This window comes from Pristis pectinata, chromosome 11, assembly GCF_009764475.1.
Source record: "Pristis pectinata isolate sPriPec2 chromosome 11, sPriPec2.1.pri, whole genome shotgun sequence".
NCBI lineage: Eukaryota > Metazoa > Chordata > Chondrichthyes > Rhinopristiformes > Pristidae > Pristis > Pristis pectinata.
Window position 1 is genome coordinate 79,284,875 of NC_067415.1, and position 921,606 is coordinate 80,206,480.

Sequence of the window (921,606 nt, forward strand, 5' to 3'; positions counted from 1 at the left end):
CTGGCAGCCTCTTTCCTCCTGTTCATCCTACGCCTGCTATTTTTCTGGTTCTGTCTCATAGCCCTTGTACTCTGGGTTTCCCTGTTACTCATTGTCTAGCACCGGTGTTATCCATGGTTTGCAAGTTTTTGAAGCATGTAGCCATGCAACACACAGTGCTGAATTCATCACATGTGCTTGGCATGTATTACAGAGAAAACAATGTGCACATTGCAGGCATGGTGCCTGGGTGACTCTCCAATACACCAGTAAACAGCAAAATAAGAGATTGGCTGAAACATGGGCAACAAAATCTCATCCTGCGGAGGAAAATTGGTGTTTTCTATTAGTATCCAGGTACTTTGATGATCTATACTCAGCTGCTATGGTTAGAAATCAAAGATGTTTGAGGAGTCGGGGAAGGATAGAGTAACCATTGTCCTCCAGGATTATCTGTTGAAAACATCTGACAGTATAGACTTCCTAAGGGTGAAAGAACCACAGATGCTTCCAAGACACATAGCATTCACCATATGGAAGCTCTTCATGTGATCCACAACCACAATGGAAACTGTCTGAGTTCATTAGAAGGTCTTTGGTTTGTCAGGGCATCTCTTGGGGGCACGTCGGTTCTGTCAGTAGCTACCTGCACACTGGCGTATCCCCGTACTCAAGATGCTGTCTGTTTCTCATTAAAATCAATGAATATGAATTCATTCTCTCTAATGCAATGGTGATTCACAAATAGTGAGATTGGATGAGATCTACTACAGTTGTTTGGAAAGATCTGATGGCAAGAGTTGAGGGTCAACATAACTTCAACCTGAAGACTAAAGAGCCTGCAGATGCTGGAAGCTGGAATAAAAAACAGAACACTGGAAGAACTCAACGGCTCAAGCAGCATCCATGGAAGAGAAAGGTGGGACCTGCTAAGTTCTTCCAGCATTCTGTTTTTTGCTCCAAAGCTCCATCCTGCATAAAGAGAGCTGTGTAGATATGAGTGCATACCTGAAGGTCAGCATCTCAACTCTTCAGTGATGACATTCATTGAAAACCTGAGCCTACAAATACACTGTTCATCGGAGAGATCCAGAGAGAATATGTTGTCTGCAGAGAGGCTTTGTGCAGATTAGTATATCTTTGCCTCCTGAGACCCTGTGCCACTCTGAGGGGCCATGCATAGCTGTAACAATGTCTCCTGCGATGCAATGTTACACTGAGGCATCCATTGCATGAGTATTTCAGCACAACTGAATACTGAAAATTCCTACTCACATTGAGTCATAGAGAGATTTGGCATGAAAATAAGCTCTTTGGCCCATGGAGTCTGCTTCAACCATCAAGATAAGATAAGATAAGATATCTTTATTAATCGCATGTACATCGAAACACACAGTGAAATGCGTCTTTTTGCATAGAGTGTTCTGGGGGCAGCCCGCAAGTGTTGCCACACTTCCAGCGCCGACATAGCATGCCCACAACTTCCTAACCCGTACATCTTTGGAATGTGGGAGAAAACCGGAGCACCTGGAGGAAACCCACGCAGACACGGAGAGAACGTATGAACTCCTTACAGACAGTGGCCGGAATTGAACCCGGGTCACTGGTGCTGTAATAGCGTTACACTAACTCTGACATTACTCCCATTTTTTAAAATATTCTCATCAACACCCCCCAGATTCTACCACTTACCTCCATATGAGGGGCAGTTTACAATAGCCAATTATCTTACCAATCCACACGTCCTTGGGATGTGGATAGAACCCAGAGCACTTGGAGGAAACCCACACAGACAGCAGCCAAGATCAGGATTGAACCCAGGTCTCTGGCACTGTGAGGCAGTGGCTCTACTAGCTGCACCAGTGTGCTGCCTGTTACTTGTAGTGCACACTGTTGACTTCGAAAGGTGTTTGAGCAGCCTGCAGTCACTTCTGAAGGTGCCTACTCATGTCAGCCAAAGTGTTCCTTTATGTAGCAAAAAAAGCAACACACCAGCACACTAGACTCCTAGTTGTATTGAAACTGCTTCATGATAGCTATAGTGCAAAGCTTTCTGCTCCGATATATGTTAGTATGGGCTGAAATGGGAATTTCCTGATTTAGGACATCATTTGGTGTAAGTCTGATATCAGGCTAAACATCAAGGTCACTGACATAAATGATACATGGAATTGCCTGATCCAGTTTCCAATCAGACATGATTTGACTGTAAATAATGTCCAGTGTTGTCTACTCCAGGCAAGGTCAAAGTTAGACTGCACGCCATCCAAACAATGGGTGGTACTTAATCCAATTTCTAGGCTTATATGTTTAATTGATTTTGATCCCCTAAGATATAACCATTGGTAGCAGTCCAGAAGAACTTCACAAGACTAATTCCTGGATGAGAGAGTTGTCCTGTCATGAACAGCTAAAACATTTAGAATACAGATCTAACCTAACATGTCTAGACTTTTATGATAGCACACCTTTGGAGTATAGAAGGCTGAGAGCTGATCTGATTGAGAAGATTAGAACTTGCAACTGATAATAACTAGTTCAGATATTTTTACAGGGCAAATCCTTGGTTCAGACATCCTGTAGTTGTTCAACATGTAAATGTTTCTTCTTCTTTCATTTTCTTCTCTTTCTTTCATATTTTTACATTAGATTTTTTATTTTACAACATTTTTGGCCCATTGAGTACGCTGGCACTTGGAACATTCCTGTCAGTGCCATTGCCCCACTTATTTCCAAGTAATCTAATTTTCTCACATGCCCACCAATTCTCCCTCTGTTTCACCTGCTGCCCACCGACACTATGGGTAATTTATAATGGTCCAATTAACTTACCAGCACACCTTTGGAACATCAGAGGAAACCAGAGGAAACCCAGGGAAGAACGTACAAACTCCATACTGAGAGCACACAAAGTCAGGATCGAACCTGGGTCTCTAGTGTTAGGGATTATTCTGGAGTTATGAAATTATGGATAGTAGATATTAATTAAAATGAGAACCAGTCTTCAGGAAATAAAACCTGTTCACAGTTTAACTTCAATTGATACTTAAAGTTATTGAAGCCAATCATTATGTGTGGGACAGTTTGATTCTGTCCCATTGAAACTACGCAGCGGAAGACAATAGATGAATGTTCATGTTAATAGGTGGTCATTGAAACTTTCCGGATGAGATCAAGGAAGGCATTAAGTGGCCATCCCTATATTAATGCATAATTAAAGGCATATCCCTGCTACTTAATGCACAGTTCAGGACAGGTCTGTTTTGTCACTTAATATTCTGGCTAGTTGTATATTCAGGGAGCCAACCCTTAACACTGTAACAAAAGAGGTATATTTTGGGTGTCTGGAGTTTCTGCTCAGAAGCTTTTGAACCAGGATTTGAATATTCAAACGGGTTCTGCTGGATGGGATGTGCTCCCATTGAAAATATGTAATTCTGTAAAGTTACCTGTCTATATTCAAATTGTTAGTTAAATGGGTGATTATAGCCATTGAAGCTGTAGTTAATCATTTATTGTTATCTTTGTGTTTAAAAAGTATAAAATATAGTGCGAGGACAGGAGAACTAGATTGTCTCCAGAAGATCTGCTGTGTTGAATAAAGACTTTTATATCACCAGCTTCAGGGTCTCTCCGGTGACTCAGTCAGAACAGCTGGAACAATGCAACAACAGCACTGAATATTGCACCTTTCTTGTGAATAGCTCAGGAGAGAGTACCACATGTTATATTGATTGTGTTTGTTCCAACAGTCATGCATAGGCTGCTAGTACACTCTCATGCCTGGGATCTTGATTAGTCCGGTTTAGGACTATAAGAAACAGAAACAAACTCAAGCCACACGATGATCCCACCACTCAATAAGATCACGGCTGATCTAATTATTCGTCTCAGTTTCACCCTCCTGCCTAATCCCCGTAACCCTTGATTCCCCAATAGTCCGAATATCTATTTCAGCCTTGAATAGAACTAATAGCTCAATGCCTGCAGGACGTTTTGGTGGTGGAAGATAGAGAGATAAAGGAGATTCTATCCTATAATCTGATCTTGGGGAAAAATTAGCAATTTACCTCAAGAAGATTACAACAACAGCTTGTGCAAATAAGTGGGTTTGAGCATATTCAGGGTGTTTTTTTAGGCTAAGATTAAAGCACATGTTTGAAGCAAAGAAGATTTTTCCTCTTTCTCTCTGGCACTGTGGTACATAACTTGGAAGTACTTGATGCCAGCTCTACATACCAAAAGTGTTAAAGTTTTCCATTCTGAATATTTGATGTCTCACTGACATCCAAAATACATCAGGTTTCTTTTATAAACAATTAAGAATTCACAGGAAAAACACCTTTGCCTAGGAGAAGAAAATGCCAGTGCTGATTCCCAAGAAAATAACCTAACTGGTAAATAAGGACTATTTCCAAAATGAAATCTGGCTTAAAATAACATGCTGATGAGGGATGCAACCACAAACCACTGTGATTCTAAGTTGAATTCCTGGTCACTGGTGTGATTTCAATAGGACTGTCACAATTAACTTCAGTGAATTTTGCTCAGGATGGGGGTTAAGCAGCCAGGGATCGTTTCACATCCACTGATTGCATTTGGAAAATACACTTCTGTGAACTTTATGCACAGATAGATTGGCCCAACTTGCAATGATCACTGTTGTGGTATGTTAACATTTTGCAGTTTCACACATAAAGAAAAGCCAGTTCACTGAACTGCCAGAGTGTGGCTGAAACCTTTGAAATTTCACTCCAGTTTGGACTCAGTTTGTTCTGTTGCTAAATCAGTCAGTGTTTGCACCCATTTTCCACCAATAAAATGGGCACAAGTCATTCTCCATTCTACTCCGAGTCTGGATACGGGCCAGGAAGGAAAACCAGAGTGAAAGGTTCCTTGACACGTAGTACAGAAGGAAAGCTGTAGAACAAAGCCACTACACTCAGTACTTAGTTGGGAAATTTCTGACTGATATCTTGCTGACACAGACTGTGTCTGCACCACGCTTCCACTTAGCTTCTACCAGTGCCCTAGAACAGCACAGGAGAATTCACAGGTGGCAAGGTAGCTGTCTCCCAAAATTATATCTCCATTGTTTCGTTGTTACTGATTAAGTAGTATAGTGACAGCCGAACTGTAAATGGACGATCATACCACTGCCCATTAGGACACGCAGAGACATAAATAGGGGATCTACATTACTGGATTGTTACTGAAATTAAAGATCAACCTAAGTTTTCCCAGTCATAGAGTCATAGAGTTGTACAGTACAGAAGTATGTCCGTCAATCTCATCCACACCAACTGCGCTGCCTCTCTATGCAAATCCCATTTGCTCAGATTAGACCTGAATTCCTCTTTTCCTTTCCTGTCCAAGTACCTGTCCAAATGCCTTTTAAATTCAGTAATTGTTCTGTCTCTACCCCTTCGCCTGGCAGATTGTTCCATATAACCACCACCCACTGTGTGAAAAACCTGTCTCTCAGACCTCCTTTAAATTTTCCCCCTCTGATCTTACTTGTTAGTTCAGAAAAATGATGTTCTAAAATCTATATTGAGTTTAAGCTCTCACAGTTGAAGCAATGGCTTTTTGGAAATCTTTTGCTCACCTCACTGATGTCAATATAATTGCCGAGAAATCCAATCACATTGTGCTCAGTAATACAGAACTGGACAATTGAAAATTGATTTCACCTAGAAGTATTCATATTTGCTACCACTTCATTGTTGAATCACATCACATCAGAGGTTCAACCGAGCCTTTCTTATTATGAGTCACCCTTATGACCCCAAAATCTGTATTAGGGCCACATTGGATGATGTAGTTACTTTTGCATCACTCCTTGGTGGAATGCTCCAGGGGAATTTGGAATGCATTGTCCTGGGGACACGTGTCGTAGACCTGCCCCGGGACCACATGTTCTTTGACCAGTGGTGCCAACGTAGGAAGCCGACAAGTAAGGAAAAAACTTACCTAAGTCCACAGATCACACCACTAGCACAACCCTTACACTGAACCAGAATTTCCTGGCCACTCCCAGTACCTAGCCTCCCATCTGCGTCTGCCCCCTCCCCCCGACCTTCAGACCCTGTCAATGACGTTATTCTGGCCTCCATGATCCTCACCCATACACTACTTGCTGCGCTCTAATGCATACCCCATCTCCTAACTTGTCTCTTATCAATCTCCTGAGCCCAGCCTCGGGAGGGAAGGACCAATTGACTTTGATCTCAGGTGTTGGTCACAGCTGAATTATATGATGGACAATGAACAAAACCCTATGGGGTATATTAGGGAAATTCATTACATGATGCTACACTAAAGTTTGAGCAAAGTAATACCAGACAGTTGTAATATTGGTTCCCTGTTTATTTTGTCTTTACTTGTCTGCTTTCAGCAATAAAATGGTGCATAATAATTTGTGAATCAAATATACCTATAACACAAAAAAATTAACAGGAGTTTCACTGACATTATTATTCGCAATGAATAAGTAGAATCAAAATTGTTCTGATAGGTGAACTTGCACAGATACAGCAAGAGCTTATTCCAAATCACAGAATAGAAACGGTGTTAGAAGAATCAAAAATGTCTCATCCAAAAGATAACCTAACATGTCGCCTTCTCTCAAAGTTCCACCATTTCCAGATTTTCTTCAGAACTCACATTTTAGCCTGGTGACACCTCCATTTTTCTCTTTCTAACTCCCTATCCAATATAAGCTTCTACTTGTACGCAAGAACATGCTCTTTTAAATAAAGGCTTGGAACAATTGGTCATTATTTGCTATTTCATGCTTACAGGGCAAAGAAAATCCAAATGTTAAAGAAGATTGTATCTTTATGCATTGCAATTGCCTTTGATCTGCTCCTGTTAATTGTATTGTCAGTTGTCAGTTTAATTTACAAACATGCAATGCTGTCAAAAAATAGCATGTCAGTGTGTGTGTCCTCCAGAGATGCCTTTGTCTTGAATTCATTGATGTAATAGGATACCCCTGAAATTGAGGAAAACTAGCAGGTTCTCAGGTCAGCAGGTGTGAGATGGAATATTGGAGAAATTCAGTTGCATCCATTTTTGGCCATTCACGAAACAGGAATTAATCTTTTATTATAATTGCTTCAACTTCTCCCAGTTTATTTGTCTTACTCAATGCAATGCAATATGAACATGTTTAACATTCTTCGCTTGCTTTTTGGATCTGTTCCTGCCCCCAAGGCTTTGTTGTCAGACCGCCATATTTCCCTTACTTTTATGACACACAGAGCAGTCACTGTGCCTCAGAAAATACACAATTCGTTGAAAATCTCCCATGGTTGTACAAGGAATAATATCCATCTATCTATCCATCTATCTATCCATCTATCTATCTCTTCTATCTACTGTATCTATCTACTGTATCTATCTATCTATCTATCTATCTATCTATCTATCTATCTATCTATCTATCTATCTATCTATCTATCTATCTATCTATCTATCTATTTATCTATCTATCTATCTAGACCTCTGTATTTTCTTCTTTCTTTTCATTCTTTCCTTCCTTTATTTTTTCCTTCCATTCTTTCTTCCCATTTTTGCTTTTAATCCCCTTTCTAACTTTCTCCCCTTTATTCTCTTTCTCTCTCCCTCTACCTGTCTGTTTTCTCTCTTTCACACACACACACACACACACACACACACACACACACACACACACACACACACACACACACACACACACACACACACACACACACACACACACACACACACACAATCATCCTTCAGTGCCTTTCCAACCTGGACATCCACTAGGCTGAGATTGCTACTTGTGGCTGTGTTCATCCCAAAGCAGCTACATGGAGAGATTCATGCTCTGGCTTATAATTCTAGGAGGAAAAACTTTGGAGCATCTGCCTTCTGTTAAAATTAAATCTACTAAAAGTTAATCTTAAAAGCTGTCTAGAGGATCTCACGGATTTATAAGGGTAAAGTATTAACAGAGGTGATGAAGCCCCACATCCCAATGTCCCAGCACTCCTTGTTCAGATTTGGATCTGATTCTAGTCCACTTATATTACCAATGCTGAAAGAAGTAACTTCACAATTCACAAAGGATGATTGTATAATTCAAATAATACCTATATGTCAATTAAATAGGGATATACTATGAAATTCTTTTTATGCCAGGTTCAGGAAGAAATTGTCAACAATTGACAGCTGCAGTCTAAAACATAGGTGAAGGGAAAGAAAGGTGTTGTGGTGACCCATTAACAGTTTGTGGGCAAGTGTAGACTATTGAACATGTTTTGATTACTTAACGGCTTCTCTTCTCTTTAATTTATTCAGCTTTGTGGCCTGGGATTAATTCCTAGTGATCTAAGCCTGTAGAACTGCCTCAGTTAATGTCATCCTGAAAATAGTATTTTTAATAACATTATTTTTCTACTTTTTTGAAAATCTTGAGAACTTATTAGTGTGAGAGCTAGGAATTATATTTTAAAATATAAAATACAAATATGTTGTGTAGATCTGTTATTAATAGCAAGAGGTTTCTTAGCACACTAAGACCAAATAACAAAATTATAAATGATAGCGTGCCTTAATTTGCATTGGTATAATGCACTTCTGGTTCACATTTATCCAGAGTGAATTCCAACAGAATCCTGAATGGAGTAGAGTTGGTTGGAAACATACTCACAAATCTCTGGGGATTAACCTCTGTTCCTCCAGATTTATCTAAATGTTCAGCAGATCTGTAAAACTTCCTATACATGCTATTAATTTAAGAAGAGTCCTCTCGAAAAAAAATGTTGCTTAGGAGAAAACCCTTCTGTCTGCACTCTCTAGATATTAACAATTTTCTGTCTGGTTAGTTAGTCCTTTGTCTTGGGAGCTATGTTAGAAGCCAAATTTGTTAATAGCAATACCATTTGTGAATTCCCCTGTTCTTTACTTGCATGGGTAACTTGGAGCAACAACTAAAAATCAAGTTTAAGGTCAGTTATCTGGTCTGTTGTTCTTGAGAAGGAGCTTATCTCTACAACGTCACCATTAAAGTGTCCTCGGTAATTAAGGCTCGCTTACTGATCGATTCTATGAATGCAGTGCAACACAGGAAAGAAGCTCGCTTTGAGGGAAGTTCTTGATGTTGACAAGAATTATTTTAAACCCTGTACATGTGGTGTTCAAGATCATGGATGAATTTCCTAGAACAATGAAAAACGTTTCAACTGGGAATTTGCTTTCTATATTTTGCACCAGCCCAACACTTTAGCAGTGTTGCCACCCAGAATTACCAGCTCTGTTAGATTGTATTGCTGAAGCTCTTGTCACTGTGGCTCAAACTACCTTAAACCATCTGAACACTTCCACTATTGGTCTATTTACTCAGGGTCATTCCTTCTCCACAACAATCGGAAGGGAGACTTTTGATATCTGATTAATCTTGTCTTTTAGTCAAGTTGTCCCTATGCTCCATATCCAGTGGTTTCAGAATTAGTCATTGTGTTCATTAAAAAATCCACATTTTTTAACCTCCCGGATTATTTTTCTTCAAGGTCACTTGCAAGTTTCTTGAAGGTTGATTGTTAGTTCATTGAGACTCCAGGTTTACCCTGGAATATTGGCAACTCTCAACTTACATCATCAGAGCACTTATTGTTCTCTGTGAAAGTAATATGCAGTTCTTTCTTTATCCATCTGCCAAAAAAAGCATTACGTAAGTCACCTTTTGGAAGCCTGCAGAAATAATCATAGCAAAATTTGAGCTTTAAAAGATAAAAAAAAGAATTCCTTACAGTCGTGGGTCAAAAAATTGGATGTCTGGTCTTATGTGGCTGATTTACAAAGTGCTAGATTTTCCAGTGGATGTTGTGGATGCAAGTGTTAATACTATGCCACAAACATACACTTTCTACACCTGGAGACTATTTCTGCAGTGTTGTGTACAGTATTGGTGTCCATATTTAAGGGAGGGTGTAAATGTATTAGGAGCAGTTAAGACGAAAATCTGGAATTGTCTTATGAGGAATATTTTGACATGTTAAGCTTGTAGATTGATACCTGAATGTTAAGTGTGAATTCCCAGGAATGAGAGAGCTAATGAAATTGGTGCTAAAATGTGTCATGATAGCACTGATTGGAGGCCTGTGACTACCGGCATGCCGCAGGGATTGGTGCTGGGTCCGTTGTTGTTTATCATCTATATTAATGATTTAGATGATAATGTGGTAAACTGGATCAGCAAATTTGCAGATGACCCCAAGATTGGGAGCGTAGTGGAGAGCGAGGAAGGCAATCAAAGCTTGCAAAATGATCTGGACCGGCTGGGAAAATGGACTGAAAAATGGCAGATGGAATTTAATGCAGACAAGTGTGAGGTGATGCACTTTGGGAGGACAAACCAGGGTAAGACTTACACAGTGAATGGTAGGGCTCTGAGGTGTGTGGTAGAACAAAGGGACCTGGGCATACAGATCCATAATTCCTTAAAAGTGACATTGCAGGTAGATAGGATCGTAAAGTGAGCTTTTGGTACATTGGCCTTCATAAATCAGGGCATTGAGTACAGGAGTTTGGATGTTAAGTTGAAGTTTATAAGACGTTGGTGAGGCCAAATTTAGAGTATTGTGTGCAGTTCTGGTCACCTACCAACAAGAAAGATATCAATATGCTTGAAAGAGTGCAGAGAAAATTTACAAGGATGTTGCCGAGACTTGAGGACTGGAGTTACAGGGAAAGGCTGAATAGGTTAGGACTTTATTCCCTGGAGCGCAGGAGAATGAGGGGAGATCTTCTAGAGGTATACAAAATTATGAGGGGTATAGATAGGGTGAATGCATGCAGGCTTTTTCCCCTCAGGTTGGGTGAGACTAGAACTAGAGGTCGTAGGTTTAGGGTGAAAGGTGAAATATTTAAGGGGAATCTGAGAGGGAACTTCTTCACTCAGAGGGTGGTGCGAGTGTGGAACGAGCTGCCAGCAGAAGTGGTGGATGTGGGTTCAATTGTAACATTTAAGAGAAGTTTGGATAGGTGCATGGATGAGAGAGATATGGAGAGATATGGTCCAGGTGCAGGTAAATAGTAGTAGGCAGAAAATGAGGCTGGCATGGACTGGATGGGCTGAAGGGTCTGTTTCTGTGCTGTAGTGCTCTATGACTCTATATACAGAGAGATGCATTACTGACAGTGTTGCTGTGCTGGGAAACTGTTGCCAACATCCACTGTTTTACCACAGAGAAATCTCCGGGCTGGTCAGAGTTGAGTGTCCAAAGAGAGCAGTTTTCATCCCGTCCAACAGGAGGCGATGAGAGAGACAATAGGATATGGGTGGTCTGTCTCCAGTAATGACCCACACTCACCGTGACAGACTGGGTGCAGTCCGTCAGGACCCACATCTCCCACGCAGCTCAATATCAGTCCCACAGGCTGCCTTGGCTCACTGAGCCAAGGGCAACCTATAGCTGAAGGAGCACCAGTGGAGGGCCTGGCATCATGCCAGATTTCTGGTGCAGCAGCACATGGTTCACAGCCTGAGCAGTTGTTTTTCTTAACGTGCAGGGAGGAGGTAACTCTGAGTGTTCAGATGGAGGACCAAGAGCACTATAATGTACGCATGCTGGATGCAGTACCAGTGTATTGGCTGGAGTTTAGGTGAGAGGCGACTTGCAGCTGGAATTGGTATTGGTTTATTATCGTCACTTGTACCGAGGTACAGTGAAAAACTTGTCTTGCATACTGTTCGTACAGATCAATTCATTCCACAATGCATTGAGGTAGTACAAGGGGAAACAATAACACAATGCAGAATAAAGTGTTACAGTTACAGAGAAAGCGCAGTGCAGGCAGACGATAAGGTGCAACTTCATAACAAGGTAGATTGTGAGGTCAAAAGTCCATCTTATCATACTAGGGAACCGTTCAATACTCTTATAACAGTGAGATAGAAGCTGTCCTTGAGCCTGGAGGTACGTGCTTTCAGTCTTTTGTATCTTCTGCCTGATGGGAGGGGGGAGAAGAGAGAATGTTTGGAGTGGGTGGGGTCTTTGATTATGCTGGCAGTTTTACCAAGGCAGTGAAGTGTAGACAGAGTCCATGGAGGGGAGGCTGGTGTCCGTGATGTGCTGAGCTGTGTCCACAACCCTCTGCGGTTTCTTGCAGTCCTGGGCAGAGCAGTTGCCATACTAAGCCATGATGCATCGAGATAGGATGCTTTCTGTGGTGCATCGATAAAAGTTGGTGAGTGTCAAAGGGGACATGCCGAATTTCTTTAGCTTTCTGAGGAAGTAGAAGTGTTGGTGAGCTTTCTTGGCCATGGTGTCTATGTGGTTGGACTAGGACAGACTATTGGTGATGTTCACTCCTAGGAATTTGAAGCTCTCAACCCTCTTGACCTCAGCACCATTGATGTAGACAGGTGCATGTACACTGCCCCCCTTCCTAAAGTCAATGACCAGTTCTTTTGTTTTGCTGACATTGAGGGAAAAGTTGTTGTCATGACACCATGTCACTAATCTCACTATTTCCTTCCTGTACTCCGAATCATCGTTATTTGAGATACGGCCTACTACAGTGGTATCATCTGCAAACTTGTCGATGGAGTTAGAGCAGAGTCTGGCCACGCAGTCATGAGTGCATAGGGAGTAGAGTAGAGGGCTGAGGACACAGTCTTGTGGGGCACCAGTGTTGAGAATAATCATCCCAGAGGTGCTGCTGCCTATCCTCTTAGATTGTGGTCTGTTGGTCAGGAAGTCAAGGATCCAGGTCTCGGAGTTTGGTGATGAGTTTGCTTGGAATTATAGTATTGAAGGTGGAGCTGTAGTCAATAATCAATAGTCTAACGTAGGTGTCTTTAGTCCAGATGCTCCAGAGATGAGTGTAGGGTCAGGGGGATGGTGTCCACCAAAGACCTGTTTTGGCAGTAGGCAAATTACAATGGGTCGAGGTTTTCCGAGAGGCTGGAGTTAATGTGTGCTATGATCAACCTCTTGACCTGATTAAGATCCTGACGGAGACACAAGAGACTGCAGATACTGGAATCTGGAGCACACACAAAGCGCTGGAGGAACTCAGCAGGACAGGCAGCATCCGTGGAGGGAAATGGACAGTCAACGTTTCGGGTCGAGACCAGTCCAGTTGAAGGGCTTTGTGTGTAAGATCCTGACGGGCTTTGTGTGGGTGGATGTGGAGAGGTTATCTTCCCTTGTGGGAGAATCTAGAACTAGTGGTCAATGTTTAAAAATAAGAGGTTGTCTTTTAATACACAGCTGAAGTGAAATGCTTTCTCTCAGAGGCACGTGCCGGGGATAGATAGATACTTGATAAGCAAAGGGTGAAAGGTACTGCTGGTAGACAGGAATGTGGAGTTAAGGTAACAATCAGAAGAACCATAATCATATTAGATGGTAGAGCAGATGACTGAGTAAGTGGTTTACTCCTGCTGTTAATACGTTCGTGTGTCTGAACATCCTATAATTTGTAAATTCTATTAATTGTCAAACCCCATGTTCTCAGCCAATGTTCTGCATGAGGCTCATTCAATATAACCTGGAACTTGAAATGTTCAGGATGACTTGTAGAGCAGGCCTTTTGATTGGATGGTTTCGTTTTTCTGTAGCCTTTGCCTCAATATATCCTAAGCACCAGTTCTGATGTACATTTTGTCTAATTTCAGAATTTTATTCCTGAGTAATGTTTTGTTCTTTTACCCTTTGTTGCTATTGGCTTTGATTTTACACGATAAAAACAGATGGGGTTGAGAGCCCTGTGCGAGGTGAGGCATGAAAATTCACAAGGCATAATTGAGATGAGGAATTGTAATATGTAGCAGGTCTGCAAAAAGAATCAGCAGAAGTTATATATCACCTCTAGCACAACAAGGTAACCAATACTGCTTTGTACAAACATTTTGGAACAAAATTTAATACTGCATAAGGAACTATAAGGGTAGGTGAACAAAGTTGTGAATTTTAAGGAGCAATTTTTAGAGGAAGAAAGAGAGATGAAGATGTAGAGGTGTTCACTGGGAGAATTACAGAGGGCAGCTGAAGACTTAATGGCTAATGGTGAAATAATCAAACCTGGGATGAACATCAAGAAACTGTAACTGGAGATCTCAGAAGGTTGTAGGACTGGTGGAGGTTATGGAGCTGGGAAGGCGTGAGCCAGTGGAGGAATCTGAAAACAAGGATGAGGTGCAGCTAAGCTGGGAGGCAACACAAGTCAGTAAGAATAGGGAGAACGCCCATTACTGTACTCAGAATGTAACAAGCTGAAGTTATTGGAACATTTCCGAGGAAGGACATCTTCGTTGTCTTTTCTTCATATAGTATATCATTGTGGAAACTTTTTCACGCTGATACCTCATCCTTCCAATCAACTTAGCAGACTTTGGCCACATTAGATAATCTGTGCACACATGTAACAAATAAGTGGCAGCAGCTATAGTAGTAATGGACAAATTCTTTGTCACATTTCCTGCAGAGACAAGTCACTGGCGAGGTTCTTTTAATTATAAAGAGTCACATATGGAAGCAATGTCGACATTAGAGAATTTGGATGTAAACTGCATGGTCTTAACGAGCAAAAAACGTTTACAGTTAATAAACTTCAGATGAAATCAGACTACATAAACATACTTCTGCACATTAGAGGCCATTATTCAGGAGCAATCCATGATGTAACTATTGTGCAATGAAAGTAAATTGGAAGAGAAGGTGTGAAGAACATGCTGAATCAAAGGAAACAGTCAGAAGTTATGAGAGGAGTTAGGCAGAATCTGGAACGAGGTGGAACACTATCAGACAAAATTCAGTATGGACATAATTATTATGCGTTAAAACCTGCCAATATAGATATGACTTCAATGGTAAAGACATAATTAACAATGATGATAAACATGGGGGTTTGGTAAAATTTATCACGTTCATTGCAAACAACAATAAAAGTAAACAAGCAGATTTTATTTATTACAGATTCAGCATTTGTATGAATTCTAATCCAAGCAATAGTATTCGAGGTGACTGAGTGCATTTCATGGAGATCTCCATTGAGTTTGACCAGCAGATTCTTAACCACAATGTGTGTCATGGTGATGGAGACCCTGGACATTGGCTTTGTCCAGGCCAGAAGTGGTTAAAAACAAGATCTGCAGATGATGTGGCAGGCCAAAGTCTATGAAAAGGAACTGGCAGAAACTGGTAGTCTAGTCTCAGACTGGTGGCTGATTCAGGACATTTCAGATGTTCAGGGAAGTCAGAGAAATTGTGATAGTGCAGAAAAATGACACTGAGGTAAAAGGTCAACAGTGATCTTACCAAACACCTGCAAGCACATGGGGCTAAATAGACTACCCCTGCTTCCATTTCTTATGTTCTTTTGCTATGTCAGTCTTCCTGGCATAGCACCTCCTCTGTTATGCCCTGGCATGGCAGCCTCAATCACAAGGAGCGTTGTGAGGCAAGGTGAACAATAACTGGGTGGAATGGAGGTAGGTTTGGGTTGGTGTGCATTAAGAATGGAATGCATATTTATTTCAACAGATTGGTAGAGTATTGGTTGGAATGTTTGCTGCACAGACTCCACCTCCACTGGTGTGCTCAAAGTCAGTTCAAAGTTAGTAAGGAAACATACAGCACAATTACATCATGGTTGTTCTGGATATTTTTATTCTGATGTGTACAATTATATTTCAGCTAAAGTTTATTAACTGCAAGGGCAGTACAGCAACATGATATGATTCCGAAATCAAGGTATTAACATATTGTGGTATAAAAAAACTGGTCAAACCAGGGGTCATTAACTTTGGAAGGACAACAGAGAGGGTACCACATAGATATTTACATATCATTGTAAATGCAGACATCAACGGAAACTTCCATTTCAAAAACATGGTTAATTTTTTGAGGGGTTCCACAGGAGAACTGGCTAACTAAATTTGACACCAAATCATGCTTAGAGAAATTAGTAGAAGAAAATAAAAACTTGGTAAGAGGGCAGGTTTAAAGAGTGTTTTAAAGAAGGAGAAAGTTGTAGAGAGATATGGAAGTTGAACGAAGAAATTTCAGAGCTTAGAGTCCAAGCAAGTGAAGAGATGGAAGGAGCAAAGAAAATCAGGGTGCACAAGAGTCCAGAACAGGATGAACGCAGAAACTTTGGATGCAAAGGCAACTGTGACGGAGAGGGTCAGGGTCACAGAGGGATCTGAAACTAAGTAAAAGTGTCGTAAAACAAAGGCAACACCAAGACCAGGACCAAATACAGGTCAGAAAGCTCAAAAGTGGTGTGGAAAAATGGTGTGAATTAGGATATGAGTGGCAGTTAAACCAGGTCCTGAGTGTTACTAAGGTGCATTACCAGCTCAAGAGCATGTGGGTCAAAATCGGTGAAAGTTAATTGAGATTTTTTTTGGGATAGTTTCTTAAATCCAATCAATTTCTGAGAATGATCTTTGCAGGACTGAAGAAAGAAACCTTTGATTTAATAAGAGCAGTTAGCCAACCAGATGAGGGATTTGCATCTTTCCTGTTTTGCTTAGATGACCCCAATAACCTTTGGCATTTTGTGTGTTACCACTGTAATCTAAACCGAATTTTTTTTTAAAAGAGGGCTTCGTCCAAATGAAGTGAGGTCATTAAATATTGGTATTGGTTTATTATTGTCACTTGTACCGAGGTACAGTGAAAAACTTGTCTTGCATACCGTTCGTACAGATCAATTCATTACACAGTGCAGATACATTGAGTTAGTACACAGTGCATTGAGGTAGTACAGGGTAAAAACGATAACAGAATACAGAGTGAAGTGTCACAGCTACAGGGAAGTGAATTGCAGGTAGGCAATAAAGTGCAAGGTCAAACAATACTCTTTCTTACCGAGACTATTTGCAAACTTTATGTGTTGTTCTACGTATTTTTTAACTAACATATTTGCTTTGGACCAATTCAATAGAAAACTCTATGCTTGAACAAACGGTCTGTCTTCAAAATAACGAGGCAACGAGGGGAAGTTACTAACTTTATCCCATAGAGGTCGCTTTTATCTCATTGTTTCGTCTTGGTTTCGCATTGAGGAAGCCAGCGACCGGATCACAAAACTATCCAGAAACTTTCATAAGCTTATACCGTTTAATCTATGTGCTCGTTTAAAAGACCAGTCAGCACAACCTTTGCTGTGTAAAGTAATATTTAAGAAAAAGTCATAAGAAAACACTAGGGGTGTCTTTCGTTATTTGGAACATCTTATCAGGATATTTAAGCGATGAAAATGTCATAAGGAATTAAGTTTAGCCCAAGAGTATTTTCATTGACAAGAATGTTTAGAATGCAATCAGAATAACTGAGCAGCTCTCTTCCACACATATTCTCCACGATAAAATTCATCTGCTCGACCTTCAAGAAATGAATCAATTCACTGCCACAATATCCCTGAACTTTTCTAACATTGTGCGCGCTACCAAAGGATACCAACTCCTAGTCGCGGGAGTTCGCAAGGCAGAAAGAGTAATGTCGAAAGGCTAAGAGGTAATTTGAAATTCTGCAGAGCTCGGTTTAGTATGATTAATTCCCTTGAAAGGTCGCCTTTTAGCCAGACAATAAAATGAAATCAAAATCGATATCCGCCCTCATGTTTGTTTACTGTTTTAATGTATTTGATGTTGACTGCAAATGTTCTTTTCATTTTTTTAAAGCAGACTTCGGTAGTTCAATGAGGCGACGGAATAGAACCTTTGCCTATGTATGTCTGTGTGTCCATATGTAATTATTCAGTCATTACAGGTTTCCAATGATCATGCACAGTTGTGCCTATAATTACGCCCTGTGCCTCAATGCGCAAGGAACGAGTCAGCGTTAAATTCGTCCTTCCTCTGATGTACAGATGTATAATTCAGATATTCACGCCATGGTATTTAGAGAGTTGTCTGTGGGAGGATGTGCAAATGGGTCATTTTATTCTAAAATAAAATTACTTTGAATTGCGTCTTCCAAACCATAACGGCTGGATATAATGTTATATTTCTTCCCGATTACAATGGTTAATAATCTTTAAATGACATTATAGGCTTCACATGCAGTCGTTATGAGCTGCTCCGGGTGATCGAACTAAATTGACACATCTCTATGCTTGAAAGTGTAGTTTTAAGTCAACCATAAACCTCAAGAGCGCGTCGACATTACCATAATAAAAAAAGATACACCGTGAAAAGTTTTGCAATAGTATTTGTTTACACGTCGGGTCTAAGTAAGTCAGCGTCCAAGAAACTAGATAATTGGCTCTGAAACTGACTGGAAATGTCTAGAAATCGATCAACTGTCAGTGATGAGATGAAGAAAATTGTCATATGAGCAACTTGTTTACAACTGGCATGGATCACATTTGCATGGGAAACCAAAGACGTCGCACGTTGTAATTAAGGAGGAAAATTACGTTAAGAAAGTTCATGTACACTTTGCATTTCGTTGGAAAGATCTCTCTCAGCCTTCTTTTGACGTTCGATAGGAGGGACTGTTGTTGACCCTAATTTCAAATCTCCGCAGCCTCCGCTGAGCATGCACGCTGGGCAGTTTGACACGAAGACATCGGATCCTTCACGGGTGTGTCGGCTCCAGATGGCCTATGCACGAAACGTGTTTGTTTTTGTTTGCTTGCTAATCCACCACGAAGCTGGTCGGAAATTAACACCTTCCTTCGTTCCAGTTATCTAGAACACGGAACAGTACAGCACAGGAACAGGCCCTTCGGCCCAATGTGTCTGCCCTGAACACGATGCCAAATTAAATTAAATCTCTTCTGCCTGCACATGATCCATATCCCTCCATCCCCTGCATATTCACGTGTCCATCTAAAAGCCTCTTAAAAGCCACTATCGTATCTGCTTCCACCACCACCCCTGGCAGCCTGTTCCAGGCACCCACCACTCTCTGCGTAAAGAAAAACCTGCCCCGCATATCTCCTTTAAACTTTCCCCCTCTCACAAACGCATGTCCTCTGGTATATAGTATCTCCAAAAGAAAACATGCTCTTGCAATAGTTTTAAAGTAGTGTTAGCTGTACGGCATGGATATAGGTGACTGCAGTTTGCACCATCATGCGAATTATTGATTCATTTAGTTATGCCAATAAACACCTTTTTAAAAACCTGTATTCGTGTGTGACTGGTTAATGTGTGTTTCATACCCAGATATAACATCCTGATTGTAATTGTTACAAAGATGGGTGAACAAACAAAAGATACACTGCAAATGATTCGTGGATGTATTGTTGAACTAAAGAAACCAATTAAAATATATATTTACATTGACTATTTTATTTTCGAGAGTTTATTAATGAAATAACGATCGAAATTATTTATTGACAGGAAATTCTTGCACATTTTAAAAGTGATAAGATTTGAATGGAGGTTTGGCGAGTGAATATGTCCTTGCCGGCTGAGAAACAAAGATACAATAAAACCTCCATGAGGAGGAGCTTGTTACTTATAGAACGGCTTGAGAACACAAGTTGTCGGACGGTTCGCTATTAATACGGACCCAGCGCCTGCCCAGCGTATCTCACTGCGCTAATGGTGTGCAGTGGTCACTGCAGGTGTGATAGGATATCCTCTCCTGACCTATTGTGTTCTGTGTTCCCATCGAATCGCTATTAAAACGTTAAATTCAAGTTCACGTTTGTATAACTAACCCAGTAACTGTTACTTAAAAAAACAACTTCGTGTGAGTGTGAGAGAGTCAGTGACACTTGCACACAGTAGCCACCTTAAGATGAAACAAGATGAATATTTAATGTGCAGTTGGATAATTAAAAAAAACCTCTTTCTGCTTAAAAAGTGTTTCGAAGTCTTATATGTTCACTTTCCCAATGCTCCCATAGCTAAGATACATTCCACGTTCTAATCTCTAACAATCTTTCGCCAGAGCAACAGAAATTGAGAAGGCAATGCAGTGGTTGTAATGTTTATAATGTTTGTTGGATTTTGCCTGCTGTGAGCGGTTAATGTGAGCTATTTTCGTTTTTTGTTCCAGCATATTGTGAAATATTGCCTGTTTGTCAAATCAACGTCGGTCTTAATCTACATATCTGCGGTCAAGACGTTTTCTCTCTCGCTCTCTCTCCCTTCCACATGAATTCAAATGCGAGTTCTTGAAGTGGTTTGGCTTCAATTAAAAGCAAATACAATTACCATTGGGTCGTGCTTGGAATATCAGTTCGACACTTGCATCTATTAATCATGAGCCTCTTCTGGTCACCATTTAAATGAACTTCATATTTGACTGTCAGCTGCTTTGGGAATTAATCCATGTTTATTCACAGCTTCTGATCTCGCATGTACAAGCTCTGCAAGAGGACAAACACCATTTCTTTCAGGAGGAAAATATAAATAACGGGACACACTCTCTGCACACAGAATCTTTCCTTCTGCTTTTGGGAAAGACTAAAGTAACGTTTGTGTGTGCGACGACCTGTTGAAAAAAAACACAAAATATGTGGGGAACTTTGTGCCTTTAACTCTCAGATCCACGCCAGCCGCTCTGTCTGATGTTTGGAGATTTCTATTTCTTTATTAATATAAATGAGTCCCGCACTAATTAACCACTGGTCCGTCCCCCACTCCCTCCGATTGAAAGAGTATTGAATGTCAGCAGTTTGTCCAAATGTTACCTCACCAACCCCCTCTCCCCCACTCCCATTCACCCCCCTCCCAAACCAAAATGTTTGTGTCGAGCTGGCGTTCTTGACGGTACCCCACAGAGACTATAAACTGTGGCTAGAGCTTGGTAGGTAACAAAAGGACAATTTGAAGCCCTTGTCTCGGACGCGCTGAATTTTAAATGATCTTATTGATTTATCTCGCATCACAATCTGTCGCTTCTGCACTTAAAGAGCAACGATCCTCTATTGTGAAACATAATTTGTGGTCTCCCTTTCTAAATTAAAACGGGGGAGGGGTAAATATATTTCATTTTAACTGCAAATTGAATTCTATTTGATTGTTTTGCAGTGGCTCCAATTATTCCGAACGCAGTTTGGAAACGGTGACTTCTGAGTCTCAGCTGCACGTTCAGAAATAAAATGATGAGGCTGTGCAAAAAATACTGACCTCACCCACCCACCCACCCCCCCGCCCCCCGCCACACACATCAAAAATGTTGCCTTTAAAATTTTCTTAATATTTGCTTCAGAAACTTCCTTCTTGTCGCATGTCAATGGTTTGCCCACTCCCTGCCGTTCGCCCAACTTTTTTAACCACGACCGCTGGTTGAAAGACAATCTTTTTGTGTGTTATACAGGTTCTTATACAGCCTTATAGATAATTATACAGGCTGTAATTTCGAACAGAATTAATCCTATTGCGTTGACAACGCCTGAACCCCAACGTATGTACAAAATCAACGCATTTGGGTATTGATCTTATGTAGTTGTTTGCTTGGGTGTGTGTGTGTGTGTGTTAATTGTTACAGAGTCCCTTGGCTAAGGGATAATGCTCAGCCGACGGCCGCTGAAAAGGCTGACTTGTTCGTTCTGTTCCCGCTGTGTTTTAATAACTTTGGTGTTTCTTCATCTTTTCATATAAAATGACAGGCTTCGCTGGGAGGGGGTAGAGGGAGCGGGGGTTCTGCGGGTCTCTGTCTCCTGGGTGTGAACGCAGGTTCTTCAAATGTAGGATTCACTTGAATAATTACCGCTCTGTTTTCTCTATTTTTTAAAAATCTCAAATTATTCGGAGAGAACCGATAGACGGAGTCCAGCGGTTGATGCATCCCCCGGTTTAGAAGCGACTGTGGCTTGGATCCCTGGTATCCACAAGTAAACAGATACTCATGCGCGCACACACGTACATACAGACCCCACTCACGGTACACATAGTGCAGGGTGTAAGTCACCTATCGTAACCGCAAAGTTGGTTCCTTCAGATGTTTGGCGATGAGATCGGGGAACGCACTGAGCTTAGTGCAGTGATCCGATTTGATTTATTCGGGAGTAGGTGGGTGCAAAGGGCGTGAGGGGAGGGGAGGGGATCTATTTGGTTTTTTTTGGAGGGGTGTGTGGAGATTCTACGGACTCGGCGCCATCATCTGAAAGTAGTTGCCCCCTGATTAGTATTGGGCTGGGACAATGTTTGCAATCGGCCGGAGAGTTGCTGCCTCCATATATATTTCTATCGCATTGCAATTATTATATTAGAGAAGCGATTTAATGCAAACTAGTCCCGTTCTTCTTGAAACGTTCTATCCTAACTATTCTTGTGTACGAATCAGCGCCTCTCTCTCTCTCTCTGGTGTGAGTGTAAAGGGTGCCTTTTGATTTATTCCTTGCTGGAAACTTAATTGCTCCGCCCCCGGGATACCGTGTGACAAGTCGTTTCTCCTTTTGATGTGTATGTGTATGTGTGTGTGTATGTGTGTGTGTTATGTGTGTATGTGTGTGTTTGTCCAGCGGACCTGCTCTGCGCGAATCTTAAACATAACAACTTCAACAAAGCCAGTGCTCGACTCCAGAGTAGAGAGGCAACTTTGATCTGATACAGAGCCAACCCTGAACATTTTTGTTCAATGATTCTTGATTCTTATAACAAGGAGAATTGAGCGGGTTGGGTGTTTGAACAAATTCTATATGTACCAGCGACCATGGCCGCGCCGATGGCTCTGATCCCGGCTGCCCCGGTGAATCAGACTCTGATCGCGACCCCTTCGTCCTCGTCTTCGTCCTTCTCGTCTTCTTCCTCCTCTTCCTCGCCGGCCATCTCGTCCGTGCCTGCGTCCTCGGCGGCTGGCGGCGGAGGGAGTAGCGGGGCGACACAGACTCTCTACCGGGCGGACGGGGGTTCCAAGCCGGTCTACTCCACGCCGTCCCCGGTGGAGAACACGCCGCAGAACAACGAGTGTAAAATGGTCGAACTGCGCGGGGCTAAAGTGGCCTCGTTCACCGTGAACGGACACGAGCTCATCTGCTTGCCTCAGGCTTTCGACCTGTTTCTCAAACACCTGGTCGGAGGGCTTCACACTGTCTATACCAAATTAAAGAGGCTGGATATAACTCCGGTGGTCTGCAACGTGGAACAAGTACGCATTCTCCGAGGGCTGGGAGCCATTCAACCCGGGGTGAACCGCTGCAAACTGATCTCCAGGAAAGACTTCGAGATCCTCTACAACGACTGTACCAATGCCAGGTAAGCGTCCCGGCGAGCGACAAGAGCGGGTAACGTTGGGACGGGACAGAGCGAGCAGCCGCGGGCAACCCAAGGATTCCCCTCCAACCCCCCCCCCCCCCCCCGACACAGTGAAAGCGAAAGTTTCATTCTTATTTTCAATCAAGTTCCTAAAAAGCGGGAGCAAAGTTTCACACTCACGGGGGTGGGGGGTGGGGGGGGGGGGGGGGGGGAAGAGGGATGGGGGTGGAGAGGGGTGGTGAAGGGTGCGGGGATTTGCTTAATTTCTGCCCAGTGGTTGGAGTGACGGGTGGCTGGGAATCTCCAGAGGGATTCTGAGCTCTTCCCCCGCCACTTCACCGCAGTTTTCAGGGACTCTCCTGCTTTGGGACACTTCACCCACATTCGGGTCCAATCTTCCTCTGCGGACGCACAGGGGGTTCCAGCCAAGCTAAACGCCATCCGTACCACCTGTGCGATGTGCCCCAATCTCTCGAACTGATCCCGGACAATCAGTAACCAGAACTAAAGAAGGTTCTTCTCAACTCAAAAAGCATGAGCCTCCCGTTGATTTTCTCCAAATGTAAGAAGATACACAGAAAAAAAAGAGCGCGCAGCCAACACTCAATGGGTCAGGCAGCATCTGTGGGGAAAGAGCTAGGAACTAAATGGTTCAGGTCGATAGCCTTTCATTACCAGTTATAGCAGATTCCGTCGTTCCAATGGGTCCTGCCAATTTTATCAAGGGCCTAAGTGAGATGAATTGAAATGATTCTCTTTCTTTCTCTCTCAGAAGTTAGAAATGATGCAGAAAAAAGTTTGCTCACAAGTAGTGCTCCAATTCAAGTAAATTAATTCGCTGTTGTATACAAGCGTCAACATGTTCATCCTGTTTACTCAGAAACTTTGGGAGTGTTCTGCTCTTTCGAGTAGAGAAAGATATCAAAAGAGAACTTTAAGCTTTCACACCCTGCCTGATTTCTCCCATCTCCCTCACACGCCTTATCGTAGGACAATTAAAAAAATATGCTTACAGAGCAGTATGAGGTCTGTCTCCTCCCCTTACGAACATATGTTCAAGTGAATATGCATCTCACGGAAATTCGGAACCAGATAAGTGGTACACTTTGAAATATTTCAAAACAGTTTTCAGTTTTGCTATAACTTTACTGCAAAGTGATGTTTAATCTTATTTAGAAAACGTTTGCTAAATCCTTGTGTAATAATTAGCCACATCAGTTTAAAGAGAGATAAGATTTAAGCGACACAAACCCTTGGCCTTTTTCTTACTACTTAATCTCAGGTTTCATGAATAAATGTTTCAAATAATAGAAACCCATTGAGTGCATTCTCACCAATATGATGTGTTCCAAAATAACAGGCTGTACCAGATGGCTGCCAACAATTGTGCTTTTACACCACTCATTAATAGCTTTACTTTGATCTTTTTATGCTTTCGAATATATGGCACATCACTGAGTTCTGACGTGTACGTTGTACTGTGTTCTTTAATGATCCATATCAATTTAAAAGAGTCTGGCTGTATCACACGTTGCAGGCACAACATTCACAACACCCACATTGATGTCTTCCTTTGCCCTCATCAGGTTTCTGTTGATTTAAAGTAATAGGACCGGCTCTATGTTTCTTGTTTTTAGTCCAAATGTAGAAACTAAATTTATAATTTGCAGGAATACAGAGTTAAACTGATACTTTTCAATATCATGAAATATCCCTTTCCCTGTTATGTTTCACTGAAGAATCCATTAGTGAATTAAAAGTGTTGGTATTCATTCCTGGACAAAGCAGTCCAACGTTCAGTAAAACGATCTTATCTCATGAAAGAGTTGCTTTAAAATATGTTACCTAGATGACACCTCTGTTGAAAGTTGTCATAGCTTCTGATAAAAGCATGATTAAATGAGTGATCCTTAACCTCTCTAACTGGGGATTTCACATGTTCTCTGGCTACTGCGGCATGGTTCTACTGGCTTAAAACTGAGAATTAAAAAGATATTTTTTATTGGGGAAAAATGATGTTCTGTTCAGTTTTAAAAATAATGAGACCATGGATAGCTTATACCAATCAGACAAGGTTACAACATCTTGCTTAGCCATCTCTGTCATTTAATGCTTATTGTTTCACAGGGAGCTACAGATCAATTTACCCTTCAGATGCTCAAAATAGCTTAGGCAATGGAATTACTAAAATGACTCCATGTTATGCAATTCACCAGTAGCTCAATGATGTTGAAAATCTTAACCCCATCTCCTATTGACATGGCACATAATCCTGGTTGTGATTTCTTCTGGTCCAAAATAAGTATAAAATACTTGCAAAATATCTGCCAGATTAGCAAGTGACCACAGAAATCTTTACACATCAAATGAGTGCTTCTTGAATGACTTTATGGTGAGAGAAAGTTTAGCTCATGCAGTAATATGAGTTGTCATATAAATTGGCTGTACGATTCAAGGAAATAATATATTGGAAGTCTGAAAATATTAGTAATCTTGATTATTTTTATTGCTGTAAATGTTTCATGCACAGATTTAATTATCAACTACTATAATTTTATATCTTAACCATTAAGTCTTTGAGTAGACTAGCAATATGATTTATGAGGATACACATGAGGACTGAAATACAATTAATATTTTGTGCTTAATATGAAGAACTTGTTTAATGTAACTCATTTTTGACTGTCAGGATACAAAAATCTGTCTTTATATATTTTTTTAACATCAGCATTATCACACTAAAGGTGGAATAGTTCGTAGAAGAGTATAAATCCTGTTCCATAACAGTACACAAAAAAGTTTGTCTAGTATTCTGCACACATTATTTCAATAGATCAATGTCTAATCGTAACATTTCTGTATTTTTGGATAATGTAGGTGAGCTTGAACAAAATGCATTATATCATATTTCACCGGTGTCATAAAGAGTAGGGCCCAGAGATAATATTCTGTTCAATGCTCACACTGTATCAATTTTCTCTTATTAGCAGAGTGATTTGCTAGATCATTGTACATCTTGGTTTTAGGTCTCAATTTCAAGGCTGCATTTTTCTATTAAAATTTTTGTTGAAATCTTTCTGTGTGCGGTTCTCAAATTATGCCATTTTAAAAATAGTAGACCCTAAAGAAGGCCAGGAATACCTTTGTTGAATTTTAGTCCTGGTACTTTCAAAATATTCTTCAGTTGGATTTTCTGTATAATTTCAAATTGGTTAAGGTAATGATTGGGAGTCTGTAATGCTTTATGTTATTGGGGAGATTGAGAGCACATTTTCTTTGGAATTATCCAGATATACTAACACACGAAAACTTCTACCACGTGATTCACTCAAATAAAATCTCTGTTAAAATGTCCAGTTTTCAAGCTTAGATGTGATATTTCCTTTATTAACTAATAACTGATCTAGCAGTAGGTTTCAGAAATTTCAAATCCTTAACCAACTGACACAAAAGTGTTTGTCTTTCTTCCCAAAAGTGGCCTTCAAGAGATCACCTAGTTTGAAGAAAATCTCCAGAGAAAGCTAAATCTGCTCGGTGACAACAACAGCATGCCGTGTAGAGTACAAAGTCTGAGAAAGCACAGGCAGGCAAAATTCCCCAATAAGTAAAGGTTGTCATGATATGTGTAGTTTGAGGTCCAACAGAAATCCATTACATAAAGTGGCATGAGTGTATTTCATTAGAGTTAGTTAATACTTGCAATTATATCAACCATTGACTTTGTATAATCCAAAGTGTTCACATTGGTCTTATTTCAAGCGGTTACAAATAACTTTCTACTAAATGTTACATGTACAAGCATCTTGAGACTTATAACTCTTTCCTGCCTAGCAACTGCTCAGACTACAGTTTAATGCCAAGGTGAACTCACAGGAACCCAAAACAGAGGTTTATTATAATACTTAACATATTTTCTTGCGCTCTTGTGTCCTATACATAATCTTCAGGGGTCAAGGTTCCTCTTATGAGTTAAGGGTTAGGAAGGAAGTAAATGTGACTGAGTTTGATATCAATGAATCGGTACACAATATTTTATATTGTCACTTGAATGTGACAGAAATTAAGTTTTCCTTTGTATAATGTATAAAGGAAGGAGCTATGTTTATATTTAAAGAAACCACAACTGACACTAGGAGGCAAGTATATCTTTGGTTAGAATTGTTGCTTGATCCCACATGCTGGGGTCTTATGTGATATATAGAATTACAGTTTGATGTAGGGAGAAAAGTATTTCTTTCCTAAAAAAGATAAAATATTGGTTAACCTTCTAGATAAATTAAACTTCGGCAAATAACTTGAGCCAGGAGACCACTGTTAATAAAGATCGTGATAATCTACTGATGCAAATCTTATGCGGCCAACAAATATTTGAGCAGATGGACTGCTTTCATAGTAAACATTTCTTTTATTATGTTAACTAAAAATGTCCTTAACTTTTTCCGTGTTTTTTGAAATAGTCAGCCTTATTTCCTCTTTCTATATTCACAATAAGCTTGATTCAAAAAGAAATATTTAAGACTTTTAGAACAACCAGTGATGCTCATTTTGACCAAATAATCCTCATCTTTCATGTAACAGGTTTTGAGAGCCATTGTAAGGAGTATAGTTATTAACAGGAAGAACACAGTGAGAAAACTTGATAGTGGAAGATTACTTGGACCTCATTGAATAAACAAAGATAAATGTATAACAAGACTTTTTTTCCTGAACTTGAGTGAGGGTGAAAATTCCTTAAAATTTTCCATCATGACATAATTTCAGATTACGGAGCAAACACTTATTTTATACCACTTGATAAAGTCTAATTGTAGTCATCATAAAGTGAAGTCCCGACGAGAGGACATCAAATTATATTATTGAACAATAACCAAAATTCATGCATTTATACTGTATGCTGCACTTATAAAGTCTGGTCATTTTGGAGTTAATTGCATGTAGATATGAATCAGTGTTGAGCAACAGGGGAATGATAATTCTGGAAAAGATAATTGCAATAAACTGCATGTTTATGAATGGGGTGAAACGCAGGGGCAAAGAGGTAGTGATACTAGCTTTCATTTAACATGATGATACAAGGAAGTTTAACGATAGGACAGTACTGAGCTAATACTGTAACACACAAACCTACAATTGCTTTTGAAAGCACCTGGTAGTGGTTGTGTTAGATTGAAATCAATCACTTTCACAATTGTTCTGGACTATTTCAGGAACCATTACATCACAGCTGAAAGTGCAGGCACACACACAATCAGAATTAAAGGCATCTTCAGTCAGATTGTACTGTTGCTTTGTAATATCATTAAGCAGACACTTATCTTTCAGAGGGTTACTAACTCAGCGATGGTTTGCTCATTGGTATCACCCAAGAGGTTACGTATGTGTTTGTGGCCAAGACATGTCATTAGAAAGGTCATGGTTTGTAAGTACTGTCACAAATCAAATCACCTTGAAAGTACTGGCTAAAAGGGAGAATCTTTAGGTGTCCTATACAAATAGCAGTCCAAACTACCAAAATGTAAACACTACTCTTCAGGGTAATGTATTCTGAAGATCTTCAATCGTTTCACAACATTTCCTGGTCACCCCACCTGTTTGGAGACAGGGACTTAAAAACTTTAAGCATTTTTAAAGGCCTGCAAAAGTGAATCATATGAACTTGAAACAAGATGAATCAAGAAAAACAAATGCCAAGTCTGGCCCTTGATTTAAGGCCCTGACGTCTAGTTTTAAATAAAACATTTTTTTTATCCTAGCTGAAGGTAAAGTTGTAGAGAGGGTGTATTTTTCTAACTTTACTGGCTTCACCATTATTTTCAGTGAAGACCTCTCTGTTGCAGCGGTCTGTTGGAAAATAGTCATTACGACAGGCGCTCGGGGGAAGAGCAAGAACCATGGCATGTTTAGAGAAGGAGTGAAGAACAATAAAAGTATTGTGGTTATTTGGTATTGTTGCATTGCAGCGAGTACTATGCAGCTTGAGCTTTTAAGGGGCCGCCTATTCCAACTCTCAGAGCAGATAGCACAGAGCAATGAGCATCTTAACACCACCAGTGCATTGGGGCTGTTTCAGTGCGAGAGACAGAAAAGTCGAGACAACTTTTTTTGCCTATTTACAGAGGGAGAGAGGAAGGATATGCGCGGTTCATCTGAGAGATCATAGTGGAATTGGGTGCTAACAATACTCGTCACTCAGCAACCGCATCCAGGTGGGATCTAGGTTGACAATCACTTCCTGACAGGAACAAACGAAGGTTAGTGGGGTTGAAAAATTGCACGCAAATGCGATGGAATTTATTAAACTGCTTCAATGCCAGTGAAGGCAAAATGGCGCAGACTGGTCCCAATTTTCAGAATGTCTTCGTAGATTTGGAGCTCAGGACTCTTGCTGGACTAATCTGGAAAAAAAATCAACGGTGGCATGATGCCGTTGAGGGTGCTTCATTCTGTTACCACGGATGACACATTAAACTTACAGCAAAGCACCACAATGTTTGTGCACAGCTTTCAAATATACAAAAAAAGTTGGTCTGTACTTACATTTACGGTTTGCATTTTTACAGTAGAACTAGGACCACAATAACATGTGTTTGAAACCCCCGTGCTCTTGTAAGGGGACTGCATACTTTTTTTTATTTAAACTGTTGTTTTGTGCCGCCTTGAAGGGCTGAATATTTACCTCAGAGTGTTTACTATTTCACAAGAAAAAAAGTGCTATTAATTAACGCTGTGCTTCAATTGAACGTAAGCCTTTGGTCCGTATTATTCTTTAAAAAAAAGCAGCTCCCCACTCTAACTCCCCATCAACTCCTCCCCCCCCCCCCCCCCCCCCCGTACACAGACACATAGCCCATCACTTCTGCCCCACACCCCTCCTCCACTGCTTCACCGCGACCTCTATCCTTCCCCTATCAATTTAGGCTGTAATTTGCGACTATGAATAATCCGAATGTCTCAACAGTATCTTCAAATCGTGCACTGACCTTCTCAAAATGTCCAATGCACTGTTGTTAACGATTCAGTTGATGCCTTGTGAAATAATTTCTCACAGAGAGGGGAAACCATGACTGCTAATTGCATTGTAATATCACTGTCATGTATTTTTGAATGCATTACTGTTGGGTAGTGAATTAGTGAATAAATCAATTATGGTGACCAAAGGCACATTCTGCTGGTGTGTGAAGGCTGATCAGATCAGAGGGACGTTTTCACAAATGTGTACAACTGACCTGTATTTGATTGCCAATTGCATCCACCCCCTAAAAAAGACAATTCTAAATGAACACATCTCCGCTCCCTTTCATTCCGATATCACTTAGCTGACATCCTCTCGCCGAGAAGACTTGAAGGAGACAAGAACCGGGTCTTGGTTAGGCGTGTGCTTAATATGGTCACGTACAGAAATTGATTTTCTTCAGAAATTAATTAATTTTTCATATCGCCCTAAGCTGCAGTTAAAAAGAGTGCACACTTGCCTGTTTTTTTTTGCAGAAATATTGCCTAATCATATTAATACGATTGCCCTAAGGGTGGAAAGATAATTGTACAAACGCATTTGGAAATATGTATCACTGAGTATTTATGATTAAATTATGCAAATCGCCCATCTCCCATCCTTTCTAGCCGCGGATCGTCTAATTAGGATTGATATGCTGAATAGATGTTGCTGAATCTAGATACAAGCATAACCAAAAAGCATAAAATTGGAAATGACAGGGCTGGAATTTAAGAAAGTATCTCTCCACTCATTTCCAAAACTTTGAGCAGGGTAACCTGGTTATAAGAATGAATATCCTAATGAAATATCAAAGCTGCAACTATTAGCATTGCGCAGTTAGTCCACACACACAATTTAGTTCTCTGGCCCTGCTGCTGATGAATTGCTGTGGGTAATACATGTGAGCTTTTGTCTTGCTGGAGAAGGGAGTTGGGGGGGGGGGGGGGGGCGGGATACGGTCAACATTTTCAGCGGGGATCTCAGAAGCAGCTCTTTTCTCATGTAAAGCCTAGGGAGGCAGAAACCCGGCCTACCGATTGGTCTGGAAATGTAGCAACTCCTGTGTCGGACTGCCCCAGTATTAACCCTTTTTTTTCTGGAGAGGCGAGAGGGCGTTATAAGCAGAGATCGCGGGCTCATCATTAGCGATCAGTCGGGCTGCTGAGCTGTGGAAGAGTTCCCCTGGAATCTGCAAACTGGAATGGACCGCCAGATAAAAGGCGAGGTGGGTGGGTGGGTTGCCAAGGTAACCAGCAGAAACTTACTTTGCTGCAAGGAGTGAAAAGTCTCACAACTCCTGGCTGGTCAAAAAGGCTGCGGATCTTTCTTCTGCTTTTCGGAATTGCGAATAAGGAGATTTCTGTTCCGCATGCTGCTATCCCCTCCACTCTACCAACATAAGATCCTCTCTGGTTGGCACACACACAACAAACAAGACCAAAACTCCAGTAACATCACACACAAGGTGAATGCGTGGAGCTGTAAAGATCCCTAGTGATATGAGTTTTGAGGATATGGCCAGGTCTAACCTCTCCCGTAGACACCGGCATAACTCACAGTTGCAAATAAAAGCCTAGAAAAAATAATATTGGCAGGGGAGTTTAATCCCTTGCTGGTTTGGGATTGCAGATTGTCGCTTCTTAGTAGCGCGAATGCAGCAGCGACAAGTGGAACGTTCTGAGAAGCACTTGGCCGTGGTGAATCTGACCAACCAGCCAAGTTTTATGAATAAATCAAACCACCATTGCTGGAAACACTCAGCTGGTCGGGCAGCATCCGTGGAAGGAGAAACTATATCAATGTTTCAGGTTGATCTTCGACCCGGTTAACTCGGTTTCTCTGTTCAGGTTGATCTTCGACCCGGTTAACTCGGTTTCTCTGTTCACAAGTGCTGCCTGACTTCCAAGTTGAGTTCACTGTCATGTGCACAAGTGCGGTGAGGCACATGTACAATGAAAAACTTGCTGGCAGCAGCATCACAGGCAAGTGGATTCAGACAATACCCAGACAAAAAAATGTAGATAGTTATACAGGACAGTGAAGAGAAAAAAAGTGTGCAAAACAAGACAATACAAAAGAAGCACAATCTGAGACAAGTCCACGGTACACACCCGTGTGTTTCCAGTTTCTTTTTATTTCAGATTTCCTGCATCTGCAGGTTTTTTTTTGAGAATGTTGATATTCAAGCTTTACTAACAACAGGCAGTCACTTGCAAAGGCATCGTGATTTAAAAGGGACCTGAGGGGCAACTTCTTCACACAGGAGAGTGGTGCAATATTTGGAACGAGCTGCCAGAGGAAGTGGTTGATTCAGGTACAGTAATAATATTTAAAAGGCATCTGGACAGGTATGTGGATAGGAAAGGTTTAGGAGATGTGGGCCAAATGCAGGCAAATGGGTCGAGCTTAGATGGAATATCTTGGTCGGCATGGATGAGTTGGGCCGAAGGGCCTGTTTCCGTACTGCAGAGAACGGAGGAGTTTGCATTTTGAGTGCCTGTGCATTTGCCACCACCGTGGAGTGACTGCAGACATAACAAAACCGAGTACAGGCAGGGTATAAGTGAGCTCTGACAGCAGAGGCGCGGGTGTTTTACACTTGGTTGTTGTGGGTGTGGTGAGCGGGGGGCAGGCGGAGGTAGAAGTAGATCTACAAGGCTCAATGGTATATGGTAACCAAGATATCTGATAACAGGAACGTCATGACAGCAAAGCGGAACTCCCTAACACAATTGCTGCTTTAACGACGTTATCATAGAATATCCAACCGTAATTAAAGTGCTTAAATCTGGTAAAGAAACAGTCGCTTGAGTAAATGAACGAATGGGTAAAAAAGTACTTTTCTGTGCACGTTAGAATTGCTACCACAATATTTCCCACTAGCAATTACTTGTTAATGAGCAGTACCATTGGCCTAACAATTATGAAAATGACACGAATCGAGAGTAAGCGCGGAGATACGGACATCTCTTCCACTCCACGCACTTCCAAAGCATTGCTGCATTTATTATAGGCGGTCAGGAAATTAGCAGGCTTCTGGAGGCTGGGAGAAAGTTATCTGAATCTCTTAAAGTGCAATGATGACCTTACAGAAGGAAGAAAAGGCAAGCTAATATTTTAAAAACATTAATAATCGTAATGGGTAAAAGAACATCGTTGTTTAATGACATGACAGACGACCCGGATTGTTTTATTTTAATACTCAGCGATTTCAAAGGCAAAGACTGACATCAAATCGTTTAATATATCAGAACGAATGCGAATCGAAGAAAAATGCTTAAGCAGTCTTTTGGAAAGTGCAGTGGGAATAGCGAAAAAAAACATGATAAATAAAAGGTCTCCAGACATTATTCCCCAGTGCCCCAAGAGCCGCTTAGATGGACTTTCGTAGAGCTTAATGCTATCCCATCGGAGATTTCAATTTCTGCCTGTTAAATAGAATGTGAAATCTATCGCTGGGAAATCCACGGCAGAAGTTTAAAGAGGTTCACATGATCCTTCAAGACTATCATTTAGCAGAGTGATTTATCTGGTGTCGTCCGTGCATTGCAGATTGTGGATTGGTTATTCCGAATCTAGAGTGAATTAAGCCAAACTGACATCGCATGCCAATAAGCATTGTTTCATTATTAAAGCGGGATTCATTGCTGGCTTGCAATGATTTATTGCAAGATTTGCAATTATGACCGGATGACCTACTTCTGTGGAGGAGAAGACAAATAATTTTCATGGCTCAAAATTATTTTTTTTGGGGAGGCTCAATCTTTCCATTACCTTGTTTTGTTTTAATATAAAGCCCCATTTTTTCCGGAATTTTTTTTTCCAGAGACGGACGTAGATGGATGAGGGGAGAGAATGTAATTTGGCCGGACCACCATCAGTTTGCTCAGGGCTTCTGTTGAAAGTGTGCACAGAAAGGTTGTTCCGCGAAGTGCGCTTATAAAATTGTGATTTAATGAGTAGAACATACTGACTTGGTACACGAGGCACCTCGTACAAGCCCGTTGAAAATGTGAATCGGTGCAGATTTACAGATTGGAGGGGGTTTGCCATCAAACGCGGCTGGAAAGAATGGCAGCAACACGAGGGGATTTTAATATGCCACTTTTATTATGTAGATCGTTCATCCTCTGCATATAAAGTGTCACTTTGGAACTACCCGAAACTCTTCAGTGCCAAAGGGCAGAAACGGGAATAATCCAATGAGGTCGGTGTTATGGGTGTGAGCCATCAACAGGGAAGAGTTGCATTTATATGGCGCCTTTCAGAACAACCCAAGGTGCTTTACAATCCATGAAATACGGGTCGTGCCTGGGTTACGAACGGGTTGAGTTTTTACTGACGTCCACAAGTAGATTTTGTCGGAAAATAAATACATCACTGGACATGGTCACCTAACCTCCGCGCTGTTGTAAGGAACGACATCAAAAACACATAATACTGATAAGAAACAACAATATCTAAAAGTAGAGAGAGAGAGGAAACTGCTGTTTGTAGGAATGAGGTACCTATGTCAGACTTTTGGATTTAATAATATTATGGGAGCTCTTTTGTAATGTAGGGGTGTTCATAAGTCTGGTGTTCGTAACGTGGGGACGGCCTGTACTTTGGAAGTGTAGTTGCAGTTGTGATGAAGAAAGCCTGCTGCCGGTTTCTGCAAGGCAATCTCCCCCAACCCGCAATGTGATAGAAACCAACCAATCAGCTTTTAGGAATGCTTATTGAGGGATAAATGCCTACACCGCTCTGATTCAGAACTGGGCTTTAGCCTGTCCACCAATCACATTACCTCAGAGGCTGTGGTCTACTAATGCAATACCAGCTGTTCGTCCAGTCCAAGTAGAGTATTCAGGTACCCTACCAGGTACTATCCCAAGAACATTGAATTATTATAGAGCTTGTGGTCTGGGAGTCTGAATATTCTCAGGTATGCACCCTTCTATTTTTTTAATACATCTTCTTGGTCTGTTTATGGTTGTATTGGGAACCTGACACTCCTACAGCAATCTCCTTCCTGCATGGTCTGGAGCAGAGTGAGCCAGTGAGGCAATGTGAAGAAGCCGCAAGGGAAGGCTGGTGTTAGGTGAGGTGGGACAAGTGGTGCAGCTGTGGGACTCGAGGCTTCCCTTGACTGGCAATGTTTACTGGGGGGCTATTGCTAGGGAATGAGCTGTGGCCACTCCAATGTGTTGACTCTCCAGCTTCTATGGTGGTTGCTGGCCATTGAGAGTGGTCTCTGGGCTGGAGAGAGCTGTGGGACCAAAGCAAAGGGGGAGGAGAGGCAGCAGCTACCATCAGGAGGTGATAAGAGAGACAGTAGGATTCGGATGGTCCATCTACACATGGAGCTGGTGTTGCCAGTAATGGCTACACTCGCTGTACACCCCCGGAGCCCTGCATCTCAGTGCTGAATGGTTGCACCCTACTTAATACCAGCCCTCAGAAGAAGCTGGTGCGCACTGCCTCGGTCCACACTGAGTTGCAGGAGTGCCAGTGGAGGGCTGAGCCCTCAATCAGGTTCCTGGCCCAACAGTGAGAAGCAACAGGAAGGGCAGTGGCACAGGCCAGCTTCCTGGCGCAGTAACACTATCAGTTCAGCATCTGTATGTATAGGTATTGGCCCCTTTTAGCAATGGTCACCCCATTATGGGAAGGAGGTGGATGCTTTGGAAGGAGTGCAGAGGAGGTTCGCCAGGATGCCGCCTGGAGTAGAGGGTGAGAGCTATCAGGAGAGGTTGGACAAACTTGAGTTGTTTTCTCTGGACCGTCAGAAGCTGAGGGGAGACCTGATAGAAGCTTATAAAATATCTATGAGAGGCATAGATGGGGGAGACATTCGGAACCTTTCCCCCTGCAGGGTAGACATGTCAAGTACTGGAGAGCTATGCATTTAAGGTGAGAGGGAGTGAAGTATTTTATTTACACAGAGTGGGCTGCCAGGGGTACTGGTGGAAACAGATATGATAGTGGTGCTGAAGAGGTTGTTGGACACATGACTACACAGGGAATGGAGGGATAAGAATCATGCACAGACAGAAGAGGTTTAGTTTAGTTCAGAATCATGTTCAGCACAGACATGGTGGGCTGAAGGGCCTGTTCCTGTGCTATACTGTTCTATGATTCCATTAGCACTTTTATTTCTGGGAATAATTCTCAACACTGATTGAGACACTCATGTACACAGCTATTCTGATGGTAACTGGCAGGACCTGCCCCAAAATTGTGGTGGCAGCTGTTTAAGCTCTGCCACAGATTTGCCAATCTCCAAAACTGTCATTCCTATTGAAAGTCTGTGATACTCTCAAATGTTCAAAAATATTCAAAAACTAATGACAGTTTAAAAACCCCATTTGAAAGATTTTTTTCCATTGTTAAAAGAATTTTAAAAAAATTAAAACACTGAAACAGCACATCAAAATTAACTCAAACCAATAGAAAGTGACTTCATTTTCCCCTCAAATATTTCTTTACATCAAAGTCAACAAACCCATCTATTGTACAAGATTAACCTGGCACAGATTCAGGAAACAGATCTTCCGGTCAAAGTTTGGAAGATGGAGCATAGTTGTCCCCAGATTGTTGATTAGCTGAGTGATTTCAGGACTTCTGCACAGTTGCTTGGGTAAAAGCAGTTGGTTCTGAGCAGAACCATTGGCTCTTAATCAGAAGATCCAAGCCAACACCTCTGATGGTGCAGCAGTCCCTCAAGCAATACATTTCCAGGATAAATTTTTTTGTTCTCAATTCTCTGGAGTGGGACTTGAACTCAGAACCTTTTGGCACAGAAGCAGAAGTGCTACTAACTGAGCCCCAGCTGACAGTAATCTTGGCGGCTGCTCAAAATTGGATTTGGATCAGCTGAAAGGTTCTCAAGTTTGTTCAATCAAATAGCTAAATATAACACTCGAGCAGACCACCCACCCTCTCTAAGCTACAGTATATGGAAGGAACGCAAAACATTTTTTGGACAGAATTTGTTTCTTCTATATTAAGGGTAGTTATTTCCAAAATCTTCTTGGTATTTAAACAATTAACCAATCATCCCACACCATATAATTTTGGTCTTGAGATTGAAAGAGGTAGTCTTACTTTCCTAAAGATCTGAAAAAGTTGCCCAGATCAAACAAGGTCTTATTAGAACTGAAAGAGAACTTTGAATTCAGGTTTAAAGAAAGTTGTTTTTTTTTTCTTTTGATTACATGTAGGCAATAGCTAGTTTGTAGTATTAAGCACTCGATGCAGTTCTTAGAGTCAAAATATATTCAACTTGCATATTTTCCCATTAATTTCTTTCAGTTCGAAAGGTCTTAAAATGAAATTTTGTCTGTGAATTTTGAGTCACTACCACTATATTGATACAATTGCTTTGTGTCTGTTACAACATAAATGCAGTGAAGCATTTTTTTTGTATTAGAGGTCCTGTCTAAATTTAAAGTGTTCATCACAGAGAGAAGGCATGACTAGTCAAAAATTAATTTCTGTTCCTCTGCTTACTTTTTAAGAGCTACCCTGCAAAGATGGTTGTTGATCTTTTGCAAGCACTAACTTTTAATACATATGTGAATAACTTAAAGGTATGTCAATTATTGCATGAGATTTAATCCTCAAAACAAGATTATCAATGATTAACGCTACTTTAAAAAGAAATAACTTCAAAATTTGTCTTTGAAATGGCATTATTTTACTAAATGGTATCAGAAATTCCAAACAGCTATGTATTAAAAACGAGATTTGCTTCTCAGGACAATGTAACTGGCATTTTTTGCTATCTGACAAGGGAAGAATTGAAAATTAATTTCCTTTGCATGTGCATCATTAAGAGAAAGAAAATCTGCTTGTTTGCTGTCTCAAATATGGGGCCTCAAAGCAGTCACTCTTCATTGTTCTGATGAAATTGGATGTCTAATTGTACAGGCAGAGCAAAAACAAGAACAGTTCTGTCTCTCCCCCACCCCCCCCCCCCTCACCCCATCCCCCACCCATACTTAAAAAACAAAGTCATTTTAATTAACAGAAGAGTACAAAGGTTGGCCAGAGATGTCTCTTTGAGCAGTGCTAGATACTTTGGGAAAATGTTCTGCATTGTTTAACTATTGTACAATTGAAAGTTATGGAACATGGCATAGAAATGAAATCAAATTGTACAGTTGGCGTGTAGTAACTTTTGTGGAATTGAAACAATGAACATTTGGGAAAAAATGACAACTGAGACCAATGTATGCCTTTGTATGCTTTGTGTGTCTTGTCAAACATGCACTTGTTACTCATTTGTACTTTTATGTAGCCTCACCCATATAACTGTTTTCCATGGGGTATCTTTCCAAGATATCATCTAATCTTTCTTAATATTTTATTGTAATAACTGATTCTTAAGGTTGAATATTGGGAGGATAATAATAACTTAAGAAATGATTACAAGCAGTTAATTAAATGCATTAGTGCCCTTGTTTTTTTGCAGCAGACCCTTTTAATGATCTTAGTCAATATGCTCCATGAGTAACTAGGACCCTGGAATGTGCCCTCCCCATCAGTTAGTCTTGTGTTCCCATGACACCTCAACTTGGGCGGGGGTGCATTTTATCACATTCCCATACAGCACCAGGAGGTACAAAGCTCTGTGTGGAGATGCCCTTCACATCAAACCCCACCAAACTTGCTTGTGCTAACATTTTGTTCCTTTTTGGGTATGGAGAAATCAGTTCTGCAACATAGCCTTCTCAATGGAGGGCAAATGGTAAATTGGTTTATTGTTGTCACATGTACCAAGGTACAGTGAAAAGTTCGGTTTGCATGCCATCCATACAGATCATCTATCGCATCAGTACATTGAGGTAGTACAAGGGAAAAGCAATAACAGAATGCAGAATAAAGTGTTACAGTTACAAAGAAAGTGCAGTGCAGGCAGACAATAAGGTGCAAGGCCATGGCGAGGCAGATTGTGAGGTCAAGAGTCCATCTTATCATACAGGGGGACCATTCAGTAGTCTTATAACAGCGGGATAGAAGCTGTCCTTGAGTTTGGTGGTACATGCTTTCAGGTTTTTGTATTTTCTGCCCGATAGGAGGGGGGAGAAGGGAGAATTTCCAGGATGGGTGGGGTCCTTTATTATGTTGGGTGCTTTACCGAGGCAGTGAGGTGTAGACAGAGTCCATGGAGGGGAAGCTGGTTTCTGCGATGTGCTGAGCTGTGTCCACAGCTCTCAGCAGTTTCTTGTGGTCCCGGGGAGAGCAATTGCCATATCAAGCCATGATGCATCTGGGTAGGATGCATCTATGAAAATTGGTGATGGTCGATGGGGACGTGCCAAATTTCTTTTGTCTGCTGAGGAACCAGCAGTGCTGGTGCACTTCCTTAGCCATGGCATCCATGTGGTTGGACCAGGACAGGCTATTGGTGATGTTCGCTCCGAGGAACTTGAAGCTCTTAACCCTCTTGACCTCAGCACCGTTAATGTAAATGGGAGCATGTGCACCACCCCACTTCCTGAAGTCGATGACCAGCTCTTTTGTTTTGCTGACGTTGAGGTCAAGGTTGCTGTCATGACACCATGCCACTGGGGTCCCTATCTCCTTCCTGTACTCCGACTCATCGTTATTTCAGATTTGGCCCATTAGATGATATAAGAGATAAGACAAGATGTCTTTATTAGTCACATGTACATCGAAACACACAGTGAAATGCATGTTTTGCATAGAGTGTTCTGGGGGCAGCCCGCAAGTGTCACCACGCTTCTGGCGCCAACATAGCATGCCCACAACTTCCTAACCCATACATCTTTGGAATGTGGGAGGAAACCAGAGCACCCAGAGGAAACCCACGCAGACACGGTGTCATCTGGAAAATTGTAGATGGAGTTAGAATGCTTCCAAGTGTTGTCATAAAGTTATGGTTGGTGGAGCTGCTGAAGATGTTGTCAGTTGCTCTGAAGGGTTGCCATCCCTCAGTCTTTTGCAATGTTTGGCTTCAGGGAAGAGTTTGAGTTACAATGTGTTTTCTTGTGAATTTGGAAAGCATGCTTTAAAATCTGAATTGAAAGCACACTATTTCCTTTGAGTCTCTATGATTGTTGGACTAAAATAGTTGATTATAAATCAGTACATTTTCCAAATCCACTTGTTCAAAGCAGGCATTGCATTCCATTGGGATAAAGAAACTAACCTTGATTTTATTTGTCTATAGGCGATCCAAGTACATCAAAGATCAAACCAGGATTCCTATTATCATTATTTCAGCATAAAAAATGGTAAAATGATACAGTGAACTGGCAAGCGGTTCAAAAGATAAACCTGGGCCTTTGTAACATTCCTGGCTGAGCAGGAAAAGTTTTACCTTCAAGTTCCATCTCAGAGTTTGATCTGGTAATCTTTCTGACACAGTAGGGCAGTACCAAGGGAATGATGCATTATTCGAGGTGATGTACAATGGACAGAAAGTTAAACAGAGGTCACATCTTCCTGTTTTGATGGTTCAGCTGGTCTTTTAAGATCTAAGCCATTAGCTAAAAGCTGCAAGTCTTTTAACCAGTATACCTACTGCAAGCAACCTCACCAAAAATATCTAATTAGTCATTCATCTTGTAATAGTTTGAGCAAGAATTGTGCTTCAGAATGGCTGCTGTGTTCATCGACATAATAGCAGTTTTTGCACATCAGAAGTAATTAACTGCATGAGGGGCTTTGAAATGGTTTGATCTGATAAGTCCCTAAGTATGATCAAGAACTATTTTTGCCTGGTTTGATTAAACAGACCAGTTTCATGTTCACATGAATTTCCCACCTGATGTTGTTTTACTCACGTACATCCTTGATGTTAGCCCAAGTTTCCGATGGATTAGCATGGATGAAACTGGAATGGTTATTCAACATAGTACTGCAGATGATGGTATTTTCAAACGAGGAAGCCACAAGAAGTTTATTTTGATGAAAGGCGTCATGGTACATGACAATTTGAATTGTCTGGTTTTCTGTTCTAGCTCTACTAAACAAACTGACAGATTTTATATTGCATGCGCAGCAATGCAAAATTCCCCAAGTCACAACTGATCCAAATGTTTCAGTTCTTGGATACGTGGTTAAATTATTATTTCAGAAACAAACCTCCTCACTGACTCCATAATTATTTGAAACTTTCAGTATATAAACATGGACAATTTGATACGTTTTTCTAACCTGTTCCATTTACCGTTACTAATGATAGCATATTTTTAATTGACTTGTTACCATATTGACATTTCCACCTTAACTGAAGAAGATAACATTTAAAACCAGTTAATAATCATGAATGAGAGAAAATTATCCCATTTATTTTCTTAACTTTTGCTGCATAAGCACTTGACTGGCAAATGATTCTCCAGAGAAAATAAAGACAAAGTAATTTAGTAAATGAATAATAAATACTGCAATGGGAGAAACTACTTTCTCTGAAAGATTCCTTTTTGTTAAATGTATGTTGCAGTAAATATGATGGATGTACTGAAGGCCAGTTTATTGTCCTGTTGTAGCTAAGAAGAATTCAACTGTTTATCAAACCTCATTAATTGTTCGGAAGTAAATATAGCCCTTATTTTGGGTGCTCAAACTACGTACTTAACTGGCACAAGGAAAGACAATGTGTCGGGTGAAACTTCTTTTTCCTCTGTCCACAGCCTTAGCTGTGTAGAAAAGCTGACAAGCTTAATTAGATTGGCTTGGACTTTATGGGTATAATGATGGCAAAACTGTCAGCGTTTGGTGTCAATATACCATAAAAATGAGAGCAAGCATGGGACTTATGGGCACGAATATTTAACTTGGAGATACTAAACTTGGTCCTCCACAAGCTGCACTTTGCAGCCATTCCCACCATAATTGAGGAAGATCAGTGCAAATAAACAGGTATTTATGAACTACTCACACTGCAGAATATCCTGAAAGAGATGGGCTTTGTTGCATTAGGTTCAGGAAACTGTGTGGGGAATTGGGGGCGAGGGAGTGTGGCTAGGAGGGACGTGCCATGTTAAGCTAGCATGGGAAGAGGATGGGAACCAGAGCAGTAGGTCAGCAAGTGGAGGGATTGAGGGGAAGGTAGAGGTTAGGTCAAGAAAGTCTGAAACGAAGAACAGGCAGGGTCAGGTTAATGAACACAATGGGGCTGATGGGCTGAAGTGTATTTATTTCAATGCAAGGAGTATTACGGATAAGGCACATGCACTTAAAGACTGGATTAGTGCATGGAACTATGATGTTGTGACCATTACGGAGACTTGGTTGAGAGAAGGGCAGGACTGGCAGCTCAACGTTCCAGGGTTTAGATGTTTTCTGATGCAATAGAGAGGGGTCTAAAAGAAGTGGGGAAGTTGCAGTACTGATCAGGGAGAATGTCACAGCTGTAATGAGGATATACTGCAGAGCTCATCCAGTGAGGCAATATGGTGGAGCTCAAGAATAAGAAAGATGCAATTACAATGGAGGAATTGATATTTAGGAATATTGAATAGATGTGACAGTAACAGGGCTGTTGTAGTTGGTAATTCCCCAATATTGACTGGGACTTCCTCAATGCCAGAGGCTTAGATGGGGTAGAACTTGTTAGGTGCATCTATATGCTGTTTCAAGAAACTGTCCTAGATGGTCCAACCAGGGAAGGGGCTATCCTAAACCTTGTATGTGGAAATGAGCCTGGTCAAGTGATTGGAGTTTCAGCGGGAGAGCATTTTAGGAACAGTGATCATAACTCTGTAAGTGTTCAGTTATTTATGAGTAAGAATGGACTTTTGGGGAAAATGTGAAATTTGGGAAAGGCTAATTACAACAGGAAGGAGCTGGGGAGAGTAAATTGGAAGAGGCTGTTTTTGGGTAAGTCTACATCTGACATCTGGGAGTCATTTAAAAGCCAGCTGGTCAGAATTCAGGGCCAACGTGTTCCTATGAGGAAGAAATACAATTGATGTCAAGGTTCTGGAATCTTGGATGATGAGAGATGTTGCAAACTTAGTCAAAAAGGAAAAGGTAGCATCTGCAAGGTTTAAGAAGCTGAAATCTGGCCGGCTCTTTGAGGAATGAAAAGGAAGCAGGAAAGAAGTTAGAAGGATTCAAGAGGTCTTCAAGGGGCCATGCAACGTCCTTGGTGAGTAGAATTAAGGAAAGTCCCGAGGCATTTTAAACATGTAAAAATGAGAGGGTAGGACCACTCAAGGAGAAAGGAGGGGATTTATCTCTGGAGTCGGAGGAAGTGGGCATGATACCAGATGAGTACTTTGCCTCAGTTTTCATCGAGGACATGGGGGGGGAGAGATGCTGTTCTAGGGAAGGTTGATATCAAGGAGGAGGAGGTTTTGGGTCTTTTGAAGAACATTAAGTGGATAGGTCTTTGGGGCCTGATAGGATCTATCCCAGGTTATTGAGAGTGGCAAGAGACAAGATTGCTTGGGCCTTGACAGAGATCTTTGTATCCTCTTTAGCCACAGGCGAGGTCCACAGAGGACTTTGTTTAAGAAGAGCAATAGGGACAAACCAGGAGATTATAGGTTGGTGAGCCTTGCATCAGTGGTTGGGAAATTATTGGAGAAGATTCTTAGGGACAAGATTTACTCGCATCTGGAAAAGCATGGACTTATTAGGGACAGTCAGTGTGGCTTATTGTTGGGGGGGGGGGGGGAGTCATCTCTTACAAACTCAGTTGAGTTTTTTGAAGAGGTGATGAAGATGATTGATAAGTTTGTGGCAGTGGATGATGGCTACATGGACTTCAGTAAAGCATTCAACAAGGTCCCTCATGGTAGGCTGATCCAGAAGATTAAGGCACATGGGATTCATGGAGACTTGGTAGATTGGATTAAAAGGTGGCTTGGCTACAGAGGGAAGTGGTGGAAGGGTGTTTTTCTGGTTGGAGGTCTCTGACCAGTTGTGTTCTGCAAGGGTTAGTGCTGGGATCTCTGTATTCTATGATGATTTGAATGAAAATGTAAGTGGGCTGATGATCAAGTTTACAGACGACAGGAAAATTGGTGACATTGTGGATAGTGAGGAAGGTCATCAATGGGTACAGCAGGATATAGACCAGTTGGAAATACAAGCAGAGAATTGGCAGATGAAGTTTAATCTGGACAATTGTGAAGTGTTGCACTTTGGGAGGTCAAATGTATGAGGAAAGTAAACTATAAATGGCAAGACCCTGAGGAGAATTGATGTATGGAGAGATCTTGAGGTGCAAGTCCATAGCTCTCTGAAAGTGGTAACGCAAGTAGATAGGATAGTAAGAAAAGTGTATGGAATAATTGCCCTTACGAGTTGGGGCATTGAGTATAAAAGTTGGGAATTCATGTTACAGCTATATGAAACTTTGATTAGGCCACATTTGGAGTATTGCGCGTACTTCTGGTCACAAGAAGGATGTGGAGGTTTTGGAGAGGGCACAGAAGAGATTCACCAGGATGTTGCCTGGATTAGAGAGTATAAGTTATAAGGCGAGGTTGGATAACCTTGAATGGTTTTCTCTGGAGCACTGGAGGCTGAGGGGCGATCTGATAGAAAGATGTACAAATAAGAGAGGCATACATATTCAGAGTCTTTCCCAGGGTGGAAATGTCAAATACTAGAGGGCATAGATTTAAGGTGAGGGGGGGAAAGTTGAAATTAAATTTGTCAAGCAATTTTTTTGCACAGAGTGTGATAGTTGCCTGGAACGTGCTGCCAGGCCAGGTGGTGAAAACAGATACAATAGCAACATTTAAGAGGCATTTAGACAAACTCATGAATAGGCAGGGAATGGGGGCATGTAGACCGTGTGCAGCGAGATAGGATTGATTTAAATTGGTGTCATGGTCAGCATGGATGTTGTGAGCAAAGGGCCTGTTCCTATGCTTTGCTGTTCTATAATCTGTGTTCTCTGGCCCTTCCCAATAATTATTAAGCATACTAAAGACACACATGAATGCACATACATGTAACATGATCAAAATTAACTTATCCTTACAAAAGCCATCATATTTAAAGTCCTGTCCATGTCCTTGAAGATGTCAATGAGATGTTAGGCCTTAATTATTATTTGGAAAGCTCACTGGCCCTATTAATAAGATTCATTGTGCTGTAATTCCCCCAGCTAAAAAATCAAGAATATAAATTTTAAAATGATTTTTTTTATATAATGTTTCAGTTTCAGTCTAAATCTTACATGAACATCCAACTCGTTCTATGTTGAAATAATTTGCTGAAAAAAAAGTGTATGATTTCCTTTCTGGTTGCTGTTGGTGAGAATTCTTCAAATTAATTGGCTACGCAGCCACTTTCATGAAATCACTTGTATTTGGAAGCCAGTGAACCCCCTTGAACTGAGTGTCATAGTTGATGTTGGCGGAAGAAGTTCATGCCATAGATTATTAGATCTTTGTGGGCAGTTTATTTCCCTAATCAGTGGTGAGCAGAGTTGGTTTATGACTGACCTCTTATCTTTTAGTTAACTTGGTTTACTTCTGGTATGGGCTCAAACTAATAACACAGGCAACTCAAGAACCAAGATTCAGATTTATATTCTTGAAATGTAGTTTGTGCAGAGAGCAATTTTTCAACTTTGGACTCTGACAAATTTTGATTTATTTTTTAAGGATAAACTGAAAACAAGGAACTGAGTCACACTTTTACTTAGCTATTGATTGAGAGAGCATTTGTTTTCTGTCATCAAGTTTTGGTTCAAATCTGGACAGTACACTGGACTATGCCATTTGTTTTCTATGCTAATTAATTCACTTTGGATATCACAGAGGCCTCAGACAAAGTTCCTAAGTAAAATGATGGCAAACATTTCCAATCTATTTCCTGATAGATGTGATTCCACAACAACACACTTCTGCAGCATTGATTGAATTGGACAATTCTTGTCAGTGAAAAAAATAATGATGGTTAGTGCGAGGAATGAAAATCTAACACCACTGCAGTGTGGATAGTTTCACAAGGCTGGGGCTTGGGCATTATTTGATGTGTTATGTCTGTGCGATTAGTATTTGATGTTGGCTGAAGAAGTGAAAATTAGAAATGATTCAATTCCTGATGCAGTCATCTCTCACTTTAAGAATCATAACACTTCCCTGGAGTATTACATTATCTTGAGTGGGGGGAAGGGAAATCAAAAGAGTCTTTTTAGTATTGGATAATTTGGCCATTAACAGAGTGCTGATGCTAGTTTAAAATTAACCACAGAGGAGGTGAATTTCTATACCAGAGTATTAACACAATGGATGGTTTGTCCTGCCAAACTTAATTTACCTCTGAATGGAGGTCAGACCTCCTTGAGGTGAACTCTGCACTCTGAGGTGTTTGGTCTGGTGCTCATTGTAATTTTTTAAAGGTGAAAAAGCAACTCATTTTAGCAGAGTTTACTTTTTTATCATTTGAAAGGAATGAAATAATCAGGATTGCACATTTTTCAGAATATCCATTTATCAGCTCTATTCATTACTTTACTGTTTGCTATTGGAAATCTCATGCAATTGTTTACCTATATTTGTGTGAAATTAAAATTCAGTTGAAATAACACAAGAGCAATGCGTAAAGATAATGTGGTGTGTCAGAAATGCTTGTGTGATGACAGACAACCCACAGTGTTGCCACAGCAGGAAAACATCAGTTAAAGTAACAGATATGGTTCTTCTATAAAGTGTGGTCAGTAGTATGGTCAGGGTTTCACAAGATTATTAATCACCCCAGGGTCACTGTTTTCCCACCAGTAGGACTGGACTGTTGTTTTATTGTTGTAATTTAATAAGTGAAGCAAGCAGAGGACAGAATGAGCCTATTGCCCTGACCTTTGATTGGTTTTCTTTGAAAGTAAAGTGTACAGTTACCTTTCCTCTGATGTGTTGGTTTATATGCAAAGGGAACCCTTTGATCCCCTGTTGCCCTCTCTGACACAAGCAGAGAGCGAGACTCTATAACATTTCCATTTGCAGCATGAAGTGAGTTGCTTGGGAAGATGATAAACCTCATTGTACAACCCGGCTTGAGAAAATACATTCTCAGCCAAAACCAAAACAGTCCCACTGGCACAACAAGGGTAAATAAAAAATAGCATCAAGCAAGTATGAGCAGGAATTTATGCACTGATGTAATGGCAATGGGAGATTTTATAATGGATATGTTCTTGAAAATTGTTATCTTGCTATTAAAATATGTATGATTTTGTTTTAAGAGCTCTATTACCTAATGTTTGGACTGTGACTATAATTATAAAAGAGTCTGTAGTAAAAGTTGTGATTGGTTGGAGGGCTGCTAAAACAAAAGCAAATATAGTCTTCCTTGATCTTTAAATGCACTGAGCAAGCAAAGTGTTTTTTTTTCCAAATGTAAGCTCAGTAGCTGCTTTAGCACATGACTTTACTGCATGGAAAAATTATGACAGGATCCTGCAGCAGTGCTTACTATTCCCAGGATAGCACAAGTTTAAAAATAATTTTGGTCAACGGCACAGTTCTTCACTGAAAATGCATACATCCAAATAAAAAGTCCCGTAAACCCTGGATCATTGAGAGTGACAGAAGAGACAGGTTCCATTGACTTCACCCTGTGAAGCTGTATTTGGGGAAAGTTAGGCTTGTGTAAAATGCTGTTTGACTTAATGTTTCTCCCTGCTTAGTGTATTAAAATTTCAAGTCTTATCTGTTCAACTTTGATGGTTAGTGGGTTATGTTGGGAGTCAAACTGACCCCTGGAGATAAACTCTGTCAGATGTTAGAGTGATTTATTAAATTCTGATTTGTGAAAAGCGCTTTTAATGTTGAGAGAATGAAAATACATTGCAGGTGGCTGACAGCTCCAGGCAAAATTTGTGCTAAATTGCATACTCCAAAGGAAAGTGAGACAAAAAGGAAAGAAGAAATCTCTGTTGGATTTCAGTACTTTGTTGTGGATGGAAGTGAAAAATGCTTGATGTAAAAGTTGCAGCCTTTTTTGATGAGCTTGTTATAAGAATAACAGTATTTACTTGGCGGCTTTTAAATAAGCAATGTCTTGTATTAACAGACCGATGTTGTTAAGTTTTTTTTTTGAAGTTTTGACATATTTTCATGGGTGCTCGCTGTGAATTGCTCTGGGCTTTTTAAGAGCTACAGTTGAACTCAACTGGGTCTCACTGTCCAAGTTCTGCAAAACTCAGCGGGGCCACTAGATGGAGCATCAAAAGGCAGAGGACATTGCAGAGTGGGCAAAGACACATGGTGGTAGGCCACAGGTCTAATCGCTCTACCATGCTCCCTAATGAACATTGAGAGCTGGAGGATATCAATTAGTTCTTCAGATACAGTGGGGGATGTGAAAGGTGCAATCTGCAAAGATTTACAAATACATTGATCCTTCCTTTGTGAATACAGGTTTTTGACACGAAACATTGGAGCACCTCATAATGTCTAAGTTACAGTGTTGCATGGCTTGTGATGTTAAAAAGACGAGGTCATTTTAAGTGGTATTGAACTTGTAAATAAAATCTAAAAGTATATTAAAACTATTACAGTTGTGGGAAACCTATTTTAGTGAAACAAACAGCATTGTTAACTTAATTATTACCACTGCTTGCTGTCAAAGACCCCCCTGACCTGTGCTGTTTAAGTACAGGGCAGTATGAGTGGTGCAGTGGCATCCCTAATAGGGTTGCTGTCTCCAGCACTAGAGGCCCAGGGTTCAGTCCTGACCTTGGGTGCTGTCTGTGTGGAGTTTGCGTGCTCGCTGCGTGGGTTTCCTCAGAGTGCTCCAGTTTCCTCCCACATCCCAAAGGCGTATGGGTTGGTAGGTTAATTGGCCACTGTAAATTGCCCAGTAGTCTGTAGGTGAGTGGTAGAATCCGGGGGAGTGGAGGAGAATGTGGGGAGGATTAAAAAAAAATTGAGATTAATGTGGAATTAGTGTAAATGGGTGGTTGCTGATTAGCATGGACTCAGTAAGGCTGAAGGGCCTGTGTGCCCTGTCTCTCTGATCTCTGATAAATTAATGTAAACGCCAAAGGAAACAAAAGGGCGAGTTAGGAGAACAAGGGGCTGCTTTCCATGAAAATGCTTTCACCTTTCCTGTGCCAAATGTCAGGCACACTCTTACCCAGAATTCCCCACTGATGGACAATCAACACAGAGACCTCAAGCCTGACCTTTGAGTGTGCAAAATGACCTTAATGTACAATTTGAATAAAAAAATAACCGGAGAAATGGGTCCGATTTCTAGGCATTAAAACCTGCATTTGTATATCGAATCTTCACTTATAATTACAAAGAAGGAGGACATTTGGCCCAATGCCTGCTCCCAGGGGAACAATTCCATTAGTCTTACCCCTCTCCTTATTTCTCTATACTCCTGCAATTTATGTCACACAAGCTCATCAACTACCCTTTGGTTGTTTTTGCCATTAAATCACCAAGGGGTAACTTACAGTCTCCATGTAACCTACCTGTATGTGTTGGGATGTGGAAAGAAATGAGAGGACCTGAAAGACACCCACAGAGAGGAAGTGCAAACTTGGCACAGACTGTATCTGAGCTCAGGATTGAGCCTAGATCCCTGGAGCTAAGAGGCAGCGACACTCAACTACCGCACTACCGTCCTGCCCATATGCAATCTAGATGTAAAAGGAATGTAAAATCCTCTCTTCAACAATATGTTAACCCAATTCCTATAGCCTCCATTTCATTCTGTTTTGTTATAGGATTGGAAATGTAGAGAAATTATTTAAGAAAGTGTGACAGAGATGATCCTACAACTCTATAGCTGCCTCAGGAGCAGGCACATATTCAGGGATGACTTTGTCACAATTCCACATACCTTTTGCAATGGTATGTGGAACCCGGCCCTACACTCAGCTCTGGAGCAACTGGACAGTAAAGACACATATGTTAGACTATTGTATATTGACTACAGCTCTGCCTTCAATACAATAATTCCAAGCAAGCTTGACACCAAACTCCGAGACCTAGAACTCAACACCTTCCTCTGTAACTGGATCCTTGACTTTCTAACAAACAGACCGCAATCAGTGAGGATAGGCAGCAATACCTCCAGCACGATTATTCTCAACACTGGTGCCCCACAAGGCTGCGTCCTCAGCCCTCTACTCTACTCCCTATACACTCACGACTGTTTGGCCAGATTCTGCTCTAACTCCATCTACAAGTTTGCAGATGATACCACCGTTGTAGGCCGTATCTCAAACAGCAATGAGTCAGAGTACAGGAAGGAGATAGAGAGCTTAGTGGAATGATGTCATGACAACAACCTTTCCCTCAATGTCAAAAAAACAAAAGAGCTGGTCATTGACTTCAGGAAAGGGGGCGGTGTACATGCACCTGTCTACATCAATGGTGCTGAGGTCGAGAGGGTTGAGAGCTTCAAGTTCCTGGGAGTGAACATCACCAACAGCCTGTCCTGGTCAAATCACGTAGATGCCACAACCAAGAACGCTCACCAGCGCCTCTACTTTCTCAGGAGGCTAAAGAAATTTGGTTTGTCCCCTTTGACTCTCACCAACTTTTACCGATGCACCATAGAAAGCATCCTATCTGGATGTATCACGGCTTGGTACGGCAACTGCTCTGCCCAGGACCGCAAGAAGCTGCAGAGAGTTTTGGACACAGCCTAGTGCATCACGGACACCAGCCTCCCCTCCTTGGACTCTCATTGTCTTGGTGTAGCAGCCAGCTTAATCAGAGACCCCACCCACCCAGGACATTCTCTCTTCTCTCCTCTTCCATCAGGTAGAAGATACAGGTGCCTGAGGGCACACACCACCAGACTTAAAGACAGCTTCTACCCCACTGTGATAAGGCTATTGAACGGTTCCCCTATACAGTGAGATGGACAATGACCTCACGTCACTTGTTGTGACCTTGCACCTTATTGCACTGCACTTTCTCTGTTGCTGTGACACTTTACTCTGTACTGTTACTGTTTTTACCTGTACTACATCAACGCACTTTGTGCTAACTCAATGTAACTGCACTGTGTAATGAATTGACCTGTACGATCGGTTTGTAAGACAAGCTTTTCACTGTACCTTGGTACAAGTGATAATAATAAACCAATACCAATACCAATGTTGCTGCCTTTAATGGCATAATCAGATGAGATGGCTGTGGGATTAAAAAGTGTTGATGCGGGTGAGGTGGTTACCAAAGTGGGTCTTGTGTAGCGGACTAGTTGTTCACAAATCTGTTGCTGGACTCATCCATATTGAGAATTGCCTCTATGTGACTATTCAAGAGGAAAAAAAATAATCCTTAAATGTGAACCAGTTTGTCATTGGTGGTTCCTTGGAAGTGACTAATTTTTAAAGCAAAGTAATAATTCTCATATCGCTGAGGGATTGCAACCTACTGTTTGGCTTAGTCATCAGTAGCATCATGGTGTCTCAGTGCAGTGAGTAAAACCCAAAGTGACAGTGTCTGAGCAAATGAAATGAATTTAGTGCGCCTATCCTTTTAAACTGATTTAAATTGATTTGAATTAGATTTATCCACATTGAGTTGGACCCAGGGCAGGTAGGGATTTAGATCAATCTGCTCTAAGCTTAAACTCGAAGCCATCTGTTACGAGAAACTTAAATTGATCTTAAAAATGCTGATGCACAGACATGGCACTGCAGAATATGATTACTGTATGAGGCAACAGACCACCTCTCTCGCACACACAGACCTGAGCACTGGCTTCTTTGTTTTTTTTTCCCCCAGCAAGGCAATTGGAGCAATTGTGAATTCATATGGAAATTATTGGTGTGCCATTGCTGAAATCATCAGTTAGCAAAGAAAACACGTCTAACTGGTGCTGCTGTGGCATTAACATTAAATGTCATACCATTTTGAACAGGCACAAAATAAATCTCTCATAGTATGTGTGTGCGCAAGTTTATATCATCTGCTTTAATGAATATTAAAGCAGTTTAAATGCAAACAAACTGCACTCGCATTGAGATCAAACTGATACAAAATGATTGAGCAACAGAATGAACCAACATGCAATTGACAATTTTGGTTGATGGTGTACTTATTTGTCTTTATTTGAGGATAAATATTTCTTTTGACTCAGACAGGATAATCCAGAACTGATCTGCATGAAAAAACTTGATGTTCCCAGGAATGACTGCTGTTCTGCTTCTCCGTCTTCTCTCTTCACTGGGATACTTGGAAACTTAATGACTTCTTGAGTTTTGTTTCACAGCACCATGTGGTGTTTTGCGCAGACTCACTGCTTGTATTCCAAAGGGATGAGCTTGCAGGCCGATTTGTAGTTAAGGCAAAGAATACTTAGCGGGACATGTTTTACCTGCTGTGGTTGAATGGAGACCTGGGTTGTCGATCCAGTTCTCCAAGAATCAGGATCAAAGTCCCGGACACACATTCAAGCAACCCAGAACAAACATTGCTGGGACACCATTTTTTTTAAAAAAGGTTTCCTTTTCATTTTCATTTTAGCATATTGTTTGTCTGTAAAGGTGAAAAACACGATGATGCTGAAGGAACTCAGCAGGCCAGGCAGCATCCATGGAGAAAAGCAGGCGGTCACTGCTTCATGTCAGGACCCTAGAATGTTGACTGCCTGCATTTCTCCACGGATGCTGCCTGGCCTGCTGAGTTTCTCCAGCATCATCGTGTCTTTCGTCTAGATTCCAGCATCTGCAGTCCTTTCTTTCTCTCTCATCTGTAAGGGTATTGGAGAAAAGTTGGAAATGCAAATATATGAACAGAAAGTTCAGGAACAAGAGTAGGCCACTTGACCCTCTCAAGCCTGCTCTGCCATTCAATGAGATCATGGATGATTTGATTTTAAACTTGGCTTCACATTCATGTTGACCCATGATAACTGTTCACCCCTTGCTTATCGTGTCTAAGTGCCTTAAAAATATTAAAGGACTCTACTTGCACCTGTCTTTGAGGAAGAGGTCCAAAGATTCATGACCCTCAGAGAAAAAATAAATGCCTTGTCTCTGCCTTAAATGGGGGACATATTACTAATGAATCCTCATTTTAGATTCTCATATTATCTCCACATCCAGCCTGTGAAAACCCCTCAGGGTCAGATATGTTTTAAGTAAAAGCTACTCGGCAAGTCGAGTAGTGTCTGTGGAGAGATATCTTTGGCAGATAGTGTTCGATCAATGGGGACGGAGCAGTCTGTTGTTCTTGTATGTTGGTATTGGAAGTGGGTGGAGTGTAATGGGGTGAATGGGGTGGATGAGGTTTGGCTTGGTGGTGAATTTTGCACTTATGGTGTAATGCAAGCTGAGATTTTGAATGTGCTGTGCTGGGTTTTCTGCTGAACTTTATTCATTGGGCTTCCCCCTCACAGACTAAGAGGCCTTGTAGGTGGAACATCTAATCCACAAGACCAAAAAAAAAATGGGTGGGAGAGAGATGCTGGAATGGAGATGGTCTTGTGTTGCAGTTGTACAAGATGTTGGTGAGACTGTACTTGGAGTACTGTGTACAGTTTTGATCAAGCTGTTTTTGGAAAGACATCATTAAACGGGAAAGATTGCAGAGAAGATTTACAAGGATGCTGCCAGGACTGGAGGGCTTGAGTAATAGGGAGAGATTGAGCAGGCTAGGACTTTATTCATTGGAAAGTAGGAGAATGAGGAGTGACCTTAGGTATATAAAATCATGAGGGATGTAGATAGAGTGAACGCACATTGCCTCCTTCCCAGGGAAGGAGAACTTAAAAACTAGATGACATAGACTTAAGGAGAATGATTTAAAAGGGATCTGAGGGGTAATTTCTTCACGCAGAGGGTGGTACTTGTATGCAATAAGCTGCCAGAGGAAGTGGTTGAGGCAGGTAGAATAACAACATTCAAAATGCATTTGGATAAGTACATGCATGGGAGAGGTTTAGAGGGATATGGGGTAAATGGGACTAGCTTGGTGGGCACCGTGATTGGCAGAGGTGAATTGACCTGAAAGGCCTATTTCCGTGTTGTGTTACTCTATGACTCTAGAACCCTAAGATGGATTTCCATTCCCAGTGGGAGGAGTGGACAGCTATCCGGTGGTCATCAAGGGAGTTGAATGTTTGTCAGGTGGTGTACGATGATACAGGAGGGGTGAATCAGCATGTCCAATTTATTACACAATGGCTAAGCCTGGAGAACGTTATTCTGCTTTCTCTAGCACATAAACAGTGCTGAAAAGTCAGTTACCTCATGGATTCAGCCCATCTCTTCAATCTGGGCTACTTGTGTGCCCATGATATAAAATGGACACAGTTAGAATGAAGATGCATCCTCATTATAATATTTAAATGGTTGAAATTGAAGCTGATTGGTTGCAGCCTTTAGGTGGCTGTGATTCCTGACTCTTTGTAATTTAACCTTTGACATGTCCTCATCGGAACCATGTTTTGGGTTTAAGTTTCACCTTGATGTGGTTTGCAGTGAGTTGTGTTTGCCGAGGGAGAGGTAAAGGAGAGTCATCTGGTGAAGCTGCTCAGTTGGACACCTTGGTTGGGAGAAGCTCTGGACAATATTGCAAGAGACGTGAATCCAGCTGATATCAGAAGAGCCATAATCTTACCGGGGTAGGTAGAAAGACGGAGTGGATTGGGAATGGTATCTCAACAGTTAGTACCTAGGAAGTTGAGACCATGGGTCAAAATGATTGAAAATTGTTCTTATTATATTCATTAATGGGATGTGGACATTGTCAGCTGAGAAGCTGTCTTTTTGAACTGCTGCCTTTCTCCTGGTGAAGGTGCTCCTACTGTGCTGTTGGGTAGGGGAGTTCCAGCTTCAGACCATCAGAGGAGCACTGGGTGTGAGATTTAAACGGCATCATCACAGCTTTCTTCATTCATATGTTCATGCTCGAGGGATTCCATCAAGTGAGTTCTGGAAGAAAGGGTGCAGATTCAGAGTTACTGATTTAAGGAGGAAGTCAAACCTTGAATACTGCACTCGTGACATCAGTGAGAGCCACAGTCCTTTTAGAAACAAAATGAAAACCCATCAGCACCCAAGGACAACTCTGTAAATTATTTTGATCATCAGCAACAAACCATTATATTCTGCTGAAAGTACAGATGAAACCATGAACCTCGATCACTGGCTACATTTCAGGTGGCCAATATAACTCACGAAGTAACGCATCAAAAACTTGCAGGTAAGTGGCTGTGACAAGCTGTAACCGATGAGACTATTTTATATACTGCATGGGATTGTATTCTGTAGCTACCGAAAATCAGGTCCATGCAGCATCCTCAGATATGCATACTCTGGGCAGGTCTTAAAACTATCAGTCTTTAAGGTTGAAATTGGACTGTTATGAAAACATTCTTATAACATTTGGAAGAGGGTTTAGTGTGTGTTTAAGAATGTAAGAGTTGAAAGCTTGAGAAGATGATTTGGTCTCCCATGTCTCCTCTGCTGTTCAGTAGGATCACAGCTGATCTTTTACCCTACTAGGATTTTCCTGCACTAACCCCATATATCTTGATTCCCCTAATATCCAATCTATTGATATTTGTCTGGAATATACTCAGCAGCTGACCCTCCACAGCCCTCTTTGGTAGAAGATTCCAGAAATTCACCACCCTTTTGGTATACACATTTTTTGTTTTTTCATCTCTATCCTGAATAGCTGACCTGCTATTGTCAGACTTGTTTTAGACCGACCCACGCCCCCACACCCCCCCAGCCAGGAAAAAGTATCATTGCTTCATTCACCCTGTCAAATTTAGTTTCAATAAGACAACTCTCATTCTTCAAAGCTCATGAGTATAGGACCAGTCTGCTTAACATTTCCTCATAAGACAATCACCATATTCAGGGTATCAGTGTGGATCATTGTAGTCCTTCTATTGCAAGTTTATGCCAATAATTTATTAAAGAAGTCATAAAATTCCTGACCATCATTTCATTTTCATTACTGTATTAATCTGAAGCTTTGCAGATGTTTTGATGAAGATATTCAGGAAATACCTAAAAAAAACAAAAGGTTTAAATGAATTTCAGGATAAAATGATAAAAGTCCTGTTAAATTACTCTTACAAAATTAACAGGATGTTTGGCAAATTAAAAACAAAACTGTATGCCAGCAATGGTTTGGCATTTGGATAATTACTCTTTTCAGAACCTGAAGAATTGGAATGAGAGCATTATTAAGCAAAGTTAAAGCAGTATCTTCTTTTAAAAATAAAAGAAAATCACAAGTCCTCAGAGAGAAAACAGAGTGCTTGTTTCAGATTTAAGGCTCATTCATCAGAACTCTGATGAAGGGTTATTGGTCTTAAACTTTAACTCTTTCTCTCTTCACAGATGCTGCCCGGCCCGCTGAGCATTTCTCAATATTTCCTCTGTTTATTTTGGATTTTCAGAATCTGCAGTACTTTGCTTTACATAATTAAATAAATGATAGATAAAGACTATAGTGTTCTCATTTTCCAATCTTCTAAATGCATTCCTGATGACCAGTATTGATGGATTACAGTTGGAAAGTTCACCGAAGCATCTCCTGTTTCTTTTTGATTAAATTGTCGTGCAGATGCTTTTGCTGAGTTGGATGCTTTGTTGAATCTTCTCGGTATTGCTAGGTCTCAATTAGATGATCTCTAAGGCTATAATATACCCACTGTTTATTGCTGAGCCATTCCTGACTTTGGCAATCCAGAACGAAAGGATGTCTCCAAGGGTACAGATTATTTGTTTGGCCATAGATTTATCCAGGAGGTCTCCAATACACATTTTAATTCATTTTAAAAAAAATGGAAAAATAGGGTTTCAGTCTCTTGTGATCTAAAAGCTAATTTAGGTAAAATTACACAGCTCTTGTAGGTTAACATGATTCCTCACTAAGACAATAATGACAGTGAACAGTTGACAACAAGAGCTCAGGCAAATTGGGGTCAGCATTGTTTGGTCTGAGTCTGCTTGGCATCTTCAGGTCCAATAGGATTTATATGGATTGTTATGGCTTCTTGTAGTCTTTTAGAAATGGTGCGACTGTAAGCATAAAATGGACAGATTTGCTAGCTGCTGATCTGGCTTTGTCCAGCCTCATCTCAAAAGATGCCCATCCTGTGTCTTGTTTGACAGGTGCTTTGCTGCTTGGCTGGCCTGCTGAATCTTTATGGAGATTTTGAGATGTCACATTGTGAAGGCAAGCTAAATAAAAGGAGATTAGGCTAATTAAACTGACGTCAGTCAAAAGCCTGTGACAGGAAACTACCTTGGCTTTTGGTCTGTTGGATAGCTTGCAGAATTGTGTTCTGATACCACAGACATTTCTTCCAGGGGCTTCTTATTATTTTTGTATGCTATATGCGGCCAAAAGAATTCACTTTGGGCACAGTGCTTCCAAAAGTGCTTCCAAAATTGTGCCAATTTTCTCAACTGAATTTTTGTGCAAGTTTCTGCTGAAACTTATTTGCAAACTGCCAAAAGTGAAATCTTTCCTCAAGCAGCAGAAGTTTGCTTTTTGCATTAAGAACTTTTATATACTTGGGTGAGGTGTTCTGGTGCACTTTGATTACCTTAATGGAAATTGATTTATTTTTAATAAGTTAGACAGTATATCTTGTCCATCACCTGTGAGTAACCCAATGTTGAGGAACTGGAAATTGATTTTAAAGACTATAAAGGGGACCTTTTACTGGTTACACTGATGTACATGATACATTTTCTCAATAAATTATAGAAAACTAAAGGAATTGTTGCCTTGCATCTAGTAGCAAGCAAGCTTAATTTTAAGAACTATTTCATAGATCTGTAAACAAGTGCAATTGACTGAAACTTGTCATGATGATTACTTCCTTCTGTGGGGGATGGTGGGTTTCATTTCTTTGGCCAGGGTGGGTGTGAAAGGGATGCATTTTATTTTAAAAGCAAGTACAAAAGATCATGGGGACTCGGTTTTGCAATGTCTATAATTTTCTGCTTTTAAAAAAGAAAATCACTTGATCTTTTGCACCAGTTTTGACAAATTTGGGCAACTTGCACTGGGAAATGCATTCCTTTCTGTTTATTCTCATGGAAAGTCCAAGCCTATCTTTCATTATTTTTAAAGATAATATATTGATTTATTTTTGTGGTTGTTCTGAACTTCCTCTAAGAAAATGAGACAACCTCTGGGAAGGTGGGGGAGATGCAATTTTCACACAAATACATGACTTGGGAGCAGGATTGGGCCATCAAGTCCCACGAGCCTGCTTCACCATTGGATAAGATCATGGCTGACACAAGAGACAGCAGATGCTGGAATCTGGAGCTAAAACAAAGTGCTTGGAGAAACTCAGCAGGTCAAGCAGTATCTATTGGGGGGGGGGGGAGGAGAGAGAGACAGGAATTGTCGATGTTTTGGGTCGAGACCCTGCATCAGGCCTGAGGGTGGGGAGAGAAGATAGCCAGTGTAAAAAAAAAAGGAGGGCAAGAGTTGAGACAGGGGCCATTGGGTGATTGGTGGACCGAGGAGAGATGAGGGTTGGTGGATAGTTGGAGCCAGGTGGGATGGACCTGGGAGACAGGCAGGTGGAAGTAGACAAGCCATTTAGAGCCAGGGGAGGGTGAAGTGGCTGATCTGATTGTAACCTTGCCTCCAGCTTCCCACATAGTTGCTTATCAAACCTCTAACCACCTCTGCTTCAAGAATATTCAAAGATTCAGCTTCCAGATCCTTCGGGGGGTGGCGGGAAGGGGAAGGTTCCAAAACCACACAACTGAAAGAAAAGAAAACATAATCTCAGACTCAGAATCAGGTTTGTTATCGTCGACCTATATGTCATGAAATTTGTTGTTTCTATCTCCGTCCTAAATGGGCAGTTACTTATTTTTTTTAAACAGTGACCCCTAATTCTAGATTGACCCATATGAGGAAGCATTAACCCTGTCAAAAGCCATCAGGGTCTTGTATGCTTTCATCACTTTTCTAAACTCCAGTGGATACAAGTCTGGCCTATCCAACCTTTCCCCAGAAGACAAACTGCCCATTCCAGGTATTAGCCCAGTAAGAGTTCTCTCAGCTCTCTCCAACATGTTAAGGTCCTTCCTGAAACAAGGAGACCAATGTTATACACAGTGCTCCAGATGTGGTCTATATAAGTATATAAATGGTCTATATTCCGACTTTAGTATTGCTTCCCATAGCAATAAACAATAACATTCTGTTGGGGTTTCCTAACCTGCACACTAGCCTTTTGTGAATAGGATACCCAGATCCCTTTGTATCTACAGTCTCTCACCAATTAGATAACATTTTTTTATCTCTACTGCAAAAATGGACAATTTCACATTTTCTCCCATTATATTCCATTTGTCCAATCTTTGCCCACTCACTTCACCTCTGGATGTCCCCTTGTGATCTCCTTATTTTTGCCCCACAACTTACTTCCTACGTAGATAACTGTCATCAGCAAATTTAGTAACAATGTCTTTGGTGTGTTCATCCCAATCATTTATATAAGTTGTACAAAACAGGCTCCAGCACAGATCCCTCCGTCACACCAATTTCTGAGAACGTGCCTTTGCTTGCAGTCCACTAATAAGCAGAGTTATTATCCCAATTTTTTGCTAAGAGCAACTCAGCCTCTTAAAGGGTATTGGATTCCTAATATAATTCCTCAAAGAAGAGTTTCACTCCCAATCTTCATTGATATTCAAATTTACTTTCTCCTAAGGGACTTAATTGTCATTGACTCTTGTCTCCATTGATTTTCATACTCATCATCTTCATCAGTGAGAGGATCGTATGGCAAGGACTATCCCAATTTTGGTCAATAGCAAAGAAACTTCAGGTCTGCAGATCAAATTAATTACGTTCCTTACTGAATTTATACAAAGCCACACAGCTCATTGTTTTTTTTAAACCCTTCTCAACTATTCATAGGGGTTGTACAGCATAGAAACAGAGCCTTCAGCCCACAACATCAATGCTGACTGTGATGCCTACCTATTTGCCTGCAAATCCTATTTGCCTGCATGAATTCCATATCCCTCTATTGCCTTGCTCAGGTACCTGTCCAGATTCCTCTTCAATGTTGCTATTGTTCCTTTCTCCACCACTTTCTCTGGAAGCTCATCTCAGATACCAAGTGTGTGATAAAAATCTGTCCTTCAGATCCCTTTTTAAACTCTCTCTCGTTCTCTCTCTCTCTCTCTCTCGTTCTCTCTCTCTCTCGTTCTCTCTCTCTCTCGTTCTCTCTCTCTCTCGTTCTCTCTCTCTCTCGTCCTCTCTCTCTCTCGTTCTCTCTCGTTCTCGTCCTCTCTCTCTCTCTCTCTCTCTCGTCCTCTCTCTCTCTCTCTCTCTCGTCCTCTCTCTCTCTCTCTCTCGTCCTCTCTCTCTCTCTCTCTCGTCCTCTCTCTCTCTCGTCCTCTCTCTCTCTCGTCCTCTCTCTCTCTCGTCCTCTCTCTCTCTCGTCCTCTCTCTCTCTCTCGTCCTCTCTCTCTCTCTCTCTCCCTCTCTCGTCCTCTCGCTCGTCCCCCCTCTCCCTCTCGCTCGTCCCCCCTCTCCCTCTCGCTCGTCCCCCCTCTCCCTCTCGCTCGTCCCCCCTCTCCCTCTCGCTCGTCCCCCCTCTCCCTCTCGCTCGTCCCCCCTCTCCCTCTCGCTCGTCCCCCCTCTCCCTCTCGCTCGTCCCCCCTCTCCCTCTCGCTCGTCCCCCTCTCCCTCTCGCTCGTCCCCCTCTCCCTCTCGCTCGTCCCCCCCCTCCCTCTCGCTCGTCCCCCCCTCCCTCTCGCTCGTCCCCCCCTCCCTCTCGCTCGTCCCCCCCTCCCTCTCGCTCGTCCCCCCCCTCCCTCTCGCTCGTCCCCCCCCTCCCTCTCGCTCGTCCCCCCCTCCCTCTCGCTCGTCCCCCCCCTCCCTCTCGCTCGTCCCCCCCTCCCTCTCGCTCGTCCCCCCCTCCCTCTCGCTCGTCCCCCCCTCCCTCTCGCTCGTCCCCCCCTCCCTCTCGCTCGTCCCCCCCTCCCTCTCTCTCGTCCCCCCCTCCCTCTCTCTCGTCCCCCCCCTCTCTCTCTCTCGTCCCCCCCCTCTCTCTCTCTCGTCCCCCCCCTCTCTCTCTCTCGTCCCCCCCCTCTCTCTCTCTCGTCCCCCCCTCTCTGTCTCTCGTCCCCCCCCTCTCTGTCTCTCGTCCCCCCCCTCTCTGTCTCTCGTCCCCCCCTCGTCCCCCCCCCTCTCGTCCCCCCCCTCTCTCTCTCGTCCCCCCCTCTCTCTCTCTCGTCCCCCCCCTCTCTCTCGTCCCCCCCTCTCTCGTCCCCCCCTCTCTTCCCCCCCCTCTCTTCCCCCCCCTCTCTTCCCCCCCCTCTCTTCCCCCCCCCTCTCTTCCCCCCCCTCTCTTCCCCCCCCTCTCTTCCCCCCCCTCTCTTCCCCCCCCCTCTCTTCCCCCCCCCTCTCTTCCCCCCCCCTCTCTTCCCCCCCCTCTCTTCCCCCCCCTCTCTTCCCCCCCCCCTCTCTTCCCCCCCCCTCTCTTCCCCCCCCTCTCTTCCCCCCCCCTCTCTTCCCCCCCCTCTCTTCCCCCCCCTCTCTTCCCCCCCCCTCTCTTCCCCCCCCCTCTCTTCCCCCCCCCTCTCTTCCCCCCCCCTCTCTTCCCCCCCCCTCTCTTCCCCCCCCCTCTCTTCCCCCCCCCTCTCTTCCCCCCCCCTCTCTTCCCCCCCCTCTCTTCCCCCCCCTCTCTTCCCCCCCCTCTCTTCCCCCCCCTCTCTTCCCCCCCCCTCTCTTCCCCCCCCTCTCTTCCCCCCCCTCTCTTCCCCCCCCTCTCTTCCCCCCCCTCTCTTCCCCCCCCCTCTCTTCCCCCCCCTCTCTTCCCCCCCCTCTCTTCCCCCCCCTCTCTTCCCCCCCCTCTCTTCCCCCCCCTCTCTTCCCCCCCTCTCTTCCCCCCCTCTCTTCCCCCCCCTCTCTTCCCCCCCCTCTCTTCCCCCCCTCTCTTCCCCCCCCTCTCTTCCCCCCCCTCTCTTCCCCCCCCTCTCTTCCCCCCCCTCTCTTCCCCCCCCTCTCTTCCCCCCCCTCTCTTCCCCCCCCCTCTCTTCCCCCCCCCTCTCTTCCCCCCCCTCTCTTCCCCCCCCCTCTCTTCCCCCCCCCTCTACTTCCCACCCCCTCTCTTCCCCCCCCTCTCTTCCCCCCCTCTCTTCCCCCCCCCTCTCTTCCCCCCCCTCTCTTCCCCCCCCTCTCTTCCCCCCCCTCTCTTCCCCCCCCTCTCTTCCCCCCCCTCTCTTCCCCCTCTCTTCCCCCCCCTCTCTTCCCCCCCTCTCTTCCCCCCCTCTCTTCCCCCCCTCTCTTCCCCCCCTCTCTTCCCCCCCTCTCTTCCCCCCCCTCTCTTCCCCCCCCTCTCTTCCCCCCCTCTCTTCCCCCCCTCTCTTCCCCCCCTCTCTTCCCCCCCTCTCTTCCCCCCCTCTCTTCCCCCCCCTCTCTTCCCCCCCCTCTCTTCCCCCCCTCTCTTCCCCCCCCTCTCTTCCCCCCCTCTCTTCCCCCCCCTCTTCCCCCCCCCTCTTCCCCCCCCTCTGCCCCCCCCCGTCTTCCCACCCCCTCTGCCCCCCCCCCTCTTCCCCCCCCCCTCTTCCCCCCCCCTCTTCCCCCCCCCTCTTCCCCCCCCTCTTCCCCCCCCCTCCTTCCCCCCCCCTCTTCCCCCCCCCTCTCCCCCCCCCTCTTTCCCCCCCCCTCTTCCCCCCCCCCTCTTCCCCCCCCCCTCTTCCCCCCCCCCTCTTCCCCCCCCCTCTCTTCCCCCCCTCTCTTCCCCCCCCTCTCTTCCCCCCCCCTCTCTTCCCCCCCCTCTCTTCCCCCCCCTCTCTTCCCCCCCTCTCTTCCCCCCCCTCTCTTCCCCCCCCCTCTCTTCCCCCCCTCTCTTCCCCCCCCCTCTCTTCCCCCAGCCCCGCTCTTCCCTTCCACCCCCCCCCTCTCTTCCCCCCCCCTCTCTTCCCTCCCCCCCCTCTCTCCCCCCCCCTCCTCCCCCCCCCCTTCCTCCCCCCCCCTCTCTTTCCCCCCCCCTCTCTTCCCCCCCCCTCTCTTCCCCCCCCCCTCTCTTCCCCCCCCCTCTCTTCCCCCCCCCTCTCTTCCCCCCCCTCTCTTCCCCCCCCCTCTCTTCCCCCCCCTCTCTTCCCCCCCCTCTCTTCCCCCCCCCCTCTCTTCCCCCCCCCCTCTCTTCCCCCCCCCTCTCTTCCCCCCCCCTCTCTTCCCCCCCCCTCTCTTCCCCCCCCCCTCTCTTCCCCCCCCCTCTCTTCCCCCCCCTCTCTTCCCCCCCCCCTCTCTTCCCCCCCCCTCTCTTCCCCCCCCCCTCTCTTCCCCCCCCCCTCTCTTCCCCCCCCCCTCTCTTCCCCCCCCTCTCTTCCCCCACCCCTCTTCCCCCCCCCCTCTCTTCCCCCCCCCTCTCTTCCCCCCCCCCCCTCTTTCCCCCCCCCCCTCTCTTCCCCCCCCCCTCTCTTCCCCCCCCCCCTCTCTTCCCCCCCCCTCTCTTCCCCCCCCCTCTCTTCCCCCCCCCCCTCTCTTCCCCCCCCCCCCTCTCTTCCCCCCCCCCCTCTCTTCCCCCCCCCCCTCTCTTCCCCCCCCCCCTCTCTTCCCCCCCCCCCTCTCTTCCCCCCCCCCCTCTCTTCCCCCCCCCCCTCGTCCCCCCCCCCCTCTTCCCCCCCCCCTCTTCCCCCCCCCCCTCGTCCCCCCCCCCTCTCGTCCCCCCCCCCTCTCGTCCCCCCCCCCTCTCTTCCCCCCCCCCCCTCTCGTCCCCCCCTTTCTCTCTCTCACCTTAAACCTATGTTAGATATAGGCACCCGTACCATGAGAAACGGACTCTGGCTATCTACATTCAGTAATGTCATTGCTGATCATGCACTCCAACTCAACCCTCCAACACTGCCTTGACTTCCATCGTAGCTTAAAATCTATCAATTTGAACATGCAATGACTGGGCAAACGCAGTCCGCTTGGGTAAATCATTCCGTACAACCACTGAGAGAAGAAATTGCTCCCCATTTCAGTCCTAAGTGGCTCACTTGCTATTTTTGAGATGTAAACTGCGAGCTCTCGGCTCCCCAGCCATGGGAAGCATCCTCTCAGAATCTACCCTGCAAAGCTCCTGAAGAACTTTATCGAGTTCACTGAGGTCATCTGATTCCTTTGAACTGTGGAGTAAATTAATTCAGGTGGAATTTTTTACCCTGATAGAAAATGCACATTCTAATCACTATGGAGCAGCTGAACTGAACAACAGAGATGCATTTAAATGGAAGCTAAGTAATACCACTTGGGACAGAGGTTATGCTGGCAAAGCAAAATCTTGCAGATGCTAAAACTTTGAAATAAAACCATAAGAATTCCTCTGCTGATCAGATAACATCTGTGGAAAGAGGAACAGTGTTTTGTAAGTTCTGTAGGAAAGTCATTGACCTGAAACTTTAATTGTGTTTCTCCTCCACAGTTAGATGAATTTGTGTAGGAGCAGGCGTGTGTGTAGTATAAGCTTCTTTGGGGGTTTTTGATGAGCTGTTTCTGTGCTGCAAACACTAGGCAAGTCTGTGCAATAAGCGCAAAGGTAGAAATTGTGCAAAACTACAAACTTGATTAATATTAAAAAAAACTGATTACAGTTGTAACCACAGGTTTAAACATAAAAGACTATAGGAAACATACTCAGTGCAAGCTAGCTTGTATATCTGAGCTTCTATGCGAAATTGCCATTGCTCAATCAAGCCAGGAAGTTATTAAATTACTTGTTTTTTGTTTTCAAAGTTCACTACCAAGGTTAGCTAATTACCAAAGGACATTTTGAATATGTTTAATTTTTAAACTACTTAGACTCTCAAGCAGAGAGTTATTTGTTTACAAGCAGACGAAATGCACAGTGAAATGATTCTGGGAGTTGGTTCTGTGTTTTGCTTCAATCAGACCCAGGGAGTTGATTTGTAACTTTGATGTTAAAGCGGAGGATAGCTCGGGAGGTGTCTCTTTTTAATATGTAAACATGTTTTATACCTCATTCAACTCTGCATCATGTGATGGAACTTTAAACATTTAGAGTGATTAAATTATGCAAACATGGGACAGGAGAAATGGAAACGAGCTGTTTGTAGTGGTTGATGAGCTGAGTAAAAGGAGAAAGTATAAAATCAGAACAAAAGAATTTTCTTTACAAAGATAGTTAAGGGGGGAGATTGCTGTTTTCTAAAGTGTTGGGAATTCACTTAGGGATTTGTTTCTGCTTAAGTGCCCCCATTCAAGATTAGACTGGATTGGTAAATGAAGGAACAGGGAAATGGGTGTAGATCTATTCTGATTAGGACCATGTGTATATGATTGCTAGCAGAAGAGAGGACTTGACCTGAAACATCAACTGTCCATTTTTCTCCACAGATGCCGCCTGACTGGCTGAGTTCCTTCAGCATTTTGATTGCCAGCATAGTTTTGTTGGAATGAATGATCTGCTTAATGTTTTTTCTTAAAGTCAAAATCAAGATTATTCTCATATGCACAAGTACATTTGTGCACAGGTGCAATGAAAACTTACTTGCAGCAGCATCACAGGCGCATAGCATTAGAGACACAATATTCGCAAGAAAAACATAAATTAAACAAAATTATACAAGAAAGGACACAATTAAAACAGAAAAAAAGTCCATTGTAGTGCAATGCGGTCATAGTGTTGCTATACTGAGGTAGTGATTAGGGTTGTGCAGGTTGGTTCAAGAACTGAATAGTTGAAGGGAAGTAGCTGTTGAATCATGAAGGTGCATAGATATGTTATGTTTCCTTACAATAATAAAAGAGGCCATTCAGCCCACTGATCTATGCCAGCTCCCTGAACAATCCCATCAATGTCATTTCCTGTAACTATTCTCTCTCACATGCTCATTGTCTGCCTCCCACCACCTCCTGATTATCCTAAAACTCACATAAACCAGGGGTAATTTACAGAAGCCAATTAACTTGCCAACCATCACATATTTGGGATTTCGGAGGAAGTTGGAGGCAAAGCCAGTGGCTCTACTTCATTAGGAGCTTGAGGAGATTTGGTATCTCACCAAAGACTCTTCTATAGATTTGCAGTGGAGAACACTCTGGTTGCATCACCACCTGGTATGGAGGCTCCATTGCACAGGATCGCAAGAGGCTTCAGAAGGTTGTAGACTCAGCCAACTCTATCACAACCCTCCCCACCATCGAGGACATCTTCAAGAGGTGGTGCCTCAAAAAGGCAGCATCCATCACGAAGATCCCTCACCATCTGGGACATGCCCTCTTCACGCTACTACCATCTGGGAGGAGGTACAGGAGCCTGAAGACCCACTCTCAACGAACAGCGTCTTCCCCTCTGCCATCAGATTTCTGAAAGGTCCACGAACACTACCTCATTATTCCTATTTTGTGCACGATACTCATTTTGTAGTTATTTTTATGTCTTTGCACTGTACTGCTGCTGCAAAACAACAAATTTTATGTTGAAAAAGTCAGTGATAATAAACCTGATTACTCATTCTGGAAAACGTACCAACTTCAACAGTATCAGGGATCAGGATCGAACCCTCATTGCTGGAACTGAGAGGCCACAGCATTGCCTATTATCTCATCCTTCAATGTGCACTGTCCTTCATTGATGCACTGCTCTAGTGATGCCATGAAAGGGACAGTGGATCACGGAGAGTGACAGTATTCATAATATCAATTTACCAGGACTTCAACATGTTTCAGCAGGTGTACAAACTATCTGCTTCTGAGCTACCTTCAGCAGAAATGTCTAAAATATTGACAACAAAGCATCATGTGTTGCCAATATTTAAGATTATGGCCTAATCTGAATGACGAATAATCAAATATGGTCCTATAATAATTGGTTAGTATTAGATAAAGAGCATTTCATGGATAAATTAAGATATTGTTCTCTCTCTTTCTCTTGATAAGTGAAATGTGAATACAGAAACCTTGTTCCTTTTCTCCATTTGCTTGGACATCATGAGAGAGATTTATGATAAGCAGCATGCACTTTTTATGCAAGAACATGGCAGCTGAGTAATTTAATCACCTAACCAGAGATATTTATGTTTTAATAAATAACCAAAAAGTGATATTTGCATTCAAAAAATGCAGAAATATTCTTAATAAATATGAAAAGCATTTTGGTATGCATTTAAAAGTTTATGGCACTCTTAAAGGATCACTCTGCACAGTGCAACGTTTGGGTAAGCATGTCCAAGTGGTTGCAAATTGACAATGGTGTACAGGTGACAGGTTATTTACCATAATTTACTGCTGAGATGGCAATAATCCACATTGTTTCTGATTCCTTGCCAGTATATGAGAAAAACTCCCTTTGATATTGCATTGACAAAGGAATCGGGTAGTTTAGATCTCAGACAATTATAACGTAGCAAGAACAATCTTATCAGGTTTGTCCCTCTCTTATCAGAATCAGATTTATTACCACTGACGTGAATTATGTGAAAGTTGTTGTTTAGTGGCAGCAGTACAGTGCAAAGACACAAAATTACTGTAAATTACAAAAACAAAATAGTGCAAAAAAAAAGGAATAATGAGGTGGAGTTCATGGACTGTTCAGAAATCTGACACAGAGGGGAAGAAGCTGTTTCTTAATCATTGCGTGTGGGTCTTCAGGCTGCTGTACCTCCTTCCCCATGGTAGTAACAAGAGGAGGGCATGTCCCGGGTGGTGAGGGTCCTTAGTGATGGATGCCGCCTTCTTGAGGCACCACCTCTTGAAGGTGTCCTCGATGGTGGGAAGTGCTGCACCCGTGATGGAGCTGGCTGAGTCTACAACCCTCTGCAGCCTCTTGCAATCCTGAGCATTGGAGCCTCCATACCAGGCTGTAAAGCAACTAGTAAGGATGCTCTCCACCGTACATCTATAGAAATTTGTAAGAACCTATCAGTTATATCTAGATAAATGGTTATAAAATAAAATAAATTCTAATGACACATGTTAAAAACAATCTGTGATTTTAGAAGATGTGACCTTATGCAGTTTGCGCTTTTTATATTAAGACATTAGCCTCATTACTGATGAAGGGACTTTCCACATCTCATCACTATGTCTTTCACTCCTGAAATATCAAGGCCATAGAACCAGTGCTCTTTATTATATGTACATATTAAATGTTATAATGCCTACCTGTCCTTGAATGGGAAACAATTATTTCAAAAACTATGCATGTCTAAATAATCGTATGCCACATTTAATAAATTGTTTGTGGAGAAAGCTTCCATTTGTTTTACTAGTACTCCACTCTGTTTTGTATGTGTCAGTTTGAGAAAGTATATTGAGGTAGTGGTGATGAAACAGTCAGCGTCTGCTGTCATTACACAACAAAACTGGCACCAACCGCTGGAGTGCACATGTGTTCGGTTATATGTGGAGATCCAGAAGTTGCTGTCTGTGTTTGCTTGCTCCTCCCTAGGGTGCACTCAAATGGACTGATTCATCTTTCGTCCTTTTACACTAAATGTGCATGTAATGCCAGTGGCACACTCTATGCCGCTTGCAAAATTCAGTTCCATGGAGTACAAATTGTTACTGTTACTATATTGGATGTTGTCCTGGACTTGCTGCCACCAACATTTTGTCTGCAAAATCTTCCAAATTCACTGGAAGGATAAGTGAATCCATGTCAGTGTTCTGTCCCAAGTCAACATGCCTCACGTTGAGTTGCTTGTTACACTTAATTGGCCATGATGAGCAGCCTCATATGTCTGACACAAAACTGCTGAAGCTAAACCAACAGATGAAGAGATTCAGCGATATCCTTAGGGCTTCCTTGGAGAAATGAATTTCTGGCCCACGACTGCTCAAAGTGGAGAAGGACCGTTCATGGTGGTATTGAGAACCCATGCACTGGGGGCATACAGAGGCCCTGCATAAACAGCAGGAGTGCACCATCTTCAGAACAATCAATAATTCTCACGCAACAAGCAATCTGCTGGAGGAACTTAGTGGGTTGTGCAGCATCGCTGGGGGTTGGGGGGGAAGGAATTGATGTTTCAGGTTGAGACCCTTCATCAGAACCTCCAACAGTCCTGATGCAGGGTTTTGACCCAATATGTTGACAGTTCCTTTCCCTCCATGGATGCTGCTTGACCTGCTGAGTTCCTCCAGCAGATTGTTTGTTGCTACGGATTCCAGCGACTGCAGTCTCTTGTGTCTCAATCATTCTAATATTAGCCTCATCAGCCACCCCAGACCCCACAGAATTGAAGTGGAAGCAGGACATGCTTGGTCCTGAAGGGCTACCTAAGAAGAAGGGGAAGAACATTTGTTGCTTGTGGTGCAAGTTAGTTTTTGATGGTGCATTTAGATATTGCAATCGAGCAACCCCTCCGTCCTTTCATTTGTGTGGATTGCCATTCCTACAGTTAAAAAAATTCAATATATAATGAATATTAAAATTACTTTTGCTTAAAGTTTAAGACACTTCAACTTCATCCTTGATCTCCTGTATATTTCTGAGTATTTCACTGCTTGGAAAATTAAAATTGGATCCTTTTTTCACTTCTTCATCTGTCATCAGTGAGAATTCTTCACTATTTGGCTGTCCTGTTTCCTTGCTGGTATCACAATTCCTGGATCCCAGCTATCTCCTCGAACTAATGTCTGATAATCACCACCATAAGATAAGGGGAGTCTTGCCCTTGATGTGATTAGATCTTTGGTGGAAGCATTCTCTGAAGATGGTGGCAAACATCATTGTTTTGTTTGTGACTGTAAAACCCCCGCCAATAGATGTCATTAACATGGACATTGTAAATAATACGAGGGGTTGAAGAAGGTCACGTGAAAGTGTGTGTGGCTTTGTTTGAGACCTCATATAGGAATTGCATTTAATTCCAAATACTCTAGCTGCTACAACTTATAGTATTCCTTCACAGATTTCCCAAGACAAAAAAATAAGTTTAAATTATCTATAGATGATTGTCCAGCAGAAGATTTTGTTTTTCAATAATTTTGCTTCTAATCTCTCCAAAGGTCTGGAAAAACTTCAATGTAGGCTGCAAACTTTCATAGAAAAACATTGAACTGAATATATCAAGGGTTTTAATCAAGTATTTATTTTATTTACATTCTCTCCCATCTTGATTGTTGACACCAAGCTGAGGTTATTGGTTTTGGGCTTCTGATATTCATAAGATTACATTATAATGTATTATGCTCCTGGAAAGCTGATGCGCTTGGACATTTAGCAATAGTATTCTGTTTCTCTTTCTCCCTCTTGCTGTGGAAACAAATTTGGATTGACCTATATTATGGGGGGGAGGTGTAACTTGACCCTCTGTGACCCCCAGGCAATGCAAAAAGCAAGTTTTATTAAAGAAGCGACAGGGGGTCAGTGCAACCAGCCTTGTGTATTCATGCGTCATTCTCTTTTTGGATATGCCTTCTGCTTGAGTTTATTTGCTTCATTGACAGGGTTGTTCACCTGGTTCCTTCTGAGTTAACTCCCTTCATCAACACTCGGCTGTCCTTCTGATTCCAAAATATAAATGGAAATAAAACATGTTTTGGAACTCTACAGACAGCATAGACCTTTCATGAGCAAAATGGGAGTTTGCATTCCTTCTGAGGATATAAAAGAAATAATGTTATTTTGAATGACAAATCAGAGAATGAATTCTATTAGATTCAGTCATTATAAATCCCTAATTCCACTCCTTTCTGCAATAAACTAGATCTTCGCAGAAGCCTAAAATGATCCCTTTTTAAAGAATAGTGTTAAATCAGATGTAATGTTAGCATTCACTGTAGTTTAAGGCAAAATATATCATAACACCAGGGGTAGATTCTTCCAATAGCTACAGAAATGATTTGGCTTGCTTGCTTGCTTTTGAGTCAGATGGTTGTGGGTTCAGATCTTGGCAGTTGACTGAGGCTGCAACTGGGTTCTCAGGCGGGTAGTGAAGAACTCATTGTCAGACCTGAAGAATTATATTTAAGAGGAGGGGCTGTTTTCCTTGGAACAAAGGAAACCAGTATGAAGTGTGTAACATTATGAGGAGCCTAGAAGTATAAACAAAAAGGACTTCCTCAGGAGGGAAGTCGGTAACTACAGGGTTGTTGATTTAAGTTAATTGGTAGAAGGATTAGAGGAGAGTTGAGAAAAAGATGATGTCACTCAATGAGTGATAGGGATCTGGAATACACTGCCTGAAAGTGGGATGGAGCCAGAAACCCTCCCCAAATGTAACGAGCACCTGGATGAGCCAAAAGTTTACAGGATGACATACCAAGAACTGGGAAGTGAGATTAATCCAAATTCAATTTTTTTGCTGGCAACTTCCTTTTGTGCCATGAGTTACTACAATACAACGAGAAGGGAGTCTGGCTGAAGTTTATATTTCGTTAAAAATATAATTATCCGGCTTGGTGTTTGTTCAAGCTAGCTAGGTACAAATTGGCCATTTTATTTCCTAGATTACAGCAACAACTGCACTTCAGAAAGTGCTTCATTAACTATAAAGTCCTTTAGGACATGTAAGATACCACAGTGCATCCATTTAGAATTTAACAAACGTATTTCCTTCTCTGACCGTTGTGGCCTGAGATGCCTGTTTTAAAAACTCAGTAACCTTAGTGTTGGATACATAGTGAAACAAAAAAATACATCAAATCTCCTAAATATTCACTTTCATTTTTAACTGTCATAAAGTTCAAGGCATTTTAATTACATTCAGTCAAGATGACAGTTGTACTACTGAAATTAGCTCTCATCTTTATTTATGGTTCCATAAACATTATCATGTAGCAATCAAACTAATTTGCTTTTCAAAGATATTCAATCCAAGCCTGAACACTGGTGAGGGGGAGGGAGAAGAAAACAATGTATTATGGGGAGATTTAATCTTTAATAATGCAGCAGAGCTCTTTGTAGAATCTCAACAAGCTACAAGATCAAAAAAGTGCCCTTTGCATTTAAAGCTTGCTCTCTGTTGCAGTGTGGTGTTGTTCTGAATGCAGCAGTCTGCATTATGAAGTGTACACTACAGAGTAACTCAACCCTGAACTGTCGTGAAACATTTCGCTGTGAAGCTTTGGATTACATCAATAGCATCTACATGCATTCCCATAAATTAATAATTGGCCTCAGATTCGTAGCACTTTAATCAGTTGCTTTGGGATGCACTCTTTACACATGACAGTGCTTATTTGCAGCAAAACCAAACATCTGGTTTGTCAAAATAGTTTAAAAGGAAATTGTTTAAAAATAGAAGAAGAAATAAATGCTTCCTTATTTACAACAGAAAGAATAAACTCTTCTGAGTTTTGTGCAAGGAGGCAGAATATATTTACTTAAAAAGCAGACAGTGCAAGGGGATTAAAAAGCTCTCTAATCAGATAGAAATGGTTCGGCCACTTGATTAGGGCTGATTTCCACCATCTGGTGATACTTAAGGAGGATCTACCCTTGCTCATTGAACACTGTAGCTGCTTAATTTGTGCAGTTCCTAGACATTTAAATCTCTCTGCAAGCAAATTAACAAGAGGGGGGATTGGGTAATAATGGAGTGCTTCAGGTTTTGTTCGCACTGACAGATGGATGGATGGAGGGAGCTCAGATTGAATTCAGCCTAATTGCATTGTGCTGTTTTATAATTCTTATCTACCGTGTGTGCCTTGTTTACAGGTTTCTGACTTCAAAAGCCTTGAAAGTTTCAATGCAAGCTGAAACAAAACACTCTGCAATTCTTTACGGCTTGGTATTCATCACCCTGTTTTCCCTGAAGGGGAGAATGTTTGAAAGGGCAGAGAATTATTGTGTATGGAGCGTTGCACATGGAACAAGAATGCTATCCTCTCCAAAGTGTAACTTGATTTATATCGAATTAGCAGCTGGAAAAGTGGCGGATGTGCTTAATGCTTGCCTGGTAGTAAAGTTTTCTGTTTCAGAAGAGGTTACCTTACAAAGTGGTTGTATCCATTTCCCCCATTGGCAAAGGGCATGTTTAGCAATGAGAGAAATAATTTGACAGTCACGTAGTGCCTAGGAATGGACGAATGTGTTTTTCTCCCAACTTCTACGCAACTATTGCTCCTGCCATTGTTGCTCAGCTTTCAGCAAGTACTCCATGTTTACATCACAAGTAATTTATTCTGAAGTGTTTCCCAGTTCAGCCAATATGTTTTGGCCACATAATAGCATTTTTAAAAAAATGCCTGAATTTATATTATCCCTTTCCAGGTGTCTGAAAACATTTTTACAGCAAATGAAATACTTCTGGACTATCATTACTGTCGTACAAATCATTACAACTTGCACAAAGCAAGCATCCACAAACAGAAATCTGATCATGTCCAGATAATCTATTTTAGTAATGGTGATTGAGGGATAACTCCCCTACTGTTCTTTGAAGTAGACCCATGCATTTTTTTTACTGCAGCGTACAATGGAAATGAGACCTTGGTTTAATTTCTCATTGAAAAGATAGCATCCATGACAGTGCAGCACTCTGTCATTACATCAGACTACGTTTCCCTAAAGTCCGTGGACCTGAACTTAAAGCTCAACCCTCAGGTTACTAAGCCACAGCTGATGGTAGGTAGTCACAAATCCACTCTGACAACTTCTTCATTTGGTGTACAAAGAGCAAAACCATTAGATTTTGAACGGTTCCCTTATACAATGAGATGGACTCTTGACCTCCCAATCTACCTCGATATGACCTTGCACCTTATTGTCTACCTGCAATGCACTTCCCTATAGCTGTGACACTTCACTCTGTATTCTCTTATTGTTTTTACCCTGTACTACCTCAATGCACTGTGTAATGAATTGATCTGTATGAACGGTATGCGAGACAAGTTTTTCACTGTACCTCGGTACAAGTGACAATAATAAACAATACCAATACCTTATGTTTTCTACTGATCTCACTGGTTCACATTTTATTGAAAAAGAAATTATTTTTGAGTTAATAATTGATTATAGATTAATCCACAATCTTTACAAAGGAACCCAATGCCAACGCAACCAACCCAACACTTTTTCCCAGGGTTGAAATGTCTAATACTAGAGGGCATACATTTAAGGTGAGAGGGGATGAGTTCAAAGGAGGTGTGTGGGGCAACTTTTGTACACTGAGAGTGGTGGGTGCCTGGAATGTGCTGCCAGGAGTGGTGGTGGAGGCAGATACAATAGGGGCGTTTAAGAGGCTCTTAGATAGGCACATGAATGTGCAGAGAATGGAGGGATATGGATATTGTGTAGGCAGAAGGGATTAATTTAGTTGGGTATGTAATTACTAGTTTAATTAGTTCGGCACAACATCGTAGGCTGAAGGGCCTGTTCCTGTACTGTTCTGTGTTCTATGTTCTAATGTTTGGAACATAGGGGTTAGTATTAAAACAGGGAAGTTTTAGATTCTGGAAAAATTTATACTTTTATAACCAGCCTGTTCAACAGAAATCAGCAGGAAAGTTAGGAAAAAATGCAGAGAAAATGAATTACTCTGCTACTTATCCGCGTTGTAAGGCAGAAATGTTACCTTATTTATACAAATTCAAATACTTGTTCAGGAGCAAATGTTCAATGATTGAGAGAGCAGATCACAAACCAGGAGGCTTGCTGAGATTTGATATACCTCCCAGTGTACATCCTGGGCCTGCAGATTGAAATCTGTTGCTAAACTTAGTGAAAAAGGGATTAAATGTAATTTGAGGTATTTTTGCTGGATTTTTTTTCTAAGGGAAGACAGAAAGTAATGGTGAGTAAGGACAGGAGGACAGATGTTACTAAGGAAATACACACACTGGCTTGTTTTTTTTTCAAATCTCTATTCCAGATGCCCTGTGTGTGGTACAAGGTTAGTTTAAATTTGGATAGCAACATATCAGAAGGCAGTGCCATCTTAATAGGGCTGTTTTGCTTCATGTCTGATACATTTGACAGGCCAGCCTATATACAGTGCCTTTACAAAACAGAATGAACAGCAAGTCTTTCGCTGTTCTTGCGCATCTGTTTCCTTGAAGGCTTTTTTTGAGGAGTAAAGAGATAATTAATGGTGTATAAACAATCAGCAGAAACACAGCCTGAAGTACAAGCCAAGCAGTAGTGGTGGATCCTTGCTTTAAGCTACAAAAGCCTGGAGGAATAGGTTTTCATCAGGGATTCTGTTCCTTATGTTACAAAATACAAACTTTTTTTGCTCCGTTCATTAAAGACTGGACCAAAGTTTCTGACCTAACAGATTTTTGCAGTCATATGTCTGGGGCACCATTATACCACAATGGGAATAAAACAGAAGTGTATTATAATGCGGTTTGTAATTGGCTGGGATTTTTTTCCCCTCTCTAGAAATGAGTTTGTTGTTTCTAAGGCAAATTTAAAAATAAAATGCCTCCGTGTTTAAGATGCAGAGGGTTTAGTTGGAAGGAGTAAATTTCACGGGGAGTGGGAAGTAGAGTGACATTTTTCTGTTGCAGCAATTTTAGATGGACAAATTGCGGACGGGAAAATTTCCTGACTCTGTAAAATGAGCAATGATGACATCTGTGGATACTGGTCTGTTCATATCTATGTGAAGCCTTTGGGGAAATAAATATCTCTGAACATTCGGTGAAATGAAGCTCACTTAATAAATCAAACTGACACAATAACACTTCTGGCACATGACTCTCTCTCTGCCAACATCTCCCCTCCCCCCTTCCACACCCTCCCAGCAGTCTCTATTCTTGCACCACCAAATGTTGTGTCCCTATAGACACCTAAATCAAATCAGCACAGAACCATGGCGGGGATTTATTGAGAGTCATTTCTGTTCTGTGAGGAAGTCAGTTGCTAAACAGGCTGAGACAATAATAATGTTTGACCCTTTAAGTGCTGAGCAGGTATGTGCAACTTGTGGCTCCAGGTAACAGGCTGAGTCAGGCTCTCTCCAGGGCTGTTGCTGGAGGAGGACGTGGTGAAGGAGGGAAAACTTGCTGTGCTAGGGGGGAGAAGGGAGAGTGGGAGACTTGTTGGACAGCCTGCTTTTACATGCATTAAGGCAATGATGCAACAAAGTCATTTTGCAATCTTCTCCCCCGCTTAATTCATGTCTTTTTAAATCGCTCACAGGCTTTTCAGTTCAGGAACCAGGACAGGAAAGCAATTGTGATGTATTTTAACTGCTGAATTTGGGTGATAATTGGACATTTTCACTATATTCGAGACCAAATAGAAAACTGTGGTATTAGTTTATGATGTAATGTTCATCCTGTCCATGGATGTCCATTTGATGAGGTACTCAGGCACAAGGTTTTAATGGCTAATCTCCAGAGCATAAAATATCCTGAAAGCTGTGGTCCACCAGAAATATATTCTTCACTTGTCTTGAAAATCAACAAAAATTGCAGATGCTGAAAATCTGTATTAAAAGTAGAAAACACTGGAAACACTCCTCAGTAGGTCAATCGGCATCTGTGGAGAGAGAAACAGAGTTAACATTTCAGGTTGTAAGCCTTCTGTTGGAACTTTGTCTTTCCACAGGTGCTGCCTGGCCTGCTAAGATTTTCCAACATTTTCTGGTTTTATGTCTTGATTTATTATCTTAAAATTTTTATTGGGGTAGAAGTCTCAATATTCACTGGACATCTCCCTCTCTCCAGGCAACAAGCTGCTGGAGAAACTCAGCAGTTCAGGCATCATCTGTGGGAGGAAAGGAATTGTCAACGTTTCGGGTCGAAACCCTGCATCAGACTCGACTGAAACATCAAAAGTTCCTTTCCCGCCCACAGATGCTGCCTGATCCATTGAGTTCCTCCAGCAGACTGTTTGTTGCTCCAGATTCCAGCATCTGCAGTCTCTTGTGTCCCCCTCTCACCAATCTCTTCCTATTTTGCTTTTATAAATATCAGCAAGGATGAAACCAAGGTTTGACACCAGGTTGCAGTTCTTCCTCTCTGTCACCTCTGGGATCTCAATTTGTGGTTAAAAGACTGTCTTGGCCCAGGGAACCTTCCATCAGCATGAACACTGCAAGGAAGGCAAAGTTCTACCAGGATGGGATATAAGACCAAACTTTGCACCCGTGTTTGGCATAGAATCTTTTAAATACAGCTGAATATCCATTAGAAATCCAGGTCCATTATAATTGTGCTTGTTCAGTTAATGTGTTTACAGTTAGCTGTAAATTCCTGGTAAGTAAGCAACTGTTGCTAAGATTTCACATTTAGTCAGATTTACAGCCTATTTATCACACAAGGTTAGCACATTTCTACATATTTGGTAGAGTCATGAATTTATTATGTTCCAGGAAAGAAATTTGTCTGACATGTATTGGTGTTGATAAAGGGGAGGGATGTTAATAACGACAAATGGAACCTTTTTGCATTCTTTGGTACTTGGTATCAGTAAAGAATAGATCGAGTGTTACAAGGGTAAGATCCAGATTATTACTACCTCAATTGCTCCATGTTATTCAATGACCTACTGCCCATGTTTTTATAATATGTCTTTGGAAAGACTTTTAGCAAAAGATGTATTTTTATATTCCCGTCCTGATGATCAGGAACTTTTAATGACATTAATTTATGAGTTCTGGCAATGTTCTCTCAATCACATGCATTTAAGCAGACCTGCACAAGCAGGTTTTCAAATATCAGTTGACATAAGCAAAAGGCCTGTTGTTATAAAGAATTCTATTAACCCCTTGCTAAAATTGGAACACATTCAGCTAATGAGAATAAACTGCATATGTGATAGTTTAAAAAAAAGTCTGTGTGGCAAAAGAATAATTTAATTTGCAACAAAAATGTTGACTTTTTCTGCCCTGCTGAACTTTGTCTGTGGTTAATATGCGCGGAATCAATATTGAAAGCCAGGGCAAAGTTATCTAAATACTTTGTGGCATTGCTGGTAATCTGTAAGTACATTAAAATAGATTTCCTTAAAGGTCTGAATTGTCTCATTGGGGAGTTAGCTGGGAACCTTTCTTCCCAGAAAATATTCTTTATAATACCATCACAGTAACAGGAACTGATGCATGGTGGAAAATACTCTATCAGCTGCAGTATTGGGTGCTTCAGTGTGGGTTTCACTTATTTAACTTACATCATTATTAAAATTTAATATTTTCTCAATCAACAGGAGTGATCAGTAACGTTTACGTTGTGTGGTTGACTGTCGCGTCGTATTCCTTTATTCTTCTCCAATTTATTTATTTTACATTAACCTGGATTTTATGGTCAACGGTGAAGTGACAGCACTAATCCAGTGACCTCAAAGAAAGCTGCTTATAAAGATGTGGCAATCTCTATGGCGAGGACCTCCAGTTTCTCCAGAGTCTGTTACAGGCAGGCATCCAGCAACATTGGTGCTGTCAAAACTGTTGAGTAGCCAATCAAACTGAAGAATTCTCACAAATGGCAAACCAAGAAATAAAATGGACACATTTCAGCTAAGTTTTTAAACATTTTACTGAGCAGGAAATAAACTGGACCATGCATATGAGATTAAGTAAGCACATGAAAAGTCATAAACATAGACTAGTACAGCACACGAACAGGCCCTTCAGCCCACAATGTTGTGGCGAACTAATTAAACTAGTAATTAAATGTCTAACTAAACTAATCCCTTCTGCCTACAATACCTTCAATGTCCATATCCCTCCATTCCCTGCACATTCACTTTGCCTATCCAAGAGCCTTTTAAATGCCTGTATTGTATTTGCCTCCCCTACCACTCCTGGTATAAGCAAACTTTAAAAAAATAGAATAATTCTTAAAAAGTGTGCATGTGTGAAGAAGTTATCTGAGGGAATTATAATCCACATATATAAAATCAATGTTTTTAAGGACAGTTGTAATTAAGCAGTATGCATTACTTGGTATACCATTACAATCTCAATTGCAGCTTAACCAAGAAAATATCACAGTTTTGTAATTGTTTTTATTGGTAGGAGTTCATAAATAACTGAAGTTTATGTACATTCAATGATTTTATTTGACTGCGCTGGAGTAAACCACAACAGCACTCCCTGTGGAAAAGTAAAGAATCATCTTCTGGATTTCTGCATTTAACTGCATGATGTAACCAGAAGTCACTGTCAGATCTGCGCCCATTGTAACAGGGAGCATTGATAACATCAGTGTTGGCACATTGACATCACTCGGAAGTGACATAATCCTGTATTTATGTGCAATTTCTACAATTATGTTATGATTTTCTTTCCCCTCTATTTGAGTACCATGGTCCCAGGAGATTAATATTTAATCTTTGGAAATGGGACAATCCTGGATGACTAACAAATCTTCTTTAATTGTAAGGTAATGGAATACTTGCAGCTTAGTGAAAGAACACCCTATTCACCAAAGATGCTGTGGGATCCTTAAAGTTTAATCAAGTTACTAGAACCTCAGTTGAACATTCTATCTGACTTTTTAATTTCAAAAATATACTTTATTCACAATATTAAATACAATCAGCACACATATTTCTTTACATTCATTGTGCCAACAATTCAATACATTCTCTTACAATGCGTTAATACCACTTAGTTCCTCCTTAAACAATGCACCCACGAAGTGAATGAGGGACTGTTATACAGGCCTAGACCCTGGAGTGTCCGCTGGGACTGTGCTCACTCCCCAGGGAGCCTTTGCTTCACCGCATCCCTCGGTACATACTCCTACACCTTAGAATGTGCTAGTTGGCAGCATTTGCTCACGGACATCTCCTTGCACTGGAAGACCAACAAATTTTGGGCAGACCAAAGTGAGCGGATGCTCTCCCAGATGCAGTGATTGTTTGTCTCAGTGTGGGTCCTGGGAACATTCTATCTGATGGACAACACCTCCTGACAAAACAGCACTGAAGGAGAATTTAGTTTATGTGGTTAGAACTCGAGGGACTTCAAACTGCGCTCCTTAAGCTCAAAGAGAACATGATACCAGATGAGAACAAATTACCTTTCAACATTTTACTTGGACCTGAATAGAGCAGGGAACGAGAATGGTGTGAAGTACCATCCTTATAAATCCTTCCTGAATTAAATAATGTTTTATTATGGGTCGCTCTTGAACTGTTGTAACTTGTCCTTCTAAATGTCAATTGACTTCACGATTTAATAAACCAACTATTGGCTATTTTCTGTCTTCTTCTTGCCTTCCCTGGAGGTATTATACTGCACCAGTAAACATCAATTGTTGCCAGTCCTCTACTTCACAAACTCAGGAAGTCATAAAAGTGAAACCTCTCCCCAAATTCTAATGTGTTACAATTTAAACTGCTGTTTATTAAAAGGCTAAAGGTTGAACATCTGCTCATAAAAATTGTATTGATGATTGTTCACTATGCAGCTTTTATTCCTGCAGTTTACAATGGTAGGCTTACCTTAGACACTGGCATGTGCTCTTTCACTGAATACCCCTCAGACAATCTGTACCAACCAGCTCACATCACCCAGGTGGTGATAGCGCAATGTTGTGCTATATCTGCCCTATGAGATATTTTCTTCTTACCACCTTGGTGATTAGTGAGCTGCTCAACCTCACCGTTCCCCTATTAACATTCAAGTTGCTCTGGGTGGCTTCTGATTCATGATGCAGGGTCTTCCTACGTTAACAAGCTCCACCCTCAGAAATGCTTTGACACCTTGGTAAACAACCACTCAATCCACTGTCCATTGAAACTATCTTACGTGCTTGGAGTGTTTGCAGGTTGTGAAACTCCTAACAAAGTTACTAAAATGAATCATATTGTTTTTGAAGAGGCATTAAATAATTTTATATTTATAAATTAAAAGTATTAAAACACAAATACTGGGAAATAAAAACAATTACGTACATACATACAATTATCTTAATTAATACAAGAAATGTAAATTAGCCAACACTTGCCTAATTCTCCAAAAGCCATTGTCCTATATAGAGTTGCTGAACACTTGCCACGTCAGGTCTGGTTTAGGTTCTGTCCACAAATTTCCCAGTGAAACTTCAGGAAGGTAGTGCTCTGCTCTTGAGCTCCATTCACAAAACTTGGGACTTCCGAACTCTCAGGAGTGACCCTCAGAGGTGATTTCGATTGTGACTTTGACTCTCCTTGCGCAAGTGTAATGCACCGGCATAGCAGAGAGTGCGGGAATGTTCGCCCTGCCAGGAGGGCTAAAGTCAACTGGCTACAGAGCAGAAGCACCCTCATTGAATGAAGGGAGTGTGAAATATGTCTCTGTGGCTCCCCTCCCCAATTCCCCCTCCTTCCCTTGTTCAATGACTGAGCAGGTTCGCCTCGCGATCTTCATTGATGTAAAATAGCCAACACTAAATATATCTAAGTATGAAGCAGCAACTAAGAATCATTGTTACTGCACAGAAGGGGGCCATTCAACCCATAATGCTTGTTCCTGCACTCCTTAGCCACTCTTTCCCCTTAGCCCTGCTACTTTCTCCTCTTCAAGCACTGCAGTTCCCTTTTTGAAAATTACTGTGAAACTTGCTCCCACTGCCCTTTCAGACAGTGCAGCCCAAATTGTGACAACCCGCCACACAATTTTCCCCTCATGTTACATCTTGCCAATGATCTTAAATCTGTGGCAAAAGAAGAGATGGTATAACAAACAGCTCCCTCAGAACGATACTGTAATTTCACTTTATAATGCACCAGGGTGTCAGGGGTTAACAAATATGCATCATGGGTCCATTTGCCACTTCTGTGAGCTTTTGCAGTGAAAAATGATAATTGGAAAGGCACTTTGGTATTCTACCCTCTATAGTGGATCTAGGATAGTTGTCACTAGGACAAACAACTCACACAGCCTCTTAACAAGGCAGAGAAACTGCAGACCCATCCCCTGGTGGATCTACTCTCCCTCCTCCCCCGCTCTGCCTATCACTATCTCTTACCCGCATTTACCTATCACCACCCTGTGCCCCCCCCCCCCGCCTCCCCTCTTTTGTCCACCTATCACTGCTCTGCTTTTCCCTCCTATATACTGGGCTTCCCCTTTTCCTATCTTCAGTCCTGACCCGAAACGTTGACCGCCTGCTTTTCTCCACGGATGCTGCCTGGCCTGCTGAGTTCCTCCAGCATCATCATGTTTTTCTCTTAACAAGGCAGCTTGAAGAATGATTTGTGATGTTTGAAAGGAATCTAAAGCAGGAAGTTGAAGTTTGAACAATTAATTCAATGACAAAACTTGTACTGGAAACAAAGGAATGAAAGAAAGTTAAGAATTAGAAAATAGATTGATACAAGAAGTGAAATTATTGTTTTATTTTTTTAATTAGGGTCATAGAGAACCGGGGAGTCATACAGCATAGAAGCAGGCCATTCAGCCCATCGAGGCTGTGTCAGCCATTGAACACCCATCTATGCTAATCCTACTCCATTCCACCCACATTCCCTTCAACTTCCCCCAGATTCTGCCTCTCACCTGTACATTAGGAGCAATTTACAGTGGCCTATTAACCTACTAACCTACAACAAAGAATCTACTAACCAATTCTCCAATAACAATTGAAATTTGGAGAAATAAGACTCATGAATATTAATTTTCTGTCCAAAAGATGTTGTTTGGCAGTAATTAAAAATGACCACTCCATTAAAAGGGCAAACACCTTGGAATGGACAAGGCCTTATTTCTTTTTAAATTTCTGAGAAGTTCAATGGCTATCTGTCAGGTAAATGTAACAACTTAATGCTGTTCTGCATGTTTCATTGGCGATATAGTAGTTTAACTAAACTTCTGGAGAAGCAGATCCACTTGGACAGTGAGTACCTGGTTTCTGTGTTCTGCTTTTCCCAAGCTGATGCCAGAAACTGCTGCTAAGTTTATCCTTCAATAACACTGAGCCCAGATAACCTCACTGTTTTTTTTCCCTGTTATGTTGCAAAGTCTGGCTTGATAAAAATAAACTCAGCAAAGGACAGCAAACAAAGTTACAGAGGGGAAATGAAGAACCGACTGATGGACCAAACTACCAGTGTTAGGTTTAGTAATTAGCTTTTAACAAGACACATGCCAACCTTGTTGCAGTTAATGAAACGCAAGTGAGGCACTGGATGTGAGGCATGATCAGCTCCATTTGTTTTCCTGAGGTCAGGAGAAATTCCCATCTCAAACTCTTATGCACCCTGCCCTTATCTCTGTTTGCTCAGTTGTTTGCATTATTGCATACTGAAAGAATTTCAATAGCGTGTACCATGAAGTCATTTGTTATCCTTTATTGGGAACTATGCTTTCTGAGTTGTGAAGAAGACCATGGGAATTATCCATGGTTTAGCTCATATAGTCCGCAAATATATCTCTTAAGTATGGTATAATTATGCTGTTCATCTTTGCTGCCTGTGTACAAAGAAATGCCAAGGCTTCTACTATGATAAATTCATTTGATGACTTGCTTTTGGGGTCGTAAGCAATTTCCTCTTGTGCTTCCAAGTAGCACAGACCTTGAGCAATGCTATCTTTTTGTTTCCGCGTGTCTCATTAAGTTCAATAGAAACCCAATGAGAAGCTAGAGAATTTGATTACATTGTTTACGTCTGCACAATTGTCTAATTCTGTAGCAGCTTGCCGTGAGGAAGTACAATTCACATGTTTCCCAGGCTTCTTGTATAAGCAATTGCCTAAGTTCCCAAATCCATGTGGGAATCGGGAATGAGAATGAGTTGTGAATGCACTGCTGCTTTACCTTCCACTGCTGAAGTGATCAGCTCTTTCTTTCAAATACTTTGCCAAAGACTAGAAAGTCAATAGTGAGAAAATAGCATCTCTCAGGAATGCAGGACTTTCCCCGGCACCTGTGACTGGGGCATAAAGTTGATGCCATTTCCCTTAGGTTAATGTTTGCATGGTAGTGCAGGGGCAGGAACGGTAGTGTAGCGGTTAGCGTAATGCTTTACAGCGCCAGCGACCCAGGTTCAATTCTGACCGCAGTCTGTAAGGAGTTTGTACGTTCATGGTTTGTACATGGGTTTCCTCCGGGTGCTCCGGTTTCCTCCCACATCCCAAAGACGTACGGGTTAGGAAGTTGTGGGCATGCTATGTTGGCGCCGGAAGCGTGGTGACACTTGCGGGCTGCCCCCAGGACACTATGCAAAAGATGCATTTCACTTTGTGTTTCGACGTACGTGTGACTAATAAAGAAACCTTATCTTATCTTTACTTTTTAACTCTAAGGGTGATTGAGAACATTTTGAAATAAGCAATTGTACAGATTGCATGTGTTGTTATAAACACTCAAATTGGTATTGGTTTATTATTGTCACTTGTATCGAGGTACAGTGAAAAACTTGTCTTGCATACCGTTCATACAGATCAATTCATTACACAGTGCATTGAGGTAGTACAGGGTAAAAATAACAGAATACAGGGTAAAGTGTCACAGCTACAGGGAATTGCATTGTAGGTAGACAATCAGACAATTCTGATGGAAGGTGGTCGTTGAAGCCCGTCCCATGTCATGTAGGTTGGGCAACATGATTAAAGCCTTCTTACACCATCCGTCTACCCAACCCTCACTCCCCTCTGCACTACCTGAGACTTGAGCTCAGACATCAAGTGTTGGAGGTGCTGTCTTTCAGAGAAGCCAGTAAACCTCACAAGCTGTCTCGTGTGGAACACAAAAGGTCACAATTTTTGAGGGATACCAGCACAATTATTCCTGATATCCCAGCCAAAATATTTAACCCTTTTCCAAGAGTTCTAGAGTCAACTACCTGGTCAATGTCACATTATATTCACAAGAGATTATTGAGTACATGAAAATCAAAAAACTGCAGATGCTGGAAATCTGAAATACAAAAGATAGAACGTGGAAAACAGAACATAGTACAGCACATGAACAGGCCCTTCAGCCCTTGCTGTGGTGCTGAGCTAATTAAGTTAATGACATCTGATCCCTTATGCCTGCACATGATCCATATCCCTCCATTCTCTGCATATTCGTCTACCTATCTAAGAGCATCTTAGACGCCTCTATCATATCTGCCTCCACCACCATTCCTGGCAGTGTGTTCCAGGCACCCACCACTCTCTCTCTCTGTGTGAAAAAAAATCTTGCCCTGCACATCTCCTTTTGAACTTTCCCCCCTCACCTTAAATGCATGCCCTCTGGTATTAAACATTTCAAAATGCTGGAAATACTCAGCATCTGTCAAAAGAGAAATTGTTAATGTTCCATGTCTGAGACACTTGCTGTTTAGTTTAGATACCTGTGTACAAATTGGTGGTTGCATTTTCTACAAAACAGCAGTTTATTGTAATGTGCCTCAAGGCCTCCTGAAAGGTGCTATAGAAATTCAAGTTTCCTTTGCAGCCAACAATGTGTTCCTGAAAGGAGTTCATTGGCTGTATCAAAGGGAAATGGGTTAGCTAATTTATGCACGTTAAGGCCCGAACAATCAATCAAATGTTGGTTGAGATGTAAATAATGATAAGGAATCTTGGAGCTCTACCCTGTTCTTCCTTGGAAAGCACCAGGGGTCTTTTCCTTGGCTTCATGACTCAAATCAAAATTGGCTCTTGCACCACTGTAGTTGTCCTTCCATGCTCCTCAGGGGTGGTGGCATAGATTTTATTACTCAGGTCTCTGGAGTGGTGCTTGAACCCTTGACCTTCTAACTTGGAGGCGTAAGTGCTATCAAAGCAACAAGGCTGACACGTAATAATTCGTACCTCATTCATAGTGGAGTGAAGAATGCACTCTGATTGTCTGAACACTGTGGCCTTTACTTAGTACACCTTGATTCAGTTCATTATAATGTCAGATGACAATATCGTACACTGTTTACGGCAATGACTATGCACACATTAACACAGGCTGATTTAAGTTGTTGTCCAATGACATTGTTTGAGAGTTCTTTGTAAGTGCATCCATGTCAGACTGAGCTGCTAGAGTGAAATGTTTTTAATATTTTGCCAGTGACTCTTTGTGCTGTTGTACTCAAATAATTTTTCTTCAAAGTCTTGCCACAGCATCTAACTTTGTTTACTGAAATGCTGTAGTCGTAAATATTCTGAATCAATACTTTAAATGTTTTTTCAAATATTGCTCTAGTGAAATTGCTTAACTAAGCATGAAGTCACTCTGTATAGATAAATTTTAAATATTGCTTTTAAAATCATAAATTTTAAATATTGCTTTTGACAGGAAGTTGTTCCCATTTAAAACAAATTATGCAATTGCTCCATTTGTAATGGTCATTCTAGTTCACTGTTAGAATACTTATAAAGAACAAGATGCAATGTAAAACAGGGAAGGGCACAGCACTTTATGCATTACATGAAATTCCTCCCAACCCTCTCATCTTCCCTTATCACCATCGCCCTCCATCTCATCTCCCTTATATCTTTATTGAACTTCTCCTTAAGTACATTTATTTGCTTCAGCTGATCTCTGGGGAAAAGAGATTTTTCCTGTATATCCTGTTGGATTTATCTGCAACATCATTAAATTTATTGCCTTCAGCATTGTTCAAGTCCAGAGATGGAAAGACTCTCTGATCAAATCCTTCCATTACTTTAGAGATCTCTCTCAGGTCAGCCATTAGTTTTCTCTTTTCCAGAGGTAAAAAAGTCCCTGCTTGTGCAACCTTTCCTTACACGTTTAATCCATCAATTCTGGTTTTGTCCTTGTAAACCTTATTTGCATATTCACCCAGTTTCATCATATGAAGACTTGAACCATGCACACCTTGTCTAGCCAAAGTTCCATGCAAATGCAGTGTTATGTCTCAGCTTTTAAGAAATAGGAGCTATTTAGAGTAGGCTATTTAGCTCCCCAAACCTGCTCAACCATTAAATACAATCATGAATAATTCAATCTTGGCCTCAATCCCACTTTTACCCTGTTCCCCAGAATCCTAAAAACCAAAAGTTTTAGTTTCAAATATGGTTAATGGTACAGTCACTGCAGCTCTCTGAAGTAAAGAATTCCAAAGATCCACAACTCTCACAGAGAAGAAATTTCTTCCCATCTTTTTAAATGGGTAGTGCTTTCAGTTCTGTCTCTCTCGAACTGAACTCAAGTGTATTGTTCTCTGTTCTAATGGCTTTGTTAATCTGTGTTGCTATTTCTACTGAATTCTGAATCTCTATCCACTAATCCTTTTGTTCCTCAACCCTATTTAGATTCTTTGAATTTCCAAGAAGCAAGTAACCTCTTTAATTCTTCCTACCCAACTCAGAAAACCTCACACTATCTATCTTACAATTCAGATGGCAATGATCATCAATATTCATCAATATTCATTAATGTTTCCTGTACTTTGTCAGAGTACTTTTGATGTGAACTAAATGCCGCAATTTTGAGGTCATCACGAATTTTGGAATTGTATTTCTCACTCCTGAATCCAAATCATTCTTGTAAACAGCAATAACTTGCTTTTAAGGAAGGGGGGCCAACATTGGTCCCAATTTCACTATTTATGGGACATCCCACTGTTTCCACTATCCTAGTGGAGATTTACATTCACATTCTAGTGGGTGGATCCATTAGAAGGTTTCAAATTCTGGAGGGAAGGGTGCAGAACATAACACCACAAATGCATGGAACTTTGGCTAGACAAGGTATGTATAGTTCAAGTCTTACAAGGACACAAAGGTTTACAAGGACAAAAACCAGAACTGAGAGATTAAACGTGTCAGGAAAGGCTGAACAATGAGAGGGTGTGAACGGAACATTCAGACAAGTAATGAAAAGAAGCTGCGAAGTTGTTAACATGATTAATCTCACAGTGAAACATTAGCTTGTCATAGGTACAAATTCTTTTTGTGTATGCTTTACACTTGTTATTGTAATATTCCTTTTGAAGTCGATAGAATTGAACTTCAGAAGCAGAATTGAACACACACATTACTACATAAGAAGTTTAGCACATGCAATAGAAGACAAATTTCTGCACGCATAATGAATGATGGATATTGTCTCCCAATAACGTAATTAGCCTTAGTCATAAGCAGACCCAGCATCCTTTATTGTCAAAAGTTCACAAGATGGACACTGGGAGGTACATATAATAATGATGGTTCTTTTATCGTATGACCTGCTATATATACTCCACCGACATAGCTCTAATCCTTTAAAAGATAGACTGAATACAACTTTATTTGCAAGCTCCCTCACATAAATAGTTATGCTGCTTTGTTTACAGTCAGTAAATAAACAACTGATAATTCTAGAAAAATATTACTGCATTTAATGTCTTATAAACAAGAAAACTGATTTTAAAAGCATGTTACATTGCAGCAGAGAAATGAAAAGGTACATTTTGTTTTGCAACTGTATCAGACTAAGTTCTGTTCTGGGCCAGATTTGCTCCCTTCTTAAGGTGCATACATTTGGATCTTGCAAACTTTGCAGCAGATCTAACCATGGATCCTATAAGTATCCCCACGTTGTTCCATTTTGGCCATTTACAATAGGAAGATTGATACATCAGAAGATTTAGGAAGATTAAGAAGATTGATACTTCACTCCTACCCTCCCCAGAGTTGGGATGCATCCTGTCCGAGTTCGGTTGTGGGGCTCATGAGACCAGTGCCTTATAAAGCTCTCAAAGTGTTGATATTTGGTGGTGTGCCCTTTTTGCTGTGTGAAACTAACCAGATGATTGTTTTGCCTCGATGCTAGTCTGCACCTATGGCATGGAAGCTATGTTGCATGACCAATATTAACTTAAAAGGGCAATTAAAGAATTGGACCTTTCTGCATAGGACTCTCACTGGCCTGCCAACATCACCTCATCCCCACTGGCATTAATCTGGGCAGGAAGTGGAGGGTCAATCTCACTGACCATTGGCATCTAAGATTCCAGCAGTGAGTAATGGTGAGGCCACACTGGTGGTTAGACTTTAGCCTGCATCGTCTGAAGCTGGAGGCAGGCCCTTGCCTTCTGACATCGTTGTCCAGTAATTGAGCTTTTACGTCTCTGATGTTCAATGACATTTAAAAATGATGTAAGTATAAAAAGTTATTTAGAAAAGTTAACTGAAACATATTAAGACACATACAGATCAATAAAAACATTGAAATAAATTATAGAATCGTACAGCACAGAAATAGGCCCTTTCAGCCCACCTCATCCATGCTGACCGTAATGCCTGTCTACACGAATCCCATTTGCCTGCATTGGACCCATATCCCTCCCCTCCTTTCCTAACCAAGTACCTGTCCAATTGTGATTGCATCTGCCTCCATCACCTCCTCTGGCAGCTTGTTTCAGATAACCACCACCCTCTGTGTGGAGAAACTTACCCCTCAGATCTCCTTTCAATTTCTCCCCTCTCACCTTAAATCTGTGCCCTCTAGTTCTAGACTCTCCTGCCCTGGGGAAAAAGGTTCTGACTTTTCCATCCTATCTCTGCTCCTCATAATTTTGTAAACCCCTAAAAGGTCATTCCTCAGCCTGCTACATTCCAGTGAGAATAAACCCAGCCTACCCAAACTCTCCTTCTAACTACATCTCTCCATTCCAGACAACATCCTGGTGAATCTCTTCTGCACCCTCTCTATTGCTACCACATCCTTCCTGTAGTGTGGTGACAAGAACTGTACACAATACTCCAAGTGCGGTCGAAGCAATATTTTGTACAGCTGCAACATGATGTTCCAACTCTTATACTCAATGCCTTGGCCTCTGAAGGCAAGCATGCCAAATGCCTTCTTCACTACCCTATCTACCTGTGTTGCCACTTTCAGTGAGCTTTGGACTTGCATCCCAAGATCTTTCTTTACACCAACGTCCTTAAGGTCCCTGCCATTTACTCTCTATGTCTTACCAGAATTCGACTTCCCAAAATATATTACCTCATGCTTGTCTGGATTAAATTCCATCTGTCATCACTCCACTCAATTTTCTATCTGATCTATGTCCCACTGTATCCTTAGATGACCACCTTTGCTATCTACAACTCCACCAATGAAGCAAAGTGGTTTAAAAACAATGTCACTATCTCCCCCATTTTTCAGGCTGAGAATCTCCATTGAAATGGATGGGGTCTTTGACCATACATCAAGTCTGACTGGCAGGTTGGAGGAGGTGGATTCAGCAACTGAGTTTAGTGTCTGTCACTTAACACGTTCTGGACTTGTAGTTCTTCTGTGTAAGCCAGGAAATTAGCTGCATTGGAATGATTGAATGCTGGTGATTCCCTTTGGCAAAGCCAGCTCTAGCCAGCACGATCTATTCCATTAAAAAATTATGCTTTCTGAGGCAAAATCCTAGAACAGGATTCAAATCAAGATGTAAGTCAGCCCAGGCACCAAAAGGGATGCGTTGGATGGTCGTGTTCTGTGTCTCAAAAGCAAACAGGACTGTTCCCCATGGGGGAAGGAGGAGAAAATGTCATGAGAAATTTCCTGCCTGGTGTCATTGTCCTCTTTAAACATGTCTTCCTTAATTTGCTGAACTCTAGTGACTTTTACGTAGGTTGCTGAGTTCACCTACTCCTCTTTCTGGTGACTGTTCACGTGTTCTTTAAATCAGCACTCACTGCAAGCAGTCCATCACCTCAATAAAACCACTGGAGGATCGATGTTTACTGTAAGCAGTGGCTTGTTTACTTCGCTGCTAACTCCTCCGTGCTACAATGTGTCGATGGCTTAATTTCTAGGCGACTTGCAATGCTCTTACCGTTTCATGTGTTTGCTTGCTTTTTGTGTACGAGTTTGTTTTCCTTTCTACTGAGGTGTTTCCCAACATTCCATACATTGCACGGCATAATTACGTTGAGATGTCAGTTAGAAGGTTGTGAATTGTTGACATATCGAGGAAGGTGAAAATCCTGTTTGTTTTTCTCTCTTTTGAAACTGTGCAAGTCACATTTCTGTGATCAATGACTCAGGCAGTAAATTGGAGAATAGTGAATCATGTGGTGTCAACAGTTGAGACGTAATGGGCAGGAAGGTGTGGAAGGTAATGCAAAGTGTCTGAAAAGGGAAATTGTATTCACTTTCTAACAGTAGAGTTCCCCTTTTTTATTATGGAATAAACATGATCACTAGCTGGGATATGGAAGTACGGCCAAAGATCACGTTCTCCTGCCAATCCTGTTTCTCCATTTCAGGTAATGCCAGTATGTTACAATTCTCATCCTTTTATTCTCATCCCTCCGTGACCTTGGCCCTCCCTAGCTCTCTGACCCCTACCCACCCCATAATCCATTGGGATTTCTGTCTTCCTCCAATCTTAATTATCCGCATATCTCCTTCCTTACCATTGGCTGCTGTGTCTTCAAGCTGACAAGGTCCCATATACGATGGTTACCTTATACGATGAGATGGACTCTTGACCTCACAATCTACCTCAATATGACCTTGCACCTTATTGTCTACCTGCAATGCACTTCCCTGTAGCTGTGACACTTTACTCTGTATTCTGTTATTGTTTTTACCCTGTACTACCTCAACGCACTATGTAATGAATTGATCTGTACGAACGGTATGCAAGACAAGTTTTTCCACTGTACCTCGATATGTGTGACAATAATAAACCAATACCAATACTCTGTAATTCCTTCCCTGAACCTCTGATTGTCCGCCCCTTTTCCCCACTTAGACACCACTGAAGACCTAAATCTTTGACTAAGCTTTTGGACACACCTTAATATTTCCTTTATTACCCAGTGTCAAACTTTGCTTGATAATGCTACTGTGAAACATTTAGGATATTTAGAACATAGAATATTACAGCACAGTACAGGCCCTTCAGCCCACGAGCTGTGCAACATTTTATCCTGCTCTAAGATCTATTTAATCCTTCCCTCCCACATAGCCCTCCATTTCTCTATCATTCATGTGTCTATCTAAGAGTCTCTTAAATGTCCCTAATGTATCTGCCTCCACCACCTCTGCCGGCAGTGCATTCCATGCACCCACCACTCTCTGTGTAAAATAACTTACCTCTGACGTCCCCCCTATACTGTCCTCCAATCAGCTTAAAATTATGCCCCCTCGTGTTAGCCATTTTTGCCCTGGGAAAAAATCTCTGACTGTCCACTTGATCTATGCCTCTTATCATCTTGTACACCTCTATCAAGTCACCTCTCATCCTCCTTCTCTCCAAAGAGATAAGCCCAAGTTCGCTCATCCTATCCTCATAAGACATGCTCTCCAATCCAGGCAGCATCATGGTAAATCTCCTCTGCACCCTCAGTGAAGGTGATATTTATTGTGAGTTACTGTCTCCGCATTACTGTGTCTCTGGGAGGTGTCTCTAGCAAGTCAGTCCATCAATGGGCCAATTCTCCACACAGGCTCTGTCAATGCTGTTTCAGCAGTGGCCATTTTGAAAAGGCCATGCCATAGCATGGACTCCAGCACTGATGGGTGTCCTGGGCATCTGTCAATCAGCACATCCCATGCTCGCAGTAAGGTGTGTGCAGGGCCAGGACTCACTTACCTGGAAGAAGGTGTAGGGGAAGTGGTTCCCTTTGGAAAGATTGGCCAAGACCAGGTTGTCTCCACCCATTCTCTACATCAGTAATTTTCATTGAGTGTGTTGCTTTTTTTTAGTTGTCACTTTGCCTACAGAACAAGAAATCTTACTAAACCAAAATGATACCATTGATGTTTACAGAGGCTCTATTGCAACAAGGTAAAGTACGTGAGAAAGGGAATCATTCAGTTCAGAATTCTTGTTCTTGACCTCGACCAGACATAACCCACCCTTCTACGGAATCTTCCCAACACACGCTTCCTGCTGCTTCAGATCAACATCTGAAAAGCTCTGCAGAGTTTCATCTAATCCCTTGCAACTTTCTTCCTGTTTATCAAAACAGTGCCCTTGGAGCATTTAACGAACTTGGCACCTCTGGCAGGTCAGTAGAACTTAACCCAAAAATCTCTGGCTCAGGGGTGGATTTACTGACAACTGACCCATTGTTACCCTTCATAAATTTGGAGCTGTTATCCTGTCAGTGAAACATACCCAAGCCCTACAACTCTCTGAGGGCTCTTCACCTCTTCAACTCTCACTTGATTTCCAGACTCCACCAATGTGCTCTCAACTATGGGAGCCCGACGCTCTGGAAATGCTCTCAAAAGCTTCTCCTATTCACTGCCTCCCTTTCCTCCTCTAAGTTATGCCAATCTTTCTCGTGAAGCTCCTTGGGAAATTGCACAATGTTAAAAGAAAGTTTAATAACTGCAAATTGATGTTGTTAAAAATACCAGACCTCTCACTGCCTGCTCATCGGATGTTAAAATCCCTAAGCAATGTTGTGGTGGTGAAATGGTTAAAATAACTATTTTCTGTGCTTATTTATTTCCCCACCTGAAAGAACAAGATGGTATTGTAATAAAAGCAGTAACAAGTAGTAACAATGTTTTCATTGTCCTCCTGAGGAAGTGTCAAAAAGAAAATCCTAAAACCAGTTGTCCTTGATAGAGAAACTGTCAACAATTAAAACTCAGAGGGAGGTTGTGTTTGTTTATAAAAGGCAATAAAACCTTTCACCAGCTCCTGCTATATGAAATCTGAAGAGCAAACCTGAGCTGATTTATTATTTCCATAGTCTGCAAGAACGGACATCAGTTGTAGCTCCCTCTCTGTCGCCACAGCAGACATCAATCATCTCAGCACAACCTCTCAATTGCATTCTACCAAGTGGTACCTATTATTGTACATGCTTTGGTACTTGTGCAGTTTTGGGGGATACATTTTTCCCCTCTGTTTTTTCTCTACTGATAACCCTTTACCCCAGCAATCATCATGAAATCCTTGCTGAAGGAAAATACCTTGGGGAGCAGTGACAATTCTGAGAAAATCCTTGCATATGTTCAGCCACATACGCAGATACATGCACATAGAAACACATATGGAGACAGATGCACACACAGAGATACAACACACACACACACACACACACAAAGTACACACATACACATACAGACATGCACATGCACACACAGAAAGATGCACACACATAGACAGATGCATGCATGCGTGCGCACACACACACAGACACACACACACACAAGCGTGAGTACATGTACGTTATCGATTCTTTAATATTTAAACTTGGGAGTGAGACTATTTTATAGATTTTTTTTCTTCTTCCGACAACCAGAGATAATAAGCTGACAATATTCTCTGATGTTTACATGCCGTTATGTCATTCCATTCCTCACCTATGGATGTGCATTTACATAGCACCATTCCTCCAGTAAAATGTGTCAGAGCACTCCAGGGGAGATTGAGCAGTGTAAGGACATGCTTTTTCTGGGGAGTAAGTCTCTCAGAGGAGTAGAGACAGATTGAGAGTGTTGGAAAGGGTGCTCTAGAACGTTTGGGTCTCTGAAGATGAAAGCAGAGTTGTTCAATGGAGAAAAGACAATCAGCATGCAGATTGGAAGAGTGCAAGAATCCAGGTGTTATAGGGCTAGGGTGGTTCACCGAGATTGGACGGGGCAGCAGATTGTTAAGCTCTTGTCTTTACTTGTGGAAAATTGGCATAAGGAACATGGCATTTTCATCATTAAGGCATTGTGAATGTGTAATATTTGGTCTGTTGAAATTGCAATCTACTCTGATGAAACATTTTAATAACTTTCATTCTTTTAATTTTCAAGATGTTTTAAGGCCAACATAATAAATGAATAGAGTCCCTCTAAAGTAAAGTACTAAGATGGAGAAGAAAAATTCAGACATTTAAGTCCTGCTGTGGCTGAAATGCTGACACCAACAATTAGGGCTCATAGATTCAATTATACTAATGTTACCGGCCAAATCCCTGTAATTAAATTCAAGGGTCCATTGCTTCCTTCACAAATACAGAAATGTAAGTAGTTTTGAATCTTTTTTTTCAGTGGTTAGGTTAGTTAGTAATATGCAGAGGATTAGATCTGATATTATTTGAAGGGCAACCAATTAGTTTTTCAAAAATTAACAAGCTTTTGCTGACTTGCAGCTGATCCTTTTTGTGTTTTGCTCTGGCCCCATTGATCGTGCACAGATTGGTTGGCTGCATGTTCTAGTGTCTTCACAGATTTTTTTTGTGGGGTCTTCTTTTGGATTTAATGGTCAAGGTCACACTTGCCTTTTGCCAGCAGATCCGCAGAGATCCGGTGACGCCCTCCTCATGAGTGCACTCATCTTTGACATCCTGCCTGTGCCTTGTAAGGTGGAAGTCAGAGATGAGATGGAAGTCAGATGCTGATTTGTGTGACCTGGGGTTTTGAGCTGGAGGCAGCTCTAGAAGAGGAACGCAAATGTCCTGAGCTTTGCATCCTGGCCTGGGACACCCTACATATGTAGTACGACCTAATTCTCATATAACATAGAAGGAGGCCATTTGGCTCATTGAGTTTATGCCCACCCTCAGAGCAATCCTCCAATTATTTCTCTGTAATTTATGTTCTCACACATGCCCATGAACATCCCCCGATTCTCCTATCAGTGTAAATTTACAGTACCCAACTAACCTAACAACAAGCACTCCTTTTTGGGAAAATGGGAATTTGATCACATTGGGCCACTTGAATGCACTTTTTGAATGCGATTGCCGACCTTGATTTAAAACTGTAAATACAGGAAGGTGTTTACTCAATCGTAATGCTTTTAATCAATTTCTGGCACTTAGGAGTGTTTTTAAATAAATATGTTTTATTAATTTTTAAAAATGATTTTAAACCTGTTTGAATTATTTCTGAATATCGCTGTATCAGAGAAATGAAGTGAATTATTCAAAGGCTATTAACAGCACCAAGCTATCCAAAGGCCATCAAGGCATCGCAGGATAGGGCTTCAAGTTCCGCCGTCTGAGGACCAGTCACTGCTTGTGGCTTCCTGTATGATTGGTTCCACAGAGCTGCCGAACAGAGCTGTGAATGGAGACAGATACACACACACACACACACACACACACACACATGCACACACATACAGATGCACACCCACTCACACGAACATGCACGTATGTACATTATTGATTTATTAATATTTTAACTTGGGAGTAAGAAGACCACTTTATAGATATTTTTTCTGCTTCCCACAACCAAAGATAATAAGCTAAAAATATCCACTGGCATTTATTTCCTGTGATGTCGTTCCATTCCTCACTTATGGATGTGCATTTACATAGCACCATTATTCCAGTAAAATGTTTCAGAGCAATCCACAGGAGATAAATCAAATGAAGTTTGAAACTGAGCTACATAAGGCATGCCTTTTCAGGGCAGTGGGTCTCTTAGAGGAGCAGAGACAAGCAAATGCTGGCAGTTAGCCCATCAAATCCTGCTTTTCTTTTCCCTCAGAGCATGGTTTTCTCTCCACTTTCCTTAAAACTCTGTTAAAGTTGAATTGTAGACTAAATTTAAACACTTGCAAGGTCCGAATGGGAAATCACACTTGATGGGGCAGCAAATCAATCTACCAGGAACAAAGATCAGAATGGTTGATTCTCAGAATCCCGGTTAATCTAATATTTAAATATTCACAGTTATAAATGATTCAGGCAGTAACCAAGTGGTGTTTGCCTCATGATTGCTTTTTCTCTCTAACCCCTCAACAGGGGAGATCTGTACTTGTGGTGGTAACGTAGTCTAAGAAGCAACATTTACCATGTCGCTTCTTAGACAGAGATGCTATCTGAAACTAATAGTTGCTCCTTGTCCCTAATCCATGAATGTTGGGGAAGAATTGTTGGGAAGATCCATCCTTCTGTGACTATTTGTGTGTTTACCGATGACCTTTCCGAGCTGGAAAGTTACCCCATGCATTCCCCTTGGAATGGGGAATGTTCCAGTTCCAAGAAGGTTAACTGCTGGGCTTCATAGTGACCTCAGCAATGATTCTGGGATCTCCTCATCTGTGTGGCTCAAAGACACATATGCTCCACTCATGCACTAAGCTAACAGGAAAACCACAATGGTTACTTTTAAATCAAATATTTAAGGAATTTTCTTAACCTTGTCTCATGATTGAGGATTTCCCCTTGAATTTGTATCTCTGACAAGTGAATGATTTCCACTTGTTTCTTGATGTTTGATGAAATGGAGACAACAAGGATGAATAATAAGATTTTGCAACCTCACTGGGTAAACGGTTCTATTTTGTTTAACATTAAGTGGGGCACAAAGAGTGCCTGGTCTGTCGGGAAAGGGAGAATCCGAATGATTCTCAAAACACAAGAAGAGTTTTAGAAGCTGAGTGATGTCTTCAATGGATTTAAACATAAAGGATTTGAAAAGAATCCTTGAAAAGACCCCGAGTCTGTGTAAGTGGATTGTTTTGGGGCTTGGAATATGTAGAAATTTATGGAGGATAGAAGTTTGCTCTGCAGAGTATTGGACATGGAGGTGGGACATGGTTGAAAGATTTATTGACAGATGGTGCTGATGATAAGATATAAGATTAAAATATTTATTTATTAGTCTCACGTACATTGAAACACACAGTGAAATGCATCTTTTTGCGTTACTAAGAGTGTGCTGGGGGCAGCCTGCAAATGTCGCCACGCTTCCGGCACCAACATAGCATGTCCGCAGCTCCTAACCCACACGTCTTTGGTATATAGGAGGAAACCGGAGAAAACCAAGGAAACCCACGCAGACGCGGGGAGAACGTACAAACTTCTGACAGACAGCAGCTGTGGAGTGGGGGCAGTTGTTGATAATACAGGAGTAAATGTGATTGAAAGATTTGCTTATGCTTTAAATTGAAAGATTTTGATTTGTTGCGTTTAATTACTTAGAAGTGTTTAAACTTATTTAGTTGTAAATTTTAATTTTTTAACAAATAATTTTGAAATATTTTAACTACATCTTTGGTCTTTTTTAATAGTTTTCAAATTTTTCTGAATATCAGGAACATTCAGAAGCGTTCAATGCTTCTCAAGTTTGACAGTCGGCTGAGCTTAACTGGCTGTCAGAGATTAATCAGCTCATTCATTGATGGGGCTTGTCTCGATCTCACAAGGTCCCACCTCTGTGTATTGTCTCACTGTTTTGGTTCAGGATGGTATCAAGCAGAAAGTTTACGCAAGTAGATCCAGCAAAGGCAGTTTTTCATTTACCACTCGGTCAGCAGTAAACATGGGCTGTCCATGACTGACACCAAAGCCTAACTCAAAACAATCTTATAGCTTAGTTACATACTGGGTATCAGCCAATAAAGTGCCTCCCTTGCTGACCTTAAAGCTATCGTGTCTTTTAATTGGATAAAATTGGTTTCATTGAAAGGTATCAAGTCCAGACTTTGTGTCATTCACATTTATTGGCACAGCGAATTGGCAGCAAACTTCCCATAGTTCTGCTCTTTGCTTATTATGCACTCAGCATTTTTCAGGTTTAATGGTCTGTCACCTCATATTTTCCAGTTCTCTCAATCTTTTCAAACAGATCAACAACTTTTCCAGAAGAGGTTTTGTACTAATCCAAATGAAACAGGCAGAGTGAATGTTTACACTTGCAATGACGGGATTGATTTCAACTGCATTTGAGAAAACCACAGTATTACCATTTTTCAGTTTTCAGTTTTATGGTTTGTGTTTTTGGTTAACACTGGGGACAACTTCTAAATCACCTATTCACACAGGGCATGGGTACATATTAAACAGTTTTGTTTCTGGCTGAAGTAATTTGAAAATATTCGCAGAGACTGTTCACTTAAGAGCAAAAAAAACTTTTCATCGTTTCCTTATTTATTGAGAGAGGTTGTCACCTAAAATGCAGAATCTTTCTTAGGGAAAGCATGCAGCCTGTCATAGTGACTGGTGAGAATATTTACACTGTAAAAGATAATGTTCTCTTTCGGATCTGGTTTCTTTGTAACGGGTTTAATTCTCGCTGGAATTTGATTTTTTTAAATGAAACTAAATTAGTAGCAGTAAAACTAAAATACTGGGGATGCTGTGGATCTGAAATACAAAGCAGATAATGCTGGAAACTCTCAGCAATTCAGGCAATGTCCACAGAGGGTGAAATACAGCTGAAAGGTTGCGTTGATGATTGAAGTGCATGGTTTTCAAGCAAAGTCAAGGGATGGGGATGGGATCAACAATGGGGAAGATCAGTGTTTGTGCAAAAGGCAGGAAGGATGATATAATGAAAATGCAAGACAAAATTAGGTGATAAGCAAAGGAGCAGAAGGTAAATACAGAAGAGGTGTAAATGATTGCAGCAGAGTTGTAGATGAGAAGTTAGATTAAAAAGCTTGACAAATAGAGAAACTAATTATGCTGGCAGCTGCTCCCATTAAAGCCATTTTGACTCATCCTTTCACAGACATTCCTTTGTTCTACTCTTCCTTCCATCTCATTCTCTCTTACTGAAAACTAACTTGATTCTCTCTCTTTCACAATTCTGATGAAGGGTCTCAGACCCGACATATTGACTGTTTCTCTATCCACAGATGCTACCTGACCTGCTGAGTTTTTCCAGCGTTTTTCTATTTTTATTTCAGATTTTCAGCATCAGCAGTTGTTTTGATTTTTATTGACCAAGATAGGGCTGTGCAGGTCCCATAATATGTTGACAATCTAACCAGCAGTGTATGAGCAACAGATCCATTGTAGTCTATTGCACTGAAATGGACTTTGTTTTTTTTTGTTCTAATTGTGTTCCTTAGAACACAACAGCACAGTACAGGCCCTTCGGCCCACAATGTTGTGCCAACATCTTATCCTGCTCTAAGATCTATCTAACCCTTCCCTCCCACATAGCCCCCTATTTTTCTATCACTCATGTCTATCTAAGAGTCTCTTAAATGTCCCTAATATATCTGCCCCCACAACCTCTGCCGGCAGTACGTTCCACACACCCACCACTCTCTGTGTAAAAAAAACTTACCCCTGACATCCCCCGTCTACCTTCTTCCAATCACCCTAAAATTATGTCCCCTCGTGTTAGCCATTGTCGCCCTGGGGAAAATGTCTCTGACTGTCCTTCCTGTCAAAATTGTGTATAAATGTACTTAATTTATGTTTTTCTTGTGAATGCTGCTTATCTGATGCTGTGTGCCTACGATGCTGCTGCAGGTCAGTTTTTCATTGCACCTGTGCATACATGTACTTGTGGACATGATAGTAAACTCGACTTTGACTGCGTTAAGCTTCCCTAGCATTCTCGGTTACAAAGAAAACAACCAGTCTATCCAGTCTTTACTCACAGCTCCAGCTTTCTGGTCCTGTCATCTTTTTAAGGTTGACAAGCTGGTGCAGCAGTTAATGCTGCTGTCTCACAGCTCCAGGGACCCAGGTTTGATGCTCACCTTGGGTGCTCTGTGTGTGTGTGTGTGTGTGTGTGTGTGTGTGTGTGTGTGTGTGTGTGTGTGTGTGTGTGTGTGTGTAAATGTGTGTGTGTGTGCGCGGTGTGTGTAAATGTGTGCGGTGTGTGTGTGTGTAAATGTACATGTGTGTCTTGTATGTGTGCGTGTTGTGTGTGTGTAAATGAATGTGTGTTGTGTGTGCATTGTGTGTGTAAATGTGTGTGTGCGTGTTGTGTGTGTGTAAATGTATGTGTGTGTACGTGCGTGTGTGGAGTTTGCATTTTCTCTCCACGATCGTTTGGGCTTTCTCTGGATTCTCTGGTTTCCTCCCACGTTCCAAAGAAGTGCTGGTACAGGCTGTCACCAGGTTATGAATACCCAACTCATGGACACCCCTACATACCATCACGGTCCCATAATATTATTAAATTAAGTCCAACGTGCGTACATGCGTATGTTCCTCTGAATGGCAGAACTAGTTTCTGCTCTCTCTCCACTTGTAGTAATTGTTCTTTCTTAATCAATCTTATGTGCTTTTGATGCTACACTGTGGAGGTGTGTCCAGTTCTAGTCGCCTCATTATAGGAAGGATGTGGAAGCGTTGGAAATGGTGCAGAGGAGATTTACCAGGATGCTGCCTGGTTTAGAGAGTATGCATTATGAGGAGAGACTAAGGGAGCTAGGGCTTTACTCTTTGGAGAGAAGGAGGATGAGAGGAGACATGATAGAGGTGTACAAAATATTAAGAGGAATAGATAGAGTGGACAGCCAGTGCCTCTTTCCCAGGGCACCAACGCTCAATACAAGAGGGTATGGCTTTAAAGTAATGGGTGGGAAGTTCAAGGGAGATATCAGAGGAAAGTTTTTTTTACCCAGAGAGTGGTTGGGGCATGGAATGCGCTGCCTGGGGCAGTGGTTGAGGCAGGTACATTGGTCAAATTCAAGAGATTGCTAGATAAGCATATGGAGGAATTTAAAATTGAGGGATATGTGGGAGGAAAGGGTTAGGTAGTATTAGGTGAGGTTTAAAAGTCGGCACAACATTGTGGGCCGAAGGGCCTGTATTGTGCTGTACTTTACTACATTCATATCGAGTGATTTTTGTGCTTTTTCCAACTTATGCACAAAATCGATTGAAGGACGTCTGTAAAAAAAAGGACCCTGTTTGTTATTCCCTGAAGGTTAATCAGCTTCTCTGAACTGCCTCTTAGTGTTGGATAATGGCAAAAAGAAATAAAGTGAGAGTTTCTGGATTTGTGTGAGAGAGGGTATAGGGAAGTCAAGAGAGAGGGACTCAATGAGCTCAATGGCCTGCTTCTGTGTCACCATAAGGATAAAATAAGACCATAAATATTTGCACCTTCTCCAGTGCAATCACATCTTTCAAACTGGAGCTGGTAACCGCTGCTGCCCTTCCTGTCAAATTCTCCAGTGAGACACTTGTCCCTTCGATGAACACAGCCTCACGGCATTTGTTCAAAGGCCTCCACTGTGGAAATCTTCCACCGTTTTGCATATAAGAAAACAATCTGTCCTCAAGGAGAAATCGGTGAATGTCCTCCCCCAACTGCTTCTCATCTGCTGAACAGTCAATTTGTATTGGAGCCACGTGCCAGAAACAAAACTATTTCTGTGCACTCTGCTGTCACAATTGATTTTGCAAACAAATGCTGGCTAATAATAGTTTTGATAAATGATATCATTTCTCCAACAGCATTAGGCCTCTCAGTTCACCTTTGACCTAACCTGTTAGCACGTCAGAAATAATAAGAAATATGAACAATCAACTTTCAAACTACATTTTCCCCTGAAATGTGTCGCAAAGAACAATGCATCAGATAAATGGTTCTGATCTCTGAGTAAATCCCCATTGCAAGCACCACTTGGCATGTCAGTGGTGTGAATTATTCTCGATCAATTTGACAACAAAATTAAACAATTAACTAAGACAATAAATGTTACTAAATTAAAAGCCAGGCGCCACAAACACCTAGCAAATTTACTAGACAGACAGCTTGATCAGGCTAAGCAAAAAAAACTTGTAGCAGCATCACAGGAAGATAGTATTAGAGACACAATATTCACAATAAAAAGACATAAACATAAATTGTACAAAATTATACAAGGAAGAACACAATTAGAACTAAAAAAAAGTCCATTGTTGTGCAAAGTGGTCACAGTATTGCTATACTTAGGTAGTGATTAGCATTGTGCAGTATGGTTCAAGAACTGAATAGTTGAAGGGAAGTAGCTGTTCTTGAACCTGAAGGTGTGGAACTTCCCAATGCAAGAAGATGGCATGGCCTGGATGGTGGGGATCTTTGTTGATAGATGTTGCCTTCTTGAGGCAGCATCTCATGTAGATACTACCAGTGGTGGGGAGGGATATGCCCGTGATGTATTGAGCTGAGTCCACTACTGTCTGCAGCTGCTTGCATTCCTACACATTTGAATTGCTGTACCAGACCGTGATGCAACCAGTCAGGATACTTTCAACAGTACATCTGTAGAAGTTGGTTAGAGTGTTCGGTGACATGCCGAACCTCCTTAACCTTCTAAGAAAGTAAAATCTCTGGCACGTCTCCCTCGTGATTGCATCTATGTGCTGGGCACGGGACAGGTCATCCAATATGGCAGCGCCGAGGAATTTAAAGCTGCTGACTCTCTCCACCGCCAATCCCCCAATGGAGACTGGCGCATGTTCCCCTTCCTGAAGTCAACAATCAGCTCTTTAGTTTCACTGACATTGAGCAAAAGGTTGTTGTTGCAGCACCACTCAACCAGGTGTCCTGTCTCGCTCCTGTATGCTGAAGTATGCAAAACTATGTGAGTCCTGATGAAAGTAAATAGGAAGGGCCTAGGTGAAGGGTCAAAAACCAAGGGACATAAAATTAATTTAATTGGTAAAAGGATTAATTAGAAATAAGGAGAAAAAACAATTATAACCCAGAAAGTGGGAGGAATCTGGAACTCACTGCCTGAAGAGCAGTGGAGGCAGAAACCCTGATTAGTTTTAAACAGCATTTGGATATGTACTTGAGGAACTATGAGCTGCAGGGCCTCGGGTCAAGGGTTGGATTGTGGGATTATCCTCCTTTGACCAGCATTCTCTCTTGGGTTAGACAAGCCCCTTCAATGTCATAAATATTTGATGACTCTGGATGCTCCAGACTGCCCCCTGATAAGGTGGAGAAATGAGCAAAGAAGGGGAAAAGTTCAGGGATAGAATTCCAGAGCTTAGGAGTTTGGCAACTGAAGTCACGGCTGTCAGTGGTGCAGATGATAATGGGGATGAGCAGTTGAGCAGAGTTAGTGGACCCCGGAGAGTTTGGAGGGTGGAGATAGTTGGGTGTGGTACTCACTTTCAGAAGTAGAGTTCAACATCATGCAAGATGTTGAACTCCACTTCTTTATCACGTTTAGCACATGCAATAGAGGACTAATTTGTTCCCTGAAGTGTTGTCAGACTGAATCAGCGAATACAAGGTTGATGGTCAGTTCAAGTTAGCTCACAGGCACCACTAGCATAACACATTGCAAACTATGACAAGAGAATTTTTTTTTTGCAGTTTCAGCAGCCAGAGCAGCAGAGGGGAGGAGCCAGCAGCTTTTTACTTATAGTTGTTTCTGATTGGCTAAGTGCGTGGCAACTCAGCCAATAAAAGACAGGTAGGGGAAAGCAGAGTGGCCACTGTGTGAGTGGGCCTGTGTAAGAGTGGGGAGCTGAGGCTTTGTCTCAAGAGGCTTGGGCTGAAGAGGTGGAGGCTAAAGTGAGGTTCTGTTAAGTTCTCTTTCTTTCTTTATTATTGCACGGGTAGAGCAGTGGGAATGACACCCAGGGCAGTGGTGTGCTCATCTTGCATGATGTGGGAAGTCAGGGAGACCTCCAGTGTCCCTGACGACTACATCTGTGAGAAGTGCATCCGGCTGCAGCTCCTTACAGACTGTGTTAGGGAACTGGAGCTGGATGACCGTTGGATCATTTGGGAGATTGAGGGGTTGATAGACAGGAGTTACAGGGAAGCAGTCACACCCAAGTTGCAGGAGACAGGTAGCTGGGTGACCGTCAGGAGAGAGAAAGGGAATAGGCAGTCAGTGCAGGGTAATCCTGTGGCCATTCCCCTTTTTGTCTTAGTTACTGTTGGGGGGGATGACCTACCAGGGGAAAGCCACAGTGGTCAGGTGTTGGGCACTGAGTCTGGCCCTTTGGCTCAGAAGGGAAGGGGAGAGAAGAGGCAAGTGGTAGTGATAGGGGATTCATTGGTCAGGGGAGCAGACAGGAGGTTCTGTGGATGAGAATGAGACTCTTGGATGTTATGTTGCCTCCCAGGTGCCAGGGTCAGAGATGTCTCAGATCAAGTATTCTTAAGGGGAGGGTGAGCAGCCAGAGGTCGTGGTCCACATTGGTATCAATGACATGGGCAGGAGAAGTGACGAGGTCCTGCAAAGTGAATTCAGGGAGTTAGATGCAAAGTTAAAAGACAGGACCCTCAGGGTGGAGATCTCAGGATTGCTACCCATGCCATGTGCTAGTGAGGCAAGGAAAAGGAAGATGGTGCAGTTTAACATGTGGCTAAGCAGATGGTGCAGGAGGGAGGGCTTCACATGTTTAGATCATTGGGCTCTCTTCCAGGGCAGGTGGGATCTGTACAAACGGGACAGTTTGCACCTGAACTGGAGGGGGACCAATATCCTTGCGGGAAGGTTTGCTAGTGCTATTCAGGGGGGGTTAAACTAGAGTTGTAGGGGGGTGGGAACCAGGGTTTCAGGACCAGCAAGTGGAGAGGCTGTGGAGAAAGTAGGTGTTAAGACAACAAACAAGGATAGAAGCCGGAAGTAGGACTAATGTTCAATGCAAGGAGTATTGTAGGTAAGGCAAATGAACTTAGAGTGTGGATCTGTACCTGGAATTATGATGTTGTAGCCATCAGTGAGACTTGGTTGCAGGAGGGGCAGGACCGGCAGCTCAATGTTCTGGGGTTCTGTTTTAGACATGATAGAGAGGGAGGTATTAAAAGGGAAGGGGTGGCATTACTCATCAGGGAAAATATCATGGCAGTGCTCAGAGAGAACATACTGGAGGGCTCGACTACTGATGCAATTTGGCTGGAACTGAGGAATAAAAAAGGGACGACCACGTTAATGGGACGATATTATAGCCCTGCCAATAGTCAGCAGGATTTAGAGGAGCAAATTTGTAGAGAGATAGCAGACAGTTGCAGGAAATATAAAGTTGTGATTGTAGGTGATTTTAACTTCCCACATATTGACTGGGACTCCCATACTATAAGTGGACTGGATGGGATCGAGTTTGTCAAATGTGTTCAGGAAAGTTTCCTTAATCAATATGTAGAAGTCCCAACTGGAGAGAATACGGTACTGGATCTCCTCTTAGGGAATGAGACAGGGCAGGTGACAGAAGTGAGTGTAGGGGGACACTTTGGATCCATAATTCCATTAGTTTTAAGATAATTCTGGAAAAGGATAGGACTGGTCCTAGGGTTAAGATTCTAAGGAGGAAGGCCAATTTTGATGGCATCGGAAGGGATTGGGATAGGTTGTTTTCCAGCAAAGAGATGCTTGGTAAGTGGGGGGCCTTTAAAAGTGAAATATTGAGAGTACAGAATCTGTATGTTTCTCTTAGGATAAAAGGCAAGGCTAACAGGTTTAGGGAACCTTGGTTATCGAGGGATATTGAGGCCCTGGTAAAGAAAAAGGAGGTGCATATCAGGTATAAGCAGTTAGGAGCAAATGAGGTGCTTGAGGAGTATAAGAGATACAAGAGAACAATTAAGACAGAAATCAGGAGGGTTAAAAGAGGACATGAGGTTGCTCTGGCAGACAAGGTGAAAGAGAATCCCAAGTGTTTCTATAGCTAGATTAAGAGCAAAAGGATAGCAAGGGACGAAATTGGTCCTCTTAAAGATCAGGGTGATCATCTATGTGTGCAGCCAAAAGAGATGGGGGAGATTTTAAATGAATTTTTTGCATTTGTGTTTACTCGGGAGACAGACACAGAGTCTATAGAATTGAGGAAAAAGAGTAGTGAGGTCGTGGACTGTAACCAGATTATGGAAAAGGTGTTTGCTGTCTTGAGGCAAACTAAGGCAGATAAATCCCCAGGGCCTGACGAGGTGTCCCCTTGGACCTTGTGGGAGGCTAGTGCAGAAATTGCACGGGCCCTGGCAGAGATTTAAAATGTCCTTCACCACAGGTGAGGTGCCGGAGGACTGGAGGATAGCTCATGTTGTTCCGTTGTTTAAGAAAGGCTCTAAGAACAAGCCGGGAAATTATAGGCCAGTGAGCCTGACATCAGTCATGGGTAAATGATTGGCAGGTATTCTGAGGGACAGAATATACAAGTATTTGGATAGACAGGGCCTGATTAGGGATAGTCAACATGGCTTTGTGTGTGGCAGGTCATGTCTAACCAATCTAATAGAGTTTTTTGAGGAGGTTATTGGGAAAGTTCATGAAGGGAAGGTGGTGGACGTTGTCTACATGGACTTCAGCAAGGCCTTTGACAAAGTCCTGCATGGGAGGCTGCTCCAGGAGGTTAAGTCACTTGGCATTCAGGATGAAGTAGTCAATTGGATTCAACACTGGATTCGCGGGAGAAACCAGAGAGTGGTAGTAGTGGTGACTAGTGGTGTGCTGCAGAGATCGGTGCTGGGTTCATTGTCGTTTATCATCAGTATTAATGATTTAGATGATAATGTGGTAAACTGGATCAGCAAATTTGCGAATGACCCCAAGATTGGGGCATAGTCGACAGTGAAGAAGGCTATCAAATCTTGCAAAATGATCTGGACCAGCTGGGAAAATGGGCTGATAAATGTCAGATGGAATTTAATGCAGACAAGTGTGAGGTGATGCACTTTGGGAGGACAAACCAGGGTAAGACTTGCACAGTGAATGGTAGGGCACTGAGGTGTGCAGTAGAACAAGGGGACCTGGGAATACAGATCCATAATTCCTTGGAAGTGGCATCACAGGTAGATAGGGTCATAAAGAGAGCTTTTGGTACTTTGGCCTTCATAAATCAGGGCACTGAGTACAGGAGTTTGGATGTTATGTTGAAGTTGTATAAGACGTTGGTGAGGCCAAATTTAGAGTATTGTGTGCAGTTCTGGTCACCTACCTACAGGAAAGATATCAATAAGCTTGAAAGAGTGCAGAGAAAATTTACACAGATATTGCTGGGACTTGAGGACTTGAGTTATAGGGAAAGGTTGAATAGGTTTGGACTTTATTCCCTGGAGCACAGGAGAATGAGGGGAGATCTTATCGAGGTATAGAAAATTATGAGGGGTATGGATAGGGTAAATGCATGCAGGCTTTTTCCCCTCAGGTTGGGTGAGACTAGAACTAGAGGTCATAGGTTCAGGGTGAAAGGTGAAATATTTAAGGGGAATCTAAGGGGGAACTACTTCACTCAGAGTTTGGGGCGAGTGTGGAACGAGCTGCCAGCGGAAGTGGTGGATGCGGGTTCAATTGTAACATTTAAGAGAAGTTTGGATAGGTACATGGATGAGAGAGATATGGAGGGCTATGATCCAGGTGCAGGTAGATGGGACTGGACAGAAAGCTAGGCCGGCATGGACTAGGTGGGCCGAAAGGCCTGTTTCTGTGCTGTCGTGCTCTATGACTCTAAATTCCATGTCAAAACAGCATTGAAAAACCTACAAGTGAGGAAAACAATTCCTAAGGCCATTACTGTTACATAGAAATTTGAAAGCATCCATCAAAGTGTAAATGGTATCAAGACATGGCATTTTGTCTCCTTCCTAACTGTGGGAGAAAAAAGAATCTCCTTTAAGGTAAAATCATAGAACCATCGGGTGATCATGCTTTAGAAGGAGGTCAGTTCAGTCATCCCAGTTTGCTGTGGACCAATCCATTGCACTTATTCTGATATGTTTTCCCCATGCTAAAATGGACTTTGTTTTCTGTTTGTTCTAATTGTGTTCTTTCTTGTAAAAATTGTGTAGAATTTACGTTTAATTGACATTTTTCTTGTGAATGATGTTTATCTGATGCTGTGTGCATGTGATGCAAGTAAGTTTTTCATTGCATCTGTGCATACATCTACTTGTGCATATGACAAGAAACTCAACTTTTGACTTTGACATACCCTTGAAAATTATTTTCTCTTTTGAAAGCCCTGTTTAGTTCTGTTTCTACCACACTTCCAGGCATGAAGTTCCAGATATTCTCCATTTCCCAGTTTAAGAGAAAAAAAGCATTTAAGAGAAAAAAAGCATTTTTTTCTCTTGTATTATCTTTTGCTCTTTACTTAAAATTTGTGCCTTTATCCATTCATTAACAGTGAATTCCCTTCTTTTGAGACTGGGGCTTTGATTCTACACACCCCAGCCCAGAAAAACGTAATTTCTGTAAAGCCTAATAAGAGTTTTATATTTTTCAATGAGATCACCTCTTTATGCCTGGCTGGCTTATTCTCTCCTCATAGGACAATATCCCTCTGCCAGGAATCAATCTGGTGAACCTTCGTTCCACTCCCTCTATTGCAAGTTTATCCTCCTCCTCTACACTGATAGGCCAGACCTGCACACATTATTCAAGATGTCGTCTCACCAGGGCCCCATACAATTGTAATATAGTGGCTTTACCTCTGTAATCAAATCCTTTTGCAATAAAGACTAATACAGCATTTGCATTCCCACTTGCTTGCTGTACCGACACGGTAACCTTTAGCAATTCTTGCATTGTGCATGAAGAAAGCCAGCCTCCTCTCCATGAACTCTGTCTACACTTCCAGCTGCCTTGGTAAAACAGCCAACATAACCAAAGACCCCTCCCACCCCGGACATTCTATCTTCTCCCCCCCCCCCCCCCCCCCAACGGGGCAGAAAATACAAAAGCCTGAAAACACGCACCGCCAGGCTCAAGGACAGCTTCTATCCCGCTGTTATAAGACTATTGAATGGAACTCTTGTACAATAAAGATGAACCCTTGACCTCACAATCTACCACATCATGGCTCTTGCACCTTATTGTCTACCTGCGCTGCACCTTCTCTGTAACTAAATGTTACACTATATTCTGCATTCTGTTATTGCTTTTCCCTTTGTACTGCCTCAATGTACTTACGTCTTGAAATGTGGTTGTTATGTTTATGGGTTTGTGTAGATCAAGGAAGCATTCAGCATGGTGGAGTTTTAGGAATGTGATTGAGCCAGGGTTTGGTGTTGGAATCTGTGTGGAATGGGGGAAGAGTGAGGGAGGTCAGAACCAAAGGGAAATATTTTTTTGAAAAATAATCTTTATTCATAATAAAAAATGTATATAAGTACAAAAGAAAAAAAAGTGCATGGCTCTTTAGATTTGTAGTGTTGTTCAGTCCATACATTCACAGTGTCATCAGCTCTATCATTAGCACATTTTGTGTACATAGCACTATTACCACTCACATGGCCCCCAGGATGACATAAACTTCAGTTGTTTGAGGGGCTTCCAACCGCCCTCGGCCCCTCAATGTCCAGTGGCTGAAGGACCCTTGACTGCAGTCCGTCCCCACAAAGCCTTTGCGTTGGCTGCACCAAGCCTCAACACATACTCCTGCATCCTGGAAGGTGCCAGTTGACAGCATTCACGTGTGGACATTTCATTGTACTGGAAGACCAGCAAGTTTCGGGCAGACCAAAGAGTGTCATTCACCAAGTTGATGATCTTCCAGCAGCACTTGTTATCTGTCTGTGTGCATGTCCCTGGGAACAGCCCGTAGATCAGAGAGTCCTCTGTTACGCATTAGAAAGGCCAACTTACCTGCAGTGGGTCCAGGAAGCTAAGGAAGGCTCAGGAGGCTAAAGAAATTAGCCTTTGACACTCACCAACTTTTATTGATGCACCATAGAAAGCATCTTATCTAGATGCATCATGGCTTGGTATGGCAACTGCTCTGCCCAGGACTGCAAGGAACCACAGAGAGTTGTGGACACAGCACTGCGCATCACGGAAACCAGCCTCCCCTCCTTGGACTCTGTCTTTACCTCTCGCTGCCTTGGTGAAGCAGCCAGCATAATCAAAGACCCCACCCACCCGGGTCATTCTCGCTTCTCTCCTCTTCCATCAGGTAGAAGATACAGGAGCCTGAGGGCATGTACCACCAGGTTTAAGGAAAGCTTCTATCCCACTGTGATAAGATTATTGAATGGTCCCCTTTTACGATGAGATGGACTCTGACCTCACAATCTACCTTGTTGTGACCTTATTGTCTACCTGCACTGCACTTTCTCTGCAGCTGTGACACTTTACTCTGTACTGTTATTGTTTTTACCTGTACTACCTCAATGCAGTCTGTACTAACTCAATGTAACTGCACTATGTAATGAATTGACCTGTACAATTGGTATGCAAGACAAGTTTTTCACTGTACCTCGGTACAAGTGACAATAATAAACCAATACCAAGACCAGGCATCGAACTCAACAGCCGATGACCAGGTAGGGGTGACTCCCTTTTGAATGTCAAAGAAGCTTACCTAGTGAAGGGTTGCTTCTGCATGAGTGGTCCAAATTAATTGTGTGCAAATGACATGATAACTGTGTATCTTGACATCTCTGCGGATGTCTGGCCACCTCTGTGTTTTATGCATGTGAGACCCAAAACGAATTTTGTGACCTATTTAACTTATGCTTTGCATATCTATTACATCAAGCAGGTTTTTGATTAAATTCCTTTGATAAATGCAGGAAAAACCTTGTAAAATAATTTTGAGGCTTTGCACTTTGGTTCCGAAAATAATTTTCAAGAGCTTGTGCTTCCCCCCTTTCTGGATGCCCCAACTTACAAGTTTAGATTTTTTAAATGCAAGGTACTTTTCACACAGGCTGGAGCTGTGCTACTTAAACTGGGGTTTTTAATGCCTGTGATTAGGTTTGTAGTGAGATCTACAGACTGCCTGATCTTGCGGCTCAAAGTAGCCTCTGAGAACATACAACTGACAATCAATGCTGACAATCATTGCTCAACTTTCCTTATCTCGCTGCAAGCATGACTTGTCTTTCATTTTCCACTGTGTTTGCATTATTCACTTGAATGCACTGTGAGAAAATCTGAATGCATGTCATAAATTTGAATATTTTGACAAACAAGGTTTAAGCAGTTCTGGAAGTGACAATGCAGTGTTCTCCCTTCTCCCCCTCCCCCTCCCCCTTTCTTCTTTAGATCCCTGTGGGAGCTTTAATTGCATCTGCTCTTTCACAGTGAATGGCTAAGGGTGTCCTACCTCCCAGCTGATGCATTCGGTTTTCAGACCTATTACTCTGTGAAGGAGATTTTTTTCTCTCTCTCTCCCTTCCAGTGTTCAGAGATAAGGCCACAATAAAAGGCCAGGAATGAAGCATTGTCTGGGATTGCTCTTCACAATCACATTCGGAGCAGGAGGCAGGGAAATGCATGATTAACTGCAACTAGATGAGTGACATGGCTTTAGCCAGGACACTGGGAGAGGACAGACACTAGGTTAATGCAGTGATCAGCACACTGTAGGGAAAGGAAACCTGGGATGTAGTAACTTCTTTTAAACTGTGCGGATAAAACCACGTCAAACACACTTAGTCCTACCCCTAACCCTTAATTAAGCTTTAATATATATAAAGAAAGATCCATTTTTGTTGGCAATTTTATTCTTTGCAAAAGCTCTTTCTTCCTGTTGGGTGAATGCACAAAGATTTTGTGATAGCAACGACTGCTAAGCTACAGGCATTTGCTGGAATTGCTCTGTGAAATTGACAGCAACTTTGGGACCTCTGCACTTGTCATTTACCACAGGAATCCCAAACCTTCCTGTCTGTGGCCTGGCCCTCCTCCCCAGGCTATTCTGTTTGTAGTCATCTCCAACTAAAAAATCAAGAGAAATCACTTCAATTGATGTGAAATTGTCTGAAAATGTTACATTGCCTCATAGGCTTTAAGTGAGATTTAATCATACATCAAACCATAATTTCTGCTTAGCAAACTTTCTGTCCCCAATAGGCTAATCTTATCTAAGCAGATTTTGATTCCTTCATGTAATAATTCAACATGTAATGGATTTTATAATAACTGTATTTTTTTAAAGTTTATGCTTGATATCTCAGTTTCTACCTAAATTTTGTGTTTGTTTTCCACAGTTTATTTGGCACTCCTTTTAAATGATTAATTAAGAATTGTACTTTTTTCCATCACTGGATTCCTCTTTGTGAGAATTCTAATTTGTCTTTATCAATGAACTTTGATGACTTCACGGTTATTGAGGCCCAGGGCTCCCATTGAACTGACCCCTGAGAACAACCAACATTGGAAATGGCATAATTCACATCCCAGAGATTGAAAACTAACCATTGTTTAGGTGCCAACTTCAAATTCTGAGCCATTAGGTCTGGGTTGACATGAAAATATTTCTGCATTTCTTGTGATAGCACAGTTGGAATTTATTTTCAGATTTAATGGTAATATCACAGAAAGATACTGATTCCAAGTCACGTCGAGTTTATCGTCATGTACACAAGTATGTGTATGCACAGGTGCAATAAAAAACTTACTTGCGGTAGCATTCCAGTCAAACCAACTGGAATTCTCTGTGGGTTTGTGGATCATTAAATTACAATATATACGTTTATTGTTGTATTAAAAATGTTATCTTGGGTTAAACTCCTGCAGGCATCACACATAATTTCTGTCATACTCCAATACACTTCAGTGATAGCGTTGCTATTGTTGTGAAGAACCTGATACTGTATAAAATCATGGAGTCATAAGGTTATATAGCATGGATCAGGCCCTTTGGCCCACTGAGTCCATGCTGGCCATCGTGCATCCATCTACACTAATCCCATTCTTATTCTCCCCACACTCCCATCAAATCCTCCCAGCTTCTACCACTCAACTGTACACTAGGGACAATCTACAGTGGCCAGTTGTCCTACCAACCAACACATCTTTGGGATGTGGGAGAAAACCAGAGCACTAGGACTTTTTTTCTCATGGACATTCCCCCATTTCTCATCTCTCTTTCTTTTCCCTTTTCCTTTTCCCTTTCTTTTCTTTGGAGCAGACTCAATGGGCCGAATGGCCTACTTCTGCTCCCTTGTCTTGTGCTCTTGTGATCTAGTCACAGGGAGAATGTGGACACTCCACAGACATACACAACATCCCAGGTCAGGATTGAACCTGGGGCTCTGGCGTTCTGGGGCAGCAGCTCAACTCAAATCCAGCTGTTGCTCCAGTTCTCATGGGTGGGAATTATAGTGTATGGTGCTACTTCAAAGAAGAGCAGCAAATTCCTGGCCAAAATATATCTCTCGCCCAACATCATTAAAAGACCCATTATCACATTGCTGTTAATGGGTTGGTTGTCATGTTGCCACAGTACAACCTATTACCACAGCTTGAAAATACTTCATTGCCTTCAGAGCTTTTTGGCCTGTCTAAGGTATGAAAGTCATAAAACTGCAAATACTTTTCACACCAGTACAATTTCTTTCAAGTCCTTCTACACCCTCAGCACTTAGCAGTTTTGTTTGATGAGTAATTTGTCCCCATTACAGCTCACTTCAGGTTTTTGAAAACAGAGCATCCAAGCTCTACATTTTGGATAGCTCTTAGGAGAAAGTGCCCACAACTTCAGCAATGAAGTGGTTAAAAAGGTAAAGATGAAAGTTCTTATTATTCTTCTAGAATCTAATTTTAGCTGTGCTAGCCCCAAGATTGACAGGTACTTTTTGTACCTGTCTTGTAACCTATGACAAGGGACACACAGGAGGGATAGGGAAGAGATGTTTAGGTTTATTAAGCAATTGCCTCCAGATGCCGTGGTTGGCCAGCAACGTGCTGAAGCAAACTTCTACACACATCCTTGGCCCTATGAGAATGCAGTGCCTGTATTGCACTGCACGTAAGTGGTGCTATGTTTCCCATGCACATAGTCTCGCCACACCTCCTGCTCCATTCCCTAACTGCTGCCCAACAGACAATGTTTCTGCTCCAAAGAAAGGATCAAAGTGAGCAGATACTGCAATCATTCAGAGTGAGTGAAAGTGCACTGGAAACTTAAAATTAACAGTTGTGTAAAATTCAACCGGTAGTACAATGGTTCAGCAGTTCATGCTGCTAGTACACAGCTCCGGTGACCTGATCTCAATCTTGAGCAGAGCTTGCGCATTCTTCCTGTGACCACGTGGCTTTACCTCGGATGCTCTGCTTTCCTCCTACATCTCCAAAGACACGCTAGTTGGGAAAGTGCTGTGGCCGCTGTAAATGATCTCAAGTGCAAGTGGGCAGCTGAGAATCAGGGTGTGTTGATGGGTCTGTGGGAGAGAATACGCTACAGTGAAATAAGTGGAGGAATGGGATTGGTGGGAATGCTCTGAACATCAGCATAGACTTGATAGGCCAAAACAACTTCCTTCGAAGAATATGAGGATCTAAGTAAAATTAAAACCTGAGAATTACAATGCTGACTTATGGGTATGTCAGGGGATTTCATTTGTGCATTTACAATGATCTCATTCACACAAACATGGGTTTCGTGTAACTCCTCACACTATTCCTTCAGGAATGCCAGGCACTGATGGGAAATATTTTTGGACATTGAACGGTACAGGACAGTTTGGCCCACGACGTCTGTGCCGACCATGATGCCAAATTAAACCAATCCCGTCTGCTTGCATGTGGTTTCATATCCCTTTCCGTTCCTGGATGCTCATGTGCTTGTCTTGATGCCTCTTTAATGCCACTATCTTGTCTGCTTCCACCAGCGCCCCTGGCAGTGTGTTCCAGGCACCTACCACTCACTGTGTAAAAAAAAATTTCCTTATAAATCTCCTTTAAACTTGCCCCTCTCGTTTTAAAGCTATGTCATCTAATATTTGACATTCCTACTCTGGGAAAAAGCTTGACTACCTATTCCACTTACTCACCTCATAATTTTAAAGTGTTCTAACGGGTCTTCCCTCAGTCTCCAATGCTCCAGAGAAAACAATCCAGGTTTGTCCAGTCTCTTGTAAGAGCATTCTCAATAATGTTTCTTTATTCCTAAAAATGTCAATTGGGCAAGTCAACAATTGCGGAAGTTCTCACATATTTTATTAATGTTTCATTTTGTATGCTCCCTCATTGGGCATAAACAGTGAGTGAGCTGGAGCCATTCGGACTCAGTCTAATTGAGGTAGCTGGTGTTAGTTAGGATGGAAATATGCAGGAAGTCTGGAAGAGACTCATGAGGTCAATTCTTGGGATGAATGGGTTGTCCTGTCACATGTGGCTATATAAATTAGACCTATATTCCTTGGAGTTTGAAAGAATGAGACATATGACTCTAGGGGAGACATGACAGAATATATGTTGACAAATTTCCACTATTGGGGAATCTTGAACAAGGGGCCAATGTTATAAAATTGGGGAGTGGGGGGAATTCTTTAAAAACTGCTGATGTGTAGAAACTTCCGCTGGCAGAGGTGGTGAATCAAGCTAAAACTTCGTGTACAAAGTAGCCAAGAGCAGTGGGAAAATGGAAGATTGGGAAAGCTTTAAAGACAACAAAGAACCACTAAGCAAGCAATAAGGAAAGGGAAGATAGATTATGAAAGTAAACTAGCACAAAATATAAAAGCAGATAGTAAAAGTTTATATAATTATATAAAGCGGAAAAGGGTGGCTAAGTGAATGTAGGTCCCTCGGAAGATGAGAAGGGGGAATTAACATTGGATAATGTGGAAATGGCTGAGGCCTTGAATGACTATTTTGTGTCGGTCTTCATGGTGGAGGACACATCTAATATGCCAAAGAGAGATGTTATGGTTGCGATGGGAGGTGAGGATCTTGATACAATCCTTGTCGCTGAAGAGGTAGTGATGAGCAAACTAGGGGCCTAAAGGTAGACAGTTCCCCTCTGATCTTGATGGGATGCATCCCAGGGTACTGAAAGAAATGGTGGAAGTTTATAGTAGAGGCGTTTGTGATAATTTACCAAAATAATCTGGGCAAGTCCCAGCTGATTGGGAGACAGTGAATGGTCATGCCACTGTTTTAAAAAGTGATGTAGGCAAAAGGCAGGTAACTATAGGCCAGTTAGCTTAACGTATGTAGTCGGGAAATGCTTGAAGCTATCATTAAGGAAGAAATAACGAGAACATCTGGATAGAAGTGGTTCCATCAGGCAGACACAGCATGGATTCAGGATGGGCAGGTCCTATTTGACAAACCTACTGGAGTTCTTTGAGGATATAATGGAGTGCAGCGGATAGAGGGGAACCGGTGGATGTTGTATACTTGGATTTCCAGAAGGTGTTTGATAAGGTGCCACATAAAAGGTTTATCCATAAGATAAAGATGATGGTGTTGGGGGTAATGTATTAGCATGGATAGAGGATTGGTTAACCAATAGAAGGCAGAGAGTTGGGGATAAATGGGTGCTTTCCTGGTTGGCAATCAGTAGTGAGCGGGGTGCCGCAGGGGTCAGTGCTGGGCCCAGAACTGTTCACAATAACATCAAACGACTTGGAAGAGGGGACTGAGTGTAGTGGATCTAGTTTGATGATGACATAATATGAGTGAAAGCAAAATTTTGTTAGAGGATGCGGAGATGTCTGCGGAGAGATATAGATAGGTTAAGTGGGCAAGGGTCTGGCAGATGGAGTACAATGTTGGTAAATGCGAGGTCATCCACTTTGGAAGAAAAAATAGAAGATCAGATTATAATTTAAATAGTGAAAGATTACAGCATGCTGTTGTGCAGAGGGGACTTGGAGTGCTGGGGCATGAATCGCAAAATCGCAATTGGTTTGCAAGTGCAACAGGTTATCAAGAAGGCAAACGGAATGTTGGCTTTCATTACTAGAGGGATTGAATTTAAGAGCAGGGAGGTTATGCTACAACTGTACAGGGTACTGGTGAGGCCGGACCTGGAGTACTGTGTGCAGTTCTGGTCTCCTTACTTGAGGAAAGATATACTGGCTTTGGAGGTGGTGCCGATGAGATTCACCAGGTTGATATCAGAGATGAGGGGGTTAGCCTATGAGGAGAGATTGAGTTGCCTGGGACTATACTCGCTGGAATTCAGAAGAATGAGAAGGGATCTCATAGAAACATATAAAATTATGAAAGGGACAGATAAGATAGAGGCAGGAAGGTTGTTTCCATTGGTAGGTGAGACTAGAACTAGGGGACGTGGCCTCGAGATTCGGGGGAAAAGTTTTACTACGGAGATGAGGAGAAACTGCTTTTCCCAGAGAGTAGTGAACTGTGGGAATCTCTGCCCAGGAAAAGCAGTGGAGGCTACCTCATTAGATATATTTAAGACACAGTTAGATAAATTTTTGCATGGTAGGGGAATTAAGGGTTATGGGGGAAAAGGCAGGTAGATAGATCTGAGTCCATGGCCAGATCAGCCATGATCTTATTGAATGGTGGGGCAGGTCTGAGAGGCGAGAGGCCTACTCCTTATCCTATTTTCCTTTGTTCTTACGAAATGTTTATTTAAGTAATCCTGGAAACAGAGTAAAATTGATCAACCTTTCTGCTCTTAATTACTGCTCTGTAACTCTTGTATAAGTGCACACTGAATGACAACAGGATTAGGTTGGCTGCAATTGTCAACCAGTCTATTTACAGTCAGCAATGAGGTTGGCACATGAAAGTTGCTGATCTTATTTCCATTGAATGTGAGATAAAGACTTAAATGTTCAAGTTCAGCAAGTTGGAAAATTGGGCTAGAAAAGTTCAGGTGGGTGGGAAAATTCCAGGCTGGATATCAGACTGAGAAGCATTGAATGAATACTGACTGTCCATTTTAGTGTATCTCTTTTTCTGGTATTTTATTTGAATTTTGTTGTCACTGATTCTACACAGTAATGAATGTTCACATGCTGGATCATTTAGCAGCTCACATTACAATATTAGTTGTAATTCCAGGTTTGTCCCTAAAATCATCCAATTCCTAACTGTTGTTTCATGTATATTCAAATATGATGGCAGAATAAAGTATTAATGGTAAGACTCTTGGTAGTGTGGAGGATCAGAGGGATCTTGGGGTCCGAGTCCATAGGAACACTCAAAGCGGCTGCACAGGTTGACTCTGTGGTTAAGAAGGCATAAGGTGTATTGCCTTCATCAATCGTGGAATTGAATTTAGGAGCCAAGAGGTAATGTTGCAGCTATATATGACCCTGGTCAGACCCCACTTGGAGTACTGTGCTCAGTTCTGGTCACCTCACTACAGGAAGGATGTGGAAGCCATAGAAAGGGTGCAGAAGAGATTTACAAGGATGTTGCCTGGATTGGGGACCATGCCTATGAAAACAGGTTGAGTGAACTCAGCCTTTTCTCCTTGGAGCGACGGAGGATAAGGGGGGACCTGATAGAGGTGTATAAGATGATAAGAGGCATTGATCGTATGGATAGTCAGAGGCTTTTTCCCAGCGCTGAAATGGTTGCCACAAGAGGACACAGGTTTAAGGTGGTGGGGGAGTAGGTACAGAGGAGATGTCAGGGGTAAGTGTTTTTACTCAGAGAGTGGTGAGTGAATGGAATGGGCTGCCGGGGCAACGGTGGTGGAGGCAGATACAATAGGGTCCTTTAAGAGACTTTTGGATAGGTACATGAGCTTAGAAAAATAGAGGGCTCTGGGTAAGCCTAGTAATTCTAAGGTAGGGATATGTTCGGCACAACTTTGTGGGCCGAAGGGCCTGTATTGTGCTGTATGTTTTCTATGTTTCTCTGGATATAACTGCCAAACCCTCCTATAACAACAATAACATGTACTTATGTGGTGCCTTTGGCTGCCTGTGCTAAACCACATGCAAGAGTATCAGATGCTTGTTGTACACATTTCTGCACATTCATTTCTGACTTGATAAAGGGAACTAAATGCACAGGTGGCAAATATGACAAAACAGGTTGCCAATATATTAACACACGCTTATTGCAGGCTATTGCAGACAAATTTCTCCCAGCGCCTTATAACAGGAGTGGCTAATTTTGAAATGAAACTGCTGGTGTTTAGTCATTTAAATGGCAGTAAGTCAGGGAGTTTGCACATGCAGAGCCAAATATGACTGGTAGATATAGTCCCATGAATTTCTTTTCCTTATTGATTTGGACAGATATAATTCTTTTCTGTAGATCTTCGCCTTTAATCTCTTTACTGGCCTTGTTAAACTGCTTAGATGGTATCACTTTTTAATTGAAATTAAGGCAGAAATTAATTTTGTCTGGTCTTAATTATTTCAATTACAGTTCCACTCCATCAGAGGGAGAGTTGTAATGGAGTAATAGCGCAATTAAACACAACCTTTGTATTATGAACTCTGCCATTTTTTTTTTGAACAACTTCCTGCTTCCAGGAGTTGCAGTCTTCATTTCGTCCCTTGCTGATGGTCTAACAAATGCATCATGATTTTAGTGCACATGGCTGTTCGATCCTGTTTCCCTTTTTGATTAAGAACAAAAATAGGAACACTAGTCAGCTTATTTGGGCCCTCAACTCGACCCAGTATCTGATAAGATCATGGCTGGTCTGATCTTACCTGAACTCCAGCTCCCAATGTATTCCCCATTACTCTTGATGTTAATCCATAAATCGATATGTGTGCACCTTGAATATATTCATCGATGGCCTCCACAGCTCCCTGGAACAGAGAATTCCCACAAATTCCCAACACTCTGAGAGAAGAGATTCTTCCCCATCTCCATCTTTAAATTGGTGACAACTTATTTTGAAACTATGCCCCCCTGTTCCTGGTTTTTCTTCCCAGAGGAAACAATCCTCTCACCACTGAAAATGTTGGTGCATTAATAAAGGAAGTAGGGAGGTTATGCTCCCACTTTATAAAACCTTGGTCAGGCCTCAGCTGGAGTACTGCGTGCAGTTCTGGTCCACCAAGGTACAGGAAGGATGGTGATCGTGCTGGAGAGGGTGCTTGTGGCTTCTGTTGCTGATCCTCTGTTTTGAAGGTTATTCTTTAAAGGCAACAGGTCACGGATGTGGGAGTTCGCACATGCAGAGCTAAACATGACTGGTAGATGTAGTCCCTTGCTGATGTTCTGACGTTGTAAACAAATGCATCACGATTTTAGTGAACATGGCGGTTCTGTTTGTTTCCCTTTTTGATTCAGAAGAACAAAAATAGGAACAGGTACTCAGCCATTTTGTCCTGGCAAGCTCGACCCAGTATCTGATAAGATCATGGTGGATCTGATCTTGCCCGATTCCAGATCCTAGTGTATTCCCCATTTACTCTTGATGTTAATCCATAAATCGATATGTGGTGCACCTTGAATATATTCATCGATTGGCCTCCACAGCTCCCTGGGACAGAGAATTCCCACAATGGGCAAAGGGAAGCCGCTGATGATATCACTTGGATTCTAATGCTATTTTGATGCAGGTTACAGTCAATGTTAGTATTTCTAGATAAAGCATGGCCCTGGAATATTTGGCCTGGAAGAGGAGTGAGAAATCTGTTATTTCTATTTCCAGTGGGCTAGAAGGAGTAAGAGCGGTCTTCAGACCTCACAGGAACGCCTTGGACCTTTCCCTCGGCTTCCCTGCTTCACCCACTCATCTCTGCTACTCCTTAAACCATCCATCCGTTCACCATGAGACAATCCTGCTGATGGCTTCCTGCCTTATTCTCCCACTCCTGTCTACTAAGCCAAGTTTTTCACTGTACCTCGGTACGAGTGACAATAATAAACCAATACCAATACCAATACTTGCCTCATTGGAGTCCGATCTTTGCCCTGTTAATGAGACTGGGGGGGGGAGGGAGGTAGTGGAGGAAGATAGATCAGTGGTCAAAATGTGCAGTAAGTCAGGGCTATTGTTTCATCTTCTGAAAGAGACACACTTCCTTTTATCTGATTGTTTGGCCATCAATAATGAATAATGAGAATTCTCCCTGATTGCTGTGGGTTGTTTACAAATGAAATAATTTTTTTTTACTGGCTTTGCACTTTCATTAAAATAATGTTCAATGCCAAAAAAATGACCCAGATAGTAATATAGAATATGAAAATCAGTCCCTGCCATGGACTCTGGTTAAGATTGAAACCATTTCCTCAACTAATTGATATGTTCCCTTGCTTATAGATACCTAAATGTCCTCACTGATCATGACACTTCCCATTTTGCTAATGACAAGAACATAGATTAGTTATTATTTTTTATATCCTCTTTATTTGACAGATGTGCTTTTCAGAAGCTCCAATATATCAGTGAATTTCAATAATTATTGAATGCGTTTCTTCATCTCTTTCTGTTAACTTACTGAATATTATTTTCTAGTTGAGGCTTAGTTCAGTTGTCTGAAGGGAGTTTTAATCCCTCTAAACTCTCTCTGATCTTGTGATTGATGCCAACACTGACAAAAATATTAATTGTTCCATTCCTTTGCATTGACACATCTCAGAAGTATCAGCTGTGGGTCAGTTACTATAGACTTGGCTCAGAAGGTTGTGGGTTCAAATCCTACTCAGAGATTTAGCTAACATTCCAGTGCAGTGCCAAGGGATTCCTGCACTTTTGCAAATGCTGTCTTTAATAGAGCATGAAACAGGCCCACTGAATCCACACTGACCATCGAGCTTCTGTTTGCAGTAATCCCATTTTATTCCCTTCACTTTTCCATCAGCTCTCCCCAGGTTCTACCATTCACTTACACATTCAAGACAATTAACCTCTCAACCCTTTAGTCTTTGGGATGTGGGAGAAGATAAGATAAGATATTTATTTATTAGTCACATGTACATCGAAACACACAGTAAAATCCATCTTTTTGCGTTACTGAGAATGGTGCTGGGGGCAGCCCGCAAGTGTTGCCACTCTTCCGGCGCCAACATAGCATGCCCACAGCTCCTAACCCGTACGTCTTTGGAAAGTGGGAGGAAATCAGAGCACCCAGAGGAAACCACACACAGACGCAGGGAGAACGTACAAAACACCTTACAGACAGCGGCCGGAATTGAATAGCCACACTAACGTGGCACCCCATACACTACCGTGCACTACTACACCAGAACACCTGCAGGAATAACACGCAGTCACAAGAAAATGTATAAGCTCTCCACTGACAGTTCCGGAAGTCAGGAATAAAGCAGGGTCACTGGAACGGTGAGCCTATACTAGCTGTGTCACTGTGCTGCCCGATGTTAAACTGTGGTACCATCTTTTTTCCCAAGTGAATGTTAAACATCCTGTGGAACTATTTCAAGAAGAGCAGTGGAGCTATCTGCTTGTCTTTAGCCTTCTGTCAAGAACAGATTATCTTCTGTGATCTTACTGTGCTTAAATTGGCTGCCATGTTTCCTACATTACAACCAGAACTATACTTCCAAGTGAATTGTTCAAGTTCAAGCTCACGTTTTTTTGCTATAGGCACACATACACACAGGGTATAAGTGCCATGAAAATGAGCTTCTTGCAGCCAGCAGCACAGTACACTGCAATAGGACCTTTGGAGCATCCTGAGAGGGATATCATAGACTCATACAGCACAGAAACAGGCCCTTCGGCCCACCATGTCTATACTGACCATCTGTACCTATCTGTACTAATCTCACCTACCAGCATCTTTGGCTGTAGCCTATGGTGATCCAAGTGTTCATCAAATGCTTTTAAATGTTGTGATACTAAAATGTGCCTTTCACTGTAGCAATTTAGATCGTACAAACATTGCCTGACGCCTCAAAATACAAAAGTGAGAATTGGATTCTAAAGTTGGATGAAAATCTTCAAAAGTGCTGGAGAAAATTAATGAACACTGAGAATGTGTTCAGACCCTGGAAATAAGCATAGCAAAGACATAGCTGACGGATTCCTAGACCATTCATAGGTTTGTGATGGACAATTCTGTATTTGTTTTTATGCCAAATTGTAAAATAAAATCGGATTCAGTTGCTCAATCCCCCGGCACAGGCAGCAACTGCTTTTATGTTGAGTACAGCTCTTTTAAGCCATTTGCTTCCTTCTACCCATGTTCGGCTTGTTCCAGGGAAGTGCCATGTGTAACACTGATTTGAAGTGAGAGCAATCAGTTCACAAAAGCTAGAATGAGTTCCAGAGGGTCTCTCATTGGGAAGGTGCCAAGGCACCTGAAAGAGAGATCACTGGTACCTGGAAGAAGGCATGGGTGATTGAAAGTTTCAATATTAGTCTTACTTCTGGTGGATAAAGATATAATGTATAAACATTGCAAATTACATGTGTAGCATTTATATTATTACACTGGTACTCAAAATCACACGCACATATATCCCTTTAATCCCATCAGTTCTACCGTGCACGCGTTACTCCTGTGTTTCAGGGATTTAGGGTTTTGGATGTTGGTTGGATAACACTCTTCCCATTGTACTTACTGAGCATTTTTATTTCTGACGAGTTTCCAGCCTTCTAAATATTCCCAGATTTCATTAATTATCCAGTTGGATGGCTGCAAAATATTACTTTTATGCTGTGAGTGAGGCATACAGTGGAACTGAAGAGTGGCAAATCTTGAGTGAGTTACAAAGGTTATTCTTTGGAGAGTGATGAACAATACCATACCATTGATAATTCAGTTTCTAGACCTTGTTATCTTTATTTTTAATTCTTTTCCTGCTTCAGTACCAGGGGTAAAGTATCCAAAAGGAGTCCCTGTAGGAAGTTCATAAGTTTTTTTCATAAATATATATATAATTTTGTTGTTTTGAGGATCTATACTTTCCATCAGGCTTGTACAAAGAGGCTGGTTGTGTTGAAGGCTGGATTATTATATCATTTACATGGAGCTCTTTAAGCAGTATAATAAAGCTCAAATTTTAATTTCTGAGCCATCATTTACTACAAAATTCAGCTTAGAACTCACTCTGGGACAGAAATAATAATGACAGCATTTTTTATCTGTTCCGTAGTAGTTTGTCTTCTGTAGATGGTTAGAAACTGGGTATTTGTATACACATTGGATTTTTGATTTTGATTCTGCAATTCAAAATAAAAGTTTATGCCTAGAAATTCAGTCAGGTGGTGCTGTCTTTTTCAGCACAAGGTGTATGAAAATTGATGCTTTCTGGAGTACAACGTGATTACACGGCTCTCAAAGGGTGAAGTGTGCCACTTTGGAAATTCAATCAGATTTGCATGTTTGCTCAGATGAAGCATCTCCTTTGTTGAATGTCTTCCAACCCCATTTCCAGCACTTGGTCTGTAGCCTTCTGTGTTCAGGTGATTCAATATCTTTGTCTCAATACTTCTTAAATGTTTGACTGTCTTTGCCTCCACCGTCCTTTCAGGCAGTGCACTGCAGATTTCAATAAGCCTTTGGTGAATAAATTCTTTCTCAGAGCACCCCATCTGAAACCTCTGACCTCTGGTTTGAAGCTTCTTTGCCATGGAGAAAATTTCTTACTATTTACCCTATCTATTAAATTAAATTTTATTTACAGCGTGGTAACAGGACCTTCCAGCCCAACAAGTCCGCACCACCCATTTTAAACCCCGAATTAACCTACCCGTATGTCTTTGGAATGTGGGAGGAAACCGGAGCACCCGGCGGAAACCCACGCAGTCACAAGTACAAACTCCTTACAGACAGCGATGGGAATCGAACCCCAATTGCTGGCGCTGTAATAGCGTTGCGCTAACCGCTACGCTACCGTGCCGCCCCACAAAATTTTGTATACCCCAATCAAGTCCCCCATTAACCTTCCCTGCTTGGAAAATAAATCCAGCCTATCCAGTGTCTCCTCACAACTGAAACAATATTCCTGGTAAATCCACCTCTGCAGTGCAATCATGAACTTCCTTTGGTGAACAGAACTGTAGACAATACTTCAGCCACGGCCTAACCAATATTTTATAAGCTGGATCATAACCTCCCTGCTCTAATATTCTATGGCCCGGCTAAAGAAGGCAAGTGTCCCATAGCCTTCCTCACCATTTTATCTACCTGTGTTGCCACTTCAACGATCCTTGCACTTGTATACCAAGATCCCTTTATTCCCCTGTGTAATGAATGTTAGGACCCTAGAGAATATTGAGGAATAGAGGATTCTAAATGCTGGCTTTACTAATAATGCCCTTATCCTTGAATATTAAGACTTGGTAGAATAGGGTCCTCCTAGAGTAAGTCTGATTCAATAACACTGATACCTTGGACCTTAGGTGATACTGATGTTCTCCTCAGCAAGACCACAACTAAAGTGGTTGTTGGGCAACCATGCAGCAACCTATTATCTTGTTTCTGCAAATGTCAAGGGAGTTCTAAGCATTGACAATTTCACATGGAGGGCAGGCATCCAAAGTGACAATGCAACACTCTGTCATAGCAAAAGATTACCATGAGGACTGAGAAAATACATCAAAGATGTTCTCAAAGTTTGCTTGTAAAACTGTAAAATGTTCAGCGACTTGTGGGAATCCTTGGTCCATGACCAACCAAAATGGAGAAGGAGCATGTGAGATGGTACTGAGAACTCATTGGGATTGTAATGATGCCCACTGAAAATAGAAGGAGGAGCTCCATACCTTGTTTTGTACCCACTCCTACGTCAGAGTCTGTTCTTTCCACATTGACCTCATCAGCTAGCTCAGAATTATGGACCTGGAGTGGAAGCGAGTCATCCTTAGTCCTGTGGGACCACATAAGAGGAAGGAGAATTCTATCAGTACTGTGCTGCTTAGACCCTGGAGTGAGACTAGAAGCTAAGATGGAAGAACTTAAATGTAAGTGGGTGATTCTGAGGCAGAGCTGGCAGAGCCACTGCATCACAGCACCAGAGAGTTGGGTTCAATCTATGCTTTAGGTGCTGACTGGGTGGAGCTTGCACGTTTTCCCCGTGACTGCATGGCTTTCCTCTGGGTGCTCTGGTTTCCTCTCACATCCGAACGACGTGCGGGTTGATGGGTTAATTGGCTGCTGGAAATTTCCCCTGGTGTGTACATTAGTCGTGGAATCTGGGGGGAGTTGATGAGAAGATGGGGAGAATAAAAAATGGCATCAGTGCAGGTTTAGCACAAATGGGTGAAAATCAAAATAACTGAAGGTGCTGAAAATCTTAAATAAAAACAGAAAATGCTAGGAAGGGCAGATCTATGGGAAGTGAAACAGAGTTAACATTTCAAGTCGAAGACCTGCTGAGTATTTCCAGCATTTTCTGCTTTTACTTTAGTGTAAGTGGGTGGTTGATGGTTGACATGGACTCAGTGGGCTGGCAGGCCTATTTCTGTGCTGTATGTCTCTCTAACTCTGTTTATTGCCAAGTGATCAATTACTGGAATAAAGGAGGAATGAAGTGAATGAAAGTCAGATGGATTTGCATTTATATAGTGCTTCTGACAGCCTTGTGCTATTTCTGACAATCTCAACTATTCCAGACAACCTTGCTGCCAATGAAACACCTCAGGAAGTAGAAGTATGCTTGCGTTCTCTCTCTCTCTCGCTCTCTCGCTCTCTCTCTCGCTCTCTCGCTCTCTCGCTCTCGCTCTCACTCTCGCTCTCACACTCTCTCATATCTATAATTTGTGGAGAGATCAAATGTAAAGGATAGAAAGAAATTTAGAAATATCTTTTAACTTAGGATTTTAACACAAATTCCAGTAACTTAACAACCCTTGGCAGTGAAGTATTGTAAGTTACTGGAGAAGCAGACAGAGGCTTGAGTGGTTGATCCAGAAGCATGAACTTGAAGTTGAGGCACTTAAATTCAAGTGATTAAATAATTCTGGAATTCAAGAAACTAAATAAATCTGGAACTTAAAAAAAAGTTTGTCATATTAACTGTAACCATGAAACGACTGGAATGTTGTTTAAAATATAAACTTTAACAGATTTGCTAATGTCTTTCAAGGAAGGAAATCTGCCATCATAGCCCACCTTAGTCTATCTGTAGTTCCAGACACACCAATGTAGTTGACTCTTAACTGGCTCTTCTGCTCTGGGGCAATTAAAAATGTACAATAAATGTTGACATTCCCAATAACATCCATGAATCAGGAGCAAGTAAATAAAAATAAATACTTCAGGGCTGGGGAAGTGTTTATGAGTTGCAGTGTGAATTCCAGCATTCCAGTTGAGATAACCAGAGCTAGAGCTTTCAATTATATTTTGAACATCTTCAGACTGAGCAAGAATCAAAGTGTATGAAAGCTCAACGCCCCAGAATAAATGGTACTGACTTTATTTGTGTGGAACAAAATACAGTAATTGTGTGGACAGGCCTTCTGGATATTATGCTCAGCTGGAGTCCGTTCCTTAGTGGAACTTGGGTTTTGGCAATTCGGTCTGTAATTTTAAGTGGACAAGTGATGCAGTAAAGAAGTGGATGTTTCTGTCCCTGAGTCACCAAGCATACAGGAGAGTGGTGGAAGTAGAGCCGCTGACAGCATTTAAGAGTGTCTAGACAAGCACTCCAAGGCATAGAAAGCTATGGGCCAAGTGCTGGAAGCTGGATTAATACAGGTGGGTGCCCACTGGTCGGCATGGACATAGTGGGCCGAATGGCCTGTTTCCATGTTGTATATGACTCCATACACTGGTTATAACAATTTGTGATGTCCCATCCCAACTACTATATATTTTGATATTTATCTTGTGTAATACGATTTACTTTGACTGTGACAACTTTGAATTAACTGTGCCGAAAACTGGAATCTGAGCAATAACAGATTGTTAGTAGCAATACAATTATTTCCTGATTTACAAACATTTGATTTACAACTTTTCACCATGCAAGTTAACCCTGGGTTATGAACACCTGACTTATAGACACCCCTACATACGAACGAGCTCCCATAATATTATTAAATTTAGAAGTCTGATGGACTTTGTTCCTATGAATGGCAGAACTAGTTTCTCCCCTCTCTCTCCCCACTTTTAGTGACAGTTCTTTCTTTTCAGCCTTATGTGCTTTTGATGCCATTCATTTCAATACCGTGGAGGTATGGATCAGGTGACTATTGTGCATTTTCCAACTTATGGACAAAATCGACTTATGGACATATGTGAAAGCAGAACCCGTTCGTAACTCAGGAACTGCCTGTAAGGTTATTGGAGTACATAGCTTTGATTTGTGAAGCTATTTTCTCCTACTTCCCTGCAAGTGAAAACATGGCACCAGATTTCCCCCGATGCATTTTGCCCAGCCTTTTCGATTTACAAAATTTTGTGTAATTAATTTCTTCTCAGAAACGCATCCCTTTCGTAAATCAAGGAACAGCTGCATGTCACTAAACAGGCACCAAGCAATTTTAAAATTATAGAAAGAAATTATTTTCCTTGTTTTTATTTGTCTAGGAATAGAAACCGCCAACACTGTCTGAAATTCTTGGACTTAGCAATTTGTCTGGTAAACAAAATTTGGAAACTATAACTTTTATAGCAACTGAACCCTGTGATGTCTGTGCTAAAAAATTGATTGCATGCAATGTCTATGTATGTGCATGTTGGTTCTATTTTAAAGGGAGCTGTTCAAAAGAGTGATGTAATTGTATCTTACTTCAGACATTGATCCTGTTTGAGTGCAGCAAATTCAAACAAGATAATCAATCTGGTCAATCCTTGTCAATAGTTCATGAAATATAACCTTTGAGCAGATGATGGGCAGGCTAGGACTTTATTCCTTGGAGTTTAGGAGACTGAGGGGTGATGTTATAAAGGTGTGTAAAATCATAAGGGGCACAGATAAAGTGGATGCAAACAGTCTTTTTCCCAGGGAAAAGGACTCAAAAACTAGAGGGCGTAAGTTTAAGGTGAGAGGGGAAAGATTTAAAAGGGACCCAAGGAGCAACTCCTTCACACACAAGGTGGTGCATGTATGGAATGAGCTGCCAGAGAAAGTATTTGAGGCAGGTACAATAACGATATTCAAGAGATATTTGAATAAGTATATGAATAAGAAAGGTTTAAATGGATATAGGCCAAACGTGGGCAAATGGGACGAGCTTAGATGGACATCTTGGTCAGCATGGATGAGTTGGGCCGAAAGGCCTGTTTCTGTTGTTATTACTCTATGACTCTATAGTACCAAAAAATATTGAATAATGGGAAGACCTATCAGTTCAAATACATACTTAAGTTCAAATTCAGGTAAATAAAGATAGTCAAGGCATAAAATAAAAAGGTGGGTTTTATAAACTGAGTCATATAATTAAAAATTTTACCTCAGATGGAGCTTATCCTGACCCATCACATCCCTGTCACCTAAAAATGGACTTTAGTTTACTTGACGTCCCAGGGTCATGGTCCGTAACCTTGTAAGTTATCTGTTTCAGGAAGTTTTTAAGTGTATTGAGTGTTACAGCCATCATTACTCCTACAGGCAGGGAGTGCCAGACCATCATTTTTGAGGAAAAGCTTTCTCCTTATATCCTCTCTGATCTTCAAGTGTACTAAATTTATGCGTTAATTGACATTCCTGCAATCTTTGCTCTGTCTCCCTGCCAAGGGGAATCGGCCCTTCCTGTTCACATTGTCAAGGCCTCTCAAGTTATTAACACATTGATTCCATTTCCCCCCAGCTTCCTCTGTTAAAAAGAAAATAGCCTCAGTCTATCCAATCACTCTTCTTAGCCACTGTTCTCCAATCCCACAACATCCCCGTAATTTTCCCCACACCAAATCAAATGCTATTACATCCTTTTGTAATGTGGTGACCACAACTGCATGCGATACCCTGATTAGTGTTTTATACAGTTCTAGCGTGACCTTCCTGCTTTTACATTTGGCAAGTGTGCTCTATGCTTCCTCATCTACCTGAACTACCTTCATTTGTCTGTGGAGATGTGCCATGATCCCCCTGCTTATTTGCATTTCTCAGTTGCCTCTCAGCTACTGTGTGTTCTTTCGTCTTGCTTTCTCTTTTTCCCATTTCCCTACCCCACCCCCCCAATCTTTTCATGCTTAGAGAGTATAAATGTAAATAAGTAATAATACGTTTGTACAAAATATTAGTTAGGTCATGGCTGCTGTGCATCACTTACAGCACTGAGAGGTTACAACCTTGAGGTATACAACTGTGATCCCAGGGAAAAGAAACTATTACCTTCATCAGGAGATAATTGGCATATCAGAACTAGGTTCACTGGAGCAGACACAGCTTAGTGACTGAAGGAAAGTTTGTATGCTTATGAGTGATTGGAGAAAGACCATTTCCTCCTTATAGAGAAATCACTGATTTTGTTTCGTCACTTAGACCAATAAGCAGACATGCTTCTTTGTGGAGGTTGTTCTTGGATTACAGAATATCCACAGGAAAATCACAGGGCCTTCTTGAGACATTTCTTAATGGAAAATTGGACAAATATTTGGCAATGGAAGGCCTTAAGTGGGAGAGAAATGCCTTGGCATAAGGTTGGGATCTTTCTTACAAATGGTCGACAGAAGCTATACAGTTCTCAACTGTGGAAGGTGGGAGTTTGTGGTGATAATCTCTGATGCTGGAGGAACTCAGCAGGCAAGGCAGCATCCATGGAGAAAAACAGGTGGTCAACGCTTCCCTTCTTCAGTGTCCTGGCCTGAAACGTTGACCACCTGCTCTTCTCCACGGATGCTGCCTGACCTCTGAGTTCCTCCAGCATCATAGTATTTTTCATCTGGATTCCAGCATCTGCAGTCCTTTGTTTCTCTTTTCCATGGTGATAATCTTTTGTGTTTTAGTTTATTAATTGCCACAATATGGGCTTGATTACTCAATAACTCAGTACGACGCTTTGAAAAGTGTGAACATTGTACTGAGAAGGCATCTGGATAGAAGAAGCCTTAAAACAATTGCTTTAACGGCACTTCAAGTGCATTAAGTCTGTACGTTAATTGGCATTCTTGAGCACAGGAAGAGAGCACAGAGATGTGCTTTGTCATGGAAAGATTCCCAGGAAACTCCCAGAGGAAAAGATCCAGACATGTGCACAAAACCTCCTTGAAGACTTTCAAATGCCCCGACTGACTCCTGGGAATCCCTGGTTCCTGACCACTGAAAGAGGAGATGGAACATTTGGGCACACACATAAGCAGAGGAAGCTTCACAAACCTCCCTCACCCACTCCCTGCCCCCTCTCAGTCACCATCTGCCTCATCCGTGGAAGAGTCTGTAGTCCCCACATTGACCTCATTAGTCACCTCAAACCCACAATACCAGAGTGGGAAGCAAATACTGTGTAGAACAGTACAGCACAGGAACACAGGAACAGGCCCTTCAACTCACTATATCTGTGTCGAGTGTGATACTAAATTAAACTAATCCCTTCTGCCTGCACATGATCCATATCCCTCCATTACCTGCATATTCATGTGCCCATCTAAAAGCCACTTGAAAACCACTACTGTATCTGCTCCCACTACCACCCTTGGCAGCACATTCCAGGCACCCACCACTCTTTCCGTAAAAAAAACCTGCCCCTTTAAACTTTCCTCCTCTCACCTTAAAGCTATGCCCTCCAGTATTCAACATTTCTACCCTGGGAGAAAGATTCTGGCTGTCTACCCTATCTATGCCTCTCATAATTTCATAAACTCCTATCAAGTCTCCCCTCAGCCTCCGACACGCCAGAGAAAACAATCCAAGTTTGTCCAACCTTTCCTTTTCACTAATATGCTCTAATCCAGGCAGCATCCCAGTAAACCTCTTCTGCACCCTCTCCAAAGCCTTCACATCCCTCCTGACCAGAACTGCATGTATAGCTCCAAGTGTGGCCTAAGCAAAGTTTTATACAACGGCATCATGCCTTCCTGACTCTTATATTCTATGCCCCTAGCCATGAAGTCAAGCATGCCATATGACTTAGTTACCACTCTGTTTGTGTTGCCACTTTCAAGGAGGTATGGACTTGGATCCCAAGATTCCTCTGTAAATCACTGCTGTTTAGGGTCTTGCCATTAACTCATTCCAGATCCCAAGGGACTCCCTGAGAAGAAGTGCGCAGAACCTTCTTGGTGGCAAATCTTCAACAAATACATATTTCGAGGTTCTGGGGATTCCTTTATGAAACCGTTGTGACTGTAAGTCACTCAGATCCTGGAGCCGTTGATGTAACAGGCCCTTTACTGGGTGCAAGCATAGGTGTGATAGAGATCAGGTAGAACAATATCCCTGAAAATCAAATTCCTCGAGCTTTAGAAAAATCAAACAATTTCACATGTTGGCAATCTGAAATAAAAACAGAAGTGCTGGAAAAACTCAGTGGGTAGGGCAGCACCTGTGGAGAGAGAAATGGCTAATGTTTCAGGGCCATTCTTCCTAGACCTGAATTGTGAATTGTTTCTCTTTCCACAGATGCTGCCTGACATGTTGAGCTTTTCCAGCATTTTCTGTTTTTATTACATTGAGTTTTATACTTATTAGATTACAACAACAATACACAACAGATGAGCGATGGACCCCCAAATGTAGCATAACCATTTTTGGTGAGTCTATGTACCTATCTGGGACTTCCCAAGGTCCAATGTATAAGATTGAGGCAGGAGGCATTTGTGTTTCAATGGAGCCAAAGTGTGTTTGAAATTCTCCCACCTATAAAAGCATCTGGACATCTGCCCTGGCATGCCCCCTGAGGATCTTATATAAGATCATGCCTCATTCTTCCTACATTGGTTCCTATTTAACTACATGCCCTCTGACTATGACTCCCTACCCCCTAACTAAACCTTAGGGCAGACAGGATTTTTATTTTAGCTGTTTGGGAACTATTCCAAAGAGTTCTCAAACACTTATCTGAAATTACACACTAAACTTGAGACCTTTCTTTAAAAACATTGATTTAAAGAGGTAATTTAACCTTAAAATGGATACTTTCCCTTTAAATCAGGACACAAGCAGTTTTTTTGCAATTGTTCAAAAGACAGTAAGTAATGATTAAAATAGCAATGTGGAATGCTGTGAGATTAAAGTGATGCTAATGATAACTGAAAGAAGAAAAGGGCAAGCAATATTTTAATTCCTGAGAGAATGGTTAATGACTTCTATTGCCTGAGATTAAACTAAACCTGTCTCATCAGCTCTTTCTGCTCTGCGAAAAAGCTTTCTACATTTCGATGTATTGAAGTCTGTTCTAAGGCATTGCATTTAAACATGGAACTACTTAAAAGCTGTACAAAGTTACGCAGTGGCTAGATGCTTCAGTGAATGGCTTATTTTGTGCCAGAGGTCTGTTCTTGGTATCATAAAGTATTTATCTTACCAGCTAACAATGATAATTAGGAAAGTGATTGATTGAGGGGAAAAACCTTTATGTTGTTCAAAACATCTCTTCCTTTATGAAGAATAGATGTCATGGAGATGAAGTTTCTCTTAGGTTCTTGCACATTCTGAACTATTTCTGTTGGGGGTGTCTGTACTATTTGAAGCAGTCATTTCATTAGTAATGCACCATTTCTCACTTTAGAAAAGACACCACGGATCATCGTGCTTAGTATAGTGCAATGAGTGAGTATATATTTAACGTGTTTCCAGTTATTTTGAAAGAGTTCCATTTATCTCACTGGAAAACCACTTAGTTTACTCCAGATGCATTTCATTTTAATAATTAAAAATGAAAAAGCAATCTCTTCATTTACAAAATGGAAGAACAGTTCCTTCTGCTGCCAACCACACTTTCAGCAGTGACTCCCAATCCCGAAACAGCTAACATCTAGATGAACAAATGCAGCAAGAGCATATATCAAGGTTTCTTCTCTATTGAATGAAGCAATATTTTAATCCCTGAGAGAATGGTTAATGAGTGCTGAGGCTGTATAAGGTGTTGGTCAGACTGCATTTGGAATATTGTAAGCAATTTTGGGCTCCACATCGAAGCAAAGATGTGCTGGCCCTGGTGAAGGTCCAGAGAAGGTTCACAAGAATAATCCCAGGACTGAAAAGCTTAATGTGTGAGGAGCGTTTGATGTCTCCGGGTCTGTACTTGATGGAGTTCAGAAGGATGAGGGAGAATCTCATTGAAATCTACTGAATACTGAAAGACCTGGACATAGTGTGGACATGGAGAGGATGTTTCTGTTAATAGGATAGTCTAGGAACTGAGGGCACAGCCTCAGAATAAAGGGACATCCCTTTAGAACTGGGGTGAGGAGGAGTTCCTTCAGCCAGAGGGTGGTGAATCTGTGGAATTCTTTGCCACAGAGGACTGTGGAGGCGAAGTCATTGGGTGTATTTCAGGCAGAGATTGATTGGTAAGGGGGTTAAGGGTTACAGAGAGAAGGCAGGAGAATGGGGTTGAAAAAAAAATCAGCCATGATTGAACGGCGGAGCAGGCTTGATGGGCTGAATGGCCTAATTCTGCTCCTGTTTCTTATGGTCTATTGGTACACTAGAATGGCATGGAAATGTATTGCCATTCTTTCTTTATTGCTCGGCCTAAATCCTAGCCTACCTGCCAACATGATCGCACCTTCACCAAAAAGACCATGGTTAAAGAAAGCAATTTATCACCACTTTCTTAAAGGCAGTTACAACAGACAATAAATGTTGGCCTTTCCAACGGTGGCCATGTCCTGTTATTTAGCTGTGTTGGGCTCCTATGTTATTGTCCAATAATAGAAGCAGACAAGGATACATATTGCAGATGTTCAAAATATATATTTATAGTAATGTGTGTTAATAATGAGTACCAAACACTTTTGATAATGAGTACTACACACATGTATCCCAACAGGCCATTGCTATAATTGGAAAAGAAAGGTCACATGGCACAGTTGAGCACAGGCAGTGTAAGCTTGAACCATACCTAGTCCTGGTTGTCCCAGCAAATCAAAGCAATCACTTATATCAATTTAACACTGAAAATTTAACAGATGTTATCACACTTTCAGCCTAACACTAACTAACTTGCATATGCACCAAATTACATACAATTTTAGAAAGGGAAGGTCTGGGATATTTTATTCTGCATGTAAATCTGAAAGAAAAAAAGTGTTATTAGTCTAAAATGAGCACTGAGTTGAGAATTTACTCTCTGCCCTTGTGCCATGTTGTCCAATCCTAGTGGACTGAACCAAATATTCTTGCTGGGTTTGCAGTGCCTCTCATTATCCACAAGATGATTAGGTATTAAAGTCACACATTTTTGATCATGGTTCAAATGATACTTATTTTATTTTTCATGTACTTTTCCTCAAAGCTCTCTGCAATTATTTTTTAAAGCTTCAGGCATAATCAGGATGGGCTTTCTGTGGGTGCACACCATCAGAAATTCTTTTTAAAAATGAACACCTGCAAAAGAGAGTCCATGCCTTTGATCAACAGCTTAATTGTTTTGGGGAAGCCTATGTTGTGGTAATTTTTGGGATGGGCAGTGGGAAGCAGTGAGAAAATATTTCCTCAGATGGTTTCAAAAATACTTGAAGTCAAAAGTGATCGACTAAGAAATTTTAACAAGGCATTTAAGGAATTTTACAATGCATTTATTATATCTTAATTTAGAAAAATTCCTTAAAGCACTAATTGTGCTTGTTTCTGAAGTTGACTGATGGTGCGTGATATAATGATCTGGATTTTGTAGTGTTAATAATGGTACAAGTCATGGAACTGACAGCAACTTGAAGATTTCAGCACATGTAGTTGAATGTGGAAATCCTGATGCTTCTGACAATGGTTCAGCCCTTTCAGAGTCCACAGAATTTGCAGCCTTCTAAGACTGAATGAAGGGAAATTATTTGAACTGACAGCAATTTTAGCTACTTATGAGCTAGTCCTACTGTGAAATACCTTAAAATTATTAGACCTTGTTGAATGAGGTTGAGGTGAATTTTGAGGTGCGCCAAGCTACATTCATTGCTTAGCACACCATCTTACCCTAAGAAACTAATTATGAATGACAAATAATGATATTGCTGTTATTTAAATTTTTAAATTTTTAAACATTTTATTTACAGCGTGGTAACAGGCCCTTCCGGCCCAACGAGTCTGCGCCACCCATTTTAAACCCAAATTAACCTACCCGTACGTCTTTGCAATGTGGGAGGAAACCGGAGCACCCGGAGGAAACCCACGCAGACACGGGAGAATGTACAAACTCCTTACAGACAGCGACGGGAATCGAAGCCCGATCGCTGGCGCTGTAATAGCGTCGCGCTAACTGCTATGCTACCGTGCCTCCACGGTTAGCGTAGACTGTAAGTATGAAACAGCATGTTTGTAGCTTAATAACATTTTATGTATTTTTGCATGACTAACATAAAAGAACCCCATTTGGCCCATTAAGCTCATGCCAGCTCTCAGAGACATCCCATTCCTGTACAATCCATCCACAGTCCTATCCTGCACAATCCATTCTCTGTCCTACTGCCCTGATTCTCCTGACATCCACCAACACAAGAAGTAATTTACAGTAACCAATGTTACTATAACCAATTAACCTACCAACCAACACATCCATGGAACGTGGGAGGAAACTGGAGCAGTTGGGGGAAACCCACACAGTCACAGGAAGTAGGTGCAAACTCCACACAGACAGTACTGGAGGTCAGGATTGAGCCTGGGTCGCTGGAGCTATGAGGCAGCAGCTCAACCTGAGTGTGGATTTATATCTATGGAGGTTATAGGTATTAAAACAGTGAGGCAAATTTGCAGTGTAAATAACAAACACACTAGGAATAACTTTCTTCCTGCTGGTTCAGTGAGAAACTGATTTGCTTCTGAGTCAAGAATCTGTGGATCCAAGTCTTACTCCAACAACTTGAACATTAAAATCTCATCTGGTATTCCAGTGTTACACCAAAGATCTTGCTGTCAAACTGTGGCTCAGCCAGCTTTGACAGGTGGATACAAAAGATCTCACTACACTGCTTTGAATGAGGTGGAGGAGTTAACTGACTGACATTTAATCTTAGATGAACGGAGGATCTGTCTTTGGGAGCTGGTTGTGCAAAGATTAGCTGTTGCATTTTCTGTGTCACAACACTTCAAAAGCACGTCATTGGCTGTAAAGCACTTAAGAACATTCTGAAAAGGATGTGAAAGATGCTATAGAAATGCAAGTCTTTTTTGTTGTTTCTTGGCTCCTTTTATAGGAAGATGTCTCAGAGCACTTTACACTAAAGGACAGGAAAGCAATTGCATTGACATCCCTACTGGAGTAGTTAGCTGAGGTTTTGATGTACTTAAATTGCCATTTCATCACTACCCAGTATAGGAGACTACAGCATTCACAACAGAAGTAATTTGCCATGCAACTTTGTGAGACAATCACTGACAAGGGGACAGATTCTAAAAAATAGAGATTATTGACATGCATACAACTGGGAAACTATTGTTTTAAAAATAAAACAAAAACATTATAAGAATTGTGAATTAGAATTGATTCGTTACAATTCTAATTGTGAATTAAATTATAATAATTTGCTGATTTCAAACTAACATGGCTGTATGCAGGAAAACTCTGATATTCTGTCTGGAAATCCTGATGGTTTGGTATCTGGTTCACCTACTTCTATTTCCTGCAGCCTCTTCAATCTCACTGGACCCTGTTTCCCATGCTTCCTTTAAAGTCCCTGGAGTCCCATTTCCTGTGTTCCTTTTAAACTTACTGGGACCCTAGTTTCCCCGAGTTCCCTTTAACCTCACCAGGGTCCTGTTTCCCATGCCCCCTTTAAACTCACTAGATTTTGTTTCCTGGGCTCCCTTTAAACTGATTCAATGGAAAATATATCATTCCACTTTGTGACAGCTGGCAAAAAGTGAACTGTTGTATTACTAGGAGTAATATTCAGTCGTCCCACAATCCAAAAACAAGAGATTATTGACAAGTACACAGCTCACAAGTAAAATGCTCATTGTCTTTTTCCCAGGGTTGGGGAATCAAGAACTACAGGGCATAGGTTTAAGGTGAGAGGAGGGAGATTTAATAGGAACCTGAGGGGCAACTTTTTCACACAGAAGGTGGTACATACATGAATGAGCTGCCAGAGGAAGTGGTTGAGGCAGGTACAATAGCAACATTTGGACAGGTACTTCTTTAGAGAGATATGGGACTAGCTTAGATGGGCATCTTGGTCGGTAAGGCTTGAAGGACCTGTTTCCATGCTGTATGACTCTATAACATGACAAGTAGTTAGTGTGTGCACATAGGGATACACACTTACCACATGTAGTAAACCAAGTGCAGTAAACCCTGACTGGACAAGTACAGATACATAGTTACTACGTATATCCAGACATGTAGCTTATACATGCAAGTTACCCACATATGTACTCTCTATGTTGTTTTTGGTTCTGAGAACACTAGGAACCAGAAAAGGTGCTATTGGCAGAAGTGAATGAAGTTTGCAACGAATGCTGTGAAATTGGGAATACCTTTGGGATAACAAAAGTTTAAGAGCTCTGTATTAAATTGCGTAATTATATCTGTGATAGCTATGACCCCCTGAAATTAAAATGGAGAGCATATAATAGTAACATTTTTTTAATATATTTAGAATTCATTAACATGGGAGGTGTAAAATTTGGGGAATAGCAGCAGCCTAGATATTTGTTTGGAAATCTCAATGTTTATATGTGCTATGCAGTATGATCTCTTTGAAAAGAGCTGGAATCAGGAAGAATCAGGACTGGAAAGAAAGAGGGCAGAAGCCAGAATAAGAAGGTTAGGGGAAGGGCTGATAGGTGCCACTTCAGCATTTTGTGTGTGTTGCTCCAGATTCCAGCATCTGCAGAATCTCCTGTGTCTCCAGGATACGTTGAGATGAACTCCTGACTTCACAATCTACCTTGTTATGACCTTGCACCTCATTGTCTACCTTCAATGCACTTCCCTGTAGCTGTGACACTTTACTCTGTATTCTGTTATTGTTTTTACCCTGTACTACCTCAATGCACTGTGTAATGAATTGACCTGTACGATCGGTATGCAAGACAAGTTTTTCACTGTACCTCGGTACAAGTGACAATAGTAAAGCAATACCAATACCATTACCAATACCTTATTGGTCCTTTGCTGGCTCCAACCAACTCCTTGTCTCGTTTCTGTTTGCAATAACATTCTCACGTTAGAAAGCAGAGAAAAAGATACAACTAGCAAATGGACTCTATTATCTGCTAGATTTATCTGTCTTCTGTTGCCTTTGTAATATCATAAATAGTAAACAGGGTAAAAATTCTTTCATAGCCACACATAGTAAACACGAACAACTGTGTGTTCTCTTCTACTTCCAAACTTCTGATGCTTTTGGAACTCAATTTTGAGAGCAGGGTTCAATATATTCAGGGCAAATGTCTAAGGATTAACTTCTCCGTTTTAAGAAATTTGTAATTTTAATTTGAGTTTGCACCTTGCTGCAATTCATTTAAACCATGAACAGCCACAGAAAGTCATGCTTGCAAAATGCTGCTTGAGCGTATGTCTCAAAGGAATGTATCTGTTGTGGAAATGACACAGATAGGATAAACCATGCTTGTTCATTCATTGGACTGGTAATGCCATGTTATTACTAGAATGCTGTGAGACTCCTGGGACATTCTGTTACTTTTGTCATGGTTACACATGTGCTGATATTACAACTGTGTATGGGAAGATGTGTCATTTAGATTTGAGCTACTGGAATGAGATTAACTGCCAGTTTGACTCTGTGACTCTGTTGAATGGTGTACTTAGCACCTTGTGTTATGCTGAGGCCTGTCTTACAATTTAAAAAGCGCCTGATAAAATGTATTTCTCGAATGGATCATTTTCTATACTGAACTTTATGGTGACTTAAACTCAGCCTTCATAAAATGCTCTCCCATACAATGCAGCATGCTTTTAAACATTAAAAATTGGTTATTCGGAAAGAAGTTTATCTGTGGTCAGCAAATGAGAAAGGGAGCAGGAGCTGAGAAAGGAGTGGCCATTAGCTAGAGTGGTGTATTAGGAACAATATCAATTAGCATCAATCATTTGCAGTAAATACTAATTGGGGAGCAGAACTGGGTTTTAAAGGAATGATGGAGTTGAAATTTGTCCTCTGTTGTATGCAGTGTAGTAACACATGCATATTAAAAATTCAGCTCCATTTCTGATGAAACTGATGTTGATGGTGGTGGGTGGGAGCGGCAGTGGAAGGAAATCCACAGAGTAGCAAGTCGGAGATGGAGTTAAGTAAAAGGTGGCGGACTCAAGGTAGGGAGGGAAGGAGACTGGGGCTTTATCAGTTGTGGAGATCCACTCCTTGAGCCCATTAATTGGCAGACATTACAATGAAGCTTGCTTAATCTTAAAGCCATCTATTTGAATAATTCATTGAGGCTGTAGCCATTGCTGACAAAGCCAACACTTGTTAGTTCCTCCTTGAGTGTAGCGTCCATTTCCAAGGATGGTTCAGAGTCAACCAAAGTGGTTGCAAATAAGCCAAGCAACAAGAGGCAGGAGTGAGTCAAATGCTTTGTTTTTACGTCAGTCTGTTGTTTGTGTTGTTGCCACTTCCAACATTAGCTTCTTAATTCCATACTTACTGAATTCAATTTAAACTCTCTGGCCACTGTGGGGTGATTTGTGTCAGTGTCTCTGGATTGTTGGATTCCCAGCCCAGTGACATAACCACCATCTTACCACTTATTGCCGATCGCTGGCAGTTCTAAGCTTTTTTTCTGACTTCTAAAACTGGTATTTTCTTACTTGGCACAAATAATCTCCCAGCAATGCTCTAATTATGTATTTTGATAACTTGCATGTTCAACATGGAACCTCGAGCTCTTCATTATTACTATCTCACCAGAGTGTACAGCAGGCTTAAGCCCATCTTTATTTTGTGGTCACACAAGCTTACGCAGTTAAGATGTATTTACAAGGGCTACGGAGCCTGAAGTGCTTTGAGGTACTGGCAGCAACGTGATTGGTTAAGGTCGTCATAGAAACCGATTAGCTTTCATTTCTGTGGCAGTGTCAAGTGTATTGTACTCCAGCCATAAATTGTACTTGAGAAAAGGTTCTGACAAAACAGTACAGTGAGGCCATGGAGCTTTCTGAAGCTGAACAGCAGAGGCCTTTGCAAACTGCAAAACCTGTGATAACGAGCACCAATGTAAAAACTGCCTCAGTGGCTTCAGTTTAAAGACAACAATTGATGGATGAATAAAACTTGAAAGGCTAGCAGAGAATACGCCAGCTTTTCTATAAATCTGTTTGTCGTCATGCAGAATAGCAAATATATAATAACTTACATTGCGTCATCATGACCCACAGCATCATGTTTGTCTTCCTGGTAGAAGAGCTTATCCTGTCTTCAAGGGGGCAACGCCAGGCTTAATGGTCAGATAAGCCCTTGAGGAAAAAAGAAATGCTTCCACACATTTTATAGCCAGTAAATGTCTCTGGGTTGTTATAACATAGGAATCGCGGCAAATGTCTTGGATACAGCTAGCTCCCACAAACAGCAACATGATAAAGGCCAGATAATCAGTTTCATGAATGTGAAATGAAGGTTAACTATTAACCCCTGCTCTTCAAAGTGGCGCCATGTGTTGGGTGTCCAACCAAGAGGGGAGATGAGGCCTCACTTTAACGTTCCATCCGAAGGTCAACATTGCTAATTGAATTTAGGGGGGGGGATCAGTCTTGATACTTAGTGCTCAAGCATCCGGACTGGACCTTGAACCTTCTGACTTGGATTAGAGTGCTACCACTGAGCCACAGTTGTGAGAAGTTGGCCTAATTTGGTTCATCATAGATGACAGAATCAAGAGTAGGTCTGCAGAAACAGTGAGAAGTCTTCTGGAAGAATGCTAAGCGGAGTGAATAGAGAGGAGCTGTGCTCACAACACATAGGAAGATCTGAAATCCTATGGTCTGCTTGAATGTTGCAGACAGTCCTCTGATCATCCCCTGTTTAAATGCCATCATTTTAGGGCATCATTCCAAATGGTCTTTCTCCTCTGAAGACACACTATGATAGGACCACAATGTGATGCAGAACAATCAGAGAATCACAGAAAGTTGTGTCACAGGAAGGAGATATTGATAAGATAAGATAAGATATCTTTATTAGTCACATGTACATCGAAACACACAGTGAAATCCATCTTTTGCGTCGTGTTCCGGGGGCAGCCCGCAAGTGTCGCCACGCTTCCGGCGCCAACATAGCATGCCCACAACTTCCTAACCCATATGTCTTTGGAATCCGGGAGGAAACCAGAGCACTCGGATGAAACCCACGGTCCATGTTGGCCAAAACACAAGCTAGTTTGGTTAATTTCACCTCCTCATTCCCCATCCATGACCTTGGGGTTGCAGTTCTTTAAATGTTCAATTGGTCAACTGGGTGCTTCAAGCCAACTGTCTTTTATAAACATGCTAATCAAGACTCTTTGCTAATCAAGCTAATCAGCAATTAGCATGTTTAGCAAAGACTCTTTGCTAAACATGCTAATCAAGACTCTTTGTCCCCTATGTTGGACTCTGCCTGAGAGAAGTTGGAGCAGTGGCAGGGAAGGGAGAAGGAGCTTTTAACCTCACACAGTAAGCAAAGTGTTAAATGGGTTAGAAAAACATTATTTCAACATGCCTGTTCCATTAGAATTCACTTGGGTAGCTGAGAAAATGGTTCATAGATCCAAGAGAAGTGTACAAGCAAAAACATTCCTACCCTTCATGTGTGCTAAATTCCCCAATCTCATTTCTCACATGTCTCAGCTATAAATAACCGTGTTTTTTTTTTGTTTTGAGAGGGAATGCTGGGAAAAACACATGCCAGGAGATTTGCCCGTAAATGATTCTTTGCATTGTGAACTAGCGGAACGTTAAATATTATTTGCACTCTTTTGGAAAACACCACACCTTCAGATGCAACGAGAAAGACGGCATTTCGCAAACTCAGCTTTGTCAGTGCTGCAGAGGTCAGTGAGGCAGAATTAATCTTTAGTTTTCTGCCAATATGTGACAGGGGAGGGAAGGCTACACAAGACAATAGGAAGACACATAAAATAAAACGGGCAGCAAAATGATTACAGTTCATTGCTCCTTTATCTGCAGCGGTACAAAATACTATATTTAGTGAAGAGGCTTTTTAAGTTGCTTTAGAACTTTTGACACTGTAACTGATTTGCAGAACATTTAGATGGGCAAGGTATTTTGTTTAAGAAAAGTAATTTTACATCTTTTTGCATCTGTCTATACTTCTTGCTGACAACATAATCAAAGACCCTTCCCACCCCTGACATTTTTTATTCTCCGCCCCCCCCCCCCCACCCCCATCGGGCAGAGGACATAAAACCCTGAAAACACGCACCACCAGGCTCAAGGACAGCTTCTATCCCACTGTTATAAGACTATTGAATGGACCTCTTGTACAATAAGATGGACTCTTGACCTCGCAATCTACCACGTCACGGCCTTGCACCTTTTATTGTCTGCCCGCACTGCACTTTCTCTGTAACTGGAGCACTTTATTCTGCACTCTGTTATTGCTTTTCCCTTGTACTACCTCGACGTACTGATGTGATGAATTGATCTGTATGGATGGCATGCAAAACAAAGTTTTTCACTGTACTTTGGTACATATGACAATAATGAAACAATTACCAGTTACAGTTGTACTTCAGAAGGTATGCATGCGTGAGTTTCTGTGTGCAACTGAAATCAGGGTTCTGGGAGAATAGCTTTCTTATTAGTTGGGACTGTTCTGCAATAGATTGGAAATGAATGTATTTGCTAAGCAATTAGATTGCGTGTTGTTTTCTTTTAAAAGAAACATGATGCAACCAAGAGTGGCTCTTTTCAAGAATTAAGCCCAATAATAACCATTTTCATATTTTGTGCCACTCAGAAAATTTGACTAAGCACTTCCTGCAGTCCTGATGGGATTTCCATATGAAGGATAGAGGAATGACATTATTTTCTAAGTAGCATTGTGGGGAATTTGGACCATTTTGCCCTGGAGTCCTTGGTAATCCCAGGACAATCTGGTCCTCACACCATAGCACCAAATTGGAAAGCCTACAGGGAAATGTGATTCTTATCTTTAACTTGTCCTGCACCCCTCATACACATTAAATGCACCCCCAACATGGCCTGACCTCAAGGAGACTCTCTAACTTCCTCTCTGCCTCCCCATCTGCATCTCGTCACCCCTGTGATTTCCCAACCCTGCCACCTCCATTCAGCTTCCACCTGGCTTCTGATCCCAATCCCTAACCTGACACCCTCCAAACACAAGTGTCAGCAAAGTGGTCATCCCGGCCAAGGCATGAAAGTCTACAGACCAAGTGCTGATCAATGGGATTAACGTGGATAGGTACTTGATGGTCAGCATGGCCATGGTGGGCTGAAGGGCATGTTTCTGAGCTGTATGACTCTGTGACTCCATCCATGAAAAGAGTTCAAAGAAAATGTAAAAAAAACTTTTTTTTTGTCCTTGTGATTTTAATTCTGGGCTTCTCCAAATCATATGCCGGGGATTTATCTTTCGCACCTAGATGCTTGGAATGCACTGCCAGGGTTGGTGGTGGAGGCAGATATGACAGAGGTGTTTAAGAGGCTCTTAGATAGGCACATGAATGTGCAGAGAATGGAGGGATATGGACGTTGTGTAGGCAGAACTAATTTAGTTAGACTAGTTCGATTAGTTCTGCACAACATTGTGGGATGAAGGGCCTGTTCCTGTGCTGTACTGTTCTGTGTTCTATGTTCTAGATACTTCATGCCAATTCTGGACAACGTAGAGGGAGTTTGTTTAAGTTTAGAAAAGAAGAGCAATTAGCAGAAACTGTCTTGTGAATGATGGTCTTTTTCCATCAGTGACATCAATGGAAAATGTGGATAAATTACTCGGAACTGAATGCCATGTCTGCGGTGGTTTACTGACTTTAGCTGCACGGCCTAACATTGTGAGAGCTTTTCCCACTGCGGGAGTGTTAAAAGGACTGATTTTGGCAGCAACTAAACTGCTGACTCGTGTTATGAAAATAAAATAGTCAAAGAAATTTATGGACTGCAAAATGAGAAATTGGGGGAGGAGGACAACAGAAATAGGACTCTTGATTCGAATCTTCATTATCTTCCTAAGTGGTACGATAGTGAGGGAGTTGGCAGAATATGTAATGCTAACATTAAATCCATCAGGCCTTACAATATAATTCTGTATAGAGTTTAGGCTGAAATGTGAGTGGCAATCAAGATCTTTGTTTGAATGGGTGAATGCTTCTTCAATAGCACAGCGAGAGTTTAAGTAAAAATCTAACGTAGCACTTTTGACTAAAATTATTGATGGATGGCAAGACTCTGTTGTAGCTGAGTGCTAAATCACTGATGCGGAACTGAAGAAGAGAAGCTGACTTGGGTGTCTGCTCCCCTCCCAATTCCATGACATAATGAGCTCTTACCTTGAGTAATTGTACCATAATGCAGCAAAGGGGAAAACCATTGCTCAGATCATGCAATGTTGTTTAGTTGCAATATTACATGACTGACAATCATTTTAAATCCTCAAGATTAAAGCACAATTATGACCAGTCCTTCCTCCTTTATGCAGGCCTTTTTGGGTGCATCCCTGCACTCATAATGTCATTTCCCCATCAAACACTCTTTTTGGAGCACTGTGGAAGAATTTAGACCAAGTTGTCCTCAAGAGGGATAACCCTATCTTCACTCTACAGTACTGGGGGAGACCCTTTTAAGATTAATCCCGTACTTACTTGAATTTAGACCAAGTTGTCCTCAGTGGAATATCCATATCCTCAATCTGCTGTGATGAATAAGGACCCCTTTAAGATTAATCCCCCACTTATTTAATCCTTTGGTACCCCATCCCCAATGTAACACAGACTCTTTCGGAGACACAAGAGACGGCGGATGCTTTAACTCTAACTCTAACTCTTAACTGAGTTCCTCCAGCAATTCAAAAAAATGAGCTGCTGGAGGAACTCAGCAGGTCAGGCGGCATCTGTGGAGGGAAATGGACAGTGGACATTTTGGGTTAAGACCCTTCATCTGGAGGGCTATGTGAGGGGGAAGGGTTAGATAGATATTAGAGCAAGATGAAATGTCGACACAACATCGTGGGCTGAAGGGCCTGTACTGTGTTGTAATGTTCTATGTTCTATGGATTGTAACTCTCTTTCTCTCTCCACGGATGCTGCCTGATTTGCCGAGTGTTTCCAGCATTATTCATTTTTGTCTCAGGTTTTCAGCAGCTGCAGAATTTTTGACTTTCTAACACAGACCCTCTCCTCACCCGTCATTTAACACCTAACCATACCTATACATCATGGCATAAGTGTGCTTAAGGGAGCAGGATCCCAGTTAAGGCCAGTAGTTCCAACCTCTCTGTGGTGTTGCTATGAGATCAGGCCAGTAAACAAATAAAAAAAAGAACATGGAAGGTGTTTTTGTTTACTCCTATACTTCTTATCTGAGAGCTTTTTTTACATTTAAAATTGAGTTACTTGCTTATGTCAGTCCTGATGCAGGGTCTGGACCTAAAACATCGACCATCTCTTTGCCTCCACAGATGTTGCTTGACCCTCTGAGTTCCTCCAGCAGTTTGTTTTTTAGTCCAGATCCAAGCATCTGCAGTCTCTTATGCATCCGCTTGTTTACATTGTCCAATAAGACCACTGGCTGTCCAAATCTTTAATTTCAATTTATGTTATGCAAAAGGGCCTTTTGTATTTACAGTTGTTCACTGTGCACTGTGTTCTGACACCTTCAAGGAGTTAATTCTCTACATTGATGTGTCTGATTGGATTCTGCAATTCTGCTATAGAACTCTAGGCTCCTCTCCATTCAAATATTCCAGCGAGAGAGAAGCGAAGGGAACATTAGATTTTGAATGCAAAATGCTGTCAGGAGCTCAGGAATAGAAAGCATTTCACAATAATCTTCCAACTTTAGCTTTTTCTTCATACAAAATGTACTGAGCATGTTCAATGAAACAAAAACTTCAGAACTTCTTGTTTCTTTGAAAGATATGTCCTTGCTTTTCTATCACCAGTATCTCCTTCTAGAGGCTCTTGCTTCCAGTGTCTGTGAAATGTATAATTCAGCCTAACCGTGCATAAAGCTGTTAATTTTGCTCGATTAGGAATCTGTTATGGCATCTCATGGGTTTAGCATATCCATAGCTTCTCATTCTTTCTCTTTTCTCTGCCTCCTCGCTTTCTTAAAAAAAAGCGACCTAATCCTTACTCATCCTGTCCTTGGTTGAGGATGGAAAAGTTGTGGTTGATAATGCCCAAGGAACGTTGACTGCCTTCTATCATCCCTCCACTCTTATTTAAATTGGTAATGTATTTTTAGAGGAAGGACATATTTTGTCTTCATAAACAAAATTGCTGCCTACTTTCCTTTGGCCACAATGACAAAAATAGACAAATAATCATTTCTGTTGCTATTTCATTGGCCCTGTCTCTTCTCTGGCCTCCTCATCCATTCTTCCTTTTCAACCCACTGCCTCTTTAGATTGCCTGAATGTTTATTTGGAATTTTAATGAAATATTTACTTTTATGAAGCAATAAGGATCAGCAGTGGTAATGACTGGTCTGTCTCAGAGCTCTGGTCAAATTAGGACTGATTCTTGGCTTTGTGTCCGTGTGTGTGTTTGTGTCTGTGTGCTAAGTTTATGTTTTTGTGTATGTTTTGTATGTGCTTGTGTATCAGTTGCACATGTACTTTCAAGCATACGTGCTTGAATTTGTATGTGCATATATGGTCGTGTTGAATATTTATTTGTGTGTGTTCTGGGGTATTTGTTTGTGTGTGTCTGTGTGCATATGTAATTGTACATGTGTGTCTCTGTGCATTTATAATTGTATGTCTGTGTGCATATGTGATTGCGCATGTATGCCTTGTGCATTTGTAATTGTGCATGTGTGTCTGTGTGCATATGTTATTGTGTGTCGGTGTGCATATGTAATTGTGTGTGTGCATATGTAATCATGTGTGTGTGCATATGTATTTGTGTGTCTGTGTGTGAATGTGTAATTGTGTGTCTGTGTGTATATGTAATCATGTGTGTGTGCATATGTAATCGTGTGAGTGTGTTTGTGTGTGCATATATAATCGTGTGTGTGTGCAAATGTAATTGTCTGTGTGTGCATACATAATTGTATGCGTGTGTGTGTGTGTGTGTGTGTGTGTGTGTGTGTGAAATTGTCAATGTATTTGTTCTCCTGTCTGCCTGCTGGTTACTCCCCACTTGTTACTTTCTCTGGAGATAAGCAGGCCCAGCGCTGAACAAACAGTCGAAATGAGAACCACTGAGAACCATTCACTTCTTGTTTTCCCATGGCAGATTGATAGACGCCCAGTCACAAACCAACATCCCCACCACTGCCCCTCCCCCAAACTTCAGTAAAATGATTTTGTCACCACAAGCAAATCCAATTGAGAATTTCCCCGGGACAGTAAGGGAACACCAGTTGTCAAAATCAGCAAATGTAATGAAAGGAGGCGAGTGGAATAAATTGGTGTCAGGTACAGCAGTCTGTGTATGATAGGCTGCCGCATTGTGTCTGGTAGACATTCAGCGATTTCAAATATAATGGGAGAAATTAATGCAAATGAGGGGATGGAATTGAAATGTATTTTAATGCAGATTCTTTGGGACCTGCTGACTGCTTTGATAACAAGTTGCTTCAGGAAAAGGACACCATTGTGCGGTATCATTTTTTCCCCATTTCTTGTCACTTGTGCCTTCTAAGGATCCATTGTTCTGTTAAGTAAACTCTTTTAAGCTATTGACATTGCTCATTTATTTGAATTTCAGATGTTTTTTTCCCCCCTCTGTCTCTCTGCTGACACTGTTGCTACAGGAGATCTGGGAAAATATTAGTAACAAGAGAAGAGGGGCTCTGTCTGCAACACAAGATGAAATCATTAAGTGCAATGTTGCCGCTGTCCATGTCTCATTATAGCCTGCCATCCAGGGCAATAAACTATACTTTTTTTCCTCAAGTAGGTTCCTGACTAAATGAATTACTGCATGCCTGGGACGGTTCAATGCGACAAGATGCTTTATGTTTACAGAGTAAAATTAGAACCATTACAAACGTTGCTCTGTTTATTAATAGTTCATTATTTTTTCCCCATCTCATTCATCCCCTATCTCTGGAGTGTCCCTGCCATCTTTCACTGCAAATTACATAAGATTTCCACATCAGCCATGGGTTTGCTGTAAACTTAGATGAACACAGCACCCAGTCATTTCTAACCACAACGTAATCACTATTGTTAATTGTAATGTTAATACTATTGTTAAACCATCATGTGTCCTTGCAACAACTTCCCTTTATGTGGCATTGTATTAACATAGTGAAATATATCAGCAGACTTTACAGGAGCATTGTCAAATAACAGAGTGACACCAAGCCACATGAGAGACGTAAGGGCAGATGGTTAAAAGCTTAGTTTAGGAAGTAGGTTTATGGAGCATCTTAAAAGATGAAGGGGTGCTGGAGAGAAAGAAAGTTTAGCATTTGAAAAATTTCCTGCCAATACTGAAGAGATTAAATTCAAGGAAGATCTAGAGACCAGTGTTAAAGGAGCATAGATATGTGAGGGATATAAGGCTGGGGAAAAGTTACAGAGATAGGATTGGGTGTGATCACCGAGGGATTTGAAAACAACTTCAACCATGACATCAAGGTATTGCTTAAAAAGGCAATGCAAGGGTGAAGGGTGGTCGGGACTCGCTGCTTTTAAGACGTGGTCAACAGAATTTTGAACAATCCCACCTTCACGTACAAGAGAATGAGGAAGGCGAGAAAAAGGTGCTTTATATTGGTCAGGTCCAGAGGTAACATGACATGCATGTGTTACTTACCATAACATGCGAGATGAGTCTGTTTAAATAATTTTTCTAGTGGAAAATGAGTTCATCCTGAATCCTGCAATAAAACTCATTTTTTTGGCAATTTTATTTAAATAGAGGATGTGTACAGCATAATAAACAAGCAAGTCCATCTGTCTGTTGGATAAATACTGTATCTAGTGAGAATCTGGCAGCACATTTTCCACTCAAAACATAATAAAAAAATGCCTTCAAAATAGTGGGATTGCTGACTAAGAGTTCTGATGAGTTTTCAGGTCACAAAGCTGTAAGTATTGCTGGAAAACTTTCTCGACTGAAGCACTACCCAAATAATGTAACACACATATATATTGTTTCATTTTTAAGATAAGCCCTGCTTGAGCTACTGGGGTAGATTATCAGCTGATGCTAAGTCATGTGGGGTTCTCCCCTTATCTCTTTTTCCAATGAATCCATTGGAAATTGAGGTTGTGCAGTTTCTATGGTAACCACTCAACTTAGAAACCCACATGCCATGTAAGTTCTTGAGGAGTCCACAGAGGTTCTAAAACTACTTGGAGACGCAAGTTCGCCTCCGTAGATGCTGCCTGACCTGCTGAGTTCCTCCAGCATCTCGTGTTCGTTGTCCTAAAACTGCTTTGTGGGGAATCTCCACGATGTCCTCAGTTCTCATTTCAAGTATTTCCCTCCTCTCTGTCCCAAATGTGCATCTCTTTATCTTGAGTTGCTGCCCCCTGGTTGTAGATCCCCCCACCAGGAGAAACATCTTCTCAGCATCAATTCTGTCACAACTTGTATGTTTCAATATAGTTACCGTTTGTTCTTTCCAACTTGCTCAGACTTCCTGAGGAAGCCAATCCCTTCATCCCAGTTTATTGACCATGTTCCTTTGAGGTTGAATACAAACTATAGTTGAAAATATTTTGGCAGAGATAGTTATAATGTGGCATCTCTTCTTGGTTTTTGCTTGTGTTGTTATAAATACACAATGTACATATTGAATGAATCAGAATCCATTCCTTTGAAATTGTTCTCGAAATATAAAATCGGTGCCTTTGGTTTGTTCTCCTGCTGTGTGTTACATTTCAACAGGGCATCCACTTCACTTTCTTTTTCAGATGGCTTGGTTGAAAGATTTAAAGAAACGCTTGGGTGGACTTTTTAAAGTCTCTGAGCCTCTAGTTCAAAGATAATCTACCATTATTTTAAGTACAGATTCCCAATTGTTGCAAGTTGTTATTCAGGAATTAGAACCTGAAGGTTTGAACGCTAGGACTATCGATAACATTCTGACCTTTCATATCTCCTCCGTAAACTCTTCATGCTTGCAGATTAAACTCCACTTCTGAAATTCGATTCCGTTTGTTAGAAGGAAACTGTTTTTCAGAAGTGAATTTCAGATTCAGGAAGGGACTATCATCGTTTGACAGTGGCAGAAAAGGCTGTGGGCTCCACTGGAATGGCAGTTAAAGGGTGACTCACCTAAGGAGCGAAACTTCAGTGTCTGGGATCAAACCTCCCTGGAGGCTGCTCTTACTGTGTACATTTAGAGGATGAATGTCTCCCCATCATTGTGTATCAGAGTTGTTTTATTGTGTTCACATACCCTGCACAACCTGGCTTCTCTTTAACTCTGCAGCTAACTATTCCTTTATAACTGGAGACCCAAGAGAGACTGCAGATGCTGGAAATCTGGAGCAACACACAAAGTGCTGCAGGAATTCAGCAGGTTAGACAGCATCAATGGAGGGAAATGGACAGTCCTGATGAAAAGTCTCAGCCCAAAACATCGACTGATGCTGCCTGACCTGCTGAGTTCCTCCAGCATTTTTTGTGTTATTCCTTTATAACTGTCTGAGATCCTTGTGGTTCTCCAGTGGACATCCTGGATTTTGTTGGCTTCTCCACTGACATCTAAACCTTCAGCTACTGAGGCGATTGGAGTTTCCTCCCTAAGCCTTCCCACCTTGCTATCTTTTAAAATGCTCCTTTAAATCTAAATCTGTGATCCTTTGATCTTGGTCTGTGCAAGTGTGTGCAGCTACTGAATTGGGATGTTTTACTACCTCAAAAGGACTAAATAAATGCAAGATATTGTTACAAGGAACACAACAACGGGATCACCAGAACTTGCAAGGGCCAAATACAATGCAATGTCTTGAACGAGTCTGCTGACAATAGAAATAAAACTGGTACAAATAGACTGCTGATCCACTGGATTCAGGGACAATACCGGCAGAAGAATGCTGTAACAGATTTGCTTCTGAAAGTTACAGAATGTTGATTAATGTGTGAGATAATGGACTTGGGAAATGAGTAAACACTCCTGTGCTCCCTGCTCTGTGCTTGAATGACTCAGTGACAAGGGCAGAGCAAGGTGAGAATTTAACAGGACTGCGGAAAAGCAGAATGATGAAAAGCATGACTGAACCTGGCAACGACGTTATCTAAGTGGGAGGCTTTAACTTAATGAAAGAAAAAGTGGAAGTTTTTAGAACACATATAATTAAAATAGCTCAGGGGAATGTGGTGTAATTTCTCTTGTAAGCCTATGCAGATTTAATTTGCAGCTTTAAAGAATCTTCCAGGCTACCAGGAAAGATGCCAGTTTAAAAGACTGTAGGGAACAATCTCAAGTTTCAATTACTTTAACAGATTTTAGCAGCTCAAATATATTTTGGGTGTTTAATAGATAAGAGCTCATGACATCGTTCGAATGTTTTAATTTACTTCTTTTTGCCTGTCCGACTGATTACAGAAAGTCTTCTTCTCAGGCAGTCCCTTGGGATTGAGGAAGGGTTCCAACCATGCCAGTTCTGTGGGCTTGGAGGTGAAGCCAGTGTGGGGAGTGCAGACTCTCCCACTGATGGGGTAGGAGGTGGGTAGATGGTGAGAAGGTGTGTTCCTTCCACTGCTTACACAGGGCTTCTGCGTGCTTTTAATGCAGGGTCTCGAGGTTCTCAACATCATCCCAATAGGTTCTTCTCCACTTTGGTCACTCTCATGCCAGAGGTTCCTGGGAATCAATGGGTTTGTTGTGTTTCTGCAAGGAGGCTTTGAGTACGTCCTTGGACCTTCTCCTCTATCCGCCTGGTAATCCCTTCCTGTGTCCATTTCAGAAGGTGGAGCTGTGTCTGTGTGGCCTGGAATGGTGTATTTGTTCCTCCAGTCCCTGAAGAAATTAAGCTGGAATGTCTGGAAGGGTGATGAGAGAACGGTGAAATGTATATAGGGTGATGGAATAAAGCCAATTAAACTCTGCTTCTGATTTTATTCAATGTAAAACTTAGGTAGTCCTTAGAAAGGTGGCAACACTTTCCACAAGGAGCACCCTTCATGTTGCAATGTGATTTAACAGAGGTGAACATTAGGTTCAGTCGTGCTGACACTAGATGGGAGATCCTTTGTGCTTAGGGTGGACACACACGGACACACTATCTATGTAGTGTCCAGTATTAGAATCTGATTGTGCTCTCTGTCCTGGGAGTTTGTTGGGCAATCTGCCTCTGGAACCTGGAGCAACAAACAATCTGGCAGAGGAACTCAGCGGGTTGAGCAGCATCTGTGGGGTCAAAGAAATTAAATTGGTCTTTAAGGAGGGTTTTTGACGGTGTGATGACAACCTGCTGTCTCTTGTGCCTGCCTCTGGAATCATGTGGCAGCCATATCTGGAATAGGGTGGGAATCCCCATTCATTTGAATTGGGAATATTGACCTGGGATTAGTAGGAAAAAGGAAAGTTTAGCTTATTTATTCCCTTACTTGTTTTAATTTTTTGAAAATCACTTCTTAGTATTTTAATGTCTTTAATTTTACAGTTTTGGTTTACTCATTTTCTTCCATAATGTGAAACAATTTTAATAGCTTTTAAATATTTGTCGTAGTGTAGTGGTTAGCGCAATGCTATTACAGCGTCGGCAACCCAGGTTCAGTTACCGCTGCTGTCTGTAAGGAGTTTGTACGTTCTCCCTGTGTCTGTGTGGGTTTCCTCCGGGTGCTCTGGTTTCCTCCCACATTCCAAAGATGTACGGGTTAGGAAGTTGTGGGCACGCTGTGTTGGCACCGGAAGTGCAGCGACACTTGCGGGCTGCCCCCGGAACACTCCACGCAAGAAAGTGCATTTCACTGTGTGTTTCGATGTATGTGTGGCTAATAAAGATATCTTGTCTTATCTTACATTCCTGCAGTTAGCCACCTTTCCCTCACCCACCCAACTTATGTTTTTCCTCAAAGGCTGTCAGTGTCTCCCAGAGACAGGGCATCACGGGCAGGCAGTCTGAAGCTGACTTGCCACCGAGGCACAGCTTCACCTCACCAGACACCTGTTGTGGGGGGCAGGGGGATGATCAACTCACTCCCCCTCATCGTCCAGACCAGGTAAGTTCTGTGGGGCAGGGGTGTGGTTGGCAGGTCGGATGACTTTGAGCGGCAAGTCCAACCACAAACTTGCAGGATGAGGTAAACAAAGACACGGTTTAGGGGATGGTTGTTGTGGAGGGTTTTTTAAGGTGTGAAAGCCAGCAGGCAAATCTGAGAAAACTGCTCATAGGTGCAAGGATTTGTTGCCGTCACATCTGCAGTGAAACTGGGGTCAAGAGGAATCTAGAGAGACCAAAGTTTGAAACACATCAGAGGTTGGGCAGAAGACCTTGAGAGAATTGCAAAGGGACTTGAATGAGACAGGATCAGTGTGTTCAGGGTCATGGAGTCACAGAGTAATACAGCATGGAAACAGGCCCTTCTGCCCAACTTGTCTCTGCCGAACAAGATGCCCATCTAAGCTAGTTCCATTTGCCTAAATTTGGCCCATATCCCTCTTACTTATTCTGTACTTATGCAAATGTCTTTTGAATGTTGTTACTGTACCTGCCTCAACCACTTTCTCTGTCAGCTCATTCCATATATGTACCACACTCTGTGCGAAGATGTTGCCCTTCAGGTCCCTTTTAAGTTTTTCCCCTCTCACCTTAAACCTAAGCCCTCTAATTTTCCCTTCCCTAGGAATAAGGCCACGTGTGTTCATCCTATCTGTGCCCCTCACGATTTTAGTGGCAGTGAGAAAGGTGGAGGATGAGGGTGTTTGTCAGGGTTTGATTAGGAGCTCAGGAGCGGCTCTTAGGTACGGATTTTGAGGCTAACATTGGGACTGTCGGACGGTGAACCATTGACATCTTGTTGAAGATAAGAGGGAGGATTTCAGTAACAGAATTCAGACTGCAAGCTTCGGAATTAGCGATCTTGGTAATGGATTAAAAGTATCTGGGACTCAACTAGGCTGAGCAGCTGGGAACAGAAATAAGATCACCGCTTAATGCATTATGATTCTGGCAAGGGACAAATAGGGTTACTTTAGTTCTGTATATTATAAATAGAGAGAACTCTAACATGTTCAGACATTTGAACAGTGGAACTGCCAACGGGGATAGAAAGATGGACAGAGACTCATGGTATTAAGTGTCCTCTGTGTTCTCTGGAAACTGTTTTCATGTTTGCACACTGACTTTCTGAGTATGATTTCACTCACAATGTAATTGACCATGTGTGTACAGTTGTGCACATATATGTAATCTAAGGCCCTTGAGTAAATCAGACACACTTTTTGGAGCTATCCATGTTTTCTGTGTATTATTCTGCACACTCCACAGCTTACAGTCCTAAGAATTCACAGGGGTACATACATTTCATTGAGGAATAGAAGGGTGTCAAAGAAGGGGTCTTGGGCACAAGGAAATGAACGAGTAAACGTGATGGGGGAGAAATTATTTTTGAAGGTGAAATGAGATTGGCAGGAAGTGAAGCAGTTGGAAATGCTGCCATCATATTTCATGTAGGTACACCAGCTGACGGTCTGAGTGATGAGATCCCAGCTGGAGCAGGATTCTCACCTAAATTAGAATGTTGTGTGTTTGGGACAAAAATAGGATAGCCAAGGCTCCATCACTTGCCAAAATTGAGGTGATTTGTTCTTTTATTAAAACAATGTGGAACTAATGCAGTAGCTTTGGACCACGAAAGGTGAAGGGAGGATTTGACAGGAGTGTTCAAAATAACAAGTGTTTATTGGTTGAAGAGATAAAGATAAATTGTTTCCAGGAGAAGTGGGCAGCCTGACAACCGAGATTTATGCTGATGTCAATAGGTCCAGAAGTGACACAGGAATACTTTTTTACTTTGCAAGTTGGCATTCACTCCCGGAACTTGAAAGAGGTTTAATATTAGTGTTGTAAGGGGAATAGGATACAAATACAGGTCCTCCCTAGCTTACGAACACCCGACTTGAGTAAAGTCCGTATATGTGAGCGAGACCAGTGGGACGGAATTGCCGGCTGCTGCAGGGCTGCAGGCATTGTCTGCCATGTGGGAACTCAGTTCACAGACCGAGTACAGGTCCTCCCCAGGTTATGAACAGTTGACAGGAATGGAAAGCTGTTGTAACCTGGGGAGAATCCGTACTCAGGAGGAAAAAGCAGCAGAGGACTGTATAGAGAGAAGGACCAAATGGCCTCCTCCTGTGCTTGAAAATGTAATGGCACAGTTTTTGCATTGTGGAGGTTCCCTGTAATTTTAATATAGCCTGTGTGGTCTGTTTATTTTTACATTCTTTGGAGATTTTCTTCTTATTTATAGTTTTATTTTGGAAGGAGAAGTTTCTGGTAGAATTATTTTTTTACAAAAGAAGATTAAACAGTAGGAAAATCTTCTGGGACTTTCATTTGCCAATATTTTGTCTCCCTCAGGACGTATTTTTAAAATTCCCATTGTGTGAGTCTCAGAGTTCCAGATTCAATGAGCATGTAATAAGATCCATTGCATACAGCTTTGGAAAGAAGACTTTTTTTCAGTTTGTCTGAATTTTTGTTTTATTATTGCTTGATTTCCATTAATTAGCAAAAATGTTGGCAGTGACTTCCCTGGTACAGACCATTATCTGAAATCCTCCAGTTTCCTTATAGGTGGATTTCTGATTGTCTGCAAATTGTATCTCCTTTAATCTCACGCACACAAATTCATGCCAAGTGAAACTTTTCCAGACGTTCAGGCAAATTAGCACGCTCTATCTGGTGTTTGAGTATTTTGTACTCATCAGTCCCTAGTCAAACACTGGCAAGTTTGTCGAGAAGGGAAAAAGCAACTCTTTTAGTAGCGTTAAACGAGCCATGACAATTCACAACTTAATGACTCCTTTACCACTTACAGCTGCGTCTGCTGCTGTGTTGAAGCACAAATTTGTTTCCTTGGGAGACCAGAGAGAATGGAATTCTAAGTGCTCTGGGCTATTTACAAGATATATATGTACACGTGCCATGGTTCGACATGTTCAAAGATTGGTTTCCTAGTTTGGTTAGTGCTTCCCAGCACAGGTAGGACATTATTCTGACATTGGCTCCTATCCTTCCAGGAGGGATGTTCTGGAGGCTGTATTAGTGTTTTTTTCCAGTGCCTTGAGATGCTCACTGCAGGTAGTCTGAGTCTCAGCAGCAGATAGGAAGCCAGGGACCATTGGTGCTCAGTGGATTATACACTGTGTGCCAGGTTTGCGGTCTTGATCTTCAGACATCCTTTTTCATCAGACAGCCAAAGGTGGTGCTGGCACACTAAAGATGATGGTGGAACTTCAGTGTTGATATCTGTGTTTGCTGAGACATAATCCCCAAGATGTGGGCAGTGGTCCATCTTTTTTCACAGTCTCGCCAAGGAGATATTATTGTCGGGGGGAGCAGATTGCTTTGCGGATGTTGAGTGTAAAGCCCATTCTCTCATATGCTTTGGTGAATGAGTTGACGATAGCTTGGAGCTTGGTCTCCAAACATCAAAGTCAAAGTCGATTTTATTGTCATTTGCACAAGTACATGTACTCACAGGTGCAATGAAAAACTTACTTGCAGCAGCATCACAGGCACATGGCATTAGAGACACAACATGAAGAAGAAAAACATAGATTAAACATAAACTATACAAGAAAGAACAAAAAGAAAGTCCATTGTAGTGCAAAATGGCCAAAGTGGTCATAGTGTTGCTATACTGAGGTAGTGATTAGGGTTGTGTGGGTTGGTTCAAGAACTGAATGATTGAAGGGAAGTAACTGTTCTTGAACCTGGTGATGCGGGACTTCAGGCTTCTGTAGCTCCTGCCCAGTGGTAGCTGTGAGAAGATAGCATGGCCTGGATGGTGGGGATTTTTGATGCTGGATGTTGCCTTCTTGAAGCAGTGCCACTTGTGGATACTTCCGATGGTGCCTGTGATGTATTGGGCAGAGTCCACTACTTTCTGCAGCTTGTTGCGTTCCTGCGCATTCGAACTGCTGTACCAGACCGTGATACAACCAATCAGCAAATGCAAGTGCAAGTCAACAGTATGCAAATACAAGAGTCATCTGCGCATCTCAGCTCAATGACAAGGGTTCAGGTGACCTTGATTCTGGGTATAGGTTCCATAAATTGAACAGTCTCCCATAAATCCTGTAGATTAACTCCATTCCAGCAGCAATCTAATGAAAGTGAGGTGCAACATTGCAGCAATTGGATAAGTGTTGGGCCAATGTCACAGTTTTAGTGACTCCAGCCTTCACCGAGAGTGGGTCTGATGTGGACCTGTTGGTTAGGACCATAGCTGGCCTCTCGCCTTGAACCAGATTTGAGATGGAGGTGAATTTGAGGAAGCTGCTTCACAATCCCTCCTGGATGACAGAAGCAAAGTCTTTAATGAAGTCGAGGAATGCCTTGCAGAATGGATGGTGCTGCTACCTTCACTTCTCCTAGAGTTGCGTTCTGCCAGCATCCTCTCAGGAATTCACCCTCTGTCTACCCCATTCTGCAGGCCACCTCATTCATATGCCCAGCACCAGATTCTCGAAACAGCTATTGTATTCTGCACTAAAACTAGAAAATGCTGGAAGCACTCAGCAGGTCATGTCCAGCATTTTCTGTTTTTATTTCAGATTACCAGCATCTGCAGAATTTTTTTATTTTCCATTCTGTTCTGAGCTCTGGCATGGGAAAAAATTACAAGGCAGACAGAGAAAAGGATTCAAAGATGTTCTCAAAGCCTCCTTGGGAAAATAAATGCAACAACCCCATGGACTCTTGTGTGTCCCTTGTCTGTGGCTATCCGAAGTGGAGAAGGTACGTTCCAGGTGGCACTGAGAACCTAGAGGCCATGCATCGGACACACAAAATGCCCTGCGTAAAAGGAGGGCACTGTCTCCAAAACTACACACTCACCTGTTCTGTCAGACACCACTGCTTCATCTGTGGAAGAGTCTATGCTTCCCATATTTGCTTCAGTTGTAACCACAGAATCCACAGTACCAGAGAGGAAGCAAGTCGTCCTCGATTCTGAGGGACTGCCTTTGAAGAGGTAAGACATGATGCAAAGTACCTCATTTTCATCCATTTAAATATGTAGTTTAAAGGACCATTAACTTCATTTCGCCGCTGATTGAAATGTGAATTCATTGAAGGGCTGAGGTAAAGCCAAGCTATCTTGTTTTAGAAAAATAATCTGGAGTTTGTCTTTATGCCGAATCCATCAATATAGGTTAATATGTATTGTTGCATCTCAACATAGAAGTGATAAATGGAGGCTCAGGAATGGGACCAAGGGATAGTGTATCCAGATTGGAGTAGGTGATAGTGAGTTATATTTTGTGCAGTACTATTTTCCCTGAGTGTACACTTCACATCAAACCAGGTAAGGTCTCAGCAAGGTAATTTACCTGGATGGGCAGAGGATCAATGCCTGATGTTTGACTGGAGAAAGGACATTTCTTGTTTTTTTTTCCTTACCCAATATAACAGGCATTGGTATTGGTTTATTATTGTCACGTGTACCGGGATACAGTGGGAAAACTTTGTTTGCTTGCTACCCAGGCAGATCATTCCATACATAAATACATCGAGGCAGTAAAAGAAAACAGAATGCAGAATATAATGTTGTGGCTACAGAGAAAATGCAGTGCAGGTAGACAAATAATGTGCAAGGGCCACGACAGGTAGACTGGGAGATCAAGAATTTCAAGATCAATATAACAGGTCAATTGGATGCAGATTCTTGCTTCCTGCTGAATATCTTGGGACCAGGGTGACCACTTTTCAGGTGCAAAATAGCTTTCCATGCATCCTAATTTCTAGACTATAAATTAATAACTAGCTTCCAGTCTGTTACCTTACATGAATTAGTGCACATTCTGAGCGATCAGTCTATACAGGATGCAATCACTGACTTAATCACACACTTGGCATTTCTGCAAGTAATTTTTTTTATGTTGCGGAATTTTTAAGATAAATACAGAGGAAAGGTCTGTGGTCAGCATCGAAGGAAGTGTAAACTTCCATTTAAACAACTCCCATTCCTCCTCTCAAACATCTCAAAGGTTTTCACATCAAGTTAGTTGAAGTTATTGTAAAAGTTACACTGTTAGAATAACCATTCTTTAACTGGGCACATCAAGGTGCCATGGTTAACCTTTTTTTAAAGGTAGAAGAATATCTTCAGAGAAGGAACTATGGCCAGGATCCTGTGAAAGCTTTTTCCTCATTGAATACAGTTGGGGTTGTGGAGCCTAACGGCTCTACTTCGTTAGGAGTTTGAGGAGATTTGGTATGTCACCAAAGACTCTTGCAAATTTCTATTGATGTACATTGGAGAACATTCTGACTGGTTGCATCACCACCTGGTATGGAGCCTCCAATTCACAGGATCGCAAGAGGCTGCAGAGGGTTGTAGACTCAGCCAGCTCCACCACGGGCACAACCCTCCCCGCCACCGAGGACATCTTCAAGAGGCAGTGCCTCAAGAAGGCAGCATCCATCACTAAGGACCCTCACCATCCGAGAGATGCCCTCTTCATGTTACTAGCATCAGGGAGGAGGTACAGGAGCCTGAAGACCCACACTCAATGATTTAGGAACAGTTTCTTTCCCTCCGCCATCAGATTTCTGAACTGTCCATGAACCAATGAGCACTACCTCATTATTTCTTTTTTTGCACTATTTATTTATTTTGTAATTTATAGTAATTTTTATAACTTTGCACTGTACTGCTGCCATAAAACAACAAATTTCATGTCACATAAGTCAGTAACAATAAACCCGACTCTGATCCTGATTCAGGGGTGGTGGTGGGGAAAGGGAGAAGAAACGTCATGCATTTAAGCATTAGACATCTCACCCATTTGAAGTCAATGGGAAAGAAATCTGTCTGGGCCAATTAACAGGGGGCCAGGTTGCAGACAGTGATTGGCTGCTTGTGCCACCATTCATTAATACGCCTTTGGGATATTTTCCATTCACCTGTAGAGTCAGTTTGGTGTCTCATCTGAGGTCATCGTGTTTCTTTCCTAATTGTTTGCAACTGATGGGTGAAATAAATAAGTTGGTTCTTATGGTTGATTGATTAGTTAATGAGCAGGAAGATCTAGATTTACCAAGCCAATAACAAGCCATTTGGAACACTGACACACAGTCATTATTGAAAGAAGACTTGCACTAACATGGTGCCTTTCAATGCTTGAAAGTAATTGAAGGGTGCACATCACTACAAAGTAGCACATGCAATAGCTATTTGTGCCCAGCGAGATCCCACCAAGAGTTGTTCCATAGTATTCTGTTTCAAGGATATTGATTGAAAGGTAAATATTGTCCAAGGCACCAGGGGTAACACGTATGCACTTCTTGAAGTAGTGTCAGGGAAGCTTTTCACATCAGGCTGAGATTGTGTGATGTGATCTTGGTTTAACACCTTCTCTCAAAGACAAGGCCTTCAACAAGGTAGCACTCTCTCAGTCCAGCACTGTGGTATGAGCCTCCATACTTTTTAATGAAGATTTGGAGTGAGACCTTTTGGCAGGAAAGTGATAATATTGCCAACTGAACGACTGCCACAATAGTATGAATTTTTTTGTGGTTCAGTGTAATATTTATCAATACAAATGCAAATTGTAAACATGCCCCACTATAGTGGAGACAATAATGCTGCTCACATACATCTGTATCACAATTGATTTTGTTGTTAAACCTGTTGTTAGATATACAAAGCTTTTCAAAATGCTTTTCACCAATTTCCAGTATAACAATAGGAAGAAATTATGAAGGTTAACTTTTCATGGGTGTTGATTAAGAGAGGCTAATCAAGGGTGTGTTACCCTGTGGGAGGCCTTGTCATTATATAAGGTGTTAAATCAGGATCTCCTGGCACTATTTGAAAAAAAAGGAGGATGTTATCACTTGTCCCACAATCAACATCACTGAGATAGAGTACGAGTCCCACGGCATATGGGAGCTTGCTGTGCACAAATTGGCTACTGCACTGCCTACTTATTAACAATGAAAACATGTCAACAAGCATTCCCAGCCCTCTGAAAAGACACTTCATCGCTGAAGATGTGGGGAAGTTAGGAAACACTGAATATCATGGAATTCATTGAAAATTTATGGTACGGAAGCAAATCATTCAGCCCATCATGGCTAAACCAGCCAAAAAAGAACTACTTTTAAATCCACCTCCTGGCACTAGGCCCATAGCCCCACAGATCACAGCTCTTCAAATGGTATTGGTATTGGTTTATTATTGTCACTTGTACCGAGGTACAGTGAAAAACTTGTCTTGTATACTGATCGTACTGGTCAATTCATTACACAGTGCAGTTACATTGAGTTAGTACAGAGTGCATTGATGTAGTACGGGTAAAAACAATAACAGTACAGAGTAAAGTGTCACAGCTACAGAGAAAGTGCAGTGCAATAAGGTGCAAGGTCACAACAAGGTAGATCGTGAGGTCATAGTCCATCTCATTGTATAAAGGAACTGTTCAATAATCTTATCACAGTGGGGTAGAAGCTGTCCTTGAGCCTGGTGGTATGTGCCCTCAGGCTCCTGTATCTTCCACCCGATGGAAGAGGAGAGAAGAGAGAATGTCCCAGGTGGGTGGGGTCTTTGATTATGCTGGCTGCTTCACCAAGGCATTGAGAGGTAATGACAGAGTCCAAGGAGAGGAGGCTGGTGTCTGTGATGCACTGGGCTATGTCCACAACTCTCTGCAGTTTCTTGCATTCCTAAGCAGAGCAGTTGCCGTACCAAGCCGTGATACATCCAGACAGGATGCTTTCTGTGGTGCATTGATAAAAGTTGGTGAGAGTCAAAGGGGACAAACCAAATTTCTTTAGCCTCCTGAGGAAGTAGAGGCACTGGTGAGTTTTCTTGGCCATCTAAATACACATCTAAATATTGTTCATTGTATTTTGGAGCTGTGTCTTTACTTCATCCTTTCTGCAACACATGGTCCAAGCTAACAGAGTGGTACTGACGGAGTGCTACACTCTCAGCAGCGCAATCTTTCAGATGAAAACTTAAACCCTCCGAGGAGAGTGTTTAACTCGCACTGCATTATTCAAAGAAACACTTGGGAGTTCTCCCTGTTACTCTGACCAATACTTATCCTTCAACGACGAATAGTTAAACGGTTTAACTGGTCAAGTTGCCCATTGCTCTTTGTGGGATCTTGCTAAGTGCAAACTGGATGTTGTGTTTCAGCCACACTTCAAAAGTAATGAATTGGCTGTAAAAGATCAGGAAAGGCCCCAACTAAATGCACATTCTTTCTTTTTTGATATGATGTTAATTCCGCTGACATTTATTAATTTCCCATTCTACCTTTCCTATGTATTATTGTGAATGTATGCATCAACCTATTAATTTAACAATGGGGAACAATACAATTCTGACAAAATAATTTAAGGATAGATTCAGAAATGTGAAACTTTGCATGTTGCGTTTTAACAAGGGACAGATTTGTTGGCCTAATTTGAAAAATATGCTGTTCGCTTGGGGACTTATGGTAAACAGGATATCCAAAAGAAGCCTTCATTCATTTCTACATTTCATTAGCTCAGTAAGAAGAGTACAGAAATAAAAAGAAATAAAAATATACAAAAGCTTTTTGGGTATAAAAGTACATTAATGATGTGATTTTTCAAATAGTCCAAATCTTAAATGTTAACTCCGTTCCAAAGAAAACAAAAGAAGTTACTTTATCCAAAGAACAGCAAGGTTGATGAGAATGCAATATTATTGTGACCACAATTACTTTGTAATGGTGCCTTTTAGTCATTAGCATTTACTTAAATAGAAGCAAGAAAGGAGTCCTGTGGGGGATTGTCCTCAAGCACTACAGTTTCTCTGGAACCACATCTAAAGACAATGTTGTTTCTGGTGAGGACCTTGACACACAACACTGTTCCCCTGCTGTTCCAAGATCACTGGTGCTTTGCTCCCAGTCTTCCACTTCGAAGTCTGCTGCCTTACTCTGCTACCGAATTTTCTTTTGCTGGATTTGTGTACTGCATTAAAGTTACATGCATTTCAGCAATGACATTCAGGGCATTTGAAAACATTTTACAGCCAATGAAGTCAATGAATCCCGCAAAGTGGAATAAGCAACTTGAAAAGTACTCACTCTTGACATCAAGAAAACACAGTCATCAATTTGTGCATAGCTAGCCCCCACAACAACAATTGATATCGACTCAACAATCAGATTTGGCAGGGTGGATTCAGGAATAAATAGAGACCAGCGCACTGAGGTTAGTGCTTCAGCTGTTCCTCAAGATTATGACATAATATCTATCGGGTCCACCTGAGAAGCCAGATTGGACCTTTGGGTAATATCTCACCCAGAAGACGCTCTCTCCAGTCATGCAGCACTCCCCTAGCACTGCAGAGCTTAGATTTTTGTGCTGGAGTCTCTGGAATTGCGACTTAAGCCCATAACATCTTGATCCAGAGGTGACCATGCCAATTACAATTTCACAACTGAGTTCGATTGCCTCAAATTAAGCACCAAATAGTCACTTTCCCATTTCATTTTTCCCAAGGTGTTCTACTCATACTTCTGCAAAGATCACACCGGCTGAGAAGGTTCTCACCTTGTGCTTTCACTTGTTGGAAAAAAACCTTGAGTAAGACTGCCAGGATCCCATAAACGATGACACACCATGCCCAAGGTGCCTTGCACTGGCAAATGCCCATCCAGACTTTGTGCCAAGTCTTTCCTCCATGATCTCCACCATGGCAGAGGTGTGTAGATCAAGGAAGAAGAAGAAAATTGTGAGGGTGGAGGGAGAAGGATCAACAGATAGAAAATCACTTGTGGGGGAAGATGATTTGATGTAGCAGGAAGGACAGATGGTAGGCAAAAAGAGGGATAGTCTTTATTTCCAGTTTGCTCATGTATCTCTCTTCTACCAGCTTCCCTATTTCATCCTATTTGCCATTGCGAATCTCGGCCCTGTGGCTTACGTGTCTCACTGAGATATCCTCTCTCCTTTGCTCTCCCCGTGTTTACACTGAATCCTGCCACACTCCTATTGGGAAAGGGGGAAAGTGGCAGCAGGGAAGCATGGTTGACAATGGTCACCAAGCTTGAAGACGCTTTAATCCTTGGCACTGTGCTTCTGATGGAAAGGGAGAAAAATGGTACTTCTCCAGACAGCTACTTTTTTCCTGCAATGAACACTTGGAAAAATATGCAAGGGATAAATTGGGGTTGGATTTTACTTCATGACTAATAACCCAGCAAGGTTACGCACCAATAAAACTGTGTGACATTAAAATTTTAACTGTCCCAGTAGAGGTGTGATTGCAGCTCAAGGACATTCATTAACAAGAACTCACCACAATGAAACCCTACCCTTACGGTAGATTGTAAAATCTCATCATTGTTTCCATAGCACGCTTTCAAGTGAATTTCTTACAACCAATGACAGAGAGTAGCATTTATAAGCAACAAAAAGTAATTTTAAATATGTGCTTATGATTTAGCTTTACTTGACAAACTGGGGTGATCTTCCTTTGGTATATAATAGAGAAGGCTGTAAATTGGACTGTGGCATGCTGAAGGATCAGTGTGTTGTACCACGGATGCAATGGGTCTCCAGATCATGGTCCTTTGCTTTACCTTCCTTAGTTCAAAAATGGTCTTGCAAAGGTGTCTCAAAAATAGCAAGGCAGGATATTAAGATGAATCTTTGGATGCCACTGTGTGGATCCAAACAGCCAATTATTGACCAGTAACTTCCAGAATCAGCTTGATGGAATGTTTGGACGGCATTCACATCCCTGCATTGTCTTTGGCCACAGGCTGGCTCACATCCACCCCACTGAATCTCTCTGGAACTCCTTGGACCTCCAACACACCTCGGTTCCAGAGGAAACTGTTTCGACCCTCTTCAGTGCCTGGATAATTCCATCCTTGTGCCCATTTTTTGCACTTTCTCCCATTGTCCTCAAACAACTGAGGGCCAAAAACAATTGCAGAATTAAGTGTGGTCTGACCAAGGGTGTGGATTAAATCTTTGGATGGTAGAACTTTCAAAGCAACAAAAATCTTGCTTCAACTTTTCACGTCAAATGGTTTGCCTGCTCCCTCTGTTCATTTTAAATGTTGGTGGATAGGACTCTTGTTTCTGAGTTAGGTTACAAGATAAAGTCCCACTCAGTAACTTAAGCACAAGCTGACACTACATGTTGTATTGCTGCACTGTGGGAGGTGAAGAAAGGCGTCATAGAAATGTGACTTCATTTATTAATTCTCTCTATCAAATTCACAACCTAGCAGATGAATCTAATTTATGCTTTTTCATCAACTAAGGTGTTGGACAGATCTATTTATGTGACTTAAACAAAGGGCAGGAGAGCACTCGCAATTAGCTGGCGGGTTTGTAGAGACACACCTGACCTCTTGCCTCTCTCTGAGACTCACACTGCAGAGCCTGTGTGCATTCTGTAAGTTGCTGAGCTGAGGGACAAGATGCACTTTGTACCTGGCACCTCAGCCTTACACCAGCCATAACTGGTTCATTTTGTATGGCCCCATTCATTAGAATGAAATTACCGATCTTTATTAACAAAGTAAGTCAAGGTACAGTATTTATTCTTTTGTCTCTTTTACTTTATTGCATTACTTTTATTTAATTAACATAAGCAATGTGTTTTAAATACATTTATTAATATTACATTCTTAAAATCATCTTTAATCTTTAAAATTATCACAGTTAAACATGCCTTGGATCGAAGGAAGTTGTAAAGTTCATCAGGGTGCTGTTGGGGCCAGTGCCACAGGGTGCATCGTTTAGAGGTCTAGTTGTCAGGTGCGGTCTCAGAACTGAGGCCTTGGCTTTACTGCGAGTGGCGTGGTATGAAAGGTTAGTGCAAGTTGGGGACAAACATGAGCAGTGGCTTGGATCAAGCACGGTCCTGCCCATTAGAATCTTGGGCTGACATTTTTGTGAAGCTTTAGATAAGTTACACATCATTAATAAAGCCCTGCCTAAATCTGGGATGGACTTCAAAAAATTGAGGCTGATTAGCAGACAAGATAGATAAAATTGAAGAAAAGTTATATTTCCTTTTATTAGGGCAGTACGGTAGTGTAGCAGTTAACATCACACTATTGCAGTGCCAGCGATCAGGGTTCGATTCCTGCCGCTGTCTGTAAGGAGTTTGTACGTTCTCCCGTGTCTGCGTGGGTTTCCTCTGGGTGCTCCGGTTTCCTCCCACATTCCAAAGACGTATGGGTAGGTTAACGTGGGTGTAATTGGGCGGCGTGGACTCTGGCCGGAAGGGCCTGTTATTGTGCTGTAAATAAAGTTTAAAAAAAAGTTTTTATAAAATTAATTGAATCAATTTGCAAAATTCAATAGATTCGTTTCTGAAGGAAAGAACAGCTTCAATCGCAAAAAATTGTCTTTATATATTTAAAACACATATTATGCTATTACATCATGTCTTTGGAGTGCTTCATTTTAATAACCAATTTTCTTCGATAACACATCATGTGTTGCACTGGAGTTCATTGCTCCAGTGATTGGTTAGGTTTGCACTGTCTGCTGCTGAATAAGATAAGATATAAGGTAAGATATCTTTATGAGTCACATGCACATTGAAACACACAGTGAAATACATCATTTTGCGTAGTGTTCTGGGGGCATCCCGCAAGTGTCACCATGCTTCTGGCGCCAACATAGCATGCCCACAACTTCCTAACCTGTACATCTTTGGAATGTGGGACGAAACCGGAGCACCTGGAGGAAACCCACACAGACACGGGGAGAACGTACAAGCTCCTTACAGACAGTGGCCGGATTTGAACCCAGGTCATTGGCACTGTAAAGCATTACGCTAACTGCTACCCTACTGTGCCTGCCCAGGTGAATCAGGTGAATTTGGTTTCTGAGATCGGCCAAACAGACAGCAAGGTCTGGAAGAAATCACGAAGGAGGCCAGACACCATGGATTGATCAAATACGTGGACAGAAACCCTGGGAAAGGCTGAGAAGGGCGGGAAGGGAAACTCTGGAGCTGCCAAGAGGGAGGTAGGGTCTTCAGGGGCAGCCAAGACTGAGAAGAAAGATCCTGGGTGTGGTCATGATGGAGGTCAAAATCCCTGGGAACACTCAGGATGAATGACAGAGACCCTGGAAAGTGGGAGCTAGTCAGAAAATCTGGCACATTGTGGATAAGTTCAGATGTTAAGGAGTACATCATTTCTGCAATATTGCATTTAGGTAGGGGCTTCAGCATCATTGCACAATTCTCAATTATAAAATCCAAGGTTATTTCTTTCTGCACGATGTTCTATTCTATTTTTGTCACATACTTGGTCAGCAGTGACAGAACAGAATATTTTGCCCTTAAGCATCTCACAAGCATTTTTATAAAATTAAATTTCCATAACATGGCAACTAAAACAAATGAATGTATTATTTCTACATTCTTTAGCATGGGCAGTGTAGTGACACAACCAATGTCACAATACATGACCTTTCCTGCTGCCGTCTCACAATTCCAGGGACCTGGGTTCATGCTTGACCTCGGGTGTTGTCTGTTTGACATCTGCACATTTTTTCCATGACTGTGTGGGTTTCTGCCAGGAGCTGCAGTTTTCTCCCACATCCCAAGGACAAGCTGATAGGTTAACTGGCTACTGTACAATACCCCTTGTGTCGGTAAGCGGGAAAAAGAAATAAAAGTAATTGATAGACATGAGAGAAGATGATTTGCAGGGTACAAAGGAAAGGGGAATGGAACTGATGGGATAGTTTTGCTTGGAGTCAATGGGCTGAATGGCCTTCTTCTGTGCTGTATTAAATGAACTTTATATTTCCATTGCTTTGTAGAGCTAATCTATTGATCGACACCAATAAGTTTTATATACTTGGCGTGACAATATATTCATTTACAGCCAAGATAACATATCACTTCAGATGGAAGTTTTTGTTTCTTTTAAGGATATGGTATTTTCAGAACACAATAGGAAGTTAAAATACGAATCTTTCAATTGTTGACCCTTTTATTTCAGGAGATTATGAGACCATCCGTTATCATAACAGTTAAAGCAGGTAATGTCAGTCAAGTGAATGAAAATCAAAAAAATGCCTGCAGATGCCGGAAATCTGAAAAAAGAACAGAAAATGCTGGAAACAATCAGCGGGTCGGGCAGCATCTGCGAAAGGAAAACAGAGTGAACGTTTCAGGTCATAGAGGTATACAGCATGGAGACAAGACCTTCAACCCAACTCATCCACGCCAACCAAGTTGCCTAACTGAACTAGTCCCATTTGCCTGTGCTTGGCCCATATCCCTCTAAACCTTTCCTATCCATGTATTTGTCCAAACGTCTTTTAAATATTGTTGTTGTACCTGCCCCAACCACTTCCTCTGGCAGCTCGTTCCATGTACGTCCCACCCTCTGTGCGAAAAATTGCCTCTCAGGTTCCCATTAAATCTTTGCCCTCTCATTTTAAATCTAAGCCCTCTAGTTTTAGACTGTGACCATCCACCTTAGCTATGCCCCTCATCCTCTTACAAACCTCTATGAGGTCACCCCTCACCTCTGTGTCAGAACTGGGGAAGGAGAGAGAAAGAGGTGACTTTATCACTCTTTCCTAGTTCTGAAGAAGGGCCTTTGACTTGAAGTGTTCTCTCTGTTTCTCTCTCCATAGATGCTGCCTGACCTGCTGAGTGTGTATGACAATCAGGTGATGGTGTCTTGTCTGTCAGTGATGTGGGAGAAAGGTTGATGCACCAACAACCACCCTGTCCACGGTAGCTTTTGGTCCACTCACCAGATGGAGAGGGGTACATGATATCCCCTCTGCCGTGACTGCCCCTGGCCTTGACCAGACTGAGTGGGTATAGGCTTTGTTCCCCAGCTATAAGTGGGAATGCTAAATTTCCTGACCTGGCTGCAGAACCGGGGTTTTGGTCTTCCCCGCGCCACGGGCAGTTCTGAAGTTCACTGCAAAACGCAGCCTTCAGCAGGGATGTTGAAGCTTGCAATCCATGCATCACAGCTAGCTCAACCTCTGAGTGTCTTATGATCTGAATAGACTGTACGCCAGTTCTCTCAAGAATCCCATTGTTACCGACCCATTGGTCCCAAGTGACTTCAAGGAGCTTGCAGAGACTGGAAGGTGGAATCTGTTGACTTTCTACTTCAGGTAGGAGATCATGACTGTAAAGAGGACAAAAGCACATTGGATGGATAACTTTGTACTTCAGATCAACACCTTCATTAATACATCAGAGGGAGAAATTTCATACACTTGAGTTGGGCAGAAGGACACTGGATTTACATGATGTAATTTCAAGATCTATGTTGCATTTGTAACACAAGGGTAATATAATGTACAACATATCAACATTAAATGCAGCTATGCCTAGAAAAAATTGCCTTATAAAGTGTAGACCAAATAGCTTCTGTTTAAAAGAATTAACCTTCAAATAGAGGCATTGAATGGATATTTTAATAGTCAATTGCAACAATCTGTTATGACTGTTTGGATTTCAGTGAACCGCTTGGTTTGAACAGCACAGGAAATTCTTGTTAAAATTAAAAGATATAGCAGCAATAATCAATGCAAAATTTCTGAAGGGCAAAATCTGTTTGTACAGTAACCCTTGAATAAAGCCTGCCTCATTAGCAAGACAGTGCTGTGTCAACCTCATTAGAGTTGATCCAGTATCCATGTGCAATGAAATGGATTGTTCGAGAGAACTGGTGAGAAACACCCAGCATAATAATCACAGTTTTCTTCCCAGTCCTTCATACCAAAGGGTAATCATTGTATTTCTGATATGGTGGCCGATTCTGTGTTTGAATGCTGGTTATTCAGGTGTTATCTTTGCTCTTGCATTGATAATCACACGCAGATACATGTTACTAAATTATCAGAGTGTCAGTAATGTTGGATTAAGCCTTCCTGTCTGCTGAAGAAGCGAGAGGAGTTGAATTATAAGTTCAGTTCAACATGACTGAAACTTCACTCACCAGCAACACAACATCCAGGCAGTCCTTTCTTCCTGACATTACAGAGAAATGTTGATCAAACCATTGTCTGTCATGGTATCTATTATACCATCATTTCTTAGTTGCTGAATATGACATAGAGGCCACTTTATGTCTGAATATTTTGAATATGTTATCATATGTATGGATTTCTTTGAGAAGAAGTAGGAGTCGTATTCCATTTTAAGGTGTTGAGTGGGTTCAGCATGCCTGACAAAAACTATTTTGAAATATTTGGAGTCTCCGACATTACAGTGCTAATGTGTATGTAATTTCCCCCAAACCAATATTTGGTTTGATAGGCTTCATTGAAACCAAGGTTCAGGAGGAGGGAACAATGATCACCTGATGCTCAAGAGGCCATTCAATTCCAAAAGTAATCATTTACCTCAATGTCAAAATACAAAAGTAGTTCATTACAACTTGTGATGTATGTGCGTGATAGGTATTAAGAACCATTTATATTCAAGTGTCAAAAAGCTTCAAAGGGGAGTTGATGGACATGCGAGAGAGAATATGTAGCAGGAGTACAAGAAAATAAGGAGAGGGTAATTGAACTGAGTGGATCGCTGTGCTGGAAGCCGGCATGGACCGATGGCTGAACGGCCTCCTTCTGTGTCATAGTAAGTAAGTTTCTTGAGAAAGATGTTCTGCTGTTGACTTGGTATTCTTCCCCATTAATCGTCGTCCATTTGTTCTGCCCCTTGGTGTTCTGTATAGTGAGTGAGTGGCTTGTCCTCAGGATCCTGTCCGTCTTGCTCTTTAACTAGGCTGATCGAAAGTAGGTTAACCAAGCAAGGAGCTGTTTTCTTTTTCCCCATTACTTTCAATAATGGTGGTGGAAAACCTCACCTGAATCATATTCCTTAAGCAAAGTCACTTTGGTGTCCTAAGGGAGCACAGGTGTAATGTCATCACAGATGCATTGAAAGATAATAAAAGAGGAAGGTTTCATGTACAAGACAGCAGACTAACTATTTACATGCCTCTGAGCTCTGAGTGCAGAGTGCCTGTGAAAGTTTTACGCTGTTTAAAAGCAAGCACACCAGATAAGTCTGCTGTCCAATAGGATCCTACATAACCACATAAAAGGATACTGAGAAATCACTGTTATCCATATTTAAAGATGCATTACAAAAGTATATGTAGTCTGCAGGACATGCCTATAGTGCAATTTTAGTACCTTTATAAGTTGACTAAGACATATTGAGCATCCTTTCACCTCCAAGACAGAAGATGAGACGCTAAAGCCCCAATGAATGTGAAGAATCTAGGTGATACTACATGCATTTCAGAGAGATTATTGCTTTACAGGATATTCTGTCTTTAGCATGGGATGTTTAGCCTGGACTCACCTATTCTCTGGGTATGTGTTAAAGCTCTCCTGGAGCTATTTCAAAGAAAGAACATGTGCTCTGTGACCTGGCCAGTACTTATGCCTTCACTCCATGTCAGCCGAAGCTTGATGCAGTGTTAGTTCTGGTCTTGAGATAGCCTGTCCACCCAAGAACAGAGTCGAACTCTGGAACTGTAGGGCAGCAGCACTAACTGCTGCACTATCATGATGCTCATAGAACCACCAGCCCCTTTACTCACTGAATGTTCTACATGTAACAGGACCAAAGTAGACTGAAGTGACACATCTTCCACAATTTAAGCCTTAGTACTGCACAATTTGCCCTAAACCTTGAAAAGCACCAAAAATGCAGATGAAATCTGAAATAAAAACAGAAAATGATGGGAACACTCAGAAGGTTGGTATCTGTCAGGAGAGAGAAAGCGTTACCATTTCAAGTCAGTGCCTTTTCATCAGAACTCGAAAAAGTTATAAAAGCAAAGAAAGTGCTGGAACCCTCATCGGGTCAGGTAGGATGTGAGGAAAGAGCAACAGAGTTAACGTTTCAAGTTGAGGACTCTGTTAACTCTGATCTTCTTTCCACTGTTGCTTCTCGACCTGTTGAGTGTTTCCAGCATTTTCTGTTTTTACTTCAAGTATCTAGCACCTGCGTTTTCTTTTTGATTTCCAGCATAAAACAAATATGTTTTAAATTGCAGAGAAAGAGGGTGAGGGGGGAGAGAGAACAGAGGGAATGTCTGTGATAGGATGGGGACTAAGATTGACTGGATAATCAGCTGGTGTGGAAGTAGACCAAGAGAGGGGGTGATGGTTTGTTAATCGCAACTGATCTGTCTGCGTGAAAGTAGAGGGAGAGAAGAAGAAGACGATGCAAAGCACACAGCTGTTTCTAAAAATCTGAAATGAAAGAAAATGCAGGAAATAAGCGGCAAGGTCAAACAGCATCTGGAGGTGACAGTTTTATCCTAAACCTGTTGCTTCATTGTTCTCTTTCTTCCATAGAGATGGACATTAGTAAATGCTCAGGTCAAGATTGGATCTTCTGTTGGTTTTATGTTGAGGCTCAGAGCAGCACTATCTAAGTAACCACTCATTCAGTTATCTTCATAATACAATACAGTCAGATCGTACTTACATATTGGAGCCAGAATCAAGATGCTTTCAATCAAAGATATTTGCTATAGTTGCTCTGCATTCACATCTTCAATGTTAGGGTTGTCATGTACTTGGTGATGTCCTCTCTTTTACAGAGAGGTTATCCAGATGGATGCCTTCACTCGATCACAGCAGTGCCCTATGAGTATCCACAGAAAGCCCATCTCAAGACCAGAGCCGACCCCGCACCAGGCCACCCTTGATGTGAATTTCACAATTGAGGCTGACCTCAAACATCCCTGAAATGGCCAGTGCTCACCCTGAGTAGATAGAGTCAGTTGGCAATGTTTGGTGAGGACCTCTTCACCCTGACGATGGGCAAACATCGGATGATAATAGATAAGATTGCAGAAAGTGAAATCCATCAGATGGAGAGCAAATGAATCAAGAATAGAACTGAACCATCTTGGTAGTGAGAAAACTGGGGGTTTCTGAATATAATAATGATTATCACTGCTTCATAAATTTCTCCTTTACTCTTTTTTTACACAGACAAATGGTAAAAGAAGTTCACATTATCTAATAGTTTTCTGTCTTGGGTTGGAGTGGATTATACTACATGAATGAGGAAAAAATGTTTCTTTTCTCTTGGAAGAACGTCCAATAGCTGAGAGCCGTTCTATTCTGATGAGGAAATGTGACTAATTTTATCTCTGAATGCATTTGGGTGCTGTTAGGCAGCTGGTTTTCCAAGTGTAAATGCAAAGTGAGGGTATTATGGTAAACAGCACTTAAGCACAGCTGGCAGAATTGATCAGGGCCACATTAGAATGTATTTCAGTAGATGACTGGAGTAGCAGAAACAATAACTAAATATGCAAACAGTTTCCAACAGCAAATACTCAAGGGATGTGGCACCATTATTTCTGACTTTGAAGATGGTAAAGTGTGCAAATTTGTAACCTTCTTCTATATAGAAAGGTTCTGGGTATTGTACAGGCATCTGCCTGTGATTATACTGTCATAGTTAGCAATTTCAAACTGTTAACTCCCTTGACTGTATTTACATTTCATTAATTATTAAAGAGGAAAGAATATAAACACTGGTATATTTGTGTTTATAAGGACGTGTCGCTACGTCGCAAAGCCTCAAACCAATCAATATTAATCAGAAAGGATTTCCTGTTGAACTCAAATGTAAAGGCACATTAATTGTGTCTACTTTGAAAATCTGTTTTATTTCTATTTCCTGTGTGGAGGTCCGCACTTGAACACAAAGAGATTTTCCATTTAGTTGAACAAGAAAAGGGAAGCTGCAAAAGATCTGAGTTTAAAGCACAGTGATTTCTTAATTGTCTCAATTGATTCTGAATTAGTGCAGAACATGTTTGAGCTATGGAGAGCATGTTAAATATGGAATAGTGTGGTAGGACAAGGCCAAACCTACTGAGTGTTTTGGAAATTTGGCTCTGTGCTCCCAACAGTTTTTCTACCATTAATTTTAATGAACAAAAATTTGGTGGGGGCTCAGCTTTCTGCTGCATGTGCATTCTTCCTCTTATGTAAATACAATTCATGTCTTGAATTATTAAATGATTCATTGTACATTTTATATCATCAACCCAGTAATCTGTGAATACTAATGGCTAGGAATTCTTAGGTTTGTAACTGCAATACTTGGAGATGTATTTTAATGCAGCATTTCATTTATTATCATTGATTATTGATTTCTTTGGAACACAGTGGACCTCTTAACACAAGGTCAACCATTCAGAATGTCCATCTGTAGCTTGAGCACTTAATATGCCACTTAATATCCCATCCTGGCTTGACTGGATCTGAATTTTGGAAGGAATATTTAGCGTGGAGAGATGCAACTCTTCCCAATGTGGCCGCATCAAGTCTAAATGCTTTTGAGGTCTAATTGAAAAGTGTTTGGCTTCAAGTGTTACTGGCATTTAATGGACACAAGTGTTAGACATAGGCTTGAATATTGCAGCTGTTCTGACCTCCAGCAAAACAGCTGGTGATGTAACACCTAGTATACATATGCATTCAGGCACTGATTAGCTTCTCCGAGCTAAATCTTCAAGCAAGGTAGTTTGCTAGGTTATGTTTCAGCTGATGTTGAATTTTAGATAAAAAGAAAGCTCTCCATCTACTTATTCATCTTGTATTTGTGGTTGCTTTATGAATTCATACACTTACAACGCCACAAGGCGCATTGGTGGGTAAGGTACCTGAAATTTGAAAGATATTGGCAAGCATCACCATTTGGTATTCAATTGTTAAGGAATCTACTTTTACAATTTGCAATAAAAACATGTATTAACAATCTGAGCATGGTTGCCAATAGATCTCTTTGTTGGCTATTTATTTCTTGGTTATTAATTTTGCACAGGGTGCAATTACCATAATGCACTTTATGCAATGCTTGACATTGGGAGTGTTAAGTCAAAGTTTTTTCAAATGTTATGTTTCCACCCCACCCCCCCATGTTCAATTAATCACGTTTCTGCCTGCTACTTTTTTTATTTATTCATTTTTCTGGGCATGGGTCTTGTAAGACTGGCATTTACTGCATATCTCTAATTTTCCTTAAGAAGGTGATGGTAAGACTGCCTTAAACTGCTGCAGTCTGCCTGGTGAAGGCTGTTTGGTAGGGGGTTCTGGGGTTCAGGTACAGTGAGGACATGATAATATATTTTTGAGTCAGGATGGGGTATGAATTGGAGAGGTACCTACCCATAATGGTGTCTCCATTCCCCTTCTACCATTACCAGAATCAGGTTTATTATCACTGACATATGTTGTGAAGTTTGTTGTTTTGTGGCAGCAGTACAGTGCAAGACATAAAAATTACTGTGTTACAAAAATAAATAGTGCAAAAGAGGAATACCAAGGTAGTGTTCATGGGTTCATGGACCGTTCAGAAATCTGATGGTGGAGGGGAAGAAGCTGTTTCTGAACCGTTGAGTATGTGTCTTCAGGCTCCTGTACCTCCTCCCTGATGGTAGTAACGTGAAGAGGGCATGTCCCGCATGGTGACGGTCCTTAATGATGGATATTGCCTTCTTGAGGCACCGCCTCTTGCAGATGCCCTCGATGATGGGGAGGGGTTGTGCCCGTGATGGAGCTGGCTGAGTCTAAGCCCTCTGCAGCCTCTTTCGATCCTGCACATTGGAGCCTCCATACCAGGCGGTGATGCAACCAGTCAGAATGCCCTCCACTGTACATCTGTAGAAATTTGCAAGTGTCTTTGACATACCAAATCTCATCAAACTCCTAATGATGTAAAGCCACTGGCGTGCCTTCTTCGTGATTGCATCAGTGTGTTGGGCCCAAGTTAGATCTTCTGAGATGTTGACACCCACGAAGTTGAAGCTGCTCACCCCAGAGGACATTTACAGTGGCCAGTTTTTTGGGATGTGGGAGGAAACTGGTTCACCCCGAGGAAACCATTGCAGTTGTAGGGAGAAAGTTCAAACTCCACACAGGCACTGCCAGAGATCAGGATTGAACTGAGGTTGCTAGAGCAGGAAGGTAGCAGCTCTGCTAGTTGTGCCACTGTGTTGTCCCTAAATCCTGTGAGACTTTGAAGTGAACTGGCAGATGCCAGTTAAACGAGTTCAGTCTACCTGGTGGGTGCATGAAACATAAAAGCAATTGGTGCTCCTTTTTGCAACAGCTGTATGTACTGGTAGGTTGGGCATAATTGCCAAGGCTTCCCTATTTTTTGGCTATTAAGTTTATTACTAATATTTTTAATGGGTGAAATTAGTCTGTGATTACTCTGAAACAAGTACTCTTTTTCACTTCCTATGCAATCAGTTTTCACCGAGTATTCTCAAGGATATATTCACCCAGAGGTGGTGAATTAGTGGAATTCACCACCACTGAACATATTAAAGAAAGAGAAGACAGATTTTTAGACATAAAAGGCATCAAGGGGCACGAAGAGAGAGTGGGGATATGGTATTGGGATGAAGGATCAGCCGTGAATGTGAATGCTGGAGTAGATTCGAAGGGCTGAATGACCTTATTCCTGCTCCTATGTTTCTACGTCCATTGAGGCAACATCTCAGCCAGACCAAGTGAACTGCTACCTATAAACAGTCATTGGAAGGTTTCATTCTGTTGCTGGCAAAGTCAAAGATGATGATAACAGGAATAAATCTTACACCGAGCCGTATCTCTGCTGCTGGATTGTGAGAGAGGTCACCATTCAGTGGTGATGAAGGTATCAGAAAGTTTCTCATCCTCACTCTGTTGAGCTCCTCAGAGTTTGGAACAAACCCTGTGATAATTTTCAATTGGCAGGTTAAGTAGATTCCCTCTCAGCTTTATAAAACTCTGGATAGGCTACTAGTGGAGCATTGCATTCAATTCTGTTCACCCCATTATAGGAAGGATGTGGAGGCTTTGGAGAGGGTGCGGAAGAGGTTTACCAGGGTGCTGCCTGGATTAGAGGGCATGTGCTATAAGGAGAGATTGGACAAACCAAGGATGTTTTCTCTGGAGTAGCAGAGACTGAGGGGAGACTTGTTTATAAGAAGTTTATAAGATTATGAGAGGCACAGAGGAGACAGCTGATATCTTTTTCCCAGGGTCAAAATGTCCAATACTAGAGGGCATGCATTTAAGGCGAGAGGGGGAAAGTTCAAAGGAGACGTGTGGGGCAGATATTTTACTCAGAGTGGTGGTTGCCTGGAATGCGCTGCCAGGAGTGGTGGTGGAGGCAGATACGATAGAGGCGTTTCAGAGGATCTTAGATAGGCACATGAATGTGCAGAGAATATGGAGGGATATGGACCATATGCAGACAGAACAGATTAGTTTAATTAGTTGGGCACAACGTCATGGGCTGAAGGTCCTGTTCCTGTGCTGCACTGTTTGATGTTCTCTGTTCTATCTCAGGCTTCCTGTAACATTTATTTCCTTCCACTTGCAGCTCAGCATCAACTTGCATTACTTTTGGATTTCAAATACCGAGTTGTGATGCTGTTGATCTGAATGGCTGGCTTGTTCTGTCAGATGGCCAATCTTGGGTTAAATTATCATTTGGTTGAAGTGTCAGCGGAGAAACCTTTGATAATAGGAACTTTGTATTGGTTTAAAATAAAGGCCAAGGAATACAAGAGAGGTGATAAAATGTATGGAAAATGATTGTATTTTCTTGTTGTCTGTTTTCCCAATGAGTGTACAAATTATATTGAAAAGCATGCAGTTACACAGTTGCCATTTTGTTCTAACTTTCTTGGCACTTGAGACAGTGACATTTGACTGTTGTTAGTCAGCTGCATTGAACACAGCTCCATATTTCCTGAGCTGGTGAAGTTTCCAAGCATGGACTGGTACTGTGCATTTCTCTGAATATATAGCTATTAGTTTCCAAACAAATAAACTACCTTAAAAATGCAGCCACATTTCAAACTCTACCTTTCATTAAGTCTTTCAGACGCAGCCTGACGTCTTGTTTCCCCACTCCCAGGATTGTGTCGTTCACCAGAGCAGGTGGTACAGATTGCTAGAAATGAAATAATGCAGGAAAATTCTTTTGCCATTGCAACACAGCTTGGGCCAATTCTTGTAGACAGCTCATGCTGGGAAACTTTGGAACAAAAAATCTGTCTACAATCAGGGGAAATAAACAGCTGAAAATTAGTTTTAGTAATATTTCATAAACCAAACATTCTGATTTATTGGAGACACTGAGGTTGTTAATGTCAAGGGAGGCACTAGGAGAGGGATTGTGTTGATTTTGCTTGTGGTTAGAAAGTTTTCTTTAATAATGCGTATAAATGATTACATTGTTCTAGTTATAATTACACAGTTGATGGATTATTTTTCCAGGGTATGCTGCAGTACTTATAACTGCATGTTCTTCTCCTGAGACTTGTTTCTCATGTGATATGGAGCCATGAAAATTAGAGCAACCGTGCTCAAACGCGTCCAATAAGCTAACAATGGCTTCTCGCTTCCTCCAAAGTATTGAGACACTGATAACACAGAGATGTGTGTGTGTGTGTGTGTGTGTGTGTGTGTGTGTGTGTGTGTGTGTGTGTGTGTGTGTGAGAGAGACTGTGTGTAGCAATACTCTAAATGCCTCCAAGAAGATTTCTTTTGGTTACAACCTCTATCAAAATCGGATATCTGTCCAAACACATGTATTAATTTGTAAGAATTATAATAAAAGGCATTTGGCACAGTCGGTTTGGCTAACAGCATTGGTGCACACAGGAAAGTAGCCCCCTCATCCCAAATGATGAGAAACTATGCAGGACTCCAGATATACTTGGTGGGAATGATAATAATTCTGGCAAGTCTATCCATTGGTACATGACCTTGAGAAAATGGTGGTGCTGCTCTGGTGCTGTGGGGAATATTGAACCACTGCAGTCTTTGTGGTGAAGGTACTCCCCTACTATGGTGTTGGTTGGGACTTCTGGGGTTTTGACCCAGTGACCTAGCAATGATGGGGCAGCGACATAAGACAAGATAGTCACATGTACATCGAAACACACAGTGAAATGCATCTTTTGCGTAGAGTGTTCTGGGGGCAGCCCACAAGTGTCACCACACTTCTGGTACCAACATAGCATGCCCACAACTTCCTAACCCGTATGTCTTTGGAATGTGGGAGGAAACCAGAGTACCCGGAGGAAATCCACACAGGTACGGCAGAATGTACAAACTCCTTACAGACAGTGGCCGGAATTGAACCCAGGTCGCAGGCGCTGTAATAGCGTTACGCTAACTGCTACACCACCTTGCCACCCTTATATTTTTGAGTCAGGACGTTGTGCAATTTAGAGTGCAGCCTACAGGTGCTCCCATGTGCCTGATGCCCTTGTCCTTCCAAGGTTCTAGATGTCCCAGGTTTGGGAGGTGCTGCTGAAGAAGCTTTAATAAATTGCAGCAGTGTATCCTGTAGACAGTACACTGTGTAGCCAGAGTGCACTGGGGATTGAGGGAAGGAAGGTTTAGAGTGGAGGAAGTGGTGACAATCAAGCAGCCTGCTTTGTCTTGGGTGTTGTTTCGTTTCTTAAGAGTCACTAGAGTTCCACTCATCCAGGCAAGTGAAGTGTGTTCTATCACACTGACTTGTGTCTTGTAGATGGTGGAAAGGTTTTGTGGAGTCAAGGATAGAGTTTGGCACTTTATAGCCAGCCTCTGACCCGCTGTTCTAACCATAGATCTTACGTTGCTGGACCAATGTTTCTGGATAATGTTAACTATCAAGATACTAGGGGAGGGGTTTGCATTTGTGATGTGGTTGAATGTAAATGAAAAGTGGTTGGAAAGGTCATTAGAGATGGCCTTGTGTGGCAGGAGTGTTACTTGCACATGCTTACAGAATCCTTGATGTAGCATTTTAACTGGGGCAGTTTGACCACAGTCCGTGGTATTTGTGGAGAGACCCCAAGCTTGATGATCAGCTGAAGGTAACTATGAGTGCAAACAAAACCACTTGTGGCTAAGAACTGATGAATGTTTTTTTCTGCTAAATGCCCACAACGAGGCAAGCTAACTGAATGAGTCTGATATCATGTGATTATTGGGCTCAGTCTCATTGGCTTTTGGCATACATCAGGGTCCTATCCATCAATGAAAGCCGTCAGGCCTTGAGGGCAGATGCAATCCTTGGTGATGTTCTAAAACTACAGAGAAGAGCTTCAGTCACAAATTCACAGCCTCGTTTTCCACGTCTGGAAGAGGAGGACTTGTCAAGAAATATGAAAAACCTGTAACCATGATTATCTTTAGGAAAGGAGACAAATCTGATTGTGGTTCTCAGAGAGGAGTCTCTCCCTGTTGCCTATCACCCTGCAAGTCACTACCATGGTCCTCCTCAATCATCTCCTCTCAGTGTCTGGAAAGCTGCTCCCCAATACATAATGTGGGGTTCATCCATCTATAGGCACAATGGACACAATCATTATCACATGACAACTCCAAGATGTCCAGGAGCAGCACTGACCATATTGCATGATTATTTTTGACCTCACAAAGACCTTTGGTTTGGTCAACTGAAAGGAGCTGTGGAGTCTTCTTCTCACATTTGGCTCCTTGAAGAAATTTGTACATGTCCTACTGCCGCATAAGGACGTGTAAACAATGATCTTAACTGGTGGGTCCACAATTTACCCAGTCTCGGTGCAGACCAGTGTCAGGCAAGGCTAAGTTATCCAGCCAATACTTACCGCAATCTTTCATACTGCAATTCTGCACCCCATCTCTGACCAGCTAGGAAAATAGGCTGAAAAATGACAGATGGAATTTAATGCAGACAATTCCTAGCAACAAACCAGGGTAAGACTTACACAGTGAATAGTAGGGTTCTGAGGTGTGCGGTAGAACAAAGGGACCTGAGAATACAGATCTGTAATTCCTTGAAAGTGGCATCGCAGGTAGATAGGATTGTAAAAATCATGAATCAGGGCATTGAGTACAGCAGTTGGGATGCTATGTTGAAGTTGTACAAGATGTTGGTGAGGCCGCATTTAGAGTATTGTGTGCAGTTCTGGTGGAAAGATATCAATAAGCTTGAAAGAGTGCAGAGAAAATTTACAAGGATGTTGCTGGGACTTGAGGACCTGAGTTACAGCAAAAGGTTGAATAGGTTAGGACTTTATTCCCTGCAGTGCAGGAGAATGAGGGGAGATCTTACTAGAGGTATACAAAATTATGAGGGATATAGATAGGGTAAATGCATGCAGGCTTTTTCCCCTCAGGTTGGGTGAGACTAGAACTAGAGGTCATAGGTTCAGGGTGAAAGGTGAAATATTTAAGGGGAATCTAAGGGGGAACTACTTCACTCAGAGTTTGGGGCGAGTGTGGAATGAGCTGCCAGCGGAAGTGGTGGATGCGGATTCAATTGTAAGTTTGGATAGGTGCATGGATGGGAGGGGTTTGGAGGGATATGGTCCAGGTGCAGGTAGATGGAACCAGGCAGAAGATCAGGCTGGCATGGACTAGATGGGCTGAAGGGCCTGTTTCTGTGCTGTAGAACTCTATGACTCTAAGCTTCCCTCTGGAGTAGTTATTCTACAGGATAATTGGGAAAGTGCTTCACTTACATGGACATCACTCCAGAAGCAAGTTTATTTAAACTCCAGTTAGTGAAATTGTAATTGGTTTATTATTGTCACATGTACCAAGGTATAGTGAAAAACTTGTCTTGCATACCGTTGTACAGATCGATGCGTTATACCGTGCGTTGAGGTAGTATAAGGTAAAACAATAACAGAGTGCAGAATAATATGTAACAACTACAGAGAAAGTGCAGTGCAGGTAGACAACAAGGTACAAGGTCATAATGAGGTAGATTGTAAGGTCAAGGGTCCATCTAGTACTAGGGAACTGTTCAATAGTCTTATATCAGCAGGATAGAAGCTGACCTTGAACCTGGTGATACGTGCTTTCAAGCTTTTGTATCTTCTGCCCGATGGGAGAGGGGAGAAGCGAGAATGTCCGGGATGGGTGGTGTCTTTGATTATGCTGGCTGCTTTATCGAGGCAGCGAGAGGTGCAGTAGACAGATGACACTTGTTTGGGGGTCAAGCTCCAAGTCTTTGTCGACTCATTCACAGAAGCGTAAGAGGGAATGGACTTTTCCTGCTTAGCAACTGTAAAATAAAGGCTCTCCACCAAACATTGTGGACCACTTTTCATCTCCTGGGAGCCAGCTGTTAACAAGTTCAGACATTGATGATGAAATTTAACATCGCCTTCAGTGCACCAGCACAGTGGCAATCTGAGGTAAGGAGTGTTTGATGGTCAAGACCTTAAATCCAGCAAAAAAAGTTCATGGTCTGCTGGGTTCCCTGCCCTCCAATGTGCTTCTGAGGTGTGGATGACCTGCATCAGATATCTCACGGCACTGGAAAGATACCGTCAACATTATGTCTGCAAGGTCCTCCAAATCCATATTGTGGATTAACATAGGATTAGTGTAAATAAATGGTTGACCGTCAGTATGGACTCAATGGGCTCAAGGCTCTGTTTTCATGCTGTTTTTCTCTATGGAGACACAAAAGACTGCAGATACTGGAACCTGGAGCAACAAACAATTTGCTGGAGGAACTCAGTGGGTCGAGCAGCATCTGTGCGAGGAAAGGAACTTGTCAATGTTTCAGGTCGAAATCTTGCATCAGTCCTGATGCAGGGTTTTGACCCAAAACATTGACAATTTCTTTCCTCCCCCAGATGCTACTTGACCCACTGAGTTCCTCCAGCAGATTGTCTGTATCTCTCTATGACTGTATAACTCCAATGGTAGAGTAAGCAAATCAAATTCAGTGTCCTATCCCAGACCAATATCCCGAACATTAAAGGTCTCGTTACTGTCAGTGAGCAGGCCACATGGTTCACATGCTTGACATCAGATTCTACTTGGACTGTCATCTGGGCAAGACATTGCCAAGTAAACAGAGGAACTGACTCAAGGCTGTTCTCAAAGCCTCCTTGAGAGAGTCTAACACCCTCATCGACTTCTGAAGAGTCTGTATTCAGGATGGAATCGAAAGCCTTGGGTCCACATTTTGGGATTCCGCAGAAGCAGAGTTTAAATGGCAGGAGTCCCAAAGCTTACACTGACCCGTCTTGTCAGGCACCTCCTGACAGGTTCTACACACACCAGTTGCCAGGTCATCACCAATCCTGAGATGTGTCTAAAAAGGAGAACTGTAGCAACCTTCATCCTAAGGTAAGAAGAGGCTGATCTATTGAACCTGAATTCTGTAATAATGAAAAAAAAGATGCCAACTTTTGACTGGATTATATGTATTTGAAGTGACCACACTGTGTCAATGTTCCTGCATCTTCTGGCGCAGGCAGTTAGCTTTATCCCCAAGTCCATCATTGCTGGATGTATGAGCTGTGGTCAGGACCAATGGGACATCTGTGACCTCAGTGGGTGTTTGATCCAACACTGACCTTTTCCATTCAATGAGATATAATGACTTAAGGAAGAAAGAGAGGAATAAGAGAGAAAGAGGATAAATTAAACTCACCCTCCAAAAAACAAATGAAGCAAAATAAATGAAGAGAAGGGGGAAATTAAAATTTAAAAATGGAAGAAATGGAGAAATAAAAATATAACTAAAAAGTTAAATCTAATAGTTTTTGGGTCACAGATTTTTGATGGCAAGGGTCTGTTGCCAAGGTCACCCTAGCCCAAACTTACCTATTCTGCAGTAAGAGGCTTTATCCTGCTGGCCAAAGCATTTTGGAGTTAAGGTGCAAGGCCCTCAGTGGTGGGCTGGAACAATGAAGTAGAGAAGCCCCCGGTCCTCCCCGATCAAATACATTTGACAGCCTTAAGAGCTGGCTAAACTCCCTGGCATTTTTTTTCCCCAGGAAGGTTTATTGGAAGTTTTAACTGTCTTTGTAAAACTCACGGGATGTATGATTTGCACAAACACAAGGGAACACCATCACCTGCAGGTGCCCCACCAAGTCATAAAACATTCTGACCTGAAAAATGCATCATTGTTCCATCATTGTCACTGGGTCTAAATCCTGGAACTCATTACCCAACCGCACTGAGTAAGAACCTCCACCAGAAGATCAGCAGCATTTTAAGAATGTGGTTCGCTGCAACCTTCTTAAGGGTAATAAGTGCTGGCTTTGCCAGATCCTGAAAGACAAATAAAAAAATACTCAGAGGATAAGGACTATCTGAGAATCTAAGCTGGGTATTTTTAACGTGGCATTCAAGATACTTATCACAAACTGCTCCAGAAATTTGAATTGAGACTGGTAAGATAATATACAAAAATGCAGTGATACATTTTGATATGGGGAGCATACAGAATGAAGCTTCGAGTACTTTGCTTGTCAAAGGTTTGTAATGAAGGGATAAAGATTACAGCAAGCTAACAGCAGACAGTTGGAGGAAAGTTTGCAAGAATGTGTGACAGGCTTGCACTCTCCCTCATTTCAAATGTTGGCAGAGGAACAGGCAGCTCCAAGGGAAATGCGATGCTTTCATACTTGAGTAATTGATGAATTGTATGCAATATGCAAATGAGAATACATAAATCTTATGAATGACAGCTTAATTTATGTGAGCCTTAATGAATGCAGGATTAGATTTTAATTAAATATCCTCAAAGGCACCCTGACTTGTTTTCTGGCCTTCTTTTTGAAGACTTGTTCCACATTTAATGGATTCTGTGAAAAGTAGTGGATCAGTCAAAACAGGTTTTTCAGAATTGCTTTTTGCTTTAATGAGATTCGGTGTTGCCTGTTGTTTGAGTAGACAAGCATTTAATATCTATCAAAAATCAGATCTACATAAAGAAATGCATTTGGTTATTTCTCTGCCAAATTTCTTATGAACCTTATTACATCAAAGAAACAGCAAGTGAATATTGTTTTAGAACTACAAATATTTCTTTCATACCAGTAGCAGTCAAATATGCAGAGCAATTGGATTCGTTGCCAAAGCCCTGACATACCAAATGGGATATTTTTGCCAAGATTTCTTACTGGGTATTTCTGGGAAAGGACAAGAGTAAAGCATTTATTTCTGAGTGTATGGATTTGCATGGACAATGATTCACTCTTGCGTTGCCCACTCTCAGAATGATCAGTCTGTTTAATGTTGTTTTATCCTTATATGACAAAGAGCCCAGTGGAATAGTCATCTGCTCAATTGTGTGAAAACACCTGAGCCCTATTAGGACAAACCTTCATTCTGTAAAGAAGGTATGGAAGCCTATATCTGCAAAAGGGTATACATATCTGTGATAAGATGTAAATAACAATGATGGTTGCATGGGGGAGAGGAAATATGCAGGTTATTAGTGCATCAGGGAAGGCTGATGCCACTCTTGACCTCTTTGTGTAGCTCTGGAAAATCTAACCGAACATCGGGCGCTAGGTGACATTACAAATTATCAATATACTTAATTGGATCCAGAAGCAGACAGCTTGAGGGATTCCGCCCCCCCCCACAAAAAAATATTAAAATTGTCCCTGTACCTTTTGCAAGTGTTGCAAATTAGCAGGAGGTTATGACAGATCCGCAGCCAACATTTCTAGGCCCAGGTAGCAGCAGCTGCCTCTTACCTGTTCTCTTTAAACAGATTTTTTTTCCCCATTTGATGTCTCCAGTTGTCTTTAAAAGAACAAGATGCTCACTGCTAAAAAAAGAAAGCAAGTCTCTATGAACAGTGGTAAAGAACATTTCTTTACAGCTGGGTCTGATAATCTGGCCATGATTCCGTGGAGTTGCTTGCACCCTGACAGTTGCAAGAGATGGATGATTGATAATACATTCTTTTCTCTTCAGTATAAATCAACAGTTTTATAATGCTGTCACAGCATGTACTGATGAAAACACATTACGTTACATAACATCTTGCTCAGACAGATAGTATCCTGGTATGGCAAGAGTTCAGTTCTTTCAAATCTGCATAATATAACCTGTTAAAGCACTTCAGTCTTTTTCAAAAAAAAAATCAAAGTCTTTATTTCAAACTGAGGTTTATTAGTAGATGTTACACTTCAAATGGCCACAAGAGACAGAAGATTATGCAGCAACCTGTCTTATCGGTATGTATTTATTGCAAACGTATTGACATCATATAGATTTGAATCTGCATGTAATAGCAGTGTCTGTTTTGTGTTTTAATATTTATCTGTGTCTAAAATGGAATATTGCCTTTTTTCTCTTGTAGGCTAATCATAACATGACTTGTACCCACCAGTGTAAGCCAGTTCCTATTTATTGGTATCCGTTTATTAGAATCTAGCCTGAGAGGCTTTGAAGTCTTTGAGAAGGATTGTGCCACCCATTTCCGATCTGGAGGACCTTCCCAATTTCATGACTTTGAATGACTGTACTGGGAAGTTACAAATGAATTGCCAAATCTGAACAGCTCTTACTTTTCCTAATGGTGCAGGGTATTGTGAATGTACATGTCACTTCTCTGTACAAAAATGATCACTGTAGTATATCAGAACAGAATCATTATTCAATATAGTGCAGCTGTGAAGATTCACTGAGTGGTAGGCAGGGTCAGAAAGCCCTTCTTTGCTTCTAGTTCTTCAGGTAGGTGCGAACTGGTTCAATGACTTAAATAGAACTCTATATCTGGTAGGCAGTACCATAGCAGCTGGTTTCCATTGGTATCCAACGACAGTTCAGTTTCTTCCACCCCCTCTGCCATTGCCATGGTGTTTTCTCACAGAACCCCAAAGGAAAATTGGTGGGAAAATGATTCTCATGTTTTTGGTACTCTCTGGAGACCAGTGGTATTAATAGTGGTGTCCCAACACATCCCATTAAATGGGGGCTAAAGGAAAATTAAACAAAATTGTCCCTATCTTTGACATTAGTCAACATTTTTTAATGCTTTTGAATGTTCCGACATTCACAACTATTTACAGAGTATCAAAAATGAAATAAACAGTTTAGAAAATGAGAAAATAAAGGCACCCTAAAACCTAGCATCGCAGGTACATAGGATGACGAAGAAAGCTTTTGGCATGCTGGCCTTTATCATTCAGGGCACTGAGTATAGAAGCTGGGATGTTATGTTGCAGTTATACCAGACGTTGGTGAGGCTGCGTTTGGAATATTGTGCTCTGTTTTGGTCACCCTGCTATAGGAAAGATGCCATTAAGCTGGAAAGAGTGCAGAGGAGATTTACGAGGATGTTGCTGGGACTTGAGAGACTGAGTTAGGGAGAGAGGTTGAGCAGGTTGGAACTTTTTTCACTGGAATGTGAAGAGTGATCTTATAGAGGTGTATAAAATCATGAGGGGCATAGGTAGGGTGAATGCGCACAGGCTTTTTCCCGGGGTTGGGGAATCAAGAACCAGAGGGCATAGGGTTAAGGTAAGGGGGGAGAGATTTAATAGAAACCTGAGGGGCAACTGTTTCATCCAGAGGGTGGCCAGTATATGGAATGAGCTGCCAGAGGTGCATTAACAACATTTAGAAGGTACTTGGATAGGTAAATGAATAGGAAGGGTTTAAAGGGATGTTGGCCAAACGCGGGCAAATGGGACTGGCTTAGATGGGAATCTTGGTTGGCACGGAACAGTTGGGCTGAAGGGCCTGTTTCTGTGCTGTATGACTCTATTACTCTATAAACTCTTAAACTCAACTTAAACTTTTCTGTAAACGAAAAATAACTACGGTCACATTCTCATCTTTTTTCAGTACACCTACTGAATTCTCCAGTGAAATGAATTGAGGCCACTGAGGTTATATTGCAGTTATATAGGACATTGATAAGCTCGCATTTGGAGTATTGTGTACAGTTTTGGTCACCCTGTTACCGGAAAGATGTTATTAAACTAGAAGGAGTGCAGAAAAGATTTACCAGGATGTTGCCTGGACTTGGGAATCTGAATTACAATGAGAGATTGCTAGACTAGGACTTTATTCCCTGGAACGTAGGAGATTGAGGTGTGACCTGAAGATCATGAGGGCCATAGACAGGGTGAAAGCACACAGTCTTTTTCCCAGGGAGGGGGTGTGAAAAGCAAGAGGGCATAGGTTTAAGATCAGAGGCGAGAGATTTAAAAGGGACATCAGGGGCAGCTTCTTCACGCAAAGGGTGGTGCATATTTGGAATGAGCCGCCAGAAATAGTGGCTGAGGCAGGCACATTAACAACATTTAAAAGCCATCTAGATAAGTACATGGATAGAAGAGGTTTGGAGGACCATGGGCCAAACGCAGGCAGACGGGTCTAGCTCGCTGGGTGGTTGGCACGGAACAGTTGGGCCGAAGGGCCTGTTTCCGTGCTGTATGACTCTATGAATGGGTCCAGCTTGATGTGGGATTAGATAGGAGATATCCCAGTTAAATTCAGGGAATCTCATTCAGTTCCTTCTCCACTCGTGGACTCCATGCAACATTCAACAGTAGGTGGAGTACAACCGGGAAACTGGTCAGCAGCTTAGCGATTTCCAAATTGAAGCAGGAGCCCCTGGCTTGCTGATAGCTATGAGCATAAAAACCATGGGGAAATGCAGAACAAACCTAGAGTACGAGACACAAGAGGCTGTAGACGTTGCAGTCTGGAGCAGAAAACAAATTGCTGGAGGAACTCAGCAGGTTGAGCAGCATCTGTGGTGGGGGGTGGGAGGGGGGAGGAATTGTCCACATTTCAAGTGGAGACTCTACATCAAGACTGAGAGTGGAGATGGAAGATAACCAGTACAGGCTGTCCCCAGGTAATGAATGGGTTGCATTTTTACAGATGTCCATAAGTCAATTTTGTTTATAAGCCAGAAAATACACAAAAATCCCTTGATACAGTAAGCACACCTCTACTGTATTGTAATGAAAGGCATTAAAAGCACATAAGACTGACAAGAAAGAACAATTACTAAAAGTGGAGAGAGAGTGGAAATTAGTTCTGCCATTTGTAGGAATGACTGTATGTACTTTGGACTTTTGAATTTAATAATATTATGGGAGCTCGTTCATATGGAGGGGTATTCATATGTCAGGCATTCTTAACCCAGGGATGGCCTGCATAAAGAGGAGAGGGGGAGACAAAGGCCAGTAGATGAGGCACAATTTCTCTTCAGTAAGCCCTACACTCCATCCCCAGCACCTGGCACTGTTGGAATTTACTGATGGGCAGAGATGCCCATTTCCAGCAATGTATGTCTGTAAGATATCTCCTGTGTTTATTGGTAAGAGATAGAGTTCCTTCTACCCAGGTCTCAACATGCTAAAAGTCTAAACAAAGATCAAATGATATAGCGAAAAAAACAATGACTTTGTTTTCATCAGTGGGGAAAAATATGAGTGAACACAAGGATTCTTTGTAAATGTGGAATGCTTAGCTTGTATTAAGTTTACTATCTTCAATGGGGCTCCTCCTGTTTGATACTATTTTGCAGGCTCTGAGCATAGGATGGAATATGCAGATTTAACTCTTTTTGGTCCTAGAGTTTAGAATAGTGCTTTGAGCTAAATGAATGTTGAGGTACAATTTTTCTGAGTTTACAATGGGGATTCAAATACCTTGGAGCTTTATGTAATTTCTTAGGTCAATGCTTTTATTGTTTGGAATAGTTATAATAAATAGAATAGGTTCATAATAGATTTAGAATAGATGCATAAATTAATTTCAGAATAAAATCTTGATGCTGCTCTGTTATTGTGAGGTGGGTATCACTCTATGGGTAACACACCCGCCTCTGAAACAGAAGCCGTCTCCAGAGATGTCAACAAAGAAACCTTGGGTGATGCTTCTGTGCCTGAGGAGGTGCTGCCCAGTCAGACATGCAGGCTTTTGTTTGAGACATTCGGCTGAGGCTCTACCTGTTCCCTTGCTACTATTTTGTAGAAGAGCAGGGAAGTTATCCTTGTTGACCTGGGCAATATCCACGCTTTCTCAACATTACAGGAGAAAAGATTTCATGGTCGCAGGTAGTGAGCTGAAAATCCTTTGTAAAAGTGTGTATTTTTAGTAATTAACCCGTTCTCAACTAACTGGACCAAGTTGCTACTTCTAAATATATCAAGGATTACTACTTAATTAGAAAAAGAAAAGTCAAAATTGTTTACTGTAATGCTGTTTGATTGTGTTGATTCATGGAGATTTTATGTTTGTTAGTATGCAAATAGATTTTTGCTGTAATTTGAAGATGAATTTAACTAGAGCAATTTTGGGTAGAGTTATTTGAGTGGAAATTCATCTTTCCAAATTGATTAGGGTTCACGGACTTTAATTCCCTTGTCCTCAATGGCTGGTCCTCACAATCAACTGATCCCTTGAACAGGCATGTGATCTCTGTATCTCCTGACATATTTTGTGCACATTGCTCTGGACCAGCTGGGAGTTAAGATAATGTGATGATTATATTTTGAGTCTTTCTGTGAAAAGATAACTTTTTGTAGGAAATCTCCATTGGACAGTATCTTGGAACTGTGTAACTGAAGTAAACTTGCCCTTCATGACCCAGGACTCTCAGTATCCAAGAAACAGATTTCTGCACGCACAGCATATTATAGTTATTACTCCATGTGCACATGTGTGTACTTTCTCCCCGAGTTGTGACAATAACTTAGAGACCTTGATTCCATTTCTGGTCAGAAACTCGGCAAACTAATCAATAAAGTATGAAGTGTTACCTACTCCAAAAGAAATGAAAAATAAACTGGAGATAATGGTTCTGTTAAAAGGTTACGCTGCATGACAAAAAGCTATTCTGTTAATTTATTTGCTTACTGGTGGAGTGAGATAACATAGAGAACAATTAGGGAATATTTGGCAAAGCATTTGCAAAGGTAATGATTGCTCCTATTGGATTAAAAGTTTCATTTTGCAGCTGTGTTTAAAAAGCCCCAAGGAGAATATTCAAAGCGCAAACGTTATTAAACGTGATTGGAGCATCGTTTACTCACTTGGTCAGCAATTTTTAAAATTTGAAGCAGCTTTTAGTACGAGTATACAGCAGCACTAAGAGAATGTTGCAGTGTCGGTAGTGGCAGTTTACACATACAACATTAAACTGAGGACCTCCCTTTCTGTTCAGAATCAGAATCAGATTTATTGTCACTGACTTATATGACATGAATTTTGTTGTTTTGCAGCAGCAGTACAGTACAAAGACATAAAATTACTATAAATTACAAAACAAATAAATGGTACAAAGAAAAGAATAATGAGGTGGCGTTCATGGATTCATGGACCATTCAAAAATTTGATGAAGGAGGGGTAGAAGTTGTTTCTGAATCATTGGGTGTGGGTCTTCAGGCTCCTGGACCTCCTCCCTGATGGTAGCAACGAGAAGCGGGCATGTCCCAGATGGTGAGGGTCCTTAGTGATGAATGCCGCCTTCCTTTGGCACTGCCTCCTGAAGATGTCCTTGATGGTGGGGAGGGTTGTGCCCGTGATGAAGTTGGCTGAGTCTACAATTCTCTTGCGATCCTGTGCATTGGGGGCTTCACACCAGGCTTTGATAGAAATTTGTAAGTTCAAGTTGATTTCGAAGAACCTGTGGCACTATTTAAAAAAAAGGATGCATTTTCTTGGTGTGCTGACCAATATTTAACTTCTAACCAGTATTCCAAAATATTTTGACAAGGGGTCACATTGTTCCTCTGTCCACAGGTGCTGCCTGACCTGCCGAATTTTTCCACCATTTTCTGCTTTTATCTTTATTTTAGATTTCTAGCATCTGCAGTTTTTTTTTATTTCCAGAACAAGTTATCTACTCATTATCACTTTGCTGTTTGTGATGCCTGGCTGTGTGCAAGTAGCTTGCTGTGTTTCCCACACTGCAAATGGTAACTCCCCTTCAAACAAACTGAGGCTATAAAGTGTGCTGCAGTATTTATTTAGGGGCAATGAAATGTGCTCTTTCTCTAAATTAAATGATTAGCTATTAATTATAATCATGCTTTCTGAGCTACCAAGTTCTGAGTAGAATGGCGGTATTTGGAGTTGGGTTAAGTTAGTAAAAAGAGGTGAGGAATAGGATCTGTGTTTTTTCTCTTGATTGAGTATTGAGTGGGATTAGAAGAGTCTCAAGAGCAGGCTTCATCTATCATCGCTATGACTTAATTAATGCACGATCCACAGACATTCAAAAATTTTACAAAAAAGTAGAGAGATGTGCCAACTTATAAACTGATTGAATATAAAAGCAATTTCTTCAGCAAGTTTCTTCATATGATTCTTGCTTCTCCTTGTGTTAATAAATAGAATAGACTAAACCTAGCATTAAATAATCACCCATGGGAACAAAGCCAAAAGTGAGATTGGGTTCTTTTATTCACTTTTTGGGATGTAGGTGTTGCTGGCAAACATCCTGAATTGTCCTTGAGATAGTGGTAGGAGGCACCTTCTAGAGGTCCTCCCTGTGTAGTTGCTCCCTTTGGTAGACATACCAGGATATAGAACCGAGGTTGATAGGTTCTTGGTTGGTAAGAGCGTCAAAGGTTACGGGGAGAAGGCAGGAGAATGGGGTTGAGAGGGAAAAATAAATTAGCCATAATCAAATGGCAGAGCAGACTCGATGGGCCAAATGGCCTAATTCCACTCCCATGTCTTATGGACCCCGCGTTAGTGAATGTACTTCCAAGTCAGGATGGTGTGCAACTTAAAGGGAACCTGCAGATGCACTATCCTCGTCTTTCTTGCTGGTAGATGTGGTGGGTTTGGAAGGAGCTATTGGAGTGGTATGAGTAAGTAAAAACGGTGTATAATGCAGATAGTACACACTGCAGCCATAGCGCACCTCAATGGAAGAAATGGATGTTTAAGGTGTCCTGGATCTTGTTAAGCTTCTTGAGTATTTTGAATCTCCACAGCAAGTCGACAGCATTCTATCTCGCCCCTGACTTGTGCCTGGAAGAAAGACCTTTAGAAAAGCTTTGGGTTGTTAGGAGCTGAGTCAGTGGCTTCAGAATATCTGTTGGAGCCAGAATACTTCTGTGGTTGGTCCAGATTAGTTTTGGGGGTTGCGGTGACAGCATCACAGAATGTTCAAGCTGGGGGTCTTGACAAATGTAATGTCATTGAGTATCAAGAGGTGGGGGATAAAATGAGTTTTGTTGGAGTGGCCTTGTTAACCATGTTTGGTTGTGATAATCGTTATCAATGTCAACCACACCTACATTTATATCCTCAGTTTCTTGGTCCCTTTGATATCTGCTCACCTTGATCTCAAAACTATTGGTATCAAACTGTTTCCGTATTCTAGAGCTACAATAACATCAGTCTTGTGGCTTAGTGCACATGGTGTTATTTCAATGTTGACTCCTGTTTGCGTGGTGTGGATTCCACTTACTAAGGATCTTTCACTCCTTGTGGAGAGCACCTCAGATTAATTTTCAAGAAAAATGGCACACATTATAATTTAGCATTGTGAAATAATCTTGCAATATGTACAGGGCACTTACCATTCATTCCACCTGTTTACACATGCTAAACCCGAAGTAATTCCAGCTTCAGGCTTAGTTTAAATAGTGCACTTAAGACCAGCAGTGCATACTGACTAAATTAACTCTGTCTGTGCAAATAGGACCTCAAAGAATTCCACTATATTTTCTTAATGAATCAAAGCAGCGTGCTGATAGAAATCACTTCGTAGGGATTTGATGCTGCTTTTGCAATTACATGATGTCTCCTAGTATGGAGATTGAGATGCCAATTTTTAAAGCTTTTTTATTTAGAACAAATGGAATGGAATGTTGGAATGAAAGCGAGAATGGAAAAGTGAAAGGTAGTACAGAAGCCTAAGGTGACAGGTACAAGAAGCAAAGTGGAAGAGTTTGCAAGAGACGGGTGTTTGAATCCATTTTATCTCAGAAATGTTGAAGTAAATATAATTCAGTTACAGAAGATGAAGGTATTATGTGAATACTCTGGACAGTGCTTTATGCATCGTTGATTTGGGAATTCTTGATAAGACAGTGTGGAGGGAACTTTTACCCTACATCAAACCCAGTGTATACTTTGCCTGTGATTACTTGATGTGTTGTGTAGAGGGAGTTTTATCCTGTGTTAATGCAGTAACCTAGTAAAGATTAATTTGACATTGTGAAGGAAAATCTGAATTGGATCTGATAGGCACAGCCCTGGTCAGAGTAGTACAGGATATTCAATGCAACATGCATTTGACAGTATAACCCTGTTATATAGAGGGCCTAAAACACATTTTTATTCATATAATTGCTGGTAGGGTCAGTAGAGGAGATGGTGGTGAGTTTCCTTCTTGCAATCATTGTTATACTATTAGATAGGGACTTAACCAGTAATGATGAAGGAATATTGATATATTTCCAAATTAGAATGGTAGGGCCCTGCAAAGTGTTGTAGGACCTCGGGGTACAGGTACATAGTTCCCTGAAAGTGGAGGCACAGGTATATAGGGTGGTGAAGAAGGCATTTGACCTGCTTGCTTTCATCGGTCAATACCCTATTGGATACAAGAGTTGGGACATCATGTTACAGCTGTACAAGATGTTGGTGAGACTGCATTTGGAGTACTGTGTGCAGTTCTGGTCACCTAGGTATAGCAAGGATGTCATTAAGCTGGAAAGGGTGCAGAAAAGATTCACGAGGGCGAAACTGGGACTGGAGGGCTCGTGTTATAAGGGAGGCTGATAGGCTGGGACTTTTTTTTGTTGGAGTGTAGGAGGCTGGGGTTTATAAAATCATGAGGAAATCATAGATAAGGTTTTTCCCAGAGTAGGGGTGTCTACAGCTAGAGAGCGTCGGTTTAAGGTGAGAGGAGAAAGATTTAAAAGGAATCTGAGTAGAAACCTTTTCACACAGAGGGTGGTCAGTATATGGAATGAGCTGCCAGAGGAAGTGGTAGAGGCAGGTACAATAACAACATTTAAAAGGCATTTAGACAGGTACATGGGTAGTAAAGGGTTTGAGGCATGAAGGTCAAATGCAGGGAAATGGGACTAGCTCTTGTCGACAACTTGGTCAGTATGGACGAGTTGGGCTAATGGTCCTCCGTTACCTGCACGGTCCTCCCATTAACTTCATGGTCCTCTCAATATCTGCATGGTCCTCCCATGCACTTCCTGGATGATGAGGTTTACAGGTTTGGAAGATGTGGCCTTGGTGAATAGATGCAATACATTCTGTAGATGGTTCACACTGCAGACAAGGTGCCACTGTGGTGGTGGAAATGGATGTTTAGGGTTATGGATGGGGTGCCAATCAAGTAGGCTGCTTTGTCCCGGATGGTGTCAGCCTTCAGCCTTCTGGAGAGTTTCTGGGGCTGTGCTTATCCAGGCAGGCGAAGAATATTTCATCACATTCCTGACTTGTGCCTTCTAGATGGTAGAAAGGCTTAATGGAGTCAAGACACCACTCACCCATTTGATGGACAATGAAGGAGAGCTCCAAATCACACATAAGCTCTGCCTCTTTGGGTCTGGCAATGGTTGGTGAAAGGTTTCTTCCATTTGATGGTGCAAAATCTCATTTCATGGACTCAGAATTTAACTGAGAGCACCATTGAAAGGTCCATGAGTGAGATTCAGATACTCCCCCTAGTGGAAGGGTGCCCGACAGAAAGCAGGCTGACAGTGCCCACCATAATGCTCCCTGCCGAGATGTGGAGAGATTATTAATTTACCATGACTGGCATTGTGGATCAGCTGCCTTTTAGAGAAGCCACCTGCTTCTATTTCCATGGAAGTGAAGGCTGATTCATTTCTAGAATGGATCGCCACTTTGAAGCATCAGATTGCACCATGGTGTGAAGTGAAAATGTACGCGGTTTGCTTTGAATGCTCTGAAAGTCAGATGTGTTTTCTGTGGTGCAATGGCATATCTTAATGTGCCAACTTAATCCAAGGCAACTTCCTCTATCCAGCTGATACATACTGAAAACAGCTCGGTAGATCGATTCATTTTGATTGGACTTTTCAACCATTTAGATCTAGGGATGGAAATGTGACTAAATGAGCCAAAGCTCACACACTGGGTGCCTGTGTGGTCATAATTCCATGGAATAAAGCTCTTTAAGGATTGACATGATATAATTGCACAATCAACTCTTGCAAACAGGATAAATATTTGCAGAAACATAATTAGCCACTGAAATGAGACAGATCTAAAGAACTGTCAGCAACCAATGTGCCAGAGTGCTACAAATATGTGGGTTGATAGGTTAACTGGCCATTGTTAGTTGCCCCCAGTGTGTAGGTGAGTGGTAGAATCTGGGGGAGTTGATGGGAATGTGGGGAGAAGAAAATGGAAATCCTGTAAATGGATATTTGATAATTGATGTGGACTTGTTGGGTTGAAGGACCGGTTTCCATGCTGTATGACTCTCTGATCTCTATGACTCTAAATGGGAGGCTCTTACAAAGATAAGCTCCAGCATTATCTCATCCTGTAGCTTAGGTTCTGCCATTCTGTACCTCGGGTAACTGGGATGTGCATCTGGAGGAATGATTTTCACTTTCAATAGTAGCAGTGGATCCACAAGTCAAGTTGAGTTTACTGTCATGTGCACAAGTACAGTGAGGTACAGGTACAATGAAAAACTTGCTTGCAGCAGCATCATAGGCATGAAGGTTCAGATAACACAGAGAATGTAAATTATACATACATTATACATAAAATTATATTGTACAGTGAAAATAAAGTGTGCAAAACCAAGACAGTGCAAAGAAATCAGACACAATCGAAGACAAGTCCATGGCAGTGAAAAAGGTGGTCCGTAGTATTCTGTTGCTGAGGTAGGGTGAGGGTTGTGCTGGTCGGTTCAAGAACTTGATGGTTGTAGGAAAGTAGCTGTTCCTGAACCTGGTGGTGTGGGACTTCAGGCTTCTGTACCTCCTGCCCGATGGTGATAGTGAGAAGAGGGCATGACCTGGATGGTAGGGATCCTTGAAGATAGCTGCCACCTCCTCGAGGTAGCGCCTCCTGTAGATGCTGTCGATGGTGGGGAGGGCTGTGCCCGTGATGGACTGGGCTGTGTCCATAACTTTCTGCAGCCTCTTGCATTCCTGTGCAGTGGAATTGCCATACCAGGCTGTGATGCAACCAGTCAGGATACTTTCAACAGTTCATCTGCAGAAGTTAATTAGAGTTTTTGGTGAAATACCAAATCTCCTTAAGCTTCTAAGAAAGTAGAGGTGACTTCTTCCTGATTACATCAATGTGCAGGGCCCAGGACAAGTCATTCGAGATGTTAACACTCAGGGATTTGAAGCCACTTACTCCCTCTACCTCTGACCCACCAATGAGAACTGATATATGGTTTCACCACCGACTTCAAGACAGGCTATCATATACAAGGTTTGATTTTTCCTTTCTGTTGAAACCAATATAAGTTGAAAATAACCTTAAAATACCCATTATATTGAATAAGTCCTACCGGTGTCATTTTCTCAGTGGTTTAGTTGGGAGCTTCTTAAATGTGGGCTTCCTTATGTCAAATAACAGACTAATTAAAATAAAAGATCAGTTGTTGCTATTCGAACATGGTATTAGAGCATAACCAGCTAGAAGCGATCACTATATTTAATGCCATATAATAATGAAATATTACAGATGGTGGAAATCCAAAAGAAGGCACCCTGAGTATTTTCCTGTCGTCAACTACTGTACATATTTTGTATGATTGCTAAACTACAAACAGAAGCGTGGTTTATTTTATTCTTAATTACTCTGTCAATTCAAAAACCTTCAGCAGAATAGTAGCCAATAACAGACTCTTTAGAGAGACATGGCAAAGATTTTTTGAGTCACTGTACCCAATATTGTTTAAATAATTTTATCTGGTTGGAAAGTACTAATTGTGACCTTTTTCTGGTTCCTTTCGATGGCATAGTTATGATTTAACACATGGATTTACAGTGAGTATTTTTTTTAGCAGTTCAAAGCTTCTGCACACCTCACTTTTTCATTGATCATTCTACCTAATGGTGCTGCTCTCTTAAAAGAATATATAAAAAACACAAGGAGAGAAAGAAAATAGTGATTAATTGATGTAGTTCATCTTTCTCTAATGACAATGACTTTGTTGTGTTGAAATTAGGAATGTAATTGAGTGTAGTTTCTCTTTAATCTGATTGCTTTACCAGCAGTTTGTGTGATGGTATCAGGTTCAAACCTGTATTGCTAGGTCAACATGGACCCAGTCCATTAAAGGAGCAAGGTTCAGCAAAAGTTCGGGCTCTATTGTTTCACCATGGTTACAAAACAAGAAAGGAGAAATCCTGCATTTATAGCCTCCTCCTGCAACGGGCCCTGGAGGTACAGTAGCTTGTTATTGTTAAAAAAATTATAGCCAGAAATATAAACCTCACAATTATCTCCTATATAAACAAGATGACTGTCTTTCACTTGCTGTGTAAGCAGTGCACAGATGTTCCTGGTTGAATCTATTATAAATAAGTTAAAAGCTTATATTGCTTCCATTTTATCTCTGCTTCCTTTAATAAAGTTTAAACAATCTGCACCCTAGTCAATTGCATATTAGCACATTGCAGTTTAACAGTGTTGCTGTTTGTGCTTAGGGTGTAAGAAGTTAAAATGAATTGTTTGCACAGCCTAAAAATTCTTGTCCCTTTCAGTTGTGCCAGTATTTGGTTGGTGATGTTGAGGCGATTTCTTACCCAGGGGCATTCACTAGGAGACACCAGTAAGGACCTTGCTCTCTCCCTACACCCCCGGAACACAAAGCAGATTAAGGACATGTGAGTTGGTGTAGAATGCATACTTGTTTAACATGCTCTGACAAAAGCAATCACATTTAAATTCTTACACACAGCCTTATCACTAATATACACCCGTCTCAGATTTCTCATGACATAAAAGCAGGCCATTTGGTCTGTCGAGTCCAGGTGGGCTCTCAAAGAAGTCCCATCTAATCCCACTCCCAGCAACCTCCTCAATCTCTCGCTTTTTACCACCCAGCTACACTAAGGGTAATTTATGATAGCTAATTAATCTATCAATCAGCACATCTTTGAGATGTGGGAGGACACCAAAGTACCTGGGGAAAACCCACAGCGAGAATGTATGAAGTCTGTGCAGAAGTCAGGATCGAACCTCGGTCCCTGGAGCTGCAGCAGTACTATATGCCTGCTCTACCTATTTCAATGACAATGTTCTGTTGTATGTTAATATGCAAATATAGTCTATTGTTTCTTATACATCAAGTGATAATACCATTAGGTAATATTGTTCCTTTCACTGAAGAGAGTTGTCATGATGTTACATTCAAAATTTTTAAACTTCATTTGAAGGAAGCAATCCCCTTCAAAAAAAGCAGAATTTTTCACAGTACAGAAAGAGAAAGGTAAACGATAAAGGTAGCACAGTGGCACGGCTAGTAAAGCCACTGCCTCACAGCACCAAAGACGCAGGTTCAATCCTGACCTCCGGTGCTGTCTGTGTAGAGTTTGCACATTCTCCTTGCGACCGTGTGGGGTTTCCTCCCGCATCCCAGAGACGTGCAGGTTGATGGTTTAACTGGCCATTGTAAATTGCTCCTAGTGTGTAGGTGGGTGGTAGGATCTGCTGGGGATATGGGGAGAATAACATGGGGTTAGTTTAAATGGATGCCTGGTGGGCTGAAGGGCCTATTTCTGTGCTGTATGACTGTTGTTTGAGAAAGACGGAGGTCCAGAGGTAAGTGGCATGCTCTTTTGGAAAACGTAAATGCTTGCCTTCTCTTGTTACTTGTGGGTAGAATTTCACTCCTCTCTATATGATTCTGAAAGTAATAAAGCCCACGATGTAATTCCATGAGGCAGCTCCAGTGTTGATTTCATGTTCAGGCTGTTGGAAAGGAGGAGGCAATAATTTGTGAAAGTCCATCTCAAAGTTTGTCAGATATCATCTGCTGTTTTAATACTATTATCATAAGCCATTGCTTGTATTGTGTTCTGGTGACCAAGCACTATTTGTTAACTGAGGTGAATCTCAGAATAACTACTGATCAAATGATACATGCAATCTAATGCAATTGGTCTGCAATGATATCATTGCTCTCTAGCAATCAATCACTGGGGAGATGGTTTTCCGTGTAACACTTTCTCATGAATATACTTGTCACTTATCAGTGTCCGATTCTGCACTATAAAATATCCAAGAACGTCATGACTATAAAAGGCTCAAGGTGTTGGGTTTTTTTAGCATGAGAACATTCTGTGTCAAACTGTGGGGATAAAAGAGTAAAATGAAAGGGGAAAGTGATTTGACAGAAACATGGATTGATATGTTGCTTGGGTTGTGCTGTTTGCCACATGTTGTAGCAGTATCTCTTTTTGATACTGCAGGATAAAGTCTCCTCTACTGTGCATTCCTAGTGCTGCATTGCACAGGGATAGCCTGCCTTAGAGCTGTAAGAGGCTGCAGTATTACACAAATAAATTTTGTTATTAAAGACCCCAGTCAGACTTGAGAATAGTATTTATTTTCCTGAAGGAAACCAATCATAAAAAGTAGTTACTAATTCAAGATTTGGATATTATTTAAAAAAAAATAACATTTTGCGTTGTTCGGCATCTTTAATGTGACAATATGTTACAAACACTGTTTGGCATTGAAGCTCTTAAGGAGCTGTTCCAGCAGATAGAGGTATGTAGGTTCTAAAAGATGAAGTGGGAGGAAGTGGAAGGGGTTAGCAATAGAATTCCAGAGCTTTTCTACTCAATTACAGGATCCTACTCAAAGTTCAGGTTTGTGACATGGAGGAAGCCTTGACCAACACTTAGGGAGCTTGGTCGAAGTTCAGTTCCAATAACAGACTATGGATCAGGAACAAAGTCTCCCACAAACTATAATGGTGGACCCATCTTTTCAGGATGGGTTATTCACACCAAAACACACTGTGGTTAAAATGGGGGCAGGTGTCTGTCCAATAATTTGGGGTTGGGTTTCATAGACTGGCAGATTTTACACTCTTCACCCTCTCCTGCCCATCATGGGGAGGTGGAGAATGGGATGGGGGATAAAATTGATTTTCCTTGAGTCAAGTGCTCTAGCATTATGCCAGGAGCTTGTTAACTGAATTATTAATTAGCCATCAAAAAATAGTGAAGTAATAAAAGCAATCCGTATCTCTACCAATATCCTGATACGTCCGAGGGTCCTTGCTATTGTTTCTGACAGCAGGAACGTTCCATTGCTGCCCTTTGCTTCAGTTGAATATCCCTTGTTTCAGCTTCATTCCTTCTGCAGGCCATTGAAAAAGTCAATCACTTCTACAGGTGTTAAACAAAAGGAAATGGGTGTGCTTTTATGAAAGTAATGACGGAAATTCGGTACTCAAATGGTTATATGTGCCTCAAAGAGGTCAGGTACTGACTAATGAAGGGAACAAGGCATATTGTTCATCCACTGCTGTCTGAAATGTAATGGGGATTTCAACAATAGCCATTGTGCAAATGTTCACTGCAAACAGTTCCTTTAAATCTTTAATTATAATCTCTGAGATCACCACCTTTGCAGCAAGACAATGCATGAATTATAAATTAAGGTATATTTATATGTGCTGACATTTTAAAGACCACTGATTAAGCTGGTGAAAATAAACTTTGAAATGTGCTATAGTTTCCAAGTTGCACTACCACCAGTAGGGGCTAATTAACCTTGGATTTCAAACAAAAGCCATCAATGTCCTTCAATCTGCTAAAGACAGGGAATCATCAGACACTTAATGGATAAATGGACTGAATTTTCACGGGATATAAAGGTAAATCTTATGAAATATGTCTACAGCTGATTGTTACTTGACAGTGCTATTAGGTGGCATTTACTCACCAATAATCTGCTGACCACTGCCCAGTTTAGGATTTGCTAGGACCACTTGGCCCCAGACCTCATCATAGCCTTGGTCCTAAAATGGAACCAGGAGCTGAATTCCAGAAGTGAGGTGAGAGTGATTGCCCTTGATGTCAAGGCAGCATTTGACTGAACTTAGGATCAAAGACACCTGCAGTGTCCATCAAAGAGTAAACCTCCAATGTTGGAGTCATTCCTTGCACAAAGGAAGAAGGTTATGGTTGTTGAATCAGACATCCCAGCCCCAGGACATAGTGCAAGAGTTCTTCAGGGCAGTGTCTTAGGTCTAAAATCAGTTGCTTCACCAATGATCTTCCTTTCATCATAAGTCAGAAGGACGATGTCACTAATGTTTGCACAACATTAAATCCCAATTGAGGAACTCCATGCCAGCATGCAGAATTCAGGAGTAGGCTGATAAGTTGTAAGTAATATTTGCAGCACAAAAAAAGCCAACCATTGACCATCTCCAAAAGGAGTTGAACCATCTACCCTTCATATCCAATGGCATTGGCATTACGGAAACCCCTGCTATCAAGATCCTGGGAGTCGCCATTGATCAGAAGTTCAACTGGATCAACAACATAAATAGAGTAGCAGATCAGATGCAGGGTATCCTTCGGTGAACTGTTCATCACGCTACACCCCAAAGCCTTTGTACAAAACACAACACACAGGAAATGTTGGAGGAACTCAGTAGTTCAGGCAGCATCTATGGAGGGAAATGAACAGTTAAAGTTTCGGGCCGAGACCCTTCACCAGGACTTCACCTGAACTACTGAGTTCCTCCAGCATCTTGTGTGTGTTGCCCTAGATTTACATCATCTGCAACCTCTCTTGTGTCTACAAGACACAAGTCAGGAATGTGAAGGGATACACCTTATAGATAATCAATAACTGCTGGCCAAAAAAAAATCACTTAAAATAAAACAACAGCTGTACAGGACTTTGGTGAGACCACACTTGGAGTATTTTGTACAGTTTTGGTTGCCCTGTTATAGGAAAGAGATCATTAACTGGAAAGGGTGCAGAGATAATTTATGAGGATGCTGCCAGGACTCGAGGGCCTGAGTTATAGGGAAAGGTTGGGCAGGCTGGGACTTTATTCTTGGAATGTAGGGGATTGAGGGGTGACCTTATAGAGGTGTATGAAATCATGAGGGGTATAGATAGGGTGAATGAATGTAGTATTTTTCCCAAGGAAAGTGAACTTAAAGCTAGATGGCGTAGGTTTAGGGTGAGAGGGGAAAGATTTAAAAGTGACCTGAGGGGCAACTTCTTCATGCTGAGTGTATGGAATGAGCTGCCAGAGGAAGTGGTTGAGACAAGTACAATAACAACATTTAAAAGACATTTGGATAAGTACTTGGATAAGAGGGGTTTAGAGGGATACGGGCCAAAAGCGGGCAAAAGGGATTAGCTTGGTGGCCACCATGGTCGGCATGGACAAGTTGGGCCGAAGGGCCTGTTTCCATGCTGTATGACTCTATGACTCTATGATTAACAGATGTTGGGAATCTGTAAATGGAGGTCAGTACACCCAATTTATAGCCTGAATGATACCTTGTCTGCTTAGGAACCCTTAATTTATGGCAAGACTGTAATTCATGAATATCTATTCTTTTCCAACCTGAAGTCTTATTGCTTGGCGGCACTATTCTGTAATTTGACTTAACATGTTTTTGGTGCATTAAGAATACGGTAGAAATGGAAGTTGTTGAAATATTCTCATAATGAATATTTTGACACGAATATAACTCAAGAAGAAGTTAGCAGTCAAATGATGAAGAAACAATGATTATTTAGTGGGCCCACAATGAAGTGCTTTGCCAGAATTTTTAGTGAATGAATCAGTTCCATGTTCTTGTACTCTGTACTAATTCAATGAAGAGCAGTAGAGTTTCCCCCAGAATCCTGTGGCTGGTATTTATTCCTCAAATAACAACATTAAAAATTGGTGATCTGGTAATGATTTACTTGCTTTTTTGAATGCAGAATTAAGTGGCTATGTTCCCTGAATTACAACATTGAATAAAATTTGTTAAGTATTTAATTGGATGTGATGTGGTTTGGGACACTGGAATGCAATGAGAATAACAAATTCTCTTTTGCTCAGAGCAAAGAAAATATTGTGGTCTAATCTTTACTTTGAGATGTTGGGCCAGATTGAGTTGGATTTGGCTTACAGTTTGTGAGCCCCGCCTACCTGTACTTACCTGCTCCAGATGTAGAGGGTTAATCAAGCCAACTTTGGGGAAGAGGTTGGGCTAGGAACAGAGTCCTTGCCTCCTGTCAAAGCTGTCAAAGATTTGTAAAACTTATGATCGACGAGACTTAGCCTGCGTTCCCTTGAGTTTAGAAGAATGAGTGGTGGTCACATTGAAACTTGGAAAATTCTTACAAGACTTGACAGGATGGATGCATCAAGGAACTTTTCCCTGGGATGAGGAGCTAAGAATAAGGTACCACCATCTTAGAATATGGAATAGATCATTCACGACTGAGATGAGAACTTTCTTCATTCAGAGCATGGTAAATCTCTGGTATTTTCTGCCCAAGCAGTGGAGGCTCAGTCATTGTGTTTGTTCAAGGAAATATAGATAGCTGGATGTTAAGAGAAATAGCACTGAGGCAAACGATTAGCCATGATCTTAATGACTATGGGAACAGGCTTGAAAGGCCAGATGGCCTACTCCTGCTCTGAGTTCTTATGTTAGAAAGGCTTTATACAATATAAAACAAAAATCGATTTTTAAAAATTGATTAAAACCCCTTTAAAATACTAGGGAGTAACTAAAGGCTTTGAAACAATGTAACTGAAACAAAAACTGTAGTTACCTTTTCTATCTTAGCATGGTAGGATAGGGGCAGTGTAGGGGTTAGCATAACGCTATTACAGCACTAGCGACCCGGGTTCAATTCCGGCCACTGTTTGTAAGGAGTTTGTATGTTCTCCCCATGTCTGCGTGGGTTTCCTCCGGGTGCTCCGGTTTCCTCCCACATTCCAAAGAAGTATGGGTTAGGAAGTTGTGGGCATGCTATGTTGGCGCCGGAAGCGTGGCGACACTTGCGGGCTGCCCCCAGAACACTCCATGCAAAAGGTGCATTTCACTGTGCATTTCGATGTACATGTGACTAATAAAGACATCTTATCTCGGCTGCGAATTCCCAGGTAGACAAATGGCTTTAACATTCCTCAGCCAGGTATGGCTGGCATCAGGTCTCAGAGGCAGATTCCCCAGCATAAGTCCAGGGAATCCCAGCAGGTCTGAGTTCTGGTGCTGGACTCCAAGTGGGAATGACCGCATTTTCCGGGTGTGGCAAGCTTCAGCAAGTCCAGAAGTGACTTACGTGGGAGCAGCTGAACGAAGGATGAGGAGTACATGCACTCGGTGTTTTACAAAGTGAAGCCTGAGTATGATAGATGTCGCCTCAAGTTTGCCACATGGAGCAATCATAAAATATCTTCCCCTGTAATATTAATAAACCAAAATCAAATTGGGGACCATAACTGGAAAATAAATAGCAGGAGGCAGTAAAAAGGGAGAAAACAACAAAAATAAACAGGAAAACTATGCATCAGGAAGTGTATCAATCTTGACGGTACTTGGTGGCTGGAGGCTTAGTACAGGCCGTGACTGATTGGTTAAGGGTTTTAAGACCAAAGTGAATAAAACTAAGAAAGGACTTACTATGTTATGAGCTCATAACATACTCTCACTCTCACATGTTTACTTTGCTTCCGGCTGGCAATTTGGCAAAAAGTAGAATGCTTTGCTTCAAAATTTATGAAAATGTTAAAATTAGCAGTGATGCACCCATATTTCTTGACAGGCTAATAGTATCCGCAAAGGATTGACAAGTTCCTTAACGCACACCACTATAAGGACATTGTTTCATTCCATCATGTCAAATAACACTGTTTATAAATGCATCATAAATCTTGGCCCATATACGATCTCAGCCATATGGATCCCTCCCATTCTTTTCTGTGAATGACCTCAGTTGCATGTGTGAAATGCTGTCAGGCACACAACACATACCATGAACCACACTCAGAAAGATACTCTGCCTTTACTATTGAGAGAGGCTCTGATTGACGTTATGATTTATAATACACTTTGAATGTTTATCTTCTTCTGAGAGCCATAGCACTTATACTTAGGATGAAAATGATATCACTGGCACATTCAGAAACATGTAAAGTGATATTGCAGAACTCCTGGTCATGGCACATTTGAGTCAATAAAATATTCATGGTGTAAACCTACCTTCATGACCTTTATTAGAATTACTGTAAAACTGGATACTTACAGACATGCAAGTTTTTCCTTAAGTTATGGATTCGATTGTTTTTAAATGGAAGGGGGTTGAGCTCCAAATCATAGCCATTTTCTTTGAAACAAACATTCAACATTAGTAAATGGCAACTACGATTTTCAATAGCCAGAAATAAATTAATAACATACTTGACTGAGTGCTTTCCTTCCCCTATTTTATAATGTAACATTAAAAAGTAGGTCAGATAATGTAATGGTTTTGTTTTCGGCTGTCTGTTAGGGAGGGGATTGCTGCCTGTCTTGTACGAATCAGAGAGGGAACTATCTTAACTCTATACCCACCAACCTCCCCGCATGGATTTAAGTCATAAATTCTGGACAAATGGATTCAACTTTTCAGTGATGAAAATGGAATGAAAAATGAAAAAATGAAGTAATGAAAAAAAAACTCAGCAGGTCAGTCTGTATGTCTGGAAGGAGAAACAGTTAACGTATTGGGTCTGAAACCCTTCATCAGAACTGGGAAAGATAAGATTAGTCACATGTACATCAAAACACACAGCAAAATGCATCTTTTACGTAGAGTGCTCTGGGGGCAGCCCGCAAGTGTCGCCACACTTCTGGCGCCAACATAGCGTGCCCACAACTTCCTAACCTGTACATCTCTGGGATGTGGGATGAAACTGGAGCACTCGGAGGGAACCCACGCAGACACAGGGAGAATGTACAAAATCCTTACAGACAGCAGCTGGAATTGAACCCAGGTCGCTGGCACTGTAATAGCGTTACGCTAACCGCTAGAAGATACAAGATACTTTTCAGTAGGAGAGAGTGAGGGAGGAATGTGTAGAACAAAGGAAATGTCTGTGATAGGACAAGTTGAAATGCCTTAATGGCAGCTGTTACCAGTACATTAAGCTTCTTAGTCTGTGCAATGTGTTGTAATGTGGTGGGACTTGGCTAGCAGACTTATATGAGTAAATAAGAGAAAAACTGAGCCAACATAATATAGAAACGGAACATGGAAAATGCTGGAAAAATCAAACAATTTTTCAGTGATATTGCCCTCATTCAAATATGTATAAATTGTGAAGAGTTTGACAATTCTTCAATACACTGAGAGCAAGCCTGACTGCTTAAACCTTAATTAGTTAAGGCAGCATTTAAATTTAGCACAAAATCCAGGTGGACACCCCAGTCCTGTTAACTCTGTGTTTCTCCCCACTGTTGCTATCTGACCTGCTGAGTACTTCCAGCATTTTCTGTTTTTATTTCAGATTTCCAGCATCTGCAGTTTTTTGCTCATGCTTTAAGCCATTAATTAGCCTTTGCTCATAGTTCTGAGTGCTAATAAATCTCAAGTCCTACACTGACTTAATTCTCTATTGTGGCTAAATTTAAAAAAAATCCCCCTCGGTCCTCACTGGCTTCTAGACTAATTTGTAACACCTCACAGGTGACATGATTTTTTTTTGTCTTGACACCTACTATTGCGTTAATTAGATCAAATGCTCCCATGCAAAATCATTTCATTTGAGGAATAGTCATGGATATTGGCAGATGAGTTTTCTTAACATTTCAGCGTTAGAGAACATTTTTTTAATATTTCAAAAATAAACTTTATTTATAATAAAAAATATATAAGAGAATAGACTGTGCAGAACATTTTACATTCATGGTCAATACATTCAGTAGAGTTAATTTCTTTTTAAAAAAACCATAGCACCATTGCCACTCGTGGTCCCCTGGGGTGATACACCATTTCATTGTTTGAGGGGCTTCAGCCTCTCCATGTCCAGTAGAAGAAGGAGCCTAGACTGTGGTCTTTCCCCACAAAGCCTTAGCATTGGCTGCACCAAGCTTCAGTGCGTCCCTCAGCATGTACTCCCCTCCCCCTTGGTCCTGGGACAACCTGTTTTTTCAAAAATAAACTTTATTCATAAGTCAAAGTCAAAATTCAAAGTCGAGTTTATTGTCAAATGCACAAGTACATGTATGCACAGGTGCAATGAAAAACTTACTTGCAGCAGCATCACAGGCACATAGCATCAGATAAGCAGCATTCACAAGAAAAACAAACAATTTTTACAAGAAAGAACACAATCAGAACAGAGCCCATTTTAATGCAAAGTAATTATAGTGTTGCTAAACTCTAATGGTTAGGATTGTGCCGGTTGGTTCAAGAACAGAATGGTTGAAGGGAAGTCTCTGTTCTTGAACCTGGTGGTGTGGGACTTCAGGATTCTGTACCTCCTGCCCGATGGTAGCTGCGAGAAGATGGCATGGCCCGGATGGTGGGGTTCTTTGGTGATGGATTGGCAGTAACCTCCTGTAGATACTACCAATGGTGGGGAAGGAGGTGCTCATGATGAGAGCAGAGTCCACTACTCTCTGCAGCTTTTTCTGTTCCTGCACGTTCAAATTGCCGTACCAGACCATGATGCAACCAGTCGGTATACTTACAACAGTACATCTTGTTTGCATTTATATATTAATAAAAAATACACAAAAGAAAAAACAGTGCAAAACGTTTTACATTCATACTCAATACATTAAGTAGTGTGTATTTTTTTTAAAACCATGGCACCATTGCCACTCATGTGGGCCCCTGGATTCTGGACACACAACTACCGCGTGAGTCCTCTATGTCCATAATGCAAACGGGAATTTGTCTGCATTTATGCAGCTTATATATCACTGGTCAAAGCGTGGGTTGTTGGTTTTAACTTGGCTACCATTTTCATGCCCAATCCAATTTTCTTTTTCCTTTTGAACTCAGTGCTTCCTGTCAGTGAGAACAGATTGGAGTTGTCAAAAGTTCATACAGGTAATGCAGTCTCAGGGGATAATATATATATTGGAGTACACATTCAACCCCCATGGGGAAATGGAAGTGCTTTGACCTCGTGTTCTAAAATTCAATTCTTTTGACTTCAATGGAGTTGAATTTTAGCACAATCAACAGTGGACAAGGATGCAAGGGTTCTTGTCTCAGTTCATCCCAAGCAGCTGCGTAACAGAGGACTCTGTGATTTACGGGCTGTTCCCAGGGACGCACACTGAGACAGACATCAAGTGCTGCTGGAAGGTCATCAACTCAGTGAAAGATGCTTTCTGGTCTGCCTGAAACTTGTTGGTCTTCCAGCACAGCGGGATATCCATAAGGGAAGGCTGCTGACTGGCACATTCTAGGCTGCAGGAGTATGTGCTGAGGGACACACTGAAGCTCGGTGCAGCCAGTGCTTCAATGGGGCAAGACCACAATCTAGGCTCCTTCTGCTACCACGCAAGGAGGGACTGAGTCAGGTGGGGAAGCTCCTCAAACAATGAAAGAATGTATCATCCCAGGAGGCCACATGAGCGGCAATGATGCTCTGCTTTAAAAAAAATAGTTAACACTACTTAATATGTTGACCATGAATGTAAAATGTTTTGTGCTGTGCTTATTCCTTTGTATACATTTTATTATTGTGAATACAGTTTACTTTTGAAATTTAAAAAGATAGCAGACAAATGTAGCCACCAAGACAAAAAAAAATGCTGGCAATGTTCTGTTTTCCCTCTGGAAATTCACATCAATACAGTATGGTCTGGAGAACAGAGGAGGAGGTGGCAACTGTTTGAAATGCTGGTCTGAACCTGCCACGTATTGCAGGCCCAACCCCCTCCCTCATTTTTTTTACCTCTCCTCCTAGCTAATTGCCAGATTAAAAAGTGTAAAGAAGAGGGAGCAAATCTCCTAGGGCTGACATTGTCTTTTAATTTTCTGCGGAATCCTAAAATAGCTTTCATTTAAACTACTACATATATTTGGCTTTTAAAAATCCCATAAATCAATATCAAGCTAACTGCAGTAATTATTACAAGTTAGAGCATAATTTTCAAGCTGAAAGCTCCATGTCGAATTTTAGCATATGCAAACTAGGCAATTCTAACATGTATAGATATTAATATTGAGGATCAGGTAACGAGGTACGAGTTATGAATAATGTATTAGCAGTGGCTGTTCTTTATGAAAGAAATGAATTCAGCATGTAATCTAATTAGTAAAGGCAGTCTATTAAATCCAGTGAAAAAGCAGCCGTCCTTGAAATAAGTTTATTTACAGTCTCTCAGTACTTCCAACAACTTCAGCAACGTTGCCATTGATGCGAATGTTCACTGAATTTCGCTGTGCATTTCAATGCCAGCTGGGGCTCACTTTGTAATACATTCAACTCTGCGTCCGAAGCTTGTGGGTTCAAATCCCACCCTGGAGAGCGGAGTGCATAATCCCAGCTGGTACCCAATGCAGTACCGAAGGATTGCTGCACTGTTGAATGTGCTGTTTCTCTCATATGTTAACCTAATGGCTGTCTGGGCTCTTAGGTTGACGTGAAAGATCCCTTACCAATATTTCAAAGGAGTACAGGAGAATTGCCCCTCGCTGGCCAATTATCTGGTCACTATCCAGATCATTGTGGAAGCTTACTTTGTAGAAATTGTTTGTATCCATAATATATTGTAACACTGGCTACATTGGTGTGGTACAATGGTGCAGACAGAAGAGTCACTACCTCACAGCTCCAGTGACCCAATTTCAATCCTGACCTCTGGTGCTGCCAGTGTGGAGTTTGCACGTTCTCCCTGTGGCCAAATGGTTTCTTTAAGGCATTTCCGTTTCATCCAACATCCCAAAGACATGCAGATAGGTAGGTCAATTGGCCATTGTAAATTCAGATTCGGATTCAGGTTAGCTTAAAAGAAAATAAGATACAGTGGCATGCAAAAGTTTGGGCAGCCCTGGTCAAAATTTCTGTTCCTGTAAATAGCTAAGCGAGTAAAAGATGACCTGATTTCCAAAAGGCGTAAAGTTAAAGATGACACGTTTCTTTAATATTTTAAGCAAGCTTATTTTTTTATTTCCATCTTTTACAGTTTCAAAATAACAAAAAAGGAAAAGAGCCCAAAGTAAAAGTTTGGGCACCCTGCATGGTCAGTATTTAGTAACACCCCCTTTGGCAAGTATCACGCTTGTAAACGCTTACTGTAGCCAGCTAAGAGTCTTTCAATTCTTGTTTGGGGGATTTTCGCCCATTCTTCCTTGCACAAGGCTTCTAGTTCTGTGAGATTCTTGGGCCGTCTTACATGCACTGCTCTTTTGAGGTCTATCCACAGATTTTCGATGATGTTTAGGTCGGGGGACTATGAGGGCCATGGCAAAACCTTCAGCTTGTGCCTCTTGATGTAGTCCATTGTGAATTTTGAGGTGTGTTTAGGATTGTTATCCTGTTGTAGAAGCCATCCTCTTTTCACCTTCAGCTTTTTTACAGACGGTGTGATGTTTGCTTCCAGAATTTGCTGGTATTTAATTGAATTCATTCTTCCCTCTACCAGTGAAATGTTCCCCGTGCCACTGGCTGCAACACAAGCCCAAAGCATAATCGATCCACCCCGTACTTAACGTTTGGAGAGGTGTTCTTTTCATGAAATTCTGCACCCTTTTTTCTCCAAACTTTCCTGCGTCCTCACCACAAAATTCAGCACCAGAAGCTTGCGAAGGAACATCTAAACAAGCCTGAAGCATTTTGGGAATAAGTCCTGTGGACTGATGGTGTTAAAATAGAACTTTTTGGCCACAATGAGCAAAGGTATGTTTGGAGCAAAAAAGGGTGCAGAATTTCATGAAAAGAACACCTCTCCAACTGTTAAGCACGGGGGTGGATGGATCATGCTTTGGGCTTGTGTTGCAGCCAGTGGCACGGGGAACATTTCACTGGTAGAGGGAAGAATGAATTCAATTAAATACCAGCAAATTCTGGAAGCAAACATCACACCGTCTGTAGAAAAGCTGAAGATGAAAAGAGGATGGCTTCTACAACAGGATAATCATCCTAAACACACCTGTAAATCCACAATGGACTACCTCAGGATACACAAGCTGAAGGTTTTGCCATGGCCCTCACAGTCTCCCGACCTAAGCATCATCGAAAATCTGTGGATAGACCTCAAAAGAGCAGTGCATGCAAGACGGCCCAAGAATCTCACAGAACTAGAAGCCTTTTTGCAAGGAAGAATGGGCAAAAATCCCCCAAACAAGAATTGAAAGACCCTTAGCTGGCTACAGAAAACATTTACAAGCTGTGATACTTGCCAAAGGGGGTGTTACTAAATACTGACCATGCAGGGTGCCCAAACTTTTGCTTCAGGCCCTTTTCCTTTTTTGTTATTTTGAAACTGTAAAAGATAGAAATAAAAAAGTAATCTTGCTTAAAATATTAAAGAAATCTGTCATCTTTAACTTTATGCCTTTTGGAAATCAGGTTATATTTTACTCGCTTAGCTATTTACAGGAACAGAAATTTTGACCAGGGCTGCCCAAACTTTTGCATGCCACTGTATCTTTATTAGTCACATGTACATCGAAACACACACTGAAATGCATCTTTGCGTGGAATGTTCTGGGGGCAGCCCGCAAGTGTTGCCACGCTTCTGGCGCCAACATAGCATGCCCACAACTTCCTAACCCATACATCTTTGGAATGCAGGAGGAAACCGGAGCACCCAGAGGAAACCCACGCAGTCACAGGGAGAACATACAAACTCCTTACAAACAGCGGCCGGAATTGTACCTGGGTCACTGGCGCTGTAATAGCGTTACGCTAACCACTACACTACCGTTCCTGCCTGTTCGCGTGAAGCTCACAGAGTAAATAGTATACATGGTAATAATAAATACAACAATAAATACAGCGATGAGCGCAGAGCAACAGAATGGTGCAAAGATTGTAGTGCAGCCTGCAGCAGTGCAACAAAAAATGATGAAGTGACAGTAACGGAATTAATAACGGAGGTAACATTAAGAGTCTGAGAACGTGGCAAGGGATGTGAAAGTGATGATTGGTTCAGAAGTCTGATAGCAGTGGGGAAGAAGCTGTTCTGGAATCTGGATGTCCGGGCTTTCAAGCTCCTGTATCTTCTCACAGAAGGTAAATGAGAGAAGAGGGAATGGCCTCCAGTGTGTAAGTGAATAATAGATTCTGGGGGGAGTCAAAGAGAATGTGCAGAGAATTAAATGAGATCAGTGTAGATAAGTGCTTAATGGTCAGTATGGACTCAATGGGCCAAAGGGCCTGTTTCCGTGCTGTATGACTTCATGACTCCAGTTTGGCAGTACTTCCTTGGTTGTAAGGTGCTTTGGGACAGACTGAAATGGATACAATGGGCACTACAGAATTGTAAATCTTGGCCTTTCATTCATTTTCAACCGGTGCCCTCTTTTCTTTTCCAGTTCCAGACCAGGAAGACCTCCAAAACGGTCCCAGAGTGTTACATCCCCCGAGAATTCCCACATCATGCCACACACCGTCCCAGGCCTCATGTCTCCGGGAATGATTCCACCCACAGGTAATGGAATTCATCTTCACCTTGACTGCATGGTTGCCTTGAATTAAATGCGAGTATCTCACCAGTCTGACCACCTGAATGATCACTAGAGCTTAATGGATCACTTCTGCTTCATCTTGTACCGAGAAATTCAAAAAGTAAATCCTTCCCCCTTTGCCCTTCCCATGCGCGAGGAGTTACCACCTCAGGAAGTTAAAGGAGGTGTTTCCTTATCCTCACCTTGTCAGTGCACAACCAGAGTGAAGTTGAAGCTCCTAGAACAGGCCTAGACCTTGCTCTGAGGCAAGTGAAAAATCTGCAGCCTCAGCAGTGCTAGACTTTCTTAAGCTGCTCCCATACTATGGTGGGGAAGGGAGAGAGAAAGTACCTATCTACTTCATATCGTCTTTTTCCCAGGGACAGGGTGGGGGGGGGGGGGGGGGGGACTAAAAACTAGAGGGCATCGGTTTAAGGTGAGAGGTGAAAGATTTAAAAGGGACCTGAGGGGCAACTTCTTCACACAGAAGGTGGTGCGTATATGGAACGAGCTGCCAGAGGAAGTGGTTGAGGCAGGTACAATAACAACATTCAAAAGACAGTTGGATAAATATATAGATAGGGGGGGTTTCGAGGAATATGGGCTAAATGCAGGCAAATGGGACTACTTCTCTGGGCACCATGGTCGGCATGGACGGAAGGTCAGTTTCCATGCTGTATTACTCTATGACTCTGTACAGGAGGACCTCTAACTGCCAACGTTCGAGATTGGTTAGAGGTTTGAGTAACGATAGTTATGGATCTGGCATAATAGGAAATGATGAGGATGATCCATTTTTTCAATGAGGCTTTGAATCTTTTCCTTATCCATCTGGCATTCTCCTGTCCTAACGGAACTCTCTCTGGAGTTTGGTATGGAGCATGCAACTGATGTGCCCCGCCAATGGAACTGTTTAGGTGTAATTACAGTTCAATGCCTGGGATATTGGCCTGGGAGAATATGCTGAAGCAAGTTTGCTTATCCTGCCAATGGAGGATATTTCAGGAGCAAAATTTGTATTGGATCTCCAGTGCTTTGAAGTGCCTGTTGTAGGTAGTCCCTGTCTCTGAATCACACAGGAGGGCTGAAATCACTGCTGCAGTGTAGACCGTGAGCTTCAAACACTCTTTTTCTCAGACTACGGTGACTGTGGTGGATTTTTTCACAGACAGCACATAAAAGATGGAACGGTTCAGCACAGGAACAGGCCCTTCAGCCCACGATGTCTGTGCCGACCATGATGTCAATCCAAGCTAATCCAATCTGCTTGCATACAGTCTATATCCTTCTATCCCCTGCCTGTCTATGTGCCTGTCTGATTGCCTCATAGATGTTGCTATTGTATCTGCTTCCACCACTTCCCCTGGCAGTGTGTTCCAGGCACCCACCCCTCTCTGTGTAAGATCTCCTTTAAACTTTCCCCCTCTCACTTTAAAGCTATGCCCTCTAGTATTGATATTTCGAGGGTTATGGCAGTTATACCGGAGCAAGAAAGCATTCAATCTGAAACAAAAGCAGAGCTGTCTGCCTTTATTGAGTTTACATTTTCCAGGATCTTGCCTTGGACTATTATTGTCCATGGGTTGTATTGTGAGGTGGGGTAGATTGGCTGGACTTTTGTTAAAGTTGAGTGTAACTTCATACACTTCAGTCAGCAGTGACTTGGGAGGATGGCCTCCAAATTGCACCCACACAAACATTATCTGCATACTGCAGTTCAGTGACTGAGGTGGGAGTGACCTTGGGCGTTGGGTGAAGGCACTGTTTGTCCTGTGGATTAACTCCACTCCAACAGGAGAATCACTTAGGGTGAGGTGAAGCATTGCAGCGAGAAAGGTTGGGTGCAGGGTGGGGGTGATGACACAGTCTTCTCCTTAGTGCCTCTCAATTGACAGAGTGATGGTCTTTAAGTGAAATAACTTCACTCAGAGTCAATATACTGAGTCTTGACGAACACTGTAGGGATAACGAGAATTCATAAAAAACTTGTGAATTATTGTTATTTCTGCATTAACTCTTCCTTGTAATTTTCTGCTGGGAAAACACACAAAATATTTTACTTGAGAAAGGAATAAAGATACATTCCTTCCAGCTAAGAACTTTCATCATTGTGCAGAAGATTAAATAATTGGTTTAATTACCAAATTCAGAACTGAGGCAAAAGAAAGTCAGTAAATATCCAAGCTCAATCTTACTTTCAGCTGCCTCTTCAGTGCAAAATAACCTAAAAATATTTTTTCCTCACACTATGGCACTGGAAGACAATAGAAAGTATTAGTAAAGATGTATGCTTGCTCAAGAGTACTCAGCTGGGATTCCCTGATCGCTGGGCTTTCTGAAGGTCAGTGAGAATCTGAGCGACAGATGTAACAAGGCTGAGAGAGGAGAGGAAATGTTTATTCTCTGTATGTGGTACCGAGTGCCCTTTTAAAAGCTCCAGTATACCAAGGGGATAAATTCCTTCAGGTAGTTATTGCCATCAAATTATGCACTTGAATCCAGCAAGCCAGTAATTCTGCTTAACCTTGTGTAGCTTTGATATTACCTGTTGTCAGGAAATGCCATTGATGTCTCTTACTGAATTGCTGGGATATTCTTACATTTTGTGTTCAATGGACAAATCATGAGAACAGCCCTTCACAAAACCTTTGCCTATTGAAATATCCAAAGCCAGTGACAAACAGTGCACTAACACTACCCATGGAGAAGGCAATGGGAAATTGTATATAAAGACTTTGGCCTCAAGTTCTTTGACTCACTAAAGGAACTGACATGGAAGAAATAAAGGAAAAATGGAAATTCCACAACCATTTGTAAACGCCAATGATTGTTATGGATTTTAGTTATTGTTTCACATGATTGGGTTGAAATGCATTCATCAAAGTTTAAACCAATGATCGTAACTGTGCTTCCACAAAATTAATACAAAAACTACTGACAGTATTTATCCATCAAGTCAGCATCTGAAGCCAAATGATAACAAACAAGCTGCTGGAGGAACTCAATGGGTCAGGCGATATCTGCGGAGGGAAATGGACAGTTGACGTTTTGGGTCGAGACCCTTCATCTGGACCAGTCTACTTCCTCCAGCATCTTGTTTGTTGTTCCAGATTCCAGTATCTGCAGTCTCTTGTGTCTCCATGATAACAATGTTATTTTGGCAGGTATCTTTATCAGAAACCCTGAAATGGTGTTTTAAAGTTTTAGACAGCTGCAGAATGATTTTCCTCTGACTTAATGCCCCAACCAATGAAGGCAAGTATGTTGTATGCCTTCTTTTCCACCCTATCCATTGTGACTTTCAGGGAGTTATGGACTTGCACCTCAAAATCCCTCTGAATATCAATTCTCCTAAGGGTTCTGTCTTTTACTGTGTGTTTTCCTCTTGCATTTGACCTCACAAAAATGCAACATCTTGACTTTGAGTCTTTGGAGAAACCTATTGCAGGGTGCGTAAGCAACTATTCCCCTTGGAGTACCCATGGATGAGAGGGAAAAAAGAGCGGAGGCCACACAAAGCAGCATACGGCCCCTGAAGAGAAGGAGAGGGAGAAGGGTTCTCAGTAAAAGGGCACATCCACGCATTGTCCACAAGGAGCAACTTTCTAACCTGAACCTCTGCCAGGAAGAGAATATGATGGACCTGCAACTTGCCCTTCCCTTTGTATATACCTGAGTTCCATGAGCCTCTCTCATCCTCTCTCATTGGCTGTGCCATGACTGGTGGAAGCTTGTTGACTTGGTGCAGGAGACTGTAGATGGTCTTGGATGGTGACCTTAATTAGTTCTAGATCCACTGTAGACTGATCATATCTGTGCTGGATTGATTCAGCATGGTCAACCAACTGTGTGACAGATGTGGGGATCATAAATACTGTCATCCTGGGAAGGGACAGCAGGTTAGATCTCCATGGAGCTGCCAGCTGTGCCCAAGATGGGACTTCAGCAATCCCAGCCTCGGTGCTGGGGCAACCTACAAGCCCGATGACCAGGTGTCTGCCCCTCTGATGGGAGGGGTCTGAGTTTCGACTGTGCCAACTGGGTGGCATCTGCTGGAGCTAAATTGTCAGTGAGACATTGGCGGTCAGAAATGGGTTTGCAAGTGTGGACAATGTTTCCAGTTCCACACTGGAAAGGAAGGCCCCCAAGCTCTGCATAAGGTTGGGGCTAGACAACTCACCTTCTCTGAAATTTAATGCAGGAAAACTTGCCGATATACCCAGCATTTCATTATGCACTCCTGTCAGCCTTCGTCAATAGGGTGCTCCCTTTAAGTTCTCACCTAATTCCAATGGAGAGAGCTTGTACAGATATTTCTCAATCTATGAAGGTTCAATTTACAAATTTTTGCATTCACGCCATTGAGTCTTTGAGGTACGTGTCTTTGCTTTACCAGTCTATTTTTCACTCCAGCATCACCCTACTTTAGGGCAGGCATGGTAGTGTAGCGGTTAGCATAACGCTATTACAGCACCAGTGACCCAGGTTCAATTCCGGCCGCTGTCTGCAAAGAGTTTGTATGTTCTCTCTGTGACTGCGTGGATTTTGTCTGGGTGCTCCGATTTCCTCCCACATTCCAAAGATGTACGGGTTAGGAAGTTGTGGGCATGCTATGTTGGCACTGGAAGTGTGGCAACACTTGCGGGCTGCCCCCCAGAACATTCTATGCAAAAGATGCATTTCACTGCGTGTTTCGATGTACATGTGACTAATAAAGAAATCTCGTCTTATCTTAACTACTTTCATTGGAGTACATGGAAGCAAAATACCCACAGTGAATCTCAGCCAGCTTTTATGATCATTGAAATTTTTGCTAAATAGAAATGTGTTTTGTTTTGTATAAATGACATTATCCTCTGAGTCCTGAATGCAAGATCTGGACTAATGTTCCAGTGGTGAGTGAGTGCTACATTGTTGTAGGATCTGCCTTTCAAATGAAATGTTAAATCGCTCTCCCAATTGGAAGTTCCCGTGGCTACTATTTTGAAGAAAAGTAGTTGAAATAACCTCAGTGATCTTTCCAATATTTATTCTTCATCCAAAATAACTAAAACAAATTAATTGGTTAATGTCACAATGGGTGGCACAGTAGTACAGTGGTTAGCACCACTGTCTCACAGCTCCAGAGGTGTGGGTTCGATCCTGACCTCAGGTACTGACTGTTTGCACATTCTCCCTGGGATTATGTGGGATTCCCCTGAGTGCTCTGGGTTCTTGATAAAGATGTGCAGATTGGTAGGGTAATTGGCTACTGTAAAGTGCCCCTGGGAAAGGTGGGGAGGAGGGGAAATGTTGATGGGGATGTAATAGGAAAAATAGGATTGGGGTAAATGGGCATTGGATGTTAGTTTCGGACACAGTGAGCCGAAAGACCTGTTCCCACGCTGTATGACTCTTTGACTTTACAATCCTGGTTATGGGAGCTTGCTGTGCTCAAAATTACTGCTGCATTTTCTGCATTACAGCCGTGACTACACTTCACAAGTACCTCTTTGGCTACAAAGCACTTTGGGATAACATAACAGGCAAGAGACAAGTGGCAAGTCTTTCTATACATCACATGTAGGTTACTACAAAAGCTCACAGGGCCCCATAGACGCAGCAGGAATGTGTGGTAAAACATCAAGCACCACTGACTCTCATTAGAAACAAACTCCCATCTCAGCTGCCACCCAAGCCTTTAAAAACCGTTTGCCACTACAAGGTGCTAGCACATTGATGGCAGCAGCCGTTATTAATATAATAAAACATAAAATCTGACACTGACCCCACGTAAGTAGATTTTAAGACAAATGATCAAAGGCTGATTCAGAGAGATGGAATTTACAGAATGTCTTAAAGGAGGAAGAAGGCAAAGAGGTTTAGGGAAGCGATTTTGGAGCTCAGGGACTCGATAGCTGAAGTCACAATTGTCAACGGTAGAACAGTTAAATTTGTAGATGTTCAAGAGGGCAGGATTGATGAAGATTATAAAGATATGAAGGGATTTGCAAACAGTGATGAGAATTTTAAAACCTACCATACATGTTGAGTAGTGTAAAATGATTCCTGTCTATTTCTTTTTACGAATATTGCCTATCCCAATTGCCCTTGAGAAGTTAGTGAGCCACCATCTTGAACCACTTTGGACTATACATAGCTCGAATTAAATAACTACAGCAAGCACTGGAAATACTAATCAGGTCAGGCAACATCTATGGAGAGAGAAATAGAGTTAATGCTTCAAGTCGATGACCCTTCATCTCAACTTCTGATGATGGGCCATTGACCTGAAATGCTAACTTAAGTTTCCTTCTCCACAGCTGCTGTCTGACCTGCTGAGTATTTTTAGCACTTACACTTTTTTTTACTTCTGATTTATAGCATCTGCAGATTTTTCTTTTGATTTACTACAGCTGGTGAAATCCACTCAGGGCCAGTGTTAGAATAGCAAGTGTGGGGTGCAGAATATTCTTCCTGCTGTTGTGAGAGACACCTTGATGTAAAGTTTAAGGTGTACTTGGAGCATAACGAAGGCAAAGCTTAACTTTGTACTTGCTCAGTGCTGTATCTGGTATCAGTGCCCACATGATAGCGCTCAGTGCTAAAATTGTTCCTTTCAACATCGACATTAACTGCTCCTGCTTCTTCCCTTCAAAATCTGGATGGAGTGTTGAAGGGTTTTCTACTGTTGGAAATTAATTGGAGTGACAATGTTTGAACATTATGTTTTCATGTGTTGTAATATTGAAAGCATTGGACAGTTTGCTGACATTCTGCTCTCCTTTCACAAGTTGAAGCAAGAGTAAAATGGCTCAAGATTAGTGGCCATGTTACACCGTTTCTGAACAAAACGCAGTAACAAATCTCTAGAAACAGGACCACAGGTCACATTGAACTTTAGCGGAGCTTGCAGTGACTCCATAGTAGCTGCCTTTGTCTTGTGCCAAAACACTCCTTGATATTGCTACAGACATAACGTCCTTTATACCGATTATTACTGGAATAGCCGATCAGTTATTAAATTATCCTTGTCAAATTTTATATTTTAGTTTTTAGAAAACTGCATATAAACACTAATCATAACCTGTGCCAAACTGATGTGTAGGTTTGCATTTTATTCAGCGGAATGTAGAAATTGTCTATATTAATTAATATAACAAGTTAGCCTGCTTTTTCTCTCATATTATTTTTAAAGTAAATCCATTGTTCTAGATTTGCCATTCAAGAGGTGCATCAAAGATTAGTGGCCCCAATTTACTTGATGCACATTGGTGTCCCTCTACACCACATCACATGCCCAATCAAGCATATCCACTCAAGGAGTCTCAATACTTTCCACCTGCATTTTACAGTGTGACATGAGTCTTCCTGAATTGTTAGTTTCCAAGATTTTTGCATTTACTATCAGACATGAAATACACATCACAAATGTTCAGGCAGCAGATGCTTTTGTATTTGCTTCTGTACACAACTACAATTAAAACCCAATAAGATCATATGGATATGGTGATTATTGACCTAAGCAAATTTCAGTCTTACTTAACTTATTGTTCCCTGTTGGGTGGGGATAAAATTGAACTTCAATAATGCATGATTGGAAATAATTTGTTCTGTTAATGCATGAGATCCTATCATGTTTTGAGCACTGCTTTTGTGGGGAATATTTATTTAATTTGGCAGTTGAAAAGAACAAGTCTTGCGACCGGTGTTTTGAGTCTTTCGAGCCTGGGCTTGTTAGATCTAGTTAAGCCATAAAGAAAATTTCTTGTTATTCTATTAGCTTAGTACATCCCTTTACCTGAGTTACTGAAATTACTCTCAAATATCCAGTTTAGTGCAGTGTTCTTAGGTTTGCTATTACAGAGACTTTGGCCCTTTTACGCAAGGGGAATAGGGTGGGATCAGGGGAGCGAGCTTGTTGACATCAGTGACGATGGGGGTGGGGATGGGGGGGGGGAATGACATTACATGTTAAAATATCTGGGAACTATGATGAAATTAACATCAAAGACCTTATTTTAGAATTAGTCATGGCACAGAAAAGGTAATTTTATTTCTTCTCATTGTTGCAAGTGCACAGGGTGTGGTGAGACCACACCTAGGATACTGTGCATAATTTTGATCTCTTTATTTAAGGAGGGATAAATTTGCTTGGGAGGCAGAGCAGCAAAAGTTTACTAGGTTGTTTCTTGGAATGGAGGGGCTGTTTTATGAAGACAGTTTAAGCACAGTGGCACTAGTCGAATTGCTGCCTCACAGCTCCAGTAACCCAGGTTCAATCATGACCTCAAGGATCGTCAAGGAAGGCGCTCTGGTGTCTTTACTTTCTTAGGAGGTTAAGGAGGTTTGGCTTGTCACCGAACACTCTGACCAACTTCGACAGATGTACTGTTAAAAGTACGTTTACTGTTGCATCGTGGCCTGGTAGGGCAATTTGAACGCACAGGAATGCAAGAAGCTGCAGAGAGTAGTGGACTCAGCCCAATACATCACGGGCACCTCCCTCCCCACCATCGGTGGTATCTGCAGGAGGTGTTGCCTCAAGAAGGCAACATCCATCATCAAAGGTCCCCACCATCCAGGACATGCCATCTTCTCGCAGCCACCATCGGGCAGGAGGTACAGAAGCCTGAAGTCCCACACCACCAGGTTCAAGAACAGCTACTTCCCTTCAACCATTCGGTTCTTGAACCAACTGGCAAAACCCTAATCACTACATTTCAGCAATATGACAACTTTGATCACTTTGCACTAAAATGGCCTTTGTTTTTTCTTGTTTTTAATTGTGTTCTTTCTTGTAAAAATTGTGTATAATTTATGTTTAATTTATGTTTTTTATACAAATGCTTCTTATATGATGTCATGTGCCTGTGATGCTGCTGCAAGTAAGTTTTTCATTGCACCTGTGCACACATGGACTTGTGTCGATGACAATAAACTCCACTTTGACTTTGACAATGTGGATGCATGATCGCTCTGTGACTATGTAGGTCTCCCCCAGCTTTTCCAGTTTCCTCCCATGTCCCGAAGATGTGGAGGTAAATTGGCGACTGTAAATTGTCCCTCAGTGGTAGACTGGGGAAGTTGATTGGAATGTGGGGAGAATAAAAGGGGACTAGTGCAGGATTAGTGTAAATGGGCGCCAAATGGTTGCCGTGGATACAGTTGTCTGAAAGACCTGTTTCCATGCCCTATTATCCTTGGAGATTGTGCCTATCATCATGAGAGTTCAGAAGAAAGAGAGGTGAATTGTATTGGGACACGTAAGATTCAAAAGCAGTTTGACAAAGTTGATTCTGAGGCATTTAGAACTTGGAAGCATGGCTTCAGAAAAAGTGTCCGTTTAAAGTGGAGATGAGGAGGAATTTCTTCTCTTGGATCTTTGGAATTTTCAGCTCCAGAAAGCTGTGGAGGCTGAGTCACTGACTATTTTTGAGATCAGGATGGACAGACTTGTTCTGGCCATTAAGGACTTAGGAGTTATGGATAGGATGGTGAAATCAGCTGTTATTTCATTGAATGGTGGAGCAAGCTTAAAGGACCATACAACCTACTCCTGCTCCTGTTTCTTTATGTTCTTACAGTCACCCTCACCTGAGGAAGAAGGTTCAAGTTCAAGTCCCAGTGGAGAGACTTGAGCAGAAAATTTATGTAAAATCTCCACTTCATAACTGAGAAAGAACCATACTGTCCAAGGTACCATTTTTCAAATGAGACATTAAACCAATACCTTGCTCTCATAAGATTTCCCAATGCATGATTTTAAACAAGAACAGATTAGTTATCACTGGTGCCTTGGCAAATATTTATCCCACAATCAACATTTCTAAATCAGATTATTTAACTATTTTCACAATTCTGCTTGTGGTAGATGGTTACATGAAAGTTGGCTACCACATTTCCTGTACCACAGCAGTACCCACACTTTGGAAATCAGCTCTACACCTCTTTGGGACTGCTGAAGGGGATGTAAAAGGCACCGCAGAACTTCATGCATTTCTTTTTCCTGTCACCAAGACAGACTTAAGGTCACACCTGTAAGATGACACCTTTGGCAGTGCAGCACTCCCACAAGACTGTCATGCTGTTTACTGAGAGTCAGAAGGAGGATGGAAGGTTAAGACTACAATGCATTTATCAATAAAACATTAGCTACAAATGTGCAATATAATGTCAAAGTCAAGTTTATGGTCATATGCACAAGTACATGTATGCACAGGTACAATGAAAAACTTACTTGTAGCAGCATCACAGGCACATAGCATCAGATAAGCAGCATTCACAAGAAAAACATAAACTAAACATAAGTTATACATGATTTTTACAAGAAAGGACCAATTAGTTCATTTTAGTGCAAAGTGGTCATAAGGTTGCTAAACTGTAGTGATTAAGGTTGTGCCAGTTAGTTCAAGAAACAAATGGTGGAAGGGAAGTAGCAGTCCTTGAACCTGGTGGTGTGGGACTTCAGGCTTCTGTATCCCCTGCCTGATGATATCTGCAAGAAGATGGCATGGCCTGGATGGTGGGGATCTTTGGTGAGGGATGTTGCCATCTTGAGGCAGTGCCTCCTGTAGATACTACCAATGGTGGGGAGGGATGTGCCCTTGGTGCATTGGGCAGAGCCCACTACTCTCTGCAGCTTCTTATGTTCTTGCGCATTTGAATTGTAGTACCAAACCATGATGCAACCAGTCAATATAAGGTGACACATACTGAGTGTTACGTTAAATTTCTCAAAATGATGACAAACTCTTTAATGGGTCAGGAGGCTTCCGTAACTGACTTCTGGCCTTGGTAGATTGCAAACATGCCAAGTCTGTTCTAAATGAGGGAACAGGAATTTGTTTGGATTTTACACAGTGAACGTTGTGACCGGTACTTTGTGTCTTTGAAGCATGTGTTCTTTGAATTTATTTGTGTAATAAAGAAAATTTTGCTTTTATTACATTTGTCAAATGTACCCCAGCCATTTGAGTTATTGATTCTATCAATAACTGACCAAATAAAAATGCAAAAAAAAAAGATCTTTATCTCAGATCACCATCATTGTTTGTGGACCACTCCAAACTTACAGGAACAAAGCTTATTGGAGATGTTTGTGCCTGTCACCAACAGAGAAACCCCATGTTTGGCATTGTTTGCACATGAATGTGGATGTGACCAGGATGTGAATCAGCCTGATAGAACAAGGTGCCTCGAACCAATCAACGTTCAGGTTGACTAAACCAAAACCAAATAATTGCTTTTCAGTATTGCCCCTAACTTACAAATTCATTCCAATTCCAGATTAATCAGACTGACAATAAAAGACTGACAATAGAGGAGTGAAGTTTGGAACTCTTGGTTGCGTTGACCCTCAACTTTTGAATAATTGGGATAAATAATACATTTAAAATGTTGTATAAAACAAAAGTGAACCCATCCCAGGGTTGGAAGGTCAGAGGCAAAACGGTGATGTGGGTGCAAGGGTCAGGAGTTTGGAAACTAGGTTTAGTTATTTTGATTCTAGTTGTTGGCAAATTGAACCAAAAAGTTTATAAAAGTTTATAGTTGGTGGATATAGGAAAGTGAAGCTGAGAGACTAACGAGACAGAGAATGAGACTGAAACAAACAGAATGATTTCTCTGTTGCCTTTCAAGACTTGAAGACATCCCAGGCACTTTATAGCTAAATAGCTTACCAAGCATCTTTGAAATGTAGACACAGTTATAACGTTGGAACCAGCTTGTCCATAGAAATATGGGACCATAGAATATGGGACTAATTTGTCCATAGAAAGCACTCAGCAGCATGTAGATAGAACCAGAATGTGTGTGTGTGTGTGTGTGTGAGAGAGAGAGAGAGAGAATGAGTAAGAGAGAGCACATGTCTGTGTGTGTGAGAGAGAGAGAGAGAATGTGAGAGAGAAAGAATGAGGGACAGAGGGAGAGAGAGAGAGAGAGAGAGAGAGAGAGAGAGAAAACAAGCATGACCCTTTGAAAGAGCCTGTTAATGAAAATGGCTCTCAGGACAACTTGCATTACATTGGGGTAACCCAACATTGCTGACATTTAATGTGCATCTGTGAAGAGCTGACTATTTGTACCACAGGATTTGATAAAGGTTGTTCTTATGTCTGAAATTATTCCAGTGTGAACCATCTTTAACAAACCTATGCCTTCATTATTCTATTTAAAATATCTATTGTGAGAAATGAGATTCAACATATTAAAACTAACGTAGAATAACCTTCACATGTTCTATCTGCCTGAAAATCTCTGTGGCTTCACCAGCAGGATTCCATATGTTTCAGTAGTTGTTGAGCAGTATACAACTCCATGAAGCATCCAAAATGTTTAACACCATACTGCAGAAACTGGAATCTTACATAAAATAGACATTACTGGAAATATTCTTTCAGGCAGCAACTGTGGAGAGAGAATTTGAGTTAAAATTTCAAGCTGTAACTATTCGTCCGAATTGGAAGCAAAAATTCTGACTAATTGTTGAAGTCCACGTTTAAAAACACAGCAGTTGAATCTGTCTCTGTATGGATGCAGTTCTGAACATTGGGCCACGTAGATCTGATCATCCCAAGGTTTGTGAAGTATTAACATGCGTGTTTGAGTTAATTGTAGTGTAGTGGCAACACAATTGATGGGTAATTAGGGTGAGGTTTCTGTTCCTGTTGTGTGTGTTTGTGTGTGCATGTGTGTCCAGTCACTTTTACCTGGCTGTCCAATACTCAACCAACACATCACACCAACTCAGCAGTGTAAAAATGGTCATACATGTAAGGTACCAGAGGGTGAGCTGTGAAACTGCATGTTCAGGATTGAAGAAGGGAAAACTGCAAAGAAAAAGCACACATACAGTATTTCAAAGCCAGTTTTCATACCAATATGCCTTTAATTCTATCACAGCATAAAGGTGTTGTGACAAAGTCAGCATTTATTGATCACAGTTAATTTCACTTCAACTGAATGACTTTGTGGTCTATGTCAGAGGGACTAAAAGGGTTAGCCACATTACTGAGGGTCTGGAGTCACATATAAACTCAGACTGGGTAATGATGGCAGATTTTCACCCATCAATGAGAATAGCAAACTGGATGAGTTTATGACAAGCTAGTGTTTCTGAGTCACCACCTCTGATGTCAACCTTGTACTCCAAATCTTCTTAATTGTCTGAATTGAATTAAGGTAAATCATTTGTCTAAGCTTCACGATGACTTTTCCAGTGCTGCTGTATCTTGGTATTATGGACACAGAGCAATTGAGCCCTTTGCGTTTACAGTACATATATGTTTGATCAGAGTCCACTGGTCCACTGAAAGTGTGGGGACAGAAATTGGTGATCAACTCAGTGACAATGCACGTTGGTATACATAGATCCTGGGAAGGAGGGGTGTGGATTCTTGCATCCAATTTCCAGTGCAAAGAACATCCAATTATAAGATCGTTCGTGCAAAGTAAACACTGAGCAAACTCAAGACACTCTCCACCAGGAGAAGAAGTAAATATAGGAGGAAGGTTAAATTGTAGTCATCTTGAGCAGTTGCTCAGTGTGCCTGGACAGTACATGCATGAGAGGCACCTACATCCCCAATAGATGAACGCTGGTATCAAAGTGAAGAGGATAATGAAGGAGAGGGATCCAGTCACTCATATGCTGGTAGCCCACAGCTCCACTCTCACACCACTCCAAGGAAAGCCCTGTTAACACTATTTTGTAGTTTTTGCTTACAGTATTGCAATGACTTATTGAACTTCTAACCTACAACAGAGCACAATGTTTACAGGAATTAGAATGAAAGCAGAAAATGCTGGAAACACTCATCAGGTCAGACAGCATCTTACAAACCTGAAACGTTAACTTGTTTTTTCATCCCACAGATGCTGCCTGACCTGCTGAGTATTTCCAGCATTTTCTATTTTTGTTTCAGGTTTTCAATATCTGCTGTTTTTATGTTTTTGTTGTTTTTGGGGATTGACTGTTTCTTTGACTGATAAATAAATTGCAATTGCTAGTTTCAGCTGGTAGTTAGTGTTCTCTGTTTTACATAAGATGTAAGAGCAATATTTATATTATTATGTCTGCAGAGCTGCAGGTGCAGTGTGGAGTCAGTCAACCATAAGACCACAAGATAAGGGAGCAGAATTAGGCCATTTGGCTCATCAAGTCTGCTCTGCCATTCAATCATGGCTGATTTTTTTTCCCCTCAATCCCATTCTCCTGCCTTCTCTCTGTAATTCTTAACTCCCTTACCAGTCAAGAACCTATCAATATCTGCCTTAAATACATCCAGTGACTTGGCCTCCACAGCCCTCTGAGGCAACGAATTCCACAGATTCACCACCCTCTGGCTGAAGAAATTTCTCCTCATCTCAGCAGGAAGTGTGGCGACACTTGAGGGCTGCCCCCAGAACACTCTACGCAAAAAATGCTTTTCACTGTGTATTTCGATGTACATGTGACTAATAAAGATATCATATCTTATCTTTATTCTGAGGCTGTGGCCTCAGATCCTAGACTCTCCTACTAATGAAAACATCCTCTCTATGCCCACTCTATCCAGGCCTTTCAGTATTCAATGGGTTTCAATGAGATCCCCCTTCATCCTTCTGAACTCCATCAAATACAGGCCCAGAGACATCAGATGATCCTTATACATTAAGCTTTTTACTCCTGGGATTATTCTTGTGAACCTCCTCTGAACCCTCTTCAGGGCCAACACATCTTTCATTAGATATGGACCCAAAATTGCTCACAACATTCTAAATATGGTCTGACCAATGCCACTGAGACACTCCTGACAAAATTTCCTTCTCTATAGGTTAAACAGTGGTAACAATCCTCAGCCTTGTATAGGATTTAAATTTATTCCATCAGATCATCAGGACTAGGTTTATGAAAATCTCAAACAACTACAAATGAAAGCTTACCATCTTATTATTCTCAATTATCGCGTGGCCCTCCCTTTTAATTTGTTGTGGCTCAGGAAAATAATATTAAGTAATTTTGTTAACATACCCCATTTAGATGGAAGAGGATTCCCCAGATTGGTGAGTAAATATTCTGTACCTTTTGGGACCCATTTATCAACTACCCAGATCAGACAATTTGTAATCTTTGTCCTCTGAGGATTCCAAAGCGGTTGTTTATAGAATCTACAATTATTGTACAGAAGTATTCCTCATGCTATTTAAGTAAGAACATTTCTTGCTGAGAGTTTTCAGGCCTGCGTTTGATAATGATACCTGGAGTTAATATTGGAAATTTTTAGCATATGTTATGTAATATACCTTTAAACCTGGAACAGATTGCTTTCTCTGTATTGGTGTCTGTGCTGTCCTATTGGATAGCAGAGTCATGTGGTGTGACTGATTCTCAAACAATTTATAGTTGACCCCCGCATTATTAGGAGTGGTTGGGTTGCGTTCCCAGAAAAAAGTCCATGTTGCGATTTTCTGCAATGCGAAGATACATCATCTGTGCATGCATCAAGAAATGCGAGTTGAAAAAAATTTCTGTTTATATTTTTCACATAAATTTCATAAGAGCGTATTGTTGTTCTGTATCCCAGATTTCTTGGTAGTGATTTGTGAACTCCTTAAGGGTGAATTTCCATTACCCAAAATGTTGTAACACAGGGGTCGCCTGGAACAGTTTTGCAGATGGTCTGATGCATTCAGCTTGCACCAACAGCTCATGTCTTAACATTCAAATCATTAGTGCGCTGCCTTTTAAACAAACCTCTACCTTTTTTTGGAAAGGATACCTTTTAGTGTGTTTTGAAGTCATTACAAGTGGGTAAGATGGTATTCAACAGACACCTTAACAGATATCATTGCTAAACATGGTCGACCCTATTGAAATGGAGATATTACTTGCTACCAGCAGACTAAATAAATGCATTTAATTATAACAGATTGTGCCAGGAGCTACTGTCGTGATGCATTAGAAAGGTTCCGCAAGTAAAAGGCAGACCAGCCATTTGAGCTCTGCAGGACACAATCATCTTCTGTAATTTGTTAATTATTTTTAAAAAAGGGCAGTAAAGTTCATCTTACTGTCCTCGAAAATATTTATCCTTCAACCAACATTGATAAAACAGATCACCGTTGTATTTAAGACCCTGCCCTACACTGATTGGCTGCCACATTCCCTACATTAAAGCTATGTCTATCCTTTCAAAACCTATTTGCTGTTCTGTGATTTTGTTGTCTTCAACTTACAGTGCAAATTCTTTTTCTAAAATAAAATTCATCACATTATACTTTAATTTTGTATTGGGGTTCCCTGGTTAAAATAACACGGATGTTAATGTTACATTTCCTCTGGCTTTACAGGAGCAACTTTTTGAATACAGTTCTGATGGAAGTTGATCAAATTGAAATTTTGCCTCTGCTTCTCCCTCCACAGATGTTGCCTGACCTGCTGAGTAGTTCCAGCATTCTCGGTTTTTATTTTAGATATCTGGTATTTGCAGCTTTACACTTTTCAGTTATTAAAAATACATTTTGTTAACACATTGGCTTGTTGCATTAGGGCAATGAAGATTCCTGAGTGGGGAAATTCCTTACCCAGAAACACATCCACAACAGGCATTATGTTTTGCATGTATGCTTAGATAAATCTTAGTCAAAGTCGAGTTTATTGTCATGTGCACAAGTACATGTATGTACAGGTGTAAGGAAAAACTTACTTGCAGCAGCATCACATAAATCCTAAACATCTACCTTAACCTACAGAATAACCATGGGGCCATTACCTTTGCAGATCATTTTCAGGTTGTCCCATTGCCCACAATTTTACCTATGACAAATGGGCACAATGAACACTAAGTTTAATTCACAAGACAGGGATGACATAGTGGTGTAGCTCATGCAGTTCCTGTCTCACAGCTCCAGTGATCCGGGTTCAATCCTGACTTCTGCCGCTCTCTGTGTGGAGTTTTCTGATTCTCTTTGTGGCTGCGTGGGTGTGCAGATTCTCTCTGTGACCTTGTAACTTGTCCCTAGTGTGTAGGTGAGTAGTAGAATCTGGGGAGTAGGCGAGAGAGTGGGAATTGATGGGAATGTTGGGAGAATAAAATGGGATTAGCGTAAATGAGTGCTGCATAGTTGTCTGAACTCAACAGCTGAAAGATCTCTTTCTGTGCTGTATGACTCTAAGTCAGAGCCAAATCTTTTGCCAGATCAGTTCAAAACTGATCCCAAGACTGGTAATTGGTAATCAGTTTATTATTGTTACATGTACTGAGATGCAGTGAAAAGCTTTTGTTTGCGTGCCGTCCAGACAGATCATTCCATTCAGACATACAGTACATCAAGGTGGTACAAAAGGAAAACAAAACTGAATGTGGAATATAGCATTACAGTTGCAGAAAAAGTGCAGTGCAGGTAGACAATAAGGTGCAAGGGCCATGACGAGATGGATTGAGAGATGAAGAATTCACCTTTAGTCTACAAGAGTCAATAGTCTTATAACAGCAGGATAGAAGATTAGAATCAGGTTTCTTATCACTGACTTGTATGTCATGAAATTTGTTGTTTTGCGGCAGCAGTACAGTGCACAGATGAAATTACTATAAATTACAAAATAAATAAATAATGCAAAAAATGGAATAACAAGGTAGTGTTCATGGGTTCGTGGATTCAGAAATCGGATGGCAGAGGGGACGAAGCCGTTCCCAAATCATTGAGTGTGGGTCTTCAGGCTCCTGTACCTCCTCCCTGATGGTAGTAACGAGAAGAGGGCATGTCCCGGATGGTGAGGGTCCTTAGTGATGGATGCTGACTTCTTGAGGCATTACCTTCTTGAAGATGTCCTCGATGGTGGGGTGGGTTGTGCCTGTGATGGAGCTGGCTGAGTCTACAACCCTCTGCAGCCTCTTTCAATCCTGCGCATTGGAGTCTCTATACCAGGCGGTGATACAACCAATCAGAACGTGACAGAAGTCAGAACCCAACTTCCCCTTCCTGAAGTCCACAATCAATTCCTTGGTCTTGCTGACATTGAGTGCGAGGTTGTTGTTGTGACATCACTTAACCAGCTGATCTGTCTCACTCCTGTACACCTCATCGCCATCTGAGATTCTACCAACAACAGTGGAATCATTGTTGAATTTATAGATGGCATTGCAGCTGTGCTTAGCCACATGGTCACTAGTGCAGAGAGAGTAGATCAGTGGGCTAAGCATGCATCCTTGAGGTGCAACTGTGTTGATTATCAGTGAGGAGGAGATATTATTACTGATCCGCACTAACTGTAGTCTCCCGATGAAGAAGTCGAAGGTCCAGTTGCAGAGGAAGGTACAGAGGCTCAGGTTTTGAAGCTTGTTGATTAGTACTGAGGGGGTGATGGTATTGAACACCGATCTGTAATCAATGAACAGCAGCCTGACATATGTTTTGCTGTTGTCTAAGTGCTCTAAAGCCGAGTGGAGAGCCAGTGAGATTACTGTCCTTAAGCCTAGTTGTCTCAAGCTTTTGTATCTTCTGCCCAATGGGAGGGAGAAAAAGAAAGAATGACTGGGGTGGGAGGAGTCCTTGATTATGTTGGCTGCTTTCCCAAGGCAGTGGGAAGCATAGACAGAGTCAAAGGAGGGAAGGCTAGTTTTTGTAATGGACTGGGCTGTATTCACAACTCTTTTTGCAATTTCTTGTGGTTTTGGGCAGTGCAGTTGCCATACAAAGCTGTGATGCACCCAGATACTATGCCTTCTATAGTGCATCTGTAAAAATTGGTGAGGGTCATTAGGGACATGCCAGCGGGTCCAAAGGGGTGGGGATGATGGATGTTGAGGATGAGTGGTAGACAGAGAAGTGGGAGATCCCCCTTGGAACTGTCTCGATGGTACCTTGAAACTTAGATTTGCTGGAATTGGGATGAAAACAATCTGAGGAAGTTCACATCTTCAGTTTAATCTTCTGAATGAAAATATTTCCTTCACTATAATGGTGACTATGCTTCGAAAGGACTTCAAAAACCTGTGAAGTGCTTTGGGACCATCTGAGATTACAAAAATGGCATATAAAAAACAATCTTTCTTATCTTCACTTACAAAGGTATATCAGAATCTGGTTGAGCCAAATCCTATATAAAGCACTTTGGGATCTATCACCTCTCTGAATAATGATTTTTTTTTTCTTAGCCTTCTTGTTCTCTCAATGACAATGTTATGTTGATGTCTCCGTATCACAGGCTCCCAAAACAAAGGAAATTCACTTATAACAAGTCACTTCAGGACTTCAGAATTATCCAAGCAATTTGTTCTTTGACTTCTCTGCTCCATTGAAAGTATCTCTTGTATCTGGAATATCTCTTCATAACTTTTGTTTCTATCCTTGGAATCATGCTCAGAGTGACTGCAGGTTAGTTATGTGATATCTTGCTTGACTGTCTTTTAATAGCTGGAGAATAGAATTTGCAGAACTCTTTCTCGAGAGATTACATCAGTTGAACAGAATGCCTGATGCATCAAATTATACAAGGGCTTTGGAAAAATCGAGTTGGATGAGCTAAGTAGTTTAGCTTTCATTTTTTTCATCCTTTGTCTTTGTGAACCAACACCATCTCCAGTAAGAAGGGTGCCTGATGCTACAGAGTCATAAGAAATTAAAATGAAATATGTTTTTTTGGAAGCTTACCTGAAAGTGTGTCACATTATGGCAAAGATACATTTATTCAATGCATTTAATGACATTGGATTAACAACAGATGTCCTAAACATGATTAATAAACTTACCATTCATTGCAGTTGCTCCCAGCCATTTTATGATCCCTGAAACTCCACCAAGAAATGTAAGTAAATACATCCAGAAAGTATTTGACAAGAATGTAACTGAGAACAGACAATAAGTAAAAGAATCCTTCAAAGAAAGCACTGTGCAGTTGCCTCTGCTTGTCATCTATTGATCATTTATTATTTCAATATTGACAACAAATATATGTACTCCTTCCTATTTGTCAGATGTGGAACAAGGGTTGTCTTCTGAGCAACCTTTGTTTCAAATCTTCACTATGCTGGTTAACCCCTGTAAGGGTTAAAAATAACTGATGAGATTGTGTTGAGTGTTTAGTAAATACGTGTTGTACATCAAATTTTCAGGGTACAACCGTGCTGAAGCAACAAACTTTATACAGATTGGGTAAGGTCAGGCAGAAGTAAAGATGGAAATTGATTATGACCGAACTGGGGAATGTCTGGACAATTATCTGTTGCTTTTCGCTACCTAGCTCGTGATCTTATGCTTAAAAGGCCCACATCACTCCACAGGGAAACTTTACACCAAGCCCAGTCCCTCTAACTGCCTGAGAACCTCCACACAAAGCTACTATGATGGATGCTACATTGGGATTAGGCATTGGGAAGGACTCAGAAGCTCAGTGTTTTTATTAAAGAGGATGACTCAATATATTACATTACCAGTGTTCCATAGGCAACATAAAGGTCTTTGTACAGTTTTGCATATTTCCCGGTGGCAAGAACTGACTAATTTATATTGGAATTTTGAATTTCACATTTGTTTGAATGACCTGTGATAAATGGTGTTCATTCATTACATCATGAGATGTTTACATGTATTTACTTAATTAAAGTTATTGGGTGTTTATGTTTGGTGGAGATTTGGGGAGAATGTTATTCTTAATCAAAATATAGTCTCTATGAACTTTGCATGGCTGGTTAGCAAAGAGTCAATTGTGTTGAAATTACAGCACAGGAACAGGTCATTAGTCCAACCGGTGCATGGTTGTAGTTCACACGAGCCTTTTACACCCTATTTATCTCTTCTTGTCAGCATTGCCTTCTATTCATTTCTCCCTCATGTACCTTTGTGCAGGTTCCTGCTGCATCTAACTTTCCAAACTGGAGGTTTTGGAGGCCAGCCATTGCTGTGCACTTATTTCAACACAGAAGGAGACCATTCAACCCATCACATCCTTGCCATCTCCCAGCAGACCAATCTCATCCGTCCCATTCCCACTCTCCTTATTTCGCCACAGCTCTGCAACTTATTATCTCTCCCTCTCTCTCTCTCCCCACCTCTCTCTCTCTCTCTCTCCCCCCACCTCTCTCTCTCTCTCTCCCTCTCTCGCACATGTCCATGAACCTCTCTTTGGTTCTTTTGCCACTTTGCTAAACTAAGAGTAATCTTTGGGATGTAGAAGGAAATCAGACCATCCCCTGGAAACTCTTAGTGTCATGGGAAGAGAATGCATGCTCCACACACAAGGTGGGGATTGAAGATAGGTCCCTGGAGCTAACCACTATGCCACTGTGGCACCCTGCAGTTGCGGACCTGAAAAAATATGGCGAGTGTAAAGTTCTACTGTAGGGTGATGTAGCCCTTTTAAGCATGAGGTCAAGAGTTAAGCAGTGAAAAGCAACAATTGTCCAAATAATACCCAGTTTGGTCACAGTCAATTTCCATCTTCACTTCTCAGTAACCTTGCCCAATTTGCATAATAACCTTTGTTGTTTCTGCACTGTCATACCCTGGAAGCTTGATGTCCAAACAGAAGCAGACCTTGCAAACTACATGGTCAAAGCATTTTGTTGATCAGGGAGATTGAAGGAGAAAAGTAATTGCGATTTAGAACAGCCTAAAAGCTGTCAGCGATGGTCTCAGCGAATAATACTTGGAATTCCACAGATGATTAATTCATATTTAAGCAGGTCAATTGTTGGTTTTCAAATTAATGACCTTTACCACCTCCAAGGAGATTTAAGAGAATTTCTGAGGTCTCTGGCTCCCAGTCACCAGATTGTCTGCTACAGGTTCTCTTTAAAACAAAAATGCTGAAATATATTTTCTGCTCATGTTGTTGGAACTAAAGATACTGGTCTGTGCATCATCCGTCAGCATTAAGCATTTCCTGATTGAAGCAGCCCATTGCAATACTCCTTCTTAACTCAATTCACATTCACAGAAAGGAGTGTGCCATTGCAGTAGTGAGGGTAAACATTTTCTTAGCAACAATGTCAAACAGGTGAAATTTTGTAGAATTTTTTTCCACAGTGTATGCCATTTATGTACTGAATGAGATGGTGGAAGATCTTATGGTGTATAAGCTGAGCAGATGGCAGTCAAACTAGATAATTGTTCCATTAGTCTGGGCTGAAGTTGTGTAAAACTATGTCCCATGAGGGAATAACCAGTCATCATTTTGGAACAGGTCAATTTGTTTAAATGTACACTTCACTTTCACACAGATAGATTTGTGAACCTCGCCATCTCACAGATGGATCCGTACACTTCACTGTCCCAGAGATGGACTTGTGAATCTTACTGTCCCCACAGAAGGATTTATACACCCCACAGTCCCATATATGGATTTGTACATCTCACTGTCCCACAGATGGAATTGTGAACCTTGCTGTCTCTCAGACGGTTTTGTACACGTTATTGTACCACAACCAAAGGCCTTTCATTGACACTCTTCACTAATATAGAGCATAAATATAGAGCAAAAAACAGTTAAGGTTGAGCTAGATGTGGTGTGTCAAAGTGAGAGTATCTGAGAGTTGTGGAGTGAGGGAGATGACAGTGTAGGGGTCACTTGCTGGGGCAGGGGAGGATTTGAGATGTGGTTGATGGATGGGCGTAGTAGGTGTGGTGGGATGGGGTCAGGGGATCTGGGCCTATGTGGGAGTTGGTGAAGCCAGGTTGGTTTGGGTATTTGGGACCTGGGGGGGTTAGTGTGGTATTGACAGGTGGGCGATGACCAAGTGATCATTGGGGATGTGGGGGTATGGGGTTACTAGTATTGGGTAACTAGAGACTAGAATGAGAGCAGGTAAGTAAATAAATCTAAAAGGGTCCTACCCATATTGAGTTCCCGGTCCTTTACTGGGTCCTGCCCAGGGAGACCCTTTTAAAATACAGCATTTAGGCGGCAAGCATCTCTGTTAAAACCTTATGAGACTAAGAGTGCCCAGTGACAGAGTTAGCTCAGAACAACAAGACCTAACTTCTCCTGGTACAGTCTGACACAAAAAGGGACTAATCTATGCACTTGTGTTTTGTAAATGGCCATTTTCTAATTTCAGTGTGGCACATTTCAACTGGGAAACCACACAGAAACACTGAATATCCATAGCACTTGAAAATTCACTGCTACTGGACTGAACTTCCTAGACAGCTATGCTTTCAAGCAACCATTTTTGGCTTGCTCGTCGGTAAGGTCCCACAACAATGCTCAGCAACTCTCTTTATGGATAAAGTTGCAAGGAGAAGTTTCCAGAGGTCAGAGCAAATGTCAGCTTACTTTTATGAAAAATGAGTACTTTATAGTTTATTAATATCATATTTTATCTTTTTTATGTTATCTACAGATTACATGATTACATCCAGCTTTTGGATTGTTGTGTATTGTCTATGTGTGGAGCCGAATCATGTCTTTGTATTTACTGATGAACTGCACAAAGCACTCTGCTTCAATGGTTATATTCCGTCTGTTTGACTGCGACCCTCCTTAACATTGAGCAGGTGACTCATTAAGCATAAATCAGGTATAAAAAGCTCTGCATGGGCCAATGCAGTGAATCAAACAACTCATCAAATGGCAAACGGATTTTGTGCTTTGGGCAATGTGAGCTGCCAATGCTAATACATCAAAATTTCACTCAGTGTAAGATTGATTTTATTTTATTTTGTTTATTTTAATTCCCTGCAGCAAGTTGCATTTCTGAAGCAAAAATCTGTCAGCATTACTAGAGTCCCTGGAAATGATTTTCATTTATGACCAATCAAAGTCAATCTAGCTGGATTCTGCTTCACAACAGAAGGTATTTGTAAAAAGCCGCCATTTTGAGGATGGTTGCCAGAATTGGAGAGCATATTTAGTAGATTTTGTTATCTGCTCACGGTACAAACTTCAGAGGAAAGGGACTAATCTATGCACGTGTTTTGTAAATGGCCCTAAATAATGAGAAATGACTGGTGATCCACCTTCCTAAAATATTGCAGTCCCTCCAGTGAACATAGTCCCACCGCTTTTGGGTAGGGAGTCTCAAGGGTTTTGCCCCAGTGACACTGAAGAAACATTGATCTATTTTCAGGTTAGGATGGTACATGAGGGGGAGACTGGAAGTGTCCTTGTCCTCCTAAGTGATAGATGTCATGGGTTTTGAAGATGTTGTCATGGGAGACTTGGCAACCTGCTGCAGAGATGTTGTAGATGATACAACCTCCAAACTAATCAAAGTCAAAGTCAAGTTTATTGTCAGATGCACAAGTACATGTGTGCACAGGTGCAATGAAAAACTTGCAGCAGCATCACAGGCACATAGCATCAGATAAACAGCACTCATAAGAAAAATATAAATTAAGCATAAATTACACACAATTTTTACAAGAAAAAACACAATTAGGACAAAAAAATAAAGTCCATCATAGTGCAAAGTGATCAAAGTGGTCATAGTGTCACTAAACTGAGGTGAAGGGAGTGAAAGCTTAGGATGGCGAGAGCTTTGTGTTTAGTTTCTTGACTGTTGTTGGAACTGTGCTCATTCAGGCAAGTGGAGAACACTAACACACTGCTGACATGCCGTGTAAATGGTGGAGAAGCTTTCAAGGCTTGGGTGGTGAGTTACTTCCCTCAGGACACCCAACTTCTGGCCTACTCATGGAGGCAAAGTATTTATGTTGTCTGTCCAGTTAAGTTTCCGATGATTGGTAACTGTCGGAATATTGGTGACTGACAACTCTGTGATGGTAATGCCACTTAATATCAAGGGGAAGTGGTGAGACTTTTGTTAGAACTAACCTTCCTTCCCAACCATTCTCCCTCCAGCAACCACCTCCACCCAGCCCAATAACCTTGCCAGATCCCTGCCAACATATTGATCGCCCACCTACCTTCTACAATCCCTCATGGCTACCAATCTGATGCCTTGACCCCCTCCATCTCATCGACCACCCAGTATAACCCTTGTTCCAACCCCTTTACCAATTGATAGTATCCCACCATTACCCTACCAGACTCCTACCTGAACCCCCAACTCCTGGTCCTCCCCAACTGAAGTCCTCACCTTATACCGAGCTTCTGTTTCCCCACAAGCTGCCCTCACCCCTCCAACTCAGACCTGATTTCCTTTATGTGCTCTGCAAAAGTACATTTTCCAGCTCCATTGAATTTTCGATCAACCGAGCAAATCTCTTTCTACCAGGCTTTAATTGTTGTTGGAGATCCTTTGAAAGATAACAAATTCTTCTCTTTCCATGCACACCTAATTTCACAATCCTTTAAACTGATTGGTTAATGAGATATGCAGTTTGCTTTCTCTGTTCACTCAGATGCCTTGATTCACTTGTTGTGATAGTATTGGAATACCAACTTATATCCCTGTTTTGAATGTAAACTATTACAAACATGGGGACTCTTTTCACCAAATTGTTGTTGTGGATCCTTTAAAATATAACAGTTCCTTCTTCGATCTTGCAAAATCTATCAGGTAGATTGACTGTACAATCAATGTATAGCTGCTTTTCCCACTCATAGGAATCGGATTCTCTGTTTCCTCTGGCGTAACAGCTCACACTCTCTACAACTTGCTAGGTAAAATAAAATTACAAAAAAAATTACAAACACAAACTGGAGGAACAGCACCTAACACAAACTGGAGGAATACCACCTCATTTTCCGTCTTGGGACCTTACAGCTTAATGGCATGAACATCGAATTCTCCCACTTTAAGTAAACCAAAACCACCCCCCCCCCCCCACCATGCCTCTTCTTTTCGTCCATTTCCTTGTCTATTTCTCTTTTCTCTCCTCGCCTAATTCCTTTTTTCCTTCCCCTCCCCACATGGGGCACCTGCCTCCATATCTTTGACCCATCCCCTGGTGAATCTGCTCTCTCCTCCTTCCCCGCATCTGCCCATCACTATCTCTTACCTGCATCTACCTATCACCACCTTGTGCCCACCCCGCCTCCCCTCTTTTGTCCACCTATCACTGTTCTGTTTCTCCCCGCTATATACTGGGCTTCCTCTTTTCCTATTTTCAGTCCTAAAGAAGGGCCCTGACCCAAAACGTTGACCGCCTGCTTTTTTCCACAGGTGCTGCCTGACCTGCTGAGTTCCTCTAGCATCTTGTTGTTTTTTCGTCTAGATTCCAGCATCTGCAGTCCTTTGTCTCTCAAAAATAAAAATTGAAACACTGAACACCTAGTTAAAGGCAGTGTTCTAGATATTGTGCTTCAGCAATGTCTTCCCCATTGCTCTTTTAGAGAACAAAATAGAATATAAACTGTTCTTCCACCTGACCTCCTCCCATCTCACACTCCCTCCACAGTTAGACACCTCTTTTGCCTGGGAGGAAATGATGAACAGTGGACAAGAGTGTGTGCTACCAATCTTTTGTACTCTAACGTCAGTAGTCAACCACATAGACTGGAACAAGAGTTAAGGAGTCACTCTCCTTACCTTGCTAACCTTCGCTATGGGATTTACATTCCTACGATTTTGCATTCTGCTGGATCATTGGGGGTACTTAAAGAGGCAGTAGATACATTTTTGAAGGATCAGGGAAACAGGCTTATGGACGGTTGCCACAGAAGAGGAGATAAAGTCCGGGATAGATCAGCCATGATCGGATTGATTGGCGAGGTAGGGTTGAGAGGCTGAATGGTCAACTCATGCTCCTATTTATCTATGTTCTTATGCCTGATTTTAACCATGCCACTATCCACAGTTAGCTTTCCTTTCTTAATTCTTTTTTTTCCTTTCGGTCCAGCATTTGTAGTGGGGTTCATACTGCATTAGTCTTGGTGTTTTGCAGCATATTATTAGTGCTTAATTTAATTTCACAATTCAGTGGAGTAGGATTGACTTTGACTTCTGTATTGGTAGACTAATACCATAACCGGAAAGCTACCATAGTCACAATAACAATTAGTCCTCTCTGGAATAATTGAGATTATTGATAGACCATTGATTATCTTCTGGGTGACTACTGCTGTTTCAAAGCATTTGCCTGTACCATAGATCAGCAAAATTGAATGGGGAAAATATTTACAATTAAAGAAGGCAATCATTTGATTTGAGCTTTGCATTCAATCGAGAGCCACATCATCTCTACAGATGAAAGAAATAAGCAAAAGTCAATGTAGCAAAGCAGGCTACTATTTTTGAATTGTTGTTGATTACACTGTGCCTGACTAACGCATGATGCCACTACAAATTACTATTTTTAGGGAGTATCCTTTGGAAAAAATAAGCAAACGGTGAACCTCTCTGGGAGTTATTTATAACAATAAATAGATGAAAGTACTAGGAACAATGGTAGAATGAGAACAGTGATATCATTTGGTGTTTGATCACCAGCTGAGGATGATTCAAATCAATCATAAGAACTTGCTATTGTTATACCCCTGTGATTAAAATCCACAGACAGAAATTATGATTGAATCTCCCAGCACCTGTTCTCTGGTACTGCATTTCTGTGTAACTTATGCATTCCATGTCAGACCATAATTGCAGCAAGGGTGTAAATTCTGCAACATTATTTCTGTTCCAACAGCTTGCACAACCTAACAATCCTGATAAAATGTACGTTATAAGCCTGCTGGAACATTATTGTCCTGACTGTAAACGTGAGCAATAAGACACCTTTGGGACCAGCAAAATACTGACTTAACACAATCACTCTGATTTTTGGCACTTCTCACTACCTTTAGATCTATTTAGCTGTGGGAGAAAAAATTTGCCTATTGCCATTATTGTTTATATCATAGGCCTTAACATTTGAATAAAACCTCGAGGGTGGAGTTTGTTGACATTTCTTATTTGTGACCATCTGTTTCCAGAACAGCCATTCAGTTCTTGAGCCAACCTGCACAACCCCTAATCACTACCTCAGTAAAGCAACAGTGTGACTACTTTGATCACTTTGCACTACAATGGATTTTGTCTTTTTTGTTCTAATTGTCTTCTTTCTTGAAAAAATTGTTTATAATGTATGTTTTTCTTGTGAATGTTGCATCTCTAATGCTATGTGCCTGCGATGCTGTTGCAAGTAAGTTTTTCATTGCACCTGTGCATACATGTGCATATTGCCAATAAACACAATTTTGCCTTTGACTTTGATATTGAAATGATGGGAAATAGTGAGAATGGTCAAAGTTGCTTGGAGATTTGATAACTCTGATTGCACATTTTGAGAGATATCATCATATGATCTTCTCCCTCCAATTGTCCTAACCCACACTCTCTCTGTTGGTTGTCTAACCTGTCCATCATCTTCCCTGCAGTCAGAAATCAGAACATTCTTCTTAGCGGATGATCCTTGCCTGTCAGTTAAACATGATTTTGGATACATGTCATTTTCTAGTGTCTAATCCTGTTAAAGATAAGGATCAAAAATACACAAACTAAGGACCACAGTTGGTATTGCCCCCATGATTTTTGTATTATGTACCACACAGTGCTGTCTTGAAAGCTCCAAGCCAATACTGGAAGGCTCCTAACTCTGTGAAAAGCTTTATTGCAGTGCCCAAGACTGCAATAATACTTCATTTGTATACTTGTATTCAGGAATACTTTCCAGTGTTTTGTTACTAGCGTCAACACCATGAAACAGAATGAACTTTACAGAAGGACATGAACAGACAGAACCAGCTGAGAAACTTGAACAAAAATCGTTCACATGCTTAAGACAAGAGAGTGCAAATGCACGTAGGTTTCGCATTACAAATCATTTCAGTAAGCAGGAGCAAATGAATGTTGAAGGCAGGTGATTACTTAATCCCGGTTCCAGTTAAATATATGCAGGTGTGGTTGGAATGTACACTAAGCAAGATCTGTGTCTGTTGAGCTACTTTTTTGACAATGTTAACTCCTTAGTCAGTTTTGAACCTCCCTAAGTAGAATAGGCTGCTGTCTGATCATCCTTGCTGAAATGTCCTCCTGCTCCAACTCTTTCTTGTCTCCTTCATTTAGTGATGGAAGGTATGGGAAGTTTAATTTTTAATCAGCGCTGGATGGCTTGCTCTAGGTTGCTGAGTCTTAGAGAAAGGAGGCAGAACTGAGATTATTTCTATGGCCATTGACAACAGAAAAAAAGCTTGCATTGTTACGGTGCCTTGCATATCCTTAGTTAATCAAAGTCAAAATCGTATTTATTGTCATATGCACAAGTACATTTACATTTGTTTATTATTGTCACATGTACCAAGGTGCAGTGAAAAACTTTGGTTTGCATGCCGTCTATACAGATCATTTCATTACATCTCGAGGTAGTACAAGAGAAAAACAATAACAGAATGCAGAATGTAGTGTTACAGAGAAAGTGCAGTGCAGTCAGACAATAAGGTGCAAAGCCATAACGAGGTAGATTGTGAGGTCAAGAGTCCATTTTAACGTACAAGAATTCTATTCAACAGCCTTATAACAGCAGGATAGAAGCTGTCCTTGAGCTTTCAGGCTTTTGTATCTTCTGACTGATAGGAGGGAGGAGAAGAGAACGTCTGGGGTGGGAGGTTGTTTGATATATGCACAGGTGCAATGAAAAACTTGCAGTAGCATCAAAGGAATAACAAATTAGCTCTGAAGTAAAACAGTAGCTTTTACATAGTAAAACATGCAATGTGAATTTGAAAAACACCAATTTGCTCCAGCAATAAAATTAATTGCTTAAAATGCCAGCTCTCTTAACATTAGGATCTTCAATTGACCTGCTCATCAAATCATTGCCATTCATGGGAGGTATGTTAAGATCATTAGTTCTCTTTTTATTAAGGTTACCCTTTCAAAACTCTAAAATCTCTTCAAAACACCAAAACCAAGAAATTAGATTTGAAACAAAAACATTTGAGCCCTTTTTTCTGTGTAACTAGCATATTTTTGGGCATATTTTGAAGTACTTAGCCATCAGGAAATTGGATCAGAGCTTTCCCATCATGATTCACCCAACATGAGTGCTATGTCTCAATTGTATTTTGTGCATGCGTTAACATCATCAATGTACAAAATGTCTATTAGTTACTTGCTGACAGAAATTGCCTCAAAAGATTGTGACTTACGACCTTTGTAATTAACTCACATCTCAACAAGGAGTACATCAAGGTGAAAGTTGTGAATCACGCTTGGTTTAAAGTGTCCCCTTAGGGTTATCATTGCTACATGCTAAAAATCATCCCCTGTGATTTTTATTTGCATTAAACTTTATTGCCAGCAGCCTTCACTACAGATTGAGAATTCTTGGAATTGATAACTGAAGTTGACGTATTCCTTGATCTATGGCCCCAACAATACTGCTGATTCTGGGGGCTTGAGACCACCCATAGCCCTGGTGTGAACTTGCCCCTCTGCATGCCCATGGGGAGGGGAGGAGGCCCATGTACTGTATCCCCCGTTGTTTGTAATTTCCCCTTTCTCCTCAGCCACTTTGACCTCATCTCCATGGTGGCCTGGGTTGCCACAGAAAGATCACTTTGACAGCACTGAAATATTTCCCATGTGTCAGTGTGCAAATGACCACACCAAGTGAAATACTTGTGAAATACTCAGAACTGATGTTTGTCACTTCTTTAAAGGAGCAAAACTACAGTCACAATATCTTAAAGGAAGTACAGTATATCCCAATTTTGCAATTCTATTTTTGACTCCAGTTTGGCATTAGTGGCACACATGGTGGTAAATTAGTAACTGGTTTATTAAGATATCTTTATTGGTCACATGTACATCGAAACACACAGCGAAATACATCTTTTTGCGTAGAGTGTTTTGGGGGCAGCCCACAAGTGTCACCACTCATCCGGCACCAACATAGCATGCCCACAGCTCCTAACCTGTACGTCTTTGGAATGTGGGAGGAAACTGGAGCACCCGGAGGAAACCCACGCAGACATGGGGAGAAGTCGCTGGCATTGTAATAGCATGATGCTAACTGCTGCACTTTATTGTCACATGCACTGAGATACAGTGAAAAGCTATTCTTTGCATGCCATCCAGACAGATCATTCCATACATATGTACTTTGAGGTTGTACAAAAGGAAAACAAAACAATGCAGAATATAGTGTACAGTTACAGAGAAAGTGCAGTGCAGGCAGACAAATAAGGTGCAAGGGGCCATGATGAGGTAGATTGAGAGATCAAGAGTTCATCAATGTTCATCAGTGGTACATGTTCTTTAGCTTTTGTATCTTCTTCCTGATGGGGGTGGAGTGGGGGGAGGACAGAGAATAACTGGGGTGGAAGGGGTCCTTGATTATTTTGGCTGCTTTCTGAGGCAGCGGGATGTGTAGACAGAGTCAATGGAGGGGAGGCTGGTTTTCCTGATAGACTGGGCTGTGTCCACAACACCAAATATGGGAGAAATTCAACTTTTGGGCAATACAGTATATCCTTAATCCTATCGATTTCATGTTCAATCTTGATGCCCGCAGTCTTAAAATATTCATTGGTAACCACGCCACTAGAATTTTTAAGATCCGTCAATTTCCTAACAATAGTGGTCAGAATTTGAGCCTCTAATTTAGGAAAATAAATCCCCCCGGTTTAGTTTTAGCTTTCAGAACACCATCAACAGTATGTAAAATGTCCTCAATAGCAATCTCAATATTAATAGTAATAAAACAAATCTGTGACAATACAGGATTTTATCGAATAATATATTGAACATAAGGAAGTATTAGGACAGTGGACTCAAAACTTGGTCAAAGGAGCTTCTTATCGGAAGAAGCAGTGGTGGGGAGGTTTAGGGAGGGAAATCCAGAGCGTAAGGATTTTGCAGCTGAAGTCACAAACATTAATGGTAGTTTGGGGATATGAAATTTGGCCAGTTTTGGAAACATTCAGGGACCTTGAGGGTTTTGCAGGGCTGGAAGAAATTACAGAGCTGGAAGGGTGAGACTCCAGGAGGGTTTGGTAACAAGAATGGGAATTCTGAACTCATTGTTCACCTGGGAACCGTCATTGGTCAGTGAACAGAATCGATGGAAGACGGGGATAGAATGAATGAGTAGAGAGGCAACACGGTGGTACGGCAGGTAGTGCTGCTGCCTCACAGCTGCAGCAACTTGGGTTCAATCCTGACCTTGGCTGCTGTCTCTGTGGAGTTTATCCTTTAACCGCATGGGATGCACCGGGCATTCCAATTTCTTCCCACATCCCAAAGATGTGTTGGTAGGTGAATTGGCCACTGTAAATTGCTCAGAGTGCAGGTTTTTTGGTGGGGGATTCAGGAGGTAGGAGAGGGAGGGAGAAAGTTAATGGGCATATGAGAGAGGATAAGTTAGAGGGAAATAAGTGGGGGAATGGGATTGTTCTGAGAGCTGGCATGCACTAGATGGACCAAATGACCCCCTTCAATGTTGTAAGAAAATAATAACAGTATATGGACAAAACAGATGGCACATTGCCCTTTCTCCACACCACAAATAACATACAATTAATTTGGTATTTTAGAAGCAGCCAGGTTGTCACTCTTAGGTTTACTTGGCTAAAACTTTGATGCTGCACTTCGGTTCCTTAAAAATAATGAGCTGACTTTTATTCATTGAAGACAATCTACATTTAAAATCCCAGGAGTTCCAATAGACCTGATGCCATCAAAACAAGTGGAACACTGTTCCCACCAATTAGTCTGGGAGGCAGACTCCCACTGATTTTAATAAGACCAGACGAGACGGGGGAGAAGATTAGTGTTTAAAACAAATAAAGCTCCACACAAATTATTCTGATATTTGCAGAACTGCACTTTAGAGTTAATGAGTTATGATATGTACCATAATGGGTACCAAAAATTGATTAGAGGATGGTGATCTAATGAAGGGGTTTAGCTGAAGTACTAAGCTACCATTAATTAACTCAGCTGTGTTACTGTTAATTTTACAATAAGGCTTTATCCAATTTTGTATTCTGTTATAATGTTGACCATTTTGCACTTGCATTGAGTTTTATCCTGTAAGGCAAAACGAAACAATAAGAAAACTGGGAATACTCTGAAATGCAAACTGAAAATTATAGAAACATAAAACAAGGACTGAAAATGAGATCAGAGAGAACAACAAGCTGGCCTTTTCATCTGTGGACTGGCTTGGCTGAGGTGTGACCTGATAGAGGACTTTGAAATTGAGAGCGGGTTTCATGGGTTGGATGTAGAGAAGTGGGTGGAAATTGGCCTCAGGAGCTCTTCATTATACTCTGCATGTGACATTCATTGTTGCATAGTAGCACAGGCAATGTGTAATTGTCAGAATCTCACTACTGGACATTTCCACTGGCTTGGAAAACAAAAAAACAAAAGTCAAAAATATGTAATAGTCACTAGTTGTTCTGGTAAAAAAAGGAGATTGTCACTTTCCCCCAGAACACTGAGAAGTTACTACCACAAGGACTAGTCGATGCAATGGCATAAATACATTCCGAGATTTCACAGCATGAACCCAAACTTCATCTCCTCTGTTTATTTGGCCAAATCAACTCCATTTTGTCTATTTTTATCATTGTTGATTTGAACTCAAAGACTGGGAAAAAAAAACAAAATAAAAACAGAAAATGCTGGAAACATTCAGTAGCAGTCCTGGTCCAACCACTTAGATGCCACGGTCAAAAAAGCTCTACTTCCTCAGGAGGCTAAAGAAGTTTGGCATGTCCCCTTTGACACTCACTAACTTTTATCGGTGCACCATAGAAAGCATCCTATCTGGATGCATCACGGCTTGGTATGGCAACTGCTCCGCCTGGGACTGCAAGAAACCGCAGAGAGTTGCGGACACAGCCCAGCAAATCACGGAAACCAGCCTCCCCTCCATGGTCTCTGTCTATACCTCTCGCTGTCTTGGTGAAGCAGCCAGCATAATCAAAGACCCCAGCTACCCGGGACATTCTCTCTTCTCCCCTCTCCCATCAGGCAGAAGATACAGGAGCCTGAGGGCACGTACCACCAGGCTCAAGGACAGCTTCTATCCCGCTGTGATAAGACTATTGAATGGTTCCCTTATATGATAAGATGGACTCTTGACCTCACAATCTACCTTGTTATGACCTCGCCACCTGCACTGCACTTCCTCTGTAGCTGTGACATTTTACTCTGTATGCTGTTATTGTTTTTACCCTGTACTGCCTCAATGCACTGTGTAATGAATTGATCTGTACTACTGGTATGCAAGACAAGTTTTTCGCTGTACCTCAGTACAAGTGACAATAATAAAGCAATACCAATACCAATAGATCAAGCAGCATCAGTGAAGGAGTAAATGTTTTAGGTTGGAGACCCTCCCTCAGAACTTGGAAGGAGAGATAGGAAAGGTTACAGAGAAGGTGGCAGGAGGAATCTGACTGAAAAAAATACTAATTGGAAATACATTGATAGATCCAAGTTTTGGTTAAAAAATGCCCACATTCATTTGTTTTATTGAATGATGGTGTCCTGGTGTTGTGACTGACTGAACTGAGTCACACAGAGGCTGTAGCTGGGAGATATAAAAGGTCTTTATTCAGCACAGTAGACTTCTGGAGAGAGTCCAGTTCTCCTCTCCTCACACAATGTTTTATACTTTTTAAATACAAAAACAACAATAAACAGTAGACAGTAACTTTCCAGAATTACATATTTAAAATGGTGCACATCCCATCTAGTAGAACCCCTTTGAATATTCATGCAGTAGCTGACCCAAGGGCTTCTGAGCAAAACCTCCAGACACTGAAAATGTACTTCTTTTGTTACAGTGTTGAGGGATGTACAGATAGCCAGAATATTAAGTGACAAAACAGATCTGTCCTGAACTGTGCATTAAGTGGCAGGATATATCTTTAACAATGCATTAATACAGGAGATGGCTAGGCAACACCTTCACTGATCTCATCATCAAGGTTTCAATGACCACCAATTAATATGAAGATTCATCTATTGCCTTCCCTTGTGCAGTTTCAATGGCACGGAATCAGAATGTCACCCAATGATTGGTTGACACCCAATCAGAATGTCGGCCAGTAATGCCCAATGTTTGGTTTTGATGGCCTTAAAGTATCAGTTGAAGCTGAATATGAACAGGTTTATTTCCTGAATACTGGTTCTCATTTTAATTAATATCTGATATCCATAGTTTCATCTCTCTAGAATAATCCCTAACACTGGTAACAATATGAGTTTGATCTGACCCAGCTGAGAAAGATCTGCAGATTTAGCCACAGTAAAGCCAAAAATTGTTGTGTTGTCTATTTAAACCTGACACCACTGACATAACATGATTGGGTAGTCATTGGGTAACCATCTGCATCCCACCTGCTCTTGATCAGCCACTTCCTGTCCTATCTGTGGAAGAATCCATTGTTCCCACATTGGCTTCATTAGCCATCCCAGAAACCACAAAGCAGGAGTGAAAGGGATTGCCTAAGAAGAAGAAATTTAATTTAGAACATATTTCTGAGATTTAAGATACATTTAATTTCTATTTCTGATGATCTTCAATGTTGAAGTATGACAAGTTGTTTGGACAGGTACGACATTTTATCCTTTTGATTCCCCTATGGATGTTGGTGTTGTTGACAAACCCAGCATTTATTGCCCATCTGTAATCTTTGGAGACACAAGAGACTGCAGATGCTGGAATCTGGAGCAGGAAACAAACTGCTTGAGGAACTCAATGGGTCAGGCAGCATCAGTGGAGGGAAAGGATCGAGACTGTGTACCAGTCAGTATAAAGAGGAGACGAGGCATGATATCCCTCTTCTCTCTTATATGGGATATTTTTCCTCCGTCCTCTCAGTCAGACCTGAAACATTGACAATTCCTTTCCCCCACAGATGCTGCTCGACCCACTGAGTTCCTCCAGCAGTTTGCTTTTTGCTTTTAGTTAATCTTTGCAAGGTGGCCGTGTGCTGCTTTCTTCAACCACTGCAGTCCTTCAAGTGAAGGTCCTCCCATAGTGCTGCTGAGAGGGAGTTCCAGGATTGAGGCGATGCGACAATGATGAAACGGCGACATATTTCCAAGTGAGGATGGTGCGTGACTTGGAGATTAACCTGCGGGTGGAGGTTTACCCGTGCACCAGCCTTTTCCTTTCTGAGGGGTGGTGAAGCTTATGGGCTTCAAGATGTGGCATAGAAGAAATCTTGACAAGTTGTTTAATTTAATGGGCAGGCACGGTAGTGTAGAGGTTAGTGTAACGCTTTACAGCACCAGCGATCTGGGTTCAATTCCGGCCACTGTCTGTAAGGAGTTTGTACGTTCTCCCTGTGTCTGCGTGGGTTTCCTCCGGGTGCTCTGGTTTCCTCCCACATTCCAAAAAAGTATAGGTTAGGAAGTTGTGGGCATGCTATGTTGGCGCCAGAAGCGTGGTGACACTTGCGGGCTGCCCCCCCCCCCCCCAGAACACTCTATGCAAAAGGTGCATTTCACTGTGTGTTTCGATGTACATGTGACTAATAAAGAAATCTTATCTATCCTTTTTGTGCATAGTAAAAGAAATGGCTTGAATTGTACTAAGAAAATGCATCAAATTTTAATCAGGAATAGAAGATGGTTGGAGACTGCGTCCTGTGTTATTTCAGTAAGATCGGTCAAATGACCAATGTTAATCCAAAGCTTCCCTTCTTATTCCCCCACCCCCGAACACAAAGCAAGCTCAGGCACCAGATGTGCTCCAGGGATACATGGTGCAGGGAGCGTGTTCTGTGCAGCTGGAAAGGCAGCATTTACAGCTGTCTTGCAGCCCCATTTGTCTGATCATGCCCCTGAATGAATCTGACAACAGTTTGCTGAAATCTGAGAGTTATTGAGCATAGTCAACATCAAATAGTAACAGCAGAGGTGCAATTCATTTGCACTGTCTGTTCTATGAACATATGGGAAATCAAAGTGCCATAAGCAACCTATGTAAAAGGATACACTTTCCTCCAATAGTTTTGATGCAGCTTGATTTATGCAACAGGTGTAGCGTCAAATAACCATTGAGAATTGTTTCTGTTATCTCTGCAATATCTACATCTTGTTCTTGCTTTCCCCTGACAGATTATTGCTTGTGGTAAAGACTTTTATAGTCATTACTTAGCTGTGGGGATCACTGCACGTCCCACGTGGAAGACACTCTTGACTAAGGCTGTGCATGCAGCCACTAACATCAAGAGTATAAGCCTGCAATGAAATCAAATCACCAGCTAAAACCCACAACCACTATCACCTAGGTGGACAAGGGCAGTGGGTGCATGGGAACACCACCACCAGCAGCAGGGTCCCCTCCAAGTCGAACAACATTTTAACTTGGAAGAAAGTTCACTGTTCCTTCATTGTCCATGTACCTGGAACTCCCTATGAAAATAGTCAAAGTCGAGGTTATTGTCATATGCACAAGTACATGTGTGCACAGGTGCAATGAAAAGCCTACTTGCAGCAGCATTACATGCACAGAGCTTCATATAAGCGGTATTCACAGGAAAAACATAAATTACACAGAAACTTTGCAAGAAAGAACTCAAGTAGAACAAAATAAAACAAAGTCCATTTTAGAGCAAAGTGATTAAAGTGGTCACAATGTTGCTAAACTGTAGTGATTAGGGTTTTGCTGGTTGGCTCAAGAACTGAATGGTTGAAGGGAAGTAGCTGTTCTTGAACCTGATGGTGTGGGACTTCAGGCATCTGTACCTCCTGCCAGGTGGTAGCTGCGAGAAGATGGCGTGGCCTGGATGGTCGGGATCTTCGATGATCAACGTTGACTTCTTGAGGTAGCGCCTCATGTAGGTACTACCGATGGTGAGGAGGGATGAGCCTGTGATGTATTGGGGAGTAATACATTTGGGGAGTAAAACAGTTTAAGAAAGCCTTGCCTGTAACCCTGCACATCCAGCAAATAAATGCATTAATTGAATTCAACAATATTTAAAATAAAAAGACTGCCTTAAAATATAGATTTCCCAATCACCAACTGTGAATTATTGGAAATTTGCTCACAATTTGGTAAATTTTCAGAAACTATTTCAGAACATTTTTTTTTCTCATTATGACTGCCAACAGAGGCGAAAATTGATCCAGAAGGCTTGGTTTTGCCCTTTCAATCTCCATGCTGTGTAATAAAATAACCAGTGCTCTGGAGGCTACCAGCAATAATATAAACAGATGATGCATATGAAACATGTTTACTTCACTGTAATGGCTTATGGTGTTACCTGAATTACCTTCTTAAGGGCAATTGGGGTGGGCAATAAAGATGACCTTCTCAGCGATGTCCAAATTCCTTGAATGAATGTGTAATTTTTTTGTAAACAGTCTCAATTTTTAAGTGGAATTTCAAAGAAAATGAAGAAAAATTTGAAGCCCATGCAATGTTGGCATTCATTTCTAGAGGAATAGAATATAAGAACAGGGATGTGATATTGAGGCTCTATAAGGCATTGGTAAGACCTCACTTGGAGTACTGTGTGCAGTTTTGGGCTCCTTATTTAAGAAAGGATGTGCTGACATTGGAGATGGTTCAGAGAAGATTCACTAGAATGATTCCAGGGATGAGAGGGTTAACATATGAGGAACGTTTGACGGCTCTTGGGCCATACTCCTTGGAGTTCAGAAGAATGAGGGGGGGACCTCATAGAAACATTCTGAATGTTAAAAGACCTGGACAGAGTAGATGTGGCAAAGTTGTTTCCCATGGTAGGGGAGTCTAGTACAAGAGGGCACGACTTCAGGATTGAAGGGCGCCCATTCAGAACAAAGATGCGGAGACATTTCTTAAGCCAGAGAGTGGTGAATCTGTGGAATTTGTTGCCATGGGCGGCTGTGGAGGCAAAGTCATTGGGTGTATTTAAGGCAGAGATTGATAGGTATCTGAGTAGCCAGGGCATCAAAGGTTATGGTGAGAAGGCGGGGGAGTGGGGCTAAATGGGAGAATGGATCAGCTCATGATGGAATGGCGGAGCAGACTCGATGGGCTGAATGGCTGACTTCTGCTCCTTTGTCTTATGGTCTTATGGAATGAGCACTTTTAGATGGACCAAAACAATGAGATTCGCCAGTAAGTGTAAGGATCCATTTCATTTGGAACACATAGGATATTTAGGGTAATGCAACAATTTCTGCTTAACTAAGCATGTCCCTAGAGCATCATTTGTAGAAATGGACCGGGAAACTTAGGTTGGGTGCAGGGGGAGGTGGGGTGGTGAAATATGGATTGGCAAATGGTACAAAATAGAGATTAACATTTTTGCATCTTATGCAATTCCCTTGTCAAATGCTGCTGAATGGTCCTGATATTCATAAACATTTAGAAACAATTTAAAATCAATTAAAATTTAAAAAGATTATTTAAAAAAAACTTCCAAATGAAGATTAAATACGCAAAATAACCAGCAGTCGCCATTCTCACTTACAACCATTCCTCTCTATTGAAATGTGTGTCCTTGGTGTTCCTGCATAACATACAACAAAGCACAAGTTTATTCAGTAGTTTCTCCAGTGGAGCTTTTGGGGAATTGCAGCAAGTTCATGTTCAGCTTCTGCATTCTATTCGGAATTTGATATTGGGATGCAGATGTAAAAATCCCACCTGGAATGGCCAGCAAACACTTGTGTGAGAGTCCCTAACTTGGTGGCACACACAGAAGTGGTAGCAATCCCTCCCTTGATTGTTCAGGTATCAAGAGGTGGAACTCACAAAGTTTTTTTTGAACCTCTGAGCCACCTACAAAGCCATTACTTAAAACTTACAACAAAAAACAGACAATTGGCCCACTCCATCCATGCCAGGGATTATGTTTCATGCAAAACCATATCCCACCCTTTGCCATCCCACCCAATGGGAAAGCTTCCATTCCTTTCACCCTGTGTATTTATTTGGTTTCCCATCAAAAGGATTTGTGCTTCGTCTCAACCACTCCCTGTGGTAGCAAGTTCCACATTCCGTGCTCTTTGGATAATGAAGATTCTCCTGCACTTTATATTGGATTCATTAGTGCTCACCTTATGTTACTGCACTAATTTAGATTTTTGATTTCTTTCTTATTTCCTACTTGGATCTCCTGGCATTAAGTCTTGCCCCCTTCTGAGAAGGCATTTAGAGAGGTCCCTTCCCAAGTCCCTCCATTCATATCATTCGACTAAAATCTTCACCTGCAGAGCCTGAGGAGACGGGGCTTCTGCAGATTCACTTTGCATGCTGCTGCAGTTCCTGTTGTAAATTATAGAGTCTAGCAGCACATAATATACATTAGTGCTATTTAACACATTATTGCACCATGTCTTTTGCCAAATCAAAATGCCAACTAATCTGCCGTGTTCCTATTGTGCAATGAGCAGATCAGAGAAAATGCAAACTAAGTGATTTGCAATTCATTCAGAGATTTCAGCAGCTGTTTTTGTTGCAAACCACAGTCATTTGTGGTTATTTTATTAATAATAGCAGGCTAGTTGACAACATGTGATGTTGTTTTAAATTGCTAATAAGGAATTGCCACTGTTATAGACCTTTGTACAGCGAGCAGGTGGGTAAAAAAAAGTACTTTTATAATAATAAAGGACTCCCCCTTCCTAATGCCCAAGCTTAGAGGGGTATGCATCATTGATACACTTGCATCTACTTTTGTTGTGTTTTGTTCTGAGGCATGTTGAGTTTCAACTCTTGGAGAGGTGAACACTTCATGAGCAGGTTCAAATCCCTTGTCCCACATACAGTTGGGAGCCTGGTTTGCCTTTTAGCTGTGCTTGGCCAGACTTCACAGGGATTGGGAAAATCAGCAGTGAGTAAAGCTGAGGTCTGATGGTGACACATTAGTTATAGTACCAGACTGGTCATCCAGCGGCCTGGAATAACAATCCCAGTCAATTCAAATCCCACCAGGGTTGCTGTGCAATTTAAATTCAGTTAGATAAATAATCTGGAAAAAAATTACCTTTCTAATGGTGGCTTGTTGTAAAAAAAAACCATCTGGTCCACTAATGCCCTTCAAAGTAGGAAACTTGCTCTCCTTACCTGGTCTGGCCTTTACATAACTCTGTGCTGACTGCAGTATGGTTTTGGACAGGTAAATGGGTAGGAAAGGTTTAGAAGGATATGGGCCAAACACAGGCAAATGGGACTGGCAACTTAAACTTAAGGGCCTGTTTCCGTGCTGTATAACCCTATGACTTTATGGCTCTTGAACTCCCTCAGGCAATGGCCCAGCAAATCAATTCATTGTATCATAACTGCCGTGTTAAATGTTGTGGTGCAAGAAGGTGGTTTGCTCACCACTACCTTCAACTGTTGCATAATGTAGCAGTTATGATACAACTGAATGAGTTTCTTTGACTCTGTAACTGCATGGCTCACTATTTCTGATGGAAGCTGAGTCAATCACACTATTTGGGTCTGGGGGTCACACGTAGTCAAAAGTTGGTAAAGGCAGTTAGGGATGGACCTTGCCAGCAACAACCATATCCTGAAAAACAAATAACAGAAAGTAAAAGTTATTAGCGTCTTTTGTAGAACCTTTCAAATCTGACAGAGAGTCATGGACTTCCATGTCTGAAGGCACATTTGTGGAAGGCTTGGACCTGAGAACGTGTGTGTGTGTGCGTGTGTGTGTGTGTTGTTGCACACGCGCTTGTGTATGAGAGTGTGTGCATGTATGTGTGTGTGTTTGAGAGGGTATTGGTGAGAAAGTGTGTGTGTGTGTGTGTGTGTGTGTGTGTGTGTATGAGGGAGAGAGAGAAAGTGTGTGTGAGAGTGTGCATGTCTCTGTGAGTGTGTGTTTGTGCGAGACCGTATACATGCCTGTGTGTGTGAGAGGGTGTGTGTGTGTGTAAAGTTGATGGGGGAGAAGCTGAAGACGTGTAGGATGGGGGTATTGTTGAGGCTATGGCCAGCAAGATTTGGCCCATTGTGTACCTGCCAACAGTTTACATCACACAGATTTGTTGCCAGGTCATCAGGGATAGATGGTTTGCTGCCTTGTAACAATGTACACCTGCTTTATCCATATGAATGCTAGCCAATTGGCAGTGGACAATCAGGGTCAGTTTTGTTCAGCCTGACTGACTTCCCCATTGACAGGGCCAAACCATGTGCATTATGCCCAAGAGTCAGTTTGTATGAAGGAAGCCATAGCCGGGCTTATGTTCACTTGTGAATGGGCCAGATTCTTGAAGCATTATAGTTGAGTCCGAAATTTACAAAAATAATAAAGCCTCTTAAATGGAAATAGGCGCAGGAGACCAAGACCTTAAAGAATAAAGGTATGTCATTTCTGACACTGCCTTCTTTACAATAGTGCAAACAATTATGACAGTTCAGCCTAGCATCTGCACACCCTCAAGTATTTCTCTGAAGAAATGAATGCTATTTATAATGGTGAGTAATAGTTTTCTGTTCTGCAATATACAGTGTGCATTTGCACCTGTTTTCTCTCTAATCAAATGTCATCTCCATATTTACAGTGGTTTCCCAACAGTTTGAGAAGTCCACATTGTTTCTGTATGAAATAAAGAAAGCAGAATACAATCGGTCTTTTGTTTCTTCCTTGGCTGGGGTTTGAGATGAAACACAATGTCAGTCTTAAGGATTGAATGTGGGTGTAATTCAAGATTTTTTTTGTTGTCCTTCCACAGTTGAAAGAAGCCCTCAATGAAACTATATTAACTGGCTCAGATCCTCAGGCAGTGAGAGCTCGTTTATAATCAGTCTCTTGCCTGTTTTGCTTCTCTATTTTAGCATAAAAATGATCTTGTAAGATAATACTTACTGACACAAAACCTTTGACCTCTTTCTGAGATGGTGTTCCATTAATATGTTGGGTAAGACAGTCGTGGGAAGCTGTTTTTAACATGACCTGAATTTGGACATTAAGTGAGCAACCCAGGTGACTGACTTGGTTCTGAAACAACCCCGCATTATTTCTCTGGAGCAATTGAGGAATAGTGACATAATGATTAAAATAAACTGCTATTAAACTTGTTTTTCTGGCAGGGTGTATTTAATTTATCAAATGGAAAATATTCATTTTGTTTATTTTTTTTAATAAGAGCACCACACCTTTGATCTACTCGAAACATTTTTGGAAAGGAGGATGTGTCCTGAAATGAGTTCTCTGTCCACTACACAGACTGAAATTTAATGCTCAAAATTGATATTTCTTGGTGCCAAACTGTGCTGTGATCCCATGTTTGCATGTGTATACATGTGTGTGAGTGTGTATGTGTGAGTGTACATTTGCACGCGTGTAATTATGCAAGTGTGCATGAACATGTATGAGTGTGTATATATGAGTATGTTTTATACATATGTGTGAGTATGTGTATGTATGAGTGATGGGGAGAAATGGCAATGCTTGGGGGTGTTGAGAGGTAGTGGGATGTGTCGGGAGTGTTAGGGAAACATTTTTAAGAATCTGAGGTGAACATCAGCTGTAAAACCAAACTATTGCAGTCTGCATGATGATCTGACTGCTGATTTCCCAAGAGATTCCAAGGGGGAGGGAGAAGTAGTCCTTTGTATTTTAACAAATTGTTACTGTCAACTCAAGTTAACTTTTAATCTCCTGAAATGGGTTCCCTTTGGCAATGTGGTAGTTAGTTCTGCTGCCCCTTACACTCAGACAAAATTAATGTCTGTTCTTTGCGTGACGCACTTTAGTTAAAATTTCCAGCTTGAACTCTTTTTTGCCATTTGAAGGGTTACTGTCCGTATATATGGCCTAGTTTCCTCTTGAGTTTGTTGTTGTGCAGAATAATTGCCCGGAATATCAATTAGGCAATTCCTGAGCCACAAAGTCAATAGCATACTGAAGATGTAGCACCCCAGTCTGGTTGCTGACCACAACTCCACCGCCCAACCCTCCTGTCGTAACAGCAGTCCATTCATCTCCTTCTCCGCAAATACAGACACATATACAAACACACAGGCACACACGCCGGCACACAGAGCACACGCATATGGGGGAATGCCGATAGGAATGCTCTCTGACATGCGTGCACAGACACGGGCACATTCTGAAACTTGCAGACACGCACATGACGCACACACACGTGCACACAGAGCTCGCACGTGTTTTTACGCAAGTGGGGGAGGCATACAGAAATGCACTCTCACACACACATTGTGAAACTTGCAGGCACGCACAGATGCACTGACACAGAGTCACGCACAGGGAGGCACATTCTCAGACACGTACAACACACATAGATATACATGCAAACTCAAGAATACAAGACATAATAAAAAAGATGCTTTGATTGATGGTCAGGATTCATTCAGGTTTAGCAGAATCAGTTTGCTTTCCAACCAAATGTGGGATGGACAGATGAGACAATCAGTAGCTGAAGTGTGAAAGTGTGATGGTGGTTGGCAGAGAGCCGTGTGATTTTAATCCTCAGCATTTGGTTTATCAGAGTCAGCAACCCATTAACATATAGATACCCTGTTATTTATATCTATTTGGTGACGTGTTGATGCTGCATAAAAACATTCTCCAACATTACCACCACACACCAAGAGAGTCAGGCTGTGACTGCTGGAGGGATCACAATACCTCAAAAATATTTGGCAAAATGCAAATGGTGTTTCAACCTGAGGCATATTTGGGCTTTTTTCTCTTGACTGGGGAAACGGTGAAATAAAAATCTCTCGTCAAAACTAATATTAAACCATACAGGAGGAAGGAGCAAAGGCAAGAGGTTAGTAAAGTCATTGTGAGGTAGAATGGAGAGAAGTCCAGGATCGAATATGAGAGTTGCACAACAGATTGTTTAAACCACACTTGGAGTATTGTGTACAGTTCTGGTCACCACGTTACAGGAAGGATGTGGTAGCAATAGAGAGAGTGCCGAAGAGACTCACTAGGCTGTTGCCTGGAATGGAGGACTGTATTTACAAGAAGGGATTGGATAGGCTGGGTTTATTCTTATTCGAGGTCGAGGGGTGATCTTATACAGGTTTATAACATTACGGGGGGCAGAGATTGGATGAATAGTCAGAATCTTTCTTCTAGGGCAGGGGAGTCTAGAAATAGAGGACACAGGTTTGAGGGGAGAGGGGAGAAATTAAAAGGAGATCTGAGGTTTAGGTTTTTCACACAGAGGGTGGCGAATGTCTGGAACGAGCTGTCAAAGAAAGTGGTGGAGGCAGACACAATTACAATGTTTAAAAGGCATTTGGACAGGTACTTAGATAGGAAAGGCAGAGAGGGATATGGGCCTAATGCGGGCAAGTGGGGTTAGCATAGGGAGGCATCATGGTCAGAGTGGACAAGGTGGGCTGAAAGGGCCCACTTCTGTGCTAAACATTTCTACGATTCTATGATATAGGGACAATAGAGAAATGAGGGAATCAAAATATCAAATTAAATGCTTCCTTGATATTTTCATCCACTCGTTAAACAACAGCCAATCCAGCATATGTAGACAAAGAGCCCTGCCTCATTGAGATGAAACATTTCTGACCCTCACCAGACATCTGCTTGGATTGATTAGTTGCCAGATAGGAAGGTTTGGTTGGAAATCCATTGGGAGCATTCCTGGCCCTTCTTGCCCATGGGGGGGTCCAAAGAGAACAAAACTTTTAATAATTCCTCCTGCTTCTCTGCCAGAAAACTGTTCTCTCTCTGGTTTTATGGCCATATTACTACCATGGCACTAATATTATTAGTGATATATAGGGCCACAATGTCTACATTTTAAGGAGGCTGCCCATCTGCTGTTATCAAGGAACTGGTCGAGGGCCTGAATCTCAACTTTGCAGATAATTCTTTTTACATCAACTTGGAAGAGTCCAGCAACAACTGGAGAAAAGAAATAGTTGATTTTGGGTACAGTAGTGTAGTGGTTAGCATAACACTATTACAGCGCTAGCGACCTGGGTCCAATTCTGGCCACTGTCTGTAAGGAGTTTGTACGTTCTCCCCATGTGTCTGTGTGGGTTTCCTCCTGCATTCCAAAGATGTACAGGTTAGGAAGTTGTGGGCATGCTATGTTGGTGCCAGAAGCGTGGCGACACTTGCGGGCTGCCCCCAGAACACTCTATGCAGAAGATGCATTTTGCCTTGTTTTTCGATGTCCATGTGACTAATAAAGATATCTTATCTTATCTTATAGTGGACATGTTAAGCAGTGTTGCCCAGTTTTTCTAATATTCTTAATTTGGGTGTGATCCAATTAGTGCACAGCTTGGGTTTGAGGTGTGAACATACCAATTGCATCAATCACTAAGGTTAATACAAATTGGTTGGTCAGACGTCGTGAGACGTTTAGCAGATTAGGAAGAAACTAATATTTTCTTTTGATGGAAAACTATTAAAGAATGCTTGAACTGTTATTGTTATCCATCATTGCAGAACTTGCTTATAATTTAAACAACCACCACTTTCTTCTCCTTAGTTCTCTCAAACTGTTTATTGGACTTTCCACAGGTGTCAGAGCTTTCTCCCTTTCGGATAATGTTTCTTGCCGTGTCATCATATTCACAATGTTTACTCTAGATGGCAGTGTCTTGAAGAAACTTGTCCTTGGTTGCATGTACTTTCACACAACATTGGAGTGGCAGAGCATTATACTCCCAACATTTGGTTCCATTGACTTCATTGAGACGAGAGTCAAACACACAGCAATGACCATGTTGCCCATTTAACGTTAGTGACTGAGGATGAATTTCCATGAAGAAGTCTTTTTCTTCCCTCAAGGAATGGTTAGAGTAAACTGGTGATGGCTCTTTACAGGGTGAGCACTGATGAAGCTGCTGTTTGGTGTTGACATCACAGTCATTGACTGATGATTAGAGGGTGTTGTCAGGATGCATTCTAATCCATAAAGATAATTGTCACAATCCTCCTTACATCCTTGGAATTACAGATGATCATATCAGATACAATATATTTCGAGTTTTGGTTCTGGTAACTTGAATCACCAATGCAAAGAAGGCTACAGACCTAATGTGGGTAAATTAGATTAGTGTAGATAGGTACAGTAGGCGACATGTACATGATGGGCCAAAGGGCCTGTTTCTGTGCTGTATGACACTATGACCCTAATATTGTGTGTTCTCCTTTCCCTCGCTGGAACCATCTTGCATTTATATTACTCCTTAATACAGTAAAACACTCCAGAAAGTGATCAAGAGACAAAATTTGGTACCTAGCCACATAAGGGTGTAAAAGTTTGATGGAAGCAATAGATTTAGTCTTAAATTAGGACAGAGGGCCAGAGAGTTGTGGAGACTTACTGGTGGAGATCAAATTGTTGGTCATATTTATTTGTGGGAAGAGAAACAGAGGTGCCATTTCATCAGAAGTGGGAAGGAGACAAAGGAAACTCATTAAGCTGCAGTGAAGGTGCAGGAGGGAGGGATGTGTCTGATAGAGTAAAACCAGGGTGACCATGGGGATAAACTGTATACAAGGTTATCTGGTCAGTGAGTCAGAGAGCAGTTAGAGAGTGAGAAGATGGACAAAAGAACATAGATGAAGGAATGTGAGAGTTGCAAAATGCAGAGCAGGCAGACATGCCCAGCAGGCTTGAGAGACTGAATGTGCTCCTGTTCCTGTGTTCCATTTGCATGCATTCTTTCAGTCCATGATACAGCTGATTTGTTTACTGTACTACCAGCTCTGCTAAGTTCTTGCCTATGAACAGATCCTGCACATCCGGAGAGGACACCGAGATATTATAATTTTGCTGAGCTGTCAGTGAATTCTTTGATTGTATTGCATCCAACTCTTAATGTTGCAGAAATGCAGCATGCTAATGTAATTCCCTGATCGAAGTACAGGAATTGACATTCATGAGAAGAAACAAAATCAATGCCATACGTCGTGTCGGTTTCAGAAAACGCTGCTAGTGGCAGGCTCAATTTGTCTATGACCTCTGTGAGCTGCTGGATTCCACATTTATCTGTTAGAATGCAAACAAGGTTTTACATGATGAGGCCCTTTCTTTCAGCTGGAAAATCAGCTTCTCACCATCTGTCTATCAGACGTTTAGAAACCAGGGCTGCATACTAATGCCACGTGTTGGTCAGTCCCCATCACCCCTTCAAATCCACTCCCCCACCCCACACCAAAGCTGCTGGATTCATATTGCTCAGACCAGGCCCTGAATTATGTCACTGCAATGTGTGCAAAGGTTGACAGATGAGATATTTATAAAACTGCCCACATCGCTGAATGCCAGATGTTAATCAGTTTCTGAGAAGATATTTCTAAACTTCAGGGAGATGACGGCTGATAACAAGAGTCTCCACCCTCTGTTTTCTAACCTTGGCAGAGCTTGTTCATATTCTTTCATGGTATGTACTTGCCATTGGAACTGCCAGCCTTGTTTACCACTGGACTGAGGAACCAGTTAAGGGGCAATCACATTGCTGGGTTGGGAGTCATATATAGGCTAGACTGGGAAAGATTTCCTGCCTCAAGGACATGAAGGAACCAGATGGACTTTTATAACAACCCGGTAGTTTTATGGGTGTTGTTATGAAGCTGGTTTTGTATTCCAGGTTTATTTAATCATTTGAAGCTTTTTTTAATTCCCCATCTGCTGCTGGGGTGGGATTTGAACTCATATCTTTGGATCAAATGTCTAGACCTCTGGATGCTAGTCAGTAACTTAATCATTGTGCTACTGTGCCCTAAATTAATTTCTCTTTGTTATAGCACAGAGCCTGACTTGCATTTAAAGGCAGAGTAGCCTGGAATTAACTTTTAAGATATCTTTATTAGTCACATGTACATTGAAACACACAGTGAAATACACCTTTTGCGCAGAGTGTTCTGGGGGCAGCCCGCAAGTGTCACCACGCTTCCGGCGCCAACATAGCATGCCCACAACTTCCTAACCCGTACGTCTTTGGAATGTGGGAGGAAATCGGAGCACCCGGAGGAAACTCACGCAGACACAGGGAGAACATACAAACTCCTTATAGACAGCGGCTGGAATTGATCCCGGGTCACCGGTTCTGTAATAGTGTTACGCTAACCGCTATACTACCGTGCCTGACCATATGTTTATATTGTTCCCCTCCATCCTCTGCTTCCCCATACTCCTCCCACCCCCTCCCCGAACTCCCCACAACTTAATTCTGTCCCAACTGTATCTATTCAGGAAATTGTAGTTCACTGCAAATCCCATATCATGATTGCTCAGTTTATAGCACGGTCCTGTGATTATTGCTAAGGTCCATTGAAGTTGGCAATAAGGTGTTGCACAATAAAGTATGGTTAAACTGATTAGCATTAGTGTTGCATGAAGTGTTTCTTGAAAGATATTTTCACGTGGAATCCACACTTGAATGGTCCTACCATATTGGGCCACAGAAGTGGGGCAAACTTCCATTATCATAGGACCACTAAGGTACCAAAAGTATGTCCCAAGATCATTCACAGGAACGTACTCAATCAAAATAAGTTGATTCTGAGCCATATAGGGTAATATAAAGCCATTTGTTGGATTTTCTGAAGTGTCTTAAACAAGAAAAGGTTAGAGAAGTGTAGAGTAGGAATTCCAGAGCTCAGGATCTTGGCATTTGAAGACATGGCTCTCAGTTGCCAATGAGTAGATCAGATTTAGAGATGTGCAGATATTCCGAAGGGTTAGAGACACGAGAGATTGCAGATGCTGGAATGTGGAGCAAAACAAAAATGGTTGGAGGAACCCAGCGGGTCAGGCAGCATCTGTGGGGTGAAATGGGCACCAATCCCGATGAAGGTTCTTGACTGGAAACGTTAACTGTCCATTTCCCTCCACTTATTCTGTAAGGTTATAGAGCTGAAGAACATGGCTGAGATCGGGAGGAGTGAGACCAAGGAGGGATTTGAAAAGTTGGCTGGGAGGCTTAAGCGGATGCTAGTGAAGTCTAGCAGTGGTTGGACTCGACTTGTTGTGAGCAGTGTAGCAGAATTTTGGATGAAGTCAGGTTCAGGAGAGTAGGACAGGGGAGGCTGGTCAGGAGTGCCACAGTCTCAGGATGATTGGGACTGTAACCTTGGATGTTTCCCCAACCCTAACTTGTGCTCCCTCCTCGCTGGGGAAAACCAATTGTGGAATGGACTCCCTCATTCACCATTGCTTTACACATCCTGTGGAAGGCTGATTACAGCTGAAAATGCTCCATATGTTTAGAGAAAAGGCAGATTCTTAAAACTGAATTGTTTTGCCTGGAACTGAGTTCAAGTGGACACATGTTAACCAGTTTCTTAGAAGATGTTTCTAAACTTCTGGGAGATGACAGCTGATAAGAGGAGCCTTCTCCCTCTGTGTTTTTAAACTTGGCGGCATTTTTTTAATATTCTTTCATGGGATCTGTTTCCCATTGGAAATGCCAGCTTTGTTTACCACTAAAGGTGGTAAGAGGCAATCACACTGGTGGGTCTGGAGTCACATATAGGCCAGACTGGGTAAGATTTCCTTTCATTAAAAGTGCTTAAAATGCACCGTCATCGACTAATGGTGGAGTGTTTGCCCATCTCACGATGCGTCTCGTCCTGTCTCCTCTCTGTCAGGTCTTACAGCGGCAGCAGCAGCCGCAGCAGCAGCTGCAACCAATGCAGCCATCGCAGAGGCCATGAAGGCAAAGAAGATCAAACTCGAAGCCATGAACAGCTTCCATGGTAACAATAACCAGCATGGAGCCGAGTCTGAAAATGGTGACATAAACTCCAGTATCGGTAAGTTCCCCAAGAAAATTAAACTCTGATTTAGAATTCCCACTGTTGTTAACCTCAGAAAAGAAATGATTCATCTCATTGACATGTTAGTTAACATAAGCTTTGCTAAACAATACTAGACATGTCACTTATATATTGGACAAAAGGGCCCAATTATTGTCACTTATAAGTTATAAGTTTTGTTACTTCCTGAAATAACAACACCAAGTGAGTATATTGACTACTTGGCCTATTTACATAGCTCATTCCATATACGAAAGCTGTGAGACTGCAAATTTCCTGCATTTATATCTGACTAGATGTAAAGTGATGCTAAAAGTGCAACAGGACCCAAAGTCACTATTTTTGGCAACATTTAGTGATTATTTTGAGAAATTTGAGCTAAAGTATAGCAGAAACGATCAGATCTCAGCAGGATAAAGGGACAGGGCACAAATGTGGAGATCCGTAAGTTGCTGTCAGCAATTCCCTGTTCCTCCACAGGGAGCGCTGTTCCTCACCCTGCCTCGGAGTGAATTGATGAAAAAACCCTGAAACTGTCAGCTTGTTGCATGAGCTTTTAATAAGTTTTGAACCGTGTCCAATGCCATAATTATTATTTACAATTCTCTGCAGCTCTGAGTAAATTAAATATGTGTGGGCTGTTATCTCCTTAATGAGTGTTTTCAAAGTTCTATACCTTCTCAAATAATAGTAAAGAAAAGTATAAGTTTTATTCTACCTTACTCATAAAATACGTTCATATCTTCATTTTGCACTGTGTAACATATTTAAAAACTGAATTTAAATATCCTGGTTTTTACGTCCTGTATGAACTCTCCAATTGTTCACTGCATTACTGCAGTGGATGCAGAGATCCACTAAGTCTGATGCCCAACAGATTTTACACTGGCAAAGGGGATTTTCATGCCATTGAGGCCTCTAGATCTTGCTGTGCAGTATTTTTTTGAAGTCAGCAGCCAGTCTAGCCAGTTCCATGTTCACTGCAAAATCTGGGATATAATCGCAGAATCACACTGAGTTGTTCATACCATTGAGTGTTTTTCTTTTACAACAGCAGCATATGGTCTGCTTAGAAGAGGAAGATTTGAATTCACTGTTTTTAAATGTGTTATGCTTAATGTGCCCAAATATTATGGTTTCATGACTTTAACTTGATAACATTATTCCTTCTATTTGTTTCTGCCTGTCATGTGTTGGCTTTACACCATGTCTGCTCGGGAAATTCAGGTGTAAGTTTCTGTCATCTAGACTGGCGAAGTCATCATTGTTGTTTTCGCTTCAGCGCAAAACTAAAGGCTAATAATCATGCATGTTTAACTTTTAAAGGGATACTGCTATGATATGTGGTGTGAATTCAATATTAAATGTAATACTCCTAATATTGTTCAATTAAGTTTTAATTTTTAGCATCATTGATGCAAAGGGTACTGCTTGAAAAGCAATTCCATCTTTCTCTCCTCCCTTCTCCCATCCAGCTTTAGTCTTACAGTATGACTTTGAAAGTTTGAGGCCCAGGATTGCAAAATGTGTTTTGTTGTTGGCCCACAAAGTGAATGTAAATAGTTCTGGTTGCTTCATTGACTACTGCCAACAATTAGCATTGATAGTACATTACAAGAATATTTACTAACTCTGGGAATAACTCCATCATCTGCAAAGTGCCCAGGCAACATTGGTTTTAATCCTGGACAGTTACAGGAGCAAGGAGACAGTTTTAGTTACAGTTTTCTTTACAAATCATTTTCTCCCATTCTTTAATGAAGGACTTGACATGTTGCTGATTTGTCCAGGTGACTAGCTCCCGCTAGAGCCTCCTCCCTATCAAGGTATTGTTGGGATATTTGTCCACTTAAGCCTAAACGCGTTAACCCACATTTGCTTCTTTCTGTCAGCATTAGAAGTAGAAATCCTGATGGATTTCCTGCCTGCCTGGATAATCCTGACATCCTTTATTATATTGAACTCAGGACGTATGAGTGGTTAGAACTGGGGCATTGGTGATTGAAGGAATTGAGCCTTTGGGCCTGTTGATTTGAAAAGGATGAGGAAAAATGGGCAGTTTTTTTATGGTTGACTGACATACTGTATCATGCAGAGAGGTGGTATAGAGTCCTCTGCACAGGTTGGATACAATCTAATGCAATTCAGTGTCTGAAAGAGGCCAAATTTCAACAGCTCTGCCTTAAAACTCACTTCCTTCTTTTGTAGTTTCTCAATTGGCAAGATGGCAGAAACTCAATTAAATAAATGTCACCAGATTATCTCACTTATTTTGGCAAGAAGCTGAGACACTGTTGCTCATGTAATCTTAGAAATATGATTGTGCTGTTCTGGAAGTCATTTTGTCTTGTGTAAGAGGCAGTGTTAATCAGAATCAATGGCAGAGAGTGTTTAGTGCTGCAATGGAATATGCAGATACATTCCTTATTGACCGAAGTTGTGGTCAGTGGCAAAGTGATGGTGCTTGTCGTTGACCTTGGAAAAAAGCCCTTCACTAAAAATGTTGTGATCTCTAAGGCAAGTATCTCCTTGTTTGTGCCTTGCACAACAGTTACAAGGAATCCCTAATGCCTGGCAGATGTTATCATTGAACTGAATGAGCAGCCAATCATAATATACATTCACAGATTGCGTAACTGGGAGTAAACAAATCTTAACTTTCAAAATTCTATTCAAAGGTTTAAATAAACATTAGAACATAACTCATTTGATTAAGCTAGTGGCTGAAATATCCTAAATAAGCTCACTAAAAATATGTTTTGAGTATTCATCTGAGGGAATTACAATGAATTTACATACATTTAATGTTTGTGGTGAGATAGTTGGTTGTGACTTAATAGACAACTAAAAGCTAAGTCATCAGCATAAGATTTTCAAGGTAATATACAGAGGCACCAATTTGTTAGTAGTTTAAATTCAGGCCAATTCAAGAAACTTTCTTGGACTCCCATCTTGTCTGTGAACGAGCAATAAATGAGTCATAGGAACTTGGGATTTCCAAGTAAAACCACATACACATGGAAATCTCAAAACTGTAGTTGTTTTCATGGAGTAATGATAATGAACATTGTTGGTTTTGCCATGAGTACAACTGTAACTTTGGCCCGTGTAACCACAATGTCAATTTAAAGAGACATTTACTGCTTTTGAGGTCCCTGCTAAGCAATGCATCCATATAGGAAATGGTGTGGCACCAGCCTTCTATAATCTGTCTGGAAAATTTAGAGGGTGGATGATGAAAAAGTTGCTGTAGTGTTTTACGGGCACTGAAACGCAAACTGCACTCTTCACGTCTAGAGCAATGATGGTGGTGACTTCTAAAAATCTGATTTCAATTCTCTTGAACTTGTAACATTTCCCATTGACTTATTTTGGGTTCTGATGAACATTGCTCATTCTACTCAATGCACATGCCCTGAATTTGAATCCCTGATGTTAAAAATGAGCATAAGTCACAGTGACGATGAGTCTTAACCATGCATCTCAGAAAAGGTGGAAGTATACAGTACAGCTTAGCTAGAATAAGTAACATGGGATATTGGTCAGCAAGACTGGAAATACAGAACTGATGAGGCACTTCTGAAATGAACTGAAGTAATATCAAAAGCTTGGCTGAAGTATTATCAGAAGTTTTGTCAGCTCAGTTCCATTATTCATCAGATCCTTCAGCATTCAAACTCCTCCCAATCGTATGGTCTACTCTGTTCAAACTTGAAGAGCTTTTGTTCTGTCCTGGATTTCTGCTATTTCACTATTCTGTAGCATTTGGGTTCAATGTAAATGACCTGGTATTTGTTTACATTGAAATCCATTTGGTTGAGATTTTTCCCATTCATGATATTAACAATAACTCCCTGTGATTGAATCCATCTGTCCAGACTCCCGTCAGTGCCCTATGTCTTTACGTCACCTACAAACATGGATAAGTGACTTCCTATCCTACCCTAGTTTTCCATTCCAGCTGAAGTTGAACATCCACTCCAATGTCCATTGATCTATAATGTCCCATTGCTTCTTAATTTTCAAATTGGAGTCAACCAGTTGACTCTCTGAACTCTTCTATAGAGGACCTCTGTGTATTCTTCAGAGGGATTTGAGTGTACTGGTGGCTGGTTTTCTGAAGTCATCAGTATAGTTTGTAATATGGAGATCTTGGGCTGCACAGCACGGTATGGATATCACCAGTCTTAGGGAATATATCTGAATCCTTTGTGGGGCACAGGTTCAACTCGCGCTGCAGTACCTTCGGGGTTTTGGTCTCTGTACAATGCGAAAGATGTCCAAATGGTAGCAAGGGCGCAGAAAAAGATTGGTCAAGTTGACGGGTAGGATGAGGTGTAGGAAGTTTCAAGAGCTGAAAACATTTACACCGGAGAGAAGAAATCTTATAGCAGTGGCTAAGATCTTTAAAAATTGGAGGGAATACACGATTACCACAGTGCCAAATTCCATGACAAAATTACATTAGAACATAGAACATTGCAGCACAGTACAGGCCCTTTGGCCCACAGTGTTGTGCCGATATTTTATCCCGCTCTAAGAAACCCTTCCTTCCCACATAGCCCTCCATTTCTCTATCATTCCTATGTCTATCTAAGAGTCCTTTAAATGTCTCTAATGTAACTGCCCCCACAACCTTTGCTGGCAGTGCGTTCCATGCACCCACCACTCTCTGTGTAAAAAAAACTTACCCCTGACATCCTCCTTATATCTTCCTCCAATCATCTTAAAATTATGTCCCCTTGTGTTAGCCATTGTCACCCTGGGAAAAAGTCTCCGACTATCCACTCGATCTGTGCCTCTTATCATCTTGTACATCTCTATCGTCACCTCTCATCCTCCTTCTCTCCAAAGAGAAGAGCCCCAGCTCACTCAACCTATCCTCATAAGACATGCTCTCCAATCCAGGCAACATCCTGGTGAATCTCCTCTGCACCCTCTCTGAAGCTTCCACATCCTTTCTATAATGAGATGACCAGAACTGGACACAATACTCCAAGTGTGGTCTAAACAGAGTTCTATAGAGCTGCAACATCACCTCACGGCCCTTGAACATTGTTTCAAAGTTGGAAATGAGATGGGTGAAATAAAGTTTTGATTTAACCATTTAAAGTTTGTCTTGTGAGTGGTGAAAGTGTGGCTGACAAGAGGTTGTAAAAGATTAGTCACAATCTTACTGAATGGCACAAGGGGATGAACGGATGTGCCTTGTGTGTCTATAACCTTCTTCGTACTTGGTAATAGGGAGTTAGTCCTACAAGGAAGCTTACAGGTTTCCTCAAACCAAACGCTGGAGATGGGCAGAGCACTTGAAGTATTGGTACTAAGTTTCCCATTAAATATCAACTCATTCAGACATTGAGCTCTAGTTTCCATCACTGGGATGGTTTGCAGTACAATTCATGTTCTCATTATGTATTGGCAACTTCAACAAATGTATTACCTGATGAAAATGTTAGTAAAAGGGTATAAGCAATGATGTGGAATATATTCCCTGCATACTGAAATCAGTCTGATTTCCTGGGTTTCAGAAGTTCCTACATTCGTATAACAGATTCAGAATCTGTGAATCATTACCAGGAGACTGTCAAGCATGCTCCTCACTAAATTACTGGAAGGAAAGTAGATGCATCTAATCCACATGGGACTCTTTGCTGATGTATCAGGGATTAACTGCTTCTTTAATTACCTGTTGATTATTTTCAAAAAAGGGCAACATTTATTTTGTGACTTTCTCAGTCATGAGGTGTTCTGCAAGTATTTACAGCCACAAAGTACTTACGGAAGTTACAACTGTAATAGTGCAGGAAACACAACAACCAATTTGTGTGCGGTGTATATCCCACAAACAGCAATGAGGTAAGTGGCCAGATAATCTGTGTTCATGATGTTTATTAAGGGATAAATATTGATCAAGGCAGAGGAAAGAAAAACTCACACTCTTCTTCAAAAAAACTCACATAATAAGAGGACAGTATTCTTCATGGTTTTGGTCTCTGTACAATGAAAAAGATGTCCAAATGGTGGCAACAGTAGTTTAATATTTCTTCTGCAGAAGGTAAGCGTGGCACTGCACTGTAACCTCAGCCTAGATCTTATACTCCAGGATCTAGCGTGAGATTATAACCCATACTTAACACAGAAGTAAGAGTGGCCTTTCTGTGTCAAAGTGCATGAAAACCACATTCAATCATTGTGGAAGTTAACAGTGAAGCTTTCCTGTAGAAGGGCCCAGAAGTTGTTGACAGCCGAACAGAAAAATGAATATGATGGCTCTTAACCAATGACAGGTCTCACTATGGATATGCTATTGAAGCTATAACTACCTTTGCACAGGCAATGAGGAATTAATGAGCAGAAAGCTGAAGGGATCCCACAAACAAAATGTTGGAGATGGGCAGAACATCTTAGCTATTGGTCCTATATATCCCATTAAATAAGACTCCAGAGTTCAGACACAGAGCCCCAATCTCTACCCACTGGGATAGCTTGCAGCAGAAGCTACACCTTACAATAAATGATCAGGAATTGGGAATCAAATTCTGCGTCAAAATCAAAATCAATGTCTGTGGGACATACACGTTGAAATAGAACTAATTTGATAGCTCCATCAGGTAGCCGGAATTGAAACGATGTGGTAAATGGGCTCCAATGCACTGTAAAGTTCAATGATAACGTGTTGCAAATTCTGTAAAAACAAAGTCAGTTATTTTGCAGTTCTTTTCCATATTTGCCACCATTTGGACACCTTTTTCATTCTTCCTTGTTTAGATGGACCTCTTGTAGCTCAAAATTTGGTGCATGCCATTTAAGATTTGTCTACAATATAGATAAGATATCTTTATTAGCCACACATACGTCAAAACACACAGTGAAATGCACCTTTTGCGTGGAATGTTCTGAGGGCTGCCCGCATGTGTCGCCATGCTTCCAGTGCCAACATAGCATGCCCACAACTTCCTAACCGATAGGTCTTTGGAATGTGGGAGGAAACCAGAGCACCCAGAGGAAACCCATGCAGACACGGGGAGAACGTACAAACTCTTATAGCCAGTGGCCAGAATTGAACCCAGGTCGCTGGTGCTGTGATAGTATTACGCTAACCACTACATTACCATGCCTGCCATGCAAAGGGAAGCATAAGTTCTGTTGTGTCCTCATTGTGGCAGTGTCCAGGTTGCGAGCATAAAGTTAACTGATTAATCACCTTCTCGATAGGTTTTGCAAAATAAGATCAGCCTTTTCTCAAAAGGAGGACATGGCCGTCAATGCCATCTGCAATCTCTGCTAACCTCTGCTAGCGGGAAGCAGGAGAAGTCTGGACATTGCCACCACGCAGAAACCCTGTCACTGGGACAGTCTAATCAGCTAGATTACCAATTCTTTCCATAATTGCTTTAAGGCTGCTTCATGATTCACCAGCTGGAAATGTAATTTGAGACACCGCATGATATCAACAAATATGTTCGCATGAATCTTTTCCCTTTGCCACTTCAACTAAGTTTTTTTAACTGACTTTAAATAAATTAGGTTAAAATTTAATTACAGAAAGGAACTAGTGTATTTTGCAAAAGCTCATAGATGAGTTTGTCATAAATGTCATACAACCTTTGTGTATGGATGTGGAGGTGGGGGTAAGGTAAAGTCAGGTGACATTAACTTGACCTCCCATGAAGATGGAAAGCTTTGCATCCATCAGGGCTAATCTTAGTAAGGAGGCCAGGAACAAAACCAACTGATCAGAGCATATATTCATGTATACAAACAGATGAGTTAGGAGGTTGAATAAGTCGAGTCTGTCTGTTGTACAATAGGATCCTGGCTGACCTGGTTATGAACTCAACTTTGAATCATCAGCAAATTTAGAAATCATATCTTCGGCTCCTGCATCCAAGTTATCGTACAAAGTTGAGGGTCTAGCACTGAACCTTGTGGCACCCTATTTGTTACATCTTGCCTGCCAGAAAAAGTCCTATTTAATGCCTTCTCTCTGTCTCCTGTTAGCTAACTAATCTTCTTTCCGTTACAAATATGTTACCTCCTACATCATGAACTCCCACTTCTGCAAAAACCTTTGACGTGGCTCCTTATCAAATGCCTCTGGAAATCTAAGTATCGGTGTTCATTGGTTTACTTCTAACCAGAGCACATGTCATTTTTTTCAGAAAACTCCAATAAGTTGGTCAGATTTGACTTCCATTCACAAAAGCATATTAATGTGTTCATTCCATTGTATCTGCTCTGATGACAGCACTTTCCACACTACTGCCTACCTTTTCCCCACAGCAACCTCGGAATGGTAGTGTATGCTATAGAGTGGGCCAGTCCTTCACTTGGCTTTGTTCTAAGGTCTCAGGCTACAAGTACTATTTGAACAATGGCATGCTTTACTGTAAGACCCACAACCACGGCTAGATGCAGACTGGTCAATGGTACATGGTGGAAGACAGCTTATGTGTGGTGGTGGTTGTGACATCTCAGGGTACTCTCATGGCCAATCATGTAGCCAGATATGTTATCAACATATTGAGTTGTACTAGCACCCTACATATCATGAGCATGCCACACTGAGTACCATAAATATTGTGACTATACCATGCAATGATTACCATAAATAGTGTGAATATACTGTAAGCAGTAGACTACTCAGCCTCTTCAACCTGTTCCACCATTCCATTAGATAATGGTTTATGTGCATCTGAACTTCATTCATCCTCTTTGATCCTGTAAGTCCTAAGATTCTTGCCTAAGAAAGCTACCAATCAGAATTTTGAAATTTTCAATTAATTTTTAGTCGCAACAGCCTACATGAAGAGAGTGTTCCAGATCTCCTCTGTCCTCTGTGTGAGGAGGATAGTCTCTGAATGGCTTGCCTCTGATCTTAAGATTATGCCTCATTTTCCAAACTCTCTCAGCAGAGGAAATAGGTTCTCCCTATCTATCTTATCAATTCCTTTAAAAAATCTTGAACACCTCACTTACATCACCCTTTTACCTGCCCAACTTGATTGAAGACTAAGCTTCTTTTATGTAACCTGTGATCATAGTTAATGGCACTTGTCTCACTATTCTACAGTGTAACCTCGTGAAGGTCAATACAACATTCAAGAGTTGCAGTGTCCAGAAATGGATGCCATACTCTTGTTTTTTTTTAGGTCCCCACAGTTTATTGATTAGTAAAGCAACTTGAATATTAACGAGGATTAAAACCCTTCCCTAAAAGTGTGAAAGACATTCTTTGTTTGGATATTGTATTAATTTCTGATGTTCATTCATGACTTTGCATCACTGTGTTCTAATGAGTGCAATGAATCTATTCTACTGCATAATACAAGGGATAATGCTACCACAGAGCTTCAAGATAACCTGGACCCTGTAACAAAATGAACTTAAGAGGTTCTAACTTCCTGGAATGCTGTTGGATGGATGTCTCTCTGAGACTTCAGGTTCTGAAATTTTGTCTCCCTTCACAATTGAACAGAATGTTTGAAGGAAGAATAAAGGGGATCAGAGAGACAGCACTTTACAGCATCAGGCGGGGAAAACGGGCAGAGTTAGAGCAAAACGCAAGCTGCTGGAGCAACTCAGTGGGTGGGGCAGCATCTGCAGAAGGAAAGGAATTGTCGACATTTCGGGTCGAGACCCTGCATCAGGACTGAGGGTGGAGAAGGAAGATGGCCAGTAGAAAAAGAGAGAGAGGGGGAGTGGTGAGACAGGGGCTGGTAGGTGATGGGTGAAGTGAAAGACGACGGGCAGGAGGGGCCAGGTGAGGGAAGGGGTGGGTGAAGTTGGGAGACAGAAGCAGGTGGGTGATAGTTGGAGGCAGACAAGAGAAAACAAGGCAGATGGAGCCGGGTGGGGTGAGGGAAGGGTGAAGGTGGAGACAGCTGCTGGAGGGCGATAGACCTCACCCCTCTCCGTCCCCCACCCGGCTCCTTCTGTGCATCATCCTTCACCCCTCCTCAGTCTACCCATCACCTACTGGCCCCTGTCTCACCCCTCCCCTTCTGCTCTTTACACTGGCTCTCTTCCCTCTTCCTGATGAGGGGTCTCAGCCCGAAACGTTGACTATCCCTTTTCTCCCCATGGATGCTGCTCGACTTGTTGTTTGTTTTTGTTTTTTTGTTCCAGACTCCAGCACCTGCAGTCCCTTGTGTCAAGCACGGTTAGAGTGTTTGAAAAATGTCATTGCTTAACCTCTTCCCCACTCCCCCCCAACCCTTACAACACTCCCACCTCTTCATCCTTCTCCTGTGGTTCCAAGACAACTCAAGGAGCACGGCCACAATGGATCCCTGGTAGGATCCCTCACTCTGCTTGGGTGTACTCCTGGAGGCTTTGTAATGACATTCTCCCACTTCCAATATCTGCCACCGTGATTGTAAACCAAAAATCTGCAGATGCTGGAAATCTGAAATAAAAAAGAAACGATAGAATGCTGGAAGTACTTAGCAGATCAGGCAGCAACTGAGAAAGAAGCAGAGTCAATGGTTCATGTTGATGACCTTTGGTTCTAATGAAAAGTCATTGACCTGAAATATGAACTTTATTTCTCCTCTTCATAGATGCTGCCTGACGTTCTATTTCCAGCATTCTGCCTGTGTTGAATTGTTATGCTAACTTATCCACTTGAAGAAGATTTCCCCCTTAAGAATGCTGTGTAAAGTTGTGAGCGTGTGTAATAGATTGTGAGGCAAAAATGGACAAGCACAATGAGCTCCATTGTACAGATCAGCACAGTGTGGATTTAATTATTAACATGGAGGCTATAATTGTCAGAGTTTACGGACAATCCATCTCGGCATCAGGCTCCCGTTGTTGGTCATTGAACACACCTCTATGTGGTGTCCAAGCCAATTGGAAAGTGAATAGGCTCTCCCTCACCCAACTGTCTGTCAGTCAAACAAGCATTTTAATCCCCTATTTTTGACACTTTCAGAACTAATAGATGGGAATGAAAGTGCTCTGGAGACAGTGACTGAGAGATTATTCTTTAATTCCTAGCTATTCCAAGACAAATCTGGAGAGCAGGCAGTCATTTTCATTAGGTAATAACTACACCCCATGCTCAGTATTCAGTGAGATTTACAGCACCCAGTGTTTGCAAAGGTCACTTTATTTAATTCTTGTGTTTATATAAAAAGATCTTCCTTCTAATTCAAAAGTGTTAGTGGCTTTTAATCTTACATTTACCGTAACCAATAAATATTCACAAATAGAGGGCTATTGTTGGACAGATATTCAGATAGAGTTTTACCGGGTTTCCTGTTACCAAGAAAATAATTTTCCAATACCTGTGGTTTCAATAAGTATTTCTCTGACCATGGGTTACCTTTTAACTCTCCTTATAATTTAACGCAGTGGATTTATTTGGCTGTGAAATTTAATCTTATTGTGTCCAAAGTCAGACATTGCGTTTGGTAGTAGATTTTTATTGTGAGCTTATTGGAAGGATGACTGTGACGAGCTGATGTTACATTAATCAGTCAGCTGATAAAGGCTGAATCACACACTGGCATATCCTTTGCCTTTAGCCAAACCAAACCATTCTTCTTAATTCACTGTTGTTTGATTGAATGCTTACTCTTTATTTGATAAGGAACGGTCTGAATGAGGCAAGATTATGCAAAAGAAGCATTTCTGATATGAGGTCTAGTTTGCAGTTTGAAGACCAAATTGCTATAATGGAAGACAGTACACAGAAAATTAATGGCACGATGCTAGGTCATATGACCCAGCTGGTTTATACTTCACCCGCACTACTTCAGAATAGAATGAAGTGTTTAACTCAGTCGAATAAATGGATATATTAAATTTTCCAATTTTAAAATAATCTTACTCTGATATAGTAAAATAGAGTGGCATGGTGGAACAGCTTGTAGAACCTCTACCTCAGTGCTCCAGTGATCAGGGTTCAATCCTGACCTCCGGTGCTGTCTGTGTGGACTTTGCATTGTTCTCCCTGTAACCACGTGGGTTTCTTTCGGGTTCTCTGGTTTCCTCCCAGATCCCAAAGACGTGCAGATCGCTTGGTCAACTGTGCGGAGCATGTAGGTGGATGGTAGAATCTGAGGTAAATTGATGGGAATGTGTGATTAGTGTAATTGAGTGTTTGATGGTCATTGTGAACTTGCTGGGCAGAAGGCTCTATTTCTGTGCTACATGACTCTATGACCATCTGTGCATGGTCTTCCCTCTGGTTACATTGACTTGAGTCCACCAACTTCCTTGATGTACTTATTCATACCACTCACAGTTCCTCAATTTAAGTTGGACAGTGAAAGGCTTCTTGGGGTGAATAAAAGACTTAAGATGCAGAGCAGACACCTACCGTGTATGCTTTGGTTTGGAACTGCGAAGCAATAGCTGCCCATAAAGTCTTGACAAGATGACATGAAAGCATAAGTAATAGGAGAAGGAGAGGCCACACTCCCCTTTGGCCTGCTCTACTATTCAATAAGATCGTGGCTGATGTAACATAAAATAAGATATCTTTATTAATCACGTATATTGAAACACACAGTGAAATGCATCTTTTGCGTAGAGTGCTCAGGGGGCAGCACGCAAGTGTCACCACGCTTCTGGCGCCAACATAGCATGCCCGCAACTTCCTAACCCGTACGTCTTTTGGAACGTAGGAGGAAACTGGAGCACCCGGAGGAAACCCACGCAGTCATGGGGAGAACGCACAAACACCTTACAGACAGCGGCCGGAATTGAATCCAGATCTCTGGTGCTGTAACAGCGTTACACTAACCGCTACACTACAGTGCCTGCCCATGTCTCAACTAAGTTTCCTAACACTTCAGACTCCCCAAAGGTCCTGAAAAGTATATGTCTTAATCTTGAATATATTCAGTGATTCATCCCCCACAGTTCTCGAGGGTAGATAGTTCCAAAGATTCATGATCCTCTTCCTCATGACCACCTTGAGGGACAAGCCCTTATTCTAAAACTGTATCACCTCGTTCCGGAATGCCCAACAAAGGAAAGTATCCTTTCACCAATTATGTTATATACCTTCCTTAGAATCTTTCATTCTGCAGTAGGATCACCTAAGCCCCCTCAAACACAGGATGAACCTGCTCAATAGTTTTCCATCAAACAACTTTTTATCCCAGGAATCACTTTAATTAACCACTTCTTTCTGCAGAGCCTCCAAAAGGTATATCCATTCTTAACTCGGGATAAAATACCCTAGCACTGTAGGGAGAGGTTGGGCAGGCTAGGACTTTATTCCTTGGAGTGCAGGAGAGTGAGGGGTGACCTTATAGAGGTATATAAAATCATGAGGGGCATAGATAGGGTGAATGTACACAGTCTTTTTCCTAGCGAAGGGGAACCAAAAACTAGAGGGCATAGGATTAAGGTGAGAGGGGGAAAAATTTAAGAAGGACCTGAGAGGCAACTTTTTTGCACAGAGGGTGGTGCGTATATGGAACGAGCTGCCAGAGGAAGTGGTTAGGGCAGATGCAAATTAACACTTAAAAGCCATTTGGACAAGTGCATGGACAGGGAAGGTTTAGATGGAATCGGGCCAAATGCAGGCAAATAGGACTAGTTTAGGTGGGCACCTTGGTTAGTACCGACGATTTGGGCCAAAGGGCTTCTTTCCATGCTGTGTTACTCTATGATTCTATGACCTCTCAGTAAAAACCCTGCAGTCCAAATAAGTAAAAAAATAATGAGAGAAAGCATCTGAAATGTGTCTCTTATCTCAGAGTCCTAGTGTTGTACAGCATAGAATCACTGTATCTATTGACAGTTGCACCTATCCATACTAATCCCATTTACCCACATTAGATCCATAGCTTTCCATGCCTTGGCAATTCAAGTGCTTGTCTCAATGCTTCTTAAGTATTACGAGAATATTTGCCTCAATTCCAGCCACTCTCTGTGTGGAAAAAGTTTCCCCTCAGATCTCCTCTCAACCAGAAACCTCCCACCTTAAACCTGCTCCCTTTAGTCATCTTCCCAAACTTCAGACAGGATGTGCCTGTATCAAAATCTAACTGTTCACATGACCTACTCTCACGCAACAACATACGCTCTGAATTTGTTTCTTTGTTGTTGATCTTCCAACTCCACATGTTCTTTCTCTGCATTAATCTTTTCTCGTTGTTCTGGCTGTCTTGGTTTGAATACTTTTTAGAAAGCATTTCCAGTTGATATATGCTTGCAGCAGTTAAAAAAAATAAGGGCTGAAACCCCTTGGGTGCTGGTATAAAAAGGAGAGGGAAGTGAGAGCAAGCCATGAAGACAAAATAAATTTTTGTTCAGATTAGAGAAGGTGAGGGTGGGAAGGGCTGTTGGATTGATAAAGATTAATTTCCACTGGAGATAACAAATTAAGATTCCACCACACACTGACTGCACTGATACAAACTGGGTCAAAAGTGAAAAATAAAACATTATCAACCCAGCTCTCACTTACAAAGGAATTAATCTAGCAAAGGTTGCTTTCATTGGCAGTGACATATATACAGCCTTACAGTGTATCAGGAAGAGATTTCTGCTCTGGGAAACTGTGTTGAAGGTGGCTTCTGTTCCACATTGTTCAGAAGCCCCAGCACTTCACAATGCAAACCTTCAAACCTACCTCCATGGTCAAGCATGGGTTGGTCAGCTGTCTGATTGTGTTTGGATCTTGCATGGTATCACATTTGTTTGATAGTCCTCCTGTGACTGCCCAGGAGACATTTTACTACATAAGAGGCTGCAATATAAGTGTAGGCAATGGACACTGGTGTATTAAACTGATTAAGCAAATGAAGGTACATATTCAAAGTCGAGTTTATTGTCATATGCGCAAGTACGTGAATGCACAGGTGCAATCAAAATGATGCTCATAGCATCAGATACACAACATTCACAAAAAACATAAATTATACAAGGAAGAACACAATTAGGACAAAAAAAGTCCATTGTAGTGCAAAGTGATCATAGTGTTGCAATGCTGAGGTAGTGATTAGGGTTGTGCAGGTTGGTTCAAGAACAGAATGGTTGAAGGGAAGTAGCTGTTCTTGAACCTGGTGGTGTGAGACTTCAAATTTCTGTACCTCCTGCCCGATGGTAACTGCGAGAAGATGGAATGGCCCAGATGATGGGGATCTTTGATGATGGGTGTTGGTACAATGGAGGGGGTATTGTGTTCAATTGAGTACAATCGTATTCCTACAATGGAGGGGATATTCATGGGTAGAGCCTGATTTTTTTCCCATGGGCTTGGAATTGTTCTTTCAGGTTTTACTCATGTTGGTTAATTTTGGTGATTGAATTGAAGTCAAGATGCATTAACATACAGTCTCTATAAACACAAATAAGTCAAAATAATAATAGGTCTTGAGCTGATGAGATATATCTGTACATTGATTCTGCAAGCTCCACGGTGAAGCTTTTCCGTAATTTGAAATCTACTTACCCTGATTATACAGCAGCACACGTGCGAGACCCCTGACATTTGTTAGACATGGTGATAAAGGCTGGCCTTATCTCTGCTTCGTTAGAGGAGGGAGTGGATTTCATCATTCATGATGTGCATTATTCAAATGTGTGCCAGAGCTGAAGCAAAACTCCTCTGCAATCTGCCAGGAAATGGGTTTGGCACCCAAAGTGATCGCGACAGTCACAACATCTCGTTGGTTACATTTAACAAGCCTGTTAGCTGCTTGGTTGAGTACTGGAGGCTGTTCAGAAAATTGCAACCAAGCAACAAAGACCCTGGAGCAAAATTCCACAGACTGATCAACTTTAACAAAGTCTTCATTTTCTTTTCTGTAGTCGTGTGCGCCTTTGGTTTCTTGTCACTTTCCTGCTAGGGCTTTATTCGTCCTACCTTTTTCATCTCACATCACTGACCAGTGCACCCATTTAAAAAAAATGGGATCAGTCAGTGATGTGTATGTCTGTTTTGAAGACCATATGGGGTATTCTTAAAGCAAAATGCAATTTCTTCATGGTTGTTATTTATTACCGGTAACTTTCATTGGTGGAAAAGAAATGAAAACATTCCTTTCCATGAGATTTTCTTTTAACCCTTTGATAGATCTTGAGCGTAGTGGCAATTGCAAATAGTCGTGGGCATGCTATGTGTAGTTGTGGGCATGCTATGTTGCTGCTGGAAGCGTGGCGACACTTGCGGGCTGCTCCCTGAACACTCTACGCAAAAGATGCATTTCACTGTGTGTTTCGATGTACATGTGACTAATAAAGATATCTTATGTTATCTTATCTTGATTGAAGGTTGTCAGCACGTTGTCACTATTTATAATACTTGTGAGTGTAAGGCATTGAACAGTCATGTGGACTCTGGGAGATACAACAACTGATACGTGCTCTGGAATAGGTCCTAGTAGACTTAGTTATCTCCTTCCCTTGACCCTCTCCTGTGGGTGCCAGCTCATCCCTGGGGGTCGTTCATTGGGTGTTAACACCCTTCGGAAGCTCCTGTAAAGGGCATTCTTCATCTGCGAATCAATATTGTACTTCAGTCATGGTTCAGCTGGCAGCAATCATGCCTTCCAATTCAGAAGGTTGTTGGTTCAAGTCCCACTCCAAGACATGAGCATAAGATGTAGTTTTGCACTCTACCTCAGAACCGAGGTGATAGGTGCTCCTCTCTCAAGAGGCTCCATCCTTCAAATAAGCTGCAGAGCTGTCCATGCACTCCCAATGCCCAATGCCCCTGCCATTCCCCATCGTATTGTTCTAAGGCCAAGGGAATGATCATTGTTCCACTCAACAGTATCCCATCATCATTTAAACAAATGCTGGCTATCATACTAACTACAACTACTTGTATTAGTTGACAAGCTTCCTGCACTGGTTGCAGACTAGGGTCAGAGATGGTGAGAAGTACCAAGTAAACTTTACACTTTCATTCAAGTGCACAGCACTTTAAATGTATGTGTTTATCCATTGAATTTCTAAGTCATAATTTGTTGACTCTGAACCAACCATCTTTCCCTGGGTTATTCAGAAGAGTTCTTTGGCTCTCCTTGGCAGCTTCCGAAGTAAGTAAGTAAGATATCTTTATTAGTCACATGTACATCGAAACACGCAGTGAAGTGCACCTTTCGTGTAGAGTGTTCTGAGAGCAGCCCACAAGTGTCGCCACGCTTCCGGCGCCAACACAGCGTGCCCACAACTTCCTAAGCCGTAGGTCTTTGGAATGTGGGAGGAAACCGGAGCACCCGGAGGAAACCTGTTATCTTCCTTTGACCAGTGGTAAGGACAGGATGGTGGGTTGTGATTCAGAAGCGATCATTTGCTCACCTGGTTGAAGTTGTGAATTGGTAGCAGAGGAAAATGTGCACCTTTCCTGTTCTAGGGCAGGATGATTCCCAGATTGTTCTGATTGTCTAGGTATGTGGAAGGAGTCAGCACGGAAACAGGCCCTTCGGCCCACAGAGACTGTGCTGACCATCAAGCACTCACTTACACTAATCCTACCCCGACCCATTTTGTTCTCCCCACATTCCCGTCAACTCCCCCCAGATGCGAGCACTGTAGATGCAATTTAAAGTGACCAATAATGCACCAACACACACATTGTTGGGAAGCAGGAGGAAACCCACTCAGTCACAGGGAGAACGTGCAAATTCCACACAGACAGCACCTGAGACCAGGAACCGTGAGGCGGCAGCTCTTCTCGCTGTACCTCTGTAGGATGGAGGTTAATGAGGAGCTGTGTTACGTAGAACAGTGCAGCACAGGAACAGGCCCTTCGGCTCACAACGTTGAACCAAACTAATTATGCTAATGATGCCTAATTACACTAATCCTTCTGCCTGCACGTGGTCCATATCCCTCCACTCTCTGCATATTCATGTGCCTGTCTAAGGAGCCTCTTAACTGCCCCTATCATATCTGCCTCCACCACCACCCCTGGCTTTGCATTCCAAGCACCCTCCACACTCTGTCAAAAAAAACTTCCCCCATCACATTAAATGCATGCCCTCTAGTATTAGACATTTTGACCTTGGGAAGAGGATACTGGCTGTCTATCAATGCCTCTCATAATCTTATAAACATCTATCAGGTCTCCCATTAGCCTCCGCTGCTCTCAAGAACTTTAGTTTGTCCAACCGCTCTTTATAGCACCTGCCCTCTAATCCAGGCAGCATCCTAGTAAATCTCTTCTGCACCCTCTCCAAAGCCTCCACATCCTTCCTATTATCAGGTGATTAGGGTTGTGGTAAGAGGAGAGATTTCTCTATGAGTTCTAATTGCAGATTTGGGTCCATTGGACATGGCAGGTTCATCATCATGAAGGATGCAGAAATTGTAGAAATTGGTGTAAAGCATTGCCAATTTTTCTTTAAGCCTGTCGCTTTGTACCGGCTGCTTGCAATTTGTCAATCAAGCAACAAAGTTGTCCTGCTGAATCAGAGCAAGTTTGGGATGAATAAAATTAACTGAGACTGTTGAGAGTATGTTGTGATAACAGATAGTGGGAGCTATGACTATGGAGAGGTCACAGGAATGGTAGAAAAGTGGTGGGAGAGCAACTGGTGAGTTGCTCAAAGCCAACAAAGCGTTGAAAGTTGGAAAGCTGACAAGCAGAGGAAAATAAAATACAAACGATTACGGTGGAGACGTCCTTTCTTCATTAGGGAGGGAACATTAATAGCTTCCCCAAGTGTAAGCCCACTCTGGACTGGTGTTAGTCCAGCTTGTTCCCCAATAAACCACTACTTGTCACTGTGCATTCTGTTCAAGCCATCTCACGTTATTTATTTTCCTTGCACCTTGCATGAGCTTTGCTTAAAGTTATTGCGACCGAAATCGCATAAGCCCTTTGGGCATGCTGGAAATTAAACACACCCTTAAATGCAAACCAGAAATATGTCCAGCAGAGTTTTCTTGGTGAAAAATTTGTTAAGGAAGTTGAGATGGAGAAGCTGTTACTGCAGATAAGCGAGTTGACAGAGTCAGACTAATTGGCCTGGCTAAGATCCGTTGATTAACAGAGTGCTGACATGCCAATGAAACTAATAGAAAACTGTTTTATCTCTTCCCTTTTACACAGTAACCTTGAGCCACAGCCCCAAGCAGCATTATAATTCTAGTAAATGAGCCACAGAAGGCACGGAAAGTGAGGCATTAGCACTTTGAGTAAAATATATGGCCGTGATACCCATCCTCCTCCATTCACAATCAATTGGACTCCTTTGCTTTAATATTTACTTGCTGGGATGAGATGGCTGTCCGCATGATGAAGAATGGTCTGCCGGTGGCACTTGAAGGTGACCTGTCAGCCGGGATGGACAAATCTCCCGCTTTTGTGAAACATCCAAAATAAATCATTAAAGCAGGCAGTCGCACAGTCCACGGTTTAAATCACCTCAGATTTATTATTGGAATTAATGCTTCATTTGGTCAGAAAAATGGGAGAGCGGGGAAAATCACAAGCACTTGAGGGGCTTCAATACTGGAGCCGTCCTACTATTGATTACCAGGAATGTCTTTGTGATCTCTTGTTTATATCAGGCACAGCCTTGTGACGGATTTGCTGATCTGAGCTAATGACTTCCAGATAAGGTGGAAGAAATGCGGTGTGTCACAGCCGATTGGACCTGATAGCAATACAAAGGACGTTTGAAAGTATGCCTCAGAACTTTGAAAGGCTCAGAACCTTTGCAGTGTGCTAATACTGTAAGGCAGAGTTTTTATTTACACAGGAATGTACTGACATTAACATCAAAAGACACAGGGTTCTCAAAAAGCAAAATACACAAACAATTCTGCTGGTGCCTAAATGAACGTTAGGGTATTTTCTGATGAAGAAGTAGGGAACCGCCAGCTATCTGCGCACATGCTTGGCCAAACGTGGGGTGAGCTGGAAGGTCAGGTGTCCAAGTGCAATGGGTGTCACACCCATTCCATCATTGGATTCACCACTGCAGCCAATGGTGAAGTAAAGACTTACTGAGGGGAGAGATTGCATGCACTTTGCATCTGCCCTCTCAACTTTAACCTAGGGATTGCTGGTGTAAGAACAACATCCCCTTCACCAACCCTGCTGAAAAATTGTCTTTGAAGTTTCATAAGCATTTTAATTATTTGTTAGCATTTTGCAGCGTTTTTCATCAGGCGCTTTTGATTTTTAACATTTTCTAAATATCTGTTTTTAAATATTTAATTCCATTCATTTATCAAATATACATAAACAGTTCAAAAGGCTTTGATGTGAAATGCTGTTAATGTATTTAGGGGTAGGGCCTTGGGATACACCACTTGGGGCCTAGTTGTTGCTCAGAGCCTGCTTCGTCTCCTGCCTTTCTCCCTCTGGATCTGGAGAAGGTACATGTGGGTGGGTGGGTACAGCAAACAACAAGTCCACGCACTAGCTATGTAAAGGATCCAGCTTCCTTGTCTCTGTATTTCTACTTACCACAGCTAACAAGGAAATGGGACTTTGAAATAAAAGCTCAAGTGTGGGAATACTCAACAGGTCAGGTAGCATCTGTGGAGACAGAGACAAGTAACATTTCAGCTTGATGACCTATCATCAGAAAAGGAATGGCCACAATCAGCTTCATATAGCCAATAATGTCCCTATAACTTTCTCTCAGTTTTGTTGAATTGCCTTAAACAGTGCTTGAAATGATTAGTGGTGCTATTGATGGTTATGACCTAAATTGGTTGTAGTTGCTCAGTTAATCTTAGATGTTAATCATTATTGGTCAATGTGGCTTCAACTACCTAGGTCCTGAAGTTCCTTCCTCAACCTCTCCAACACTACCTTTCCTCCTCAAGACACCATTTAAAACCTTGACTAAGATTTTTTTTGAACACCCATCTGAACATTTTCTCACAACGCTTTATGTTAACTTTCTTTAATACATCTTCTGTGAATTGTCTTGGAATATTTGATATCTTAGAAATGGCACAAAGATGCAAGTTATTAAGGGCAGCACAGTGGTGAGGCAGCTAGTGCCGCTACCTCATAGCTCAAGGGACCCAAGTTTGATCCTGACCTTGAGCGCAGTTTGTGTGGAATTTGCACATTCTCCTTCTGACTGTGTGATTTTCTCTTGGGTTACCTCCCACATTCCAAAAATGCGCAGTTCAGTTAACTGTCTCCTGTAAATTGCCCCTTAGGGTAGGTAAGTGGCAAAAGAACTGAAGGAGGATAAATTGCAGAGCTACAAGGAAATAAAAGAGAGAGAGAATGGGGTAGATGGGATTAATCTCCTAGAAGCTGGCATGGATCCAATGGGCTGAATAGCCTCTTGTTGTGTCATAAGTAAGTTGCTGGTCCTGGGTTTAGGCAAGCAAAATCCATTTCTTAGTTAACGACGGGGTTGGTTTCTCTGGGATCTCAAAGGAATGCTGTCCTCTCAATGAATGACCAGGGTATGGGGGTAGAGTTGCAACAATAAGTTGCTTATTCTCTAATCCAACATTTGCCTTTAGCGTTGTGCCATGCTCGGAATGCAGGGTTGGAAACAGAACACTAATATCTTCCAAAACGGATAAGGTAGCATTAACCTTCAGAAATGCCCGTTACATTTGTGACCCAAATAAATCACAGTAAAATTGTGCCTTTTCAAGTGGTTCCGTCGACCCTCTGTGCATGCAGTGGTGACTTGCACTGATCTTGGCAACATCAAGGTCAAAATCGCATCACTGATGTGATGGTGCCCATTGTCAACCCCCCAAATGGAATTGTTCTTTATTCTAATTGCAATTCTAACTCATTTTGGTGTTGGTATTGGTATTGGTTTATTATTGTCACTTGTACCAAGGTACAGTGAAAAACTTGTCTTGCAAACTGATCGTACTGGTCAATTCATTACACAGTGCAGTTACATTGAGTTAGTACAGAGTGCATTGATGAAGTACAGGTAAAAACAATAACAGTACAGAGTAAAGTGTCACAGCTACAGAGAAAGTGCAGTGCAATAAGGTGCAAGGTCACAACAAGGTAGATTATGAGGTCAGAGTCTATCTCATTGTATAAGGGAACCATTCAATAGTCTTATCACAGTGGGGTAGAAGCTGTCCTTAAGTCTGGTGATACATGCCCTCAGGCTCCTGTATCTTCTACCCAATGGAAGAGGAGAGAAGAAAGAATGTCCCGGGTGGGTGGGGTCTTTGATTATGCTGGCTGCTTCACCAAGACAACGAGAGGTAAAGACAGAGTCCAAGGAGGGGAGGCTGGTGTCCGTGATGCACTGGGCTGTGTCCACAACTCTCTGTAGTTTTTTGCGATCCTGGGCAGAGCAGTTGCAATACCAAGCTTTGATACATCCAGATAGGATGCTTTCTATGGTGCATCTGTAAAAGTTGGTGAGAGTCAAAGGGGACATGCCAAATTTCTTTAGCCTCCTGAGGAAGTAGAGGCGCTGGTGAGCTTTCTTGGCTGTGGCATCTACGTGATTTGACCAGGACAGGCTTAAAAAAAAGTTGATCTATTTGAACCCCCTAATGTTCTTTTATTTTTTCACTTTGATTCTGGAGCTCAGTGATCTGAGTTGGAAGGTGTTGGTTCAACTCATGCTCCTGACAGTGCTAGTTCATCATTGGCTTGGCACTTGACAAGAAACTTGTATCCAATGAGCGGGAGTGCCCCACTGCCTCCCTTGCTTTACATGGTTTTTGGGAACCACTCAATTGGATGGTAAGATATTACACTGTTCCTCCTTAAACAGCCTGTAAACGCCTCCACTACATCACACTGGTCCTTTAGGGAAGAGTGTGTGGATACAATATCGGTTTCCATGAATTCAAATTGGTTTATTGTTGTCACATGTACCAGGATATACTTGGTTTTGCATGCTATCCATACAGATCATTTCAAAACATAAGTACATTGAGGTAGTACAAGTGAAAAGCAATAACAGAATGCAGAATTTTGTGTGACAGTTACAGAGAAAGTGCAGTGCAGGCAGACAATAAGGTGCAAAGGCCACGATGAGGTAGATTGTGAGGTCAAGAGTTCATCATTAACGTACAAGAAGTCCATTCAAGGGTCTTAGAGCAATGGGATAGAAGCTGTCCTTGAGCCTGGTGGTGGTACATGTTTTCAAGCTTTTGTATCTTCTGCTCAATGGAAGGAGGAAGAAGAGAGAATGTTCAGGGTGAGAGGGTTTTCTGATTATGTTGGCTGCTTTCTCATGGCAGCGGGAAGTGTAGACAGAGTCCATGGAGGGGAGGCTGGGTTTCGTGATGGACTAAACCGTGTCCACAACTCTCTGTAATTTCTTGCAGTCTTGGGCAGTTGCCATACCAAGCCATGATGCAACTGGATCGGATGCTTTCAATGGTGCATCTATAAAACTTGGTGAGGGTCAACAGAGATATGCTGAATTTCCTTAGCCTTCTGAGGAAGGAGAGACGCTGGTGTGCTTTCTTGGCCATAGTGTCCTTGATGAAAAGACAGTTAAATTGTTCAATATTGTCAAATCTCCAATGCTATTTCCTAACCACCTATGAATTGGAGACAGTAATACTCATCTTTTATGCGTGAGCCTCACGTGTTTTAAGAAGGCTGCAAACATTTCCTGTGGAAGTTCTGCCCATCTAAAAATTAGACTCTGTATTCCTGGTTATGATTCACCTTAGTACTGTAGATGATTACCTGGCATCATCTGTGCATGGAATGACGTTGTCAATGTACACAATCTCCACCTTTCTGATGGAACTTGGAGTAATAATGTGCAAACTATGGCCTTTGTAGACAAATCCCAGTAAAACAAGGAGTAAACCCCATTGCTGGTTGGCTAAGAGATAGGAGTTAATTTGTGACCAAGGGTCTTCAACTGGAAACATTGACTCTATTTTACTTCCCACAGTTGCGGCCTGACCTGTTGAATATTTCCAGCACTTTCTGTTTTCATGTTATACATGAGATAGTTTGAGAATTTATTTACATTTACCTTAGAGTAAGAATTGGTTGGAACAGGAAAGTTTCCAATGATAAGTATTGAGAAGCTGGAAGTGAGTTGGATATCACCACCCCTGGCAGGAGTGTGTAATTGCAATGTGACAAATTTGCAGAGTTTTATTACAAATGGCAGAGTAATGAAATAATGATGCAAATTCCAAAATTTGGTACTTAGCACAGATTTTTGAAAATTAGGGTTCCCAAGGGTGAATTTTGAGTGCTACAAGAAAGTTACTACATATTCAGACAATGGAGGTCAGAGACATTGGACAATTTCCCAATTAATTTTAATGATGGCAATTCATATGAAGCATGCTAACCCCGATGTGTACTTCAGCTATGCAAAACTCTGCCCAGAACCAGCATTTCATAAATTTGAACCCAGCCACCCCAAGCAAAGGCCTTACAATCAAATGATTAGAGTATATTTAATAAAGTTCCTTAAAAAGTTTGCAACATCATACAAACTTCACATTAACAACTGTGTACATTTAATGTTTGCTATTATAAGTGGGTAGGGAGCTTATTAGGTTACCTTTGAAATTATTGGCAGCTTCCACAGAACAACGTACAGGTAGATCTGCTAAGACGTGATAGATACCTTCCTAAGAAACTTTGCATTACAGAAAGTTGTATTACAGCAGAACAGATTATAGCTGTCTTCAAAACAGATTTAAACAGGTTTTCCTGATCGCAATAGCGTTACAATGCAAATAGTGTACACTAATCAACCAATGTGTCATAACCAATCTGTGTTGTGGAAACGTGTGTTACAGCAGAACTACCTGTGATTAATAATGCAGGTCGTCCCCAGGTTACAAACACCTGATTTATGGGCACTTGTACATTCAAACAGGCTCCGATAATATTATTAAATCCAAAAGTTCCAAAGTGCGTACAAATGGCAGGACTAGTTTCCTCTCTCCACTTTCAGTAATTGTTCTTTCTCATCAGTCTTGTGTGCTTTTGATGCCAGTCATTACAATACTGTTGAGGTACGGGTACCATATCGAGTAATTTTTGAGTATTTTCTTTCTTATGGACAGATCAACTTATGGACGTCTGTAAAAACGGAATACATTCATAATCACAAGTATTACTCTGAGTAGAAGGAGATACTTGGATGAACTTCTAAAAGGCATTGAAGCAAAACTTTATTTTGACCTTTGCTGTAAACAGAAAAAAGTGCTTTTAAAATTAATTTAACTACAAGTTCTTGTGTTTGCTTTTCAGAGGAATTATTCAGAACCTGGTCTAAGTTATTTTTTGTGCAAAATATTGTCCCTCTGTCCTTTGAATGGATAGAATTTAAGGTGATGTGGATTACTCCTGTTCTTAATTGAAGGAGATAAAAGATCTTTCACTTCTATAGTACCATTTATAAAAAAAGGAACATGGATGGCTGTGATATGTGTACAACTCTGTAAAGGTTAGGTTAAGCTTTGCACTGAGAAATGGAAATTGAGTGGTGAGCTTGACTCTATGCACAAGTCACTGAACACTCAGTATCCTATTTACATTGGAGTTCACATTGGGGTTGAAAAAGGTGGGAATGTGATGGAGACTAATAAGGTTCGTCTCAGTCATTTAACATAGAACATAGAACATTACAGCACAGTACAGGCCCTTCAGCCCATGATGTTGTGCCGACCTTTTAACCTACTCTAAGATCAATCTAACCCTTCCCTCCCACAGAGCCATCCATTTTTCTATCATCCATGTGCCTAAGAGTCTCTTAAATGTCCCTAATGTATCTGCCTCTACCAGCACCCCTGGCAGTGTGTTCCACACACCCACCACTCTCTGTGTAAAAAAAAGTACCTCTGCTATCCCTCTGGTACTTTCCTCCAATCACCTAAAAATTATGTCCCCTCATGTTTGCCATTTCCGCCTTGGGAAAAAGTCTCTGACTGTCCACTCGATTTATGCCTCTTATCATCTTGTACACCTCTATCAAGTCACCTCTCATCCTCCTTCTCTCCAAAGAGAAAAGCCCTCGCTCGCTCAACTTATCTTCATAAGACATGCTCTCCAATCCAGGCAGCATCCTGGTAAATCTCCTCTGCACCCTCTCTAAAGCTTCCACATCCTTCCTATAGTGAGGCAACCAGAACTGAAACAATATTCTAAGGAATATCATGGTCTAACCAGGGTTTTATAGAGCTGCAATATTATCTCACGGCTCTTGAACTCAATCCCCCGACTAATGAAGGCCAGCACACCATACGTCTTCTTAACAACCCTATTGACCTGTGCGGCAACTTTGAGGGATCTATGGACTTGGACCCCAAGATCCCTCTGTTCCATGTGCTTTCTATCCTGTTTTTTGTATGTCTAGTACCTTGACCTCTTAAACCTGTTCTGCTCTTTAATTTTTGTATCAACTTTAATTTCCTGCCTGTGCCCCATAACCCTTGACCTCCCAAAATTCCAGAAGTCTTTAAACTTCACAAACTTTATTTATACAGCAAGGTAACAGGCCCTTCCGGCCCAACACGTCCGCGTTACCCATTTTAAACCCATGTTAACCTACCCGTACGTCTTTAAAATGTGGGAGGAAAGTGGAGGAATTGGTAATTGGTTTACTATAGTCAAATGTAGTAAGGTACAGTGAAAAACTTTTGTTTTGCATGCCATCCATACAGATCATTTCAAAACATAAGTACATCGGGGTAGCACAAAGAGGAGAGCAAAAACAGATTGCAGAACATAGTGTTACAGTTACAGAGAAAGTGCAGTGCAGGGAGACAATAAGGTGCAAGGGCCACGGCGAGGTAGATTGTGAGTTCAAGAGTTCATCTTTATCACACAAGAGATCTGTTCTTACAACAGGAGGATATAAACTGTTCTTGAGCCTGGTGATACATGCTTTCAAGCTTTTGTATCTTCTGCCGATGGGAGAGGGGAGAAGAGAGAATAACCAGGGTGGGAGGGGCCTTTGATTATGTTGGCTGCTTTCCCAAGACAACGGGAAGTGTTGTCAGACTCCAGGGGGGAGAATGCTGAAAATTTCTATACCAACGAGCTGACCCTCTGAGGGAATAAATTTTCTTCACCTCCATGTAAAATGGGTGACCCTTTACTCTGAAACTATGCCCCCTAGTTCTAGAATACTGCATGTGGAGACAAGTCTTCAGTATTTGCACTGCGTCGAGCCCCCTTAAAATTTGAGATTATCTCTCATTCTTCTAATCTCCAATGAGCATAAATCCAACCTGCTCAACTGTATATCATAACATAATGCCTTTATGCCAGGAATCAGTCTAATGAAACTTCTCTGAAATCCCTGCAATGCAAGTATACACCTCTTTAAATAAAGTGACGGAAACTGCACAGAGTCCTCTAGGTGCTTTCTCACCAACACCCTGTATAGTTGTAGCAAGACTTCCCACTTTTGTATCCCATCCCCTCTGCAATAATTACTTACTGTACTTGTACAGAAAATCTTGGTGTTCTGAATATGGCTTCACCCAAATCTTGCTGAACAGAAGCATTCTGTAGTTTTTCTCCACTTAAACAATGTTCTGCTTTTGTATTTCACAATGTCCCCAAGCATCTTGCAAATGAATGAAGTAGTTTTGAAGACACAAGAGACTGCAGATGCTGGAAATCTGGAGCAACACACAAAAAGCTGGAGGAACTCAGCAGGTCAGGCAGCATCTACGGAGGGAAACGGACAATCGACGTTTTGGGTTGAGACCCTTCATCAGGACTGGAAAGATAGAGGGGAGATAGTATAAAAATGTGTAGGGAGGGGTGGAGCAAGAGCTGGCAGGTGATAGGTGGATCCAGGTGTTGGTCTTATTATGCAGGAACCCTTACTCTAATATCTTTAAACAAATAAAGTACAAAGCACTGGTTAGAAAGTACAGCAGATTCTGATCACAGCAACTTCAGCAGAGAACGATTGTCAAAATAGGACTTGCAAATGGAATTTCTTTTTGCAAAACTCCAGGCTTCCTGGAAAAAGCCAGGGAACTTGTGGGCCACAGAGCAAAGCTTGGCACTTTCTCATCCAATTCCCTGCTTTGTTGATGTTAATGAACCTGAAATCCTCACCATAATTAGTTATGGGAATTGTTTATATTTCCAAACAGATGATGCGCTTATAATGAAGCGAGTGACAGGGAATTTGAGCCCCTCCGTGGTGCTCATTCTCTTTCAGTTCCGAAGGCTGAAGGGAAGCTTTTAAACAAAATAGGTACAAATTGGCTTTCTGTTAAGGGGTGGCAGTGTAAGGATTTGCATTTATATAGCACCTTTTACAGAGGATGTCCCAAAACACTGCCCTTACAAGTGTTGCTCACTCTGCACAGGGTTACCTGGGAAACGAATGGCTGCTGCAGAGAATGCTGGGCAAATTTAGGGTGCTTGACGCCTATTTCTGCCTGGCCTGTTGTGTAGGAAGGGCCCAAGTGAAGGCTCCGCGTTGCGAGCACAGCTGTAACAGCTGAAGAGCTAATTGCTCCTTATCTCTCCGTCCCATTCATCTTCATTTCTTCCCAATTACTGGGAATTATTGGTGTTCTCCGATGGATGTGAAAGTTAATCCTTTTGGCTTTTGTGGTTCAACTCACAATTTGAAGCAGCTAATTTCCCAGCAAGGATATGGGGTTAGCTGACAGCTGCAACACCAATTTACAAAGTGGTACAATTCAATATTATGGTTTGATCTGACCTGCCATATGCTTTACATTTTATTCTTTAAAATTAGAGTCAATTCTTTTTTCTAGTTGAACAAAGCCTCAACATTAAAATTATCCTTTAATTTTAAATTCTCCATAGTTTCGCTCCTCCGTAACTACCCCTCAGCACCACAGTCCTCTGCGACCTCTGTTCTCCTCTCATCCTCACTCCTTACACATTGCCAGACTTAATCGTTCCACGATTGGCTGCCGTTGTCTTCAGTTGCCAAGGGCCTAAACTCTGGCACCTCCTCATCAATCCTCTGTACCCTCTTTCTGCTCCTCTAAGACAATCCTTCCTTCTTGGTCCTCTGTGTAACACCTGCTTATTGGTTAGTTGACTGTTTCTTTTTGTCTGGTAACACAGTTATGAGGTTCCTTGGGACGTGTTGCCTCATCCAAGGCACCACACGTCCTGCCCAGTGTACAAATGCCTGACTTATGGGCAGCTTGTACATATGAACAAGCGTTTGGGAGACCGGTGGAATGGATTTGCCGGCTGCTGTGGGGTTGCAGGCATCTTCTCCAGGGTGGGAGCTCGGTTCGTGGCAATGTTGTTGCATCTAGTAGAGAAATGTGAAGGGTTGAGTTGAGCACCCTGGTTTAACCACACGTTGCTCTTGGTTGGCCAATTTTTTTTTATTTAAATATATCGATGGGTGGTCACATTTTTGACTTGCCAACTGTTCAGGTTACAAACAGTCCTCAGGAATCGAATCCTGGCAGGCAGGCAGGCAGGGTAGTGTAGCAGTTAGGGTAATGCTATTACAGCGCCAGCGACCCGGGTTCAATTCCGGCCGCTGTCTGTAAGGAATTTGTACGTTCTCCCCATGTCTGCATGGGTTTCCTCCGGGTGCTCCAGTTTCCTCCCACATTCCAAAGACGTACGGGTTAGGAAGTTGTGGGCATGTTATGTTGGCGCCGGAAGCACAATGACACTTGTGGGCTACCCCCAGAACACTCTACACTAAAGATGTATTTCACTGTGTGTTTCGATGTACATGTGACTAATAAAGATATCTTATCTTCTCATAACCTGGGAAGGTCCTGTATCTGAATGCATGATGCCTGGCTGAATGGAATCTGCTTCCCCATAACTGATCTTTCAATGGAAAGCAGAAGTGGCCAAGACTTTGAACTTCCCACAAATGGCACTGACATCACTCTGCATCTTTTGCTTTCTCTGACCTTACAGAGGCTTATAAAATCACGAGGGGCATAGATAGGGTGAATGCACACTGTCTTTTTATTCCCAGGGAAAGAGAATCAAAAACTCGAGGGCTTAGGTTTAAGGTGAGAGGGGAAAGATTTAAAAGGGACCTGAGGGGCAGCTTCTTCATACAGAGGGTGGCACATATATGGAACGAGCTGCCAGAGGAAGTGATTCAGACATGTATGGTAACAACCTTTGGGCAGGTATATGGATGGGAAAGGTTTAGAGGGATGTAGGTCAAACGCAGGCAAATGGAACTAGCTTGGATGGGCATCTTGGGCGTCAGGGACGAGTTGGGCCGAAGGGTCTGTTTCTGTGCTGTATTACCCGATGACTCTGTGACTCTTCTCCAGCTAGGATGAGCATTAGCATTACATTTTCACCTCCTTGCTGTGTACATTTACCTCTTCTCTGCAATTTACTCCATCTGGAGCAAAAAAAACAAGCAGCTGGAGGAACTCAGCAGGTCAGGCAACATCTGTGGAGGGAAAGGGACTGTCAATGCTTTGGGTCGAGACTCTTAAACTTGCCGTGTGGACCTCTACTCTACTTGGTGCTCTGCCGGAGTCTAGTGAACTCCATCTGCTGGCTGGTTTGAAAACTGGTAGAACTTGACCACCTGAGGCAGGTGTCTGAAAACACAGGCCCAGGACTTGTCCACAACGGTCACATTCCTCAGTGAGTGAGCAGGAAGCCTGGCTAATCTACTTCAGTGATATATTTTATTCATAGAATTTTTACAGATACATTACAGATTGTCACATTTGGCGTTGTGGACCACAGATCAATTAGGTTAAATACAATACAGGGCACTCCAGGGTACCTTACTCCACTTACAGTGCAGATTGCATCAACATTTAAATTACAATGAACAGTTTCTGATATATACAGCTGGAGGGTTGGTTTCAGTCTGTCGCTGTACAATGGCCAGTTATTTATGGAGTCTATTTCCTTTCTGATTGCCAGTGCAAAGATTTCTTTAGCTGAGAAAAAGCAATTCATTGCCCATGTATGCAAAGTAACCAATTAACAAAGTACTGGCTCGAACTCTAATAATCGAGAATGAATGTACTGATTTTTAGGAAGTTTAAATTCTACTTTACCCAGTTGGAATCCAAAGATGATGTAATCCCAAGGACAAAAAAAGACATTCACTAACATAAATAATTGTCAAAGAACAGAATCTGTGAGGACGTTTCAGATATATTGCCGACACGTAGAAGATCTAATGGATTATCTCCCTAATCACCAGTGAACAGAACATTATAGATAGTACCAGCTCCCAAAATTTGGAAGGAACAGGGAAACCCTCGAAAATGGGCTCTCCTTCTCAACTGTAGTAACACCATGAGTTGGGTTTCTAACCATGAAAGCGTACACAGAAGTTAATATTTGATGTAAGCAGAACAGACTAACAATTACATACAGCAAACAATGAGTTGATCTTCCTCCTTCAGTTGAGGTTCCATACATCCCTGAGGTGTCCAACGTGCTTCCTGCAATATTACCAAAAGCAGCACCATTTTATTTGTGGAGAAAACAGCCTGCATGAAACCATTGAAATGTACCCAAAATTAGCAAGTTTGGACGTTCTCCAATTCAGATCACTTTGAATTTCAGCTGGCAGCTATTCTCCCTTTCATTATGGCAAAAATAAAACTGCAGTGACAATGTGTTCATTTAGATCCATAAGTGGTGCATGGAGAGCAGCCTTGTGATCTACAGCGCTTGTGGACCACACGCCGGCAAGCTGGTGACTATTGCCGATGCAATGGACCAGAAGAGGCCAATGATGTAGGGCCCTGGCAGCTATGGAAGGAAACAGGCTATGCCAGTTAAATATATGCAGCTCACTGATTTCCAATTAGGAATACCACACAGTGTCTACCACAAAGCTGCTTGGAAAAAATAAACAATGAAAAATGGGAGGCATCATAGTCCATGAAGCAAACTGAAACCACAAGACAGAGAAAGTCACCAATCTTTTCTTCTACCAGGAGCAGAAGACCGAGGAAATGAAACAAAATAATCCACCAGAGATTGTCTAAGCTGAAGAAGGAAACTAGTGAGAAAGCATGGTTTCAGCAATTTACGTAATGTCCCTCAAACAAAAAAAAGGAATTTTTTTTTACACCTAAATGTAGAAAGCTTCCTCGAGTTTACCTTGGACATTACTTCTCCTCACTCACCAAATGGGCCCATTTCCTTGGGTCTGGCATTGCTCTCCTGCTTTCTGCTAAACTTAGGTAGGGTTTCTGCTGTTGAACTTACCTGGGACTGTTGTCAGGGAGCTAACCCTGACACCTTCTAGGTGCTGGACGTCAACTAACACATGGCTAACACTGCTCTCAAGTGCACTGGCACCAACTGGAGCCTATGACTTGAGAGCTCCAGGCTTCCTGTGAAGTCCATAGAACCTAATCATTTTCATAAATCACTGCAGTTCCCACTTGCTGCTTGGTGGATAAGGGTGCCCATTCTGGTTGAAACCATTCCTTGAGATTCCATCACATGACTTCTTGTATCCAATCAGTTTGCCATCATTCTTTTACCCCTGACCAAAGGTATCTACACATCCAATCTTCACGCTGCCTTCCAACTGGATGATTTCTGACTTGTTAATCAAATAGTCTTCCCATCGCCAATAATCTTGTCACAAATAAATAATGTATTCAAAGAAAATGAGAGAAAGCATTCAAGTATTGTTTTTAATGGTGCTATGAATTTTCTCATGACTTATTTGAGATAGGGTGTCGGAGAAGAATCTTCAACACCAGGCCAAGTTTGGGTATTGCAGGCCCTCTTTTGATTAGGCTTGAATAAGTTGTTAATAAATTTGCTTCCCCTTTCCAATTCTCTTTTACCAATCAAACTTTCAATCCTAGTTTACAAAGCAAGGCTGGAAACTTTACCCACTAAGTGGACACAAGAGTAGATTTTAAGTGCATGATACCCAATCATTTGAACAGGGGAAGTTACATTAATGGGTTCCTGCATGATTCACCGCTGAAAAAAATTGAAAGCCAGTTCTGTATAACTTTACCACAGCAGTTCAAAAAGGAGCTTCAGCACCACTACGTTCAGCTCTCAAGAATGGGCAATTAATACTTGCCATATCAGCAACATCCAGATCCCCAAAAAATGAATAAATGGATCATATCCCTATTTTCTCTTGCCACTTTAGTGCACTGGCTAAATCCCAAAGGTTTATACATTGCTAGCTCCATAGCAGTTGATCACACCATGAAGTCAAGAAGGACAGGGACTAGTTTAGCTTGCTATAATACCAGACATGACTGCTTTTTCTACCATTTGCTTCTGCCTAAATTGAAATAACTACTACCCAATTCCACTAATCCAAAGCTTAATATGCTATTTGCTAGCCCATGAAGATTTGTAAATAAACACTACAGAATTAATAATTGCATTTCACATTAGTTCTGCATCTTGGTGTCAAACAATTACCTCTGATGCCGAATAAAAACAGCTAAGAATACAGCCTACTGCTGGTGTGAATTAATTACAGTGATTATTGTATTTATGCTGTTGGGCTGGGATCTAAACAAGGAGCATCCAGGACTGAACTGGTTTTGTTGTATTGGAAATTGAATTTCAGTGAGGAAAATTACATATTTCTATCCTACTTTAGTCTGTTTAAAAACAGTTATTCTGGAGCAGAACAAAGTAGCAGTAGCCTCATTTTAACCATTGGTGGGTTTTCTGAGGTTGAGACAGAACCACTTTGTTTCTTCACATAAGAGTCCTGGTTACTTTAACCCTGTGCCAATTCTTCCTCTCTCTACTTCCATCTGGAAGTGATGTCCACCAGTGTGAGGCAAGTAAATTGATTAACTGACTCCCTCAGCAATCCCACTTGGCTCTTGTGGTTTGGGATGGAGAGGGGTAAACATGAGTCTACTCAACTTTCTGTTGATGCCACAAGGAAGGTGGCCTTTCTCATCCTCCTCTATCACACTAGGTTGCCTTGGTAGGAAACTGATTGCAGCCTGTGTTAAACATTGTAGTCACATCCCAATTACATCATTGGACTTGGTTCTGGACATATGCAAAAAAATACTTGGCCAACCATAGGAGGCTGTTCTTGATGTCAGGACAGTTGAGCAGTTTAAAATGCTAAAATATCAGGAACTTGTGCACAGATAAATAACCTAAATAGTGCCCCTGTTTACTAATCCAGTTTTAATTGGTTGTGCAAGGTTACTGTTGCTTCTCAAGTTGATTTCAATAAGCACTGCAAATTTATTTTGAACTGTAAACTCCCATAGGAGTAAAATACCATAGATGGTGTAAATGGTTTTGTTAAATACATGAAAGCCAACAATTTGATGCCGAAACAACAAAGGTATAAACCAAGGCAGCAGTGAAAAGGAACTTACTTTATCAGATAGTGTTCATTGAGTTGACTTACTGAAACTCATACTGATTGGCAAGTTCACAGGAAAGTATAACTGCACTTCTGACAGTCAGGAAAGACAGTAAGCAAAGCAAGATTTAAAGTTTGTTTTAAAAGTAAAACTTTAGTATCACATTGCAATTCAATATTCCAGCTACTTGAGAAGCTGAAAAGGCTTTTTATCATAAATGTTTCATTGTATTTTCTCAACAATTCATACAATATTGAAGGAAGCCATGCAGCCCTCTGTGTCTGTGCTAGCTCTGAGAGCAATCCCATCAATCCCATTCATCCACTTATTTTCCTGTAATCTGGTCTCCCTTATATGCCCATCTACCCTACACTGTGGGCAAATTTACAACAGCCAATTAACCTACCAGCGCGCATTTGAATTGTGGAAGGAAACCAACACAACAGAGTGAAACCATTCGATCACAGGGAGAGTGTGCAAAGTCCAGACCAGAGGTCAGGATTGAACCTGTGGTGATGCAGCTATGAGAGAACAGCAGTAACTGCTCTGCCGTACTACCACAAATGGGCTTGCTTCCAAAGATATAAATGACAGATTACTGAGGCCCAAAGTAGCAATAGCTATCGTCAAACAAGATTATTAAAATTTCTTTCGCAGTTTGTTCTTGAAATTCCTGTGCAGAGGAAGTTGTTCTGGATGAAAAGCATGGAACCAGTGGGCAGATTCTCAAGATAAGGTGTTGACTACTTCAAGTTCAAGTTTATTGTCATAGATAAGGTATCTTTATTAGTCACATGTACATTGAAACACACAGTGAAATACATCTTTTGCGTAGTGTTCTGGGGGCAGCCCGCAGGTGTCGCCACGCTTCCAGTGCCCACATAGCATGCCCACAACTTCCTAACCCATCCGTCTTTGGAATGTGGGAGGAAACCGGAGCACCTGGAGGAAACCCACACAGACACAGGGAGAACATACAAACTCCTTACAGGCAGCGGCCGGAAGTGAGCCCTGGTTGCTGGCGCTGTAAACCACTACACTACCGTGCCTGCCATAGGCGTACACACACAGGGTATGACTGGTATGAAAATTAGCTTCTTGCAGCAGCGGCACAGTACATCACAAGCATGACAAACCTAAACTTAAATTAACATAAGTTATACATAATTTCATCAGACTGAGATGAGGGGAAATATCTTTACTCAGTGGATTGTCAATCTTTGCAATTCTCTACCTTAAAGTGCTGTGGGTGCTCAGTTCCTGAAAAAAATTCAAGGCTGATAGATGTTTGGATACAAGATACATAAGGGATAAGAGGACCTGGTGGAAAAGTGGACGAGATATGGTAGAGCAGACCCAAAGGGTCTATTCCTGCTTTTGTGTTCTTCAGTTTATCTGAAACTCAAAGCAAATGGAGCTGTAACTCACTCATATGATGAAATCCCAATTTGAGAGATGCACCCAGCTTGGAAAAGAACTAAACGTTACAATATTCCTATCAACCATGATGAATATCACCTGCCTTCCTGTCTTGTGTTTATTTTAGCCAAAGTTCAATGAGATTCCTTAATTACAGCACAAGTAGAGACATCCCCATTGACAATCTTACACCTGCGCCAAGATTTTCTGATTCAGTTTCTCACACAACACTCCCACCTCCTCCCACTATCATGCAGGATCATCATCTATCCCTCCCCCTTTGAAAGTGAAGGGGAAAGTTTAAAGGGGATGTGCGGGGCAAGTTTTTTTTTTACACAGACAGCGTTAGGTGCCTAGAATGTGTTGCCAGAGGTGGTAGTGGAAGCAGATAGGAGAATTGTGTTTAAGAGGCGTTTAGATGGACACATGATTATGCAGGGAGTGGAGGGATCTGGATCATGTGCAGGTAGAAGGGATTAGTTTAATATGGCATTATGCTCGGCACGGACATTGTGTCCTGTGTTGCACTGTTCTATGTTTTCTGTTCTATGTTCTCTCCACACCTGTACCTAGCTGGTTGAAGCGTGTAAACCAATCCTCATTGGTCTTAGTTTTGTTTGATGAAGGGCCTTTAATGTGAAATATGAACTCTGTTTCTCTTTCCCCATCTGCTGTCTGAGCTGCTGAGTGTTTCTGTTTTCATTACTAAAGAGGCCATTTGGCCAATTGGAACCATGTTGGCTCTCAATCCCATCCATCCCCTTCTCCCCTCCGCATTTCCTTGTGGTCCTGGAACTTATTCCCTCTGTCACATGCCAGCAGCACATGATAATTTACAGCAGCCAATTAATCTGCCAGCATGTCTTTAGGATGTTGGCGGCAACCAGAGCATCTGGTAGAAACACATCCAGTCACAGGGAAAACACACAAACTCCACTCAGTCAGCACCAAAGGTCAGGATAAAACTTGCGTCTCTGGTACTGTGATGCGGCAGTGCTAACTGCTACTCCACCACGCTGCCCTTAAACCAATTGGTTATTGCCAACATTCCCTACCCAAACCACTGGTGTTCTACCATTTAAATAGCAGTAGGTCTGGGACTTCCATGCATCAGCTGTCAAGCAAGATGTGCTGGCAGGTTAATTGGCTGCTGTTAATTATCTTATCATGTAGGTAAGTGACAAAGGAATCGAAGGGATGCTGCTGGCATGTGACAGAGGGAATAAGTCCCAGGACTGCAAGGAAATGTGGAGGGGAGAAGGGGATGGATGGGATTGAGAGCCAACATGGTTCCAATTGGCCAAATGGCCTCTTTGGTAATGAAAACAGAAACACTCAGCAACACCGCAGTGTAGAGAGCATCAGGTGACTAGAATTAGCTCTTGTTTAGATCTCCTTCAAGCCTTGGGACATTTCTTCTCCAGTGGGTGTCACAGGCATGGTTTCTGTTTCCCTCACTAAGGCTGATTTCCCATCCACGTGTGTCAGTATGAGCATCATTGCCTCTCCTGGAAGTAGTGAATTGGTAAGTGTTCCTTATAGAATTACACAAAATGTAAGCAGTAATTCTGTTTATCTGTCATGAACAATGGCACTGTAGATTCACAAATCCCATAAAAAATTCAGTAAGGTCCTAAAAGATTCTAACTGCGTGTTTAATTTAATCACCTTATTTTCCAAATGCTGTAGCTTTTCCATTTATTAGATGTTCCATGATAATGGGTTTGCAAACCCATAGAATGTTTTAGTGACATTGTGAGATATTAGACTAGGAACTTAAGGGCAAAAATGGTTATGGTGAGATTTAAATAGGTGTTCAATGCTCTAACAGTGTGTTTCAGGAGATATTGTTCTCAATGGCAGAAGAGACAATAACCTGAACACACAAATCTAAGGCATTAACCAGTGCATCTAGAATGAAACAAGAAAAGCCACACCTTGTTGTGATCTGAAATGCACTGTTCAAAAGAGCCGTGGAAGTTCAACAGAAAATTTCAAAGGGGAATTGGACGCACTCTGCAAAGGGAGAGATGTGCTAAGCTGCAGGAAAAGAGCATATTAACGGAAGTAAATGGGTAAGTCCTTCAAAGAAACAACACAGCTACCATGTGGAAAATGCCTCCTTCTGCGTTGAATCATTCTGTGATTCATGTGCTGGATCGTGCTTGACACGGCCCATGTCTCACCTAATTAGCATCCTGCAGGTTTGGCGGCCGTGGACATCCCATGAACCAGAGGAGTCGGCGAGAGATGGTCAGGGCTCAGGGGGAAGATCAGGTGGTTCTGCTCACTGACTGTCCTGCTGGTCTTTTGACAGCTTACACTGTGAGGAGACCTTTTCCACTGTCTCTAATTGTCTCTGTTGATCAGAGGCATTTAGAAACAGATGACTAGGCTTAAATAAAATCTTTATAAAATCTTTTGTAAACAATATATATGTTTATTTAAAAGTATAAATTAATTAAGATATTAATATTAATTAAAGGAAAAGCATCCAAATCACTTACCTTTTCAGTAAAGGCCAACAACCCCATTCAAATGAATGGGGTCCATTAAATGTGCCAGCTGTTGGCTGGTGTTAAAGCTGAGGGGACAGATGTGAAGTGCATTCAGACCCTCAGCTCTGTACAATTAGGAACATCCCCTGGACTCAGTGACATGTCCAGTGACATAGCAGGATGTCCTGTTGTGCCCACATCTGATCTCCACATCGCCGTGCTGGTGCTGAGGTCAGTATCCGCTTACACAGACATTGAAGCTAGCCATTGAAGGGCAGGCCCGGTAGTGTAGCGGTTAGCGTAATGCTGTTACAGCGCCAGCGACCCGGGTTCAATTCCGGCCGCTGTCCATAAGAAGTTTGAACGTTCTCCCTGAATTGCTCCACAATTCAATCCTGGCTGACTTATTTTTCAACCCCATTGTCCCAGCTTCTTCCCGGAACCATTAACCCTGCCCCCCCCCCTTTACTATCAGTCTCTGCCTTAAATACACCTGATGACTTGGATTCCACAACCCTCTGTGGCAACGAATTCCACAGATTTACCACACTCTGGCTGAAGAAATTCCTCCTCATCTCAGTTCTAAAGGGACGTCCCTTTGTTCTGAGGCTGTGCCCTCAGATCCTTGACTCTCCTACTAATGGAGACGTCCTCTCCACGTCCACTCTATCCAGGCCTTTCAGTATTTGGTAGCTTTCAATGAGATCCCCCCCTCATCCTTCTGGACTCCATCAAGTACAGGCCCAGAACAATCGGACACTCCTCATACATTAAGCCTTTTATTTCTGGGATCATTCTTGTGACTATGTCTATGTCGCTCATTAACTATCTATCTATACTAATCCCTTTTACCAGCACTTGGTCTACATCCTGTCGGTTAGCGTAACGCTGTTACAGTGCCAGAGACCCGGGTTCAATTCCGGCCGCTGTCTGTAAGGAGTTTGTACGTTCTCCCCATGCCTGTGCAGATTTCCTCTGGGTGCTCTGGTTTCCTCCCACCTTCCAAAGACGTACGGGTTAGAAAGTTGTGGGCACGCTATGTTGGCACCGGAAGCGTGGCGACACTTGCAGGCTGCCCCCAGATCACTCTATGCAAAAGGTGCATTTCACTGTGCGTTTTGATGTACATGTGACTAATAAAGATATCTTGAAAAAAATCTTATTGGACTGTGTTGAATTCCATTCATATGGGATGTGGAATGCCTTTCTATTGAATAAATAGGGAATTAAGGACTCACTGAACTGCCTATGAGGTGAGGTGCAATCAGTGATCATGTCGCAAACCCCTGCCTGGAAGTTGGACTAAAGCAATCCACTCAATCAGCCCAGATGCTATCTAACTACAGTCCATGGGTTTAATTAACCTGCTTTTGCTTTCCCTCGTCAAATGGAAGAGGAGGTGAGTATCACGCTGTGTTCGTCTACTAGTAGGCCCAAGTCCCACCAGAGCTTCTGCCTCTTTGACAAAGGATAGATCTCTCAGTTAATGGCACTACTGTCCATTAGCTTCACTTGCGCCTCCCAGTGTGATTGGCAAAGGCCGTTTATTCTTTTTAGAAAGGATCCCCACTGCTGAAGGATAATGAGATTATTACAGTTTTATTTCCAGGCAAGTAACATCCTCTTTAAATGCCCTTTCTTTTGAGCCAAAAGAGGGCAGATACAAAGAGGAAGACATTTCTCTTTTTTTTAATCAATTCTACTTCAGAAATTATATGGTATTATTTAATGCCTTTGCAGCTAGCCTGAAAGCACATTACAAAGAATGGATTAGAAGTGAAGTGCACCCTGCTTGCAGATATGGATCTGCTCAGTCACAGGCAGTAACAGCTGCCATCCCAGCCACACTGCTGTGATTTAATTAGTCTGTTTATGTCCTTTCTAATAATAATTCTGTCTCTGTGAAAGGGCAAATGTGGATAGCGTTTTTTTTCTCCCGGTGCTGTAAATTGAGGAGTTTGGCCTACATCTGATCCACAGAAAAAAGGCCATAATGTGGAATAGAATCGCTATCCCAGCCACTTCCAACTGCTGATGGATTGTGGAAAGGAAAATGATGCTTATTTCCTTAGGGGTCATGTAGAGGCCGGGAGCACGAACCAGACTGGGCTGTGAGAATGTTCATTGCCTATCTGTATCTTTTGGCAAATGCTTTTTTAAAATTTTAAGCTTCTTATAATTGCACAATAAAGTGAAACCAATTGATCAAAGTTTTCAGCATAGATTGGGCCAAAACATCACAGTCTCTATCTGCTTCCATTTCTTGCCTCTTGGACACCCCTAATTTTACACCTCCGCCAGTGGTAGTTATGTTTTCAATTGCTGAGATCCTAAGCCCTGGAACTCCCTTCTTAAACCTCTCTTCCATTCTCTTTAAAACCTACCTTTGTGACCCAAATCTTGGAATGTCTTTTCTATTACTTTTTCTAAGGCTCAGTGTTAAATTTTGTCAAGCAGCTCCTTGGGATGAATCAATGTGTCAAGTGTTGCTATATAAATGCAGGCTGTTGTTGGGGAAGACGCTGCAAGAATATCGCGCTTGGCATTTGCAGTGCGTGAATTGGTCGAGAAATTCAGGCAAAGAAGAAACAAGTCACGAACTGTGAATCTCCAGAAGTCATTGGCTGAATTTACATTGCTTCGCACAACTGGTATCTCACTCTCAATCTTCTCAATATTTTTTGAAACTTTGCTGACTTGCACACAAAACTCAAACTGAGCACCCTGAAGAAAGTCAAGTGTTGGTACTGCAGATGACAGAGGCACTGCCTCACAGCACCAGAGATCCTGGTTCAATCCTGACCTCCAGTACTGTCTGTGTGTGGAGTTTGCATGTTCTCCCTAGTGACTGTTGGGTTTCCTCTGGATGCTCCAGTTTCCTCCCACATCCCAAAGATGTGGAGATTGGTAGGTTATTTGGTCACTATAAATTGCCCCTGGTGGGTAGATGAGTGGTAGAATCTGGGGGGAGTTGATGAGAATGTGAGGAGAGTTAAATGGGATTAGTGTAGGATTAATATAAGTGGGTGGTTGATGGTCAGTGCGGACCTGGTGGGCTGAAGGATATATTTCTGCGTTGTACCTCTCTGTGACTGAGACATGATAACTTTCGTACCCCCCGCAACTATATTAAAGTATTAATCAACCTCTCTTAGCCCGAAGAACAATTTAAACAAGTTCCTGCTTGTAGAAAGCTCTTCTTACAGATTAAAAAATATTACATCCAGGATCTCGCGGTGGCCAGCCATTTTAGTTCCACTTCCCGTTCCCACAATAACATGTCCGTCCACGGCCTCCTCTTCTGCCACATTGAGGTCAGATGCAGGTTGGAGGAGCAGCACCTCATATTCCCTCTTGGGAGTCTCCAACCTGATGGCATCAACACCGATTTCTCAAACTTCTGGTAACCCCTTCTCCTCCTTTGTTTTCCCTCATACCTGTGGCCACTTTCCCTACCCCTCCCTCACAACCTGCTCACCTCCTTCCCTTTATTCCATGGTCTACTATCCTCTCCTGGCAGATTCCTTCTTCTTCAGCCCTTTGGCTCTTCCACCTGTCCCCCTCCCAGCTTCTCACATCACTCCCTTTCATCCCCCCTCCCCCACCCACCTACCTTCCCCCCTCTCACCTAGATTCACCTATCACCTGCCAGCTCGTGCTCCTCCTCCTCCCTCTATCCTTTTATTCTGGCTATCTCCCCTCTTCCTTTCCAGTCCCGATGAAGGGTCTCGACCCGAAACGTCAACTGTTCGTTTCCCTCCATAGATGCTGCCTGACCTGCTGAGTTCCTCCAGCATTTTGTGTGTGTTGCTCCAGATTTCCAGCATCTGCAGTCTCTCTTGTGTTTCCTACAGGTTTAATCTTTTCTTCCCTTCTATTAATCTGACTTTTCCCCCTTTATTTCTGATTGAACTCTGGTTCACCTTATTTCCATCGCCCCCTCACTCTTTCCCAGCAATACCACTTCCCTCGCAAGGCTTGACTGCAATGGGCCTCACTTTAATGTTTCTGATTGGTTAAGGAGAAGAACCTGCTGGTCCCATCGTACCCTATGGTCCCAGATGCCCCGTTATCCACTTTCAGTTTCAGCAAGTTATGTGGCAAAAATAAATTAGTTGAATATTGTAGGGAAGTGTTTACTGTTGAGAGGATGCCCCAGTTGAGTAGATATATTTGCAATATTTGTCTTAAAATCTCACCTAATAAATTACATTTTCTGTAATTGTTGTACTTTCTTCCTTCCGTGCTAATCTTTCTCCATCACAATATTCATCACACTCACTTGTTTTACTTGCTGGTCACACTTAAAACCATTGCAATTTATTTCATTTAAAATCTACTTCTGAGTCCCCTTAGCTCTTTAATACTTAAAAATTGGCAATATTATAACTCTGAGCTACCTAAGGGAGGGTTAGGAAACTCATTGTAGTCCCGTGGAGAAGCCTCCAATGTTCAATCCCAGTTCCCACTGCCCCAGACATCTCTGAGCAGCAATGTGTGGAGAACTGGCACAGAAGAGGAGATGAAGCTCACAGAAGACAGGCTTGAGGGGCTGAATGGCCCACTCCTGCTCATATTTTCTTGTGTTCCTATGTTTTTGCTAATGCTTTCTCTTCCCCACCACCCCCGCTCCCTTTCTCTGTAACTACCTCTTTCTCAACCATCCCACCAATCCTGGCCTCTTGTTAATCACTCCATTATTGGTGGCCTTGCCTTCAGCTAGTTATGTTCAAATTCCCTTCTAAGTTTCTTCTCTCTTCCACCTTATTATTTTCTTTTGAGATGCTTCTTAATATCTACTTCTTTGAACATGCCCTTGACGACTTAGTGTAAAATCCTTTATGTCAATTTCCGCTTTAGAATACTCCACTAGAGCTTCTTGGAATCTTTTCCCCACATTTGAAAGTTGCACTTGTGATGTTGAACCTCAGACGGAAAAGCATGAGATATGGGTTGGCTATAAAACCTCTCATGAATACAGGAATTGGAATGGTCCACCTGAGTTGGGGCAGAGGAAGATACATCAGCTTCGACAAACCCAAAGAAATGCACCCAAAATCTCTGTCTGTTTGAGGTTCTGTCAGCTCTGGTGAACAACTCCAGTGGTCTCTGATTTTCTCCTTTACAAATCTGGAGTAATCACTAACAGATTTATTTAATTAGTCCCACTTCCTCACTATTTCTCTGTACAAATGCACTTTTTCTTCCCCTTTCAAGTACCTAGTCAATTCTTTTTTTGAATATTACAATTGTATCTATTCCTACCACCCTTTCAGCCGGGCTTTGTAAAAAAAATTGCACTGTGAAAAAATAATTTTTTTCTTGTCTTGCCTCTTATCCTGTGTCAGTTACCCTAAATCTATCTTCTCTGGCTATCAGCCCTCCTGTCAATGGAAGCAGATCCTTCCTATTGATCAAAACATAACTGAGTGTTTCTATTAAATCCTACCCTAATTTTAACCATAACCTCTTATAAAGTGACGAACCTGAGGCTTAAGGAGCAGCACCATGGTTAGGTTAACAGACTAGAGTTGAAAGGCATGGGTTACTGAGGTGTGACATGAGTTTGAATCCCACTCTCGGAGCTGGGAATCTTAGTTCAAATAAGTAAATCAGGAAATGAAAATAAAAGCTAGAGTTGGCAATAGTGACCATGAAACTGTTTTGATTGTCATGGTTTACTGATGTTTTTTAGGTAAGGAAATTTGCTGTCATTGCCTTATCTCACCTCTTTGTGACTACGGACCCACTATTGTGGTTGACACTTAATAGCCCTCTGAAATGGCCTAGTAAACCATTCAGCTCAGGGGGTCAATTAGGGATGTACTATTAATGCTGGCCTTTTATTGATGTCCACATACTGTCAATGCATGAAAAAAAACACAAAGAAACAATTTATATTGCTTAGGTATACAAAGAAATGAACATAAGGAAGATTTGGGTTGGGCAGGACTGAATCCAAATAAAGAGATCTTTGACTGTTTAATTACATAATCCAGTTTTAGATAAAACCTGATTTTGAGTGCATTTGGATTAAAATGTGCAGTGTGATTTCTGCCATCGGTGTTTGCATAAGATATAAAGCACTGCACAAAACAGAGAGCTCAAGGACATTTCTGCTTCGGATCCCCATGACACTTTCAGCTGTACTGTGAATGTTATCAGGAAGCACTTCATGTCCATGATACATATGGGAAAGCTGTAAACAGCTGTCAGAAAGCAGGCTTGTCTGTGTCCATTTAAAGCCAGAAATATCTCCTAGCCTGTCCTATTTATCATATTTCTCCTTAAATGCTACAACCAGATTGAAAACTAATGGGCATTGCGAAAAATGGGTCACTTTGCACCTGAACAGTAGGCTTTTGCAAAGCATGCACCAGATTAACAGAAGATGAAGATGCATAAGCACATATACAGCTACAAAGCAAAGTCATTCGGATTGTAATGTGGACATTTGTTTTCTTTTAAAGCAAATCACATTGAAAAAAATGGTAACCTTTTATTTTGCTGTGGAGGAAATATGAGGGAACATTTTATTCAAGATTGGATTGTCACTTTTAAACACAGCACTGCACTTTAGTTTGATCTATGGAAGACAAGCTTATCACATTTTCGAAAAGAGTGGTACTTTGAACTTTACAACATAATATTTTTTATTAAACATACTCGGCATGAATACTTCACTGAAACACTCCCTTAACATAATCACTCTTCTTTGTCCAATAAAAACATTGCAGATATTTAACATCCATTCATTTTCCTCAGGCTTTAATTCTTTATGATTCTGCAGGTGCCAAATACTTTAATTTTTGAGTTGTAATATTGTCTCATTGCAGTAATATAACACACGTGGTAAATTATTGCTATCCTAAGTTTTAATTCGATTACATACATTTAGTAAATGGCACTGGTTTGTTCTAATTAACTAGATTGATCAGAAACATGTATAGTCCAATGTTATAATTTGCCTGACATTTATTAATACAAATGCTTGGTAAGGTATTTTGGCCAAGCCAAGATAAAATATATGCATCTTTCAGGATTAATAGGAATTGGGCTAAAGGGCAGGGAAACTGTTCTTCACTGTGTGGAGTAAGTTAATCAGATGTTTTGCGTATTGTGCTTTTCTTTGGAATTTTTTCGGTTTCTCCCAATAGTGATTGTACATGAATGTTGCATTCAAAGAGTAAAACCAAACTGTGATCTGCTAAACCCAGATTTATGTGGAACATATCTAAAATCAGCTGACTTTCGTGATGTTGCTTCATTTCAAAATAATGAAAAGTGGCAAGGCATTATATAATCCATGATGCTTGCCTAACTCCATTTAGACAAGAAACAGTGATTTTATTGTCTTCTTTTTAATTTCTCCTTGGAATGGTTTGCTTGTTCTTTTGTGAGACTTGAGAATTTGCAGGCTACCTTTTCCTGGTTGTCCAGTGTCATGCACTGACTTTTTGTCAGTTCAGAGCCAAAGTTTTGATACCTTGAAGTTTGGACAAGGATATCTGGGACTCTCATCTGTCTATTGATTACTATTGGTCTAAGTGGAACAATCAGAGGGAAAACCAGCCTCCCCTCCATTGACTCTTGTCCACATTTCCCACTGCTCTGGGAAAGCAACCAACACAGTCAAGGACCCCTCCCACCCCGGTCATTCTTTCTTCTCCCTCCTTCCATTGGGCAGAAGATACAAAAGCTTGAGAGTACATACCACCAGGCTCAGGGACAGCTTCTATCCCACTGTTATCAGACTCTTGATTGGACCTCTTATATGATAAAGATGAACTCTTGATCTCTCAATCTACCTCGTCATGGTCCTTCTAATTTATTTGTCTACCTGCACTGCACTTTCTCTGTAACTGTAACATTCTGTTGTGCATTCTGTTTTTTTTTTCCTTTTGTACTACCTTGATGTACTTGCATATGGAAGGATCTGTCTGCATGGCATGCAAACAAAAGCTTTTCATTATCTCAGTACATGTGACAATTATAAACCAGTTACCAGCTCCAGCTAATGTCGGGCTGTTGCCAGGAATATCTCTGATACCTGCCAGTCTCAAGACAAGGATAACTCATACTGCTGTCAGTTTAACAACAGGTCTACAAGAAGAGCTGACAGTGTAGTGAAAGGAATGCTCATAAATACTGTTAGCCAAGTGGTTGGGATATCTCAAGCATCCATCAGTATAATTGTGGGACTACATCTCCTAACACTAGAGTGACAAGCATTGGAGGTAGTCCTGCCTATGCAGAGTGCCTGGAAGACTGGGACAGTTAAGTTGCTCACAGTTCACCCATGTGGATGGAACTCATTAGAGAGTCATATGAAGCAGGCCCTTCAACCCATCGAGTCCGTGCCAACATTCAAGCACCCATGTACACCAATCCTACACCAAGCCCATTTTATTCTCCTCACATTCTTGTCAACTCCTCCCCTAGATTCTATCATTCATTTACACACTCGGGGAACATAGGATGGCTGTTCAATCTACCAATTCACATATCTTTGGAATGTGAGAGGAAAGCCATGCGGGCACACACAGGCAGTACCCAAAATCAGGATCGAACAAGGATTATTTTTACCGCTATAGTCTTCTGCTATATTTTGTGTTTTTCTGTTGGCCTCGCAGGAGAAGACCCACGTAACTCCTTGTGCTTACCCTGCCATTCAAACATATTGTGGCTGCTCTTAGCCTCATTTCCACTTTCCAGCCAGTTTTCTATAACCCTTGCCTCCCTTACAGATCAAACATTTGTCTACTTCAGCCTTGAATGGATTGCCTGATTCGTTCTCCACAGCTCTCAAGCACAAAAAATTCCAAAGTTTCATGACCCAGAAAGGAAATTCCTCCTCATCTCTGTCTGAAATAGGGAGCACTTTATTATGCTCTCTGTTTTTAGGTCCGCCATGAGGGAAATTATCCTCCAAATTGGTAAATTAGTTTATTGGTCAATTAGTTTATTATTGTCACATGTACCAAGGTACAGTGAGAAGCTTTGTTTTGCATGCCATCCATACAGATCTTTTCACCGCATCAGTACATCGTGGTAGTACAAGGGAAAACAATAACAGAATGCAGAATAAAGCATTACAGAGAAAGTGCAGTACAGGCAGACAATAAGATGCAAGGCCATGACGAGGTATATTGTGAGATCAAGAGTTTATTTTATCATACAAGAGGTCCATTAAATAGTCTTATAACAGCGGGATAGAAGCTGTCCTTGTGCCTGGTGGTATATGCTTTCAGGCTTTTGTATCTTCTGCCCGATGGGAGGGGGGAGTTGAGGGGACGTTCGGAGTGGAAGGGGTCTTTGATTATGTTGGTTGCTTTACAGAGGCAGCAAGAAGTGTAGACAGAGTCTATGATTCCTTATGTTAAAGCATCAGGAAAATGATGGCTTCTTATGAACCAGTGGAGGTTTTATTCTCATTTTCAGCTTTTTCATTTAAACTATTGACAACAACATTTCATCTTCTAGGTCAGCTCCTTTAGACAAGTTTTAGAATATTAGATATTATAAGAAGTTTTTTTAAAAGATGACTGCCACCTGTGAGGGAATAAATCAAGCTTCAAGGTTTAGATATAACTCACATCTTGATGGTTAATAATAAAACTGAGCATTCAGTGACTGACTTATATTTCATGAAAGCAGGTTGTTACCCTGTGTTTGATTGAGATACAACAGATGTTTTCAGATTGCTGTTCTTATGTAAATGAAACAGGTTGAGTTACAGGAGACTTTTATGACATTTCTAGTATTTAAAATTTCCCTTTCCAGTGCAAACTCTTCAAAACACTCAGAATGAGATTATGCAAAATGCCAGTTTTCAAGAAACATTGGAGAGAAGACAATGCGGAATAACATTACTTTCAGTCTCTCAACTTTATTTGTAACATTGTAGGAGCATCATCATTTTGCAAAGGTTTTTACTTCAGCTGTAGTCACTCAGGTTCTGTTCCTTCACAAAGACCTTTTCTTAAAATAATTTTTAAAAATGGAATGGATATTTACAGCTCAGCCATCTCAAGACAATGCTGTAATTAAACTGATGTAAAGATTAAAATTTACGTAGTACTTTTCACATTCCTTGACAGCCAGTGAAATATTTTTTTCAGGAACATACTCACTGTTGAACATGCAAGCCTCAAGCTCACATAAATAACAGTGATGATAACCAGATAATGTTTCTTGTAATGTTGGCTGAAAGATAAATATTGGTTTGAACACCGGGGAAACTCCCCTGCTCTTCTTCAAAACAATCTCATTGGATTTCTTTCCATTCACTTGAGAATGTAGAGAGAGTCTTAGTTTTGAAAGAACCTCAGACAGCATTGCTTTTTCTCAGTCATGCCTTCCTAAATTTTTATGCTCACACCTCTAGAATGGGCCTTGAACCCACAGCTTTCTGGCTCAGTAGTAAAATTTGAGCGACAGATAGAAATCGTTGTACAGTAAGGCAGCCTTTGACCATGTGTGGAACCAAGGTATCTGGGTAAACTGAAGTTGGTAAATATGGGGAAATCTCTCCATGGGATTGGTATTAGTTTATTATTGTAACTTGTACCGAGGTACGGTGAAAAACTTGTCTTGCATACCGATCATACAGGTCAATTCATTACACAGTGCAGTTACATTGAGTTAGCACAGAGTGCATTGAGGTAGTACAGGTAAAAACAATAACAGTACAGAGTAAAGTGTCACAGCTACAGAGAAAGTGCAGTGCAGGTAGACAATAAGGTGCAAGGTCACAACAAGGTAGATTGTGAGGTCAGAGTCCATCTCATTGTATAAGGGAACCGTTAAATAGACTTATCACAGTGGGATAGAAGATGTCCTTAAGCCTGGTGGTATGTGCCCTCAGGCTCCTGTATCTTCTACCTGATGGCAGAGGAGAGAAGCGAGAATGACCCGGGTGGGTGGGGTCTTTGATTTTGCTGGCTGCTTCACCAAGGCAGCGAGAGGTAAAGACAGAGTTGATAGAGGGGAGGTTGGTTTCTGTGACGCGCTGGGCTGTGTCCACAATCATACGAAGCAATTAGGAAGACATTTGTGATTGTCAGAATCCATTGTAGTGAAAAGTCCACAATAAATGCCCAGTTTTGTACTGCCTGAAACAGTCTATATGTACCCCACATAGTATGAGTGTAGTACCATATAACAGAATGGGGCGTGTCTTTATTGTGAAAATTGTCACATTGTCTCTGCAAGAACTGTGAAGTGGTCACTTCCACCAATGATATTGTAGAAAGGACCTTCTGCAGCTGATGGTTTGGTGAGAGCGAGGTCAAGTATGTTTACCACTCAGACTGGTTCACCCAGCACCTACTGCATTCATGGTCTGTCAATCTTCAGGTACTGGTCAGCAGCCTGGTGGTGCAGCAGGTGGTGCTGCTGTCTCACGGCTTAAGGGACCCAGGTTCACTCTAAACCTCAGGTGCTGTTTGCCTGGAGTTTTGATGTTCTTCTTATGACCATGTGCGTCTTCCCTGGGTGCTCTAGTGCTTCCGCGTTGAAAGCACATTGGTGGATTAATTGGCTACTGTAAATTACTCTGAAGTGTAGGTGGGCAAATGTGAGGGAATAATTGCAGAGGTTCCAAGGTCTCTCACCAGAGTACGTTAATATGAAGGAGCACTAATGCTTCATATGCAGGAGGATGGTAGGTGGTTTACAGAGGAAATGTCTTTGCCTGCATTTGAATTGATTGGTCAGGACAAGTTTCTTAGTCCAAATGTTTTGGCTAATTCACCAATGACCTTCTCGCCATTGTAAGGTCAGAAATGCAATTGATCACTGATAATTGCAGTTAGCAGATCTGTTCATAATGCTTCAGACAATGGAGCAGCCTGTACTTGCATGCACCAATACCAGACCTGGAATGATAATTGGCAAGGAAGATTTGAGGCATACTACTGCCAGTAATGACTATCAAGGTTCCCATGGAACGAAATGCCATACAAGAAGTCAGCCATCCTCCATCTCTGGATAATGGACGAATTATAAATGCCAGCCTCAGCAGCAATGTCCAGATAACTGAATGAGCTTGAGTAACACATTTCTGCACCACTATTTGTTAATTAGACGCACATGGATCTACTCATCTGCTACACTGCATCTCACACTCAATTGAAGATTAGCATAGCTGTACCATCCTTTATCACCCTTTGACATCTCAAGGTATTTTAGCACAATTTAAGTATCTCCATAATGTAGGAGTCATGGCAGCCAGCTCACATGTAGCAAGTTTTCATAAACAACAGTGAGATCAAAACCAGATAATCTGTGTTTACCATCCGGGACATGCCCTCTTCTTGTTACTACCATTGGGGAGGAGGTACAGGAGCCTGAAGACCCACACTCAATGATTTAGGAACAGCTTCTTCCCCTCCGCCATCAGATTTCTGAACAGTCCATGAACCCATGAACACCACCTCGTTATTCCTTTACTTTGCACTATTTATTATTTTTGTAATTTATAGCAATTTTATGTCTTTGCACTGTACTCAAAACAAATTTCACGTCATATAAGTCAGCGATAATAGATTGATTCTGATTCTGATTTTTTTCAAGTTATGCTGGTTGAGGGTTAAACACTGACCTTCATTGCTTCTCATTTGAATATTGTCATTGAATCTTTTTTTGGTGTGAGCTCATTTGCAAGACTGCAGCACTGAAGGGTAAACTGAAGGGACTATGTGCTCAAGTATTTGGAGTGGACCTTGAATCCACAACTTGAATCAGAGGCAGGAGAGCAGTTGTTATCACCATCAATGCTTTCTCATAATGGTTACCACAACAATAACCCAACGGTCAGAGTATGTTCAACTATGTAGATTAACTGATAGTGAGCGTTGTTGACAGAAGGCAAAAGAGCTTTATCAAGCAATATTCATCTTAAAGATCCTCAGTCATTACGGGCAGTCAAGCAAGCTGTCTGATGGAAGGTGCACTCGTACAGCTGCAGACCAACAATGAGGCAGCACCTGCAGGAAAATATGAGTGAGAATTGAACCATTCTAATTGCTGGACTGAATGACGGTAGCCGTAGAGCTCACCAAACCCGAACCAACCACCAAGCACCCAGTTGACCTAATCCCAAACTATTCCAATTTTATTCTCCTCACATTCCCATCAACTACCTCCAGATTTTACTGATGTATAAGATCATGAGGGGCACTGATAGGGTCAATGTGCAGAGTCTCCTTCCCAGGGTTGAGGAATCAAGAACTAGAGGGCATAGGTTTAAGGTGAGAGGGGAGAGATTTAATAGGAACCTGATGGGCAAATTTTTCACCCAGAGGATGACCAGTAAATGGAATGAGCTCCCAGAGGATGTGGTTGAAGCAGGCACATTAACGACATGTAAAAGGCTCTTGGACAGGTACATGGATAGGAAAGGTTTTGGGGGATATGGACCAAACGCAGGCAAATGGAACTAGCTTAAGTGGGAATCTTAGTCGGCAAGGATCAAGAGCCCTTTCGCCAATTGGGACAAAGGGCCTATTTCCATGTTGTATGACTCTTTGACCCACCTATACCAGGGGAAATATACAGTGGCCAATTAATCGACCTATTCCATATGCTTTTGGGATGAGGGAGAAAACCAGAGCACCCAGAGGAAACCCATTTAGGAAGAACGAGTAAACTCTCCACAGACAGCACTGGAGATCCAGATTGAACCCAGGTCACTAGAGCTGTGAGGCAGTGGCTCTACCGACTGATCCACTGTGCGGTCCTTTTATTATACATCTAACAGATTCTGTTCCATTCCAGTCCCTTACTTTTATTTCTCTCTGGTCCTGCAATTTACTCTCTCTCTCATGCCCATTATTTTTACCACTTATCCAGGAGCATCTCTGTGAGGTGGCAAGAAACTGGCAAAAACCCAAGTGTTTATGAACATGCAAACTCCACACAGACAGCACCCAAGATCGTTCCCTGGAGCTGGAGGCAGCAGTATAACTGTTGCACCACTCTATAGCTGCTACACTATATTCTGCGTTCTATTTCCTTTTTACTACCTCAATGTACTTATGTACGGCATGATCTGCCTGGATGGCACGCAAACAAAAGTTTTTCTCTGTACACGTGACAATAATAAACCAATTCTCAATTTCTCCACCCCAAAGCTGGGATGGGTTATTTGAACTGAGAGAATGTTAAACCTATTTTACTTATAAATCATCAACTGACACATTAGCTTCCAAAATCATTGGGTTATTCATCACAATTATTAGCTCTTAGACGTTAGAAACACAGAAAGCACTGACCATCATGAGGGTTTTTGCTGGCTAAGAGTCTGTAAACACGAATTACAGCATCTCATGAATGCTACATATTATTTTAATCCAAAAGGAGCTGGTTTGTAATTTCCTCACAGGATTGAGGAATAAGGTGATTTATTCTTCAAAATATTGAGTGATTGAGTGATTTTCTATCACTGTTGTGGTTTATATTGTCTGATAAGTTCACTGCCTTATACTCGCTCCTGGACAACATCTTTGCATCTCTCTGTAATATACACTTTGGCACCCATTTCAGTTGGTCCTTGAAATAGTCAATACTTCATTTTCCATGAATCTTGTGTTCCCTTTTATGATCTGTACCTGAAGGACTGTTCCATTTACTAATTACCCACATGTGATGTCAGATACACTTGTCACTTAATTACTGAAATCACTCTGACTCATCACAGTCATTTCTACAACTAAATCACAAACAGACCATATTTTGTTGCAACGATGCAGTGCCCTAATCTCTTAATCTGTGCACAAGGGAAATGCTGTAAATAAAAGGGATCAGTTTTTGATTGTGGAAAATATTGAAGAACAATATGAAAGATTTAACCGTGCTGTGCAAAAGAAATACATGGCAAGCCAGTGACAAACAACACATCATAAAAGAATATTGAGCTGAAAAAGCAGACACAGAAAAATGCTTTAAATGCATAACAGTCCCGTCAGCATCTGTGGAGATCGGCGAATGTTTTGTAGAAATGACCCTCATTAGAATTGTCAAAGGTGCATATTTCCAAAGTTACATGGACTCCTACTCAGAGAGAGATCAGAAGGAGCAGAACAAGATTATTGTTTGGTGAAAGTTGACTTAAATTGCATGACTTCAAAATAGCTCCTTTTCAATTTTGAAGCAATCTATCTAGACACAGAATTTTACTATTCAGAAATCACATAGCTTTTGTTTACATGTTAGCTTGGACGAAATAATTCATTAAGTCTTTATACAGGTTGGGAAGAATAATGAGCCCAGGTGGTATCTGAGACTTTCAATCATTAGTGATCTGCAGTCAATTATTTTAGTCCAGGAGTCCGACAGCACAGAAATAGACCCTTCGGCCTATCAAGTCCATGCGGACTTTCAAGCATCCATTTACACTGATCCCACTCTAATCTGTTTTACTCTCCCCATATTCCCCCCAGGTTTCTGCCACTTACTCACACACTAGGGACAACTTGCAGTGGCCAGTTAGTCTACAAAGCCACATGGAGCACTCAGAGGTAACCCATGCAGTCACAGGGAGAATGTGCAAACTCCACACAGGATTGAACATGGGTCACTGGAGCTGTGAGGCACCAACTCTACTGACTGCACCATTGCACCATTGTGCTGTTTATCTCTATCTTTATAGAAATGGACATTGGCAGTATCTACCTCTCCACGTGCTTACAAATTCATAAAAGCTGTATGAATAGAAATATTCTTTTTCTGACCAGGGGTCAGTTGAGTCAGTCCTCAGTATCAGGGACAGTTTTATTATATCATGGGCAGTGATCTGGGCTGGATCTAGACTATTGGTACAACATGATCTTTGTGCATATACTTCAAGATAAACTATACAATCATATTCCATTATTTGTATCCTAATTGGCCAACCCATATTCCAGAGTAAATTTCAGTGATAGGAGGTCTGTAGACTGTTTAAGGTTTGACTTCACTTCTTACTTGCCCACGTTACCAAGGAACATATTCAGCTCCATAATGGCCCAAGGGAAACTGAGCATTGAGACTGTGGACTGTGCAGGAGTAATAATCACTCCTGTTGAAGTCCTAGCAATTCTTCCACACATGAAAACACTAACAGGGGAGGTACTTTGAGGGAGCAGGAGAGAGCCAGACCACTTATGGATGAGGGTAAGAAGTCAAAGGTTTGGTTCGGTTGACGTTAGATATACTTACATGCACAAAAACCTTTCCACTTGACAAAGTCAAAGTCAAGTTTATTGTCACATGCACAAGTACATATATGCACAGGTGCAATGAAAAACTTACTTGCAGCAATATCACAGGCACATAGCATCATATAAGCAGCGTTCAAAAGAAAAGCATACACTAACCATTAATTATACAAAATTTTTACAAGAAAGAACATAAGTAGAACAAAAAGAAAACAAAGTCCATTTCCCTGCAAAGTGGTCAAAGTGGTCATCATGTTGTTGAACTGTAGTGATCAGGGTTTTGCTGGTTGGTTCAAGAACTGACTGGTTGAAAGGAAATAGCTGTTCTTGAACCTAGTGGTGTGGGACTTCAGGCTTCTGTACCTCCTGCCCGATGGTAGCTGTGAGAAGATGGCATGGTGGGTATCTTTGATGATGGATGTTGTCTTCTTGAGGCAGCGCCTCCTGTAGATACTCCCAATGGTGGGGAGGGACGTGCCTGTGATGTATTGGGCAGAGTACACTACTCTCTGCAGCTCCATTTTCCTCCATTTTCCTCTGTGATCTTTTGCTATTGCAGAGAGCAGAACATGGAAGATGTGTTATAGCGAGCGGATTGTGAGTACGTTTGGAGGATATGAGCAACAGAAAGGAATGGGGAGATGGTTGGAAGTGCAGCTATGGTTGGGGATGGGATGTAGTTGGGGACAAGCTGGTCTTTTTGGTGGGAGTGTGTGATTCTTGGAGTGGAGATGATCAAAGAATTCTGAGGAGCAGTTCCTAACCTCGTCTGGGATGGTAAATTTCCAGCAGCACCAAATCCAAGACTTTCAGAGTGTGTTTGAGAGTCAGCTACCTGCTCACTTCTTGGTGAATGCTGGAGGTACAAGTTTGGGCAAACCTACTAAAATCTTCTTGCTTGATTGAGAGGGTGTAGTGAGTAGGGAGACCTAAACACTGGAAATAAACCAACCTGCTGGAAATGGGAGAGTGATGGAAAAAGACAGTCCAGGAGAAAGAAATGTGTTTTGTTTGAGGTCTAAAATAGTGTTACCACGCACATTCACCATATTATGTGTGTGTGTGTTTTTTGCTAACTATAACCATCCTTTGTTTATCTTTAAACGCACCCCTCATGACCAATTTCCAATAGTTTAGTGGAATGTAATTGCCGCTTCACCAGAGTTTGTAAATTGATCACTCAGTTCAGCTGCTTGTTCTCAGATCTTAAAGTCATAAATCATCTTAAGATCAATACAACAGCAGCCTTGCCTCACTTTATTGTTAAAAAAGAATAATTTCAAATGGAACTGCCAGCTCTTCCTATCAACATGCCACAGTGGGCAGCCCACTCACCTTTCAGGCACAAGGCTTTGGGTTCAAATCCCACTCCAGTGACTAGTGCAACTAAAAATCCTGACTCTTTATCTGAAGTACTATTGGGAGAATCCGACACTGTGGGAATGCTGTCTTCAGATGAGAAGTTAAATCAAGGTTTCGTTGGGAATGTCATGTCTTCTTCAAGAAAATGTTGCTCCTGGTGTCTTGGATGATATTTATCCTTAACTCCAGGACAGTAAGAAGATCTTCTGATCAATCAACACATTGCTGGTTGTTATCTTGCTGTTGGTTATCCAAACAAACAAAATCATCAAATGCATTGAGTGGCTGTAATGATCTATGTAGATTAGCTATTGACCATCCTATGGTGTCACACAAATGCCATTGATTATAAAGTTATTTAGGGTATTCTAAAAGGGATGTGAAAGGTGCTACAGAAATGCAACTCTTACCTTTCTTCCATAACAGTCTATGTGTTCTTCAGCTTCTTGTCTCTCTGAGGAAGACCAACATAAAAACAACCTGCACTTATTGAGCACCCATAGCCTGCACAGAAAACCATGGCATCTCACAGAATTGTATGAAGATGAACAGTAAGTTAAAGTAAGAAAGGATTGCTAAAGGATGTGGCAAATGGGTTGATCAAAGATTAAGGGGTTATATGAGTCGGGCAAATGGGTTTGGGAAATGAATTCCAGGGAACAGCAGTGTAGCCACTATGGATGGAGTAAGGGAGAAGGCTGTGTTGGTGCTGATGGGGGCATTGAAGTTCTGGAGGAAGTCAGAGGCACGTCAGGCCAAGCCAATGAAGAGAGTTAAGTGCTGGTATGTATGCAAATGTGTCAACTCATAGATTCTGTGCATCGTTCTACACACGTACGTAATCTGGGAGAACTTTGAACTAACCCAGACGTACCTATGGAAGCCCTCCCTAGGCATTTCCATCTGTTGCTCTTGCATATTCTTTATGTTTCTCAACTGGAGGCACATGTATTACACTGGCCACAAGGACAAATTTTCACAGTAGCTTCAACTATCAGACTTGAAATGAGGGAACTCGAGTACATTAGACTGAAAGCTCATGCATGCTTTGTAATGGGGGAGACAGAAAAGGGATGAGATGAGAGCTCAGCCCCATTCTGGCCAGACAAGGGACCTCAGAGGTTATGATAACATGCGTAAGCTTTCAGCTCTTCTGTAGAATAGGTGGAGATGTTCTTCAGGGCAAAAAATGTTCAAGTTGGGAGTGGGGACGAAAGTGTTCTACCTCAAAACAAGGACATAGAAGAAAATAAGAAGGAATCTCGCTAACTGGTCTAGGCTTGGATATGAATGCCTCCTTAGCACACTTCCAGGCTAGACAGAAATTCTCACTGATGTGGTATTAGAGAGATTGCAGGATATCTTTATTCTATCCTGTTTGGAGAATGCAGGAAGTTACAAGTTTAGGACCAGGAATCAAAGTTCAACCGAGAGCCTTAGTGATGACATGGTTGCGATGAAGAACCCACCAAACACCATAATTTTGTTGCCTTTCTGAATTAAGCATTGTAGAACGGGTTTGGATGTGGTATAACAGATGAGCAGAAGTTATTAAATGCACGGGGTTTAGTGTTTGAGCCTGCATGGAGCTCCATTCTGTTTGTGGATGACTGCCAAAAATACTGAAGAACTTTGGCCTGCGTGCTATGTCAATATGAATGTTGGGTTTGGGCATGTGGCGGCGGGCAAGGTGGGAGCCCTGATACTAAACCTGAGTCAGGTGAGTAAGTTGGTGGAAAGGTGAGGCTGGTAGGGACAGGACTGAATGCAGGGTCTCGACCCGAATCAATGATCATCACTTTGCCTGCACAGATGCTGTTTGACTTGCTGAGTTCCTCCAACAGCTTGTTTTTTTACCCTTCACCAGTATGCCAATTTGAAGCAATGGAACACTCTAATTGCAAAAGGGAAGGGAATACAGTCAGGTTAGAACCAGGACTGCAAGCCAGAATAACATCAGGGAACTAGATTCTGAAGCTGATAGCAGTGTGAGACACAAAGCTACAACAGCGTGCATGCCACTTGCGATGATAATAGAAAAGCAGCACTTTTAAAATTGAAATGAAAGCTAATGGTCAGTATATTGATCTGGACATCAGGACAGCTGCTGACTGCTTAATTACGGGAAGAGACATGCTTATCAAGAAATTCAGCAAAACATCATTAACAAAAGGTATTCTAGTGAGACACTGAAACCCCTGGGTCAGATGCGATGTGTAGTTTCTCATAATGGTCAAAAAGTCAAGCTACCCATCACCGCAGTCAACTACACAAACAGGTCAACCCTATGAGGGAAAGACTGAGTCAAAGAACTAAAAGTGGATTGGGAGAATGTTTTTAGTATGAGCACTTTGCAACCATTAACAGGCATTAAGGTGCATTAGGTACACATGTGCATTAAGCCAAATGCTGATCCAATTTATTACAGACCAAGATTGGTACCATACACACTAAAAACTCAAGCAGAGGGGTAGTTGAACAAACATGTACAATGTAATGCATTGGTCAAAACAGCACAGAGTATGGGGCAACACCCAATGAAGTCCAAAGACAACAAAACCATTTTGCTTTGTGGGATCTATAGGAAGTAACACTCAACCGAGCCTTGCAAAATAATCAATACACATTCCCCATGTTACAGGATCTGTGTGCTGAACTGGCAGAGACCAAGCTGGATCAGTCCCACACTTATGCACAATAAATGCCAGATAAAGAAAGCCAGCACAATCTAAAGATCAATGGCCACAGGGAGCTTTATTCATGCAGCTTATTAATATAAATTATGACATGAAGTCATCCAAAATATCTCAGAGCACCATGTACAACATGTTTAATGGAGTCTAACCAAGATGATGTGGGGGAAGAAAATCTCCAAATACTTGAGGAGATGTTCAGGGAGCTTCATGAGTGCAATGTTAAACTCCTGAAGAGCAGATGTACCTTTATGCAGAAAAGAGTGGCTTATTTGGGTCTGTGCGAGGACACAAGTGCTCTACAAACCTTCAAGGTAAAAATTAAGGCTATTGTGAAAGCTAAAGGCAAATGGGACTAGCTCAGATAGACAACATCTCGTGATGAACAAGTTGGGCCAAATGGCCTAATCCGTGCTGTGTGGCTCTATGACTCTAAACAACTCGCATTCAAGAACACAAATACATGAAACTGGGAAGATCTACCATCTTTGCTTTTTTTTTAAAAAGCTAAATAAATTTAATAATAAGCATCAAAGTAAAATACTGCAGATGCTGGAAATCTGAAATAAAAACAGAGAAGCTGGAAGTTCTCAGCAATTCGGGCAGCATCTATGGGGAGAGAAAAACAGAGTTAACATTTCACACTAATGAACTTTTTAGGAACTCTTTAGTTAGACGACACTCACCTCCTTACAGACATCTCCCTGGCAGCTTCCTGCCTCAAATGCCTCTTGCTCAAGAAAGCTGCCTCTTGCATTCACTGTCCTTCAGAAGCCCTTCCGACCCTGAGTGGACTTGCTACCTCCTTCGACCACTGTAAGATGCAATCATTCCTTGCCCACACTCCTCACTAACTGACAGAGCGCTGGTGCTAATGTCGTGTGACCCTTTAAGGACAGAGGTTAAAGGTATGAGGAGGGACCCAACTAATGCAGGAAATTTGACCCCTAATGCCTACTGGTCCTGAAACAAGAAGGAGCCCACTAGCTTTGTTTTGGCAATGATCCTAACAAATTCCATGATTCACATCAAGCTTTTAAAACAACATTAGAGAATTTACTAATATTGTTTGAAGTGAAGACAAATTTCTAATTTTCAAATCTAATTCTCTAATTTGTTCTAATCCCATTCAAACTTGCTTCTGATTGTCTTGCATTTGGGAGATTAGAAGTTGCAATATGAGGACATGACTTTGAAAGCTACTTAACACGTTATTTTAATTCGCAGTGACCCCATTATTAACCTGTTGTTAGATGTGCAGCATAGATAATTGGGTGATATTGCTATCAGAAAAGTAATGCAATCCAGATATACTTTGCATTATTGAAGATCTTTCATTGAATCAGAATTCAAAAGAAAAAATGACTTGTATTTATTCAGTGCCATTCATGACTTCCGAATGTTCCAAAGTGCCAATGAAGTACTTTTATGGAGCATTCACCATCTTAATGTAGGAAACAATAGCCAAAATGTACACTGTAAGCTCCCACAACTAGCAATGTAATAATGACCAGGTAATCTTTCTGAAGAAAGTTGAAGGGTGTTGGGGAGGGGCAATATATTTGGGTTGTCTAACTGTCAATAGCTCTCCTTCACTTCTTTAAAACATTGGCCTGAACCATATTTACATTTTGCCAATGATTCATATGAGAACCATCAGTGAGTTGCTCTTCACACATGAGCTTGTCTTAAAAACAAAATGAAGTGAAAATTAAAAGCGTTAAGTCATTACGTTTTATTTATTTTCATTATTGAAATCCTCCTCAGAAACATTTAAAAGTGGCTCAAAGGCACTAAATAGCAGCAAACTGCATAAAGGAGATCAGAGCATCTGGGGTTGGGACTCAGGATCCACTGCCTGAGGCTTAAACACCACTTGTAGACCACTCTGTCTCTCAAGATGGCTGCTTTAATGAGACCTGCAGTTTGTTTGAACATGCAGAGCTGTAAAAATGTGAAAGGGATTGTGTGAATAGTGAGTGCAAGGGGCGGGTTGGATCAAACAGGATCAGACCCAGTGTCATGGGGTCGATTACAGACGGGCTCTCAGATCTCTGATCATGCAGCATTCCTTCAGTAATGCACTAGAATTTTGTGTTCAGTTCCTCGGCAGAGGTTTGAACCCACAAACCGTCTGAGATAAAGGCAGGAACACCACAAGCTAAAGCATAGCCCTGCTAAATCGATAGTTTTCATCAATTATTAGTAATTAATCAAGATAATAACGGGAGAAAGAAAAGCAACAAAAGGGTGGCATTTAATACAATGCTGCTTCTGGTTAAATTTGCTTCTTAGAATAGGCATGACCTCATTTCCTCATTTGCGATGCAAAGAAAGATATGTGACACACAGTGAGTAGTCACTATTAAGCACTAAATTATCTGATTAATGAGGCTAACTGTCTAATCAACTAACATTTTATTGAAATATATAATTTGTAAAGGACTCATACATATTTATTTTTAAAAACTGTCCACTACAGTGCTTTTTTTAAACTGACAAGATGAATATTATGGTCCAATTGGTAAGAGGTGGAATGAAACTGCTTTGAGGTGTCTCCCTGCGAGAAATGGTTCAGACTGCTCCCGCTTCTGATCTTCCAAGCTCTGAATTCTGACGGCCCTTTAAACACTTGATCTAGGATGTGCTGCAGGAACGTCTGCAGTGAGCTTCTGCAAGGGGTGGTGAGCACACAATAACACCAGAGGGATGAGTGTGAGGGATGCAGACACATGTGAAACAGAGGTCCCTAGAAATGATGGCGGGCAGTGGGATGAGGAATGAATTTCAAGTTTAGATATTCATTCATACTACTTTGGAAAATATTATGCCATTGACTCCATCTACACTTCCTGCTACCTTGGGCAAGCAGCCAACATAATCAAGGACCCCTCCCACCCTGGTCATTTTCTCTTCTCCTCCCTCCCGTCAGGCAGAAGATACAAAAGCTAGAGAGCATGTACCACCAGACTCAAGCACAGCTTCTATCCCCTGTTATCAGTCTCTTGAATGGACCTCTTATATGATAAAGATGATCTCTCAACCTACCTTGTCATGGTCCTTCTAATTTATTTGTCTACCTGCACTGCCCTTTCTCTGTAACTGTAACACTACATTCTACATTCTGTTTTTCCTTTTTACTACCTCAATATAATTATGTATGGAATGATCTATCTGGATGACACACAAACAAAAGCTTTTCACAGTATCTCAGTACATTTCACGATAATAAACCAATTCCAATTCCAATATAGAAAGAATCCTAGATAAAATGTTTGAAAGGAGAATTTAAAGAGCTGATATTTAAAAGGGGAAACAAGCAGAAAAAATGCCGGGAAGCACTCAGCAGGGCAGGCAACGTCTAAAGAGACAGAAAAAGAGTCAACAGTCATACCAATGACCCCTCATCAGAACCAGTTCATTGACATGTTGCATTATTCTGTTCCTCCCTCCACAAATGCTGCCTGACCTGCTGAGTGTTTCTGGCATTTTCTGGTTTATGTTTCAGCATCTGAAGTATTTTACTTCAACATTTAAATTGAACGCTCATCCAATCTTTTATGTGAAAAGTAGTCCAAAATCCAACTATACACCTGCAAGGCACGTACAGAAGCTGCATTTTACACCTGAAGTCTTTGGTACACTGACAGCTTTGAAATGTTTCCCATATTATTGTGAAATATAAACTTAACTGAGATGATTAAGAGATACAGAAACGGCAGAACATTGGAAAAGTCTGAACATGATACATATGTTCCTTCAGCATGCATCATGCAAAGAAACCGTCTCTCCATACATGCTAAGCTAACACACAGTACAAGAGAAGACACACAAAGTGGAGGAAAGATCAAATAATAGAAGACTTTCACATCTCAGGGGAAGTTAGCGTGGAGATCATTGCTTATTATCAGAGCAATTTGGAAGGAAGAGGGGGTGTCCCTCAAACTCAGGACCACTAATGTGCTAACCATATGTCTTGGCTCCAATAACAATCCCTTCCAACTTGTCATCAATATAAAAATGAAATCAGCAAATCCACGGTAATGACAGGTGCCATCTGTTGATGATACTTTCAGCAATTCTGGAGTTGCCAAAAGGTATCTTTAGGAAAACAGCAATTGTGCACCATTTGTCTGTTTGTGGCACCTTCAGATGCTGAGGAATTCATAAAATATATCTAGCATATCAAGAGCTGGAGCAGCATGGTGATACAACTACTTGAGCTGAAGCCTTACAGCTCCAGTGACCTGGGTTCAATCCTGACTTCTAGTGCCTGTGTGGAGTTTGTATGTTCTCCCTGGGATCAAGTGGCTTTCTTCTGGGTGCTCCGGTTTCCCCGCACATCTCAAAGACATGCAGGCTGGTGGGTTAATTGGTCACCGTAAATTGTCCCTGCTGTGTGGGTGAGTAGTAGAAACTGAGGAGAGATGTTGGAAATGTGGGGAAAATAAGAAAAAGTGCAATCAATGTACTGTAAATGGGTGGTTGATGATTGACTTGGACTTGGTGGGCCAAAGGGTCTGTTTCCATGCTGTATGACTCTAATTTTTGTGGAACTTGCTCTTACTCCTGCTTTAAGAACAGACATTGCATCATTGTGCTCTTCTCTTCAACTTATAGGGAACATTCCATATTAATGTTCATTTTAATATAAAACAATATTGAAATAACCTATTGGCATATGAAAAGTTGGTTCATGCTGAGGTTGAATACATAAGGATCAGAAAATTGCCACTGACTTTTACTTAGCCAGCTATAGTTTAAAAGTATCATAAATTTTTGATTTAATGTGGTCAGTTTTGTTACAAGAACGTACTAGTCTCATTACAGGAAGGATGTGGATACACTGGAGAGAAGACTTAGGATATTGCTGGGACTGGAGAAATTTAGCTGTGCAGAAAGATTGGTAGGTTGGTATTTTTCCTTTTGAAGAAGGGAAACTGAGAGGAGATTTAATTGAGCTGCATAAAATTCTGAAAGACGTTGATAGGCTGAATCAGAAGGACCATTTCCCTGAGTATGGAGATCAATAGCCACTGTTAAAGCAACAATTAGAAGAACTAGAAGAGAGTTAAGAAGAAATTATCTTCATCAGACTGTGGTAGAGGCATAAACCTTTGCTATGTATTTTTATAAAGTGCTTACATGGTCAATTGATGTGCGATAACCTGCAAAGTGTTGACTTAGCACTGGAAATTAGGATGAGATTGCCACAGGATGATGGGTGAATGGTCTTACCTTAGACCATAAACATCACTGATTCTATGATATTCAGAAAGGTGACTGGGGCAAAGAGGGTTCCCTGCCTGTGTTTATCTTGTCCCTTGAATCCATCATCTGCAGTGGGCACTTATCCAGCCAGCAGGCTGGTAGCCACGTAAGCTGTGGTTTACTGAGCTCCTATACACTGACCTTGTTTCCATGGTAGCTATGACTGGGAGAGAGGTGAGGTTCAGTTAGGTAGATGGAGCTGCAGTTTGCTCACCCAATGGGTAGATAGAATCCCATTTGTCTGAGAATAGTGGAACAACGTTACATGGAACTGCATTGAGTTTATAGAATAAGAACTGGTTGTTTTGCCCAACTGATCCACCTTGGTTCTTTCCCTCCATCTGAAGTTCCTACCACTTTTCTTCATGACAACCAATCAACATTTCACATCATTTGAAATGTGAACTGATGGCTCTCCTTGTACTTTGTCTTCCTGTAGCATCTTGAGCTGTTCGTTCTGAGAAAAACTGAAGCATTGTGTATGGGTTTTATTCAATTTTAAATCAATACCAGCTGCAATCGTGTGCTTCATTCACTCGTGGACTATATTACATTGCTTGCCATCTGCAACCATTGGTGCCAACACTCGGTGCTGCAACACATATACAGTCTACTAATCTGGGCCTGTTAAAAAAGTTGTTTAACAAAATTATTTTGAAATGGCAAAATAAAAAGAAACATTTTACCATACCTATAAATAAAATTGATGGCTGTATCCTGCAGTGCTGCTGTGGATATTTTTGACTGATTTATTTACAATACTCTGAGCAATCTGACAAGACCTGGATCACTGAAAGACATTGATGTATAGGGACCTTGATGCTTGCGGTATAAAAATCCAGCTCTGTATAGGTCAATGAAGAGAGAAATTGTCTTTTTAATCAATCATACCAAACTCTGTCTGCTGCATTCAATTGATTCTTACATCTAGTAATTCAGAGCTCCCCCCTCTCTTCGTCATCATCCCTTTAAGTGTTGAAAAGAGATGCAGGTGATGGTGAAAATTGGGAGAGGTGTAAAACTGGCGAAGGATATGATATTGTCCTTTTGTGTTCAATCAACCAAGGTCAAAGTGACCCCCGGTGCAGCTGAACAAATCAAACTGCTCTAAATGTGTCAAACTAAGGCCTTTCTTTTGCTCTGGGAGGAGAGGAGTATTGAGCAACGTGAGTGTAAACATGATGTGTTACAACCAGGGGCCTGCAGAGGAGGGAATATATATTGTACTTGACCTGAGCGATTCCCAGGGTCAACAGAAAAATTTGGTTGCATTTTTGCGACTTATAAATCTCATGGAAAACGATTACTTTCTTTATCTGTGCGGAATCTCCCTAATCACAAGCTTTAGAATGAAAATTAAAAACAAGGCATTGCATGGTAGGGGTTTGGGAGACAGATTACAAGTTCAAGCCAGAAATATTTTAGGATAAATGGTGTATAAATAAAAGAGGCTCCTTTATCACAAGGAGTTTGTGAGTGCTCGATTAAACTTTTATCCTCTCTGCTCGAGGCTTGATGTAATGTATGGTTTGCAGTTGATTGGAAAGCTACTTTGACTGACTTTATTTATCATAAGGAATGATATTTGATGACAATGTTTAATGTTAACTAAACTTTAAAAATGTTTCACATTCAAGTATATTAATTTGTATGATACCCATATGAGGATATTGTCCTCTTGGTTCTTCTGATTCATGACTGATTTATATGTTAACTCCATTGGTTTAATAACCCTTGGTACCTATGCCTTAGTGAAAAAAAACCTTTCTGGATATTTTCATTTGACCTCCAGCCTCAACTGTATCTTTGGGAAGGCAGTTCCACTGCCCACATAAAGAGCAGGATTGAGGATTTTATTTCACGTGTACAGAGTGTTATTTTATAATAATTTTGTCTGTTGGACATTCAAGGGGATTTGAATTACGATGAAGCCGGTGAACTGATGGAAACCAAATGCCTTGTCACAATGCTGATATCTAACAAAAATCCCATATGCCTGGATTATCAGCTCCTTGAGTCTTTGTAAAGGAAAATGTATATTTATCTGCCTCTTATTGACAATGACTGTAGACATGAGCTCCTCCAGGCTTATCACAGATTTCATAAAAATTCCCTTAAGATTTCGCTGACATTTTTGACTGATTTCTCAAGCCTGGTAATAATCTGCCTCACTGCCTCAGTTCTATTACTGGATGGAAGGTGGCTGAATACTGGGTTTCCATCATCTCTCACCTTGATGATCAAATGGTGTGCAAAATAAATCAGTAGAAGAACTTGGCTGTTCCCTGTAGGTGTTAAGGAACCCATATTAAAGAACATAAGATATCATCTGTTGCACAGTTAAACTGTATTTCGTAATTGTGTTCAGACTTGAGACCAGATGACTATTAAACCCACTGGCACAATAACTATCTTTAAACATTGCTCCTTTTTAAATATTATTCGTGTAAGGGTTCATTTTAACCTGTCCTTATGGATACAACATACTGTATCTACGTGATAACAGTGTTCGTTTACATAATACCTTTAACACAGTACGTTACCTTAAAGCAGTTTACAGGAGAGTTAGTCATGTGTTAAAATGCTTAATTTCAGCCTTCCACCTGGAGCAACGTAAAGCATTGACCTCAATCGTAGTTGTCTCATTCAAGTTAGGAAGGACTGATAGCAGGTCTGAGCCAATGATAGCAGCCATGCTGGCAAGTGGCTCTTTAATCTTGCTGATGCCATTGTTTCATTAAAACAGACATAGTGCGATGGGGAAATTAATTGGCTGCTGAATCATGTTGACTGCTTTGGCCAGGTTGCCGTGATATTTTGAACTTATTGAGTCAACCAAAGGCAAACTCTAATTTGTACAGCGATCTCATGGAAGACATCAATGGGAACATCAGCAATGGAGAACCACTCAACAAAATTTGAATAAATGATTTACTAGGCATTACAACTTTGTTTCATTAATGTGGAGATACCTAGCAAACTAAAGATGTTTAAGATCTCCTCAATAATTAAAGCAATAAAACTCTACATAACTACATTATGTATCAATATTTCCCCCTTTTATTAAAGGATACACAGTGGGTGTTCGCTGGGATTAGAGCATTTATACTCTAATTGTAGATCACAGATTATAACATTTGTTTAGCTTCTGAATAAATTACTTTTCTCTGTGGTCTCCACTGTATGGATTCTATTAACGAGCTGTGACTACAGTATTCTGAATTAATATGCAGTATTATGCTAGGAGGTTTACTGGTAGTCTATAATTGATGTTGACAGCTGAGTTGTTAACATTGTGATTCCACCACCAAACAATGTACCAATTAAAATGCATATTCATTTAATTTTTATTGCCAGCTGATCTATGGTTAGTCTTGCTCACTGGAAAAGAAAACTTGTCTGGCTCTTGTCCTGTAATAGTAGTCTTTGCACTCCCTGATTCTTGTTACAGAGATGAGCACAAAAATCTCAGTTGACACCTCAGGGTCGTACCAAAGGAGAACTGACATGTTGGGGTAACCATCCATTGAGTAAGGTGTTGAAGTGAGCACCCCTCCTACCATTTGCTCTTAAAAAAAATCTTACTGTGCTACTTCAAGAGTGTACAATGAATCAACAAATCATCAGATAATGTTTGTGGGAACTTGCTTTGCATGCATTGGCTACCATGTCTTCTACGTTACCAGCGTGACAACATTTCCAAAAGAATTTCACTAGCTGTAGAGCATTTTGCAATGTTCTGAAAGTGAAGTGGAGAGGCACATCTTGCCTTAGCTGGAGTAGCACACAAAGCGCTGGAGGAACTCAGCGGGTCAGGCAGCATCTGTGGAGGGAAATGGACAGTCGACGATTCGGATCGAGGCCCTTCATCTGGACTGAAAGAAAGAAGAGAGATGGCCGGTATAAAAAGGTGGGGGGAAGGGGTGGGGCAAGATCTGGCAGGTGATAGGTGGACCCAGGTGAGGGGGGTGATAGGCAGATGAGGGAGGGGAGGGAGTGGGAATGATGTCAGAAGCTGGGAGGTGATTAGATATCTTTTAAGTGAAAGGTGCAAAGGGCTGAAAATGATGGAAGCCGAGAGGAGAGGAAGGTGGGGCACGGATGCCCTCGGTGGGCCTCTTCTGTGTATCACTGCTCACAACACGAGTCGTAGTCATAGACTAGTGCAGCACAGAAATGTGCTCTTTGGCCCCACCACCTCCATGTGACCATTTTGTCCATCTACACTAATCCCATTTGCTTGCATTGAGACCGTATCTTCCTACGCCCTGCCTATTCAAGTGCCTGTCTAAATGCTTCCTTAAACATGGTAATTGTTTCTGATTTCACCACCTTTTCTGGCAGCACGTTGCAGATATCAACCACTCTCTGTGTAAAAAAATTCCCCTCAGATCTCCTTTAAGTCTCATTCCTTTCATCGAGATTTTCTTGTTTTTGATATCCTTACCATGGAAAAATGAATTTGACTATCCACCCTCTCTCTGCCTCTGATATACATATATCAGTTTACCCCTCAGCCTCCTTTGCTCCAGGGTAAACAAGCCTAGCCGATGTAATATCTCCCCATAACTAAACTCCTCCAATCCGGGCAACATCCTGGTGAATTTCCTCTGCGCTCTCTCCAGCACAACCACATCCTTTCTTTATGTGTCTGATTTGTTTCTTTCTTCGTCTAAACTCTCTGTTCCCCTCCTTTTCTCTCCTTCTGCATTTTCCGTTCTTGTTTTTGCCACTATTGGTTTGTGGAACAAACATTGCAAAGGTGCTGATGTTGGAACAGCGTGCCTTGTCTGCAGGCTGGTGGGGTTCAAAGGGAAAGGCAAGTTGCTGGGAGCCTTGTTGAACTACACTGTGTTTACACATCAAAGTGGATTTAAAATTAATAGATGTTCAAGTTTCATGCTTCCATTTTCATATTTTTATAGCATGGTTATTGTTATGTTTTAGAATTTGTATTTTCAGTTGCATGCAAACTTCTTAAGGACTGGAAGTGATCTTTAAATGCTATAAATTTCTTATACGCAAGTTGGATACAAAATGGGGTGAAAGGATATCAGCAAAGAATTGGGGGTCTGCTCTCTGATAAGCAATAAGGAAGGGTATGGAGAGAGATACCTGCTGTGGTTGTAGCCCAGGTTGCTTTGGGGTACAAGAACCATCAGCTGAGTCTGTATGCATTGTAAACAATAAAGTCCTTCTATGACAATCAAGGACATCTTGCATCATAGGACACCCATATGGATTTAAAAAGGGGGGACTCTCAAGCATGTATACTTGACATCTTCTTTCCCCCATGACTGCTGCATTCAGCCCTTGGGTCAGTAACCTAGAGCACGTGGTCAGCAGCAAAGCAGCAGTGCTTGCTATTGAACTGAGGGAAGTTTTCAACCAAGGCCTAGCGATCTCTGTGGCATGGACTTCCCCCTCTCTGGGATCAGGTGATTGTTCAAATGCATCCTTGGTGTCCAGCAAAACAGATGTCACCAAACCATTCTCATTGAGGAATACTCACAGACAGCAAATTAGAAAGGAAAAAGAACACCATTTATAAACATTTCACAGAGCACAAAATAAAGATCGAATCAAACACATATGAGAACATAAAATATCATACACTTCTATTTTCTTTATTTTACAATTAACTTAGCGATAACAATTTATCCTTGATTTTTTAGAACATATACCGGTACAGCACGGGACAGGCCATTTGGCCCACGATGTTGTGCCAATCTTGATGCCAATTTATACTAAATGTCCTCCTCCTGTGTATCATCCATAGGGCAGGCACGGTAGTGTAGCGGTTAGCATAACGCTGTTACAGCACCAGAGATCCGGGTTCAATTCCGGCTGCTGTCTGTAAGGAGTTTGTACGTTCTCCCTATGTCTGCGTGGGTTTCCTCCGGGTGCTCCAGTTTCCTCCCACATTCCAAAGACGTACGGGTTAGGAAGTTGTGGGCAGGCTATGTTGGTGCCGGAAGTGTGGCAACACTTACAGGCTGCCCCTGGAACACTCTACGCAAAAGATGTATTTCATTGTGTGTTTCGATGTACATGTAACTAATAAAGAGATCTTATCTTATTTTATCTTATATCCCTACATTCCCTTCATATTTCTGGTAAGTAATGTGCCAAATATGACAACAAAATGCTGTTTCTCAAGCTTACACTGGACTTTGTGGTCACGGTGGAGGAAGTGAAAGAGAGGTAATCCTGTTTTTCTTTCCATTGATGCTGCTGACCTCCAGAATATTTACAGCATTCTCTATTTTTATTCTATATACACTACATCTGCAGATTCTGCTTTTAGAACACTTGTTTCTGATGTGGAACTTTAAGGGCTTTTCAGACAAGGTCTTCTGTTTTCGTTTCCTGGTCGTGTAGTTTTGTGACTTCCACAGTTGTGGCTTCGAGGGCCAGAAAGTGTCCAGTGGTCATTGTATGCTGAGCTCATATGTTCTGTTACCTATGGATTTCTGGTACCCACCCAAGTGAGAGTCTGTGGATCACTCGGCAAGGTTCCTAATGTATCAACCAATGAATTCTGCTGGAACATGAAGTTCAAGTTTAGCTGAGATATTCTACAGACTGGTAACATTCTGTTGACTACTACTTGTTTCTCAAGGTGAACTATTGTGACTCAGGTGACGAGACCAGAAATTGGGAACTTAATTTTCCTCTTCAAATATCAAACTCCTTTTAATTTTCAGAAATTAGCTTTGAGGAAGCAATCAGCAGTTACTGTGCTTCCGATTAATTAAAATTTTGAGTCAATCGCTGGGACCAATCAGTTATCAATTAATCAACCGATCATTACGCCCAGTGCAGCACAGGTTTAGAGTGAAACAGGTCAGTCAATCCACAGGCATCTGATGTGAAGTTGCTTAAGAAGTTTGGATAAAAGTACAGTGGTTGAATCTATATCAATGTTTTAATTAACTAAAACACTTAAAACTGAACTTTAAGGAGTTCAAAACATTTTCACTCCTGTACTGAATTAAATCCATTTTTATTTTCTTAACATAAAACACCTTAATTTTAGTTCAAATGTTATTTAATCAGCACCTGCATGCATTTGCAATTTTAAGACACACCCTTTCTTTATACAGCTCATTACTCATTCATCGAAAGGAGCTTCAGACTTGTGGCACACACTCTGAATCCTATTCATTGGAGTCTCGATTGCAGGGTTAGGTATAAAATAGAGGGACAATTATGTCTACAAATCATATCTGTGCAATGCAACAGAATCAGTTGAACCAATACAAAAGGATAGTGAATTGTCAAGGTAAGTGTTTTGGACCCCAAGCCTCTTGCATTCCTGTTTCCTGTGATCTCTTACACTGGTTCAAGATTCAGTTCATCAAATTCAAGCCCCACTCCAAACCAGCCGAGCTCCTAGTTTCGCATTGCCAAAGCTGCTGATTCAGGAAGGCTTTGCAAAACTGCCCTCATTCCCTCTGTTCTGCTGACGCTGCCAGGCACACTTTAATAGCTCATCAAGAACCTCAAAGGCTCGGATAAATAGAAGCAATATTATGGAAGTCCTAAGCAGTGATGTTTGGGTGAGGAATCTCAGGTCTTCCACCAGGAGAGACCCAGCCTTCAGAGAAGAAAGCAAATGGAAAGTTAAGTTTAATGATTTTAATTATTTATGTTTTTAAATGTCAGAGGTATTTTTAAAAAAATCTACTAATTGATCTGAACAAGGTTGACAGCCAGCATAGCTGGGGGAGAAGCTTTTTCAGCCTTCAAAGCTTACAGAGGTGTTTTGAGAATAGGGCCTCTTCAAAGTCAAACTGAAGTATATTGTCATATGCCAAAGTACATGTATGCACAGGTGCAATGAAAAACTTACTTACAGGCACATAGCATTAGACACACAACATTCACAAGAAACATACAAATTAAACACAAGTTTTACAAGAAAGAACACAATTAGAACAAAAAAGAACAAAGTCCATTGTAGTGCAAGGTGGGCAAAGTGTTGTTATACTGAGGTAGTAATGAGGGTTGTGCAGGTTGGTTCAAGAACCGAATGGTTGAAGGGAAGTAGCTGTTCTTGAACCTGGGACTTCGGGCTTCTGTAGCTCCTGCCCGATGGTAGCTGCAAGAAGATGGCATGGTCTGGGTGGTGAGGATCTTTGTGATAGACGTAACTAAAGCCACAATGCAATGCCAGAGATCCTGTTGGAGCCAATGACATTTCTGGTCCAGCAAGGCAGGTTGTTCTCAAGTTGGAGGTTAAAAGTCCACACTTCACTTGCCAGAACTATTTTGAGTTGTATGAATAAAATCTCACCAAATTACCACACTTAAATACATCAAGGAATAATTTTTAATGGAAATTTGACAAAAGGCAAAATTACATTTTGTTGTGCTACCAGACTGAGCTGACTGAAAGCTTTTACTTTTTTATTACGGAAATAAATGACAGCAGGAACCTGGAGCCTCGTCCAAACTGGGCACAGTTTCCTGATTCACAGAAATGGAAATTCTTAAACTTAGATTAAAGCATTCATCAGCTGATGACAAAACAGTTGGCAAAATATCTTTCAAATGTGCCAGTTGAAAACATGGTGTTCTGAACATGGTGTCTACCATTGGAGACAGTATTATGTTAATAAAATATTTTCTTGGTGAATTAAAAGGCTCCCTAGTAAGAAGCTGTGTATTTCTGTTTCTTCACCTTTGTGCAATTAATTTCAGCAATTGAAATACAAATTAGATTAAAGTTTAATGAAGTACGATTGAGCAGAAGAGGGAGATAAACCTGCTTATTTTTACTCCCTTCGCAATCAAATGTTTGTTTGAATTTTTATTGTGCCCCTGACAATGCTTGTGTTTGTCAGGCTTTGATAGGAATGATTGTCAGGCATCCACTTGCATTCGGATTTTGCCGTTGTACTTGCTTGGTTTGCAAGAAACAAGGACAGTGGGAGGGGAGGGGAGGGGAGGGGAGGGGAGGGGAGGGTGGAATATCAGGTGTCATTCTGGGGAAGAAGAGGACACAAGTCTTGTGACAGATATGCTGCATGCTTAAAGCACTCCTGCCGACTGCAATGGGGGAGGGAGAGATAATGTTGCATTTTAATAATGTAAAGGAAATGACATTGAAGAGTTATGTTAATTTCACTGACTCGATATTTTGAACTGTGTGAGGGAGTTATTTGCATTAAAGAGATGAGTCGCGTACCAATGTTACAGCTTTGTTACTGACCCAGATAGCAATGTTGTTGGCACGATTCCGCCTCTGTGTGATGATGGTTGTAGAGCTTTCAACCTTTGGGGAGGTCATACGATATGCCACATTCTGGAAAGACAGAATCTCTCATAAGTTCCAGAACTGAAAGTGTCATTGATACTTGATGCAGTTTGTTCTATGGCTAATATAAGTGCAAGTAGTTCGATCCATTGACTGTAAGCACAATGGTGTTATGGCTGGGGATTCAATGATTAAAAATGCAAACTCCATCTTTTAAAATGTAGAATGATTACTGACACCATGTCAGCCAATGAGTAGGAGGTAGGTTAGAGCATGTAACTGGGCTTGCAACCATTTGTTGAACATACAGCAAACAAAGCCAATTTGCTTCAAATGCAGAATCCATTCAAGAAAAGAAAATGGAAACTGCGGCAACTTATCCCAATAAAATTAGGGCAATTTCCCCAGAGAAGTGCATTGAGTTGAAAATAGTTAGATAAGTATTACGAGGAATAGATAGAGTAGACAGTCAGTGCCTCTTTCCCAGGGTACCAATGCTCAATACAAGAGGGCATGGCTTTAAAATAATGGGTGGAAAGTTCAAGGGAGATATCAGAGGGAGGTTTTTTACCTAAAGAGTGGTTGGGGCATGGAATGCGCTGCCTGGGACGGTGGTGGAGGCAGGTACATTGGTCAAATTCAAGAGATTGCTAGATAAGCATATGGAGGAATTGAAAATAGAGGGATATGTGGGAGGAAGGGTTTAGATAGTCTTAGACAAGGTTTAAAGGTCGGCACAACATTGTGGGCCGAAGGGCCTGTTTTGTGCTATACTTTCTATGGTTCTATGGTAAATGAATGAAATCTATCAATAAAGGCCTGCCTCTGTGCTGTACTTTTCTATGATTGTATGATTCAAATCTCAATCACTTACAGCAAAGTGACCAACGAATTTGATTGACAGGAAATTGCCCTGTCATCTGCTTTCTGGTCAGACTGGGAATGCTACTGCCAATATTTGCAGTCTAAAAACAATTGTAATGAGATTGTATGATCTTTATCAGGAAAGATGCTTAATTTTGATTTATGGCCAAGATATGTTGCAATCATGTATTGGATACCATATACCATATTACCAGTATGAACTTCATGAAAACTGCCTGGTTGAGCAGGATTTGATAATGCATTAGCAGATGTTTAAAGGTAGAGTCTTTAATCTAAATGTCATCAGCACTTTCTTGGGAAAATGAGTTAGGTATTTTACCAAATCCCAAAAACTATCAAGTGAGCATAGTGATGAAGATCCAGGTCAGGTATCCCTTTCCTGCATCTGCATAAATTGGTAAATTGGTTCATTATTGTCATGTGTACCAAGATACAGTGAAAAACTTTGTTTTGCATGCCATCCATACAGATCATTTCATTACAACAGTACATTGAGGTAGTACAAGGGAAAAACAATAACAGAATGCAGAATAAAGTGTTACAGTTACAGAGAAACTGCAGTGCAGGCATACAATAAGGTGCAAGGCCATAACGAGGTAGATTGTGAGGTTAAGAGTCCATCTTATCATACTAGGAGACCGTTCAGTAGTCTTATAACAGGGGGATAGAAGCTGTCCTTGAGCCTGGTGGTACATGTTTTTTAGGCTTTTGTATCTTCTGCCAACAGGAGGGGGGAGAAGAGAGAATGTCTGGGGTGGGAGGGGTCTTTGATAATGTTGGCTACTTTACTGAGGTAACGAGAAGTATAGACAGAGTCCATGGAGGGGAGGCTGGTTTCCATGATGTGCTTAGCTGCGTCTCCAACTCTGCAGTTTCTTGCGGTCTCGGACAGAGCAGTTGCTATACCAAGCCATGTTGCATCTGGATAGGATGCTTTCTATGATGCATTGATAAAAATTGGTGAGGATCAAAGGGAACATGCCAAATTTCTTTAGGCTCCTGAGGAAGTAGAGGCGCTGGTGAGCTTCCTTGGCCATGGCGTCCACATGGTTGGACCAGGACAGGCTATTGGTGATGTGTATCTCCATTATATGATCAAGGGCCTGATTAGTACATGCAGGAATAGAGTGACCCAAAGAATCATTGCAGTTATTGTTAACATTGCTGAATGCAGCATTCCACTTTGAACTAACATGATACTTGTTTTTCCTTTGGCAATATAAACATGGGACTAGATACCCTGTGTAGTTTGATGGAACTGGGAAAAAAATAACATCTTATATAAAAATACAGAAGTCAGTAAGCTTAATGTTGTAATCAAATAGCAGGACAATTTAACCAGGTTACCATCCATTGATTAACGCTGCAAGTGAATATTTAATCACAAAATTCTTTGCATTCTGGTTATGTATTCAAATATGTCCAGCAGTTTCTAAAACGTATTCTAATTTGTGATATGTTTAACTATCGTTTTAAGGAATGGTGCAATTTAATGTGGAACTGCAGACCTTATAATCAGTGACATCCTGCTTGTCTGAACAATGTGCTGTTGCAGTCTTTTCCAGTGTAATCAACAGAAATCAGTGATCTGACAAGAGCTTCAACTTTTTATGAACTCTTCCCCCCCCGTTTTAAAGAAAACACTGAAAATTTTACACGTTGTTAAATGAGCTACAACGCTTTTAATGGTGTTCTAAGCTGTGATTACTGCGGAACAACCTCTCTAACCCAAAAATATAAATTTTTATATGTGCGAAATACCATTTACTGACAGTTCAAAATTCAATGGTTCTGAAAATAATGAAAGTTTGTTTTATTTTGTTTTCTGCTAGTTTATTTATGGTGGTTCAGCTTTGTACTTAGTGTTGACATATATCCCAGTCTTTGATCTCTTGCTAAAAGTCAGAGGTTTTTACGTCCTGGCTTGTTGTCTGGGAGAATTTTACCGATATGACAAGTAGCTCACCTGTGTGGTGGTAGCACTGTCACTCGGTGCCTCAGATCCTCTGGCACTGATGGCTAATGTAACTAGTGTCACAAAAGAGGAAATGGATGCCAGAAAGTTCATTAGATTTATGTGGACAACTCCAAGAATTGTGCAGAGCAGTCACTTTTCCAGTGTCCACAAAATCTTGGCCAATATTACTTTGCATATCATAGTTATCAGACAGTGTAAGAATTAGATAGAAAAGTCATTAGTCAAAGAAAAAGTATGATACAGAGGAGGGCATTTGGCCCATTGTGTCCAAGTTGGTCATGAAAGAGCAACTCGTCTTAATCTCACCGTCTTCTACTAGGTCCATTGTCTTGTAAATCATGGTTCTTCAAGTACACAGGCACTTTTATTTTAGTTATAGTGAGCATTTTCTGCCTCTATCACCCTTTTAGGCAGTGAGTTCCAGACCACCATAACCCTAAAGATGAAAGATATTTTCCTCAACCAGCCCCTCAGTCCTTCTCCTGGTTACTTTCAATCTGGTTTATCACTCCTCAGAATAGGAATATGGATGCTTTCTATTTACTCCCTCTAGGCCACTCGGTACTTACTGGACCCCCTCCTCTCAGTCTCTTCCAAAGAAGTTCACCCCAGCTATCTAATCTTTCGTCACAGCTAATTTTCCCATACTTGACAATATCCTTGTAAGGCTAATAGAGTCATAGAGTCATACAGCACAGAAGCAGGCACTTCGGCCCAACTTGTCAATGACAACCAAGGTGCCCATCTAAGCTAGTCTCATTTGCCTGTGTTAGGTCCAAATCCCTCTCAACCTTTCTTATCCATGTACCTGCCCAAGTGTCTTTAATTCTTTTAAGGTAGAGTTAAGAAAAATAGTTATTTGTAGAGGAGATTCTTGGAAACTGTTTATTTCCTTGTGTTTTATGGTCTGTCCATGCTATTGTGCATGCACTTGGATCATTCCATCTGTTCAAGCAGCTGTCACTGGAAACATGCTCTAAGCTTAACTGATTGGCAATATTTTAATATCAACAGCGACCTAGTGTTGGAATAAAAAGTCAGGTTGATCAGAAAATGTAGACTACAAAATCCTCTGCTCTTTAGTGTTGTCACTTAATGCAAGATCAAAATAAAACTCTTGAAATCCTGTTGTTGGTTTTTCCCTTTCCTGTACTTCCCCCCTCCCCCCACCCATAGATTCAGAGGATGGAGATTTCACATGACATCTGAATTAAACACAGCTTTATTTACCTGGAAGTGAGGGACACTCTTACTCAGAACATCCGTAAGAGTGATTTATAGTATAGTATAGACTTGATTACTGTTAATATTTACAGGGGTGCATTGGACCAAAAGTACAGGATTAAGTCATTTAACTTTCAAATCTTTTTCACCATTTAATAAGACCATAACAGATCCAACTCCATAACCACTCCTCTACATCGGTGAGACCCGACATAGATTGGGTGACCGATTCGTCAAACACCTCCGCTCCGTTCGCTGTGCCAACCAGGATCTCCCGGTGGCCAGCCATTTCATTTCTACTTCACATTCCCACACCGACATATCTGCCCATGGCCTCCTTCGCTACCAGGTTATGGCCAAACAGACTCTCTTTCTCTCCCCGTAACCGTTTCCCCATGACCTTTGTTAGCAAAAAAAAAACCCTTATCAATACATAACAATTAACCCAACATCAATCACCAATTGTGGACAAGAGTTCCATCCTCTGCATGTAGAAGTGTTCCATAAATTCACTCCTGCATGACAACTAGATTCTATTTGCTTCCTCTTTATGGAATTCTTACGTTTACTGAATGCATAATATGGATTTATTATGAAACTTTTTTGTATTACATCTATTTATTTTAAGTTATATTTAAATTATTGTGCAAATGAGCAAAATATAACATATGTAACTTTCACTCAGAGACTCATGGTAATAACTTAGATTAGCACTGCAGGCAGCCCTGGGGAACTACTGCAGTGTTGAAGGTGACATCTTTGAAATGAAATTTTCTTCCTGCAGTTCATTTATTGTAGATGAACCCATGGAACTATTCTGAAGTAGAAAAGGGGAGTGTGGCAAATATTCATCCATTAACCAATATTACCCAGATAGATGTACCTGTTTTTGTGTAGTTTATTGTGGGAATGTGTTGTGTGCAAATGAACTTCTCTGCATTGTAACTGTGAAGTTCATGGCCATAAGGTGTTTCAGGATGTCCAGAGTTCATGAAAAGTGCTGTTCAAATTCAAATTCCTTCCACCCTGTTTTCCACTTTGTAAGTTATAGAAAATATAACTGATGAACAGTACTGCACAGGAACAGGCCCTTCGGCCCACAATGCTGTGCCGAACTAATTAAACTAGTAACTAAGTGCCTTACTGAACTAATCCCTTCTGCCTACACAATGTCCATATCCCTCCATTCTCTGCACATTCATGTGCCTATTAAAGAGACTCTTAAATACCTCTATCATATTTGTCTCCACCACCACCCCTGGCAGCACATTCCAGGCACCCACTGCTCTCTGTGCAAAAAAAACTTGCCCCGCACATCTCCTTTGAACTTTCCCCCTCTCACCTTAAATGCATGCCTCTCACCTAAAACGCATGCCTCTATTTTTAGACATTTCAACCCTGAGTAAAAGATATTGGCTGTCTATTCTATCTATGCCACGCATAATTTTATAAACTTCTATCAGAATCAGCATCAGGTTTGTTATCAGTGACATATGTCGTGAAATGTGTTGTTTTGTGGCAGTAGTACAGTGCAAAGACATAAAGACATAAAAATTACTGTAAGTTACAGAAATAAATAGTGCTCCAGAGAAAACAACCTGAGTTTGTCCAACCTCTCCTCGTAGCACATGCTCTCTAATCCGGGCAGCATCCTGGTAAACCTCCTCTGAACCCTCTCCATAGCCTCCACATCCTTCCTATAATGGGGCAACCAGAATTGAATGCAATACTCCAGGTGCTGCCGAACCAGAGTTTTATAAAGCTGTAACATAACTTCCCAAGTCTTGAACTCAGTGCCTTGACTAATAAAGGCAAGCATGCCGTATGCCTTCTTTGCCACCCTATCAACCTGTGCAGCCATTTTCAGGGAGCTATGGACTTGGACCCTAAGATCTCTCTTTACATCAACACTATTAAGGGTCTTGCATTAATGATGCATTTGACCATGCTTATATGGTAGTGCACAGAAGAACCCTGAAAAAAACTGGACACCTTTCAGAGCTCTCCATATTCACCACATTACTTACTTTTATATATTTTATGTATATCGGCTTCAATAGAAGGAAAAATCAGTCAGTGTGTACCTTGACTGGTCAGTCCTATATCTTTGACTTTATACCCCCAATAACTGCAAATTTGACTGAACTTTACTCATTAACGTAATTGGTCCAAATTCATGAAATCTGGGCAAAAGTTCAAATTGTTATTTCTAAGAAAAAGAGACAGATTTTGTAACCATTAACACTAATTCTTAAAAATGGGCATTTCAGATGCACTTGAGTCTTGTTTGAAATTATGGTGCTTAAATGAATAGAAAGTTCAAATTCTCATAAATGTTCTTGGAACAGTCAGTAATTACAAAAGGTGCTTTTATCATTTTCATCGGTGCAGTGCAAATAACGGCATTGTCTGCATTACTTAGGAATTTTGATTTAATGATGCATATAACGCAAAGATATGGTCAAAATTCTGATTTTCAGTCCTTTTAGGTGCAAAAGATTACTACAGGGGAGAATTTAACACTATTTCTTTGCTTGCAACTAACAAATTAGGTTTCTTTGCTTTCCTTTGTGATTGGCCATGTCTGATCACCACTGGATGTTCACTGGATGGCATAGAGATTGGGTAACATTTAACCTTCAATGTTTCTGCCTAAAATGGGCATTAAGCTCCATAAATAATCAGATCCCATCCCGGTTCAAACGTGAGGAACTTCTGCCAGATGTTCTACGTTCTAATTGGCTTAAGAAGTGGTTTCTAGAAGATTCTCTTGGGAAGCCACAATTAAGACCAAATTCTTTTCTCACCTAGAAATTTATATTAAGATCAGTAGTGCTAAGCATGTGAAGGAGTAGCAGCTGCACTCTGACATCTGGTGGAAACATATTTCAGGAATGGTGAACAATGGACGGGGACTACTCTGTATTATGCATTTTAGCCCCATTGATTGAAGGACCCATTTCTTCCCCCCAACCTCCAACCCAGCCCCTCCCAGTTATTTTGTTTTTGTGGGGCTAGGAATAATTGGAGGCATGCAAGTGTATTCACAGCCTGACCCTGATGTCCCTCACCCAAAACCAAACCAAGACCCAAACTCTGGGCGGAAGATGGTCAGAGGGCTACCCTACCCACCATTGAGGAGCATTAATTTGCTTATGTGTTTTTCACTGGCAACACAGAGTGTTTCTGATGTGTTCTACTTACAACAAGTAGTGAGCTTTCACAACCTTACCTCATAAATTTTAAGAGTTGAATCTGTGCCTTTGGGTCACATAAGAACTCAAGAGATTGGGCTAACAATTGGTCACATGACCCCTTGAGCCTGCTCCTCCATTCAACATGATCTTGGCCTTAAGCTGCCTATTCCCCATAACCCTTGGACTCGCCTGGAGCCCAAATATCTGCCCATTTCTTCCTTGAATATATCCAATGACTTAGCTGCCACAACCCTCTGGGGTAAAGAATTCCATGATTCATGACCCTCTGACAGTAGAAATTCCTCCTCATATTTTAACCTTCTTTCTTTTTCAATCTTTTTATTAGTTTTCAAATTAATACAGATTAATATATAACATCAATGTTTGTACATGTAATATAAAGAGATCAGGAGAACAATCATGGCATAGATAATCATAAAGAGCAATAAAATATAAAAAAATCTGTAGATCCAATGATCTCTTAGTAAATGAATATAATATAAAAGAAAGAAAAGAAAAAGATTTATTATATAAATAAAAAAAGAAAGAAAAAAAATCCCCAAATCAATAAGAAAAATTATAAACAATATATCAAACCAAACTAAGCTAAACAGAAAAATTTCAAAACAAAACAATCAAAAAAAAGACTGGGCTAAAATTTCACAGTAGAAATAGAGCAATATTATGTCGTCAACTCCGTTCCTCTAAATTGGAATGTTATTGAAAGGGGATCTACATCATGTGAAAATCTTGAATAAATGGACTCCAAATATCTTCAAATTTAAGCGAAGGATCAACAGTGCCACTCCTAATTTTTTCCAAGTTTAAACATGATATCGTTTGAGAGAATAACCTTCTATACTTTGATAACATTACCCTTCATTCTCCTATTGTGCTTTAGCCAAATAATTTGTAATTGATGCTACTTACCTCTATAATTTCTTCCATATTACTCAGAGTTACTATGTTTGGTGCCTGGCATAACTTATTGTTCTCGGTATTTTTTATTCCTTGACCTTTTTGCTGACTTACACTGGCCACTGTGCATTGTTCCAACATGACAGAAAAAGTATCTGACAGAATATAAGACCACGAGTGCAATCTCCACAGCCTAATTTCACAGTCCTGGGCACAGTGTAGAATACTTTTTCTTTGAAGAGATACTGTCAATGGAATCCTGCCAACCTTTTGCCAAAGTTTACATGCAGGATGCCCAACTCATTGTGAATAGGCGAGGAAGTGAGCTCACTTTCTCCCTCGAAGCACTTCTTTTTGCTTGGAGAATCAGGACTACACACTGTCTGCCATGCACATGCACACACACACAGCCACAGAATCTCTCAGCAGAGGCAGAACAACAGAGAAAATCACAGGGGCCATAAAAGGGTGCTGAGTTTCTGCTTGCTGATTGAAAGAGGGAGATCACATTAAGGTATTTTATTCTTTCCTGGATGAGCGGTGGTAATGCCTTGTGTAAAACTGAAGATGGATAAATATTCGAGTGATTGAAGAACTGGATAATATTGGGAACTGGCACAGAAGGGGAGTTGAGGCCAGCATAGATCAGCCATGACTGGTGGAGCAGGCTTGAGGGGGTCAGGTGACCTACTCCTGCTCCTATTTTCTTCTGTGCTTGTGGATGAATTCATAGCACTTGGTGCACACAGAAACCCTGAGCTAGAGCAGCCTGAGTTCTGAGACGCTGACATATTTGCTCATCTAAGAGCAAAGAAGACTCAAGCACCCAAAAAAAAGTACAGTTCCATTTTTCTTCACAGTTGCACACCTGCATTATCTTTGTTCCAATTAAGAAGTGGGAATATCAACTAAAATCAAGGGTAAAGTGAAGGAAATTTGCATACGTCTCCATTGCAGGATTCATGGGTTAAAGTAAGGATGCAATTCTCAAATGATTTGTTTTGTGAAGTACAAAATAAATTATCATAGCTTAACCAATCTCCCAAATATAACTATTGTCCCATGATGGGGAGTGAACCTTAAATGTCAAAACACGACACATCGGTGTACAAAAGAGGGAATATTTATACAGAAGGGAAGGCACAGAGTTCAGATCGTAAGCTAAGAAAGCAATTCTGCTCCACTAGTGACACTAAAAGGAAACGGTTTAGACCCAGACATGCTTTGTTAGCCATTTGTGTACAAGACAAAGGATTCAGTCAAGGGATTCCAAACAACTTTGGGACTAATTTTCCACAACATAAACCCAATGTGTCCTTTATTTCCTGCTAAATGTAGACTGAAAGGTAGGCATTCTGAGCAATATGTAAAGGAGTCTACATCTTAAACTATTATGTGCTTTGGTTCTTCGGCAACAGAATCTTCAGTGAGAGAGAACAGATTGGGGGGAAAAGAACTCATTTTTGGATTTCACCATCCCAATCTCAACAATTTGGATGAATGGGGGCGGGGGGGGGGCAAAGTGAAAGTAAAGTGGGACCCTTTGGAAATGCTCATCCTTAAATATTATCCTGTTTTTTACCCTTAAAACTCTTTAGACTTGCGGGAATTTCCAGCTTGATTGCCCCAGGTCTTGTAAAGCCAAAGGAAAACTTATCTTTGTGGTGGAGCTACATTGGATAGGGAGTTTGGTCAGATAATTGCACTTGGCTTCCTATTAAGCCTCTGGTAATGACTTCATTTCAAGGGTGCAAGTGCACCAAAATCACTTTATAAACATGTGGATATCATGTATATAAGTCTACCCCCAAACAATGGGCTACTTTATTTCACCCCATCCATTCTCCCTGTCGCAGGAGACTCTGTACAAGAGTTGAACTGAACATTATAGCTGGCTAGAGTCAATAGTCAAACAATCTTTATAAAAGAGATCAAATCTGGCACTATTTTAGTGCACAGACTATAGATTTCACCATTCTGGGCTGAAATATATTTCTTGAGGGAATATGATGTTCATGAACTAAATGCTGAATCTTTAATTAATCTGCAGATCAAAAACCTATTTGGTTTTCGAATTGCTTTTGTGGGAGGGTCAGTTTTGAATACATTGTGACTTTACATTCCTAATTAAGGGAATAAATATGTATATAATGTAAACAGACTTAGTTTATCAGTATGAAGTTGGTGCAAATTGGAAAATTGGTTTATTATTGTCACATGTACCAAGGTACAGTGGAAAACTTGTCTTGCATACCGTTCGTACAGATCAATTCATTACACAGTGCATTGAGGTAGCACAAGGGAAAATAATAACAGAATGCAGAATAAAGTGTTGCAGTTACAGAGAAAGTGCAATGCAGGTAGACAATTAGATGCAAGGTCATAACAAGGTAGACTGTGAGGTCAAGGGTCTATCTTAACGTACTAGGGAACCATTCAATATTTTTATAACAGCAGGATAGAAGCTGTCCTTGAACCTGGTGGTACGTGCTTTCAGGCTTCTGTATCTTCTGCCCGATGGGAGGGGGGAGAAGAGAGAATGTCTGGGGTGGGTGGGGTCTTTGATTATGCTGGCTGCTTTACCGAGGCAGCGGGAAGTGTAGACAGAATCCATGGAGGGGAGGCTGGTTTCCGTGATGTGCTGAGTTGTGTCCACAACTCTCCGCAGTTTCTTGCGGTCACGGACAGAGCAACTGCCACACTAAGCCATGATAAATCCAGATCGGATGCTTTCTATGGTGCATCAATAAAAATTAGTGAGGGTCAAAGGGAACATGCCACATCTCTTCAGGCTCCTGAGGAAGTGGAGGTGCTGGTGAGCTTTCTTGGCTGTGGCGTTAACATGACTGGACCAGGATATGCCCTGAGTAGCAATGACATTACAGAACATTGTAGACTAGAGCAGTGGTTCTGGGCCTCTTGGAATGAAAGGCCCACTTGTTAACACCCGATAAAATACCACCCCAACCCCATCATAAATGTCACAGGCAAATCCTTTTAAGGGATTGGGGCTGTGCAAGGGATTCCTGGGACTACAAACAGCCCTACAACCAGGGTAACTAGTGTGCTGTGCATATTTTGTTGTGAATTTTTCTAGTTAACTTATCTCAGTATTATTAACAGCTCATAAATTTTCTACACTCTTTGTCCTCTACTCCCTGGTGGTGGGACTTACATACCCCAGGATGGGAATTACTGCTTTAGAGCGAGGCCATTCAACCCATAGGGCTGGTGTAAGCCATCTTCTGTCTTGCACTAAATTGGGCCTATATGCTTGGAACTTACATTGCATAACTCTTCTTTCCAGTTTTTCAATGTAATCAAAGGAGGCCATTCAACCCTCTGAGTCCATGCTAGCTCACAGAACATTCCCTTTCCCCCCCTAATTTACAGTACCCAATGAGCCCATCAACCCATTTCACTGCCCTTTCTATTGCCCACCTTGGACCTCATCAAGTTGTGAATTTTGCAGCATAGGACTTTTGGACAGCATGCACTCTGGCTCACAGCACAGTGTCCCATTAGAGTGTCATAACCAATGGCATTCAAGATCTAGGTGATGGTGTTTCTACAATTGAATTGCTTCGGTGGTTCAGTAGACTGTATGTTCACGTCAGGCTTGGAGGAATGGGGTTCAAATCCCACAGCAAATGAATGGGTAAAATCAAGTCTTATATATCTAGTGAATTATTCAGGGAATGTTGCTCTGTCAATGGGGCTGGCTTCTGAATGAGTGAAAGCTTCCCCAGCACTGCTTTGGAGAAGAGCTGAGAAGTCCAGATCAATATTTATCCCTCAATCAACATTGCAAAAATATATTACATAGTCCAACTCACAATGCAGTTTTTTTGTCTGCATTGCCTATCAGCTACCTGCCTCTGTTTCCCAACTCCACACCTCCACCTCCACTACCTGGCTTCATCTGCCTGTCATCCCTCATGCCTCCTGAGTCCACCAGTCACCTCGTAGCCCCTGTCTCACCACTCACCCTCTCTCCTTTATCTTCCCTCACCGCTTTCAGTGCTGATGCAGGGCTTCGATCGGAAACGTCAATAATTCTTTTCCTCCCGCGGATGCTGCTCGACCCGCTGAGTTCCTCCAGCAAGTTGTTCTTTGCTCACAATACAGATTGTGGGAGTCCGCAATGTGCCAATTAGCTGCCACACACCTAAGTTACAATATTGATCACGTTTCAGAGACAATTAGCTGTGAGACATTTTGGGATTCCCCCATGTTGTTCTCCCAAAAAAACAATTTATTCTTCCTTTTTTAGAAATAAATCCACCTCGTTCTCTACATTTAAAATTGTGAATCTTTAATTAAAACCTGATAAACACGCAGCATTTAAACAGGAAACAGAATTTAAATGCTCCTCTAATTTCCCATTAATTATTCAACTAAATGATCAGCAGGTATTCCTTACAGAAAATAAATTAAATGCAACTCTTTTTGTGATGAGTTGGACAAACCCTTGACGACTTGAAGAACAGATCCAGAGGATTTATAATCTTGGCATCATTCTTGAAGCTGTGTGTGATTCTAGCAATAAATCAGGCTTGAAAGCCAAAAGTGACCTGTCATACAAGGAAATGAATTGATAAGAAACATGGAGAGAAACTTTTTTTGCTGATTGATAGCCCAGGACATGATCACATGACCTTTAAAATGAGAGGCTGCCATTCAGGAGAGAAGGTGGGAAACACTAATTCATGCAAAAACTGATAGAAATATTGACCCTCTTTCCCTATAAAGCTGCAGATACTAACTTAATTAAAAATATCAAATCAGAGTCTGATTAATTCTGATAGCCAGGGTTTTTAAGAGACATAGACTAAGTGGGTCGATGTATTTAGGATGCAGACTATCTCAGCAAAAGGCAGAATAGGCTAAAGGGGTTGAATGGCTTGCCCTCATGTATATATGGTCTTTTCTGTCTTACTTAAGGATGTTTTTGCCTTGGGAAGGGGGCAATACATTGATTCCTGGGCTGGGATTATCTGTAGAACAAAGACTGAGTGTAATGGCCCTTTTCTCCCTGGATATTAAGAGAACTGGAATTGACCTCATTGAAACAAATAAGATTCTGATGAGACTTGGTGGGATAGATGGCAAGAGCATGTTCTTATCTGGTGAGGGAATTTAGAACAGGGACTTAGTTTCAGAATACAGGGTCGCCTGTTTAAGACTGAAATGAGGAGATTTCTTCTCCCAGAAGGTTGTAGTCTTTAGAATTTTCATCAGAAGTGAGCTGGAGAGGTGGAGTCATCGAATATGTTCAAGAATGAGATGTGTAGATTTTTTAGACCACAAATGGAAACCAAGGTTATGAGGATCAAACAGGGAGGTGGAGTTGATACCAACAATCAGGTTAGGTATGATCTTATTGGATGGTGGAGTAAACCTGAGTATGGTCGACTCCAGTTCCTATTTTGAATGTTCTTCCACAAATGTAAAAATCAGCAGCTACAATTTTCCCAATGGTGTAACATTGCCATTTATAATGAATGCCTTGCTGTCTCTCTATTGGTAATGATGGTAATGCAAAGATTGAAATGACGTCTTTGCTGTCAGTGATACATTCAGTGCACTCAGCACACTCTGCAACTGCAGCTCCATTTTGTCCTTTCAGTCGGGACGAAGAGTGTCAGCTCAAAATGTCACCTGTCCCTTTCCCTCCACAGATGCTGCCTGACCCGCTGAGTTCTTCCAACATCTTGCGTTTTGCCTGAGATTCCAGCATCTGCAGTCTCTTGTGTCTCCATTTTGTCCAGTATCTATAAATCAGTCACATTGTATTGGCCGAGCAATGTATGTTCAATTCAACAGAGGGAGTCAGGCCCGATGTGAGTGCAGAGACTATAACGTGTGACAGCACTGACCGTTTGCACCCACTTGCTTTGGCCCACATGCAACATTGAAACATCGTAAAAAGACCAGAAAGATAAAATTATGCTAATTGATAATGGCAGTGACTGTGATCTCATGGTAGGCAGCAAGGCAGTGTGTGCTGTTGCGTTAATCAGTACAGATGCTTACGCTAAAAACTCTAAACTGACACTCCAATGCATTGCTGAGGGAGTGCTGCTGTCTTTCAGAGGAGCACATGTGCCATAGTTCCATCAGCTCCCTTTGGTGATGTAATGGCACTATTACAGTGAAAAGTTATCTCAAGTGCCCTGTCCAATATTTAACAATCAATGTAGGTAGAATTGATTATCTGGTAATTTTGTCACCTTTTGTGCACAAAATGGCTGCTGCCTTCATTACATCACAACATTGACTCTACTTCAAAAGTACTTCATTGGCTGTAAAGTACTTAAAGATGTTGCTTGGTCACAAGAAGAAAGTCTTAAATGAAGGAAAGCAAAACAGTTTACAAACTCCATCAGTGATGGACTGGAGATATAGCAAGCTAACTGAAGAACCTGTTTGCAACTGTACCAGGGAAACTATAGCTATTAGGCAGATTGAAAGAATCGATTTTGCTTGTGTTACTTGAAACAGAACCCCTGAAAAATCAAATGTTTCAATATAGATTCACTTACCTTCAAAGTCTCTGGTGCTGTCCACACACAACTTAAATAATTCACTTCCAGAAATTGTCAATGAAGCGCATAACACCTCTCCTTGTTCAAAATCAATATAGTGCAAAGGCTGGAAGTTGGAAATAAAAATAAAAAGTACTTGAAATACTCTGAGAACCAGGCAGCATCTGCAGAGATGCTACACAGAGCTTGCCTTTCTGTTCCCCTCTCTTCTCCCCTTTTCCTTCAGGTTTAAAACATGTTATGTCTATGGTGTGGGCATGTTACCTATGGGGTTTCGTACATTATAACCATAATTTCACATTAAAAGTGTTTTTATTGGCTGTAAGATGTCTTGGAAAGTCACTCTCTTAAAGCAGGTTTGTTCTTTTGCTGTTTGGTTTTAAGGTTGTGTCTTGTCAGAGGGCAGATAACCTGGCAGGTAACTTGCCTACACTAAGGTTCCATAGCCATGAGAAATTCATCCACAGTCGATAGCACTAATTGTGCTGACTGCTCATAAGTGTGTCATAGTCCTCTTCTAATGTAATGGAATGAATTTTGTAGGCAAACCACTTCATGCTGATACCTCTGTACAGCTTGTTCAATGCTACCAAGCAGGTCTGCATTTCCGGATAAATATTGCTTTGGTTTAAGAGACTTTGCAGAATATTTTGAGTAACAGCTGCTAAGTCTTCCTTTTATTGCAAAAGGTATTCTTTAATTAGCTTTACATCTCAGTAAATGCAACTCTGCTCCCGAGCAGAGCTTCACTATCAAACCACCTAAACAATATTACCGATGAGAGGAACAGAAGGCAGGATGTGTGTCTGGGGAAAGCAGGTTAAGGAGAAAGAAGGTTGATGCTTTGAAAACAGAGAGAGCAGAATAATCAGAAAAGTACACTTTCATTTCTGAGTTAGTATTGTGTCAGGATTTTTTTTAATGTTTAACTTCTGATACATTTCTGAAATCTCTAAGAATCAAAATGTTTGATATTTTGGTGGATTTCATTTCAGCATAGCTGTATTATTGCTTTAGTGAGTTTGAGTCACAGTTCTTGATCCTAGGTTGTTGTTCTTAACTTCAAATCTCAGTTTGCACTGATGTTGACATTATGAACATTTACAATGTATTTTTATGTTTTTGTTTAAATGAATTTGCTTATGCTATGATAGTTGAAGTTATTCTGCTTTCATCACAGACTTTGCTGTGGTTTGGTGTTGCAAATTCAAAGGATTGAATCCTTGTTCACAAAATCTTTCCTTCCAAAATAATCAACCGTGAAGAATGACCATAATCCGAAATCTTTTGTTTAATTTTTTTTTGTTTAAATGTCTTTCAAAGGCATCAGGATTGGAGGAGGCACAGAACATGACAGAAAGAATGAGCTCAATTAACATCAGTGGTGATGCTCATTAAACCAGAAGCGATTCAGTAATGGTCTCATTTCAACTATCTGCGCATTTATGTGCATGGGCACTAATTGAACGCCCTTGATTGTGAACTTTATCAACTCTTTAAAGTCAATTCCCTCACTATAAAAGTGAAATGGATTTTGGAAAGGCTCTGTTAATTTAAATACAGGCAGATTTCCTCATACTGTGGCGTCCCAATACACTGGTTAAGCTTTAGGAGGACGGGTTCCTCCCAGCTTTAGGGCACAAGCAACTTGCTGAGAGTGCAGTGCCGTGTGGTTATGACTGAAAATGTCATGAGGGAAGGATGATCAGTCGAGAACACAAGGTTAGAGAGCATCTTTAAGCTCAGACATAGAATTTTAAGGCCACCTCAATGGTAAATGTCTTGTGCAAGATTGGTTCTTTGAGTGTCGGTGACATTTCTGAGTTTATAGGTAATCAGTGTGTGATTTTTAAATTGATTTTGAAATGTTGCTCTTTTCTTTATCAATGTGCAGAGCCTACTTAGCAATGAAAGAAGCCATCTACTTTCAACCATTCCCATGGAAGTAAAGCCTAGATTTACACAGACATACCTTCAGACTGAGTGACACAGTGGTGCAGTAGGAAGTATTCCTACACCAGAGCTCCAGGGATCTGTGTTCAATCCTGGTGCTGTTTGTGTGAACTTTGTGTGTTCTCCCTGTGACCATGTGGGTTTCCTCTAGGCACTCTGATTATCTCCACCATCCCCAAGGATGTTAAGTTGATTTCATTGTCATGTGCACAAATACAATGAAAAGCTTGCTTACAGCAGCATCACAAGTACATAGGTTTAGACAGCACACACAAGGTAAATTCTACATAAATTATACAAGACAGTGAAAAGAGAGAGAGAAAAAACACTGCATCAACAAGACAGTGTGAAAAAACAAAGACGTAATCAGAGACAAGTCCATGGTAGTTCAAGAGGTAGTCCGTAGTGTTCCATTAGTGAGGTAGGGTTAGGGATGTGCAGGTCGACGGGTTAATTGGCCACTGTAAATTTCCCCTAGCATGTAGGTGAGGGGTAGAATATGAGGGGAGTTGATGAGAATGTGGGGAGAACAGGGTTAGTGCAAATAGATGCTTTGTGGTCAGTGTAGACTCAACAGACCAAAATAATCTGTTTTTGTGCTGTCTGACTTTAAGCTGTGCTTTAATGTAACTTTATACGAAGTGCCTGAGGGTTTAACCGACAGTCAGTACCTTGTGTACACATGGTTTGCCATCTCTGTTGTCGCATTCAAGAATAATCCAACTGGGACAGTGCAAATAGATCTCTTCCACATCTTCCTCCTGGAACGTAGCAGCAGGACATTCTGCCCCTCGACTATCCAGTCAGATCCTTGATGGTCCGTAGCTTAACCCTATTCCGCTGCCTTGGATCCAAACCTTGTTATATTCTCACCTAACAGAAATTTATCGCGAAGGTCTGACATTTTACTGGATCGCTTCCCAAGCTCAACAGCAATTTTGAGGAAGGCCTTTGTGTGAAGAATTTGTTCCTGATATTTGTTCCTGATAAAGGAGATGTTTGGCTGTAATTTTAACTTGTGTTCTCTTATCCTGGACTCCCTTCTCCCAGAGGAAAAAGTCTCTCCCTATTTATTTGTCAACTCCTTTAATCGTATTATCTCTCACTCATCCGATTATTATAATGTTGATAAGTATGCAAAATGGGTGTCAAGTCACTTCAAAAGGTACATCATTGACTGCGAGGTCCTTTGGGACACCCCAAAAGGACCATGAAAGGTGCAATCTAACTGCAAGCCTTTATTTCAATTAAAGCACACATTAATCTTCTGTGCAGTCAAGGGAATACAGTTCAGGCCTGTACAGCTTCTTATGATTTTTCTCAGTCCTGGTATCACAGAACGACAGAGTCAGAGGAAGTGTATGATACCAAAGGAGACAATTCAGTCCATTGTGTCAGTGCTGGTCAATAAAGTGCTGGTCAGCGTCATTGTATCTACCAGCAGTATTTATGTAACCCTGTAGGCTCTTTTAGTATGCACCCAGGTAGTGTTTTAATGTGGCGTGACTTTCCGCTTGTACCACTCTTTTAAGCAATAAGTTCCAGACTCTGGGTGAGAGCAAATTGCATCGACTCCGATCTACCAACATAATCAAAGTCACCACTCACCCGGGACATTCTCACTTCTCTCCTCTTCCATCGGGTAGAAGATACAGGAGCCTGAGAGCACGTACCACTAGACTTAAGGACAGCTTCTACTCCACTGTGATAAGACCATTGAACGGTTCCCTTATACAATGAGATGGACTCTGACCTCACGATCTACCTTGTTGTGACCTTGCACCTTATTGCACTGCATTTTCTCTGTAGCTGTGACACTTTACTCTGTACTGTTATTGTTTTTACCTGTACTACCTCAATGCACTCTGTACTAACTCAATGTAACAGCACTGTGTAATGAACTGACCTGTATGATTGGTTTGCAAGACAAGTTTTTCACTGTACCTCGGTACAAGTGACAATAATAAACCAATATCAATACCAATTTATTTTAAATCTGCGCCCCTTAGTTTTGATTTTTTAGCTAAAGGGATGGGTCCTTCCTCTTCACTCTATCCAGGCCGCTCGTAATTTTATATGCCTCAGTTAAGTCTCCAGCCAACCTGCGAACAGCCCTATCTAATCCAATTCTGCTTCACAGTTAAAAGTTTCCATTCCTTGCAAAATCTCATAATATCCTCTGCACCCTCTCCAGTGCAATGGCATCTTTCCTGTAATGCGGTGACCAGAGCTGTCCAGAATACTCTAGCTGTGGCAATACAGGTATTGCATGCAGATCTATCACAACTTTCCGGTGATTCTGCAAGCACTCTGTGGTCAAATCCCTCTGCAATCCGAACAGAACTGGAAACTGTGTCAATGGCATTTCACCTGCTGCCTGAGGTGTTCAATGGGCAGTGTAGGTTTCAGACTTCAGGCCCAGACGTCATCCCTGCTAGCTTCCATGATCGAACACAGGACTTAGAAGGCCCAACAGTTAGGAGAGGTCCTTGTTACCACCAAGGTTTGCTGTGCTGTTCACAATTACACTTGATGTACCAGAGTTCAGGGAGGAAAAGATGATATACGTTTCCCATCCCTGCCTTCACACCCACAACCATGTATTTATGGTTACACCTCCCTCGGATATGGGCAGTACTGCATGGCTTGTGTCTATTGCCTATAGAAAATATAGGCTCCCTTGACCCATATGATAGTATTGATTGACTCGCTGGCCTTATGAGTTAAAGGAACCTTAACAGGAAATGGTTTGGCAGTTCTGAGCAAATAGACCTTACTTCAGTGTTACAGCTACAAATCACTTCTATCCTTTCTATGCCATTTCTTTTTTGACTTCCACTTTAAACATCTTTTGGTTACTCGTCTGCCCATTGAAACCTCCTGGAAGAATATATTGCCGTTTGAAGGGGAATCGTGCAGATTTCAGATTGAAAGGGTTAAAACCATAAGGACACGTTGCATAACCTAAGCTTGGCTCCCTTGAGAAAGCAGAAAACTAAGGCTAATTTAAGTGAAAGAAGTGAAAGAACAGTACCTTTGACCAGTTCATCTTTATGTGTTTTCTTCCCCAAAAAAGATAGTAGGATTTTACAATCCATTAGTATCTTGGTCAGCATTACTGACACTTTAATCTTCAGTCCCAATCTATTTTTATTTATTTAACTGAATTTAAATTCCCCAGCTATTACAGTGGGATTTGAACTGATGACTCCTGTTTTCTAGTCCAGCAATACATCCACTTTGTTAGCAATCCTCCATGTTGGAGAAGATAAATAGCCATGTCAGGCAGCTTCATTAGCTAGCCGTAGACAATTGTAAGGTACTTTGCTGGTTAAATGACAGACTTGTACCTGAAGGCGAACAATAGGCCCAGATCAATTATACCTGACATCAGAGTTTTTTGCAAGTTTCAGTGGGTTAGAATTGGAGTAAGACTGCTGTGGTGTGAAAAATACAATTTCCCTGCTCCCCTTCCTCCCTGTTCTCACCTTGCCAACCATAAATCATTCTGCTGAAAAGATAAGAGAGCTGCAACCGGACACATCTTTAACTCTTGTCAGGGAAGATCTTCAGTATTTGCTAAAATAATGTGATAGGAAAAGGTCAGAGGTGATGGGGTTAGAAAAACTGCCCTGATTGGAGGGCTCAGTGTGGAGAAAATGATGGATGGCATTGAGCTGTTTGAAGAAAAGGTAGAGCAGGAAAGAAATAACATAGAAGAGAAATTATAATTGGTTTGTTTCTGCTGAACAGGAGGGAAATCTATTTGCTCGGAAGTGTCTGAGCTCTACTGGGTTTGTTGGTTAATTCAATGCGAGCTGGAGGCTGACTTACCCACTGGATGGAAAGCCAAACAGAGACTTGTTTGCTCTGAAGATTGCTTGGCAGCATGGTGACTTCGACTTGGGTTAGAAGCAAAGAATTTATCAGCAAATAACCACAAAGAGGAAATACTTTCCTATCATCTCAAGGTGCCTTCCACATAATGAGTGCCTTCTGAAGCGCAGCAGTGTTGTAGTACAGGAAACCTGGCAGCAGATTTTGTGCACAGCAAGCTCCCACAGGGACTTAATCGAGACGCCAGTGTTTGGTGGTTCTGAAGGGAATCATCACAGTTCAGCTACGTTGGCCTCAGATTTACCTGGAGTACCATCACTGGCCTCCACACGGCGTCCGATAGTGTTGGATTCCACAGCATTACACAAACAAACCTAGACTCTCTGATCTGATGTCAGTCAGACCTGGTGTTGGAGGGAGTCCCCGTTCATTTGATTGGTGATATTCCGGCTCTGTACATTGGATGGGAAAATAGTAAACTCAGTTATTTATTAGAACTTAGAACAGTACAGTACAGGAACAGAGCCCTGTGGCCCACGATGTTGTGCTGAACTAATTAAACTAGTAATTAAATGCCTAACTAAACTAATTCCTTCTGCCTACACAACGTCCATATCCCTCCATTCTCTGCACATTCATGTGCCTATCTAAGAGACTTTTAAACACCCCTGTCATATTTGCCTCCACTACCACCCGTGGAAGAGCATTTCCAGGCACCCACCACTCTCTGTGTAAAAAAACTTGCCCCACACATCTCCTTTCCCCCTCTCACCTTAAATGTATGCCCTCTAGTATTAGACATTTTGACCCTGAGGAAAAGATAACAGCTGTCAACTCTGTCTATGCCTCTCATAATCTTATAAACTTCTATCAGGTCTCCCCTCAGCCTCCGATGCTCCAGGGAAAACAACCCAATTTTGACCAACCTCCCCTTATCGCACATGCCCTCTGATCCAGGCAGCGTCCTGGTAAGCCTCTTCTGCACCCTCTCCAAAGCCTCCACATCCTTCCTATAATGGGGCAACCAGAACTGAATAGTCTTTACTTGTTTTATATTAATATTGTTTATTATTTATTAGTATTTTGATTCTTTTACTAATAATTTTTAAATATTTTTTCAATTATTTCAAGCAATCTTAATAGTTTTTCAATGTTTCTGATTGTGAGACTTTTAAAACCCATTTGGTAGCTGAAACTCCTCTCAAGCCTCCGATGTAGGGTGTTCCTGGGGCTGGGCTCAGGATGATATTGGTTTGTTTGTTGCTCAGGCCTTAATAAGTGTCATGGGATTTTTATTTGTCTTCAAGCTCTCCTTCAGTGGAATCAAATTTGCAGGGTGCACCACTATATCATGGGCTTGCTGCTTGTGATGGAGGATATACTTTTACCCCTTGCTTGAGGCTTTACAATAATGCATTTTTACAGCCTTCTGTACTCAACAATAGATGCAAATAGTTCATATCATCAACATTGCTCCCACTTTTAGTTTGGACAAGGTGTGTTGCGGCAATTATACTGCTGAGGTCACACCTAGAAAACTGCATGCAGCTTTGGCCTCCTTACTTAAGGAAGGATATACCTTCATTGGAGGCAGTGAAGGTCAATTTAGTATTTCTCTAGGATGAAAGGGAATGTTTTATGAGAAAGGTTGAGCATGCAGGGCCTATGATCAATGGTGTTTAGGAGAGATGATCATATTGAAGTATTTAAGAACCCGAAGGATTTGCTAAGATGGTTGTCAAGAGGCTTATTTTACCTTGTGGGGGAAATCTAAAACTAGGGAGAATAATTTTAGAATAATGGACATCCGTTCAAGATGTAGATGAGAAGGAAGTTCTTTTGTGAGAGGATCGTGGATCTTTGGAATCCTCTACTCCAGAGAGGTGTGGAGCCTGCATTATTGAATATATTCAAGGCCAAGATGGATTTTCTTTACCATGGGGATGTCAAGGAAAATAGGGATTAGGCAGGAAGGCGGAGCCAAGGCTAGGATCAATTCAGCTATTGAAGGCCTTGCAGTCTTGAAAGGCTTCCTCCTGCTCCCATTTCTTACATCTTTATACAACAATTCCACACATTATTAAATCACCCACCCTATTCACAGCGCTTTTGTTTTTCTCTTTTTTTCCCTTACCCCCCTCCCTCGTTCCCGACCTGTGAATTACTAAATTGGATTACTAGCCCCAGAGCACCCATTTTCAAAGAAAAGGAGAGTTGGTGCAGAATTTCTGCTTTGGATGCAATCAGAAATCCTGATGCTAATTGTGACTGACTTGAAAATTTTGTTTTAACCTTTTACGTATAAAATCTGCCGTAAACTGTGGGAATTAGCTGAGCAATGAGAGGTAGATTTTTGTTTGAAAATAAGATTTGCTTTGAACACTATCTCAAAATAGATTTAGGGGTTAATTTGGGATAGATTTATCTTAAAGTCAGCATTTAATTATTTCTAGTATGTATCGCCGAGCAATCTAATTACTAAAATCACCTTTAAAAAAACTTTTGCGTTTGACCGAGTGCAGTGCTCAGTTCCTTGGGAAACTTAAAGCAGCAAGTTCATTAACAATCTTTTTAAGTGTTCTCAGAAGTGCTCTTGCTCCTAAAACAAAATTCCAACTAAATTTTTGAAGCCTCATCGAAAAACTGAAAATAACCACAGTTCGTTCCTATTGGTGATAAATTCAGCTTGTGCATGTGGCCTGTTTGTAGCACCATGTTTTGCAAAAAGAAACTCAAATTGCACTGAATGTAATTTGTATTTCATATCCGAAGGCTTAGAAATTCTGTTGCAAAGCACTGCCTGATATAAATTTAGCTGAAACAGGGTAAGTAGTGTTCCACTGGTGTGTGTCTGGGTTTTTGTTCTTGATTTTCCATGAGGAAAATGCATCTGTGCACGGAGTTCACTGAATGTGCACACGTTGACACCTGGATCCATTTTAATGATAATTGTGTGAAATTTGCACTACCCACGGCTCACCGAAGTGGGAATTAACCTGCTTTGGCATGACTTAAAAGGGCCTTGACATTACCTGAGGCATGGCTGAAGATCCTGAGGCTTTCTTCTTCCAGGTAGGCTCTTCTTTAAATCTTCCGATGCCATGGTTCCTCATCAGAGTCAAAGTCAAGTTTATTGTCATCTGCACAAGTACATGTATGCACAGGTGCAATGAAAAACTTACTTGCAGCAGCATCACAGGCACATAGCATCATATAAGCAACATTCACAAGAAAAACATAAATTAAACACAATTTTTACGAGAAAAAACAATTAGAACCAAAAAAAAAAGTCCATTTTAGCGCAAGGTGATCAAAGTGGTCATAGTGTTGCTAAACTGTAGTGCTGATTAGGGTTTTGCCAGTTGGGTCAAGAACCGAATGGTTGAAGGGAAGTAGCTGTTCTTGAACCCAGTGGTGTAGGACTTCAGGCTTCTGTACCTCCTGCCTGATGGTAGCTGCGAGAAGATGGCATGGCCCGGATGGTGGGTATCTTTGATGATGGATGTTGCCTTCTTGAGGCAGCGCCTCCTGTAGATACTACCGATGGTGGGGAGGGATGTGCCTGTGATGTATTGGGCTGAGTCCACTACTCTCTGCAGCTTCTTATATTCCTGTGCATTCGAATTGCCGTACCAGACCATGATGCCACCAGACAGGATACTTCCCTCATCATCCACCATTGATGCTGATGCCCTAGTCTTCTCCCTGCTATTCCCAATCATCTCTCTAATTGCCTCCCAACCAGTTTTCCCCTGCCTTCCTCCAATCAACTTCCTTACTAATCCTCCTCCAATCCCTTCCCCATTGATCACCTGGACCCACCCTTTTCACTGACTTTTGTCCCAGCATCATCTCCTTCCCTCATGCTCAATAGAATATCGTTGCATAAACCTGCCCTTATTCCAGACCCAACTTCTATCATGCTTGGATTTTGGTTTCCAGTTTTCGCTGTCCTTGAGTTGAGACTGTGGAACATTCAATGTTTCCCGGTTCAATAAGAGAGAGTTATTAGGAAAAGATTTCTAGTTGATACTGTGAAGATCTAAATGATCTCTTTAGTGGGCATGGGATTGATGGATAATTAGGAGAAACCTTTTAAATAATATTGGATGCATGGAAATGAATGCCCCGGTAACACTGTTGTGACGATATAGAAAACAATGAATATCCAGGTGTGACTGTCAAGTGAATGTTGTTATCTTGGAGTGTTGAAAGAGGAATGATAAACATTGGAGTGACAATAGAAATGTTGCAGTGATAGAGAATGGATACTTGACACCTGATTCCACTCAACGCATGTATAACTTGCTCGAAATCTTGCAGGTGGTTTTAATCTGTTTGGTTCATTTCTTTTGTGACACTAGATGTTGTGACGAATGTCAATGACTAGCACTCATCCAATGATATTCCTGGTGAAGGGTTGTGTCATAATTACTACAAGGGAAAGTCAATATTGGATTAGCAGAAAATAACAAGGTTATCATCTATTGAAGTAATTTTATGCCTTGTCTAGTTCAGCAGGCTGGTGAGTCTCACTTCTCGCGCTCTCTCAGACATTGCAATGTTCTGAATGTAGGTACTTTGCATCATCAACTCTCGAAGCTTTGCATTTCATATGGAGCAAGAGCTGTGCAGATGGTGCATGAATAATCACACGTAGAAGCAGATTATTTCCCCATTTGGTTATGAAAATGTTGAGTTTGAAAAGGTTGCAATACTAGGAATGTTTTTGTGGCTGCTACTACAATCCACCTGTAAACTTTTTGTCCTGTTGCATCTTGCAAGGTGGAATGCTTGCATGTTTTGTGTCAAAGTTACTTCAGATCATCATTTGCTATGAAAATATTTAAAGGAATATATCCTTCCTTTTGCTTTTTTTTTGCCTTCAAAGCCCTTTCTGTATTTTATATCTTTGTCTTCCTGTGTTTGTAAAAAAAACAAGAAATGCACATGTTTCTACATTACCTTTCATGGGCTTATTCCATGCACTTTACAGCTAATGAAGTACTTTAGAACTGTTGACGGAAATGTGACTGTACACAAGCAAAAATATGAAATAAACTGGTCATCTGTTTTTGTAATGTTGACTGAGAAATAAACATTGGCCGGGAAACCTTAATAAAGCCATAAGACCTTACACTTCCACTCTGACAGAGCAGAAAAAGTCTCAGTTTACTGTCTCAGGCCAAAGGTAACATCACTAGCAATGCAGCACTCCATCAGTACTACTCTGGAGTATCAGGCCTGAAGTGTTGTTCTGTAGTCTTAGGAGTGGAGCCTATCTTGCAAATGTTCTACTAAATCAGCCACAGTATGTTGCAATGGTTGCATTGCTGTCTTTAATTCTGTAGTTTAATCTACAAGCTTTAAGAAATGGTCTAGAATGTCATTGAATCATATAGAAAGGTACATAGATTTGCATTTTGGAATCCTGGTGATCGCCTTTCCCTTGGAGTGCCATAACACCTCAACATTTCTTAGTAGTCTTATGCATCACTGCTGTAGAACTGTAGAACACCGATCTGAGTATCTCTTGGTGCTGGTTGAAAATGCTGCAGGGTAGCGTAGCGGTTAGCGCGACGCTATTACAGCGCCAGCGATCGGGGTTCTATTCCCTTCGCTGTCTGTAAGGAGTTTGTACGTTCTCTCGTGTCTGCATGGGTTTCCTCCGGGTGCTCCGGTTTCCTCCCACATTCGAAAGACGTATGGGTAGGTTAATTTGGGGGTTTAAAATGGGTGGCGCGGACTCGTTGGGCCGAAAGGGCCTGTTACCACGCTGTAAATTTAAAAAAAAGCTGTAATGAGTTTGCTATCTAGGCTGACATGCCTTACCCCCATTTGTCATTGAATTATACAACACCTCAGAGGACCATTCAGCCCACCCTGCCTGTGTTAGCTTTGTGTACTTGGGTCCTGCTCTCTTAATCTGTCCACAAAGCTCTGCAGATATTTTTTTTCTCTTATTCTTGACCTGTTTCATGAATAGAATTGGATTAAAGCATTTCAGTCTGGGACTAACAGTGCAAAGAGAGTATATTACTTACACAAACTTACGGTGAGTGAAATGGAACCTTGCCATGTGGTATTTGTTAGCATTATTAATGAAATATAAGAAGCAAGACCAAAGCTTGTTTGCTTAATAAAATGCTTGCATCACCAAACCTGTTGATTTATTAGAGATAATTCTGATAGCTTGGAAGTAACCCTGTGAAGCATTATTGCATGAATGCATAATTCTTCAGTCTGCTAATTCATGAGGGTTATTCATTTATTTTGGATTAAAACCTTTTGTTCAACCAGTTAACAGCAGTGCTTGAAGGGAGAGCAGTTATATTGCATAGTATAATTTTCAGGTTAAAATTGCTAGCTCATTGGAAACATAAGAGACTGCAGCTGCTGAAATCTGGAGCAACACACAAAGTGCTGGAGGAACTCAGCGGGTCAGGCAGCATCAATGGAGGAAAATAGAGAGTAGGCATTTCGGGTTAAGACCCTTCATCTGGTCTCTTCAGTCTCCAGATGAAGGGTCTTGACCTGAAACATCAACAGTCCTTTTCCCTCTACAGATGTTGCCTGACCTGCTGAGTTCTTCCACCAGTTTGTTTTCAGCTCAATGGAAATTAAGCTTGGTCCATGGAGTTAAAATATTTGTCTCCAGATAACTGTGCAACATGTGCAGAGAAACGTGAACCCATTTTTGACCATGGTCTCATCATTGCAAGTGAAAGTACTGCCATAAACTAGCAGTTATTCAATGCGGAGGTACCTACACTGGTGTAGCATCTTCTCGAACATCTGGATGACCCTACCTTTTAGCCAATGTACTTTTTAAAATCTAGCCTTACCATTTAAAGCTTTGACAAGGAGGCATGGGAGCCAACGATGGAATGCTTAAAAGCAGGACTGTTCAAGAAGTCCGAATTGGAGGAGCATGAATATTTGGGTCAATTGTGGGGGCTGAAAAGATTTATTAAAGGGGGAGGGAAGTAGTCAGCAGGTCAAGCAGCATCTGTGGGGTGAGAAACAAAGTCAACACTTCAGGTTAAGGAGCTTTCATCAGGATATTTGGTCAGGAGTATGGACAAGGGCAGCAGAGATCTGGATGATGCCAAGTCTATATGGTGTAAATTGGCTGCAGTTGGCAAGTGTGCTCATCTAGTCAAATCCAATTATTACTAAGGCAAGTACGATGGTTTCAGCAGCAAATGCGGCAGGTCCACTGTGATTGATCCTACCAAGGTATATTTACTGGTCTTGATGAAAACTTAGATAGGTGGTTGTGCAATCAGTGAGTTTTGAGTGAGAAATTGTTAACTGGTGATCAAAAGAGGGTTCAAATCAGAAAATGGATTTTCTTATCAATGGTGGTTGTTTTCAGTGACCAAACCTCTGGTGTCTGCTAGGAAGGATAGATTAAAGCTGGCCCTCATAGTGTCTGTGGGAAAATAACTTCAAGGACAATATTGTCCTAAAATTCGTATCAGTAAACCGGATTGCAGAACAAGAGACTGCTGTTCCATTGGCCAATCCCATCCCAGAACTTTAGTGTACGTGCATTCTTAGTGCTTCCTAATGGATGCATAATGTAGCTTATTTTGATTTTAATCTTTCCACATTAGCTAGAGTTGATGTGCTATATAAAACAGGATCAGTACATTTCTGAATCTGGTGGAAAAGAGGTGATTATACTGATTTTCATTTTCTCTTTCAAGATCTTGTAAACAAAATTAAACCACATGCACAGGGGAATTCTTTGCTATTCTTCCATAATACTGAAGACATATTAGTTTTTGCAATCATGTCTCCTCATCAGATCACTATTCCCACTCCCAGGAACAAAGAATATTTATTTTCTTAAATATATCAATGATAAGTAACTAAACAAAACTGTTTGCTACACTGCAGTATGTTTGTCTTTTGCTTAGATGCTTTGAAAGTTTAATTTGCCTGGACAAAAGCATAGTGTTCATTGAATGAGCTGGTAAAGGAGCATTTAATGTGCAATTTCAAATTAGAGTTGACAATTGCAAATACACACCAACCGACACAGTAATAAAATCAATACACACGTTTCCCTTGGGGCTACTATTTACTGATAGCAATGCCATTTTCTTAATGGGATGACATTTATGCTTTCAGAAGCCTTGTAAGTACTACTCCTTATTCTTTAACTAACCAAGCATTGTTGGAACTGTGCAGGAGAAACCCTTAACTTTTTGTTCGGAAGCTTTCAAGGCTGTTTAGTTGCATTGTGGTGTCTGTGTGCTCTTTGATTCTGGCCTTGAAACTCTACTTCTCTTGGTTTTAGTCTTTTTTTTCTTCACTAAACAAGCCCGTACAAGTAGTTTACATGATCTGGAGGCTTAGTTATCATGCGTTACTTTATTTTCTGATAGTATTTGAAAAAGAATTGAAGCCTTTTTACAAAAGAGATACGAGAAAAATATTGAGGGCGGCAGTGAAGATCTTTCACAGGAATGTTTGAGAAGGCCAACGTTCCTTATTTTGTGCCACATGTGCCACTTAATGAATGGTTCCCATGACAATGAGTGAATTGGGAACAGGCCATCAGAGCAAATTCATCTGTAATCCAGATGAAGGATCTCAACCCGAAACGTCGACTGTCCATTTTCCTCCATAGATGCTGCCTGGCCTGCTGAGTTCCTCCGGTGCTTTGTGTGTTGCATCAGAGCAGATTGTTCTGGTTTGGGGCAAAGGCACAGGTGCAGTATGGAGCTCATCCTTGTTAGAGTACCTATAAGGCAGAAATACATTCTTACTCACAAGCACAAAATATGTATTGTCCACCCCTCCTGACTTTGATTCAATGGAGCTGAATTTTGGAAGTGAAGTCCCCTGTATAACTACGCAACATTGTGCATTCAGCATTCGTGAGCAAGGAGGAATTCTTATCCTCCTAGCGCACTATGCTGGAATAGCCGACATCTTTCAACTGATTTAAACCAAAGGGGTTTTGCTGTGGGTCTTACTAAGGTTGCAGTCATTGAATCATACAGCACGGAAGCAGGCCTTTCAGCTCATTGAGTACGTACCAACCGTCAAGCACCCATTTACACTAATCCTGTTGAATTGAGGCAGCAGGGACACCAATATAAACATTGTAGTTCACACAAAAACTATTGCAAACGCTGGGAATCTGAAATGGATACAGGAAGTGCCAGCAGTACTGAGCAAGTTATTGGAGAGAGAAACCAATTGTACGTTTTGTATCGATGGAGACACAAGAGAAGGCAGATGCTGGAACCTGGAGCGAGAAGCAAACTCCTGGAAGAACTCAGCGGGTCAGGCAGCATCTGTGGAGGGAAATGGACAGTCGACACCTGGGGTTGAGACCCTTCATCTGAACTGAAAAATAGAGGGGAGATAGCCGTTGTATAGAGGTGTGGGGGCGGGGGGAGGCATGGAGCAAGAGCTGGCAGATGATTGGTGGATCCAGATGAGGAGGGATGATGGGCAGAGGGAGGAAGGGAGAGTGGATAATGCAGCAGAGGGCTGCAGATGATGGAATCTGATAGGATAGAAAGGTAGAGCATGGAACCAAATAACAGAAGTGCGGAGGGCAGATGGGAACGGTGGGAGGAGGGGACCCAGTGGGTGGAGTGTGTGGGTGACGGGCAGATGGAGTGGTTGGAGAAGGGGAAAGAAACAGGGTAATGGAGGCTGGGGTGGGTATCGGAGAAACTAGGTATCGATGACCCTCCCTGAATTTATGCTCCCTAATCCTCTGTCCCAGTTCTTTTGTATTCTCCAGTCCCCGGGCTTCAATCAATTCTCAGTCCCCAATCCATCCTCCTTCCTTCCCCAATTCCTCGGCTGCTAACCAATCCTTGGGCCTAATCCTTGATGAGGATCCACCCACACTCTCAACCAGTTAACTTACTTCTTCATTGGTCCTCCCACTCCTGTTCTTTCCAAATGTAATCTTAGTCCAAATATGACATATTTTCAGCATTGAGTTTCTGAAATTTTCATCGAGGGGCTCTGAGCAAATGCTTAATTAGTGTCCAGTTGTATTTTCCTTCTAATGCACTCGTTTACCTGAAATACCTGGAACAACACACACACACAAAATGCTGGAGGAACTCAGCAGGTCAGGCAGCACCTATGGAGGGAAATGGACAGTCGACGTTTCGGATCGAGGCCTTTCATCTGGACTGGGGAAATAGCCAGTATAAAGAGGTGGGGGGGGGGTATGCGGATGGAGCAAGAGCTGGCAGGTGATTGGTGGCTCCAGGTGAGGAGGGGTGTTGGGCAGATGGAGGAGGGGAGAGTGGGAATAGCAGCAGAGACTGTGTAGGCAACAAAGGGTTGCAGATAATGGAATCTGATAGGAAGGTGGAGCATGGAACCAAATAATGGAGGGAAAATGTTTGTTGCTCCAGATTCCAGCATCTGCAGAATCTCTTGTGTCTCTGGAACGCCTGGATGTGATTTTTTTTGTCACGTGCATCATTTATTTTTATACAGGTCCAGTATGTTGGCAAATCCAGCACTTAATTCCCATCTCTGGTTGTCCTTGAGAAGGCACTGCCTTCTTGAATAGCTACAGTCCTTCTGGGACAGATACTCCCACACTGCTAATTGGTCGTGAGTGCCTTGACTTGATACAGCGATGATGAACGAGCAGCAAGTTCGGGTGGAATGACGCAGAGGGCAACTTGCGTGTGTGGTTTTCCTCGCAGGATCATGAATTTGGGAAGTGCTATTAAATAACCTTTAGCCATCTGTTGCAATGAATTTTGTAGATCCTGCAGACTGTGGCAAGTAATGGAGGAAGAGAGAGCTTAGGGAAGTGGATGGCGTGTCAACCAGGTGCATTGTTCAAGTTTATTGTTGTCATAGGCATACATACATAGGGTACAAATACCATGAAAATGAGCTTTTTGCGGCAGCAGCACAGTACATTACAAGACGAGGACAAACACAAGTTAACATAAACTTAAATTAACATAAATTATACATAACTTACACATTGCTTTGAACTGGTTCTGTTTATACACAAGCCCTTAAAGCAGCAATTGTATGTCCATCTGCAACTGATTATCCCTTTTCCGTCCCAGCAATGCCAAGTCTAATTGCTGCCCCTCTTCTGTTGCCCATTTGAGATCAGTCGGCATTTTAATTGCAAGAAAAATCCGATTAGAATCTGTAATGAAGTTAATTTATTTTATTATCTCTATTCAAATCAAAGCACCTTTGTGCTGTTCTCAAAGGAAGAATATCATTTGGCTTTCTTTTCAGCTTTGAAAGGTGAATTTGAGTCAGACTGACTAACTGAATTTTCTTTTTGCCGTGTATTAAGTATTTCACATTCATGCAGCTTGTAAGTGAGCTTTTAATTGAGTCTAACAGAGTGAGCCGTAATTGATACAGAATCACAGTTCGATAAGAGCTGTAATAACAAGGTAGTTCCGTCGTTGTTTAATCTCCTTGCTTCCCAATGTTGGACGTTTTCTCATCAGAATTAATTCTGTTGTAGGTTAGTAAGGTAGCTTTCTTATGGAAATGAATCATTTTCAAGTTTTTGCTTTCAAGCTTTAGTGCCTGATTATAAATCAACAGCATACAATTTAGAAGATATTTCATTTAAAGATTTTTCAAAAGCAACGAATCTCCAAAGAGGGACTCTAATTGCATTAAGAGCAATGCAAAGCATGGAGAAATGCAAGTGATACTTTTTGTATCTCTCAACCCGCATTTAGTTAGATAATACTGGAAGTTGATAATCTGTGTGGGGCCACTCGTTTCCTTTGATTCGTTTCTCTGGCTTGTCCAGCCTTTGAGTAAACAATCCAAACTGGGCGATTAAGAGCTAAGTAATAAATCTGTAGCAACTTTTCTTCCACTGTTATTGTCCCGTGCGTAAATGTTGCAGCTGTAGTAAATAGCTCAATGTTGTTTACACAATTGAATCTTGCTTGCATTGTACAGGGCGCTCTTTCCCTCTCTCTTGTTCGGTCATTTAATTGGATCTATATCCAATCAGGTGTTGGTATGTTTCACTTTAAGTCATATTAGCAATGAGTGACCAGATACAAAATAAATCATAATCTTATTCCCCAGCACCCCAATGTTTATTCTGGTTGATAGGTTCCCAGAAGGATTTAGCATAATTTTTTTCCCCAGATTTGGCCCAAACAAAATCTAAATTAGAATAAACATAGAAAGGTGAACGTTTGAAACCAAATGATTTACGATTGCAGTATTAACGTTGAAAATGATAATATAATCCTTGATTTATGATGAATCAATGAGTAATGGATAATTAAGCCAAAGGCATCTTGCATGATAGATTTCACATGGATTCAGATTAGTGTAGACATGTTGGGTTAACTCTGAGCAGTATTGTTTTTCCTGTAAGATGGACCTATTTGGCATTTCCGCTTTATTTTGCTCAGAGCATTGCATTGAAACTGATCTGAAAGCATATGAATCAATACAAGGGCAGTGACGTGATCTGTGAATGCTTTTGTTTGGAAAGGTGACAGCCATGCTGCCCATGGGGTATACTCCCAAATCTATCTGCGACCTTTTGAAGAAGGATGCTCATGGTGGAAGTGGTTTTGGATCCCACAGGAGCTTTCAAGATGGAATTAGACATATAGGGTGATAAAGGGATAAAGCTGGATGAGTGATTCTAGGAGAGGTCTCCCAAAGAGCTGGCATGGGTAGAATGGTCCATTGATAGCCCCCTGTGCTCTCTGGGTAGAGAATTGTCCTTAATCTCTTGTGTTAAATGGCAATATACAGTAGTGGCTCCACATTGTGCTCTGCTTCTCTGTAGGCAATGGTTTTCTCTCCTTGCATTCTTGGGAGTGAACTCGTAATGTCTGTGTGCAGTGGTCCTAGGCCAGGGAATGAGGGTTAAGACCAGAATCAGGTTTATTATTATTGATATAGGTCATGAAATTTGTTGTTTTGTGGCAGCAGTACAGAGGAAAGACATAATAATTACTATAAGCTACAAAAATAAATAAATAGGGCAAAAGAGGAATAAAGAGTGATCATGGGTTCATGGACCGTTCAGAAATCTGACGGCGGAGGGGAAGAAGCTGTTCAGGAAATGCTGAATGTGGGTCTTCAGGCTCCTGTACCTTCTCCCCGATGGTACGAGAAGAGGGCATGTCTCAGATGGTGAGGGTTAGAATTTTTGTTGCCTATGTGCACCCTACCCCTTTACTGAAATTTGGTTCCATGGATATGAATTCACAACCTCAGACACACAGGCGAGAGTGCTACCTGATGGAAACACGGCTAATGCGTGCATTTTGAAGGAAATTTGACTAAGAGTGCATCCCATTTATCACCCTGGTTACATAATGTCAGCATTATGCTCTCTCTAAAAACCAAATTAGTCACACATCTTTTCCAAACACATTAAGTCTTAAGTGTTGCTTTGTAGTGCACTTTACAGTTTTAATCAATACGCCCGCTTAAAATGATAGAACCTGGGATGACAGACCTGGTTTGTAATGCAAACAGGTTCCTCAGTAGAGTAAAATAAAACTAAATATAATCCCTGCATTATCTTTCTTTTTACGAAACAAAACATAAAAATAACAGTGAGAAAATAAAAATTAATTTAATACTCCTCTTGGGTCAAAATAATCTGTCACTGTGTGGGGAGGGGGGCTTTGCAATTGTGGTAGGAAGGGGGTCTTCATTTAAGAAACCAATTAAAAGATGCAATGCCTTGTAATTATATAAATTCTACATAAATTACAATTTAATGAATAAGTTTTGGAGGCTATATTTTATATATTATTCAAATGCATACACTCTGGGGGTATCAATAATTCATTGCACATAAAGGCCAAACTAATTTATTTATTCAGCAAAAAATTAGGATTTGTGCTTCTCTTTCAAACAATGAAAAGTCAGCATAAAAAGATTCCTGGGGCACAGCTGCTTGTCATGCCTGTCAGAGCCGCATTGAATGTTCATCTGATGTATATGAAGATTGATGCTGAATTTAGCATGCTAGCATTAAGCTCAGGAAGCATCAGGACCACTGCAATCAGGGTTTGGACATGGGATAAACAAGGACATGTATTCCTTAAAGGCAACCTAATCATCAATAAAGAGATGAAAGGGGTCAATGATAGCACTATCAAGTACCACTTACTCACCAATAACTTGCTTACCACGACTGCCAGGATTACACTAGAGTATGGAAGAAAGAGAGCGAGGGGACTTGACTGAGAGCACTTAAAATCCTGAGGGAGGTCTTGACAGGGTCGATGTGCAGAGGATCTTTCCTCTTGTGGGAGAATCCAGAACCAGGAGTTACTGTTTTAGAGTACGGTGTCATCCACGAAGGCAGAGAGGAGGGGAAAAAAAGCCTTCAGAAGGTTGTGAGTCTTTTGAGCTCTCTTCCTCAAAAGACAATGGAGGCGGGCTCTTCTGAATATTTTTTAAGGTAGAGGGATACTTGATGAGTGAGAGTGGAATGTTTTCATGGGTCAGTGGGAATGCAGCGTTGAGGTTATAATCAGATGGACCTTGATTACATTGAATGCTGGAGGAGTCTTAAGGGATTGAGTGCTTCTCTCTTGCTTCTATTTCATTTGTTCGTAGTACTCAGCTCCAGAACTTAACGAACCCGAGGTCAAACATGGTCATCCAGAAATGAGGTGGGGGTCACCACCACTGACATCAGGACAACATTTGACCAAATGTGGCATCAAGGAACCCTGATGAATCTGGGAATCAAGGAGAGGAGTCTTCATTGACTGGAGTGCAAAGGACAATGGTTATGATTGTAAGGAGTTGATCGTCGCTAAATTTATTTGCCTCTGGGCTTAGCCCAAATTGACAGCAAGAGAAGTTAGAAAAATCATGTCCAGGGAACTTGAGAGTCATTGATGGAGGGGATTATGGGAACTATCTCTCCATTTAGCTGGTCGAACTTGTGGTTTATGCCAGTATTTATGTTGGATAGCTCAAGAGGACCTCCATTTTAATTGTAAAGAGCAAGGTGGTCTCTGTGAGAGCATACTTTTTGGTGCATCATAGTAAATAGTATTAACTAAGTAAATAATAATAAACTGTACAGACCATTCCGGGTAAGGAACGCTCTTACATAAAAATGAGTTCCTATAATAATATTAAATTCAAAAGTCCGACGTACATACGTTCGTTTCTACGAATGGCAGAATTAGTTTCCTCTCTCTTATGTGCTTTTGATGCCATTCATTGCAATACCGTGGATGTATGGTTACCATATTGAGTGATTTTCATGTATTTTCCGACTTATGGACAAAATCGAATTACGGGCATCTGTAAAAATGGAACCCGTTCGTTACCTGGGGATGACCTGTAACTAACAATGAATTATAAGCTGCTTCCAAAATCTGATTCTGCTCAAAGTCAGTTGAAGTGGATTTCAGAAATGGAATGCAATGCCAAAGCATGAATAGTACAAGAGAAAGAAATGGCCACTCCTGTGCATTTTGTTGAGGTGCAACACTAATGTTTCAATGAACTGGATTGTGTTGGACCATGTCTGTGATTCTTGTCGGACACACACAGTTGCACTTACCTTTTGCACCTGCTCAACTCCCAACTAGATGTTTTAGAAACAAGTTAGGTATATTAAAATAATTAAAAATAATGAATAATGAACATTAATTCATTTACAAAAAATTCAAAAGTCAAGTTTATTATCATATACACGTGTGCACAGGTGCAAAGAAAAAACTTACTTGCAGCAGCATCACAGGCACATTGCATCAGATACACAACATTCACAAGAAAAACATAAATTAAACTCAAGTTTTACAAGAAGGGACACAATTCGAACAAAGAAGAACGAAGTCCATTGTAGTGCAAAGTGATCATGTTATTACTATTCTGAGGTGGTGATTAGGGTTATGCAGGTTGGCTCAAGAACCGAATGGTTGAAGGGAAGTAGCTGTTCTTGAACCTGGTGGTGTGGAACTTTAGGCTTCTGTACCTCCTGCCCGATGGTAGCTGCGAAGATAACATGGCCTGGATGGTGGGGACCTTTGACAATGGATGCTGCCTTTTTGAGGCAGCGCCTCATGTAGATACTACCGATGGTGGGGAGGGATGTGCCTGTGATATATTGGGCTGAGTCCACTACTCTCTGCAGCTTTTTGAGTTCCTGCGCATTCAAATTGCCTGACTAGACTGTGATGAACCAGTCAGGATAGCTTCAACAGTACATCTGTAGAAGTTTGTTCGAGTGTTCAGTGAAATGCCAAACCTCCTTAACCTTCTAAGGAAGTAAAGATGCCAGGGCACCTTCCTTGTGATTTCATCTACGTGCTGGGCCCAGGACAAGTCATCCAATATGTTAACACCCAGGAATTTAAAGCTGCTGACTCCCACTGCCGATCCACCAATGTAGACTGGCACATATTCACCCTCCTTCCCCTTCCTGGTCAACAATCAGCTCTTTAGTTTTACTGACATTGAGCGAGAGGTTTCTCTTGCAGCACCACTCAATCAGGTGTCCGATCTCGCTCCTGTACGCTGACTCACCGCCACCTGCGATTCATCCAACCGTAAGTTAACCTAAGTGTAGGTGGGTGGCAGGAGTGGAGTTGATGGGTAAGAAAGAGTAAGGAGGTTTTAGTTTTACTGATGTTGAGTGAGAGGTGCAGCCACCTTCAACATATAAAATAATAACATTAATATTAATTAAATTAAAGCAGAAAACTTAAACACACTCAATCACATGTGGGTAACCCCATTCAAGTGAGTGGGCTGTGTCAGTTGGCAATAAGCTGAGGGGCTGGATATGAAGTGTGTCCAACTCCTTAGCTCAGTGGGATTAGGAACATTTGGACCCAGGAAGGGGAGTGGGAGGTCACAAGGTCACACCTTCGGGGTGCTCTGTACTTCCACAATGCACTACACAGGCACAGAATTCGGGAAAGCACGAGTGTTCATACGGGGCCTAGCTGGCACTTCTGTAGGAATCTGCTGGCTAGCTGTCAACACAATCTAGCACAAGAATGAGTTACATCTAGTTTATAGAAATGTGTGCACACTGTGTACATTTTTGTTCAAAGCTAAAGCAGAGCAAAGGGTTCCTTTGGTTCTTATATCCCCTCTTTCCCTGCTTTGCTGCATTGATGTTATAATTTTTTTTTTGCAAATGTGAGGGCCTTGGGGACCTCAAAACAACAAGGAAACCAACCCAAACAAAGCAAATGTACTGTACACTCCAGTGTATTGAAAGTTAATGTCTGTGCTTTAAACTGCTTGAGGGTTAATGAATAAATGGTGGGAGCTGGTTGAAGCAAGACCATAATTTACTTGTGGGTGGGAATGGGTCAGGTTTAACATTTAATAAAATCATGAAAGCAGTTTATAATCATTGAACCTTGAGATTAATTTTGTCTTACAAAAGTTTTGCAGCATTGTGTTTTTTTTCTAATGGGGCTGTTCCACAAGAATATGGAGACTTCAGAGCTTCTACAGCTGCTTTGAAAATGGTGCCAACGAGGATTTAAATAAGAAAGCATGCAATGAAGCCAAAGAGAATTGTGCTTTCTCTTTAAGGCTGGTCATGGTCTGGCACTGGATACAGAGCAAAAATTCAATACACGTTATTGGACCCATCATTTGACAATCTCATACCCAACATATTTATTGGCATTAACCAGAATGGGGAAAAATCATCAGAAATAATAACCCTGTAAATTTGCTGTTGAGCACATAGATTTTTCCACAGTCATAACACTACATGAACTATTTTATTCCACATTCAAAATTCATTCCATTATGGGTATCAGAGATTTGTGTGGGCGCAGGATTATCATAGGACTAGAAATCCAAATGCATTACACCTTTTCCTTGCAAAGTTATGCAAAGGAAGATAGTTATTTTCAGAGTATAGAATATATTTGCATGGCTGGAGAAACAGGAATAGTTTGATGCTGAAGTTTACCAACCCATCTCATGGTTTCAGCTGAGGCAGTGTGAATGATTGCGATTCCTCTCGCAATTAGTCTCCCAGTGTGTAGGGGTCTGGCCACATGGTTTGGGCCATTCCTCATATCCCTGTTGTAGATTGGGTGGACATACTTCCCCCACCTGTCCTTAAGCATTTGAGGGTTGCTTTCTGTGGATGGTTACATGAAGCTTGGGACTCCATCACTTGCTTGGTATCTGGGAACAGCCATGAGGTGCATAACTGAGTGGTTGCCATCACTTTGTAGGGTTGAGAGTACGTTCCAATTAAGTTGTACCGGGTGTGTTAAGGTCCTTTGGCAGTGGGAGAGCTTCACTGGCTATAAGCCAGTGGTATTCGTCAAGGAGAACACTTTCCCTGTGGATCTGGTGGCTAGTACACGTAGGCTGTGTTGGTTTCATTGCTTCTCAGAGATGGATGCCTGCTACGTTTATGCGGTGGCTCCTAAGCCAAGCTGTATATGTTGCTGTTCAATAGACCAGGAGCCAGAGTGTAGTGTGTTGACTCTGCTGCCCCAGTGATACCTGCTGATTTCTGTATGATGTTCACTCTTGTCTGGATTTTAGCTCCAATTTTCTGGAGATGTGACTGGTAAGGCAGTGTATGGTCAAGAATGATGCCAAGGTTCCTTAGTATTGGATCATGAGTGAGTGGTTAGCTGCAGAATTGAATATGATGACCATTATTTCTTTGTCACATTGCATCACTCTACAAATTCACTGGACACTTTGGGGCGTCAAATTTCAATGAAGTCCATATGGAGGATGATGGAACCTTGCAGGAGAATTTGGACCACATTGTTCTGAGGGTCACTCCTGAGACTAAGTGGTCTTCCCACAGCTGCATTAGGTAATCCCTTTCCTCACCTTCAGCCCAGCTCCCAACTGCTCTGCCCAAGACCACAGGAAATTGCAGAGAATTGTGGACACAGCTCAGTCCTTCATAAAGACCAGCCTCCCCTCCATGGACTTTGTCTACACCTCTCACTGCCTCGGAAAAGCAGCCAGCATAATCAAAGACCCCTCCCAACTCGAACATTCTCTCTTCTCCCCCTCTTCCGCTGGGCAGAAGATACAAAAGCCTGAAAACAATCACCACCGGGCTCAAAGACAGCTTCTATCCCGCTGTTATAAGACTCTCTGATGGACCTCTTGTACATTGAAGATGGACTCTTGACCTCATCGTGGCCCTTGCACCTTATTGTCTACCTGCACTGCACTTCTCTGTAACTGTAACACTATATTCTGCATTCTGTTATTGCTTTTCCCTTGTATTACCTCAAAGTACTTACATTTTTGAAATGACCTGCATGGATGGCATGCAAAACTATGTTTTTCACTGTATCTTGGTAATGTGACAATAATAAACCAATATTAATGCCAATGCACTCTACCAACCCACCAATGCTCCAACCAACCAATCTCTCTCCCAAAACCACCCAACTCTGAGATCTACTGAGGCTCCTTTTGGACATGGCCATCTCCAACATTGCCCCGCATTCTCAGCTAGATCCATCCCTCACCCCCCCCCCCCCCCACCTTACTCCAGGCCGGGACCTTCCATTCCCTGATCACATCATAGACTGATCGGGCTTGTGGCTTTCAGATGTCCTCAATCACTGTCCCCTGGACCCTGGCCTCACACCACATGAGTAGACGGCACATTTTTGATCCCAAAAGTCGACAGCTGAAGCTTGCAGTAGGTGGCTCATGACTGAAGTTGTTGGTAGCACCCAGTGAGCCAGTAAAGCCACTTAATCTTGGGTGGAACCAGGGTTGAAACTATTCAGATAGTTCTTCCTCCTTCCTCAAGTCTTTCAGGGATTCTAAACAGAGGCAGAAGTGCCTACCCCAGCTCCAGGATCTCTTCACTAAATCCCTTCACCTCTCTATTTCCATCCTCCCTCTGGCTCTCTTTACAACCTACTTTTGGTCAGCTGCACCAGTATCTCTCTTGGTTGCTCAGTGTGGACCTTTGTCCATGATTCTGCTCTGGAACATTTTATTGTGTTAAAGATGCACGTTGTTGTGAGTGGCATGAATTCAACTATCAGTATTCATCATGCCCAAATCAACACCCCTCCCATCGATTGGAATGGGATTTGAGCAGGTAGGTGGGTAGTCATTTCATGCTCACTTCCAACAACAGAACTTAATTTTAATCTAGAAACACAGTCACAAGAAATTAGCTTGTGTCAAACTAAGTTGCTACCTTAAGAACATGTAAAAAAACAGTGGATTTTTTTTGGTACAACTTGCTCTTGTGCTATCAATGTTAATCCCCCCCCCCCCTCTCTCTCTCTCTCTCTCTCTCTCATTCTCTCTCTCTCTCATTCTCTCTCTCTCTCACTCTCTCTCTCGTTCTCTCTTTCTCAGAATGTTAGATTTGCTGCAAATAATGAGTGTAATCTCTGGTCTAAATTAATCTATAGCCTATTCATTTTTAAAGCAGGTTATCACAGACTAGTTCATAGTTAATATTCATTAAGGCTCACAACATACTTTATACAGACTGGTTTTATCTGTATTAAGTCTTAATTCATATTAAATTTAAATTAATAGGTTTTGTGTCATTGGAACTCGTAGGCAATTTGGATTCATTAAAATCCGGTATAATAGTCATATACTGTTGATGTGGATTTTAAGTTGTCCTGCCATACAGATGCAATTTAGGCAGTAGAGTTGAACAAAACTGGAAATTAGCACATTTAGTATTCTCAAGACATAAATACACATCACTTTGTGAGAAGTGCCTACCTTACAGGAATGTTAATGTCAATTAATAAGTGGCAAGGTTAAGCTTTTACTTAAGACAAAAGACAAATTGGTAACATTGAAATAATGGGCGAGAAACTATATCAGTTTCTGGGCAGCAAGTGTAGATAAAGGAGACCAATTTTTCAGGAAATATCCCATGCTTGAAAATGGACTAACTGTTTTTTGGCCATGGACTGACTGGCCTGAAATGTTAGTATTCGTTTACACACTTCCAGTTTGGTGCAGTGCATTGCATTTATCCTCATCCAAGAAGTGGAGGAGGCCGTGGACAGACAGATCAGTGTGGGAATGGGAGGGGAAATTGAACAAACTGATCCCTTCTATATTGGAGAAATCAATTGGAAATTGGCTGACTGTTTTGCAGAACCCCTCCGTTCAGTCTGCAAGCTTAACCCCGAGCTCCCTGTCACTTTAAGCTTCTGATCCACTCCCACTGTCTATGGCCTCCCACACCGTTCCAACGAATCCTAATGCAAGCTCGGGGAACAGGCATGTTACAGTTGACAGCTATTTCAAATAATCACACATTTTGAGCATTAATATATTTTCAACTCCTTTTGTGAGCAATGTCTCATGTTTATCTATTTCCTTCTCTTTACACATGCCTGGGACCTGTCTTTTGTTATCTGCTAATGTCTGTCTGACCATTACACACTTGGTTCTGTCTATCCTGTCCTCCACATCACAGACCTTCCATTTTGCTCTCTTCCTCTCTCTCCCTTTTCCTGCATCCTTATTTAGATACTCTTCCCAGTTTGGGTGAAAAGGTCAATAACCTTGTCATTTTAACTCTGAGCTCTCTCCACTGATGCTGACTGACCTGCTGAGTATTTCCAGTGCTGTCACTTTTGTTAGATGCAATGTCCTTTAATAAGAGCTCAATGTCTGGTTAAGGAGTTCTTCCAGAAATTGGGCAAAGTCAGCCTGTTCAAAATCAATAGCTCTTCCAGTAATGGGAGCCCTGTCAATGCAGTAGGATTGCCAAGCATTTGCCCACATTTGGCCCATAACCTTCTAAACCTTTCCTATCCATGTAGCTGTCCCATTGTCTTTTAAAAGTTCTTATTGCACCTGCCTCAACCACTTCCTCTGGCAGCTCGTGCTCCATACATACCGGCCTCTATGTTTTTGTTTAAAAGTTGCCCCTCAAGTTCCTATTAAATCTTTCCCCTCAAACCTATGCCATCTAGTTCTTGATTCCCGAACCCTGGGAAAAAGACTGTGCGCATTTACCCTATCTATGCCCCTCATGATTTTATACACCTCTGACTCATGTGCAAACAGAATTCTCACTGTGTTTTGCTCACAAACCCTCAAAGCTAAAGATGTTGTGGACGCTCATTCTCCAAACAAAAACTATAAAATCAGCAGAAAGATAAAAATGGATTAAATCAGTGAATGGATTCATTATCCCCAGGATGACTGTGGGTTAGAATTTCATTTTGATTACTTACGTGGTGATCTCTCAGAGAAGTTCGTTTGCCTGTTGTGGAACCTACCTCACACCTATGTGCAGACAGGCATTAGATTGTAGAGCTCAGCACCACAAAAGGTAATGGAGGTGAATCACACAGAGAAAGTGTGCAAGGAGAAAGTTGTGCTGGGTGAGATGAAGAGGGATGAGAGGAGGCATGCATGGAGCACAAACACTGGCTTGTACCAGTTGGGCCAATCAGTCAACTTCAGTCACTGAGATGAAAAACTTCAAAACTGATGAAATTATCACCACCTACTCTCCACCACCATCTTGTACCCTAGCCCTCTCGTCATGAGCTGATGAAGAATAGTTAGTCCATCGTGACCTGCACAGTGGAGCTGTTATCTCACAGATCCAGTGACCTGGGTTCGATTCTGACCCTGGGTGCCGTCTGTGTGGAATTTACACTTCCTCCCTATGACTGCGTGGGTTTCTGTCCCGGAGTGCTCCAGTTTCCTCCCACATTCCGAAGGTCTGCTGTTAGTGAGTTCGAATCATAGTATGGTTGCGATATAGAAGGAGGCCATTTGGCTCATCATGTCCATGTTGGTTGTCTACCAGAGAGACTCATTAATTTCACTTGCTGGTCCCTTTCCCACAGTCTTGCAGATTTTCTCCCACCAAATCTTTATCCATTTCCTCTCAAAGGTTACAGTGGAACCTGCCTCCACGACATCTGTGGACAGTGTATTTCAGATTCCAACCACACACACTGTGTAAGACAAAAATCTTAATTCTCTTTCCCTTTATTTTAAACCTTTGGACTCTTCCGCCAAAAGGAAGAGTCTTCCACTCTCCACTCTGTCCAGGCCCATCATTGATTTATATACTTTTATCAAATTCCCCTTCAGCCTTCTTTTCAAAGAAAGCAGTCCCAATCTCTTGAATTCTCCCTTTGTACTTGTAGTCCCTCATTCTAGAAACCATTCTGATAAATCATTTCTGGAATCTCTCTAATGCCTTCAACTTTTTCCTATGTTGGCAACAAGAATTAAAACACAATACTCCAGTTGAGACAGGAACAGTGTTTCAGCATGGCTTCCCTGCTTTTGTCTTCGATGTTTCAATTGATAAAGCCCAGAATTATGTATGTTTTATTGCATGCTTTCTAAACCTGCCTTGCATTTTTAATGACTTGTGCATCTGTACCCTAGGTCCCTCTGCTTCCACACCCCTGTTAAAACAGTATCCTGTGTCTGTATTGCCTCCCCCCATTCTTCCTACCAAAACTCATCACTTCACATGTCCCCGCACTAAACTGCATTTGCCACGTGCCTGCCCATTCCACCAGTCTGTTCATATCCTGCTGCTATATCACTAGATCCTATGTCATTATCCTCTTTGTACCTCACAATACCACTGAGTATTGAGTCATCTGCAAATTTAGACATTGTGATTTGCAGCCCCCAAGTCTAGATCATTAATGTAGATCAAAAAAGCCATCGCTCCAACATTGATTCCTGAGGAACACAACTATTCATTTTCCATTTCAAAAAGCAATCACCACGTTGTCTGTTACTTAGCCAACTTGACATTTATGCTTTCAACGTCCCTTTTACGCCAAGTGATTTGACTTTGCTGATAAGCCTGAAATGCAGCCCCTCATCAAAGACCTCAATTGGTTACCGTAAATTTTCCCAAGTGTAGGTGGATGGTAGGAGAAGCATTATTTTATAGACTTCCATCAAATCTTCCCTTGCCCTTCTTTTCTCCAAAGAAAACAGGCCCAAGCTCTCTGAATCTATCCCTTTAACTGCTGTCCCTCATCCCAGAAGCCATTTTGATAACATTTTCCAGACCCCTTCCAATGCCTTCACATCTTTCTTATACTGGCAACAAGAATTGAATGCAATATTCCAGTTGACGCCTGACCAGTATTTTATAAAGGTTCAGGATAACTTCTCTGCTTTAGTCCTCTATACCTCTGTTGTTAAAGCCTGCTTTCTGCTTTCTTGACCTGCCCTGCTACTTTATCAAAACCCTTGGTTGGTTACTGTAAAGTGTCCCAGGTGCAAGTTGATGGTGAATCAGGGACGCATTGATGGGCATGTGAGCAAGAATTAGTTAGAGCGAAATAACAGGGGGGAATGGGATTGATGGGTTTTGCTCTAAGAGCCTGCACAGATTCAATGGGCTGAATGGCCTCGTTCTAAGTCATATGAGAACCCCTTTCAGGTGCGATGTGAGCATCCTTGGAATGGAAATGCATCACTGGTACCAAACACAACCAACGTCTTTCACGAGGTGCTCGGCTTCTGCTGGAAGAAACCAAATTCTGGCAACAGAATACAAAGCATATCAGCAGCAATATTTCTACCCTAGACCCCTGTCTACAAGTAAGTCTGAGTGCAACAAACAACTGGCGCAGTTTGGTCACCATTCATAAATCTGTCCCTCCTGAGCTTGAGTTGGCTATAAGGAACTGTAGCATGTAAGTTTGTACGAGAAAAGTTTTGGTCATATACCTGAGTGCTGTGATAATGTTCTGGAAACAAGTCACATTTTCCTGGAAGACACTGTTCTAGATTTTCCCACCAAAAACAAGGTGTTGCTTCTTTAGCAAGGAAGAGTAGGAAAAGAGGCACTGCTTAGATCACTACTGTTGGTCATAAACAGAAGCTCCTGGTTCTTCATGCAGTCCAATCCCAGCAAGGACACAGGTTGCCAAACGGTTGGCATTGGGCGGAGGAAAAAGCTGGTGAAGACCGATTCACTCACAATGTGTTCTATTTCCTGTCCTACAGGTAGCATCGATGGCTCCTGGGATAAAGAGAAACTGCAGTCTCCCACTGCCCCATCTGCACAGGCTTCTGTCAGCCATGCTGCCCTCTCCAACCAGCACAACCTCGCTGTAAATCATTCCCTCAACTCCCTTCAGCAGAACCACTTATTACCCAATGGTGAGGACAACTTTCTGTGTCATCAGATGTCCTTGTATTTGCCACTTTTCTTTGTAACTATACCCATGTCAGGATGAGAATGCTGAGCTAGCTGCAAATTAACAATGTGCGGCAGACAACTTTATATCTTGCATGGGTCAAAGGTAGCCAGCGCCTATTTAATTACTTTAGAGATAGCTACGTCAACTGCATCTCAAGGGGTATTCATTGCACAAATAAAAGTCACAAATTAAATCATAGTTTAAAAAAATGTTTGAGATACATGTAGAACAGATATTTTGTAGAACAAGGTTATGCACTTTATCCTTGGATTAATGCTGATCTATTCTTTCAGCACCATTGTATACTTCATATTAATCCTTTTAGAATGCAGAAGATTTTGATAGAACGCATGGCTCTAGCTAACGAGAATTTATCTCCCATTGTTGTTTTTACCTCTGTATGGGCACACTTGTTTTGTAGCTTTATCATTTCCACTTGCTGTACAATTTGAGTACATTTCTACTGTAGAATGACACCCAAGTGTGATTGTCAGGGTTTGAAAGACAAGGTTTTTATTTGACTGATTTCAATGCAATTTTCTGCCCATATCCTTCAATGCATTCTTGCTCCAGATCTGGTTATCTCTGGAGCCTGTTTTTTTTCCTTCTCTTTCCCAATTATATCTGAATTTCTAACTTTATATTGCCATTAATATCTCCTCAGCTACCAGTTGTATTTTTGGCCTTTTTGTCTCCAAGGTTCCCCAAACCTCCAGCGCTGTTCAAATTAATTTACAACTTTTTGCTATCCATCATCTGCTAAAATGGCAATTTTCTCTGAGGAACAGAATTTAAGCATGAAATTTGTTGTTTGGAGCTCAGGGTATAGAGATAGTGGTTGTTGAACTGCTTTTGGATACCAACTAATCTTACTGGTTGCTACAGGTATGGTTGTGCATAAACTGTATATTATTGTGCATGAGATTGGAAATGTTTTCTTTTTCTTGTGTTCTACTCATTAAAGTTTCAACCATTGGAAGCCTTTAATATTTTCACTTTGCACAGTTCAAGAATAAACCATCGCTAATCTCAACATCTGTACTTAATAGCCATGGCTCAAATCAGTTCAATGAAAATCCAAATACAAGCAGTTAATCCTCAGTAGTAGAAGTTAGAACAGTGGATCTGATTTGAATCAAACTCATCAGATCCTCAATGTTCCTGAATAACTTTGACCACAACTCTTCTAACTCTATGAACTGGGAAGAGACCAATTATTTATGTGGATGACTTTTGGGACTGCCCATTGTATATATTGTGTGGAATCATGAAGGCAAGTATGGACAATTGAAAGGCAGAATGATTGGGGTTTCATTTAGCCGCATTGGTAGTCATTGTCAGATAGACCTGGAAATGTTAGTTAAAATTATATATAAAACATGCTGGCAATACTAATTGAAATACGTACTTGTACATCAAAAGATATGAATTTATGACAATTATTAATATACCTAATTATTAATTACCTTGGCATTGGATTTTCTTGATGAGCACAATCTTCATTACGCTATTTTTAGTTTGCCGGTTGCTCCTGCAGTTCTCCCCTCTATAGTTTGGCACCTGCAGGATGAAGCAATTAAAGGAACTAAGTCAATGTGGTCGTAGTTAAGATAACTGTTCTGCCATGCTGGTTTGACTAATGAATTGCAGCACGATTCAATGTCCAGGAACAAAAATTGCTCCAAAGCAGATAACACCTATACATACTTAAGGATAGAGCTTATTCCTCTTTCATCTCATTTTCAGGGTGGAAATCATAATGTAAGAAAAATTATATAGAAGCATTTAAGATCCCAAGGGATCTAAACAGGCTGGATGTGGAGGGGATGTTTCCTCCTGTGGGAGAATCTAGAACCGGGGACCATGCTCAACAATAAGATTTTGTCTACCTAAGGCAGAGATAAGATGACATTTTATCTGTCAGATTGTTGTGAGTCTTTGGAAAGTTTTCTTCAGTGGGCAGTGGAAGCAGAGATATTGAATATTTTTAAGGCAGAAATAGATAATCTCTAGATAAGCAAAAGGGTAAAGGTTATCACAAGTAGATAAGAATGAGAGGCTACTTATAATCAGATCAGCTTTGATCTCATCAAATGGTGGAGCAGACTTGAAGGGTCGTGTGGTCTACTCCCGTTCCTGGTTTGTAGCCTTCATGTGTTTGCATGTTCATATGTAACAAAGCAGAGAAATAGGATGGAAGTGCATGGAGCTCCATGCCTGACTTTGCAATCCCATTGCATCAAATGAGAGGCTGGGTTGAGAATGAAACCTCTGTAATGTTGTCTGACTGTACCAGCAGCATGGCAGTGTTTGGGTAAGGATTAAAATGCCATGCTATTGATTTGTTCCTCTCTTAATATGGATGAAGCTTATTTACTAATGAAGCAGGTATCAACATTTTCTTGGTTTTAAGCACAGTTTTCAGACCTGATTCTTCTGGATTGATCCGTGACTTTTTTTTGCTATGAAGATGGTGAGCACTTGATACTAGGACACTGCCATTATTTTCTCAGTATCTCAGTATCTGTTCAATGTACGATGCTTATTGGCCAAGATGTATCTGACATGTGTCAACCATGAGCCAGTGCTACTGGTAATGAAATGAGGATGCAGTTTGAAAGTGGGTGGTGTGACATGAACAATGGCCAATTGGCAACCATTTCGCACCTGTATTAAAGTTGAATTTCACTCCTTGGTGTTTTACATTCCATCAGTAAACAAATATTATTCTCTTCAATATATTTTCTCTTTGGAAAAAGTTACTATTATTGTCAGGCTAATTTCACCAAATTGGTTAAGAACATATTTGGATTTGACAAATGGTCCCTATTACAGGAAAATAACCTTTGTTGAAGTCAGAATACTTATAGATAATCTAAAAGATTATGGTATTTAGAAGAATGTTTGGAAGATATTATAAACTGAGAATGACATTCAGTGGTAGCCATGGTGTATTGGAGCTGAGTAGGTGCAGCCTGTCAAATCATTCTTACATTGAGGATGTATGTGTCTTTATATTTCTTAAAGTTATTAAAAGCTGCCTGCTGGAAGTTCTTTCACAGGGTTTCAAAGCTTCCATAACTGTTGGTGGTGCATGTGCTTCTGTTTTGTGCTCCAAATATATGACTCAGTAATAAGTGCACATTGAAACCTGCTTTTGAAATTTGTTTCCTTTGACATACAAACAAAATATGCCATCCCACTACATTAGGACTGGAAAATTGTATCTATGAGGAAATATTTGATAAGCTGGGGTTGTTTTTTTAATCGAATAAGTGAAGATTTAACTGCAGTGTACAAAATTATGAGGAGCCCAGATGGAGTGAATAAAGAGGACCTATTTCCCTTGGCGGAGGGCTCAAAATCCAAAGGGAAGGTGAGGGGAACAGCTATAGATTTAAAATAAGATCAAAGCGGAGATGAAGAAAAAAGAAATTTATCCATAGGGTGGAAGGAGTTGAGACCTCACTGCCTGAAAGGGTGTTAGCAGGAGAAGCCCTCATCAATTCTAACACGTATTTGGATGTGAACTTGAAGAACTAGGACACAGTGATGGCGATGGGATCGTGTGGGAAACTCTTTCTTAAATGTTTTGCAGATTTTCTATGATTCAACGGGCTTTCTGTCATACTCTATTCTGATAAGGGAGTACATGGCAATGGAGACGTGCCCAGAGTTTGTAGGAGGACATGAACAAAGTGAATTGCTCACTTTGCTTTAAAAACTCTAAATTCCCATGACCATTGCATAAAGACTAACATCGTCAGGATGACCAGCAATGCATACTTGTGATAGAGAGTTAATTGGTGCAATATGGATTGTAGCTTCTGGAGAAGCAGTTTTAGCATTCATTGGGAAATGGGTGATAATGGAATTAAAATTACTGAGACTGACTTTCTGCCTTGTTATCACTCTGCCCCATTCTAACCTTCCAAAGCGACCTGGTTGACTGATGCAGAACCTGGAGTTCCTGTATGAGGTCTCCATGGAATTTTGGGAGACACTTGAGCAGGCCATGAACTGCAGACAATTCAATGAGTAACATTCAGTGGCCAAAAGGAAGAGAACTCAAGGAATTAAGTGTTGTGTGGCCAGGAGGTGCAGATAATGTTCCACAGATAATGTGGTTCCTAGCGCTCCAGATTCCCAACTCTCTTGGTGATCACAGGCTCCATTTCACCTAATCACATTCCACTTATCTTCCCATTGGCACAATCTTGTTCAAGTTGAGGAGCTACCTCAGGTAGTCTGGATCAGGGGAATACAGCGCAACATAATACGGCCAGATCAGCGAGAAGAATGCCAGGTGGAAGGATGCAATGGTTGTGTCAATTAGAAATCACCTCATGTATGTTTAGAGGAATTGAGTGAATTATGAATGAAGTAAAGATATTTTCTAAGTGTAAGAACGTGCTTTTATATTCTGCCTTTCATATGCTCAGAATGTCCTAAGGTCAGGAATTTAAGTTTGCCAACCTTTCAAGCAACACACTGATGCATCCTTAAATTCAAAGTTGAGTTTATGGTCATATGCACAAGTCCATGTGTGCACAGGTGCAATGAAAAACTTACTTGCAGCAGCATCACAGACAAATAACATCAGATAAGCAGCATTCACATAAATTATACAAAAATTATCCAAGAAAGAACGCAATTAGAACAAAAAAAAGTCTATTTTAGTGGTCATAGCGTTGTTACACTGAGGTAGTGATTAGGGTTCAAGAACCGAATGGTTGAAGGGAAGTAGCTGTTCTTGAACCTGGTGGTGTGGGACTTCAGGCTTCTGTACCTCCTGCCCGATGGCAGCTTGTTGATGGGTAGAATGTTTCAGGTCAACTGTTTGCACACTTATCTATAACTTTGGACCTTATCCAGCTGATTGTTGGGGTGTCTATGCTTTACCTTGTGTGTGTCCCTGTCTGAAGTTGTCATGGGCAGTGAGGACAATGCCTTTTCCATGCAACAAGGTCCCAGACACCTTTAAAGAGGTAAAAGTTCACCTGTTGGTCAGAGGAGCTGACTGAGAGATGAATGTTGATCACGGTGCAAGGAGAACTTCCTACCTACATCTCAATCCTCAATCCTATCTGTTTAACCTGTGATGTTGGAACAATTCTGTATTGTGTTTACCTTCTGAAATTCAGTTCCATTGAATTAAATGGAAATAATTTTGGAAATAGAGTGCAAACCGTAGTCCCTTTATCCTGCATATTTAGCACACAACTAAAGAATCAGGTATGGAATTCTTTGCAACAACAAAGTGAAAAAAGAACACTCTGAGACAGGAATACTGAAACACAAACTGCTGAATAATAAACATCCTCTTAAAACCTTACTCCTAACACCCGTTATTCTTGGAGTCAGTTGTACAAATAATTCTTGCATATTTCTAATGACCCTTTTCCTTTTCAGGTCTGGAGCTCCCATTTATGATGATGCCCCATCCACTTATTCCCGTTAGTCTACCTCCGGCATCAGTTACCATGGCAATGAGCCAAATGAACCACCTTACCACTATCGCTAATATGGCAGCTGCAGCACAAGTACAAAGTCCCCCTTCCAGAATGGAAACTTCAGTTATTAAGGTAAATTCATCCTATCTTGTGCACGTTCCCATTGCCTGGAATATGTTGATGTTCTGTATTGAGGAAGTGTGTCAAACCATGCTGGAAAGAATTCGGCAATATCTTATCAAAGGCTGGGATATTTATGAGATGTCCAAGCTAACAGCAAGTAATGAGGGCTCTGTGATTTTTATGAGCTGTTTAAATCATTATTAAGGATATACTTTTCATCATCGGTCTATTTTTGGAAAATTGAATATCAGATGCCAGTAAATATTTTTCACTCCAACACGTTTCTTTGGCTAGGTGAAATGAACTGGGGAAAATGTATCCTTGAATCCCTGAAGGTTGTCACTGTGGTGTGTTTGTGGATTGTCTCGGTAGCTCAGCTCTTTGTACCAGAAAGACCTCAGGTTTCATCTGCAGGCTGTGTCTGTGTACACTAATTTCATTTGAGGTGCAAATTTTGCAGTGCTTTGGATGTGAGAGTGGGGTTGGCTGGCAAATTCTCCCGCTCTTGGCTGCCATCCCTGTTGGATGTGCAGGTATGTGTGTGTTGGCTGAGGAAAAGGCCCAACGGATGCGCCAGAACTTACAGCTTGAAATTCTGCTCTGTTTTGGCCCATCACGTCTCTACTCCTTTGTGAGAGAAACATCACAAACGGCACCACTACTTACCACACTCTGCAACGGTTCTGCTGATCTCCCTGCTGAGCTGGGATGGAAGAACGGGAGAATCCTGTGGGATTTTTATAGTGGAGAGAAATAAACCGGCAGTAAAGGAAAACGAAATCTGAACATCGTTCTTCAAACTATAGGAATTATTAAAAAAATGTTGGAAATAGTCCATTGGGGAACATCTGTGGAGAAGGGAAACTGAGTTAACATTTTGGGTCAATGACCTTTCATCAAGTTTAATGATAATGAATGCTATCATTTCATTAGATGTAATGCAAATGATATCACATGACTCTGCTTCTGCCTCATATCATACATAATGGAATCTCTCATCCATGCCTTTTGTTACCTTTAGCCTTGACTGTTCAAAGGCGTTACTGGCTGTCCTCAGCAACAAACAAGATGCATGGGCGGCAGCTGTGGAGGGAAACAGACAGTGGACGTTTTGGGTTGAGACCCTTCATCTGGATAGTCTGAAACGTCCACTGTCCATTTCCCTCCGCAGATGCTGCCTGACCCATTGAGTTCCTTTGGCATCTTGCTGTTACTCCAGATTCCAGCATCCGCAGTCTCTGTATCTCCACTAACTGTCCTCCCTTCTTCTACTCTCTATAAATGAGGTCATCCAATGACTTGCCATTGTGACCAAACTTACACAAAGCTCTGTTTGCCCATCACCAACCCCCCCCACTCCCCTATACAAGCTTGCTGGCTCACACTGGTTAAACAATGCCCCAGTTTCGGTAATACTCTGTGTTGCATTCCATGGCCTCGACCTTCTCTATTCATGGTTTTACCTTAAGTCCCAGAATCCTCCAAGTATCTTCCACCTTCAAATCCAACCTCTTGTTCACTCCCAGGTTTCATTGTTTCACTACTGAAGCCAAGCCTTCAGCCAACAATGCCCTAACCTATGGGCTCCTCAAGATGATCTTCTCTTCTCTGGGACGACCTTTAAGATCTACTCTTAGACCAAATTTTTGTTATCTGCTCCAGGATTACCTGACATAGCAAATTTGGTTTGATGAAGTTCTTGCAAAGGGCCTGGGAGTGTTTCTGCACTGTTATAAATGCTATATAAATTCAATATTGTTGTTGTAACACCATTGACTAAATCATTGTTCAGCACCATTGAGATAAGGCTGAGACCTTACTATGTGCTTATTTTCCATACACCATTTTGGCCCTTCAAGTCTATGCCGGCTCACATAACAATCCCATTCCACACTAATTTCCCCTGTAACCCATGACCTCCTCCTTAGATTCTATCAATCGCCTACATTCCAGGCTTGGTTTACAGTGGCCAATTAACCTACCCACCCGCACATCTTTGGGATGCCAGAGGAGACCAGAGTACCCAGAGGAAACCCACGCAGTCACGAGGAGAATGTGTAGCCACGCACAGGAAGCTCTGGAGGTCTGGACTGAACCAGGGTCACTGGAGCTGTGAGGTCGCAGTTCTATCAAGTGCACCACTGTGCTAATCTGCAGTTGGACTGTATGCAGCAATTACGTTCAAAATCATTGCAAAATAACTTCAGGGTAAAAGCAAAAAATTGGCTCTCCTTAGCCTCACTCTCATCCCACTCCAAGACTAATGTTGAATTAGGGATGTGGAACTAGCATTAATCCTTTTACTGACATATGTAACTGTCCTCACACCTTCTTCAGGCACGTACAAAGGAATCCTTTGGTTTCTCTGCATCCAGTATTGGCGATGGTGCACCCATCAACCACTGTTTCCAGATCTTGAGAGTAGCTGAAGATTGGGCATCACCCAGCCTGACCTAACCCTAGTGTAAGCTTGAATAAAACAGCTCTGGAAGATTTTTAGCAGCTGGACAGAAGTGTCGGTGCCTGCAGATCAGAGTTATGATACCGAACTTTGTTATCAGTTGCAAATTGCCCTTCATGTCCAACCCCTCCTAAACTTGCCAACGGAGTGTGGCTTTACACTTTTGGAGATAAGCATAAAGGGTTGATTTCTAGGAGAGGCTTTGCGGCACAAAATTGGAGATCAAGAAATTGAGTTTGTTGCACCCAATTCACAAATAAGTAGGAAGTGCAGCAAACACATCTATCCTTGCTTTAGAACAGCTGATTTGAACTCTGGTTAAGTCAAACCTCACATTTGAAAACAGTAAGCCATGATGCTTTTTCGGTCCAATCCACATAAAGATGCAAGTACATAAGGTCTGAGTGTGTGAAATGAGAACTATGAATGTGCAGCATTGTATAATGTATGAATTCACAGTGACTAATGATGGGCTTGTTCCATATGTGAGTAAGACCTAGATTTCTCAGAGGAGTTTGTCACTGATGATTTATGAGGCCTTTATTACTTGCAGAGTAAACTGTGTTAATTCATTGTAGGGCAGGACGATAGTGGTGCTACACTGCTGCAGGCACAATGAAGTATGAAGAGGATTAGTTCAAAAGCACGGGGGTGATTTTTAACCCAAGCTGTCTAGGGGAAAGCTGGTGGTACAGGAAGTTAACTTGCTTTACTGTATAGTCAACAAATTCACATGCCTGAAATTGGTGGGTTCTTTGTTTAAAAATTGTCTGACCTGAGCTTTGAAATTGAGTGGCAGGTAAATGCCAAGTCAGAACTGGGTTGGATGCAGATGAAGCTGGTCCATATAAGGGGTTACAGTTCTTCTGGGTCAGGTGGCATAGGAGAGATTCCTTGGGACTGGACTCCTGCTGTTCTCGCATAACCCCATCCCATTCTGTGGAAAGCCAGTCCACGTTTGTACTTCTTTGTCAAAAGACAATAGAACCTCTGCAGGTTCACACTCGCTTCCCATCTGTCCCTCCTCCGGATGTTCAACAGCGTTGCCATCGTCAGATTAGCCACCTTCAACGTCCTGAAGTCAAATGTGACCAGAAACGTAACCAGTCCAAATCAATATATACTCTGGCTGCAAGGACAGGTCAGAGACTGGGCAACATGCCGGGAGTGACTCACTTCTTGACTCTCCAAAGGCTTTCCACCAGCATAAAGTCCTGAATTTGTTTGAATACTTTCCTTGAGCTTGGATGAGATCATTGCCAGTGATACTCAAGAAGCTCGACTATTCTGCTGGCCAAAACAGTCCTGTTAATCAGCACTCACTCCATCTTCCAATGTGTTCAATCTCTCCACCAACGGTGCACCATGGCTGCACTGTGTTCCATCTACAAAATTCAGTACAATATACACCAAGGCTGCTCCAAAGACAGGTTCAAATAGGTAGCTCACTACCAACTTCTCAAGGGCAACCAGCAGTTGTCATTGAATTCTGGCCTTCTCATGGATGCCATTCTGTCATAAATGAATTTAAAATGTGCATTGACAATATACTAAGGTCTAGGATTAAAATTGCTGGAGCCCAGGGTTGCAAATCTAACTGCTGAAACCTGTCAGTTAAAATCTGGCCCCATGCACCCATTTCCCTCACTTTTTATCTCCCCTAGTATTAATAGCTGTTCCTTGATATATTGGAGAGTGGTAACCTGGTACAGATCGTTTGATACAAATGAAAATGGGTCTGTCACAAAGTATGCCTTTTTAATAAGTGTTCCCATTGCACCATCTGTGAATAACAGGATTTTAAAAAGAGTAATGATAACAAATACTCCAGTGAGCTATTCATAGTTCCACTGGCATGGAGTCAGTGAAGAAAAGATTATTTGAAAACTTTTAAAGCATGCCAGTTGATGACCTTTGAGCCTTGAAAAGCCTGATTTTTATTCTGTGTCCTGTCATTGACTTCCATCAATGAAAACTTGCAGCATTGGTTGGAATGGTTTGTGGGAGAGGTTTATTGAACCAGCACAAAACATGGTGGAATATTGACTTACACTCACTGTCATTCATACTCAAGGTTCCTCTGTCTTTTACCTTGCTTCGTGTTTAAGCCAAGCTCAAGACTTAAGCAGTTTCAAATTTGCTTTCAACTTGGACGACCTTGCAGCCACGTTGTCATGAAACACCTTCCTGCTTTTGATGGCTGTTCTTGTTCCAATGAGATGTGCATGTCAGTCTATCTGTGCCAATGTGCAGTTATCCAGGGTGACTGAAATATCAGAAAGGCAGTCTTAATCTGGTACCAACTGTTATGGCAGCTACAACTTCCATTGTTTTTGCTGATTATTTCCTGGTAAAGAGCTTTGCATGTGTTGTCTCTTGGCACTGAGATGCAGCAATACATTCAGAATTGGTAATGGAACACAATAACAGGATATGAGTTAGGCAGAGGCTGGACATCATGTGGCAAGAGGCTCATTTATCCCACCCCCTCCCCACAACCCCTTCTCAAAGCCTTTTGGTAAACTATAATGGGTAAATCAGGAGTGTATTGCAATACACACTCAACTTGTGTGGAAGGGTATACTGTAGTTCCAATGACACTTAATAAGCTCAACACCATCCAAAGCAAAGTAGCCGGCTAAAGTGACACCAGTCTATCAACCACTCCAGATATTCATTCCTTTCACCACCAGTGTAGAGTAGCTCAGTTTGCATCATCCTCAAAGATGTAAGGTTTCTTCAACAGCACTTCCCAAAACCATGACATATACTGGAACACGTAGAGGGACAAAGACACAGAGGAACTGCACTACCTTTAAGTTTCTCTCCAAACCACACACCATCCAAAGTATCATCATGCTTTCATTGTCACTGGGTCTAAGTCTTGGAAATCTTACCCCACCCCAACCCCCACCCTCCCGACATTCTGTGAGCTCCTTCTCACCAGATGGAGTGCAGCAGTTCAAGACTTTTATCCCATCAGTTAGAATCTTAGAGTCATGGGGCAATACAGCACGGATACAGGCCCTTCGGCCCAACCAGTCCATGCTGACCACGGTGCCCACCCAGCTAGTCCCGATTTCCTGAGTTCGGCCCATATCCCTCTAAGTCCCGCCCCTCCATGTACCTATCCAAGTGCTTCTTAAATGAAAAAGATGCCCCTCAGGTCCCTTTTAAATCTTTCCTCTCTCACCCTAACTCCATGTCCCCTAGTTTTGGACTCCCCTACCCTGGGGCAAGGACAGCTATTATCCACCTTATCTATGCTGCTCATGATTTAATAAGCCTCTATAAGGTCACTCCTCATTCTCCTACTCTCCAAGGAATAAATACCTAGCCTGGCCAACTTCTCCCTGTAACTCAGGCCCTCGAGTCCTGGCAACATCCTGGTAGATCATTTCTGCACTCTTTCTGGTTTAACCACATCTTTCCTATAACAGGGTGACCAAAACTGTACGCAGTACTTCAAGTGCGGCCTCACCAATAACTTTCTCCAACTGCAACTTAATGTCCCAACTTTTATACTCAGTGCCCTGACAGATGAAGGCCAGCATACTAAACACCATTTTCACCACCCTGTCGACCTGTGATGCCACTTTCAATGAACTATGCCCTTGTACTCCTAGGTCCCTCTGTCCCATTACACTCCGTAGTGCCCTACCATTCATGGTCTAAGCCCTACGCTGGTTTGACTTCCCAAAATGCATCACTTCACATTTATCTGCATTGAAATCTATTTGCCACTCCTTGGCTCGCTTCCCTAACTGATCAAGATCCCCCTGTAATCTACAATAACCTTCTTCATTATCAACAACACCCCCTAATTTTGTGTCATCTGCAAACTTACTGATCAAGACTTGTGCATTTGCATCCAAATCATTTATATAAATAACAAATAACAATGGTCCCAACACCGACTCCTGTGGCACACCACTAGTCTCCTGCCTCCATTCCGAGAAACAGCCTTCAACCACCACCCTCTGTTTCCTACCTCCAAGCCAATTTTGAATCCACCTGACTATCCCTTCCAATTCCATGGGACCTAACCTTTCAGAGCAGCCAACCATGCAGGACCTTGTCGAAGGCCTACCGAAAGTCCAAATACACGAGAACACTGGAACAATACAGCACAGTACAGGCCATTCGGCCCACACTGTTAACATCCACTGCCCTACCCTCATCAACCTTTTTGGTTACCTCTTCAAAAAACTCTAAAAGGTTCATCAAGCATGACTTTCCATGCACAAAGCCATGCTGACTCCTCCTAATCAGACTCTGTCTGTCCAAATGCTGGTGGGTCCTGACACTCAGAATTCCCTCCAGTATCTTCCCCACTACTGACATCAGGCTGACTGGTCTGTAGTTCCCTGTCTTGTCCTTGCTACCTTTCTTAAACAACGGAACAACATGAGCCACTTTCCAATCTTCGGGAACTTCACCAGCAGCTAACGATGAAGCAAAAATCTCCACAAGGGCCTCCCCAATTTCTCTCTAGCCTCCCACAAAATCCTAGGAAGCACTCGGTCAGGCCCTGGGGATTTATTCACCTTAATGCGCTGTAAGGCTGCAAATACCTCCTCCCTGGTAATATGAATGTTCTCCAAAACATCTCCACTAGTCTCCCTTAACTCCTTGAGTAACCATGATTTTCTCCTCGGTAAATACCGAGGAGAAATATTCATTAAAAATCCCACCCATCTACGGCTCAAGACAAAGACGCCTCTGCTGATCTCTAAGTGGACATACTCTCTCCCTGGCCACCCTTTCACTCTTAATACAGCTAATGAATTATTATAGGTATAATATATAGCTCACAGTTTACTGTGCACACTTCCAGCCAATTCACTTCTGAGGTAGAACGTCCCAATTTCAGGTTCCACTCCAGGAACACCAACATAGTAATCCAGGCCACCACTGACCTGACCTCGATAAATACTGAACTGGGCTGATCCAAATGTTTCATCAGTATATATACCCACCCAAATGAAACATTTGTCATTATTGTACCAAATTAGGTTCAGGTCAGGAAGCTTGCTGAAGTGCCCTGTTTCTCACGGGCCTGTATAATTCACATGCCCTTGCGGTTGTTTGCAGGAACGTGTTCCTGACAGTCCTTCACCTGCCCCGTCTCTGGAAGATGGTCGCCATCCAGGGAGTCATCCTTCCTCCCACCGGAGCAGCAGCGTATCGAGTTCACCAGCTCGGACAGAGAGCTCTTCCGACAGAATCCGTGAGTTCCTTCTTGTGAGACTTTCCGAAACAAGTCTAATGCATGGTTAATGTATACTACAAATGCACTATGACTAGCTGTGTGCAGAGATGAAGGAAGGTGAATCCGGTAATACAGAATAAGTGATACATTTGCAGTTGAATCTACATGTTTCCTGCTATCTTCCCCTCCTGGATCATTGGGCTGAGTCTTGCAAGATGATGCCAGTGGCTCCAAAATGAACAGCAGGCACTTAGCTGCGTAAATGGTAATATAGAACAGTACGGCACAGGAACAGGCCCTTCAGTCCACGATGTTGTACTAACCTAATTGAACTAGTAATTACATGTCTAACTAAACAAATCCCTTCTGCATACACATAGTCCATATCCCTTCATGTGCCTATCTAACAGCCTCTTAAATGCCTCTACCATATCTGCCCCCAACACCACCGCTGAGGGAGCATTCCAGGCACCCACCACTCTCTGTGTAAAAAACTTGCCCTGCACATCTTCTTGAACTTTCCCCCCTCTCACCTTAAATGCATGCCCTCTAGTAATAGACATTTTGACCCTGGAAAAAAGATATCGGCTGCCTACTCTATCTATGCCTCTCATAATCTTATAAACTTCCATCAGATCTCCCCTCATCCTCCGTCGCTTCAGAGAAAACAACCCTAATTCGCCCAACCTCTCTTACAGAACGTGCCCTCTAATCCGGGCAGCGTCCTCGTAAACCTCTTCTGCGCCCTCTCCAAAGCCTCCATATCCTTCCCATAATGGGACGACCAGAATTGAATGCAATACTGAAAATGTGGCCTAACCAGAGTTTTATAAAGCTGCAACATAACTTCCTAGCTCTTGAACTCAGTGTATCGACTAATAAAGACCAGCATGCCATACTGGGGGTCTTGGGATCTTGGACCCCAAGATCCCTAGTATGTTCAGTAGTATGTTTGATTTCCAAACAGAATACAGAACTTCTTCATTCACTCCGCAGCTAGACACAAAGTTGTGGAACTGAGGGACCTGAGAGTACAAGTGCACAGTTCACTGAAATCGGCCGCGCAAGTAGACAGGATGGTGAAGAATGCGTTTAGCATGCTCGCCTTCATCAGTCAGAGCATCAAGTTTAGAAATAAACACATTATGTTGCAGTTATATAAGTCATTGGTGAGGCCGCACTTGGAGTATTGTGTGCAGTTTTGGTCACTCTGTTAGAGGAAAGATATTGTCAAGCTGGAGAGGATGCAAAAGAGATTTACGAGGATGTTGCCCGGACCAGAGGGCTTGAATTATAAGGAGAGGTTGGCCACACTGGATCTTTATTCCTTGGAGCGTAGGAGAATGAGGGGTGACCTCATCAAAGGTTATAAAATCTTGAGGGGTATGGATAGGGTGGACGGTCATAGTCTTTTCCCCAGAGTTGGGGAGTCCATAACTTGAGGGTACAGATACAAGATAAGAGGAGAGAGATTTAGAAGAGACCTGAGAGGTAACTTCTTTGCACAGAGGGTGATGAGTACCTTTAATGAGCTGCCAGAAGAAGTGGTCGAGGTTGGTACAATTGTGACATTTAAGAGACATTTGGATAGGTACATGGAGGACAGGGGCTTGGAGGGTTATGGGCCGATCATGGGCAACTGGGACGAGCAGGGAGGATGCTGTGGTTGGCATGGACCAGTTGGGCTGAATGGCCTGTTTCTGTGGTGTATTACTCTGTGACTCTATGACAAGTCGATGGTGGAAGTTGATCTTGCTGAGACACCTCAGGTTTACGGGAGGAATGGTCTCTGGGATCCCATACTTGGTTAGGACTGGTGCAGAACCTGGGATCCGACTGATTTCAATGGAGATTATCAGACAATGACTGAGGAAGCAAAGGGGAAGGCAAATGGCTTAATTATTGGTGTTTAATGTTATGTTTTTAATTACTTAAGTGATTACCGATTTTTTTTAGTTACCTAATTTTAATTTTTAATAAGTACATTTTTAATTAAAAATGTGAATTTTAATACATCTTAAGTATCACTGAATGTCAGAGACATTAAAAATGATTAAAAATCTCTCTCAACTTTGCAAAACTGGGAGTGGAGCTTGTTGGCTCTCAGAGCTTCCAAGGGTGTTCTGAGCTGGGGCTCCCTCACTAATCTACTCGAGACCCTGCCACTGCTCAGACTGTTCCGAAGGACTCCAGAATGTTCTGGACCCATGAGATCGGCTCTCTGGATCGGATATGAAGGGCTGGGCAAGAAAGATCTGGCCCAGTGGGCGTTTTGTTGGAGCCTGATTCTAGTATCCAGTTAAAGTTCATCCAAGCCTTTAAACATGAAGGGATATAGTTCCTTGTCCTGGTGCTGGGGAGATACGATGCTCCTCATTCAGGAAAGCCAGCCCTGAATTGTAAACAAGATCGCAATGGATGGATTAAGAACGTGCCTGATCCTCGTTCTGCATGTGAGCATTTTGGTGGTGATCACTATTTAGCTTCCTGAAGTAGGAAACCTACTTCTACTCTCTGTAGACACAAAATATTCTACAGATGCTGGAATCTGGAGCAATACACAAAAAGTGCTGGAGGAACTCAGCAGGTCAGGCAGTATCCGTGGAGGGAAATAAACAGTTTCGGGCCAAGACCCATCATCAGGACTGGAAAGGAAGAGGGCAGAAGCCAGAATAAGAAGGTGGGGGGAAGGGTAGGAGTACATGCACCACGCACTTTATTCCATGGTCCACTGTCCTCTCCTACTGGATTTCTTCTTGTTCAGCTCTTTGCCTCTTCTACTTATCACCTCTCAGCTTCTTACATCACTCCCCTCCCCCACCCACCTACCTTCCCCCTCTCACCTGGACTCACCAATCACCTGAACTCACCTATCCCCTGCCTGCATTTGCTCCTCCCCCTCTCCCCACCTCCTTATTCTGGCTTCTGCCCTCTTCCTTTCCAGTCCTGATGAAGGGTCTCGGCCCGAAACGTCGACTGTTTACTTCTTTCCGTGGATGCTGCCTGACCTGCTGAGTTCCTCCAGCACTTTTTGTGTATTGTTCTACTCTCTGTACTGAGGCAACTCAAAGTTCCAACATCAGTTCCAGTATAGAATCGAGCATCGACTCTGGATACAGACTGGTACCCAATTAATTTACCCGCACACCCTACTGAGATGCTCTGAGCTGAGTTCATTCATGTTTCATATTATTTCATATTTCCTTATGACTTGGATCATTTGGCCCACGAATTTCTGCCAGTTCTCAGAGCAATCTCAACTCCAATCTATCCATTCTTGCTCAAATGCCTATCAACTCTATCCTGATTCTTTTGCTACCTAGAGATACCTGCACAGTTTGTGAAAATAAATTAATGTACTAACCAGCACATCTTTGGGATGTGGGAGGAAATCAGAGCATCAAGGGGAAACCCATTACAGTCACAGGGAACGTGCACACTCCACGTGGACAGCATTGGGGGGCCAGGATCAAACCTGGGTCACAGGAGCTGTGTGTCTGTGGAGCTGTGAGGCACTGGCATTACTTGCAGGCCCACTGTGCCGCCCATTGCCTGATGACAGGCAACCTCTCATTGATGGGGTTGGTTATCTCCCAAGGAAAATTTTATACATGTGTCCAAAGGTTGTTGATGAGACTGATGCAGGATTTACACGGTTTGCTGCAAATGATCTATTTCCCAGTCAGATGGATGGGTTTGCATTGTCGGTCTGGTTACAGAACACTGTTTCTGCACTTCCTGGTTTTCTAGATCCTCAAGTCACAGCATGGAAACAGACCTTTTAGCCCATCAAGTCCATGCCGACCATCAACCACACTAACCCTACATTAGTCCCATTTTTATAATTCTCCTCACAATCTCAGCAACTCCCTCCAAATGTTACAACTTACTTACACACTAGGTTCTATTTGCAGTTTAACCTACCAATCCACATGTCTTTAGGATTTGGGAGGAAACCAGAGTACCCGGAAGAAATCCATGCGGTCACAGGGAGAACATGCAAACTCCACACAGACAGCACTCAAAGTTAGGATTGAACCTGGGTCTCTCGTACTCTAAGCAGCAGTCTACTAGCTCCCTCACTGTGCCGTCCTCCTGTTGCCATCTTATGGTTTAGAAGTGCCAAGCTCCTCAGAGCAAACTTTCAGCTCTCTGGAGCTGTTCTGGGCCACTGATTTAATTTCAATGGAGTGACTAAAGGGATACGAGGATGATCTGAAGTTAGCCTTCAAGATAGCTGGCAGATGTGCTGGACTACTAGTTGTGTCCCAGACATATCATAGTCCTGGATCAAGCAATAATTTAGGACTGCTTAAATAGAAAGGAAAAAAAAGTGATTATTTTCATTGTCCATCTTTATTCAGTGCACTGTGAATAATTGTTTGAATTGTGTGCACAAATTATCTTGGCCAGATTACTGAGCCCAAGACCATCAGAAATTCATGGTTTGCTGAATACCTGATGTCAACCCAACTTTGTTACGTTCCACTTCTCCAAGCAATGTCATCAGCCTCCAGAGTTTGTATAAAACTGTAAAAGTGCTTGCAGTTAGACTTGGTTTATTAAAATTGTTGTCAAAGCAAATTAGGTTCAGAGATGGGAGCGTACTGATGAAGGTCATTTGTTTGATGTTGCTTGGTCACTGAAAATTGTTCGCTTTTACCAACAGCTGTCCATCAGAATGGACTGTCGATTAACCAGACCCTGCTGGGTTTATCTCCCACTATCCCACCTGGCTCGAAGGAAGGAGATCTTGCCTGTCAGGATGGAGGACACGAAGTAAAACGAATACACAATGATAAAGGTAAAACCCAGTACACCAAATGTGAGTTCCTGCAGTTGTTATTCCCAGGCAGATTCCACTGGTGGTTGGCAGGCCATGGCCTCTGTTTATCTTGGCTTTGTTCTGAAGCCCAACAACAGTTTTGACTAAGTTGCCCCTCATGATTCTGACAATACTTTTCCTGTGGCCTTCACCTTGAAAGGTTCCCATGCTGTTAACTACCAGCCTTAACTTATTGTACTGAGTTAATAGGCAATTAATATGTAAATCGAGCAAGTTTCTAAAAGAGAATAACACAGAGACAGTGATTATATGGAGTGCATATATCAACCTGTAAATTCTGGTTAGTTGCAACTTATGGTGTATCTCTGACCCACTTAATTACTTTATATTGTCTCCGTGCCTTCAGAATGACTTGACCAAGATGGCTTGGATGTGATGGAAAAGACAAAACAAATCTTTCTTCTTTGTATAATGCCATAGAATTTCATCCTCTCTTCAGGGTGCTTCCTGTTCAGTGTAACGATGTAAATGCAAAATAATTGCACTTCTGGAAATTGATTTGATTATATCCATAGAACTGACTTTCAGAAGCAGAGTTGAACCTGCACTGGATTCGCATAAACCGCAGAGAATGATTTTCTCCTCTAATGTTCTCCCCTGAAAGTGCTGAGCCCTGGATGAAGGATAGTTCCACTAACTTCTGTAGCTGCTACTTAACCAAATAGCCTTTCTTCAGGTGTGAGCTTCAGCAACAAGTTTGGTCAGATTATTCCAAAATGGACATCATCACAGTTGTTCTCATGTCACTCATCTTCAACTATCAATGGTAAATTGGTAAATTGGTTTATTATTGTAACATGCACTGAGGTACAGTGAAAAACTTTGTTTTGCATGCCATCCATACAGATCATTTCATCACATCAGTACATTGAGGTAGTACAAGGGAAAAGCTTGCAGAATAAAGTGTAACAGTTACAGAGAAAGTGCAGTGCAGGCAGACAATAAGGTGCAAGGCCATAATGTGGCAGCTTGTGATGTCAAGACTCCATTTTATCATACAAGGTGTTGTGTGAAATCGTTCTTTTCTGTCTTAAGGATCAAGGACTCTGGACACGAGCTTTGTAAACCAAAACTAGTTTAATCACAAAGGCAAACGCGGGACAGAATGGATGGGACCAGACACACGCTCACTCATGCACAGGATACCATGAACACGAGAGGGGAATCGCAACTGGGGTAAAATATACTCACACACACACACTGATACACACAAGCACACAATAACAATGTACAACTTCAGGATATAACACTTCAATGCCTGACCCACACTAGCATTGGCCCTTAACGCTCCCTGAGTCTGAGTGAAACGCTCCCTGACCATGTGGTGATGCACTCTTACCAATGATCTCTGCAGCATTGTCTCACTACTCCTGGGGTCATCAAAAGAGGAAGGACTAGGGGATGCAGCCCTTTTTATGGTGCTCGGAGGCTGGGTGGAGCCTCACTGTTGTGATTTAAATGAGCCAATGGTGTGGGAGTCAAAGACAAAGGTTCCTGCCACAGCCAATGGTCAGGCAGGTTCAGAGACAAAGGGTACTGGTCAGGCAAGTTCAGAGGCACCTGAGGGGTGGGTAGACCCTCACCTTGATTGACAGTAGTATCACTTCCAATCTGAGGAGCAATGCTGTCCTCCGGTCAGCAGGGGTCATTGTCGTTACTGTCAGGTGACAGCCATGTGGATTTCTCACAACACAAGGGGACCATTCAATAGTCTTATAACTGTGGGATAAAGGCTGACCTTGAGCCTGGTGGTACATGCTTTCAGTCTTTTGTATCTTCTGCCTGATAGGAGGGGGGAGAAGGGAAAATGTCCGGGGTGGGTGGGGTCTTTGATTATGCTGGCTGCTTTACCAAGGCAGCAAGAAGTGTAGACAGTCCATGGAGGGGAGGCTGGGTTTCGTGATGTGCTGAGCTCCCCATCAGTTCTACAACTCTCTGCAGTTTCTTGTGGTCTCAGGCAAGAGCAGTTGCCAAACTAAGCTGTGATACATTCAGATAGGATAGTTTCTATGGTGCATCTATAAAAATTGGTGAGGGTCAACCGGGACATGCCAATGCATGAGGCCATTGCTTGATTACCAACTGGTCTGCCTTCTAAGTTCCAAGAATGGCTTCCAATAAGGTGTGAGCATTTTGGCAGATGGGACATGTAGTTCTCTCTACAGTAGAGGAAGAACAGAAGTAAATGCCTGAGGCCTTGTACATCTGACTGCTGGGAGCTGCAGGAATGCTTTCCCCTCCTATGCATTCCGACCCTCACCGCCCTCATTAATCCCGAATTTTAATGAATGCAAGCTGTTGCTTTCCCCTCTATGTTCTCTGCTCCACCCCTAACTGACCTCTGCAGCCCTCTCCACTTCACCTCAAAGCAGTGCAAATAACCAACCAGGATCTTGCAGTAGGTTGTAATGCATACATTGATTAATTATAACAAGCATAATCATTTTGCTCACTCTTGTTGTGATAAGTTGAATAGTTGTAGAGACATTGATTTTGTGAGAGAATTAGCACTGGGCATGTGTTGTTTTCACACTCACACAGTGTGGGGGAATCATAAATGCAAGTCATGTTTATTAAGTGGTCTTGAAGAGCAATCAAGATAAATCCAAAAAGACTAATTATTTTTTAGCCAGTTGAAACCTGTAAGTAGAAAGTGTGATCCAACTATTTTAAAGACTGAAAATGATCTACTTTAAGAAAGGTGATATTTAGGGAGAAAACATCAAAAATCTATATTGGGATAAAAGAGTTTATGACAGAATAGAACTATTTGCACTGCATAGGAGAAAATAGGTCCAATGGGCTGATGGTCAATTCTGATTCTAGCCTTCATGTGTGAATACCACTGTGCTTGCTAATATTGCTTGGTACTGAAGTGTGGAAAACCTGTGGAAATAAAAATCCAATTTATGCTTGTATGATTTTGTTATGACATGACTAAGCAAGTGCTCAATTACTTTTAAAATTAGTTATGGTTGAAAACTTGTTCCAAGAGTGAAATTTCATTCAGCAGCAAGCTCTAACATATATTTCCACTTAACTTAGTGTTTACATTTCACCTGATAATTCTTGTTTATGGAAATATTCATCATAGAATATAGGAATTCAAAGAAGTTACATGCAATCAGTTGGGCATGAAACACAGTATGGACCACAATGGACTCTAGCCACACCATGCAGTAAACATCTCCTAATAGATTGGTTTCAGTGCTTGCAAGTTTTAAAAACAAACCCATGTTATTGCTGGTGTAACCTTACTTTATTAGTTTGGCTCTTTGCCAAATAAGTTGTTGCCAAAGGCAATGAAAAGCATCCCATTCCTCAGTTCTTCTGATCTCCTTGGCTGTACATTTGCGGAGTATTTTTGGAAGGTGAGAATTCTGGCTTGCTCTTTTGCTGGCTGGAAGCAGTGGTCCCAGAATAGAGTGTTTGGTGTTATAGGACTATATCTGATCTTCACAACCATCTGAAGAGATTAGATGCCAGAAATAGAGCCTTGCAAAATAGAAAACCCAAGCCTAGTATCAATCTCTCTTGGTATAATGGTGCAAAACTGTGTATTGAATTATTTGGAAACTGACTAATATCTATATCATAAATATTATACATTATTTCTTATTTTCACAACTCAATAATGGAGGAGTTATTATCAATCACAATGTAGATCCTTAAAATGTAAAAGGTAATGTTAAGATTTCAGACTTAAAGCAATGTTGTTTCATTGGGTTGGGATGAGGAAGGCTCCTTCCCGTTTGAGGACAAGTTTTCAATCTGTAGCCAGTTTTAGTGCTCTGCTATCAATTCAGGAGTTAGGAGTTAAGCTCCCAGCTTGAACGCAATGGGCCAGAACTTGCTTGGAAATGGTGACAGTTCTCTGTTGAGCTGTTGCCATTTCTCCATGCAGGTGCCACCAGGTTTGGAATGCCTGCATAGGTGTGGAAATCACAATTTGACGGGATCTCTCAAACTGCTCTCCACATGGACTTCGGCAGTGAAATCTGAACCCATGATCATTTCCCAATATTTACATTGAGGAATCTAAGAACCAGCACCATGTTATTGCTAAGACTGGTAAAGGAAGTCCATTTATTTCAATAGAGAGGAACAGCTGTAGGAGAAAAGGTTGATTATTAGATAGTTTACAATTTTGGAATTAATGGAGTTCAGCTAAAGCTTACTATTTAACATTTTAGTTTTTCAATATTATTTAAAAATTGATTTATGAATTTAAATAGTTTTTGAATGCTTTTGAATTTTTTAATGACTTTCAGATGGTTTTGACAGTTGGCTGACCCTAGTGGCATAAATTATTCGCTGTCATTTTTTTGCTGTATCCTGGGGCACCCAGATTATAGCATCACCTCTTGCATTGCCTAGCTGTCATGAAAGCTGCATTGTCATTTAGGATGAGGATACTTTCAAGTCAACACATTTGGATTGTGAAAAAGTACTGTAGGTCAGCAACAAATTTCAACCCATTACCTTCAACCCTGAAAATCCAAATGCCAGGATAATTGCTATGTTGTTACGATATTTTGCTATTCATTATTTCATCAGAATCTTATTGATTAGAGATACAAACAGAAGAGATAATGGTTATACCACTTGCAAAGACTAGATAGTATTGTTGTGCACAGTTTTATAGGAAAGAAACTATTGGTTTCAAGCACCTGAGAGAATGAGAAATCATCTTTGCCTTGAATTTTAATATGTCCAGTGATCAGAAGGCTCACGTCCAAAACTATTACACACCCAAGTCCCAGTAAAAAGAAAATATTTTTTCATTTCATGTCGTAACTTGTCTTTCTAGTGAGCATCTCCTGACTAATGGAGCCAATGGATCAAACTCATGTTCAGATCCCAAGTACAGTTAATCTTCCACGACATGATAGTGGTGTTAATATCTGTAACTAAAGGCATAGTCTGAGAATTCCATTTACCTTGGGGTAGGATATAAATCTTCAACCTTCCTGCTCTGGAACACTGTACTGCTGCAAGAGAATAAGGTGAAGAACTAGTTGGCAGGGGATTGGCTCTCTTTATAAAATCTTGCTAGGAAACTTGGGCAAGATGGGAAACTACCAAAGGGAGCAGTGAAGGCGGAGTGTTTAAGGCTGAAGTAGGTAAACCTTTAGACAATAAGGGAATTGGAGAGGCAAATGGAGTTGAGGTCAAGATTCAGATCAGCCATGATCTTACTGAATGGTGGAGCATATGGCTTAGTCCTGCTCCGGTTTCTTATGCTGTCATGTAATTGGATGGTCAAGCCATTGCTGCCCTTTCTGGTCCATTGCAGCAGCTTAATCAATCACGTAAAATTCAGGAACATGAATGAAGAACTGTTGATTGGAAGGATTTCACAATGTGTGGTCCTTGGACACTCATTCTTATGCATCTGTAGCAGCTTACGTACGTTCATCAAGACTTCAAGTATGGCTTCTAGGCTTTGCAGATATAATGTCAATCACAGTAACAGTTAGGAAACTACAATTGGTTCAGCCAACCTGTACTGTGTGAAGAGCAAACCCAACAGAGTTCCTTTGTAACCCTGAAAGAATGCACTTGCACACAGTTGTCAACCTCAGGCTCCTCTGGGCCGTTTCCAATGGTGAACTAACCCACCAATGCCCATTGTTGACCAGAGTTGACCACTGGGTTAAGTATTCAAGGTCAAGGTGCACTATATCCCATCCAATCAGAAGTAGAGAGAAGAAAAAAGTAAGAACCTTAAGGAAGGAAAAAAAACACATTGGCCTGGGATTTGCTGGAAAATCATGAATGTGTAAATTGGCCAGAAACCTGTGGCATGGAACAGATAAGCTATAAATTGCAAATCACCACAAACCGTTGGATGATTTGTGATATTGTGTCTATTGTTTCACATAAATGACTTTTTACTTTTCAGTCTTCCTTCAGGTTTCACAAAGGTGCTGCATTCGCCCTCTACCTGTCTGGTAAACACAGCATTGAATGTTATCCATTAATTACTCACACAAGTGTCCTTTCAATATGATTGTCAATCAACTTCTCTGCCCCCGACTGTACACGATTAAACCATGGCAGCTAATTCTACTCAGTGGTGAATTTGTGTTAGAGTTGATGCTAACATCTAATCTTATTTTTCTTCTTTTTCATTCCAACCATTTTCCCTCAATTTATTTCTCCTTCTATACATGGCAAGATCAAAATCACTCAGTCCAATTCACCCACCATATGATCCACCCAGGATTAGTTTCTCAACCTTTAATTCTCCTTGAATCAGGATATATCCTGGTGCTTCTCACAGAGTAATAGAGAGATACAGCACTGAGTCCCTTCTGACCATCAGACACCCATTGACACTAATCCTACGCTGACCTATTTTATTCTCCCCACATTCCCATTAGCTCTCCCCATGTTCTACCACTCACCCACCACTAGGGAAAATTTGCAATGGCCAATTAACCTACCAACTTGCACATTGATTTTGGTTTTGGTATTGGTTTAGGTTTATTATTGTCAATTGTACCGAGGTACAGTGAAAAACTTGTCTTGCATACTGATCGTTCAGGTCAATTCATTACACAGTGCAGATACATTGAGTTAGTACAGACTGCATTGAGGTAGTACAGGTAAAAAAAACAATGACAGAGCACAGAGTGAAGTGTCACAGCTACACGGAAGTGCATTGCAGGTAGACAATAAGGTGCAAGGTCACTACAAGGTAGATTGTGAGGTCAAGAGTCCATCTCATCGTATAAGGGAACTGTTCAATAGTCTTATCACAGTGGGATAGAAGCTATCCTTGAGCCTGATGATATGTGCCCTCAGGCTCCTGTTCCATGCCACATCCTTTGAACGTGGGAGAAAACTGGAGCACCCAGAGGAAACCGATGCAGTCGCAGAGTGAATGCACATGCAGATAGCGTCAGAAGTCAGGATTGAACCTGGGTCACTGGATCTGCGAGGCAGCAATTCCACTAGTTGTGCCACTGTGACACTCTTCTATAGTTTAACAAGACCTCATTTACCCTGTTACCCTTCCTGTGCCTTTACTATTTATGTACTTCCAGCAACATTGGAGGGGTAACATGTTTTGAAACTGAATGGGTAGGAACAATCCTAATCAATATGGTATTCAGTGAGATGCCCTGTTCAAGGAGATTTTGTGCCCTGCTGTTTGCTCCTTAATGAAATACAAAGTCTATTAGTGTTTCCTGTACCCTACCCATATATTCTTAACTGCTTTGCACATTACTTACCATGCAGCCAGCCTAATTATAAAAATGGATATGCTTTGCAGAATTTAGTCAGTGTAATGTAATTGACGCAATGCCCTGAGAAAGTATCCTATGACTGAGAACATTCTTGCGGGATTTTACAGTCAGTCTGCCTCACAGTCAAATAATTATTCAAAAATGTTCTTATTGATAATGCTGTTAAATAAGATTACAATTTGGAATAATCTGAAATTGCTTCAGCAGAACCATGCCTCTTTAAAGAAAAATGAGTACTTTTTGTTTAAGAAAATAATAACCCATTAATGCAGAGGAATGCAAGGAAATTGCTTAGCAATTTGCTGAGGATGAACTAATGAAAGGATCTTCATCCAGCTCCCAGAGTTGCAATTTTCATAATAACCTCAGACCTCCTTTTTGGCAGATTGTTTCAGTTTTTTTTGGTTTGAAGGTTTTCATTAGTCTAATGAGTACTGTGGAAAGGCAAGCAGTGAGGGCCATTTACATTGGATTGCTATTGTAACAAATGAGGCAATTTAAATAACTTACATGGGTTTATGCAAGAGGTTGTAGAGAGGATCTGCAGTTGACTGCTGTATTAGATCAACTAATAAGTGAAGTAATCCAAGTAAGAGAGTGTTGCTGGGTAAACTTAATATATGTACACAGCCATAAGGAAATGATGGATTGTATGTGGTTTTCCTGCTTAGCCAAGGCTACGCCTGCTTTGTCAGTTGATAAAAGACCACATGGCTACCTTTTCATTTTCACCCAGAGGATGGTGAATATATGGAATGAACTGCCAGAGGAAGTTCTTGAGGCAGGTACATTAAAAAACATTTAAAAGGCACTTGGACAGGTACTTGAATAGGAAAGGTTCAGAAGGATTTGGGCCAGACGCGGGCAAACGGGACTAGCTTAGATGGGAATCTTGGTCTGCATGGACCAGTTGGGCCAAAGGGCCTGTCTCCATGCTCTATGACTCCATAACTACATCCCTTGGTGAGTTTATCAGAATATTTGAGTTTTTTCCACTTGACTGTATTTGTCACAATTAAACATTCACAAAATATCTTGGTTTAATAACTGGAAATAAGTTTGATGTAAACAGAATAAATCAATAAAAAGATACATGGCCTGGAGGTCTTGCAGCTGAATTGACCAATCACAGGAAGGGGATTGCAAAGATACTCTTGATGCAACAAGTGAACATAGAACATTACAGCACAGTACAGACCCTTTGGCCCACAATGTTGTGCCGACATTTTATCCTGCTCTAAGATCTATCTAACCCTTCCCTCCCACATAGGCCCCCATTTCTCTATCATTCATGTGGCTATCTAAGAGTCTCTTAAATGTCCCTAATGTATCTGCCCCCACAACCTCTGCCGGCAGTGCGTTCCACGCACCCACCATGCTCTGTGTAAAAAAAACTTATCCCTGACACCCCCATTATATCTTCCTACAATCACCTTCAAATTATGTCCCCTCATGTTAGCCATTGTCGCCCTGGGAAAAAGTCTCTGGCTGTCCACTCGATCTATGCCTCTTATCATCTTGTACACTTCTATCAATTCACCTCTCATTCTCCTCCTCTCCAAAGAGAAAAGCCCTAGCTCACTCAACCCATCCTCATAAGACAACCATTCTCCAGGTAAGAGTCCAGGAAATCAAGCAAAGATATCCCCCCACAACCTCTGCTGACATCTATGTGCAGTAATGATGTGTTAGCACTTGTGGCAACTCATAAGCCATGGCCCTGTGGTGGAACATATTGTCCATGTTAGAACCAGTGTTATTACACAACTAAGGGTCTGGAGGAGGCCAGAGAGAGGCAGGTCCCTGACTCTAAATGGTTGACTTCATCCCAAATACTGGTAGCTTCAGAGAGGCCAGCATTAAGCATCCAGAAAGGTTCCTGGGACCTCCCAGGAGATAGAGTCGAGATGCTAAGTGAAACCTGAAAGCATAATCCTTGGAAGGATCCAGAGTTCCATGTAAAGCCTAATTCTTTCAAGTTCAGCAATGAAGGATCTTTCTCTTTCAGTTATCTGGGTCTAATCTCCCATCTTCTAATGAGTAATATACAGTGAGCAGAAATAATATGATGTTTAATTTGCTAAACAGATGGCATCTCTTCACTAGGTAAATTTTGTGTGTGAATATTTAGATTTGGTGGATAGTGTTTTAATTCATTGAAGTTTCCCTCCCTAACCCTAATCAGGTGAAGTCACGAGGGCATAAATCAAAAGTGCATTCACTGTGTGCTTTGATTATCAGTAAATTCACTGGTGCATCTTTGAGGCAAGGGTTCTTCCACGGCAGAAAGATATGCTAATGTTCAGCAGACTTATCCACCCATTTTTTTTCACCTCATCCAATATTTTCCCCACTACAACATTTTTTTTCCCTACCACAACATTTGGTTTAGTGATTCTTTTGGGAGGAGATGTAGTTGACTCCCCTACTTAGGGAATGATTAAGAGCTGTTGAGTTTAGAGAGTATTGTAAATGAACCTTCTGAATTTTCAGTAAAGTTTCAATTGTGTCCTTTGGATAATTTTATCCTTGAGGCAAGTGCTTCAGAACATCATATTTAGAGCATTTTTTGTTTTGTAAACAGCTCCTAATTAAGATTTGTTGAAGAATTTACGTCAAAACTACTTTTGGATTGAAACATACAGGATCAATTAGTTCCACTAAACAAAATGTTTTATCATTGTTAAGTGGAACAAGACTATTTCTTTTTAAAAGTCATCAAATGGCTAATTTAACATCAGCTGAGTAAATTTGCAGCATGATAAATACCCTTTTGAAACTTCGACAGAAGCTGGGACAGTTCTTGAATGCTGCAAAATTGTGATCAATTACCTGAAGGGAATTTCTGCCTAATTTCTCAGATGGAAAGCTTTACACTTTGCTGTATTTTATAATAAAGTCCTTCACTGGGGAAGTACTTGGTGCTGGGATATTGGAGAGACTGTGGTCCTCTGGGTGTTATCATGATAGACCAAGCATTTCCTGCATGGTACATTTGTTTGATTTTACTGGGTACATTGCGCATGGAATGGTGATAACGGAAATATTCATGAAGGGTGGACAGGAATTTGATTGCACAGTGTGGATTTTTTTTTTCCGAAGGGTCTTCAAGGCAAATTAAGGTGAGAAGAGAAGGAGGATATGGGACAAAAGATATACTGTTGGAAAAACTCAGCTGGTCAAGCAGCATCTGTGGAGAATGGTTGATGTTTCAGATCGAGACCCTCATAAGGACTGAGTGTGTAGAGGGAAGATGGTCTGGAAGATGTAGGAGGCTGGTTGCAAGACCGGAGCAGACCCCAATGATTGGGAACAGTAAAGCATGAAGGGATTTATACACATAGATGAGACATCTAAATTATTAGCACTTAAGAGCCAAGAACCATGCTAGGTCAAGAAAAACAGAGGTCAGAGCTGGGTGAGACTTGGTTTGGGAGATACTAAGTGGTACATTTTTGAAAACGAGGAATTTGAGAGTGGTGCGTGCAAGCTTGGAGAAGTCCTAGAGTTTTGCTGATAGGTTTAGTTGAGGAAGGAAGGGAAGAGGCTCAAATGAAGTTGGATCTTTTTTGGGGTGGGGGAGAGGGAAGGAAATCTGGACCTTGAGCGTTGGCTCATTGGAATTTAGGAACATTGTTGGCTGAGGAATTTTAGGCAGTAACATTATCTGGTTGACATGAATGGCACTTCCTTGTGCCAGATAGCCTATGTAATGCCATGTGCATAAATTTCAGAAGAAGCACATGGTGCACAGTGGGTATCATATGTATACACTTAGTGCATGCAGCCAAGGATGCATCTCTACTCCAATTAATATGGAGACAATAAACAGAAATGGCAGCTGGTTGAAAGATACTTATTGTGTTATAATCTTTTTATATCTTTGGCTATACGTAAAGACATGGCATTGTTGATGTAAAGAGGCAGCTTTGTTTCAGAACTCACAATAATGATGGACTTAGAGTGCAAGGCTCATTTCTAACTCATGATTTTTTTTTCTCTAATTTATGTGCACATTGCATTTCTGAAAACTCTGCTGTAATTGCCCATCACTTTTGTGATAGTTTTCATTGTTAGGTATTATCACAGCCATCAGGGTAATCAATGTTTTGACTCATTATGACTCATTTATAATAATTAATCCTGCCACCTTTTTCATGTCCGTTCCTCACGACTGTTGCATTGTCTTCATACACTGCTACCATTTTGTGAGGACAGAAGTAAAATAACATGGCTTGTAAATCCAAATTAAATTAGTTTTATTGTTATTAAATCTATTTAAATTCAACTTGGATCCAAATTGGGATGCCAAATTGCAGATTATTGGGAGCAAAGGTGTTGTCGGGAACTGTGGTTTGGGAAGTAAGTTAAGTAAACCAGTGTCGAACCATTCAAAAATAGATTCTTAGTTCTGGTTTATCTATGCAGTAGCATGAATTAACCCCACTCTGAGGGGTCCTGACAGGCATGTGGAAAATTTAGAATTAGGGACCACTGCTTAAAAATGAGGGCTTGGTCATTTAAGGCAGGGATGAAGCAATTCTATTTTTTTCTTTTCAGAGGATCATGAGACTTTAGAATTCTCTTCTGCAAAGTGCAGCAGAAGCAAGGTCTTTGAATATCTTAATAAGGCAGAACTAGATAAGCAAAGAGGTGAAAGGTTGGTGGTAATGTGGAGTTGAGATTACAGTCAGATCAGCCACGATCTTATTAAACAGCGGGGCAGATTTGAGCGACCAAGTGGCCTCCTCCTCTAATTTGGAGTACTGTGCTCAGTTCTGTTCGCCTCACTACAGGAAGGACGTGGAAGCCATAGAAAGGGTGCAGAGGAGATTTGCAAGGATGTTGCCTGGAATGCAGAATATGCCTTATGAAAGCAGGTTGAGGGAACTCGGCCTTTTCTCCTTGAAGCGACGAAGGATGAGGGGGGACCTGATAGAGGTGTATAAGATGTTAAGAGGCATTGATCGGGTAGATAGTCAGAGGCTTTTCCCCAGGGCTGAAATGGTTGCCACAACAGGTTTAAGGTGCTGGGGTGTAGGTACAGAGGAGATGTCAGGGGTGAGTTTTTTACTCAGAGAGTGGTGAGTGCGTGGAATGGGCTACCGGCATCGGTGGTGGAGGCGGATACGATAGGGTCTTTTAAGAGACTTTTGGATAGGTACATGGAACTGAGCAAAATAGAGGGCTATGGGTAAGCCTAGTAATTTCTAAGGTAGGGACATGTTCGGCGCAGCTTTGTGGGCCGAAGGGCCTGAATTGTGCTGTAGGTTTTCTATGTTTCTATGTTTCTAATTCATGTGTCAGTGGTCCCACTTCCTCCTGCCTTCATTGACTCTACTTAAAGCCACTGAGATACTGTATCTTATTGTATTCATGGCATGGTATCAGTGCAACTGGTTGTTCCTACACAACATGAAGACTAGGCACAGTTTAGAATGCTGGAGCTTTCAACTGACCTCGACCCATCATCCCTTCCCTTCAGATCTAAAGTTCTATATTTTCTATAGAAATCCCCCAGGGAGAGAACTCATCATTGAGGTGGTAATAGTGAAAGAGACACCATGTGGAACAGGCAGTCCATGTTGCACAGTCACCCAGAACATTATTGCTTCCTCCCCTCAAGCCCATGTGTTGTCATACTACCTCCTACCTTGCTGCAATAGATCAGTGCATTTTATAAAATGGTACTTCCTGCATGTCTGGATTTCTGTCCTTGGAGGAATGGGATACCAGTCAAAAGCTGTTTTCTACCTACAACTTCGGTGCATTTTCAGCATTATTTACTGTTGTTGATGGCTACAACTTCAGTCAACACTTATTTCAAATGGAAAATATACTGCCCAGAAACTCTTATGCATCACACGAGGTTTTTTTGTTGTGTGTGCTGTAAGCAAAAACCCAGTCCTTTGACACTTCTTGCACACTGTGCTGACTCAGAAAGGAACACGCCACTCAAGCTTTCACAATTAGACTAAAAGATTATAGGAGCAGAATTAGGCTGTTCGGCCCATCGAGTCTGCTCCGCCATTCAATCGTGGCTGATTTTTTTCACAACCCCATTCTCCCGTCTTCTCCCCGTAACCCTTAACCCGCTTACCAATCAAGAACCAATCAATCTCTGCCTGTATACACTCAGTGACTTGGCCTCCACAGCCCTCTGTGGCAACGAATTCCACTGATTCACCACCCTCTGGCTGAAGAAATTCCTCCTCATCTAAGTTTTAAAGGGGTGCTCCCTTTAAAATTAATCAGGGTATTGAGTATAGGAACCAAGAAGTTATGATGCATCTCTATAGAACATATAGGCCGCATTTAGAGTATTGCGTGCATTTCTGGTCAGCTCACTATGGGAAGGATGTCGAGGCTTTGAGAAGGTGCAGAGGAGGTTTATTACGATGCTGCCTGGATTAGAGGGCATGTGCTACCAGGAGAGGCTGGACAAACATGGGCTCTTTTCTCTGGAATGGCGGAGGCTGAGGGGTGATCTGTTGGAAGTGTATAAAATTATGAGGGGCATTGATAGGGTAGACAAGCAATATCTTTTTCCCATTATTGACCAATCGAATACCAGAGGGCATGCATTTAAGGTGAGAGGGGGAAAGTTCAAAGGAGATGTGCAGGGCAAGGATTTTACACATAGGGTGGTGAATGCCTGGAATGCACTGTCAGGGTTGGTGGTGGAGGCAGATGCAATGGTGGTGATTAAGAGACTCCTAGACAGACACATGAAAATGCAGAGAATGGAGGGATATGGAACATGTGCAGGCGGAAGGGATCGGGTGTGATAAGCTTTATTAGTTCGGTACAACATCGTGGGCTGAGCAGTCAGTTCCTGTGCTATGTTTTAAGATTGGAGAAGTCTGTCAGTTACAGAGTGGAAATGTCCATTACCTTCTATAGCCATTAGAAGAGATTACAGTGAAGCATTAGCTGCACATGTAGGCATCTGCATAATGACTGATAGGTTGATTATACCCTTGTTAAGGTACAGCATTGAAATATCTGTGGCTAGTGCCCCTCATGTGTTTTACAGATGTAAGCATTTGTGCTGGAATCAAATTAAATGAGGTACATAACTCATTCCAGGGCTATTTCCTGTCTTAATTTCTGAAGTAGACAAAGCAATGAGCGATTTATTTGAGGAAAATATAGATTATCAGCATCGTAGTGCAGTGAAAGTCATTGGGGCTGATTTTCCCAGCTGAACGAGCAAGTTAAATTCATATTTTCAGTGTATGTTCTTGCTGAAAATACTCTGGCTGTACAGTACCACATATTGAGGTGTTTAATTACCATGCATATGCCAAAGCAGTTAATACTTAAAGCGTGTGATAGATTGATTTTATCAATGGTATATTTGCCATGCTAAGACAAGTAAGGGTTTCTGGTGAAAATATTCTGAATGAATGGAATTGTTGAAAAGACGTGAAGAAAATAAATCTCTACTAATGAGTTGGATTACAGTCTGCTTCGAAAAAACTGGGAGAAACAGCATTATGGTTAATCAAACACTGGGCTTCAATTTATATTATGAGCAGCATCATATGAACTTCTAGTGAGTACAGTCAATATAATATCAGACAAGCACAAAATATTACAGTGGCTGAAAGTATGAAATATAGGTAGACAATACTGGAAATATCTCACAAGCCAGGTAGCATCTGTGGGGAGAGAGAGAATAAAAGTTGATATTTCAAATGTCACTGACCTTTTGATTTCATGATGGAATAATTCAGCATTTAAATTGTTATTATATCCACTATCAAATCAAGTCTGTGTCAGCTCTCAGAGCTTTTTATCTCTCAATCTACCTCAGCATGGTCCTTGCACCTTATTGTCTACCTGCACTGTACTTTCTCTGTAACTATAACACTATATTCTGCATTCTGTATTGTTTTTCCCTTTGTACTACCTCAATATACTTATGTTTTGAAATGATCTCTCTGGATGGCATGTAAAACAAAGTTCTTCACTGCATCTCGGTACATGTGACAATAATAAACCAATTACCAATTGCACACTTCAGTCCCATCCCCATACTTACCTCCCTATAACCTATTCTCTCTCATCTGCCAATCAACTTCCCCTGCTTCTCCTCATGACACTCCACACTCCCATTTCAGGGGCAATTTACAATGGCCACTTAACCCAGCAACTAGCATGTCATTGGAATAAGGAAGGAAACCAGAACACCCGGAGGAAACCCATGTGGTTGCAGGGAGAACATGCAACCTCCACACAGTGAGCATGCAAGGTTAGGATCGATTACATTGTTGCTGAGACATTGCAGCGGAAGTACTAACCACTGTGCAGCGATGTCGTCCGTGATATTCACTGTGCCCTTGTATCGAGGAGACTCATAGTATCAGAATCAGGTTTATTATCCTTGACATATGTCATGAAATTTGTTGTTTTGAAGCAGCAGTACAGTGCAAGGCATAAAAATTACTATGTTACTAAAATAAATAAATAGTGCAAAAGAGGAATAACGATGTAGTGTTCATGGGTTCATGGACCGTTCAGAAATCCGATAGCAGAGGGAAAGAAGCTGTTCCTAAAACATTGTGTGTGGGTCTTCAGGCTCCTGTACCTACTCCCTGATGGTAGTAACATGAAGAGGACATATCCCGGATGGTGAGGGTCCTTAGTGATGAATGCCACCTCCTTGAGGCACCGCCTGTTGAAGATGTCCTCGATGGTGGGGAGGGTTGTGCCCGTGATGGAGCTGGCTGAGTCTACAACCCTCTGCAGCCTCTTTTGATCCTGTGCATTGGAGCCTCTGTACCAGGCTGTGATGCAACCAGTCAGAATGCTCTCCACCGTACATCTGTAGAAATTTTCAAGAGTCTTTGGTGATGTACTGAATCTCCTCAAACTCCTAATGAAGTAGAGCCGCTAGTGTGTCTTCTTCGTGATTGCATCAATGTGTTGGGCCCAGGATAGATCCTCTGTGATGTTGATGCCCAGGAACTTGAAGCTGCTCACCCTTTCGACCACTGACCCCTCAGTGAGGACTGGTGTGTGTTCTCCCGACTTCCCCTCCCTGAAGTCCACAATCAGTTCTTTGGTTTTGCTGACGCTGAGTGCGAGGTTGTTGTTGCGATGCCACTCAACTAGCTGATCTATCTCACTCCTCTACACTTCCTCATTGCCGTCTGAGATTCTGCCAACAACAGTGGTGTCATCGGCGAATTTATTGATGGTGTTTAAGCTGTGCCTAGCCCCACAGTCATGAGTGTAGGGAGAGTAGAGCAGTGGGCTAAGGGCGCATCCTTGAGGTGTGTCAATGTGGATCATTTGAAAGCAATTTTTGCTCCTTTTGTACCTGATACTTTGTTGTTCCTATAAGGAAGAGGGTGGTGAAACTGCACTTGAACTTATTATGGTGAGAGGTATTAATTACCATTCTGCTGAGGAGGAACTGTTGGGTCTTTGATCCATCTCGCCTTATCCACTCACCTGTCAGTTAACAGTTAATGGCGGGCTACTTTATTGGGAAGGGAAGCAAGGTCCTTTTGGGATCCATGGAGCAGAAATTCATTTGTGCTGGGTTGCATGCACTAAATGAGCAATGGAACTGGAACTTAGAAGAGTTCAGAACCAAATTTCATAGGAATAGTACAGCTTCCACAAACTACTATTTTGCTTGTTCAATGCATATAACTGTAGGCAAATTTCTACATCACAGTGCCGCCAAGATAAAAACTTGACAATAGGAAAACTGCTCTAAATAACCCTACCTATCCTGATGGATTTGATGCTTCTCGTTGACTATGCCGACTACTTATACTGGCCATCTCCCCTCTCCATTCTCAGTCCTAATGCAGGGTTTCATCCTGAAACATTGACATTTCTTTTCCCCAACAGATGCTGCTCACCCCGCTGAATTCCTCCAGCAGATTGTTTGTTGATCCAGATTCCAGCAACTGCATTCTCTTGTGTCTTCATCTACTTGATTGATTCCTTTTCCTGAACAAAAAAATAAAGCGACAGCCGCCAATTATATAGCACTTCTATAAGGAACCCTAAGCTGCCTCGCAACAGTGTTATTATACAAATATTGATAAGGGAAAAAGACAAGTGGGGGATGAGGTGGTCACCTACCTGGTGATAGATAGGCTGATGAGTCTGAGAATGATAAACTACCTTTGCCACAGACACATAAGGCGTCAACTTTGACTTTAATCAGTGTTGCTTTAGAGAGGTTTAATGAAGGACTTCCAGGTACAATGAGCACACATTCTAGAGGTGATAACATATTCGAGGACCTTGTGATCAGGATTAGTGCTGGTCAGAGAACTCATACCCATTTTGCATCACTTCACAACATGGGCAGTGGTCTCAGAAGATTTTTCTATTGATAGACAGAGTTGTCCACTCCTATCAGATTCCATCTTCTTCAGCCCTTTGCCTCTTCCTCCTATCACCTCCCAGCTTCTCACATCACTTCCACTTAACCCCCTCTCCCCCCACCCACCCACCTTCCCCCACCTCACCTGGTTTCACCTATCACCCGCCAGCTCGTGCTCCTCCCCCTTCCCCCCCCACCCCCTTTTATTCTGGCTTCTGACCTCTTTCTTTCCAGAAAGAAAGGGGACAAAAGAGACCCTTCCTGATGAAGGATCTCGACCTGAAACGTCGACTATTCATTTCCCTCCATGGATAGTGCCTGACCTGCTGTGTTCCTCCAGCATTTTGTGTGTGTTATATAATTAAGTTTCTTCTTGAATGCACCATTTAGTTTTATAGATTTGACTGTCTTTTGAGAAAGAGGGAATCAACTTAATCAAAACCGAAAATGCTGGAAATAGTCAGGTAACATCCGTGGAAACATAAGTGGTCAATGCTTCAGGTCTGCGACCCTTTGTCATTTATGCTTGGTTACGTGCACTAAATGAGCAATAGAAATGAATTTTGGAAGAATTCAGAACCAAATTTTGAAGGAAGAATGCAAATTCCATACACCACTATTTTGCTTGTTCAGTGCTGACGAAGGATTACAGACTGGAAACATTGACTTGATTCTTTCTCCACGGATGCTGCCTGACATCCTGAGCATTTTCTGTTTTGAGGTCATATTTCCAGCATCTGCAGGTTTGTTTTTACTTTTATTTACTCAGAATCAACTTAATGCTCATTAAAGAGTCCCAATCCATTGTGCTGAAATGTCAGCTGTGCAACTGGACGTTAATCGAAAGAACCGCAAGATTTTTCATTACATGCGGAGTCTGAGTTTGACTTGGAACTAATGCCTTTGGCTTGCTGTGCCGTCTGGAGAAAATAGATGAAGTGGATAGAATCAACTGCAGACTCGATCATAACCATCTGTCTGAGCACAATAGGGGGATGGTGCTAAAGCTGTGGGTGAGTGCCAACATTTCTGATGTTGTGCTACAAGAGAAGGCTCAGTTCAATAGTAGCAGGAGACTTTGTATACTCCTACAACTGGATCCAGGACCTTCATCGAAGAATCCAGTGTACTGATCAGGCTATCATTAGCATTGTATTTAGCAGGTGTTCGATTAATCTGATAAACTTTTGGACAAACTTGGGTTGTTTTCTCTGGAGCATCAGAGGCTGATGAGAGACCCGATGGAAGTATGAGAGGCATAGACAGGGTAGATGGTCTTTTTCCCAGGGTGGAAATGTCAAATACTGGAGTTCATAGCTTTAAGATGGGAGGGGCAAGGTTCAAAAGGAGATTTACAAGGCAATTTTTTACACAGACAGTGGTAAATGCCTCAAACGTGCTGCCAGGAGAACTGGTGGAGGCAGATACGACAGCAGCATTTAAGAGGCATTGAGACAGGAATATGAACAGGCAGGGAATGGAGGGAGAAAGACCAAGTGCAAGCAGATGTGTAGTGCAAATTGGCATCATGGTCGGCACAGATATCGTGGAGCAAAAGGTCTGTTCCTGTGCTGCACCATTCTACGTTCTTTGTAATAAGATAGTAGTCTAAGCACATTCATGTAAAACAATAAAAAACTTACTCATTAGATATACTAACATATATTCCCCTTGTGAAATACATTGAAACTCTTTGATCGAGCATATGGCTAGGGATCCCAATGGTTTTGTGCAAGATTCTAGCTAATAATGCCCCATCACAGAGGCACTGTATGTTTTCAAATCTCAAATAACGATCAGTCATAGTACAGGAAAGAGATAGAGAGCTTAGTGGTATGGTGTCATGACAACAACCTTCCCCTCAATGTCAGCAAAACCAAAGAGCTGGTCATTGACTTTAGGAAAGGGGGCGGTGTACATTCACCTGTCTACATCAATGGTGCTGAGGTTGAGAGGGTTGAGAGCTTCAAGTTCCAAGGAGTGAACATCACCAATAGCCTGTCCTGGTTCAACCATGTAGACACCATGGCCGAGAAAGCTCACCAGCACCTCTACTTCCTCAGGAGGCTAAAGAAATTTGGCACGTTCCCTTTGACACTCACCAAATTTTATCGATTCACCGTAGAAAGCATCCTATCCAGATGCATCATGGCTTGGTATGGTAACTGCTTTGCCCAGGACCGCAAGAAGCTGCAGAGAGTTGTGGACACAGCCCAGCACATCACGGAAACCAGCCTCCCCTCCATGGACTCTGTATATACCTCTCGCTGCCTTGGTGAAGCAGCCAGCATAATCAAAGACCCCAGCCACCCAGGTCATCTTTCTCCCCTCTCCCATCAGGCAGATGATACAGGAGCCTGACGGCACATACCACCAGGCTCAAGCTTCTATCCCACTGTGATAAGACTATTGAATGATTCTCTTATAAAATGCGATGGACTCTTGACCTCACAATCTACCTTGTTATGACCTTGCACCTTATTGTCTACCTGCACTGCACTTCCTCTGTAGCTGTGACACTTTACTCTGTATTCTGTTATTGTTTTTACCCTGTACTACCTCAATGCACTGTGTAATGAATTGATCTGTCCGAATGGTATGCAAGACAAGTTTTTCACTGTACCTCGGTACAAGTGACAATAATAAACCAATACCAATACCAAATTGTTTCAGAAATGTTATTAGAAAGTTTTATCATTTCCTGGAGCTGTGAGGTTTTGTATTTTATTTAGTGGTAACCTAAATATTAGGAGTGCTTTTGAAAACGCATGGCTTCTGATCACACCTGAACTGCTTTCTTTGATGGTCCATATCCTCTTTATCCCCAAGACTGCTGCTCCCGTCGATGTAATGTTGCTCACCTCTTCTCCTGCCTTGGCTTATCTTCTGGTGATTCCCTTATCCATGGCTCTCCTTACACCAATCTCCACCTGGTCAGTTTGACTTCTTCCATCTTCTGTAGGACCATAAGATGTAGGAGTAAAATTCAATCATGGCTTTTTTTTTTCAACCCCATTCTCCTGCCTGCTCCCCCTAATCCTTAACCCCCTTACCAATCAAGAACCTATCAACCTCTGCCTTAAATACACCCAATGACTTGGCCTCCTCAGCCCTCCGTGGCAATGAATTCCACACATTCACCACCCTCTGGCTGAAGAAATTCCTCCACATCACAGATTTAAAGGGATGTCCCTTTATTGTGAGGCTGTGCCCTCAGATCCTGGAATCTCCTACTAACGGAAGCATCCTCCCCACGTCCATTCTATCCAGGCCTTTCAGTATCTGGTAGGTTTCAGTGAGATCCCCCCTCATGAATTCACCTGAAACTCAGCTGCCCCATTTATCACAACACACACAAAGTGCTGGAGGAACTCAGTAGGTCAGGCAGCATCTATGGAGAGAAATAAACAGTCGACACTTCAGGTCGAGACCCTTCATGAGAAACTGAATCCTGAGTTCTGATGAAGGGTCTCGACCCAAAGTGTCGACGGTTTATTCCTCTCCGTAGATGCTGCCTGACCTGCTGAGTTCCTCGAGCATTTTGTGTCTGTTGCTCCAGATTCCAGCATCTGCAGAATCTCTTGTGCCCCATTTATTAAACCACTCCAAGGCCGATGCTACCATAACCCCTGTGCTCATCTGCGCACATTGTCTTATGGTCCAACAGCACTTCAAATTAAAAATTTTTGTCTGTGTGCTCAGGTCCCTCAATAGATTTCACTCCTGCCCAGCCCCTTCCAATCGCTGTAACCTCCTCCAGCCCTACAGCCCTCAGCAGTCTCCACCTTCTCCTAATTAAAGCCTTTTGCTCATCTCTGAATTCCTCTGCTTTCAGAGCCCTGCCTTTATTTGTCTAGAGAATAAACCGTTTGAACTCTCATTTCTGTCCTTTTCTTTCTCTCTTCTCTTTTGAATCACCCCTTCATACTTAGCAATGTGTCCAACCTTCTAAAGTCAAAGTTGAGTTTATTGTCATATGCACAAGTACATGTATACACTGGTGCAATGAAAAAACGTGCTTGCATCAGCATCACAGGCGCATAGCATCAGATAAGCAGCATTCACAAGAAAAACATAAGCATAAGTTATACACAATTTTTATAAGAAAGAACACAATTAGAACAAAAAATAACAAAGTCCATTTTAGTGCAAAGTGATCATCAAAGTCACAGTGTTGCTAAAGTATCATGATTAGTTGGTGCCGGTTGGTTCAAGAACTGAATGATTGAAGGGAAGTAACTGTTCTTGAACCTGGTGGTGTGGGACTTCGGGCTTCTGTACCTCCTGCCTGATGGTAGCTGCGAGAAGGTGGCATGGTGGGGGCCTTGGATGACGGATGTTGCCTTCTTGAGGTTGCACCTCCTGTAGATACTACCGATGGTGGGGAGGGATGTGCCCGTGATGTATTGGGCCGAGTCCACTACTCTCTGCAGCTTCTTATGTTCCTGCGCATTCGAATTGCCGTACCAGACCATGATGCAACCCATCAGGATTCGGACACTCATCCTACCACAGAATCAGTAGGATATCAGAATAAGGCTGATAATGGTCAGGATGTTGTCCTACAGTAAGGCGCTTGATGTACCTAAGTGTAAGACCATGTCTTCATAAATTCTCCAAATTCACTGAAAGGATAAGTAAACCCAGGCTAATACCGCAACCCCCCCACCGCCCCCCCCCCCCCCGATATTAAGACGCTAATCACACTCATTTGGTACCGCAGGGCAAGCCACACTGATTGCGTGCCCGACACAGGACAGTGCAAACAGGCGATCTATTCCAAGCTCTGTTGTTAGAAGACAGTACTGGGTAAATAGAGGAAAAGAGTTAAGGATGTGCCCAAAGTCTGGTTGAAGAAGTTCAAGTTCATTGTCATGGGCATACATACCCAGGATATAAATGCCATGAAAATTAGCTTTTTGCAGCTGCAGCACAGTGCAGTACAAACCTGACAAATGTAAATGACATAAACTTAAATTAACATAGTGGGAAATGCAACATGTCCACTGGCACTTGGGAATCCATGACCCACAGCAGCAAAGTAAAGGAGCGTATAGGATGCACCATTCCCCCTCTCCTCTATACTGGTCATCTCGCCTCTCCACTCTCAGTCCTGATGTAGGGTATTGACCCAAAACGTCAACAATTCCTGTCCTCCCTCAGAAACTACGCACCCACCTGCCCTCCCAATCACCCGCTGTCCCATCTATCGAAGAATCTCAAGTTCCCACAATGGCCTCATTGACCACAGAACCAGGGTGGAAGAAAGTCATCCTCAATCCCCAGGGATTGTCTGAGAAGAACTATTTAAATGCATATTTATTTTGCCCTTGAATAAAATCTTCCACTTGTAATCATTCGCATCCTTGGACAACTCTCTTTGTGAGCTAGATGTTACATTTATCAGAAGGCATGACTAAATACTTAAGAGTCCCTATTTATTTCTTTTTTTATCACCACATGTAACAACTAACTCATTTTGAACGTCCACCAAGGAGCACTCCACATTTAGCTTTCTCAGTCGGAGAGTGAATTTTCCCAGTTTAACTGATGAAGATGTTGATCTCCCTTGAGGACCGTAAATGAATTTGGGAATAAATGTTTTAAATAGTTATTTTGAATTCAAAAAATAAATGCATACTCACAAAATGCACATTGAAGGGAAAAATCTCCAACTAAAGTGTGCAGAAGATGAAATTAGTTGCAAAGGTTTTCCAAGGTATGAAGTGCTGTGGCAAGGGAGGGAGTTAGAAAACTCAGTACTAATGATCCAAGAATCATGTGGTTTTAATTGCATGGATTTGTACTCTAAGGAGATTTAAATGGAGATCTGCTCTGAGAAAAGCATAGTCACATCCATATACTGTATATAAAGAGGACACAACTATGTTCTAATCAAATGGATTGCTGTAATGGCGATATTGTTCATCTCCCACCACCCCCCCCATCAGTAGAAGTAAACAATAAAACTCAATTTTTATGAAATGTGGCATGAAAATTTATCAGTTAATGGTTCTAGACTTCTGTTAACCGCATCATACAATGTGGAATCTTTATTTTGTCACTTAGCCAAGTTTGCAGAAAAACACTGAGACAGATTTGTGAAATTAAGCAATGTAAATGTTGATAAATAAGGACTTGGAATCAAATTAATCAGAGTTACTTTCTGGCAGACTCTACTCATTATGAGATTTGTGATTTCATCCACAATAGATGACTGTCAAAGCTAATATTCCCTCAAAAAAAATGCATCAGGTACATGAGATTGAGCAAGAATTGATCGAGTTCACAGAATATCCACAAAGTAGTTGATAAAGCTCTACAATAAATAAAGTTAATGTTGGCCTAAAAATGATCTGTAATATTAAAGAGGTGTTGTGCAGGAAATTTAGGCAAGTATAGTTTGGGCAATGATAATGTAAAGTGCAATGTGTCATATCTGCTTTCTATTCATAACCCACTTCAGAGTTGCCTGAAAAGTTCAATGTAGTACAGCTGTTCCCAATGCAAACTTGCTCTTTAATTAGCGGAATCACTCGAGGCAAGATTACACTTAGGTGGTGGGTGGGTATTGGGATCGGGTCCACACTGCTCTGATGATCAGTGGAACTCTTCATTGTTGGGGATGACACCCAGGGCAGGAATTGCCATGGTCGGAGCCCTCCACTCACAATGGTGAAGGACTGATCTGGAAGGCGACCAATATCAGAAACATGTTTGAAGGTTTGAAGACCAGTTCATAGCTGGAAGGCCCAGAATCCATTCGGACAGGGCAGGCTCACCCTGGATCAAGCCTTCGCCTCCTTCCTCCATAGCATCGGCCTGCTCTGCCTTTGAGTCATAGAGAGATACAGCACAGCAACGGGCCCTTTGGTCCACTGAGTCCATGCTGATCTATCAACCGCCCATTGACACTAATCCTACGTTGATCCTATTTTTTCATTCTCCCCACATTCTCGTCAACTCTCCAGATCCTACCACTCACCAGCACCTTGGGGGCAATTTTCTGGAGCCAATTAATCTACTATCTCAGGGATGTTGGAAGGACCCAGAGCACCTGGAATAAAATCACGCAGTCATGAGGAGAAAGTGCAAGGTCCACACAAACAGCTCCAGAGATCAGGATTGAGCCCAGGTCTCTGGCGCTGTCCAACAGCAGCTCTGCCAGTTGTCCCACTGTGCCCCAAGCCATTAAGAAGCACATTTCTGCAATAGGATACTGCAACAGCAACCTCAATCATGCATTGCACCCTGACAGATCTCACTCAGAGCCGCAAATTCCTGAAGCACATTATGCTCACATCTGCTTTTTCAGGTCAAAAATTATTGCACGATGCGTAATTGTGTTGCACTACATGATCGGATCTCAGGCTTCTCTACTTAATAGAAGTTGCCATTGCCTCAGGTCAATGTATCTTTTACTCTTTCATTGAAGTATTGTAACTTGTGCGATTGGGTTAATAAGTGAAGGTGCTATATGATGCTTTAAAGATCCCAGCTGCAGTTTCTACTCTATGCTGAGTTAACTTGCAAGACAACACAAAAAGTACGATGGTTTACTTTGGCAGCTTTTGATGAGGGAAAACAAAAAATCATCTGGGGTTACAGCTCCTAATTGCTCCCATTGATTCCTCTTGGAAAGTGTAGACAAATGCCTGAGAATGTAATTGGTTGGGCTTATAGTGTCCCCGTAGTGAGGGTTACTCTCGAAGAATGTCTCTCAGTTGTGGATGTGAAGGACTTCAAGCAGCAGGACTTAATTATTAAAGGAGAAAATAGACAGAGAAAGTGGTTTCTACATCTAAAAATAGAACTTTGATTTTAAATTAAAATGTATTTTATTTTCTTTCTAATTGAGAAAATCACAAACATTGGACAAATACTCAGGAGGGAAATGGTGAGGGGGTGGTTAAGAGATTGAGTTTACTTGATGATTGTTTCTTTATAAAATAGTTCTGAGTCATTTGTTCTGGAAGTGAAAATTCCAGTTGAAAACTAGTGGGAGACATTTAATCGTGAAAGGCAAACAAAATGAAGTTATTTACTTTGGATTAAGCCGATCTAAACAGACTCCTGTTATCCTGTCGAAGCAGAGCTTAAGAATACTAAATTATCTTTGGCAGCCAACAGTGTATGAACAAGTTTTCCAGTATATAACATATTCAAGAATGATTACATGCAATGAGCAAAGCTGAAGTCTGCAGTGCTCCTGAAGCATGCAACCTATTTCCCTTCACTTTTATGCACTTAAACATTTTGAGTGGCATAAACACTCATTTATTTAAGGATGGATGTAGCTTTATTAATGTGTTTTTCTTGAGCTTTTTCTCACTCTTGCCTTCTATTCCGAAGGAGTGACCCCTTCCTTGTCGACAGTTCCTTGAGGAGAACTAGATCATGTTCGCAAGCTTCATGTGTTCTCCTTTGCACAAATTTTGACAGGCGCTGTTGGACTGAGGAGAGGAAGCTGCGGCTTGCGGCTAAACTGACAACCTTGATGGTTACAGGGTGTCTAAGGTGTCTATGACAAGAGTGCATCAGTTTAAGGTGAGAAGTAGATGGTTTAAGGTGGATCTGAAGTGGTGGAGTCTGGAATGCACAGGCCGAAGAGGTGGTGGAGTAGATATGCTCAAAACATTTAAGAAGCATCTAGACAAGTACTTGAATCACCAAGGCATAGAAGGCTGAGGACTTAATGCAGGTAAATGAGATTAGCGTGCAGGTCGTCCTTGGGTTACGGCAGAGTTCCGTTCCTGTGAACTGTTCATAACCCGGACAGTTTGCGTGTCGGAAATGCGGCCGCGAACTGAGCTTCCTGTTGCTCTGCAGCAGCCGGCAAATCCACTCCTCAAGTCTCTCAAACACTCACTTGCAGGTACAGGCTATACATAAGTTTGGAAACTGGGGAGGACCCATGTAGGGAGATACAAGAGGAACTGCAGATGCTGGAAATCTGGAGCAATACACAAAATGCGGGAGGAACTCTGCAGGTCAGGCAGCAACTATGGGGGGAAGTGGATAGTCGATGTTTCAGGTCGAGACCCTTCATCAGGATTGGAAAGAAAGAGGGGAGATAGCCAGTGTAAATAGGTGAGGGGAAAGGGGTGGAACAAGAGTTGGCGAATGATAGGTGGATTCAGATTGGGGGGGAGGTGTGATAGGCAGGTGAGGGAGCGGGGAGAGTGGGAATGATGTCAGAAGCTATGAGGTGGAAGCCACAAAAGGACTGAAGAAGATGGAATCTGATAGGAGAGGACAGTGGACCATGGGAAGGAGGTGAGGAGGGGAACCGGAAGGAGGAATGTATGGGTGATGGGAAGATGGAGAGGGCAGAGAAGGGGGGAGTGATAGGGTGACAGGTCCAGTGGGATAAGGGAAGAAAGGGGACAGAGGGGAGTGGTTACCGGAAGTTGGAGAAATCGATGTTCATGCCGTCAGGTTGGAGACCACCAAGATGAGATATGAGGTGCTGTTCCTCTAATCTGCTTCCAGCCTTAACTTGGCAGTAGAGGGGGCCGTGGACAGACATGTCGGTGTGGGAATGGGGAGTGGAATTAAAATGGCTGGCCACCGGGAGATCCTGCCTGTTAAGGTGGGTGGAGCAAAGGTGCTCGACGAAGCGGTCCCCCAATCTGCGCCAGGTCTCACCGACGTAGAGAAGGCCATATCGGGAGCACCGGATGCAATAAATGATGCTGATGGATTCACATGTGAAGGACTATCTCACCCAAAAGGACTGTTTGAGGCCTGTTGTTGACTGTTGAGGACCTGTATATAATTACAGTGGGTGGCATGGACAAGGTGAGCCGAAGGCCCTGTTTGTGTGCTGTATGACTCTTCAGGAGAATGTCTGCAGGGTACTCAGCAGGAGGCACTTTTCCCTCAGTGTTTTCCAGGATTTAAAAGCATGTCCTTTACTATATATTTATCCAAGCACCCTAAATATTAACTCACCACATCACTAGGCCCTCATCTGCTGAATACCTTGCAGTTGTGTACTCAGGATACTCTGACAGCACTTCACTCACTATCACCACTGATGCACGGAAACACCATACCTGCAATATTCTCCTCTAATCAATCACCATTCTGACTTGGAAACATCCAGTCGTTCCTTTCTCATGACTGGGTCCAAATCCTGCAACCTCCGACCTGATAGCAGTGGTGAAGCAACTTCACCAGAACGATTTGAGTCAATCAAGGAGGTGGCTCACCATCACCAAAGAGTCATAGATACCACCATCGGGAGTATCTACATGAGGTGCTGCCTCAAGAAGGCAACATCTATCATCAAATATCCCCACCATCAGGGCCATGCCATCTTCTCACAGCTACCATCGGGCAGGAGCGACGGAAGCCTGAAGTCCCACACAACTAGGTTCAAGAACAGTACTTCCTTTCAACCACTCAACCCTAATCACGACCTCAGTATAGCAACACTATGACCACTTTGCACTGTAATGGACTGTTTTTGTTTGTTCGAATTGTGTTCTGTCTCGTATAATTTATGTTTAACTTATGATTTTATTGTGAATATTGTGTCTCTGAAGCTATGTGCCTGTGATACTGTTGCAAGTAAGTTTTTCATTGCACCTGTGCACACATGTACTTGTGCATATGATAATAAACTCAACTTTGACTTTAACACAGCACTTCAGCCCATCTTGTCGATATTGATACAATTTACCAGCACTTGGTCCATAACCTTCCATACATTGGTGATTCAAGTGCTCATCTAGATACTTAAGTGTTGTAAGAGAACCTGCCTCCCCCACCCACTTAGCCAGCGCATTATGGGTTCCAACCACCCTCTGGATTCCCTCAAAACCTTCCCCTTTACCCTAAATCTATGCTCTCTCAGGGGCAATTAGCCTCCCCTCCATGGACTCCGTCGATACCTCTCGCTGCCTTGGTGAAGCAGCCAGCATAATCAAAGACCCCACCCAACTGGGTCATTCTCTCTTCTCCCCTCTCCCATCAGGCAGAAGATACAGGAGCCTGAGGGCATATACCACCAGGCTCAAGGACAGCTTCGACCCCACTGTGATAAGACTATTGAACTGTTCCCTTATATGATGAGATGGACTCTTGACCTCACAATCTACCTTGTTATGACCTTGTCTACCTGCAATGTACTTCCCTGTAGCTGTGACACTTTACTCTGTATTCTGTTATTGTTTTTACCCTGTACTACCTCAATGCACTATGTAATGAATTGATCTGTATGAACGGTATGCAAGGCAAGTTTTTCACTGTACCTTGGTACAAGTGACAATGATATACCAATACCAATTAAAGGTGAACAGTAAATGCTCACCCTTTAGTGACGCCCCTTAGATAAATAAAGCAAAATATAGGCCACAGACTAAACACAAGCCTTTTCCTGTATGGGACAACAACTCACTCGACAAACTCACTGGGCTTTTGTAATATTGGCTTTATGCTCAATCACTAATAGGAAGGTATTTTGATAATGATCCCAGCAGAATCAGATTTATTATCACTGATTTATATGACATGAAATGTGTTGTTTTGTAGCAGCAGTACAGTGCAAAGATATAAAATTACCATAAATTACAAAAATAAATACTGCAAAAAAAAGGATGACAAGGTAGTCTTCGTGGACGTTAACACTAAGATTCAGACACATGCCCTGTAAGAAACAGTTCCCCCTTTCTGTGTATCCAGTCAGAAATGGATCTACTTGTCCTCTCATCTTCCAGATAGTGAAATTGCTGTTCAATCTATGGAACAGATCTATGCTGTGATCAGAAGATTAGTGGCAATTAGGTTGAATGTTTCACAACTTGCTGTACCAATGAGGCCTGTGAGTGGTTCTGTGCTCTGGAGCTGATCACTGAAAGTAGAGATATCCTACACTTTTCTAGTTTATTCCTTCTCCACCAAGGTCCTCCTATTGCGGAGTGACCAGAGACATTGGCATTATAACACCTCTGGTCTGAGTTCAGCATGGTCTGAGAACTGTAAAATGATCATCGCTTCTGGTTCCATAAGTAATTTGGTCTATCATCTCTTACAGAAATGTTTATTATATTATACTTGTGGGCACAACAATTCTATTAAAGATTTTATAGTGATAGAAAAATCATTGAATGCTAACACTAAGCAGGCACTGGAGTATTGGAGGTTCACTACTTGCTGCCTTCAGTAATCCATTCTGTTGATGTCAGTGGACCTGAATAAATCCAGTGGGCATAGGACCTTTTACCATGAATGAATGATGTGGAATTTCTCCCCATTTTTCAGACAGCCGTGGACATTTTGTTTCTGGAAAATTTTAACCTTAAACAAAGTGGCCACATTTTTCAGGAAATTGAGTATTGCCTTTCAGTTTCAGCAAACCAAAGTGGTAAAAGTAGAAACAATGAGGACACAGACATGTTTTCCGAGATAATATTAATGCTGCAAATCGTTTGGTAGAAGAGGCCTTTATTATTGATGGAGTCAACTCCAATTCCATGCATTGAGTTGTACAAAACGTTGTTTAGGCCGCACTTGGAGTATTGTATTGTGGAGTGTTCTGGCCTCCACACTACAGAAAAGGTGTGATTAAGCTGGAGAGGGTACAGAAATGATTCACAAGAATGTTCAGAAGTTTCACCTACCCTCCCTGTGCTCCTTTCTCTCTCTCCTGTCTTGTTCTCCTGACCCCCCTCTGGTCCCATCTGCCTATCACCCACACATTATACCTACTGGGTCTCCTGATCTCCTCCCACAACTTGTTCCATTTGCAAATCATCCCTCCCTTATCTGGTTCCACATCACATTCCATACTAATCAGATTCCAGCATCTGTAGCCTCACGTATCTGTAGTCTCTTGTATCTCAAGCTTATCACCTTCCAGCCTCTTACCTCCACCTCCACCCTCTCCTCCCCCACCTGGCTCCATCTGCACGTCCTCTCTCTCCTCACCTGGTTTGACCTATCACCTGCCACCCCCTGCCTCAGCGATCCCTCTCACCTCTTCATACTGGCTATCTCTGCTCTACACTCTCAGTCCCAATGCAGAGTCTCGACTAAAGCGCCAACCATCCCTGTACCTCCACAGATGCTGTTCAACTCTCCAAGTTCCTCCAGCAGTTTGTTTTTTGAAAACTCTCTTCTGTCTCCATTTCATAAGGATGGATTGGATGGTTTGAGTTATAAGGAGAGATTGGATAGGCTGGGTCTGTTTTCCCTAGACAAAAGGCGGTTAAGAGGTGACATGATAGGGGTATATAAAATTATGAGAGACATAGATAGGGTAGATAGCCAGAGTCTGTTTCCCATGGGAGGGGTGTCTAAATGTAGAGGGCACAGGTTTAAAGTGAGAGGGAGGATTTGAGGGATAGATTTTTCACACAAAGATTAGTTGGTATCTGGAGTGAGCTGCCAGAGGAGGTGGTGGAGGTAGGAACAGTAACAACATGAAAGAGGCATCTGGACAGGTACTTGAATGAGCAAGGCACAGAAGGATATGAGATAAGTGCAGGCAAGTGGGAGTAAGCGTGATGGTTGGCATGGACATAGTGGGCCGAAAGGCCTGTTTCTATGTTGTACGTCTCTATGACTCTCTAAACTGGTCTAATATAAAATGGTGGAAGGAAATGCAGTTAAGATTAGTCCATCTAAATTTAAGTACATTCAGTTTGGCAATGTGTCTTTTTGAGTGTACAATATGATACTGCTTGCTGTAATATAAATAATGGCCATAAAAAGCGCCTAATGAAATGTGCAACTTGTCCTGTTTATGGGCATTTAGATTTGAATTTCTTGTAATCTTTCAGCTAATCGTATGGCCAGGTTCAGTTAAGAGTCCAGGAATATTAATTTGTACGGATGCAACACTGGAATTCATCATGAAGTGTGAGAGTCAAATAAAAAAAAACAGCTGTTGAGTTGGGCACTTTGAAAATGGATGCATGCCATCCAAAGTTTCATTGTGATGCACACGATCCCTTCCTGATCACATTAGTGATCAATTTTACACAAATTCAATTCTGTAACACATGAGAAAAACTGCCCACAGAGGTTGAATTTCAAGACCATAATAACACCAAAACCCACATTTATGTAGTACCTCTAATGTAGAAAAATATTCTCCACAAGGTGTTATACAAAAAAAAACTGACCATAAACCACACAGGGGGATGTTGCAGTAGATGGGCAGGCAGGGTAGTGTAGTGGTTAGCGTGACACTATTACAGTGCCAGCGACCCGGGTTCAATTCGGGCTGCTGTCTGTGAGCAGTTTGTACGTTCTCCCCATGTCTGCGTGGGTTTCCTCCGGGTGCTCTGGTTTTCTCCATGTCCCAAAGATGTACGGGTTAAGGAGTTGTGGGCATGCTATGTTTGCGCCGGAAGCGTGGTGACACTTGCGGGCTGCCCCCAGAACACTGTATGCAAAAGATGCATTTCACTGTGTGTTTCAATGTACATGTGACTAATAAAGAAATCTTATAACCAGAAAGTTGTTTAAAGAGGTAGGTTTTAGGAAGCATTCGAAAGAACAATGGGATCTCTTATATTGGAAAGATTTCACTCTGCTTATAGTTTACATCCATTTCTCAGGCACCTGAATGTGTTATAATGTTTTGCCACATTATTGATTGTTATGTGGATCTTTTTAAAAATTATACACTTGATCATTTCCCATTCTTTTTTGTCCTGTTCATGTTTTCAGTGCGACCAACCATTTGTTTTTCATTATTATGCAAAATGTATCTGTTCTTTACACACTATAACCTGATGTGTTCAGAAAATGTGACATGTTCAGCAGTTTAGTGGATGACATTTTGCAATATGGCTATAAGGAATTCTGGGATATTTTAGATACACATCATTGCTGAGGCTGTCTCTTGTCAGCATTTTAATATTAAATATTGCAAGAAACTATAACATTTAATTTAACTCTTGGATTGCTTGAACTCCTCAACTGTAAACACAATAGTCTGTCCTTTCATTATAAATTTGAGATGGCTAAATTACATCTGTTGAAACTGCTTGACCATTACTCTGCAAAATTAGAGAGACGTTGTCATCACTATTAACTGTTTGATTATTATTATACCTCTGGCACATTTGCAAAGAGGTATATTATCAATGGTTTTCAGAGTAAATGATCAAGTCATGAGTACACATCATTGGAGATTTAAAAAGTGCATAAGTTGGAGGTTTGGAATTTCAGCCAAACTCTTTGAAGAAATTAATGTTTTATGATTACTCCTCTGTCTAATTAGTTATTGTATAATCATTCTCAGTTACAATACCCCTTACCCTTTTTGTAATTGGTCCATTAATGATGCTCTAATCACTTTTAGGTACCAATTCTTCGGTAATCACTCCCAGTCCATTATTGCTTCTATAATTATTCTTGGATTTCCATTCATCATTTTGTAGTTCCTCCTGGTTATCCATTATTCACACCCAGGCAATATAAGTTATTCTCCAAACACTCTTGTGTATTCACCAATCTCCATATAATCACCCTCAGGTACCCATTTGTCATTCCTAAATTACTCCCAGGTATGTTAACCAGACCCTAATCATTCTCAGACAATCGCCATTCTCTCTGTGAAACTCTACTTTGATGACATTTATGGAAATTGTGCTCATTTATTCTCCAAGTGGAGTTATTTCTTTTGTTACTTGAAGGATCAATACTTTGCACATTTGAAATCAAATCACAATCTGCACTAGCAAATGAGCATCACATCACATTGTGTGGTGTTCCTGAATTACTTTGCACCAGATCCTATCAATTACTGTGTTTTTTTTTGTGTGTGACATAAGATGTTGGAAAAATGTTGATCAATCTCCATTTCCTTTCCCCATAACATTTCAAGCCCCTCCCCAGACTCTCATTAAAAGAGAAGATTACTGAGAAGATTAAATACAGAAATATGATATTTTTAAGCTATTAGTGCAAAAGACTAAGTTGACATTTAATTACACACTGAAGGAGTATTGCACAGTCAGAGGATGTGAAAGACCCCATTATTTTGAAGAAGAGCTGACAGCATTATTCTTAGTATTTCTGTCACTAAATATCCCTGAAACTCTTGTTTTTGATGGGATATGGACATCATTGCCAATGGCAACATTCACTGTCCTGAATTCCCCCTGAAATAATGGGACATCTAAGAGAACAACACATTGGTGGGTCTGTAGTCACACATAGACCAGACTGGGTGGAGAGGAGATTTGCTTCCTTGAAATACCTCAGTAGATCTGGTTAGTTTCCATGACAATCCAATAATTTTATTGGTATTGATACTGGTTTATTATTGTCACAGGTACTGAGATACAGTGAAAAGCTTTTGTTTGTGTGCCATCCAGACAGATCATAAGTACATTGAGGTTGTAAAAAAAGAAAACAGAATGCAGAATGTAGTGTTGCAGTTACAGAGAAAGTGCAGTGCAAGGGCCACGACAAGGTAGATTGAGAGATCAAGAGTTCATCCTTCAGTGTATCAGAGGCCCTTTCAAGAGTCTGATAACAGAAGGATTGAAGCTGTCTTTCAGTCTGGTGGTTCATGCTCTCAAGCTTTTGTATCTCCTGCCCGATGGAAGAGAGGAGAAGAGAGAATGTCTGGGGTGGAACGGGTCCTTGATTATGTTGGCTACTTTCCTGAGGCAGCGGGAAGTGTAGACAGAGTCGACGGAGGGGAGGCTGGTTTGTGTGATGGACTGGGCTGCGTCCACAATTCTCTGCAATTTCTTGCGGTCTTAGGCAGAGCAGTTGCCATACCAAGCTGTAATGCATCTGGATAGGATGCTTTCTGTGGTGCATCTGTAAAAATTGGTCAGAGTCATCAGAGACCTGCCGACTTTCCTTAGTCTTCTGAGGAAGTGGAGACATTGGTGTGCTTTCTTGTTGACTATTATCACCATTAATGATACCAGTTTCTTATTCTTTTTTAAAATTTGTTACTTAAATTTAACTTCCCCAGTTGACATAATGTGTGCGATTCAAACTCATGGCTGCTGCAAGTCCAGCAACTTTTTGTCATATTATTGTTTGTGGGAACTCACTGTGTACAAATTAGATGTTGCATTTCCTGTATTAAATCAGCGACGATGCTCCAGCACCCTTCGTTGCTTGTAAAGTACTTCAGGATGGCCTGAAACTATATAAATTCAAATTTTTATTTGTTTTAAAAGATAAAAAGGTATACATTGAATTTATATGAAGCCTTTTGCAATGTTGAACTCCCAAGAACATGAACAATTTTCAAGGTAATATTGCAGATTATTATGCCCCATTACAGGATGGATGTGGAGGCTTTGGAGAGGGTGCAAAAGACATTTGCCTGGATTAAAGGGCATGTGCTATAAAGAGAGGTTGGACAAACTTGGGTTGTTTTCTCTGGAGCGGTGGAGGCTGAGGGAATATCTGATGGAAGTTTATAACATTATGAGAGGCATAGATAGAGTTAGACAGCCAGTATCTTTTTCCTAGGGTTGGAATGTCTAATACTAGAGGGCATGCATTTAAGGTGAGAGGGGGTAAGTTCAAAGGAGATGTGTGGGGCAAGTTTTTTACACAGAGAGTGCTGGGTGCCTGGAATGCACTGCCAGGGGTGGTGGTGGAGGCAGATATGATAGAGGTGTTCAAGAGGCTCTTAGATAGGCACATGAATGTGCAGGGAATGGAGGGATCTGGACATTGTGTAGGCAGAAGGGATTAGTTTAGTTGGGCATTTGATTACTAATTTAATTAGTTCGGCACAACATCGTGGGCCGAAGGGCCTGTTCCTGTGCTGTACTGTTCTATGTTCTATATTTTTCATAGGAGCTCATTACAAAAGTCTTACCTTACAGTTATATTGTGGATTGTGTCTTGGTTCACACCTTAAACATTGAGTTTTCCATCACAGCTCCCTGTCTTAAACACAGATAATGCTGTCAGTGTAGGACCCACAGGCTGCAAATAGCCTTTGAAAATTAAATAAAGATTTAGTAACTGCTACTTCTGTTTGTGATCTAAGAGAACCAAGTTTCCTGAGACACTCCCGGTAGTCCAGATGCTTGTGCCTCTTGTGTGTTCCCATGGCCTGGATTACTTGGCCAAAAATTATTGTCACTGTTTAAATATGAATGGAGAGCAAGCTGCTATTGGAGTCCAGGGAACATCCAATCTGTCATTCACTTCAGTATATCTCTGCTCTGGGTGAAATGCAACCAAGAACAGTGAATGACAATTATTGTTGCAGCCGTAAGCAGATTGAAGGCACTCGCGAGGCATAAAGAGCAACATCCCTGAAACTTTCCATTTCTGCTATTATTGACAGTGGGGAAAGAAAGGGTTAAGTTGGAGCCGGGGGGAGATTATGCAGCATGGATTTAGTGTGAGCGCAAATCAGCTTGAATTCTGGTAGGAAATAAGACAAATTAACCATTTGAAAGACGCAAAATGCAAGCTGTGTAATTCAACACCTGCTATTGAATGTATCAAGGAAAAATAATCCTTTGATTATTTACATATGTGCAGTGCAAGTTAACATTGTCTAAATAACAAATCTGCTAAACGTGATTCTTGGCCCTCGCTCCAATTTTTCATTAGTGGTTACAAAATCCATTTTAACGCTTTTCTCCCACACACCTCCTTCCCTCAGGCGCATCTGACCAAGTTTCACAGCCAGCTTCAGCTTTTGAAATGGAAAAATGGTTTCAAGTCACTGGTACAGCTTAATGACTTCTGACTGCTGAGAAATGTTAATTTAAGCCAGACCAAATGTTCCTCAGCTGCAAATATTTGGTGTTGTTCACTAGGAATGGGGAAGATTTATGACAACCCGGTGGCAAAGAGTCTACAGTCACATGCTTTACATTACAATTGTTTCGCATATTAGCAGATAAAAGGCTATCAGAGGGGGCGGGAGTTAGCAGGGGGGTTGTTTTGTGGGGGTGGGGTGGGCGGAAGCGTTGGGTTGGGAGGATGACAGTGAAAAAACTTTCCACGAAAACAAACACAGGTCTGAAAAGACAGGAATCAGAAAGGGAGCTGCAAGGGATGCAGTCTGCAGCTTTCATCGCTCTGCTACTGAATCTGATCAATTCCCCGCAGAGTAAACAGACAGCACTTTTGCCAATCTGTATCTATATCTTGTCCCCTTACAGCTGACCCACCTCTGTGCCAATTGAAGGGTTAATAATTCGCTGGCGGAAGTGGCACTCAACGACGGGTTCATTGTGCTGTAGGGAGTGTTGATCGATTTTCTGAGCTATTGTAACACTATGCTTTTGTGTCATTGAGCAAGGTGTCTTTGAGAATCCTTTGCATACGGCTTGTTCCCACTTATCGGGCTGTTTATCCCCTGCCTGTGTGCGCTCCTCCCCCTTCCCCCACCTTCTTATTCTGGCTTCTGCCCTCTTCCTTTCCAGTCCTGATGAAGGGTCTCCGCCCGAAATGTCAAATGCTTATTTCCCTCCATGGATGCTGCCTGACCTGCTGAGTTCCTCCAGTATTTTCCGTGTGTCGCTTTGTTACAATATCCCTTGTTGTTCCATCCTTTTCAATGTCACCATTATATTTCAAGTATCACTATCACAAATTGGATTCTGTAGGGCTAAACTCAGTTGTTTGTATCACTGGCCTGCACACTGCAAAGATTTTGGGAAGTTCCACATTTGAAGAGCCAATCACAACTGTTCTGAACAGCTCATCGACTAACCCAGTGGTGCAATAACATAGCATAGTGGAACTAGTAGCCAAAATTCTGGGTCATTGTTCCAAGGGATATGAGTTTGAATCTCAATGTGTTTAAAACTGCCCTCTCCTACCAGATTCCTTATTCTTTAGCCCTTTGCCTCTTCTACCTATCACATCTCAGCCTCTTACATCATCCCCCACCCTCACTCACCTACCTTCCCCCTCTTGGTATTGGTATTGGTGTTGGTTTATTATTGTCAATTGTACTGAGGTACAGTGAAAAACTTGTCTTGCTTACCGATTGTACAGATCAATTCATTACACAGTGCAGTTACATTGAGTTAGCACAGAGTGCATTGATGTAGTACAAGTAAAAACAGTAACAGTACAGAGTGAGTGTCACAGCTACAGAGAAAGTGCAGTGCAATAAGGTGCAAGGTCACAACAAGGTAGATCGTGAGGTCATAGTCCATCTCATTGTTTAAGGGAACCATTCAATAATCTTATCACCGTGGGAAAGAAGCTGTCCTTGATCCTGGTGGTATGTGCCCTCAGGCTCCTGTATCTTCTACCCGATGGAAGAGGAGAGAAGAGAGAATGACCTGCGTGGGTGGGGTCTTTGATTATGCTAGCTGCTTTACCAGGACAACGAGAGGTAGAGTCCAAGGATGGGAGACCTAGACTCACCCATCATTTGCTAGCCTGTGCTCCTCCCCCTCCCCCCGACCTTCTTATTCTGGCTTCTGCCCTCTTCCTTTCCAGTCCTGATGAAGGATCTCGGAGTAGGAACTCTGGCTGAATTTCCTCTCCGTTCATTAACTTAGGAAGACAGATCAAATCAAAGCTCTTGCCATCCCAGCTCGTCAAAACATATTGAAGCGTCAGGAGATTGCGGGGTCACCTGAACGAGGTACATAAGATGAAAAATACTAGGAGGTCTCGACATTGGTGAGACCAAACACAGACTAAGTGACCGTTTTGCAGAACACCTGCGCTCCGTCTGTAACCGCAATCTGCATCTCCCCGTTGCCGGTCACTTCAACTCCCCCTCCCACACTATCACTGATATGTCAGTCCTCGGCCTCCTCCACTGCCAGGAGAAGTCCAAGCGCAAACTAGAGGAACAGCACCTCATTTTCAGTCTTGGAACCTTGCAGCCTAATGGCATGAACATTGAATTTTCCCACTTTAAGTAATCCCCACACCCCCCCCAACACTCCCCCCGCCACAAACATGCTTCTTCTTTTCTTCCCTTTCCTAGCCTATCTCTCTTTATTCTACCCCTTTTTTTCTTTTTCTCTCCTTATCTTTGACCCATCCCCCGGTGGATCTGCTCTCCCCTCCTCCCCCGCACCTGCCCATCACTATCTCTTACCTGCATCTACCTATCACCACCCTGTGCCCACCCCGTCTCCCCTCTTTTGTCCACCTATCACTGCTCTGCTTTTCCCTCCTATATATTGGGCTTCCCCTCTTCCTATCTTCAATCCTGAGGAAGGGTCCCGACCCGAAATGTTGACCAGCTGCTTTTCTCCACGGATGCTGCCTGGCCTGCTGAGTCCCTCCAGCATCATCGTATTTTTCATTTAGATTCCGGCATCTGCAGTCCTTTGTTTCTCTAGAGGAACACAAGATCATGAGGAGCATAGACAGGGTGAAAGCACATAGTCTTTTTCCCAGGAAGAGGGTGCTAAAGACAAGAGGGCGTAGGTTTCAGTTCAGAGGCGAGAGATTTAAAAGGGACATCAGGGGCAGCTTCTTCCCACCAATTCATGGTGCGTATTTGGAATGAGCTGCCAGAAATACTGGTTGAGGCGGGCACATTAGCAACTTATAGACCCACTTAACCCACTCGCTCATCTTTGGGACACGGGAAGAAACTGTAGTTAGCAGGAGCAACCCACGTGGTCACAGGGAGAATGTATAAACGTCACAGAGAAAGCACTGAAGTCAGGATTGAACCGGGGTTGCGAGAGCTGTGAGGCACCCACACTAACCTGTGGCAGCATTGCGCAGACCTCTGATGTGACTGAGTAGAATGGACCACATAAAGGAATGAGAGGTAATGTTGTTTGATGAGCTCAGTCCTGGGATGATGCTTCCCTGGATTTTTGGGATCTAGGCAACAGTGGTAAGGCCAGGATTTATTGCCTATCTCTATTTACCCTTGGGCAATGGCTTGCTGGACCATTTGAGAGTCTGGTGGTTCTGCAGTCACAGGTAGGTGAGAGCAGGTAAAGGTGGTAGTTTACCTCTCCTGAAGGGGTCTAATGAATCAGATAGGCTTCTGAGATAATCGGGTAGTTTTGTGGTACTAATGACTTTGTAAAATTGCAGTTTACCAATCGCGGCGTTGACTTAAACTATGCCTCATGGTACCAGATTAAGAGCTGAGAGAAGAAAACTTTCTGCCCTCAAAGGACCATGAGTTCTCCACTCACTGAGTATTCCACATGGAGGTCGATATTTTTTGGATAGTAAAGGAAGTAAGAGACATGGGGGTGTCGTGGAAAGAAGACGTGAGACACAAGATCGGTTGTGATGTTATTGAATGGTGGATTACGTTGGAAGGGCCAAATGCTCTTATTTATTATGTCCCAATGTAAAACATTGACTATCTCGAGCAACCTGATGTATAATGAAGGCAAGTTAATTAATGGTTGACAAGAGGTCAAACCTGCCAGCTTATATCATCATATGATGAAACTAAGTAATGCTTATACAGCCTCTTCCATCGGAGAACAAAGTTAGACCATGTGGGCAGGATGCACAGCTGGGAGGCACACCAAAGTATTGGAGATGATTTGACTCTCTTATTTGTCCCCTCCTGTCTGTGAGGAAATATTTTAACTCCCCTTAAATACTTTCCCACATTGAAGACCAGAACTGATCGTGCATAGTCTGCCGTCACTCACTAAATGTTCTGCTATAACCCTCCGAGGTACTTGGGTTCTCCAGTCCTGGTGTCCTGCACATCCCTGATTTCCAAAGCTCCACCAATGGCCTTCAACTAGCACCGCTGCTTTCTCTCCAACCCTCTTTGCCTTACGACCTCATTTTTCTCCTTTTGAGATGCTCCTTAAAACCACCCACCTTCACTGTGTTTGCCCACAAGCCCTTTATGTGGTTCTTCTCAATCAATCTTCTTTAGTGATGCTCCTGCCCAGCACCCAAAGATGATTTGCTATGCTAAAGACTCTGTATAAATCTTGTTGCTGCCATACCAGCAGAGCAGAGAAGCTGTCTTGGGAGGAGAAGGGGAAAGCAGGGTGGAGGAAGTTGTTAGAAAGGGAATGTTGAACATCTCCCATTTCTTTCGAACAATTATGTAGCATGGTGATAAGGAAATACGTGTGAGATCCATCCATTAAAAAGCAAAGTGTGTTTTCCCTCTACTCCTTTTTGTCCCTTCAGCAACAACAAAACACTACTTGAAAGTTCAAGTGGTTATTGATGCCTAAAAATTCAATTACAAAATACTGTGTTCTTGTGTTCTGCAATTGAAAATTGATTTTTTTTCTGGAATGAAAGGTGATATCCATGTCAGGTCTGCATGGAAAGATGTTATTCCTTGTGTAATATTTCTCTTGTAGCCCTGCTGGCTGGTTGGTCCCACACTGGCCTGGAGATGTGTCAGAGACTCTTACTCTTGGCGCATCATTGGTTATCCAAGAGAAACATGGCCTTCCCAACACATAGCTGGACAGGGCTGCCTTCCAGATGGGTTAATTTCTTACCTGCAACCATGGGTCCCCATCCATCCCTGCAATGCACCAACTCTGAACCCATCACCCTCCAAGCTATAACCCTGCTCCCCCAACTCTCATTAACTGCCTCAACCTATCATTCCCACCCCAGTGGAAAATCCTGATCTCCAAAACTCAACATCCTCTTTTCAAGCAAGCTGCCATTAGACTCAGGCATAGCTGAGGTTTTCAGCAAAGGTACCATTAGTATCCCACTGCTGGACCGTTCTAATGCAGCCTTTGGGTGCCTTGGAATCTCTTGGCATGCCAATTTGGGTGGGTACCAGGCGTTCACCTTGAAGTGATGTCCAGTGGCAGGTTGCTGACATTGCTTTACATACTTCTGGTGAGCTTCCCCTCTTACTAATCTTTCTTTATTACCAAGCAGCATGTACGAAAGCCCTGGATTTCTGGCAGGACTTGTACATCATCCTTTGTATTTTTGCTGGAGAAAATATTGGACAGGAGCATTTTATTACTGGGGACAGGGGAGCTCGATGTCCCCAGATGCCCTCTCCCAGTGTCACTAAGGACAGAGTCAAGTGCAGTAATCCCACTCATTTTGAGCTATAACTTACCATAGCACAGATATATAACAAGGATAGTTTTACTGAAAATGTGTTTGTTCTTCCAGCGTCTTGGAGCTGTATCTATATTAGTGGAAGTTGTAGAGGGTCTTCTCTGAGCCTCACTCACCTGATGCTTGTAGTGTGTGACAAGGCGTGTAACACTGTTAGCTGAAGTGGGTTGTTGTATTCTGGTTCATGTAACGCTTGTGGTTTTGATATAGCTTTTCTTCCAAGAGCTCTTGTCTTTTGCAACATGAGGTGTTAATATTCTTGTGTAATATTTTTCTTGCACTTGTCCATGTCTTTTTACTTTCAGATTTGACAATTCCAACCCAATCCTGGCTAACCTCTCTCCTCCTATGCTCCGTAAACTTGAGATCATCCAGATGTTTGCAAGCCATTGACACACTTTCAAAAGGAGTGGCTCCTCATTAAGCATCACCTCAATCTTAATAATTCAATGAACTGATGCCAGAAAGGCACCTCTCTTGCCTTTTTTGGGACACATCTTAAAACCTGGCTCTTTGACTAATCTTTTGATCATCCATTCTAACATCGCTTGATGGGGTTCAATGTCAATTCTTTTAATTGATAATACTTCTGTATGTCTTTGAATGTTTTTGACATATTGAAGTCATTATGCAAATACAAATTGTTGTTATAGTGTAACCTGTCACTATTTCTTGTGTAGTGCTTGTAACATGACAACTACACTGCCATTACTTGGCTTCACCATTGTTGTCTAGTGGACGTCATCTGGTTTTTAGGACCTTAACTTTTCTTTGGATATCATATCCTATAGATTTAATTTCTGCTGGAAATGAGTCACTTTCCATGCACCATCTGCCCTAACTGTACACATGTGGGAAGTTTTACTCCAGTACAAAGAGCTCCTGACTACCTTGGGAAGGATTTATAAATTTAAATGTAGAAGTTAATTAATAGCTGTCCAGTTAATGGGAAACTTCATTTTACTTCAGCCTCATTAAATTCCCAATATATTCCACGGTGCTCACTTAACAGGGCTCACTGATTATAAGGAGCATTTTGTCCAAAATGAGGACTTATCATTTCTGCCAGGTATGTGGAGTTGAAATTGAAAACAAAACTTTGCTTTTAGTAACTTCTGTTGACCACTTTTTTCCAAAGTCAACCAATTCACTTTTAGTAAGGAATTAAAATAGATTGAGATAGTTTAAAAAGCCTTTATTGTGGGACAATGTAAATGAGCATCATTTATATCCTAAAACTCTTGTCTCAATAACACACCGAAGTTGCAGTAAGCTCCTTATTTGAATGAATGCTGGAATCTATTGTTGAGGAAGTGGTGACAGGGCACTTAAACAATAATGAAAGGATTGGGCAGAGTCAGTATGGATTTATGAGAGGGAAATGATGTTTGACAAATTTATTGAGATATCTTGAGGTTGTAATTAGCAGGATAGATAAGGGTGAACCAGTTGATTGAGTATATTTGGACTTTAAGATAGTCTTTGCTAAGATGCCACATAAGAGGTCATCAAACAATGTGGATGGTATTGGTCCTAATATACTAGTGTGGATGGTGTGTTGGGTACTGGACAGATTAAAGAGAATAGAAATAAATGGATTGTTTTCAGGTTGAAAAGTTGTGACTGGTGGGGTGCCACAGGGGATGGTGCTGGAGCCCCAAGTGTTCAAAAACTGTTCACATTAGCATGAGGGAATCAAGTGCCAAATATTTAAATTTGCCGATGATAGAAAGCTAACTGAGAGTGTAGACTGTGAACAGGATGCAGAAAAGCTCCAGTGGGCTAGAGACAGGCTAAATGAATGGGCAAGGACCTGGCAGCTGGAATATAACATGAAAAATGTGAGGTTATCCAACTGGATAAAATGAATAGAAATGGGGAGTACTTTTTAAATGGTGAGGCTATAAAAGGTGTTGCTGTTGAAAGGAATCTGAAATTCCTTTGCACACTATCCATGAACCCATGAACAGTACCTAATTATTCCTCTTTTGCACTATTTATTTATTTTTGTAACTTGGAGTAATTTTTATATCTTTATGTCTTGCACTGTACTGCTGCCATAAAACAACAAATTTCACGACATATGTCAGTGATATAAACCTGATTCTGATTCTGATTCACAAATTGAAAGTTAACATTCAGCTTCAGTGAATAATTAGGAAACCAAATGGTATGATAGCCTTTGTGGCAAGATGATTTGGGTACACAACTAGAGCTATCTTGTGTCATTTACAAAGGGCCTGGTGAGACCACTCCTGGAATAATACGTACAGCATCTAGTCTCCCCACCTGAGTAAAGACATGCTTGCAATACATGAAGTGCAGCAAAGGTTCCCCTATGCTGAGATAATGGAGAAACAAAGGACTGCAGATGCTGGAATCTAGATGAAAAACACGATGATGCTGGAGAAACTCAGCAGGCCAGGCAGCATCCGTGGAGAAAAGCAGGCGGTCAACGTTTCGGGTCAGGACCCTTCTTCAGGACGGAAGATAGGAAAAGGGGAAGCCCAATACGTAGGAGGTAAAAGCAGAGCAGTGATAGGTGGACAAAAGGAGGGAGGCGGGGTGGGCACAAGGTGGTGATGGGTAGATGCAGGTAAGAGATAGTGATAGGCAGGTGTGGGGGAGAGCAGATCCACCGTGGGATGGGTCAAACATAAGGAGAGAGAAAAAAAGGCGGATAGAAGAAAGAGAGATAGGCTAGGAAAGGGAAGAAAAGAAGAGGCATGGTTGGGGGGGGGGTGAAGTTGTGGGGAAGGAGTGTGGGAATTACTTAAAGTGGGAGAATTCAATGTTCATGCCATTAGGCTGCAAGGTTCCAAGAAGGAAAATGAGGTGCTGTTCCTCCTGTTTGAGCTTGGAATTCTCCTGGCAGTGGAGGAAGCCGAGGACTGACATATCTGTGATGGTGTGGGAGGGGGAGTTGAAGTGACTGAGGTAGTTGTTTTTTTGCATGAGGAGAGAATAAGCAGACTGAACCTCTACTCTCCCACATTTAGAAAGGTAAGAGGAGATCTCATTAAAACGTACTAAATTCCTGAGCAGGTTGACAGGGTAGCGGCAGATCTGATGTTTCCGTGGCTGGTATTTGTAGAACCAGATGTCACCATCTTAAAATAAAAAAAGTTGACTTCTCAGGACAGAGATGTGCAGAACTTTCTTCACCCAGGAGGTAGCGAACCTTTGGAATTGTCTGATGAAGAGGACCATGGAGGCCCAGTTACTGAGTATTTTGAAGACAGAGGCCAGTAGATTTTTGGATATTATGATATTCCAGTGATATGGGTTAGTGCAGGAAAGTTGAGGCACTGACGATAAAAGGTCATCCATAATCCTACTGAATAGTAGGGTAGACATGAAAGTCTAAGTAGCCTTCTCCTGCTTCTATTTCTTATGTTCTTGTGTAAAACAATGCATAGCTTAAAGAGTAATGGTGTGATCTTTGTCTTCTGTCTTTCTTCTCACACAAGGAAGGTTGTGATTCATAGAGGACCAACAATTTCTCCAGTTTATTGCCACCTTCTGCTCTGAACAAGCCAATTAGATAATATTTTAACGTCTAAAAAAAGAACAGCTACTTCAAAAATATCGTTCAAAACATTTAAGAATTGGGGAAGTCTAATGAATGCAAACAAAAAATGGGCAATTATTCCTTGGAAAGTAGGAGATTGAGGGGTGACCTGATGGAGATGTACAAGATCATGAGGGGCACAGACAGGGTGAAAGCTCATAGTCTTTTTCCCCTGGAGGAAGTGCTAAAAACTAGAGGACAAAGGTTTAAGATCAGAGGTGAGAGATTTAAGAGGGACATCAGGGGCAGCTTCTTCACACACAGGGTGGTATGTATTTGGAATGAGCTGCCAGAAATAGTGGTTGAGGCAGGCACATTAGCAACATTTAAAAGCCCTCTAGATAAGTACAGGGATAGGAGAGGTTTAGAGGGCTATGGGCCAAAAGCGGGCAGGTGGGACTCGCTCTCTGGGCAACACAGTCGGCATGGATGAGTTAGGCTGAAGGGCCTGTTTCCATGTTGTAAGACTCTATGATGCGATAATTAAATAAAAAAAAATTAAAGTTAATCAGATGTCAATCCATCATGTTATTTTAACAAGTGGAAAGTAAATTTAAACTATATATCTATGAGCTCACGATATAAATACAAAGTCAAAGTTGAGTTTATTGTCATATGCACAAGTACATGTATGCACAGGTGAAATGAAAAACTTACTTGCAGCAGCATCACAGGCACATAGCATCAGATACACAACATTCACCAGAAAAAACATAAATCAAAGATAAATTTTACAAAATTATATAAGAAAGAACACAATTAGAACAAAAAAAAGTTCAAAGTGGTCAAAATGGTTACTTAATATACCCTCACCTATGTGTATGTGCAACTGACTAAAAGTTATAATGGCTAATTCCATCTGTAGAAGGGGCTAGCACAATGTTTGTTTTAAACGAGTGGAAGTGACCACAGAGAAATCAATTTCCATTGAACATAGTCTACAGCTGAAAGTCCACAGTCTTCTGGTCAATTTTGAGTAAGTTGTACCGATATAAAAACAGCACAACTGAGAGAAAAAGGACACCTAAATTCAGTGAGCAAAACAGGATTTGATGTTTTTAAATATCAGAGATAAATTGCTTGAAATTTGAAATGGAATTCTCCTGAAAATATTTGATAATATCATAATAGATCTGCTTTCTCTTGAGAAGAGAAGCAGAGTGGGGTGTCCTAAGAGATGTGTTTAAAATAATGAAAGGTTTTGATAGAGTGGATACAAAGAGAATATTTTCACTCATGAGGAAGAGTATAACTGGAGACCATCAATATAAGATCGTCACCAATTCAACTAGGAATTCAGGAGAAACATCTTTAGACAAAGATCGGTGAGGATGTGGAATTCGTTAACAGAAGGAGTTATTGAAGAGAATTGTAGAGGCCTCGAGGGGAGGTTGAACAAGAGAATTGAAAGTTGTACTGTTATATTCAGATCAGGGAAGTTAGGAAAAGGCTTGAGTGGACCATAAACACCAGCATGAACCAAATGGGCTGAATGGTCAACTTCTACGCCATATATCCCGTGTAATAAGTTTATAATCTGAGGACAAGAAATAAAATGAATTGTTCCCGAGCTGATAAATTTGTTATTAGTCATGTGCTTGAAAAATGCAGCAGAAACCAAAGATGCCAAGTTTGCCCTTGGAATTCTCAGAGATATTGATATGCTGCTCAATCTGTGGATTGTCAACTCACAACTTTTTAAGTTTTGCAAACTCCAATGCGGTGCTCTTAAAGAAAATTACTTTGATCTCCTGCTTTGGAGAGGATGCTTATCAATTATTTATTCCCAAGTGTGACATTTTGAAAGGGCTCAGACTGAATCCTATGTTTACTGACTGTGAACTCAGGGAAACAACATGGAAAGGAACCTTTATTTGTTATATATTTTATTGCTGTGCACAGCATAAAACTTTGCAAAGCTGCAAGGACTTTTAATACACTTTGTGATTCCTCACTGAAGCTCTTTTCCCCCACACAGTTGAATCCAAGCCCTGACTCCTTTGCTCCACATGATTACCAAGAAAAAAATCTGTTGCTTTCAATTAGGGAGTCTCTTTTGAGACAACACCAACAACAGTCGAGGCAGGGAGACTGCCAGGATTCCATCAAAATGGATTCACTCTAAAATGGCTGAGTGCAGCTCAGTGCTGAGTCCAGAGGCGAAGTGTAAGGTCAGGTGCACCACTATCTGACCCCGAGCTTGTCTTTGCCTTCCTCATTTCAATTCACAGTGTGAAAGTCCCAGATTAACTGATCCATAAGGAAGAGATGGCCGGCCAGAGGTAAGATGGTTTTGGTCCATTAAGTTCACTATGTGCATGTCTGTGACAGTTAAAATCAGCCAGCCTTCCACTTATTCCCCCATTTTATCGCCTTATTGATGAATTTACGAGGGGCACTGCTGGAGCCCTTTGTAACTTTCTACAGATGACTTTACCATCAATCTGACCAATGATTTGTTTAAGTTGGCACCAGCTACAGTGTACCTAGGTCCTCCACTGTTCAGAGAGCAGTGGGATAAGTCTTTGATATGGAGGCGGGATGGTTAGGGGCGCAAAATTAGAAAACATGCTTGCAGACACGTGCACATGCACAACACACTTACACACTCTTGTGACACGCAACAATAAATATACACTCATGTGCACACTTTTATACACATACACTCGTGTTTATGTTCTCACACTCTCAGAAGCACATGTGCATTTTCACGTGCAGACTTGTACACACTCTGTAATATATTCTCTCACATGCCAAATATCATCTCAGACATAAATATATTTCAAAACATTTTCATGTCCACACACTCACATGCTCACACACACACACACACACACACACACACACACACACACACACACACACACACACACACACACACACACACACACATATGAATTACATAAACTTACCCACAAAGATACATAAAATGATCGGAGACTTGAATCCGCTTCCTATTTTCAACAGGACCTGAAACATTATAATGAACATTGGCTGCCAATTTACAGATTTATTTGGACTGCTACAAGACCAAAATTAAACCTCAGAAAATTACAGTGGAGGAAAAGAAAGATGGAATGGACTTTCATCTAGCTCATTAACAGCTGAAGCTTTCAAATAAGGCCAGTGCAAGACTGGCTGTTGGCCATTAGTTGTGCATTGGTTGAAATCAGAAGTTAATGTTGCTGCTCATTATCTCCACAATTGCTTCCCTTCAACAAAGTTGTCCTATCACAAACCTCATTCAAAATAATTCATTGTTAAATTATTAAAGAGAAGTTTTTCAATGGGAAAAGGAAAATTATAATTTTACTTTAATGTTTACTTTGAGCTTTGTAAGTAAAATATGGATTGAGTAAGGTGCACTGACCTGTGCAATAGTAGGACCATGGACTTAACATAATATCCACCAACAGGCTGAGCACAACACAACAAGTACAGGCCTAGTGTAGTTGTTGGTACTCCATCAATACTTACACAGCTGACAACAGTTACGTCAATAGAGCTGCATGTTCCAGGATCCATCCTACATTTAGATTATTTCACAGAAATACTGTGAAGTTTTATGTATTCAATGGTGGAGAGATTTATGCTGGGTTGAAGTTGTGAGATATAAGCTTGTTTCTATTGCATAAAGTTCAGAGGTTTCCAGTTCTCTGTCTCTCTTGTTCTTCCATGGTATTTCTGTTGCTCCGTTGGTCACCTGTGGAATCTAAGGGAAGATCTCTGCAGCTACTGGAAATGGATTTGTGGAAGAGAGAAGATCACTTCAAGAGTAAGGAGCCAGATTAATGGGTGGCATGGCTGGAAGAGCAGCGGAATATGAAACTCACTGCTCGAACAGCCCATGGGAGCACCAGAAATAGCAAGCAGCTCAGGCAGGACTGGGTAAAACCTAAAGGAAGAGCAATCAACATCAGAAACTTTAGATCTTCTCCTCATGGAGGTATGGAGCTGGAGGGTAGGATCTTCTAAGGAAGTTGTGTGGAGGGAGGCAGTTGTGGTTGTTAATGGCTTCCAAGTCTTCTCACCAATCCGGGAAATATGTAATGACCTCACCAGGACAGGAAAGCTAAGCTACCCATTTCCCTTGACCCTTCTGTGCATACATTGGGAATGAAGTTATTGCAGAAGTCAGCTCTTTGATCTGGAGCCTGCATACTCAAATCTCAGGCATACTGCCCTACAAGGAAGGAACAGTGACTGAATATTACATTCATCTGAAGTATTGAGTTCTGTCTTGGGGTGTCTGAGACAGAAAGCAGAGGATCATTATGCAGCTCCCCACCATAATATCCTAGATGTTGTTCAGCATATACAACCATATTCATTGTCCAAAGCCAGTCTCTTCTGTTATTGGCACTGTGAGGGAACAGTGCAGTGTTCCAAAGGGCAGTTGGTTTTGCATTTTGTGTTTGAGTGATAGGCTGCTGGCTAACTTGCAGTGAACACAGACACCCTTCTCTACACTGTGCCTTTGAGCTGTTCTCCTTCTTGTGGTCTACAGACAGAAAAATACTTAAAGCCATTTGCTAACTAGTGCCAACCAAATGGATGGGAAACATGTATGGCTTTCTTTGCAATAAAAAGCCTGTTATCCCTTGACATGGATTGCACAACAAAGAGCGACAATGGCTAACACGAGGGGACATAATTTTAAAGTGATTGGAGGAAGGTATAAGGGGGATGTCAGGGGTAAGTTGTTTACACAGAGAGTGGTGAGTGCACGGAACGTACTGCCTGCAGAGGTGGTGGGGGCAGATACATTAGGGACATTTAAGAGACTCTTAGATAGCCACATGAGTGATAGAGAAATGGAGGGCTATGTGGGAGGGAAAGGTTAGGTAGATCTTAGAGCAGGATAAAATGTCGGCACAACATTGTGGGCCGAAGGGCCCGTACTGTGCTGTAATGTTCTATGTTCTAATCCTTCCAACAACAGTCCCTCCAAGTGGCCCCACTATGGAGGACAAATGACTGGCTCCAGAGAGTGGCCTCTTGTATAGATCGATATCATTAATAAACGTTCATTGCTCGTAATAGTGTAAGTTTAGATCAGTGATTTATTGATGACTTCTATTTATTTTTATTTCTAAGAACAGTGATTGGAAGTCTGGTGCTGAAAACAGCAAACAGATGAACCCAAATGAATCGACCGATGCACAACTTACTTTTACGTTTCTGAAATGGGGAGGGGTGTGAAATGGGTGCTGGTGTGGTGGGGGCATCTCTGCATTGATTAAATTGAAACTTTCCAGCCACAGGCACTGTCAAAGGCAGTAAATAGGCTTTTTTTTGTTGTTAATGAATGCGCACTGGTACAGCTGGGATTGTTTAATATTTTACGAGCCTTACTTTGTTTTGCTCTGAATGATCTCGGGCAGTCAAGGATTTATGAAACATGTTTTTTTTTGCAACCCATCTGTGATTTCCTATCTTTTGTGGCCTTGAGAATATGTTTAAATTTATTAAAGAGAAGGAAAGGCTCATTACTTCAAAATAGCACCAAAGTGACACCGTGAATTGGTTATTAATGTATAGGCACTGCCATGGGGTAGCTGGAGTTTAATGATATCCTCGAAGAAAATATGAGGGTGTCACTTTCTGAAAAGTCATGCTAAATGTCAGCTTTTAAAGTCACGTCACTAATTTTCTACTATGCCACTAATGTTTTCCATAGCATTTAAGAAACACGGACCACTGCATTTTGCCGATTATCCCTTCACCTTCTCGGGCACTGGAAATGTGCTTGCACAGCCTGTTATTTAATCTCTAAATGTACTAATGGAAAAATAACATGTCTCTTTCACACTCGACTATGGTGGCTTGCGTGGTCTCTTCCCCTCGACCCCCACAAGATCCTCAGTAGCTCACTGTGCAAATATATCAGCAAACACCCCCCCCCCCCCCGAATGTTCTCTCTTAAACCTGATAGATACAGGCCATCGCTGAGTTACGAGCACCTGACTTATGGACACCCCTACATACGAATGAGTTCCCATAATATTATTAAATTCAAACATCCGACGAAAATACATACGCTTGTTCCTAAGAACAGCAGAACTAGTTTCCTCACTCTCTCCACTTTTATCAGTTGTTCTTTCTTATCAGTCTTATGTGCATTTGATGCCATTCATTACACAACTGTGGAGGCATGGTTATCATATGGAGTGATTTTTGTGTATTTTCTGATGTGGACAAAATTGACTTAAGGACGTTTTTAAAAACGGAACCCGTTCGTTACTCAGGGACAGCCTGTACTTAACTAGTGTCACAATACCGACTTAAATTTAATTTTATCAGTTTTGTTTGCTCTTTGTTTGTTTTTTACAGAGCATTGCTATTACTGAACTTCCCTCTGGATCAATCCATTTGTTGCTTTCCTCTTATTCTTCTATTGATGGTTTTGTTTTTGCTTGTTTGTCATGGGGAATGATTGGCAGTACCGGGGACTGAAAGGTGTTCATATTGATTGAAGCGGGGGTGGGGGGGGGGGGGGGTAAATAGTGAGAAAGAAGCAGGATCAGATCAGCTTGTTGAGGATGGAGACACAAGAGACTGCAGATGCTGGAATATGGAGCAACACGCAGTCTGCTGGAAGGAAGCGCGTCGAGCAGCATCTGTGAGAGGAACGGAATTGTTGATGTAGGGTTTCCTGATGCAGGGTTTTGACCCAAAACGTCGACAATTCCTTTCCTCGCACTAGTGCTGCTTCACTCGCTGAGTTCCTCCAGCAGATTGTTTGTAGCTTGTTGAGGATGGTGTGAACCAATGGATGAAGTTAGCTCACACATTTTATTTGGCCACTGTGGTTAAGTTCACGAGGGGAAATATCACTGACATTGTACACATGCTGGCTGGCTTGTAAATTTGGATTGGGACTCTATTTCTTTGCTTCGATTTGATAATAACTACTCATTGAGGAATTTGCTAAATGATCATAATATCAATGGAACTACTTAAACAAAGCTGTAAATTGTTAACTGCGTGTGTGTGAAGCTGCAGGTCTTAGCAGGGCAGGAGAAACACACAGTAGAACCCATATTTCACTTCCTCTTCAGAATTTGTGAATGGTTTTACCGGCAGCTCTGTGTGCCGAGACGACGGTTCCAAAAATGCTCAAAAATAAGAAGTGTTTCTTTTCACAGGTGGCTATGTATTTGGACTTGCAAGGCTCTGGGTCATGTGCAACACTTGGTTTGGTTCATGGAGAGCCAGCTTTGGTGCTACTTTGAAGTAATGAGTCTTTCCTTCTCTTTAATTAAATTAAATATATTCTTTGCATTTCGTTCACACCAAAGGCAGCATCTGTGGAGGGGAATGGACAGTCGACGTTTCGGGTCAAGCTCCTTCATCTGAACTGAAAGGTGGAGGGGAGAGAGCCAGTATAAAGAGGTGAGGGGAAGGGGTGGATCAAGAGCTGGCAGGTGATGGGTGGATCCAGGTGAGGAGGGGTGATGGGCAGACAGAGGAGGGGAGAGTGGGAACAGTGACAAAAGCTTGAAGGTGGTAAGTGGAGGTAAAGGGCTGTTCGGAGTGGAAGATGGAGCATGGGACCAAATATGGGAGGTGGGGAGGGCAGATGGGAATAGTAGGGGGAGGGGGCCCCGTGGAAGACTGGGTGGGTAATGGGCAGATAGAGTGGGTAGAGGAAGGGAAAGAAACAAGGGCGATGGAAGCTGGAGTGGGTGTAGGAGGAGCTGGGTAGATCAAGAGGAGAGACAGAAGGGGGAGAAGTTTACCTGAAATTGGATGCACAGAGTATGCCCACTCTGCATTCCCTTGCCTGCGTACTGGACGCAAGCATAATTTTCTCTGTCGGGGCTGATAAAAACGAGCCCTCTGGACTTCACTGTAGATGGCAGCAAGGAAGCGTCACTGAAGGTGAACCTCAGTGCAATTTGAAATCGCAGCAACCTTCGTATTCAAGGCAGGAGGGCCCTTTCTAAAATAAAAAGATCACTTGACAGTCCTACTGAATTAGGAAGTGACATTCGGTGGCAGAAGTTCTGAAAGGGGTGCATGATCTGTAAACAGAGAATGACGTCCTGAAAGGATTAACAGAGGTTTGGAGAAATGCTACAGTTAATCATATCCACTAGCAATCCATAAATAAAAGGATGAGGTCCATCCAACTATATGGGAACCGTGACACATCACACAGTGGTTATTAGAATCTCAGAACCTCACAGAACAAAGATACAGACCACAGCATTAACACATGGATAACTCCAGTGCCCAAGATGGTTTACTGTGTGTTAGCATTGACAGATTTTCCACTGTCATTTTCTAATGTTTATACACTGTCATTCTTTCTTTGACTGGCCCTTTTAACGGTAAACCTCACAATGAGAATGGAGACAATTAATCCGAAGGTTATTTATCAATGCCAAGATCTGTCGAGCCTCTGTTGTAACTGGAGGAAAAGCAATTTCACATTATGGCATTTCATTCTGAATACATTGTATTTAAAGCTCTCCATTTCTCTTTTGCAGCCTATTATCAGGTGAAAGAGTTGAGGCTGTAATGTTGTTTGTGACACAGGTGACCTGTTAGGATTTGATAAGTATTTACTGCAACACACCCTGAGGGTTGTCACATCTGCTGTTGGCAGAACCAATGGAAAAGAAATAACCTGGAAATGAGGCGTTTGATTTTTCTGGTTCCTACACTCAAGCATCTGTTGCTGTAATTAAGTGGTGCTCAATAATTGTAAACTGATGGTCAAATAAACATGCATACAACTCACTGGACTGCCAACATAGAATCTTCTGTTCTTAAAGCAATGAGGGGAGCAAATATATTCACTTATGCCGGAACAGAGGGATAACTTTTTTTTAGGTGGCAGCTGCCTGACTTTAATAATTAACTTTCCCAGAAGATTGCACTGTTTGTATAATTAATCACTAACTTAAGATTGTAAGAGAAAAGTCGGGGCTGGTAAACTATGGACCGACTAATAACTCAAGATTGTTCAGTTTCACTTTAACCGAAGTTTCAAACAATAAACCATTTTGTTTCTGTATTAATCCTCTACTAATAAACAACCCTGTCCTCAGTTAGGAACTTGTGTAGAGTCAAGAGGGAGAAGGAACCCAAGCTGTTTAATGCAGACACCATTGACACTGCACTGGTGAAGATCCAAGTCCACTTTATAGATTTTTGAATCTTCAGCCAAGATGGAATTACTTATTCATTCACTGTGAAGATTACACACACTCACTCACACATACAAAGACATGCACAAATGCACATACACACAAGTGCACATAACCACACACTTGCACATGCATACAAGCGCACACATGTACAAACACAGACATGCACACACATACAGACACAAACACACTTATATGCAGATACACACACACACACACACACACACACACACACACACACACAGATGATTCCTGTTAGCATTCAGCACTGCCTATGGAGGAAAGATGAATGAGAATCGAAAAATAATTACAGTCAAAGTCCTCATTATTCTGCACAAATGGATGTCCAACAAATGAATGTTTCTTTTAAAAATGATTGTCTGGTAAATAGAGTACTTGCCGATGTGGCTACAACTGACAGGCTAATCAGTAATGTTGGAGTGATGTTGTACCAGTTACAATAAGTGAGACATGGTGGCTTCTTGCAACATTCACGTCTCCTTCAGGATACTGACCTCACACATAAACTAAGAAACAAACTTCTACAGAATGTGTGTTTATAAAATGCAGAACCAGTTGTGTGGAGGCACTTGCAAATCAGGATCTCCTTGACGTATTTCAACGAACCAAACCTCATAGCAGCAGGCTGCTGATTGAGAAATTGCTTTGTTAAAGGCTGGTTCAGCTGGTTGGTAGTTGCAGGCAGTCTCAGATTGGGAGGACAGTCATTTATGACTAAGATGAGAAGAAATTGTGTTAGGTCATGTTTTTGCAATTGTCACCCCAGTGGGCTGCATTCAATGAATAGGCTCATGGGCTCTGTTTCTGCTGTAACCTGTGTGAGATCTGAGAGTGAATTCCCAGCATAAAATGCTGTGAAATCTCAGCAAGTTCTTGCTCTACCTTTGGAACCCATGGGATGTCCACAGGGAGTGTGCTGGCAAGAAATCGGCAGATCTCAGCCAGTCATTTCAGGATGTATGTGTTTGCCTGAAGTCCGGAAACCTAGCAGCACCGATACTGAGAAAATCGGCAGAATCCAGGCATTATAAAATGCCCATTTCCCAAACCTTTCAGAAGAATACAAAGGGTGCTGAATTTGTTTTTCAAATACATATATAAACATTGTGTACAATTTTAGTCACTGTTATAGGAAAGACATCATTAAACTGGAAAGATTGCAGAGAAGATTTACGAGGATACTGCCAGGACTCAAGGACCTGAGTTATAGGGAGAGGTTGGGCGGGATAGGACTTTATTCCTTGGAGAGCAAGAAATTAAGAGGTGACCTTATAGAGGTGCATAAAATCACGAGGGGCATAGATAGGGTGAATGCCCACAGTCTTTTTCCTAGAGAAAGGGAACTGAAAACTAAAGGTTAAAGGTTTAAAAGGGAGCTGAGAAGCAACTTCTTCACACAGAGGGTGGTGCATCCATGGAATAAGCTGCCAGCGAAGGTGGTTGAGGCAGGTGCGGTAACGATGTTCAAAAGACATTTAGATAAGTACACGGATAGGAGGGGTTCAGAGGGAGATGGGCCAAGCGCAGACAAGTGGGACTAGCTTGGTGGGCACCGTGGTTGGCATAGATGAGTTGGGGTAAAGGGCATGTTTCCATGCTGCATTACTCTGTGACTCTATATATACCCATCAAGTTATAAAGAAGGGTATATTGCATTTGGTTTAATAACTTCAAAAGAACATTATTTATTTTGGCTAATAAAGAGATGTGGTCCAACCTTTTTAAGTTCTGTATTAGGCAACGACTGATATACTGGGACTGGTAACTAAATGCTTACAGTGTATGTGCGGATGCTGGCATTATCTACAATATTTTCACTCAATCTGCTGTAGAAATACATGGAATAATAGTATAAACTAATTAACACAGCACCAGCTGTTGCCACTATTTGGCAGACATCTGTAAATTGGGAGCTGCAGTATTTTTCTGCGTAATTTAGTTTGTGCTGGAAGTCATGTCCTAATATTGGAAGCTTTAGAATCTAAGTTAACAGGCCATTGGTTTTGTGCAGGCTGATACCTTGTGGATGTTTGTGTGTGTGTCTACGTGTGTGTGTGTGTGTGTGTGTGTGTGTGTGTGTGTGTGTGTGTGTGTGTGTGTGTGTGTGTGTGTGTGTGTGTGTGTGTGTGTGTGTGTGTGAGAGAGAGAGAGAGAGAGGGATGGAGAGAAAGAGTAGACAGTTATCACTGCAGATGGAACAGATGGCAAATGTACAACTGTGAAAATTGATGGATGAGATATGATGTCATTACTTAGACTTACCAGAGGAAAAGATTTTTTTTAGGTATTTAACCTCTGTGTTTTGGCCTGAGCTAATCTTAATTTTTAATTCTGATCTCCTTTGACACATTGTTCATGATTTAAAATTGTTGCTTGTTTCCTTTTATGTTGTAGTTTAACCTCTGTGGATGGGAGGCCATCATTAATGTATTTCAGATAAAGGAAATTTATAGAAATTTTCCTCACGGTTCTCAATATATATTTGCTTGTCCTATTTGACTGTTATTTGTGATTTGAACCATATATCCTGAGATTAAATTACTGCAAAGCTAAAAAGCACATTTATATGAAAATTGGTGGCTCCCTTAATCTGTGAGCAGGGCCAAGGAAAGATAAGTACAATCTGCAAAAAGATTAGAATTCATTAGAAAGGCTGTTAAACTGATTTAGATGGTTAAACTTTCCTTTGTGAATTGCGAATGATTCTTTGCAAAGTCTGTGCATTAGTACATGTTTGCCTGGTACAGATTATTGAAAATCCATTTCCCTATTTTGTTATAATGGCAATGATTGCAGATAGACACCGAGAGTGATTCTGGATGCTGGATATGCGAGAGCTTGAAACACAACAAGCAGCTTGCTTCATTTGAAAGAATTAGGGGCAATAACGTACAAAGTAAAATGAGAGGACACTGTATCAATAGGGCACAACATCAATATTTATTCTTCAATCTATTTCAGTCGATGAGAATAGACCCACTGCTTTAGATTTGAACTTCTTTGTCAGAACTTGTGGCACACTGTGTAGAGAAGATAAAATATTAATGCAAGGTAAATATGTGCTCGCTGAGTTGACCGTGCCATATGGGCCTGGTAGTGTGAACAGGACCCTGGGCAGCCTTAGCTTGCCATATGGTGGGGGTGGAATAGAAAGGGTTAGAGCCTAGACCAAGCTGAGCTTGCCATATGGACTGGGCGGAGTCGAGTGCAAGCTGGCTGTTGCAAACACATCTGCACCTACCCTTCTCAAAGAAAATGTGCACAAGCATATATAAATAATAGAACTTTTTTTTAAGAAAGATTGACTGTTGGCTCAGATGAAAGTAGGTGAGCTGATTTCCATTGCTCCTTCCACACACAACAGCGCCTATTTAAAAGCTGAATAATCAAAGTGAGCTGGAATTTGTTAAAGAGTAGCATCAATCATTTATAGTGGTGACATTTTCACATCGCATTTAACATATGGTATACAAGAACACTTTACAATTGTATGCTAAAGATAGACAAAAGAACTTCTTACATTAATTATTGTATGTAAGAAGCATTAATAATATATTGTCAATTTTGTACTGAAATATAACTTTGCTTTGAGCTCATATATGCCTTATTTATGACATATTTATTATAAATGAACGCCGTGCTTGTTCCTTCTTCCTTGCTTCAGTTAATTTGTGTCTTTTTTTGAAGGGAATAACTTAGAATGAGCATGTGACTTTTTAATTTAGAAGAATCAACTTCTTGATAAATTCATGAAAATGTTGTAGGAACAAGAAATCACAGGCAAAGGAGACATTAACTATCTTATCAGGACTGCCAACGTGCATCCATAGTTACAGTGAAGGGTTCCGTGATTGTTTACAGTGGGTAAAGACATTTTGTTATGAGATTCTAAGGCTCTCATTAAGTGCAGCCTTTTCGATGATGTTACACACGAGGAGTTTGGCTAGAATTTGAACCAAGTCATGGACATACTAGACCTTGTCATCAGCAGGGTAGTGGATCCTATTGGGGTGGTGGCCTTGGTACGCTCTGTAAGGCCATTGCCAAAATAGAGGGGGAAGAGACCATTTCAGAACATTGAGTCTACCCAGCAATAAGGATCTAGATACGCGAGGCGTCAGCACAGCAGTCAAAGCGATCCAGCGCATTCCTTGTAAGTTCAGTCAGGACACCAGAGCTGGCAGTGGATGTAAGAACCATGTGGGGATCTGGCTGGGATTGTGGCTTGTTCTCTCTCAAAGCTTTGTCATCAATTCTTAGCCTCATACAGTACAGAAATAGGCCCTTCTGCTCACTACAACCATGCTGACCATAAGTACCCATCTATGCTAATCCCGTTTATCAGCACTTCCATTGTTTTTACACTGTTTTTTTCATCCCTTTCACGGGATGTGGCTGTTACTGACAATGGCAGCACTCCTCATTGCCTCTGAACCATGGAGGTGGATTAGAGACAATCACATTTCTGTGTCTGAAGCCAGGCCAGTTAGGGATGGCAAATTTCCTTCCATATGGGCTTTTACAACAGTCTGGTGGTTTCATAGTCACTGTTACTGGTTTTAGCTTTTTAATTCCAGAATAATATAATTAGGAATTTAATTTCTCCAGTTGCTGTGGTGGGACTCAAACACATGTCTCCTGACTACTGAGCCAGGCCTCTGGCTATTAGTAAGTCCACTGCTTGCTACTGTACTGTAAACTTCTTGCAAAACTAAGAGCAAGAAATCCTTATTGCCTGACAACCCTCCTCACACCCCTCCAAGCCCTTTCTCCCACCGCCTCCACCTCCATGGTGGAATGGACCCTTACTGTTTGCAGACAAATTCTAGTATATCCCACTGATGTTGGCCCTCTCACTATGGTCAGTAGTGAATGTTCTTGGCAAGCACCATCCTGGTTGTATCTTTGGAATGGCTGGCTCACTGATTGTGTCAGGAAAGCTCCTGAAACTGAAACATGGTACAGATTGTGAAATGGATATCACTTGTCTATCCGTTACATACATCAAATGGTTTAACTTTTACTTGCTTTTTAGTATGTACTTCACAAAAACTCTCATTGTTGAAGAAGAAATAATCTTTGAATGAATTGGACTGACTTCAAAACTGTTCCAAGTTCAGGACATGTACATGAAACTCTCTTTCCAACTACATAACGAGAGTCAATTCACTAAAGAGAATTCAGTGGTTCAAGAAGGCAGCTCATCACCTCCTCAAGAGAATTGGGGAGGAGAAATGAAAGTTGGCCTTTCTAGTAATGCACTCCTACTGTACAAGAAGATAAAAAGATAACAGAGCACAAGTTATATTGACTGCAATCAAATTGGTTTGTTTTATATTTTGTTTGATCATCATTGAAAAGTTAGCTTGAAATGAATCATAACAGGAAGTTTACTTTATGGATTAGTACAGGATTCTGGCGTTTTATATTCAAGCAAAATTCAGTTGCACCCAATATTGCAACCATAGCTCTGGCTAAAAGCAAACAAAACTAATCCAGTGGTGTTTGATGACAGCTAAGATTGACGTATGAGCTAATTGACTGGTAAACCAGATATCCTTTTAACAATTGAGCTACCAGCTAATCTCTCCATCCACCTCTTAAGAGCACCCTATAAGTAAAAGGTCTGGAATTTTTCTTGCATCACACTATTGGCAATCAGATATTGATTGACATAAAAATTCTTAATCTCAGAGGGGTGGTGTTTAGCTATTTAGTTTCAAACTGCTGTTGGCTTTAATTAGTGACTATTGGATCCTGGGGTAATTGAAATTGCTGTAAGCAATATTGCTGTAGGAAAGTTTAAGATATTTGTACCAAAATCCTCTCTCTGAATTTACTGATTAAATGACTTGCTAGTCTCATTGCACTGGAAAAGAACATGATAAAAGCATGTTTAGAGGTTCAAAGGGTCACCAATAACTGTAATCCCTGGCTTGAGATCTATGCAATGGACAGAATATAAGAATGCCCCGAAATACGAGCAGGAATAGGCTACCAAGTTGTTCTGTTCTGCTCTGCCATTCAATATGATCATGGCTGATCTGCCCCAGGCTGTAATTCCTCTTCTGTTCATTCAAGGACCTGACTTCTAAACTGGACTTTCAGCTCTGAATCTACTCAGTGGAGGTGTTCCACAGACGCTATGAACAAGAACTGGTTATTTTCATAATTGCCTGCTGAATTCTATGCAAGTTCTCACTTCTGCATGATTCCACACTTTGTGAGGCAGAATCCATCAAGATTTGGATAGGGTTCATGGATGTAGGAGACAATTTCAGTGGGCAAGAGGGATGGACTTCACATTCCCTTGATCTAGTCATTACAGAAATCATTCTCCCTGCCTACCACAAGGTAGATCATAGGCTTTAACTGCTTTATTTGCTGTTTAGTATATATCACAAAAAATTAATATTAAAGAAGAAATGATCTTTGGATGAATTGGGCCAATTTCAAAATTGGATCAAATTTGGGACATGTACATGAAATGCTCTCGATAACTGTGGTTTTACCTCAGCAGCTCCAATTTCTTCCCATATCTCAAAGACATACTGGTTGGTGACTGCAAATTACCCCCTTTGTAGGTAGGCAGTAGGGGAATCAGTGTGAAGTTGGTGGAGGAATGGACTTGAATGGAATACCCTGAGAGCCAGCATAGAATGGGCCAAATGGCCTCTTCTTCTGATGTGAAAAAGTATGAAATCCTGCAAAGAAGTGGGGATTTTGAATTTCAGTTCAGATGGGGGATGGCAGCCAATATCAGACCTTAGCATTACAATGTAGCATTTTTTGACAGCATAATCCTTGAAAGATAAGCAAGTGGGCGCTATATAATACTGCTGGATGATCCCATGGAATTACAAAGTTACGTTCTGGAGCAGAAATGGGTGAATGGTCCGCAAAGCAAAACTGAGAAGCTGGAAGGGCTAACATTGGCTCAAATAAGTGTTCCGAGCACTTCCACACACAGATTAACTGAGAGCTGCCCAACCAGTTGTGGGCAGTGAAATGAATTGTACAGCAGTGGAAAGTAAGTCTAACAAAGAATTGTCTGTAAAGTGAAGGCAGTTATCATTGTGTTATGATTTGTGAAAAATGAATGGACACTGGGTTAGAGTAAATGGGAAAGAATAACAAAAAACGATCTCATTTTCCCCTTTGTTGTCTAACCTCACATTAAATGACCCAATATTATTTCCTTGGTGAAAGTGAAAAAAAATGAATACAACACACAATTTATCTATGTTGAAAACTCAAACCTTTCCAAAAGCAATATGGTAAAATAGGACAACAAGTGCTATTTCTGTTGTTCACAGATGAAGTCCTGATCTCAAATCCAACTGCAAGAGACTGTTTTGAGAAGCTTTCTCTGGCTGGCCAACACCTACCACCAGGCTTCCCAGCTCCATTCCTCTTCCCAGATGGACTTTCTTCCATTGAAACTCTGCTGACAAATATCCAGGTGAGTGTAGATAGAGCTGGCGTTGTGATCTGGATTCCAGGATACATTCATTTTCTGAGGTCGCTGTAACGTTTTTATGTTGCTATTGCTTTGATCATAAAAAATGCTATGTGTATTTCCCTAAGCAATCAGAAAATGCTGCAAACATTCAGAAGGTCAGGCAGTATCCGTGGAACCACAAAAATCCTTTCTGCTTTATTTTAAGAGACAAAATAATTTGGTTTTAATTTGCAAAGAGGATGGGGGAGGGAAAAAAATGAATATAGTAGCGACATAGAGCCGAACAGCAGAGACACAGGCCTTTCGGCCTACCACATCCATGCCGACCCTAATCCCATTTGCCCGCATAGAGTCAATATCCTTCTGTGCCTTGCCTGTTTAAATGACCATCTAAATGGCTTTCCAGTGTAGTAAGCATATCTGATTACACCACCTCTTCTGGAAGCAAGTTCCAGATATCAACCGCTCTCTGGTTAAAAAAAAACTTACCCATCAGATCCCCTTTAAAAACTCCTTCTTCTCAGCTTAAACCTATGCCGTCTTGTTTTTGGAGAAAAGACATTGACCGTCTATCCTATCTATGTCTCTTATTATCTTACGTATTTCTATCAAGTCACCTCTCAGCCTCCTTCGCTCCAGGGAAAACAAGACCAGCCAATCTAATTCTTGTCAAAAATAAATCCCTTCTGCACTCTCTCCAGAGCAATCACATCCTTTCTATAGTGTGGCAAAACTCCAAGTGTAGTGGTTAGGTGACTGATCTAGAAGCTAAAGTTCTGGTTCATTGATTTGAACACATGAGGTTAAGACAAAGTGACTGGAGTATATTTCCCTATTCAGAATACACCATGTTTAGTAGCTCAGACAAGGTAATAAAGAAACAGCTGTGATGGCTCCATTTTACCGCGCAACAATGCGTGTGTGTTTAATGAATGAAATAGATAAGTTGTTCAAGTTTACAACCACCATGATTTACACACAAATCCAACCCTGGTTCATTGAGAAGTGCAGTAGGGCATGCCAGTCATGCTTAGAAATGAGGTGTTAGCTTGTGAAGCTGTGATACAGGACAACAACAAAGATACCTTGTGATAGACAAAGCTAAGTAATCCCACAGCCAACGAATCAGATCAAAGTTCTATACCCCATATACAAAATGCACTACAGTTACTCACCCAGGCTACACTGACGGCAGCGCCAAAAGCCGTGACTACATTAGTAAGAAGGAACTGTGGCATCAGGTGCATGGAACCCCACCACCTGCAGGTTCCCTTCCACACCACACACCCTCCTGACTTGGAAAAATATTTTTGTCCCTTCATTGACTCTGGGTTTAAATCCGGGGACACCCTCCCCAAAGGGACTGTGCAAGGAACTTCACCAGGTGTCCAGGGGTTGAAGAAGACAGCTCACCAGCACGTTCTCAAGGGCAATTAGGGATGAATGATACATACTGGTATTGCCAGTGATGTTCAGATCCTAAAACTAAATAATAAAAGACTGCAAAGAGATGAGTTATGACTCCTCAGCAGATATAACATCACCAACTCTTCAATATGTTAGATATGTGCAAAAGCAAGAACAATAAATTGTTAATAAATTGTTAATGAATGTTGGCGCCGGAAGCGTGGCGACACTTGCGGGCTGCCCCCAGAACACTCTACGCAAAAAGATGCATTTCACTGTGTGTTTCGATGTACATGTGACTAATAAAGATCTTATTGATCAAAACCATTCACAAATACAAAGGAGAATCATAGGCCATGAGTATGTAAATATTTTTCATGTTTGTTTATTAGATATCTTTGAAGAAGGGGTATACAATCCATTTTACCTCAAAGGAACAATCCATTGGTTCTCCCATCCTTTCCCTATCCTTGCAGCCCTACAATATTTTCCTTTTTAAGTTTATAACAAATTCACTTTTAATCATTATTACTGAATCTGCTTCTATCACATTTCCAGGCAGTGCATTCCAGAATGAAATCCACTGCTTTAAAAAAAATATTTCCTTCTGCTTGTTCTGGCAATTATTATAAATCCGTGACCTCTGGTTACCGAGTCCATTGCAAGTGGAAACAATTTATCCCTATCAACTCAATCAAAGTCCATGATAATTTTTAATACTTTTATTAAATCTTATATTAACATTTCCTGCATTTCATTACTGCTGGGTTATTTTCAGGGCTGGTGCGGAAAATTTTATTCTCAGTTAAGTCACTGCTGTAGTTCCTGACAATGATTTAATTTTTCAGTCATTGTGGTTATTTAGTGTTTGAGTAAAATATTTTCAGAATTGCACAAAATGATAAAGAACATCTTTGTTTATTTTTCATCTAATTTTTTTTGATGAAAGGTCACTTACTGAAAGTGATGAGTGACTCTGATTGGAGCAACTGTCATAGCTAAGAGTTTGTTAGAATCTACCCTTAAACAATAAATTTTTCAGAATCTACCTAAACCATTGGCCCAGGTTTTACTGTTACTAAAACCTATGAATCTTGATGGAGATATTTTGTACCAACTCATGTCACCTGATGTGCAAATGTGCTTCAAAGAGCATCACACGAGATGCTGGAGGAACTCAGTGATGCAGGAGCACCTATGGAGGGAAATGAACAGTTGATATTTTCGGTCGCAACCCTTCATCCGGACTTCAAAGACATTGTTGTCAGGTTGGAAGTTTGTCCTCAGTCACTGGTTCTAAATGCACATGTAGTATTGGCTGGATGTTTCCTTCCCAAAATCCATTGTATTTCCAATCAAACTTCAGAAATGGAGTCGAATGTGACCAACGATGAATTTCTTTTGTACGTGCAGTATTCCCAACACATATCTCTGTTGGAGACCATCAGTTAATGACGCAACTTTCTGAACACTTTCTCCACTTGACTATTGAGTCCTTTGAGAGCAAGAAAATATTTTTGCTTAAATTTACATTGTTGAGAGGATGATGAAAAAGCTGATGTTTATTACCAGTCCCTAGCAGGCCCAGAACACTGGTGGCTTGGCTGTCTTGAACCACTGCATGAAGAGATCTGATCTGGTAAATTTGGAAGCCTTGGAATGCTACTCAAATACCAGAATGTGTGAAAATGATCAGAATGTTGGAAATCAAAAATTAAAATAGGAAATGCTGGAAATAGTCAGCAGGTTAGGCTGCATCAATGGAGAGAGGAACAGAATTAATGTTTTATGGATCAATGACCTTTGATCAGTCCTCTGGTCTCTCACTAAAGGCTAGAAATTAGTTTGTGTAGTGCCTAATTTGACATTGCCCAAACTGGATCATACAAGAGGTTAGTTCACGTTTTTTTTATTTTCACATTTTCTTACAGCATAGAAGGAGGACGTTGAGCCCATCAAGACTATGTCACCTCTCAGAGTATTCCTTTCAATGTCAGTTCCCCACTTACTTCTGTAACCTATTCTCTCTCACTTGCCCATCAGCTGCCCCCCAATTCTCCTACCACCCACCTGCAATTGGGGTAAGTTAGCGTGCCAAGTAACCTCCCTACCTGCACATCCTTGGAATGTGAGAAGAGATCCGAACATCTGGGGGAAACCGATGTGTTCACAAGGGGAACATGCAAACTCAACACAGACAGTACCTGGTGTCGGGATCGAACCTAGGTTACTGGAGTTGTGAGGTGGCAGCGTGACCCGCTGAGCACTATTCTGGGTGACATCTCACTTGCTGTGAAATTGGACTGGTCCCTTCCAAGCACTGAACATCTTATGGAGACACGGAGACACAAGAGACTGCAGATGCTGGAATCTGGAGCAACACAAAAAGCTCTGGAGGAACTCAGCTGCTCAGCCAGTCCAGATGAAGGATCTCGACCTGAAATGTTGACTGTCCCTTTCCCTCCATAGGTGCTGCCTGACCCGCTGAGTTCCTCCAGTGCCTTCTGTGCTGCACTAAACATCTTACATTTAAGAGACTCTTAGGTAGACACATGAATGATAAAGAAATGGGGAGCTATGTGAGAGGGAAGGGTTAGATAGATATTAGAGCAGGATAAAATGTCGGCACAACATTGTGGGCTGAAGGGCCTGTACTGTGCTGTAATATTCTATGTTCTATATCTTCTCATCAGGTTCACACCAAATACCATAGTTATACCATATTTCCTTATTTCGTAAAAGTTGACTAATACATCCCATTCTCTCCGCCAGTTTGTAGCCCATTCCACACTAATTCGCCCCGTAAACTATTCTCCCAACATTCCCATCAACTGTGAGCTTCACGCAAACAAGGAATTGCACCTTGATGTATATGATAATAAACTAATCTGAAATCGGATTTTACCACTCAGCTGCACACAAGGGGAAATTTACGTGACCATGTATCCAGCCAACCAACACATGCTTGGGATGTGAGAGGAGAACAGAGCACGCAGAGGACACACAACCGTCACAGGCAGAATGAGAAAACTCCATACAGGCAGCACCCGAGGTCAGGATTGAACCTGTGTCTCTGGAGCTGTGAAGCAGCAGCTCCTCCAGCTGCACCACTGGGCTGCCCAATGACATCATCATTCACGTAACTCCTTGTTTTAGTCCATGCCAATGTAACTCGGAACAGGTGCTCTGCACGATGGCTGCCACTGAACAGTCCCAGTGGAACCTGGAACATATTGAGCCAGCTTGTTGCTTTTTAAAAAATATTTAAAAAGGACACATTGCTGACATCAAGAGACCTGACTTGGCAATTTCAAAAGCCTTGGAATGCTGCTCAAACACCCAAATGTGCAAAAGCAAACAGGAAAAATTTCTCTCTCCACAGATGCAGTTTGATTAACAGAGCATTTCCACGATTTCCTACCTTTTTTTAATGTTTCAGGTTGATGACCTTTCATTAGAACTGGGAAAAAGCAAAGAAAAACAAGTTGTAAGTTGTGCTGAAAGGGGGAAGGGGCAGAGACAACTACTTCTGTGACAGGATGGAGATCAGGAGATATTGTTGGTGCCACCGAAAGAGGATGTTTAAGTTCAGTGAGTAAAATAAAGGTTATCTGGAGAACTTGAATGTAGGAGGAGATGAATTAAACCTGAAACACTAGAAGATGTAAAGGAAAAACCGAATACTTGAAATTACGACAAGGGGATAATGTTGGAGCCTTTATCTGAAGGCTATAACATTATAGCCTTCAGTTAAAGATTATAGATACAGATTATGCAACAAGGTTATCTGAAATGTTTTGAAGTCATAGTAGTCAAGTCCTGAAAGCTGTCATGTGCTAAGTCAGAAGAAGAGGTGCTGTTCCCCATTCTTAAACTGAAATTCGTTTTAACAGTGTAGGAGGCCAAAGAGTGAGGGTGGGATGGAGAATTAAAGTGACCAGCAACTGGAAGTTCAGAGTCATCCTTGCAAACTGAATGGAGGTGTTCTGCAAAGAAGTCACCCAGTGCATTTGCAATTGACGAGATTCTATTGAGTAAAGAAGCTTCTTCTGAACTCTCTATAGGATTTCTTGGTGACTGAAGATGAAATCAGTTGACAGATAAATGATTCAGACATTCTTTACATCAAAAGCACAAAAACACAATGACAAAAGTTGTAACACACAAAATGCTGGAGGAAATCAATGGGTCAGGTAGCATCGATGGAGGGAAATAAACAGTTGATGTTTCAGGCCGAGACCCTTCATCAGGACAAAAGGTGTAGTATTTCTATTCATTTAACTTAATTTAAAGGAAAGAATTTACTTTTGGTTGCCATTTGGAAATATTTAGCTGAGACTTTTATTCGATGTTGCATTTAGATAGTGTTAACTTTTGCAGAGGTGACCACATACATTAGCTGATATTCTCCCACTTGTTTAGGAGAAAGGACAAACAATATATTTTTCCTCACATTCTTTGAAAAACAGGACAATGAAATTGCTCTTTAATTCAATTTAGTTTTATGGCGCAATTTGAGCAACATAAGAAACGGTAAAACTGCCACAATAATTCCCCTTGTTATGTTGTGTCAGTTCATTGCGATGCTATCTTGCTTCAGAATGTTGTGGGTTCAAGCCATAAAATTTAGGCCAAAACTCCAGTGTAGTACTGAGGGAGTGCTACACTGTTAGAGGTGACTTCCTGATTATTTCTGCCCTCTCAGGTGTCACTAAAAGCAGCACAGTGGCAGTTAGTCAAGCCACCCATTACAGTGGCAGAGACCCAGATTCAATCCTGATCTCGGTGTTGTCTGCATGGAGTTGCCACATTCTTCCTGTGACTGTATGGGCTTCACCTGGGTGCTCCAGTTTCCTCCAATATCCCAAAGATGTGCAGGTTGGTAGGTTAGTTGGCTACTGTAAATTCCCCCCGAGTACATAAGTGAGTAATAGAATCTGAGGGATTTGGTGGGAATGTGGGGAGAATTTTTAAAAAATTGGATTAATGTAGAATTTGTGTAAATGGGTGCTTGATGTTCAGTGAAGACTCTGTGGGCTAAAGGACCTGTTTCTGTGCTGTATTGCTCTATGACTCTATGAATCTAAGAGGCTATAACTCTAAAAACCCCAATGTTGAACAGAAGAGTTATGCCTACTATCCTGGTTAATGTTTTGGCCTGCTTTTAATACTCATCTTTAAGTATCTGGGCATCAATTTATTTGGCCAGCATTTATTGCCCACACTTAATTGTCCTTGGACTGACTTGCTTGCTAAGTGATTTCAGAGGGTATTTAAGCAACAGCTGCATCGGTGGTCTGGAGTCACACATAGGCCACTCCAGGCAAGGATGATAAGCTTCCTCCCCTGACTTCTGCAGTGATCCAATACTGAACCAACAATCCAATAATTTTGAGGTCATCATAACTAAGATTAGCTTTCAAATTACAGATCATTATCTTACTTTAAATGCCGGGATTTGAATCCAGACGACTCAGCTGCTGGTCACGTAATTTAAACACTGCACCACCACTGTACCTTGTTGATAGCACAAGGATCTGGTCATTATCATTTGCAGAAACACACAAAATGCTGGAGGAACTCAGCAGGTCAGGCAGTAGCTGTGGAGGGAAATGGACAGTTGATGTTTTGTGTTGAGACCCTTCATCTGGACAGACTTGATGAAGGGTCTCGACCTGAAATGTTGACTGTCCATTTCCCTCCACAGATGCAACCTGACCCGCTGAGTTCCTCCAGCATCTTGTGTGTTGCTCCAGATTCCAGCAGCTGCGGTCTCTTCTGTCTCTATTATCATTTGTGGCTGAATACAAATCATCTCATATTTGTATTCTTAGAGATAACATCACTTAGAGATAACATTTCTTTATTAGTCACATGTACATCGAAACACACAGTGAAATGCATCTTTTGCATGGAGTGTTCCGGGGGCAGCCCGCAAGCGCAGCCACGCTTCCGGCGCCAACATAACATGCCTACAACTTCCTAACCCGTACGTCTTTGGAATGTGGGAGGAAACTGGAGCACCCGGAGGAAACCCACGCAGACACGGGGAGAACGTACAAACTCCTTACAGACTGTGGCCGGAATTGAACCCGGGTTGCTGGCGCTGTAAAGCGTTACGCTAACCGCTACACTACTGTACCTGCCCTCATTGGCTGTAAAGTCATTTGGGTTCACCCGAAGTTATGTTAATACAAACCTTTCTTTTCCCTACTAGAGATCAACGTAAGAAGACCTACAATGAATATACGTTGGTTGGCCTTCAGCCTCTGCCATGGCTGTTTTGAATAATTTGTTAACAGTTGTTGTCTAATTTTGTGTTGATAGGGTCTACTGAAGGTTGCCATAGACAACGCCAGGGCCCAAGAAAAACAAGTGCAACTTGAAAAGACGGAGTTAAAGATGGAACTGTTCAGGGAGCGGGAAATGAGGGAAAGCTTGGAGAAGCAGTTAGCCGTGGAGCAGAAAAACAGAGGTAGGTTGTGAGAAGACAGAGCTGTTGCATTGCTCCTGATAGAGACATGAAACCCAGTGTCAGATTGTGCTGCTGGACTTGCTCGCCACACTGTTCCAAATGTTCTTCAGGCATCAGTAGTGTGATCATCCTCTGATTTGTTATGGTCCATGAGCAGGAACTAAACCTCGGGCAGGTATCCCGAGACCCTCACCAACAAACTGCCTTTCACAGCTTAACTGTCAAAGGAATTCCCGTTGATTTTAAATATCCACAATAACCTAGCATGTATAAACAAACCAACAGGAATTAAATATTTACCACAAATTACTTCAAAATAAAAAAAATAATAAAATTGTTTTAAAAATCTTTTGTGATAGAAATGAATCATTAAGATTAATTGAAACAAAACAAATAACTTGACTGAATTTGCCTTTCCCATCAAGGTCTGTGACCACACATATGCAAAGGGGGCTGTACTACAGGCACTGTGGCTGGTGTGAAGCTGTGGGGCTAATTGTGTGCGCCCTCAGCCCAAAGTGTTGGTGTCACCTCCTGTACTCAGTTGTGAGTTCGGAATTGGAATGGGCGATCGACTGGGCCAGCATCTGACCACAGGCTCATTCCTGACTTCCATATAGCAATGAAAAAGCAGGGAAAACAGGAGCGAGCTAAGCCACAAACTTAACGCAACTGGCAGTTCTGGACAGGACCCCAGCTGTTCTAGCCCAAGAACCCAACATGGCCATACCATAAAACAAACATTACTCCAGCCTGTGTGTGTGTGTGTGTGTCCTTTTTCCAGCAATAATTCAGAAACGATTAAAGAAAGAGAAGAAAGCAAAGAGGAAATTGCAGGAAGCACTTGAATTCGAGACCAAGCGACGAGAACAAGCTGAGCAGACATTAAAGCAAGCTGCCTCTGCGGACAATCTCAGGGGCATGAATGGTAGGAGCATAACTCAGTATAATACACCTCTGTAGGTTCCTTAACCTTACCAATCTCTGGTAAACTTTGCTTCAATGGAGGCCTGTTTTGCATGGCTTCTACCATTTGTTATCACTACTCGAACCCCCTCCCAAACAGCCTCCCTTGTTCGACTCTCTATAAACTTCAACTGGTCTAAAACTTTTCTACTGGCTCCAAACTTGCACTAAGTCTTGTTAACTCAGAGCCTTAATTGGCTCTTAAATAATGCCTCAACTTAAAATGTTTGTCCTTTTCCTCAAACCCCTTTCTGCCCTCTACAATCTCTTCCAAGTTTCTGATATCTTTCCCCTCCTGTAATTCTGGTCACTTGATCATTTTGTCGCTGTATCTCTCCACCACTGGCCACCGTGCCTTTAACTCCCAAGGCCCCTAAGCTCTAGAATTCCCTCCATAAAGTTCTGCATAGGGCTATGTGGGAGGGAAGAGTTGGGTAGATCTTAGAGCAGGATAAAATGTCTGCCCAACATTGACGGCCTGTTGTGTTCTATGTTCTATGTTCAACATCTTTCTACATCTCTTTCCTCCTCCAAAGTATCTCTTAAAATATAGAGTAACGAACAATCTGCTGAAGGAACTCAGTGAGCCGAGCAGCATCTGTGGGAGAGAGAGAAATTGTCAATGTTTCAGGTTGGAATGCCGCTTCAGTCCTGATGTAGGGTTTCGATCCGAAACGTCGCCAATTCCTTTCCCCCGCAGATGCTGCTCGACCTGCTGAGTTTTTCCAGTAGGTTGTTTGTTGCTTCAGGTTCCAGCATTTGCAGTCTCTTGTGTCTACTTTAAAGTATACCGGTTTGTCCATTCTTTAGATAAGTAGCACTAATGTGTGACAGCCTTAGTTATTGTTTGAATTTCCCTTGTGTGTCACCTCACCCCATTTTTCCCACTTTAAGGGTGAAATTATAGGTGAAAAATACCAATGTTGTAGTATTCTGATAGTGGAGCAAGCTTATGAGAGAAGGAGCAACAAGGCATTATAGTACACTTGGGCTTTGGAACATATGCAACTTTAATAACAACTCTCTGACCTCCCTGTCTCAAAGTGAACTGAATAATGGAAAGGTATTTTGTACCAGTGCTAGTTTGAAAACTGACCTTAGTACTCTGATCTGCTTTTGATAGATTCAGTGACCCAGGAACTGGAGGCTGATCGCAGCACTGGACGAACAGATGCTGAAAGGACAATACAAGGTACTTGTTGGCAACAACAGTAAATCTAGCTCTCTGCAACATATACTGCTTTGCTTTCCCTTGTTATTCAAGCATACAGGTTTCCAGTGCGGTCGTGACAAAACACGCTTTGGCAAGGTCAATCCTCGTCTGTGTGTTTACACCGTGAGTGCAAGTTGATCCAAAATCAAAATATTTTCCATTAGAAGTCACCAATCCCTTTGAGCTTCAGAATTAAGAATGTGCAGCTATTGGGTAATTTCCCTGTCAATCAAACTTGGTGACCACACCACTGTCAGTATCTGAGATTGACCTAATGCCCATAATTTGTCTATAACTATCACAACAATATTCCAGAGAAACTATCCTTCTCTTTCTGGCAGAAGTTGCTGTGTTCCCTGTTCTTTAAATACACTCTTTACTATGTAATTTGAATTTGATTGCTGTAAAAGAAAATATTTGCTGGGATTCATTTGCCACACCCAAGCTTCAATTCATTTGCTGATGCAATGATGGTAATAAATAGTCTGTCAAAATAAATTTAGCTGTTTCTTTAGGTTTTTGCAATCCCAGGACATCACCAAGTGCCTTCTGGCCAATGAAGAATTTTTTTGAAATGCACTCAGTATTGAAACGAAGGAAATGTGGTGGCCATCAAGCTCCCACAAGAAGAGCCATACAACCAGATAATCAATGTTTAGTGATATTGTTGAGGAATAAATACTGACTATTCCACTGGGGAATAGTCAGCATTTATTCCTCAACAATATAGTGCCTTGAACTCTTTTATCTTTGACTGAGAGAGGGGACAGGGTTTCTTGACCTGCATTCCACACAAAGCTTGACCTGGTCAGCAAAGTCATATCTTTGTGTCTCTAGCTCTACAAGTCTCTGTAACTCTTTAAGAGATCTCTACTCTCCCAATCTGGCCAGTTGATCAAAGCCAAAGTTAATCACTTCACCAGTGACAGCTTTACTTGCAATTAACATGACCCGAGGCACTCGAATTTTCTCTCTGTCTTTCCTTCCTCCTTTAAAATCTACCTCTTTGATCAAGAATTTGGTCATCTCCCCTCCTATCTCCTGGTAGTTAAGGGGCAAATCTTGTTTGATAATTCTTCTATCACATAGCTTGAATTGTTTGCTGCACTAAAGGCACTATATTGGTATTGGTTTATTATTGTCACATGTACCGAGGTACAGTGAAAAATCATGTCTTGCACATCGTTCACACAGATCAATTCATTACACAGTGCATCGAGGTAGTACAAGGTAAAGCAATAACAGAATGCAGAATAAAGTGTTACAGTTAGAGAGAAAGTGCAGTGCAGGCAGACAATAAGGTGCAAGGTCATAACGAGGTAGATTGTGAAGTCGAGAGTCCATCATAAATGGAAGTTGTTATTGAGTCCAATTTTTAAGTGAAGCCTAATTAGGTGTGTGTAATGTAGATTCAGCTTTGTAAACAACAGCAATTTGGTGGCTTTGAAGAACCTTGGAGAGATTTTCCTGCATGGTCTTCTCTGATTCACATCACAGTTCAATATTTGGCCATCTCTTTGTCATTTACAGATCACCTCTTGCTGAGGTGTACAAAAACATTGCACACATTTACCACACATGGACTGAACATTCTAGAGCATAGTTGCACAGGTATCAGATTCCTGTGCACATTTTGTTAGTCCATGCTGCTTAGAGAGGACAGACCCTCTGAGAGGCAAGTTTGCTGTTGACTTGTTTACTAAAAAAAAAATTATTCCTTTATTCTGAGCTTTTTGGAGGTGGAGGATGTTTCATAAACTTTATTTCACCACCCCATCTCCAGAAATGACTTCTACTCCACACACAGCTCTCTGTGACTTAGGTTCAGTCCGGATCTTCGGTGCTGTCTGCGTGGAGTTTGCACACTCTTCCTTGATCGTACATCTCAATGCAACCTACATTCCAAAGATACGCTGGTTGGTAGGACAACTGACCAATGTAAATTGTCCTAGTATAGGAGGGTGGGAGATGAGTCAGAGGAGTTGATGTGCATGTGGGGGGAGGGGGGAATAGGTTACAGGGAAATAAGTGGGGGATTGGGACTGATGGAATTGCTCTGAAAACCAGCATTTGATCAATGGGCCAAATGGCCTCCCTTCTGTTGCAAGAAAAAAATGAGAAAGAGAAGTGGACAAATTAAAGTGGGTTTTCACCTTGTCTGGCTCACTATTGTCTAGTGGGACACATTACCCTGTCTTAGAGAACTTGCTCAATTTGTATTCCATTGTCCCACAAGTTCAGAAGGTAACGACTAAAACCTACTTGTTTATTCGTGGAGCAGAATAGTAAAATTAGAGTTTGCATTTTTATTCTGCCTTATTTGGCAGTTCCAGGAAATGCTGCAATCTGTCAATCCCCACCCAAAGTGAGGCAGTTCCAAAGTTCATTCAAATTCTGCCCCATGTCTAAGTTACCTCTGAAGCATTCTGACAGACAGTTCTCCAGCTACTTTTTGAACACAAGATACTAAATCACTGTGATATTACCACAGAATTGTTTTCCTTCCTGTAGTTTTCTTTTCGACCATTCATTCCTGGAGTATCTTTTCACCTTATTTTCTAATTTCCCCTTCAGTGAGACAGTGGTGCAAAGTGACTAGTTTATGAGTTATTGTTCAGCCCTTGAAGCCTGAGGTGCCCTTCACCAAACATAGCTAAGGCCCCAATTACAGTTCACTTCATGTTGTCCACCTGGTTTCATTCAGCCATGACCTCTCTGCTTGCTGACAGACTTTGGCTTCCAGTTGAGTCATGCCTCAGTTTTAAAATTCTTATCCTTGTTTTCACAGAGCCTCTATGATCTCACCTTCCCAATCTCTGTAATTTGCTTCTGTGCTATAATCTGCCCATATAATTCTCCAATAATTCTCAGCTCTACATTCACCCCAAATTCAGTTGATCCATCAATGGTGCTGTGTCTTCAGACGCCAAGCCCTCAAACAAATAGAATCCAATCCTTAAATCTTCTTTACCTCCTTAATATGTACTCCTTTGACCAATCTTTCCCCAAAATCATTTGGTTTTGTTCATCTTACTCTCTTTAACCAGCTTTGTACGTGGCACAGGAAGTAACCCTGAGATTATCACCTTGAAATCTATTTGTCTATTTAGTTTCCTAGTTGTCAGTCTGGGTAAAGGACCATATTAAACCGTGAATCAAAAGATTGTGGATTCCACCACTGACCCAAAGACATAAACACGTAATCCAGGCACAAGGAAGTGTTACACAGCAAGGGATGCTATTATTTTCAGATGAAACATTAAACTGAGGTCATGTGCACTTCCTCAGTCCCATTGAAATGATCCTGTGACAGAATCTAATGAAGGTGATGAAACAAGTTCTCCTCACTGTGCTGGTTACTATTTATTCATCAACTACATCATCATCCCAGGTAAATGGCAGTTCACTTCATGGGAGCCTGCTGTGCCTCATGCCCCTGTATTACAACAATGGTCGCATGTCAAAGATACTTCATTGGCCATGCAATAATGAGATTGTGGAATACTCATGATGTTGTAGAGATCATAGAGTGGTACAGCATTAAAACACGCCCTTTGGCTCACTGTGTCTATGCCAAACATCATGCCTATCTTTACTAATCCAACTTTCCTGCATTAATTCCATATCCTCTCTACCCTGCTAATTCAAATACCTGTCTAGATGCCTCTTTAATACTGTTCTTGCCTCCAGCACCTCCTCCAGCAGTCCATTCCAGATACCAACTACTCTCTGTGTGAAAACTTTTACCCCTCAGATCCCCTTTAAGCCTCCTCCCTCTCACCTTAAGCCTATGCCTCTAGTTTTAGAAACCCCCTATTGTGGGAAACAGACTCTGGCTATCTACCCTATCTATGCCTCTCATAATCTTATCTTCCTCTATTGTGTCTCCTCTCAGCCACCTTTGCTTCAGAGAAATACTCCCGTGGTAGATACACGTGCGCTGTGCACGTGCACACTCACACACATACACACACGCAGAGACACAGACACACACAGACACAGTTGCACACACACAAACACACACACACACACACAGGTGGACAAACACGCAGACAGACACAGACACACACAGACACAGACACACAAACAGACACACGCAGAGACACAGACACACACAAACATACAGACACACACACACACAGACAAACACAAAGAGATATAGACACAGACAGACAGACACACGCACACACACACACACACATGCCATTTCTTGCAGACATTTCCTGAATTTGTTTTTACTTTCCTTTCAAAACAACCGACAAATATTAAATTTCATCTTCCTTGATAATTTATTTATTCCTGTATTCCTCCACTTTCTGCATTATTTTATCATGTAATATCTGCAGATTGTTGGACTGACAAGCCTCCTTACCCCAGATTATTTCAATTGCCCATTTCTGCAGGAAGACAATGGTGCGAATTGTTCGTCCTGCTGCCTTTCCACTGATGCTTCCAGACCTGTTGAGCATCTGGGCTGCTTTCTCCGTTCTCTTCACTTCTCCCCCACTCACAGAGCGGTTTCATCACCCACAATATGTTCACTTTTGTCCTTTCTTGCACTTATTTTAATATCTTCCCTGTTCCTTGGATTGCCGTTGTTATTCTCTGTTCTGGTATATTCCCCTATGTAGCTCTGTCAGTGCACCCCCTTTTTGGTTTCCTTAATCATTGGGTTAACATGGTGTCCTTCAGGTAAGGCAAACGACCCAATCCTTAACTTACCCTTTGGGGAAATTGTTGGAAATATCTTATTCATTTGGTAATTGGTTTATTATTGTCACATGTTACCAAGATAGACAGTCAGAGACTTTTTCCCAGGGCGACAATGGCTAACACGAGGGGACATAATTTTAAGGTGATTGGAGGAAGGTATAAGGGAGATGTCAGGGGTAAGTTTTTTACACTGAATGTGGTGGGTGCGTGGAACGGACTGCCTGCAGAGGTTGTGGGGACAGATACATTAGGGACATTTAAGAGACTCTTAGATAGATACATGAATGATAGAGAAATGGAGGGCTATGTGGGAGGGAAGGGTTAGATAGATCTTAGAGCAGAATAAAATGTCAGCACAACATTGTGGGCTGGAGGGCCTGTACTGTGCTGTAATGTTCAACGTAAGATACAGTGAAAAACTTTGTTTTGCATGCCGATGGATACCATCCCATGCAGACCATTTCAAAATATAAGTATATTGAGCTAATACAAGGGAAAAGCAGTAACAGAATGCAGAATATAATGTTACGGAGAAAGTGCAGTGCAGATAGACAATAAGGTGCAAGGTTTGCGATGAGGTAGTTTGTGAAATTGAGGGTCTATCTTTATCATAGAAGAGGTCTGATCAAAAGTCAAGGTATTAAAGAAACATTCTTTTTTTAAATAAAAGCCTTAAACTTCCCTGGACCAACGGGGATCCATCATATTTCTGGGGATCAACCCCTGCTACCCTCATGCAGGACAATCAGTTGATAATAAAGCAACTCAAACTTTAAAGATGAAGGTCATTCAATTTTTGTTCAGGCGGGGTAGAAAGGAATCGGGTGCAAAAGCAGTGATCGGTCACATTCTGAAGGCTCATTGCAGGCTCAGGGGTATGAATGGGTAATTCCTTTTCCCTGCAGTTTGTCTTCTTGTATATCCAAGGTGGTGCTCATCCCTATCTCATTCATACCTTCCAGCACCAACTCCATGGAGTACAGTGGGTATGATTATGGTATAATGATTTGATTAAGTACTGAGTAATTTCAAGCAAGCTAAATTTCTTCACTAAGCCACGATATGGCAAAACCTCATAATGACTCTGAACTAAGGGTTTGAAAAGATTAATTAGCACTAGCCTTGTTAATGACAGTAGAATATATTTATCTTAAAAGTTAACAAAAGCTCCATTGACCTGTGAATGCTGCTTTTTGGTACCACTGTTTTTGCTTTGCATTTCCAAAGCAGTCATCTTATTGTCAGTATTTTAAACATTAACCACTTTAATTTGAGGAGAATTCTGCACCTGAATCTCCTCTAGACTCCCCCACTGCTGTTCCCCATAACCCGTGACCATCTCCACTTTATTTCATTCCCAGGATAACATTATCACAAATGCCTTCCTTTAATGTCATCTCTGCTCCACTCATTCTGACACCTTTGATCTATTTGTTGCCCATCACTCATTTTCACGAGGAGAAGGAATCCTCGTAATATAATGTCACCTTTCAAGAGAAGGTGAGATCAGTATGCTAATGAGCTGTAACTGATGCCAAGATGCAGGAAAGAAAAGTGCAGGTGCAAAGTGTTTTATATACCGCCCCCAGGGTATCTATAAATCAAAGCTGAGGTGGAAACGCTTTGTTGCGGACTGACAATGATGTCACTTTTTATTACCAGTGGATCCACAGTGACTGAGTTGGAAGCAGCAAATCGGCTAGTTTCTCCTTTTACTTTCAATTAGCTGAGATGTTTGAAAAGACAGAGCAATTTGATATACACCATTTAACTCAGCTAATTCAGGCACATTCAAATAAAGGTGCCATCATTTTAAATCATGCAGAGGGGGTTAGATTTTCAACAATCCTTCCCTCACCCTCACTCCCTAGCACGGACAGATATTGCCGTATAGGTTACTTCATTCCTGTCTCATTGTTGTGTGAAAATTGTCTGCCATATTTCCCATATTACCATGGTGAATATATTTCAAAAGCTGATCATTGGTTCTAAAGTGTTTTCTTAGGTCAGGGACGACACTAAAAAAGAGTTTTATTTTGCCTGTAGCCCAACTCACATTCAGTCTGTTTACCAATTGTCTCAAAGTCAAGTCAAGTTTATTGTCATGTGCACAAGTACGGTGAGGTACAGGTACAGTGAAAAACTTGCTTGCATCACAGGCACGTAGGTACAGACAACACACAGAATATAAACCATGTATAAGTTATACAAGACAGTGAAGAGAAAAAAAGACTATGTAAAACAAGATATTAGTGCAAAAAAAATTAGAGACAAGTCCATAGTAGTGTAAGGGATGGTCCGTAGTGTTCCGTTGCTGAGGTAGGGTTGGGGTTGTGCAGATCGGTTCAAGAACTGAATGGTTGCAGGAAAGCAGCTGTCCCTGAACCTGGTGATGTGGGACTTCTGACTTCTTTACCTCCTGCCCGATGGTAGCAGGGAGAAGAGGATATGACCCGGATGGTGGGGATTCTTGATAATAGATGCCACCTTCTTGAGGCAGCTCCTCCTGTAGATGCTGTCAATGGTGGGGAGGGTTGTGCCCGTGATGGACTGGGTTGTGTCCACTACTCTCTGTAGCCTCTTGTTTCTGGGCTCCTTGACTTATTTTGTTTTCCAGTTTGACAAAATCTTTTCTTTTAATTTTGAAATTCCCACCCTTACTTTCAGATCTTTCCAAGGTCTCACTCTAACTTTTCCAGAGTCACAACTCTGCTATAATGCCCTTTCTGATAACTTTCCTGATTGTCATCATGTCACCATTAAACAAAAACGCCTGGATTAATTCAACACCTTTCATGTCTTTTTCCTAAAGAGCTTACAAGCCAATACAATACTTTTGAAGCGTCATCACAGTTGTAATGTAGGAATTGCAACAGCCAATTTGTGTATAGGAATCTTCAATGCACAGTGGTACAATAATGAGTGTGTTTTGATTGAGGGATAGACATTGAGAGATCTCTGAATGCATTCAGATCCAAGCATTGTCTGCATACTGCAGCTCAAATACCGAGGCTCTGTTGACCTTGCTTCTAGAATGAAGGCACTGGAGATTGAGGACTTTCCCATTAGTCCCACAGATGAGCTGCACTCCAGTGGGAAGTTTGCTGGCGGTGAGGTGCAGCATTGTGTATGTTCATTTACACACATTTGGAGGCAGAGTTCTGGAATATTGCCGACTCTTTCAACATCTGCAAAGCAAGGGTCATACACCAATCTGCCCCTGCTGCACAATGCCATGCTCCAACCATAAAGCTGACCAGACCAATTTGGAAAACATGGACTCTTCCCATATCCCAGGAGTTATCTCGCAGCCAAGGCAGACATTGATGGTGAAGTCACATTGCCTTCAATATACCAGCACAGTCCATGTCTGACTGACGAAAGTGTGTTTGTAGATCAAGACCTCAAACCTGGCACAAAACTTATAGAGTTCTGGAGAGTCATAGAGAGACACACCTTGGAAACAGGCCCTTTGGCCTTCTGAGTCCACGCCAAGCATCAACCACCCACTTACCCAAATCCTACATTAATCCCATTTTATATTCTCTCCACATTCTCCTCAACTTCCCCTGGTTCTACTGCTCACCTGCACACTGGGAGCAACTTACGGTGGCCCAATTAACATACCAATTTGTACGTCTTTGGGATGTGGGATGAAGCAGGAGCACCTGGATGATTCACATGCATTCACAGGAAGAACGTGCAAACTCCATGCAGACAGCACCCGAGGTCGGGACTGAACTCAGGATTCTGATGCTACATGGCAGCAGGTCTACCAGCCGCACCGTACCCATGGCGGTAAGGTCGATGGTGAGGTCCCTGACAAAGAACAATCCAACCAAGACCTCAACGGTGGAACAGGCGGACGAAGTTACTGCAAACTCAACGGCTGTGAAGGCGGATGAAGGCTGCAACAAATCTATCAGCTCCAATCGTCGTGGTTTCCATGCTATTGGAATCAGTTGGTTGATTTGTGAAGTATCGTGTGTTTTTTGTCGTGCAACGTCAAGTACACATTAAAGAAATACATGCACAGGCGTCTTCGCTCTGTGGGCTAATAAATAGATCAACGGAACGAAGACCATCATCCTCGACCTCGAGTGAGAGCCATGACGACAACCAGCCGCACCACTGTGCACTGTGCTGCCCAGTAGACCAGGAGTTTCAGATCCCTCCCTTTCTATTAGCTTCAGGGACTTTGACTAGCTACAGCAGGTACGTTGAGGCACTCGGGGGATACCAGTAATGTTGTCTGTGCAAAGGTCTCCAAATCGATTAGCAGGGTAAGTGAATCTCTCAGTCAGTTCTGTACAGCAGGATACATCCTTTGCATGCATAACATCAGACTCCTGAATTCTGAGCTCTGTCACAGCAAGAGATTACCAGACAGATAGAAGAGAAGATTCTGAAGATGTTGTCCAAGTCTCTTTGAAAATATGCAACATCTTCACCAATTCCGAGGACCGCCTGCCCCGGTCACTCAAAGTGGAGCAGGGGCATGTGGGACGGCACTGGGAAGCTCAGGTCCATGCATAACAAGAAGTCAGAAGCCTAATGTAAACTGTAGGAGTGCACTACCTCACAGACCACCTACCCCATCAAGCACCTCCTGCAGGACAGCATACAGGTCCCACGTTGCCTCATCAGATACGTCAGAACCAACAGAACCAGAGTCATCCTCGATCCTGAGGGACTCACTGAGAAGAAGTTGATATTGGACAAGGACATTGAGCCAAGATGCTGATGATAACTCCCTTGATCTGCTTTGAATCTATGTTTCAGCAGTCTAGATCTTAAACTGTGCAATTCCCTTCTGAAACACCTCCTCCTCTAAACCATACCACTTTGACCAAGTATTTGGTCATCCACCTTTACAGCTTCTTGGTGGCTTGATTTTGTGTGATGGCTGTGGTATGACTTGCCCAAGGACAATTAGTTATGCTTGTTGTTGCTGCTGTGCATGCAGACCCTATTTCATTGCTTGGAGGATGAGAAAGGATCAGTTCAACAAGCAAAAAAGACTTTGCTCCTACTTCATGGGTTTTTGTCACCTATAAAATATATTTAATGTTCCAAGGCCGTGGTAGTCGGTCACATGGTTGGTTCCTTTATGCATCTTCGTTTACTCCAAAATGAATCCAGATTATGTAATTGCTGAACCTCCTGGAGTTTTGCTCAATGTTAGACCAGAATTTGGCTTTCCTATATATGTAACTAGCCACAGTCTAACTGCAAGCTAATCCCCATGACCTTGCAAATATCGCATCTGTAATATCATTCTTACTGCTTAACCAAACTTGCTTGGGGTGGATGCAAACCTTTTCCTTCCAAGAGTGATCAATTAAAGTACCACTGAACATGAGACTCAAGTCTGAGTTTTAATCCGTGCCTCTCCTACTGATGATCAAGAATAGTGACCACCAAGACTTCCATTATTGTGGCTTAATAGTTTCAATGCTACAATCACTGTTTTTTAATTCTGATTCATCCTTGGCTTTGTTACCTGATAATTCCTACACATACTTGGCCAGCCTCCCCGTTCTGCTTATTGAACACCACTCAGAATGTTGTTGTCCATGACCTGACTGGTTTCAACCTCTATTCAGATGCTGTCTGACCTGCATAGGGTCTTGGCAGCCGTGCAGGTCAAGGAACATCTGGTGCAGCCTCAGATGCTGCCTGACCTGCTGAGTAATTGTAGCATTTTCTGCCTCATGAATAGAATTATTCTTTGTCAATCCTGGTGTGAGATTTTGAATGGCATGGTGTAAGGGAGAGTCCTGTTTTTAACATCTAGTTAACTAAGTTGATAAATTCCCAGTGAGCTCTGGTTGTACTTTGTTGTGTGAAAGGTATGGGTTCATGGCTGGATTTCCAAGGCTCGTTGGAACCATTTTGAAAGAAAGACTTGCATTTATATGGCATTTCTCACAGCTTCACACCTTCCCTAAGTGCTTTACAGCCAAAGAAATATTTTTGAAACGTCATCACTGTTGTACTCTAGCTAATACAGCAGACTGTTTATGCATAGCAAGCTACCACAAGCCGCAATTTGATAATGGCCAGATCATCTTTCTTTGCAATGTTGAAGGCTGACATTGGCCAGGTCACCATGGATAACCCTCCTGTTCTTCTTCAGAACGGGATATTTTATTTTAGGTGTATTTTAGGGGACAGCAATTGGGCTTCAGTTTAATATGTCAGGCAAATGACTGCACCTCCAGTAATGCCACACATAACTTCCTATTGCACTGAAATATCAACCCAAATTTTGGTGGTCAAGTTTTAAAGTGGAACTTGAACCAAACGCCTTCTAATCCAGAGATAAAAGTGCTACAAACAGATTCCCAGCTGTCAATATGAGCAAAGGATGATTATCTTGGGAGAAAGGTAATAAATTGGATGCACTCACATTATTGGAGATTTATTTAGGCATTTATTTATACATTTACTTGAGGCTGCAGAACACGTCACTCAGATACTACACCTAGCAATGGCCCTGGTTGTAGACATGCTGTTTGGAAGTTTAATACCAGCATAGGTTCTAATTGTTGGCCAAGTCATAGAGTCATACAGCATGAAAACAGGCCCTTCGGCCCACTGAGTCTGTGCTGATTACCAGGCACCCATTTGCACCAATCCTGCACTGATCCCATTTTACCCTTCCCACATTTCCTCCAACATCTCCAGATCCTACCACTCACCTACACACTGGGCACAATTTACAGTGGCCAGTTGACCTATCAACCTGTACATCTTTTGGGACGTGGGAATAAAATGGAACACCCAGAGGAAACCCTTGCAGTCTCAGGGAGAATGTGCAAACCACACAGACAGCACCTGAGGTCAGGATCGAACCCGGGTCACTGAGTGAGTGAAGAAAAATGACTAAGTCTTAGGCTGGGATTGGCTCTGGGAGGGAGTTGAGGTGTGGTGGGGTCAAAGGGGAGAGAGTCTCAGGGGCAAGTAGAGGGCTGTTGACGGGAAAGGACAAAAATTGGAAGCCAGGCATTGGTGGTCAAGAGGTGGTCAGCAGTTAATGAAGGGTAGGAGGTTGGTTGAGAGTGGGATAGACAGTGGGGGTTGCAGTCAGGTTGCAGAAGGATGTCACGGAAAAAGGATTGGGATTGAACTTCTCGGATATAATAACTAAGTAGAAGTGGGAGAATTAAAGCCTTGGATGAGCTTGTTTGGTCACTTCTAGATGAATTAAACAGATTATCGCCTACTTTCAGCTAGCTTTGCTATATTTCAATAATTATGACAAACTGACAGTGCCTGTCACAATTCCAAAGACCATTTTAGGGCAGTGATTTGGTCCAATTATTTTGTTGGCAGTGAACATTGGGTTAGACCTAAGGATGAGGGTGTACTGAACAATAGGACATGAAATGACATGCAAAGTCCTTCTCAGCAGCACTCTGGGGTCAAAAGGAGCAATTCCCACCTCTAGTTCAAAATCAGACTTTAAAGTAACAAATTAGACTTTTTCTGAGTTCCTCCAGTGCATATTGTGTGGTTTTTTTGTTATTCCAAAATAAGCTTTATTCATCATAAGAAACAAACTATATACAACAATAAAACAGTGCAAACCTTTACATTCGTGTCTGGATCAATCATTAGTGTTACCTTTTTATAAAAAAACACAGCGCCGATGCCAATCGTGTGGCTCCCTGGGGTGCTACCCCAATCCTATATTTACAATATTTAAGGGGCTTCCTCGCCTGACCCTGCCCCTCCCTCACCCTAAACCGTAGTCCTTCCCCACCGAGCCCTTGCGTTGGCTGCACCCAGCTTCAGTGCATCCCTCAGCACGTATTCCTGCAGCCTGAAATGTGCCGGTCGGCGGCATTCCCCTACGGACATCTCGCAGTGCTGGGAGACCAACAAGTTGGTGCATTGTGTGTCGCTCCGGATTCCAGCATCTGCGGTCTCTTGTGTTTCTAGATTTTTTCTTTACATTAATGGATAGAGTTTTGTCATTGCACTTTCAAGTTAAGAGGAGGAATTAAACAGGTGGCAAGCATCCACTTATTGAGCTAGACCCAAAACAGTTTGGACTAAGTGCAGGATATACTGCAGAAACTTGTTCTTCAGTAGCACCTCCCAAACTCTCACCCCGCAGAGTGGAAGGATCCAGCTGAAACACTGTCACACACCATCCTGATTTAGATATCTATCACATTCCTTCATGCTTGGTGAGTCTGAATCGTAAACCTGCCTCCCCAACATCTGTGTGTGAGAACCTTCACCACATGACTGTAAGAAGATCTGCCAGTACCTCATCATGGGTCACTAGGGATGGGCAATAAATATCAGCCTTTCTAGTGACACATCGAGGGGACTGAATGAAAAAGAGGCAGAATATTGGTCTTATTTCCTCCTTTAGACATCTACGAGTATTCATGTTGTGGATGGGCATTTTACTTGAAAAGCCCTGGCCTCATTCTCTGCAAAAATTGGACAGAATTTAAATAATTTACTTAGTAATTGGACATTAGGCACCTTTGGTGTGCTAAATGAATGTTGTGTATCAGGGTTAATGTCAAATTGGAGGTCACAAAAAAAATCATAAAATTAGGGCTTTGTGTACCATTGAGTTCACACAAGCCTTCACACAATGTTACTTGGGGTCTGATGACCCCAAATACTTTTTTAATAAAGGTTTCACAATCGAATTTTTTGCACACAAAACGATATTCAAGGGGCATGTTTTAAATTATGCATAATTCAGCATGATGTACTCTTTGTTTTATTGTGGTTCATAGATTGCAAACATCCAATCCAATTTCTGTCATTAACCAGAGAAAATGCATTGTGAAAATGAAATATGCACTATTTACACATAGAAAAGAGGAGAAGATAAGTCAAATATCTTAGCTAATTACTCCTCCTTGCTCTTGGACACATGAATCACAAGGGGATATGCCAGGAGGTGCCAAAGCACATAAACCATGAGTTAGTACCTTCATGAAAAAGGTTCAAGGAAAAGAGAATGTTAGTTTTTGATAAAACAACTTGAAGATTTGGGTTGCGCTTTAATGAATTCTGGATGAAATACCATAAACTCGCCAGAAAACTCGGGTTGTAAATAATTGAAAATCAAAACAAAAGATACTGAAAATCTAAAATAAAAACAGAAAATTCTGGTAACAGTCAGCAAATCAGTCAGCATCTGTGGGAAGAGAAACAGTTAACGATTCAGATCCAGGATCCTTCATCAGAACAGAGTCCTGGACCTGAAACATTAACTGATTCTCTTTCTGCAGATACTGCCTGAACTGCTCAGTGTTTCTGGCACTTTCTTTTTGTCTTGTAATTGAGTTTGCAGGAAGTCTGGTGGGAGCCATGGTCAGAACTGTATTACAAGTGGGAGAACTACCTCGTTCTAAGGATGTGCCTTACTTTCTCAGTGGAATAACATTGGAAACTGAGTATAGCTGGCTGCTGATCCTCAGAAACCTGGTTAGCATGTGACAGAAGATGAATTTCTTCCCCCAGCCTTCTGACTCAGAGGCAGACATGTACCACCAGTTTAAGAAAGTCTTTGCATTTTCTTTTGACAGAGTTCATCCCGGTGAGTTGATCTCTAGATCTCCATTGCTTCCCAACAGAAGCATATGTTGGGGACTACCACCTCCATAGCCTGTCCCCCTCCAGGGACTGAAAACTTAATTCAGGCTGACACCAGTGTGCTATTCTGAGAGAGGACTCAAGATCAAACTGTCCTTTTAAGCAGATGACACTGTAAAAAAAAAGAATGTATTCTTTTGGAAGGCCTGGCCATTTTTTTTATCCTTAAACCTAACATCACAAAAGCAGGTTATCATTGCCTTTATTACTTTGCAGTTTTTAGGATCTTGCTGTGCACACAGTAGCTGCCACACTTGCAGCAGTGACCTCAATTCAGAAAAAGCTTCATTGACTGTGAGACGTTGTGGGACTCGCTCAGGTCGTGAAAACTGCTTTCTTTAAGTGCAGGTTCTTGCTTTAAAATAAGATTCTCACTCACCTCATTGTTTTGGGAATGCTCCCGTGTTAGAAGTTTTCACTCAGAGTAAATAATCTCGCACCGGTTCCACAGGAGAATTTGATTGAAATCCAAGTGCAAATTGACGACGAAGAAAAAAAATTACATCTACGGCCATGTCTTGCCTTCTGAAGCAAGTGACACGCCTGACAGGGTATTATTTAAAAAAAATAGAACACCAGGGATCTGCTTGTAACAGGTTGAAAATGTTATGATATTTGTTGAGGGGCTGGGAAGAGGAAAACGAGTTTATTTTTGATGATGAAATTCTACAGGGACCTCTGTGATAAAATGTAATCATACAATCTCTCTTTATTGCAGCCCTGCATAACATATAGTGAGTCCTCTTTGGGTTTTATCCCTCTTTTTTGTTTTTGCTTGACAGAATTTTTATTAGTGACTGAAATTGTTGCAATTAATTAAAGTTGTACTCTGCGGTCAATATATAGTGCCAGGCTTTGGAATCCACATTTATTGGTACATGGAATTCTTCAATACCCTCCTACACAATGTATGTTGTGTAAATCTGTCCACATTGTAGGCAAGGCCAATAAACCTTGCATTATTTTCTTTTAATGAGATGTACAAGCCCCCTCTGCACAGGTCTGCGTGCAATACATTGAAGCCAACTTCTCCTCAGCTTTATCACTTTGGTGGTGAGCAGTTCATTAAATTTACAAAATCCATTGACGAAAAGATTATTTCACAAGAACCAAAGACACCGTTCATTGCAGGCCTTAGCAGAAGGATTTTTTTTTCATAAAATAGCTATTGTTCAGTGGCATGAAATTTGCCATAAGATAAAGAGATACAGTTGTGTCTCACGCATTAACTACTCCTTTCTGAGGAATAGGAGCAGCAAGCAGTTTTGAGAACTTTGTACAGCAGTGACCTAGAACCTTTAGATTTGTAATAAAAAATATGACACCACTAATAAAAAAAATCTTAATTTAGATGTGTACCACTTCATCACGGTCATTGTGACAGGGGACAGAATGTAGACACACTGCAATAATGTTTTTGCACTGTTAAAACTGCATTAATGAGAACATCATTTTGGAGAACTAATTATTTCTATTTGTCTTGTGTCACGCTTTATAATTCCACTATATTAGCACAGGCAAAGCAAATTAATTGCTTTTGCAGAAGTTGAATCATTTCCAAGAATGAGCTCAAATTCACTTCTAGACTCTTAATTACTGGCAGTACGTTATATCAGAAAATTCTGTTGATCTTCCCCACTATCCCTGAAATAGACATATACTCCGCAGTATATGTGTGTGTTAATATTATTTCAGCAGGGTCAATCGTCTGATGTCTTTTTTATATGTTTGTGTTTGTGTAGGGGTGTTCGGTGGGTGAATACGGGCAAGCAATGGTCACATGACCAATCCAAGAGTTCTACACTTAAAGAGTTAAACTGCAGAGGGAAAAGAGAACAAATCTCATTGAAGCAAAAAGGCAGTAATTAATGCCTCTCTTAATTGTCTTCATAAAATATTTGCATGTGCCTAATTTGCATAATGTGCATGTATTAATTAATCTTTCAAAGGTATTTTATGCTGAAAGAGGCCAAAACCATTTCTTTGTTTTATTCAAGATCTAATTGAATATTTATTCTTTATTTAAAGAATATTTACAGCATCCATTGGCCTTGGTTTGTTCTTAATTTTCCTATGAATAGCTGTGGGAACCGCAAAACTCCAAATGATCTTTTTAAATGAATATACTGAGTATATGTTTCTTCGTATGTTTCCGGCAGATGATTAATAGATCAGGCAGCAATGTCTGTCTATTCCAAATTGTTTCTATATTTACCCCAGTAAATTCCTCCCTTGTTGCATAACACACAGCTTGATGTTTATTGAGAAGCATTGGTCGGAGAGGTAAGAAAGCCAGCTGCAGCTCGGAGCTGAGTTTTACTAATTAAATGCATTACAACTCCAATTACAAATAATTAATTTTTCTTAAAATAAACTTTGAGTAAGGCAAGTATCCCTTTTAATTAGCCTCCACAGACTATTTTAAACTATTGAATGTATATTAAACTATTTCATGAAGTGTGTCCCTATGATAAGAAAAGCTGTGCTCTTGAGCAACAAACAGTCTGCTGGAGGAACTCGACAGGTTGAGCAGCATCTGTGGAAGGAAGGGAATTGTCAATGGTTTGGGTTGAAACCCTACATCAGGACTCATCGTCGACAATTCCTTTCCTCCTACAGATGCTGCTCGACCCACCAAGTTCCTGCAGCAGATTGTTTGTTGCTTCAGATCCCTGCGTCTGCAGTCCCTAAGCTGTGTTGTTTCTTTTCATACGATGTTAACTCTGTTTATAAATGAGTAGGTTCTGCTTCTCTGGAAACCAGCACAATATCAATGCTGATCATTTTCTTTCTCTCAAAAACATTGCAAGTGGCAGTGGCAGAAGCTTCATGTATCTTAATGATGATATACTGCGTGGTTGACTTTAGGGAACTATATACCTTTAACTGCTTTTACTAGCACAGGCTTTCACTTACCTTTGAGTACAACATTTTAACATGCACTCCTGTTTGGCTCGCCGTAATGTAACGTGGATGCACTTTCCCCTTTCCCTGTGGGCTTTAAAGATGTTTTTCAATCAATTTATCCTGTGAAGCAAAAAACTGCCAACTAGGCAACCACAAGAATTTGATGCCTTAATAAGAGTTTTTTGTCTGAGCATAATAGGAGAGGGAATCACTCTGGTCAGTTTCTATGGGTATTGTTGGTTAGGTTCTTTTCTTATCCTGCTCTATTTTTTTGCCGCGTGACAGGAAGGGAGAGTTCTTCGCTTTGACGCAGAGTTCTGTAGAATGAACTTCGGGGGTATAATCGGATTAGCCTATATTTGGCATCCCAATAGCCCCATCTTAACATTGCAACACCACAGCTGCAGAAGCCTTTGCTTAGTCATAACTCCTGTTCATCACAAATAAATCAGCAATGAGTAAGAGTTATTCAACTAGAATGACTTTCATTTATATAGTTCCTTTTCGTGTCGAGGCACCTCACAGAAGTATTGTCAGAGAAGTACCTAGACATATAAAAATCTATCAAAAACTATTAATTTTTTAAATTAAAAACTTACTACCATTGGGGAGGAAGTACAGGAGCTCGAAGACCCACACTTAATGATCAGAAACAGCTTCTTCCCCCCAAACGGTCCATGAACACTACCTCGTTATTCCTTTTTCTTTGCACTATTTATTTTTGTAATTTACAGTAACTTTTTATCTGCACTGTACTGCTGCCACAAAACAACAAATTTAACGTCATCTAAGTTGGTGATAATAAATCTGATTCTAAAGTCTGATTCTGATTCAGAATTAATGTAAAAAGAATGTGAATTTCATTTAGGTGGGATTCTGACTTGGAGGTCTTCAGTCATAATTCTGCAGACGGTAGCTTTGCACCTACCCTTGTCTCACACAGCAGTTCTCCATTCAGATTCCCCGCTGTTAAGTTAGGGAGTATTCATGAACTACTATTGGGCTCTATGCAGAGTTTAATACCAGGTAAACACTAGCAGATCTTGGCCAGCAAGCTCAACAATGGACTCCCCAAAATACTGACACACTATGAGAGCAAATGCTAACAGTTCAGTGCAAGAAATCTGGCATTCCCAACATGTTTTGGCCCATTACCATCCAGCAAAAGACTTCTGCAAAAGATATGTTGTTAAGGCAGCAAAGCAGCCAGCACATAACTTTAGAAATTGCTGTCAGTGATAATAGTGTATAAATGCTGAACATGTTTATACAAAGGTCATTGCACTCCACTGGAACAGAGGTGTCAACCAGTTCCAAGGACAGAAAAGGCTTGTCCACACATGAAGTCAGTATTAATTTTCCCAAAGTTATTTCCTTTTAAGTATCATAGAAAATGTTTCAATAATTTCTTTCCACATAACTTACAAAATTCCAGATAAGGAAGTTTTGATGAAACAGGCAAGGTAACTTTCAAACACTTCAGAAAAATTGAAAAGTATGAATTTGTCCAAGAGCCAAATAAATTATTTTTATATTAATTCCGAATAGCAGACTGAGGAAATGTAGACCTGGAAGTTGCATTAGTTAAACTCTAAAATCTTAGGACTGAGTCTATGTGATTTGGCAGGTATGATTTGATTATTAATAAGTTTATAACTATGTATAGCACTATCAAAATCAGAACATGGGTCTAATGGCAGTATTTATACATTTTTAATTACAGTGGATTAATGCCCCATCTATCATCTTCATCTGGGATTGGAGCACCTCTCTTCTGAGCACAACAGACCAAAAAAAAAATTAACACTTTATTTTTGGGAACTTGCAGCTGAAAGTCCACTCCGACTGGCTGCTGTGAGTTTTTTTAACCACTTACCAGCGAGCCAAAGGTTCTTTTCAGTCCCACCTCTGCTGAATGATTGATTCTTGGGGAAAGGGGAAATCTCCTTTGAGGAGAGATTGGGTTGGTTCATTTTCTTAAAAGCAAATGTAGTGTGACTGAAGTTCTTGTTGAGGACGTAAGAATGTAAGAAATAAAAGCAGGAAGAGGCCATCTGGCCTTTTGAGATTGCTCCACCATTCATCGAGATCATAGCTGATATTCTACCTCAGTTCCCACCTTGCTGCACTGTCCTCGATTCACTTGTTTCCCCTAATATCCAGAGCTCCATTGACCTCTGTTTTGAATGAACTCAGTGAACTGACCCTCCACAGTCCACTGGGGTAGAACATTCTGAAGATTTGCCACCTGCTGCCTGAAGAAGTTTCTCCTCGTCTCATTTGTAAAAGGTCATCCTTTTATTCTGAGACTGTGACCTTGGTTCCAGATTCCTCAGCCAGAGGAAACATCCTCCCTGCTGGATCTTGTAAGAATCTTGTGAGCCTTCAGGAGATCAACTCCCATTTCACTAAGCGCTTGAGAAAACAGACCCCGTCTACTCGTGGGGAAAAACCTGCCATCCAAAGAAAAGCAGTCTCTGGAGGAACTCAGCGGGTCGAGCAGCATCTGTGGAGGAAAGGAATTGTTGATATTTCAGCTGTAAACCCTGCATCAGGCCCTCCTACAGATTCTGCTCAACCCCCTGAGTTCCTCCAGCAGATTGTTTGTTGCTCCAGATTCCAGCATCTGCAGTCTCATGTGTCTCCAAAAGAAAACTGTCCAGTGATTCTTTAATCCACTCCTTCTATGGCAGGTTATTTTTACGTAAGGAGGTCAAAACTGTACACACAATTCCACCTGTGGTTATTAAGGCCCTACATAACTGCAGCATGACACCTATACTCAAACACTCTCATGATAAAAGACAATATTATATTGTGTTTCACAAATGGAAGGACAAATGCGTCTTTACGTTGGCTTTAAGTAACTTGTATAAAAGGACCCCAAGATTCATCTGAACATCAACATTTCCCATTCCCTTACCATAAAAACTCTGCTCTTCTGTACACCAAAATGTACCAGCTCATTTTCCACATTATGTCCCATTGACTATGTCCTCACCTGTTCACTTGACTTGTCTATATCTCCCTGAAGCCTCTTCACATCCTCTTCCCCACTACAGTCCCACCTAGTTTTGAATCATTAGCTAACCTGGATTTAGTTGGATAACTTGGTTTTTCAGGCAGTGAACCTATTTCATCTGGGAGTTTCTGGTTCGAGTGCTGATCCCAGCTGAGTCCATTTAACTGGGTAGTCACAGGAGAATGATGGGAACACTGATTCATTCCTCACAGCAATCGAGTAAATGGGCCTGTGTTCACTGGTGTTAAGAAGAAGAGGTGATCTCATTGAGACATAGAAGACTCTGAGAGTAATTAACAGGGCTGATGAAGAGAGGCTGTTTCCTCAGGCTGGAGAGAGTCCAGAATGAGGGCACGGTTTCAATGTAATGGATCAGCCATTTAGGACTGAGATGAAGAAATGTTTGGATGAAGGACGGAATCATTTGGATTTCTCTACCTCAGAGAGCTGTGGATGCTTTGTCATTGAATATAGGTAAGTTTGAAGCTGATATATTTTTGATAAGTTGATCAGAAAAGATGAGGAATGGTGGAATGGTGCAGAACAACCCATGTTGAATGGTGGAGCGTGAGGCCACATAGCCTGCTTCTACTCCTATTCCTTTTGTTCTTACCAATTGTTGTGGAAAACCCCAGTCTATCATTTAGAGAACTAGTGAGTAACCATTAACCCTGCACTTCAAGAGAGAGCGTGATCATGGCATCATGCTTATCTAGTAGATGTGACATGTGGGTACAGTAACACAATGCTTATGTTACAGGAATAGTAATCTAACAAGCTAGCTTTATAAACTAGAGGTGAGAGTTCCAATTTTACCATGGAAAATGGAGGAATTAAAATTAAATTAAAGGCTAGTCTTTGATGGCAGCTATGAAATTACTCTATTGTTATGAACATCCATCTGCTTTACTAATATCCTTCAGTAAAGGAAATCTGTTGTCCTTCGCCCAGGCTGGACTATATTTGACTCAAGATAAACAACAATGTTCTTGACTCTTAACTGCCTTCTGACAAGTGAACATAACGGACACTGGCTTCCATCAAAGCACTTAAAACAAACACATTGTTGCCTTGTAACACTGTGGGAGTTTTATCACTATTTTGGAGTGGAAATAATTTCTGGCTTTATGATTTTTGGGGGCTCTGGGATGCCCATAAAGATGTTTGGTGGACATTCCTCACTATGTTGCAGTGCATCATTTCCTATCTTCCAAAGCACTTCCCACAATCTGTACTGTTCCAGCACTGGATTCAAGAGGTGGAAACTAGGCTTTCCAAAGTCAACAACTTAACATTACAAAACATGCCGAGCCACCCTACAGGAGCATTAACCAACACAACTTGACACCAAACCATGTAAGGAGATATGAGGGTAGATAATGGAAGATGGTCTTAAGGGAGCAGAGAGAGAGGGGAGATGGGTTGAGAGAGAATTTGAGGGTTTTGGAGAGCTGGACACAGAGCCATCAAAGGTGGACCAATGAAATCCAAACTTTAAGGAGCACAGGTATTTTAGATTGTTGCAGAGTCAGAGAACCTTACAGACATAGTGAGGGGAATAGAGAGATTTGAAAACAGTGTTCAGGATTTTAAAAGCAAGGGGAGACAAGAAAATGCAGATGCTGGAATCTAGAGCAAAAGATAAAGTGCTGGAAGAACCCAGTGGCTTGAGCAGCATATGTGTAGGCAAAGGGATGGTTGATGCAGGGTCTCGACCTGAAAAGTCAGTCAGCCCTTTGCCTCCACAGATGCTGCTTGACCTGCTGAATTTTTCCAGCACTTTATTTTTTGCTTTCAATATCAAGGTGCTCCTTTACAGAGAGCCAAGTTAAATCAACGAGCATAAGATGAACTGGTGCACGTTAAGGAATGGGTATCAGAGTTTTGGCATTACAGAGGGTAGAATGAAAGTGATTGGCCAGGAGTGTGCTGGAATGGTTATCCAGATATAGGAAAAACATGGATGCAGACTTAGGTGGCAAATTGCGATGATTTTTGGAAGAGGTCCGTGCTTATTTGGAATGGTGTTTGAGGTTTAGCAAGGAGATCTGAGGGTCATTGAGAAATGGAAGGTCTCATCTCATCACCTGCTGCTGAATAAAACCCAGCTCTATGAGAGAAAATGGTATTGAATATGGAGTCATAGAGTCATACAACGCGGAAACAGGCCCGTTGGCCCATGCCGACCAAGATGCCCATCCAAGCTCGTCCCATTTGCCCATGTTTAGCATGTAACCTAATTCAGGAGCTAACTTGCGGGCTGCATCCAGAACAGTATGCAAAAGATGCATTTCACTGTGTATTTCGATGTACATGTGACTAATGAAGATATCTTATCTTATAATATCCTTCTAATTACCCATATCCTTCCTTTTGATATGCCAGTTAACGTTCAGGCCCAATCCTGAGAGCACTGCGGGGAACTGGGCAGTGTAGAGTTGAAACATGTCCCACTGGAGCACAGAATTGGTGTATTTAGCCATGAGGATTGTTCAATATTATTTTTGCTTTCTTACTCTTTCAAGTTATGCCCTGGTACATACTGTGAGTAACTGGTACTGTTACCTCTTGCTGAGGCAGCAAATGTCCACGATCAAGTAGCAAAAAGGCAGACCCTTGAGGGCAAGGATAGAATGTTAAAGTGTCTCACTAAGTCTTGGCTCTAGTTTGGAAGTGTGCCTACAATGAGTGCCAGTCGAAAAACTGGTTCAGTTTGGGTTTACCCCATGTGTTGAAACAGTGACAAAAGGTATCTCACAAGGGTTTTAGAATTCAGCATTACTTGACTGTGGTTCAAAGTGGTGGGAATAAACTGACAGAGAATTGTATGCCCAATCTATGGAAGGCCTCAAATAAGTTTTGTTGATCACCTTATCACAGGAAAAGGATAGATTGTCACAATAACGTCCTACCATTTGTGTCTCTGTTTTTTAACATGTTACAGTTCAGTTCCAAAACCTTGCTTTGTAAGCACACAACTCCTTTCTGAGATGGATGCATTAGCACATTTATTTCTGTAACATGAGGCTCTTTACTCCACTGTGACGTTGTATTTTAGTATTGGTATTGGTTTATTATTGTCACTTGTACCGAGGTACAGTGAAAAACTTGTCTTGCATACTGTTCATACAGATCAATTCATTACACAGTGCATTAAGATAGTACAGAGTGCATTGAGGTAGTTCAGGGTAAAAAACAATAACCAATACAGAATAAAGTGTCACAGCTACAGGGAAGTGCATTGCAGGTAGACAATAAGGTGCAAGGTCAAACAAGGTAGATTGTGAGGTCAAGAGTCCATCTCATCGTATAAGGGAACCGTTCAATCGTCTTATCACTGTGGGATTTTACTGCTGACTCTCAAATCTCAACTCACATATGGTGGGTACATTAATGCAACAGGTATGGCCGTGTGCAAAGGGACCTTCAGGTTTCAGTCTGCACTTGTTTCAGGTGTTTGTATTGAACATTGTGGAATACAACACCACACATAGGACAGTGAATTGAAGCCGAGAGCACATTAACAATGCTCAGCTAACGTATCACAGCTTCTGGCCTGTAGGTGTTTTGAAATATTAGGATGCTTATGTCATAAAAATTCCCCTTGGTTAGTGAAAGTATCTATTGTGTGAAGACACCATAGAACAGCATACATTGCTTCAGAAATGACAACCTCATTTTTTCTCCTTTCACATAAATGAGGACCTATTTCCATTAATCACTAATTACTCAATTATAAGAGTTACAGCAGTCTGCGTAGCTAATTTATCTTTCAGAAAATTTGGATCAAAGTAATTAAACCATGCACGCACTTTGCATTTACTACTTTCTCGCGATGGCCTTAACTTTGATGAACATTTTCACTTCAACACAGAACACACACTTGGTAATAAGACCAAAAGAGTGTGAAGATTCACTCTGTAAAGCTGGGATCTATAGTCTATCACATATCCTTTCTGCCTGTCAAAATCTCTACACTAAAGGAGGGGTTGACTTTTTTTTACAGTCAAATCTGGAATAGCACTTAAAGTTCAGTGCTTGAGATTACCCCAGGATCAATTGTTAAGTTGGTGGGATAGGATAAGGGTAGATATTAATGTCGGGCACTTAAACAAGGCCTGAACGACTAGAAAATTTAAAACTAGCATTCTGAATATGTAAAGGAGAACAACTAATAGTATCACACACAATTATATAGGATTGCAAGCACAAGATCAGATTATTTAGTGCCAACTTTGCATGCCATGGTTTACTCTCTCCTGGAGTGGACCCATCTAACTCTCCCACACCAGCTCTCCCAACTTTCCTCTTCATACACTGACTTAACTTCCCCTCAACTGCCTCTGTACTATTTGCCTCTGTTACTCTCTCTGGCATTCTCTGTGGTACCATTCTCACACTGAACTCAGCCTCCAATCCTCATAACTGAGGGCACCCCCCACCCCACCACTAATCTTTCCCTAACACTCCGACCCCCTCCATCTCTATCTTCTGATCCCAACAGAGGATGTGCCCAGTGCCATCTACCAATCTCGCATCACACCTGACTCTGGGAACAGCTCAGGCATCGAACCCCATCAACCAGTCGCCCTCCTGGTCCCTCCAGTCAGCCTCATCATCCCAGACAGCAGCCTGGCCATAGACCGGGGCCTCAGACCCTGATCGGGCCTTGACCTCTGTCCCTATCTCCCTCCTGATCCCACACTCTACCACTCTCTTGGGAGGCACATCTCTGCTTGTGAAAACCTGCAACGCCTGTTCATGAGCACTCCACACCCCAGGCTTTGGGTGATACAGAATTTTGCAGCAGTGAGTCCATTTAATGAAAATCTAGCAGCCTCCGTTAGATTTCTAGATCTCTATTGCACCCTACAGTTTGTGTCAATGTGAACTTTAAATTTAAAAAATTATTTCTTTTGGTTTAGGATCACGTATGCAAATTCTGATCTTATTCATTCTGTTGTCAAACAAGTATGTATGGAACATAGAGCAGTACAGCACAGGAACAGGCCCTTCGGCCCACGATGTCTGTGCCGACCATGATGCCGAATTAAACTAATCCCATCTGCCTGCACATGAAACATATCCCTCCATTCCCTGTACGTTCATGTGCCTGTCTAAATGCCTCTTAAACACTTCTATCAAGTCTGCATAGTGAGAAAGCTTTTTTCTCTGTTTTGTGCTTGGAAATTCCATTGACGTAAGTAGAACCAAATTTTGGAAGTAGAATTGATAATCTACTGCGATTATATTGTGCAGTCACCACTAATTTCTAATGCTGCATTTGAATCTCCTTCTAGGAGCCATCCTAGATAACAGAAGGGACCTACCAAAACAAGGAAAACAGAATTCATTTCAAAATCTTTTTACAATATGCATTAAACTATCATTTAAGAAACAGATTTTGAGTGAGTTACCAGACGATATAAAAACTGCAGAGAAAAACCTTACAACTCCAAACTGCCTGGCAATTTTGAGTGATTAAAATAAAATTTGATTAATTTTATCGCTGTAACACGATGTTCTCCATAATGAGCAGTTAGTCATTTAAACAGCTCAAAGTTATTGCTGGGTCACACCCCATTATATTTTTAAAACAATATCTCACCCTGCAATGAATATTGCAGTGTGTGTATTTTTTTGTCTGTGTCTGTGGTGCCTTAGAGGTTTAGAGCAAACTTCTTTAATCACCCCTGCATTTGTCTTTTCCTGCAATTGCTTCTGTTGACACAAGCATGAAGACAGTGGCCAAGTTCGTAAGGAAGTGGAAAAGATTATTAAAAGCAGGCCAACAGTTGTTTATGACATGTTCTTCCGTGTTATTTGCAACTTAGTTTTAGTGTTAGTGCACTTAATATTCGACTTGCTCTTGAGATATGTCTGACTCTGGCATTAATTGTCTGCCTCCGTTAGCCCCTGGGAAGGTCAGAAGTAGCAGACTTACGAACTTATATAAATTCAGAAGACAGATGAGTATGCACAACGATCCAGTTGTTTCACATGAAGCACTGGAGGAACTCAGCAGGTCAGGCAGCATCTATGGAGGGGAAGGGACAGTCGATGTTTCGGGTCGAGACCCTTCATCTGGACTGGTCTCGAACCAAAGCGTCGACTGTCCATTTCCCTCCGTCGATGCTGCCTGACCTGCTGAGTTCCTCCAGTGCTTTGTGTGTTGCTCCAGATTTCCAGCATCTGCAGTCTCTTGCCTGTCCAGTCGTTTCATTGCGATGCTGCCTTGAGTTGTTCCAGCATTGTCTGCCTTTATTTCAGCTTTCCAGCATCTGCAGTTCTTTTTTTGTCAACATTACTGCTGTTAGTTTTTAATTTCTGATTTATTTTATTAACTTTCTATCAATTCTCTAGCCACTGTATTGGGATCTGAACTTGTGTATCTCAGTCATTAGCCTAGTAACATGCCAATAAATTCCCACTTGATGTGACTCCCTTTTGTCGTATACTTCTGAAACATTTTCCCATACTGAACCTTAAGCTCCCATTCCCCAGGTTTCCTGTTTAATTCAAGAGCACTCCTTCTCCTCTCTGTCTCTACCTAAAATTCCCCATGACTTGAAGGCAAAACCGAGCTAAAAAAAAGCTTTCATAATCCTGTACACCTCTAATTAGCCATTTCCTGCTTTAAGTAATCTAAATTAATGGGATTAAAAATCTGCATCTGGTTATTGGTTCATGTTTGTTTGCTTTATATTTTGACTTATTCTAGTCTGTTATCAGCTCTGATGGAACATTACCACTTGCTTGTCATCAGCTCCTTTTGTGTTGTTCAGGAAAAAATGATTAGCGCACCAGGTTAAGACATGACTGTGAAATGAATTATGCTTTTCTTTTTTCTCCAGGCACAGTAGTGTTTAAAAATAAACCGCAGCCTTCAGATACATCAAAAGGAGGCATGCCAGATCTAACAGATGCTGTTAACGGCTGTATTGCAAGTGGTGTTATATGCATTCAGATTTGCACGTACAGTTGATCTCTCAAATGGTGCTTTCATTTGAGGTGTTAGGGAAAATAAGTTAGTCGTGGTCCCTTGCTGAATCCTCGGTTTTTATTACTCGCTATTAGTGGCTCCCAGGGCATTAAATCCTCAAATAATTTCCCAAAACATTACAGCCCTACTCTTTCCTACTGTAAGGCACTCCTTAAAACCTAACTCCTTGACGGAGCTTTTGATCACTGGGCCCAATGCCCCAGATGTTGTGGGGTGTGACCCACCTGCATTACCTGACCAGGACAGTAGCTTTTAAGAAGCAACACACAAAGCACTGGAGGAAGTCAGCAGGTCAGGCAGCATCTATGGAGGGGAATGGACAGTTGACGTTTCGGAGGTTCATCTGGAGGTTTTAAGGTGTTCATCAAAAAAGGAAGGAGGAGGAGAGAGGTAAAGGTGTTTAACGTCCAGGGAAGCCACCAGTGGTGACTAATAGATGTCAGACATTTAGCAAGAGACCACAATTAACTTATACCTTTCCATGTTTTCCATAACTCCTGAAATAAAAGCAGCATAGAAAAGCTCAGACATAACACCACTTGCTACACTGATACGCACACTCATCATGCTTGTGTCCTGGAAGGTACACTGGCCAGCTGAGACCATCCTGAAGCTCAGCAGAGAGACCCTGGGAGACACAAAACTTCTCTCTGAAAATTTCTGACTGAAAGCAAATACACAGGGGTCATTGTCACTACCTGGCAGATCTGTCAGTGTTCTTCAATATTTTGGAAACATCTCAAAGCTACTAATATTGAAATGAACAATTAAAAAAAATAAATGATTATACCTTTAGGAAAAGAAAATTATCTGAAATGTTTTTAAATATTTGAAATCATTACTGTAATAGAATTTTTTTAAAAAGTTGAAACAACTTATTTTGTCTCCTTCCACACTGCCATTAAATCAATGTTAAAGTGAATAGATTTGTGCATCCTGTGTGGGTCTAACCCGGTGCTGGATGTAACAGCAGCTTTCCTGATGTAAGTGCTGGATGACTTCAACAAGGCTCCACTCTGCAATAAAATGTTGGAAACACTCAGCAGGTCAGACAACATCTGTGGAAAGAGCAACAGTTAATGTTTTAGGTCCAGGAGCCCTCATTAGAACTGAGAAAGAGAGAAACATGTTAATCTGGGTAGCAGAGGAGGTGTGGAAGAAGTAAGTTCTGTGGGGCCAGAGCAGGTTGAAATGATGGGTCTGTCTGTACAGTGCTGCTTGTGGATCTTGGCCATAAAGTAGCATCTTGGAGACACAAGAGACTGCAGACAGCACAATCTGGAGAAACACACAAAACACTGGAGGAACTCAATGGGTCAGGCAGCATCTTCTCTGGAACAAGTTAGTCTCCCATCTTTCTGAGTTCTGATGAAGAGTCCTGGACCTGAAATGTTAACTGTTCCTCTTTCCACAGATGCCATTTGACTTGTTGAGGGTTTCCAGCATGTTCTGCTTTTTTGTTTCAGATTTCCAGCATCTGCATTTTTTTTTGATTTTTAGCTTCCACTCTGCTGCTGGATTCCATGTTGAAATCGCAGGCAGAAAATCCACCAGCAAGTTCAGGACTTCACTCACCAGGAGTCATATACTCATAGGCCTTTCACTGGCAAATCCTGGACCTTGCTTCTTTACAGCTTGTTATCAAATTTTGTTTGACAATGCCTTATCCCATGAACATCTGTGTGCCATACTACCACTTTACAGGTGGTGACATGTTGCTTGACCTGCTGAATTCCTCCAGCAGTTTGTTTTTTGCACTATAAAGGTGTCACCAGTGACTCAGTGGGTCTTGCTCTGGGTCTCTTGTAACTCCTGTCCCTCAGTTGTGAGATGTGGGTTCATGCAACATTCCAGAGAATGCAATGCAAAAATCCAGGCCGACACTGTGGTATTGAGTGGGTTTTATGAAGCTGAGGTGCTTCCTCTTGGCTGGGATGTTATTACAAACTTCCTTCCGATCTCCCAGGATGCTCCATCTTACAATAAAAGAACAGAACATACAAGAAACTCTCATCAGGTCAGGCAGCATCTGTGGAAGGAGAAACAGGGTTAATACTTTGGGTCAAAAACTCTTTGTCAGAGTCTAGTCTTCAGTGAGATTTTGACCAATTATCACTGTTGTATTTTGCACTGTGCTGGCCAATGTGTATTTGAGCATTGAGAGGCTGTGAAAAATCACTAAATAAGGTTGTTGTTGTAGGAGAGAAGCAGCTTCCCAAGAAAGCCAGTTGGTTTAAAAAAAACTGGAAATGTGATTTATTAAGTTCCGCTGTTTGCAATGGGTATATTTCTTAGGGGCGTACTGGAGACAGGACCTCTGAACTACAGGCCTGAGACTACAGGCTGAGCCCCTGCCTCTGGGTTTGAAGGAGCAGAAGGCCAGCAAGATTAACACTCTGTAACCCAATTGAATGAGGGGTAGAGGGGTCTGTGGGCAGCAGACTACAAGGCTACAACCAGTCCATATATTTTTTTCCTGAATGCAATATAGCTTCAGGTGTCCCTGTTCAGGTTCAAGAGGAGTAGAACATAAGAGCAAGAATATACTGCTGAGGCTTTATAAGGCGTTGTTTCGACTGCATTTGGAATATTGTGAGCAATTTTGGGACCCGTATCTAAGGAAGGATGTGCTGGCCCTGGAGAGGGTCCAGAGGAGGTTCACAAGAATGATCCTGAGAATAAAAGACTTAACGTATGAAGGGAGTTTGATGTCTCTGGACCTGTACTCGATGGAGTTCAGAAGGATGAGGGGGGATCTCATTGAAACCTACCAGATAATGAAAGGCCTGGATAGAATCAGAATCAGGTTTATTAGCACTGACATGTGTCATGAAATTTGTTGCTTTATGGCAGCAGTACAGTGCAAGACAAAAAGACATAAAAATTACTGTGAATTAGAAAGAAAAATAAATAGTGGACATGGAGAAGATGTCTCTATTAGTAGGAGAGTCTAGAATCTGAGGGCACAGCCTCAGAATAAAGGGACATCCCTTTAGAATTGAGATGAGAAGGAATTTCTTCAACTAGAGGGTGGTGAATCTGTGGAATTCGTTGCCACAGAGGGCTGTGGAGCCTAAGTCACTGGGTGTATTTAAGGCAGAGATAGATAGGTTCTTGATTGGTAAGGGGGTTAAGGGTTATGGGGAGAAGGCAGAAGAATGGGGTTGAAAAAAGAATCAGCCATAATTGAATGGCAGAGCAGAATCGATGAGCTGAATGGCCTAATTCTGCTCCTATATCTTATGGTTTATTGTGCTAATGAATGGTGTCCATTGGTGGGTGAGAAAGCTCTTCCATTCAGATGTTATCTGTCGGTATCAGTTTGCTCCATAGCCCTTCTACACTGGCAATTCTCTTCAGTTAAAGCTCCCGAATAGAGCCCATTGTCCAGAGACAATTGGTGCGCTTCTCCAGAATGTCCAGCCTTGATCAGAGGATGGACCAGGAGGCCAGGTGGAGATGGGTCAGTGGACAGCGCAAGAGGACTGAGACCTGGTGTTTGGTGGTGGATGACATGAAAGTGGTCGGTGGGTGGGTTTGGATTGACCTTCAGGCAGGATAGATAAAAATGTGTATAAAATCATGAAGAGCATGAGTGGGGTTGACGGCAGGAAACATGTCCCGTTGTCAGAAGTGATGTAGATGCACAGTAAAGAGTTCAGAGATTTAGAGCGGATCTGAAGGGCAGTTTTCATGCAGAGTGTTATGAGTGCATAGAATGCTTTCCCCTACCGGCGAGAGTGGAGGAAGCAGAGTCACTGGTGGCATTTAAGACGTGTCTCGACAAACCACTTGAATCATCTCGGCAAAGAAAGCTTTGGGCTAAGTGCTGGAAGATGGGATTAAAATGGATGTGTGTCTGCTGATCAGAGCCAACATGAACATGCTGGGCCGAATGGCCTGTTTCCATGCTGTATGTGTGTATGAATCTCTATGTATGTATAACTCTGTGAAATCAGGGACCTTCTATCTTAATCTGTGACATCCATCACAAGCTATGATGTGTTTGTATAGACTTCTATTTTACTTGGTTTCTTCTGACACCATTCTGATTTTTTTCCCCCTTTTCTGGGGTCAATGGTTCAGAAAGGATGTGGTAGCAATAGAGAGAGTGCAGAAGAGATTCACCAGGATGTTGCCTGGAACGGAGGGCTGTAGTTAGAAGGTGAATTTGGATAGGGTGAGCTTGTTCTCATTGTTACACAGGAGGCTAAGGGGTGACCTGATAGAGGTTTGTAAAATTATGAGGGGCAAAGAATGTCGGAATCCTTGTCCCAGGGCTGGGGAGTCTCAAACTAGAGGCTGCAGGTTTGAGCAGGGGAGAAATTTAAAGGAGATCTGAAGGGCAAGTGCTTTTACACGGAGGGTGATGGTTATCTGGAATGAGCTGCCAGAGGAGGTGGTGGAGGCAGAGACAATTATAATGTTTAAAAGGCATTTGGACAGGAACTTGGATAGAAAAGGTGTAGAGGGACAAGGGCTTAATGCAGGCACATGGGATGGGCATTGATACACATCATGGAAGATGTTGATGAGCTGGGCCAAAAGGGCCCGTTTCTGTTCTGTCTGTGATTCTATGATCTTATCTTCTTCCCAGGTTCCAGTAACCTGCTGATGTGTCACTGTGTCACTGCAATTTTCTTGCCAGTGAACCTCGCTGGAGGACTGGCCCATGACATTATAAAATCACATTATCGTTGCTAAGCTCAGTCACCTCTTTTCTCTGAAGGCCACATACATCGGGTGGCGCAGCTGATAGAGCTGCTGCCTCACAACGCCAGAGACCCAGATTCCTCCAGTGCTGTCTGTGTGGAGTTTGCATGTTCTCCCTGTGACCGTGTGGGTTTCTTCCGGGTGCTCTAGTTTCCTCCCACATCTCAAAGACATGCAGGTTGGTAGGTTAAATTGCCACAGTAAAATTTCTCCTGGTGTGTAGGTGAGGGTTAGAATTTGGGGGGAGATCTCGGGAATGTTTGGAGAATCAAATGGAATTCATGTTGGATCAATGTAAATGGGTGCTTGATGGTTGGCACAGGTTCAATGGGCTGAAGGGCCTGTTTTCATGCTGTAGGTTTTGATGATACGTGCATTTGCCTGCTCAATGCACTGAATAAGTTAAACTCCAATAACCCATCATCCTCAGGACCTTGGTGATGCTGGACTGATAGATTTTCCGGACTGTTGGATTTTACTTCTATTAATACCCTAACACACATTTATTCTCTTTCTAAAAGATGTTATTCAGTTGTATAATAATTTTGTCAGTAAACCAGGCGAGTTTTAAGAGAGCACTGGAAACAAAACCCGGTGAGTTTAAAGGGAGTGCGGGAATTGGGGCCCTAGTGACCTTAAAGGGAGTGTGGGAATTTTGGCCCAGGTGAATTTAAACAGAGTGCAGGAAATGGGGTCCTGTTGAGTTTAAAGGGAGTACTGGGACCAGGTCTCTGGTTAGTTTAAAAAGAGTGACTCTTGTGAGTTTAAAATGAGTGTTGGAAGTTTCAGTTTACTAGAACCCCTCTCCCCACTCCTTTTAAACCAACTGCAGCCCCAATCCCGTGATTCTTTTCAACTCACTGGAACCCCAGTTCCTATGCTCCTTTTAAACTCACTGAGGCCTTAAAAAGCATGGGAATGGGTTCCTGGTCAGCTGAACCATCTCAGTTTCTGAACAATTGAATAGCAGATTATCAAAGTTTTACTGTAGTGAGTCAAAGTAGGAATTTGTAACTACATTTTTTTCACCCTTGACCCAGAATTATTGGCCCACTATCACAGTTAAGATAATCACCATTGTCTTCCTCTTTTAGTATAAATTGGGAAACACTGGATGTCTTCATTTGCCAATATACTCAAAAGTGTAAAGGATACTTATAGAAGTTCTCCACAACATTACTGAACTTTTGGAATAAAACATTCTCTGAAGTTGAGACCATCCATTGCTAATTAACATTTGACCACTAAACACCGAAACTTATGTCTTTTATTTCTTTTTTCAGATGGAAGGATGTATCTGAAGTCATCCGTAATGTATTAAAACAACTGCGCCATGTGACTCGAAAATTCAAGCAGGAACATGAGAAAAAATTTGTAAAAAAAAATGACAAAATGAAGTCCTCTACTAACATGCGGGTTAACTGCGCTTTTGAGACAGCTTTTACCCAGTTTGCATAACTGTGTTAATTTGCCATCCATGAAATGTTTGATGTATTACGTTGATAGTCCTCTCCAGCAACTGACTTCAACAGCAGAGCTCTCCGAAGTAGACAATCCTGATGACTATAAAACACCCAGACTCAAAAGGTGACTGTCATCAGGAGGTCACTGCTGGCACTATACGTGTCCTTTTTGTGGACTAAACTCTGACCAGTGCTGACAATTACAATGTTAAGCACATCACGCAAAAAAAAAATTCACCAGTAGTGAAAAAGAAGCGAACAAACTCTTTTTTAAATGTTTGTTGTTCCCCTCCACTTCTCTTTTGTTACAGTTGGTGTATTTAAACCAGCAAGAAAGCTTCTGAAACCCTTCTTTCCTGGATCCAAAGGAACTTTACTTATAGGGCTGCCAGGTTGGTACAAGTCAAACGATGTTGCAAGGGACATTAATTCTTCAACAGGGAGATTAAGAGAGCGGGATGAAGAGAGAGAGAGAGTTGTGTTGAGGATTCAGACAAAATGTAACCCATGGGAAATAAACCTGGCATTGAGGTTCCTCTGCTAAATTTTAAAATAAACACACTCAAAGAAAAAAAAGTGAATGTAAGTTTTAAAAGTCACAAAAGATATATATTTGTGCGTTCCACACAGACACATATTTGTGAATACTGTTTGCTTCTTGCCAAGCTTCTGGTTGTGTGTATATAATATGACACAGGGAGGTAATGTGTATGCAGTAGATTACTAGAGAAAAAAAAACACAGTACTTTTGAGATTTAAATGCTGATATGTTTTGTCACATTGTTTGTTCCAGACACTGCAATTTTTGGTTATATAGCTCATTAACAAAGCATGCAGGCATGTAAATATTTGTCCTCAAGTCACAGTATTACTGAACGAGATCCTTGGCGTCTGTTTTGCGCCTTTTCAAGGTCAGTATGGCAGGTGGGAAACCCTGCCTGCCTGGCAATTCAATGAGAGGAGCTTCTTGTCTCTGCTCTCTGACACAGAACTGATGAAATTAATTAAGATTTGTGGCGTTGCAGCGTGATGGATTAAAAAGCAACAGAAATGTTTCTCTCTTTGTTTCTTTCTATAATTATTATTATTTTTATGTCACCTTGAGGCGTTGCTCTTCAAAAAAAATAGGAACTTTGCAACACTTGATGTAATGGTTGAAACAAAAAAATCCTAGATGAGTGGTGAGTTAAAGTCTGTATTCTCCCTGTGTAATAGGGAAGGATGGTTTTTGTGTAATTATCAATGTCTTTGATAAACTGTGTGATCACCTTTGTGCAAATAATTGAAAGTAAACTCCAACACAGTGCTAATTTGCTAGCCTAGCCTTTTCTCTTCATTTTGCCTTTGTTTACTGCCATGTTAACCATTAAAAGACCATCCTTGCAGAGAAAAAAAATTCCACACTGGCATTGTTGACCACTGTAAACAGAGTATGTCAACAGCAGAACATAAGAAGCTAAGAAATAGAAGCAAGAGTAGCAATTTTGTCCCTTGTGCTTTCAATGAGATCCAGGCTGGCCTTTACCTCAACCCAACGTTCTTGCAATAAACCCATATCCTTTATTCCTTTCATAAAAATCTATTATTTGAATATGTTGAGCCTTCCCATTCCTCTTAGGTAGGGAACTCCAAGATTCACTCCCCTTGGATGATGAGACTTCTTCACATCTCAGTCCTAACTGACTGATCCCAAATTCTGTGATTGCAACCGCTGGTTCCAGAGAATCCATCCGGTGAAAGAATCATTATTGCATCTGCATCTCAACCCCTAAAAGATTTTTTTTTATGCTTCAATTAAACCACCACATATTCTTCCAGGCTCAAGTGTATTTGGTCGCAGTCCTTTTAATCTGCCCTCATATAACAGCTTCCCCATCATCACTGTCCATCCCAGGAATCAATCTGGTGAATCTTCAGTGCACTCTGTCCAATGCTAGCATGTCCTTCCCTCAGTAGGAGGACCAGGCCTCTACCCATTATTGCAGGTGTAGTCTCACCAGGCCCTATATAATTGCAGTAAGACATCTTTACTTTTGTACTCAAATCCTCTCTCTGTAAAGGTCAATAGATTGTTTCCCTTCCTAATTGCTTGCTTTACCTACATGCTAACTTTCAGTGACTTGTGTATTAAGACACAAGGGTTTCACAGAACACCAACATTTAACCTCTAACCATTCACAAAATACTTTGCCTGTTTTTTTCTAGCAGAACTTTTTTGGTACAGTTTTCATACTTGTCCATTTTAGATCCCATCTGCCAAGTCTTCGCATAACCTATCTATATCCCCTTAAAGCATCTTTGTATCTTGTTCAAAATCCACAATGCCACCCTCGTATTTCATCATGGCCAGTCACTTTTCATGGTTATTGGCAAACCTTGACCCACCAGAACAGATAAGGTTCTCACGATTCTTTCAATGATACAACAGAACAAAACCTTTATTTGCCAGTGCATCGGGCTTATGAAATCAGGTTGTATTCTTTTTTTATTTTACGACAATTACAAAAGAGAGATTTACCAAATTTGAAGTCAAACAAAGGGTTCAGAAATTCACCATTAAGCAAAAGTGTAGAAAATAAACTGATCAATGTTGTAAGTCTGACTGAATCCTCTAGCTTGTTATATACCAAAATGACATCCAGTTTACAAATTGATTAAGGGGCAGTTTTGCATTAGCCTCATCCAGGAATCTGGAAACGATGTCTTTCTAGCACACACCTTAACAGCAGGAAGTTTAGTCTTTTGGGATCAATTTATCTTGACAAACATCTTAAAGAAGGTATATAGCAAAACAAGCCCTACCCTTGTGTTATCTTCGAAGATTTTATCTGGTGACTGAAGGGATATCATTTTTTTCCATTGCTGCATGCCCTCCACTGTACGACTTTCCAGCATCTTAAAGCAAAACTAGCAAAAGGAAGGGAGAAAAAAGGAAGTTGTTTGTTTCTCTGGCCATGATGGTCTTGAAAGGGTTAACCGCTGAGATGATGCATATTCTGATAAAGAAAGCATCCTTAAGTGTCCATGTGATCTTTCTTTATGAAAAAAAACATCTAAAAAATCTTATCTAGCATTTGTTGTTCCTCTGCACCTTGCATAGAGTCTTTAATTTAATATAGATCACCCTGGGACAATTGGAAGACAGGAGGTTCCCCTGTCCCACCTAAAGGTAGTTCGAGAGCGGTGAGTTGCATCTTTACAAGTTAGTTAGCTACTGTCAAGACAATAAAATATTCTGCCAATTTAAGTGTGACATTCTCTTCACCCAGTGATATGAGTGGCTGGCAGCTTGATTGTCAATAGCCTATTATCTTTTGTTGACTTGTTTGAGATGCCAAATATATTGAAAGCAGAAACATAAAGGGTAAAAGGAAGCTTACAGAAACCCAATAAAGAGTGGATTTCAAAAGAAAAAGCACTCTAGAAAAGAATTGCAGGTTCTCTATTATAAAGTCGTAGAAAGGATGTGTTGTAGGATTTTTTTAAACAAAAATGGAATTACCCTAGTTCTGTTGTTCATTAAACTCTGTCCATTGCCTATCAGTACAATACATTTTCACTTTATTTTTTATATACTTTTTATCTTGAACACGTATGTTTCAGTATCCTGTATTATAACCACATTTGCGCTCTATGCAAGCCCTTGGAACAGAACACACTCATCTTCAACTAGGACATACGAAAATTGTCTATTTTTATCTATATATTTAAAGTTTTCTAAAAAAAAAGGTTATTACGAATTTTGTTGTACAAAATCTGTACAAAAAGATCTGTTTTTACATCATAATGCAAGAAATCGAGATTTTTCTATGGTAGCTTAGTTATTTGAGCCTGGTTTAAATGTGAGAACCACGTTTACTGTATTGTATTTAATTTTCTTTCTTTTCAACAATCTGCTAATAAAAAATGTCTGAATTCTCCATTTGACGTCTACAAACTTATTGTTTTCACTTATCAAGCCCTCAGATAGTTGTCCTCTCTCACTTCAAGGTACCTACCTTGGCCAAGGTTTATGTTACATTTCACAAAGAACATTTGCAGGGGTATAAACAAGGAAGTGGGACTAAATTGGAGAACACATTCAAAGAGTTGGCAGCAACATCATGGGCTAAATGGCTCTCTTTATTGAATGGATAGTTCTGCAATGGTGGAAGGTTAGCCTATTAATTTTGGTGTTGTTATATTGCAGAGACCGGTTGGAATTGTACTGTTGGCTGTGCCTCTTTCTCCTACACATGCAGAGAGCTCCAGTCACTCATTATGCTGACTTCCCATATGGCAATACCTCACTTTTAGAATTCTCGTCCTTGTTTTCAAATGTCTCCACTACCTTTTGCCTCCTCTGTCCAACTGTCCTACAACACTCTAAGACCGCTATGTTTCTCCACACCTGGCCCCTTACACATCCCTTATTTCAGTTGGTCCACACTCTAAAATTCTTTAACGTAGGTTTAAACTTGATCAACCAGAAACAAATGCTAAAAGCACTTCAAATCAATTTTTAAGCTCGGAATTCTTCAAAGAAACCTTGCAATTCTAGTCAGAGATGAGATACTGTTGAGGTTCGTGGGCTTTCCAGGGCAATGATTTGTCTTTTAAGTGGTTGTGTTTCATGAGGTAAGTCAGGTTGCCTGAGGGAAGATCATGGGAACAGGGCAGTAAGTTATTGACTACTGTAGGACATTACTTTTGATCCTGCCAAGGTGTATATGTGTGCAGTCAGAGAGGAGCCTGCAATAAACCAGACACACATTTAGACCTCCCTAAGTTTCTCTGTATTACTCTGCACACTCTGCTTCGTATTCTACCAGTGACCCACATGGCCATAAATATTACACTAGCAATGAGAAACAAATGGATCAGAATTAAAACTATCCTGTTGTTGAATACATCATATACTCATGAGGTTTGGGAGGGTCTGAATACTCATAATTTAGTACAGTAAATTGAATGTATAGACTTGAAGTAATTCAGCTCAAGTTGAGATTCGAGAGAACCAAAGGGAAGAGCGTACAGACAGTCAAGTATAAACCTCGTACACGGGAAAGCTGCAAGACTGCAACTCAGACCCAATCCATCAGGAACCTTGGCCTTTATCGTAACTTCTTCCACAGAACAGGTGAGATGTTCTTCTGGCCACACCATACTGTTCAAACTGAGGCAAGGCCAAAAACGTCCCTGCTCAAAATGAAGCCAAACAAGAACAGAAGAAAACAAGCTTCTACCGGAGGTAGACTTGGGTAAATGAGCCATTTGGGTCGTGCCCCCAGCACCAAACAGGGCAGAAAAATTTTCTGTTAATGAAGTGGTAGAGAGCTTGAAGAATCTCCTTAAACTGGCAGCTTCAGAGAAAGCTTCAAATTCATAGCCAGAAACCAAAGCTGAGTGGAGACCATTAGATGTGTTGGAATATCCAACACAAGATAGTATTATTGGCGCCTTCTTGAATCAAGCACTGCGGGACATGTTTGTATACAGTTTAGCAGACAATCATTTAATCTACATTACCAGATGCACAAGAAATAATAGTTGATGTACATGGAAAGTCAATGGAGATAGGTGTCAAAAATGTTGAAATGTTTTAGCAGGTGTCTAATATCTGTGTTTGTGTTATGTATAGGCAAATGTCAACAGCAAAGTCTGAGCTCCTTATTTTGAGACTTGTGAATGTGGCATGAAAGGTGAGTCTGATGGGAAAAAAGTCCTGACAAATTGGAGATGACTCGTTACAAGTATGCCAGCTAAGTGCATGGAGTCATAGAATCATAGAGACATACGCCACAGAAACAGGCCCTTCATCCACAATGTGCATCAAGTACCCATCCATACTAATGTGCTTGGTCTGTAGAATTCTACACCTTGGAGGCTACATACCTTGGCGCTTGTTCAGATACTTGTTTAAATGTTGTGAGAGTACATGTCTCCGCCACCTCCTGAGACAGTGCGTTACAGATTGCAGGCACCCTCACAGTGATTTTCTTCTTCTCTCAAATCTCCTCGACTTACTCCTCACCTTAAACCTATGCTCTCTAGATTCAGACCTCACTTATGGGGAAACGTTTCTCGTTATCCATCCTATCATGCCCCTCATAATTTTGTATATCAGGTCCCCTCTCAGCCTCCTCTGCTCCAAGGCAAACAAACACAGCTTATCCAATCTCTCCTCATAACTGAAATGCTCCACCCCAGGCAACATTCTGGTGAATCTCCTTTGCACCCTCTCCAATGATATCACATCCTTTCTTTAGTGTGGTGACCAGAACTGTATACAATACTCTAGCTGTGCCTTAACCAATGTTTTATAATGTTGTACCAAAACTTCCATGCTCTTTTCTATGCACAGGCTGATGAAATTGGGGCATGGAATATAAGAACTAAAGAAGCTATATGGCCAGTGAACCACATGTCCTTTTTAACCATCTCATCTACCTGTGCTACCACCTTCAGAGATCTGTGGACTTGAACACCAAGGTCCCTCTGTTCATCAGGATGTTACTTGGATTAGAGGGCATCAGATATAAGGTAGGACAAACTTGGGTTGTTTTCTCTGGAGTATCAGAGGCTGAGGGGAGACCTGATAGAGGTTTATAAAATTATGAGAGGCGTAGAGAGACAGAATATTTTTCCAAGAGTAGAAATGTCAGATACTAGAGAGCATAGCTTCAAGGGGAAAGTTTGGAAGAGATCCAAGTTTTTTACACAGAGAGTGAGAGGTGCAGAAAATGCACTGCCAGGGGTAGCGGTGGAAGCAGATATGATAGAGATGTTTAAGAGGCTTTTAGACAGGCACATGAATATGCAGGGAATGGAGGGATATGGATCATATACAGACAGAAGGGATTAGTTTAATTTGGCAACATGCTTGGCACAGACATCATGGGCTGTTCCTGTGCTGTACTGTTCCATGTTCTATGTTTCTCAATGCACCCCAGGGCCTTACCATTCATGGTGTATGCTCAATCCTTATTACAGCTCCCGAAGTACATCACACTTATCAGCATTCAATTCCATCTGTCGTTGCTCTGCCCACTTTGCCAGCTGATCAATACTGTCGTCCTCACTGGCATCGATGCCACCACTTTCCGTGGCATCTTTGTGTAATGCTCCAACTGCATAACGGACACACAGGCTCAGCATGTAAGGCTTGACTCAGGATGACAAGCCCAAATAACATCAGCCGAGTAGATTTCCAACGTAAGGACAACACTATTAATGGAAAAAAAACCTCAAAGGAGAGACTTATACAAACTAAAGCTGATGGGTAGAATAAAGAGTGATGATTCAACCATATATATGTCATTGGTGACAATGTGGAGAATGCAGCGACTTCCAAATTAAAGTTGAAGTTGATCATCTGTATGATATGAATATTGATACAGCTATTGATTGCTTGATTATAGGCTGAGGCACCTGCATTTTGAGATTCAGTAAAAGCAAGCTGCATCGGAAGACATATTCTTGTGAAACACTGAAATCTCTGGGTCAGATGTGCTGTGTAGTTTCTAACAATGGTGAAAAGGTTAAGCCACCAATCATCAAAGCTGACCAAACATGGTACTTCTGCTGAAAGGATTCAAACTTTACCTCTGTTCCTCTCTCTACAGATGAGGCTTGATATGTCGAGTATTTCTACCATTTCCTGTTTCACTGGAAACAAAATGGCTGAAAGAATTAAATGTGGATTAAAAGAACGTATATGGAGAGAGTACTTTGCAATCACACTTAGGTAAGCCTCCAGAACAATACACAGACACATGAATATTTGATTACTGGCATTAAGGGGTACAAAATCCATGTAAGCATTAAGCCAAACATCAAGCTAATTTACTGCAGATTTAGACTGGTACCATACACTCAGCTGGAGGAGAAGTTGAACAAACTCAAATGAGCAATATACTGTGTTGGATAAGAGTGCACAGAATGAATAAATGGCATCCATTGTTTTAGCACTCAAAGCTGCCAAGACTGCCCAGCATGGCAGTAATTATAAATTAATCTTCTGCCTAGCGATGGACAATGAACAACACCCTCTGCCTAGGCTGCTGGATCTGTCATCAAAATTAGTCTTCACCTGGTTATCAAATTCATTTGCAAAATCTACAGCGGATTAAGAAAGCCAGGACCATCTAAAATTCAAGACCTATTCATACAATGGGCATGAAGGCATTGCCCAGAAGATTTCAGGCCACTATGGACAAGGTGTCAAAGGTTATAAACATGATGATTCATTAACTGAAAATGTTGAAGAGGAGGAAAACTTATGAACACTTGAAGAGGTGTTCGGGAGATTTCATTGGCCTAAGGTTGAAAGCCAGAAGAGTAAAAATACTTTCATCAAGAAGTTTATTTGGTCCTGAAGGTGGACACCAATTTTCTGGTGAAGGAAAAGGCTGAGGTTGTTGCGAATGCTAAAAAAAACCTTAGCCTATCACTGAACTTTGATCTTTCTTGGGTGTAGTCCAATTCTATGCTGCCATTTTGCTAGATCTTCCAGTGGTATCAGCACTGCTGCATCAACTGCTGTCCAAGGATGAACCATGGTGGTGGGGAAAGGGACGATAGATGATGAAAGTTCCCTGCCAGAGAAGTCTCACTTGTCGGGTCTTTCCAGGTTCACTTCAACACCACTTGCACATTAAGGATGGGATGTGCTGGCGTAAGTTGAGGAGCTGGGGTCATTCCATGGTTTATTATGGACAATGGTGACAAGAAGCCTTTGTGTCATAGACACAAACAGAAAATGAAAGGAACTAAGCTCAGATAGAGAGGGAGGCACTGGCAATTATTTGGGAGTAAGACATACCACAAATTCTTATCAGCATGCGTTACCCACCCCAAAGCTTATTGGCCTTTTTTGGACAGGTCTGCAATTCCCACCATCGTGGCTTCAAGAACACAACAATCAGCCCTCTTCCTGGCCCAGTATGATTATCATATTGCATATTGAGTATCCAAACAAATTCCCACTGTGGATCTGTTCGTCAGATGCTGATACAATCATAGAGAATGCAATATAGGTCCTATAGTCAGCAGAGGATGATATTCCTATAAGAGGAGAGGAGAACGGAAAGTTAACAGAGAAGGATCCAGTGTTAAAACAAAAATTTGAGAGTGATTTGGACATGGGCAGCCAGAGATTATATCAGAAAGTGGTTCAAAATTTTGGTCACTTCAACTAAGCAGTTTGTGAAATTAGAGACACAAGAGATTACAGATGTTGGAATCTGGAGCTGCAAACAATCTGCTAGAGAACCTAGCGGGTCAAGCAGCATCTGTGGGAGGAAAGGAATTGTCGATGTTTTGGGCTGAAACGCTGGATTAGTATTCCTCGATCCACTGAGTTCTTCCAGCAGATAGTTTGTGAACTTAAATGGAATCAAACATCACATCTCTTTATCATCCAACCTCTTACAAGAAGCTGAGAGATCAGTACCTGCAGTTAAAGAGCCACTGAAGACACAGTCACACAAGATAAGGTCTTATGACGTATTGACTTGCAAATCTGCACACTGATCTACACACTCCAAGCAGGAATCTCGATGCAAATGTTTTGAATGCATCTGGTTCAGACAAACTTGGAGGGGAATGTAGAAGAAAGGCAGTTGCAATAAAGCAAACATCATGACATATACCATGAGAGAAGAGGTTCAGAGCACATGGTGAAGCTCATGACCTGAGAGCACTAGGTAGATTAGAGATTGGAATATCAGAGAAACTGTGGAACAACATGGTCTGATAAGTTACCTTGTAAGAGTTGGAGAGATTCAGAAAGGTTCATGTAAACCACTTGATCCCAGAACAGATAGCCAGGAAAATTGTGAATTTAAATATGCTCCTGATATCCCACAGTTTCTGAAGAAGAGTTGACACAGAACCAAAGACAATCCCCATCAATGAGTCCAGAGATGGATGATGCATCAACAAGTTTTCTAATTCCTCAGGATGAACAGGAATAGCATCAGTATGGTTATGGAGATCAAAAAGAATACAAAACCTAATTAAACTGGTAAGTATGTAAATGTCGTTAAACTACTTTCACTCTTTTCTTTCGAAGTAGAAATAGGGAAGTATAATGTAAATAAGTGTAGGATCGCTGTATGAGAGATTTGATCAAGTGTGTATCATTATGAGCAGTCTGACAAGAACCTTGAATAAACCATAAATATATTCTCACCATGCCTTCTTTGTATTACTTGGCACAATTGACATGTTAGTGCACTAGTGACGAGGAACAGGGCAGATACATTATTCCCATAGCATCTGAGCCTCCACCGACCTTTTCAAACTGTGTGAAGGCCTTAACTTCTACCCACATAACTCATCCATTGCTTGTTGGATTACACCATGGAAGTATTAATCATGTTTCACTTTTGCTGTGAAAATCTATTTATTTTTTATTTGTGAACAGAGTAAGAGAATTGCAAGGTCTAATTTCATAAATGTTTTCAGTAATTTCTGATCCAGTGGAACAGTAATATCTGTGTGTGATACTAATGTTTGTATTGGGAGGTTAATATATTTAAATACTCAAACACCAAAATGGATATCGCCTTGTGCACAGTTTCATTTGTTAATTACTCATTCCGCCAATCTTCCTGAGAGGGGCGATATAAAGTCCAACAGTTTACCCCTTGTAAGTTTGATTAAAACACAGTTTATTGCTCCAGAAGAATGTTCCACCAGTTCTGACAAAGAATCTTTGACCTGAAACATAAACTCTCTTTCTCTTTTCACAGATGTTGCCTGACCTTCTGATTCCGTCCAGCATTTTCTTTTCTAATATCATATTTCCAGCATCTGCGGATTTTCTTTTGTTGTTTTTCAAGTACACTATGCTGGTTAAGGTAAGATATTTATTTATTAGTCATATGTACATTGAAACACACAGTGAAATGCGTCTTTTTGCGTTACTGTGAGTGTGCTGGGGACAGCCTGCAAGTGTCGCCACGCTTCCGGCGCCAACATAGCATGCCCACAACTCCTAACCCGTACATCTTTGGAATATAGGAGGAAGCTGGAGTAAACTGAGGAAACCCATGCAGACACGGGGAGAACGTACAAAATCCTTACAGACAGCGGTGGGAATTGAACCCGGGTCGCTGGCACTGCAATAGCGTTACGCTAACCGCTACACTACTGTGCTGCCTTATCTTATAAAGACCTTATCTTGTGTGACTGTCTTCAGTGGCTGTCTAACTGCAGGTACTGATCTCTCAGCTTCTTGTAATAGGTCGGATGATAAAGAGATATAATATTTAATTCCACAAACTATCTGCTGGAAGAACTCAGCGGATCAAGGAATACTAATGTAGGGTTTCAACCCGAAACTCCGACAGTTCCTTTCCTCCCACAGATGCTGCTCGACCCGCTGAGTTCTTCCAGCAGATTGTCTGTTGCTCCAGATCCCAGCATCTGCCATCTCTTGTGTCTCTAACTTCACAAACTGCTTAGTTGAAATAACCAAAATTGTGAACCACTTTCTAATATAATCTCTTGCTGTACATGTCCAAGTCACTCTGGATTTAATCACATACTTGTTTTAACACTGGATCCTTCTCTGTTTATTCATTACTATGCACAGTGTTCTTAAAAGTGAAATATGCAGTGTTTTAAAGACGATAAAATTAATAATGTAATGTAATGACACAGTTAAAACTTACTCTCTTGTGCTATTCTTATATTTGATGTGCTGTATATCTTTTGGCTTTCTGTTGGCATAATAGTGTAGATGAGTCTCTGTGCACTGGCTGCGTGCAAGGAGATCATTAGATTGGAAATGGCCACTGCCTCACTTTTGCCAAGCAATTGGTATGGAACGAGCAATACCTACGATAAGTTGCGAGGGTGTGTAGTGAGTGCACATTCACGATATATTGTCAAAGTTGTAGAACATAGAACATAGAACAATACAGCACAAGAATAGGCCTTTTGGCCCACGATGTTGTGCTGAACTAATTAAGTAATGATATCCAATTGCACAAAGCACTTTAGTCTACACATGGTCCATATCCCTCCATTCTCTGCACATTCATGTGTCTATCTAAGAGCCTCTACCATATCTGCCTCCACTACTACCCTGGCAGCACATTCCAGGCACCCACCACTCTCCAGATAAAAAACTTGCCCTGTACATCTCCTCTGAACCTTCCCCCTCTCACCTTAAATGCATGCCCTCTAATATTAGACATTTCGACCCTGGGAAAAAGATACCGGCTGTCTATTCTATCTATGTCTCTCATAATTTTATAAACTTCTGTCTGGTCTCCCCTCAGTCTTCACTGCTCCAGAGAAAACAACCCAACTTTGTCCAACTTCTCCTTATAGCACCTGCCCTCTAATCCAACTTCTCCTTATAGCACCTGCCCTCTAACCTCTTCTGCACCCTCTCCAAAGCCTCCACATCCTTGCTATAATGGGGTGACCAGAACTGAATGCAATACTCCAGATGTGGCCTAACCAGAGTTTTATAAAGCTGCAACATAACTTCCTGACTCTTGAACTCAATGCCTCGCCTAATAAAGGCAATCATGCCACATGCCTTCTTTCCCACCCTATCAATGTGCAGCCACTTTCAGGGAGCTAAGGACTTGCACCCCAAGAACCCTCTGTACATCAACGATGTTAATCGCCCTGCCAAGTCTCAGGATGATGCTGATATTGCATAGATGTGATGTTGGACCCTTTACCTCACGATCATGGCTTGCTCTAGATTGTCAAAGGTCAGAGTAGAATTTCCCAGAATTCGAGTGGACTCTTGGGTATGTTTTTTAATGTTAGAGCCATAGAGAGAGAAGCAATGAGGAAAGAGTCCACGCTAACCATAAGCCACCAAATCCACACTACTCGCATTTTTTATTCTCCCCACATTCCCATCAACTCCCCTGAGGTTCTACCCCTCACCTACACACGAGGACAATTTACAGCGGCCAACTTACCTACCACCCCTAACGTCTTTGGGATGTGGGAGGAAACATGAACACACAAGGGGAAACCCACGGAGTCACAGGGAGAACGTGCAAACTCCTCACAGTCAGTACCCGAGGTCAGGATTGAACCTGGGTCGCTGGAGCTGTGAGGCAGCGGCTCTACCCCCTGTGCCACTGTCGTTTCCATCTTCTTCCAGGTTATTACATGAATGCTAGTGGATGGTGGAATATTTTGGGGTCATGAAGCCTAGTTACAACATAGTGGAATGCTCAGACTCACAGGGGCTGCTGGCCTTTTTCAGCCCTTTTTGTTGCATGCCTGTACAACTGTTAAATGTGTTTGGGCACAGCTGTTTATAGACAGCAATGTCCCAAAGTGCAACATCAATCAATATTTCACGCAAGGCCACAGGAGGAGACAGGAGGGCAGATGTCCAAAGAGGTAGCTTTTGAGGGCAGTTTTAATGCAGAGAGAAAGGAAGAGAGGCAAATAGAGTGAACTCCAGGGGTTATGGCTCAGGCAGTCAATTCTAGGGCCACCAATGCTAGAACAATTAGCATTGGGGATGATCGAGAGACCAGAATTGGTGAAATGGATGAATTTAAAGGGATAAGGTGTGGAGTTGAGGGAGGAATTGGGCAGGTGCTGAGGATACAGAGGGTTTTGAAACAAGGCTGAGAACTTTGAAATTGATGTGTTGTTGAACTGGAAACTGGTGTAATTGATAATTGGGTTATTGTTGTCACATGTACTGAGATACAGTGAAAAGCTTTGCTTTGCATGACATTCATACAGACCATTCCAAAACATCAGTACATCGAGGTAGTGCAAGAGAAAAGCAATAGCCGAATGCAGAATATAGTGTTACAGTTACAGAGGAAGTGCAGTGCAGGTAGACAATAAGGTGCAAGGGCCATGACGAGGTAGACTGTGAGGTCAAGAGATCATCTTTATCGTACAAGAGGTCTATTTAAGAGTCTGTAACAGTGGGATAGAAGCTGTCCTTGAAACTGGCAGTGCGTGTTTTCAAACTTTTGTATCTTCTGCCTGATGGAAGGAGAATGACTGGGGTGGGAGGGGTCTTTGGTTATGTTGGCTGCTTTCCCGAGGCAACGGGAAGTGCAGACAGAGTCAATGAACAGGAGGCTGGTCGTCGTGATGGACTGGGCTGTAATCACAATTCTCTGCAACTCTCAGGTCAGGGCACACAGGAGTGATAGTTGATTGGGTCTTGGTGTGGGTTGGGATATGGACAACTAAATTTCAATGAGTTTATGTTTACGGAGGATGTAACACTGGTCAGGAAAGCAGAGGAGGTAATGAAAGTATGGTTGAGAGTTATAGAAACAGTTGAGCAGAGCCAGTGACAGAGGTAGGCAGTGTTATAGAAGTGGGTTAAGCTACCTTTGTGATGGTAGATTGTGTGACCAGAAGCTTGGACAATACAAATGGTGCTTTACAGATCCATGTGCTCATTTAAACCATGAAGCTGATTCCTTTAGGTGCATAAGTTTCTCTCTTTTTGAGAATTGTACATTTGCTTTTCACAACATGCTTATATATTCACTTAGCTGTGGATTCCCAATGAGTCAATAGGGGTGAAGCCCATCTTGGAGTGCAGCATAGCAAGGAAAATGGTGAGGCCACAACTTATTTTCCCACTTGCCCAAATGTCTCTTCCATGACAAAGAAGAAAATTAGGCAGAGCTTGCTTCAGAGTTGTTGATTTACCACTGCTCTGTAGGGCTGGTGACTGAATTATCATCAGCTATGCAGAAGTCCTGACTGGAAATTCTTAATAAGTAACAAAAAACAAAAAAAAAATCAGAATTCCTGACTCTCTGGTGAAATGCTTTTACTCGGGTCGAGAGATTACTGTAATCTCGATGGAACAGGTGGCCCAAGGATATCCTTTCTCTTTACATCTCTGTGCTATTAACTGAATGTTATGTATATTTACAACTGTCCTAAGAGTCAATCTGCTGATGATCCAGTGAAGCTCAGCTCCCAATGACTGACCAGGTCACCCATCCTGAATACAATACCCTGATGACAAACTCTTCTTACTTTTAAAGCAAAATCCCATTTGCCATAAACAATTGTAATTGCAGATTCCATTTGATCTAACGCCAGATCTCACCCCCACTCTCCACCATTCTCCATTCTCCATTCCCAATTACCCTCCTGGACTGAGCAACCAGGCTTCAGCTCTGTGACCCTCTCCTGACTAGTAACTATATCAACTGTTTGACACAATTTTAAAATGTTACACAGACAAAAATTCTGAATTATATTCTGTGTGGTCAAACAAAATTTCAGAAGTTACATTGGGGTTACTTTGCTTTGATAAGATTCAAGAAAAAATCATGTGATTGCAAAGTACTGACTCCATTTACTGCTTTGATTCTGTTACTGTAGGAAAATATTTCCTACAGTAACAGAATCAAAGCAGTAAATTAGACCTGAGTTAGTGATAGCCCATGATTTGATTGTAGTGCAGAACATTCATAAGGGGCTGAGCAAACTACTCCTAATCCTATGTTTTGAATCAGTTTTTTTGAAGAAAGTCCCATTCAACTGAGCAGTAATTCTGGTTTATACTTTGTAAAAAAAAAGAAACATAATTTGACTGTGTTCACCTTCAAGCTGTCTGCAGTGTTGCAAGCTTGATTTGTTAACACATGCTGAGATTGCTTTGTTTGTATGTGCGTGTCCTGCATTGGAAATATCACTCGGTAGTTTCAATGTTAGTGTTTGGGCTCAAATCCAAATGTTACGTGTATCATATTAATAAACCTGAATAGTACAATAGATGGATTGTGCGACAGTTCTTAATGTCTCTGCAGTTAGGAAGTGTAAGCTGATTTGCAGAATAATGTAAGAGAATATCTGCAGTCATTTTAATGTTACTTTGTAAACCTCAATAGCTGTTAGATGACAGATGGATAATGGCTACCACAGTGTACTCCCAGAACAAGCAGGGCCCAGGAAATCAGGACTGCACATGCTTTGCTCAGTCTATGACTAATTTAGCAGACAGGTTAGAAGATCGGTCAAGAGCAAGAGGCCTAATTCTTGCTTTGAGCTCATATTCCAGACACTTAGAAGCTGCTGGCCACAAACAATCAATGGCAGACACTGCATTTTGAGGGAATGTTCAGGGGGAAATTGTGTGTAAGAATCAAGTTCAAGTTTATTGTCATGGGCATACATACCTAGGGTATAAATGCCATGAAAGGTAGCTTTTTGCAGCAGCAGCACAGTACATTACAAGCATGACAAAGATGAGTTAACCTAAACTTAAATTGACAGAAATTATACATAACTTACATAACACAATAAACAAAAAAAACATTAGTGCAAGTTGAGGGAAATATAGTCTGAGGTAGAATTAGGGGTTTTCAGGTCAGTTTAAGAAGCTGATTGCAGTGGGGAAGAAGCTGTTGTTGAATCTTGAGGTGTGGGTTCTCAGGCTCCTGTACCTCCTGCCTGATGGCAGCAGTGAGAAGAGGGAATAGGCCGGATGGTGAGAGTCCTTAATGATAGATGTCGCCTTCCTAAGACATCACCTCTTGTAGATGTCCTCGATGGTGGGGAGATCTGTACCCATGATGGAACTGGCTGAGTCCACCACTCTCTGTAGCCTCTTGTGTTCCTGTGCATTGGAGTTTCCATACCAGGCCATGATGCAACCAGTCAGAATGCTTTCCACTGGTCATCTGGAGAGTCTTCAAAGACATTCTGAATCCTTTTAAACTTCAAGGAAAGTAGAGACGATGGCGTGCCTTCTTCATGATTACATCTATGTGTTGTGCCTGGGATAGACCCTCCAAGATCATATGTAGAAATTGCCAAAACCCAATAAACAAACTAATTTCACTTCTGTCAGCAATCTAATCATTGAGACCATCACATGAAAGTGTGCCATTGTAATTGCTCAAAGGATATGGGATAACTGTACACCCACAGCACAGTCTTTTTTCCCAAGGAAAGGAAACCAAAAACCAGAGAGTATAAATTTAAGGTGAGTGAGGAAAGATTTAAAAGGGACCTGAGGGGCACCTTCTTCACGCAGAGGGGGGTGCGTATGTGGAACGAGCTGCCTGAGGAAATGGTTGAGGCAGGTACAATAACAATGTTTAAAAGACATTTGGATAAGTACATGGATAGGAAAGGTTTGGAGTGATGTGGGCCAAATGCAAGTAACTGGGACTAACTTAGATGGGGCACTTTGGTCAGCATGGACATACACATAAGTAAATGTAATTAAAAACATTTGTATTAACTTAATTAAGTCAAATATAAAACTGATAAAGCTGCTGCTGCATATCACCAGCCACTTACTTTTCTGTACTTGTAACCTAAGGTCTCTCTGTTCAACAAACCTCTCCAGGGCCCTGCCGTTCATTGTGTAGGGCAGGCACGGTAGTGTAGCAGTCAGCATAATGCTTTACAGCGCCAGCGACCCGGGTTCAAATCTGGCCACTGTCTGTAAGGAGTTTGTACGTTCTCCCCGTGTCTGCGTGGGTTTCCTCCCACATTCAAAAGACGTCAGGTTAGGAAGTTGTGGGCATGCTATGTTGGCGCCGGAAGCATGGCGACACTTGCGGGCTGCCCCCAGAACACTACGCAAAAAGGTGTATTTCACTGTGTGTTTCAATGTACATGTGACTAATAAAGGTATCTTATCTTGTATGTCCTGCCCTGGTTTAACTTCCCAAAATCACACTTGTCCATGTTAAATTCCACCTGCCATTCCCTTGCCCACCTTCCCAGTTGATCTGTATCCTGCATTAAGTTCCTATTCTGCTATGTTCCTCATTTATCTGTTTGCAATTTTAATATTGATATTGGTTTTAACAGCAGAAAATATTCCATTCTACAATACTAACTGTTCTCAGATTATGATGAACAAAGCTTCATATTTTTGTTGAGATGCAGTATTGATTTTATAAATTACATGCAGAGTGAATGGAAAATGTTATAATCTTGACTGTGTATTTCAGATAATTATCTGATGAATATGAAATAACTCAAGAACCTTTAGCCATTTTGAATTATGACTACATTTCACACAAATAAGCATCAGTAATCGACAGTTTGCATTTCAGTATTGACTTATTGTTAGGGTTTTGATGCATCAAGCAAGGATAACTACTTCAAGTGTTGAAAATCAAATTGTATTCTGTGTCTTGTGTAAAACTTGTACTAAACCAGTTCTCTGTGTTAATCAGCAATAGAATTTTACTGAAGCTGTACAATAACACAATTTTCAGTTCTGCTGGGCTCATCAATCCAATGAAAACATCCTGGAGTGCTTGATTAAGAGGAAAAAAGACTGTCCAGTTAAGGAACAAACCACAGGGGGAAATGGAAAAAAACAGCCAAAGTGAAGGATTTTAATTTTGAAAGCAGAAAAATGGAAGAGATTTTGGAAGGCATCCAAATCAGTTTGCAGATGATACCACCATAGTAGGCCGTATCTCAAACAACGATGAGTCAGAGTACAGGAAGGAGATAGAGAGCTTAGTGGAATGGTGTCATGACAACAACCTTTCCCTCAATGTCAGCAAAACAAAAGAGCTGGTCATTGACTTCAGGAAAGAGGGTGGTGTACATGAACATGTCTATATCAATGGTGCTGAGGTTGAGGGGGTTGAGAGCTTCAAGTTCCTGGGAATGAACATCACCAATAGCCTGTCCTGGTCAAATCACGTAGAGGCCACGACTAAGAAAGCTCACCAACGCCTCTACTTCCTCAGGAGGCTAAAGAAATTCGGTATGTCCCCTTTGACACTCACTAACTTTTATCAGTGTGCCATAGAAAGCATCTTATCTGGATGCATCATGGCTTGGTACATCAACTGCTCTGCCCAGTACCGCAAGAAACTGCAGAAAGTTGTGGACACAGCCCAGCGCGTCACAGACACCAGCCTTCCCCTCCATGGACTCCGTCTTTACCTCTCGCTGCCTTGGTGAAGCAGCCAGCGTAATCAAAGACCCCAACCACCCGGGTCATTCTCCCTTCTCCCCTCTTCCATCAGGTAGAAGATACAGGAGCCTGAGGGCACGTACCACCAGGCTCAAGGACAGCTTCTATCCCACTGTGATAAGACAATTGAATGGTTCCCTTATGCGATGAGTTGGACTCTGACCTCACAATCTACCTTGTTGTGACCTTGCACCTTATTGTCTACCTGCAATGCACTTCCTCTGAAGCTGTGACATTTTTCTCTGTTCTGTTATTGTTTTTACCCTGTACTACCTCAATGCACTCCATACTAACTCAATGTAACTGCACTGTGTAATGAATTGACCTCTACGATTGGTATGCAAGACAAGTTTTTCACCGTACCTTAGTACAAATGACAATAATAAACCAATACCAATACCAGTACCAAATTCAAGATTGAAAAATTGGTCTCGAGCTAAATAGTAATCTGATACCATTGACATGGAAGGCAATAGCTGGGATATTTTGGTATGGGCATGATGGGCTGAAGAGCCAGTTTCTGTATTGTATGGCTCGCTAGGACAGAGCAGATTAATCAACCAACATGAAAATAATAAATTAAAACCGGCAGCTGCTGGGAAACTGAGATCAAAATGGAAAAGGCTGGATACACTCAACAAGCCAGGCAGCATCTGTGGAAAGAGAAACAGAGTTAATGGTTCAAGTGTTTGACCTGAAAGATTCACTCTTTTTACCTTTCCACAGATACTGAGTGTTTTCAGCACTTTCTGTTTTGACTCAGCCAAGGTGTACCCTGAAGAGATTGAAAGGTGAGAACAAATAGCTGTGGAGTTTAGTTGCTAGAATAACCGGAGGCAATGAAACTTTGGTTGGTACTAGTTAATGCATAGTTGTTGTGCAGGGGAAAACATGATTCAGTGAATTATGTCATTAATAATGTCAGTGACAAAAGTGAACAAGCATGATTGAGCATTGGTGCAGCAGTGTAGAAGAGGCAGAGATATAATCAAGGTCTCCCGGAGATAGAAGGTGACCTTGAACAGAAGGTGATGCTGGGAAGTGAGCACTGTAAAGCTCAGGGATCACAGCAGGCACAAAAGGTCCATAAAATGCTCATCAAGAGGTTAGCAGGTTGATGTCCACTGAAGTTACAGAAGTGAGTTAATGATGTCAGTATTATATTTGCCTGCGAATCCTTCAGGTGGATTTGGCTTCAATTGTATTGACAATGGAATAACCTATGACACTTTAGTTACAAATTCAGAGCGCAAACCATGTGAAGAAATTACTGATCGGTCCAACTCAGACCAAGCTATCAGTAAGAACTTCTCGCTCTTCTCTCTAACGGCATTCTGTCTTGATACGATGTCTCCCTACTTTAGTGGTTAGCAGTTTAGAGGCTGGGTATCCTACAGTGAATGACTCAATTCTTCACATCTGAAAGCTTTTCCACCATCTACACAGCACAAGTCAGGTGTGTGATGGACACTCTCCACTTACCTGGATGAGTGCATTTCCAACAATGTAAGAACATAAGAAACAGAAACAGGAGTAGACCAATCTGCCCCTTGAGCCTTCGTCACCATTCAATGTTCATGGCTGATACAATCTTGCCCTCTACACCACTTTCCCATTCTCTTGCCACACCTTTTGCTGTCCAAATGTCTGTCAACTTCCACCTTGAATATATCTAGTGACCTTACCTCCACAACTCTCGGGCGTAGAGAATTCTGGAGATGTATGACCCTCAGGAAGAAGAAATTTCTCTTCTCCGTTTTGATGAATGGTTGACCCCTTATTCTGAAACCATGCCTCTAGTTCTAAGTGATCCCAGTAGGGAAAGCATCCTCTCAGTAACCACTCTGTGCGCCACCCTCGAAATCACATGTGTCACAATCAGATCATCTCTCTTTCTTCTGTACTCCAATGAGTATAGGCCAAACCTGCTGAACCTTTCTTCATACATCAATCTCTTCACTTCCAGGATTCAATCTAGTGAATATTTTTCAATGGGTTCTGCAAATGTTGTTATTGCAGAAGCAATAATTTAATCAAAGATTCTTGCTTATCAGATAATGATTGTACCACAATAACTACTTGTTTAAGGTTATGCAATCTATTAACCAATTGCAAGGTCAGCATTTTTGGATCAGATCTCAAAATAGCTCCTTGTGTCCAAGAATCCCTCAAAGTTCCAGCACCAACTTAATCTGCTGAGGTTCTGTGATGTACAGTTCATGGAGACTGTACAATGCAGGTAGGTGAATGGTGTGTTGATGAATCAGATGGAAAACAGCAGATTCAATTTGGAACAATCAGTACATTCATGATCTGATAAGCAAGAATCTTTGATTTAAATATTGCTTCTGCTAGAACAACATTTGCAGAGTTCATTGAAAAATATTGGAGCGACATCTCCGGAATGCCGAACCTGTAAGCATTTTCCTGTTGCTTCTTCTCCCCACATTTCCCGTCAACTTCCCACCACCCACCAGATTCTATCACTCACCTACAAACTCGGGGTAACTTGACAGTGGCCAAATAACTAACCAAACCACATGTCTTTGGGATGTAGGAGGAAACTAAAGCATCCAGAGGAAACCCACAGGGTCACAGGGAGAATGTGCAAACTCCACATCGGCAGCATCAGAGATCAGGATCAAACTGGTACTGAGAGGACGCAGCTCTCCTAGCTGCACCACTGTGCCTTCATTGGAACCGAGATTGAGAAAATCCTTGTCAGGTATGTCTATCAAGGTGTAGAGTTCAAAGGCAGACAGGTGGGAGAACGTACAGATTAATCACAATTTAATTGACTAGCAGAATATACTTAAAGGGCAGAATGGCCTTTGTTCCATACCCTAGAGATAGCCAATGTAATTCAAGTGGGAACTGGAATGAATCATTGAGAAAGATTAATGAGCCAGGTTATAGTTATGTTAGAACACTGGAATACTGTTAGTCAGCCCAGTAAAGACAAGGATATGTTTTGAGATGAATACAGCTGGAAGAAAATAGTAAATGTGCATTGTAAGGTGGGTCAGGATGAAGGAAGGACCGCTGATGAACCAAGGTTGGGGAGAGGAGGGTTCAGAGGAGAGACAAAAGTACATAGGGCAGGATGAAGTTATATAGGGAAAGAGAGACAGAGGATCTAATGTTGGGAGCAAAAAATAATGTGTACAAACTAAAGTTTCAGTATTATCAGTTCATGAGAGTTTAGGAATAAGCTGTCCAGTGATGCTCCTGCAGGGTATTGATGAGGGTGAAGAAACATCTTGAGGAGTTTTGGTGTGCTTGACTCAATTGTGAAATATATGGTCATGAGTCTTCGGAACTCTCTTCCTCAGAAGTGGCAGAATTTTTTAAGTATTTTTAAGGCAGAAGTAACTACATTTTTGATGAGTAAGGGGTGGAAGGTTTCTGGGAGTAGGCAGGAATGTTGAGATGGGGTGAAAATCAGATCAGCAATGATAATATTGAATGGTAGATCTGAGGTCCTAGTGCCTTACTTCTGTTTCTAGTTCACATGTCTGTATGTTCACATGAAAACCAACAATTCAAACTTCAAGCTGGATGGGTTCATTTAGAACGGGTCCAACAAAAACTCCTCGCCAAGCATTAGCCTCATGACCCTGTGACAATTCCCACTGCCTCCAACAACTCCCCGCCCCCCTCCCCCACCAAGTCATACACCATCCAAACGCAGAAAAACATCACTGTTCCTTCATCATTGCTGCGTTGAAATCTTGGAACACCCCAGCTCATTGCTGCCTGGGAGCACCTTCAGCAGAAGGGATGTGGCAACTCAAGAAAGCAGCTCACTACCACCTTCTTGATGGTAATTAGGGACAGGAATAAATGTCATCTCTGGTAGCAACATTCATATCTCATTTTTGAATTCAATTACACCCTTCAAATATACAGTGTTGTACAGTTTTTCACGTTCAAAGCGATAGAAAAATTCCCCTGAGCATCAGGTATGGAAAGAAAAACTACTGTGGACAGTGTACAGTCGCCACTACAAAAAAAGTGTCCTTCAAAGTACTTTCTTTTCCAAAACAGGATATGTTCGTTTGTGTATTAGTTTCACAAATCTGCAAAGACATCTGCAAACATTATAAAATGAGTGTGGAAAATACCGAGATACATTCTTGAATATCTGACCAGATTGAAAAACTGTATTCAATCCTTTTTGATTGGTTGAATCAAATGACATAATTCAATTTCTGCTTTTATTTAAACACAAAGAAAAGTCCTGTTATGAAAATATCTCTGAAAAGGATGTTGAAATGCAGAAACAGCATGAACTTTAATTCATTCAAGCACTGAATTGTGTTTCCCAATTTAAATGCTGATACAATGCAATACCAACGACCATGGAGAAATTAATGCTTGCCTTTTGAATTAGGGCCCAGGGGTGTTAATTTAAGGGAGGGCACTTTTTAGAAAATAATCACAACATGCCATAAATCATATGAGCAGTGAAATTATTGATGTTAATGATCTTTAAGCTCACCTCCGCAATGAACCAAACCTCATGGAGATGCTGTACAAGTTACTGAGTAAGAGTGGGCTTCCACATTTTCTCCAGCAGTTTACCTTATTACCAATCCCAGAAAGTGTTCCTTACCACTCCAGGGAACAATTGCCCAATAAATTAACCGTGAGCTTAAGCAACCCAAAGCCTTTTAGCACATGTTTTTCCAAATGAGACTAATGACTGCAGATAGCCTATCCTTTGTGATCCAATTTACTGCTGAACTGCATTTTGCATTTTTTTTTTGCTTTTAAAAAGCCTAAGCAGTTTCTCTTCCCATGCAATCTTTTTTTCCCCTCCCTATTAAATAATATATTACATTGAGGCTGAGGGCAGTTCACAAGATGGAGACACAGCAGTTTGAGCATCTGCAGATGTCCCTGGGATGTTTTCTGGCTAGGGAGAACCTCAGACCAAGGGCTGGATCATTGAATCATAAAAGCTTCAGACAGGGAGGCTGTTCAGCCCGTTTTGTCAATGCTGGCTGAAAATATACCAGGTTAATGTGACTTCCCTGCTCTTGTTCCATCTTCTTGCAAGTTACAACTCCAGATGCTCATCCAGATACCCAAGTACTTTTAATTATGATGAGGGTTTCTGCCTTCACCCAGCTTTCAGGCACCGGGTTCCAGGCTTCCCCCAAACGTAGGAAGTTTTATTTCGTTAATTCCTCCCTTCCTCCAATCTTTCCATCAATTTATATTAAATTTATTCCCTTCTGTGAAGGGAATTTATTCATTCCAGTTACTCTGTCTAGACCTCTCAATATATATTAACTCTATTTCTCCATGATCTCCTTTGTTCAAGGAGAAACAACCCCAACCATGTATCTCCTTCCCATTTTAATCCCCTAGTCTAGGAAACATTTTTGTAGGTCTCCTCTGCACCTTGCCTAGGGCTATCACTTCCTTCCTGTAGTGCGGTGGCCAGAACTGTAGGCGGTATCCTTAGTGTAGCCTAACTAATGCTTTATACAGTTTGAACACAACCTCCCTACCCTTGCCTTCTATGTCTTGGGTAATAAAACAAAGTATCCCATGAGCTTTCTTAACTAGCTTGCCAACTGTAGCCAGGGATTTGTGTACATGCTCTCCAAGATTCCTCTCTTTCTTTACAGCAAAGGGAAACACATAACCTATACACTGAAGATAAAAGGAGTTTGGGGTATGTCAAAGGCCACTGGATACATAGACCAGAACAGCCCACACTGGACTCTAGATGGGAAAAAGTCAAAAGTCGAGTTTATTGTCATATGCACAAGTCCATGTGTGCACAGGTGCAATGAGAAACTTACTGGCAACAACATCACAGGCACATTACATTAGAGACAGAACATTCACAAGAAAAACGTAAATAAATAAATAATACTCAATTATGTAAGAAAGAACACAATTAGAACAAAAAAGAACAAAATCCATTGTGATCAAAGTAAGATAAGATATCTTTATTAGTCACATGTACATCGAAATACATAGTGAAATGTATCTTTTGTGTAGAGTGTTCTGGAGGCAGCCCGCAAGTGTCGCCACACTTCTGGCGCCAACATAGCATGCCCACAACTTCCTAACCCGTACGTCTTTGGAATGTGGGGGGAAACTGAAGCACCCGGAGGAATGCCACGCAGACACAGAGAAAACATACAAACTCCTTACAGACAGCAGCCGGAATTGAACCTGGCTCACTGCTACTGTAATAGTGTTATGCTTACTGCTACACTACCATGAGTGTTATACTGAGGTAGTGATTAGGGTTGTGCAGGTTATTTCAAGGACCGAATGGTTGAAGGGAAGTAGCTGTTCTTGAACCTGTCAGTGTGGGACTTCAGGTTTCAGTACTTATTGCACGGTAGCTGTGAGAAGATGGCATGGCCCAGGTGGTGGGGATCTTTGACGATGGGTATAGTCTTCCTGAGGCAACTTCTGGAAGTTACACATTGATGGTGAGTAGATAAAGAGATGGAGGCATGCAAGGTGATGTGAATCCTCATTATCAGATGACAGACTGATAACAGTGGAGTTGCCAGGGTGGGAATGTAGTGGAGGTTGACCAGACTGGTTCCTAGGACACTGGGTTTGCTGGATGGTGAGACTAGGCCTATACTTATCAGGCTTCAAAACAATGTGAGACAAACAAAACTTTTACATGTTTGAGAGACTAGATGGAGGGCGGGTGTTTTCTTTGTCTGAGACATGCAGAACAGCAGTCACAATCTCAGAATGCAGGGTAGGTCATTTAGTAGTGAGACAAGGAGACTTTTCTTCACTCATCTGGTGGTGAACCTCTGAAATTCTCATCCCTGCAGAGCTATGAAAGATATCAATCACTGAATTCATTCAAAAGGGAGATCAATAGGTTCCTAGATGTTAAGGGTAGGAATGTGGCACTGAGGGAGAAGATTAAGTCAGGTTGAGTCAAGTCGAATTTTTTGTCAAATGCACAAGTACATGTATGCACAGGTGCAATGAAAAACTTACTTGCAGCAGCATTACGGGCACATAGGATCATATGAGCAGAATTCACAAGAAAAACATAAATTAAACAAATTATACACAACTTTTACAAGAAAGAACACAATTAGAACAAAAAGTCAAGCCCATTGTACTGCAAAGTGGTCAAAGTGGTCACAATATTGATACATGGGTTCCAAGGGTCAGATGGCCTACTCCTTCTTTTGCTTACTCATTTATGGTACAGAAGGAGGCCATTCAGCCCGTTGAGACCATGATATCTTCCAGAAGAGCACTCCTGTCAGTCCCATTCCCTTTCCCACTGCAAACTTAGAACTTATTCTCCCTCTCACTGCCATTAATCCCCCTTTGGTTCTGTTGCCACTTATCTACAGTGAGGGATAACTTACAGCAGGTAATACATCTACCAACACATCTTTGGGAATAAACTGGAGTATCAAGAAGAAACCCTTGCTGTCACAGGGAGAACATGCAACCTTCACACAGAATGGACCAGAGGTAAGGATCAAACCTGTGCCGTCAGAGCTGTGAGGCAGCAGCACTAACTGCCGCACCATCATGCCAACCATATTTTACCTCATGGATGGCTTATTGTACCATTTGAACTTGGAAGATTGAACAACTGAATGATATTAATGAAGTTATTTAGTTCACTTGTTCTTGAAGCAAGCTGGGGTTACACCACTTCACCCATTCTTCCTCTGTGGGTCTAATGAATGCTAATTCCCCCACTCTAAACATTCCTTGTAGTCAAATTCAATCTTCGTACAGGAGCGTTCAGTTTCTAGCTGAAAAATGCCATCAGGTTCTTTCACTCTTTTCTAAGGCCAATGCTATTGAGGCCAATGCGAATATCTTCAATATTTCCTCTCCATAGTTGTTTAAATCTTGAATTAATGTCTTGTTTCGCAAATCTCCGCTCACCCCAGAGAATATATTAAAATAGGTCGTGTTAGAAATCCATCAAAGTCAGAGATTTGGTTCATGATGGGTTAAAGCGGAGGCATTTTTGACACAATTTCATGATATTGGAAGGATATTTAGTTACTAAGGGAGGGTAAAAATAACAGAAGTCAGCTATTTACAATGGCAAGCAGGAAAACAATGCACTCAGGACTGGGAAACATTCGAATGCTATTTTCTTGAGATGAATTACTATGGGGCAAAGCAGCATAAAAGCAGACTCGATAGTTCTTGTTAAACAAGCACATTTTCCATAATTGTACTGCCAGCGAAGCAAACTGCGTACATTTACATGATTTATTTATGTACATTTCTGTATTTATGACGCTGTTATTTGTATTTTCATTTCAGCTTTCATTCACACAACAGGGCAAGGAATAATTCACCCCCTCAGTAAGATGTCTGATCTCAGCTAAGTCGGAAGGATTTTGGATGAGTCTTCTCCTTGAAAAAACAAGTTTAACATTAAGAAGGATCATGATAAATATTAGTTTAAACCTATTTACATTGTAAGGTTCAATATGTTTTTAATGCATAACAGGAGCCTTAAAAATAGAAACAGCTGCTTACAATGAGATTCTATTTCCTCATGTGAAATATTCTACTTGATTTTGAGATACACATTAATCAGTAATGTATACTAACCAAATAAGACTCTTACAGAAGCTCTAGTGATATGATAAAGTAATTCCACTTTAACAGCCACCAAACTAAAGATTGTGCTTGATCTGAAACAGGTACCTTATTACAAACCAGCATGAAAAAAAATAGAATCAATGTTGAAACAAAAATCTGTCTTGTAAGCAATCTGGAGTGAAATGTGTTGACACAGCATACATAGCATTCTGCAAAGCCATTTCTGCATGCTTTTCAAGCACAGGCATTTCGAGCGAGAAGAGATGAATAATTGACTGAATACTGCATAATTCAACGTACTGTTGTAAAATTCAAGGTCTGGAAAATTTGAAGCTTTTTTTTATTGAGACTGAGGTTAAAGTTTCAATCAACCTTGAAGTAAAGTTCTTTAAAAAGGCAGGGATTAATTATTTATTCGAGATTTATTTATTTTTGCAAACCGAAGGTTTTTCTGTAAAACTTTCCTGAGGCCCAACAACTACCCCTTCATCCCCGATAGCCACTGCCCTCAGCTACCATCCCCCCACACTCAATCACCATTCCAGTGTCTTGTTGAGCTGTTACTGTCTTCAGGCTATAGCAATTTCAGCCCCATATGTCAAAATGTGTCAGGATTAAAATGGTGGAAATGGCATTCAACAGCAATTGACTTTCCAATCAATAATGCAATCAATATATTTCACAGATATTTTCCCATATCTAAATTACTTCGCCCAGATGATGTACACTGAGTGAGCGTTTTTATAATTCAGTAGAGTGCACTGCCAGAGGATGTTTGCTACTTCAAGGAGCACAGAAACTGAGATTGCTTACTGTATGCTCAGCTGATATAAATATATTTTAACATACACAGCAAGCTTGTCTTTCCTTTTTCTTCCATTTGACATCTTCCACACTAATAGTGACGGTCCTCGATATGCGTGTGCGTGTACTTTCATCAACTTTATAGCACCTTATAGTGTGAAGCATGGATGTTCAACAGAATGGAATTGAGGCATATGAAATGTGTTGCTGTGTGCCTTGTACGTGGAACACCTGGACCTTCAAGCAGCAAATCGTTTAGGAAGCAGAGGCCTGTGAACAGTTTTTAGTGGGTGTGTGACAAAGGACACCACAATGGTTGGAGCATATTATGGGAAGGCAAGAAATCCTTGCCAACACTGTTAGACCAGGCACCGTGTTGTGAATGAGGAAAAGATGTAGACTCAGTTGGTGCTGAGGAAGCAATACTAAGGACAGAGTGGAGGTTCATCTGATGGTGCACACAAAGCTAGATAAAGTGGGATGGAGACAAACAATTGTGGTGGTGGTAGGAGAGATCCAGTAAAGCGAAGAAGGATTTATGTATCATCTGAAGTGGTCCCAACAGTCACATCATCATCAAGACTGTTTTGACCTAACTTAGTTCTAGCAGCTGTCTGTCTCCATGTGTTCTTCAGACCCAATCTCCTCCCATAAGTGAGTAGAATTGCATAGAAGAAAAAACAAGGTCAGTTCCTACTTCAGTGCCTCCTGTATTCTCTGGGGCATAAGTCATTTATTGTCAGCCCACTGATAAATCCGAAATGTATATCTGTAAGAGTGGTTTACTCAGTTTTCAGCACCTAATCTATTGAACATAGAAGACCTTTTCTAACTATCACACCAGTTAGTTAGATAAAAGCAGAAGTTACTTCACAGGTAAACGTCTGAAATGTTTTGGAGAAAAACCTGCTCCCATTGCTCATGGCTGACATACATACCAACTATGGAGTATATCTTTGGGAATCTACGGATGTTGATTTGCTGGTGAGTCCCAAGCAGATCCAAAGTTGGGAGTACATGTGTGGTGGTGCACAAGGTAATTGCTGTCAGTACTGGGATGGTGGTTGGGGTTGGAAGGTGCTTGAGAAAGGGTGATTGCCATGAAATGACTAAAAAGTACTTCAGCAGCGGAGAACGCCACACCAAAGGCTTAACTGGCTTTCAAAACTACAAAGGACTTCAAATACCTCTATTTGTCGTCATTAAAACATAGAACAATGCAGCACAGGAACAGGCTTTTTGTCCCAAGATGTTGTGCCAACTAATTAAACTAGTAATTAAATCCCTAACTAGACTAATCCCTTCTGCCTACACAAGGTCCATATCCATCCATTCTCTGCATATTCAAATGCCTATCTAAGAGCCTCTTAGACACCTCTACTGTATGTGCCTCCACCACCACCCCTGGCAGTGCATTCCAGATGCCTACCACTCTCCTGCAAATCTCTTTTGAACTTACCCCCCCTCATCTTAAATGCATGCCCTCTAGTATTTAAAGTTAAATCCCAATCACCATATCAACTACATTAATAAAAATGAAAGCAAAATTAAATCACATAAGAATACGTACAAAGCTTTTAAAGAAAATAAGCATAAAGCTCATTCAAATAACTAACAAAATGTAAATTACCCCCTACTTACCCTTCACCCGTGCGACTGTTCATCTCCATCCAGGTCTCACCTGGCATAGGCTCAACCAACAGATTCCTCAGTATAACTGATGGGGAACTGAAGAAGAGTCACTGGACTCCATCAGAGAACCAACTGGGGAATCTCTGGTTCAGCGTGGACAGTAAAATTGGGACGTTGATGTTTGTACTGGAGTCCTAAACTTCCTAACACTTATGTGGGCAATTGTGCTTCAAGGAACTGATAACACACTCTACCTCCTCAGGAGGCTAAAGAAATTTGGCATGTCCTCTTTGACACTCCTCACTTTTTCTCCAACATACCTATCTGGGTGCATCATGGCTTGGTATGGCAAATGCTCTGCCCGTGACTGCAAGAAACTGCAGACAGTTGTGGACACAGCTCAGCACATCATGGAAACCAGCCTCCCCTCCATGGACTCTGTCTACACTTCTTACTGCCTCAGTAAAGCAGCCAACATAATCAAAGACCCCACCCACCCCAAACATTCTCTCTTCTCCCCCCTCCCATCAGGCAGAAGATACAAAAGCCTGAAAGCATTTACCAACAGGCTCAAGGACAGCTGTTATAAGACTATTGAACAATCCATTTGTACAATAAGATGGACTCTTGACCTCACAATCTATCTTGTTATGGCCTTGCATCTTATTGCCTACCTGGACTGCACTTTTTCTGTAACTGTAACACTTTATTCTGCATTCTGTTATTGTTTTCCCTTGTACTACCTCAATGCACTGTTGTAATGAAATGATCTGTATGGATTGCAATTCAAAACGAAGTTTTTCACTGTACCTCGGTACATGTGATAATAATAGACCAATTTACCAATATTTTTACCAAAATTCAATCCAATACAACAATCCTTTGATGATCTGGTGTTGGGGTTCTGCTGTTGGTATGCTTACCAGATAAGGTGGATAGAACTGATGAAAAGGTCAATGAATAAACCAGAGCAAAATCCTGGAAACCTGAAACATAAGATATGCTGGAAATATTTTGTGGGTCTTTTTCCAAAAATGTCTCTGTTGTTGTAACTGATAATGAAGCACTAGTAGATATATTTTGGCATTTACAATTAGCTGTCAAAATCTCATGGAGTGGAACTCCCTTTAAAGAACAAGAGGATGTTTGTTTTGTAGTTTGGTGTTGTTAGAATGCAAAGCATTACAAGGGAGTGAAGATATTTCATCAGTCAGTGTCAGTTTTGTATCACAGGATAAAAAATATTTTCTTCAGCTCTGTAGGAAATTGGTATTGGCATGGGTGCAGGTTTATCTCTGTGACTGCACAGGCATGAACATTGTGCACAAAATCTGTGTTTTGCTGACAATTTAACATATATCTACACGGATGAAAGAATTGTTGAACTTAATTATTTTTTGCAACTCATGAATGCCTTACCCAACCACTTTGACAAACTTGTGTTTATGGATCGCATCTTGAAATGACCAATATTAGGGCTTGAAGTGACAATGTTAGTAGATCCTGAGAGGGCACATTCTCGGAAGAAGGCATCGCCTGTTTAAGAAACAGAAGAGGAGGAATTTCTTTTCTCAGAAGGTCATGAGTCTTTGGAATTGTTACCGCAGAGAGCCATTGAGGCCGAATCATTTGAATATATTGGAGGTTGAGACAATTTTTGTCTCTAGGGGTGTCAAGCCAAAATCAGTACGAATGATAAGAAACTATTGGCCTCTCATGTGTGCAGGAAAGCGGTGCTGAGGTAAAAGATGAGCCTTGACCTTAATAAATGGTGGAGTAGTCACGAGGAAGGGGGAAGGTGGCTTCTGTTTCTTGTGTTCTTAAAGCCCGTCTTGTTCAATCTTGTCCCTCATTCTTCTAAACCCCAAAGTATACAGATCAACTTCCTTTAGCCACCCCTCTGTCCCAGCAGTGTATCTGTTTTGGACTGCCTCCAGTGCTGGTACCAGCGTTTTAATTGGCCTCATCATCCAAGGTGAACAAAGATAAATTAACCCTGAAACATCCATCTTGCAACTATCATAACGTCTTCTCCTAGAAGTGTGCATGTGAGGGCTTTAGAATCAGAATCAGAATCAAATTTATTATCACTGATTTATATGTCATGAAATTTGTTGTGTTGCAGCAGCAAGATAGTGCAAAGACATAAAATTACTATAAATTACAAAAGTAAATAGTGCAAGAAAAGGGGGAATAATGAGGTAGTGTTCATGGGTTCATGGACTGTTCAGGAATCTGATGGCAGAGGGGAAGAAGCAGTTACTGAATCATTGAGTGTGGGTCTTCAGGCTCCTGTACCTCCTCCAGGAACACCCTCTAGCCATTGAATAGTACAGCCACATCAAACATCTTCTCTGTATATAAATATTCCTTCCTCTCTAGTACCAATTTAACTTTTGCTGTGCAGATAAAGGTGAAACCTAAATTCTTATGACTGTCAGACTTGTTAATTTAATATTATCAGGTTGTAAGTATTTCAAGCGGACTTATCCAAAACTATTGACTACTTAAGCTTTCAGCTACTTGTTCCCTTAATAAAAAGTCATTGGTAGCTTGTTTGCAGTTGTGTTGATCAAATGTATTCGAATCAGTCTGATGTTAGAGCGAAGGATGGAGATGTTGTTGGTAGCCCACTAGGTTTCAATGGATGACTGGTTTTCAATTTTTTTTCATGATGGATGATTGTTAATAGAAAATGAATTTAAAAACAAAATTTATACTAAAATTGGTTAGGCGCAGCTGCTGCGGATTGGATAGCGTTAGCACAAATTGATTAGTTAGCTGACCAGTAACCATGAGTTTCAATTCTAATAAAGTAGCATTTATGTTCTTCAGTGGCACATTACAGGACGTAGTTCCATATCTTCTTTCATGACTTGAGCTGTCTAACCCAAAAAGAGAATACAGCTTGCAATACTAGACTAAGCAATGCATTGCTGCTATGGAGTTTAATTGATTTTATATTAAAAAAATCTATCAAGAAGTTAATCATTTGCCCTACTTAACTCAATTATTTCTAATTGAAAGTGCACATTCAGATGCATTCTCCATGGAGGTTAAGTTAACTCTTAATTTCCTCTCCAATGTTTGCATCTTTCCTACTGAGAGGCCTGCTGAGTGTTTCTAGCATTTTCTGTTTTTTGTCTCAGTTTCAATTTTTGTCTCAATGGTATTCAGCTATTCTAACCCTACCTCTGTCAAATGCTGCACTGGAACAACATACAATCTGCTGGAAGAACTCAGCAGGTCAATCAGCATCGTTGGTTCAAAATAAATTGTCAATGTTTCAGCCTTCAACAGATGCTGCTCGACCCGCTGAGTTCTTCCAGCAGATTGTGTGTTGCTCCAGATTCCAGCATCTGCAGTCTCTTGTGTCTCCTGCATTGGAACAGATGTGATTGACAGTTGATTGGCACATGCATTGGTTAAAGGGATCCTCAGGGCAGTTATCAGCTCCCAGTAACTTTATGTCCCTCGCACAGTGGGAATTGAATTGGCCTCCCTTTTATGTAAACGAGAAGCAAGGTCTGAGTGTGAACAAGAATCAGTTCTGCACAAGGAAAGTAAAAGGCTTGATTTAACAGAAAATAAAGGTAATGCCACCTAATCAGAACAGACCATTACACATTAGTGAGACTTGCAAACTACAGGATTGTGCAACATGAGGGCAAGCACGTTATTTAAATTAACACTTTTCAACCATGAATATGAAGGGCCAGTGAGGGGAAAAGAATTAGGGCTGAGGAGAGATGGTCTGCATTTATTCAACCTGAAGTAATTATTAATCTATGCTTGTCTATGGTCTTAATGAAAATGAGAGCTGAGAAGAATGAATGAGAAGGGATAATGTGCCATGAAATTGAGTTCCACATGAACAGGAGTTACCTTTCTTTTCTTCACATTTTCCTTCGGCAAAAGGGGAAGGGGAACCGGGAATTAATATTTTGGCTTTTGCAAAGCCTAGGGGGCAGGGGGAGAGAGAGACAGGGAGCTGGGACACAAATAAACACAAGCGCACACTAGCGATTGAAATCTCGCGGTTTTTCTTTATTTTATGACAGTGTCATAACCAAGCATTGCAATGTCACTGTGCAAAAAAAGCACTGTAGCTATTAACCTTTCCCCAGCCCATCAACTTTACTTTGCAATCTTGCCTGTGAACCATTAGAATACCCCGAAGAAATGACTTTCCAATTAAAGAGGATCTTGGAGAAAAGCACCTTTTTTTAAAATGTATATATCTCTGTCTCTTGGTATTCTTTTATTCCAATAATTTAAATTGGAATTGATTTTTCAATTTGGACCACAAAAGCAATGGACTCACATCCAGAAAAGTCAGCATGGAGCTGCAGAGTGTAATATTTGTCACGCTGATGCTTGCTTCATAAATTAACAGGCCCCTGACTTTTTAATATGTTCTGCTCCTGCTTAAGACAACAGATTTCCAGACCTAGGCATATACATACGGAGTCAGCACTAGGTAAAGCCTTGAGGTCCTCAGGCACAATTACTTCACGTTGCTGGTGGTTTTAATTTTTGTAGGTCTGTTTGTTCTGTGGCAACGGCTGAAGTGTTTTACGTTCATGCATTCGCTGTGGCAGATTGAGAATATAGTCCTGCAAAACATTAGCCTGACATTTACTTCCTTTTTCTGCAAAGGGATGTAAAATTCTGTAAATGTTTTAGGTACATAGAACATAGAACAGTACAGTAGAGGAACAGGCCCTTTTGCCCATCATGTCTGTGCTGACCATGATGCCAATTTAAACTAATCCCACCTGCCTGCATATGGTTTATCTCGCTCTATTCCCTGCCCGTTCATGCGCCTGTCTAAACGCCTCTTAAATGTTGCTGTCATATCCGCTTCCACCACCTCCTTTGGCAGCATGTTCCAGGCACCTACCACTCTCTGTGTAAAAAACTTGCCTTGTAAATCTCCTTTAAACCACCCACCCCACTCACCTTAAATCTATGCCCTCTAGTATTTGACATTTCCACCCTGGGAAAAAGTCTCTGACTATCTACACCTCTCATAATTGTACATCTTTCTATCAGGTCTCCCCTCAGCCTCCAATGCTCCAGAGAAAACCATCCAAGTTTGTCCAACCTCTCCTTATCGCTGATACTCTGTAATCTAGGCAATATCCCAGTAAACCTCTTTTGTACCCTCCCCAAAGCCTCCACGTCCTTCCTGTAACGGGATGACCAGAGCTGCACACAAGACTCCAAATGTGGCTTAACCGAAGTTTTATACAGCTACAACATGACTTCCTGACTTTTATACTCAATGCCTCAACCAATGAAGGCCAGCATGCCTCCATATTTTCTTTATCACTCAATCGACTTGTGTTGCCACTTTCAGGAAGGTATGGACTTGCACCCCAAGATTCCTCGATGCATCAGTGCTCCTAAAGGTCCTGCTTTTTACTGTATACTTCTGACATTTGACCTCCAAAAGTGCAACACCTAACACTTGTCCAGATTAACCTCTATCTGCCATTTCTCCACCCATATTTCTAATTGATCCATATCCTGCTGTATTTGATTTTTTAAAAAATTTTATTTACACCGTGGTAACAGGCCCTTCCGGCCCAACGAGTCCGCGCCGCCCACTTTAAACCCAAATTAACCTACCCATACGTCTTTGGAATGTGGGAGGAAACCGGAGCACCCGGAGGAAACCCACGCAGACACAGGAGAACGTACAAACTCTTTACAGACAGCGACGGGAATCGAACACCGATCGCTGGCGCTGTAATAACGTCGCGCTAACCGCTACGCTATCTTTTGACAACCTTCCCTAATATCCACAACTTCGCCAACTTGCGTTGTGAGCAGACTTACTGATCAGCCTACCTACATTTTTGTCCAAATCATTTATATGAATCACAAACAACATCAGTCGCAGCACTGATCCCTGTGGATCACCACTGGTAACTGACATTTGCTGCAGATTTGTTGCTGTTGCATTCGTGGTACTGCAATGGCCCAAATTGTCTGGTAGGGAAGGATGATTTGTGAAGGCATTCTATTCCAATTTAGAGGTCAATGCTGGTGCAAAATTAAAACTTGGTACAAGACTGACTTGACCACGGTTAGTCCAAGCCTGGCCTGAGTTCTTTTACTATTCTGCTGACAAGAATCCTATCCCAGCCCATGAATACACTCCACCCACCATTAGGGATCCATGACCTTCCATCTCTGTGTCCAAATTTGTAAATGGTTCCCAGTCCATAAACATGACTGGTTTATTGATAAAGAGGCTGCGTCTAATGATCTGGGATGAGCTCAAGGACTTATAATGACTCTCTTCTTCACAATAGCATCAAAGACATGATCCTATTCAGGGCGGTCACAACAAACTGGAGTGAGACCAGTGTCAAACAAGGCTTCATTATTGCCCCAACGCTTTTTCAGTCTTCCTTGCTGCATTGTTGCACCTCCTCTCCAAACATTTTTCGCTTGTGTGGAACTACTCTACCAGAGTAATACGAAACTATCCAACCTACAGTGGCTACTCTGCAGAACCAAGGCCATCCCAACCTCAATGGTTGAGTTGCTGTATGCCGTTAACGTTGTTTCAGATTCCTAGATCTGAGTCATTGTTGACATGTTAACTGATGCATATAAAGTTGTGCCTTACATCCACCAAACACAGGTCCTCCAACAACCTGTCATCAATGTTCACTGCCACTTTCCAACAATAAAGATTCATAGTCAGTCCTTCCTATATCTCCTGGCAAGGAGACACAAGAGACTGCAGATGCTGGAATCTAGAGCAACAAACAACCTGCTGGAGGAACTCAGTGGGTTGAGCAACATCTGTGGGGGAAAGGAATTGTCAACATGTTGGATCTCCCTTGGCAAGGAGGTTGTCAAGAGGATATAAATTTAAGACAATCAGAGAGAAGTTGACCAAAAATTCACCAAAAGAACAAGTAAGTCTGGTACTTATTGCTTGAAAGGGTGATGGAGACAGACCCATACATCACTTTTATAAAGTACCTAGAAGAGCACTTGAAGAATATTATCTTGTAACCTTTGTCTGCTTCTCTGTCCCTGTTGACTTATTGGCTCCCAGTGTGGTGCAGCCTCGGGTTTTGGACTGTAGATCGTTTTTACAGGATTGAAAAACCCATGGATGTCATGGCTCTCAATGAGTTGCTGAGCCTATTGCACCAGCTCCATCTACCACCTATTCTTTAGGTCAGGGATTTACCTTCTCTGCTTTCAGGTGCTCATAGCTGTTTCTTTTTCCTTGAATAAAGGTGGAACTTTCAATGCAAGAACATCTCATGCTAGGTGGTTGATTAGCTCCTCGATCTCCTTGTCATTCTCATCAAGCCAGTTCTGGACTTTCTTCATAGAGAAGCCAAGGGTCACTTCACATGTCCTAGTTATGAGGTTCTTCAGGACAGCTCGTGATCTGTGGACATGTTATGGCGCCTGCTTTGAAGAACCTTATCATAGGGAATCTTCGAAGTGAGGATGATCTTGATGGGTTTAAGGGCTGTTCTGGTGTCAGTAGTTATAAGCAATGGAAAGAGAGATTGCTTTGGCACTATAGGGCTGAGACAAAGGGGATTTGAGAAACACAGGAGTGAAGAAATGTACTTATAACACAGTGAAAACTAGTGTAGGTCCAGAGATTAAATATTGATTTAAAACATTGATATTGTCTGTAAAAGATTGTGAACATGTGCCGATCCTATATCTTACAGTCCTCTGTTGTCGGGTCTTGTGCTGTTACTTTTTATATGTTGATTGCAAATGATTTTGGACAGATGAAGCAAATCCAGCATTGTTAAGTGCTTTAATATTAATTCAGAATCAAGAGGCATGATCAATGTATTACTTCATGAATCAATTCTTCATTATTTAGATTTTTGTTGTCAAAGCAAGTTACTGCTTTTCAAATTTCTTCTTTTGTAAAACAGAACATTGAAACATTTCAACATGAATGAAAAACACAATGATGCTGGAGGCTCCAACATCATTGTGTTTTTCATCTAGCTTCCAGCATCTGCAGTCCTTTGTTTCTCAAACATTTCAATACTATTGGGCACTAGGATTTTAGAACAATACAACACAGAAGGAGCAAGTAGCCTTCCTACCTTGAAACTGGATGGCATGACACCATATTACATACACAATGTGATTCAATGTCAATGAGAAACCAATTATAATCAGGAACAAAGCACAAAGCCAATGGTTTTCCCTTTGAACCCATTGTGGGGCTAAGACACATGTCTGGACACATGTATTAGCATCCGGCAGCATACAGTAAAGACAAACATAGAACACAGAACAGTACAGGCCCTTTGGCCCTTGATGTCTGTGCCGAACATGATGCCAAATTAAACTAAATCTCTTCTTTCTATACATGGTCCATATCCCTCCATTCCCTGCATATCCATATGTCTATCTAAAAGCCTCTTAAACACCACTATCGTATCTGCTTCGACCTGCATCCCGGCAGCCAGTTCCAGCCACTTACGACTCTCTGTGTAAAATACTTGCCCCACACATCTCCACTAAGCTGTCCCCCTCTCAGCTTAAATGCATGTCTTCTAGAATTTGACCCTGGGAAAAACATTCTGACTATCTACCCTGTCTATGCCTCTCATAATTTTATACACTTCTGTCAGATCTCCCCTCAGCCTCTGACACTCCAGAGAAAACAACCCAAGTTTGTCCAACCTTTCCTCTAATCCAGGCAGCACCTTGTTAAACCTCTTCTGCACCCTTTCCAAAGCTTCCACATCCTTCCTGTAATGAGGTGACCAGAACTGCAAACAGTACTCCAAGTGTGGCCTGACAAGTCGAGACTAAGGAGGTCTTTGAGGTGCTCCTTTCCACAGGCTTCATTTCTCTGACCTTGATGATTTCATTCCCCCTTTCTTGGCTCTTGGTGGGAGGAGGGGTTACTGTACACATGGTCTATAATGGTGGGGGACCACTCTTGCAGAAGCATATCTTCACAAAACTTGTTTCGATGTTACTTAAAGGACACCTGCTTGAGAAGGTTGGTGTATATTTGTGAGAATTGTAGGGTAGTGTTCCTGGGAGATTTCAATTTTTCCGATATCAACAGGGTCACCCAGAGTGCAGGGGACTTGCATGGGGAGGAATTTGTCCGGTGTGTCTGAGATAGTTTCCTCACACAATAATATAGAGGAACCTACTCGGGAAGGAGCAATACTGGACCTCCTCTTAGGGAACAAGGCGGGTGAAGTAATTGAAGTGGCAGTTGGGGACCATTTTGGGTCCAGTGACCACAATTCGATTAGTTTTAAAATAGTTATGGAAAAAGATAGAACGGGTTCACTGGTTAAAGTTCAGAACTGGAGCAGGGCCAACTTTGAGGGCATTAGGCAGGATAAAGCTGGGGTCAACTGGGTGACTCTACTTAAAGGCAAAGGAACAGTTGGCAAGTAGGAGGATATTAAAAGGGTCATATCAAGAGTCCAGGGGCAGCATGTTCCTGATAGGGTGAAGGGTAGACATACCGAGTTCAGGGAACCCTGGCTGACGAGAGATATCGAGGCTCTGGTCAGGAAAAAGAAGGAAGCATACATCACGATTATACCGCAGGGTACAAATGAATCCCTCGACGAATATAAAAAGCTTAAGACCAGACTTAAGGGGGAAATCAGGAGGCCAAAAAGATGGTATGAGATGGTTCTGGCAGGCAGGGTTCTTTAGTTATATTAACAGTAAAAGGCTGACTAGGGAGAGACTAGGTCCTCTTAAAGACCATCAGGGCCACCTATGTGTGGAGCCGCAGGAGATGGCCGAGATTTTTAATGTCTATTTCTTCTCAGTGTTTACTAAGGAGAATATCATGGATGCCAGAGAAATGAAGGTAATAATTAATGAGGTCTTGGATCACATGCATATTATGAGGAAAGAGGTATTTGCAGCCTTGAAGCACATTAAGGTGGGCAAATCCCCAGGGCCTGACCAAGTGCACACTGGACCTTACAGGAGGGTAGGGAAGAAATTGCGGAGGCCCTTATAGAGACATCTGCTTCATCGTTAGCCACTGGCAAAGTTCCTGAAGACTGGAGGTTGGCCAATGTTTTTCCATTGTTTAAGAAGGATAGCAAGGTCAGGCCAGGGAACTACAGGCCAGTGAGCCTGACTTCAGTTGTAGGGAAGTTACTGGAGGGAATTCTGAGGGACAAGAACTACCATCACTTGGATCGTCAAAGCTTGATCAGGAGTAGTCAGAACGGTTTTATGCGTGGGAGGTCATGTCTGATGGATCTTCTGGAGTTTTTTGAAGAGGTAACTAAGGAGGTAAATGAAGGTAGGGCTGTGGATGTTGTCTATCTGGACTTTAGTAAGGCCTTTGACAAAGTCCCACATGGCAGGCTGATCTGGAAGGTTAGGTCATATGGGATTCAGGGGGAGCTGGCGAGGTGGATTCAGAATTGGCTCCATGATAGGAAGCAGAGGGTGATGGTTGAAGGTCGATTCTCCGACTGGAGGCCTGTGACTAGTGAGGTGCCCCAGGGGTCACTGTTGAGACCTCTGTTATTCATTACTTATATAAATGATTTGGATATGAATGTACATGACACGATTAGCAAATTTGCTGATGAAACTAAATTAGGGGGTCTTGTTGATAGTTAAGCAAGAATTGTAAAGAGATAATGATCAGTTAGGGAGATAGGCTGAGGAATGGCAAATGGATTTCAACTTAGATAAATGTGAGGTGATGCATTTTGGACATTCAAACCAGGTTAGGACTTATACAGTGAATGGCAGGGCACTGATGAGTGTTGTGGAAGAGAGGGACCTGGGAGTACAAGTGCACAGTTTGCTGAAAGTAGTCAGGCAAGTAGACAGGGTGGTGAAGAAGGCGTTTAGCATGCTGGCCTTCATCAGTCAGAACATCGATGTTAGGAGTAGGGACTTAATGCTGCACTTATATAAGTCACTGGTGAGGCTGCACTTGGAGTATTGTGTACAGTTTTGTTCACCTGGTCATAGGAAAGACATTATCAAGCTGGAGAGATGCATAAGAGATTTACAAGGATGCTGCCTGGACCAGAGGGCCTGAGTTATAGGGAGAGGTTGGCCAAGCTGGATCTTTATTCCTTGGAGCAGAGGAGAAGGAGGGGTGACTTCATAGAAGTTTATAAAATCATAAGGGGTATAGATAAGATGGACGGTCATAGTCTTTTCCCCAGGGTTGGGGAGTCCATAACTAGAGGGCACAGATACAAGATAAGAGGAGAGAGATTTAGAAGAGAACTGAGAGGTAGCTTCTTTACATAGGGGGTGGTGAGTACCTGGAATGAGCTGCCAGAGGAAGGATTGGGGTGGGTATATTTGAAACATTTAAAAGGCGTTTGGATAGGTACATGGAGGGGAGGACGTTGGAGGGTTATGGGCCGATCATGGGCAACTGGGACTAGCAGGGAGGATGCTGTGGTCAGCATGGACTAGTTGGGCTGAAGGGCCTGTTTCCATGCTGTATTACTCTGTGATTTTATAAGGGCCGAGGCCGTGGTGTCTGACATAGGGAATCCACCTCAAGTAGGTCTCCAGCAACCCCCCGCTCCCTTCCTCTCACTCACTCTGGTCACATCTTTTGTCAATGTGCCAGCACTCTCCTCTCCTCCCCCACCGACCACCAATCCGTTGGCCACATCCTTCCACCAGCTATTGGAATTCATGCATAGCAAATGCCTTGTCAGAACTATTCAATTCCACACATCACCGTCAGTCTAATGCACTACTAGTCTTTGAGATGTTGGGCTCAAGAACCAAATGTTCTTTGGTTCATCACGCACCGCTCCATTGACACACTCTTTGAAAGAGTCATTTAGTTCTTCCCACTCCCCCATTCTTTGCAGAGAACCTGAATAATTGTATGCTTTTATGTCTTTATCCAATTACGTCTTGAGAGTTACCACCCTTGCACTTTATTTGTCTACCTGCATTGCACTTTCTCTGTAACTGTAACACGATATTCTGCATTCTGTTTTTCCATTTTACTACCTCGATGCACTGAGGTATGGAATGATCTGTCTGGATGGCCCGCAAACAAAAGCTTTTTGCTGTATCTCCGTACATGTGACAATAATTAACCAATTCCAATTCCAATTTCAATGAATGTACTTCAACCTGCTTCTAAAGCAAAATATTCTAAATCATATTGATTCATTGAATTATGAAGCATCCTCTTAACATACCTCTGGCCTTATGGAATTATTTCAAGTGTTGCTTCTATTTACAGAGCCTCTTGATTTCCTAAGGCTTTGCAGTCTTGGCCATATACTTTGCTATTGGAATTGCATTTTGGGAGGTGATGGTCCTACAAACTGTGATACTAAATGGACAAAACTTATGGGAGAGAGGCAGGCACCCCAATCCCTATCACCAGTTCCTGGAGACTTCTCGCTAAGAGTATTATTTTGTAAAATGACCCAAGATAATTGCAGTTTGTAGAAGTTCTAATTACAGAAATGAAGCAATAGGCAGTTATACCTTTCATGAATGTCAAAGCATTGAAATTTCAAATGTCAGTCTGATCTCCCAAAGTCTACACAAGTTCCTGTGTTAAAATTGTTTGAGAACAGAGAAACCCTCTTAAAAGAAAATAATTCTTAACTATAATTCTGTCCAGTTGCGACAGCCGGTGATTGAATTTATGTCAGGGGGTGAGACAGTGGCACAGAAGTTAGTATTGCTGCCACACAGCCTCAGTGACTCAGGTTTGACTCTGACCTCTGGCACTGTCTGTGTGGAGTTTGCACATTCTCCCTGTGACTACATGGGTTTCTCCCGGGTTTTCCAATTTCCTCGCACGTCTCAAAGACACAATAGTCACTGTTAATTGCCCCGGTGCACGTAAATTGCAGAGAATTAGAAGGAGATTAGTGGGCAAGTGAGAGGGAATAGGTTCTGGAAATTAAGTGGGGGAATGGAACAGATGAGAGTACCTTGAGAGCTGGCATAGACTCAATGGGCTGAATGGTCTCCTCCTATGTTGGAAGAAAATATGGGGAATTAATTTGAGGTCACTGCAAGAGTCTACTATTACTTGTTCCCTTTCCCAAGAAGTTAACGCTGCTGGGATTTACTGCCAATCCTTGGTTGCTGCTGACTTAAGTACGAACTGTTTGCAGACCTGCCAGTATAAACTTGGGGATTGAAGCCTTACCTGATACAAAATCAGTGTAACCATCCAACGGAGAAAGATCTTGGACAACATAACACCATTAAAGGGAAGAGGGAGCAGAATATACCCCACCCACAAAAAAATGAAGACAATTTTACAACTCGCAAAACTGGGCCCTCAGATTTTGCCAATTGTCAAAGTTGTCAAGAGTTTTTTATGTTGCTGAATGTTCCTGACAAAATTAGAAATATTCAAAAGCTGCTGATAAACAAGTAGTTTTTTTTTGGGAAAAGCTATCGTTTTAAAACAAGATGATTGAAATATATCATGTAAAATATTTAACAGTTCGTTTAAATAATTTCATATCATTAAAGCATGCTCAGTTGTGTAAATCACCTCTTCCTCTCAGTACCTCTTCTGCAAACAAATGACTGCGTTTCCTGTTCCTGCACCATTTATAAGCAGACATAGATTCAGCAGGTGTATTCTGTAGCTGGAATCTGGAGCAACAAACAATCTGCTGGAAGAACTCAGTGAATCGAGTAGCTTGGAAGTCACAAACTTCATGATTCAGGTTCAGATTCAGATTCAGATGAGTTTAATGTCATATACACCAGGGTGCAATGAAATTCCTTGCTTGCGTGAAGATCACAGTGTCAACAGTATGCATGGTAATAAGAAATACAACAATGAATACAACAAGGAGTGCAAAGCAACAGAATGGTGCAAAGTATAGTCATGCGAACTGAGGTGGTCCAAAAAGAAATGTTAAAGTGACAATAATGGAAGAGGTAGAATTAAGGGTTTGAGAATGTGGCAGCACCTCCGGGAAGGGGGTGTGGAAGAGGCAATTGGTTCAGAAGTCTGACATTAGTGGGGAAGAAGCTGTTCTTGAATCTGGACATCTGGGCTTTCAAGCTCCCAGAGGTTGAAGAGAGCAAAGGGAATGGCCAGGGTGGCAGGCATCCTTGATGATACCATTAGCCTTCCTGATGCAACGCATAGTGAAGATGCACGGGATGGAAGGAAGTGACGAGCCTGTGACGGACTGGGCAGTGTTTACCGCTCTCTGCAGGTTCCAACTGTCCAGAGCAGAACAGTTGCCGTACCAGTCTGTTATGACAGTCATGGGGAATAAATGCCAGCAGAGTCATGCAGAAATGTGAGCATTTCCAGTGAAATCCATCCAATGTGATTCTTACTTAGACATTGTTTTAGGAAGAACTCACTGCAAACACATGCATCATTGCAAACAGTTTTTACTCAGCTCTGCAGAGGGTATAAAAGTCTCCTTTAAAGATAATGAGGCAAGCTGAATGTGCACCAGTTGTTTCTCTGACTTTCAAAGCTTTCTGATTCCAATTGCCATTGATATAACGAGCAGTTGTTACTCACTTCATGCAGCAAAGAATGTTCACAGATCAGATTCTCAGCAATTTATGACATGATCCCTGTACATCTTATTGAAGAACATTTTGAAATGCTTGAAGGGATAGTACAGCTCAGTTTGTTTGTACTTGTCTGTCATATTAACAAGTAAATTATTGTTACTGACATTTTTTGCTTTGATGTCTATGCTCTTTAGTTCAATTTATATTTGTTTTGGCAAGACTGTCTTTATTTAGCATGGTTTATATTCATTAAAATTAATAAAAGGGTACCTTGTTTGGCAGTTTTAAACAGTAATGAAACAGAGCAGACCAATACCATCTGTCCAATTGCTTCCTGCAGGAATTTAAAAATTATGCAACAAAAGAATAATTTTTTATATTGCAGTGTTGAAAAACGTTTCCATTTTGAGTTAATTTTTCTGAGCTGAATTTCTGTGGTGATCATTTATGTGCTTCAGTCATTGATTCTTGGTACATGGTACAGTGGTGATCTCTCAGCCCTTTACACCTCAGACTCCAGTGTTATTCTCATCTTCTGGCTCACTTCACCATGTCCACATAGTCAAACCCGGAAAATGCAGAGATTGGACATCACCTTGAACCTCAGGTTGACCATGAGATTCAGTAGAGAAGATTTTCAGCTCAAAGATTCCCAGATTAACTTTGGAAAATGTGTACACTTGCAAAGTTTGGGAAGAGGGGATCGCTGAAGTAGTTCATGTTATGCATCTTTAAGCATGGAATATCCTGTTCCCTTTGAATGCATGTGCATGTTTATATTATGATCCCATTGGACAGCAGAGTAATGTGGCGAGTCTGCATCTCAGCAATGTAACAGTTTTGCAGAAAAAAATTAAATACTAGCCAAGACCTGTTCGTAAAATATAAGCAGATTCATGACAGTTAGAATAACATGTGGCACATTAATGTCTGCTAATCAAGCAAAATTAAATGATTTGTGAAATACTATATCCTTCAAAATATTGTAAATTTGGGTCAGATTGAGGTTTTTTCTTAAATTGTTTGTAAATTCTAAAGACATTTTGGGAATGTTGACTTCAAATGGGGAAGTGTCCCTCTTTGAGACTGGGGACTGGAAGAGCCATGAATTAAATTCCGCACGATTTTGCCACATACTGAGGATTTATATTAAACCAGATTTTCCTGTGCAATGTAGCTAGCTCCAAATATAAGCGTGAGATTCCCATGCCTGAACTGCTGGAGGAACTCAGCAGGTCCAGATTCCAGCATTGGCAGTCTCGCTTGTGTCTCCAAGCATGCATGAATGTGGAAGTCCTGAGCTTTCTGGGGGTGTTTGTTGCCAGTTTCCCAACTGTGCTCCAAAATTGGACTCCTCATGGAAACACAGATTTGGAGAATCAATTTCCTGTAGTTTTCTTGTGTAGAAAATTGGTTCACCTATAACTGTGTTTGATGTACTAAGTGACAAAGTAACCTTGCTGGTGTCTGGTGCCTGGTTTGATGTAGGCAAATTAATGTAGCCCTATTGTCTTATGTCTGGCTGCTGCATACAAGAATGTCTCATGGTCACATCAGTTTGCAAACCATATCTCTTGAGCAGCCTCCTGCTGAGATCCAGTGCTCTGTAAACAGTACTGTTTGTTCACAAAGTTGTCCTTTTAATTTCAAACTGATTACCGCTTGTAACTACATTTGAACAGGTTTCCTGAAGACTGATCCTCGTGTGAATTAGCACCTGCTATATCCACATAATTCCTTAATTGTTGAATCCCTAACATTGCTAACTTTTTTTTGAAAGATTTCTTCATGGTGTTTACATCAATAACAGTTTTTAATGTTGGTGAACTTCAAAAAAACTTTGAGTTATATGAGAGTTTTGACAGCCAGCTAAACCTGCTAGCTTAATTCTGTAGGCAGGGCTAGTTCGAACCCAGCCACAGTATGAAGAATCTCCACCATGCTAGGCCTTTTAACTAGGTTGGAGTTGGTTGCTTGGGTGAAGGTGTCACTTGAAGATCTGCACAAGAGGAGAGAGCAGTAGCGAACACAAGTGGCCCTGCTGCTCTCAGGAAATTCGGGTCCTTATTGTTATATTTGCAAATGGCTAAAAGTAAATTGTCAGATGGTGATAGAAGTTTGTCCTCAGTCATTTCGAACATTGGAGAGACTGTATGTTGAACCTTCTTGAATGATGTGATGCCATTGATATAAGCTGATCTGTATTTCAGAAACAAAGTACTATGTGTTAGGGATTATTCTGGAGTTATGGAATTAAATGGATAAAAAACATTAATTAAAATGAGGAACAGTTCTTCATGAAATAAAAGCTGTTCACAATTTAACTTCAACTGGAAATTTAAGGCCATCAAAATGAATCATTGGGTGTGAGTCACTCTGATTCTGTACTTCTGGAACTAAATAGGGGAAGACAATAGATGAATTTTCATGTTAATTGGTGGTCATTGAAACCTTCATGATGAGATCAGGAAAAGCCACTAAGTGGCCATCTCCTGTATTAACTCATTGTTAAAGGTGTATCCCTGCTACATAATAAACAGTTCAGGACATGTCTGTTTTGCCACTTAATATTCTGGCTATTTGTATATTCAGGGAGCCATCCCTCAACTCTGTAAAAAAGAGGGACTTTTAGAAGGCACATGGAGTGTTGGCCTTCATTAGTCGGGGTATTGAGTTCAAGAGCTGCAAGGTGATGTTGCAGCTCTATAGAACTCTGGTCAGACCACACTTGGAGTATCGTGTTCAGTTCTGGTCGCCTCATAGAAAGGATGTGGAAGCTTAGAGAGGGTGCAGAGGAGATTTACCAGGATGTTGCCAGGACTGGAGAGCATGTCTTATGAGGACAGGTTGAGCGAGTTAGGGCTTTTCTCTTTGGGAAGAAGGAGGATGAGAGGTGACTTGATAGAGGTGACAAAATGATAAGAGGCACAGATCGAGTGGACAGTCAAAGACTTTTTCCCAGGGCGACAATGGCTAACACATGGGGACATAAATTTAAGGTGATTGGAGGAAGGTATAAGGGAGATGTCAGGGGTAAGTTTTTTACACAGAGAGTGGTGGGTGCGTGGAACGCACTGCCGGCAGAGGTTGTGGGGGCAGATACATTAGGGACATTTAAGAGATTCTTAGATAGACACATGAATGATAGAAAAATAGAAGGTTATGTGGGAGGGAAGGGTTAGATGGATCTTAGAGCAGGGTAAAATGTTGGCACAACATTGTGGGCCGAGGGGCCTGTACTATGCTGTAGTGTTCTATGTTCTATGTTCTATGTTCTTTTTGGGTGTCTGAAATTCGTGCTCAGAAGCTCTCAGATCAGCCACCATGCCTGAATATTCAAAAAGGTTCTGTTAGTTGGGATGTGCCCCCATTGCAAACATGCAATTCTACAAAGTTACCTGTCAACATTCAAAATGTTTAAGTTAAGTAGTTAATTATAGCCATTGAAGCTGTAATTAATTGTCTGTTGTTGTCTTTGTGTTTAAAAAGTATAAAACGATGTGTGGGGAGAGATTCTAGACCTAGAGAGATTCGAGAGAGAGTCTTCTAAATTCTCCAGAAGATCTGATGTGTTGAATAAAGACCTTTTACATCTCCCAGCTACAGCTGACAGTCAGTTACAACACTATGTTCAACCATTACTAGATTTTATGGTTAGCACAATGATTAATGACAAATTTCTGCACTTTCCGTTGTGTCTCATGAATAAATATCTCCCTGCAATTTCAATTACTTGCATGCAGACCAACTAGTTACTCCATTCCCACCCAATGTATTACATTAGATGTCCTTACACAGTGGAGCCTTTATGTGACTCCAGTCCCATATCAAAATATGACTAGTTGTTCTCTGTAGTGACCACTCAATTCTAGGGCAACAAGGGAGTGGCAATGACTGCTGGCATCACAATGGATTCCAGCATCTTATGAATAAGCTAAGAGCAGAACTTTACCCTAGCTTTCTCCAAAAACTATGCCTCACCTCAGGAATCCTGAGACTGCTCCCGTCTGGTATACAGTATGTGGTGATTCACGTGACATTGCATCTGCTATTGAGCCAGGCTTAACAAATACAAGCAACTATACAGAACATTGGTTAGGCTGCACTCGGTGTATTGTGTGAAGTTCTGGCTGCCCCACAGTAGGAAGGATGTTGTTGTGCTGGAGAGGGCACAGAGGAGATTCACTATGATGTTGCCTGGATTGGGGGACTTTGGTTACAGGGAGAGATTGGAAATGGCATTGGTTGATATGCAACACTTGTTTTGCATACCATTCATACAGATCAATTCATTACACAGTGCATCGAGGTAGTACAAGCTAAAACAATAACAGAATGCAGAATAAAGTGTTACAGTTACAGAGAAAGTGCAGTGCAGGCAGACAATAAGGTGCAAGGCCATAATGAGGTAGATTGTGGGGTCAGGAATCCATCTTATTGTACTAGGGAACCATTCAATCATCTTATAACAGCAGGATAGAAGCTGTCCTTGAGCCTGGTGGTACATGCTTTCAGGCTTTTGTATCTTCTGCCTGATGGGACAGTGGAGAAAAGAGATGTCTGGGTGGGGTCTTTGATTATGTGGCTGCTTTGCATAGGCTTGGCTAGGTTTTCCTGGAGTGAAGGATGCTGAGAGGTGATCTGACAGAAGTATGTCTGATTTTGGGAGGCAGAGATAGGGTAGATTGTCAATATCTTTTTTCCCCATGGTTGGGAATAGGTTTAAGGTGAGAGGTAGATGATTCGAAGTGGATCTTAAGGGTAGGTTTTTGCACACAGAAAGTGGTTGATATCTGGAATGCACTACCAGAGGAGATGGTGGAACCAGATACAATTACTACCTTTAAGAGGCATTAAGACAGATAGGCAAAGCATAAAATGATATGGTCCTAATTCAGGGATTAGTATAGATGGGCAAAAAGGTTGGTAATGATGTGATGGGCTAACGGGCCTATTTCTGTGTTGTCCAACTCTGTCTCTATGACTGCATTACAAACAGTTCAACAAGGTGTCAGTTCACCCGCAGAATTATTGGGTTCTATGAAAATATAGGACATGGAGAATGATGAGATTTTCCTCACTTCTGACATAAACCCAGCAGAAAGACTCAGAGCGCATGGATGATTGAAACAAGAATGAAGCAGAGGATTTGGTTTCTTCCATTAGAATTAATTCTGTATCATCTATTCTACCAATCACCTTGCAGTTTCTTACATCACTCCCTTTCATCCCCCCTCTCCCACCCACCTACCTTCCCCCCTTCACCTGGACTCACCAATCACCTGCCAGCCTGTGCTCCTCCACCTCCCCCATCTGGCTTCTGTCCTCTTCCTTTCCAGTCCTGATGAAGGGTCTTGACCCGAAACGTCGACTGCTTATTTCCCTCCATGGATGCTGCCTGACCTGCTGAGTTCCTCCAGCATTATGTGTGTGTTTATCCATAATAGTTATTAGTTGTCTCCCTTGCATCAATGGATACTGGCCTAACTAAGCAAGAATATGAAGCAGTACAAATGTCCAACCTTTTTTCAGATATCTAAGCATGTTGCAATTTTCTTTGACCAATTTCACCCACATTAAAGCAAAGTCATCCTTTAATTCTCTTCCTGATACACCCCACCCTGCCTTTGTTACCTCCTCTACTCTGAATGGTGTTATCCTCTAATTTTGCCAAGCTATGCATTTTTCTACCATGCACATCACCAAGCATTCCTACACTGGAACTTTACAAAAAGCTGACCTCACAACTTTTATATCGTGCAAATAGAATGTTAAATAGTTCATCTGCTTCAAATAACTCCATAAAATAAGAGATACTTATACCATGTAGATGGATTGAAGCAAGGCAAAATTAATACTTTGTTACTTGGATTAATTCCAGAGAATATACACCAATAATTAGACTTTCCAGGTTGTTAATGGAACAATTAAAATAATGCAAATAATGTTTTGATTAACTTTGTCTTATTTCTAAATCCTTTACAGCAATAGGCTTTGCTAGCAAGGCCTGCATTTATTGCACTTCTCTAGTTGGTGGTGACAGCTAAACACCTTTATTCTTATTGCATATAATAATTACCAGTAAAATGTTGCCTCAGAGTTATCAGATTCCAGAGAAAGTGTGCCAAAGGGTCAATCAGCTTTATGTTAGTGACTTTTTAGTCAGGGGCCCACAGCTGCAAACTTCTACAATGTCCAAATAAATGGACTCTGTCTTTACCTCTCACTGCCTTGGTGAAGCAGCCAGCATAATCAAAGACCCCACCCACCCAGGTTATTCTCTCTTCTCCCCTCTCCCATCAGGCAGAAGGTACAGAAGCCTGAGGGCACATACCACCAGGCTGAAGGACAGCTTCTATCCCACTGTGATAAGACTATTGGCCGGTTCCTTTATACGATGAGATGGACTCTTGACCTCACAATCTACCTTGTTTGACCTTGCACCTTATTGTCTACCTGCAATGCACTTCCCTGTAGCTGTGACACTTTACTCTGTATTCTGTTATTGTTTTTACCCTGTACTACCTCAATGCACTCTGTACTACCTCAATGCACTGTGGAATGCATTGATCTGTACAAACGGTATGCAAGACAAGTTTTTCACTGTACCTCGGTATAAGTGACAATAATAAATCAATACCAATCCCAATACCAATAAATGCAAGTGTCAGGTAATTTCCAGATTCAGGATCAGATCAAGGGTTTACTGGGGAGACGGAGCCAGTGGCTGGGGTTTAGGGCCTCACTCAAGGAGTGAATCAGGGACGATTGGTGGATCAATGCCACTGTCAGGGGGAGCAGTCGATTAGTGAACTCTAAGTGATGGGGGTGCTTGTTAAAGAAAAATAATGGATCTTACATGATTAGGGTCCCCAGCCCCTGGGCTGTGACATGGTCACAGAGCAACCTGAATGAACTTGGTTGTTCTGAGATTGCACAATTATAGGCCCAGCTCAGAAAAATATGACCCAATCCTCCAGGCATGTGGATTGGATCATTCCATGTACATCAGATGCAGAAACTGCATCTCCAGCAGTGCATTATTTGCAACCAGAAGTGCCTGATTGAACCTCTTCAGTGGGATAAATCAACCCCCAAAATTTTCACAATCATGTTCCACGCCAGAAAGAACCATGGATCACGATGAAAGAAAACTTGCAAGACTGGGCCAAAATCCTCAATCTATCCTCCTTCACTGTATCATAGATGTTCTTATATTTTCACTTCGCATTTCATCGTCCTTTAAACAGTTCACCTTAACCCCAGCTAACTGTACATTTTGGATGAGGAGTGTGCTTGTGAGATACCATGCCAGACTAAATGTCTTCTTTGGAGACACAACAACTGTAGATGTTGGGTTATGGAGTAACAAAGAAGATACTGGAGGAACTCGGTGGGCCAGTAAGCATCTGTGGAAGGAAAAGGACAGTCCACATTTCAAATCCAGACCCTTCATCTGGACTCCTGTGGAGGGAGATAGACAGTCGACGTTTCAGGTTGAGACCCTTCATCTGGACTCCCGTGGAGGGAGATAGACGGTCGACGTTTCAGGTTGAGACCCTTCATCTGGACTTCTGTGGAGAGAAGTGGGCAGTAAATGCTTTGGATCGAGACCCTTCATGGTCTCAATCTGAAATGTCAAGTCCATTTCCCTCCACAGAAGTTGCAAGACCCATTAACTCCCCCCAGCATCTTGTTTGTTTCTTTAAATGTTTTCTTTGTTTTCCATTCATTATCTATAAGGACATGAATTGATGAGCAGTGAAACCTACTTTACTTATTTATTGCTTAGTCATGTTTCAAAAATTATACACACTTCTAAGTGGGACAACAAATCCCATTTTGCCAGACTGAGTTAGCGGAATAGCTGTTTGAAAAGTATTTCAGTAATTATTATTCTGCATGCAACATCCTTGTCTACTTCCACTTATCATGCACAGAACTGCATGCAGTCACAATTTTGATTGAAGGTCATTAAAATGAATTATTTTATTGTGTAAAACCAAGAGGAAAATAAAAAAAAAACACATTTCTGATGGGATTACCTTTAATCTCCCACCAGTGTAGATTACTGAGATTGGTAATAAATGTTGCTGTGAAAAAGAGAGAGGTGATGTCAAACCTGAAATGGTCTAAATTTTGGGCTGTATCCAAGTCTTTGGGAATAAACCAGTTAGGAGAAATTTAGCTTGTCAGTTTATTTATTCTTCTTTCACCTTAAAGAAACCAGAATTGGCCGACACAATGATTTTGTCTGGCTTTAATTGAACTGGATCTAGTCCAATTGGCTTCCATTTCTGCTTTCAAATCAACCCTATTACAATAAATCGCAGAATATGAACAGGTTAGGAAAACCAGCAATACAGTTTCTGCATTGAATAATGATTTTTGCATAGCTTGTTGTCAATGACTTATGTTGATTGCTATTTTAAATTCTTAATTAGAATTGTTTGAGAAAAATATCATCCCTTTCACCTTGGGTGATTATTCTCGAAATTTCTGTGGTAACAACCGTGGATAATTATTAATCACTTAGTTATAGGTAATGATTATTACCATTTCCCAGTAATTATTCATGGGTTCAGCTGAAGCTGGGCTGTGTGATGATGTATTAAATTGATTGGCTTATTAGTTGGAGATGTACAAAGGGAAAAGATACAAGCCTGCAAATTAAGTTATGTGGTATCATTGATTGCATGTTTACTTTGTTCTTCTCAAACCCCTTCATCTGTTATTTTAGCAGAGATATTAGCTCAATTAAAATGAAGAGGTTAACAATTCCATCAGGGTAATAGTCAGCAGAACTTGTTATGAATGTATTCAATGTTTATACAATAATATCGCACAGCAAAACTTTCATGATATATATCATTAGAACCAAGCAATAAAAACACTATATTGAATCTTGGTAAACATAATAAGCAGTGTTACAGTGAGATAGTGGTAGGAAATGCAACTGGAACTGGAAAGTGGACTTTTTTCAAGGATGTACCAATAATAAACCTGTTTGTAAATGAAGTGTAACAGTGGATGGTTATCAGTATTTGTGTTCTCATTGACGTCATCAGGCCTCTACATGGTGATATCCTTTCTGGTAGACACTCAAAGGAGAACATCATGTGACTTGGATGAGTAACTAATGATTGATATCAATAGCCCAACATCTGTCTAAGTATTAATGAGGACAAAATAATATAAAAAATTTGGGACATTCTGTCTTCTCAATGACAGAAGACTACAACTGTGAGGATGAACTTGGCATCATTTAGGTGAGTGCAGGTTAAAACTCCTCCTGGTGCACATGCTCCTGTTTACATCAATGGTGCTGAGGTGGAGAGGGTTGAGGGCTTCAAGTTCCTCGCAGTACACATCACCAATCGTCTGTCCTGGTCCAACCACATAGAGGCCACGGCCAAGAACGCACACCAAAACCTCTACTTCTTCAGGAGGCTAAAGAAATTCAGCATGTCCCGGTTGACTATCACCAATTTTTATAGATGCAACATAGAAAGCATCCTATCTGGATGCATCATGGCTTGGCATGGCAACTGCTCTGCCCAAGATCACAGGCGACTACAGAGAGTTGTGGACATGGTTCAGCACATCATGAAAACCGACCTTCCCTCCATGGACTCTGTCTTCACTTACCACTGCCTCGGAAAAGCAGCCAACATAACCAAAGACCCCACCCACCCCAGACGTTCTCTCTTTGCCCCCAACCCATTGGGCAGAAGATACAAAAGCCTGAAAGCATGTACCACTAGGCTCAAGGACAGCTTCTATCCCGCTGTTATAAGACTATTGAACGGACCTCTTGTACGATAAGATGGAGTCTTGACCTCACAATCTACCTCTTCATGGCCTTGCACCTTATTGTCTGCCTGCACTGCACCTTCTCCGTAGCTGTGACACTTTATTCTGCATTCTGATGTAGTTTTCCTTTGTACTACCTCAGTGTACTGTTGTGATGAAATGATCTGTGTGGATGGCATACAAAACAAAGTTTTTCACTGTACCTTGGTACATGTGACAATAATAAACCAATTTACCATCATTCTTCAATTCAACCTCTGGCCATCTGATTTTGGATCAAGATCTCAAACTTAGCACTAATCTGATCATCTACTGTGCAACAGTTATCCCTTTCCTCCTATACACTTCTGAGATACATCTTATTCTTCTTAAGCAGTGCCTTGGGATTAAGGATGACTTGTTTCTGCTCTGGTTTTGAGGCTTCTGAGCTGACTGATGTCACTGTGGGAACGGCAGTCTCTTCCTCTGATGGAGAAGGAGGTATATGATGAACTAGGTGGGTGTATGGTTTATAAGGCCATGTGTCATTCCACTGTTAATACTATACTACCTACATAGGGCACCTCAAAGCACTCCATTAAATCCTCCAAATGCACTAACAAGATAAGTAAACCAATATCCGTGTCCTCTCCCAGATCAGGATTCTCGGCATTGAGGCCTTAATCAGATCCAGTCAACTCTGATGGAAGGGCCACATCATTCATATGCCATACACTAAACTTCTAAACAAACAGTGCTGGAAATACACAGTAGGTCAGGCATCATCAGTGGGAAGAGAAACGGAATCACATTTCAGGTCAGAGACCCTTTGTCAGAACTGAAAAGGAGAGAAAATAAATTTGTAAAGCTGCAGGGGAGGAGACGACACTGAGGGTGATACCAGGGTGACCATGGGGATAAGCTGTAGACAGAGTTCACAAGATCACAAAATCACAAGACAAGGGAGCAGAAGTAGGCCATTTGGCCCATCGAGTCTGCTCCATGAGACAAAGAAAAAGGTAAAAGAAAAGGAAACAAGATCACAAGATCACAATGCTCCCATGGCAATGGGAGCAGTTAGAGAGTGAGGACACAGACAAAAGAACCCCAACAGAAAGAATGTGGGAGTTGCAAAATGCAGAGCAAGCGATCACACACAGAAGGTCAGACTAGACATGTCCTTTCTCCTCTGGCCCAGTCCCTTCCCACTTATATCAACGACATCTCTGATGCCCTTCAGGATTTTCAATGTTTCTAGTTCCCTGTTCCCAACAGACTCATCTTTACTGTGGACGTACAATCTCTTTACACGTCCATCACACATCAGGATGTTCTGAGGCCTCTCCGCTGATTTGTCGAGCAAAGGCCCAACCATTTCCCCTGCACCAATGCTGTCATTCACCTCGCTGAACTTCTCCTCACATTGAACAACTTCTTCAACTCCACGCACTTCCTCCAGATCGAAGGTGTAGCTATGGGCACTCACTCGCATGGGCCTCAGCTCTGCCTGCATTTCTGTGGGATATGTGGAACAGTCATTGTTTCAGTTCTACCCAGGCGCACTATATCAATTCTTTCAGTGGCACATTAATGACTGCACTGGTGCTGCCTCCCGTACTCATGCAGAACTCAACAGTTTCATTAATTTTCTCCCAATTTCCACCCTGCCCTCACCTTCACTTGGTCAATCCCTCGCCATTCCCTTCCTTTTCTGGATCTCTCTGTCTCCGTCTCAGGAGATAGGCTAGCTGCTATCATCCATTATAAGCCCACTAACTCCCACAGCCACCTTGATTGCTCTTCATCCCACCCTACCTCCTGTAAGGATTCTATTCCATTCTCCCAGTTCCTCCGTCTCTGTCATATTTGCTCCATTGATGAGACTTTCTGAACCAGTGCCTCTGAAATGTCTTCTTTCTTTCTGAACATTGACTTCTCCTCTACCATTGTTAACAAAGCCCTTGACCGCATCTCATCCATTTTCCTCATCTCTGCTCTCACCCACTCTCCTGTTGGACAGATAGAGGTTAGAGTTTTCCTGGTCCTCACCTTCCACCCCACCACCCTCCTCATTCAACAGCTCATTCTCAGCAATTCTGCCACCTTCAAAGAGATTCCACCAACAAACACATCTTCCCCTCTCCTTCCCTTTCAACATTTCACAGGGACTGTTCCTTTGTGACTCCCTGGTCCACTGTTCCATTCCCACCAATCACCCCACTTCATATGGCACTTTTCTCAAAACCTCCTTGAAAAAGTGTAATACCCCCATTGATCCATGAAATTTCCAGCCCATGTTCACTAAAATGGATATCTGGGGTGTCTAGACAGCGGAAAGAGCACACCACCTCCCAAAGAACCCACCATGTAAGACACTCTGGAAGAGTCTGTGGGTCACACATTGTTCTCATTAGGCATCCCAGTACTCCCAGGACTAGAGTGGGAACAAAATATCCTCAATCTCAAGGTAAAGCCTTAGATAAACACTTTGGGACATTTTAGCAGGGTTCAGACTGCTGTATGTGAATTGTTTTTGCTGTCATTACATCCTCTGAGCCCTCCACAGTAGCCAAGATCAGAGCTCATATAAACACCTAGGAAGATATTGTTGAAACCCCTGTCGACTCAAATTCTTATTGTAGGTAGTCTTTTCCAAAAAAATAAATCCACAATGATGTCAAGGAAAATGATAGTCTCTATCTATTAAATTCATACCTCTAGATTTTGTTAAGCTTAATTTGAAATGCATTTTAATGTCATTCACTAATAAGAATATTAAAGATAGAATATGGGGTAAATTATTGCTACTAATGATAGCAGATTAATGTTTTATAACATTTCTTCATCCGTTATTATAAAGGCAGAATTAACCCATTTATTTTATGATAAAATATGGTTTAACTTCTATCTGTAATAAATTCAAAATGCTTACTAAACTGCATGTTCCATGTCAGAACAAACTCAAACAGAGATTGCATTCTGCAGATAGAATTTGTATCTATCATGTTGCATTTAGCTTTAGATGTGTCTGAACACTTATTAAGAATTTGCATTCCAAGTACCTGAGATATGACAGCGTATTTCAAAGCATTTTGACAGACACAATGTAAGCACTTATTTAGGACAAGCATTTGTGTTTAACTGGGCCTCTGATTAAGAGACCCTAAGATGTGAGTTACTCTAAAGATGAAGACAATCTTCAGTAATATACTGTATATGCCTCCCAGTATTACCCTAGAAGCTAGAATAAAACTTATAGATAAAACACAAGTGGAAGATTAACCAGAGATCTGGATACAATGGTAGGATTATTTGACTGAAGCATATCAAACAATCAAGTAGCAAATCCTAGAGTCTGTGCCAGAGGAAGTGTATAGAGAGGATGATTCAAAGTTACAAGCAACATGGAGAAGGATGTGAGACACATTAGGAATTTTAAGACATGATCGAGGATCCTAAAACACCAGAAACCTTGAAGAGTGATGACTGTTACTGTTATCAGAGGCTTGTAGCAGCTGCAAAATTATTTACTGATATTGTTCTCAACTTTCCAGAATTTAAGTATACCCTTGGCACCTTATGTTCAGCTCAGCTTATACATTGCAAATAACAGGAAGATATGTTTAATCATCCAGATATGTTAGATTGCAATTTGATCCATTAGTAAACTTCAAAGTTTTTTTGTGGCTTTGAAGCTCTTTAAAAGTGATTTCAAAACAGTTGTGCATAATCTGATATTTAAGCATATTATGTGACAGCACAGAATTTCTAAAGAAAGGTCTCTTCAAAGAGATGAAGAGAATTTTCTCTCAAATCTTTGTGAATCTTTGGAATCGTCTACCCCAAAGAGTTGCGGTGGCTGAGTCTTTGAATGATCCAAGACTCAGATAGATAGATTTTTGGTCTAGAAGTGAGTGAAGGGTTTGGGAATCAGACAGGAAATTGGAGTCATGATCTGATCTAATTGCAGAACAGGTTTGATGGGCTGAATGTTCTGCTCCTGTTCTTATTTCTTATGTACCTATGTCCTTCTACTGCTCTTCAGTCTTCCAGGCATCCTGGCCAACATTTATCTCTCAGACAACACAATTTTTACAAGAAAGAATACAATTAGAACAAAAAACAATGAAGTACATTTAAGTGCAAAGTGATCAAAGTGGTGATAGTGTTGCTCAATTGTAGTAATTATAGTTTTATAAGATAAGATATCTTCATTAGTCACATGTACATTGAAACACACAGTGAAATGCATCTTTTGCGTAGAGAGTTCTGGGGGCAGCCCACAGGTGTCGCCACACTTCCGATGCCAACATAGCGTGCCCACAACTTCCTAACCCGTACGTCTTTGGAATGTGGGAGGAAATCAGAGCACCCAGAAGAAACCTACGCAGACACGGGGAGAACGTACAAACGCCTTACAGGCAGCAGCCGGAATTGAACCTGGGTCACTGGTGCTGTAAAGCATTACACTAACCACCACACTGCCATGTTTGCCGGTTGGTTCAAGAACCAAATGATTGAAGCTGTTCTTGAACCTGGTGGTGTGGGACTTCAGGCTTCTGTACCTCCTGCCCAATAGTAGCTTTGAGAAGATGGCATGGCCCAGATAGTGGAGATCTTTGATGATAGATGTTGCCTTCTTGAGGCAGCGCCTCCTGTAGATACTATCGATAGTAGGGAGAGATGTGCCCATGATGTATTGGGCAGAGACCACTACTCTCTGCAGCTCCTTACATCCCTGTGTGTTCGAATTGCCGTACCAGACCATGATGCAACCAGTCAGGATACTTCCAACAGTACATCTGTAGAAGTTTGTTCGAGTGTTTGGTGACAAGCCAAACATTTGCTTGAAATTGGTCCACGGATTGTAGTTATGATGCCTTCAATGGGTTTTGTTCTCTGGAACAATTTTGCTGTTATACAAATTATGTCTTGAGAAAAATATCGTGGAAACTTTCACAGACTTTGAGAGAGGTTGTAAAAGTGATGTGTGTAATTAATCTTCCATCAGGTGACAAGTAATGAAATGGAGGTAAAATTCCTACTCTCCTCCATGATTTGTGACCAGCTGACAAAATAGTAGAAATATCCTTCCTTTAATATTGAAATTATTTATGAAATAAAATGCCCAGCAGAAGTGACTTCTAAAAATATACAAAGGGAAAAAAAATCCTAGTCTACATTTTATAGATATGTCATATTCATATATGCCCTTATTATCAGTAAGCTTCATTTCTTTAATGGCCTCAATTCATTATATGCCTCTACATTTCTCAGAGTCATACTGCACAGAAACAAGTCCATTGGCCCACCATGTCTGCATCGACCACTAAGCAGCAATTTACACTAGTCCTATCTTTCCGTCTTGCATTCCCATCAATTCCCCTGTATTCTTCTGCTCCTCATCAACTCTTGGGACAATTCACAGTAGCCTACTAACCAGTATGTCTTTGGCAAGAGGAAACCAGAGCACCTGGGGAAAACCCACACCGTTGCAAGGAGAACATGAAAACTCTACACAGAAAGGATCGAACCTAGGTCTCCAGAGCTGTGAGGCAGCAGTGCTAACTGTTGTGCCGCTGTGTCATTCTTGGTCTTTATGGATACACCTCCAGGTGTAACATGCAAAGACCTCAATATGCTTTGAACATTGTTCTTGTCCCACATCCTAGGTATTAAACAGAGGCAATGATCATTGCTACTTCCATGGTTGTTCGAGCTCTTTCACCTCTTAAACTTTTTGATTGTTACAATAGCTCATTATGACCAAAAATAAAACAGAAAATGCTGACCAGACCACGTAACAAATGTAGAAAGAGAAACAGGTTGAGAGCACTGCTGAAGATTAGAGATAAAACAAGTTTTAAAGTCCAGAGAAAGTGGGAAAAAGATTGGTCTGTGATTGAGGTCAATAGCGGTGAGATTCTGATTATAGTCTTTTTTCCATAATGGAATCCATTTGGAGTTTAAATATTCAAAGCAGTTTTTTATTGTGGTTTATTCTTGGCTGATCTTTATTTTCACTGATTTTTGCACGTTATTGCAGATTTGCCTGCAAGTATTTCTCAAATAAATTTGGTGCAGAATTAATTAAAGTAAAAAGAAGAAAATGCTGCTACACTTTCATTGCCTGATTTGTGGAAACAAAATTCTGTGCTCGCATCTGATACTCACGGCAGAAGAATTTTCAGATCTCATAATTATAAAACAGATTCTTCATGTAGCCAATTTAATTATGTCAACAGTTTCTAAAGGCAGATTTTCTTATTACAATTCGGATACAACCTTGTGTTGAAATTAAATATATATTCTGCTAAGTGTTCCAGTAAATGGAATATAAACTAAAGAGAAATGGAATGTATTAAGCCCTGTGCAGTTGAGTTATATCTCTAAATTGTATTCTCTCACTCCTTATCATGAATCCTCATCAATATTAGCGCCTTTTATCCTTTTTTATCTCAGCTGCATATTAATAACCTGCATTTCCAATGACCTACACACCATAAACTGTTTTTTATGCATTAACTGTGCTCTCAAGTGAAGCGCAATCAAAGGACTCATCCTTCCTCGACAGCTTGGATCAATATGCCAAAGGCCAAGGGAAATATCTGCAACAAATGGATATATCTATCGATAAAAGTGAAAAAAAAAAAGCCTTCCCATCAATTAAAATGAGAAAACGTAGCCTACAATCCTCTTTAAAACAAATTCCAAAAACGAAGCACACTGTGTTTCAGGGAATTGGTCAGTTGTGTTAAAAAATGAAATTCACATTAGCAAATTAATTTATGCTAAGGTTTCATTAAAATTTAGCTTGCTTCCGCAGTTTATTGAAACCGACTCAATCAATAAAAAATTCATGCATAGAAAATTCAGATAACACAGCCACAGAGTATACAAAGACTACAGTTAAACAACTGCAACATTTTAACTGCTAAAATCTGTAACATGCATTGCACCATTCATTTTTGTGAAATTAGGATATTACTTAAGATTTAAACAAATTCGGGAGGTTTGGGTTACTTTAGATTTATGGCAATGGTACTTTTTTCTTAGAAAGAGCAGTGGTAATCTTATTTGTTTCAATACTGGCACTAAGTAAGCTTAGAGGGAAGATAGATGTCCTCCTTAGCTTGTGCTATATGTACATCTTGCCTATATGTTACACCAATAGTATACATAAGCAGTCTGTGTTATACTCCACTTCCATTGTCAATGAGATTGCATTTCTGAAGCAGAGTACCAGTGCAGTAACTACTACATTGTTGATTAAGTGCAAGGAGTCAGGGTATTTCACTCCCAATATTTGCTCTGGTTAAAGTCCATGGAACTAGGTATCAGAAGAAAATATGAGAGGGCGATAATATTGCCCCCTGTTTTAGTGCAACAGAACAAAGATGAATTTCTACCCCACAGACTTTCCTCCACAAATTGCTGAAATTAACATAAAATGACGATAGATTAGTACTTGTATTGAGGTTAGGTGGATAGAGGGGCTCCATCTACTGGCCCTTGACATGCACCAGCATCAAAGAAGCAGGAATAGTACAGCCTTAACCAGTTATCAAAATCTAACCCCATTGTTGTCTTACTATTGTACCCCATTCATGGAAGGTAAAGGAGTTGAATTATATAGTAAGAGTAATAAAATAACTTATATATTGAGAGCTTTGGAGCTTTCATGTCATGATATATTGCTGTGATTATTCTGCAGATTATATATGAGATAGCAGTGCTGACTATTTATATAATGAAAATTATAGTAAAATGCATTGCATACAATCACACATCATTAATGACATAGGATTAGAGATTATATTTGGAATGTGATCAACTGAAAAGTTTAGGTGCTAATACTTCAGATAACATATCGGTTCTAAAGTCTTATAGCAGGTTCTGTAGGATTACATAGAGAATAATACACAGAAACAGGCCATTCAGCCCAACAAGTTCATGCTGGTTTTTATGCTCCATTGAAGCCACTTCCCATCTTTCCGCATCTAAATCTATCTATGTAATCCTCTGTTCCCTTCTCTGACGCTTGCTTGTCCAGTTTTGTCCAGATGTGCATCAATACCATGCATTTTGACGATTCCCATGGTATTCAGTCACTAATCTTTGGGTAAAAGCACTTCTTCTTAATCCCCTACTAGGCTTTGTGCCTAATTATGATCTTTCTTGTAGTGGAATCATTCTTTCTATTTCAACTTCATCAAAACCTTTCTTCATTTTGAAGACATCTATTAGATCACTCCACAGCAATTTTGATTCAGTGGAAAAGAGACCCACTCTATTTGCTTTCTTCTTTACTCAGGTAGCCCCCTGGAGTCCAGGCTACCTTCCTTCTATTAGAGTTCTGTGGGTTTCTGAGGTAACTGATGGGGATCCTTAGATTCTGCCACAGCAAACTGATGAAGTGGGTGGTTGGTTGTGTTCTCTTACACTCTTTCCACTGCTTGCGCTTGGCTTCCATGTAGTCCCGTCGGAGAGACTGAAAGCCTCTGTGAATCGTTTAGTATGAAGGGAATTGTCATCAGTAAAACATAGCAACATAGAAACCTAGGAGCAGAAGTAGGCCATTTGCCCCTTAAAACTTAAACTACTGTTCAATATGATGCCATTAGATTTTCTATCTCAAGGCCATATTACTGCTCTCTCTCCATGTTCGCTCTCTCCCCATATTCACCCCCTGCCTATTAAGTCCAGGAGTTTATTTCCCTCAATGTATTCAATCTTTTGTAACCTTTTGAATTTTCTATGGTGGAAAATTTCACAGGTTCACCAAACGCTGAAATTTCTCCTCATTTCAGTCCTAAATGTCTTACCCTGCATCCCGAGACTGTGACTGCCCACTCTAAGCCCAACCTCAGCCAGGGAAAACATCTTCCCTGTATCCAACACCGATTCTTATGCCATTAATAACTACCCTAACAATTTAAATTGTGGAGTTTCATTCTTATTGCGTTTGAATCAGATCAGGTCTGGAAAGAGGAATAAACAGAAGTGTAGAAATATTGGACTGAGAGAGAAAAATAAAAGGGAAAAAGGAAAATAAGATATTTAAAAAAGTATTTCTGTAAATTTCCAACAACCTCTAACTACCAATAGGAATGAGATTCCACAACTTAAATCATTCCCATTCTGGATTAAGTACGTTGACTGGCGGATTTCTTTCCCTGAAGGTTATTGGTGAGACAGATGGGATTTTACAACAAGCTGGTAGTTATGTCCATACTATTATTGAAACTAGTCATTTTTTATATTCCAGATTTATTTTGTTGTTTGAATTTCAATTCCCCAAATGTTTTGGGTTCTGAACTCGTGCCTCTGGATCCATGTTCTAGAACGCAGACTACTGGTGCAGGAATTTAACCACTACAGCACTGTACCCTTAGTTCAACACAGAGTTCACTCTCACCGTCGATGAAGACCTGTTGGTGTTTTATGCTGCTGAAAATACAAATCTAAAGATACTAGAAGGACTACTTATCAAAATAAAAACAGAAACTAGAGGAAACACTCAGCAGGTCAGGCAGCGTCTGTGGAGGGAGAAATAGAGTTAACATTTCAGGTTGGCGACCCTTCATCAAAACTGTCTGCCTATCGGCTTGTGAGAATTGCAGGGAAGAATCAAAAGAGCTGCACCACTGGAGCAGAACCTCATTACTTGGCAAGGTACCTCGGACAATCAGGGCTTTAGTATTATAGCCTTGAAACCTAATTTTACTGTCATCTGGCAAGGTTGCTCTCTGCGTTAGGCCTTTTGTTAAACCTGCCTCTCAGAGGCAGGAACCATTTCAAGTAAATTATCTTCTTAGTTAAGGCATTGACTACTGGTCGAATGTAACACTAGATTTCTTCTACCACCTCCTTTGTCTGTCGTATCCACTCATTTTCCTGCTGAAAGAATGAGGCAGGTTATGTAAACATAAGGGACTGCAAACAATTGAAGTAAAGATGCAGAATTGGTTGTATGATTGGACTAATAATCCAGGGATTTGGATAATGATCTGAAATTCAAATCCCACATGGCAGCTGAGGGCTTTATATTTAATAAATTGGAATAAAAAGCTGGCATGTGCAATGGTTACCTAAATGTGATCATGATACCAACAGGTTGTTGCACGAAGCCGTCAGGTTCACCAATGTCCTTTCAAGAAGAGATCTCCTATCCTTACCCAGTCTGACCTACATGTGGCTACAGACTCAGCAGTTCAATTGACTCTTACAAGCCCTCTGAAGAAGCCTAGAAGCCACTCAGCTCCGGGGTAATGAGGGATGGGTGATAAATGGTCTTACCAATCCAGCAAATTAAAAACAAGTTTGGTCGTTGAGGCAAGAGTATTGGACAAAGAGGCTCAAGATGGAAGCGTATGATTATTTAAAGTGATCATTAAACATTTTAAGAAAAGAACACAGAATGGCACAGCACAGTGGAGAAGCTAGTAGAACTGCTGCCTCATGGTTACAGTGACTCGGGTTCAATCTTGACTTCCAGTGCTGTCAGTGTGTAGTTTGCACATTCTCACTGCGACCACATGGGTTTCCCACGTGTGTTCTCGTTTACTTCCACATCCCAAAGATATGAGGGCTTAATGGTTAATTGGGCACTGTAAGTTGCTCCTCATGTGTAGGTGAGTGGTAACATCTGAAGGGACTTGATGTTTAAATTATGTTTTTCTTCTGAATGCTGTGTCTCTAATGCTATGTGTCTGTGATGCTGCTGCAAGTAAGTTTTTCATTACACCTGTGCATACATGTAAGATGAGATAAGATGAGATAAGATAAGATAAGATACCTTTATGAGTCACACGTACATTGAAACACACAGTGAAATGCATCTTTTGCGTAGGGTGTTCTGGGGGCAGCCCGCAAGCGTCGCCATGTATGTACTTGTGCATATGACAATAAACTCGACTTTGACTTTGAATGTGGAGAGAATAAAATTGGATCCATGTAGGATTAGTGTAAATGAGTGGTTGATGGTCAGTACACCAATGGGCCTTTTTCTGTCCTGAATGGCTCTGTGATTCAAATGTTCTCTTTGTGTGACATCTACACTCAAAGCTTACAGTCAAAGATTAATGAATAGATGTGAGGAGCAAAGAGACTGCATGACATCCCCTTCATTAACCTGGCAGTGGTGAGGACGATATCATGGCTTCAATTGCTGCCCACAAGTAAATTAAACTGGCGCAGGTCGGAACGTGATCTTCAAGTCTTCGGTTTGTGTGGTTCAGTTGCCGACTGCTTTTATCTGGTCTGTTGGGGAAGTGACATCAAGACACCTTGGGTTGGTTTTTCGACTGTAGACCATTCCCACCCTGAGAGTCTTTAAAGGCAGAATCAAATCAATGGACCATGCTTGGTGAATAATCTGTTTCTCCGGATGAGTTCTATTGTCCTTCATTCTACTGTGGTTTATGGTATTCCATCGAAACGTAATTCAGTTCCGAAAACTAACAGCAGAATTGCTGTGAGGATGTTAAAAAAAATGATAAAAAGGCAAAAGGCCATTCAGGCCATTGAGCCTGTCTCTCCCAGTGGAATATGGATAGTCTGTAATGTCACTACTTACCGCCAACACATCTGATCACTTTAAGGATAACAATTGAAACTTCATTTACAGAAGATAAAATGATGTTAAAGAAAATGAAAGGCTGGCCTTAGATCTGCTCCTTTCTGCCTTTCTGTATTCTTCAGCCTTAGTTTTTCCCCAGTCTCTTTGTTCTTCTCTCTTTCTCTTTGTCCACTTCTCTGCCCTCTTTTTCCATCCATTTTCTCTGGCCTGATTCTGTTCTCCCTCTCCTTCTGATTTACTCTATTCCTATCTCAATATATTTCTCTCTTTACCTGTCTCTTTATCTGAATTTATATGATGAAAAGAATTCTTCATTTATCAATAAATCAATATTGGGGTTAACATTTCCTTATAATTTTGAGGAAAAATATTATTTTCTCATTAGTATTGACAGATTGAAGTAATCATAACATTTCCACAAACACCAGTTTAAATAAAAGAAGCTCATAATAAAATGGTCTCTATGCATAATATTTATACGTGAATGGTTTTTTCATTATGGACCACAACAATTTATTGCACTGTGTTTATTGATAACCAGATAAAGCCCAGATAAAGCTTGGTAACGATTGAAGCAAATTTGCAAGAGTGTTCTACTTCAAAAATTGGAAACAAAGGGATAAAAAGAAAAGAATTACCAATGATGTATATGTAACATTTCTGCATTGATTTCTTTTTGAACTGCCTATTATAGATTCCTTTGTCCGCACTTATAATGGAGACTGCTTATGTAAACATAGTCTTGCTTATTGAAGTGTTGCAGCATTATTGGTGGAAAAACGAGGGCATTACTACATGAAAGGTCATGTAAGTAGTTTTTCTTAAGAGCAGTGACGTTGGAATATTTAGTGGAAATATTAAAAGAAGAACAGAATGTATAATTATTTTCAAAATATTTACTGTTTAGTCAGCACATGCTGGTCCAATTTTTTCTTACTGTCTCCTGCTTTTTCGTCTGGTGACAATGCCTGCTTGTTTTTGACTTCCCTTTGTGCACTGTCATTGGTCCATTTCTCATGGTGTTGACAAAGGACAATTTTAACATCCATCGGAATATCAAAGGGATGCATTTCCATTTTGACATCAATGGAGACTAAGATTGCATACGGTTGAAGTAGTTTCTAGTCAAGTTACTATTAGTCAGTCAGGGAACTGGTCTATTTTTCTCTCACTCATTTACATGTTCTCTCACTCATTTACATTGCACTGCACTTTCTCTGTAGCTGTGACACTTTACTCTGTACTGTTATTGTTTTTACCTGTACTACATCGATGCACTCTGTACTAACTCAATGTAACTGCACTGTGTAATGAATTGACCTGTACAATCGGTTTGTAAGACAAACTTTTCACTGTACCTCAGTACAAGTGACAATAATAAACCAATACCAATACCAATACCTTTTCTCTGCCTCTGGCTCCTCTTCCCTTCTTCCCTATTTTTCCTCTGTAGATTCTGTCATCATAAATTTATCTTTATTTCCTTCCCTTCTGGATGAGAGATTATAGATAGAATGACACAGGATAATGGCAATGGGTGCAAAAAGATTTACGAGGAAAGTGCCAGGACTTGAGGGACTGAGTCTGAGAGAGAGGTTGAACGGGCTTGGACTTTATTCCTTGGAGCGTAGGAGACTTGAGGGGTGATCTTATAGAGGTGTATAAAATCTTGAGGGTCATAGATAAGTTCAATGCACATAGTCTTTTTCCCTGGGAATCAAAAACTAGAGGGTATAGATTTAAGGTGAGAAGGGAATGATTTAAAAGGGACCTGAGGTGCAACTTCTTCACGCAAAGAGTGGTCTATGTATGGAATGAGCTGCCAGAGGAAATGGTTGAAATAAGACAAAAAAAGATACGATTAGATATTTATTTATTAGTCACATGTACATCAAAACGCACAGTGAAATACATCTTTTGCATAGAGTGTGCTGGGGACAGCCCACAAGTGTCGCCACGCCTCCGGCGTCAACATAGCACGCCCACTGCTCCTAACCTGCACGTGTTTGGAATGTGGGAGCGTGCGGAATTGACCCTGGGTCGCTGGCGCTGTAATAGTGTTATGTTAACCGCTACGCTACCGTGTACAGCAACAATATTTAAAAGACACTTGGACAGGTACATGGATAGGAAAGGTTGAGAGGGATATGGGCCAAGTGCAGATAAATTGGACTAGCTTAGATGGACAGGTTGGTTGGCATAGCCGAGTTGGGCTGAAGGGCCTGTTTCCCTGCCTTATAACTCTGTGACTCTATGATGAAACCGCTATACTACTCCTACCTTTTTTTACACATCCTTGAGAAGCCAGGGCTACTCCTGCCCTTTCTGTCTGGGAACTACAAGCAGCTCCTACTTCCTTCCTTCTTCTTTCTCTGCCATCGACCATCTGATCCTTAACACCAACCGTTCCCGCTGATTCTGCCCAAGGATGGATTGATTAGAACCCTTGGGCTCTTTTACCCTCAGCCAGTTTATTCCTTATTCCCACTCTCCATTCTTTCTGCCCTTGGCCTTAATTGTAAACCCTGACTGGTAATTGGATGAAGACATTATCACCACCTTAGCAGCCTGAATGCCTCTTCGGAAACCTAAGCCTCGTCTACACAAGCCTTGCTTTGCCCAAGCCTTGCATTGTAGAAAAGACACCCCCCCCCCCCCCCCCCCCCCCAGCAGTCTCTCTGAGGAGCCCTGTGGATCCTTGGGTTCTTGACACAGTGGATGCGGGGAAGATGTTTCCTGCAATGGGAGAATTAGAACTAGGTGTCACTGTTTAAAGTAAGGGTCACCTATTTAAGATGGAGATATAGCTTTTTTTTAACTCTCACAGAGGCTCATGAGTCTTTGGGTCTCTTCTTCAAAGGAAATTAGAAATAGACTACCTGAAGATTTTTAAGGCAGAGACAGATTTTGGAGAGCAAGGGGGTGAAAGATTGCCATGTGTAGAAAAAGAATATCAGGCTGTGGTTATAATCAGATGGAGAAGGTTGAGTGTCCTACTCCTGCTCCTCATTGATACGTTCGCATGATGAGTTCATACCTTCTGCTCATATTGCAGTCTGGCTCTGATGAAATAATTTACGTACTTAGAGAATGATGCTGCAGGTTTCCGAGGGTTGTGGGGAACAGGTTTCCGAGGATTGTGCGGAACAGGTTTCAGAGGGTTGTGGGGAACAGGTTTCCGAGGATTGTGCAGAACAAGTTTCAGAGGGTTGTGGAGAGCCAGTTTCTGAGGTTTGTGGAGATCTGGTTTCTGAGGGTATGGGGAACAGGTTTCTGAGGGTTGTGGAGACACAGTTTCTGAGGATTGTTGGGAACAGGTTCCTGAGGGTTGTGGAGATCCAGTTTCAGAGGGTTGTGGAGATCCGGTTTCTGAGGGTTGTTGGGAATAGGTTTCTGAGGGTTGTGGGGAACAGGATCCTGAGGGTTGTGTGGAACCAGTTTCAAAGGGTTGTGGGGAACAGGCGGAAAAGCGGACTCGACTCCAGAGTCAAATGAGTCCACATCACATTGTACATTGGAGCCGGCTCAAAGGGCTGTGTGACCAACACCTGCTCCCATTTCATACGTCTCTCCCACTTACATAGATGAGCAATTTGAAATTGCAATGTGTGGGCCTGGTGTGGGTAATCTCCACTGGCTACATAAACCACGCAACAACTCAGTTTCCATCAAGCAATCAGTTTAAATTTGTCCTTTTTGTCTGACCTCAAAATTTAGCATATTTGTTTTCAATGAAATAAAATTAGTGAGGAAAATAAATGGCCTTTCTTCTTTTCTCTCCATCTGTCCCTTTTGTGTGGTCTCTCACCCTCTCATACATGTTAGAAAATAGAATCTCTGTCTCACAGGTGGGTGTGATTCGATTTGTTCTTTTGTAATTGAACAAAAGCCCAAATGAGATCATTACATGGCTTCAGCATTCGACTGACTTATTTTGAAAACTGAAGATACATTAAATGTGAAATGGTTTTCTCTCTCTATCCCCTTCAGCTACAATCGGCTCTCTCTGTTCCCCAGTGTCTCTCTGTCTGTGTATCTGTCTCGCTCTATCCCTACATGTATCTAAATCTGTCTCTGTCGCTCTCTCTCTGTCCCTCTGCTCTGCATAACACATGCAGAAATTCATAAACAGGAACCAAAATCTACCACTGATCTGAAGTCAGAATATGGTAATTTTCTCTCTGATTTTATTTAAACCTCTAAATTTGAACATTAAAATTCTTGATTATTAAGAAAATATATTTAAAAATAAATTGGAGAACATTAGGAATGATCTGTTGTGTTATCTCACTTAATATCCAGAGGCACCATCTATTATAAATATGGAAATAATGGGAAAATGTGGACACAAAAGTGTAGCAAAATGAGATATTGTTCATTATTGTATTATTACTGTTAGGACAATAAGAAGGTAACAAGTGTTATTAATGATCATCAATTTTCAAAATAAAATTATGACTTAGCTAGATTGTACATTATTCAGCTTCCCTTTAATGAGAGTGAATAAAACAGTATATTGGAAACCTATACTTAAATTTTTATTGCACTTGAAAATCAGACTTGCTTAATCTTGATGCTTCATTAATGCTATACTGTATAAGATAATCAAAGATAAACTAGAAGCAAGATCATATAGTAGAAAGTCATTTATCTAATGTAATACAACCATCATTGATTTCTGAACACTATGAATTAAAACAAGCTGTGGTTTTTAACATGAACCAGAGGCTTTCTGGTTTTGTCTTGCTTAGTTCATCTTTTCTATCAAACTGGGCAATGCTAATAGATTTCTGTTCATTTATCTTCAAAATATATTCCTGCAGTTTAGTTTAGTGAAGCACTTTTAGTTCCTATTCCAAGCTTAGCTAATAGACAAAGTATAGTACATATCACACAGCAAGAAATGCCAATCAATAAAGTACAATCATTAACACTTAGAATTGGTTAATTCAGTAAAGCTGTCATTTATTACAATGAGGTAATATTGGTTTAATAGTAGAAAGTCTTTTTTAAATCTCCAGTGCAAGCAATGTCAGGAGTCCAATAACAAAGATTAATGTAGTTTACTCCAACAATGGAGTTTCATATAATCAATATATATATACACACAGAATTGTGGTTACAGTCTAATCTGTCTTGCATGGAAACCTTTCAAAAAGATGCATCTCACTTAGCAATGCAAATATACACAGGTAAACCAGTTACTCTGCATAATTTATTCCAATAACAAAGCCACCTCCAACAATTTGGATATATTATACCATGCAAATATTGGTTGAAATAGTCAAAAGATGTTTTTGCAATGTGAAATGTTGCCCAAGAATTCATCTTCCCTATAAGGAGTGATAGAGGCAAGGAGTCATCAAACTGTACAGCATAGAAACGGCTCCATCAGCCCACCACGTCTATGCTGACCATTTTGCCTGTCTGCACTAATCCCATTTGCCTCCATTAGGTCTATATCTTTCTATGTCTTGCCTATTTAAGTGCTTGTTTAAATATCTCTTAAATGTCTGGTTCCACCACCTTCTCTGGCAATGAGTTCCAGATACCAACCACTCAGTGTGTGAAAAAAACATTCCCCTCAAATCCCCTTTAAAACTCCTTCCTCATAACTTAAACCTGTGCCTTCTTGTCTTTGATACCCCCTGCATGAGTAAAATATTCTGAATACCTACACCATCTATGCCTCTTTTAATTTTATGCACCTCTATCAGGTAACCCCTGAGCCTCCTTCGCTCCAGAGAAAACAAGCCCAGTCTATCCAATATCTCCCCATAACTAAAGTCCTCCAATCCAGGCAACATTCTGGTGAGTCTCCTCTGCACTCTTTCCAATGCAACTACATCCTTCTTATAGAGTGGCGACCAAAACTGCACACAATACTCCAAGTGCGGTTTAACCAGTGTTTAGTCACGTTGCAACATAATATCCCAAATATTCTATGTCCCAACCAATGAAGGCAAACATGCCATATGCCTTCTTCCTTTTTCCATCCTATTCATCCTTGGAGAAAGTTAACACCTCCTCCAATAACAATAAAGAAACAATTGGGCTGAAATGTTTTAATAACAATTTCATTTATCTGGTCATGTATCACAAGAAGTTCCACATAGATCAACATTGCAATAAATGGATCTTGGCTTCATTCAGCAGTTTGTTAAACTTGGGAAGTTTATAATAACAATTTTATAAGATTAAGTATTTAACTTTGCACACAGAGCAAACAGTTGGCACCCAGTTTGATGTTAAGCCCGTAATGGATGCTGCCCAACAAACAGAGCATTATTGTTGATTCTGCAACAGGGTAGATGAAAGTGTCCATTCATTGTTCAAACGATGCAGGTCCACACAGTGGGCAGGAATTGCTTTCTTCTCAGTAGCAACTATTATTCCATGGAAGAATTAGCAGCCAAGGCTACACAGTATCATTACATTGTAATTGCACTATCGATGCAATCAGCAACAGAAAGTGGGATCCACCTTGAAGTGGCTGGTACATGCTTTATCTTTCAATATTCGTTGTTTGCCTAATATATAAATGCATGGCCACCAGTGCCGTCTTAGATGACCAATGTCAAGATCTGGTGGAATTGAATACTATAAAAGTAAGGCTCTGACAGAGCAAAGATACTACGTTTTTCATGGTTACATCATATGCATCAATTAGAAATTTGATCTTTAAAAAATGGTGGTTGCAAAATTGTCTACTCAATATTTGCAAACGGACAATGTTGTTAAATTAAATTATATAATTTGATTTATAAGTTTTCTTTTGGCAAATATGGTGATTCCTGTCAAATTGATTTATACCGTATTTGTATTTCACTTCTGCAGAGTTTATGAAGTAGACCTGAAATATGAATACCTCCCAATATTCTGGTTTTCGTCCTCTTTACACCGTGAGTGAATTTTATGATTTTTAAAGGAACAGAAATATAATTATACATGTGCAAGTTTTATTTGGCATTATAAGTTCTCTGATAATGGATGTTCTCCAGACATTCCTTTGAGACCATCTCCAAATAACAGTCTCCAAAACTTGGAAGCAGTTCAGAGAAGTTTTACCAGACTGATGCTTGGGATGAGAGGTTACCTAATGAGGAAAGGTTGGACAAATTAGGCTTGTGTCCTTATTTAAATACACAGGACAGGAATGAAGACCATTCATCATTCTGCCTTGGATAAGAACTTAAGAAATTGAGGAAGGTGTCGTTACTTATCCCCTCAAGCCCACTCACCATTCAATAAAATCATAGCTGAACCTGTACCATGTTCTCTCTTCAGTTATGTCCATACCCTTAGATTCCCTTGACCTCAGCCTCGAATCTAGTCAGTGACTTAGCCTCCACAATCCTCGTGGGTTTGAAACTTTATTGGGTATCTCTTTGCAAAGATGAATTGTTGTTCTTCAATGTCTTGGGAGGATATACGCTACATTATTAGAAATGTCAAACACCAGAGGACATGCTTTTACGGTTAGAGGGGGGAAGTTTAAAGGCAACGTGAGGGACAAGTCTTTTATGCAGGTAGGTGTCTAGAATGGGTTACCAGGGGTAGTAGTTGAAACAGGCAGTTTGGTGGAGGTTTTTAGATAGACACATGAATATGAAGGGAATGGAGGGATATGGATGATACACAGCAGGACATTTAGTATAAATTGGCATCAAGATCGGCACAACATTGTGGGCCAAATGCCCTGTTCAGTGCTGTACTGTTCTATGTTCTATTAGAATATTTACATTTTAAAAGCATTCAATTTCCTTTCTTAACAGTGCAGTGTGTAGTTCTGAGCATGTCCAGTATCTCAGGTAAGCGAATACAGAGAAAGAGCCTTGTTTATTTCATTCCCAACAGTGAGTCTGTACAATCAGTCACAAAGACATGGCCTGGGTCAGGTGACAGGTCACACTGCCACCCAGTAATAGAGCCATAAAGTCACCGAGGCATACAGCACAGAAACAGGCCTTTTGGCCCATCAAGTCTGTGCCTACCATCAACACCCATTTACATTAATCCTATATTAATTCCATTTCTTTTTATTCTCTTCATATTCTTGTCAATTTCCCCCAGATTCACCTACACTGGGGGCAATTTACAGCAGCCGATTAACCTACCAACACGCATGTCTTCGGGATGTGGGAGGAAACTGGAGCACTCAGGGGAAACCTAAGGGGTCAAAGGGAGAACGTGCAAACTCCACACAGACAGCACCCAAGGTCAGGATTGGTATTGGTGTTGGTATTGGTTTATTATTGTCACTTGTACCGAGGTACAGTGAAAAACTAGTCTTGCATACCGATCGTACAGGTCAATTCATTACACAGTGCATTGAGGTAGTACAGGGTGAAAACAATAACAGAACACACAGTAAAGTGTCACAGCTGCAGGGAAGTGCATTGCAGATAGACAATATGGTGCACTCTGGGTAGAGGCAGAGTTATAGTCAAAGTCAAAGTCGAGTTTATTGCCATATGCACAAGTACGTACATGCACAGGTGCAATGAAAAACTTACTTGCAGCTGCATATAATCAGCATTCACAAAAAAACATAACTTAGACATAAATTATACACAACATCTTACCAGAAAGAACACAATTTGAACAAAAAAAAAGCCCACTTTAGTGCAAGGTGATCAAAGTGGTCATAGTGTTGCTAAACTGTAGTGATTAGGGTTGTGCTGGTTGGTTCAAGAACCGAATGGTTGAAGCAGTCATAGAAACATTTCTTCTCTATGATACACTGTGGCTAGAAGGAGAGATTCGATAGGCTGCTGCCTGTAAGGAGTTTGTACGTTCTTCCCGTGTCTGCGTGGGTTTCCTCCAGGTGCTCTGGTTTCCTCCCACCTTCCAAAGATGTACAGGTTAGGAGCTGTGGGCATGCTGTGTTGGCGCTGGAGGAGTGGCAACACTTGTAGGCTGCCCCCAGAACACTCTTAGCAACACAAAAAGATGCATTTCACTGTGTGTTTAGATGTACATGTGACAAATAAATATCTTGTATCTTGTATCATTAATTGTCATTAGCTTTTTTTTGCTATTCTCTATCTAGACGCAGAATTGGGGGGGGAGATTTTCTTTTCTTTGTTGCAACTAGTGAGGAGCATCATGGAAGGTGTGTAATCCATGCAGGGCATTGAGCACACCTTGAAATCAATTGAAAATCAAAGATCTGCAGATGCTTGAAATCTGAAATAAAACAAGAAATTCCTGGAAATACTCAGGAAGACAAGCAGCATCTATGGAGCTTGAAGCAAAGCAAATCTTTCAGACCTATCACCTTTCATCAGATTCTTTCTCCAGAGACTTTTTTTTATTTACAACGTGATAACAGGCCCTTCCGGCCCAATGAATCCGTGCCGCCCATTTTAAACCCAAATTAACCTACCCGTACGTCTTTGCAATGTGGGAGGAAACCGGAGCACCCGGAAGAAACCCACGCAGACACGGGAGAACGTACAAACTCCTTACAGACAGCAACGGGAATCAAACCCCAATCGCTGGCGCTGTAATAGCGTTGCGCTAACCGCTACGCTACTGTGATCTGCCGGCTGTTCCAACACTTTTTGTTTTTACTTCAGCGAGATTAATGGTCAGAAATTAAGCAGAACAGTTGTAACTGAAGCGATTGTGTCTTAGAGGGTAACAATAAGATATCTTTCCAAAATATGTTTGAATTTTCTTTGTCTGCAGAACTTGCAAATAATCATGGAAGGTTGTGCTATATTCATGCTCCTGAAATATTCTGCTTCAAAACAATGAATAAAATGATGATATGTGTAAGTGAGCCTCAAAACTCATTACCCCAAGAGCATTGACAGGGTTGGGGAGAGCAAACAGAGGCATGGGCTCCCCCAACCAGCACCTGGCCAAAAAACATCTAACACAGCTATGAAAGTATGTGTACATGTTTACAAGAAGGACACGGACACATATCCCTCCAGGAGCCTAGAGTCCATACACATATAGCACTGCTTTAAGCATCTGATTCTGTATACTCTGTTAGCTGTAATTTGTTTCTCTTTATTTGATTTTTCATCATTATCATTATGATCATCTCCTGCTCCGTTTCCAGAATGATGATAGCCTTATAATGAAGAATATGAGAATGTGAAACTTGGTCAATTGTCTAGGGAGATATGAAAAAAATGCATTAATTGACTTTGGACTAGCCAGGATCCAAGATGTTTGTGTGATTAAAGCTGTGTAGGCAGTAAGGATGAATACTTGTTTATTTAATATTTGCTCAAGAACTATAAACAACAAATTCTTGTCAGACTGCAGTATCCTTGTTGTTATGGATACATATTTAATAGGAGTTGGCAAAATTTGATTTTATTAATTCTCACTTACAAGTAACTTTCAAACCATATCCTTCACAGATTAGAGCTAAAGCCTCAAAAGAACATACTTACCTCTTTCAGTAAGGAAATGATAGAGATTTGTTTGAATTTTTCCATCAATTTGAACAAGTAGCATTGGGATCAGAGGGATGGAGAGCATTTTACCATCTTTGCATTTTGACGTTTTATGCCATTATGTTCTGAACTTATTAAGTTCCATTTATTATTTTCTTTGTGTTTTGCATTAATTTTAACAGCTTACTTAAGTGCCAGAGTTACCTCTGGTCTTCTGACAACTTTCTGTTACTTCAGCTGTAATACTGGTGAAGCCTTGTATATTGTTCTCCTCTGGTTGCCCTAAGATGGTGACAGCTGGCCTTCCTCGATGGCGTCCTTGATAGTCGACCTCCCACAATATGCAGGACAAGGAATTCTGAGTTCCTACCTAGCTGAAATCAAACAATCGTTAATTTGGAGTTAGATTTATTGATGCCAAAGATTTATTGTTGAAGCTTATGTACTCTTAGACTACTTTCGAATGCACTGTTCTGCTGGATGAACATAAAACGTCCCATGTCACCATTATAACTGAGCTCTTACTTGGATCCTGATCAACAGACCCTTCCTAAATTTAATTATTTGTTAATTTTGACATTGTTGTTTATAGGTTCTTCTGTGCATGAATTGGCTGCAGTATTTCATCCACTCCAACAATGAGATTTTCTTTCCACCCCTCCCTCCCTCCCTCCCTCCCTCCCTCCCTCCCTCCCTCCCCCTTTCCTTTCTTAATTCCTTTTTTCCTTCCTTATTTATTCCCTTCCCTTGCACTTTGTGATGTAAATGTACAAGGCATGGCCAGTAAGTTTGCAGATGATACTAAAATAGCTGGTGTTATAGATAGTGTAGAAGGTTATGAAAAATTACAAGGGGATCTTGATCAGCTGGGTATGTGGGCTGAGGATTGGCAAGTGGCTTTCAATCCAGATAAATGTGAGGTATTGCATTTTGGGGGATCAAACCAGGGTAGGACTTATACAGTGAATAGTAGGGCCCTGGAGATTGTTATGGAACAGAGGGACCTAGTTGCTAGCAAGTGCACAGTTCACTGAAAGCGGCATCTCAGATAGATAGGGAGGTAAAGGAGGTGTTTGGCACGCTGGCCTTCATCAGTCGGGGCACTAAGCATTGGAGTTGAAAAGTTATGTTGCAGTTATATAAGACTTTGGTGAGGCCTCACTTGGAGTAATGCATACAGTTTTGGTCACCCTGTTATAAGAAAGATGTTTTAAGACCAGAAAGAGTGCAGAAAAGATTTACCAGGATGTTGCATAGACTTGAAGGCCTGAGTTATAAGGAAAGGTTGTGTAGTCTAGAACTTTATTCCCTGGAAGGTAAGGATTGAGAGGTGACCTGATGGAGGTATATAAGATCATGACGCGCATAGACAGGGTGAAAGCACATAGTCTTTTTCCCAGGGAGGAGGTGCCAAAAACAAGAGGACATAGGTTTAAGATCAGAGGTGAGAGATTTTAAAGGGACACCAGCTTCTTCACACAAAAAGTGGTGCTATTTAATGAGGTGCCAGAAATAGTGGTTGAGGTGAGCACATTAGCAACATTTAAAACCATCCAGATAAGTATTTGGATAGGAGAGGTTTAAGGGCTATGGGCCAAACACAGGCAGATGGGACTAGCTCACTGGACAACACAGTCAGCATGAAAGAGTTGGGCTGAAGGGTCTGTTTCCATGCTGTAAGACTCTATGACTCTATGACTCTATGATACTGTGTCACCCAGTGAGTTGGAGGAGGGGCCCAGCATGTAAATCACAGCCAATAGTCTATTTTTAAACAAGTAAAGTCAGTTCACCCAGGAAACAAAGAGTGGAGGATGCAAAACTATGGCAGCTTTATCCAATTAAAGAAGGGTACTTCCTCCAGAAAAATACAGAGTGGAGGATAGTCGCAAACAGATTATGTGTATAAAATCAATCACAGTCACTTTCAGCAGTGTTGTCTCTGAGCTTTATAGATAGGGAATGTATCCATTCTAGTTGGTAGGTGCATTGCTACTTTACATTCGTGAAGAAAATGACCAGAAAAAGAATGGCATACAACTTGAAATCATAGTGCACATCTAACTAGCAGTTAGCGTAATGTTATTACACCGCCAACGACCTGGGTTCGATTCCCGCCGCTGTCTGTAAGGAGTTTGTACGTTCTCCCCGTGACTGCATGGGTTTCCTCCGGGTGCTCTGGTTTCCTCCCACATTCCAAAGATATACAGGTTAGGAAGTTGTGGGCATGCTATGTTGGCGCCGGAAGCGTGGCGACACTTGTGGGCTGCCCCCAGAACACTCTACGCAAAGATGCATTTCACTGTGTGTTTCGATGTGACTAATAAAGATCTTACCTTATCTTATCTAGTGGGAGTGGGATTACTTGATCATTATCTGTTCAAAGCTTGACTCACTTGCAACAATAAATACCATAGAAGATTTTAAAATATTTCTTCAAGTGAAGTCCATATAGCTGTGATTGAGTAACTTTCCAGTTCTGTCGCCAGGAACTCTGTTCATTTGTTCTTTTCACTTCTACCATCAAGCTGATGACAAGATATTTACAGCTTCACCAATACAGTAATTTCCTTCATTGTTATGTTTGGCTGTCAGTGTCCAATAGATGTTCTCAAAGCAGTTTAGAACTGCACACCCCCAAACTGCCTTTTCTTACATTGTGCTAAGAATCTTTTCACTAGTTTTAACTCTTATGAAGCCTTGTCCTTGGAAGTGGGCACAGTGGTGTAATGGTTAACTTACCAGACAGTCTCCAGAGACATGAGCTTGAATCAGGTGATGAGTAGACTATTTGGTCTCTCGAATTTGCTTTGACATTCAATGTGATTAGGGCTGATTCTGTCCTCAGTTAAGCTTGACAATACACCAAGAATTTCTTTGTGAAAGCTCATCAACTTTTCTTCGCTTGGCAGTTCCATAATACTGCTCATGTCAGTGCTTTGAAGCAGAACGTATTCCTGATTCGTGATCTCATCCTCTGAGGTGCTACAGTGTGCAGTACTTCTCCCCACTGCCCTGGCTGTAGGCCACTCATGTCCCAGAATGGCACAGTAACACAGCAGGTAGAATTGCTACCCAACAGCTTCAGCGTCCTGAGTTCAGTTCTGACCTCCGGTGTTGTCTATGTGGAGTTTGCACGTTCCTTCTGTGACCGTGTGTATTTCCCCTGGGTGCTCCGGTTTCCTCCCATATCCCAAGCACATGCTGGTTGGAAGGTTAATTGGCTGCTATAAGCTATCTCTAATGTAGGTAGGTGATGGGAGTATTGAGGGGGAGGTGTGTGTAGGGTGGGGTGGGCGGCAGTTGATGGTATGTTTGACAGGAAATGTTGCAGGGAAATAAATGGGTGAATGCGATTGACAGGATTGCTCTGAGATGCAGCATCAGCTTGATGGGCTGAATGGCCTCCTTGTATGTGATAATTATAATATGAAATGACTCACCATAGCAGTCATTTATATAATATGATATGAAATACCATAATGTGATATATAATATAATATGAAATGACTCACTTTAATTTAATTAAGTTGCTCATTGGGTACATTAGACCAAGTAGTCATGTGTCTTAACCTTCACCCTCCCTTTGTTCCTCTAACACTGCCTGGCCAGTTCACTGTTCACAACCCTCTGTAAAGAGGAAAGCACAAGGGAGGGGTGGGGAATAGGTCAGAAGTGGAAGATCACATGCCAGAAGAGAGTGTGAGATGAAAGGGGTGAGGGGTGTGAGAAGGAGCAATAGGTAAAAGAATAACATTATCTTCTGTGGCTTCAGATCTGCTGCCAGTCATAGGCTCAACACAAGCACCCAATGTTGGCCCAGCATTGCCAGCCCAATGATAGCTCTACACAGCCACCCCAATATTGGCCCGATACAGCCATTCCAATGTTGGTGAACTCTGTTCCTTCCAATGGGCTACAGTAATGGAGATGGGGGCCTCCCACACTTGTTTGCTGCTGTTGCCTGTGATAATGCACTACCCTGCCCTTCCAGAAAAGGGAAGTATGAATGAGTGTTGTGCCTGTCTTTGGGTGATCTTTCATGATTGGATGGCTATTAATGTGTGGAAGCTGCCCTAGTGTGTGTGTGCGTGCGTGTGTGCGTGCGTGCGTGCATGCGTGCGTGCGTGCGTGCGTGCGTGTGTGTGTGTGTTTACTTGTGCCAAGATTACCAGTAGCTCAATGCTGGTTATTTGGGGAAATGATCCAGTCATTGGGCTATGAAATTTCAAGGTGCATTCACTGACTTGACCACTCGTTTGAGGTCACTGCCCTTCCGTAGGACAACCTCCAGCCCCTCGAGACTTGATTCCTGTCATTGATTGTCACAACTATCTCCACCCTTCTGTGGATGCATGTGGAAGGCACCCTGCTCCTTTGTGAAAGCAGGACACCCTTCTACTTCCTGTACCAAAGCCCACAATGCAGCATCAGCAAAGCATGTCGCACCCTTTTCTATGCTGCGGCATTCTTGAATGGCTTCCATGCCAGCTTAAGTTACAGAATATTTCCCCTCATACTGTGCTTACAGTGCAACTCCCCCTCTAGAAGGCGTATATTGGCTATACATGGTGCAGGCTAGCATGAAGAAGTGCTGGTCCCTCATGAACAGCATGGTTAGTGTCATAATATAAGGTTGTGTTGGCTGCATGGGAAGTAATGGACACGTGTCAATTATCCATTATGATCTACATGTCTTTTGTTAGTTATCTGTTATCCCCATCAGATTTTTGCAGGCTTCACATTTGCAATTGTTTCTCAGTGAAGCTGACAATCATTTATAATTAATTTAAAGTAATTTGAGCAAGCCTTGGTTTGTGCACCTTTTAAACCTAGAATTACAGTGGTTGTTCTAACTCTGGGAAAACAACAATACGTTGTTAAGCAAACACAATACAAATCTCTTTCTACATTACTCATGTAACTATGGAGTATTGATCCATTGCTTGTTTTTGTGTCTGACACTAGTGTATTGTAAACTTGCCTTTCTTTTCTTTTTCTGTGGACACTAACTCTGTCTTGTCAAGGAACGCAGCCATAGACAGGCGTGAGAAATCAGTTGTCCAGGGAAAAGCTCAGAGATTGGAAGCACTGGACAATAAACAGAGATGGAAGAAGAATGTATTTATACAGTATCCAAACTCAAGATGTTACAAAGCAACTTTGCAGTCAATTGTCATTTTTATAAAAACATCATAAGTTTTGCAATGTAGAAATCCCGTTAGCCAATTTATACACAGCAAGGTCAAAAAAAACAATAATGTATTAACGACAAGATAAGATCCTATTTGCTTTTGTAAAAAGGTACTTAAGTTACTGCTTTAATTACTCTCTCTTTAATTATAAATGCCATTCAAAAATAGTTCTGATTGCCCAGATTGGACGTACCATGGTGAGAGCAATATTTCACTCATAGATGTGTAATTGAGTTAGGAAAGAGTTGAAAAGGACCTGACCCTCTTGGGGGTACTGTGCTGCTGAAACCACATATCAGAAATGTCAGCAGACTCTGAGGACAGTTTCCACACTATTCAAACTAATTACATTTGGAATAGTATCCCTGTAGTGCCTTTCCTCTGTCAGCTGTCACAACTATAAATTAACTGAATTGGAATAGCCTCAGCTAGATCCAAACTGATGCAAGTTTGTTTGTACTATATGGATTTGTTTTTTTTTAAAGTTGTTTTTGTGAGTGATGGGTTACTCTGCTGGGGTTTGTTTTATTTAGGGGTAGGAAGGGCAGGGATAGAAATAATACTGTGACATTGCTGCTTTACCATCCAGTCAAACATTTGGAATCATAAACGGGGAGGTGCTTCTGTGTATTCCTCAAAGTGACTTCAAAGCAAACAAATCGTAAAAGTTGAGTACAATGAGCTCCTGGTGTTAAACATGTTTATGGATCCAAAGACATTTCCTGGAAAGACTGGTTATCTTTATACGGTTAATATACAGCAACAAACTAGCCCAAGGGACCAAAATATTAGCCAGGCAATGACTAAATTTCATACATTATCAACACAGTTGCTTGTTATGAATATGGGCAACCATGTTATTGTTCTGGAGACACAAGAGACTGCAGATGCTGGAATCTGAAGCAAAGAAACAAGCTGCTGGAGGAGCTCAGTGAGTCAGGAAGCATCTGTAGGTGGAAAAGGACAGTCCAGGTGAAGGGTTTCAACCCAAATGCCGACTGTCCATTTCCGTTACAGATACTGTCTGACCCGTTGACCAGTCCTCCCGTTGTTTGTTTTTTGCTTCATGTTATTATTCTAATGGTTAAGTATCTTCTCCAATTTTTGGGTGCATTTGAATGGAATTTCACCCTCATAACTATGAAACTGGGATGTGTACACGGTAAACCCATATCGAAATATAAACATGTTCCAATGCAACACCAGCCTACTCATCTTTGCATACCTGCATCTAGAGATCAAACACAACACACTGATTATTGTGGTTTTGCAATCACCCCTTGATCCAACATTCTGATCACTGGTCCTCCGACTCCCTGAATTCCCGTTTCCCCTGTCATTGACCCAGACTGGAAACTGAGGCTGATTTTTGCTTCTAGCTGGAGCGAAACATCATGGGGTGGACACATTCAGATTCAAGGGGGACGTGCTATCTATCTATCTATCTATCTATCTATCTATCTATCTATCTATCTATCTATCTATCTATCTATCTATCTGCTGTCTATCTATTTATCTATCTATCTGTCTATCTATCTCTATCTGTCTATCTATCTATCTATCTATCTATCTATCTATCTATCTATCTATCTATCTGTCTACTATCTATCTATCTATCTATCTATCTATCTATCTATCTATCTATCTATCTATCTATCTGTCTGCTGTCTATCTATCTATCTGTCTATCTATCTCTATCCATCTATGTCTATCTATCTCTATCTATCTATCTATCTATCTATCTATCTATCTATCTATCTATCTATCTATCTATCTATCTATCTATCTATCTATCTATCTGTCTGTCTATCTATCTAATTTCTCTCACATGTTCTTCTGTGTTGATGAATTTGCTGAACTGTTGATGATGGGGATATTGGCAGTTTGAAGACATCAGGTGGACCTTGGTCCTTGGAACTTGGACAACCTGACACCTTTTGAAAAGCAGAGATGGAAGAGAATAACTGAAGGATAAAGGGAGCAGGGGGAGTGGGTATGGTGTGAGTGAGGGGATGGTGTTGTTTATAACATTTTGTGAGGTGAAGAGGAATATCAAAGCTCCAGAAAGTATCCCCCATAGAAATCACAGACACAGTTTAATTTTAGACACATGCATCACGGTCTGCTACAACAATTTGAATGCACAGGAACGTAAGAAACTGCAGAGAGTAGTGGACTCAGCCCAATACATCACGGACACATCCCTCCCGGTAGTATCTACAGGAGGCGCTGCCTCAAGAAAGCAACATCCACCATCAGAGATCCCCACCATCTGGGCCATGCCATCTTTTCACAGCTACCATTGAGCAGGAGGTACAGAAGCCTGAAGTCCCTCACCACCAGGTTCAAGCACAACTACTTCCCTTCAACCATTCAGTTCTTGAACCAACCAGCAAAACCCTAATCACTACAGTTTAGCAACACTATGACCACTTTGATCACTTTGCACTAAAATGGACTTTGTTTTTTTTGTACTAATTATGTTTACTTGAAAAAATTGTGTATAATTTATTTTTAATTTAAGTTTTTCTTGCGAATGCTGCTTCTATGACGTTATGTGCCTGTGATGCTGCTGCAAGTAAGCTTTTCATTGCACCTGTGCATACATGTACTTGTGCATATGACAATAAACTCGACTTTGAATTTACAAATGTTTCATTATAAACTTTTATTATACTGCCATTGAACCTTCAAGGTATGTATCTTCAATTAACAAAGCTGTTTTATCCTGTACTAAATGGTGCACCATTCTCTGTGCATGGAGCACATCATTCCAAAATGAGGGAACATAACACAAGGGGGCATAATTTTGAGGTGATTGGAGGAAGGTATAAAGGGGATGTCAGGGGTAAGTTTTTTACACAGAGAGTGGTGAGTGCGTGAAATGCACTGCCAGCAGAGGTTGTGGGGGCAGATACATTAGGGACATTTAAGAGACTCTTAGACAGACACATGAATGATAGAGAAATGGGGGGCTATGTGGGAGGGAAGGGTTAGATAGATCTTAAAGCAGGATATAATGTTGGCACAACATTGTGGGCTGAAGGTTCTGTACTGTGCTGTAGTGTTCTATGTTCTATGTAAAATTCCCTAAAAGCCCATCCTTTTCACATTTTCTACCTTATTATGATATAGAAGATGATCTATCAAGTCTTTGCTAGCTCACAGACCAATCCTTTTCCCTAATGGGGAGAATGTGCAAACTTCACACAGACAGCACCAGAGGTTAGGATCAAACTCAGGTCACTGGAGTTAGGAAGCAGCTTAATGAAATCTTTGTCCAGGAACACACTCCCTTTATAGGTTGAAGAATGTCCAGAAGCCTTGAAGGGCCGATAATGGGGTCACTTAACACAAGCTTCTATTCCTTGGATCGTAAATATATTGATTGTAAACATTATCCCACAGTCTCCAGGACACAAACACGAATTGTGGAACAGTGCAAACAGCAACTTCAGAGAAAAGTTGCACAAGAATTTTTTTAAAAATTCAATACCAACACTGAGCGACCCAAAACTCCGGAACTGCGGTGGGGTGTATGACTCACAGAAGCATATCAATTAACTCAATAAACCTTCAATCTCAAGAGCACAAGAAACCAACTGCAGATACTTGTTCCTGTGGTGAGCGATCAGTGGTGAGCGGGGTGCTGCAGGGGTCAGTGCTGGGCTCGAAAATGTTCACGATATACATTAACAATTTGGAAGAGGGGATCGAGCGTAATGCATGTTAAGTTTGCTGATGACACTAAACTGAGTGGAAAAGCAAATTGTGCAGAGGATGCGGAGAGTCTGTAGAGAGCTATAGGTTGGTTAAGTGAGTGGGCAAGGGTCTGGCAGATGGAGTACAATGTTGGTAAATGTGAGGTCATCCACTTTGGAAGGAAAAATTGAAGATCAGATTATTATTTAAATGGTGAAAGGTTGCAGCATGCTGTTGTGCAGAGGGACTTGGGAGTCATGCATGAATCGCAAAAGGTTGGTTTGCATCTTGAATGCAACTGGAACGTTGGCCTTCATTACTAAAGGGACTGAACTTAAGAGCAGGGAGGTTACGCTGGAACTGTACAGGGTACTGGTGAGGCTGCATCTGGATGACTGCATGTGGTCCTGGTCTCTTTACTTGAGAAAAGATATACTGGCTTTGGAGGCGGTGCGGAGGAGGTTCACCCGGTTGATTCCAGGGATGAAGGGGTTTAGCCTATGAGGAGAGATTGGGACTATACTCGCTGGAATTCAGAAGAATGAGAGGGGATCTTATAGAAACATAAAGTTATGAAAGGGATGGATAAGATAGAGGCAGGAAGGTTGTTTCCACTGGTAGGTGAGACTAGCCTCAGGATTCAGGGGAGTGGATTGAGGACGGAGATGAGGAGGAACTGCTTTTCCCAGAGAGTAGTGAATCTGTGGAAATCTCTGCCCAGGAAAGCTGTGGACACTACGTCATTAAATATATTTAAGACACAGTTAGATAGATTTTTGCATTGCAGGGGAAGTAAGGGTTAATTTGAATTAAATTTGTGTTAGGAATGCAGGTCAACTGTTTTTAGGCTGCTCAAAAAATAAATCAAAGCAGATAGATCCTGGATTGGGAATGATTCATATATTGCCCAGCATTCATTACTCCTGACCTGATAAGCTGACTAGGTCTTTTGAAAAGGCTGTCAAGAGTCAATCACATTGACATGGATCTGGAGTCAAATATAGGCCAAACTTAAGGATATTGGGAATTGTAAACTAACAAGTAATTGTGATTTGAGCTCTTATCTCCAATCATTTCTCCAGAGTTCTCAATGACAAGAAACCAGTGACTGAACCACTTTCCCAGTAAAAAGCACATTGCCATAACCACACTTGTTAAGAATGTTTCTACTTCTGTCGTAATGAATTGAGGCTGTGTGTAAATTATCTTATGGAGAAGGTAATCCTCTTAGTTGTCTTTTTGCTGTGATACTACTTTTAGGGTAAGACCAAGGGATCCACTTCACGTTTTGTAAAATTATATTATTCATGTAATAAAAAAAATCAAAAGATTACTCTTTTAAAATTACATTGAATTTTGATGTTGGTTTGCCCGATGTTTTATTCCCTACAACTAAATAATGCTTTGTTTTAGGAAAGTTGCAAATCTATCTTCCCAATAACCAGTTAATGTAAAATAAATTGAAATAAAAACAGAAATGCTGGAAAAAGTCAGCAGGTCAGGCAGCATCTATGGAGAGAGAACCAGAGTTAACGTTTCAGGCCAGATTAAGCCAGACTAGTTCGAACAAAAGCAGAACTTGTTCTGATTTTTAAAAAAATCATCAACCTGAAATGTTAACTCTGTCTTTGATCTGTCCTATACTTTGAGCATTTATGATTTTTATTTCAGATTTCCAACACCTGCAGTTACTTCATTGCAGTACTTCAGATGGGTGACTGCACGAGTCATTAAGTAAGTGAATTTGTAATACTCATTTCTTCCGCAGACAGCTTTGTTAAATTTTGGGTTCATGATCTGCATGATTAAATCCAGCACTTAGACCAATGGAATACTCATTTTACTAATTGCACTCAGCCTCATTCAGTTGTCCTATTTCTCAAGTTTGGAGTGCTGTAATTGATGCCTTAGACATTGCAACTGATATTGGACTACACTTGGTGAAATCTTCAGTCAGAGCAAAGCCATTATTACCTACAGAGTCTATTATGTAAATGTTTCAGGTAATGAATTCAAAGCACTGAGAGGTACAATATTTCAGTTTCTATTGTGATGGATATTGGTGTACTTGAGAGTATGGGTAACAACTAGCCATGGTTTTTTTTTAAGAGGCTTGTGCAGGTAAAGCGAAGAAACAGCATTAACTTCTCAATAACTTCTGACTTCACACAATCTCCATCAAGTAGAAGGTAGTGGATGGTAAGTACAAAGGGCATTTTGATCTCCAAGTGCATCATCAAGCCACTCTAACACCAGCACAGAGTCAACTGCAATCTTCAAGGATGAGAGAGCCCCAATAAGACAGCAGCTAGAACATCTCCTTAAGTTCATCAAGGTCCCCCTTCAATTGACACTCAGCAAGCAGAAGAGATTAAAATTCACATTCATATAGCAACCCCCAAGATGCCCAAAGCACTTCCCAAGCAAAGTAGAAGTTATAATGTGTGAAGCAAGGCAGGTAATTTTGCGCAGCAAGATCCCAAACCTGACAATGTGATAATGTCCTTGAAATTACATCATGCAGGGCGACGTTTATGGGCATTGTGTATTCAGAGTCCATTGGAAAAGCAATTAGAACATCGAACATAGAACAGTACAGCACAGGAACAGATCCTTCAGCCCATGATGTTGTTCAGAACTAATTAAATGAGTAATTAAATGCCTTACCAAACTACTTCCTTCTGTCTGCACAATGTCCATATCCCTCCATTCTCTGCACATTTGTATGCCTATCTAAGAGCCTCTTGAATGTCTCTATTGTATTTACCTCTACCACCACCCCTAGCAGTGCATTTTAGGCACCCACCACTCTCTGTGTAAAAAACACTTGTCCTGCACATGTCCTTTGAATTTACTCCCTCTCAGCTTAAATGCATGTCCACTAGTATTAGATGTTTCAACCTTGGGAAGAAAGATACCAGCTGTCTACTCTATCTATGCCTCTCATAATCTTATAAACCTCAGTCAGATCTCCCCTCAACCTCCACCGCTCCAGAGAAAACAACCCAAGTTTGTCCAACCTCTCCTTATAGCACATGCCCTCTAATCCAGGCAGCATCCTGATAAACCTCTTCTGCACCCTCTCCAAAGCCTCCACATCCTTCCTGTAATGAGGAAACCAGATTTGAATGCAATAATCCAGATGCAGCCCAACTAGAGTTTAGTAAAATAAATTGGCTACTTACAGCATTGATCCTGATGATTGGAAAATTGGTTCTGGATCCTTCAACAAGCTTATGCAAGGATGTGACTCTGAATGTGCGAAGTGGCTTCCTGTAATGAGAAATGTGTGTTTGGATACCTTTGCAAACATAGCCTGTGCATAGTGTGGGCCACTGGAGTAGGAGTAGACATTAACACCAGAAATTGAGAAGGAAATGGGCCAAACCAGGCAAATGGGACTGCTTCAGGTGGACATCTCGGTCAGCATGGACAAGTTGGGCCAAAGGGCCTATTTCCATGCTATATGACTTGTGACTCCATAAGGTCTAATTTTGCATCAGTTAAAGGAGAGTTGGCTTATTTCACCATAGGGTTCAACAGCCCGATCTTCTCCTACGTAGGTCTTCTTAAAGATTTTAATGCATATCTCACAACTACACCTCTTCTCTAGTTCTAGATTTTCTTTGGGACTCCCTCCATTTCTTGACTCTCACCTCAATCCCAAAAGCCAATCATACTCCTAATCCCATTCCCTACCACCACCCTCTTCCCAAGCCTTGAGGCTTCAACTTCAGCAAATGGAATTTACAATCCTCCAAGCACAAAACAGGAATAGTCTCACTTCTCCTTATTGATTTAAGCACCTTTCCCTGTGTGAAAGATAACTTAGGACAACTCCTACATTAAGGATGTCGATGAATAAATTGATATTGGTCAGTACATTGGGGACAACTTCCTTGCAAAATGGTATCATGGGATTTTCTACACTCAACCAAGAGGTCCCTAATGTAATGTCTTATCTCCAACAGTACAACATTTCTGTGCCACACTGAAGTGTCAGCAAAGATTATTGTCTTAAACCAGTTAAAAAAGTATTATTTCCCTTTCTCTATGGACTTCAGGATTTTCTTTTGAGATACTCAACAAGTAAACTTGATGCAAATATATCCTGAAAAATTACACCTAGAAATAATTAGCCTTAACAACAGGAGTGACTCTCAAGCTTTTGATATTGTCTTGTTGAATTTCCAAGGGAGATTAGTAGGTTGCTCACCATTATTTTGACATACATCTGGGATTTTTGCTGATCTTCTGCTAAAGTTGCAACCATCATAGGAAGCCCTGCTAAGCTACTTAACCCACCCCTCCCCCTTCCATGTATATTGATATCAGGCTTTATTTGCTGAGCTGATGTATTAATGAGGGATGTTTTAATCAAAAGATATGTGTTACCCAGTGATATGGATGTGTCCTCTAAAAAAGTTCTGCAAGTTATTCAATTTTATCAAAAAAGCCACTAAGGGGTTAATAAGATAGCTCACTATAATCGTTCAAAGTCAAAGTTGAGTTTATTGTCACATGCACAAGTCCACGTGTGCACAGGTGCAATGAAAAACTTACTTGCAGCAGCATCACAGGCACATAGCATCAGATAAGCAGCATTCACAAGAAAAAACATAAATTAAACATGTTAAATACAGTTTTTACAAGAAAGAACACAATAAGAACATAAAAAAAACAAAGTCCATTTTACTGCAAAGTGATCAAAGTGGTCATAGTGTTGCTAAACTATAGTGATTAAGGATGTGCTGGTTGGTTCAAGAACTGATTGGTTGAAGGGAAGTAACTGTTCCTGAACCTGGTGCTGTGGGACTTCAGGCTTCTGTACTTCCTGCCCGATGGTAGCTGTGAGAAGGTGGCATGGCCCGGATGGTGGGGATCTTTGATGATGGATGTTGCCTTCTTGAGCCAGCACCTCCTGTAGATACTACTGATAGTGGGGAGGGATGTGCCCATAATGTATTAGGCAGAGTCTACTACTCTCTGCAGCTTCTTGCATTCCTACACATTCGAATTGCCGTACCAGACCATGATGCAACCAGTCATTTTCAGGGTAGTTAAACTGGGATGTAAATGATGGCCCCATCCAACAAATTTCTCACATTTTCTTACAAAATAGAGAAAGAGCATTCAGCCCATTGATCTATACTTTCGGAACATGCTTTCAGCTCTCAGAACATTTCCAAAATCCCCTTCCTTTACTTATCTCCCTGTAACCTGGATTCTCTCAGGTGGTCATTAACTTTGATTCCCCTACCACTCACTTATGCTAGGGGCAGGCTAAAGTAGCCAATTAACCTACTAGTCCAACCTTTTGGGATGTAGGAGGAAATCTGAGTACCCAGCAAAAAACCACGCAGTCGTGTTTTTTACACAGAGAGTGGTGGGTGCCTGGAATGCGCTGCCAGGGGTGGTGGTGAGGCAAATATGATAGATGCGTTTAAGAGGCTCTTACAGAGACACGTGAATATACAAAGAATGCAGGGATATGGATATTGTGTAGGTAGAAGGAACCAGTTATGTAGGCTTTTAATTACTTGATAAATTAGTTCGGCACAACATCATGGACCGAAAGGCCTGTTCCTGTGCTGAACTGTTCTATGTTCTATGTTTAGAGGGAGAATGTGTCAACTCCACGCCCCGTGGTCAGGGTTGAACCCAGGTCACAGGAGAAGCACTAATTACTGACATAAATATTGTAAAAATGTACTTCTACCTTTCAAAATGGAATTTGGAAAATAATAGTAATGACATTGCATCTTAGGCACTATTTAAACTTGTATGTGAAGCACTTTAATTGTGGACCATTACTAAAATGTTGGAATGTAAATCAAGTGAAGAGCTGACCCAAGATGTGTTGTCAATGCATCACTTGGAAGATGCCACTGGGCTGTAGTAATGGCACAGTTCAATTGTCTGTATTAGGTGGAATCAACTCGATCTCTTTAGCAACCATCAATAACTAAGATTGCTTTCTGGTGAGACAGGACATGAGGTGATAGGAGAATTATACAAATAACTAAACAGAGGAGATAGAAAGCTGAGCTAAGTCACTGCATCATAGAGAGGATAACAGCTTCGTCAAAGGCTGCAGTGCTTCAAGGGGATGTGGACAGGCTAAGTGAGAGGACAACGACATGGTACATGGAGTACAATGTGGTAAAACATGAGGTTATCCACATAAAGAGTAAAAGAAAAAACAAGTGCTGAGTATTTTTTAAATAATGAGAGATTGGAAAGTGACGATGTTCATGTTGATCTGGGCTTCCTTGTACACAAGTCCCTGAAAGCTAAGTTGCATGTGCAGTAGTTGTTTAGAGTGGTATATTAGCCTTTGAGTGCAAGAATGAAGATGTCTTAATACAGTTATGTATCACCTTGGTTAGACTGCAGTTGAAGTATGGTGTACAATATTGGTCAAGTCATATAAGTGTGCATATACCTTTTATAAAGAGAGTGCAGTGAAGATTCACCATACTGGTTTGTGGGATGACTGGCCTGTCATATGAGGAGAGATTGTGTAGGCTCAGCTTTTATTTTTTAGAGATTAAAAGAACGAGAGGTAACCTCACTGAACATACAACTTCGCCGAGGGCTCAACAGGTTGGATACAGGGAGAATGTTTTCACTGGCTGAAAAGTCTAGAGTTAGGAGTCACAGGCTCAAGATAAGGGGGTTGTCCATTTATTTCTTCAGTCAAAGGGTGGGAAACATTAGGAATTCACTGTCATGGAGGGCTGTGGAGGCTGAGCCATTGATTTTATTCAAAACCGAACTTAATAGATATTTGGACATGAGGGAAACTGGGCCTGGGACTGATCTGAAAGACTAGCCATGATCCCCTTGAATGGAAGAACAGGTTCAAGGAGGCAAATGGCCTGCCCCATGATCCTGTTTCTATTGTTTCCATATTCTCTCTTGAAAGGGTGCTGTGCCCTGATTGGTGCAGATGTGGAAGCAATTCTCATTTGATCACACGACTGTGCATTTCAGTTTTGGGCTACAACCTGCAAATCCTTTGCTCTTCAAACAGCGTTGGTTTCAGCAGAGGTCCAGTGATAACACCTGGATTAAGAAGAGTATTGCAATGCAGAAAATGATTCTGTGGGGGCAGTAGTTGATGGAATAGGTTTAGTCTGTCTTTCACCTTTGGGAACTGGGGTTGAGCCTGGGTTGAGAAGTCTGACATCAGAGTATAATTGGGATGAGATATTAAAGATCTTTGAGGAAGCTTGGAACTTCTGTACTCATGGACACTTATGTAAGAATTCTTGACAGTTACGTGAGGAAATGCTGATTGATTTTCAGTGTACTTAATTTTTTGCGAAATTGTTTTAAATTCTCAGGAAAATCCAGGCCATTCTGTTAACACGGTGCCTCAAAAGGATTGAATACTTAATCTAAAAGTAAATTAACATTACATATTACAGTCATAAAAAACGCTCAGTATAATAAATGTCTGACAGCTTCATTGCGAGTATCTGCTGTCTAACAGGCAAAGGCCTCAGTCATTTTCTAATTTGGTTCACAATTGTTATTCTCAGCCAGATATTATCAATGGGACAATTTCTTTCAGTTTATTTATACAAGTGACATTGAAAACTAACATGAAAAGATGTTATCCAATTGGTATTGTCAGTGAAATCATAAAACTTTTTTTGAAGAATTTGCCAGAGGAAGTCTTCTTGTTATGTTTTCAGCTCTGGAACTCTTCCCTTAAATCCCTGAGCCCCTCTTCCACTCCTTGTTTAAGGCACTCCTCAATAACTGTCTTTGTGACCAAGCTTGAGGTTGTCTATCTTTCAATGGGCCAGATCATACTTACTGTGCAGAATTCCAGTAATCCACCAATCTGAATCACATTCATTAAGCAGAATTCCAGTGGTCTGTCCATCTAGATCATACTTATTATGCAGAATTCCAGTGATTCCCTCCTCCAGATCATACTTACTATGCAGAATTCCAGTGATCCACCCTTCTGGATCAGACATTATGCTGAATTCCAGTGATCCACCATCTGGATCATATTTATTATTTGGAATTCCAGTGATCCACCCCTACTTGTTCATCTCATTTCTGACTCCTTTCTGCCACTGGTTTCCTTGGAGCAGCAGGTTTTCTGAGCTACAATCCAGCTGAAGACCCGAAAGCACTTCGCACCTGGCCCCTCATGCTTTTCTATAAAGAGGTGGGGTTGAGGATCATGACCCCAGTCATTTGAATGCGGCCAAACCCATTTAAAAATACATGAAGCTAAAGTTCACTTAACTTTGTTTTATTAATTAATTTTTAGTGATTTAAGGAGTTTTAATTATAGTTAAAACAAATCTTTAAATGATATTTTTAAATATCATAAGCCTAAGTGAACAGTTTTTAGAAGTTTCTATCAGAGGCCTTTTTAGAGTTCAAAAGCCTCTAATAATTAAGGTCAAAAGGCCATTAGGTGAATCTGGGAGTGGGGCCCCAGGATCCATCTCCTGCGGCCTAGTTGCCACTTACAAACCACTCCACTTCACAGAAGTATGAGTTAAGATATATTTATTAGTCACATGTTTTGAAACACACAGCGAAATGCATCTTTTGCGTAGAGTGTTCTGGGGGCAGCCCACAAGTGTCGCCATGCTCCTGGCGCCAACATAGCATGCCCACAACTTCCTAACCTGTACGTCTTTTGGAATGTGGGAGGAAACCAGAGCACCCAGAGGAAACCCACACAGACACGGGGAGAATGTACAAACTTCTTCCAGACAGTGGCCGGAATTGAATCCGGGTCGCCGGTGCTGTAATAGCGTTACGCTAACTGCTACACTACCGTGCCTGCCCTACACTACTGTGGGTCAGCCTGGCCAATCCAAAGTATTAAGATCAGATTTGTGCACATGGGTGAGCAGCCTACGTGGGAAGTACAGGCAAAGAGTCAGATCCAGAGTGATCTGGCCCATGTAGACAACCCTAGGAACTACAGACCAGTGAGTCTTACTTCAGTGGTGGGCAAATTACTGAGCAAGATACTGAGAGATGGGATTTATGGGCATTTGGAGAAGCATAGACTGATTAGGAATAGTCAGCATGGTTTTGTGAGGGGCAGGTCGTGCCTCATGAGCCTGACTGATTTCTTTGACGATGTGACAAAGCACATTGAAGGTAGAGCAATGGATGTGGGGTATATGGATTTTAGTAAGGTGTTTGATAAGGTTCCTCATGCAAGGCTCATTCAGAAAGTCAGGAGGCATGGGATCTGAGGAAACTTGGCTGTGTGGATTCAGAATTGGCTCACCTATAGAAGGCAGAGGGTGGTTGTAGATAAAGCATATTCTGCCTAGAGGTCAGTGACCTGTGGTATTCCGCAGGGATCTGTTCTGGGACCCCTGCTCTTTGTGATTTTTATAAATGACTTGGATGAGGATGTGGAAAGGTGGGTTAGTAAGTTTGCTGATGATACAAAGGTTGGTGGTGTTGTGGATAGTGTAGAAGGTTGCTGTAGGTTATAACAGGACATTGATAGAATGCAGAGCTGAGCTGAAAAGTGGCAGATGGAGTTCAACTTGGATAAGTGTGAAGTGATACACTTCGGGAGATCGAATTTGAAGGCAGAATACAAGGTTAATGACAGGACTCTTTGCAGTGTGGAGGAACAGAAGGATCTTGGGGTCCACATCCATAGATCCCTCAAGGTTGTCACGCAAGTTGATAGGGTTGTTAAGAAGGTGTATGGTGTGTTGGCCTTCATTAGTCGGGGTGTTGAGTTCAAGAGCCACGAGGTAATGTTGCAGCTCTATAGAACTCCGGTTAGACCACACTTGGAGTATTGTGTTCAGTTTTGGTCGCCTCATTATTAGAAGGATGTGGAAGCTTTAGAGAGGGTGCAGAGGAGATTTACCAGGATGCTGCTTGGATTGGATAGCATGTCTTATGAGGATAGATAGAGCAACCTGGGGCTTTTCTCTTTGGAGCGAAGGAGGATGAGAGGTGACTTGATAGAGGTGTACAAGATGAGGCATAGATCGAGTAGGCAGTCAGTGACTTTTTCCCAGGGCGAAAGTGGCTAACATGAAGGGGCATAATTTTAAGATGATTGAAGTCAAAGGTAAGTTTTTTACACAGAGATTGGTGGGTGCGTGGAACACACTGCTGGCAGAGGTGGTGGAGGCAGATACATTAGGGACATTTAAGAGACTCTTAGATAGCCACATGAATGGTAGAAAAATGGAGGGCTATGTAGGAGGGAAGGGTTAGATAGATCTTAGAGCAGGATAAAATGTCGGCACAACATTGTAGGCCGATGGGCCTGTACTGAGCTGTAATGTTCTATGTTCTATGTAGATCAGTGCCAAATTCTGAATGATAAATTAACTGGGATGAACCTTAAAACGGCAACTATAAGTTGTTGCCATTTCCTTTACATAAGACAAGACACTTTGTCACACAAGGAAACTAAGTGAATAAGGGATCTGTTGATATTTCAGGCCGAAACCTTTCATCAGACCCTTTGAGTCCTGATGAAGGGTCTTGAACCGAAATGTTGACTGTTCATTTCCCTCCATAGATGCTGCTTGACCTGCTGAGTCCCTCCAGCATTTCGTGTGTCTTGCTCCAGATTTCCAGCACCTGCAGTCTCTCTTGTGTCTTGAATAAGCACTCTCCAGAGTTGCCATAAGACAGATTTGACTCAGTCCTCAGTCCCTGACCTCCTTTGATATTAAAACAAACCATAACAGGATTTTGTCTTTGTCTCTTTCTCCCATTCACCATTTGAAAAACTAAAGGATAGACAGTAATTTAACCAACTAAATTGAAGTATTATATCTGATGAAAAGAACTTGTGTTGTGCAAAGCGGCACTTCGTATGGTGGTCTTCTCTTGAGAGTCTGATTGACATTATAGCAGGTTCTACAGTAACAAGAATATGCAGAACTGTTGGTTATGTGCTACAATCCTTAAAGTGTCACCTAAATTATATTGGAGACACAAGAGACTGCGGATGCTGGAATATGGAGCAACACACAAAGGAGGAACTCAGCAGGTCAGGCAGCATCCATGGAGGGAAACGTACAGTCGATGTCTTGGGTCAAGACCTTTCATCTAAATTATATTCTTCAGTTAATCATGAAAAAAGAACAAAAAGGGGAAAAGAATAAACAATCAAGATGCTCATCCAGACACACAAAGCTGGAACAGAACCAGGCTGGAAATGTTAGAAGGCCAACAGAAGGAAATAAACATGGTAAAGCTCAAGGCAAAAGGGAACATACAGTCAAGGTGGTTTATATGTTGCAAGTACAATTGCAACATAAGTGCATTAGAGAGGAACGCCTCGAACATGAGGCAAGATGTGTGTGCAATGTGGATTGGAAAATCATTTCTACCTTCAGCACATGATGAGACATCCATGGAGTGGATGAGTGTAATGTTCCAGTGAAGACTTGGTTTAACCAAGTGGCCTCATTGTAATGTACTAATCTATCTTCATATTTTGCACACTAATTTAGGAACTGAAACAATTTGGATGACGCCCATTTCTTTCTGTAAATCAAGAGCTGTCAGTAATATTTTCTTTCTGACAGTGTTTTGTTACAGAAAAACGTCCTGGATGACAGGGTGATACTGTCAGTGCCAGCAGCTGGGTCACATCATGTGAAGCTGAGGCACTTCCTCATTCCCACTATGTGACAGGATTAATGAGATACTTCCCTGTCTGGGCTTAACTCTGATCAGTGGACAGATGGATACCAGCTGATACAGTCGCCCCCATAACAATAACTCGGAGAGCGTCTGCGGTTGTAATTTCTAACTAATTAGGGCAGTCATCTGGGTTTAATCTCATCTGGACTTCAGTGCTATAATTCTGTTGTAGCTCCTGTTGGAAATAATTAGAGCCCCTACCTGTGTAAAAATGACAGGAATATTGCCTGGATACTGCAACATATTTGGCACAGTGAAGTTTAATATTTTGGTATCAGTGTCAAAATGACAGTTCAGGGTCACTAGATAAATATAGCACAGCATTTGATGCTTTCTCTTTACACCATTACAAAGGACTCTGACCTTGCATGTAATACTATACCGTTTACACCCTTTTTCTGGTGCATTTTTTTTTCAGTGTTACTGTTTGGCTTTGTCTATGAGATAGGAATCTCAAATAAGTACAGACATGAATAAAATGAATAATACAATATCAGAAGAAACTAAAGCATGTCACTGACTGGATACATCTTGTTTCAAGAAAGCTAGTTACTCTGTTCAAAATATTGTTTAACTCCTTTGAACTCTAGCAGTTTTTTTGTAGTTATTCCGAAATAGAACACACATGCCCTTGAAGTTAAAATTACACTTTGTACAAATTCAAGTAACTAAACATATGTATCATAAAAGTGAAGTTTAGATATAAAGAGGATTGTTCAGTTTGAACATGAATTCATGTTGTTCCCATTGACTTTAGAAGGTTAAATACTACATGGCATTAGGTGGTTTGAACTAAGTGAAGTCTAGCCAATCCTTTAATGTCACAGGTAACTATTAATCACTAACAACAATTCTGAAAGTTGCAATGCCTGTTATTTTGGTGTGGGGATTGGTTTTAAAAAGCCTTTTTCACTCCATCAGTTCTATATGAAACATCAGAGCATTTAACACTGACATATTAAAATTCAACAGTGCTAGCAGAAAAAACTCATTAATAAATCCTTGCAACGTTTCCAATCAGCGCACCAGATCTTATGGTGTTATTCAGGTGAATAAGGAAACATGCAAAATTCACAAAAATATGTTGTACACACTCTCATGCAAATTGACGTTTTCAGCAAAACAATTTACGTTTGCGGTTTTGAGAGAATAAGTGAAGTATAACATGATAAAATGAAAAAGAAAATTGTTTGTGCAATTAATTGCAAATCACTTTTACTGGTATCATTAGCATTAACATCATGGTTCATTGTTCATCAATGTTACAGACCCCCACTGCCAATTATTGTTCTGCTGAAATGTTGAGTATTAATGGGCACAGTGTTAACTAAGTCCACCAAGTAAAGCAAAAACACGCCAAATTGAACAGGAGAGAGGCAAACAGTGGTGGAGATGAAGTGTAATCATGACTGTCGGTTAAAGCTGTATATGCGGGGATCCATATCTTCCATAATTCACCTTCAATGTGTTTCTAAAATCTTTATTGCAGTCAACAGGGAAGTTTCCCAAGACTGTATCCCTCTTGCTGCCATTGAGCTTGCTTTGGGGATTGCAATGAAGGAATAGTACTTTGCAACTGTTGGTTGTGTAGCTTTTAACTAGAGAATGATTGGTTCCTAAGTGGATGGTGTAGGTTGCAGAGATGTACATTGTGGTATAGAATGCTTTGAAGTCTACCTCTTTATTACAATAGAATTACTTTACCATTGACTTAAAATTATTTTAAAAATACAGTACAACTAGGATGCCTTATCCTTAGTAATTATCCTTTCTATCATGCATGTGCATACGCAGTCCACTTTAAGAGTAACTTTCCCTACAAAGTGTCCCTCCCAAGAAGATTATGTATCGCAGAGATACAAATGGAGCCTTCAAGATTGAGATCAAGATATTTTGGGGGTGTGAGTGTCTATGAAACAAAGTTAGTAGGTTATTTCAAGTGAAGATGATCTTATTGATCTTATTCAATGGCAGACCAGGCTAGAGGGGATGAATGCCTTCCCCCGATCCTCATGTTCCTGCGTTAATTTGCTCTGGCTGAATGTTCATAAACACATTAGCTTCGAACCTTTCCATGAAGTTACCTCTTTCAGTAACCTCCTCCAGATTCGGGGTTAGACTGGAGAAGGAGGAGACCTTCATCAAAGGTCTACAAATCCAGGACTAGTTTAGATATGGTAGATAGAGAGAAGGTGGTCCCATTAGCAGATGCTTGGGGAGTGGAAATACGCACAGATTTAAAATTTAAGGCGGAAAAGCAAGATGGGGATTGAGGGAAAGGAGAATGTGCGAGGAAAACATTTTTTTGAGCAGAGAGTGATTAAGATCTCAGATCAACTGCCTATTGGAGTGGTGGAAACATAATTAAACAGGAATTGTACAGGCGCTTGAGGGAGAATAATTTCAGCTCCATGTAGAAGGAGCATGGTAATGGGACTGATGGTATTGGTCTACGAGGAGTGGCATAGACATGATGGACCAAATGGCCTCTTTCTGTGTCGTAACAATTCCATGATGCAAAGATTATACAATTCTCCGAGATTTCTGTACTCCAGATTCATATTTAGATTAAGATTAATTATCATATACACCAGGGTGCAATGAAATTCCTTGCTCGCGTGAAGCTCACAAAGTAAACAGTGTACATGGTGACTTGATAGAGGTGTGCAAGATAATATGAGGCATAGGTCGAGTGGACAGTCAGAGACTTTTTCCCAGGGTGAAAATGGCTAACACGAGGGGACGTAATTTTAAGGTGATTGGAGGAAGGTATAAGGGGGATGTCAGAGGTAAGTTGTTTACTCAGAGAGTGGTGGGTGCGTGGAACACACTGCCTGCAGAGGTTGTGGAGGCAGATACATTAGGAACATTTAAGAGGCTCTTAGATAGACATATGAATGATAGAAAAATGGAGGGCTATGTGGGAAGGAAGGGGTAGATAGATCTTAGAGCAGGATAAAATGTCGGCACAACATTGTGGGCCAAAGGGCTTGTACTGTGCTGTAGTGTTCTATGTTCTATGTTATATGGTAATAATAAATACAACAATAAATACAGCGACAAACACAAAACAGCAGAATGGTGCAACCTGAAGTAGTGCAAAAAGAGATGGAATAACCGAGAGAGGTAGAATTAAGGTTTTGAGAATGTGGCGGTATCACTGGGAAGGGGGTGTGAAAGAGGTGATTGGTTCAGAAGTCTGATAGCAGTGGGGAAGAAGCTGTTCTTTAGTCTGGTTGTCTGGGCTTTCAAACTCCCATATTTTCTCCCAGAGGATAGAAGACAGAAAAGGGAATGGCCTAGGTCGCAGGCATCCTTGAATCCTGCAGATCCGATCTCAATGTGCATCCCTGATTTTAAGTGTTTCACCTTTGGAAGTAGTGTCTTCAGCCGCCTGGGCCCTAGCTCTGGAATATCCTTCATAAACACTTCCCAAACCTCTCCAACCCTCTCTCCTTCCTTAACACTCTCCTTGAAACATATCACTTTGACCAAATTTTTGATCCTCTGTCCCAGTGACACTTTCTGCAACTCAGTTTGTATGATAATCTCCCTGTGAGTTCACTGGGACTTGAGGTACATCAAAAGTCCTACACAAATCCCAATTTATCAGCACAATGCTACAAAAATCATTAATTCTGATGAAAGGTTGTTTCACAGAATTCTAAAAAATATTTCAAATAGCTCTAATTTCAGTGACCACCAGGACATCCTAATTAAGGAAGGGATGAAGATTATGATTTGTGTACTAATCCTATTGTTCAAATTGTGCCTGGTTTAAATTGGTTTTATTCAAATATAAAGGGAATGATGCTCACCTGGGAATGATTACCATACAGTAACCTAATTGAAGGAGGATATAGTTGAAGTCACGGACTGTAAGAGCAAGCCTTAAGCAGTTTATAATGTTACCTGAGCCTTGAGATTAGATTACTGCTTTGAAATATTCCAGGTACCTGTTATTGTTCTAATATATATTGCAAACTTCTAGGGCGATTTTAATCAATTTTGGTCTCAATAACATCTCCCATTGCCGAGCTGCACATTAAAGCTAAATTGTTGACTGGTTTCAATTACTCTGAAGTGAATTCTATGCCTGTCTCAATCATTTGCATGTATCAGTCTGCATAATGGTTAAACTTTAGTTGAGAACAACTTGTTGTCTAATCTTGAGTTAATGCTTAATTGATGTTTGATTGCACTTACAATGAAAGATAAACCATTGCAATTTCAACAGTGTTAAATTATCAAGGTCTACATTGCATTGAAACCCCAATGATTAATTCTGACTATTTTCAAGCCATGTATTAATTCATCCAATTTCCCATTCCCTACTTATAATATCTTCTGATAAGAATCTTAGATTAGTTGATAAAACCTACAGAATACTTAATATGCCTGCTGAATACATAGAAAGAAACTTTAATTTATATTCACAGGAAATGCTGTGCTTATATAAATAAGTTATTAAAAATATGACAATGAATAAAAGCAACACTTTGTTTCTACTGTAATAATTTTAATGGCACATCTGTCACACAGATACCAGGACTCCTTCTGATGTGACATTTGCATTAGACAAAATGGATCTAGCAGAAATCTGACAAAGTAAACGCCACAAACAGCTTCTGTGATGAGCACTATAAATCAAAGAACCCAGACTCAAAAATATGGGAGAGCAGCATGAATATGTAAATTCTGTGTTCTTGAAATTTTCTTTTATTTCCAAAATTTCAATAGTCATGTGAAGGGATGGGGTGAGAAAGCAGTTTTATTTTGATATATTACAACTTCAAGTCAAAAACGCCTGTAGAAATTTTTAATTTTAAATCAGCAGCTTAGTGAAAGAGCACTGAATGTTTATTGGTTTTTATACCAAAAAACCATTTATACCAAAAATGAAAATAAAAGGAATACTGTGGTTGTTGGAAATTTAATTTTAAATACGAAACACACAGAATCTTTGCGGAGAGAAAAGCTGAAACAAAAGGTCGTTGCCCTGTTTCTCCCTCCAAAACTCATGCTGAAGTTTCCCGTTTCTGTTTATTGTATGCGAAAATTGACATTCCTTGACTTCAGGAATTAATAATAGTAATTTTAAAATAATGTGTTTCTGAGCTTGTATCAATGATATCGAGATCAATCTCCATCCAGACTGTGGAATTCTTTCATTTCCTTGAACCTTGAAAAATGAATTCAAGATTGCTTTTTGTTGCGAAAACTTTCATGTGGCAATTTCCAAGGGTGGAGTGCCTCAAGAATTGTACATATGTTCAGCCTGTTGTATATGTAACTTCTACATATTTATCTGTGTATTATATGGATATTTGGTTGTGAGTGTGTGTGTGTGTGTATGCATGTATGTGCATTTGTGTGTGTGCACCTGTGTGTGTATTTGTGTGTGCTGTTCTTGAATCTATACCTCTGTGTGTGTGTGCATGTTCATCTGTGTGTGTGCATCTGTGTGTGTATTTGTGTGTGCTGTTCTTGAATCTATACCTGTGTGTGTGTGTGTGTGTGTGCATGCATGTATGTGCATTTGTGTGTGTGCACCTGTGTGTGTATTTGTGTGTGCTGTTCTTGAATCTATACCTGTGTGTGTGTGTGTGTGTGTGTGTACTTTATACTGTGTATTGTGCATGAATCTGCGTCTGTGTGTGCATGCATGCACACAAGCATGTTTATACATGTGTCTGTGCGTCTGCACATTTACGAATGTCTGCATTTGGCTGCAGATTAGCAGTACAGGATTTTACACTCAACCAGAAAAAGCGCCATCTGCTGTCCACAAAAAGTAGACAATCCTGAACATGTCACACCTAAAGCCACAGACTCTTATTGCCGAGAGGTGGTCTACTACTGAACTGGGTTTGCACGCTCAAGGACTTTTCTCGTGTACTCTGCCCTTGTGGATGAGTAGTGTGGGCCTGAGGATAGTGTCAGGTCTGGGGTAGGTGCTCGTGAGGAAGAGAGGCCTGAGGGTGGAATGAGGTCAAATGACAGAGGCTGATCAATGGGGAGAGATTTAGGGTGAGGGTTAGATGCGCAGGGATTGATGGGGATTAGGCTCATTCATCAAAGGGAGTAGGATCAATAGTAAGGGAGGATTGGGATAATAACCGGGCAGTGTAAGGTTGGTTGGAGCTATGGTTAGGACTGGTAGGAGGCAGGTGGATCTCCTACTGGGAACACACGGGCCAGGGGTGGGGTGTCAGTGGTGGGGCTGAGTCAATGGCTGTGGCAGTGGTTCGGGGTTAGTGCTCACTAATGGGGATAGTGAGAGGTTCATGATGATTGATTGGCAGTTGGCAGGTGAGGTGAAGCATGAATCTGAATTTTGGAGAGGTTGGGATCCCAGAACACTTTAGGGGCTAGAAGGAGAGGCAGGCAGATATTTGCCTTAAAGGGAACCCAGCTAAGTCAAATTCTCTGCATGGACCAAGGTCTTGCTCAGGCGGATCCCCTTTAAGTCACACAAGAGTGAGTCTGACAGGCCTGTTTCTACCTGTTTGGGCTGTGGATGTCCTGGAATTCTGATGTATATTTAACTGTTCCAGAAATGGAAGCCTCCTGGGTACAGACCAATGGAAAATCCAGAAATAAAATTGCAAACATTGTATAGGTCATGGTAAATCCCCAAATGTTGATTATGTTCTATCTTTGATTACATGTCACACAAAAAGGTGGATCTGTGAAATTTAATTAACTTTTAACTCGGCCCTGTTACTTGCTCCTGTTATTAACTGTTTAGAACCAACAGGAAACTTTTGAATGTCATTTCTGCACAATTACTTCTGCCATTTGCCAGTCTGACAAGCACGCTAGGGAAAGATCTCTACACTCCAGTAATGGTGAAGGTGCATTGTTGATCTGTGCACCTCCATGCTTAGGGTTGCTAGGTTCCTGGGTTGAGTGGAACGGCTTAAAGGACTCTTGCTTTTTTGGCATATTATCTCCATTGGGTTATTATTGAAGAATACCAAGGGACTATCAACATTAACTACTTTACAGAGTAAATGTCAATTTCCTTTCACACACTGTATGTTATTTTTGATACCATGTCCCTGATATTATTACCCTGGAAATTCAGGATTGGTTTGTTAGATGAATGGGATCAACTTGTACTTCAGGTTGAAAGAACCTGTGGTAGTTGGACCAATTCCACAGGGGAAGGCATGGATGATGATTGATTGGCTTATATCAACCCAGGGGATAAAGTTATCAAATCTGGTTGGGGGTTGGGTGGTTTCCTGGAGATTTCCTTATTTGACCACTTTCCTCTCTCTCTCTCTCTCTCTCTCACACACACACACACACACACACACACACACACACACACACACACACACACACACACACACACACACACACACACACCAATGGAAAAGTGCATTAGTACTTATCTCTCAATGACTTTTGAGGTCACACCATGATGTCAAGGCAGGGGTGGGGACAGAAACCTCTCTATATGTGGTCTCCTATAGTATTATTATAAGGCCTAATGCAAGTTTGAGGAACAAAACCTCATCTTTGGTCTGGGCAAGTTGCAGACTTCAGGACTCAGTATCAAATTCTTCACCCTTAGGTAACTCACTCTTTCTTTGTGTCTATCAGAACTGGCTATTTCTGCCTGTCTTAATTTTGGCTCAGTTTTGTTTGGATATTCTGGCCTGCTGACATGTCCCACAACCTTGCCATTAGCAACACATTATACATACAAAGAAGCATAGTCTGATCTTAACTGCCACATGAAGTCATTTTCTCTCACCCTATCCAAGATATTCCCATTATTTTATCCATCCCTCACTCATTTTCTCTGCTACTGAAAACTAACCTCTCTCTTCCCCAGTTCTGATGAACGATCTTGGACCTGAAACATTAACTGTTTCACTTTCCATAGATACTGCCTGACCTGCTGAGTGTTTCCAGCATTTTCTGCTTTTATGTTATCAAGGTAATTGGTTTATTATTGTCACATGTACCGAAGTACAGAGAAAAACTTTGTTTTGCACACCATCCACAGTTACAGTTACAGAGGAAGTACAGTGCAGGCAGACAATAATGTGAAGGCCATGATGAGGTCGATTGTGAGGTTAAAAGTCCATCTGATCATACAAGAGGTACATTCTTGTCTTATAACAGTGGGATAGAAGCTGCCCTGAGTCTGGTGGAGAATATTGTTGGTAATTTTTAAAGTCTTTGAACTTAGATTTAAAAGATGAGAATGATTATAACAGAAGTAATGAATAGATCTGGTGAGAGCAGCTTGCAAAGATTTGCCAGCTCCAGCACCACCTTGCATTAGGCAGTTTGGCAGGTCAAGCTATAATGAGCAACATCTCTGGATTTCAGGGGCCTCCCCAAAATAAAGAGCCACCTTCTGCTAGGTGGAGTCATCATGCAGTTTGTTTCGCATAACTCTATTACAGCGCCAACAACCCAGGTCCAATTCCAGCTGAAGTCTGTAAGGAGTTTGTACATTCTCCCCGTGTGACTCCCACATTCCAAAGACGTATGAATTAGGAAGTTGTGGGCACGCTATGTTGGCACAGGAATTGTGGTGACACTTGCGGGCTGCCCCCAGAACACTCGACGCAAAAGATGTATTTCACTGTGTGTTTCGATGTACATGTGACTAATAAAGAAATCTTATCTTCTTTTGCTGCAGCTTTGAGTTCAGCCATAACTTGTGCCATTACATTGCTGGAAAGGCAAGATAGTGACTGCACAGAGAAAGCAATGAGGTGCCTGGAATCTCAGTGAGAGATGAGAGCAACACTCTTAACTTGTGAGTGTTAAGGATTGAGAACAAAACAGGGAGCAATGAAAAAGGAGGATGAATTAGTGTCAAATCTGCCCCTGGAAGTGAAATAGAGAGAAGGAAAGCTTGGATTATAAAAGAGGAACAGGGACAGAAAGCCGAGGATAACAATGCAAAAACTTCAAATTTCAGTTGTTTTCCACAACACTGAATCTGCTACACAGAGGAAAGAGACTCCACTGCTTCCCTTCTGGGCTGGTGAATCTCATTGATAATATTACGCTGTTATAATTCCCCGATCTTTGATGCTGGTTTGAGGGATTTCAGGCATGGTAACTAGGGTAAACCCCAGGCCATTGATATGTAGATACATGACCAAAAGAATTCTTCAAAAATACATAAATGTTGCAGGACAGAGGGAGGCCATTTGACCTGGTCAATCTATGGTTTCTAATGCACTTATAGCTCCAGCTTTTATGCGCAATGGCTAACTGCAGAGTTGCAAAGAAAATGCACTGTGCAGCAGGATTTGATCAATTATAGGAAGTCAGAACAGATAACCCAGACCAGATCATTGTGAAAATGAAAATCTTCTGCCAAGTTTTGTTAGATTAATGCGTTAGCACTTCTGACCACAATGTTATTCATCTAATTTGTTCATGATATAAAACATCTCAGATAACCATAGCTGAAGTAATTAAGGTACCAATTTCAGGATGGAAGGGGGAGTGGGCTTGTTGAAGGGTGTGGGGGGAACCCATCCTGTCATTCTAAATAGATGTCACGTTCTTTATTCAGTGAAGTAAGGATTAGATTGGCAGTCTTTTTACACAAAGCTAACAACAAAGCTATTACCTTCAACTTTTAATGGGTAACAATGTACATCTTTTCTTTCGAGCACCATTAGATTGACAGCTGATCTCACAGTATTCTTTTACTAGAATTCTTCTTGCTAACCTTGGGCTGGTTTCATATATTCAAAGTAGCCAGCTATCTCTCTTTGTGCAAAGCTAACCAAAAGTAAAATTCTATGAGTAGATTACTGCAGAAATTAATAAAGAAATTAATAAAGCAGTGCAGAAAAGTACAATAAATATTAAAAAAGTTTTGTTGCTGGAAAATAACAGCAAATATCAATTTAATTATTTTTTAATTGATCTTTGCTTTACATCTAGCAATAAGGTGGGTCAGATTATATAAAACAGATGTAGAGGTACATTTAACACCAGGTTTAGTAATTGCATTTCATGCATTAAGTGTGCATAATCTAGTTTAAAACCACATAATCACTCAATCATTTGCATTGAATTTTGCCACACAGGATCTGTAACTTGAAAGAATACCTAATTATGGCACAAACCTTGTCATTCTGCATTCAAGAATTGTTTTGAAAATGTTGCACAATTAAGCATTTTCCATCACTGGCGGGGCAGGAGTTGAGTTAAAATTTGTGTTTCAAATAACACTTTGGTGTGGGGTGGGAGAAAGCTGAGAAGAACATGATGTGCATGGAAGATAAAATGCTTCTAAGTCCAGAACTAATATTATTGAATTTCTGACAAGAGTAACAGAAGATTTGTGAGGTCTTTTCTGAGATAGCAGAAGAGCTGCTGCATTATTCATATGCACTAATGGTGTTGCACTATTTTCTGCAAGGAACCAGAAGCACCATGTGTGTTTATGTCGTATTGATGCCCTAAAAGCAAATCCATTCTGTTCTGACCCCCACTTTGACGATGTAATAACATACGTGATTCATTTCACTCCTGTCAAAAATATTTTTGAAAGTATGTTTTATGACTTATTTTTCACTATTTTTTCTTAAGCGTTTCACTGCATCTTTATTGGCAGTAAAATCATAAACAATTCACATAATTAAATTGATTTTAAGTCATATTAAAATAATAAGGGTGGGGGTGAAAAATCAAACTAATTTATCTACTTAGTACACTAGAAAAATACAGCTAAGTCATGAACTTTGGGAGCAACAGACATTAGGCTTCATTCCCTAAGTACGTCCAAATCTTCTTACAAAGTTGAGATTTAGTGGTGGTAAATCAGAGAAACAAATACATTTTTTTCCATGTGTTCAACAGACGTAGACATTGTTGGCAATGCCAGCATTTACTACTCATTCCTAATTACACTGAAAGGAGAAGGCATTTATAAGTCAGCCACACCAATGGGTCTAGAATTGCAAAAGGGCTACATCAAGCCTCCTATCCTGAGGAAGAGCAGTAATGAACCAGATTGGTTTATGCAAAACTGCGGCAGCTACATGGTCATTATTATCCAGGCTTACTTTTCTTTATTCCAGATTTTAATACATTATGGAGTTGCCATAGTGGGATTTGAACTCATCTGATTGGATCTATAGCCCAGACCAATGACGAAAAGAATGGTGAGAGTAGTGTCTTTGAATGTTTTTAAGACTGATTTAGACAAGCATGGGGATAAAAGGGTTGTCTGGGGTAAGGGGAATGTCGAGCTGAGATTACAATCAGATTAGCTCTGCCCAAGATGGCAAGACACTGCAGAGGGTTGTGGACATGCAAACCATCCTCCCCTCCATGGACTCTATCTACACTTCCTGCTGCCTCTGGAAAGCAGCCAACATAACCAAAGATCCCTTCCACCTCGGACATTCTTTCTACCCCTTTCCATTGGGCAGAAGTTACAAAGGCTTGAAAACACACACCACCAGGCTCAAAGACAGCTTCTATCCTGCTGTTATAAGACTCCTGAACAGATCTCTTAAACGATAAAGATGATTCCTTGATCTCTTAATCTACCTCATCATGTCCCTTGCACTTTATTTGCCTACCTGCACAGCACTTTCTCTGTAACTGTAGCACAATATTCTGCATTTTTTTTTATCTTCTGTATTACCTCGATGTACTATGTATGGAATGATCTGTCTGGATGGCACGCAAACAAAAGCTTTTCACTGTATCTCGGTACATGTGACGATAATAAATCAATTATCAATCTTATTAAATAGTGGCAAAGGCTTGAGGAGCTGAATGACTGACTCCTACTTTTAATTTGTACGTTTGCAAGTGAAAGATTGTTAATGAGGGAAACGGAAAAAATACACAAAGTTTGCTGGAAGTAATCAGCAGGTCAGGCAGCATCTGTGGAGAGAGAAACAGAGTTAACATTTCAGTTTAATGACCATTCATTAGGACTGCTAGTCAAGTAACTTAACCACAACATTACTGTATCCATATACCACCTTTCATGTTTCTTTTAGAACACCCTAGTGTGTTAGTCAATGAAGCACTTCTTGAATTTTTTAAATCTAATTGTCAGTGTTAAGCTGTTGAAAATTCGGAGAAGGATATATTTTGTTTATTAAAAGTATACCTGAAACACCGATGCTGTTGGGGACAGAGGAGACTGCAGATGCTGGAACCTGAAGCAACAGGCAATGTGCTAGAAGAACTCAGCAGGTCGGGCAGCATCTGTGGGAAGAAAGGAATGGTCTACATTTTGGGTCAAAACCCTGCAGCAGGTCCTGATTCAGGGTTTCAACCTGAATCATCGACAATCCCTTTCCTCCCACAAATCCTGCTCGACCTGTTGAGTTCCTCCAGCAGATTGTCTGTTACCTTAATGCTGTTTCTCTTCCCACAGATGCCATCTGACCTGCTAAGTGTTCCTAGCATTTTCTGGTTTTATTTCAGGTTTCTAAGTCTTGTATTGAAACCCCACCTAGTGCACCACATTCTAGGTACTGATTTCACATTGTATCTTCACTAGTAAATAGCTTGAAGCTGGTCGAATAGTATCTGTGTATGGAAATCTGTCTAACAAACAGTGGTCTGCAAAACAGCAAGGTACAACAATTGTCCCTGCTGCAATGTAGGAAAATCATCAGCACCCTGACATGTATAGCAAGGTCCCTTGACAGTAATGTGGTATTGACCTGGTGATCTATTTCAGTGATGTTCAGAGCAGGACAAATGTTCGCCGGGACATCAGGGATAACTTCCCTGCTCTTCTTTGAAGCAGTGTCATGGGAACTTTTCTGTCTACCAGATAGAGCAAACAGAGGCTTGGTTTATTGCCTCATCTGAAAGAAGACAGTCCGACAGTTCAGTGTTAAAGACAACTGAAGTAACCTGTTTTAATAATTTGTTTCTCTAGTTAATTAATTAACTAAAACCCGTTGTACATATATTCAGCAGATGTATTCCTGCACAGTGCATTGAGAACTATCATCCAAGTAGCCCAGAAGGTTTGATTTATGGGACGTAACCAAAACTCGCTCTCTGGGAGCGCTTTTATGATCATACTCGACTGAGATTGATAGACTTTTAGGTACTAAAGGAATCAAGGGACAGAACAGGAAAAGGAAGTTGCAGATGATCAGCCCTAATCTTTATTTTATGTTCTTACTTTGCAACAATTGGTTTGTAAAATTGGGCAGGTCATTCCAAGCAAAGTTTGGATGGGAGTATAATGTACTAGATAGGAGTTTTGGTGATCGTGTTTATTATCAGGAATGGAAGTCCCTTGGACTGTGATCATAATCCTCAATTAAACTTGCCGAGTTGTGGGGAAGGGGATTTTTTGTTGCGGTAAGTCACTTGGAATAAGTACAACTCTTCCTGGGGGTTGACTATAGTGCTGTTCACAGGGTTCCCACATGTTCCCCTTCTGGACATTGCCATTGCTTGTGAGCTCGGGGAGTGGCCTAAGACAGGATCTGTAGAGAAATTCTTGGACCTATTCAGTATGCAGTGCTCCAGATAAATGAAAAAGCAATAATTTCAGAAGCTGGCAAGTTGAAAAATGAACAAGCAATGCAGGAAACACTCCACAGGTTCGGCAGCATCTGTGGTTGGTCAAATAGCTTCGATCCTGTGCTGCATGTTTCTAATTTTTATGTGGGGGAGGTGGAAGTAACACAGAAAAATAGAAGTTAATGCATATTGGAGTAAGAAACAGAAAATAATATGTGCATTCATTGCAGAAGTCAGCTTGGGTGTAAAATTGAAACCTAACCTGAAATGACTCAACCACTGTCTGTGCTAGCTTGACCCCACCAAGGCCAATTCAAACTTAAGCTGATTCAACTAAAACATGGATAAACAAATCTGAACAGATCATGGACAATCTAAACCCCACACTAATACCACTAATCCTAACCTGATTCAGTCGCGATCAAACCAAACCCAATCTGATCTCAGCCAATCTTAACAAAACCTGACAGTGAACAGTCAATCTAAACCTGACCTGACCTGACCTGACCTTGGCCAATTCAAGTCACACACAGCACTAATCAATCATGGCCAATTCAAGCTCAACTTCATTAACAATGGTCAATCCAAACCTGACTGATCTCACACAACCAATTCAAACTTAACCTGACCACAACCAATCCATGCCTTTAAATAACCCATTCAAACCCAGCCTATCTAAACCCGATCTGAGTTCAAGAACTTGCAATTTTTCTCATATTCGACCCAACCACCACTTTAAATATAACAATATTAAATATCCCAAGTACATCATCCTGATCTGGATAAACTACTGAGCTGGACCAACGCAACACAACCTGAAAGGATCCTTAGTCAAATATTTCATCAGAATATACACTTAACCTGAACTTAATACATATAGTTGTGAAATTGGGAGGAATTGTGGTCAAGATATCCATATGAACAGGAGGGGGTAGTCATATGAATGAGTAAAGATGAGTACTTGAATTGCCAAGGCATAGAAAGCGATGGACCAAGTGCTGGTGAATGGTATTAGTGTAGGTGGGAATTTGATGGTTAGCATAAACATGGTGGGCCAAAGGGCCTGTTTCTATGCTGTATGAGTCTATGTTTGATTGGAGACCAAGATGGTTGTGTTGACAATGCTGGAGGAGACTGTTAGTAGTAAATAGCAGCCTTGAGTTCGAGTAGAGATGAGAGAATGGATACCCTGGACATTGACTGATGGCTAGTGGAGGTCAGAGAATTTTGCTCAGAACTTTCATTTTGGACGTCAAGTGAGCGGACAGCCAGGGACGTAACTGCTAGCAATTGAATTGCCTAGCTCCACGTTCTGAGCATTACACATTACAATATCTATGACAAATAAACATGGTTGAAAGTCAGGGATTCACTGTGTTGGTTGTAATGTCCACAGTTTTCCTTCTGGGTCCTTCATTTATCACAAAGAGGAAACCAGGCACATGAAGTGGCGATCGGCAATGCTTGTTGCACATCTGAATGTGGGTTTCATTACAACACACTTTCCATCTGCGGCTACATCAAGGTAGTACAGAAGGAAAAAATAAATAACAGGATGCCGAATATAGTATTACAGCTACAGAAAGAGTGCAATGCAGGTGGACAAGTAAGGTACAAAGGTCATGATGAGGTAGATTGGGAGATCAAGAGTTCATCTTTTAGCATATGGGAGGTCTGTTCAAAAGTTTGATAACAGTGGGACAGAAGCTGTCCTTGAGCCTGATGACTCTGAGATTTGAGAATGAAGGAGGAAGAGAGAGAGTGGTGAGGAAAGCAAGAAAGAAGCAATATGTGCACAGGTAGATCCCATAAATAGGAATGACTGGACCATCTGATTTTAATGAATAAGTATTGACCAGGGCAGTTTTTGGTAATTGCATTTCTGTGCTGTCATAACCTGGGGACTGCCTGAGAGGCATAGATAGGGTGGACAGTCAGACTCTTTCTCCCAGGGTAGAAATGCCAAGTGCTAGAGGACATGCATTTAAGGTGAAGGGGGGAAAGTTTAAACAAGATGTGCGAGACAGAGAGTAGTGGGTGCCTGGAACAGGCTTCCAGGGGTGCTTATGGAAGCAGATATGATAGTGGTGTTTAAGAGGCTGTTAGACACATGAATATGCAGGGAATGGAGGGATGTGGGTCATGTACAGGCAGAAAAACTTTAGTTTAATTCAGCATTGTGTTCAGCACAAACATTATGGGCTGAAGGGCCTGTTCCTGTGTTGTACTGTTCCATGTTCCATGTTCTCATACACACACTTATGCAGCATCTGTGAAATTTGCTTCATTGCAACTTAATGTGTGTCGTTAGGAATTTGGTTCAAGTAGGTCTACTTAAAGTGACTTACTTACCTGCCTGTCATTCTGTCCATACAACCTTCTGGTAATAACACCCACCCCAACAAAGGTCCATCAGTCTAACCCACCCACTAATCTCCCCACCCAACTGGTGACACCCTTCCCTACCACTCATCCATGTTAAGGGCAAGTTACAGTAACTCATCAAACTACAAACCAGCTGTTGTTTTGTGGGAAAATGAAGCACCTTTAGAAAAGTGTGCAAACGCCACACAAAAAGCACCCGAGGTCAGGATTGAACCCAGGTCACTGGAGCTGTGAGGAACAGTACTATCTGCTGCGCCACTGCAAGGCCCTTACATCATCAGGATGTGGGAGGAAACCATCATTAGATTTCAACAGTTATTTTCCCTGACAATGTGATTGAAAATCTGTTGAAACATTGTGGAAGTGAGAGGGGTTGTATGAATACAACTTGATTCTTTCCTCAGGAAATATCTGCCAGTAGCTCTTATCAGACAGTTTGTTTTTTTGAATCTCACTTCATCAATTAAGAATAATTTGTATTCAGCATAAAGTTGCTTTGTCAATGCCCAGAGAAACGCTAAATTTTCAAACTCCTTAGTTCAACAGAGAGCAACAAACAATCTGCTCGGAGGACTCAGCGGGTCAAGCAGTATCTGTGGGAGGAAAGGAATTGTCGATGTTTCAGGTCGAAACCCTGCATCAGGGCTGATCAGATGTGAAACGTCAACAATTCCTTTCCCCCCCACAGATGCTGCCTGACCCACTGAGTTCCTCCAGCAGATTGTTTGTTGCTCCAGATTCCAGCATCTGCAGTCTCACTAGTTTAGAAGAGAGCTGTGTGCTTAGCACTGATGGACCTTCAGAATCAGAATCGGATTTATTATCACTGACATATGTCGTGAAATTTGTTGTTTTATGGCAACAGTACTGTGGAAGACATAAAACCACTAAAAATCACAAAAATAAACAAATAATGCAAAAGAGGAATAACGAGGTAGCGTTCATGCGTTCGTGGACTGTTCAGAAATCTGATGGTGGAGGGGAAGAAGCTGTTCCTGAAACATTGAGTGTGGGTCTTCAGGCTCCTGTACCTCCTCCCCGATAGTAGTAATGAGAAGAGGACTCATCTGAAATCAACCTGTTTTTTATTAAGATGCTTTGTTGTAGTTTTGACCGAGAAGTCCTTTTGTCCTGGTTCACAGAGTGACTTTTACATCAAGCTTTCTTGGCCAGTAAATGGACTGAGGCCAGGTAGATTGTTTGCTGTGAGTTCTACCATAAGAGCAGCCCAGTGACCTCAACTCTTTGGCTGTTGCAGTGGCATCACTAGTGACGCTGGTGAACATGGGAAGAAGCCAATAAGCTTCAGAAAACTGTTGAAAGTAAAACGTGAGTTGCCAAAAACAGTTTTCAACTCTTCAGTCTCCAACCTGATGGCATGAACATCAATTTTTCTAACTTCTAGTAACCAATACGCCCCTTTATTTTCCCTTATCCCGCCGGTCCCCATCACCCCTTCCCTTTTCCCTCCCCTGTCCTCTCGATCTGCCCATCACCCACACACTCCTCTCTCTGGTTCCCCTCCTCACCTCCTTCCCTTTAGTCCTTGGTCCACTGTCCTCTCCTGTCAGACCCCATCTTCTTCAGCCCTTTGTCACTTCCACCTATCACCTCCCAGCTTCTCACATCCTTCCCACTCTCTCCCCTCCCTCACCTGCCAATCACTCCCCATCACCTGGATCCACCTATCACCTGCCAGCTCTTCCTCCACCTCCTCCCCCCACTTTTTTTACACTGGCTATCTCCTCTCTTTCATTCCAGTCCTGATGAAGGGTCTCGACCCAAAATGTCAACTGTCCATTTCCCTCCATAGATGCTGCCTGATTTGCTGAGTTCCTCCCGCCTTTTGTTTGTTGCTCCAGATTTCCAGCATCTGCAGTCTCTCCTATGCCTATGACAGCTGTAGTCTCCCCCAATTAACATGTGTTCAAAGGCACACTCATGAGTGACTAGAAGAAAGCTACTGGCCTATATATACTTTAACAGACAACCTGTTTTACCAACGCTAGGTAAGGAAAAGTATGTTCATGCAGAGCAGGTATAACCTGCCCTATTCTTCTTGGAAATAATGTTATGGGATTCTTTACATTCATTCGAGAAAGCAAATTTGATATCCCATGCAAAAGATTGACAGACCAAAAAGGAATGGTATAACCAGGTGAAAATTTAGAGAGATTACATAACAAAAGTCACAAATATTGGTATTGGTTTATTATTATTACATGTACTGAGATACAGTGAAAAACTTAGTTTTGCGAGCCATCCATACAGATCATTTCAAAACGTAAGTACTTTGAGGTAGTACAAGGGAAAAGCAATAACAGAATGCTATGGTTACAGTTACAGAGAAAGTGTAGTGCAGATAGACAGTAATGTGCAAGAACCATGAATAGGTAGATTGTGAGGTCTGTTGAAGAGTCTTATAACAGAGGGATAAATAAGGGATAAATAAGGCTAAGGCTAATTCAGTGAGGACAGCAAGGAAACAAATGAAAAGATGCAATGGATTAATAAATTGGAACATCCATTACCATCCACCCTTGCCAGCCAATGAAATGGGAGCAGTGGTTACTTTCCAAATTGTGAATCCATTTTTAACTTTTAACTTGCTTGAAAATTTGGACCTTGGTAGCAACATTCTTCCTTTAATCACTGGAAACCGATTTTATTCCTTTGCGAAGATCTGCTTGTTGCAGATTTGTAGCATAAAGTTACTAATATAATGTAATGTGGGCTCAGGCCACATTATATTATCTTCAGCATAGTAAATACTAACAAAAGGTGACTTGGATATTGTGATCCTAAATGGTGTGGTTAATTGGGTACATTAAAGCAACAAATTAATGTTGACTTGGTTTGAAGTTTTGCCTGAAGTTGTTTGTAGAACATTGTCCATAAGGTTTATCAACAGGGACAATCAGGAGTCTTTAAAGAAATTGTTTACATCTTATGAAAATTCTGAGAGAAACGAAGACAAAGGAGGAAAGTACCAAATTTCTTAGGAGAAAATTATTCCATTGAAGGATTATTGAATCATCACAAACATTCACATTTAACTCCAGAGTTAAGGGGAACAAATCATAAGAACATACAAAATAGAAGCAGGAGCAAGCCAGACTTACAAACCTCCTTCACCATTCATGACTGATCTGATCACCAAAATCCTTAATCCAATTCCCATGATTTCTCCAAAAACCTTAAATAAAATTATTGACTCAGCCTTTACAGCTCTCTGACACGGAGAACTCCAAAGCTTCACAATTATCTGAGAAGTGTGATATATTTATATATCAGTATGTAAATGAGTCACAAGTGCATATGATGTAATGACAGTGTAGATGTGACATAAGAATATGTTTTAGTTGGCAAGAGTCTGCAATGAAGAATAGATCTGCAGCAACTGATGTCTCCCTAAAATTATTATAGGTAGTACACACCAGCTTCAAAAGACTGGCTCATAGATCACCTCCAAACTGACTACAAGAAAACATTCTTTCTCATCTCAGTTTTAAATAGGCATCCTTTTATCTTGAGACAATGCCTCAAGAATCTTCCTTTCAGTGCGATCCCCTCAGAATCTTATATGTTTCATTGAGGTCTCTGCTCATTCTTCTGAACTGCAGAGAGCATATTCCCAATATCCCCATACAACCTCTTTATCCCAGAATCAATCTAGTGAGTGTTTGCTGCACATATGTCAATGTTGGTAAAATCATGGCATTCAGGGATCTGAAGAAGGATACTCAGAGGACAGGGAGTTGAAGGCACAACATATTTGCAGAGAAGCTAATGGGCTAGAATTTAATAGATGGGGAGGGCTAAGACCTTGAAAATGTTTAAAGAAGTGGATGAGAATTGTACATTTGAGCAGAGGAGATTATTGGTATCTGCCCCTGATATTCACCTTTCCAATGGCAGTATGTCCTCGGTTGTAATGGGAAAAATTTACTTCCTGGGACTATGACAAAAACTACTACATAATGTCAATCATATGGAGAGATTATATGTTTCCTATGACTGGTATTGTCTGTCTCAGCTTATCTCTCTTAAACAAAAAGGAGCAATTTGGATTTTGATTACAAATGCATTTCCTGGGTGCTTTCACTATTTCAATACTTTTATTCTGATCATCGTACACATTAGATGATGAAGTCATATTGGGAAAATGTAATTAAAGAGACAACATTGCTAAACTAATTAATTGATGTCGTTTGAAAAGAAAATCAATCAAAATATTTCAACAATTGTTAAAAAGAATTGCTTACTGCTCTGTGTATTATTAAAATCTGGTTGGAATTATAATTGCAGCACTATGTGAATTAACGCTATGAATTCTGTTGAAGCACATAAAATGGCAACTGCAGTGTGATAAACTGGAATTTTTAATTTATGATCATTAGGTTAAACTCTTAGAAAATGCACTGGGAAATACAATTAAAATTATTGTGGCATAATGTCACATTGTTAAATAGGTGGCAAAAAATGATGGAAATTCTAAATGTTCCCACCAAATTTAATACTGGTTTGAAGTAGTTCAGGGTTTGTTCGCAAGCTACATTTGTGCATTTTAAATTAGATGTTAAAGCTGTAACAGCTTTGTAAAAGAGAAAGCTTGAGACCTCAGGATTATTACTCTTCACTGGAGTTTATGGTAAGGACCCAACCCAGAATTAAGCTCCTATAATTATAAAAGCAAAGTTAAACCACTTCACACCAATGCTAAAACTAAAAGGTTGAAACAACATTGATATATGATGCTGAATCGTGTACTTTATAATTCACTGCTAATATTGCTAATTAATATATAGATTCGCTTTTGGTAAAAGAAATGTAGCATCATTCAATCAGTGAATAAATTTAGGTTGTTGGCGCATTTTGCTTAGTTTATCCAAACTCCTGCATTTCAGATTATGTTCAGAAGTAGATATGCATCTCTTCACAGCTTTGAAAAAAAATTCACTGGGCCTGTTATCGACGTACATTTTGGTTTTGGTAGTGTCCAGGATAGAGAGCAATGTGTCAAATAATTCCCTTACCATTAAGTGTGGATGTCTGCAGGACCACTTTCATATATTTGAATGCAGAGCATTGTGCTACCTAACCTCATATCGGAAGAAAATTTATTGAACAATGCAGCACATTTTGCAGTTGTTTAAGAGCATTTCACGTTACCAGATCATCCTAGAATCATATAATGCTACATGCCTGTGATGCTACTGCAAGTAAGTTTTTCATTGCACCTGTGCACACATGTACTTGTGCATATGACAATAAACTCAACTTTGACTTTGACTAGAATACAGGTGACCCCCACGTAATGGGGGGCGGGGGAGGTGCTGCGTTCCTAGAACATGGTGCATATCATGATTTTCCATAATGCAAAACCACATCATCTGTGCATGTGTCAAGAAACGTGAGTTGAAAAAAGGTAAGTTTTGTGTTTATCTTTTTCACATAAATTCCGTGAGAGCGAATTTTATTCTGTATCACAACTTTTGGGTGGTGATTTGTGAATTCTGCAAGGGCGAAGTTCTGTAAACTGAACGGCCGTTACACAGGGGTTGTCTGTACATGAGTCAGGATTTTGCTGATTAGTAACAGTCACCAACACTCGCACACTAACACCAGCCACATCTCAAATGGTGATCTTGTTGACCAAAATCATCCTGGACTCAATCAGTGATGTATTGTGTGGCAATAGAGTCCTGTGTAATCTAACCAGATCACATGTGTAATCCAGAACAAGCCTTACCCATGAAACTCTGCTGCAAAGTTAACTGATAGCAAAGACCCACCCCCACTGAGCCACCTGTCAATGGTGTTGATAAATACCAATGTTTCTGAATGCCTCTGACATATAGAAACACTTAAAAGCTATAAAAATAGAAATTGCAATTAAAAATGTTAAAAATTACTGAAGCATTTTAAATGTATAAAATGATTAAAAAACTAAGGAATGCTTCTAAATTATTAATATATATAAAGGTGGATAATAAAATGTGGCACAAATGATTGAAAAAATGTATCTTTATCACATCTTTGCATTTTTTCACTTGCAGCTACGATGTCCCCAATTCTAGTGAGTGGCCTCACAGAGACAGTGCTTCACTTAACTTCATGCAGAACCAGGAATAGATTCATAGCGTAAATGCTCTGGAATTTCAGCAAGTTCCTCCTCCTCCTCTATGAACCTCCAAGTGGAGTCTAATGACGGAGCGAGGCTGAGAAACCTCCAGCATTACTCTAGCATCAAAATCCGAGGGAGTTCCGATGTTGCTAGTAACTAGGGCAGTGCCAAGAAAACCCAGCAAATACTTGGCCTTGGTTCCTGATCACTCAAGATCTTGTTCAATGGCAAAACAGGTTCGAAAGGTCAAGCATCCCTGCAGTCCAACATATGTCATGACCGATAAGTCAGATTTAAAGCACAAAAACCAATTTGCGTTCAACCAGACCAGCCTCAGCTGCAGTGTGGGCAGCGCAGTGGTGCAGATACAGCCTCACGTTCTCTGTGTACATGTTTGCATGTTCTCCGTGTGACAGGGTACATTTTCTCTGGGTGAGCTGGTTTCCTCCCACATCCAAAAGATGTGTGGGTTGGTAGGTTAATTGGCTGCTGTAAGTTGCCTGTACTAGTGTAGGTAAGGGATGGAATCTGGAGGGAGCTGAAGAGAATGTGGGGAGAATTAGAAATATTAGATTAGTACAGAATTAGTATAAAATGGGTGCTTGATGGTCAGTGTGGACTTGATAGGTCAAAGAACCTCTTTCCATGCTGTATCCCCCTTTGACTCCATGTGCCCACAATTGATGATGACTGCAAGAATGGTATTGGGTGAGGACACACTTTTTTCAAGACACTGGTTGACTTCTTAGCCGTTGAGTTATCATTTAAGCAACATCTTTTGATTTAAAGAGGGGAATTGTACTCTCAAACCCAAATGAATACCTCAATATATGGGTATATTGGCTAATTAGGATTTAATTGTACCATTGATCTCTTTTTAAAAGTATCACATCTGTGTTTACTTCCCATTCCTAGAAACCTTACATTCAATTATAATTATTTTGTTAAATGCTTCCGTTTTCAGTGTACATATTTAAAGTTGGAACCATGTGAACTCGTTGGGCCAAACTGAACTTGACCTCAGCTGGACCTTCTATTGGGAACCACTGGTTACCAGCCTCTTGCTACCTGCTCGTCTTGGAAATTTAGACCCGCACGGAAGTCCAAGAGGAGCTGGAGGTCAGATGGTGCTGCACTGAGCCCAGCTTCCCTTCTGTGCTCTCCCACATGGCCCATATCCTCCTCCCTGCCACATTGTAAACTGTTGCTTTAGCCCTTATTGATTAAACATCCACAGTGCTGCTTCACAAATAGAGTATGCCATGCTGCTTCTTTCGTACTTTGCAATCTTCTGCACATGCTCACAACTAAGAAAAGAAACACACATCTTAAAGTGGGCACGTAACATAAAAGCACAACATCCTCTCTACCCCATCCAATTACATCTCTCACCCAACAATCAATTTTGTCCTCAAGATCACAATTCCTTTCTCTCTGTTATGTTAACTCTCCACCAACACCCCACACCTTTCCCAGCTAATTCCTCACCTCCCTCACCCCCCAAACCCCCACCCCAACACCCATTCCACAATCCACAAGCCAGACCTAGAATAATTCTTTCCTCTTTACTAAGTGTGGATGATCTGTATGGATCAAAACAAAAGCTTTTCACTGTTTTTCCATACATGTGACAATAATAAACCAATAACTGTTTTCTGAGCAGAAAGAACAAAGGAAAGGCCTTTGATTGTGTTAAAGATTCTGTTGGGCACAACTTGAATCTTGAACTCAATAACATTGTGCAACACTGGGCCCCCACACACGACATGTAAAGGTCCACTGTGTACGAAATGTTTCCAAACACCAAATGATTTCTTGGCCTTCATCTTTTCAAACCCATACCAGCTAAGAAAAACTTCTTGGAGTTGTGTAGTTGTTGCACTTCAGAAGCAAATTCTTTCTGTCAAGGTCCTCAAAAGATGATCTCGTCTTTCTCCAAATGCTTCTCACAGTGACAATGTTATGCAAAGTTGACGGCTATCTCCAGAAGTTTTGTTTCTGTTATGTTCACGTGGGGAAGAATACACATCTGAAGTGCATCACTAAATAAATCACTGTGACATTGGGTTTAGGTTAAAAATGTTTGAATGTTATGAATTTGAAAGATAATGGGCATCTTCCTTCAAACAACCTCTGTATCCTTGGCTTCATCTGACTTAAGCTGATGATTCTTTGGTACCTGCTAATGGTGACATTTTGTGTAGCTGTTCTGCTATCCTTTGCACGTGTGATACTTTAAAGACAATGTCATTTCCTAGTTGTCCCTGCTTTTCTTAAATCTCTTCCTTATATTGCTTACAGTCTCTACTTTTGCTGGGGATGACACATTCGAAATATTTGATTTGAGAATATGTACAATGCCTTTATTTCCAGTGTTATTTAATGTCCTGTTTTAAATGTTTTTTTATGATGGGCTCACGCAGAGGGGGATGCAATCAAAAACAGGGCACAGAATTTGAATTTGATCAGTTTCAGTAGTTATTGAGAAACACGTGGAATTGGAGGGAGATGGCTTTAAAGGAAAGAACTATATCTATTCATACAACATCTTTCAAGACCCCAGGATAGGTCATATTGTTCTAGAGCAAAATGAAATACTTCTGATATTTCATCTCTGTTGCAATGTGGGAAGTGTGGCATCCAATTTCTGCACAACAGGCTTCCACAAGCAGCGTGATCAAATCCTATGCAGCTAATTTCATCATGTTGAATGTGGAAAAATAATTGACCAGGACAACACGAATATCTCCTCTGTTCTTCTTGTAGACCTGAGATATGTTACGCCACTGCCAAGAAAGCTCACCAGAGCCTCTACTTCCTCAGGAGGCTAAAGATAGTTAGATAAAGAAGTTTGGCATGTCCCCTTTGACACTCACCAATTTTTGTTGATGCACCATAGAAAGCATCCTATCTGGATGTATCACGGCTTGGTACGGCAACTGCTCTGCCTGAGACTGCAAGAAACTGCAGAGAGTTGTGGACACAGCCCAGCACATCACGGAAACCAGCCTCCCCTCCATGAACTCTGTCTACACTCCTCCCTGCCTTGGTGAAGCAGCCAGCATAATCAAAGACCCCTCCCAGCTCAGATATTCTCTCTTCTCCCCCCCCTCCCATTGGGCAGAAGATACAAAATCCTGAGAGCATGTACCACCAGGCTCAAGGACAGTTTCTATCCTGCTGTTATAAGACTATTGAATGGCTCCCTAGTATGATAAGATGGACTCTTGACCTCATAATCTACCTCGCCATGGCCTTGCACCTTATTGTCTGCCTGCACTGCACTTTCGCTGTAACTGTAACATTTTATACTGCATTTCTTTATTGTTCTTCCCTTGTACTACCTCAATGTACTGATGTTGTGAAATAATATATATGGATGGCGCGCAAAACAAAGTTTTTCACTGAATCTTGCTACATGTGACAATAATAAATCAATTACCAATTACTATTAATTGTTTTCTTTTACTTCTGTATCTGTAGTAGGTTTCGCATGGGTTAATATTAACTCCTTTCATTTCATAGGGGTTAGAAATCAGTGACGAAAAGAACACAAGAATTTTATCCATCATCCATTCTGGATAGGCTCCATGTTGTCAGTCACAGTAAACCTTTCAGTCAAAAGCAGACCATATTAACAATGGGCCGTATCTGGCTCGCTGTGAGAGGTGGTTCTGAATGGGGAGAAAAAGCAGTATTCAGCAATAGGAATGAAGCAAGTCGCAACTTTGCCCACACATGTGTCTGGTATTTACAGACAGGCCCGGGGAACTGAATCTATTACCACAATCCCAAACTGGATTCCAGATGAGTCCATTGGCAGGGCTAACTTTTGCCACGATTCACTGGCATAAATGTGAATTCTGGGCATGCGGACTGAGAGGAAGTTAAGTTTTGTATTAATTATGTTCTTTTGATTTAATGGTTTTAATTATTTCTTAGCAATTTTGTGATTTTATTTGGTTTGCATTATTTACTTCAATTTTAATAGTTTTTATGTGTCTCCACACGTGAGAGACCTTTAAAACTGTTACTATCCTTGCTAATTTTGACAGGTGACAAAGCTCCTCCACCAACCTCCCCACAACGTTGCCTTCAGTGAAAGCCTTTCAAGGGTCTCCTGGGAGCAGGACATGGCCCTACACTGGCTGAGGCCAGGTGACCATCTAGACCTCCCTAGTCAACTCAGTGATACAAAATCTGAACAGGACTGGCCCTCCACATCTGGAGGTGGGTGGAGGGACCGCCAACTGATCTAGCCCGTTAATTCAGTTCCAATCCAGTTGAAATCTCCTATCTGCAACTGATACATTTAAAGAATATCAAATGTTCTCAAATAATTTGCATTGCAGTAACATTTAAGCTGCACCGAATATCCTGTTTATGTGGCACACTTTTAACTGCAATTGTATAAAGACAATGTTGTCTGTACATAATATCCTTTGAACTGAGTGGTTTGTTGGCAGCCATTAAATCTCACAGCATTATCAGCTAGCGATATTGCTGTGAGATTCAAGTACAGGCCTGACTGGGTAAAGACAGCAGATTTCCTTCCCTAAAGTACGTTAGCAAATCAGATGATATTCTAAGATAAGACAAGATATCTTTATTAGTCACATGTACATCACACACTGAAATACATCTTTTTGCGTAGAGTGTTCTGGGGGCAGCACGCAAGTATCGCCACGTTTCCAGCGCCAACATAGCATGCCCACAGCTTCCTAACCTGTACATCTTTTGGAATGTGGGAGGAAACCGGAGCACCCAGAGGAAACCCAGGGAGTCACGGGGAGAACATAGAAATTCCTTACAGACAGCTGCAGGAATTGAACCCGGGTCGCTGGCACTGTAATAGCGTTATGCTAACCGTTACACTACTGTGCCTGCCCATTTCTACAATAATCCAACAGTTTTACAATCACCATTACCAAAGTTGGATTTTAAGTCTTGATTTATTGAATTAAGTTTAAATTATGCAGCTGCCCAGATGGATTTGAACCCATATTCCTGGATCTTTAGCATGGAATTTTTGACAGCTATTCCAGAGACAGTGCAACTATTGTTACGGACTCAGTGAAAGTCCCTTTAAGATAGAGAGTGTGTGTGTATGTGTGTGTGGGGCGTGCTTACGTCAATAGAAGATAAAGGACGTAATGACGTTGTTGAAGAAGTAAGAAGAAGAAAGAAGGAGAGAGAGAGAGAGAAGGGAGAGAGACACCAGCCTGCCAGTTTTCTCTATCGATGGATGAGAAACAATAACTGTGTCTGCCACTGAAACCCATGTATGGAAGTTGGAAGTAATCCGGTGGAGTTCACTTTGTTGCTGACCTGTAGAAGGAAACAGGTATTTGTGTGTGGACGACCACGGTTCAGATGCTTTTTGGGGTGAGGAAGTCACTACCGAGTAAACACTGAAGTGTCGTTTGGGTTCCATCGTGGAACATTTGGATTTCGTATTTACTTTCTCTATGTTTCTCTACGTCTACGTCTTATCTTCAGACAACGGTGGTTGTTGAAGAAGCCCTTGCTCATGTTTCACCTTATGGCTTGCGGAACTGAACTTTAAGAACCATTCCGGAACTGGGAGTTTTGGACTTTGTCACACACACACATGAAGAGTTTAGTTTTGGGGTTAACGTTCAAGGTTTAAAATTTTTGAATTCTAACATACTAACATTTTTACTTTTATGTATTATCATAAGCAGTAATTAATAAAATAGTTTTTAACACTAAATCATGCTCAGTGTGTTTCTTTTGTTGCTGGTTCGTGACACTATGCTACTGTACTCACTTTGCTGCTTCAATGCTTGGTTATCAGCAAACACAGAGTAATATTGGTTTCCCAATTATTGGTATTGGTATTCGTTTATTATTGTCACTTGTACTGAGGTACAGTGAAAAACTTGCATACCAATCATACAGGTCAATTCATTACACAGTGCAATTACATTGAGTTAGTACAGAGTACATTGAGGTAGTACAGGTAAAAACAATAACAGTACAGAGTAAAGTGTCACTGCTACAGAGAAAGTGCAGTGCAATAAGGTGCAAGGTCACAACAAGGTAGATCGTGAGGTTATAGTCCATCTCATCATATAAGGGAACAGTTCAATAGTCCTATCACAGTGGGGCAGATTAGGTTACAGATGTTTCCAAACTTTAAAGTGAACATACCACTGTAATTAATATATTTTGTATGCAAATTAATAAATGTTAACTTATGGGTCATATGAATTGATAACATATAATATCTACATTCAACATTATTAGATAAAACCATGCACAGATGAATAGCTCTAAGCAGAAGTGTCAACGCATCATCTCAGTTGAAGTGGCATTTCATTTAATTGTTGACAGGATTACCTCATTTTAACAGGAATGAAATTATACAGAGCTGAATAAATCAGTGGATTAGAACACAAAACTGTCAACAGTTTGCAATTGGCAAACACTGGAAGTGACGGCGCTGAAGAAGATTTCGTGGGATTCTTCTGCTGTTCCTGTGGCCTGGATTCTGCTGGGTTTTGCTGGTGGTTTGGCCAAGTACCAGTGGGCAACTACCTTTGTAAGCTTTCTCTGCACCCTACCTCATGCTGTCAGATCTGCCCTGTAGTGAGGTGCCCAGAATGGCTGGAATCCAACAGTGGAGCAGGAGTTTGCTCCAATTTGTTGTGTTTATGCTCGGAGATCAGCTCTTGGATCACGCACAAGGTTAAATCCAGCACTCCTTCAGTGAGTCCATTCATTGGAATGACGATTACATTTCTTCAAGTAAAATAAATAAGAATAAGGTAAGTTAAAGATGTTTTTAGAAACTAGATAGATTTTTTAGATAACTTTATTAGTCACATGTAGATTGAAACACACAGTGAAATGCATCTTTGCGTAGAGTGTTCTGGGGGCGGCCCACAAGCGTCACCACGTTTCCAACGCCAACATAGCATGCCCACAACTTCCTAACCCGTACGTCTTTGGAATGTGGGAGGAAACTGGAGCACCCGGGGGAAACCCATGCAGTCACGGGGAAAATGTACAAACTCCTTACAGACAGCGGCGGGAATTGAACCTGGGTCGCTGGCGCTGTAATACCGTTACACTAACGGCTACACTACTGTGTCTGCCCATTACATATATGTTTGTAGTTCTGTTTTAAATTATTCAACATTTTGATGATTTTATTATTTTTATTCTTTGAGTTAAATCATTTACGTATTTTACAGTTTGTTTCACCTTTAATTGTTTCAGGTACATTCAAAAGCTTCAAAAATTATTAACAGATGGCAAAGCTGGGGGTGGAGTTGTACTGCCAATCAAAGTCTTATAACAGAGTTTTGTGGGTGGGACTTGCTCTGGGTTGTCCACATAACCTGATTATACCTTACAAGGATCTGATGATCTACAGGATGATCTCTCCCTGCAAGATTACTTGTTCGATATTGACAAGCTAAACGTATGATATGCTACATGAATAGGAAACACGAGAGAGACTGCAGATGCTGGAAATCTAGAGCAACTCACACAAAGTGCTGGAGGAACTCAGCCGATCAGGCAGCCTCTATGGAGGGAAATGAACAGTCGACATTTTGGGCCGAGACCTTTCATCAGGGCTGGAAAGAGGACCAGAAGCCGGAATAAAGGAGTGGTGGGAGGGGAAGGAACATGAGCTGGCAAGTGACAGGTGAATCCAGGAGAGGAGGGATGGTAGGTAGATGGGGGTGGGTGGGAAGTGGGAATGATGTGAGAAGCTGGGAGGTGATAGGTGGAAGAGGCAAAGGGCTGAACGATCAAGTTTCAGAAGGATATGGACCAAATGCAGGCAAGTGGGACTAACTCAGGTAGACACCTCGGTCGGCATGGACAAGTTGGGCTGAAGGGCCTGTTTCTGTGTTGTATAACTCTATGACTCTCTATGACTCAACATCAATGAGTGTGTTGAGCAGATCGCAATCAACAAAATTCAGGCTCGGTCAGGATCAGAGAATCTATTGAATGTTAATCTACAGGAAAAGCAAGCACCCCTGTATTCAAGGGTCTTTGCTTATTATTTTGTTTAGGATATGATTGATTCAAGCAAAAAAATAGGACTTATAACTCTAAGGGCATGATATTAGACTGCTTGATGAAAGATCGGTCCTTTTGTCAGTGTACTGTTCCATTTGTGCCGAGAAGAGAACAAAGTACTGTTTGTAGCTTTCTGGCGAGCAGTGGATTGAAAACCCTTTCATCTCCTCAATGTTTTGAAGTTCTGACTATTATTCAGTTCAAAACGTTATTTTGCAATTAAAATATTTCCAAATTTGAGAAGCTGTTTTTGAAAGTAACTTTGTTGTTATTTTGTGATGTTTTTACTAATACAAAAGTTTTTAAAAAGTATTATTTTTACAAAGAGCAAATTATTTTCTCTTTTTAAAATTAAGACTTTTTCTTTTTTTTTACTTTTTATTTCATTGATAATGCTCTTGATTCCTTATTTGAATAATAAGTTTTATGCACTGCACTGTGACTTAAGAATATACCTCTGTAGGAACAAGTTGTTCTTTTACCTGCCATGGCGTCAGGAATTCCTAATTGCAAGCCATTTTAATTTTGCTCTCCGTTCCCACATCAACATGTCTGTCCTTGACCTTCTCCATTGCCAGGGTGAGGCTAAATGCAAACTAGAGGAACAACACATCATATTCCACCCCGGTAGTCTACAACCTGATGGCATGAACATTTAATTCTCCATTTTCAGGTAAACTGCTCCCCCTCTGTCCCTTTTCTCCCTGATCTACCCTGTTCCTCCTAGACACATGGCAGTTCCCCATCACCCTGTTTCTTTCCCCTTCTCCAACCACTCCATCTGCCCGTCACCCACACACTCCACCCACTGGGTCCCCTCCCCACCTGCCCTCCCCACCTCATTGGTTCCATGGTCCACCTTCCTCTTCTATCAGATTCTGCCACCTGCAGCCCTCTGTCACCTCCTCCTCTCACCTCCCAGCCTCTTGTCACTATCTCCACTCTCTCCTCCTCCATCTGCCCATCACCCCTCCTCACCTGGATCCACCTAGCGCTTGCTAGCTCTTGCTCCGTCCCTTCTCTTCACCTTTTTATACTGCCTGCCTCCCCTTTATCTTTCAGTCCAGGTGAAGGGTCTCAGACTGAAACATCGACTGTCCATTTCCCTCCACAGATGTTGCCTGACCTGCTGAGTTCCTCCAGCATCTTGTGTGTTGCTCCAGATTCCAGCAGCTGTGGTCTCTTGTGTCTCTGTTCTTTTACCTTCTTTGACCATTCTATATCAGGTGGACTAGTTCAAGCTTCCAGCTTCAATTGAGATGATGATCGTTTTTTTCAGCTTTTTGTTTCATTCCACTTCACAATAGTTTTCAATTTTTCTTAAATCGACCAAAATCAATGGCTGTCCGCTTTCATTTGACATAGAAAAGAAGTTTCATTCAGTGGGCTTTTATATGAAAACAACGTTCCCTCCTGGAACCCGGCTATCGCTGGCAAGGCCAGCATTTATTGCCCATCCCTACTTGTCCCTTGAGAAGATGGTGGTGACACCACTGTGGTGAGAATTTGTCAACCGTCCAGTGTCGACGCATCAGGAGTTGCATGTAACCATTCTGCGTAAGGAGGGAAGATTTCCTTCTTTGAAGGATAACAGTGAGCCAAGATGGGTTCTTACAATAATCCAGTCGTTTTTGTTGTCATTGTAACTGGGAAAAGTTATTGTTCCAGATCATTAGGCAGTATTTAAACGCCACAGCTGCTGTGGTATGATTTGAACTCAAGCCCCTGATTTACTAGTCTGATAACTTACCCACTGCGCCACCACTGTACCCATAACTCCTGCCACCCTCTGCACAGTCACGCAGTGGGAGCCTAAAGTTGCACAGAGGTCTCCTTCCAGTAACAGAAACACCATGACCTTCCATGAGGTACTGGGACTGACGTAACCTTGGGATCTCACACTTGGGACTCAACATGAGGATCAGTGCAACTGAGCAGCTTCCTGAGGGGACCCTCAAGGGTCTAAGTTATCTTAACTTGTCTGGTGACAAAATCACCAGGTCAAGACCTGACGTGGTGGTGGCACATTCATATATAAAAGAGTCATGTGGTCAGCCAACATAGTGACACCATCACTTGTTTTCATACATATTTATTTATTTACATGATATAAGCTGTTAGAGTGACAATAAACACCTCACTTTGGACCTATGGTACCATTAGTGGATCTTACCAGAATCCAACAGGAGGATTCCAACATGCCACCTTAAGTCACGTTGAAACAACAGACTGGGGACCGTTTACAAGGCTTGAGGCACACGACTGTGGTCTGCTCACTAGCCAAGAATGGACCCTGCCAGGGCCAAACCAAAACATGCTTGTGAATCGACAATATGGCTCTATTGCCTGGACACTGAAAAAGAAGAATTTCTCTGTTCTAAGCTTTTAATTCTATACCCAGCACAAGGCTCAATCAATGCATCGGGGCTGTGCGACCCCATTTCCTACCATAGCTCCCTTTGAACATTGGTTGCTTTGTCAAAAGAGAATCTTAGAGTGACCCTGCGGAGCCTGGCTGCTTGTAGCATGGCAGGCATCATGGATACAGTGATAGTGTACTCTGGATTAGTAGCCTGAACAAGGAAGAGAGAAAAGAATTACTTTTTATTTTTAAGACATTACATCACAGATCAGCAAAGGTGAATGTACTAGACAAATTGTAAGGAACTGCAAAGAGTCGTCCTTCTCAAGATGTGCTAGAAAACTTTACTTGCAGTGACTGTAAAATAAAAAGATCTGTTTTTTTGCCATAAAGGACAATGTTTGCAACAATGATAATTGAGTGAAAATTTCAATATAATGTCAATGTGTATGTGCGTGTGTGCACGATACATGCATGTGTGTGTATGTACATGTGTCTGTGTGTATATCTGCATGATTGTGTGTGTGCATGTTTGTGAGAATATTATGTGTGCGTCTGTGTGTCTGTGTGAGTGGGGTGGGGGGGTATGTGTGAATTGGTTGGGATTTAGATATTTATAATTTAAAGAATACCAAAAAGAAAATATAAAAATTGTTCCTTTCTTCTGTAATAGCGAAATGTGATTGAACTAAAACACGTTTAATATTTTCTCAGGAGTTGCCTTGAGATGAGATGGTGATCTGTGTTCTGTGCAGTGAAGGTGCTCCCACGGTGCTGCAGAGAGGGGGGAGTTTAAAGATTTAGACCCAGTTAAGTCAAATGGCATGTGGTTGGAGCTTGGGCTATTTGTGGCAAAGCTGAAGAATCGGTTCTCTCAAAAATGTGTGCTGTTAACTATAGAGTCTTTCAAACAGCAATACCTGATGAAATCCTATTATTTTTACTGAAGACTGATTTCTCCTCCAAGCTGTCTATTCACATTTGATACAAAATAGGCCCTGTAAGTTCCAGGTTCCAGCACTGCAAGTGATCCAGGTTATTAAATGCTCAGTTAATTACCTCATAATTATGCGAGCACTAAAATGGAGCTGACTGCATCTGACATATCTTCCAAACCTCTCTTGAGCTGTCAGTTTTAATGTGCGCCGAACCATATACTTCTCTGGGTGTTGGAATGAAAAAAATGTAAAGTCATGGCACAGGGAAATTAAAATATGAAAGCATGAGATGGTCCCACCACAGTGGAACAGAGAAGTGAAATCAAGCATTCGGGACTAAAGTATTACAGGGTTACCGGTTCAAGAGCCAGGAAGTTATGTTACAGCTTTATAAAACTCTAGTTAGACTACATTTAGAGTATGTGTTCAATTCTGGTTGCCTCATTATAGGAAGGATGTGGAGGCTTTGGAGAGGGCACAGAGGAGGTTTACCAGGATGCTGCCTGTTTTAGAGGACATGTGCTGTGAGGAGAGGTTGGACAAGCTGGGGCTGTTTTCTCTGGAGCAGCGGAGGCTGAGAGGAGATTTGATAGAAGTTTATAAAATTATGTGAGGCATAGACAGAGTAGACAGCCAGTATTATTTTCACAGGATTAAAATGCCTGGTACCAGAGGGCATGTATTTAAGGTGAGGGGGGGAAAGTACAAAGGAGATGTGCGGGGCAAGTTTTTTTTACACAGAGTGCAGTGGGGCCTTGCAATGTGCTGCCTGGGGTGGTGGTGGAGGCAGATAGCATAGGAGCATTTACAGTAAGAGACTCTTAGATAGGCACAAGAATATGCAGAGGAGGGAGGGATGTGTTCAATGTGTGGGAAAGAGGGATTAGATTAATTGAGTCGTTGGTATAATTAGTTCGGCACAACATTGTGGGCTGGAGGGCCTGTCCTGTGCTGTGCTGTGCTGTGCTGTTCTTTGTTCTGTGCACACCTGAAGTAGGTGGGACCACTGCAAAAAATTTGGAGAACCTTGAGCTGAAAATTTCTTCTCCCTCTTCTTCCTCCTCTTCTCTTTCTGCTCATTCTCCTACCTTTTCTTCTTCCTCTCCTTCCACTTCTTCTCTGGCCTCCTCCTCCCTCCCTCCCTCCCATAATGATCAAGGGTGATTTGCTTCCACTCCAGGTTTATGCGTTCTGAGGTAAATGATGAGACCAATATTGGAACTTCAGACTCTTCCACGGGTGGCACAGGAGGTGGCTGGAGAGGTGGGTGGGAGCGTAGTTTGTGAGGTAGTGCACTTCTTTTGTCATTTATGCAGGGTTTCCGTGTGTCCTGATGCATGAACCTGAAACCCATCCTGAATGGAGAAACGAAGGACAGCTGATGCTGGAATCCAGATGAAAAACACGATGATGCTGGAAAAGTTCCTCCAGCCTCATCATGTTTTTCATTTACCATCCTGAAAGCTCCTTCTCCATTTTGAGCAGTCATGGGACGTCAGTTGGCATGTTACATTTTATGAAGGAGGCTTTATGCACATCCTTGAATTTTTTCCATTGTCTACCCAGTAATCTCATTCCATGGCAGAGCTCAGAGTAGATTGTTCGGTTCAGGAATCTGGTGTTGGGCATTACCCGCCCAACTGAGCTGACCTCAATGCGAGCTCTCTCTGCTAAAATATCCTTCAAGTTCTCTCTGCCAACTTCAAGGATAATATGTGGAGAGAACCTATCCTATTGGTGTAGTTTTTTTCTCCAAAACAAAATCAATGTGCTCACGTCCAGCTCTGCTCTGTGGTTAATCACTACAGCCAATTTCCTCAAATTCTATTTACCCATTTAAAGAAGTTCCAAAATTAAGTACATTTTAACAGCACAAGACACAACTAAGTATATATCTAACATATTAAGGATAAGATTACCATGTCCTAATATCTCTGAACTATGTAACAAATATTTGTGCATGTCTTTTCTTTAAAGTCACTGAATTATTTAAAATGGAATTACTCAGCGATGATGGACTGTGCACTGTGATCAAATTGCCAATTATTTGTGAGAGACCTGTTAATCAAACAACATAAAGGGTTTGACAGGCTTGATACAGGGTGGATATTTCCCTTAATTGTGGAGTCTAGGACCAGGAGCCAGAGTTTGAGAATTGGGGGGGGGGGGGGGGGGGGGGGGGGGGGGGGGTAATCTGATTTAGGACTGAGATGAAGTAAATTTGATTCACTTTTGTCACTTTTTAGTGAACTTTGGGATTCTTTACCCTGACCGGCTTTGAAAGATTACTCGTTGTGTTCATTCAAAATGGAGATAAATAGATTTTTGGACATTAAGGAAATCAAAGGACATGGGGATAGTACAGGAAAACAGCGCTAAGGTAAAAGAGCTACCATGATATTGATGAATGGTGGAGCAAGCTCAAAGGCTCAGATGACCTACTCCTGCTCCTATTGTCTTTACCTCTCGCTGCCTTGGTGAAGCAGCCAGCATAATCAAAGACCCACCCACCCGGGTGATTCTCTCTTCTCTCCTCTGCCATCAAGAAGAAGATACAGGAGCTTAAGGGCACATACCACCAGACTTAAGGACAGCTTCTACCCCACAGTGATAAGACTATTGAACGGTTCCCTTATACGATGAGATGGACTATGACCTCACGATCTACCTTGTTGTAACCTTGCACCTTATTGCACTGCACTTTCTCTGTAGCTGGACCTCATGATCTACCTTGTTGTAACCTTGCACCTTATTGCACTGCACTTTCTCTGTAGCTGGACCTCACGATCTACCTTGTTGTAACCTTGCACCTTATTGCACTGCACTTTCTCTGTAGCTGTGACACTTTACTCTGCACTGTTATTGTTTTTACCTGTACTACATCAATGCACTCTGTACTAACCCTATGTAACTACACTGTGTAATGAATTGACCAGTACGATCGGTATGCAAGACAAGTTTTTCACTGTACCTTGGTATAAGTGACAAGAATAAACCAATACCAATACCAATTTCTGTTGTTCCTTTGCTTTTATTATTCAAACTGCAACATTATCAATATTAGTTATATCAAAGCCAACTTTTATGAAGTATATTAAAACAAGCATTAGTTTATTAAACACAGCCTAATTTCACAGATTAAGCTGTTGGCAAAATTCAATTAAGATTGAGTGTGAATTCATAAAAGATAGACCTTATTCAAAAATGGTGCAATTTCAAGCTCTTTCTAACTTTTCAGGAGCTTCAGGAGCAAAAATCCTTTCCCTGTGGAGTAAAATTGTAATGTGCATTATTTAAAACTTCTAAAAACTTTAAAACTTTATTTATACAGCATGGTAACGGGCCCTTCTGGCCCAACAAGCCCGCACTGCCCATTTAAACCCGTGTTAACCTACCCATACATCTTTGGAATGTGGGAGGAAACCCACGCAGACACAGGGAGAACATACAAGCTCCTTACAGACAGCGACGGGAATTGAACCCCGATTGCTGGCATCGTAATAATGTCATGTTAACCGCTACACTACCATACCACCCATGGCATCTGAAACTTGGTTCAGATGCTAATTGATACCTGGTATACAGTAACGTACTTCAAGTAACTACAACCTTATACCAATTTACATCTGAAGTCTTTGTATGTGAATGTCTTGAATTTAGTCCAGATGAAGGCTCTTGAAACGTCAACTGTCCATTTCCCTCCACAGATGCTGCCTGACCTACCAGCTTTTGTCTCTTGCTCCAGATTCCAGCATCTGCAGTTTCTTGTGTTTCCTTGAATGCTCTTAATTTTGTTTAACTACTTTGGGTCCCCTTATCCTCCTTGACAAGACTTGAGTGGCATTCTGTGACCTGTATCAAAGAGATTTATTTGATTTTCCTCTTCTCCTTCACCTCCCTCTTTCCCTTGGGCACAGAGCTCATTCTTCCTTCAGAATTTTGGCTGAGGCTAAGCTGTTAAGAAGAACTAGTGAACTGTTTAAGTGATTGTCCACAGGTTGAAGGAACATGCTGGATTTTCAACTCACAGCTGTGTGATCAAAATCATGGCTAATTCATTATCAGAAATGTCCAATATATTTAATCCAACAACCAACACAGGTCTACTTTGAAACCACACTGGTCCAAACATTGTACAAAAACCTCCATTAGTGTCAGGAGATTCAGTTATCCTAAGAGAGTTTACATGAAAGTTCTAAACTTCCTCACAACTAATCACTGTCATTGTTTGGATTATACTCTGCTACTAGATCTCTCATGGAGTGCAGTTTTGGAGTATCTGCACACTAAGGTTGAGTCTGATTAGACATGGCCATGAGTTCAATGGCTCCACTCTTTTCAATGGAGGGGAAAGTGTGGTGAAGAGATGGTTCACAGGTCATTTAAACTTTATGGATATAATTAGCAAGTATGTGCATTTTTTATGTGGTTCTTAGTTTTTTTCATAATTTTATTTGCATTGGAATTATTTAATATGTTGTTTACTTTTCACTGATTAGCTGTTCCTCCGCTGAAATTCTGAAGGAGGAATGGGTTAATACAGAACATGGAACAGTACAGCACAGGAACAGGCCCTTCAGCCCACAAAGTTGTGCCGAACTAATTAAATTAGTAATTAGAATCCTATCTGAACTAATCTCTTCTGCCTACACAATGTCACAAAATCCCACTTAAGTCTTATCCAACAAGTACATGACAAGGAAGATAAGAGGACCCAAAGAAAAGAAACAAAATTAAAAGCATTCAAAACATTCAAATACAAAGGCTTCAGAGATAAATAGGGAGAAGTTTCTGATTACTTGAAGGTTTTTACTTGCCCTTACTAATCAAGTCAGAGGGGGCTTCTGATCAAAAGTGAGAGTGGGTTTAATGGCTGGGTAAAGATCAGGTCAGAAAACCCTGTCTATGAAACTTCAGGCCATAAATCTAGGGTTATGGCTTTCATGGGTAACGTTGCACACCCTTCTCTCAATGAACAATCTGGCAGTGCATTGGTTTAGTGACGTACTTCAAGAATCACTTAGAGACACAAGAGACTGCAGATGCTGGAATCTGGAGCAACACACAATCTGCAGGAAGGACTCAGTGGGTTGAGCAGCATCTGTGGGGGGAAAGGAACTGTTGAAGTTTTGGGTTTAAACCCTGCACCTGGACAATTCCTTCCCCCCCCCCACCGATGTTGCTTGACCTGTTGAGTTCCTCCAGCTTAGTTTGTTGCTCAAGTAGCATCTGTAGTTATCTTACTTCTAATCTTATGGTTATGGTGCTATTCAAAAGCTTAATGAACACCACCTAATTATTTATTTAGAATAAAATGTGCATGTGGAGTACGTGTAATGGAAAAATCACTGAGATGTAATAGCCTTAAATGTTCATTGCATTTGTTAGTAAAGGTTCAAGGTTGTAACTCATGGCTCAGCATTTTCTAAGACGGAGAAAGTTCAAAAGCAACTTGGTTGTATCTTTTAGAATTGTAAAGTGCTGAAGGGAGAATTAGATATCTTCTTTCTCAGGACCTTATGTATTTCTCTTCTCACAAGAACACAATTGGTTAACAGCTTTCAGAATGACCTGCATCAGTATTTGTTCTGTGATGTGTTCAGGGATGGGTTTGGTATGAGGGCCATAAGATATTAAATATGTCTGCTGTGGCATAGTTTGTACTACTCTTGTATTTGAGTCAGAAGGCTGTGGGGGTCCAAGTCCCACTTCAGGGATTTGACCACAATAATCTGGACTCACAAACCTATGCCAGACTGAAGCTGTGCTGCACTATTTAGTTGTAAGGATAGATTATAGATCCCCCTCTTTCCTCTCCGGTGGATGTGAATGATCCTGTGATTCTGCTTCCAAGAAAAACAAGGGATTTATCCCCAATGTCCTGGCCGATATCAATTCAGATTCAGATTCAGATTAGTTTACTGTCATATACACCAGGGTGCAATGAAATTCCTTGCATGTGTGAAGCTCACAGTGTAAACAGTATACCCTGGTAATAATAAATACAGTGACAAGTGCAAAACAACAGAACGGTGCCAAGTACAACAGAATGGTGCAAAGATAGTTGTGCAAAAAGAGATGCTAAAGTGACAATAATGGAATAACCGAGAGGGGTAGTGTTGAGGGCACAAGAACGTGGCAGTACCACCGGGAAGGGGATGCGAGAGAGGTGATTGGTTGAGGAGTCTGACAGCAGTGGGAAAGAAGCTGTTCTTGAGTCTGGTCACTAAGCTTTCAAGCTCCTGTATCTTCTCCCACAAGGTAGAAGAGAGAAAAGGGAATGGCCGGGGTGGCAGGCATCCTTGGCTATACCGTTAGCCTTCCTGAAAAAGCGCACGGTGAAGATGGACTGGATGGAAGGAAGTGAGAAACCTGTGACGGACTGGGCAGTGTTTACCGCTCTCTGCAGGTTCCTTCGGTGCAGAGTGGAGTAGTTGTCATACTAGGCTGAGATGCAACCCGTCAGGGTACTTTCTGCAGCACATCTGTAGAAGTTCGAGAGAATCCTCAAGGACAAGCTGAATCCTCTCAGATGCCTAAGAAAGTAAATAATCGTTAATATTTTTATCTCAAAATTAGAGCACGCAGCACCTGATTTTTCTGTGCAAATTTCACACGATAGCTGTGCATTTATAATGGGATAGCAACCATTTCTAGAAGTTTCAAGCACTGAGAATAGAAGATAAGATTTCTTTATTAGTCACATTTACATCGAAACACACAGTGAAATGCACCTTTTGCGTAGAGTGCTCAGGAGGCAGCCCTCAAGTGTCGCCATGCTTCTGGCGCCAACGTAGCACGCCCACAACTTCCTAACCCATACGTCTTTGGAATGTGGGAGGAAACCAGAGCACCTGGAGGAAACCCACGCAGACACGGGGAGAACGTACAAACTCCTTACAGACAATGGCCAGAATTGAACACGATTCGCTGGCACTGTAATAGCGTTATGCTAACCGCTGCACTACCCTGTCTGCCCTTGAAATTGGACCAGACACCACCAGACATGGTTCACGTAAGGCATGGTTCAAGTAAGTGCAGCTTAAGTGTTTTTCAATGTCACATACATGGTCAAGACAGCCACATTACAGAAATTTAAAAGGATGTCACTGAGGTGGGAGAATGATGGAGTGATGGAGAGGGACACGTCTTCAGATTGTGTAACCATGTGCCCCGCGCCCTGTGATGTTCCCACAGAATGAGTTGGCTCATGCCAGTGTGAGGGATGGGCTCATTATTCAGGCAAAGGTCACAGTGTATCTATGCTGCGCATGATCTTGAAAGTCTGCAATAAGCACAATGAGACCCAGCAGCAATTAAGTGCAGCAGTAAAATCTCAGTCAGGCAGCAGCACGTTGATGTCACTGGTGGTGACCTTTTAATCACATCTCCTTGACAACTTGCTGTGGGGAGTTCTCTTTTTTTTGCTCAGAGTTATATAGCAAGGTCGCAGGTAGCGTATTATTTTTCCAATTTCTGCTGGTAAAGTGGAGATGAACAGTGAAGTACAGTAACTGTCGTAATGCAGAAAAGCAGCAGTAAACTTGCATTCAGTAATCTCCCACAAGCAGCAATATAATGATCATCATATAATCTATTATTTTCAGTAATGTTAATTGAAAGATAAATAATGGCCAGGGCACTAGGGATAACTCCTCTGTTTTTCTTCAAAATAGTGCTGTGAGGTTTTTCATGTCCACCTGAGAGGGAAGATATGTCTTCATTTAATGTTTTACACAAAGGATGGGTTCTTTGACAGTGGTGCACTACAGTGTCAACCCCCATTTTGATGCTCAGTCTTTGGAGTGGGATTGGGATTTGCGTCCTTTCAACCCAGAGTCTCATCAACTGAGCCACTGCAATTGGAACCTGTTGAATAATTCAAGATCAATGGGGAGATGTGAAACAATAACAATTCATATAGAAGATGAAACAATGACGAGAACCTCTCGATACCAAAAGTCCCTTCACTATTGGAACAAGATGAGTGGGTCAATCGAGATTTTAATCTTATGATACTGGAGGAACTCAACATGCCAGGCAGCATCCATAGAGAAAAGCTTTTCTCCACAGATGCTACCTGGCCTGTTGAGTTCCTCCAGCATCACAGTGTTCTTCATCTGGATTCCAGCATTTGCAGTCCTTTATTTCTCTTGAGATTTTAACCTTCCTTACATTTAACTTGCATTTTGCTGACATATATTTGTTCAAGTAGAAACTGCAGAACCTCACTTAACAATCTAATTTGATCAATGTTATTCGCAGGGAAATAAAGTGTATAAGTGAATATGTTGTGGTTGCAATCAATTGGCTAATATTCCAGTTTTCAAAAAGTCATTTCAAGCTTTTGAGTCAAAGAATTCTGTAAATATTTCAGAGCTTAGGTATTGGTGTCATAGTTTTGATCAGTCAAATGGCCTATTTTTCTGTCATGAGAAAGTATGAGAATATTAGAAAAGTTGCAGAAAATATTATGATTTCCAAATTTCATATCTCTTTAAATTTTGCCAGAAGAGAAACTCCTTAAGAACAAAACAGTTTTAATGAGCCTTAATATCACTGTTTCAGTATTGCAAAGAAACAGGAACAACTCTGGGTAGTAGGATCATTTGAGATACTTTTCTCATTTATTGGAATTATATCTCTTGGACCAGATGTAATTAAGCAAAAGCCCATATCACTGTTTACATGCTTTTATTTGTCTTTGGGGTCCTTATTTTACTCCAGTTACTTGCTCTAAGGAAAGTAAACCTTCCATCCAGCAGTAGAGACATAGTGTTATACTATACGGAAACATGCCCTTCCATCCAACTCGTCCAGGTGAGCTTGAGGAATAGCACCTTATCTTCTGTCTAGGCACTTGACTGTCCTTGGAGAGTCATACTGGATTCACTAAATTCAGATAACTAGCCTTTCCTGTATGGGATTGATCACCACCTAAATGTCTGTTTTGAATTCAATCAATAATGGAGCTTCTGTGGCCCCCTGGGATTCTAAACATTCACCACCTTCTGCTGTGAGGTCTCCACCTGAACAGTTAAATCAGCTTTTCTCTTTCCACTGTTGCTACTTGATCTGTAGAGTATTTCTAACATTTTCTTTTATTTCAGATTCCTAGCATCTACCATGTTCTGCAATCTCTCAGTTCCAGTGTATTGTTTTACTCTTCCCTCTTTAACTGCCCTCAATCATCTTCCTCTGTTTGAACCCCTCCTTACAGATCAGTTAAGATTAACCACCATCCCTCTCGTCCTCTTAGACCGCATTGAAAGTCATTGTGTAACGTGAACAATCTTGGTCTCCAGCCTGCCCATCAAAGGACTTTATCCTTTACCAAAGAATAAAATCCTTTACCAAAGGACATTCCCTTTACCTTCAGGTAACCCACACTCTCTCTGCTCCTTTCTCTCTCTGCTCTGTGCAAGTTCTCTCACTCTCCCTTCTTTCCAAACCCTCCTGCAGCCCCTGTTACCCAGTTTCTTTCTCCTCCCCACCTAACCCCATCTGCCCAAGAGGCATACACTTAACCCAATGGGTATCCTATTCCATCCCCCACAGATCCCATCTGCCCATCGTCTCTCCCATCTGGTTCCATTGATTACCCTCCTTTCTTATCAGATTCTATCATCTGCAACCCTTTGTTGTCGCCATACGTCACCTTCAAGTCTCTGTGTCCACCTCCACCCTTCCCTCCCCCACCTGGCTCCATCTGCCCGTCATCCCCCTCCTCACCTGGATCCACCTGGACTGCCGGCACTTGCCACACCCCTTCCCCTCACCTCTTTGTACTGGCCATCTCCCCTTTACACTCTCAGTCCAGGTGAAGGGTCTCAATGCAAAACCTTGACTGTCCATTTCCCCCCACAGATACTGAGTTCCTCCAGTAGTTTATTTTTAGCTCCAGATCCGAGCATCTGCAGTCTCTTGTGTCCCCATTTCCTTTTCCTTCTCCATCCTTCCCCTCCCTGTAATTAAAACCAGATTGTTATCTCACTTTTCCAGTTCTGGACCATCTCTCTCCGTAGATGCTGCCCAATCTGTTCAGGCTACCAGCATTTTCTCTTTCTTTTTTATTTCAAGTGAACACAGCTTGGACAAGAGCACAAAGCATCAAACCTGTTGGATTTCCAGAAACTTTCATTTTGCCCAGATGTTTGGTAGGCGGTAGGTTTTACTAATCTCAAATTTTGGCAGTTTTTGGTATTGTTTGGACTGGAAATTAAATAACAGCCCAATGTCAGACCTGCTCGTTGAAAACCCTTGTCACTACATTCGGTCTCCATTGATAACTTTGTGTCAGCCTTGAATTGGAAGCAGGGTGAAGAATATGACTGGATAAATACTGCTTAACTGCACAGAAAAGAATATTTATTTACTTTGTAGAGACACAAGAGACTGCAGATGCTGGAATCTGGAGCAACACACAATCTGCTGGAGGAAGTCAGTGGGTTGAGCAGCATCTGTAGGAGGGAAAGGAATTGTCAACGTTTCAAATCGAAACCATGCAAAAATGGAAATGCTGTTAAACGGTGAGAAGTTAGAAAACATTGATATACAAAGAGATCTGGATCTTCTTGTACTTGGAATCATAAAGTCCGAGAGTCATACAACATGGAAATAGGCCCTTCAACCCAACTGGTCCATGCCGACCAAGATGCCCATCGAAGCTGGTCCCATTTGCCCATGTTTGGATCATATTGTTCTAAACCTTTCCTATCCATGTATCTGTCCAACTGCATTTTTAGAAGTTGTTATTGTACTTGCCTCAACCACTTCCTCTGGCAATTCATTCCATACACGTACCAGCCTCTGTGTAAAAGAGTTACTCCTCAAGTTCCTAATAAGTCTTTCCCCTCTCACCTTAAACCTATGGTCTCTAGTTCTTGATTCCCCAAGCCCAGGAAAAGGAAAAGGAAAAACACTGTATCTATGAACCTCTTGATTTTATACAACTCTATAAGATTACCTCTCAGTTTCCTATGCTCCAAGGAAAAAAATCCTAACCTCTCCCTATAATTCAATCCCTTGAGTCCTGGCAACATCCTTGTAAATCTTTTCTCCGCTCTTTCCAGTTTAATCACATCTTTCCTATAGCCAGGTGGCTAAAACTGAACACAATACTCCAAGTGTGGCCTCACCAGATTCTTCTACAACTGCAACATAACCTCCCAAGTTCTATACTTAATGGCCTGACTGAAGAAGGCCAGTGTGCCAAAAGCCTTCTTCACCTACTCCTATTTAGTTAATGGATGATAATATGTAGGTATAACAGGCAACCAGAAAGACAACTGATAGGTTGGTCTATATTGCAAGAGGATTTGAATACAAGAGTAAGGACATCTTACTGCAATTATATCGGAACTTGGTGATATCACATTCAGAGTATTGCATGTTCCCTTTGACACTTTATTTGAAATAAGATCGTTGCTACAGAGCTGTGATGATGATTCACCAGTTTAGTTCTGGATGGGATGTCTCTCCTGGCTGAGAAGACTGGAACCAGAAGTCACAGTCAGTGATAAGCCATGTAGGACTGAGATGAGGGGAAACTCTTTACTCAGAGGGTGGTGAATCTTTGCATTTCTCTATCCCGGAGGGCTGTGTAGGTTCAGGCATTGATTGAATTCAAAACAGTTTCTGGATTTCTGGATAATGTGGGGATCATGAGATAGGACAGGTAAACGGTGTTGAGGTGGAAGGTGAGCCATGATCTTGTTGAATTATGTTCTTAGGTAAAATTGGACCCTGAGCCACTTAAAGGAGACATTAGAGCAGATGGCCAAAGGACTGGTTAGAGACGTAAATTTTAAGGAACATTCTCAAGGAGGAAGGAGAGATAGAGAGCTTTGGGGAGGGGATTCCAAAGCCTGGGGTCTTGGCAGCTGAAAGCACCAGCCACTAAATAGAGGAGCAGATTAAATTCAGGGACAAAGAAGTTATTTGGAATTGGGGGAAGGATGGTATCTCAAAGAGCTGGTAGGTTGAAACTTTTGGGAGTGGCAGCGTGAAAGAGGGATTTGAAAATGAAGGTGGGAATTTAAAAAGTGAAGCGTTGCTTATCTGGAAGCTAATGTCAGCCAGCATGTACATGGGTGATTGGTGAACAGCGCTTGGTGTGTTTAACGACAGAAGGAACAAAACAGCAATATAAAAACCAGTATTTTTGTTTAAATCTCAGTTTATAAAATAACGAATCACTTCATGATAAAGGAATTTTCTTGGTGAAGTGATGCAGCTTCATAACATGACATTAGTGGACTGGACCTTACTGGGTTAGATTTAGTCTGTTTTGAATAATGGCCCTGTTGTTATCTCAACATTTTTCAGATATGCACTAATCTGTTTTCCTTCCTGTTTCCCTCCTAATAAACACTGCAGTTAACAGAACAAAAGCACAATTCAGTCTGCTTGCCTTCCAAGACACATTATAATGAATCACAATGCACACTTATTGATTCTACCCATTAACGAACCATGATTGGCTGCATAACGTTTGATGCAGACTAATTAGCTAGCAGAAGCAGTTTTGTTTTCTCTCTTTGCAGACTAAGTTCTTTTATAAAATGCATCCCTGATAATTGCACTTCCTAACTTTTTATTGAAACTGCATCATAAAGATTTTGTTCCACTGAGAAGATATTAAGTAAGTTTGCAAAAACCAATGGATTCTATCATCCTCGTTAAATGCAGACTGATTCACTTGCTCAGTAATTACTGGATAACTATTTACCTATGGGGTAGGAGTTGATTTTTCAGCATTCTTCAACTTGACAAAGATAACCGGAGAGTATGCACAAAACGCTTGTAATGTTGTTTGATTTATTCTGTATACATTTTCAATGCTCAATGAAAGCAAATTAATCAATTCTCCATCCAAAATTAATTCCTACATAGTCAACCTGTCATCCACTTTCCATCTGCAATCCTTAACTTGCTTTTGATGAGAAACGAGAAATGATTTCACGGCAGCATTCACAAAATAACACAGTAAATTTCATTCGAATTTTAGAACAACATTTCATGGTCATTTTTCCAAATGAACAGGTGATATTTCTGCTGCTATTTTAAGCCCATTGGCAAGCAGAAACCTGTACAGTGACGAGAGCCAATCTTTCAATATTGTCGAGTAATTGTTGTGGTTTGTGTTTTGCGCTGCAACTGAAGCTCAAAGTTTTGCTTGGTAAGCACAAACTTCAAAAGTTCATCAATGCTTTCGAAGGGAAATAAAAATGTAGCATTTTGGTTCAAAGACAAACATTGATAAAATGATCTTTTTTTCCAAATATAAAACAGAAACAGAAAATGCTGGAAATACTCAGCAGGTCAGACTGTATCTGTGGGAAGAGAAACAGAGCCAATGTTTCAGACCGAACAGCGTTTGTCAGAATTCACTCTTCTCTCTGTTCTGAGGTAGGGTTGCAGACCCAAAATGTTAACTGGTTTCTCTTTCCACAGATGCTGCTTGACTGGATGAGTTCTTGCAACATTTTCTGACCTGTTGAGTGTTTTCAGCATGTTCTCCCTTTGGTTTAGATTTCCAGCATCTTTTTTTTCCATTTTGGTCTTTTTTTGCAATTAGTGCTGTCTGTCTGAAGGGTATCAAAGTACATATTTTACTCTTATTTCCAATATGCTCTCTCTCCCTCTCTCTCCTCTCTCTCTCTTTCTCTCCCTCTCTCTCTCTTCCTCTCCCCCTCCCTCTCTCTCTCTCTCCCTCTCTCTCTCTTGTCCTATCTCCTTCACTTGCTGCGCTGCTCTGCCACTGTACATCTTTCAGCCAGAGGAACATTATCAGAGCTCTGAAAGGGGAATTAATGCAAATTGTACAACATAATTTTTCTGCCACCTGTAACTGATACAATGAGAATCCATTGTCTCTTTACAGGCCCATTAAATGGGATGATCCTTGGAGGTTAAGCAATTCATCATGTCTATACAAGTGACCAAGAAGTACTCATATGCATTGTGGTGAGGATAATTCCTTTCATGTGGGTGAGTTTTGAGGCTCCTGCTGATAACCTATTTGAGGAAGAGGAATTAGATTGACAGTTCTGCTGAGAAATGACTACATGGTAAGTTTTCAGAGAGTCTGACATTCAGCAACAATGGAAAATAGACAATGAATCATGGTTGTGGGCAGTTAATTTTTGAACAAAGACACCACTTTGGCCTGGAAGCACCGAAGGTGTGTGTGGTCTGATTTTGGGGTTCAATATAAAGAGGTCTTGCATTTTTATGGTGCCTTGCATGACCACAGAATGTCCCAAAGCAATTTAAATGAAGCACTTTTGAAATCCTAGTCATTTTGTAATGTAGAAAAGTTAGAAAGTCACGCCAAAGTCAACTTGTCTAAAATAAAGTGCAAGTTGAATGATTTGCTATTTTTTAAGGAAAAAAATGAAGTGAGCTCAGTTGAATTTTCTCTGAATGTTGTTCTAATGTTCACATAATATCTTTGAACTAAAGCAGATTAACAATCCCAGCATTATTTCACCAGATGCTTTTGTTATACTTTAATTGAAATAAAAAAAACAGAAAGTAATGGAAATTCTCAACAGTTCAGGCAAGAGGGACAAGCAGAGTTAACAACAATGCTAAAAAAAAACAAGATGCTGGAGGAACTCAACAGGCCAGGCAGCATCCGTAGAGAAAAGCAGGCGGTCAACATTTTGGGTCAGGACCCTTCTTCAGGACTGAAGATAGGAAAAGGGGAAGCCCAATATGTAGTAGGGAAAAACAGGGCAGTGATAGGTGGACAAAAGAGGGGAGACGGGGTGGGCACAAGGTGGTTATAGGTAGATGCAGGTAAGAGATAGTGATGGGCAGGTGTGGGGGAGGAGGGGAGAGCAGATCCACCGGGGGATGGGTCAAAGGTGTGGAGGCAGGTGGCACTGGGGGAGGGGAGGAGAGAAAAAAATGGATGAGGAGAAAAAAGAGAGATAGGCTTGGAAAGGGAAGAAAAGAAGAGGCGTGGTGGAGGTGGGGGTGGGGGGTTTGATTTACTTAAAGTAGGAGAATTCAATATTCATGCCGTTAGGCTTGAAGGTCCCGAGACTGAAAACGAGGTGCTGTTCCTCCAGTTTGTGTTTGGAATTCTCCTGGTACTGGAGGAGGCGATCCCCTCTGCACCTCCCCTATTGCATTTGGTGCTCCATGTGTGGCCTTCTCTACACTGGTGAGGCCAAACGCAGACTAGGTGACCGTTTCGCAGAACACCTGCGCTCCGTCCGTAACCGCGATCCGCATCTCCCCGTTGCCAGTCACTTCAACTCCTCCTCCCACTCCATCACTGATATGTCAGTCCTCGGCCTCCTCCATTGCCAGGAGAAGTCCAAGCACAAACTGGAGGAACAGCACCTCATTTCCATCTTGGGACCTTGCAGCCTAACGGCATGAACATCAAATTCTCCCACTTTAAGTAAAACCACCCCCACCCCCCCCCCCCCACCATGTCTCTTCTTTTCTTCCCTTTCCAAGCCTATCTCACTTTTTCTCCTCGCCCATTTTTTTTCTCCTCCCCTCCCCCAGTGCCACCTGCCTCCACACCTTTGACCCATCCCCCGGTGGATCTGCTCTCCCCTCCTCCCCCACACCTGCCCATCACTATCTCTTACCTGCATCTACCTATAACCACCTTGTGCCCACCCCATCTCCCCTCTTTTGTCCACCTATCACTGCCCTGTTTTTCCCTCCTATATATTGGGCTTCCCCTTTTCCTATCTTCAGCCCTGAAGAAGGGTCCTCACCCGAAACGTTGACCGCCTGCTTTTCTCCTCAGGTGCTGCCTGACCTGCTGAGCTCCTCCGGCATCTGGTTGTTTTTTCACCTAGATTCCAGCATCTGCAGTCCTTTGTTTCTCTTGTTTCTCTAACATCCTCCGGGTGCTCCAGTTTCCTCCCACATTCCAAAGACTTACGGGTTAGGAAGTTGTGGGCACGCTATGTTGGCGCTGGAAGCGTGGCGACACTTGCGGGCTTCCCCCAGAACACTCTACACAAAAAACGCACTTCACTGTGTGTTTTGATGTACATGTAACTAATAAAGAAATCTTCTCTTCTCTTACATTTCAGTACAACTTCATGGGCAGAAGGGACATTGACTTGAAGTGTTAATCTGCTTCTCTCCACAGATGCTGCCTGACCTGTTGAGTGTTCCCCAGCACATTTTGTTTTAACTTTCCACTCCAAATCCTAGCACACAGGGAATGTTCTGGGAATTTGACTCGTGTATTTCTGTATGGAAGATATGGCGCTGCTCAGAGACGTTGACTCAAGAACATAAGAAATAAGAGCAGGAGTAGGCTAACCCAACAGCCCACCACCACCTTCGAGCCTGCTCCCATCATGGCTGATGTTCCATTCAGCCCCCTTTTCAAGCACTATTCCCGTATCTCTTGATGTAAAACACAGCAGTTGCTGGAAATTTGAAATGAAAGGGGATACACAGTAGACCAGGTAGCATCTGTGGAGAGAGCAAATCTATATTAATGTTCGAGGTGGACAACCTTATATCGGAACTAGTTGAATTCAGTGTTCAATTGCATGGGCTGCCACATCTGTACATGAAGATGAAGTGCTGATCCATGAACTCGTTCTCTATGCTGTAAGATCCCTCAATCAGTAAGAACGAACCGATTGCATGAGAACACAAAGTGGTAAATTACACTATATAGCAGTTTTCCTAAAAAGGTAAATCTTTAACTAAGAACGTATCGAATGATACTGAGCAACGATCTCCAGCAACAACAATGATATGTATTTCTCTGGCACTTTAATGTAGCAAAATGGCCAGAGGCATTACGTGATTGTCATCAAGCAAGATCTGACATATTAGGATGACTAAAAGAGGCAGGTTTTGAAAAGTATCTTGAAGTAGAAAGAGATGGAGGGGTGGTAAGATTTAGGGAACAAATTTATGAAATAGCTTGTGGCAATCTTGTGCTTTAGAGAGTCAATACTTAGGTGCCATTTGGAAAGAAACATAATTTTTTTCAAGAATATAGATTGAGATGTGAGTGGCTCTGTGGGCATCAATATTAAGTCCTTGAGATAACATACCTCCTTGAATTGAGTGCTATAGTCATTGAAACAAAGGTTCTTAATGAGATGGATTGGAATACCAGATTTAATTTACTTCAGCACTCTATTAATATCCCTCGGCCCTAGTTCAACTGATAAAACTTGGAGATATTAAGTGAAACTACCATTTGCTGCAATTTGTACAGATTATCACAGGCTATCAGCTAAAAGGGTTTTAAAAGCCAGCTTGTGCCAGCCAGAAATAATTTTTTTGTGTATCAGCACAGAGCTATCAAAATATTTATGTGAGTTCACCTCTGAACTTAATTTTGCTCATTTTCGATTGCAACCACCTTGTCATGAAGAGACATCACTAAGTCTTCTTGACTTTTAATGGAAGAACATGTGTGGACAACTGACAAATGCCGTACATCGCTGATCCACTTTCCAGAGATTCCTGTGGATTTGAAGCATTCTGCACTGTTCCCTGCTTTAGTTTACTTTCAGCAAATGACATAAGAAATAGGACCAGGCTGTTCAGAACCTTGAGTCTGTTCTGTCATTCACTATGAACATGGACGATCTAATCTAACCTTAACTCCATTCTGTTGCCAGATCCTTGTAATCTTTGACTCTCCTAAAGCTGCCAGAGGAGAGGAAGTGGTTGAGGCAAGTACAATAACAACATTCAAAAGACATTAGGACAAGTACATGGATAAAATAGGTTTAGAGGGATATGGGCAAATGGGATTAGCTTGGATGGGCACCTTGGTCGGCATGGACAAGTTGGGCCGAACGGCCTGTTTCTGTGTTGTATGACTCCATGACTCTATCCATCTCAGCCTAGAATATATTTAATGACTCAGTGTGCAAACTCTCTCTGGGGCAGAGAATTCTAAAGATTTACAATCCTTTGGAGAAGAAGACTCCTCTTCATCTCAGTCTTGCCTGGCCAATTCTTTATCAAAAGTTCGCTCTGGATTTCTTCACCAGAGGAACCATTTCTAAACACATATTTTATAAAATTCCCTCAGATCCTACATGCTTCAATGTGATCACCTCTCATTCTTCCATACATCAGCAAGCATTCTATACACTGGCTGGTATTGACCCAATCTGCTTAATCCTTCCTCATTAAATAATCTCTAACTTCTTCATACGTGGAACCAATACAGTACAATATTTATTACAACCAGGAGACAGAATGAACACAACCAAGACAAAGCCAAAGAGCCTGTCCTATTCTTTAATAAGGCTATTTTGACAAGATTACCCTGAATTACATTGTAGGCTCAATAGCAGGGATTTTCTGCACGATGATTGCTCAACACAGATTAGGCAGAGTAAAATTAAGTTGTTGGAAGGTTATGGAATTGTAAATGCAAATAAATTGGTGCCCGTATCCACTTTATGCCGGAGGATCTGTGATATTTTATAGTCGTTTCAAAAGCAATTCAAATTAAGCAGTCCCCACCCACAAAAATGGGTTTGGTTCCCAGTCAGAATGACAAATTTCTTCTCATTGCACTTGTTCAGTTTTATTCATTACATTGCATCCTTCCTTATGGGCGCACAGGGATCTGTGGCCACATGAACAAATTTGCTGTACCTGCAGTGATTGACAGGAAAGCAAAGCATGACCCAAGTCTGTCTCTCCTCTGTGGCTGTAATTACTTTGAATTATGTTAAATTCCACTTAATTTCAGTCATTTACAGCAGATTGGACATGGTTGATTGACTGTTGGGCTCAATACTTTGGTACCTAAGCAGTTCAAAGCAGCAAATGAAGTCAAATCAAAAATGAAATCAAAAGCATTTACTCAGTTATTTGAGAATGGGTCACTCACTGATAATCCATCCTTTGTGATGAGAGCAAATGCTCCTTTTGAGACACTGATTGATTACGTTGTTTGATTACACGGGGTCCTGGGAGACTTTCTGCTTATGTATTGGCTAAGGAGCATTACTTCCCCTTAGAAGAGCTGAAGCCACACTTTTGCCAGATTTGATTGCCAAGTATATACTGTATTTCATTCCTGTCTTCGTTGGGCAAATTTCGAGCTCGTCACAAAGCCTTAGAGTTGTACAGTACAGAAACAGACCCATCGACCCACCACATTGATGCCGACCTACTTTCCCATCTACACTTATCCATCCATCATCAAGGACCCCCACCACCTGGGCCATGTCCTCTTCCCAATGCTGCCCTCAGGTAGAAGGTACAGGAGTGTCGGACCTGGTTATTTTCGAATCTGCAGGTTCTTTCAGGAGTCCAAGAATGAGTTGAAAACAACTTGGAGCTTCACAAAGTTTTATTGGAAAAGTTTAAAACAAAGAAACAGTCACAGAGCACATGGCACTAGCTTTACTACTGGGAGATGAACTGAGACAAAAAGAACTAAAAATGAGTTAGGACTGGGGGGTGGGGTGGGGTGGGAAGAGATCAAGAAGGATAAGAGAGATAAGCAAGAGAGAGATTGAGGCAAGAGAGTGATTAACAAAAAAATGACACCTTTTATCCCTGAGATGAGAGGTACTCCTTAGCTAAAAGAAGTCCAATCAGGAAACCTATTAGATACCTGTGGCCAAACCAACCAATGAAAAAACACATATTCACCTGATGGACGAACCAATAAGCTAGGAAGCGGACATTCCTTGTGCAGCCACTTGAGGTGTATTAAACACTATACATGTTCAAAACTAATTAAAACAGTCAAATGCAACAGGAGCCTGAAGACCCACACCTCAAGGTTCAACAACAGCTTCTTCCCCACTGCCGTCAGGTTCTTGAACTAACCTGAGAAACCCTAACACCACCTCGGACTGTATTTATTCTCTATATCAATCTTGCACTAATGTTATTATGCTTATTTTGAACGCTTGTAAGTTATGTATAATTTATATTAATTTATGTTAATTCATGTTTGTCCTCATCTTGTAATATACCGTGCCACTGCTGCAAAAAGTTACTTTTCATGGCATTTGTACTCTGTGTATGTGTGCCTATGACAACAATCTTGAACTTCAACTTAATCCAATTTGCCCACATTAGGTCCACATCCTTCTATGCCTTGCCTATTTAAATGCCTGTCTAAATACCTCTTCAATGTGATGATTGTATCTCACTCCATACCACCTCTGGCAGTGAGTTCCAGATATCAATCACTCTCTCTGTGATCTTTGCAAGTCTCTTAATTAATGGTATGGGATACATTTTAATTTAACAGCCCATAGCATTTTTCTCTTTCATTTCATTTTTTTGTTTCTTGATGCCAGTGTACTACCGGCATTAAGAAACTGAAAAGCCCTTCTTCGTCTTCCTGCAAATCCACCCAGTGCAGATTGGGATTGAGCGAGGTTACATCATCAAATTCTTCTCAAGTTCCTACATTGCAAAACGGCAGCTCACCTCCAGTGTTGGGTTACCTAAAGGGTGAATGGAAAATCATTCAACTTTCATTGACCCCACTCCAGAATCAAATTCATGCAAATGCCAGCCATTGGAAGGAGAGTGAATATGCTCTGGTTCACATTGGGGGATTGGCAGTGGAGAGAGTCAGCAGTTTTAAATTCTTGGACGTTAACTTATCTGATGACCTGCCCTGGGCCCAGCACATAGATGCAATTGCAAGGAAAGTGTACCAGCATCTTTACTTTCTTGAGAGGTTAAGGAGATTCGGCTTGTCACTGAACACTCCAACAAACTTCTACTGTTGAAAGTGTCCTCATTGGTTGCATCATGGTCTGGTACGGCAATTCGAATGCACAGGAATGTAAGAAGCTGCAGAGAGTAGTGGACTCAGCCCAATACATCACGGGCACATCCCTCCCCACCATCGGTAGTATCTACATGAGGCGCTGCCTCAAGAAGGCAACATCTCTCATCAAAGATCCCCATCATCCGGGACATGCCACCTTCTCACACCTACCATCCAGCAAGAGGTACAGAAGCCCGAAGTCCCACACCACCTTGTTTAAGAACAGCTACTTCCCTTCAACCATATGTTTCTTGAACAAACAGGCACAACCCTAGAGTTGAGCAACACTATGACCACTTTGATTACTTTGCATGACAATGGAGTTTGTTTTTTTGTCCTAATTGTGTTTTTTCTTGTAAAACTTGTGATTAATGTATAGTTTTCTTGTGAATGTTGCTTATATGATGCTATGTGCCACTACAATGGATTTTGCTATTTTTGTTCTAATTGTGTTCTTTCTTGTATGACTTTGTATAATTTATGTTGTTCTTGTGAATGTTGTATCTCTAATGCTGCTGCCTGTGATGCTGCTGCAAGTGAGTTTTTCATTGTACCTGTGCACACGCAGAGTTGTGCTTATCATAATAAACTCAACTTTGACTTTGACAGTACACCAACAATGCTTGCACGCCTGCACAGTTTGAGGTCACGTCATCCTTGACTTTTCACTGAAGTGCATAAGGCCATGTTCTCATTTAGAAGAAAAGGGGCCTTTGACAGCTTGCCTCCAATGCACAACATCACCCCACTCTCAAAAATCAACATACACATGACCCTGGACATTAACCACATTCCTTATCTCACCAAAGGCAGACATCAATGAAAAAATCCCTCACCTCCTCTTGCATCCCAGCACATCCTCTGGCAATCTGACAAAAACAGCATTCCAAGACCAAGATCTCAAATCCACCAACCCCCTGGTCTACCTAGCAGCGTGGATCGTGAGTGACAAACAAACTGCTGGATGAACTCAGCAGGTCAGGCAGCAACTGAGGAGGCAGAGGGATGGTCGATGTTTTAGGTCAAGACCCTGCATCAGGACCTTTTTGTCTCATTGGCTATTGGAAATGAAAGGGCCAAGAAAGGGTAAAAGGCCAGAAGGGCGTGTCCTTGAAGAAGAGGAGTGCTGGAGACCAAAAGAATGTTGGAAACCTTTGCAACATCAATCTCAACCCACAACATCAATTATCCCTCTGCCTCCATAGATGCTGCCTGACCCGCTGAGTTCCTCCAGCAGTTAGGTTTTTGTGCCAGATTACAGCATCTGCAGTCTCTTGTGTCAATATTGGTCCCTACCAATGGGTATTCGTATTAGTTTATTATTGCCACTTGTACCGAGGTACAGTGAAAAGAGTTGTCTTGCCATCTGTTCGTACAGATCAATTCATTACACAGTGCATTGAGGTACTATAGGGTAAAAACAATAACAGAATATAGAGTAAAGTGTCACAGCTACAAGGAAGTGCATTGAAGGTAGACAATAAGGTGCAAGGTCATAACAAGGTAGATTGTGAGGTCAAGAGTCCATCTCATCGTATAAGGGAACAATTCAATAGTCTTATCACAGTGGGTTAGAAGCTGTCCTTGAGCCTGGTGGTATGTGCCCTCAGGCTCCTGTATCTTCTACCTAATGGGAGAGGGGAGAAGAGAGAATGACCTAGGTGGGTGGGGTCTTTGATTATGCTGGCTGCTTCACCAAGGCAGTGAGAGGTATAGACAGAGTCCATGGAGGGGAGGCTGGTTCCCGTGAAGTGCTGGGCTGAGTCCACGACTCTCTGCAGTTTCTTGCGGTCCCGGGCAGAGCTGTTGCCATACCTAGCCGTGATGCATCCAGATAGGATGCTTTCTATGGTGCACCGATAAAAGTTGGTGAGTGTCAAAGGGGGGACATGTCAAGTTTCTTCAGCCTCATGAGGAAGTAGAGGCACCGGTGAACCTACTTGGCCATGGCATCTACGTGGTTGGACCAGGATAGGCTATTGGTGATGGTCACTCCAAGGAACTTGAAGCTCTCAACCCTCTCGACCTCAGCACCATTGATGTAGACAGATGCATGTACACCACCCCCCTTTCCTGAAGTCAATGACCCGCTCGCTTATTTTGCTGACATTGAGGGAAAGGTTATTGTCATAGTTGTCATAGTTACCTATAGTTGCTGTTATCTTTGTTACCTGACTGTTGCCTTTGGATAGACAGAAGACCTACATCTGACACTGAAGAGATACTAGCAATCCTGTCTCTCCCAAACCTCCCAAACCCATTGGCAGAAGGGTGAACTAATAACATTTTCCTCAGCCAAACCAACATCCCCAGTGTGGCTGCTCTCAAGATGTTCATCCAGCCATGTTGTCTACAGGTCTGACATCAGACTCCCGATACAATCAGTCTACTCTGAGCCCCATCACGGGAAGAATTTCCAAGAGGATGCAGAAAATGCTTCAAGGATATTTTTGACTTCTTCGTAAAGAAGCGTAACTCATGGGAACCCCTGGCTTGTGTCCACTCATACTAGAGAGGGAGCGTCTCAGCAGATACTGAGCCTCTGTGCTGGGAGTATTAGGGATTCAGGAGTTATGGAAATATGTGGATATAACAGGCGTTAATTCAACCGAGAACCAGTCTTCAGCAAAACCTGTTCTAATGTAAACTGAAAGCGGTAATCAGTTTGAAATTAAGAGAACGGCTTTGTGAACAAACAACCCTGCCTACAGAGCACTGGCCCACAGCAGGATGCTGCTCAAAAGATACGGTTTGAAAACTGATGTGACCATGAGACGTTCTTGTATGCAACAGCCAGACATAAGTAGCATGTTAATTGGCCAACATCAAACCATCACTTTGTACATCAAACATGGTCATAGGCATACAGTATTTGCTCTGACTACCAATGATCAGGATATCTGTGTACCCAGAAAGTTCAGCCCTCACAACACTAACGTTGGATGTCTGCATTATCTGTCCTCAGTAGCTTTAAGACCATCCATGTGAGGTACTTTGTCCCAGCATAGCTGTTTGAACATTCAGAGGTGTCTTATCAGTTACAGTGTACTCCCATCGTAAATATGTAATTCAACAGAACATTTTGTCAGATTAAAAATAACGAAGTCACCAAAGTTATTGTCGCTATTGAAATAGTGCAGAATCACATGCTGTTATCTTTGTTCTAAAGAGTATTAAAACTCGATCTACATTGAGTTCAGGGAAATTCTACTGAGAGGGTCTCCAAGAGGATGCCTGCTTTGTCACGATGCCTGCTTTGGACTCCACTGACCCAGTCCAAGTCGCAACAGGAACATGTGGTGGCCTTGTGCAAACAAAACAAGGGCGTGACATCTATCCACCTGTTCAGCCTAGCTTCACCCACCTGTGCCAAAGTCCACAGACCCCACAGCAATCTCAGAGGCCAGGGCACAGGAGTCGAAATAAGTCACCTCCAACCCCGAGGGATTAGCTCAGAAAAGGGACATACAGAAAGCTTTATAAAAACACATCTTGTCTGGCTATTCAGGGAACTGTTTCCATTTCTAAATTGCTTCCAATGCAGAATAATATTGTTTAAGTAACACGCTACTGAGTCAGCAGTGTGGGGTATCATTGATGTATAAGATGTAGTTGGAGAAAGCAGATTTGCTCTTTTCATTCTCCCTTTTATTCTCCCAGTGGATCTGAGCATTGCAACCATTTGAAATTTTCTTTCTGCCTTCCTGAATAATTTTTTACTGATCAAATCATGTTTGGACGTGTGCTAAACAATACTGTCATCTTTGGTTTTGAGATAATTCCTACCACCATTTCCTACGACTGAAAGAGAATGTTGAACACATGTTTACGTTCCCCAAGGAGGAACGTGAGGGGAGAAAAGCACTGCAGCAATGGCACAGAGAACAATAACCAAATTTATCTTTACGTGTAAAAGCTTTTTTTCCTGCTCTGAGAGACTCCATTCAAAAGCTGCTGCACTAATGGTTCCAGCATGATTTATTAAGAAGCTATTTTTTCCTTAGAGTAATATTTTACCAACTTTTTAAAATTCTTCAACAGTAGAAGAACAGTTGCATCTCTGATGAGAAGCAATGGACTGAACTTGCTGCCCACACTCTTCGCTGACCCATGTGGTAAGCATGCACTTATCTTTGATGGATCCATCTTACTCTCAGAAATGGCCTGATCTTCACTGATTAAGTCTTCCATAGTGGGCCATATAATGCAAAACCAATGATTGTTGAAAACAGCCTTTGCCATGCAAACGCTGAATAAAACTTTAACAGCCAGCCTGGCTGTTGAAAGAGTCAAAACTTTGAATGTCTCTGGATGACCATGGAATTCAGAAACAAAGTCAAAGTCGGGTTTATTGTTATCTGCACAAGTACATGTATGCACAGCTGCAATGAAAAACTTACTTGTAGCAGCATCACAGGCACATAGCATTAGAAACACAACATTCACAAGAACAACATAAATTATACCAATTATACCAGAAAGAACACAATTAGAACCAAAAAAAAGCAAAATCCATTGTACTGCAAAGTGGTCATAGTGTTTCTATACTGAGGTAGTGATTACGGTTGTGCTGGCTGGTTCAAGAACCAAATGGTTGAAGAGAAGTTCTTGAACCTGGTGATGTGGGACTTCAGTCTTCTGTATTTCCTGCCTGATGGTAGCTGTGAGAAGATGGCATGGCCTGGATGGTGGGGATCTTTGATGATAGATGTTGCCTCCTTGAGGCTAGATACTACCGATGGTGGGGAGACATGTGCCCATGATGTATTGGGCTGAGTCCACTACTCTCTGCAGCTTCTTATATTCCCGCACATTCAAATTGCTGTACCAGACCATGATGCAACCAGTCAGGATACTTTCAACAGTCCATCTGTAGAAGTTGGTTAGAGTGTTTGGTGACATGCCGAACCTCCTTAACCTTCTAAGAAAGTAAAGATGCTGGTGCACCTTCCTTGCAATTGCATCTAATGTACTGGGCCCAGGACGGGTCATCTGATATGTTAACGCCCAGGAGTTTATAGCTGCTGACCCTCTCCACAGCCAATCCGCCAACATTAAAAAAAGCTTTACGATCTATTAACCAATGAGGCAATTATAACATTTTAGATGCTAAAAAAAAGCTACAAACATAAGTAAGTTTAATCAATTACAAGCAATACTTACCTGGGTCCAGTGCAGCCATTTCTTTCCATTGAAATGAATGGGTTCACTGCCTCAGTGGCTGATCTTAGCTAGACATAGGTTCCACAACCAAATTCTCCAGTTTAGCTGTTGAACATTTCACTGAGTTTATTGGACATCACGTCAGACACAGCTGGAATCCACCAGAAAAGTGTGGATGGCTGATTTGTTACAAATAATATTTTCAGTCTGCATTAAAAGTAAAATATTTGATCTTTAAATGTATCATTCAAATTTTTTTCCGAGGTGATAAGATGTCGTTAAGAGTTCCATTCTTAATAAACAGGTCCTTTTGAACATTAACATTTCCTGATCTCACACGATTTAAAAAATACTCTATGTTTCTGTTTGGTGCATCAAAATGGATGACCCCATTTTTTTCTACAATGCATTCACATGCCCACTCATTCTATTTACCAATGTTGCCTTGAAACCTCTTTATATCCTCTTCCTTACTCATAATCCCACCTGGTTTAATATCACCAACAAACTTGGTAATTGGTAATTGATTTGTTATTGTCACATGTACAGAGATGCAGTGAAAAACTTTGTTTTGCGTGCCATCCATACAGATCATTGCAAGACATAAGTACATTGAGGTAGTACAAAGGGAAAAACAATGATAGAGTGCAGAATATAACATTATATTTACAGTTACGAGTAAGTGCAGTGCAGGTAGACGATAAGGTGCAATGGTCATGATGAGGTAGATTGTGAGGTTGAAGAGTTCATCTTTATCATACAAGAGGGCCATTCAAAATTCTCATAACAGCGGGATAGAAGCTGTTCTTCAGCCTGGCAGTACATGTTCTCAAACTTTTGTATATTCTGCCCGATGGAAGGGAGGGAGAAGAGAGTATGATTGGGGTGGGAGGGGTCCTTGATTATGTCGGCTGCTTTCCGAAGACAGTGGGAAGCGTCTGGAGGGGAGGCTGGTTTTTGTGATCGACTGAGCTGCGTCCACAGTTCTCTGCAATTTCTTGCAGTCTTGGGCAAAACAGTTGCCATACCAAGCTGTGATGCAACTGGAGAGGAAGTTTTCTAAATATGACAGCAGATCCCTCCTCAGATTGTAAAAAACTAATATTTCCCTTGATGCCTTTAATGTTCATCCAGAGCTAATTCCTTTCTTTGCTAAGCTGCACAATGCTAATAAAATTCAGAGAATGGGAGCAGGAATTCAGATCATAAGGATTTGGATGTCAGAGGTCTATTTCATTTGGAGATCAGTTATCAGTACTGTGATCTAGAGTGAATGAATGGACCTCTTAATGAAACCTTATCATCTCAGAAAATATTCTAATGATGCATTTAAAGATCAAATATTTTGCTTTTACTGCAGACTATTATCTTTCATCAGCATATACTAAAAATCAATTGTGAATTTAATTAAGTTGAATGATTCAGTGTTCTGGTTACAACCATAAATTGCCTGCCTATTATTCAGTCATAGAGTTGTAGTCATACAGCACAGAAACAGGCCCTTCAGCCCACCAAGTCCACACTGATCATCAAGCACCCATTTACACTAATCCTGCACTGGACCCATTATTTTCCATTCTCTCCTCATTCCTATCAACTTCTCCCAGATTCTACGCTCACCTACACATGGGGGCAACTTACAGTGAGCCTACTGGCCTGCATGTCTGGGATACAGGAGAAAACCAGAGCACCTGGAGGAAACCCACGTAGTCGTGGGGAGAATATGCCAAGTCCACACAGGCTGCATCCAATTTTGGGATTGGAATCAGGGCCACTGGAGCTGTGAGACAACGGCACTACTAGCTGTGTCACTGTACTGCCCAATTATATTCCAGATGATGTGAAACCTTCACCAATGCATGTGCACAAGGAAACAGCCTCGTAAAATTAGAATGGCTCCAATTTTGTCCTTAGTTTAAAGAGTATCTTTGACCTGCAAAAAGTATGCACGGTAATTTACATATCAAATAAAGTATAGGACCAGCCACAAGACTTCTTAAGTTAGTTTTCTTTCTTGGAGATTTGGGTAAAAAGAATTAATTTTAAGTTGAATTGTATCTCTAAGTTGCAACATTCCATTTAAAAGGTTTTAATGCATGGACTATGATATTCTACATTAAAGAGCAATGAAAGGGTGACAGACTTTATGACATGAATTATTCTCACCTGTTTTGAGGCTGATGGTGCGATGTTCAGTTTATTGTTGATGAATGCAGTCTCAAACCCCATTAAGGAAGGACATACATTGAGGTAGCAACATCCATAATAATAGGAAATCCCAAAGCCCATTCTAAATTTTAAACTTTAATGATATTAAAATTTTGCAAGGAATTTATGCACGGCAATGTGATAATGACTAGTTCATCTGCTTTTTTTCTTGTGAAGTTTAATGGACGTTGATAGAAACAAACTTTGCGGATAACTCCCCTTTCTGTAACGGAATTCACTCCAGCCCACGGGTGCATGGTCTGCTTTATCCAATGAGAATTTTGTTTTATTTATCTATTTTTTGGGATGCCGATATCCCTGAAACGGTCACATTTACTGCACAGCTCAAATTACTCTTTAGGAGGTAGTGGTGATCTGCCATCTTGAACCACTGCAGGGCTCTGCTGGAGGTGGTTTGAGATGTCAGATCACCCCTCTGTGGAGGGGGTTCCAGGATTTAGACCCAGTAACAATGAAGGAGGAGTGATATACTTCCAAGTCAGGATGGTGTGGCACTTGTATGGACTCAACCCAATACATCACAGGCACATCCCTCCCCACCATCAGTAGGATCTACATGAGGTGCTACCTCAAGAAGGCAACATCTATCATCAAAGATCACCACCATTTGGCCCGTGCCATCTTTTCACAGCAACTATCAGGCGGGAGGTACAGAACCCTAAAATTCCACACCACCAGGTTCAAGAACAACTACTTTCCTTCAACCATTTGGTTCTTGAACCAACCTGCACAGCTCTAATCATTACATCAGTATAGCAACACTACTTTGACTATTTTTGCACTGCAGTGGACTTTGGTTTTTTGCTTCCAATTGTGCTCTTTCCTGTAAAAGTCGTGCATAAGTTATGTTTAATTTATGTTTTTCTTGTGACCGTTGTGTCTCTCATGTTATGTGCCTGTGATGTTGCTGCAAGTAAGCTTTTCATTGCACCTGTGCAAACACGTACTTGTGCATGTGCCAAACTCGACTTTGACTTTGGAGGGGAGCCTGCTGCTGGTGGTGTTCCTATGTCCTTGTTGCCCATGTCCTCCTGTTGGTTGCAATAACAGCTTTGAAATGTTCTGACAGAGCAGCCCAGGCAAGTCAGATCTGGATCCTCTCTGGCGTATGTACTGACGAAACATTTGGATCAGGTTGAGCCACGCCATGCCATCTAGCTCTTTATCCAGACGAGAAGGATTTGCTTAATATTTTTCCCTGTGTTCTCTGTCCTTGACTCACGGTCAGGTTTGTGCTGAATAACAGGTCTTTTCACTACTTTTCTGCAAATGTTTCTGGGTCTGTTGAGGTTGGGTCAGGCAGAAAAAAGACCTTAACCTTGGGTTGGCTGGGATAGGGGTGGATTTTAATTCTATACTGGGAATGAACTCATCTGATGTTGGGAAATGGAATGATGGTTCTTAATGTAAACTATGTTACCAATAAACTGAGACTTCTTGTCACTGATACAGAAAAGTGTTCTAATTTCCAACATCATTTTGATGACTACAAATTTTTGCAAAATAACGTTGTTTCTAACTGAATGGAAGGTATGAGTTCACTGTCATTACATGCATGCCACCTCCAGGTTACAACTCTGAGAAGAGGTGAGTCTGTGTGTGTGTGCTTCTGAGTTTCACCTTGCAAGAGGATGGGGAGGAGGAGGAGGAGGGGGAGGGGAGGAGGAGGCAGAGGCTCATTCCTTCTTTCTCTGAGGGTACCTCTAGTGCCAGGCTAGAGTAGTTAGAATGGTTCTAGGGCCAGTGGTGTATTCATCTTGTAAGATGTGCAAGTTCTGGGAGATCTCAAGTCTCCCTGATAGCTACATCTACATAAGGTGCTTCCAGCTGCAGCTCCTTTTAGACCGTGTTAGGGAACTGGAGCTGCAGCTGGATGACCTTTGGTTCCTACGGGAGAATGAGGATTCATAGATAAGAGCTACAGGGAGACAGTCACTCCTAAGCTGCAGGAAGCAGGTAGCTGGGTGACTGTCAGGAGAAGGAAGGAGAATAGGCAGGTCATGCAGAGTACCCCTGTGGCCGTTCCCCTCAATAACAGGTCTACCATTTTGGAGACTCTTGGGGGCGGACAACCTGCCAGGGGAAAGCCACAGTGACCAGGTCTCTGCCACTGAGCTGGTTATGTGGAGCAGAAGGGAAGGGGGGAGAAGAGGAAGGCGGTAGTGATAGGGAATTCAATAGTAAGAGGGAACAGACAGGAGATTCTCTGGGTGTGAAAGAGACTCCTGGATGATATGTTACCTCACTGGTGCCAGAGTCAGAGATGCCTCAGATCGGGTCCACAGCATTGGGTCCATAGACATTGATAGGATTCAGAGCTGGGCTGAGAAGTGGCAGATGGAGTTCAACCTGGAAAAGTGAAGTGATACACTTTGGAAGATTGAATTTGAAGGCAGAATACAAGATTAATGACAGGACTCTAAGCAGTGTGGAGGAACAAAGGGATCCTGGGGTCCACATCTATAGATCCCTCAAGGTCTCCATGTAGGTTGATTGGCTTGTTAAGAAGGTGCATGGTGTGTTGGCCTTCACTAGTCAGGGTATTGAGTTCAAGAGCCATGAGGTAATGTTACAGCTCTATAAAACTCTGGTTAGACCACACTGGGAGTATTGTGTTCAGTTCTGGTCACCTCATTATAGGAAGGATGTGGAAGCTTTAGAGAGGGTGCAGAGCAGATTTACCAGGATGCTGCCTGGATTGGAGAGCATGTCTTATGAGGATAGGTTGAGTGAGTTTGGGCTTTTCTCTTTGGAGAGAAGGAGGATGAGAAGTGACTTGATAGAGGTGTACAAGATGATAAGATGCATAGATCGAGTGGACAGTCAGACTTTTTCACAGGGTGAAAATGGCTCATGCGAAGGGACATAATTTTAAGGTGATTGGAGGAAGGTATAGGGGAGATGTCAGAGGTAAGTTTTTTACACAGAGTGGTGGGATCGTGGAACACACTGCCAGCAGAGGAGGTGGAAGCAGATACATTAGGGACACTTAAGAGACTCTTAGATAGCCACATGAATGAGGGAAAAGTGGAGGGCTATGAGGGAAGGAAGGGTTAGATAGATCTGAGAGCAGATAAAATGTTGGCACAACATTGTGGGCCGAAGGGCCTGTATTGAGCTGTTATGTTCTGTGAAAAAGCTGATACAGGTCCTCCAAAGGTTACGGGGCATTCCGTTCCTGTAAGCTGCTCATATCCCAAATAGTTCGCAAAGTCAGAAATGTGACCTCAAACCGAGTTCCCACGTGCAAGAAGATACCTGCAGCCCCGCAGCAACCGGCAAATCCATCCTGCCGGACTACCAAACACTCATTCATATACATGAGCTGTACATAAGTCAGGTGTCTGCAAGCTGAAGAAGTCCTGCATGATTTTTAAGCAGGTTGAGGAAGCAGGGAGTCTGCAGAAGGACTTGGACAGGTTGGGAGAATGGGCAAAGAAGTGGCAGATGGAATACAGTGTGGGTAATCGTCTGGTCATGCACTTTGGTAGAAGGAATAAAGGACTATTTTCTAAATGGGGAACGAATTCAGAAATCAGAAGTGCAAAGGGACTTGGGAGTCCAAGTGCAGAATTCCCTAACGTTTAACTTATAGGTTGAGTCGGTAGTAAGGAAGGCAAATGCAATGTTAGCATTCAAGAGGACTAGAATATAAAAGCAAGGATGTAATGCTGAGGCTTTATAACGTGTTGGTCAGACCACATTTGGAGTATTGTGAGCAGTTTTGGGCTCCAAATCTAAGGAAGGATGTGCTAGCATTGGAGAGGGTCCAGAGGAGGTTTATGAGCATGATCCCGGGGATGAAAGGGTTACTGTATGAGGAGTGTTTTATGGCTCTGGGCCTGTTTAGAAGGATGAGGGAATTTCACTGAATATTGAAAGGCCTGGATAGAATGAATGTGGAGAGGATGTTTCCAGTAGTGGGAGAGCCTAGCACCAGAGGGCACAGCCTCAGAATAAAAGGACCTGCCTTCTGAATAGAGATGAGGAGGTATTTCTTCAGCCAGAGGGTGGTGAATATGTGGAATTCATTGCTACAGCTGGCTGTGGAAGTCAAGTCATTGGGTATATTTAAAGCAGAGGTTTATAGGTTCTTGATTAGTGAGGACATTGAAGGTTACACGGAGAAGACAGGAGAATAGAGTTGAGGGGGAATGATAAATTAACCATGATCGAATAGCAGAGCAGACTCGATGGGCCGAATGGCCTGGTTTTACTCCAATGTCTTCTGGTCTTGTGGTTACTTAAATTCCCAGTGGTCTCATATTTCAATCTGTTATTTCTGATTTTCCAAACCTGGCACTCTGAAAATAGCTTGACTTGGTAATGTGATAAAGCCAGAAGTCTGGTTCAGCATAGCAAGTTGTGGTTACCATGGGTACAATACATAAATGACTTGCCATCATTTGGGCTGAGAAATCTCTAAAGATCTGTGACCTCAACAAAAATTATCTGCCTCCATAAAATATTTGAGATGGGACTATTTGGATGGGTGGGATTAAATGATTCACTTTAAAAAAGGATTGAAGTAAATTGACTGGAATGGCTTTGATCTCATAATCATTATTTAATCTGTTCCTTCAATCAATCTTTCTATTCTTCCTAATCATTCATTTCCTGTCATCTTGGACCTAAGCTCTAAACTTTTAGGTTTCCGGCTGCAAACATCTCTTCCTCTCTACCCTCTTTTAAGTGACTGCTTAAAACCTACCTCATTGAACAAGGTTTTGGTTGCACACTCTAACACTCTCCTTACTGTCAGAGTCTGACTGACATCCAGACAGATTGCACTAATCCCTGCCCTCAACACCCACGAGCACACAGAACGTCTGTGCCCAAGTGTTTCCCAGTACACTGGTGATTTGCTGTCATATCCCCTCCATGATGACCTTACTGGTAAGCAACAACTTGGCCCCAGGCAGCAGGAACTATAGCCCTGACGCCTGGATTGCCTGGAGACAGCATCAATCGTCAAAGATCCCCACCATCTGGGCCATGCCATCTTCTCGCAGCTACCATCGGGCAGGAGGTACAGAAGTCTCACACCACCAGGTTTAAGAACAGCTACTTCCCTTCAACCAATCAGTTCTTGAACCAACCAGCACAACCTTAAACACCACTTCAGTATGGCAACACTATGACCACATTGCACTGCAATAGACTTTTTTTTGTTCTAATTGTGTTCTTTCTTGTATAATTTGTTTTTCTTGTGAACGTTGTGTCCCGAACACTATGCACCTGTGATGCCGCTACAAGTAAGATTTTCATTGCACCAGTGCATACATGTACATGTGCATATGACAATAAACTCGACTTTGACTTTGGCCTGCTGACAGCTTGTCAAAGGCCTTTGCATTTTTTTTTCAATGTCTTAGAAACATTTGGAAATAGTGGGGAAAATATTCTCTTTTAATTAAAAGAAATTAAATTAAAAATAAAATAAACTCCTGAAACTGTGGTTAATTCATTAACAATGGAAATATACCTCGTCATTTGAAAAAAGTTTTAAATGAAGTTTTGTGACTCTATTCATGCTGAACGTGCCAATAACCGCTGGGGTAAAACTGAGGGCCTCAGCAACTCACAGAATGTCCCTGGACTCAGCAGCGAGGCCAGGGGTGGAGTAAGAGGTCATATCAGTGCACCTCAGGCCTCCAGCATGTTCCTGACTTTCACGCTGCAATGTGCAGACACCGGTGTCTGGATGCACAGTGCCTAGTCGGCAGTTCTCTATTGAACTATTGGCTAGTTATCAGCATGTTTCTGCCCAGTGCTCCTGTGAGGCACCTTGAGATGGATACTGTGTTAAAGATTTTTTTAATCCTGTCCTTTGTCTCACTCCTTTCCTCTTCCCTCTCTCCTTCCCCTTTCTTATTGTTGTCCTCATTTCTAATTTATTCCTTTGCTCTATTGTTCCCTTTTCACTCCAACTCAGGAGGCTCCAGCCTTTGAGGGAGGAAAGAATAGATCAGATGCTGTAGTGTTCTATGTTCTATTAGTGAGGGTGATTTTGTTTTATTCCTTCATGGGATGTGTACGTCTCCATCCATGCACTGAAGAGAGAGTCAGGAGTCAACCACTTAGATGGCTCTGGAATCATATTTAGACCAGATCAGGTCTAGGTTCCCTGAAGAATGTTAGTAAACCTGATGGGTTTTTACAACAATCCAACAAGTTCATAGCTTCCATTCCTGAGACTAATTTATTCTTAAATTCCAGATCAAGCAACATGACCAGAGAGAAAACACAAAGAGAGAAAGATTAATCTCTAGTCACCGGCACTAGTCACATGATGAGCATTGGCCTTTGCTTGTATCCATCTTACCCAGTTGCATTCTGTCAACGGATGTGGATGCGTGGGGACAAGTTCCTCCAGATACTTTAACACTCACTTATTGCAGGCAGACAACAAGGATTTCAACAACTCATATTCTGCCTGGGTAGTCTACAACCCAATGGTATGAACATTGAATTTTCCAATTTCAGGTAACCCTTACCTCCTGCGTCTCGCACCCCCCCCCCCCTCTGGTCCTCTCATCTTTGTTCCCTTTCCCATACCACTTCCCCAACCCCATTCAGTCCCCCATTTTCATCCCCTCCCTCCTGGTTCCATCCACTTACTGCCCACATACTTCACCCACAGTATCCCCTCCCCGACTTGTTCCATCTCTCCCCTAACGGTTCCTTTGCTTGCCTTCTTTACTTACCAGATTCAGCTTGTCACCCTCGAGCCTTTGTCTCCTCCTTCACTCTCCCCTCCCCCCACCTGGGTCCATCTGCCTCTTTTTTTCCCCTTGTCTGGTTCCACCTATCGTCCACCTGCCTCTGTCTCCCAACTCCACCCCTCCTCCTCCCCCACCTGGTTCTTTCTGCTCATCATCCTTCGCCACTTCTTGGACCACCAATCACTCACTGGCCCCTGTCTCACCCCTCCCCTTCTCCTCTATATCGGCTATTTTCCTTCTCCACTCCGTCTTGATGTAAGGTTTCGACCCAAAATGTCGACAATTCCTTTCACCCTGCAGATGCTGCTCAACTCGCTGAGTTTTTCCAACAATTTGTCTTCTTCTTGATGCAAATTCCAGCATCTGCGGCCTCTTGCCTGGTTTAACACACCATTGTTATACCAATTCAGCTATTGAATGGAGAACACCAGCACATCAGAGACCTTCTGGTGGAATATATAACACCACTACAAGTGGATGGTGTCTAAGCATTACATTTCACAAGGGTTCTTCCTCAGGCACTTCCAAAAGTTCTTGGGCATTTCCCATAACATGCACATCAAGTTCTGTCCATGGTCAAAAGGCAGAGTAGAAAGAGGAAATCAAACCTTAAGAGTCATATTTATTAATATTGATTAGAAGACTGGCGACAGATACAGTTGCAGGTGTGGGCAGAGAAATGGCAGATGGAGTTTAACCCGGATAAATGTGAGGTGCTGCACCTTGGTAGAATGAATGTCAAGAGGCAGTACACTCTTAATGGCAAGACCCTTAACAGCGTTGAAGAGCAGAGGGACCTTGAGGTGCAAGTCCATGGCTCATTGAAAGTGGCTACACAGGTAGACAGGGTGGTTAAGAAGGCTTATGGAATGCTTGCTTTCATTAATCGAGGTATTGAGTATAGGAGTCAAGAAGTTATGATGCATCTAAATAGGCCACATTTAGAGTATTGCATGCAATTCTGGTCACTTCGCTGTAGGGAGGATGATGAGGCTTTCGAGAGGGTGCAGAGGAGGTTTACTAGGATGCTGCCTGGATGAGAGGGCATATGCTATCAGGAGAGGCTGGACAAACTTGGGCTCTTTTCTCTGGAGCAGCGGAGGCTGAGGGGTGATCTGTTGGAAGTGTATAACATTATGAGGGGCATAGATAGGGTGGACAAGCAATATCTTTTTCCCATTATTTAGCTATCCAATACCAGACGGCATGCATTTAAGGTGAGAGGGGATAGGATCAGACCAGATGTCAGGGGTATTTTTTCTACTCAGTGATCAATGCCTGGAATGTGTTGCCTGATAGGGTGGTGGAGGCAAATTCATTGGGGGCTTTTAAAAGGGGTTTTGATGGGCACATGAATGAGAGGAAAATGGAGGGATATGAGCATTCTGTAGGTAGGAGGGATTAGCTATGTCAGCACAACATTGTGGGCCGAAGGGCTTATCCTGTGCTGTACTGTTCTATGTCCTATTAATGTTTGCATTGGACATCCCAAGGATTGGGATGTTGCCTTGCCCCTTATAATGCATCATTACAATTCCACTGGATTGGAAAAATTGGATACCAAAATTAGATACCCAAGTGTCAACTGTCTTACCTGGTACCATGGATTGGGGTCTGACTAGCCTTACTGCCTTGAGTGTAGTTCTGCACCTCCTGGTCATTCGGATTCGGAGAGATCAAGTCCCATGCAGAGAGGAGAAAACACTGGAATCATGCAAGGAAAACCAGTATAGAATGTTATGATGCTTTAACAAATGGACATTCAGCTGACAGAGACCAGTGTTTCTGAGGGGATCAAGAGATCAGATCAGAAGTCTGCAGAAAGAATGGTATGGGAATAGGATGTGAATGTAGCATTGGAAAAACAGAAACAACTGAATAGAAGCTGGATGATACAGAACAAAATAATTGTGAATTGTCAGATGGATTTCACACAAAGTCTGCAGATTGGTGAACGAGTGGATTTAAACCAGGAGGAATCGGGATATCTTGGCACACATCCGAGAAGACAGGAAGACAAGAAAACACAGCAAGAATGGCAGAAGTGGTGCTCCAGAAAAGCTCATAAGCAGAGATAACTCAAGCTTTGCATATAACCTAATGCCACTGTTAAGTTGAGGTAGGCACATCAGTAATGTTTAAACTCCATCCAGATAAGTACATGGAAAGGAGGGGTCTAGAAGGCTATGGGCCAAACATAGGCAGATGGGACTAGATCTCTGGGCAATACAGTTGGCATGGATGAGCTGGGCCAAAGGGCCTGTTTGCATGCTGTAAGACTCAGTATTTTCTTTGTATACCTTGGAGAAACTTCATGTACCTCAGCTTGATATGAAACCTAAGTCTTCACCAACAAGGTCCAAGTTAAGAAAAACCCAGATGTTTACCATGATAACAGGTACAATAATAAAACTATTCAACCCATTATCACAATATAATTACAACAGATATAAAGAAGACTGACATCTAAAGTTAAAGAAAGAAATTGAGAGCATTGGTCCAGTTACTTATTTCATAGATGGTTTTCTAAACAATATTTTTGCTGTGCAGATTTTCCATCAGTCAAGGCCTTCAGGACTAAGAAAGTTAACTCAGAGATATTTCCGTGACTTTCCTTTCAATATTGATATAATCAAATTTATTGATGTTTACTGTCGAGTCCAATGTGTTGGATAAGGTGCCAGGGGTCTGTTGACTTCTGGAAGTCTAAACAAGTTTCTATTGCCAATAGAGGTAGAATAGGAAGAGAACACTGGAAAAACATTAAATGCCAAATTCTAAAAAAAACGTTCTTTATTGTAGGCTTCAACAGAAAGAAAAAGTGATGTGCAATAAGGATGGCAAGCCAAATGCTTCATTCATTTTGCTTCAGAAAATGGGGGAAAAACTTGTATTATTTAGCTGCAGTCCTCAAAGGGTTAAATATTTGATTAATTCTTGTTGTATCTTAGGCATAATATTAAGTTTAGAAGATTAAATAGGAAAGCAATTTAAACAGATCCATATGGTGTCTTGACTAATTAATGATACTGCTGATTTTAGATTGTGCTTCATTTTGCATTTAGGGTCAATTATATTGAACTGAGATATAGCTACACTCATGCATTGCAATAATAATATGTTTCTTCGATTGCTGGTTAATAGACAAATTCAAGCTGCCTCGACCAACATATGCTTCAGCTATTAATTCTACTAAACATAGATTAAACAGAAGTCTTTTTGAATGAATCTTCTGTGTGGAGGGAAAAGATCCATTAAAACTGAACTTGATTCAGGCAACAGCAGGCTTTGGAAAGGGAAACAGAGTTAATGTTTCAGGTGGAAGACCCAGTAGACTTTGATCTGAAACATAACTCTATTTCCCTTTCTGCAGATGTTGCCTGAAACACTCCTGTTTCCTGAATTTTCTGCTTTTATTTCAGGTTTTCAACACCTGCAGATTTTATTTTCGATTTTCAATAACAAGCTTATGCCAAATATTGTTTACAATTCAAAACAAGATGTATTTAACGTTCTGGAGCTACAGCGATAAATTTGATGAAAGATTTCCATATCCAATCAGTAACTTAGGAAATTGATCAGATATTGCACTCTTGTGGTTAGTTCTTTGTCTCATTGGGATTTAGAGAGCAGTTGAGGATTAACCATATGCTCTTGATCTGAAATCACATATAGACTAGACCAGGTAAAGACAGCACATTTTTTTAAATCTGGAGTTGTTATGACAGCTCAGATTCATGGTCACTGTTACCAAAATCAGCATCTTTTAAAAATTCCATATTTACGTCATTAACTGAATTTAATCACCCCAGCTGTTGGGGCTGGGTTTAAACTTGTTTCTTTATATTAATGATCCAAGCCTCTGGATTATGAATGCGGTCACATAATCACTATGCAACAGAATTCCAAATGTCTACCAGCTTCCAGGTATCTTTGTTATTCCTTGCACATTGTTAAAACCTGTTAGCACCCAGTCTATATTGACAGCGGGGCAGAACTTAAAACAGTTTTATCCAGCAAACAATATGTGCTTACTCTGCAAACAAAGTCTGTTTACAGACTCTGTGACATAAGAATCTGGTCTAGAAACGTGGCATGCTCTTTGTTCAGTGTTGTGTGTGGTAGTGCGGAGTGTAACGTGGTGGTGATGACTTTAGAGTTGGACGCACTGCTTCAGAGATTCAACTAGGTACTTCCAACTGGAAACAATGCTTGTGATCATGATGCAGCTTCCACATCCGAAGCACAGGTAACAATGTAATTCCCCATCCAATTCTCCTTTTAGAGTGTAGCTCAGGAAAGTATCTCTTGTTGTCCTGAGGCATTCTCTTGTTGGGGACTCTCTGGACAATCAATGTCTCTACTGCTTGAGCAGGTCTCAGTCCAAGGCATGAACCCCACTTGGGTAGCTTTCCTCGATTACACCACCTTCATCACATATTTCCCACTGCAGTATTAAACCCTTTCTCTATCCCTCAATCTCACTCATTGACCGACCTCACCACTTCCAGAATCTGCATCCCAACATCCCGATCACGCCCAGTCGAGGTCCCATTCCCATCCCTGATTCACTAATCCATCACCAAACTAAAGCTCTAGTTTGACCACCAATACCCTAACCAAAGTCTTTCTCTGCCCCAAACCACCACCTGCCCCTGGAATTGGGTCTAAACAATGCTTCCTCTCTAAACTCTGCAATACTACAGCACACAAAGGAATATGTGCAGACACCATTCAATAGCCCAAGGACTTGTACCTCAGGTACTATTGAATGTTGACACAGAGGGTTCATGACCAAAGCAGCCATTGTTGCACTATGCAGTGATCACATTTCAAATGTGTTTCATTGGTTGTGAAGCAGGTGGGAAGTTCCAAAAATGTTGGAAGGCAACATTGCCCCTGTTATCTGTCATTATTCCCCCTCAACCTACCTTCACTGGATCCAGAAGGTAGAGCTGATTGGTCCCGATGTTCCTGGAGCTGAGTGGTGGACCCTGTGCAGTGGAACAGTAGTGGGCGAGAAGTAAGCACAGTGGTGCAGCAAGTAGAGATGCTGCCTCACAGCACCAGTGATGCAGGTTCAATCCCGACCTCTGATATTTTCTGTGTGGAGTTTGCACATTCTCCCTGTAACCCAGTGGGTTTTCTCCGGGTGCTCCCACATCCCAAACACATGCGAGTTGGTAGGTCAATTGGCTATGGTAAATTATCCCTAATGTAAATGGGCAGTTGGAGAGCAATGGAGGAGTTGATGGGTGTGTGAGACTGAATAGGTCACAGGGAAATAAGATTTATGGGAATGCTCTGAGATCCAGGATAGACTTGATGGGTCAAATGCTTTCCTTTCTTGTCATAAGGAAGTAAGTGAAAATAAGCACCACTGCCAAAACCCTTCCAGGAAAATAGACTGAGAGCAAAACCCAACCTACAGCTTTCTCGGTTGTTAATGTTATGAAAGATTCCCAATATGTTTGAAATACAAAAACTTGAAAAAATGTAAATAATTAAATATTTTAAAATTATTTTAAAAAAGTAAAATCAACAAAAACATTTTGAATAATTAAAACATCAAACAAAATATAAATAATTAATAGTAATGAGTCTCCTGTCAGTCCCCCCAGCTCTTCAATCCCTGTTTGAATGAACAGTCAACTTGGTGCATGATCTGACTGCACATTCCTGGGTTTAAAATGAAACAGGTGTCACGAACCAGCAACAAAAGAAACACACTGAGCATGATTCGGTGTAAAAACTATTTTATTAATCACTACTTATGATAATACGTAAAATAAAAGTAAAAATGTTAGTATGTTAAAATTCAAAAATGTTAAACCTTGAACATTAACCCCAAAAACTAAACTCTTTGTGTGTGTGTGTGGCAAAGTCCCAAACTCCAAGTTCAGGAATGGTTCTTAAAGTTCAGTTCCACAAGCCATAAGGTGAAACATGAGCAAGGGCTTCTTCAACAACCACCGTTGTCTGAAGATAAGACGTAGATGTAGAGAAACATAGAGAGAGTAATTACGAAGTCCAAATGTTCCACGATGGAACCCAAATGACACTTCAGTGTTTACTTGGTAGTGACTTCCTCACCCCGAAAAGCATCCAAATCGTGGTCGTCCACACGCAAATACCTGTTTCCTTCTACAGGTCAGCAACAAAGTGAACTCCACCGGATTACTTCCAATTTCCATACATGGATTTCTGTGGCAGACACAGTTATTGTTTCTCATCCATCGATAGAGAAACTAGCAGGCTGGTGTCTCTCTCCCTTCTCTCTCTCTCTCCCTTCGACTGACCTCTTCAACAACATCATTACGTCCTTTATCTTCTGTTGACGTAAGCACGCCACACACACACACACACACACACACACACACACACACACACACACACACACACACACACACACACACACACACACAATCTTAAAGGGGCTTTCACTGAGTCTGTAACACAGGAAACGTTGAGGACACTCAGCATCTATGGGGGGAGAAAAAAATGAGTTAAAGTTTCAACTCCAGTTCATTTCTTCATTCTGAAAAATGAGAAGACAAAGGTGTTTTATGATAGCACCATCAGTTGTTCTCAGTTCACAGATGCTACATGATCTACTAATTCCAGCATTTACTTTTATTTAAAATTCACAGTATCTGCTGTGTGCTGCATCTCATAGTTACAGGATCTTGTTTCTTTTCTTCTAACTGCCCTCACTCATCTTCCTCTATTTGCGTTCCCCCAAAACAGATCAACAATGACTAACTAAGCATCCATTTCTCTCTCTTAGATGCAGTTGCGTCATCTGCACGCCCTTGATCTCCATCCTATCACAGATATTCCCTCTTCACCCCTCTACAATTGAGAATATATGTCTCTTCCCCAGTTTCAATGCTGTGGACTTACAAGAAGATCCATTTCCATTGATGAAACATCCCAGCAGAACCTTGTGAAACTCTCAGGAAGACCCATAAAAGTGTAAGTTGCTCCTTTTTAGAGAAATACAGTAAATATAAGAACCACCTCAAAGGAGTTATTTTCTAAACAACTGCATTTAGGGGTAGATTGTAGACGGTTTGAAAGAGAATTATGACATGGATAAAACAGATATTTCAAAATAGATTTATAAATTAGTAAATATAAAGAAAAGTTCTTGAAAGTTGTGCAAAATATTGTGAAATCACTTATTATTTATTTACTAATTAGTTTATTATTGTCTGAGGTACAGATCATTTCATTACAACAATGCATTGAGGCAGTACAAGGGAAAACAATGACAGAATGCAGAATAATGTGTTACAGTTACAGAGAAAGTGCAGTGCAGGCAGACAATAAGGTGCAAGGCCATAACGAGGTAGACTGTGAGGTCAAGAGCCCATTTTATCGTACTCGGGGACCATTCAATAGTCTTATAACAGTGGGATAGAAGCTGTCCTTGAGCCTGGTGGTACGTGCTTTCAGGCTTTTGTATTTTCTGCCTGATGGGAGGAGGGAGAAGAGAGAATGTCCTGGGTGGGTGGGGTCTTTGATTATGTTGTGATAATTGAACCTTTAATTCATTAATCCACTAATCCGACATGCTTGGGACTTTGGTGATGCTGGTCTAGCACGTTTTCTGGATTATCATATGTTCTATTACTACTACAATAAACTTTTAATTCACTATTTTTAGAGTTATGCAGTGGAATAATAAATCTGTGAACTTACAAAGAGCTGGTCATTGACTTCAGGAAGGGGGGAAGTGCACATGCTCCTGTCTACATCAAGGGTGCTGAGGTTAAGAGGGTTGGGAGTTTCAAGTTCCTATGAGTGAACATCTCCAATAGCCTGTCCTGGTCCAACCTTGTAGATGACATGACCAAGAAAGCTTACCAACACCTCTACTTCTTCAGGAGGCTAAAGGGATTTGACATGTTCCCATCGACCCTTAACAATTTTTATCGATGCACCATAGACAGCATCCTATCAGGATGCATCATGGCTTGGTATGGCAACTGCTCTGTCTGGGACTGCAAGAAACTGCAAAGAGTTGTGGACACAGCTCAGCACGTCACGGAAACCAACCTCCATGAACTCTGTCTAAATTTCTCACTGCCTCAGTAAAGCAGCCAACATAATCAAAGACCCACCTACCCCAGACAGTTTCTCTTCTTCCCTCTCCCATAGGGCAGAAGAGACAAAAGCCTGAAAACAAGTACCACCAGGCTCAAGGACAGCTCCTTCCCTGCTGTTATAAGAGTATTGAATGGTTCACTGGTACGATGGGATGACTCTTGACCTCATAATCTACCTCGTTATGACCTTGCACCTTATTGTCTGCCTGCACTGCACTTTCTCTGAAACTGTAACACTTTATTCTGTATTCTGTTATTGTTTTACCTTGTACTACCTCAATGATCTGTATGAACAGTATGCAAGGGAAGCTCTTCACTGTACGTTGGTACATGTGACAATAATAAACCAATTCTAATTCAAATTCCTTCTGGTGAAGAGACTCCCACAGCACAGTTTGGGAAGAAGTTCCAGGATTTAGACTCAGTGTAGATGAAGGGCTGGCAATATATTTCCAAGTCAGGATCATGTGCGGCTTAGAGGGGAACTTGCTGGTGGTGATGTTCCCATACACCAGCAACTCTTGTCTTACTTGATGTGAAAGGTTATGACTTTGCAAGGAGATATTAGAATGGCCTGGGCAAATATATTTAACTTTTAAACATTAATTTGCTATAAATTTGAGCAATGCTGTGATTTATGCTAGACCAATATAACATCACTTGCCTTCTTTATTTTGATAAATTGGTAAATTGGCTTATTGTTGTCACAGGTACTGAGGTACAGTGAAAAACTGTTCTGCATGCTATCCATACAGATCATTTCATTACAACAGTGCACTGAGGTAGTACAAGAGAATACAATAACATAATGCAGAATAAAGTGTTAGAGATGCAGAGAAAGTGCAGTGTAGGCAGACAATAAGGAGTCCATGGAGGGGAGGCTGGTTTCCATAATTTGCTGAGCTGTGTTCACAACCCTCTGCAGTTTAGAATTCTCTTGACCTGTTTATCCTTCATTGACCATTTGGCTGATTTCCTTATATAACCATCTAACCCCTGTTGCACACTCTCTCATGTGTTTTGCTAACTTCTCTCTACAGAGCCACTTAATAAGGTTGAATGTTTTTTTATATAATCAATTAATATATGCAACAACCTACATAAAAGACTGTTAAATAATTTGACAGCAGAACCATATAAATAAGCCTGTATGCAATACTGAAAAATGTTTTAATTCCACTTTACCCCAAATTTCTCTGGTTCTTTTGTATAATTAAATACTTTTCATGCTTCCATCATACTCCAACTACTTTAAAAGATTTGGTTCATGCAAATGAAAGCTATAATTGATTCTCCTCTGGTCAAGTGTCTCCTATGTATGTAGCAACACAATTGTGTTGCTTGTCATTACTGGGAATTGGGTAAGTTATATCTTTGCTGGAAACATACATCTAATATTTTTTGCAATCATTACATTAATTAAAATGGTGTTTCCTTTGATGATTGCACGCTGCTTGATCTATTATTGATCTAGGTAACCATGCAAATCACATCAAATAAGTTCCTTTAGAGCCATGGGATATTTAAGGTGTTTAGCGTTAAAAAAATTGCAAACTACCTGTGATTGCTTTGTGAGCAACTTCAAAGGAAGAAATGAATAATGTGTAGCGGTTGCTACCGCGGAATAAAACAAGACTCACTCGGAGGATTGCCAAACAGAACTGGTTTATTTTTCCGCCTTGCACGGGCCCTTTAAGGGAGAAAACTCCCGCCCAAAAAACCGGCAATGACGTAAGTTCTACGTCATCAGGACTTTCCTGCGCGCGGGTTCTCCCCGTCGCTTGGAAAGACGAGGCCCGCCACCATCTTGGGCCTCGTCGCTCCGACACCGTGTGACCCGACTGCCGAGCCGGTTTGCCCGACTAGACAGTGAGTTGCCACACAACCCCCCCCAGAACCGGCGAGACAGTCCCCAAGGTCCGTGGGCTGTGCCAGCTGCCGCTTAGGGGGGCGGCCTCTGCGTCGCGGCGTGGTAACCTCGACAGGCTGTTGCAGATCCAAATGGGCCGGTTTGAGGCGGTCCGCCGTGAAAACCTGTTCCCTGCCTCCAATGTCCAAAATAAAAGTGGATCCGTTATTCCGTATGACTCGGAACGGTCCCTCATATGGTCGTTGCAATGGCGCCCGAGGTGTGCCCCTGCGAACGAAAACAAACTTACAGTCCCGTAGTTCCTTGGGCTGGCAGGATGGGGCTTGACCATGCCATGAGGTGGGAATCGGGGCCAAGACGCCAAGCTTCTCGCGCAGTCTTTGTAGGACTGCTGGGGGTTGTTCCCCTTGGTCCCGAAGGGCAGGTATGAAATCCCCGGGGACAACTAGTGGCGCCCCGTATACAAGCTCAGCTGACGAAGTGCGGAGGTCTTCTTTGGGGGCAGTGCGTATGCCGAGCAGGACCCAAGGCAGCTCGTCAACCCAGTTAGGACCCTTCAGGCGGGCCATCAAGGCCGATTTTGGATGGCGGTGAAAACGTTCCACCAACCCGTTTGATTGAGGATGGTAGGCCGTGGTGGTGTGCAGTTGCGTCCCTAGCAGGTTCGCTAATGCAGCCCAGAGACTGGAAGTGAATTGGGTGCCTCTGTCTGAAGTGATGTGGGCCAGAACGCCAAAACGCGAGACCCAAGTTGTGAGCAGCGCTCAGGCGCAGAAATCAGTTGTGATGTCAGTCAGGGGGTTTGCCTCAGGCCACCTCGTGCACCGGTCCACGATAGTAAGGAGGTACCGGGCTCCTCTTGAAACCGGCAGAGGGCCCACGAAGTCGACGTGTATGTGGTCGAACCTCCTACGGGTAGGCTCGAACTGCTGTGGTGGGACCTTGGTGTGTCGCTGGATTTTTGATGTCTGGCAGTGCGGACAAGTCCTGGCCCACTCACTGACCTGTTTGCGCAGGCCATGCCAGACAAACTTGCTGGCGACCAGTCGGACAGTAGATCTGATGGACGGGTGCGCCAACCCATGTACCGAGTCAAAAACGCGTCTCCGCCAGGCTGCAGGGACTATAGGGCGGGGCTGACCAGTCGTAACGTCGCAAAGTAGGGTCCGCTGACCTGGACCAACCAAGAAATCTCGGAGCTGTAGACCCGAGACTGCAGTTCTGTAGCTGGGCAGTTCGTCGTCGGCTTGCTGTGCGTCAGCCAGGGCCGTGTAGTCGACACCCAAGGATAGGTTGTGGATCGTTGGTCTGGAAAGTGCATCAGCAACAACATTATCCTTTCCGGAGACATGTTGGATGTCAGTTGTGAACTCAGAAATGTAGGATAATTGTCTCTGCTGACGAGCTGACCAGGGATCGGAGACTTTGGAGAAGGCAAAGGACAGAGGCTTATGATCGGTGAAAGCGGTGAAAGGCCTGCCTTCTAGAAAGTATTGGAAATGCCGGACTGCCAGATACAGCGCTAGAAGTTCCTGATCAAAAGCGCTGTACTTCAGTTCGGGCGGTCTAAGGTGTTTGCTGAAAAATGCCAAGGGTTACCAGCGGCCTTCGAGTAGCTGTTCCAGTACCCCACCCACTGCGGTGTTGGACGCGTCTACCGTGAGGGCAGTCGGGACGTCAGTCCTGGGGTGTACCAACATCGTGGCGTCTGCCAGGGCGTCTTTGGCCTTAATGAAAGCAGCCGCAGCCTCGTCAGTCCAGATGATGTCCTTGCCCTTACCAGCCAGCAGTGAGAACAGAGGGTGCATGATACGGGCTGCTGCAGGGATGAAACGATGGTAAAAGTTGACCATCCCAAGGAATTCCTGTAGGCCTTTGACTGTGTCGGGGCGGGCAAAATGGCGGATAGCATCCACCTTGGCGGGTAGGGGTGTTGCCCCGTCGCTGGTGATTTTGTGGCCGAGGAAATCGATAGAGTCAAGTCCGAATTGGCACTTGGACGGGTTAATCATGAGGCCGAAATCGCAGAGGCGGGAATACAGCTGGCGGAGGTGGGAAAGGTGTTCCTGGCGGTTACCGCTGGCGATCAGTATGTCGTCCAAGTAAATGAACACGAAGTCCAGGTCTCGGCCTACCGCGTCCATCAGCCGCTGGAAGGTCTGCGCGGCGTTCTTAAGGCCGAACGGCATCCGAAGGAATTCGTACAGGCTGAATGGGGTGATAATCGCAGTTTTGGGGACGTCATCCGGATGGACCGGGATTTGGTGGTATCCCCTAACGAGGTCCACTTTGGAAAAGATGCAGGCCCCGTGTAAGTTCGCTGCGAAGTCCTGGATGTGAGGGATGGGATAGCGGTCCGGGGTGGTGGCGTCATTCAGCCTACGGTAGTCGCCGCAGGGCCTCCACCCTCCGGTGGCTTTGGGGACCATGTGCAGGGGGGAGGCCCAGGGGCTGTCTGACCTGCGAACAATCCCCAGCTCCTCCATGTGATGGAACTCTTCCTTTGCCGGGCGGAGCTTGTCTGGAGGTAATCGCCGTGCTCGGGCATGAAGGGGTGGCCCTGTGGTAATGATGTGGTGTCGTACCCCATGTGTGGGCCTAGAATTTGTAAACGAAGGTGCCAAAATCGATGGGAATTCGGCTAGGAGCTTGGTGAAATCGTCGCCAGAAAGGGAAATGGAGTCCAGGCGTGGGGCTGGTGGGCTGATTTCTCCCAGGGGATAGGTCCGGAGAGTGCTAGAGTGAACTAACCGCTTCCTTCGCAGGTCGACTAACAGGTTGTGGGCCCGAAGGAAATCGGCTCCTAGGAGTGGTCGGGCGACGGTGGCAAGGGTAAAGGTCCAGGTAAAACGGCTGCCGCCAAAGTGTAATTGAAGGGTACGGGTGCTGAAAGACCGTATCGTTGTACCGTTGACGGCATTGAGTAGAGGACCTGGTGGCCTGTCACGAGTGTCGCGGCCTGTCGGGGGCAAAATACTGACCTCCGCTCCAGTATCAATGAGGAAACGCCCTCCAGATTTCTTGTCCTGAACGAAGAGGGGGCTCTGTCGGCGGCCAGCCGCCGTAGCCATCAGCGGCGGCTGGCCCTGGCGTTTCCCTGAAACTTGCAGGGTGGGCGGCATCGACGGGCCTCCGCACCCCACCTCTGATGGTAGAAGCACAGCTGGGCACCCGTGTCGTCGTCTGCGTTCCTGGGGCGTGGCTGCTCGGTTGCTGGGGCCGGGCGAGGCGGGCGTTGGGCTCGCGGCCTGGTGATTTGACTGACGGACGAACCGCTCTCGCGCTTGGCCCTCCACAGGACATCTGCCCGGGCGGCCACCTCACGGGGGTTGCTGAAGTCGGCGTCAGCTAACAACAAGTGGATGTCATCGGGGAGCTGTTCGAGGAAGGCCTGTTCGAACATCAGGCATGGCTTGTGTCCCTCGGCCAATGCCGGCATCTCATTCATTAGGGCGGATGGGGATCTGTCCCCCAGGCCATCCAGATGAAGCAGGCGGGCGGCGCGCTCACGACGGGAGAGGCCGAAGGTCCGAATCAAAAGGTCTTTGAAAGCCGGGTACTTATCTTCCTCCGGAGGCGACTGGATGAAGTCTCCAACCTGGGCGGCTGTCTCCTGGTCCAGAGAGCTAACCACATGGTAGTACTTCGTGGAGTCGGAGGTGATCTGCCAAAGGTGGAATTGCGCTTCGGCCTGGTCAAACCAGACGCTGGGCCGAAGTGTCCAAAAGGTGGGCAGCTTGAGGGCCACTGCGTTGGCTGCTGCGCTGTCGTCCATTTCACGGGTCCAAAAGCCGTTTGGACCGTCGGGGTCACCAATGTAGCGGTTGCTACCGCGGAATAAAACAAGACTCACTCGGAGGATTGCCAAACAGAACTGGTTTATTTTCCCGCCTTGCGCGGGCCCTTTAAGGGAGAAAACTCCCGCCCAAAAAACCGGCAATGACGTAAGTCCTACGTCATCAGGACTTTCCCGCGCGCGGGTTCTCCCTGTCGCTCGGAAAGACGAGGCCCGCCGCCATCTTGGGCCTCGTCGCTCCGACACTGCTCGACCCGACTGCCGAGCCGGTTCGCCCGACTAGACGGTGAGTCGCCACAAATGTCATATTCTTCACTGCGCTTTACATAAACAAATAAGTTTTAAGAATTATGGATATTTGACTATAGAGTATATTAAATGTGCTGCAATTCTGAACATATTGCATTGTTGTTCAGATATATTTCCCAATGTTAAAGAGCTTACTGTGAACTGTGTCCAATTTTTGATGGCCTCCCAGGAAATGTTGAATTATTTTCAAAGGAGATACCTCTAAAATGATTGCACTTACAAAGAATACTTTCTTCATGGAGACTCAAGAGATTGCAGATGCTGTAATCTGGAGGAAAAAATAAAATGCTGGAAGAACTCAGCGGGTTGAGCAGCTGTGGAGACAAAAGGATGGCCGATGTTTCAGGTCAAGACCCTGAATCAGGACTGACAGTGCAGAGAGAAGATAGCCAGTATGAAGGAGGGGTTGTAGGTGATGGGTGGAATCAGATGGGGTGGGAGTGGGTGGGACGACGGGCAGATGGAACCAGGTGGGGCAGAGAATATCCCCTCCCCTCACCCACCTGGTTCCGAAGCCCGTCATCCCTCTCTTTATCTGGTTTCACCTGTCACCTACTGGCCACTTTCTCAGCCCTCCCTCTCACGTTTATATTCTGGTTATCCTCCCTCTACACTCCTAGTCCTGATACAGGGGCTCAACACGAAATGTTGACCATTCCCTTGCCCCCAAAGATGCTGCGTGACCAACTGAGTTTTTCCAACAGTTTTATAATATTGCCTTCACTTTTGGTTCAAGGCATGTGTTATGTTTCACCTTCTGCTTGCAATAGACAACATTTTGTGGATTTGAAGATAACTTTTTAAACATACTTTAGATTTTGAATTTGCAATCAGAAATCTTGAGCATACAGTAAAGCACAGGTATAGATATATTAAATCGGACAAACACTGTCCCAGGTGGAAAGGAGGAAATGACGATGCATTTTACATGATTGTGGGATTGCTGTGATGAAGGAATGGCTTGTGGGATTGCTGTGATGAAGGAATGGCTAACTGAGAATGACATATGAACACAAATCGTCATGTTGGCATTAAAAAATTATCACTTTTTGATTTGAGTGCTCTATTGAAGGAAAAACAGCAGAGATATTCTAATTTTATTCATTATACCTCTCTGTGGTGCATGCACTGTGGATATCACTAGCCAACGATCTGCTGGGGGCAGTTGCTGTACATTGTGGCTGCAAATTCCTTTTAGCTATAAATTGGCAGAAGATGTGAGATGAAATTTCTGATGTGAAACTATTCTAGTTTGACTTCAGAATGCAGCTTTGATGATTCACACAGCTGCAGATTGTTGTATTCAACCATTAGACTCAGTCTAACCGTGTGCTTCAAGTTGTCTCTCCATTACTGGACTTGTTAATTTAAAGTTGTTCACCATTTGAGATAAATTGGGCCCTAATCCATACCAGTGAATTGCCAAAGCTAAATCGGTGCAAATCATCCTTATGCAAAATATGGCATATTTGATGGAGTAGGCCTTGATTATGTGCAGAGTCAATACATCATATTCCCGGGTATATTTCTGAGGAATAAGCTATAAAAGTTTTATGGAACACACACACTGGGATATGAGCACTAAACATGCACTAAATTGATAAAGTCATATTATATTTCAGTTCTAAAATTCAGGTTGAACAGATAAGAATTTTAGAGGGGGGTTGAATGTGTATTCATACCTATGCCTGTGTTCAAAGACAGACGGTGCCTTTGATCCATACATGTTTAAAAGACATTTCGGTGGGATTACTTTTATTCTGTATTTTTCCCATCTGAACTGGAACAAGAAACAATTGCCAAACACAAGCAATGGATTCTCAGTTAATTCTGTACCAAATTGTTGCTTTTTTTTAATCCCCTGGATTTAACGAGATTCATTAAATTGCAAACCCTGAATCTAAATTTAGTGGTAGACTCTCAGTTCATGAGCAAATGTAATCTCATATTACAGCTCTGTGATCACGGATGAAATTGTGCCTAAACACCTTAACCAAGGTTTTCATTCAAGGAGAGTTCTTCAGGGTCATTCTTGTACTCAAATTGGTAACAGTGTTTTTGTACCTCATTTTCCTGTGAACACTTCACCTAAACAAAATTAGTTTCAATTAATAGTGAGATGGAGACACAAGAGACTGCAGATGCTGGAATCTGGAGCAGCAAACAATCTGCTGGAGGAACTCAGCAGGTCAAGCAGCATCTGTGGGCAGAAAGGAATTGGGAACATATCCTGCACCAGGACTGAGAATGGAGAGGGGAGATAGCCAGTGTAAAGAGGAGAGGGGGAGTGGTGAGACAGGGGCCAGTGAGTGATTGGTGGACTGAGGAGGGATGAAGGATGACTGGCACATTGAGCCAGGTAGGGGAAGAGGAGGGACAGAATTGGGAGACAGAAGCAGGTGGATAACAGACAGAAAATTAGTTAATATTCAGATGCACTTTCATCCCTGAGAAGGAAGGTTGTGGATTCAAGTCACATTCCAAAGAGTTGACTATCAAAATGATGTCTGACACAGCAGAGCTGTGCTAAGGCTACTGTACCATTAAGATATCATCATTCAGACAAGATGTTAAACCAAGCTCCTGTCTGATCTCACAATAGACCCAATGGCAATACTAAAACTCTGATAATCCGGCATCCTTGGGAATTTGATGGTGCTGGACTGGTAGATTTTCTGTACTATTGGATGTTACTCAGAATCATACCCAAACACACTTCTATTTCACTTTTTCTTTTGCATATTACACAGTAATATAACAAATTTTCCAGTGAACCTGTAGAATTTGAGGGAATTGGGAAATATACAAGCAGTCCTGACCCCGCAAACCTATCCATGTTCCTGACTCCTGGTGTTCTGGACACCATTTCTGGCTCTGGCCACTTGTCCAGCTCAAGGTCCAGACCCCAGACCCAGCCATATGCTCCACTTGCACTCTGTACTCCCGGCTCACATTCTAGACCGATGTGTGGGGCAGATTCAGGGTGACATTTTTCACTATAGCATTCACAGTTCTGTTGAAGTTTTACTAAACTTAAGATGTATCTGATGTGATGTAGCATGGAATGTATGGAGATTCACATCACTGTGCTCACCTCTCTGCACAATTGTGGCAATGTGTCTAACAAGTCACTTCACAACATTGTCACCGTTCTTCTGGAAAAAGAAGGCTGTCTCTTCAGCTTAAGACCAACAAATATGTGAAATAATGAAGAAGGAACTGCAGGGAGTCTACCTGGTCCATGAGAGGTACTTCATACAATCATAAGCTTACCAACAGTGTAAAATTATACGCTCACAGATCAATGGTTGCTTACAAAGTTTGCATTTTCACTTGACAGATCCTTAACCAGGAGACCAAATGTCAAAATTGAACATTTTGTATTTAGTGTTGTGTGTATAATTCATTATGACATAGAGTTATACAGCATGGAAACAGGCCTTTCAGCCCAACTCATCCATGCTGACCAAGGTGCCTTACTTGTCCCATTTTTCTGCATTTGGCCTATATCCCTCAAAGCCTTTCTTATCCATGTACCTGTTCAAATGCCTTTTAAATGTTGTAACTATACCCACTTCCACCATGCCCTCTGGCAGCTCTTTCCATATACCCACTGCCCTCTGTGTGAAAAAGTTGCTCCTCAGGTCCCCCTTAAATCCATCGTTCACCTTAAACCTATGCCCTCAATTTATAGATACCCCTACCCTGGGAAAAAGACTGAGACCATCACCATATTTATGCCTCTTGTGATTTTATAAATCTCTATAAGGTCACCCCTCAGCCTCCTTCGCTCCAGGGAAAACAGTCCCAGCCAATCCAGACTCTCCTCATATCTCAAGCCCACCGGTCCCAGCAACATCCTTGAGAATCTTTCCTGCACCCTCTTTAACTTAATCACATACTTCCTACAGTATGGTGACCAGAACTGCACACAATATTCCAGATGCGGTCTCACCAACTTCTTGTACAGCTGTAACATGATGTCCCAACTCTTGTACTCTATGCCCAGTCCCACGAAGGCAAGCATGCTATATGCCTTTTTCACCTCCTTGTCTACCTGTGTTATCACTTTCTGGGAACTATGTTCTTGTACTCCTAGGTCTCTCTGTTCTATAAACATTCTCCAGTGCTCCGTCATTCACTGTGCATGTCCTGACCTGGTTTAACTTTCCAAAATGCATCTCTTCACACTTGCCCGAGTTAAGTTCCATCTGCCATTTATTCGCCCACTTTCCCAGTTGATCGAGATCTTTTCGTAACCTCAGACAACCTTCTTCACTGTCCACCACACCAATTTTGGTGTCATCCACAAACCTATTAATCATGCCACTGACATTCTCATCCAAATCATTAATATATTTAACAAAAGAGGACCCAGCACTGATCCCTGCAGCCCACCATTGGTCACAGGCCTCCAATCTGAAAAACAACTCTCCACTACCACCCTCTGACTCCATTCACCAAGCCAATTTTACACCCAATTGGCTAGTTCACCCTGGATCCCATGTGATCTCACCTTCCAGACCATCTACAGTGCTGGACCTTGTCAAAAGCCTTGCTAAAGTCCATGTAGACAACATCTACTACCTTGCCCTTGTCACTTCTCTTGGTCACCTCCTCAAAGGCACAATCAAATCTGTGAGACACAATTTCTCATGCACAATGCATAGGATTGTCAGTGGCCCATATTCTCGACAGTATATATTTTCCGGCAATATCGCAGAATGCAATTCTACAGAATTGCACAGCTGACTTCATACTTTGTATGCTATTCAAACTTTCATTACTGGAGAAAGTTGGTTAGTGACTGTTTTTTTTTAAATACCAGCAAAACTAAACTACAGAGAATAACATCAGTATGAAATCTGTAAGCTCTAAACGTCAGAAGTGGAAAATCTGATATATGTGCAAAAGGCAGATAATCTGACCACATTGATTTTACTTCACTGGTTTAGCCAACTTGGCATGTACTAATATCCAAGGTGTTACTTGGAAAGCAACATTCAAAACATATGAGCATACAAATTAGGAGCAGGATAAGGCCACTCAGCCCCTCAAACCTGCTCCACCATTCACCTCAGTTGATTTGATTGTAACCCCAACTCATCCACTCATAATAACCTTCCACCCTCTTACTTATCAAGAATCCACCTACCTCAAAAATATTCAAAGACTCCACTGCTCTCTGAGGAAGAGAGTTCCAAAGATTCATGACTACATGAGAGAGAAAAGGTTTGTCTCATCTCTCTCCAGGGTTTGGTGGCACAGCTGAAGATCAAAGTCTCAGAAATGGCTCTAGTCCAAATAAAATTTATATTATTACTGGAAAAGCACTGGATATCTGCTGAGCTGTTTATGAGTTGATTTTTTTGCCATCTGTCCATATTCTAGTCTATAACAAGACAAGATGGGCTTTACATAAAGTTTTACAGTTTCTTTTTCCTTGCAACTATAACAAGAAAGTGATCATTTAACTAATTTGACCAAGAGTATGTTGCTTTTCCCTCAGCCTCAGTTTTGTTATCTTGACTTTAACAGTCTAAGCAGTCTTATCAAGGTGTCCATGAATGTCAGTTCTATACATTATATGACAATGGAGGAATACTCAGACAATATGTTTCCATAATAGAAGAGAAGCTATGCATCTAAAAGAAATAGACAGAGCTCTTTCTCCATTGGGATGAACAATACAGTGTTAATAGAACAGAGACAAATTTCCGGATTGGGACCACGGACTCAATGAATGGTGGGTGGCAACCACATTTACAAGAGCAGCATCCTTTAGAGTTATAGAGTCATATACAGCACAGAAGCAGGGCCTTTGGACTACCAAGTCCCTGCTGGCCTTCAAGTACCTATTTGTGCTAATCCTATTTCCAAGCACTTTTCCTGTTGCCATGATGTTTCAATTGATCATCTGACTAACCCTTAAACCTTTTCTGGACAGAGGAAGATTACAAAGGTAGGAAGGACCACATGGTGCCATTCTAAGCAAGGATGGCTGTATTATACTTGAATCTGTCTGTTGTTGTGAAGAAACTTCAAAACAATTGCCCACCATTAATTTGTGTTTTGTGTCCTACTTGATGCAATTAATAAGAATAGGATTTTTTTTTCATTTCACATAAACTTGGTTTGTAATCTGATAAACTCACTGTAAAATATTTTCAACCATATCTCCAGATTGAATGTAGGTTCATCAATAGGGTTTCTCTTAAGTTACATCAAAAAGTTATTCTATTTCCTAAGAGGAAAGCTGTATATAAGCACTAGAAGGGACTACTACACTAAAGCCTGGTCACCAATCAGAACAGGATGAGACCCTATCATGTGTACTGGGTTAGCGCCTGATCTGGTATCAAGAGAATTGAGCCAGATTGGAGATGATCAGAATCAGGTTTATTATCACTGACTTATATGTCGTGAAATTTGTTGTTTTGAGGCAGCAGTACAGTGCAAAGGCATAAAATTACAATAAATTACAAAATAAATAAATAGTGCAAAAAATAGAAATAACGAGGTTGGTTGTATACCCAAACAGATTTCTAGATTGCGGTTTAACCCAACAGCAGTATCACCAGAGGAGCAACTGGGTATGGAGGTAATGGAAATGGAAACATGCCCCATTGAAATAGTCATTTGCCACTGATGACTCTCAGGCTCTTGATGAAGAGCAGGAACCTATTCCCACGCATATTCCCCTCAAACCAGGGCAGAGCACTGGGAATCAACAGCATAGAACCGACACTAAGAGAGGTATGTCCCAGGAACCGCTGTGTTGAGATAAAAATTCAGCAAGTATATCAGTGTAGAGCTGACCAGGAGCTGGCTGAGCTATATTGTTGGCTGCACATGGCTACTCCTCCTTGATCTTTACCTATAAGAATTGCCAACATGTAAGATGTATCTAGCATATAGGTCGACAGGATAAATCACACCCATTAGACGAGGCATCAACCCAAATCAGTCTAAGAGAATGTGATTATAATGCAATTATTCCTGAATAACAAAACTTTAATGGTCTTTAAGTCAATAACTGGCAACCTACCGTTAACCTCCTGGATCCAAACCCCTAAAATTTCACTTTGTACCGAATCACATAATTTCATAAACATAACCATTGTAGTTTTTAATTGCAAATGAATAATGCAAAAAATACGTTGAACTACAAAAAGATCTGTGAAAGAAATATAACAAGAGTGCTACATCATCTGGCGTTTCTGGTCTCTGTGTCCTTTAAGCAATGCAGAACCTCACTGCAGGTGAAATGTTAGAAGCAGATTTACTTTTACTATTTCACTTAACAAAGAAAATATTAAATATAATCAGGCATGTCAGGTTGAGAATTAATGATAAATAACAAAGAATCATGTTCTCATAATCGGTCAATCAATTTCAATTATTTGGAGAAAGTATTAAGGAAAAAGTTTGCAATTAGAACCTCTTAAAATTAGATTATCAAAAAGAATTATTGTTAACTTTCATTTACCCTTTTGCTTTTGGCTGTACATTTTTGCTTTTTTTCTCCCCTGTTGTTTTTCTCAGCTGAAGTATTGGCCCAGAGCCATTATTAAAGTCAATGGCAGGTGAGAGTTTGAGTGCTGTGATTATAGTCATAAAACTCAAGCATTTAATGAAATGTTAATCCAGTTTTTGCCTGCTATTTTTTTTTCCAAATTCAATCCATTCAATGATGCCAAGAGGACTCACTTTTCATTTGGACTCACAAATGTAAACAGAAAGTTGAGAAGCTTTCTCAATATATAGGTTTGCTATTGAATGAAGGACTGTAAGCTGTTATTGAATTGAGACTTAATTTGCTTGTATTACATTCCTCAATTTCTTGTCAAACAATGAGCTTGAACTGTTCCCCCACTCTTCTTTTCTTTTTCAATATTTTTATTAATTCCAAATAAAAAATACAAAGTACATGAAACAAAGGAAAAAACAAAATGTTACAAAGTAGATTGTATTGAATCACACTTGAAATCACAATACTTCATATTAATAAACAAAAATGATAACTAATTAATATTAACAAATTGGAATAATTTTATTATAAGAAAATCTAACCTCAATACCAAATCCGAAGCTATTTGGTAAAAATAAGACAAAAAAAAAAACACCCTAAAGACATAATAATATTGGCTAATATCTGTACTTTAAGCACCAAATCAGTGGTTTTGAAAGTAGTTCAAAAAAGGTCCCCATAATATTTGAAAGTTCAGAATAGATCGAGAAATAGAGCAACGGATCTTCTCTAAATTTAGATATGACATAACATCCCATAACCATTGAGCATGAGTGGGGGGATCACCCACTGTTCTGATCAGAACTACAAGCATCTAAGATTTCAGGTATTTCAATGCAAGGAATTAATGGGCAAAGTAGAATTCTTCAACAAAACAAAATTGCTTTAATTTCATGTTGTCTTCTAATTTATGTGTTTTAGTTGTCTGGCTAATCTAAAAATATATATCATATTATTTATTTTGACAAATTTATTAACAACATATAAAAGATACTTGGACAGGTACATGGCTAGGAAAGGTTTAGAGGGATATGGGTCAAACTTGGGCAAATGGGACGAGCTTAGATGGGAATCTTGGTTGGCATGGACCAGTTGGGCTGAAGGTCCCATTTTCATGCTGTATTACTCTATGACTCTATGACTCAAATTTTCATATGCCATTAGATACAGTTAAAACCAATTAAAGTAACTTTATCTTTGACAGCTTGCAAAGTCTTCAGGGGAGTTTTGGTTGAACAGATTCCTCATTGTGCTACTCAAGGCATTAACCAAACTTTGGCCACTTCCCCAGATGCCAAATGCCAAAGGTCAGTGAGATTATCCCTCTGGACCATGAATGTATGGGACTGGAGGAACCAAGGATGGTAATTCTAGGGATGGGTCAGCAAGATCTGGTCACAGTCTCCACAGCTTTATCGAAATAGCAGAATATTTGTAACCATTATCAGAGGTAGCTACGAGAATTTTCCACACAATTATGACATTTTTTAATTAGGTGTCTTAATGAGAAAAATAACAACTGGCAGGTCCATTCTTTAATTGTGCACTTCAGATGCATATATCTTTTGCAGTAATTGAACCAAAGAAAGATGCAGTCGACTGGACTCTTGAGCACATGGTGCTTTGCCGTCCCATTAATTATCTCATGAAAAGTTGCCACCATTTAAGCTGGCAGGTGCCAATTCTATAAAACTGATAACACTCACACATGAATCCACTTCAGTAAACACAAATTATATTAGGCTGGAATTTCCTGTGAGCTGTTATTTGTCTGCTACTTTACACTATGCTCCAATATTGCAGTTAACGGGAGTGGATCTTCTAGTAACAACTTGGTCCGTGAAGACTGACTGAGAAACAAGTCCCTCTCACAGGAATGCTGGTTTACTAAAACTGACAACCGGCAAAACCCTAATCACTACAGTTTAGCAACACTATGACCACTTTGATCACTTTGTACTAAAATGGACTTCGTTTTTTTTTGTTCTAATTGTATTCTTTCTTGTAAAAATTGTATATATGTTTATGTTTTTCTTGTGAATGCTGCTTATATGATGCTATGTCCCTATGAAAGTACATGTATGTACAGGTGCAAGTAAGTTTTTCTATGCATCTGTGCATACATGTACTTGTGTGTATGACTATAAACTCGACTTTGACTTTGACTTTGAGACGTGGAGCTCTAGCGGCAATGAAGGTAGGAAGTAACGCTCAGATACCGTGAAGCCACACTCCTTCGAGTTAATTACTGTTACTCAGTAACTGCTTAGGAGTGCTCTAAAGCCCTTCAATTTAAAGGCCTGCTGGGTGAAAAATTCCTATTTTAGATGGCCTTCAAAGTTGCCTGAAAAGTTGTTCAACTCACTATCAGATCAAACATCTATCAGACGTTCTTTGCTGAAAGATAAGGTCTCAGAAGTTGGAACTTATTCATCCAACACAAATTGGCCAAACTTCTACTCAATGACTTAGTCTTAAGCTTCAATTAAAATGGAATTGATGTTTCATTTCTCACCAGAGTGCCTTCCTAAAATCAGTTTGTCTGCACTTAGAAACCATGTGTACACTACAAAAATCATAATTCTGGATATAGATTCACTCTCAATCCTACAAATGTAGTCCATGAAATTCTTCAAAATCTCAAGAATCATTTATTGTGCAAAATCAAGAGTCAACATAACATTTGACATTTTAAGATATTAACATCCTCTAACATTCAATTCTACGCAGATTATTAAAGTTTGGTAAAGTATTATAAAGGCTCTGTTTGCAAATCCTTCATTATCCTGACTCACATTTGTAGCAATAACAGGTACAGCATTAAATTTAAAAAAAGCTTAGGGAACACAGAGTCATAGAGTTATACAGCACAGAAACAGGCCCTTTGGCCCAACCCATCCACACCGGCAAAGGTTCCTAGCTAAGCTAGTCCCATTTGCCTGTGTTTGACCCATATCCCTCTAAACCTTTCCAATCCACGTACTTGTCCAAGTACATTTTAATCTTTGTAATTGTACCTGCCTCTACCACTTCTTCTGTTTGTTCGTTCTGTATACCATCCTCTGTAAAAACTTTCCCCTAAGATCTCCTATAAACCTTTCCCCTCTCATCTTAAATCGATGCCCTCTAGCTTTCAACTCTCCTACCCTGGGAAAAGGTCTATGATTATCTACCCTATCTATAACCCTCATGATTTGATAAACAGTTTAACCTTGAGTTGGGCATTCCACATTATTTGAGTCAGTAACTTTATTCAGTGCATAACTCAGTAATTTCCACCATTCATTCAAACTTAGCAGATGTAGACAGATAACTGATAGATAATTGTGACTAACGTTTGTCTGTTGGCAATCTGTTAGTAGTGGAGATACTGAATTGACTGTTGGGCATTAGGGAAACGTAACATCACTTCTTGCTTTCAGGATGAAAACTTGCAGTGATGTAATATATGCTTCAGGAATCAACTCTGGAATTTTTTTTTATTTACAGCATGGTAACAGGCCCTTCTGGCCCAACGAGTCCACGCCACCCATTTTAAACCCAATTAACCTACTTGTACGTCTTTGCAATGTGGGAGGAAACCGGAGCTCCCAGAGGAAACCCACGCAGACACGGGAGAACGTACAAACTCCTTACAGACAGCGACGGGAATCGAACCCCGATCGCTGGCGCTGTAATAGCGTCGCGTTAACCCAATAAATAGCTCAATATTCAATTCCGTCACCCTATTTTCCTTCTGAAAATTATAAATGTTCTTTCCTATGGAAAGTTTTATAATGTTCTTTTCGCTCACTCAGATCTTTCGTTTAATGTCATTTGCATCAAGGTGATGCAAAATTTCTGTGGAAGCAGAAGTAATAAATCAACCTAATGAATGTTTCTATTGAAGTATCTCTGGCCTTAAACATTAACTCTGCTTCTGTTTCCATAGTGTTGGCTGATCTGCTGCATTTATTTCTATGGGTAGTTAGTTTGATGCTCCCTTCATTCACCGGTCCTCTGTCTTTGCTTCTTCTAAGCGTCCATACTGCCCTGCACCAAGCCCTGAACCAATCTGTTTGCCTGGCCCACCCTTACTCCCTTCCGCTCCATGAACATAAGGGACAGTCCAAAAGCCTGCTCTTACAATCCACATCTGTCTCAACTGCTGAGAACCAAACTCATTCCTGTATTCCTTGGCATCATCGATCTGCCATTATTCCCTATCACCAGGACCATCTCCTTGAAGACTACTGCTATCATCTGGTGAGGAATCCAATTTGCTTATGCAATTAGCCTATTTAGAATAATTACATTTGGAAATATTTTCACTCCATCAGCAAGAGTTCAGAAAATATGCATCCAACTCACAGCAAGATACTGTTCAACAAATATGTTTGCAACACACAGCAAGACATCCCATACCATTTTACTGTACAAGAACAAATAGAACTAGCATTAGCTGACTAAACAGAGGATTTGTCTGCACATAGCTGGTGCATTGAGTTCAGTTCTAACCAGAGATGATAGACTTAAGATGACAGGCAAATGAACAAGAGAGATGAAGAATTATTGTTTTACTGATATGATTGCAATACACCAGATGAAAGGGTGGTAGAATCAGCTTCAATAGTAAGAAAAGAAGAATTGGATCGAGGCTTGAGGAATGCACTTGTGGGTCTAAGGAGTGAGATTAATTCAAAAGTTCCAGTAACAAGTCAGGGCAGACATGATGGGTTGAGAAGCCGTTTACTGTACTGTAACCTGTAAACAGCAGGTGCAAAACAGAAAGAGAAGCATAAACTACTGAAACTTTACAATAATTCACTCTGATATATGGCCACAGAAAATTTTCTTAACAAAAAATGAAAATCAAGTTGAACCTTGCAACAATTGACTTTTATGGCTGTGGGATATTTTTGATAGTATTTTGCCGCAAGGAACAAAGATAATGCCCTAATTCAAAGTCTAAAAGTAAAAATGTCAGAAGTGCATTGATCGCCAAAAGAAAAGGACAAGGATATTGACATTTTAGTGTGTTACCTAATCGGCACTAAGAACTAGCCTTTTTCTTTGAGATATTGATTGCCATGCTATTCATTTCCAATGTTGGGGAATGAGCCATCCTCTGCTGTATGAATTAAGTGCATAGCATAGTAATTTATGTGGGTTAAACTCTGCTTCTGAAAGTCGGTTCTATTGAAATGAATTTCAGAAGCAGAGTTTAACACTCAGACATACGTTCCACATTTTATGCATGCGGCACAGGATGAATTTTATGTGTTTCCTTTGAACAAAGCAGTGCACTTTACCTCAATAAAAAATGATTACCTCAAGAAGTTATACGGCATGGTAGCTAGTCCACTTTAGTTCCAAGGAAAGCTAAAGTCAGGTCATTTAATCAAATTCTGATCAAGAGATTAACAAGCAGCCAGGCATAATCATCACATTCTTTCCAAGTGGACAAGGAATTGGACCTTGGGAAATTAATTCATCATCACTATTTGAGCTTTTGTATTTGAGTTTGTGATTCATCATTGAATAACAATGACATTCGGGGATGCTTTAACAGAGATATGAGTGCAGATTAATTTTATGCTGCATATATCAATAAACCTCTGTCCTATTTTCTCTTGCCAGACACTTTGCTGGAGAGCTGTGAAAGAAAAATAAAGCCATTAATGTCAAGTGAGCAAATATGGGGTGCATCTAGAAAGGTAAGTCAGAGGTTACTGAGGATTTAAACTTGATCATATGTACATTGACAATAATAAATATTCAGGTCTCAAATTTTAATGAGGCTGACTGAGAAATGACTAGTATATGGTAGTAAAGTAGCTTGGCTAGTTAAGTTACTGGACTAGTTGATGGATCCAACACTGTTGACTCAGTGATAGAAGTTCAAGTCCTACTGCGGAAACTGAGCTTAAATTTAAGCAATAGAATAAACTTAGAAGTGAAAAGCTAGAATTACAAATAATAACTAATGATAATGGGGAAGGAACTCCATCAGTTTTATTCGGTCAGGCTGACCTGTGATTCCAGATACTCCAATGTAGTTGGTGTTTAACTGCCTATTGAAACAGTGCAAGAAACTATTCACTTCAAGGGGTAATGAGGGATGGGAATTAAGTGCTGGCATTGCCAGTTAAATTGAAATTCAATGAACAAAACAAAAAAAATCTCTTGTGAAGTTGGTTGGAAAGCTTCAGGAGGTGAAACATGCCCAAGGAATGCAACCTGTTTTTTTTCCTTTAACTGCTGCTTCATGTTTTACAATAATACCATGGATAGAAACTCCAACATGGATTTTGACAAAAATATTACAACACTTAATGACTCAAATTTTCTCATAATGGTGTACATGCACTGAATAATTTGGAAATCAGTGACCATTATAAAAGTGACAAAAAATTGATCCCAAAAGTGTTACATTTAGTGAGATGGTCATATAATTTTTTCGGAGCAATACACTCAAAGTCAACATTTTTTAATCTTCAGTTCAGATGAAGGGTCTCAACTCGAAACGTCGACTGTCCATTTCCCTCCAGAGATGCTGCCTGACCCGCTGAGTTCCTCCAGCTTTTTGTGTGTTGATCCAGATTCCAGTATCTGCAGTCTCTTGTGTCTCCATATGATTTTTTCATCCTGCTTTGGTGAGGGAGGAATGTTACCATGGGGAATTCTTGCTGACAACATAAATGGGTCTTCATTAGGCTGGAAGGATGTAACTGGTGGAGTACCCCAGGGATCAGTTCTTGGCCCTCAACTACTTATTATTTATATTAATGACCTGGAGGAAGGGGTGGAATGTAAGGTTTGCTGATGAGATGAAAGTAGGTAGAAGGCAGGTTGCAACAAAGAGTTTTGGACTCTGCAACAGGATATAGATAGGTTAAGTGAGTGGACAACAAACTTGACAAATGAAATTTAATGTGAGAAAGTGCAAGGTCATAAACTCTTTTCAAAAGGGAGACTATTATCTAAATGGAGAGAGATTGAAAATGAGTGAAGCACAGAGGAATCTAAGTGCCCTTGTGCCTGAATCACGAGATGTTAGCAGACAGTTGCAGCAAATAGTTCAAGCTCAAGTGATGTCACAGGTAGACAGGGTTGTAAAGAAAGCTTTTGACATCCTGGCATTCATAAATCAAAGTATTGAGTATAGGAGTTGGGATGTTATGGTGAGGTTGTATAAGACATTGGTGAGGCCAAATTTGGAGTACTGTGTGCAGTTCTGGTCACCTAACTATAGGAAGGATATTAGTAAGATTGAAAGAGTGCAGAGAAGATTTACTAGAATGTTGCCGGGTCTTCAGGAGTTGAGTTACAGGGAAAGATTGAACAGGTTAGGACTTTATTCCTTGGAACGTAGAAGAATGAGAGGAGATTTGATAGAGGTTTACAAAATTATGAGAGGTATAGACAGAGTAAATGCGAGTAGGCTCTTTCCACCTAGATTAGGAGAGATAAGTACAAGAGGACATGGCTTTAGGGTGAAAGGGGAAAGGTTTAGAGGGAACATTAGAGGGAACTTCTTCACTCAGAGAGTGGTGGGAGTGTGGAACGAGCTGCCATCTGACATGGTAAATGCAGGCTCACTCTTAAGTTTTAAGAATAAATTGGATAGATACAAGGATGGGAGAGGTCTGGAGGGTTATGGACTTGGTGCAAGTCAATGGGACTAGCGGAATAAAGTTTTGGCACAGACTAGAAGGGCCGAATGGCCTGTTTTCTGTGCTGTAGTGTTCTATGGTTCTAAGTTCATTGTCGTGGGTGTGCATACCCAGAGTATAAATGCCATGAAGATTAGCTTTTTGCAGCAGCAGCACAGTGCATTACAAACATGACAAATATAAATTACATAAACTTAAGTTATCATAAATTATACATAACTTACATGACACAATAAACAAAAAATAACGTAACGACATTAGTGCAAATTGAGAGAAATACAGTCTGAGATAGAATTAGAGTTTTTCAGCTTGGTTTCAGAACCTGATGGCAGTGGGGAAGAAGTTGTTGTTGAACCTTGAGGTGTGGGTCTTCAGGCTCCTGTACCTCCTGCCTGATGGCAGCAGTGAGAAGAGAGTAGGGCCTGGATGATGGGGGTCCTTGATGACAGATGTCGCCTTCCTGAGACATTGCCTCTTGTAGATGTCCTCAACGGTGGGGAGAGCTGTATCCATGAAGGAACTGGCTGAGTCACACCACTCTCTGTACCCTCTAGTGTTCCTGTGCATTGGAGTTTCTATACCAGGCCATGATGCAACCAGTCAGACTGCTTTCCACTGTACACCTGGAGAAGTTTGTCAGAATCTTTGATGACATGCCGAATCTCCTTAAACTTCTAAGAAAATAGAGATGCAGGCACACCGCCTTCATGACTACATCTACTGTATGTGCTGGGCCCAGGACAGATCCACCCAAAAACTTGAAGCTGCTCATCCAGGGAGTTGTGGAGGCCAAATCACTGGAGTTATTTAAAGAGAAAATAGATACATTTTTGAAAGATCAGGGAATTGAGGGCTGTGTGGAACTAGCACAGAAGTAGAAATGAGACTTGGGACAGATTAGCCACAATCATACTGAATAGTAGGGCAGGCTTGAGGGACTGAGTGGCCTCCTCTTGCTCCTCTTTTCTTGTGTTATTTTGTTCTCTGAAGAAGAAAACCTTTGCCTATGTCCATGAAGTTCTGAGGGTCGAATTTCCATAAATGTCTGGGTTCACAGGATAATGATAAACAAAGTCCAGCAGGTCTGTCATTTGTTGACGGAATACCTCAGTGTGTGCTCATTTGGACAGCTGCTGGAGTCAGATGTTTTCTTTCCAGAATGCTTGAATAACGGTAAACGCTTTGATTTTTATATTCTGTGCAGCATTACATTCATGGGATAAATAAACCCTTGTAATATTAATAATCTACCACTGGGGAAATAACAAAACAAAAAGAATTCATTCCCATGGATAAGTAATCTTGAGATAATCTGCCTAAGGTCTCATGTGGCAAGTTATTATTGTATTACCATCCAATGTATCCCCAGGGGGTTCCACAGAAGGAGGACAAAATATTTGATCTCCATGGTAACTCCAGTAAGTCGGGGAATATCCCTCTACATGATTTGTTGGAGCAAATGTGACTAATCTAGGGCAAACTTTAAAAACTTCTGAGCTCGATTTGTGACTTTTGCAAGAATGATTAAAATGTTACATCTTTCACTTCAGTCAAGGGGCAAATGTGTGGACAAACACACATTCCCAAAGATTTCTGTGTCTGTCACCAGTGGCTTTGTGAGAGCAACACTTCACATTTTTTTTTCCAGCGTTGAAATATACAGACGGCATAAATTTGTCATAAATATGGGTAGATGCAAACTAACTTCACCAGAGGCACTGAGAGAAAACATTTACAGACCTAAGTATCCTTTGAGCAAGGTGATAATTGTTACCAAATGTGGATCAATCTCGCTGGCAGTGAAAATGAACTATTGTGTCTGTGGATAGTTTAAAAATGTCAAATCTCAGATGGCAAGACCTTTGTTTACTTTTCCTCCCTATCATTAATCACCTTTTCTTGATCCACTCGTTCTTTCCAATCATCCATTTCTCTTTCTGTACCTAATTCAACATTCAGTTCATCTCCTTACTAAATTCTCATTTTGTTTGTCACCCAATCATTTTATCCAATGCACCTCTCAGTTTGCCTGTTCATTTAGGCACCTCACTTTATTCTTACCAACTTACACAGCCCTCAGCTTTGTTGGCAAATATTCTTTGAGCTGTTGCTAAGTTGTTGCAGGGTTACCGCCAAACCTAGCCTATTAAGTGAACAGGTGCCAAACACGTGACCATCAACACAGCTCATATGGATACTATCTTATTAATGATATATTAATACTGGTCAGTGCCATAACACTTAATGGAAAAGAGACTGTTTGCTATTATGTTAATAAAGAGCAGGTTGTCAGTTTTGGATATAATTAAACTAGCTTTGTTAGGATTTTTATTAACATGTATTGGTCTCTTTAATCTTTCCATATTTTGCATTCTGGTTAGGATATTAAATAAGATTTTCTCTGAAATATTTACCTCCAATTATTTCAGAACACAGTTAGAAGGACCACATTATATTTTATTGGTTTTCCTAAAAGTGGGATTAAAATAGACCCCAGCTAGTCACTGTTGGGACTTCATGTCAGCATTAACCAGACAAATAGCAAATACCTTGCTGCTATCTGATTACCCCTTTTATGCTCGCAGATACTGTTATAGAAAAGGTTAACTATGTCCACAAATATGCCTTCAATTGTTTTATCTGTGAAACCAATTTGTCATAAACCATCAAGTGGAGGTGAGGGCCAAGAGACATGATCCTAACAAAAGCTCAGCTCATTTGAAGTGCATTGGAGAGAGGAATTTGGTGGCCTCGGGTAAGATAGTGTAAGCATTCTCACAGTGTACAAACACCAATTAGTACTCGAACTCTATCCCATAAAGGTAGAGCAAGAGGAGCAATTTAACCCATACAATCTGTTCCATCATTCAATAAGATCATGGTTGACTCCTTACATATTCTAAAGCATAGTACTGCAGATACTGAGAATCGGATGAAGACAGAAGTGCAGGAAACTCCCAGCAGGTCAGGCAGCCTCTGTGGTGAGAGAAACAATATTTTGTCACCCTCCCCTTCTGTTAGTTTGGATTTCTCTTCCTTCTAACTTTCCAGAAATACCTTTTGTTATTCACTAGCTTTCACAGCCGCCTTCAACCCTCATCACCCCCAGTTACAGCATTCAATTTCTCCAGTTTCCACCTTCCCTCTTGTTCTCTATGAACCTCCACCTTACTCTGTTTCACTTCCAGTTTTATCATCACACATCTGATGAAAGCTCATCAACCTACCATGTTAGTACCAGACAACCTGCTGGAGGCACTCGGTGGGTTGAGCAGCATCCGTGGGAGCAAAGGAATTGTTGACGTTTCGGGTCAAAACCTTGCTCTTCAGGTCGAGTGGAGGGCATACCTTAAAATGGAGAGCATACCTTCAATGATCTCTGACTGATATAATTCTAAGTGAGGAGGGCAGGAGTTAAGGAAATTCAACCACTAAATCTGCATGAAAACAGAAAATCCTGGTAGTACTCAACAGGTCAGGCAGCATCAGAAGAGAAAAAAGTAATCAACTCCTCAGGTTTTAAAAAAAAACACATATATGCAACAATCTAAGATAAGATAAGGTGAGATATCTTTATTAGTCACACATACATCAAAACACACAGTGAAATGCATCTTTTGCATAGAGTGTTCTGGGGACATCACACAAGTTCTGGCACCTCTGGGGGGGAAAAGGAATTGTTGATGTTTTGGGTTGAAATCCTGATACTGCCTGACCCACTGAGTTCCTCCAGCAGACTGTTTTTTGCTCCAGGTTCCAACATCTACAGACTCTTGTATCTCCAATATACAAGCAAGCTGTTGTTTGATTCTCTTTCCTGTACTACATTTGGAGTACTAATATCAGTGTGCACTGCGTGTTTTTGCACCTGTGATCCGTACTTTTTTCACAAGGTTTCACAAGATATAGGAGCAAAATTAGGCCATTCGGCCCATCGAGTCTGCTCTGTCATTTAATCTTAGCCGATTTTTTTTCAGCCATATAACCAAATATAACTAAACACATCAAATTCCTCTGCACTTTATACTTACATGGCTTCATTGAGCAAATAACGTCATGTATGGGGAATCTCCGATCAATAATATTCAGTATATTAATTATTCTTTTATTGTTAATCAAAAATCTTTGGAAGTTTGTAGCAGAGACACAGAGAGCACAGGCCATTCACAGAATGATGCTATTGGCTCCATGTTCAAAAACCTCTCTATAATGAAGAAAGCAATGGGACAAATTCTGACGAAGGGTCTTTGACCTAAAATCTTAGCGATTCATCTTTCAACAGATACTGCCTGACCTGATGAGTGTTTCCGACATTTACTGATTTTAGTTCAGATTTTCAGCACCTGATTTTCACTATTTATGGAATGTGAACATTGCTGCCAACACCAGTATTTATTTTCTGTCTCCGTTAAGAGTCAACCACATTGTGCAATATAATTGCGACTGTGTTGCAAAACCATGTCATGGAGTCACAGCATCATACAGCACAGAAACAGGCCCATCAGCCCACAATGTCTGTGCTGGTCACTAAGCACCTATTTGCATTAATCCTGAATTAATCTTCCCGTTTTTATTTTCCTCACACTCGCAAAAACTCACCCCAAATTCGACCACTTATCTACAATCTAGGAGCAATTTATAGCAGCTAATTAACCTACCAACCTGCAGGCCTTTGAGATGTGGGAGGAAGCTGGAGCACCCGTAGGAAACTCTCACAGTCACAGGGTGAACATGCAAACTCCACACAGACAGCACCAGAGGTCAGAATTGGAGATGGGTCACTAGAGTTATGAGGCATCAGCTCGACCACCTTTGCTACTGTTTCATCCATGTACTGAAAGTACCAGCATTATCCAGGACAAAATATATCACTTGACTGGTGCCCAATCACAAACTATTTCCTCTTCTGTGTTACAATGGCAGCAGCATGTACAATCTACAAGACACACTGGAGAAGCTTGGCAAGGCATCTCCTACAGTACGTTCAATATCCCAAACATTAAACTGGTAAATTGATTTACTATTGTCACATGTACCGAGGTACAGTGAAAAACTCTGTTTTGCATGCCATTCACACAGATCATTCCATCACGTCAGTGCATTGAGGTAGTACAAGGGAAAACAATAACAGAATGCAGAATAAAGTGTTTCAGCTACAGAGAACGTGCAGTGCAGGCGAACAATAAGGTGTAAGGCCATGATGAGGTAGATTGTGAGGTCAATAGTCCATCTTATCGTACTAGGGAACCTTTCAATAATCTTATAACAGTGGGATACAAGCTGCCCTTGAGCCTGGTTGTACGTGCTTTCAGGCTTTTGTATCTTCTGCCCGATGGGAGGGGGGAGAAGGAGAACATTCACAAGAGCACCACCACATGCAGGGTCCCTCAAAACCACACAATATCCAAACTTGGAAATGCTTGTCATCACCACTGGATCAAACTCGAGACACTCCCTGCCTCTGCAACACTGCAGGATTACCTTCACCACACTGACAGCAGGCCTTCTCAGAAATAGACAGTACTGAGTGTAAAATGATTGCCTTATTCAGGATGTCCATTGTCCACAAATAAATAAAATAAAAAGGAATGATTAGTTTTTAAAAAAACATTGAATTCCATTTAGCAGGAATATACTTAATGAGAGAATATTACACCTCTGCACGGCCTACAATTAACTTCATGGGACTTACTCTGATCTTTAATGTTGGGTTAATTTATTCTTATATATTGCAAGAGGGCAGAGGTCTCAATAGTGTCAATGATTACCAGTCGCATGGAGTCTATTAAAGTAAACATTCCTTACAAACTGAGTTACACACTTCCTATTCAGCCTTCAGACATCTTTTATGTCCTATTAACCTTTTACTACATTTGTCTGGCAAATTGCTATTTCTGTTGCAAGTACAACGGGAAAATACTGTAACTGATGAATTGACTTGTTTAATTGGGAGTTGAATCATTCTTGGTGGAAAAAAAAATCACACTGGTTTATGTGGGATCATGCTACATCTGAGAGAGGAGCAGGGATGAGACTGGTACCTCACACAGAATATTTTATCCTCAAAGTTGAAAGAATATTTTTGAACTGATGAAGTTTCAAAAACCTTGCCATGAAAATCGAATTACTCTGGTAGGCTTCTCTTTTTAACAGGTGTTAATATTCAACAAACATGAACATAAATATGATCCGAGCTTATCTTTAATATTGTGATAATTCATTTTTCTGTAATAACTGGAGTGTATGCACATATAGCTGGATGGCTTGGTTAATGGGCTGGATTGTGCTTTTCCTATGGCCTAAATTTCCAATCATCCCTAAGCTTGGCTGCTATACCAGTCCTTTGACCCAGTGACTATGCTTCAGGTGGTGGATCCTAAGCCCTGGCTCCAGGATGCTCCCAATGCCATTGACAGGTTCATACAATGCAGAACAGACCCTTCAGCCCATCATGTATCTGCTGTTAAAGACATTGATTTTTTTTATTTCTCTCTGACAAAATGACATCTTAAATCTGTTCAAGTAGACTTAAACAACCATAAAAGTAAAAAATAAACAGAAAAGCAAAGAAATAGATTTACTTATAAACATTCTTAAGTGATGCCAATGAACTAAAACATGCAAATGTGTGAATTAGAACCAGGCATTGAAATTAGACGATGGCATTAAACCATTCAGCCCCTCAATCCTGCTTGATCATTTAATAAGATCATGGTTGATTTGATTTTGACCTCAATTCTGCATTCTTTTCAGCTTGCTGTAATCTTTTGCCCTCTTGCTTCTTAACCATCTATCTAACTCTGCCTTAAAAATATTCAAAGGCTGCTCTCCCCACACTTTGAAGAAGAGAATTCAAAGAACTCACAACCTTCTCAGAAAAAAAATTTATCTCATCTCTGCCCCAAGTAGATACTTCGTTGTATTGAAGAGTGACCCTAATTCTCATTTCTCCCATAACAGGAAACATCCTCCCGACAAGGTGAAAATAAAGGAAGATAAACAAACTACATAGCTGCACTTACCTTTTTCGATCAAAGTTGGTGACACCATGCAAATGAACGGGATTGTGCCATGTGTCATCCATCTCTGATGTAAAGCTGAGACAGAAGATGCAAAGTGTTTTTAGCCTCATTGCTTGGGGCATTTGTGATCCACCCTGGTGCTAAGTCCAGTGATGGAGCAGGAGATCAGATATTTGTCTCTGAATTCTGCTGTTGCAATATGTAGGCACGTTAGTTAAGGAAATGCTGATCCACAAGGAGGATATTGCTGGCTTTTCTCCATGGAGCCACTGGCAAAAGGCATCACGGTGGGGTAGCAGGTAGTTCCTACACCCTGGATCCTATCGTGATATCTGGTGCAGTTCCTGTGGAGTTTACATCTTGTGGTGCTTGGGTTTTTTCCAGGTGCTCTGGTTTCTTCCCACAACCTGAAGACACGTTTGTCAATCGTTAAGTGGTTACTGTATATTATACTTTGTGCAGGAGGGTGAGAGGATAATTGAGGGAATTAATTGGCAAGTGGGGAATGGTATTGATGGACTTGCCTGGAGAACCAACAGATACTCAATGTGCTGAATGGCCTCATTCTATATTGTATGGAAATAAAATCCAATTAAAATACAAACCTTTATTCCAAGATGCTGATGAAGATTACGTCAAAGATGCAGATGAAGATTACGTCAAAGATTCAGATGAAGGTTACATCAAAGATGCAGATGAAGATTACATCAAGGATGCAGATGAAGGTTACATCAAAGATGCTGATGAAGATTACCTGATGAAGCTCTAATGAGTACCCACTGATCTGGTACACATTTATAATATTTTATCTTCATCTTTAGCTGAGACCTAGTGTTAAACTTCCAGCTGCAGTAATGCATCATGAAACATTGATCATAAAACACTGATTTTAGATAGATCTATAAAGGATGCAAATGTTCATCTATGTTTCACATTGCTGCCAAATATCATGTTTAATTTTATTTGTTTTAAGTACAGTTCTTGATCACCAGGAGTATCTGGGAAAGAAGTACTCCAGGTTGAAACTCTCCTTTTTTAAGTACAGTACACTCCACAGCGTAGGGAGGGTTCCATTCCTGAGAACTGTTGGTAAACCGAAGTCGGAAAGTTGTTGGCTGGGATCGCTGTCAGCTGAGATCACAAAAGTTGCACTGGTAAGTTAATTAGGTACAGATTAGTACAGATCTTTGTTAATTTTAGATCTTTATTAGATTATATTTAGAATTAGTTAATTAGTACAGATCTGCACTACAGATCCAAGCATACCAGACCATAGGAGTTCCCCACATAATGCCAGACTAGAAAGTTTCAACCTGTATTTCGACCTCAGTATGTGTATCAATTACCATTGGATTACAATGTACAAAGTCAGCCTCTATTCAATCACAATTGGTGAAGCCATTCATCAAGTCCTCCCAGGTGTCAAGCATGGCTCAGCACTGGGCTTTGACTTAAAGCATCAACTTTGGGAATATCTTCAGGCAGATTGGCTAGCATTGCATCATCAGAGGTGGATGAAATCGTGCCACTATTTTGCACTCTTGGATTAAAGATCCCATGGCACCACTTAAGTGACGAGAAAGGCACCACCCTCATTGTCCTGGTCATTTTCATCGCTCAGCAGCCTCGAATCAAATGTAAATACGTATCATTTATCCTTATTCTCTGTGACTAGCAAGGCTGTGTGCAAATTGGCTGTGGCATTTTCCCGTGCTGAAGATTTAAAGGTACTATATAAAATTAATTTGTTCCTTCTTTCATGACTTTCCTTAATAAACTTATTGGAGTGAGAATCACAACATGCATTCGATTTAATTGCATCAATACTAATTGGTGTCCACTCAGACAACAACTAAAGAAAGAAATTTCACACAAGCAATATAGATAAGATATGATATCTTTATTAATCACATGTACATTGAGACACACAGTGAAATGCATCTTTGCGTAGAGTGTTCTGATGGCAGCCTGCAAGTGTCGCCATGCTTCTGGCACCAACATAGAATGCCCACAACTTCCTAACCCATACGTCTTTGGAATGTGGGAGGAAACCAGAGCACCCGGAGGAAACCCATGCAGACACGGGGAGAACATGCAAACTCCTTACAGGCAGCGGCAGGAATTGAACCTGGGTCGCTGGCGCTGTAATAGCGTTACGCTAACTGCTACACTATCGTGCCTGCCCACTATGAAAGAGGAACACAGCCATAGTTTAAGTTTGATTAGAAATTATATAGAAGTGAAAAGATAAGGATCTGAACTGGTCCAATAATAGGATTCAAGAATGACAATATAGCACCTTTAACAGGCACTTTAGAGAAACATCAACAAATAATATTTGACTCTGAGCCACATAAGGAAATGTGACCGAAATCTTGGCTTAAAGAGATTGGTTTTGCAGACTTAATGAGCATACTTCTCAAATGTTAGCCATCGGAAGCAATTTTCTGGAGTTAGTTAAGACCAACTTGTATGTTATTTGCTGAACAATGACACAACCTCATTGGCCACAGATAGCGAAGAAGCAGTTGCATTCTTTTATATCTGGGTGCGACATGATTAATTATCTGTCTGCTTTTCTTTCTTCCAGTGAAATCTTCATTGCAGTGAATTAATATATCAAATGGCTCTGTCCCACAAATACAGTCATTATAGCAACAGTTCAAAAGAGTTATCAGGCTTCATGCAAACAGACAGTTAGTTCATCTGTGCCAGTCCAAACCTTAGCAACCAGCTGCCATCTGCCAGGGAAACAGAAAGAAATGGAGAATAAACCTAAATAAAACATCTTTGTTTTTTTTAAATAGGACATTCATGGAGATGCTGGCAGCCTGTTCCAATCACCCATCTGTTTGTTATTTAATATGTGTGAATAGATGGAATAATGAGTTTGTTTCTGGTGCAATCTGTAACTATGGAACACAAGAATTCTTCTGATACGCAGTACTTTAAATGAAAGGGCACTCATTTAATCCTGTGCAAAGCCAATGACAAATTAAGTTCCATTGTGCAATCATCTGCAGAGAAAAAGACCATTCCACCCAAGAGATCTGTTATTATTTATGCTTCACATGAACCTCCTCACACTGATCCTCAACTAACGCCATTCGCATATTCTTTTATTACAGTCTCCCTCTTTTCTAACCTCTGAAAAGAGATTTTCCCTAAATCCCCAACTGTATTTCTTCCTCTCTAATAATTTTAGTCCTGGTTTCATCCACAAGTGGAAACATTTTTCCCAAATCTACCCATCGAACTCTCAGTGTCTAAATGATCAATCGTTTCTTTTCTGAAGGGCCCCAGGCTGTTCATTCTTCAATAACTTTTTGTACTCAAGTAAACCAAAACAGGCTGGAAATACTCAGCCGGCCAGGTAGCACCTGTGGATAAAGAAATAGATTTAATGGTTCAGGTTGATCACTCTATCATCACAGCTTGGAACATTTGTTTTTCTACTCGAGCTGAGAACGAGCTCTGTATTTGCAGCTGTAGAGTTGCATCATGAAATATGACCTAAAATGCTGGCTTAGAAATTCACCCTTTTCCAGCATTACAACAACAATTGCAATCCCTTAGGTGCTGTTTCAATCAGCTGAAATGAGAAAAATTCACAAACATTAGTTTCAAAGCACTCATGGGCCCTGTTGGTCTAAAGAACAACAAGTATTGAATTTCCTGCATTGGTAACATCTTTTCTCACAGGACTGAGATCAGGGAATATTCATGTGAATGTTGCATACCTTACACTATGATGCTGCTGCAAGTAAGTTTTTCATTACACCTGTGCACATGTATACTTGTACATGTGACAATAAACTTGACTTTCGTGGGAGTGGTTTGTAGGGGTTGCACCGTAATACAACTTTCAGCCACTGGGGCAGGGGGGTGGCAGAGTTTGGCATTGAATGAGTCCATGCTACAATGATTCGGTGGATAGGTAGGTGTGTCAGATGATTGGCAGGGTCCACACAGGAGATCGAGAGACCCACACAGACTTCGGAGGAACAGTGCATGAGGGAAGCAGCTGCCCTGTGCAAAAGACACTTATGGTAGATGGTTCCCAGAGAGGTCATTGTAAGAACCTAAGTTCTATTTAGAACATAGAACACAGAATATAGAACAGTACAACACAGGAACAGGCCCTTTGGCCCATCATCTCTGTGCTGAACACGATGCTGAATTAATCTAATTCTCTTCTGTCTGCGCATGATCCGTGTTCCTCCATTCCCTGCATATTCATGTGTCCATCTAACAGCCTCTTAAACACGACTATCATATTTGCTTCCACCACCACCCCTGGCAGCCCGTTCCAGGCACCCACCACTCTCTGTGTAAAAAACTTGCCCCGCACATCTTCCTTAAACTTTCCCCCTTCTCACCTTAAATGCATGTCCTCTAGTACTTGACATTTCTCCCCTGGGAGAAAGATTCTGACTGTCCACTCTATGCCTCGAGGGAAGCAGCTGCCCTGTGCAAAAGGTACTTATTTTATAAACTTCTCAGGTCTCCCCTCAGCCTCCGGCGCTCCAGAGAAAACAACCCAAGTTTGTCCGACCTCTCCATATGGTTCATACCCTCTAATCCGGGCAGCATTCTGGTAAGCCTCTTCTGTACCCTTTCCAAAGCCCCTACGTACTTGCTGTAATGGAGCAACCAGAATTACACACAATATTCCAAGTGCGTCCTAACCAAAGTTTTATACAGTTGCAACAGGAATGCCTACACGTTTTGGAGACCTGTATCCTTCTAGGTGGGAGTTGCTTTCGCCAAATATCAAAGATTTCCCATCTTGTCAGTTTCATTTTTACTTTTACAATGCTTCCCATGAGCAACAAAGTGTCTTATGTGGCATATTTCAGCAGAGACAGCCCGAGAGTGATGGTGAACATGATTTTGTGTTTGACAGACATGCAGGCACCTTTGTAAGATTCTGAGTGGGGTTTTCAGGGGTCACAGAAGTGAGTCAGGACTACCTTGTGAAAGAGTAGCCTGCAGTGACATTGGACTTACAGAATGCATTGTTAAAGGTTGCCTCCACATGGATCCTGGGTGAAAATGGTGTTTTGTGCTATCTATTTCGTCAGATGTCCTGGAGACACATGAGAGACGGCAGATGCTAGAATCTGGAGCAACAAACAAGAAGCTGGAGGGACTCAGCAGGTTAGGAAGCATTTGTAGAGGGAATTGGATAGTTGATGTTTCGGGTCGAGACCCTTCATCTGGAAATGTATTGACACGAAACTTTGACTGTCCATTTGCCTCCACAGATGCTGCCTGACCCGCTGAGTTCCTCCAGCATTAGTCTGCTGTTGGATGGCCTGTTTTTCGCTCACCTCTGGTTTGTTGCATACAGAAGCACTTTTCTTTTGCAGGAATCCTTCCAGTGTTTCTGGCCATTTAATTTTAAGAGAGAACCTGCAGAAAGTATCTGGGGTGAGGTGTTTGGGATCCCAGTTTGTATTGGCCTTTCTGAGGAATGTTTCACAGAGGGTTGCTGGGCTCTCTGCCCATTAGAACATAGAACATTACAGCACAGTAGAGGCCCTTCAGCCCACAATGTTGTGCCCATCTTATCTTGCTCTAAGATCTATCTAACCCTTCCCTCCCACATAGCCCTCTATTTTTCTATCATTCATGTGTCTAAGAGTCTCTGTCACAGAGCTGCCTCCACAACCTCTGCCGGCAGTGCGTTCCACACACCCACCACTCTCTGTGTAAAAAACTTACTGCTGACAACCCCCTTTCTTTCTTTTTCAATCTTTTTATTAGTTTTCAAACTAATACAGATTAATATATAACATCAATGTTTGTACATGTAATACAAAGAGATCAGGAGAACAATCATAGCATAGATAATCATAAAGAACAATAAACTATAAAAAAAATCTGTAGATCCCACGATCTCTTAGTAAATGAATATAATATAAAAGAAAGGAAAGAAAAATTTTATTATATATAAAAGAAAAGAAAGAAAAAAAATCACCAAATCAATAAGAAAAATAATAAACAATATATCAAACCCAACTAAACAGAAAAATTTCAAAAATAAGAAAAAAAAGACTGGACTGAAATTTCTCGGTAGAAACAGAGCAATATTATGTCGTCAACTCCGTTCCTCTAAATTGGAAAGTTATTGAAAGGGGATCTATATCATGTGAAAATATTGAATAAATGGACTCCAAACACCTTCAAATTTAAGCGAAGGATCAACAGTACCACTCCTAATTTTTTCCAAGTTTAAACATGATATAGTTTGAGAAAACCATTGAAAAGTAGTAGGGGGTATTGGATCCTTCCATTTAAGCAAAATGGATCGTTTGGCCATTAATGTAACAAAGGCAGACATCCCCTTTATACCTTCCTCCAATCACCTTTAAATTATGTCCCGTCATGTTAGCCATTGTCGCCCTGGGAAAAAGTCTCTGACTGTCCACTCGATCTATGCCTCATCTTGTACACCTCTATCAAGTCCCCTCTCATCCTCCTTCTCTCCAGAGAGAATAGCCCTAGCTCACTCAACTGATCCTCATAAGACATGCTCTCCGATCCAGGCAGCGTTACTGCAGGAAAAATGTCTTCGACTCTTTAAATATGTTGAATTTAAGCTTTCATGAATTATTGTAATCGCTATAGTGGATGGCAAATTTTGCCAGAAGCAAATATTGTGCTTTGCACTACTGTTGACGTCACTCAACAGTCAGGGATCTGCAAAAATCTCATACCAAAAAACTCAGTACCTATTACAAGTGGCATTAGCTGTCCTGCATATGTTTACAAAATTAGTTGATATGATTTTCGTCTGTGCAAGACCAACTTTTCTTTCATCTTGCAGATAATGTTCTAGACCATGACTTTAAGCAGCTTTATAAAGAATACAAATATTCACATGTGCTTCTCACATATGGCATATGCTTGATACTTAGTTCCAAACGTGTCTAATTGTATTTGTTTTGTGTATTTGCTTGTTAAATTAATGGAAAATGATAACAGGGTGTGTCATTTTTTGGCTTTTCTGTTCACAGGTCAACTTCCTGACACATTAACACTGTTTCTTTCTCCACAGAGGCTGCTTGACTTGCTGAGTGTTCCTAGCATTTTATTACAGATTTTTAGCATCTATAGTATGTTGATTTTGAGCTGTGATCTTAAAATTATATTTCTGTGCATCCTTCTTTGAACCTGTTTCAAAATTCCTTTGATTTCTCCTTATTTCTTAATCTGGTACACTTGCGAGCTTTTTCCACAAGTAACTCTGAAGAAGTATGCCAAAAGAAAAAGTTTGATTAAGAAAAAACAAATGATCAAATGTGCAGGACCATAATTGAAGCAACAATGTGTATAATAATGTTTGTTTATTTTTACCACATTACACTTACATAACCTGTAGTGCCATTAATATTCCTCTTTCCAGGAATATTGCATCCCAAAATCCAGCTGCAAAGTTCCAAAAAAAGAAAATCTTAACCTGAGCAAATCCAATATTTGACTTGTAAAAATGAACACAAAAAATGTTTTCACTCACCACATCTGCCTGAGGCAATAATTCCCAATAAAGAGGAAGAGTTCTGCAATGCATTTACATTTTTGCTGCTAGCCCTGACATTAAAACAACAGAAGGCTTCCAAAACTTCATGACCCAAGACTGAAAAAACATTACAGAATGAAGTATATTTCTTAAAGAAAGACTTTGTTGGTTATTTGGACAAAGAAGGGGTAGATTGCTCATTTCAAAAAGTAATTTCTATTTTGATTTCTCAATTTTCCTCTACAATGCAGAATGGTTGAAACTCCAAAAAAATGCAGACTTCATTAGTTTTGCTTTTAATAGTTGCTGAAAATCTCCCCGGTTCTACAAAATGTCTAGAGGCCTACATATAAAAAAAACATTTTAAGACCAGCTCAGAGACACCTGCTGATATGGACCTGGAATTCAGAAATATCCTATAACCTGCTGAAAGAGAGAATTGAAACAATCTGCCATAGCACAAAGCCTTACTTTTAAGTTGCAATATGTTCTAATGAAAAAAGTATGACAAATTAATGAGCGAGTGAAGATTTGGGTAATTGTTCCTTTTAAGGTTGGTAACATTTCCAATGGTTGCTGGCAAACAGAACAAAACTAATGGGATTTATTAAATTGCAGGCAACACATCTGCAAAGCATTTCCTCAAATTCCTTTTGATAATCTTCCCTTCCTTTTTATAGTTTAATTAATATAAAAGCCTAGCAAACTATAACATAATGTATGAAATTCTGGGATTGCAAATTGTCTTGTTTTGACCCTGAATATTTACTTCAGCCACAAATTACCAGCCAGAAACAAATGTACTAGTAATTTTCAGTGCAAGGATGTAGTGTTTCTTGATTCAATCTGATATTAATGGCAAATTTCTTCACAAGGTAAGACAATTTATGAAGCTAGAATAGATTAGTATCATATTAAGAACAATCTGGATTTTGCTGCTGGGATATTTTAATTAATCAAAACTTAAGAGAATGATACTTTCTCAATACAAATCATTGAATCCACCTCAAAATCAATTCTCTGGGGCTGAGGAAGGCAATCAAAATATTTTCCAAACAGTACTTGACTGGGAACTATGGAGAAACAGAGATTTTTGTGTACAAGTATCACTGAAAGTACTTGGCTACAAAAATCAACTTGAAGTGTGACTGAACTCCTGGCTGGGATACAAGGTCACACACAGAAATTAATTTCACTGATGAGAAGGCCAGGTGTCTCTGAGAAAATCCAGGGGCTCTCTCTCTCTCTCTCTCTCTCTCCAGCAGCCACTCTCTCCTCCATGGCAGCATCGTGCGTGTGGCTACCATGGGGTCTCGGCTTTGAAGGGCTGACGCCATTCTCGGTTTGGTGTGTGGCAACTTGTCAGAAGCTGTGGTCATCTGAGCCTGGTTCAATGGGAAATGTGCAGGTCCCATTTTATTGGTTTTTTGTTCTGGCTGTAAGCCATCCTGATGTTATTCATGTGCTGTATCGTCATGGAGACAGGTCTTTTGACCCATCGAGTCCACACCAACCATCAACCTCCCACTTACACTAAATCCCATTATTTTTATTCTCCAGCATTCTCATCAATTCCCCCAAGATTTTACCACTCACTTACACACCAGGGGCAATTTACAGTGGGCAATAAACCTACAAACCCACACGTCTTTGGAATGTGGGGAAGCCCGAGCACTCAGAGGAAACCCATGCAGTCACAGGGAGAACATGCAAACTTCACTCAGACAGCACCCGAGGTCAGGATCGAACCCAGGTCTCAGGTGCTGTGAGGCAGCGGCTCTACTTGTTGAGCCACTGTGCTGCCCAACATCTTTCTGGCCAACTTCATAATTTTTTGCAGGTGACCTATGTTGGGCTTGGTGCTCAAAGCAACAATGGTTTGGATGGAAAAGGAAGGTTGACCCTCCTCCGAGGCAGTTGTTCCATCACTCATGATCTCCAACATCAATCGTACGTAGCAAACGTCACTACACGGCATGCTGCATAAATGCTTACTGACGATCTGAATATAAATTGCTGTAAGCTGCTTTAGTTAGGAGACACATAATGTAGTCATCTGCCTTGGCATGCATTCATTCAAGGCCAGGGGCAAAGATTCTTCTCATATCAATCTGTGTTTTTTATTATTGTTACCCTTTATGATAAGGAGAATTAATGAAAGTTCCTATTCAAATCTAACGCTGGCAGTAATATACAGAAAGTCAAATGATTAGACTTCCTTGACAACTCCTTTTCTTCAAAAAAAAAGAAAGTTTCTTTACAACATGAGCCAAATGGTGACATTTAAAGTTGACGCAGATTTGCCAGTTTTACTTTAATACTCTGCAATAATCATTCAGATCAAGGATTGCAACATTCATGCTCTGTGTCCAATCTAATGAAGAGAAACGAGGTGATGGTCTCCCTCAGGCCCAATTACTGTGAATTCTAGAAATACAGCAGGCTAAAAGTGGACTCTTTGATAACATAGTACCCATTGACTGCTTGCAAACAAACATTAAAGTGTATTTAACTTGACACGTTACGGACTGTGACCCACAAAAGCTCACAATGGGCAGCAAAGTTAATAATCAAACAAATCCATGTCTTGGTAAACCTTGGAACAACTGAAAATCAAGCACTTTTTCACTGATTCAAAACAGATTTGATGCATGCTTTACTTAATTGGTCATCTATCATCTTTATCCAGTCTATGGGTAAAGAAAAATCTCTGGAGATGCACATAGTTTCATTAGACACATTCAATGGCTCATCACATGATTGGTTATATGAACTAACTAAGCATGAGGCAACAGCTTTATTAAGGAGTACTAATTGATGTAATGTTTCCAGCTGCTTCAAGTTCAAAGAGGCTGCATCAACATTAGTTCTTGAAAGTGATTAACCTGTACTAAAACCCTCTCATTCAACGTGGTCTGAGGTTAGTTTCTTGTAATTGAACCAAGCTTTGTTGCTGAGCGATTGACATGTTCGATCCAATACTTGGTCAAAAGATGTATTCGATCGCTTGCAATAAATGTGCAACATAGTAAAGGCCTTCTGTGTAGGAGCAGGAGGGACTGATAAAGGGCTGGTAGTGTGGGAAAATAGTGCGGAAGGAGGGAAGTAGGTAAGTAAAAATGGAGGGGTGAAGAAGGAGGGGGGTGTAAAGAGGGACAGAGGATATGGCCAAGAAATTTGGGCTCTTATGCTAGTGAACAGGTGGGATGAGCAGAGTGGTCTTATGGCGATGGAGAACAGCAGGCAGTTGATAGTTAGTCCTATAATTTTTTATCGATACACCATAGAAAGCATCCTATTTGGATGCATCATGACTTGGTATGGCAACTGCTCTGCCCAGGACCGCAAGAGACTGCAGAGAGTTGTGGACACACTCAGTACGTTGTGGAAACCAGCCTCCCCTCCATGGACTCTGTCTGTACTTCTCAGTGCCTCAGTAAGCAGCCAGCATAATCAAAGACCCCACCCACCCCGGACATTCTCTCTTCTCCCCCCCTCCCATTGGGCGGAAGATACAAAAGCCTGAAAGAATGTACCACCAGGCTCAAGGACAGCTTCTATCCCTCTGTTATAAGACTATTGAATTGTTCCCTAGTACAATAAGATGGACTCTTGACCTTGCACCTTATTGTCTACCTGCACTGCACTCTCCCTGTTGCCATTACACTTTATTCTGCATTCCGTTATTGTTTGACCTTGTACTACTTCAATGCACTGTGTAATGAATTGGTCTGCACGAATGGTATGCAAGACAAGCTTTTCACTGTACCTCCATACATGTGACAATAATAAACCAATTCCAATAAACCAGATGATCAGAGATCTCCATTTATTCTGCATTGCTCGGGTCACATTCACATTGCAAATTGGCAATGAGGGTGGGGTATGAACAAAAGAAAGGATAGACAATAAAGCAGACTCTTTGATCTTGGTTGACAAGCATAAGTGAACAGATCTCAGAGTGAGTCTGAAAGCCCACATCAATTGTTTTAATGTTGGACTCACAAAGATTAGTTAAGTCTGTAGCAAAGACGGACTTGCAGGAAGCAATGGTAAATAGATCAAAAGCAGAAGAGAAATAGTGCCAAAATGCATAGTCGTCCTTCTGGAGAAATCGCCTCTCTGTAGGAGGAGGAACAGGTCAAAATGTTTGCTCCAATTCAACTGGTTACACCGGAAACCTGGTGCGTGAGTCTTTCAGTTCATACATCATGCTCATAGAAATGTTTTGAAGAGAAAATAACTTCATGGAATTGATACTGCTGTTGAGAACACACCAGCACAAAGCAATGCTAAATGGGGGTACAAGAAAAGCATTTTTCCAGCTGAAATGAGTTCCAAAGAAAACAAAGGTGTCAACAGATCTTTTAATGCCACAGAGAGTAAATGGTGTTTTGTTCAGCAAAAAAAAAGTAATAAAGTTATAGATTATTTCAGTCCTCAGTTGCGTGTGATATTGAGGTGAGCTGCAGATTTGGAACCAGGCATTAGGCAAAGTTGTTGGCATGTATATTATTTCATTGAAAGACCTGCTTCAAACCATACCTTCAACATCTCTTTAGACCTTTTACTGTGTGACAAGTTTATAGTTTAATTGATTGGCAAATTCAATCAAGGCTATCGAACATGGATTCTGCCATTTGATGCTGCATGCAAGGTACAAATATAATTGCAGTTTATAGTCATAGAATGGGAGCAAAGGCTAGAGATCCAAGTATGTGGGTGAGACCTGTGCAAATTGCTGTTATAAATGGAATGGATAAGAATGCAACAACATTCTAATAAAGATAAGCTAGAATGACTGCTGATCTTCATCAATTGTAGTGCTGCCAAAGCAGTCAAGACTGTTGGATAGTTAAAAGGCGACACTGAACACGGCAGTTGACAATGAGAAATGCCTATTTCCTGCTCTACATGATCTATGCTCAGAGTTACAAACAATCTGCTGGAGGAACTCAATGGGTGGAGAAGCATCTCTGAGGGAAAAGGAATTGTTAACCCGAAACATCAACAATTCCTTACCCCCCACAGATGCTGCTCAACTTGCTGAGTTCCTCCAGCAGATTGTTTGTTGTTCCAGATTCCAGCATCTGCATTCTCCTGTGTCTCTCTGCTCAGAGTTGGCAGAAGTCAATGTTTTCACCGCATTAGATCTGTCTTCTGCATATTCGCAGATCAATATCGGTAGGGAGTCATCAAAATTTGACAATTAATACTTTGGAGCTGGCATGTGCTAGGTACTACAAGGTATGGATCACAGTTTATACTCACGTACCAAAGAAGAAAGTCTTTGATATTGGAAGTAATTTTTTTGGGGAGCTCTATGAACATAATGTAATGCTCCAGAAACAAGTGTATATTCATCCAGAAAGAAGAAATTAACATTATACGAAAAGTTGAAGCAAATTGATTACAATCGGTCAAAAAAGTAGTAGAAAAAATTGTAACATAGAAAATCTGAATACATTGCAGAATTTGGGCATGGTACAATGCAATGTTAGATTTTGACCATATCTTCCAATAGTACTGACACCATTATATCAGTTACTAAAGAAAGACAAAACCTGGAATTGGGAAAAGAGCAACATAAGGCATATGACTTATGTAAGAGAAGTCTAAGGTGTGAGTCTTTGTTCGCTTACTCTGATACAACATGTACACCGAAGCTTGCATGGTTCAGTACAAATTACGGAGTAGGTACTGCAATAAATCATGTAACGGGTGATGTCACTAGAAAACAATTGTGCCTGCAACATATACCTTGTCAGAGAGCAAGAGAATTTATGTTCAAAGTGAGGCAGCATTACATATTTTCTTTAGTGTAAAAATTCCTGTTGGGCAGAACTATTACTTTGGTCACGAACTGCAGACCATATGCTCTTCTATTCAAACTTCAATATCCAAGCATATGGGTAAGATTGGCATGAGTCACTGTTAACTTTAAAAAAGATCATGGACAATAAACGTATTAGCTTTGGCTGGTGTAAAGCTAAGGGCTCTGATCTTCAATATGCCCATTGGAGAGAATGGGATGGTGTGTGCATGTATCTGACTTTAAGTGTGTATTGGGTTTCTACCCAGCTATGCAGAATGTGTCAACATGCACACCACATCTAGCTGAGGGCTTCTCTGCAAAATTCTGGCAGCATCATCTGGCCCATTCCTTCCATAAATGCACAATGTATAAGGAAAGAACTTAATAAATTACAGATGGGAAGGTAAAGATCTAACATGATAGCTCGTTATGCAAGATGTCTGTAAGATGGTCAGGACTGAGAACTAAATATATCAGACTCTTGAGTCTTTAGTAGGTTTAGTAAAATAGCTAGGGGTCTGTGCAGTAACCTTAGAGATTAAGGATGAAATCATTTCAATGATAAAAGAGAGGTTGACAGGACTTTATAGACAGAATTAGGATGTAAAGAAATGTTTAAGACAGCAGTTTGAGTTATATATACGTCCCATGGTAGCAGCCGTGAAATGTTAGAGTGTAATAGGAAATTACTAGCTCCGATATTTAAGGATGAAGTGACACCATGAAAATGTTCAGCTGATCAGAGAGAGCCGACATATATTTGTAATGGATAGGTTGTGCAAGATGTAACTGATTGAATTTTTTAAGAGGTGACTAAAATAGTGAACAGGAGAATGTCTGTGGTTGTTCTTTTATGGACTTCCAGAAGGCGATAAAATCCCTGATAAGAGACTTTAAGTTAAAATGGATTCTCATGGAATTGAAATAGAATTATTGACCCATTAAAACTGAAATTAGCATACAAAGGTTAAAATATTTCATAAATAACCCTGCAAAATTAAATAAATCCCATCTTAAAAAACATAAATTAGAACATTCACATGCATTTCCTGTACATCTGTTCTCACTTGCCTCCCTAGGTAGACCAGCCTCCCCATCCAACACAAGATCCCCTGCCATTTCCATCAGATCCAACATGATCCCGCCACCAGCCACATATTCCCTTCCCAAACCCCACCCTTTCTGGCTTCCTCAGGGATAACTCACTTTGTGAACCCCTGGTCTACTCATCCCTTCCAACCCATCCTTACCTATCCCCTGGCACTTTCCCCTGTAACTGTTGGAGGTATGACATCCATCTCTTTACCTCCTCCCTCAGCCCCCCTTCCAGGTGAAGCAGAGGTTCACCTGCACCTCTTCCAATCTGGCCTACTGCATTCAGTGCTCGCGATGTGGCCTCCTCTACATTCGTGAAACCTCCACTCTGTCTGCAATGGTCATCTGCAATGGCCAGCACATCACTGAAACCAGCCTCCCCTCCATGGACTCTGTCTACACTTATTGCTGCCTCAGTAAAGGAACCGACATAATCAAAGACTCCACCCACCCTGGAAATTCTATCTTTTCCCCTCTCTCATCAGACAGGAGATACAATATGTCATTTTAATTCTCCTTCCCACTCCCACAACGACCTGTACATCCTTGGCCTTCTCCATTGCTACAGAGAGGCCAAACACAGATTGGAAGAACAACATCTTATAGTCCACTTGTGTACTTTACCACCAAATGGTATGAACATTGAATTTTTCAATTTGAAGGAACCCACACCCCCAGTCTCCACCCCCACACACTCGTCTGTCCACCTAGTTTTCTTCTCCCTTTGTTTATCTCTTCCATCCCTCCCTCCTCCCCACCTGGTTCCATCTGTCCATCACCCCTCCCCATCTGGTTCCACCTGTCATAAGAAATAGGAGCAGGAAGAAGGCCATTTGGCCCATCAAGCCTGCTCCGCCATTCAATAAGACCATGGTTGATCTGATCGTGGACTCAATCCCAACTACCTACCTTTTCCCAATAACCCTTAATTCCCCTACTATGTGAAAATCTATCTAACTGTGTCTTAAATATATTTAATGAGGTAGCCTCTACACCTTCCCTGGGCAGAGAATTCCACAGGTTCACAACTCGCTGGGAAAAGCAGTTCCTCCTCATCTCTGTCCTAAATCCTCTCTTCCGAATCTTGAGGCTATGTCTCCTAGTTCTAGTCTCACCAACCAGTGGAAACAACCTTCCTGCCTCTATCTTATCTATCCCTTTCATACTTTTACATGTTTCTATAAGATCCCCTCTCATTCTTCTGAATTCCAGCAAGTATAGTCCCAGGCGACTCAATCTCTCCTCGTAGGCTAACCCCCTCATCCCTGGAATCAACCTGGTGAACCTCCTCTGCACTGCCTCCAAAGCCAACGTATACTTTCTCAAGTAAGGAGACCAGAACTGCACGCAGTACTCCAGGTGCGGCCTCACCACTACCCTGTACAGTTGCAACATAACCTCCCTGCTCTTAAGTTCGATCCCTCTAGCAATGAAGGCCAACATTCCAGTTGCCTTCTTGATAACCTGTTGCTCCTGCAAACCAACCTTTTGTGATTCATGCACAAGCACTCCTAAGTCCCTCTGCACAACAGCGTGCTACAATCTTTCATCATTTAAATAACAACCTGATCTTCTATTTTTCCTTCCAAAGTGGATGACCTCGCATTTACCAACATTGTACTCTATCTGCCAGACCCTTGCCCACTCACTTAACCTATCTTTATCTCTCTGCAGACTCTCTGCATTCTCTACACAATTTGCTTTTCCACTCAATTCAGCAAACTTAGATATGTTACACTCGGTCCGCTCTTCTAAATTGGATGTGCACCAGCCTCTATCACTCCATCGTCCTTGTATTGCTGTATACTGTCAATCTTTCCTCTTCTTATCCTAATGTGGCCTCTTAACCAAAAAACATCAGCTTACACTTTTTGCCTCCCTAGATGCTGCTTGTCCTGCTGAGTTCTTCCACTGTTCTTGTCTTTTTTTTGTTCCAGATTCCAGCATATGCAGTCCCTTTTGTCTTCCTAAATTAGACCACATTTACCAAAGGTGAAAATAAAAAAGAACTCCTGTTTTTGGAAATCTAAAGTAAAAACAGAAAATCCTGGTAATACTCAGCAGGTCAAGCGGCATCTGTGGGAATTGAAACAGAGTCAATGTTTCAGGTTGAGGTTGGGGCATGCTTTGTTGGCACCAGAAGCGTGGCGACACTTACGGGCTGCCCCCCAGAACACTCTACGCAAAAGATGTATTTCACTGTGTGTTTCAATGTACATGTGACTAATAAAGAAATCTTATCATCAGGATCTTTGATGTGAAACATTAACAGTATTCACCATAGGAATTTCCAGCTATATCTATGCACCGAAGAGCAGTCACTGAGGCAGGTTGTGCAGATGTCCCACTGGAAGATGTGGAGATTTAACTTTGCACTGCCCTACAGAATTCAATGGGGAATCTGTGATGTGTTCAACACTTCGGGACCCAGAACAAACCATTGACAGCAACTTGCATATCCTACAAATCCCAAAGTTGTTGATTATTATGCTGGAAGAGTTATGCAGATACACAGGCAGATGCTAACACTTCCCCACAAATCCAAGCCAGTATATTTAACCACTAAATTGAAAAAATTGATGTGCTTTCCTACAAGTTGTTGAGACAATCATCATAAACCAGGGAATTACTATAGCACAGAAGGAGGCCATTCAGTTCATCCAGTCTGTGCTAGTTCCAAGTAGAGAAACTCATCAAGTGAGACCAATCCGTCACCTGATTGTCCACCCCAATCCAAAGCCAACAGTTGTTAAGAAAATGTTGGCACCAGAATTTGTTAGCAAACATAATGATGAACATAATTGCTTAGCACTATTTGTGTTAAGAGAAGAAAGCCATAGTCAGAAGGTATATGGTTAATATAGGACCCATCGATATAAGCAAGAACCAAGCTTCAAACTATCTCTTATTGAACATATTCATGCACATGAGCAGAGATTTGTTTTGAATTCACCAGAGGTAGTTGACCAAATAAAGGCAGTATTAAAACAATAGCTTCCATATCACATACTCAGTGGGCAGCCACACAGTAGTTTGGAAACTGATCACCATATTTATACATGGCAATGATAGGTTCCTCAATATCTACCTGTAGATATGTTTGCTCATTATTGGGAGAGAACAAATGTGGCGTGACTGTCGAATGGGCCATGTGAAAACAAATGAAGCAAAGGCTGTGTTAATTGGATTCCAATCAACTCCTTAAGAGACACATCAAATCTCCAAGCCACAACACACTGATGAGATTGGGATAAGGGAGATGAACGTACTATAGGGACCTGTGAAATGTGCCAGATAGCTGAGGGCCATCGATAGATGGAAACAATAGAATGGTTCAGACATTGGAATTACTGGACATTTTAGAGTAAAGGTACTTGGAACCATTGAAACACAAATGCCTGCTATCTCAAACTCATGCATAGGACCATTAAAGGTCTTAATGGACCACCTGGCTACCTAGTTTCACCAAAAATGGTCACTGCCACATTTGATGGCTGCCAAATACCTGCTGTGTGTTATCTTTGCATCTGAAACTGGATCTATTTGATTTTCAGAGAAGTTGCTGTACTTAATCACCCTGCTTATTTGCTTGTAATGAATAGAGGGCTGGCACATCCACAGCTCTGGGGTCTGAGTGGCTCTTGAACCACAATGATTTGCATATAAATTGTCCAGAAACCTTTGGCAAGATAGATTTTCTTTATAAATCAACATGCCATGGGATAAATGCTGTGGCTCCATTGTCAGCCTTGCAAAAATTTGTTCTCTCAACGTCTGCTGCCCAAATCTTCTCTCACAACCCTGCACATCCAATAACTTGCAAGCAAAACATGTTTGAGCTTAGGTCCAAGGGATAAAGTCTGATGGTGCCAATTTGGTCCTGTTTCTTGAAAACACCTGCAGACTTTGCTCATGCACCAAGCATTTCAGTGTTTGCTCTAACACTGCTGGAGGACCATCTAATGAAGTTGTTCCATTATATACCATCATGTTCCAGGATATCAATTGGCCATTATTTCATTGTGGTCATTGTTCTATACCCCAGTAACTTCACAGCCAGTGAAAACCCAAATGAGAAGAACGTTAATAGAATGCTCTGCTTAGAAGGAACCTCATGGGGAAAGAACTTTGTGAACATTATATAACGAATTGTGACATTAAATACACTAAATTAACATGATTATTGGACAGTATTTAACAAAGAATGTATGTACAGAATTTGAAAAATAATTTCTTGCTAAAATTTTTGCCTTCAATGTATGTTAAAGGATTGGATGTCAATTGAAAATGAACAATATAATCAACGCCCTGTCACTAAGAATTTGTTTCAATTACATGCGCAAACATTGCCCTTGTCATCAACACCTGCAATTATTTGAAGCTTTGTCAGATACAGTATGATTCTTTTCAAAGTCTTTCCATTCTAAAAAGATTCCTTGAGTTTCAGACAAAAGAGAAAGGAGATGGACAGAAATTGACAATGTGTGTTAGCAGAAGTGGCATGTTACAGGAATCTTTCCCGGAAACGTGGGCAGGTATTTTTTGCCTCTAAGCGATGTATCCCGAAGAAAATGATTAACCACCTGTGTTATCAGAACCTAATCCTTCCATTTTATTAGTGGAGGAAGCAAAGAAAGTTTTTAAATGCCTGCAAACTGTCTAAGCCTTTCAGTTTGTTGTGCAGCAAACCTCATGAAAAACTAAAGCAAAGATGACGTTTAATCTCATCTATTTAAAGTTTCTGAAGTGTGGTCATGTGACATCCCTGTGCATTTGACACCTAAGGCAACAAACAAGAACTGTGGGGTGCAATAGTTCATTACAATATTAAAGACGTTTCATTAGTCTCCATTTGCTTTGGTGCTTAAACTTCAACTTCAATCTCACTTCTTGATTGAAATGAATATATTTGGAAAAATGCTTGGTGTTCCTTTGGAAATTCCCCTCTGTTTGTCTTGACGTTATGGTCTGCTGCCGTTGAAGTCCTAATAAAATCTTGTGCAACAGCTAAAGGAAAGGTATTGAACACCATTGGAGATCGACTAGCTTTAGAAAGTTGGGAGGTGGCTTGTTGGAAGCGTTCAAATTAACCAAGGGGTTTAACCAAAGTGAATGAAGGGAGACTGCTTTTGTTTGCCAAAAGTAGATCCAGATCTCCCCATTGCAGCAAGCATTTCAGAGTTTATTCCAATGAAACAGTGCTAAAAGCTCAACGAGTGGAGGCCTTCCTCTGATACTACATTAGTCGCTGACACAATGGTATCCTGGGATTTCAAAGACATTCACCATTAATAACTAGAAATTTAAGGTGATTTCCAAAAGGATCAGGAGTGAAATTAGGAAAAATACTTTCTTTCAGTCATGACATGGCATTTGCTGCATGCATGGTATCAGATTTACAGGTGACTTTCAAAGGAGTATTGGATGGATTCTTGAAGAGAAAAAGCTGCAGGTCTCTGAGGAAAGAGTTGGGGAATGGGACTGACTGGATTGCTATGTGATTTCAAAGTATTAAAAGGCTTCCTTCTTTGCTATAATGTTTCTTTTAGATACGCCTATGATGCTGGGAATGTGTCAGAAATATGCATCTCAATTGGAAGTACTTGGTTCAATTTTGCAATTGACACAACTTCACCTAGAATTGGTCACTAATGCAAGTTAGTATAGGTAAAGTCACTTCTGGATGGGCATAGTCCTGAAAGTGCCATACCATTCAATTTCCAGGCAATGATATCTTCAAACGTGTACTATAGCATTAAAAAACTTAAATCTCATCAATGTGAAAATGATGCTTATAAAATTGTCATTTTATACGGTTTTCATCTTCTGATAAAAAAATAATTGTTTAATTTTCCTCTGCTGGAAACATCTGTAAGACTTAGGGAATTTTGAGCTCTAATTTACAAAGAATGTCCTATGTTTGTCATTCATGATGTCTTTAGATTTTTCTAGGAAGGGATGTCATTACCATACATTGATTCCAGATTTTCCATTTAACATGCAATTAGCCAGGCTTTCAGTTATAAATTTAAAATAAAGTCAAAGTCTGTACTTTCCATTGGTTTTTTAACCAAAGGAATCTATTGTCTCCACATGTTTCTGTGGCCTTTCACTGAATGCCTAGGGGTGGAGCTTATAAATATCCAGAAAGTTATCATAAGATTTGTAGTGAAGTGCAACACAGAAAGAAGCTTTAGTGACTATTTGGAAAAACATTCTGTTCAGCTCTGTTTATTGGCTCTTTCCTCACACCCAACAGCTTATTCCTTTTAGCCAATTCCCTTTTGAAGGCTTCCATTAAACCTTTTCCACCACCTTATCGGGCAATGAATACCAAACCCTAACCTTGCCTTGCTTATTAAATATATCGTCTTTGATTCTTTTGCAAAGGACCTCAGTCTCTGCTCATTGGTAGCGAAGGTTCACTCACGGGATTTGCTAATGCACAGTTAACTGAAAAGGGAAGTAATTTTTGTTAGATTAGATCTAAGTGTTTGATGTGATTATCAAAGATTGTCCCAAATATGAGGAAACAAGACATTTTAGGGAAAAAAAATAATCAGCAAAATCTAATCTAAAACATCAAATTAATTTTAATCACCATTAGATATATAGCTTTTTCATAAATAATACATATATTGGCTGAATGATTTGTTTCTGTTCTGTATCACTCAGTGGTTTGTGATATTCTCACTTAATTTAATTGGAAAACCATCCATAATATTACAAAATATAAACAGTGCTGAGGTAGAGAGGGTTGAGAGCTTCAAGTTCCTGGGAGTGAACATCACCAACAGCCTGTCCTGGTCAAATCACGTAGATGCCACTGCCAAGAAAGCTCACCAGTGCCTCTACTTCCTCAAGAGGCTAAAGAAATTTGGTTTGTCCCCTTTGACTCTCACCAACTTTTACTAATACACCATAGAAAGCATCTTATCTGGATGTATCATGGCTTGGTACAGCAACTGCTCTGCCCAGGACCGCAAGAAACTGCAGAGAGTTGTGGACACAGCCCAGTGCATCACGGACACCAGCCTCCCCTCCTTGGACTCTGTCTTTACCTCTCGTTGTCTTGGCACAGCAGCTAGCATAATCAAAGACCCCACCCACCCGGGACATTCTCTCTTCTCTCCTCTCCCATCGGGTAGAAGATACAGGAGCCTGAGGGCACGTACCACCAGACTTAAGGACAGCTTCTACCCCACTGTGATAAGACCATTGAACGATTCCCTTATACAATGAGATGGACTATGATCTCACGATTTACCTTGTTGTGACCTTGCACCTTATTGCACTGCACTTCCTCTGTAGCTGCGACACTTCTACTCTGTACTGTTACTGTTTTTACCTGTACTACATCAATGCGCTTTGTATAAACTCAAGGTAACTGCACTGTGTAATGAATTGACCTGTATGATCGGTTTGTAAGACAAGCTTTTCACTGTACCTCGGTACAAGTGACAATAATAAACCAATACCAATATCATTTGCAAACACCACCAGAATTCTCACACAATAAACAATTATTGTACTATTTAAATATTTCAAAATTATGAAACTGAAAAAAGTACTTAACATATTTAAGAACAAATAAATGTATTTAATCAATTAATTCAAAAATTATAAATTATCTGGCAACTACCTCTTCCCTCAGAGCCATTCTTCTCCATTGAAATGAGTGGAGTTATTGATGCTTGACTAAGGCTAGTCTGTCGCAGGATCAATGGGCAGATTCCTCAAGATAAGTGCAGAAAAATTGTAGCGATCCTGCCATGGAAACCCATGAGGCTTACAACATTGGTCCCCAACTGGTAAACTTCAGATGAGGATTCCCATGAAGTTTGGAACTATTACACTTAATTAATAGTTCTGAACCTCCATGATAGTTATGCAAGAAAATGTTAACTCTGTTTCTCTCTTTGAAGCTGCTTCTTCACCTGCTGAACATTTCCATCATCTTCTGTTTTTATTTTACCACATTAAATTTCTAAGTGTGAATAAAGAAAATCATGGGCACTATTAACAAGCTATTTTCATGTCTAACAAACAATCTGCTGGAGGAACTCAGTGGGTGGAACAGCATCTGTGGGGGAGGGAAGGAATTGTCAATGTTTTAGGTCGAAACCCTGCATCAAGATCTTTTTCTTGTCTATTGATTTATCTTGGATATCTGAAGCAGAATGATAGTTGAAATGTAGAACTATCAAATTATTCTTCATACTAAAAGCTTAATCCTTAGCTTACTTTGATATACTTTGGCAAAACAAAGAATCTCAGAATCTTGTTAAAGACTGAGAAACGGATGGAATTTCCAAACTGTGGACAGCTGACAAAATGTTTATGAAATTTTCAAAAACTTATAAAAGTCCATATAGTGCTGAAATAACATACCATTAAGGTGATTAAAAAAAGGTCCTGTAAATATTTAAAGCAGTCTTTTTAAATGTGTAAACCATGGGAGGCATTGGAGACAGATGAAAGAGATTCACTGGGTTAAATGCTGAGATGAGAGGATTGTCCAATCATTAGATGCACATTCTTTGACATTTTGATGAATGTGTGGTGACCTTATTGAAACATATAATATCTTAGGGGTGCATGACGGGGTTGATGTCAAGATGTTTCCACCAGCAGAAAAATCTTGAACAAAGAGGCACAGCTACAAGAGGAGTTAAGGCCTCAGAAAGACCAGCCATGATCAGCCATGACTTGCATGTCAGGCTTGATGACCTGAGTGGCCTACTCCTTCTCCTATTTCTTATGTTCATAAGGAAAGTTCTTTAAAAAATGCAATTAACCTGATTGTCATGCAGCCATTCCCTTTAAAGTCAACAGGGAAACTGTCATGGTTCTGAGTACTGGTCCTCGATTTGGCCCCATTGATGGTGCCTTGTTGTACAGCACATGGTTTCCATGCACTACTAATTGCATGATAACGCACACCTGAGTTCCATCAGGAGACTAGTATTAGAACCCTGGTTCCACTTGCGCTGGTTGCTGGAGTATTGGTCAATCTTTGGGTATAATTTGTCTCCTGGCTGCTTAGAGCTGGCCACTCTAGAGCAGTCCTGGTTTTGCTGTTTCCCCTAGGATGTCCTGTTTCTGTGTCAGGACTCTGCCTCAGAGCCCTGAGGCAAGATTCCTCCTGGTTGCTGCCTGTGTTCGCTTCTGAGGAAGCGTCCTGACTCCAGTCTCATACTGGTGTTCTGATTTTGGGTTCTCTGCAATCTTGCTCTTTGTTTGACATTGTGACAGAAACATTCCTTGCATCTCCTCAGGCCCATTATTATTCAGCAGGTTGGGACTTTTTTTCCATTGGAGAATGAGGGGTGATCTTATAGAGGTGTATAAAATCATGAGGGGCATAGATGAGGTCAATGTGCATAGTCTTTTTCCCAGGGTCAGGGAATCCAGAACTAGAGGGTATAGGTTTAATGTGAGAGAGGAGAGATTTAATGGCAACCTGAGGGGCAATTTTTCACCCAGAGGGTGGTCAGTATATGGAATGAGCTGCCAGAGGAAGTGGTTGAGACAGGTGCATTAACAACATTTAAAAAATACTTGAGCAAGTACATAGATAAGAGAAGCTTGGAGGGATATGGACCAAACGTGGGCAAATGGGACTAGCTTAGATGGGAATCTTGGTCGGCATAGACAAGTTGGATTGAAGGGCCTGTTTCCATTGCTATATGATTCCATTACAGAATCTTGGTGTAAGTTTTCTCCATCCTGTAGGTTCATCCAAGTTCTTAGTCCAGCATTGTCAAAGTTGAGCTTATTGTCATATGCACAAGCACGTGTAGTCCATCAATGGATTTCAAGTTAGTTTCATTATTGCAGCACAAGATCAAATCACTGATAGCATCTTAACTTCCATGTTTAAACATTCCTCTCTTTATTTCCGATGTCTATCATCTGCAGTTTTTTTTAAATTTTCTGATAGTTTCTCATTCATTCCTCCTGCAAAACTAGGACCACAGTATTCTGCTGGTAATGATGCAATTAAACAATTCAAATTAGATGACAATGCTGTCTCATAAGAGCAACTACTTAATTTCCAGATCATTGCAAGGTAATGATCAACAGAAATATCAACATATCTAAAATGGATAAAAATCTCCTCATTGTAGAGTCCAGGAAAACGATTAACTTTTCGGACGCATTAAGTGTAATGATGGTCCAAAACTTGTATTGTGATAAGAAGATGTGCATGATAAAATCATTTAACAATATGTTAACAAGGCTTTAGATCAAATATTTGAAACATTCATGAAATAATTTTTGGAAATGGCAGAATCTTAATTTAAATGTCAACATGGTGGAAAGCAAAATTGGATTTATGGTATTTAAATAAATCATTCAAAAAATTTGGATTGAAATTCATGAGAGCAGCTCATAAGTAGAAGAAATGAAGAACCATTAATCTTCAACTTCTACCAGACTGAATCCAATTTTGCAAAGGAGCTGAGGTTGTGTTCACCCGCGGGATCAACTGGCTCCAATCCAAGGACAGAAATAATGGGCCTTCACATAAACAAAACAAGGAAGAAAATATATATAACAAACTCCAAACGGACACAAAAGTAGGTTTATCAGTATGTAGAAGTAGCTATATAAAATCATGAGGAGCATGAATAAGGTGATTGGTCATAGTCTTTCTCCCAGGGTAGGAGAGTCTAAAACTAGAGGGCATAGGTTTAAGGTGAGAGGAGAAAAATTTAAAGGGGACCTGAGGGACAAGTTTTTCATACAAAGGGTGGCAGATATGTGGAACGAGCTGCCAGAGAAAAAGGTAGAGGTGGGGACAATTACAAAAAGACATTTGAATAGGAAAGGTTTAGAGAGATTTGGGGCCAAATGCAGGCAAATGGGACAAGCTCAGGTAGGCAACTTGGTCAGCATGGTTGAGTTGGGCCGAAGGGCCTGTTACCATGCTGTATAACTCTCTGACTCTGATTGTAGCCCCGAATACCTAACTTTTATGAGTGAGCCTAAAAGAACTGAGTTAAAAGGCTTTAATCTAGGAGTCGACATCTGGGTGATTCCTTTTATTTACTGAGGACAAGGTATTCCAGAATTCTGAAGATGTAAGGGCCATGGTGTTCATGTGCTTAATATCTATCACTTGGCCACTCCCAATCAATTTGAACGTAGCGTGTGAGTTGTGACAGGCTCCGGAGTGGGAACGGAGATACAAAGTTCAACACCTTAACCTGCTGTGAGGATGCAGCAATGGTTCCTGTCAGTCTGTGTGCAGTGCAAATTTGATGTCAGTCCTGACAACTCAGCCCACAGTGATGGAGCAAACAGCATCAAGCAGGTCCTCAGTCCTGGCCACCTGATCTAATAAGCAATTAAGTGTAGGCTGGTTGCTGTAGATTTGATGTGAGTATGAGCTGAAGTAGGCAATTGCTTTGTTTTTCTGGACCTTGTTACAGCTTTCAAATGCAGGAAGTGATAGCAAGAGGGATTCTTGTCTTCTCTTCAAGGGCTTCAACAGTGCCAGCCTAGGGTCCTTTCATTGCCATTCATCCAGGAGTTCAACAAACTAAGGAGAATGAGCAACAGACAATCACTCCGGATTCGATCATCTGCGGTCTGTTCTGCCTCCAGGAGAATGAGTAGATGGGATGCCACTGAGCAGTATGCAAGCATAGTGATGCAGGATTTAGAATACGAAACATGAAGATTCACTTGCTTACCTGGACTGCTCATGTGAGATCACTGAACTTCTGCTGCAGCACGCTGTGACTTTTGGAACGACAGAACATGTTTATATGGTGCAGGTAGACTTTAAGCAGTCTCAGATAGCTTGAATTATAATGGTAGCCACTTATAAAGCTGGGCACTGTAGTAATGCATTAAGCCAATCAACAGTGTGGAGATCTGACAGTCTGATGGTCAGCACAGATTTCAGATACACGTTGAAATAGATTGGATGGCTGTGTTAATTGTGTAACATGACCTCAGAACTTCTGTTCTAAGGCTGTCCGGTGACTTAATAATATAACTTTATCATAGTGTGTTTCCTGGAACACACATACTTTCTGTGTTGCACGGCTCCCAGTACTTGCATGGGTATTCTGTGACTTGTTGTTAGAAACTAGCATAACAAGAACAGCTGAGAAGATATTTTAGATTGCACTGCCGCATTGTAGATGCTAAATGGAAAGCCATTTCCAAGAATGCATTCGCTTCTGTGGATACATTTAATGCAAAACATTACCAAACATTGGCAAAGATCAGGCACGGTAGTGTAACGGTTAGCGTAATGCTACTACAGTGCCAGCGACCGGAGTTCTATTCCGGCCACTATCTGTAAGGAGTTTGTACGTTCTCCTCGTGTCTGCGTGGGTTTCCTCCGGGTGCTCCGGTTTCCTCCCACATTCCAAAGACGTTAGGAAGTTGTGGGCATGCTATGTTGGTGCCGGAAGCGTGGCAAGACTTGTGGGCTGCCCCCAGAACATCCTACGCAAAAGATGTATTTCACTGTGTTTCGATGTACATGACTAATAAAGATATCTTATCAATTTTGATGATTAATTACTCAAAGCAAAACTATTTCTTAATTCTGAGAAAAATACCACACCCTTTTAACTAGGAATATCAAAAAAATACAACATTGTATGATGATATCATTTGTTTCTCTTTTATTTATTCCAGTTTTTCTTCTCCAGCTTTGGAGATGAGAATCTACATTTGCATGCGCTGTAGATTGGTAGCGTTTCCTCTGAAGTCAAATTTTGGATGCACTCTATCGCATTTTCTGCATAATACAGATATTTCTTGATTGACAAGAACTCTTTCAATGAAGAAATGAGAGAGAGATTTGTCTGCTTGACTGTATAAGCAGTATCTATGATATAGCTTCCAAGAAAAGTATGGCATGTAATTAATGCTGATTCCAGGTTCTGTAAATGCATCTTATTGGGAACTCATCAGTTTGAAGATGGGGTATTGTATACTTGCACGCTTTGAATATTTAGAACAGATTATAGATGGTGGAAGGGAGAGAAGGTCTTGAGAGGGCATTCTGTTGGTAACCATCAAAACCTCCATAAAAGATTTCCTCTGGAGGTTAATGATCCCAGATGTGAAAGTGAATCTATAGGAAGTTGAAGTGAGAAACAGAAGAGGAGGCTTGTTTGTACTTCAGTGAGTGCAGGTTATGGCACTTAATGGAAGGAAGCCCCACACTGCCCCTCAGTGTATGAGGAGGTTTAATAATCTTATTGTATCAAGTCGTAATGTCATTGGAGAGAGAGAGAGAGAGATAACGAGTGAAAGAGAGAAAGCTACTGGATGAGACGTTGTCAAGGCTCCCCTTCTCACTTTGTACTCCAATATTCTTCATACAGTAAGGGCAGTTAGACAGATAGTTTACCAATTAATTGGTAAATGTATGAATTATCCAGGTGGTTTCTGTAAGGGGGATGGGGGTGGAATGAAAGAAAATTTGCATGCTGGGGTGGTGATGATGGTGCACACCTTGAATATGTGGGCATTGGCCTTTCTGGGGACATGGACACTTTGAATTTGTAATGAAAGAAGATCACTGTGACCAGCAAGTAGAAGTGCTTTCATAAAAAGTATCAAAGAAAAATATGTCCTCATCTCCAAGGCAACCTTTTCTACAGTTATTTTCGCTGCCAGGAAGAGCAAACTTTAAAACTTTGTTTACTGGATCAAAAATCTTCAGACTAATTTTGGATAAATGGACCGATTGATTTTTCCTTGTCTGTAAAGTTCTTTAGAAAATCTGTCTTTAGATACTATTGCAAATTAGAGGAAGGAAATAGACCTTGCAGCCCATTCTGTCTAGGCAGATGTTCATGCCCATTCCATTGGTTCCCTCTCACTCTATTTATTCCCCTTTCCCACATGTGCTTATCTAGATCGTCTTCAATGTATGTGTGCTTTTTGTCTTAACTGCTCCTCACGTTAGCAAGCTCCACATTCTGAACGCTCTCTCGACAAAGAGGTTCCTCCTGAACTTCTTCCAGAAATCACTAGTGATGGTAATTGGGTCTGATGAGAGTTCATCGAACTAGAATGTTAACTGTTTCGTCCACAGGTGCTGCCTCCAGTATTATCTGTTTTTATTTTATTGGTAATTGTCAACTGCTTATGAAACCTGGTTTTGGATTCACCCTTATATGTACCAACTTCACTATTTCTCCCCTGTTAAGATCCTCTATCAGGAAGTCTTCCTCTTCACTTTTCTCTTTACTTGAGAAGCGAAGGCAAAACCAGTTTAACCTTTCCTGACATATGTTACTTTCCAGTTCCATTGTGACCTATATAAATCTTTTTTGCACCTTCTCCAAAGCAAAAGAACCCATCTGGTAATATATTGGATTGAGTGGGAGAGTCTAAACACGCATTAGTTTGCTTCTTCCTTATTCTAAGGCGACAAATATGCTGAGAAATTGGAGCTGCATAGTACTTGTATGTTGTAGGTGCATAAAATTAATTTTGTGCATATTTATTATATTTAAACCTATCTTTATGTGAATGCCTGTCTATTGGGTAATTGCAATGGAAACTTCCAGACATAGCATTTCTCTTAAACATTGCTTTCATTTATCAGGTGACATTTGTGCATATGATGATGTCATCAACATTTTTGATGAATATCTCTGCCTTTCCATCAGTGTTTGGACCAATAATGTGCAGCCTATGAACTTCATTATTTCAGTCAGTAACCCCACAGTAGGACGATCAGATATTAGGAAAAGATTACCTCTTGGGACATTGATGGTCTAGGTAGAGTGGATGTGGAGAGGATGTTTCCATGAGTAGGAGAGCCTAAGATCTAAGGGCACAGCCTCAGAATAAAGGGACGTTCCCTTAAAATTGAGATGAGGAGGAATTTCTTCAGCCAGAAGGTGGTGCATCTGTGGAATTCCTTGCCACAAAGGGTGGTGGAGGCCAAGTTATTGGGTGTATTTAAGCCAGGGATTGATAGGTTCTTGACTGGTAAAGGGGTTAAGGGTTATGGGGAGAAGGTAGGCGAAAGGAGATAAAAAGTAATCAGCCATGATTGAATAGTGGAGCAGATTCGATGGGCCGAATGGCCTAATTCTGCTCCTGCACCTTATGGTGTTATGGTCCTTTGGGACTGGTGTTTGATTGTCGCTGAATTTGCTGGGCTTTGCTCGTGCTCAGGATCATTGCTGTTGTAGGGACGGCTTGGGATCTCCTGTGGATCAGAACTCCAACAGCGAGGATAATCACAGGGAGGTGAAGGGAGAAGGTTCAGGCACACACGCCCAAGACATGTCCACCCTTAGCCTTCTGCATTTTCCCTCATCTCACCATAACCTTTTCTACTGTGGTTCTGTCCACAATGAAGTATGATTTTTATGACTCTTAAGTGCTCTCCAGACATCCTAACAGCCATGACATAGCTTCTGTGATCTCTGCAAGCATCAACCAGCATGAGCACCACCCCAACAATGTTTTTTAAAGATAACTGCCACAGATTTTTTTTTGGGCTTACCCTAACTGGGCATCAGAGCTAAACAGAGTAGCAGTTTAGCACATCAGATAAGATTAGTGTAGATGGTTGGCAAAGACCCAGTGGGCCAAAGGGCCTGTTTCTGTGCTGTACGACTAAAAGTGGCTGAAATCCAGATTCCTGCCAATGAGGTCAGTTTCTAACTAATCAAAGGTTATCGAAATTGAGAGTAATGGTCCTACCATTGATTTAATTTTGACTAGTTCTTCTTTCACTTTAGATGGCATAGACCAGAGATTGTTCTTGGTACCATTCTGTGTCTTGTGAATCACTTCCAAATGGCAAAGAACGTTCATTAATTGAACCACAAAGGGAGTTGAAGATTTAGACATTTGCTTTTATTGGTTTTATTGTTTTAAATCAATGGAATCAACTTTCAGAAGCACCAGACAACTCCTAGTCCCAAATGTACTGTGTACTATTAGAGGGAAGGATTTCTATCTTGTAACTCTTTTTCTTTGAGTCTCCTGTCTCTAATTTGAATATTTACCTCCACTTACTAATGCACAATCTACACATCCGCTATGCTTCACTCATATTGAAAATCAGTGCAAACACGTACCCACATTTCTTGCCACTATTTCCATCTGACTTCCCAAATGGACAGTTGAGGATCTGATGACAATTAACTAGGAGCCCCAGCCATCGTTTCAAGACTCCTTGATCAATTGATGGATTCTCACTGAAAGACTGCAAATGATTCTTCTGAGGAGTATTGGTGGTTCTGCAAAACCTGTCTGATTAATGCTGTAGTATTGTTCATTGAAAGACAAAATTTTGCTTGAACAACATGATGTTTTGGCAGCATTTTTCCCAACATACATCCTTACTTAATTATTATAGCCCAAGAGTGCATTCAGCCCTTTGGGTCTATGGTAGCTTTGAGCAGCTTGATCTTATCCCCCTCCCTCCTTAGTTTCCTCATAGCCTTATAACTTATTCTCTCTCATGTGTCCTTCAAACTTTGATTATGTTGCCATTTAGCCATACTACAGAATCCAATTAACCTACCATGATATCTAGAATTTCATCAAAAAGATGTCTGAGTTGATGGGTTAATAATAGGTCACTGCAAATTGCCCCAAGTGTGCAAGTAAGTGGTAGAGTCGATTGGAATGTAGGGCAATTAAAAACAGGAGAAATAGAACACCAGCGTAAATTGATGCAGAATAGTTGGTGTAGACTCAGTGGGCCAAAGGATATTTTTCTGTGTTACATCACTCTATGACTGTACAACAATTTTCAGCAGCGAAAGAATTTCATATTTTAATTTGGAGATTGAAAGAAATAGACTTTATTTTCTAGTCAGGTCTTTAATATGTAATGTGAAATTCTTATCTACTGCAATACCAATCAAATTCAAATTCATTCAGTTTACTAATCTTTGCAGACAATTACATTGACAATTGACAATAAAATGTAATACATCCTTTGCTTACACAGGGGTTCTTCGGCAGATCCTAGTCCCTCATTTAGTCTGTGTAGGGTAATTTTAAGCATCAAATGGTGGTCTCCATAAATTTAACAGTGAAACAAATGACTGTGCCAACAAATGATTATGTACCAACTGGTATTATTTGTTTTCATTATACTTACAAAATAAGGCATATTACATCCAATGTTTACATTGGGAATGTAATTAAGATAATCATAAGGACCAAAGGGAGTTTAGAATGTGGAATTCTATGCATTTAAACAAATCCGAGAGCAGAAGTTATAAATTCCAATACTAGGGAATGCATTAGTTACCTGAGGACTACTAATGGGGATGAAACAGACAAGGAAATGGGTTTCAGCTTAGGTGGTTTATGTGCAGCCAAGGAAAAGTGATTAGATTATGCACTGTAAAATTCAATGAAAAGGAAGCTAGCTGGTAAATTGAAATGAAGCATTTGGATAAAAATAATGACTTGTTAGATTATTTGAAGTTATCTCTGTTTATTTGCAAGCTGCACATTTGCAGAGATTCCATGAAGCAACAATTATTATGGCAGGTTTGAATGTGATGGCAGAGAGAAGTTGTTTTAACTTTGAGATATTATGGGCTGCCTGGAAGAGAATCTCTCACAATGAATCATTCAATGGGCTGTGACCTTTTGCCATTCCATTCTCTTATAGTGCAAAACATAGACCACTTCAGAATGATCACAATCAGTGCCCAAAGTTCAAAAGAATATGCACAACGAGACTGAACCCCAAACACAGTTATTCATTTTAATTGAACTTCAAAGTGATGAATATGTGCATTGTTTTAAATATTTGGAAAAAAAACAAACTCGAGAGAATAGAAGTCTTTTTTACTGGACAATGTCGGTCACATCTATTTGCCTACAGCAAGCTTTTCATCACACTATTTCAAATTAATTAGTTGGAGTACTTCGAAACCCTTTAATCTAGGTCATGATTTAGAAGAGCTTGCATTAGGCGTTTCCTGTTTATACCTTACATTTTGCCTGTTTTGAAAGGAGTGTTTCCAGGTTTAATAGAAACTTTTCAAGTCCTAATGCATAATATTGACAGACTAATAAAACAACAAATTGCACAGTCGGCTTGAAGCCAGCACAATTAACAATCCAGTTGAACTAAGGCAACATGAAGTGAGCATTGACCAATTCAACTGAAGTTCTAGCAACCTGTGAGTTTTACGCATTGCAACAGTCCATTAAGAAATCATCACCACGATTATATTGTTCCAATTTTTTTAAAGATTTCTGAAATAAATTCCCAGTTCAACTATGAGGATATATGTTCACATCTGGTTTGAAATGGAACAAGAGTGTAAAATAATGTTGCAAACCACCCATGTGAGTTTTATTGCTCATGTTTCATACCTACCATCCTTTGAACCAAGTATTTGATTATTTGACAGACAGTTTGAAAGTTACTGTCACAAAGACAGGTGTAATAGTTACAGTTTTAAAAAGACTGGATTAACAGGATTTGTCAATCCACATTGAATTAACCTCAGTTGATTGATGTTACTGTAAATCTAGTTCTTTTGCTGGTACTTGAGTTATGCCAATCACAGTGGTTGGTTAGTTGAACTGAGATTGAAGATCAGCCATGTTCTCACTGGTGAAGCAGAGTTGATGGGCTGAATATCTCACACCTTCTTCTATTTCTTTTGTAGAATGCAAGGCCTAATACTTTAAATGCTGACTATCTTGTGCTATATGGAATTCCTCCAGATTTGGGCTATTCTGTGTGCAAAGCTGCTTCCAATTATGATCTAATGTCACATTTTGTACTCCTATATAAATATGTTCTGAGTTTTAAATGACAAATTCTGATCTTCATGGCAATTAGTTTTTATTTTTCCTTTTAGTAGTTATCCAATCCCATTTTAAACTGCCATTTAGGTGGAATCTACTTCCACCATTCTTTCAAGCAGCATCTGTCGTACAGATCATAATTATTTGTTGCATAAAAAGGTTTCCCCTCATTTCTCTTTTGGTTATTTTGCAGCCACAGTAGATCCTGTTGTGTCCTCTTGAGCCAATGGGAATGGTCACTCCTGGCTTGCTCTGTCTAGATTCTTCATAATCTTGAAGGCAGATACCAAGTTACCTCTAAGATGGACGTGCAAGCTTTGCTAACCTGTCCATGAAACTTAAGTTCCTGGAACTATTCTGGTAAATCTCTTCCGTACCTTTTCAAAGACCTTCATATCCTTCCTAAAGTGCAGTGGTCAGAATTGAACACAATAGTCATGATGGAACTGGAGTTTTAGAAAGGTTGAACATAAATCCCCCCCCCCCTGCTTTTTGCATTTTATGTCTCAATGTTGAAATTGCAGGTAATTTTAACCATATTCCAATCTGTTCTTTTACATTAATTTAAGTCTCTGTCCCACTCCTACTCTGACCTATCTATCTGTGGCCTCCTCCACTGTTACAGTGAGTCCCAATGTAAGCTTGAGGAACAGCACCCTACTTTCCATCTGGGCACATTGTACTTAATACTGAATTCAGGAATTTCAGGTAACTTGTTTTCACTGTGTTAGAAATGAGCAGTTCTGCTGTACATCATCCATGTGTAATATGAACTCTATTTTTCTCTCTCCACTAACACTGCTTGCTGGACATTTCCTACAGCTCTACATATGACATGCTGCTTTGTTAGTGCTCTCTCTAACACCCCTCATTAACCTGCCAACCAGGTGACTCCATCAACAGTTTATCACCAACACGACCTTGGCCTCATTTCTCAGAGATCTTCCCATCCACAACCTCCCCCACCCCCCAATCCCACCCCCATCCTTTGCAAATTAAAGCTAACATACTTACTCTCTTTCCCAGTTCTGATGAAGAATATTTGACCTATATTTTGTTTTGCATAGTAGGGTATTAAGGGGAAAAGGCAGGTAGGTGGGACTGAGTCCACAACCAGATCAGCCGTGATCTTATTGAATGACAGAGCAGGCTTGATGGGCCAGGTAGCCTCCTCCTGCTCCTATTTCTTATGTTCTTAATGTTAACTCATTTTCTCTTCCCACAGATGCTGCCTGACCTGCTGAGCATTTCCATTGCTTTCTGCTGCTATGTCCTATTACATATCTATTTCAAATTTACATGCAGTGTTTGGTTTACAAACGCCTGACTTATGGTCACCCCTACATACGATTGAGCTCCCATGATATCGTTTAGTTCAAAAGTACATATGTTTGTTCCAACAAATAGCAGAACCAGTTTCCTCTCTCTCTGCTTATAGTAACTGTTAATTCTTATCAGTCTTGAGTGCTTTTAAAGCCTTTTGTTACAATACTGTGGAGATATGCTTACCATATTGAGTGATTTTTATGTATTTTTTGACTTAGGAACAACATGACTCATGGATATCTGTAAAAATAGAGCCTGTTCGTTACCCAGGAATGGTCTATGTTGTATTCACATCTTTGTCCCTGCACGATTAGAATTGTATTCTTTAGATTACATTGTCTATTTTCATTATTCCTACCAAAATATATCACTTTATACTACATTGTATTAATTTTTATCAGCCATGTGTTTGTCCATTCAACCATCTTATTTATGTCCTCTTGAAGTCTATTAACACAACACAGACTACGGATTGAATCTGAAAGCTTCCAAGTATGAATAATCCCATTACTCACCAGAGTTACTTGTTGGACCATCGTTTGAACTGTGAAAGAATCATTTCAACAAGTTTACAATACATACATCAGGAATCCCACTGCAGCTTGAGAAAACATGCCCAATGGAGAGCAGGTTTTTTTGTACAATTAATGTGTTGATCAGCAAAATAAGTTGATCCTAAAACTGAAAATCTATTGTAAGTCTATCTGTGCTAATTTGGATTCTTACTTCACATCGGACATCAGTTGTTACAACTTCACTTGCAGATTTATTTGATATTGACAATTCATACGCAAGTATAATTCAGAACAAACATGAACTCCAAGTTACTAAAACACACCATCATTCCAAAAATTCATCAATGAGTTAATTATTTTGAAATCTGCTTGTGAAATTACTTTGTGAAACTACTTCAATTCATATTCAACTGCATATATTTTTGTAAACCTTTTTTGTATGTTGTTTAGATACCGATTTATGGCCACCTCTACCATCATTAGATCAAATGTAGTCTTACCTACATTTGATGTAATGGTGGTAAAATTTGATCAATAAAAATATAGTCTTATTATACACCCCTGCTTGCTTCAAGAGTTCGCTCTAAACCATTCATAACTCAGTGCCAATTCCCTCCAGCAAACTGGTTTGAAATCAGAAGCCAAGTTTTTTAGACTGTAAAGTATTGGATCCAATTACACTCAATAGTTGAAAAGCATAAAGCTGATTTTAATAGGATTTCAACTAAATAGGGATCAAAAAATCAAAAGCACAGTCAAAGAATTTTTCCATCTGTAATCATAAAGCTTCCAGTGCAGGTTTGGTCTCAAGTTTTCTTCTGATCTGAAAAAACTGCAAGGATCTTAGAAGTTCCAAATATTATATGGAGATGTAAATGCTGTGAATCTCGCTGGAAAACTTTTCACAACAAATGAGTTGCTCTATAATATTTTAAGTACTCTATTTCTTAAGATAATGTATCAATAGCAATACCAACAACATCAGACCTTCCACATTTTTGAGATTTTCCAATGAATGTGGTATTTTGTTTTAAATCAAATACCTAAAATCTTTGTCAAAAAGAGCAATAACAACAAAGAGTTAAGGTGTGCTTGACATAGAATATGTCTGTAAGATGACACTTGGCTCTGAATGGAGTAAAACATTATTCAGAAATTTAAGAAGTTGCAAAGGTTTATTTATTTAAACATAAATAGGTATATGTATCCTAACCTGAAGGACAATTACAATCAGTCTTTCAGACTGTCTTTGGTTTGACAAGGAAGGGCAGGCAAGAACAATGGCTCAGAAATTCTTATGTGCATGGAAACACAATCTAAAACAATGCTTTATGGGATTCCTCTGACAGTCTTGTTCATGGACCTGGGAGAGTGATTTCTTTACACTTGTGATGTGCAGAGTGCCATGCATGTAAACCACAGAGTTGGGCCCTGTGGTTATATGTAGCGATCAAACGCTATTTCCGAGAAGTAGAAATCAAAGCAAGTTTTCCTGCCTTGTTCTTAGAGCAGCCATTCTGAATGAGAACTTATGTTCTGAATAGACTTTTGGTAAAATTGGTGAAACAAGAGAAAATGCATCTAGAAGAGAGCCAGGCCTTAACTGACCAATACAAGTGAACTGTGGAACTATACCAGGACCTTCAGAAGAAAATGAGACATTTTGCTGCAGTTGATGCAAAAAAGTTTGAAGGCATTTGACTTATGAATGAGGAAGAGGCAAAGGATCTAGTCAGAAAGGCCCTTGATGCTGATCGGATAATTCACTGTGATGGGACAACCTTTGGTCAGCTTTGCACATAGTGGCAGGTTAGAGTCAGAAACAGACAGCGCTGATGTTGATAGACAATGGTGTATGGTGGTATCAGAAGCAGTCATATAGGGCAAGGTTACATGGATGAACATTCCACTTCACCCCTTAACCACTTCTCCCCCCAACTCTAGAAATCAGAAGGCTTTAAAGGCAAATTTGGAGAAATCTACTAAAATTGGAGAAAATTCAGTCACCTTTATTAGTGGGCACCCTAACAGTGGAAATGTCCCATTAACCTGCAATCAGACAGATCCTCCTCTTGCAAGTGAAGCCATGTGGCTTCTGCAGCTGCTGTGCATGCTTAAGTTTTGCTTCGGGAACGTCAAACATGCACTGTGCAGTGATTAACATTGTTGCTGCACACCCAACAGTCTCTGAGAGTGAGCTAGTGACATGTACTGAGGATAACAACACAATCTCCCTTTGTTGGGAAATGCCAATTTCATACAGTGACCTTATTTAATCCTCCCATCTATTGAGTGGTGTATAAAAAACATGCAAAATGTTACAGAATTTCTCACTCAATTTTGAAATGCTATCTGTACAGAATGTTTCCATCCCATTGACATCTTTGTTATAAAACAAACATTCTTGCTCTGAATCACTGGGACGCTCCAAAGGGAATAAAAATCATGGATCAAGGGAAAGCTGGAATAGTTTGTCATGCTGCCTACAACTTCAGTGGCCGCTGCTAACCTATGATTAAGTGCCCCCTTACTCTTCCTTACTCCTTACCGCCAGTGAGGGCTGGTGTTGATCCTGTAGGAATGGGGTTAAGGTACAACAGGAGTAGGCAACTTGGTCAAAGTATGCAAGGGCTAATGTTATGGGAACATTGCTCTGTCAGGTTTACTACCCGGAATTGGACTATAACCAATCAGACTTTACTACCTGCTTCTCTTTCAATTGGCTCCACTTCACCTGAAGGGGATCAGGTACATAAGTAGATGCCAGAGATTGTCCAGACAGAGGCATTTCATTCAGTCCAACTCCCAACCAATTCCATAGCCTCTACCACCAAGAAGGACAAGGGCTGCAGGCACAGGGGACCACCACCATCCCCTCCAATCCAAGTTGCACTCTATTCGTATTTGGTAATACATTGTCCTTCCTTGATCTATATTCTGAAAATCTCTAGCAACACACACAAAATGCTGGAGGAACTCAGTAGGTCAGGCAGCATCTATGGAGGGAGATGAACAGTCGACGTTTCAGGCCGAGACTGGAAATCTCGATCCAACAGATTTGTGGAAAGTATTGTCATCAGAAGGAGTGCAGCAGCTGAAGAAAATGGCTCACCACAACTTTCTCAAGGGCAATAAGGGATGGGCAATGTACCTAGCCCATAATACCCAGATCTTGAAGAAATGCATAAAAATCTGGCCTATACTGGTATTTATGCCATACAGAAATCTCTGCTCATCTCCTACTCCTTTCTCCCTCCCACCCACAGTCACCAAACTTCCCCGTAATTCCATCTAACCACACCAAGTAGTAGTGATTTCTGTGTTCTCCCCATTCTCTGAACAACAGAACCTCTCCTGAATTCTTCATTGGATTAGTTAGTGACCATCCTATTTTTCTGTCTTCAACCATACTCACTAAATCGTTAGATCTGTCCAATCCAACCACTTCAAAATTTTAAGCAGAACCATGAGCTCATCCCTCTTCTAGAGTATGAACTCACAAGTGCTTGGATATCTCCATGTCTATTATCCATGTAGCTATAGCTCAAGAGTGAGCCAGAATGGTGACTGGAATTCCATTGCCAATGATCCAGCCTCTAACTCATACCAAAATGTACAAATATCCAAAAAGAATATGGAAACCTCCCCATACCTGTCTCTTTCAGTAAAAGTAAACCTCTCTCACTTGAATTTAAATACTATCAATGGAAGTTACATTAGGAATTTATTTTAAAGCTGCTTGGCAAACTCTTAAAACTCCCATATATCTAGCATCTAAAACAGCAGAACATTCCATGGTGTTTGTTCGGAGAGTTATCAAGTAGTTTACTCCAAAAGATCAAACATCTGCATCTCAGACCAGTTCTTCTAAAAGCATGCTGTTGTTACAAATGGTTGAAGCTCACTCTTCAATTGAACCAAAGCTCCATCAGCCACTATCTGGCCTTGTTAGAGGAGGAGTTTATCTCAAAGATTTCTCCATCAAACTTGTACTGAGGGCATGGTGTGATGATTTGGCTCATCTTTTGATCCAGATTGCCTTATTCACTGGTGGGGAAGGGTGTGATTCATAACTTATGCATTAACTGGCCACCAAGTTCTGTTTGAATTCTAATCTAACACCACCTATGTTCTTTCAGACTGATGGAGCCCAGAGGATCTTGTCTCTGAGTCTTGAATGACCTTGTTATAAGCATGATAAAATAATGTGAGGGAGGGAAATGTTCAAAGGATCTAACCGCTATTTTAGCTGAGATGTTAAACCAATGGACCTCTAGACTCTCAGGTTGAAACAGAGGATTCCTACTGCATTGTTTTGCAGTAAGCTCAGTGTCCTGGCCAATATTAATCCCCTATTCAACATCAGCAAAACGGGTTACCTGATCATTAATTTAACCTGCTGTTTGTGGGAACTTGCTTTCCTGTTTCCTAGTTACCAAATTTATCGCACACTTGACAGCTGTGGCAGGGTTTGCATGCCATTACTTCCTATAAGGTAAAACCTAACAGCATAAATGGCAGTGATTCTTCACTCCCTGATGAGCTCAATGTCTTTTATGCATGCTTTGAAAGGGAGAATAACACCACCCCTGTGCGAATCCCCACTGCATCTGGCAACCCTGTGATCTCTGTCTCAGAGGCCGACATCAGAATATCCTTCAAGACGGTGAACCCTCGCAAAGTATCAGGCCCAGACGGTGTACCTGGAAGAGTACAGAAGATCTGTGCTGACCAACTGGCTGGAGTGTTCAAGGACATCTTCAACCTTTCACTGCTGCAGTTGGACGTTCCCACTAGCCTCAAAAGGGCATCAATCATAATGGTGCCCAAGAAGAGCAGGGTGAGCTGCCTCAACGACTATCGCCCGGTAACACTCAACCTACTGTGATGAAGTGTTTGAGAGGTTGGTCATAGCTAGAACTAATTCCTGCCTGAGCAAGGTTCTGGACCAGCTGAAATTTACCTACCAACACAACGAGACTATAGCAGACGCAATTTCACTGGCTCTCCACTGAGTTTTGGAGCACCTAGACAACAGCAAAACATACGTCAGGCTGCTGTTTATCGATTACAGCCCAGTGTTCAACACCATCATCCCCTCAGTACTAATCAACAAGCTTCAAAATCTGGGTTTCTGTACCTCCCTCTGCAACTGGATCCTTAAGTTCCTTATCAGGAGACCACAGGCAGTGCGGATTGGTAGTAACATCTCCTCCTTGCTGACAATCAACACAGGCGCACCTCAAGGATGCGTGCTTAGCCAACTGCTCTACCCTCATGACTGTGTAGCGAGGCACAGCTCAAACACCATCTATTAATTTGCCGATGACACCACTGTTGTTGGCAGAATCTCAGATGGCGATGAGGAGGCCTACAGGTGTGAGATAGATCAGCTGGTTGAGTGGTGTCACAACAACAACCTCGCACTCAATGTCAGCAAAACCATGGAATTGATTGTGGACTTCAGGAAGGGAAGTCGGGGGAACACACACCAGTCCTCTTTGAGGGGTCAGCAGTGGAAAGGGTGAGCAGCTTCAAGTTCCTGGGCTTCAACATCTCAGAGGATCTATTTTGGACCCAAAACTTTAATGCAGTCATGAAGAAGGCACACTGGCAGATCTACTTCATTAGGAGTTTGAGGAAATTTGGTCTGTCACCAAAGACTCTTGCAAATTTCTACAGATGTAAGAGATAAGATATCTTTGTTAGTCACATGTACGTCGAAGCACACAGTGAAATACATCGTTTTGCATAGTGTTCTGGGGGCAGCCAGCAAGTGTCGCCACGCTTCCAGCACCAACATACATGCCCACAACTTCCTAACCCGTATGTTTTTGGAATGTGGGAGGAAACCGGAGCACCCGGAGGAAACCCACGCAGACACAGGGAGAACGTACAAACTCCTTACAGACAGCGGCCGGATTTGAACCCAGGTCGCTGGTGCTGTAAAGCGTTACACTAACTGCTACACTACCATGCTGTACCGTACAGTGGAGAGCATTCTGACTGGTTGTATCACCACCTGGTATGGAGGCTCCAATGTGCAAGATCGCAAGAGGCTGCAGAGGGTTTTAGACTCAGCCAGCTCCAGCATAGGCACCACCCTCCCCGCCATCGAGGACATCCTCAAGAGGTGGTGCCTCAAGAAGGCAGCGTCCATCAGTAAGAACCTCCACCACCTGGGACATACCCTCTTCATGTTACTACCATCGGGGAGGAGGTACAGGAGCCTGAAGACCCACACTCAACGTTTCAGGAACAGCTTCTTCCCTTCCACCATCAGATTTCTGAACAGTCCATGAACCCATGAACACTACCTCGTTATTCCTCTTTTGCACTATTTATTTATTTTTGTAACTTATTGTAATTTTTACATCTTGCACTGTACTGCTGCCGCAAAGCAACAACTTTCACGACTTATGTTAGTGATAATAAGCCTGATTCTGAAGATATTCCACCAGCTGTAAAACGCTCTGCAAGTTCGTGAATGAGACAGAAAAGTGAGTGAGTGTCCTTCTTTAACTTTAATTATCAGAAGTACCATACAGCAGCTCTGATTCCATTCAGAACCAGTTAATTCTCACTCACTGCTGCAGGCAGTGCCTGCAGACCTCGCTGACAAGAGGTAGCTTGTGTCAATGTTGGTTTAAGTGCACAATGTGCACAGAAGTGAAAATGATGCAATGAACAGTGACACCTTCTGGCTGGCTTGGTCAAATGTCCCTCACGTGTGCTCCTTCTTTGGCAATGTCCAGCTCTTGCCAGAAACATTAATGATATCTCCCTCCAGTCAGTTTTCACCAGGATTCCCAAGGTGGAAATTTGGCAGAGCGAGTCAGATGATCACCAAGTTCACTCCCATCAAATACTCTGGTACTGAAATTCCAGTAGGGATTTTCCGCAAGGGAGTGCATTCTGGCTAACTTAACTGATTTCCAGGGTGAAAATTACTCTCACTGTGACTGTTAATTTATATTATAAAAACAAGTTGAACTCTGCTTGCTCTGGAAAATAAGTGCAAGCAAGCCCACCCCCATGTAGAGCTCTATCTTTTCCGAGTTGTGTTGCATTCTTTGTGAAGTAACACTCTGAAAAATGCGCTTGTTTCTCGGGGTCTTTTAAAGAAAAGTATTTGAGTTTCTCAGCATTTCTGCAGGATTACAATCTTGGGATGTTGTTTTGTTTTAAAATTTCTTTTATTTGCTTATAAACAATGCACAAAGCAAAATGGAACTGAAATCCTGTGAGGAGCAATTAGAGAGGAAGCTTCCTGTTACGTGATGAAGCTCTGCTTTCAGTGAATGTTTTTAAGGTTGGGGAATTAAGTGCTGATATACTTTAACCGCTCAGCTGATGAAATACTTGATACTTCTTGGGGCCAACTGACAATGGAAGCATGACTCTTGGACTCTGTACATATTTAGAAATTCCTTCATTATAATGCTTTATGTGCTTTCATGTTTGAAAAGTGTAAATAAGTTGGCACCGGATTTTAGAGGAATTAGTGGCAGACTCCTCATCGATTTGATTTTTTTTTTCCCTGTTTGCTGAGAAATTTGACTGGCTTTCAAAATAACTTTGGGCTAAATCTAGCTGGCACAGAACTGTTGCCCAGAAGTACTGTCCACAATCTTCCTGTACTTATGGATAAATTCCCTTGCTTGAAGTGTCTCAGCATGTCATTTGGTGGGGTGCACTGAAGATCCCATCGCTGAATGTTTTGAGAACCAGCAAAGAACTCTGCTTTGTCAGCTGTCATAGCTGTTGTACCTTTAGATATTTCTGAATGGCTTTTGAATACAGATGGTTTCAGACATCAAGTAACTTGTTGAGCCTGAGAGGAGAATGGGATTTGTCTTTTATTAATCTAAAGAACTGTATGGTCTTGGATCAACATCCAGGAATAGTTCTGCAATGGCAGTTGCTCAGAGACACCACTCATGTTCCCCACACACTCACCTTCCTCAGTATGAAATTTATGATCTCTCTTCAGAGTAAAAAAAATATTTTCTTTTGTAAAGATCCTTATAAGAGTGATCGAAGCTTCAGTTGTTTTGCTCTGTTTTCTAGACTTGAGACATTCCAAGTTGGTTTAGTGCCAGTGCACTGTTCATGAAATGAAATCACAGTTGCAATGAAGGAAGCAATGGCAGCCAACCTGTGCACAGCAAGCTCCCACAAGCAGAAATAAACATATAGTGATAGCAGAATCAGGTTTATTAATCACGGACTTACATGGCGGGGAATTTGTTGTCTGGCAGCAGCAGTACTGTGCAAAGATATAGCATTACTATAAATTACAACAATAAATACATAGTGCAATAAAAAAGGATTCATGGGTTCATGGATTCATGGACCATTCAGAAGTCTAATGTCAGAGGGGAAGAGGGTGTTCCTGAACCATTGAGCATGGGTCTTCAGGCTCATCAAGTTTTTTTATTTGTGCTTATGGGAGCTCCTGTGAAATGTTGGTTGCCACAGATTCCTCCAATACATCCGTGATTTCACTTCATAAGCGATTCATTGGCCCAAAACCAGTCTGGAATGTCTCAGCTACAGAAAAGGTGGCGAAGCTGTGTTGTGGGACAAAGTACACCTACTCACTTGGGACTGGTCTAACCTCTCGGTTGGATAGCAACACATTGAGGAGTGAAGTATTTCCTCAGCATTGCACTTACATTATGTGTTGATGTCACTGGAGTGGACCCACAACCTTCTGACATGGAAGAGAGATTTTTTTATTTATTAAGTTTTTAGTATCTGGGTTGTTGGCAAGGCCATCATTTATTGGTGAGTCGTCAGTGATGGATGCCACTAGGGAGCTAAGTCTGACATTTGGATACATTTTATTTGCTACGTATATTAGTAAATACACCTCTGCAAAGCTGCTTAGCAAATAAAAACACATTACAGTAAAACTCTGCTCATCTGGCAGGTTGAGGACTTTGGTGAGTGCTGGATCAGCAGGTTTTCCAGACTATTGGATGTTATTCTATTATTAATATTCTATTATTTTATTAATCTATTAATATTCTATTATTCTTAATAATATTATTAATAGTATTCTTAATAATTATTAAGAATAATAGAATATTATTAATAATATTCTATAATTCTATTAATCTAGTATTCTATTAATACATTGGATGTAATTTTATTAATACAACACACTTTCAATTCACGTTTTTTTATACAGTAGACTAATGAATTTTCCAGTGAAGTTGGTAAATTTAAAGTGAAGGTGGGAGCCCTGGTGAGTCTGAAGGGAGCGTGGGATCCACAGACTGGGTGAGTGGAAGGGAGTTAGTGAACGCGGGAAGTAATGAATGGAAAGGACTGTGGGAACCAAGGCCATAGTAAATGGAAGGGAATGTGGGAAGCAGGTCCCTGCGAGATGAAGGGAGTGCAAGAACAGGGGCCCTGGCGAATGAAAAGGAGTGTGGTTGCCAGATCCCAGTGAGCAGTAGGGAGAAAAGTAACTGGGGCCCTGGCGAACGGAAAGGACTGCAGGAACTGAGGCCCCAGTGAGTGGGAGAGATTGTGGGAACCAGGCCCCAGTGAATGAAAGGGATTTGCAGCAACCAGGCCCAGAGAGAGGAAGGAAACGTTATTACCAGCCGTTGGCGAACCAAATGCTGATTGATTGGGTTTTTCACGTTATTAGAAAGCAGAGTATCTGCGTTTTACTCTACCACACTCACAAATGGTTTGAATGGAAGCAATACTGTGTCAATGAACTACCTCCTGCAATCAGGTTTCTCTTCATTCTCACAGTCACATGATTTATCCCAGGAAGCACATACACATCAACATGTCCTTTTAATCAGCGCTTGCTTAAGCCAAGGGTAAATAATGGGAGTGCCATTCTCCTGTGAATTTTAGCATCCAACATACTTTACTATGCACCATAAATCTCCAGCAAAAACACAGGAAGTCACACAGATCAGAAATAACAAGGAATTTATTCAAGGGCAACTGTAAGTGACGTTATCTTGTTATTTGATACTGAAGTCCACAATATCCTAACAGGCATCCAAAGTTTGGTTGCATTCCAGAAGAGATGGAGTAATTATTTTCTGCGACGGAAGTCCCAGGCCACATCGCAACTATTAAATAGCTTCCCTTTCTATAAACATACCATAACCAGCAAATCTAAAGATACTGCATGAAAGCTTGCTGGGACCATTTTGCATGCCCCAATACCTTTACAAACCAAATAGCCAGTTCAAGTTTAATGAGACAAAATTAAATGGGAATATGAGTGGTGATGAAGATGCAAAGAGACTTTAAGGGAGTGTGCAGTTATTCATTTTGGTAGGAAAAGCAGAATACTTTTTATACAGTGAATGAATGGGAAATGTTGGTGTCCAAAAGGACATTGGTTTCCTCGTACCCAAGTCACTGCAGGTAATTAAGAAGATAAATGAAATAGTACCTTTATTGCCAGAGCATTTGAGCACAAAAGTAAAGATATCTTACTGCAATGATACAAGGCATTGGTGAGGCCACATTGTGTACAATTTGGTAAATTGGTTTATTATTGTCACATGTACCGAGGTACAGTGAAAAACTTTGTTTTGCATTCCATTCATGCAGATCATTTCAAAACACGAGTACATTGAGGTAGTACAAGGGAAAAGCAATAACAGAATGCAGAATAAAGTGTTACAGTTACAGAGGAAGTGCAGTGCATGTAGACAATAAGGTGAAAGCCCATAACAAGGTGGACTGTGAGGTCAAGGGTCCATCTTATCGTACTAGGGGACCATTCAATAGTCTTATAACAGTGGGATAGAAGCTGTCCTTGAGCCTGGTGGTACGCGCTTTCAGGCTTTTATATCTTCTGCCTGACAGGACGAGGGAGAAGAGAGAATGTCTGGAATGGGTGGGGTCTTTGATTATGTTGGCTGCTTTACCGAGACAACGAGAAGCGTAGGCTCTTTGGTCTTGCCTAAAAACAAGATATAGTTACCAGAGAGGGTTTGGCTTCTGAGATGGCGGGTCTATCAAACCAGGAAAGATTAAGTAGGCTGGACCACTATTCTCAAGAATTTAGGAGAATAAGAAATGACCTTGTTGAAATGTAGGAAAAAAAATTAGAGGGCTTAACAGGCTAAATGCAGCAAGGATGTATTTCCTGGTTGAGGAGTCAAGAACCGGGCGTTACTTTCTCAAAGTAAGGTGTGGCCATTTAGGACTGCAATAAGGAGAATTTTCTTCACAAAGATGGTGGTAGATCTTTTGAATTCTTCATCCTGGAAGACTGTGGAAGCTCAGCCATTGATCACATTCAGAACAAAGGTTGACACCTTTCTAGGAAGTGGACAAACTAATCGGGAGACGGCAGGAAAATGATTTTGAGGGCAAAGATTAGCCACTATTTTGTTGACTAGCAAAGCAGGATAGAGGAGCTGGAAGTCCAACTCCTGATTTTATTTTTTTAAGTTATTAAGTAAACCTACCTCATATTGACCCTTTGGGTGAGATTACCAAATTAGCATCAACATATTGCTTCATCAAACTTTGTCCACGGAGAAGATTTATTACTTATTGGGGGCAACACAGTGGTGCAACAGGTAGAACCACTGCCCCACAGCACCAGAGACCCGGGTTCAATCCTGACCTCGGGTGCTGTCCGGGTGGAGCTTGCACCTTCTCCCTGCGATCGCGTGGGTTTCCTCCCGGTGCTCCGGTTTCCTCCCACATCCCAAGGGCACGTAGATTAATTGGCCACTGTAAATCACCCCTTGTGTGTAAGTGAATGGTGGAATCTGGGGAGAGTTGATGAGAATGTGGGGAGAATAAAATGGGATTATGTGGGATAGTGTACATGGGTGGTTGATGGTTGGCACGGACTCAGTGGGCCGAAGGGCCTGTTTCTGTGCTGTATCTCTCTGTGATTCTGTGACTTACTTTGACACAAAGTGAGGTTGCACACATGTCACTGCAATTTTCATGCCAGACAGTTTTGGTGACATGTTAGACCATTACGTTACGATCATGCCATTACTGCTAACCTCACTCAAGTCTCTCTCTGATAGCAATACACAGTAGGCAGCACAGTAGAGCCACTGCCTCACAGCTCCAGTGACCCTGGTTCGATCCTGACCTCTGGTGCTGTCTGTGTGGAGCTTACACATTCTCCCCGTGACTACGTGGGTTTCCTCTGGGTACTCTGGTGCCACCCCATATGTGATTGGTAGGTTAATTGGCAACTGCAAAATTGCCCCAAGTGTGTGGGTCAAAGTCAAAGTTGAGTTTATTGTCAGATGCACAAGTCCATGTGTGCACAGGTGCAATGAGAAACTTACTTGCAGCAGCATCACAGGCACATAGCATCATATAAGCAGCATTCACAAGAAACACATAAACTGAACACAAATTATACACAATTTTTACAAGAAAAAAACACAAATAGAACACAAAAAAGTCAATTTTAGTGCAAAGTAATCAAAGTGGTCATAGCGTTGCTGAACTGTAGTGATGAGGGTTGTGCAGGTTGGTTCAAGAACTGAATGGTTGAAGGGAAGTAGCTGTTCTTGAACCTGGGGGTACCTCCTGCCCAATGGTAGCTGCAAAAAGGTGAGTGGTAGAACCTCAGAAGAGTTGAATATGAGGAAGATATGCCACACCCAAAGTAGTGGGGCTGGGATTATTCTGAGAGCCATAACAGAATCAATTGATTACCACGACCTCCTTCAATGCCATAAGGGAATATGAAAATATCTGCCTGTTCACAGGAAAACAATGTCATCAGGCCCATTGTCCTTCCCTTTATTCCTGTGTAGTCCTGCAACTTATTCTCTCTCACACATGCCCGTCAACTTCTCCTTGATTGTTTTTTTGTAATTATAGTCTTTGGGAAGTGAGAGGAAACAAAAAGCACCAAGTGGAAACTCACCCAGTCATAGGGACACTAAGCAGAATCCGCACAAAAACAACCCCCCCCCCCCCACACACACACACACACATGCTCACACGCACATTCACACACAAACACACACGTGCACACACACACACACACACACACACACACACACACACACACAAACCATGGTCAGAACTCAGAATAGACCCTGGGTTCCTGGAGCAGCGAGATGGAAGTTTTAGCACCAACATCAATACTAAATTGGGGTTGAAGCTACCCAGGCATTCTTCACTAAGGGTTTTACACCAGTAGATGGTGGATATATTTTTCCTTCTAGTTTTGGCCAAGGACTGTGTGTCAATCCAGTGAAAGGACAGAGAACCCAAAAGGTGATTGATTAAAAGAAATGTTGAAACTCATCAAGAGTCCTGACAAAGGCAAACTATTTCCATTCCAGGAACTGCTAACATAGAGTTAAGATGACACTCAGAAAACCCAGGGTTGCCCTGAGAAGAAAACTTTCCATGCAGGGAGTGTTTAGGATCTGGAATTCACTACACGAAAGTCCAGTGGAGGGACATTGATTTGCCAACATGGAACTGGATAGTGTCAAGCGAGAGAAAGCTACAAGGCGACAGGGAAAGAACTGGGGAATAGGACTGTCTGGATACTTTTGCGGAAAGACAGGTTGAGGTGAAGGGCCTGAACAGGCTCCCTCGATGTTATAACAATTCAGTGATTCCATGGCAAAACCCAATACCTTCAAGCAACATCTTAAAAAAAAGAACAAAATTGAAGAAATATTGCCACAATAATTTCTAATTGAACAACTGGGTAATTCTGCTGTTAAAGAATAAATCTCAACAACTAGACAACATAATGAGGTACTTCAGACAGCAACTGTTTTTATTATGAACATTCACTACTAGAATAATACTAAGTATTGACAGGCATGCTATACAACAAAATTACACATGTGGTAATACCAATAGATTTTGAAAATGCAGAGAACTAGCCACATCTTAACAGCAAACAAAAATAGAGAGATTAAACAGAGCTGCAAACCTTCTGATCAACAGCAGGAACTCAATACAATGGCACACAACAAAATTTAGACTTTTACTCAAATCTAAGAATAGATCTGAGAGCTCAAAATTGAGCTTCTGACCTGCTTTTGTAGCTACAATATGTATTTGGCTTATCCATTTTAGTTTCTGGTCAAATGTCACCCCCCCACCACAATGTTGATGATGGGGGAATTTAGCTATGGTAGTGCCACTAGATGTCAAGTGTAGGTGGTTAGACTCTTGTTGGAGGTGGTTATTGACTGGGACTTGTATGTGCAAACATCAGTAAAATTAAAGAGTTGATTGTTGCCTTCAGGAAGGGGAAGGAGGGCGAACATTTACCAGTCTACATTGGGAGGTCAGCAGTGGAGAGAGTCAGCAGCTTTAAATTCCTGGGCGTTAACATATTGTATGATCTTTCCTGGACCCAACACATAGATGCAATCACAGGGAAGGCATGCCAGCATCTTTACTTTCTTAGGAGGTTAAGGAGGTTCAGCTTGTCACCACACACTCTAACAAACTTCTACAGATGTATTGTTGAAAAAGGTTGCATCACGGTCTGGTACAGAAATTTGAACGCACGGGAATGTAAGAAGCTGCAGAGTAGTGGACTCAGCCCAATACATCCCTCTCCACCATCAGTAGTATCCACAGGAGGTGCTGCCTCAACAAGGCAACGTCCATCATCAAATATCCCCACCATCCAAGCCATGCCATCTTCTCACAGCTACTATCAGGAAAAAGGTAGAAAAGCTTAAAGTCCCACACCACCAGGTTCGAGAACAGTTGTTTCACTTCAACCATTTGGTTCTTGAACCAACTTGTGCAACCGTAATCACTACCTCAGTATAGCAACACTGCGACCATTTTGCACTGAAATGAACTTTGTTTTTCTTGTTCTAATTGTGTCCTTTCTTGTAAAAATTGTGTATAATTTATGTTTACTGTGAATGCTGCTTATCTGATGCTATATGCCTGTGATGCTGCTGCAAGTAAGTTCTCCATTGCACCTGTGCATACATGTACTTGTGCATATGACAATAAGCTCGACTTTGACTTTGAAAAATCCCACTTGCCCCTTGTCGGGCCATGCATTAACATCAACAGAGACATGTTCCACCACAGTCCGTAACCTTATGGTCTGCCATTTCATACGTTCTTCCAGCACAGTCAAACCAGGAGATCAACCCTGGTTCAGTGAAAAGAGGAGAAAGACTTGCAGAAAGCAGCGTCAAGCAAACCCATAAGTTGGAACACAGGACCACATGTGTGCAAAACATCAAGCAATCGGTAGACAAGTGGTCCCACAACAAATGCGTCAGATCAAGGCTGCCACAACCTGTCATGATTGGTGGGAGATAATTAGACAGCTAATGGGAGCAGGAGAGTCCAACAACACCCTTATTCTCAGTGATGGCAGGGCCCAGCTTCTGAGTGCTAAAGTCTAGGCTGGAGCTTTCGCAGCTGTGTTCAACCAGAATGTACTACATAAGTGATTCACCACTGCTTCCTCCTGTCATCCCCACCACTATTAAAGCCAGTCTTCAGCCAATTCGATTCACCCTATGTGACAGCAAGAAAGACCTGTGAGGACTACATATAAAAAGATTATGAGATCAGACAAGATCTCAGCTGCAGTACTGAAAACTTGCATCCCAGAAATGGCTGCAATGCTACTCAAGGTGCATATGCAGGCAGAAGGGATTAGTTTAATTTGGCATCATGCTCAGCACAGACATCATGGGCTGAAGGGCCTGTTCCTGTGCTCACAAACTGCAGGAGGAACTCGGCAAGTCAGGCAGCATCTGTGGAGGGAAATGAACAGTCAGTCAATCAAGGCTACCCCATGAGACTGGAAATGACTTATGAACATTGATTGACCTGATATTTGATATCTGAACTTGATATTTTCTTGTGCTCTTCCTGCATCTTCTTATTGAATTAAGTTTTTAACACATTTAAGACAATGACATAGGTTGCACCGTGATTTCAGTGGGAGCCATTTCCAACATGTAGCTTTCTTCAAAAAAAGTATTCATGGATGTCTAATTATAGCTTTTTGGCTGTGAACTTGGTCAGATCATATTTGGAATTGTGTGAACAGTTCTGGTCTTTATATCATAAAAGGATATAATAGCGCTAGAGAAGGTGCAAAAAAGATTTATTAGAATTACCAAGAAGTGTGGGGTTAAACTCTATTTAGAGAGATTAAATTAAATTAATAGCACAGAGAAACCTGAAACTTTCCACCATAAATGCCAACTGATTACAAGTCAGTTGGCAGAGGTAACTCTGAGAATGACAGTTCCTTTGTTGATCATGGGTGTTAAGGGATATGGGAAAAGATGGTTATACGGACTTGGATCAAGTTTCGATGAACACAAGGTGATAAATACATGAGTCAGAAATGAATAAAAAGACATGTACATGGAATTAGGTGAAGATAACAATGATGAACCTATTGGATTAAATGGCCTGTTTCTGTGTTGTATCTTATACCTTGGTAATAATAAGCAGAATATACAGTGTAAAAAGAGTTAAAGTAAACCATTGCAACACAAGGTTGAAAATTCCCCATGCGTTAATTTACCATGGAAGAATCTTAAGACCAAGCTCTCCTATCTGGGAGCATGGGAAGGCACGTCAAAAATGTCATTGGTATCAGCATGGAATTGAAATACAGCTGTAGGTTTACATCGGTCTTAGAACATAAGAAGATAAAAGGTAGGAGAAAGTGCAGTCCTTATAGCTTTTCAAGCCTGCTCCACTCACCATCAACATCATGGATGATCTGTGACTTCAGCACCATTTTCCAGCACTCACCCTTTCTTGCTTGATTTTCTTAATGTCCAAAAATCTACTGGTAATGGTATTGGTTTATTATTGTCACTTGTACCGAGGTACAGTGAAAAACCTGTCTTGCATACCGATCATACAGGTCAATTCATTACACAGTGCAGTTACATTGGGTTAGTACAGAGTGCATTGAGGTAGTACAGGTAAAAACAATAACAGTACAGAGTAAAGTGTCACAGCTACAGAGGAAGTGCAGTGCAGGTAGACAATAAGGTACAAGGTCACAACAAGGTAGATTGTGAGGTCAGAGTCCATCTCATCGTATAAGGGAACCTTTCAATAGTCTTATAACAGTGGGATAGAAGCTGTCCTTGAGCCTGGTGGTATGTGCCCCCGGGCTCCTCTATCTTCTGCCTGATGGGAGAGGGGAGAAGAGAGAATGACCCAGGTGGGTGGGGTCTTTGATTATGCTGGCTGCTTCACCTAGGCAGCAAGAGGTAAAGACAGAGGGGAGGCTGGTGTCTGTGATGTGCTGGGCTGTGTCCACAACTCTCTGAAGTTTCTTGTGGTTCTGGGCAGAGCAGTTGCTGTACCAAGCCGTGATGCATCCAGATAGGATGCTTTCTATGGTGCATCGATAAGCGTTGGTGAGTGTCAAAGGGGATATATCGAATTTCTTTAGCCCGCTGAGGAAGTAGAGGCATTGGAGAGCTTTCTTGGCCATGGCATCCACGTGATTTGACCAGGACAGTCTTGTTTCTAGTTTGAATAAATATAATGACAGAGCTTGCAAGGCCATTCAGGGTAGAGAATTCAAAAGATTCACCATCTACAATTTTCTCCCCATCTCAGCCTTAGGGTTCAAAAGTTTTGCTTAAAGAATTCAAAAAGAAAATCAACATCACTTTCTGAGATGACATGATCCTCCATTCTTTGTAAAGCCAGATGACCACGATGGGAATGGAAATCTTATCATATATGTGAATGCTACCTTTCTTACATGCATTTGAAAGTAAAACCAAAGCAGATGCAACCAAAACGTAGAGTCATAGAGCTATACAGAATGGAAGCAGGCTCTTCAGACCAACTTATCCATGCCGAACAAATTGCCCAACTGAACTTACCTTATTTGCCTGCACTTGGTCCATATCCCTCTAAATCTTTCCTATCCACGTACCGGCATAAAATAATAAAATATACTCGTCTTAAAAATCAAACCAATAAAACTAACAGTGTACCAAAAGAAACAATTGTTGAATCAGAGCAAATATTCACTCAGCTTGATCCACATCTTTCAGCAAAAAGCATAGATGTTATATGTCAGTTATATCACATCTTAATTATGCAAGGCAAAAGACTTATCAGCGACTTTTTACATGAAGATTTTTAAAAGCTTTCCATATATGTTTGAAGATACAACAGCTTCACAATTTCTTTAAATAAAATGTTTCTTTGCATTCAGTTATTTTCTCTCAGCATCCACAGATCTCAAATATTTAGCATTAGTTGTGCATCTGATTTTTCAATGACTGCTGCTACTATCATCATAGCTGGGGAATCTTTGCCTTGGCTTTGCAGCTCTGAGATCTTTCTTATCAGCATGAAGCAACAGAACTTAAAGCCAATTTTGAAGGAAAGATCTGGCTATCATTGTGGCATGGAGTGCTTCTTTCCCAGTTTTAGTTGTGGTCAAGAGTCAGTTCCAATGGATCCTTGCCCTCTGGCTAATGGGATGTCTTAACATAAGCAGTCAATCACCTGAATAATTTTACACACAGCATACAAGAAATTTAAAAGGCTAAAATTTATCCATTTTTGTAAACATTTTATGTTGTCAAAAAATTGTAATCTACATATGGAATAGAGATAAAAAAGTGAAACATTGTAAGCAAAAATTAAATAGAAATTATTTAAAAATAAGCATTGGGTTTTGAAATAATTATCTGAGGAAGAGTAGGCCTTATAGAGTAGGTTAGTAGTACCAGTGACCTGGGTTCGATCCTGATCTCTGGTGGTGTCTGTGTGGAGTTTGCACGTTCTCCCAGTGACCGCATGGGTTTCCTTCAGGTGCTCCGGTTTCTTCCCACATCCCCAAAGGCATGCAAGACGGTAGGTTAATAGGCCACTGTAAATTGCTCCTGGTGTGTAGGTGAATGGTAGAATCTCGGGAGAGCTGCAGAAAATGTGGGGAGAACAGAAAATGGGATTAATGTAGCATGAGTGTAAATGGGGTTAGTGTGAACTTGTCGGACCGAAGGTCCTATTTCTCTGCTATATCTCTGTGAAATTAAACCACACTTTTTTTTGGTCTGGAGGGATTTTAAGCACTTAGTATACTTTTTAAGCCTTCACTCTACCATGCAGCAAGTCTTAGCATATTCTGTGTCTCTTTATCGTGATAACAGTTTGTATGTAACTAAGAGACGTTAATTCATTGCTTACAGTGGGCAAATCTGCAAAGTACAGTAAAGTGCAATAAAATAATAAAAAATATTCTTCCTCATTCCACAGTCTAAGAATCCTCATTTAAATGAACAGGGTTCCTGATCCTTTGATTGGTCTGACCTTGCTCTGGATTGGAGAAGAGATTCTGTGGGCAACAGTGAAGCATCTCAGCAATAACAGGGTCCATTACTGGACTTCACATGGATTTCAAGTCAAGTTGAGTTTATTGTCATATGCACAAGTACTTGTATGCAATCAAAAACTTACTAGCAGCAGCATCACAGGCACATAGCATCAGAGACAAAACATTCACAAGATAAACATAAATGAAACATAAATTGTACACAATTTTTACAGGAAAGGACATAATTAGAACAAAAATCACTACGTCTATTTTAGTGCAAATTGATCAAAATGATCATAGTGTTGCTAAACTATAGTGGTTGGGTTTTGCCAGTTGGTTCATGAATCGAATAGTTGAAGGGAAGTGGCTGTTCATGAACCTGGTGGTGTGGGACTTCAGGCTTCTGTACCTCCTGTCCGATGGCAGATGCAAGTAGATGGCATGGCTCAGATGGTGGGGATCTTTGATGAAAGATGCTGCCTTCTTGAGGCAACGCCTCCTGTAGATACTACCGATGGTGGGGAGGAAAGTGCCCATAATGTACTGGGCAGAGACCGCTACTCTCTACAGCTTCTTACATTCCTGTGCATTCAAATTGCCATACCAGACCATGATAGAACCAGTCAGAATACATTCAACAGTACATCTGTAGAAGTTTGTTAGAGTGTTTCCTGACAAGCCAAACCTCCTTAATCTCCTAGGAAAGTAATGATGCTGGCACATCTTTCTGAGATTGCATCTACGTGCTGGGCCCAGGGCAGGTAATCCATTTTGTTAATGCACAGGAACTTAAAGCTGCTGACTCTCTCCACCGCCGATCCCCCAATGTAGACTGGTGCATGTTCGCCCTCCTTCCCCTTCCTGAAGTCAACAATCAGCTCTTTAGTTCTGCTGATGTTGAGTGAGAGGTTGTTGTTGTGACACCATTCAACCAGGTGTCCTATCTTGCTCCGGTAAGCTGACTCATCGCCACCTGCGATTCATCCAACAACAGTAGTGTCATCAGTGAATTTGAAGATGGCATTGGAACTGTGCTTAGCCACACAGTCATGTGTGCATACAGTAGAGCAGGGGGCTAAGCACGCAGCCTTGATGTGCACCTGTGTTGAAGGTCAGCGAGGAGGAGATGTTGTTGCCAATCCTCACTGATGAGGTCTGACGATGAGGAAGTTAAGGATCCAGTTGCAGAAGGAGGTACAGGGGTCCATGTCTTCAAGCTTGATGATGAGTTTGGATGGGATGATTGTGTTGAATGCCGAGCTATAGTCGATGAACAGCAGCCTGACGTACGAGTTCCTGTTGTCCAGATGGTCCAGAGCAGAGTGAAGAGCCAGAGAAACTGCATCTGCTGTTGACCTGTTGTGGCAATAGGGAAATTGGAGTGGATCCAGTTCACTTCTGAGGCAGGATTTGATTTGCACCATAACCAACCTCTCGAAGCACTTCACTGTGGTTGACATAAATGCTACTGGACAGTTGTCATTGAGGCAGGTCACCACGTTCTTCTTGGGCACCAGTACAATAGATGCCTTTTTGAAGCAAGTGGGAACCTCAGACCACAGAAGCGAGAGGATGAATATGTCCATAAATACCCCAGCCAGTTGTGACAGATCTGTCCCGCAGTACCCAGACTGAGAACAGATCTCTACAAGTCTGGGACTTACTTCCATCTGATTAGTTGAGGACCATTGGTTCTCAATGGAACCAAAGGAAACCAGCTAATACCAGCAAGTTTCACTCCAGAATAAAAATAAACCTAATTAAAAAATGGTCGAATGCTTCAAACCTTATCATGAGAAATGAAATTGCAAATCGACTGGAAGGGTTCATCTCTCAGGTCTACTCAACAAACCCACACAACAGTACAAGAAAGAAATATGCTGGTGAATCTGTGCTCTCATTATACGGATGCACTCTGGGCTTTGTTCTTCCACTGGGGGGACAGGAATCATGCTTAGTAATTCAATATCACGCTATGGATCACACAGAATGTCCTTCAGCTTTCTATAAAAGTCAGCATAAGTTATCAGAACCATTCTTAAGATGCTGTTCAAGAAATTAAAATTCTTCCCATGAATAATTTTAGCCAACGACTCATGTTCATTAAGTCTCATTATGCACCTACAATGTCATTTTCTTGTTTAACAAAAATCGCCAAATTTATCTAATTTTTGAAATGAGGTGGCCAAGTTTTATGATCTAATGAAGCTACAAGAGACCACAGATGCTGGAATCTGGAGCAAAAAACAAACTGCTGGAGGAACTCAACAGATCAGGCAGCATCTGTGGAGGGAAATGGACAGTCGACATTTCGGATTGAGATGAAGGTCCAGATGAAGGGTCTCCATCCAAAATGTCGGCTGTCTGTTTCCCTCCACAGATGCTGCCTGACCTGTTGAGTTACTTCGGCATCTCATCTGTTGCTTTACGATCTATTGCCTTGCCAGGTGGTTACATCAAAATGGTACACAGAGAGAAACTGAATGAAGGACTAGGTCAAAGATTCAAGGATACAGAGATAAAGCAATTAGCAAAAAAACCAAGGGTGATGTAAGGAAACACCTCTTCAAAGAGTGAGTTATGATCGGGAATTTGCACTGCCTGAAAATATAGTGGATCTCATTTAATTTGTGACTTTCGAAGGGGAATAACAAGAATATGAACACATTTGCACCAGACCTGATTACCTGGCAGCAAGTTTTATTCATTTTCAGGGGCCGAACGTTATGAATTATGGAGCTGCAAAGCCAGGAGATGCCTCAACAAGCAAAGCATAAAAAGAAATTAAAAGCAGAGTTTAGGTTTTGCTCTGTGACTCAGTGCGAAAAAATGTTTCTCATTAAGCTGTAATGGCTTCATTATTTCTTTCTCAACATTCTTGCCAAGCTTTTAGTTAAGATTGCAATTCAAACCATTTCCTATTGTTAGGGTACTGTCAGTTTTAAAGAGAAATCATCATCATAAAAGCAAGTTCCAGGGATAAGGGATTTAGCTAATGAGAATAGACAGGAAAATTTGAGGCTGTTCTCCTTGGAGGAGAGAAGGTTAAGAGGAAATTTGATAGGGATGCACGAATTCTTTATGGGCTTAGAAAGGTTAAATTGAGAGACCATTCCCTTGGTGGGAAGGTCCAGGATGAGTAGATAGTTCTATGGAAATGGGCAAAATGTACAGAGAAGGTGTGAGCAAATATCTTTGTGCCTGTAGTTTGAATCTGAAATGCAAACCTGAATGGACGGTGAGTGCATAAAACCTAAACTCTGCTTTTAATCTTTCACAAAAAAGAGTTGAAAATTTAAGATGAAAATACATTCAGAAGTGTGGGGGAAGATTGGGAGAATGAATCTGACTGGATGAATCTACAAAATGTCATCAGAAGCTTATTTGGCTGAATGATCGCATCCTGTACCATAATAGAACATAGAACATAGAACACTACAGCACAGTACAGGCCCTTTGGCCCACAACGTTGTGCTGGCATTTTATCCTGCTCTAAGATCTATCTAACCCTTCCCTCTCACATAGCCCCCTATTTTGCTATCATTCATGTGTCCATCTAAGAGTCTCTTAAATGTCCCTAATGTATCTGCCCCCATGACTGTATGATTTGATTTGTCTTTACTTATATGTACACAGAGTAATCCTTCAGACTTTGCAGTTGCAGTGAGAACAAAACTGTCAATAATTTTGGTATTACAGGTCTTCCCCAGGTTATGAACGCCCGACTTAAGGACAACCCATATACTGTATATGAACAAGTGTTTGGGAGACCGGCGGGATGGATGGGGATGGATTTGCCGGCTGCTGTGGGGCTGCAGGTACTTTCTGTCAGGTGGGAACGGGGCATTTCTGCGTGCCTTCTCCCCCTGCCCACAGAGCCGCAACATTCGGGGGCTGGGTCACGCCGAGCAGAGCTGGGAACATTGAGCAGGCTCTCTTGCTCACTCACTGAGTCAGCGATGCCGGCTGGCGGCCACTCTTTTGGCTCACAGCTGTTTCGGTGACCCCCATCCCAAACACTGTTTCTGACTTACAAACAGTTTAGGTTATGAAAAGTTCTCAGGAACAGAACCCTGTTGTAACCTGGGGACTGCCTGTACACTGTGAAAATGAAAGCAGATTATGGAGTAAGCACGTGAGATAAGAAGAGAAGATATCTTTATTAGTCACATGTACATCGAAACACACAGTGAAATACATCTTTTGCGTAGAGTGTTCTGGGGCCAGCCCATAAGTGTCGCCACACTTCCCGTGCCAACATAGCATGCCCACAACTTCCTAACCCGTACGTCTTTGGAATGTGGGAGGACACCGGAGCACTCGGAGGAAACCCACACGGTCACGAGGAGAACATACAAACTCCTTACAGGTAACAGCCGGAATTGAACCCGGGTCACTGGCACTATAATAATGTTACACTAACCGCTACACTATCGTGCCTATAATGAGGAAGATGGAAATCCGGAAGCTGCTGTCAGTGATTCTCTGCTCCGCTGCAGGAAGTATTGTTTTATAGCTGTCTCTGGCATAACCTTTAGAAGTGAGAAACTTCAGATATTTCTGAACTAACTACCACTTAAAAAATTCCTGAAGATGTTATTCTCTGTTGTATGTGGAAGTGAATGTTTATAAAGGACGTCCCTTTAGAACAGAGATGAGGAGGAATTTCTTCAGCCAGAGGGTGGTGAATCTGTGGAAATCGTTGCCACAGATGGCTGTGGAGGCCAAGTCATTGGGTGTATTTAAAGCAGAGGTTGATAGATTCTTGATTAGTAAGGGTGTCAAAGGTCATGGGGAGAAAGCAGGAGAATGGAGTTGAGAGGGAATGATAAATCAGCCATGACCCAATGGCGGAGCAGACTTGATGGGCTGAATGGCCTAATTCTGCTCCTATGTCTTATGGTCTATATGTGTCAAAAAGCTAACAGAATAATCTATTCTTAATATATGTTACCTGAGGTTTAGTCATTACTCATGGAGTTCTACATCTTACAGGACAGTGAGACTGGCAGCTCAGTTTATCCTGTGAAAAGTTTAGTGTGGCTGCAGGAATACTGCTAGGCGTGAGCAAAAGTTACAAGGCTGGGTTAAGAACGATCTAATCCATTGTTTTGTTTTCCATGAAAACTTTTATGAATTAACTGTAACTTGCACTTTTTACTTCCTTGCTTGCTGTGTGATTGTTCTGCTCAGCCTGCTTGAGAACATCATTGTTACTAGGCAGCAGAAATTCCCTGGACCAACTGATATTGGGAGAGGTTGAATCCAGGTGACCGACATCCCTAGTTGACAGTAGGCAGCTGTCTTTGAGGTCATTGTTGGAATGTAAAGGACAATCCCAATAACATTAACATCATGTGCCACATTTTGTTTCGACAGAAAAAGAAATGCTTAAGACATTTTTGGAAAGAAATATGTGTACAACTTCCCAAGTTCTGTTTTATGTTCTCTCCAAAGTGAGTGTTGGACAACAACCAACCCATTAACATTTCTGTAGACACTTTATTTTCTGAAAATTGCAAATATTCATAAAACCACCTTATATTAAAAAACATTCATGAACTGTTTGCCAACAACTGGAATAAAGAAATGATTGCTCAACCGAAGCCTTCCAATTACAAATTGATATATGATTTGGTTGATTTGCTTAACCAAGCTCATATGCTGTTTCTTGACATTTTTTGATCTTTAGTTTTCAATGCAAATTGGTTTTCAATTGAATATAAATTCACAGCAATGTGGCTTCCTGTAAATTGTCATTGATGTAAACAGAGTGCAAATTTAGAAAAGGACAGAAGTGTTTAATGGACATTGTAATCATATAAATTCAGACCTAGATTGAATGCTATTTATACCGTGCACATACAGCAACTGTACTTACAAATGATACCAGAGAGATGTGGGTGTAGAACATGACTGTTTAACATTTACTTACTATTTCTACAGAGTAGCACTCATGAAATACAGAAGCCATGTGATTTATCGGCCCCATTCTACCATTCTTGAAAGGCTTTAAGAATTTTGATTGGGGTGAATTCCACCTTTCACCACATGAGAATTGCCCTTGTCAAGACTGGCAACAAACAGAAGATTTACTATGACAGGCAAGTCAATAAAAATACAAATAGACTTGGGAAAATGTTGTTGGGTCAGCAGTGATCTTTTTCAGAAGACAAGTGAGTACCGACGGCTCATCATTGTATTTAGTTTAGCCAAAGAACTCATTAGCAGTTAAACTAGATTTTGTTTCCATTGTTGACATGTTCTTTACTATCAATATTTGAGGTGGACAGTGTAAGGTTTATATTTACTGGGAAATGCAACATAAACTGATGGGTTTTGGGAGCAGGGTATTTTATTTGTGAATGAGTCCCAAACAAAGGAAGCTACCAATTGCACATATTAAGAATTTAGGAAGAATTTCCTTACAAGAACTGTGATGAATGCATTGTATATACTCAAGCAGATGGCATGGACACATTTAAATAGAGACAGGAAAGGGAATGAACAACCTGGGATGGAATAATTAATGTGAGAAAAACATCGACAAAGACCAATTGAGATGAATTGTGTTTGTGTTGCGAATTTTATGTGAGACTATATTTCCACTAACAAGGCTGATGATGCAAGCAAGAAAAATCTTGAGTAGTGGCTGTCCCTGAGAGGGTAAAAATAGTGCCTGAGTTATGAAAGGTATTTAAGAGGAAAGATCACATTAGTTCCATCACAATGTTTCAAGTACAATTTCCACATCTCAAAAACCTTCTGCTGACATTTTAGGTTTTGGGGGAGTGAGGATATATGGAGATCAGAGGAAATGCAGAAACCTGTAGCAGATACTACACAGCTACTTCAAGACTCAGGAGCAAGAGGAAGTAGGAGCAAACACTTTTTAAGGTTGAGAACATTCCTTATTGGAAGGGGTCACTTGGGCATAATGTACTGTAAATATTGGTTCTTTTCCCTCTGGAAAGAATCTAGCGTTGTTAAATATCTATGAGCATTGTTTAGTATAATTTCATGCAATTTAATAACTCATTTAAAGGAATTAATTGACTTACAATTGTTTGTTCTGTGTTCCACACAGCTCTTCTGGGGGAAGAAATCTAATATTCATTCTTGCTAGGTTTATGAGCCTTCTGCCTCTCATGTTAATATTCTTACTTCTGTTTTATCAATTTTCCAACAGTGAAAAATTATTATCTTATTGGGGAAAAAAGTCAAGAAAGACAAATTTTTTGAAATGACTGATTTATGCTTAGAAGACCTTAGCACATGCAGGAACTTGTCCAAGAGAATTCTGTCGGAACCTGCAAAGAAATGCTCACCAGGAAGATATACACAAGATAGGTGCAGACCTAATGAAGACCTGAGTCGTGAGAAAGGTCGGTGTCCTTTTTTTGAATACTAGCATAAATCCAATTAACATAATCCACTTAATAGAACAAAATGTATTGAGTATTTGTATGGATCTAGCTGAAAAATGTTGGTCATATAGAGTCATATACAGCATGTAAACAGGCCCTTCAGCCCAACTGATCTATGCTGACACATCCATTTGACTGCATTTGGTTCATAACCTTCTAAACCTTTCTATCCATGTACCTGTCCAACTGTGTTTTACACGGTAGTGTAGTGGTTAGCGTAATGCTTTACGGCGCCAGCGACCCGGGTTCAATTCCAGCCACTGTCTGTAAGGTGTTTGTACATTCTCCCTGTGTCTGCATGGATTTCCTCCTGGTGCTCCGATTTCTTCCCACATTCCAAAGACGTACAGGTTAGGAAGTTTTGGGCATGCTATGTTGGCGCCGGAAGTGTGACGAGACTTGCAGGCTGCCCCAGAACACTATGCAAAAGATGCATTTCACTGTGTGTTTCGATGTACATGTGACTAATAAAGAAATCTCATCTTATCTTACCTTAAGTTCTTATTGTACCTGCCTCAACCACTTCCTCTGGCAGCTCATTCCACATACAAACTATCCTCTGTGTAAAAAAAGTTGCCCCTCTAGTTCCTATTAAATCTTTCCCCTCTCATCTTAAGCCTGTGCCCTCAAGTTCTTGATTCCTCAACCCTGGAAAAAAGACAGAGTGCATTCACCCTATCTATGCCCCTCATGATTTTATACATTTCTATAAGATCACCTTTCAGTCTCCTATGATATTATGATATTAAAGTAAAATCTCTTGGTCATAAGATTTTCTTAAGATCTAATCTCCTATGGTTTTAAATTTAAAATATATAACAGCCTTACATAAACAAAATCTTTTCAGCCAATGGTTGATGATAGTGCACCCTTTATCACTTTTCACCTTAACAGTAGAAGAATGATATTGTAAATAGAGCACACACGAGAGAGAGTGCCATGATTATGTTTCTCGAAGATGCCTTGGTGAATCGTGGTCCTTGATGCCATTATTGGATCCTTCCCTACCAACAGAGTTCATTGAAGTTCTTATGTTATGTACTCCATACATGGTGTACTTTATGCTCATTGTTTAAGAGTAAAGTGTCAAGAGTAAAAGAACCAAAGCCCAGAGTCTCTTTGATGTTGCTGCAGTCCAGATTTAATTGGTTTAATTGGTTTATTATTGTCACTTGTACCGAGGTACAGTGAAAAACTTGTCTTGCATACTATTCATACAGATCAATTCATTACACAGTGCATTGACGTAGTACAAGGTAAAACAATACAAAATACAGAGTAAAGTGTCACCGCTACAGAGAAAGTGCAGGGCAAGCACACAATAAGGTGCAAGGTCACAAAGAGGTAGATTGTGAAGTCAAGAGTCCATCTTATCGTACTAGGGAACTGATCATTAGTTTTATAACAGCAGGATAGAAGCTGTCCTTAAGCTTGGTGGTACATGCTTTTAGGCTTTTGTATCTTCTGCCTGATAGGAGACGGGGGAAGAGAGAATGTTCAGGGTGGATGGGGTCTTTGATTATGCTGGCTGCTTTACCGAGGCAGTGAGAAGTTTAGACATTTTGGCTAACTATTGGTTGGTTTGAAAGAGAATCAATTGCAAATGTATTGTTTGCACCCAATTTTAATAATTTAACTCTTTAGTAGTTTCACATGCCACAGTGGAACAGAGTGTTGATCTCCAGTGTCATAGAAGTGTTCCTGGCTTCTCAATTCCAGCCACTTATGAAGGCAATTGTCCAGAGAGACATCTCAAAACACAGGTTTCCGTTGAGAGAAAGCAAAGCCCAAGTCAAATTAGCTGAATTCATAAAGAAAACTGCAGGTGCACGAAATCTGAACAAAATAAAAAAATCTTGAAACATTCAGCTGGTCAGACAGCATTGACGTGGACAGAGAAGTTTGAATTTCAACATGGCATTGAGGAATTTAACTCCACATAATTAGATAAAATTAGGAATAAATCTGGAATAGTAATGGTGACCATGAAATTATTGGTTTGTTGTGAAAACCCTGATGATTCACAAATGACCTTAAGGGAAGGAAATCTACTGTCCTTATCTGCTTTTCCCCATGCTGACTTCAAACCGCTATCTGTCATTGTTAACTGGGTTCTGAAATGGCTTAATAAAATAATGCTGATCAGGGACTAATTAGGATGGACAATAAGTGCTGGCCTGCTAGCAGCAGACACTTCCCCTGAATGACCCATCAAAAAGAAATAGAAAGCACCAATGGTGAAGCTAAATTAAATTTAAATTTGACAAATGAATATGAAGGAAGTGGAGGGATATGGATGATACACAAGAGGAGGACATTTAGTATAAATTGGCATCAAGATCGGCACAACATCATGGGCCAAATGGCCTGTGCAGTGCTGTACTGTTCTATGTCCTAAATTCTGGAACCACAAAACTCCAGAACTGATGTGTAATAAAACCAGCCCTCGCTCCTCATATTTCCTTATGACATAGTATGAGGCCATTCAGCCCAATGAGACTATGCCAGCTCTCAGAGTAATCTCATTCATCCATTCCTCCAATTATTTGCCTGTACACTATTCTCTCTTATATGCCCATTAACTACGTGTGCTTTGCTGGAGCCAAGTTAACTCCCAACCGGCATGTCTTTGGGATGCGGGAGAAAATTGGAGCACCAGAGGGAAACCCACGCAGTTACAGGAAGAATGTGCAAACTCCACGCAGACAGCATTGCAGGTCAGGATCTAACCCAGGTCACAGCAGCTGTGAAGAGGAAGCACACCTTTCTATGTCATTGTGATGTCATCTAAATGGCCTTAACTCTGATTTTCCCAATTCTTAATTTGTATACCACAATTATATTAGCTCTCTCTTTTCCTGGTTATAATCCTGGTCTAACAATATTAACCAGCCTCTTGCATATTAGCTCAATCAATTGAATAATGTACAATGGGTACATTGCAATCCATTCTTATACAGATCATGTCTTGAATTTATTTATAACCACATGTTTTACTGACCTCTACATACGATATGGATTTCTGAATCAGTTTAATTGCACCTGGAATATATCCATAGTATTCATTTGTGAGGACTGACACCAAGAATAAATTTAACCCATCTGTTACTTCATAGTAATTCTATTCAATTATCCTTTTAAAGAGTCCATCTGCTCTTTAATAGTCCTCTTAGTATGTAGCTAGAAATAGTATATTTTGAATTTTTTTTTGCTCTGATCAAGTTACAGCTAGCTTCTAATTCCTTCTAAGACTAATTTCAATTACCATCATCTGTTTTTGCATAATTGAAATGAGCCAATGTATTAGCTTTTTTGGCATGCATGGCTTGTAAAAAGCTACTATCAGTAATAACCATAATCTTCTGCACTAATATCCCTTAAGGATAGGAACTGGCTGCCCTCATCCAGCCCGGCCTATAAGCAGCTCCAGAACAACAGAGGTGGGTCTGGAGTCACTTAACTACCTTCTGAAATGGCTAGGGAACAATTAAGGATGGACAATAAATACTGGCCTTGCCAATGACACAAACATCTTGTGAACATAGAAATAAAAATAAACAGACATAGCTAATACTTTTAACCAGATCTTGATAGTTCAAGTAGTTAACAAAACATCTGTTGGTCTCCAGCTCTGTAGGAAGCCAGTTAATGACTTTATCTAAAGTGGCTCTCTCTGATGTCTTCAGGAAACTTTTAGAGCCTAAAATGGTGACCACAGAATTACAGCCAAACAAGGGCAGAATTTCATTTTTGGTGGCTGTTGACTTCAATGGAACCAAATGCTGAGAGACAAGTAAATAAGCACCAGCAATCAAGGACAAATCTTATTGGGCCCATTGCCCAGAAATTGCTGTAAAACCTTCCTGCATGCCTGCACTTACCTGTCAATTCACAGTGGGATGGCCGGACTAATCTTCCACCGTCTGGAGTCAAGCTGCAAGGTGCAAATGGTGGCTCAATCATGGACAATGCAGTGTAAAAGGCCTGCCCTTTAAACATCTGTAGTATGAAAGCACATGGTTGTCATGTGACAGTGACAACACTGACCCCTCTGGTTGGAGGACAGCACTGCTCATTGGGTCGGAAACGACACCACTGTCAATCAAGGTTTGGCTCCACCCCACCCCTTAGGTATAAACCTAAGGATTGGCCTTGGCGAGCACCTTTGTTTCTGGGCATACCTGACCATTGGCTTTGATGAACACCTTTGTCCTTGACCCCAAACCATTGGCCTGTTTGAATTACCTGGTCTGGCACCACCCAGCCTTCCAGCACTATAAAATTGTTGCATGTTCCTGGCTCTCTCTCTCTCTCCTGCCCAGGAATCGTGGAACAACGCTGAAGAGACCATTGGTAAGAGTGGGCACTGCCACGAGGTTCAGGGGCACCCCAGTAGGTTCCAGGGAGCGTTAGAGCCAATGCTTGTCCAGGCATTGTATTGTCTATTCCTTGATCATTTGTAACCAGGGTTTATGGTGTGTGGGTGTGTGTGTATCTCAGCCTTGTTGTGATTTTCCCCCACGTTCGCGATCTCCTGCTTGTGTGTGTACCCATTCCCATTCCTTCTGTCCCAGTGTTTGCCTTTGTGATTAAACTATTTTTAAGATCCAAAGACTGTGTCCAGAGTCCTCCATCTTTAAGATCCAAAAGAACCTTTTTTCCATAGCAACATCCCAGACAGGGCCCGACAGAAGACAGAGCTGGGAGTGGAGTTTTGCCAGATGTGAAAGCAGTAAGTCATTTTAACTGTTGTTACATGTCTTTGATATTCAGAAACACAGACAAACTATTAAAAGAAGTAGTAAACAAAAAAATTAATTACATTAATAAAAATGCATAAACATCTAGAAATAAGTAAAAGCATTAATGAAAACAAAGTAATTTAAAACAAACCTTTGCTCCTTAATACATAGGTGTGAATTTCCACTAACATAAGTGAGGGGAGCGATTGGATCCTACTGCAGATCCATCCTGAATATGAAGCAATTTTCCAGTGTAAGGCTGGATAATGTCAATAAGACTGGGAGTCCAGTGGGGGAGCAAACTGATGGGGTCAGCACTCCAAATCTGTCATTATATCCCAGGTTTAATAGATGAAGAAAAGCCAGGATTTCAGTCTGAAGTAACGAACACCAGTGATTCCAATCCATCCCGCTGATCACACCTGGCAAGATGCCCAATGATGCCTGCACTGTGCTTCCTGGCAGTGCCAGTTTGGTCTATAGATTTCAATTATTTCATTTACATTGTTTGCACGCACCATGTAAGAGGGAACTTTGCTTCTACCCAAAACCCAAAAGGTAGGAAGATGAGTCGACAAAAGGTTGAACCTTTACTCACTGAACATTACAAATTAAAGTCGAATAAGTTCTAAAAATGCAACCAAAGGCATTTACTTTGTCCGCTTAGACAACCTGAGTTTGAAACCATAGTGCATGCACACTCCAAGTGTAATCATGCTGAGGTGATTTATCTCCAGGCATCCCAGAAACTGTGAGTGAAATTCCAGACAGATTCTTCATGTCAAAATGAACAACATTCATAGTTGAAGATGTTAATTTCATTGTGAAGATTCTCCAAGAGGTGCAAGATAAAATTGCTAAGCACTTTGGAAAAAATACTGATTTCAAGCTTGGACTTACAAAAGTACATGATATTATTATTTCTTATGCTACATTACTGTTGCATGATTTTACTAAGCCCTGAGTTATTCCATACTTTTCATGAGGTAAGTCAAGAAAAATCTACATTTTTTGGCAAAGTATTTAAGGGTTAGGAATACAGATTTCCCAATAGCACTTATATTTGTTCCTCCTTATACTTCTTTCTGTCATGGACTTTTGTAGATCCAGGAATAACAACTGTAACAACCAATCCCCTTATGTATATTTTTAAAGTAGCTAATTTAAAGGAAATGAGGGATGCCCTTAAATTAATTAACTGATTTTATATTGGTGGAAAAATTCACATAAACTTCAATTTGCAGTTAAATTGGATGTATTTAACAACATGCCAATGATCATTTAAAATAATTGCATTTGAAGGTCTAATAAACACAAACTGAACCAGTAAGACCTCAATCTGATTAACAAGACAATATGAAAAGAAACAAACTGTTATAGATAAGGAGGGTAAAACATTGTAAAACACAAGTAGGGTAAAGCTCTGAAAATAGGGAATAGAAGGTAAGGGGATAAAAGACAATCAATATGAATCTAGGGATTAAATGCAACAAACAATATTTAATACAAGGCCATAAAAATTAAATAGGGGCAGGAACAGGATATACACACAGAGATGACACAACTGCTGGTACTCCAAAGTCTTTCTAAAAGACGCAAGCCAACTCAAGTCGAGTTTATTGTCATGTGCACAAGTACGGTGAGGTACAGGCACAATGAAAAGCTTGCTTGCAGCAGCGTCATAGGCCCGTAGGTACAGGCAAAAAACAGTCAGAGGCAATCACATGGTAGTGCAAGAAGTGGTCTCTAGTGTTCCTTTGCTGATGTAGGATGAGGGTTGTGCAGGTCGGTTCAAGGACTTGAAGGCTGTAGAAAAAGTAGCTGCCCCTGAACCTGGTGGTGTGGGACTCCAGGCTCCCATACCTCCTGCCTGACAGTAACAACAAGTCAGTATGATGGGATACTCACCACTTGCCAGGATGAGTACAATTCCAACAATACCCATGCATGGCCCAAGTTTTGCAATGGGTAATGGTACAACCACACAGGTTCAACTCTGATCTTGGAGGAAGTCTCTGTGGAGTTTGTATGTTCTCTCTGTTATCATGTGGGATTTCCACATCATTTAGTGCAGGCAGAAGAATCAAAGGTCGGCACAGAACTCAATTCCATGGAAATGAAGGGCATGTGAGAGAGAATAAGTTAGAGGGCTGCAGGGAAATAATGAGAGGGGAATGGGACTGATGGGATTGAACTGCTGGCATGGACCTGATGGACCAAATAGTCTCCTTCAATGTTGTAGTGAGTAAGTTTCAAATAGAAGCTCAACATTATCTGGGTAAAACAGTCCACATGACTGGCACCCCATCCATCAGTCTAGCAGTTAGCATAATGCTCTACAGCGCCAGTGACCCAGTTTCAAATCTGGCCACTGTCTGTAAAGAGTTTGTACGTTCTCCCCATGTCTGCGTGGGTTTCCTCCGGGTGCTCCGGTTTCCTCGCACATTCCAAAGACGTACGGGTTAGGAAGTTGTGGGCATGCTATGTTGGCGCCGGAAGCATGGCGACACTTACAGACTGCCCCCAGAAACACTATGCGAAAAGATGCATTTCACTGTGTGTTTCGATGTACATGTGACTAATAAAGATACCTTATCTTATCTTACATTCATCGCTAGTGCAGTGTGCATCATTTATGAAAATGCACAATAGGTTCTCACTTAAGCTCCCAACCCTGTGACCTCTATCACCAAAAAGAACAGTAAAGCAGCAACATAGGAACAACCACACTCTGCAGTTCCCCTCCAAGTCACACGCTAACCTGACTTGGAAGTGCTTCAGCAGTCCTGGTCTAAATCTTGGAACTTCCCTCCTTAAAGGACTGTGGGAGTACCTTGACCAGATAGACTGCAGCGGTTCAAGAAGGTGGCAAGAAGGGGTGGGGAATCAACGCTGGACTTGCCAGTATTGCTCACATCCTGAAAATGAATTTTAAGAAATAAATCCACTCAAGCCTGCTCTGAAATTCAATCAGTTCATGGCTGTTTCAAGCTTACTTTCCTCTTTAATCCAACATGCCTTGATTCCATTAATGTCCAAAGATCTATCGATTTTGTTCTGCATACTCAGCAAATGAGCAACTGCAGCTTCCTGAGGCAGAGAATTCCGAAGATTCCCAGTGGAATCTTGTATAAATTGACACCAAATTTGATCTAAAAATGTCAAATAAAACACATTTTACTTGGGCTCTTGACCTCACAATCTATCTTGCACCTTATTGTCTGCCTGCACTGCACTTCCTCTGTAACTGTGACACTTTATTCTGCATTCTGTTATTGTTTTCCCTTGTACTACCTCACTGCACTGTTGTAATGAAATGATCTGTATGGATGGCATGCAAAACAAAGTTTTTCACTGTACCTCGGTACATGTGACAATAAGAAACCAATTTACCAATTTACCATTTTTTTCTGGAAAGAGGAGGTCCAGGAAGTAAGCAATTCCAAAGTACTAAGCACTAATGGTCTTAAAGAGTTCATAATAAATATATGTGTAGTTGATTTACATTGGTGCTAAATGTAGGTGCAGATAATATTGGTGAACTATTGCTGGTCTTCATGAAGAAACAATGGTGATGGTTGTTGTGTGCTGAGAGATTTTCATTTGGAAAATGATTACTTATCTAGAGGGAAAGAGACAAACGAATCCAAGGTCTTACACCAATCACATCAACAATTTATTATCCAAATCAAACTAAGTGTTACTGTTACGAACCAGCAACAAAAGAAACACACTGAGTCATGATTCAGTGTTAAAAACTATTTTATTAATCACTACTTATGATAATACGAAAAAATAAAAGTAAAAATGTTAGTATGTTAGAATTCAAAAATGTTAAACCTTGAACATTAACCCCAAAAACTAAACCCTTCATGTGTGTGTGTGGCAAAGTCCCAAACTCCAAGTCCAGGAATGGTTCTTAAAGTTCAGTTCCGCAAACCATAAGGTGAAACATGAGCAAAGGCTTCTTCAACAACCACCGTTGTCTGAAGATAAGACGTAGATGTAGAGAAACATAGAGAGAGTAATTACGAAGTCCAAATGTTCCATGATGGAACCCAAATGATACTTCAGTGTTTACTCGGTAATGACTTCCTCACCCCGAAAAGCATCCTAATCGTGGTCGTCCACGCAAATACCTGTTTCCTTCTACAGGTCAGCAACAAAGTGAACTCCACCGGATTACTTCCAATTTCCAGCAATGGATTTCAATGGCAGACACGGTTATTGTTTCTCATCCATCGATAGAGAAACTAGCAGACTGGTGTCTGTCTCCCTTTTCTCTCTCTCTCTCCCTTCGACTGACTTCTTCAACAACGTCATTACGTCCTTTTATCTTCTATTGACGTAAGCATGCCACACACACACACACACACACACACACACACACACACACACACACACACACACACACACACACACACACACACACACACACACACACTTTATCTTAAAGGGACTTTCACCGAGTCCATAACAGTTACTATAAGAGGCATAAATTGGCATGCCGGAGTTGTGATGCAAGCAAGCAATGGAGCAGGAAATATGATCATCCTCAATAAAGTCAAAGTCAAGTTTATTGTCAGATGCACAAATATGTGTACACACAGATGTAATGAAAAACTTACTTGCAGCAGCATCACAGGCACATTGCATCAGATACACAACATTCACAAGAAAAACATAAATTAAACATAAATTATACACAGTTTATACAAGAAAGAACATAATTAGAAGAAAAAACATCAATTTTAGTGCATATTGATAAAAGTGGTTATAATGTTGCTGTATTGAGGTAGAGATTAGGGTTGAGCTAATTGGTTCAAGAACTGAATGGTTGAAGGGAAGTAGCTGTTCTTGAACCTGGTGGTGTGGGACTTCAAGCTTCTGTACTTTACTATCTGATAGTAGTGGTGCAAAGATGACATGGCCCAGATGTTGGACATCTTTGATGATGGATGTAGCCTTCTTGAGGCAGCACCTCCCGTAGATACTTCCGATGGTGGGGAGTGGAGTAAAGTGAACAAGACATTGACAGCGCTTAGCAATAATGACCAAATTGGGCAGACTACACTGTTTCAAAAAAAAACATTGATTTATTTATAACCTCTGTTGAAGAGATGGGTCAACAACAACTGGACTTCCAGAAACTGTGAGCAAAGCTTTGCACGAAAGACTAAGAAACAAATCTATGGAGATGAGCATCAATTGCAAACATTAGATGTGCGCAAGGAATTAAAGAAGAACCTGGGAGGGAATGGAGGCAGCGATTACGAATTAGGGGTAATATTACATGGAGATACTTTTAAGGAGAATTCTCTTGGGAGTTTCTACTGTCTCTGCATAGATTTACAAATGATACCAAATTGACTGGGAGAAGATAAGTGAGGTAGTCACTGGTCCGTACTGACCAAGATTCCCATCTATGCTTGTCCCATTTTCCTGCATTTGGCCCATATCCCTCTAAACCTTTCCAGTTCATGTACCTGTCCCAGTACCTTTTAAATGTTGTTAATGTACCTGTCTCAACCATTTCCTCTGGCAGCTCATTCCATATACTGACTACCCTCTGGGTGAAAAAGTTGCCCCTCTGGTTCCTATTAAGATAAGAAATGCATCTTTTGCGTAGCATGTTCTGGGGACAGCCTGCAAGTGTCGCCACGCTTCCGGCACCAACATAGCATGCCCACAACTTCCTAACCCCTACGTCTTTGGAATGTGGGAGGAAATCGGAGTACCCGGAGGAAACCCACGCAGTCATGGGGAGGATGTACAAACTCCTCACAGACAGTGGCCGGAATTGAACCTGGGTCGCTGGTGCTGTAATAGCGTTGTGCTAACTGCTACACTACCGTGCCTGTAAACCTCTCCCCTCTCACAAACCTATGCCCTCTGGCTCTTGATTCTGCAACTCTGGGGTATCAAAGGAGTTATTGAGAATTTATAAAAAATATTCAAATGTCAGGACAAAGGAACTATAATTGAATAACAAGGCAGGATGTTTTAGAACAATTGGAAGAAACATTGGATGACTCATTTATAAGCGAATGCTGCTGAGCTCAGGTAGATCTGAGCCCTTATCTGATCAATGTGGAGCAAAAGTCACCAAAATCAGTGCGATATATACAAGGAATTCCAGTTAGGCTATTTAGCTGTTCCAGTTGTATTTGTTCCTCCTCCTGCTTATTTTTGCTTGTTGAATTTGGCAACTTGAAGTGTACTGAGAGGCTTTCTGATCTTCAAACTGGGACAGATGAAGGTGCAACAAACAAAAAGTGCTGGAGGAACTCAACAGGTCAGGCAGCATCTATGGAGGGAAATGAACAGTCGACATTTCTGGCTGAGACCCTTCATCAGGACTGGAAAGAAAGAGGGCAGAAGCCAGAATAAAAGGGTGGAGGGAGGGGGAGGAGCACGAGCTGGCAGATGATCGGTGAATCTAAGTGAGAGGGGGAAGATAGGTAGGTGGAGGGGGGAGTGGCAATGATGTGAGAAGCTGGGAGGTGAGATTAAGGTGTATCATGAACGGAGAGGTTATTGTAACTGCCAACAACATCCACTCTGAGAAACTGGCAACATGATACACAGCGGATTTTGCCGCTGCCTCACAGTTCCAGTGACCCAGGTTCGATCTTGACCTTAGGAGCTGCCAGTGTGGAGTTTGCCTGCTCTCTCTGTGACTGTGCTGGTCTTCCCTGGATGCTGTCATTTCCAGAGATGTTCCAGTTTATTATTTGGCCATTTTCAATTACCCTTCATGCAGCTAAGCAGCAAAAGAATTAAATGGGTGCTGATGCACATGTGGGAGAGAATAAGTTACCAGGGTACAGGGAAATACAAGAGGGAAATGGACTGCCCTATGTGGAGCTGACCTGGATCCAATGAGTCAAATCATTTCTTTCTACATCATAATAAGTAAGTTAGTTCTTATAAACGGTGGTCTAGTAACATCGTGATGGTTTTCATAATCTTGCACCAAAATCCAACATTAGGAAGATTTAAGAAACGTTAAATAAAGACAATTAAAATGATCAAAAAAATTGGCAAAAAATAATGGAGGAGTGTCAGCCAAGTGATTAACATTACCATTATTTCAGCTCTGAATCAGCACATAGAAGTTGTGATACCCTCCGAGCAAAGGCCAGGGCTATCTTGTCATAAATAGTTTGCAGTTGTGCCTCTGGGAATAGATTATTGCAAAGAACACCATTGCAATTCATAATCAGCCAGCATGAATGGAAATAGCAATGCAAATCAAAATTAATGATAAATTGAGGTTCTGTTTAGTTCTTGACCTTCCTCATTTTGAAGAGTTAAGTGGCTGTCCTTCATTTTGCTAATGAAACATGATCTTGGCAGAGCCATATTACAATTAAAACCATTTGTATTGATTGCTCCTGTCATATAGTCAAAGCAAGCCAAATATGTCATCATGTAAATTTCCAGATATAGAATGAGGAATCCTGATCTATATTTCTTGCACATTGTGATATTTGGAGCTTTGTTTTCAGCCGGTGGCTTCCAGGATATAAATTTGCATGATTTAATGGGAATTTGAGTCAGCAGTATAGATTTGTCTTTCCATAAATGTCAAGTTAAAACCTCAAAGATTGCATAATAACAGATATCTTATACCTTATGATCTGGAACTCATGGTCTATAACACTGGTTGGGACAGAAAACTTCATAAGATATAAAAAGTACTTGGATACATGCTAGATATGCTGTAACCAATGTGGGTTTAAATTTGCAGGACACTTGCCCCTCTTGTGTTTGCTGTTCATATCCCCCAGTTTCACCACTTAGATTTGATTCACACTCTTCAGTGGGATCACTCCGCACTCTGCATTGGAGGGTTCAGAGTTAGTGTCAAGTTTCCCAAAAGATGGTGTATATTTAACATTAACATTGTGTTTAACATTATGATGAGCACCCTTTGGATATATTAGTGTACATTTGAGTGCTATAGTGTTCTGACGGTGGGTGGGCAATTCAGAGTAAATTATGTTAAGAGCTAAGGGCTCTGTAATAGTCAACTTCGGAAATTGGGGTCAAAGTCGAGTTTATTGTCACATGCACAAGTACATGTATGCACAGGTGCAATGAAAAACTTACTTGCAGCAACATCACAGGCACATAGCTTCAGAAAAGCAGCATTCACAAGAAAAACATAAATTAAACATAAATTATACACAATTTTTACAAGAAAGAACACAATTAGGACATAAAAGCAGTTTATTTTAGTGCAAAATAATCAAATTGGTCAGAGTGTTGCTCTACTGAGGTAGGGTTGTGCAGGTTGGTTCAAGAACCACATGGTTGCTGTTGTTGAAGCTGGTGGTGTGGGACTTCAGGCTTCTGTACCTCCTGCCCAATGGTAGCTGTGAGAAGATGGCATGTCCCGGATGGTGCGGATCTTTGATGATAGATGTTGCTTTCTTGAGGCAGCGCCTCCTGTAGATACTACTGATGGTGGGGAGGGATGTGTCCGTGATGTATTGAGCTGAATCCACTACTCTCTGCAGTGTCTTACATTCCTGCAGATTCGCATTGCTGTTCTAGACCATGATGCAACTAGTCATGGGATGTGGGGTTTACTTTAGGTATGTCACAATTTAATAACTGGAATTTTGGACCATTCATCCAACAATATCAAACTAAGGCAACTGGGCAATTTGGAATTAAAACAAAATTAATCTCAGTAAGAGAAGCATTGAAACTACCAGACTTGTATGAAAATCTATTTGGCTCACTAATGTCCTTCAGACTAGTCCTTAACTAGTCTCGACTATATATGACTCCAGACCCATCAATGTGGTTGACTTTTAATGTCCTCCTCAGTCCAGGAGCAATTAAGGATGAACAATATTGCCAGGACATCTACATCCCATGAAAAAGTAAATTTAAAAAAAAAACTAAACTGTGGAAGTTTTTCTAAACTTTCATTGACTGATTGCCATCATAAATTTTTTCAGTTATTTATATTATGTAGAACAACGTGAGTATACTTTGTATCATATTACTTAATGTAAATTGACCCCCATGCAAGAAGAACAACAAAATTACTAAGCAGGGACTATGAGTAGTTAGGAAGGCAAATGGTATTTTGGCCCTTAACAGAAGAGGGTTGTGTTATGGACTCGGTGAAAGTCCCTTTAAGATAGAGTGTGTTTGTGTGTGTGTGTGGTGTGCTTATGTCAACAGAAGATAAAGGACGTAATGACATTGTTGAAGAGGTCAGTAGAAAGGGAGAGAGAGAGAGAAAAGGGAGAGAGACACCAGCCTGCTAGTTTCTCTATCGATGGATGAGAAACAATAACTGTGTCTGCCACTGAAATCCATGCATGGAAATTGGAAGCAATCTGGTGGAGTTCACTTTGTTGCTGACCTGTAGAAGGAAGCAGGTATATTTATGTGGACAACCACAATTCGGATGCTTTTCAGGGTGAGGAAGTCACTACCGAGTAAACACAGAGGTGTTGTCTGGGTTCCATCGTGGAACATTTGGACTTCGTAATTACTCTCTCTATGTTTCTCTACATCTACATCTTATCTTCAGACGACGGTGGTTGTTGAAGAAGCCTTTGCTCATGTTTCACCTTATGGCTTGCGGAACTGAACTTTAAGAACCATTCCTGGACTTAGAGTTTGGGACTTTGCCACACACACACGAAGAGTTTAGTTTTTGGGGTTAATGTTGAAGGTTTAACATTTTTGAATTCTAACATACTAACATTTTTACTTTTATTTTTCATATTATCATAAGTAGTGATTAATAAAATAGTTTTTAACACCGAATCATGACTCGGTGTGTTTCTTTTGTTGCTGGTTCGTGACAGTTGGAGTTCAGGATTAAGGAAGTTTTGATACAATTTTATTGGGCTTTGGTGAAATCCTACCTGGATTCTATGTACAGTTTTAGTCTCCTTGTTTTAACCTCAGAGAGAAAAAGATTTGTACCCTGTGAAGAACGATAGAGCAGAATGTTCCTCTGGTCTCTGGAGTGTAGATGGATGAAAGGTGATCCTATTGAAATAGAAAAGTACTGAGGAGGTTTGGCAGTGTAGATGCTGAACAAATGTTTCCTTGCTGAGGGAATGTCGAATACAGGGGCAACATCTCAGAGTTAGGAGTTGACCACTTGGAAAATGAGAACAGGAGGAATTTCTTCTCCAACATGTTTGTGAACCTTTCAACTTTCTAGATGCTGAAACATGGAAAATATTGAAGACTGGGACAGACAGGTTTTTGGATCATTGGGAAATCAAAGATGAGGGAGATCAGCCAGGAAGATGGAGTTGAGGCCAAAGATCATATGTTGTTGAATGGCAGACCAGGTTTGAGTGGTTGTATGGTCATTCCTGCTGCTTCTTCGTATCTTCCAATATTCTTTCAAAAATACCTTAACACAGTTGAGGAGATTAGAGGCCATTCTATGGAGCATGCAATTTTAGATTTGCTTCTGTTTTTGCAGCCCTCTACTTGATATGAAATTATGCTGATATACATTTTGAAATTCTGAATATTTAACTGAAACAAATCCTGCAGCAAATAGGATTAAACATATTTAAATAAAAGAAAAACCCTTAGGAATCATCTTTTGAGCAGCTGAAGGATTAAGTGAAATATCATTCCACTGTCTTGTTAGCTTGAATAGTTTATTTAAAAGAACAGCTTGGTATGCGTAATATTCAAGTAAAAATCTAGCCAACCAGAACTCCTTTATTCTGAAAAATGCTTGAGAATGCATTATGAACAGCTACACATTAGCAATCTACAATAAATACCACAAAATCCAATGATTTGTATCATAACATTGCGATTATATATCCTGGTGTCTTTTGCTGTGATAACATTAAGTTTGTTTTGTAATGAATTAACCATTGCATTGTAATTTAAGATAATTGCATACCAGACAAATAACTCTGGTGATTTATAAGCATCACTGGTTCAAACTGTTATACATTAGCTATCTGTGTGGAGTTTGTACATGCTCTCTGTAACCAGATGGGTTTTCCCAGGTGCTCTGGTTCCCTCTTGTGTCCCAAAGATGTGCAGATTGATAGGTTGCTTTGCTATGGTAAATTACCCCAAGGGTAAATGGGTGGTAGAATCTGGGGGGTGGGAGGTTGATGAGAATAGGTTGCCGGGAAAACTAGCGGGACAGTGGGATTTCTTTGTGAGCTGGCATGGATTCAGGAGTGAACTCGTCTATGTTGTAAAGAAATGTGCAACAGTGGAAACCTTTCATGTCATTGTATACAAACAGTGAAGGTAACTGTACTTCTCAGGTGAAGTAGGGTCAGTGTGGGTGGAATTTTATCAGGATCATGCGAAAAGTTCAATGAATGGAAATAAGGAAGAGAAGTTTCCATTGGTTAGAGTCACACTGAGCTTGGAAATGGAACTCAATGGAAGATGGGAATGGTTGTTAGAAGCCAGTTTTCTTACTATTTGGGCATTCTAGGTTTTCCAGTGTCTGAGGCCAAACCCTCTCCAGCTGCTTCATCAATGATGTCGTAAGTGGGGATGTTTGCTGCTGTTGCGTGTACAGTTCGACTTGGAATTCCACGGATAATGAAGGAAACTATGCCGGGAATGCAATAAGTAGAAAGCAAAGTTCAGCCACAGACAAGCAACATTCATACCATTCATGTGTCAGGCAACGACCATCTCAAACAAAAAGAGTCCAACTATTTACCTTTGATCTTCAACAGCTTAACCATGGTCAAGTCCCCATCACCAACATGCTGATTTTTGTCCAGAAACTTAACTGAACCAGACACATTATAAGAGCATGACTGAAGCATGCTTCAGAAATTGACACACCTCCTGACATTCTGTAGCCTTTTGATCATCTACAGTACATATTAATATTGTGATGGAATAATTAACTAATCGATTAACCACTTGATTTGCATCCTATCAACTACACTGAATATTCCCTCCCACCATTACCATGGCTGTAGTACGGACCAACTACAAATTGGTTACAGCAACTCAGACGGGTGTGGTGACGTATTTTGAGAAATTAAACCAGGCTAGGACATACAGGGTGAATGACAGGTCCCTGGAGAGTGTTATTGAACAGCAAGACCTGCAGGGTACAAGTACATAGTTTCTTGATAGTGGCAATACAGGTGGAACAGAGTTGAGAAGAAGGCATATAGTATGCTTACCTTCATCGGCCGAGGCACTGTGTATCAGAGTTGAGACATCATTTTGTAGTATTACAAATCATTGTTCAGGCTGCACTTGGAGTATTGTGTGCAGTTCTGGTTGCCAAACTATGGGAAGGATGTGATTAAGCCGGAGAGGGTGCAGAAAAGATTTACAGGAATGTTGCCTGGACTGGAGGGCTTGAGATATTAGGAGAGATTGGATAGGCTGGGACTGTTTTCCCTGGAGCAAAGAAAGCTGAGAGTTGACCTTATGGAGGTTTATAAAATTATAAGGGGCATAGATAGCGTGGATAGTAAGTCTTTGTTCCAGGAATGCAGAGTCTAAATCAAGAGGGCAAAGGTTTAATGTGAAAAGGGAAAGATTTTAAATATTTAAAGGGAATCTGAGGGACGTGTTTTTCACACAGAGAGTTGTGGTTGCATGGAACAAGTTGCCGGAGGAAGTAGTAGAGGCGGGTACAATTACAGCATTTAAAAGACATTTGGACATGGATAGGAAAGGTTGAGAGGGATATGGGTTAAACACAGGGAAATGAGATTAACATAGATAGACATCTTGTTTGGCATGGATGAGTTGGACTGAAGGGCCTTTTTCCATGTTGTATAACTCTGTGAATCTATGAATCAAAACTCACCAAGGCCTCTTTGAAAAATCCTCCTGATTTAACAACATTAATCGCCAAGATGTACAAAGGCTACAGGCACATAGTAACACACGTAACACACCATCCTGATTTGGAAATACCATTCCACCAATGGCATACGGTCAAAATCATGGAATTTTCCATCCAATTACACGCATGGATTGTAGCAGTTTAAGAAGGCAACTTGCCACCAACTTCTCAACAACAGTTGAACATTTAATGTTAGCCTTATTGACAATGTCTGCATCATGGTATTGACAGAAAATTAATGAGATCAGGATATGTAGACATAATTTTGTCACTATTTTATAGTAACGCATTTAGTCCTGATTTTTATCTAATGCTTAATATTTAGATGATAATTTAATAGCTAGAAAGCTTACAAACAGAAGTAAGAGTGTTAAAAATTTAAGTTTCTTTGTAAATCAGATGGAAGTGTTGAAACATATAAAACCAAGGTGTTACAATACCACCAGTGGTAGGAGGGTATAATTACAGTGTGCTAGGTCACATAGACAGTCCAACATTGACAGAGGAACATCTAATCAGGTATAAAGAAAAAAAATTAAAGAAAGTAGCTACAGAAACAAAACCTTCAACTTTGTAGTATGCAAAAAGGAAATTACAATATTTGCACTTCACACGCACACCTAACAAAAAATCTTAAAAATTCTAAGATTTGGCAAATAATTTGAATCAAGACATCCAGGCCAATAATCTCCTCATAAACCCTCTCACCCAATCAAACTCTCCTGGCTAATGCTAATTTTCAAGCATGTTGTCTATAAAAGAATTGGAATTAGCTTCAACAAAAGTTTGTGACAATGAATTTCACATTCCGAACAACCCCATTGTTTTTCAATGGACACCTTTAATTCTTTCTTGATTTCTCAAATTTGCATTTCCTGAATGTTGCCTCAACCAGCGGATTTCTATTATCACTGTTTCCTTGTAATCTTCTATCAAAATACCTTTTAATCTGCACAGTTCTAGTGAAAATAGATCCCTTTGCAATTTTTAGCTATTTTAAGAGGTCATGCAATCATAGAATCATAGATTCATACAGCTTAGAAACAGGCCATTCAGCCCATCGAATTCATGATGACCACTGAACACCCATTTACACTCCTACACTGAATCCACTTCATTCTCTCCACATTCCCATCAGCTAACCCTGAATTCCACCTCTCACCTACGCACACTTGGGGCAGTTTACAGTGGCTAATAAATTTAACCACAGGGAGAACGTGCAAACTCCACACAGTCAACACCGGAGGTCAGGATTGAACTCAGGTCACTGGAGTTGTGAGGCAGCAGCTTTACTAGCTGCACCACTATGGTGCCTTTCCTATTAACAGTAATGAAATGTGAAAACCCATTGCATAGTTCTTTTAATCACGTCTTGCTGAAATATGTGGTATATTATTGTCTGACAGTAGAAAGGAATTAAACCCTAACTCTAATACAGCTTAATTGCCCAGATGCTTAAAGCAGAAAATAAACATTGTCATTACTGGGCTTATTGAGCATATTCCAACCTAAATTACTGCTTTACTTAGTGATTTTCTACTTGGGTGGCAATGTTTAACGTTTGCAGTTAATTTCCACTGCAAACAATGTATCAGAAGTAATAGTGTGCAATGTAGGTTTAAAAGCCAGAACGCAATTTTCCACTGGTTATTCACAATGTCAAAACACTGGTGTACACAGAACAACCTAAAACAGCCTGCAATTTCAGAAATTCAGGAAGAACTCGGCAAGGCAAGTAGCTTGTGTCGAAAGTGAAATCAGTTAATAGAACGGAGAACAATACAGCCCAGAACAAGCCCTTTGGCCCACGATGTTGTGCCGAACTAATTAAGTTAATTACACTGAATCCCATCCGCCTGCACTATGTTCGTATCCCTCCATTCTCTGCACATTCATGTGCCTATCTAAGAGCCTCTTAAATGCCTCTGTCGTATCTGCCTCCACCACCACCCCTGGCAGCGCATTCCAGGCACCCACCGCCCTCTGTGTAAAACAACTTGCCCCACACATCTCCTTTGAACTCCCACCCCCCTCAACTTAAAGCATGCCCTCTAGTATTAGACATTTTGACGCTGGGAAAAAAATACCAGCTGTCTACTCTATCTATGCCTCTCGCAATTTTATAAATTTCTATCAGGTCTCCCCTCAGCCTCCGCTGCTCCAGAGAAAACAACTGTAGTCTGACCAACCTCTCCTTATAGCACATGCCCTCTAATCCAGGCAGAATCCGGGTAAACCTCTTCTGAACCCTCTCCACAGCCTCCCTATCCTTCCTATAATGGGGTGACCAGAACTGAATGCAGTACTGCAGGTGCGGCCTAACCAAAGTTTTATAAGGCTGCATCATAGCTTCCTGACTCTTGAACTCAGTGCCCTGACTACTGAAAGCAAGCATGCCGTACGCCTCCTTTACCACCTTATTGACTTGTGCAGCCACCTTCAGGGAGCTGTGGACCTGGATCCCAAGATCTCTCTGTACATCAAATGTTTTGAGTCAGCAAGCCTTCCTCAGAACAGGAGGAGGTGTGGAGGGTTTACAGCCTTCAAAAGACCATATGGAGATAGGTTAAGACAGAACAGGTGGTAAGGAGTCATACAGTATTCATGTTCCTTATCACCTGATCTATTTAAACTTAACTCCATATGTTTGTTTGTCTTACACCTCACTCCTCCCCCCAGCATTGCCTTGAAAATTGTAACCCCTCCCCCTCACCACCCTCTGCCCCCCATTCTAAGGAAGGGGCATTGACCTGAAACATTAACTGGCTTCTCTCTCCATGGATGCTGCTTGACTGGCTGAGTTCGTCCAGCATTCCTGTTTTTTGTTTCAGATTCCGGCCTCTACAGTTATATTTGCTTTCCAGCCTGAACTTTCTTTTAGTTCTACCAAACCAAAGAGGCTTGAGACCAATCCCACTTTCAGTACCTAGGGGAAGTAAAACATCAGGGAGTGCCTGCTGATCCAATAAACATCCTCAGAGTTAAAGTGATCAGTAACATTGCAATAAATAGTCCAGTTGAAAGTTTCAAAAAGTCACGAACCTTTTGGAAGGTCTGATTGGTTTGACTTCACCAATAGCACATTCTTCCCAACTTGAATATTTCTTTCTTTCTTTCTTTCTTTCTTTCTTTTGAAAGGTTAGTTGAAAGTGAGTCATGGAATGGTAAAGATTGACAGCAAAGGCCTCTCAGCCCATCATGTCCATGCCAGGTGGGAAAATGCTATCCCACCTACTCCCACTTCCCAGACCTTGGTAAGTAGCCTTGAAGGTTACAATACTTTCAGTGGTTATCCAAGCTCTTTTTACATTTGATAAGGGTTTGTACGTTTGTCACCATTTTAGGCAGTGAGTTTCAGTTCCCTGTTGTCCAATGGGTGAAATAAATACTTCAGTCCTCTCTAATGCATCCACTAATTGTCCAAAATCCATATTCCCTGGTTACAAAGCAGATAAGAATTAGGAGCAAGAGCAGAATATATGGTCCTCAAACTTGTTCTGCACCTTCAATACAATCAAAGCCAGTCTGAATTTGGCCTGTCTATTCCTGATAATTCTTAGTTCTCCTGTAGTCCAAATATCCATCTTAGACTTGGATATATTTAAACATTCAGCATCCACAATTCAATGGATAAGGAATTCCAAATTATCTCTATCTTAAATGGACGATGTGTTATCTTGAACTGTACCCCTTTGTTCTAGACCCACTACCAAGAGAAATATTCTCATGATATCTACAATGTAAATCTTCCTCATAATTTTAGGTGATAAGAAGACCTTTATTCTTGCAAACTCCCAATGATATAGGTTTGTTTTAATATCTTTTCCACAGAAGCCAATTTCTTCATCACAGATATCTCTGCTAAGGGAACTGCCTTTACTGTCCACTATATCTAAGCTTCAGTTAAATCCCTCTTCAGCCCTCACTGTATCCAAGAACACAACCCTGGTCTGGCCAATCTTTCCTCCCAATTCCCCAAGCCTGGAAAAATATCATAAATCTCACAAAAAGTAGTATCATCATCTTTTGTAACTAAAGGACCAGTCCTGAAGTCCTCAATATTTTGAAAATATTGTTTAAACACATTTTTGCAAAAGCAAAAAAAAAATAATGAGCAGCGATTTATCAAAATTTCTGGATTGTACACCAACCTATTTAGTAAAAACATGTTTTTATTCTCTAATTGAACACCACTCATTTAGCTTTGAAAGTCAAAATAACTTGAAAATTTATTTACCTCACGATAGCAAGGTTTATAAAATTTAATGGTATGATATGAAACCCACATTATTGTGGTATTATTTTTTCCTCTAATGAGATGTGCTACTTAACTCCTAGACAAATAGTCTACACATTCCTGTGTGGTTTCCATTTCCCACAAGAGACCAAATACAATTTACTAACCGAAACAGTTTCTGAGTACTATTCTGCACAGAACAACCTCAAGAACAAATGTGCCAGGCATGGTTTAGGTTACATTCTCATTTGGAGTCCTTGTCTTATTGGTTCAAGTCCCACATGCTTAATAAGTGGTTGATAGTCAACGTGGGCCAAAGAGCCTGTTTCCATGCTATATATCTCTGTGAATCTTTGGGAATTTAAGCTAACTGTACAATGCAGTACTCACAGAGTGCTATAAGATGAGATATCTTTATTAGTCACATGTACTTCAAAACACACAGTGAAATGCATCTTTTGCATTGAGTGTTCTGGGGGCAGCCCGCAAGTGTCACCACATTTCTGGTGCCAACATAGCATGCCCACAACTTCCTAATCTGTACGTCTTTGGTAAGTAACGGTGATAGTGAATTTTGAGAAATTAACACCAAGTTCTGTCGGTCCACTGAGATAAAAATATAAAAATCATTCAACACAACTCCAAAAACAAAGTCCTTCATGGTCTTTATTTAACTCTTAACCAACATCATTGAAATAGCAATTCTCATCATTAATATACTCCTTTCTGTAGGAACTTGGCTCTTTTGTTTTCTTTAGAGATAGCAGCTACAAATTCCAGATACTCTAGTGACTATCAAATATTCTGAGACATCCTGGGCTTATGAAGGCAGCAAAAGTTCATTCTGTTGCAACTGTTTCTATTTGCGTTGATTCCAATATTGTGCCTGATGCATGTGCATACACGTCTGGCAATATCGATGAGATCACCAGCTATGGGCAGACACTGGAACTGCAGGCAGATTGTGACATCAGTCCGCAGGGACTGTCAACCGAATGCCAGCTGGCCACAGTAGACCTCAACACTCTAATGCTACCTTCTCTTAACCTTATACAATCCTGTTCCTCCACTATTAGCTTAGTCTCTGGTTGAGTGGCAGTTGCTGTTGTTGTACAGAGTGGTTTCTGCAGTTGTTTTAAATTACAGGTTCTTCAGGGACATATATTCCAGCTGCAGAAAGAGTTTGGCTTTATTCTGATGTTTCTGCACTTGCACCTACTTCATGGTTCCTATGCATGGGTGCATTAACAGTGTTCACCTTGAAGGGCAGAGAGCACACAGAGCAGGAGGACTGAAAGGAAGGGGAGGGTGGCAGGGTTCTTAATCAGACACCAAATCTACCAGTGCTGATGACTGGCATATTCCAGGATGCAGGAGGACGTGCTGAGGGACACACTGAAGCTCAGTGCAGCCACTGCAAAGGCTCTGTGGGGAAGAACCACAGCCTAGGGTCCGGTCACCATTGGACATTGAGATGCTGAGTCCTGTGTAACAGCCTTTCAAACATTTCATGGGTGTACTGTTAAAAGAGGAAACATGAGTGGTATCGACACATTGTAAGAAAATATATTGAATTGATGGTTCAATTAACATAAAGACGTGCACCTATGGTATTTCCTGTTTATATTATTATGAATAAAGTATATTTTTGAAATAAAAAATACCCATGTCCAATTAGAGTGATCAGAGAGCAATTCTCTTGCTTGAAACTCAGTGAGAACAGATGACAAGATGTTTGCACTTCAGGTAAGACAGCCACACTGACATCTGCCACCTGCGGTAAGTTTAGAGCAGAAGTGGGGCTACCTTCCCAGTGACTGAAAACATGAACCATTAACCATTAATCTTCCAGTGGAACTAGAAATATTTGCAACAACTCACAGACAGCAGAAGCACACAGCTTTGCAAAGATTTCTTACAGTGTATGTTGCCACTGAATGTAACACGTCACCTGAGATATACCTTAACAAGTCGAATGCTAGTCACTCATTTGATTTGATTTGATTTGATATCTTTATTAGTCACATGTACATTGAAACACACAGTGAAATACATCTTTTGCGTAGAGTGTTTTGGGGGCAGCCCGCAAGTGTGGCCGCGCTTCCGGCACCAACATAGCATGCCCACAACTTCCTAACCTGTACATCTTTGGAATGTGGGAGGAAACTGGAGCACCCGGAGGAAACCCATGCAGTCACAGGGAGAACGTACAAACTCCTTACAGACAGTGGCCGGAATTGAACCTGGGTCGCTAGCGCTGTAATAGTGTTAGGCTAACTGCTAAACTAAGTTCAAATTCATCACACTGATTACTGTCTGGCGTGCTGCAACCTGGCAGCAGCTGTGAGACCTTCCTTCTGTGGCAATTGGGTATGTTATCTGAATTTAGATCACCATGACAAACCAAGAGGTGGCTACTGAGCAACAAGGGGTATCCGTGGGTAATACACTTAGTTTCCATTGTGCTACCAACAGATGCAAGGGCAGCAGGGGTACAAGAGACACCACATTATCAGATAAAGCATGAAGGAACATATCATTAGCATGCTGAGATGAAGTTTCTTCTGCCTGGATCACACCTGGAGGAGCTGTGCAGGGCAGTGTCAAGTATGAAGGTTCCTTGCAGCCTGCCAGATTTTGCAAACTTTTCCCATCATGAAGGATCACCTTAGTCACTACCTCTGAGGCAAAAAGGAGGGGAAGGTTCAGGAGTAAGAAGGGGAAAGTGTATGACAACCTCAACAGTCGGATTCACAAGAACACAAGAAAACAGTCTGCAGCTTCATCACGGGCACAACCCTCCCCACCATCGAGGACATCTTCAAGAGGCGGTGTCTCAAGAAGGTAGCATCCATCACTAAGGACCCTCACCATCTGGGACATGCTCGCTTCTCGTTACTACCATCAGGGAGGAGGTACAGGAGTCTGAAGACCAACACTCAGTGATTCAGAAACAGCTTCTTCCCCCCGTCATCAGATTTCAGAATGGTTAATGAACACTACCTCATTATTCCTTCTTCTTTGCACTATTTATTTATTTTTGTAATTTATAGCAATATTATGTCTTTGCACTTTATTATCACTGGCTCAGTGAGTGAGTGAGTGAGTCTGCTCAGCGCTCCCAGCCCTGCTCGGCTCCACATAGCCCCCAAGTGTTGTGGCTTGTAGGGGGTAGGATTGGGGAGGGGTGGGGAGAGAAGGCACACGGAAATGCCCCCTTCCCACTGGGCAGTAGATACCTGCAGCCCCGCAGGAAAGTCCATCCCCATCCATCCCGCTGGTCTCCCAAACCCTCGTTCATATGTACAGGATGTCCATAAATTGGGTGTTTGTAACATTGGCAGGACCTGTACTCAGTGTTTGAAACTGTGCATTGAGTATTAGTGGTAAATGTTAATTCCTTTAAATGAGAGGTATAAAACAAGATATCTTCCATTGTACCTTTTATCCCCTATGCTTTAACTATTTTATTTTTTTTTGTCCCTGACAGACAAAGATTAGAAGCATTCTTCTGTAATCTGCAATCTTAAAAAGACCAATGTTCTTACTACTGTTTTGTAATGTGAGTGGATGTATTTGAAAATGATTTTCCTTTGATCTCCAAAGGGACTCAAAGAGCAGTAATGCAGATATTCAGTGATCATTTATAATTCACCAAGGGAAAATAATTCACTTGAAATCAGTCCAGATGTGGCCCAGTATTCAAAATAATTTGGAACCTGTTTTGATTTATCAAGGAGCCATTTTGTCCACCACCAGAACCTATTTGTTCAAAGATCATTGGTCTAGAAGCAAGAGCACTGCAGATGTATTCTTACCTATTGCAAAAAAGAAGACAATTCAAGGAAAAATACAACCACAAGATCAAAAGCCAGAGGGGCTCTTGAATATAACTCCAACAGGGGATGCAGATGTTTGTTGTCAGCAATCAAAGCCCATGCCTTCAATACAAAAACTAATTCTGACAGTTAACATGACACTGATCACAAGATGTAAGTTTTAGCATGACTTTAAAAATATTAAGGGAAGTTAAATAAGAAACTGTTGGAAATGGATGTGATTATAAGAGTTTGACACCTTCTTTATTATGTAACGTATTAGCTTGGTATTTAAATTCAACTAGACGCTTCCTATTAACCTTCATGTCAATGTGATGGTCATTGCAAAAGAATTACCTGGTATATTTCTGAACGTGTTTGCACACCTGTACTACATAAATTGATTCCAGATTGTGGAGAGTGCATTTCATGTACATGCTATGTAACTGAATGAAAGCAGAAATGGGGAAAAAGATGTAACAGATGGATCAACATCTTGGGCCAAATGGAAGGTTAACATCTTAGAAAACATCTTTTTCTCTGAAATCCATCATTTACCTTCTTTCCATTTGTGAGTTCAGATTTATAACAATTTTACTTCTGTTTCTAATTTTTTTTGAGTGTGTGCCTCTTTCTGTATGCTTCACTAATCTGACTGGTTGCATCACAGCCTGGTATGAAGGCTCCAATGCACAGGATCACACGAGGGTGCAGAGGGTTGTAGACTTGGCCAACTCCATCAAGGTTCAACCCTCCCCACCATCAAGGACATCTTCAAGAGATGGTGCCTCAAGAAGGCAGCATCCATCATTAAGAACCTTCACCATTTGAGACGTGCTGTCTTCTCATTACTACCATTGGGGAGGAAGTACAGGAGCCGGAAGACCTAAACTCAACAATTCAGAAACAGCTTCTTCCCCTCTGCCATCAGATTTCTGAATGGTCCATGAACCCATGAACACTACCTCATTATTCCTTTCTCTTTTGCATTATTTATTCATTTTTGCAATTTATAGACTTTTATATCTTTGCACTGTACTGCTGCCGCAAATCAACAAATTTCACGTCATATGTCAGTGATCATAAATCATTTTGTTCTTATTCTGAGTCTAATATTTCTCATTTTCCAAAAATGGATGATCTGGAGGATTGTAGAAATGAATCTGGTTTTCTTTGCTTCTACTGAAATGTGGAGAATAGAAATCAGAAGAGTCATACAGAACAGAAACAGGTCCACAGAGTCCGTGCTGACTACCAAGCACCCATTTACACTAATCCTACATTATCCATTTTGTACTTCCCTCATTCCCATCAACTCCTCCCAGATTCTACGGATCACCTGCTCATTAGGGGGCACTTAGCTTACAAACTCTCCTGCCTTCGGGATGCGTGAGGAAGCCCATGTAGCCACAGGGAGAACATGCAAACTCCACACATGCAGCATTGGAGACCAGAATTGAACTTGATGTACTGTCACTGCGAGGCAGCTGCTCTGCTAACTGTGCCACTGTACCATCTGAAATGTGTGTGAAAGTGGTGACAAAAATAAATGATTTTATGACAGGTTCCAGGTTAAATTTCCAACCTGTTTAATTAGTAGAATTTGGATCAGTCTGTGACAGCAAGGGAATTTACACTCCATCATAGTCTGAGGTAAATGAGGTGTTTGTTTGACTACATAAACATGTTAATTTGTTCTCATGTCAGGGAATGAGGAGAGATGGATGTTGACTCTAAACGTAACCTAGAGTGAAGCACTTTTCTTGGTGCGTTTTCCATCAGTTGTCAGGAAGCTTGTTAAATATTCTGCCTCGGAAAATGTATTCAGAAATATTGTCAGTGAAAGAACGAGCTGCCCATGTAGTTAGAAGCATCTCACCAGACTGTGAGGGCACCTCTGGGATCTCCTTAATCTAAAGGCCAGAGAAAATACTGTAAAAGATGGGGACAGCGTAGTACAGTAAAATTCTGTTAATCCAGCACGTCGGGTCTTTGGTGGTGTTGGACTGGGAGATTGTCTGGACTATTCCTTGAGGCATGGTGTCAAGGCAAAAACCTTTCCCTCAATGTCAGAAAAACAAAAGAGCTGGTCATTGACTTCAGGAAGTGGGGTGGAACACATGCCCCTGTATGTATCAATGATGCTGAGGTGGAGGTGGTTGAGAGTTTCAAGTTCCTAGGTATAAATATCACCGATAGCTTGTCCTGGCCCAACTATGTAGCCACTATGCCAAGAAACTGTGCCTCTCCTTCCTCAGATGGCTAAGGAAATTCAGCATGTCCCCATTGACCCTCACCAATATTTATAGATGCACCATAGAAAGCATCCTATCAGGTTGCGTCAAAGCTTGGTATGGCTACTGTTCTGCCCAAGACAGCAAGAAATTGCAGAGAGTTGTGGACACAGCTCAGTCCATCATGAAAACCAGCCTCCCCTCCATGAACTCTGTCTACACTTCCTGCTACCTCAGAAAAGCATCAACATAATCAAAGACCCCTCCCACCCTGGTCATTCTCTCTTCTCCCTCCTCCCATTCGGCTGAAGATACAAAATCTTGAAAGCACACTCCACCAGGCTTAAGGACAGATTCTACCCTGCTGCTATAAGACTCTTGAACAGACCTCTTGTATAATAAATACAAACTCTTGATCTCACAATCTACCTCATTGTCTGCCTGCACCGCAAGTTCTCTGTAACTGTAGCTGTTACACCATATTCTGCATTGTTTTGTTGCTCTTCCCTTTATACAACCTTGATGTACTTATGTTTTGAAATGATCTGTCTGGATGGCATGCAAAACAAAGCTTTTCACTGTATCTTGGTACATATGACAATAATAAATTACTCAGTATCATTCAGTGATCCTGTTAAGTTTAAAGGGAGCTCAGGAAACAGAACCAGGTAAAGTTTAAGGGAGAGCAGCCAATAGAACCAGATGCTTAAAGGGAGCACCAGTGAGTGGACGGGAAGTGCAGGAAGTGGATTGGATGAGTGGAAAGCACAAACGTCAGCTGGTGAGCCAGATGCCTATTGGTATTGGTCTTGGTTTATTATTGTTACTTGTACTGAGGTCCAGTGAAAAGCTTGTCTTGCATACCGATCGTACAGGTCAATTCATTACACAGTGCAGTTACATTGGGTTAGTACAGAGTGCATTGAGGTAGTACGGGTTAAAATGATAACAGTACAGAGTAAAGTGTCACAGCTACAGAGGAAGTGCAGTGCAATGAGAGCAAGTTCACAACAAGGTAGATCGTGAGGTCAAGAGTCCATCTTGTATAAGGGAACCATTCAATAGTCTTACCACAGTGGGATAGAAGCTGTCCTTGAGCCTGGTGGTACGTGCCCTCAGGCTCCTGTATCTTCTGCTGATGGGAGAAGGGAGAAGAGAGAATGACCCGGGTGGGTGGGGTCTTTGATTATGCTGGCTGCTTCACCAAGGCAGCGAGAGGTAAAGACAGAGTCCAAGGAGGGGAGACTGGTGTCCGTGACGCGCTGAGCTGTGTCCACAATGCTCTGCAGTTTCTTGCAGTCCTGGGCAGAGCAGTTGCCGTACCAAGCCGTGATGCATCCAGATAGGATCCATCTGGACTTCTGAATGGTCTATAGGATATATACTGTATTGATATGTCAGTTTTATTGTTATGTTGGTATTGGTATTGGTTTATTAGTTATGTGTTAATGCATCTCTTTAAAGAACACTGCAGGTGCTCCCCAGATTACGGCAGGTTTCTGTCCCCATGAACTGCTCGTAGCCCAAACAGTTCACAAGTCAGAAATGCAGCCACAAACTGAGTTCCCACACAGCAGAAGATACCTGCAGCCCCACAGCAGCCGGCAAATCCATCCCGCTGATCTCCCAAACACTGGCTTGTATGTGAGGGCTGTACATAAATCAGGTGTTCGTAAACTGGGGAGGACCCGTATGCAGTACTGTGATAGTGTGTTGTAGCTGGGTTGTAGTGTTAAAGGAGGAGCCATAATGACTCCATTTTACTGAGCAGCAACATGTGAATCAGAATCAGAATCAGAATCAGGTTTATTACCATTGACATATGTTGTGAAATTTGTTGATATGCGGCAGCAGTACAGTGCAAGACATAAAATTTACTATAAGTTACAAAAGTAAATAAATAAATTGTGTGAAAGAAGAATAGTGAGGTAGTGTTCATGGACCGTTCAGAAGTCTGATGGCGGAGGGAAGAAGCTGCTCCTGAAACAATATATGTGGGTCTTCAGGCTCCTGTACCACCTCCCCGATGGTAGTAATGAGAAGAGGGCATGTCCTGGATGGTGAGGGTCCTTAACGATGGATGCCGCCTTCTTGAGGCACTTCCTCTTGAAGATGTCCTCGATGGCAGGGAGTGTTGTGTCTGTGATGGAGCTGGCTGAGTCTACAACCCTCTGCAACGTCCTTCAATCCTGTGCATTGGAGCCTCCATACCAGGCAATGATGCAACCAGTCAGAATGCCCTCCACTGTACATCTGGAGAAATTTGCAAGAGTCTTTGGTGACATACCAAATCTCTTCAAACTTCTAATGAAGTAGAGCCGCTGGCATGCCTTCTTTGTGATTGCATCAGTGTGTAGGGCCCAAGGTAGATCCTCTGAAATGTTGATATCCAGGAACTTAAAGCTGCTCACCCTTTCCACCACTGACCTCTCAATGAGGACTGGTAATGTGTTCTCCTGACTTCCCTTTCCTGGAGTCCACAATTAATACCTTGGTCTTGCTGAAGTTGAGTGTGAGGTTGTTGTTGCGACACCACTCAACCAGCTGATCTATTTCACTCCTGTATGCCTCCTCATCGCCATCTGAGATTCTACCAACAACAGTGGTGTCATCGGCAAATTTATTGATGGCGTTCGAGCTGTGCCTCGCTACGCAGTCATGAGTGTAGAGAGAGTAGATCAGTGGGCTAAGCACGCATCCTTGAGGTGTGCCTGTATTGACTGTCATCAAGGAGGTGATGTTACTGCCGATCTCACTGACTGTGGTCTCTCAATAAGGAAGTCAAGGATCCAGTTGCAGAGGGAGGTACAGAGGTCCCAGATTTTGAAGCTTGTTGATTAGTACTGAGGATGATGGTGTTGAACACCGGGCTGTAATCGATGAACAGCAGCCTGATGTATGTATTGCTGTTATCTGGGTGCTCCAAAGCTGAGTGAAGAGCCAGTGAGATTGCACTCGCTGTAGACTTGTTGTGGCGGGAGGCAAATTGAGCAGACCCAGGTCCTTGCTCAGGCAGGAGTTAATTCTAGCCATGTGTGTGTGTTCACTTCCTAATATAGGGTCTAAATCTAAATTGGAATTTACAGAAAGATGAAAGGAATATTACAGGGCTGATTACAAGACTACATGGTGGGGATGTGGTGGGCCAAGTGATTTGTTTATAGTCTGTCTAACTCTATAATTTTACATATGAGACCACATGCATATTGACTGTGTTAGAAAAAGAACGTTATGGAGATATCCTCTGCGCATTGGGTGTAACAAGATCATAATCCCATTTAGAAATAAAGCAGTTGTAGTTTAATTACATACAGCACACAGAGGAACTGTACATTGCCCCAATACGGTATTTGAAAATTTACACTGACTATCTGATTTCTTTACTCATTTTCTTCAGTATCATTTCCAACTCTTTATTTATTCAGATTAGAAAATGTCAAAATTCATGATTTCAGAATATTTCCTTTTTATTATTTTGCAAGGTAGATATTTTTAGGTTACATGGAGGTGGGCTGGGGTAGAAGTTTGTCCTTTGTTCTATACGCAAAGTGATCCTTTTAAATGTTGTGTTGGACAAATCTTTCTTGCCACTAAATCATTGTTCACTCTGTGCAAGGTAAATTGGGAGGAAGATTGAGCCTCTGAAGTTGTCAGCGGTCCCTGTTGGTTATCTGCCTTTTCTGTTTCCTGTCAGCAGAAGTAAAGTAGGCACCTCACTGCCCTGAATAATGTGACAGGATTCTCCCTACAAGTGTGTATGTCACTGTGTGCCACTATGAAATCAGAGTAATTGCAACCTTAAATATTGTAACTCAGTGAGATCAGTTGAGCACGCAGGGTACCTGCTGGAACCACTCAAGTAATCCTATTGCCAAGTTTCCCCTATGTATCACATTCCTTGTTTAACTGTGATGAATTCAACAACATAAATCAAATTTTAAATTCAGGCAGTAAATGTTACATGAACACAAAGTTCTGGAATGCCTAACAGGCTGATCAATATCTGTAAAGCAAATAATGTTAGTTTTACAGATTTGGCCTTTCAACAAAAGCTACCATGCATTTTTAATCTTTTCCAATTAAATGCAAAATTTCCAGCATTTACATGTCTACACTACAATGCAGAATAAGTTACTTGGAATATTAGAGAGTGTTTGTTTAGCGCTGCATTTAAGATGAGGTTTCCACTTCATATAATCTTAAGAAAAATGCATTGGTGCATTTCAAAAGTTCCAGCGGAAATATGATAGTCAAAAGGCTATGAGATCAACAGTAAAGAATTTTTAAAAACTGTGTTGGACAGGCTTACTTACATATAATACATCTGTTACAGAGTGCGTGGCTAGCATTGCATCATGCACATTCCTGAAATAGAAGATAACAGAACACAAGATGGTAACAATTTCAAAAGATTACATCAATACAGTAATAAATATACTTATACCACAGTAATTATATTGTTCCCACAATTAGTCATGGTCAGAATACACACATTAAGATATTAATCAGGAAATATTTAACAGGTAACTGTAGTCCTTTGCCACTGTGCTCTCCAAATAAGGTAAATCATCTGTTTTATTGAGGATCTCGACAGGTTTAATGTTGAATGGATATTGGTCAGCACAGATTTAGTCTGGTGTTTTTGTTTCCATGTAGATAGATAGAGCATTTACCCAATATGAAAATCTAAACCCCAAACAGCGCTAATTGCCTGATATGCTGCCTTTAAACAACTAGTTTTGAGATTCAGTACAAGGCATAATCATGATTTTTTTTCTACTGGGGTCCTGAATTCATTTAGGATTTGTAGGTTCTTACTGTTGTAGAATACATGATAATCTATGTATATACGTATATCATACGATGCTCAGTTCAGTTACATAAGAACTATTCAAGCTGGTTAGGATGATTTCAACCTTTGGAAACATCAGCTGTGACTCAGTAGGTGGTACACTGGCTTTTATATCACTCCAAAGACTTGAACGTAAAAACCTCAGCTGAGGCGGTAGTCTGGTAGCGAGGGGGTGCTGCACTGTTGGAGGTGCTGAGACTTTAAGGTAAGACATCTTAGTCACATCTACATCGAAACGCACAGTGAAATGCATCTTTCGCGTAGAGTGTTCTGGGTGCAGCCCGCAAGTGTCGCCACGCTCCTGGCGCCAACATAGCATGCCCACGACTTCCTAACCTGCACTTCTTTTGGAATGTGGGAGGAAACCGGAGCACCCAGAGGAAACCCAGGCAGACACGGGGAGAATGTACAAACTCCTTACAGACAGTGGCCGGAATTGAACCCTGGTCGCTGGTGCTGTAATGGTGTTATACTAACCGCTACACTACTGTGCCTGCGGTAAATGGAGCTTCTGTCTTCTTCCAACAACTCTTCAGAAGCTTGAAACCATCCAGAACATCACATTCCACTTGATTGGTATCTCATTTAGCAAGCTAAAGCATTTATTCCCTCCACCACTGGAACAGAGTGGCTACAATGTGTACCATTTACAAAATGCACTGCAGTTACTTGTCTAGTGTTACTCCAAAAGCATTTCCCAAAGCTCATAATCTCTGCAATCAAGCAGGGCAAGGGAACAAGCACAGGCAGATGTCCCTTCAAGTTGCACACAATCCTGACTATAGTATATCGCTATAGTTTTATCGTCGTTGGGTCTAAATCCTGGTGCTCCCACCCCAACAGAAGTATGGGGTGGGAGCAGTCCTTCATCAGATAAGATATCTGATCCAATAAAATATTCAGAAAGTTCTCCTCCAAAAAGATTGCTTTAAATAGTAGAGTTATGGAGTCCCACCAAGAAGTAGAATAACATGTACAGTATAGCGTCTTACCACTCCACTTCTCATGGACCCTGTTGGACCTTAAAGTTTGGAAAACTTAGGAAACTCATCAGAAGGACTGCAATGGTTCAAAAAGGTCTCTGACCAACACCTTCTCAAGGATAATTAGGGATGGACAATAAATGCTGGCCTTGCAGTGACTCTGTTTCCTGAAACACTGGCATCTGTCACTTTGTTCATCATGGAGCTATTGTGAGACTGCATTAAGTTTAGGACTTACCTGAGAGCAATTTATCACCAGCAGTTCTCTCTGGAATTTCCAGCTACAGCCAGCTCAGTTCTGTCTAATACCCAGTATAAAGAGTGATTCTTCAAAAATATTTTTAACGATTCTTGAATAGTTACTCTCAGAGAACATAAACTTTACCATGAAATGTAAGGTATAAATTTCCTCAGTTCCTTAACTAAAAGTGGATTAAATTCAAATGAAGTAACAGATCTAAATACAGGAAACATTAAACTTTTACAACAAAAATAGATGAAAACTCTTGCGCAAGATTAAGATATAAATTACTAAAATGTATTTGGAAACGTGAATCAATTCCTAAGTTTTCCAAACTTAAAGGTCCAACAGGGTGCATGAGAAGTGGAGTGGTAAGACGCTATACTGTACATCTATTATTCTACTTCCTGGTGGAACTCCATAACTTTACTATTTAAAGCAATCTTTTTGCAGGAGAACTTTCTGAATATTTTATTATTTTCTATTGACTTCTAGCAGCAAATGTGTTTTATTTCAATGAAACTTCTGATCTCACGGTAACTATTATGATTCTAAACTAAATCTACATAAATCTTCTTGTTGACTGTCATGCACCAATCATATTCTACCACCAAATATTTCAGCATTAAGCAATTTTGCACAAAGAACATTTTCTAAGATTTAACAGGGAGCAGTCATCAGTGGATTTAAACAATGAGTTCTTTAGATGGGAACTGTTGTTACAATATATGTGGTTATCATTCTTGGGTCATTATGAAGAGAATTTTAAAGTTCAGTTTCAAGTCCAGTAAATGAATTTGTACAGAATGACTGTTGAAAGAGCAGATAGCAACTCCAGTGGAAACGGTTGCGATCCGAGGGGAAGTAAACTGGTTCAGGAAATATTTGTAAATGTTGATAGTAAAACAGGATCTAACTACTTCATAAATGTAGTAATGGTAAAGAGGGGAGAACATAATTTGATAAATGACAGTTTTGACAAAGCTCTTCCTAACTGTAAAACAATTTCACAAGGTACTCCAAACCACACTGTTATCACCTTCATACAACAACAGAATCCCACTTAATTCTCTGCCTTCTCTGAATTTTAGTTACACTTTGCATGGCAGGATAGGAAAGTGTAACCACGTGCCTATCAGTTCTTGCAAAAATGTCGTGGTTTGTGGTTTAATTTTCAACATACTTCTCGTAGTTAGGCTAAGGAAGTTAGGCCCAAAGTCCTCAGTTACAACTGCAATTCAGTTTACGTTGGTGATTCAGTAATTCATTCACACAAATTGTACCCGACAGAAACATTAAATATCATCTATCAAAGTGTTTTTTAAACCTATTTGTTTTTCAGTATCTGGGCATCACTGGGAAGGCCAACATGCATTGCCCATGACGTGTGGTGATGAGCCACCTACTTGTGAAGGTGCTCGTGGGCAGAGAATTCCAGAATATAAACCCAGCAACAATGAAGGATCAACAATCTATTTCCAAGTCAGGATGGTTGGAATTAAGAGTGAATGGGAAAGTGAACTCCAGACACCTTTACCTACAGAGACTTGGAAGAAAATTCTTCATTTAGTTAATAGATCTTCAACGTGTGCCAGACACTCTTTGATACAGTTTAAGGTAGTTCACAGGACCCATATGTCAAAAGATAAACTAGCCCATTTTTATCACCATATAAATCCCATATGTGACAGATGTAAATCGAATGTGGCTTCTCTGACACATATGTTTTGGTCCTGTCCTCTTTTGGAAAAATATTGGAAAGACATTTTTAACATTATCTCAACTGTATTGAATATTGATTTACAAACTCACCCTATCACTGCAATTTTTGGATTACCAAGGATAGAGTCTGGCCATTTATCTGCTTCCGCTTACCATATGGTTGCCTTTGTCACATAATGGCCAAACGATCCATTTTGCTTAAATGGAAGGATCCAATACCCCCTACTACTTTTCAATGGTTCTCTCAAACTATATCATGTTTAAACTTGGAAAACATTAGGAGTGGTACTGTTGATCCTTCGCTTAAATTTGAAGATATTTGGAGTCCATTTATTCAATACTTTCATATGATATAGATCCCTTTCCAATAACTTTTCAATTTAGGGGAACGGAGTTGACGACATAATATTGCTCTGTTTCTATTGAGAAATTTCAGTCCAGTTTTCTTTTTTTTTGTCTTTTTTGTTTGAAATTTTCTTTTTAGTTTGGTTTGTTATATTATTTACTTTTTTTAATTGATTTGGGGATTCTTTTTCTTTTCTTTTATATACACAATAAATCTTTTTCTTTCCTTTCTTTTATATTATATTCATCTACTAAGAGATCGTGAGATCTAAAGACTTTTTTTATATTTTATTATTCTTTATGATTATCTATGCCATGATTGTTCTCTTGATCTCTTTGTATTACATGTACAATCATCAATGTTATATATTAATCTGTATTAATTTGGAAACTAATAAAAAGATTGAAAAAGAAAAGAAAGGACGGTTGGCAACTTTGAGGAGAACCTGCAGGTTTTGGCGCTCCCTTGCACCTCCACCCCTGTTCTTCTTGATGGTAGAGTGATAGGTTCAGGAGATGCCGACAGGGTAGACTAAGTGAGGAACTACATTTTGTAGATGGTGTGCATGGCAACCATTATGAATTGGTGGTGGAGGGATTGAATATTTAGCAATGATCTAAGGGGTATCAAGCGGAATGCTTTGTGCTGGATGGCATTGAGTTTCTTGAGGGTTGTTTGTCTGCACTCATCCAGGTAAGTGGGGAGTATTCCATCATAATTTTGACATGTTTTGGTGATATAGAAAGTTTGGGTGGGGGTGACTCATTCACTGCAGGATACCCAGATTATGACCTGTAGTTATACTCCCCCAGATTTATGTGGCAGGAACAGCTGAGTTTCCAGTCAGTGATAACCCCCAGGATGTAGATGGTAGCAGACTCCGCAATGGTTATGCAATTAAAGAGTAGGTGGTTAGGTTGTCTCCATGGTCAATGCTTGGCACTTTCATGACATAAGTACTACTTGCAATTCATCAGCCCATCTCTGAATGTTGTCTGGGTCTGCCTGCATGCAGGTATGGGCTGCTTACTTTGCTAAGGAGTTGCAAATGGAACTGAAAATTCTGCAATCATCAGCAAGCTTCCCCATTTCTGACCACATGATGGAGGGAAGGTCATTGCTGAAGCAGCTGAAGTTGGTTGGGTTTGGAAAATTCCCCAAGGATCTCCTGTAATGCGTGGGGCTGGGATGAGGTGGCCTTTGACAACCACAGCCATCTTCTTTTGTGATTACAACCATCAGAGTATTTCTACTTAATGCCCATTGTCATCCATTTTACCAGGGCTCCTCGATTCCACACACGCAGTAGGCTGTGTGTGCATGGTATTTGTTCGACAACACATGTCTGGGCTTCTCTTTCCAAAGGACCTTGAACTAAATCTGTGGGCTTTGCACAACTTTTGCAAAGCCCTGATTTTCAGTTACACTTGCTTATTCACTGGGATTGGATTGCACAACACACAGAATTTGTGAGTTAAATGACCTAATATCTAGGCAATTTCTCTGCATTATGCCCTCCATATTATTCTCACAGAGGGTGGTGAATCTCTGGCATTCCCTACCCTAGAGGGTTGTGGTGGCTAGATCAATGGGGCTGTTTAAAAACAGGAAAAAGTTCATGAAAGATCAGGGAATTGAAGGTGATGGAGAACCGGCACAGAGGAGGAGATGAGGCTTGGGGCAGATCAGTCATAATTATATTGAATGGCAGGGCAGGTTTGAGGGGCCGAGTGGCCTACTCCTGCTCCTATTTTCTTGTCTTATTATGTTCTTATATATTTATCTGTCAAATTCTTAACCAGGACTGTGTTTTAGCAACTTTCCTGCACCTTAGCATCCTTCTTTCCTCCATACTATCAACAGACCCATGTAGCAGCATGGTGGTGGAGTTACTAGATGTCCAGACAGAAGTCTGTACCACTAAAATGGAAATACAGGTCCGAATCCTGCCAGAGCTGCTGAAGAAATTGAATTTCAATTAAATCTTGTATTAAAAGCTAGAATCAGGTATGGTAACTACTTGGTTGCTGTATCATCAGGACTGGTTCATTGACATCCTTCAGAGGAGGAAATCTGATACCCTTATCTGGTCTGACATGTATGTGATTTCTGACCAGACCCACCAACGCGGTTAACTCTCAACTGCTTCCTCAGTGACGATTGCTAATATAGGTTGTACATCAGTGAGGACCAAACACTGATCCTTGTGATAAACAATCAGTCACAACCAAAGAGCTCAAAAATTGACCTGCTTAATCATCTCTGTGATTTTGTCTGTTTCCAGCTCCTCAACCCACACTGATATTTTACTTCAACCCAGAGAACTCTTAACTTTGCACCATAACCTCTTTTCAAATGCTTATGATCAGTCCAAATACACTTGTATCTATTTTTATATGGTAAAACAGCCTTTTGGAGATCGTGTTGATATAAAAAAAATGTGCATGTACACCCAGATCCCTGCATCATTTTGCAACACCTCAAATATTTATGTCATTTAGTTCATATTATTTCATTCTATCCGCCACAAAACTATCTTTGTTATACTTTGTGGACACAAGAGATGGCTGAGGCAGTCCAGATGAAGGGTCTTGACCTGAAATGTTGACGGTTCATTTCCCTCCACTGACTCACTGGGTCCCTCCAGTGAGTTTGGTCTTTTTTTTGCTCTTTTCACACTTGGTGTTAAATTTGATCATGTCTCTTCCCAGTTCAGCTTTCTGTCCACGTTCCTGAAGTCTCTCCACCTTCCTTACTGTTTACAAATTTCAAGTCACCTGCAGACTTTGGACTTTTGATTAGTATGCCCAAGTAGAAGTCATTAATATTAAAAAAAGTCTTCATACCTACCACTGAGAAATACCCCTGTAGTCTGTAAAAATCATTGTTCACTTGCAGGTCCTCTCCAGGTTATGGCAGTGTTTTCTTCCTGTGAACTGTTCGTAACCCGGAGAGTTCACAAGATGGAAATGCGGCCGCAAACTGAGTTCCCACATGGCAGATGTCTGCAGACCTACAGCAGCCAGCAAATCCATCCAGATGGTCTCCCAAACACTCATACTTATGTATAGGCTGTATATAAGTCAGGCAGTTATAAGCTTCGGAGGATCTGTACTGGCTGCGTTCTTAGCTAATTTTAGATTCAGATTGACATACTGGCAATGCAGAAGTTAAGTTACAAATTAGTACTCAAAAGGGCCTGGACTAATAAACAAATTGAAATCCCTTCAGGCAGCTGTGGGATTTCAATCCAGTTATCAATCTGTAATTTAAAAAAAATTTACCCTTAGCAATGATGACCCTTGCAGGGCTGGTCCATCAGAGCTGGTGATACAATGGAGGCAAGTCCTCAGCATTGACTTCAGATCCCATGACGTCTTACTACATCTGTTTGTTGGCTTTCAATGACATGTGTACGAGGAAACATTGGTGATTCCATATCTGTGTAGTTGACTCTTGAATGCCAGTTATAGAATCATCAAGTCATATTGCACAGAAACAGGCCCTTGCGCACATAGAATCGATGCTGTTTATCAAACACCCATTCACACAAATCCTATTTTATTCTCCCCAAATTCCCATCAACTTCCCTCAGATTCTGTCTCTCAGCTACATACTAGGGGCAATACACAATAACCAAGTAACGTAAGAACCTCCACGTCTTTGGAGCACCCAGAGGAAACCTACACTGTCGCAGGCAGGACGTGCAAACTCCACACAGACAGCACTGGAGGTCAGGATCTGACGGGTCACTGAAGCTGTGTGGCAGCAGGTCTACCAGATGCATCACAGTGCCACCCCAAAACAGCTTGGCAGGCAGCTCAAAGGCAATTAGGGATGAGCAATAAATGCTCTCTTTGCAGATGATGCGCACATCCCGAAAAAGAAATAAAAGAAATATTTTCCTTTCTAGTGTGCAGAAGACAGAACTAATCACAGCTGAGAATTTCCTTGGAACTGCCCCACTCTGACACCACTCCAGGATTCAGGATTAAGAACTAATCTTATATAAAGCCAGCTTAATGGTGTTGATTTTTAGAGAACCTCTGACGATTTCAGTTAGTGCTTAATTCTGATACATGTTAGAACATCAATAATACTACTGATGATTAAGTACTAATCTGTATTATACTGCAAATCCTCTGTATGTACAAAATCACAAGAAAATCGGAAAAGGAGTAGGCCCTCAAGCCTGTCCCACCATTTAATACAATCATGGCTGATCTATTCTGGCCTCAACTCCTCTTCTGTGCCAGTAACCCTCTGTTGCTAGATCTTTTGAATATCTATCTCCACCTTAAATATATCAAATGGTCTGGTCTCCACCATCCTCAGAAGCAGAGAATTCCAGAAATTCATTACCTTCAGAGAGAAGAAATTTCTATGTACTCTGTTTTAAATGACTAGCCCCTTTTTTTGCAGCTATGTCCCCTTGTTCATGATTCTCCCACTAGTGGAAACATCGTGCAACAAACAACCTGCTGGAGGAACTCAGTGGGTCGAGCAGCATCAGGGTTTTTAACCCCGAAACGTCGACAATTCCTTTCCCCCTGCAGATTCTGTTCGACCTGTTGAGTTCCTCCAGCAGATTGTTTGTTGCTCCAGATTCCAGCATCTGCAGTCTCTTGTGTCTCATTATCTTGCACATTAAATGGGAGCCAAAGGGAAGGAAGAACTTAAGCAATGATTATTACTAGTCAGAAACTAGTAAGCCAAATCATGAGGAGAAAGGTGAACCAGCTCCCTCAACCTAATGGTCCAGACTACAAGGTCTTAAAAGAAATAATTGCAGAAATAAATGTACTTGTTGTGATCTTATAAAATTCCTTGGATTTGGGGGAGTTCCCAGCTGATTGGAAAACTGAAAAAGTAACAAGCTGCTTTCAAGAAGGATACAGATATCAAGATAGTATTGGGCTTACGTCTGTCATTATGCCGGAATCCATTGTTAATGAAGTAATAGCAGGACGTTAGAAAATCATAAGACAATAAAACAGAGTGAGTCAAGTTACATGAAATAGAAATGGTGTTTGATAAAATTATCAGTGTTTTTCTGAATGTAACAAACAGGGTGGATGAAGGGGAACCAGCAGATTTGGATTTCCATTGGCATCCAATAAAGTGCACATGGTAAGAACTAATGGAATTGAATGTAATATGAGCATGGATAAAGGATAGACTAGCTAATGGCAAACAAAGAGTAGGAATAAATGAGTCATTTTCAGTTTGGCAAGCTGTCTCTCATGGGTGCAGGGATCGTTACTGAGTCCACAATGACTTAGATACAGGGAACAGGAGTATTACAGCCAGATTTGCTTATGAGACAAGATAGATGGAAAGCAAGTTGTCAGTAAGGTGCTTAATGTCTGCAAATGGATAAAGATTGGTTAAGGAAGTGGGCAAAAATATGCCAGATGGAGTATAATGTGGGGAGATGGAAGATGATCCACTTCGGTAAGGACAACAATATTGTTAAATGGAGGGTGAGGCTGCAGGGATCCCATTGCAGAGGGGTCTGGGTGCTCATGAAACACAAGGAGTTGCGGACAGCAAAAGTGATTAGGAAGGCAAATCTTATGTTGGCTTTTTTTGTAAAGGTATGGGACATAAAAATAGGGAACTATACAGAACATTGGTGAGACCACTCCTGGAGCTGTCTTACTTATTGAGGGATGATACTCCACTGGAGAGAGTTCAGAAAAGGTTATATTAATTCCAGGGATAATCGGTAACTGGTTTATTATCGGTTTACTATTGTCACATGTACCGAGGTACAGTGAAAAACTTTGTTTTGCGTGCCATCCAGACAGATCATTCCAAACATAAGTACATTGAGGTATTACAAAGGGAAAAGCAATAACAGAATGCAGAATATGGTGTTACAGGTACAGAGAAAGTGCAGTGTTGGAAAAAGGTGGTGTTCTATGAGAAAATTTTGAGTAGGTCAGGCCTATACTCATTGGAGACTGGAAGAGTAAGAGGTGATCTAATGGGAATACATAAAATGTAATGGGTGTGCTTGACAAGGTAGATGCAAAGGGGATGGGGAATCGAGGACTATACAGGGAATAATTTCGGAATAAGGGACCACCCACATAAGCTGCAGATGAGGAGGGAAATTCTGCATCTGAGAGGGTTGTGGTTCTGTGGAATTCTGTGCTCAAGACAGAGGATGAATGTTTGAATGTATTAATTGTAAATCTAATGGGAAGTCAAGAGTTATGTGGAGAAGGCAGGAAAATGGAACTGAGGCTGAGATCAGATCGGTAATGATTGTACTGAACCAGGCTTGAGGGGTTGCTTCTGTACCTACTGTATTGCTTCCTTAATGCACTCTGTACTAACTCAATGTAACTGCACTGTGTAATGAATTGATCTGTATGAACGGTATGCAAGACAAGTTTTTCACCGTACCTCGGTACAAGTGACAATAATAAACCAATACCAATACCTAATTCTAATAATGTTTCTCAGTGATATTATACATAGATAGAATTAGAACATAAATGAAAGAAAATATACTCTGTACCAAATGGTCCATCAGGATATCTGGACTACAGCAATGTCAATGCTGGCAGTGTAAAAGAGAACCACATGTGATTGAATGTTCCAAAAAATGTTATTTATAGCCAGAAAGGTGAGAAATAATAAAATAATAATTTGAGATCAAATCTCACCTTGGCAGCTGGTGAGTTCAAATTCAATGATCTGGAATTAAAAAGCAAGTACAAGTTGAAACTCTCTGGTCCGACAGCCTTGGGACCCGACCAGTGCTGGACTACAGGAGGTCTAGACCACAGAAAATCCCCCGATCATCTTCCTCTGAGCAGGAGAACCTATTTAATATAGACTCTCCCCAGGTCATATAAATGTTCTGAGAACTGTCTGTAACCTGAAGTCTCCCTACATTGGAAACAGCATCAGCCGAGATCGTGGTAGGTTAATTAGCCACAGGTTTGTACAGATCTTAGATGATTTTAGATCTTAGTTAGAATTAGTTAATTAGTATAGAAAACATGCAAGACCACAAGAGTTGCTGGACCACAGGAATACTGGACCAGAGAGTTTCAACCTGTACCAGGACTTTGAGCATAAGATAAGACCATAATGGGGATGTTGTAAAATCCCACAGAGTTCACTACAGTCATTATGGTAAAGGAATCCGCTGTCCCTATTCAGATTGCTCCATATGTGACTGAAAGTCAGCGCCAATGTGGTAGACAGTCAGGGCAGTGAGTATAGAAGTTGGGACATTATGTTGCAGTTGTGTAAGTTGTTGGTGAGGCCCCACTTACTGCGTACAGTTTTAGTCAACCTGTTATAGGAAAGATGTGGTCTAACTGCAGAGAGTGCAGAAAAGGTTTACGAGGATATTGCCAGGACTAGAGGGCCTGAGTTATAGGGAGAGGTCAGCCAGGCTAGGTTTTTATTCCTTGGAACGTAGGAGAATGAGGGGCAACCTTATAGAAATGTTTAAAATTATGAGAGGCATAGATAAGATGGACAGTAACAGTCCTTTCCTTATGGTAGGGGAGTCCAAAACCAGGGGGCATAGATTTAGGGTGAGAGGGGAAAGATTTAAAAGGGACCTGAGGGGCAGCTTTTTTTTATATATACACAGAGGGTGGTGAGTATATGGAACAAGCTGCCAGAGGAAGTGGTTGAGGCAGGTACAACAGTATCATTTAAGAAGCACTTGGATAGGTACATGCAGGGGCGGGGCTTAGAGGGACGTAGGCCAAATGCAGGAAATTGGGACTGGCCGGTTGGGCACCGTGGTCGGCATGGACTGGTTGGGCCGAAGGGCCTGTATCCCTGCTGTATTGCTCCATGAGTTTATGACTCTATGACATGTAACTGACTTCTGAGATAGCTCAGAAAGCCACTCTACCAACATACAATAAAAGCAAAACTATATGTATCACCTGGGAATGACAGCCAACGTGACAAAGATAATCCTGGTCCAATCAACTCTGGACAAAGGCTGTGGGTTAAAATTCTCGAATTCCTTATTTAACAGCATTTTGAAAACAATTACTACTTACAGGATTAAACAATTATGTACAGGATTTGAGCACCACTAACAAGGGTAACATTTCTTGCCCATCCCTGGTTACCTTGTCCTGAGTGACTTGCTAGCCCAATTTATATGGCAGTTGAAGGCTAATCACATTACTTGTATTTCTGGGGCTGCCGTATTGGTTAGATCAGCTAAGGACAGCAGATTTCATTCCTTGAAGTCATTGTTATTCCAAAATGGAAGTTTTTATTGTCATCATTACGAGAAATATCTGGTTACACCAACTTGTATCTTTAAATGAGCTAGCATGGTGGAATTTGAACTTATATTCCTTAATCGCTTTCCAGACATTTGGATTACTAAGCTAGTTATACAGCCACTATGCCACCATTATCAGAAGTGACAGAACGGGAATATCTGTCCCACAGGGATTGCATTTCTTCTTCCCCTTCTCACAGGGAAACAATGGATGGACAATAAGTGAAAAGCAAAAATCTGCAGATGCTGGGAAACTGAAATAAAAACAGAAATTGCTAGAAATGCTCAGCAAGTCAGGCAGCATCAATGGAGAGAGAATTAAGATAAGATAGGATATCTTTATTAGTCACATGTACATCGAAACACACAGTGGAATGCATCTTTTGTGTAGAGTGTTCTGGGGGCAGCCCCCAAGTGTTGCCATACTTCTGGCGCCAGCAAGCATGCCCACGACTTCCTAACCTGTAGGTCTTTGGAATGTGGGAGGAAACCGGAGCACCTGGAGGAAACCCACACAAACACAGGGAGAACGTACAAACTCCTTACAGACAGCAGCCGGAAGTGAACCCAGGTCACTGGCACTGTAATAGTGTTATGCTGACCGCTACTCTACTGTGCCTGCTGTCAACATTTTACATTCATCAGAACAAGGAAAAGTTAGAAAAAGAACATTTTTTAAGTTGCACAGAAAGGGAAAGGGCAGAGAAAGCGAAGAGACAGTGCTGAAGATTAAAGAAAATGGATGAGACTGTGATAAATTGAGATAGGGTGGTTAAGAATGATATGGTTTTCTCAACACTGGAGAAACCAAGCAGGGGTTGGTTGACTGCTTTGCAGAACGCCATCATTCAGTCACAAGATGACCCTCAACTTTCAGTTGCTTGTCACTTTAATTCTCAGCCCCACACCCATTCTGACCACACTGTCTTTGGTCTCTTACACTATTCCAATGAAGCCCACTGTAAATTCATCACACCTTCTCTCTAGACAATGAGATCAGATAACCAGCTTTTCCAGTTTGTGTCAGGAGTGGCTAATTCTGATATATCAGCCATTAACATTTTCTTTTACCTTTTCCACAAATGCTGTCTGACCAGCTACAACTTTTCCAGCATTCCCCATGTCACGGTGACAGATTAGCTGCCACTAACAAGCCTCACCACCCTCTTTAACCATTATATATCACTCAGTTTGTCCTTGTCTTGATATTCACTCTGTTCTCTCAAATCTCCACCTCTTTCTCCAAAAACATACCTGCTTCCCAATGTTTTCCGGTTCTGATGAAAGACTATGGAACAGAAATATCAATTCTATTTCTCTCTCTCTGCAGCTGCAACCTGATTTGCTGAGTTTTTCCAGCATTTTTCATATATATCATTTATGGATAATAAGTGTTGATCCTACTGGTGGGAAAATAGAAGAACAGTTGGCTTGGGATTAAAAAGGTTAAAAGATGAAAAGCAATAAATTGAGATAACCATATATCTTTCTGACAGCTAGAAACCTGTAATTATGAGTTTAAAACTTAGAATTAATATACTTTTTCATTCCGTTGTAAGAAACAGTTATTTTATGTGGTTAACAACAAGGAATAAAGACATTTCTTCAAAGTGTCTTCGATAATGTCAAAATGCTATGCAAGATTTAACTGGGAAGTTCCAAATATAAAACTGTACTTTCTCACATCAATTTTTTTGATAGATATGCAAGATCATAGCTCAGCCCATAAAATGGAAATGGAGCTCTCATAACTCAGCAAAGTCATTTCCGAATCATATTTTTTCATGTGATGACGTTAGATAACTCGAACCATGTGAACTTAAAGGCAATTACCATTAGCTGTGTTTATGGTATGAGGAGAGATTTTAGAAATTTACATTTTTTAACCATGTGTGTAGTTGTCTCCATAGACGTACTATCCATTCATTTAAATCAGTGGAAAATTCTGCAGTACCCCAAATTAATAACATATGGTTCATGTAACGAGAACCTGTGCTGGGGTTGGAAAACTCAAACTCCTCTTGTATGATAAGATGAACACCTGACCTCATAATCTACCTTGTTATGGCCTTGCACCTTATTGTCTACCTGCATTGCACTTTCTCTGTAACTGTAACACTTTATTCTGCATTCTGTTATTGCTTTTCCCTTGTACTACCTCAATGCACAGATGTGATCAAATGATCTGTATGGATGGCATGCAAAACAAAGTTTTTCACTGTAGCTTGGTACATGTGACAATAATAAACCAATTTACCATTAATCTTTTAACTTCTATCCTGTGTTATTAGTGTTTGAATGCAGCGAATATTAGATTGAGTGGGTGAACCTGTGGCAGATTGAGTTCAGTGAGAGGGAGTGTGAATCTATGAGTACAGTAATGTTAAATTAGTGAGTTAGCAGACATATTCTGGAGCATTGATCCAGAAATGTGAGTTTGAAACTCATCATGGTACTTTAAACTCAAGTAATTAAAAAATCAGCTGGTCTCAACAACAGTAACCATGACACTATTGGATAATGGTAAAAATCTGATTTGGTTCACCAATGTCCTTTAAGGAAGATCTGACATTCTTACCTGGCCTGATCTATATATAATTCATGTCCCAAAGTGTGTCTGACTCTTAATTACCTTCTCAGTTCATGGGCAATTAGGAATTGACAATAACTGCTGGCATTGCTAGAGATATCCGCATGAAAGTTATAGAGTCGTAGAACATGGAAACAGGCCCTTCAGTCCAACTCGTCCATGTCAACCAAGTTATCCACCTAAGCTAGTCCCATTTGCCTGCATTTGGTCCATATCCCTCTAAACCGTTCCGATCCACGTGCCTGTCTAATTGTCTTTAAAACATCGTAATTGTACCCGCCTCTACAGCTTCCTCTGGCAGCTCGTTCCACATACCTACCACCTTCTGTGTGAAAAAGTTGCCCCTCAGGTCCTTTACAAATCTTTCCCATCTCACCTTAACCCTATGCTCACTAGTTTTAGACTCCCCTACGCTGGGGAAAAGATTGTGACCATTCACCTTATCTACGCCACTCTTGATTTTATAAGGTCACACCACAGGCTCCTACGCTCCAGGGTAAAAAAAAGGTCTCATCCAGCCTCTCCTTATAACCCAAGTCCCAGTACCATCCTCGTGAGTAACAAATAATAAAAAAAAGATAGGCCAGTATATGTTTTACGCAGTGTATCTCAATGCACTTGGAAGTTACAAACAGAAGTGTGGGTCCAAGTACGGAAATCACAAGATGCAAAAAAAAACAATTGAAAAGGCTAATGGAATGTTGGCCTTCATCTGAAGTGGATCAGAATACATCCGATGACAGATCAAGGAAATTCTGAACTGTGGTTATTTCTGTCTCCTGCTTTCAAAGGGGAAAATTCCTTCCAGTGTTACATTTATAGCAAATGAAAAGCCAATTCAAATCTGAGAAAACGCTTCAGTGTTTGCATTAACCTGTGACATGTTCATGCTTTTTTGCTTCTCCTGTTGCTTTGCCTTGTTTACTCCTGTAGCGTTAAGAGGGAGAGTCCAAGACTCCCTGTTGCAGCCCACAGCCACGTCCAGGCATGGCTTCCGATTGCGTGGAGCACAAATGGAACCAGTGGAGGTGAAGAGTCAGAATCAGGTTTATTATCACTGACTTATATGATGTAAAATTTGTTGTTTTGTGGCAGCAGTACAGTGCAAAGACATAAAAACTACTAGAAATTACAAAAATAAATAGTGCAAGAAAAAGGAATAATTAGGTAGTGTTCATGGACCCTCTAGAAATCTGATGGCAGAGGGGAAGGAGCTGTTCCTGAATCATTGAGTGTGGGTCTTCAGGCTCCTCTACCTCCTCCCCAATGGTAGTAATGAAAGGAGGGCATGTCCAGGGTGGTGAGGGTCCTCAGTGTTGGATGCCACCTCCTTGAGGCACTGCTTACTGAAAATATCATCAATAGTGGGGAGAGTTGTGCCCATGATGGAGCTGGCTGAGTCTACAACCCTCTGCAGCCTCTTGCGATCCTGTGCATTGGAGCCTCCATACCAGGCGGTGATGCAACCAGTCAGAATGCTCTGCACCGTACATCTATAGAAATTTTTTAAGAGTCCTTGGTGACATACCAAATCTCCTCAAACTCCTAACGAAGTAGAGCCACTGGCGTGATGAAATGATGAAGCTACAACAAAAGTTACATTGTGACAAGAGGCTGAATGATCACAGCACCAACGTTTTCACTGTTAGTGCGTGGAGAAAGGAAGGGGGAATCTTAACTTGACTCCCTCATAAGGTAACAGATGGTATTAAGTGAAGAATTGGATTTGCCAATTTTACAGTACTTTTTAGGAGAGTAAATGTTGTAATTGTACCCACCCCTACAGCTTCCTCTGGCAGCTTGATCCATATACACCACCCTCTGTATGAAGATGTTGCCCCTCAGGTCCCTTTTAAAGTTCAAGAGTGGTGAGTTAATGTTGCAACTCATAAAACTCTGGTTGGACCACACTTGGAGTATTGTGTTCATTTCTTGTCACCTCATTATAGGAGTGATGTGGAAGCTTTAGAGAGGGTGCAGAGGAGATTTACCAGGATGCTGCCTGGATTAGAGAGCATGTCTTTTGAGGAAAAGTTGAGCAAGCTTTTCTCTTTGGAGTGACACAGGATGAGAAGTAACTTGATAGAGGTGTATAAGATTAAGAGGCATAGATAGAGTGGACAGCCAGCACCTTTTTCCCAGGGCAGCAATGACCAATACTAGAGAACATCCATTTAAGGTGAGTGGAGGAAAGTTTTGGGGAGAATTTTTTAAAAATAAAAACAGTGCATTCCAGGCACCCACCACCCTCTGTCAGGGGTGGTGGTGGAGGCTGATACAATGGGGACATTTGAGCTACTTTCAGATAGACCCATGGATGTAAGAAAAATGGAGGGTTATGTAGGAGGGAAGGGTTAGATTGATCAGGGAGTAGGTTTAAATAGGTTGGCACAACATTGTGAGCTGAAGGGTCTGTACTGTGCTGTGCTCTGTGCTGTTCTGTGTTCTAAATCTTTCCCCTCTCACCTTAAACCTTTGGTTGGGATGTAAAATCAGTTTTCTAGACTGATGGATTAAAGATCTCCATATCCCTTTGTTCTCCAACTTATTCCTACATCCTCTCCTTCCCAAGCTCATTTTTTCTTCTTTGTCCCCTTCTCTTTACCCATTTCTCCCTTTCCCTTCTCTGCCATTTTCCTGCATTCTTCACTTGCCCCTTCCTACACTGCCCACCATTCCTCCCTCCCCTTTCCCCCTCCTCCAACACCTTACACCTCCCCACTTGCTCTCACTGCCTCCCAATTTCACCTGCAACACGCGATTACATGGGCTAAAAATGAATACAAATGGAAATGAATGTGTTGGACTGCACAGTGAACACTGTCAAATGAACAAGTAACAGTGGTCCCAGGGTATTAGCAGTCATGGGTGGACTGCAGATGAGGGACTGATTGGGTGCAGGAGTTGGGTGGTGGTGGTGGGAGTGTTGGTTTGAGTTTACCAAACCTTGCTCATCAAGAACAAACACCTTCACTGCAACATTTGCTGTACACAGAAGGTTTCAAGATTATCTTGCTAGGCATGTGATGTGCCATAACACATTCTACTCAACAAGAATGTTTGTAGACAATGGATCATCCAACACATATGACTCAAAGTAAACAGTCCAGTGTGTGGGAGATGAGTAATTTACTGAATAAGCATCTGCTTAAAGAGGCAAGGAATCAGAAACTACAACAAGGAATCAGAAACTACAACAATCTGAGTAAAAACAGGGCAATTTTGTCAGGAAAATGCTGTGAGTGGAAGATAGATGCATTGGAATTAGTGTAAAAAAATCAGTCACTTACAACTGTATCATCACCAAGTTTAATTGACAGGAATATAGCCCAAGCAAATCCAGTCTGTTTACCATATTGTCAGTGTATAAAGTCTTCATGAGAATAATGTGAATTTAAATATACAAAACAATGATTCACTGTTTTACCTTCTATTTAGGAATTTCTACCTACAAAGTTAAGGTGTGCAAATAAATCAGGTAACAAATTGAAAATGCTACCTTTCTCTAAAGGTAACTTTTCCTCCATATACTTCATCCAGCTGGACTCAATGATCAAACACCTTCTCTTGGATTTCTTGATGCAGAACTGCTCTTAGTTGTAAGGCTTTTGTTTTGATCAGACTTGCTGACCACCACAGTATGTTATTTCCCTGTGAAAGATTTAGAATATAGCAACTAAGCAATGCTGAGTAGAGTTCCAAATTCCTTCACTATCTCAGCAGAGCATTAACCCAAACAAATTATTATCTCATTTAAAAGAATGTACACAGATCATGTAGGAATGCATTTGAGTATTTGTAAGGAAATATCAGACTAATTTTTAAGCATGTGTTGTGAGGGTGCTGCAGTGTCAGATGAGATGTTGAAACAAACTCCCCCTCTGCTCTTTCAGCTGGAGGTAAAAGATCAAGTGATACCGGCAAAGATCAGGATGGGGCAGCACAGTGGTGCAGGCAGCTAGGAGAGCTGCTGTCTCAAAGCTCCAGCAACCCAGTGTTGGATTTGACTGTTTTAAGTCTTTTTTAAGAAAAGATGTATAGGTGTTTAATACACCCCAAGTGGCTGGTCAACAAATGGCCACTGTTAGCTTATTGGTTCCTCCATCAGGAGGATGTGTTTTCTAACTGGTTGGTTTGGCCACAGGTATCTAATAGGTTTCCTGATTGGACTATTGTTAGCTAAGTACCACCTCTTATCTCAGGTATAAAAAGTGTCATATTTTGTTAATCTCTCTCTTGCTCTCCCACCTGGCCCCAGCTCATCTTTAGTTCCTTGTGTCTCGGCTCATTTCCCAGTGGTAAAGCTAGTGCCATGTGCTGTGACTGTTTCTTTGTTTAAAACCTTTCCAATAAAACTTTGTGAAGCAGCAAGCCGTTTTCAAGTCATTCCTGGACTCCTGAAAGAACCTGCAGATTCAAAAATAACCAGATCCAACACCAGGTTTGATCCTGAGCTCCAGTACTATCTGTGTGGAGCTTCTATGTTCAATCCGATGCTCTGGTTTCCTCCCCCATTCCAAAGATGAGCAGGTCAGCAGGTTAATTGGCTGCTGTAAATTGCTCCCAGTGTGGTAGAATTTGTGGAGTTATCACTGGCAAACCTGATAATTTAGCCCTTACACTGACCACTTTCTGTGATGCAGTGTCACATTGCCTTTTATGAGTGCTTGTGTTGTGCACAAATTGTCTCATTCTTTACATTACAGCAACAACTATACTTAGAGTAGTTTTTCCATTGGCTCCAAAGCACAATGATGTTCCTATCAGCTTGTTCAAGGTGCTACATTAACACAGGTCTTTCTTTCTAAAATCTACTTGAGGCTTGATGTCAAAAACTATTTTGTAAAAATCCCAAGAACAGTTCACTTCAAATTTTACTCCATAAAATCATTGATGTTATAGACAGTAACAGATGCCTTTTGTCAACTGGTGGGTGTAGTGGCTAATACAGTGGTGCATAGAGTCAGAGCAGAGCAATACAGCATGGATACAGGCCCTTTGGCCCAACCAGTTAATATCAGCCATGGTGCCCACCCAACTAGTCCCAATTTCCTGCATTCAGCCCATATCCCTCCAAGCCCTGCCCCTTCATGTACCTATCCAAGTGCTGCTTACGTGATACTATTGTACCTGCCTCACCCACTTCCTCTGGTAGCTCATTGCATATACTTATCACCCTCTGAAAACATTGCCCCTCAGATCCCTTTTAAATCTTTCCCCTCTCATCCTAAATCTATGCCCCCTAGTTTTGGACTCCCTTACCTTGGGGGAAAAGACTGTTGCCATCCACCTTATCTATGCCTCAATTTATGATTCATTAATGAAAATCAGACAAAAATTCACCCTTTGTTGTACAGGCTAAAGACATAACAGTAAAATATACACATTGAACTCTGCTTCTGAAACTAATAGAACTGAATTTTAGGAATGTAGCTAAATACATCCCCACTGTGCACATACCTTTGATCTCCACATCACATCTTTGATTGCACATAGTCTCAAGATGAGAAAACAAGTTTATACTTTAGTTACTGCAATTACATAACACCCCAGAGCAAAGTTAAATCTCTGGTTAGTAGGTGTCATTCTGAAATTCAAGATAGTCACACATCAGCTCAATGACTTGTTTGTAAATGTAAATCTGTGGGAGATTAATCCATTTGTTCAAGCCTGCAACTTGTAAGACATTTTACAAGTAAAAATTAGTTTATAGCATTGACAGGCTTAATTTGAAAACAATCACAGTAGATTACAGGTGGTAATTTTTCATACATTTTCCATTTATGATAATCATTACTATAGAAGCCACACATACTTGGACTCACATTTGTATATGTACATACCTTACATCATACACCTATGCAAGTACAATGGCCTGAAGTGTCCAAGAAAACAGAACAGCTGGCTGTCACCTCTGGCACTGGACAGATGTTTTTGACTTTCACAAAAAGCATGGATATCACAAACATCTAAAATAACCACTCATTTTCCTTTTAGTCTGACATTGAACTCCTCATGAACATCAGCAGTGGAGGACTGAACTTGCAGGGGAGTTTGGCATATTGCAGGTAATTTACATGTTGAAACTTAATTGAATCAATTTAAATGATTTAATTGTCTTAAATGTTTTCTGATGCAGATGAGTTTATTAAACATTACCAATAAACTAAAAATAAGTATTTAATTGGGTTTGAATGTTTGTGAATATCAGTTTAAGGCTACATGTAACTTTCACCTGACTGCCTCTTTCCTAAACCCAGGGAGTGGTGAATCTTCAAAGACTGTCTACACAGGGTGCTATGGAGGTTCAGTCACTGAGTACTCTAGTGAGATGATGCTGGGGGAACTCAGCAGGCCAGGCAGCATCTGAGGAGAAAAGCAGGCAGTCAACATCAGGTCAGGACCCTTCAGGACTGAAGATAGGAAAAGGGGAAGCCCAATATAGAAGGGAAAGGCAGAGCAGTGATAGGTGGACAAAAGAGGGGAGGTCATGTGGGCACACGGTAGCAATAGGTAGATGCAGGTAAGAGATAGTGATAGGCAGGTGCGGGCGAGGAGGGAAGAGCAGATCCACTGGGGGATGGGTCAAAGGTAAAGAGGAAAAAAGCAGCTAGGAAAGGGAAGAGAAACATGGTGGGGGGGGGGTTGGTTTGTGGGGAAGGAGGGTGGGGATTACCTAAAGTGGAAAAATTCATTAATAGATATCAAGGGTATCATGAAGGGTATAGATAGGTGAATGCACTCAGTCTTTTTCCCCAGGGCTGGGGAAATCAAGAACTAGAGGGCATAGATTTATGGTGAGAGGGAAAGATTTAATTGGAACTTGAGGTAACTTTTTTTAAAAAAAACACAAAAGGTGGTGGGTATGTGGAATGAGCTACCAGAGGAAGTGGTTGAGGCAGGACGAATATCAACTTTTAAAAGACACTTGAACAGGTATCTGAATATCAAGAGTTTAGAAGGTTATGGGCCAAATGGGACTAGTTTGGATGGGCATCTTTATCAGCATGGACCAGTTGGGCTGAAGAGCCTGTTTCCATGCTGTAGGAACCTATGAATCAATGGATATGGGGTTAGTACAGGAAGCTGTTCTGTGGTCATTATCACATTGAATGGGACAGGCTACTCTTGCTTCTATTCTTTTGATTATGTTATGTCAATGATGTTCAGAAACATTCAAGTTCCTTGAGACTGACAGTTGGAACAGCTCTCAAGTGAGGTTGAACTAGCTGTCAAAGTATTTCTGTTGGGTGCTCCTGCTTCACACATGGTCCTGCCAATCAGCTTGGAGTAAGCTTAAGTGGGAAGTTTGCTCTTAAGGACAATGATGCAGGAGTGCTTTTTGTGTGATTGATGGTAGCAAGTCCTGGAAATTTCTATTTCAATGGAATTTTCCTGATCTAGTTTCACCACTTCTATGGGTTTTCCCCTCAGTGTTCTACCCTCTACCATCACCACCATGTGTTGGTACCTTCAGCCTCTCTCTCAGCACCTGCATCTCTTGTCTCCTGGTCAGACATCAGGTTGAAAAATATATCAGATTTTAAGTCAATACATTTATAACCACATACAAAACTCAATGAATCTCTCATCCTTTACATTGCTTGTATTCTAGTGAATCACAAAGTACAATGACAATGCAGAAGATTGTTAAAAAACAAAATTATGTAGAGTATAATCTGGTGAGGCTTAGGTAATTGTGTTAAAAAAGCAGTGTGATTTAGTCACCATTTGACATCAATGGAATTACAGATGGGAAAGGTATAGCACAAAATGCTGGAGGAACTCAGCAGGTCAGGCAGCATCAGTGGAAGGAAATAATCAGTCAACATTTCAGGTTGAAGCCCTTTATCAGGACTGGAAAGGAAGAGGGCAGAAGCTGGAATGTCAGGGGAGGGGCAGGAGCACAGGCTGGTAGGTGAGTCCAGGTGAAGGTGGAGAAGGGAGGTGGGTGGGTTCCAGCATCTGCAGGAATCTCATGTAATCACCAACCTCCCCCACCCACCTGTCACCTGCCAGCCTGTGCTCCTCCCCCCAACCTTTTATTCCAGCTTCTGCCCTCTTCCTTTCCAGTCCTGATGGGTCTCAACCTGAAATGTCAACTGTTTATTTCCCTGCATGGATGCTGCCTGACCTGCTGAGTTCCTCCAGATTCATAGAACATAGGATGTTACAACAGGCCCTTCAGCCCACAATGTTGTGCTGACATTTTATCCTGCTCTAAGATCTATCTAAGCCTTCCCTCGCACATAGACACATGAATGATCGAAAAATAGGGGCTAAGTCTTGTATGTCCCCAATGTATTTGTTCCACCATCTCTGCCAGTAGTGTTCCATGTACCCACCACTAAAAACTTACCCGACATCCCCCTTATACCTTCCTCCAATCACCTTAAAATTATGTCCCCTCATGTTAGCCATTGTTGCCCTAGGAAAAAGTCTGACTGTCTATTTGATCTATGCCTCTTATCTTGTACACCTCTATCAAGAGACCTCTCATCCTCCTCTCCAAAGAGAAAAGCCCTAGCTCACTTAACCTATCCTCATAAGACCTGCTCTCCAATCCAGGAAAAATCCTGGTAAATCTCCTCTGCACCCTCTCAAGCTTCCACATCCTTCCTATATTGAGGCAACCAGAACGGAACAATACTCCAAGTGTGGTCTGACCAGAGTTCTACAGAGCTGCAACATCACCTTGCAGCTCTTGAACTCAATACCCTGACTAATGAAGGCCAATGCACCATATGCCACCTTAACCCTGTCGACCTACATGGCAACCTGAGGGATCGCTGGACATGGACCCCAAGATCCCCCTGTTCCTCCACACTGCTAAAAGTCCTGCCATTAACTTGTATTCTACCTTCAAATGCAATCTCCCCAAGTGTACCACTTCACACTTATCCAGGTTGAATGCCAACTGCCACTTCTCAGCCCAGATCTGCATTCTAGCAATATCCTGTTGTAATCTACAGTAACCTTCTACACTATCCACAACACCACCAACCTTTGTATCAGCCTTTGTATCTGTCTTTACATCACTGTCTGGAGCAGTCAGCATAATCAAAGACCCCACCCAGGACATTCTCCTCCCATTGGGTAGAAGATACAGGAGACTGAGGGCACGTACCACCAGACTCAAGGACAGCTTCTACCCCCACTGAGAAGACTATTGAATGGTTCCCTTATACAAGATTGACTCTTGACCTGAATCTACCTTGTTGTGAACTTGCTCTTATTGCACTGCACTTCCTGTGTAGCTGTGACACTTGTACTGTTATTGCTTTTACCTGTACTACATCAATGCACTTCGTACTAACTCAATGTAACTACACCGTAATGAATTGACCTATATGATCAGTATGCAAGACAAGCTTTTCACTGTACCTCAGTACAAGTGACAAACCAATACCAATCAGCAAATTTACCAATCCACCTTTCCACATCTTCATCCAAGTCATTTATAATAATCAGCAGTGGTCCCAGAACAGATCCCTGAACACCACCACTGGTCACTGACCTCCAGGCAGAATACACTCCATCTACCACCACCCTGTCTTCTATGGGTGAGCCAATTCTGAATCCATACAGCCAAGTTTCCCTGGATCCCATATCTCCTGACTTTCTGAATAATCCTTCCATAAGGAACCTTATCAAACACCTTACTAAAATCCAAGTACACCACATCCACTGCTCTACCTTCAACATGCTTTGTCACATCCTCAAAGAAGTCAATCAGACTCATGAGGCACAACCTGCCCCTCACGAAGCCATGACGACTGTTCCTAATCAGCCTATACTTCTCTAAATGCCCATGAATCCTGTCTCCAAGAATCTACTCCAGTAATTTGTCCACCACTGAGTAAGACTTGCTGGTCTGTAATTCCCAGGGTTATCCCTACTCCCTTTCTTAAACAAAGGAAAGGGATTTGCCACTCTCCAATCATCTGGCACTACTCCTGTGGAGAGAGAGGATGCAAAGATTGTCACCAAAGGTGCAGCAATCTCTTCCCTCGCTTCCCATAATAACCTTGGATATATCCCGTCCAGCCCCAGTGACTGATCTATCCTAATTTTCTCAATAGTTCCAGCACATCCTCTTTCCTCGAGGAAAGATGCCCAAGCATATCAGCCTGTCATATGCTATCCTCACAAATAAAGGTCCCTCTCTGGTAAATACTGAAGCAAATTTATTAAGGACATCCCCTACCTTTTCCAACTCCAGGCATGTTTCCTCTTGCCCCTGATTGGTCCTACTCTCTGGTCATCTTTTTATTCTTCACATACATGTAGAACACCTTGGGGTTTCCTTGATCCTACTTGCCAAGGACTTCTCATGCCCCCTTCTACTTACCCAAGTCCATTCTTAAGCTCCCTCCTGGCTACCTTACAACTTTCCAGAGCCCTGTGATCTATACTTTCTAAACCTCAAGTAAGCTTCTTTCTTCCTCTTGACAAGATATTCTACATCTCGAGTCAACCACTGTTCCTTCACTCTACCATCCTTACCCTGCCTCAACAGGACAAACCTATCCAGAGCCCCATGCAAGTATTCCTTAAACAACCTCCACATTTCCACTGCACTTCCCCAAGTACATCTGTTCCCAATTTACACTCCCAAGTTCCTACCTAATAGCATCATAATTGCCACTCCCCCAGTTAAATACTTTCCCACATTGTCTGCTCCTATCCCTCTTCAAGGCTACAGTAAAGGTCAAGGAATTATGGTCACCATCTCCAAAATGCTCTCCCATCAAAACATCCGAAACCTGATCAGGCTCATTGCCTAGTACCAGGTCCAGTAAAGCCTCTCTCTGGTCAGCCTGTCCACACTGTCAGAAATCCTTCCTGGACACCGAACAAATGCCATCCCATCTATCCCCTTTACACTAAGGAGGTGCCAATCAATATTAGGAAAGTTGTAATCACCCATGACAACCATTATTTTTGCACCTTTCCAATATCTACCTTATAATCTGCCCATCAGTGTCTCTGCTGCTATTGGGGGTCTGTAGAATACTTCCAGTAGTGATTGCTCCCTTCCCATTTCTAACTTCAACCCACATTGACTCAGTGGAAGATTCCTCCAGGACATCCTCCCTTTCTACAGCTGTGACACTGTCCCTGATCAGCAAAACCACTGCCCCACCTCTTACTTCCTCCCCGTCCCTTTTCAAATATCTAAACCCCAGAATTTCCAGCAGCCATTCCTGCCCTTGCGATAGCAAAGTCTCTAATGGCCACCACAGCATAGTTCCATGTACTGACCGATGCTCTAAGTTAATCACCCTTGTTCCTGATACTTCTCACATTAAAGTAGACACTTCAGCCCATCCAACTGACTGCAATTTTGCCCTTTGATTCCTCAGTCTTTCTACACTCTGCATCCACTTGTACACTATAAATGAACCAAGTTCTGACCTACCACTCTGGTTCCCATCCCCCTGCCAAACTAGTTTAAACCCTCCCTAACAGTTCTAGCAAACCTGCCTACAAGAATTTGTCCCCCTCCAGTTCAGGTGCAACCCATCCCTTTTATACAGGTCATACCTTCCCCAGAAGAGATCCCAGTTATCAAAAATGTGAAACCCTGCCCCCTGCACCAATTTCTCAGCCACACATTCATCTGCCAAATCATCTTATTCTTACCCTCACTGGCACAGGCAGCAATCCAGAGATTGCTACCCTTAAGGTCCTGTTTTTCAACTTCCTACCCAACTCCCTATATTCCCCCTTTAGGGCCTCATCTCTTTTCCTATCTATGTCATTGTACCAATATGTACCATGACCTCTGGCCATTCATCCTTTCCCTTCAAAATGCTGTGGACCCAATCCAAGACATCCCTGACCCAGGCATCAGGGAAGCAACATACCACCCAGGAGTCTCTTTCACATCCATAGAGTCTCCTATCTGCCCCCCTTATTATGGAATCCCTTATCACTACTACTCTCTTCTTCCCCCCACCCTCCTTCCCTTCTGCACCACATGACCAGGCTCAGTGCCAGAGACCTAGCCACTGTGGCTTTCCCCTGGTAGGTCATACTACCCACCACCCCCTCCAACAGTATCCAAAGCAGTATACCAGTTATTGAGGGGAACAGCCACAGGGGTACTCTGTATTACATGCCTATTCTCCTTCCTTCTCCTGACAGTCACCCAGCTACCTGCCTCCCACAGCTTTAGAGTGACTGCCTACCTGTAGCTCTTGTCTATGTACTCCTTGGCATCCCATAGGAGCCAAAGGTCATCCAGCTGCAGCTCCAGTTCCCTAACACGGTCTGTAAGGAGCTGCAGCTGGATGCACCTCATGCAGATGTAGTTATCAGGGAGACATCTCCCAGAACTCCCACATCTCACAAGCTGAACACACCACTGACCCTGGAGCCATTCTCACTACTCCACACTAAAGGGAACACCAAATCAAAGAAAGAAACTTACCAGAGACTTACTTTCACCTCTTCAAACCACTCTAACACTGACCCACTCACACAAGGGCAGCTCCCAAAATAGCCACTCCACTCATACCTGCCTTACCTTTATTTGCTGCTGTTAATAAGCCAATCAGCAGGTAACAATTTGCAAATGTGCCTCGTTTAGACTCTTGCAAGGTGAAACTCACAAGCTCAGGCACAGAGACTCAGCTCTTTTCAAAAGTCCTGCTTCAAATCTCACTCCAACTCCCGACTCTGCAAGGTGAAACTCAGTATCTGCAGAATCTCATGTCTTGGGAGGGTAGATAACAGTTAACCAATTTAATACCTTGTTTTGTACAACTGCTCAAAAAGTATTCTGACCCCATCTTGTACGTGAAGCTCAAAGATCATTCCAAGCAACTTGTGGCCAATAAAATTTTTTGCAAATGAAAAACACTATGATGCTGGAGGAACTCAGCAAGCCAGGCAGCATCCATGGAGAAAAGCAGGCGGTCAACGTTTTGGGTCAGGACCCTTCTTCAGGACTGAAGATAGGAAGAAGGGTCCTGATCCTCTATGACTCTATGAAGACACAGAGACGCTGTTGGCACTAAATGTGTCATGACACCACTCATGCATGAATCAGCCACAGGTCTAAGAGATTAAGAGGTACATCATGACTGGCGATTTCCTGCAGTTTGCCAGTTAGTTTACGTCACACTGCTCTAGTGAGATCAGAGAGAAAACTTGCAGTTCAGGGTTTGTGAAAGTTTACCTTCACACAGACCTATGGTGCCACCTAGAGGCAGGAAGGCTTGAAGACAACAGCCTGTATTTTTTTGCCTCAGCTCATCTGAATGAAGAGCTCATGATTAGAATGTATCCTTCTTTGTATTTGTTGAACACTGTTCCACTATTGAAGTTTACTGTAGTGTGCAACAGACACAATAAAATTTAGTTCCATTAAATTTCAGAAGTGGTTATTATATCAAACTTCTTGTGACTTCAGATGTCCCCAAACTCTTGCAATGTTGCTGTACTTTGTCACCAGGAGCAAACATTTATCTTCAGCTGAAAACATATTCTATGGATATTTTCTGCTGTGCCATGATTGATGCCATCGGCAATAACACTGGCACTGAGAGCTTGTCATCCAACTTGAAATAAAAGATACTGCTTGTACCTGGCACAGAATAGTAGGACTCTGGGGAGTGTTGCAGGACGGAGAGACCTGGGAGTACAAGTACATGGAAAGTGGTGTCACGGGTAGACAGGGTAGTGAAGAAGGCTTCTGGCATGCTGGCTTTCATCAGTCAGGGCACTGAGTATTGAAGTTGGGATGTTATGTTGCAGTTGTACAAGACATTGGTGAGGCTGTATTCGGAATATTGCGTTCAGTTTTAGTCATCATGCTTTCAGAAAGATGCCATTAATCCGGAAAGAGTGCAGGGGATTTATGAGGATGTTGCTGGGACTCAAGGGGGACTAAGTTATGGAGATAAGTTGAGCAAGCTGGGACTTTGGTAATTGGAGCATAGGAGAATAAGGGGTAATCTTATAGACGTGCATAAAATCATGAGGGGCATAGATAGGGTGAAAGTGCACAGTCTTCTTCCCAGGGTTAGGGAAAGGGCATAGGTTTACGGGGAGAGGGGAGAGATTTAGTGGGAACCTGAGGGGCAACTTTTTTCATCTAGAGTGTGGCCGGTATATGGAATGAGCTGCCAGAAGAAGTGGTTAAGGCAGGTACATTAACATCATTTAAAGACACTTGGACAAGTACAAGGATAGGAAAGATTTAGAGCGATATGGGCCAAGCACGGGTAAATAGGACGAGCTTAGGTAGGTGTCTTGGTTGGCATGGAACACTTAGGCCGAAGGGTTGTTTCCGTGTTGTCAGACCCTTGGACTCTATGACCAGCAAGGGGTCTGCCCTGTATGGATAGTTGGGTTAAGAATGATAACATATCATGATTTAGGTGGGTATAACTCTGTAAGACAGGTAAGGGAGAGACCTAGATTCTTGCACCAGGAGTAATATTTTCTCCTTCTCACTGTTAATTTAAAAAAATCATGCGCAAATATGGAGACAATATTGGTGAAAATCATTGAAAGAGCATCCAGTTACTGTCCAATTTCCTGGGAAAAAAAACTAAAAATGTGTTTGAGAAAACTAGTGACTCATGGCTATGGGGGGAGTTTTTTGAAGTGGGGTGATTAAATGAGTGCTAGAATCAGTTTTGTTCTGTTTAACAAGAGAAAGCTTTTGAAAAGGTATTGTGGCAGCAAGGGTGATGCTTCAACACGTATGCTGCTGGTACTCAGATATATATCTCCATAACTATGTGCTGGTCTTTCATACAGAGTCAAAGATGAGTCGAAAAAGCCTGTAGCTGAATAGTGCAAAGTCTGAAGCAATCAGTTGATGCCACAAGCTTTGGCTCCCTGACACCACTTTCCATGTTACCCATCCAGCAGTTATTGTCCAAAGGCAACCTGCAGTGTTTTACCCCATTAATAAAATAACTTTTAAAGTTTAGTCACTGTTATTACAAGGGAGCTGTGGGCAATCAACATGCCTGCATCAAGACCTCACAGTGATATCAAGTCATACAGCCCAGACACAGGCCTTCTGCCAAGTGAGTTCATGCCATCCATTTACACTAATCCAACACCAATCCCAGTTTATTCTCCCTGTATTCCCATGAATCTCTCTTCAGATCCTCCCACTCACAATGGCCAACTAACCAATTAGCATGCCTTTGGGATGTGGGAGGAAACCGGATCACCCTGGGGAAACCCATGTGGTCACCAGGACAATGTGTAAACTCTATACAGAGAGCACCAGTGGTTACGACTGAACTTGGCTTGCTAGGGCTGTGAGGCAGCAGTTCCTTCTTAACTGTGTTGCCCTAATAGTCAGCTGAGAAACAGGAGTAGACCTCTTTCTGCTTGCCATTCAAAAAGTTCATGGCTGATCTTTCATATTGGCACCATTTTCTTGCACTAAACCGCATCAGTATTTTAGCATCTAAAATACATCCACATCACGGTGAAAGCATTCTGACTCGATGGAGAGCATTCTGACTGGCTGCATCACCGCCTGGTATGGAGGTTCCAATGTGCAGGATCGAAAGAGGCTGCAGAGGGTTGTAGACTCAGCCAGCTCCATCACGGACACAACCCTCCCCACCATCGAGGACATCTTCAACAGGCGGTGCCTCAAGAAGGCGGCATCCGTCATTAAGGACCCTCACCGCCCGGGACATGTCCTCTTCATGTTACTACCATCGGGGAGGAGGTACAGGAGCCTGAAGACCCACACTCAACATTTCAGGAACAGCTTCTTCGCCTCCGCTATCAGATTTCTCAACAGTCCATGAACACTACCTCATTATTCCTCTTTTGCACTATTTATTTATTTTTGTAACTTATAGTAATTTTTATTCTTTATATCGTCCACTGTACTGCTCTCGCAAAACAACAAATTTCATGACATATGTGATAATAAACCTGATTCTGAATCTGATTCTGATTCTTATCTGTCTGTGACTGACCGTCTCATCTTTTCTCCCCCCTCCCAGTGGGCAGAAGATACAAAAGCCTGAAAGCATGTACCACCAGGTTCAAGGACAGCTTCTATCCCACAGTTATAAGACTACTGAATGGTCCCCTTGTACAATAAGATGGACTCATGACCTCACAATCTATCTCGTCATGGCCTTGCACCTTATTGTCTGCCTGCACTTTCTCTGCAACTGTAACACCATATTCTGCATTCTTTTATTGATTTTCCATTGTACTACCTCGATGTAGTGATGTGATGAGATCATCCATATGGATGGCATGCAAGATAAAGTTTTTTACTGTACATGTGACAACAATAAACCAATTTACCTCCACAGTCTTCTTGGGCAGAGAATTCCAAAGACCTGCCATCCTCCAGATGAAGAAATTTCTTCTCATCTTTGTCCTGAACTTCTGACCCTTTATTTTGAATGATATCAGTCGAGGAATAATCAGGGGACAGAACTCCGCTGTCCTTCAAAGTAGTGCCATGGTACGACATGGGGAACAGAAGGAAGTTATCTCTGAACCTTGTGCTTTGTCTGACTCACTGTTTGGAGCATAGTTAATTGCAGTCACCAATTTTCACAATAGTTAGGACCAACTGTCCCTATAATCTATTTCTTAGAAAGTTTCATTTAAATGATTGTAAAAGGCTCCCCCTAGGCACGTAAAGTGACTGTTGCCTTAAAATATGAAATAATATCAGACTACAGATGCTGGAATCTGGAGCAACACACAAAAATCTGGAGGAACTCAATGAGTCAAACAGCATCAATGGAGGAAAATGGACAGTCGACATTTTGGGTTGAGACCCTTCATCTGGATTGGCCTTCAAGTCCTTTTTTGCACTCTTCGCAGCTAATGGTGTCTTTCCTACAACAGAGTAACCAGAACTGTACACAATACTCCAGGTAAGGCATCTCCAAGTCCAGATGAAGGGTCTTGACCCAAAACGTCGACTGTCTAGCTTTTTGTGTGTTGCTTCAGATTAATGAAATATCACAGTAGTAACACAATGGTTTGCTTGATTTAAGCAGACAAATAAGATACTTGTGATTAACCAATGTCCACCAGCACCCTCATGCTGCAGTCTCAGTAACAGTCTCAATCCTTGTTATATTAATTTGCGATCACCTCCCATTTTAATAAAAGGCAAAACCAGGGTCTCAGAGAAAAAAAAACTCTTGCAATACCTGATCCACAGGCAGATGGCACTATGATAGGTCTTTTCAATGCTAATGTCATTGTGGCTATAATGCACACAAGGATGCAATAGGTGCTCATTTATTTTGAGAATATACAGTTAAATATTTAGTTTACACCTTTTATCAGATTTTGATTTGCAAGGTTTCTTCTGAATAAATAAGTGGTAGTTTCTTCATATTGCACATCTGAAACTAAAGCCATCTGTTTTATTTTATATTTCATTCTTTTGGCATTTAAAACGGGAATAAAATGTGCTTTTCACTATTAATTAAATAAATAACCACTTTTAGATTTAAATATTCCAACGTACGTCTGCCTGTTAATCGGCTAAACAGCCATTCCTGTCAACTCAAACTGGAGTTCTCCACCATAATTATTATTTTCTTTGTTGAAGTACTTCTGAATTAACCAAATGTCTCTTCCAAATCGTCCTGATGTCGGGTCTCGATCTGAACCCTGCGTTCGTAGATTCTGCCTGACTCACTGAGTTCCTCCGGCAGTTTGTTTCTTGGTCCAGATCCCAGCACCTGCAGTCTCACGTATGTGTCAGTATTTCCACATTTCATGATGGGAAGTCCAAATCGCAAGGGAGTTTATTTTAACTTCTGAATTGTTTTTACATTTGAACGTGTGTTTCTGCTTTATATCCAAAAATGTTTCCTTCCAAACAAAGTATTTGATTTCCTTTATCTCCTCACTCTCTCCAGATTAAATAATTAAATATGTATTATTCACGTTTCTCCTTGCCTAATGCCAGTCACTCCTGGTCCTCTCTGAGTTACCAATGCCCAACTTATGGACACCTCGTACATACGATCGAGCATTTGGGAGACCGGCAGAGTGGATGGGGATGGATTTGTCGGCTGCCGCAGGGCTGCAGGTATCTTCTGTCGGGTGGGAAGAGGGCATTTCCGCGTGCCTTCTCTCCCCACCCTCACCGAGCTGCAACGATTGGGGGCTGGATGGATCCTAGCAGAGCTGGGGGCGCTGATCACACTCACTCGGTCACTCACTGAGTCAGTGAAGCCGTCTGGCGGCCTCTCTTCCCCCCGCCTGCTCCCTCTCCCGTCACAGCTGTTTCTGTGACCGTCTCCCACACACCGTTGCTGTTCATTTCTGACTTACAAACAGTTTGAGTTACAAACCGTTCTCAGGAACAGAATCCTATTGTAAGCTGAAGACTGCCTGTAACTAAGTTGCTAATGTTATAATTTCAACTGGGAACTTTGAAGTTAAAGTAGATTACCAATATTATTACATATTGAATCTAAAGTAAATGTACATCTATTTCTGGTAGCATCTTCTGCTCAAATGAATGTAATTTATTGGTCCCATAACCCACTATATTAGTTCCTCACTTGGAGAAAGGATTGCATTTTTACTTTCTGTACTCTGTAAAAGTACTTAAAACGACCAAAACTATTCAAATATTATCGAATATACAGGCTGGGATCTTCCATTCTCTCACTCAGCACTAATGGTGGGACTTATCCACATCTGTATTGGTATGGTAACATGGTGGTAGTGTTACAGGATTGGCAATCAACAGTCTGACTATTGATCCAGAGAAGTGAGTTCAAATCCCACCAAGGCAGCTGGGGAATTTAAATTCAGATAATTAAATGCATCCAAATTTTTTTTTAATAATTGCAGCTGCAGTAATGGTCATCAAAAAACTGCTGGATTGGAATAAATGCCCATTTGGTTCACGGATGCCTCTTCAGCAGATGAACCCTGTTACCTTTACCAGCTCTGGCAATTATGTGACTCCAGACCCATCAATGTGGTTGATTTAGCTGTGAGATAAGGAGAGAGGGAGGGACAGACAATAAATGCTGGTGTTATCCGCACCCTGTGAATTAATAAATAAAGTGGAAATTCATGGTCCCTACGACTGGGATGGACCTCAGCAGAGGGGATACTACCTTCTTCAGGCTGAGCTGTTGGACTCTCCTCATGGTGACCGACAAGAAGTTTGTCCTGCTCTCAGTCTGGGAAACCTGCCCATGAGTCTGTGCCAAATTGCACCTGGCACAAATAAAATGAGTGACTTGAGGCTGATGTCTTCCTTTCAGGAGGAATATCTCTTGAAAGGAATAAGTGACATCAGCTGCAAGTAGAGCTTCTATTATCATTTATTAAGTTAGTTTCAAGGTCTTTTATTTCAATTGCTTTTAAGTGTGTGTTGTTCTGTTTTAATATATTATATGTAAATAATAAAACATTATGAGCAACATTTTCATTTTTTAACAAATCCTGAGTGATATTGAATTTTTTTCACAGTGAATGCTTTGAGTGTCCCTGAGCCTGGGATTGGTGTCTCACCGGCTGTCAGAGCCATTCTATGAGTGCATGAGTCACCCCGGCACTGAACTTAAGTTCAAGTTCAAGTTTATTGTCATGGGCATACACACCCAGGGTATAAATGCCATGAAAATTAGCTTTTTGCAGCTGCAGCACAGTGCATTACAAACATAAATTACTTCATCTTAAATTAACATAAATTAGACAAAATTTGCATGACAAAACAATCAAAGATAAACATAACAACATAAGTGCAAGTTGAGGGAAATATAGTCCGAGGGTTTTTCAGGTCAGTTCAGGTACCTGATAGCAGTGGGGAAGCTGCTCGACCATATCAACGAACTGAAAGCAGAATTCCCAGTGGAAATTAGAGCCCGGAGTTACGCTGGAACAGACAGCATGGACTGGGACAGGAGGCTGGTGATCCTGGGGTAATAGATTATCTTCCCCCTATTAAATACTGATGTCACGTTCAATGAATGTTCAGACATGTTATAGAACAGACGTTGTAGATAACTTGCTCATTACAAAACCTGGCCAATTTCACTCCCAGTAAATGGATTGGAAATCAGATGCATTCTCTGTAGGTGACCAACCTGCACTCTGATATAATGTTCAGAAACCATCCCTCCAAAACTGTGCAGGAAATGCAAGAGAAAATCCTTTGCTAAAATACAGCATCCTTGATAGGTTTACTGATTCTAGGTCAGTGGTCGGAAACCTTCACGCCTGTAAATGTTAATGGCTCATTACTCAGTACATCATCCTTAGCCATAGTTAAAAATACCATGCAACATACTTATTATTCATGAGGACCTGGTCACCTGCTTGCCCAGAGAATGTTATTGCTTAAAGGCACCACAAGCTGATGTGAAGATTAATAGCACAGTCTAAAAGTATTTAACAATTCAGAAGCTGTATGAGCTGGAATGTATGCATCTCAGAAGGAACAATGTTTTGTGGCTTTGTTGAGATTTTAAATGTCATGGTGATTCATTTATCAACTAATAAATCCTGAGCATCCATTATTATTTCTCAAATAAAGTCTACTTAGTTCATCTTTATTCATTCGATGACTGACACACAAGAAATGAATTTTTGCAAACGCTAAATTATTTCATTTTCCAAATGGGAACGAATTTAATTGATTGACCAAGTGAATCCTTTTAGTGATTATAATTGTCATGCCTTTGATGTGTTCATTGGTGGAGGTACGTTCCGAAGATAGTATATATTCTTTTTGATTCGGTCTCGTAGATGCAAGAAAACCAATTGTTTGACAGTTCAAAAATTTCAATTCTTATGAGATGCTCTAAGGAAATATAGAATGTGTTGTGTTTTTATATTGGCTTTCATGATCATAAAGGACTGTACAAGCAATGAGGTACTTTGAAGTGAAGTTCCTACCATAATGTAGTCAACCAATACGGTAACTGTAACATCTCTGACCGTAAGTCTTTGCAGAGAATTGCGAGTACAGTGGGAAAGATCATTGGAGTACCTCGTCCCTCCATCCTGGATATTTACAACACACAATGCACACGCAAGGTCTGCAAAATCATAGATGACCCTTCTCATCCCTCCCACGACCTATTTGTCCCACTGCTGTCTGGCAAGTGGTACCAGAGCGTCCAGGCCAGAACTACTAGACTGCACAACAGGTTTTTTCCCCAGGCCGTCAGGCTCCTGAATACCCTGGAGACAGCTTCAGACAAATGCCGCGTTAAAAGCCCTGGTTTGCACAACGGCGTATAAGAACTTTGGCTGCTGCTGAACATGTTTATACAATTAGTGCAACACACTGAGTTCTGTATTTTCTTCGTCCAACTCAGTTTTGCACTAACCCTGCATTAAATTTGTATTCTGTATATACCGTTTTTTGCACTATTTGTACTTGCACAATTTTTTTTGTCTGCGATTATTGTATGTCTTCTGTTTTATGTATGTCCTCTGTTGTGTGAGTCTGGGGGAAATGACATTTCGTTCCTCCATGTGTTTTTATAGCGTATGGGTGAATGACAATAAAGAAACTTGAACCTTGAACCTAGAATTAATAATACGGCTCATTGCACCTTGTATGCAGAAGGAGTCACTCCCTGCAGCCCTGCACTAAACTGACCATTGGAAAATCCCCCAGGGGTGGCCATTATTCAACTGGCAGTCCTGCCTCTGGCTCTCCGACTGCAAGGGGCAAAATCAGAGCTAGCTTGGCATCTGGGCATGCACAGAGAAATGCACTCCCACTTTCTAGCAGAAGTTAGAACAGCTGAACACAAGGAATAAGAACTTTGATGGTCCCATCCAGTCACGAGACTTGGATAAACAATGGCACTCTTTGAGTCATCTCAGTTGAGATTAATGCACTTCAGGGACCAAAACAGAAATCTCCTCATCCATGCTACTTGGTACACTCACCCACAATCACAGAAAGAAAAGGAGCAAGAGTAGGTCATAAGGCGCTTTGAGCCTGCTCAAGTTCAAGTTTATTGTCATAGGCATACATACACAGGGTATAAATACAATGAAGATTAGCTCTCTGCAGCAGCAGCACAGTACATTGCAAGACAAGAACAAACACAAGTTAACATAAACTTATATTACATCACGGCTTGGTACGGCAACTGCTCTGCCCAGGACCGCAAGTAACTGCAGAGAGTTGTGGGCACAGCCCGGCGCGTCATGGAAACCAGCCTCCCCTCCTTGGACTCTGTCTTCACCTCTCACTGCCTTGGTGAAGCAGTCAGCATAATCAAAGACCCCACCCACCCAGGTCATTCTCTCTTCTCTCCTCTTCCATCGGGTGGAAGATACAGGAGCCTGAGGGCACGTACCACCAGACTTAAGGACAGCTTCTACCCCACTGTGATAAAACTATTGAACAGTTCCCTTATACGATGAGATGGACTCTAACCTCACAATCTACCTTGTGACCTTGCACCTTATTGTCTACCTGCACTGCACTTTCTCTGTAGCTGTGACACTTTACGCTGTACTGTTATTGTTTTTACCTGTACTACCTCAATGCACTCTGTACTAACTCAATGTAACTGCACTGTGTAATGGATTGACCTGTACGATCAGTATGCAAGACAAGTGACAATAATAAACCAATACCAATACCATAAATTGTGCAAAGCCTACATGTGTGCAAAATAAACAATAAAATAAATGACACTAGTGCAAAAGCTGTCACTCAAATCAGCCCATGGCTGATCCTTCAACTCATTCAGTTCCCCACCAAATCCCTTTATCTCTTGAAGCATTAGTCCCCATAAAAGCTGTCAACTTCAGGGTTGAATTAACATCCACAGCCATCTGGGGTGAAGAACTCCAAAGATTTATGATCATCTCAGTCAAGAAATTTCACCTCAATTACCCCAGCTGATTCCTTACCCCGAGACCACACAGACATGGTGGAGATGCTAATGGCACAGACTTTGGACCCTGGAGCTTTGGTCTTGGTGATGAGCCTGGAATTGTTCAATCTCCTCCTCACTGACTATCAACACAGGCACACCTCAGGGCTACATGCTTAGCTGCCTGCTCTACTCTTCTATACCTATGACTGTGTGGCTAAGCATAGCTCCAATGCCATCTGAAAATTTGCCGATGACACCACTGTTGTTGGCAGAATCACAGGAGGTGACGAGACGGCATACAGGAGTGAGATAAGTCAGCTGGTTGAGCAGTGTTGTAACAACAACCTTGCACTCAGCACCAGCAAGACCAAGGACTGTAGGAAGGGGAAGTCAGGCGAACACGCACTAGTCCTCAGTGAAGAGTCTGAAGTGGGAAGGGTGAGCAGCTTCAGGTTCCTGGCTGCCAACATCTCGAATGACATATCCTGGGCCCAGCGCGTTGATGCAACCATAGAGAAGATGCACCAGTGTCTCCTTAGGAGATTCGGCATGTCATTGGAGACTCTGACAAACTTCTCCAGATGTCCAGCAGAAAGCAATCTGACCAGTTGCATTACGGTCTGGTATGGAAACTCCAACACACGGGAACGCAAAGAGGCTTCAGAGAGTGGTGGACTCAGCTAGTTCCATCGCGGGTACAGCTCTCCCCACCATCGAGGACATCTACAAGAGGCGACGTCTCAGGAAGGCGACTCCCACCATCCGGGCCATGCCCTCTCCTCGATGCTGCCATCAGGCAGGAGGTACAGGATCCTGAAGACCCACACCTCAAGGTTCAAAGACAACTTCTTCCCCACTGCCGTCAGGTTCTTGAACCGACCTGAACAACCCTAACACTACCTCGAACTATGTTCTTTTCTCTCTCTCAATCCTGCGCAAGCGTCGTTATGTTTATTTAGTTGTTTATTTTACACAGGTGTAAGTTATATATAAGTTATGTTAATTTAAGTTTATGTTAACTTATGTTTGCCCTCACCTTGTATTGTACTGTGCTGCTGCATAAAGCTAATTTCATGGCTTGTGTATGTAAGCCCATGACAACAATAAACTTGAACTTGAACTCTTTTAGTTCATCTGCTGCACAGGGCACAGATTTTGCAGCTCTCGATCAGCTGCTGTGAGGAAATTTAACCACCAGGTGGGGGTGCAATGCTAGATTTTCTAAACGACACAGTTTGCATTGAAAACTCATGCACTTTTCTACCATTGACCAAATTTAATACAATTACTGTCTTTCTGTTGTCTTGTTTTGTGTTGCCGCTCTCCATGATATTGCCTGCCCCTGTTCATTTGGTGCTGAATATAAGTTCAATCTTAGTCACCTATTGAGCCTCCTGGCCACTGGCTTAATTGACAGGAGAGTCACTTAGCATAACACAATTCTACCTGGAAATGGGACTGTCACTATATAAAGTCATAGAGTCATACAGAGCAGAAAAAGGCCTTTTGGCCCAACTTATTCATGCTGCCCATCTAAGCTAGTCCTATTTGCCTATGTTGGCCCATACTGTCTGGCACTGTGGTTTAGCGGTTAGCGCAACGTTATTACAGCGCTGGCAACCGGGGTTCAATTCCAGCTGCTGTCTGTAAAGAGTTTGTACGTTCTCCCTGTGTCTGCATGGGTTTCCTCCAGGTGCTCCGGTTTCCTCCCACATTCCAAAGACGTACGGGTTAGGAAGTTGTGGGCATGCTATGTTGGTGCCGGAAGCGTGGTGACACTTGCGGGCTGCCCCCAGAACACTCTACACAAAAGATGCATTTCACTGTGTGCTTTGATGTACATGTGACTAATAAAGAACTCTTATCTTATCAAAACCTTTCCTATACATGTATCTGTCCAAATATCTTAATATATATATATATGTTCCCCTCCTGATAGTCTCTCCACCTCTATTCTTCAGGAAGTTGCTTTAAACTTATGGCGGTGGCATAGTGGTGCAGTGTAGTAGTTAGTGCCTTGCCTCCCATTGTAGGCTATTTCTGTCCCTCCCCCACTGGGTTTACTCTTAGTATCAACAACTGAAAGCCAACAAGTTTATCTACCCCATGCAACTTCACTCAGTCTTTTAAAAGTTCTAATGCCACATGGACTTCGTGTATTCACACGGCTGGATGACCCGATTGCTTGGATTTATCTGAGGGTGGATGAAAACGCAAAATAAAAATGAGCTGCTGGAGGAACTCAGCGGGTCGGGCAGCGTCTGCGGAGGGAAATGGACAGTTGACGTTTCGGGTCGAGACCCTTCACCTGGACTGAAAGAAAGAAATAAAAGAAGGTATAAAGGATGGTATAAAGAAGTGAGGGGAAGGGGTGGAACAAGAGCTGGCAGGCGATAGGTGGACCCGGATGAGGAGGAGCGATTTACAGGTGGAGGAGGGAAGGGTGGAGATAGCGACAGAGGCTGAGAGGTGATCGGTGGAGGCAACAAAGGGCTGCAGATGATAGAATCTGATAGGAAAGGAAGGTGAAGCATCAAATAATGGAGGTGGGGAGGGCAGATGGGAACAAAAGGGGGTGACGACCCAGTTGGAAGAGTGTGTGAGTGATAGGCTAGAAGAATGGATGATCGGTTCTCCTCCAAGTACTTGACCAGGTGGCTTTCTACCTGAGCTAGCTAGCTATCATCTCAGGGATACCATCTCTTATATCCCACTTGGTATGCAGCCTCCGTCCAGTTCTCTGCAGTGGGTCAGATGACCACAAGTTTGTCCCACCTACCATGGTTCTACTAAGCTTTTAGCATCCTGAGTATCTGCTTGCTTGTGAGGGCTAACTCATGGGCCATGGCATGCTTTTTAGAGAGCCACCTTCTGCAAATCCAGAGACCTAGGGTTGTGTTATCTCTCTGTGACCGCATGGGTTACACTGGGTGCTCTGGTTGCCTCCCTCTTTCCAAGGGCACGTTGGTTGGTAGGTTAACTGACCACTGTAAATTACCCCTTGGTGTAGGTGGGTGGCAAAGTAAAACAAAGGAGAGTTGAAAGGCATTTGAGGGAGAATAATTTGCAAAGACCAAACAAGGGTTCTTCAGCAGCTTTTCTTTTTTAAGTCCAGATTCCAGCATCTGCAGTCTGTGTCTCCAGAAAGAATAAGTTGCAGGGTTACAGAAAAATAAGAAGTTGGGTAATAGGCTGAAGGAATTGATTGCCTGGGAGCTCACATGGACTTGATGGATTGTATCTGTATCATAGAAAGTAAGTTCACATCTCTTTGAGCTAGCCATAGACAATCTGTTGGTATCCCTGGTGCTGGGTGATAGTTCTCCTGTTACGTACTTTGTTCTTCACTTTGACAGCACTATGTAAATATGTCTTGTAGTTATTGTTGTCATGTCTGGGATTTTTTTCAACCATTGGGCATTTTATCCATTTGCAAGAAGTGTATAATTTATGTTTGTGTATAATTTAGGTTTACTTTATATTTTTCTTGTGAATGTTGCATCTCTAATGCTATATGCCTGTGATGCTGCTGCAAGTAAGTTTTTCATTGTACCTGTGTATACATGTAGTTGTGCATATGACAATAAACTCGACTTTGACTTTCTGTAATTGAGCAACTGTTCATGTCCATGAAAGTCAAGAAAATGTAGATACCTTAAGTCTGAAATACAACCAGAAAGTGTTGGAAACACTCAGCAGGTCAGGCAGCATCTGTGGAAAGAGAAACAGAGTTCATGTTTCAAGGGTCTTCGACCTGAAATATTAACTCTGTTTCACTTTTCACAGATGCTGCCTAACCTGATGAGTGTTTCCAGCATTTTCTGCCACAAGTCCATATAGTTATAGATTTTGTGAAGCAAGAATATTTACTGATCTTAATAGAAAATCTGTACAGATCCTGGTGTGGTCAAGCAGAAGGTGCTTGAACATCTCAACAGGACTTCCAATTCAACTTGTCAAAGCTGATTTCTTCAATCCCAAGCACTGGGTTCCTGACAACTGCTTCTGTTGACAGTGACATCGAGGGAGAATGTACCAAATTACCAGGGCCAGGCATGGAGTAGAACAATTGCTGGACAATGGAATAAAAGAAAACAAACTTAAATTAACAAAGAGAAGAGACTGACTACAAAGATAAGTCGAGTTGATCAAAGTGAAATCTCACAGGCAGGATGGAGACCACATTGTTATGCACCTTCCACTTGGGTTGTGATTGCTGCCTCTATTTTGTTACCAGAATCAATACAGGGCTGACTTCCAAGGATTTGCCCAGAGGCATCAAGTATAGGAATCAATACAATAATTCTGTCAGACGGTCCTCCTGGCTTGTTCAGTTTGTACGGGAACTCAAAACTCCTCTGCTGTCGGAAAGATTCCAGCCTCACTGTTAAACATGCTCCCACTTCTGATGAGTATTTGGAAAACAATTGTACTTCTGAAAGAGGGGCATCTCCTCTCTGCATGGAAGAGAAAACACCAATCAGAGTCATGTAAGCAGACTCATAAAATAAAGTTGATTTTAACAAAAAATATTGGACGTTATTCAAGGAAAATGTCTCAATGCCAAAATGAGCTGCTTGACATCTTCAAGACAAGTTGAGATTATTGTCACGTGCACAAGTACGGTGAGGTACAGTACGATGGAAAACTTGCAGCAGCATCACAGGCACATAGATTTACACAACATGCAGAACATAAATTATCCATAAGTCATGCAAGACAGTGAGGAAAAACAAGATATTAGTGCAAAAAAAACACAATCAGAAACAAGTCCATGGCGGTGCAAGAGGTGGGCCGTAGTGTTCCATTGCTGAGGTAGATTTAGGGTTGTGCAGGTCAGTTCAAGAACTTGATGGCTGTAGGAAAGTAACCGTTCCTGAACCTGGCGGTGTGGGACTTCAGGCTTCTGTTACGGATTAGGTTACTATTTAGTGAATGTCCCTTTAAGACGTAGTGCAGTAGTGTGTGTGTGTGTGTGTGTGTGTGTGTGTGTGTGTGTGTGTGTGTGTGTGTGTGTGTGTGTGTGTGTGTGTGTGTGTGTGTGTGTGGTGTTATTACAACAACAGGAAATAACGACGTGCTGACGTTTTGGTTCAGTCAGAAAGAGAGAGAGGAGAAAGAGACACCCTGCCTGCTGGTCCCTGTGTCGATGGATGAAAAACAATGACTGTGTCTGTCACTACAATCCACGTACGGATTTTTGGAATAATCTAATGGAGTCCACTTTGTTGTTAACCTGTCGAAGGAAACAGGTGTTTGTGTGGACGGCCACGTCTCGAATGCCTCCGGGGTGGCAGATACTTCGGAACAAAGCAGTGGAGATCATCAGTGACTGAGGTGCCGTAGGGGTTCCATCGTGGAACATTAGGATTTCGTAATTTCTCTCTATTTTCTCTCTACATTTTCTCTCCACTCAACGGTGGTTTTGCGAAAGCTTTTGCTCACGTTTCACCTTATGGCTTGCTGAACTGAACTTTATGAACTACTCCTGGACTTGGGGTTTGGGGATTTGCCACACACACACTCCGAGTTTAGTTTTGAGGTTAATGTTTAATGTCTAACATTTTTACTTTTAACATTCTAACATTTTTACTTTTATTTTTCTTATTATCATAAGTAGTTATAAAGAAAATAGTTTCTAACACTTATACATGACTTGGTGTGTTTCTTTTTTTGCTGGTACATAACACTTCTGTACCTCCTGCCTGACGGTAGCAGCAAGAAGAGGGCATGGCCCAAATGGTGGGGATCCCTGATGATAGATGTCACCTTCTTGAGGCAGCGCCTCCTGTAGATGCTGTCAATGTGAGGAGGTTCACCAGGACGTTACGTGGATTAGAGAGTATTAACTGTAAGGAGTGGTTCTTTTTCTGGAGTGTTGGAGGCTGAGGGGCGAACTGATAGATGTATATAAAATTATGAGGGGCATAGATAGGGTAGATAGATAGTCTCTTTCCCAGAATGGAACTGTCAAATATTAGAGGGCATAGCTTTAAGGTAAGAGGGCAGAAGTTTAAAGGAGATTTACAAGGCAAGTTTTTATAGAGAGTGCGTGGAACACACTGCCAGGGGAAGTGGTGGAAGCAGATATACCAGCAACGCTTAAGAGGTATTTAGACAGGCACATACACAGGCAGAGAATGGAGGGATATAGACCAGATGGGATCAATTTGGATTGGTAGCATGATCAGCACAGGCAAAGGGCCTGTTCCTGTGCTGTACTGTTCTATGTTCTATGAATCTTCAACACCATTTAAAGTGCTCTGGAAAAATACAATCAAGATTCCAATCTGAGTTTGCTTCTTGTCCTTTCATTATTTTTTGAGCAGTTTAATTTCCCACTGTTACATAGATGGAATTGGTCTAGCCTGGAATCATCCATTTGGGAGTCTGCAACAGTGACTAGCAGCAATCTGCTGTCAGTAAGAAAATAAACAGGAAGCGGAACAATAGAGGTTAATCAGCTCCTCCTTCGTTTTATGCTGTGTTTTGAAGTGTGTGACTGCTTTCCTAATACAGCATTCTTTCTAACTCCATTGCAAGAACAGCTTGCTGTTGGCATGTTGCATGCATGTGGTCTCATCATGTAATCTGCTGCCTTTTGTACATTATTCACACTTATCCATTCTCCACATGGTGCAACAGTAGTGAACATGATCAATGTTTTTATAAGTGTACAAGAAACTTCTTGTTTTGCCTGAGCAATCATTGAATTATGAAGCCTGTAATTCCAGGTAAAGTTGATGTTCGAAGAAGCATTAAAACACTATTAAGATACAAACTCTTCTTTCAGCTCTTTGCAATAGGAAGGTTTCATTTTGGCACACTTGGAACATTGTTTTATTCCACCAACAATAGTTCACTCACAATTAGTGTACCTAAATAAAGAATAGATAACTATGCCATCAGCTGGCCCAGAATAGTAGTATAATCTTTTCTTATGTATCACAGGAACAGAATGATTTTAAATACATATTTTAAAATATGAATTGCAGAACAAATTTACATTTCTAAACTTTAACAATCTCTTCTCTGGATCAATTGATCTTTTTTTTCTGGCCAATTTCATAGAATTTCACAGGATAATTACAATGGCTTGGAGTTTGCACATAATGATGGTGAAACCGTCGGTGATCTTTGCCTTTGCACAGTGAAAGTGACAGCAACTTCAGGATGTCTGCACATTCAGAGTTTATCACAGAATCCTGTGAATGCAGTCAGTTAATTCTATGCTCTGCCATAGTCTGCAGTGTTTGCAACTTTCTCCACAGTAATTAAGGGAAGTCACTTGGCCTGATATCAGTTTACATTATTTATGACCTTGTTCTGCTATAATTACCCTGAAAATCTTACATAGGGACATTGAGTCATACCACACCGAAACATAACCTTTGGCTCACCATGCCATCCATTGAGTAGCCATTTTACACAAATCCTAAACTAATCCTATTATATCCATCCCACAATTCCTTCAACACCCCCCAGATTCTGCCACTCACCTACATACTAGGGAAAATTTACAGTGGCTATTTAACGTAACAACCCGCATGTCATTAAGATGTGGAGTGAACCTGGAGCACCGGGAGTAAACTCACACCGTCACAGGGAGAACATACAAACTCCACACAGACAGCACTCAAGATCAGGATTGAACCCAGGTCTCTACTAGTTGCCCCACTATGCCTCCGATTGGTTTCATGAGGTTGAAATGAGATTTTGTGAGTTTATCAAGCCAAATTAACTGACTTTAAAATTCTACATAGAACATACAACATTACAGCACAGTACAGCCCACAATGTTGTGCCAACATTTTATCCCGCTCTAATATCTATCTAACCCTTCCCTCCCACATAGCCCTCCATTTCTCTATCATTTATGTGTCTATCTAAGAGTCTCTTAAATGTCCCTAATGTATCTGCCCCCACAAACCCTGCTGGCAGTGCGCTCCACGCACCCACCACTCTGTGTAAAAAACTTACCTCTGATGTGCCCTTTATAGCTTCCTCCAATCACCTTAAAATTATGCCCCCTTGTGTTAGCCATTTTCACCCTGGGAAAAAGTCTCTGACTGTCCACTCCTTCTATGCCTTTTATCATCTTGTACACCTCTATCAAGTCACCTCTCTTTTTATACAAAGAGAAAAGCCCTAACTCCCTCAACCTATCCTCACAGGGCATGCTGTCCAATCCAGGCAGCATCCTGGTAAATTTCCTCTGCACCCTGTCTAAAGCTTCCACATCCTTCCTATAATGAGGCAACCAGAACTGAACACAATACTCCAAGTGTGGTCTAACCAGAGTTTTATAGAGCTGTTATATTACCTGGCAGCTCTTGAACTCAATACCCCAACTAATGAAGGCCTACACACTATACACCTTCTTAACAACCCTATCAACCTGCTCAGCAACCTTGAAGGATCTATGAATGTATACCCCAATATCCCTCTGTTCCTCCACACTGCTAAGAGTCTTGCCATTAACCTTGTATTCTGCCTTCAGATTCAATCTTCTAAAGTGTATCACTTCACACTTTTCTGGGTTGAACTCCATCTGCCACTTCTCAGCCCAACTCTACATCCTATCAATGACCTGTTGTAATCTACTGCAACCTTCTACACTGTTTGGAAAAATGCACACGTTTTCCTCATGGGGGTATTCCCAAAAATAAAGAATCTTAAGATAAGAAAAAGGTTTCTTTAAGATACTTTAGCTTCTAGTTTAATCATATGTATTTGTCCAATTTTCTAACTGGGTTTGCATACAGTATGTAAGAAGTTATTTAAAGCTTATGTCTTTTGTTTCTTGTTTGCTACCTGAAAGAATTCATTAATTCCATTGGCTGCTCAGTCTGCTGGATGACATCACACTTTGACGTTGCCAGGAATCCCTTTGAACTGCCACCTATTGACTGCAGACACCAGAAAGGCCAGGCCTTCACCATAGAGAGTGCTCGACCTTCAAGGGAGCCGAAGCCCACTGGTGAACAATGTTGTTTTTTACCATTGATCACAGATTCTGAATCTTAATTTGTATATTTTTAATTCTTTTTAAAAGTAACTACTTTTTCAACTGGAAACAAAAAGGTTGCATTTGATGAATGAAATGAAAGGAAGATAATGTTGGTATTTCTCTCAACTGGGCTTAAAATTGTGAGAATTAAGCCAAATAGAAACAATTCTACTTTTCCATTACTACTGACCTTCTAGTGGTTATGATCCCAAATGTTGCAATTCTTATGGACTCAATATTTATCAGCATTGAGAGAATGAGAATCAATGACAGAGAAAATATTTCAGTTGATGGTCCATCCCAAAGAAAGTGCCCTGTATTGCTATTTCCTTAAACCTTTCCTCCTCAGTAAGGCATTAGCTGCCTGGTCATTTAAGTCTCCCATACTTGACTGAGCCTGTACTACATCGATCAACATACATTCCTTGCAAGTGACCTACTCACATCACCTATAATAGCAACTACATCATTAATCTGTACAGCCTGATGTAGACAAGATGTATTACAAATTAAGAAAGCCAGACAACAGTAGGTTCCCTTATCTTGTAAACAGGTTTTATAAATAGCATCTCATCAAAAATGCAGAATTATTACCTGCAAGCTGTTGCACCTGCATACATTATTGCATTGCAATCTTCCATCATCAAGAACATTCAATTTAAATTATTATCTTCAGCTTTGAATTCACATTCATCTCAAACTGCTTCCTGGTTAAGCAATTCCTTAATTTTAAAATTCTCATCCTTTTCAAACCTAATTTTCCTGCCGCTCCTTATCTGTCCAACACCATAATACCTGTGCACCTCCAATTTTGGGTTTCTGTGCATTTATGAAACTACTCCATTTCCCATTGGTAGACATACCTTCAGATTTCATGGTCCCAAGCTTAGAAATCCATTCCTCTCTGTTCTCTCTCTCTCACTCTCGCTCAGTCTCTCTCTCTCTTTCTCTCTCACACTCTCTCTCTCGCTCTCGCTCGCTCTCGTTCTCTCTTGTTCTTTCTCATTCTCTCTTTCTCACTCACACTCTCTCACTCTCTCTCTCTTTTTCTCCTCCTTATTATCTACCTCCTTAACCAAGCTTGTTGTCATCTGCCCTGGTGTCTCTTAATCTAGCTTGAAAAACACTATGATGTTGGAGGAACTCAGCAGGTCAGGCAGCATTCGTGGAGAAAAGCAGGCGGTCAATGTTTCGGGTCAGGACTCTTCTTCAGGACTGAAGATAGGAAAAGGGGAAGCCCAAAATATAGGAAAGAAAAGTGGAACAGTGATAGGTGGACAAAAGAGAGGAAGCGGGGTGATAGGTAGATGCAGATAAGGGATAGTGATAGGCAGGTGCGGGGGAGGAGGGGAGAGCAGATCCACCATGGGATGGGTCAAAGGTAAGGAGGAAAAAAGGGGGATTTAAAAAAAAGAGATAGACTAGGAAAGGGAAGAAAAGAAGAGGCGTGGTTGGGGGGGGGGTGGGTGGGGGTGGGTGTGGGGATTACTTAAAGTAGGAGAATTCAATGCTCATGCCGTTAGGCTGCAAGGTTCCAAGATGGAAAATGAGGTGCTGTTCCTCCAGTTTGTGCTTGGAATTCTCCTGGCAATGGAGGAGGCCGAGGACTGACATATCAGTCATGGAGTGGGAGGGGGAGTTGAAGTGACTGGCAACGGGGAGATGCAGATCATGGTTATGGACGGAGAGCAGGTGTTCTGCGAAACGGTCACCTAGTCTGTGTTTGGTCTCACCAATGTAGAGGAGGCCACACTTGGAGCACCGAATGCAGTAGATGATATTGAGGGAGATGCAGGTGAATCTCTGTCTCACCTGAAAGGACTGTTTGGGTCCCTGGATGGAGGTGATGGAGGTGGTGTAGGGGCAGGGGTTGCACCTATGGCGGGGGCAGTGGAAAGTTCCCAGGGTGGGAGCGGGATGGGTTGGGGGTGGGGTGGTAGGAGTGAACTAGGGAGTCACAGAGAGAGCGGTCCCTGCGAAAGGCAGAAAGGGGTGGGGGGGGGAAGATATGCTTGGTAGTGGGGTCCTGCTGGAGATGGCGGAAGTGACGGAAGTGGCGGAGAATGATGTGTTGAGATGATCCCACCATAGGCTGGTGGGATGAAATGTGAGGACAAGGGAGACCCTATCCCTGTTGGGTCTGGGAGGGGAGGGTGTGAGGGCAGAGGTGCGGGAAATGGCAGAGATATGGGTGTGAGCTCTCTTGACCACAGTAGAGGGGGAGCCACGGTTAGTAAAGAAGTTGGATGTCTCAGATGTCCTGGAGTGGAAAGCCTCACCAGGTGGAAAGCCTCCAACCTGGCTTGACCTTTTTGTTTGATAGCTGTTGTGATGTATAGTCCCATTGCTTGTTCTCCACTACATACACTGGGCAGCCCAACTGCAACTTAGAGGTACAGAGAATAAATTGTCACGGTGGATAAAAATGTTCTGAGATAAGTGCTGCCCCATGAATAATACTCTTTGCCCATTGGTAGGTGATGATGAATGCCCAACCAGATAAACGTATGAAAGGATTATGCTGCTATCTTGTACTGAATTGAAGAATTCTATGTTGAAAATCATTGTATCAAATTTGGTCTGGAAACACAAACCCTAAACAGAAGGAACTTTTTTTCCATGTAATAAAATCAGAAAATGCTGGAAAAACTCAGCTGGTCGGACAGCACCTGTGGAAAGCAAAGCAGTCAATGTTTCAGATCTGAGACCTTGCGTCAGAAACGCCCCCAGGATCACAAGTATGTTCAAACCCCCTTCACAATTTGAACTTTTAAAGTAGTATTCAGCAAAATCTTGATGTCCAGCCATGATTAGGATTTCAGCAAGACACAAACATATCGTAAACCAGATTAAACTTGCTTGCATTATGTGTGTTAATCATCTGAATGACAAGAGTGTTATGATACATCACCATTTCGGGATATTGTCAACATTGACTTTGGCAGGGCCTGGTTTTGTCCATTTGGGGTACCGTAATTTGGTAACGTATGCCATGTCAATTACGTGTAATTAACAATCTGAAATATCAAGGCAATGACAAAAGATCTACCTAGAATTAATGATAGTTGAATATTACAAAAGATTGACCATTATTTCATAAACACATAACAGCTGTGAATGCACTTTCAAGGAGATAAGGTTGACAGGGAATTCAAAGGGAATCTGAAAGTTAAAATTATTACAAAAAAAAAATGGCTTACAATTTTAGTAATACTCAAGATTGAAAAATTATGAATGTCAATTTAGCAGTTATCAGCTCATATGTTACACAAACTAGAAACTGATAAGATTATAGCATTCATTAATCAAGTATTTGGTTCCACTGCGTTTGAACCATGGAAAATCAATGATGCCATTAAAGCATTTTAGAAATGCTCATACACATCAGAGTGCAATTCTTCAGTGGAGGATTTAAAGTCAGTATTTCATTGAGAAAGCTCTTTGTGGGTTTCAAAAGAACATTAGTTTAACACTGCAACTACAATCTCTAAAGAACATGCATTAGGAGATATCACTGTTCAGGATTCCCTTCTAAATCAGAAAAAAACAAATTTTCTTGGTGTAGATCTGTAATCTAAAGGGAATCAGTCTGAAATTCTTGCACCTGTCTGTAATAAACCATAGTAAAGCGTTCTTTAAAAGATGCATTCTTGGAAACAAGTTGTGGATTGTTAAATTGGAATTTGTGTGAGAAATTGCAATCAAAACTGATATAAAAGGAGTTTAATTACATACAAGGCACCCTCGGGTAATGAACAGGATCTGATTTTACAGACGTGCGTGTCAATTTTATCCATAATTGGGAAGTACCCAAAAATCACTCAATGCGGTAACCATACCTCCACAGTATTGGAATGAATGGTATCAAAGCATGTAAGATTGATAAGAAAGAACAATTACTAAAAATAGAGAGAGAGGGGGAACTAGTTCTGCCTTTCATAGGAAAGGACATATGTACACACATCAGACTTTTGAATTTAATAATATTACGGGAGCTCATTCGTATGTAGGGGTGTCCATAAGCCAAATACTTGTAACACAGGACGGCCTGTATTTTTGTTCAGTTCAATACTGGTAGGCAGTGAAAAATAATCTGTTTTAGAAAACAATATTAACCGTTATCTATTTAGTTCTAATAAAATGTTCGAAGATGTTTCACAGACCTGTACGAAGGAGAAAACAACCAAATGCTGAGACAAAAAGAAGGGTTTGAAGGAATGTCTTAAAAGAGGAGATGTTCAGAGACAGAGGATCGGGGTGGGGAGGGGTGGAGGTGGTGATGGACAGAAGAAATTCCAGAATGGAAGGCCTTGTCAGCTAAAGGCACGGCTGTCAATAGTGAAGCAAAAACTATTGGAAAGGCTGGGGCTGGAAGAGCACTGAGATTTCACACAGTTGCAAATCTGGAGAATATTATGGAGGTAGGGAGTCTATGGAGGCTTTGAAATAAATTACGATGACTTTAAAATCACATGGAAGACCAGTCAAAAAAGTCAAAGCCCTTCGGATCTAAAGGAACGTAGCAACTTAGTTCCAAAAATTAAATGAAAAAAAATGCCCTGCAGATGTTGCAAACCTGAAATAAAATTAGTACATGCCAGGAATACTCAGTGGATTATGCAGCTTCTGTGGAGAAAGAATCAGAATTAACATCTCAAGTTGTTAATCTTATATCAGAAATTAGAAAAGTCAAACATCAAAATTGTTTTAAGTTACAGAGAAGAGTGAGTAGTGGAAAGAAAAAGGAAGGTCTGTGATAGGGTGGAGACCAAGTGAGTCTGAATGACACAAGTGGTGGTGGTGCTGGCTGAGTGAGAGAGGCTGGTTAGTCGGAGCTAAACTGTATGGAGGAGAGGTGAATGGAAGGAGGTTAATGGAAGGAGAGAGAAAACAGACAAACGAACTATGCTAGAATTGGGCAATAAAACTGCAGCAAGCTGTGGCAATCTGAAATGAAACAGAAAATGCTGAAAATACTCAGTAGGTCAGGACAGCAGCTGTGAAAAGGTTGTTCATCAGAATTAGCCCGTTCTGATACAAACTAGAAAAACTGGTTATCTGAAGCTGTTGAATGCAATATTAAGTAAGAGAATGGAATGAGTCCCTACTGGAGGCAATGTGGCAAGGTAAAAGCAGGTACAGTCAACATAGTTGTGGGAGTCTGCTGGCTTGCAATGGATATTTGTCATTAACTTGTGAGATGGAGATGGAGAAGTTAAAATAAAGATAAGAAGTCAGAGCTAGGCCATGTGAAAGTGGGAGCAGGGTCAAAACTGGCAGCAAAGATGAAAAAATCGAGAAGTTATGTTCAAGGGTAGGAGGCAGGAACACTGGAGCCATTATTATACCCAAAATAGAAGTGCTGGAGGGGACTCTGAGTCCATATATCCCACAAAGAAGCAGATATAACTGTAACCATGCTGCAACACATAAAGTAGTGGTGGAACTCAGCGGGTCAGGCAGCCCATCACCCACACACTCCTCTCACTGGTTCCCCTCCCCACTTCCATCTCTTTATTCCATGCTCCACCGTCCTATCCATTCAGATTCCACCTATCTCCTCCCATCTTCTGATATCATTCCCACTCTCCTCAACCTGCCTATCACCCCCCCCTCACCTGGATCCACCTATCACCTGCCAGCTGTAGCTCCACCCCTTCCCTCCACCATTTTATACCGGCCATCTCCCCTCTTTCTTTCTGGTCCAGATGAAAGGTCTCAACCCGAAACGTCAATTGTCTGTTTCCCTCCACAGATGCTGCCTGACCCACTGAGTTCCTCCAGCGTTTTGTGTGTTGCTCCAGATTCCATCATCTGCAGTCTCTTGAGTCTCCGTTAAACCCATGTTGGTTCCCACAGCTGGAGAGGGTGAGTGAAGTTAAGGAAGAAATTGTTCAATGCGAGAACAATTTCAGCCAGGCACAGGAGGGCGGCAGTGGAGGGGGATCGGTTGGGCTTCTGTTCAAGTAAGAACCTAAAGGCCCTCAGACCATCCTCTGTGGGATGAAGGTGTAGAGGGATTGGACAACTATAGTGAAAGTAAATCCGTTGGAGAATGTGGCAGGAAGATGTCCAGTGGAAGTGAGAACAAGTCTGGGACACAATGGATGATATTCAGTGGCGAGATCAGGGCTGGTGCTGGTCTCCGAGGTAGAGATGAGGAGACATATCAATGACAGCAACCACTTATCAGCAGATTTAGTGGTGATGCTGGGATCGTTCCTCAATAAAAAGAATGCTCCGGTCAGAGATAGGGAGGTTAGAGTGAAGATGGACATAGAAAAATTGAGGCAGTCAATGCCATGATGGCAGTTCATGATGAACAGATCTAGAGAAGGTAAGAGGCAGGAGAAAAGGGTCCCAGGGAACTGTGGAAGTGGGAGAAAGGGTCCACAGTCTGGGATGAAGACTCATTCCCAAAGAAATAGGCACAGAGGCAAAGGCAGCAGAAGATTTCAACATCATGTCAGGCTCGGCGTTCACTGAGGTGGGGATGGAGGAGGATGAGGCTGAGGCCTCTGCTGAGGACTGATCATTCGGGATCAGAGTGGCGTGAGATCGGAAGGGATGGTGAAACCAAAGCTGGGATTGAGGGTAGTGATGGGGTCAGAGGAAAATGAAGGATCTGCAGGAGATTTAAAGAGTTGTTAAAGTTTGCAATCCTTGATACGTGAAAGGAATTAAAGAAATTTGGAAAGGAGATTTTAACTTTCACACCAGCCTGTCTGTCCTCAGCCTTCTCCATTGCTAAGGAGAGGCCAAATGCAAATTAGACAAACAACATCTCATATTCCATTTGAATAGCTTGCGACACAATGGTATGATCATTGAATTTTCCAGTTTCAGGAAACCTGCAGTCTTGATGTTCTCCTTACCTGTCCACCTAGTTTTCCTTTCTTCCTATATTCACCCTCCCACCCCCCTCCCTGCACCTTTCTCAATCTGTCCATCATCCCCTCCCCACTTAATTCCACCTATCACCTGCCAGCTTCTTTCCCACTCCCGTCTGAACTACTATATGCTGGCAATCTCTCCTCTACCCTCTCAGTCCTGATGCAGGGAAACATTGGCTTCCACCATTTGCCTCCACAGATGCTGTCTGACCTGTTGAATTTTTCCAGTGTCCTGTTTTTATTCCAGATTCCAGCATCTTTTGTCATTATTTTCAACATCTTTTAAAAAAGATAAGTTGCAAGAGCATATGAAATATGGAGCAGGAGTAAGTTAACATGAGTGATCAAGCCCGTTCGCTATTCAATTAACCAATGACTGATCTGCTCTTGACCTCTGCTCCATTTACCTGCCTGTTTTCATAACCTTTGATGCCCCTCTTCAGTCTGTAGAGATGAGAATTCCAAAGGCTCATGATCCTCAGAGAGAAGAAATCTTGGCCCTTGTTGCATCATGTCTTCAATCTACCTGGATAAGAGGGCATATAACATAGAACATTACAGCACAGTACAGGCCCTTCAGCCCACGATGATATGCCGACATTTTATCCTGCTCTAAGATCTATCTAACCCTTCCCTCCCACATAGCCCTCTATTTTTCTATCATTCATGTGGCTATCTAAGAGTGTCTTAAATGTCCCTAATGTACCTACCTCCACCACCTCTGCTGGCAGTGCATTCCACACACCCACCACTCTCCGTGTAAAAAACTTGCCCCTTACATCCCCACTATACCTTCCTCCAATCACCTTAAAATTATGCCCCCTCGTGTGAGCCATTTTCGCCCTGGGAAAAAGTCTCTGACTGTCCACTCGATTTATGCCTCTTATCATCTTGTACATCTCTATCAGGTCATTTCATCTTCCCTCGGTCCAAAGAGAAAAGCCCTAACTTGCTCAACCTATCCTCACAAGACATGCTCTCTAATCTAGGCAGCATCCTGGTAAATCTCCTCTGCACCCTGTCTAAAGCTTCCACATCCTTCCTACAATGAGGCAACTAGAACTGAACACCATACTCCAAGTGTGGTCTCACCAGAGTTTTATAGAGCTGCTATATTACCTGGCAGCTCTTGAACTCAATACCCCGACTAATGAAGGCCAACACAACATATGCTTTCTTAACAACCCTATCAAACTGCGCAGCAACCTTGAGGAATCTGTGGACATGGACCCCAAAATCCCTCTGTTCCTCCGCACTGCTGAGAGTCCTGTCATTAACCTTGTATTCTGCCTTCAAATTCATTCTTCCAAAGTGTATCACTTCACACTTTTCTGGGTTGAACTCCGTCTGCCACTTTTCAGCCCAGCTCTGCATCCTATCAATGTCCTGTTGTAACCTACAGGACCTGTGCCATAAGGAGAGGTTGGACAAACTAGGGTTATTTTCTCTGGAGCTGCAGAGGCTGAGGGCAAGACTAACAGAAGTTTATAAAAATCATGAAAGGCATAAATAGAGTAGACAATCATTACCTTTTTCCCAGGGTTGAAATGTCCAATAATAGAGGGCATGCATTGAAGGTGAAAGGTCGAAAGTTCAAAGGAGATGTATGAGCAAGTTTCTTACATGGAGAGTGGTGGGTGCCTGGAATGCACTGCCAGGAGTGGTGGTGGAGGCAGATATGATAGAGGCATTTAAAAGTCTTTTGGATCGGCACATTTATATGCAGAGAATGGAGGGAAATGGACCATGTGCAGGTAGAAGGGATTAGTTTAGTTAGACGTCATTAGCTTAATTAGTGACGTGGGTCAAAAAAGTCTGTTCCTGTACTGTCCTGTTCTATGTTCTGTGTCCTATCTTTCTTCCTCATATGCATAAACAAATCTCCATGAGCCGAGCAGGTTTAAGATCTTACCCCAGGTCTAATCTGGCATAGGACTTGGGAACAGGTTGCCCAACGTAGAGCAAGTCTGTGCCCCTCCCACTGAAGTCCAAACGTGGAGCATTCTCAGATGATTCCTGGCGAGGATACGTTGAGGACTTCTGCATTTGGATATGCTCGTGACAATGTCCTGATCTTGCTGGTACCACCCACCATGATTTAGCACAAGGTTCCTGACCATCGTCTTTGTCTCTCCAAGTTCTGAGCTGTTACTGCAGCCTATATTATCATTTCACAGTATTGCTTGGAAATGCTTTGGGGATTTGATGACCAGTATGTCCATATTATAATGTTATTAATCTCTTGAAGGGCACAATGGTGCATCTGTTAGAGCTGCTGCCTCAGAGTTTCAGCAACTCAGGTTCAATCCTGACCTCGGGTGTTTGTACATTCTCCTGTTTCCTCTGTGTGCTCCAGTTTCTTCCTACATCCAGACAGGCAGGTTGATAGGTTAATTGGTCACTGTAAATTACCCCTGCGGTGGATGAGTGACTGTAAAATTGGTGGGAGAGGGAAGGAAGATGATGGGAATGTGGGGAGAACAAAATAGGTGAGGGTAGGATTAGTGTGAAAATGGGTGTTTGGTTGCTGGAGCTGAGAAGCAGCTTCTTTACGAACAGCACCTCTGTGTTGCCCTCTGTGGTTAGTGGTAATGTTGGAAGTGTTATTACTTAATGCCTTTCAATCGGGTGACAGATCAACCTGAACACCAAAATCAATGTTGCCTTTGAGGATTGGGAGAGTTTAAATGGATGCCTTTTAAATCTTGCATTCACCAAAATTATTTTCAGTGTACCATTTCCAGTTATATAACAATATAGAAAGAAATAAGGACACAAATAAAAAGCTAGCAAGAGTAATAAAGTTGCATTATAGATAATACCTAAATATTAAAGCAAGATATTTTGTTTCTTTGGGAAAAGAAGGACCTCAATACTGAAGACATTACTACGGCAGTAACACATGACATTGCTTCTGGGAAATGCACTAAACTTTTGTGGCTATAATGCAGATAAATTCTACTGGCAATTTTCGATTTATATCAATTAAACTTCCTACATTTGATTTGCTTGGCAGATAATGCTAATATGTCAGGCAATGACAACACACTTTGTCATGCTGTCAGCAAATGATAAAAGCAAGAAGGTACACTGATCTAATCACTCTAATCCCTCAGCAGTTAATAAAGGCCAGGGCTAAGGAACTTGGAAATGAAAAACAGAGATAACAAGTGACAGTTTTACAGGCGCTGGCAAAGGTGACTGATTATCTTGCATAAGTGCAAAAAAATGTGCATTGTGAGATGGTGCTATTGTGAAACATGACAACACGTAGCTAAAGTTGCCAACACCAATCACTTCAATCTCCCATCCTGCCATCTCACTCAATGATCAGACGGTGACATAATTTCGGGGCTAGACTGAAAACAAATTGTCAGCTTCACATAAAGATCAGTCAAGGATGACGAGTATCGATGCTGGCTTCAACCTGTACATTCTGTGCTGAGAGAATACTCTAGTGGTCGAACATGTCTTCCCTTTTCCTGGGTAACATGTTCCAAGGTGTTTCTTTTACACAGTCCTTCGAGGTCGAGGATGACTCCTTCCTACTCCAGTAGGTTCTGAGTTGCTGATAAGGCCAATGATAGACTCCCAGACTCTACCACATGTGAGGCAGGAGGTGCTGGACAGGCCAAATAGATGGTTAGTTGGGAGCTGGTGGTCTCTCTCCTCCGGCCATTTTCACTACACTTTTGAACATTTCTTATGAAGTGAGTCAAAGTACTCCATGCCATCCCAGCTGGTCTTCTCAGTACTCCTTCCCTATTTTGAAGAGCCACAGGCCAGGGATTCAATAGGTCCATACATTGGTGGAATTAAACAGCATGGAAACAGGTCCTTTCACCCAACTCATCCATGTCAACCAAGATGCTGATCTAAGCTCATTCCATTTGCTTGCATTTAGCCCATATCCCTTAAAACTTCCCTATCCATGTACCTGTCCACATGTTTGTTATATGTTGTAACTGTACCTGCCTCTACCATCTCCTCTCGCAGCTCCTTCCATATACCCATCACCCTCTCGGTGAAAAACTTGCCTCTCAGATCCCCCTTAAATCTTTCCTCTCTCACCTTATATCTATGCCCTCTAGTTTTAGACTCCTCTACCCTGGGAAAAAGACTGTAACTACCTCCCGTATCTATGCCCCTCATAATTTTATAAATTATATACCCCTCTATAAAGTCACTGAGAGCCTTCTTCACCCCAGGAAAAAGAGTCCTAGCCTAAGCAATCTCTCCTCATAACACAAGTCCTCTAGTCCAGTCAATATCCTTGTGAATCATTTCTGCACCTTCTCTAGCTTAATCACACCCTTCCTGTAGCATGGCGACCAGAACTGCACACAATACTGTAAGTATGACCAAACCAGTGATTTCTACACTAGAACATGACATTCCAACTCAATGCCATGGCCAATGAAGGCAAACATGACATATGTCTTCCTACGAGTCTGTTGCATTTTTTCAAGGAGACATTGAGAAGATCTTCACCTCTTTGAAATGTTACCTTTGTCCACCCGGGTAATCTCTTGCTGTGACAGAATTTAGAATAGATTGCCTGTTTCAAGAGTCTGGTGTTGGGCCCATGAATGAATTGTCCTCCTGCTGGAGGCAGCAGAGTTGAATCAGAACCTCGATGCTGCTGATGTTGTTCTGGGAGAGAATGCTGACATTGGTTTACTGATCATGCTGGTGAATTTGGAGGATTTTATACACATGGCATTGATGGCACCTTTTCAGTGCGTTGAGCCATCTGCTGTAGATAATCCATGTCTCGGAGGCATTCAGAAGGGTGAGAGTTAGTGTCTCATAGACCATGAGCGTTTGGTTTGAGGTCTTAATCTTCAAATATTCTTTCATGTAGATGGTTAAAGGCTGTGCTGGCATGCTGGAGATGATGGTAAACTTCGTCATTGATGTCTAACTCTGCTGAGAGGTGGCTCCTGAGATGGAAAACAAAAGTCCACGTTTCCCAGGGTTTCACCCTGAACATTTATTATAATTCAGGGAAGTGGGATTAGTGCAGATGGTCAAAAAGGTCGACATGGGTGTGAGAAAGGGCCCATTCCTGTACAGTACAACTCTCTGACTCCATGACTCTCTGAGACAGTGTTTTACAGTGGGCAGGTTGGTAGAGGATCAGTGCTTTGTAAATGCCTACTCTAAGAGCTATTCTTGCTTCAGTGAACAAGTCAACAATGACTAGGAGCTTTGGTTCAGAATGCGTACAACTTCAAATGCGATCTACAAACAGCAGCTTAATGACTGAAGTTGGAGCGAGTTTGGTTCTGGAGTGGAGGTGATTTAGGTTCATCATGTGTACTCCATCTGGAGGCGAGGTGAAATATTGCAGTGAGAGTGGTGGAGAAAAACTTTTGGAGCAATGATACTCCTTGCAAGACCACAGTCTGCACTGGGATTGGATCTGTGGTGGACCCATTGCTGAAATCAAGGTTTTCATTTTTACCATGTAGCAGACACAGAATTCAGATGAATTTCTGAGGGAAACCACATGGTTGTGCAGGGAGCACAATCAAACACGGCACCTGGTTGAGGATGGTCTGCATCACTGGTGATTGCTCTACTTGGATAATATTTTGAGCCTCATTGCCTGTTCTGGGAAGGTTTACACATCCTTGGCAGGTTTAACAGGAAGCTTGGAATTCCCTATGTGCTTTCCAAAAATTTTTTCCTTATTCAAATACTGTTGATGGACTGGATCATGGTGATGGAAAGCCAATAGTGCTGCACAGGTGTGCTGGCAGATATAAGTGCCAGCCGCAGTGATCCCTACCTCCTGTATGTGTCTGCACAATGATCTACCCACACAGACTTCAGTGAAGCTGAATTTCAGAACTGGAGTATAATATTCCTCCAATAATACTTTGCACTTTGAGTGCAAGTGACTGAGGATGAATTTCTGCCACATCAGATAACTTCCAATTAATATTCTCATTGAATTTCCAAAAAAAAGTTAATACATTTGTAGCCACACATCTTGATGTATAATCTTATACTTCCTCTGTCTCTGTGCTGTCAGTCCTTTTTGGCCAACCTTAATAATCTTCCCATTGTAGATGCTCCTGGAGCAGTGTGGTTATTCTAGGCATGCCACTGCACCTTTAAGCATTAAGTGTGGCGACACTTGCGGGCTGCCTCCAGAACACTGTACGCAAAAGGTGCATTTCACTGTGTGTTTCGATGTAGATGTGACTCATAAAGAAATTTTATCTTATTTTTATTTTACAACCTTATGAGGCATTCTCCTGTCTTGATGTTATTCTTGTGCTTAGAAGCTCTTAAAATTGCTATCGCAGCATTTAATGCTCATACCCTCATATTGCTTTTATCAGACCCATTCCATCTCAATGAATGATTCTTCCAAGTTCCCACTACTTCAATTTTCTCCTTAGAGCTTGAAGTGTTTATGCCTTAGGAACTGAATTGAGGGAATTGTGCAAACAAAACCTAATCAAAAGTTTCTCCCTGCTTGAAGGCTTCATCATCGCAATGCAACTGTGAACATTCAATATACCAGGGCCAAGCATGATTCCATGCCCAGTTGGTGTGGGCATGCATGTTCTCCCACATGAGGAGGTGTCTGTGGCAGGTTTAATGAGTGTCATTTGTGTAGAGTCAGCAATTTCTTTAAAATAACATGGGTGTTCATGCCGAAATAGTGTAAATCAATGAGCAGGTTTTGGGGATTTGAAAGCCATATCTTGCCTTGCAGACTCTTGAATTTGCTGGCTGTTTTGTGCATTAATATCATATGATGTTAATGTCCTGATATTGTTCAACAAGCTCTGAATGTGTGGTTCTACATCTGTCTATTGTACATTGGGGCCATATTTCCTTGCTGAAATGAGTACATAGAACATAGAACATTACAGCACAGTACAGGCCCTTCAGCCCACAATGTTGTGGACAAGTTGTCCTGTTCTAAGATCTATCTAACCCTTCCCTCCCACATAGCCCTCCATTTCTCTATCATTCATGTATCTATCTAAGAGTTTCTTAAATGTCCCTAATGTATCTGCCCCCACAACCTCTGCAGGCAGTGCGTTCCACGCACCCACCACTATCTCTGTAAAAAAACTTACCCCTGACATCCCCCTTATACCTTCCTCCAATCACCTTCAAATTATGTCCCCTTGTGTTAGCCATTGTTGCCCTGGGAAAAAATCTCTGACTGTCCACTCGATTTATGCCTCTTATCATCTTGTGCACCTCTATCAAGTCACCTCTCATCCTTCTTCTCTCCAAAGAGAAAAGCCCTAGCTCGCTCAACCTATCCTCATTAGACATGCTCTCCAATCCAGGCTGCATCCTGGTAAATCTCCTCTGCACCCTGTCTAAAGCTTCCACATCTTTCCTATAATAAGGCGACCAGAACTGAACACAATATTCCTAGTGTGGTCTAACCAGAGTTCTATGGAGCTGCAACATCACCTTGCTGCTTGCGGTACATCACTACTTCTTGCAATGCTTTCTGTGTATGTTCGCCACACTTGTTTCAAACACTGTATACATTTTACTACTGAATTAAGACTATTTTCAATAAAGATATTGAATGAGAATGAAGGAAGTGCAGTTCTTTGCCACTTTTGACTCTTGGATCATATCTGGGAACGAGGAAGAGAGAAACAAAACAATAACGTCAACCTGAAGGGATTCTGTCACAAGTCCAGGAGCATCTATTAGGTTGTTGCCTGGAAATTGTACTCAGTTATGCACATTTTTGCACATATATCACACCAAGAAGCAGTTTTCCACAGGTTATGTTGTGTTGGTGATAATTTCTGAATCAATTAGCAGCTGTCAAGAAACTGGCAAATTGCAGCAGCTGCAGTTGGACCGGCAACTGTAGTGCAACTGATGATGTGATTATCAATCTAAATTGGTGTTCCCTATGACCTTCAGCTATTAAGCACAAAATAACAAGGAGCAAACCCAGCATTAGATTGGCAGAGGGACATGAATTAACGGCTGCCCAGTGTAGCATCAGAGTTTGAATCACAGCCTCTGTCAGACTGATTTTACATTGTCCATTACACATGCCCCCACTGGATACCTCCATGACCATCACAGCATTTAAGCTGAGATACCTTTGTTAGTCACATGTACATCGGAACACACAGTGAGATGCATCTTTTGCATAGAGTGTTCTGGGGGCAGCCCGCAAGTGTCGCCACGCTTCCGGCGCCAACATAGCATGCCCACAACTTCCTAACCCGTACGGCTCTGGAATGTGGGAGGAAACCGGAGCAGCCGGAGGAAACCCACGCGGACACAGGGAGAACATAAAAACTCCTTACAGACAGCAGCCGGAATTGAACCTGGGTCGCTGGCGCTGTAATAGCGTCACGCTAACCGCTACATTACCGTGCCTACCATACCGTTTCAGCCAAGGACCTCAAGTGGGAGATGCTGCAGAGGCTGCAAAAATATACCCTGCAATGTTGTAGCGCCATGTGGAGCCCAGGACTCATTCGGGGTATGAGATGACGTGATGGATGGCCATAGCAACATTGGAGATTACTGCTCCCCCGTCACCCACATCTCTGAGGCAGCCTTCTCTACAGCCAGTCTGTGGTCAAATCCTCTTTAGGTCTGACCCCTTCTCACTGATCAGTATGACAATGACCTTGTTTTAGTGAGAATTGCTCTGCATTGCACTAGTTTTAATGTGCTTTTGCTCAATTGGGCAGATTTTTATTGTGGAGCAACAATTGGGTTTTAGTGCTGAACACGGCATGCATTTAACACACCAGAGAGAGCCAACTCCAATTTCTAGGCATGCGTATTTGTTGGTGTGAGTGTCCCTGTATTCATATCTCCATACATTCAGCTCCTATGCAAGGGTTTCAGGGTGGAGTGGGGAGTCAGGGGTGGAAGGTTAATCTTTATCTCCAAGCAGTGCCCCTTCAGTCTAACATAGTGGGGCATTGAAGGAGAGGACAACAGGTAGTGTTGTGACTGCTACCTAGGTATTGGACTATGCCCAAAATCATCTGAATACAGCTGTGGACAAATTGCTTGCTCGAGGAGTGAAATCCCTACTGACTGCCAAAAATTTCAAATCTAACAATCTCACAGTGATGTGATAGTTGTCCTGTAAAACATCTGTAGACCATCTGAATCCACACATTTTTGTTGTTATCCCTTAAGGATTCCATGTTCTTGGATTGAAGAGTATCTGTGTCCTCCTTGTTTAGACAGAGTACTGCAAACTGGTATGGGCTGCTGATGTCTATTGCATCAGCTTGAGAAAGCCAGAGGCATGGAAACTGGAAACGTCCATCATTTTCACTGTCACTGGGAATGGTTTACAGCTGCACTATGTTCAAAATCTCCATCAGCATTTCATCCAAGAAGTACAGGTAGGTGTGTGAGAAACACTTCTGAAATTGCTTAATAGATAGCCTTTCTCTTCCTCATCCTTTGAACAGATTGCCTTACTTTCCGTGTTCTCTCCTTAGCCACTTATTATGAGGTACACCAAGAGAAATGGCCACCATTGGGTCCATTCTTTGAAGCAACAGTGTTGACCTTAGCCTGTAAGTCAGAACAGAATTCTTAACTTCGCTGCACCTCCCACTAAATTCTGAAAATTGTGACAAGGTCTACAAATAAGATAAGATTTCTTTATTAGTCACATGTACATCGAAACACAGTGAAATGCATCTTTTGCGTAGAGTGTTCTGGGGGCAGCTGCAAGTGTCGCCATGCTTCTGGCGCCAACATAGCATGCCCACAACTTCCTAACCCGTACATCTTTGGAATGTGGGAGGAAACCGGAGCACCCGGAGGAAACCCATGCAGACACGGGGAGAACGTACAAACTCCTTACAGACAGTGGCGGGAATTGAACCCGGCTCGCTGGCACTGTAATAGCATTGCGCTAACTGCTACACTACTGTGCCTGCCCAACACTTCTCAACAAATAAAACTCTGACAAATTAATTTGGCCTTTGATCAAGCATCTATTTAGATGGTGCAGGTAGGTTGAAGGTTTCTCACAAGTGAAATCTTCCCTCCACTAAATACTGGGGTCTCGGTGCAAGTTTAATTCATCCTGCCAACTGCATTGTTGCAATCCAGTTTGTCCGCATGGGTACCAAATCAGCAGTGACTGAGGTTGGATGTGATAAATGGGAGCTGCAGATTTCAGTGCATGCGAACGTCACAAATTCTAACCTCCTTCACAGAACGGTGGATGAGATGTATCACAGTACAAAATACATGCACAGAAAATTCAATGCTCAGTGGCATACAAGCAAAAAAAATGCAATGGAGCCAAATATAGTGACCATTTTGTTTCTTTCTCTACAAACTCTTTCTGACCCACTGACTGTTCCTGTATTTTATTACTTTAATTGGTGTTTGGTTCGTGGTGAGTCAGAGCATAGCTGGAAGTGGAAGATAGTTGTCGGGCTTAAGTTTAATATTTTATAATCACATGGGAAATTAGATGAGAACTTGCTCCTGGCAATCTTGAGGCAACAAAATATGAAATAAGTAAAGCAATGCAAATAAGATGTGGGTAAGTAAAGCATAATCAATAAAGTGAAAATGGTACAGCAGTTTTCAAAATTTAGGATCTGTTCACTCCTGGGAATGTCCAACACTCAATGTTGTAACCATTGGATGAAAAGAATGTGAGAAAAACAGTGTGGCAGACCAAACACAAAGCAGCAGATAATCACATCTTCAGCTGAGAACTAACCAAGTGTGCATGTTTACGATAAAAGCTCAACACTCAGGACTCAGCTCTGACTTTCCACAGAAGATTCTCTCTATTGATTAGACAAGTCACACAATCATTCTTTTTTATTGCAGCTCCAGGCTAGAAGATGCCAGAAAGGAAGACTTGCAACTTGTATCAAAATGTAGCCATCGTTGTGATGTTGGAACCATGGCACCCCAGCAAATTTGTAGTGTGAAATAGGAGCAGGAGTAGGTCAAATGCTCCCTGGAGCCATATCTGGCAATCAATGAGGTCTTGGTTGATCTGATCTTGGTCTCGTCATGTTCCAACTGTACAAGTCGCTGGTGAGACCACACTAGGAGTACTATGTGCAGTTCTAGTCACTCAGCTATAGGAAGGATGTCATTAAGCTGGAAAGGGTGCAGAAGTGCTTCACAAGGATATTACTGGGATTGGAGGGCTTGAGTTATAAGAAGAGGTGAGATGGGCTGGGACCTTTATCCCTGGAGCATAGGCGGCTGAGGGGTGAACTAGTAGAAGTATACAAAATCATGAGGGGCATAGATAAGGTGGATGGTCATGGTCTTTTTCCCAGGGTAGGGGAGTCCAAAACTAGAGGACATAGATTGCAGGTGAGAGGGGAAAGATTTAAAAGAGATGTTAGGAGCAGCTTTTTCATGCAGAGGGTGGTGGGTATATGGAACAAGCTTCCAGAAGAAGCTGTGGAGGCAGGTACAATTACAATGTTTAAGAGACATTAAGTACATGGATAGGAAAGGTTTAGCCAAACGCATGCAATTGGGACTAGCTTGGGTAGACACCTTGGTCAGCATCGATGAGTTGGGCCGAAGGGCCGAAGGGCCTGTTTCCAAGCTGCATAAATCTATGACGCCACTCTCTTGCCTGTTCCTATAACCCAGTAGTTACAAACATCTATCTCAGCCTTGAAAAGGTTGATAATCAGTCTTAGATAGAGGGAGAAATGTTGCCTAGAATGCTGGAGATAACTCCCTTTCTTGTCTTTAAAAAAAACACCAAGGGTTCTTCTATGTCCGCTTGAGATGACAGGGACTCGGATTAATACCTCTTCCGAAAATAGACACTTCCAATAGTGCAGTGCTCCCCCAGAAATGAGCCACCCTTCGTTTTTGTGCTCAAGAATGGGATTTAAACCAATCTTCTGTCTCACCATGTTCTATAAACTGATAGTGTGTGCTTCATGTAATTCCCTCCATAATCCCCATTAGAATATCCTGGGATAAGCTGAATCAAATGTGTTTTGAATGCAGTGAATAGTATGCATGTTAAAGGACCGTTGCAACCTGAAATTATTTAAAACCAACAAATTTTAATCAATTTTGCTTCTGATTCCTACAAAAATGACACTACTTCTGCAGATTTTATTATGTTCAGTACTGACAAACTTAACATTTATCCCTGACAAAGAGATCCTGAAGAATAAGCATAAATAACAATACTGAGGAAGACGTTCGTGTAGTATATATAATATTGGTTATGAACAATGACTTTAAACATTGCATCATGTGACTATCTACTGTCTGGGCTGCAACAACATTATGCAGCAAGTACCAGAGAGAATCCTTGAAGGCACTGTATGTACTCAGAGTGTGTGCTCCTCATACCTGACGTGAATAAGCCTGTACACCCTGCAATGGACTTTGTTAAAGGTTAAAGGACTGAGCTCACATATTTTACAACTCCACACTGTGAAAGTAATTTCAAGCAACTCTGGAGGCTGGCACACCTCCTCACTGGCTTGTGAGATCTGTTTATGAAGCCAGTTCAGTGAAAGAAGATTAAAAGCCAGATAAAAGCCTCCAGCAAGCCAAACTGCTTCTCAATGGACTTTCAGGTACATTATTAAACTAAAATGCTCTTAATCTTTCATCTTCGGTGAATAGAAGTATTACTTGGAAATGACTTGCTCTAACAACCCAACAGGAAGAGAATTCAGTCCTTTTGTGCTGGATGCTTAATGTCACCCCAGTATTTTAGCATGTAAATAATTAATCTTGATTTAATAGACTTTTCTGTTTAGCAGGATTAACTTCATTTTGAACTGCATCCTGACAAAATCAGGCAATTAACCATGCAGAGAATCTCGTATAATAACAGTTGGTTGTCTCCAACAACTGAAGGTTTAAAAATTTAAAAATTAAGCTTCAGGGTTTGTCTTTGGATTTCCACATGGCTTATTGGTTTCATTGAATGATGGAAACAGAAACGTTAGAAACATCAGTGGTGAGAGAAAAATAGAGTAAATATCCTGCCTTCTGTGATGAAAAGCTATAAAACCAGAAGCAATGGACCAAACCAAGCTGGATGTGACCAACAATTCCCAAGAGAACTGTTAGTGTTCAGCTTCTCACAGGCACACACACAGCAGAGTTTGTATCCCTGGCTTGTCTGGGAGGAGATCAGCACGAGAGTCTGTGCCAAGCCCTGATGTACCAACCTTCCCTGAAAATATGCTGGGGATCTGCCTCTGAGATTTTGTACCAGCCAGACCTGACGTAGCATCAGAATCTTTATCCACTTGAATGGATATTTCTGACCTGGAGATAGGACGTTCCAAGGAAAGAAGGTAAGCAGTGTATATAGATTTTTAATTTTATTCAAATCTTTTAACTTTTGACATTTAAAATGTGTTTTTATTTCTTTCATCTTTAATTAAAGTCATAATGATTCTTAAGAGACATTTTAATAATTTTTTTCTACTTCTTTGAATATCAGAAACATTTAGAAACTGTTACAAACCTCAGACTTCATAAGGACAAGTGGCTCCAGCATTGCAACCTGTCAAAGATCACCAGATCTTTTTGGGTATGGTGCCTCAGCGGTGCGCCATCTGATGCCCAGTTTCCACAAAGGCCTTGTTATCCTCTCTTTCCAACTCTCGATGGGGATCCCCAGAATGATTATACCCACAGTCAAAGTCAAGTTTATTGTCATCTGCACAAGTACATGTCTGCACAGGTACAATGAAAAACTTACTTGCAGCAGCATCACAGGCACATGGCATCAGAAACACAACATTCACAAGAAAACCATAATTTAACAACATAAATTAGACAAATTTATACAAGAAGGAACACAATTAGAACAAAAACTAAACAAAGTCCACTGTAGTGCAAAGTGGTCACCGTGTTTCTAGATTGAGGTAATGATTAGGGTTGTGCAGGTTGGTTCAAGAACCGAATGGTTGAAGGGAAGTAGCTGTTCTAGAACCTGGTGGTGTGGGACTTCAGGCTTCTGTACCTCCTGCCGATGGTAGCTGCGAGAAGCTGGCATGGCCTGAATGGTGGGGATCTTTGATGATAGATGTTGTCTTCTTGAGGCTGCGTGTCATGTAGATACTACTGATGGTGGGGAGGGATGTGCCCGTGATGCATTGGGCTGAGTCCACTAATCTTTGCAGCTTCTTACGTTCCTGCCCCACGTATCTGTGCAAGGATACATAGGTGTGGGAAAAACATAAGTGTCAAGTCTGTGCAGTGAGTCAAATTGAGCACCATTATTCTTAATCGCCCCAAATTCCCCAGCAGCCATTCACCAATCACTAGACCTCAAGATTATATTGTGTAGATATTCCAACTTCCTTGATTAAACTGTCTTAATCAGTGGTGTAGGGCTTTCTGCAGCTTTCATGCATCACATATATGGGTTACAATGAGCACCATCCAGAAAAAGTAGATAAAAAACTGAACAATGATCCTCACCTTAGTTGACTGTCAAACCTTTAAAAAAAAATTGGATGTTTCTGAAAAGCTATGAAATTCAAACACATTCAAGACTGATCAAAAATTAATCAGACCTTGAAACAAATGTTAATATTAAGAAAATTATAAAAATTACAACACTTAAAAGCATTTGTGAACTCAAATAATTAAAAGAAATACATACCTTGTTTCCTTCCAGTTGTTCCACTCCTTTCAAATGAATGACGCTGCTGTTTGTGTGTAAGCACTCCAGGCAGATTTCCCAGTGATGGTGTTGGGGGATGTGCATGCATGCTCACTGGTCTCCATGACCAGTTTTGGAACTCAGTCGCAAGAACATTGCCAAGTATCTCTTGGGAAATTTGGAAGCTTTTATGATGCGCATGTGCACAAATCTCAAACTTCTACGTGCTCACATGAGGAGAGGCTCACGGCTGAGCAGGGAACTGCTGACATTTGTCCAGAAAATCCAGATCATTGGCATGACCATCCAGTTACGCTGGAGGCTCTGGTTGAGACATAATGTCATCAAGCTGCTCCTGGATCTAATCTAATGACACAACATAACTTTCTGCGAGAAGTAAAGCAAACCTTTCGTAGTGAATGGTCTTCTCTCTACATTTGAAAAATGCATTGTGGAAGACTCAGTGGAAATTGGATACATTCGTCACATGTACTGAGGTACAGTGATAAATTTTGTTTTACCTGCCATCCACACAGATCATTTCAACACATTAGTGCATTGAGGTAGTACAAGGGAAAACAATAATAGAATTCAGAATAAAGTGTCATAGTTACAGAGAAAGTGCAGTGCAGGCAGACAATAAGGTGCAAGAGCCATAATGAGGTAGGTTGTAAGGTCAAGAGCCCATCTGATCATACAAGGGAATGGCTCAATAGTCTTATAACAGCGGGATTGAAGCTGTCTTTGAGCCTGATGGTATGTGCTTTCAGGCTTTTGTACCTTCTGCCTGATGGGAGAGGGGAGAAGAGAGAATGTCCCGGGTGGGTGGGGTCTTTGATTATATTGGTTGCTTTCCCAAGGCAGTGAGAAGTGTAGACAGAGTCCATGGAGGGGAGGCTGGATTCCGTGATGTATTGAGCTGCCCAGAGCTTGCTTTACAATGGGCAGGCGCGGTAGTGTAGTACGCAGGTTCAACTCCAGCTGATGTCTGTATGGAGTTTGTACGTTCTCCCCGTGTCTGCGTGGGTGCTCCAGTTTCCTCCCACATTCCAAATACATACGGGTTAGGAAGTTGTGGGCATGCTAATGTTGGCGCCGGAAGTGTGGCGACACTTGCAGGCTGCCACCAGAACACTCTACTCAAAAGATGTATTTCACTGTGTGTTTCGATTTACACATGACTAATAAAGGTATCTTATCTTATCTTATCTTGATTTCTGTTGGTTTCAGTGAGGAGAGATTCCAAATGGGTTGTCCCTTCACTATCAATGTTGCAGCTCCTCAGCTGAATCAGGTCATCTCCCTTCATTCCTTCATAGACAGCATCGGAACATTGCATTGCATTGCCCTTGACAATGAAAGAACTGTTTTTTTCTAGTGTACCACTTCCACATTCCGCTGTAGTTTTTCTTCAGCTCTGGCACTTTCCTGCTCTGTGACACTTGTTGTATCACCAAGGTTACTTCAATAAAGGGAATCAATTTGACCCTCATGTTTATAAGTTTACAGAAGATTTAATTTCAGGAATTAGCAATGACAAGTGATGGGCTGCAAAGAGGGAATATCCCTTCAAGTGCGTGTTTAATTGCACTTTCACGCAAAGCTAAATCCATCTTTGCCTTTTGTCACCGATGACAAACAAAAACTAACAACTTTAGCATCACTGGACTTGTGAACAGAATTACAAACAGCAATGCAATACCCATACTGATTAGACTCAATAAGACCTGATGATTATAACTGCCACATTTGACTACATTTAATATAAATGTCCTAGGATTCCAGGAATTAATTGACTTTACTGAGCATCAAGGTAGCTGGCACCTGTCAAATGAACAGCAGTCAGGTTAAATGATGTTGACTGTAATTAGAAGAATGATGTCAATCTGCCAAAAGGATGTGCTGTTCCTTTGTGCTGTGCTGTATTTTTGTATGTTTTTGTACGGATGTTTGGAGTCAGGGGAACGTATCACTCTTGTCAGATAATTGCATTGCCATGAAATACTATTATAATTTATGCACAGACACTGTTGCATGCTATTAAACCCAGTGGGTCAGAAAACAACATTGCAAAGAAGTGGAATGCATGCAGTGTTTTACAAACTTGCTGAAACTAAGAAACAGTGGAACTTCTACTTATGAATTTGGAAAACCTGCTTTACATTTAATATCATGGCTGCTCTCGCTGTAACCTCAACACTACATTCCCTCAGTGACCTTCCCCGCACCTTGCTTCTCTGTGAAGCTCTACCTTAAAAATATTCGGAGGTTCTGCTTCCACTGAGGAAAAGAGTTCCAAAGACTCACAATCTGCAGAGAGAAAAAAATTAACTTACTTCTGTCTTAAGTGTGCAACCCTTTGTTTTTATAAATAACCCCCTGATTCTGGATTCTTCCATCAGGGAAAACTTCATCCCCATATCCACCCTTTCACAATCCCTCAGGATTTTACATGATTCAATGGAATACCCTCTCACTATTCGAAACTCTATTGGATACACACCTAGCTGGTCCAATCTTTCCTCAGAAATCAACCCACCCATTCCAGTAATTGGTGTGATAAACATCTGGACCATCCAATGTATTCACATCCTTTCTCAAATAAGGAGACTAATACTGTACATAATGTGACAGATGTGATCTTATCAGTGTCTGAAATAACGGAATCATTACCTCCATAATTTGGTAATTATCTGCAATCTTGATTAGGTCTTATAAACTCTGTAGAACATTGCCTCAAGGAAGATATTAGGATATCTACCAAAGGTGAATAGAACAATTCACTTCACTGGGATCCCGTCCACTGCTTCAAACATTAACTCCCTCTTTTAGCAGTGAACGGTGGCTGCATTGTGGACTACCTACAAAATGCACTGTTGCAACTCACTTAAGGGTTCTTTGACAGAACCTGCCAAATCTTCTACCACCCTTGACAAGAGCAGCAGGTGGATGAGAACAGTGCTAACTCCTCCTGATTAGAGTTTATTTCACCCTTCCTTCATTGTCGCTGGAACAAAGCTCTGGAATATCTTCACCTGGGATTGAAGAAGTTGGTCTAGTCCAGCCTCTCAGTGGCATTTAGGATTGACCATTTAGTGCTGGTCTTTCCAAGGTCCCAGAAGGACAATGCAAATGGTGGGTAAGAACAGACTTCTGTCTGCCTTCCCGTTATTGGATTGACGTTTAAGTTTTTCAAGCAATTGTTGCACATGTACTCAATAGCTGCAGTATAACCCCTTTTGAAATGAAATGGAATGAGTGAAGTCTGTAATCCCACTGCTCTCAAAGATTTGTTCTTCATACATCACATTCGTTCAATACATAGAACATAGAACAGTACAGCACGGGAACAGGCCCTTTGGACCACAATGTTGTGCCGAACTAATTAAGCTAATGACACCTAATCCCTTCTGCCTACATATGGTCCATATCCACCTATTCTCTACATATTCATGTGCTTATTTAAGATGCTCTTAAACACCTCTCTTGTATCTGCCTCCACCACCACGCCTAGCACTGCATTCCAGGAACCCACCAGTCTCTGTGTATAAAAAAAAATTACCCCACACATCTCCTTTGAACTTTCCCCCTCTCACCTTAAATGCATGCCCTCTAGTATTAGACATTTTTACCCTGGGAAAAAGATACTGGCTGTCTACTCTATCCATAATTTTATAAACTTGTATCAGGTCTCCCCTCAGCCTCTGCTCCAGAGGAAACAATCCAATGTGTCCAACCTCTCCTTATAGCACGTGCCCTCTAATCCAGGCAGCATCCTGGTAAACCTCTTCTGAACTCTCTTCACAGCCTCCACATTCTTCCTATAATGGGGTGATCAGAATTATATACAATACTCCAGATGCCGTCTAACCAGAGTTTTATAAAGCTGCAATATAATTTCCTGACTCTTGAACTCAATGTTCAAGCATGCTACATGCCTTCTTTACCACCCTACCGACTTTCAGGGAGCTACAGTATGGACTTGGAACCCAAGATCCTTCTGTACATCAAAGCTGTTAAAGGTCCCGCCATTAACTGTGTACTTTCCCATTTCATTTGATGTCCCAAAGTACAGCACCTCACACCTGCCCAGATGAAACTCCATCTGCCACTTCTCTGCCCATATCTGCAACTGATCTATATCCCGTTGCATCCTTTGACAATTTTCTACACTATCCACAACACCATCAATCTTTGTGTCATCAGCAAACTTACTAACCCACCCATCCACACTTATATATATCTTAAACACCCTCTCCTTTCTCACATTCCCTACAGATTATTCTCTGTATTTCTTCTTTTTTTCTTTCACCGTTTATTTGCATTATTATTCCTACCTGCTAGAATCATCTTTAATGCAATCCAGAGTATAAATAGTTTAGGTGCAATTCGATAGAGTTATTTAAGATGATAGTTTAGATAAAGAGAAACTATTATATCTAGTGAGGTTGTTCAAAATGGGAACACATAAAACCAGAGCTAAGCCTTAAAGGAATGATTTTAAGGATCACTTTCTTGCACAGTTCAGAGGGAACTCGGTGTTTTAGCGCATCAATCATAAAAAGTTAGCAGGCAAGTCCAACAAGTACCCTTTGTATCCCCACTTACCCTGCACCCTGCTTGCCCATGCTCTGGTTCCACTCAGTGATCCATTCTCAATTGTCAATTAGGGCTGAATACCAGATTACATCGCGATGTACTTTGACGGTGAGAATTGTACTTGTCTTGTGAGGGAGCAAGCATGTGCTTGAGGAAGTGGCCTCTTCCTCTGAGGAGCTATCCTTCCAGTCTAAGGAGCCTGCCTCTTTCTGTGCCTTAATGAACTTCACTGAAAAGAACAGATGGCAAATTCCACATGCTGCGTTTGCTGCAGAACTGGCAAGTGGAGCCGAAATATTCTGTGTGGTTGTTCCATCGGTGAGTATCCCCAGGTGAATGCAAACATTTGCTGACACAAAGACGTCTGCCACTTCCTGCTTTATTTTCCCCACGCTGTCTTAAATCTTCCCGCTGCTTATACAAAGCATTGCCTCCCCTTTGAGGCTGTGCACTCCATTGAAGATGATTAAATGAATGTGCATGACCTCCGTCTCCCCATTCTTAAAAACTATCCTTGGTTAAAGAATAAAGGAGGTATCAGTTATATTATGCAAGGGCAATCAAGTCGGTAGTGCAAAACATTTCCGTAAATTAACTGTGTTGAACATTTCAAAGTTGGTGTCTATCTTATTCCGAGTCCTGATGAAGGGTCTCGGCCTGAAACATCGGCTGTTCATTTCCCTCCATAGATGCTGCCTGACCTGCTGAGTTCCTCCAGCTTTGTGTTTGTTGCTTCAGTTGTTCCTGTTGAGGTGTCTGTGATTTACATACCCAGGAGATCTCCAATGGTTCACACAGGATGCCATGTGGTTGCTGTGGAAGGCACACTAATTTAGAGTGATTCTACTTTCAACACAAACTATTACAACTTTACTGTATCCCTTGATTCTCTTAATATCTAAAAATATATCAGTGTCTGTCCGGAACATCCTCAGTGACTGAGTATCCACAGCCTCCAGGGTTGATAATTCCGAAGGTTCACCATCCTCCGGGTGATAACATTTCTCCCAAACGCAGTCCTGAACGGCCAACTCCTTATTTTGAAATTGTCCCCCGCCCCCCCACCCCACCCTAATGCCAGCCACTGTAGCCAAGGGGAAACATTATCCCTGCATCTACCCTGCTCAGGCCCCTGAGGAACTTTGCACTTGGTACTTGGTCTGTCCACCTCATAACAAACTTGGCTTAAAGTTAAAAATAGAACAGCGTTAATATTTTGCCCTGGCTTTTCTTGGGGTTGGTAAGGTTTTGTTTAGCAGATAGGGAAGTTTATTTTGTCTGTGTTCAATGCAGTTGTCGCTCTGGATGGAATTCCAAAATTTATTTATGAGCAAATGGTGAAAGCTTCAGCAGAATACCTAAACATAGACAAGTTGTTATTTTTTTGGAGAATCTGTTATTACTCTGGTATCACTGACTGCATACACTACTGGTGCTCAGTGCTCCCAGTCTCATCATTATGATTGTCTCTGAAGCAGATGATCAAGCTAATATAGAAGAAGTGATACTGACATAGTAGCAAGAACACAACATAAGTACCTTGTACGTAATCATAATTAGTTGGCGACCAAAAATGTGAACTATATCCAAGATGACCTTTAATATATTACTTCCATTATTCTATATATTATATTCCAATGTAAACTAAATGACTACTGCAATAGGTTTTCATATTTAATTAATATTAACAGGACAGGCAGCACAATGGTGCAGTTAGTAGATCTGCTGCCTCAGTGACCCAGGTTCAATCCTGGCCTCGGGTGCTGTCTGTGTGGAATTTGCACATGCTCCCTGTGACTGTGTGAGTTTCCTCCCAGGACCCAAAGGCACGCAGGTTGATTGTTGTAAATTGCACCTAAAATCTGGGGGCAGTTGAAGGGAATGTGATAAAAATAAAATGGGGTTAGCATAAATGGGTGCGTGGTAGTCGGTGCGGACTCCATGGGTTAAAGGGCCTGTTTCTGTTCTGTATCTCTCTATGACCGTGAACATTAATCTAACATGAGACAAAAATAGATCATGTTGTTTATCCTTGAACTGAAAGCTTCAAATTGTGAGATTTTGCTCCCAGAAATGTAAATCAAAGAACCTAATGCTGGGGTCAGTAAGGCCAGTTTATGATTCTCTCTATTTTACCTGACTTCATTTTAATTTTCAATTTGCTGTCCTTTCAAATACAATGAAGCAGAATTTTAAAATATTTATGCCTTCAAGTTAATTTCCATTATATAAGACCGGTGCTTTTTACATTCATTTGTTAGTTATTATTCATACTAAATTTCCTAACATTTTATACAATCTCCTGATAATAGGAGTAAGCTAGCCAGGTCTCATACAAAATTGTCTTTGGGATGTTTCTACATCCATCCTTCCCTAAGTGTGCCTTGGGTTAAAATCAGGACTAGTGTATGACAGGGTAAATCCCTGAAGCACAATGATCCCTCTTGAATAAACATAGGTTGTTATGGTGTCTTTGGGCAAGCATTCTTAAAGGTGGTTAGGATAATGGTTTTACCCACTCCTCCACACCCCACTGATCGAGTTGGCATTCCCCATCACAGAGGAGAGGAAAAGGCAGCAGATCCCTTGTTCATCAGACCTCCTCCTAGGTTATTAAATGGAGTGTTTCTCCATTGGAGCGACACCCTATACAACAAAGTACAAGAGGGGTTATTCCTGGTTTCTTGGCTATTCTTTCTGACTATGTTTGCTCCACTTCCCAGTTCAGATATGTCCAATAGAATTGGCGGTATATCCCCACCAACAAGGAGTATGGGAACCCCAATATCCAGCCAAAGTATTAAGAAATGAGTTTGCATTCTCTCATGCTAAATGTATGTGCACATGGCAGTTTGAGCTTGTAGCTGTTCATTTCCATACACTCATATCAAAGGAACTGAATGAGCAAATATGAATGCACCAGTGATTGATATTCTTCTTCAGATTTGGCACTAGTCAGCAGGGATGAATTACACCCCCATCCTGAAATACTTGATAATCTCCCTCTGAGAGCCAGCATTGGTGTTTAACTGGATCCAATTTCAGAAGGGAGGTCAGTGGCTGTGTCCTCAAAGACTACTGGCCAACACTATTCCTCAAATATCATTGGCTACACATAGTACTGCTGCCCAGTGCTCCCAGCCTTATCATGATGATTGTCTCTGAAGCAGATTATCAAACTAATGTGGAAGGAGTGATTCTGACATAGTAACAGGAACACAACATAATTAACCTTGTATGTAATCATAATTAGTAAGTGACCAAAAGGGTGAACTATTTCCAAGATTTTATTTCCATTACTCTATTCCATGTAAACTAAATGACTACTGCAATAGATTTTCATATTTAATTAATATTAACAGGACAGGCAGCACAAAGGTGCAGTTAGTAGATCTGCTGGCTCATAGCTCCAGCAGCCAGGATTCATTCCTGACCTGGTCTGTTTTCATGGAAAGTACTGTGTACATTGAATGCCTGGGAGCAGGATTAGAGGAGGGCTATGGCCCACCGTCCAACACACCAGCAGCATGTGTGGCCAAAGTAGTTCTGGAACCATGTCAGGAAGACAGCACGGGGAGATTCTGGCCTTACTCAAGTCCCTGTGGCTCCCATCTCATCCCAGCAGCCAACTCCCACAAGTCTGCTGGAGATTAACATAAAAGGGTTATTAAAGAGTTATTTTAAAAAGTCATGTACAATAAACAGGGCTTGTCTTGTCTTGGTTTTAACAGATAAAAATGTAAGCAAAAATCTGAAGACATACTTGGAAAACTACTTATTCTCAGTAGTAAAGTTCCATGTAGTAATAAGTATCAACCATGCAGAACTTGTTTTCATTCACTTTTTTATTAACCAACACCACACATGGCTTTCTAAATGCTGCTGACTGTAGTTTGTGGTCCTTGCACCAATGCCTTCAACACTTATTCTTCAGTACCATGCCCCGGTAGCAAACACCACTTGCAAACCATCATCTTTTAGTGTCAAAAATAGAAACTTCTCAATTGGGAATGATGGCCAATCCTTACAACACTGTTCAAGACATTTTACATTTTGCTCAGAATTTACAGCAAAGAAACAGACGAGTCAGCCCAATATCCATGTTGGTGTTTATGCTCCATGCCATCTACCCCTTTCAACATCTCCTTTTATTTATTTTCTCCATCGCATACATTCTTAGCTTGCCCTTAAATGTGTGTATAAGATCCATCTCAAATACTCCTTGTGGGAACAAACTGTTCCATGGATAAAGATGTTTCTGCGGAATTCTTTAATGGATTTATTATTAACCATCTGAAATTCACACCCACTGGAAATACTCCTTGTGGGAACAAACTGTTCCATGGATAAAGATGTTTCTGCGGAATTCTTTAATGGATTTATTATTAACCATCTGAAATTCACACCCACTGGAAATACTCCTTGTGGGAACAAACTGTTCCATGGATAAAGATGTTTCTGCGGAATTCTTTAATGGATTTATTATTAACCATCTGAAATTCACACCCACTGGTGTTAGGTTACTCCTGAACATCTTCTCTCTGTCTCCCCAAATGTCGAATCTTATCTGAACAGCCCTCTGCCCTCCCTTAAGCAGAGAAGAGATACTCTATACTGGGTTGTTTGCCTGATTAGCTGGAGTCTAACCTAGAGTCATCATTCTTTTGAAGGGAAACAGAATAGCTGGCATTTTCTTCCATTGTTGTAAATAACACCTTGTAACAGACTCTATTACCGCACAATATCAACATTTGGTCTCCATGTTCATACATTACAGTATAATGTAATCTGTACCTGTTGACCACAATCACTTAATTGAATGTTCTGAAGACTTACATCACAGCATGTTATTAATTTTCAGATTGTAGTCTAGATTTCACTAAGGCAAAGCAATTCCACCCAATTTAAGACATAATTACAGTTAATCAAGCATGTAGTTTGCAACCTTAACATCTTTTTTAAGATTATAGCTTTATAAATTAAAGCTTACTGACTCTGGTCTGGTAGCACAGTGAAATGCATCTATTATAAATTCAAATAAACATCTAATTCTAGAGCAGCATACAGAATAAAATTCAAATATGCTGTTTTCTCATCCACTCCTATAGTTTAGATACCTGGATTCAAATGTAATATTTCAAAGCAAGCTATTACCATTTATCACATTTCAATGACATTTTTGTGACATAAATATATTCATTGGACAGTAAGAAGCTGCAAAGGGATACTATTTCATTATTTATTCTTCTGAAAGCACTATGTGCATACGAAAAGCAAAATTATACTAGATTTCTTCAACTATTATTTCTGCTTTCTTTTCTCATCGGTTATAATTACCCTTGCACACACAAAGTCTATAGTTTCTTCCAGTATTCAAGCCAAATTGCTTCTAAGTAATTAATATTCAGCATAACTTGTCTGTTTAAAACTGCTTCCTTTTACATCTCCCTTACTCAACATGTAGCATCGTAGAATAATACAGCACTGAAACAGACCCTTCGGCCCAATTCGTCCATGTTGACCAAGCTAGTCCCATTTGCCTGCAGTTGGCCTGTATCCCTCTAAACCTTTCCACCTGTCTTTTAGTGTTGTTATTGTACCTGCCTCAACCAGTTCCTCCAGCAACTTGTTCCATATATACACCACCTTCTGTGTGAAGAAGTTACCCTTCAAGTTCCTTTTAAATCTTCCCTTCTCACTTTAAACCTATGTCTTCTTGATTTAAGATAAGATATCTTTATTAGTCATGTGTACTTCGAAACACACAGTGAAATACATCTTTTTGCGTAGAGTGTTTGGGGGCAGCCCGCAAGTGTTGCCATGTTTCCGGTGCCAACACGGCATGCCCACAACTTCCTAATCTGTACGTCTTTGGAATGTGGGAGGAAACCGGAGCACCCGGAGGAAACCCACGCAGTCATGAGGAGAATGTACAAGCTCCTTACAGACAGCAGTTGGAATTGAACCCGGGTCACTGGTTCCATTTCCCTGGGAAAAAGACGATGTGCATTCACCCTATCTATGCCCCTCATGATTTTATACACCTCTGTAAGGTCACCCCTCAGTTTCCTCCGCTTTAAGGAATAAGGTGCTAGCCTGCTCAACCTTTCCCTACATCTCAGGCCCTCGAGACTTGGCAACGTTCTTGTAAATCTATCACTGCACTTCCTTCACCTCAAGTGCCAAGTGTGAGGAGACCAGGAATGTCGTAATTTGCAAGATTTACTGAAACTGCTTCCTCCTCTGCCTCTCTCTGTAGCTCACAGACTTCTCTAATACTCACACCATGATTACACTGAGTTCTTGCCTCTCTGCATTCTACTCTCTGTTTACCCCACCTTCTCCATGTGCATTTTATTCACTAGCTGTCTTCTCCTGGTATTGTTGACAATCACCTTCTGACTTCCCATCCTCACCTAATGCTTGCTGGAATTTTCATTGGCTCTTCCCCTCACACACGGCTCCCGTCCCCCCCTCTAAAAAGTACCTTGACATTTTGTCTTCACAAACTATTACCGCTCCCTGGGAAACTCACCTCTCTTCCCAAATATCCTATTGAAGTCATTCTTGCACCAAAGCAGCTTTGGCCACACTCATAAAGAGCATGTGTGTTCCTTCTTTCCTTTCCGTGGTGTCCAACAGGTCTGAGCATACAATGCCACATCCAATCTCTCTCCTTCGTTGTCCAGTTCCACAGGAGCATACCTTCATTGCTGTCTTCCTAAATATACTCACCACTTTCCAAATAAAAGTAGCACTTGCCTTCTTAACCCTGCATTTTCTACAAAGAATTGACCCACAGACATGAGTTGATCCACAGACATGAGTTTGAATCCCACCACGAGCAGCTAGAACATTTAAAGGTAATAAAGATAACCAAATCCAGGTGATGTAATGGTACTGAAGTTGTAGCTTGTAAAAACCCATCAGGCTCAATAATGTTCTTCAGGGGGGTAATCAGCCTTCCTCAAGCAGTGTGGCCCATACATGACTCCAAACCAACAATATGGTTGAGTCTTGTCTGTCTCTTCAGTACAGGGACAATTAAGGATGGATAATAAATGCTGGCATTGTCAATAACGTCCATGCCCTGTTAATGAAGAAATGGAAGACATCTCTCCCACTGCTGCTCATCTCCTCAAATATCCATAATTCCCATGCAGCCAGCTCATTCCTGTAATCACCTATTCCTCTGACTCCCACCGTCTCCAAGACCCTGTGGGTAGTGTTGCGGTTAACATAACACTATTACAGCGCTAGTGACCCAGGTTCAATTCCTGCCACTGTCTGTAAGGAGTTTTTACGTTCTCCCCCATGTCTGCGTGGGTTTCCTCCGGGTGCTCCGGTTTCCTCCCACATTCCAGAGACGTACGGGTTAGGAAGTTGTGGGCGTGCTATGTTGGCGTCGGAAGCGCGGCGACACTTGCGGACTGCCCCCAGAACACTCTACGCAAAAGATGCATTTCACTGTGTGTTTTGATGTACATGTGATTAATAAAGAAATCTTATCTTGAAACAGTGGCCTAAAAAGTTGTCTCATCCCTGAAAAGGTGCTTCAAAGCAGTGCAACTGTAAGGTCTCATTAGCCTTTAGCCATACACAGTGAGTCCTAAGACGCCATTTGTGACCTTCACCTGCAACTTTTGTGGGTGGCAACTGGCAAATGGAACTTGCAGCCGATTAGATCTGGGGACGTGGACCCTTTAAGTAATGATCTTTTGGATAAGGTCTACTGAATTGTGCAAGGTCTTGCCTCTGCAGTATAATTTTTGTGTGAATACGTTAAAACAAATGTGGATGGGGCATGGTATGCTCAGACTTGTTGGACACCATGGGAAGGAAAGAAGGAACACGGTCCCCGGTGGAGGTCTTTCTACACAGAAGTCCTCTCCTTTTACATCGGGGACCTGTGGTGGAGGGTGCTGCACCGGGTGGTGCCGTGCAACCGATTTCTGAGCCGGTTCACCGACACCCCGGCTGCTTGTCACTTCTGCGGCCAGGAGGAGACGGTGTACCACGTGTACGTGGAGTGCGGATTGCTGCCCCTCTTTGCGTGTCTGAAGGGGCTGCTGCTCAAGTTCTGGCTGCACTTCAGCCTGACGCTGTTGATCTACAGTCACCCGGTGCGGCGTGGGGCAGGTCGCGTGGAGGATCTCCTGGTGGGTCTTCTGCTGGACCTGGCCAAGCTGGCCATCCACGGGTTGCGGCAGCGGGCGGCCGAGGGTTCCTGCTGGTCGGCATGCCTGCCTGTCTTCCGTGCTTACCTGCACGGGTGGGTGTCCTTGGAGAGGGAGCGCGCGGTCTCCACAGGCACCCTGGTTGAGTTCCGCGCTGGGAGGGCCCCTCAGGGGATTGCGTGTGTCGTGGACGGTGAGAATGCAATTCTTCCGTGAAGTGTTGCGTGTTGCATTTAGTGGTTGTTTAGTTGGCATTATTTTGCTGTAGTTATGTAGCTGCTTAGTTTTTTCTTCTCCTCTGTATTAGTTGTGGTGTATTGGCACTGGTTATCCTTTCTGTAGTGCTTTTAGTTAATAAACATTTATATTCAAAAAAAGAAGGAACGCCATCATGTTCTTTTTGTGTGTGGCCAACGCTGCTTTGTGTAGGAATTGTCACCACAATTACTCAGCAGCCTTTGTCCTTAATCATGCCATATGTACAGAGGACCTGCTCCAAATTACAGACATACACAAACATTTCATTGCAGGTTGCACAAAAGCATTGTACTATGCAAGAAAGCACCTAAGCCAGCCTTTGTCATCAGGATTGTCAAACTTCCCGGATTGTCCGAGTATCTCCAGGAATTGAAGCTTAATCTCCTGACATCTCTGGATGCAAATCCAGAAGAAATAATAATGCAAGAAATCTGGAACTGAACAGTGAAGCAGGTATTATCTCATTATTAATGTGGTTGTACATTTCTGGTTGGTACTCCTTGGGTAGTATTTAATATGTCAAGACAAAGGATGCTTGGCCTCTGTTTACCATTATTATTGACGTACTGATATTACAGCATTCAACACTATCTCCCACCATAACAGCAATCAAGTATAAGACCGACTTAGGGGTCACAATGCCGTTCCAACTAGGGTTTGTAACCCCAGCCTTTATTTAGTACAATGGCCTTGATTTCACATTGAGAATAACAGTGAGGCATTCAGGGCAAACAAAAAGTCTTTGAGCAGCTGTCAGCACAGTGTACTGTACCTTAGCAACGATCTTCAAATCCTTTCCAGTAGATATTCAGCTTTATGTCAGACATCTCTGTGTCCAATCTAGTGTTGGTCTGTTTGATAAAACAGCAATTATAAAAAGAATTTCTAATTCAGTGAAACAGAGATAAAAGACAGGTAATTAACAGGAGCTTACTAATAACAACTATATTGGAAATAACATAAATGTCTAATTAGCTTGATTTTAGATCATAATATATAGAGAGGTTTATTTGGTAACAAATTCCTAATGCTTTATATTCAGTTATTATAAGGTGATATGATAGTGACATCCACCATGGAATGAGTTCACATAATTGCATCTGAACTGCTAATTGAGCCAGTTTGTTATCCATGATAATCATTTTAGAAATCACAAATAACTAGGTAGCATTGGAAGGCAGTGGACATAATGGTCATGATTAGATGTTGTGTTTTATTCAAGCAAGAAATGGGCATCGATGGCAAGATCAACAACAGACTGCTCATCTTGAATTGCCCTTTAGAAGGTGGTGGTGAGCTGCCTTCTTGAACTGCTGCAGTCCTTCTGGTGAAGTTGGTGTCATGGTGCAATCAGAGAAGTCTCAGGGGTTAGACCCAATGACGATGAAGGAATGTCAGTGTGTTTCCAAGTAAAGATGTCACCTGATTCGGGAGGGGAACCTATTGGTGTGACATTCCCAAATAATCCTGGTTGCTCCCATTTCCCATTAGAAAATGGGGCAGTGAAGAGGGAAGTGGGGTAGGACCAACATCAGGGAACCTGATCAGAATCAAAATCAGAATCAGATTTATCATCACTGACATATGACGTGAAATGTGTTGTTTTGTGGCAGCACTACAGTGCAAAGACATAAAAATCTATAAATTACAAAAATAAATAGTGCAAAAAAAAAAGAATAATGAGGTAGTGTTCATGGGTTCATGGGCCGTTCAGAAATCTGATGGCAGAGGGGAAGAAGCTGTTCCTGAATCGTTGAGTGTGGGTCTTCAGGCTCCTGTACCTCCTCCCTGATGGTAGTAATGAGAAGAGGGCATGTCCCGGGTGGTGAGGATCCTTAATGTCGGATGCTGCCTTCTTGAGGTGCCACCTTCTTGAAGATATCCTCGATGGTGGGGAGGGTTATATCCATATTATGCATGCTATGATTTTGGTCTTTGCATTTTTCAAGCTTCCTGGCCAGGTGCCCAATGTCCATTCATGTGAATGGATTTAAAATAAAAATTACATTGTCATTACTGTTGTTGACACTGCCATTTCTACATCCACATGTGAGTGAATTTTCAAGTGATTATCACAGGTTCCAAACTGGCAAAGTCAGCAGTTCAAATTCAGTTGTGCCGACTCATTACTTTGATTGTCATATAACTATATAACTCCTCAAATTACTATATCAGGAATGCGTTAACAGATGAAGCCCTTCGTAATATTGTGTCCAAGTTCAAGTCGAGTTTATTGTAATGTGCACAAGTACAGTGAGGTACAGGTACAATGAAAAACTTGCTTGCAGCAGCATCACAGGCACATAGGTACAAACAACATGATAAACGTTCTAGCATGACAGATAATTAAGAGGGAACTCACATTTAATACTTTTAACTTATTAGCAATATAGTCTCTCCCAAAACTACATTTATTTCCAGCCTTAATTTCCCAAGAGGTGATAGTGTTCCTTCCCCGTCTCACCTGGACTCACCCATCACCCGCCAGCTCGTGCTCCTCCCCCTTCCCCTACCCTTTTGTTCTGGCTTCTGCCCTCTTCCTTTCCAGTCCTGATGAAGGGTCTCTGCCCAAAATGTCAACTGTTCATTTCCCTCCATAGATGCTGCCTGACCTGCTGAGTTCCTCCAGCATTTTGTGTGTGTTGCTCCAGATTTCCGGCATCTGCAGTCTCTCTTGTGTCTTTGAATCTGAGATTCCTTATGCAATTTCTACTTTATCCAACCTTCATTCTTCCTTACAACATAGAAGGAGACCATTCGACCCATCATGTCCATGCCAGCTCACAGAGCAATCCAATTTTCCCTGTGACAAATTCTCCCCACATTCCCATCAACTTCCCCTAGATTCTACCACCCACTAACAGCTTGGGAAATTTATAGAAGTCAATTAACCTCCCAACCCACTTGTCTTTAGGATGTGGGAAGAAACTGGAGCACCCAGAGGAAACCCATACAGTCATGGCGAGAACATGCGAACTCCACACAGACAGCGCCAGAGGTTAAGAAAAGATAGGATAAGATATCTTTATTAGTCACATGTACATCGAAACACACAGTGAAATACATCTTTTACGTAGAGTGTTCTGGGGGCAGCCCGCAAGTGTCGCCACGCTTCCGGCACCAACATAGCATGCCCGCAACTTCCTAACCTGTAAGTCTTTGGAATGTGGGAGGAAACCGGAACACCCAGAGGAAACACACGCAGACACGAGGAGAACAAACAAACTCCTCACAGGCAGCGGCGGGAATTGAACCCAGGTCTCTGGTGCTGTAATAACGTAACACTAACTGCTGCACTACCGTGCCTGAGGTATCTGAGGTGACTTAGGATTGAACTTGGGTTACTGGCTTTGTGAGGCTGTGCCTCTGCTGGTTGCGCCAATGTAAACTGACCTGCATCAGATCTGGTATGTCCTGTCAGATCCACCTATGATTCTACAGCCCTTCTATGTCCATCAATAAAACTCTGGGTATTAAAATAAACATCTGAAAAAATCCATCAGTATGTGTCGCAAAAGGAGCAGAAATGTCCAACTGGTCAACTGTAGATAAAACATAGTAAATTCTTTTAGCAGTGTGGAGGAACAGAAGGATTTTGCAGTCTAGGTCCATAGATCCCTGAAGGTTGCAGCGCAGGTTGATAGGCTTGTTAAGAAGGCATATGGTATGTTGGCCTTCATTAGTCGGGGTATTGAGTTCAAGAGCTGCGAGGCAATGTTGCAGCTCTATAGAACTCTGGGTAGACCACACTTGGAGTATTGGGTTCAGTTCTGGTCGCCTCATTATAGGAAGGACGTGGAAGCTTTAGAGAGGGTACAGAGGAGATTTACCAGGATGCTGCCTGGATTGGAGAGCAGGTCTTATGAGGATAGTATAAGTGAGTTAGGGCTTGTCTCTTTGGAGGGGAGGAGGATGAGAGGTGACTTGATAGAGGTGTACAAGATGATAAGAGGCATAGATCAAGTGGACAGTCAGAGACTTTTTCCCAGGGCAAAAATAGCTGACAAGAGGGGGCATAATTTTAAGGTGATTGGAGGAAGATATAAGGGGGATGTCAGAGATAAGTTCTTTACACAGAGTGGTGGGTGCGTGGAACACACTACCAGCAGAGGTTCTGGGGGCAGATACATTAGGGACATTTAAGAGACTCTTAGATAGATACATGAATGATAGAAAAATAGATGGTTATGTGGGAGGGAAGGGTTAGATAGATCTTAGAGCAGGATAAAATGTCGGCACAACATTGTGAGCCAAAGGCCCTATACAGTGCTGTAATGTTCTATGTTTAAATTGGTAAATTGGTTTATTATTGTCGCATGTACCGAAGTACAGTGAAGAACATTGTTTTGCACACCATCCATACAGATCATTTCATCCCATCAGTACATCAAGGTAGTACAAGAGAAAAGCAATAACAAAATGCAGAATACAGTGTTAGATCCGAGCAAGGAATTATGCCAAGAGAATAGGCTGGGAAATTAATTGAGCAGTGCATGTTTTTTGTAAGATGTTTGGCAATGACTACAAATGCTAAATAAATCACAGAACCCATTGGCACTGCTATGACATACAGAATGAAACTGAGCTGCCTAACTGGCCACACACTGTGTTGTTAACCAGCATACAATGAACATTTAGTGTAGCTGCTGTAACTTTGAAGTGTGCAAAAATGGCATGGGTCCCAAGTAGTAAACTGGAGAAGGCTGTGGCCCAACTGAGCAGGATTTAGAGGGGCAGTCTCTAATGTAGCTGCTGTTGAAGACAAACATGGAATCTCCTCTGATGGACCAGATGACCAGCAGACAGTAAGAAACTTTTCCCCATGGCAGAGGTGTCCAAAACTAGAAGATATAGGTGTAAGGTGAAGTGTAAGAGGGGATCTGAGGAAGAATTTGTTCTCCCAGAGAGTGGTTGTATCTGGAACACACTGCTGAGAAGATAGTGGAGGCAGACATTCATACAACATTTAAGAAGCATCTGGATGAGCACTTGCATCACCAAGGCATAGGAGGTTATGGAACAACTGCTGGTAAATGGGGTTAGTATAGACAGGCACTTTATACTGGCTATCTTCTCTCTACTCTTTCAGTCCACATGATGGGTCTCAACCCAAAATAGCAGCTGTCCATCTCCCTCTACAGTTGCTGCCTGACCCACTGAGTTCCTCCAACAGCTCGTTTTTTGCTCCAGATTCCAGCATCTGCAGTCTCTTGTGTCTTTTTAGGTATTTGATTGCCAGCGTAGACATGTCGGGCTGAAGGATTTGTTTCTCTGCTCTATGACTCTATAACCCCACGTGTTTCAGGTAAACCCTTCTGATTCCTCTGATGGGGTAGGGACTGTCCACTCCCACCTCCTGGTGGTCCGCTTCGGACACCACGTTGTCCACCTGTCAGTCTTCTCCTCTGTCAATCCCACCATTCTTGGTTTTGTCAGTAGCTTCATCCTCTGAGCTGAAACAGTACCTGTCATTCATAACTATCATGGAGATACAAAAGGGTGTAGGTGTTGGAATCTAGAACAAAAAGAACTGGAGGAACTCAGTGGGTTGAGCAGCATCTGCAAAGGGATGGTTGACCGTTTGGGCTGTGACCCTGCTGAGACTGTGGAGGGAAGATAGCCAGTACAAACAGGTGAGAGAGAGAGATGAGGCAGAGTCTGGTAGGTGATAGGTGGAGTCAGGCGAGGTGGGGGATGATGGGCAGATGGAGCCTGGTAGGGGGAGAGGGACTTAAGAGACAGAGGTTGGTGGGTCATAGGTAGAAACAGAAAGGAAAAAACAAAAAGGTTCAAGGTTCAAGTTACTTTATTATCATTCACCCATACGCTATAAAAACACATGACGGAATGAAATGTCGTTTCCCCCAGACTCACACAACAGAGGACATACATAGAACAGAGCACATACAATAAACGCAGACAAAAAAAATTGTGCAAGTACAAATAGTGCAAAAAAAGCGGTATATACAGAATACAAACTTAGTGCAGGGTCAGTGCAAAACCGAGTTGGACGAAGAAAATCCAGAACTCAGTGTGCTGCACTAATTGTATAAACATGTTCAGCAGCAGCCAAAGTTCTTATACGCCGTTGTGCAAACCAGGGCTTTTGATGCGGCATTTGTCTGAAACTGTCTCCAGGGTATTCAGGTGCCTGACAGCCTGGGGGGAAAAAGTTGTTGTACAGTCTGGTAGTTCTGGCCCGGATGCTCCGGTACCGCTTGCCAGACAGCAGTGGGACAAATAGGTCGTGGGAGGGATGAGAAGGGTCATCTATGATTCTGCAGACCTTGTGGGTACAAATGGACAGATGGAAGGAGGTGGGGTGACGGGAGGGGGGGAGGTGGAGACAGGCTGGAAGGTGACGTGGAACCGGAGAAGGGAGGGATGGTGGACAGATGGAACCAGATGAGGAGGGGATAGGGAGGGTAGGGCACGGGAGAACAAACTCAGGTAGATAGGTGTGCGGGCGATGGGCAGATGAAAAGGTGAACAAAGGGAGACAGAACCTAGATGGACCAGTAGGAGTGGGAAAGGGACACAGAGAGCGTGGGTTACCTGAAACTGGAAAATGCAACGTTGCAGGCTACCCAGATGGAATACGAGGTGCTTTTCCTCTCGTTTGTGTTTGGCCTCACCTTGAGAGTGGAGAAGGCTGAGGACAGGTGGGTGGATGTCGGAGTGGGACGGGAAGTTAAAGAGACGTGCGTAATTCAAAACTATCACCTTGGCAGGAGATCGGACACGTTAACTGATCCGGAAGTCACATCTCTCCCCTGCAGCTTCAGGCAAAACTGGATCCAGTACATCGTTCAGTGCCATTTTAGCCTGTGTTTCCACATGTTGCAATTTCTCACCATTAAACTGTGGCATCTCTTTGCAGAAGCCCGCTGACTTACTATTCATTTCTGTCATTTCATTTTTCATGGGAATATTCTGCTCATTAGCTTCCCCAGCTTCTTTCCTTTTCCCTTTAATAAAAACCATGTTTGGAGTCAAGAACTACAATGTTGTAGATTGACAGCGCACACTTCTGCAGCTGTTGGTGTGTCTTGTGCCACCTTTTCCGTGAATGAAACCATTATTACAGCATTGTAATAAAGCCATTGTCCTTGACATCTGTGCAGCAGCTAATGACTCGTATGTTTTGTCTCCGACTAAAATAGCATCGCCACTAAGCAAGCTCCATTCGGTTGACACAATATTGCAATATTGTTCCGTGAAATGAAAACGGATTATGAGATTTTAAATGAGTCAGTGACAGAATGACTCTTCCGCTTTTTCATGGCAGAGGTCAGTAATTATATAATCTTTCTGTATGCCCTTTCAGCACCTTACTTTATTAACCTTTTATCCATTTTGAAGCTATAAGGTACAGCTCCATTATAAAATACAACAATTTGTTATATGCCTGTGACTTTTCATGTTATTCCGGTCACCTCAATGTTTCAAACTTAAATCTTCTATAATGAAATGACAGCATAATAGACTTACAGAGCAAATCCAAAATGCTTTTTTTTTTCCTTTCAGGGGCATTTATCAAGTTTTTTTTTATTTTGTTTCCTGCTTTGCCCTGGATCTAATCTTATGTATCTTTCTAAAGAATGCTGTTATCCAGTTTGACAGTGAAATGAAAAATTAGTCGTGAGAATGTAACAAGAATGTTGATAAATGACTATGGCAAAAACAAATGAATACGCTCCTTTTTTGTAACTTTTGCATACTTTCATCACTTTTTTTTGACAGGACAATGGATCATGACTGGTGATTGCAACAGCTATTCCTCTTTCAGATTTTATTATAAATTTACAATTGATAAAAAATATCTCTTAAGACAAAATGAAGCTCATTTATTAAAGACAGTAACTACCTCTTAAATTAGACTTCACATTCATCCTTTAGTTCTTGTCTTCAGAGTTTATTTAATACTTTAGTAAACTTTATTTGTTCTAGTTCAAGATTTTAACCACATTACTTCTCACAGCCATTTTGCCAGCCTCCATGTATGAGCTGTACTGTTGTAGTTTGGCATTTTATGTCCTGGTTGATTTAGCTTAAGATTAAAGATTGCATTATGCTCTTTTCTTGAGTCTGTTGAAACACAGAAAACCGAACTTCACCACGAGAGTGTTATCCTCTAAAATCAAGAACTCATTCACAAATGAGCGCCAGACGATTTATAGGCAATAAAAAACTTCTGAAACATTATGCTAGTCTTAGATCCCCATTGAAAAATATACTTTATATCATGCAAAAAAATGACCTACATACTTAAAAACACATTAACCCAAAGACTTAGATGATGAACAGCTCCCATTTTTAATTAGAGTTAGCCCCACTGATGATTGACATAATATTTTGTAACTAACCACAAGTGGGCGACTGGGTGGCAGAGTGGGGTTGTGAGACCAAGCAACTTGGAATATCGTCAATAAATCAGGTTGAAGCATTATGACAAACAGATAAAGAAGGAATAATGAGTGAATAAATTGAAAGTTAAATCAAAAACAGTGTTATGGGCAGGGACAATAAATATACAAAAAAAACTTATTTTGATGACAAACGAAGTAATTAAAACCTTAAGGAATATGATTCTATATTCGAACCCGTTAATGTTATATTCCTCTTTTGTTCTCACTTTGGAGAGAAGAGGTTTGGAGCTGCCACTGGGGGAAATTCTAAGAGTGAGTTTGGCACAGAGTTGATGGAATTCAAGGCCATGGGCCAGGATCGATGGAGTAAAGACTAATTGATATTTCAGTAATTTCAGCTCTAGTGGTCAATTTGTATCACAGGGAGGTGAAGAAAAAAACTTACAACAGATGTCACTTTAATGTGTTATATTAGCCACAAAAGATCCACCTCTGCAGAACAGTGGTGCTACATGCTGTAGCTATCTCACAGCTCCAGTGACCCATGTTCAGTTCTGACCTCCAGTGCTATCTGTGTGGAGTTGTGAACATGGATGCTCTGGTTTCCTCCCATACCCCAGAGATGTGCTGGTCGATAGGTTATTAGCTGCTGCAAATTACCTCCAGTGTGTAAGTGGCTGGGAAAATCAGGAGGCATTACTGGGCATGTGTGAGCGAATAGATTATAAGAAAATTAAATGGGGGAGTGGAATTGATAACACTGCTCTGAGAGTCAGCACAGACTCCATGGCTGAATCGCCCCTTTCTTTGAGGTCAACATTCTAGTTGGTATAATATTTTTTTCATCAACGATTTAAACAAATTGAACAAAGCCACTGTAAAATGAAGCTCAATGTGAGCTTGAAGAACAACACTTCAACATCTGACTGGGCAGATTGTAGTTTTCTGGGCCCTAGATTGAGTTTAATAATTACAGTTAATCAGCATTCCAAATTTTTGTTCCAGATTTCCATCATTCTTCCCTAATTCCTTTGATAACTTCAGATAATCATTCTGTATTTTCACTTCCTCTGGGCTTCATTACTTTGCATTGCATCTCGTTTGTCGAAGTTTGTCTGTTGAAAGTGCCCTGACTGGTTGCATCCTGGTCTGGCAACTCGAATGAGCAGGAAGGTAAGAAGCTGCAGAGAGTGGTGGACTCAGCCCAATACATCACAGGCACATCCCTCCCCGCCATCAGTAGTATCTACAGGAGGCGCTGCCTCAAGAAAGCAAAGATGCCCACCATCCGGGCAGTGCCGGCTTCTCGCAGCTCCCATCGGGCAGGAGGTACAGAAGCCTGAAGTCCCACACCACCAGGTTCAAGAGCAGCTACTTCCCTTCAACCATTCGGTTCTTGAACCTACCAGCAAAACCCTAATCATAGGTGGACTTGTGCAGATGACAATAAAGTCAATTTTGACTTTGACCTTGTCATTTAATCTTAGTTGCCTTCCACCATTTCCTCGGCTTTTCCTTTTCCTCTTCCCTCTCCACATTCTCTGCAGCTTAAGACCTGTCTGTATCTAACTTTTGCCAGTTCTGATAAAAGGCTTTTGACCTGATAATTCTCTCTCCACAGTTGCTGGCTCGTTTGTCGGTATTTCCAGATTTTTTTTAAATGTCAGGCTTTCAACAATTTTAGCATTTTGCTTTTGAGTGTTACCTTTGTTACAATATGGAGACACAAGAGGTTCTGCAGATACTGGAATCTGGTGTCATTTATTGCATCCGGTGCTCCCGGTGCAGCCTCCTCTACATCGGTGAGATCCAACGCAGTTTGGGTGACACTTTTGCTCCGTGTCCGCCATGAAAGAAAGGATCTCCCGGTGGCCACCCACTTCAATTCTTCATCCCTCTCCCATACCAACATGGCTATCCACTGCCTCCTCTACTGCCACCTTGAGGCCAGAAATAGGTTGGAGGAACAACACCTCATATTTTGCCTTGGTAGTCTCCAACCTGCCGGCCTCAACATCGATTTCTCTAACTTCCGGTAACCCCTCCCCTCTTCTCCCCCTCTTTTTTTTTCTCTCCTGTGTCTTCCCTCATTCCTGTGCCTCCCTTCCTCATACCCTGTCCATCTTTTCCCTACTTTGTTCCCTTTTTTTCCATAGTCCACTGCCCTCTCCCACCGGATTCCTTCTTCTTCAGCCCTTTGCCTATCACCTCTCAGCTTCTTACATCTCCCCGCTCCCCCACCCCCACACCCACCCTCTTACCTTCCCCCTTTCACCTGGACTCACCTATCACTTGAATTCGCCTGCACTTGAACTCACCTATCACCTGCCTGCGCGTGCTCCTCCCCACCCCAGACCTTCTTATTCTGGCTACTGCCCTCTTCCTTTCCAGTCCTGATGAAGGGTCTCGGCCTGAAATGTCCACTGTTTATTTCCCTCCATAGATGCTGCCTGACCTGTTGAGTTCCTCCAGCATTTTGTATGTGTTGGTTTGTTACAATATCCCTTGTTGTTATATCTTTTTCAATGTCACCATTATACTTCAAGTATCACTATCATTATTAGATTCTGTAGGGCTATATTTAGTTGTTCACAAGTAGATGTGCTCAATTATAATCCTGAACATTGTTTCTTTGATGTGATTCCATGGAATATTCTGTATTCTTGCTACAAGAGGAGTCTTCAGCAAGATCCTGACTGGAATGTCCAGTGGAAGTTCTTGAGTATATGTTCAGGCTTCTCAGTCTCTGAGCTATGAATTGCAGTTGCTGTTAGTTGAAATCCACATTTTAAAGTTACTTGGACCCTGACCAACTGCTATAACACTGATTTATCCCAAAAGGCAAATTTCATTTTCTTACAGAAGATGGATTGTGTTTCTTGGAGTAATATTTAGTAACCAAGATTAATGCCTCAGTCACTGTTTGCTGACAAAGGGCTAACTTTGTTCAATTTATCAGGCCAGATGTAAGTTCACAGCATCTGCTGCATGTGGCAATATTGAAGTCACATCTGTCAACTTTATTGTACAAAAAACACACACCTAAACTCGTACTTCTTTTGAACTCAGCTTTAAAGATAACTGCTAAGCTGAAAGGAATAAGCTTTTGGTAAGCTTAAGAATAACCAGCAGGTTTGGAAATATGATAAGTACACCTCAGAGGTAGGCAATTCGGCTTACTAGCCCCTGCTGGTTGTGTGCTCCAGGCTCACTGCTATCTTTCCTTATGTAATCCCATCAACACATCCTTCTATTTCTATCATCCTGAGGCATTGATTCAGTTTCCCCTTGAACTTGTTTATTCTGTTCTACTACTCCTGCTGGTTATTTCCACATTCTAATGGTTCTTTGGGGAAAAGAACGTTCTCTTGGATTCTTGATATATTGTATTATTTATATGTATAAATAAATTAGTCATAAATAAATTGATAGATACATGGATGAATGAATAAATGAATAACTAAATAAGCTTATATATAAATAGATTGATTGATAAGTAAATAGTGAATGAATAAATAACTAAATGGATAAATAAGCAGATAAATAGATACATAACTGAATAAATAAATGAGCAAGCAAGTAGGTAGATAGATAGAGATTAGACAGATAGATAGATAGATAGATAGATAGATAGATAGATAGATAGATAGATAGATAGATAGATAGATAGATAGATAACTAATAAAAAAGGTCATAAATTCATGACCATTGGTTCAAGCCCTATCTGCAAATGTAACCTTTACATCAATTCCCTTTGTTATCCTAAATACTATTTTCAGATCATCTCTCAATGTTTGCTCTACCAGAGAGAAGCAACCCAGCCTGTTAAACCTTTCTGTTCTGATTTCATGCCGGGAAGCTTTCATATTCTTTAGCCAAAGCCTCTTTATATTGATAATGTTATAGTTCAGTCAATCAAGCTTGGTAATGTAATGTTGTAAATGAAAGAGATCAATTTATATGTCACCATCCTCCACTCACTGTACATTTCTGGTGATATTACCCTGATTTTATTGGGGGAAGTTTCTGATTCCTCTGTAAACATTTCTATTTTCTGAGTAAATTTATGCGTTTGCTATAAAATAGTCTGAGCAGTGAGTCATGGACTCAAGCCACCTCATTGGCCAATGCAGTATAATGAATGAATATAGAAAATTTTGGAATCTCTCAGGCAGCATCAATAGAACACAAGAACACAAGAAAATCAGAACAGGAGTAGGCCACCAGGCTCCTCAAGCCTGCCCCGTCATTCAAAATGATCATGGCTGATCTATGCTGGCCTCAAATCCTGTTCTGTACCAGTTCCCCATAACTCTCAATTCCTTGATATTTCAAATACTTATCCCTCTCTCTACCTTAAATGTATCTAATGATATGGCCTCCACCGCACTCTGAGGCAGAGAAATGTTGAGATTAACCATCCTCTGAGAGAAGAAATGTCTGTGCACTTCAGTACCAAATGACCAGCCCCATATTTTGCAGCTATTTCTCCTTATTCATGACTCTCCCACTTTAGAAATATCTCAACATCTACCCTGTCGATCCCCCTTAGGATCTTGTATGTTTGAATAAGGAAATGAGAAACAAGAGTTAACATTTTGGGTCAAAGATCCTTCATCACAACTGGATAGAGAAAAAAAAAGATAGAACATAGAATATAGAACATTACAGCACAGTACAGACCCTTCGGCCCACAATGTTGTGCCAACATTTTATCCTGCTCTAAGATCTATCTAACCCTTCCCTCCTGCATAGCCCCCTATTTTTCTATCATTCATATGTCTATCTAAGAGTCTCTTAAATGTCCCTAATGTATCTGCCTGCACAACCTCTGCCGGCAGTGCGTTCCATGCACCTAGCACTCCCCTGACATCCCCCTTATACCTTCCTCCAATCACCTTAAAATTGTGTCCCCTCGTGTTAGCCATTGTCGCCCTGGGAAAAAGATGTTTTAAGTTGCAGAGAAGGTGGGTGGAGTATAGATAGGAAAAAGGGAACGTCTATCCATCCCTCTTCAGCTTCTCTTCAACTTAAAACTAATTTGTTTTCTTTCTTTCCCAGTTCTGACAAAAAAACAGAAGATTAACTTTGTTGTTTCTTTCCACAGATGCTGCCTGACCTGTTGACAGTTTCTAGCATTTTCTGTTTTTATTTCAGATTTCCAATGTTTTTTTTTATTTTCATTTACTGTCAGAATTAATTGGATCCATGTTAATATAAGGATGAACATCTGTAGGAAGTGTTTTGTAACAGAAACAATCCTAATTTTAGGCACCAAAAAGTTCTGGACTGGCGGCTAGAGCTCCAACCATCGATCCAGAGGCATGAATTTGAATCCCACAATGGCAATTATAGAATTTCAATCCAAATATATTCAAATTTTTAAAAAAGTTGGTGCAGTAAACACGAAATTATTGGATTGTCATAAGATACACCAGCTGCACTAATGGCCTTCAAGTTGGGACCCTGCTGCCCTTGCTGGTCTTGCCTATGTGCCACTCCACATCAATCAATGTGTGAACACAACCACCTCTTCAGTTTAATGGCAATTGAGGATGAACCATAAATGCTTGTGTTGTCAATGGTGCCCATATTCCCTGGATGAGTAACATAAACACTTCCTTAGCTCTTTTTGAATAAAGTGCTTTGCATTCCCAGAAGTAATTATTCAGAAATAACTCATCCTTAGAAACTAAGCAGATTGTGGCCTGGTTTGGCAATTGGATAGAAAATACCTGAGAATGGCAAGTGCAATAGGCTTTACCTGGAGGAGGAGATGGCTGACAGTGGCCCACTTTGCTTAAGAATGACCCATGGATGATCCATCTCTTTGCACAACAATGGACATTTTTTTTGTTCTAATTATATTCTTTCTTGTAAAAATTGGGTATAATTTATGTTTAATTTATTTTTCTCTTGTGAATGCTGCTTAGTGATGCTGGTGCAAGTTTTTCATTGTACCTGGGCATACATGTACTTGTGCATATGGCAATAAACTCGACTTTGACTTTGATACAAAGATGTTGTGCAATTGAAGGAACCGGAATTGCTGTTTCGAAGGAACCAGAATTGATTTAATATGATTCAAAGTGTTACAGTTCGGTTGTAATCATTTTCAATAGTTTTTATTTTATGTGCACTGAAATAAATCATGTCAACATTTTCTTCCTTGTTTAAAAGACTCTTCAAGTGAATGTAATTCATCTTATTTCCTAGGTTAAATACAGAGAAGTGTATCAACCATAGATTACAATCACCCTGAACATTTCATTGAAGTCAATAGAAACAAAAGTGTGGGAGATGAGTACCCTAGCAGCTGCTTACCTCACATGTTTAGTACTAGCAACCAAAGATCATGTCATATGGATTCAAACTTTTCACCATAAGGGATAATGGGTGCTTGAGGAAAAACTATTACACTCAAAGAAAGCTGATGATCTGGAATTTATTGGTGAAAAGAGGGATGGTGAAAACTGAATCAATCAGTGCCTTTAATAGATAATTGGATAGGCACTTAAGAAAGAATTTACAGGACTGTGGGGGAAAGAGTGGGGAAATGGGACTGATGGGATTTCAGTCTGGGATCCAGCACAGCTTTGATGGGGGGAGTGGTCTCTGTCTGTACCACAACAATTCCATGCTTCTATGACTTAAGTTGCACAAAATGCATTTGAGAAAGAGCAGGCAGATTCTATTTGATTAGGAATTTCCTGTTTATTCCTCATTTTTCATTAACACTGAAAAATTTCAGATGAAGAAACAATTTATAACGTGATTGAGAAACTACTTCACCAATTACATCATTGCTCTGTTTGTCTTTTAACTCTGATGAAGTATTCATTGGTGCTGATTACAAGGCATGATATTCATTTAATCAGCAGCATTGATGACTGTTTAATCAAAGTAATGGCATCAAAACAGATAGACAGGCGCAAATGCAAGGGTCACAACAAGGTAGATTAAGAGATCAAGAGTTTATATTTTAGAGTATGAAACGTCCGTTCAAGAGTCTTATAACAGCGGAATAGAAGCTACCTTTGAGCCTGGTGGTACGTGCTCTCAAGATTTTGTGTCTTCTGTCTGGCGGCGTGGGGAGGGGGGTAAGAAAGAATGACCAAGGTGGGAGGGGTCCTTGATTATGTTGGTTGCTTTCCCGAGGCAGTGGGAAATGTAGACAGAGTCAGTGGAGGGGAGGCTGGTTTAGGTGATAGATTGGGCTGTGTTCACTGCAATTTCTTGCCGTCTTGGGCAGAGCAGTTGCCATACCAACCTGTGACGCATTCAGATAGGATGCCTTCTATGGTGCATCTGTAAAAATTGGTGAGAGTCATCAGGGACATGCCAAATTCCCTGAAGAAGCAGAGGTATGTGTGAGCTTTCTTGGCCGTAGCGTCCATGTGGTTGGACCAGGACAAATTGTTGGTGATATTTACACCTAGGTACTTGAAGCTCTCAGCCATTAGAGTAAAATTAGCAAGAAAATAAATAATTTGGTTTGTTATTCCTAGACCAAGTATCACCAATGAACGTGGCCCCTGAACCTATGCTGAGTCTGACTAGCTTGGAATCAGGAATGCCAACACCATGGAGTTCTGCTTTCAGACTCTGCCTGGAGTTCAGTGATGGAGCAAAGGGATAGAGGTACTGGCCTCTCACTCAGCACGACCTGGACGTGGCCATGGTGGATCAGTGTGAGTCAGGGACATAAGTACCTGGGAAGACTTGAACACAGTCAAGTCCCTTCAGAACCACTGGCTCCAACTTACTTGATTCAGGCCAATATTAAGTGAATGATTCAAAGTCAAAGCCAAAGTCGAGCTTATTGTCATAAGCACAAGTACATATATGCAAAGGTGCAATTAAAAACTTACTTGTAGCAACTTCACAGGCACCGAGCAGCAGATAAACTCATTTCAAGACTAAACTCATTGACACAGCTAGTGGCTTCATCCAATCTCCAAAATGGGCAGGAGAGGGACAATGGTGGAAGTAAGCACCAGAATATGTGCGTGTGTCTTTGACATGACCAGCACATGACTGCGGCCATTCCTGCACTGGCAGAAGTCAGGGAGTCACACCTCCAGCTATTGAATGACAAGATACTGTACTTCAAGTATCAGGCTTAAATCAGCCATATGCAGTGCTGTAATTCCCAGGGTTCAGGAATGCCAGCACTAAAAGGTAAGAAGCTTTTACAGCCCCTAAGGAACCCAGAAAATGTTTCTCCCCAACTCTGCACTCACCTCCATCAACTTCAGTCTCTCTTTCTCTTCCTTGCACCTACTCCAAATACTAGCAATCACTGACTGATCTACAGCCTGGATTACTGAAAGGTATTCTCAAGCATCTCGCCACAACCCCTTGCCCATTCCTCCCCCTTCAGCCTATTCATTGGGGTATCCGTTTGGCCAGTTGGGAATTGATAAATGGAGCTAACGGCATTGTTAATGCACTGCTGCTAAGTTCACAAAGACCTACAGGTCACCGACCTTCAAAGTCTCTTTATCCATTTTCAGTCTTGCCGATTTCTCTGCAAATATCGAGGCCAAAGCCTCTGCAACCAGGATACTTAATCGAAGAATAAGTGAACTTACTTAGGAAGCCCCAAGAGAAACTGGAAATAAAATGTATGTTACTTTGCCACTCACATCCAAAATTAGCCAGAATCAACCTGACTAATTTAATTTTATATTTTTGTACAGTTCTGTTGAGATTTAGTGCACCAGCTCTGAGCAGAAGAGGATCATAAAAATGAAGAGCAGGAGTAGGCCACATGACTCCTCAAGCTGGCTCTGTCATTCAATAAGATTACAGCTGCTCCAATCTTGGCCTCAGGTCCCATTTCCTGCCTGACCCCACAACCCTTGCTTCCCCCACAGACCTAGTATCCATCTACTTTGGTCTTAAAAACTCATTTCCATTGTTCTTTGTGATAGAAAATTCCAAATATTCATGATCAAACACCCCCCCCCCCAACTCCATCTTAAACTGGCAACAGTGAAACTCTGCTAAAAAAGCAAAAACACAGTGCAAGTACTGGAAATTTGAAATGAAAACAGAAATTACTGGCAATGCCCACCAATCAGGATATATTTGTGGAGAAAGAAACAGAGTTAACATTCCAGTTTGATTGCCTTTCATTGGAAGGTTGATGGAAGTTCATTAACCTGAAACATTAACTCTGTTTTCCTCTCTCCACAGATGCTGCCTGACCTGCTGAGTATTTCTAGTATTGTCATTTTCTATTCCTGGAACTATGACCCTTCATTTTAGATTCACTCATGAGGGGAAATAGAAATTTACTTAGCATGGAGGTAGGCCCTTTTGTCCATTAAGTACCATCAAACACCCATTTACGCTTATCCCATTGTATTCTCCCCCATTTCCCCATCAACTCCCCCCAGATTCTACCACTCATCTATACTCTAGGGGCAATTCCCAGTGGCTAATTAACCTATCAACCTTCACGTCTTTAGGACATGGGAGGAAACTAGAGCAACAGGGAAAACCCACACGGTCACAGGAAGAACGTGCAAATTCAACACAGACAGCACCCAAGGCCAGGATTGAACCTGAGCCTCTGAAGCAGTAAGGTGACACCTCTACTACCTGTGCCACTGTGCCACCCCAAGTATCCTCCCTTCTCAAACCTCCTCAGAATCTGACGTGTATGAAGAAGATCACCTCTAATACATCTAAGCTCCAATGAATAGAGAACCCTAACATGTTCAACCATTCACCCCAAAGATAGCCCTTTCATCCCAGGGATCAACACAATTGAACCTCTCTGCACTGCATCCAGCATAAGTATATTGTTCTCGGAATAAGAAAAAAACAAAAGTGCACCCTGCAACAGCATTGGGGAGCATGGTGGTTATATACTTCTCATTGTGAGGATTCCCATTGGTTATTCTGTAGGCATCTGCCCGCCGATTGGAGGACTGAGCCTTGCGGAGGAAGGGGGAGCTTACTGAGACTTTTTATGACAATGGATTAAAGCCCTGTCAAAATAAAGGATGGCCCTTATTATTTCTGAGACTACAGTGGGACACCTGCAGAAATGAACTGGATCGGAATTCCAAACCACAACGTTGAAGGGAAAGTAGGTGGAAAAGATCACATTATACACAGGTTTCAGAGTGTGCAAACATCCAGGAAAATTGGAAAACAACATCAAAGCCCAATACTAAATGGGCTACAAATTCACAGATGCCTCCCTGGAAGCATCCACCTGAGACAATGTTTCCACCAGAAGAGCACTCAGTCCAAAGTGGGACAGGAGGGTGGAAAGGTAAGTTCTCAGACACAGAAGCAGGAGAAATAGGACCTAATGCAAAGCGTTAGTAGTGGTTCAGTGGGTACCACTCATGTCTCAGAAGGTTGCAAGTTCAAGTACTATTGTTGATTCTTGAGCACAAGAAACTGGATAAACTCTGTGGACACTGCTGTCAGACTTCTGGATCAATCAACTCTTTCACATTCCATTGCTGGTGGCGCTGCCTCTTTCTTAGACTCTTAATTCTACCTCCCTCGGTTTTCTGTTATTGTCACTTCAGCACTTCTTTTTTCACTGCTTCAGATTACAATGCAATCATTGCACCATTCTGCTGTTTTACGCTCATTGCTGTGTTTATTGTAGTATTTTTTATTACCATGTACACTGTTCACTCTTTGAGCTTCATGTGAGCAAGGAGTTTCATTGCAGCCTGGTTTATATGACAATAAACAGACCTGAATCTGAATTTGTTTTGGAGCACAGAGGGAGTGCTACAATGTTGGGTGTGATATCTTTATGTTAAAACATTAACCTGAAGCCCTGTTTGTTCATTAAGGTGGACTTAAAGAACCAGTCACTCTGTTTTGAACAGAAAATTGTTCTGGGTGTCTGGTCAATACTTATCTCTCAATCAACATCATTAAAACCAGCTTATCTAGTAATTATGACTTGGGTATTAATGGAACTCGGTAAAATGCTGCCTTGGTAAAGCAGCCAGCATAATCAAAGATCCCATCCAGCCTGGACATTCTCTCTTCTCCCCTCTCCCCTCAGAGAGAAGATACAAAAGCCTGAAAGCACATACCTGCAGGCTCAAGGACAGCTTCCATACCACTGTTATAAGACTATTGAATGGTTCCCTAGTACAATAAGATGGACTCTTGATCTCACAATCATCTGGTTGTGATCTTGTACCTTACTGTCTACCTGCACTGCACTTTCTCTGTACTGTATCACTTTATTCTACACTCTGTTATTGTTGTATCTTGTACTACCTCAACATACTGTTGTAATGAATTCATCTGTATGGACAGTATGCAAGACAAGTTTTTCTGTGTACCTCAGTACTTGACAATAATAAACCAATTTACCAATTTACCAAACTTGCTGTGCAAAAATTGACTTCTGTTTTTTCACAATACAACAGTATGTTTCAAATAATACTACCCTGGCTGGATGTTGAGAAAGGTGCTACATAAATGCAAGTCCTTCTTTTCAAAGAGGCAATGAAAAATATCAACAAAACCATAGAGAAACTGAGATGGTGAGAGGTTTGCTCAATCTACTGAAAGAAAACAAGTGGAATTTGAAGAGATTCTAGAGAGAGGTATCATAAATGAATACATTATTCCCCTAAAGTAGTTACACCTGCTGCTTTTCTCTATTTTATCTGTTACTGTTCAAGTCAAGTTTCTTGTTGACACAGGGGATAAATGCCATGAAAATTAGCTTTTTGCATCAGCAGCACAGTATGTTACTGTACTTGAATGAGTCCTTATGTTAAATATTCCATCCTGGATTGGGCTGGTAAACACTCACACTTTTGAGGAGAACTATCAACAATTTCCACTTTAAATGGAAGTAAACCTGGCCTTCCACTGTCAAATGAATTACTGTCAGAATTGAAACTTCTGTCCGTCAACCCATTCTTATTTTGGACTCCTTATGGGGAAATCAACTTTCTGATCCTATGTCAGGTTAGACCGAGTGCAGGGTTCTGTTAAGCTTAACGCTTCAATTATTTAAAAATGCCTAAGTGTGTAGCTGAGGAATTTGAATTCAGAGAATTAAATAGAGTCACAGAGCTGTAGAGAAATGTCGGCCCACCACATCCATGTTGACCTTTTTGCCCGTCTACACTAATCCTATTTGTCTGCATTAGGACCATATCCTTCTAGACCTTTCCTATTCAAGTGTCTGCCTAAATGTCTCTTAAGCACAATGATTGTATCTGATTCCATCACCTCCTCTGACAGCAAGTTCCAGATCTCAATCACTCTCTGAGTAAAATACTTTCCTCTCTGATCCCCTTTAAAACTTCTACATCTCACCTTAAACTTATGCCCTCTTGCTTTTGATACTCAAGGACAGCTTCTATCCCACTGTGATAAGACTATTGAATGGTTCCCTTATACGATGAGATGGACTCGGACCTCACAATCTACCTTGTTGTGACCTTGCACCTTATTGCACTGCACTTCTTCTGTAGCTGCGACACTTTGCTCTGTACTGTTATTGTTTTTTACCTGTACTACCTCAATGCACTCTGTACTAACTCAATGTAACTGCACTATGTAATGAATTGACCTGTACAATCGGTATGCAAGACAAGTTTTTCACTGTACCTCAGTACAAGTGACAATAATAAACCAATACCAATACCAATACCAATCTCTCAGCCTTCTTCATTCCATGGAAAACAAGCCCAGCCTATCCAATCTTTCACCATAACTAAAGTCCTCCAATCCAGGCAACATCCTGGTGAATCTCCTCTGCACTCTTTCCAGTACAATCACATCCTTCCTATAGTGTGGTGATCAGAAGTGCACTCAATACTTCTCAATACATGTGCAGCCTAACCAGTGTTTTGGTTCATCTGGAATTAAAACAATAATCAGAAATGGCCTGATTGTTACAAAACCCATTGAATTCACTAATGTTCTCCAAGGAAGGAAATTTGCCATTCTTTACTTAGTCCAGCCATCACAGGCACAACACTCCCCACATCCAGGACATCTTCAAGAGGCCATGCCTCAAGAAGGCGGCATCCATCACTAAGGATCCTCACCATCCAGGACGTGCCCTCTTCTTGTTACTACCATCAGGGAGGAGGTACAGGAGCCTGAAGACACACACTCAATGATTTAGGAACAGTTTCTTCCCCTCCGCCATCAGGTCCATGAACCCATGAACACGACCTTGTTATTCGTTTTTTATTGTGTTATTAATTTACCTGTATAATTTATAGTAATTTTATGTCTTTGCACTGTACTGTTGCCGCCAAACAACAACTTTCACATCATATAAGTGATAATAAGTCTGATTCTGATTCTGATTCTGATTCTGATTCTGATTCTGATTCTGGACTGACCCCAGGAACACCAGTGTAATGGGCTCTTCATTGCCACCTCAGTTCAGGAATAATTAGGGGTGGAGAATAAATGTCTTATGAATGAAACGAACGAAAAAAATATCTTATACGGTTAGGTTGTCTTTTTTTTTGTTGATTCCCTCTATGGTCTAAGCCCTCCTAATCTCTGGAGCTTTTCCCAACACCACAATTTTAAATCAGCAGAAGATATCTGGCCTCTTGGGCATCGTTCTCCTTTTCACCCGATGCTTTAAGCTGCTGGGGTTGAGCTCGGGCTTTTCTCTTTGGAGAGAAGGAGGATGAGAGGTGACTGGATAGAGGTGTACGAGAGGCATAGATCGAACGGACAGTCAGAGACTTTTTCCCAGAGCGAAAATGGCTCACATGAGGGGGCATAATGTTAAGATGATTGAAGGAAGGTATAGTGGGGATGTAAGGGGCAAGTTTTTTACACATAGAGTGGTGGGTGCATGGATCACACTGCCGGCAGAGGTGGTGGAGGCAGATAATTAGGGACATTTAAGAGACTCTTAGATAGCCACATGAATGCTACAAAAATGGAGGGCTATGTGGGAGGGAAGGGTTAGATAGATCTTAGAGCAGGATAAAATGTCGGGTCAAAATTGTGGGCCGAAGGGCCTGTACTGTGCTGCAATGTTCCATGGTCTATGTTCTAATGGTCAACATGGGCCCATTCCTGATTCCATATTTTAAGCTTTTATGTTGCTGAAGGTTCTGTTTATGGCACACATTTGTAATGCAGTTGATAGTTTGTGTTGAACATCCATAATCACAAGCAGAAGTATCTTTGATTCACCAAGCTGCGAGAGGTTTTGTCACTCTACCGGAAGTGGAACTTTAACAGCTTCAGCCAGAAGTATTACAAATGAAGATGTTATTACCCCTAAAGTAGTTACACCGGCTTTGTTCCTCCACCTTACCGGTTACTGTACTAGAATGAGGCAGTTTGTTAAATATTCTAGCCTGGGACTTAGCCCAGTGTGGATTTGACTGAAGAGCCTCCAAGCTGTGTACTGGAGGTTAAATCCCGGCATTCTGTTTGTCTCTAAAAAAGGGACCAAATATTGCTGAAAGACTTTCTGGCCAGAATAACTAGATTAGAACCAGAAAAGTGAGACGAAGAGAAGGATGAACATTAAGGTAAATTAAGGTAAATTGGTTTATTCTTGCCACATGTACTGAGGTACAGTGAAAAACCTTTCTTTTGCATGCCATCCATACAGATCATTTCACCACATCAGTACATTGAGGTAGTACAAGGGAAAACAATAACAGAATGCAGAATAAATGTTACAGTTACAGAGAAAGTGCAGTGCAGGCAGACAATAAGGTGTAAGGCCATGACGAGATGGATTATGAGGTCAAGAGGCCATCTTATTGTTAAGAATCAGACATAGCAAATTTAACGCAGGGAGATACCTTAAATTGCACCAAAAATAGTCAAGTAAATGGGTTATTTTAAATAACTGAAAAAGTTGTGCATTTTATACTGACATTTGATTTTAGCAGAGCTACTTAAGTGGTCATTTTCACATTGCAGGTACAGTTTGGATAATGTATCACAAGGATTTGCTCTGTTTCAAACCTTATTACATTTATTGTCTTCTGCTTGCTTTGGTTTTTCTTATTTTCCACTCCTGCAGCTACCCTGAAAGCCTGTGTTCATGGAACTGTGTGTCTAGGAGATTACAAAGAATGAGTCATCTTTAATCAGAGAGGTGAAGCTTTAAAAAATTGCTTGAAGGATAAGAAGAAAGTGAAGTAGCAAAGGATTGAGGGAGACAATTGCGAAGAGTTTGAGACCCCAGCAGCTTAAAGCATTGGGTGAAAAGGAGAACGATGCCCAAGAGGCCAGATATCTTCTGCTGATTTAAAATTGTGGTGTTGGGAAAAGCTCCAGAGATTAGGAGGGCTTAGACCATAGAGGGAATCAACAAAAAAAAAGACAAGCCCCTGCTCAATTGATTAAAAAAAGTTGGAAAAAAAGATGAGATAAATTAAAAGAGATTCTGGACACCTGCAGACTTGTTTTAACAGTGTGAGAAACAGACCAAAAATCTCATGTTCAGTGGCTTGTCTTTGCTCAGTTGTCTGGTGAAAGGGCCACTTCATTTGCTCACAAGATCCACGAGCTAAGGAGGGGGATAGCAAGCTAGGCTTCTGCTCCTGATCTCCAGTGTAAAATGGTGCTTCAGGTGTACATGGGCAGAGTACGGATGAGGGGAGGATTAAGCTCGAATATGAAGATCTCTGCAACAAGTTGCACAGTTTCTTTTCAGCCAGGAAATGTTATAAGATTAGTCCCACCAGCATGAACATGGGCTTTCACGGCAGCTGGAGGGGGAGGAGGAGGAGAGCAGAATGTAAGCAGAAGTAAGCAACAAGACGTAAATGTGAGAAGGTATGAATCAAAGCAAATCTTTGTAATACTCCCTCACCTTAATGTTTTCCCTCACAACATATAAAATACTTAGCAAAACCACCCTGGGATGAGTTGAATTAATAATTAGCAGTCACATTGGTGGCACAGCTAATTTAAAACATCAGCATAAAATAGAAAACTTTCACAACTTTTTCAATTCCATAAAATAACCCAATTTGCCTTTTCTCATTACATTTAATTTAGAACAAAGATGTGCCTGTGTGACAATACTCATTAATTTTCTTGCCATTCTGGTACCACAGATGTGTGCATTAGGACTCAGGTCTGCTGAGGAATATTGAAATTAAAAATATTCTTTGATGAATGAGGGTCTATTGCAATATTGTTATAATTAGATTACAGGATGCAATAAGGAAAGCATTGAGTAGGATTCAGAGCAACAATAGACTTCATTCAATCCTTATTTACGGTGTATCTGACAGCCAGAGCTCACAGCAGTGCAAAGACCCCTGGATACAGATCAGCAGCAATAAAGGCATTGTGTTCACTGCAGAGTATATGTATCGCTTCAAACAAGAGGGTACTCCTGGCACACATTAGTGGCCAGCAAACTTGGCACAGAGATCAGAATTCCTATTTTGTGATGCTGATTATTACCCAGTTATTTTCAAACCCACACGAAATCACGAGCAGTCACAGACTCACACAATGTTTACAGCATGAAATGAGGCCATTTGGTCCATTGACTCTGTAGTGGCCTTAGGTAGGAGCCAGCCAGCTAGCCCTGCTCTCCATAGCCCTGCAAATCCATCCCTTTCAGATGCACATCCAGCTCCCTTTTGAATGATACAGTTGAATCTGACTCCGCTTTGACCACTGACAGTGAATTGCAAACTGTACAACTTCGAGAATTTATCTCCTCACAATTAATTCCTTTTGGTTCACAAAACTCTCTTCCTCATTCACTTCACATTCATTTCTGATGTCTTGGCTTGTGGTGGACCACATTTAGATGTTCTGGGCTGGAATAACTCCACGAGTTTTCATGTCATCTCCAAACTTACTAGTTTGGAGATGACATGAAAACCTCCATTCACAGATGACATACCTCCTCCATTCACAGTCACGTCTACATTCACATACACAAGAACACAAGAAAATAGGAGAAGGAGTAGGCCCTTTAAGCATGACCCCACTATTCAATATGATCATGACTGATCTTCATTAGCCTTAATTCCTCTTCTATGCCAGTTCCTATAACCTTCAATTCTTCAATCTTCCAAATACTGTTAGTAAGTTTGCGGATGACACGAAGGTTGGGGGTGTTGTGGATAGTTTGGATGGCTGTCAGAGGTTACAGAGGGACATAGATAGGATGCAGAATTGGGTTAAGAAGTGGTAGATGCAGTTCAGCCCAAATAAGTATGAAGTGGTTCATTTTGGTAGGTCAAATATGTTGGCAGAATATAGTATTAATGGTAGCACTCTTGGCAGTGTGGAGGATCAGAGGGATCTTGGGGTCCAAGTCCATAGGATGCTCAAAGCGGCTGCATAGGTTGACTCTGTGGTTAAGAAGGCATATTGTGTATTGTCCTTCATCAATTGGAGAATTGAATTTAGCAGCCGAGAGGTATTGTTGCAGCTGTATAGGTCCCTGGTCAGACCCCACTTGGAATATTGTGCTCAGTTCTGGTCACCTCACTACAGGAAAGATGTGGAAGCCATAGAGGGGGTGCAGAGGAGATTTACAAGGATGCTGCCTGGAATGCGGAGCATACCTTATGAAAGCAGGTTGAAAGAACTCGGCCTTTTCTCCTTGGAGAGATGGAGGATGAGGGGGGACCTGATAGAGGTGTATAAGATGATGAGAAGTATTGATAGGCTAGATAGTCAGAGCTTTTCCCCAGGGCTGAATTGGTGGCCACAAGAGGACATAGGTTTAAGGTGCTGGGGAGTAGATATAGAGGAGATGTCAGGGGTAAGTTTTTTTTACTCAGAGAGTGGTGAGTGTATGAAATGGGCTGCCAGAAACGGTGGTGGAGGCGGATACGATCGGGTCTTTCAAGAGACTGTTAGATAGGTACATGGAGCTGAGTAAAATAGAGGGCTATGGGTAAGCCTAGTAATTTCTAGGGTAAGGACATGTTCGGCACAGCTTTGTGGGCCAAAGGGCCTGAATTGTGCTGTAGTTTTTCTATGTTTCTATGTATCTCTCTCTAATATACCTAGTGATCTTGCCTCCAGCACCCTCAGGGACAGAGAATTCCAAAGATTCACTACCCTCTGAGAGAAGAAATTTCTATGGACCTCTGTTTTCAATGACCGGCCCTTATCTTGTAGCTATGTCCCCTTATTTGTCATTCTAGTGAAAATATCATTACTAGTGAAAATATCTTAACATCTGCCCTGTCAAGCCCCCTTAGGATCTTATATGTTTGAATAAGGTCACTCCTCACTTTTCTCAGCTCCAAGGAATATAGACCCAAACCGTCTAGTCTTTCTTGATGGGACAAACCACTCTATTGGTAATGGTATTGGTTTATTATTGTCACTTGTACCGAAGTACAGTGAAAAACTTGTCTTGCATACCGATCGTACAGGTCAATTCATGCAAGAACAAGTGACAATGATAAACCAATACCAATATGTGCACTCAGGCTCCTGTATCTTCTGCCTGATGGGAGAGGGGAGAAGAGAGAATGAGCTGGGTGAGTGGGGTCTTTGACTATGCTGGCTGCTTCTCCTTTGGACTGCCTCCAATGCATCCAAAATATCCTTCCTTTAGGTAAGGGGACCAAAACTGTGTGTTGTACCCCAGATGTGACCTCACCAACACACTATACATATGTAACAAAACCTCTCTATCATTAAAGTCCAAGCCCTTTGTAATAAGGCCAACACGCCATTCACATTCTGAACCTGCCTGCTAACTTTTTGTGATTTATGCACACTTAGATCCCTCTGAACTTCACTCATTTTCAGTCCCTCTTCATTTAGATAATACCCTGTATTTTGCTTGCTCTTACTGAAGTGCATGACCTCACACTTCCCCACAAACTCTATTTGTCAGGTTTTCACCCAGTCACTCAGTCTATCTATATCCCATTGCAGAATCATGATGTCCTCATCACAACATGATTGTTATAGTGTGTAACAAGTAGTTAAGTATCCCATATCGATTCCTGCAGTACACCACTGGACACAAGCTGCCAAACATAAACACATCCTCGACCTCACTCTTTGCCTCCTATCATCAAGTCAGTTTTGGATCCATGCTTCAGATCCCATAGGCCTTGAGGTTTTGGATCAATCTCCCATGTGGGACCTTGTCAAAGTTCTTACAGAGGTCCTTGCTGATTATATCTACTGCACTACCCTCATTAACACACTTAGTGAATTCTTCAACCAAGACAATCAAATTAGTCAGACAAAATCTCCTTTACCAAGACCATACTGATTACTTTTGATTAATCCCTGCCTCTCCAAATGCAGATTAATATTGTCCCCCATAATTTTTTTTCCCAATAGTTTCCTTGCCACTGATATTAGGCACATTAGCCTTCAATTACCTGGCTTATTCCTGTTATCTAATTTTCATCATTTGTGTCCTGCACTGTGATGTTTTGAACTTACCACCAAGCATAGCAATACCCAGGGAAATGGTTTACAATCTAATGGATTATTGTGAGAGATGATAGACAATGAAATGAGGACAGATCCTTCTGATAAATTGGTTAGATTATAATGTTTCACATTGACATCTTCAATAAATTTGCCTAAGGTATAGATTCTCAATCAAGTTGGTGGCCAGGGATTATTTTATTTCAGTTTAGATCTGTAGATCCTTTGAGGATCCATGATTCAGAATATACCAAGCAAATGTATTTGAATTGCATTGGCATACAAGTCCCTAATTTCCAAAGTGGTAGATTGGCCGAGCAGTTTTGAGGGCAGATCAACAATATGCCTTTGAGTAGTTCTGTAATTGGCTACTTCATTTAATGTTTATTCCTCAAGCTGTTGCTTTCCTTCTAATAAGAAAATAAACTGCTCACTCTACTTTCTCCTTCCAATTTTTGATGTAGATTTTCATTGTTCAATCTATTTACAATGTTCCAAAAATATACCTATGGACTGGAACACTGTATTAGTGGAGATCAGTTATTCTTTTGTATATTGTGCAACAAATTCTACCTCCATGGTCTAGACACTAGATGAAGTCCCTAAGGGGAAGTGACTTTTTGTCCATCCTGACAATCATAGCAGTCAAACGCAATGGCCGTGCCTCCAGGGTTACACATGAGCTCTGAGCTTTCATATCTTCAAAACACTGAATATAAACTAAGGCTACTGCACAGAGTAAAGGGGCTGTAATTTAATTCACAGCTGAGCTCATGGATAGATAGCTTGGACTGTACACGACTGAACCCTCTCCATTGTTCCTGTGTCCTAATTTCGGAATCTGACCAGAACCTATCGGATGGGTAAACTGGACAAGGCTCACAGCTCAAAACAGTTCTTTCCTTTTAACTGTTTATTGTACCTTGGTAACACACAAGCACCGATGCATCATTCCCTTTAATTGAATGCAAACAAAGAGGCATCTTGCTCCAATTTCAGATCCTCTGCATTTTACAACAGGATTCCGTTCCTGAGAACTGTTCGTAACCCAAATGTGGCTACAAAGTGTCAAGCTCAATACGGGCTCATTCTTCACCATCACAGATAAAGTTGACACAAAAACTAAACCCTGACAAACAACCTTTTTTCCCTGGAGCATCGAAAGCTGATGGGTGATCTAACTGAAGTTTATAAAATCACGAGGGGCATAAATATGGTGAGTGGCCAAAGTCTTTTTCCCAGGGTTGGCGAGTCCAAATCTAGAGGGTATAGGTTTAAAGTGACAAGGGGGAGACATACAAGGGACCTGAGGGGTAACATTTTCATACAGGGGGTGGTGCATATATGGAACAAGCTGCCAGAGGAAGTAGTATAGGTGGGTACAATTACATCATTTGGAATGCATTTGGGCAGTTGTATGGATAGGAAAGGTTTAGAGGGATATGGGCTATTCACAGGCAAATGAGACTAGCTCAGTTAGACAACTTAATCAACATGGACAAATCGGGCTGAAGGGCCTATTTCTGTGCTGTATAGCTCCATAACTCTATGACTCTATAAGCTCTCTATCTCCTGTATGCAGTATTTTTGGTTGGCTGATTCTGTGGACCTCTAAATGTCACCAATACTTCCATGGAAGCAAAATACTGATTTCTGATTTTATATATATCCTTGGATTTGACTGGCCTTGAATATTATGGGTGAAATCACCATTTAATGATAATCCAAGCTTAAAGCATGGCAAACAATTTCATGATGTTGGCAGTAAAAATAATAGTGTCACACATTTAAAAATACTGCTTATTCTTAAAATCTGAGAACAGAAGATGTTGTAAATACTCAGCGAGTCAGCAGTATCTGCAAAGGGAGGAGTGGAGTCAACATTTCAGAGGTTCTAATGGAAGATCGCTGGCTTGCAATGTTGTTTTTCTTTCCACAGATGCCTGAACTCTGAGTGTCGCCAGCTCTTTTGTGATAGGATTTTAGGTCAGCTTGCTGTCTGGGAAGTATATTGGTGAAGTTCGATGCCAAGCTCCTTTCTGTCACAGCATTCAAATTACAACATTGGGAGTTATCCTATTGGTCAAAAAATCAATTTCTGTGCTGATGTTGCATCCAACTTTGAACAAGTGCATTGTGATTACTTCCGACCTTGTCAGAAATGTTCTAGGTGGCTGTTGTAGTGAGGTAGTAGAGTTTTGATATTTCTTGTTGCATTTTAGTTCAAACATTGCTGAGCATTTACAACTAGTCCCTTTTTTAGCTCTTACTGAATCGTAGAAACTTACCCAACAGAAGGAGCCAAATCAGCTCATCAATCCCGCGTTATTTCTTTGAAGGAGCTGTCCAATTAGTCTCACTCCAGTTCTCTTTCCCTAGAGCCATGCAAATTTCTGCTTTTCAAGTGTATATCCAATTCCTTTCAGAAAATAAAAATGTCTTCATCTCCTCTCTCACTACTTTTCCAATCCTGAGGGTGATAACAGCTACACATCAATATATCTGTCTATCAAGTACAAATCAAGGATGGAACTTCTTCATCTTAAGTGATTAACTGAGGTCTACCTCTCTTTAAGAAACCTCTCTAATTGCCATATTGCAGTGCACTATTGTTTATCTTAGGCTTGTAGCTATCCCTTTTATAAATCTGATAAAAGTGCACAAGAAGTTTAACTGAGACACAAACCTTTTGGAAAGGACTGCTTGCCAATTTACATCAGTTCAATGCTCAGCAGAACAATATTTCAACTGGTCTTTAAATTTAAGATTACATCCATTGGTTTCCTATACTTCTTGAAACTTGACAGGGAAACTGTGGTGAGAACCCAACGGTAATTGAGGCAACTGAATCCGTCTTGGAGAAGTATGGCAATAAATGTTCCGTTCTCCCATCTGGAATGGATTTTTCTCACAGTAGGTGTGCTGAGGGGATTTCTGGCTACACTTTGATGGTTATCTCAGGCATTATAGAAATAGATTTCTCTCCCCTTCAACAGCTGTTGATAGCTGGAGACTCCACATTACACGTTTAACAATGCTCCATGTACATTTATTTCTCCTCATTACCTTTTGCCAATTAATTTAAATCTCTGGCTTTTGGGCTTTGAGTCATAGGGTTATGGAGTTATATAGCATGGAATCATGCCTTCAGACCAGTTTAAACACTTGAAGTATTTTCGAATGAGTGGCACTATTATTTCTACTGCCAATATCATGAAATCAAGTTTGCCATGCTGTAAGATTGGATTATCATTGAATGGTGATTTCACCCATAATGTTCAAGGCCAGTCAAATCCAATGTAGATTTGTGAGCAGCAGAGAAAATTATATTAAAAATATTCAATATTTTGCTTCCATGGAAGTATTGGTGACATTTATAGGTCCACAAAATCAGACAACTAAAAATGCTGAGTGCAGGAGACCGAGAGGTTTTAGAGTCATACGGCATGGAAACGGGCCCTTTAGCCCAATTCTTCCATGCCGGCCAAGTTGCCAAACTGAGCCAGTCCCGTTTGCTTGCAGTTGGCAAATATCCCTCTAAACCTTTCCCATCCATGCACCTGTCCGAATGTCTTTCAAACATTGTAATTGTACCCGCCTCTACCACTTCCTTTGGCAGCTCGTTCCACATACCCATCACCCTCTGTGTGAAAAACTTGCCTCTCAGCTCTCCTTCCAATTTTTCCCCTCTCACATTAAATTAATGCCCACCAGTTTTAGACTCCCCTACCCTGGGAAAAAAACCTCACTAAGGTCACCGCTCAGCCTCCAAAGCTCCAGGTTAAAAAAGCTGCAGCCTATCCAGTCTTTATTTATAACTCAAGCTCTCCAGATGCAACAACATCCTTTTTTCTCTTTTCTGCACCCTTTCCAGCTTAATAACCTCCTTCCTATAGCTGGGCAAACACAAGTGAACACAGTACTCCAGGTGTGATCTCACCAACATCTAGTACGGCTCTTATTCTGGCTTCTGCCCTCTTCCTTTCCAGTCCTGATGAAGGGTCTCGGCCCGAAACATCGACCGTTCATTTCCCTCCATAGATGCTGTCTGACCTGCTGAGTTCCTCCAGCATTTTGTGTGTGTTGCTCACAAGACTGTGTTTTTTTTTAGGTTATAATGGTGAGTCACAATTAAAATAAAAATTATTAAAACATTAAAAAACAACTGTTGAAGTTAATAAAATCAACTAGGAACTGGTTCTGAAAACCCATTCTGATGTAAATGCTGGGGAACTTTCGGCAAGGTTAAACTCCATCTTATTGAAATGTATGACACCCATTATTGCTTGGTACTTTCAGAATTCCTATCCGTGTTTATGTATGCACAGAAATCCTGGATGTGCTGGCATTTACAAGTAAAATCCAGGCCAACATCTCTGAGTAGTTTTTTACCTAAAGTTACTCTTATAGTATTACAGCGCAGTTTCTTGAGGTGTCATGGGCATAAAATGGATTCAGAAACAAGACTGACATTTTGATACTTCTTTTTGTGGTGAATGTTAAAATTTTATGTTGTGTCCCTCACCCTTGATCTGTTAGAACTTACTTGAAGCTACCAGTTCAGACAAGGGAAATTTAGTCTTAAATACTTTCATAGCTGTAACTGTAACAAAATATGATGTCCAATTGTTTTGTTTTCATTATGGAGATAACTGTTAAACATTTTATTTTCCAAATTAATTATTGTATTTAAAACAGCAGAAAACTGAGTATTTTGTATTCTGTTCCACAGATAGAATAGGTTGATGATCTAGTGCTTTGCCAATGACATGGTTGTCATGGTTGCGAGGAGTTTTGGTCACAATAGCTGTCAGCTTCTGGTTCCTTCTTTCTTTCATTCATGACCCTGATGCTGAAAGATGAAACGTTTCCTTTTTTATTTTGCTTTCCTGATCTTCTCTTCCTGTTACATTAGATCTGAGGCTGTGAAGTGTGTTTACAAACATCACCTATTATGGCAATAAATTGTGGGGACTAATTATTTTACAATGTTAACTCAGTTGGCAGTAGTTTCTTCTCAGAATCAGGTTGTTGGTTCAACTCACTTTCTTGAGAGCTGAGCAGAAGGGTTTGAGCTGTTGCTCCATTGTGGTACTGCTGAAAAGCTGCCCTGTTGGAGATGACGTTTTTCAGAAGAAATCTTCTTTGTGTCTCACCAGGAGTATTTCAAAGGAGAACAGGAAGTTTCGAGTCATGGAGTCATAGAGAGATACAGCACAGAAACCAGCTTTCTGGCCCAAGTCCACACCAACCATCAGACACCCATTTTAATCCTACCTTAAACCATCCCCTTCAGATTCCCATCAACTCCCCCTTGGATTCTACCAATCATATACACACTAGTGACAATTTACAGTGGTCAATTAATCTACCAATTTACGTGTTTTGAGGATGTGGGAGGAAACCGGATCATCCGGAGGAAACTCACACAGTCAAGGGGAGAACGTGCAAACTCTACTCAGATAGCGCTGGAGGTCAGGAATGAACCCAGGTCAACTGCTGCTTTGTCCTCCATCTCCTGGCCAACATCAAAGTCAAAGTCAAGTTTATTGTCATATGCACAAGTACATGTATGCACGGGTGCAATGAAAAACTTAATTCCAACAGCATCACAGGCACAATGCATCAGATACACAACATTCACACGAGAAACATAAATTTGAACAGAAATTATACATACTTTTTCCAAGAAAAAAACACCACAGTTAGACCAAAAAACATCCATTTTAGTGCAAAGTGGTCATCGTATTGCTATACTGATGTAGTGTTAAGGGTGTTGCCAGTTGGTTCAAGAGTCAAATGGTTGAAGGGAAAGAGCTGTTCTTGAACCTGATGGTGTGGGACATAGGTTTCTGCCTGATGGTAGCTACAAGAAGATGACAGTGAGGATCTTTGATGATAGATTTTGCCTTCTTGAGGCAATATCTATCCCTCAATCTATATTAACATAATTAGAAGGTCAACGAGATGTCATCACATCACTGTTTGGGCAAGCTTGCCATGTGTAAATGACTGCTTCAGTTTTCACAATCCCACCAACTATGAGTGGTTCAAGCCTGGACTTACTGGCAGATTCAGAAGTTCCAATCTCCTATTTCCCTCCAGAGATCAACCCACCATGAATTAAGCCACAGAGACAATCTTGCTGTGATTCCCCAGATCTACATTGAAGAAATGCTGCCTCAGTGACCTTATGTAGGACTGAAGAACTCAGTCTCTACCAGGATGTTTTTGAGCTGTGAATTAGGAGGATAGGGAGAAGTTGTTTTTTAAAAAAAAATGTTTTGCAATATTTTGATATTTTAATTAATTATAACATCAGAGATGTTTTAAAAGAAATCCCATCAAAATTCCTCACATCATTGACATCCGGCATACCTGGTGGTGTAACCGCATTGCCTTCCTGGGTGCTTCAGTGACTAGGCTTCCTCATCACAATGGAGGAGAGTCAGACCATACTGTAGAAGTTCAGAGTGTTTTGGGCCAATGAGAATGGCCCTCTAACTCCAGACCAGGCGGGTATAGGAATGGAGAGTTGTCAAGTATACTATCTCAACAAGTGCAGAAGTTATTTAGTCATCACAATGGGAATAGTAGGAAGCAGAGCGAGTCATAATATCATTTATTTTCCTCTGGGACAATGATTTGTATCCTGCCCAAAAATATAGGATTGTCCTTCTGGTAACTGGTAAACTGTCCAATTAGAACGATACAGGGCAGTAGGATTGGCAGCAAAACATACTTGTAATTTGAACCTAATGTGGAAGACAAACCCTAAAAATGACGAAAAAGCAGACCAATTATATAGTTTCTGGATAGTATTCCATGCAAATAGCACATTTACTTGTTTGACCAAACAGTTTTTGCCGTAAGTTCCAGTATTGGCAAGCATACTTAACTAAGTGTTTCGTTGCTCTTAGTCATCTGCAGTTGGAAGTAGAGCTCGGAAATGCAAACAAAAAAAGCGGAAGTGTACTGGTTAGTACTTTATAACAATGATGCTGTGGCTATTTAATATACAGATAATTATTTATTATAGTGAAATGGTGATATAAAAGTAGGTTATAATGGACAAGGAAGTTAACTCCCATGCATGAAGATGAATTATAAAATCATACATTACTCCAAGTATAGAGTAAATAAGTCTTGTTTCCCTGCTGCTTTGATAAGCTGGTAACGCATGAATATTTAAGGCGAGTATCTCAGGAGAATACACTAATATCTGAGACTGTTCATCATGCAGGATAGCAGGCTGTGCACAGCTAGCATGCATTCATTACAAATTATTTTAATGTTTAATAAAGGCATTAAGCTGTTTATTTTAAATAAATTAACACCACAATTAAAATAGTGGACAGGGGACATTTAGCCAGTAGCATCAACACATAAAAACTTTAATATTTTGGAGTATAATATCAAACCCATTGTGAATGGTGATTTTTAAAGGTTTTGCTGCTGTTACTCTTGTCTCATTTTAAATATGGCAGCAAACAATCTAATACACAGCAGGCAAGTCAGCCACACTGAAATCATTTTCCCTTCATTAATTTTACCTTGGATATTCCATCATTGGAGGTTTTATTTCCACATAGTTGTCCTTTGGAAGTTGCCAGCGTATTTGAAGATTGTCCTTCCTGTATGAGCAGCAGATTAGAGTTGTATGTTCATTTTTTTTTAATCCACTCAGTGTTTTTGTCCGTAAGGACCCACTTGACATGTCCCCTTTGACCCTCAACAATTTTTATCAATGCACCATAGAAAGCATCCTATCTGGATGCATCACAGCTTGGTATGGCAACTATTCTGCCCAAGACCACAAGAGACTGCAAAGCGTTGTGGACACAGCTCAGTACATCATGAAAACCAGCCTCCCCTCCAATGACACTGTCTACACTTCTCGCTGTCTCGGTAAAGCAGCCAGCATAATCAAAACCCCACCCACCCTGGACATTCTCTCTTCTCCCCCCTCCCATCGAAGATACAAAAGCCTGAAAACACGCCAGGCTCAGGCTCAAGGACAGCTTCTATCCCACTCTGAACGGTCTCCTAGTACAATAGGATGGACTCTTGACCTCACAGTCTACCACGTTATGGCCTTGCACCTTATTGTCTGCCTGTACTGCACTTTCTCTGTAACTGTAACACTTTATTCTGCATTCTGTTATTGATTTTCCCTTGTACTACCTCAATATACTGATGTGATGAAATGATCTGTATGGATGGCATGCAAAACAAAGTTTTTCACTGTAGCTTGGTACATGTGACAAATAATAAAGCAATTTACCAATTTACCATTTCTCTCAGCTGATCAGGATTTGCCACATCGGACAGCTGTAGAGGTTGAGTCATGAACTGTATTGAAGGTTGAGACTTCAGTGGAATGAAGAGTTACGGTTCTCAGGCAAGAAAATGAAGCCAAGGTCAAATGGAACAAAACTATGCGTAGTAATGTTGTCCTACTAGAGTGCAGGTACATACATGTCTCTGTGACCACTGTTGGCCAGAATGGAACTTTGAGTCTTTGAGTCTGTATATATGAGTTACTTAAAAGTTTTCAATAAAACAGAAAATGCAGCAAAGAATCAGGAGATTAGGCAGCATCTACGGCTGGGTACAGCAATGTATCCAAAATCATACCATTGATACACAACAGTTCTTAAAGGTAAACTTACAATCACACATACAACATTATAGGAAAGACGCCATTAAGCTGGAAAGGGTGCAAAGATTTACCGGAATGTTGCCAGGACTCAAAGATCTAAGTTATGTGGGGAGGTTGAGCAAGCTCGGACTTTATTCCTTAGAATGTAGGAGACTGAGGGGTGACCTTATAGAGGTGTATCAAATCACAAGGGACATAGATAGGGTAAATGCACAGTCTTTTTCCCGGGGAAAGAGAACCAAAAGAACTAGTGGGCATAGGTTTAAGGTGAGAGGGGAAAGATTTAAAATGGACCTGAGGGGCAACTTCTTCACGTAGAGTGTGATGCTTATATGGAACGAGCTACCACAGCAAGTGGTTGAGGCAGGTACAATAACAACATTTAAAAGACATTTGATTAAGTTCATGGATAGACAGGGTTTAGAGGGATATGGATCAAATGTGAGCAGATGGGACTAGCTTGGTGGGCACCTTGGTCAGCATGGACAAGTTGGGCCGAAGGGCGTGTTTCTGTGCTGTATGACTCTATTAATCTAACGATCTGTGAAGTAACAATGTTATGACTGGCCAATACTATGAAGCTGTGACTATATAATGTTACAGCCAGCCTGGTTCAGTTGGTGGAACTCTTTCTTTGAGTTAGAAGGTCATAGGTTCAAACACTGATGAACGCATATTCTAAAGTGACATTGCTGTGGTGGGAGATTTTTTGTCTGGTGCTGACGCAAAATGTTTGAGTGAAATTTTTAACCAAGTCACCATTTTGATTGCTCAGGTGGATATGAAAACTGACTGTACTAATACTTCCCTTTCAAACAACACTGTAATGACAGAATAGCCAGTCATTCATATCACAGCTGATTAAGGACTCTGACTCTGTGCATTAATTGACTGTCACATTTGCCTACATAATACTGGTGACCATGTTTCAAATAGCAACTAAATATGAAATGTGTTGGGGCTTCCTCAATATGAGACATTCAAACTACAGCTCAGCAAAGTAACTCGGCATTCAGTGATAAATGTGACCTCTTTGGGGAGAGATTTCTGCCTTTCGGTGTTTACAATGAAGGCATAAATGTGTCTCAAGAATTGCACTTCTAAATTCACTGCAAAACTAGCTAGGAACTGTTAGTTTCAGGATATGACCAACCATTCGTGCCAGTGTTTACATTCAATTTTCCACTATATGGAAGCTGTGGATATTCTTGTTGGAAGTTGAACTCTTGACCCTCTTGTTGCACCAGAGTCCAAGAAGACACCTTTGATTAAGTGGATGCGTGGATGTGGTTTGGTAGGTGGTGTTAAAGATGAGCCCTAAGTCGAAAGAGGAAAGAAAACTTTTAAGGAAATCATATGTACAAGCTTAAAGACTCCATTGCAGCCAAGTGTGATCACTGAGACATTCATGCCCTCTGCACTCTAATAGATAACCTTACTATGCACAGTTTTGCTTGCCTGTGTACACCTTTTGTGCAATACTATTGCTTGACCTGGCTGAAGTGTTGCTAATTGATAATATTCAGATAAGGGCAGTCAAGAGTAAAAAAAATCAGGAGCAGTGAACTCACTC

The 921,606-nt window shown here is 41.5% G+C and overlaps 1 protein-coding gene across 2 annotated transcripts; it reads left to right on the forward strand.

Moving 5' to 3' along the window:
- The first annotated feature begins 21,112 nt into the window (after positions 1 to 21,112).
- Positions 21,113 to 510,999, forward strand: LOC127575842 (dachshund homolog 1-like). 2 transcript variants are annotated; one of them, XM_052026010.1, is made up of 12 exons: positions 21,113 to 23,128; positions 214,421 to 214,536; positions 264,921 to 265,085; positions 383,472 to 383,627; positions 389,081 to 389,253; positions 396,800 to 396,935; positions 401,587 to 401,721; positions 463,419 to 463,564; positions 471,299 to 471,446; positions 472,231 to 472,374; positions 473,536 to 473,604; positions 506,900 to 510,999. In XM_052026010.1, exons 1-12 carry the CDS (start codon positions 22,587 to 22,589, stop codon positions 506,935 to 506,937), a joined length of 1,968 nt encoding a protein of 655 aa, XP_051881970.1. In that variant the 5' UTR covers positions 21,113 to 22,586; the 3' UTR covers positions 506,938 to 510,999. The 2 variants fall into 2 exon arrangements, with proteins under 2 accessions (XP_051881970.1, XP_051881971.1); XM_052026011.1 differs by lacking the exon at positions 383,472 to 383,627.
- Positions 511,000 to 921,606: the final 410,607 nt, after the last annotated feature.

Excerpts from the sequence above, each read along its gene's own strand:
- LOC127575842 (XM_052026010.1), top strand. The coding sequence starts at position 22,587 with ATGGCCGCGCCGATGGCTCTGATCCCGGCTGCCCCGGTGAATCAGACT. Across the intron at positions 265,086-383,471 it reads TGACATAAACTCCAGTATCG|GTAGCATCGATGGCTCCTGG; the intron begins GTAAGTTCCCCA and ends CCTGTCCTACAG. Across the intron at positions 383,628-389,080 it reads GAACCACTTATTACCCAATG|GTCTGGAGCTCCCATTTATG; the intron begins GTGAGGACAACT and ends TTTCCTTTTCAG.